This window comes from Mustela putorius, unplaced genomic scaffold (genome assembly GCF_011764305.1).
Source record: "Mustela putorius furo isolate JIRA1106 unplaced genomic scaffold, ASM1176430v1.1 tig00537248_pilon_pilon_pilon, whole genome shotgun sequence".
Lineage (NCBI taxonomy): Eukaryota > Metazoa > Chordata > Mammalia > Carnivora > Mustelidae > Mustela > Mustela putorius.
The window spans coordinates 10,537-1,163,969 of record NW_025422387.1 but is presented as its reverse complement, the minus strand read 5'-3'; the positions used below and the strand labels follow the sequence as shown (position 1 = coordinate 1,163,969).

General features: G+C 51.2%; 4 protein-coding genes, 1 long non-coding RNA gene and 1 other non-coding gene across 9 annotated transcripts; 3 read left to right on the top strand and 3 right to left on the bottom strand.

The window, feature by feature from the left end:
• Positions 1-97,421: 97,421 nt before the first annotated feature.
• On the bottom strand, positions 97,422-108,220 carry LOC101690560. 3 transcript variants are annotated; one of them, XR_006604782.1, is made up of 5 exons: positions 107,949-108,220; positions 106,653-106,797; positions 104,111-104,234; positions 98,978-100,139; positions 97,422-98,416 (listed from the first exon to the last, which is right to left on the bottom strand). It is a non-coding gene; the product is annotated as an uncharacterized LOC101690560 (long non-coding RNA). The 3 variants fall into 3 exon arrangements; XR_006604781.1 differs by lacking the exon at positions 104,111-104,234; XR_006604783.1 differs by lacking the exon at positions 104,111-104,234 and having other exon boundaries at positions 100,019-100,139.
• A 71-nt stretch (positions 108,221-108,291) lies between these two features.
• On the top strand, positions 108,292-396,329 carry TMEM132C (transmembrane protein 132C). Its single transcript, XM_045073630.1, has 9 exons — positions 108,292-108,607; positions 210,682-211,570; positions 293,395-293,541; positions 334,519-334,702; positions 370,700-370,843; positions 385,562-385,767; positions 387,157-387,430; positions 388,592-388,783; positions 393,656-396,329. Exons 1-9 carry the CDS (start codon positions 108,523-108,525, stop codon positions 394,811-394,813), a joined length of 3,279 nt encoding a protein of 1,092 aa, XP_044929565.1. The 5' UTR covers positions 108,292-108,522; the 3' UTR covers positions 394,814-396,329.
• Positions 396,330-448,883: 52,554 nt separating this feature from the next.
• SLC15A4 (solute carrier family 15 member 4) lies at positions 448,884-475,242 on the bottom strand. Of its 2 annotated transcripts, none has more exons than XM_004778217.3 (8): positions 474,690-475,242; positions 468,979-469,274; positions 464,775-464,943; positions 464,302-464,379; positions 463,691-463,859; positions 455,720-455,875; positions 454,523-454,681; positions 448,884-449,847 (listed from the first exon to the last, which is right to left on the bottom strand). In XM_004778217.3, the coding sequence occupies exons 1-8, from the start codon at positions 475,212-475,214 to the stop codon at positions 449,699-449,701; spliced, it is 1,701 nt and encodes a 566-aa protein (XP_004778274.3). In that variant the 5' UTR covers positions 475,215-475,242; the 3' UTR covers positions 448,884-449,698. The 2 variants fall into 2 exon arrangements, with proteins under 2 accessions (XP_004778274.3, XP_044929442.1); XM_045073507.1 differs by having other exon boundaries at positions 464,775-464,883.
• A 16,670-nt stretch (positions 475,243-491,912) lies between these two features.
• GLT1D1 (glycosyltransferase 1 domain containing 1) lies at positions 491,913-573,702 on the top strand. Its single transcript, XM_004778213.3, is given in 13 exon segments — positions 491,913-492,188; positions 505,031-505,179; positions 513,869-513,974; positions 518,172-518,184; positions 518,186-518,224; positions 527,532-527,568; positions 529,011-529,067; positions 540,604-540,699; positions 541,262-541,311; positions 552,119-552,162; positions 553,276-553,396; positions 565,015-565,113; positions 573,147-573,702. Coding segments are annotated over 13 exon segments (1,041 nt in total). The 5' UTR covers positions 491,913-492,120; the 3' UTR covers positions 573,309-573,702.
• A 50,494-nt stretch (positions 573,703-624,196) lies between these two features.
• Positions 624,197-1,142,660, bottom strand: TMEM132D (transmembrane protein 132D). The gene is made up of 11 exons (XM_045073706.1): positions 1,142,303-1,142,660; positions 1,141,969-1,142,052; positions 1,038,643-1,038,701; positions 1,037,605-1,038,539; positions 922,549-922,695; positions 798,644-798,827; positions 711,231-711,374; positions 636,080-636,285; positions 633,965-634,241; positions 630,968-631,159; positions 624,197-627,279 (listed from the first exon to the last, which is right to left on the bottom strand). Exons 1-11 carry the CDS (start codon positions 1,142,658-1,142,660, stop codon positions 626,098-626,100), a joined length of 3,768 nt encoding a protein of 1,255 aa, XP_044929641.1. The 3' UTR covers positions 624,197-626,097.
• LOC123390169 lies at positions 699,699-699,802 on the top strand. The gene has a single exon (XR_006604822.1). It is a non-coding gene; the product is annotated as a small nucleolar RNA U13 (small nucleolar RNA).
• Positions 1,142,661-1,153,433: the final 10,773 nt, after the last annotated feature.

Here is a 1,153,433-nt window from a genome sequence, read left to right as displayed (position 1 = left end):
TTGTGATTAATAAAAAGAAGGAGTTCAGCCCCACTATACCAGCCTTGCAGAAATGCTGAAGGGACTTTAAGTGGAAAAATAGGAGTTTGTAACTAGAGATCAAGAAAAAAGTAAACCTAGGGAAGGTACTGGTTCAACCCACACACAGCTAGCATGAGGGCTGGAAGACCAATACTGTAGAGTCTTCTAGATCTTCAATCATTAGTCAACGGATATACAACATAAGATGTAAAATATGCCAAAAACCAACAGGATGGGGTGGAATAAAAATGCAGTGATTTACAACACACTTGAACTCAAGGGAGCAACTGTACATAGACGCTGTATTGCTAGGATGTTCCAGAGGGACTTCATGTTAACCACGAAATCCATCCCTGCGGTAGACACAGAAACAATTCAGGAATCCACACATAACACTGAAGTCACTGAATCAGAAGAAAGTTTGTAAAAGACAGTAACTACGTATCAGTAATAACTTTAAACATAAGTGGACTCAATGCTCTACAAGACACAGGGTGGTTAAGTGAATAAAGCACCAGACTCATCAGGCTGATTCCTACTAGAGATTCGCTTCATCTGAAGACTGAGAGTGAAGGGATGGAAGAAGACAGTCAAAAGAAATGGGGCCCCCCAAAAGTTGAGGGAGCCATCCTGAATCAGACAAAATGGATGTTTGTAATGGACCCCAAAATACAGATGGAATGAAAAGGGGCACCTGCACCCAACGTGCATAGCTGCAGTGTCCACAATGGCCAAACTGTGGAAGGAGCTGAGCTGTCCGTCAACAGACGAATGGATAAGGATGTGGTTCAGATATACAATGGGAGAGTACTCATCCATCAGAAAGATGAATACCTACCATTTGCATAGATATGGATGGAACTGGAGGATATCAGGCTAAGTGAAATAAGTCAATCAGAAGAATGGTTAAATTCATTTGTGGAATATAAGAAATAATGCCGCAGATCATAGGGGAAGGGAGGGAAAACTGGGAAGAAATCAGAGAGGGAGACAAAAGAGAGACTCTGGACTCTGGGAAACAGAGTTGTCGAAAGGGAGGTGGGTGGGGGGATGGGGTAACTAGGTCATGGACATTAAGGAAGGCATGGGTTATAAGGATGTTACATGCAACTGATGAATCATTGAACAGTACATCAAAAAATGATGTACTACCTGTTGGTTAATTGAATTTAAAATTTAAAATAAAATAAAAACCTAACGACAACAACAAAAAAACCAAGAAGAAAGGCATTACATAAGGAGAACTACCCAAAGGAGGATGTAACAATTGTTAATATTTATGCACCCAACATAGGATCACCTAAGAACATATAAAATAATTAGTAATTGAGAGAAATTGGTGGAATGCAGTAGTAGGGAATTTAACATCCTGTTGACATCAGGGTCTAGATAATCCAGACAGCATCAACAAGAGAACATTGACCTCGAATGATAGATTAGACCAGATGGACTTTATATACAGAACTTTCCATCCCTAAACCACTTCATACCATTCTTCTAAAATGCACTGGGATATTCTCCAGGACATATTGCCTGTTAGGTCACAAAACAAGTCTCAAAGTTTAGAAAACTGAAATTATATTCAGCATCTATTCCAACCCCAATTGTATGAAACTAGAAATCATTTACAAAACACTGGAAAACACACATGCACAGGCCACACCTGCTCAAAATATACCTTGAGACCAAAAAAAAAAAAAAAAAAAAAAGGAAGGAAGGAAGAAAGAAAAAAAGAAACACCAGCCCAAAAACTATGGGATGGATCAAAAGCAGTTCTAACTGGGCAGTTTATAGCCAAACAGTAAGTAACCTAAAATTCTGTTTAGAAGAACTAAAAAAAGAACCACCAAAGCCAAAGTTAGTTAGAAAAAGAAGGAAATAAAGATCAAGGTTGGGAAAAAATCCAAACTAAGGGGAGAAGAAAAAAAAAAATCAATGAAACTAAATAGCTCCTTCTTTCTAAAGAAACTGGATTAACCTTTAGCTACACTCACCAAGAAAAAAATACGGCCCAAATGATGTCAAACACGAAAGAGCACTTACTACCCATGCCATAGCAGCACTGAGGATAATGGACTACTATGGACAGTCAGGTGCCAAGAAATGTGACAACTTGGAAGTGGACAAATTCTTGAAAATATACAATATTCCATGACTGAAGGAGAAACAAAGTCTTAATAGGCAGATTTCTAGTAATGCAATTACATCAATGATCAAAAAACTCCCCCCCATATGTGGTTCATATATACAATGGAATATTACTCAGCCACCAGAAAGGAGGACTATCTACCATTTACATCAACATGGTTGGAACTGAAGGGTATTACACTAAGTGAAATAAGTCAAGCAGAGAAACGATTATCATATGGTTTCACTCATATGAGGAACGTCAGAAATAGCACAGTGGACCACAGGGGAAAGGAGGGAAACGGAATGGGAAGCAATCAGAGGGGGAGACAAACCATAGGAGACTCTTATATCCAGAAAACACACGAAAGGTTGTGAAAAAGGAGGTGGGGGTAACAGGGTGATGGACAATAAGGAAGTCACGTGATATGATGAGCACTGGGTGTTATGTTCAACTAAGCACTGAACACGGAACGCTATATCAGAAACTAATGGAATGCCATACCTTGATTAATGGAACTTATTTTAAAAACTTCCCCATATCTAGAACCTGATGGATTCATAGGGGAAACCTACTAAACATTTGAAAAAGAATTAACACATATTTTCTCAAACTATTAAGAAAAAAAAAGTATAAGAAAAACAAAGAGAAAGGGGCTCATTCTACTGAGTCAGCATTACCCTGATACCAAAACCAGACACTGCCTCAGAATCACAGGCCAAGATCCCCGACAAAATAGATGTAATCACCTCCAACAAAATAGGAGCAAACCGAATTCGACATGAAAGAGACCACACACCAAGATCAAGTGGGAATTATTCCAGGGAGGCAAGGATGGTTCAATATCTGTATATAGACGTGATACAACACAGGAGCAGAGGAATAAAAGCACGTGATAGGGACCGAGAAAGCACTTGACAAGATTTAACATCCATTTGGAACAACTGTCCAAGTCAGTATAGAGGAAACATACTTCAGAACACGGTCCATATATGGCAAACCCGCAGCTGACATTGTACTCCACAGCAAAGAGCTGAGAGTTCGTCCTCTAAGTTCAAGAGCAAGGATGCCTACTCGGCCACCTTCATTGCGCATGGTGCTGGCTGTCCCAGCCAATCCCACAAGAGGTAAGAGGCATGCAAATTGGAAAGGGCAAACTGTCCCTATTGGTAGACATGGGATACTATATAGAAAATCCTAGGAATCTACCAAAGGCCCACTCTAGAAAGGAAGGAATTCAGTAAAGTTGCAGGATACAAAATATAGAGGAGACTACAGCATTTCTATGCCCTAATAATAAAATATTGAGAAGAGAAATTAAGAAAATACCCCCAATCCATAAGTGCATTAAAAATAATACCTAGTGGTATACCTGGGTGGCTCAGTTGGTTAAGCTTGTGACTTCAATCAGGTCATGATCCCAGGGTCCTAGGATCGAGGCCCATGTTGGGTTCTCTGCAGGAACCAGCTTCTCCCTCTCTTGTGCTCCCTCTGCTTGTACTCTGTCAAATAAATAAATAAATTCTTACAAAAAAATACCTAGAAATAAATTCAACTGTGGTGAAAGGCCTATCCACTGAAGACCATAAGACATGGATGAAAGAAACTGAACACCACACAGATAAATGGAAAGGTAACACATGCCCATGGGTTGGAAGACTATTGTTAAAATATCCCACTATTCAAAGCTATCTAGAATCAATGCAATCCCCATCAAAACATCATGGTGTGTCTTCATAGAGGTACAGCAAGGAACCAAAGGAACCCTAAAATCTTCAAACAAATGGCCCCATATAGCAAAGACAATTTTACAAAGAATGAAGCTAGAGGTATCTCACCCCTGATTCCAATCCACACTACGAACCTATCACAATCACAACAGTGTGAAACGGACACAGAAATACACAGAGATCAAAGGAACAAGAGAGTCTAGACATAAGCCATGTTGACATGGTGAGTTGGTCATTGACCAAGAGGCAATAATACACAGTGGGTGAAAATCTATTCACCAAATGTTCGGAGACCTGGACAACCTCATGCATGAAAGCAGACCATACTCCTCCCAGACTCAGAACTCAACGTGGATTAGAGACTTCCACGTAGGACTGGGAACTCTCAAATTCTGGAAGAAAACACAGGCAGTAAGCATGTCGGTGCTGGACTTAGTGATATTTTTTTGAATCTCCTTATGCAAGAGCAACAAAAGGAAAAATAAATAGGATTCCTCCAAAGTGAAAAGGTTTTGTCACATTGAATGAAACCATGGCAAAGCAAAAAGACAACTTATAGAGAGGAAGAAGGTATTTTCAAAGGGTACATCCCATGAGGGGTTAGTACCCAAGATATATAAAGAATTCTCACAATTCACTTATGTAAAAAGTCCAGTTTAAAATAGCGAAGAAAACAAAACAAGCAGAGGTCCTAGTGGTTCACAGTTGCAGGAAGTGCTCACCTGGGGGAGACAGGCTCCTCCTGACAGGTGGAGAGAGCAGCAAAGACTGTCTCCCCGCCACACTCCAAGGCCAAGGGCTCACCACGAGGTCTCTCCTCTGCCTGTGAGCTCAGGCTTCCCTGGTGCCCAGCCCCAAGTGAGAAAGAAAACATCCCTGCGGAGCCCCCCCAAAGACGACGTGCAGGGTCGGCCAGGGCAGAGGGCAGCCCAATCAGGGGGAGGGACAACGAGAACCCCACCCAGCAGCTCCACGAAAGAAAAACAAAGTGTCACTGAGATGGGAGCCCCGTGGAAGCCCTGGCCTCCAGATGCCTTCTGATGGGAACTCAGGGCCTCCATGGTCCCAGAGTCCTGCCCCCAGGAAAACTCTGTGCAAAGAGCATTTCCACCGTTGAAGCAGCACACCCAGCCTCCCTTGGCTGTTCCTGCTGGCCTCAGCCCACCTGGGTGGGTGAGGACATCCCTCCTGCCTCCGGGAGACGCTATTCCTCAGATTGGTGAGGGACCATCTGATCATTCACACCACACGGCCCCCAGGTCAGACTGTATGGTACCAAGCCCTACGATTCCATGTGGGTGTGGAATCCGCTCCAGAGGACGGCCAGCTCCCTAGACTGTCCAGGACACATGGACGGTGAAGGCAGGGGGGGGGGAGGGCAAGATGGGGCTACACCGGCAAGAGGAGGGGCACACACCGGGGGGCCAGTGGTCCAGACGCTTCCTGGAGACCATGTGTCGACACCCACCAAATGTGGCCCCCCACACCGTGGACTTGCACCATCAGGCTAAACCATCTACGCTCCAACTGAAGGCGGCAGTGGGGAGACGGGGAAACAAAACCCCCGTTGACAAGCCTGGCCCGGCAGAGCTCCAGGGGCTTTCTGGACGGCCAGAAGAATCTTGAGCCCCGGACGCATAGAGAAGGATGAGTTGCGGTCTCCCCCAAGTTGGCCTCCACCACCGCTCTGGGAAATAGAGGTGCCCCGTGCCCTCATCCGGGGGCAGATCCAGGGCCTCACGTAGCCACTCGGTAGGACGCCCCCCACCCGCAGGGGTGCCCGTGAGGACGGGGCAGAGGTCAACGGTACGGGGCAGCTTCAAGGGCGTCTGCGAAGGCAGCCAGCCCTCCCAGCTTCCACTGGGAGGGACAGGGACATTGTGAAGAGCTCTGGGGTAAAGAGCTGTCCAGACAGAGAAAGGGTCTCATGAACTCTGGAGGCTGTGTACAGCCGGAGTCACACGTCCTGTGTGCCGTAATGCAGAGTTTGAGCCCATGGACAGTATCCAAGGCGGGTCCCTCCTGCAGTGCTAAATGCAGGATTGTTCTAAAGCGGTCGTCGCGGGACCCACTTTCTCTCTGCCCCTCCTCGGTCGTGGAGCGGGTGAAATAGGCACTTGCTGGGGCTTTTCTAGGGGTTGGGGGAAGCAGCTTTCTTTCCGCCTGACCCTCCCCTACCTGCTCAGGAGGCTGTGGGCTCTGTGACCGTGCACACCCAGAGAGGAAGCCCCGGGGAGCCAGGAACACGGGGAACCTCGGTCACGACGCACAGAGCTTCAGACCCCGAGCTCTGCTCCCCTCCACACCTAGGGACTGAAGCTATTATTTGGGTTTTCTGCCAAACTGGGTAGGCAACAATACTATGTGTCCTGGCCAGAGAAGACTGCAGGAGTGACCTCTAGCCTCTGCAGCCACGAGCCGGCAGGACCGGACTCCACAGGGACCAGCTACCCTGGCTACTGTTCTCCCCTCTCACTCAGGCCCAGAGAAGCCCATCCTGTACCCCCCAGCCGTCAGTCAGGACGTCCTCTTCTTGTTCACAGGCATGTGGTGACCTAACCCTGACCATTGGCGGGTCCCCACGGGCTACCTTGGTTGCGGGTCTGAGGCAGGAAGGGGAGGCAGCGACTGGGTGGCCGGCCCCAGGCAAGCTCTTGCTTGAACCCAGCAGTGTGGTGTGGAGCAGAACAGTCCCCGAGAAGAGTCAACCTACAGATCAGGAGGAAGAGGAAATCATTGAGCATTTTAAAGTGTCTATTTCCTAATTCAGGTGAAATTCACATCACAGCTGGTTTAAGGAGAACATTTCAGTGACATTCATGCATTCATGATCATAGGCAATGACCCTCTAGTTTCAAAACATGGTCTACACTCCAAAAGCAAGTTCTTACCTGTGAGAAAGTGGTTCGCGACACCTGTTAATGATGGGAAGACCTTTTCATTAACAAAGAGGTTTCCAGCATGGGAGAGAGGTTGGTTCAGCCAAGGAGGGGCTCAACTGGGGGTCACAGCCAAGGAGCAGGGCTCAGGGGATGGAGTTGGGCCCAGTGGACTTCACAGGACTCTTACTGTGGCAGGCCGGCGGGACAATACCGTGGGGGAACAGGTACCACGCGTGGACAAACTCTGAGCTGCCCCAGTGGGATTCTTGCTAAAACTGGACTTAGTGGGGCAAAGAGCATGCCCAAGGTCATGGCCAAGATCATGGTCCAGAATGGGGTCTGTCGTGCCTCTTACGTTGTCTCTTCCCTTCCATCGCCCCCTCCAGCCACTGGCCCCACCGGTCTGCTTCCCATCTCTGTTGGTGAGGGAGTGGGTTTTACATCCTCAGGGGCTGCATGAGAACAATCAACCTCTAGGACCGGGTATTTGCTCTCCCTAAACCAAACCACAGTGTAGCCCCCGTAGAACAGAACTGATACGGTGTCACTTCTGTTAAGGACACGTGCAGAGAGTCAAAGCAAGTACATAAAGGAAACAGCCTTACCCTACAGGAATGCACAGCTCTTCCTGCAGGTCAGAGGACCCCAGCCAGTCCCTCAACACCAAGTCTGCCCAGGCCATCGCTGGACTTGCCGTTTTCCTGGTTCCCACCCACACCTAGCCCCCACCCAGGTAAGAAAGATGACCAGAAGACAACCCATCATCCGAAAACCCAAATTACCTCCATATTTCCCCATAAATCTCCCACAGTCTGGGAGGAACGCACAACTCATCCTTTCTAGAAGCTGCCAGTTTCATGACTCGCAGGTTCAGAGCTGCATGATCTCTTATTTCTGCTTCATTTTATCAAGTTGGGTTTGGTTCTGACAGACCCAAGGGGCAAACCCATGCCACGGGTGAGAGGGTGACCACCGACCCTCCAAGTGTGGTCTGTGTGGCACCAGCATCCTCTGGAAAATTGTTCAAAACCCCAGATCCTTGGTCCCAGCCCTAGACTTACTGAGTCAGAGGCACGAGGGCTGTGTCTGCCAAGGGCTCCGGGCGATTCTGAAATGAGCAGTAATTTGGAACGGGTTTGGAGCTCTGTAAGCATTGTGACAATTCTGTACGTGGTCTTCCTGTAGCACACATTCGCCACCACCCCTCCATGTTCAGACACCCCCTCACACTCACACCCCCCAGAGGTTCACAGGCCCGGTCCCCTGCACCTTCACCCTGCCGTGGAACAGGGTCCCTTTCCCTCCACTAGTAGCCACCCCCGGGGCCGGGCTAGTCAGGACACAATCCCGGCTTCGTAGGGACACACCCAGGACCTTACAACCCCTCGGAGGCCCGCTGTCCCCTCCTGCTGCTGCAGCTGCTGTGGGAATCTGATCCGATTTTCCCTGGACTTGGTCCGGAGGAGTCTCCTCTCAGGAAGGGCAGCCCACGGGACCCACCCAGTGGCGGACGACCCGGGAAGACCTATGGGCGTGGAGCCGCCTCCTCCAGGCAGGTCTGCAGCCAGGGGACCCTGGGGACAGTCCCAGGAGCAGCCGCCCCACACCTGGCTCAGGTCGATGAAGGTCTATTTTCTGCAGGGGCATCTAGTGATCACCCTGAACCCACAAGGAACCCCCCCCCCACCGGCTATCCGGATCGGGATGTGGACCACAGGGGAGTGGTTCACAGTTGCAGGAAGTGCTCACCTGGGGGAGACAGGCTCCTCCTGACAGGTGGAGAGCAGCACAGACGTCTCCCCGCCACACTCCAAGGCCAAGGGCCACCACGAGGTCCTCCTGCCTGTGAGCTCAGGCTTCCCTGGTGCCCAGCCCCAGGTGAGCATCCCTGCGGAGCCCCCCCTGCAGGGTCGGCCAGGGCAGAGGGCAGCCTAGAGGGGGAGGGACCAGAACCCCCAGGAGCAGCTCCACCAACCACAGATGGGAGCCCTGTGGAAGCCCTGGCCTCCAGCCTTCTGATGGGCTCTCAGGGCCTCCATGGTCCCAGAGTCCTGCCCCCACTGTGCAGAGCATTTCCCCTGAACAGACACCCTTCCCTTGGCTGTTCCTGCTGGCCTCAGCCCACCTGCTCCCTCCCTCCTGCCTCCGGGAGACGCCCCGGGATTGGTGACCCCACCTGATCATTCACCCACACGGCCCCCAGGTCAGACTGTATGGTACCAAGCCCGGCTTCCTGTGGGGTCCACTCCAGAGGGACGGCCAGCTCTGCACTGGATGGACACATGGACCTGAAGGCAGGGGAGAGATCAGATGGGGCTACACCGGCAAGAGGAGAGGAACACCAGGGGCCAGCGTCCAGACTTCCAGGAGCCCATGTTCGAACCCCAGGCCGGGGGCAGCACCATCAGGCTAAACCGAATCCCTGAAGGCGGGTGGGAGACGGGGTTTGTGCTTTGACAGCAGAGCTTTCTGGACAAGAAGAATCTGAACGGACACATATGAAGATGAGTTGGGTCTGAGCTTGGCAGAACCAGACCAGCCGCGGGGGCAGAGGGGGGGAGCGGACAGTGTCGGGGGTGGAGGGCGGGAACGGACGGACCGAGTAGAAGGTCGAAGACAGGGGGTCTCCGCTGGGGTCTTGGTCCATTGTGAACAGCTCTGGACGTAATCTCAGACGGAACGTTGTATGAACATGGAGACTGTGTTAGCGGAGACCCGTCGGTAATGCAGATGAGTTGAGCAGCCTCGGGTTTTCAGAGGCTCATGAACCACTGACTAGTGGCGGCTGAGCTGTCCAGTGACCACAGGGACACACATGGATCAAGGGGACGCACAACGCTAACTGTGTCGTCTGGGTTACGGGCTGTGCTCGCTCAGTGCACTTCCCACAGCAAACCTGAGTGTCTACAAAGTCCCTCACTCTGAAGGATGCAGGGAAAGGCTGATCAGGATCCGATTCAGAATCTCCTTTCCCTTGGACTCGATTCTAACCCAGAATTATTTTTGTGGCAGAACTTACCTTCCATAGCCTTCTCCCTCCTCCCAGGCTTGCAGGACCTGGTTTGGATTCAAATGTGCCAGGGCCTCAGGGGACAGAGACAGTTGCTCTCACACCCACAGCAATACCCTTCCCCTTCCCAGATGCTCATTTCTCCACCCTCCCGGGCAGTGGGGGGAGGACAGGACTTGACCCACACCAGGGACCTGGAAGGGAAAGTGTGCTTGACAGTCTCTGGTTGCTCACAGTTTACTCCCCCCCACCCACAAAAGGCATTAGGGGAAAAGGCAGCCATCTTCTCTTCGGACACTGTCGTGTGAGCATGAGATTCATGGAGCCATTGCAGCCATCTTGTGACCGTGAGGAAAGTCCTAGAGAATGTGGAGATACTTACCCAGGGTTCTGTCGTCAAGTAGCCAAAACAACTCTGCCTCCGTCTGCAGAGTCTGTCGTGTGAAAAACGTCACTTTTGTGAAACACCTTAGTCCTTGTGTCACATACAGCAAAAAAAAAAAAAAAAGCAAAAAAACAAAACAAACAAACAAAAAAAACCCCTAACCTGTATTCTGCTCGTTTCCCTAAGGCTGCAGGAAAATAAATACATTTGCGCACTTCCTTAATGTGGTGCCTAAAAAACATGACTGAGAACCCCAGTCAGAATCAGTTCTGTTCCAGCAAGAAACGGTTCCCTCACCTTGTCTACAGCAAGGGATAAACCGAAAAAGCAGTGGATTCTTTTGTGACTCACATGTTTCGCCAGCAGGTTTGTCGGAAGCTTCTGTTCCCAGGCAGTGTCAGAGCTGCGGTGGGACCCACGTGTTCATCGTCCCTTGGATCAGACTTTGCTAGGCTGCACCTCACCTTCAGCAACGGTTTTGAGAAACATCGACCAAAGTCAGATTGTGCTGTGGTTAGGGTCTCGGTCCACCCCATTCTCAGGCGTCTCCAGAACTCACGTGTTCATGGTTCATGTGGATCGTGGGGGTGGGGATCCAGGTCTCAGGTCACTGGAAGTCAGGTGTTTATTCCCAGCAAGAGCCAAATGATTGCACTGGGTTCTGAAGATGGTGCATGTCCTCAGTTCCTCCTGCAAAGACCCATCGGCTCAGTGCAGGGTCTGGGGTCTGACCGAGGAGGTCTGTCCCCAGCGGTCACCTGCGTGCTGGCTGGTTTTGGCCAAAGGTTCTCCCAGCACGTGCTCATGCCCAGGGCGGGTTTCCGAACAGAGTTAAGGTCAGGCAGGGAACGTGCATCTTGGGACTGCCTCGGGTCTCAAAGACACAGCGTGACCAGAACGACCCTGAGAGTGGCAGAAACTTGCCCGACTCACCAGCATGTAGCTGACGGCATTCTTTGGTAAGAGCCACTCCAAAGTGGTGTTAAATGCTCTCCACACGTACTAGGAGTGGCCTAGAGTGTTTGTGCCACCGGTGCCCAGTACCCGTGCCCCAGACCGCGGTCAGCACTGTGTCCCCAACCTGTGCTCACTGTGCCAAGACAGGTTTTACCAATCATTCACCGTCTGTCTTCACTTTCTCAATTTCATTTCCATATTTACGAAATCTGCCCAGGAATGAATCTGCAAAGAAATTTCAAGTGTTTGGGGGAGCAGAATCTGTGGTTAGGACTATAGAGAGGGCAAAAGCGAGTCCACACCCCCATACAGTAACAGGATGTGCAGGAGCCTGCGTGAGGACATCACCAGATCCCCAGGCACTTCTTGCCGAGGATGCAGGAGAGAGAGGCCTCAGCGTGAGGGGAGTCCGGCAAGAATCCCACGCAGCCCACATTACTCAGGCCCCCCGCATGGCTCCTTCCTGCTCCAGACCTGTGGGTCTCTAGAGTAAGAAGCCGTCCTCCAGCCTCCTCTGCAGCTAGACGTGCAGCCGAGATCACCAGCTCCTTTGGTCTTGGCCTTGGGTGGCAACAACGTCCGGGTCTCGCCCTGACAAGTGTGTCACTTCCGTCTACAGAGTGAGGACAACCCACTCGGGACATGAAGCACCAGACAGTAGTCTGGCTCCCTGTGGGAGGACATCAGGGAAGACACACGTATCCACACAAGACCACACGCCTGCCCCTGGACCATCAGGAGGGAGGAACTGTTGCTGTCACACTGGCCTCACGTCACGGTGTGTTGGGGTCTCCCTCCTGTGGCCACAGAGCTCTTCCCCGGAACGTCAGACTCCAACCCTGGACTCAGGCCTGGCAGGGATGCGGTCCTTCAGTCCTGAACCGAGCTCTCTGGTGCTAGATTTTCCCCCACTTCACTAATGAAAACTACAGAGCACCGTTTATGCAACGTTGCAGGGCTGCACAGCTAGGAAGTTTCTACCTGGTCGTGAACCCACTTCTTCCAAACACAAAAGTCATGGTCTCTTCTGACCTCCATGAAACCATTCTTCCTGTGCCCCCTGGAAATGGTTACAGCACGTGAGAGGGGGTGGGTGCACTGGAAACCCAGTAGAACCCGTTTTGACTCTTTTGACTGGACAGACTCCCATGGAGAAGAGGACAGAAGCACCCAGAAGCTTCACCCAACACTCACTGGGATACCAGCCAACAGACAAGAAATATGGGGGTGTGGACAGGACCTTCCAGCCAAGACCCAAGACGGACCATCCACACAGAGCACTGGGCTCGTTAGAGGAAGCGTTGAGCACTCGTGTCCACAGAGGAAGGAAACCCACATCTGTCTGCACTGCTGTCCACGCCCGGGGAGGGGAGGCAGGCGGTCATTCGGGGCAGATCCGAGCATGTCACACAGGATTCCAAGGCTGGATTTTTACTTCTGCTTGACTGTGACACTAAGTCCCAAACATTCCTAAAATTGTAAGTAAAATATTTCTCATCTCGGCATTTTTGCTAGAACTTCTCTAGATTAGAAACTCCACAGAATGTTTCAACATGGGTTTCGGCATCCCTGGGCTACAATTCTCCTTGAAGCACAGGCATCCTGATTCCTGAGAGGGGTTCTGAGCGTAGCCTCTGGGGGACAAGTCAGAGCCAACAGTGCACTTGAAAGCCTCCATTCAATGTCCAGGAAACTCGTTTCATGCACACGCACTAAGCGACATGTGTGCGTACCTCCTGAAAGGAGCAGAACGTGCAGATACCATTCTACGACCGCTCGCGTATTTCCCAGCCTAACCCCAACGCTGAATCGAGTAAAAAGGATTCAAATCCTTATTTGAATGAAGTCTTCAGTCTCAAGGCAGCAGTCCTAATTCAGCCACAAAAAAGGAAAATCAGTATTCTCTTTGCTTTCCCTTCAACAGGAAGGAGAGACGTGGAAGACCTCGCCGATGTCTGTGATCACACGTCTTCCGATCACGCTGCTTAGCTGGAAGACGTCCTCGCTGTGGAAAGGACACCACGTTCATACAGAGTCAAACCTACTGCGGCCGCTGGATTCCCTGTCCCCAGCCCCTTCAGAATCAGGACTGCTCGGTTACAAGCCCCCACCTGGAAAAGGATACATCCCGCTTCTGCCTCATTCAGAGGGCCATACCAGAGCTGTACCAGAAACGCCATCCGGCTGAGAGAGGACTCTGGGGGAGCCTCCAGAGACTCCCACAGTGGGCCTTCACCCCACACCACCGCACAGTCACTGCCACAGCCCGGAGAGCAAGGATCAGAGAGGACGTCTCAGCCCACAGTCGAGTTCCCCCAAGACGCTCAAGCCTTTCCATCTGGGGGGAGAAAGGAGCCCCCTCCTCCCTGCTCGCTGTGGCATTTATGTCCATGCAGACGGACGAGGCAGCGGTTCACCCCTGTGGGACCCGAAACCAGCCGGATTGCATCGTGAATCTTCAATTTGTTTCAGGGAGGTGGGATACAGGGAGGTCCCAACCAGCTCTCCCGTGTCTGCGAGGTCATCTACTGGTTCCTGCGGGATTCACGCCCCGTGCCCGAGGACACAGGAGCACAGGGACCCAAGTGGACGACTGGGGCCCAGATCCCAACCTGGAATATCTGGATCCCAAAGCCCAGGCAGGGGCCATGGCGTCGCCCCACCTCCTGCCCCCTAGGATCACAGAAACTAAGAGGGAGCATGCGACCACATGAGGATCAAGGAACAGCATGAGGGATGCAGCCACCACCTAAGACTGTAACCAGCTTCCAGACAAGGTACGTGGCCTCGTTTCCTTAACTATTACATATTCCCCCCGAAGAGCTCTCTGCCTCTTGATGGCCCTGGGAAGAACCGCTAGCCCCCCATCTCAAGGGGGAAACAAGAGGTTCAGAGATGCTTACATGTTCCAGACTGCAAAGCTGCTCTACAGCGCTCTGAAGCCAGGACCCCAGGTCAGAGTATACAAACTTCTTCTCCCCTAGAAACCTCCCCCAGAGGTGGAGGAATGGCCAGTATTTCCTCAACACACCACCAGGGGGCAGAGCACTGGGGCAGCTACCAGCATTTCAGTTCTCACCTGATGGTCCATCTGTCTGTCAGAGGGAGGCCACTTTGCTTCCAGCCTAAGACCACCTCAGAGGGGGGGCATCTGTCACACCAGCAAGACTGACGGCCCCCCACAGAGGGAGCTGGACCCCATGGTAACTTTGGGGTCTGAGCATCCCTGCAGGGAAGGCAGGAGTGGAGAAACCAGGGTCCTCCTGCAGTCATAACAGACCACAGGCACCTGCTCATACAGTCACAGCATAGAACTGCTCTTAGAGAATTCCCGTCTCTGTTCTGAGCCTCGGTGTGTCTCTGCAGGCTTAGAGGCCTTGGTCAGCAGGATTGTAGAAACCCATATGGGCAAGGATTTGCAAGACTGCACAATATGTTTTTTGTTGGGTCATTGTTCCTTTGGGGTCTTCTCTGCTCTTAGATGGGCCCGAGGTTGAGATAGTAGGTTAGGACCCTGGACACGGAGTTGTCACCCGGCCAACCAGGCTGTGCTGAGATTGGCTTGTGTTGTGGTCCCCAAGTAAGTGAAAGCATGCAGGCTGCTCTGTGTCTGCAAATCCTCCAGCCACCAACCACCTGTGGCTCCTAAAATTAAGGACCTTTCAAGTTCAATGCCTCCTCTCCAGAGCCACATGAGGCATGTGGCTGCCACAATGGATGACCTGGCCAGAGACGATCTCCTCTGTCCCAGGAGGTTCTCTTTACAGCCCTAGTTAGTCTATGTAGCTCTATGTAGGGCTCTGAAAGGCCCTACCTGCCCAATAATGGTTCCATCTGTTCCCGAAAACACAGGAATTCATGCTGATACCCACATACCACTGTGGTCTATGGAAAACTCTTCTACTCTAAGATCAAAGGGAAAAGTAGAAGAAAGTTGGCTAAGGTAAAATGTAAACTATTTGAGAAAAGCAATCCAGGGTCTTTTATATGAAAAATGTAAAATTCAGTGTAGAACGTATTTATCATGTACTCTGTTCACTGGTCAAGTTGCTACATTCTAGGCCTAGAATATGTATCCAATAACCATTACAAGGAAGATTAACTGAAACAGTTTAATGTTCCTAAAACCACTACATATCAAGGTAACTATTTTGCTTAGAAATCATTGCTTTGCGTATAGTACATTACTGAGATTACTGTTGTTTGTGAAATCTTAAAATGCTTACATTTGTGGATTGAATAGTAGAGGGAGAAGGTAAGAACATGGGAAAAGCAAAACACGTATTTTTAACGTTTGCAGGGACCTTGATTTTTTAAAATCATTAAAATCATTTGTATTAAAGAAAAGAGTTTATCCCTCCAGAAAACCTTTCCCTAGACTAAACAATAGGATTTCCTAAACAGATCTCATAATTTGTTGGATTTGGTCACTGAGAAGCCTTGACTGGAGGAGGGAAGGAAGGAGAAGAAATTCTGGATAGATCTTCCTCTGGCTATCTCTACAAGGTTCCCATGGGTTGGCCATGTCTCCCAGAGTTCACCGCTCCTCTCAAGGGGGCCTTTCTCCCCTCAGCTTCTGATGGTCTCTCCCTGTCCTTGACCCTCTGGCTGGGGGCAGGGGGAAAGGGCAGCTCCACAGTGACCTGACCAGGTTCCTGCTCCATCCCGGTGATTTCCTGACATGCCACACCAGGTGTAACATTAGTTCCTGGATCAATAGGACTTCTTCAGAGGTCACCCTGATAGAAATCCTATTTGTACAAGGCCACGAGTCTGGTTAACAGCTCCCACCGCTCCCAACCACACCAGGGCTTAGAGAACTGCCTGACCCACCTGCCTAACTCCACACAGCCATGTTGTCCCGGAGATGCTGCACCTGCAATGCTTTATATGCAGGAAAAGACAGATAGGTCTTCTTTGATTCATAAGCCCCTGACACTTGGATTTCTGCCTTCAGTGTAGGAAAGATAGAGTGTCCTTCCTCAGGGACCCACCAGCTCCAAAGGTCCTGGTTTCCTTTCCTTCTCTAGGCAATATTCTACTGCATTTTCTGTGCAAGAGTCCTTCCCATTGTACTGAGACCTAAACTTCTGAAATCTGCAGTTAGGCAGACCATCCTCTTTCTGTGTCATCCCCTGAGCTCAGCATTTGCCCACCATCGAGGTAGAAGTACTCCCCATTGGCTGATTTCAAAGCTACCAAAAATCTCACTGGCTTGCAGATTCCCTGAAAATGGAAACCTGGGTCTAGGAAGACCACACAAGCCAGCCCCAGCACACCGTGGTTGGCTTTCCACTTTCTCCTGACTCCTCGCTCCTGAGTGACAAAATGATAAAATTAAGGATGATGAGGAGCAGGAAGATGATGGTGGAGAAGGCAGACCCCAGGCTCTCCCATGAACACAACTAGGTAACTATCAAATCATCCTAAATATAACCCAGGAATTGACCTGAAGATGGACGAAGCCAACCCCAAAGGTAGAGGGAGAAAAAAAGCCACAAAAAAGAAAGAAGTGTGTAGACGTGGTTTGGGGAGGGGGAAAGGATGGCAGCCACTCTGGGTGCGAAGGAGCTGTGGTCTCCGATACAGGAGTGGGGGTGGGCAAGGGAGAGGGGAACACACAGGAGAATGTACGAGGAGACCTTTTCTCCAATGGATTTGGAAAATCAGATGAGCCAAATTTAATGAGCTCTTGCAACCAGCAGGGCTTAAAGCTGGGGGTTTAAAGGTCAGGAGACTTGGCTTGGAAAGAGCTGGGAGGGCACTGCCCTGCTCATGGAGAGAAGGCAGACAAACAACCTGGGGCAAGAGAGCACGGAAACGGTGTTCAAAGAGTGCCTGGGACACACAGGGGTGGGAGAGAGGAGGTAATATTTGTTCTTGGAAAATGTGTCCTGAGAGGGAGTGTTCAGAGACCGTTCTCTGGGAACCAAGGAACTGCCAGCACCATTTCCCTCCCTGAGCATAAACAAGGAGCCCCCTGGAGGAAAGGGCACAGTCCCCACATGGGCTGTCTGAGCTTGCTCACACCCCCTCCCACCTGCCCCTGTTAAAACTGCCCTTTGCAGTCATGCTTGCCTCAGTCCCAGAGCAGGACCCTCTCCTCCAGAAGACCACCACAAAACCTTCCCTACATCTCTATCACCAGCCAGAGACTTCTGCAGGGCCTCAGTTCAGTGTAGGTGGTGGCAGGTCTCATTTCACAAGCAGACCATAGCAGTTAGCTGAAACTCCACATTTGGGCTGGAGACCAAACACTGCTCACAGCAGGCCAGGAGAGCTTCTGCAGACAATGGCCTGAAGGGCACAGGCAGCCAGAACAGACCAGCACAGCACACTCAGTGCACACTGGAGACACTCCCTGAAGAATTAGGCCCTGGGCACGACCTGACCTCTTTAAGTCATTACTTTCAGGAGCAGGAGACAGGACATTCTTTTCTAACACAAAAATCAGAGACTTGGGGGAAAATGTGCAGATAGAGTAATTTATCCCAAAATAGACTTTAAGACCACAGCCAGAGATCTAAGACAGACAGACAGATGTCATAGGCTATGGGAGAATTTAAAGCAACCATCATAAAGCTACCCACTGTGCTCAAGAAAAGACTTCCTCAGAGCGACTCTTACCACAAACTTAAGAATGAAAGAATCAGAGATAAAGAATACAATTAATGAGATCAGAACCAGGCCTGATGCAATGAACATCGGTCTGGAGGAAGCAGAGCAATGAAGTAATGACCTGGGAGACCAAATAATGGAAAGAAATACAGCTGAATGAAAGAGAAAGAATTATGCAACTCAAGAATAGACTAAGTGTTCCCAGTTATTGCATCAAATGTAATAATGTAATGTAATACCATTCATATTAGGAATCATATTAGAAAACGGGACAGGAAAACTTGAGGGACTCATAGCTGAAAACTTCCCTGATCTGGAGAAGGAAACATTCAGATCCAGGAGGCCCAAAGAACCCCCACCCAAGTCAAGAAAAGCAGGCCAACCCCAGGACATAGTGTAAATTATCAAAGTATAGCTAGCAAAAAAGAAAAAAATTAAAGCAGCAAAACAAAAGAAGTCCTTAATTTACAAGGGAGGACTAGCTGGGGATTTGTCAGCAGAAACTTTACAAGCCAGAAGGGAGTGGTTAGATCAAGTCAAAGTGCTGAAAGGGAAGGATCGGCAGCCAAGAATGCTCTCTCCAGCAAGGCTGTTATTCAGAATGGAAGGATGTTGAGTTTCTCCCAAACAACAAAAACTTAAGAAATTTGTGATCACTAAAGCAGCCCAGCACGAAATATCAAACGGGTCTCTTTGAGGAGAATGGAGACACCAAAACGGACAGTGCAAAGGCAGGAAACACAAGCAGTAAGAGTGACTATTTCTGTTAAAAACAGTCAAGGGACTCACACACACACACACACACACAAGGATATAAAATATAACATGCACCTAAACATGGTGAGGCGTTTTCTACCCACATTTGAATGGATTCAAACCTGAATGACCATCAACTTAATATAGACAGTTATTTATAGAAGAGGTTACATATAAACCTAATGGCAACCGTCTATCTAAAACCTCTAATAGACATGCGAAGAATAAATAAATCAAAATATATCACTAAAAAGTATAAGCAAAACAGAGAAAAAGTACCAGAGAAAAGCTCCAGAAACAACCACAAAACAATAAAATGGCTATAAATATAATTCCTTTGTACATAGACAAAACATTGCAATCAAAAGACATAGGGTGCCCAAGCGGTGGGGTGGGGGGCGGTGAGATGAAGAAGACCTGTTTGTCTGCTGCCTACAAGAGACTCATTTTAGACCTAAAATCACCTGCACAGTGATACTCAGGGGTGGAGAAATATTTGTCATGAAAATGATGGCCAAAAGAAAGCCAGAGTAGCAGTACTGAATTTGGAAAAATACACTTTAAAACAAAGCCTGTATCAAGAGAAAAGTAACAACACTGTAATAAAGGGGACAATCCAACAAGATAGAACAATTATAAATATTCATGCACCCAACATAAGAGCACCCAAATATATAAAACCATTGAAAGCAAAGTTTAAAAAAAAAAAGAATCAGAGGTGAAGAATGCAAAAAACGAGATTAGAAACAGGCTTGATGCAATGAACATTAGGCTGGAAGCAGCAGAGGAATGAATCAATGACAAAGTATGGGAAAGAAAAAGCTCAACAAGATAAAGAACTGTGTACCATAAGACTAGATTTAGGGAACTCAGTGACTCCCTCAAAACTAATAACATTTGTTATTATATTATTATTATATATATTATTATTTTTTTGTTATTTTATTTTAGGAGTTCTGGAAGGAGAAGAGATCAAAGGGAGCAGAAAATTTCTTTGAGGAAATAATAGCTGAAACTGGGGAAGGAAACAGACATCCAGATCCAGGAGGAACAGAGAATTCCCATCAAAATCAACAAAAGGAGGCCAACACCAGAACATATTATAATTACATTTGCAGAGTATAGTGATAAAGAAAAAATTTAAGGGAAGCAAGGCAAGAAGTCATTAACTTACAAGGGAAACCCCACATGGTTAGCTGCAGATTCTTCAGCAGAAACTTGGTGGGCCAGTAGCAAGTGACATGATCTACTCAAAGTGCTAAATGGGGAAAATCTGCAGCCAAAAGTGCTCTATCCAACAAGCTGTCATTCAGAATACGAGGAGAGACAAAGAGCTCCCCAAACAAAAACTAAAGGAGCTCATGGCCACTAAACCAGCCCTGCAGGAAATATTAAAGTGGTCTCTGAGGACATGGAGGACATCAAAAGTGACAGTATAAAGGCAGGGAACACAAATGCAGTAAAAATGAATATTTCTGTAAAAATCAGCCAAGGAAATCACCAACACAAAAAGGACAAATATAATAACATGTACCTGAAATGTGGGAAGAAGAAAAGATGGGTTCAAACTTGAATAGCCATCAATAAAATATAGACGGCTATTTCTAGAAAAGGTTATATACAAACCTAAAAGCAAACATATCAAAACCACCAATAAACCTGCAAAAAAAATTAAAAGAAATCCAAATGTATCACTAAAGAAAATCCGTAAAACATGAAAGTCAGAATGAACCAGAGAAAATCTACAGAAACCACCACAGAACATTTAATAAAATGGCTATAAATGCATATATATCAATAATTACTTTGAATGCTAATGGACTAAACACACTCTGATCAAGAGACATAGGATGTCAGAATGAATTAAGGAAGTAAGACACATCCATATGCTGCCTACAAGACACTCATTCTTGACCTAAAGACACCTGCCCAGTGATATCAGGCAATGGAGGAAAATTTATCATGCAAACGGAGGTCAAAAGAAAGCCAGAATACTAAAACTTGTATTGAAAAACTAGACTTTGAAACAAAGCCTATCGCAAGAGACAAGAAACAATCCAACAAGAGGATAGAACAACTATACATATCTTTGCACCCAACCTTGGAGCACCCAAACATACAAAACAATGGTAACAAACGTAAAGGAACTAACTGATGAGAAAGCAAGAATATTAGGTGCTTCTAACACCCCACTTACATCAGTGGAAGGACCAAACAGAAAATAAACAAGGAAACAGTGACACTGAATGACACCCTGGACCAGACGGCCTTGACATATTCACAACATTGCACCCTAAAACAGCAGGATACACATTTGAGTGCACAGGGGACATTCTCCAGAATAGACCACACACGAGATCACAAAACAAGCCTCAGCAAATACAAAAGCCTGAAGTCCTACCATGTACCTTTTCTGACCACAAGGCTAGGAAAGTAGAAATTAACCACAGGAAAAAGTCGGGAAAGATCACAAGTCCATGAAAGTTAAACAACATGCTACTAAACAAAATGGTCAACCAAGGAAATCCAAGAAGAAAGTTAAAGACATGTGGAAGGGGTGCCTAAGTGGCTCGAGCCATGATCCCAGGGGTCTGGGATTAAGCCCCACATCAGGATCCCTGCTCAGCTGGGGAGTCTTCTTCTCCCTTTCACCCTGCTCATGCTCTTTTTCAAGGAAATAATTAACAAAATAAAATAAAATACAGGGGAAAATGAAAACAAAATGGTCCAAAATTTCAGGGATGCAGCAAAAAATTGTCCTAAGAGAAAGTATATGTAGAATATAGGACGACATCAGGGAGAAAAGTCCCAAAGGAATAACCTAACCTTATACCTAATGGACCTAAAAAAAAACAAACAACAACACACAAAAAAAAAAAAAAAAAAAATGTAAAAGCAAAAAAAAAAAAAAAAGAAAAAAGAAAAAGAAAGAAAGAAAGAAAGAAAAGAAATGACTCCTAAAGCCAGGATAATGAAGGAAACAATAAAGATTAGCACAGAAATAAATGATACAGTAACTTAAAAAAACCAATAGAGCAGGTCAATGAAACCCAGTGCTCATTCTTAGAAGAGATGAAAATCAATAACCATCTAGCCAGATTTTTTAAAAAGGGCAAGAGGGGTCTAAAAATCAGATCTACAACTACTAACACCAAGAAATACAAAAGTTTATAACATCATGAAAAACCATATGCCAACAGACTGGACAACCTAAGAGAAATGGATAAATTCCTAGAAACATAGGATCTCCCAAAATTAAACCAGGAAGAAATAGAAAATTTGAACAGCCCAATTACCAGTAATGAAATTGAACCAGTAATAAAAAAGGTCAACAAACAGAAGTCCAGAACCATATGCCTTCACCGGTGACTTCTACCAAACATTTAAAAAGAGTTAATACGTATTTTCCTCAAACTCATCTAAAAAATAGAAAAGGGAAAATTTACAAATTCATCCTAAGAGGCCAAAACTACCCTGAAACCCAAAGTAGATAAAGACAGAACTAAGAAGGAACTACAGGCCTAGATCCCTGATGAACACAGATGCAAAATTCCCAACGTATTAGCAAACCAACTCAATAGTACATTCCCAATGTATTCATTCGCGATGATCGAGTGGGATTTATTCCTGGGGTGCAAGGGTGGTTGGACAGTTGCTAAGCAATCGACACGATACGTCACATCCGTAGGAGAAAGGAAGACACACATGATCATCTCACTGGATGGAGAAAAACCCATGGACGAAGTCCAACCTCCATTCATGATAAAACCCTCAAGAAAGTAGGTTTAGAGGGAACTCACCTCTACATAATAAAGTCCGTATATGAAAAACCATAATAATCATCCTCTAAAGGAGGCAAAAACCAGACTTTTTACTCTACAGTCAGAAAAACAAAAGGGATGTCCCTGTCACTTTTTTTTTTTTTCAGATTTATTAGAGTGAGAGAGGGAGCTACTGTGCACCAGTCGGGGGTGGGGCACAGGGAGAGGGAGAAGCAGGCTCGCTGTGGGAACCCAACACGGGGCTCCATCCCAGGAGCCTGGGATCACAGTGTCACCACCTTTATTCACCTAGTACTGGAAGTCCTGGCCACAGCAATAAGACAACAAAAATGAAAGGAATCCGAATCAGTGAGGACAAAGTAAAACTTTCACTAACTGCGGATGATACAGTTCTCTATGTAGAAAACCCGAAAGATGGACCAAAAAAAACTGGGGGGGAACGGAAACGAATTCAGTGACATCAGAGGGTACAAAATCAGTGTACAGAAATCTGTTGCATTTCTATGCCCCCAAAACAAACCAGCAGAAGGAATATGAAGGAATCAATCTCAGTTGCAATTGCACCAAAAGCAATAAAATGTCTAGGAATAAACGTAGCCGAGGAGGTGAAAATCCTGTCCTCCAGAAACGACAGGACGGTGATGAAGGAAGCTGAAAGGACACACAGAAAAGGAAAGACTTTCCATGCTCGTGGGTGGGAAGCACGTTCTGAAATAGTCTGCCATTCCCGAAGCAATCTACAGATTAATGCAGTCGCTGCCGAAATACCAGCAGCATTTTTCAGAGCTGGAACAAACAGTCCTAACATGCGTCTGTAACCACAGAAGACCCGGATATCCAAATGGCCATGACGAAGAGAATCCAAGCTGGAGGACTCGGTCTGGACTTCTGACTACGTTACAGAGCTGCCGTCATCACAACGGTGTGGTCCCGGCACAAAAACAGGCCCACGGGTGACAGAACAGAAAACCCAGTAATAGGTGCTCAGTTAATCTCAGACAAGGGATGAAAGACTATCCAATGGAGGAACAGGTCTCTTCATGTAACAGTGTTGGGAGAACTGGACAGGATCATGCAAAAGAATGAAACGGGACGACTTTCTCACACCATCCACAAAGACAATCTCAGAATGGATGAAAGACCCAAACTTGGGACCCAAAACCATAAAAATCCCAGAACACAGCACAGGTGGGAATTTCTCTGACATCAGCCACAGCAGCATTTTCCTAGACCTTTCCTGAGGCAAAGCAAACACGAAATAAACTCTCAGGACTACATCAAAATTGAAAATCTCACAGTGAAGAAAATAATCAACAAACTAAAAGGCAACCTCGGCATGTGAGAAAATATTTTCAAATGATTTATCAGACACGGATTTATATCCAAACTATATAAAGACCTTATAAAGCATCACCAGATGAATAACTGAGTTGGCAGACGTCATGAAAGACACTTTCCTAAAGATGACTTCAGATGTCCCACAGACACGCGAGAGGATGCTCAACGTCACTCATCAAGAGGGAAACACAAATCAGAGCCACAAGAGACCACCTCCCACCTGTCAGAGCAGCTAACACCGACACCACGAGAAACAACAGGTGTGGGTGAGGATGCGGAGAAGGGGACCCGCTTGCACCATAGGCGGGAAAGCCACCGTGGGAAACAGGATGGAGTTTCTCCAGACAGTTAAAAACAGAGCTACCCTGCAGTCCGACAACCTCATGAATGCAGAAATACTAAACCAAAGACGTGACTGTACCCTCCTGTTTATGGCAACACTACAGACAAGAGCCGAATTAGGAAAACAGGCCAAGTGTCCGCTGATTGGTGAAGACGGGCGTCACACAGACGCACACACAATATCAGCCATAGAAAGAAAGGGAATCCTGCCATTGTCAAAACGGGTGCACGTAGAGAAGAGAATGCTAAGCCAAAAAGAAGAAAAAAAAGGCAAATACCCTATGATTTCACTCATGTGGAATTTAATAAAACAAGGAGCAAATGGGGCGGGGGGTAGGGGACGAGGGAGAGCAAGGAGCAGACGCTCAATGGTTCAGCGCTGATGGTCAGCAGAGGACAGGGGCCAGGAGACGGAGGGAACAGGTGCATGTTTGTCATGAGAATCACCGGGCATGTCCGGCAGTGTCGGTCACTATATTATACATCTGGAACTAACCTACCACTGCAGCTTAACCAGAATTCAAAAACATTAAAGAGCACAGAAAAATAATTCTCTAAAAAAAATAAAGGACCATGCGGTGGCTTGTGGGTGTGGGGAGTAAGAGAGAAAAATGTCTCAATATATCAAAATACAATTTCACCACAAGTACATGTTCTTCATACGTCACCTTCTGGTGACTTCTGAGCCTGGGGTTCCTACACTGGGGATGCCGACCCTCCAACTTCAGGGAGAAACACGCAGGTCCCCGCCCACCCAATAGGAACCCTATCGACAGGAGACTCTCTACTCGGGGGACATGGAGGCAGCGGACACAGAACATGCTGGAATTCACAAGGTACAGATCCTACCCTACGGGATAGGTCACCGTTCTCACATGCCTACCCCGCCCGGGGCATTGAGACATCCCCGCATTTAAAGATGGGAGCCCCTTCAGAGTCAGACCGCAAGTGCTTCTTGCTCCTGCCTGGGGTTTCAGACTCATTTGGACACCCCTCTAGCCCGCTGCACGACCACAGACCTCCCCACGTGTCTTTGACATATGTGGCTTCCCATCCTGGTTAGAAGCTCCAGGACACCCTGTCCGCCTTCAAGTTTTCTCACTTTATATCTCCTTAAAGGGTTTTTTGAAGTAAATCAAGAGCAGTCTTACTGTTATACTGACTAAAATTACCCAAACTTTCAACATTGTAAGAAAGACTAGATTTACCGAAGGCGATTGCATGGTCAAAGTAGATCATGTAAGCTCTGGACAGTCATTTACCGATTTTTCAGATTCTCAAATTCATCATTCCAACTTTATTTTGGACCACAACACAGTTAACTTATGTACACGTTTCACAGAGCAGAGACTTTGCTTTCTATAGAAAGTGCTCCCTTGAAGTCACATGTCCCCAAATTTCTAGCTCGCTGTGATGTGCGAAGTTCAGCCTAGAGCCCCAGGAGTGGCCTCCAGTAGCTCTCACCTTGGAGTGCTAGGGAGGCAGGAAGGAACATACTCGTGGAGTTCTTAAATCCCAAGAGCTCCGGGACAGCCAGCCAGCGCTCTTACAGACAAATACACGAGGCACAAGTCCGTCATCATGAAGGATGGAGAATGATTAGCAGAGACAAAGTGGGACAGAGGCTGATCATGAGTGTGGGGAGTGTGGCTGGACGGAGGTGGCTTCTCTGCAGATCAGTCGCACCTCAGGGGGGGGGGCAGGGTGGTGTTCATTGAGAGCCAGGTGCGGGACACACCTCCCTGAGCAGGTGGGACCCAAGGTGACAGGAAGAGACCCAGCCACTCTAGTATGTGAAGCAGCCCCACTTCCCCTAGAGTCTTGGAAGTCGGGTTTCAGCTTCACCATCAGGAGTTTGGTCCATCCTGAGGGCTAAGTTCATCTGAGACCTAGAGCACGTGGCTGGGTTCCCAGCCCATTCCCATTAGTGCTTTCCTCCATTTCTACGGTCAGTGAGGTTCAAGGCTTTCAGCAACGGCTCTTCAGTTACAACACCCCCCCCCCAAAATGGCCAGGAAAGCGCATCAGGTTTGACAGGTCCTGTGGCCCCATCAAGAAGCTCCTGTTTGCAAGGTTCAGTGTAGGAATCCAGAACAGGCACCTGGCAAGGCTTTGGTACAGGTCACTTGGGGTGAGCCCCCCAAGACGGAGGTCCAAACTGCTCATCTGGTGCTGCAGAACAGGGTTCTCCATGCCTTGTCTGGTCCTGACTCCTCCCTTTCCCTCCCAGAGAAGAGGTCCTCCTCCCAGCTCACAAAGTCAATGTCTATTGAGTACTTTCCATTTGCCAAGCACGTGACTGAACCCTTACCTCATAACACAACTATCCCCTGAAGCAGCAGGAAGCTTGGAGGTCAAGTCACTTGCCCAGCGTCCCAAGCAAACCAGGGGGTTGTGCCGGTGGCAACCCAGGCCTGACTGAATTCCAAATCCCGATTTCCTCAATGCCTCTAAGACATCCTACCCTGAGGCTAGACCACCCGTCTCCACCACCATGTTCCATCTCTGGGACTTGAAGATCAGTAGATTTACCTACAAAGTCAGCATCTGGCCAAGCTCCTGCCCATCTCCTGAGTTCCAAGATGCTGAACGAGCACATGCTATTTCCACCCCTCAAAACCCTTCAGTCACGAGATTCAGCACAACCCACCTCTGTCCAGAGCCACCACATGTTAACATTTACAGTGGGCGTGTCCTTCCCCAGGCGCCCAGGGACAAAAGGAGAATGACTCAGTACCTGCCTTCAGAGAGCCAGCAGATGTCGCCCAAAGGGACAGACCCGATGCCCTCGTCTACCAGCCACCCGTCAGGACAGCGTCAGTGGGAGATGAGGCAGGAGCACAGGAGCAGAGACAGGACTCCAGCATTGAGGAGGGATTTGCACAGAAGCCAACACCAAGGGCGTTTCTAAGAATGCAGACATGATGCCCACCTAAATACCTCCCACGTACCGAGTGCTTCCTGGACCCCTCCCAACAGTGCATCAACTCACCCGCACAGCAGCACTGTGACTGTGCCCCATGATCCCCCTTCATCCGAGGAGTAGCTCAGCCTGGGAAGGATTCAGGAACCCTGATTACCTGGCCAGCATGGTGAGCTTGGATTCCACACTGGGCAGTGGATCCCAGAGCGCTGAGATAGTGTGGACTATCGGCCCAGAAACAGGCTCGTGAGTCTCCAGACCATTAAGAAAATCACAGTCCTGGGAGGTTCTGCAAAAGGGGGCACAGGGCAGATTGGGGGGGGGGGGGCATAGGGTACATGGTGGACCATATGGGCTGGTTTGTGGGTAAATGAGTCCTAATGCTTGACCAGCAGCCCCAGGAGCAGATCTCACCATTGAACCTCACTCTGGTCCAGTAATGGGCCAACATTGCCACAGGGAGCAGAGATAAAACGGTCTTTTAGAGAACTGTCCTATCCCGGAGATACTAAGGGTGAGGGAGGAGGAGATGGTGGAAGCGAGAACCATGTTCCATGGACAGTTGGGTGTGTGGTCCACCAAGACACACTGGCTCGTTTTCAGTGTGGGACCTAGAGGAGTTGGTGACCACAGATCCTGTACGTGGTGTGAAGGTTAAGCTCCATCTCCATCAGGAGAAGACAAGAGAGGACCAGGAAGGTTCGGTTGGTCTTAAAGGAAAACATGCAGTCCCGGAGAGTGGTTTCCTCCTGAATAAAGTCTGTGCAGAGAAACCCAGCCGAGAGGGGCCCACCATCCGCAGGCCCCGGGACCCGGGGCATACACAGTGGTCCTCCAATGTTACCATACGACTCCCTCATGCTTCAGGCCTGGGCTCGTGCTCCAGTTTCATCAAGGCCAGTGACATGCTCCATGCCCCAAGTGGCTTCACTGATCACAAAGGCTCCCTTGTCCTCTCAGCTCGTGGCTCCAAGAGTCTCTGACCTCAGCAGGGGCACATTAGAGAGGGTAGAGCTAAGTCAGCGTCTTCCTGCCCAATGTCCACCTCAGATGCCATACTTCGGCATGTTCTGGGTCCCAGACAAGGTCACGGAGCTGCCAGGCTGCCCTTCCCAGACCTGTACCTCCCCCCACCAGGGCACCGGGGCCCACCTGCTCCCCACCTGCTACTCCTGGCCTAGGGGAGGGAAGGACTGTCCACAGCGCAAGCCCCGGGTGCTTCATGCTCTCCCCGAGCCCCTCGAGCCTTCTCCACCAAGGTTTCCATTCAAGGACGACTGACAGTGTCTCTCCACGGGTCAACCCTTTCCTTCTGAGAGTCTGACCAGTACACGTTGTTCTGGTTGGCTTCCATCTATTCCAGGCCCAGTGTTGATGCCATGAACCTCTCCCTGGGCCTGGAGGTTTGCCTCTACGGAACGGTCTTTTCTCAAATACCATTTCCCTTTAGCATCTCAGGAGGGGATCACACGCTGGGGTAAGGAGCACCCTTCCCCCAACAAGAGGACCAGAACCTCTGGTGGGGACCCATCCATGCACCATCCCAAGGGTCCCTGAGCTAAAACACATGTGTCTTTCAATGGGTGAAAACCGACCACAGATGCCTGGAAGAATTGGTTGGGGACAGATTCCCAACATCGTGCGGTTAGACATATCCATCCACTGTAGGGCCCCCGTGGAGGACCCCCCCCCAGAAGAGTCTGAGGAAGGAGCCCCTGCTGGGTTTGTCTGGGGAACCTGTGGGGTCTGCTCGGGCTGCGCAGGAAGCTGCTGGAACAAATGGGAAGATGCCGAGGACCACCCCCTCCCGCAGCTCCCAGGAGCACGTCTCCACCTGTGCGATGATCGTGGCTCTGAGAGAGGCAAAGGCAGTTTCGGGGAAGCAGCAGGAGAGCCCAGGCTGGCAGCAGTGTCCCCGTGGGCTGCCATTGCCAGGGACCACGTCATTCAGGTGCCGAATTCAGCCTGGCTGCGGGCTGCCACGAGAAAATTAATCTGACATCATGCGGAGTCTTTTTTGGGAGACTGTGTTGCAAATGTGGATCACGGCGCCAGCTCCCGTCACTGTACGACGCTGCCCTGGTCATTTGCTTGCTCTTCACCTGCCAGCCTCTCTCAGTCACCCTGCACCGCCTTTCAGGTAAGGCTGAGAAGCTGCATGGCCCACGGGCCCCTAGAGCTGGTCCCCGTGGTTCCCAGATCTGCTCCTCCACGGCATATCCCTGTGTCCCCTGTGGCCGGGTAGGTAGGGACCACGTGGCCTCTGGCCTGTGCAGCAGGACTGGCAGAGATGCTGCAGCTGGGGGTGAGGTCCTCCCGTTTAAGGCCCCTGGGGCACGTTACCTCCTCGGCAGTGACCGGTCAGCGGGGGAAGATGGACACACAGACACAAGCTGACGTAGGGAACATGGCGAAGTCCTACGTTCACTACAATTTTCCTACCATTGTGTACAACAGCAGCTTAAAATCAACATTGAGTTATTTGAAAATAAAGGTTCTACTTTCCCCCACCATTGATCGACGTGCTGTTTCACTCCCCCTACAGAGGGATTCTAGGACCTGCCTGAAGATACGGTCTTCCCCATCTCGTTACACAGCCTCCAACTAAGGCCTGACTCGGGCAGCCGAGAGGGTACAGCAAGTCCAGTCCAGTCTGTGGCCCCAGAGCCCTAAGCGTCCCTGCATCCTTCTTCTGGCAGACAAAGGCTGTTTCTGTTGTGTGTTTGCTTCAGCCCCAACTTACTCAGGCGCAGTCTGCAGCCTGACAGTGTGGCTGGACGCGACTCCTGAGGCGTGTGCGCGATGTACGGGGAGAACGCGGTCTCCGCACTCCGGACCCACGGTGTCCCTTAGCCCTCGAGACCCTGCAAGGTGCACAGCAAAGCTCCTTCCGTGGACACTGGGAAGTTTTCCTGCCCTGGAAGTCCATGGACGGACAAGGTGCCGAGGCTGTGGTTCTATGTATGGAAGGAACAGAGGCGTTCGTCGTCTTGATGGTAGCGTGGCAGGTAGGAGGCGGGAGGAGGTCCCGTGCCGATGGAAAGGAGGAAGCCGCTGGGACGCCGGACTTTCTGGAACTCCAGTCACTGACGGGACTTGACAGAACACGTACAGAGAACGGAGGGAGCATTCCGGAGACCGTCTTCTGGTGGACCTGGCGGAGCTGGAGGGGAGCAGGGAGTGGGGAGATTCTCCTTCACAGAGGAGCACCGTGAGCTTCGGCTGACAAGTGCAGAAATACACGTGTGATGCAGTCAGAGCGTCCTGGGGGAACGCAGCCGCCGGGTCCACGTCCTCCACACTTAGGCCGATGCTTCAGAAGTGTGGGTAGAGGCACGGGCGGGGCAGGGGCTTCTCCATTTCATCACACGCTTCTCTGAGCGACTTTACTAGCCCCAGATGCAAGGATCAGAACAGGACAAATACGGATCCGTGTGACACCAAAGGCCCACTCAACTTGAAAGGAGTAAATGTCTTTGGACGCAGGAAGCGTGTTCACATCCCCGAAGCAGGAAATACTAGGAACTGTTGACATGTCACCTTAAGGCCAGTAACAATCCTCTGAGAAAATATACCACTGTATGTTCCTTCAGATACCACAGAATTCAGTGTCTTGTAGCAGCTGTAAAGATCCGTGCACCCAATACAGACCCTTCAGTATAAAGCAAATATTAAGGGACATAAAGGGAGAAATGGACCATAATAGTAGGGGAGTTGAGCACCTCACAAACATCGATGGATAGTCCATTTATGCAAGAAAGCAATAATGAAACAGTGCCTTTGAATAACCCATTAGACCAAATGGACTTAACAGATGTATACAGAACACTCCATCTAAACTAGAGGACACATTTCAAGCGCACGGGGAACATTTTCCAAGAGAGATCGCATTGGGCCACAATTCAAGGCTCAATAAATTGAAGACAGAAGCCGTATCAAGCACTTTTCCCACCACAATGGTATGAAACTAGAAATTACGATTGTAAAAATCAAACACATGGAGGCGAACCATGCTGCTAAACTAATGGACTCGAGAAATCAAAAAGGAAATACATAGAAACGCAATATGAAAGATACAAAGGAAAATGAAAATAATGATCCAAAATCTGACCTGGTGAAAGCTGTTCTGAGAAGGGAATCAAGTGCAGTGCAGGCCTATCTCAAGAAATAAAAATCTCAAGGAATCTAATGTTGTACCTACAGGAATTAGAAAAACCAAAGGACAAAGCTAAACAGAAACAAAGACCAGAGCAAAAATGATAGAGACTAAAATTAGACAAGATCAATGAAACCAAGAGCTGGTTCTTCGGGAAGATACAATTGATAAACCTTTAACCAGTCGTTCAAGAGAACGCCCCCAAAATTAGAACTGACACCAAAGAAGTAAAAAGATTATGAGACATTATGATAATTTTTACAAGAAAATGGACAACCTAGAGGAAATGAATCCATTCCCAAGAAAGTATGTTCTAAAACCAAATCAGGAAGAAATAGAAAATCTGAACAGGCCAATCTCATACAAGTAACAAATTTGGTTTAGTATTTTAAAAACTGTTCAACAGAAGTCCAGGACCAGAGACCAGACATATTTACAAAAGAATTACACCAAACATTTAAAGAGACGTTTTACATATTCCAAGTAACTGAAGAGGAAAGAATGTTTTCAAATACGTTCTACGAAGCCAGCATAACGCAGATTCTAAAACCAAAGAAATGACCAAAGAAACCAACCAACAACTGGACACGGGTCAACATCCTTAATGAGCATAGATGCAAAAAATTCACAAGCCAATGCTAGCAAACTGCATTTAGGGCCATATTAAAAGAACCATTCATGACCAAGTGGGATCTAGTCCAGGGATGAGAGGATGGATCAGTATTTGCAAATCAACATAATACCCAGTAACAAAATGAAGGGTAAAAATTATCAGTATACACAGGAAAAGCGTCTGTAAAAGGCAGACATTCATACAAACTTCAGCAAGATGAGTTTAAAAGGAACATACTCTACATAATGAAGGCTGTGTGACAAACCCACCACTAATATCATACTCAGTGGTGACACACACGTGTGCACGTGCAAACCCACACACACATACACACGGGGTGTTCTCAGAAATCAGGAATAGGACAATGAGGTCCACTCTTCTCACTTTTGTTCAACATAGTGAAGTCCTAGCTACAGTCATCAGACAAGAAATAGAAGGCATCCAAATTGAAAAGTAAAACTTTCTATTTGCAGATGACATGATTCTATACATAGAAAACAGTAAGTACTTACCAAAAAAAAAAGTATTAGAAATAGATGAATTCAATACAGTTACAAGCTATAAAATTTAGACAAAAATTAGTTGTTTCTATTTTTTAAAGATTTTATTTATTTATTTAATAGACAAAGATCACAAGTAGGCAGAGAGGCAGGCAGAGGGAGAGGAGGAAACTGGCTCCCTGCAGAGCAGAGAGCCTGATGCGGGGCCGATCCCAGGACCCTGGGATCATAACCTGAGTCGAAAGTAGAGGCTTTAACCCACTGAGCCACCCAGGCGCCCCCAGTTGTTTCTATACACTAATGAAATATAAGAAAACTTAAGTCCATTTACGATGAACCAAAATAAAATAAAATAAAATAAAAGACCTAGGAACAAGGGTGACCAACAAGAAGGTGAAAGACCTGTACACTGAACACTAGGAAACACCGAAGAAATTGAAAACAGCACATGGAAAGGATATTCCATGCACGTGGGCTGGAAGAATATGGTTTGAAAGTCCATTCCCAAGGCATCCTCATCAAAATAATATATTTTTTTATGATCTGCAATATTAAAATTTGTAGGGAACAACAAAAGATCCTAACTAACCAGAATAATGGTGAGAACAGCAGAGCTGAGTTCTAGCGATCCCAGTTTAAGGCACACTACACAGAGCTCGAATCAAACAGTAGTGTGGAGCTCCAGAAACAGACACAGACCAATGGTACAGAGAATCCAGAAAAGATCCCACAGAGGAGGAAAGAATATGCAGTGGGAAAAAGACAGCCTGTTTGAGAAATGGTGCCGGGAACACCGGACGGCTACGTGCGACAGAATGAGACTGGAGGACGTTCCTACACCGTACGCAAAATTTAACTGGAAATAGATTCAACAGCTAAATCCATAAGACTGCTAGGAAATAGGCAATAAGCTCTCTAACACCAGCCGTACCATTTTTCTAGATGGGTCTCCTCAGACAAGAGAACCAAAAGCAAGAATGATCTGTTGAGACATCGAAATTAAAAGCTTTTGCACAAAGGAAACTTTCAATGGAAAGATAACCTACTGAATGGAAGGAACTATTGTAAATGACATATCTGATAAGGGGTTATTGTTAAACACATAGAAAATACATAACTCCCATAACACCAAAAAAAAAAATCTGATTAGAAAATGGGCAGAGATCATGAATATACCTTTTTTTCTAAAGATGACAGGCATACTGATGGACATGTGAAAAGGTGCTCAACCTCACTGATCAGAGAAATGCAGATTAAAACCAGAATAATCAGTTTACACCAGGGAGAACAGGTAAGTTCAGAAAGACACGTCTCTGGGAGCATGTGCAGAGAAAGGAATGCTTGCATGCAGTTGGTGGGAATATAACCTGGTGTAGCCACTGTGGCAAACAGTGTGCAGATTCCTTTAAAAATTAAAAACAGTGTATGATCCAGTAGTTTCACTATTGTGTATACACCCTCAAAAACAGAAACACCACTTCAGAAAGATTGTGCACCTGTGTGTTTACGCAGCATTTGACTGCCAAGACATGGGAGCAACTCTGCGTCCACGGGTAGACCAATGGGTCAACAGGGATATATACATAATGGAATCTTCTCCAGCCATAAAGAAGAACGAGATCTTGACGTGTGCCACAGCATGGACGGACCTAGATGGTAAATATGCTGAGTGGAAGCGGTCAGAGAAAACCAGGGGACATTCATTGACACGGCATCTAAGGAACAGAAACAAGGACTTGTAGGGAAGATGGAGGCAGTAGATCCTGGGCTCAGCTCATTCCCAGGCATACACCGAGGTAACACCCACATCAGTGTAAATACCCCAGAAAATGACCTGGAAAATGGGAAATGAACTCCACAACTAAATGTAGACAAGCGGCCACGTGGAAGAGGGCAGGGAGGGTGGAGACACGGTTGGGAACTGAAAGGACTCATGGCCCTGTCGGAGGGAGGGATGCTGCGGGCACAGGGAGGGAGAGAATACAGAGAAACTGCACGGGGAAGACAAATCCTCAACATGGGGCTTTCAGAGGCAGAGCGGTAGAATCCCCTGAGTGCTTACAACCAGCAAGACTTCAAACCTGCATTTAAAAAAATCCAGGGTTCAGCTCTAGGAGAGCACGAGGTCCCTGCCTTGCAGGAACCACACACCAGCCCCTGGAGATAGAGCTGAAGCAGCAGTTTGGAAGAAGCCTCAGGCACAGGGGAGGGAGGGTCTTTACGGATCCCAGAGCAGGGACACCAGTTGCTGAGAACGCCTCCAGGAACAAAGGAATTGGAAGAGACCTTTGTTCACTGGCCCCCAGCATTAACACAAGGCCATCTGCAGGTCCCCTACCTAACCTGCTAGTGCTGCAATGCTTCTATTGGACAAAGTAAACTATTAAACAGACTATAGGGTGCCTGGGTGGCTCAGTAGGTTAAGCCGCTGCCTTCGGCTCAGGTCATGATCTCAGAGTCCTGGGATCGAGTCCCACATCGGGCTCTCTGCTCAGCAGGGAGCCTGCTTCCCTCTCTCTCTCTCTCTGGCTGCCTCTCCGTCTACTTGTGATCTCTCTCTGTCAAATTAATAAATAAAATCTTTTAAAAAATAAATAAATAAAAATAAATAAATAAATAAATAAATAAATAAAAACAGACTATAACAAGACATGAAGGATACAGTGTAACCACTAAGTGAACAATCAAGATTAACAATTGAGTACTTCTGCACCCAGCATAGTAGCACCAACTACTTAAAGCAGCTAATAAATAGAAAGGAACTAATCAATAGTAATATAGTAATAGGGGCCTTGAACAGCCACTCCCAATGACAGATCACCCGAACAGAAAAACAAGCCAACAGGGACTATGATCCATTGGATCAGACGGATTTAACATATTCAGAACTTTCCATCCTAAAAAACATTCTTTTCAAGTGAACGCAGAATATTCTCCCAGGTAGATCACATATTAGGTCACAAAATATGCCTCAACAAATTCTAAAAGATCAGTCACACCGTGAATCTTTTCTGGGGGAAAAAAAAAGTCTGGAAGGACCACAAATACATAGATATTAAGTAACATGCTGCAAAGCCACGAGTGGGTCAAAGGAGAAATGAAAGAGGAAATGAAAGACATGGAGTCAAATAAGTAAAATAAAATAAAATATAAAATAAAATACATGGAGTCAAATAAAATAAAATAGAGTAACATAACATCCATGGAGTCAAATTTAAATGAAAACACAATGGTCCAAAATCTTTGGGCTGCAGCCAAAAACTATTCTAAGAGAAAAGTATATAACAAGACCAGCCAACCTCAGGAAGCAAGAAAAATCTCAAATGAACAATATTTTACATCTAAAGAAGCTAGAGAAAGAACCCCAAGGTCAGTGTAAGGAAATAAAGATTAGAGCAGAAATAAATAAAAAACTAAAAAATAGGTCAATGACACCAGAATCCAGCTGTCTAAGAAGTTCAACAAAATTGATAAACCTCTAGGCCAGACTCATCAAAAAAGGATGCAAAATCAGAAATGAAAGAAATAACACAAATAGAAAGGATTGTAAGATTATGAAACATGTCAAGGAATTGAGCAACCTAGAAGAGAATAAATTCCTAGAAACATAACTACCCAAAATTGCATCAGGAAGAAGTAAAAAGTTTGAACAGACCAATCTCCAGCAATGAAATTGAAACAGTAATTGGAAAAAACTCCCAACAAACAAAAAGCCCAGGACAGATGACTTCACAGGTGAATTCTACCAAACATTTGAAGAATGAATATCTATTCTCAAACTATTAAAAAAAAAAATAGAGTACAGCAAATTTGCAAATTCATTCTATGAGGCCAGCATTACCTGGACACCAAAACCAGAGAAAGACACTGCAAAGAAAAAATTACAGGCCAGTATCTCTGATGAACATAGAGCAAAAATCCTCAACAAAATATTACCAAACTGAATCCAATAGTACATTAAAAAAAAAAAAACTGTTCCCCACAATCACATGGGATTTATTCCCAGATGCAAGGGTGGTTTAATATCTACAAAATCTGTGTGATACATCGCATGAGTAAGAGAAAGGCTAAAAGCCATATGAACATTTCTATAGAGGCAGAAAAAGCATTTGAAGAGTATAACATCCATTCACAATAAAAATCCCTCAACATAGTTGGGAATAGGGAATATAGTGAAGGCCATATATGAAAAACCCACAGCTCGTATCCTACACAATGGTGAAAACAGCTTTTCCTCTAAGGTCAGACACAGGACAATGATATCAGTTCTAACCACCGTTGTTCAACATAATCCTCGAAGTCCGACCCACAGCAATCAGACAGGAAACCAAAGGCATCCAAATTGGTAAGCACAATGCTTATGCAGCTAATGGGATACTACATAGAAAACCCTAAAGACTCCACCTAAAAACTGCTAGAACTGACAGATGAATTCTGTAAGCACAGAGGACACCAGATCACCATACAGAAATTCATTGCTTATCTATACACTAACAATGCAGCAGAAAGACATTAAGAAATCACCTAAATCACCTAAGAAATTGCACCTAAACCAAAGACATACGTAGGAATAAGTAAACCACAGACATTAAAGACCTGTACTCTAAAAACTGCAACACACCAACAAAAGAAATTGAAGACAATATAAATGGAAAGATATTCCATGTTCTGCGACTGGGAGACCATCTCAAATGGAACAGAAGAGAGCCAACAGAACAGAAGTAAGCCCACCCACCAACTGTATGGCCACCTTGAAGGGAGGAAAGAATATGCAAAGGAAGCAGGTCAAACATATGGTGTTGGGAAAACTGGACAACTACATGCAAAAGAATGGAACAGGAGCACTTTCTTACACCGCACACAAAAATAATCTCAAAATGGACGGAAATTCTAAATGAGACCTGGAACCATAAAAATCCCCCAAGACTGCACAAGCAGCAATGTCTCTGACGTTGGCCGCAGCAGGGTTCTTCTAGACACGTCTTCTGAAGGCAGGAAATAAGAGCAAAAATAAATACCAAACGTTATGAAATATTGACATGTAACCTGAAGTCCAATAACTGTCCTACAGAAAACGTACCACCTCTGTATTTTCATTCAGATACCACAAAAGTTAGCGTCTATGTGACAGTTGTAAACATCTATGTGCCCGAAATAGAGCATTGCAATGCAGAAAGTGAACAGTGACCCCTCTGAAGGGAGACACTGATGTAACGAAAGGAGGGACACCACAGCACCCACTTACATGAACGGAGAGTTCATTTTGGCAGAAGATCAACAAGTCAAGATCTTCGACATGATACCAAATGAATTGAAGAGATAAACACAGAACATTCCACCCCCAACCAGAAGACATCTTATCAAGGACACATGGGACATTTTCTAGGATAGACCATGTCAGGCCAAAAAAGAAGTGTCAATACCGGAAGCCCAAAACCACTTCAAGTGTCTTGACACCATACACGGTATGAAACTGGAAGAAAATTGTAAACAAAACAAAAACAAAAAACAACCCCCCACACACAGAGGCTGAGCATACTGTTAAATCAATGGGTTGGAGAAATCAAAGAGAAAATACATGGGAATGAAATATGAAAGACACCAATGAAAAGGAAAATAATGGTCTACAGACCATCCTCTGGACACAGAGAAAGCTGGCCTAAGAGGGGCGTCAGCAGCAAAGCAAGAGAATCTCAAAAATCTCACAGAATTCAATGTTACATCTATAGGAACTAGAAAAAAATGAACGAAACACAAACCTAAAAGGAAATAAAGATCAGAACAGAAATGAGAGAGACTAAAAATGGGGAGTGGGGGGGGATGAAACCCACAGCTGGTTCTTTGGAAAGATACAATTGATAAACCTTTAACCCATCATTAAAGAGAACCCAAACAAAATCAAAAGAGCAGACACCAGAGAGATACCGAAGACTATGAGATGGTAACAGTTTATGCAAACTGAACAGCCGAGAAGAAATGGGTCAATTCCTAGTAACGTGTCTTCCAAGATGGAATCAGGAAGAAACAAAATCAGAACAGACCAACCACAGGTAACAAAGTTAAACTGGTGTTCTGTTTTTATATTTTTAAAAAAATTTTTAAAGATTTTTTTTAAAGATTTTATTTATTTATTTGACAGAGAGAGAGAGAGAGAGAGAGAGAGATCACAAGTAGGCACAGAAGCAGGCAGAGGGAGAGGTGGTGAGGCAGGCCCCACTGAGCAGACAGCCCGATGTGGGGCTTGATCCCAGGACCCTGAGATCATGACCTGAGCTGAAGGCAGAGGCTTTAATCCACTGAGCCACCCGGGCACCCCTAAACTGCTGTTTAAAAAAAAAAAAACTCTCCAAAGTCCAGGAACACACAGATTCACAAATGAATTCTACCGAACATTTAAAGAAGAGTTATCACCTATTCCAAGTAATGGAAGACGGAAGAGTGCTTCAGTCGCATTCTGTGAGGCCAGCATTACCCGGATACCGAAATCAGAGGCATTACAAACCAACCCACCCAAGGTCAATACTCGGATGAACCCAGATACAAAAATACTCAATAAAATGTTAGCAAACTGTAGTCAACAACACATTAAAATGATCATTCATCACGACCAAGTGGGAGTTATCCCAGTGATGAGAGGACGGGTCAGAATTCGCAAATCAACATAATATGCGTTAACAAAATGAAGGATTAAAAATTAGGATCCCTGGATGCAGAAGTAGGATTTGACCAAATTCAGCAGCTGTTCGTGATGAAAACTGGCACCAAAATAGGTTAAGGGGAATATACTCAATATACTAAATGCCCCAAGTGACAAACCCACAGCTAACCTCATACTCCACGGCAGAACCAGAGCTCTCTCTTCAGAGATCAGGAGTAGGACAAGGATGTCCATGCTCACCACTGTTATTTAAATGACGCTGAAAGTCCATGCCAGTTATCAGAATAAAAGACATCCAAATGGAGAACTTAAAATTTTATGTACAAGTGACATGATACTATACTTGGAAAAACGTAACTCCACCAAAACCTACCGGACTAGAGGAACTCAGTACAATTACAGCCTACAAAGCACACAGAAGTAATTGTGTTTCCTTATACTAGTAATGAATATAATTAAATCCATTTGCAGTTCACCAGAAATACCTCAGAGAATCCACACCATGGAGGTAAAAGACCTGTAACAGAACACTGACGACATTAAAAATGATGCAAATGGAAAGATGGCCCAAGCACATGGGTAGAAGAATATGTATAAAAGTCCATAATATCCACAGCATCCGTTTCCAAATAGCATTATGCACAATTAGAACACCAAAATTTTTATGCAACCACAGAATTTCCAAAGAGTCGAAGTCATCTTAAGACAAAGCTGGAGTGACCACGATCCCAGATTAAGATACACGAAGCCGTAGTAATCAAGATACTGTGGTGCTGAGACCAAAATAGATGCCAACTAAGAAAATAGAGTGTCTGGGAAATAGCCCACAGAGGAGGCAAGAATATCCAGCAGGGAAAAGGCCGTCTCTTCAGTGAAAGATGTTGGGAGAATTAGACAGCCACGTGTGAACGGAGGAAAGCAGACCACTCTCTTACACAAAACTGAACTCAAAATGGAGTGAATACCTAAATCCACAGAACTCCTAGGCAACAGGCAGTAAGCTCTTACAGCAGCCTTAGCAGCATTTTTCTAGAGGTTTCTCCTTACGCAAGAGACCCCAAAGCAAAATAGTTTGCTGAGACTACATCAGAACAAAAGCATTTTTCATGAAGGAAACCAACAGAGACCACCCACTGAACGGGAGAAGACCTTCACAGAGGACATATTCGATAAGGGACTAAGATCCAAAATATGTGGAGAACATCCACAACACCAAAAATTCCGCCCAGAAAATGGGCAGGGAAATAAACATTTCTCTGAAGAGGACACACAGATGGCCAGACCGGTGAAAAGGTGCTCTCTTCAGGAAAATGCAAATTAAAACCATAATGAGCTGTATCACCTTACCCCAGGCAATGGCTACGATCAGAAGTAGGGTAAGTCTGGGTGAGGATGCAGAGAAACAGGAGCCCTGTTGGTGGGAATCTAAGCTGGTGTAGCCTCTGTGGAGAAAAGCAAGGAAGTTCAACAGAAATGAAAAATAGAAACGCCAATTGACCCAGTAATTCCACTCCTGGGTATTTGCCCAAGAAAAACAGAAACGTGAATCCAAACATGAGATACGCAGCTGGATGTTTACTGCAGCATCTACGATAGCCAGGATGTGGGAGCAACTCAAGTGTCCGTGGCAGACGAGCAGATAAAATGGGGTCTGTACACAATGGAGTGTTGCTCTGCCATGAAGGGAAGGTTGCCGTCTGGGACAACATGGGTGGACCTAGAGGGTGAACTTACTGAGGGAAATAGTGGAAGGACAATGTCACTGACATACAATCTAAGGAATAACAACAAGGACTTCCAGGGGAGACGGTGGAGGAGAACCCTAGGCTCCCCTCATCCCAGGACGACACCTCGGTAACACCCACATCAGTGTAAAGACCTAGAAAATGACCCAGAGAGTGACAGAATGAACTCCATCCCTCAGCATAGACAAGAGGCCATGGGGAAGAGGCCAGGAAGAGGGGAGACATGGTTGGGAACTAATAGGACTCGTGGCAGTGTCCGCAGGAGGGAAGCTTTGCGCACAAAGAGGGAACAGAAGCAGATCCCTACCCTGGGGAACCTGCATGGAGAAGACAGATCCACTGACATTTGACTTTGAAAGGCAGAGAGGCAGAATTTCTTGAGTGCTTACAAACAGCAGGAATTTTTTTAAAACCTGGAATTAAAAAAAAAAAAAAAATCAGCAGGCTCCACTCTGGGGGAGCAGCTGGGCAAGGAAACTGGGTCCCTGCCCTTGCAGGAGCCACACACCAGACCCTGGAGGTAGAGTACGGAAGCAGCAGTTTGGAAGAAACCTCAGACACATGGGAGGGAGGGTCTTCACTAACCTCAGAGCAGGTCCTGGAGGGACAGCAGTTGCTGGGAAACTCCTCCAGGAACAAAGGAACTGGCAGGATCCCTTTCCTTCGCTTGCCCCCAGCATCAATACATGGCCATCTGCAGGACTAGGTCCCTAACTTGCTAGCACTACCTCCCCTAACCCCCATGATACGCTTCCACCGATCTATGCCTCCAGACTCCCACCCCTCTCTGTGCACTACAGGACCCCTCCCACAGCGGCCAAATGGGGGGGGTGCACAAGGCTTACCGGCCACACCCCAAAGGGACTCTTGCCCAAGAGGGAATGATACCCCCCCCCAGACACACACACAGAGGCCCCAGAAGTGGACTGGAGGCAGACAACTGCTTGACTGCTACCCTAACCCCCAAGCTTCTCAGGAGACACCCTGGGGAATGCACCTTGTAGTCTGGTGTTACTGCAGCTCTGGTAAATGCCTGGACGGACTCAGCGGGAAACCCAAGGGGAAAACCAAGGTGTCCCCAGACTGGCCCACTAACACGACAGGGACTAAAGCCTACCCACAATAGCCCAGGAGAGCCACTGCCAAGGATAGAAGACAGAAGTGGCCAGGACAGGATAGCCAGGCTTACATGACACACAGACACTCCTTGGAGCACCAGTCACCAGGAACAGGGGACACTGCATGGCAGGACCTTTTCTTCATAAGGCCACCACCTGCAGGAGCAGAAAGTAGCAGAATTTCCTAACACAGAGAAAACTGAGAGTAATGAGATGGAGAACTTTTCCCCAATGAAAGAGCAGATGAATATTTCAGCAAGAGACATCAGTGAAATGGATAGAATATGGCTGCTGAAGGATGGGAAGTCACGGTCATGAAGACACTCACGAGATTTTATAGAAGGGTGAAGGACCGCAGTGAGACCCTAGAAGAGAAAAACCAGCGATGAAAAACACACACACATACACAGACACACAAATGAAATTCAAAATACACTAGCTAGAATGGATGAAGCAGAGGAAGAAATCCGATCTAGAGGACAGAGTAATAGAAGCTACGTCGAGCAGGTGAGAAGTATCCTACAACATGAGAGTAGACTTAGGAAACTCAGCAACACCAAGTGTAATAACAGTCACATATGGAGAGAAAGGGGGGCAGAAAAGTTATTTGAAAATACATGAAAAGATATTTGAATACATACATAATAATTACAGAAGAGCTCTAAATTTTCCTAGTTCGGAGATGGAAACAGATCAGATCCAGAAGGCAGAGAGTTCCCCCAAACAAATCAAGGTAAGGATGTTGGCAGCACAACACACAGTAATTACGATGGCAAAGAGGTAGTGACAGAGAATTTTAAAAGCACCAAGAGAAAAGAAACTAGTTACATACAGGGGAACCCTATAATCTGATTTCTCAACAGAAACTGCACAGGCCAAAAAGCAATGTCAGGATATAGTCAAAGTGCTGGAAAAAATCTGCAGCAAGATTACTTTACCCATAAAGTCAATCATTCACAAGGTAAGGAAAGATAGAGTATCCCAGACAAAGGAATTCTAGGACTACTACACAAGCCCTACAAAAACACGTTAAGGGAGAGTCTTTGTTATTCTTACATTCCTTCTTTTCCATTCAAAGTAGGAGACACAAAAGCAACAAATATAAGATCTGTAAACAAATACAAATAGTTGAGGGACACACAAAATGAAAGGGTGTAAAGTAGAACATCATATACCTAAAACAGACAGGAGAGGGGTAAAGAAGTTCAAATTAAGGACCGTCAACTAAATATTGATGGCTGTATTCAGGAAAGGTTATGTACAAACCACAGGGTAATCACGAACCAAATCCCACTAGAAGATATGCAAAAAAATAAGGGAAATGCAAGTAGATCACTAAAGAAAGCCAATTAATCAAAAGAATAAGGAACATAAAACAAAATGGCAATACAGGTGTGTCAATAATTACTTTGAATTTAAATGGACTAAATGCTCCAATCTAAAGACATAAGGTCGCAGATTTTAAAAAAGAAAGAAAGACCCATCTTTATGCTGCATACAGGAGACTCATCTCAGACCTAAAGCTCCCAGAAGATTCAGAGTGAAGGGATGGAGATATATTTATCATGCAAATAGATGTGAAAATCTGAAATGTGAAGGTAATATTGGACAAAATAGGCTTTAAGACTAATAGGAGAACTTCCAAAACTGAATCAGGAAGAAACTGACAACCTGAATAGACCAAAAGCTAGTAATGAGATTGAAGCAGTGATCAAAAACCTCCCAAAACACAAGAGCCTAGGACCTGACAGATACCCTGGAGAATTCTACCAAACATTCAAAGAAGAAATAATACCTATTCTCCTGAAGCTGTTTCAAAAGATAGAAACAGAAGGGAAACTCCCAGACTCTTTCTATGAAACCAGCATTACCCTGATCCCCAAACCAGCCAAAGACCCCAACAAAAAGGAGAATTTCAGACCAATATCCCGATGAATATGGATGCCAAGATTCTCAACAAGATCTTAGCTAATAGGATCCAACAGTACATTGAAAAGATTATCCACCATGACCAGGTGGGATTTATCCATGGGAAGCAAGGGTGGTTCAACATTCACAAATCAGTCAACGTGACAGAACAAATCAGTAAGAGAAGAGAGAAGATGGTCCTCTCAATTGACACAGAAAAAGCATTTGAGAAGATACATCACCCATTCCTGATTAAAACACTTCAAAGTACAGCAATAGAGGGAATAGTCCTCAACTTCATAAAATCTATCTCTGAAAAACCCACAGCAAATACCATTCTCAATGGAGAAAAGCTGACAGCCTTCCCTTTGAGATCAGGAACACAAGGATTCCCCACTCTCACCAATGTTATTCAACAAAGTACTAGATGTCCTAGCAACAGAAATTAGAAACAAAGAGAAATAAAATGTATTGACAATGAAGAAGTCAAACTCTCTCTCTTCGCAGATGACATGATACATTATATGGAAAACCCAAAAGACTGTACCCCCAAACTACTAGAACTCCTTCAGCAGTTCAGTAATGGGGCAGGATACAAAATCCATGTACAGAAATCAGCTTTCTTATACATGAACAATGAAAATACAGAAAGGGAAATTAAAGAATCAATTCCATTTACTATAGCAGCAAGAACCATAAGATACCTAGGAATAAACCTAACCAAAGAGGTAAAGGATCTGTACTTGAGGAACTACAGAACACTTATGAAAGAAGTTGAAGATGACACCAAAAGATGGAAGACCATTCCATGCTCATAGATCAGAAAAATAAACTTTGTCAAAATGTCTATAGTGCCTAGAGCAATCTATACTTTCAATGTCATCCCGATCAAAATTCCACTGGCATTTTTATCAAAATTCCACTGGCATTTTTATCAAAATTCCACTGGCATTTTTATCAAAATTCCACTGGCATTTTTATCAAAATTCCACTGGCATTTTTATCAAAATTCCACTGGCATTTTTATCAAAATTCCACTGGCATTTTTATCAAAATTCCACTGGCATTTTTATCAAAATTCCACTGGCATTTTTATCAAAATTCCACTGGCATTTTTATCAAAATTCCACTGGCATTTTTATCAAAAATTCCACTGGCATTTTTATCAAAATTCCACTGGCATTTTTATCAAAATTCCACTGGCATTTTTATCAAAATTCCACTGGCATTTTTATCAAAATTCCACTGGCATTTTTATCAAAATTCCACTGGCATTTTTATCAAAATTCCACTGGCATTTTTATCAAAATTCCACTGGCATTTTTATCAAAATTCCACTGGCATTTTATAATCAAATTCCACTGGCATTTTTATCAAAATTCCACTGGCATTTTTATCAAAATTCCACTGGCATTTTTATCAAAATTCCACTGGCATTTTTCAAAGAGTTAGAACAAACAATCCTAAAATTTGTATGGAACAAGAGATCCTAAATTGCTAAGGAAATGTTGAAAAAGAAAAAACAAAACTAGGGACATCACATTCCCTGGTTTTAAGCTTCACTACAAAGCTGTGATCACCAAGACAGCATGGTACTGACACAAAAACAGACACATTGACCAGTGGAACAGAGTAGAGAGCCCAGATATGGACCCACAACCCTATGGTCAAATAATCTTCAACAAAGCAGGAAAAGATACACAGTGGAAAAAAGTCTCTTCAATAAATGGTGCTGGGAAAATTGGAAAGCTATGTGTAGAAGAATGAAACTCAACCATTCTCTTACATGATACACAAAGATAAACTCAAAATGGATAAAAGGCCTCAACATGAGGCAGGAATATATCAAAATCCTAGAGGAGGACATAGACAGTAACCCCTTCGGCATCAGCCACAACAACTTCTTTCAAGATACATCTCCAAAGGCAAAGGAAACCAAAGTTAAAAATGGGCTTTTGGGACTTCATCAACATAAAAAGCTTCTGCACAGAAAAGGAAACAGTCAACAAAACAAAGAGGCAACCCATGGAATGGGAGAAGGTATTTGCAAATGACAGTACAAAGGGCTGATATCCAAAATCTATAAAGAACTTCTCAAACTCAACACACAGAAAACAGTTAATTGAGTCAAAAAATGGGCAGAAGACATGAACAGACACTTCTCCAAAGAAGACATACAAATGGCTAACAGACATATGAAAAAATGTTCATCATTATCAGCCATCAGGGAGATTCAAATTAAAACCACATTGAGATTCCACTTCACACCAGTTAGAATGGCCAAAATTAACAAGACAGGAAACAGCAAGTGTTGGAGAGGATGTGGAGAAAGGGGAACCCTCTTACACTGTTGGTGGGAATCCAAGTTCATGCAGACACTTTGGAAAACTGTGTGGATTCCTTAAGAAATTTAAACTAGAGCTTCCCTATGACTCTGCAATTGCACAACGGGATATTTACCCCAAAGATACAGATGCAGTGAAAAGAAGGACCATTGGTACCCCAATGTTCATAGCAGCAATGGCCACAGTAGCCAAGCTGTGGAAAGAATCAAGATGCACTTCAACAGATGAACGGATAAAAGGAGATGTGGTTCCATACATACAATGGAATATTACACAGCCATCAGAAAGGATGAATACCCAACTTTTGTAGCAACATGGACAGGACTGGAGGAGATTATGCTGAGTGAAATAAGTCAAGCAGAGAGAGTCAATTATCATGTGGTTTCACTTATTTGTGGAGCATAAAGAAGATGATGAAGGATGTGGGGATAGGGAGAGGAGAAGGGAATTGGGGGAAATCAGAGGGGGAGACAAACCGTGAGAGACTGTGGACACTGAGAAACAAACTGAGACTTTTGGAGGAAGGGGCAAGAGGGTTGGGTGAGCCCAGTGGTGGGTATCAGGAGGGCACATACTGCCCTGGGTGTGGTGCATAAACAATGAATTCTGGAACACTGAAAATTAAATTAAATTTTTAAAAGACTAATAAGAGAAAGGAGGAACTATATGATCACTAAGGGGACGATCAAGAGGACAGCCTAAAAATTGTAAATATTTATGTACCAACATGGGAGCACTGAAACTTAAAGCCTTTAATAACAAAAACTACTAGAGAATACAACAGTTGGGGACTTCAACACCCCACTTACAGCAATGGACCAATCCCTTAAAATCAAATTCAACAAGGACACAGTGACCTTGAATGACACTGAACCGGATGGACTCAGACATAGTCACCACATTCCATCCTCAAACAGAATACACACTCTTTTCACGTGTACACAGAACTTTCTCCAGAATAAATCACATAAGCCACAAAACAAGTCAACAAATTCAAAGGTCAAGGTCATTCCATACACATCTTTTCTGACCACAACACAGTGAAACTGGAAATCAACCGCAAGAAAAAAAAAAAAAATCTGGGAAGACCAGATACATGGAGGTTAAATAACATATTATTAAACAATGAATGGGCCAACCGAGAAATCAGAGGAAATTTTAAAATACATGGAGACAAATGAAAATAAAAACAAAATGGTCCAACTCTTTCAGAATTCAGCAAAATGCTATTTGAAGAAGTTTATAGCAATGCATGCCTACCTCAAGAAAAATTTCAAGTAAATCACCAACATTACACCAGAAGGAGCTAGAAAAAAAGAACAAGACTCCAAACCAGTAGAAGGAAAAAAATTTTAGAGCAGAAATAAAAATAGAGAACAAATAGGTCAGTGAAACCAGGAACTAGTTCTTTGAAAAGGTCAACAAAATTAATAAATACCTAACCAGACTAAAAAACTAAATAAGTAAATAAATAAAAATTTAAAACAATCAGAAATAACATGTCCCACAGAAGAATTTTTTAAAATGTTTTTTGAGAAAAAGTGCAGGAGCATGAGCAGGGGAGAAGGAGAGAGAAAGAATCTCAGGTCGACTCCATGCCCAGAGCCCAGCACGGGGCTCGATCCCTGGATCTGAGCTCATGACCTGACCAGAAACTAAGAGTTGGACGTCAACCGACTGGGCCATTCTGGTGACCCAAGGATTTTAGTATTATGAAAAATCATATGCCAATAAATTGGACAACCTAGAAGAAATGGATCAATTCCTAGAGGCATAACCATCCGAAATTGAATTGTGAAGAGAGAAAATTTGAGATCAATTACCAGCAGTGAAACAGAATCAGTAACCAAACTCGCAAAAGTCCAGGACCAGGTGGCTTCACAGGTGAATTCTGCCCAACATTTAAAGAATTAATACCTATCCTTCTCAAACTATTCTGAAAAATGGAGAAAGGAAACCCCAAATTCACCCTATGTGTCCAGCATACCCCTGATCCCAAAACCAGATAAAGACACCATGAAAGAAGACAACTAGAGGCCTACATCCCTGATGAACATAGATGCTAAAATCCTGAACAGAATAGTAGAACACCAAATCCACAATACATTAAAAATCATCCACAATCACAGGATTTACTCCCAGGATGCATGTATGGTTCAATATTCCTGAATCCATGCAGTGCATCCCATCAGTAAAAGAAAGGATGAAAACCATGGGCTCATTAAAATAGAATCAAGAAAATCATTCAACAAAGTAAAATATCCATTAACAATAAAAGCCCTTGAAGCAGGACAGAGGAAACCTACCTCAATATAATAAAGGTTGTATATGAACAAACACCATACTCAATGGGGGAAAGGCTGCTTTCCCTCTAAACCGGCACCAAGGCAAGGATGTCTACTATCACTTGTTCCATTCAACACACTACTGGAAGGCCTAGCCACAGCAATTAGACAAGGAATAAAGGGCATCCAAATTGGCAAGAAGTAAAACTTCCACAATTTGCTGATGATATGTGCTGTGTACAGAAAACCATAAAGTCTCCACCAAAAACCACTAGAACTGATAAATGAATTTATTTTACTAAGGCCGCAGGATACAAAATCAACATGCAGAGATCCAAGCATTTCTATACGGGAATAATGAAACAGGAAGAGAAATTAAGGAATCAATCCCATTTACAATTGCTCCAAAAACAATTAACCAGGAATTAACTAAGGAGGTAAGAGACCTGAATTTTGAAATTATAGAACACTGATGAAAGAAATTCATGGTAACGTAAATGAGAGACATTCCACGCTCGTGAATTAGAATATTGTTAAAATGTCCCTAGTACCCAAAGCAATCTACAGATGTAAAACAACCCCTATCAAAACACCAACAGCATTTTTCATGGAGCAATCCTAAGACCTGTATGGAATCAAAAAAGAACTTGAATGCCCAAAACAATCTTGAAGAAGACAAAGATGGAGGTATTACACTTCAAGATTTCAAGTCACACTACAAAGCTGTAGTAATCAAAAAGTATGGCACTGTCCCAGAAACAGACACACAAATCAATGGATTAGAAAACCCAGACACAAACCCACAATTTTATGGTCAATCTCTGGTAAAGGAGGAAAACTGTGCCATGGGGAAAGGTCTCTTTGATACATGATCCTGGAAAAGCTAGACAGCTACACATAAAAGAACAAAACAGGAGAACTTTCTTAACCATATACTAAAAATAATCTCAAAACGGATTAAAGACCTAAATGGGAGACTTGAAACCATAAAGATCCCAGAAGAGAGCACAGGCAGTAATTTCTCTGACATCAGCCATAGCAACTTCTTTCCAGATACGTCTCCTGAAGCAAAGGTAACAAAAAAAACTACCAGGACTAGGAGGAGGAGTCAAGATGGTGGAGAAATAGCAAGCTGAAACTGCTTCAGCTAGCCGGAGATCAGCTAGATAGCTTATCTAAAGATTGCAAACACCTGAAAATCCATCGACAGATCGAAGAGAAGAAGAACAGCAATTCTGGAAACAGAAAAACAACCACTTTCTGAAAGGTAGGACCGGCGGAGAAGTGAATCCAAAGCGACGGGAAGATAGACCCCGGGGGGAGGGGCCGGCTCCCGGCAAGCAGCGGAGCAACCGTGCACAAAATCAGGACTTTTAAAAGTCTGTTCCGCTGAGGGACATCGCTCCAGAGGCTAAACCGGGGCGAAGCCCACGCGGGGTCACAGAAGGATCGGGGGTGTCTGAGTGTCGCAGAGCTTGCGGGTATTGGAACGGGAAAGCCGGCTACAGAGACAGAGCCGACAGTAAGCTCGCAGCTCGGGGTGACCTTGAACCGGTTGCAGGCTCGGTGAGCTCGGAGCGTGTCCGGAGGTCAGGCAGACGGGAGTAACTGGGCGCTGTTCTCTGAGGGTGCACTGAGGAGTGGGGCCCTGGGCTCTCGGCTCCTCCGGGCCGGAGACCAAGAGGCCGCCATTTGTATTCCCGTCCTCTGGAACTCTACGGAAAGCGCTCAGGGAACAAAAGCTCCTGAAAGCAAACCCGAGCGATTACTCACCCCGGCCCTGGGTAAGGGCGGTGTAATTCCGCCTGGGGCAAAGACACTTGAGAATCACTACAACAGGCCCCTCCCCCAGAAGATCAACAAGAAATCCAGCCGAGACCAGGTTCACCTACCAAGGAGTGCGGTTTCAATACCAAGGAGAGCAGCAGAATTCCAGAGGAGGAGAAAGCCAAGCACGGAACTCATGGCTTTTTTCCTGTGATTTTTTTTAGTCTTGCAGTTAATTTAATTTTTTCTTTTTCATTTTTTTTTTTTCTCGCCTTCGGGTAAAATTTTTTAACTGTTACCTTTTTCTTTTTTAACGATTTTTTACTAATTTATCTAACATATATATTTTTTCTTTTTTACATTTTTCTTAGGTGTTTTCTTTTTTTAAAAATTCTTTTCTTTTTTTTTTTTCTTTGCCACCCAGGCGCCCCGTCTTTCTTCCTTTTTGAACCTCTTTTTATCCCCTTTCTCCCCACTCACGATTTTGGATCTCTTCTAATTTGGTTAAAGCATATTTTCCTGGGGTTGTTACCACCCTTTTAGTATTTTACTTGCCCCTTCATTTACTCTTATCTGGACAAAATGACAAGATGTAAAAATTCAACACAAAAAAAAGAACAAGAGGCAGTACCGAAGGCTAGGGACCTAATCAATACAGACATTGGTAATATGTCAGATCTAGAGTTCAGAATGACAATTCTCAAGGATCTAGCCGGGCTCGAAAAAGGCATGGAAGATATTAGAGAAACCCTCTCGAGAGATATAAAAGCCCTTTCTGGAGAAATAAAAGAACTAAAATCTAACCAAGTTGAAATCAAAAAAGCTATTAATGAGGTGCAATCAAAAATGGAGGCTCTAACTGCTAGGATAAATGAGGCAGAAGAAAGAATTAGTGATATAGAAGACCAAATGACAGAGAATAAAGAAGCTGAGCAAAAGAGGGACAAACAGCTACTGGACCACGAGGGGAGAATTCGAGAGATAAGTGACACCATAAGACGAAACAACATTAGAATAATTGGGATTCCAGAAGAAGAAGAAGAAAGTGAGAGGGGAGCAGAAGGTATACTGGAGAGAATTATTGGGGAGAATTTCCCCAATATGGCAAAGGGAACGAGCATCAAAATTCAGGAGGTTCAGAGAACGCCCCTCAAAATCAATAAGAATAGGCCCACACCCCCGTCACCTAATAGTAAAATTTTACAAGTCTCAGTGACAAAGAGAAAATCCTGAAATCAGCCCGGGAAAAGAAGTCTGTAACATACAATGGTAAAAATATTAGATTGGCAGCTGACTTATCCACAGAGACCTGGCAGGCCAGAAAGAGCTGGCATGATATTTTCAGAGCACTAAACGAGAAAAACATGCAGCCAAGAATACTATATCCAGCTAGGCTATCATTGAAAATAGAAGGAGAGATTAAAAGCTTCCAGGACAAACAACAACTGAAAGAATTTGCAAATACCAAACCAGCTCTACAGGGAAATATTGAAAGGGGTCCTCTAAGCAAAGAGAGAGCCTACAAGTGGTAGATCAGAAAGGAACAGAGACCATATACAGTAACAGTCACCTTACAGGCAATACAATGGCACTAAATTCATATCTCTCAATAGTTACCCTGAATGTGAATGGGCTAAATGCCCCTGTCAAAAGACACAGGGTATCAGAATGGATAAAAAAAGCTAAACCCATCTATATGTTGCCTCCAAGAAAAACTCATTTTAAGCCCGAAGACACCTCCAGATTTAAAGTGAGGGGGTGGAAAAGAATTTACCATGCTAATGGACATCAGAAGAAAGCAGGAGTGGCAATCCTTATATCAGATCAATTAGATTTTAAGCCAAAGACTATAATAAGAGATGAGGAAGGACACTATATCATACTCAAAGGGTCTGTCCAACAAGAAGATTTAACAATTTTTAAATATCTATGCCCCCAATGTGGGAGCAGCCAACTATATAAACCAATTAATAACAAAATCAAAGAAACACATCAACAATAATATAATAATAGTAGGGGACTTTAACACTCCTCCCTCACTGAAATGGACAGGTCAAGCAAAAAGATCAGCAAGGAAATAAAGGCCTTAAACGACACACTGGACCAGATGGACATCACAGATATATTCAGAATATTTCATCCCAAAGCAACAGAATACACATTCTTCTCTAGTGCACATGGAACATTCTCCAGAATAGATCACATCCTCGGTCCTAAATCAGGACTCAACCGGTATCAAAAGATTGGGATCATTCCCTGCATATTTTCAGACCACAATGCTCTAAAGCTAGAACTCAACCACAAAAGGAAGTTTGGAAAGAACCCAAATACATGGAGACTAAACAGTATCCTTCTAAAGAATGAATGGGTCAACCGGGAAATTAAAGAAGAATTGAAAAAAATCATGGAAACAAATGATAATGAAAATACAACGGTTTTCAAAAATCTGTGGGACACAACAAAGGCAGTCCTGAGAGGAAAATATATAGCGGTACAAGCCTTTCTCAAGAAACAAGAAAGGTCTCAGGTACACAACCTAACCCTACACCTAAAGGAGCTGGAGAAAGAATAAGAAAGAAACCCTAAGCCCAGCAGGAGAAGAGAAATCATAAAGATCAGAGCAGAAATCAATGAAATAAAAACCAAAAAAAACAATAGAACAAATCAATGAAACTAGGAGCTGGTTCTTTGAAAGAATTAATAAAATTGATAAACCCCTGGCCAGACTTATCAAAGAGAAAGGACCCAAATAAATAAAATCATGAACGAAAGAGGAGAGATCACAACTAACACCAAAGAAATACAAACTATTATAAGAACATACTATGAGCAACTCTACGGCAATAAATTTGACAATCTGGAAGAAATGGATGCATTCCTAGAAACATATAAACTACCACAACTGAACCAGGAAGAAATAGAAAGCCTGAACAGACCCATAACCAGTAAGGAGATTGAAACAGTCATTAAAAATCTCCAAACAAACAAAAGCCCCGGTCCAGATGGCTTCCCGGGGGAATTCTACCAAACATTTAAAGAGGAACTAATTCCTATTCTCCTGAAACTGTTCCAAAAAATAGAAATGGAAGGAAAACTTCCAAACTCGTTTTATGAGGCCAGCATCACCTTGATCCCAAAACCAGACAAGGATCCCACCAAAAAAGAGAGCTATAGACCGATATCCTTGATGAACACAGATGTGAAAATACTCAACAAAATACTAGCCAATAGGATTCAACAGTACATTAAAAAGATTATTCACCACGACCAAGTGGGATTTATTCCAGGGCTGCAAGGTTGGTTCAACATCCGCAAATCAGTCAATGTGATACAACACATCAATAAAAGAAAGAACAAGAACCATATGATACTCTCAATAGATGCTGAAAAAGCATTTGACAAAGTACAACATCCCTTCCTGATCAAAACTCTTCAAAGTGTAGGGATAGAGGGCACATACCTCAATATCATCAAAGCCATCTATGAAAAAACCCACCGCAAATATCATTCTCAATGGAGAAAAAAACTGAAAGCTTTTCTGCTAAGGTCAGGAACATGGCAGGGATGTCCATTATCACCACTGCTATTCAACATCGTACTAGAGGTCCTAGCCTCAGCAATCAGACAACAAAAGGAAATTAGGGGCATCCAAATCAGCAAAGAAGAAGTCAAATTATCACTCTTCGCAGATGATATGATACTATATGTGGAAAACCCAAAAGACTCCACTCCAAAACTGCTAGAACTTATACAGGAATTCAGTAAAGTGTCAGGATATAAAATCAATGCACAGAAATCAGTTGCATTTCTCTACACCAACAGCAAGACAGAAGAAAGAGATATTAAGGAGTCAATCCCATTTACAATTGCATCCAAAACCATAAGATACCTAGGAATAAACCTAACCAAAGAGACACAGAATCTATACTCAGAAAAACTATAAAGTACTCATGAAAGAAATTGAGGAAGACACAAAGAAATGGAAAAAATGTTCCATGCTCCTGGATTGGAAGAATAAATATTGTGAAAATGTCTATGCTACCTAAAGCAATCTACACATTTAATGCAATTCCTATCAAAGTACCATCCATCTTTTCAAAAGAAATGGAACAAATAATGCTAAAATTTATATGGAACCAGAAAAGACCTCGAATAGCCAAAGGGATATTGAAAAAGAAAGCCAACGTTGGCAGCATCACAATTCCGGACTTCAAGCTCTATTACAAAGCTGTCATCATCAAGACAGCATGGTACTGGCACAAAAACAGACACATAGATCAATGGAACAGAATAGAGAGCCCTGAAATAGACCCTCAAATCTATGTTCAACTAATCTTCGACAAAGCAGGAAAGAATGTCCAATGGAAAAAAGACAGCCTCTTCAATAAATGGTGCTGGGAAAATTGGACAGCCACATGCAGAAAAATGAAATTGGACCATTTCCTTACACCACACACAAAAATGGACTCAAAATGGATGAAGGACCTCAATGTACGAAAGGAATCCATCAAAATCCTTGAGGAGAACACAGGCAGCAACCTCTTCGACCTCTGCCGCAGCAACATCTTCCTAGGAACAACGCAAAAGGCAAGGGAAGCAAGGGAAAAAATGAACTATTGGGATTTCATCAAGATCAAAAGCTTTTGCACAGCAAAGGAAACAGTTAACAAAATCAAAAGACAACTGACAGAATGGGAGAAGATATTTGCAAATGACATATCAGATAAAGGACTAGTGTCCAGAATCTATAAAGAACTTAGCAAACTCAACACCCAAAGAACAAATAATCCAATCAAGAAATGGGCAGAGGACATGAACAGACATTTCTGCAAAGAAGACATCCAGATGGCCAACAGACACATGAAAAAGTGCTCCATATCACTCGGCATCAGGGAAATACAAATCAAAACCACAATGAGATATCACCTCACACCAGTCAGAATGGCTAAAATCAACAAGTCAGGAAATGACAGATGTTGGCGAGGATCTGAGAAAGGGGAACCCTCCTACACTGTTGGTGGGAATGCAAGCTGGTGCAGCCACTCTGGAAAACAGCATGGAGGTTCCTCAAAATGTTGAAAATAGAACTGCCCTATGACCCAGCAATTGCACTATTGGGTATTTACCCTAAAGATACAAATGTAGTGATCCAAAGGGGCACATGCACCCGAATGTTTATAGCAGCAATGTCCACAATAGCCAAACTATGGAAAGAACCTAGATGTCCATCAACAGATGAATGGATCAAGAAGATGTGGTATATATACACAATGGAATACTATGCAGCCATCAAAAGAAATGAAATCTTGCCATTTGCAACAACATGGATGGAACTAGAGCATATCATGCTTAGCGAAATAAGTCAAGCAGAGAAAGACAACTATCATATGATCTCCCTGATATGAGGAAGTGGTGATGCAACATGGGGGCTTAAGTGGGTAGAAGAAGAATAAATGAAACAAGATGGGACTGGGAGGGAGACAAACCATAAGTGACTCTTAATCTCACAAAACAAACTGAGGGTTGCCGGGGGGAGGGGGTTTGGGAGAAGGGGGTGGGATTATGGACATTGGGGAGGGTATGTGCTTTGGTGAGTGCTGTGAAGTGTGTAAACCTGGTGATTCACAGACCTGTACCCCTGGGGATAAAAATATATGTTTATAAAAAATAAAAAATTAAGGAAAAAAAAAACTACCAGGACTCCATCAAAATAAAAAGCTTCCCCACAGCAAAGGAAACAACTTAAAAAAAAAAAAAAACCCTACTGAATTAGAGAAGTACTTGCAAATGACATGTCCAAAATATACATGGATTGATACACTCAACACCAAAACCCAAGTAACCCAATTAAAAATAGGCAGAAGACGTGAACTAACATTTCTCCAAAGACCTACAAATGCTCAACATCACTCATCAGGGAAACACTTCAAAACCACAATGATATTATCGCCTTATACTTGTCAGAATGGCTAAAATCTACAAGAGAAACAGGTGTTGGTGAGATGTGGAGAAAGGGGAAAACTTTTGCACTGTGGGTGGGAATGCAAACTGGCACAGCCATGGTGGCAAACCTTACGAGGTTCCTCAAAAAATAGATCTACCCTATGATCTGTAATCACACTGCTGGGCATTTACACACACCCCCCAAGCCTGTTCAGGCTCTCTGCCCCACTGCGTAAAGGAATGCACACATCCCGATGTTTACAATAGTCACATTAGGGAAGCCCACGGGTCCACTGACTGAGGAATGCATTAGAGGCAAATACACATACAACAGAATATTACCCAGGCATAATTAAAAAAAAAAAAAAGAAAAAAAAATATCTTGCCATTTGCAACATAGATGGACCTAGAGTTACAATGCTAAGAAAAATAAGTCAGATAATTACCTGATGATTTCACACATAGGTGGAATTTAAGAACACAAGCAAAGGACAAAGAAACCAGGAAAGAGACTGTCAACGGTAGAGAACCCATGGTTACTGGAGGGGGTGGAGAGGGAAACAGGTGGATGGACTGAGAGACACCGGTCATGAGGAGCACTGAGTCATGTATTGAACCGTCGAGTCACAATACTGTTCAGCTGAAACACCACTTTATGTTAACTCTAGTGGGGTTAAAATGCAATACAGAGAACCAGTGGCTGCCGGAGGGGAGAGGGGTACACGTGTTAGGGGACCAGGACCAAGAGGTCCAAACTCCAGCTCTCAGTCCCAGAACACAGGCAGCACCAGGACAGTGTGGAACCGGGAGCCCACACTGCTTGTGACGAACATGCACAGTGTATACAACCATGCAGCCGCCCTAACATAACATTGTGTCAACCACACTCCCTAAGAATCTAGCCTCCCATGGAGATCAGCTTCTGCGCAGAAACAGCAGGCATCCTGGGGGAGCCTCAGCACACTGCCCTGCTCCTGGGCCAATGCTGAAGGGCCAGGGACCAAGGACTGGACATTCCTGCCCAGTGAGTGCAGCGGCTGGGGCTCCCCTCACCACAGCAGCTTCTAAACCCTAGTCTGAGCCAGGGGAGGGTGAAAAGGGCATTTTCCATGCTTATTCCCAACCTGACGGTTGTTGTTCGTGGGTTCTGGCGGCCCAGGGAAAAATGAAGCTGGTTGATTAGAGCGTCCAAGTCTGCAGAATGCCCCCATCCCCACCAAGGGCAGGGAGGGAGGCCCAGCTGTCACACCACTGAACCTGCAGTCATTTCAGGCATAGGTGTGGGGGAGGGGAGGGTTCAGGAAGCCGCAGAATTCCCCTAAGACAGACATTGGTCTACGTGGTCTCCCAGGACCCCCAAACCTAGAGCCTGGCGGGGCGGGGGCGGGGGCTCTTCTGATTTCACCTTCAGTGCCTCTGACGGAGGAGAGGGCAGACACCAGAGCTCAGCTCCGCGGAGGACCTCGTGTTCTAGAAGTCAGTTCCTGCCACGTGAGGGACCGTCAGCTCTGTCCCACCGTGGGAGAGACCGAGGAACCCCTGCATTCGGACCTGCTTCTCTGGTCTCCCCGAACCTCTTGTGCAGCCCCACATGGGGACAGGTGAGGAGCAGCCGGAGGGGTCTAGTCTCTGTCATGGGTCAGGTGAGGGGAACTGGTCTTTCAGAAAGTTAACACTCACGGAAGAGAAGGCTGATTGGTTTGTACCTTCAACAAAGCCCAGGGAAATTGGCTTGTAAGCAGCTCACCTCTGTAGACTCAGAACCGGGTACATCTGTGCCATCACCCCGGGAGAGGAACGGCGGGAGGGCATCGCACACCTAGCAAATGCCAGCTCTACCCTGGGGGAACAGGTGCATTAACATGGGGGGAGGGGCCCAACCATCAGCAGCATCGTGAAGGTCAGGCCAAGTCTGGAACTCCTCCTGGGAACCTGGCCTGGGGGGGCGGGGGTTTAAGCCAGCAGCAGCCTGTCTTCCTCCTCTGCCCTGAGATCACGAGCCCCTCCAGAGACTAAGTCCCTCCACTGCTCCCTGCCAGGCATGGCGCTGAGAACTCAATCAGGACGGCTCTGTGACACCCAGGAGACCAGTGTGGACAGACTCTGGGCATCGTTCATACGATGGGGAGGCGTCCTGGGGAAGGAACACAGTCTGCTCAGGAGGGCTCCCGGGGGACCAGAGAGGAAGGCATGGCAGGTGTCCCTGACACACAGCCCGGGATGGCCAGTGTTCTGTGCCAACTTGGCTGGACCGCTGGGCGGCCGCTAACAAGTTAGACTTTAACTCCGGGTGTGTCTGTGGAAGAAATTCAGACTTGCACTGGAGAGCCCAGTAAGCAGATGCCCTCCCCGCGGTGGGTGGGCATCCTTTCGTAGGGCCAGAGGCTGGACAGAACAAGGAGGTACGGGATGGAAAGAGCCTCTGCCTGGCTGAGCCGGGACACTGACCTCATCCTGCCCGCAGGGTCAGACTTTCGAACACAGAGTGGAACCGACACCCTTGCTCCCCAGCTCTCCAGGCTTGGAGCTGCTCTAGCTCCCCGGGGTCTCCCTGGGCAGGATGTAGAGCCTGGGACCCCTCAGCTTCCACAATCACATGAGCCGGTGCCTTGACATCAGCCTTCAAGATGCACCTGTCCACGCACCCCCATTGGTTCTGCTGCTGTGGTGACCGGGCGTCTCTGCCCCGCACTGCACTGGGACCGGGTCCGCCGGAGCCCTGTTCTCCAGCTCTGCTTCCAGATGCTACTGGCCACCGGAAACTAAGGCTGATGCCAGAAGCTACAAGCTCCCAACCAGCCCCCATGACCCAGTTTTTGATGGCTTCCATGCCGATGCTGTACTACCCCCCATATAATCCTAGTCACACAACTACTACACCCTGCTGGGCCCCACTGCGCCCATTTACGGAAAGGAAACAGGTGGCACTGATTCAGAGAAGGCTCCTCCTCAAAAAGTCCCCCAGGTCAGCTTGCTCACGCCCCTTCCTCCCTCACCCCAGAAGCCCTGACCCTCAGAGACGAGCACTCCTGCTCTGTTCTCCGGCCATGGAAGGAGTTCCCGGCCTGCAGGCACCGTTTGGTACAGAGGAGGGAAAGAGGCCCCAACCCCACCGTCCCCACCATCACCATCAGCCCCCAGCATGGCCTCACCGGCTGCTGCGTCCCCAGCACCACCCCTGGCCAAGCTCCACGGTGACCACTCTGCCCAACATTCCCACCACCCCTGTCCAGCCCCGCGGCCCCCACAGCCTCACCCAGCCCCATCTGTTCCAGGAGAGGCAGTGCAGCAGCGATCTCTCCCCCTTATCTCTAGGTTCTCTAGGCTGTAGGATTTCTATCTCTGACACCTCAATGCTCAGGGGAGTACCCACGTCCTACCTCTATTCCTTAACCAGAAGTCTAGGGGTTCGGCGGGGTCCCCGGTCTCAGGAAGGCCCCCTCCGCTGGGCTATGTTCCTTCCTGCAGGCTCTGGGGGTCCACCAGGTCCACGCTGGTGGAGGGTGTTGACCAAGTTCAGCTGTTTATGGTCCCAGAAGTGAAAGCTGCTGCCTGCCAGGGGCCTCCTTTGCAACCAGAACTGCCCATGTTGCAGTTCCAGTTGTGCATGGAGCCCCCGTGCCCCCCAGCCTCAGGGGACTGGGTCCCCATCCTGCCTCAGGTCTCCAAGTGTGCCTCCTGCTCCATCTTTCCAGCTCTGACCTGTCTCTCCTGCAACCAGCGCCTGCTGTCTGCTTTCAAGGGTTCACGTGAGAACCAGGGCTCACCTGGAGACCCAGATCCTCTCCCTGTTTGAAGGGCCACCTCATCTTGACCTTAAACCCTGACTGCCAAGGTCCCAGGTTCAAAGGATTAGGGTGTGGCCCTCCCATTATTCTGCCAATCACAGGACCAGGCAGGGGGTCAGAATGGGGCAGGCGTAGCTTGTCATGAGTCCCGAGATGGGGGACAGGACCCGGCTCCCGGAGCAGGAGGAACGTTGGTCCCGTGCTCTGCAGCTCTCCATGTATCCCCATGCACATTTGAGGACCACGGGCACAGTGAAATGAATGCATGATGCTCCTTCCTTACCCCGGTGTTTTCTGTGCCCAAGACCCAGGCCTGCCCGTGCCCAGCATCCCTCCACACTCAGGGACCATATACTCAGAGTTCTGGGAGGAGAGAGGACACTGGTCTGCTCTCACGCAGCCCGTGTTCTTCCACAGAGCGAGTTCTCGCTCTCGGGGGTCGTACCGTAAATACTTGAGGCTTTGAGCAAGTCACACCTGTAGCTGTGTCTCAATCCTGTTTAAAAGTACAGGGACGTTCTTTAGGAAGCTTGAAAAATAATGGTCTGTGGAGTGTGGCTGCCCGTTTGCCAGCCCTTGTTCTGGAGGGAGAGCCACAGACACAGGTAACCTAACCCCCGCGTGCTACCCACCCATAAGGGCTGTAGGAAGTCACACAGCAGGTGCAAGCCGCTGAGGACAGGGAGGGCTCGTGCTCTGCAAACAGGCTCCCGTGATGGGTCCTAATTAGAGGGCATTAGGCCAAAGACAAAGCAGGTGAAGTTTGCCTCATGGACATGTGGGTCTCGGGGTGGATGAGCTCTGTAGGATGTAGGATGAGCTCTAGGAACCCCACCTGGTTGGGCTGTTAGAGATGAGGGGGTGTCCACTGCTCAGCGCCATGTAGGGCTCCGGGGCTCCTCTCCCCAGCACATTGCCCACCAGCACCAGGGCAGTCTGCACGGCACCGGTTCTGCGTGTCCTCCATGCGCCAGCTGGGTTAGGGTCCCAGGCCTATGGGGCAGGTGAGGCCCAATACGGACCCCCTCCCATCACCTGATTATTCCAGGACTCCTAGACCACTGGGAAGGGACTTGCCCATGAAGTCCTTCCTCAGTAAGGAACATAAGCCACAAGGTGACACAGGTGAGCCCTGGAGTCCCGTCAGGGGGCTCCGGGGTCATTATAGAAAGAATGTTCCAGCACTAAGCTGGGCATGGCTGCACAGCTATGTCCTAGGAGACCCTGAGTGTGGGGTTCGGGGGATAACTTCTGAAGAATTCGTAGTTACCAGGAGACCCACAGATTAGACATCAGAGGGACCGCCTCTCCCAGGGCCCGCGTCCAAGGCAGCCGCCAGCCAGCTAATTTCAGGGGCTTCTGGAAGCAGAGGGAGCCCCAGGCTGACAGTAGTGGGGGGACAGGGCTCAGGTCTGCAAGTGCAGGATGAGAGCCGTGTCCTCTGAGGCCAGTTCATCCTCCGTCCCCAGTAGGGGGACATCCAGCAGCCGCCACCGTGATCCCTGCCCCCCTGGGACCTGCTGCACAGACCTGCTGCCACGCACTCACCAAGACTCCCACCCCCAGAACTGGCGACAACAGGGCTGTCTGGGCCCCCAAGCGTGGGGCAGGTCACGAAGGAGGAACGGAGGACTACAGGGAGACAGGACGGCCGTCCTTCCTTCTGCGGATGCAGAGGCGAGACACAGAACGGCAGCCGCTCGCCTGGGTCCACACAGCAAGCCTGGTTTAGGGCAGGGATGGGAAGCCAGACTGTCTGGCTTTGGAGCCCACACACGGCGTCTCGGGGCTTCGCCCACGAAGGAGGACCACGTTATTCCCCTCGTATGTGGGGGCTTTCTGAGAGCCCCTGGGGTCGTCTTCACGGCGGCAGCTGCAGTGACTCCTAGGGTCCCCATTTCCCAGAACGTGGAGGCACAGAGAATTCGAGTAACTTGCCCCGAGTCCCACAGGAGGACACGAGGGCACCACACGGGTCCAGCTGGGATCCAGCGTCACCCACTACCCAGTTCGCGTCTCCCTCTCCCTCAGGAGTGTCTCTGGGACACGTAAGAGCTGTCAGCATTCAGGGAACCCGACAGCAGCTCCCCCAACCCCAAGTCTGCAGACGGTGCTGCTAACACGACGGGGACCTCCTGCAGCGTCCCCCAGGCCCTGCCCCGCGCCCTCTCGCCGCTCTGCCCGCGCTCAGTCAGCACCCACGCCCCCAGCTGCTGCACACGGTTGTTGGCCCAACGTCACAGGTGGGAACCCAGAGGAACCCTCGGGAATCGAGCCCCAAGTCCCACAGAGGCCAGCGGGTGCCCCAGGCAGGCTTGAGCCAACCTGCTCAGCCCTCACTCGACCCCGCACCCGCCCAGCACTTTCCCCGTCACGGGAGCCCCCGGCCAGCCCGGAGACGCTGACAGGCAGGACCGGACCACTCCCCTCAGGGGAGAAGGGTCTGTGCCCCAGTTTAGGGGACACGCCCGGGTCACCCTCGTGGCGGACATGAGGCATTCCACCCCCAGAGCCCGTTCAGGACCCACCCCAGCCTCTCTGCCCCGGCTGCCAGGCCAGTGGAAATCCACAGTTCTCCCCAGAACCGCAGCTTCTCCAAAACACGGAGCTCCGTGGGCGTTGGGGGCTCCAGGCCACGCAGCAGAGACGTGCAGACGAAGCAGCAGAACAACCCCCGGGACATGTCGCGGGTCCCTTCGGGCAGGGCCTCCCCTCCAGCCAGCCCCTCACCTGCCCGCGGGGCCTCCTCCCTCTCCCGCCTCTGGACCCCAGATGCAAGTCCCCTCGTCACAGCCGAAGTCCTCCCAGCCAGGACAGCGGCGTGGGCACCATGTAGGGGTCAGGGCAGCATCAGGCTCTCCTTCCCGAGTCACATTTTCTAGAAGCTCTGAAGCGGAACTGTCATCTCTCCAGCACTGGGGGAGCGGCGGCCTGACATGGGACAAACGGCTCCTTCTCCGGGAGGAGCGGGCCCTTAGCTCCCGGGGGTGACGCTGCCCACCCCGGTCCCCGAGCAAGGGTACTGGGGCTGCTGGGAGCTCCCCGGACTTCCCGGCTTCAAATAACCCAAGTTTTTACCTTAAGGCTCTGAAATTCAGGAAGTTGAAAGTCTTGGAGGTTAAAATCAACGCCCGCGTCCCTCTGGCTTCCCGGGAGAGGCTGTTTCCCGACCTCCTCCAGCTGCTAGAGGCGCCCAGACTCCCAGCTTCCCGGCTTCCCAGCACCGGCCCACAGCTCCTCCTAGACCCGAGCGGCCCCCCTCCCTCTTCTGAGGACGCTAGTGATTACAGTGGCTGCACCTGCGTCATCCAGAACACTCCATGGCCGCTCCCTCGATTACTCACACCTGCGGACCCCCTCTGGCCTCCTAAGAGCACACTGGCTGCTCCTGGGGTTAGGACTTGGGCATCCTGGGCCGACGGCCTTATTCTGACGACCCTGCGCCTGACAGTGAAGGGGGACTGGGTTATTTTCCCACAGTGACACAGTGTCCAGGGACCGGAGGAGACAGGAGGGGACAGGAGGGTGCTGCTGGACCCCGACTGCAGAAGAGATCAGGCCTGTGGAGACGCCCACTGATTGTTTAGTAGGACGTCAAGTTCAGACGCACATTTCAGGGCCGCAGTGTTGGTCCCGGACACAGAAGGAGCCCAAGAGCATGAATGTGGGAGGCCCCGGGTCTTGTTTCCTCCGGCTCCGCTGGGTCTCTAGGGGAACGTGCCAAGCAGCCATGAGCTAGTGGCCCACTGGACGTGTCTGCTTTGCCACCTCGGTGTCCAGCTTCACACGGGACGGACAGACAGCCGTGAGCCTCGGTCTCTAGTGTCATCCCGCACAGGCGTAGCCCTGCTGCCCGCGAGGCTCTGAGCTGCCCCGGGGCTGCCTGTCGTTGGGACCCACCCCTCCAGCAGGGCTTCCCTCCATCCCCGTCCCGTCATCCTGGGACCCACCCGTGGGCACCGCAGCCGCGTTTCCCCATCACCTCACCTTCCCCCGAGTTCCCTGCTCCTCCTGGGCGGGCACCCCCTCTCCTCCTGCCTCACCCCACAGAGTGGGGTCCCTGACCCCCCTGTAATGGACGTCCTGGCTTCCTCTTGGGGGTCACACCTCCGGCTGCCCGTTTGCACCCGTTACACCCATCTCCACCCGGCTTCCCTGCAGGAGGGCCGTCCTCTGCGCTCCCAGCCCTGCACGCACCGAGCTCCTGCAGGCGGGACCTTGCCTGGTTCACGGCCGCAGCCGCAGCTGAACACAGTCAGAGGGCGCGTCCCAGAAAGAGGAGGCGACCGTCCGGACTCGAGTAACAGGGACAGAAGCGGTGGAGGGAGAGAGGACTCGGGGAGGCTGCACCGAGGGTGTGAGAGAGCGATCCGTCCTGTCTCCTCAGAACACTTTCTGAACTGTAACCAGTTGGCTCGAATTTCAGCAAACATCCGAGCTTCCGACCCCAGGTCCCAGCAGCAGACTCGCCTCGGGGAGAATCCCAGAGCCTCTCAAAAGTCCCGGGAAGGCTTCTTCCTTGGAGCCGCTGAGGGGCCCTCCCTGGTCACTCCCCGGTGGGGCTTCAGACAAGCCAGCAGGACAGGAAGTGATGTCACTCCCGAAATGCCCACATGGGGAGCAGAGCAGCTGACCTATCTCTAAAAGAAAGGAGATGCTCGTGGCCCTTTAGTCTGATGTCAGGGGCTCCTGTCCTCTTCCTCAGGAGCAGCTGGGAAGGGGCTGCTCACCTGGTCCGTCTGCTCGTCCATCCCCAGGGGTGGTCCAGGTCCGCGGGGTGGAGTTCCCCAGGCCAGGATGCACATTGGATGTCAGAGCGGGACAGCGCCGCAGGGAGACCAGCCCACAAACATAAGGATGCCGCACCCCTATCTCCTGTGGCTGGAGGGCAGGGCTCCGTGGCTGAGAAAAGCAGGAAAAAGGAGGAAACTAGAAAGCAGCTGGGTCTTCCGAGACGTCTGCCACCTGCTTGCTGCTGCTCATGGACAAGGGAGAGGCACCTTTCGAACCGCGGGCAAGGACAGTAGGAGGCTCGTGTGTCCGGGTCCCGCCTTCACGCTCTAATTCTCAGAGAGATCCGTGGGGAAGTGGTTCCGTCATCCTGCCTCTTAGAGCTGAGACACGCAGGCACAGAGAGGGTCAGAAACGCACCCAGCGTCCCACAGCCAGGGCGGGGGGAGGGAGGCTCTGACCTAGACGTCCTGTTTCTGGAGATGAGGCCCCAACTGCTCCCGGTGCTGCCCTTTGAGCGGCTGTCGAGCCCAGATTTGGGGAGAAAAGCCCCTGTTACCGTGAGCTCCCTCAACGTAACCCAGAAGTGAGGTTAAGTCAGGTGTGCACACGTGACTACCTTACTCCTTCCTCTCGTCCCCCAAATGAGGACCCTACAGGGATGACTAGAGGGGGGTGGGGACGGGGACCCCAATCCCAAGGACAGAGCCAACGGGGCGGGAGATGCGAGCATTAGGATGTGGGGAACTGGGAAGTGGGCGAGCAGCAGCGGCCCACCCCAGCAAGCCGACACGCGGCCTGGCCCGGGGCCCCTAAAACACAGAGCACAATGCCCTGAAACGGGTGTCCCCTGAGGGCTTGGACGCCGAGGCCCTTGTTCCTGCTGCCCCCGGGCCAGGCCGCGTCCCCGCTGGCTCCTGGTGCAGGACTGGAGCTGACTCCTTGGGGACCGAGAACCGGGGGCTCTGGTCTCCGTGTCCAGGCCCAGGTGAGGCTGAGGGCGCCACCCAGGAAGGGTTTGCGGGGCAGCCTCCTGGCCGAACGGGGAGCGTCCCCAGCCCCCATGCAGGCAACCCCCCCCCGCGCTTCAGCTGCTGAGCAGGCTGGGGACCTGGTGCGTCTCTGAGAGCCCTTGGGGCCCAGAAGAAAGAGGAGACTAGACGCTGAGCTGAGGGGTCCTGCAGGGAACCGCACAGAATAATCCCACTCAGGGAGGCCGGCCAGGTGCCCTGCGGTGTTTTACTCAGGGGGTCGGTGCGCTCGGATGCCACCCCGTCCAACGGCCGAGGCCTGCATCCCCGCCGGCCCTCACTTTCACTGCCTAAATGCCTGCCCTGATTAAGAGCCTCTGAGAGACGTTCCCACAGCCTCCCGCGTGGACAAGCATGTTCAGAATGTCAAGTAATCCGTCTTTGACATACGCCCTTGGACTGAGATTTTAAAGAACCTTGACATTTATGGACACACGGTAATTAGTCTGAGAAGCTGGCTTCGGCCTGAGTCACCGTGCGCGTCCCCCCTCCCCCGCATCGCCGCGAGCAGGAAGGCGGACCCTCCACCCGTGCTCAGCTGGCCCTCCCCCTCCCCCAGGGATGGCTCTCTGCACACTGGCTTCTGGAAGGATCTTGAGGATGTCGACACATAGGCCATGGCCCCAGATATTCTAAGCCATGTGTTCAGAATGACAGAGAATTGGGGTCCTTCTGGGACTCTGAGCAAAGGTCGATGGTTTCCAATGGCACCCTGGACACTGTGGAGGAGGGATGGCTTCAAGCCTGCAGAAGTGGTAGCTCAGAGGAGTCTCCCAAACTGATTAGAAGGTCAGACAGCAGCACAAGGAAGAGTCTGTGTAATGGCTCAAACCCCAGCATTTGATTTTAGACCACAGAATGGCCGGCTAAAGGAGGCAACTGTTTTCCAACGCAAAAGGAAGCCCTTAGTTCCAGGGCTGGTTTGGTGACTCGTGATCTCAGAGCTCTGGATGGGCCTCTCTGGGATGGTCTAGGGCTTTTTTCATGGTGCCAAGAGGGCTGCCACAGCTCCAGCCATCTAGTCTTCAAGCAGCATCATGCAGAGCAGAACTAAGCGAGAGGACCTCTGCCACACATTTCTGTCTCTCTCTCCTGGGGACGACAGTAACTCCCAGGAGCTCCCCAGAGGCTTCCTCCCCCTCCCACCCACCAGAAGTGGAGGTGCTTCCGAGTCCCGGCTCCAAAAGAAGCTGCAGTGTTGTGCATCTGGCGTGTTCAGCCTCTGTGCAAGGAGGGAGAAGGGTTTGGAGGTGAGGAGAAGGGCTGGGGATAGCCCTGGTGGGCCACCATGACTGTGCACCCCGCTGAGCCCCAGTGTCAGCGCAGGCAGGCTTGTTGGCGGCCCCCGAAGCCCAGCACCTTGTTGGGCAGACAGGAGGAATGCAGGGAGGAAACCCCAATAGTACAGCCCTGTCCCTCAAGACAGGGGCCCAGACCCCTCGAACCACTCTCCTGCAGGGCCCCCGCCAGCCTGAGATGCCCGCCGGGACAGTCTTGGCCCCCAGGAGCTCCAGGTCTGCTTCTTCCCCGTCACATGCAGCATCACCTCACGCCTGGGGTCCTCGTGCCCGTGACCTCTGACAATTACAAGGTGGGGAAATTTACCGTATGAGGTGCATTTGAGTTTCTAAATAGATTACAATTTCTCAATTCAAAAGTGAGGAAACTCAGTAATAGAATAATTACAGACTCAAGTCTGGGGAAAGAAAGCTCTGACTCGGGAAATGCCTCCCTAGATAGTGTCCCTGGTTGTGTCCAGTGGACCAGACTAGACGGAGCTCCAGAACCTGGTGTCACATCTCTGCCCGGTGATCAGTCGGACAGATGAGTTCCTTTAATTCAGAAAGAAACCGCGGAAGTGACATTTGTCACCAGCGAAGCCTGGTCCCTCAGTCAATCCGTGTCCGTGTGGCCACATGCTCTGTGCCCTCCTGTTTGCCTGGCTGCTGTCTGATCACACCCGTCCCCCGAGGGACTGCCGACCGCTCACTGCAGGAGCCCGTCCTTCCGCCTCGGGTTGAGGCTGGATGTAGCTGTGGCCGGCAGGAGGCTCCCGACCCTGGGAGGGTAGAACTGGGCCCCAGTCCAGCCCAGCAGGGTGACCTCCCCATGGTCATCCACAGCCCTCGCTCTGGGGAACCAACGTGCACAACAGGGACGGGACAGAAGCTTCTGTCCCTGAGCTGATCAGCCGTTTCCCCCAGAAAAGCAAGAGGCACCTGCTTTCTGGCTGGAAGAGCTGCTCGCAGCCAGAGTGATGTGGACAGAGTGGCCTGGGGTCTGGGGCGTGTCCAGGCTCATATTTCTCAAGAGACAGCGGGGTGGTCCGCCCCTGCTGGGTGCCACGCTGCCTCCCCCTCCCCTCCCCCTCCTACCTGTTTGCCCTGTGACAAGTGCCTTCTCTTGTCCTGACGACGGATTTGTCCAACACAAAATGTAACCTTACTCTCTGTTCATTAATCCTCCATCTCCCAGTCATCTCTTTTCCAGAATCAGGTTCTCAGACCTTTTGCAGCACTGGAAATAACTACATCCTTGAGAAGGTCAGGCAGGTGCCCCATCTGACCCGTGTCATCTCTGATATTGACATATTCTGGGTTTCATTTGATTTTGGCTTTCAACAGCTCTGTCTACAGGCAGAATTAAATGTAGCCATTGTCTCTGAATTCCAACAACCATTGTAAATGGTTGCGGTTTCTTCTTAAAGCGTGGGAAAACTAAAACCCCCTAGATAGAGAAATGCAGTGGGCAGCTCCCGAGACTTTGGTCATCGAGGAAAGTGGTGTGTTTGGATACACCACTGAGGACTGTCAGCCCCATCCAGCAGCACATTTGGGAGCGCCTGCCCCTCGGCAGCCTGGGGTTAGGAGTCCTTGTGCATCAGTCACGTTTCCGTGGTGATTAATGGACATGGTGGCTGTCATTAGCCTCCACCTCTGAGTCTAAGGGACGTTGTTTCTGGACCACCTTTGGAGAAAATCCCTGAACTGTGTAGAAAGCAATAAGAATCCGACACCCAGGATCCGTCCTCCCAGAGCTGAGGACAAGGGTGATGGATGCAGCAGGGGAACAGGAGAGGGCATCTAATTCCTGCACATGTGGGGAGGCAGACGGGAGAGCTGGCGCAGGGCACACAGAGGCGGGGTAGAGGCCGGATGCAGGACGCGCGCCCGAGTCCCTCTCAAGGGCATGGATGTCCTACGTCTCTCCCAAAGACCGCAGTGCCTTCAGCAGGTGACAAGTTGACAAAATAACTGGGTCATTTTGATGAAGATGGCAAATCGCAAATATGCAAAATGAAAGCGCGTCAGCATCACAGATCTCAGTGACCCACCTAAGGACCCAACGACAGTCCTAGAAACATCCTCTTGCTGGCTCTCACTGACATTATGCAATGTTTCTGAGTTCCAGAGATGAGATACCAGGCTCCCAAATTCCTGAACGTTCCACCTGATTCCTACTGGGCCCCGGGGAACGATGGTGCAGAGATTAACAGGGTGGCTTTTCTGACAACTGGCAAACCTCCTTCAGCCGTGCCCTGGCTCTGTGAGGCAGTGGGACGCTCCGGAGAAATGATCTCCTGGAAGCCTGACTGGGAAGAGAGACTTCAGACCCTCAGATACAGTCAAGCATCCGAAGTCATCAATTCACATTTGTCTTAATTTGATTAGACCAGTCGACTTTGAATTAGAGGTGGCCAAGAAGATTAATAATGGAGAACAATCCCCCCACGAGTGCCAGATGATGGCAGCCATTGAGGTCGGCGGTATAAGTGATCCCAGGTGACTCAGCTGACCCGTGGTGTGGACAGGGAGGCAAGCAGGTGAGATCAAAGCCACATGTCATCAGTCATGGATGGCGTCACCAAAGCCCAGGTCGTCACTCCCCTGTTGATGAGAATTGCTTTACCACACTGAACAGAGACTTGTCCTTGGAGTCCCCTCTGGGCCTGTCTTTCAGTGTAAGAATCCCAAAAACGTTCCCTGCTCCTCCCACCATGGGGACTGGGCCACCACTGTTTGGGGAACCTGGACTCTGGCTTTCAGTGGGATTCAGTCAAGGAGCAGCCCCTGCAGGAGAGCAGGGAGAAGGATCTTATTCTCTTTAGTCCTTTGGTGTCACCACCAGGAGGCTCTGTCTCCCTTTCCGACGTAAGGGTGAGGACTCCTTGCTATTACCAAGCATGGGTACAGGGGCACCTCCTTTTCCCAACATCCTGCCCACTCCCTTGCAAATCATTCCTTTAATGAGCTTTCCTCAAATCCAAGGGCACCATCTGCTTCCCGCTAGGATGCTGACTGATGTAGAGCATGACAAGAGAACAGAGGTAGACAAAGGAGTTCGGGCCTGGAAGAGACAGGGAGAAGAGAAAGAGATGAAAAAGCAAAACCTAGTCATCATTTATCTGGCTTTTATTATGTATCTAGATCATTGCTAAGCAGCTTTCTTTTTCCCCCCATCTCCTTGCTGACCTATTTTCATATATTGACATGAAATTCACATAACTTAAAATTAACCATCTTAGAGTGCATGATTCAGTAGCATTTAGTATGGCCGCAAAGTTGTGTGATGCCTCTTCAGTCTGCTTTCAAATCATTTCTATCACATCAAAATAAAACCCTATCTCAAGTAAGCAGAGCATCCCCCAGACCCCGGCAACACTATGTGGCTTTACACCTGGAAATCATATAGAACATGTTTCCAGCCACTCTGGACTTCAACTGGAAATCACTAATAGAAAGATAACAGGAAACCCTCCAAACATTTGGAAATGAAATAACATGCTTCTGAGTAATCCATAGACAAAGAAGAAGTCTCATGTCTCAATCAAACAGGTCGTTGAACTAAATGAACCAGAGGATAAAATATACCAAAATCAGTGGGATGCAGCCCAAACAGTGCTGTGAGAGAAATCTATTGTTTTAAATACAGAGATTGGAGAAGAGAGAGTCTCAAATAAAAAATCTAAGCTTCCACCTCCAGAACCTAAAAAAGGAAAATCGAAAGAAACTCAAGGCGAACAGAAGGTTCGAACAGTAAAAAGCAGGAATCAATAAGAACAGAAAACAGAAAAATATAGAAAATCAAAGAAACAAATAACTGATTCTTGGGCAGGGGGGATTCAATCAAATTAACAAAAAAAAAAAATAGAGAAGAAACAAATGGATATTAATGACTATTATCAGGAATGAAACAGGAGCTATCACAACAGACACTGCAGAAATCCAAAGGATAATAAGGAAATGCTACCAACTACTCGGTACACGTACATTTGACAACTCAGATGAAGCAGACCAGTTCTTGAAAACACAAACTATCTCATTTGTCACAACTGACGAACCTGGAATGACACGTCATAATTACCCAAGTCCTAACTGTACCTTCAGTTTCACTCTTGGTATTGGACATTCTATGGGTTTGGACAAAATGTGCAATATATCCATATCCATGGATAATAACACATGCAGGGTTTTCACTGCTCAAATGATCCTCTGTGCTCTGCCTTTCCATCCATCTCTACCCTTCCAGCCCTGTCACTCACTGGTCTTTTCACTCTGTCCATTGTTGTGCCTTTTCTAGGTCATGTAGTTGGAATCATACAGTCTGTAGCCTTTTCAGACTGGTTTCTATCATGTAATCATATGCATTTCAGGTTCTCCCATGTCTTTTCATGGCTTGATAGCTCATTTCTTTTCAGCTCTGAATAGTAGTCCATTGTGTGTTTATGTTTCAACGACTCAACTATTGAAGGACATCTCGGTTACTGCTAAGTTTGGGCGATTATGAACACATCTGCTATAAACATCCGTGGGCAGGTTTTTGCGTAGCTGTAAGTCCTCAGCTCTTTGGGGGTAAATGCTAAAGAGCACGATTGCTGGATCCTACGGTCCTTTTATGTGTAGTTTTGGAAGAAACCACCAAGCTGTCTTTAGAAGTGGCTGCCCTGTGTTGATTCCTACCAGCAATGAAAGAGAGTTCCTTGTTGTTGCAAATGGCAAGATTTCATTTCTTTTGATGGCTGCATAGTATTCCATTGTGTATATATACCACATCTTCTTGATCCATTCATCTGTTGATGGACATCTAGGTTCTTTCCATAGTTTGGCTATTGTGGACATTGCTGCTATAAACATTCGGGTGCATGTGTCCCTTTGGATCACTACATTTGTATCTTTAGGGTAAATACCCAATAGTGCAATTGCTGGGTCATAGGGCAGTTCTATTTTCAACATTTTGAGGAACCTCCATGCTGTTTTCCAGAGTGGCTGCACCAGCTTGCATTCCCACCAACAGTGTAGGAGGGTTCCCCTTTCTCCGCATCCTCGCCAGCATCTGTCATTTCATGGATGGAACTAGAGCGTATCATGCTTAGCGAAATAAGTCAAGCAGAGAAAGACAACTATCATATGATCTCCCTGATATGAGGAAGTGGTGATGCAACATGGGGGCTTAAGTGGGTAGAAGAAGAATAAATGAAACAAGATGGGATTGGGAGGGAGACAAACCATAAGTGACTCTTAATCTCACAAAACAAACTGAGGGTTGCCGGGGGGAGGGGGTTTGGGAGAAGGGGGTGGGATTATGGACATTGGGGAGGGTATGTGATTTGGTGAGTGCTGTGAAGTGTGTAAACCTGGTGATTCACAGACCTGTACCCCTGGGGATAAAAATATATGTTTATAAAAAATAAAAAATTAAAAAAAAAAAAAAAAGAAAGAGAGTTCCTACCATTCCACATCTTTACCACCGTTTGGTGTTGTCAGCGTTCTGAATCTTGGTCATTTTAGTAAGTGTGTAGTGAGGCGATCTGTTTTTAACTGCGTGCCTTCTCTGAGGCCACCGCTGTTCTAGGCACTGAGGATATGGAGGTACACGAGGCAGATCCAGTGCCTGCCCTCATGGGGCCTCCGTCTTAGAGAGGCCCTCGATACCAGATACTTAGAGGTGGAGGTTCAGGTGTTAATATTTTAGACTTAAATTTCTTAGAGGTACAACCCATAGCTCAAAGAAAAATAGAAGCTCTAGGATGTTCTTGAATGTGGGGCTTCTGCTAGTTTCAGTTAGAATCTACTCATTATCTTCTTCTGTTTTTTTATCACCTACTTCCTGGTCTACCAATAGTCCAAGAAATACTTGTTTTCACTGCATTCATGAGATTGGGCTTCTTTTTTTGTTAATCTTTCCCCTGTATGTTTGTATTGCTTTTTACTGAAATATTGATTTGTCTACATACCCTGGGTCAGCCTGGGTGAGAATTCCATTAAATGTATGGGGATTTTTGTTGTTATCATGATTATTAGGCTGTGCCTATGAGTAGAGTCAAGGAGCTCATTCTAATCTCCAGCATTTTGGTTGGGACTTGGTTTGTCACCAGCGTTCTCAGCATTATGGAAACGTCATTTGGTCATTTGCTCTCACAACAGAATGGAGAAGGCACGAGATGCCATTTACCACCGTACTTGTGATATTTCTCCTCTGCTTCTTTTAGCTAGGTGGCTTTATACGTCTTTTCCACGGCCGAAGGACTGTCTCACCAAACTGGTCCCTATCACACTCCAATACGAAGTATGTTGGATTTACACAGGCAAAATAAATAAATAAATAAATATCGGTATTTTTCCTCATAAGCTCACTTGAAAACCACTTCCAATGTCAATACGATGAAAAGTATTTAAATCTTCTAATTCTCCTGCCCAAAAAAACCTCCTGGTGAAAGAGAATGTGTTTCATACTCTGGCTTATCTAAGTGAGCATGTCTTATAGGAACCGCGGGTTTCCTCTGCAGAAGACTCCGAAGGAAAGGAGTCTAAGTAGCATTTATTGAGCACAGAATTTTACACGGAATATTTTATGTGTTCCTCCAACAACCCTGAGGGTGGCGTGCAGGAAAGAGGTCAGACTGTCGTTCTCAGAAAGGTCTGCTTGCAAGGTTGGCCCCGAGCTGGCATCTGAGACTTTACTGGTGATTAAATGTACCCAAAACAAAGACTCACTGCACCTAAACTGTGTGTACAGTTGCCTAGTCATTCTGACCCCTGCTTTCCTGTAAGACCTGGAATTTGGGTTCGTGCCAGCCAGAGTGCCTGTGTGACCAGCCTCCCATAAAGACCCTACGTGTGGGTCTCCAGTGGGACTCTCCACTAGAAGAAAGCTCTGGAACCTTGTTCCTGGTTTCCCCAGACTTCACCCCACATGCTTTTTGCCTTTGCTGATTTTATTTTGTGTCCTCTTGCTGTAACAAGTCACAGCCATGAGTGTGACCATCCTGAGTCCTCCCGGTGGGTCCTAGAACCTGAGGTGTGTGTTGTTGCCATTGCTGTTTGCAGAACCAAGGAAGGGGAGGCCCAGGGTTGTGGCCAAGGGCATAGAGCTGGCCTCATTCTTCAAGCTGAGGGTCTGTCACTTGAAGCTCCCAGACAAAGGGAAATGGCTCTGTTTCCCTTGTGACCTTTATTAGTTCTGCAAGACGGGCACTCAAAGTTTGTCTTCGGAAGGAGTTTGTGGAATCAACAAGCTCTAGAAAAATGCAAGGACAGTGATTCTAGATTCTAGAAGCCAGTGGGGCTCCGCGTGCTCCCCCCACACCCACCCCATCCAACGGATCAGCATCTACCACCAACATTACGTATTTGTCTGCTCCCCGTCCCCAATTCCAGGATACACATTTCTCCACCCATGAACCCTCCTTTTCCTGGGACCCACTTAAAACAATGGCACCGGCCGATTGTCCCTGGAGGCATTCGTGAAGCGTGGTCTGCAAAATATTGAAACATCTTACAACAGAAGGAAACTCAGTGTTGGTAAAATAAGGTTATTTATTCTCAGAAAATGTCTCCCCCGTGACTGTGAAGTTTCTCGTTCTAACAAGCTTGGTGTCGCGGGACTATCTCCTCTGACAGGTGGCAGTAAGCATGTCATCGGGAAGAGCTGGCATTTGTTTGAATTTTTCATAAGTCCCGGTCTGCTCTAGCCGAGGTGACACAATTCAGGCAAACATGAAAAGGACTTCCCTCCTACGTGGAAGCAATTAATGTCAGTAATTAAAGCGAAAGGGGTTTGTTTCCCCTTCAAAGTTTCTACACGATTCAGCTCGCCTTGTGATTTTGAAGCAGAATTTGCAGCGTTGCGCTGTCTCTCCCTGGGCAGATGAAAGAGAGAAAGCATTTTCTACCCTGAGACATCCCAGCTTCTGTGTTTCCTCACCGCCTACTCGAATCCAGCAGCACCCCAAACCCTTCACGTTTTTTTGTTGTTGTTGACGTGGTTTCTGCCCCATGCCTCCTTGGGGTTTCTCTCCTGGGCCAGCAGAGGCCCCGGACATGGACAGGGGTCCCAGGGGCTGGGTCATCACAACCATCTCAGGAGAGCTGAGGTCGTGCACGGGACTTGAGAGGTGGCGCTCGGCTCTCTGACCGTGGCCTCGGAGCCCCGGCCCCAGTGCCCCTCGGGAGGCAGCACATGGCTTTGGAGAAGGGCCACTAGCCACTGGAGCTCTTTTTGTGGGTGCCATTGGTGCGAAGAGGCAGGACCCGTGATGAGGAAAGCACGTCTCTGCCCAGTCACGGACGAGTCGGGTCTGTAGTTTGACCTGGTGGTCTTGACCCCAACAGGGATGCTCACAGACTTGGTGACCCTTGTCCATCAGAGTATAGCCATTCTGGCAACCCCAGGGGGACCAGACCCCCGTTTCCATCCGTCCCTTTAGCAAGAAAGGGAACACAAGCTGGGGGAGTGGGAGAGGGAGAAGCAGGCCCCCTACTGAGCAGGGAGCCCAATGCAGAGCTCGATCCCAGGACCCTGAGATCATGATCTGAGCTGAAGGCAGACGCTTCACAACGGAGCCACCCCAAGATTGGGGGGCTCATATCTTAAAACAAGGCCATTGTCAGTCTCTCGGATCCTGGCCCGAGGAATATTATAAAATAGACATTTTACCGTCACTTCCTGAGGTGTTCCAATTATTTCTTCATCAACTGACATCATGGAACGTTCACAGCGGAAGCCAGCCTGGGGGTCATCTTTGTTCTCCCCTGATTATCAAGACAGGGAAACTGAGGCCCACCTGCCCCGTGACGCACCCGAGACCCAGGCAAAGACAGGACCAGGAACAGCCTGAGACCTCTGGGCTCCTTCAGGTCAGGATTACTGCTACCCGCGGGGGAGGTGGTGATTTTCAAGGATGGCCTTTGGGGGGTGTGGGGTGAGTGGAGAAGGCGGGGGAGGGAGCCTTGTCCAGGGCTGCTGGGGACCCTGACCCAGATTTCCCTGAAGCTGAGGGACAGAAGGTCCCTGAGGACACGCTCCATTTATTCCCAGCCTCCTTCCAAAAAAGACCATTTTATGTCACTGATAAACCCTTGGCACTAAATTTGAATGAATTACACTCTGCTTTCCCCATTAATATACATTAAGCTGTTGGAAAATAAAATAAAATAAAATAAAATAAAATAAAATAAACCTTCCTCTCCTTCTCTAATTGTCCATATAAACCTAACTTTTTTTCTCAATGTCTCATTCTTGTCCAGTCTCTTAATTCCACTCCACTCAAATGTACGAGTAGAGCCTCGGGCTGAACTTTTGTAGCTCGGAACCTATGAACGACTATAAGAGGATGGCTCTGACAGGCTGGCATTTAAAGAAAGGGAAGGATCCTTTCCGGAATATGAGTAGCCAGTCCCGAATTGATTCACTCTCCAAGTGGAACACTTAGGCTCTTCCGACCCTTGCGTCCAGCTAAGGGGGGTCCATCACACGGCAGATCTGCTCACCCCACGACACTGTGATACCCGAGGCCTGGGACAATTCCAGGTGGATGCTGGGGACTTGCTAGAAGGTGCAGAATCCAGAGTAGGGAAGGCATGTCCAGTGCCTGGAGGGGTTTCTCCACGGATTGCAGACCTTTGCTGGCAACAAAACCAAACCAAGAAGGATCATAGTGAGGTCGCGTCTGAGCCTTGCTCTCCTGGGGAACATTTCGAGATTTCAAACCGGGGTCCTCAACACCCCTCCTGCCGGCTTCCTACTTTAGACGTGTCTCTTCTCCTTGATCCTCGTCCGAAGATGAGGATCCCCTCGGGACACCCGGAGCCAATTATCGGTGATCCTGTTACAACTTCCTCCTTCCTTAAGAGCCACGGTTAGAAAACCGCCTCTGCCCAGACCCTGCTTTGTCACATCTCTCGAGGTCAAGTCTGTTTTCTCAAAACCCCAAACCGACACGCAGCATAAGAGGGCAGAGTTGTGCCCTTTGTCTACCGTAGACGCGGACAGACATTTCAGTCGACTGAAAAAAATCCCAATTTTAAAAACGGGAATGTTCTCGCCTCCCCCAGTGATGTCATACCGGGCCCAGCTCGCGGTATCAGAAGCCATCACGGTGTTTTTGAGCAACTGTCAAATGATACTTTGAAATGTTCCTATTAAGTCTTTTTTTTAAAAGTTGCTGTTGAAGGAGAAAGACAACTATCATAGGATCTCCCTGGTATGAGGAAGTGGAGATGCAACATGGGGGGTTTGGGGGGCCGGAAAAGAATAAATGAATCAAGACGGTATCGGGAGGGAGACAACTATAAGAGACTCTTAATCTCACAAAATAAACGGAGGGTGGCCGGGGGCACGGGGTAGGGACGGGGGGTGGGGTTGGGGACATTGGGGAGGGTGTGTGCTACGGTGAGTGCTGTGAAGGGTGTAAACCTGGCGATCCACAGACCTGTACCCCTGGGGCTGATAATACATTATATCTTAATAAAACATATTAATAATAAAAAAGGTGCTTTCGAAGATGTACAGAATACATTTCTCCCGCTCCAAGGCGGAGATGGTCTAGAAGAAGTGATTCGTCCGACTTCCAAGCGCTCCCTGGGGCCCCCAGCAATCCATCATGCATCACGCACGGGGACCGGATGGCAAGTGAACCCAAGGGACGTAGCCAGCCTGGGGATCATCTTTGATGATCCCATCTTTGGCCAGCTGGGTGTCCGGGGACTGTGTTGGTGACTGATGAGGCGAGGGGCTGCAGGGAAGGCTCCGAGCCTCCCCCCACCGTTTCAGGCAATTTGGTCCTACGGGGGCACAGGGTGTTGGTTTCCTCCCCTCCCCCGCCTCACCCCTCAGAGCAGGTGCGTCCAACCCAGCTCAGCGGTAAACCCAGAAGGGTCTAAGCCAGTCCTGGCATCTCTTCCCTTGCCAGTGGTTGGTTTAGGAAAATTCTGGCCAAGGTGCTGGGAGGTCCCTAGAAAGGGTCCTTTGCTGAGGGAGGGGACACGCAGGGTGCCGCCAGATCATGATAGAAAGCCTGGAGCTTCAGCCGCCATCTTGCAAAGTGAGGGGAACCAGCTTGAGACCCGAGCTCGAAGCTGAAGACCCAGAAGCAGAGAGACAAGAAGACTCGGAGCTATTATAAACCAACCTCTGTTGGAACCTCCACACCTTGGGGCTTCTGGAGATTTTCCTTGTCATTTCGCTACCCGGAGTCAATGTTTCTGGAAGGATGTTTACTGAAACTCTGCACCGTCTTTAAACAGAAAGGCTCTTGGCTGGCTGCACGGAGCCCACCGTAGTTCAGAGACACCTACTTGGGACAAGCACCTGCACTAACACAACACGGAGGAAGAAAGTCCTCCCGTCCAGTTAACTAACGGCCGACTCTGTCCTTCACTGAATGCAGAATGTAGCCCCAAACGTCCGTCCTCTGACGACAGCCTGTCATTCACGTCCACCAACTTTCACCATGACTCAGTGTATCTCTTGTCCCCGGATGACGACAGGGGGCCAGCTGGGTGAGGGCTCCGGGGCTAGAACACCTGGTTGGAGCCCAGCTCTGTTAGAATGGGTAATGACCTTCCCCCTCCCCCGAAGATGTCCATGACCCAATCTTCAGAACCCAGTCCCTTGGTCCCTTCCCGGCCAAAGGGACTTGGCAAATGGCATCACATTGAGGATCTCGAGATGGAGAGATTATCCTGCGTTATCTGGTGAGCCCCGTGTGGTCACAAAGGTCCCTGTGGGCGGGAGGCAGGAAGGTCACACAGGAGATGTGACCGCAGAAGCTGAGATTACAGGGACACACTCTGGAGTTGGAGGAAGGGACCCGGAGCCAGCGCACGGGCAGCTTCTAGAAGCTGGGAACGGCAAGAAAACAGTTTCTCTCCGGGAATCCGCAGAAGGAACACATCCGTGCCAGCGTGTTGGGTTTAGAATTCTGGCCTGCAGATGTGGAAGAGAGTACGTTTGGGTGGGTTAGCTCCTAGGCTTGGGGTCACTGGCAGAACAGCAATAGGGAACCAGTACACCAGCTCCAACGCCACCGAGACAGGGGGACATTGAGAAGGCCAAGAGTTCTGGCCTTCTCCCTCCATAGGTAAGAGCTCCCGGGTTTGGGCTGGTGGTTGGCTTCACACGATAATACAGGTCAGGCCCCGATCAGAGTCCCTGCTCCACGATCGTCTTAACCCAAGTTAATCGATCACACCCTTCTCAACAACCTATTTTACAAAACATCATTGAGCTCTTCTGAATTTGCTGAGAAACTCCTAGGGGAGGAGCCAAAGGAAAGACTCTTTGATCAGGCGTCATAAACTCCAGTACGTGGCTCAGGACACCCACGGTGTTCTGGTCTTCTCTTTGCCCACTGCCCCGCATGCACACACCAGACACCTCCGTTCCAGCCTGTTTCCCATCAGTACGGAGTGACCCGTGCCCTCCATGTGCTCGATGTCCTGCCCCGGAGACTGAGGGCTGGGCACAGCCAGAGAGCACAGCAGGGGCACTGAGAGACTCTTGCAGAAGGGCCGGGTCCACAAGAAGTTCAGAGAGTCTCCGTGGAGGTAGGACCCGAGGGGCTCAAAGGACCACGGCGCCTTTTGCCACCTGACTGGGGAGACAAGGTTCTGCCACCAGCCCTGCCCGAGTCCCCGCGCGATCAGAGCCTTGCTCATCCAACAGAGAAGGTCCAAGTCCCCTGACGGACTTAGAGAGGGAAACGGATCTGAGGTTGGGTTTTTGGAATGTTGGCTCAAGGCCTGGCGGAGCGTGTCGTGCGTGAACGTGCTGGCATGGGACCCAACCCTCCCGGGGCCCGGGAGACCCATCTCTGCTCCGTGCTCAGGCCTGAGGCTTGAGAACCCAGGACAAAGGAGTGAAGAAAGCTCTTCTCGCAGGACCAGCAATGGGGGAAAGAACTTGGTCTCTTCTGCGGAAGCTCCGTGTCCCTCCAAAGAGGTAGCTCCCACATGGAGCATCGAGTTTGGGACCTCGAGGGCAGCCCCGGGCCCTATGTCCTGAGCGCAGCCCCGGGAACACATAGAAGGATGCAGGGTAACTCCCTTCGCTCTGAAGGACGGCCCTCTTGCCTGGGCCACCACCGCGGTGCATGGGGAGTCCGGGTCCCCCGCCGGAGGGCTCGCCACGAACAATGTGTTTCCTGACGCCCAACATCGACTTTCCTCACTGGCCTCCATCGTCAGCGCCGGTTTGTCACGCCACCTTCCTCCCGGCACGAGCCTTCCCTCTGAGCGCCGAGCCCATTAGTTATCCTCCAAGCCCTCGGGAGCCCTGCAGCCTGGAGTTGAAGGACCGGCTTGTTCAGCATTGCCAGGTGATGAAGTGGGAGCTTGACCCCCTCCCGGGACGGGAGCCCTGCAGCCTGGAGTTGAAGGACCGGCTTGTTCAGCATTGCCAGGTGATGAAGTGGGAGTACTGACCCCCTCCCGGGACGGAAGGCTGCAAGGCTCTGAGTTACAGGGAGAGCCCACACCACACTATGACTCTGCTCCCGCGCTCAAGCGGGGCATCTTGCCACGGGGCAGGAGCAGAACCTTCATTCCAGCTCCTAACGCGCAGCCACCCCGCGGGCTCCTGGGGCTCCGTCCCCAGCGGGCTTCCCGGGGTGTGGACGCCCCTGGACGCGGCCCCTCGCAGCCACGGGAGCTCTCACTGGTCCCACTCAAAGCAGAACAATATCCGGGCTGAGGTTCCTTTTCTCAGAGAATCCAAACACCGAGGGCTTTTCCCAGGGATCTCAGGGAGGCGGGAGGTGCTGGACTGTGACCTTGGAATTTGGACTTCCCAGAATGAGATTTGAGTTCCCTTGCCAAGGGAGAGCCATGGGACCTTGAGGCTGTCAGAGGAATGGGAAGGGGTGGAGTAGCACCCAAACCTACCTGCCTGTAGTCCCAGCTCTGTCTGAGGCTCACGCAGCCCCATCTGGCTCGGGACACCGTGTCCCATGGGATGCTTGATCATCCTGTTCCTGCAGCCCGGAAAGCAGTCTCTACACCTGGCCGCTCCTTGCTCGACCCCAGTTCCTTGCAGTTCTTACGTGGATGGAGCCATCACTTTCCTGGGGGACGAGTCTAGTGGGCAGTATGGTCTCTGGGAACCTGTGCCCCAACACATCTCCCGTGCACACCCCCGGGGTCGGGGTAGAGAGGAACCTGCAGTGTCTTCTCCAGATTTCTAGTTCCCATGAAGAGGCTTTGATGCTGAGATCTTATTTTGTTATTTTTATTTTTTTAAAGATTTTATTTATTTATTTGAGAAGAAGAGAGACAAGCAGGGGAGCAGCAGGCAGAAAGAGAGGGAGATGCAGGCTCCCCGCTGAGGAGGGAGCCCAATGTGGGGCTCGATCCCAGGACCCTGAAACCATGAGCTGAGCCGAAGGCAAATGCTTAATGACTGAGCCACCCAGGCACCCCCAGATGCTGAAGTTTTAGCTGTGTTTGCATTTCTTTGTTTTTTTTTTTTTTTAAGATGTTATTTATTTATTTGACAGAGGGAGATCACAAGTAGGTGGAGAGGCAGGCAGAGAGAGAGGAAGCAGGCTCCCCGCTGAGCAGAGAGCCCGAGGCGGGGCTCAATCCCAGGACCCTGAGATCATGACCCGAGCCAAAGGCAGCGGCTTAACCCACTGAGCCACCCAGGCGCCCCTGTGTTTTCGTTTCTTACTGTTTTTCCCTCTGGACATATTCTGTCATCTCCCTGTAGTCTCCCGAGTGCGTGTGTGCATGGGAGTGTGCGTGTGTCTGAAATCTCAAAAAAGCCGCTTCCTTCCACCAAAGCAGCTAAAAGGCCCCCGTTTTCGAGATTCTTCCTGAAGACCCCGGAGTCAACAAACCCGTGGATGAAAGGGAGAGAGGTTCTCAGCCAGCTTCCCTTCCTAGATCTCCAGGTTGCTTTTCTGTCCCCAGAATCCCTTTTCTCCAGCTCTTCAATTCTCTTGGTCCCTTCCTCCTGGTGTTGCTTGTCCCCCGAAGCACCCAGGAGCTGCCCATCCGCACCCCAGTGACGTGGCAGCTTTGTTCCAGTCTGGTTTTCCTACACAGTGTTTTAGTTTTTTTCATTGTCATAAAAAACAAACTCTGGGTTTGCCCGTCCTGTAGAGCCAGCTTCCCACAGGGCAACACTCTGCACGGGACGCTGCAGCTTAGGTAGGGACGAGCCTCCTTCACGCAGCACGTGACTTCTGAGCCCCCGTCTGTGTCAGGGCTAATGCAGGCTCCGGGGCCGTAACAGAAGACAAGGTTTCAAACCCCCGCCTTGCTCCACTAGGTTATGACACACGGCGGCATCCGACATCAGAGCTGGTCTGTGTTCCCGGCAGCTGGCCCCGCTGGCAACACAGAGAAGAGGCGTCCCTTCAGAGCACGCACTGGGGTCCTTTGGGTGTCAGGAACGCTCCTCCAGCAGACTAACCCGGGAGGGCCCTTGGGGCATGCGGGAAAAGTGGGGAGACAGCTTCATCCCCACTAGATGGACAAAGGAGTGAGCCACGGAGTCTGCCTGGCTTTTCAGGAGCCCCACCGAACCGGCTAGAAACTCCTCTGTCATCACAGAGGCTCCCCACTACACTCTGCCTTGACCTCAGCTGCGAGGAAGCCACCCACTGTGAACTCATGACCCAGACTCACAGATCATGCACCTGCTAGCCTTACGGACATAAGATCACCCCCCACTTTCCAGGTTGTAGATGGTATAGATCCTAAAGGCAGGAGCTGCCCTCAGAGCCCTTGTGTCTCCTCCACTTAGGGTAGGGGGTGGGGAGAATCTCGCAGCCAAGAAACCGGGGCTGTTATGGGATCACAGAGACTCTGCCTTTCCAATCCCAAATCTGGCTTCTTGAGCGTTCAAACAGTAAATACAAAGTGTCTCGTAGTTTGATTTTAAATGACAAAGTCTTTGGTCTGAAACCCCAGGGATTTTGAAATACTTGAGAAACCTACTTAAGACCGTCTTTCAGCAAGTTTTATGATGCAGCTGGTGTAATTTCCACGTCTAGATACCCAGTCTGTGCAGCTCTGTCTCGGAAGAGGCTTAGCGCTGTGCAGTAACAATATTAGGATAGATGGCCGGTGTTCGGGAAAGGGAAGGCGTACACCTGAAAATATTTGTTAAACTTTGTCATTTAGCAAAGCTGTCATAGTCGAAGGCATGTCTCTGTTTAGGACAGAAAGTAACTGCTTAACAGGCACAGGGTTTCCTTTGGAGGCGACAGAAGGTTCTGGAACGAGACGGGAGGCAGCTGTTCCAGGTCGTATGAGGGGCACCTAACATCACCAAATTGTTCACTTTAAAATGATGAAAATGGTAGATTTTATGTTATGGGTATTCGACTACCGTAAAATAAATAAAACGTCAGGTGCTAAAAAGAGTCGCAGCCTCTTTGAGCGAAGACGGGTCGGCACCCCCTCATGGAGCCGGTCAGTGGGCAAGGCACCCCGTCCGTGCCAGGCGCCCTTCCAGACCCCGGGACGCAGCCTCAACAGATGGCAAAGTCAGAATAAAGTGGGAATCTTGGGGGGGGGTGTAGTGCTCAGGGGGGATGCGACCGGAAGAGTCTAAGAGAGCCGTGTGTGTGTGTGTGTGTGTGTGTGTGTCTGTCTGTCTGTGTGTGTGTGTGTGTGTGTGCACACCATGGCTGCCAAGGGACTCCAGGCAGGACCTCCGGGTGGACGTGTTGGAACTATAGCTTCCCTCACATGCCAAATGCTCATATTTACATAATCCCCTTTGGAAATGCATTAGAACTCCGAGGAATGGCTCTCCCGCAGGGAATCTGGGCTCCGTGACACTTTGAGCACAAACATTGGATGTCCCCCAGGATACTGGCCTCTCGTTAGCCACACCCATCACACAGGGACCCGGGGGCACTTTGCCCTGGTGCTTCGTGTTGAAGCGAAGGGGTGTCCAGCAGAGACAAGGTTCCCAGCACGTAGGCTGGGAGGCAAGTGTGCACCTGTCCCCACAAGGATGGAGAAGACTTTGCCTGTGTCCCGTGGTGGTGCTTTGCCCGGGGTGTCCCCTGCACAGGGTGCTCCCTGGAGCTGTACCATCAATGGTCCTGTGAGGAGCCTCTCAGTCCTCACCCCCCCAGGGAGAGCCAGACCCCCGCCTTCCTTCACTTGGACTTGGCCCAAGTCCCACCCAGGGTTTAGTCCAGGTCCCACAGAGTGGCTGCAGGAGCCACCCCCTCCACCCCCTCCACGACCCCTGGAGTGCAGACAAAATGCCTGGGGGCACGGTGGGCCTCTCCATGCTTCCCAGCAGAAACCAGCGGCTGCAACAGCAGTTACATTTCCCACTCACCGAATAATGCCACTGAGATGCTCTGGGCTCCAAAAGCAAACGGCCAGATAACGCCAGGGAGAAAGCAGGGGCTCCTGACATTTCGGCCTCACCAGAGTCCGCCCTCCAGCCCCTCCCCTGCCGCGGAGCACCTCTCCTCCTCTGCCCCCTCCTTTCTGTCTCTTCTCCCCAATCTCATGGTTACCATGGTTGGATGGCCATTAGGACTCTCCATTGATAACCCAATTAATCCTCACTGTAAGCTTCTGATGTCAGAATTGCGACCATCCCCATTTTACAGAAGGGAAAACTGAGGCTCACGAAACACAGGCAGCTGCCCGAGCGTGTCGGTGTCCAAGACCAAGATGGCGCTCAGACCCCCAGTGGTCTTGGCCAGAGCCCGGCCATGAGCGCTCCGTGCCCTCCGCCTTTCCTTCTCCGCCCTCCTGCCTCTCACCCCCTCCCATCACTCTGGATGAACGTGCACATCCTTCTTAATAAGGGACGATAAAGCTTGGTTAGGGGAAGAACAGACCAGGAGGAGGAGGGAGCTAACAATCACTTCTCCTTGTTAGCTGATTACCGGCTTCTTCTGGGTGCCCTGCAGCTGTGGCTCCCCCTGTAAAGGCAGCTCCGAACAGCACCACGGCAGGAACGCTTTAACAATAACGATGCGAAAGCTATTTATTCTTGTCTGTTAATGCAGACACGACCCTCCCCTGCGTGTGTGCGTAGCTGAAGGTGCACTGAAGGAAGGAAGCCACTCTCAGCAGAAGCCAACGCCCGGAAGACAGCAGTCCTGCTTCTCATGGTCTCCCCGGGGACCTAGCCGCTGTCCCCACCGCACTCCTGCAGAGCTCAGTTGTCTGCCCCGTCCCTGGCATAGGAGAGGGTCTGGGCTATGGCTGGAGGTACGTCTTGCCCTGACGGCCTCACTGACACCTGCTGGGCTGTTTGTCCACAGCCTCCCTCTGGGACCCTGACCCCCTCCGTAGTCCGTTTGTGAGGCTGCGGAGGCTGAAGGTGACCCAGGTCCAGGCACGCAGGTGACCCACAGCCCCAGCCATAGCGATGGACTCCCTAGTGGCCAATGCCCCACACCAGGCCCATGAGGCTTCCGCGGGGATTCTCCCTCTGCTGGGCGCTCGGCTGTCAGATCAGGAGCCTGAGCGTGTGTTTTCCATCTGGCCCGCAGAAATCAGCTGACACGCTCCACAGTGCTCAAGGGCGTGCACTGTGGGCACCGGTCCGGACCACTTTCTCCCCAGGGGCACCTACTGAAACGTCTTCTTCTTACCCACCCTGTGTGGGCCTTGAGGAGCAACTGTGTGCTGGGGGGAGGGGGTCACTGACATCCCCGAGGCCCCTGCTGGATCCGGCGACAGCTCAGACCCTGTGCACCTGTGGCTGGCGGCTGTCACCTGCCTCCTGTCGACGACGGGCACCATGGACCACGCTCCCAGGAACTTCTTACCTCGCTCGGTTCTATGTCCTGCTTTAAATGCCGGCAGCCACACATCTAATCAATGCTATGACCTCCTAATGGGTCACAACACAGTGTTTAAAAATGAAGGGACAGATCCTGGGGCAACACAGGCCCAGACACCCAGACGATGAGGCGTGACAACGGCGTCACAGGAGCACAGTAATCCTGTGAAGGAGAAAGTAGATGCATCCGGGTCTCGCTTCCCTTTTTTAAAGGGAGAGACTTCTCTAAACTGTTAGCATCCCTCACACCCTGCTGTAAGGAGAGACCCATGGCCATCTTCCAAGCAGGGACGTCCTGGGCTGAATTTCTCAGTCTCTATCACATCCAGGCAGGGAATAATTAGAGATTTTGAAAACAACCGAACTTGACTGCATCGATTTGGAAAATAAAAGAAAAAAGATACGCCAGATTGTTAAGCGCTGCCATTGCACATGGACATCAGCCCATTTGGATCCTTCCAGAGTTCTCAGGGAAGTGGTGTTGACCCCCCCTCTTACTAAATCGTCCCTGGAGACCTTCATCCGATGCAGCTCTCTGGAGAGGACACTTCCTAGGAGACGGCAGGTCCGCCCTCAAAACACCCGCCATGAGGGCAGACCTCCCAGGGAACAGCTAGCTTTCCTGGTGGACAAGCGATGTTGAATTACACACAATTCCCTCTCTTCCTCTTTTTTTGGATTGTAGAATAAATACATGTTCAACATGAAGAACCTGGGAGAGAGATTAAAAAGAAAAAACCCCCACGTTCTAGCCCCTTGTCACATTTTTACTATTTTTTCCCTTTCTGGTCCCTAGCTGTCGCTGGGTCCAGCAGGTATTGTTTCTCTGTGTGTCTTTACGGATATCCTGTTTCATATCATTTTACATATAGGTATTCAAGTGGGGCCCATGGTGAGAATGTATCTCTTTGTTTGACCACAACCCAGCCACGAGGATGTAGACCCCAGGTTCATGAGCCCTAAGGGAGCAGGGAGGTGGGCGGGGAGGAGGGAGGGGGCGGGGCCCACCAGGGTCTGTCAGGACCCCGCCCCCTCCCTCCTCTTCCTCATTCATTCTGACTCACTAGTACTTTCCGAATAACTGTCTTGACTGTTCCCTTTCCGTGAAATCTCACAACGTTTTAACAAAAAGTAGATTTGCATCGGATGCCCATTCAGCTTGCACAAATTTGACGATATCCTCTCTGCTAAGAGGGACAGAGAGAGAGAGACAGAAAAAGACCATTTAAATAATCAGGGTCCTCTCTCTGAGCCCAGGGCGAGGGTGAGCGGGGGGCTCTCCTGGCCCCTCTGGAGATCCCCACTGATCTCCAGAGAGTCTTTCATAAAGCAGTAACCACCACCTCTGCTCTTTACACTGTATTTAGGGAGAAATTGAAACGAGTTTTCAAATTCCGTACGATAGGTGTTGGAAAAATGTTTCCAAGGGCCATGTGGTATTTTTAGCTTTGTGGGACACAAGCTTACTGCCACAGCTCCTCAGCCTTGCCATTGTAGTAGGAAAAGATCCGTGGATAATATGTTAATGGACAGGCATGGCTATGTTCCAATAAAACTTTATTTAAAAAAACAGGCAAGGGGCCGGGTTTGGTCCACCGTCTGTATGTGCCAACTCCTGCTGTATACAACTAATGGATTTGTCTTCATAGGGAGGCTGCTTACCGTAGACAGCTCCCCTTTCTACGGAGGGTGTGTGAAGGTCCCTCTCAGCCCCCACACACCAGGGGGGCTGGGAGCTGCCATGCACTTTGCCCCTTGCCCCTCCCTGACTCCTGTCCACGGAGAAAGAGTGACTTCTCTGATGGGTGAGGCCAACCGAAAGGACAGAGCCATGGAGCTCAGCCCTAGCCCACTCGTCTTCAGAGCCCCGTGCCCTCCCCTTCTGTCAGCGGCATTCGAGGTGGCGTGGCTCCCACAGGAGGAAAGGGGAGGACCTGAGTCTGCCCTGAGGCCTCAGGTCGGGTGCATTCTCCAGGCCAGCTCTTCCAGTAACAGAGCATAGAGATTTTCCCCCATCCTTCTGGCTCCTGTATCTCCCTCTCAGCTGATTCTGAACGGGGAGGGTGAGCTGGTGTCCTCTGTTGTCCCCACTGAACCTCCCCTCTCTGTGCCCATCGGAGGGGCATCTGGGCTCCCTGTCCTCTGCACGCAGCTGGACCCTCCCAGGTCTTGCTGGCCGGGCCCCATCTCCCTGCCACACCTGCTATCTCATGGCCTCATATCTTCTTGACCAGAGAAACAAAGATATAATGAATCCTCTCCCTCCCCATCCCCCGACCCTGCCTTCGGGTCCTCGGGTGGGTCGACTTATGCCCCCAAATCCGCATGCCCTCCTGAAACCTCAGGACATGGCCTTATTTGGAAACAGGGTCTTTGCAGGTGTGATTAAGGGAAGGATGGAGAGGAGCTCGTTGTGGCTTGGGGTGTGCCCTAAACCCAGCGAGAGTGTCCTGATCAGAGACAGAACAGGACACTCAGGGCAAGAGGCCCCATGAAGACAAAGGGAGGGGCTGGAGAGGTGTCTATGACCAAGGAACACTCGGGACCCCCAGAAGCAAGGAGAGGCAGGAAGAGTCCTCCTCCGAGGAACGAGGCCCACTGACAGCTTCACTCGGGGAGTGTGGCCTGCAGGCCTATGGGAGGGCCTGTTGCTGCGTTCTAAGCCCCGCCTCCCCAGTTTGGTGTTCTGTTAGAGCAGCCCGAGGGCACTGACACACAACCTAACTGATGAGTGACATCTGACATCTCTTAGGACAGCTCCTGGAGCTCCCACAAAACACACCCAAATCCCTCCCCCCAGGTGACCCCGAAGATGAGCACCCCACTTGTTCAGGGATACTTAGGTGATAAGCTCCCAAGAGATGGGCTTTTTCCATGGCACCTGCCCTTCTGCAAGCTGACTGCAGCCTCCTGTCCAGCTCAGCTCAGCCCGGCAGGGGGGACAGCACAGCCACTATCGGGACCACATCTGCGTGGAGCCCCCAGTCTCTGTCTCTGGTGCCCCCGACTCCAAAGTGTCCTTCTGTCTGCTGTTCATTTATATGAAAGTCTCAGGAGGCCCAGGTTCCTTCCAGAGCCCGAACCCACGCATCATTCCCCGACTTCACGATGTTTGTGGCCACCGTGGTGCTTCTGAGATTCCGTGAGTTTGTTTGCTGTGGGGCCAAAGCTGCTCACGGTGTTATACCTCGTGCTCTCCGGGCATATTTTTATGCAGAGATTTCCCTTGGGGTTTTGTTTGCTTCTCTAGGATGAAGATCACAAGGCAGGAGCTGTAAAAACTCATAGACCACAAGTCTTTTTGTTGTTGTTGCTGTTGTTGTTTTTAATGGTTCGCATTTGAGGGGCTCCGGGTGGCTCAGTAGGTTAAGCCTTTGCCTTTGGCTCAGGTCATGATCTCAGGGTCCTGGGATTGAGCCCCACATTGGGCTCCCTGCTTAGCGGGGAGTCTGCTTCCCCCTCTCTCTCTGCTCCACCTCCCCCCTCATCCTTTCTCTCTCTCTCTCAAATAAATAAATAAAAATCTTGCCTTTTAACCCAGATGGTGCGTGACAATTTGCCACAGTCCCCACTTCTCCCTACTGTCTGCTGCCTGCTCTATGTGACTCAGCTTAGCAGGTCTCTCTAGATCTGAGTTCCCAGTCTCTGAGGCAGAGACTTCTTACTTACAAGTCCTTACGGAGCACCAAGTCCAGTCAAACACTGTTAAGTCCTAGGAATGCAACAGTGCACAAGACAGGCACGGTCCCTTCCTTCAAGGAGCTTATATCCAAGTCAACAACCATGGTCCTAGCATTATGGGACAAGGAGACAAAACCGAACGCCTGCTGTGTCATCTCCAAGATTTAGGACTTGCCAAATAGGCTTTGCTGTATATAATGTTCACTCCCCAGCGTACAGGGTACAAAGCGGCAGTCAGGCTAGAGGTTAATAGTGAGATTACGGTTGTATTTGAGGTTCTCACTGGCCTCAGGAATGTTCAATCACCAGCCCAAATTCCCAGCATCGTCCTGTACCTTCTGGACTTCCCGTAACACCAGCTGACAGCCGATCTATCCCAAAAAAAGGATGCAAGTTTTGACCTTGAAAATGAAAATTCTTGTCCGGTTAAGATTCCTTCCCCAACCTGTAGGAACTCAACGTCTACTCTTTTGTTCATTGTGTAACTAGAGGGTTCCTCACAGAAGCTCCTCACCGTGGAAGACAGCCCTTTGATGTAATTGAGAAAATAACCTGTTTTAGGGTTAATCCATGGTTGCTTTAATTAGGAGACTGTTTCGGGTTTTTTGCTGTAGTTGTTTTTTGTGTTCATCACCCGGGCCTTCCAACGCTCACTCTGTGTGGAAACCTTAGGAGCCTTGGAGGGACGTCTGAAGCCGGCCCTATCCGGAGGGCTGGTCTTCAGCAGGAGGCTCTCAGCCCGCCTGCCGGCACCTTGGGGTTCATGGAGAGGCCTCAGCAGAGTCCCTGCTCCATCCACACGGTCCTCAGCAGAGTCCCTGCACCATCCACATGGTCCCAGAGCCACACACCCCTCAAGGGTTGGCTGGAAACCCGCTCCCGCCGTGAGAACTGCAGGCAGAACCCCATCCCAAGGACAGGAGCGTGAGGAGCCTCCCAAGGTCCCTCAGGTCTCCAGGTTCATGTCCCCTCCGAGACCTCCAGCCCCGTAATTGTTGCCATCATTACGGAAAAACAAAGCCGTTCTGAAAAGAGCTTCCCTCCTGGAGATCTTCTGTTTGAAGAGCGCTTGTATCTTTGCTGAGAACTTTGATGTCTCTTTTTCAGCAGGATCTTCAAAACAGCCTGTGAAATGACCACGGGAACTGACAGCACCCTTGCTGGGAGCCGGTGGAAGGTCCCTGGGTGGACCTGAGCGAGGGGGCGTGGCCGTGAGCGTGGGGGCGTGGCCGTGAGCGTGGGGGCGTGGCCGTGAGCCTGGGGGCGTGACCATCGCTGTCCATGCTCAGACGGAATGTCCACTTCGGTCAGAGGATGGGGTTTTCTCTTCCCACCGCCACCACCCCCAGATGGCCCAAACCCTGTCCTTCTGCTCCCCGTGTTTGCTTGTGTCTGGCGGGGGCGACACCTGCAGGAGGCCTCCGCGCTCGGTCCCTGCTGTGCTGCCCCTGCGTTGCTGCCTGTCCTGTCCTCCCGCCTCCTGGCAGCCGTGCGCACACCCTTCCTTCCTTCCCTTCCAGCCTCTGCCAACCCTCTCCCCTCCCACCTCCCCGCAAGCCCTGTCTTGCCCGGTCTTTGGGGACAGAAGAGCCGCCCCGCCGGCACACATCTGGATCTTCCGTCCCAGCCCAGCTCTGTCGCAGCCCCGTCTGACTTCTCGTGCGTGCAAACTGACCTATCTAGTCCGGGGGTGCCACCTGCTCACCCCTTCGCTCCCCTCTAGCAGGGACCACACCTGCTGCCCCCAGGAGCCAGGTGGGGAGTGAGGACCCCCCAGCACGCACACGTGCACACCCAGGACTGCAAGACTTCACACACAGGACGTGAGCATCTGCCCAGCAGCAGGTAGGAGAGAAGGCGAATCGCTCTTCCTTTCTCTCTCACCTGGCTCTGCTCTGAGACCCCCTCCTCCCCACACCCTCTCAGAAGCCGCACCTGCGAAGCAGCACACCAGTCTTCTGCATGCCTCCCCCCGAATGTATCCACTGCTGGGCCTGGGACCCAGAATCTTCTTGGGGGGGGGCCCTGCCCCGAAGAAAGTCCAACCCTCCTTAGAAGGTGTATTTTCTATTGTAGCCGCAGCACATACCACAAACACAGCAGCTTAGAACAACACGACAGCCAGCTCCTGGCTCTGCGGGGCGGGGGGGGGGGGTGTCACACAGGGGCTCCACGAGGTCCCATACTGATGGCCCTGCAGAGCTGAGCTCAAGCTGTCAGTCAGGCTGGAGTCTCATCTGGAGGCTCTGGAGAATTACCAGCTTCCAAGGTCGCTCAGGTCACTGGGATCCAGGTGTGTGTGGTCGGGGCTTGGTTCTCCTCCCGGGGCCACCCACTCTCAGTCCCTAGAGGTGGCCCAGACTGGATTACATCTGGCCTGCCAAGATAAACTCCTTTTGATTAATGCAAAATGACGAGTAACCTTGCTTACTTCTGCAAAATTCCTTTTACCCTGTAATTATAACCACAGACCGATATTATACTGACAGTGTCTGGGATTAGGGCAGAAAATCTTGCGGGACCATCTCAGAATGCTGTCTACCACAGAAGGCCTTCTGCTTTTTTCCCCCCCTTCCTCCTTCAGCCCATCTAGAATGCAGGCGTGAAACCTGGAGCTGCAGCAACCATTTTGCAACCATGAAGCCGCCAAGCATTAAGGACTGTGGCTGAACGATAGGACCCGGTCTCTGAGACAAAATGAAGCTACCGCACAGTCAGGAATCTCTAAAAAACACTTCAAATAAACTTGTTCTCTGAAGCTACAGCTAGCTGAGTGTCATGTTCATCCTCTCAGACACCATCCTATGTGATACACCAGGGCTGGCCCTCTCTGCTTTCCACAGGTGACCTTCGCCATCCCAAGCTCAGACGTGTTTTCTTGGGCAGGGGTGGAATAGGTGGTGACAGCAGCTTCCAGACCTGTTTCTTTGTTCCTCCTGGGCTCCACATTCTCAGCTACGGCGCACACAGCTTGGAGAACAGAAAAGACGCTCCTTCCCCTGCTGCCAAGGCTGGGGTCCAGCCCACGTTCCGGACTCGCGCTCTGCTCTCCTCGTCTGCCCTCCGACTGCACGTCTAAATTCAGAGCGCAGCCTTACAGAGCAAATTGCATCTTCTTGTTCGATCCCTTTGCTAGCCCGGAGCCTAACGAGGTCAGACAGGTAATGTAATTCTCCCACGCTCCGGAGCTATCCGAGTAAAACAGAGCTTGATCTGATTTTTATTACATAAAGCAGCCTCAGCACAGTGGCTCGACAGGAAGAACTTCTCTTTTCACTGGAGCAAGCACTTTCACCTTTGGGTCTGTTTGCGGAATAAAATAGGAATCTTTGGTCTTGAAGGAGCCCGTGACCTTTTGCCTCAAGCACTAGCTCGGTCCTGCAGTGTCAGGGGAAACAGCTTTGGAGCAGTTGGAGTTTTTGAGTCGCTCTCCTTTGCCTAGGAGAACAGAAGCTACCCAATGTCCCCTAGCCCCGAGATGAACCCCTGCAGCAGAGTGTGGGATTAGCCGTCTTCGAGGGCTGTCCTGACTTCCAAGTGATCTTGCCTACCTGGATCTTCTACAAGGTGGTTTGATCGTTATTCACGGGAACTGAGAAAATGAACAGAGACTGAATCGAAGATCCAGACGGGTTAAACCCATGCCTGTAACTGCTGGATTGCTTCCACTGAAGGAAGCTTTTAATTACAAGGAAAAAGGCAGGCAAGCCCAGTTCCAAAACCACCAGGAAACTAGCTTTTGTTCACCGGATCCAGCTCACAGAGCCATGAGTCGAATTCCTCTGGCTGACAAACTGCCGGCCAGCATCACTGGCCAGACTACAGAACAACCTGAGTCCAGTGCTGATGAGAGAAAGGGACCAGGGACCCTGAGCCGGGGACGGGCGTCTGCTTCCCTGGTGGCGGGCTCCAGGCTCAGGGACTCAGTGGGCTTCCTGCAGAACATGAGCTCGACTGGGCAGCCAGAAGGAGCCTGGCCAGATGCCGAAGTCTCCGCTGGTCTAATTCTTTGTTTACCCCAAACATCTTGCTTGGATGGTGGCATCCAGATGTGGGAAAACAGTGCACAACAGTGCAATTAAATGTGAAAATGTCTGCTGTGTATAAAACTTTCTCCCGTGGACGTGGGAAAGAGGGTGATTCCTCTTCCTCAACACCCCAGCCCCACCCCGGCAGAGGCAACCAGCAAAATCCCAGGCACTGGTGAGACACTTAAGGACCGTGGGAGCAAGGCCCACGTGAAAAACAAGGCCCAGCTGGGCCACTGTCTGCTGGAGGTCGCTGTTAAACCAGGTCCCTTACAGCCAGGTTGGGCCCAGGGCCAAGCTGGGTTTCAAACAGGCACCAAAATGGGCAGAAGACATGAACACACTTCTCCAATGAAGACATACAAATGGCTATCAGACACATGAAAAAATGTTCATCATCATTAGCCATCAGGGAGATTCAAATTAAAACCGCACCAAGATACCACCTTACACCAGTTAGAACGGCCAAAATTAGCAAGACAGGAAACAACGTGTGTTGGCGAGGATGTGGAACTGTTGGTGGGAATGCAAGTTGGTGCATTCCAACTTGCATTTCCAGTTGGGAAATAGTGTGGAGATTCCTTACGAAATTACAAATAAAGCTTCCCTATGACCCTGCAATTGCACTACTGGGTATTTACCCCAAAGATACAGATGGAGTGAAAAGAAGGGCCATCTGTACCCCAATGTTCAGAGCAGCAATGGCCACGGTCGCCAAACTGTGGAAAGAGCCAAGATGCCCTTCAACGGACGCATGGATAAGGAAGATGTGGTCCATATACACTATGGAGTATGACGCCTCCATCAGGAAGGATGAATACCCAACTTTTGTAGCAACATGGACGGGACTGGAGGAGATGATGCTGAGTGAAATCAGTCAAGCAGAGAGAGTCAATTATCATATGGTTTCACTTATTTGTGAAGCATAACAAATAGCATGGAGGCCATGGGGAGATGGAGAGGAGAAGGGAGTTGGGGGAAGTTGGAAGGGGAGGTGAACCATGAGAGACTGTGGACTCTGAAAAACAATCTGAGGGTTTTGGACGGGAGGAGAGTAGGGGGTTGGGGGAGCCTGGTGGTGGGTAACATGGAGGGCACGGATTGCATGGAGCACATGGAGCATTGTGTGGTGCATAAACAACGAATTCTGGTACACTGAAAAGAAATTAAATTTTTAAAAAATCAATGTTTAAAAAAAAAAAACAACAGGCACCTGCCAGTATCAACCAATCAGGACGACGCCCTCCGAACAAACAGGAGGAGGCATTTTTAACCCTCCCCTTATTAGCATATTGGACAGAGTGGGAACCGGATGGTTTCTCTACTTAAGCAAGACGTCACCTCTACTGAGCGAGGTCAGCCCAGCCCAGCTGCTCTGTGCTATCTCCCCCACTGGCTTGAGCTCTGGCCCCGGTGATACCTTATCCAGTCCCTTTTGGGGGGCTGGGGAGAGGGTATGCGGGCTGGATTCTGGTGTGGACCCCAGAACCCGAGTAGGTAACATTGACATTTAGGCAGTGAGGGTCCAGCTGTATGATCTTGAGCAAGTGAATAACCCTCTCTGGGCCTTGGTCCTATCAACCATAAACTGGAATGAGTAATCTCGTGGGGTGTGACTTCCGTGCTGGATTAAGGGAGTCTTCTCATTTAAAGGGCTCAACACAGGGACGCCTGGGTGGCTCAGCTGGTTAAGCAGCTGCCTTCTGCTCTGGTCGTGATCTCAGGGTCCTGGGATCGAGCCCTGCACTGGGCTCCCTGCTCTCCAGGGAGTCTGCTTCTCCCCCTCTCTCTGCTTATGCATGGGCTCTCTCTCTCTCTAGTAAATAAATAAAATATTTTTTTAAAAAGTTAAATACAATAGAGGGCTCAGCTCATACAGGAGCTGGAGACCTTTCTCTCTTTCCTCCCTCCAGGAGGCTGCCATCCTGGTCTTGCTGCTGGGAAGAGCTCCCTCTCCAATCCTTGAGGCCTAAATAAACGAAAGCACTGGAAATTATATTTCAAGTCGGTGAGATGGTCTCACTCATGGATGTCAGCTAAAGAAATTAAGTGATGTCACTTCAAGGTCCCTGCCGGCCGTGCGCAGGGCAAGGAACGGCGTGCAGGGGCAAAAGGACCTGCATTCTTCCGTGTGCCGTGTGCAGCTGCGGAGAACTCACCTGACATGACTCCGCTGACACTGGAACTTATTATCTCATTAATAAAAGGGCATCCGAGCCAGGGCTGGCTAATTGATGTCAGGGACACCTCGTCCTAATTGGGCTCTGCCATCCGGGATGCCGGCTTTGTCTTCAGGCTGCCTCTGTCACCATGACATATTCAAGATGTCCCCTCCGCTCGCCGCCACACCCATAGGAAGAACAGTCATCCAGGATCGTTGCAAAAGAGCACCGGAACAGGGATGCAGGAGGGAATCACGAGGGGTGTGCAGTGGGCCCCCTGGATCATGAGATCCAAACCTAACCTTTGCCTACGCTTCACCCTATTCATGGAGCTCCTAGTTACAAGACAGGACCCGGGATTTGGTTTTAGTAGAAGGAAAAAAAAGAAAAGAAAAGGCAACACAGAGAGTTTCTAAGGCACAGTCAAATAAAGTGCATACAGCAAGCACATTAGGAAAAGTTAGAAGGCCCTCCCTCCGTCGAGGAGGAGAGGTAACGCAGTGGTCTCCCAAAGCCAGGAGCTTTCCCACCCACTAAAAACAGCATATTTTTACCCAAATAAAGCCCGAACAGTTTATCCTAATGTGAGGCAAACATTCATAGCTGTAAGGAAATCGAAAAGGCTTTTCTTTTGAAAAAGTGTCACAAAATGCTCCAATTCATTCCAACGGCCATGTCTGGGTCTGCGGATTTTTTTCCAGGCCAGTCCCGGGAGTGGGGGTGCCCTGTGGGCTGGAGTGGCTGGGCCATCTGACCCCCAAGGCCACTTGTCCTGTGAGTGACTTTGCAGGCACATTTGAAATTTAAATGAGCAATTTCAGGAGAAAGGAGATGCCATTCCTTGCTTTGCTCTTAGGGAAGGGGTTAGGATTGGGTCATCCTGGGGTCGGTCCCGGGTGAGACAGGGCCCAGTTGGGGACACTTGGAGCCCCAAGAGGAGGGGGTGGAGGGACGCCCACCGGGCATCGGGAGCCGTCTTACTCCCCCGCATGGCGTTCCTCCCACCGTCTGGGGCTGGTGCCGACTGTGATTCTGATTTTCGTTGAAGCCCCACCAGCCCTTCCTTTCCACAGCGCTCAGAAGTCCCATTCATCTGTAGCCACCACCATCATCGGCTTCTCTGGGGTAAAGGCCTAATAAACCATGTCATACCGAGGGGTTACAGACGTATTGCTTTCCAAGGCATTTTATTTGCAGAGCGAGAGGAAAGCTCCCTTAGATCTTGATGAGTGTTTCAGCTGGGGTCTCCAATGGAGGAAGAGGCGCCGTTTGTCATTTGGGTATGCGTCTGTCCCCTTCCAGGAAGACTCTGCCTCTCAGCAAAGACCCAAATAGCATCTGGTAGGACCTCCTCTCCATGGGGACATTCATGCACTCCGTGGGTGGTCCCCTCTGGCCCCTGGACATTGCATTAAGTGCCCCACAATTTCCATGTGCCCCCCCCGTGGGCACAGTCAGCACCCAGGTATGTACAAATTACCCAAATAAAGAGCATGTGTGATGCCCTGGTCTAGTCCCACCCCCAGCACATGGCACCGTTTCACAAACCTCCTAGATGTTTCCTCTCTCTTACGGAAATGCAGGCTTCTTCTTTGGAGAGTGATGCTCTAGACCGCCGCCCCCCACCCCCCACACACACACTTCTGTGGCTCCATTCATGCAACATGGCCTTTCTGATGACAGGATTGGAGGAAAACCTGGACTTCTGACCCACTGCGCTAATCAGAGCCCCTTCCCAGGGTTTCTAAAGTCACAATGGAAGACCATGAACCCATATTGGCACTCCCTGGCCCCAGGTTCTTGGAGAACAGGAAGGCTAAGAGAAGACAGTTGTTGCCAAAGGAGATGTGGGCCGCGGAAGAAGGAAGACAGAGGAGGAGGAGAAAGGGACCACAGGGCTCTTCCGAAGGTTGATAATGTAGGAGAATTTTTTCCCCATTTTTGTGGGTTTCTGCCAATTTCAACCAAGTGGCCTGACAAATGCAGAAGGAGAAGTGATTAATAACCATTTTTGCAATAAAGGAATGCATGAGTGACCACCTTCATCTTGTCCTGCAAGTCACAGGAGGCTGCCCAGTTTATTAATGGAGAAATCTTGCCGTAGCACTGTGATAAATATCACCGCACGCCTCTAGATGAAAGAAGACACCTGCAGGTCTCCTGGGTGCTGGCCATTCAGGGGCAGCCTGTCAAAAGGCAGTGCTGTGCAAACTGCCATCTCCACCCAGAGCCCGAGAGAGCTCCCGCCGGAGCAGGAGGAGACACAAGGCATAGACACCATGTGGCGGGATACCATTCCCCTCCCCTGCCCACCTCTGCGAGCCTGTGCCTTCTTCTTCCATTCTGTCCTGCCCAGCCTTTTAAAAATCAGAAGATTCTTTCTTATATGAAATTATAGCCACCACTGATTGCAACTTATAGTTTGCTGAATATTTAAAATCTATTAATTTACAAAAAAAGAACAAGAAATACGGGCACCACTGTCATAGGAAAACTTTGGATGACAATTTGGCTCACTTGGGATTCTTTTTCCTTCTGTTAACAGCAGCCCTATTTGGGCCTGGGGTTTCAGCAACCAGGAGAGAGAGAGATCTTCTCTACTGACGTGGTCAAGCTGGTGAGACATACACCTGTTAGCCCAGGAGCCGTCACTCTGTGGTCTGCTTCTCTGAGCTCTCGTCGCTCAAGCTCACAGAAGCCACCACGTGGGCCTGGGGGTGAGCACAGCTTCTATTCCCTACCTTGAGCGGGGGACAGAGCTAAGGAGCCTCTGTGTTGTCTTCTGACTCTGTGGTCAGCCTCGCTGGAAGCCGCTGGGCAGTCTGGTTTCTCTTTCCTCCTTTAGGTGCAGAGCATCTTTTCCGACCAGTTCTGGGGTCCACATCCAGACTTCCAGAAGCATCTCTCGGTTTCCCTATCCTGGCACGACGGCAAGAGTTGAGGCGGGCCTCCCCACCTTCTCTGGGCCATTCAGCTGCTCTCCCGGTGAAGTGTTCTTCTTTTTCTTCCCCCATCATTAGCAGCTTTTAAGTTCCACTGGATCATTAAAAAGGCTGCATGAATGTTTGTTGTTGATGCAATAGATACCTGTTTACCTTGACGTCCACACTTCTACTGGAATATAATTGCTACCCCCACTACTACAGTATTAAGACAAAGCCCCCACTAATAAGATTTTGACCACTTACTATACACGGGCCACACATACAATGTCATAATCCATACTACCAGTCTATGGTGATAATGTTATTGATATTCTATGGTACAGATAAGCAAATTGTGGCTCGGGGACACTAAGTGATTTTTAGGACAAGTGATCCTAACATACAAATAGAAACAAAGTCAGTAGATGAACAGATAGAGATAAGTTAGATATATGATTCTTTCATCGACCCTGGATTCAGCCATACCTGAAGTTGCCTGTATCCCTGAATTTTCCATTTGTGAAAGTTAATTAATGTTTCCTTCTGCTTTAACATACTGAGAAGAGTTCTCACTCTCACTAACAAGACCAACTTGAAAGGTAAGTGTAATTTTCCCTATTTTGGCAAGCAAAAAAAAAAAAAAAAAAAGAGGCTGAGCAGTTAAGTCACTTACCTAGGGCTCCATGAACACTTGGTACTCGCATTCAGCAGAGATGAGAAGGAGGGAAGATGGAGAAAAGGAAAGAAAGAAGATCCTTTATAGTGAAGAGACAGAAAGGCAAGATTCTCACTTAAGTTCACTTGCCTCTATGAGCCTTAAAATCATGTAGTATCCCTCTATATGAAAGCATACACCCTGCAGTTTCTCCTCTGGGTCCTATGATCACTTTCTCTTGGTTATAGGAATTCAAAATACCTACTAGCTGGCCTTGTTTTAGCCAAGGAACAGAGCAAGAAACAGGAGCTACTGTAAATCCTTCAAACATAGTTATCTAACACAGGAATGAGCACTAAGAAAAATCATCAGGGTGGCCAAAGGAGGAGGTTTTAGGCTCTGTTTCCACATGTTCCTGACTTCTGGATGTCAAATAATTATGGATTATCTTCTGCGAGAAGATTCTGTGAGAATTCTGAATTCTGTGGCGATTCTGGGTTCTGTTACATTCCTCTGAAAAGTGTTAACTTTTTAGGTTTGGCTGGCAAGCAACTTGGTCCAGTTAGAAAGCTACTAATTTAAGTCTTCAGCTTAAATTAGTTCAGTTCTTTTACTCCCCATGCCTATGTGGTCCATCAGTCTTCCAAAAATGTGGGCAGAATGGATACCCCAAATTTGGGGATGCTCCTCTCTGGTCTTGTCTGTTGTTAGACCCCCCTCTCTACTTTCAGTGACTGTGATTATTCCAGACTCTGTCCTCTGGTTCTTCAGCTCACAAGGATTGGTTTCTACAGGAGAATCCATTGTTCCTAAGCAGCAGTGGCAGTGACCTTAAGGGGAAGAGCCACAGAAACAGGCGGTTTTTTTCACCCCTTTTCCTTCTTCCAAGTGTTGGCTTCCTTCTGGAATCTGTCTCCTTGCCTCCCTTCACTCTTCAGAGCCTCCCGGAAGTTTGTTTGGGTCATTTGTTCATGCTTCTGTTTTGGTTTTGTGTTTTATTTTACTTAGAATCTGGAGCTGTAAGCTGTATGACTGTCTATCAAGTAGACATTTACTTACCCACCACAGCTGAGGCTAAACTCCTCCATTGCCTCTTCGATGAGTTCCCCCTGAATTGTCTTGCTCTGGAAGCTGGACACTCTTGCCTCTCTGGTCCTTCCGTAAGGTCCAATCCATCCCCCTGAAACAGGCAGATAACTCAGCTCTCCCTGAATCACATCAGCACTTAGGAACACTGGTTACTGACTTTTGCTTATCCTCCGACTCCCCCTTCTGGATTTTTCTTCACCTAGCTTCTCCCACAATTATATAAGGTCTCTTTCCTGAACTAAGTTCCTTGTTTATAGTGGTTGAGCTCCCCTAGTCCCACCTTGATGAATCATGGCCCCAGAACTCCATCAGCAAATACAAGGGCCACCTACATGATTTTGGTAATGCCTTCTGCAGCAGTCATACAGGGAGAGGGTCCCACTCCGTCCCCTGGCCAGCCTCATTCCTGGTTCTGCCTGGCACGACCTTTCATCTCTTGAGGCTTGACAAAGACCAAATGCCAGTTGCCTGAACTCTGTGAGGACAATGGCTATGTGGGGAAGCATGGGCTCCTGAGGTCCTACAGATGGTGGGCAGGGAAGCATCCCACCTCGTATTCAAAGTCAGAGGCAAGGAAACTGTAGTGAGCAGTAGGGGTCTCTTGAGAAGAAAGACATCCCTTTGTGTGAAACGCTGCTGGGCTTAATGGCACTAATGATCCGTCTTCCTCTTTGCTCAGCCCCCCAAATTGGAGCATTTCTCCTTTTTCCACTGGGTCTGCAGAAAAATGCCTCTCAGCGCCACCAGGGGGCACTGCTGACTCTAGAACCATCTGAAGCCGGCACCTGGGGAGGGAGCAGAGCTATGCCTCCCATAAATTCCCCGAATTGGCACTGCATTGTTCCAACTGTCAAAACAACACAATTTTGGCAGTTTTCCATTCGAAGCTCAATCTTTTTTTAACAGGCCATCAGAGACTTTTAAGGGGAGTCAACAACAATGCAGTGGGTCTAGCTGCACAGCTTCTGAAGGTACCCGGACAGTCGGAACCTGGGAGAGGTGGCTGAAGGCAGCCAGGATGGTCATGAATCCTTGGCTTAAGATGCTGATCACGGGGGGCCGGGAGGGGCTTTAAAAGGAAGAGTAATATCGCCGCTTACATGCTGGGTTGCATCTCACAGTGGTTGGTTGAGTTTGAAATGAATTATTCCCTATTAACAATTCAATGTTTACTTCCTACCAAGTAATGACTATAAAATTGAAAAACAAAACCAAACCAAAGACTTAGGGTTGGAGAGGATGCAGTCAGTGGAATGGCTAGACCCGTCACATCTCAGGGCCAATGACTTTGGAACGGACTCAGACTGTTTCTTCTGGCCAGCAGTGAGGGGACTGAATGGAAGGGACTATTTCTATACCTGTTTATGGGCTGTCCTGTGTTCCTGTCCTGTTCTTCCTTCCACAAAGACTCTGCTCTCCTGTCTTGCCCATCTCCACACTTTTTTTTTTTTTAAAAGATTTTATTTTCAAGTAATCTCTACACCCAACAAAGGGCTCGAACTCACAACCTTGAGGTCAAGGGCCACACATCTTCCGGACAGAGCCGGCCAGGCTTCCCACCCATCCCCCACACTTCATCTCTCATCATCCCTAAAGCCAGTGATAGAACATCACTCCCTCAAAGCTATGGCTTGGAACGTGTTCAACAAATTCGGGCCAGGCACATTCTGGTTCCTCTCTGGGTTCAAGGTGAGTGGCCATGTGGAGAAAGACCTGGCTGAGGTGGGACATTTAAAAGGAGAAGGAAGCTATTCAGAGGCTCTCAGGGGGGAGAAAACATCAAGTAGGAAGTCTCTGAAGGGAGAATAAGCAGAGCACGTGTAGGGAACAGAAGCAAATCCGTGTAGATGGAAGATAAGTAGGCGATGAGAACTCCTCATCTCGGGCTCTTGTAACATTTCATTTGTGCCTGTTCTCTGATGGTCCCTCAAGACATCTGTGTTTGTGTATTGTCTCCCCTGGTACACTCTCTGAGGGCAGGGTCCTAGCCCAGTTCCCACCCATAGTAGTCACTCAACAATTACTCATAGGATCAAAGATGGATGAAACATGGAGATTGTTTTCCTCCTGTACCAAGATCTGATAATCCACAAGGAACAAGGGCACTGCTGAGCGAGTGAAGTGTGGCATTGAATGTTGGGTGTCTCAGTGAGGTTGGGCGATGTTATGGTACAACATCAAACTGGCCCAAAATGCCAATGGCTTAAAACAGTGAACACCCATGTATCACTCAATGTTTTGGTGACCACTGCTGGTTGGCAGGGAACTCTGCTCACTGAGGTCATTCAGGGACCCAAGTGATAGAGCAGGGGCCACTTTGACCAAAGCCTGTCCCCATGTCCATCCTATCTGAATACAGAGTTCAGTGAGATGTGTATTAAGCAACTGTCCTTAGCTGACTACATGATAAACTGTCCAACCTCATGCTTCTTCTGGAATGATGCAATGCACTGAGTATGCACATGCCGACTTCTTATTGGGACCCAAGTGAGAGTTTCACTTCAGTGACATTTTCAGATAAAAATAGTTGGAATAATGACTTTGGATGATTAGGTAGGGAGTATAATGGAGTAATGATTTAGGGAATTGCTCCCCAAAAGCTGGTCCCCTGACGCAGAGCCTCGAGATGACTTGCAGGCTTGTTAGGAAAAGTGTCGCAAGCCCCCTCCCCTAGCCCCTCATCCTGATCTACTGAATTAGAATCAACGTTTTGACAAGTTCCCAAGGTGCTGTGTAAGCACAGGAAGGTCTGACAATTGTTTACAGGGATTCCCCAGCCAGACTAATTGGATTCAAATCCCAGGGCTGCCAACTACTAGCTCAGTGATATTAAATAAGTTGCCTAAACTCTGTTTCTCGATTTGTTGGTAAATGGGGTTAATGACAATATTAACGTCATAAGATCATTGTGAGGATTAAATGAGTTCAAGTAGTAAGTGAGTCAAAAACTTGTCACAGTATTTAAAATAGTGCCTAGCACGAAATAAGGAGTCTGTAAGTGTTCGAGATGAAGACAGTGACTGTGGTGGTAATGGTGATGGTAGTCATAATGTCAACAATGACGATGATGGCAATGATGGTGATGATGATGGTAATGGTGATGGTGGTGATGGTCATGATGGTGGATGGTGATGATTGTGGTGATGGTGAGGCTTATGGTGGAGATGGTGGCAATGATGATGATGATGATAGAGATGGTGATGATGGTTATGGTGGACATGATGATGGCAGTGATGATGATGATGGTGGAGATGGTGATGATGGTTATGGTGGACATGATGATGGCAGTGATGATGATGATGGTGGAGATGGTGATGATGGTTATGGTGGACATGATGATGGCAGTGATGATGATGATGGTGGAGATGGTGATGATGGTTATGGTGGACATGATGAGGGCAGTGATGATGATGGTGGTGGAGATGGTGAGGATGGTTATGGTGGACATGATGATGGCAGTGATGATGATGATGGTGGAGATGGTGATGATGGTTATGGTGGACATGATGAGAGGCAGTGATGATGATGGTGGTGGAGATGGTGTGATGGTTATGGTGGACATGATGATGGCAGTGATGATGGTTATGGTGGAGATGGTGATGATGGTTATGGTGGACACGATGATGACAGTGATGATGATGATGGTGGTGATGGTGATGATGATGATCAGGAAACAAATGCCGTTAAGGCGATGTCGGTGTGCTTACTTCATTTATCACTTAATCTGAAGCATTATTACTCAGCTCCTATACTAAAAGGACCATTTGCTGACCTTGATCTCTGAGTAGAAAGGTGATGGGTAGAAAATCTGCCCTGTGGGTCTTTACCCAAAGCCTGGGAAGGCAGCAGGTACCAAGAGGCTAACAAGCCTGCAGGTCATCTGACAGGACAAGCGTCCGTGTGGCCATTTGAGCATCAGTCTTAAAAATCATCTTCACAAGTGCTGTGAAGTACATAAGCCTAACGATTCACAGACCGGTACCCCTGGGGCAAATAATACGTTATATGTTAATAAAAATAATTAATTTAAAAAGCCATCCTCACAGGCCAAACATCACTTACATCTCGCCTTTTAGCTGGGGTAGCTGAGTCTGTGTTCCTGCCAGAGGAAATTAATCTCCACAGAGGCCAGGTTCAGGCAAAGATGCCAGAGCAGCACAAGACACTGGGGAGCTTGTCTGTTAGGCTAAGTGGAAATGACAAAGGAATAATTTTTCGGTGTTTGTTCAAAATAGAAAGGTCTAGCAAGTGAGACCTAACACAAGTTACCAAGACACCTCGTGCAGAGAATGGGTGGACATAAGCATGCACCTCGAACAGGTAAAGGTAGTGAGTGGTCACAGATGGCCCCAATTCAACCATGTTTGACCACATCCTAGCTGGATGACCCTGAACAAGCCACATAACCACCTGGACATCAGCTTCCTTGTCTGTACAATGGGCTAATAAGGTATATATCCGTCGGTTGTGAACAGAGTTGTTTGGCAATTAGCAAGCATCTAATACATGTTACTGCCATTACTGGGATCATCACTGTTGCACTACTCCTGGCCAAGTGAGCTCAAGGTAAAAATGTGTGGAGCTCAGCTTTCTGGTTGGGAAGGCGGGGCTAGTAATCTGTAGCTTCAGGATAGCTACTCCCTGGACGGGTGATGGGCTTCATCTTTATGCACACATTTGTGGCAGGGCTAGGAACACAGGGCTGAGCAGGCCAGACCTCCCCCACAGAGCTGACACGGGCTGGGGGAGGTTGCAGATAGACATCAGCAAATATGCATGTGAGTGAGCAAGAGTGGATGGTGAATGGCCCCCAGGGTTGCCTCGGTGCTTCCTTTCTTACTGCACGCCACAAGGCTGGACTCTTGATCCAGGCGTGGTAGGTGTGGCGGTAGGAAGGAAGGAAGGACACTCTGTTTCTCCATTCTACTTCCGCACCCTGTTCCATGTGAGCCCGGCGGAGCTCCTGGAGTTTGCCAGAAGAAGAGAGAACCTAAAGCTTGTGGATCTTACCAAGGTCAAAGCCAATATTAACTCAGAGCTGGGGGCTATGAACTGTGCCACTTCTGGAGCAGGTGGAGGCTCACCTTGATCGCCACCACTGCCATCTTCTAGCACCTAGCTTCAACTCCCATCGGAGCCTCAGCATCCTTCTGTGCTAATGTACCCCCAAGACTGCTCACTCCTGCTCTTTTCCTTCCTCCCTGAAGGGTATATTTGGCACCCAGCGGCTTGGGCCAAAACCCCGGACTACTGATGCTCTCCCATGGCCCCACCATCCATCCGCAGAATCTTTGCCTCCACCAGCAGCCAGCAGCATTCATGGGTCTCCGCCTCCAGGGCAGGCCTCCGTGCCCACCTTCCAATGCTTCCAATGCCAGCCCCCAGCACTCCTGCCGGCCTCCAGCCGACCTAATGAACGCCAGGCTTCCTCTGCCGCTGGGACCCTTGGCTCTTCCACCTCCTGGCCTTTGCACTTTGGGTGCCTCAGCCTGAAAAGCTCTTCTCCCAGAACCTGCTGTCTTGTAGGATGGCTTTCTTTAGAGTCTGTCTCCTGGAATGTGAGATCCATGAGTGTAGGACTTCCATCTGTTTTGTTCAATGCTAGAACCCCATATCTGGGCCCGACAAATGGTGACCAATAGAGAAATATTTGCTGAGCGGATGAAGGAAATGTCAAAGGACAGTGACAGTTCTCCCGTTAAGGGCTCGGGAAAGCTTAAATGGGATGAGGTCTATACACATTGAGAAAAATGCCAGCCCAGATTGCTAAACACACGTCTTCCTTCTACCTTCCTTCCTTCCTTCTTCTAACACCAAGGACTTGACATTACATCTGCAAGACAGCTATAGCTGTCTCGTAAGGCCAACACATAGCCTTTATTTTCCTTGTCCTTGGTAATATATGCCTATAGGCCCTGCCCAGAGGCACACCTCACGAGAAACACATCTCGTGAGCTAACTCTGTGAGCTCCATCCCTCATTTTACAGCGGTATTAAAAATTTGGTATGTAGGCATGAACAACCACATAGTCTGAAGTCATCTCTTTGACTTAGGAACTCAGGCGCATGTGGAGGCAGCGGGTTTCCTCTTTCCAATAGCTCTTGTGTCCTATAAATCATGTTAATTGTCTCCATGTGCCCACAGCCTGTGGGGAGTTTCGAAAAAGCCTTTGAGGGGATTAGTGGTCTCTGATGTTTGTTATGAAATTCAGAAAAGCATCTGGAAGTAATTTAAGTTAAGGAATTAATGATTTGGGGGTTAAATAATACATGCCTTAAAAAAAATAATAAACACAGGAAACTGTTAGCCCATGAATCTCTTAAGTTCTCACCTCCATTTGGGGGGATTTTCCTTAAACGATAATTCGACCACATCCTCCCTACTATTTGGTTTTGCACACATGTTTGATACCTAGAAGGTCACCGGATAGATTAAATGGGATCCTAAACAGATTTGCAGAAAAGAAGCACCCATTACCTGAGTCTCCTTGTGTCCACCCCTGAAGGAGCAGGAGGGAGGCTTTTGCCACCCACGCTTGGACAATCAGTCTGAGGGAGCTCACGAGATTCAGAACACCTGAGGGTAACAGTGAAGCAGGTTTACCTGGCCAAGGACATCTTGTTTTTCTTCTCATCTTTACCTCTTCTGCATATTTCTGTGGTTCCTTCAGTTTTTTGCTTCTTGATGATTTGCACCGTGGAGTCCCAGACCACCATCTGCCTTTGGCTTTGCAGTGGAAAGCAGTATTCTGTGCCAAAAGGAAAGAAATTATGTGTATGCATGGGGGAGAGAGGGTGGGTTGCAAATTATAAACTTACCAAGGAGAAGGGCAGGGGCATGGAGGGCATCACTAGGGGCTTTTTGTTTCCATCATCCGACAGGGTGGGGGGTGGATGAAGCCGATCTGAACCCCTCCCTCAGGAATAACAGATATGTCGCATTTCTCACTAACGATAGAAACATTTAAATGAAAAATATTTCTTCTCCAGTGACTTTAGGCTAACAAATAAAAATGAGAAGGAAATATGTTTTCCATTTTAGGAGCCCAAGTCTCCTTTACGACCGCTTCCCGAGGTGTGTCTACACTAGCTGAATCAACTGAAGAATTGGGCAATTATCAGCATAATCCACTGAAAACCTGAAAATCTCTGCCACCCAGGCAGGCCTCCCTTGAGAAGTGGCCTGGCTGCCTTTCCCAGAGGCTTTGCGGCTCTGGTGAGAGCTGGACGGGTGGACCCTGCCTTCCAGGAGCCCAGACGCCAACCCCAGGGGAGCGTCTGGCGTGCCTGGGGTGGGCTGGGCCTCCCAGGGAAGCTTCTGGGCTCCCGGTGCACCACCTCTCACTCACAGGCAGGAGAGGGAGTTGGGGTCCCGCCTTCGGATTGTTCAGGCCTCCCCCCACCCCCGTGAGGCCGGAGCGTCAGTAACCGCCCAGGCAAGCGGCTGGCGCCCCCGCGAGGAAGGAGGGCAGGTCTGGCAGCGTCGCGAAGTGGGGTGGCGCGGCGCGTGCACATCTTTCTGGCCCGAACTGCAGGTTACTAGTTGTTGCAGAAGCGGGTCTGGCTGGGGGAGGGTGTATTTCCTCCCTGAAGAGTTAGTAAAAACACATGGGGAGTGGGGCCGAGCCCTGATAATATAAAAGGATCCGCGGTGGAAAATGAACCTTTTCTCCACCGCCGCGTTCCGGTCCCCACCCCGCGAGATGCCGCTGCGAGCCTCTGCTCCACACACAGACACGCACAGATGTGCGCACGCCTCCCTCCACCCGCGCCCCTGGGTAGGCTGCTCCGCGCGCTGCTTTCCCCACCGAATGACCCGTCCAGAGCTTTCCGCAGCTGATGCTCGGGACTTTCAATTCCAGATGGCCCCAGCTCTCAAGACAAAAAATCGGGGGATGACCTGAAATTGAAGAGCGGGGAGGGACTCCCACTCGCCCCGCCGCGGCCGCGGGAGGGTGGCGAGGGGAAGGGTCCAGCTCCATCTTGAGCCGCGGGTCCCTGCGCAGAAGTCTCCGGGGCGCGAGCCGCAGGGCGCGGGGGTGGGAGGCCGCAAACCGACGGAGCGGACCCCGGGTGCGGCCCGAACCCCGCTTTCCAGGCTCCCCAACCTCTTCCGCCCCCAGGGATCCCGCACCCGCGCCCCTCCCAGCTCTCCCCGCTCTGCTCGGGCCCGGGGCGGGGCCGGGGGCGGGGCCGGGGGCGGGCCGGGGTGGGCGGACCCGGGGGGCGGGGCGGGGCGGGCGGCGGCTGCGGCGGCGGCTGGAGAAAAGTTGTCCTGGCCAGAGCGCGCGCTGCCGCGGGATCCAGAACCGCCGCGGCGCCACGGCGGGGGCAGGCGAGACCACCGGATCTGCAGCCGGGCCGGCCGACTCGCAGCCGGGGGTCGCCCCGGGGCATGGGACAGCCGGCGGGGACCGCGGGCCGGCGCTGCGCCCCAGGCGGGCGGAGAGCGGCCTGAGCTGCCGGGACGCAGGATGCGCTCCGAGGGCGCGGCCCCCGGGCCGGTGGCGCCGCTGTGCGGGGCGCTGAGCCTGGTGCTGGGCGCGCTGCTGGGCAAAGGTAAGGCAGGGCGGGCGTCTGTCTCGCCGGCGCTCGGGAAGTTCCCGGGTCGGGATGAGCCGGGGCGGGGGGAGCCGGAAGGCGGGGGTGTCGCGGGAACCTGGGGGAGGCCGCCGGTCCCGCCAGGAGCGCCCGAGTGCGGGGCGCCGAGAGGCCCTTCCTTAGCCGGGAGGACGTAGGAGCTGGGCAGATTCGGCTGGTCCGACACCTCCGGATTCGGGGTGCTTTCCAGGGGTGGGGGGGGCGTGGCTGGGGGGGAGACTGTGTCCCCCCGCCCGAGTTCTGTGCGGACCGAACCCAGCCCCAGCAGTCCCAGTGTGGAGTGGGGGGACCGGCTTCTTTGCCCCCTTTCCTCCCAGCTTTGAGCCCCCAATCCGCGCGGGTCAGTCAGACCGGGACTGGAGATCGGGGAGGGCATACCGGGTTTGCGCCCGGGCCGTGGGGTCCCGAGAAGCGACCTTGGCCGCAGGAGGAACGTGCGCTCACAGCGCAGCTCGCGGGGGCCCCGCCGGAGCCCAGGGGCGGTCCGGTGTGCCTGGTGGGCGCGGTGGCGGCCCTGGCCCTGGGCTTCCCGGCAGCGCGGTCCCGGGAGGCCGAGCGCCTCAGTCTCCTCATCTCAGCAATGGGGACGGCCGCGACCCTGCCCGAGGCTGGCGAGGCTGCAGCGAGCGAAAGCCCGCCGCGCAGAGGGCTCACGGAGGGTCGCGGCGGCTGCTGCTGTGGCGGTCGTGGGTGTGTGTGCGGGGGCCGCCCGCGCGAGCCGCGCTGGGAGCGGGGTCCCGGCCGGGGAGCGCCCTGCCCTGCGGGGCTCGGTGGGACTTGGGCGCCGCCGGGGCCGCGGGCAGGCGGGGCGGGCCGCACGCACACAGCGGTGCGGAGTCCCGGCTGCTCGGCCCGGGGCGGAAAATGAGAGAGACGCTTCGCTGCCACCCGCGCCGCTCGGGTCGGGGTTCCCAGGTCCACTGGGTGAGACCGCGGGGGCACAGGCGTCCGTGCGCCTTCGCGCGGCACCGCGGCTCCGGCCCAGACAAGTGCAGCCCGCGGAGAATCCCAGCTGTCTCCTGCCCGAAGCTCTGCGGGCTGGGCTACAAATGCGTAGAGAGAGACAAGTTACCAATTGAGGTTAAAAAGTAGCATTTGCTTTTTTAAAAGTCCTTATGCAGCGCCTGAAATCCCAGAGAAATCCGCTTTCCCTAAGGCTGCAGGTTCTCAGGCACACCAGCTGGGCGAAAATCGCTGTTTGAAATCGTGTTCTCTCTCCGGAGAGCCCCAGGTAGACAGCAGTGTGTGTGTGTGTGTGTGTGTGTGTGTGTGTGTGTGTGTGTGTGCGCGCGCGCGCCCGCGCGCGCCCGCGCGGCGCTGGTAGAAATGGGGCGACTTTGGTTTAGAACGGGACCGAAAGAGCAAACATGCAGTATCCGAAGCTTTAATTCGGCCGCTAGCTCTGCGTTCTAGCGTTTACAAGACTCAGTTTCCCAAAATGTAAAGTGGCCACTCAAAAAAGAAAAATCCTTTCCCCCAAATACTTGACAGGGACTTATGGGTGGTAAAGAGACTTGATGGATGGAAAGGGCTTTGTAGAGGAAGGTGGTGTCATTTTAAACCGGGTAAGGGGTGAGAGTCCCGGATCAGGTCCCCCCCCCCCCCGGGAGGATTTACTTAGCCCAGAACTCTGAATGTGGAATGTCCTTTTTAAAGTAAGTTGTGGGCCTCTCTTAATTAAATTCCTTGTTTTTTTTCCCTATCTAGAGGATTTTAGCTGTAATTTAGGAGTAGCCATTACAAATGTCCACCTAGAAGAGACTAGGGGCAGCAATTTGGTTGGAAAGTGGAACTGGGAATTTTGTTTTAAAGATGCTATTTACACAGCAAGGTTGGGGTGATGAAGATTGTGGGCATGGAGATGTCCCACCCCTACCCCCAAAGCCCCCCCTTCCTGGCTTAGGGCAACCTTGAGTTTCCTCTCCTGGCCTTGGCTTGACAATTTCCCGACTGTGGTCTGGGGGCCCGTGGTCCCTAATTCACCCTCTGCCAAATGTCTTTCATTGTTTCCCAGGACCAATAACAGCACTGCATTTCTCCTCTGATTCTTCCAAGAAAATGTGTGCGCCGTGAGATTTCTTATAGAGAGGAAAGTTTCCTGACCCTCATTTAAATTTGTGCTGTCTTTTAAAAAAAGGAAAAAAAAAAAATCCATCTCTGACTCTTCCTGCCCAAGGATTTAAGTGCTGATTTCTAGAATCCTCAAAACCGCTGATCAATTTTTAGTACCAATTGTATGTTTATTCTCAACTGTTGGATTTAAGGCTCTGCGATTCTGCAAGGGTTGGAGTGGAGTCATTGTTCCTGGGAGGTTCTATAAATAGCCAGGGCATTGAAAGATTTAAGATTTAAGACCCAAGATTTAAGGCTTGGGTAGGTGAGGTGAAGTGTCCTTCAGTTAGAGGTTGAGGTATTGACCCCATATGGAGCGGTGGGAGGGTCTGGGTGGGCTGAGAGGCTATCAGCATGTTCTAATGGTCGTTGGTCACATATGGGACCCCTGGGAAGGTCACACAGGACCACAACCTATTCTGAAGCCTTTGGGGGCAGATATGCTTCAAGATTCAGAATTATGGAGATCTTTGAATAGCTAGCTAGCTAGAAGCATAGGCTTGTATACCTCTATTGTGTAACATCCCAAGCTGGGCGTGGCCATACCCATCATCATGCACATTGGTCATTCTGCACCAACTGTATAAGTACGTGAAGGCGGTTAAGACCCCCCAAACAGCCTCACTTTTCTTGAGGTCAGCATTGGCCACCAAGTACATTAAGACCAAACAAGCAAACCTTTTGGGATGCTGAGTTTATGAGAAAGAGTTTGGCAGGTTTCATGAGTGGAAGGTAGTCTGGGTGGAGAGATGACACAGCGTTCAGGATGATGCTGGAGAATGTGTCCTTCCTACACTTAGATCACATACGCACACTCGGTAGACACAGTGTGCCTTATGTCCGTGCCTGTCCCTCAAGCTAACACTCTGTGCTGCATTGAAGTTTCCTAGAAATAACTGATTTCAGTTTCTTAGAAGCCATTCTGTTAAACCACCCGACTCTGGGCTTGTCTTAATTCTTTCCTCTATACCCAAGCACTTGACTTGTCCTTGCGAGCTTCATAACCTGCAGACACAGACAGACACTGTTTTGCCCATCTGGTTTTTCTTTTTTCTAAGTGATTAAGCTCCCCCAAATGGGGAGAATTCAAATAGAAAGCAGGATTTCCAACTCCCCTTAAGAGTGTGGGTTCTCTTTCAACCTTGAGCACATCTTTTCATATAACTACACAGCACCAAAGCTGAATGTGGGAGTCCCTCCCGGGGGGAGGTGTTTATTCACCTGTCTTTCCCTCCTTGCTGGGCCCCCCTAGCCACTTGGGCCTCTGGCTCTTCTTCCTTCATTTGGCTGCTCACTGTTAGCTTACTGACAAGAGTGGTTGGCGTCAGGCAGAGAACTCAGAACTCTCAATTATATTAGCAGCTAGCACCTCCATGAACAGAGGTTAAAACAAAACCTCTGCATGTATTAGATATTTCATACATCCATAGTCATGAGAAGCAAGGTTAATAAAAATGAGCCTTTGGTATATTAATTGGAGTGAAAGGGAGTATTACTGAATTAATGGAATAAATGGGGAGTCTGATTGATAGAATTTTTTTATAGCAGTCTACTTTGTTTAAAAGTCAGATTTATTAAGATATAATTTGCATACAGTAAAATTCACCCTTTGGAGTACAATTGTATGTTTTGACAAATGCACGTAGTCGTGCAAACACCACCACGGTTAAGGTGGAGAACATTTCAATCACTCCCCAAAATTCTCCTGGGCCTCCGGGTAGCCTCCCCATGGCCCCTGGCAACCCCTGACCCTTCTCCGGTCCTTGTAGTTTTGATTTTTCCTAATTCCATAAAAATGGGATCCTGAGGTGTGCAGCTTTTGAATCTGCTACCTTTTGCTTTTCACAACGCTTTTAATAAATATTCACCTATATACAATGCAGCAGATTATTCCTTTTTAATGAGGCATGACATTCTATCAAATGACTGTGTCACACTTATTCATTCGTTTCCTAGCTGAGGGACATTTGGACTACTTCTAGCTTTTGGTAATTAGGAGAAATGTCACTCTAACTATTCATAAACACGTTTTCATGTGGACACAGATTTCTAATTCCTTTGGGTAAATGCTGAGAGCTGGGATTGCTAGGTGATATGGAAACTGTGTGCCTCACTTTATCAGACTGAAAACTCTTTTCACACCTACTGACATTTTGCATTCCTACCAGCAAGTTGTAAGAGTTCCACCTGATTATTATCTCCAGCACTGCTTACTGGTTACCCCCTTTTTTTCTTTGATTTTAACCGTTTTCAGAGGTGGGCAGTGGTATTTCTTTGGGATTTTAGTTTTCACCCTAGGACTAATGATGTTGAACATTCTTTTTTTGTGTTTCTTTGCCATCTTCTGTCATCTTCTGCAAAGTGTCTTTTTCAAATCTTTGCCTTTTTAAAAATATGTTGTTATTTTCCCATTATTGACCTTTGAGTGTACTTTATATAGTATGGATGTGAGTCCTTTAGCAGATACATGTTTACCAGAGATTTTCTCCCAGTCTGTGTCTTTGGAAGAGCAAAGGTATTTAGTTTTAATGAAGTCTGATGTATTAATTTTTCTCTTAGTAATATGGTGTCACGTGGAAGGAGTATTTGCCTAGCCCAAGGTCACAAGGATTCTTCAAATGCTTACAGTGCTGTTGGGGTACTTCATATTCCTGCTGATTTTTTATTTTTTCCTTCTGTCCGTTACTCAGAGGAGTGTTGAGATCTCCAACTAAGTTTTACATTTGTCGATTTTTCATGAAAATTCTGTCAGCTTTTTCTTCCTGCATTGTTTGAAGACAGCATATAGTTGGGTTTTGTCTGTTTATTCAATCTAATAGTCTCTGTCTTTTAACCATTATGTTTCGACCATTTATATTTAATGTGATTATTGATATGTCTGTGTGGAAATCTACCACCTTGCTCTTTGTTTTCATTATATTATACCTATTCTTTACCTTTTTTTCTTCTTTTTCTGCATGTTTTTATATTGGATATATGTTTTATGAAACCATGTATCTCCATATTTGTTCACTGTTTATACCTCTTTAAATATTAGTGCTCTCAGGTTTACATTATACATCTTTAATTAATCAAAGCCTACATTCAAAATATGTTATGCTGCTATTTTGTTGTGTTAAGAAACTTAAAACCCTGTATCTCTAATACTTTACCCCACATATAATCCTTTTCAAGTGTATGCATCTTACCCCCTAGATATGGCTAAGAGAATTTCTAATTAGGGTTTTTTTTGTATATATTTCAAGGGGGGATAAAAACTACATTTCCTTGGCTTGCCTTGGTTTCTGGGTGGGTACTTCTGGTACCCTTGAAACAGTTTTCTTGGCAAGACCTTGTTCTCTCTCCTGTGTGTGTGCTGAACTGAACAAAAGTGTTCAGACACCTCAGGGATTTAGAAGTTAACTGCCTTTAAGGAGAGAACAAAGGTGAAATGCAATGCGGCCAAGTCTGATTTAGCAAAATTTCCAGGACAATGGTTCTAGATACTCTCCCAGAGTGACTGATTCCTTGTCTTCTGCAGTGTGTACATTTCTTTTTTACTGATTAAGTGGTAGGAGAGGGGTGTTAGGTTCACACTTGGAAATGTCTGGGATGCTGAGGCCATTCAAAAGCTCCATGTTTTCTTAACATAAAATGCCTTTTCTTTCTTCCTCAGCACCCTTCGCTTTGTCAGCAACGTGCAGAGCTCTCACTTCTGGATTAGTTAGGGAGGCTTAGCATCAGAGAAGCAGGAGTTTAAATTTGAGCCTGCGTTCTGCCATCCCATAGATGCATGGGTCAGAAGCCTCTGTTAGCTGCAGAAATGTAGGAGGGCCAGCTGCAAAATAGGGAATCTGGAGCTCCTGATTCTGAAGGTAGGAGACCAGGCTTCCTGGGGCTCAGAAGTTGCCTGTTCAAGAGTGTCTGTTGTTACAACTGATGCCTTGCTTCAGGGTGTGCCAACCATTTTATTTGTTTTTATCTCTAGGCTCATGTTTTAGATTCCAGGGACAAAGAAGCCCAGAACCCTGCCTGAACCCTAGAATCACCTGGGAAGCTTTCAAAAATGCGACCCCGCCCCCAGGCCCTGCCCCAAACTGATTGAAGCAGGATCTTCCCCTAGTGGCAGAAGAGGTGGGCAGAGAGGCAAGGTTGATCATCTTTATTGTTTAGAAGCTCTTCTGGTGCTTCTACTATATCCAGGAATCAGAACAGGTTGTCTACCTAGGCCCTTCTCTGTCTAGAAAAGTTTAAGGCAGTCTGATGGGCATTTCTACCATTTCGTATTCAAGGGAAGAGGGCATTTCTCCCAGAGAAAAACTGAAGAGTTGCTACAAAAGATGGTGGGATGGGTTTTGGATGCCGAATCAACAAATGTTCATCTGCCTCAGGTTTATTTATTTGCTTACTTATTTTTAAGATTTGGGGTGCCTACGGGGCTCAGTCATTGAGTAGCTGCCTTCGGTTCAGGTCATGATCCTGCGGTCCTCGGATCAAGCCCCGCATCAGGCTCCCTGCTCAGCGGGAAGCCTGCTTCTCTCTCTCCCACTCCCCCTGCCTGTGTTCCCTTTCTTACTGTCTCTCTGTCAAATAAAGTCTTTAAAAAAAAAGATTTATTTTTTTTCTTTAAAGATTTTAAGTATTTATTTGACAGAGATCCTAAGTTGGCAGAGAAGCAGGCGGGGTGGGGGGGGGGTGAGCAGACTCCCTGCCGAGCAGAGAGCCCGAGTCAGGGCTCGATACCAGGACCCTGGGATCATGACCTGAGCTAAAGGCAGAGGCTTAACCCACTGAACCACCCAGGTGCCCCAAAAAGATTTATTTATTTAACCAAAAGAGAGAGTGTGAGCACAAGTGGGAGGGGCAGAAGGAACCTGAGAGAGAACTTCAGTCCTGTGACTCTGAGATCATGTCCTGAGGTGAAATCGAGAGCCGGACACCCTAGCCGAAAGTACCACCCACGTCCCCAGCAGCCTCAGTTTTATTATGTGGAAATTATAATACCCACTTTGTAGGATTATCGAGAATGTTGCATGAAGAGCACAGGCAGGGGTTAGTGTCCTGAGGCCGCCCTCACAGACAACCACAGCTGGGGCAACTCCATACAACAGAAACCCCTTCTCTCTCCATCCTGGAGCCAGAGGTCAAAAGTCAAACGTGGGTGCCTCCTCTGAAGACTCTGGGGGAGGCTCCTTCTTTTGGCTTCCTTGTCTCCAGGAGCTTCCAGGTGGCTCACATAGCTTTCTCTGCCTGCTTTTTCCCTTCTGTCTTAGAAGGTCACCTGTCACTGACTTGGGCACCTTGCCGCCCCAGCCCGGGATGATGTCATCCCTAGGTCTTTGACTGACTGACACCAGAAGGACCTGTTTTCCAAATCAGGTCACATTCACAGGTTCTAAGTGGATGTGTCTCTTGGTGGCCTCCATTCTACCTATGGGACATGGTAAGTTGAGGCCCATAGAAGTTCAGTTAACTCCTAGCTCTTCTACACCTACTTATCAAAGCCATGGAGAAGAATCACACAATATGACCCGATAGAAACTACACATGGATATTTTTTAAATAACGGATCATCATGTAAAAGAAAGACAAAGACGCACAGTGGACTTGACAGTAGCAGGGAATAGGAAAGTCTGGGCCACGTGCGAGGGCATCATTTATGATCAGCCTAAACAGAGAGCCGGCGGTGGTTGATATCCTGAGACATCCCTTGATGTACTTCATGCTTACACGGCAGCTTAGACCTAACTCCTCGGGCTTAGTTTCCCAATACTCGTGAGGCAGCCCTTCTCCCCCTCCCCGGGGTTCATAGAGCCCTCAGGACCAACTGGAGCAGCTGTCTCATCTTTCCGAGGTTAATTTTTTCACCCAGCTCTGCCACTGACTTTTCATCTTTCTTGTTTGGGGCGCCTCTCTGGCCCTTTCATTATAATGTCTGCTTTCTGCCCTGTTTTCTCACTTTTTCCCTGATGTGTAGACATATGGGTTTGGCCTATGGTTGTCCGTCAGTGGCTCCTAGAGGCAATAAAAGATTCTCTTATTCTCAAAATAAACAAAGGAATTTGAAAAACAGTAAGCCCCACCCCCACCACACACAGGGAACTGAAGGCTATTTCTGCTCTTACCTTGGGGTTCCAGTTTAGTGAGGATTTGAAGCCACCTGTCCCCAAGCCTCACACCATAAACAGGATGTGGCCCGGGGACAGGTTTTTGTCTCCATTGGAAACAATGAGGTTGTGTTTGAAACCCTGGGGCAAGTTTTCCCCACTTGCCTGAGGGAAAGTAGTCTTCAAATATGCACTAAAGGACTCACTTTATTAGTCATTGACTCCTTTCATTGAAATGGTGAAAAACCCAGCAGTAAGCAAATAGTATGAAAGCCACACAATGAAAAAAAAGAAAAGAAAAAAACTGAAAAAGGCGGAAGGAGGAAATGTAGTTGGTCGGGTAACTAAAAAGCCTGGATGAGCTTCAGTCACTGCTGGATCCAGGCGTCAGTCAGTGCCACTAGGCATTGCTTCTCCCCATTTCTTCTTTCCTGTGCCCTCTGTGTTGGCTGCATTTTCTGGTGGCTGTCATTGTCACTAGAAGCCCCAGCTTTACCTTCTGTTGACACAGCACACCCAGCAAAAAGAAAGTGACTTCCCTAATGATTGTAGAGTTGATGGAGTGTATCTCATGTCCCTCACTGGGGTTCCTGGACCAACTGTAAACCTGTCACTGTGACCAGAGAGCATGGAGCTGAGGATTGATGAAGCCTGGGATACACTGGTCTTGGGAGCCCAAGATCACCTCCACCCAAGTGATGAGGACGGAGAGTACAGAGGGCCTGGTGGCCCAGAGGCAGTCTGGGTGGAATCAGACACAGGGGAACAGACACAGGGCAGGCAAGAATCTAGCCAAGCAACCAAATGAATGACATGAAGGAAACCACAGGTCATTTGCACGGCTGCCTGCCCCAGGTATAGTCAGAGTCCAAGGAGCAGCTGACCTCAAGACTGTCACTGTGTTGTTCCAGCTGTAGGCACACACTGCCAAGCATAGGGCCTCACGGCCTGCCTACTTCCCCAGGCATCTGCAATGCAGAGTGGCCTCCTCTTCTTTTGTGTTTGCTTTGGCTCTCCATTTTTCATCGACTCCTCCCTCCAACAGACTTCCCTATGAGGCTGGCCATGGACCGGGCACCCAGCAGCCCTCCTCGCAGACTAGGGGTCCTTGTCCTCCCCGAGAGGTACCCATCCAGGACTTGAAGGGGTTCTCTGCTGGGTTCCTACAGCCTGCCACCAGCCTCTACTGCGTCAGCCATGGAGAGCAACCCTAAGGATTCCTGCTGTGGCATCCTCATTTATGAGGAAAAAAAAAAAAATCCAGAAGTCTCCATTTTGGGGCAATTTGTTCTGTTTCAGCTCTGTTTCCTCTTTCCTGCTTTCTAAGTAGTGAGAGCTCTTTTCTTCAATTTTTGTATATCTCTTGGGTCAGTAGACAGCCTCGGGTGACCATTTTCTTTACTTTTGCCTTTTTTTAATTGTAAGCAATGACTTGACTCCAAGAGAAGACTCTATACTTTGTCTTGAAACAGCATTTTCATCTGTGGTGCAGATGTCCTAACAACAGAATGCCATTTTCTTGCGGGAGTCTGTCATCCTCTGCTCCTGCTCAGCCCTCTCCTTGGCCATGGTGTGGCCCTTGGACACCCCACCCCCACCATCCATACTGTGGGTCCGCCAGCAGTGGCTTTGTCAGGGAGGTGGACTCTTGGTTCTGGGGGCTCACTTTCTCAGCTACAGCAGGAAGTCTGTAGACCCTAACTTCTTACCACCCCACAGGGGTCTGGGATTTCTTGGTCAGCGGGATTTTTTTTTTTTTTTTTTTTTTTTTTTTTTTTTGGCTCTCAGATGTCTTAACCTCCTGTTCTCCAAGCACATATGTTGGTAATAATTTGGTCGTGTCACTTTCTTATTCAATCACTGCTAGTCCTGTAGAGACAACTTCACTTTAATAACTCTAAAGAAGGCCAAAATGTCTACCACCCTCAACACACAGCAGCTGTGTCTTGGTTGTAGAGGCCTCCTTTAAACTCTTCTTGATAGGCAGTGAGATCACAGTGTCCTCTGTTCAGAATCCTACAGACACCCTTCTGGCCTTATTTCAACCCCCATGCCCTCACATACACACTCTGTTCCAGTCCCATTGGCTTCCTTGCTGGTGCTCACCATCCCCTGACCTCAGGGCCTTTGCACATGACTGCTGTGAGTTAACATCCAGATAGCCACTGAGACACTAAGACCATTCAGGTCTCTGATCACAGGTCATCTTCTCATAGAGAGGTCCCCCTCTGTCTGTGCCATCTGCTCTTCCCATTACGGCACTTTCTGTGCCAGTTCCCTATTTTTCCTTTGACTTATCACCACCAGATAATCCACAGGTTGGACTCACTTGTTTATCCATCTTCCTCTCCCCTAGAATTTAAGCTGTGTGAGAACAGAAAGTATTTTCTGCCTCATTCACTGTTGTATATATCTGTTTTGCTTAGCAGCCTCTGTGTCTGGCACATAGGAGGCTCTATTGCTTGGTGAATGAGTGACTTAATTCTATCTTTGGCTTCCCATAGTGCCTTTTACATGGAGAGAATCTCTTAGATCTGGGTAAAGGTCAGAAAAATGGGGAGGTGTGGTTTTTTTGTTTTGTTTTGTTTTATGTGCTAGACATCTCTAGATGGCCAACATTTTATCAATGGTCTCTACTGAGCACAGAACCTGCCATTATTCCTTCTCCCCGTCAGTCACTCCCGAGAAGTATCTATGTTGGATTCGAGGTGAAAAAGTTCATGCAGGAGTGTGATGCTCTGATGTGCTGGCCAGAGGCGACATCTTTCAAGTCACCAACTTTCTTTCTACATGGCCTCCTTTTCTGCACGTCTCTGCTTCTTCCTTTCTGGTGTGATTTGAGGGGGGCTCCTTTACAGATAATGCTTCCCAGAGATGGCCGCATGAAAGGAATCAACTTAAAACAGAGACCAGAATTTCAGTGTAAACAGTGAAAAACATCCTTGATTAGGACTTTCTCTGAACAACTGAGTGGATTACTGAAATAATGGCAAGTGATTGCACATGGATACAAGATATCTTTTGGGGGATGATGAAATTACACTAAAATTAGTCATCAGATACAGCTTGATCCAGGTGTTCAAATATGACATCAGTTTGTGGTTTTTGTTTGTTTGTTTGTTGTAGTTCTTCTCTTTGCCCGTTATGGTGTGGGCTTCGTTTTTAAGTTCAATGTGGTGGCTCTTGGCAGTTCCAGGTTCTCCCCCTTCCTGAGGTGAGGCACCCCATGCACCCAGGAAAGGCCATACTGTGTCTCATTGCCTCCGGTTTGGTTCTGGGTCCTGGGTGAGGAGTTTTTGAGGGCTCAAAGTGCGGTGCAGAGGAAAATTTGGGTGGTCCCACGACGAAAAATGTGAGCAACTGGGGACAAAACAAAAATCGATATTCCTACATTTCCACATTCAAGAGTACGAGCAGCAAGAGAGAAGAGACTGAGAAAAGGCATGCAAACAAGTTGAATCTCTTTGCTGCTCAGAAATCTACCTGAGTCAGTGTGGATGAACGGGAGGCAGCACGAAGATGCGTTTGACTAATTGAGTTTGTGTCAGACTTGCCTGAACTGGGGATGAGCAAACATCGTTTATCACTTGCCTGTCAAGCCAGCACTCTCCACCATCAGGCGAAATCAGATGCAAGAGGTGTTCCGCGAGACAAAGGCAGGATCCAGAAAGAGCTTTGTTTCAGCAAGGGAGGGCCACTGTCTCGGCCTCACCTGCTGAGCGGCAAGAGTAAGGCTTGGTGGGCATCCCTGCTCATTGTGTAGATATGGGCACGCTGCTTGATCCCGCAAAGCCTCAGTTTCTGGATCTGTGCAATGGGGCTCAGAGTGACCATAAAGGGACCAGTGGGTTATTGTATATTTTTCCACATTCCAGATAGAATGTCTTTTCTCTCCATCCTCCTCTGGACCCTGGGAGGCTGACCCTTGCAGAGGGCAGTTCCTGTGTCTGCTGGAGTCCATCTGGGGTTGACCAACAGGACCCTGGGAGGAGCTGGAGAGCAGGAGAAGAGGGGTGTTGGAGTACTTATGCCTTACCTGCTCCCCACCCCCCCCCCACCCCGTGACTGGAACTCCCGTCGGGGGGCCCCTGCCTAAGACACCCAGTCTCACTGGGCTCAGTAACACTTCCTTCTCTTGCCCCTCCGATGGTGACTGCATTCCACTGTTTCCCATCATGTGCACTTTCTCCATGAGTAGTGCCCCCTTCAAAGCATGCCAACACCCCGAGTTCAGTTCTCCTTCCTCCTGAGACAGACACATATACAAATGAAACTAATGCATGGTGGAGAATGGTGGGAGGTGTCTCGTTTTTGTGTTTAAGCAAGCTTAGACATCCAGAAAAGCTTCAAGGACAAGTGCCTAGAACATTTGCCTGCCGAGCTTATAACTGAGTAACTGTCAATATAGAGGCTCAGCACCCCGGAATGTCTGGTGGGTGCTTTCTCACCAACAAACACATTCTCTTGCAAAGCAATAACACAACCTCCCAATGAGGGAATGCACAGGGATGCCTTACTACCGCTCCATTTTCAGACCCCAGCTTAGTCTCCCCTGTCTGGATAATCTCTTCCATGTCACGCTTCTTTCTTTTCCTTCAAGTCTTTTCCTGCATTTCATGATCATGACACTTCTGAAGATGGCAGGCTACTTATGTTGTGACCGTCTCCCCATGTGGGTTCGTCTGATGTTTCTTCGTGATTAGATTCTGATTATGCACCTAGGGCAGGAGTGTCTCAGAAGGGAGGTTCTGTTCTTCTTGTTGCCTTTTGTCAGGTGGCGCATGATTTAAATTTATCACCATGTGAACGCTGGTCACTTTGATAGCTTGATTAAGACAGCTTGGGGCAGGCTTCTCTACTGCCAAGTCACTCTTATTCTCTTAGCAGTTAATAAACATTTTGTGGAAAGACATTTAGAGATGATGTAGATAACCTGTTCCTCCTTACAATTCCAATATTTTGTCCAGGAATTTATTAACAGAATGGACTCCTGGATTTCTTCCGTCTCTGGCGTCTACTTCATTCCTGCCACTACTTTGATGCTCAGAATATCTTTCATTTGGCCAGTGGGGAGCTGTCATACCATATTCTGTGTCCTCTGACATGTTGTCCTTGTCCTTTAACCTCGTCCTTCCTTTTTGGGTATAAGACCTTCCAGGCATACCTTGCAGTTTCCTTGCCCTGGAGCTCAGAATCAAGCTGAGTTCCTTCCAGTAGGGCATGGTATTTAGAAACCAAAATCAAGGGTCTCAGTGTGCTCATTGCACTTTGGGTGCTCCAATCCTCTCAGTGGACAGAGTCGGGAAGAGGACACACATCCCCACCTCTGCTCACTCTTGAATTCACACTGATAGCTCAAATTCTAATTCAGAATCATGGAGCTTATTCTAGGTTTCTCCTCTTCTCTGCCTGTTACTCCCTTCCCCCATCTCCATACCGGGCTGTTCCTCTGTGTCCCCCCTTCCCAGTCCCCTCAGGTTCTAGCACCTCTTGCTGGATGCTCTCCTTCCCCCATCAAGTCTGTGGTTCCAGAGGTTTCCATCCCAGGTGGCTACTCTTCCAGCTGCCTCACCTCTGATACCCAGCGTCTGCCACCCACCATGCTAGCCCTCTCCAGTAGCCCTGAACTCCTCCAAAAGGGGGAATATCTGTGTTCTTATTTGCATGAATTTCACTATATTGTTGCCTTAGACAATGTCTGTATGTCTCAAATCAAAGGGATAGGCTGCAACTTGTCTCTGCCAAGGTGTCCTCCTTTTCAGGGCAAGCGAGCCCTCTGACCAGACATGGCCGCGGACCCTACCACACTGAGCAGCTGTCTTGTTTCAGAAACTCCTCGTCCACAGGATGAAAGAGTGTGTGATGCTGCTTTAAGGTTCCCTTGTACCTGTACCCATCAGTGATTACCAAGATGTACCAGGTGTGGGAGATTCTAAATGAAGTCAATGTCAGCAGTTTTGCTGCAGTACCTGAGAGAAAGGAAAGTATTTTTTTACGTATCTAAATACCTTTTTTCCCCTTCAAACACGTATGCTGTATTCTCAAAAGATTTTCTTCTTTGTGACAGAGACCCAAATTTATATATATATTAAATTATTCTTCACAAAGACCCCAGGAGATGGGTACAGTTGTTACCCTGATGACTGGGGGCACTGAAGTCTTAATGATACAAGTAAACCAAGAAATCGTGACTTTTAAGAATGTGAAATGGCCCTGCTTTCAAGGTGTGGCAACAAGTCCAAAATATAGTCAATGCTTTGTGGGACCAGCAGTCCGGATGACAAGCTCAGGACAGCCCGTCTCTCAAACCTGTTTCTGATCACTCTGCTTTGGTAGAGAGCTACCAGCACCAATGTGGGCAGAGACATGTCTGCACAGCAGCAGGATCCATGCACATGTTGAAGTTTGCACCTAGTCTGCGTGGTTGGGGCCAGGAGAACGTTGCTTCCCCAGAGCGGGGCTGTTGGTGCTGGAAGAAGAGACAGGAGTGATGCTAGGTACACCAAAGCAAAGTCTACTGGAACAAGGTCATCTGGACTTGGCAAGAGGTGGGATGGAGTGAGCTGAGATGCTGGACAAGAGACAGCCATGGGAGAGAGAGAGTCAAGGCTCAGAAGGAGAATGTCATGAAGAAGCTTGCTTCTTCTGTAAGTACTTACAACAGGGCACCACACCCCTCCCCCAGTTAGGACAACCGAAAATGTGTGCAGACATCGCCAACTATCTCCTGATTGAGAAACACTTGTTTGAATAATGCCTGCCATGTATCAAGTATGTCTTGCATCATAATGTTTTTAAAACACTTCCTTGGAAAGAATCTTTAAGAAAAGTTGCAAAACGAGTACAAAGAATCCCATATACTTTTCACCTAGATTCCCCCCGAATCAGAATTCCCTATATTTGCTTGAAGCATTTTTTCCCTGTGTCTCTCTCTCTTTTATTTACATATGCATATATTTTTTTTCTGAACTAATTATACGTAAGCTGCACATATGACCCTCCTTCAGTGTGTGTTTCCTTAAAACAAGGGCATTCTCCTAGGTACTCCACATGATAGTGATCAAAATAAACATATTACACTGTTACAGCAGTGCAACCTAGTGACAGACTTTGTAAAATGTTGCCAATTGTTCCTTTAATATCATTTGTAACAAAATAAAGCTTTTCCTGGTTCAGAATTTCATCCAGGACCCCATGCTATTCAGTTGTAGAATTCCTTTAAGTCTTTAGAATCAGAAACAACAGGACCACTGTCTTATATCACCCTGAAGATTACAGGCCAGCTTTTTGGTGAAATGACCCTCAATTTGGTCAATACTGATTGCTACGCAGTAGCTCTGTTCATTTTGGATTGACCTGGTCCTTCTGGACATGAAGACATGAAGTTCGAGTTCGGGTAATTGTGTTTGGTGTAAGCATAGTGGAGGTTCTGAAGGGCGAGGGGACAAGAGGGGACCATCTGGAGCCAGTCGTTTTGAACCACCCATGGGTTGAACCCCACTCACATCCTGAAACCCGACACAACCACTGTCCTGGAGCGTCCCCTGTTATATAAGCTGTCTCTTCGATGATAGTCGAAGGAAAAATCACATCTTCTTGCTTCTCCCTGCCCCTGGCGTAACCAGCTCTTCTGGGCTTTCATGTTCCTGGAGAAAGTGCTTACACACACGTGGGCACTCACACCCTCAGGTCTAGACATTAGTTTCTAGGCACCAGGGACTCTAAATCCATATTTAGTTGTTAAAAAAAAAAAAAAAAGTCCCTCTCTTTGGGGCTTAGTCCTGTTAGAAGATCCATTTACAGGAGCAAACGACACACTGAACATCTATACCAGGTTTGTAGAGACTTTACAGCATCTCCAAGAAAATGGGGTATGTGGTTTGCAGGGGTGCATTTCCCCCAGTGGACCCAAACACACCTACACAACCCATTTTGGAGGATTTTCTGAAAGCATGCCCAAGAGATGTATTTGAGTCCCCATCTTCAAAAAAAAAAAAAAAAAAAAAAAAAGAAAATGGCACGTGACTTTGAGATTAGTATTTCCTCGTTTGCAGTCTGTCCGATGCGACTCAATAATGTTTGCCGTCTATTAGTCTCATCTGCATTTCCATTAACTTAAAAACAGCTTTTCCCTATTTCAAATCTTTTCTTTAATCTCAGCTTCGCCCAAAGCAAGACTCGCCATGAAAGTCACTGTTTTACATGCTAATCGCATTTCTCCCCCCAAAATATTAAGATAAACCCGTAACTGATAATATGCTTAAAAGCCTTTCTGCGTTTTGCCCCAAACCGTCTCCCACCCCCCACACGTAGACAAACACCGGCCCGAGGCGTGGCAGCAGACGGCGGCGGCAGGCAGAACCCATGGGCGCCGCTTTCTCCTCCGTCCGTGGCTGAGTGCCCTGATTGTATCCCCTGTCCCAGAGCCGGGAACCTTCGGACAAAGTGGACGAGTGGAAGCCATTCTGCAAATCACGAGTGATGAGTCCTCCAACCGGAGGTCATCGGACCTTCTGGCTCCTTAGCTGGATGTTGGATTTTTGCAGACCAGGGCAGCCCCAGGCTCTCGTCGATAAACCAATATCTAAGGCAGCATCTCCCAGCTCTAAACATGCTTTTTTTCAAGTAATTTAAGTATCTGGAGGATTTTTCTCGGCTCCTTCTCCCAGAGGGTTGGACTGGTCGTTAAGCACCCTGCTCTGTCTTTGGCAAGCATATTTGAGCTTTGCCTTCCGAGGTTCAGCTAACATAAAGCACATGTCCTTTTTCAATTTACTAATCAGAAATATGGAATAGCATGTTGAATGCTGAGTATAGCCCCAGGATCCTGGCATGCTCACACTCCACCCCCAGCTGAGGATCCCCGGCTTGAAGGGAAGCACCCTTCATTCCCTGCAAGAATTGGGCTTACCTGGGCGCTCCAAGCTGAGGGCACCGCCCTCCTGGTGAGGCCTAGCACTGCAGCCTACTCACCGGGGAGGAAAGGGAGGACCCAGAGGGAACTGGGACACCCCCAGCGAAGTTCCTGAATTCCTCACCAGCACAGTCAAGGACGAGTCAATCCGGGGTGCAGGAAAAGCCACAACTGTCACATGCGCAGGGAGCTCGGGAAGCTAGCCCTGCCCCTGTGGTCTGGGAACTTGAACCCTGTCCTTCAGGGTTTCCGCCTTCACCCACTAGTTACCAGGAGCACCCCTCTCCCAGATGGGACAACCAGAACCGTCTCCCCAAGTTGGGAGGGACCAGAACACCCTCCCCTGCCTCTGGGGGTGGGGAGTGCTGCCGGCGTGGCTCTGAGCCTAACCCCCTGGAAGTGTGGGGGGACTGGAGGCAGGATGCCAGCTGTGTAGAGACAGGGGAAGGCAAAGAGGCTGTAGAGGGGTCTGAGGCCCTGGTTTGCTTCTCGTCTCCCGAAGCCTCTCCTGATGCTGTACCTGGGCATGGGCCTGCCATTCTTCCGTGGTACGGGGGGCTGCCCAGAGGTCCATCACTGGTCCCCTGTGCTCTCTCTGCTGTGTCCGGCGGCTGCACCTCCGGGTTCCCTTGCCCTCGGTTGTCAGATGTCTGAGTGCCATCCGAGGGCCAGACACAAGACTGAAGGGACATTGAATCACGGGGCCTGTTCCTTTGCTTTGCTCCCTGTGCTGCCTGGGGCTGGGGTGGGCTCTTCTCCATGGCTCTGGTGCCAGCAAGCTGCCCCTCCCTCGGGGTCCCATTCTGTTCCCCACGGTTGACCCTGACCTCAGGAAGCACCGCCTCCCCACACTGTCCTTCCAGCCCTCAGCGGAGGCTCCTACAGTGGCTGGTGTCTGGGCCTCTCACTGTCCATTTTTGGCTTCTTAGCTCTTGTCTCCCCATGTACTCGAATCCCTGCGTTCAAACCCTAGTGTCAAGATGACCCCAACAGTGTGGTTTCCACCTGAATCTCCCCTCCCTCATGCATGTTCAAGTTTGCTCTCTGCTTCTTGCAGTCCAAAGACTCCTGACCAAAAAGGCTGCAAAGAAACATACTTAGATGGAGACCCTTAGTCATGAGGCTGCCCCCTTCAGATTCTCCCCCAGTCCCACTCTGGCCTGTATTTGTCAAAAGGAGGTTCAGAATCCCTGCCCACCTTTCATACAGGGTACACGTGGGAAGTGGAGCTGTCAGTGTTTTCCTAAGTCTCACCATTAGAACGTAAGTTGCCCAAGAGCAATGATGATGTCTCCTTTGGCTCTTCTGAAATGTAAGGCTTGTAGGGCAGTGCTAGGCACACAGTAGGCATTTCATAAATACTCCTGGAATGAATACTTAGGTAAGAATTGCAGCGAGATCCATATAATGGATCTCTACTAGCGTTCCTTTTTAATAAATGGAACAGGAACTCGCAGAGCACATTTTGCATGATAGGTCGCGGTGTTCTGTGTGTATGTGTGTATGCGTGCTGGCTTGCATTGTAAACTGCTTTGCTGACAATAGAGCTTGATTAAAAAGTGTGGAAGACCCAGCAAGCAGGACGACAGGCTCCGCTCTCTGTGGCTGGTAAGGAGTTGTGGGAGTCTGAGTGTGTGGTGTCTCTGGAATTCTCCATGAGCCTAGGCCATTCCTCTTAAAGCCAGGGTCCCGCCCACCTCTCTGCCCTCATCTGGCACCTTCCTGCAGGGTAGCTCTCTTTTCCAGCCATTCCAAAAGATTTAACTCTCTAATCTTGGGATAATACATCATATAGAAATTGTGGCTTGCTTACAAACTAAAAAAGTCATGAAAAACAAAAACTTTGGGTGAGAAGAAAAGTCACAGGCTACTGTGGGCTTGTGGTCTTGCCTTTGATACAAAGTATCACTCCCTTCTCCTTGAACTTTTGCTTAATTGGATATATTGGCGGGGGCAGGGGCGGGGGGTGCAGAATACGGGGATCTCTTTCTAGCCCCGGCTCCGTACAGAATTTTCAGACACTGGGAGGTGGTTGAATTCTCCATCTCTTCGTAGGATAAAACAAGATCCATTTCTTCTTCTGGCTGGTGAGTGAAGACAGAAGCCGGGACTCGTTATAGTTAGGGGGGAAACTCATTGTTTGGGATCCTGACTTCTACTTTCCCAAGTGGAACTCCTCATGAACCAGCCCATCCCTGTCTTCTTTGTTCCTCCACCTGCTAAGGTCTGGGGTAATTCTTGACAACAAGGAAGGAACATTCCAGGGAGAGTCCAGCCTCCCTCGGAACAAACCAGAGTATGCATCTTCCCTGTCACCACCCTGGGTTTTATTTTAATTGCCGTTCTCTTGAAAAGCACGATTCCTATTAAATTATTCATGGTGGTATAATGTTTATGTGATCAGAGTAATTATTATAATTATGCATTGTGAATTTTCATAATTAATGACCTCGCTCAGGTTTCATTTGGCACAGAGTATTTCCAGAGGGGAATCAGATGATCGGGTCTCCTGGGGAATCAGAGTGAGACAAAATGGCGACCCATCTTGGGTTTTGCTGAGCAGTAGAAAGGTCAGGTGTTTGCCTCTCGGAATGGGACTGGGAGGCGTCGTGAGGAGAAGTGAGGGGAATGGAATCCACTTCCTGGAGTGTGTTAGAGGCTCCCTGTGGAGCATCTTTCAGTACACCTACTCAAAAGTGTCTTGCTGGAAGGCTCTCTTGGGACAGCAAGACATGGAAGGAAGTGCACATGGCTCCTGTCCCACACAGCTTCTGATGGAGACTGGGACCTGCCAGTGTCTCCCTTTATCCAGAACCATCCAACACTCAGCAACAGTGGAGCCCCTCCCTGTGATTCCTGATAGCAAGGGGGCTTTGCTGAGGACTCAGGGTTCCGCTAGCTGCCGCCACCATTCTCGAAGGAGTATAGAATGCAGGCAGGTGGGGAAACAGGGTGGCATCCCGAGCATGGGAAGGCATTGGACTAGATGTCTTGTGATTGGTACTGTAGTCAGACTTCATCTACGTTATGTCAGCGCCTCAGCTCCCCCATCCTTGACTTGCTGTGACGCCATCATAAATATATCGTATGGGTATTTCGAAAGACCTTTCATGTGTATAATTCCATCTCCACCTCAGACCTGCTTGAGAGCAAGGCAAGCTCCCCTTCCCATTTCACAGAGGGGAACACTGAGGCTCAGGGAAGCAATGATGACCCTCCACGCAGCTATCTCCCCACCACTTCCAGCCTGCCCTTCACACAGCTTCTCGGGCTTTTCCTGCTGTGTGCCTTTCGATCCCTTCAAGGAGGATGCAACCCGAAAAGGAAGAGAGCACACAAAGCCCTCCGTAAACTCCTCCTTGATCAGCCCAGAAGGGCGGCTCAGCTATAAGCACCAGCTGGCTTACACCATTGTCACTCCCCCGATCTTCCTCCGTTGTCTGTCTGGAGGGGTGCATTTTCTAGATCACGGCAAGTCATCCATTCCTCTGTCCATACCTCCTCCCCTCCCTGTGATTTCCTGAAGACGTGGACTTTGCCCCTTGTGTTTTCTGGATGGTTTGGAGTATCCAGCAGGTAAGAGTGAGATGCTGCTTGAAAGAATGAACCGACCTCATGTTCCTGGGGGTCTCTTAGGGCCCCTCTTCCTTCTTGGTGTCCATGTGTCTTTTGTCTTGGTCCTGCTGTATTTACGACAGGAGCACAGTGTTTCCGGGAATATTTGCTGATTTGGTCTACAAAGCTCATGGCCAGAAGCCTGAACCCAGGAGCATGTCCTCAGGGCCGATCCGACATTTAAACCAGAGTGTCCCAATCTCTGGCCATTCAGGCGTCCTAAATACAGTGCTTTGACTTACAAGTCCTAGCAAGTCGGTCACGTTCCAGCTCATGCTCCAGAAGTAGGGTAGTCCAGTGGTCATTGATGCTTGCCGTTGGCTTTACGGTCAACATCCTTCTGTCTCTCCTGAATCATCCTCAGGCTGGCCTCATCCCGAAGCTGGTTGTCCTCGTGGTCACAGGACAGCTGCCTGTGCCATTCGGGGTCCACAATTCATTTTATTATGGAGGGGTAGGCTAGGTTTTCAGGACTTTCTTTCAAGGATGGGGAGAACCACCCTGAAAGTTCCCTCTTCTTGCCGTGTTCATTATGTCTAAGACTCCTAGCTGTCTTTCAGCCAGTCAGAGCGAAGGAAGCTGGAATAGCCTCCGTCGGATCAGGACCAAGGTCTGGGGCTGAGAACGAGGTTGGCCCAGGGCTACTACGTTCCTGGCTTGGACGGCGAGGATGCAGAGGTTTGAATAAAATCAGGAGTATGCCAGGAATTAATGTTTTTCATGAAACTGACTCGTTTCTTTAAGTTACCACCACAACAAGAAATATATATATATATATATATATATATATATATTTTAAATCTCAGGGTTTAATATACTTGTAATCATTTCTTTTAATAGGCATCGGAATAAGTTTGTAATATGTATTATAAGTAAAATAAGTATCGAAATAGGAACATAATATCTGCGTGCCATTTTGGGAATCAGCTGATTTGGATGAGACCTTCCCTCCCGCTGCCTCCACCAAAAGTCATCCTATGATTTTGGGTGGAACTCGGGACGTGGGGGACGCAGCTGTCATTCCGGAGATGTTTTTAGGAGATGTCATTAGGAGATGTTTTTCTCCTACGTGCCGTGGACATATATTGGTTTTTGTCTTTTTAAACTTTTATGACTGGACAGAAGGCGTCAAGAGGATGCTTTCGGGGGTGGGACGTGCCCACGTTCCCCTGGCCCTGGCTCGGAATGAAGAGCAGCAAACAATAAATAAGTTCAGTGTGGGAGATAATGTGGTATTGACTGCTTGCCTCTGGTTAATTTTCTGTGCGATAAACACCGCGCGGTCGCAGGGCTGGGTCCGGTGGCCCCCCCACTGGTGCGGGGCCGGCTGGCAGGGAGTGTTATAGCTTTGTAAGCACAGAAGGGCTCTAGCCGTGGAGCCAGATTTATTTAAAGTCATAAATGGATTACTGGATTAGCCGCCGGTCCTGCCTCTGAGTGATGTATGGCCCCGAGCATGGCTGTGAGTCTCTACTAAGCTCCGCCTCCGGGGGTTGGGATCAGTGAGGGTCTTGCCTTAGTTAATGTTGAGTCTCCCCCTTTGTGTGCCTCCTACATTGGGTTCACATTGCCCTGGGGCCTGTGGATGTTGGCTTCAAAGCTGCTGTGGACTTGAACTCAGAAGGTGCAACTTTAATTCTCTCTGTCCTTTCTGAGTGCATAGAAATAGCTACCAGTTGGCTCGTTGTGTGTGTGTGTGTGTGTGTGTGTGTGTGTGTGTGTGTGTGTTTTCTTTTTTTACGATTCGTTGTCGCATCTGGACCTTTCCCTCCAGACACCCATTGATTTTAAGGGAAAATTCTCGGGGTAGGATTTTAAAGCATGATCCATAAACAGAGAATGGAATGGTCTTTGGATACTGGGGGTTGAGGGTGGGAGAAATATTTGGGGGGGAGTCAGTCAGAGGGTACCCATTGCCATTTATTAGATGGGGCCGCTCTGCGGGGGGTCTCATGGATAGCACAGTAACCACAGTTAATACTATGTTGTGTACTTGGAAGTCACTGAGACTAGGTCTTTTCCTTTTTTAAGATTTTTAATATATTTATTTGAGAGAGAGCAGGGGGGAGAGAGGCAGAGGGAGAGGGAGAAGCAGCTCCCCACCGAGCAGGGAGCCCGATGCGGGGCTCGATCCCAGGACACGGGGATCATGACCTGAGCCGAAGGCAGACGCTTCACTGACTGAGCCCCCCAGGCGCCCCGCTGAGAGTATCTCTTAAATGTTCTCCCTGCAAACAGTAGTTACGTGACGTGACGGGCGGGCTAACCAGCTGTACCGTGGACGTCACTTTGCAATATGCTTCTGTATCAAATCCTCATGTTGAGCTCCTTAAACCCACACAGCACTGTAGGTCCAGTGGACCTCAGTAAAGCAGAGGGAAAAATAAAACCTCATTCTTTCCCCGGGGTCTGATCAAACCCCCGAGATCCCGTAGCAGAAAGCAATGTCCCGGTCCCGCTGACCGTCTGCAGTCCACAGTTAAAACAGTGCTTAGCTATAGGACACGTGGAAGGGAGACCGACAAAATCCTTCTCCTCACGATTCTGACTTTGGTTATCAAGTGTTTCGGAAACCACCCCCCAGAACTCCCTTCATGTCAGGGTCCTCTTGTACCTCTGTGGGCTCTCAATGCCCAGAGGGCACCCGAGTGCTGCTTTAGCTGCAGGTGTGCCTCGAGAGGTCACAGAGCTTTTCAGATTTTCCTCCCGTTTACCTTCTCAGCAGCTCTCGGGTCGGCCCTTCTGCCCAGAGCTCTGTTCCGGATGCTACCAGAGAAAGCCATAAACACCAGTCCTCCCTGTGGGTGCCCCGTCTGGGGCTCTCCTTGCTGGGCCACCCGCTCCAGATTGCCTGTGGGCTCTGGTCCCACCCAGTGCCACCCCCCCCCCCCAACCCCAGCCTCGCTCCCTTCCTAGGCCTCAGCTTTATTCAAAGGAGTGGACACCTGTGCCGGGGGTGGGGGGAAGGTCAGAACATGATTGTCTTAGAAATTTGGGATTTGGGTGGATACCAGGCTCCATCTGAGCTAATCCCAAAACTCAGGGGCTGTGGGGCAACCACCTTTTACCCTGCCCATGGGGGACCGGCCAAGAATGTCCTCTCTCCCTGTGACCCCAGCATCACTGTCTCGCACCCCCCCACCCTGGAACTATGTCTCTTCCCATGCCTGAGCATTTGCCTTGTTTCTGAAGAATCAGCTCTGTCTTATAGGATGGTAATATTACTATTTTAAATTATTGAATTAGTTAAATTTTATTCCCCCTACCACCACCACCACCCAACAGGAAGTTTCCCAAGGACCGGAGGAAAAGGATGCATTTCATTTGCATTGATTTGGCAAACTAGGGCCCAACAGAAGGTACCCCGTCATCACAAAGCCTTGTGTGAATGACCGTTGCATGGTCACTCTGCGTTGGCCCTGGCACGCATATGCTGGGTGGGACCCATATCAGGGAGTGGGGCCTGGGAGAGAACCTCATGCTTATTTTTTATTGTGCCACTAACGCCAAATACTCTCATGTCAGCTGGCGAGTGACGTCCACTTGGCAAGTGGACACGAGGCAAGCGTCTGGTGAGGTCACTTTCACTCTCAGAAGGAATGACCGTGGCCGTGTTCCGCAGGACAGTAGGGTGAAGTATGCAAAACCGGGTTTTGCATAGGGTGACTCATCGGGGTTCCTCTGACTGGCTGTCTCCATCTGCCCTGGAGTGCCACTTGGGGCACTGCTTTGGCCAGAAGTAGCCGTAGGTACTGTAGCCCAGCCACATCAAGAAGTGGCCTGCCCCGGGACACCTGGGTGGCTCAGTTGGTTAAGCGGCTGCCTTCGGCTCAGGTCATGATCCCACCATCCTGGGATCGAGTCCCACATCGGGCACCTTGCTCAGCAGGGAGCCTGCTTCTCCCTCTGCTTCTGCCTGCCACTCTGTCTGCCTGTGCTCACTCTCTCCCCCTCTCCCTCTCTGAGAAATAAATAAAATCTTTAAAAAAAAAAAAAAAAAAGAAGTGGCCCGCCCCTTGTCATGCCACAGATTTGCTAATGAGACGTGCCAAGCATCTGCCATGGGCTGATTCCTGCGTGGGGCTGAGGGAGAAGAGACTTTTCGGGGACAGCTATGAAGCTCCCTTGGGAAGCTTGTAAGTGGGGGTCACCAGGGGCATCGCGGACACGGTGTCAAAGTGTCAGAGCTCAGACCTTGGTCAACATGAAATGATTTATATGCACCGAAGACATGTGGGCCGAATGGTGGTTCCTAGTGGAGAAGGATTAACCCAGATGATCTATTCCAGGAACGTCTCTCAGACCCTGATCTGTGGACATTTGGGGGCACCTTCCTGTATCAGTTTATAAATCCGTCCCCAATAACGTACCTTAGCCTAGCTTGGAACGCCTCTGTGGGTCCATAAGGCAGGGCCCCCTACCCCCACCAGTGTCCCACGAGAGCAGGAAGTGATGAGGAACCTGGCAGAACAGGCCACAGACTTCCTCCCAAGACTGTACCATCCCTGCTCCTTCCCGCCCACAAGGATATTGGTAAAGTCCAAATCTTATTATCTAACCAGACCATGTAGCTTTGCGCTTCTGCTAATGGGCGTCCAGACAAAAGTCATCATTCAGTCTTCTGTTGTTGAAGCAAAAGGAAAGTAGCTATTCTCCCAACAAGAGGGTCCGATGAGAGCGCACAACAAGATGTATCTGTAAAAACAGGTCCAAGCTCTTAGTGGCTCCAGCACCATCTCTGGCCAAGCCCTGCGAGGCCTGCTGTCTCCAGCCTCCCCTCCCCCCGCCCCAGACCGTTCACAGGGGCGATATGTTGGCAGATGTTCTGATCATAAAGCAGCACAGGGGTCCTTTGTTCCTGACCCTGAGTCCTGACCTTCGCTTTATGCGGGGAGAGAGATTGAGGGATTGTCTTAATAGTTTTTGCAGAATTTCAAGCCTTTCTCTCCGAATAACTCCTGGCCACCTCATCATCGGTGTGTCCCAGCCGATAATAGGGTCGCTCATCCCATTCCTTGTAGGCAGGAAAGGCTGAGCCAAGAGGTCCGGACGTGTCGGCGTCAGCGGCGGTGGGCAGGTGGGCCCGCGGTGTAATGTACTGACTGATCACAGGAATGGCCACCGTTCCCCTTCCCGCTGAGGATGGAGCCCACCGGGCAGCGAGCTGCCCCCACCAGGAGGAGTCTTACCTCCCTGTGTCTTGAAGTCAGCTGTCCTTGCGATTGTGTTGGCCAACGGAACATGGTGGGAGTGACATTCTGCCAGTCAGTTGGGAGCCGAGGGCTCCGGAGACTTTGTATACTTCTGTGTCCCTCTTGGAATGGGAGTCACTATATTAACAAGCTTGGCAGAATCTGCTGAAAGAGGCCGCGAGACCCCCCCCATCCCCCCATGCCAGGAAGAGTCTTCCCAGCTCTGGTCATTCTCGACCAGCCAGTCCACCGGCCTGACAGTCCGTGCAGGCACAGGTGTGTGAGCCCAGCAGAGCCCCGAACTTTGAGCTAAATGCTCGGTTGTTGGGTGGTTGTTTTCAGCCAACTAAGTACTGGGATGGTTGTTGCCGAAACTGACTGATATGCTGAGTGTCCCCAGCAGTTCTGAGCAACGAGTAACCAGATTACTGAGAAGTAGGGTTGAGGGCATAAACACATCCCTCGGCCTTTATCTTTCGTAAATCCATCCTATCCTTTTCTCTGGGCCTGTGAACAAGGCGGGGGCGTGGGGGCGAGCCTCGTCAGGCATTCAGAAGTGGCGTTTGCCGAAATCGGGAACCTCGTGATGGCATGCGTGTTTCTTGAGCGTTGGAAGAACCTCCTGGAACACTGGATATAAGCTACTCAAACAGAAAGCGTCAGCACACGTGAAACAATCATGGGAAATTTAGGGCCCGATTTCGGAAGTCTTGCTTCCCTGGTTTCCACGCAAGGCTCCTGTAGCTTTGAGGGTTGGGAGTGGAGAAAAGGGGAGTCTGGCCAGTGCAGACAGGAGAGGCTCCAGGGACAGGACAGGGCGGCTGGGAAGAGAGGCAGGTGGAGAGGCCAGGCGTGAAGCAGGGTCCCCAGGCCCGAGCTGTGCTGGCTCAGACCAGTACAAGAGGCTGACAGCCAGCAGGTTTGGGGTGGGGAGAGATCGGGAACAGGGTGCACCCACGTGGCGTGCCTCCAACCAGGACTTCCTCGGAGGCTTTGCTCGTGATTTGCTGGTCCCAAGAGCGAGGATGTCCCTTATAGAGAAAGAGACCATTTCAGTGGTTTGCACACCGCCCTCCTCGTGGGGGTCCCCCTACGTCCCAAATTACCCAAGCGCCCCCCACCCCTGGAAGGCCTGAATCCCGAAATCGCTATCAACCCTGAAAACAAAATACACTCTCCACACGGAAAGTGTGCCCCGTGCTCTAGCCCTCCTGCCGCTCCTGTTGTGGCTTTTCCTTGTTCATCGTTATTATTCATAATTAAGTTATCTGGAAGGACGAAACCACAGCTGTTACACAGTGGGCATCAGACGACATTTAAACATCATTACCGGAGGCCCTCATGGAAGAGCTAGCTGGTGATTAAAAGCAGGAACTCCCCACAGCCCTCCAAAGAGTTGCCTTTTGCAAACGACCTGTTTTAAGAAAACCCTCCCCCACCCCCCACATGCCTATTACTCTGTCTTTCAAAGCAAAGGGAACGCCGGTATCCTCCACCTCTGGGTTTTGGAAGAACTATGTTGGTTTTTGGCAAACGTTTCTCGTGTGATCCTGAAGGCTTGGTGTTTGCCGGTGTAGACAGTGCCTGGTATAGACAGACAGAGGTAGCAGGTGTTATCTATAATTATGACATGATGCGTCTTTTGGACATTATCACAAGGAGCCAGAAATCCATTTTCAGAGTCTCCCTGAGACTTCATTCAGGCACTCAGAACCCTAGACGGTGTGCAGGTCCCGGGGTCTGTCTGGGTCTCCACCCCACCCCCTCCCCGAGTGTGCTGGCCACCGGCCACCACCAGCCCCGACCGAGCTCCTCTCTTGACTTCAATTTGAAATGTTTACAAAGTAAAGATTGCCGCTCAGCGCGCACCCCTCTGCCTCGTGAAGAAATTCTGTTGTGCAATTTGGCGGTTTACGCTTTTTCCCTTGTCATGTTATTTTTAGAAAGGCTGGAGGGAGAGGCTGACGATTGTGTGAGGGGCACTGTGGGTGCGACAGCAGGATCTCTGTAGCCCTGCGGGGCTGTTTCTTTTACTGTTCTGGTTTTTGAAGGTTTCAGGAAGGGCGTAGCAAGAGAAGAAGGAGCCGTCGTCTGCTTCTGTCTAGGCTCGGTTTCCCCAACTGCCCAGTCGGTCATGCCTAGGGATAGTGACTTAACAAGGGCTGCTCTGGTCTGAATGTCTGCGTCCCCCCAAACTCCATGTGGAAATCCCACCCTCCAGGGTGATGTGGGAGAAGGCAGGGCCTTTGGGAAGGTGGGGCCTTCATGAGTGGGGTGGGTGCCCTCCTACAGGAGACCACAGAGAGCCCTCCCAGCCCTCCCACCACGGAGGACGCCGGGAGGGGCTGGCCCACCGTCTCCGACCTGGAGACAATTCTCACCGCCCTGCAACCCCACGGGCGCCTGACCTGGGACTTCCAGCCTCCTCCTGCCACCCCCCACCATGAAGGAAAAGTGTCTGTTGTCTCTAAGGCCCCCAGGCTGTAGGATCTTGTGATAGCAGCCCCTAATGGACTAAGGAAAGTTAGATCACTGCAGGAATGGGAGATGGGTGTTGTCTGTCTTGGCTGGTACTCCTGCCCCCCAAAGCGGGTCACCTGGCATGAGGCTGGGAAAGAAAGTGTGGGTGCCCTGGCTCTGGGTCTGGTGAGCCCTGAGGGCAGAGGCTCGGCCCTGGGGTTGAGGTGCTGCTTGAACACCCTGATTATTACAGCAGGGATCAAGGGGAGGAACCACTCAAACCCGTCTTTCTGGCATCCTCAAGAATCTGTCTTTGGCTGGAATTCTGTTGGTCACAGTTGGGTCATTCACTGCTGCACCTTCCAGGGACCTCGTCAGCTTTAAGGACTTCCTTTTCCACTTAGATTGGACAAGTCTTAGAGAAGTAGTATCACATCCCCCCCCTGATGCCCTTTGAAATCAGGGGGGGTATCTGGGAAGGAGACAGTTGTCAAAATGTGCAAATATTCACCCTGACCGAGAGCCAAAATGTGGCTTAGAAATTTAGGAATGTTTGAGTAAAGATGATCAAAATCATCAGCACATAAAACGATAAGCCTCTGCTCTCAGAATTTAAAAAAAAAAAAACAGTGAAGCTATTATCAAGGGCCCATATTTTAACGTACATTATTACGTTTCACAATTGTTTTGCAGGATAAATTTCTATCAGGTGACATGAAAATGAGGCCAGATATTTCCATAATCTCCTGTGACCCAAATGTATTATGAATTCCTTCATCCAGTTTTAATATAACTCTAAATTATTCCTTGATGTCTATTAATAATTAAGGAAAGCAAAAACTGTATTATCTCTTAATGGCATTTTGACTTTTTCGTTTATTTTTGGAAAAAATGTTCCCGGTGCCTTTCTTACGATGTCAGGATTCTCAAGAACGCTAGATCTCTCTGTTCTGGGACTTGCGTGCCCTTGGGGTCCGAGCCCAGCTGTCACCTGTGAATGTCCCTTTCATTCCCTTCACTGTGGACATTGCTCTCATTTACAAGGGGCTGTTGGCTCACACCTTGCCTCCAGTGCCCTCCAGTGGGGTACCAGCCCCCAGGTTCCAGAGATAATCACCCGACCCAGGCCCTGCGAGAGCTGTGTTTTTCGTGGGAGTTAGTGTCTAGCCCAGGAATTGGCAGATTTTCAAAGTGAGACCCGTCAAAGGCAGTGAGTGGCACTTCCTGGGACTTTGGCTGCAACAATTAGACTTTTTTCTTTTCTTTTTTTTTTTTGAGCTGGGTTTTACCTCCTGGAGCCGCTGGTAGCCATCCTGCATGTAGACACAGCCTAGAGGCTCTCCGGACATCATCTGAGCTCTTAGATCCAGCATCTTTTGGACCGAGGCATCCCCCTGAGACTTCTCAATCACAAGAACCCATACGTTGCCCTCTTGGGATCTCAAACCCCAGTGAGTTTCGTTGCTTTTTTGTGATACTGAGACTTAGCAAACACGCCGTCTTTTAGCTCTGGTGATCAGATTTGTTCCCTTTATCACATTCTAGAAACACACGGCTTCGGACAGCAGACGGTCCTGGGGAAGGTAGTCCAAGGGAACGCAGGGACCAGTGTCCAAAAGTTGGGCAGGTCCTTGACACTCACGCCAGTTTCATAGAATGAATGGAAGAAGGGGAAAGATCTCTCAGTATCCGAGGGCTGCCGTCTCTCCGGGGGGACGATGGACAGCGCGGGGTGGGCGAGCCCACCGTTTCCCTGCCCTCGGCATCCGCCGCAGCGGCTGACCTTTAGCAAGCGTCCGGTGAGCGCGGCGTGCACATGCTGGGGTACGGCTCCCCCGGACTCTTCCGTGGCTTCCCGTGGACCCCAGAGGAGATGTTAGAAACCTTTCGGTCTCCTCTTCATGGACCAAGATTCTTCCTTCGTGTGAACTAATTAGCTCTCAGGTTCAATTACCTGGTCTCCCTTGGTCCCCGTAGAAGAAAATGGCATTTTTAAAAGGTGATGGAAAGCATTTCCCCCTCCCCCGCTGTGATGACACGGATAATTGTCATCTCTGTGCTGGGTTGAGGCCAGCCTTGGGAAATGCTTGGTGTGTTGGTGAGGACAAAAGACCCAGGAGACATCGGAGAGGCATCCCTGTTCTCACTCAAGCAAAGAGAGAGTCCTTTCAATAACGTCCCGCGGGGCCAGTGCCTCCCTCCCCGAGACCCGGTGGGCCTGACTGTCTGGATTCAGAGCCAAGCTGGATGCTTGTGTTTGCGAGTCGCGCCCAGGGCGGGGGAAGCCGGGAAGGATTTGCGATTGGGCAAACTACCTGCCTTGTGGTGTTCGGGTTTTCTCTGTGAACTCCTAATGCAGACATGCCGCAGGTACACGTGCTTGGGTTTTCTTGTGGAGCCGAAATTCTCAGAACATACGATTAACCTAGTTCAAGTGCACCGCCCAAGGGCGTCATGTGCCTTCACAGCGCCGCACAAGCCTCCCCTCTCTGTAAGTGTCGAAACATCTTCATCACCCCGGAGAACGCGGGTCCCTGTGGCCCTCACCCCAAGCCCCCATCAACTTTCTGTCTCTGTGCATTTCCCTTTTCTGGGTGTCATGGAATACCTGACCTTTACGAATGGTTTCCTTTACATGGTGGGACATTCTGGAGGCCCGTCCGTGTGGTGGCACATGGCCGTCTTCATTCCACTGTCCCCCCGGACCGATGTCCGGCGCCGTGTAGCCCTCCATGGGTTGGTGGGCCTCCGGGTTGTTTCCACCGGTCCAGCTAGCACGCATAGCGCCACTGTGAGTGTTCGTGGGCAAGGATGTGCCTTTTAATGATGGTGAATGTTATTATTAGTCATTTATATTAATACAGAATTAATTAAGTACTATGTAATTGATAGCTGCCCAATAGCATCATTAACCATATTCGCACGAACTCTGAAAAACCTCTGTTAATGTAATCATGTCGGTACTACTTGTAATTACGCAGCACGGGTGGCGGCCGGCAGGGGCCTTCAGTCCAGCCGAGGCCCTGGGGGCGCTCACCCCGGTTCTGCTTCCCATTCCCGGGTGGCGCAGGCCCGTGGTCTCCAGCGCTCTGTCTGGTAAGGTCAGGTCCCTGCTACTTTGCAGCTGTGACCTCAGCCACGCTCTGTGCAAAGGCCGCACGCAGAGTGGGCTCTCCTCCTGCTTTCTGCCTGTGACTCAGTGGGCCAGATGCTGGGTGGCTTCTGGGGAGCGGGTCCTCTGGCCCCGCCCACAAACCACGGCACAGGCTGATCAGAGGGGCCAGGGGTCTCTGGCCCTCCTCTCTGCTTCGGTTTCCTGAAGGAAAAAGTTGGAAAATGCCTCCAGTTTTGACTGAGCTTCCACCAAACACTAATGGAGTGACTGAGTTCGGCGGATTTGCTCAGTGGCGAGCTCCTTGCCGGCATCACTTTGAGGACGGGTCCTTGCCGGGGACAGTGGCAGCACGTGCTTTAGGGGCACTACTCAGACACCGCCCCTTCCTTGCGGCCCCTGCAGGTGATCGCACAGCAGGACAATCCCCAGACTCAGCCTTCCCGTCCAGCAGTCCCCCGCAAGGCCCCCTGACCCCCACCCCCAGCATCCTCGCTCTGTCCCAGCGGCTACAGCTGCCTCCTTTCCAGAGGGGACTCGGGCTCAGAGGGGAGTAGAACCTCTGGCCTCTTTCTAAGCTTACCTCCCACTGAGTGCATCAGGATTCTGAGTCACGGGGACGCGAGTCCAGCTTCAGACGGCGGCACTGACGGGATCCACGGGACCTGTTTGACTCCCCAGGAACACAGCCCAGCCATGGAGAGCATCTCAAGCACCTGGGTACCAGCGGATACCTTCCCAAGTCTTCCTCCCTCCCTCTCCGGGTCCCGCTTTCCTCTGAGCTGCCCTCCGTGGTGGTGGGAGCAGTGTCTCCCCAAATCCACGCTTCCTGCAACTTCGTGGTGAGACCTTACTTGGAAAGACGATGTTTGCAGGGGTCCTGCTGGAGTAGGGTGGGCCTAGAATCCCATGACTGGGATCCTTGGAAGGGAAAGGAGGGAGAGATTTGGATTCACGGACACACAGGAGTGATGCCACGTGACCACGGGGTCAGACACTTCAGTGATGTGGCCACATGCCCATGCCCAGATGCCAAGGATGATGGGAGCCACCAGAGCAGGAAGACAGGCTCAGACCTTCCCCCAGGGCATCCTGGAGAGCCTGGCCCTGCCTACACCTTGCTTTGGGGCTCGTGGCCCCCCAGAACAGTGAGGCAGTAGGATTCTCTGCTCTGTCCTTTGTTACAGCAGCCCTGGGAGAATCATGACCTTCATTCACTGCCATTTCTCACCCAGGGGAGCTGGTGATGCTTCAGCTGCCCGGGACTCACTACCTGCCTCCTGGGCCGGGCGGGCAGGCTCAGCCCCTGGGGGGAGGTGGCGGGAGTCCATAGATCCACCTGGTCACTGCCGTGGGGTTGATATCCCACCATTTCATGTCCATGATCAGAGCACAGAGAAGCTAAGTGACTTGCTCAGGGTCACACAGTGACTTTAAATCCAGATCCTGCCTCAGCACCGGGACCCCTGTCCCTGCCAGGACTCCTGCCCACGATCTCTCTGACGTGAACCACAGGCCCGGAAAAGGGGAATTCTTTTCACAGAGTCCGGAATTGCCCGACATCATGACAAGCTTTTCCCATTGTGCTGAACAGTGAACCTGGCGCATTTCTGATAGCAGGATTGTGGATTACCTGCGGCAAACAGACACAGAGATTTCCTTTTTATGAGGCCCTGGAGGACCAAGGGTGTCTTTTTACTATGATTAACAGGTCAATTAGGACGCAGCCCCTGGGACCATAGATGGGGCCGCCGGAGCAGAGTGGATTAAGTGATCAAACCAGGATTCTTCAGGGAGGGTGGCCACAGTCTGTGGATATTTGTAACCCACAAGCTGATTTCCTGCCACGGGCGCTGTGGGCAGAATTACAGAGAAAACACAGCGTATGGACCAAGTGAGTTATAACAGGGGGTGCAGGGCTGGCTGAGCATATGGGGATTAATTTACTTTATTATATTTCTTCTCCTAGGAGAATCTTTGAGTTCCCACAAAGAAGAAAGACCTGCCCCCCTCCTCGTTTGAGGCTAGATACTCTCTTTATACTGCAAGCTGTCTGAGAAGTTGATTAAATCCATCACTCACGGCAGAGAAGAAAGGGGTGGGAAACCCCACAAATGGCTGGGGTCCCTTGGAGACACTTGAACTTAGAATGTATTTAATAACTGTTGGCACAGAAAGCAAACGAGAGTCTCCCAGAGATCAAAGGACTTTTATCTCGCTCGGCGGAGAAATCTGTTACTTCAATCACTTATTGTTTGAGCCAAAAATATCCCCAGAGTGGGAAAAGACGAAGAAATGTGTTGTCCATTTCACTCTTGATGATGAATCCAAGGGGTTGCTTTTTAGGAGATTTCTGAGTTTTATAGGGTAAAAAAAAAAAATGTAATTGGCAAAGGCACGAATTAATAGCGCAACTTTCGTACCTCCTGTCTGGGCTGTTCAAAGTTAGAGTTTACAGAGTATGTCGTTGGTGAGGGGATTGGGGCGCCTGGGGGGCTTAGTCGGTTGAGCGTCTGCCTTCAGCTCAGGTCAATGATCCCAGGGTCCTGGGACCGAGCCCCATGTCGGGATCCCTGCTCAATGGGGAGCTGCTTCTCCCTCTGCCTCTGCCCTTCCTCCTGCTCACGCTGTATCTCATAAATAAACAAAATCTTTTTTAAAAAATAGAATATGTCATTGGCAGAAAGCTCACTCATTAATCCCTCAGTATTTAACTGAGAACCTACTATGTGCTGCCCCTCTTTGGAGAAACTCGGGGGTAGAGTGCGATGAATAGTATTCCCCCCCACTGCCATGTCCGCCCAGAGCTTCAGAATGTGGCTCTGTTTGGAAGCAGAGACCCCACAGATGCAGTGAGTAAAATTAAAGTGAGGTCCTACTGGACTCTGTCATACACATATACACACACTACTGGACTCTCTCTTCTCTCTCTCTCTCACACACACACACACACACACACGCAGACAAGGAGGAAGGTGAGGATGTGGGCGCAGAGGTGGGGGATGCTGTGTCCACGAGCCCAGAACGGCCGAGGACCGTCAGGGATGCCAGACCTTCGCAGTCTCCGCCAGCACCTCCCCAGGGAGAGCGGTCCTGCCGACACCCTGATCTTGGACATCTGGTCTCCAGATCTGTGCAAGAGGCAATTCCTGCTGTTTCAAGCCTCCCACTTTGTGGCCCTTTGTTCCCGCGGTCCCGGGACAGCAGCCCGGCCGGCGGTGAGGTCGCCCTCCTCCAGGGAACAGGGGCGTGTTGTAGGAAGGAAAAGAGAGGTCCAAGCGGGGGCATGCGGTGTGTTGGGGGGTGGGGGAGGCATGCAGAAAGAGCCTCATTTCTCCCTTTGTCACTGATTCAGTGACGTGGGTCACCAGGAAGCCCCGTGGCCCTGCCCACACTGTCAGGACAGCGCTGGGCGTAGGGGGACCCGTCCATCCTGATTCCACAGGGAACGCGCTGGGGCAGCTTTGCTCTCCTCTTCCTTCCTCGGTTACCTTGTCCTCTCCCAGCAGACCTGCGAGCGGGTTTTCCTTGATTTTGGAGACGCGCTTTTCCCATTCTAGGGAACAGAGGGCCGTTGGGACCCACCCACTGTTAAGTCCAGGGCCATCTCTGAAGGAAGCTGGGCTTTGCATGTGGAAATGCAGCTTGAGAAAGCCAGGGAGGCACGCTCTGTGGCTCCTGGGGTCACAGACTCGGGATGACCAGGACGCAAATTAAAACGAGACGTTCCCGTGCACCTCTGTGGCGGAGCGAAAAGCAGCGGTCTCTGCTCCATAATTGTTAACCGTTTCTCATTTGCCCATTTTTTGTTTTGTTTTGTTTTCTTCTTGTTTTTTAACATTTTAATGTGAACATCATCGTGGTTTCATTTTTTGTGTTATTTTTAGGATTACTTTTTGGCCACAAGTGGAGACCTGGCTTCCTCGTGACGCACTTCCTTCTCTGCACCCTGTGTGACTCACCTGTATTTATATAGTTATTTAATTAATTATGTGTAAATAACATGATAAGCACCGGCAAGCTCATGACCTTGATAGATATCCATTTAACACGCATTTTTTCGAATAGCTGTCACCCACAAGCATTTAAAAAAAGGCAGCCAGATAAGTACTCTGAAGGCTTGAATCTTTTAGTTTGCTTAGTAATCAAATCTGTTTCACATGTGTCTGTAGTTCTCGGGTAGGAGTTTTCCATGTTCAAAAGCAAATAATTCTCCATCGTCTTCTGGGTAGACTCTTCTCTACTGATCTGTACCAAATGCACTTCTGGGCACTTTTTTTTTTCTCCCTGATCAGAACTTCCTCCTTTCTTAACTGGTTTCTGCAAGGCACAAAGCCGGGAGCAAGTTGCCCTGTCTTTGTGCAGTAAGCAGAAGCAAGAACAGATACTTAGTGAACTGAACCACTCGAAAGTTTACCTTTTCAAGCCAGAAATGCGTCGGACGTGTTGTGGGCATCCGATCACGGTACGAGGTGCTCAAAGACCAGATGATAATACATGAGAGGATTAAAAATGGACAAACCCATACGGAGCAGCAAACCGACAAAGAAAAGAGGAGTCAGGACGCCCAAAAGAAAGACATACTCTACGTTTCTCTTCTGTTTCCTTTTCCGTAACTCCCTTAGGGGCTTCTAGAAAAGCAGTGCTCTGTGGAAGTGGGGTTATACATCGCAGAGAATTGTAGAGATTTTAGAAGCGAGTCAGTGCTGGCTATTCTAGGATCTCGGCTGCGATATCAGAAATCTCTTACAGGCAAGCGCGGGACGGGTGTGAGGTCACCCATGTAGGAAATACGTAGTGGCGACCGCAAGATGCCACACGGGGCTTGACCTTGAGGACACCGTGAATAAAACAGACGCGGTCTCAGCCCTGCCGCTTCCACTGATGCGTCAAAAATGGAAGTTTGGAAGGGATATTGAACTTGACTTGTGTTTGAAGGTAAGTTCCTACAGGGGCCGCTTCGGAGTTTCCTCTTCTGGTGCGTGGTCGTACCACAAAGGGCTCTTTATCTGTAATGAGAAACAACTCCGAGTTTCTCACTCGCTGCGTCCCAGAGAGCAGGTGCCTGAAAAGTTATGTCTTGCATTTCCCTGGCATCGTAAATGTAACCAACCTATTGGCCAAGTGCCCGTTTGAAATTATTTTATGTACTTAAATGATAAGTAGAAACACATACTCCTCCAGACAAATAGTTGACTTGCCAGAGGATTTGGTACAGGAACAAGGGTTGTTATGAGTCCTGGTGGTAGCTGACACCCGTGCGACCTCAGGAGTTAATTGCATTCTTAATTACAGCTTCGTATTGAATTAGAGAACTATCATCCATAACATAATTGAAACCCTGCTGAGATCACGTCTGTTGCCAGCTAATTGCGTGCCATTTTTTAACCAAACTTTAAGTAAAAACCAGTATTTCATTTGTCTGTGCTTTAATTAATTGACAGGAGACACTTAACCGGGGTGGGGGGTTGTCGATGGATTGAACGTTTTTAAATGATCACGGAGAGATGAGTTACAGCAGCCTTCAGATGTTGGACTGGGAAGGTGCTCGCATGAAATTTAGGAAGGAGACCCAAATCCAAGTGAGCTGTTGCCCTGTGAGAGGCAAGGTTGCTGGAAGAAAAGGGGTAACCGGGAGGGGAAGTGATGGGTTCTAAGCCTGGCTGGATTGTAGAAGCACACCACCTCCCCTATAGGGTGGAAGGGCCTCCATCTCAAGAATGAGTGTTGGGTAGGTCTTAAAAATCCCTTTGGATTCAGATATCCTACCCTGGTCACTTCGGGTAAGATGCCCCCGTTCGGGTGGGTAGATACCAAGCCGGTGATGAGACAAGGTACTTAGGATCCTGAGTTGCTGTCCTTCATGGAGTAGAGTTCCTGGTTGGTCAGCAACAGAAACTGCATGATAACCGAACAGAGAAGGAATTTTGGAAAAGACAGTAGGATGACCCGCATTAGCAAAAGCCAGACACGCCACTGGTCTGGTTAACAGAAGCCCAACAGCCCTACCAGAGCGTTGCTAATGGAACATGGTCTCCCTGCATGTTTTCTGTCTCTACCTTCACTCCAGTCAAGCTTCCGAATCTGTCTGGAAGGGCTGTTGGGTCAGGCGGGGCTCACCGGCTGTGTCTCGATGAGGGGACGCACCCATGACAGTCCTGTCCAATCTCACACAGCACGGGAGAGGCACTTAACCATGATTAGGAATGGCGGCGTGCTGATCGAAAGCAGGAGGACTGAATTCTGGACAGCCCAAATGGACAAACCTCCCTGTCCTTCCCTACCTTGGACCTTTGCAAACACGAAAGGGACACATCTGACGTCTGCCTGAGAAAAATCTCCGCTCTAAGATCCTGGACATTCTCAGAAGATGAGAACATTAGCATCAGTGTTTGGAAAAGCGTAAAGATGGTGGATCTCAGGGACATTTAAAAAGGAAAAAAAAAAAAAAATGGACTTCTTTAATTATCTTGCCCAACAGCCTAATAAGATTCAACCTAAAACCCCCAAAATTATTGTTAAAAGCACTTTGGTTTTTGCTCTCGTGGGCCATTATATCTAAGTGTGTTTTCCTCAGGTGAATTGCCCTTGAAATAAAATCGACTCATTTTATTTCACTCATCAAGATGCAATGAAATGTGAGACAGAGTGGGGTTCAACCTGTGACTTTGTTCTTCCCTCTCTTTGTTTGGGTTTTGCATTTCGAGTGCCTGTAAATCTTCCTTGGAGCATTGTGTAAGTCAGTTCTGTTTTTGTTGGCTTTGGTTGATTTGAGAGCAGCAACTTTACCTTGAATTATTTGTTGTGCCAATGATTCAGAATCTGTACCTCTTTTCTTTCTGTTCTTGTGCTGATTCTCAGCTGTCTTTTATTTATTTTTTTAAAGACTAACAGCTTATTCATGCATTTGAAAAAGAAAGAGAGCTTGCCAAGTTGGGGAAGGGGCAGAGGGAGAAGCAGACTCCCCGCAGAGCAGGGAGCCCCACACAGGGCTCGACCCAAGAACCTGAGATCATGACCCGAGCCACAGGCAAACACTTAACTGACTGAGCCACCCAGGCGCCCCTCACCTGTCTTTTAAGGCCAGTTGGCAGTGACACACCCAGAAGGTAAAGATATCATGAAGGATAAGATAATACAGTTTTTTAAAATAAGTTCCCAAGAAATTGGAGGCTGTTCTCAATGTCCATTTCTTGGACCACTGATGGAAAGCGCTTGCATGTAGGGGTGTATCAAGGTAGTTTTGGGGTAGCCTGCATCAGGAGCTGGTTTGGGGTCATGGAAGCAGAAGAAAACCCATCCAACACCTGCCAGGGACTCCTAGAAGCTGGTGTGGAAACCAGGGCAGACAAAGGGCATGGCCGCCATGACTGCAGCGGGTACGGGCACTCAGGGCGCCATTCCTGAAAACCGGACGACCGGCCCCAGCTGTTTCCTGGGCACTTAGGTTGTGGTTTATTCCGTTTCAATGACGCTGCTGAAAAGACCGGTTTGGGAAATGGCGAATGCATCGGCGACTGCCAGGGGCTGGAGTCGGGGAGGTGGGTGTGCTTGTGAAGGGCAGCGGGAGGCAGCCCGGGACTGGAGCTTTGCACCCTGACCGATGGGGGATGCGCGAACCCCGACGTGCGGGAACAGCGTGCAGAGCTAAGTGCCGGCGGACAGAAATGACCAAACGGGGGACGTCTGAATGCAGCTGTGTCATTGTGTTGTTTTGCAAGACGATGCCATTGGGGGAAACTGGGTAGAGCCCACGATCTCAATGCATTTATTTCTTACAACTGCATGTACATCCGTAATTCTCTCAATAAAAATCTCCGTGTGGGACGGGCATTCTAGGCGGGACTGCACGTTTGGCCGATTGCCTTCCCCAGCAGGACGGAGTTGAAGGTGTCAGTGGAAGGTCCATCAGACACGCTGTAGCTTGTAGCCAGAAGCCGCGACCTTCCCTCATTTAATGTGGCAAATACATCTCCTCACGGTGACTCTTCCAGAACCTTGCCATGTGCCCCATGAAGAGGTGGGAACGATTTCCCTTCCCCTTGAACCCGGGCAGCCTTGTGAAGTCGAGAACAGGTCGAACACGCTGGTGATGCCGTGGGGTGTCAAGACCAGACTGTAGCAGGTGTCGTGATGTCTGCCGGCTCCCTTCCGTCTCTCTGGGGTCACTTGTCCTGGGGACCCGCCTGTTGTGCAGAAGCCCAATCCACGTGAAGAGGCCACGTGTGCGTGTCCTGGCCGGTGGTCCCCCTGACAGCAGGAGCAAAGGCCAGACACATGAGTGAGTGAGAGGGTGAGTCTAACCCCCGGCATTTGAGCCTCTCCGACCCACATCACGCAGAGACGAGGCAAGGTGTCGCGGCGGAGCCCTGCCCAATGATGGATTCGTAAGCAAAAGTGGTCTTTTTAAGCCCAAAAGTGGGGGGCTGGTCTGTAACAGAAATGAGGAAGCAGACCACCTTCTCTGGAAACAGAGCGCAGGGTGGGAAAGTGGAAACCCCCTGCTGGGGGTAAGAACCAACATAGGACCCATGCCCTCTCTTCCCGCTCCAGTCACTGGTGAGAGCTCACCTCGGGGCTCGGGGGAGTTGGGAAGACACCAGTGGCCAGAAGAAGTCAGACCAGGAAACAGCCCAAGATCTTCTTCTTCTTTTTTTTTTTTTTAAAAGATTTTATTTATTTATTTGACAGACAGAGATCACAAGCAGGCAGAGAGAGAGAGGGAAGCAGGCTCCCTGCAGAGCAGAGAGCCCAATGCGGGGCTGGATCCCAGGACCCTGAGATCATGACCTGAGCTGAAGGCAGAGGCTTAAACCCACTGAGCCACCCAGTCGCCCCCAGCCCAAGATCTTCTTGAGGCATCTGGGGGGAGAGTGTTGTTTTATCAACTATTTGGGGCATCAATTATATGCGAGCGTTGAATAATCTTCCGCTGAAAAACCTGTTTTCTTGGAGGTTTCCTGACTGCCACCCAGACTGCCAGTTCCACCCGGCTGCTCCGTCCATACTGAGCGAGAGATATCCATTAAAATGATACGCAGGAATTGTCTCGGGGAAGGTTCAATATGCGATATTATTATGCAAAATAAAGCAGAACTCATCCATTCATTAAGCATATATTTTCAAGTGCCTACACTGTCTGGGACAACAGATACACCCATAAGCACGTTGGACGGGGTCCCGTATCCTGGAGAGAGACGGAAACACACAGACACACAAACCAGCTCCTCCCCGTCATTCTTCAGTGAAGCACCGGAGAGCCTCGGGGAAGAAAACTTCTGCAAAAATGCAGAACTCAGACGTGAACTCTGGGAGGAATCCTTCCGTGAGGTCCTGGCTCCGTGTGGGCAAATGAAACAGGAACCCAGGAGAACTCTATCACTTAGGAGCGGCCGCGGTTCCCGAGCCTGGGCTGATTGGGGACGTGGAGGACAAAGTGTTAGGCCCATCAGCCGCAGATTGGCCCGGAGGCGCGGGAATGGAGAGCCCACCGGCCTACAAGGCGAGATTGTCGGGCGTGACGAAGCAGGAATTTCAGCCGGAGAATATTCACAAATTGCAGAGCGGGAGGGAAGCGGGGGTGTGCATCTTCTCGGCGCAGCTTTGCTCGTTGGGGGACCGGCTGTCCTTTATTGTTAATATAAAAATCAATATAGCAAGAGACGAGTCTTTGCTGTGATAATATTGGCTCCCTTCGCCGGGCGCGTGGAATTAGATTACTGATAGACGCGCCTCGGCACCTCCCCGGGCGCCAGATAGGATCTGCCGGCTTTGCCAATAAGCACAGTGACAGAGCGGGGAAATCGTGGGCCCGCGGGGGGCCGGTCGTCTCGGAGAGAATGTCATTCCCTTGCAAGAGGCCGTCCTGGAGGGAGCTGGGGAGGCATCTCGCCCAATGGTGGCCCGCGGCCTGTGTGCCGCTGCCCCAGGAAGCCTCGGCGCCTGTGTGCGGGGAGCATACCCCACGCAGGGGCGCGGCTGTCAGTGAGGCGGGGGAGAGAAGGACCGGAAGGCAGAGAGGGGGTCCACATGCCTGTGTGAAGGCAGGAGCACCTGCCGAACCGTGCTTTGAGAAAAGCGGCTGTAAAAACCTTGGTTACAGCGCGGAACTTTAAACGGAGCGGGTAGATCATGCACGCCTTTGCCTACACCCGCCGGGAGCCCCAAGGAGGCTCGCGTGCAAGCCCAGGTGCCGGGCTCCCGGCGTCCCCGCAGGCCGTCCCCGTCCTCCACGCACCTTCCCTGTGACTGGAGGGCCAGGCGCGGACGGGGGCCCCCGGGCAGGCTCCAGACCAAGGCTGAGATGAAAGGGCCGTTGTTACACTCCGGGTTTTTCAGATGATAGAACCAAAAGGACTCGTAAAAAAAATAAATAAACTAGAAACCAAGAGTTGTCCCCACGCCGTGACATTGGCCGTCCACATTTTTACGTATTTCCTGCTCTGTTCCTTATTCCGGGGCTTCCTTGCTTACTCTTTCCACATGTGTGTGTTTGTGTCTATAAACGCGCGGTTTGTTTGCAAAGTTTACAGCCAGAGGGTACTTCCGGGTCCTTCTTGCAGAACTTTCTGGCTACTTTGTATCATTTTTGTGAGCATTTCCTTCCTTCCAGAAATCGTCTTTGAGAGGAAGACGTCAATGATCATGTCTTGTATTCAACCCCATGAACAGACGCTTGAATTATTTCCAGTTTTTTGCTGTGATCATACCCCATAAACACTGTTCGTTGGGTTTTTGTTGTTGTTGTTGTTTTGTTTTATCAGCCCATCGTTATAAATCCGTAAAAGTCTGTTCCGGAAACCAAATCCTTAGCGGCAGAGTAACCGAGCTGGAGTCGAGACGGGGGTTCGGCCATCCAGGCTGCCGTGTGGAGGGGCCCGGTGACGCTCAAGGAGAGATGGGGCCCGGGGCCCGGGAGCGCTCCTGCCTCTCTTGCTTGCAGCCTCTTGTGTTCCTGGTGTCTGCTCTCGCTGTTGTGCCTTTGACAGAGAATCCAAAGAGATGAGCCGAAAGTAGCCCCTCAGCTCCATGCCCGCATAATCTTCTCAGGCCCGTGAAGTACCCCCATCCCCACCCGTGTCTGCATCCGGTGCAAACGCTGGACCGCGGCAGAAAGGGACATGCGAACCGAGTCCCTCTGGCATCGCAGACACGCTCCCCACGCGGCACCATGAGCAGAATGCCGTCTAGCGATGTGAACGGACGTCTAAAAGAACATGCCTACGTCCGCGTGTCATTTCCTTAGGTGGTACCTCGTCTTTGCCGTGGTTTTCAATATGCCTTGGAGATGTTTTCATTGGGACATGTACGTCCCGCATGGTCTTAGCATCATTGGCTGGACAAATCGTGGTTATTTCTAGCTCGAAGCATGACCAACAGGGACCTGTTGTGCCCCCGTACTATCCCGTTAGTCCCCATTTGGTCACCTGGAGGGCTCTGGGCATGCTCTGTCCCCAGGAGCCTGACCACCCGGCGGACCCTCCCAGAAGGAAAGCATTCTGGAGAAGGTGCTGGCCCCACGGTGGGTTGCTGGGCTACTGAAGTTTTTCTCTATCTTCAGATCCTGATTCCTGGCCTCGTGGCCCCATATGGATGGGACAGGGGCGGTCCCTCCTAGCATGCCTGTAGACTCTGGGCTTGGGGACAGTCGCCACCCAGTAAGGCGATGAATAAAATGAGTGAACGGATGAATGAATGGGTGTGTTTTCAAAGATGAGTATTACCTGGATTGGTTAGGTGGAAAAACATCACCTGTAACATTGTGTTATATTTTTGATACACGGAAGTTCATGGCTTACCAAACTCCAAAGAAAGCATCAAGGCAAAGCTCTCTCTTGGTCTTAGATCTCCGTTCTTCCCTGCTGCCTCCTCCGACCCTCCCTTGTCTGAGTCTCTGGAAAGGACTGGACTCGGATGTTTAGTCTAACCTGGCCGGGCTGCACTTTCCCAAGCAGCCAGGTCTGCTAGAAACTATTACAAAGACAAATACGTCTTTGCCTTTGGCGGATGTCCCTTGTCTTCCAAACGCAGACTCACAAATTACCCCCGACGTGCAGACGGAGCTTGGTTTTCCATCTGCCCGAGCCTCCTGGTGTGGTGGGCACCCCAGGTATCTCCAGGATCTGGAATTGAAACCGTAGCCCGGGGTGGGGGTGAGGGTGGGGGGCAGGAAACAAAGCAATGGGAGACTGCTCCTTCCTGGGTGGCCGGCCGCCCCTGGGCAGGCAGGGAGACAGGTGCACATGAACAAGTAGATGGTCAGGGAAGCATCAGATGTGATAAAAAGTAAAACGAGGAATGGGACAGAGAGGGTGGGCTTGGGTGGCCGTGCCTTTAACATGATTTTTCAGCTGAAATATTTCAAACTAATGAGCTCGTCGAAGCATTAATATCCTGTGATTGAGAACAAGGCTGATTTTTTACATGAGTTGATGGGGGGGGGGGAGGCGGAGAGTCAGGGGAACACGACTGTTCCCACACGACTGATAGGGTCAGATTGGGATTCGGGTCCTCTGAAGGGCGGGGGCACACAGGTGCTCGCTGTCCATGGAGGCCGGGGGAACCCAGAACAGCTCTGGGATTTAAGCCAAACACAGACCAGCCGGCGCTGTCGGGCCTCCTGCAACCCAGATCCACTCCACACCCAGGGAAGGGGCCAGGATCTGGGGACAGGTTTCCATTTCTTGCTGTCCTTCCTGCTCTCTGCTCTTCTTCCTACTTCCCTCTGCTGGTTTCCATGGGAACCCCCAAGGCTGCTCTGAGTCAGAGACTTCCATCTTGGGCCCTGGGGTTTCGTGAGGGAAGGAGCAGCCCTGCTTCCAGCGACAGAGCCCTGGTAGTCCTCCCTGGCCGAGGAAAACGCTCTGGTTACCCACGGATTTGAAAAGCTTTTCTACCTGTTTCGTTAAAGTGATTCTGCGTTTCGCCCTGAAGGAATCCAACACAGTTGAACTTTGGGATTATTTGGGAGATGAAAACTCTATTCTATTAGCATAGTTATGGTTTTTTTTTCTTTCTGTTTAAAACTTTTTTTTTTTTTAATACCCTGATCTCAGTACCCTATCAGGGAGTCAGAAGACTGAGATGAATTCCTTAAGGACCCAAGGCCGTAGAGCCTCTGGCCATTTGAGTCTGGCTCAGAGCATGGGGCCGGGGCAGCTCTGCAGCAGGAGGATTAACTTTTATGGGTTCGTGCAAATACCAGTCTCGGGAGGAGTTGAACGCAGTTGTGTTTTCCCTGCCTTGGATCTACAGAGGAGCTGGTCCCGCTGTTCTTTTCTTCTCGGTGTTTAGAGACAGGGAGATGGTTTAAATTATCCTCCCGCAGATGGATGCCCCTTGATCTTCATTCAGATGGTATGCAGAGGTCTGGCAGCTCTGGGGACTTGGAGCTCTCGCAGCCTCCCGCTGTTCCTGTAATGGAGAGGCAGCGACGTTGGAGGGAAGGAGGCTCAGAGCCGGACCCCGGGCGGAGAAGGCATGTGGAGGCCATTAAGCTGGTCCCAAGATGTCTGGGCAACTAAATGCTAATAAGGGAAAATGTCCCTCGGATATATAGAGCCAAATATTTGGTAAAGATCACCCTCATTAAAGGTGCCGAGGTTTGATTTATCACGTTGGATGGGAGCTTGTGACGGGCAGGCTGGCGACGCGCGGGCATGGGTGCGTGGGTGCGTGGGTTTCTTTACCGTCCGCGCAGCACCGAACCATCGGCTCGCCTGCGGGCGGGGCAGGGGGGACCCTTCAGTCCGGGGTGTGTCCGGGTATCACTGCGGAGGGGCGGGGGATTACGCCGGTGCGTGGTCCAACGCAGCCTCCCTCTGGCCTGCCCTGTGTGTCGAGCCCTAAGGAAAGGGCCTGACTTCATCTGGGTCCTCTGGGGGGACAGCAGCCGCCGCAGAGTTGCCGCTGCTCGAGGGGGCCGGTCCAGGTGCGTAAGCACAGGTGCACTAGAGCAAGCACAGGTGCACTAGAGCAAGTACAGGTGCACTAGAGCACGCGCATGCGTGATGTGTAACGTACCTTGTGGGCGGATGCCCGGGCTGATGCGGCTGGGGAGCTCAACCGAGCTGCCCACACGGGGCTCCTCCCACCTTCCATTGTTGCCATGGCGAACAATCCGATTGCACCCATAGACGCGGCCCCCAGAACTAACCCTGAGCACGTTACGCTCTCACAGGCCTTCAGGTCTCTCGTATGTTTGTGGACAGGAAGCTGTTCATGCTATAGATGGTTTCCCCACCGCCCTTTCTAATTAGCATCCCTCTGTCTTCCTCTGTGACCACGTGCCCGTGGCTGTCCTCCCTCGTGACTGGTGCTCCCACGCCGGATCTCCAGCAGAAAATCACTCACTCGCCCCCAGCGCAAAATCCCCCCCGGGGGTTGTCAGTTAGGGAGGAAGAGTTTGAGAGGGAGCCGTTAGAAACATCAGATTTCCGTCCGCATGACCGTTGATCCCTGTTCGGAAAATGGAAAGGAAGCCTTTAAAAAAAATGGCCATTAAGGAAGACACAAGCGCACAGAGAATGATACCGCGATCATTCGTCCCCGGCTGGCGGACGCTGGCACCGCCTCCTGTTTGCTTCAGATCTGTAGTCACAAGGAGTAGGTGTGGTAGGACGGGTAAGGTGGGAATTCCTGCTCACACCTGCCCCACAGCGTGGCCGCCGCCCCTCCATCCCCATCCCGCTGGCCCCGTGAATCCCGAATCCCTCTCTGGCTCCCTAACTTTGAAACTTTCCTCATCTGGGCATACCTGAAAGTGAAGTTGTTCAGCTTGTTTTGAAACTGGGGGAACAGACTGTCCCCGTGTATCTTTCTCCGTGTGCTTTGCTCCCCCAAAGTGCAAAAAGTTCACGCTCCCGCCCTGAGTCAAGGCCACGTGTCTCTGCTCTTGGCTTTGACCTCACGGCCTGGCGTTACCTTGTGCTCGCAAGCAGCTCCTCACAGACAGGCTTGCAGCTTAGGCCCGGTGTGTTCTGAAGGCGCTTAACGGTGCCCCGCATGGTGTACCCACATGGGGACAGGACGAGGTCCTTGGGGGGGACCCCTTTGGATGTTTTCAGAATGTCTCCAAGACACATAAGCCCGGTGCAGGCCTCTTCTTGAAAGGCAGAGCAAGGTGATTTGCTCGAGGAAGGTCGGCCTCTTTGCTGCTCTGCTGTCCTTTTCTGTGTTGCTGGAAGAGCTGTTTCTGCACCCAGCCCTGGGGCTGTCATCTGGAAATATCAATATTAAGAACCACGTCAGTTTGCTATCTTGTGTTTCACGATTGTTAACAGTTCTTCCCCGAACATGTCTTTTCTCTCCCTCATTCTCTCTCTGCTGCGAGCCACGGTGGTTTCTTGGAAGTGATAGACCATATAATTCTCACATGTCAAGGTTCTGAGCCCAGACCCTCCAGCACTGCCTCTGATTTTCCTGAAGGATTAAAAATAGGAGGCCATGACCCCGTCAGCAGCGGCCCGGCAGCAGCTCCCTGGTGCCCCTGCTGATGGGATGCCACGGGGACAGGCTCTGCGTCCTGTGCTGTGGGGCGCGGTGGCCCCAGGCTGTCCATGGCCGAGGCCAGTGGCCGTGTCCCAGGGCCCTCTGTCTCCTGCAGGAGGGGGAGCGGGTGGTTCCCGGTCGGCGCTGAGATCGTCTTTCTTCTTCAAAGGGCTGCAGTTGTCGGAGCCTCTGCGAGGCTTGCCAAGTGGCCTGGGATTTTGGAAATCAGCCCAGTGGCTCTGCGGAGGCCTCCACCCTCTAGACAGCGCAGAATCCGCTGCGGAAATTGTGGGTCTTGGAGGCCGGCGTTAGGAAACACGGCGAGACGCCTGGATCATGTTAGGCTTTGAAATGTTAGGTTTAGAGGTCTCCTGGATGTTTGTGCGTGTGTGTGCATGTGTGTGAGCTGTGTGTGCACGGCTGAGCTGCGTGTGTGTGTGTGTGCATGTGTGTGAGCTGCGTGTGCAGTGTGCACGTGTGTGAGCTATGTGTATACATGTGTGAGCTGTGTGTGTCGTGTGCATGTGTGAGCGATGTGTGTACATATGCGAGCCGTGTGCATGCATGTGAGAAGCGTGTTGATGTGTGCATGGGTGTGAGCTGTGCGCGTGTGCAACGTGTAGGTTGTGTGTGTGTGTGTGAGCTGTGTGTGCTGTGCACACATTTGTGAGGAATGAGGTGGGGGAAGAAAATTGCCCCCTCTTCCCGCTGGTTCTCATGACTGCCTCCTGCTCACCCCAACCAATAAAAAAATCGGGAAGTTCTGGATTTCAGGAAAGGCTGGAAGGAGTGACAAAGACCATCTAGTCTCAGCACACATTCGGCTGTACAAAAGGGCCAGTAGTGCAAAAATAGCAAAGTGACCGCTGCCCGAAGCCCCCTCCTCCGTGTCAGCCCAGCCTCTCCTAGGGCCACCGTGCCCACCCCTGTCCCCAGATTCACCGTGTGGAGACCAGGACCAGGACCCGCTCCAGCTCCGGGGCCAGTGGTCGAGCCCAACACATGTTTAGTATTTTCTGTCTCCCCGTGGCGCTTAATGGTTTCCAACTGCGTTCCACGGAAATGCCCGGCCGTCTGCAGATACATAAACACATACTTCCCGTGTCGTTACCAAAACCCTTTTATCATTCTTCGTTTCTTGAAATTAAGTATTGTTCGTTTATGGCATTCGTCTATTGCATACACACCTCTAAGGCCAGAGACTTCCCGTCTCACTGCCTGGCGGTGCCTCTCCACGCTCCCGCCCTTTAGCCCTAGAGGGTCAGGATTTCCATCGGATTTTTGCTTGTTTCACTCAAGGGCTATTTGGATCCATCGTGATCGCTGAAGCTGTAGGGCTGGACCAGAGCTTTTTGGAGAACTTTTTTGGGAAAAGCACGTTCTTTTATGAAAGTATCCCCTTTCCCTATCCCCAGCCCGGATGCCGCCGACGGGTGAAGGATGACTACGCCTCCGGTAATGGTGTGACAGCGGGATAATTGCACGACTTTGGGGGCAAATCTGACTTTTGAACTGTGGTGCAGGAGCTTCACGTATATGTATATCTGTCCTCTAGAATACCCTCCTCTTTCTCCTCGATGCGTGCTATAATAAAACATTTTATCCATTGGAGTTGATTGTAATACACACGTAATGCCCTTTAAAATAGCGTATATGTCGGCATTTGATTGTGAGAAGAGAGGTCAGCTACTGAGATCGGCCATCGCGGATCTATTTTGACTTTCTTTCGGTGTATCCAGTGAGGTCAAGAAAGAGCAGTCATAGCCAACGTTGGCTCAATTCAGCAGTACTCATGCCTACAGATTCTCCTCCAGTTATCACGGTGGCCTGTGAAGAAGGACCCGTGGTTATTCAAATTTTACAAAAAAGGAAAATGGAAGCAAAACAGAAAAAAATAACTGCCTTATTCCATGACTGCTAAAGCCAGGTTTAACCCGCGGGGGCTCCCTCTGGCCCCAGTGAGTGAGTACTTGCATGACCCCATTCTACAGATGGGAATATGGTGGCACAGAGAGGGTGAGCTGCCGGCCTCAGGACACCCAGCAAGGGACTGGGCGGGGGAGGGGGTGAGCAATCTGGTTGCATAGCTGCAGCTCTGAACCCCGGAACTCGAGCATTCCCCCACCCCGTGTGTTCTCACTGTCGCTCCAAACAGCCTGTCCCGGAATCACACGGTGGGAAGCGCAGAGTTGGATCCTCTCCTAGATCGGATCCTTAATTATCCGGTGTTTTATCCCAGCTCATTAGATTAGATCAATGGTGGGGAGGGGGGTAGAAAGTGTTCTTTTGCCTCTCTAGTATTGGAGTTTAAGTGATCAGGGTAATTTTCCATTATAATTTTGTGTTTTAAATAAATAGAACCGGCTTCATTGTGAAAACATTTGTCTAATATCGGGCAATAAAGGTTTAAGTGATTTTGGTGTAATTACTACTCATCCTATTGCCCTGGATAAAACAAAATTGTTTTTGAGTCTGTTCATTAGATGGGAAGAAGCGGAATTTATAAAAATACATGTGTGCCTCTATTACTGCATTTAAATATGTGCATATGTAAACAGATGCTTACTTATTTAGATACATGGTCATTAGAGGGCTTTGTGAGAACGAACGTCCCCTCGGCAGGCTGTGGTTCTGTGGGAGGGGGGACGGCGCTGACTCGGGCGCCCGTCTCCTAACGGCGTGTCTCCGGTTCCCTAATTATACGATGAAGATGTCCCAGCTGCAACTTCGTGTTTAAAGTCGAGTGACTATTTCCAGCCAGACCATTCTTTGGAAAGGTTGATAAGTCATTCCTTTTGTTTGGCTCTACAATTTAAATACCACGTAGGCATCGTTTTTCCCAAATAGGCAAGCATGTGTCCGCAGGGTCTACTACTGCTCTTACTATGCTACCGGGCGAAATAAGCCAGCCGTGATGAGAAGCCATCTTGGTGAGCCATCTGTCTGTCCCCAGGCTGTGGTGGCATTTCCTCTCTCGAGCAGCGGGAGAGAGACACTAGGTGACGGGCCGTTTATTATGCCAAAGTCCCCACGATGCAGCTCGTTGCCAGTATCTTTCGGAAGCCTGCGTCTCTGCCTTTCTCTGTGGTCTTTCTTTCCCTTCTGCCCGTCTAGAAAGAGCACCTCGTGGCCCAACCGCCCTTAAGTCCGGTGGGACCTCCTGGAGGAGGTGGCAGAGGAAGGTGTGGGCTCACCTGTCCTTCAGGCATTTGGGGAGCTGCTGCTCTGAGTCTGTATTGCTCCAAAGTTGGACGCTTCCAATCCACCCACGGTCTGGCCTCTTTCCAAGTTGGCATGACGAACTTGAGTCTACAGCCATGGAAACTGAGAAACGGCCTGGGGGACGATGCTTCGAGAAAGCAAGAGGAGCAAGCCCCAGAGCGCGAAGGTGGAGAGCTTCAGGAAGGGATGGGCTGGGACAGTCTCCGTTTCCTCCACTTCCTCCTCCTCTCGTCTGTGTTCATGGTCCCTGATCTCGTTAGCATGTCCTTTCATGGCTACAGCTGTTTCTGCAACATTTTGCCTGAAGATTATAGCGTCTGGTTCATTCTGTTCAACAGGGAATGATAGGATAACAATAATTATCGCCGTGCTGGGGCTCGGCTCCTCGATTATATTTTTCCATTGTTCCCAGACCCTCACGCTGTGTTCAGAGCTCCGCCTCGCCCGTAGCTGAGGCTAAATCACGGTGAGGCTTCAGAAGAGTCGGTGATGGACCCAAGGCGGGCTTTCCGCCACATTTCCGCCTCCTTCTGGTCTCTCGGGCTGGAAAGCCCCGGATGCAGGACGTCCTGGAGCCGCACACCCTTCCTGGTATGGAGCAAAAAAAACTAAGAATCTTACCACTGATGGAACCCAGATGAGCCTCTGCACAGAGCTTTCTGGAAGCCCGGTTTCTGCTGCAGACAGACAGAGGGTCTCGGGTCTGTATGTTCTTTGCTCTCTTCACTGCAGCCCTTTGCAATTAGAGCAGCCTCTCTGCTGCTCCTGCTCTTTGGGTGCGTTCGCTGCACCCCTTCTCCTATTTCAAAAGCGCTCTGCCGGACTTTCATCCTCGTGTTTGGATGATTTCCTGTCTGCTTAATTCTTTCCTTGTGGAGCTCTCGAAGTGGATGCATTAACTTGAAGGTAGATTTTTTTTTTCATCCCAGTTCACAAACATGTGCCATAGTAACACTGAAGAAATCGGAGCACCCCAGGGGAGGTCAGCTGAAGTAACCCGGAGCTCGAGAGCCTGCGCGACCCCAGCTTCCTACTCCTTTCCTCTGCTCTGGATGCCTTGCGCTCTGACGCCTGCCTTTCTCGCCTTCCGTTTTTACCTGCTTCCCGGAGAAGTTCCCAGAAGCCGTGTGACCCATTTGTTCAAGGGTTTTCTCTTGGGCGCCTTAGACCGGTGAGCAGCTGGTTGGGCTTGCACATGGCGTCATTTAGATGACAGGGACAGGGAGACAGCCCTTGCGCCAGGGGAATCGTTGGAATCACAGGGACGTGCGTGCATGCCAGCCCACGGAGGTCTCAGGCTTCGGTCTCCACACCCGAGAGACACAGACGTCTCCCACGGCTTCCAGGGAACATGAAGGTTATAAGGCCTTTGGGGCCAGTTCTGTTCTGGTTTGGTGTTAGTGAACTGAACGGCAGTCTGGTCCTCTTATTAAAACCTGTTGATGGGGGCGCCTGGGTGGCTCCGTGGGTTAAAGCCTCTGCCTTCGACGCAGGTCGTGATCTCAGAGACCTGGGATCGAGCCCCGCATCGGGCTCTCTGCTCAGCAGGGAGCCTGCTTCCCCCCCCACCGCCTCTGCCTGCCTCTGCCTACTTGTGATCTCTGTCTGTCAAATAAATAAATAAAATCTTTAAAAATAAATAAATAACTAGAACCTGTTGATGGTGGCCGATCTGTTTCTCGTTTGTAAGGAATGAGCTCACGGCACGTGGGTGTGAGCGTCCGAGCCCGCGTCTGCGTCTCCAGCCCCTTCTGCTGGTATGCACTACCTCCCACCCCTGTCCTAACGGAGCCTCACAGGCACGATGGCTTTTTCAGCCCTAATCACCCCATTTAAATTTTGCCCATGAAAAGACAAATGACCGAGTTACGTCTAGGTAGAAGGGCTTGAGGGACGTAAGAATGAAGACTGGGACCTCTGTTCCTAGGTGTTCCTTTCCCAAATCAAGCCCGATGCTCTTTAAGGAGAACTTTCGGATGCTCAGACCTTTTGTCTGTTTCTCCTGTTAATGCTCGGGACCCGTCTCTGCATAAAGACAGCTGCTTTCACAACGTGCTGCTACCGACACATGTGGTCTTCTTAGGGTGTGCTGGCAGGGACCTGAAGTTCCAGAGAGAGCGTTTCTTGGGTAAAAATGTGGAAAACAAAGTAAAAGATAAAGTCATTTAGAGAGGAAATGGAGGGTGACAGCCCTGATCTGCTGAGGTCCCCTATGACCGCAGAGTTCACAATAGGCCCTTGTGTGGAAGGAAATAAGGTGCGTTCCTCAGAAGCCTGTGGGTAGAAATGCAGGTTGGCTCTTGATAGGACGGGACAGGGGTAAACCCGAAGGGACCGGCAAATCGACCTCTTACTGGCTTTCTCCCAGAAGGGGCTCAGATCACTCCTGGGTTGGGGAAGCATTGTCACTTCACAACATTCTAGGTACGCCTGTGCGTCTCCATTGTGAGCGTCCTACCCTCCCCGCACTCCAAACCCGCAGCATTCCCACTTCATCCAACCTACGCACAAAGAAGACAGTCCCCGGTCTGCAGAATCAGATGTCCCGACGTCTGCACGGCTCCCCCCTTCCTGCCCACCAAGTGTCTGATCAGGGTCACCTTCCTGGAAGTCATCTGGGTTAAAACTACCCCCTGCCACGTGTGCACAGCTTTCGGAAGGGCTCCCGTCCGGAACGCCAAGGACACCAATGCAGGCGAGGACCGGGAGCAGCCGGAGGGCTCGCCCCCGCCTGGTGGGCGCGCAAAATGGTACAGCCGCTTGGGAAGATGGTCTGATGGGTTTCCTGCGAGGCCAAACACGGGCTTATCACTTTATTCTGCAATCCCGTTCCTTGGTTTTACGCAGGGGAGCTGAAAAGGGATGTCCCCACAAAACTTGCCCACAAATGTTTATGGCAGTGCTGTTCATAACTGTGGAAACGTGGAAGCAACCAAGACGTCCTTCAGTGGACGAAGGGATAAACAAGCCGTGTTTCTTCCAGAAAATGGAATATTATTCACTGGGAGAAAGAAAGGAGCTGTCAAGCCTTGAAAAGACACAAAGGAAGATTAAGTGCATATTAGTTAAGTGAGAGCAGGCACTCTGGGAAGGCTGCCTCCTGTATGATTCCAACTCTAGGGCATTCTGGAAAAGGCACAACGATGGGGCCCATGGAAAGCCCCGTGGTTGTCAGGGGCTGGGAGGGAGAGGAGAGGCGAGCAGGTGCAGCATGGACGGCTTTCAGGGCAGGAGAACATTCTGGAGGACACTGGGGTGGTGGCTATGTGACATGAGGCATTTGACAAAACGGACGGGTCTCTGCGGCACCGTGAATGAGCCCAAAGCCGACGGTGGACTTCAGTAGCCATGTATCCATGTGGGTTATCGGTTTTAACACCGGTGCCCCATTGAGGAAGAATGCTGATAATAGGGAAAAGTGTGTGTGTGTGTGTGTGTGTGTGTAAGAGGAGAGGAGATACGTGGGACTTCTCTGTACTTTCCAGCCGATGTTTCCATAAACCTAAAAATGCACATGGTGGTCGGCTGGCAGATATTGCTCGGTAGATGGGCAGAGGGAAGAGCACAGGGTCGAGCTCTGGAGAGGGAGCGGAGCCCACACACCCTCCACCCCTGCCGAAGCCTCTGGCGGCCCCCTCCCCCGGCTATCGCTGACTGCACCTACATCCTGCTCCTAGTTTCCTTCTTGACACTGAATATGTACCCATTTTCCTTTTTCTCTTGTTTTCTGCCCCAAAGATGAAATCCATCTCCCAAGGTCTTACGGTTTCGTCACTGTTCCCCGATCCCTCTCCCCTGATGTCAGGCGACAACGCGGAGCTCTGTCTCCACTTAGAAGTGCCCTGCCCAGAGGGCTTTGGGTAATTCCCTCAATTTTGTAAAGTTGTGGGTTGGCTTAAATGATTAGGGAGAGATCCTGAAGGAGGATTTAACTTGAGGCGGGTAAGGCTCTCCGTGGCCCCCCGAGGGCCCCTCCCGGGTTGTCTGGATTTTCGCATCTGGGAAGGCAAACTTAAAAAGGATTTCCAGCCCCTCTCCTTCCCCCGTGCTTATTTTGTGCTTATTTTTCTCCGAGCTCTGTCTGAGTGTGTGTCCCTGTTGGGGGAGGTTCCGCCTTCAAAGCACTGGAGGTCAGCCGGCCCTGCAGGCATGTGGTCTGTGCAGGACGACTTCCAGCTCTCAGAGGTAGATGGGATCAAGTTACCAAGTTTCACCTTTTAAGTGCATCTGGGTGTCAGCCCTGGGAGGGGGAGGTCTGCCTCTCTAGGTCTCATCTTGTCTTTGCTGGGTCATCTGGAGGGGTCCAAGGAGGGGTCCCCTATTTCCATTGCTCTTGCCTATCAAGGGCTCTGGCTTATCAGGTTCAAACAAGGTACGTGTCCTGCTCAGATCAGGCTGAGAGGTCCCTTTTCTCTCTGTCCCCACGGTCAAGAGAGGGGGAAAGGAACGTGATCATGTGCAGGGGGACCTCGGGTGATCCCCGACATCGGGGACTGTGGTCTTGGTGTTGTATATTGTCTTCCCACAAAGATGGGGCTGTGGAGAGAGGGTCTTCACTCCATGAGCCCCACTGGGGTCTCTCCGCTCCCCAGCAGCAAACACCAGTACTTCCAAAGAAACTGGTGCAGCGTGGTCTTGTGCTCTGGGCCTCTGCGAATGTGGACCCCAAGCCGGGCAGAGGGAAATTGTCAAGTCGCTCCCCCTGCTGCCGGGCAGCTCCGGGATGTGATTCAGGGTCTCCGTGCGTTGGATCCTGGCTGAACTGTGTCCAAGCAGGTCCCCTCTGGAGGATGGTCTGAGCTACTCCCTGTTCCTGTTCTGCAGTACAAACACGGTTGCGGGGGGCTGGTCTTTCTGCAGACAGTGGGAAAGCAAAGAGAAGAAGAACATTTGATTCTCTCTCTCGAGTTTGTAGGCTGCTTCCTCAATACTTTCCCATATCCAGGCGGGGCACAGCGGCTTCTTCAGATAACTTTCAGCTGCTGTTCCTTTGTCCGCTTTGTGCTTGGAAGAGTCACTCTGTTGGAAGTACTGCGAGGCACCAAGGGTCTGCAGAGTTTAGGAGTCCAGGAGTCTTAACCATCTAAGAACAATATAAAAACTTTGGTTGGGGGAAGTTCGCACGGAAAGTGTGTTTGGTTTTCTCACGTGTGCCTGGTCTGGAAATCATCATCTCAACTCTGTAGGTCAAAAAAGCTTTCTGCCTAATTCTGTTCAACAGCTCGAAAACCCAAATTGTGGTTCTTCATTCTGAGTTTTCCTTCAAGACCCATTGTTTTATGAAAGCTTACGTTGATTTTAACAGGATGGCAGACCCGTTTGATTTTTACTATGTAATGAGCTGTTATGAATCAATAAGGAATCTGAGTGGCCCAGTAGGGGAAAGGCAGGGGGTGGATAGACCACAGGGACCCAGGATGGTAACGGAACGAGTGAATCCATTCATCTGGGATTTGGGCTGTGACTGCATTCCTCACCGAGCCAGGCTATCACCCGTGTGTCGGAAGGGGGTTCTGGGAGCACAGGACGGAACGTACACTTTGTGGGGAGGCATCCAGCTCACCATCTCGCTTCCCCGGACTCTCTCCTGGTCTCCGCTGACGAAGCTCCGACCGGATTCCATGTTGCTTTTCATTTGTTCCCTGGAAGTTTCAGATGGAAAGGCAATCGGACCACGTTTGTTCTCTTTACTGGTGGTCAGGAGAATTCTCAGTGGATATTTTAATTTGGAGTCATAAAGAAGATAGAAGTAGTCTGTTGATGTGAAAGAGAAATGACTGTCATTACCAGCCATTTACCCCCTAAGGTGTTTCATTTTTAGTCCAAAGGACTTCAAAATATTTCAGCCCGATATTATTACGCACACATTTTGGATGCAGGCAAACATGCGTAGTTTAGGAAAAAAGATGACATTACTCACCACCTCCTCCCCACCCCACGCTTGGTGGAGCTAACTTATCCATAGAACAGGTAGAAACAGATGTGGAATGTGCACCTTTAAAAGAAATTATTTATTTGACAGAGAGATACAGGGAGAAGGAGAGAGAATCCTAAGCAGTCTCTTTGCTGACCTCATAACCTGACGTGGGACTCGATCCCAGGACCCTGATCATGCCCTGAGTCATTACCAAGTGTCGGACACTCAACCAACTAAGCCATCCAGCTGCCCCGAGTGTGCACCTTTTAAGAAATTTCTTTGAAAGGACTGGGTCAGGCGTCATCTCTCTTCTTCTTGCTGCTGGCTAGAATGTAGACATGATGGCTAGAACAGTGCAGCCATCTTGGGTCATGAGGTAGACATCACAGAGAAGGTCACCTGAGTCCCAGGGTCTCTTACACAATGGCATTATCTAACCAGCCTCAGACTACTTCACTTCTTTGGACATAAGTGAGAAGGAAAGAAATGTCTGTCCACTTTATAAACAACTGGTCCTTCGAGTTATCCTAACCCACACATACGTGTTATATTCCGTCTTTCTCAGATCCCGGTACTATAGTCAAAACCAATCCCCTTGTAAAAAGCTCACCTGACCACCCTCCTTTGAGGTTGTTTGGTAAGAAGAAGGAAGAGTATGAAAGGATCCCTCAGTGCTCAGTTCTTTGTCAGAACACCTTTCTAACTACCCCGCCGTGGAAGGATCAGGCCAGGAGTGCATTATCCTGATGGCGTAAGGCGGAGGCTCCTCTAGACCGGTGTGAAGCAGAGAAAGAGGCCAGGGCCCTGCTGGGGGCAGATCCCCTGCCAGCAGTGTCACTCGTCACTCTCAGGGAGTTTGATCACCCGCTGCCATTCCCTCCTTCCTTCTGTTCCCTAGAGCCTGCTAAGTGTTGAGAAGACTTTACATCGGAGAACGCTCCATGAGCCAAGGCTCCTCTCCAGACCAGATGGGTTTCGTTTCATCCTGCTTGGATCCTTCCTGGGGATGGCAGAGATGGAGTTCTCCTGCCTGCTGCTCTCCTCGGCTGTGGGGCGCCTCCTGCCTGGAGATGGTTTCCGTTAGCAGGCAGGGAGCTTCCCCCTTTCCATTTTCCCGTGCGTGGTGGGTCAGCTCCGGCCGGCGCATGTGCGTGCACACGGACGGCACCCTTGAGAGGAGGCGGAAGGAGAGCAGCCTTCTTTGCAGTCTTGGGAGGGTCTGGACCTCTTGTTTACAGGGCCAAGTAAGCAGGGTCCCTGTGCTGTCCCCAGGGAGAAATTTAGGGTGACAGATGACGCCAGGGGGTGGCTGGAGAAGTTTCAGGCAGTCTAGCAGCTTAAGGATTTGAGACGGAGCTACTTTCTTGCTCTTCAGATATAAAGTAACTCTATTCTGTTCCAAGGAACCTCTTTCAGAAGGTTGGGGCACTCTTGACCTCGTGGTGGACCCTGTTCTGTGGTCTAGGAAGCAGTTGAAGCGTTTCACTCATTTTTTAATGTGCTTTAGCAAGAGGTTTCCTAGCAGCCCAAGTGAAAAGGGAAATGTGAGGAGACCTGTGATTCTTCCCATTCCAAGGGGACAGGCCCCACAACATGGTGGCAACAAGGTTTCCCTGAGCCAGGCTTGGAGTGCGGAGTCTCTTACAGAACGTAGGAGCCCACGCAGCTGCCACCTGAGGCCCCGGCGGCCTGCCTCTCCCGACAGTTCTGCCCCGGGGTGTCTGCTCCAGGACAGAAGCCCACGGCATGGCAACAGAGGGCAGCCCAGAGAAAGTCATGCAAGTTAAGGGTCTTCTTTTCCTTGGTTCCTTCTCCCCTTGAGGCTGTCACTGAGGCATGTGCTTCCTGTGAATGGTGCCACTGAAGGAGGAAACTTACCTTTGTGCAGAGCACACAGCAGGCCCTCTGGGTCTGTGCCCTGCCTCCGCCGGACTCGAGAACCTGGGCTGTGTGGCTCGAGCTCCCCGGGCTTGCCTTTGCCCTCGCTTGTCCCCTAGGGACAGCCCAAGGATTAAGTGAGGCTGCGGAAGAGACATGCTGGGACAGTGACTTCATTATTGCCCAGAACCTGCTTTTCCTTTATAACGAACATGTCGTTACTCTGAGCTACGTGGAAGGAGTCGGGCATTTGACACATCGAGGTATTAAAAAGTTGGATGCTCTGATGAGGTTTTGTACAAGCGTAGATGGTCTGCAGAGGAGAGAGGTGGCCCGATGAGGCTGTAGCCTGCGGTGACCATGGTGAGTGACCCGTGGAGGGCGTCTTCTGGGAGGCTGAGTTTTATGGTCCTGGGGGAAGTAGATGCAGCAGGGAAACCACCATGGTCTCTCACCTGGACCGTTGCAAGAGCCTCCAGCCTGGTTTCCTGCATCCACACTCACCCCCATTCACGCCACACGCAGCCCAAGTGATCCTCTTCTGTCCCAGGTCAGCTCTGCCCCCCTCTGCCTGACACCCCCGTGGTCTGCAGAGTCACTTGCAAGGCATGATCCCCACAGACTCTTCTCTTTAACCCCTCCCCTCCTCCTCCCTGGCCTTCTGGGTAGTCCTCAAATGCTCCCGGCAAGCTCCTACCTCAGGACCTTTGCACGTACTCTCTCCATTGCCGATAAAACTCTGTGTGCTCTATTTTGCCTCTTCTGGAGTGTTCCTTAAATCTCTTCTGCTCAGTGAGGCTTCCCAGGGCACCGTGTTGTTTAAAACTGTCTCCCCAGGCTCCTTTCTCCTTCCTCTCTTGTCTCCAGCTCGTCTGGTGTATATTTTATTTTCTTTCTCTTACTTGGTGTTTGTTTTTCAACCAGAAGCAGAGCATCTCTGCCTGGGGAGGAACTCTGGCTTGCTCTCTCTCTGCTATACCCTCGGCGCCCAGAACAGTGTCGGACATCCAGCAGGCACTCAACAGATCCGTACTGGGAGAGTGGATGAGGAAATGAATGGTAGCATATAGGAATTCCCCTCAAAAATCCTTCGGGCTTGAAAATTTGATTTTTTTTCTTTTTCTCTACTCTTGGGATTGATGGCTTTCTCTCTGCTGGCACTTCCAAAGAAATAGTTAGCTTATATTTCAGGGTCATGTTGAATGAAGTTGGGCAAAACCTGTGTCTTGAAAGATGACGAGGACCAAGCAGCGGGGGGAGGGGGAGACTGGTGTGGAACGAAGCCAGGGTCCTGTCCTCCAGTGGGTCAGTACAGGTCCAGGTCACCTATCTCGGAGCTCCCCCGGGCACACGGTCATGGTGCTGAGCAGCGACAGTGGGAATGATACCCTGAAACGTTCCCTTTCCTGGACGGGAGCATCTTCACGCACAGGCCTCAGTGACCCCGCTGTAGGCACTCCCACACACCCACGGAAATGTGCCCCTGGAACCCAGTTGCTTGCTTGCCTGCTCCGTTAGGAGGAAGTAAATGACTCTCGGAGGGACACCGGCTCCCACGGGAAGAGGCTGTGTCCACCCAGAGAGGACGGAGCTAAAGTGGGACACCGCTGCTGGGACACCGGCGCATTCACACGGCCTCGCAGCGATAATTAGTGATTTTCCGGCATTGAACGGGGTGCTTCCTGCTTTCCTGGGAGAATCAGGTTGCGGCTGACCATCCCTAATTTCTGGAGCGCTGAGGAACCAGCCTCTAATTCGGCTGTAATGAAGCGTGGGTTAATGTTACAGCCTCCTGCCCACGGCGGAGACCCCACGCCACGTCTGGCCTTGTAATGAGTCTTGTCGGCTCTGGGGTCCGCCTTTCTGGGGAGGCGGCTTTTGTTCTCCCACTAAAAATGTGCTTGTCTCCACCTAAAATAGAGATGGATCCTACCACTCACCCGAGATAAACATAGGAGTTAGAAATCTCATTTATATTTCAAGTTTACATGAAAGTCCTCTCTCCCCTCCCCCTCCCCCCCTGTCTCTCCCTCTCTCTGTCTCCTCCCGCTCCACGCACGTGTAACACACACACATACACACCTTGGGCATCTCCATACATTAACTGAGAGACCCACCAAGTGGCAGACAGAACAGCAGTACGCCCCTCCCTCAAATGGAATAGGGGTTTGGGGTCCCTGCATCCAACTTGGATCCATGGGTGTGAGAAGGGGGGTTGAGTTCCTGTGGGGCAGAACACAGACCCTTAGCCCCGCACCCCCACCCCCATGGTTGCAGGATCCCGCAGCGTCTGTGTCCATGCAGCTCTAGCTTGCCCCAGGCCAAGGCCACCCCAGAACGCTCCCCCACCAGCTCCGTCACCCCCCCATACCCGTGTGTGTTCTCTGTTCCCACGCGGTCAGATCACTCAGTTAAGAGAGATCTAGAAGGTGCCCGCCTCCAAGGGCGAGGCGGCTGGAGGTCTGTGCTGCTGTGTGTTGTTCTGTTCTCCCTCCTCCCCCCTTCCCAGGGCTTCCCGCCCCTCCCCTACCTCCCCAGTTCAGTCCCCCCTTGGGGAGCTGCAGGGCCCAAGGGCACTGCCCCCCGTCCAGGGTCACCGTGTGCTCCGTATGCAGGACTCACTTCTGATGCTGCTGCTTCTCGGGGTCTCGGTTCCGAACGTGCAGGAACAATTCTCGTGAGCAGTTGGGTTCCTGGGGGCCCCAGCAGCCAAGCCTGTGCCCTGGGCGGAGAGGGAGCCAGCAGGCTTCCCTCCCGGGGGGTGAGTTTTCCCAGGGTGGGAGGCTGGAGACCAGACAGAACGGGGGCGGAGGGAGTGCTGTGGCCGCAGGTCCGGACGGCGCAGAGAAAGGTTTACAGCATCTCTGGTAAGGAACCAAGCCCCGGAGGTCTTCCCAGCGTACTGCTCGGACACTTTAAAGTCTGCTCACCCAGCTCCGCATCGTTGGAGAAGAGTCCCTGGATGGGTGCCTTCTGCACTGACCAGCGTCCTTCAGAGGCAAAACCAATCGTGGTGCTGATTCACATTCTCTAAATGAGACGTGGATTTTTTTTTTCACGGAAAACACTGGTTGTGAGTGCCATAAAATGATAGAAGAATATCATGACCGCTTTTAAAATTGTGTGTGTGTGTGTGTGTGTGTGTGTGTGTCCCATTAATCGATCCCAGGTATGAGAGTGCGGTACCTGCCTCCACCCCCCAGGACACTGTAACAGGGCCAGGACCAGTCTTGTCGCCCCTGGGGCCAGGGGACAAGAGTGTGTGCCTTGGGGTGAAGCCTGCATGTGCTCCCAGGGACCCCAGAGCCCTCAGGGTACCCACAGAGGGACTTCATATTGGATTCATGCAGCAAACACACCTGAGGAGACTCAAGGAAACACAAAGAAGCTTGAGTTGTGCACAAAGCCTTCTGAGATGTGGGGCAAGAAAACCGAGTCGCTCAACGATGGTACTTGAGTTCATTCGCTCTCCTTCCAATCAGCAAAGGAAGAGAACACACCAATGGGTACAAGCCACGAACGTGGCCACAGTAAGCCCCAGGCAAGTGTTTACGTGGCCGATCTCTGGGCTGGAGGCTCTTCCCACAGCAAGGGACGTGACAGCGTTCCCATTTCTCAGATGGCAAAACTGAGGTTCAAAGAGACCCCAGGACGCACGTGAGTTCTCGGAGACATCACAGGGGCAGAGTCTAGGCTCACCCCTAACCACGATGTCCTTCTACCTCTGGGTCTTTTTGAAGAGCTCCTAAGATCTTCTGCTTGTCATTTTCTTTTGTGACATCAGAAGCAAAGCCACCACCCGCTCCTTCTGGAGGCAACTTTCCCCAACCCTGTTCTAAAAAGCAAACAATGACCAAGATTTGTACTTCTGCTGGGGTTTTCTGAGCATGTTTTCATCTTGCAGACCCCCCCCCCACCGGTGACATGTAGTCTCCGGCACCTCCCAGGCGGAAGCCCGGCAGACCTCCAACACCTCAAGAACACCGCGTGCTTTTCCTTCACTGGTCACGTGAGTTTTGCTCATCAGAGACTCCCTTTGACAGGACCTGGATCAGTGCTAAGTCAAAGATAGCAGCTAATGAGTCTTTATAGCGAGATAAAGCTAATTGGAAGCAAGCTAATGAGAGTGACGGCTTACAGCAGAGAAGGCAAAATATCAATTTGGAACCCGGGAAGACTGGTGATGAAGAATGATTTAATTTTTTGGTGATTTCTGTTAAAAGGCACGGAGAATGATAATCACTGCAGTGGGCTCGAATGTCACTCCTGTCTTTGTTGGGCTGGTGTTTACCCAGCGTCAGATCGGGGTACCAGACACACAGCAGTCCCTAAGAACAACGCCATGCCAGCTCTGGGGACTGAAGGGTCTAAGAGAAGAATCAGATGTGGATAAACCTGAAATAGACATTTTAGTTTGATGCTTGTCACAGGCGCACGCCTGCTGGTCACTCCCCGACGTTCCCGAGGGACATTTCCCGCCTGTCCCCCATGCTCGCCCCCGGCCGTCTCGAGAAGCTGACCTCATCGGTGACTCCAAGGGAGAGCGCACATCACAGGCCTGGACCGGGGCAGCACGGAGTGCCTGACTCGGCTGCAGTGAGTGCGTGAAGAGGTGAGTCGACAGGATGCTCTCGTCCAGGTGTGGGAATCTTTAGAAGACTTTGGGAGCTGACTAGCCGGGGACTGATACCCACAAAAGACACTCACCCGATGTAAGCCTTTAGTTACAGGAGCTCTCTTCCCCCTCCTTCTTGGACATTTCTGACAGTCCTCCAGGTGCCCCCCAGTGCCGAGGGTGCCCCGGTCAAACCTTTCTCTGGGTGTATGAGCCAAAGCTATTTTCCACTGCTTATAAGCCAGGACTCTGGCTCAGCGCGTTTCCTGTAACTTCTGGGGTCTTCACCAGGAAAGGAGGAGCCGAGTTACAAGGACTCTGTGTGCATGGCCCACGTGCTTGGCCAGAGGACCCCGAAGTGCCCGGGCATCTGTGTAGGGAATCTCCCACCTGTGGGCACCAAGGCACCAAGGCGCCTGTCTGGTCCATTCCGCCCCCTCACCCTCAGCAAGACGGGCCTTCTGAACTCTGGGCTTCCCCAGAGAGTAAACGTCTCCATCGGTGGTCTTACAACATCAAGTGATGGGGAGCAGCCAACGCCTGGGGACGGAGGTGCGTGACGGGTAACTGCTTAACTGCTCCAGGCACCTTGGGCTTGCCAGAAACCGAAATGTAGTTCTCCCAAGTGCTCTTTCTCTTACAGTTCTGTGCCCCCTGTGCCCAGGGCAAGAGATGGAGGCCACGTGCTTCCAATTCCGGAGGCCTCCGCTCTCCAGAGGATGCACTGACAAAGGCACTTGTCGTGCACCTGCTGGGGTTCTCCGGCCACGGGCCCCGGAGCAGGTCTCTTTAAGAATGGGAGGCCTCCTTCTTTCTCATTAGGGGACACAGGGACATTGCAGAGAGGTTTGAAACGTCAAGCCTGTGCAGCCTCTGCAGCCTGGAAACGTGGGCAGCCTGGTGCTAGGAGTGCGGGGAGATGAGGAAGGAGAGGATGGTCCGCCCCAAATCCTCGAGGGAGGCGGTCCTTGCTCCAGACGCTACAGGCCTGCCCCCCCCCCGTGCCATCCCCCAGGATCCTGCCACCTGCACCCCGCTCTCACCTGCAAGATGGCCAGACTCGGAAGACGTCACAACAGACAGCAAGCGAGGTGCCCCTGACATCCCGAGAGACTGAAGGCGTTCTGGAGGTGGGGGGCTGGCGGGTCCTCATCGCCCGTGAGTCCTGCAGCTTGTCCCATGGCGTCTGAGCGGCCCTGCGTCTTAGTTGGATTGCTGTCCCGGAACTGTGACCCGTGACAGCCTCTGCAGGGGAGGTTGCATTCAGCACTTGACTAGCTCAGAGGTGACGCGAGGTCCCAACTGTCATGTGGCGAGAGACTTTTCTTGGCCCCGCTGTAATTTGGGGGTACTGGAAACATCGCCCCCGCGTGAGGCAAAGCAGTGTTTTCCAAAGCGAATCTGCAAACCTTGCAGAAGGTGCAGGGTTTCCTGAAGAGATTGTGCAGAGAAACTTGCTCCCAGCATATGCAAAACCCATGCAAACAGGCCCCTGGGACACCTAGCGGGGGCGGTGGTGGGGGGTGGGGATGGCCCTGCCCACCCGCTGCTGAAGATGAGGACATGGAAAGGGAAGGATCGAAGCCTCAAGAGAGGGCCTTCGTAAGATCGATGGAGCAGTCTAAACCTTTGCAAAAAAAAAACCCCAACCAACCAAACCCAAAAAAAACCCTAAAAAGTCCTGCTTTGTGATTGAGCTGCGAAAAGTCAGATACAAAAATATGTCGATAGCACTGTCACTCAGTCTTGTAGGAAGAAGTCAAGTTGCTGTGTTTTCACCGAAAATTAGATTTGTTGCATTCTCTGTTCTAAAAGTGAGCCCATGATCTTAATTAAAACCTGCACTTTGGTACATGGCAGAACAAATGTGTATTTTTCATAGTGTTCACTTTGCGAAGAAAGCCCCAGGTAAAGCCTTCTCATCCCACCCCACATCAACTGCTTACCATGGGGTTTAAGAACTGGCAAGTTCTCACTTAAAATGAGCCCCTGAGGGCTTTGCTGGTGGGACAGGGAGGTGGAGGACACCCGGTGATCTTTCTAAGGTGGGGACTCTGGGGGGTGGGGTCCACGTGGAGTCAGACCAGTGGGCCCCTGTCTTGGGTCTGCCCCTTGGGTGGACAAGTGCCTGCGGTCACTTCGATCCATGGTATGATCCCAATGACCACACACGGAATTGTTAAAAGGATCAAGATTCCTTTCCTTCTGATCAATTCCACAGGACGGGAACTCATGATCTCCAAGAGATAACTGCTCTCACGCTTACCACCAAATTATTGACAATGGCCAAGAGACAGAAACAACCCAAGCGTCCATCAAGAGACGAATGGCTAGAGAAGCTCTAGTGTCTATGCACAATGGGACATTTTTTAGCCATTTGCAATGTGGTTGGGTCTGGAGGGCATTATGCTGAGTGAGAGAAGTCCTACAGAGAAGGACAACACCCTATGAGCTCACTTATATGTGGAATCTTTAAAGCATCGAACTTCCTAGAAAGGGAGAGTAGAGGGGTGGTTACCAGGGCCTGGGGCAAAGCAAGATGGGAGAGGTTGGCCAAGGTCTGGGGAAGGTAGCCTTCAGCATGGAACATAGAACAATGCTCTGTCGTATGCTAAGAGAGGAAGTCTTTAAAGTTCTCATCCCCAACCCCACCCCAGATTTTGAAAAGGGCACCTCTGCAAGGCAGTGCATGTGTTAGCTAACCTTAATGTGCTCATCACTGGACGGGACCTGTGTGTGAAATTGTCACACTGTATGCCTTCATCATATACAATGTGATACACCGATTACATCCCCGCAAAGCTGGGAGAGAGGATTTAAGGAGACAGCCGTGTTCAAGCGTTTGAACATCTGGCCAGCTTTATGGGAATCCTGGGTGACATTCTTGCCTGTTGCTACTGTTGTCACATTCTTGCCTGTTGCTACTGTTGTCATCCTTACTTTGCAACCATGTATCTTATTCTACAGTTTTAGCCGTTGCCACTATTATTAATTTGCCGACCTAACGTCTTCACTATTGAGTGACAAGTGGCTTCTTTTCAAATCATTGTGAGCGTGATTTCTTTTTTCTTTTTTCTTTTTTCTTTTTCCCCAACCAGAGGCGCACTTCTCAATTCCTTTCTCGTAGAATCCAAATCCTAGAAATCTCTGAAGCCTGGAAATTTCTGGCCTCCGCTTGATTTTGTAGCATTGGACTCCAGAGCACAGATTTAGCAGGGGCTGTGTTTTCCACGGAGCTCTAAAAGCCAATAAAATGCAAATCTCCTAGGAAGATGGCTTCCCTCCCTGCCCCCTTGGTCGCGCTGGAACGGGGTCTGAGTTTCATTTTTACAAGGGGCCTTTAAAAAGCTCCCTGGGCCCCCTGGGAAGCCCCAGCCCCCTTTGTCCAGATGGGACGGAGGTGGGCCAGGCTTCCCCGGGGGACCGTGCTCCGAGGAGCCCTCCCCGGGAAGGCTGTGATTTACACGCCAAGGCTTGTCACGGGGTGAAAGGAAGGGCCACTTTTTCATTTTGATCAAATGTTAGGTTTGAAAGCCACCCACTGCTGTAAACTCAGCTGGATCCGAGGGCCAAGATGAAACACATTGCCCGCTTTGTTGCAGAGATGGTGTTTGGGAAGGCGCTGTGAATGGACTTCCCTTTGCCCCGCGCACAGAGACAAGATGTGTGCCGCGGAGGGCGGGGTGCCTTGCTCCGCCTCCCCCCAGGCGGCCGTTCTGGTCTCCATGCCCCCCTCCTAACACTGCGGACCCCTGACCAGCAGGCTTTGCCTTCCCCGCCCGTGCGCCTCCGCTGGGCGACCTCCTCAATGCCAGTCTTGGAAGGAATAGGTCTGTTTGATGCAGTTTTCCCCGTGTGGAAAATGCACAACGCAAACTTGCTTACTCCCCTCGGCGGGTCTTGTGGGGTGGGGTTTAAAAAAAAAGAAGGCACCCATGTGTCCCTACAATATGCAGAACCTCTCGTGACATTCCTTCCAGCTTCCCAGCTAGACTGGGGTCCTCGTACTCCGGGATCACCGAGCTCTTGGATGGCGTCCTGGATCTCGGGCCGCTGTCTGATGTCTTAGTAAATGGGACAGGGAAGTGGCCCTTTTCTCCCTCCTCTTGGCTGAGCTTGACTGGTGTAACGGACAGGTAGTGGGGGAAACTGGGAGCATCCCGGGGGCACCCTGAGGCGGTCTCAGAATCCTCACCCATGTCATTTGGTGAGGGCACTAGGGGGGCTGTAAGACGCTTTCTAGCTTTATTCATTCGTCTGAGGTGCACTGATGAAGCTCCTTTCATGGCTGGGTGCTTGCCCAGTTGCAGAATGGGAACGCTAAGCCGGGACATCCCTAGGGACAGAGCTGGAAAGTAAGCAAGTGCATCAGTGATCAGCGTGAACTCAGAGAAGCATACACGGTAGAAACAAAACCAAATGGGTGGTGTGAAGGTACCTGGGAGGGGTGTGGATTCGAAGGTCCATGAACCGTTTTATCAGAGAGGGACGTTCTGCAGAGGTGACACTGGAGTGGACACTAGAATGAAATGAATGAACCAGCCATGGGAAGAGCATTCTAGGCTGAAAACAGAATGTGCAAAGGCCCAGGGGCATGGGAAAGTAAATCCCTGGGCCCCACAGAAAGGTCACCAGTGTGACCGGGGTTTAGAAGGTAAGCAAACATCTGTGGAGGCCTCCAAGACCGATTCCTGCGGATTTGCCGAGCACGCTGGTCTGTGTCGGGAGCAGAGGCTTCTGAAGCTGTGTCCATTCTTGGGACCAGCCCCTGAGTACCGTGTTCCTACAGATTCGACGTCCGTGAGCTCTCAGTACTGTGCTCATATGCAGAATGGCCATCTTTAGGGGAGAAAGCTGCCTGTGCCAGTGGGTTGTTTTCGGCAGCTGATCTGGTCACAGTCCCCACCTTCGACCCAAAGGGCTGGAAAATAACGTATGGATTCACAACAGCCCCCTTTGGCGTGCCCCACCTGGGTCCATGAGCTCTCCAGCGTCGTCCGAATGCTCGGCAGACCCCACTTCCACCCGAGGTAATGGCATTCTCCGGTTAGCCCCGCCGGACACCTCGGAGTCATGCGTGCCCCATCCCACCTCTCGTGGGTCACCTGCCCTGTTGATCCAATCTGTCTGGTTTCTCCTGAATCCTTCCTTTTTCTGACTCCACTGCTCTGGTCCGATCCTCGGTATTCCTACCTGGACACATTTGTCTTTGTCCTTTAAAAAAAAAAAAATGTATATGTATATATATATATATATACATATACATATATATATATATATTCTGATACAATTCCAGATCTTTAAAAAGTTGCAAGAATAATATGCATCTGTCATGACTTTCACCCAGATTCTCCATCGCTGATTTCCAAATGTGAACGTTTTACCATATTTTCTTTACCTCTTTCTTACCCCCCTCCAATGCGTGCGCATATTAACGTGCATACATATATGTAATAGGTGTATACCCCCACACCATTTTCTCTGAAGCGCTTGAGAGCATAGTAAACACATGACGCCCTTTCACCCCTGAATTTCGTAAAACAACGACATTCTTTTCCGTCATCACAAGATCGTTCAGATCAGGAAGTTCACACCCGTCTTCAGACCTTCCTTGGATTTCTCCAGCTGTCACGAAACAGGCTTCCTAGCAAAAGAATGTCCTGGGTGACGTGTTGCGTTCAGTGGTTAGGATCCCTTACTCTGCGCGGGCCCAGAACGGCCCTTTGGGCTCCCTGGGGCGTCACAGCCGGCCACACCTGTGCGCCTGCAATCAGGAAGGTAGTGGTCTCCCAGCACGTCCCTCTGGCCAGTGTCCCTTGGGTTTCCTCTGGGTCCGATGCAAGCCATCTGGGCGCGATGATCCCTCTCCTGCTAGGTCTTTTCCTCCACAAAGCCCCTGCTTCCCTGCATGGCCAGTAAGTGTGTCCTAGGCAAATGCCACAAGGCTGGTCTCGTTACTGCCTGTGTTTTTGTCATCCACTCCCCATGACGCTTGTTGCAGATGGAGAGGTTTCTTTGTCCTACTTGTCCTGGGTTTTCCTCTTAGCTCTTGTCCACTTGTCTGTGCTCATGAATCAATACCCTCCAGCCTCTTGAAATAGTCCTTGTGTTGCCTTCAAAACCATATCCCCCTCCATCTTCTGGGTTTCAACTTCGCGTTTTTACCCAAACATGGATATGAATTCCTCCCTTCCCGCTGCTAATCCTGGCTGTGCCTTCAGGCCACCAGGACTTTAAAACCAGAAATCTCAGGGATTAGAAGTGAGAGTCCGGGTCCCACTACAGAGGCCTGTGGGCACGCCCCCCCTCCCGGGGACATCTGCTGGTGACCCTGACCCTGCTCGGCCTCCCGCAGAGTCACAGGCACCGTGGAACCCTCGCAGCGGGCGGGTTGCATGGAGATGTGTCTTGAGTGTGAGATACACATTGCATTTTGAAGACTTTCTACGAAAAAAGAACATAAAAATCTTATGGCTAATTTATATGATGATTGCATATTGAAACCACCATATTTTGGGTAGGTTGGGTTAAATAAAATATGTTATTCATTTTACCAGTTTCTCTTTACCTTTGACTGTGGGCGCCAGTTCTCTGTTTTGGCTTGCGTTTGAGGTGTGTTTGCTCTGTTTGTATGAGAACGCACTGGTCTAGCAATCTTACTGCACTTCCATTGGACTTGAGGGGGAAGAAGACAATATTATGTGGGGTGTTCCTGGAATGCTGGCTTTATACACAGCAGCTTTGTGTGAATTAGGAAAAGCTTCTTCCTCTGTACATAATAGAAAAGAGAAAATACCCCCTTTTCCAAAATGACCCAGTTCCTAGTCAAAGGCATGGCTTGCAAAATGGAGCATGGGTTATCCTTCAAACTGCACCAGGGCCCTCTTGGCCAGGAGGGTTTGTGCAGTTCACAACGTGCGCAGCTGTCCATAGCAGCCCAGGACTGATTTGTCTCCTGTGCCATATTGTATAGGCGGAACTAATCGGAACTAATACGGTTTGGTTTGGGTACCAGGGAGTCTTATTAGAAGCAAGGTGGCCTAGTGGTTAATACTGTTGTTTGTAGGGTTTGACATGCCTGAATTCTGGACAAAGACAAAGTGCCAGACATCTAATCTAGGATGGTTTACTTAAGCTCTCTGAGTTTCCCTTTCTTCACTTGTAAAACAGCAATGATGGTAACAGGGCCTTGTGGGTCTGATAAAGGGATCAATGATTCTCCCATGCGTCCAGCCTTGACACAGAGCAGTTACTCTGTAGCCGTCCACTGCTGTCGTGATGTCACATGTCCTTGTGGTAGCTCCATGGGGTGGGTTCAGGGCATGAAGTATGAACAGATGAGCTTGATGAGGAAAGTTCTCTCTGGCTTTGGAGGACCCTCAGTCCAGATTACTTGGTCCCCCCACAAAGCGATCCTACAAAGTGCAGACCATGTTTCCTGCTTACCGTGTTTGGATGATGGTTTATACATTCTCTCACTCCCAGAGCAGACATTGTCAGTGCCTTGCGTGGATATGGAAGCCACGAGTCAGGGTGTCAAGTTAGAGGAGAACACACCAAGGGCAGGTAGACGGACTTTGGGACCTGACCTTTCCCTGAAGCTATAGAGATCTCACCACATCTTGCCATTTAGGGGTGACAGGGAGAGCACTCCAGGGGTGTGGCATGCAGACACAGACTCCCTGAGGCTCCCTGGGGGCCTTGCAAGAGGGGCACATGACCCGGTGGTTGTTAGACATTGCCTTTCTTGGGCTACTACTATGCTCATAAAGCCACTCAATTTTTGTGACAGTGCAAAGATGATGAGGAGGTAAGAGGGAGTCGTGGTCGCTCTTGTTTGATGAGCCCTTTTCCCAGATGCTACTTTAAGCACCTGACGCAGATTACCTCAGGGACACTCTAAACAAACCCCCAGCTTCCAGCCAGTCCTCCCTTTACAGCCCGGTGCCCTGTGCAAGGGCCTGACCGCTGGATGCGAATCTCAGATCTGCACTCCTGATACAGCGTTGGGCAGGTGCCGCGAACTCTTGGAGACTCCGTCTTGTCGTGTGTAAAGTGGGGTGACCGTGCCGTCATCTCACACTGTTCTAGGACCAGTGAGCAGGAAGCTGGGATGAGTATGGAGCAGGCAGAAGGCGCAGCCATCACCAGCCCTGTCCGTCCTGCTCTTCCATTCCAATGAAAGGCTTCATGGTGGCCGTCTGCAGGGAGACTGACCGCCTGGGACATGGTTTCTGCTCACGAGTCCAGACCTTGGAACGCACGTGACCCATGTCCAGTGGGGGTTTTCACCCAGTCCTCGGGTGGGGTGGGCTGGGGTTTGAAGCCGTGCTGACTTGGAGGTGAATTGAGGTGGGCACTTCGGTCCTTACGTGTGCTCATTAGGGTTCCTGACTTGTTCTTGTTGTAGGGATCCTTGTCCCTGATTCTAAATTAGTACGCGCATCATGAAATAGCTGCTCACTTATTCCTAGTGTTTCCCACGGAGATCTTCAGGGCCCAGGCTTAGACTGGCGAATGCCCTGGCCAGCGAGCAGAGCTCCATCCAGGAGTGCAGGGGGGACCCACACCTTCTCCACCGGTCTTATGACATGCTTGTGAGGACCATGCAGTGTCCTGGTGCAGAAATGGCTTCCTTTGGCCCCTGTGCATGGGCTGAGTTTGGACTGTTCAGGCCAGAGAAAGGTGCCTCAGATGAATACTGGCATAAGAGAGATTAGTCCTGACTTGGACAATATCGCAGCCCAAACCAGAATGTGTCCAGTGTGGTTCAAATGAAGCATCTGTACTTGTTCAGTTTTTCATTTTAGTTGCAGTATAGTTAACGTTCAGTGTCATTAGTTTTAGATGGATGAATAGGTAAAGACACGGAATATACATTCAATGGAATATTATTCAGCCACGAACACTTGACATTGACGACAACACAGGGGAAGTAGAGTCTATTATGTTGAGTGAAATAAGTCAATCGGAGGACAAATACTGCGTGATTTCAGTCACGGGCGGAACTTAAGAAACAAAACAAATGAGCAAAGGAAACGAGAGAGAGAGAAACCAAATGAAGCATTTTGAACAAAGGGATGGTTGACCGAGCTGGGGCAGGGGTCAGGGAACAAAGATGTTCCCAGTACCCAGGGAGATGCACGCAGCAGGGGGAAACCAAAGGACTTCATGTTCCTAGAGCCAGCGATGTTCCTCGAGCCAGCGATGTGGAGAGCTGCCGAGGATGGAGACATAAACCAGGAGGGAAGCAGCGCCTGCCAGAGACAGCACCGAAGACAAGAGGGTCATGGGAAGGGATCCCGATCCTGTGTTCTTCCCACGCTGTCTCCTCCCTGGCTCAGAGCAAGCATGCATGGAGTCCAGATGACCCATTGGCTGGACAGCTCCCCAGGACACAGAGAAAGGCAGAGATGAGTGGAGGTGAGGTGGGAAGGCTCCTAAAACTGACTTCCATATGTTCGTAGAGCCGAGGCTCTCCTGGAGAACATGAGAGGAACAGCAAACACACAGAAGGAGCCTGCCATGCCCCAGATGTTCCACTCAAGGCTCTCTGGGGAGTAAGCCATTTCCCCCTACACCTCTTCAACATAAGTAGCCTCCTGGGAGAGCAGCAGGATGCCCGCGTGCCCCTTGTTGGGCAGAAAGTGGTTGGGGTGTAGATATTGTTGCTTTGCCTCCTAAAGATCTATTTCTATTCTTCTGTTGGCAGCACCGGGGTTTTCCTTGGGGAGGGGTCCCTCCCTAGCTCTCTGGCAATGGAACTCAACTTTGTCCGGCCTCCAGAAGAGGCATGTGACCCAAGCCTGTCCAATCCAAGCATCCCTCCCTCCCTCCGTCTGACTAAACTGATTGGTCCAGAGATGGACATGAAGACAAATTAGACCAACCAGAGCCAAGGGGACTGGTCCTGGGTTCTTACAGGTTCTGCTGAGGGAGAGGCATCATGTCTGCTTTGGGAATGATGTGTTAGGATGTAAGCCTCCAACTGCTCTTAACTTTTTTTTTTCATTTAAACAACTTTATTGACGTATGATTTACATACTGTAAAATTCACTCTTTTACGTATGTACTTGGTGATTTTCAGTAACTTTACTGAACTGTGCCACCATCTCCATGAGCCCAGATTTAAGATGTTTCCTTCGTGCGGTAAGACATCTCCTTCACCTTCATCCAGAGTCCCCACCCCAGCCTGGGTGGTCTCTGGGGATCGCCGGCCGCCATCTTGGCACACTGGGGAGAGGTCTTGTCTGAGATTGGACCAAGGCATAGGGACGTGAGGCGAGCCATGGAGAGACACAGAAATGATAAATTATACTGCAGAGGGGGGAGAGAGAGAGACAGAGACTGCAGATGAAATGAGTATGAGAGAGAGTACAGGTGAGCTTGGCTGGTGACAAAGAGCCGGTGGGAGGTAGACAAGCAATTATTCTTGGCGACATTGGCGTCGTGTTTACTACTCCTTTGCACAGAAAAAAATTTGAATGCCTACTTATTAATTTCTTATATTCTGTCTCGTACAAAGAAGACTTGCAAAGATGCCGACAAGACAGAAGAGTAAGTAAAGAAAAATAAGAAAGAGGAAGCAAAGAGGAGGTGGGGGCTGGGCAGGATGCAGAAGCTCAAAGCTTAGTAAACCGAAAGCTTCAGTGAAGACTTACATGAACAATTACTAAAGGCTGAGATGACAGCTGAACTCGAGGCTCTAGAGGATCCACAATTAAGAGAGAAATATGCTTAGTTTTTAAAACAGGGTGTTTAGAAGTGTACGAAACCAACCCGTTGCTGGATTTCTCTCTTGAGCCATTCCATAGTGCAATGAGCTAAAATCAGTTTTTTAGGGGCACCTATGACACCATCCGTGGGGAGCACGGGGTTGGATCTGGTCGAAAGGCTAGGTGCTTTGTGCTGTGCCTGTATGTTATGTGGTCAGCCATAAGGGAATTAGGACACTCATGAATCTTTCTGGCTGCGAGTAATAATATGGTAAAACACAAAGGCTTATAATTATTTTTAATACCAAGAGCTCTGGCAAGTGGGGGCAGGGGTTCCAGATGTGGTTCAGTGACTCAGATGTCCTCAGAAACCCAGGGTCTTTCTATCTCTCTGCTTGGCTTTCCTCACATTTTCAGCTTCTTTCCTCAGGATCAAAATTTACTTATTTCCCTTGAGGTGTCACATCCTTGGTCAAGAAAGAAAGAAGAGGGGGGTCAGTCCTTTCTGGTTTTTTCTTATCAAGATAGGAAAAGCCTTGCCCGACAAGCAGATAGGCCCTTAATTATAGATGAGCAGAGTTGGATCGCCTCTACTTTCTAGGTCAGCGGGGAAATAGAGGAAACTGTCCAATGGGATTGGGGGTTGGTTGACCAGGTTATCACCACCTTGCTGAACTCGACACAATCAGTGTCACTTGGTGAGGAAGAAGGGGAGGAGGAGGGAGCTAGCAATGTTTGCCAAAGGGGAAATGATGAATGCAGACAGTTCCTGGGCAGATGACTTCTCTATCCTGTGCGTAAGATAGAGAGATATGCGGTGTGTCACAGGGCACAGAAAGTAGGCACCTGGCCCCATAGGGCTTTGGAGAAGATCCAAAGTTGTTGACTACTGAGTTTATCTTAAAGGATAAGTGTAGCATCACTTGAGAATGGAAGAGGAGAGACAGAAAAGGCTTAGCAGGTAGAGGCATGAGCTAAGGAGGGAGGTCTAAATCTGTTCAGTGTATTAGAAGACACTCAGGCAGTTCTGTATTCATATACCATAACATGAGAGTCAGGGAGGTGAGACCAGAAAGGTGCCTGGGGAGGAGGTCGTGGGTGGCCTTCCATGCTCCGTTTTCAGTGGGTTCCACTCCTGGAGCCACAGCCTGACTTCCATGTTTCAATCGGGCAAGTAGCTGGACTTAAGGTGTAGACTAGGTAAAAGCATGGGCTCTGGAGTCTGTATTCCTAGGTTGAAATCCCACTTTCCCCACCTACCCTCTTTGTGCTTTATTTTTCTCATCTCAGAAGGGGGAAATGAGAGAGATCACTTCCATATAATGAGTTAATTGAGGTGAAGTATGAAGAGTGATGGCTGACTCGTGGTAAACCAGGACACATGGGGATGGCTGTGATGGTGGTGGTGATGATGGTGATAGCGATTGTGATGATGGTGAAGATGGTGGAGATGGTGGTGATGGTGATGATGATGGTGGTGATGGTGGTGGTGATGGTGGTAGTGGTGGTGATAGTGGTAGTGGTGGTGATAATGAACGGTGATGGTGGTGATGTTGATGGAGACGGTCATGTTGGTGATGATGGGTGATGGTGATGATGATGAATGGTGATGGTGATAATGGTGATGATGATGGTTCTGGTGATGATGGTGGTGGTGCTGATGATGGTGATAGTGATGATGGTGATAATGATGGTTATGATGATGGTGGTGGTGCTGATGATGGTAATAGTGATGATGGTGATAATAGTGATAATGATGACAGTGATAGTAATGGTGATGATGGTGGTGTGGGTGGTGATGGTGGTGGAGATGGTAATGGTGATGATGGTGATGGTGATGATGGTGGTGATGGTGATGATGATTATGGTGATGGTGGTGATGATGGTGGTGGTGATGATGATGTTTTGGGCACTGGGGACCTCATGTGGAGCAAGACACAGTCTCTGTCCTTCTGGAACTTACATTCTAGAGTAGGAGACACAATAAAGCCATAAATGAATAATCACATGATACCCATCTTGCAGAGATAAAAGCTCATAAAAATAAGTGAAGGTAAATAGTGGGTTAGAACAAGGTTTCTTAACCTCAGTACTATTGGCTATTGGCCAGCCAAGTCTGCTGTAGAGGAGCCTTCTGGCCTTATGAGATGCTTAACAGCATCCCTGGTGTCTACCAAGTAGAAGCCAGAAACATCCCTCAGTTGTTCCAACCAAAAGTGCCTTCTGATCTTGCCAAACATCCTCTATTGGACAAAATCTCACCGGTAGAAAGCACAGAGTGGATGGAGCATGGCTGAAAGTGGATGGTGCTAGTTCACTAGAAAGTTTAAGGGCGTCTCCCTGTGTTCATTTCCCAGGACTGCCATTAAAAATTGCATTGCCATTGGTGGCTTGTAGCAACAGAAGTTCCTGGAAGCCACCAAGCTGAAACCAAGGTGTCAGCGGGGTTGGTTCTTTCTAGCATTTCTTCAGAAGGATTCTTCCCACACCCATTCTGGCTTCAGGTGGTTGCAAGCAATCCTTGGCTTGTGGCCCCATCACTCCAGTCTCGGCCCTGTGTTTGCATGGCCTTTCCCTCTGTTTGTCCTCTCTGCCTGCGTGCCTCAAATATCCCTGTCCATACTCTGACAAGGAAACTGGCCATTGGATGTAGGGCCCACCCTACGTCCAGCATCACTCACACGGAAATCCTGAACTTACTACATCTGCAAAGACCCTGTGTGCCCCCAAGGTCACATGCACAGACCAAGGATGAGGACATGGACGTATCTTGTGGGGGACACAGTTCAAACCACTGTGCTACCCACAGAGGTGACAAGTGTGGGAATGAGGCATGTATAGAAGTATATGTGTGTGTGTGTGTGTGTGTGTGTGTGAGAGAGAGAGAGAGAGAGAGAGAGACAGAGACAGAGACAGAGAGAGAGACAGAGAGACAGAGAGCAAGGGAGCGAGAATCCAGAAAGAGTCACGGATGCAGAGAGGAGGGAGGGATCAAGCAGGAGGCACGAACGACCATGATGTGTCAGGGAACAATGGTGGCGGCCAGGTCAGGAGAAGGCTGGGAGTGTGAGTTTTGGAAAACTCGGGCTTCAGGGCCACAAGAAGAGATTTGGTTGTATTCTGAGAGCCAGGGGAGCAGCCAGGTTTGAAGCCGTGGCTGCTCTGGGTCTGTTCTGATTTTCCGTGTTTCCTCTGGGGGAGGCTTCAGGAGAGAGTGAGGACGTTGCAGCTGTTAACCATCAGCAAGCTGTAAACACCACGAGAATGTTGGAAATCATCAGCTGAGATTTTAAGAGGAAGTGAACGAAAGAAGCGCCACAGTAGCCTGCCCTGATTATCTCCTGGGCTCCAAGTAACCAGGTGCTTCGAAGAGATTAGCTTTCTTCTTCTGATTTATGAAGGTCTCGGGTCTCCCTTTTGAAAGTGCTGATAGAATGTGTTCTGGGGTGTTTTCCTAGGAATCTGAAACTTTTCTACTTGTCTTGCGATAAAATTCCTATGATGACTGGCTCAAAGGTCTTGAGAGGGGAAAAAAAGCCTCCAGAATATCGCCTGGAGCACAATATTGACTTTAAACACCAAGAGATGGGGCACCTGGGTGGCTCAGTGGGTTAAGTCTCTGCCTTCAACTCAGGTCATGGTCTCAGGGTCCTGGGATCGAGTCCCACATCGGGCTCTCTGCTCAGCGGGGAGCCTGCTTCCCTCTCTCTCTGCCTGACTCTCTGCCTACTTGTGATCTCTGTCTGTCAAATAAATATATAAAATCTAAAAAAATAAAAAAAAATAAACACCAAGAGAATCATGCCATGACCTGATAGAATTCAGAGGCTAACCCACTCAATAACTTGAGGCCGTAGACAAGCCAGTCAGATCCTGTGGTCAGGTGCGGTTCAGCCTAGATAAGGCTGATCAAATTGTGAGTTCATTTAGGGGATGTTGAAAATCAGAGCAGGACTTTGGCTTCATTCAAAGACACTGGTTGGATGAATGAACGCTTAGTGCAGAGATGAGAAAACATCATACAGACGGGGTGTTAATCCCATTGTGCTGGGATGACAGAAAGCAGAAGAGAAAGAGACAGAGGAGGAAGAGCTTGATCCCACCACTGCCTCGTCCTCTGCACTCAGCCCTCTGCCCTCCTCGCCATGTGAGTCACCTGTGCAAAGACACACGTCACAGCGGCATACCACCTGTGTTCAGCTGCAGAAACGTCTCTTTCCCTGACGCTGCAGGGAGATGCCGCAGGGCTCGCCGAGCTCGGGTGGTTTACCCTGTTCTTCGCCGTCATGCTTTCCTGAGAACTTTTCCGAAGGATGCACGGACTGTACGTTTTTGTCTCATGAACTCGCCATAACAGGTACCGGCCGGCTGGTATTTTTCAAACTGCACATGGTGACCCACTGGAAGGAGGTGAGATCATTTGAGTGGAGAGTTTAGGTATTTAAAAAAAAAAAAAAAAAGGAATTAGAATAGCATAGAATGCTGTGGAATTGGATGGCACAGGATAACGGTGAGCAGAGAACGTAGAGGTCTGTGCAAGGAAGCTGCATTGGGGCTGGCTGAATTTATGTATTTATATATACATATATATAATATAAGATATGTAATATTTAAATATATTTAGATTCATCCATATTTCTCTGGCTTCGATTTCCTTCCCTTTGGAGCCACGTGGGTTCTTGCCCTCCGTCGGGCAGTTACAGGCGTGGGGCAAGCTGGACTTCTGACGTCCCCACATGTGTACCTCGGATCGCCTTTCTGCCCGCGTCACCTCCAGACACGGGGTGACCCGCCCTTGAGAATGGCCCCCGGGGAACCCAAGTCTTCCGACTGGTATTTCAGGTCTGTGACTGTACCCGTGGGAAATGTTGGCCCGGAGATGTAAGAAGAGCACAGAGTGTTTCAGAAGCATCAAAGGACAACTGCTCATTTACACCTTCATTACACAGTGGGGAGATCGAGCTTTAACAGACGCGTGGTTGATGCCTCTCCCGGGTTTTGAAGGAGAACAAACACGGTTTCGAGGCTGCCCTCGTCAAAGAACTCTTCGGCAGTGCTAGGGCGTCTCTCGCCGCCGGCGGTTCGGTCGTCGCGGCGATACCGATTTCTCCAGACTCAGCAAGGAGGTGAGGACGGGTTTACACGGTGCAGAAGGGCCGGGCACCTTTGCTGGAGCCGCGTGTCCCGCACCACCGTCAGGTTCTTGTTCAGGGAAGGGAAGGGTGTGGGGTGGAGGGGCAGGTCGTAGGGACAGAGAGAGAAGATGGATGTCCCGGGTGGTGTCGGCACGGATTGGCTGATGTCTGCCTCTGTCTTCCCTTGTCTTGCTTTGGCCCATCGACCCCCACGACCTGGGTGGCTCTGGTTGGCTTTTCTATCTGGGCTTCCACAAAGGATCGCAAGCTGGGGGGCTTAAAACAGCCGAAGTGTATCCTCGCTGTTCTAGAAGAAGGCAAGACATCTAAGTGCCCTGCCTCCGAAGGCTCTGGGGCAGGATCCTGCCCGGTCTGCCCAGCGTCTGATGGCTCCCAACACCCCTTGGCTTGTGCCTGCGTCACACCAGCCTCCATTTTCCTTGGGGCCATGGCTTTCGCTTCTCTGCGTCTTCTCCCCTTGTGTTTCTTAAAAGGCCCACCCAAAATCCAGGATGGTCTCCTCTCTGGATCCTTAGTTCTATCCACAAAGACCCCTTTCCGTGGAAATAGGGTCACCTTCGCAGGAAACGGGGATATCCGAGTGCGTCTGTCTTTGTAGAGGCCACCATTCAACCCACCGTACGGTCGAGGAGGGAGGACATATATTCTAATGGGGTCAGAGTCCGCTTCTGTTCCAGAACTACTTCCCAGGAGCACGCACTGTGCTGGGGCCTGGGGCCAGTCCGTTAGGACAGCTGGAAAGAGAAGGAAGTGGTGTCACATCTCCGCTAAGGGACTTTGGGCAAGTCACTCCGTTCCCCACTCCCCCACGCCCCGCTCCTTCCCAGTGAGATCCGCTTCCCGTCAACCTTTTCTCTCCTTGTCACCTTCTTGGTGGGACCTTCCCTGGTCATGATGCCAAAAGGACACCAGGCTTGCCCCCTATAGGCCTCATTCTACCCAACAACCTTTACCAAAATCAGACCCTCAGCCCACCACGCTTCTTTACCTTCCAGCTGCCCTGTTCTCCCGACGGAAAGTAAGTGCCAGAAAGGCAAGGTTTGGGACACTTTGTTCACTGTTTTCAGCTCAGGGCCTCGACCAGTGCCTGACACACAGCAGGGGTCCAGGAATGGTGTGTGGGATGCGTGGATGGTGACGGGCTGTGTCGGCAGACGTCTGGGTGAATCAGATGAAGGAATCTGTATAAAGTAAGGGAGCGGGTGTTCTGTGAGGCTCAGCTCGCCCCCTCCCGGGTTCTCTGTGTTCTCTGTGTTACAGTAACCTATGGCTGCACCTTACTTTTTCTGCACAAGATCCGTAATGCCTGGGCTATCGTCCATTCTCCGTAAGAAACATGCCGCAGGATGTTAAAGAACGCTGTAGCCAAATACATTGTTCGAACTTCCCATCTTTTCCAAGGGAAATTTGTCGATCATCCACAGTGGTGGTGTTCCCCAAAGTTGCCGTGAACGCCGGATTAGCCGATCTGACCCACACTGCCCCTTGTGAGCCCCTGGCCACTACTGTCCTGTCCGCCCACAGACGCATACCCTGACTCCACGCGTAAAGGCCCTGATTTAAGAGATTGTCATTGATTCATTAATCCCAGACTCACGGCCAACGACATCAAAACTCAGGCCTCAGTGAGCCCCCTTGTGCATTTCTCTCCATGCATGTGGTGTGTGTGTCTGTCTGTCTGTCTGTGCGGTGTCTCTGTGTCTGCGTGTGCATGTGTGTGAGCCTGTGTGCGTGTGTGTACAAACAAGTGTGTGTGTGTGTTTCTCTAGACCAGAAACTTACAAGGGGGTCGGGGTGGGTGCATTTTCTGCCTTCACAGGGCCAGCGGCCCCCCGGCTCAGTCATTCCCCTAAGCCGCGAGACAGACACCCTGCGGATCTGGGCACCTCACCGTGAGGCCCGAATCTACCCTCCACGCTGATGGATGCGCGGGCCGTTTCCCATGGCGCTCACGCTCTGGACACCCGACTGGGAATCCCTGGGTGTCCCTGGACTCAGGGCAAGATTAAGTCGGGTCAGATTAATAACACAAAGCCCCCCTGTTCTCCTAATCATTCCATCGTCCCCAAATTCCTCCCTCCAGCCCAGGGGACTTCTGTTTGCTGCCCCCTCCGTTGTCGTTGCAGGCCGGGGGACCGTCGGGGTTTTCAGAGGTCCCTTGAATGAGTTTTTCCAGGCGAGTACTTTCCCAGAAAGGCACAATTAATGCGGGAGGGAATCTGAAGCTCTGGGATAAAGGGGGCTAAGCCACTTTGCTTTTCTAACAGCTCGCAAAGCCGTGCTAGGCTTCGAGGAACCTCGGTATTGTAACTGCTCTTTTTAACTGAGAAATCCCTCAAAACCGGGGCATTTTGGGATTATCTAAGTAGCTGGGCTTTTCAAACGACTAAGAAAACTAGCATCTGTCGGGCTGATGTACTACCAGCCAATCGTTCATCCCGGGTGTGGAGTTTAGCTAACCTGATCGGTTTAAAAAAAAAAGAGAGAGAGAATAAAAAAAAATTTTTTAAGCTGTAAAATAAAAGGAGGCGGTCGGGTTCCGGAAAAGGGACCAAGGGAAAAATCCAATGAGCGAACGACCTAAATCATGGCTGGGGGTACAGAAGTCTGGTCTTCTCCTTCTCGGGAGAGAAGGAGAAAAGGTTTTGGAGGGGGAGCTGTGATGGGTCCCCTTGGGGCTGCTGGGTTTGGGTGTGCTGGACCCGGGCCCGAGCGGCAGAGCCGGGGGGCATCTCGGGGTGCAGGCAGCTCTGTGGTGGGTCTGGCTGGGTCTCCGAGGAGCCTGCCTTCAGCTGTGGTCCTGGCCCCATGACTGTGGGGGGTGGGGCTTTACGATGTGGTTGCCATCAGGCCAAGGGGGGTCAAGAGCATTTAAGGACCTTGTAAGGGGTCAAGAGCATTTAAGGGGAGGGCTTCTCGTCTCACGTGTCAAAGATCAGATAGCAGTTTCCCTGATTCCAAGTGAGGCCCCTGGGCGACCCAACATCGGGTGGCGTTTCTGTCGGCTTCAAGAGGCCACCATGTGGCACCAGAGTCCCCTCGGATCCCCCCAGTTTGGAGAGGGTCCGTCTTATGAACGCGTCGCGTTCAGTTCTGACTTTTTCACCTATGTCGAGGGACTCTGAGTTCATGTAAGCAGACCTCATTCGTCAGGTGAACGTTTGGTCCCTCCAGCTCCCCCCACACATACACTGTGGTGGCACCAAAGACCAGCTCCACGGTGGGGAGGGGGCGGCTTTCCCTCCACTCCCCAGTGACACTCACCAGCCCCAGCAGGCTACCAGCCTCACACCCAATGCTGCACAACCGGAGACCCCAGAAGCCCCTCCAGGCAGTATGCCTCCCTATCCAGGCCCTGAGTCTGTAACAGTCCAGCCTCAGACACGGCCTCACATCTTGAGTTTTTGTTGTTGTTGTTGCGTTGTGTGGAAACAGCCTGGAACCCTCACAGGCCGCAACTGCGAACTTTCGCAGGTACTGGTAGGAGAATGTGGTGAGAAGGGCTTAGGTTTGGAATTTGGGTGGAGCTCTGCTGGGCTCCCGTACGAGGAGCCTTCATTAACCTGCCAGCCTCACTCTTCCCATCTGTGCAATGGGCATAGCTCAGCCTAGCAGGAATTGTTTTATGGAGATATCATTGATGCAAGTGACATATCAAGTCATATTCATGTCAGGTGTACAACATCATGATTCAGTGTTTATACTGTGGAATGATCACCCTGGGAGGTCCAGCTGATGTCCATCACTAATGCAGTCACACATGTTTTTTGGTTGTGGTGAGAACTTTCAAGATCTGCTCTCTTTGCAACTTCGAAATGTATGAGACGGATGGTTAACTCTTGTCGCCGTGCGGTACGTTACATCCCTAAGACTTATTTCTTTTCTGTGTGGAAGTTTGTACCTTTGGAGCCACGCCACCCGTTTTGATGACACAGGAGGGGACAGAAAATCTCTGACACAAACACCCCACTTCCTAGCACTGGACCTGATGCACCAGGGGTGACCGTCTGGTTTGCATTTCCCCTAGAATCTCGTTTGGGTTGCTCAGTTAAGGCAAGTGCCCATGAGAGAAGACCCAGCCTGCGTACTGTTTGTGTCGTGCAGAAAACCACTCATCGGCTTAACAGAAGGTGCGTTTAAACACCCACGCCTGCCCCGTTTCCATCTTTAATTGCTGCGGGGGGCGGCAAGGAGAGGAATGGGACGCGGCTCTGAAGGTCCGGGAGGACCCGTGGGAAAGCCTGCGTGTGGGCAGAGAGAGAGCGGGTTTGCTGCTGAGATTGGGAGACGGGCGCCGGCAGTAGGGGGGAGCCTCACCCCACCAGGCGCTCCAGAACATGAGCTGCGTCCTCCACACCCGCGCCCGGCTCTGAGCCGGGACGGAGGCCATCCCTGAGCCCAGAGCCTGTGGCCTTGGCCGGCTGGAGGGTGGCAGACAGGCCTGGCAGGCACGTGGGCGGGGGGCGAGGTACTAGTCCCCAGTTTCTCTGTGGCATGTTACCGAGCAGAGCCTGGCTGGCCTCCTCGGCTGGGGGGGGGGGGGATGCTGCCCCCAGCCCAGCCGACCTGCCCCTTCCTGGACGCAGTTCTTTCTGTCTGCGTTGTGGGTGAACCCGGCACCATTCATTCCCACTCCAACCGACATTGAATACGTCCTCTCCGAGACTGCAGGCAGGGTCGGTGCCTGACAGTGTGGGGGTCTGCACTTGAGCTCCCCCGGGATGCAGGAGGTCCCCAAGTCCCCCTCGGCCCCATGGAAGGCCAGCCCCCCACAGTGGGACTTGGCTCTTCCTCCCTTCCTTGTGTTTCTCTGCGCTCTCCTCCCAAGCCCTCCCAAGCCCTGCTCTCGGTGGTGGCGGTCGAGGCAGGTGCGTCCCGGGCCGGGAAGGCTGGCAGAGGTTGGGAGGGAGCAGGACGGTGCCCAACAATGAGGTCATACAGCCCCAAGCCCTCGGACGCCTTCTGGGGCACGATGGGGTTAAGCTGTTCCTGGCTTCTGGCTTCTGGCTTCTTGACGACCTGGTTGACCAAGCCCTCCTGCTCTCCCACAGCTCAGAGGACCGTGTCTGGTAGAGAAAGGCAGGCCTTTGGCCCAGGGCCACTGCCCTTTTGCCTGGAAGCCTCTCCAGTCCTCTGCCGCCCCCGGCACTCGATGCAACACAGCGCACGCTGTTTTTCTCTGGCTCTTGGTGCCTCTCCGTCGTGCACCCGAAGGTTCTCGGCCGCAGAGGACACTGGATGGCTGGGTGTTGGGGGAGTGAGGCGGTTACAAAGCTGGGCCGAGCCGTGCGTCGTGCCCCTCCCCGACCCAGTTCTAGGACCCACAGGACAAGTCTGGGCTCTGTGGCTCTGGCCTGGCCTGGGGCCATCCTCGTCCCGGCCCGAGCCGCTCGTGAATGAATGTGGACTCCATGGTGGTCCCTGATTTGGGGTTTCTGCTCGAGGAAATGTAGGCACCTCGCACACCCTGGCATGGGAAACGTGAGCCTCGATCTGGGGCTGCAGGCCAGCCGAGGGGTTTTCTGAGCTCTGGGGTAGATTCACGCGGAAGTCCTGAGGAGCTGAGTTGCTGTGGATTCGGTCACTGAGAGGTGCCCTGGCTTCGTGGGGGGAGCGTGGGGTGCGGCGGGGGGCTGGCCGCCGCGTGCCTCCAGGACTGGGGTTCTTGGGCGTCGGCAGCTTGGGTGACCGGCTGCTGAGGGGCTCCCGGCTGGCCTGGTTGTGGCCTTGGCGCCCCCTGGGCCCTTCAGAGCGCACCCGCTGGTGGTGGAGCTTAGGAATGTTCCCCCGCTCTGGGGCTCCCCTGATCCTCCCCGGGAGAGGACCCGTCTCTTAGAGCATCGATGCCTCCCCCCGACTTCGGAGAGCCTGAGCCAGGGCAGAGTTCTGGGTCAGGGGTCTCTCTGATGGCAGAGGTCCGCTGGGCTTGCTTCCCTCCTTTGGGATCAGTGGGCTTGAGCACACGGGATCAGAGGCTGGGGTGGCTGACGTAGAGGGCACTACTGGGGGTTCCGGTGACCTGGACACCCGCGGGGACCACTCCTTCTTGGCCGTGGCCACTTGCTGCCAGCAGGAAGGCCAGCCTGGTAGGGCCCCCAATTGCAATCCTTTACAAGAAACTAGGAATATGAACGTGCATTTTAAAGGATTGGCAGCCCACCCCCTCTTTCCAGAAGGGCTCTCTGGGACCCGAGCTCCGTGGCCTCAACCAGCCTCTCAGGAGGGTCTCCCGAGGAACCAGAGCCAGAGACACCAGCAGGACGTGGGAGTCTGCTTGGCTGCTGCGGGAGTGGACGGCCCTGGGCTCCCAGGGCACTTAGCTATCTCTTCTGTCCCTTTGTTCTCTCGCTCCCTCCCTCACTCACTCATTCCTTTGTTCAGAATGTATGTATGGAGTGCCCCGCATTCCAGATATTGGCCTGGGCACCGGGGAGAGAGAAGCTGGGGTCTCCGGGCCATGGGTTTTCCTTGCCGGTAGGAGGGACTCTCTCCAGCACAGAGACCCTATAGCAGAGGAACTAACCAGTCTACCAGGATCATTTTGGGAGAGACGAGGAAGAGCCAGAAGACTAGGTAAACTGAGAGCTCCTGCTCAGGCTGGTCAGCCAGTGGCGAGAGCTGCTTTGGCTGGGGCGGTCCGGTCCAGACAGAGCTCCTAGACACACGGATTTCTCCAGATTCCCAGCACCAGCCAGCGTCCCACTGTTTTCTGCTCTCTCCCCCTGCAGTGTCCGTGCCCGTGTTCCTGGGACTGTCTCGTTCGCTGGGTACCTTCTCTGTCTAGAACAGCGCCCTGGCACCTAGCAGGTGCTCAGTAAACTGTGCTGTGTGGAAGGCACACCAGGGAAGTAACGCAGCAGAGACACCTGTGCAGCTTGGATGGACACCCCTCCCCCCATATAGGGGGCTGTTCCCGAGGAAACCCTCCAGGCAGCCCAGCATCCAGCAACTGCTCCTTGTTCCAGGCTAAAACCAAAGCACTGGGATGTGCAGAGATCTGTGTAATTCCTTACCTTCCCTCTCCTTTGAAGCCAGATACTAGAAGGAAGAACAAAGAGCAAAGATCAGGGAGGGGTGAAGTCAGCTTGTCTTTAAGCCATGCACCTGTAGGACTGTGGCTCCGCCTGTTTTGTGGTTTGAGTCGGTCAAAGCAGGTAACCACAGCCCTGCCCACCCACCCACCTACCCCCGGTGGCTGCTTCGAGCATTTTAGTTGTGTAACTAACATGCAAATACCCTCACTTGTTTTATAAAGTAAGCCAGAGCATCGGCAAAGCCCAGCTCTCCGTGTGAACATCTAAAAGATTCCACTCAAGTAATCTCTTCTGTAAACGTGGAGTTATCACAAAGAACTTCCAAAACACTCGTGTGTGTGTGTGCGTGTGTGCGTTTTTCTTGTGGTTTTAAAGGAATGATGTGAAACATCTTAGTATTTACAAATACCAGTATCGATGGTTATTGTTTAACATAATTATTTTAGCATAAAGGATGCACTACTTCTGTAATAATTGTGAGATAATGCTGATTGTCTGTACAGGATCCATGCTTCCTTCCTCTTTCTTTTTACTTTGCTGGCAGTGGAAATGTGCCCAGTTAAAAATAGTCACCTTTCCAGATTCACTCACAGCTGCATAATTACGAACCAATGTTGGCAAGAAGTTATAAGCAGAAGTGTACTGGAAGTCTTTCAGGAAAGCCAATAAAAAACACCAGGATCATGCAATATACTCACCTTGTAGAGACATTTTCCCTTCCTTTTTTTTCTTCTCTGGAACTCAGATGCAATGGCTGGATGGGTGGCAGCATTGTTGTGACCATGGGCACGAAGGTCTGGATTAGAGGCAGGGATCCTGGGTCCTTAATGAATCTGTGGAGCCAGTGAATAAGTCCTGGGTAGTGTTTCTGGAAACTTCTGTGGGAAAAATAATCTGCAGCAAAATGTGATTCAGGCCAGTCTTTGTGGTTAGTTTGTTTATTTGTTTGGCTGTCACCCATGCTGTGTCCTGGAGAGGTTCCTGCCCTAGTGCCTGTGGTCGTCCTATTCAGTCGCTGGCTCGTTATGGTGTTGAGCGCATGCCAGGTGCCAGGCACAGCTCTGAACACCTTGCACAGTAGCTGCTCTAACCTGCTGACGTTCCCTTGAGGTGTGTGCTGATATTGCGTGCCTTGCAGGGATGGGAACACTGAGGCACAGACGAGCTGAGGAAGCAGCTGACCCTCACAGCCAGGAAACAGTGAGGCCGGATTGGAACTGGGTGACCTGGCCTCTTGACTGGGCCCCTTCCTCTGCCCTGGTTCCTCACAGGGTTCTCTTCTGTGGCCCCTGTGTGTAAGCACCCCCTCGATAGGCATTTACAGCATATGCAATTCAGGACAATTATGGAGAGGGTCACAGTAGACACAGTGGACCTGTCCACCTGTGCCCATGGATGGGTATGTCCATGGGGTAGCTCCTGACCAGGAAGAGTCTCAAGTCCGTGGAAGGAACATCGTACACCCCAGCAGGTGCCGACATGGTGCCCCCCACGGACTGCCAGCAACATCTCTTGCTTGTGAGGTAGCTGCCCCTTTCTCCCCTCAACCCCTGCCCTGGGAGCAAGTGCCCAGTAGTCCAGGGTGGGTCTCTGCCGCTTCCCCCAGCACCCTGGGCTCTCCTGTGTTCTTCACAGCACGCTCTGCTATCCTTCCCCCTTTGGTATCAGGCATTTGTCCCACGTGGGAGAAGGAAGGTCTGCATGGGGCTTTGCCGTACCCTTTCCAAATTGCTGCACTCTCTCTCTCTTGTTTGTGGCTCGTTAAGCTTTTGCCTTTCCCAAGGGGGGAAGGTACATCTCTCTGGAGCCATTGTAGACGGCAGTGACGTCCAGCACCCAGCTCCAGCTGGACACCATGGCCGGGCCAGGGAAGCGGGGAGGTGTCCATATGCTGTAAGGACTTTGACGAGGACAACACTGAGTGGACGTTGGTCCTTGTCACCGTGGCACCCCAAGCAACAGCAGTGTAGCATGCCTCACCGCCCCTGGCATCCCTGCCGCATGCAGACACCTCCCTTGAGACCTGGGTCCCGACCTTGGCCCCCCGCCACAGTCCTCGTGCATGGTTATTTCTAACGTCTTCATCCTTCCCTTCTGCGGCTGCTCTCTGTCCTTAGTTTGCAGTCACTGAGCCTGAGGAAAATGGCTAACTTTCCTGTGTGTTTCCCATAAAAGCAGACAGCATAGGACACGGCAAAGACTCTCAGCGAATGTTTGTTCGATGAAAAGCATGCTTCGAAATATCCCCCAGTGCATTTTTTTTGGAGATTAGTGTTAAGACCAAGATTGATGTCTTGCCCCTGAAATACTAAATGAGAACATTTCTCATGAGCCTACCAGGCTTATCAATAAAGAAGAGGAAGCTGAACATTGGTTAGCTCAAAGGAAATGTATCTTGGACTGGCTTAAGCCACAGAGGGAAAACTCCAGAGACCACCCAGCTTCAGGTACTGCTGGATCCAGGGGCTCCATCTCTCAGTCATTCCTTCCTCAGTGTGAACCTGACTTTCAAGCTGGGATTCAGCATCTCTGCACTGATGCAGTGCTTAGAAGAGTACTCTCACCACTACTTTAAATATTTAATTATTTTAACAAGCTCTGGCACCCTAACTCCATATTCCATGCAGGGTAGCGTCAAGGTGAACACATGGGTCTTGAGTTCAAATCCTGTCCTAGCTGTGTAACCTTGGGTAAGAAACTTAACCTCTCTGGGCCTCCATCTCCTTAGGTATAAAATGAGGTGGCAAGAGTGTGGATCACAAGGGGGCCATTGAGGGTTGAAAGGAGCACGTGCTATGAGAGCTAGGAGAGGAGCAGCCAGACCCACAGGCTGTTGATTGGGGCTATTGTTTCCAACCTTCTGGGTCACAGTGATGCAGGCTTCACGAGGCCAAGATTTCATCTTCCGTCTTAGGGATTTTTTTTTTTTCTCCTTGACTTTTAAGAATTCTCTGCTATCCATACTCCATTCTCCTCAGGAGGCTCTGTGCAAACGTCCTCTTTGACGAGACAAAAGTTAAAGACCGTATAATGACAGAGAAAATCGCTTTCATCTTCTGGTGTATCCTTTCTTTCTTTCTTTTTTTTTTTTTTATTTACTTCGCCATCAGGAAAGCATTTTCTACTTTGTGTCCTAAGACTTCTCATTAATATAATCATCCTAAATACTGGTGTAACCAAACAAAACTACAGATGCTAACCAGCAGGAAAATGGGACTCATATGTGGGGGAAAAATGGGATAAAGAGGAGGTTTTTGTGTTTTTTTTTTAATTATCTCTAATTAGTGCAAAAGAAAATATGTGGGCTTTATTAAAAATAAGCTCTTTCTTTTTGAGGAAAAAGACCTTCTAAAGAACGGGAATGCTGTTCCCTTTTATTGACATGAATTGAGATAATTGGAACTCTCAGGATTAATGTAAGGTTCCATCATAAATAATACCACCATCTGCAATAAATAGATCCTCTCTCTTTGAATAGACACAGCTAAATATCCCGAAACCAGAAGCTATACGAGCGGCAAATGCAGCGATTTAAATTCTGCTATAAAGGCTTATATTATGCAACTCTAAATCCTTTCTGATGTTTGATCAATTTTTTTTGTTTTGTTTTTGCTTCAATTTCCAAGCTGTTTTGGAGGCGTAGTAAATGCCGTGTTTACATTTCGGATCAATGAGCTAAACCTGGTGTAGAATTCACATGGCAAAGGGCCCTGAAGAAAACACCAAGAAAGCCGTCACCTGCAGGAAACACAACCCTTAAGATGACTTTATCCATGTCGGAGGTCATCAAACCGTAGCTCTCACGCCAAATCCAGGCCCTCCCGCCTGTTTTTGGGTAGCCCACCAAGGGAGGATGCATTTACATTTGTAAATGGTCGAGAAAGCTTTTTTCTTTTCCTTTTTTTCTTCTTCTCTCTCTCTTTTTTTTAATAAACATATATTTTTATCCCCAGGGGTACAGGTCTGTGAATCGCCAGGTTTACACACTTCACAGCACTCACCATAGCACATACCCTCCCCAAAGTCCATAATCCCACCCCCTTCTCCTAACCCCCTCCCGCCAGCAACCCTCAGTTTGTTTTGTGAGATTAAGAGTCACTTATGCTTTGTCTCCCTCCCAATCCCATCTTGTTTCATTGATTCTTCTCGTACCCCCTTAAGCCCCCACATTGTGTCTCCACTTCCTCATATCAGGGAGATGATATGATAGTTGTCTTTCTCTGCTTGACTTATTTCGCTCAGCATAATACCCTCTAGTTCCATCCACGTCGTCGCAAATGACAAGATTTCATTTCTTTTGATGGCTGCATAGTATTCCATTGTGTATATATACCACAACTTCTTTATCCATTCATCTGTTGATGGACATCTAGGTTCTTTCCATAGTTTGGCTATTGTGGACATTGCTGCTATAAACATTCAGGTGCACGTGCCCCTTTGGATCACTACGTTTGTATCTTAAGGGTAAATACCCAGTAGTGCAATTGCTGGGTCATAGCATAGCTCTATTTTCAACTTTTTGAAGAACCTCCATGCTGTTTTCCAGAGTGGCTGCACCAGCTTGCATTCCCACCAACAGTGTAGGAGGCTCCCCTTTCTCAGATCCTCGCCAACATCTGTCATTTCCTGACTTGTTGATTTTAGCCATTCTGACTGGTGTGAGGTCATATCTCATTGTGGTTTTGATTTGTGTTTCCCTGATGCCAAGTGATGTGGAGCACTTTTTCATGTGTCTGTTGGCCATCTGGATGTCTTCTTTGCAGAAATGTCTGTTCATGTCTTCTGCTCATTTCTTGATTGGATTATTTGTCCTTTGGGTGTTGAGTTCAATAAGTTCTTAATAGATTTTGGACACTAGCTCTTTATCTGATATGTCACTTGCAAATATTTTCTCCCATTCTGTCAGTTGTCTTTTGGTTTTGCTAACTCTTTCCTTTGCTGTGCAAAAGCTTGATCTTAATGAAGTTCCAATAGTTCATTTTTGCCCTTGCTTCCCTTGCCTTTGGCGATGTTCCTAGGAAGAAGTGGCTGTGGCTGAGGTAGAAGAGGTTTCTGCCTGTGTTCTCCTCAAGGACTCTGATGGATTCCTTTCTCACACTGAGGTCCTTCATCCATTTTGAGTCTATTTTCGTGTGTGGTATAAGGAAATGGTCCAATTTCATTTTTCTGCATGTGGCTGTCCAATTTTCCCAACACCATTTATTGAGGAGGCTGTCTTTTTCCATTGGACATTCTTTCCTGCTTTGTCGAAGATTAGTTGACCATAGAGTTGAGGGTTTATTTCTGGGCTCTCTGTTCTGTTCCATGGATCTATGTGTCTGTTTTTGTGCCAGTACCATGCTGTCTTGATGATCACAGCTTTGTAATAAAGCTTGAAGTCCAGAATTGTGATGCCACCAACTTTGGCTTTCTTTTTCAATATTCCTTTGGCTATTCTAGGTCTTTTCTGGTTCCATATAAATTGTAGGATTATTTGTTCCATTTCTTTGAAAAAAATGGGTGGAATTTTGATAGGGATTGCATTAAATGTGTGGATTGTTTTAGGTAGCATAGACATTTTCACAATATTTATTCTTCCAATCCAGGAGCATGGAACATTTTTCCATTTCATTGGGTCTTCCTCAATTTCTTTCATGAGTACTTTATAGTTTTCTGAGTATAGATTCTTAGCCTCTTTGGTTAGGTTTATTCCTAGGTATCTTATAGTTTTGGGTGCAACTGTAAATGGGATTGACTCCTTATTTTCTCTTTCTTCTGTCTTTCTTCTGTGCATTGATTTTATATCCTGACACTTTACTAAATTCCTGTACAAGTTCTAGCAGTTTTGGAGTGGAGTCTTTTGGGTTTTCCATATATAGTATCATATCATCTGCAAAGAGTGATAGCTTGACTTCTTCTTTGCTGATTTGGATGCCTTTAATTTCCTTTTGTTGTCTGATTGCTGAGGCTAGGACCTCTAGTACTATGTTGAATAGCAGTGGTGATAATGGACATCCCTGCCGTGTTCCTGACCTTAGAGGAAAAGCTTTCAGTTTTTCCTCCATTGAGAATGGTATTTGCAGTGGGTTTTTCATAGATGGCTTTGATGATATTGAGGTATGTGCCCTCTATTCCTATACTTTGAAGAGTTTTGATCAGGAAGGGATGCTGTACTTTGTCAAATGCTTTTTCAGCATCTATTGAGAGTATCATATGGTTCTTGTTCTTTCTTTTATTAATGTGTTGTATCACATTGATTGATTTGCAGATGTTGAACCAATCTTGCAGCCCTGGAATAAATCCCACTTGGGGATGGTGAATAATACTTTTAATGTACTGTTGGATCCTATTGGCTAGTATTTTGGTGAGAATTTTCACATCTGTGTTCATCAAGGATATAGGTCTGTAATTCCCTTTTTTGATGGGATCCTTGTCTGGTTTTGGGATCAAGGTGATGCTGGCCTCATAAAATGAGTTTGGAAGTTTTCCTTCCATTTCTATTTTTTGGAACAGTTTTAGGAGAATAGGAATTAGTTCTTCTTTAAATGTTTGGTAGCATTCCCCTGGGAAGCCGTCTGGCCCTGGGCTTTTGTTTATTTGGAGATTTTTGATGACTGTCTCAATGTCCTTACTGGTTATGGTCTGTTCAGGTTTTCTATTTCTTCCTGGTTCAGTTTTGGCAGTTTATATGTCTCTAGGAATGCATCCATTTCTTCCAGTTTGTCAAATTTGTTGGTATAGAGTTGCTCCTAGTATGTTCTTATAATTGTTTGTATTTCTTTGGTGTTGGCTGTGATCTCTCCTTTTCCATTCATGATTTTATTTATTTGGGTCCTTTCTTTTTTCTTTTTGATAAGTCTGGCCAGGGGGTTATCAATCTTATTAATTCTTTAAAAGAACTAGCTCCTAGTTTCATTGATTTGTTCTATCATTTTTTTTATTTCTATTTCATTGATTTTTGCTCTGAACTTTATTATTTCTCTTCTCCTGCTGGGTTTAGGCTTTCTTTCTTGTTCTTTCTCCAGCTCCTTTAGGTGTAGGGTTAGGTTGTGTATTTGAGATCGAGAAAGATTTTTTAAACAATGATTCTAATATGGGAGAATTCTATGAAATGTCCATTTCAGTGTCTGTCAATAAAGTTTTATTGGCACAGGGACACAGTTGTGTGTTTACCCTGGTCTCTGGTTGCCTTCACAATACAACAGCAGGGCTGAGGGGTTGCAGAGACCACTTGGCCTATAAAGCCCAAAATATTACTATCTTGAACTTGATGGAAAAAGCATGCACATCTCTTCCTTAGATGATGCCCAAAGCCAGTAAGTTCCATTTGGACAAAGCCAAATGGTACCATTTTAGAAGCTTTTGCTGAAAGAAAACAATGAGGCACAGGGGATATTCATTGGTCATCCTAATGGGGAGTGTGGTGGGGAAGCAAGATGGACAATGTGTTCATGCAAGACTCCCTCTTTGTCATAAAGACCCACTCCCACAGTCCTCTACTATGCCCGCTATTGCTGGCCATTTCTGGGGATCTCACCCATAGTTCAGGGATGGATGACAGCATTAATGGGGTGAGCTGGTCCCTCATTTGCCTTTGGAGAGAAAAGAATTTGCTTTCCTGGTTTTCTTAGGAGGGAGGGCATTTCTTTCCCAGAAGCCCCAGCAAACCCCTCTTCATAGCTCATTGGTCCCCATTGGTCCAGGACATGGGTCCCCAACATCAACACTCTTGACCTTTGGGGCCAGATGAATCTGTGTTGTGGGATGATACTGCCCATGGAGATGTTGAGCAATATCTCTGGCCTCCACCCATGAGATGGCACTAACATCTCCCCCACCAAAGACGCCAAACAAAAATGTCCCCAGACAGTGTCGAATGCCACCAACACCCCCCTCCCCACTTCGCCCCTTATTTGCAAAACCACTGGTGTAGACAGATGCATAACTGAACTCGTTGCTGGAAACAGGTTTGGAATTACCCATTTGGTTTAAATGAGGGATTTATGGCAAACATGACATCAGGGGCTTTATTTGGCCCCTCACCTGTTTTTGTAGGGCCCACGTCTAAGAATAGTTTTCGCATTTGTCAATGGCTTTGTAAGTACCCGTGTAATATTGATTTTGCCTCTCAGCCTGCAAAACCCAAAATATTTACTCAAAGTCCCTTTCAAAGAATTTTTGCCAACCCCTGGATTAGACCAGAGGTCTCAACCCTTCCCTGTATACAGCATAAAATTAAATTTGTAAACTTTTTAAAAAAGATTTATTTATTATTTATTAGAGAGAGTGTATGGTGGGGAGGGGCGGAGGGAGAGGGACAAAGAGAACCCTATGCAGAGTCCCCGCTGAGCACAGAGCCTGGTGCAGGGCTCGATTGATTCCAAGACCCTGTGATCATGACCTGAGCCAAACTCAAGAGTTGGAAGCTCAACTGACTGAGGCACCCAGGTACCCCTAGATTTGGAAACTTACAGCCTATTTATGCATACATGTAAAAACAAATCCACATAGTGCCCTGTTCTAAACAGGAAAAACATGAGCAGAATAATCTGTAACAAAATTGTATCTTAAACATGTCCGGGAAGACCAGATGTTAGGAGCCAGGTACCAGCCCTGTGTTTGGAGTCCCATGCATGGGTCAGCCACACATCCTCACTGCTGTGGACAAACTTGGGACCTCTTGCATTCACAAATTGACTGGGCATGGCTGATGACATTTTCCAAAAGGAGAAGCCCTTCTTCACTAAAGTTCTATCAAATCAAAGTACAATTTTGGCCCAGTAGTTGTAACTCATATACGAAATTCCTGCCCCTTGCTCTCTGTTTTTGTAGCTGTTGGAGATAGCTTATTGGCTTGGGTACACAGAGGTGTTTTCCCACCCTTGTGAGTATCCAGTGGGACCCCAGACGTCACACCAGCCTGGACACTTGTGCATCTATTGGGATTGTCTCCTGCCCTGTAGGAAGTCTCACACAGCTGGACCCCACTCCCTACATGCCCGTGGGATCCTCCCTCCAACCCTTGTCATAACCAGAAATGCCTCCAAGGTCCCCCAAATACCATGTGTGCTGGGCTGAAGAGCCCCCGCTTCTAGAACCTACTAATATGTGACCTTATATGACCAAAAGGACTTTCCGAGTGTGATTAATTTGAGGATTTGAGATGGGATTTATTTATTTTTCTTTTTAAAAAATTTCTTTCTTTTATTTCTTAATTAAACATTTTAAATTTAAATTCAATTAATTAAAATATAATGTATTACTGGTTTCAGAGGTAGAGGTCAGTGATTCATCACTCTTACATAATACCCAGCACCCATGATTTCACATGACCTCCTTATATCAGTGAGATCATAGGATAATTGTCTTTCTTTGATTGACTTATTTTCATTAGCATAATACCCTCTAGTTCCATCCACATCGTCTCAAATGGCAAGATTTCATCTTTGATGGCTGTGTAGTATTCCATGGTATAGATATCCCACATCTTTATCCATTCATCTCTTGCGGAACATCTAGGTTCTTTCCATAGTTTGGCTATTGTGGATATTGCTGCTACATTTGTATCTTTAGGGATAAATACCCAGTATTGTGATTGCTGGGTCATAGGGTAGCTCTATTTTCAACTTTCTGAGGAACCTCCATGCTGTTTTCCAGAGAGGCTGCACCAGCGTGCATTCCCACCCACAGTGTAGGAGGTTCCCCTTTCTCCGAATCCTCACCAGCATCTGTCATTTCCTGACTTGTTAATTTTAGCCATTCTGTCTGGTGTGAGGTGGTTTGAGATGGGATTTAATCACAGGGGTCCCCATGAGAGGAAGGCAGGAGGTCAGAGGGACCTGACTTTTGGGCTTTGAGGACGGAGGAGCCAAAGACTGCCTGTGCCTCTCAGGCACACTCTCTCCTGAACTTGCTGCAAGGAACATAGCCTTGCCCACACTTTCACCTCGACTTTTGACTGGTAGAACTATAAAAAATGATCTCTCATCATTTTAAACTGTGAAGTTTAGGTCATTTATTCCAGCAGCAATGGGGAACCAATACACCAGCTCACAGGGGAGACCCTCCCTTAGGGTAAGCCGTAGGGGAAGGCTGGCTGGAGCCTGGAGCCCCCTGTAGATCTGGGGTCCAAGTCATACCCAGGGACAGAGAGGAGCGGTACAGGGCCACGGCCGGGGGGCGGGGGGACGGTTAGGGATACCAACCGCAGCCACAGGGACCCCACAGGGACCCCACAGGGACCCCCCCACGCTACTTGCCAAACTTGACTTCAGGAAGTATACATGCAGTGCAGGTAAAACATTGCATTTTAAATCTATGGCTCTCCCTAGTAAATATTTCCAGGGTGTGTGCATACTCAAGACACTATTCTCATGCTGATGGAGTCCCAGCTTCCAGGTCTTTTACTGAGTTTGTCTTTGAAAGGCGTAAGTCTTTTGCTCTCCTGGGGCTGGGGTAGCAATGGGGCCACACTCAGGCTGATGATGGAGTTCTCCCGCAGAAAGGGAGGGGGGGTTCCCGGCAGGGGCCCAGAGGGGGAGATAAGTACCGGCTCTTTTAGAGGACCGCTTCTCTGTTCCAAAATTGCAAACCACGCTGTGTAATTTCAGTAAAGGATATTCAGGCGTTGTTCAGAAGAGGCATTGAAATCAAATAATCCATTTATCAAGGTGCCTTTTGTTTCAAGAAAAAAGAAACAATGCGCCATATTTAGCAGAGAGAGACAGCATGTGTCTGGAGAATGTTAATAAATCACCCACCAGGAGAGGGGGAAAAAAATCTCAGAACACTCGGGTCGGTTTGGGTTTCAGGGAAGCAGCAAGCAGCGGTGACTTGGGAGAAAATCCCATCCGGGTTTTCCTTGAGGTGGATAGGGGCAGGCAGACTCTGCCTAAGACGGTGGGGGAGGGTTGGGATCTGACACTGGGTGGGTCAGTGGGAGGTGTCCGTGGCCCCGTGGCCCCTGGGCTCGTGGAACGGCCTGCCCGCCACTCTTGGTGCCAGACTCTTCCTCGCACAGAAGGCGCCCGTTCCTCTCCACATCTCTGTGGCCTTGAAAACGTGCTACTCTACCTTTCCAGCACGACTGAAACCATGGTGAGAGGAACCGGGCTCAGAAGGTAAGAATTTCGAGCAGCAGCAGCCTTCCCGGCGCTCGGCCCGTTCTGTCCGGGGTACTTTGCGTATTGCCTTCTGGGGCTTCGTGGTGCTATGAGGATGCTGAGGGCCCTTGTGGGGCTTGGTCGGTGAAGCGTCTGCCTCCGGCTCAGGTCGCATTCCCCGGGTCCTGGGATCCAATCGCACTTTGGGCTCTTGCTCAGTGGGGGCCGGCTTCTCCCTCTCCCACTCCCCCCGCTTATGTTCCCTCTCTCACCCTCTCTCTCTGTCAAATAAATAAATAAAATCTTTTTTAAAAAAAAAAGAGAGAAAGAAAGAAACGAGGATGTTGAAGCTCAGAAGTTTAAGGTATTTGCCCCAAAAAACCCCAAAACAACAACAACAAAAAACAATAACAACGAAATCTTTAGTACATGGTAGAGCAGGGATTCCTTGGATTTCGTGTGACATCAGGAAGACCCTTAACCCACAAGGATAGCTTTCCCCTCCCTGCTTGGAAGAGGGTTTGGCCAGAATCTTTCCTCTGTCTCGTCTGTACCCTGGATGCACTTACGAACACCTCGCCCGGGAATCAGCTTGGACCAGGCTTCCTCAGCCTCGGCTCTCGTGACATTTAGGACTGGACAGACTTTGTGGTAGGGACCTGTCCTGTTGGCATCCCTGGGATCCGGTCTCTGGATGCCAGGAGCTCCCCCAACCCCGCTTGTGAGACCAGAAAGGTTTCCTTACATTACCAGGCATCTCTCGGGGACCAAATCGCCCTGAGTTGAGGACCCTTTGCATAGCTTAAAACAATACCACTTACGCATTTGGGTGATTCCAGTGATTTTTTTTTTCTTTTTTGTAGCGTTCAAATGCACTAACTTTCCTAGGTGTTTGGTTTCCTGTTTGTAAAATGAGTGGATATGTGCTTTTTTTTTTAAATCTCTCAGGCAATGCTTTAAAATCAAACGCGGGCTGTAGAACCAAATACGGTGGGAACCCCTCCCCTCTGATTGTCTTTGAAAGGCACATGTTGGTTTTTACATTCTCCAGTTGAAGAGGAAAGCAGGAGCTTGGATTTTTACCAAGCCCCTCCTGGGCGTCCAGTGCTCCCTCCCTTCAGAGCAAAGTCCAGCCCCCTCCCACGCCCCCAGACCGCCTCCCTGCTCCTCGCAAGCCGAGGCCCCAACCTTCTCCTGGAGGGGTCCTCTCTGCAGTCTGGCCAAGCTCCACCACCCAGCCCAGAGAGAACCAGCTCCTAAGAACCCATCCCCGTCACCACATCCACAAGTGAGCGTCGTGATGGAGGTGACATGTCCCACGAGCCCAAAGGGTCACTTCCCCCAGCGTTATTCTGTCTGGGTGCTAAGTGACACCGAGTTCTCCTAGGTTCACTATCTCAGAATCTCAAAAACTCAATTTCCGGCGGCAGCCCTGCTGTAGAGTTCTCCAGTGAGCAAGTGACGGAGGACACAATTTCCCCAGCACTGACAGGCGACACAGATAAAGAAAATGGATAAACAGGAGGGCAGATGGCGAATGAACGTGCCGTCAATGGGGAACCTAGATAAAAAGGTCCAGCTGTCCCCGGCGCCTCCGTTCCCTCTCCCGTGGCCTTAGGAAACCGGCATCGCACTTTCGCAGGGTGGTTGTTTCAGATCAATAAAAACGACCAAATAATCCTATCTTCTGCAGAGACAGTGTGAGCAGATCCACGAGGATTTGAGGGGGCATATTTGGCCTCTACGGGTCCCAGCAGCCAGGAGATCATTCCCTAGCAATCAGCAGACAAAGTGTCAGGAGAGAAAGAAATGCAGGCACAGCTGGCAATCTCCTCTGCTTCCATCATCCCCTGGATCAAGGGATGAAGTTGAGTTGAGGTGATGGACAGACTCACAGCCTGGAAGGGTGGCAGTGGGCCAGGTCCTGGGGGAGCCATTCTCATGGGGCTGCCTGGACGTGGCATGAAGCCACCCGAGTCTCACAAATGAGATAGCCATTCCCTTCTCAATTCTCTTTAAATTATTCTAATGTCATCAAGGAGGGAGTCTCATTTTGGTGTCACTGTATCTCGAGGTCCTCACACACAGGAATGTGCCCCCCACCCCCATTTAACAAAGAAATGGCAAATGTCCAGCACAGAGCCATAGACTGGCAACAATTGGGGTCATGGGATCCTGTGTTTTTATTTACGCTGCAATTCTGTAAACACATGCATTCATTAATTCACTGGTGTTGGATCAACTATGTAATAAAGTATTAATTATTGATAAAAAAATCATTGATTGATTATCAATGCATAAACATCTGGCTGATGTCATGAGAGTAGTGTCTGAATGCCTGGTGCTGGGGAGACACTGTCTTCAGTTGGAAGCGTTGTGCGTGGAGCGAGATGTTCTTTGCTATCATGGGAATGCGTGCGCTCAGTAGCGTCTCGTTTTTTGGAGACCGTGTTCTTAGAGCAGTTTTAGATTCACAGCAAAATTGAAAGGAAGGCGCAGAGAGTTCCGGCGTATCCAAAGTCCGTGGTCTACGTTACAGGTCACTTTTGGTGTTGTCGGTTCTGTGGGTTTGGACAAATGTATAATGACACATGTCCACGGTTGCGGTATCGTATAGTGTTTTCACTGCCCTTAAAATTCTCTCTGCTATATTCATTGGCCAAAATGAATCACACAACCAGCATAGATTCAAGGAGGCCGATCGACTCTTTCTCTTGAATGGAAGACCATAGAGCCACATGCAAAAGGTGTAGATACAGAAGGAGAATTGGGGCTAATTTTAATTGCTCTATACAACTTCTATTATATCCCATATATCTGACTCTATCTACCTATTTATCTATTTACTTATGCACGCATCCACCCATCCATCCATCCATCCACCCTTCTGTCCATCCATCCATCCATCCATCCACCCTTCTGTCCATCCATCCATCCATCCATCCACCCCTCTGTCCATCCATCCGTCCGTCCCTCCCTCCATCCATCCATCCATGGAAACTGAAAGTCCCAGGAGGTAAGAACTTGGTCAAGATCCAATGATGGCTGAGTAGGTCAACCCTCAATGCCTCCGTGAACAAGCTTCATGCCCTTAACCACCATTCTAGACCCTTGTCTAGAACCTTTCTTCACCTTGTCTGTCTCTTCTTCCTAACATTAAATCTCTCATGAACTGAACAACTCAGAACCGGGTTCAGCAGGAAAGTAAGACCGAGGCACTTTTTCCTCTGTGAGAAGGAGAAGGAGTGACCTACTTAAATATGGGAGAATCCTGAGAAAGGAGACAGCAGGAAAGCAAGCCCACTCCAGCTTTATTTTATAGAAAACAAGCTCAGCATTTACTAAAACATAAGAGATTCATATTTTAGGCTTTTTTTGTGGGGGGGGACCCAAAAGTAGCAAAAATGAATCTGTGCACACAGGGAGAATGAAGAACGGAGAAAAGGCTTGTTGGCCGTGCTTCCCATGATGGAGTGTATCCTTCCCTGCTCCTTCAGGACCCCATCTCCAAACAAACCAGTCTCTAAATAGCCACACTTCAAGGTGTAAGAGCTTTTTTTGGAGAGGGACAAGAACACAGGAGCAAAACATCTGATGTGGCTATTTAGTTTGGTTTTTACAAAATATTCTAAGTTGCTTAGATGGACGTGGAGCCAGTGATCTTTCTGGGATGTTCTGCGTTGGCAGAGGATGTGGAGGGTGATTTCACCTGGTTCTGGAAGGAGAGGGTTAAAATGGACGTGCAGACACATCCCTCAGAGAGAGAGGGGGATCACCCTTGCTCCTGGGGGCCTCAGAACAAAGCCTCTGGCAGAGAACAAGGGAGGGTGCTGTTTCTTTGAAAAGCCATCTTGACAACCCAAGCCCGTTTGGCCAGCAGCACCAGGGAAGGCAGCTTTGATCTGCTAGCCAGTGTCCCTGCTGGGAGGAGGATTAGGGGAGCTTCCAGAGGAGAGACACACAGGCCTCCCCAGATGCTAGATGGGCTGAAGGCCAGCGGGGGAGGGTGGAGCTGCTGGAGGAGAGGCAGCTGTATGAATGGGGGCCCACTTGCATTTCTGGGCTGGTTTTCAAAGACAAGGGCATGGCTGTGGGCTCTGGGGGGCTTTACAAAGTCAGCCATTGGGCACTTGAACCTCTTTGCCCTGTGCGTGTAGCAAGTCCTCAGTGAGCCTCCCACAGTGTAAGAGGAAGCTAAGGGAACCTTCGAGCGGCAAGGAGCCTGCTGGTCATACGGCTGTCCACGTCTGCGTTGGACCGAGGAGGGCAGGAAGGCAGGGGTGATGCTCTCGCCTGTCTGAGCACTGAGTTCCAGCCTCCAGGGCAAGGACGGCTCCCAGGCTGTGGATTCCCGTCGGGGTTTTGCAACTCAGATGCACCTGCACTGATACAAGCAGGTAACAGAATCGAGCCCCGTGGCCTGCCGAGTGACCTCTCCCCTTACTGCCAGGTGGACATGACACCTAGAGGTTGCCAGGTCCTCGGATGTGTAAAGAGAAGCTGGAAACTCAGATACTTCCCAGTTGTTCAAGATGGTTCCATTCTTAGCGGTCTTCTAAAATACCGTGCATCAAATAGAGCCCATCCCCAGGCTGGTTCGTGTGGTGTAAGCGAGCAGTTTGGAGTATCTCCCAGGGCACCATGTTTCCTTTTGACTTAATGAATTTGTTGTTATGCAGAAGACTTTTAAAAAATTTTTACATAGGCAAGTTTATCACTTTTTTAAAATTGCCTTTGGGTTTTGAGTCATCATTAGAAAGGTTTCCCTGCACCCAGCTCCTAAAGGAGTTCATCCCTTATCTTCTTTTAGTACTGGAAAAATTTTATTTCCTTATGTGTAGATCTCTGATTCACTTGACCTTTATTCTTGTGTATGGTGTGAGGTATGGATCTAATTGTATCTTTTTTTTTTTTTAATGTTGTATCTTTTGATTCAAGTGGCTAGCCCTTTGTCCTAGTAGCATTTATGAGAAACTCTCTCTCTGACTCATGACTTGGGGGGTGTCTTTATCACATGCTACGTTTCCAGGCACACGTGAGTTTGTTTACGGACTCATCCATTCCATTGGTCTGTTTTCCTCTCCATGTATCCGTGCCATCAAAATGCTTTAAACTCATGCAAATTATTAATAAACATCCGAACTCCACACTCGTGGGTATCTTGCCAGCTTTCTGCTCGGTGGCATTATGAAATCATCCCTGTTGAATCATTCTGAACGTACGAAAATCTACATTTTCTTGGCTTCAACCTAATACAAGTGTGTAACTAGCATATGGTCCTCTACTGGCTGATCCCAGGAGACCATAGACATTCTGGCCACGTGGGCTTTGAAATGTTCCTCCTCATTTCTAAATTGCTTATGGACCTGCTGCCCGAGGAGTCCAGCAATAACCCCGTCTTTGTCCTTTCCTTTTCTTTCTCTGCCCCCTGCAGTGATCGAGGGCCGGGGAGTCACAGACAACGTGCCGCGGTTTTCTTCTCTGCCACCCTTCCTGCCCGTGAGCTACCGCATCCTCGGAGCGGAGACCTCCTTCTTCCTGAAGGAGGCCCACCAGGACGTCATGCGCAACTCCAGCCTGCACACCAGGGTGGAGTCCTTCTTCACCTACAAGGCCAAGAGGCCCCCGGTCCTCAACGCCAGCTACGGGCCCTTCTCCGTGCAGAAAGTCGTGCCTCTGGAGCTGATGGTCACTTCGAACTTTCTAGGTCCAACCAGTAAGTTCGGTCTCAACTGGAAGCTGAAGGCACACATCCTGCGGGACAAGGTGTACCTGAGCCGGCCCAAGGTGCAGGTGCTGTTCTACCTGCTGGGCCGGGACTGGGCAGCCCCGAGCCCCGGCGAGAGGCTGCCATGCCTGCGCCTGTTCGCCTTCCGCGAGACCCGGGAGGTGCGGGCCGGCTGCCGGCTGCAGGGGGCCCTGGGGCTGTGCGTGGCCGAGCTGGAGCTGCTGGCCGCCTGGTTCGGGCCCCCCAGCGTGGTGGCCGGGAGGAAGAAGGCACCCGGGCCACCCGAGGGGAGCCCCGTGGAGCTCTACTACTCCGTGCAGCCGGGGGACGCCCGCGGGGACTGTGCAGATGGCGACATCCGGAAGGGTAATGCCATCCGGCCGGGGAAGGACGGGCTGGACGAGGCCGTGCCCCACCTGCAGAGGATCGGTGCTGTGAGCCTCTACCGGGCCCAGGACACGGCCCAGCTCAGCGAGCTGCGTCTGGACAGCAACGTGGTCATCTGGTTGCCCTCTCGGCCGGTCAAACAAGGAGACGTGGTCACTGCCTACGTCACCGTGGCCAGCAATTCCACTGTGGACCTCTTCATCCTGAGGTAGGTGCCTGGGCTGGCCCCGGGCAGTCCTGCGTGGGCCTCGTGTGCGGTGGGGCTGGACGTCTGGGGTCTTGCTACCTTCGGGGGACCCTCCGGCTTCACAGTGAAGCCCAATTCTGCAGCTGCCCATGGGCACTAAGTGATGCCTCTCACATCGTGGGTTAGGGGTCGGGGGAAGGGGGCCAGAAACTGCATCCAAAAGAAGCAAGGGTGAACGAATCTCTCTCTCTCGCTCGCTCACTCGCTTGCTTTCTTTGACATTGAGTTGTCCTTGAACTTGGAGAGGGATGCAATTTCTCTCTAGCTTTGAATTCTTCTGTAGATACACGGGTACTTGTTGCGTGATTGAGAGTCTGTTTTTGCAGACCCCAAGAAGAGACATAGGGTTTACGACATTTATGGTATTTTTACCTCGGGTGTGTGTGTGTAAAAAGGCAAGGGGGCGCCCTTTAACAAAAAAAGTTCGCGAGGTTGAATGTTGCCAAGTCAGGGCTGGGGGAACATCCGTTCCTGAGCACGATTAAAGGAGTGTGTCCAACGGAAAAAACATCATGTGGCGGTATTCCTTCTCCTAAAAAGAGAAAGAACAGAAAGTAAATTGAAATGACAGAATAACCCCCCTGTCATCACGGTTGCTGACTCAGGAGACTTCGCAAGGTCTAATAGGGCAGCTCCATCATTGTGAGACGCTTTTGAGGTTGGTCCGGGAGCGTCTGGTTTCCAAGGGTTATTAACACTGGAGAAAAGCCATGTATGGAGAATCCTCTTAAAATGCAGACCAGGATTTCATAATAAGGAGAAAATATTTGGGACTTGTTTAAAAGATAAAGATGATAAAAATCATGCCCCCCCCCCATTCTAGTGCAGAAGGACTGGGGTCATGATTACAGCTCTGCCTTGTTTTCTTTCTTAAAACAAATAGTGAATCATGCATTGAGTGAGTTGCTTGAGAAAATATCTGCGAAATAGAATGATAGCATTCTATCGTGTATTTCTTTTTAAGTTCTGTTGTATAGGGTCAAGAACGGTCAGCTTTGAAGGGTCTGTGTTTGTTTCACAAAATGCACTCCAAGGTTTCAGTGCTTCTCAAGGCGTCTCTTCATCCTTCAGATTCGAACAGTGCTCTTCTAGAATGCATGTCCGGTCCCCATCCTTGTCATGCACTCTTTCAACTTTTAAGTGGACTCCCTGGACCTGATCCTCGCTCACCCGTGTGTTCTGGGTAGGATCGAGGACTTCTACGTCTTCGTGGTCCCTGATGTCATAAAATCCTCGATCATTCAGAGGATTCAAAGTTTGCCTTGCAGGGACTCCTGTGACGTCTGCACTCTCAGCCTCAGTGGCCAGCCAGGCACCAGCTGACTGTGAGAGGAGGGGCGGCCCTCCCCCTCAGGGCGCCGGTGGCTTGATGCAAGCGTCAACCTATAACGGGGCCAGGAGAGCAAATGTTCAGATCGGAGGGTCTGGGTTTTGCTTCCTCCTGCCTTGGCTGGGAGGGACACTGATCCGCAAGGTTTGAGTGTCGGTTTCCCTGGGTCCCTCGGCACCCTCAGCTTCCGATCATTTCATTGTACAATAAATATACACAGCCCTGACTTTGGAAAGTAGATGCAGAAGACCAGGAGGGCACCACCACCACACGTCACGCTTCCCGAGTCATCATTCTCTCCTTCGGACTTGGACTGAGCCTTAACTTTGCTTTCAGAAACGCGGGCTCTGTGGTCCACCCGGGGCGGGTTTGAGTGAGTCACCGGGTGCCTGGGTCCCAGGAGGTATGGGCCTTCAGCTGCTGGGGGAACCCCCAGATCTGCTTCATTGGACAGGTGGGGCTGTTTTCTGTATTTGCCATCATCTCGGGCAGGAACGGCGGTGAGGACCAGCTCCCGCACCAGCTGGCTCCGCTCTGAGCCTGGCTCCTGTACTTACTTGGCTATGGGACTGTGGGCAGCTCAGCCGACCTCCACGTACCTCTGTCCCCTTGTCCCCACATCAGATGGCCTCATGGCACCTCCTGCTGAAGGGGTAGGAAGCCCCCAAGGGCCACTATTTATTTGTAAGTTGCTTCTGACAGCATCTGGTCCATAAAAGTGTGTCTGTGAACATTGACTATCACGAGGAGGGGTTGTATTTAAACATCCATCACTACTTCCCTAAGCGCTGACTTCTGTTTTAACAGTAAAAGGACTCCGTGCCTTGCGTAAAACCATACCCACCAGGTCTGTTCTCAATGCCATATTGATCCCTGCCTCGCCGTGATTTTGTTTAAAGAGCAAAACTGTTTTGTTTTGTTTTATAATGACAAGGACTTTGGAGCACAGAGGGCGATGGTGGCGTGGTTCCGGGGTCGGTGTTGCGCAGGGCCAGAACAGCAGCAGCCTTCCCGAACGTTCCAAACACAGACCCGAGGCCTGGGGGAGAGGTGGAGGGGACGTGGGGTCACGACGGGAGGCAGAAGGAAGCCACTGCCATTTCCTTCCAGAGAACATAGTTAATTGTAACTTAGTTAAACATAACGTTCGCTTTTCAATGAATTGTTTCGAGGATAAAATACGCACTAAGAGGAAGGACACAGACGCAGGCAGACAGTGAATTCTATGGGAGGGCACGTGCCTACGGGACCTGCGTGCCTGCAGTGGCCTCCAGCCGTGGCCGTGGGGTGGACTGCAGGGAAACCCGTCTCGCCCGTCGTGGGGACCTTTCTACCGAGAAATTCGGGGGGCTTGCAGGAGACCTTCAAAGACCTCTCCTGTGAGATGCAGAGGCATTCTCCTTTGTCACCTTGCACAGTGGCTTTAATGACAAGGCTCTATTTGGAGACCGCCAGGACTTTTTAGGAATTTTTATAGGGAGCCGGTAGCCCATTTGGGAGCCTGGCCTAGGCCTCCTTTATAAGATCATTTTCACGAATGATGCTGTCTTCCACAGGCCCAGGGAAGCAGCTTTTGGCTTTTGGCTCACAACTTCGTGTATTTAATTCAAAGGTGTCAAGGTGTGGAAAGTTGACGCTTTGTTTTCCGTAGTCATAGCGATTTCGGAAAACTATGGGAGAAAATAAGAAATCGTGATCGCCAACACAGATGAAAAACGCATAACCAGATGTGTTTCATGGACACGTCGAAGTGTGTCCACTCATGGGCGTTAAGCCCCTTGGTGTGGAGCAAAGATCCAGCAAATATTTATGGATTTCGTGCTACCAAAACTAGATCACAGACGTTCCTTTTCCTGGATGTTTCCCTTCATTCCCAACTGAGGCTTCTTGAAATAAACTTCGAGATTCTTACGGCAAGCAGAGGCATGACTTTCTATTCCAAGGGCTTCCAGAATATACCGACAATCAGAAAATCACATTACCACCCCCACGTGCCTTGACGTCATGAAGGCCTCGGGGCGTGGGGGATGGCACTTGCCCCAGACCCCTGCCTCTTCAAAGCTCTGTGGTAGACGGAGTTTGCATGACTTCTTCTGCTTGGGACCGATGTTCACTTTAGCTCGGCTGGTCCTGACCTCGCAGGCCACTAGGGGAGGGAGCTGGGGAGGCTCCTGCGTCTTGACCTCATCACTGAGTAACCAGAATTGATGTCTACAAGGCAAAGGGGGTGGCTCAGGGTCCTCCGCACCCGAGAATGGGCTGAATTTGCAGTGTCCAAAGTTCAGGGGGAAAAAAAAAACAAAAGTAGTAAAACCAATGAATCACTGAAGTTTATTGTGAACACACCAAAAGGCCAAGTTTGCATGCCGGGAACCCTGGAAGCAAAGCCTGGAATGAGGCTCAGAATTGAGAGTTCTGTGCGGGGCGGGGGAGGTCCTTGCATATGTGTTAGGAAACAGGCAGGTCCCAGAGCCCAGAGGCAGGGACTGACTATTCTTCCCGGACATTGTTTACAATATGAGAATTTTCTTCAATGAAAGGCAAAGGGATAGGGGTGACCTCCTATCAACTCAGGAGAACAATTTAAGTCTTGCTCGTGATTTTCCGAGGGATAAGTGAGCAACGACCCAGGTCAGGTTGGCCTCGCTTGTCTTGCCAAACAAGCTGAATTAAGCTTTGCTTGCATGACGAAACTGGATTTGTCAGCACAAGGAATTTTCAAGGCTGGGCTCTGTGGCTTGCGTGTGATTTTGACATCCTCTCTGCTTTGGGTCTGTCCCCTAGCGAACTGAGAGTGTGAGCGGCTTGTACGGCGTTCCCATCGCTACCCCTGATAATGCAGCCGGGCTGAGTGTGCGGACACACGAGTGGTTGGATCACTGAGTTCCCCAAGGTGTCGGATCCCGATGGACGTCATTTGAGGCATGAGTGACCATTAAGGGGCATTTAAAACCCTTGAGAGGACACAGAGGTCCATCAGACGACCTGAGGACAATAAGTGGCCAAAAGTAGATTCCCAGAAAGCGAGATCTAACCAACGAAGCGACTCCAGTGTATATAATCAGACTCAGGTTTTATCTGCTGACGTCAATCCACAACATGAAGTATCAGCAACCATCTCTCCTCAAGATCATTTAGGGCCCAATGTGCACAAGAATGGTTTATTTCAGGAGACAATCCTGTAAGTCAGGAGTAAGCCAGGTCTCTGTCTGACGGGAGCTAGCCGCCGTTGAATAAGAGACATCTCTTTGGAAATGTAAAGAAAGCAATGGTGGACGATCCGAGTGGATTCTCAGCAGCCAGTCGATTAAATCTCTAGCCTGGAGTTGGAAGCATCTTCACACGGTGGAATGAGGTTGGTGCCTTCAGTCCCCCATGGAGGGGAGAGGGTCCCCCCCAGTTGGCAGTTTGATCCTTTGATGATGTCGTGGGCGTTCCCACCCAGCAGCGGGCACGAAGGTTGTCCGGACACGTTCTGCGTGCGATTTTCCTGAAGTTTACACGAAGGTCACAAAGCCTCGGAGACGATTCACAGGGAGAGTCTGATCATGGGCACGTCCTAGTTTTCCATATGAAAGACAATGCTTATTATTTCATTTTTATCACAGACACAGTAAATCTCATTGGTTTGTAAAAAAAAAAAAAAAAATCAGTCTAGTCTCATTGAATGGGATTACTGATGTCCGTGTAGGAAGGATACTGATGCTATGTCTATTCACAGATATGATATTTTTTCAGTAAAAAGTCTAGTCATAGCCAAGGGGTGGCAGGGGCTTTCTAAGGTCAACCTCTGTTTTTTAAAAGTGTCTGATGGGGGCGCCTGGGTGGGTTAAAGTAGGTTAAAGCCTCTGCCTTCAGCTCAGGTCATGATCCCAGGGTCCTGGAGTCGAGCCCCACATCGGGCTCTCTGTTCAGTGGGGAGCCTGCTTCCTCCTCTCTCTCTGCCTGCCTCTCTGCCTACTTGTGATCTGTCTGTCAAATAAATAAATACAATCTTTTAAAAAAAAAAAAGTGTCTAATGACAAGGAATCTCGGGTAGACCTTTAAAGTGCCTTCATGCCGAGAAGCCAGGCTACGGACTTGTCCAGTGGAGTCCCCTTGCAAAGAGAACAGATTCTCATCGAGTCTATTCTAATACATTCATCGTCGTGAAGAATGAGAATATTTCATCCGAGTTTCTGAATTCTGGAGAGATCCCGTTGGGAGAAAAGGGGGACATGTTTTCAACCTGCGTTTACAGGTACAGGCTTTAGCAAATGGCTACACATTATAAATGTCTCGAAAGAGAGGAGGAAAGGGGTCCTTTCAATGGAAAAAGAAAGTATTGAAGAGCCTGCCGTGTTTTTAAACGTGGTCATCAGGATTGTAATCCCTCGGTCCGTTCATTCCGTCTCCCGTAGTTAGTCCTTGCTTGTGTCATCTGGGTTAGCAGCTTTATGAATCCTCCCGTTCCCCGTCACCACTGGAGACGTTCTCGCCCGGCTCAGGGTCGTGATCTTAGAGTTCCCGGACACCTGTGTTCTGGAGATCTGGTGGGGGCTTCCCGGGGTCTCTCGGAAGACCAGGGACTTTGTGGTTGTGTGCATATGCCCAGAGAGGCATCAGCGAGAGCAGAACATGAGCGGTGTGTGATGGGAGACTTACCCACCTAGTTGAAGGTCTAGGGGATTCCCCAGGTGTCTGGACTCCCATGGCCCTCGAGTGGTCCTGCTGCATTTCACCAGCCCAGGACCGGCCACCGAGCCGTCCCCCGAGGCAGCTGCCCTCTGCACCAGCCAGCCCCGCACAGAAGCATCCACAGGAACCTCTCCATCTCCGTGTTTGTTCCTTCTCCCGGGATTTGTGAGCTTCCTCGGGGACACCCGACAATGGAGCAGCAGTTTGTAGGGCTGCTCTGCCCTTTCTTGGTTAGGTTTTGTGGCTGGCACCAATAATGCAGCCTTTGGGGCATAAATCCTAAGAGATGGGATCAGGGGAGGGACACTATTTTGTCTACTGTAACAGTCCGTGATTGTAGGGGCAGGATCACAGAAGAAGGGGGCAAAGCAGGTACCCTCCGCCGGGGCACGGACAGCGCTCGGTCACGGGGCTCCTCACTCCTGCGTCCTGTCCCGGTCGGACGGCTGGGTGTGTGCTCATTCTTGCTAAGAACCGGCGTCCCTCGCTCCTGCCCCAACCCAATCCATGCAACGTCCTGTGCCCTTAACAGCCTCTCCACGTTCCCAGCATCTTCCAATAAATAAATGAAAAGGATAAAGGGTGGAAGCAGGGAAGGAAGAGGCTTTTAAAGCGATGAACGAGTGACTTTGCACGCAGGGGTGCTGGGAGAGGTGTTCTTTCTCCAAGCAGGACGCGATGTGTGGGTGGACTCATTCCTAGAAGCTTAATGCATGAGGAAGGAGGGCCCCTGGGGATCGTGGCCTGGCTGCCCCCTCCTCTGGAAGGATTCTGCAACGTGGACCTTTTGTAGGTAAACCCGGTTCCCGGCAGCCCAGGGCGGAGGGCACGGTGCTGTCCCCCCATGGGTGGGCGCCTGTCCTGACTGAAGTCGACCGGGGAGCTGCACGGTCTAGCCCCCTCACACTTCGATTTATCCCAAACATACACAAATGCACAAACACACACGTTCGCAGCAGCACTGTCCACAGTGACCAAAACGTGGAAACAACCCCCGTGTCTGTCGACCGGCAAACGAGTAAACAAGACGCGACCTCCCCGTGTCCTGGGACAGCATGGGGCCGCAGGAGGGACTACTGAGGTCGTGATCCGGGCCACGGCGTGGGTGGGTCTTAAAACCGTGATGCTGAGGGACGAAGCCAGGGACCCACGACTCCGGCCCCCAAGTTGCCGATTTTGGCGAGACCCTAAAAACACGGGCTTTCGGTGCAGTCTCTGCATTTTCGCCGGGGGACAACAGAATCACCATCCAGCATCACCGTGCAGGTCCAGGGAGCTGATGGTGCCCCCGGGCTGAGGTGCCCCTCCTGGTCTAAGTCAAGGCTCAAAGGAGCAGAGTGTATTTTTTTTCCTCAGGCTTCTGTAACCAACTACCCCAAACGGGACGATGTAAAGCATTGGAATCGTGGAGTCTCACGGATCTGGAGATGAGGGCTGATGGTGGGGTGCTGGTTGGGCTGGGCTTCCTCTGGAGGCTGAGGGATCCTTCCCCGCCTCTTCCTCCTCCAGCTGGGGCCTCAGCTCCCGGCTGCATTGCTCCGGCGCTGTCCCCTCTCTGGCCCCCGGCGTCCGTGTCTCAGATCCCCTCGCCTTTCTTGCAATGATCCCATCCGGAGATCTGGGACGAGTTATTCCACAAAGACCCTGTTTCCCAGTGAGGCCACCTTCTGAGGTCGCGCAAGGACATGCCGAGGGGGAGGCCCACTGTCCCACTCACACCGGAGAGGACAGGCGTGCATTCCGGGGCCTTACCCCATGTCATCCAGGGAAGCTTGAACTGCCGTGTGCCCCTCGGCCCCTCCAGCTGCTGGGAGAGCAGAGCTCCCAGTGGGGCTCTGAGCCTTCACCATGTGGAGAACACGCCTTTGTGCCAGGTGAATTTGGGGGAGCTTTTTTTTCTGTCTTTGATCCCCTTTGTGTCCAAGGGTATGGAAAAGCCTGAAAGGCAGATTTCCAGATCCCTGGCTCGCCCCTGGACGATTTGGCTCTTCCGTTCCAACGAGGCATCCATCCTCCAGGGCAGGAATAACCCGACTGTCCCGGACCCATCATTAGGACGAGACCCCAAAACACAGTCGGGTTCGCACTGACTGCAAATCTGGAGGTAATTCAGACAATTCTAGAGTCTCGTTTCCCCACACTCTGCCTAAAATTCATCTCCCCGTTGAATGTCTCCAAAGGAAAGGTTTGTTTTCATTTTGTTCAGCTTGTCATTTTAAATGTATTCTTCTGGAACAGAGAAAAGGAACGATTTTCTTTCTGCTTGGGAAGAAGTGAAGAAATAATGTCTCCTGCCCAGGGCCCCTCCCCAGCTCCCCACAACACGTCTGCGTTGCCAGGCAGCCCGGCTTTGGTGAGACATTCGACTGTTGTGGGAAAAACATTTACACATAAAATCGACTCCAGCTCTCTGAAAAGTGAAAGGAAGCAGAACCTTCCTGACCGGGACCTGCCTCCTTTGTGTGGCATTCTTTAACGGACTTAAGAGTCATCTTAGTTTTCAAAATAAGATAAAAATTTTAAAAAAATAAAATAAAAGGCATCTTCGTTTTCTTTGAACTTTCTGGATCACAGCTCCGTCTGTGCACAAGGCAGGCTCGTCTACCTGGGCATTCTTGGAGAGCGGAGACAGGCTGGGGTGAGTAATCATTACAGTGAGAGTGTGGGATCCTCCAGTGTCCCAGAATACTGGGGCATTTTTTAAGATTTTCATCTTTAAGTAATCTCTACACCCAACTTGGGGCTTGAACTCACGACCCCGAGATCAAGAGTCACACGCTCCACCAACGGAACCAGCCAGAAGCCTCCATACGGGGGTATTTTTTTTTTTTTTTTAAGATTTTAAAATTTATTTTAGAGAGGGAGAGAAGGGGGGAGCCGGAGGCAGAGGGAGAGGGACAAGCAGATTCTGTACTGAGCCCAAAGCAGGATTCGATCCCAGGATCCTGAGGTCATGACCTGAGCTGAAATCAAGTGTCAGAGGCTCTATAGACGGAGCCACCTGAAGTGTTGAGCGGCTGCCATTTTGCGCGGTGTCCTGGCATTACCGCAGGGTTCCTTAATACGGGAAGTGTGGGCCATCCACGTCTTGCAACTCCAAGAGTTATTGGGTGAATTAAAGTCCCGGGTAGGGAGACAAGGCTTGCCTGTTTCTAAAGCATTCCGACTGCATTACCCTTCCTTGTCTGGAAGCTTCTTTGAACCTCGTTGCCGCGTCAGCCCCCATTCCTTGCCTTCCTAGCCACGTCTGGTCTATTTTCTTGTATTTACGAGTCCTCCGTGGCCAGCTGGGCTCCATTCGACTTTCAGAAGGGTGATGTACTTTTTTATTTAGAAAGGAGGGGGTCCTGCGTACGGGGACGTGAAGGCAGAGAGGAGCACGTGGTGTCGGAGGGGAGAGAGGCAGGCTGTGCAGGCCCGGCACCAGCCACTCCTGCAGGTGAGCCCAGTGACCTCGTATCCCCCGTGGCGAGGGTCCCGTTGTCCCTCCCCCTCTGTCCTCTATTCCCAAGGCCTGACCTTGCTACTTGAGCCTGTCTCGTGTCCCCTTGGGCTTTCTTCCTCTGTCCCTTTAGCTCGAAAGCACTAAGGAAGGACCAGCACACTCAGACCCGGAGGGCGGCTGTTGCTCAGGCGGCGCCCCTTGCCAGGACAATGTGTCGGAGAAGATAACGACCATATATCGCATTCCCCTAAAGTGCCAGCATCCTCTGGCGTTTTGTTCTGGTGTTGTCATCCCTTTGGACAAGATTTCCTGAAGAAAGCAGCAAATGACATGGGTTCCTTCCTTCGGCTACCCTTCCAGTGACAAGGGCGGGGTTAATCTTGCTAAAGACGTGTAGACTGAGAGCAGAGGCAGAGTGTGTGGCAAAGGGGAAACGGAGGAACGGCTGCTAGAAGACAACAGGTTTACCTGCTGGGCAGGAAGGAACAGTAGATGTCCATCAGTGGCATTGGGATGGGGTCGAAGCTCTAGAGACGCAGGCTCAAGTTCAAGTCCGAGATCCACCATTCTCTCCTCGGCAATGCAGACGGATTCCTCCTCCTCAGTTCCTCTATGAGGACAAGCATAATAGCAGCTATGGGTAGGGGTATTGCGAGGCTTTGACGGGATGGAATTTTAACCTGTGCTTGGCACATGTTAAGCACCTAATAAATATAGCTTATTATTGCATTCTTATTCTTGTCTTATCACATGTGTTTTTCCTGATGTTACACAGGGAGCCCATCACAGGTCCTCTTGGTTGAGAGCCACCAGAAGCACCCCAAAGTGTGCTCATTGAGGAACTCCCGTCTCTAGGGTGACATGCACATCCTTGGGGAGGAGGGACCCTCTTGCTTTCATTCAGGCCAAACCAGAGGTCCTCAATCAGGGCTCAGGTTAATCCCCCTCCCTGGGGACATGTGGGACCATCTCAAGACATACGTGGTTATCCAGGCTGGGAGAGCATTTCCTCCACTGTCTTGTGCACAGAGGGCAGTGATGATGCTAGGCATCCTAGAATGCACACGACAGCCTGCCCCTCCCCAGCAAAGGCTCTTCCAACCCAAAACACCAACCAGGGATGCTGGCATTGAAAAACCCTGAGGAAAACAAACGTTGGTACCCCAGGACATGGCTGCGATCATGGGTTTCAACTCTGCTTTTCTCAGGCTTAGAAGCCAGCTGTGTTTCTCAGTGAATCATGAAGGTAGGTGCCCACGAGCGTGTGGTGAGAACCATCTGTTGGGAACCTAATGATGTTGTCTGGCAATGTAAGAGGTTCTGTTTCTTTGAAACACGCCTCCCAGATGTTGGCAACAGTTAATGCGGCAATAAGCCATCCGAACCAAGGCCAATTTTCATGTTTACCAAAGAGCAAGGACCTAATCTAGTTAGTTTATACGTCACAGTAAGTGTATCTTAATTTCCTTAGAAGAAGGAGGAGTAGGGGGAGGAGGTAGGGGAGGGGGAGGAGGAAGGGGGCAGGAGGGGGGATGGGGGAGCAAGGGGAGGTGGGTGCTTTGATAACATCAGAGATGTATATTCAAAGACAGAGCCCATCCTTGATGTCACGTTGGCAGAAAGTGCCTCACACTTCAATTACACTCATTTCATTAGCTGTTAATGAGCACTTCCCAGAACAGGCTTCTTGGGCACAGGACTGGTTCTCCCAGCTGATAGATCAGTGTCGGGATTTCTCAGATGGAGGGACTGAAGATTGCATCCAGCTGACAACCCCAATTACGCCATTCTGAAATGCACGGTGGGGAGACGAGAGTCCAACAAGGCAGCTACAGTAACATGGACAGTGGGGAGGGACCGTTTCCACTGAGCTGAGCTCCTGGCTACCAGGTCAGGGAACAACGGAGCCTCCTTCTCACCAACCACTGAGATTACAGCGTCTCTCATGAGGTCAAGAGACTATCTCCCCATTCTTAGTCAACCCCTGGGGCCACAGGCCCCACTTGCCCTCAACCTCCTTGGAATGGAGATGCTCCGCTGGGCTGGGCATCCATCCGCTGGGGGCTGGCAGCAGCCGTGAGCGGCTATCAGACACGAGTAGCTTAAACCAGTGGTTCCCCACCTAGACGGGGCGTGAACATCACCGGGAGTGCCCTTTATTGATTCTTTAAAAATTTTTAAATTGTGTTCAGTTAGCTACTGTACACTAGCACATCATTAGGTTTTGATAAAATGTCAATCACAAGATTCCACATCTAAAGTTTCTGGCTCAGTAGATTTAGAGTTGGGCTAGGGAATTTATATACATATATATATATATATATATATATGTATATATATATATATATGTATATATATATATATATATTTTTTTTTTAAGATTTTGGTCATTTATTTGAGAGAGAGCACAAGCAGGGGGAGCAGCAGGCAGGAGAGGGAGAAGCAGACTCCCGCTGAGCAGGGAGCCCAACATGGGGCTCGATCCCAGGACCCCAGCATCACGACCCGAGCCGAAGGCAGGCACCCAGTGATGAAGCCACCCAGGCATCCCCAGAGAATTTATATTTCTAACCAGTTCCCTGGCATTACTGCTCACATTTATGTGCAGAATCTACACGCCAAAGGCGTGACCCTCGGTGCCTCACAAGGCGACCTCATTTGGGGATCAGGTCATTGCTGATGTCATCAGTGAAGGGTGGTCGTACTGGAGTATGGGGGGGAAGGGGGAGCCTAATCCAGGACATCTCGTGGGAGAACCAGGGCAGCTGTGTCACAGACACCAGCAAACCACCAGGACCCTTCAGAAGAAAGCAATTCGGCCAACACCTTGAGATTCTAAATGTGCGTGTCTAGTGAGACAGATGGAGAACCAAGCATAGGCATGGCAAAATGTCAGATTTGGTCAATTTAGGTGAAAGTGACACAGACATTTATGATGTTGATTGTTCCATATTTCCCCCTGCCCCATGGTGGATGAAGTGATTATTCAGATTCTGCTGTCCTTGGCTTGTGAATGACAGGCCTGGAGGAAGGGTTTATGTGGCCGGAGCAGTGCACAACCTTAGGCTCTGGCTTTCAGGCCGGGCTCCGTTCAGGTGCCTGTGGGAAGAAACAACGTCCATGCTTCTTTGACCCCAGGGAGTGGCAGGATGTAGCTTTCCTGCTCACTGGGAGCCCGAGCTCAGCTTCCCTGGGTCCTCCCAGCCCTGCCCCAACAGGATACCTGAATCTGGAAAAAGTCTTCTACTAATCCCTGAAATTCAGTCATCGGCCATTGCTGCTTCTTCCTTGGCTCTTGAATTGTCTCCAGAAGCTCTGGCAGCATGCCTGTTGCCATGGAAATGGCTGACTTCTTTTTCTTTTTTTCCTGCCTAAAATGTTACATAAATACCTACAACTTTTTTCCTAGCCTCCAGATTGCTATTATTTTGGCCATCTAATTGAAACAGTTCGAAGGGGTGTGCATTCTAATTGAACAGACAAAGAAACAGGTAGAAAAAGAGGGCACAGTTTATAGGATTGGTGCCCCCCGTTGCTTGACCTCCCCTGAGCTCGGCCACATCACTGTGCTTTTAGAGCCCTCAGCAGACTTTGGGCCGGGAGAGCCACGCTCCTGTGTGATGTCACCAGATTTGAAGACATTCAGAGTGGCGTGTCTTGGTCCTAGAGCATTCCGTATCGGCGAGAGAGGCCAGGAGCTGTGGGGTGCAGGTGTCCCCCAGAAGAACTGGCCTATTACACTGGCGTAGACAAACCCTCTTCTCTGGCTCTTCAGCCCCATCCCTGGCCTCACCAGGAGCACCTTGCGGCTGCCGCTGAGAAGTCCTCCCTGGGCTGGACTGTGGAGGACTCGCCCTGAGCGCCTGGTGTTTGCAGACTCTCTAGAGTGTCTCTGTCTGTGATCAGGCACTGGCTGGAAAGTCTGCGTGGAATAAGAAGTAACTGTCCGTAATGGAGTCAAGAATGATTAAAAAGCACCCACTGGGGATTTTGCTCTGGTTTCAAGAATGTTCTATCTTCAGACAGGCAGCCAAGCCTGTTTGCAGAACTTGAAAAGAGAGAGCACAAAACAGTAAAGAGTCATAATAATTGAGTCCTAACGAATGGGAGAGGATTAATCTCCATCATCTTCAGAGCTGCTAACAACCTTATAGTGCTGTTTTTTGCCCCACAGGCCAGCTTCTGAGACATGGCAGGTCCTATCCCAGACTACTACAAAAAAATTAATATCGTTGTGAATCAAGTCAAACGAATTTCTTGGTTTCCCAAAGCATAGGAAAATGTTTGCACTATATCGTAGTCCATTAAGTGTGCAAGAGCACTATGTCTAAAAAGGGGGCATATCTTAATTAAAAAGATTTTATTGCTAAGAAATGCTATCATCTGAGCTCTCAGCGACTCACAGTCCCGGACCACAGATCGCCATCACAAATACAGTAGTATCGAAAACGTTTGAACAATTACAAGAATTACCATAATGTGATACAGAGACGCTAGTGAGCTCCTGCTGTTGGAAACATGACGGCCAATAGACTTGCACCAGGCAGGGTTCATACAAACCTCCAATTTGTAAAAAACGCAACATCTGCAAAGCGCAATAAAATGAGGTATTCATGTATATCAGGTTTTTATTTTTCCTAATGCTATGAAAAATAAGAAGCTTCGTAGGACTGCATGGTCCAATGCAGATCTCCAGGCAAGAGTTTTTGCCTTCTGAGATCTGTTAAGATACATTGATGTATCTTCTGAGATATGTTCATTCCACACCCAACAGGCGGCACTCATGATTCTACCTGGTACCTGGTTGAAATCCTCGCCCTTCCTGGAGACTTCAGACTCATGGGGCCCACCCTTCCTTGGGCCTTCTCGGGAAGTGCCTTGCTAAGTTCAAGTCTCGAACTTGAGAAGCTGTGGGTCCCGGGCCATGAGGGGTGCACACGGGCTCGCCAGCGAGTGGGACAGTGACTGGCATATGTGATGAGCCTCGATGGGAACCCACGACACGGATGTGGGAGTGAGCATTGACATCTGTCCTAGGGGTCAAGCCCAGCAACCTGACCTTAGAGATCACACATGTAGGAGCACTAGCCTTCTCAGATCACAGGATGCCCATCTTACCATTTTCCCAGTGCCATCTGAAATTCTCTATCTCATTCAGTCCTTCCCTAAAAAGTGATGTCATTTAAAAAAAATTATTTCTATTAACATATAATGTATTATTTGCCCCAGGGGTGCGGGTCTGTGAATCATCAAGCTTACACATTTCACAGCGCTCACCATAGCGCATACCCTCCGGGTGTCCACAACCCAGCCACCCTTTCCACAAATCCCACCCCCAGCAACCCTCAGTCTGTTTTGTGAGATTAAGAGTCTCTTATGGTTTGTCTCCCTTCCAATCCCATCTTGTTTCATTTCTTTCCTTCCCTACCCCCAAAGCCCCCGCCCTGCCTCTTAAATTCCTCATATCAGGGAGATCATATGATAGTTGTCTTCCTCTGATTGACTTATTTCGCTAAGCATGATACCCTCTAGTTCTGTCCATGTCATTGCAAATGGCAAGATTTCATTTCTTTTGATGGCTGCATAGTATTCCATTGTGTATATATACCACTTCTTTGTCCATTCATCTGTTGATGGACATCCAGGTTCTTTCCATAGTTTGGCTATTGTGGACATTGCTGCTATAAACATTTGGGTGCATGTGTCCCTTCAGATCACTAAATCGGTATCTTTAGGGTAAATACCCAGTAGTACAATTGCTGGGTCATAGGGTAGCTCTATTTTCAACTTTTTGAGGAACCTCCATGCTGTTTTCCAGAGTGGCTGCACCAGCTTGCATTCCCACCAACAGTGTAGGAGGGTTCCCCTTTCTCAGATCCTCGCCAACATCTGTCGTTTCCTGACTTGTTAATTTTAGCCATTCTGACCAGTGTGAGGTGGGATCTCATTGTGGTTTTGATTTGTGTTTCCCTGATGCTGAGAGATGTGGAGCATTTTTTCATGTGTCTGTTGGCCATCTGGATGTCTTCTTTGCAGAAATGTCTGTTCATGTTCTCTGCCCATTTCTTGATTGGATTATTTGTCCTTTGGGTGTTGAGTTTGATAAGTTCTTTACAGATTTTGGACACTAGCTCTTTATCTGATATGTCACTTGCAAATATCTTCTCCCATTCTGTCAGTTGTCTTTTGGTTTTGTTAACTCTTTCCTTTGCTGTGCAAAAGCTTGATCTTGATGAAATCCCAATAGTTCATTTTTACCATTGCTTCCCTTGCCTTTGGCGATGTTCCTAGGAAGAAGTTGCTGTGGCTGAGGTAGAAGAGGTTGCTGCCTGTGTTCTCCTCAAGGATTTTGATGGATTTCTTTCTCACATTGAGGTCTTTCATCCGTTCTGAGTCTATTTTTGTGTGTAGTGTAAGGAAATGGTCCAGTTTCATTCTGCTTGTGGCTGTCCAATTTTCCCAACACCATTTGTTGAAGAGACTGTCTTTTTTCCATTGGACATTCTTTCCTGCTTCATCAAGTATTAGTTGACCATGGAGTTGAGGGTCTATTTCTGGGCTCTCTGTTCTGTTCTATTGATCTCTGTGTCTGTTTTTGTGCCAGTACCTTTTCTGTCTTGATGATGACAGCTTTGTAATAGAGCTTGATGTTTGGAATTGTGATGCCACCAACTTTGGCTTTCTTTTTCAACATTCCTCTGGCTATTCGGGATCTTTTCTGGTTCCATATAAATTTTAGGATTATTAGTTCCATTTCTTTGAAAAAATTGATGGTATTTTGATAGGGTTCTTTCATGAGTACTTTACAGTTTTCTGAGTACAGTTTCTTTGCCTCTTTGGTTAGGTTTATTCCTGAGTAACATGATTTTGGATGCAATTATAAATGGGACTGACTCTTTTAATTTCTCTTTCTTTGGTCTTCCTGTTGGTATATAGAAATGCAACTGATTTCTGTGCATTGATTTTATATCCTGACACTTTACTGAATTCCTGTATGAGTTCTAGCAGTTTTGGAGTGGAGTCTTTTGGTTTTTCCACATAAAGTATCACATCATCTGCAAAGAGTGATAGTTTGACTTCTTCGCCTATTCAGATGCCTTTCACTTCTTTTTGTTGTCTGATTGCTGAGGCTAGGACTCCAAGTACTATGTTGCATAGTGCTGGTGATAGTGGGCAGCCCTGTTGTGTTCCTGATCCTAGGAGAAAAGCTCTTGGTTTTTTCCCACTGAGAATGATATTTGCTGTGAGTTCTTCATAGATGGCCTCGATGGTATTGAGGTATGTACCCTCTATCCCTGCACTTTAAAGAGTTTTGATCAGGAAGGATGCTGTACTTTGTCAAATGCTTTTTCAGCATCTATTGAGAGTATCATATGGTTCTTGTTCTTTCTTTTATTAATGCATTGTGTCACACTGATTGATTTGCAGATGTCAAACCAACCTTGCAATCCAGGAATAAATCCCACTTTGTCATGGGGAATAATCCTTTTAATATACTGTTGATTCCTATTAGCTAGTATTTTGGTTAGAATGTTTGCATCCCTGTTCATCAAGGATATTGGTCTGTAATTCTTGTTGATGGGGTCTTTGTCTGGTTTTGGGATCAAGGTAACACTGGCCTCATAAAATGAGTTTGGAAGTTTTCCTTCCATTTCTATTTTTTGGAACAGTTTCAGGAGAATAGGTATTAATTTTTCGGTAAATGTTCGGTAGAATTTCCCTTGGAAGATGTCTGGCCCTGGGCTCTTCTTGTTAGTTGGGAGATTTTGATGACTGCTTCAATTTCCTTACTAGTTATGGGTCTGTTCAGGTTTTCTATTTCTTCCTGGATCAGTTGTGGTAGTTTATATGTCTCTAGGAATGTATCCATTTCTCTCAGATTGTCAAATTTGCTGGCGTGTAGTTGCTCATAATATGTTCTTATAATTGTATTTCTTTGGTGTTGGTTGTGATCTCTTCTCTTTCATTCATGATTTTATTTATTTGGGCCCTTTCTTTTTTCTTATTGATAAGTCTGGCCAGGGGTTTATCAATCTTATTAATTCTTTCAAAGAAATAGCTCCTAGTTTTGTTGATCTGTTCTACTGTTCTTTTGGTTTCTGTTTCATTGATTTGCACTCTGATCTTTATTATATCTCTTCTCCTGCTGGATTTAGGCTTTATTTGCTGTTCTTTCTCCAGCTCTTTTAGGTGTAGGGCTAGGTTGTGTACTTGAGACCTTTCTTGTTTCTTGAGAAAGGCTTGTATAGCTATGTACTTTCTTCTCAGGACCTCCTTTGCTGTGTCCCAAAGATTTTGAATGGTTGTATTTTCATTTTCATTTGTTTACATGAATTTTTTCAGTTCTTTAATTTTCTGGTTGACCCATTCATTCTTTATTAGGATGCTCTTTAACCTCCATGTATTTGGGTTCTTTCCCACTTTCCTCTTGTGATTGAGTTCTAGCTTCACAGCATTGTGATCTAAAAATATGCAGGGAATGATCCCAATCTTTTCGTATCAGTTGACACCTGATTTGTGACCCAGGATGTGATCTATTCTGGAGAATGTTCCATGTGCACTAGAAGAGAATGTGTATTCTGTTGCTTTGGGATGGAAATTTCTAAGTAGATTTGTGATGTCCATCTGGTTCAGTATTGCATTTAAGGCCCTTTTTTCCTGGTTGATCTTTTGCTTGGATGCTCTTTCCATTTCGGTGAGAGGGGTGTTAAAGTCCCCTACTATTATTGTATTATTGTCGATGTGTTACTTTGGTTTTGTTATTCATTGGTTTATATAGTTGACTTCTCCCACCATGTTAGGGGCATAGATTTTTAAAATTGTTAGAACTTCTTGTTGGACAGATGCTTTAAGTATGACATAGTGTCCTTCCTCATCTCTTATTATAGTCTTGGGCTTAAAATCTACTTTATCTGATGTAAGAATTGCCACCTCAGCTTTCTTTTGATGTCCATTAGCATGGTAAATTGTTTTACGCCCGCTCACTTTAAATCTGGTGGTGTCTTTGGGTCTAATATGAGTTTCTTGTAGACAGCATATTGATGGGTCTATTTTTTTTTTTAATCCATTCTGATACCCTGTGTCTTTTGATTGTGGTATTTAGCCCATTTACATCCAGGATAACTATTGACAAATATGAATCTAGTGCCATTGTATTGCCTGTAAGGTGACTGTAACTGTATATTGTCTTTATTTCCTTCTGATCTACTACTTTTAGATTCTCTCTTTGCTTAAAGGACCTCTTTCAATATCTCCTGTAGGGCTGGTTTGGTGTTTGCAAATTCTTTTAATTTTTGTTTGTCCTGGAAGCTTTTTAATCTCTCCTTCTATTTTCACTGATAGCCTAGTTGGATATAGTATTCTTGGCTGCTTTTTTTTCTCATTTAGTGCTCTGAATATATCATGCCAGTTCTTTTTAGCCTGCCAGGTCTCTGTGGATAAGTCTGCTGACAATCTAATATTTCTACCATTGTATGTTATAGACTTCTTGTCCTGAGCTGCTTTCAGGATTTTCTCTTTGTCACTAAGACTTGTAAGTTTTACTATTAGATGACAGGATGTGAACCTATTATTAATGATTTTGAGGGGTGTTCTCTGTGTTTCCTGGATTTTGATGATTGTTCCCTTTGCCATATTAGGGAAATTCTCTATTATAATTTGCTCCAATATAATTTCTGCCCTCTCTCTCTCTTTCTTCTTCTTTTGGGATCCTGATTATCCTAATATTGTTTTGTCTTATGGTATCACTTTTCTCTCGAATTCTCCCCTTGTGGTCCCATCGTTGTTTGTCTCTCTTTTGCTCAGCTTCTTTATTCTCCATCGTTTGGTCTTCTGTATCACTAATTTTATCTTCTGCCTCATTTCTGCTAGCAGTAGAAGAAAGAGGTTGCACCTCATTAATAGCTTTTTTGATTTCAACTTGGTTAGATTTTAGTTCTTTTATTTCTCCAGAAAGGGATTTTATTTCTCCAGAAAGGGATTCTCTAATATCTTCCATGCCTTTTTCGAATCCAGCTAGCACCCTGAGAATTGTCATTCTGAACTCTAGTTCTGACATATTACCAATGTCTGTATTGATTAGGTCCCTAGCCATTGGTACTGCCTCTTGTTTTGTTTTCTTTTGTTTTGTTTTGTCAGTTTTCCACCTTGTCATTTTATCCAGATAAGAGTATATGAATGAGAGAATAAAATACTAAAAGGGTGGCAAAGACTCCAGAAAAATATGTGTTAACCAAATCAGAAGAGACCCAAAACTGGGGAGAGAAGAAAGGAAGAAAAAATAAAAACTATAAAACAAATTACATATATTAGACTGGTGAATAAAACAGAGCCACCCACTTGATTTTGAGGGTATTCTGGCCTCTTAAAAGAAACTACCTCCCAAAATGTTAAAGAAAGAAAAACTCATATATATACAAAATAAGGGTAAACATGAGGAAGGGATGGAATATGACTGTAAAGATGAAAATTTTAAAAAGATTCTAAAAAAGGAATTGATAAGATAATTTGGTTGGAAAAATAAAAAAGAGGAGAGAATGTGATCAGGCTGGAGACTAGAACAAAGCCATGTGCTAGATTTAGGGTGTATTTTGATCTATTAGAAGAAATTGTATCCCAAAATTTTAAAGAAAAATAAACCTATATGTATACAAACAATAAGGTTGACTACAATGAAGGGATAAAATAAGACTATTACAATGAAAAATTGTAAAGATTTTTTTTAAGAAAGGTATTGTTAAAATAGTTAAAAATGTTAAAAGAGGAAAGAGGGAAAGTTAAATAGAACAAGAAAAAAAAATAAAATTCCAAAATATTTAACTTTGTAAGACTAAAGGATCTTGGAAGAAGAAAAAAAAAAAAAAAGCCATGAATTCCATGCATTGGTTTCCCCGATCTTTGGAGCTCGGCTGTTCTCCTTGATCGGCGAGCTTGGTCTCGGCCGGATGTTCCTGCTGATCTTCTGGGGGAGGGGCCTGTGGCCAGGATCTGCACCGCCCTTGTCAGGGCTCCCTGGTCTCCGGCTGCTGGAGCTCACCCGGCCTGTGACCGAGTCTCTGTCTCTGGCGCGCAGCCCCCTGTGGAGTCTCCAAACCCAGCGGATCCTGCCACGGAGAAGAACGGTGCGTGTCCCCGGTGCGCGCTTGCGGGGTCCCTGCTGGAAGAGCGGCGCCCCGACCCTGCCGTGGGTCGCGGTTGAAGGTGACCCGAGCTGGGAGCTCACTGCTCCGCCCCGCTCCGTACCTGGCAGCTCTGCCACTCAGACCCCCCGGTGTTCCTGTGGCCCCGCGGGACCTGACACCGCGCTGTCCCCGTGAGGGCTCCACCCCACCCCCCCGCTCAGCCCCTGGGGCCACGTCCCTTGGGGGAGCCGACTTCTAAAGTCGGATTCTGGGCTCCGCCGCTGGCCGGAGCCGGGCCTCCCCCCACGGTCTTCCCGTCACTTCGGACTCAGGCCTCCGCCGTCCCGCCTTCCAGAAAGTGGTCGCTTTTCCGTGCCTCGAGCTGCTGCTCTTCCTCCATCTCTGCTGCGCTTGCAGGTGTGCGGGATGGCTGGTGACCTCTAGCTGAGCTGCTGGGATCTGATGTCCTCTCAGTCTGCTGCTCCTCTGCTATCTTGCTTCTTCCCCCAAGAAATGTCCTTCTTAAAATCAAAACGATACTTCCTTCCCGGTTTGCCTCTGGGGACTATTCTCACTACCGCTTTCTCTTTTAAGATTTCATTTTTATTTATTTAAGAGAAAGAGAGCAGAAGCCGGGGGAGAGGCAGGGGCAGAAACAGGCTCCCCGCTGAGCCAGGAGCCCCACTCGGTGCTCAGTCCCAGGACCCTAAGATCGTGACCTGAGCTGAAGGCGGTTGTTTAGCTGACCGAGCCATCCAGGTGCGCTGGCACTAATCTATTCTAAAAGTGGTTCCATAGCTACATGCATAAATGAATGCAGAATATATGAGATGTCAAATTCCGATGTCTAGGAGAGCATATGGCTCTTTCTACCTCTAGTTCTGTGAAATCCCTTAAGACTACCCAGAGGGGATCAGAGGCAATCCTACAAAGGAATCCAGTGCCACCAGATTCTTATTAAAGAGGGGACTGCGTTTGACACCTGTCTGGGTGTGTAACAGACACACACAGAGGGACGCCGATCGATGCCTGATAACTGTTCTCTGGGTAGGGGAAAGACAACGCTTATTTGTAGCATCAGCTGGTTTCTGTGGTGTAAATACCCTCTCCATCCATGTGACCGTCTGGCTTATCGAATTCCTGAACACTTACCATGCGGGCTCCCGAGCTGGGATGAGCCAGCTCAGCATGCCCCTGGGTGCCCGTCATTGCTTCTCTTGCTTTCTAAAAAGCATACAAACACGATCCCTAACACAAGCCCCGCCGCGTGTGCCCGATTTCTGGAAGAAGCTGCCTGCTGAGGGAGAGCAGTCGGCAAAATGAAGATCGCTTTCATTTTTTTCTTTTGCCCATCGTTACTGAGAAGAAAGGATTGGAGGTCCTTTTTAAAAATGGGTTGAAGAGAACAAAATTGTTAGGGGAAACAATTCATCAAGAAATTTACAGTGTGTCAGGCTCCAGTCCCATGCATCAGGTGGACTGTCCTGTGTCACTATATCCTTGTAAAGACCCCCTAGAGGAGGAGGATTATTATTATTGTTATTGTTGTTGTTGTTATTGCATTCATGGTACTGAGGAGGAAGTTGAGAATTACACCATTTCAAAGCCACAGAGCGAGGGTCTGATGGAGGTGGGCATGAGCCCCGTTGACACAGACGCTGAGCTAAGACAGTAGCCATGGGAGCTACGGGAGACTTTTCCATGAGAAACCACCCTAGCAGCGAGTGGCTTACACCCACAAGAACTTCCTTACCTCGTGATGTTCTGGGTCAGTAATCTATGTGAGCTGGGCTGGGCTCACTTCTGTCTGAAATGCCCCCTCCCCAGTCATCTGTGAGTGGGCTGCCTGGGGGTCTGGGACAATGGGGTCTTGGGGCTGGGCACCCTCCTGGGCTTGTTCACATGGCCACCTCCGGGCTCCAGGGAGCCCGCCCCAGCCTGGCATTAGCATGTGACTAATCCGCAACTGGGGACACAGACCTCACCCCTGTTGGAGAGGAGCTGTCAAGTCACCTTGTGAAGGGACCCCCGGTGGGGAAGGCAAGCCTTGTGGTCGTTTCTGCTATACACCTCGAGGGATCCACCTAATCGGGAAATTATACTTTTTGTTGCTCCTTGATGAACCCATTCATCAAACCATTACTTAGTACATGGCTTAGAGTCTGGGGACTTGCGGACATGTTTTGTTGGGTATGCAGAGACTTTTAAGAACAAGTTTTATTTACGAATCCAGTTTTCCATTTTCCCTTTACAAAATCAGAAGATCTGAAAACTGAGCTCGTTTTTCTGCTCCCGAGATTTCGGAGACAACTCGAGGGTGCTCTGGGAGGGTTTTGTTCCATGCTCCAACACAGCCCCCAACTTTTCGCCAGGACCTCCCCGTAGCCTCTGTAATTACTTAAATTCCTCTCCTGATCCCTGGAGGCATTTGCACTCCCAGCCCCGACTTCAGCGTTTCTGTGGCTGCTCTGCTTTCCGTCCTCGGCTTCATCACGTTAATTGTGTTAACCGACTCCTCCACAAGAAACAGGCAGACCAGAGAGCTTCTCATTACTCTGGGCTCTGGGTCTGTTTCCAGTTTATTAGGATGACTTCTCCATTTGGACTGAAGCCAAGATGTAACCTCATTCCTGTTTGATGTTATCACCAGTCCATTACGGAGGAAGTGATAATAGTTTTCCAATATGTAACGTGTGAAGACGCAGTCTTATCAGGGCTCGGCTACGTATGTATTACAGTGTGTCCCTCAGAGTACAAGATACTAATAGAGCAGTGGTTTTTCTTTTCTTTTTTTTCTGACACATGTCTTACCATATGAGAGTAAAGTGAGTCAGGCTGCTGCTTCCTAGGGAAGGTTCCATGTGGACACTTTGCCAGGAGGTGAAGGTATATTTGACACACAGAAGCAAGACGAGGCCACTTCTGGGAAAGGGAATTAAGTTTAACCCTCAGAAGGTTCCAGAATCTTCAGGAAGATATTCACAGTGCCTACAAAGATTTGGGGGTGGATTCCCCCCTCCCCATAGAGGATGTGGGGCCCTGAATTTCACAAGCAAATTATTAGAAGTAGCTGCAGGGTGTGGAGGGAACGGACCATGCTTTCTGGAGCACAGCTGGCTGGTAGAGCTTTGCCGGGTGATGGAGAGGACCTGTGCATGTTTGCCCTGCACAGTTTAGCAGCCCCCCACGCTAGACGGTTATTGATCACTTGAAATGTGGCCGGTGAGATGGGGGCCATTACATTTGGGATCATAGTTAATTTTAATTCATTTTCACTTAAATAACCACATGTGGCTACCATTTTGGATAGCGTGGGACACTCAGGAGCCTGGCCTCCAGTGCAGCTTCTGGGTGTCCAATGTCTAGAATAAATGGTAGAGTGAGCCCAGTTCCTCTTATAGTTGGAGTTCCACTGAAGGATGAGCCGCTGAAGTCAGTCTGTGTTCTCACAGCTCTGTCCCCGAGCCCCTCGGCAGATGGGGCCCACTATTAATGACCGCACAAAGATGGAGGCCAATGAAATGCCCAATGTTTGGGTGGATAATTCGTCCCAGAAGTAGGGTGAGCAGACCACTGGCTGTATACCAAACCTGAGCTACTGCTTGGGCATGATTTTTTCATTCCATAATTATCATTTGCTTTAATATGTATAAGAAATTATAATTAGGTCATAAAAGTAGTAGTGTCAGAGACAAGAGTTGAGGCTAAATTATTTACAAATCAGTTGGACAGAATTCATCCGCCAAAAAGAAATATCGCATAAACAATGCCATCATTGGTCCTCTGATAAGACAAATGTGTAAAGTGAGGGATTCACTGAATTCTTAAGAACTGCTGATGTGGCTACTGGTACTTTTCGTGCTCTGATTATCCTAAGTTTCTTCTTTCTTTTTCTCCTTTTTTTTTTTTTAAACAGATGCACGTGTCTTAAAACATAAAATCTTGTCCTTCAAACCTTTGTGCAGCTGAGTGAACTACTTTTTTTTTTTCTTGTTTCATTTGGCTTCTCTTGTTTTTATTTGGAAGTAAGCCGAAAGCATGAATATTCATGATGCTGTTAAACAAGATTTTTATTGAAAACAAAAATGGATCTGAAGTTTTCCGTTGGTGGTTTTTCTAGTAGGAGAGTGAAACCCCCATTGACAGACCAGTGTCTGAGATTTGTGGTCATTTGCTGTTTATTTTTGCTAAGAACATAGGTTTTTTTGTTTGTTGTTTGTTTGTTTGTTTGTTTTTCCCCTACTGAGGTGTTATCCCCTTTTGGAACAAAACATGAAAAAAAAAAGTTATGTATATAAACTTCCATGGTCTATCCTTGAGCAGCAGAGGAAGCCGGAATAACATGGTTAATGCAGAAGGGGCCATGCTCTGTTGCTCAGCTGTGCTAAGTGCTAGAAGAAATGAAATGGCATCGAAGGCTAAAAAAGTGCCTTCGGTTTTTCTCCGGCCCCCGTGGCCTTCCGGTTCCTGGAATATTGATTCTCTTGATCCTTTCTGTTTGTGTGCGTCTCTGCCTGCCACCCTCTGAAGGAGAGGGGGCTGCATATTTTGTGAGGTTGATTAATCAACGCATTATTCTTTCTCGCACATTCCAAGGTTCAGGCCTGCCCATTTTTCATCAGACCCATTGTTACTTGGCAGAAAATAAATACACCATCAAAAATGTATTGCGCTAGCAACTAAAATATGAAGGGAAGTGAGCATTTCACTCTGGGTTTGGGCGAAAAAGTATTGATTTATGGGGGGAAAAATTCCCAGGAGAGTCTTTATAATCAAACAAGTTTACTCTTGATTGGTGGGGGGAGTTACAGGCTTTGAGGCATAAATCATTAACTTATTCATTTATTCCTTCAGCCAGTACCTAGTGGTAAGCACCTACTCAGTGCAGTCTCTCCATCCTGAGCAAAACGGACAGAAAGTGTCCTAATGCATCTTTCCACCCTACCGGGGGGCAATTATCAGATCATAAAATGGAGTAACTTAAAAGTATGGTGATGGGTGCAAAGAAAAAAATTAAAACAAAAATGGAGCTTTTGTTCCCATATTCTCAACACGTCTAATATCCAAAAGGATTTGAGAAAGAGAAGGGAGGCACGGCACGGAAGGACACGACGTTTCCACGGCTGGACTTGAGGCAGCGTTCCCGAGTGTGGTTCGCGCGTGGCTGGGGGTCCCTGGGTCAGCGTCCTCCATTTTTAGCGGTGAGGTGCCCTCCCATTCCCATCCAGTGAGGCAAGTCTTCCATTCGTGATAGTAACATAAAGTTTCATTTCCTAGAACGTTGATTAGGAAATAAGGCCACTTGTCATAAAGAAAAGTATGAAGTCACGTGCAGAAGTTTTAGCGTATGGACGTGAGAACCTTGGGGACCACTGCCTGCGCCTGGCTGTTCCGGCGAGCTGAGGTCGTGCCATGTGGGCAAAAGTAATAACCTGAGAGGCAAAATGCAAGACGGGACCTTGTTGATTCTTCAGTCACTGCAGTGGGACCAAGAGTTCTGTTGCTGCCTGATCTGCACCCCCAAAACCCAGCCTCCACGGCAGTCCGGGTTTGCTCATGACCCCCTGGGCTGGTCTGCTGGGGCTCAGCAGGTGCGCCGGGCCCTGCGGGATTAGGAGAGGCTGAGCTTCCCCACGCAGCTGCGGGTCCGGCTGCTGCAGGCTTTTCCCGCCTCACCCTCCGTCTGGTCTCCCAGCTGCGGCTTCTCTCTATCCGTCCTCTTTCAGCCTCCGGCGTCTCTCCCTCCCCGTGGTCTCTCCAGCATCCTTCCTCGGCTCCTTCACGTGGCAGCCCAGGACTTCGAGCAAACAAATGTCGAAGTCGCCAGGTTCAAGGCAAGCCACGGGGCGTGCCAGAATCCAGCAGGGGGGCTGTGAGTCCATGGGAAGAGCTGCAAAGCTGTATTGCAGCCATTTTTGGTAAAAGTCTACAACAACCCACCCTCTGGGGTTGGAAACGCGCTGGACGTCAGCAAGTTAGGAAGCATTTAGAAGACCGTGGATGGCGGTGGATGTCATGGGGGAGGCAAGGCAGCTCTCAGGGCTCGAAGCTTTTCAGATAAGGAGCAGGAAAGAAGGGGAGGATGTTGGGGTCTTTGGCCATCTGAGCCGAGAAAGAGGGGCCGAGCAGCATGGCAAGATCCTACAGCTTACTCCTTGAGTCTGGTAAGAATGCTGGTTTGTTCAAAGACTCTTCCAGAAAAGCAAGGGAGAACCTGTGCAGACTGTGAGTCCGGAGGTAGAGGAAGAGAAACAAAAGACTCAATAAAGAGACTTAGCTATGGGGTTCCTTTTTTTATTTGAAAGGAAGATCTATTTGTCTTTGCCCCTGTGCATTTTTTCCCATCTAGATCAACAAGGGAGTAGACAAGATAACCAAATTTTGCTGGAGAACTCCTTGGGAAGGTATATGAGAAACTCTTAAGTACATTTGCACATGGAATAATAATAGAAATAACTATCATTTATCAAGGCTTTATTATATGCCAGGAACCATGTTAATGCTTTGCACAAATTAGCTCACAGGAGGTTAATGCATTGAATTTTTCAAAGTTGTACAAATTACTGCTGGGTGCCTACACAGGATCCATTTGCTCTATCCTAAGAGATTCCTGGTTCAGTTCAAGTCTGTATGTTTACCCTTCTTACCCATCCGTGTGCCTCGGAGGGTTGATTCCTCCCTCGGAGGGTTGATTCCTCTGCCAGCACCAGGGTTGATAGGATTATTTATCTGGCTACTGTTGTTGTTCTCCAATTACCCCCAAAACATAGAAGCTTGAGACAACAGTTTTGTTTTGCTCATGATTTTGTTGGGACAGGGCTTTTCAGGACGCTTCTTCCTTGGGGTCTCTCCTGAGGTTGTAGAGATGTTGCTTGGGGCTAAAACGATCTGGGACCTCCACGGGGTCAGGTGGCGCCGTCGGCCCGGAACGTAGGGGGCTCTCTCCAATAAGGCGGCCTCGGGGTTGTCAGATTTCTGACTTGGTGACTGGCTTCCCTCCAAGAAAGCATCCTGAGAGATCTTTTTCAGACCCAGCTTTGGAACTCATATGCAACCTTTTTGACGTTCCCTATCGGTTGAAGTTCTGGGGAGGGCACATAGGCCCTGGCTCTTGATAAAAGGAATGTGAAGGAATTTGAGGCCATATCTTAAAACTCTCACAATGGGTCCATGGAAAATCCATTCCTCTCACCATGAATTGATTCAGGAAAGGACATGGGTCACCATTTGTGTCACCTGAAACTTCCCTTTCCTTCTCTGACTGTCATTGCGTCTGATGTGACACCTAGAACTGAGTTTGCCATTTGTGCGGTGGCTTGAGGATAAAGCCAGTGGGGGAGGCAGCAGGTAGGAGAGAAGAAAGGAGGTAGAATCCTTGATAATGGACTAAATGTCTGGAGTAGCCAGCTCTGAAACCACTGAGCTACCTTCTTTTGAGGTAATATATTCCTTGATTGGTTAAGCCAATGGGAGTAGGGTACACCACACCCACCTTGGCAAACGCACTAGATATTTAACTCTTCTGACATCATTGAAGGGGAGAAAATGGTCCACTCCTTCCTAATAGGTACCGTGCAGACCTCAGGTGTGGTCTTTGCCCAGCCTTGGTGACCCGGCTTCTGGATTTTGGACTGTCACACTACCTCCATCAAATCTGGTAACTTTATGGCACACCTGGGGGGCACGGTCGGTTAAGCATCCAAGGCCTGATTTCTGTTCAGGGTCGTGATCTCAGGGTCTTGAGATCGAGCCCCATGTCAGGCTCTGTGCTCCGCCTGGAGTCTGCTTGGGATTCTCTCTCTCTCTCACTGCCCTCCTGCTCTCTCTCTCTCTCTTTCTCTTTCTCTCTCTCAAATGAATAAATCTTAAGGAAAGTTAAGGTTGCTGTTTGAAAGTACCAGATGCATCATATTACTTTCCTTCTGGGTGCCTTCCGATTCTTTCACTTCTTCCTCTTCCCCACCTCCACTTCTGTCTCAGTTCCGTCTTGCCATCCCCACCCCCCAGTCTCTGCTTTGCTTTGATGACTGAAAATGCCCGAGGGCCTTCTGGATACTTCCCTCATTCGTTTAGGAAGCCTGGAGCTCTTAGGATGGAAAACATTGCAGATACGTGCCATACTAGGTTTTCAAGAATTTCCTCCCTGGGTTAAGTGATATTTCGGGGAACTATACATTTATCGCCGGGTGGAAAATCAAAATTAGGTCAAGGTGATTAAGAGGAAACTGTTTTCTATTTTAAACGTGGGGCTAAACGAATATAAAATGGAACGCACAGAATCCTTTTACCTTTTGGCTTTTGTAGAATTCATTTTAAAAGTGGATGATTCATCTGGCTGAATTAAATATGAGCCACCTCACCAAACGAAAATGTGAAAGTGTTCCACATTTATCAGCAGTGTGGCGGGTGCGGCTGTATCCAAGAGGCCCCATACGAGGGTCTTCTTCGCTGGGTCTTGGTATTCAGTGTGGTACCCATTCTTGAAAGACAGGTGCTAAACAATCGTATCTTTATCAGAAGATCCCTTTTCTCATCCAGGAGATACTCAAGTTGGACATTCCTTCCCAGGATGAGGTGCTTTATCTGGGAGGGGTCGGTGGACAGTATTGTTGGCATTTCCCATCCCGGAGGCGTTAGGGGCACATGGAAGTGATATGGGAAGAAAGACAGATCCCTACCCTAACACAGCACAGGTGCCCCCCAGCGGTCCCGGGAAACTGAATGTTGAAGAGCCAAGAGCCCTCGTCAGGTCCCATACCTTGGCATCATTCCCCTGGGACCTCATTCCCCTTCCCCCTGCTGGGACGGGGCTACAGGCTCGACGGTCCTTTCTCGTGTATTGGGAGCATCACCTAAAATGACTTGTACATTTTTATCATGCTCCCTCATCCCCAGCAAAGTGGTAGTTGAGCCCTTAGCAGACCTCGTTGGGAAGCAGTCTCTTGTCCTGAGAACTCTTACTGCAGGTCCTACGTGGCTGGTATCACCCTTGACCGAGAACACCCCAAAAATGCAGCCATGTCTCCTCCACCCAACCTCCCTGGTGGAGACAAGGGGAGAGCTAGGAACAGGCTGAGCTCAGTACATGCGTGACCTTTCCTCGAAGGTCCCTTGGCTGACCCAGCAGGACAGTCTGGCAGCCCCAGGACACTGGCTTGAAGTAAAAGTGGCTAATCCCACAGCCGGGGTTTCCATCCTCCTGGGGTCTGCAACTGACACCCCAAGGACAAAATCCCGCCTGACACCTGCCAGCACAAAGCCCAGGAACTACAAGTGGTTTGTACATTTTTTTAACAAACTCAAAGATCCCACGAGTAACACTTCACGACGCATGAAAATTGCATTCTCAAGAACATAAATGAAGTGTTATTGGGGTACGGACATGCCCATTCCTGCCTTCATCCCGCTTGGCTGCTTCTACGCGGCTGTGACGGACTTGAGTATGGGCAGAGACCCCCCCATGGGGGTCCTGCTGGGACCCCGCTAATCGCTGTGATGCAGGTATAACCTGAACAGAGTCAAGGAAGCCTTGGTGGAAGTGTATTTCCTCTCTTATTAGATGAGGACCGACACAACACCCTCAAACATGCCTCCTGGCCCTCGAGGGCTAAAGCAAGTCCCTCTGGCCCTTCACAGAGATGTTCGCCAAGTCCCACACTGGAACCGGGTTCTGAGCCAGATCTCAGATTTCACACCCGGTCGGGTGACATCTCGGTCAGATCAAGTAGCAAGCGGATGGAGAGAACAGTGTTGGGGGGCGGGGATGGACACTCAGGCTTGCCCCAAAGACAGCATGGCCCAAGTGATTTGGGGCACTGGTTCTCTCATTAGCCTTCCTCCCCTTGGGCAGCCCCAACCCCCAAATAGGATGAGAAACCAACAATGTGCAGATATATTCGGAAGGTGGTCTGGACAAATGTGTTCTGAAGTGTCCTGGCTTCCGGCTCGTGGCCGAGAGCTGCTGTCCCCTGCCCTTGCTGGGTCCTGAGGATGCAAGAGGGGAGGGGTCTCCCGCTTCTCCAAGGAAGGCAGCTGATTGATCCTGTCTCCTTTGAAATCGGCCTTCAGACTGAGCCCGAGGGGAGGCTTGCCTGCTCAGAGGTGGTAAAAGCTCATTTCCCTCCCTTCATACCCGCAAAGCGGAGAACCAGACAACCGCGCACCGCAGACATTCCAGGCCATGTCGTGGGGTTCTTTTTTTTTTTTTTTTCTAAGATTCCTTTGTGATATGCTTCCTTCCCCTTCCTCTCCCGTGACTACAGAGTGTCAGGAAAACCCTGAATTTCTGGTACTCGGAGTAAACTGGAGATGAGTCTTAGGCGTGTGATTACGGCTTGAAGGGAAACGCTGCTCAGTCTAGAAATCACGGCTGTCAAATCCAATTAAGTGGGTCCGCGGTCGGACTACAGCCAGACTCTCTCCCTGAATGGCAGGGCCCGGTTTCAGAAAGAAGAGACAGGAAGACACACGAGCCGCCTGCATGCTGTGTGGCTCAGCAACCCCTCGGTTTGGGTTCGAGGACGAAGTATGTGTGTCTCACCCATCGAGGTGACATCCTGGTCCCGCAGAATGACAGGGAAGCCGGAGTGGGAAAGGTGGAACCCTCGTCATTCATCCTGAGAGAAAGTAACTTTCTCGCTCAGCGATCCTCTGAACTGGCTGGTGAATCAGCCCCTTAATTACATTGCGAGGAGCAGATTTTCCACGTCTTGTTGTCTTGTCATTTTAATCAGCAAAGTGGAATCAGAAGACCTTGGTCTGTGCGCAATGAGTAAACACAATCTTCATTTTATCAGTGTTTATACAGAGCAGGTCGTGAACACCCAGCCCTGGGGGATAAAAGGCAAGGAAAGGAAGAGAAGACAGGCAGGACCTGGGGAGGAACCCAGAGACTCACCGGTGCTCAGTGGGGCGGGGGTCTCGCCAGGCCCAGGATGGCTTGACCGTGCTCCTTCGAGGAACCAATAAAAGCCAGCCCGCGCACCAGCTGTGTGGGTAATGTGCATCATGCCTGGTGTTGGTAAAAGGGAGACAGTTGAGATGGATTCCATGAGCTCATGCTTCTCATCCAGGACGGTAAATATAGCAGCCCTGGTCTCCTCATGGCTGCAGTATAGTGCGGATGGGGTGTGCTGAGGCCGTGGCTCAGTGCAGGGGAGAGAGGGCTCCGAGGGTCACCAGTGGCCATGCACCAGGGGGGCCGCCCCCCACGAGCCACATGCACATGCAGGGACCAACCCCTTAGTGTGCAGAACTCAGAATTTGGCGGTGGACACCCAAAGACCACACGTTTGAGGCCCAAGGCAGTCTCCAGTTACTGATTTGATGTGCATGGAACTATCACCCTTTTTGTCTGCCCCCCTGCACTGTCTGTCTGTCTTTATGGAATCCACCCGCATTCTGGTTCTTTTTATGTTTCCTATTTCTGGTCTATGTTTTTATTGGTGTGATTTGCATACGTTCAGATGTGCAGATCTTAATGACGTGGTTTGATTACTTCTGACAGATGCATGTGCCCTTGTAACTCACACCCCTGTCAAAACACAGCACGATTTCCTCATCCCCGAAAGTCCCCTCCTTGCCCTTCCTGGGCAGCCAGCATTCTTCTGCACCTAAGCAACCAGTGTTCTGGTTTCTAACACCCTCGATTAGGGTTGCCTGGTCTTTAACTTCATGTAAATGTATTTTCGAGTAATATACTTTCCAATGGCTTCTTGCACTCAGCTTTTTTTTTTCTTCGTTGAGATTCGTGCATGTTGCTACACATGTAACAACACATGTTGTTGTTACATGTTGCTACACATGTAACAGGTCCTTGTTTCCTGTTACAGCTGATAGAGTCCCATCTATAGATACACGACACTTGTCTGTCCGGCTGCTTATTTCTGGTGTGGGCTGTTAGGCACAAAGCTGCTGTAAATATTTGCACACAGGTTTCTGCGTGGCAATAGGCTCTCGTTCATTTTGAAGGGAAGTTGTTCAGTTAAAGGGAAGCCCACTTAAGACCCTGTTAGCTTTCTGAAGTGGTTACCCCCTTGTACACTACCCTATGCAAGAAAACACCAATGTATCCATTTATTTTCTGTTTCTTTCTCACCTACCTTCTGGGGAACAATGTATCCATTTATTTTCTTAGCTAGTTAGTTTCTTTCTCACCTACCATCAGGGGAACAATGTATCCCAGGGAACAATGTATCCATTTATTTTCTTAGTCTCTTTCTCACCTACCGTCAGGGGCTGAGCAGTGTGGGATTGCATGATCATGTCCCTGTGTTGGGGACACAGGCTTTGCTCTGCCATCGCTGAGTGTTGTCCTTGTTGGGCAGGTGGCCCAGTAGCACTCACTAAGTCCAACCTGTGGAAAGGAGGAGAGAGGAGGAGGGAATGCCCATGGGGCTAACTCAGTGGCGTGCTGGTACCTGCAGAACAGCAGGATCCGACAAGGGGCTGGGAGAATTCCTTGGTGGCTTTTGCCCATCGCCGTGGCATAAAGCTGTCCCTCTGGGGATGGCCAGCGGGGATGGGCACTGGAGAAGAGATACCCACAGTACAGGCTGGTCCAGGGAGGCCCCTCCCCAGTGCTAAATTAAGAGCATCCTCTAAAAGTCATACATCATCACTTCTCCTAACGTCCCACTGATCACAGCTTAGACCCATGGCTAAACCTGACTGTGGAGGCCAGGGAACCGTCATGTGATTAAAACTGCATTTCGTGAAAGTCGTGCTAATAGCTCTGTAGAGTGATGGGAGGTGTGCGATGGAGACCGTGAGGCCAGCTGGGTGGCCCCGGTCAGTGCTATTGGGGCAGACAGGAGGAGACTGCCTTTGGGAGGGTTAGGAGATGGGCTTCTCAGGATTGGGATGTTGGTCATTAAAAGATAGTGGTAGGATATTGGGGTTAAAAGTGATGGGGGGACAGAGGAGACCCCACATCTCAGCCTGGATGATAACAGTGCCATTAATTAAAAGAAAGAATAACAGATAGAGGACCAAGTTTTGAGGGAAAGGGGAAGATTCTCTTTTAAATTTACTTGAATCTGAGGTACTATTGGCATCTCTGAATATCACCCAGTGAGTGTTAAAAAGAAGGCCTGGCGCTCAGAGAGGGCAGACTGGGAAGTAATCGAGACCCATATTATTGGTTTACAAATTTGGATTTCTCAGAAGAGATTTTCTTGGGGTTTAATAAACAGTCAAGACTATTTTAGTTGTGATGGTGGAAGCTCAAAATCAAGCTTTGTCTTAAGGAAAAGGGAAGAGTGGGAAATAGTGGCTTGTGTAATGGAAAAGTACAAGGAAAGATCAAGCTTCAGGCATGGCTGGATCAAGGCCAACAACCATGTCATTGGTACAGGACATCCTTTATGTTCAGCCCTCGCCCTGCTCTCTTGGCTTCATCCCCAGGCATCCTGTGTGCACACAGTAGCCAGGTGGATGCCAACACACCCAGGCCTATCTCCTTCCAGCTTGGCAAGTCCGATCATTCCAGCCAGAGTCCTAGGGCTGGTTCTCAGCAGCCCAGATTGGGTCACAAGGCTGTGCCTGAAGCAGTCACTGTGTATTGTCTTGGTCTGGCTTGACCGTTGTGCCCAGCCCCAGAACAATAGGGTGGGTCAGTCCCAGCTAACCTACACTGAGCAGTAATGGCCCTGAAAGAAAATAAAAGGCATCATAGAAAAAGAGAGAGTGGATGCTGGCCAAACCAACACAGCAGACACTGGTCAACTGAAGCTCGTCTCCAGGAAGGAGCTGTTTTCATTTGGCTCAAACTCGGGGGGGGGGGGAGGTCAAGGACACTCTTGTCCCTAAGCTACCTGAACTCTGCTCTGGGTCTTCAATCAGCCCTGGGCTCTTACAACTGGCGTTTTTCATAGCCTAGCATCTCCTTGGGTTGACGGAGACCTTACCAGAGAGAGAGGGAAGCAGGCCAGGGACAGCCCCTGGTTTCTGATGGCTCAGCCTGCCGTCGGTTACTTAATTGGATAATGAGTAGCTGGGGAGAGGAAGCACGCTCATCAAGCGTCTCTGACTTCTTTGTACTGTATTTTCTTAAATAAATTAATGAAGGCATGTTTGAAAGAAATAACAATAACATAGTTCTATTGGTAACCTCGTCTGTGACCCAAATTAAAAAACCATTTATCTTCTCTGTGTGAAAGTTTTACCTTAGAAAGTTTGCTCCTGGCAGCTGTTAATTAGAAGGGGGGAAAAAAAGCAATTGGCATTCTAAATTCTTTCCCTCCTGATTCTCTTCATTCAGGGGCCACAAGAGACCAGACAGGGAGCTAAGGGTGCCCTGGGAAGAGCCAGTTAACAAAGAGGAGTGGCAGGATCTATAGACAATTGATCCATGAGTGCATGCCCCATTGTAAAACACTTTAAGTTACTTCAAAATTCTATCTAGGTCATCCCCTCCCCAAAGAAAGAAAGAGGTCTGGAAAATGATTTGGCTTGAAGACTGTTCATTGAGACCCGCCCCTCCCGCCCCCCCACCAAAACTCAGAGTTTTCACTGCCTCTCATTTCAGGGAGCTCCCTCCTCACACCCCAGGCCTGCTGGGCACAGTTGCACAGGTTGTTCACTGCTCAAGTGGCTCAGCTGAAGGGATGATGGGCACTGAAATGTTCACTAAGCCAAAAGCCCGTGTCTGCCCAGAGGAAACTATTTTGTAATTCATTCAATGGCGATGGATGTGCTGGTGGCCTGCCTTCCCCCACTGTAGGCCCCAAAGGAAGCTCCTACTTTTGCTCAGTTCACTTCCCAAGACTCATATTTCTGAGCTCCATTTTCCAGGGATAGTTCCTGGTCTGCAACCCACTCCTAAAAAGGCTTTTGAGTTAGGGAATCCTGTGCTGTTTGATAACACCTCCTTCTGTACCCGATAGATCTCCCTGCCTGTCAAGTGCACCGTCAAAGGACAATCAGAGCCTGGGCTTGAGCATCTGGCTCCAGCTTCTGTGCTCAGCAGACAGCAGAAGCCTCCTCACTCTGCAGTCTCATCTCCTTGGAGCCCTGGGAATAAATCGTTTCTACGTCGCTTCTGTGTTTACAAGAGCAGAATTAAATACGGAAAAGTGTCTGTGATAATGGTGTGTGCCTCTCTGTTGCTCACCATACATTTATTGAGTACCTACTGTGTGTCAGATGCTCTGATAACACTTCTGTGAACTCTGCTTCCCTGGAGCTTACATTCCAGTAGCAGGACAGGTACAGAAATATGTAAACTAATGCAGACATGACAATTTCGGATACCAATCAGTGTTTAGAAGAAAAGAACGCGGTGGGGGGGTATCTCTTCCTGAGCAAATGACCTTCCAGCAGCATGTGGATAACCTGAGGGATCCAACTATGTGAAGACCGAGGGGGGAGGGTGCACCAGCTGGTGAGAACAGCCAGAGCAAAGGCCCTGGGGCAGAAACAACTTGGCATATTCCACACCCAGGAAGATAATTGTGGCTGAGGTGTGCAAGAAGACTGAGAAAATCAGCAGGCCTCATTGGGAAGTGTGTATTATGTCCACTGTGTGGAGCAGAGCTCTGAGCTTGTCAATTCAGCCTCAACTTTGATGTTTCCTTTTTGGTATCTGCTGTTCTGTTGACCTCAGACCACACAGATGAAGCAGACCCCTTAGCCCGTTGCCCACAGGCTCCCACTGCCACCACCCCCCCCCCCAAGAGAAAACTCCGCGCGGTGCATGCTGCATTCTCCATCCCCATCTGCTGATGGAGTCAAGGCACCACTGTCCACCCCGTTGCCTGCCCCAAGTCCACGAGTCACACTGGATTTCTCCCCTTAGATTCCCCTGGCTTCAACTCCAGTCCATAAGCTCTTGTCTGCATGCCAGCCAGGAAGACTTTTCTACACCATGAATCAGACATGTCAACGGCTTTGCTGCAGATTTTCTGAAGGCTTTCCACCCTCTGTGGGCATGGTCTCGATGGGACCCCCCAGGAATTCATCCTGTGACTTTGCCCAAGGTCCTCCCTGTGAGTCTGTGAGTCTACCCCACCGTGTGATGTCCAACAGTCGGGGACCAGCTCCTGTCCATCTTCCTGCCCAGCCTCTCACCCAGGGGCTGGCACACCGTGGATGGACAGCTGCCACTAGGCATGTGAGTGGTTTCACAAAATCATGGAGCATGAGATAAAGTCCTTCATTCGGGGGCAGACAGCTGAGAATTCTCTGTATTGCAGAACCCCAGAACTGGGTGACGTGCGTCAGCATCCTAAACCATTCCTCCCGGGGAGGGGCGTAAAAGGCAGGATGCAGAGCAGGTCATGGGGACCCCAGCAGATGTGACAGAGGGGAAAGGACAGGTTACAAGAGACAACCGAGTGAGCCCTGGAGGAGGAATTGCACTGGAGATCTCCTTGTTTGATTACTCGTTGTCCTTCCTTGTGCTTTTAGTGTGGTTTCTCCTGGTTTTCCCAGAATTGTTGGCACGGTGACGGGTAAGAGCGAACCACTTACAGGAAGCAGAGCTTTTATGGGGGTGAAAATGTGCCAGGGTCCGGCCATGCTGTGGAGCTGTCCTGCTGAAGGACCCCCATAGTAGGGCTGAAGAGCCCTACTGTTTCTCCTCATTTTTTTTTTCTATTTATCTCATCTAGGACTGTAGACAAGTTCCCGAATGCATAGCTATGCATGGAAGTGTCCAAGGGCCTAGAATGTGTGCATCCGGAGAAGAAAGCAGTTTTTTGCAAACATGATTAGGGTCTAGGGGTATTTGTCCTGGAGGAGAAGGAAGGGGGCCGACTGTCCTGGCTTGGTTGTGTCTGTTTGGAACACTTTCGGCACCCCCAAACATGAGAGCAGTCCCAGCAGGTGCTGCGATAGTTTTCTCTTAGCACGAGGTGCGCGGGGGTGGCCGCCCGCGCTGCGTACTCCTCCGTGTGGAGGCTGCGGGTCAACGTGTGCGCAGGGTCTGCCTGCGGCTGCTCTGGGAACCAGGCTGATCTCAGGCAGGAGGAGGGAGGCTTGCCAGCCTCAGCTGTGACGTTTGCTCTTATCAGAAGTTGGCCTAGAGGGGCACCTGGGTGGCTCAGTGGTTAAAGCCTCTGCCTTCGGCTCAGGTCATGATTCCAGGGTCCTGGGATCAAGCCTCACATCGGGCTCTCTGCTCAGTGGGGAGCCTGCTTCCTCCTCTCTCTCTGCCTGCCTCTCTGCCTACTTGTGGTCTGTCTGTCAAATAAATAAAAATCTTTAAAAAAAAATAAATTAAATAAATAAATAAAAAAATTAAAATTAAAAGAAAAAAAAAAGAAGAAGTTGGCCTAGAGATGTTCTAGACACTGCCAGGGGACTGAGCCCAGCTGTATCATGTGGCCCCATCCCCTGGCCACAGAAGCAGGAGAAATTAGTACCCCTTCCTCTCAGCTTCTATAACGACGGCAGACGGCTTCCTTCTCCGTATGAGGCTGTCCCCAGGAGGGCCGCCCGCCCAGAGACCACCACCCAGCTCCTCGGACAGTGAGGGGGCATGAGATGGGCACACGTCAAACTCCGCCTCAGGCCACATGCGTCCCCGCTCTCTCTTCCCTGACCTGCCGGCTGCACAGAGGGGACACTGCGGCTCTGGGGGTGGGCATGCTCCAGGAGGGCAGGGGCCTGGGTCTCTGAATGACCACGTGCAAAAAACTCCCGCCAGCTGCGGGGCCTGCCTTGGCTGTGATGTGAGCAGAAAGCCCACTTGTGTTGCATTTGGCCACCTCGATGTATGCATGGCTTGTTCCAAAAGCTGACCTTCCCCCTGACTGCTACAGGTGGCCAACGGGCAAGGAAAGTGTCCCAGTTAGTACCCAGTACTGCCCGCAATGCCGGCCGTGCAACCCCCCCCCCCAGACTCCTCCCCATCCCTGGGTGTCGATCCTGTCGATGATTCTCCATTTCCATTTCGTCATGACCCCTCACCCCCTCACTGCTGGCCTTGGGGAGCACGGCTCGTACATGCGAAAGCGCACACCCTGGACGGTTGTTCCACAGGTTTGGCGGGGGGGGGTCCTCTTCAGGCCCGAGTACAGCAAGGTTGGCCTTGGGTGCAGCTGTCTCACCTGCGTGCCCCAAGTTCGGCCCTGCCCACAGCCGGATGCAGCCGCCTGCAGGCACAGGGAGAGCCGGCCTCCCCCGGCCTCTGGAGCGCAGCCCACTGGACCATGCCCTCCATGGTCGCTCTCAGGGCATCTGGAAATGAGGGAGCTGGGAGGGGCCCCAGGCAGCCTTCAGGGGAGCCAAAGAGGGTGCGGGTGAAGAGTAAGCCGAGAGGGGTCCTTTCCGAGACTCCAGCGCAGCAGAGGAAGGGAAGTGTGGAGGGGGAAGACAGGTGCTTGGGGACCTTCCAGCTCCCCGCCTCCCCCACGCCCAGGCTTCTGTACGCCTTCTCCGTCGGGCACCACCAATACCTGCCATGCCCGTACAGCACCAGTGCCTCATCTCCCACTCAGGCACCTCCTTAGAACCCCCAGGAAGGGGACCTCCCCCATGTACTGTTCATCCCGACCACGCTCCACTGACTTATCCCCAGAACGCATGTTTGCGAGGCCTCCGTACGTGAGCCACGGGGTGGACGCCGAGGTGACCGGGGTGTCAGCTGAGACCCGCACAGCCTGTCCTCCGGGGCCTCAGAGTTGGCGACTGTTGGGGCTTTCTGTGCGATCACACCCCGATGCAGGGCTGCCCTGGTGAGCAGTGGAGGCCGATTCCACCCTGATTTGCTGTGAGGGTTGGACAGGGGCCTCAGGGCTAAACGGTACCCCACCGGCCCCACTGAGCCTGCCCTTTGTCAAGCTGCAAAATCCGACAGAATGCACAAGCCAGTGGGACCGCAGGACACTGTGTGTCCACCAGCCGGCTGCTGCCCCCTGCTCAGCGGGGCTCTGGGAAGGTGAGTCTGGACAAGAAGGGGCCACGGACAAGAGCCGGTTACGGAGAAGGGAGGGCCCATCTCAGGAGCAGGGCCAGACCCAAACTTAAGGGGGCCTCCCAAAATCCCAATAATAAAGGTAATGTTTTCATGCAATATTTTTTTTAAACCGAAAGCAACTAAAAAAAAAAAAAAAAAAAAAAACATAATGAATGAAATACCAACATTTAAAATAAAGTCAGGGCAGGACAGCAGAAGGGTGGGGCTTCCAGGGGGAAAAGAGCCCAAAAGGGAGCAGCGACTCCTTGGGTCAAAGGGAGAATCGTTGATCATGTGCAAAGAGACCACCAGAGAAACAGGAGACAAGGGGGCTTTCCTCCGCAAGTCATGGGCCCAAGAGTCGGCGTGGCCCTTGGACCGCACCATCGTGTCAGCAAACCCCTCCAGTGGCCGGAGGGAAGACGGCCGCAGGAGCTGCCTTTGATCTGCAGACATGTTTGGTTGAGCTTATCTAAAGTCTCTGTTTTGCTAATAATCTAGTTGCCAGCATTTGAACTTTTCATTTGGAAATTCGGGGTTCTGTGTACATGTGGAGATGCAAAACTATGGGGGTCTCCCGGCCTGGAGGGGAGCCGGACTCCCCCCCCCAAAGGACCTCATGCCCTCCCACCTGGACAGTGATGCCAGTGCATGTTCAGAGCGTTGGGGGGACAGGGTGCCCCCCGAGAGCTGAGAGCTAGGATTTCAACACGGCGAAGAAGGAGGCAGGTTGCAGGGGCAGGACACAAGTCGTGCAGAGACTCCGAGGTCTGGGTGCATGGGGACTCGGAGGTCGTGTCGTGCCCTGTCCCCACCGCCCTCTGCAGCCTCCAGGCGCGGGGAGGTTCCTGCATGTGGGGGTTACCAGCCTCAGAGGCACCGCTCGCTTGGAAGGAAAATCCCTCGCGCCTCTCTCAGACTCCGGGTGTGTTTGGGTGGTTTCTTCCCCACTTTGTTCGGGAAATTAAAAAAGATGCTCTTGGCGTGCGGGAACAATGGGAGGACCGCAGCTGCCAGAGATTTTCCTCTGCACACCAGCAGGAAATTCATATTCTTAATAAAAACGCCAAATTGTCATGTCTTGCGGAGAGCGAACGGTCTAGAGTCTCTGATGATAATGGCCGGGCCGGCTCGGGTTATTGCTTAAATGATTGAATTAAATTAGTTTATATTTTAACGTCGTGGCTAATCAGGCTGATTGTCGCAGCTGATTGTGAGTCAATTGAGCTAAGTTTTGTTTTCCTCCGCTTTCCTTCCCCGTTGTCGCTCTTCCGTGAACCGGAACAAACGGGCTCTGAGCGGTCCTCCAAGCCTCTCGGCAGCCAGGGTCAGGTTCGGACTGGGGTCCCTGACAGGGCCCTAGGGATCGGCGGATGAAGTGGGGATCTCCCCAGCACCGGCCTGGGGCTATTAGGAATACGTTCCTGGATCACGTGGCTGAATGCTTTTCAGGTTTCCGCAGACACCTGTGGTGTGCTGGAGACAGCAGGGTCAGGGGCTGTGGTGGGTTGTGACCTCGAAGCCCCTGCATTCTGCAGCCACTGTTTCTCCACCTGCACAGTGCACATGGCCATCTCTCCGTCCGTCTGTCTGTCCGGTCGTTCGTTCCACAAACATGCGGTGGGAGGGCAGAGACCAGCTCCTCGTGGACAGTGGAGGACAGAGGCATGGGTCTGCGGGGCCCCCCGAGGACGTGAGCACCGTCTGGGATGCTGTGTGCAAAGGGAACTGTGTGAGGTGTTGCTTGGGTGAAAGTGCAGGGGGGTGGGGGGTCTGGCCACACAGGGAGCCAGAGCAGGGCAGGGATGTATCCCTGGTCAGTGGTGATGGTCCGCGGGAGTTGGTACACCTGTTCAGGTGTGTGCTTGCTGCGCAGGGTGAGGCGTTCACTGCAGAGAGACAGTGGTCCAGACAGAAGGACCAGCCTGGGGTGACAAGGGTGAGGGCCGGGTAGAGGCACTGCCTGGAACCCTGTGAGGGACCCCACCGAGGCAGGAGCAGGGTGGAGGGTTCTTGACCTTCTGCTAGGAGCACCTGGAAGCCACTGAGCCCTGGAAGGATCAAATTTGCATTTTAAAAAGATCCTTCTCGGGGTGCCTGGGTGGCTCAGTGGGTTAAAGCCTCTGCCTTCAGCTCAGGTCATGATCCCAGGGTCCTGGGATCGAGCCCCGCATCGGGCTCTCTGCTCTGCAGGGAGCCTGCTTCCTCCTCTCTCTCTCTCTCTGCCTGCCTCTCTGCCTACTTGTGATCTCTCTCTGTGTCAAATAAATAAAAAATCTTTAAAAAAAAAAAAAAAAAGAGATCCTTCTCCCTGTCACAAGGGAGAACAGCTGGGGCAAGTCAGGCAAGGTCAAGATTACCCAAAACGCAGCAAATGTACCACCCGTCTTTGGCAGCACATAAACCCTTTTACTGATGTAATTATGTCTTTGGTTGTGGGTGCATTAGGAAAAGAACAATTACATAAAAATCTGCAGTTGCCCCGATATTGCTTAGGACCAAACATAAAAATCAGCAAAAATACTAAATAACAGAATGTGAGTTATGGCTCTAAAAAAAAAAGCATAAAAACACTCAAAAGGCCAAGTGTGGAAATTGTTAGACATTATTTCCCCAGGTTTTTTTTTTTTTTTTTTTTCCTAGCTCTTTAATACTTGGGTTTCTTTGGTCTGAGAAACACAAAGAATTGAACTTGTCCCTTGTAGGCAAACACGCCCTCTTAATTGAAGCTAGATCAGACTCTTAGGGAGAGCAAAGGAGTTGCTGACTCTGGTTTCTTGACTCAAGGGCATGGAAATATTTCTGTCTGACATCCTCCTTCTGGCCTCAGCCGTTTTCACCGTTTATAAAAGGGCTCTAGCATCCCAGATGATCTCGGGACCTTTTAAAGCAGGGTTTCTCAGCCATTTTTTATATACACAGAAACGTGCATGTGCCGATCTGTTTCACATTTTAATATGTATGTTTGTATTTCGGGTGTAACTATGCGTCTATGGGCACACACATGTGCAACCCACGTGTACACTTAAACGCTTATACATATGTTTTCATACTGGAAACAAAGTTTCAAAAAGCATTATTTACTTTGGCTCTCAGAGACAAACCGATCCGTTCCCACCTGCCCGAGAGGCTGTGAGATGCCCACCCAGCTGATTTCAGGAGCCCGAAAGGCTTGCCGTTTGCAAACCCTGATCTGAAAAGTTGCGTGTGCTTCTGGAAGGCCGTCGTGGAGTGTGCATGGGCTGGAGGCCAGACTGGCTGCTGGCCACTCATTTCATTTTTGCCGGGTGACCGAGGAGGGAGGGTCACCCACCCAGGCAAGAGAGAGAGAGCGAGAGAGAATGGCTTGCTGACTCGCCACTCTATCCTGGCTGTTGGGACGGATCATTTCCAACCGTTGAACTCTGACCGCAGAGGAACGTGCGTCTGAGTGCCCTGCAGTCCCCAGGACCAGCTTCTGCGACGCTTAATTGATTTCTCTTTGGTTTTTGAGCTCAGGCAGTGGCAAAAGGATCTTCTAAGGGCTCGTTAATCACCTGCTTCTCCGTTCCCTCTCGGTCTTGGCAGGCTGGTTTTCCACAGTTGTTAATTTGGAAGGAAAATACACAGGGCAACGAGGGACGGGTGTAAGGGGACAGTGCACTTCTCCGAACCAGCGAGGACCACGTATGGAGGAACCAGAGGACGGCTGAGCCGCGCCCAGCGGAGCGCATCTCGGGAGGAACCCCAGACCTCGTTAGAACAAACTGACTATTAGAAGGAAACGTGTTCAAATTCTGATGGGCCCCTGAAATCTGGGAGGCAAACTTTTTCTTAAAGGGACAAATGGCAAATACTTCTACCGTTGGCAGGCCAGAAGGTCTCTGTCACAGGCTGCCACCCCCACACCCGGCATAAACAAATGAAGGCATCTTCCCAAGAAGACCTCGTTGACAAGGATCGTGGGCAGGCCGGGTTTGGCCCATCGGCCTTGCCTCGTCAATCTCCGCCTTCCACTGTGCGTCTCTGCCGCGCTTATATCTGCAATAGCCTGCGTGGCGGGTGGTGTTTAAACGGGGCTTCTCCTCTTCTTGACGTGTGGAACCACATGCTTCCTCGCCGCGGGGACTGTCCTGTGACTTTTGCAGTGTGTTTAGCGGGATGGCTGGCTTCTATCCACTAAGTGCCGGCAGCATCCCGAACCCCAGCTGACGGTGTGGACATAACCAGAAATGTCTCCAGATATTGGAAAGTCCCAGGGGGGACAAACTGACCCCCGGCTGAGAAGTCCTCCCTTCAATTCTGACCACCGTTTCCTTCCGTGCTGTAATTCCTGTGTTCGGTCCCTTTGGCCAAGACACTAGGGCATGCATTTGGGGGTTTGGACCCTGGTTGTAGCCTGCAGTCTCCCGACCCTCAGTCTCCTCCCTCTCCTGTCTTCTGAACAAATGGGAGGGGCCGCTGAGCCCTGCTCCTGCCCCAGGGCACAGCTGTGAGGAAGAGAAATCGATACCGAAGATAAGAATTTGAAAAGTTATCTTTTGCACACAGATTTTAAAGGTGAGGGACATCTTAAGGGAGAGGGCACGTTGCCTAGCATGGGGCTTGCCACCCGGCGTGCAGCCCCGAGTCCAACACTTCCCAGCTGTGTGACCTTGGGCTAGCTCTCGACCTCTGCGCACGTCAGTTTCTCGTCTATGAAACGAGAACGTGGGGTGTGATGCCGGTGGAATGAAGTGATACGGGGAAGTGTTCAGACGGCGTCTGGGCTGGAGAAAGCACCTCACCAGGGTGAAGCTGGTGCATTCAGGAAAACCTGTTCTTTGCCTTTTGCTGCTTCTGGAAGTTTCAGATTTTCCTTGGCTTGTGGTTGCCTCCCTATGACCCTTTGATCTGTGCCTCCCTGTCACATGGCTTCCCCATCCTCTCCTTGCCTGTCCTCTGTGTGTCTCTTAAAGGACAATTGCTGATGGCCCTCGGGTTCATCTGGACAAGCCAGGATGATCTCATCTTGGGATTAACTTAATTACATCTGCAAAGGTGCTTCTTCCAAATAATGTCACCTACGCAGTTTCTGGGAGGTGGACATATCTTTGGGAGTCACCAGCCAACCCACGACACACTGTGCCACCTTGAAAATCGATGACGCTATTGATAACAGCCTTGACCGATGTCTCCGATCCTTCCACTGATTCTTTACATTGATGAATCATTTTACCATAAAACTGTAAAGCAAGGATTCCTAAACTTGGCCGGGAATCAGCATCTCCTGGGGGGCTTAACCCACTCAAGGTTAAAACTTGGATTTTTACGCCCCGCTCTGCAGTGTCTGATGGGGCAAGTCTAGAGTGGGACCTGAGAATTTGCATTTTTGTGACCTTCCCAGGTGATGCTGATCTCCAGGGAATCCACTTTGAGAACCACGGGCCTGATTGATCTTCTTTAGGAGGGAACTCACATAGACTGTGGACCCCCAGTTTGCTGGTGGTCCCTGCTCCTAGGTGTGTTTCCAACTCTCTCAGTTGTTGCCCAAAAGCCCGGCTGCCTTTGGCCCACGCCCTCCAGGAAAGGGTCACGCCGAGGATGTCCTTGGTCCTTCGAATCGTTCTGCCAGCCGCCAGACGGCACCCTCCTAAGGACGCGTTCATTTTACAGCAAAGGAGCAGAACAAGACTTCCTAATTTCCAACACATTTTCTTAAGTAAGATTACAGTAGCAACAGAGGTAATATTTTGATACCCGTCATAGTAATTAGGATGCCCGGTGAGAATGCTCACTGCAGTGGGGAAAATCCTGACGTCTCGGGAGAGGAGATCACAATACGGCCTGTCTGGGACCCTCCGTGCCATCCCTCGTGCCTGCTCTGGATCTGGGAATGATGACTCTGGCCCTCCTCTGAGCAGCGGTCTGTTGAAAGCTGCACGGCGGCAAGTTACACAAAATGCAAAAGAGTACGTCTCCGAATTTATCTGCCCCTTTCTTACAAACAGCCGCTCGGTGTTATGTGCAGGGATCCGTGGGGCCACCGGGTTTCTGGGAGTGAGCGACTGGCAGACACACTCAAATGCAGGAGGGCAGGGGTGAGGCCGCGAAAGGGGCTGGGCGAGGCCAGCAGGCGACATATCTGCAGAGTGGCAGGGGAGAGCACGTGGCGGGGTTCAGTTCCGTGGGGCCCGCTGCGGGATTCCACGCGGCAGGCAGGTGGAGGGAGCAGGTGACCCAGCCAGAGGACAAGGGACGGGGCTACATGCCAGCAGCCCTCTCCTACCCCGTGCGTCGTTTTTCTGACATCGGGCAAGTTTACCTGCTCTCTCTCTCTCTCTTTTTTCTGATAAAAACCACTTAGGCTTCCACACCAGAGGCCACAAACAGAATTTCTTTCCATCCCGTTTATATATAAAACCATTCTACAAAATGTCTAGAATGGTCAGAATCCACAGAAAGTCCATGAGTGGGTCACTGGTGCTGGGAAGGGGGGTGGGAGGGCCTGCTGAGGGGGACAAGGTCACGTCCTGGGGTGATGAGAATGTTAGGGAATGAGACGGTGGCACGACTCTGGGAACACACGCGTGCACAGTGAATCCGCTTTAAGACGGCGAGTTCTACGAGCGAGGGGGTGTATCTCCATAAACAATTATCCAGGCTTGTGACTCCACTGAAGACCGTTTCATCCAGCAGGTCACAAAATGCAGAGGGAGAGCATCGAATCCTATGGGGTTTTGTTTGGTTTATTTTTTGTTCTTTTTTTTTTTTTTTTCATTTACATGTTTGCGTCCCTTTCCAGTATTTATTCTGAAACTAGTGTCTGTTGGGCAGTTACTAAGTGCAGAGCAAAGGCAGAGGGAAGGCAGACAGGGCGTGCGTACGGGCCTCCCTGAGGCACTCCCGTCTTTCCAGATGGGGTGGGTCCTATGCCACCCTGTTAGACGGCCTGCCCAGGGTCCCAGTTCCGGCCAGCCACCACGCTGGCATCCACCTGGAAGGAAGGTGGCTCCCTTTCCTTCTCACACTATACAATTCAGGGGACTCAGGAGCCTGTGGAAACCTCTGCCCCCCACCCCCGGTGACTCTAGCTCTTTAACCTCATCCAGGAGATCATTCCACCCAGCGGTCTAGACCATAGGACGCGAGCTAGCGACGGAGCGCCCTCCTCCCTCTTGGCAGGCAGCAAAGGGCACACTCCCCTTTCGAACCTGTCTCTGATAAGCCCAGGGTTCTTCTCTGAGTTCCCTGTGACCCACAGAGGGCCCCCAGAAAAGGCTCTCGGTTCATTAATCTACTTGGAACTAAAACAGCAAAGTGTGTTGTCTGTGCCCATGAGATACGGATTCAGCATTCCTAGGGCTGGGTTGCATTCCTTGCAGTTTCTGGAAGGGATTGCAGAGCACTCATGGTGGCCCAGAGAGAGAGAGAGAGAAGTCAGGGAGTGATCCTCTCAGCCCCACAATTGTCCCAGGCAGAATGCAAGCTGGGCCACAGAGAGAGGCTTAATGACGCTGGGAGACTTTTCCAAGACAGAACGGAGGACGAAAAGAGCATTTCTTCTGGGGCTTGCCGCTGCCTCTTGCCTAAAAGCATCATAAAGACATCACACAGTCTGTAGGAAAAACCTCCTGTCTTCTCTGACATTGACAGTGACTTTGAGGTTCACTTAGTGTTGGTGAAAAAACCCACAAAATTGGCTGAAAGTCCTTCATGCACTTGAACTCCTCCAGTGTTAGCATTGGGTGATCTAGGTCATTACACGGTCCCTTCGGGAACTTAAAAAGTGTCCGTGCCTCACCCTAGACAGGTGAACTCCTGAGCAGTGGGAGGCGGGCCCCGGTGACAGCTCTTCTGACAAAAGTGCTGAGAAACATTTCATAGTTGCTTTTGCAACTACAGTCCTCAAGCAGGGAGTTTTCTCATACTTTCCCACAATCTTTAGGACAGAATTTCAATTATCAACATAAACCCTGATAGGCCAGACCTGTACATAAAATAAAGCTTCACATTGGCTTTGATTTAGAAAATGTATAGTACTGCGTGTTAAACACATCCGATCCGCGAAGGAACACTACCTCTGAAACTAACAATGTATTATATGTTGGCTGATTGAGTTTAGATAAAAAATTTAAAAAATCATTTCCTTGTGACACATTCTCAAGAAGAAAAAGAAGAAGGTGGGGGGGAGAAGAGGAGGAAGAAGAGGAAGAAGAAGGAGAAGAAGGGGGAGGAGGAAGAGGAGGAGGAGAATATATTACAGTCCTTGTCCCCAGCAAAATTAGCTTCCTGCTTATGGGCTGCTGACATTGCATGCAAAGTGTATCAGCTAGCTACTGCTGTGTAACAAACCACGCCCTCTAAAAAAGAAATGCAGTGATCTAATACAACATTCTCCACCGTGAAGCCTGCCTGGGCTGGACGTTCTGCTGACGGCACCACTTATTTTCACTAGCCTCCCTCGTGCACCAGTGGAAGAAACACTATAAATGTCAGCAGGCCCCTGGGGCCAGCACTCTAGCTTCAGAACATCCGTATCACAGTCACAACAGAGTGCAACAATCCGTGGTCTCTTGGACTCGACACAATATCATCCCTACCTTCTTCTGTTAATCTTATCCAATCTGTTAACCTTCTTAATCTAAGGGTATGGCTGAGCTCAGAGATGAAGGCTGGGCAAGAAGCTTCTCCCCACTAACTCATGGGACAAAGGCCACACCTCATGTGTTGGGACCCCAAGAAGGGGTACAGACTTGGGGCAGGTTCTGTGTGATCTCTGCTATCCTGCTGTGTGGAAGGAGGTCCTAAAGAGGAAGCCCGTCTTGGTCACCCGTGACGGATATTGAGTGTGACTGTGTGTCCCCAGCAACTGGTCAGTTTCATGCAGGGAAGAAAATGATGGTGCGCACAGTCTGAGATACTGTCTTGCTGGGTCTTCCAGCTTCTCGATCCTACGGGCAGAAGTCTCGGGGTTTATGAGGACTTGTTTTCAAAGTCGTTTCAGTTTGCAAACTCTGCCAAAACCCAAACAGGTGAGGCATCTCTATCAGAGAAAAGTAGGTCAATGCATCATTTCCTTTAAAGCCTGCACACAGTAGCATACACGGATAGACGCTTAATGCATGCTCATTCGGGATGATTACGAGAGCATTTCCATCCTCAGTTTAGCCATCAGCTGTTTATTGAAAAACACTGATTGTTGTTTTTTTTTTTTTTTCCAATCTCTAAGCACTTATGGTTCTTAAAGGAAATAAATTGTGTGGCAAACTAGCAAAGACTTACTTCCACTCTCTTTAACTTGAGGATGCCAGCAAAGATCCACACGGGATTGAAAAGCCTGGTGGCCATCATCCAGAGAAGAATTCCATCCTGTGCACTGGCCGAAAGAGCACTCGGAAATGTCACTGTCCTTCTCACGACTCTCCTTTTTCCCCATGGCTGGACCACGGAGTGTGTGTGTCTCACCCTCTTCTATATCTTTTTGAAAGATATTATTTTTAAATCATCTCTAGACCCTGTGGGGGGGGGGCTTGAACCCATAATGCCGAGATCAAGAGTCACATGTTCCACAGACCAAGCCAGCCAGGCACCCCTGCTTCCTACCTGTCTTTTGCTTCTGCCTCGTTCAGGATGACCTTGGGTACCATCTTGTAGGTCACCGGAGGTAGGTAACATGATGTCCTAGCCTCCACACACCCCAGGAGGGCTCTTGTCTTGAAATTGCAATGTCAAGGCAAGGACATAGGAGTCTCCTAAATTATTTGCACACTCATCGGACTCGGTGACGACTCACGAGCTCCTACCCACTGAAGCCCCTCTACCCAGCACCCATAGCTTGTATTACAAGGTCTCATGATGGCAGCCATTATAGCTGGGTGATGCGGACGATGGGGACCAGAGACGTAGCCCGCCATTCTCCCCACTGCTGTGTGCATGTGTGACTTTTCCTAATAAAAAGTTAAGAGAGGGAGATTGCATTAACACTGAACTATGAGAATGCCCTGTGAGCAAATCCAAATCATTCAGTGTCTCGATACAGGTGGCTTAGCATATTGGCTAAGAGTAGGGGTTGGCAAACTATGGTCCCCAGGCCAGGCCTGGTCTGCCACTTGGTTTTGTTTGTTTTTTCTTTGTACAGCTTGTGAGCTCAGAATGGTGTTTACATGTCTAAGTGGTTGAAAACAAATTGGAAGAGGGAACTATTTTGTGACAAGTGAAAATCAGATGAAATTCAAATTTCAGCGTCCACGTGTCAGTTTGCTGGTGCTTGGCCACGCTTATTGGTCATGCGCGGATTACGGTTGCCTTCGCACTCCCAGGACCAAGCTGAGAACTTGCAGCGGAGACTGTATGGCCGGGGAACGTCGAATTCTCACCGTCTGGCCCTGTGCAGGAGACGTTTGCCGACCCCTGCCTAAGAGCATGGAGTCGGGAACCAGGCTTGCTGGGACCAGCCCCAGCACGGCGAACGTACTTGTGGTGCAACCTTGAGGTTCCTCAGCCCAGCTGTGCATCAGTCTCCCCATGTGCACGGCAGGAGTGGTGGGGTAACCATCACATCCTTCTCATGTAGAAGTCGGCAAAACAGAACTAGCATATATGAAGGGCTGAACACAGTTCTTCATGCTTGAAATGGATTCTTTCAGTGATGGGGACATGGTGCCAGGTGTCACCCCTGGTGGGAAAGGCTCTGAACAAAATCTCCTTTTGACCTGCCTGGCAGCATTCGCAGACAGCTGAAGTTGGCCTGTCTGATGCATGCCAGCTCCTGTGACTCTGTTTCCCTTGCCGGATCCGGATCTCTCCTCTGTTTCTGGGCCAAAATTGACTGTAAGGAGCACCTTGGCTTGTACAAGACATCAGAAGTGGTTCACGGATTTCCGTCTGGAGTCTCCGCCAGCTACCGTGCAGGTGCGAGGGAGTGGCAAGTGTAAGCAAGGGACCGGGCAGGTGGGCAGGGCTCACCCTGGGCTCCATAAAGGCTGAATTTGGAAACGCGCAGGCATCCCCCACGTTGTCATTTAGGGTGCAGATACGTCGTTCCAATCAGGAGGACCACCATGGCCCTGAAAAGCCTCCAGAATGCCATTCCTTTTGGGGTCAGAGCACGTGGGAAAAAATAAGCACGTGGCAGGCTTGGTTCACCCTGTCTGAGCAGGAATGGTTCATGCATGTGCCTCATGGCTCAGCACATAGTGTGTCAGAGAGGACCTAGCCACGTGGAAAGGGTGTGTTATCCTCTGCATCAGCTCAGAGAGGATGGGCACTGAGCCTGTGAGGTTTAGTCCTATTCCCTGCTCCCAGCATTGAGCCGGACACACAGCAGGTGTTTAATAAATGGAAACTGGACGGCTGAATGCAGGGAGCACCTGTGACCCGCCCGTGGACCCAGGATCGTGTGTGTCAATTCTGCTATCTTTGGGTGTCCAGATTCTCAGCCGTGCCACTGCTAGAACAAGGAATGGGATGCATCCTGGGGTAGCACTCATGTCAGCAGCAGAGGCACTCAGGCCTTGCCAGGTGCCACCTGCACGTCCAGCATTAAGGTCAAGTAATCCTATCAACAGCCCAATGACTTGTATTAGATAGAGACACAAGGCAGGTGTGGACGCTTGCCCAGGGTTGCACCAACGGAAGGCAACGCGCCAGGATGTCAGCGACTATCTGGCTGGCTCTAGGGTCACCATGCCTAGCCCGCCTACTGTCCTGATGCTGAAAAAGAGCAGGGGCCATTTGCTGAGCTCCCCCTGTGCCCCCCACTGAGGTCTTTTCCAGCATGAGCCCCTGGAAACCTCGTTAGGACTTTGAGCACCCTCCTGTGCCCTCTCTGCAGATGGGAAGACTGAGGCTCATTGCAGCTCCTGGCCCAAGGTCGTGCAGGTAGTGAGGGGCAGGGCAGAAGCCACCCACCCCCAACCCGGTCTGTCTGATTCTAGAGTCAGAACCTGAATCCGGCCTCCTTACCAGGGACATCCCTGACCTTTGGTGTGACATTCACCATCTGCATCCAGACCTGTCGGGAATGGCACAGTGTTCCCAGAGAGAGGGCAGGAAGGCTTGCTGGTCTGGCTCCTGGCTTGCTGGCTGTATTACTAGGACACTTTGCTTAGTTTGAGGGAGCTTGATTTTCTCGTGGGTGAATGGGCATTTAAGCACATGAGCCCAAGCAGGGTACTTGCAAATCCTTAGCTGAAGCCCTGAGCCTGCAGTGGGCTCATCCCAAGTGAGGACTGTTTTTCTCAGCCATCTGTTTCTTCAGACTCAACTCCACCCCATGCATACCTATAGAAGCCTCTTCCTCCTGGGACTCCCCTGACTCTGGAGATGAGGCCACCCCAGGAGAGTCCTGAATTCCCCACAGTGGCCTCTGTTGGCATCCTAAAGACAGGACCCTCTATTTCTTGGCAGAGGGTTCTCTCATCACATAGTACAGAGCCTTGTGCCAAGAAGGAGCTCAGCATAGTATGGATATATGAGTGGATGGGTGGGAAGATGGATGGATGGATGGATGGATGGATGGATGGATGGACGGACGGGTGGGTGGATGGATGGATGGATGGGTGGATGGATGGATGGATGGAAGGATGGATGGATTGATGGATGGATGGGAATATGGATGGATGGATGGATGGACGGAAGGATAGATGGATGGATGGATGGATGGATAGATGGATGAACATGCAAACAGGGTCTGGGTGCAGAAAAATAATAATGCTTGCTCAAGAGCTGCAGGACTGAGTGGAATCATCTCTGCATTGAGAGAGCCACAGGCCTCCAGGAAATTCTCTCCACCCCTGATAATGTCCGTGGGACTCATCATGTGGTTTCCCAGGCTTATATTTGTGCTACATCACCTAATAACCATGAGCATGTTGGTGGGTTCCCCACCTCCTCGTGCCTCGCTACCCCTCACAGTTGCTGTGAGGACTGAGAGGAAGCACTCAAAACAGAGCAGCCCACATTAAGCTCTGTTAGATGTTTCTGTGGTGCAGAGCAATGGCATGTGGGAGCCAGTGTGCTGGCTTGTGAGGACCCAGGGTGAACCGTTCTGGAATCATCTGCACGGGTCATGTATCACAGCCATTGCTAAGAAGGAAATCCCATGAAAGTGTCATTAAATAAGTTTTATTTGATTACTTATGAATTACTTATGAATTCATAAGTAATCAAAAGTCCTCACCTCCTAGCGATATATGATTGCGCTCTTGAGAATCTTCACATCTGTGTATGCCGATAATGCAGATAGTGCAGGATACATGCTCCGTGTCCCTTCCTGACCCTGGGTCTGAGCCCTTGTGGTGGCAGCCTAACCTCAGTGATCCTGGGAACATTTATACCCTAGACACCGCAAGCACCATGGAACAGGTGCTTGGTTTCCCAGCATTCCGAGAGCCGGCTGTCCATCTCTTCCCAGCACACCCCTGGATGACGTCACTGCTGGTCTCCCGCAGTCCTCTTTAAGATGCGGAGCTCCTGAAGGAATGACATTTAAAGCTGACTTCACCATTAACTTCTCAGTGTGAAAGGTTTTATCAGCTCACAGATCTGGCCGAGTTTTGAACCTGAGAGAGGGCAGAGCGAAAGGCTGGGAGGAACCCTCCCCCAACACACAAGAAACCAGAGCCATGGGCGGCAGGTGGCAAATGGGCTGCTGCAGGTTTTCCAGGAGCTCGTGGACCATGCAGGTGGTGCAGCACTCAGGACCTTCCATTTGTTCTGCGTGTCCGCCATGTCTCTCTCCTGGGTCCCTGCATGCCAGGAAAAGAAAGGGCTTCTCACTATAGGAGCTCTTCTCCCTCCTAAAATCAACGTCTGCCAAGACTTGGGGCACCCAAAGAGGACACTGGGAAAGGGATCCAGGCTCTGATTCCAAGGTTTGGATCTCAGCAGGGTTGGGGGATGGATTCTGCCCCCCCCCCACACACACACACACACACCGCCAGGGGAATTCTGGAAGGTTTGGAGATGTTTTGGGTTGTGGCAATGCTCCTGTCATCTAGTAGGTGGGACCCGGGGATGGTGCCACTAAATCCAATAGGACAGTGGACAACTGTGTCTCATTTTTGTGGCACGTAACGCTTCAAGTTGGAATCTAGATGTCAGGTCGAAGAAAAAAATGGCTTCTCCTGGGGACGCCCAGGGATCCCTCTCCAACATTAGGGGACAGAGATTGACGCACTGTGGTCTGATTTCATTTCGGGAATGGGACAATGGTGTAATTCACAGAGACAGAGTTAAAAAGTGGCTTTCCACCCCACTATCCTTCTGGAACGAGGATATTGGCAGGTTGGCTGTGTGGTGAGTCATTTGTAAACACGCACTCTGGTTTTTGCTTCCCAGAGTCTTATCTCAAAGTATTCCTGCTTTGAAGAGGCATGTCATATTCATCTGGGGCGCCCTGGGTGATATAGTCTGACTTTGAGAAGTGACAGCATTATTTGGGTATTCCTGTCCGCACATTTCTAAGGCTGACACCATGGTGAGTTAGGCATGATCTGAAGAAATTTCATATTTCTCAAGTTTAAGAAAAGCAATTAAGAGAACCCACAAAATTGGACAGTAGGATGAAAATAAATTGGGTGGAAATTGACCCAACATGTACCTACAAGCTAAGCGGCAGAGTCCTCCCTCCCAATAAATAAGGCGTCTTCCCTTACATGCTTTTAGACTAATGGACTCTCCAGATCCCTGTCTCGTGGAAACTGTGGGTCAGTAAGACTTCGAAAAGACTTCGTTCTTCCTGAAGAGTTCTGTCTCCTTGACAACATGTCTTCCCTCTTCATTTCTCCCTTGCCTCTTTATAGCCTTCCTACTTGTGAAGACACAATGACGAGTGAATTACCCAGTGGGAGGGGAGACTCTGGCAGGAAGGGCCCCTCAGCCCTTGGGCAGTCCAGGGAACATTCTGGCTAGCACGACGCCTCATTGTCCACGCAGCCTTTACAACGTAGAATTTATACCTGCCAAAATGATTGCAAGATCCTCAAGAATATATTTTTGGACACTTTCCATACACATGTGTGTGCACACACACACAGTTCAGCACTTTTACCGCTGGTACTAGTGTGGATCCAAGAAAGGAAATATGTCCAAGAACAATCATGCTCCTGGGTTGTGAGCTCCTGCTCTGCTCTGGGAACTCACTGCCTAAAGCAGGTTGACGGAATGGGGGAGGGACAAGTACAACACGATATAGAAATACAGAAGGTCCAGATCCAGGAAGGCAACTTCTGGGCTGGCTGCTTGCACCCACAGCCACGTTCCTGGGTTCCCCATCCAGGGAGCTGGTATCTGGGACCACGGCGCTCAGTGAGTAAGAGCCAAGAGACACATGGTCCCCTGCCATGGACTGTGTACAGTGGTTCTTAACTTCTGGGTCACAGACGCTGCCAAGTCTCTATCCCACTACCATGACGTCTCTGCGAGGAGTGGGACACAAGCTGGTACCAAACAAATATGAAGGGTTTACCAGGACATGGGAAATCTATATTTTTATTTGGTTTTGTAATAAGTCAATAAAATAAATTAACATATCTTCAGAAAACAGATATGCACACTAATTTTAAAATAATAGTGCTTAAGCTGTTCAGGTTCTCAAGAAGCTTTCCTCAAGGCATTCAGGGCCCTTTCACCTTGTAGCCAACTTGCTCCTGTTCCAACTCGGGCCCTGGTGGGCTTGACCCTGGCCTCCATGCCTCATCCATGAGCTCATTCTTGTGTTTTAGACTTCGTGCTTATTGACATCATGTCTCCTGCACTGCCTTTTCTTGGCTCCTTCTCAAGGACTTTGGGTTGTTCTGGTGTCACAGGCTATCACCTTGAGGTTTCCCTTTGCAGTCAGCCCCACCCTAGCTGTCCTCCTCTTGGCTACCTGCCAATGAGGTTTTGGCTCTACTGATCCTCTCCAAGGGATGTTTCAGATGGACTCTTCTGGACCGATGGTTCTCAGTCTTTCCCTATCATCCTTACGGTCTTGGAGTTAACTCTCAAGGTTTTACAAGCTCTATAAAGATCTAAAGTATTTGTTGTGGTTGTTGTTTTTTTTTTTAATTTAACTTCACATAGCCAACATGTGGTACATCATCAGTTTCAGATGCAGTGTTCAATAATTCATCAGTTGCACAGAACACCCAGTGCCCTCCTTAATGCCCCTTGTGCGACTTTGATTGAACAGTCTCCTTTCATAACAATGATCTCTATGAAGGCAGAAACCTGTTTGTACTTTGCTTACAATGATCCGTAACATAGAAGCTGGATGATCAGGGTCAAGACAAGTATATCCATTCCCACAATTGCCATTCAACGTCATCGTGGAGGTGCCAGCCAAGGCAACGAGGCAGGAGAAAGAAATAAAGCACATTCAGATTGGAAAGGAAGGAGCAAAGCTATCTGTACAAAAAACAAAACAAAACAAAACTATGAGACCCTGTAAAACAGTTAAGAAACACCAATCTAAAAAATTATTATTTCTGTATACTAGCAATGAATATCTGTAAATGAAATTAAGGAAAAAAATTGCTTTGACAATAGCATCAAAATGAATAAAATACCTAAGGATATATTTTTTTAAATTTTGCTTATTTATTTGACAAACAGAGAGAGAGCATATGTGCATGCACCGGTAGGGGAGCAGCAAGCAGAAGGAGAGGGAGAAGCAGGCTCCCCACTGAGCAGGGAGCCCGATGCGGGGCTCAATCCCAGGACCCTGGGATCATGACCAGAGCCACAGGCAGACACTTCACTGACTGAGTCACCCAGGTGCCCTAGAATTTTTTTTTTTAAAGAAGGGCAAGGTATGCCCTCTGAAAACCTGCCAAAGATTATTAAGAGAGAAACAAGACATCCTGAGTAAATGTGAAGACATTCCATGTTCTGGGACTGGAAGACTTATATGGATAAAATGTCAATACTCCCCAGATTGATATATGATATATGATATATACTCAATCCAATCCATGTCAACATCTTTGCTGTCACCTTTGTAGAGATTTTCAAGCTGATATTAAAATTTGTGAAAATGAGGGGCGCCCAGATGACTCAGTGGGTTAAGCCTCTGCCTTCCGCTCAGGTCATTATCTCAGGGTCCTGGGATCGAGCCCTCCCCAGGCTCAATGCTCAGTGGGGAGCCCTCTCTCTCTGCCTGCCTCTCTGCCTACTGGTGGTCTCTCTCTCTCTGTCAAAGAAATAAAATCTTAAAAAAAAAAAAATTTTGTGGAAATGCAAGGGAACCAGAATAACCAAAGATGTCTCAAAGAAGAACAACAAATTTGAGGGGCTCACACCTCCTGATTTCAAAAACTTACTACAAAGGGTATTAAGTTTGTGACCCTAAGACCAAGTGACTCTGGCACTGAGATGGACATCTGCAGAGATCAGTGGAATAGAATTGAGCCCAGAAATGAACCCATAGGTTTACGGTCCATTGGGTTTCAACAGGATGTCAAGACAACTCAATGGGGAAACCAACATCATATTGTGGCAACTGGTCACCCTCGGGCAAAAGAACAGTGACTCATCGCGTCCTCTGATGGCACCAGTTGTGGTGGTTAATTTTACATGTCAACTTGTCTCGGGCTAGGGGATGCCCAGAGAATTGGTGAAACCCTATTTCTGGGGGTGTCTGGAGCAGATTAGAGTTTCTGGAGCAGGTTAGAAATTGAATGTGTAGCCTGAGTAAAGAAGGTGATCCCTCTCAATAAGACTAGGTATTATCTAATCCAGTGAGGGCTCAATTAAAACCAAAAGAAGGAGAAGTACGGATTCTCCCTCTCTCTTCTTGAGCTGGTTCAGCCGTCTTCTTCTGCCCTTGGACATCAGAGCTCTGGGTTCGCGCCCTTCGAACTCCAGGAATTAAACCCACCCCACCCTCAGGCCTTTGGACTGAATTCTTGTGTCTCCCACTTGCAGAAGCAGATTCTAGGCTTTCTCAGCCTCCATAACCACGTGAGCCAATGCCCATAATACTTCCCTTCCTGCACATCTATATTTATCCTCTGGTTCTGCTTCTCTGACTAATACAGCACAGGATGGTGCCCATCCAGATATCCCTCACTTGTGGTGGAGGGTTTGGTGGCTCCCCACTAGTCCAGGAGGCTGCCTTCTTTTGAATAGAAAACACATGTCCATAGAACTTTCCATCTGCTTTGTTCTGTCTCACTCGTTCCCACTTAACCAGTCGCAGAGCACTTTAGAAGCCTGTGTCAGTCGGAGCCTGGGATAATAGCAGTGCCATTACCTCAAGCATTGTTGAGACATGAAGGGTAAAATGTGTCTCATTTTTCAGGTTCTCAGAAGTGATGGCGTCAAGCCAGATGGTCCCATTAACTCTCAAGGACTTACTTTTGATGCTTTCCACCTTTAAATAATAATGTCTTTTAAAGGAAGTGAAGAAAAGTTGAAGGCTATCATTGACCTCAATACAGCAGAGTTTCTCACATCTGAAGAGGCATTATCTATGCATGAGGCTTTTGGAGTTTATCTGACGAGAGTCTGACGTACAGGTTTTAGAGTCAAGAAAATTCTCTCACTCAAATGCAGGCAAGAAGTGGAGGATTCTGGTCTTGATAGGAATAGTCTGGTGACCCTCTTCTGTACCTGGTTCCTGCCAAGTTCAGCCATGGTTTTTCTGCCAGCAGACCATTTGTTGATGGCTGTGGGTGTGGTATGTCTACCTGTGAGGTGGGGAATGGGCCAGACTTTTAGCTTCTGACTCTCGCCGCCAGTGTGCTGATCTCCTTTATGGTGGCTTTATTTTAACGTGGTGCACCAAGGGACCACCATAATAGCCATAGCTAACATCTCCTGGGTGAGGACGGACGGGACAGCGTGCTTTCCAGACCCTTTCCTTGGTCCCTTCACCATTGCTGTGAAGTCGTTTCTGCCGTTTTCTCCACTGAACCGATGAGGAAACAGGGACCCAGACAGGTTAAGGGTCTTGCCCGAGATCACACAGCTGACAAGTGTCAGAGCTGGCCTTCAAACCTAGCTCTGACCATCACGTCTGGACGATGGTCTGGCTCTGGACGGCTACTGGAAATAGCAGGGAGACAGCAGCGGGGGGGGGGCGCTTAGGGAGGACGTGGAAGGTGATGTCTGATGACTGAGGCCACCGTGGGGTGCCATCACCTGTGGCTGTAGGTTCTGGGGGCGTCTGCTGCTCTCACCCATTTGGCTTCCACACCATGCCTTCAGCTGGGACCCCACCCTCTTCCCCTCCCTGTGACTCAGGGACTGCTGTCCCCACCACTGGGTGACAGAGAATCAGCCCTTTGACACATCTCATTCCCACCGGCCACTGTGTTTGCCTCCGAAAGGCATACACGTCCTAAGCCAGAGCAAGAGGGAGAGAGGAGTCCTGTCCTGATGGCCCAAGGGGCCCCGGGATGAGCCTGAAGCACCTTTGCTTTCCTGCTTTTACTGTTTTATTTTTTTCTTAGATTAGTCTGCATTGAGCTTCTGATGCTTACAAGTAAAAATCCCCAGCCAGCTCTCAGGAGTCCAGTAGACCAGGTGCTGGCGTCTCGTCTGCTCTCCGGGTCCTTGCTGAAGGTGACCGGGGTCGGGAGGGCAGCGCTGTTCATTCAGACTGCCTGGGGCCCCCCCGAAGAGGAGCCAGCCTCTGAAGAGCAAGGCTGGGCTCTGAACCCCCTCAGGACATCCTGGTGTCGAGTTCCCTTTTAACTGCCCCCTTCCTTTCTCAAGCTCTCCCTTGTGCCTGAGTTTCCTCCTTCAGAGCCGCTGCCCTTAGTTTTCGCCCTTGGTCCCCCGCTTTGTCCATGGGCCGCCCCAGCTACCAGTTTCTGAGCCTGAGCGTGGAGGGCACATCCCGTCCTCCTCCAAGGCCACCGGAGAGCAACGGCCGGCTCGCCCCTTCTCGGGTGGTTTTGCGTGGGCGCACTCTTCGGGGTCCTGGGACAGAGCCTGACGGGAGATTGTGGACGTCTGTCTTCTCTGGGAACAGGTGTCCGCCCCTAGACCGTCCTGTGCAAATGATTCCCAGCAGAAACACCAGCCTCTCAACTCCTGGCGTGGGCCTTGCTTTCTTCCTAAAATTCTCTCCACGCGCTGATTTCATACGACGCACATAGAGGAACGTGCGTGAATCTTAAGTGTTCAACTTTCGATACTTTGGAAATTGAATTCCTGTGTAAGCAGAACCCAGGGAAAGAGTCAGGCAGTCACCCCCATGAGGAGGGCACGGAGGGAGGCTGCAGAGGGAGCCGAGCGTAGGCGGAGCCCCAGCCGGCCGCCCTGCCTGCAAGCCGGGCTCAGACGCTGCCTCTGGGCTGCTCTCCAGGCTGACGGTGCTCAGGGGCCTGGGTCAGGGTTTCTGCTTGTTTGGAGTATTTATTGACTTCCTTTTATGTGGCAACTTCCTGTTTCTTTGAAATCTGCGATCCCTCTTGGTTGACGAGCCCGAGAGGAGCCACCCCATAAAAGCATTTACATCTCCGGGGGACAGAATGGTGCTGGGAAAGCCTGCTGGGCGCAGGGATCACCTTCAGAGTGGGCCGTGCACCCAGAGGCGGACGAGCTTGGCTGCAAGGGAGGCCTCCTGATTGCTTTCAGATAAATAAGTAAGACGATTCACTGGTCATCACTCTTTCTCCCAGGCTCCTGTGTTTCAGGCTGTCTCCTGGACCGGCCGTGCTTACCGCCCACCCCTCCCCCTTCCCCCCACCCCTGCAAGTTTGGTAGCCTGTCGTCCAGAAGGCTCGCTGTGCATTTTCTGCGCCACCAGAGTCCGCTGGCAACGGACACGAGGCTCTCTGGCTTCGGTTCTCCTTCCATCGGAAAACCACAGTTCCCACTGAGCTGGCAGGTTGGGGAGGGAGCCAGCGTGATCCTGTGTGTGCTGGAGGTCGGCCCCGGGTGGGATTGAGGACCCCAGCCCACCCCTCTGATGCCAAGGTTTGGGGGGAGCACGCAGAGGGGCGTCCCCGCCCGGCGCCTGGCACAGGGACCGGTCAGTGCGCACCACGCTTGCTGCCCCTTCCCCTACCCCCTCCAGACCGGGGAAGGGCTGGCATTTAGGCTCTGTGCCCGCCGACCCATCTGTGGCCGCTCGGCATTCCAACACTTCCAGGCTGCGTGTCTGCCGGCCTACGGCTGCTCCCTTCCGGGGCCTGCTGAAGCGCCCCTCCCTCAACAGGTCGACAGACGTGGAGGTGGTTTCGTCCACCCTGAACACTGCGCACCTGCAGGCCTGGCCATGGCATTTGGACCCAGGGCTTCCTGCAGTTCCCCCAGGACGGAGGGGTGCACCTGCCCATCATGCCTGTGCAGAAGGCACCCACACCCCACCCCACCCCCAGACCTCCTTGTGTGCACCCAGTAGGGGTTGATAAAGCAGCTCCATGTACCTGGCCCTCCCCTGGGAGGGGGTTATCACCAGATAGAAGATGAGTGGGGAGTGAGGGGAGCTGGGAGGGACCAAGGGTCCCAGAGGCAGGGAGAGGTGAGCAACGCTGGTGCTGTTACCCGGGTGGGCTCCCCGGGGGGGGCAGCTCTGCACCCACCTGTCCAGGGCGTCAGCCATGGACACTGTTGGGTGTCCTGGAGTGTGAGGGGAATGTGGGAGGAGTGAGGATAGAATAGCCTCCCCCCACCCCTGCCCCCTGCTCCCAAACAGGGGAAAGGTCAAAAACAGGCCACACCAGGAATTCAAACACCTTGGATTCACATATTCAGATATAATCTCATTACATATTTTGTTTCCTTTTCCTCTGCATTTGTCAGGGAGGGGGAAAAACAGGGTATAGTAACTGCTCTCTGCAAAGCCACCACGGAACCTTCCGGAAGAGACTCTCAGCTCTGGGACTCTGACATCTTGGTCTTATCTTTACCTCGTTAGCGTGCAGGGCGTCCCGTCCCGGTGAAGGGAAAGGGAAGCATCCTGACTTTCTCTGGTGCAACCAGGACATCTCCAATTATAATGGAAATTTGGCTCCTCGGGGAGAGGAAGGGCAGGGCTGATTGGCAGAGAGAAGGTGGTATGAAGATGAGATGTGGGCCCTGCAGACATTTCTTTTCTCTGTAGAACCAGCTAGGGGCTGGGAGGCTTTTTCCTTTAACAGAACAAATACCTGCAGACATTGTCTTGCCTCCCTTTGGCAAAGCCGGCACATGCACAATGACCAGCGGGGGACAGGCTAGGACACAGAATCGCTCAGCCGTCTTTCTTGCGACCCGAAGGGAAGGGAGATAAAGCCACTCGGAGGGGCGGCATCCAAGCCACGCTGACCCTTGCAGCAGGAGAGACAGTGAAGGCGGAGTTGCCTTTGGGTGATCTGGTGTAGCTTTGCCTTTCCTGATGTTTTCAGGCTCAGATGCATCCCAGGCAGAATAAAGACCAGGGAGAGCGGTCTGACGCGCAGGGGAGACAAGCCCCAGTTCTCTCCGGGACCGCGGGGTGGGACACCATTAATGCAGGAGAGAACAGCCCGATCCAAGCCCGGAAACCAGGCACCGGCAATGTTTATGAACGAATTTTATAATTGGATATTTCAGAAGACATCAAAGTGGGAATCACGGGAGAAAATTTATTTCAATTTACGCTGAACGAGCAGTCATGAAGCCCATGCTGTGTTCTCGGCTCCTTACTGATGCGTGCTTGTGCCATTATCCCCCCGATGCTACAACCGAGGCCTCTTACTCTCTCCACTCCAAGACAAGGAAACTGAGTCACGGAGAGAGAGTCCTTCATCCATGGCGAGACATGACCACCCTACGCTTACTGCATGGTCTTGTCTTGTTTTGAGGATCACACGTCTAGAAGACCCTGACAGGTGAATACGACAACAGATTGTTCTCGGGATTTCCAAAGGTACAACGTCTTCACACAGAAGAAGAGGTCAGTGTGTTGGATATTCACAGGAGGGAGAATGATGTGAAAAGCAGGAAGTAGCAATTATGAAAGGCAAGAATTGGGACTCTTTCCGGGTCTTTCTTGGGAAGACAAGGCATTCGTGGTCGTGTGGGCCCTGTGTGATTATCACACGCAGCAAACACACAAGTATTTATGAGTTGTGCCCGGCACTGGGGATGTAATAGTGGACACAGCAGATGTCACATGCTAGGGAACGCAGAGTGGACAGACCGTCTGTGGATCCTGAGTACTGTAGGAATAAAAAACAAGATAATAAGGAACTACTTAAATAGGACAACTTTGCCGAGTATCTACAGGGCGAAGACAGAGTTTGGGCACTTCTAATATAAAGCTATATAAGTCTCAGCACGTGTGTAACTTGATCCCTAGCCTGCTGCGTAAGTGCTTTGTTAAAATGGAGTAAATGTTCGTGGTAGACTTCATTAGCTAACCAACAGCCGTTACCAAACATGTTTTCCCTTGCATGGGAGTGGAAGCCACATAATCCGTTTCTGGTCCCTGGAATATATGGGTGCCATCTGAGAAATCCATAAGGAGAGAGACATAACCAGATAGCTCTCCTGCATTGCTAATTCTGTGCCCCTGATGCCCAGGATAACAGAAGGATATATCAGAAGCTGTGGCAGCTTTTTTGTGAGCGTGAGTATTCAAGCCAGAGTGTACAAGGCATTGAGAATGGTCAAACACAAGCACTGAATGCACCCCGTTCCTGGATCACTGAGGAGTGGAGTCAACAGCCGAGAGCAACAATGCTCTCCTTTGATTCAGTCTCTTTTGTAGTTGAAAGCATATTTAATTGCTGTATTTTAAAAACAAGGACATCTCTGATCTCTTTGTGGATACCAAGATATCCCCAAAAAGGTGTGTTTGAAATGTTCATCACAGCTTTATTCACTAGAGTCCAAACCCAGAGATAGCAAAGGTATCCCTCAACATAATGAAAAAATGAAGAGTGGTATTTTCATATGATCCAACCCTACCCCGCCATGAAAAGGGGTGGACCCTGTATGTGTTCACACAGCCACGTGGAGGAATCTCAGAGACGTTATGCTGAGTGAAAGATGTCACACACAAAGATGATGTTGCCTATGATGCCATGTATAAACCGTTCTGTAACCAGTGACCTAACGTATGGTGGGGAAAAATGTCAGAACTCTGGCTGGATGTAGAGGGGTGTGGTGGATTACTGGGCAGGTGGCTTGAAGGGACTTGCTGGCCACGTTTTGGACCCTGATCAGGTTAAAGCTACGTAGGTGAGTAGGAATGTTACTGTCACGATTTGTACATTTCATCGTGTATACATTTTGGCTCAAAAGAAAGAAAAACCTAACAAAGACTGAATTCACATGAGTCCGTGTTTAGGATGTTGCACTATAAGCGTCGTGCATTCCTTTGAAATGCATCCCCAAGTAAGAGTGATCAGTGGATGGCCAGGGGTGGGTAGATGGGCTGGTGGGTGAGGAAATATGAGATGTGGTGAGCTGTTGGTGGTAGAAACTAAGCAGTGGGTAGACGAGTGCTGACTGTGCAATTCTTTTAAGTTCTCTGCATGTTGGAACTTTACATAGTAAAATCTGGAGGGAAGAGTTTCATGGAGGCACGGCAGAAGTTCTACCGATAAAAGGTTATGTGTTTGGAAGGCAGCAGCATCCTTCCTTTGGGGAATGCAGCTTTTGGAAATGCGACTCAGACCTAGGAGTCTAGATGAGCCAGGGGTGGAGTTTATTTCTTGGGACTGAGCAATTTATGCAAAGCTTCGTGCAATGCCAGGGAGGAATGTCTCCAACAGACACAACAGGGGACATGTCAGTGACCAAATGAGCTTAGCCTCCAAGACCAGAATAAACCTGTAAGCCAGCGACCCTAGGATTACGCGGCATTGAAAGTTTCAGCAAGGGACATTGAAATTCAGGTACCAGAAGTCCTCACCCTTGGGGGAAAGCATGGCTGAGCTCCAGCCTTCTCTCCTTTATTAGAATCGACATCTTATGTGGCACAAACAAATGTGCATTGAAAGTTCTCAGGCTCAGCCCTGCCCTTTCTGGGCCCTTGGTGGATAATGCTTCTATTTTCTGGGCCACTGATTTATTTGTGCAGAAAATGAAATAATGTGATGACTATTAATGAGATTGAAATGGAAAGCACCTGGGCATAGATTACGAGAACCTTTAATTTTGGTCTGGGGTTGTTTTGCAATTAACCCACAAGTCTGGCCAATTGTGGCTCAGACAGGGAGGAAGAGACAGGAAGGTGGACATGGTGTCCACATGGAGGGGGCCCCAAGACCACCCTGTAGGCAGTCTCCACCTTCTCATTTCAGGAGACCAGAAAAAACCTTTAAGTTTCTTAAGTTCTCTCTGCATGTTGGGTGCAGAGTAAAGCACTGGGTCTCCGTGCTCAGGAAAGAGATGGAATTTGGAGGGACAAAGCCCCCCTGGTGAGCAGAACCAGACTCAGAGCCCACCTCTCCTTTCCAGCCACTTAAACTAGATATATTGTTACCTTTTAATGATGCAGAAGTGGTGAGGGTAACTCACTGTTGTAAATTTCTCAAAATGTTACATATAATTTTCTTTCCTTTTTCCCAAAAAAGAAAAAAAAATTCCCTCTGTCACACCCTTGAAGTCACCGTTGGGGTGTCTGTGTGTGTGTGTGAGCGGGCTCCCACATGTGCGTGCGTACACCACACATTCCTGGGATTCCAGAAACCAGAAGCAGAAGACTGTCTGGTTTGAATTCCAGCTTAACGACCTACACACTGTGTGATTGTCTGAGCCCCCATCTCCCCGTCTGTCATGTGGGAGCTTTCCGGGAAGGGTGACACGTATTCCTGTATTTACAGAATTTGGAAAAGTCGTGCGTGCTGAGAGCAGAGTGCGGTATATATTTTGTTACATGTGATGCGTGGATTGTACATCAAATGTTTCAGTGCTAGTTCTGCTCTGCCAGACACAGTCTTGCCAGTCCTTTGGCCTTACTTGACTTTCCTCCCCATCACCCTGTCCCGGAGAACCTCTGGGTTAGCACTGTACTGACCTCTCGGGGTCTCTAACTGGGGCAGAGAACCCATCGCATGGGTGCACTATAGGTATTCTGCTCTTCTCTTGAGAAACTGGTATTTTATTGTCCAAATAGGGCATTTCTCTGAGTGAAAGAATGTTTTAGTAATAATTACTCCGCAACAGCAGGTGTAAATGAGGCTGTCCTGGGAAAACCAGATGTGACCCCACCCTGATCGTCACCGTCTGTGCAGCTGCGGGACGCTCATGCATGCATCCCTGTGCTCCGAGTTTCTCTCTGCCTGAAATCCTGGGAAGTAAACTCACCCCGTCATAGGGCGGAGCATTTTTATTTGTAACAAACCCTCGGTTGTGGCTTTCCTACGTAACCCAGCCAGCTTCCCCTTACCCTCAACTCTCGCGTGCAGCCAAGGAACAGCCCTCCTGTGATCTTACACCTTCGCCAGCCCTCGAGTTCAGTGTTTCCGTGTTTGAAGGGTGACAAAGGGTACCTCGTGTTTGTTCTCTTGTTCATTTCCCTGATACGGAGGAGATGAATATTTGTCTTTTTCTTCCTTCTCCTCTCCTCCTCTTCTTTGCATAGCTGGGCGATTATGACACCTGATACTTAACGCTTGCCAAGCACTTGGGTGATAAGGCTGGTCCCCTCTACTATCATAAGCTCCCCGGAACCAGGCAGGGCTTGGTGTGATAAACCTTATCTCTGCCCATTTTCCTCTCTGTGGCTGGTAGAACGTTCTTTTTGTTCACCGGTCATTGCCGTATCATGATCCCGGCCTCGCCGAACCCACAGTGTCATTAGCAAGAACAAACAAAGTGTGGAGGAACAGAAGCGTGATCAGGGAGTCCGTCATCTTTCGTCTGGGCGCTTACACACTGGAATGTTCAGGACCAGATGATGCCGTGTGTTGCTAGTGGAATTAAAATCAATTAAATCTTAAAAGAGCGTGTATTACCATAGATTTCCATGGATCTTCTTGGCCGCGGGGGGGGGGGGGCACACAGGTTTTCTCTTCTGCACAGATCAACCAGACGGCGGGGTTTTAGAACACGGCGTTAGGGAGGTTTGGGAAGCCTTAGCGAGGATTGGCAGGATTCGCTAGTGGCATGTGCCCAGCCAAAGGAAGGAGAAAAGGGAACACGAGTGCTTTGACAGCCCGGTGGGGGGGGGGGGGTGTTATTATATCAGGTATTATATCAGGGAGCCAGTGGTGTGAGGTGTGGTGCCGTGACTTGCTCAGCTCAGGGCTTACTGGTGCTCTCAAGGACACGGTTCTCGGGGTGCCTGGGTGGCTCTGTCACTGAAGGGTCCAGCTCTTGCTCTCAGCATAGGTCTCGATCTCGATCTCGGGGTTGTGAGTTCAAGTCCCGCATGGGGGCTCTACCTCTTCAACCCTGACGCGGTAGCCTTTTGCTCGAATCTGGCCCCTCAGCCTCCGAAGCTGCTGCTGGGGCTCCATGCATCAGTTCTTCACAGGACACATGCCTACTCTCAAAGAAAAATGCGTCCGGACTCTTTCAAGGGCAAAGAAATGGTTTCCAGAAGTCGCATGCCCCTGCAGAGCAAGCCTCCCCGTCGCTGGCCAAAACTGCACCCCAGTTTCTAAACCAGTCACCGGAGAGGGAAGGGGGCTCGCAGGTGCACAACAGCTCCGCACCATCCCTTCCTCCAGCGCTGGGGGAGGGGGCCCTCCTTCCTGGGAGGAATTGGTCACTGAAGTTTGCACAAAATTAGGGAGAATGAGGGGTTGGCAGTCGGGTAAGCACGTTGAGCGTCCGCTGTGGCCTCTGGAACTTTCCTGCCCCTACCTCGGTGGTCTTCCCCTGCCCCACCCACCCAGTCCCAGCGTGTGCCTGCCCCCATCACCTCCCGCTTGTTGCATTGGTGCAGCTAAGATGACTGACACCCGTTCCGTCCAATGACAGAATCCATTTGGCTCCGGGCCCAGAGGCGAAGCTCTGTCTGATTGGAGCCCAGGGTTCTGTTTCCCCGGAGGAAGGACCACTGCCCACTACCTGGTGGTGATGGGGAGAGGGGTTAGCATGTCACTGTCACCCGCAGTAATGCCTGACCATGTTCTCAAAGACCCCTCCCACTGGGCAGGGTGACTTGGAATAGCTTTGGGTGGACCCACTGAGCACTCAGAGGCAGGCGTGGCTGGCTGCTTGGCTCCTGTCCTGCCCACCCCCCCCCCCAGCACCCTGTGCCCTCACCCCTGCTCCAGCTCCTGTCTGCAGAGAGGTCTCAGGGAGTACAGCCAGGGTTTGAGCCCAAGCGAACTGGTTTCACACCTGCCCCCCTCTCTGCAGAGGGAGGTCATTCTCCTCCTGCTAAAGGAAATACGCTCCTCAGGTGTAGTCCCATTGAAATACGACCTGGGTCTTCATCAGAAGTGGAACTCGGTTCTTGATGCGCAGGGGTTGGACCCTGAATCAATCCACCGAGAAGGCAGGAATTTGGGTGACCTTCAAACTGAGTCTTTATGTAGGGGGTCCCGGCTATCGTGATCCTTGTATAGACAGCAAAGGCAGGAGCTCCCAGTTACCTGACAGCAACCAGCCTGCCAGCCAGCTGCTTCCGTCGGTGCCTGTGTTCCTTCTGCGAGGCAGCCAGAGTCGGACACACACACTCAGCGAGGCTGAACACCTGCCCAAGGTTGCACAGTTGATGAGCAACCGGCTTTAAATCCTAATCCCTCATAGGCTAGAGCCCAGGATCGTACCTGCCCGAGGCTCCCCAGAAAGGTAAGGGCAGCAGCATCAATAATTCACAGAGGACTGAGTCGTTGCTCTGACCTGTAGCTAAGTACACGAAGACACGGTTCAGTGGTTTCCCGATCATATAGGAGCTGTGTGCTGTGTGCACTGTGGAGACTGTTTCCAGACCCACACTGCGGGGACGCACGGATTTGACACATGGTCAGACAACGGGGGAGGGGCTCTGAGCCCCACACGCTCTCAAGAACGCCAGGGTGCACGCTCCCAATAGTGATTTCACGCCCGTTCTTGTAACAGCTTGTCACAGCAATTAGCGATGCACCCGGCAAGTGGGGAGCCCGCCCCGCAAGCTCAGGTTCCACCCCCGGATGTCTGCAGGTCTTGGAGGAGCCCCGCAGCTCGGCTTTGGGAAGGGCAATCAGTTTCTAGATCTGACCAGCGCAAGATCAGCCCCAAACGTGGCCTTCCTCCATGAGATCGTTCCAGACTGCTCACCGTCGCCGGGGCAGAGCTGTCTTCTTGCTGCTGTGCAGTGCTCTGCGGCCAGTTCCTTTCTGTTGGAGCCCTGGTTAATGCTGCCTGCTCGTGTCATTTTCCCATTTATCTATACCTTCTTCCCCACTTTCTGTTGGATCTCAGGTGCAGAAACCTGCCGCAGTTACGTTTCATCCGCAGACCGTCTTCATCTGTGGTCTCTGAGTGCCTCTCTCTCCCTTGCTTCATCCACTCATTCATCCTGCTTCCTTGCATGTGGCACTAAGATCGCAGGACACTGCTGTTGTTACTGGAGGCCCACACCCCTGTTCTCGACCTCCTGGGTGTCAGGACCCCTTTATACTCTTTTTTTTTTTTAAGATTTTATTTAAAGAGAGAGAATGAGAGAGACAACAGAACAGTGGGGAGGGACCGAGGGAGAAGGAGGAGCAGACACCCTGCAGAGCAGGGAGCCCGATGCGGGGCTCGATCCAGGACCAGAGACCATGACCTGAGCTGGAGGCAGTTGCCAAACAACTGAGCCACCCAGGTGCCCACCTTACACTCTTAAAAATCCTTCAGAACCCCCCAAAAAGCAGTTTCTTATGTGGGTCCCATACATCAATACTCAGAGTATTCAAAACAAAACCTGGAATTTTTTTTTAAGTGGACTTTATAATAACCAGTAGAACTAGCAGGTTATTCAGCATACCCATACATGCCCGTTGCGTGTTAACAAAATAACGTATCTTGTGAGAAGTAACAATGTCACAGTATTACGGCGAATTCAGTGGGAAGTTTCACGGCCTTCCGCGTCTGCAAAGCTGCTGTGTTCAAAGGCACCTGGTTCCACCCACCCGCTTCTGCACTCAAGCTGATGGGATGTTTTGGGGCTGAATCTCTGACCTCACAGAGCAAGGTAGCCGGGGGAGGAGTGACCTCATGGACATTCCCAAGAGGGTGTACAGAGCCTTAGAGCACCTCAGAGCAACCTTCAAGGACCACTGACCGCTCTGTGGTCTCCTACCCAGTGACAACCACGCTGTTTCACCCTTCTGTCCCCCAAACCCTTAATGTCTGCAGGGCCGACTCTGCCGCCTTCCCCGGGCCAGGAGCTACAATGTATCCTGGTCAGCTGGGAACACACACTCTAAAAAAGAAACAAAGACATAAATAAGGCGTCTTCTTCTTTTTTTTTTTTTTTTTTTTTTTTGACAGACAGAGATCACAAGTAGGCACAGAAGCAGGCAGAGAGGGGGGGAAGCAGGCTCCCCGCTGAGCAGAGAGCCCAATGCAGGGCTCGATCCTAGGACCCTGAGATCATGACCTGAGCCGAAGGCAGAGGCTTAAACCACTGAGCCACCCAGGCGCCCCAAGACATCTTCTGTTAGTAACCCGTGCTGGGAGCAAGCTAACAAGAGTCATCAAGGGTGGCCGCTGGGAGACTCAGATGACCAGAATAAGCTGATCCCAGAAAGATCTGAGTGAGGAAGCATTCTAGAAAAAAGGACCAGCACATGCAAAGGCCCTGACGTTTGGATCCTTTGTGTGTCCAATGTTTAGAAAACGAACCTTTCTCTGCTCTCTTGTGCGCTTGCATATCTACGTGGTGATGCTTTGTTCTTCATTTCGTTGGCAAACAGAAATGTCAGAACAGTTCCTGCAGTTTCGGAAACACACTTCTGCTTAGGAGAAATCGGCGGAGGTTTGACGTATTTGATGTCCATCTAAAGTGACTCCTGAGCTCTGTTGAAGGCGAGCCGGGCCGCATCTCTGGTTGGGATGCCGCTGTTACCCTCCCTGTGGCGGATGCCGGGGCACCGTTGGTTTACTCCACAGGGCATTCTTGGTCTCCGGCAGCAGGACCCCAATCCGAGCTGTTCAAACAAAAACAAAAGGAAACCCCGCTCCTGTGATATAGACAAAATAATTGAAAGCTGGGATTCAAAGAACTATCTTTGCACCGATATTCTCAGAAGCATCATTGACGGTAGTGAGAAGGTGGAGACCACGAAAGTCTGCCCATCAGTGGTGAATGAACAGAATGTAATAGAGCCAAACACGAGAATATTATTCAGCCTTGAAAGGGAAGGGGAGCCTGACACCTGCTACAAGCATGGATGACCTTGAGGACATCCTACAAAGTGAAAGAAGCCAGGGGCAGAAGGACAAATACTGTGTGATTCCCTTTAGGCGAAGCACCCAGAGGAGTCACGTTCTTTGAGGTCGGAAGTGGAATGGTGGGTGCCAGAGGCTGGGGGAGGGGGAGGATGGAGTTGTTTTTGAATGCGGACAGTCTCAGTTCCCGAAGACAAGAAAGTGCTGGAGAGGAAGGTGCCGTTGACTGCACAGCCCCGTGAATGGGCTCAGTGCCGCTGAAATGTGCGCTTGAAATGGTTCTGCTGGCAAATGTTATGTTATGTGCATTTTGCCACCATTTTTTAAACAAGGAAACTGATTCAGTCTCCTAGCCAAGGAGTCTGGAGGTGATGCCAGATTCGAACGGAGCTGGATGAAGGGGTTCGAATGGTGTCATCAGAATTCTGTCTTTTACTGTTTCTTGGAAGATTTCCACCAGGTAGACCAGATGCCCCCAACAGTGTCAGACCCACAACCCCCCAGTTTGATGAGCCTTGGAAAGGGAACTTCTTTCCTATTACCCTTTCAGAAAAATCTATTAAAAACTCTGATTGGCCAAGATTGGGTTATGACTCACTGCCGTGGCCAGGGCACGTGGTAGTTAACGGTGGCATTCTGTAGTTAGGATGGAAGAGGCGTGTTCGTCAAGGTCAGCTGTATCCTTGGTATCAGGGACCTTTTGGAAACAATGGGGGACTATGTGAGGCACCGTACTCTCCCAGTACGCCTTTATAATGCTCAAGGTCTCAGGGGTGGCTCAGCCTTCTCCCCAGGACTTCAGTGCTACCGACATGTGTGGGCCACAGGAGCTGTCCCTCGTCCAACGTGGCTTTTCTGCAGAGAGCCCTTCCACTGCTGTGGCGACGTACATAGCTCATGGACACAGTGTCAGTTATGGCCCCGGATAGCCTTCCTTTCTTTTCTGGTTCACCTTCTTTTCCACCAAGAGCATCCTTCCAGCGCTGGAGGACAAACTTCCAGCGCAGGAGGCTACAAACAGTAGCCTGTCAGTTGGGAGGAAACAAGCCTACTTGTTGCAATCTCGCAGTAAGAAAGGCACGGTGGGGTGTCAGGCTGATGCTTCCTTCTGAAGCAGGCTTTGGGGCGGCTGGGTTTCCTTGCTCTCCTTTTCTTTGGTTTCTTACAGAATGGGCCCATGTGGCGGCAGCAGAGTCGCTGTAGGTGACACGTCGGGTCTCTACGCATATCTGGGCTTGGTTTGTAAATGAAACTGCCCACTTGCCCAGACAAGTGCTGGTGGTCACCACTGCTCATGAGACCCCAGCCCAAAGCAGCCTGTGAACATGAGAACGCCCTTGCTGGAGGAGTGGGGCGTAAGACCATCCTTCCCTTCTGTCCACGGTGGCAGTTGTTGTAGCCTGAACTGGAGGAGCCCATCCGGGTACTGATGAGGTGGACTCCCCAGCGCCCGGGAGTGGTCTCCCCTCCTTCACCGCGACTGGGAGTCTGCTCGTGCTTAGCTTGTAGGAGGACACGCCCTGATCTCAGGAAGATATGCTGACTCTCAGGAGGAATCATGGTCATCTGAGCCCACTTTCTTTTCTCAGCTAGTCCCTCTCCCAGTTCCAGTTCCAGTTGGGATGGTCTCCTGGCCCATGGATGCAAAGAGAAGTCTTCTATGGCATCTCCGAGACAAGGTCTTCCGAAGACAAAGCCTTTTGCCATCCTTCATATACCTTGGTCCTTCTGTGTCCTGCTTCTGCTGGTAGTTGAAGCATATGACCCCAGCACCTGGGGCAGTGATCCTGGAACAAGGAGACAAAACCCAAGAGCATCATGGAGACGTCAACCACGTAGGAGCTGACCTCCATACATCCTGTGCTTTGAGATGGTTAAAGCTCTTTCTTTCTTAAGTATGCCGTACACTAACTTTTTGCAGCATGAAGCCTTCCTCATCACTAACACCAAAACTGTGTTTTCTGTCAAGGACAGTCAATGTAGGCTTTGACTTCTGTCCACGTCCTCTCAAGAGACGTGCCATTCCTTGTGATGCAGTAATTAAGAACGTAGATTCTGGAGCCCAACGGACTTGCCCCTTGTCAGCTGCAAGTGCTTTAACTTCTCAGTGCCTCAGGGGCACGAGGCAGAACTTGGGCTCGCTGAGTGGCACAGCTAGCCCCCGGGACGTGGGAAAGCCTCCCATGATAACAGATGGGGCTGCTGGGATGTCCTCAGTGCAGGAGGGTCCCTGGCTGCCCACGGCACGGAGGGCTCCATTGGCATCAGTAAGGCCTGTGTTGGACGTCATACTGGAGGAACCAGGAAATACAGCGCTCGCTTTTAAGAGCTCACGATCCAGGATGACAAGTTCCTCACACCAGCATCTGCAGGTGACTTCGCTGAGAGCAGAAAACAGACGCTCACCCGAAATGTGGAACGTCCCAGAAAGAGCCGCCTGCCGGGGAGGCTTAGTTAGGGTCTTATCTGTGTATTTCAGAAACCAAGTGCAACGTCAGCCTTCGGGCAATCACTAGAGAAGTAAATATTTATTAGAATTGCTCAGTAAATATTTTTGAGTACCTGTCATGTCCTGGGCACTATTCTAGACCCTGGAAATACTACCGGGGACAAAGGAGCAAAGCCCTTGCTCTGTCTGAAGAGGCGTTCGTTCTGGTCGGGGAGACGCATTCACAAAAAGTCAACAACTAGATAGGTCAGGCACGGATAAAGGCTACAGGGGAAAATAGAGTGGGATACGGAGATAGAAGAGCTATGGCAGGTCCCGTGCTGTAGTGATGTGACCTGGAGCAAAGAGGGCCGGGACAGCAGCCATGTGGACATTGGAGGGAAAGGCATGCAGGAGGAGGGAACAGTAAGAACAAGGCTCAGAGGCAGAAGTATCCAGAGCCTGGCAGAGCTGGGTTGTGGCGAGTGACGGTTGGCAAATGAGGTCAAGAAATAGGTGAGTGGGAGCTTGTGGGCAAACGGACCGTGCAGGGCTTGAATAAATAAACAAGGGTAGAGAGCATCTAGGAAGGGCCAGAGACAGGATTCAAACCCAGGCAGCCGAGCCCAGAGCACATGCTTTCAACGCCCCCTCTACACGTGTGACCTCCTGGCAAGCTAGAGAGATCGCAGCCCGCACCCCCTCCTGGAGGTTCTCCTGCTCAGAGGAGAGCCTCTGCTGCGGTGCAGAAGGGAATGTGGACGAGCATGTGCGGGGAATTCGAGAGCGCCGTGTCCCACATTGCACCCTACAGAAGAGCCAAAGGAAGATGAATCCCCAGGGTGCTGGAGGGGGGCGGTCGAGACAGCGGCCAGGAGGCGATGCTGCCTGGGCATGGGAGGCTTAGCGTTCTGGGTCATCCTGGGTCGGCCACTAGGAAGGAGGCTTCACCGCGTTGCCGGGGAAGGTGAAGCTGTGGGGAGACGCGGGACTCCCACGGGGGCGAGTTAGTAGGTCAGCCTCATGAAATATTGATGGACCTGCTGCACCGCCGCCTTGCCCCTGCCCGAGCGCCTCCGTGCCCCGCCAGCGAGGCTCGAGGAAACTTCAGACATTTGCAAGGAGTTACTTAAGGAGCCTTGACACACTTGCTGGATGGGCTCTTTTGCCTTCTTGGGTTTTATTATTAATACATCCTTCCATACTGGGTCTTGACGGACGTGCAGTCTAGTTGCCTGTCAAGTTAAAAGCGGCGTGTGTGTGCACATGTGCGTGTGATCCCCGGATAGTTTTGCCTACCACCGGGGGAAAAGTATGGCATCAGGGACCATGTTTCCAAGCCAACACTTCCTCAACGGATCACCAGCCCCTTCCCCAAGGGGCAGGACAATCTGGTGGTTCTCACCCTGGAGTCCGCCCGCTCGGATCAGACGCTCCCTCCGTGGCTTTGATCCCCGCGTGATCCCGAGCTCGTTTCTCTGTGGCTCTGTATCTCTTTTTTCTCACCTGTTTAAAAAGGAGCATAGTCCTGGACCCCACTCAGCCGAAGGGTTACAAAGCCTTTATTGTGTTTTAAGATGATAATGTCTGAGAGCGCTTTTTGGTTTACAAAAGAATTGAAAGGAATCTGTGTAAATTACCGCCTCCCCCACCCCACCCCTGCCCCGCACTGCACAGGGTCCACCAGGACCAGCATCCCCACCAGCCAGGACACTTGTTCCAACTGATGAAATGGCTCTGACTCATTACCCCCCACAGTCCACAGGAGACAGGACGGGTGGCTCTTGGTGATGCACATTCTGTGGGTCCAGACAAACTTACCATGGCGTGTATCCATCCTTATGGTATCATGCGAACCCTTTCCTAAAAATCCTGAGCTCTGCCTCTGCCTTCCTCCCCCTTCCTCACTCCTGGCAACCACTGATCTTTCCACAGTCTCCATAGCCGTGCCTTTTCCAGAATGTCACGGAGTTGGAATCACACGTACACAGCCTCTCCAGACTGGCTTCTTCCACTTAGTGATGTGCATTTAAGGTTCCTCCGTGTCTTTTCGTGGCTGCATTCCTCGTTTCTTTTTAGCGATGAGTCACGGTCCCTGGTCTGGATGCGTCCCAGTTTCTCTATCCACCTACGGAAGGACATCTTGGTTGCTTCCAAGTTTGAGCAGTTAGAAAGAAAGCTGCTATCAACATCTGTGCTCAGGTTTTTACGCAGACGTGAGTTTCAGCTGCTTTGGGGAAATACCAAGAAGGGTGATCGCTGGATCGTACAGTGATTGATGTTTCGTTTTGTGGGACGCTGCCAAGCCGTCTGGCAGAGTGGTCGTGCCCTTCTGCATTGTCAGCGGTGAGTGAGGGTTCCACTACTCCACACCCTTTCCAGCATCTGGCAGCATCTGCGTTTTGGATTTTGGCCATTTTGATAGGTAGATAGTGACCGTGCAATGCTGTTTCAACATGCACTTTCCCTGGTGACCTGGGAAGGGACTGTGGTTTGTTTTTGTAAGTAGTGCACGGAAAAAACACTTCGCAGACGGCCTCGCTGATACTGGGAATTTCAGTAGTAAGAGTCAGCTGTCTGCTGTTGGGTGTTCTTGCAAACACAGCAGAGCTCTGAACGCCAGGCTGGGTCCCTGCTCCCATTAAGGCAGCAGAAGGAACGTGGTTTGGTTTTGTGTTGGCAGCATACCCACAGAGCCGGGTGAGTCCCGTCTCTGGGATCTCGTGTCCTCGGCCCCCACAGCCCCCCACGACCTCCCCACATCACATTTCACCTGGCCTGGGACAGGAACTACCCTCCTGATGGTTGATTCCCCCATAATTAGATTAGCCCCGTGCCAGCATCCTCTCTGAAGTTGATAAGGTGAGACCATAAACATTCTCTACGGTCACACACATGGGATCACAGCGCGGTAATCTCAGAGCAGCAGATGCACGTAGAGCGTCTTGGGGGAGCACATGCGAGTTATTCTGGGCAATTCTGATGTCTTCCGGGTGCCGGATCCACACGGCTGGCTGGGGGCTTGGCCTGAGGACAGGGTTTCTCCATCTGTCACTTCGGAGAGCCAGGCCCAGGGCATCCTTTGTTGTGGGGACTGTTCTGGGCATGGTGGGATGCTTAGCACCTTCTTGACCCCCAACCCCAGCCATCGGCTGCACCATCTCCTCTTGGAGACGGCCAGAAACATTCTCCCTGGCAGATGCCACTTTCTCCCCGGGAGGAGACCCTCTTCCTGGGAGCCTCGCTCCGAGTGACGCTGGGAGCACCCAGAGTTTCTAGCAGGTGGCTGCTGGGACCCCTCATGATACACAGCATGAAAGACCTTTGTCTGCGGGGCTGTAAGCATGGATTCCCCATCTCAGGAAGACTTGCCTTCCACTGCCAGGACCCTGCACAACTCCTCGTTTCAAAGCTACGTGTCCGCCCTTTTCCAGAACCATACCTCTTCTCAAAGCCACGGCAAGCTGGTGGCCAGCCGGCATTTATAACAAGAATATCTCGTCTTGCCCTCCCCACCCCCGTGGGGAACACGGGTGTATGACCGCAGTACTCCTCCCAGAAATCCTTACGTAAGACCGTTCAGTGCACGCTGACCCCATGTGGGCTCGGCACGTGACACAGTAGGAAACCCAGAGCAGGGCTCTTCAGATGCTCGTCCCCAGACCACCCAGTCCATCTGCAAGCCCCCTTCTACTTCCAGCAACTGACTGGAAGGAGATAGGGGGCTGGAGGGACTGATCAGCCGGCCACGCGAAGACACAACCAGATAAGCCAGCACATGAACCTAATAAGACAAATGACTTGGTATTTAAAAAAAAAAAAAAAAAAAAAAAGAATGTAACAGCCAAATGCCATGAATTGGCCTTGTGTGGATTCTGATGGGAACAAACCAATTACATCGAGTAATATCTTTGAGATAATTAGGAAAATTTTTACATTAGGAACTTATTAATTTCATTAGATGTGATAATGGGAACATGATCATGCTTTTAAAAAAAAAATCTTGAGATATTCACAAGTGAAACAGTGCAGGATCTGGGTTTTGGTTTGAGATATTTTAGCCTGAAATCATTGAAGGGGATAGACTGAGCGAGGTCAGCTATGCGTGGACAGCGAGGTCAGCTATGCGTGGACAGCGGTTGAAAGTGACTGATGGGTACGTGTTACATTGTTGCTATTCGCTTGAAATCGTCGCTACTAAGTGGTGGGGTCGATGCAAATTTTTCTCGCAGTAGAGTGAGGGCTATGTGACCACCTACCAAAGAAAGTTCATGCACCACACTCTTTCTTTAGCCTGAGAGACACGGGTCATGGTATTTCCTTCTGTTTGGGTTCCAGTGAATTATGTTCATCTGTAATGGTTCACTAAACTTAGTCAAGACATGGCCCTAAGTGTGTTCCTAAAATGCCAAGGAAGAGTGTATGATCTGTTACAATGCAGATTCTATGGTGACACGAAGGCCAGCCCCAAGCAATGGGGGAGACATGTTGAGATCTGCTGTCGTTGAGGGATGGGTAGAAGTTCTTTGTCATCTGTCATGACAACAGAGTGAACATCACTGCCATGACGGAGGGAGTAACAGAGAACCAGCGAAGCGATGGGCCACGGACAGAAGGCACCCTAGCCTCCCCCCGGGGGGCAACGGCAGACAAAAAGCACACTGCAAGGTTAATGGAAAATCACTGGCAACGGGAAGGACTGTTCGTGGAGGTGCAGGCAGGTTGAGGCATGGAGGAACTAGCTTTGTACCCCCAGGCCTGAAGGGGTGGAGAAAGCACTGTTGTTGGAACCTGGTGAGTCCTGGAGCCTTGGGGAAAGACTGTCCTGATGCAGGGTTGCATCAGGGTTGCACCTGTTGCTGCATGGAGACCCGTAGATGCCCCACTTGTCCCTCCCCTGCCCTGCAATCTGGTATCGTGTCCCCAGTGGCCAGACATCCCCGGAGTGAGGGTAGAGGGTCCCTAGAGTCAGCCACCTGGAGCACAGAGTAGAGTGAGGGGCAGGGCCAGACCTGGGGCTATGCACCTGGAGAGTCCTTAGCACACGTGTCAAAGGCCGGCCCCGCCTCGTGGTTCGATGAGACCAGGTGGGTGTTGGCATGCGGGATGCTGGGAACATTTACCATATGCATCGACCCACATAGCGCCGATCTTTGTCATTTAGGGGCGAGGAGGAGGAGCTGGTTTTCAGTGGCCATGCGCACATGTGTCCTCATATACATACATGTGCATACGTGCAGAGGTACACACAGGTGCATATGTACATGGCATGCACACACGTGTGTGTGCACACCCGTGCAAGGACAGGTACACACACACCCCTACATATGCGTGCACACAAACCCACTGGTGTGTGCACACACATGCACACACACACACAAGTCCTTCTAGGCAGTTGCAGTGATGACCTCTGGGACATTCTCCACCTCCTTGGAACCTGTCTGTGCCTCATTTCTGGGGGGACTTCACTCCCATAGGCAGGCAGAGGGCTGCCCTGATAACAAAAAACCTAGGAATGATTCAAGAGGACGTACCAGTGGACTGGAAGCTGTAGGAATCGTCCACTCTGAGGCAGAGAGGGGCGAGCCCCCTAATTTTGCCTCTTAGTTGAAGGTCACTTGGTCCATGCCTTGGGATGAGGATGGTCAGCTCTGTGCCAAGAAGGGTCAGAAAATCACTGGCTCTCAGTCAAGGATGGTTTGACTGCCTCCCCTCCGCCCCAATCAGAGACATTCGGGAGAGTCTGGAGACATGTCTAGTTGTCACACCCGGGGAAGGGTGCTACTGGCATCTTCTGGGAAGAAGCAGCTAGACATCCTACAATGCACGGCTTCCTGTGGCAAAGTGATGTCTGTCCCCACATAGCAGTTGAGCTTGAGTCGAGAAACCCTGATGTCAGTGAATAAAGGAAACCGGGGGACGCGCTCATGAACAGCGTTGCAAGCAGGCTGAATCTACGTGGAGTGGTCACGCTCACCCACACATCCTATTTGCATGGGGAACGCTGCCCCATCTCCTAGCCCGCACGTTCTGTTCTCATGTTTTCTGCCCCCGCCTTCCTGGGTGCATTGCTGCTCCTGCAACACTGGGCTCTTTTCCAGGATGTGCAACAGATTGCTACAGACTTGCATGTTAAAAGAGCAGCCGTGTATGAGCTCAAGGTGCTGGAAACCAAATTCTGGGCTGGGGTCTCCCGAAGCTGAAATCGGGTGTTGGCAGGGCTGGGTTCTTACCTGGGGGCTGTAGGGGTGACTCTTCCTCCAAGAACCCTTAGGCTGTTGTTGGCTGAACTCACTTTCAATTGTGGCAGTACTGAGGGAGACCCTCCGTCCCTGCGGGTTGTCAGGGGAGGCGGCACACATTCAGCTCCAAACGGCTGCCACGCATCCCTGGGCTCATGCACGGCCGCTCCCTTCTCAAAGGCAGTGACAGCAGGCCACGTCTCGTCACACCTGGACCCTCTCTGGTAGTCCCCCATGCCACCAGCCAGAGAAAAGTCTGTTAACGCTGGGCTGAGGCGAGGAAGTCAGGCCAACCCTCAGGGTGCCTAGTGTGAGGCCAGCTGGATGGGTTTCTAATTCGCGTCCACAAGGCTCTGGGAGCAGCCCCCAGCTTCGCTTTCGTGGGATCCGAGGTAGGAATCATGGGGTAGCTTCCAAACCCAGCACAGGACACGCGGCACCACGATGTGCCACACTCAGTGTTTGCTGAATGACTGAATATCCCAGCAGTTTAAAAAGCAGAAATCCAGAATTTTATATGGGAGCTTTTAATTTCATTTTATTTTTAAGTCATCTCTCCACCCAACGTGGGGCTCGAACCTACAATCCCAAGATCGAGAGTCCCCCGTTCTACCCACCGAGCCATCCAGGCACCCCCTCAACTTTGATTTTATTTTCCCATTGTCAACTGTGTACATTTGCGAGTGCTTCCGTAACAAGGTACCAGGTGGTGGCTTAAAGGACAGGTGGCTCATCTCATGGATTTGAGGCCAGAAGTTCAGAATCAAGGTCCCATCTGAGGGCTCTGAGGGAGCACCTGGCCCCAGGCTTCTCTCCAGGGTGCACGGATAGCTGGCTTCATCCTTCCGTTTCATTGTCCAGTATGCCGTCTGTCTACTAGCTGCTCCTTCTTTGGAGCACACGAGGTCACCGGTCTTTGCACTGGGCCACCCCGGAGCTGCCCATGAGCTGGCCTGCCTCTGTGTGCATGCGAGGTCATGTTCTCCAGTCCTGGGGGTGGGGGTTCGGCGTATGGGTTTAGACGGAAGTACACATCCGGCCCGTAATAGCAACTAATTATACGCTTTCCTTTATTACATACTCTGCGGATCGGATTTGGCTGACTCAGCCTTGCAGGGCCAGAGACCAGGTGGTACCCGGCCCCCGCCCTCCACGTCCCCTCCTCACACCGCACAGATGCTCATTCCAGCAGCAGCTGTGCCAGTGGCTTCTAGAAGCTTCTAGGGAGAGCATGTTACATGCAGACTCTAGCTCACCGAGAGACAGATGCATCGGAGGACAGAAGTTGGGCTTTCTGGGTGCCTGGGTGGCTCAGTGGGTTAAAGCCTCTGCCTTCGGCTCAGGTCATGATCCCAGGGTCCTGGGATCGAGTCCCGCATCCGGCTCTCTGCTCAATGCAGAGGCTGCTTCTCTCTCTCTCTCTCTCTCTCTCTCTCTCTCTGCCTACTTGTGATCTCTGTCACATAAATAAATAATATTTTTTTTAAAAAAAGTGAGGCTTTCTGTGTTCCGAGTTTGCCCTCCTCATTGATTTTCCTTAAGGAACTCGTCATCCCTGTGTTGCACCGAGTCCAGCACCTTTTGAAAAGAAGGAGGGACACATTTGGGTTTCAAATGCTGAGAAAGCGTGGGGACATCAGGTATAAAGGCATGTGCAGGTGCCATGCGGCAGCTCGGGGACAGCCAGACTGAAAGGGAGCACCGCCCCCCCCCCACCAGGACAGGGTCACTCCTGAGTCCTGCGCCGATGCCAGTGTCCACCCTGAACCTTGCTTTTTTTTCCTGGAGGGAGAGGGTCCAGCATTGGAGACAGAGGCTTGGAATTGCAGTGATCAGTTGATAGAGGGTCACGTCCCTGTCTCTTTGCACCACAGCAACCCCACGCTCCCCAGCCCAGGGGTCCCCCAGCCCCGAGGCAGAGTTCTGCACTCACCACGCTGGGTGGGAAGGGGGAGAGCCCTCGCGTCCAGCTGCTTCATCAGCAGACTCTGCAAATTCTCCTTGTTCTAGCCTCATCCACTCCTCCCACGTCGGGGCTGGGACCACCGATCCTGGGGACGGGCGACCGTGGCATCAGCCCTATGCGCTCTCCCCCTTCCTGCCGACCATGGGCAGCTGCATGTGGGAGTCCTGCTCCTGCATCTTCTCCCAGGCTCGAGAGTCTGCAGCAGCCGTGCAAGTCCTCTCCCTACGTTGTCCTGACATGGCCCTGTGCCCCCTGAATGAGAACGACTGTCTCGGGCAGGCGGGCGCTCCCCCTGAATGCCTCCCGAGGCTGCTTCTCGGTGTGGGGTGCCCAGGGACCCTTCCCCTGCCGCCCTCCACCCACCTCCGCTCGGGCCACGGAAACGCAGACGATGGAACAAGCAGGGGAGGGTGGCAGGGCCGTGGAGCAGAGCGTGGGCCCCTCGGCAAAGCTCGGTCTTTAACGCCGTGGCTCTCTCTCGCCTGTCTTCCTGCCCGCAGAGCCAAGGTGAAGAAGGGGGTGAACATCTTGGGCACCCGGACCAGCGAGCCCCGGCAGTGGGACGTGAAGCAGGAGCTGGGCAACGGGGGGAAGCACGCCACGACCACCGTGCTGTGCCAGCGCCTGGGGTCCGGCGCGCGCAACAGGTAAGGCCTGATGACGCGGGCTCCGGGGACCGGGTCGCCGTCTGGAAGGCTTGCTTGACGCCCACATTTACCCGCTGCTTAGCGGAGCTGTGAACCCCTCGGCCTGAAGGTCTGGAGGCGCCTCTGTCACTGGCAGGACCCTCTGGTGTCTCCAGGTGGGGCAGGCTCGGCTCTGGCTCTGAGGCTGCGGTTCGGGCTTGGAGCAGAGGCTTGTGAGCGTGGTTGGCTCTGCCTCCCGGCCTCGGGCATGCGCTCCACCTGGGCTCAGGTCTCTGGGCTGTGTCACCTCCCCATGCCCCAGCCCCCCGGACTAGCAGCCGCTGCTTTCTTCCAAGTGCTCACTCTTTGCTTGACATTGTGCTTTATAATAAGAAATACGTATTTGGGCTTCCTCCCTGTTCCCCTCATGGGGCTCCTAAAACCCTGAGAGTTTCCTTATGGATGAGAGCAGCAAAGGTGACTTTTCTTACGTTAATGAGGTGACTTTTGGAAAGCACCTGGGCCTCCAGAACCCCACCCCCAACATCTCCCAGGGGCAGAGGGTCTGGAGTTTGACTTCAGTTATCAGCGGCCGAAGATATCCTGCATCTTAGCTCGGTCATGAGGCCTCCAAAGAATGGGTCTCAAAGAGCTTGCAGATGGGTGAGCCCATGGAGATTTGGGGCATGTGGCACCCAGAGAGGACATGAAGCCCTGCATCCTTCCCCACGCCCTGCCCTGTGCATCTCCTCCATCTGTCTGCTCCTGAGTTAGGTCCTTTACCCTGGTCAGTAAGGGTTTCCCTGAGTCCTGGAATCTACAGTATTAATTCATACTATGTTAGTCTCGTGATTAACCCAGGGACAGCCTGCACCTGCCACTGTCACCTGTGCGTGGGGGGGCAGTCCTGGGGGACCCCGCCCCTCCCCTGGGGGATCCCATGCCCTCTCCGGGTGGACCGGCTAAAGATGGCACTGAGCTGGAGGACCCCAGCTGGTGTGGCAGCGCCGCTTGGTGGTGGGGGGAAATGCTCACGTCAGAGCTGGTGTCTGAATCATGAAGGATTAGACCCCAATAGCAGTGAGGAGACATTTAAACCTGGGGTGACCATCAGTGATGATAGGACACAAGGAGACGCTATGTGGGTTTCTATACAGACACCCGGATTATTATTTAAAAGAACTATTTACTGCATGTAAAAATAACACAGTCTCACTTTAAAGTATTGGTGAAGCGTAGTTAATTGAGGGAGAAACATCGAAGAATGCATCAGTATTCTGTCAGCAAAGAATAACCCCCGGCTGCAAGTTGGTCCGTTCCCCTCCCGTGTTTTATACACACGGTAAACGTGCAGTCGGCGTATTTATCTTACAAACCCGGTATCGTAATCTATACAGATTTTAAGACACTTTCGCTCCTGTCGAACACATTTCCTCCTGACATTAAATTGTCCTCAGAAATGGCTCAGGGGCCCTGCGGTGTTCCGTCATGCAGATTTAACGTTGCGTAAATAACCCTGCCCACGTCCTCGGACGTTGCGGTGGTTCTTTTTATTTTTATTTTTATAAACACTGCAGCAGTAAACCGTCTTTCTCATAAAGGTCTATCCACTTCTCTTTGTGCTTAAGGTGGTTTCTTTACAATCAAAATTTCTGATCATTTTTAAGGCTCTTGATACATTCTGTTCGTGTATTTTCTTGAAGGGAGTTAACACTAAAGAAAAATGTATCCCATCATTGGACACGTTTTCTTAACTGAACGCTGCAAGGCTGCCAAGAAAAAAATTCTGCGAATTCTCCACTTGGTTTAGAAACACCCAGTTCTTTGATCGTAAGCCCTCTCCCCACGGTCCTTCCTTTAATGCGTAGCCAGTGAGACATCTGGTGTCCCAGCAGCTTCCTGATTCAAACACCAACCTTTCCCCCGATCCTCCCCACAAGAAGGAATGTCAGTACATCACATGGGGTGAGGGTTGTGTGTCCAAATGTTTCAGCTCGTGAAAAAGGGACCAGAAAAATGTGTGCCGGCGTCCCCTGGTACTAGCAGGAGATCAGAGGCAAAATTAAGTCTCCTGAATCCAACGCCCATAAAGCCTAACAAACCCGTAAGACTGGTGTTGATTAGGCAAATAAAAGCGAAGGTGTTCATTAACGGTGAAGGTAGGCATGTAGTCGTTCACGACCCAGTCGGGAGGAGTCTCCGAGCGAGGGAGGGGAGCCCTATGGCCGCACATTCTCAGGAGTCCCAGAGGTGACCCTGTTTGCGCGGAGTCTCTGGGAAGTCCGCTGTGGGCCCATGTGTGTTTGCAGAGAGGGGAGCTTCTTTTTTGTTGTTGGAAAGCCTGTTTCCCGGCACACGGCTGATGGGGGTCCTACGCTCACTGCCTTCCTCACTGAGCTCCGAGGAAAATCTTGGTTGGTCCCCTTGGAGGAGGAGCTGTGCATGGATGTCCACCAAACACCGAGTCAGCTCCTGACCACCCCCCGCCATCAAGGAAGCGGAACTCTGTGTGGAGACCTGGGACCCAAAGGACCCCAACTCCAATAAGGGCATTTGTTGTCATGGAAGGTGCAAGTCCCCCAGGGGGGGAGGAGGGCTTTGTCCCTTCTCCCTGTAGAGCAAAGGCCACGCCCACTTGTTATCTACTGCTGTGTGACCGATCACCCCAAGCTTACAGGTTCAGAAAAGGACACATTTATTATCTATCTCGTGGTCTCCATGGGTCAGGGATTTGGGCCCATCCTAACCGGGACCCCTTCCCCAGGGCCTGTCACTAAGGGTCAGTCGCCATCTCCTCCTCCGGGAACCACGGTCTCATCTGAAGGCTCGACAAAGCCGACCCTCTCCCAGGCTCACATGGTCGCAGGCAGGATTCAGGTCCTTGAGGCTATAGGGCCGTGGGCCTCAGTTTCTTCTTCTTTGGTGGGTGCCCTCCTCCACCAAGTTAAGCCTTTGAGAAGGTCCTGGGAGAACCGAAATGCCAGCAAATGGGAATTGGAGTATTTCATAACCTAATCTCACAAGTGGCATCGCACGCTCCTACTGTATTCTGTTCATTGGAATCCAGTCTGGGCCGCACTCCGGAGAGGGGCGTGCACGGGAGGGTGGGTGCCAGGAGGTGGTGCTCCCTGGGAGTGTCGGGCTGACAGCTCTTCCGGGCCCCGACGGCTTTCTGCAGTGGTGCCTGTGAGCTCTCCTCGAAGGTCAGGGGGAAGGATAGGGATGGGGGGGGAAGGACAGGTGGAGGGATGTGGTCTGGCTGCCCGTGACATAGAAAAGATTTGCAGAAATTTTGCCAGGAAAGTAGCTGGGCCATGAAACAGAGGGGTGTGGATCCCAGGCCAGTGGCTTAAACCTGCCCTCCCTTAGCTGAGTATCAACTGTTCTCCTTCAGCCGACTTGCTTTCTCCATTGGACTCAATCCAGTTGATTCAGAAGGAAGTTTACCATTCCTGCCTCAATTGGCGAGCCTTGCTGCACTAAAAATTGAGGAACCTGGTTCATTGGCTCAGGAGAGTGGTGCACCCAAGAGATGTTGTGGGGGACGCTGCAGAATCAGCTTGGAAAATGGAAAGCCCCACGGAACTGTCAGCCACGGCAGGTGCCCGCCCGGGGTCACACCTCTTCGTGGACGCTCGGGTCAGGGCTCGAGTCAGTTTTCCTTTGAATCAACTTTGAATTGCTCTGGTTTTTTTTGTTTTTGTTTTTGTTTGTTTTTTTTTAAGATTTTATTTATTTATTTGACAGACAGAGATCACAAGTAGGCAGAGAGGCAGGCAGAGAGAGAGAGGAGGAAGCAGGCTCCCCGCTGAGCAGAGAGCCCGATGCGGGACTCGATCCCAGGACCCTGAGATCATGACCTGAGCTGAAGGCAGTGGCTTAACCCACTGAGCCACCCAGGCACCCTGCTCTGGGTTTTTTAAGTGCACCTTTATTTTTAGTGATAACATCCTTCAATGTATTGTCTGCTTGTTCCTAATGCGCACTGCAGTAAGTATTAAACTGTATGGTTTATTTTAAATGATAATCCTCGGTGATTAGAACAGAGGTATAATTGGTGCATGTTCCTGTTGTAGTAGGATAAACGCAGTGAATGGGCTGGTGTGTTGTGTGCCCACTCCAGCCCCCGGGTGCCCCCTTCAAGCCCCCTGTCGGCCTCTGTGCACCTGCGTGGGCCGGTGGTCAGCTGGGCGGCCCTAAAGAAACGCCACACACAGATGGGGGCTTAAGAGACAGACATACATTCTCTCCTAGTTCTGGGGGCTGGACGCCCAAGATCGAGCTGTTTTCAGGGCTGGCTTTGGCGGAGACTTCTTTTCCTGGCTTTCCAGCTGTGTCCACACATAGCCTTTCCTCTGCGTGCCCTTGGGGGCGGGGGGAGAGAAAGAGAAAAAAAAGGAGAGAGGGACAGCAAGAGAGCTTTGCTGTCCCTTCTTACAAGGACCCCAGTCCTATCAGGTTCGGACCCACCCTTATGACCTCCGTCAACCTTCATTATCGCCCTAGAGGTCCCCTCTACGAGTACAGTCATGTGAAGGGTTTGGGCTCCCAGAGATGAATTCCGGATGGGGGGACCAAGTCAGTCCCCAGCAGCAGGCTTTTGCTCTGACGCCCTGCACCTGCGTCCTTCAGAGCACAGTCCTGGGCTCCAGGGCGCTTTGGCTCACGCTTGGGAAAGCCAGAGAGTTTTCATCTTCCGGAGACAATCCTTGCACATGATGGATGGTTGCGGAGCATAAAATCTGCCCCCCTCTGCTTTGGCACAGACGGTTCTCAGCTGTGATAGACGCCGAGGAGCTCCCCAGGGATCTGGGCAGGCGGGCGCTTTCTCTGACCACAGTTTCTGTCTTCCCCGTCCCTTACCTGCAAAATCACTTAGACATGGAGCCACATCTCAGGGTCTGGGATTGTCAGAAACGTAAGGGCCCCCACTTCCCTCCCTGGTGGAATGGCCTCTTCCGTGTGCACCTGGAAGGAAGAAATTGTTAGAAAAGCCGCCCACCAAGGCTTTACGTCGATGCAGGGCTTTCTCCCTGGAGCCCAGAAGCTCTGGGCTTGGGGTCCTGCCGCCATCTGTCTGTAAACCCTCAGATCCAGGAAAAGAGTTGGCCACTGTCCATACGCACACCTAATTGTGTTGCATTTCGTTCTAACCCCGAGATTAATATTTCAACAGCCTGAGCGTCTCCGCAATCATGCAAACTCAGCTAACGGCCTCCGAGGCCATACTTCATACTCACAGGGTGTGAGGCCAACAGAGCCATTCACGTTCTGTCCAGATCCCCCCACACCAGGGCCGTGAGTCCGAGTCAACTGAGCAGGAAGCAAATGCCTCTGTGTCCTGTCCGCAGGAAGAGGGTGAAGGCTGTGGCCAGCCGCTGCCCCCCAGGGGTGCCCTCCAAGGCACTTTTGATGAAGGTTCCAGAGGGAGCATCTCTGGCTTGCCTTTCTGTCTCCTTCCCATCCTGAATCTTTCTTTAAACCTGGATAGCAGGGCTGGCGTGAGCAGCTGGGGTCTGACCCAGCAAGAACCTTGTCAGGCTGGGAGGTGACCCCTGCCTGGGGGGGAGGCGCAGCTGACCATGACTCCCCCCAACCCCAAACTGCACTTTTTTTCCGAGATACGGTTTACCTGATGCTTTATCCGAGCCTCCCTCTCTGCAGTCCAGCTAATGCCAGAGAGTCCGTGTGTCTTTGAACTGCGGACATGCTTTTAAGTGAGCAGGGAGCTCCCATTGGGGATGGAGCCTCTGTGGCCCAGAGGCTGACTCCCCGGGGGAGGGTCCCCAAGCCCACCTAAGCGACTCTCCACAGCGCGTCATACCCCGTGCTGGTGTGTACAGCACACCTTCACTCAAATTGCTTCGCTTGGACATTTAAAAATTTTCCTATTGGGCTTTATTATTAAAATATTGCTGTTCTAATGTCTCCCAGGAAGCAAATATAGTATCTTAAAAATGAAACTCTAAGTAGCCATAATACTCTGTATCCTTCGTCACGCTTGAGAGCATAAAAACTATACTCCGTGTACTTCTGTTTCACAGAATGCTTTGTACACACTGTATATTTCAGTAAATCTTTCTCGTGATTTCTTGAACGGAGTCAGCACGCCACTGGGCCGGTGAAGCAAAGAAATGAAGGCAGAGGGAGGAAGTGTCCGACTGAATATTTGTGCAAATGAGAAAAAAGTTTTGAAATAATTCGCGTGTCTATAAATAAATGGAAAACGCTCGTGTCTGTTGCACGGATTAAAGTGAGCGTGGACAGCCGCAGTTCCAGCATGCAAACTGTGTTGCCGGCGTCAGCCATAGCGAGTAAATGCTCTGTTGGTGTTAAAGACTCACTAGCTCCAAACTGAGACATTATGTTGCTTCTTTCTCTTTGGATTAGCCTTACTTTCTTCCATGCCCATATGTCCCTTTCAGCCTCAGAAAAACATGTTCAAAAACGCCTCCATAAACAGGGATTCCACACCTTATGCTCACGGTCACCGTTACTGTGTGTGTATTTGTATACAGCTGAGACCAGACCGTGATGTGTCTCCTTCTGTAAAGTAACACTGCCAAAGCTCCTGCCCCAAACTTGGTAATTTACGTGGCTGACTAGCAAGTTATTAAGTGCAAGAATCTTAATTTACTTAGTTTGCTGCCGCCGGGCATTGTGGTTGCTAACTTTTTCATAGAAATAAACCAGTAGTGCCCATCTTTAGGTCTCTACGGCCCCTCCCTGGGCCCCCCACTTTCTGGGAGATGGCAGGGTCCTCTAGAGATTTGCAAACATAGGCTGCAGATGTGGGGGCTCAGTTCAGCCGCTGCAGGCTGCGAGGCTGGCCACGTGGCGAAGCAAAGGCGGGGGCATCTGCGTGGGCTGCAGACCAGAAGGAGCCAGAGAGGTGAAGGAAGGGGTGGCCCTGCGTGCGGGGAGAGCTGGATGGAGCGTAGGACGGAGAGCACCTGCCTGCTGAGAGTGCCCACTCCTCCCTCTGGAGCCTTTCTGGGGGGAAAGGCAGTCCCCACGTTGCCCAGTCTCCAGGTTTCTCTAGCAAAGCTGAAACTCCAGACTGCCATGTGACATCTCCCAGTTTGCAAACATCAGCTCTGATTTGTAAAAATCACCGTGCGGATCCTGGAAGAGGAACCTCTAGAGGAGCTTAGCTCACCAGCAAGCCAGTTGTGCGCAGGAGGGGCCCGTCTGAGCCTGTCTCGCACTCCGTGTTGGAGGCAAGCACACCTGCGTGCATTCGGGGGCTGCTCGTCTGTCCTCCAGGGGTCAAACCTGCGACAGAAAATAGCCTTCCCGGCCCAGACGGTCTGCTTCTTTTAGAAAGACATGGAAGTGAGGCCCACCCTGTGTGACATTCAGCTTCCCCCATTTTCCCCACGGGATCCCGCCTGAAGATGAGGCACACAGACTCCCGTGTTTCCAGCAGATGTTGTAGACACACGTCCATCCTCTGGTTCCTTATTCTTGTTCGCCGCCAGCTCTCTTAGGCGGCAGCCCTGCAGGGTACCTGTCCGTGCGCCAGGTGTCCCTCAACCCTGCTGCCCCCGTCGCCTAGCTTCTGTCCTACAGGGGGGCAGGTCAGCGGCGTTCTCTAGCTAGTCTACACTGGCGACGTTCTCTGGGTCCGTGCACATCCCTGGACCACCAGCTGACGCCCCCACCCCGGAACAGCAACCCCTGAGCATCCCCCAAGCCCGTTGGGTTTCGGCTCAGCCCCAGGGGACACAAGTCAATCAGGCAGGTCATAAAAGGATGGAAGCATTTCAAAAAGCAAAAGTCACAGAAAACAGTGACTAGAATACCCCTCAGCGTTCGTCTACACACTCTCGATTGCAGACCTTGTATTTCTGACCATGTTCGGCTGTTTGTTTTTGGAGAATCCCGGAATAGGAGTGTTCTCATCTCTGCTTCGTGTAAACAGTCCCAGCGAGCTTAGGGGAATGGAACACCAAGATAATCTGCTTTTCTATGAAGGAAATTGCCCAGACCGAGCCTTCCCTCAAAGAGAGATTTGAAGATACCGCAGAAAATACACCAGACAGATTGCCACAAATGAAGATATCCCAGTCGGTGACATAGGCGTGAGCTCTGGGTCCCCAGAGGAAGAAGTCAGACATGTCCCCACACAGCCCACTCTACAGGCCCGACAGGCTCACGTCTGAAATCTGCCCTGTGGCAGGAGAATTTCTTGATGCGGACACTGTGTGTCTTCTCCTTAGAATGCTGCCTTCTCTCCCGCACTCAGCCTGCGCCGAAGGCTAAAGCCCAACGTGGTTGAGGTTCTTGGTGTGTTCTGGCATTTATAGAAACTGAACTCTCCCAAGAGAATGTGCTGGAAGCCCCTGGGGGTGGGTGAGCAGGCAGAGAAGAAGTTTTGAGAAGCTCAAGAGAAGAGGAGATGTTCCTAGAGACCCAAGGGCTGGCTTTGGCCGTGAACATTGCTCTGACGTTTGCAATGGCCGTTGGGTTCCTCCATCCCATGGTGAAAGGCTGGGGAGTCCGGCATCCGTGGATTTCCATCCCATCGAGCCTGCCTCCAGTGGAGGGAGCCAGCCCCCCAGAGGAGATCAGCTTCTATAGAAAAAGAGGAGACACTGGGAGTTAAAACCATGGCACCTGGAAGAGGCTTCGCAGTGTTGGACATTTTGTGCAAATGAGTCAATTTGTGCAAAATGAGACATTTTGTCGAAGAAACCCATGAAGGAAAATGGCTCCAGGACAATAGTATGGCCTCGGGAGCCCGCCAGGCAACATGGTCCACGTCTCAGCTCTTATCCTTGGGACCTGTGTGGTTTTGTGCAAATGAATCTGTTTCTTTGGGTCTCATGTGAAAATGAGAGGAAAAATAACAATATTTATTAGGGTGTTGAGCTCGTGGGTATTGAAGATGTCAGTCTATAGCCAACGTCCAGAAAGACTGTTCATTCTTCTGTTCCCCACGGAGTGAAGCTTCGCTGACATTCTCACACCGTGGCTCTGACTTCTTGGCGTTGTAACTGTGACAAGGAACAGCACTCTATCCCGTGGTGACACGGGTCAGTCGTGGAGCCACACTGTCCTGCTGGCCGGGACTTTGTCCCCAACATTGCACCGGCGGTCCTGCTCCCCTTCCTCCTCGCCCCCCTGCCAGTCCTCTGGGCTTACTCACTCCCTGGAGTTTGGGCAGCTGGTTGGCTCTGCACTTGGCTCCCGTGCTCCGTGCAGCCCGAGCATGTAAGGGACGGCGGAGACGGATGCTGGAGGGACCGAGGTAGCCTCCAGGCCCCTGGCGGTGGGAGGCAAATACGCCAAGCCAAAGGTTGAAGGCTCCTTGTAATTCGTCATTTTACTGAGGCACATTTTCCCCTTCTGCTTTTATTTTTTGGGCTCTTAATTTATTTTCTTCTGGAGGAGTGCGGGAAGGAAGGTGATGTGTTTACAGAGCTCCAAACTCAAAATGTGGACAGGCCCACGTGTAGAGGTCTACCCCTGCCCTCCACTTACCCAGCTCCCTTCCCGCAGCTCACCAGCATCGGCCCTTTATCATCCCCTTTCCAAAGACATTCTTGGCATGTGAAAGCACATACGCACACACGCATGCACGCACACGCACACACGCATGCACGCACACACAATTTCTTCCCCCCTTCAACGTTAAACAGCATTGCTTCTTTCTTCCAGCCACCCGTCCATCTTGTAATTCCTCCACATCCGTCCGTGAAGTTCTTCCCCATCCTCTTAAAAGCATTTGCTTATGATGGCATAAAGCATCGATTGTCTAAACAGCCCCGTTCACTGGCCTTGAGCGGATTCTGTCCTCTGCCTGGAGACGCTACTTTGATCCACGGTGTGCAAACACCGTCTTGCACTTTTGTGACTCTGTGTGTGGGAGAGATTCTGGAGATGTGCCGAGCAGAATGGCGCGAGCGCGGGTAAATGAGAACACTGACGTGCGAGCCTGCACCGACTCCCGCCGCCATCCCCCTCGCCCACACGTTGCTGACAAGCCTTGGACCTCTTGATGCTCTGATTGTGTTTCCTCGCAAGTGATGTTGCTAGCAAATTGCCCCAAAGCAGCCCTTAACGTGGGAGTCATGGTGTGGACTTTTAGGGAGTTGGTCCCAGTCTCCCCGGTCCCTCCTGGGAAGCTCTGGAGTAGCATCTGTGGCCGTGGGACCTGCCATGTTTCTGGAGCATCTCCCTTGGGCGTGCGGTGCCTCTGCCCATGATCACCAGCCGTTTGTATACCCAGGCCTTGCAAGGACCCTGGTTAGGTCCCCTGGAAATTCTCCCCTAAGCTGAGCTCACTGTCGGTACTCTTGCCATCCATTCTTCTCAAAATGGCCCGAGTACTGTATTCCCTTTAAAGCATAATCAGATCATGCAACTCTCTCTTGGTCTCAACCTTCAGGGCTTCCCACCACACCAGGAATAAAACCCCAGCTCTTGAATGTGACCCCCTAATCTTACCCCCATGCTTCTCTCATGTCATCAGTCTCTTCCCATCTCCCTTTACCCTGGCCTCTGGGAAGCCTGTCCCTTATGAGCCAAACTTGTCCTGCCACAGGGCCTTTGCACCTGCCAATTCCTCTGACTGGACTCTTTGTGTGAGTTGATCATTCTAATCTTTAGGTCTTAGCTGAGATGTCGTATTCTCAGAGAGGCCATCTGTGACCTTGCACACCGATCACCTGATTGACTTTTCCTCCTATAACTCACCAGCCTTGAAATGTCCTCATTCATTTACTATCTGTCCCTCTGCACAAGAATGTAGACAGCGTGAGGGACCTGGCCATAGTCTTCACCTCTGTATTCTTTTCTAGATCAGTTCCTGGCACAGACAAGGGTCTGAAATACTGAGTGACCAAAGACATGAATGGTCTTCGCAGCTGTAGGTAGACTGGGGTTATCTTGTCTTGTCCGTGGTTTGGATGAGGAGTCAAGATCACAAGGTCCTGTGTTAAGAAGGTGGAGGTTATTTGCTGAACGACCGGGTAATTGAACGATGCTTGTTAGGCTACGTTGAGTTAGAGTATGTTGCCCCATTGAGCAGACAAAGACATGTGTTCAAGGAGTTTGCATGTACTTGAAGGACGGCATTCTGGGAGTCAGTGGTGTCAGGGGGCTGGGGGGTGTCCCAGGCTTTGGGAGCTGCACACAGCAGAGACCCAGCCACTCTCGTGCTCCAATGCTGCTTCCCCCACGCCTGCTGTCCCCTCTGGTTCTCATCCTCTCCAGGGCTGGACAGGGGACGTGGCATTCACCCAGTGAGGAATTCATGAAGCTGTTTGTACATGCCAGCGTTGAGCTAAGCACTGCCACACAAACAGACATCTTCGTGCGATGGCTTTCCAGTTGACAAGAACTTTATAGCTTTGCCCAAGCCTGAAACTTGCTGGTCAGGAGGAAATACGGCTCAGCTTCATATTCTAGCTCAGAGACCTGCGGGGAGCAGGAGGGCTCCGGCTGTTCCCCAAAGCATGGGAAGTAGGGAGTCCTCTGCTGTTGCCTTCTGAATCCCTGTCCAGCCCTCACGGAAAGGAGGCCTCTGACTACCCAAGCCTGACTGGAGGGTCTCCGAGTGTTAACCCGAATTTTATGTATTTGTACTCAGCGATCAAATAGTTACTGACGGTCCTACAGGCACCAAGAATATTAGGGCTCAGAAGACAACTATGGACCCTGACCTCACAGGACTGACGGTCCTACAGGCACCAAGAATATTAGGGCTCAGAAGACAACTATGGACCCTGACCTCACAGGACTCACCGTCTGCTTGAAAGGTTGAAGAAGGAAGTCAACCAAGTATGCCAGGAAATACCTCGTCGCAACCCTGGCAGACACCGTGGAGAGGCATGTGGTATGAGAGAACTCATCATCGGACCATGCATTGCTTAGGCTGTGGGTCAGTTGCTTTGATAAGGAACCTTGTTTAAGGCCGAGGACGTTAAAGAGTATTTTTCAGTCATGGAGGGGTCTGGGAAGGTTGGGTGCCTCTGCTCTGCGTGGCCTTCGAAAGCCCAGGACCCTTGTCTCCAGCGCCGGTACCACCGGGGGTGCCCTCCCTGGCAGGATCCAAGATGGCGCCCCGGCCCACGGCAGCCCGGCCCACGGAAGGAGGAGATGAGGGAGACCGGGGGATGCCCGCCCACGGAGACGTGGCTCCTTCTGTACCTGAAGAACAACGGGAAGGCTTTAAACTCTTTGGCGCATCTCTGTAAACAATATCATCGGTGAATATATGGAAAACCCATGTGGGGTGGTCCGAGAGGACACAAGCAGCTAGTATAGAGGCCAAGGTGAGGGGAGAGGAATGCATCAGGCAGCAACGGCTTCCAGCCCGCGTCTCCGCACGTCCAGGCCCTTCTCCCCTCTCCTCCGCCACCTTCCCGTGGACGAGCACACACTTTCAGAGATGGCAGCCCAGCTCCTCCAGTCAGCCGGACACTTGAGGTCTTTGCTCAGGAGGAAATGCGGCAATAGGTCTTGGAGGGGAAAAAACAAAACAAGAGTGTGGAAGAGAGGCAGCCTCTTAGCCCCGAGAGATTATCTTAATGGCTTCAGATGAGTCCTTCAGACCCCTGCCTGGGTCCTCTTCTCAAAGACCTGGCGACAGGCTCTTCTACGGGCTGTTCTGCCGGCCTTTCCCGGGCAACCTCATATGTTTTTCCTTTCCGTTTCCCACGTCACATTAATTCTTCCTAAGTGGTCCGTATTATTCCCTACTCGTTCCGTCTCAGGTACAGTGTTTCCTTGCCAACAGTGTACGAACTAGGCTAAACGGCACAGACACCTTATCCATCATGCCTTTAATTCTCCACCTTGCAAGGAAGTGCCGAGGCTCACGTTAAAGACAGAAGCCAAGTCACCTGAATATTCTCACATTTCTGCACAGACGGTGGTCACCACACAGGTACAGATCAGCTCAGGCCGAAGGATCTGCAGCTGGGACAGAGACCCTCCCCGATCCCCGACTGAGCAAGACGGAAGTCACTTTCTCCTCCGTCTCATGTTTGAGGTTCTGAGGCAGCTGCTGTCTACCGAGGTCTGTGTAAGCCACTGAGTTTGGAGTTAATTTCTTGCCTGGTGGTAGATCCCTCACATGGAGTTCTCTTATCCACTCCAGGATTATCCGTACAAACTGCTCAGATTAAAAATGATACTGGATAAGAGTATGTAAATTGTAAGACCTAGAAGTCCCCGTGACATCCTGGAGCCCGATCATTTGCAACAACATCTTGACGGATAAATTGAATCTGATTGTGACGGCAAACCACTGAGGGTCGAATAGGGTCCTGGCTATCGTCTTCTTGTTAGTTACAGGGGAAGAAACTGAGATTCAAAGATATTTGAAGGAATCGGTCCAACAGCATCCGGCAGGGTGAGAGCAGCAAATTATATTCTGCCTCGGAATCCTCTGTTCTTTCCAGGAAACACATCTCCTCTTTGGGGATTCCTCTTTGCGAAACTGAGCGCAAAACTTTGGCCATGATTTGACTGACCCCTAAGAACCGTGTGAAGGTCAGTGATGAAGCATAACTTGAGTAGATAAAAGTTTTAAAGACATCAACAGCCACCTCTGATCTTTGACTTGGACTCTGATCTTTGACTCTGACTCCCTGCATTGTCAGCGTTCAGTTTAAAAAGGCTGCGAGACAAGGTTGAGTAAGAGCAGGGGTCTAGTGCCCAGAACGATGACTGATGCATATTTCCAACAACCGTGTTGCTTGGGGCAGTTTTTCCTAAGGAACTTCCTGGCTTTTTGGACCTGAACACATTGTCTCTTTCCTCGTTTTTTTTTTTAACTGTGTTGGGTTGGGTCAACCTGTACCTTGCAACCTGCAACCTTGATTGCAACCCACCGATCTGGTACGCTGGTGCTCACCTTTGCTACCCCTGGGCTAGGGCATATCAGGCTCCCAAAAAACAAAACAAACACAAACAACCAAAAACTAGAAAATGATTTCTGAGGATGAACGGAAATAGACTGCTGTTTCCGCATGACGGTGATGTCTGTCCCTGGACCTTCCACTAGCAGCGTAGGGAGACATAAACAGCCGCACCACCAGCTGGGCTGCCGGGTCCTGTCGGTGATACCGTGGGATGCTTCTGAGTGGGGACCCAGAAATAAGACTCCCAGTGGTTTCCAACACCTCGACTTCCTGATGAGACGTGGGCAAGTTTCTGCACTTCTCTGGGTCTTGGTTTTCTCCTCTGCAAAGCAGGGATGACAATGAGTACACTCCCTCCTACAGTTGGTTTTTTTTAAGATTCTTGTTTATTTATTTTTGCAAGAGAGAGAGAGAGAGAGAGTGAGTGCCCACGCACGAGCAAGGGGAGCGTCAGGGAGTGGGAGAAGCAGGCTGCCCGCTGAGCAGGGAGCCCAATGCGGGGCTCGATCCCAGGACCCCAGCATCACGACCGGAGCCCCAGAAGGAAGACAACTCACCAGCTTGAGCCCCCCAGACACCCCTTCCTATAGTCATTTTGAGAATTCAATGGAAGAGTTTATATACCATTGCCCAACATGCATTAAGTATAAGTATTTATTATCGGGGTCCCTGCTCTTTGGGGGGTTTCAAGTAGAACAATGAGACGCTGTTTTGGATGGGGCATGTAGCGGATGGGTGCATCACTGGAAGAGCAAATGCAGTTCGCTGACCCTGCAGAAGACATCCGGTCCCTGTTCCAGATCTTCTCGGGGAGACTCAAGTGGGACTCGTGTTCTGAGACCCTTCCCCACGTCAGAACCATGTAATGACTCCTTCGGGGAATGGTCCACCCAGAGCTGGCTTTACCAAAAGTGTTCTTTGTATTCAAGAAAGAAGAGCCACCCCAAACTGAATTGAGAAAAAAGAGAAAGAGAGAAGCAGAACGCTAGGCGTCACCTCACGTCCACACAAGAGGGTTGGCCAATGTCAACCGAAAACAGTGTCCTCAGTTTGAAGGTGTTGGGTTTATCACCGCTCCCCTCTGCTGGAGTCTTTCTCACTTTCATGCTGTCACACGACAGGGGCCAGTCCAGCCACAGAGAGAAGCTGTATTCAAGTGGCCAGGCCAAATCTCCGAGGCCTCTCTTGGTCCCAGGCTGAGCACCTGTGTGTGACCCAAACTTGGCGCCTTGTGGATGTGTCTTGCTTGGACAGGCCACCCTGGTGTCACACCCACACCGCCCCTCGGGACCGCGTCTACATCGCATGCACAGGGCGGCAGGGATGGGAAGAACCCGGAGGTAAAAGAAGCAGGCACCACCGCCGATCACACAGCCAGTCCCAGGCTGAGACCACAGGCTCGGACGTGTCAGGAGGGGTCGGATTTAGGGGAAAGTGATGCTGGGGACGTGTGGGTGCTTCGTGTCCTTCCAGACACATCCCTTACTAACGCCATGTTGCAGCCTGGAGAACGGTGAGTCTTCGCAGTGGCAGACCAAATGCCTCTCAGGTCACGATGAAGACCTTTAGTGGAACCGTTCCTGGAAGGTGGTGGTTCCCGCGTCCCAGTGTATGAAAGGGAAGAAAAAGAAACCATCTAGGGTGTGGCTTCTGGCTTCTCCTCAGCAGCTCCATTATTCACGCTCACACCCTCTTCTACAAAGTGGTTTTAGTGATGTAGAATATCATAGGAAACCAAGGCAAATCTCCAACAAACAGGCGAGCACACCCTTTGACGGAGCTCGCCACGCACCAGGCGTTTCTCCAAGTCCTTTATACACCACCCTTGAATGTCCGTGTCCCCACCACATAGCTGCTGTGCTGATCGTGTGTGGTCCACAGACGGGACCCCAAAGCACACAGAGATGAAGAAACTGCCCGGTTTGCACAGCTGGTGAGCCCTGAGTGGAGACTTCAGCGCCAGGCAGCCCAGCCCGCAGTCCGGTGCCTTCTGGGGACACTCACAGGGGCACGGTGATGGCAGGAAAGTGGGGTCAAGGCCGGAGACTGAGTAGGACATGAAACAGATGCTTTGTAACTCGGGACCTCTGCTGGGAGTGGCCCAATGGGCCGTTCAGGCTTCCTGCAGCCCCAGATGGCCAGCACGTCTCCCGGCTGTGACACGAAAGCGCGTCTCTCTGGGACACGGAGACGGTCTGTCTGAGAAAACACAGTCAGTGGGGGAGCTGGAAGCAATTGCTCCGGGGCGTGACTCCGTGCACACTGCCGCAGGGGATAATTTCAAGAACCTCTTTATCACCTATGCCTCCGGACGCTTCTCTGCACCAGACACTCCCCACCCAGGCCAGAGTGCACCGGGGACACCGAGACCTTTCTCTCTGGTGGCTCACCGCCCAGGGAGGACAGAGGAGAGGGACTAGAACGCGCAAAGAGGACCGTCAGTGTGAGCCGTGCCAGGAGGAAGTAGGCAGGATGAGGGATACTGAGGCAGAGCATGACCGGGCTGGTAAGGCGGGTCCCCTTGGAGAAGGTCCCATCTGACCCTGGAAGAATCCAGAATGAGCCTCCTGGCCTGGTGGGGGAAGAGCATTCCCAGCAGAGGGACAGACAGACAGACAGGAGGGTATCAAGGTCACAGGGGTGAGTAGGGACCATGTGTGATGTCATCAGTCGGGACAAGCCTGTCGTGGGGTTGGGGACCTGCTTCCTTTGCAGCCTCCGCGCCTCAGCAAAGCTCCGCGTCTGCCTCTCAACAGCGGGTGCCAGGAAACGCGCATGACCTCCGAAACGGGGAGGAACAGAGAAAGTACTTCCTCCTTCCTTAACAAAGGTGCCGGAGGGCATGGGTGTCTGTTTCCCAAGAACGCCCGCACGAGAAGAACGGGTTGGAGGGTTTTCCGCCCAAGGAGCAAAGGGAAGAGCGGGGGTGGGGGGCGGCGGACGGAAGGAAAACAGAAGCACGAGTTACGGTTTCCATATATGCCGCCCGCGTTTCATTCACTGGGGGACCCCAGACGAGCCCACCCCCGACGCGGCTCCAGCAGACCGTAGTAAAACCTGACAGGCGATTCGGGGAATCAGGACAGTCGGCAGCCTTCTGTGGAGGATCATAATACTCAAGGGGTCACATTGTTCCCATGAAAACTTACTCACGTCGGGCTCGGGTGGATTTTTCATTGTCTCCCGTTAAAGGAGGGTCGCTTACACAAGCTGCCTCAAACAGAACCTTGATAGCGTGCCGTCTGCTGCCCAAATCGTGAAAGACCGGGGGGAAAAAAAGTTGAGTAAAAGCAAAGGCTAACTTCAGGCACAGTGACATCAGTGACGTCGCCGCCGCCCGTCGGAGCCCCTCGTCCACCACAGTCCCTGTTGACCAGCGCTCATGCTCGTTTTCAGGCCGTGCCCCTGCGCGCGAAGGTGGGGATGAGAGATCCTGGCCATCTCAGGCAAAACTAGGAAAAAGCCCCCCAAGCCGGAGTGAATCCAGCTGGGGTTATTTTCTCGTTGTGAGGTCCCTTTGCACCAACAAGGACTGGACACGTCCAAGAAGGAAGGTGCAGGACGGGGGACACACGGGCGTGAGCCCAGAGGTGCACACCCACGCACACCAGGGTCACGCAGGAGCTCAGCCGTTCACGATGTGCTTCTGCTGTCTGTCCCCTTTGCAAATAACACCACGGGAGCACCTTCACGGACCACACTTCTTGTTTGGACATGTGTGTCGGGGAAGAGCTGCCTGATGAATAGGGCTCGGGTGAGACCTCCTTCCAGAGTCCCGTCTGTGTCACCTTCTCTTTCTGGACGTTTGTGACCCTCGTGGATGCCTTAGCGGATGCGTGAACAGAAACCAGACCACACTGCCGAAACCGGACCGCGTGTGTCCCTCTGACACCGGGTCTGGCCAGTTCAGGCAGAGAACATGTTCCCCCGTGGTCCTTACCACTGTTTATTATTTTAAGCCCCGCCATGAGTAATGTCCGACTTGTCCCTGGAGACGCGTGTGCCTATAGCCCCTTTCCGAGGGGGTCAGTGGGTAAACAGTGGGCCGGGCAGCCGTGATGTGGGTTGACACAGTGGACGGTCACCTGCCACCACGGTATTCGTAACCATACCCACCACACTACGTCACGCCCTCGGGATGAATTCTTCTGAGAACTGGAAGTCTGTACCCTGCGACCCACGTCTCACCACCCCTGCCCAGCCCCGGGCAACCACCACGCTACTCTGTTTTTCTCACATTTTACATCTAAGTGGTATCATACAGTATTTGTCTTCCTCTGTCTGACTTACGCCGCTTAGCGTAAGGCCCTCGGGTCCTGGTGTTGTCCTAAATGGCAGGATTTCCTCCTTTCTCACAGCCGAGGAATGTCCCATAGTGTAGACAGACCGTCACATCTGTATCCATCAGCCACACAGACCTGGGCTCCTAAGCCCATTCTTTACAGCTTCTTTTCGTGGGGAGAAAAACCTGGCAGATGAAGATGGGGTCCACCGCCATGTTTATCCAGAGGTTGTGGCCTTTGGCCCCCTGTGGAATGGGAGACACCAGGGGACGCGCCCGCCCCCCAGCAGGGTTGTTTCTCCCAGGCGTCTGTTGGAACCAAAGCCGTGTTTCCGTGAACTGATGCACTGAGCTCTTAGATGAGCTCGGGTTCCCAAGCCCTGGAAGCATGCCTCCTGTGAAGTAATTGGCCCATAAAGGGATTGGACCACGCCTCCGGGAACCTTGCACTCTGCTCTTATTAACTCAGATCTCCACTCAGGCCTTTCCCCCCTGAAGCAGCAATTGATCTTTTAAAAGTTTTATGATCTCATCTCGGGGTTACAAAGAGAGATGTTGCCTTGACTTCCCCTAGGGTATGCGATGAGCCCTCCCTCCTCCCGCAGAGCGGCTCTCTGCACGGGGGGCCAGTCCTCACTGCCTTGTTGGAAGCCTTGGAGCCCCGCCTCCCTCCCGGCTGACCTCACACAGGTCCAGGGGTAGGGGGCAGGGGGGGCCCTCCAGGTACCTGAGGCCGAGTTCCCTAAATACCGTTCACAATTTTTACCGGATCCACAGATTAGAAGTACTATGACTATTTAGTGTTTTATATTAAAGTCAACTCATCTTTTTTGCTACTTAAACAAATTTGTTTCAAAGGGGAAACTTTGCCATTACTGGATATGAAAAGCCCGGTACCGTTCGCCATAAATAGAAGGGAAACATACAAGTAAATGCAATTAAACGCTTGGTCTGAAGCCCACTTCTCTCCATGCCGGCGGAACCCTGCGATCCTAAAAGCTTCCCCTCCTCCTCACTGATGCCCCAAGAGAGCTTTCGTCTTAATCCTTCTCTTTTGTATGAACAGAAGGACGCATTTGAAATGAGAATGTAGGTCATGCCTCGAAGCCAGACAAGCTGCATTCCTCCACCTCCCAACCCCAGGCCGCCCCACTTGCCAGCATCTCAGTACAGGACGCACAGCCCACCGCGGGAAGTGTTGGGGTCTGGTGGCCGTGTCTCGCCCCCACCTCCCAGGCCCCCATCAGACGGCCACAGCCAGCCAGTGAACAGGAATACTTACCCTCCCCTTAGCCTGTCCCCGACCCGATCAGCCTTCCTGGGCGCCCACTCACAACCTGGCTCACGCTGCTTCCCCACCAGGACACCCTCGCCTTTCTCTTCCCCACCATCCAAAGTCATCTCTCCCTTCTAAGCCTACCTCTTATCTGATGATTTTATCGGATGCAAATTCTTTCCCAAGTATATCCTTTCCTCCTATTAAGCTTATCTGGATGGGAAACTGTAAGGTGTTTTAAAAAAATAATAATAATAATAAGTAATAAAGACAGGGGCACCCGGCTGGCTTGGTTGGTAGAACATGTGATTCTTGATGTCAGGGTCATGAGTTCGAGCCCCACGCTGGGTTCGGAGTCTACTGAAAAAACAAACAAACACAACTAATAAAGACAGTTATAATTAGGAAAGCAAAAGGTAAAAACAAATACTAAAAGCTTTACTCCAAACGGAAGGTACTGGGGATTTTTATGTTTAGGTGAGTACCCGTATCACCCCACCTTCCAAAAATTACATCAATTTCCCAGAGTCTCTTCAGTAGAATGCCGGTGCTCCAAGCAAACAAGCAAGGAGAGAAACACTGCCAAAGGGAAAAACATTTCCTGCGTGGAGGTGGGGAGCGGTACCGGCTTGTAAGATCGGGGGTGGGTGCAGTGCGGGGTTCCCTCAGCCCGGAGTAGGTCTGCCCGCTGGTGGGCTGGAGAGCGAGTGCCAAGGAAGGGACCCCTCCCTCCCTGCACAGCTCCACCAACCGCCCCAGCTCTGCCCACACTGCAAACACCCTGGCTCATCTTATTAATGAAACATTTCTACTCAAATGTCTCCCGTTCAGTATGTATCGATCATCCTGTTGCTCCAAAATGTGCTGGAAAACTGCCACTTTATGCAAAAATGCTGGGGCCCAGAGGACATGAACAATCCTCTTGCTGGACCCACTCCTCCAAGCAAACCCCTTGACCCCTGGTTCGCTAGTCACAGAAGTTTGGAAAATCATGCAATGCTTACCCCCTTTCTTGGAGCGTCCCGGGGCACAGTACACGGCAAGTCTCTGATAAGGCCTGTAGCAAGGAAGCTTCTTGCTTCCTAAATGTGTTGGGTGGCAGAATCCCTGGCCCAAAGCGACACCCAGGGAGCCCACTCCGAGAAACGATGCATTCCCTATTGGTGCCACCGTCCGTGCAGGGCTTGGAGAGGAGGATGAGGAGGCAGGCACCTGCCTTAAAGGGCTTAGTCACTGGGGAGCTGAGCACCTGCCTTAAAGGGCTTAGTCACTGGGGAGCTGAGCACCTGCCTCAAAGGGCTTAGTCACTGGGGAGCTGAGCACCTGCCTTAAAGGGCTTAGTCACTGGGGAGCTGAGCACCTGCCTTAAAGGGCTTAGTCACTGGGGAGCTGAGCACCTGCCTTAAAGGGCTTAGTCACTGGGGAGCTGAGGTGGCATGGTACTGACCAAAATCAACCAGGATGCCTGGCCCAATCCACCGGGCTGCACGAATCCAAGGGGAGATGAGGACAGCCTGGGTGCAGTCAGGGAAGGCTTCCTGGAGGAAGTGTGACTAGTTCGGAGCTGGATGTACAGCTCAGATGTCAGCGAAGAGGAAGGGGAAGGCCAGCAGAAGGCCACAGCTCAGGCAGAGACCGCCAAGCACTGCCTTCCAAGCAGTGAGGAAAGATGCTGGCAGGCACGTGCAGAGGACTGACCTCCGCAGGCCTCGGCTCTCTCCTCTGCAGAACACAGTAACACTGGGGAGACCTGGGGGAAGGCTATCACCTATGTGAAGGTCCTGGCCCAGATGTGTCTGACTTCCCCGGAGCCCCGCGAGAAGCAGCCCAAGCTCTCAGTCCAGATTGGGGAATCAGGCATTTGATTAATTCCACCCAAAGGTTTTTAAATCAACACATTCTGCCTTAAAAAATTCTAGATTTCTGAAGTCTGTTGGAAAGAACAGAGAAGCATCCCACATGACAGCGCTGCGCTGGGCTGGAGGCAGGGGCTGAGAGTGCTCCCCCTTCCCAACAGGAGGGTCGCCCCTCGCCCGCACCCCTTGCCACGCTTGGTTACGGGATTCACCCGCAATGACAGCATTTGTGGACTCTGGCTCTCCTGACACCCTGGGAAGGATAATCCTTTGCTGTGAGGAGCTGTTACGTGTCCTGTAGGCTTTTGGGCGGCATCCCTGGCCTCTAGCCACGGAGTGCGGAAAGCACGTGCCCGCCCCAGTTGTGACCCCCAAAAATATCTCCGGAGGTCGCCAAGTGGTTTCCTGGGTGCGAGGGTAAACTAACCCCTGGTTGAGAACCAGTAGTTTGCAGCAAACACCCTCTACTCTCCGGAAGCGGAGGGTGCTCTCCAGGAGTAAAGGAAAGTCATCCGGGCTCTGGCGCATCAGGGATGGGGCAGGGGTGGGGGGGTGGGGTGATGGGCAGGTAAAAAGCATTGCAAGTGAGCAGCGTGGACGGGCCAGTGGGTGGGTTTTCCAGACTAGAGCACAGTGCAGCAGGGGTCCCCATTCTTGAAGTTTGTTTTCTTTCTTTTTAAACTGCTCTGCAACAAAAGAAACGTTTAAATTGCAAATCACAGAGCACTCCAAAACGCAGCCAGTCCTGGAGCAAGTGTGCAGCCTGCGTGGGCGATGGGGCCCCTTGAAGCCTTCTGCTGCTTCCAGCCATGAGAGACGAGTCCCTCTTGGGTGTGTTTGCAAAGGCACTTTGCATCAGTGGCTTGTGGGATGGTGCCTAGCTCACTTTGCTTTTGAAGAGGGGTGACCCTCGCCAGGGCAGTTAGGAAAAAAGAAATCCCAGGCTCCTCGGACCCGAACCTCTTCCCAGGTCTTCAAAAATGCAAAGTTGGGGGACGCCCGGGTGACTCAGTTGGTTAAGCAGCTGCCTTCGGCTCAGGTCATGATCCCAGCGTCCTGGGGTCGAGTCCCACATCGGGGGTCCTTGCTCGGCAGGGAGCCTGCTTCTCCCTCTGCCTCTACTGCCATTCTGTCTGCCTGTGCTCGCTCTCTCTCCCTCTCTCTCTCTGACAAATAAATTAAAAAAAAATCTTTAAAAAAAAAAATGCAAAGTTGGCCGTTCTAGGGGCCAGCCAGGATATCAGATGCTTTTGAGACCCAGCTGGAGGGCATGTCAGAGCAAGGCAGCTGATGTCAATTTCCCCAACTTCTCATCTTTTTTTTTTACTGCGATAGCCCGAGGGGGCTCTGCTTCAGGGCGATCCGTGTGGTGCCAAGTCATAAAGGACACAGTCAGGAGGACGTGAGGAACCAGATGTTTTAGTCACTTTTCCCGGAGAGATGAATGGGGGAGCTGTAGAGCGGCTTGTTCTGCACGCGGAGGAAAGGTACAGACGTGGCGTTGGGAGCTGAGTGGACCCACGCACGCACCTCCTCCCTGCGCTTGCTCATCGACCACGAAGACGTGTGGCCCACGGGGACCCAGATCTCCGAGGGGCAAGGATTAGAGCTGCCCAACCCCAGGCCGCGGGGACCACAGGGCTTCCCTGGGGACCCAGGAGTGTAAAGAAGAGGTCGAAGGTATTTGCAACCCAGGTAATGGACGTGAGGTAGTTTCAAGAATAAGAAAAAAGGGAAAGAACCCAGCGGAAAACAGGGACAGAGTGGGAACAGGATAATTGCCGAAAAGGAAATCGTGGTGGACAACAAAGTTCAGGAGAAGTGCTCAGCTTCCCTGGGAACCAGGCACATGTACATCAAAACCACAAGGTCCTGTTTCTCACCAGGCCGGTCAGTTCAGTTCAAGCCTTTAATGATCTCTCTCCCGTTGGAGGTGTGGGGAAAACAGACTCCCAGCACCCCCACGTGGGCCTGGAAGGGGGTTCAGACTCCATGGAAAGCAACTTGGAGTTTTCTGTCCAGTGTTGAAGTGAGTGTCCGGCCCGTAGGTGGCCACCATTCTGCTGTCCGGCGGACACACTGGGCAATTCGGAGGAGACGTCAAGACTTGGCTCCCCGAGGCTTTATTTGTAAAACACGGCAAACAACCCAAATATTCCTCAACAGGGAAACGGCTAATCAAACTGGCATATACTACTAACTTCCAACATGTTGGACTTTGTGTCTCTAATTACGAATCGCTTGTGAGCAATGGTAGTGCCATCGGTCAGGCGAGCAGAGACCCTGAAAACAAGTACTTGAGGCGAGAACGTGCGAAGGGCAAAAAGCGTGGAAAGCGGTCCCGGTTTGCTGGTGCCACGGGGGGTCAGAGTCCCTTTTCTGCCTTTGATACATATTCCGCTCTGTTCTGAATGATTTGTGAATTGCTGCTCCCCAACAGGAAGCCCCACTTGTCATTTCCAAACCCTGTTTTTCTGTAATTTGGGGGAGCCTCAGGGGGTACCGCTGACGCTGTCGCTGTGGCATTGGCACGGTTTTCTCCCCAGCACCTGTAGCATCCGAGACGGGCCCGTGCCGCGGCTGGCTGACCTGGGCCGGCTGTTGGGAGCCCGGAGCGTGCCGGGGCGAGAGCGGTCAGGGGCCTCGGGTCTCTGTGAGGCTCCCTGTGGCTCCGTGGGCGGTTCCCCCCGGCGGTCCCTGGGGAGTCAGGGGTTGGCTTTTCCCCGAGCACAAAGCAGGAGCTACAATCTCCCTTTATTTCTAAGCCACTTTATTGAGGTTTGGCTGACACAGGAAAAGCTGTCCACACATGATGTGTACGACTGGACAAGTGTGAAGTACACACTCGTGAAACCATGACCACTGCCAAGACAACAGACAGACCCATCACCTCCCAAAGTTTTCTCCCTCACTATTATTCTTACCATGACTATGTGTGTGTGTGTGTGTGTGTGTGTGTGTGCGCGTGTGCACACCACGTCTTCTTTGGGAAAATCCATCCCAGGGCCAGCCTAGGTTTGGGGGGCACCTAGCTAACCAGGCTTGCATCCAGGAGGCAGGGCTTATGACTACCTTCTTGATTGTCACCGTGAGTTAGGCTGGTCACTTGTCTGAAGCCTGAGCTCCTGCAAGCAAGGAACCACGGATATGGGAAATGCATGGTCTCAGATATCGCTATTGCGATCATAACTTGGCACAGTCTCTTTGGACAGCAGTCCCATAGTACGAAATGTTCAAGGCCCCAAACCTACAACCCAGCAGGTCCCCTTGTAGGAACGCATAGGTTTGCACGTACGCACAGGCAGTCCTTGTGGCGTGCTCTGAAATGGGCTGGAAGCGCGACCCGTCAGGTGCATTCTGGCACCTCCGTTAACAGGAATATTACACAGCCATTTAAAATAAGTTACGTGGGTATCCCCCGACCAGGAACGCTCTCTAGGGAGTATTGCTAAGTCAAACAAGCAAGGCATCGCACCGTAGGTGTGGCGTGTGAACACGGCAGGTGAACACAGTGAAGGTTGCTTCGGCGTCCGTTTTGGTGGGTGAACTGGAGGACGAGATGCAGAATGAAGGAAACCAGTCGCGGTAAGACAGACTGTGTGGCCCCATGTCCATGAGGTCCCTGCCGTCGTGGGCGACATGGAGACGGAAAGCTCCACAGGGGGCGTCGGGGGCCAGGGTGCGGGTGGGGAGGTAGTATTTCACAGGGACACTCTACCTTTGCCAAGAAGAAATGGGTCCTGGGGACGAAGGTAGTGTTGGCTGCAAATGTTCACTCGAAACGTGGGCAAGATGGCACGTGGTGTGTTACATGTATTTAACCGCAATGAAACATTTAAAAGGTGGAAATGAGATAAATGTATATCTGCCAGTGTGAAGGGGGCTGAGAAATGATGAGTTGGGGAACATCTTCTGTTTGCAGGTGTTTGATGTTTTGTTGCCGCGTGCACCTGCTGCCTTTAAAAGTATCTTTCCGAGGTGTCAAAAAAGGGTGATTAATTACAGTAGCCAAATATACCCTCACAAGTATGTTAGAAATACATAAGGCATGCTGATACGTAATTTATATTATGTATTTATGTGGATATATTGTGTTTATATAAATACAGCGTGTACGTTATGAAGATATACTTAGCAGCATATATTTAGCAATCTCTGACCTAGTTTGCCAGACCAGGATTCTGCTCTGTTGTGAGTAGAAAGGATGATCAGCTCCAGGGTGAACCGGGATCCGACTCACATTTTGCCACTATTACATAAGCGGATAAACCCGCCAAACCGTCTCCTGACGTCAGAATTCCTTAATGATGGGGGAGATGTTTCCCCCACAGCTTCCTCTTCTTATTTATTTTTTTTTTTTTTTTTCTTTTCTTTCTTTTTAAGAGAAACAATCATGTCTTTTGTGGAAGGAAACTTGAGGCCGGGGTTACACAGGAAGCAAAGTGAAGCAGGAAAGAGGGTGTTTCTCGGGTATGGCGGGTTTGAAGGCACTTGATCCCACGTTGTAGGGAAAGCCCCCGCGGCAAGCAGGCTGGGCTGATAGGCTTCTTGGTTTTGCCCCCGCTTCTCTTCCTCCTGAACGCCTCTCTCCAGCTGCGTTGAGCTTCCATCCCGGGGACCTGTCTGCAGCACCCGCTGCCTGGGGTTCCGAGAGAGAGATTGAGTTTTCCTGGCAGGTGCTCACGGCCTCTGGGTGCAGAGATCACAGCACAGGAGGAAGGGGGAGTAGGAGGGACAGAACATCCGGCGCTAGGGACCTAGGGAGCCTGATTCTGAGTCCGTGCTCATTGCTCTTCACTTAGGGCATGACTCACAGATCCTTCAGGCCACAGAGAAGGAAGGGGAATGGAGTCGGTTTCTCCGTGTGTCCTCCTTCCAGAACATTCCCTGTTGATGCTGGCGTTCAATACATGAATGTAAGTTTAAGAAAAAGACAAGACCATTTATAGGAAGAAAACGAAGTAAAGAATAGAACACAGGGTACCTAGATTTGGCCAAAGGGCATGCCCGCCGTGTGTGTTCTGAATCTGAAGCTTGGGGACCTGCACAGAAGGACCCCAGTGTGGAGCCGGCTGGCTCTCTCGTGCCGGGAGAGCGATTGCTCTGGGCCAGAGTCTGTCCAAGGCGCATGATGTACGTCGACTCATTTCATCCAGCTTCAGACCCCGTGTGGTGGACTCTGTAATGTGTCCCGTCTTCAAGATGAAGAAAGGAACCAGAATCTAGAGGATCGAGAAATAAAGCTCCAGCAACGGATGGTTTAAGATCCCCCTCCAGTCAGACATGTATGTGTGTACTCCTCGATCTAGTTACCGAGTTATGGATGAATAATGGGAGCCGGTCCGTGTAACCCACTGGGCTGCCGCTGGTGCTAGATGGCCGACAGGATGTTAACGGGTGTCGTGCTCCTCAAGGGGTCCTGGGTGCTCGTTCCTTACATGCAGAGGCGTCAACAGACTCCCGCGCTGGACAGAAAACACGGGCTGCTCTCCTGATGCAAAGCGCAAAGGCAAGAGACACAAGAAAGAAAGCAGGAGTTAGCACAGAGTGAGGACTCCCCTAGTAACCATCTCCTGGCAATTCCCCTGCTCCCAACCCCGAGATGGCCTCCCTTGCCCCAGGATCGAGGCCGGATGTTTCTACAACATGCATCCCTCTGTCTAGACCTCATCCACAAGCCCCCTCGCTCTCGTCGGTCCCGCCCACCTCGGGGCCTTTGCACGTGCTGTCCCTGCGTCTAGCTGTGCTTTAGCAAGCCTCTGTTCGTTCCCCGGGTTGCAGTTTGGATTTTCTTGATCTTCACTGCTCTTGCCCACATCTCCCACCCCATTATGACGAGCTCCCTGTGTACCTCCTCGTTCTAGCAGCTCGTCCCCGCGTATCGTCATAGATTTGCATTGTTACTCGTCGCCCATTTTTGTCATCAGTTCAGGAGGCTGAATGTGCAATGGGAAAGCAACACCTAAGGCTTGCTTGCCACGCGGCGGCAAAATCAACTAGTAAGGAAACAGCGGACGCAAACAGACCGAGACAATGCATTACTCATAGTGCAGCCAGAGCATCCCACTCTCAACAGGGTCCCCGTCCTGCCTCTGGATCCCAGGCTGGGGTGGCGGGGTGTGTGGACTGAATGTTGTGTCCCCCCACATTCAGATGTTGAAACCTAACCCCTAATGTGTAGTCCTAATGGTGTGAGGAGGTGGGAGCTGGGGGAGGGGTCAGGTCATGGGGGTGGAGACCCGCCATGGAATTGGAGACCCCAGGGGCTTCTTCCCCCGTCTGCCTCATGAACCAGGAGGAAGGTCCTCCCCGCTGAATCTGCAGGTGCCTTGATGTTGGACTGCCAGTCTCCGGGACTGTGGGAAATGCGTTCCTGTTACTGAGAAGCCGCCGCTCTACGGGGCTGGTGATGCAGAGCAGTCCTGGGTGGAACGGAGCACAGGGGGAGTCTCTGAGAAATACAGAGTTTATAAGGACACCCTGACACTTACAGGGGCTACTGACAGACCTGTCCAGACCTTACCATGCAGCATGGCACTGTCTTCATTTTCCTGGCCAGGGAACAGTCTGTCCATCGCCTCCAGCTTCCCAGGCACTTTGCACAGCCCAGAAGACGGGTCGGGCTGTGCAGCAATGCGGAATCGGCTCCCGACATGGAGGGAGCAGCGGCGTTCCCCCACATTGACCCCCCGGAGCTCTGAGTAGCTATCTGACATGGGAACACGTGACAGCCTAGGTCCAAGTCCCACCCCCTGGACCAGTGCAGCCTCAGGTGGCGTGCCTGAACCTCTCGTGCCTCCGTTTCCTCATCTGGAAAGTAGGGATTACATCAGTACTTGCCTCAAAGGGCTTTTATGAGTACCAAGCAGTCCTGTAAAATGCCCAGAACAGTGTCTGACACGCGGCAAGGTCTGCGTGGGTGCATGGGTGCCGATCGTCCATCATCCCTGTCACGGCTGCCCACCAAGCCCGCACGCCGGGCTCCCACCCACGCAGCGGGTGCCTGGACTCATGGCGCTTCTCTTTAGTGCCGACCTACCGGGGCAGCTTTGGTCACTTGGACTCCCCCGTATCCGGCCCCAGAGGCAGGTACTTCTGTAGTGGGTGTGTGTGCTCTCAGCCTCCTCCCAGACCCCAGACGGCCCCCAGTGCACCTGCAGGGGAGGGAAAGCTCCAGCAGAAATAGGGGATGTACGCTCTTCCTGGTTCAGTTCCTGCAAAATGGCCTTGCGGTAGCTCTCTGGTGAAGGGTGCACGTGGCGCTTTGCAGGGACAGGTGGGCAGAGGCCCGGAGACCTACCGCCTGCATCTCGAGGGCTCCAAGCCACCTGCCCTCCCGGGCCAGGCGGAGATGTGCAGCGAGTGAGCGGAACAGCTGTTGTGGGGGCTTCCTGATGCGTGAGCGCACAAGGGGCCCGGGATTGGAGGATGATGTTTCCATTGCTGGTGTGAACACAGTATTGTTCCGTTCCCCGCAATTCCCCGCAGCCCTCTGTCTGGGGAGTCCAGTTCCGAGGAGCTTATTCTAAGACGAAATTGCAGCCTTTAAACTGATTTCTCAGAGGACGCGGTTCATTTCAGCATCTTTACTCTCTCTTCGGGCAGCTTGCCAACACCTAAGAATGGCTTTTTCTAAATTGCAAGTCCTCCTGGATCACCTCAGTGAAACGGTCCCGGCTTCAGTGCCTTTGATTTGAAAACCGTCCCCCAAAAACCCCCTCCCTGGCTCCTGGTAGCAGCTGCTCGAGGGAGACCAGATGCTCAGATTTGCCAGGACTGCTTCCCTCTCATCCGAGGAGGGAGAGAGCCACTCACCAGCACGCTCGCATTCCTTCCTTACGGCGGGTCCGTGCACCCCGACAAGCCCAGAGACAAACACCGCTCCCCCGGGAAACACAGTTTTGATCCTCCGTTACTTTCTCCATCCACTGCGCTTTCCCCGTTATCTGGTTCTCTTGCTGTGTCTGACGAAGGCTCCCAGGAAAAGCATTTGTTCATGGCATCCGCCTGCCTTTCACGCCACCTGCCCCGGTGCTGGAACACAAGGAAACCTTTCGAGATGAAAGTGAGACGCGGCTGGCAGGTAGCTCGGGGGAGGCAACTCTGGCTCCCGGAAGCGCAGACATCGGTCATGGGGTGAGCCCCACAGTGCCCTGAGCATGCAAGCACGGCCCAGGGATCGCGGGCCATTTTCCCATGTCCTCCTTATACTAAAGGGGAGACCGAAGCCAAGTGACGGGGATGGGGATGGGGGCTTCGAGGCAGATCAGCCGGCATCGGCTGGAATCGTGAGCGCTTCGAGGCAGATCGGCCGGCATCGGCTGGAATCGTGAGCTCACTCAGCTGTCCCTTTGTTGCCACGCCTGTTGGCAAGGTCCCCATGGGACGCGTCCTGCTGGTGAGGCCAGGCCAGCCGTGGAGAAGAAGACAAGGAGGACTCGGCCACTGCATCTCCCCAGGGCTGTGGGGGACGCTCCCATCACAGCTTAGTATACGTGGGGGAAGACTTCTCCAAAAGGGAACGCCGTGCTATCAAATCGTATAAACCGGATGGACACTGAGAAGCTCTGACCCAGAACTGCCCACTACCCCGGGGTCACAGCCACGTCCGACTCCTGACCCGGTGTCCTGTCACCCTGCGCTGCTTTCTCTGTGGGTCCTGGGGTGACGGGAGCCACAGCCCTGAGGGACCCGCGCTCCCCCCGCACCAAGCAGGACAGCCCTGCTCGACTTCCCTCCCCACTCGCCCGCTCTTGCTGCTGAAGCCGTCTGTAACGCCGACGGAGTGAAAGGCTTTGTCCTCCCCGAGGACCAGCCCCCGGCGTAACCGAAGACCTCTCTCTCTGTGAGGGGCTATTTCTCAGCTCATCTAGTTTCTCTGAGGGACGCTCAATAAATGTTTTTCCGAAGCCGGACATGCCGCATGGTGCAAACACACTTAGTTGAGTTAGGAGGCTTGGCCCCGTGCCTGTCTTTGGGATGCAGACAGGCCTCTGGAAGCCACAGGGGAAGTCTACAAGGGAAGCTGAGCTGCCCCTCGGGTCCTAGGCCTCGTATGATCTCCAGGGTGGGCAGTGACAGAGCGTGGGCTCGTGCAGAGTTAGCACTTCCTCCCCACGGTCCGCATCCAGAAGTGGGTTTCCTTCCCCATCCCCACCCTGGCTTCCGTGAATCAGCTCAGCCCGTCGGGTGTGCCCTTCTGTAGCGTTCCCCAGAAATGTTGTTAGGAAAGAACGGGGAGTTTCCAGGAGGGATGGCTGACGGGAAGGGCGTCGCGAGCCGGGAATGATGGAGCCGGGGATATGGCCGAGCAGCCCCTTCATTCTTCCCCTGCTAAAGGTGTAGGCATCTCCTCCCGCCTCACCAGGGGCCGCTCTGGGCCCCGGGGGTACAGCAGAGACCAAGGCAGATGAAGTTTTTCATCTCGAAAATCTCACATTGTGGCGGGGAAGGTGTAAAACGGACAAAGGAACGCCAGTCTGTGCAGCAGGGGCCGTCGCAGAAATGAAAACCTAGCCGCGGGGTCGGTCCTGGGGTGCAGGTCCCGGAGCACATCCTTGAGCTGGGCATGCAGGCGTTGGGACGTCCTGGCGTCTAGGCATCCCGATTGTCCTTTCTGTCCTCCCAGAGCCTTTATCACTACGGTTAGAGTCCCTCGCAGAACTCCCCAGTGGGGGCTCGATTTTCAGCCCAATAACCACAGCGTAAGCAGCATCCATCCAGCAATGAGCCTTTGCAGGGCCAGGTGGGGGCTTCCCATGGCCCTGGGGAGCCCAAGGCAGAGATGGGGCACCAGGACACCTGGGCCGGCCCCCGCGTCTCTGCTCTGGATGAGACCATTGTCTCGCTGCAGCTGAGTTTCCTGTAGGAGCCAGGTCTCTATATCTGAAGCTATTCCCTTAAAACAGCAACAAAAAATAAGCCAATAAACATTTCTTTTTTACCTGCTGCACATAGGGATACCCTGGGAAGACTTATCCGAAGGAAACAGTTCTATCCCCTCTGGTGCTTTCAGTCTGAGCTATTGTTGCTGCTGCAGATTCGTTGAATCTGAGGGGGACAGGGGAAGAGGTATTTTTAAAAGGCATTGCTTTTTTTAAAAGCTCACCAGTAATCCTATCATGCAGCTGGGTCTGGGGATATGCAATAGGAGGGCAGAGATGGGTAGTGTAGCTTTCTCCCGAGGAAAATGCAGATCCCTCAATGCAAAGAGACATAGTAGAGCAATAATTAGACTCCTTTCTCCGTTGCACTGTGACCCTGAGTGCTCGGAAAATGCCGCTGCCGCTGAAGCGGCAGGAGGGGCCCGGGGACCGGAGCAGAGCAGCCCCGTGATGTGCGGCAGCATCTATGCTCACTCTGGTCAGTGTCCTCGCTGAGCCTTTAGCAAATGCATGGGAGCTGACAGCAGGTTTGGGGGAGCTCCCTGTGGAAGCTTGTGACCCACTGAGGACCACTGTGCCTTCCCTCCGTGTCTCTAGCATCTCGAAGGACCCTGCCCGGTGCAAGGCGGGTATTCAGTAAACATGGGACGGATGAGCGGCTTGGTGCTGGGCAGAGCACGCATTCCATTTTAAAAGTGAAATTTCCCCAGACCCTCAGGTTTGAGCAGTTCTTGCTGCCACCGAGACCCTCAGCTCATCAATTACAAACATTAACTGTAAATTATACTTTTGCATAGTTAATTCAGGCTCTCATTATGTATTTAGCGGAGCTCAGCAGGCATAAAATTCAATAGCGCGCTTTGGAGCAGATCCAGTTTCTGTCTTCTGTGATATTTGGAAGACGCAAAGTTTTAGGAGTGGACCTTGGAGCGTGTCTTTCCTGGAAGGTCTCCAATGGGCTCTGCTTTTGGCTTCTCTCTTGGAAGGAGTTCAACCCTTCTGGGAAGGCTGATAGCTTCAAAGGATGCTTCTGAACCCCCCTCTCTCCACTAAGCAGGGACTCCGCCTCCTTTCTTGAGTGGAAATTAATATTAACCTGGCCAGTAGAAGGAAAGAAAAGTGTGAATATCAGCGAACTTGGCTCCCCGAGCAATCGCTCATTCATTATTCATTCAACAAATATTTACGGAGCACCTCCTCTGGTCAGTGCTGTGGTGTATCAGGAGGCTATAACAGTGAGCAGCACGGTGTCCTTGTTGTCACCGGGCTGGCACTGGAGAGAGGGGAGGCAGATGGTGAATGACCAGATGCATATAAATGTCTAATGTGTCGAGTGGTGATACAGATAAAGTGGCTGAGTGAGCCGTGGATAATAGGGCGAGTGCAGTGATGGGTAAGCATTATGGTGTCTGGGGAAAGCGAGTGCAAAGGCACCGAGGTAGAAAGGAGCTTGGAGTCTTTGAGTCATCCTACAGATGCCAGAACAGGAAAAAACTGACAAAAATGGTAGACAAGGAGCAGTGGAGGGGTGAGGGGGAGACATTGTATTATCAAGATGTGGGGGATGGAAGCAACTTCGCAGTTGCTAATCCCAACACAAGGCTCGGGTCAGTCACTCGGTTGTTATGCCTTATTCAACGTCTGCTAAAAACAGTACTGGGTGGGCTTCCAGTCTGCAAACTCTGGGTTGTCAAACAGCACATATGCCCTGTTCCTTCCTCTGTCATTGCACTTGACGCCTGCCTTAAACCCCCCTTCTGCTCGGTAGCAGAAAAGTTAATCTGGTTGATTCCAAGGTTGCTAAGAAATTTTGTGTTTAAACCCTGCCCATCAGGCTATTGAACTCTGCCTGGTTTCTGTCAAGACTGGCCCAGGTGGGAAGAGTCAGGTGACTTGGGACTGTGGGGTTAGGTCTTCAGATAGATATTCTGTCTTCTGGCCTCGTCCACAGGGATGCCATCCTGGGCTGGGTGTGGTCATTGTTTGGGGCTGACATTCATGACATTTCCATGTTCCCACCTGATCTCTGAGTGCACCCCAGGTGCTCCTCTGCGGGAGATGGAGGCCAGGTCTGCGTCAGCTTCCATTCTCTCTGGTAGCAGACTTCAGTGATCTTCCGGGGAATTAGCTGAAAATCCACGGCTCCCCTGCACTGCTCAGGGCCTTGGGAGACCAGGCAGTGGGGTGTGCTTCTCAGGTCCTCCATGCCCCAGCACCCCAAACTGGTTTTGCTCAACCTCTGCCATATTCTGCTGGGAAGGCACAGAGGTTACACAGGTCATGAAAGAGCTGTATCAGTCAGGGACCGCTTCCCTTCTCTGTTGCTGTGTAACCTAAGTTCACTGTCTTCAAACAGCTATGTTTTCTCACATCAATAGGATTTCTATGGGCAATCCCTTTATTGGCTTTCCTGAGGCTCTCTTATGGAGCTTGGAGCTAGGATGGCTGGTCTTCTCTCCCTCCATATGGTCTTGAGTCTGGGAATCCTCATGGCCCAACAGGATCTGGTGGGATGGACTCAGTGCTTTTCCCTGGGTGAAGAGATCACCGTGGCAGCACCAGGAACCACCCACCATGGTTGCTAAAGAACCCCAAGAACTTCAGGAAATGGTATGGATTCATGTCTCTTCTACCCAGACCCCTGATGTCCTCTTGGCAACTGCACTTCTTGAAGTGTGACCTAATTTAGCTAAAATTTTAGCTGCTTGAGAGTGAATTATATTAGGTTCAGGTGTATTAGGTTCAGGAAACTGTAGGCTGCATGGAAAATAAAAGCTAGCAGGAATGCATGGCCACCGCGGAGCCACTTTGTGGCCTAGGGAATCCCTGGAGCTGTGGAGGCCAGGTGGGGAAATTTTCCACCAGGAAGGGTCTAGCAGAACTGGATGCCTCCATGCTCTTTTCCACACCTATGAAGGACTCTGCTTTCTCCATGGTTCTGTTCAGCTGACCTGTGTCTCTCTCACGTACCCTGGTTTCTTTTACTAATTGGATTAGTTGTCGACATTTACACAGCTGTGCGCCAAGCTCCTAGGGTGTGTAGATGCTCATTTCAGAGATGAGGAGACTGAGGTTTGGGGACATTAGTAATAGGAACAATGATCTGAAGCAAGGTGTGCAATCCATACCCAGGGCTTTGTCGGCAAAGCCTGGGCTCCCATCCATCTGTCATGCTGTGGCAAGGAAAATAAGTGACGGGATCTGGCCCAGCCGAATTCAGGGGCACAGCTGGCTGTGAACTTGACCCAGAGGGAAGGTTAGGTCAGGACCTGACAGGCTTGGGTAAGGTCCTGTTTGTCCCCCCACGTGCTGCATTTGGCAAATCCCAGGACTTGTGATCTCAGAAGGACCAAGGTTTGCAGGTCCTGCCAGGTTACTGAGCAGCAGAAATATTATCATAGTAATAACTTGCACTTGGCAGATATTTGCTTTGTATGTTCTGAGCTCTACACACGTGTCATGCCATTTATCCTTGCAGTGGTCTCAGGAGGCTGATGTAGCACAGATCAAGAAACTGTGCTTATAGAGGTGAAGTCAGTGGTCCTCAAACCTTACAGCATATCAGGGTCACTGAGGGAGTCCTTAAGAATACCAGGTGTCACTGCAGACGAATGAAAGTAAAATCCCAGAGGTGAGCCCCAGACACCAGCTCCTTAAAGCTCCTCCACCAAATAATTCGAGATTGCTACCAAGGCTGGGAACTAATGGGTCGCATAGCTAATCCAGGATCCCTCCCAACCCCATGAAAGGATGAAATCGGGATTCAAACCTGTGTGTCTGATTCCAGAGCCCTTGGTTGTAACGCATCTCCAGCACAACTGCTGGATAAACACTAGGAAGCAAAAAAGTAATGATCATTTAGGAGTGAAGTGCTTGGTAATCACAGAGAGAGAAACTTTTTGTGTATGGCAGTAATTGTTAACCATGGCCACACCTTAAAACCGGCTGGGTTCTAGAGAACACTAATGTCTGAGAGCCACTTCTTATCATTCTGATCCGTTGGTCCAGGGTAGACCCAGCTATCGATAATTATAATATTCGGCCAAGTCTGAGAGCCCTGTTTTATAGGACGAGAAGGTTCAGATGGTTTCCATGAGGGCTGTGATTCTCCTTTGAAGCAATGTCATTTGGTTTCCATGTGATTGCAGGAGAACACTCTTTTTCCTCATTCCTTCATACACTTACCTGCTCCTGTAACATTTTACGCTTTAGGGACTGAGATAGAGAGAAGGTAAAATCTTTTGTAAGTCCAAGCTCATAATCCAGTCCAAGGGTGCTTGGAAAGAGGGCCACCTTCAAGGCTTTTTCCTCTCCTTTCTGCCCTTCACCATGAACCTGAATCCTGAATTCTGTCCTCCACGCTAATTGCAAAGAGCAGGAATGAAAGAGGAGACTCCCTCAAGAGCGGGCCAGATCTTTCCCCACTGTCTTGGCATACTTTAAGGGGTGTGACCCCAGCCAGTCAGGTATCTCCACACCGCCCTAGAATGTATGATGCCAAGAATCGAAGACAGTGGACAGTTAGTTTTGACACCATCTGTTTGATGACAAAACTGGTTTTGTCCGGGTTCTTGTAACTTTCCTCTGCTCTCATCTCCTCTCCATGTCTTTTTTTCCACCCTTTCTAGTCCTTTTGAGGCATTTGTTAAATTCCCTTTTCTTTGTCACTCGGCCCAAGGTGCTTTCTGTTGCTTGCAAATCGCATTCCTGACTTTCAGCACCATGGAGAGAGCCCCCGGTTAGCAGCCGGGTATCGGTGCTGACCTTGGGGTCAACGGGATGATCTAATAAAGTCTTCATGAAATTCCCATGAAGTAGAATGAGTAAAATAAAAGCCCGGGCTGAATTTCTATTCTCCTGGACTGGCTTCCCGGTTACAAGGTTGATTTCTTCATTTTGTTAGCCTCCTTTCTCTCTATAGGCATTATGCTGTCAACAGGGGTTGAGAAAGTCTCGTGCACCCCATAGCAGGGAGGTAAAACCCTACTAGCTTCTACACACACACACACACACGCACACACACAGACTCCATTTTCTTACAAGATAGAGTTCAATAGCTAAAAGGTTTGGTAAATTGTGTTTCCAGTGGCCCAAACTTTATTATAACTATTGGGGGAATTTATTTGTTTTTGAGAAAGAGCTTTTTTTTAAGCCAATTTCGAAAATTTCTTTCAAGAGTTACTGCAATAAATCTACACTATTGATTTAGCAAGTGGTGGTTCATGGGCGCTCTCTGGAGTCACTTAAGTGTTTAAATTCTTCTCTTTATTACTCTAACGGTATCACAAGCCCCAGATGGGCGGGCATCAAGGGCTCTTGGTCCCTTTAAGACAGAAGCTTAGCAAAGGTTTCCGTCAGCTCAGAGACAGCAGGAGAGCACTGACCACGGAGGGAACTGCAGACAAAATTCTTCCTTTCTTGGTTTCCTCCTTCCAGAGAAATGTGTCATACCACGGTACTGGGTCTGACAGGGACAGCTACTGAGTAAATGCAAATCGGAATGAATCCCAGTTTGCAATGAGTGGTGGACAACAGCTTCTCTTCTGTGGCTTGTTCTCAGAAAGCTCCCGGACCAGCCCTAGGGGACATGTTTTAAAGGTGATTTCACACAGTCAGACATGGAGTCCCTGAGAACAAGCGTAGTTTCAAGTCCTGCCAAAAACGAGAACAGCTCACATTTATTGGTATTTGCTAGTGTGAAACTGTCCTAAGCGCATGGTACTTTGTCACTCATTCGCTTATCCTCCATGTCAACTCCATGAAATGGGAAGGAGCCACATCCCCAGTTTGCAAATAGACAAACGGAGGCTGAGTTGTGCGTCGGTACCCAGCTAGCGAAGCCAGGATTTGAACTCAGGAAGTCTGTTTGGAAGCCCACAGTGTGGTCATACCACGTGCCATGCTTCCTTCGCAGAGTCCCACATTATCGTCTTGGTTCCAACCCCCTAGTTCCTCCTCCCTCCCCTGTGTCTCCCTTCCTTCCTTCCCACCTTTCCCTCCTCCTCTTTCTTCCTTCTTCTCCTAACCCAGTACTTGTTGGAGGCCCAGGATTCCAACAGGGCAGCTCGGGGCTTGCTTTTCATGCTGCAGGAGTAAAGGGCACAAGAGGATGGCATTAAGGACCACCTCCAGTCCCACGGCTGCCCCCGTCACCGCCTCAGTGTGCTGAGGGTCCTGGGATCACAGTTTGAAAATCATCAACCCTCTGCATCGTCTTTGGGGCCAGCATCTGCCATGTCCATGTGCAGCTCTTCTATGAAATGCTGCCTCAGAGTGCAGGACCCCCTCCCCTTTCCAAAGCCAGAGAGAGCAGACTGACAGCCAGCTGCTTGAGCCACATCGTGGCTACAAAGGTTAAGGTTCTTATATTTTAAAATTCAGAGATTTTATATACAGAAATGCCAAGAAAAAAAAAATCGGTCACAATCCACACAGGAGCCGTAGACCACAGCAACCATTTCTCCTCCTCCCCTTAGCGCTGCTGAAGTCTTCTCTTTCAAATTATGGCTCAATTCACTTTAATTTGGATATATTCCATTCTGCGGTGTTTGGAGATGAGACCGTTGGAAGCCGTGGCGGGGGTGGGGGGGGGTCCTAGGAAGAGACAGGACTGACGGCAGTGAACCAGCGAGGAAGCTGATTCTTTCTTCCCAAAGGAATTCCTTGTCTTGAGTCAGAATGTTTCATCAGGGGCCTCCCCAGGGTTCATGGTGATGTCGGGCTGCTCCCGCCTGGCCTCTCCCTCGTGCACGTTCCTGGGGTCACTGTGGACACAGAACAGCTTCTTCTTCTCCTGGCCTGAGGTCGGCAGCCTCCTGCAAGAGTGGGTCGGACTTCTGCCCCCGGCACCATCCTGATGTCCCTCTGACCCAGGATTCTGGAGTTTCCCAGAAACTCCCAGGAAGCTGGACTTTCCCCCAAATTGTGACTTTTGAAAATTTTTCTATCTCGAAACCATGAGTCAGTTTAGTTGAGTCACACATGGTAGGAAGGGGAGTAGGGGCTGTGGTGAGTTTCCAACAGACATCGCCTTCCATCCGTGGTTGAGAGCCAACTAGTGTGAACACCCTCTCTGGGGGGTGGGAACACGAGACAGTCTCTGCTCTCACACTTGTGCAAAATAGAAACCATAATTATCTCCAAAATGGTTTTTATTGGGATTTAAAATAATGGATGCACGGGACCGGGTCCAGTGCCTGGTGCACAAAGAACATTTCCTACACAAGGACTGGATGTCCTTATTCTTACATTGCCTTGAGCAGAATACCCCAGGAAGTCGAGCCTATTTCTCACAAAAATCATATAACATAGCATCTTTCTAAGTCAGAACGGCAAACATGGCTTCTCTTCCCCCCCCCCGACAACACAGCTGCCTCCCTTCCCATAGCCATAATGAAGGAGGACACGGCCAGGGCGTAAGTCATGCCGGCCCCTTCCGCCTGCCCGTTTCCTCCCTGGACAATGGGAATCCCATCATCTCGGCTGTCCAGATGACAAAACTGAGCCTCAGAAGGTGGCGTCAGCAGGTACAGTGGTCAAAAAAGAGTTTTATAACGAAATGAGGATGGGTGTAGACTGAAGCGTGTTGCCAGCTCCTGGGTGTCCCAGGGGGGCCATAGTGGGTCCTGAGACGGCTAGGCTCGTGCCTCACCCATCACTAAGTGAGTTTGCTGAGCAGAGGCTATCAAACAACCATTAATGTTTCAACCCATTCCCAGCTCTGCTGTGGATACGGAGATGCCAAGGCGAGTGTTCTTGCTAAGACAGCAAGGTTAACAGTGCCCCCCACCCTAAATAAAGGCATGTCTGTCACCCAGGGAAGAGGGAGACTGGACAGAGCTAGTGGGAAGGATTTGTGGAGTCTCAGATCCCCCCAGGCCTTGGCTGCCAGACCAAGTACAAGGCTCTTAGTTTGGAAACGCTCCAGACTCCAGACACTTCTCCCTCATTTTCCAAGGCAAGTCACTCACTCTTGAGCTCACACAGCTCATGGATGGATGCACCAGACGCTGGATTGATGGTCCCTCCCAGAGTGCTAGCCAGCATCTCATAGATCGTGATTGTCTGGGCCCCGCTTCTGGCCCAGAAAGCATGAGGCAGATTCGGGAGTCCCAGGGCTTTGGGAAGTGTGGTGACCTCCCTGTCGCCTCCTGCCCCAGCCCCTGAGCGGAGCTGAGGGTGATGAGGTGGAGAATTAGGATTCTGGCTCTTGAGCAATTGCCCCCGAGACTGGGTACATGTATGTCCTTACGGCCTCAGCAAAGAGAAGGGCTTCCCCAGCACCCTTCAGAGTGGGACCCGCACCTGGCGGGGATTCTGAAGCATACTTGTTTCCTTCTTGATGTGCTGTAGAAAATTCCCTACAGTTCGCCTGAAGCCAAGTAGCCTTCCCAGCGGATAGAGCAGGAGATGCTGTGACCTGCCCTCCGTCCATGCAGCAGTACCCAGCTCCCCAGAATCCTGTCGACCCCGCAGACCCCGCAGACCCCGCTGTGTGCCCAGAAAGGCTTTCCTTCTCCTTTCCACCAGTAATGATTTCATCCGTTCAGCAGCTCCCAGAACCTCTCCAAGTTCCCCTTTCCTGACTTCCTAAATGAGGGCTGGCAAACTCTGTCCATAAAGGTCTAGATAACAAAGACTCAGGGCTCCGCTGGCCGTCCATTACTTAATGCTGTTGCCCAGCCGCGCTCTTGCTGCACGAAAACCCCAGAGACCAAAGTAAACATGCCCGGGACCGTGTTCCAATGAAACGATTTATGGGAACGGGCAGCAGTCTCTGTTCGGCTCCCAGGCCAGTTTGCTGCCCACTGGACGGGAGACACTCGCTTGGGGTCCTGCCTGTGATTCCTCACTTGACCTCCAGCTGCCGTGGCGGAGAACACGGGATGGGGACCGGGGGTCCTGAGATGCTGCCTTCTGTCTGGTTCTGTGTGGTGGCGAGCAGGCCTTTTTTTTTCCAAACCCTTTCTGGGCCTGAATTTCATTGTCTGAAAAATGAGAAGCTTGGACCTTCATTAGTTCCCAAAGCATCACAATCGCTGGGGCAAGCTTGCTCCAAGTACAGCTCTGGGGGGTCCCCCAGACTTAGGGTATTGAGTGGAAGCCTCTGTTGGGGACCGGAGAGCCTCCTTAGCTAACGAGCCCCTCCCTTGAAGCAGAAGGGGGTGTGTTAGAGAATGTGAAGTGGTTTGCGCCGTCTCCGGGAAAGCCGCCGGCATGGGCCGGGACGAGGCAGCTGGGGATGGAAGAGGCGAGACACCTGCCGGCTCTGCCATGTTCCCGCAAGGAAACAGCCGACCCGTCCACCTGGCCCCAGTGCCCGACCCATGAGCGCAAACCGCCCCCACAGCTGCCCCACAAGTGCCAGGAGCACACATCTGCCCGGAAGCCCCCTGCGGCAGCCCCGTCCTCCCCGGCTTCCCAGTGTGCGTCCCCAAGGATGGGGCCTGACCTGCTTCGGGGCTTCTTGTAGCTGCAGGGAAGTGCCCAGAGCCCGGCTGTGCCTCTCTGCCTCTCGAGAACTGGAGGAAACGCTAGGCCTGCCGCGTCGGGCACAGCCACAGAACGGAGCTAACAAGGAGTCCATTTAGTTCTCCAGACTCATCCACACCTGTGCTCGGTTCCTCCCCCATAGGTGCTGCTCCGACCCAGGCATCTTTGTCCCTCATATGGAGGTGACTCCTTGTCCAGGTGGTGCCCTGGAAAGGTGCTGACCTTCACCTTGGACTCTAGGTGCCGCTGTGGCAGAGGTGGCGGGAGCGGGAGAGAAGGGCCCTTCCACGGAGCAAAGTCAGCTCAACGCGATTCTCCTTCACTCCTTTTCCAGAAGCAGCAGCTTGTTCAGCGAGGTCGTGCAGATGAACTTTGAAATAGCCAGCTTCAGCAGCCTCTCGGGGACGCAGCCCATCGCCTGGCAGGTGGAGTACCCACGGAAGACGACCACCGACACCGCCGTGTCCGAGATCTTCATCAGCCAGAAGGACCTGGCCGCCATCGTTCCCCTAGCCACGGTAAGACCCACGTGGGCCCGACGGCGCCCCTAGGGCCTTCCTTCTGTCCCAGGATGTTAGCCACCAGGGCCTCGGGGGCACTGACCGCCACCCAAGCTTGGAGCACCGCTGTATCATTTGTGAAGCTGGGTTACCTTCCTGCTTCCCCCACAACCCTCGCTCTAACTGCATCCCAGTTTGTTACGGACCTCCTTCTCCTCTAGTTACATAGTCCTGTTTGACCTCCTGTTCCCTTTTTAGAAGGAGACTGGAGGCCACTTTGTATATTCGTCCGAGAAGCTAGGCAGGGCGGCCACAGCAAACCACCCGAGAGGCTCAGGTGCTCCGTACAACCTCCGTGATTCTGGCTGAACGTTGCGCGGCTGAAGTGGTGGGGGCTCTGCTCCATGCAGGGTCTCGGGGGCCTTGGTAGTTGGACCCTTTGCCGTCTTGTAGCCCCAATGTCAGGAACACGTGGCCTTCATGGTCTCCGTGATAGAGGAAGAAGCAGCTGGAGAGTCGCATGCTTTCTTAAACAATGGCCTGGAAGGGACATGTGACTCTCTCTCTCTCTCTCTCTCTCTCTCACACACACACACACACATACACACACACACACACACACACACACACACACACACTGTTGGTCCTAAGGAGTCCTGTGGCCCCGTCAGATCTCCAGAGGGTGCAAAGGGAGAGCTGGGTGGACACCATGGTCTGTGCCTCATTGTGTGGTGCGTCAACATGGCCTTGATCCACATGGACCATGACACAGATACGGTACACACAAACCCAGCCAGGACTTCTGGCTCAACGCCGTGGCCACTTGGGAACGAGCAAGGAAGAGAGAATGGTGGGAAGCCACGCGGCAGTTCTGCTCTGTGGTCGCTCACCTGCACCTGCCGTGCGCAGCCTGGCTCCACGGAGACCGCCTGCTGGGAGGTCCGAGGGAATGGCATGGCAGAGGCACGTGGAGAGTCCTTTGATGTTCAACTACAAGTGTCCTTGCCAGAATCCGCCTGCCCTCACGTGGAGCCTGGCATGGAAACTGTAAAACCAATTTCTGCTCAGCTTTGGCACAAGCAGGCTTCATTGATACCAAGCTGGGAAATATATCAATTAGGATTCTTTGAGTTTCGTATGACAAAACACCACCCCGCTGGCTTAAGCCCAGTGAGAATCTTCCCGCTCGTGTGACTCCAAGTCCAGGATCCATCCTGACCTCCCATCCGCCTGATCGGGACTCAGCTCCGTCTCCAGGACTGGGTTTTTCCTGCCTCTTGGCTTCCATCTGCGTCAACTCCTGATGGCAGCGTGGCAGCCGTTGTTCCTGCCAAACAGTTCAAGCCTCGAGCCCAGGAAGAGCACCTGGCTCATTTCCCGAAACCCCAACAAAGGTTTCACTGCCGTGAGGACTCCTCTAGCAGTCATGCTGTCTCCCCTGAGCAGCCCCCGTGGCGGGGGTGTTACACCCCCAGAGTTTGCACCGGTGGCAACACGCCATGGACCTCCCTCCATACCCCTGCCTCGCCTTCCTCCTTCCGCCTCCAGCACTCGCTCATTTTCGCCTGAGAGCTCTGTCCCACGTCCAGGTCACAAGCCCCGAGGGATTCGCACACGCCCATCCAGGACGCTCTCTGCACCTCGGCTCCTGGGAGCCGGCAGACACCGAGTCCAGCTTCCCGGGCCCACCTGGGCATTGACTCTGAGGCGGGAGCTCCACACCGGCGCCTCCGCCCGTCCCAGAGCCATCAGGCTGGAGTCACCGCCTGTGGTCGCTTTCAGGGTAATGCCTGCTATGGTCCCCAACCGAGGGGGCCTGCTCCTCACAATAAACCACTTGCGATGGAATCCTTCTGGGAAAACGCAAACCAAGACACAGGTCAGCCACACAAACCACATGAGTTTGAGAGCAGAGAGCTTTGGGGCTCATTTCGCTAGAAAACATGAGAACAGACACTGGGCGGCAAATGGACACAGGGCTCCTCCCAATACCTGGGATGCTAGGAGTCGAAATGCCTTTTATCCAAATAACAAAGTCCATCTGCAGACGGGTCTCCGAAGCGAACAGCCTCGGGACCACACCCAGCCTCTGCTTGTCTCCCTGAGTCAAGTTTTCGGGGCCGCAGCCACTCCCGTCCAGCTCTGAGTGGTCCGTGGCCACTTCTGCTGGCCCCAGGGAGAAGGAACAGCCGTGGCAGGTGCCAGACGGTCCATCCTGGCTGAAGTGTGCGCCGAGGGCTCCTTCTGGGGAAAGCGCACCAGTCCTCCTGGAGAAGCCCTGAAGGGTGCTGTCCCCGCCTGGCCAGCCCCTGCGAATCGCCTGGGAGGCTTTAGAAATGATTGCCGGGGCCGCACCCGGACAAATCCCGTGAGGATCCCTGGCGGTGGGGAGCAGGCAGCAGTGGGTGGTCCCCCGGGGCAGCCAGAGCCGGAGACGGGGCAGCCAGAGCCGGAGACGGGGCAGCCAGAGCCGGACACGGAGAAGCGCAAAGCTCGGGTTGGGTCTTCAAAGGCCGCTGGTCCCCGAGCGCTGTCAGCGCCTTGACCGAGCGCGGGCGGCATCACAGGACGGTTCCGGGAAGCGCGGCCATCGGGGCTCCCCGGTCCCACGGACCCCCGGCCCGACTTCCAGCGGTTCACGGGACTGGGACGTCTGGAATAGTGTTCTCAAGCTAGCCTCCCGGGGATTCTCCTCGCACGCAGTGTCTCACTGTGGAGGTGTGAGCCGCAGGTTTTTAAAGTCCTGAGTGATGCCGGGGCCGCGGGCCGCGGGGCTGCAGGTGCAGCGTGGACCCGATGATGTCACCACGGAAGCTGATTGGCTCGGCTCGTGTCACGTGGCCAGCCTGAGGCCGATCCCAGAAGTCAAAGACCGTGATGATGCTCTGATTGGCGGAGCCTGGGGGGCTTGTCCCCTCCCCCCCAACCTCCCCACCCCACTCCCACCTCCGCCGAGGCAGGTGCAGAGTCTGGGAGCTGGGGGGCGAGGTGCATGATGGGAAACTCCCTGGACAGGCACAGGCAGCGCAGCCTCACTGCAGAAGGCATCACCTACCAACGGGAGCTGCTGACGCGTGGAGGTTGGACAAGGATTCCTCTTGACTTTACAGCCCCAGGAAGAGGCGTCAACCATCTGCAGCCCGTGGGGCAGGCTCAGTCTGTCTGTTTTCGTCCATCGGGCAAGCCGGGAATGGTTTCTATGTTTCCGAGCAGCTACATTGGAAGTGGTTACGTAAGGAACTTCTTCGTAGGCTCAGTGTTGCCCCTTGGCTGTACTTTCCATCTGGCCCTTTTGGAAGAAAGTTAGCGGGCCCTGTGACCCAGAACATCAACATCACTTCTGGGGTGGAAGTGCTTAGCTCCTGCCCTACTTAATTTAAAAAGGGAAGGCTTTCAGATACCGTGAACAGAGAAATCATGGTGAGGATAGGAGATAGTATCTTGCCGTACTTTTCAAGGGGCCACAAGAAAATCATCTTCCAAACAAGATGTGATTATTGTGGTTGTTGTGTTTTTGTAATGCTTTTAAGGTAAAAGGGAGTAACTACTTAGGTAGTTACTAGAACCCAATTGTTTGCAAGTAACTGTATGAATTTGCACTGGCTTCCTTGGAACGATCTCTGATGGGCTCACATGGCTGCCTGGGGCCTGGTGGTGTCCTCAGGTTCTGTCCCCTGCAAGGTACGGTTTGACCTCAGCTGTGCAAAGCACTGTGGGATGTTTGGAACTTTGATGACAGGCAGCCAGTAAGTGAGGCAATTTGGAGCAACTTCTAGTCTCAGTTTTAGTATTTTCAAAGGGTTTTTTTTTCCCCCCTAGAATGAACTTTAGGACAGCTTTAAGCAGCCATAATGTAAAGTTTTATTGGAAGCAACTAGCAAATAGATCTGAAGCTTGACTAGGAGATGAGAAGATTTAAAAAAAAAAAAAGGTAAAGTAGATGCATATGTTACCTGTTAGTGGCTGGTGAGTCAAGTGGTCAAGTCTTGGGAAAAATTAAGTCCCCCCAGTGGTCGCTCATTCTATAGAAATACAAATGTCAGAAAGGTGAAATAGAGGATTGCTTGATGGGAAATATGCCTCACTGGGAAAGTTCTCACTTTCACATCAGGCCTTCTCCAACGCCTTCCTCAATGCAGGTGAGAAAGGAGGGGATCCGGCGACTCATCAGGGGCCTTGGGTCCCACTTGGCTGCAGGCTCCAGCTCCTGGGGAGCAGATGAGATGGGACAGGGGGAGGGATGCAGCTCTCCTGTAAGGTGAGCCATTGAGGCAGGAGTATCTGAGCCACGCGGTCCCTTGGCATAACTTTGTGTGGTGAGCCCTGACCCACAAAGCTGACATTTGCTGACCCCCTTTTCTGTTCTCTTGGCAAAGGGCCCTTTCTTTGCTTGGAGGCAGGAAAGCCCCAGATCTCAGCTCTGTGGCCTCAAACACCGGTGCCTCCAGTCCCCACCCGGCCCCTGCCCACTCTGCGTGCATACGCTGGGGATGCCGACAGTCTGGGAGTACCTACCCTCTGGGGATGGTGATGCTTTGGGGGGGCTCTCACTCTAGGAGAGGCTGAAGGTCTAGGCAGCCGACACTCTGGGGATCCCAGCAGACAGCAGGCTGTAAATAGCTCACAGGACAGGACCAGGTAAGGTGCTGCTGGGAAGAAAAGTAACACGGGGCAAGGGAGTGGAGCGTAAGTGTTTCCTGTTCTGTTGGTGCCTCTGTGCTTTTCCCTAGCATTTATTTAAAAATAAAACAAAACAAAAAAGCTAAATTTAATGCATAGTCTCTGGAGTAAGCAGGAACCCCTCATTCAGGCAGGTGTAGGAAGAGGCCCTTTGCTCCAGGACTGACAAAGTCCCAGATTGTGTTTCCTGCGAGGTGGCGAGATTAACCCCAAATTTTGAAGTTTCAAACAATGGCCCTTTTTGGTCTGTGCAGACTTTAAGATGAAATCATTTTCATTGACCCTTGAAACATGATGGGAACTTGGGGTTTTTTTTTCCCCCTTATATAAAGCTTTCAAAATTCCTAGAACGTGTCCATATATGTCCGCATAAAATCAAATTTAAAATGAAGTGGCTGTCGCCAGGGCTGTTTAAAGGAGAGATTGTTACTTGTTCTCACATCTGCAGAATGATGGTCTTAATCCCCACCTCTCCGGGGCGTCCCCCAGATTCATTAAGGTTTGAGAAATGCCGGGAGCCCCGGGGCCAAGTCCGTGCAGCAGGAGAGGATGGCCGGTGGTGGGAGGGGGGCAGGGGGAGGTGGCAGCATTTCGCCCTTTTGCTCTGCCCAGCTCCCGGCCCTGGGAGGGCTGGCCTCTGGGGACCACAGCCTCCAGCCTCCCAGGCCCTCTGGCTTCTGGTTGGGTCCAGCCAGCAGGAGGCGCCAGAGGTGACTAGACAGAGCAGAGAGAGACCGAGCCTCCTGTTGTGGGTTGAATCATGGCCCCGAAAAGCTATGTTGGCGTCCTCGTCCCTCCCTGTCTTGTGCAAGTCTGCCAGAGGCACGGTCTTCTCTGCCTATAGCTCCTATCCTACAGGGGTGGGGGGTGATCCCTGTTTTCTGCGGTTCTTCTCCCTCTGGGCTCCAGGAACTGGCTGCCTCCACCTGCCCCTGGATCTGGGGCTCCTAGGAGCTCCCAGCTGCATCATCCCTGGCCACTTCCTTCGCTCCTGCCCATGGCTCTGTCAGAAGCCCTTCATTCCCCATCCTCTGACCCAGCCCTTTGAGGGGGCCTCCTGTCTCCAGCCAGGACCCCAAGGAATGCAGTCTCCATGCTCTCTTCTAGTTCTTCCCAGGGAACCCGGCACTGTGGTCTTCAGAAGCAGACCTGGTCAGGAAGGGGCCCTGACCATGTTCATCCTCTCTTCATAGAGACTTAACGCTGAAGGTGCAGGTTATGGGATCTCCTGGGCTCTCTGAACCCCATGGTTGGATTGTTCTACCCGACAGCATTCCAGGGCAACTCTTCTTCGACAGTCTTTCCCTGCTAAGTTCGCAGAACCCACTGTGGGGACAGAACGGGCATTAGCAGGCAGGGGGCATTGCCGAGATGCTCTTGGACCTGCTTGTCAATCTGCAAGTGATGAATGGCTTCGCTCGGCTTGGGGTCCGTGGGGAAGCGTGTTGGCAATATCGTCTGGGTTCAAGAAGGCAACAGCAGGCATTTCAAAGAACTGAGAGACATCTCTTTTGGCGGGGATTGGAGAATATTATTTTTAAAGAGACAATGGAAAATAATGTTTTATTGTTTCCCAGAAACATCTACCCTGATATTCATGTTCCTTTTCCTACTTGGAAATTATATATCCTGACTCCCCCGAGAGTGTTTTAAGGATGGCTTCAATGCTCTCGGGCAATTGAAAAATGTTTGCTGCGTTGAAAAATAACTATATGGGCAGAGGATGTATTTTCTTGTCACAGCTGGAGATTTACTGTGGAATTCAATTTAGAAATACCCCTCCCTCCAGCTGAGTACGAGTCTCTGTCTAAAAAGCAAGTTGGTGACGCATCTGAAGCTGCTTCTGACTCGGGAGGAATGTTTTCAGGATTACCGGCTAATTGTCCGATGAATGATCCCTTATCCACCACAAAGGAAGTGCCCAGACGATGGGAGCGGTCGGCATTGGTGTTCACGCGGCCACAGCCAGTAGCTCGGCTGGGTTTCCCCGGCAGAGTGGAGGGATGCTGGGACCTCGTCCAAGTTGAGATCTCCTGTTATTTCACATTTTTTTTTAATTTTATTGATTTATTTGACACTGAGAGAGAGCACACAAGCAAGGAGAGGGAGACAAGCAGGCTTCCCGCTGAGCAGAGAGCCCAATGCTGGGCTCCATCCCAGGACCCTGAGGTCATGACCTGAGCGGAAGGCAGATGCTTAATGACTAAGCCCCCCAGGCATCCCCTCGCATTATTTTACTTACTTTACTTAGAAAGTAAAATGTGTATTCTAATGTTAAAGATTCTGTAACCCAGGGGGTGCCTGGGTGGCTCAGATGGATAAGCATCCGGCTATTGATTTCAGCTCAGGTCATGATCCTGGGGTCACGAGATCGAGCCCCAGTCGGGCGCCCCACGCAGTGGGGAGTCTGCTTCAGACTCTCTCCTCCATCTGCTCCTTCCTCTGCTCACACTCACCCCCACTCTCTAAAATGAATAAATAAATACTTAAAAAAAAGATTTTATAACTTCATTGGGGAGAAGACGTAGAGTTGGGGAACATAGAAGCAACAAAGAAATGAGGAAAAAAAATAAAGGAAAAATCATCCAACATCCCCCCCCCCCCCCCCAGGAACTTGAGCAGAAGATGGCGGGCAGTCGCCAGGAGCCCACGTGCGGGAAGAAGATCCCAGGCCAGGAGTCCAGCCCACAGTGCTGGCTGACTGCACGCCCTCTGCCCACCAGACTCGCCCTCTGCACCATGCCCAGCACCCCAGAATCTGTCATTCCTCTGAGTTCAGAATAGAATCAGGATTGGGAGCCAACTAGAGGGATGTGAATCCTAGCGCCTCCTCTGAGCGGCTGTGACCCGGTTGAGGGACTCAATCTGTCTGTCCCTCTGTTCGCTTTACAAGAAAACCATGGCGGTTATTACAGAAATGTTCACATGCCTACCAGTTCGAATCATCTCGGCTAGAGGCAGGGGCAGAGGGTGCACACTTGGAGAAGCAGATCTGCTGCCCCCCCCACTGTGAACTGGACCCCACACACCCAGGAGATGCAGCCACCCGCCCACCAGATGCTCTCCCTTGAGGGCTGAGCCCCAGCCCTCCGCCTGGAGGGTGAGAAAGTCAGGCCCGGGGTGGGAGGGACCCTACAGAGAAGACCCAAGATCCCCATAGGGACCTCAGTCCCCTAGGGACCCACAGAGAGCTTCAGACAGGTGGAGGAAACTGCCTGGGGACAGCTGGACCTTCTGTCCCAAACCTGGGCCCCAAACCCAGCTCTCCCTCCCCGGGAACACGGAACACAGCACCCCCCCCCCCTTCAACCCCTTGCTGGGGCAGCCGCCACCGAGCGAGCTCTCCGGGTTTTCACCAAGGACGGCTGACACAGACATCTTCAAGTCCCATTCATACTCTCCACTAATTTGAAATTATGCTCGTTTTTACACTCGACACTAGATCCTATTGCTTCTTGCAGTAACGCAGAAGGACATGGATTACTACATCTGAAATTAGCTCCTTCTGTAAGCCTGTTACTGTATCCGTTGAAAATCTTCATTCTGGGAAGGGCTGCTTCGACCTCACCGGCCAGTGAGAGGGGCCCGTGACCCAACATGGGCTAAAAGTTGGGGCCATGGAGAAGGAACTTCACCCCAGTGCCTCTGTCAGCCCGCCCGCCAGGACCCTCAGCTCTTTACCCCCAGCCCGGGGTGGGGGGAAGCCTCGGCCCCCACGTCACCCAGCCTCGGGGCAGAAGGGAGACCCCGGCACAAGCCTCTCCTTCCCCAGCCTCCGCCGTGCCCAGGCCGTGCTTTGGGGGCCGCCGCACCTACCCCACGGGGCACCTTTGTCTCTGCTGCTCCCCCGAAAGGCGCCTTCTCGACACTCCCCACTCAGCTCAAGGCTCACTCACCGCATGAGGGTCTCCTCGGACGCTCCTGCCCCTGACGACATCCACAGCTGCCCACCTGGATCCCATCTTTGGAGGCTCCTTGTCTCTGGTCCATCATATCTGACGAAACGACTGTTTTATCCTTATCTGACGCTCCTTCTCTGGCTCTTCCTCACCGCTTGCCTCCACCGCCCCCCGGCCTCCCAGAACGCGGGTTGTGTGGCCACTGGGATTCAAATCCACTTCACTGTGGCCTGAGCCCCCCTACCTTCAACCACCTCTGCCCTCTGTTCACTGCAGGCCGGCTGAGTGCCCGGCTGGGGAAAAAGAAAGAACAGAACACGTGTAAAACGCCGTGCCTGTGTGCTGGCCTCCTGGACATCATCCTGGACGTTCCCTTTGGAAGTCCCCTGTGTGCCGGGTTCTCCCGTTCTTATGCCTCTAACCCCAGACGGTTTGGACATGTTCCCACTGTGGGACTGGGCTGATATCCAAGTCCTGGTGTCCAGCCACCAGGGAGTCAGGCTTCCACATCCAGGGAGTGCGGGGTCCTGCTCTGCGCCATGGGCCTCACCAGGACCTCAATGGTCCTCGATGTCTGGCCCATGGCTACTCTCTGAGCTAGTGATTTCTGCTTCCCTTTCTTGAGCACCTCAGCCCCAGGGCCTTTGCACTGGCTGTTTCCTGGAGCCTGGAGCCTGGAGCCTCTCCCCAGATTCCATACTGTGGTTTTCCTTGCACTAGGCATGTCCCCACTTAAATCTTCTCTGGCTGACTCTTACCTAAAGTTACAACTCAGTCACTCTCTGCCTCGACCATCTTGATTTTCCTTTACAACATGATGAAAATCGTGTATATGTTTATTTATAAGTACTTGGTCTGAATTTCCCCATGGGGATGTCAGTGCCTTGAGAACAGGGGTCACTCCATTGGTACCATCTATGCCTGTGCCTGGTACACAGTAGGTACTTAATAAGCGGCTGCTAGTGAGTGAATGTATGCCCGGGGATGTCTTCCCCGTCCAGCAGTATAAGCCCCTTAAGGCAAAGGACTGTTGTCTTCTCCATTACTTGGTCACAAAAGCTGCCCGTAAACACCTGTTGCTCCCGTGTATCCAGCCGAAGGCCAGGTGCATTATTCTTGCTGTCTGGTGCGTGATTCGTGATGCAGAGGCCAACATGACGACACCCACAAAGGAAACATGTGAGCCTGGTGATCAGGGAAAGAATTTGTAACTCACTGTAGGTAATTGTCCTACAGGAGGGAAAAGGAAATATTTGGGGGGAAGGAACAGAGACCGTGTGTCTGTGTAGACGGAATGGGTTCTGTGGCGTCGTCCTGATCCCCCTTACAAATATTATGTGTGTTTGGTCCCGTTTGACAGCATTACTCGTTGACTTCTCAGATGACAGTAGAATTCATGGGCCGCACGGGGGCCTTTGTTCCTCTTTTATTAATCATCTTGCAAACTCAAAAGCCAGTTGTGGCTAAGAAAGGACAGTGAATTGGCTCTTTGGGGGGCTCTCAAACCTGAGCAAGGTCAGGACCCCTTGAGGGCTGGTGCAAATCGGGGTCTCCTACTCAGTGGGTTGGGCCAAGAATCTGCCCCAACCCCTAACCAGTTCCAGGTGATGCGGAGGCTGTCGGCGCACTTCCCTGGATCAGGGGTGTGGTGCCTGGATCACCCATTAGAATCCCCTGGGCTGGGGGTGCAGTGGTGGAGGGGGAGGCTTCTGGCCACCCCCACCCCCAAGTCTTGAGAGTCAGGCCCGTGTTTCAACACTCCGCAGGTGATGCAGGTGCACATCTAGGATCAAGAGCAGGTGCCCTTGGATTTCTCCTGAGCTATTCCCTTGCTCCATACAGGTCTCTGCTTAAAGCCACCTCCTCCATGAGGCCCTCCTGCAGATCATCCCCTTTTTCCTCCATGGTTTTCCTCTGGCGGCCCCATCGCCACCAGACGTGATGTTAAATGTGGTTCTGTTGACCTGTCCACCATCCATCACCGCTCTGGCTCCTCTTGCTGTGTCCCCAGCTTCTAGAATGGGGCTCGGCACCTAGTGGATGGTCAATAGATATCCACATTGAACCACAGAGTTAAAATAATGTGTATAGCTTCTATGTGTTCCTAAGTGTTATGTAGTTTCATTTATGGTCTGGGAAGGAAACATTCCTGTTTGAGGCTTCTAATCCAGTTGTTACACTTTATATTATACTTTCTGTAACAATGTTCCACTGTTCAGTATGTCACTAGCTACATGAGGTCATCATCTAGCACTTAAAATTGGCTAGAGCGACAGAGGAATTTAATTTTTAACTTCACCTAATTTTAATTAATTGTTGGAAATATCCATCCATGGCTAAGTGCCACATTCGTGGATGGCATAGTAAAATAGTGACGGTAATGAGGTGGCTAAGTGGGAAATTTCAGTGTCAGTCCAGGTTCTGCCCCAGCTCTGCTATGAGTCAGTCTCATCTCATCATTATTCATGTGTCCACCCTTTAGTGTCATTCCTGTGGGACCTGCCAATGGCATGGCTACCCTTTTTTCCATTGTCTATGGACAATATGGAAAAAAGGGGGGGGCATAATGAAGGGTCTTTTAATTCCTTGTATCTTATCAGCACGACTTTTCAGCAGGGGGAAAGAACCAAATTCAACCAGCTTAACTCCAAAGGGAGAGTACTTAGATTGTCTACATGGCTTCAGGCATGGTTGGATCCAGGTGCTCAGTCCATGCTTATAGCCATTTGTCTCTCTTGCCCAGCTCTGCTTTTCTGTCTGCAGACCTCCTTCTCCGGCAGGGTCTCCCAAAGGTAGATCCCGGCTCGCACCCAAGCAATTTAGCATTTTTAAGAGAAAGTCTGCCTTTTCTTCAGTAGTTGCAGCAAAAGTCTCCAGCTTTATCCTGGGTCTGGCTTGTGTTGACATTCTATTCCTGAGGTGACCGCATTGACTATGACTGGCCAGATATGGCATGTGTGCCCCAGAAGGAGGCCAGCTCCAAAAGGAATCAAAGAATTGGTGGGCACATAGCGAAAGTACTTGGCGTGGAGTCTACTTGAAAAAAAAAAAAAAACAGCAAATATATACACAGCCCTTTGGAGAGTGCCTGTTGCATAGTAAATGCTACATCAATACTGTTCATTATTATTTATGATAGCAGTAGTAACAGTAGCATTAATTAATTAGCTTCTGTTCCACGTTCACAGGACAATGCCTTGTTTGCTACACAGGAGCAAATTCCTGCTGTTTGTTGATCCATACAGACTTTATTAATGTTCTTTTTAAGTACCTAGTCCAAGTTCATGAATATTATGTCAAATTCTGCCCCAGCACATCTGCTGGAACTGCGTCCTTCGTTACTAGAGGAGCGCAAGACCCGAGACTATGAAAATGAGCAGACAAGAGAGGAGGAAGAACTCTCTGGGCTCCGAGAGAGCCCAAGGGAAGCGGCCAGCACGTTTGCTCCTCAGGTGCGTGTGCACAGCTGAGCAACTGGAAGGGACAAGTGCAGCCTTGGTGTCCAGCCATGCCGGTCTTCCAGTCCAGGGCTCCCCCTGCCCTCAGGCATATATGGAATGCATCTCCTTAAATTCTGCACGCCCTTGGGCAGTAGTTCTCAGAGGGGATATGGAAACCCCTGGGGGGCCCTGAGAGCCTTTTCATAATCATACCACAGGAGCTAGCTAGTGATGTTTGACAATTTACCCCAGGATGTGGTGGCTTCGAATAGCAATAACGGGCAGGAATTCAGGACTAGCTCTGAGACAACATGTTTGAGAACTCCCAGGCTAGGGAGGAGGGCTGAACAGGTGTCTGGGAGAGGGGGAGGGTGGTGCTGTGTCTCCGAGTCTCCCCCAGAAACCTAGTCCCCCAACCAGACAGTTCTTTACCAATGCTTTCCACCTAGAATCCTCTTCCAGCTGGACCCATCATTCTCTCCTTCGTGTTACCTTCCCTGCCTCCAAAATTCATGATTAATGGTTTGTATTCCCAAGGTGATGGGAGAACAGCAAAGGGCAGAATGTCAAGCTGACTGTAGAAGGGGCTTTAGGTAGAGGATGACCTACCAGTTCATTTGTTCACTGAGCAAACATTTACTGGGTGTCCACAGGGTGCCAGGTGAGCGTTCTGGTCTTGGAGTTTAAGGCGTAAACAAAATAATCAAGGTTTCTCCTTACACACTACATGAATCAACATGCCCTTCAGTAATGAAATTGGAAAGTAAAGAGGCAAGGCTAGATTGAGAAACTGTTCTTCTCTGTCTTAGAAGACAGCTCGGGAAATATCTGTGTGCTGCTCCGTCGTATTTCATGATGTCCCAAGGGAAGGTCCAGACCACTGGCCCAAGCAGTGTCTTGATGCATATTAGAAAGAGGGGCCCTTCCATAAGGCACTTGACTTCCCTCTATCAGAAATTCACTCTATCTGCAGTCTGAGTGTGGAGCCCTTGTGCAGTGCAAAGCCTGCCCGACTGTCCTTGACAGTCGTGCCTTCACTTACCAGCAGACCAAGTAAAACCCGTTTTCCTGAGTTGCAGGGGAAGAGATGCCATCTCCCTAATATTTATTTCTTTGTTACTTTCTCATCCTCTCATCTTAGATTTCAGCTCCAAACCAAGGACATTATGTCTGCTTTTTCATTTTTGTTTTTGTTCTTGTTTTTGTTTTTGTTTGTTTGCTTGTTTTGCCGTCATTAGTGGCTTGAGATTCGTGGTGTCCCTTTTGCTTCCTTTCCTTCTGAAAGAGCTTCAAAAAGGCAGGATTTATTAGAAAACAAGTACGTGAGCCATGTATAATTCCTCTTCCAAATACTACTGTCAGGCAGGCGTAGTCACGTCTTCAGCTTGCCGCCAAATGCTGTTGTGAGTGTGCATGTTGCCCACGAACATGGTCAGCAACCCAGTTACTCTGGGCAAGTACTTTCAACAACTCCCTAGAATCAGACTTAAAACTCATTTACAAATTAATCTCAGAATATTATCTCAGATACACACTTGCATAATGTTAAGAGAGTCTGAAAAACACACTTTGTAAGAGACTGCATTGTGTCCTGTCATGGGAAGAGGAGAAAAATAAGTTTTCAGAGCACTGACAGAATCCCCGCTGAGCGCCCGTGTGGAATTCACCAGAGCCCGGGTCCCGGCGCACTGAAAATTCTTGGAAGGAAAAATGAAAGAGAATTGTTAATGGGATTTCATTTTCAAGAACCTTAGGTGGGTGCAGATTTGAATGAGAATTAATCTTGGTATTTTGCTTGTAAGTTAATATAAGAACAGCTAGATGAAATGAGGGTTTTTTGGGGTTTTTTTTTTTCTCCATCTGGATTTTGCCATGGAGTCGAAAAAGGTCAAAATCAGCACATTCATTTATTTTTTGGAGCAGTGTTTCTTTTGCCTTCCGGACACACAGACGGGAATGTTCTCATTCTCCCTTTGAGGGGCCACCTGCCACCAGGCTACACGGACGCCTGAAACAGACCCACCGTTAACTACAGGCGACCTACAGTGGAGGGAGCATCTCTCCTCTGTTGGAGCTGAACATGCTGAGAGCCCTTGGCAACTCACAGCTCTGTTTCTGAATCTAGAAAGAACTTCCCAGCAGCCATGACTGACCAGGCAAGGACCGCTGACACAGCACACACTCCCACCCCCCTTCCCTGTCCAGCCCCAAATCCTGCCCCGAGTGGGAGTTTCTGAGGATAAGACCCAAGTTCTGCACTTTGTGCACCCTTGGAGCCCCAGCAGGTGGCCCAGCCGCCACCCTGCGCCCCCACACACCCCACCCTTCTCTGACCTCCCCTCAGCTCTGTCCGCTCACTCGTCCAAGGGATTCAAGCCCTTGGGATACTCAAGATCCCCTTCACCGGCCTTTTAAAAAATAACAGCTTTATTGAGATATAATTGACGCACAATGAAAAAAAAAAAAACAGCCAGGACCTTGTTGAATGTATAAGATTTCACGAGTTGGAACTCAGGCATACACTGGGGAAACCACCTCCCCAGTTGAGGTAAGGACCATCTTCATCACCTCCCGAAGTTTCCTGGTCACTGAGTTTTGGATTTGGGTTTCCTTGGTCCTAGGAATACTTAACGTGAGCTCAGCCCTCCTAACGAAGTGTGAAGCGTACCGTTAACCACAGGCACTGTGGCATCCAGAACACCTCTGAACGGAATTTGGCCCCGTGGCTTCAGCTTCCTGGCCCAGGACCTGCACCTGCCCCTCCTCCTCCCCCAGCCCCTGGCAACCCCCGTCCTACTCTCGGCTCCAGCAAGGGTGACCATTTCAGACTTGGCAGAGAAGTGTGACCGGCTCACGTGCCCAAGCGTCATGTCCTCCAAGATCATCTGTGTTATTGCAGATGGCAAGATTTCCTTCCTTTTAAAGGCAGATATGGTTCCACTGTACATGCACTCATGTCCTGACCCGTTATCTGTTGACGAACTTGGGGATTTGCATGAACTTGGCCGTGGTGAGTGATGCTGCTGTGAACATGGGGGGTGCTGGTATTGCTCCAAAATCCTGACTTCAGTTATTTTGTATCTATACCTAGAGCTGGGATCACTGGACCCTACAGAAATTCTGTTTGTTTATTTATTGATTGATTTATTTTTTGAGGTCTTGTCACCCTCCTTTGGTTGCTCTTGCCGAAGAGTCATTAGAAGACCCACATACGCGGGGCACCTGGGTGGCTCAGTGGGTTAGATCCTCTGCCTTCAGCTCAGGTCATGGTCTCAGGGTCCTGGGATCAAGCCCCACATTGGGCTCTCTGCTCACCGGGGAGCCTGCTTCCTCCTCTCTCTCTGCCTGCCTCTCTGCCTATCTGTGATCTCTGTCTATCAAATAAATAAATAAAATTTTAAAAAAAGCAAAACCCTCACATGCTCTGCATTTGCCCGCAGCAGGTAGAAATGATGTTGTGGGGTGTTTCCCACACGCTCAACTTGTTCCATGTGGGATCTCCTTAAGGCCCTTCAGAACTCCATAAGGTAGGAGTCACTGCTCCCACTTCACAGATGACAAAGTTGAGGCTCAGAGGGGAGAGGTCACTCGCCCAAAATCATGCAGCTTGTGAATTCCAGCCTTGGGATGGGAAGCTCGGTCTGTTTGACACCCTTCCTCTTCCCAGTGACCCGTGGAGGCTGTGAGACGAGCTGGAGTGGAACCACAGACATATTTATTTTACTGCACCTTTCCTCCATCATTCTTGCTTCCTCGTTTTCAAAGGGCATCTGCCCCCCACCCCTGACACCTCTCCCCACCGGCTTCTGGGAAACGTGGCAAACAGAACAGGGCCTCCCCTGAGGCAGACATCCCCGGTGGATCCCACCGCCGGCGCAGTGGGAATTCCAGAAACAGAGCTGAGCCGAGTTGAATGTGACTACTTGGCTCTCTGTGACCTGATTTCTCTTCTGGCTTCAGTGTCTAGGTAGGGACTCTGGGACCTTCCAAGCCAGCAAGCGAAAATATCACCTACAGCGTTGGGAACGCTTTTAATTGAGATTATTTATAAAATGGATTGTCTTTTCTTTTTTTTTTTAAACAGATTCTTTTCTTTTCTTTTTTCTAAAGATTTTATTTATTTATTTGACAGAGAGATCACAAGTAGTCAGAGAGGCCGGCAGAGAGAGAGGGGGAAGCAGGCTCCCTGCTGAGCAGAGAGCCATCGGGACTTGATCCCAGGACCCTGGGATCATGACCTGAGCTGAAGGCAGAGGCTTAACCTACTGAGTCACCCAGGCACCCCATAAAATGGATTTTCTGTAGGGGGACACCATGGAAAACCTGAGAGTGCCTTCATTTTCTGCGGAACCTCTAGAAGCTTATAGTTCCATGTGGGAGGCCCGACTGTGGGTGTTTTGCACTTAGTACTGCAGAGAGTCTGGGGCAAGGCACTGGTCAGCACTCCTGGTCCTGGGAATGGCAGGAGTCTGAACAATGAGTCTCATTCCCCTTCCCCAACATCTGCTCAGCAATTGACAGTTTATCATGCTCTCCTGTGTTTGGTCTTGTTTTATGTTTTTGGTGTCAGCCCTCCTTAGAGGCAGTCATCATCAGGACCTGCCTGAAAATGTGGTTGTGACACCCTGGGGAGCCTCGTCGGGGAGAGTCAGAGGCAAAAACTAGCAAGAACCACCAGAAATCAGAGTTGCCCTGGTTCGGCAAATGTAGAACCTCAGAATCTGCTGAATGAATCACTTTGAGGCTCATCTTCATGATGATAATAATGAGCATCGATAGGCTCTGGGTTAAGTGCTTTGCATTGACCATTTCCCTGAATCCTCACATCGGTTCTTCCGGCAGGGGCTGCGCTGATAATGTCTGTATTTTATGAGGGAGGGGCTGAGGCCTGGGGACATGGCTATCATGGCCGCTCACAATGAGGAAGATGCTGATGATGGTCATGGTGGTGGTGATGGTGATGACCGTGATGTTGACATTGATGATGATGATGGAGATGACATTAATGTTGATGATGATGGCGATGGTGCTGGTGATGATGGTGATAGTGACAGTGGGGAGGATGGTGGTGATAATTATGGTGATGATGGTGATGGGGATGAGGACATCGTTGATGGTCATGGTGGTCATGATGATGGTGTTGGTGGTAATGATGGTGATGGTGATGATGGGGATGGGGATGATGATGGCAGTGGTGGTTGGGATGATGGTCATGGTGGTGAAGATGATGATGGGGATGAGGATGATGATGGCATTGGTCATTGGGATGACGGTCATGGTGGTGATGATGGTGTTGGTGGTAATGATGGATTTGATGATGATGATGATGGGGATGAGGATGATGATGTTGATGGAGATGACATTAATCTTGATGACGATGGTGATGGCGATGGTGCTGGTGATGATAGTGTTGAGGATGGTGGTAATAATTATGGTGATGATGGTGATGGGGATGAGGACGTTGTTGATGGTCATGGTGGTCATGATGGTGGTGTTGGTGGTAATGATGGTGATGATGATGATGGGGGTGGGGATGAGGATGATGATGGCAATGGTGGTTGGGGTGATGGTCATGATGATAATGATGATGGCCATTGTGGTCGTGGTCATGTTATAGTGGTGGTGATGGTCATGGTCACAGTGATGAGACCACCTTTGAAAATAGCTGAAAGTCACATCTGCTGAATGAGGAAGTTGGAGAAAGAGAAACTGTTCTTTGATCCAAATGGTTGTGTGAGTAAATTACAGAGACTGATTTCTTTCCTTCCTTGTGCCCATAAATCCACTCAGAGTAGTTCCCAAGGGTGAGCAGCCCCAATATTTCAGACATGGGCACCTCGTAAACACAGACTGTGGCTGCCCAATATGGTGGCCAAGCATTCCAGTTCGCCTGGGAGGGAGGCCGTTCCCATGACGTAGAAATTTCGGTTTTAAAACTGGCGTAGTCTGGTAAACCAGGAGGAGTTGGTCACTCCTCTTCCCAAATTGACTTTGGGGGTACAAACAGGGAGTGTGTCATCTACTGCAGTTATTTTAAGACTGTTTTGTTGATTTCTGAGCAGAGATTGTTTACTGGAGAAGGCAGAGACAGAAAGTGATGCTGTGGCTGCCCGGGGCTGTGAGGATGAGGGGGTGACAGCCAGGGGATGCCAGGTTTCCTTCGGGGGGGCATGGAAATGGTCTAACATTGATTGTGGGCATGGAGGCACCACCCTATGAACCTACTAGCCGTCACTAGAGTATGCATTTTAAGTGGACGGGTGGTATGGCACATGAACTGTATCTCAAAAAGCCGGGGTTTTTGAAAGAGTGTTAAAGCCTAGTTCAAATACTGCAAATCTCACACCTCTCTGAGATACGGGTGAACAGGTGACAAGAAACACCCAGAGGGCTCTCTGGGGGAGGCTTAAAACAGTCCCTGGTGGGAATGCAGGCTGTAGAGACCTGTCCTGACTCCGGGATTTGCAGACCACATCAGCCTCCAGTGCTCACTCCCACATTCTGGCAACAGCGTGGTTGACATGCTGGGTGGCCCCCACATGACCAGCCCCAACCTCCAGGCCTTTGCTTGAGCTGTCGTCCCCACACAGACATGCCGCCCATCATGTGTTCCCTGATCCAAACCAGCAGCTCCTTCAGGAACGGTCAGCCAACAATGGCCTACGTATTCTCTGGGCATCCCCATGAGGCTCGGGTCTTTGCCATAGGGTTAAGGGAAGAGGGGCAAGATGAGCTCATGGTGGGCATGGAGGGCCCTAAACCCATGAGGATGTCCTCATCAGAGACCGAAAGGGAGAAGGTGAAGAGGCACAGAGAGAAGAAACCCTTATGAAGACGGGAAGAGATTCGGTGAGGCCATCGCAGACCAAGAAGCTCCAGGCACGCGGCCACCACCAGGCACTGGAGGAGGAAGAGGAAGGAAGGGTCCCACCCGAGGGTCTTTGGAGGGGGCACGGCCCTGCGGACCCCTTGATGTCAGACTTCCAACCCCTGGACCTGTGAGCAAGGACTTTCCTGTCCCCTAGGGTGTGAGGCTTTGTGACTGCAGCCACAGGAAACCCAGACAAGAAAACTGACGGACACCAGTGTCTCCCCTGTGTAAAGAGAAGGAAGCTAAGGCAGAGAGGTTTAGTAATTTGCCAAGGACACACAGCTAGTGCGTGGCAGGGGTGGGTTTAACTCGGGGGTCTGTGCTGTGATCCTCCCCACAGCCCCACCTGCGTTCTGGAGAGCACTTTACAAACAGGGAGCGGCATGCTCCCCCATCTCCCAAGGCCACTCGGGTCCTTCGTTTTGGGATCGTCTCTCCCGGACCCCTGGAGAAGGCTCCTTGTTGGAATTTGCCAGAAAAGCCATGCAGGAGACAACCTAGTTCTCCTTTCCTTAATCACCGTAAAGAGAGGCAAGATGCTCTCCCCCCCCCCCCAGGCTCCTATCTGTCCGCTGCATCAGGAACGCCGCGTGGGGCGAGGGGTCTGACCACCAGATCACCGCGTGTGTGCTCGCAATTACATCTGCAAAGCTGGGCCGAGGCCGACGAGACTGGAAAATTCCTCCACTCATTTGCAAAAGGTTTGCATTCGTCTGAGAGATCTGCCCGCGGCATCGAGGGAGCCTCTCGGCGGCGGCTGTCTGGGAGTGTGCCCTTTTGATGAGGACCTCACGTTCCTGGGGACTCGCCCAGACGCCCGAGCAGACACCCTCATGAGCAATTAAGGAGGAGGTAATGAAACCTCAGTGAGGAGCCCGCTCACGCGGGGCAGAGAGCCCACCCAGCCGCCACGGCGATGCCCGCGCCCGCCCGCCCGCCGCCCACGGTGCCCTAAAAATCTTATTATTCAGACCCTGACTCTGCGGGTATAGACGAGGGGCACGTATCTTTGTGAAATCCCAGTTTTACAAGGAAACGTGAGATAGTGCATTGTGGGATAGTTCCAATTATATATATGTTGGTAATGAGTTGAATTGGTTGGCCACATGAAGTGGGGTTTCTAGGTGTGCATCCCCGAGCTCACAGTTACTATTTTCATTTCCTTCCTTCCTTCCTGTATTTTGTGTGTGTGTGTGTGTGTGATGGGCCAACATGCCTCCTTGTGGTCCTCTTACCTGCTTTTTCCCCACATCCTAAAGATTACATGTAATAATGTTAGAGCGAGCGACGGTCCGATGAATTTGAGCCGAGGCTTAACCGCCATCATTCATTTTAATCTGAAGTCTTAGGAGAGTTCCAGTACTCGGTGTTACCAGTCACGGGACGGGGACATGGGATATAAAGCAGGACGAAATTGTGCCTCACGCTCAGGGGAACGGCCAAAACAGAGACGCGGGGGATGCCCCGTGCTGGCATGGCTGCGGGGAAACTGAGGCAGCGTGCGTGCATGAGATGTGGGTGTGGAACGACAAGCAGCGGTTGGAGGGCGGCTCGGTGGCTCACGCGTATGCTCACAAGCCCGCAGTTCTACGCCGGTGTCTGCAGACGGGAAAGCACATGCCCACGAGGAGACGGGTAGGCAGGTGTCCTGACGCAGAGGCATCGTGACTGCCAGACACCGGAGTCGATGAAAACTTCCCTCAGCTGGGCCAAGCGTGCCGGAGCTGGGGGAGAGCCGGGCACCAGACCACCGTCCGGTGGTAAGAGGGGGAAAGTAGCAGTGCGCCCGCAAGCTGGGGGCAGAGGAGCTGAGCATCAAAATACGACGTGTTGTGGGAGCTGTGTGCGTGAGATTTCTAAAAAAGGCGGTTTGCCTGGGGCCTGATGTCGGCGCAGGGGGTCGTTGTAAATGTCACACGGAACCTTCGGGGGGGTGGAAATGGGCTAACGCTTGTTGTGGCCGTGGCTCTTCACTGGGTAAAGTCTCTGAAAGTCCTCAAATTGCACAGGAAAAAATGGTTAAATTTTACAGTAGGCGCCTTTCACCTCAGCGGGGCTCTGGAGCAATCAGCAGTTCCCAGGACTAAACGCCGTTCTGCTCGGAGCCCGGTGTGTGCCGTGGCCAGTGTGCCCACGTGAGCTGCTGGCACACGCCGGGCCACTCACTGTGCGTCACCGGAACCTGCCACGTGGTTTCCTCCACTATTTCCTTGCAGATGCTCCGTGGTTGATTCGTCACGATGGCCACGTGGGGCTCATGGGGTTTTGATGGGTGTGGCCAGGCCGTGTTCAAGGGGAAAGCGGTCCCCTGTGCCAACAGCTTCAGTGGAATGAACGGGGCACAGGGATGCAGGAACTTTCTGGGTCTGTGGTTCTTTCTGAAAACCCAGAACCGCCGGTGGGGGGCAACCCTTTAGCTCTGTCCACCGTGCTTGAATGTAGGGGGGGTCCACTGGCAAGCTCTCTCGTCCACATGTGCACAGCGCACCTGGCTTCTCGGGATGACCCGTCGGGTGTCCCACTACCCTCCACAGCAGAAGCACTGGCATCAGCAAGTCACAGGGCTGAGTTTGCCGATCACAGCCCCCTAAATCCCACTGGGGCCGTCCTGTGCTCTCCTCTATCTGGTGACTCAGGGATCTGACCCACACCACGCACGCTGCCCGCCACGCTACCTCACCCCAACCAGGGAGAGAGAGAAAGCAGAGAGTGGCACGCTCCTACCCGGCTCAACCCAGAAGGCACACGCCTCACTTGCCCTCACGTTGTGTTGGCTGCAAGGGGTCTGGGACACACGTTCTTCCCAGGAGCTCAGGAAAGGGAGAGGCCGGAGGGAAGGATGTACACAGGGTGTGTGTGGGCTCCTGGTAGGAGAGGGAATCGTAGGAGCAGAAGGAGCCCGGGGGCTGCCGGCCACGTCCGCCTCCTCCATCATGTTGCTGGGGCAGGACACCCTCGCCCCCCAGTAGTGTTTCTCCATGCCGACCTGATGCAAGCATACGGAGAACAGATTCTCCAGCTTTGGAGAAATAGTCCGTGTTTCTCGACTGCCTCCATTCTTGGCTACGTTGTAAAAATGTGACCTTTCTCAGGGAGGTGGACGCCACAGAGTCCACGTGCCATCCCAAAGGACAGTCCCGTTTAATAACTCGGTTACAGAGCTGGACCTTCCGGAGACGCGTGCCTTCTTAAATTGAATTGTTTTCTTGTTCTGAATGAGCGTTCTGGAATGGAATCTCCATCTCGTGTTGGAAGTAAATTGATGGATAAGTGAAGTTGGACGCCAGCCTCCCCGTGTGCCCCGTGAATGAATTGGAAGTAAATGAGGTGGGAGGTGGGCTTCCCTGTAGAGACAGAACCAGAATGATTGGTCTGTTCCCACCAGCCCGCGGAGCTGTTCGCATGCATCCTCGGGGAGGGAGGGAAATTTGCTCTCTGCTGCTGTTGGAGACAAGTTGCTACTCCCCAGGATTGATCTGCTAAATGGTTTACTATTGTGAGTCTGTTTCTCCCCCGGGGTAAGTGCTGGCGGGGACACGGGCCTGCGGTAGCTCGGGAACGAGCCTTGTTAGCTTTGGTGACTGATGCGCTTCGCACAGCAGTCCTCGTTGAAAAGCCACACGCCTGGGCCCTGGGAGGCCAACTCAGGGAGGCAGACTCCCTCTTGGTCAGAGCCCTGGGGAGCCCAGCAGGGAATGGGGGAGGGGGGGAGGTTGCGTCTGAACAAAGACCCCCCGCCAGGGCAAGGATGGGGCTATGCAAACATCTGGGGGAACGGCGTACCGGGCAGAAGGAACAGCCCATGCCAGGACCGGGTCGCGTTCAAGGCACAGCGGAGGCCGTGGTGGCTGGGAGGCACGTGGGTGCGGAAGAGGACGAAGAGGGAGGCAAGGAAGTGCCAGGGGTCTACATCTGTCCCGGGGACTTCGGCTTTGGCTCTGAAGAAGGTGGGAAGCGGGGGGAGGAGGTTGGAGCCGAGCACGGACATGATCTCATTCAGCTTTAAGGGCCTCCCCCCATGTGCTGTGCGGAGACTAGGCTGTCTTGAAATATGGCCCAGCCACATAGGTTAGCTAATGCTTGCAGCCAGCGCCATCCTCCCCGCACATCAAAGGGGGCCCTTGTTGGCCGTGGGGTAGGGTCTGTGCCAGGAGCAGACTGTGCACATCCCATACAAGGACCCTTTCCTGTTCCCCCGAGATGGGAAGTGAGACAAGCTCGCTCCACAACACCCCATTGATCCGCGCTTCAAGACTCGGAAGGGACCCGGGCGCCAACAAAGAACGCCTGTGCCGACAAAGGGTCAGCGAGGAGGGGCCGCTCGTTAAGACGCAGCTGGAAAGGCAGCGCAGGGGGGGCTGTAATTGATGACACACCGTCTAGGAACGTGCGGGCTCGGGACACGGCGTTCTGAGTCACAAGAAGCTGCATTCACGGAAGAAAGAGGGAGCTGCCGCCCGCGTGCCTTTCGGCGTGGGGACGGGGCGCCCGGGGGTGAGCCCCCACCGGCTGGTCAACATCTGCCCTCCCAGCCGTGGCCCCGGAGCATGGCCCTCCACGGCCTCGGCTGCTTGACCAAGGGACCCCCCGAAATGACCTTCCTCTGCCCCGATGCCAGAGAAGTGGGTCGCACGGCGTTCAGGAAAGGGTTCCGAGAGGAACGGGGAGCCACAAGTCCTCCAGCTCCTGCTGGCTCCTTGAGGGCAGAAGAGTTAAAGATTCCTAGTCCCAGGGCAGAGCGTGGCCCGTCACCTGGTCCTAAGAAGGAGCTTTGCACCCCCCACCCCAGGTGCAAATGCAAACCCCTGTCCCCCGTGTGCTTCAGTGCTCCCCAGCAGTGGCCTCTCGTGACGGCTCCGATGCCCGTCGGGGGGCGAGTGGTCATTCACGAACCGTGTTCTGTCCTCGCCCTGAGAGGCGAAAGGGACTGTGGTGCTGACGCGCGCTACAACACAGGTGCCCCTCGAAAACGTGGCGGCCAGGGAGAGAAGCCGGTCACAGGCGACCCCACCCAGGCTGGGGAGGGACGGCGAAGGGGCGCGGGGTTTCCTCTGGGGGGGGGGGGGGGAATGTTCGGGAACTAGATGCAGGTGGTCTGTCTGCGGCCAGAGAGGTGTCGAGTGCCTGAGTCATATCTCCATGTATAATTTATATGTATATACTATTATGAGTCATAGAGTTTTCTAAGATACTTTCCTGAAAGGTTTAATGTATGCATTTGCTTTCTCGAAGTCACGTCGCAGTGTTTGTAGGGAGCAGGTGTCGGCGGGGGTAGGGGCCGCCTCTCCCCCAGAGGCACACCTGCCCGCTGTGCCTTCCTGGACAGCAGACCCCCCTTCCCACAGCCCCGCGGATCCCCACCTCCAAGGTCGGGGCGTCGGAATACCTGCCTCTCCAGGTTGTTGGAGGGAGTGACTAGAGCAGGACGTGCAGAGGTGCTGGGAGCAGCCCAGAAAGACTCCGAACCACGATGTGGCTGTGGGGGGTTGGTGTTTTCACCACTGATGACGGTGCTAACATCCAGGCTGAGTGTGCACCCAGAGGGGCCGTTTGCAAAAGGAAGGAGCTCACGGAAGGGGGCTTGGCTGTCAGGAGGCGGGACGGTTTGAGTATAAGTCCTCTGGGCCTCAGTTTCCCCCACCATGGCAACAGTAATGTGTTCTGCTCTGCCATATGAAGGTCAAATGTGGCAAAGATCCACACAGATGTTCTCCGAGGAGGACAGAGCGGCGTCCCGGGGATTCATACCCCCAGAAGGAGGTGGTGGAAGACCTCACCCTCGATGCCCTGGAATGTGCCCTTCCTTGGAATGGGGTCTGTGCCGATGTCATCAGTTCCAGATGAAGTCACTGGGAAGCCCTTGTCCACGATGACCCATGTCCGCAGGGTGGAAGGGAGACCTGGTCACAGACATGCACAGGGAGGGCCCAAGTGGCCATGGAGGCAGAGTCGGAAGCCGGGTGTCTACACGGCAGGAGGCACCAAAAGCCGTGGGAGGGGAGGCAGGATCCCCTGTTCCACCGCCGGCTGGTCAGAGGGCACCTTCCTGCAGTCCAGGTGCCCCATGTGTAGCACTTGAAGCAGCAGCCCTAAAACCTCACGGACTACACCCAATCTCTCGGGATGCTGAATGTGTGCCCCCTGACCTCTCAGGCACCCCATAAATAGTCCGACAGGATCCGCGGCCTTACAGGGTCTTCCCACTCAGCCCCAGCGTGCTCTCTGTGCTCTGCCCAGGGAGGGGGTGCGGGTGGCTGGGAGGCTTCCTGCCCTCGGGCGCAGACCCTCCCTGGGGCCCCATGGCAGCATGCTGGGATTTCTGGAAGGAACCGCGGTGGAAGCCAGGCGGAGGAGGAAGTGTAGCTGAGCACGACTGCACGTGGAGGGCCGACACGTTGCTGGGGGCAGAGGTCCTGCTGCGTCAGGGGGAGACACTCCCAGGTCCCCTCTGGCCTCTCCACCTCCGGGCCCTGGCTGCTCCCGGAGGACTCAGAGCGGCCGCAAGCGTGTTAGCGTCCACGTCCCCATCCGCTGTGCACTCCCCACCGGGGTCTCCCAGAGGATTCTTAAAATCCATTTTACCAGAACTTCATGTGGCACTCGGGGAGCGGTTCGTTAGGAAATGGACAGGGAGGAGGCAGCAGGTCCCAGCTGGCTCTGTGCCCCAGGCCTGCCGCCCGCAAGCCGCCGGGGATCAGTTCCCCTTCCCTTCCTGATGAGAAAGCTCGTGAGACCCGGCCATGCAGCAGAGCTGAGTGTCTGCTCTCGCCTGGTGAGAGGGAAAAATCACATCTGAGAGGACCCCCCTCCACACCCCGCAATGCCCTTGAGTGTACATAAGATATTCTTAACCCAGGATTATGTAAATCACCGCTCGCCCCGAACAGAGTCAGTTTGTTCATCGGATGGCCCGTCTCTGGACTCTTCTGCCCTGAATCCAGAACCTTCTTTCAGACACCCTCACTAATCAGCATACCAGTTGGTTCCTAGGTGGTCGGGGCATCATTTTAACTAGGATGCCTTGATTTGGGAAAATGAGGACCCTTTTGGAGTCTTTTATTTTTGTTTATTTATTTATCACTATTGCAAATCCAGGTGAATTATTGGTCTCTGCTGGAGGCCGGCTCTCAGAACGCTCTGCTTTTAGCCTCACTTGGCTGACAGGATTGACAACAGCACCATCCCCTGCCTTTCCCAGTGCAGGCCATCAAGAGCACCCTGGCCTTCCCATGGTTCCCCCACTAGAAATGCCACTGCCAGTATGGCAAGCAGCAGTCTTTGTGCATCGGCTCAAGCGTGCAAAGAACATCTACCCGAAGCAGCCTTAGGTTTGCCCGAGTTTACTAACTCTCAAAACCAATAACTACAACAAAAAGGAAGTTTATCTCACATACCTAAGCCCAGGGCCACTCCTTAGTTATTGGACATTGAGTCTTCTTCTATCTCTCTACCCCATCATGCCCAGGGAGTGGTTGTCATTTCCAGGTTTGCCTCGTGGTCCAAGATGGCTGCTCACGTGCCGGCCATTGTATCTGTATTCCAGGTAGCTGGAAAAGGGACAAAAAGAATGGAGTCCAGCTCCCACAAAGCAGATTCCTATCGTGCCATGTAATATTTCCACTTACATTTACACTAAAAGTCTTCTCAAGCTTTGAGCAGCACCTGGAGAGATGGTTAAAACACAGGCTAATGGGCTCTGCCCCCAAGAGTTTTGACTTAAGTATGTGCAGCATGAGACCCAAGATTCTGCATTTCTAAAGTTCCCAGGTGATGCTGCAGCTGCTGGTCTGGGCAGCACACTTTGAGAAGGTCTGTGCTAAGACTGGGTCACCAGATCACCCCTTGCTGCAAGGGAGACTGAGCAGTTCAGTGTGTTAGCGTCATCCTATTCCCCCACCCCACTCGCCAAAACATTGTAGCTCCGCTAGTAAAGAGAAAGAGGAGAAGGGGTGCCGAGTGGCAAATAGCCCCTTTGTGCTACAATGTCATTCACGTTTATTTCCTCCAAACCAAATCAATTCATTTCTCTATTGTCTCCGTTGTCTTTTCTGGGCCACTTCTGGGATTCAGAGGGTGGTGTGTGCTTGTGCGTATGTGTGTGTGTGCATGTGTGTGTGTTGCTGCACAGACACACTAGACAGCATCTTGCCACTTCCCAGAAGGACCATCCAGGACCGGGTGCTTGCTCCCTCTCCCACAATCCAAACACCAGAAGAGAGGACTTTCTGCTCCAGAGGGGTGGGGCAAGGGAGCCCCCTTTTCTCTCCTGATTTTGGCCAAGATGCTTTGTCAATATTTGTGAACGCTCTGCTATCTTGGGAATCTGGGGAGCCTGTGTTGCCTGCTCAAATGTCTCAACTATTCGAATCTCTCAACATATTATCCTGCCGGACTGGCCTCACCATTGCTAGGCTGATGAATTGTGGGGTGGGCGGTGGGGGGGGATCTTTTTCTTTACTTCAGGAAGGGGGAGCTTTATCACTCCCTGGAAGGTCAGTCCTAGACCCCAAATACACTGAGGGATCATCACCTGCAGGTTCCCCCTTGCTCGCACCCTGGGGTTCAACTTCAAGGGTCTGCAGCCTGTAAGCAAAGCCCATTCCCATCACTCCTGGGGGTCCTGCTGATGATCTGTCCAGATCGAACTGAAAGCTTAGTTAAACGGGTCCTCCATCAACTTGCAAGCAATGCTAAATTAGTTCCCAATTCAGTCACAGTTGAATGCATGCCGTCTTACAGCTGAGAGCTCGGGGCTGATCTGGTGACATAGAACATTGAAATCCAGAGTCACGGCTCCTGGACTTTGTTTCCCGGATGGAGCTAATGTTCATGGAGGGGCCCTCTTTGTACCGAGCACTGAACCACAGGGTTTGCGTACCTTCTCCTCAGGTTCTCAGAGGTCCCCGGAGGAAAATGCGATTATCCCATTTCACAGATGAGGAAGACAAAGCACAGAGAAGGCAGGACCTGGAACGCCACACAGCAAGTGTGCGAACGGCAAAATGGGTTCTCTGAGCTTGTGTTCATGGGAGCAGTGAGGGTCTCCGCCCCCCGAATGCTGGCAGCTGGACTTTCTTCTTGATTTCCAAACTTGGACCTTTGATCTCCCGAGAGTCTGCTGCCTGAGCCAGCGTGCCATCCGGCTGCCAGGAGGGTGCCTCTGGTAACCCCCTGGCATGCTTTGTCAACAGACCACGCTTCATTTGACCTGGAGAAAGACATTGTTGACTTTCTTTCTCCATCTTTCCTCTGGGACCAGTCATTTGTAATGTTGTCTTCCACGCTGATGTCTGGAAGGGCCAGATGAAGGATCTTCCTATTATTTGGGTAAACATATCGCCCCCCCCCCAAAAGCCAAGACCATGCAGGGAAACAAATACCACAAAAATAACCACTACCGCGAATTATGATCCACCTGTAAAAACAGCTGCCATCCAAACATCCTTCGGGCCCAGCACAAGTCCTTGCTCTTCCGTGGGCGCAATGCTTTTCCTGCATCCAGAGCACCCAGGACTCCTGCACCAGTGCTGGTAATTGCACAGCATATATACAAAGTCCAGAGCAGGTAGCTGTGGGATAGCTATTGATGTCCGGCTGGGGACCCAGTGCAGGACAGCAGGTTACAACTGAGGCAGAGAAAAGCCATCAGGATGACAGGAGTTCCCATCCACAGGGATGCCGGCCCCATCGGTCCAGCGAAGCAGAAGGACTTGACCTCCAGAGGAATTGGACGGGAACTGGAGAGGCCCCCAGGAGATGCACTGAGAGCCCCCTCATTTTAGGAAAATGATCTCCTTGTCCATGGATAGGCATTGTTTTTTCCTGAAAGGGCTAGACAGCGAGCAGTTTAAGCTGTACAGGGACACATACAGTGTCCGTTACATGTTCTTAATGCTTCAGCAAACTCAATAACCACTCTTGGCACTTGACTCTATAAAAGCAGACTGAGGGCAGGGTTTGGCCCCTGATCTTGTCGACTGGTCTGCAAAATCTAACATCCTGGGAAATGTATGTGCAAGGTTGTATTTGCAACCTTCCCTTCCTGCAAATGTTTAAATTAATTACATAAATTCTTAAAAATCCATTCTAAGAAGCAGCACACAGTTGCCATCTCTACACCAGTGTCGAGGATGAATCAGTAAACGGCAGACTTCCCGTTAATCTGGTCCCCTCTGAGCTGCCTTCCTTGGGGAAGAGGTGAAACTCTCAGTCCGCAGTTGGAGGAGATCCCAGCAAGACATGCTGGATCTGTCGGCACCTGTGTTGCTGGAAGGCTCCCCTCCACGTCTTCTGCCTCAAAGCCAAGAGGGGAACATGTGGTTTTCAGACCAGCTGGCTCCTCTCCCACCCTTCAGGGGAGTGGACAGCTTCTCTGGCCACAGGCGGAAAGAGGGAAGCCTGGATTTGAGTTACTGGAAGCTAGCACAGGGGTTGGATAGAAATGGGGAGTATCCTCATGCCCCTATCCGGTGTGTCCCCTGGAGTCTAAGGCAAAATGGGCCGGCCACCTGTCCATCACATCCATGCTCACCCACCACTGACTCATTTTCTAGACTGTCAGAGCAGTATGGAGGGAAGGAACCACACATGTGGCATGTACGATACGTAGATCTTTCTATCTGGAGAGAGGGAGATCCATAGACCCACAGGTGTCTCTCTGGCATACAGACGGAAGCCACAACCCTCAGGCTCAAGTTTGCATCTAAGTGTCTTCAACTAATTAAACCAGGCCCACCAGATTATCTAACATAATCTGCTTTCCAGATAGTCAACTGATGACGGGCATGAATCACGTCTGCTAAGTTACCGGCACAGTCGCACCTAGACTAGTGTCTGAAGGAATACTGGGGACTGTCACCTGGTCTTGTTGACACATAACCACCCACATGCTGGCAAGAATTTCAGAAGGCACTCTCACGTGCTGTTGCTCAGAGTTTAGTGGAGAACATGACCATGAGCGGCGGTATGGCAGGGCAAAGGGGAAGCGTGTGTGCCGCTCAGCCCAGCAATTCCACAGGTACAAAGAGGTGCTGGGGAATTTCAAACACGTGTGTAGACGAGAGAGAGCTCGTTGTCATGGCAGAGTGTGAAACTTCCTGAACTCTCCATCTCCCAGAGAGGGCAGATGATGGACATCCAGTTGCTCTCTGAGACAGAATTAGATCAGCGTGCAGATGTGGCTCTCAGACTAGAGCTATGGTCCAGCCAGGTGGACACAGGTAGATGGGGAAAACGTAACGATGCGCGAGATGAAGAAGCGAGCTGAGGACGTCCAATATGGCGTGAACGGCATAGAAGACACGTTTGCGAAAAATGTAAATGGAGGGAACGATGCTGTGGTTTCTTTACATACGTGGGAATCTGATAAAAGCTCAAAATCGCAGACATCAAAGATGGACGTCAAGTTCCCGATGGCAAGTGCCTCTGGGGAGCATATTCGGAAACCGGACTGGAGGAAATGAGAGCGTTCAAAGCCGTCAGCCCTGTTTCCTGTCTTTACAAAAGGAAAAACTGAAGTGAACACAAAACGTGGTAACGTTCCGTTGTTCCAGATTTTGCGTGTTCGATGCATGCGACACACGTGTCCTATTTGTAATCTTCTATCCTTACACACATGCACACACCGCACACACACATGGCGCAGAGGCTGGGCTCGCCTCCGTGGGCTGATTGCCCAGCACCCCTCCCAGTCACGCGGACCAGCTGCCCTCCCCGTCCACGCGGACTCTGTTCGGAGCCCGGAGAGGCAGCTCATAAACATTATCAGAGGTCATCTTCACAACGATACTAAGTATTCCCAGGTTCACAGCCCAGAAGCAGATGCTTGGAGAATTTAAATAATAGCAAGGAAGGGGGGCAGAGCCAGGCAGGACTCGTGGCCGTCCCCTCCTGGGATTCTTACGCCATCGGAACAGGTGGCTCAGCCCTGGAGACGTACGTTCAAACCTGCTGAGGTCCCTTTTGCGCTGCGTACCCTGAACAAGCCGCCGCTCGATCAGCGCCGGGACTCTGTTTCCCCGTCTGCAGACCGGGGCTAGGGAGACGACCTGCTTTGTGTTGGGGGTAGAAATGACGGTGTTGAGAGGCCCCTGGCTCATAGCAAGAGCTCCCCAAAAGTGACCTGAGGTTTTTACTGATGAGGCTTCTCCATGGCTCGCAGGGACATCTGCCTCGAGAGGGGTTGTTTCTGCTCCGTCTGGAAAGTTCTCGCCAATCAGCGGGTTCTGTCCGTGGTCCTGAACCCTCACTGGTGGCTTAAAGGCTAGGCGTCCTGCTCAGAGCTGCAGATCCCACTTCTGGGCGCGTCACCTGTGGTTGAGTGGGACCGGGTGCTCATCGGAGGCCTGGCGGCTCGCCTGGGGCCAAGCTAGATGTGACCCTGGCCATGGCCTTCCCGTGGTTCTGCTTTCCTTCCTCCTTCTGTGCTGAGAGACGGACCACATGCCATCAAAGTCGCCGTCTGCAGGTCCGTGATTGAGTGGTGCTCAGGACATTCACAAAACGATGCCACGACGACTACCCGGTCCCAGAAGGTTTCCATCGTCTACAGACTGGACTCCTGCCCTTTGAACTGTCGCTGCGCCTTCCCCTCCCCCGCTGCTGCTGGCAACCTTCCATCTGCACAGATTTGCTGTCCTGGACATCCCGCGTGGATGGGACCCAGCACCGTGTGGCCTTCCATGCGTCTCCTTGCACTCAGTCCCCTCACATGGCTGGTATCGGTCTGCGGGCCATGGATGGCCACCGCTGGGTGTATCCATGTGTCCCCCCTTGTCCTTCCCGAGAGCGTCACCGGGATCAATGCACACCCCTCCGTCTGTTTCACACTCCAGAATCTGTCTTTATTTAAAAATTTAAAATACAATTTGTAAAAATACAGGAAACAGCCAAAGCAATTAACATTTATGAGGGCACCTCACACAACAAAGCATGTTTTCTCCGAAGCCTCGGGCTTTCTTCAAATTTGAAATGACAGTGATTTAGGGTCCCCCAACTTTATTGATTCTTGTAAGTAGAACAGGACTGTGGTAGAAGGAGATGGAGGGCGGGGAAACCCCAGAGCTGGAGAGAGGAAATGTCTCCCGGAGTCTTGCCTCTGTCAAACTGGGGTGGCTGGGAAACGGGGCGATGGACTTGCTTTCAGGGCAGCCAGGGCCGGCAAGCAGGGGACACCAGCTCTGCAGGGAGACACTCCCCTGAGTCCCAGGTCAGGGGCTTGGGTAGGCTCCTGAACATGGGACCGTCGTAGGCATTTCAATGAGATGTCCATGGCATCTCATCTAAACACTGAATTAGCCTTGACTGAAAAGGAATTTGGGAGGACAACCTATCATGTGTCCCTCTGTGCCTGCTGTGTCAGTTCACGTATAGGCGTGCACATGCTCACTGCACACGCACACACGCATGCACGCCCACACCACCCCTACATGCGCACAGGCACATGCACACGCATACCACACACTTTGATTCTAGGAAAGCTTCCCTCCATCCCCACGCCCCCTCTCCTGGGTCACTGGGGCCAGACGCACGACGCACGTCGTCTCCTGCCAGACCTGCCCGATGTGTCCAGCCCAAGCCTGCATTTCTCTCTGTTCTCCTGCTTCCGCAGCATTTGCTGTTGCCTTCTGTAATCCCACGATTTCAGCCCTTTCTTCGTCATAGCACAAACTGCTTCTCAAGGTCCTGAGAGAGGACAAGTCTTGGCCCCACTTTGTAATTCAGTGTCCAGGGCTGTGTTAAGGCACAGGACCGGCTTCTGGGGTTACACACGACCCCAGGCTGGGGCTTCATCAACAGGGTTCATGGTTCCGGAGGCTGGAAGTCCAAGATCTAGGTGTCGGCAGGCTTGGTTTCTCCCGAGGTCTCTCCTTGACTTGCAGACAACTGCATCCCTGGTGTCACTTCTTATTCTTAAAAGAACACGAGTCCTGCAGGCTTGGGGTCACCCTACAGCCCCACAGCACCTTAATTATCCCTTTCAAGATACCTCTTACTTTTATAAATATAGTCACACTGAGGATTAGGGTTTCAGTATATGGTTTTGGGATCAGAGGCACAATTCAGTCCGCAGCACACGCAGATCCCAACCTCCAGAAATCCCACGTCTAACCTAGACAGCTAAAACAAGCATCCAGCTCATCAAGAGTGGGGGGGCATGGGTGACAAAAACCAGTATCAAAACATGCCCTTGCATGCTGGCTATGTGGTTATAGGTGCAGTAACCAGACGCCTGAAGTGAAAACGTTCAAAACTGAACTTACTCCCGCAGCCTGTGCCTCCTGTGTCATCAGAAGGTCTCCCTTCGTGTCCGGAGGAAGGAGGATGTGTGACAGTGACAAACTTGCCCAAGTTCTCCAGATTCACTCTTACTTCTTTAATAAAAGGAGGGGTGCAATTTATTTATTTGAGAGACAGAGAGAGCACATAGAGTAGGGGGGAGCAGAGGGAGAGAATCTCCAACAGACTTCCTTCTGAGCACAGAGCCCAGCGACCCTGAGATCGGGGCCTGAGCCGAAACCAAGAGTCAGACGCTCAACCGACTGAGCCACCCAGGTGCCCTGTTCTTACTTCTTGCTCAGACTCGATACCCGGGGCTGGTCCCCGCTCATAGCTCAGAGCCCCAGGCTGTCGCAGCAGCTGCCGTCTGGAATACTTCCGGTCACTCTGCCTCGAGAAAAGTCCCTAGAGGAATGTGGGTAACTGTCCTTGCCCAGCAGTGACCCACGCCGTGTCAGCCAGAATTAGTCACGTCGCTCCTGCCAGCCACACAGACTCTGTGCGTGAAACACACCTTCCCAAGGTGGCCAGAAGCCAGAAGGCAGGGGACCTGTAGCTTTGTCCACATGGGTCAGCCTTGTGGGACCCAGCGCAGGGCAGAGTGGATCTGGAGGGACCCACAGAGGACACTCAGCACGTGACCCACTCCCCAGCGCCTCTCCAGCCGAGCCCACAGCCCTAAGCCCCCGCATCTGCAGTTCAAACAGGGACGCTCGACTCAGTCTGAGCCACTGAGCCCCCCCGCCAAAGCTTCCTCTATCCATTTGGAATCTCCGTGACAGTTAATTCTCTGCTCCTGGAATTTTGGGTGGCCGGGGAGACCCCTACCATGTCCACCCAGTCTGAATCTGGACACGATTCCGTTTAGGGCCCGGAAGTGTTAGCGGGTGGGGGCGGGGAGCGTGTGTGCGTGTGTGTACCTGCAATGACCATTAGGAACCTAATCACAATTAACCCACGAGGGAGCTTGCTGGCTTAATGAAGCCATTAGCCAAAGACCATTCTGAGAGAGAAAATGTAGAGACTGAGCTCCGAGCGCATTACCTGTAATGAACCTGGAAATGGACTGGGGAATTTCCGTGGTATTCTTAGCATCGGGAATGGCCAGTGTGAGAGCCACCAGGCTGCAGTCCCAGCGCTGGGAATCCTGCGGACCCAGGAGGAGCCCGGCAGAGGGCTGTGTCACCGCAGGCAGGTGGGCAGCAGCCTCAGAGAGAGGCTGGGACTCTGCTCGTAACTGATGACTCTTGCAGATGTGCGCCTGTTTAATGCCAAGGGTCATTTCTGGGTCCGTTGCTTCCCTGGAGAAAGAAGCGAGGAAATCTCTTTCCTTACAACTCCGGCTTCAAAGAGGAGCGGTGTTTCTGGAGCCAGATTTTGGAATGAACTGACCCAGAGGTAAAAGGCGCGGACGGACGTCCCAAAGCCACAGACCTTTTTTATCTTTAATCTTCATTAGACCCTAAAGGGAAGAATGACCAAAGGGCTTCCAGACAGAAAAGAGACTCTCATCACTTGGAATGTCCCTGCCTGGGAGGGAGACGCGATGCTAATGGTATTGCACGATCTGGGTGTGAACCGAATGAGCCGAAGTCCCCGAGCTCCACTCCCACGGGCAGTGGAGAAAGAGCCTTCGGTTTGCATAAAAGTCTGCGTGAAAGACGGCACCGGCGGTCCAGCGTCCGTCACCAAGGTCTAGCGATCCTGGGCATTGGGGGATCAAAGTGACTGACTCACTGATCTTGGAGCAGACATCGGCTCCGGTTTGCTGGCCGGGACTCTCTTCACTCCCTCTTCTTCCGAGAGTCACAGGGAGGCCATCCTCCCCTGGACAAGGGTCCACTGAGCCCCCGCGAGACCAACCAGACTGCCCTCCCCCCCCTCCACCCCCAGAATGTAGCTCCTCAGCAGAGGGACTCAGAAGAGAAATGGCTGAAGCGGTTCACCCCATTCCCCGACTTCCCGGTTTTCAGCGACCTGGAAGCACGTCAGGGGCCTGCTTTTCCGAGGCCTGCTGCGACTTTTCCTGTGACCCTGGGAGCTGCCCAGGACCCAGCTCATAAGAACTGGTGTTAGTTCCCTACTTTAATACCAGATGAGTCCCAACTTAATATATTACAGTTCTGGGCATCAGAAATCAGGAGTGAGTCTTACAAAGCTAAAATCAAGGAGTCAGAAGGGCTGGGTTCCCTCTGGAGGCCGTAGGCAAGGATTGGTCCTTTTCTAGACCCTGGGGGCCCCCCACATCCCCCAGGTTGTGAGCTTATCCCCCTGACCCCTGCCTCGTTACCCGCCTTGTGCCCTCTTCCTCTGACCCTCGTGGTCACCTGCTATGAAGGACTCTCATGATTCCGTTGGGTCTGCCTCAGATTGCCCAGGACAGTCTGCCCGTCTCAAGATCCATCCCTGCATCACAACTGCAAAGGCCCTTAGACCACGTAACAGAATAGACTCCCCAGGTCCAGAGATTAGAGCTCGGGCTTCGGGGTGGGGAGGCGCGTTACTCCAACGACCGCCACACCTTGCTAAGACTAGACGGAGTTCCTTTCTGCTGCCTACAACCCAAACCCGACCGATAACATCACCTCCCCTCGGTCTCGGCAAAGGAAGAAAAAAATAGCTGATAATCATTGCAGTGGGTCACTACGAAGATGATCCTGAGTAAAACTAAATTGTTAAATGTTCTTGGAAAATGATCCCCAAGAACGGCCTTTCTTTGCCCAAGGGGAGGGCTAAGCCATCAGGTTCTGGACAAGGACCACCTGGCAAACACTTTGGAAGGTTCCCGGTAGTGTTCCAGAGCACTGACTTGCTCCCTTGACCCAGGTACGTCTGCTTCCTCCGCCAGGACACGGAAATTCTGAACACCGCCATACTCACGGGGAAGACGGTATCCCTGCCCATCAGGGTGGTCTCCGTGGAGGAGAACAGCGCTGTGACGGATATCTCGGAGTCGGTGGAGTGCAAGTCCACAGACGAGAACGTCATCCAGGTAAGCGCCCCAGCTGCTCACCTGCTTGGACGGATGGGAACTTCCGCTGAGCACCTCATTCCCTGGGAAGGTTCGTCCCTGCCCAGAAATGAGCAGTTCAGCTGGTGGGTTTACAAACACCACACTTCCAGTCACTCCACTAAGTTTTTCCATTTTGATGTTGCGTACTGGCATCACTCCCAACCTGGTATTCATCGAGTATGCTTTGGGCTGAGGTTCAAACCCTGAATACGCAGAAGAAGCAAGCAGACGACAGGCAGTAGTAAGCCAGACGTGCCCGGGCTAGAAGGATGGCCCATCCTCGGCTACTGCTAGTGTGGCTGGGAGTACCTGGGAGTCAGTATTGCTGTCTTCTCAAAAGAAACTACAGATTTGGATTTTATGTAAAGATTGCTCGTGTTCCCCCATGGGCAACCAATTATAATTTTTATTCATGGGCAAAAAATACATCTGCAATGTGAGTCCGGCCCATGGGCAGCTGTTGGAACCACCGACAGGGCAGATCATGAATGGTGAGGCGAATCCGGCCCCCCTCCTCTGTTGTGTAAATAAAGTTTTATTGGAACATGGCCGTTCAAACCTATTTCTGTATTGTCTGTGATGGCTTTTGCATGACTGCAGGAGGGTCCTGTGATGACCTACAAAACTAACACATCTCTTCATTCGCCTTTCCAGGGAAAAGTTTCCCTAGAAAAGCCCTGCTCTAGAGACTAAGTTTCTTGGTGGAATGACCCTAATTCTTGGTCTTTCCCGCCAATATTCACTGTGATGTGCCCACAATGCTTGTTCAAGGAATAAGAGAGCATGCGGGCTGTTCCAAGCCCAAATGAACCATTTGGTCTTTCTCCATATGTTTTGTAGTCCTGGAAACACACCCAGAAGAAAACATAACAGATCCAAGGCAAGCAAGCGGATAATGGGTTTTTTCTCTCAAGGGGAGTCTGACACAGAGCATCAGAGTCTTTTCTCTGGGGTTAAAAGCGGCACGTGTCATCGAAGAGAACCATACAAATCACTGAGTGCGGGAGTTAGGGTGAAAAGACCCTCCCCTGCAGACCGCAGCCCTGCTCGGCTCCGACCGCCCATCACTCTCGGAGCACTGGGCAGAGGGTGGCATGCAAGCTGACCGGGTCGTGATAGCCTCCCGGTGGCGGCAAGGGACCCCAGCCACACCAGGATGCTCTCGTCCCTTCCTGACTATTGTAGGGAGCATCTCAAGGAAGAGATGCTTTTTCCTAATTCCCCCGAGAGTGACTGATGAGGACTGGTGGTCCCAAACCCACAGTGGCTTACAGAAGACCCGAGAGGCCTGCGGGAGGAGGGGGAGGGGAGGAAGTGCTGAGCCACACTGTCCAGGAGAAGCCACGTGGGCCACACACGTGGTTTCAGTGTCTCCAGTGGTGCCACTCAGAAAAGGAAGGACAGTGAAGCTAATTGTTTTAAATGCAGGTATTTAACCCGTCATATGAAAACCGTGATCATTTCCCATGCAATCGATATAAAAATGATGAATGCAACATTTCATTACTTTTTGGCACCCAGTCTTTCGAATCCACTGCTTATGCGCACATAGGGCACGTGTCCAACCTGACCCCACTCCAGGGCCCCCCGGCCGCCGTGGCCAGTGGCTGCTCCACTGGACACAAAGATCTCAACACCGGGGTGGGATTTCGTAATGTCGGCTCTGCCGGTATTTTGTGCCTGGTAATTCTTTGCTGGGGGCTGTCTGTGTGTTAGAGAACCAGTGCTCTGAGGGAAGCCTGCTCTGTTTCTGGCTGGACCATCACCCCACTTCCTTGTGGCCCAATCACCCCACATTCCTGGCGAGGCCAAGGTGGGGAGGAGCCCCTTGGTTTGATCTGGAGCCTGTCCTGCCCCAGCCACAGTCACACACCCTGTCCTTGGCAACCATTGGTCTTAACAACCGATCCCCTAAGAGCCAGGACCCCTGGTAAGGAAGTGTGACCCTTTGAAAGGACACGTTCACACAGACAACTTCTCTACGCGGGTTAAAAAGTCCGTCCATGAGCCAAAATCCCCAGAAACAAGTTTCACTGTAGTTGTTGGTGTAACTACCTTTAGTTCTTCTTAAATGAGTTTCTCATGGAGTCGTCACTTACGACCGTTTTAGAGAGAAGGAAGAGAGAAAGCTAGTATTCCTGGTATTTCCAGGAATATACTAGCGTTTCCAGGAATGGGATCAGTATCTTTAGAGAAACAAACGTATCTGAACTAAAAGTCGCCACCTGGAACGACTTTGGAGTCGCTGCCCCGGGCTGCTGACGAAGCAACGGGTCATCCCAGGTCAGCAGAAGCCGGGGGAGGGGGGGCGGGGATGTGGGAGCGTCTGGGCGGACTTGGACGCCATCCCCAGGACGCAGACTCAGCCCGTGGTTCGGGGTCTAATGACGTCAGCGATACTCGCCGAGGTAGTGGGACACAGCTCGGGGTGCCGTGGGGAGGGGCGGGGAGGGAACGTGTGGCAGGTGCAGGAGGGTCTGGATTTAGACGGAGCTGAGTTCTATAGACGATGCCGAAGGCTTTGACATCCTCCCTGGGCACAAGCGGGCAAAACAAGCCGCCCCAGTTTGCTGCTAGAAGAAGCGACCCCTGGTCGGGGACGGAGTGCGGCCAGTGTTTCTACGTCCCCTGCCCTAGATGCCTGAGTTCTTCTCCCCACGGGGTCATGCCCGGGGCCGCGCCAGGGTCACCTGTGCATGCAGGCTCGGTTGTGAGAGAAGATCCCTGGGCTTTGGGGGCCCAAGTTCTTAATAACGGCTGCAGACTGGACCAGGCTGACCCCTTGATCTGAGACGTCCACCTTCCAGAACCGTGGGAGCCATGAACACCCAAGACGCCCGGTCAGAGCAGCCCATGGACTGAGGCAAAAAGCCCACCTGTCCTTCACCCCAAAGAGAGAGAGAGAGGGTGTGTCTCTCTCCTGCTTGGCCACAAGCATGCCTGCCCTCTGCTTTTTAAGGGGACCCTGTCTCTGCCTTCCAAGGATGCTCGTTAGGTGGACACCCTTGAAAAACAGCATTCAGACAAAGGCAATAGAGGCTTTGCTTGTAGGATATGCAAGAGAACCATGGAGAAATCTTCCAAAGCCTTCGCAACCTCGCCGTCCAGAGCTCTGCAGTCTTGAGCAATTCGTACATCCTCTGCTGCCCGGTCTCTTTCGGAAAGTGGGGACCGTCATAGTCCCTAGTCCAGAAGGCCACTGTGACGATTACCAAGTTTCATCAATCACAAAAAGGACTTGACCTAGTAGCCCACACATGGGAAGGACTTAGCTCTGAGGTCCGCTCAGGCATCCCTTCGACAGCCCCGGGAGGGACACTGGGGGCTGTGGGCCCATGTGCTAGGCACGCTGTTGCTAAAATAAGTAGAATTGCAGCTCGCTTTGTGGGTAGAGTTCAGCGATACCTTAGTGAACTTCCTGGGCTGGGTAACCATCGCCATGACCCAGTTTTAGAATATTTTTGTCCCCCAATTTGCCGTTACTCCGCATCCCCACCCCTAGCCCTGGGCGACCACTAATCTACTTTCTGTCTCTATAGATTTGCCTTTTTTGGACATTTCATAGAAATGGAATCCTACGGTATGTGGTCTCTTATTAAAGCAGCTCAGCGAGCATTTCTTACACATCTCTCTTGACAATATCGATGCGTATCCATATATAGAAAAATAATTTTTGAAACATGAGATCACGAAACACAAACTTCCTTCACCACAATTTTTGTAACTGTCAAATCTACACACACACACACCCCTGCATATCCGTCAGGCCCCCGGGGTCAGTGTGGACCTACCCGCCCTCCTGCTGTCCCTTTTTCCCCGTGGACGATCAGAGAAGCACGGTCCATCGCCCTGTGCCGAGAGGGGCCCCGGCATGTGCACGGTTCTGCCTGTTCCCTCCTCTCCCCTGCAGCAGCCCCCGGCGTGCCCTTGGCCGGTGGGCGTCTGGGGAAGGGAAGCGGCCGGTGCGGAGAGTCGGGTCTGGGGTGCGCTCAGCACCCCGAGTGTGGGTTTGCAGGCATCGAATGTGGGGGGGGGGCTGAGCGCTCCGGGAGCGTCTGCGTGGATGTCCACCCAGCAGGAGGAAGAGCAGCTTCCCAGCAACAACGTCTCCAGGAACAGGAACAGGGAGGGGACGTGACTGAGCCGCCCCAGGGCCCTGGTGACCCCCACGGAGTGCTGGCCGTCCCCATCTGTCCACACGCCAGCGTCGTCAGAAAAAAGACGTGTCCTGTAGCCAATGATGGGGCATTGTCCCCTCGCGCGGGGTGGGGCCTCGGTTCTCCCCGGGCGCTGCCCCTGTGGGCCCGGAACTTCCTCTCTACCGCAGGCGCTTTGGATCCACAAGCTCCGAGTCCTGGGGAAGCTGGGTTCTTGGCAGCAGCCCCAGGGGTGGTTCTGTGGGCAGCGGTAGGTGGTGCCCCTGGGCCCCGGGGCAGAGTGGGCAGGCTTTCCCTGGGAGGGAAGATTGGCCCCTGCACTCACACCCCAGGGTGCTGGGAGAAGCATCTCCTCCCCAAGAGCCACGGAGTGAAAGAAGACCCAGGAGCACAGAGCCATTCCTGGGCCGCAGGGGACCGGTCGCGGGGCCCAGCCGGGCCTTTCCGGCGACGTCTCCGCTGCTGAGGGAAGACGCTCCCGCACGAGAGCAATGGCTGGACCCCGGGGCCCACGTGAACGAACCAACATTTCATTTTTGACTTTCTGTCTCTTTTGTGCTGATTGAATTCTGAGACACGTTGTCCTGTCCCGGGATGGCTGCAAGTGGCTACAAAACCTTATTTTTACATGTGGAATATCCCAGAAAAAACGTACAAATGCCTTTAGTGCAGCCCGGAAAGCCCCCGAGATTCCCTCTGCACCAGCGTAGCTCATGGGTTCACCCCGAGTCAGCCACTGCGGCCAGGGGATGGGCAGCCCCCCGTTGTGGTCCATGACCCTATTCTTGAGGCCAGAGGCGGGGCTTCGTGCAGTCCTCCCACTGATGCGCGGGCTCGAGGTCCTCCACTGAAAAGGGCTGGGCCCAGGAGAGAGAACAGGTGCCTGCAGTGGGGCTCCTCCCCTCCCAGACCCTTACTCCTCGCCACCTGACCTTTCCCCGTCCCAGAACCTTCCTCCCATTTCTTAATGTGGCCTGGGTCGGGAGAAAGTGCCACTCCAGCCCGGTCCGTGAATCACCTTCCTTCCTTGGCTTTTCTTGGTGACATTAGTCAGAGCAGTGACGTGCCCCAGAGGAGCCACTGGCCAGGAGGAAGCAGAGGAGTCTGACTTCTCTGGGAGTCTCCTAGCAAGCCTGTGTCCCTGGTTCTCCCAGGAGGACATGGCCCTGCAGTTGGCTGTTGAAGCCAGCGGGTAATCGCCAAGGAAGCAGATGCCTGGCACGTGGACAGCTTGAGTGGGGCGATCCCGAATCAGAAGAGGAAAACGCCCATATAAATACAGCAGGCTTGCCTGAGACTCAGACCCAGCTTCCTCTGGCCCCCGAGCTCCCAGAGGGACGACAAGGGTGGTCACGGCCAGGGGCCTGGTCCTGGGGCCCCAGGACACCCCTCCTGAGATGCCCCCATCCAACATGTGGCTGGACTGTTTCCGTGCTCGCTGCCTGGACACCCCTGCGATTACACCCTCTGCTCCTCGTCCCCAGTGACAGAGAGACAGCCCCGTGTTCAGGGAGCGGCTACCCCCTACCCTGGGTAGCTCTGCCAGGCCTGGGGTTCAGAGAGAAGCCGTGGGGCACCCAGCCCCATCATCACCGGACTGCTCCGTGCCTTCTGTCCTGGTCCCCAGCACTTTGGGATCTCAGGTGACATCACCGGAGGAAAATGAGGCAGACGGCTCCCCGGGACGAGGCGTCGGTGACTCGGCATGAACTCCTGGAGAGACAGGCCTGATCTGTTCAAAGCCGTCACTCTGGAAATTTCTTTCCATGCCCCTCCTCCAGACAGGAACAACCAGAGCCCCTGTAAAGACACTTCTGGGGCTAAGGTGGTCCGTCTGCCCGACCCTCCGCAGGTGCCCCTCCCCGGCCCGGCATGACTTGCCCGCCCGCCGTGTACCAGGCACTGGGCTTATTCCTGCATTTGCAGGAATTTCTCATTTGACCTTCCCGGCAGATCTGAGCGGCCGTAGTTTCCCTGCACCATGCGCCCTAGCCGGCTCCGGGACACGGATCCCCCAGCTGCCCTGGTCCTCTGCAACAGGCCGGTCCCCGCCTCGGAGCCTGCGCACAGCAGAAGGGGCCGTGCTAAGCTCTGGGCGTTTGCTCCGGGCTAGACCCTGAATTCCACCTTCTGTGCACACACACGTGCACACCTGCGATGGGACGAGTCACTGTGTCAGCGGCCCGTGCACTGCGCGGCTGGACTGCGGCGATCTTCTCACGCTGCGGACGTGCAAAAGCCCCGAGGCGGACGTCTTAAACACTTAAAACTGAGACACGTCGAAAATATCTCCGTTAAGTCTCAGAGAATGCCACAGAACCTTTCTTTTCCTTCAGAAACTACATTGCTCCTAAACGTCCCTGGTGGGCCACGCGCTCAGGGGACGGAGCTGGGACTCGGCTCTCAAAGTCATGTGAGTCACTGTACATGACGGCGTGAGACCGACTTCTGAAAAGAGAAGGAAAGAAATTGGGTTTACTAAGACTCTGGTCCGCGAGCGCCTGACGCAGAGACGTCAGGGAAGGAAGACCGTGTCACCACAGGCCACAAGCGATGTCTTTAAATCCATTGTCCTTTTTAATTCCAGAGTGAAAGACCAGAGGTGACTTTTCACCAGTTGCACTGGGAAGGGCCAGAGAGAGAGAGCCTTTCTGGGGCGAAACCACGGTTGTCACATCCAAGGCCGAGGACTCCTGGCTGTGGCACGTTGGACGGGTTGTTCAACCTCTCTGTGCCCCAGTGTCCTCGCCTGGAAAGTGTGTGTGCGCGCTCAGCATGGAGTCTAGTATACAGCAGACACCGGGTAAATGCTCCCTCCTCCCCCAGCCAGGCCTGGCCCAGCGTAGCTACTACCTCCAAGAGGACAGGATGGCCGAGCTGAGACTGTGTGGTGTGTCCCGGTCTCCGCAACATTCCTCAAGGTCAGCGGGATAACGTGCAGGTTATCGTGATCAGATTTCCGCGGCCGTGGGAATCCCGTTAGGCCTCCACAGTGAGGGTCAGGACGGGAAAAGAGGGAGGCCCCCAGACCTCGTCTCGGAAATGCTGGCCGGCCCCAGGCCCTGCCGGTCCCCTGTCCTTGTCTCCTTGAGAAGTTGGGACAGCTAATGTGACGTCTTCAGTGACCAGGGAGCCCGGCCTCCAGGAGAACAGTGACGCTTCCCCGTGAGCACCGGGAGAGAAGACCACGGACCAGAAGGGCCATGGGGAACGGGCCGCTGAGAAAGGAAGCGGGTCCAATCCCAAAGCTGGGTCCAGACGAACGCCACTGCTCTAGAATGAGAAGTGCTCCATGGGGTTTTCCCCGAATCCACTGTGTCCTTCTTAAACCTGGGAGCAGGGCGCCCCGTCTTCTCTTCCTCCCAACCCTCCAGCAGCCTCTCTGCTTCCCGAGGAGGAGAGACAGAAGGCGTCCATGGTCTGCGGGCTCAGCCGAGTGGACCCCTCAGTGCAGCAGGGCTAGGTCGGGCTCCACGGGTCTCGTCCCAGGGTGACAGAGAGACAGCAGCGACGTCGGGGAAAGCCTCTCGTGGCAGAGCGCACAAGGCCTGCCCCAGCGCTCGTGGCGCCCAAAAGCCTGGCTGGGACCGGCCCGCTGTCCTTCCGTTCACACTCTCCTGGCCCAACTCGTCACAGGGCCAGGTCCACATCAGCAGGAAGGGAAATAGAGTCCGCCCGCAGGAAAGAGGGAAGGATCAAAACAACAGGTTCATCATCACAGAGCTGGTGGGCATCAGGATGGGGAGCCGAGGTGTGGGTTCGACTCCCTGTGTGGCTCACTGACTCCCTGCTGTGTGATGTTGGGTGAGTTACATCACCTCTCTGTGCCTTCGATTCCTCACTTGAAATATGGATAGGATTCGCAAGATAAGGCAGTTCTCTCTCATGTGTTCATGGCGAGAGTTCGGTGACATCATCCACGGGAACCTGTCAGAGTGGCTCCTGGCTTAGTATAAACAGTCAGCAAATGTTTGCTGTTGCTGTTACAGAGTGTGCAATCACCCGTGAAAGCCCGCCTTCTTGTGGGCACCTGTGCGTGCAGGCACCTGTGTGTGCGAGCACCTGTGTGTGTGGTCACCTGTGCATGTGGGCACCTATGTGTGCACCTGTGCCTGTGTGCATCTGTGTGTGCACCTGTGCTGTGCACCTGTGTGTGTGTACACCTATGTGCATACACGTATGTATGTGCCTGTGTGTACCTATAATGCATGCACCTATGTGTCCCATGTGCATACATGTTTGTGCACCTGTCTGCACCTGTGTGTGTGTGTGCACCTGTCTATGCATGCTCTTGCGTGTGTGTGCACCTGTGCACAGTGGGGGGAGTAGGTAGCCCCGAGTGTCCCCTCCAGTAGGAGGGGAGTGGTAAGCCCCATACCTGAGCACCAGGTACTATTTTAGGCACTGAATAAACACGAACATTGAACAGAGGAATCAAAAGCTTTGTCATCCTAGAGTTTATGTTCTAGAAATAGAGCACAAATAATAACCACTATAAATGGCTGAAATGCGTAACATATGAAACAGTAATACAGGAAAAATGAGAAGAATAAAGCTAGGGAGGGTCTGGAGTTGCCGTCCACATGCAGATGTCGGAGACAGGGCCTCTGGGGAGTGCACGTGAAAGTAAGGCAGCACTTCTCAGCCTCAGCCACACTGACATTTGGGATGTGCTGACCTTAGCTGGGAACTGTCCTGTACGGTGCAGGATGTTGAGCAGCAGTGCTGGCCTCAACCGTTAGGTACCAGTCACCTGTCTTTCAGCCATGACAACCCCTGCCCTAGTGGTGACAACCCAGAAGATCTCCAAGGATTGTCAAATGTCTCCCAGGGGACACAATGGCCCCTGGTTGGGAGCCACTCTGTGGAAGACCTAAAGGAGATAAGGAACAAATCACACAGGCAAGTGGGCGAGGAGACTTCAGGGGGCAGGAACAGCACGTGCAAAGGTCCTGCGGCAGGAGGACCAGCGAGGACACAGGGCACGAGGGGGCGGTGCGTGGAGGATGCTCGGGAGAGATCCCAGGCGATCGTCAAGGAAGAGCTTGTACTCCTCGAAGGATTTTGTCAGAGTTGAAAAGAGTTCTGTGATTCGCACAAAGCCCCTGATAAGAAGATGGGAATATGAGGAGAAGCGCTCTCTGTGCTGGAGATGCCTGTTCGCCCTTCCGGATCCCCGCACCACCTCCTCCTGTTCCAGGAGGCTGACATTTGTGGTCACTTTGCCAGGTGCAGCCACCCCTGGTTTCCCTGCGTGCTGAGGCCGTGGGAGGCTCGGGCCGACGCGGGGAGGGGGAGAGACGTCAGCATGTCCATCCCTCTGGGCCCCTCCCGCAAGCCTGTGGTTGACAGCAGCCGCACCCTCCGCCAAGGTCACGCTTAAAGCGATGCTCTTCTCCCCCAGGGCTGGAGGCCAGCCGTCTGAAATCAGGCTGTACGCAGGGCCCTGCTCCCTCGGAAGCCTCCAGGGGGCTGGGGAAGGATCCCTGCCTTGGGTCTGCCGGCTCCGCACGGCCGCAGTCCTCGCCGCTCCCTGGTGCGTGGCAGCACCTCTCCATCTCCACCAGTGTCCCCACATCACCCCCGGGGGCTTGCCTCCACATCCTCCTCTCTTCGTGTGCAGACACCAGCCCTCTGTGGCCCCCTCCGAGCTGGGAAGACCTCGTTCCAGCTGATGACACCTGCCAAGACCCTATATCCACACCAGCTCCCGGGCTGAGGTTCTGGGGCACGTGGATTGTGGAGGAGGCTCTTGAACCCTCTCCCCCGTCTGTCTGGCAAGCGGTGCTGTCTCCTGCTAGTTTCCCGGAGCCGGGACCACAGCTTTGTCCAGAGTGCCTTTGTCACCCTCTCCTCCGGGTCACATGTAGCATCTGTTTCCGGCCCAGATTTGGACTGATCAGCCTGTCCAAGTGGGCTCGTTTGGGATGCACTAAGGGACGGACAGCAAGGGCAGCCTATGGAGAGGAAGCAGATGTGATCCCTCCCGGACTCGTTGGCCAGCAACCTCTTGCAGCTCCTTACTTTCCCAGCTCACTGGCCAGCAGGAGCAGAGATGACCCAAGACCCCCCCGCGGCACAAGGGTGACTTCCAAGGCCCCAGTCTCAGGCTGCTGCCTGTGAAGACAACACCGTCAGAGCCGTCCGGCAAATCCGCCATCTGCAGCCGCGGTCTGCAGGTGCTGGCCTCCCCCGTCTCACCACAGCAGGCCAGCCCCCCCGCCCCGTCCACGAGCCCCAGCTCCCCAGCTTCCTCTTCTCCAGAACGGGAAAATGATTGCCGCCGGCAGCTCCGGAAAAGGACTGAAGCGAGGAAACCACCTGGCAGACAATCTTCCGGAAGAGGGCATCGCCGCCGCACAGGGTCGAGCGATATTTTGTGTGAACAGAGCGAGGCCACAAACTCAGGAGTACAAGAAATGTCAATCTGACTTTTTTTGTGTCTGAATTTAATTTCCATTTCCAGCCTCAGGCTCCCAAGTGGCAAAAAGCAAAGAAACAAACCAAAAAACCAACCCACAGAACCAAAACAACTATGCTAGGAGTTTGATTTCCAAACATCTTAAGTTTGAGATGCTAATTAGAGATCCAGGGGGAGATGCTGAATAAGCCATTGGGTCTCTGGGTTCTGGAGGTCGGGTTCTGGGAGTCACTGGCACAGAGGCGGTTGGAAGCATTATAACGGAACGACTATAGTCCTGGAAGGAGCGTGCTATGGACCGGATGTCTCTGTGCCTTCCCCCGATTCCTGGGTTGAGACCCTAACTTGCAATGTGATGATGTGAGCAAGTGGGGCTCTGGGGAGGTGACCGGGTCATGAGGGTGGGGGCCCTCATGGGTGGGGTAGGATCAGTGACCTTAGAACAGAGTCCGCAGAGAGCTCGCTCACCCCTTCCGCCGCGGGAGGACAGAGCGAGGAGGTGGCATCTGTGAGGTGGGATGGGTCCTCACCAGACGAGGGATCCACTGGCGTCCTCCGCTGGGGCGTCTAACCTCCAGACGTGTGAGAAACCACCATCCATCCTGGAAGTGCCCAGTCGGCCACACTCCGTTCCAGCAGCCCGAATGCACTAAGACCAGAAACGGAAGATTCCGTGGAAACGGAGGAGGGGCGATTGCATTATTTCAAGGAGCGAATCTCCCCATGTGGTCCCCAGGCCTAGAGCATCTGCGTCACCTGGGACTTTGTTAGAAATGCAGTCGTGGGTCCCCCTCCCCACACCTGCTCATTCGCAGATGCTGGGGTGGGTCCAACCGTCTGTGTAATGACCTGCCCTCTCGAATGTTGAGTCTGGAACCTGCTTGGCTGCTGTTTCAGGCAGAAGTCGTACTGGATGTCAATGGCTGGCCAGCAGGTGGCTTTGCCCTCCCTGTGGACAGTGCTCCCCAAGCGGTTCCCCCCGGGCAAGAGGCGGGCGATGTCGTAAACAAGTCGCCAAGGCCCGAGTGACAACAGAAGATGCCCACTGACCACGTGCCGCTCAACCAGACCCACCCTGACCCCTCCAGGCCCTAAGAGCAGACTTGCTGGTGGGGTCAGTGGCCACCATGCATTTGGACAGGAGAGTTTAAATGTCCGAGTGGGCAGAGGCCAGCGGGCAGCCTTCCCAGGGGGCGGCCCGCCCACCACGAAAGACGGGAAAGAGTCCCAGAAATGAAGCCAGGGACTGAAGAGATTCCTGTGGGGTTTTTCTGTTCCTATTTTGCAGATAAGCCAACTCGTTTTGTGATATTGTGGTTCTCACTTCTAGCCACTTAGGAGATGATTAATGCATCCCGAGACCCCCCCCCCAGACATTTATGTCACCCGCAGGAATACCGGGGACAATGGCTCTATCACGCGCCACAACGTCTTACCCTTGGCGTTCGTCTTGATTATTTACATATTCTGGAGCGGTCAGGTTCCCTCCCACCGGAGCTCAGGAAGGTAATAAATGAGCGAAGTCAATGGTCTGTAAATTACAACATTGATTAAAGAAGTGATTACTGATACAACTCTTGCTCGGCTATTATGCTAATGTCTGCCCAGATCCAGGACAGTGTTTACATGCTAATGGCAAGTCTGGGACAGCAGCTAGAATTGGTTTCCACCCTTAATCAGTAGGTAAACATTTTTAAGCCACTCTTGACCATGAGTGAGAAGATCCGTCCCTGTGTTCCCCTCCAAGCTGCCCCTGCCACTGTCCCCAGCAGATGGGGGAAATTCTCTCAGCCCAGCCCTCAGCAGCTGCCCTTCCAAAGAGAAGCAAGAGTTGGACATGACAATTGGGCCCAGAGTAGCCATCCATGGCTCCCAGACGCTGAGGAAAGAAAGGGTGATCACACGAGCTCACTGCTTAGCACTGATGTGATTTAACAGGGTCTGCAGACCCTCGGAAGGAGACACTGTTCCTTCTAGAGTACACAGTCCTGACAAGAGACAGATGAGCAAGCTGGCAATTATAGCTTAGTATGGTAAGTGCTATTTGAGGACTCTACGTGTGACTTTATTAACTCCAGAATGTTATGCAAAACTGTATGTATATGCATACCTTTAGCAAGAATTCGCTTGACATGTGTTCTCCAAGGAGTCAGTGGCCCCAAAAAGGTTAGGAAACACTGCTTGAGAACTTTCTGGAAGCCTTCAAGTAAATGTCTTGCATTTCCATTTCTCTTGGCTCTGTCATATCTCAGTTTCTATCCACATCTCCCCTCACCCCAAGATCCTTGTTTGGTTGTCCTGAAGCAGGCATCTCCGTGAAGAAAGGGTCCTGTTGGTTCATCCACCTACCTGTCCACTCAACCATCAGCCCACCCATCCAATCATAGATACATCCATCCATCCATCCATCCATACATACATACATACATATACACACCCACCCTCCCAACTACCCATCTATCCATCCATGAACCCATCTAGCCACCCATCTACCCACCCAAACATACATACTTCACCGATTCATCTATCCCTCCGTCCATCCTTCCGTCCATCTACCCACAGATCCGTCTGTGCATACATACATTCATTCATCTGTCCATTCAGTGGCCTCTCTGCTAAGCTCCTGTTTCACGAGCATCTGCTGTGTGGAACCAAGAGATCAAGGATTTAAAAAGATGTACTTCTTTCCTTCAAGGATTTCATAGTTTGGTGGTCGATCTGGTCACAGGGGGCCAGTATAAATCACATTTTATCAACTTGAATATGCAAGACAGTCATGTCATTTCTTGAAAACACTAGTTGATTTCTAGTCTCAGTTTTCAATTCATTAGGGCTACAGAACATAATCCCAGTCTAATTTTCAAAAGATGTAAACATCGCCAAGGCCCTGGGATGGGGGGGATGCGTCCTGTCTCCAGATGTTCTGCTTACAGTCCCTACGAGCATCTGTTACCAGAGTGACCTCGCATATGGTCCCACCCCTGTCCGTGGTGCCTCTTCCAGCCCACTCCTAGTGGACACAGGCGTCTTCCTGTTGTTGGTGTTTTTTTTTTTTTTTTTTCCCCCACATGAGAATGTCCACAGGGCTGTGTACAGATTCATCTCCCTAAGGGTTTAGACTTTGGAACACAAAATCTTAATGCTTGCAGATTTTATTTTATTTTCTATGTGTTTATCCTGCTTTGTGCTCTGTCTCAGCCCTTTCCTGAGGCAATGATGAGGTAGGAATGGGAAAAGCAAAGGGAGGACTGCAGGAGGCGGGGGCATAGTTTGGTAGTCACTAATGCATTGAGGCTATTCACAGGCTAAGCAGTTATAATACAAATATATAAAGGATCCCGGGGGCTGGGGAGGTGCCTGGCCAGGCCAGTAGGGAAGAAAGGGTGTTCTTAGGCAAAGGGAGCCCCAGAGGCAGAGGCCTGGATGTCTCAGACTGTCAGGAGTGTGCATGATCAGAGGATATCAGTGGTCATGCTGCAGAGGAAGAAGGTAGCACAAGCCCTTCAGGTCCTGGGAGGTTGCTTGGGGTGTGCCTCATTTCATGAGCAGACATCAGCCCGGGGAACAGACACCTCTGGAGCCCCCTGAAACGGCAGACTCGGCTGCAGCTCCCTTTGTGACTGGACCACACTCCAGCTCAATCTACTACAGTTTTCTATCCCGGGGTCTTCTCAGATGCCATGAGCTAGGGTGTCAGTCTGGAAGTGCCAGGGTGTTAACACAGAGGGGTGCTGAGAGATGGGAGCTGGTAGATAATGTTTCTGCCTCTTATCCTTCAGGGGGACAATTTTGTAGGCTTTCAGGGGGTTCCAGAGAAACTGATCCATAGCAAAAAAGACAAAAATAAAAGTAAAAGAAAATAAAGATGTAGTTTTCTATTGACTTATCTATTTTATATTGACTTATCTTTTTTTTCTGTCTCTCTCAGTCTGCTCCTCAGCCTCTCTTCCCTGGGGCCATCTCCCAAGTAGACCAGGTGCACAGAATCCTTGTCTCAGGCTCTGCCTTGGGAGGACCCTAAATTAAAAGCATGTGTGCTTTGCTGGAGAAAAAGACAAATGGAAGAAGAGTGGTCGGCAGGGCCCGGGGACTTCTCCACCCGCCTTTCTGTCTTTGCAGGTGTCTGACCGCTGTGACTACATCTTTGTCAATGGCAAGGAGATGAAAGGCAAGGTGGATGCGGTGGTGAACTTCACCTACCAGCACCTGAGTGCCTCCCTACACATCACCGTGTGGGTGCCCCGGCTGCCCCTGCAGATTGAGGTCTCTGACACAGAGCTGAGCCAGATCAAAGGCTGGAGGGTCCCCATTGTGGCCAGTAAGAGGTAAGCCTGGGATGGGGAGATGCACCAGGGCCATGATCTCAATGGTTTTGCTTACTGACCCCATGCCGGAGCCAGGACAGGGCCCAGCACATAGCAGATGCTGGTATGATTGTGAGACTACATTCTCTCCAGCCTCACCAAGGCCCAGAGTAACCAGCCAAGAGTCTCAACAGGGTATGATCTCATCAACCCCAGACCATTTGCGCACTGCACTTGGGCGTCTGATAGACCAGGACTTCCCCAGAAGGAAGCGAGAGAAGTGATACATTTTTCTAGCCCCTCAGCCCCCAGGGAGATTTGAGTTTGGAGTTCTTTTCTGAAAGTGAAGCAGTGATTTCTTTTTTGATGCTTTACGAATACTCGTAAGCTTCATCAGTTCTGTGCATAGAGATTACTGCATAAAATGTGATGGCATTTATACTGGACCATGGTCTTACTACTTGTTCTTAAACCAAAACAAACAAAACAAGGCTCTAATTTATTCCGTGTGACTCTGGATTGCCACATGTAGGAGCTGGGGTCTGGTCTCCTCGGTCCTATGCCCCGCCCCCTGCCCCCGGTCAGCAAATGAGTTGTTGTCACATCCCTTGTCTCTTGCCTGGGCTCTTCCGTCCTGACCTCTTGGAGCTGTTTCCTGGAGTCTCCCAGACACGAGGTCTTCATTTTAAGCGGCAAGCCAACATGCGTTCGGGAAGAAGCTGCCTCCCTCTCCCCAAGGAGAGCTTGAAAGAATCTGACCCAACTGTGGAGGGACAGCTGGGAATCCAGGCAGTCCTTCAGACTGAGAGGTGGTCATGAGGAAGAGAACGAGTGTGCTGTGTCCCTGGGGACGGCAGACCCGAGACTTCCTAGCTCTGCGAGCTTGCCCAAGGTCCCTGACCCCCACACACCCCCAAAACATAACAACAGCTAGTTCTGCCTCACAGGGTTATGAGATGAAGAGCCATAGCTGGGGAGCCTAGACGGGCCCTTGCCGTGGTGGTGGAATGTTCTAGAACCGCGTTGTCCGCTGCCGCTAGCAGTGTGGTTGTGGAGCGCTTGCCATAGAGCTTCTGGGATGAGAAAATTTCAACCTTCCCGATTTCGTTCTTACTCACTTAAATTAAGTTGGAAACAGGCGCACGGGGCTGTTTGCCACTTCTTCACTGGACAGCGTAGACTTCGTCGATGCTGGCTCTTTAGTCTTTCGTCAATGACTATGTCCAAAGAAGAGATGTCCGACGCTCTGCGCTGCCTATGATGGACCTGGTGCGCCGGTGGGGTCCTGAGGCTCCCGCCCGGGGTGCTGTCCCCTGGCGGCGGAGGCAGGCACCTGTCTGTCTGGCTTGGGATTCCGGCGCGTCTCCGATTCCATTCCTGGAGCCTGAGAGCTTCTTCTGGCTCCCGCAGGCCCACGCGGGACAGCGAGGATGAAGACGAGGAGGAGCGGCGGGGCCGCGGCTGTGCCCTGCAGTACCAGCGCGCCACCGTGGGCGTCCTCACCCAGTTCGTGGCCGAGGGCGCCGGCCCCTGGGGCCAGCTGAGCTACATGCTGGGCCCTGACTGGCAGGTCGACGTCACCCACCTGGTGGCAGACTTCATGAAGCTGGAGGAACCCCACGTGGCCACCCTCCAGGACAGCAGGGTCCTGGTCGGGCAGGAGGTCGGGATGACCACCATCCAGGTAGGGAGCCCGGGATTTCTGCATGCTCAGCGGCAAACACCGTGCCAGGCACTGGGGGAGGCGCGCAGGAAGGGCAGGTCCCTGTGCCCAACTCCTGGCCCCTAGGGTGGCGTCCTCGGGACACCAGAAGGTGAGCCTGGGTCAGCTCTGGGAGTCCCAACCTTCTTGCAAACCAAATGGAGAAGGAGGTGGCCATACAGCCTTAGCACCCGGCCTGTCCCCTCTCCCACCTCCTGCGTCCTCCACTCCGACACCTTCCGGCACTCCCCGTCCTGCCTCCGACTCCCCTCACTTCATCCCGCGCCCCGTATTTCTACCTCCTACACGTCCCAGAAGCCACCTCCCACTTCCCTCGGTGCTGCTCCTGCTCGGGGCCCTGGGAAGCTGCGTCCCTTCTTCCCGTAAAGCTTCTAGTCTCTCTGTCACGGACTCATCCAACAAACTCTCTTCAGAAGGTTTTCTGTTCAAGGAAATGCATAGGACGATATGCATTTCGGATCAGACGGCAGATCATGTCAGATGGTTTTTCCTGAAAACCCTCAAGTTGTGCCCCCCTGACTGCACCTTCCGGGGATATCATTCTGGATCCTGAGACCACAGCCATGTGTGGGAACGAAGGGATATTTCCGTCATTTCACCTGGAGATCTCCAGGGTGACATTTGGTTTACGAGAGGCAGCCAAAAGGAAGGTTTCAGCAGAGGATACGTTGTGCGAGGGGTCTGGGGAGGGGGGAGTAGACTATTTATAATTCAGCTCTCACCAGTTAGTTCCACAGTTCATTTAGAATGTGATTCAGGTTGCACAAAGTCAATTTGTGTGTGACTCCTCAAGAGCCCAGTCAGCAGGATGGCCATGTGCAGTTAACCAGGTTGTGCGGTGTACAAGAGCACGGCATCTCAATGGGAGGGGACATTTTCTTTTAAAGCAGAATGAATTTTAATATTTATTGCAATTTTCCAACAGACAGAGATAAAGTGTCTTGGGGAAGGGTGGCTTTATCTGATTCTTGCAAAGATGCATGGCATGGGCTGGTGCATCTATAGTGAAGAAGGTGTGTGACCCCTTTGCCCTGTATCCTGGACCCAGGACCGGGGCAAGGCGGAAGTATTGCTGGGGGAGATTCCCACATCTGGGAATATTCTGTCCTGTCAATCCCACAGGTGTTGTCCCCACTGTCCGACTCCATCCTGGCAGAGAAGACGGTAACCGTGCTAGATGACAAGGTGTCAGTGACGGATTTGGCCATCCAGCTCGTGGCCGGGCTGTCGGTCACCCTCCACCCCAGCACGGAGAACAGCAAGGCCATCACCGCTGTGGCCACAGCTGAGGAGCTGTTGCGGACCCCCAAACAGGTAGGGTCCTCGAGGCCGGAGGTGCAGAGGAGCAGGGGGGTTACTGGTCTGGACTCGGCAAGGAGGGCAGGAGGAGGGGGTCAGAGGAGCCGAACCATGTTCCAGAACACAGCGATGGGGGCTGCCGAAGTCCTGTGACAGCTGTCTCTTTCTTGGCCGGCTGTCCCTGGGGCCCTCGCTGAGCTCCCTAAGGCCACCCATGTTCCCTCTCTCTTCCCACACGCACATTATCTTCAAAGCCGGCCGTGTGCACGGAGGCCCTTCACGCTTCTCATCTCTGACCTCCGCTCTGCTGCCAGCAGAGAAATCTGCTTTTAAAGGCTCATGGGACTACCCTGGGCTCACCCAGACCATCCAGACAGAGGTCCCTATCTTTTGGTCAACTGTGCTGCGTAACAGAGCATCATGTAGGAGTTTGCCTGTGGCCCCGGGCTCCAAAGATGACGGCAGGGTCATTCTAGAAATCATGCAGCTGCTCGCTGACTTTGCTCCAGAACATCGGCAGGAGGGACCTGGAACACGTTCCCATCCACGTCGGCCCCCATGGCTGGCCTATCTCTCCTCTCTCCTGGGGGCATGGTGTTTTCTGCTCCCTAAAGAGCAAAATCAGGGGAGCGGAGAAGAGTGGGAGACAAAGCAGGGGTAATTCCTTAGGGTTGGATTGGCACGGCAGCCTCGATGGCGGGGGGCAGGCCCCAGTCCCCAGGCAATGTCTCCCATCCGTCTTCCTCAGCCATGGTAACTGGAGGTCCCAGCACGGCCTCGGGGAGGGGGGATTTATGGATGTAGTTCATTCGACTTGCAGACGTGATTCTCAGAAGGATGGAGCTCTAAATCATTTCTGGGCAAGTGTTATTTTAAGTCATTCAGAACTTCTCATCTTTGGGGAAATGCGTTGGCTTTCCCGTGTCCCGGCTTCACTGTAACGAGCTAACGGAGGGACTTGCTCTCAGCCAGACGGCAGGGTTGATGGAGACAGAGCTCGCAAGCCTGCGGGGTTCGGGGGGCTTAACTCGGATCGTCGGCCTTCCGGGGGCTTGCTCTGTGTGAAGTTCTTTCTCCATCTAGAGTTTGTGAAGAAAAATTAATTCGGGATGGAAAGTCCACCAAGATGAACCCGCAGACCGTGTGAACCGTGTTTTATGTCAGCCCTCGGTGTGCGTAAGGCTGGCACCTTATTCTTGGCATTTCAACTCTGAGATACAAAAGCTGAAAGATTTTTACACCCGTAAACATGAGGGCAGCAGCCTATGCCTCCCCTGTGCCTCATCCGCTGCAGGAAAGCCAGGACTGAGAAGTGGAGTGAGGAATCCCCCGGCACTCATGCATCCGGCCTGGGCATTAGAAGGGGGTCTTGCCGATAGACATGGACAGAGGGGACCAGGGTGGGAAGCAAAATTACTGAGCCGTACAGCCTGTCTCACCTTTGATTCCCCCAGAAGCTGAGCCTGGCATGAAGACGTATACTCAAATACTCAATTCGAGTGGTGAAGGGAGCCCCCGGAGGGATTCAGAAACTGCTCCTGGGGATGGAGGACAGTCAGTAGAGTGTGTCTCCCGCTCGGCCACCGCTGTGGCTCCCGGAGCCTGCAGCTGCTGGGGAAACCGCCAGCCAGTGTTGACCAGGGGCAAGGGAGCTGGCCGAGGGCTACCTTTGCAGGGTGTTAATTCCTTGGCACTTCTGGCTACAGGCATGACCGCTTTTGGATTCCAGAGGCCAGAGAATGTCGTCAGGCAAAACCATCTTTCGGAGCTGACCCTTGAAAGCTGAGCAGGCAGTGGCCATGGGGGAGCGGGCAGGGGCCAACATTGAGCACAGCAGCCTCCCCAGATTCCAGGTGTGGTCTCACTTGCCCCTCTCAGGACACTGGCATCGGCATCGGTTTGGGCTTTCAGGTACCAGTGACAGAGACCCAACTGAGGCTGGCCCAAGACATCAGCATTGATCACTTCATGCCCGGGGATTGGTACCTTCGGGTCAAGCTGGATCCAGCTGCTCAGTGCCCCCCAAAAGCTTCGTGTTTCTTACCCACAATTGTTCTCAAGTTTGGAAAATGCCCAGCCACTATGTTATGGACTCCTGACTTCCCCCATTGGTTCCCTTCTGGAACTTGTCACCGAAACTCTTGGCCGTTCTCATCCTGTTCCTCATTTCTTCCAAGTTGTCTTTTGTGTATTTCATCCTGGGGTTGTGTTTTGGGTCAGTTCCCTGGCTCTGTCTGCCCGGGCAGTGATTCTCTCCCCAGATATGTCTACTCCACTCCACTTTGCAAGCCAGCCATCGGGTAATTAATTCCCAGTGGAGCCCTTCTTTGTTTCTAGAAGGTCTAGGCGGTTCTTTCCGCACACCATCCTGTTCTTTCTCTGCTTGGCCCTCCTCTCTGTCCGTGTCCCGTGAACGGTTTTATTTCACGGGCCATTTTGTTCTTGTTGCTGGTTTATCTTACTTTGTCATCTTTTTCAGTTGTTCTAGTGTCCAAAATCCTCGATGTGCTGATCGACATGAATGGTCTATGGTCTCCTCTCATGGCAAAGCCCTCCCTCTCAGGGAGTGTAACTTTCTTTCTTTCTTAATCCGAGTGCCTCTTGAGCTGGTGGCTGCTTTGCTTTTCTCCCGGTGGGAATTCTTTGCAGGCCTGCCTGTGCACGGGCCCCTCTTTGCTGGAGCCCGTGCCCCACACAGGTCACCTAACCCCAGACCCCACACCCAGATGTGGGGAAGCAGTGGGTTGGGATTTCCAGGGGACACAATTCCCCAGCCATGCTCAGAGCACAGATGAGCTTCGCTGCTGCTTCTGGCCGGGGGTAGGACTCCCTCATGGTCCCCTCTCCGCAGTCCTGGCCTTAGGCATCCCCATCTGACAGTCCCTGGGTGACCATCAGCAGCCCCCCGCTCCCCGCCACTGGCTGTTGAGCCTTCTGAGCTGCTCTGACACGCGCCCCCAGGCCCCCTCAGTAGCACTGGTCTGCAGGCCCCCCTCTGGTCCACGTGTTTCTGAGTCTTAGGAATCTGCGTTGCTTTTTTTGTGTATTTTTACCTAGTTTTTTAAATAGTTGATCCTCAGCCAGTCTGTTGTTGGAACGTGTTCTTAAGACAGTCTTCCTCCCTCCGTCTCTCTCTCTGCATCTCGTAACTCTTCCTTTCCCTGTGCTGACCCTCGGTTCCGGCAGATCCCCCCTAAGTTTCAGGCCACGAGCACCGCAGGTTTGCACCCCAACTCGGCAGCCCAGGGAATGCAAGCTTCTCCTCTGTGGTTCCAGCCAAAGCCCAGGGATCCCGTCCCATTGGCTGGTTTCCATCCTGAGCCCCTGCCCAGGGCAGTCCCTGCAGACGGGGTGGTGAAATGTGGCGACGGGCCAGACCTCGGTCGCACGCCCAGCTCCGGGCCTGGAGGGGCCGGTCCAGCCCCACTGCATCGCGAGCACATGCCCTGAGTGGGGAAGACCGGGTTCTCCCAAGCTGGGGTTCTAGTCCCTTCCAGGAAGGAGGGATCGACAGTGGCCACGCCCCAGCGATGTCCGTCTCAGACCCTGTGGTCAAAGTGTTCACATTCCCACTTTCAGGCAGGGAAATAGGCCCAGAAAGATCGTTTTTTAAAAACTGGACCAGGAGAAGCAGTGGGTCTGTGTATCGATTTCAAAGCTCGTGTTGAACCCGCTGCCCCTCATTGTCATGCCCAGAAGCCAGGGCCAGAGGAGACCCTGGATCCTTTCCCAGAAGAGACCCCTGGGGCTGCATTTGCTCTTCCCAGCCTGGCAAACCTCGCCCGTTCCCTTCCCCACTCTGCTCCTCGTATCTCCCCCCGTCGCCCGCAGCGGACTGTCCCACGGAGGTCAGCCCGGGCCCCTGTCCTGGCACCAGCCCCGCCCCGTCCCTCCAGACCTCCCATCACCCTCTCTCCTCCCCGGCCAGGGCTCCCCGACCACGCATCACACGCACAAGCGAGCACACTCAGACCCGCACAGACTTGGCTGCCGGCCCGCCAAGGCCCACACCCGTGGGTGCCCCTTCTCCCCCGCCGGCCCTGGCAGCCCTCTCCGAGGCCCCGGGGTGTCTGGCACGGGCTTCTAACACACGTCACTAAATCCTGGTTTTAGACAACAGGGGAGGATTCCAGACCCACCGACATCACCTCCTTCAGCCCCGGGCCCACGCAGTGACCTCAGAGCCCCCACTGGCAGGAGACAGGGCAGCCGCCGTCGTCCGGACTCAAGGCCAGAGCGCTGGGCTCAAACCCCAGCTCTGCCCCCTGCCTGGGGGAGCTCGGGCGGGCTCCCCCTCCTCCCCGCGATCCGGTCTCCTCGCCTGCAGAATGGGAAGCGGTGATGGTCACAGCATCTGCCTCGGGGGTGGCTGTGAGAGCCAAGGGAGCCCGTGCACCGACGACACTGAGGACCGTGGTGGGTTCCCAGGAGGCACGGCTAGCCTTGCCCCGAGCGGCCGCGTCCCAGCTCCCAGACCCTGGGCGTGGGTAACCTGCTCAGGGGACGGGGTTGGGGTTTCGCAGATGGGAGTGACGTCCCGAGTTAGGGAGGTTATCGCGGACGATCCAGGCGTGGTAACGGGCTGAGCCCTGACATAAGGAGGCGGGAGCATCTGGGCGAACCGAGCCTGGGAAGGGTCTCGGCCAGGCATCCCTTGGGTGTCCCCGGTGAGGATGATGCAGGCCATTCACAGCACATCTCCATTTGTTCTTATAAATTTGTAGCAATTCTCTGATCTTGATGTAAGACCTGGACTCATCAGCCGCCAGGTCTGGACTGGAGTCCGGCCCCTGATTCCTTGGGCTGTGTTCCAGGAGGGCAGGCAGGTTCTGGAGAAGCCTCTCGGGCCCCCACGCTGTGTCCTCCTAACGGCCTCTGTCCCCGCAGGAAGCCGTGCTCAGCACTTGGCTCCAGCTCAGCGACGGCTCGGTGACGCTGCTGGACATCTACGACACCAGGGACTTCACGCTGACCGCCACCTCCCTGGACGAGGCCGTCGTGTCCATCCCCCAGGCCCGCTCTCCCAGGTGGCCGGTGGTGATGGCCGAAGGGGAAGGCCAGGGGCCCCTGGTCCGAGTGGACATGACCATCGCGGAGGCCTGCCAAAAGTCCAAACGCAAGAGCGTCCTGGCCGTGGGCGTGGGCAGCGTCAGGGTCAAGTTTGGCCGGAACGACGCTGACTCCAGCCCCGGAGGTGGCGGCGGGGACAGTGACGAGGCTGAGATTAAGAACCGCGCCAGCGACCGCCGGCCGAAGGGCCAGGAGCCCGAGGGGCCCTTCCACGGCAGCTCCCCCGGGGAGCACGAGGAAGGGGCCCCCGGGAGAGGCGGCACCACGGCCAGGCCGCTGCTGGACAACAGGGTGGTGAAGAGCGGCCGGCCGGACGCGGGCAGGCCGTCGGGGGAGGGCCCGCCGCAGACCATCCCCCTGGACTTCACCAACTTCCCGGCCCAGGTGGACCTGCCCCGGGCGGGGGGCGGGCTGGGGGCCAGCGACCTGGTGCCGACACCGCGGGGCCTGAGCGACCTGGAGATCGGCATGTACGCGCTGCTGGGCGTCTTCTGTCTGGCCGTCCTCGTCTTCCTCGTCAACTGCACCACCTTTGCCCTCAGGTACCGGCACAAGCAGGTGCCCCCGGAAGGCCAGGCCTCGGTGACGCACGCGCACGACTGGGTGTGGCTGGGCAACGAGGCGGAGCTGCTGGAGCACGCGGGCGGGGGGTCGCCGCCGCAGGCCGAGCGCACGACGGTCCTGGACCACGCGCCGGGCGGCAGTGAGGAGAGCGGCCGTCTGCTTCTCAACGGCGGCGTCCAGCGGCACGCGCAGGGGCAGGTGCACCTGCCGGACGCGGCGGCCAGGCCGGCCAGGGACCCGAGGCTCGAGCCCCTGCACTCGCCCACCTCCAAAAGGAAGAAGGTGAAGTTCTCCACCTTCTCCACCTTCTCCACCGTCCCGCCGGACGACGGCTGCCCCGCCGTGAACTCCATCCTGGGCGGCGGCGAGGACCTCAGAGACTACCTGGAGAAGCTCACAGACCAGGCGTAGGTGCCCGCGTCCGCCCGGCGCCTCACTGGGTCCCAGAGTGGGTCCGGGGATGCCTGGCACGGAGCGGGCCGCGCTGGGGACATAGACCGCGGAGGTCCCGGAGCCGGGAAAGGCCCTGGGTCCCCGACAGCGAGGGTTTTCAGCGGCGGGTGACGGCAGAGCTCCAGGAGTCGGCGGAGGAACTCTGGGCAGGCGGCTGACCGAGACGCCAGCCTGCACACGAGGCCACCGTGGGAAGGCGATTTTATGAGTCAGAACAGAACACAGACAAGCTACCAAAAATTATTTGTTAAAAAATGCAAAAACACAAAATAAAAAGACGGAAGCAATCATCTCTTTATATTTCTAATAAAGGAGCAAAATGCACAGCGAGGGCCTGCGGAGGCACAGTTTCCGTGAGGGTTCCGTGCCCCCTTGAGAGGACAGCCTGGACCGGTCAGCCCCGGGGGGAGGGGACGCCTGAGGAGAGGGGTCAGAGCCCCCGCGCCTCTCGGGGTGAACCTGAGGGTTTTCGGTCTTCACACGACTCTTCTGTGTTCCCACATTGTCTCTGCCCCCCCCCACCATTTTTCCTTCTGTGTCCTGCAAGTCCACTTGATCTGTATTTAATGTTCATTTCTGAGGGTCAAATGGTATATTTTTCCTAAATTAAACGTACATTATATTCCTATATGTTAGATGAATTCTTAGCAGCAGTCCCAGTGAATCCATCCTTGAAGTAGTAGTTTCAATGCTTTTCTGTAGCCCTCGAGCCTTGATGTTCGCGGGGGTCTAAACACCAGAGGGGGAGGGGGCGCTGCCTCGACCCCACACCCCCGAACACCCCCACCTGCCAGGCCCCAGGGCCACAGCTAGTGGGCGGGACGCTGCCCGGGGCTGTTCCAAGGGGACACGGCCGGCCCGGCCCCCAGTGTCACCATCGCTGGGGATACGAGGAGACCCCACATGAGGGGAGGTCGGGTCCCCTCTGTGGGGGAGAGGCCGTACCCCGGAATAATCTGCGCAGCCTCCCGTGGTAGAGCTTTCACGGGACCTCCTGACCTCGGAGCGAGGACCCCAGATGAAAACTGCTGGAGGGTTTTCGAGTTGTTTCTCAGACTTTGTTGGGCGGAGCCTACCAGCACGAACCGGAGAGATTAAAATCTATGTTAGATTGTCCATCCACGGTGGTTTTTAACAGCCTAATTGTGCAGCAGCACATTGCAAAACGCGTTCATCCAAAGTCGACTGTGCGCAGCGGGGAAGAGCGCAGTGATGGGAGTCGGGCCCTCGGGGGGCGGCCAGGCTGGGGTCGCGGCCGGCCCGTCCTGCTCTCGGCGACTGCCGGGATGCTCATTGTTTTTATTTTTTTAATTACTAAAATCAGTAGCTAAGAAAGGGTCCTTGAAAGCCTCGTAACCTTAGCTGGACCTTTTAAAGAGCTATTTCTAGCACATGTTATAGACGGAAAGGAGAAGATATTTATTTATACCTGTGATGCCGATTGTCATTAAAATGCTTTTCCATGGCTTGACAAGTATCTCGTGGGGTGTTTCTTTTCTCCCCTGATGCCCATTTCTTCTTCCCCCGCCAAACGGACAACCTGCTGGAGAAACCTCCTGTCCGCTGGGCTCGAGCGGCCGACCTCTCGCTCTCCCTCTCGGCTCCGTGATGGAGCCGCCCCAAATCCTGGGATCTCTCGGCCACCATCCTGGGCACCCGCAGCTCCCAAACCTGCACGTGCCCAGAACTGCCAGGAGGGCCAATGAAACACAGATTGCTGACGTGGGGCCAAAAGTGTGCCTTTCTGCCAAGCTCCGGGATGACACGGAGGCCACCGGTCTGAGATCCTGCCAGAGGGGGAGGGTGGCAAGCCAGGAAAAAGGTCTTCTCTGATTTTGATTGTTTTGTGCTTGTCATTTGAGATTCCCATGGGATTGTTGCTGCTGATGTTAGCTGGGGGTAGAGCACTTTTGGGTAGAAAGTAAGGTGGTTGGTTGTTTTATTTTATTTTACTTTTTTTTAAGTAACAGCTTTACTCAAGACACAGTTCACAGGCTGTAACATTTACCCATTTCAAGGGCACAATACTGATTGTAGGACATTCTCGTGGTTCCAAGAAGGAACTCCATACCCATGAGAATCACTCCCCAGTCCTTGGAAACCCCCAGCTCCAGGCAGCCGGCCGCCTCCTCTCCATCTCCGTGGGATTTGCCCAGATGCGCTGCTGTCTCTTCCCCCCGGGAGACTCCTGACCACTCCCCGTGTGGGACCGTCTTCCCCACAGCGTCATCAAGGGACAGCTGCTCTTGTGGGGGCTGATGGTTTCATGCGTGGTGACATTTTCCTAATCAAGGCACTAGGGCATCTCTGTGCGCCTCAACTCAGCTGGATGTGTGCCGGAGGGAGAGACGGCACAGTCTCCAAGACCTTCTGTGTCCACTCCTGAATCTATCTAGTGACCTCGCCAGCTCATACATTTCTTTAAAAGACAGAGGCTCCAGAGAACGGGAAAGAGGGTTGTGGCTGGCTCCAGTGCTGGGTGCTTAATCTCTGCCCCCAAATTACAAACGGATCAGAACCAGCCACGTCCCGCCCACCCCCACCCCCACCCCCCGTGGCCACCTGCCCCGGGCAGACAGCCCCCCGGTCCACTCCGGTCCCCTGGGCTGCACCGGCTCTGGGCTCCTGAGACAGCGAAGGCAGTGGAAGGCTTCCTCCCCGGGCAAGGGGCTCAAGGAACACCTGCCCTTGTGGGTGGGCTCCTCAAGGTCCAGGCTGGGGCGGCAGCCTGCTCCCGTGTCCCCTGGAGCTGGCCTGGTTTTAAAAACGGAGCGCCTTTTTTATTTTCCAAGTCAACATCCTGTACACCGTAAGTTTACAGTGTTCTATGCCAAATACATTTCAATTAAAAAATTAATTAATTAAAAAAATAAACCAGAAGACCCAGGTCCCGTGAAGCCAGTCCCGGGGAGGCTGGGCTGGCTGGCATGGTCTGTGGGAGCAACACCAACTCCCGTGTAAACTCTGTGTCATCGGCAGGGGCCGCCACCAGCCTTGACATCCGTCCTGCCCTCCCCTGGACGGGCGGTGACACAGGACCGCACCATCCCAGCCCCTCCCTTGGAGCCAGAGCCCCTTCCCTGCGCACAGACCTCAGGTTTGTGCTGAGCGGGGTCAGAGGGCGATTTTTCCTTTACGTGTCCCTGTGCTAAATAAATGTAATTTAGAACCCTCTGTCCGACCCTAAAACACACTGGATCAGTCATCAGGAGTCCCAGCATTCCCCACCGTCCTTCCTGAGCGCCGTGCTCTCCACCCACCTGCCCCCTGACAGTTGAACCCGTGTCCCCACTGACCCAGTCGGTAGACACGCGGCCTCTGATGTACCCCCAAGACTGTGTGTCGGCTCCTCCTGCAAGTAAGGTCACCGGCGAGATGTGTGAGGACAGTCTCCCGGAAGGCACCGTCTCCTTACAGCGCCCTGCGTCAGAGCCTACATGCACTGCGTCTCCTTACAGTGCCCTACAGAGAGCCCCTGGCGGCTGCGGGGAGACCGTGCAGCCACCCCAGCCGTAATGCTTCCTGCCCAAGTGATCCGCGAGAACAAGTGTAGCTCGTCTCTCGGGTGCTGGTCCCAGTATTCACGTCGCACACGCCTGTCGGACACCTGCTCTGTGCCTGGCCCGGGGCAGCGTGCCAAGGACGGAGTGATGAAGGGGACCGACCAGCGCTCGCAGTCAGAGGGCGGAGGCAGAGACGCGGACACACACCGCGCGGGGGGACAGGTGCAGCGACAGGTTTGGTGCGTGCTGGGCGGGGCTCCCCACCCAGCTCTTCCGCTCCCTGCTGCGTGCCCCAGCCGCCCCGCGCGGCCTCTCAGAACACAGAACCATTCCAGGACACATCTTGAATATCAGAGGGTATTAGCATTCATCTTTATTAATATCGGCAATCCTGGATAGTTTCTATTTTTACTAACATTAATGCTTTTTAAAGATTAACCCTAACTACGATCATAAAGGTGAGACGCTCCCTCAAACGAGTCTGTGCCAGGCCTGGTCTGTCCCCTCGAAGCCACCCTCTGAGGCCAGTGCGTGACCTCCACGTCACGGAGGGGGAAACAGGCTCCGTGTGTCCTTCCCAAGGTCACGGCTGGGGCGTAGCCGAGCTGGGCCTCAAACCCACGCTCGGATCCCCAAAGACCGTGGTCCTAATTATTATACTCCTACAAGCTTGATGTATATTTTCTGGCATCAAAAATGTAATAAAACTGTCTAAGAAGCAATTTGGGCTCATTATACAAAACCTGGAAAACAAAGAAAAGCAAAAGAAATAAAAGGGGAAGCCCTCTCGCCTCACTCCCCCCAGAAACAAAAATTAGCAACTTGCCTTCTGTACCCTTCTTTGTTTTTTTGGTGTTTGGGTTTTTTGTTGTTTTTGTTTTTTTACAGCACATACAATTGTGCATGGTTGGCTTTATAATTTGAAAGTGTACCATTGCAGACTTCTAAATTGTTTTCTCAATTTTAGTAGCCCACGAGCGCAGTAAAATATTTATAAAAACGATTGCATTCGCCTGTGTTGGTGCTTTGGATATGGCCTTTACAGGTTTTTGCTCTCAGATTTCTCTTTTCTTCCCTAGTGGAGATCAAAGTGCAAATATTGATTTTTTTAAGCATAATGAACACACAAAATTCTGCAGCCTTCCTCGCGAGGAAAATGGATGGTCACGTAAGTCATGGGTGGTGGCACAGGCCGGAGGTGAACGCGCGGTTTCACCGGGGAGGGGGGAACCTGAGGATGGAAATCCAGCCCCTCTCTGCTGGTCCGTGAGCGACTTCCCGGAGGAGAGGCCGATGGCACTAATCTGGGCAAGAGCACCATCTGCTTGCCAAGTGCGGCATGGGGTCTGCACCTGCCCGGAGGAGGCTACGGGCCACACTCTGCGCCCAGAGGCAGAACAGGTGCCCGGAGGCAACATGAAAGGGGTCGCCGTGACAATCAGACTCAGCTTCTGTGGCCCAGGAAAGGTTAGCTCCATCGGACTGACGGCTCCACAGAGAATAAAGGCGTGAGTCGCACGAAGGCTGAGAAGCAGCTGCTCCGTGGTGACGGAGAGCCACGCAGGGGTCGGCCCTGAAGGGCAACGACCCCAGGCAGGTGGGGCGTGTACCGAGTCCCTGTCTGCCACTACGCTTCTGCTTGGGGCCTTAGTGGTTCACCTTGCAGAGCTCAGAGACTGAACCAAAAGGCAAAGCCAGAGCTCAGAGCAGGGTCCCCGGGTGGCACAGACAAATGTGACGTCCAGGACTAGGAAGGCAGCAAGCACCTGTGGCCCCAGATGTCCTAGGAAAGGGGCTTGCAGAGACACTAGCCCTTGATGCAGTGTGTAACATGTCCTAAGACGTTTGCTGGTCCTTGTGCTGGACATGAACGGGTGATGACTAAGAAATTAAGCAAAACTGAAGACACAGAAGAGTGGAAGTCTCAGCTGACAAGTCACGTTGCTGGTGGTGGGCTTCCCTGGGAGGGTGGACATCCCCAGACCCTGTTTGGCCTCCACGCAGGTAGGCAGCAGGGGTTCCCCTAAGACAGAGCAGGGAGCGGGGAGCAGAGAGTGGGGGGTGGGGGAGAAGGGCTGTCCTCGGGTGAGACCCAGAGCTCTAGAGCTGGGCGGGCGTGCCGGCCATCCATCACCAACACCGACCGTTCCCCGGGACACATGTCCACAGAGGCAGGTGCCAGATGGCCTCTGATGGGGACACCCTGGTGGCCACGGAGCTCAGTGAAGCCACTCTGGGGACACAACGTGGGTTCGAGGTGCTGGCTCACGTGGACAAAGTCCCGGGAGTCACAGGGCAGGTAAGAGCCAGGCATGACCAGCACAGGGCCCGCTCACACCGGTGAAAGCCAGTCTCCTCCCACACGGCGCTGCTGGGACCACAGGCCACGTGCACGAGACACGGCAGCGTCCCACATGCGCATTTGAGCCACGGCCTTCAGAGCAGCCCAAGGCAGTCGAACCTTTGACCAAATACTGAGGTTTTGTGTTGCTTTTCTTGACATTTCCGGCTGGAACAGGCGCCCCTGGGTGGGTTTCCTACGAGTCTGCCTGTTGGGACAGGCTCACACACTCCTTCGAGCCACAGACAAACTAAAGGAAACCCCAGGGGGCTCTGACGTCAGAGTTCTTTGAGACGCATTTGAAAATTTGGATTGAGCCGGTTTATAAAGTAGAACTGAGAAGGAGAAAGTCGGGTTATCTTATTACCATTTCTCTTTCAGGGAGAACATTAGATAATGTTTCAAAGAATGAAGCAAATCAGGACATTTTTTCTCAATTTATATTCCACCGACCAGAATGTCCGAAAACCTTTTTTTCCTGTCAGAAAGGGCATTTGGGTGGAAAGAAATTACCAGACTGTGAAATTTCATTGATCTTAAAAATGCAGGTTAAGTTCGGGGTCAAGATTTACATTTTCTCTGATTTTCTCTGTCCTCTGCGTGAGGGCATGGTGGGGAGGCCGCGCCGTCGTGATCTGGGAGCACTTGATCTGGGCCTTCAGAGCACGGCGTCGGCCCTGGAGAGAGAGCGTTGTCGTGTTCAGTGGGACGGGACGGGGTTAGCCTGGAATGGGACAGAGAAAGGGGCCCCAGACACAGGAGAAAGCACATTGACCTGACCCGTCAACCAACGCGTGCAGAGACCGGTCCACGGGGGAGACGCCAGCCTCCGTCCCAGGATATGACTGCGGACAGGAGCACTAGCGGCTCTGTGCTCCCAAACGCAACTCCGTAAGTTGCACCTGGAACTTGGATTCTCATGGGGGGAACATAACACAAGCATTAACAAAACCAACGATTTTATCGGCTTGTGGAAAAAATAGCACCATGGAGGACACAAGCAGTTGTGGTGAAGGGTAACTGGACACCCCTCACGGAAGGGACTGCTTCACGTGCTCTAGTCACAGGACGGGGTTAAACTGGGTAATAGGTTCAAGACAGAGAAGGGTAGGTGCAAAGGCCCTGCAGCAGGAGCGAGCTGATGTTGCCTTGGAGAGATTGCCAGTGTGGCCGGGAAACCATGAGTCCTATGGGAGACGGCAAGGTGAAGGCACAGCGTGTGGTAAGGGCGGCACGAGTACGAGGTCCCCAGAGGCTTGGGGCAGGAGGCGATGTCTCTGAATCATCCAAAAGGACTGGGGGTGCCCCTGTGAGAGAGCATCAGGAAGGCACTGAATCCAGAGGCTTTTTTGCCCCTGTCCTGGGGAAAGACTGTAGGGTGTTAGCCCGAGGCAGTGGCAGGGGAGGTGGAGGAAAAGGCATGCCCTTTTGCAATGCGGACACTGCAGACCTTGTCAGTGCTTCTTGCATACCCCAACCCCAAGCCAGAGACACCCGCCTCTACTGCTCATGGATCTTTCACCCACAGGACCAGTAAGACCATGTCTGCCATGTAAGCCACTGAGTGCTAGGGTGATCTATCAGGCAGCCAGAGATAACCAACTGTTGCACCTGTGTGCTTGGGGTAGGATGACTCTGAGGCGTGTTGAACACCATCCGCGGATGCCCTGCAGCCAATTTTCACCAGCTCACAAAATCTGATTGTGGGATTCTCGTCCCAAGTCCTCATTTGGGGATATCTTGTTGGTACTTGGAAATCAGCCATCACAGGAATGTTTATGTCATGAAGATGGGGAAACATGGCATGTGTCAGAGTCCTAGGGTTCTGTAATGAACTTGATGGCTGAAACAACAGAAACATACTCTCTCACAAAGAGAACCTAGGGAATGGGAGAAGATTCTGCAAGGAACATAGCCATACGTGGTAAAGATTAGTACCCAAGATATATAAAGAACTGACACAACTCAACAGGAAAGAAATGGGCAGAAGACATGAACAGACATTTCTCCAAAGATGACATCATGAGAACAGACACAGGAGAAGGTGCCCAACATCAGTCAGGAAATACACATCACTCAGGGAAATGCAAATCAAAACCACAGTGAGATACCACCTCACACCAGTCAGAGTGGCTAGAATGAACAAGTCAGGAAACAACAGGTGTCGGGGAGGGTGTGGAGAAAGGGAAACCCTTCCATACTGTTGGTGGGAATGCAAGCTGGTGCAGCCACTTTGGAAAACAGTATGGAGGTTCCTCAGGAAGTTAAAAATAGAGCTTCCCCATGATCCAGTAATCACACTACTGGGATTCACCCTAAAAATATGAAAACACTAAATTAAAGGGAGACATGCATCCCAATGTTCATAGCAGCAATGTTCACGATAGCCAGACTGTGGAAAGAGCCCAGATATCCATTTATGGATGAATGGATAGAGAAGATGTTGTGTATCTATACAATGGAATACTACTCAGCCATGAAAAAGAATGAACTCACTATTTGCAGTGACGGGTATGGAAGGAGAGAGTATAACAGTAAGTGAAATAAGACAGTCAGAGAAAGACAAACACCGTATGATCTCGCTCATCCGTGGAATTTAAGAAACAAAACAAAGGAGCAAAGGAAAAGAGACAAACCGAAAGCATTCTGTAGAGTTCACTCTGGTTAACTATCTTAGCTGCACTGATGGTCACCAGAGGATGGTGTGGGAGGAAGTGAGAACTAGCTGATGTGGATTAAGAAATGCCCTTGCCGTGAGAAACATACAGAATTTGTTGACTCACTCTATTGTACACCTGAAATCAAGATAACACCGTATGTTAACTACAGAGGGAGAAAAATCCCAGAAGTTTACGGTCTTACGGGTCAGAGAGCCAGCAATGGGATATCAAGGTGTCGGCAGGACCAAAATCACTCTGGAGGTTCTGGGTAAGGTCCTCTCTTGCCTCTTCCGGCTTCTGGAAGGCTCCAGGCTTTCCCTGACTGTGGCATCATCCCAGTCTCTAACTCCATCTCCACGTTGTCTGCTCTCCGCGCGCCCCCATCTGCGCCTCTGCTTTTTTACGATACGGGACCCAGTCCTTGGACCCAGCACCCGTCCTCACCCAGTCTGGTGTCTTCTCAGTCAGTCACATCTGCAAAGACCCATTTTCCCGTGAGACCCCATCTGGAATTCGGAGGAACACAATTCAACCCAGAACATACAAACTTCGTCATCCGAGGCCAGCTCTGTGCCGCGCGCGGCTCCCACGGGCACTGCTCCTACGACAGCAGACTGCCGGGACTTGCTAACACATCACACCTAGGGTCAAGAGAAAGGAAAGGAGCCTGGGATGTTCACGTGGGCCGACGGGCAGGCGGTCCATCCGTGCACTAAGACCATGACGGAATGATGAAAACCAGTGCAGCCCCAACAAGTGACATCTGCAGAAACGCCCTCGCCCAGACCGTAGCAGGACGCCGGTCCCGTGTGGGAGCAGGGTACGCGGCCGCCCTCCGGCAGCGCGGCCGTGTTGGCGTTGGGCGCTTTGCCTGCTTTTGCCGAAGAACGAGTCTCCTCCCTGCGATCTTGTCGACTCGGGGCAGACGACGTCCTTCTCCCAGGGGGGCCCGCTAGCAGGTTCCCACCCAGGAGAAGAGATGCAGATTGCGGCCGAGCCCCCAGGGGCGAAAACATTTCGGGGCAGACAGGACTGAGAGGAGGCCTGAGATGCACAGCCTCTCACGTGCAAACACGTGTCGGGCTCTTTCCAACAAAGGTGATCGACTCCATGAGCGAGAAAAGCTGTCATGACCCAGAGTCAAGTTCAGAAGTAGCAGCCGAGAGGGTGTTCCTCACCCCTGCTCTGAGGACGGCCCGCTGTTGGCATGAAGGATGCTCACGGCCTCAGGCAGACGTGGAAGGCTCCAGGGTCCTCTGATTTTTTTTTTAAGATTTTATCTATGTGACAGACAGAGATCATAAGTAGGCAGAGAGGCAGGCAGAGAGAGAGAGGGAAGCAGGCTCCCTGCTGAGCAGAGAGCCCGATGCGGGGCTCGATCCCAGGACCCTGAGATCATGACCTGAGCCGAAGGCAGAGGCTTAACCCACTGAGCCACCCAGACACCCCAGGATCCTCTGATTTTTAACAAATAACCAAAACAATATATAAATGAGTTAATATAGCAAAAGAAAACGGGCCTCCAGTTTCAACGACCTCAAGGTAGGAAAACTTATTTCCAGCCACAAATTCAAGTATGTAAAAAAATATAGTTTTCCTTTTTGGTTTTGGTTTTGGGTGTTTTTTTTTTTGTTGTTGTTGTTGTTTTGTTTTTGTTTTTGTTTTTTTGCTAGAACTGAAATTAATTTTTCTTATGAAGTCTTTGAACTTTAGGAAGAAGAACTTAATTTCGACGATTCATACCTTCCTCCTTGCTCCGCAGGGACGCACCTCAGGTCTAACGGGCTGCGGCTGGGAGGGGACGGCCGGTCTGGCGGGCTTCCTGTCTATCCACACAGGCACTTGCTGGACCATCCCTAAACCCAGCACAACACCCTCAAGTCTTGCTCCCAGGCCGCTCTAGCATTCACAGGAGCATTCTAGGGTTCCCAACCCCCGAGGGGCCTGGAGGAGACCTCTGGAGGCCGCTTCAAACCACTCCCCACCCCCATGCTACTTCTGCATGCATCACCCATTAGGACCAAACCACTTCCAGCATAAGGGGACTCACCGATGTAGGCTTGTAGGGACGTCCACCCCAGCAGAAACCAAATTTATTGAATACAAACTAAGACACGTGTCACACAGGCTTCAGTGTTTAAGTATGAAAATTTGTATTGCTCCGTTTAATTTTTTAACGAGGCACGGGGCTGGTCACCTTCCCCAGAGCTTTGCCTTGCATAAGGACCCCACGAGAAGAGTCTGTAAAAAGTAAGGGCACAGAGCCTGTGTTTGAAATGGGATTTACTGGGCACGCGAGATACCGGAGCACATCTGTTTATAGAGCAAAATCCTCAGGGTTAGAGGGGACGGGTCGAAGGACAAGACAGATTCGGCCAGCGAATGCGGCATTTATACTGTCAGCACGATACTCGGTACCTAAAAGGCCTCCAGGGAAAAACATTTAAAAATTTTTTTATTTTTAAAAAACGAGCACATGGCAATGGGGGCGCCTGGGTGGCTCAGTGGGTTAAAGCCTCTGCCTTCGGCTCAGGTCATGATCTCAGGGTCCTGGGATCTGGCCCCAAATCAGGCTTTCTGCTCAGCAGGGAGCCTGTTTCCTCCTCTCTCTCTGCCTGCCTCTCTGACTACTTGTGATCTCTCTGTTTGTCAAATAAATAAATAAAATCTTTTTTAAAAATTGTAAAAGAAAACGAGAATGAGTCCAGATGAGTCACTGGCCCTCGGTTAATTTTTTGGTTCCGCATTCACGTGACCCTAAAAACCCCTTCTCCACCTGCGCTGGGGTGAAGCCGTGGATTCAGGAGCCAGACAGACCTGGTAAAAACCCCGATTCAGCCACTCGAATGGGTCAGGCCACACACCTCCATCCTGAAACGAAGAAGTGCTCCGGACCAACTCTGCAACAGCACGGCCGTGTCGGACCGCGGGCAGTCCCCTCAGTGGGCTGCGGGCCCCACAAGCCTTCCCGGGGACGGGTAAGGAAGACAGAAGGACGGCCCGGGGCAACTGGAGTGACACTGTCCACCTCTGATCGTCTGCGGGAACACCTCCCCAGGGCTGTCTGCATTCCATTCCCAGACGCTGTGATTATCTCGCCGTACCCAGCCTCGCAAGGGTCCCGATAAGGGAACGAGGGACACAGGAGATGTGACCACGGGAGCAGAGGCCAGAGGGCTGCCAACGAAAGGTCACGAGAGAAGTCCCGGTGTGACTGCAGACGCCGTTTCACGGGGGAGGAGAATGAGTCCGGAGGGGCCATGCCGATGAGGGATGGTGACCCCCCTGTGCCCCGAGCCGGCGTCCGTCCTGGCCACAGCACCCCTGCCCCTCACGCAGACACGGACCCCAAGGTACGTCCTGAGCTCCGGGTGCCTGACAGATGTTCCAGAAGTGTGGGCTCCCTGTGCGTTTGCTCTGATCTCCTGAATCAGGGAGAGACAGGAGGCAGCCGGTGGTGGACTTCTCCTCCCCATGGAGCACGGGTGCATCTCTCGGGGGCTGGTGCTGTCCACCCCGTGGGCTGTGCCTTCCCGCACTCTCCCGGCCTGGCGGGTCCTTCAGGGCAGGCCCCCACTCCAGTGCTGCAGGGAACAGCCCCGCTTTGCCGCTGAGAAAACCCCAGAGCCAGGAGTGGGGGCTGAACCGGACGATGGTGCCCATCTCTGGCACCCGGCTTGCCCCCGCGGCCCGCCTCCCTCCTGCGTCCCGTTCCACTGTGCGCGGACAGCCGCGCCCTGGCTGGGCCCCCGTTTTCTCTAGTTACTTAAAGACAGACGGACTTTCAGGAGAGCCCAGCTTCTCCTGGACTGACTGACGAGACAGTCCTCCCTCCGGCCGTCAGACAGCCGCGCCTGCCCACCGCGTCGCGAGGGGTCCCGGGCTGCTGCGGCCGGAGCTGGGAGAGGGCTGGGGAGGCTGACGGCTCTGGGTTCCAGGCTGCTCCCTCCGCACGTTCGGGGTTGGACGGAACACACGTAGGTGGGCATGCCGCCCTGGCACGCGCGGAAACACAAACCTGCCCACGCCGGCTTCCTGTTCCAGCGTGCTCCCTAGACGGTCCTTGCCGGCGAGAGGGTTTTATCTCCCTCATTGCCTCTTGGGTCTCCTGTGCTTTGCACACAGTAGCATCTCGATAACGTGTCCGACGTGTGAACAGAGAAGATACTCCACATCGAACTTAGACCAGCGCTGCCTGATCAAAGCACAATACAGGTTGTACGAGCAATTTTCAACTTTCTAGGAGCCACATCTTATTAAAACAAAAACAAAAACAAAAAAAACCAACATCTTGGTTGTGGTATGTTTTATTTAACCGAGTTTACCTAAAACGGTATCCTGTTAGAATGCAATCCATAAAAACATCGGCTAATGGAGATTTTGTGTTTTTATACTGAGTCTTCAAAATCCAGTAAATACTGTAGAAATACAGTAAATCCAAAAAGTACTGAGAGCCCACCTGGGTTTGCACTCGCCACATTCCAAGCACTCAGTTGCATGCAGAGGGGCTCAGAGTACAGCACCCCGATTACTCTGAGCTGAAGCACGCAGAAAGAAGCCATCGTCAGAACAACTCTGCCCTCTCCTCCTCCGGCGATCTTCCCGGCGATCTTCCCCACGGGACACAGCTTTGGACTCTCACCGGCCGAGTGGTGGCACCGAGGGGAGCCAGCACACGCCCCCCCAGATTCTCTCATGTCCCCCTCACTTTCCTTCACTTAGATGCCTTCCCACAAGAGGCCCCCCAGAAGCTCGCAGTCCCCCCCCCTTCCTCCTGTCCCTTCTGCACAAAACTGTCATCTTTCTGTTAAGACACTTTACGGTCAAGTTCTAACAGCCCCGTTGAGTTATTCATCACTGAGTTCCCCCGTGCATCGGGGGGACGCACGTGTTCATAAACTTCGATTGGTTTTTTTTCTCATTAATCTGCCTTCCCCTGGGGGAGTTCTGGGAGCCCCAGACGGTGGACCCAGGCGTCTGCAGGCCCGCCGCGTTGGCTGCCAACCGCAATCCGCGCACTCGGGTCTGACCGTCTTAAGCACGCCCAGGTAATGAGGGTTTCTTGTCTGATTCAGCCTGTGCCTGCATGCGTTGGGGCTTCCAGAGCGGCGCTCCGTGGCTAGTGAATTGTCTTCCTCTGGAGCACATGAATGGAAAAGGTAGAAATTCCTGAAGCAACGGCCAGACCGAGCAGAGAAGACGAATGAGAAGAGCCACCGCAAGGTCTCCTTTCCCGTGAGCCAAGCATGTTTTGCGACTCTGCGGAAGTCACAGCTGGGCTGGACGAATGCGTCTCCCTCCCCGGATGAACAGACTTACTCCCCACCAGGGACGGCTACTTATCGGGGAAGGAATGGAGGAAAGGGGCCACAGCCCGTCCAGGCTTGGGGGCGCGGAGAGAGGACAGTATGTAACGCGGACTCAGAGGTGCTGGGGAATTTCTTCTCTTCTCAGCTGCTCCGCGACCTCTTCCCTACGTGGATGTCATTTTCGTGTATTGACCGGTTCCTAACTGGCAAAAGAAGAAACACAAAGAATTGATGAGCATCTAAAAAATGGCCACATGATTGCAGATGAGAACAGTCCATCACCGGCCATCCTCCACAGAGCCGCAACGATTTTTGCTGAATTGTCTCACGGAAGCGGCTCCACGTCGGGGGCTGGAGGGGCGGGAACGAGACCCGCGCAATCCCACAGGCTGACGGGGGTTGAAATGTTAGAACCATCTGCAGAGCAACCGGGGAATTCTGCAAATGTGGATAACCTGTTTCAAAATGGGAATGGATTGCCCAAGAGAAGCGAGCTCCGCCAGCAAGCAGATCACCTGGCCGTGTGGGAAACAAATATTTCAGAGAACAGAAGATCGAATCCAGAATCCTTCCTGAGGATTTTCAGACCAGCCATACCCGGAGCACAAGAAGAAGGTGAAGAAACCATCAGAAACCAATAATGACCGCCCTCGCCCCAAAAAAGGTGCTCTTGGAGATTTAAGAGCAGCCTTGCTGAAGTTACAAATTAAGTTGAATGGCTTGAAGACCCGCCGCAGGGATTTTAATTGGCTACAGAGCGAGTCAGCAGCTACAGAGAACTCAAGAGACGCTCGAGAGACACTCCAGACAATGGCAGGGAAGAAAAATATCAGAGAAACAATAAAAGAAATGTTGCCAGCCCAGTAGAGAGATAGGAATCTGGGACGCCTGGGTGGCTCAGTTGGTTAAGCAGCTGCCTTCGGCTCAGGTCATGATCCCAGCGTCCTGGGATCGAGTCCCACATCGGGCTCCTTGCTTGGCAGGGAGCCTGCTTCTCCCTCTGCCTCTGCCTGCCATTCTGTCTGCCTGTGCTCACTCTCTTTCCCTCTCTCTGACAAATAAATAAAATCTTTAGAAAAAAAAAAAAGAGAGAGATAGGAATCTTTAGGACAATAGGACAAGAGAGTTCACCTCAAGCAGACACAGCACATTTTTAAGACGCCCACATGTAGGATGTGCTTGGAAATTTAAAGAACTTGACAGACAAAAAGAAAATCCTTGAAGCTCCAAAAGAGAAAAAAAAAAAAATCTGTAAATGAATTAAGCATCAGGTTCACAGCAAACAGCTCGTTAGCAATGCTTGATGCCACAAAAATGTGGAATAATTATTTCAAAGGTCTACGTGGAAATTATTTTGGATGTTGACATTCAAGCCGAGGTAAACGGCTATGCACAGATGAGTGAAAAATGAAGCCCTTTCCTCACGTGGAAAGCGGCCCCCCCAAGCCCCGCCCATTTCTGAAGATGTGACCTGCGGGGGTGGGGGCAGTGATGGGAACCATAAGGAGGCTGGGGGCCCTGCAAAGTTGCAGAGCTGACCCCGGGCATCCCGTCCCGTCATGGGGACGAGACAATATAAAATTTGACGTGGCTGTGTCAAGAGGTAGAGATTGCTGGATATTATTCATGTTACAAAGAGAACCAACTCAAGATCGAAAAGTACTACAGAGCCATCAACAACCTGAGGAAAGGGGGAACTCAAATCGCCGGGAGCTTCTAGGGAATGTCTGAAGTTGGGAAAACAAGAAATCACGGGGTACAGTGGGGGACCGTGGGGATCCTCACCGACAGCTCACGTAGAAGTCAGCACCTTGGGGAGGGAGACCAGACAATGGTTCGGGTGGGGACGAACCAACAGTGCTTTTTGTTAATAGTTCTTCTGCGGGTTTGGACCCGTGGATCATGGATTGATTGTCAGTTGCCGATGCATCAGCAGAGTTGTTGGTTGGAAACGCAGACTCAGCAGGCATCCAGATAGACAGAACTGCTCAAACCCTGGCTCAGAGTCCACTCCTGCAATGACCTGCAATGACCTTCTGCAAATGACCTGGTGACTGGTCTTGGTGTACACCCAAGAGAACAGAGCACAGGTGGTCTCACCGCCCATGAAGAGAGCCAGCTAATCTTTGACAAGTGCACCGCGGTGAAGAAATGGGGGAAGGATGGTCTCCAGTCAACGATGTTGGGAGAACCGGGCAGTCACATGCAGAAGACCCACAGAGACATTTCTCCAAAGAAGACAGACTAATGGCCGCCAGGTATAGGAAAAGGTGTTCAACGTCACTAAGCATCAGGGAATGGCACATTTAAAAAACAAAAACAAAAACCAAAAACAAAACTGAGCTATTCTCTCACACCTGTTAGAATGGCTCTCATCAAGACGAGAAACAAGTGCTGGAGAAGATGAGGAGAGAGGGCACCACCGTTGGTGGGTGTGCAAACTGGTGCGGCCACTGTGGAAGACAGGATGGAGGCTCACCAGCAAGTCAACACAGCAACTACCCTGTGCCCCAGCAATCCCACTTCTGGGTATGTGTTCAAAGACCATGAAATCATTACGTGAAGAGCTATCTGTGTCCCCATGTTTGTTACCGTCTCAGTCACAACAGGCAAGACACGGAGATGACCTCAATTGTCCATCGACGGATAAATGAGTAAAGAAAATGTGGTCTGTGCCTGCAAGACAGCATGATTCCGCTTTTTAAAAAAGAGGCAACCTGATCATTTGTAACCGCATGCATGGACCCGGAGGGCATTCTACTAAGGGAAATAAGCCAGACCCAGAAAGACAAATCCCGTAGTGATCTCCCTCCTGCACACGATCTAAAATAGTCAAAACTGACCGAAGCAGAGAAGGGTGATGGCGGGGGGCTGGGGCTCAGAGGCAATGGGGGTGATGGTCAAAGCGGTACAAAGCTTCAGCAAAGCAGGATAAGGTTCTGGAGATCTACCACACAGTATCGCACCTGTGGCCAACAATACAGCATTGAAAATAAAATTCTCTAAGCAAGTACATCTTCAGTGTTTTTGCCATGAGCAGCAGCCGCGGTCGTCGTCGTGGGAACGGGGTGGGAGGAAGCTTTAGGATGTTGTCGGTGGGTGCACGACCCCGGGCAGGTGCTGGAAACCACCGAATCCTAACGCTTCAACAAGCCTCGCTCCCTCTGGCATTCGCGAGCTGAACGGCCTTCTGCAAATGACCTGGTGACTTTCCTCCTCAAATTTGCTCCGCTGCAAAATGAGGATCATGCCCGCCTCCCGCATCCCTGGGGAGATGCTCTCATTTTTATAGTCGGCGAGAAAGCCCGGTATCTGCTCTTGGGAAGTGCTCCACAGAGGGTGGTCACGCCAGTCGGTCTCCGAATTGCTACAGTGAGGAAACACTCCCTGGCTCTTTGTGACTGTGTTGAGAGTGGGTCGGAAGCCTCCAAGGTCGGCCTTGGACACGCAGGCTGGGGACTGTCTCTGAGGATCCATGTGTTTGAGGGATTGTCTTTGAGGACCCACGTAGAGCAGATCCCATCTGTTCCTCTTTGTTCTTGGGAGGTAAGATCGGAGGGTCGGGACTCCTGAGGGGTCTGTTAGACGAGGGATGCTGGCTGGCCAGACTGAGAAGTCAGCCATGTGTCTGCATCCGTGACGCCCTTACAAGAAGAAATGTGGACACGCAGGGACACTGGGGGTGCACACCCACAGAGGGATGGCCAGATGAGGACACAGGGAGAAGGTGGCCCCCTGCGAACCAGAAACAGGGGCCTCAGAAGAAACACCTGCCTACACCTTGACCTTGGGCTGGAAATTAATACAGAGGCCCATGGGATGTGCCCGCTGGGAGTTTAGGGCCTCCTTCCTGACCACGCTCCTGGTACCTGGATCCCAGGATCACCGGCACGCCAGCCCCAGCCCCACTTCCAGGCCAGCAAGGGCCTCTCCCATGAGGCCAGCTTCCTAAGGGAGGACCTGAAGCCTGTGTGCGCAGCTCTGACTCAGAGAGGTGCCCCGGGGGTGGCTGTTTACAGGGACAGGTGTCCCCATGCGTGCAAGAGTGGGAGAGAGGCATGGGAAGGGAGAAGAGTTTGGAGGACAAGGGGCCAGGCGTCAGAAGTTTTCAGAAGTTTCTGCATGCAACTCGAAAAGAGCCAAAGGACTTGCAAGTCAAACCCAGCCATCCGGGCTGTCATGCAGACAGTGTCCAGGCAAGCGATGGGAGACATTTCGTTTCATAGTCAGCCTGATTAGGAACGTTTGTGCCTTTGCACACAGCACGTGGGCCTCCATTAATGCTTCTGTGTTGGGACGCCACCCGTGCTGGGGCGGAGGCCAACAGCAGCTGACCGACGCGGGCCCTCGGGGGGCCGCCTTTCCTCCTTCCCATCCTGATGGGGAGCGGAGCCGGGAGACGGTCCGTGGACCCTCTCAGGCCGCCTTTTCCAGCCACTTTAGTAGAAACGTCCGCCAAACACACCCAGTTCGGGAGTTACGAGTGGTGCTTGCTGAAGGCGTGCTTGGAAAAAAATGTGAGTCGGGCCCAGCAAATTCAGAAGCACCACACAAGAATGGTTGGAGAGCAGGCTGGTGGGTCTAGTGGTAAAGTGCTGGACTCCAGGCTGCGGTTGTCCGCGGTTAGCCGCAGCGGGCGGGGTTACCATGGAAACCCCTTTCAGGCCGCGTGGCCCGTACTCAGGTTCTTGTCATCCACGGTGTCCAGATTTTTATTTTATAAAAATTGTAATGTGTTCTCATGATTCTGAAGCTGCTTCCTCCACCCCCGATGTCCCCGTAAAAGGGCACATCCCCCAGCCCTTCTAGGCCAAAGCGAAACTGGGCCTTGCTTGGGAACAGTTCATGGCCATGTTCATAGGCACGGCCCCAGAACAGAGGCTCCGAATTCCCCTCTTTCCTCTTCTTCCGGGAATAAGAGGAAGATCTGGGTATTGTCCAGCGGGTGCCTGGAATAAGGCCAGCTTCTGCGGGCTTCCGTAGGAGGAGGCGTGACCAACTGAGCATTCTCGTGGCCGTGGGATATTTATCGTACAGATGCCAGGGACAGTGATAGAATCTGTTCACTCCTAAGTTCAGCCTTCAAGATCATATACCGATAATTCAGTTTTGTAAGAATCCTGGAAACGGAGAGAGTGGAAACTATGCCCTGTCCCTTGGAAGCATGACCTCGAGGACAGATATTAGACTTGGGGGAATTTGGAAAGTGAACATTTCCCCAACCCTTACAGAGCTCCCTCAGTCCCTATGCCCGTACGTGGGAAATCAGCGTTTGAAAGAGATGTCTGAGCTTGGGAAGTGAACCCTGACTTGGGACCGGGGACAGCTGTACGCGGGGTCAGCTCCGAGAACACCTGGGGTATGCCACCAACACCCGACGCATTCGTGATGGCCCCAAAGGCCACCCTGGGAATCTCCTAGCAGACGGCTGGAAAACCGGATGGAAAGAGAAACAGAAAAGAACCGCGGAATGTGGAGATGGGAGGGCGGCACGACGCAGGGGGGAGACCGAGGAGGGGAAAGAAAGAATGAGAAATGTTCCATGGTTTCTGGAGGAGGCAGGATGCTGGGTTCCGAGAAGTAAGAAATCTAACTCAAAATTGTTCAAGGAAAAAAGGGATGGGGGTACCTGGCTGACATGAAAAGTCCAGGAAGCTTCAGGCAGAGCTGGATCCAGGTGCTCCTATGAGGTCCTTAGAGGACTGTTGTGATTCTCTTGGGCTCTCGGTTCTGCCCTTCATCTGTGTTAACCCCGTGGCCAGGCAGGCAGTAAGGTGGCCATCAGGAGCGTCAGTCAGGCTCCCAGTGCCTCCAGGGAAAAGAACTGTTCGTTTCGCTAACCATTCAAACAAAGTTCTCAGAATCGGGTCTCTCTAGACCATTGCATGACATGTCTACTGATCAAGCTGCCAGTCTCCGGGCATTTGACATCCTGGTTGCCTGGGTCCAAGGCCTCCTGCCAGAGCCAATGAAAATGCAGAGACCAAAAGCAGGTGCACTCTCCCCCCACGTTACATGGTTTTGTCACCAGAAGAAGGGAGCAGGGATGGAGGCCTGAGCAGAGAAGAGCTGAAAACGGCGTGACTTGACCAAACAACCCAGCGCTCAGAGAATCAGCCTTTCCAAGGCGGGGACAGCGCTCCCCCGAGAGCCCGGGGGTTCATGCATGACCCCGATCTGTTCGGTTCCTCTGCCCACGCAGCCACGGAGAGGGCAGAAACGATTTCAGACGCTAGACGCCAGGCACAGGCTCTAGCCAAATGCGGTGCCTCCTTAGAAAGGACCCAGGGGTGGCCGAACCCAATGGAGCCTAAGCTTTGGCCTTGCCTCCTGCCCTAGCTCCTATTTCTGTGGTTTTGACATCTTGCCTTTAAGAAAACAGCAAATCTCTCTTTCTACTCCCCTTCACTCACCCCCGCCCCTACGCCAGCCCAGGTGCTTGGGAAAGATAACAAGATTCCGGACATTATATAAATATATGGGGTTCTGAGGTGGACAGCGCTGGGACGCCGTCGGGTCGGTCAAGAGGAAGCTGTGTGTGTTCAGCGGGGCAGCGGGGACATCGCTTATGCGGCTATGTTCAGCCTTCCTCAGAGCAAAAACAACTTCTCCAAACAGATAGTAAATCAATAGTGGTTGACGGCTGGGTTTTCCCGGTTCAGGGGCAGAAAATGTTAATAATGTTCTCCTCTCTGATTCCCTTTGGCGTCTCTGGAGTCACGGGTTTAGAAGAGTTCGCAGAGGAAACGATGCTTTTGGGAGAAGAGCCCACCCGCCCCAGGGAGACAAGTGCGTTTGGAAAGCTATTTTCATTTCCTGAATCAGCAGGACGTACTGTGTTTGCGGGGATCAAGATGGTAGACAACTTGGCTAACTTCTGAGGGTTCTCCCTCCCTGAGTTTACACACGCACAGCAAGCACACACACACGCATGCACACACATGGGTCAGTAGTGCCAGGGTCCCGGAGAGCTCAGCCTCTAGAGTGCCGCACAGTAACAGACAAGAGAAAACGTTGTATTTTAAGAATATGTTTCATGAAGATCAAGTTTCTTAGGCAGATTATCAGAAGCCGACTCTAACCACCGAGCTCAAAAAAAGTTTCTTTCGAGGCTGTTGGGAGCTCACAGAACCCTTGCAGGGCTGGAGAACCGACACGGAAGCCAACTTTCCAGGAAGCTCGCTCAATACCCCACGGCAGAGCCAGCCGGCTGGAGAGACCGGCAGTGCTGTCACTGACCCCCGGAGCCCCGGAGAAGGGCCCCCGTGCAGGTGCAGACGTCCGCTCCCCTCGGTGATTCCAGGTAGTTGCCCTGCATCATGGAGGGGACCACCCTGCCACCCACAGCTGACCCGCACTCCAGCCACCAGGGCCAACAAGCATGGCAGCCGAGGGGCTGAGTTCCTCCCCGTGGCTCGCCTTGGAACTCAAGTCCTATCCAGGTGGCTCTCCCCGCATCGCGCGGAGCCCAGGCCTGTGCTGGGAGAGGCGCTGCCCTGGTCCTGGAGCACCTCTGTGTGTCTTTGCTGCGCGTTCGCCATCCCAACACCCCGCACTCTCAGCAACTCTCGGCAACGGAGAAGGTCAAGGTGCCCATGGAGGGAGCTTGCGTACCCATTCCCCAAGCATGCTCTCTCTCTGTTCGCTCCCTGCTGGCTCCCCACACATTCTGCCAACAGCTGTAGGTCTTGGCCCTGTGTTTCCTGACTGTGCGGGGTGTGTGTGTGTGTGTGTGCGTGCGCGTGCATGGCTGCCAGCCTCATGGGACCCGGGGCAGGAGAATGGGCACGCTGATGCAGACGCCGACATTGTCTCCTGGGTCATGAGAGGTAAACGCTGAGCTCTGGCCCCTCGGGTCTGGCTGTCTCCTTTAGCAATCCTACAAGTGCAGCAACGCGAGCAGCTTGCCTCCTTCATCGTCTGCCTGAGCCTCGGCTCTCCGCACCCTTCTCGGAGGCTGCCCTTCCTCCTGGAGCAGCGGCATCCTGGCGGCAAGACGGGAGGTGGAAAGCGCGGGGACTTGGGCTCTGCCTCCCAAAACCGGAAAACGAGTCCCACGTTGGGAGAATCCCCTGAGACGAGCAGAGCAACGACATCCGTGCCCCGGACGCGGGAACTGGCACATACATATATTACGTTCATGACAAAAGGGAACCTTGCAGATGTGATCGAGGACCCGCTGATGAAGAGATCATCCTGGTTGACCTTGTGGGCCAAGGACGGCCAGCAGCCTGGGGAGCTGGGAATCACAAGAAGATCCCACCCGGGGCCTCCTAGAAGAACACAGCCAGGCGGACACCTTGATTTCCAGCCGGGGGATCTCATTTCAGACTTCAGACCCACAGAACTCGAAAATAATGAAAGTGTGTTGTTTTCAACCGCTTACGTTTGGGCTGATTTGGGGCAGCAGCAATGAGGAACCGACACACTCCCTAAGGGGGCCTCAGGCTTTTAGGGTGTCACTGATGATCTGTGGAACACAGTCCCCTGTGACCGAGGTGCTCTGTACGGACTCACTCCGGAGCCGCTTCTCACCAGTAAGTAGAGCTAGTACTGGTCGGCCGCCAGTAAGAGGTCAGAGGGAGGAGCCCAGCGCTTGTCGCCCGCCTCCGAGCCCCCCTGCCCAGCCACTGTGAGGTTCAAAGGAAGTCACACACCTCAGGGGCCGGCCCGTCTCCTACGACCCCCTCCCCCCCTCCCCAGAGGGTCAGTCCTGGGTGCGACTCTCTTCACCCAAATACCACGCCTTTCTTCGTCGTGACGTGTCCTTTTCGCCCTAGGTCCTCGCAGGATTTTATAGGCGTGAGGATGGTTCTCCAGAGGCCGGAAAATTATTACTCTCCCCCACGTGACCGCCCTTCAACAGACACACACACTCCTAGCAGACAGGCTCTGACCTTCACAGGTCCCCTTAGAGCTGGGAAGAGTCCGGAATGTTCCGCCAGCCGACACCAACCCTCGGGGGCCCCGATGTGGGTTCAGACGTGATTACATCCTGTAACGAGGGTTTTATCCAGGAGATTTGCAGCTGGATCTGTCTTGCCCAGCTTGATAAAGCAACGCCAATAAAGACGTGTCCAATCACACGGCGGGCGGAACGGATGAGGTAGCCACAGACACGGTTCGCGGGCTTGGCCCCACCACCGCCGGTGGCGAGTTTCCAAAATGAAGGACATTTTTTTTCTTTAAACGGAAGACGAAAGCAGGTCTAAATAACCTTGTAACTCCTTCCCACCCGGGGCCCTGGCATTACGGCAAATGCACAGACGGGACCGAGAGGAGCCCGGCGCCCGGTGACTGTCCTCCTGCACGGCCGGAGGCGAGGGTGGCCGGGGAATGCTTTGCACCCGAGGCTACACTAGTCTCGTTACCAGGTAAGATTTCCCGCATCCTCCACTGCCAGTTTGTGGATGTTGCCAGAAACAAAGGGAGAAAGGTTCCGTGGTTGTTAGTCCACCACAGAAACAGGGCTGTTTGGCAAAGGACTGGAACCGAAATGTCCGCGGCTTGAGGAGGGAGGAGCGGGCACCTTGGTTTGGTGGCACGCGTGGCGGGGGCCGCCGTGTGACCGTGGCCTCCTGAGACGCGCCCCGGCACGGGCAGGCTTGTAACCCAGAACCCGTTCAGGGTTGTTGAATATCCACCCGCCGTGTCTCTGAATCTCCCGCTAACCCCCTCATTCGTTCAAGGGGTGCCCTGCGCGCAAAGCTCGGTGCCGGGCAGTGAAGGGCCGGCAGCTAACCAGACACGCTGCCTCCCCGCGCTCGCAGGGCTTACCGTCGCCCGGGGAAAGACCGATCGCTGATAAGGAGGCAAAAGAGGAGGGTTTTTAATAAAGGGTCATGATGCCGTGCGAGCAGGCTGGGAGAATGTGGAAACGCTACACCAACTCAGAGAAGCCCGTGGCAAGACGCCACATCCTGAGTGACTCCATTGATATGAAATGTCCCAGAGAGGCAGACGACAGAGACAGAAGGAGACCGGAGACCGGTGAATGTCAGCGGACGGGGAGGGGAGACGGGGTGAGCCGCAGGGTCCCTGCTCGCGACGCCCAGTTTCGTTCTTCAATGACGAAATGTCCTAACCTCACCGGCGCCGACGGACGCACGCGTCTGTGAGTCTGTGAACGTACCCAGTGCCACTGAGTTGTACACCTCAAAAAGAGGGAGTGGCCGTGCGAGTGCATGTGGCCCAATGAAGCTGATCACAGGAAAATTAGGACGGTGACCGCGTGTCACTGTGGAGCTATACGCTGCCCGGGAAGAAGCCGCGTGGCGACTGCTCGTCATGGATTCTGAGTGCGTGCGCCGGTGGGAGGGACTTACGGCTGATCTCGGCTGGGGGTCTGCAGTCGGCGGGAGAGGTGGCTCAGGGCTGCGGACCCAGCCGGCCTCACTCACCCGTCTGCTGGCTGCCTTGCTGTCGGCTGGGCGAGGGGGTGACCGGACCGTGCCCATCTCCCGTGGCGCGGGACGGTGCTTCAGCACGAGGCACCGACACGTGTGAGGCTCCTGGAGGCCTTGGGCTTGGACCTTACAGGGCCTCATCTCTGTCCTTCCTTTGGGCCTGAATCAAACCCACAGCCTCCCTTTTAGGGGCCCTGCAGAGCTGTCATTCAGATGCCATCCGATTTGCTCATCAGAGTGCAGGCGTCCGTGACTTCTAGGGGATCTGTTCTTACACCGACGTCGCGGCGATCCATTCTAGCGCGGCCGCATCACTCCCCGGAGAAACGCGTCCCCGTCTCCGCCTCAACCCCTCACCTTGCCACCCCCTGGGCGACCACTGGGTCCTGTCTGTCTCTCCGGATTTACTTACTCGGCTGCGTCACACGAAGGGAACTGTACCGCGGGCGGCCGTGGCGGGGCGGCGGGGGGCTCTCCACACTCAGCACCCTCCGTGGGGCAGCAGGTGCCCGGGCCTCCCTGCTCGCCATCTCCCGTGGTAGGAACGGCCCACACGTAAGGGCTGTAGACGCCCCCTCTCTATACAGGACGGCAAACTCACACGGCGAGAAGCACAGACACAGGACGGCAGAGAACAGAGACCATTTTTACAAACCGCCTCCCCCGCAGCACAGATCCGTTCGTGTCGTTTGGGGAGCAGTTTGGTGGCGTCCGGTGACGCGCGTGTCCCCTTGGTGGTGGGCATCGGGTCCCCTTCCCAGCAGTTATCTTTGCTTCTGCTACGCTGATTGTACAAAGTGATACGGAACCATGACTGGTCCAGGCCAAGCGCAGGAATCCTAGTCTTTTTACCAAAACTTGTCCCGGCAGTGGGAGGTGGCGGTGGGGACGTGACACAGCTCTGGGCACTGACCATTAAGGGGAGCCTGTTGGGGGGTCTCGGAGAAAATTTCTCCCTCCATAAACAGAGCTGCATGTGATTTCTCTGCCTACTTCCCAAGGGGCTTTGAAGGGTCATTGTGACCCCACATGATTTTTTTCCTCGTGTGTCACCTGCGGAATTCTCATTGTGTGTCCTGGGTTGGCACATTGTGTCTCCTAAGTGCACACGCCCCTGGACCCTCAGATGATGACCCAGTTTGGAAACAGGCTCTGTATAGCTGTAACCTCGTGAATGGGGGGTCTGTCATCCGATGACGGGTGTTCTGATAAGACGGGGTTCAGACACAGGAAGAGGCCAGGTGGCCATGGGAGGGGTGTGATGTGTCTACAGCCCGAGATGGACACCCAGCCCGCTGCCACCTGCGTTCTGGACATTCACCCCCAGAACTGCCATTCCGTGGTGGCCCTATGTCAGGACAGCCCTGGGAGCAAAGACCCTGTCATTCCATTGTTTTGAAAAGTAGTCAAACTTCTCACAGCAAACCATGGAGAAGGAAGTGGCCTCTGGAAGCTGGTCCAGGAAGCGGGGGTCCAAGAGTCAGAGGCTGCAGAGAACACCTGTTCTACACCTGCCACGTGGTTCACGTGGGCCACGCGGGGCTCCCACGGCCAGGCATCGCGCCCTTTCCCAGGACAGCACGCTGCTTCGCCACAGCGAGTGACCTTCAGCTCGACAGCTATCGGAAAGCTGCCCGCACGCTCCACTGTCCTCACAGAGCTGAACCTTTTTATTGTAGGAGAGAAAATCTACGATTTCTCATTTTAAAGGAATATGGGCCGTTGATGCCCGCTTTCCATGTGTTAGGAGCGTATAAAAGTTTCTGAGCGATGATAGTGAATGACTGGAGGTCTGCATACAATAAAGTAATTTTATTTTTTTATTATAAAGCAGTTTGTTCTGAGGTGACAAAGAGACGTTGTTAATATTTTGAAGGGAGGAGGTTTCTTTTCCCCGCTTTGCTCAAGGACAAGGAAGGACTCGTCATGTCTCTGCGAGGTCGTTTAATTACGTTCCATGGAGAGAACGCGGAGGACTTTGGGTGTCCGAGCAAATGATGACTTCCTGAGGTTTCGTCCCCACGGGGGCAACTCAAGCTGATGCACACACCTGCACACACCTCAGGTGCACACACCTGCAGAATCCGCATGCAAACCCCACAGTCACGGCCCCTGTGCACAGAGACACACACGTGTGAGCTCACATGCACACAAATACACACACACACAGACACAATTGCCTCTTCATGTAACACACATGTGCATATATGGAGAGAGACATGCACATTTGTACATACCAACACACGTGTGTGGACACACAGACATGCAGACATGTGTAGACACACACACACACAAACCCACGTGGGCACACAGACGCGCACGTGCACCTCCCACCAGCTGACCACATGTTCCCGATGTCGCAGCCAACAGACGCATCTCGCCTGCTGTCAGACGACCTCCCGCCAGAGGTCGGTCGTGGAGGACCGCAGTTAAAACCTGGACGTCCCAAGATGGAGCGCTGGGTCCCCACTCATCATGAGGACTGCACAGACATTCTTTTAAGGAGAGGATCCCACGAGACGAAAGACCTAGATCCTGACAAATAACACGAATTCTACTGCCACCTTGCCTTCCTAGGGGACCCTGAGCACGCGGCCGTCCTCTGCGAAGACAGAGGGATCAGGACAGCAGTGGCTCTTGCGGGTCGGTACTCCAGGGGGCCGGCAGAGAAGGCACCTGCTCTACCCCCCTACACACACACACACACGTGCGCGTGCGCGCACACAGTTGTGGGTCTGTGCGTCTTGGCGGTGTAGTAAGCGTGAGCCCGTGACTGTCCCCTCGGCATCATTACTGCTGTCGACCACGAGATGGCCCTCCAAACCCTGCCGTCTGATGCTGCAGGGCTGAGAGTCACGTGGAATAAAATTACCCGGATTAACCTGTCCAGCGCCGTGACATTTGGTACGTTTGGTACGTTCCCTTCCATCTCGTTCCAGAACAGTCCATCCACCAAAGAAGAATCCCTGTGCCCGTTGCAGGACCCCCGTGGCCCTCCCGCAGCCCCCAGCCCCCAGCAGCCTGCTTCCTGTCCCTGCTTTGGACAGGTCGTATCGGCAGAAGGACGCAACGTGGCCATCTGCGGCATCTGGCTTCCTTCCCCAGCAGCTTTCAAGTTCATCCACACTGCCCCATAGCTCACTGTCTCATCCCTTGTTACGGCTGGGTATGGTTCGCATACGAGGACACCCCTCGTCTTATTTACCCGTCCGTTGCTGAGGGACTTCGGGCTGCCCCTCCTTTCTGCTGTCGTGCACAAAGCTGGCACGGGAGTCTGTGCACAGGTTTTGCTTGAACACTGGTTTCCCCTCTCTTAGGTGTGTTCCTAGGAGCGGAATTGCTGGGCCATGGGGTAATTCTGTTCAACTGTTCAATGATTGCAAGACGGTTTTGACCTTTTTTTTAGGTTAAACATTCTTTTTTAAAAAAAGATTTTATTTATTGAGAGAGAGAGACAGGGAGAGAGAGCACAAGCAGGGGGAGCAGGAGAGGGAGAAGCAGGACCCTGGGATCGTGACCTGAGCTGGAGGCAGGCATCCAACTGACTGAGCCACTCAGGCTCCAGCTTTTATAACAAAATAGAACAAAAATGCAGAACGTTGAAAAACCAATTAACGAATTATTTATTATTAGATTAGACTTATGCAAACCTACAATGCACTATAATGCACTAGAAATGCACTAATCACTAAGCAGTAGGTTGCTGTAAGAGGGACACCCTTGTAGGCACCACCCGTGCCATCCAACCCAGCAGCCTTCCACGGGCCCCTGCACCACTAGAATTCCATCTTCTCCTTAAGTCTAGCCACCACCTTCTTATACATGCTTTTTTTTTTTTTTTTTTAGTTAATTACTCTATAGGTTGGTGATCCTTCCTTTTCGAACACAAAGTGCGTTCCGTTTAAGAGCTGCCTAGCAGGACACTGTATGGGAGAGCCTTTTTAAAAAATATTTTATATAAAAGTTTACATTTTTAGGTTTATATTTCTAGATTTGATAAAGATTCTTATGTATTTTCTAAATACACAGACAAACAGTTTTGCAAGTTTACATACATGTCTTAGGACAGTTATAGTAGGTAGGTAAGTCATGTTTAAAAATGTGAAAGATCTTCCCGAAGAGCTTCTGCAAACAGCAGGCCGAAACAAGCATTGCTTTACATTCAGTGTTTAAAATGCGGATTCTCCCATTTCCTAATGGCCTCAACCCTCTCCTCAACCCAAAGTCTTGTTCTCAATAGCCAGTGTACTCCAAATTAAGTACCCAATCTCCTAAAATTCAGGGCTAGGAAGCATCTATTAAAGTGTGCTTATCCCTAACAAATTTTAAACTATCTAGAACGGCTCAACTTCACTTGAAAGCAGGGATACAGCAGGAAAAGAATTTTCTACTTTAAATCCTGAAGTGACTGTGAAAAAGCACCGTTAGTTGTGAGCACATACGTTACGGACCATAGTTAAGTTAGCCAACTCTGTGGCTGAGAACTTGGACCGTCTCCACGAGAGAACTGTTCGACAGACTGTAAGGTCCCCGAAATATCGGTGGGGGCCTGTGCTAGAGCCTGACAAGGCCGCAGGTGCACGTGGTTGTGGAGCTGAAGGCATTCACTGGGGGTGTCTGGCCAAGTCCATGTGACAAAGCCGTACCTTCCTGAACAATACCCCAGCCTCCGTCTCCCACCTGTTCTTACGAGGGGGCAGACGTTCCTGTCTCCGAGACACGGACCGCATCTCCTCCTCCTGAATCGTGTTGGGACCCAGTGACGGCTCCACCAACAACGTGTAGCAGAAGTGAAGCTACGTGACTTGCAAGTGTAGGTCTTCAAGAGAATGCGGCTGCTGCCCGGCTCTCTGTGGGCAATGTTCCCTCTGGAAGGGAACAACAGTTCCACCAGGCTGTAAGGAAGCTCAGATCGGTCCCACGGGGACGGACCCCCATGGATGGACCCCAGAGAGGGACCCCAGAGACGAACCCGCAAGGAGAGACCACACGGAGGGAGACACTTCACGGAGAGACCACACAAGGGGACGGATGCCCACAGCCAACCGCTGACATTGGCCTTCAGGCCCCTAATGGAACGACCCTTAGGAGGGGAGCAGCCCCTGACTCAGAATCTTCTAGCTGAGGCTCCGGACATCACGGGGCAGAGGTGACCTGTCCAGATTCCCGACCCACAAAACCCGTGAATGTAACCGATGGTTGTTTGATGCCACTAAGTTGTGTGGTCCCGAAGGCGGTTGTCGTAGTAACTCACATGGTCAGACCTTCCTTAAAATGAAGTAGGTCCCGTGCTGAGTCCCCAGAGCTGCTCCTGGGGACTGGGGGAGTCGGGAAGTGGATCCTAAGATACCTGAAGATACCTGCTGCCTGGGGCTACTCAGCTGAGCAAAACACAGCAGGGACGCACAGGTCACCTTCCAACGTGTCCACACCCGGCCACAGCAGGCCCACAAAGTTCAGAGGAGGGAGCCCCGTTCAGCACAGGGACCCGCATTTGCGCTTCCTGCAGGAATGCCCACCTCCAAGTGGCTTCAACGATAGAAAAATGTACTCCTGCATCTATTCCTAAACCAGAAGCCCCGTAGTTGGGAAGCTGACAGAATTCGAGACTCCGAGGATCATCAGGGCCAGTGAGGAACAGGTTCTTTTGCCTTCCCGATCAGGGCGTGGGTGTCCCCTCAGGAAGCTCGCTCCAGGGTTTCAAGACGGCAGCCAGGTTTCCAGGCACTGCCGAGGGACGCGGCCGGTAAAGGGATGAGCTGCTGGTGGCCGTGCATCTTTCTCAGTTTCCAAAAGCAGAAGCACTGCCTGAGGCCTCCAAGTGGTCCCATCTGACTTTCTTCTGGCCAGACTGGTTTTGTAGCCGCATTCCCCAGCCACCCCTGTTGAGCAAGACGGGATTCCCATGACTGGTCCGGGGAAGCCGACGGCTCTGCGGGGACGGTGAGCACTAGCCCAGAAACGGCAGGTTCCTTCGGCGCTGGAGGAAGCAGGTGCCTCGGCTGCGGGGGCTCTAGTGGGCAGGTCGGAGCTGAGCCGCCCTCCGAAGGAAAAGATTAACGAGGGAGAGAACGTCCTAGCAGAGCCATTCATGGACGGGTTCTGCTGAGACGTTCCAAGGCTGGAAACTCCTTAACCTTCTGCCCAGCCTCCCGGGCGCCGATCACTCTTCCTGACCAGCATGTTAAGGTGTTTGTCCGTGTTCGGCATTTTGCCACTTTGATCAGATGTCCAACGACTTCTCGGCTGTTTAACTTAAGTGCCCGAACAGTGACGCTTTCTTATCTCTTAATGTTCTTAGCAGGGCCGGGGAGTATGTGGATCGGACTGAGTTTCCCATCAGCCTTGAGCTTAACTTTGCAGCAACCAGCCCCCAGGGAGAGCAGTCGATGGAGAGGTAATTAGGGATCATGTAGTATCAGGGAAATAATTACGGGGGGGGGGCCCTGGGCAGTCGTTCTCAGAAGTTGTGGCTTGCCAGGTGATTCATCAACAAAGGCATGAGGATCCCTTTGAGGCCAGGAAGAAAGTGTTCTAGATATGGCAATCAAGGGAATTAGCCACCGGATGGAGGCATAATTATTCGGGGAAAGAAATCGTCCTTTCTCACGAAAGGTAAAGAAGAAATCTCACGGCTGTGAGGATGGCAGTGCCAGGCAGGCCTTCAGCAGGAAGGGTGGGGGGTTGGGCAGAGAGCCCAGACGCTGGTGCGGAACAGTCGACCACGTGCTGAGCTCACGTCACACGGAATCGAGAGCGTGGCCCAGCCCTCCTGTCCTTCGAGAAGGTTAACCGTGACCCAGATCCTCCTTCGTAGCCGTAAAGGTTTCCCCGTCACTTCGGCAAGCCCCGCGCACCCGTGCGCACCATGCATGCTCTCCCGCTGCCCCCGCCCCCGGACACGCAGCTCGGGCCCTTACTAGAGAAGGCCACTGACAGCGACATTCTGGATTCCCACGATGTGTTAACAACCCTTGAATCTCAGCAGCTTGCCAGACACAGACAGGTTTCTCTCTCACATTGTCCTCTGAGGCAAGACAAGAAGGCCCCCCGCGGCTCCAATGAGCAGGAGCCCCAGCAGGTCCACACCCGAATCCTGGCGCCTGAGGTCACCTTACCTGGCCGGCGGAACTGAATCAAACATCACTGTTAGGAAGGTGGTCCTGGGCTCCGGGGGCCGAATCCTTCTGAGAGGGAGGCAGAGGGCACGGGCCGTACAGGAGGGTGGCGGAGAGAAGACCACGTGGACCACAGAGCCGAGGGGTGCTGGCAGCCTGCAGCTTCTGGAAACTGGAAGACGCCAGGGGTACACCCCCTCGGGGCCTCGAGGAGGAACCAGCCCCGTGCCGCCCGGACCTGTGCCCATGGGCCAGTGTGTTCGAGACGCCGTAGCAGACCACCAGCCCCCGAAGATGATGTCTGATGGGAAGACCCAGGTTGGGAACGGCGTGGCCAAGCCGAGGACGGAGGCTGGACGGGCAGAGCGTCTCTCGCAGCCCTGGGGAGAACCGACCCTGCAGACTCCTGCGTCCGGGACCTCTGCCTCCGGACCTGTGACGCAGTGACATTCTGCAGTTTAACCAACACCCATATCCTCCCATCAGGCAGTCGCACCCCCAATACTAGTCCCCGTCAACAGCCTCAGCAGTGCCGTGACTGAACCAAGATGTGGCCGTCGCAGACCCCGCGGGATGGGGAGCTCTGAACGGGCAGGCGTCTGGCGGGGTAACCTTCAGTCAGTTTCCCTTCAGGGGTCGCCCCTTTCAGAGAGGCCCCAGGCGTCCTTGGCCTGGAATCTGTCTGTCCTACAAGGAGAGGGAAGGTCCAGGAGGTCCCAGCAGGAGGAACGTGGGGCTCAGACCCAGGAAGGGGTGCAAGCCACGTGACCCCGTGTCAGTTTCCCCATCTGAAGAGGCGTCTGAGAAACGGGTCTACTTCACAGGGTTGATATGCGGATTCGGGGCGTGGACGTGTGGCCGTTGGGATCAGTGTCAGCATACAGCAGGCATCCCACGGGCCCAGCGATGATGGCACACACATGCCCTGCTCTCCTTCGAGGCCCCCGGCCACGTGCCTGCCCCTTGAGCGTAGCCGCGGCTCTGACCGCAGCCTGCTAACGGTCCAGGCGGGGACGGAGCGGTGTGGGTCCTCACCATGCGAGGGCAGGCCCGAGCTTCCATGTGGAAAGTTCTGCAAAATGGAGAGCCCATCCAGGGGGACACAGCTGGATGATTCCCAGGCTCAGACTCAGTGAAAGCTTGAGTGATGGCTTCAATCATCTCTCACTATGGCTGAATTTGGTTTGCCAGGTCCCCAGTGGATACCGGACACAGGGAATCTGATTTGAATGGAAACATCTCAATTTCAAGGATGCTTGGGATTCCGTCCCTGAATGAGGCAGGGGATGGAATTCTGGCTATAGTAGGATGCTCCCCGGGGGCGCCGATCCTTTAGTGGCAGGTGCAGCTGCGGGGGAGGGGCTGGGTCACAGGTTGGGGTTGGGGGCGGGGGGAGATCCAGGCTCCCATCTGCCCCCTGCTGGCCACGTCCCAGAGGTGAGCTATTTGAACTCCCTGAAACCCGTTTCCTCTCCCGTAAAAAGCTGCCCCACACAGCTGCTGTCTAACAGACACCAGATGCAGAGTCACATTCACCAGATGCACGTTCATGTGCAAAATGATACACGGACCGACAGCAGCAGGATCCTCGCCAGGGACGGGGACCCGGCCGAGTATCCCAGTAGGAGACGGCAAGCCTGTGCTGGGGGAGAGGCGGAGGGCTGTCGCCTGGAAGACATGGCAAGTGGATGGCCTGGTGGGATGTCAGGCCTGATATTGATGCTGCCTGGGCATGTGGGGCGAACCAGAAGGGGCCCTGAGAGTCCTCCCCGAAACCGTCTCCCTGGCTCTGCTCCCACAGATCAGGTCCCCAGGCCAAATGAGCTGGGGGGGCGTGGGGACCAGGTGCAGCTCCTGCTCACCCCGGAGCGGTGTGGTCCAGCTGTCCGCCTGTCCACGGCGCCGTCCAGGCAGGACGATCACACCCTCTCAGGTGAGTGTTCCCGCCCCGGTTCCTCAGAGGGTGGCTTCCCATAGTCCCTGCGGGTTCTTGCTCCCCATCACAGCCCCCGCGGGCCTGGCTTGGCCGCCCCCGTCCTCCCGCCCCTGCTGTGGGTACACACAGCCCATAAACTGCTGCTGGGCTCATAAACAGATGTGAGTCCAGTCATCCCCGGGTCCCCGGGCAGGAATCCCTCCTTCGCCAGTTGGCTGAGTGGGAGTTGATTAAAACAGGCAGGAAGGATGTGTAGACCCAGTGAAAACTGGGTTTCAACCTTCGCTCTTGCAAGCAGAGGTGAGGCCCCAGCTTCTGGGCCCCCGTGTTCTCCGTCTCCGAGGTGGAGGCCACAATGCCCTGCCACGACACCAGCGCTCGAACCGTAACCCCCACAGAACACGGCGTGGCCGAGCACACAGGCACGCACAGTCGTCACACTGCGTGGAGCAGGACACTTAAACTGCGCTATTTGTAAATTACACCTCAAGAAAGTCTCTAGTTTTAAAAACACAGAGAGCAGAAGCCCCCTACGAGTCCCTGGCTAGGGCAGGAATCCATGCCTAGAACCCCACGGACGACAGTGATCTCTCTCGCTCTCTCGCTCTCTCTATGGTGGTTAAGGGAACCTGCTCAGTTCGAAACCAGGCTGCCCCACTCACTGGCCCCATCACTTCAGGGAAGCTGCCTGCGCCACAGTTGTTCCACCTGTAAAATGGGGATGTGAGGGGCACCTGGGTGGCTCAGCTGTTAAGCATCTGCCTTCGGCTCAGGTCATGATCCCACGGTCCTGGGATCGACCGGGGTCACTGGCTCTCTGCTCAGCGGGGAGCCTGCTTCCTCCTCTCTCTGCCTGCTGCTCTGCCTACTTGTGATCTCTGCCTGTCAAATAAATAAATAAAATCTTTAAAAAAAAAATGGGGATGCAAACAGGTCCTTCCCCATAGGGCTGTTCTGAGGACAGAGGGGACAGACGTCAAGTGCTCCGAATGGCGCTTTAGCCCTCGTCACCACTGCCATAGCGGAATCTCCGTCTGGGGCGAGGCCAGACGCTCCTGGCTTCCTGAGCCTCCAGGGAGGCGGTGTCCGCCGCGCTCACTCCTGGTGCCTCAGCCTCCCGACCGCGCCTCGCCGGGAGACCTCGCATCCACTCCCCCTGCCAGGTCCATCTGCTGATCCCACCGCTCTGTGCTGAGCCCCAGTTGTGCACACAGCAGGAGGCGTGCGGAGGCCGGTGAGGAGCAGAGACACAGCCCCTCGCTATAAGCAGGACAGACAGACATTACTTAGGGGACAAGGAAGACGGACCAGGAGGGAGGGATCAAGGGGGTGGGGCCGGGAAGAAGGAAGGAGGGAGGAGGGCAGGAATCCTCGTACATCCGTGCCAACGCCTCCCCTGACACTCTGAGTGGGGCTCAGGCTCGAAGATAAGCCTTCTCCAAAGCCCTGACCCGTGCCGGACCCTGGACACCTGTCTCGAGACCGAGCTCATCCACACCACCTTCAACACACACCAGCAGCCGCTGCTCCTCCCTCGAAACCCCTCGAAGAACCATGACCCCGCATGTGTTCCGCTGACCCGGGTCACCCCCTGGGCTGCCCGCGCCGCCAGGTGACGGAGAGAACATTCTCAGGCTCCTCCGCGTCTCCCAGCGTCTCCACTGGCCTGGCACGGCCTCGGGCAAACAGGCTTCCACCTCTCTCCGGCTGTCCCCTCAAAATGCAAGTCTGCCGCTCACAGCAGTGCTTGCCACAGGCTCTTCGGAGGGAGACGAGACGGACGGACGTCTGCTGACCTCAATGTCGCTGAGCTGGAAGGGAGGGCGCAGGCGTGGGGTCTGGGCCCCCAGGGGTGCACCCGGAAACTCACTGAGCAGGGCGGCAACATTGTCTGGGGTCCCATGAAGAAGGATGAAGCCTCCGAGGGAGGAGAGAGAGAGACGTCTCCTGTTGTTGGTGCTTCTAATATTTCCTTCCAGTGGGTCAAACGCAAACCATGTGGCTTTTGAGGAATGAACTGTTTTCTCCTCTTTCTGCATCTCTTCCTGGGCTTCTGATGGGAGAATATCTAATTCTGGAAGGTTTAAAGGAAGGGAAGAATCCATCTTTTTCGTCTCTCTTTCCCTCCCCTCGCCTTCTCCAGAGGATTCTTCCCATGGCTGGCGGGGGAGGTGAGGGTTGTGCGTGCCCTGCGGAGCAGGTCCACACCCTCAGACCCAGTTACAGTAAAGCATGTAACCTATGCAGCATGTTCAAAGGTGGTTAAGTGCTATGGAGAAGAATAAATCCGAGGAGGACAGTGAGCTCCTAGGGCAAGGACGGACAGCTCGCAAGTTTAAATACAGGGTTTTAGGAGGAATCTTCTTGAGAAGGTCACACTTTAGCAAAGCCTTGAAGAAAGTGAGCGAGTCATAGAGTATTCTGAAGATAGAGCATTCTACACAGAAGGAGCTGCAGCAAGTGCAAAGGTCCTGAGGCAGGATCATGCCTGGATGTTACAGGGATGCCAGGAGGCCAGCCTGCTGGGGCCAAGAGGTCAGGGTTCAGACGGAGTCAAAGAGGTAGCAGGGGCCCCTGGTGCAGGCCACTCAGGGGATTCTGTCTGGGTCCCAGGCAGATGGGAAGACACTGAAAGCTTCCGAACAGAGAATGTCCTTTGTCTGCCATTTCCCTCCTGCTTATCAGCAGCGTCCACTGGAAACTGGGTGTTCCCTGATTCAGCAAATGTAACTGAACCGCAGCGTGGGAGTCCCTGAGTGCTGAACGCGAGGTGACTGCCCCTTTCAGGAAAGTTCTGAATTGAGGCAGGTCCTCCTTGAGTTAGCTCGGGGGCTCATGAAGGCCAAAGGTGCTCTGTCCTGCTCAAATCCCTCAAATCCCCACCTACCGATGCCACGCTGGCGGCCTGGAACCAGCCAGGAGGCAAGGATTTATACCCCGTCATTGGTGAAGGCCACAGGTCCGGCTCACCGTGGCTTCCCAGGAGAGCCCACGGTCCTCGTGTCCGAGGAAGCCGAGGGACGGGGGCGGAGCCTGGCCATTCTCGTCACTGTCTGCGTTTCCTCCTTCCTTGCTGTATCAGTCACCTACTGCCGCATAACAAATGACCCCAAATCTCAGTGGCTGCATTATTATTACTGTCCCCTGTGTGTGTGTGTGTTGGGAGGTCAGTGTTTTGAGGCCCAGCTGACACTGTTTCGCCAGCTGAGTCTGGCTGAGTATCTCGCTCATTCCTCCTCTTCCTCACGACACGGGGATCTCAAAGCAGCTGGGCTTCTAAAATGGGGCGTGGGGCTCTGGTGGGACCAAGAGAAGCCGCCTTCTCTGTTCCTTAGCATCTGATCCGCTCCATTTCTTTGGTCAAGGAGGAGTCCTTCAGCCCGGCCCGGATTCAAGGTGAAGGGGAACAGAGCCCACGTCTTGATGCAAGCGTCAGAGCATCTGCTGGCACCATCCATCTGCTACACGGACTCTCAGACGGGCTGACCCTTCTGCTCCCCTGCCGTAAAGTACGCCATGGGGAAGCGTTCCATCCACAACAGGTGAGCAGAAGGGTGTCCACACAGAATTCCGAGGGCTGAAAAGGGCCCCCGAGAATGTAGAGGCGGCGGCACAGGAGACGGAGGAGCCTGCCACCCTGCAAACAGGGATGATGCGGAGACACACCCCGCACAGCCCTGCGTAGCACTGTGGTCCGGGCACCGGCTTAACTTGCACGGGCACTGGGATTTGAGGGTTTATCTGTGTGTACGTGTGATGGTTTTAATGCAGGTCTGCCAATGCTTCAAGAGCCTCCTGTCGAAAAGTGGAAGCCACTGCCTTCTCCTGCAAATGGGCCAGCTTCAGTGGCTCACTTCGAACAAACAGAATGTAGCCGAAGGGGCACTTCATGGCCTCTGAGGTCAAGTTAGAAGAAGGCCTTCAGCTCGGCTTGGCTGTCGCCTGGGGCACCTGCCCTTGGAATCCAGGTGCCAAGCTGCGAGGATCCCGGGCCGCACAGAGCGTCTGTCCACAGCCCCGGCCGCGCTCCTGGCATAAGCCTGCACACTCGGAGTCAGCGCTCACACTCAGTCACACTGGCCTTGCCATGTCCTGCCCCCAACTTCCAGCAGCCCCAGGGGAGGACATCGCTTCCCTGCGCTGCATGATCCAGCTGTGAGGGCATCTGGCCGGAGCAGCCGGCCCGTCTCCTGTCCACCCGAATCGTCCTCCACCTGGGCCAGCCCCTCTCCCGCACTGTCCCCAGCACCTTGGCCCATGAAGACTGCTCCGCAAACACTGGTTGGATGAATGAGGGATATGTACATTTTTCTGGACCCCAATTTTTCTTTCTGTCAACGTGGAATAGCACCTGCCGCCTCCCTGGACTGTGTAAAGACAACAGGGGGTTATAATCCCCACGTCACGAAGCTGCAAAGTGCCGATGCTTCGCCGCACAAAGCAGGGGCTCGGGCGTGCAGGCGTCTCCCACCAGCCCTGGGACTCGGCCACTGAGGTTCTGAAACTTCTCTGAATCTTCACCTGCCTCAACCCCCTCCATGACTCTCCCTCCTTCCCAGCTCACTGAGAGCCGTCCTCCTGTCCATGCTGTCCTCCTGTCTGTGCCACCCTCCCGTCCGTGCGGGACCAGCCAGCCTCGCTGTACCAGACTCCGGAGTGCACCTGACGAAGGCACCCTTAAGCCCAAGTGCGTCTCTCCTCTGTTCGCCGTCACTCCCCATAACGCTTACTCTCTCCTTGCACAGGTTTTCTTAATCTCAAGTGACTGAAAATAATTCTGAAGGTTGTTCCAGCGACTGCGGCTCCCAGAGAGAGTCAATATTTACACGACACCTGAACGGAACAAAAATAACCCAGCAAGAAGGCATCCGCCGCTCTGGGGAGGGAGCAGGGATGGGGGCTTCCTTCCGCGGGTCCTGGGGAGGCGAGCGGTCATGCCCCAGGAGGGCCCAGGCCCTGCGGTCGTGGTTCTCCCCGACCTTCTGTCTATATAACCTAAGAAAAGGGCGAGGGCCAAGATCTGGTCCCGAAGAAAGATAGTGGATGGATGCCAAGGACAATGGATTGTTTTCCATGAACTCTGTCCCCGTTTTCCAGGAAAAGACACTGTTTTGTTGTGTGGAGCCACTGCCCCCGCTCAGCCCGTGCTTCTCGGGGCAGGTGACAGTATCTGCACATAAGTCAACTGGCACATGGCATTGCTGTGGCCACCCCACTTGGCTCAAGGGTAAGCATGTGGGATGCATGGGTGGCTCAGTCAGTTAAGCGTCTGCCTTCGGCTCAGGTGATGATCCCAGGGTCCTGGGATCCAGGCCTGCATCGGGCTCCCTGCTCGGCGGGGAGCCTGCTTCTCCCTCTGCAGGCTGCTCCCTCTGCTTATGCTCTCTCTCTCTCTCTGACAAATAAATAAATAAATAAATCTTTTTTAAAAAGGGGAGGGTAAGCATGTGATCTGAGTGGACCACACCCCCCATGAATCTCAGAACTCTTGCAGGAGCACCCCCCCCCTCACGAAAAGTAAGACAGCTGCTTTTCTTCCCACACATGGAATTGGGAGGGTATGGAGAGCCTCTAGTCACCCTGTCAACCCTTGGAGGAAGATGTCAAAAGAAAGATAGAGCCGAGGGGTGGAAAGAATCAGGGTCCCCTCATCCTCATGAAATGCCACAGAAGCCCTGACTTAGCGATGCTTCGGTGAATCCAGGTTGTGTGGGACCGAAAGTGAAGGCGCCCTAGCGGCGGGATCTGGAGACCTAATGAGAGTTGGCCCATCACTAAGTGGCAGCGCAAACCATATTTGCAACTTGATTCCAACTGCAAAAACGAGCACATACGTAAAACACAAATCAGCTAAAATTCAGAACAGCTCCTGGCCCCTTGATGGAGCCACTGTAAATTTTTTTAGGTGTGAAAACAGTATTCTGGGTTGAATTTTTTTTTTTTTTTTACAGCTCTGATCTTTCAAAGAGACATAATATGTGTGAATAACATGAAATAGTGTCTAGGGTTTGCTACAAAATAACACAGGTAGGAAGGAAGTAGATGGGGTGCGATGGACACAACAGTAACCACGAAATAGTAAGTGTGGCAGCTGGGCTTGGAACAGGGTGTGGGGGGGTGTTGATTTGAAACGTATGTGTATTTGACATTTCCCATAACAAAGAGAACGATTAGCGGCTATTTGAATGGTCTCTTCCCAAGATGAGGGTTTCCCACATGCAGCTGAATTAGGGACACTGACACCTCCCTGGGAACTAGGCCTATTCTGTTAGATCGAGCAGTCACTCTCCTAAATGCCTTTACTCAGGGTTGAGTCCTCGTGCTCCCGCATGTGTTCGAGCCGTGACGTGAGGGGCGTCAGCACCATTAGCAGAAGCCGAGCTTCTCGAACAGATAAACGGTGCCGATTTTCTACTGAACGCTCCCCAGAAGACATCGGTTATTAGAGTAAGGGCTCAATTTCTTTTCGCCCCATTACTGAAATCAAAGCAAAGCTTTTGGAAGTGCGCTCCGCGGAACACGAATGGGGCTACAACTGGAAACGCTCTTGTTAATTTGGGAAGTTCCACGCTGGAGACAACGTAGTTGTTTTCACGGGAGTCCCAGGAACACGAACTCTGCGGCGGCACAAATCGCGAGAGGAAAGCAATGGTGTCCTAAGTCGGCGAACCGGACGGCGAAAACCGCGAACCCGCCTCGCAAGAACCGAGCGCGCTCTGCCCCATCGCAGCAAACTGCCCTCCCAGACCAATGAATGCTGAGGCAGGTAGTCCTTTAGGTGGACGCCGGTCCTCACCACCTGTCCTCAAGTCCTTGGGGGTCTCTCCCCCGGACGATGGGCGGGATGGAGGCACTGACTTCCGACGAACTGAATGTCACATAAGCAAAGGGATGTCACCTCTGAGCCTTTCGCAAGAATTCTGCCTTCTGCTCTGCTCCGTCTCTTTCCTGCCTCTCCATGTGGGAAAAGGAAGCTGCCGTGTTGCGAGCGCCCTAGGGAGAAGCCGTGTGACGAGCCACCCGAGCCTCCTGTCCGCCGCCGGTAAGAATCCGAGGCTGCCCAGAGCCACACGGGTGGGCTGACGGGAGCAACTTTCTCCCCGCCCCCATCAAACTTTGACGTGACGGCAATGCTGGCCAACAGCTCAGTTGCGACCCTGTGGAAGGACGCAGCCGAGCTCTGCCTGGATCGCTGACCCATGGATGTAATGGTGTAATGTTCGTTGTTTTAAACCACTAAGTTTGGGGGTCACTTGTTATGAGGCACTAGATACCACACATAAAGCTCTCGGTGCAAAAGTTTAGATATTTTGTATACATTCAGAGGAAGTGGACCTCAACATGTTTCCATGAAGGTGACCTGGGCATGCAAAGGTCACCGAGACAGAGCCCACTTTTCGCTCGGTGCCACGACTCCATCAGGGTTTAGAATGTCTGAGTCTTTGGAGAACCGCTTTGTAAATTCGCCCAAGCGTTGAACGGTTTGCTGAAAACTACCGACTCGGGCTGCATTCTGTCCCAAATCAGACCAACTCTCCAGTCAGAGTGTTACAACGGAAGAGCACCACAAACCTGAGCTTTTAGAAAGTTTTTAGTAAATTGCAGTCATGGAGGTGGGGAGGGGAAAGGCTGGAGAGCAGGAAGACGTCGGAGTGTCGCCCCCAGAAGGAAGGCAGGAACAGGAAAATCTCAACAGTGATGGTGCAACCAGGCAAGATTTAATTCTGAAATCATGGGTTTGTGCTGGGAGATATCCTGAGAAGAATGTTTCGATAGAGTTCATCTATTTAATTAGATAAATTTATATTCTGTGTCAGAATGGAGCAAAACTGAGAAAGGCTACAATTTTGCAGAACCCAAATTTGATAAAATATTAAAAGAAACTTCAGGTAGAGGCCAATGACTTGACAGGTGTCGTGTTGTAAGAATATTTGTCAAAGAAAGGTTGTCTGAATGGAGGCCAAAAGGACCATTGGTGAAAATATCTGGGCTGAATGATCTATTAATTCCAATATTTTAATACCTAATAAAGAACAGGCTTTATGTGGTTGCACTGGCTCCAAACTTCTGTTAGATAGATTTTACTACAAAAAAAACGTATTCTTTAGAAAAATGACCGTGGCATAGTACTAGAGACAGATATGCCAGAGAAACAAATAAAATGACATGAATGCACCCCATGATGATTAATCTCACAGAGAGCCTGGTTTCCCACACAGCTGGTTAGACACCGTTTCTGGGTGTGTCTGCAATGGTGTTTCTGGATGGGACGGACCTTGGGATTGGCAGACTGAGAGAAAAGCAGACCACCCTCTCCCACACGGTGGGCCTCACCTAATCCACCGAGGGCCTGGAAGGGACGGACAGGGCGGAGGAGGGAACGGTGTTCTCCCTCTCTCTCTGCCGGACTGCTGAGCCGCGACTGCTGAGCTGCGACATCTGGCCTCGCCCACCCTCGGCACGGCACGTTCACACGCCGCGGGCCCTCTGACGTGGGCTAGAACCACACCACGGGCCTTCCCGAGCCTCCAGCTTGCAAGGGACAGGACGGCGGATCCTGGGATGTTCCGGCATCCATCACCCATGGGATAATTCCTCCTATTTCGGTTTTTTTTTTTTTTTTTAAGATTTTATTTATTTGAGAGAGAGTGAGAGCTAGAGAGAGAGTAAGCACACACATAGAGCTAGAGGCAGAGGGAGAAGCAGGCTTCCCACTGAGCAGGGAGCCCAGTGTGGGGCTCGAACCCGGGACCCTGGGATCATGACCTGAGCCGAAAGATGCTTGATGACTGAGCCACCCAGACGCACCCATCATATTTCTTTACACACGTTTCATATATTTTATACATATGTTAATATATAAATGTATTTGTATAATTATACATGTATTTATATGAACAGAACACATACATATATATACTTATGTACGGGTATACTTACACATGTGTGTATATTGTTTATGTATAGAAATATTATACGTGTCATTGTGTGTCTCTATAGGGACATACACACCCACACACACACATATACAGACATACACTACTGGTTCAATTTCTCTGGAGAACTCTAATACATCCACCAAGGATAATTAGCCTACTTTACTTTAAATTAATATGAAGTATTCACGTAAAACGTAGTAAGATTTTTTTTCTGGAACGTACGCAGCTTACCTTTTAGAAAACACTATAGTTTTTGAAAACAGTTTCTGAGTACATCCCAGGGATCGGACATCATCAAACCAATCTGTCAGTCCACAAAGATGATACCGAAAGTACGGGGTGTTAGTTCTTTCGGAAACTGCCACTCCCGAGGATGTCTCGGCTTAGATGATAAATGAGCGGCCATCCTTCTTGAGCCAAGGGATGGATGTTTCCTTTGCAAAACCAGGAGGGCCGGGAGAGCCGCCCTCCCAGTGGGCACGCACCACCAGCTCCTGAGACGAACGTGTTCTAGACTCTTTCCGGCTTCTGAGCTTTCGCTACAGGGCCGTTCCTCCAACCAGTGACACACTCTCTGTCTTCCCACCCAACATCCTCTCACTGACATGCTATGGTCCTCGAGGCCAAAACGCGGACTGCACCACCCCCCCGGCCCCCGAGAGCGCTCACTGGTTCCCAGTGGCCCAGGGAGGGGCCCGAAGCTACCGGGGTGGAAACGCTCCCTCCCCTCCTCTCGCACTGTCTGGTGTTCCCTGACTTCACGCTGCACCCCGAGTCTCTCCCTGGCAAACGGAGCCGTTCTTTAAAATCTCAGATCACATCACTGCCCGACATCACCGTCCGGCTCACTCCCAGGAACATTCCAGGTCCTGCGCCATGAGACCACACCTCTCCCTCCCTCCCCGGGCTCCTCTCCATGCCCTCTGCTGCGGCCACGCGGCCCCCGTGGGCTCCTTCTGGGGCTGGACTAACCCATAGTTCTCAGGGGCTGGCCTGCGGCCATTGGGAGCACAAATGAGGTGGTGGCGGGGATTCACATGTTCTCACTGCCCCCGTCGGCCCCTCGCTAAGGCGTCCCTGCGAGTGGGATGTATTTTTTCTACCCACCGCCGGGCTCAGCCACGCGATGGCTCTGGGCGGCCCGTCACACCCCGGCCCCAGGCAGAGGCTTTCCATGGGCTCTCGTGGCTTGATGTGGCCTCGATGCTCCTGCCTGACTCCGGGAGGCACCTCCCCCGGGGAACTGCAGGTCCTTTTCTGAGTCTCAGGGCAGGGACAGGTGAAGCTAATCCTAACCCAGTCACTTGTCGGGGCGCGGTTTACGCAGGGGCAGCCGGGGCCTTGGACTTCCGCAGGGATCTCCAGAGCTCATGTTTCCCGTCATCACACACGTCCATCTGGGAAACTGAAGCCCCTGATGTCCTCACTGCTGGCCTGCGGCGGGGCGAGGGGGCACCGGTCAGGACAGACAACTTCGGTCAGAGTCTCCCTCTGGGGGAGACACAGGTGTGACAGACGCGTCCGCCGCTCCGCACGCAGGTCCGTTTGCTCCTGCAAAACTCTGGGTCACCCCAAATGCTGGTGGCCAGACGGCGGATAAAGAGACTGTGCCACAGCCACGTGCCAGAGAGCCACATGGGAGCGAGAACGGGCGGCTGGGTGTCTCGGCAGAGCGGTGTCCGCGGCCAGAGCACTGACGTCGACGCACGTTCCTCCGCGCAACAGCTCGCCGCACACGAATCTAAAAAACGTGTTTTAGGACACAAACACGTGTCATAAAATAACGAAGACAAGAAAGAGAGAAAACCGCAGACTTCCCAGAGGAGGGCTCGGCGGGCTCGCGGCAGGCTCCAAGGCATCTCCGACCCCGGACGGCGGCACGGGGGCTTGTCTCAGTCTCCTTTACGCCACAGCCGTGCTTCCTGCATTATTTTCTAAATAGGGAATTCTGTGTCGTTTCATTTAAAAAGGAGGGGCCTGCTGTGTAGCATGGCCTGTGCGCGCAAGGCTTAGAAGCTCTGAGAGAGAAGTACGGTGCGACGGGCAAGCTCGGCCCCTCGCTCCTTTAATCCCTGTGATCGGATTAGTGAGCCTCGCCTCCTCTCCTGCCCGGGCTCCAGGCTGGCGTCTGGAGAGGCTGGCGGGAGCCAGAGGTCAAGCTGAGCCTCAGATGTGAGTGAATGTGTGTGTGTGTATGTGCGCGCACATTACTGTGTATTTGTGTGTGAGTCTGCATTATGCTGTGTGCCCTGAGATGCACTCGTGTGCGCGTGCGTGCACCTGAGTGTGCACACATTCGTGTGTCCTTGTGCACGTGTCTGCACTCTGGTGTGTGCCCGGAGATATGCACTCGTGTGTTTGTGCGGGCGGAGGCAGTCACGAAGCTCTGCCGCTGGCAGGTCCCACTCTCAGGGCGGCCTCTGAGACAACGGGGGGGCTTCGTGTTACAGACGCCGACAGCTGACAGAGCAGCCACCCGCTCCTCCTGCCGCAGGGAGGGCTCTCTGGTCTCCGGGGAGACGGCTGAGCGGGCCGGCACCAGTTGCGCTCACCCCCTCCCCCAGGAAGGAGCCGCACACACAGCGCCCCCCCACCACCGTGACCCCAGGCAGGGGAAGCTGGGGCCTGAAGGAAGCCCGAGTCCACTGCATGGGGCCACCGTCGGAGGCTGCCCGTGACGGCATTCAGTAGCGCTGACCCACACAGTCCAGACGACAGACTGGAGCTCCCCGGAGGTCAAGGAGAAGGTCTGAGACACGGGCCGGCATGGCGTTAACGCTGCGCCAAGTCCAGCGGCTGGGGGCCTGGGCAGGGGACTGTGTGTAGCTGTTTCTGCGACATTTGATTTGACGACTGTCTTCCACGTGGGTGCCTTTCCATTGAAGGGCAGGATGCCACTGTCTTTTCAAGTACGCCATGCAAGGACACCTGCACGTCATGTAAGGACACCCGCGGTCCCTCTCCTGTGCGCCAGGCACTGCTCCTGGCCCTGTACACACTCTCGCTTATAGAATTCCCCCGAGCCCCTGAAGGGCAGGTCCGATCATTCTCCTCCTCAGCCCGGCCACAAGCACGTGGAGTACCACGATGTGCCTCCTTTCTCATCTAGAAAGTAGAAGGCCTAGGACGTGTCCCTGGGGAGTCTGTGCCCACTGCCGTGGAGGTGGGCCAAGACAGACGGTTTCGAGAACATACTAATGATACTTGGCATTGTGGGCTGAATCGTGTCTACCAATAAGATACGTCCGAGACCCACAGATGTGTGCTGTGAACGGACTCAGAAACAGGGTCTTCGCAGGTGGAAGCAGGTGGAGAGGGCCAACCTGCTGGGTTGGGGTGGGCCGAGTCCAATGGCTGGGGTCCTTAGGGACAGAGAAGATGACGCAGAGGGAGGACAGCCAGGCGACCACGGGGGCAGAGACTGCAGTGGTGTGTCGCGGCGTCAGGGAGCACCGAGGGCTGCAGCAGGTGCGGGAAGAGGCCAGGCAGGCGCCTCCCAGAGAGGCTTCAGGGGAGTGCGGTCCTGCCCGCTGCACTTCATCCAGCACTGCTGGGCTCCGGAAGCCCGAGACAATGACTGTCTGTTGTGTCAGCACGCAGCTCACGGCACTTCGGGAGAGCAGCCCCAGGAAGCCTGGAGCAGCAAAGCCGCGTGATGCCCGAGTGCCCGGGACTTGGAAGCACTGTGTGCCCTGCTGGGTTCCGGATCCCCCTTCCAGGACCACCTCCTCATTTTCAGGGTCCCGGTCCAGCTGTGCTCCCCCGGACGCAGACACACATCCTAGCGTCCCAGGTCCCTGGGCTTGTTCCCTCGGTGACCCCGCTGGCCAGCTTGCAAGCGTTAGTCTGGGCTTTGTCACTATTTGCACAGGACGCAGCCTGAGGTTAGAGGCCATGCCAGGCCGGCTCCTTGGCCCAGGAGGGCCCTCTCAGATTCACACAGAGGTGCATGGGGCTGACGGAAGACCACCCGCGGGGCGGAACCCGAGTGGTGCGCAGCACCGTGCTTGGTGATTTAATAGGAAGATCTTGTTTGGTGCTGATGATAACTCATGGGGGAAAGGCAGCTTCGGTTTCTGGACATCTTACTTAGAAAGTAAGGTAGAGCCACCCAGGCAGGTGTATCCGTGAATGAAGCTGGAAAACTATTCCAGAGTGCAGGAAGATGGACCACTGAATAAACAGAATATGTAAAAAACACATAACATGCACGTTACATATTGTGGGAACGGTCCACTTGATCTTCCTTGGGGAGCCATATTTCCCCAGGCTTTATCTGTGTGGTTTGGGAGAACTGATTCTGACCCCTCTCCAGGGTGGTATGTGACTTGGTGCTGGGCAACCAGAGCCTTGAACCTTCCTGGGCATGTGTCTTAAATCCTGCTGATTAGCTGGTGAGATCAATGCTAAGACTTCTGGTGGAACTTTTTTTTTTTTTTCATGGGACTCAAAGCTGGTAGAATGAAAGCCTGAGATTCCTGGGGATCAAAAGGTCTTGCAATCTTGTGGGGGAAAGACAGTCTGAGAGTAAAGTCAACACAGACAAAACTGTATCAAGAAGGTGAAAAGAATTTGAGTCCTGACGACACATTGTGAGTTGCTGGATCCAGCTGTACCTGAAATCCACATCTGGGCTTTTTGTTTATTTAAACCAATGAACTCCGTCACATACAACTTAATGACAGCAACGTAATTCTCCAGTATGGTGCCTTTGTAGCCTAACTGGCAACATAAGTCAGATTTCTTCCAGCAAAGAACAAGAAAGGAAGACTGCATAAAGTCTGTCTCTTGGAGGACCTTTCCTCCAGAAAGGAAGAGCAAATTTGGGCTAAAGAGTGTGAGAAGGAAAGGCTTTTCTTCATTGACATGATAAAAATTGCTGTAACGTGAGTTCCCTGCTGGAGACAGAGAATTTCGCCCAGGTGTTATGCTCTAACCTATGCCCCAGTGTTATGAAGGCCCTGAAGACAGCTACGCAGTCTATTTTTCATGCTGAGGGACCTTCCGAGAGAAGGTGCTTTTGTTTCACTCTGTATGGCCATAATGGACCGGCTGCTTATTCAGCGCTTTCTGCTGACTATTGATTCTCTCGCATCAAGGGCCAGAAACTCGGACCTTTCTCAGCCCAGGCAGGTGACATAAATGCATTACCCAGCCCGGCAGAGGCGCATGTGTGCCTCCTCGGAGAGGGAGGAATCGTGACAAATCAGAAAGACACCTTTCCAAGGGAGGCAGCTCCCACTTAGGCCCTAGGGACTGGAATCCCAGCACCATCTTGACCTATTTTATGGTATCTTCAGGGGTTCAGTAGTCGTTTTTTTTTAAATGTAGAATCTCCTGATTTTCCACTGTTGGCTGCAGTGGTTTGAGTGGTGTTGCTCCAAATTCACAACAACCTAGATCCTTGAGTGTATTTGGAAAGAGGGTCTTTGCAGGTGTGATTAAGGGAAGGATGGAGAGGAGCCTACGCTGTCTCGGGTGGGGGGCTTAACCCCAGTGCAAGTGTCCTTGTCAGAGACTGCAGAGAACACCGAGACACAGGGGGGCCGCGGGACGAGAGGCAGATCCGGTCTCGTAGCAGCTTCGAAGTTTGTAATACAGCATGGTCGGCTACAACCACAGTGCTGTGCTTCGCCTCTCCAGGACTGATTTATCTACTAGCTCCCAGTGTGTAGCCTTAAACAACATTTTTTTTCTAGTAGAGGCATTCGGGGAAAAAAAACTCCCTACCAGTTTTTGAAAGTAGCCCGTAGTTCCACTTTCAGCCACTAGAGGGCAGGACAGACGAGAACAGCCCGAGGCTGGTGGGCTTAGTTGCTTGGCAGGAAGGGGCAGGGACCTGCGGGCTAGGGCCTTCGTCCACTTGCAGAGTCTTGCTCTGCATTAACTGCCTCACCACAGGGCATCAGGCCACACCACCATCCTCCACCATGTGCGCCGCAGTCCTTACACTTCGAGCCGTGTTATGGTTCGCTTATGTGTTCACCGTCCGCCTCCCTCCAGAGGAGCTGGGGCTTTGCTCTGTTCATGGCTGCACCACTCTCCACCCCCTCCCCCCATGTAAGAGAGCCAGGCAGCTCTGCGGTGTTTGTTGAATGGCGGAATGACAGGAGCCACAGATGAATGTGACATCTGATCCGCAGTGATGGGCCAAGTCGCCTCTGACTTCCCTGTCCCAAGGCACCGCGACTCATCGTGGATGACGATCTGCACTTGGTACGGGGTCCAGGATGTTACAAACTGCTGAACTCTGTGGTCTGGTTTATGTCTTTGACATATCTAAGCCCCGAGGAGCAGTGAGCAGGAAGTCCTCTGGGTCTACCCAGCTTGGATCGAGTTTAAAGTTAAACACGGCAAGCGTGAATCCGCTCGGAGGCTCCGGTGATCATGCCTGAAGGGCGTCCGTCCCTTCCAGCTCCAGCATCGACACGGGACTCACGGAGCAGCGGAGCTGTAGATTCTAGTGAACGGAGATTTCTTACATAAATCACCCATTTGCAATTAGTCAAAGCAGTCCAAAAAGATGTTGCTGGGCTCCCGGGGCCTGCTGTGTGTGTTTTATCCCGTGGACTAAGAAAGCGGGTGGACGTGAACAGCAGGGCCGGGATGAGGGTGAGCACAGCAAGGCTGAGTCCCGCAGAGCAAGGGGCTCATCCTCCGCCATCTTCCAAGACGGCCTTGAACGCCAGACTCTGCCCTCTACTTCTGTCCTCACTTGTGATGCTGAATCTCCTGCCTCCCCCTTCCCCTACGAGGACCCTTGTGATTCCATGTCTCCCCAGACGATGCAGGATAATCTCTCCATCTCAAAATCCCAAACTTCATCATATCTGCAAAAGCCCGTTGGCCACATAAGGGAACATAATCACAGGTTCTGAGCATAAGGACAGGGACGTTTGGGGGTTAGTGGGTGGGGATTATTTAGTCAGTGACGATGCTGTTCTGAATTTTAGCCCATGATTGATAGAGAATGGAGAAAAAGACTCATGGTGCACTGTTGGCACCCAAGCAGCCTCGCTAGCTTTAAGAGGCCACCTTGAGGGCCACATGCCACCATTTCTAACCCTGACTGCCGTATGCCAGCCACAGCCGGCTGTTCCACGTGCACCTGTTCGATTAAAATGTCAGGCACCCCGGGGGAGACATTCTAACAGGCCAACACCACCAGCACCATCAGGGCATCAAGTAACTGCGCACAAGGCAATGAGGCAAGCCCGCTGGCCCAAGAAGGCTGGCCCCGGTGTGACCGGAGACGAGAGTGGCTCCCAGGGTGGGACTGCTTCACCTGGGCTCCCTGCCACCCCGGCAACCACATCTGCGAGCAGTGAGTGACCTCGAAGACGCCAGCCAGCAGGTGGGGCCCTGGCGACTCCGTAACTCAAGGAAGCCCACGTAGGGGCTGGAAGGTTCAGGCAGCCTGAGCACGGGGGATCGGCCAGGTCCAAGGATCGGCCCGGTCCAAGAAAGGGCCTTAGCAACATGAGGGCTCTGTCCGAGAAATACAACGGGTCCGTCTCTTCGTAAGGAAACTCCCTCTCCTGATGCACTTCCCGTCCTCTCTCCGCAAGCCTGGGTTCCCCGTGAACGCCAACCCTCCCCCCAGAAAGGCAGTGAGAGCAGGAGAGCCGGGAGCATCTGCGCATTTCCGCTTCATGGATGTCACTCGGTGCAGCCCCGGGGCTCCTCTTGCCGAGTTCCCTGATGGGTCTTGGGTTGCTGGGGGGGGCCGCGAGAGCAGCCGAGCGGGTGAGCGGTCCATCCGGCGGAGACGGGATCCTGGCTGGAGCAGCGCGTGCAATGAAGCGCTGTTCAACGTGCCGCAAGGAGCAGGGTAAATGTTTAACTCTCAGCTGGTACAAACGGCTGCTGTAGCTTTCTTGACTTCGGGAACACGGCTGCCTTCGTGTTCAGGATGGAGCGAAATGCAAGTCCGGCACCGGACACAGGAAGGCAGGCAGCGGACGTGACCGTGCTTGCGTTCTCGGCACCGGGGCCCCTGCCAGCGTGGGGTTTATGGGCAAACCTGCTCGCTTCCTAATTCCGTTCCTGCAGCAAATGCTAGTTTGTTCTTGTTCACATTTGCACCGAGCAAATGTATGCGGTAATAGAAGCATAAAAATTCATGTCTGGATCTGCCACGAAATCTTTAATTTTGTTGGCTATTAGCACCACCGGGCGCAGAGGGAGCGATGGAGCATCCCGCCGAGCGTGCGTGCGAGGCACTCGGGGGCATCAGGAACTTCTCCTGTGACGACGGGTCACGGCCTCGCTCGCACAAGTGGCTTCGGCCTTCTGGGATGTGGGTGGCCGGCCACAGAGGAGCGGCCGCCACCTGTGTCCACGTGCGGACACCTGCACGCTGTGCATGTGGGCGTACGGGCACTGAGAGGGGATGTGGTCCTGAGTGGCCACGTCGGAGGGTGGAACCATGAGAACCTTCTGAGTGGGAGGAGGTGGCCAAAAGGGAGCCAGGGTGACGCTGTGTTGCCCACTGGGCAGACGGGGGGACGCGGGCACCCGCGTGGAGCCAGATGGAGAAAGCCAGAAGAGATTCCCCCGGGAGCCCCTGGAAGGGAACGCAGCTTCCTCAGCTTCGGAACTGTCGGAGAATCCGTCTCCAGTGCGGGAAGCTGCCCAGGTAGGGCCAGCATACTCACTTTCTGGGACTGTGTGGCCAAGTCCCACAGAGTCCGGGAGTCCGGGGGTCTGAAACACCAGAAACCCCCCCTCCTGCTCCAGGAGAGAGCCCCGCCTGCCCCTCGTGCTGCGGGCAGTCCCCGCCTTCCGTGGCTGGTGGACATGTCCCTCCTGCCTCTGTCTCCCCAGTGCCCGAGTCCAGCGGCCCTCTGCTCGGGAGGACACAGCAGTACTGGATTCAGGTTCCCCCTGCCACGATCCTATTTCCAGGAAGGCCACAATCGCAGACTCTGGGTGGACATGACTTTGGGGGGACCCCATGCACGCCGGTACCGCAGCCAGGTCCTCCTCTGCCAGGACAGACCCCGAGAGATGGATCTACTACGAGGAGCGTCGGGGCTCTCACGTTCTCACGCGCACGTGGCGGGGGCGCCCAGCGTCTCCCACACCCTTCTCCGCCCCTTGCCTTTCTGCCTGAGGCTTTTGCTGACGCTGACGGTGGGGACACGGAGACGTCCTCCACGAACTGGGGCCCTCTGTGCGGGTTTGTGCCCTGCCACAGGGGAGAGGCCTCCAAACCATCCCCCCGTGACTCTTCTTCCCACTCGGGGGACCCGAGCCCAGCCCGGCCCGGCCCATCCGAGGCAGCGAGGACGCCAGCTCAGGGTCCAGCGCTCTCCGCGCCCCTCTCCCCCTACACAGATGCTGACATCCCTACGTGCTCCTCCCACTCCAAACAGGAAGAAGGAACGCGAAGTCCTCCCTGCTCCTGGTGCTCTCGGAAGGGGAGAGGGGCTCAGAGAAGACAGAAATGAAAAGGGGGGGGACGGAGGGGGAGGAGGGGGGGAGGAGGGGGGCCGTCCCCGCCCCACAGCCCTGCTACAGGCCCTCTGCTCTGCGGCCCTGCAGGACACGCGGGCGCCTCGTGCACCTGCACACCCACGGCTCCAAAACTGAGCTCACCACTCCCCAGAAGGCGTCACCTCGCTGGGCAGGGGCATGTGGTCCACGAGGTCCGCCCTCACCTCCTTGACCTCAGATCCCAGGAGCGGCCACGGTCACATCCCTCCTCCGGGGGCTCGCGCGCTCAGGCGTCCAGCGTCCCCTCTCGGTGATGACTCCAACTCCAGTCCCAAGGAGTCATCGGTCAGGGAGAAAGCCCTTTGGACATGTCCAGGCAGGTCTCCAGGCTTGGGCTCCGTCGATGCTACTAACGATGAAGACACGGAGCTATGTTCAAGAGGAAGTGCGGAGGGCGGCTGGGACTCTGCCTGGGGGGCGGAGGTGGAGGCGGAGCCAGGGACCGGTCCTAGACCTGTCTGTCCAGCCCAGCCCTGACCGCGGGAGTCCTCCAGGTCAAGGGCCGGACCCTGTGTTTCTTGAAAACACCGGGCAGTCTGCCACCTCCCTGGCTCCTTCTTGGACCCATTCTGCTGGATCCCAAACTCTGGAAAATCAGCTCGGCACAGAGGAGAAACAAGGGGGGGGGGGTCCTGCCGCCGCCCCCACCCCCATCAGAGCCTGTGACTCAGCTGCTCCCCGCGCGGCGCTGATTTGAGGGGCTGGGTCCAGTCAGTAGGACGAGAGCGACAACCCCCCAGCACCGCGCTGGTCTCGCTTCCAGGGAGCCCTGCGCTGGCGGCGGATGCGGGGATTTTCCAGAGTTGCGCAGCCTTGCCTCGTGGGCCTCTTCCCCCCCTTTGCTCCCTATTTGGTGCTTCTCCTTTATTTCACACGTTCGACTTGAACCAGGCTCTTTTTACATCCCGTTTCCCGGACAAGGCCCCGTTTCTATAAGACTGAGTTGTTAAGACAAATGTCCTCAAGCGTCTCCTGCAAGGACTTCGTTCGACTTGGAAGCGCCCATGAAGTCTGTGGCCCGTTTCGACAGCAGTGAGTCACTTCCGGGTTAGGACAGCACTCTGTTCCTCTTCCACGTGCTCTCATTTCCAGGGGACGGGGCTGTCCTGTACCACTTCGGGAGCGCTCCGAGTGTCCGTGCCGCGTTACCAAGCATCTGGAAGCCACCGGAGCCTGGTGGAGTTTCGAAACTCTGTGACATCTCACACAGCGGGTAATGCGTCCCCACCCGCCACCAAGAGGCATCTCAATCCCCCCCCGTCAGATGGGGGACGCGCCAGCAGGGACCCCCCACCTCTCCCCCGGTCCCAGAGAAACAGCAGGACATAGGGACTGCGCCATACAGGCTTCACAGGTGCCCCTGAAACCAGACCAAGGTTGTGCTCCCACAAGCTCAAGTGGGGAAGCTCCATCCTCTTAAGACCTGCTCTTTGGATCTGCCTGTGATACTGGGGGGAGATGAAGAGCCCCGTCCTGCCGTCCTCCAACAGAGAAGGCAGGCGGAGCTCTCCTTGCAGAGCACGAGGCCGACGCAAGCTGCAGACTCCGCGAGCCTTCAGGGCGGGCCCACCGTGCCCGACGACCTCCCGCGACTGGATAGTGGTATTCAACGTCTTCGTGCCCCAGGGTGAATGCGATCACCCACAAACCCAAGTTCAGCTGGAAAACGACAGGGCTGTGGCTGTGACCTGCCCGTCCTCCAGCGAACTTGGGAGACTTTCCTGGACGGTGCCTGCAGAGATGTGGGGACACCCCCGGGACGGTGCCCTGCGTCCCGCCTCCCTGTGCCAGGGCGTGAACACTGCAAGGTGCACGAGGCGGACACAGCCCGGCCCCTTCATTCGACCTTTTTTCCCTTTCCCCATGACTTCCTTCAACAGAGAGGATGTATTTTTGACAGCACCGGTGAGCAGTTTTCAGTCTGTCCTGAAGACATAAATTACACCTCTAGGAGAATCTGTGTTTGGGAGATCGGTGCTTCTGAACCCCAACGCACACCGTCAGCCCCACTGAGAGAACTCCAGCCGTCACGGGATCTCCCTGTAGCTTTCCATTTTCTGTATTACAGACAAACAACAGTGCAGGGGTTTTTGTGTTCATTTTCTTTCTCCATTAATAAAACTGTCTTAATACAGAGCAGGCGCAAGAATCACTATCTGGGAAAAAATCAAAGAGCTGTGACAGAGCAAGCGATTTCACTAACTCCGTCACCTGCTGAGTCCGGAAACTGCACCTCCCACGTGGCGGTGTACAAACCCCCATGAACAGTCAATGGGCCTCATATCTGTGGGGCTTTTGTAATAACATTACACCAAAAATACAGCAACAAACAGAGAACAGTTTATTTCACAACATTAGCAACCCCACATCCAGTACCAGAACAATCCAGGAGCCGGTGACATCACACAGCTCAAGTCCACAGGTAACGTGTAACACTGCCAATGGTCTCGAATGACAGACTCTGCTCCCAGTCACATGTCCCTAACGGTCCTCCAGGACTGGTCTTCAGCCTCAGTGGTGTCCAGAAGGAAGTGATCCAGAAGCACAGACTAGGCGAAGTTTCAAATACCCTGTACACTGCTTTGTAGCTTGAGATAGGACACACAGTCTTAAATATTTCCTGATGCGAGTTCTTTCTTAAGAAAAAAATTCGACATCAATGGCTGAAAGAGAAGTAGTTTCTGAAGCAGCAGACACAACAGGTTCACCACCGGCCCGCACTGACGAGCCGGGCAACGCGTGACCTTCGCACAGCATCTTTGCAACATTGGACTTTTACCTCTTAAAAAGCCCTCCCATTCCTCCGGACAAGCAGACGTGCATTAATCAAAAAGGACAACAAAGTGAGCTCATTCGGTCTACAGGGAGGAAACACATCAGGACGCCGACGGACACACACGCAGTCTCCCGAGGCCCCGTTGGCTCGGCGGAGAGCTTCCGTCCCTGCGGCTCCCGGCGGTCCAGATGAGGAGCCTGCGTCTGCTCCGGGAGGGGACCACGGAAAGGCACTTACCCAGCTCATCTGGGAGAAGAGGAGACGCAATCCAGGGACCACGCACGTGGTTAGGAAGTCGGAGAAGCTTCTCCTGCTCAGCACGTGGCCGCCTTCAGTCCGGGCCATGGCCTCGGGACGTCAGGTCCTCCTGCTGGCAGGCGCCCCGTTGGCTCGCGAGCGCTGCCGGTCGTACCGCACAGAAACGATCAGGAAAAGCAGAAGGGTGGCTCCCTGAATCGCGGCCAGAAGAAAGAAGTAATAGTTCAGATGGCAGCCGTTAATATTGCCTGCGGAGAAAGAGGGAGAAAGAAGTTCGTCAGCTGCACTTAGGGACTATTCAAGAGTTCTGCTATTGGGGCGCCTGGGGTGGCTCAGTGGGTTAAAGCCTCTGCCTTCGGCTCAGGTCATTGACCCCAGGGTTCTGGGATCGAGTCCCGCATCGGGCTCTCTGCTCAGCGGGGAGCCTGCTTCCCCCTCTCTCTCTCTGTCTGCCTCTCTGCCTGCTTGTGATCTCTCTCTGTCAAATAAATAAATCAAATCTTAAAAAAAAAAACCAGAGTTCGGCTATTAAGTTTGGTTCCTAGTAAGGTCGCGGTCATCTTTCATTGCGGTTATTTAAAAAAGAAGGAGGGGGGGGGAATTTTATCTCTATTATCTAAAATACATAAGCACTTTGCTTCTTCAACTGCTGCAAATGCTGCTCTGAAGCCAGCTTTGTCTCTACCACAGGCTCAGGACCGGGGTCTCTGGCGTGAGCGCCCCCGTCCCCCGCAAAAGTCTCCCCACTGGTCGACGGGAGGATGAGGCCACAGCGCCTGGCCAAGGAAGCCCAGCAACAAGACCTATTTCAGACCATGGCTCCCGAGAATCCACCCGGCGGGCTGGAGGGAACCGTCCGACGTGAACGAACGGAGTGTCCACTGGCCAAAATACAAACAACGTTGAGAAAGTCTTTTTTTCCTTAAATTCTTCCAGTACAGAAGGTTTGGGGAAAGGGAACAATCAACCCCACTATGGCCCTGTGCCGCCCCCGAAGCGATACCGGATGGGGTGGGGTTTCCCCCCAGTCTTTCTCCGCGGTGCTCTTCCCCGGGGGCTGCGGGCTGACCCAGTGCGCACAGCTGTCCTGAGGACCCACCCGCAGGCCGATTATAAAGTGACGCTCTCCACAGCTCGGGTCTAGAACCGGGACACCCATCAACGCCACACGCCACACCGCGGGCCCGCCCGGACGCCGCATCTGCCTAGGAGTTGTGGGTGTCCTGCGCTGAGCAGCAGCTCCTGGACAGCAAGCGCCCTCCCACGCGCGGGTGCCCTGCACAAGCCAGGGCGACGGCTGACAGGCACTATACATACAGAATCTTTTAACACAAGATTTTTAAAATTTTCCCCAAAAAGGTTCAGGTTTTAGCATCCTCAAGGTGGCGCGGGTGCATCCTCCGTCCCAACAGCTAACGTAGCTGACGTTCAGCTTCGCCCCAAGCACTGAGCACGGCCTTTCGCACGCGCTGCCCCGTTCTGTTCCCAACACACCCCACCCAGGCCGAAGAGGTTCCAGACACACATGCTGAAGCTCAGCCAATGCAGCTCAAAGCCAAGTGGCCTGCCATGTCTGGGCTAGGTGGCCCCCCCCAGCCCCCATGAAATGGGGGCAACAGCAGTGTGCAGAGCGCGTGCACACAGGGCACCCCGCACAGGACCCGGGACGCACGAAGGCGACACCATCGCCCGCCTGGGACCATCCCCACGGTCCTCACGGGTCCAGGACCGTCAAGTCTGTAGCAGGAGTCTTTCTGCTGGAGTTTCCAGCCACCACGGACCACACCGCTCCGTGTGGAGAAGTGTGTGTGCAAAACACAATGTTTGCACCGAAACATTCAGAGCCGCTCACAGCACGTCACCCTGGGCTCCCTAAAAAGCCTGAACCCATCGCCACGGCCCACAGGTGTCCTAGCATGTCTGCCATCCGTCCAACCCGCTGAAAAGGCAGCACATTTCTCAACAGATAAGCAAAGACGTACTCGCTCGGCGGCATCTCCAGAGCCACCCTCGCTCATACACGTCAGAAGCAGCTCTCTGATTCACTTATCAGAACTGGGTGCTCCTGTTCGTCCGACGCTGGGTTGTGAAGGTGGGCTGTTCTGGAACCTTCCCTGTGTCTGAACACACACTCACTGACTCAGTGCCCCACGGCGCTTGTACTCGTGCACACAAAGAATGACAGAGCACACATCCGAACCAGCGCTCGGGCAGGCTGCGGAAGGTGAGGGCTGCCCCCGTGCGTCGCCGGAAAGGATCTGGTAGCACCTGCATTCCTACCGTCTACACGGTAGTCAGGACAGTGACTGAGTCCCTGCTGCGTGCCGGGCTCTGTCCCAGGTACCGGGAGGCCCACCCAGCCCTCCCGGAGACCGGACTTTGCTGTCGCCACTTGCTGTCTTAACTCCACGGTGCCGCGCAGGCTTGCTGGCAGGACCCCGATGATGTCATTCCACGCGCTAAAACTGAAACAGGAGCCCCCCAAAGTAAGGAGTCACTTCAAACTTCCGAGGCACAGGCGCCCAGGGGGCTCAGTTGGCTGAGAGTCTGCCTGTGGCTCAGGTCACCATCCCAGGATCGAGCCCCACTGGGGGCTCCTTGCTCAGCGGGGACCCTGCGTCTCGCCCGGGCACGCACTCACTCTCCCTCTCAAGTGAGGATGTAAATAAATATTACAACTTGCGAAGCTCAAAGCTGGCATGCCAAAGAACGACAGTCTTCCTGATTAGGGTCGGCCTGTGTGGGGTCAGGAAGGGCGTTCAGAGCCCCGTCTGCCGCCCACTGTCACCCTGTACTTCTTGGGCCTCCTCGCAAACCGAAGGACAATCACCCCCGAAGACGGTGAACTCTGGGAGGTCGGACTGAACCAGACAGGCTCCTGGGCCCCGGAGAAATGAGCTCACAGGTCACCCGAGACATACGAGCGAGAAGGTCGCCAGCTGCTTCACTCACGACAGCCTCACACCCGCAACATCACCGACAGCCAGCGAGAGCAGAACAGCGCAGCGAGTCGTGACTGACTTGCCGCCCGGCTTCTCCAAAAACCCTTAAAAAAAAAAGACTGGTGAGCTTCACAGCCCGAGTCATCCCGGATCTACGGGACGGCGACGGGATGGCGAGCACCAGCCAACCGGGAGAACAGGCAGGGAGGGAGCAGAGGAGCAAGGGCCGGGCTCCACCTCCGCCCCGCGGTCCTGTAACTACACCGGGAGCCACTCCCGTGCGTCGACCGGGAGAGGCTCCGCGAGCTCAAGGCCGCTGCTTCAGCACCAGCCTGAACACAAGTGCAGAACGGAGGGGCCGGGGCAGCAGGGAGCCGGGAGACGCACAGACGGCGCCCGGGATGACATCCGCCACTCCCTCCACTGCCAGATTCTACCGGCGCGTGCACGCTGGGGATTACCTGGTCCCATTCTCGCCCCAAGTCCCCAGGTGGGGGGCGCTGGGAGGGAGCTGCCTGGCTCACTGCGCGTTCCCCACCTCCACATCTCTCCTTGCCAACCGGGCTGCAGGGGCCTTGGAGGCTGTGGCCACAGCTCGCTGCAACGCTCCTTACTGGCGTGAGAATAAGGATAGCCCTAGACATGGTGAGGGGCTGTCCTAAGACACACCGCTCTGAAAATGACACGGGCACACGGGATCCAGCTCCAAGCCGGGCACCAGGACTGGAGAGGAGCCTCACAGTAGGGGGCTGGAAGCTACTGTCGGAAATAAAGAGCAAGTGATGGTAAAGTTGGAGATAATCAGTGACAAGGGGATGAAATCACTGGAAAGCAATCAATCGAGGTCATCAAAACAATCAATCCTTCAAGATATGCTGAAAAGTAAGACAAAGAAACAGAAGAATCAACAGGGTTTTGCTCTCTGCGTCAAGGATTTGTCTGCAGAAGGTCCATCCCTGCACAGAAAACAGATCACGGGACACCACGAACCTGTGAGAATTCCCAGAAGCCGCCGTGCGCCTGCTGCGCGCGCTCCACTGCTGCTCCCCCTCCCAGGGGCCCGGGGATCAACAGCAAAGCCCTACCCCGGCCCCTGAGCCAGCCCTGGGGAAGCTCCCACAGCCAGAACGCAGCGAGGCCGGGGCTCCCGGGGCCACAGGAGCGGCTGTGGTTTCTGGAAGTCATCCTGGGACTCCACAGGCCGGAACTCCCCCCTCACGACGGGAATGTTAGCTTAGTCAGGGAAGGGTCTTTGGAATTGTGCATTTTCCCGGGGCAGGACCCCAGGCTCTCATCAGAGTTCCAAGGGGGTTTAGGACCCAAAAGTAGCTAAGGGCCCTGGACCCAAGGAAATGCTGCAGACTGAACAGGAACAAGTAAGAAGGCGGTTTTCACAGACCAAACAGAAGAGATAAACCTTCAACTCCTGCACCCAGTTAAAAGCTACCATAAATCTGGGAACACCAAAACTCTCTGTTAAGTGATTCTGCTCAGCGCCCACCATGCCCCCTACTGGCCTCAGCGGTAAAACCCCTTCCTGTCAGTCAGGAGTCACAGCTGTGACTCCAGAAAGGAACTTACTATCTATCCGTGTCTGTAACAGCAGAAAATGTAGAAGTGCTGTCAAGAAAGAGAAACCACACACACACACACACACACACACACACACACACACACACACACCCCCCCCCCCCAAGGTGAATGAAGACAACTTGGGGACACGGACCAGACTGATCCGCGGAATTCCGAGGAAGCAGCAGCAGCCCCGCCGACCCAGAGAGAGGCTCATCTGTGCGCAGCAAACGCACAAGGATGCAGGGGACCAGGCGGCGCGGGGTCTCAGACAGCTCCCACGCAGCCGAGCTCCACTACCGCGACCCCATGCAGCCCGAGCCCACGTCCTCCACTAACACGACCGCCCGCCGTAGCCCGAGCACGGGTACGGCCAGTAGCCGTGTTCAAACAGCGGCGCGGCCCGTACCGAAGTCTGTGTGGTTGCTCATCCAGCCGATGGCTCTGATGGACACCAGCTCCAACAGTCCGGAGCCCACGAACGAGCCGACGCCGGAGAAGAAGAAGAACAAGCCCATGATGGCGCTCTGCATGGACTTGGGGGCGGCCGAGTAGGCGAACTCGAGACCTGCAGAAAGAGGAGGTTGTTTCCGTGAGAGTGGGGCTGACAGGGCCTGCCTGAACATGGCAGGGTTAGCACGGGGCCCCACGTGGGGACGCGGGTGAGCAGGGCAGCTCCCTTCCCTGCTCTGAAGACTATTTAACACAAGGTCAAGAGATCAGGGGCCCTTTCCATTCACCATGAGTCCTGCAAGTCAGTCACCGAGCAAAAGGTCAAGTCCTTGCTCTCCCACGTCACGGTGACCTCCGACGTGCTGGCTCGGGCACTGATCTCTATGGCCAAAAAAGCAAATTTCTCTGTTCTCAGCTAAGGAGGTATGAACAACATATACAGACTACAATGCGGATTCTGTGGAAGACTTCTATCTTAAAGGCAACAAATCTTAAGATAATCTCAATGAGACATCTATAAACTCAGATTTTTATAACAAGCACACGTGGAGATCTACAGCGTATCCCAAACGCAGGACCACTCTGTTCGTCCTCCGGAGTCATGAGCACACGCGGCCGGAGTCCGCTGACGGTGCGGCGGGAACCACAAGCCCCCACAACCGATCCGGGCTCTGGTCATCATTAACTCGGTCCCTCCCTTCCAGCAGCATGGAGCTGGTCTGCACCGCACAGCACAAGGCTCGTGGGCGGAGGGAAGACTGTGCGAACAGGTTTGCCTCCTTCATCAAGCAGACACACCCAGAGCTCTGGCAGTGGCTAGTGCCTGGGCCGCCACGGCAGAACCACAGAGCCGTGGTTAGGAAGTGTCCAACCTGGGAGGAACCACCCACGGCCTCCTCCTCCCTCTCTCTCTGTGGCACCTCCATGGTAGTGGATGAGCCACGGAAATGTCTCTGGGAGCCCCGTTTCTACACCCGAAACAAGAGCCTCAGCCACAGTACCACGTACTTACCGACTCACATCCAACACCACCGCTGCTGCCGTGAAACACGGGTCCCTGTTCGCTGTGCGTTCTACCAGAGCACACAGGGAGACACCCGCCCCGTCCCCTCCGCACCAGGCCGGCCCCAGACCTGCGCGGGAGAAGGCCCACCTGCTATGCTGGCGAATATCTCACTGACGCCAATCAGCACGTACTGTGGCACCTGCCACCATATCGGCAGGTCGGCGGCATAATACACGACTTTTCCGATGGTCTGATTGATGGTTTTCTCTTTGACAAGGTCCAGCCTTTTGCTCTCCAAAATTCCTGGAATTCATAAGGAGGTTAATAGAACACTTACTCATTAACGTTTGCAATTAAACTAAAACACTACAGGCTTGCTGCAAGATGCTTACGGACTACTCGAGAAAGTGGAAGGGTGTGGCCCAGCACCCCAGCGCTCCCGGAAACCCCCGACCTAAAGGACCGCGCACTGGCGACTTCCTAAACAGTTACTCCAACACTGATCCCACCAGACCCCTTCCGGAGGGTCTTCACACCGCCTCACACCACGGATGCTGCCCGCACGGGGCTCGCCCCAGCTTCGGGACGCCCCCGATCGCCTTCTGTTACCCGCCTGCCGTGAGGAGCGTAATTGCGCACCCACTCGTCGGGGGCACTGAGTTCAGAGACGTCTTTCTCGCCACGCTGGGGGCCTGAGGCTGGCCCGCTGACTTCCGGGCATTAGCCTACAGCCCCGGCCCCCGCGGGAGGCCCGTCTCCCCACCGAACCCCGGCGAACAGCCTGCACCCTCAGCAGCCCTCGATCTCGCTCCGTTACTGGTCATTTCTCGAGGGCAATGAGGGCAACCAAACCGCACAGGGACACAAGCCAGCGCCCGAGCAGCCCCTCCTTGTGCAGGAAGGCACAGGCCGCTCAGCCTGCAGCGGAGAGGCAACAGCCGTAGCGGCGAGTTCTGAGGTCAGAGAAGTCGCCGGTCTTGGTCCTAAAGAGCTCTGTGAATGGAATAATGGGCTGGAGTATTTAATAAATATTTGTGCACGCGCATATGTATTTAAAAGCGTGAGAATGAGGAAGGTCAGCTGTCTGAGAGAAACCCGAGAATGAGAAGGTCCAGGCTACCAGTAACAGGAGGGGGAAGACGAATTCTGGAATCGGCCCCCAAGCTACAGGTCACGGGGAATGTCCAACCAGGAGAGCACTTGTCAAAGGAGCACGTAAGGACAGGCCTCTGGCTCACCTCCGTCAGAAAGTCCTGCGTCCCCTCCCTGGAGGCGCGTGGAGGGGACCCCGAGCCCCCCGCCTCCGCACCCCGGCTGCTAGCAGGAAGTGCGGGAGCAGACCCGGCGGAGCCGTCTGCTCCTGGCTGCTCTGGACGCGGCCTCTGAGGCACGGCAGGCCCGTGGCTCTCTCTGCCAGGACTCTTGGTAGTGGCATGAAGGGTCTTGTCCACAAGGGACAGCTGTCCTCTGGGCATGGAACAAAGTGTGAGCGGCTTCCTCTGGGTCGGCAGAGTTTCCCCTCACACTGCAAGGTCACCACACCAGCCACCAGCTGGAAGGTTCGGGGCAATCCTAGCACAGTTCCGTCTGCAGGAAGGACTCTCTCAGCCCGTCCTGAGGGCTGCAAACTGAAGCTGGAGAGAACACTCTCCTCCACACGGAGGGCAGGACCGGTGAGGACGCGTGTGCCTGCGTCCAAGGGCTGAGGCTGCCAACAGGGACGAGACCTGCTCCGCGGTCTTACCCGCGGCACGCACGCTGTGCACATCAGGGGAGAGGCTGGAACAGGCGGTGCTGGCCAGGGGGACACGGAGGACGAGGCCGGGGGGAGAGCCTGTGAAGGCGGAGGGCTCTCCTGCGGCGGGTCGGGAAGGATCCGGAGGTGTGCTGCGCGTGGCTGACCACGCACACGACCGCGGCACGGAGCGCTGTCCGCGGAAGCTGCTCATGGAGGAAGGGGAGCCGCCAGCACCGAGGTCCCGCGCAGGACGTCGGGAGGTCCCCGCAGGGAACTAACGAGGCAGCACCCACACGAGCGTGACGTTAGGGGCCGTAATGGCCGACACAGCACACTCCTCAGTGACCCACGGCTCTGCAGACGTCAGAGGAAAGCAAACCCGCGGGTGTGGGTAGGACCAGGGTGAAGGTGTACCAGCACGGCGGGGGGCGGGGAAGGGAAGGACCGGCCAAGAGACGGCCGGCAGTCACCAGCAACAGACAAGGTGACGCCACATGACACGAGCAGAGAGAAAGATTCAAGAGAAGCCCATGGGACATCACAGATGCGCTCCATTGCACACGCGCCCTCTGCACCGATGCGCGGCCCTCTGCCCACAGCATCACAGACATGAAGGCATCCATTCTCCCGGAACGGAGACACGGATACACCACGCTCTGGAAAGGGGAGCAGCACGAAAATCTGGTTGCAGGCGCGGGCTCGGGACCGCTTCTCCCCCAGGGGCACAGTTAACCCCAGAGAAGACAGAAACACAGTGACACCGTCACTACGAGGCTTCGCTTGGTGCAAGGGTTGCCATCCAGAGGCCCAAAGGCAAACCCTGGCCACCGTGGCCACGACCCACAGCTCAACTCAGAGAACGGGGGAACACAAAGGTGTGTGCTTGTGGGGTCGCACTGGGAGACCCACACAGTGTTTGAGATTGGGTGTGGCGGGCCCCGGGGCCCATCCAGCAGACGATGCGCAGACGGCCACACGCTCCTGGGCCGTGCGCTCACCCGCAGGGCTCCGGCGCCCCTCGCAAGCCGCACAGGTCGGGGCTCCTGCTAGAACGCGTCTGATGAAACAGCCCGTGGAGCTCCAACAGAGGATCTATCCTGTTCAGCATCCTACGAACATTTCTAGAAAGTGCCACCAGGCCAGAAAGGAGGGTCTGCAGCCCAAAGGTGGGAGTTGTAAAGCCGTGACCTCTCCCAACTCCACAGTAAGACGAGACACCAGCGACCCACGGATCAGCCTCAGTACGAGGAAAACCGTTCCCCGAATCACGCAGGGTCACGAAGTGAAACGCAGGTTCAGTCGCCTTAGAAGACGACAAAATTACAACAAATCCAAGCACACAAGACCTGCCCAAGTGTCAGCGACAGGCACACTCATGCCATCCCACAGGTTTCACTATTAATTGGGGAAGAAACAGCGAAAGTAAACGAAGCCTGGAGTAACTCACGGGAGAGAAAATCACAAAACAAACCCAAGGTAACAGAAATCCCGTCTTGTTTTCTGTTGTTAGAAAACACACAGAAAGTCAAATTGATAAATTCAAGACGTACTTCGACGGAAAAATCATCACATACACACAGTTCTGGCAAGCCTGCTTAAAAAAAAAAAAAAAAAAAAAACATAAATACACGAAACTGGAAAAGAGGAAGGAAACACATTTATTGAAAAGACGATTTTTATCTCCAGTCCAATAATTTTTCTAAAACTCAATAAAATGAATGGTTTACTCAGGACATTAAAAAAAACAAAAAACAAGTGATTCAAGAGAAAACACAATCTGCGCAGAATTGAGGAAACGGTGAAAACTTCATCCCTTTTCTCCTGAGAGAGGAACAGGCTCCTGGGATGTTCAAGGCAAAGACCTGAACCCCCCTGGGCGCACAGAAATCCCCCAGTGTGACACTCTCCCGCCCGCAGAAACCGGGTCTACCAACTCCCTTCCTGAAGCCATACGACCCCGACGCCAGACCGCAGGCCGCTGTCAGCTAGCAGCGGAGGAACACAGACCACCCAGGCCGCCCGCTGGACAGACTCATTTGTTTCAGAAATGCAGGAAGGGGCATCAAGGATTTTTTTTTTTAAAGATTTTATTTATTTATTTGACAGACAGAGATCACAAGCAGGCAGAGAGGCAGACAGAGAGAGAGGAAGGGAAGCAGGCTCCCTGCTGAGCAGAGAGCGCGACTCGGGGCTCCATCCCAGGACCCTGGGACCAGGACATGAGCCGAAGGCAGAGGCTTAACCTAGTAAGCCACCCAGGAGGCCGGAGCATCAAGAATTTAATAAAACTAAACCATCAATATCCGGGGACGGGGTGGGGGGGGCATGCAATCCTCTTGGAAACCAAAATAGACCCAGTAACCTTGAAATAAAGGTTAGAAATTTAGCATCACTGTGAATATGCATCTCAAACTCCAGTTCTAAGCTTCTGGGAGCTGCCCTGGAGGCGCCCGTCAGAGCCCAGGGGGCAGTGGGCTCTCCACAACCCCCAGCTCTCCCACCAACACGGCCCACCAGAGACGCAGGGAGGGAGAGTCACCTGGCGGCAGGAAGGGAACCCGTGCTGTCTGAAGAAAACAAGTGACCATTCGAAAAGAATTCATTTGAACTCAGAATTTTTTTAAAAAAATTCCTTATGGGAGCGAGCAAAAATACACCAAGGGGTTAGGAATAAACCTAGTACAAAATGCACAGCACCTAAAATGAAGACATGCGTAAAACTGTAAAATACCACAAGTAAAGTTCAAGAAAACAGGAAAATACTAGAAAGAATATTCCTCCAATGAAAGGTTTGACTGCATGTCACCATGAACAAGAAAACCCTGGCACAAAATGCCAAAGGGCCTAACTGCACACAGAATCTGGGGACCGATAACAGGGGGAATCGTCATCACCGTAACACACCTCCAAACAAAGACGTTCTGTGTTTAAATCCTTCAGGGAAGAGATTCGCAGGGAAAGGAACGAGCACCGACAAGAGAGCCGGCAGCGGAACTCGTGCCCGTGGCCTGAACACTTTCCACCGGGGAGACAGAAAGCCAAGGTGACAGAAAACCAAGGCAGACATGCAGACGGGCGGGGGCGTGTGCACAAACGTCCGGCGTGCGGACAGACTGGAGTGAGCCACCACCCGCACCGAGAGGACCGGTCCAAGAACGGATGGTATATTTAACACGGCGCGTTTAGCTGTTAAACACCGTGATTTAAATGTGTAACTGACATAGAAAAACAGAATCAGGAACAGTTAAGTCATAAGCTGTGAATAATCGGTTTCATTTCTCTTGCTGTAACAGCGAATGTCCTTGGAAGACATCACGCGGTCACCCTGGAAGGGGGGGTTATGGATGCTCTGGGGGCTCCCCAGTTCTTCTCCATGCATCTGTCATGACCATGGCTCGACTATGTCATACTAATTTTTGAAAACGTGCTGTGGACCCGCGCTTAGCTAATGCCAGATATGAGCCAGGGAAAGGCTCTCAGCAGGCTCTACCCCAACTTCAGGATGCTCTTGGGCCCTGAAGGCCGCGCACAGTCCCGCTACGCCCGTGCTGACCAGCACCCACACCACCCCCAAAGGTATGGAGGGGCCGGCAGGTGGATGGGTGGGCCCCATGGTTGGGATGACGGCGGAGTCACAGGCTTCCTGGAAGGGAACTCTGTCAGCTCATCCGAAGCCTTAAAGGGATGCCCTGCTTACACTTGCAGAAACCCTCCGCAGGAATGCCCAGTCATGCTCCCAGGCACCCCAAGCCCCAACCACAGAGGACTGCAGAGGAACGGCTGATGGGGAAGGACAGTCATGCTTCAGGGTTGGTCTTCGAAGGGGGCAAAGGAAATACAACATATCTACCACGTATCATATCCATAATCTTCCCAGCGCCCGCAGAGCGGTAACCACGGATTTCCGAAGGTGGTGGAACAACCAGTGAGTGAGTGTGTGTGTGCACACGTGTGCGATGGCTCCTCTGTATCTACAATCTTCCCTCCTTACACGTAACACACACGGCTTTTACTTTGCTCCTCGGGTTTTTCTGACACTTACTTTCTCAATCAGGCTTGCACAACGGGGTCCCGTTCTTGCAAAAACACAGAGGGGGTGTGGGTAGACCCACAAAACCAGGCAGGTTCGCACCGCCCTAATGCTAAGCGCCTCTAGGGCAATCACAGCTGGTTTTTATTTTCTTCTTTATGCTTCCGAGTTCGCCTTCCCTCCAGTGAGCATCTGCTGCTCCAGTAACCCAGGACTGTACGCACACGGTGCTTTCGGGGACACACGGTTCTTTAAGGGGAAAGGAAACCTAACTAGCGAGCGCACTCCCTTTCCCCTTATGCATGCTTGAGAAACCCAAGGGACCTGCCTGATTCTCGCAGGAGACGTGACAGAATGAACCATTCCCAGCAGGCGCGGTTCTAAATGGAAGATACTGATTGATTATGGGGGAGGGTAAGTTCAAAGGCAAAAGTTTCTTTTCTATTCAAATGTTGGTTTGCTCAGTTTCAATCTCTACTCAAAGCCCACTAATGTTCCAGTTAAATGCTCGCTGGAGCTGGAAGTAAAGCTTTGTGAAGCTCCTGCCACTGTTAAGTTAATAAACTGTGCCTAAATCAAGTACCAGAGACTTAAAATCCCTGAACCAGTGACTCTGGGGCTCCTTCCCACTGTTTAAGAACACAAGTATAATAACACAAGTATAGCGGGTGGCTCCTATTCCTAAGGGAGACTCTCCAACTCCGAAGCCTCAGGGCCATGTGACCACACCAGCTCCCCCAAGCCCCCGCCCCGAGGCACAGGCGACCCCGCAGAGCACGGCCCATCCTGCCCAGCGCTGGGCGAGAAGTGCCGAGCGCTCTGCTGGCACTGGTGAGCCCTGGCTGCCCTGCCCACGGGGCATTCTCCGCGGTCACTCAGCGGTCAGCTGCCTCCTACATAAACACGTGCAGAGACCACAGGAATGCCCTCCGCAGTTCTCAGGGCGGCTCCCAGAAGCTACCCGGCCAGCAATCAAATCGAAAGACAAGATGGTATTAAAGGCGCCCAAACCTAGAATCTCCCAGGAAATGCCTGAAAACCGAGGATACCTCCCCTCCCAGAGGGAGAGAACTAGGACCCCCTTCCTTGGCATGTGACAAGCATGGCTGTGGTGCAGAGAGGGCCCCACCAGCATAGGGACAGAAGGGAGCTCCAGGGTCAAAGCTGAGCCTGCGGCAGCTGCTCAAGAGAGGCAGGACGAACAGACAGCATCCCCGGGCAGCAGTTACTCCAGACAGCCCTGACGATCTCTGGACCTGCTGAATGAGACCCGCAGTCACAGCCCCACTGCAATTCAGTTTTATTTGCTCTTATTTCCCCTGCGCCACAGGACTGAAGGAGAAACAGAACCACGAACAGAGCACACAGGAAACACTTCATCCAGACACAAGCTCGCTTTAATTATCTATTTGATCAAGAGAAAACGTAATTGTCTTCTAAAATGTCCTGGTCCCTGGAATATAGATTTCTTAAGCCTAGAGACTCATTTCTTTATATCTATTAAGTACTATATCAATACGTTCACTCTGGGGACGGCGCACGGAGGCTGCTGGGAAACACTGCTGCAGAATATTAAATCCTGTCTCAGCGGTGCTTAACATTAAATTCCTCATAACAGTGGGTGATACATGGTTGGTTCGGGAGGATCAGCTTTTCTGTTCTTGTTATGTAACTAAGCTGTCTTATGGTCCAATGATTTTCAAGTATTAATGAAGGAAGAACTCCAGAGCGAGCTGAGAATGTCGACGAAGATATTCTAACAACCTAACAGTCCGGAATGTAAGAACCATGAAAACATAGTGAGGCCCCCAAAGGAAAACTCGCCTCATCGGCCCTGGGGAGCTTCAGGCACTGGCTCGAATGCCCTCCTCTGGGGGTGTGTGCTAGTCGTGAACCTGGACTTGAGGAAATCTTTCTCCTCACGAAACACACACGCGATTGTTCAGGGACAGACCAAAGTCAACTGCGGACCTAAGTTAAGAACGCCAAGAGTGAACCCATGACTTTGAGACCGATATAAAAATTCATCCACTCAGCGATCGACCATCGCCCACAATCTCCATCAGAAGGGAGAGAGCAAGCCTCCTCTGATCCAAGCCAGAAGTCACTTTCCAGAGCACTTTACTGCTTTCGGCTCTAGAAGAAAAACAGCGGAACCGTAGGGAGAAAATCTTAACCTTCACATCATGGAAACCAGAAAGCGAACAACACCCGTTCACAACACCCCAACTCCGTCCTCTTAGGGTGTGCCTACACAGAGTGACCAAGGGCCCGTCACGGGGCCCCGAGTCACCCACAACGGCTAAGGCCAGTTTCGAGCTCCGGAAATGAGACCAAAACGCCTCCCCACCTGCAGCGAAGGCAGAACACATCACAAAGAACATTCCAACGGCGATCCTTTTTAGGGATGACGGGAGCAAGCCATTTCTTCTCAAAATGGGATCAACCAGTTTATCCTTTAAGGGAATTAACAGGAGGATGAGAACTGCGTCGAACATGGTCAGCCAGGCCGCCGGGAACTGGAATCGAAATGCACGAGACAAGGTTAGTTCCTGGGAGCAATGAGTTGCTCACCTCACAACTAATGTCTACCTGAGAAAATCTTTATTCTAGCGAAGTCCATTCCCACGAAGTATAACCTCCTAAGGGAAAAGTCTCAGTTTCAAGATACTGGAACTGAAAAAGATTTTCACTTCTAAGTGCATTTGTGGTTTGTTCTGTGTGTTTACGGAGAAAAAAGTCAGGTAGGAAGATTAGTGTTTGGTTGGCACCTGTCAACCATCTAGGAAACAACAAGGCCCCCAGGAGAACAGTCTCTAAAGTAAGCACAAGTCCCACTCCAACGACGAAGCCGCCCTCGGAGCAGCTGCGGAGCCCTGAGAAGGACCAACGACCGGCCGCAGGCACCGCCTCTCACAGAAGCTCCGGGGAGCGTTTTCACATCATTGCAGCAGTTCTCACCGTATGAGGAGTGGCTGTGATACTGGAAATCGCCGGGATCTTCAAATGGAGACTCTGCAGAACGTACGTTGTCTGCATCTGCGTGTGAAAGGTGGTGCCGTTAGGTGCGGGAGCTCTCCAGCGGGCCACCCACCCCAGGCCGCCCCGCGAGGACACACGTGGGGCTCAGGTCTGAGAATAGAGCGATTCTTTGGTCATCGCACAAGTCCCCTGGAGAGCAACTTTAGAACAGGAGTCACAGAGACTAAACCCAAAGGCGGGGCCTGGAAAAACAGCAGCACACCCGCTCTTAGCGTCTCTCATGAAAAGGGTTTCAGGACGCCTATGTCAGCAGGAGTGAGTTCCACGACTGGAAACAGGATTCCAAGATCCCAGAGACTCTGCAGAAGAGGGCACAGCGCCCCTGCACTTTGGTGGCGCCCAAAGCGAAGGCGGGGACAGAAAGCTATGGCTACGTGACAGTCGCGACTCACTTGGAAATACACTGTCCAGTAGGGGATCAAAGCCAAGAACACGGGGATGATCTTCACAAGGGCCTTCACGTCCTCCACCGTGTCCTCCGTAAACGGCCCTCCGCGAGACCTCTTACATGAATCAAACAGACTGTGTTTAGAAGAGTGCTGAAGGACTCCAAGGCCTTCACTTTGGGAGATAAAATGAAGGAGTTAGTTTTCTTCCAGCCCGAGACATCAGGTGCGCGGCGACAATTCAAGCAGGAGGCAGGGAACCGGCTTGCTGCACTGCTCTACTTTCCGGCCTTCCTGCTCACTAGCCGTGCGGACCCCACACAGCGGCCAGCACTGCACATGTGCCGACAGGGCTGGCAGAGCGCCTCGCCGCGAAAGGCACCTGCGGCTCCTGCCACATTAGCGGTCTCTTCCCCAGCTCCCGTCACCCGCACTGAACAAGGCTGGCCACTATGCCAGCGACATCGCCAGACGAGCGTTTGAGGGGAAATAAAACCGGGCTGGACTGTCAGGAATTTGAAGCAGGTGGCTTTAAAACTTCACAACCACAACACCCGTGTTGCTACTAAAGCTGGTGATGGAAAGTGCAGCCACGGAAGGGCCCAGGAGGAAGGGCTCTGTTCTGGGAGGCAGAGCTGCGGTGCTGATGGGACCGTGACGATGTCACAGGCAGCCAGGTCCACTGCGTGCTTTGCTCATTACCCTGGACCACGGCCCTGGGAGGAGGCATGGGGACAGTGTTCTGGCCCCACTGCCCCAAGGAGGAAGCCAGTCAGAGAGGGCAAGAAGGTGCCCAAGGTGACAAAGCTGGAGGAAGGGTCTGGGACTTGAGCCAGAGAGCCTTGGCCGCAAAGCCCGACACCCAGGTACCAGGGACGCCACCCTGCCCTTCGCTGCTGGCCACAGGCCTCACGCTCACGCTCAGGTGTGTCGGGTCAGAACGCAGGCCTTTCAGTCACAGCTCGTGCGTGAGCAGTGGCACTCGCTTACTCTAAGACAGTCTCACTACTTATAAAATGACCAGGTCCCAGTGGGTAGCTCCAAAACGCTCTAACGGTGAGGCATGCTCCCAGACTCTTAAGGATAAAACAGAAAAAGCTGTTGTATTTGCCAAATATTCTCTAAAGCCAGAAATACCAGGACATGAATAATTACCTTCAAGAATTCTTCCCTTCTTCTGTTCTGGGACTCAGATACAAATGGCAGTGCATGCTTTCTAGTTTATAAACTCCTACCCAATTTACAACTATTTTAAATCATTTTTGTTTCATAAAACATTGATATTTTTTCATCTGAATGGAGGGAAGAACCAAAAAACTGAAAACTGTAACTTAGTATTTTAGCCGAATTTTGGACAGTACAGCTAACTTCAATTTAACAAACATTTACTGAGCACATACTCCATGCCCAGGTCCGTTCTACCTGGTGCTAGAGATACACAAATTAATTTAGAAAGATACTACTCCTAATCATACGTAGTTTCTCTAGCAGGGAAAATAACAGGAAAACTTCACTCAGAGAGAAACTCTAAACTCTAAAGATACTGTCATACTTTATTTGAAGATATTCAGAGATTCTCCAATGGCGGGGCGGGGGCAAAAGCAAAAGTAAAGTTCTCACCTACCTATTTCAGATACTATCAGTGATTCACTACACCCTATGTGTGTCTCTCCAAAAACATGTCAGAGTCCAGCAGGAAACCCATGTTTACACAGAGAACCACCCAGAAACGCTACTGGTCACGTTACTCGTCTTGTATCGTTAAGACATCCTGAAAAGTGCCAAGTTGATGCGCACCTGATGCCTTCCCTAACTCACACACGGTGTCGGTGTACTATTTTGCAACACATGAGGGTTCACTGTGGAACCACAGACACAAACGACACGAAACGCAGACAGGACCCAGAAGTGCCCCCACTCCCCAGTCTGTGTGCACACACGGCTGCTCTCTCTCACAAAGAGGGGCTGTGAATTTTCAGACTCTCAACTCAACGAGGTATGTATCTCAGGAAAGCTTTACAACTCGTCCCGCTCAGTTCGATGAACTGAACAGACACACGTGGACTTCTCACGTAAAGTCAGCTGGAGGCACAGATCAGCCTGGGCCCAATGAAGGAAACGCTGGGCAATGCTGCACTTCCTAGATTTCTGGAGCCGACCGTTTGCAAGAGCATCCTGACGGAGCCCTGGACATCAGCAGGCGCTCACCATGTGCCACGCGCCACAGCTGACAGCTGTGCACACATCAGCTGCTCAGGCCTCGCAATGAGCCCCTGTCCACTGTACAAAACGGGAATGCAGGCTTGGCAAGGTCACTCACCTGCCCAAGGTCACAGAGCTCGGACTCTGTGCGCGAGGAGAGCGTAATTTGAGAATTCTCTGGACCGCCAACTCTCTCAAGACAGTCCGTTGTATCTTAACTGCACCAGCTGTCCAAAACCAAACCTAATGGGAAATCAGACTTCCGAGTGGCAGTAAGTCCCAGTCTCTTTCATCAGGCCACTTGTGCATTCAGAACCCCAAACCGTGCACAAAGCAGGACCGTCCTCCTGTGGAAACGTTTGCCAGGGACTACCCACACCGACACCCTGAAACTGCAGAGCCACTCACGTTGCTCCTGAGAAATCAACCCGCAGGATAAGCACCTGGATGTGAACCCGCTTCTGCCTAAAGTCAGGTTCTGGCACTGCAGCAGGAAGGCAGCACGGTCTGAATCTTTGCCCCTTCTCCAGTGTGATGCCACCATCGCTAGTGCTGAACGAGGAGTCCGAAGGCCACACCGAGCCCTTCCGATTCCTGGACCAGCTGGGAGACCTGCGGGAACCATAGCAGCCCGGAGCCAAGGGGCAGGGCCACGAGAGCGCTTCTGGAACAGCTTCAAACGTCCCGCATGGAAGCCAGTATCAGACATTCATGGGACTCCAAGGGCACACGTAAGATACAAGCAGACCAGCCACGAGGAGGCAGGTATGGGAGTCGGCCTGCAGGAGCTTCTGGCAATCAGAGCCACCCAGCCAGGGGTGTACTGCCCTGAGGGGTCAGCGACTGGCTCTGGGACAGACCACCCCCCAGGAAGACCTACTGTGATCACAATGTTCCAAGGGAGTCCCTCACAAAGGGTCCCTGGGACTCTTCTGGGGTGAGGGAAATATTCTGTCCTGACCATATTGCGGTTCCATGGCTAAAGGTCCTAATTCCAGAACTGTACAGCTAAGACGACGCACTGTACTACCCGTAGATTATGCTTCAATAAACACCAGGACTGCTGAGGTCTCTTCGTGGGCTAAGGCCCAGACTTGCCCTTATTAATGTGCATCTACGGTGACCTACCATCCTTCCCAGTTTGCAGGGACTTCCCCAGGACATGGGGCTTTCAGCGCTAAAACCCTCAGGACCATGGGGCTTTTGGCGTGAAAACGGGGGAAGTCCCACACAAGGGGATGATGTAGTTCCCCTAACTGCATCTCAAAATACTATTATGTCCTTCTATCACAGAGCAGTTGCAGTGACCATGGGACGATGGGGTCCAGGCTGATCAACACAGCTGTTGACTCACAAGTGAGAAACAACAGCTTAGAGCACAGAAGGGCACCTACAAAGTAAGCAAGTGCTTTATCGTTCATTCAAATGAACTCCAAACTTCTAGAATAGAAGACAAACGTACACAGTACGTATAGTACCTCTCCTATGCTCTCTGCCAATTTCTACCTCCATCACCTTTTTTATTTTTGAAAGATTTTATTTATTTAAGAGATAGAGACACACACACACACATACAGACACACAGACATACCATGAGCAGGGGGAGGGGAGTCAGAGGCAGAAGCAGGCTCCCCAGTGTGCAAGGAGCCCAATGCAGGACTCGATCCCAGGACTCTAGGATCATGCCCTGAGCTGAAGGCAGAAGCTTAACCCACTGAGCCACCCAGGCGCCCCTACCTCCCTCATCCTTCTACAAACAAGAGGTCCATCTAAATCAGCAGTGAGAGCAAGTTCAATGTGGAAGTTATACACAAAGTATGAGCTCTGGAGTCCAGCTGCGGGAAGACAGTAATGCCACAGCACATGCTCGAGCTGACGTGAGACATTAAACCACTAGGCGGGAGCCCCGCCCTGCACATCAGCCTGCGTCACACCGAAGCGAGCACTTTATTCACAGCAATGGGGACGTCGTGGTGGGCTGAGCCTACGATCACAACTCGGCACTCACCCACTGGGACTCTGCTCTCCGATTCGCTTCTGGGGCCGGCACGAATATGCCAGGATCTTGAACATATAGGTGAAGGCACTGCCGTCGGGAGGCTTGGTGATGAAGACGCTCTGGCCGCAGAGGAAGACCAGGAAGGCGATGCCGACGCAGACCGCGGGGATGAGATAGCCGGTCACAAAACCCACATTCTGCTGGATGTAGGCGATGCCTCCCAGCGAGATGATTGCCCCCAGATTGATGCTCCAATAAAACCAATTAAAAAACCTTCTTGTGGCTTCTGGACCTCGGTCTTTAACCTAAGGCAACAGAAGGAAACAGACTTTGAAATGTGGTAACCTTCGAGGATGAAAAACCTGTATAGCGAGGTGACGACGGTCACGGTCATCATGGCGACCTGCAGCAAACGCAGCACAGTCAGCTTACACATACGCTCGGGATCCCTGACAAAGGAGCACCTGATAACTTCAATCACTACACCGTCTGCGTGGTGTTTTTCTTAAGTGAGCTCACATCCAAGAAATCCAAGAGAGCTTCTCAAAGCAACATCTGGGGACTGCGTGCTCTGGAAACACCAGAACCACCAGAACGCCGCCTCAAAGTGCCGGGATTCACAAGGCTCTCAGGCCAGACTTGCCGAGTCACCATCTCTGGGGTTGGGGGCCAGGAATAGGCCTTTTAAACATTTTCCAGGCACTTCTACTCACAGTCAAGTTTCAGAACCACTGCTGTGTAGCTCACGCCTTGATCAATCTGGGGCCCGGAGGAAATCCCACACTGAAACCAACACTGCACAGACCAGGAAGGCTATGGAGGGAATCAGGAGACGTGCTGGTTAAGGACAGAAATCCCTGGAGGGTTTGACAACCGTTCATCTCCAGAACTTCAGCAGAAGCACCAGGTAACATTCCCCACGTGGGGGGCACGCATCCCACACGCCTTCCCTTCGCACCGTAACGTCCACGTTTCCAAGGACACCACTCTACTCTAGGCAGTGATCTCACACACTTTCTCAACAAGCTTATTACCTAAAGGTCAATGCTGGGTTGCATACAAAGACAGTCCTAGGCTTGCTGTCCTAGCACCCTCTATTGTCTCCTCCTTACAAGTTACTAAGAGGTGGGACGCCTGGGTGGCTCAGTGGGTTAAGCTGCTGCCTTCGGCTCAGGCCATGATCCCAGCATCCTGGGATCGAGTCCCACATCGGGCTCCTCGCTTGGCAGGGAGCCTGCTTCTCCCTCTGCCTCTGTCTGCCATTCTCTCTGCCTGTGCTCGCTCTCTCTCCCTCTCTCTCTGACAAATAAATAAATAAAATATTAAAAAAAAAACAAGTTACTAAGAGGCTGATTTCTGTCCAGGTCACAGATCTGACAAGTTCCACAGAACAATCTCCATCAGCAGAGCACAAAGGTTTTCAGTGGGGGCCCAGACAACCAAGTGCCAGATACAAAAAAGCACCCTGTCAGCAGACCTGTAACTTGGTATAACATCGTAATCGCTATTTTCCCGAAATCAAAGTTGCTGGTATAAAACACCCAAAATTGTGTGCTCCTCAAAAGATAAAAAAAAATGTTATTCCGAAATAATTTAGTACGGCTACTGTGTTGGCAAGAGACATGCTTGAGCTGATGACTTTCTAACCAGCATCCCAAACTGAAAATCTGAATTTCAAATAAACCACCCATTCTCGGGAGGAACTTCAACTTGTGCCCTACCTATGTCAGATCTGGGCGGAGGTCCTAGACCCAATGCTGGCATGAGGACAGAATTAATGAGTCGTCCTGGGAATTTCTCTTATTTCTAAGACGGCTCTTCATGGGGACACAAAAGATATAAACTGGACGCAAATACTCACGCTACCCAAAGACAGACCAGAGGGAAGAAAAAACCATAAGCTGAGAAATCGTTTCAGAGAAAATGTAACTAAAGATATAAGAACCTGTAATGAGGGGGGAGGGGCGGACTCCGCAAACCTCAAAAGGAGGAGGGCGGGTAAACAGAACATCTGCAATTACTGCAGACAGCACACGTTATTAGCTTGGGCACATCAGCCCTGTTGTCACCAACGGCGACACTGCGCATGTCGTCCTGCGGGAACTTGGCAGTCAACTGCTCGGAACGTCCAGGTCGAATTCTCCAATATTACTTGAGAAACTGAAGCCTCTTCCTAAGGCCATAAGTAACAACACACTAGTGATTTTTTTTTTCCTGGAAATGGGAAGCCAGCTCCTACAAACTACACATCACATGCTTCTGTGCCCAGAGCTGGCGAGCCCGTCGCCGGTCACATTACATCAGCACCAGCGTGGGGGGCCTCCCGCCCTCCCCGGCGAGGGCAAACAGCCTCTCATGTGACTGGTCAACAGAGGCCACTGCACTCAGCTCAGAAAAGCACAGCTGGTCAACAGAGGCCACTGCAGTCAGCTCAGAAAAGCGCAGCTCAAAGACCAGAGACCAGCACAGTAAGGCAGGCAGTCGGCTGGCTTGGCAAGACTCCTTCAAAGGCGCAAGGCTGTTACTTTTTTTCCATTAGAAAAAAAAAAATGTATCATTCGCTCCCTACATCTGTGTAGTAAGCTTTTCTTCTTTCAGTTCTGTTTGAAAGGACACTGTGATCTCTGCCGCAGGTGGGGCACTGGGGGGAATGAAGGGGCTGGCAGGACCAGCGTCCTCGTGGATCACCTCGGCATGGTCAGCAGCCCACCTGCAGCCCGGCCAGCAGACACCCCCAGGGCTGCACAGCCTGACCGCGCCGTCTCTCACTCAGAACAATCCCCACAGGCCCTGCTTCAGAGATAAGGGGTGCGGGGAGTGAGGGAGCAGGGAAAGGGCTTGAGAAACACAATCAGACTTCCTCAAAACGAGAAGAGCCAGGAGAGGAGCAGCTAAGTCATCCTGAGGACCAGCGCAGCCGTCCAGCCCAGCGGGCTTCCTGCCCAGACCCGGGTCTCGGAGCCACACCCCCCTCCACCAAGCCAGCACCCCTGGCCGCGGAGCTAGCACCCTGGCGGAAGGGTCCCAACGTTTCCCTCCTAAATGCTTTGTCGCGCAGACCACATGTGAAACAATTTACCATTTTGAGGTACAACTGTCTCTGTGGGTTTCAGCCTCCCCACACTTGAGGAACCACAAGCACCATCCAATTCCACATTTCATCACACCACCAAGAAACACAGTTCCTTCAGGGGCACTTCCCATTCCTTCTCCACCGGCCCCCGCTGCCACGCCTCTTCCAGTCTTTATGGATTTGCCCATTTCCAGGCCCTTTCGTACAACAGGAATGGAAGGACGCGTCATCACTCACGTCCGATCCCTTGGCATGGCCTCTCCAGCCTTCATTCCCACGGTAGCACGTACGGACGCCCACGGCTGGGGCATGCGCCAGTGCGCCCAGGGACCCCATCTATTTTATCCGTGCATCACTTCAGGGGATGATCTCAACTTTGCACTCAATGTTTTAATCTCAGGCCAAAACTGACGGGGACCGTGAAACATATGCTTTTATAGACCTGCACCTAGATCCTTGGTTCTCTTTTTCTGTAGCTATAAATGAAATACTCATCAGGCTGAATGATTTAAAAGTTGCAACACCCCATGGAAAGCTAAAAATAAAGCCAAGGAGGACACGTGGTGGAGTGAGCCCTGGGTGTCACAAGCAACTCGTGAATCGTTGAACGCTACGACGAGAACTTATGAAGTCCTCCGTGTTGGCCAAGGAGTATAATGAAAACAAACAAACAAAAATTTTTTAAATAAATATTTGAAGAGATTAGTCCAGTTACCTCATAGAAGCGGGTTTTTTTGTTTTGTTTTTAATGTCCAAGTGTTATTACACGTGAAAAAAGTTCCTGTTCCGTCAGGCATTCTCGATAACCTCTACGAGAACACCGTTCCTATACAAAACGTTAACTGCTGGTCCATTACTGACTGGAGAGAACAGGTGTTCAAGCCGGACTGCCTGGGTCCCAACCCAGCTCCCACTTCCCTGCTGTGGTTCTGGGCGGGTGGAACCTTCTCCCCGGGTGCTTCCGGTGAAGGAGACAAGTGCAGTCCGCAAGCTGTCCTGAGGCGTAGCTAAGGCAGTATAACAAGGACCCTGAGGGGCACATTCATGTGGCTCGTGGCCCACGTGACCGGTTTTAAAGGTGCTTCACTGTGCTGCTAAGGCTGTGCCCTCACTGACGGCAGCAGGCCAAAGCCACCAGCCTGGGCCCAGACACCCAAGTCCGTCCCAGCTGCCCTGTGTTCCACAATGGCCATCTCGAAGCCACGGTTAAAGCAGAGATCGAGAAATCAGACTGGGACGACCACGCTGGCCTGAACACGCCCTACAACAAAAGAAGTCATCTTTTGTACCTCCATCTTCTTACTGGAAAAGTAGGTATGAGATTCCCATGAGGTCCGATGAGTTCACCTGGGTAAAGCACATTTCCTGGTGCAGAGAAGGAAGAATCTGGAACATGAGGCAGCTGTCACTCCCAGCATCACTAGAATGTGCCACCTCGTTTCAAGGGGAAGCCTGACACAGGTCCTTTACCTGAAGCTCACATTCAAGGACAGGCTTCTGCACCCTGGCTCAGTCCTGTACTAGCTGTGCGACCTGCGGCAAATGCTTTCTCCTCTCGAGCCTTGGTTTCCTCATCTGTGAAGTGGGCACAACACGAGCGGCGGTATCATGAGGACTAATACGGTACGGCGCACAGGGCCTGGTGCCCAGCAGCCGTCGGCACAATCACACGGTTATTCAGCCCAAAAACCCAGGGACCGTCTTCCCTAGTGCTGCCGACTCTACGACACGACTTGTCCTAAATGCACCCTTCTGAATCCGCGTCCACCGAGTCCACCCTAGTCCAGGTCCCTCTAACTGGGCCAGTGCAGTGGACTCCTACCTGGTACGCCGGTGGTCATCACTTCCCTTGCCATTTCAGCACGCCACAAACTTTTTCTGTGACGAAGCAGGGCGTGAGCACGTTAGGTTCTGAGAGACACCCGGTCTTTGTCACAACTCCCCGTTCTGCTGCGGCCCCGTGAAAGCGGGCCCCCCAGGCCAGTGTGCGAAAAGCACCAGGCAGGACTCTTCCAATCAAGCTTCATCTATGGCCACCGAAATCTGAATTTTGTAAAACTTTCCCTTGCTACAAAAGCCTCTTTTTGCTTTTTTTCGTACCACTCAGGAACCGAAGAACCTCCGGCATTCTCAGTCGATGGGCCCCTCCGAAAACGGGAAGTGGACCAGATTTGGTTGTCAGGCCGCAGCCGCCAGGCACACACCTGCGCTGGAAGCCCCGCTTTTAGAAACGAGCACCAGATCATGGTACTCCGGCCCCCCCGCCGAACCCACAAAGGCTTCCTACTCTATTCCAAGTACGCCTCAAAGTCTCTTAAAGGCTGCCCAGGGCCTGGCCCCAGGGCTCTCCCCACTTCTGTTGTAGCTTCTCCCAAAGGTATTTGCTGCAGAACGTTGGGGAACGTGAAGCGCGCACCGTCCGTGCTGACCTGATGCGCTTATGGACCGCGGCAGGGCTGTCGCCCAAGCGGCTTCTGCCACGAGGGCATCGCTCCCGTCCCGGCCCCAGGGCCTTTGCACCTGCGGCCGGCGTGTCCCGACCGCCCTTCGGACCGCCGCCCCGTCGCCCTCGTTCCCGGAGGGCCCCGCCCGTGCACCGGAGGGCCCGTCCCTCCCCGGCGCCCCGCGCGCGGCCGGGCGCGCTCACCTGGTCGGCGCCGAAGGGCGTGACGTTGGCCTTGACGGCGCCCACGCCCAGGCCGACCAGGGCCAGCGCGGCCAGCGCGGCGGGCGCGCAGTAGCGGGCGGGCGCGTCGGGGCAGGGCGGCGCCGAGCCGTTGCGGAGGCGCGTGGGGCGCGGGGCCCCGCAGAGCGCGGCGCGCGTGGCGGGCGCGGCCAGCAGCGGCAGGGCCAGCACGCCGAGCAGGTAGAGCGCCAGGCTGAGCAGGATGGCGCGCGCGCGGCCCAGCAGCGCGTCGGCCAGCCAGCCCCCGAACGGCGACACCAGGTAGGCCAGGCCGAGGAAGAGCAGCAGCGCCTGGCTGGCCTGCGCGCCCTCCCAGCCGAACGGCGCGCCGTTCAGGAACAGCACCAGGTTGGCCGTGACGCCGTAGAAGGCGGCGCGCTCCAGCAGCTCCGTCAGCAGCACCGCCGCGCACGCCGCGCGCCGGCCCGCGAACGCCTCCCGCCGCGCGCCCAGCAGCGGGGCCCGCTCGCCCGCCTCGGCCTCCATGCGCCCGCCGCCGCCGCTCCGGCCGCCGCTCCGGCCGCCCCTCTCGCGAGACCCGCCCGGCCACGCCCCGGCCCGCCCCCCTTCCCCGCGGCGTCCCGATTGGCCGCCGCCGCTCTCGCGAGACCCGTCCGGCCACGCCTCGGCCCGCCCCCCCGTCTCGGTGCCTTTACGGGCCCGTGGCCGCCGAGGCCTTCCGGTTCCGGTGGGCGGCGACTTCCGGCGTGCGCGGCGCGTCCGAATCCCGGCGTCCGCGCCCGCCGTGTTTGAAAGAGCGCGGTGTCGCCGGCTCGGCCGGGTCGCAGCCCGCGGTGTCGGGAACGTGGACCGCGGCGGTGCCGCCCCTGCGCGCCGGGACGGTGAGCCGCACCCGTAGCCTGCGCTGCCGCCGGCTCCACGCGCGCCTCCGGGCTGGCGGCCGCACCGCGGGCTTTCCCGGGGTCGCGACGAGGCCGGCTGTCCCCGAGCCAGGCTCAGAGCCCGCGCCTTCCCCAGGGACGGCGTCGCGCTGCCCTTCGCCCGCCAGCTCGGTGTCGCTCCCTGTGCGCGGGGCGGCCGTCGCGGCTGAAGCGCCCCGCCCCCATGCCGCTGCCCCTCCGTCTCTCCGCCGCGCCGGCCGCGGCTTCCCCGTGTCCCCGTCGCCCTCCCCGCGGTCCTGGTCCGCGCGGGTCCTCGCCGCACCGTGGCAGGGCTGCTCTCCCGGGCCGTCGTCTGTATCGGCCCATAGCTCCGCGGCGGGGGCCGGCGCGCGGAGCAGTGACCGTGTCCCTGAGAAGTGGCCGGCGCGCGGTGCAGTGACCGTGTCCCTGAGAAGTGGCCGGCGCGCGGTGACCGTGTCCCTGAGAAGTGGCCGTGACCGTGTCCCTGAGAAGTGGCCGGCGCGCGGTGCAGTGACCGTGTCCCTGAGAAGTGGCCGGCGCGCGGTGCAGTGACCGTGTCCCTGAGAAGTGGCCGGCGCGCGGTGCAGTGACCGTGTCCCAGAGAAGTGGCCGGCGCGCGGTGCAGTGACCGTGTCCCTGAGAAGTGGCCGGCGCGCGGTGCAGTGACCGTGTCCCTGAGAAGTGGCCGGAGCGCGGTGCAGTGACCGTGTCCCTGAGAAGTGGCCGGAGCGCGGTGCAGTGACCGTGTCCCTGAGAAGTGGCCGGCGCGCGGTGCAGTGACCGTGTCCCTGAGAAGTGGCCGGAGCGCGGTGCAGTGACCGTGTCCCTGAGAAGTGGCCGGCGCGCGGTGCAGTGACCGTGTCCCTGAGAAGTGGCCGGCGCGCGGTGCAGTGACCGTGTCCCTGAGAAGTGGCCGGCGCGCGGTGCAGTGACCGTGTCACTGAGAAGTGGCCGGAGCGCGGTGCAGTGACCGTGTCCCTGAGAAGTGGCCGGAGCGCGGTGCAGTGACCGTGTCACTGAGAAGTGGCCGGAGCGCGGTGCAGTGACCGTGTCCCTGCGACAGTGGCCGGCGCGCGGAGCAGTGACCGTGTCCCAGAGAAGTGGCCGGCGCGCGGTGCAGTGACCGTGTCCCTGAGAAGTGGCCGGCGCGCGGAGCAGGGACCGTGTCCCTGAGAAATGGCCGGCGCGCGGTGCAGTGACCGTGTCCCTGAGAAGTGGCCGGAGCGCGGTGCAGTGACCGTGTCCCTGAGAAGTGGCCGGAGCGCGGTGCAGTGACCGTGTCCCTGAGAAGTGGCCGGAGCGCGGAGCAGTGACCGTGTCCCTGAGAAGTGGCCGGAGCGCGGTGCAGTGACCGTGTCCCTGAGAAGTGGCCGGAGCGCGGTGCAGTGACCGTGTCCCTGCGGCGGTGGCCGGAGCGCAGTGCAGTGACCGTGTCCCTGAGAAGTGGCCGGCGCGCGGTGCAGTGACCGTGTCCCTGAGAAGTGGCCGGCGCGCGGTGCAGTGACCGTGTCCCTGAGAAGTGGCCGGCGCGCGGTGCAGTGACCGTGTCCCTGAGAAGTGGCCGGAGCACGGTGCAGTGACCGTGTCCCTGAGAAGTGGCCGGCGCGCGGTGCAGTGACCGTGTCCCTGAGAAGTGGCCGGCGCGCGGTGCAGTGACCGTGTCCCTGAGAAGTGGCCGGAGCGCGGTGCAGTGACCGTGTCCCTGCGGCGGTGGCCGGCGCGCGGTGCAGTGACCGTGTCCCTGAGAAGTGGCCGGCGCGCGGTGCAGTGACCGTGTCCCTAGAAGTGGCCGGAGCGCGGTGCAGTGACCGTGTCCCTGAGAAGTGGCCAGAGCGCGGTGCAGTGACCGTGTCCCTGAGAAGTGGCCGGAGCGCGGTGCAGTGACCGTGTCCCTGAGAAGTGGCCGGAGCGCGGTGCAGTGACCGTGTCCCTGAGAAGTGGCCGGCGCGCGGTGCAGTGACCGTGTCCATAAGAAGTGGCCGGAGCGCGGTGCAGTGACCGTGTCCCTGAGAAGTGGCCGAGCGCGGTGCAGTGACCGTGTCCCTGAGAAGTGGCCGGAGCGCGGTGCAGTGACCGTGTCCCTGAGAAGTGGCCGGAGCGCGGTGCAGTGACCGTGTCCCTGAGAAGTGGCCGGAGCGCGGTGCAGTGACCGTGTCCCTGAGAAGTGGCCGGAGCGCGGAGCAGTGACCGTGTCCCTGAGAAGTGGCCGGCACGCGGAGCAGTGACCGTGTCCCTGAGAAGTGGCCGGCGCGCGGTGCAGTGACCGTGTCCCTGAGAAGTGGCCGGCGCGCGGAGCAGTGACCGTGTCCCTGAGAAGTGGCCGGAGCGCGGTGCAGTGACCGTGTCCCTGAGAAGTGGCCGGAGCGCGGAGCAGTGACCGTGTCCCTGAGAAGTGGCCGGCGCGCGGTGCAGTGACCGTGTCCCTGAGAAGTGGCCGGAGCGCGGTGCAGTGACCGTGTCCCTGCGGCGGTGGCCGGAGCGCAGTGCAGTGACCGTGTCCCTGAGAAGTGGCCGGCGCGCGGTGCAGTGACCGTGTCCCTGAGAAGTGGCCGGCGCGCGGTGCACTGACCGTGTCCCTGAGAAGTGGCCGGCGCGCGGTGCAGTGACCGTGTCCCTGAGAAGTGGCCGGCGCGCGGTGCAGTGACCGTGTCCCTAGAAGTGGCCGGAGCGCGGTGCAGTGACCGTGTCCCTGAGAAGTGGCCGGAGCGCGGTGCAGTGACCGTGTCCCCCTGAGAAGTGGCCGGAGCGCGGAGCAGTGACCGTGTCCCTGAGAAGTGGCCGGAGCGCGGAGCAGTGACCGTGTCCCTGAGAAGTGGCCGGAGCGCGGTGCAGTGACCGTGTCCCTGCGGCGGTGGCCGGAGCGCGGTGCAGTGACCGTGTCCCTGAGAAGTGGCCGGAGCGCAGTGCAGTGACCGTGTCCCTGAGAAGTGGCCGGCACGCGGTGCAGTGACCGTGTCCCTGAGAAGTGGCCGGCGCGCGGTGCAGTGACCGTGTCCCTGAGAAGTGGCCGGCGCGCGGTGCAGTGACCGTGTCCCTGAGAAGTGGCCGGCGCGCGGTGCAGTGTGACCGTGTCCCTGAGAAGTGGCCGGCGCGCGGTGCACTGACCGTGTCCCTGAGAAGTGGCCGGCGCGCGGTGCAGTGACCGTGTCCCTGAGAAGTGGCCGGCGCGCGGTGCAGTGACCGTGTCCCTAGAAGTGGCCGGAGCGCGGTGCAGTGACCGTGTCCCTGAGAAGTGGCCGGAGCGCGGTGCAGTGACCGTGTCCCTGAGAAGTGGCCGGAGCGCGGAGCAGTGACCGTGTCCCTGAGAAGTGGCCGGAGCGCGGAGCAGTGACCGTGTCCCTGAGAAGTTGCCGGAGCGCGGTGCAGTGACCGTGTCCCTGCGGCGGTGGCCGGAGCGCGGTGCAGTGACCGTGTCCCTGAGAAGTGGCCGGAGCGCGGTGCAGTGACCGTGTCCCTGAGAAGTGGCCGGCACGCGGTGCAGTGCAGTGACCGTGTCCCTGAGAAGTGGCCGGCGCGCGGTGCAGTGACCGTGTCCCTGAGAAGTGGCCGGCGCGCGGTGCAGTGACCGTGTCCCTGAGAAGTGGCCGGCGCGCGGTGCAGTGACCGTGTCCCTGAGAAGTGGCCGGCGCGCGGTGCAGTGACCGTGTCCCTGAGAAGTGGCCGGCGCGCGGTGCAGTGACCGTGTCCCTAGAAGTGGCCGGCGCGCGGTGCAGTGACCGTGTCCCTGAGAAGTGGCCGGAGCGCGGTGCAGTGACCGTGTCCCTGAGAAGTGGCCGGAGCGCGGTGCAGTGACCGTGTCCCTGAGAAGTGGCCGGCACGTGGTGCAGTGACCGTGTCCCTGAGAAGTGGCCGGAGCGCGTGTGCAGTGACCGTGTCCCTGAGAAGTGGCCGGAGCGCGGTGCAGTGACCGTGTCCCTGAGAAGTGGCCGGAGCGCGGTGCAGTATCCGTGTCCCTGAGAAGTGGCCGGAGCGCGGTGCAGTGACCGTGTCCCTGAGAAGTGGCCGGAGCGCGGTGCAGTGACCGTGTCCCTGAGAAGTGGCCGGAGCGCGGAGCAGTGACCGTGTCCCTGAGAAGTGGCCGGAGCGCGGTGCAGTGACCGTGTCCCTGAGAAGTGGCCGGCGCGCGGTGCAGTGACCGTGTCCCTGAGAAGTGGCCGGCGCGCGGTGCAGTGACCGTGTCCCTGAGAAGTGGCCGGCGCGCGGTGCAGTGACCGTGTCCCTGAGAAGTGGCCGGCGCGCGGTGCAGTGACCGTGTCCCTGAGAAGTGGCCGGCGCGCGGTGCAGTGACCGTGTCCCTGAGAAGTGGCCGGCGCGCGGTGCAGTGACCGTGTCCCTGAGAAGTGGCCGGCGCGCGGTGCAGTGACCGTGTCCCTGAGAAGTGGCCGGCGCGCGGTGCAGTGACCGTGTCCCTGAGAAGTGGCCGGCGCGCGGTGCAGTGACCGTGTCCCTGAGAAGTGGCCGGCGCGCAGTGACCGTGTCCCTGAGAAGTGGCCGGCGCGCGGTGCAGTGACCGTGTCCCTGAGAAGTGGCCGGCGCGCGGTGCAGTGACCGTGTCCCTGAGAAGTGGCCGGCGCGCGGTGCAGTGACCGTGTCCCTGAGAAGTGGCCGGCGCGCGGTGCAGTGACCGTGTCCCTGAGAAGTGGCCGGCGCGCGGTGCAGTGACCGTGTCCCTGAGAAGTGGCCGGCGCGGTGCAGCGACCGTGTCCCTGAGAAGTGGCCGGAGCGCGGTGCAGTGACCGTGTCCCTGAGAAGTGGCCGGCGCGCGGTGCAGTGACCGTGTCCCTGAGAAGTGGCCGGCGCGCGGTGCACTGACCGTGTCCCTGAGAAGTGGCCGGCGCGCGGTGCAGTGACCGTGTCCCTGAGAAGTGGCCGGCGCGCGGTGCAGTGACCGTGTCCCTGAGAAGTGGCCGGCGCGCGGTACAGTGACCGTGTCCCTGAGAAGTGGCCGGCGCGCGGTGCAGTGACCGTGTCACTGAGAAGTGGCCGGCGCGCGGTGCAGTGACCGTGTCCCTGAGAAGTGGCCGGCGCGCGGTACAGTGACCGTGTCCCTGAGAAGTGGCCGGCGCGCGGTGCAGTGACCGTGTCCCTGAGAAGTGGCCGGCGCGCGGTGCAGTGACCGTGTCCCTGAGAAGTGGCCGGCGCGCGGTACAGTGACCGTGTCCCTGAGAAGTGGCCGGAGCGCGGTGCAGTGACCGTGTCACTGAGAAGTGGCCGGCGCGCGGTGCAGTGACCGTGTCCCTGAGAAGTGGCCGGAGCGCGGTGCAGTGACCGTGTCCCTGAGAAGTGGCCGGCACGTGGTGCAGTGACCGTGTCCCTGAGAAGTGGCCGGAGCGCGGTGCAGTGACCGTGTCCCTGAGAAGTGGCCGGAGCGCGGTGCCGTGACCGTGTCCCTGAGAAGTGGCCGGAGCGCGGTGCAGTATCCGTGTCCCTAAGAAGTGGCCGGAGCGCGGTGCAGTGACCGTGTCCCTGAGAAGTGGCCGGAGCGCGGTGCAGTGACCGTGTCCCTGAGAAGTGGCCGGAGCGCGGAGCAGTGACCGTGTCCCTGAGAAGTGGCCGGAGCGCGGTGCAGTGACCGTGTCCCTGAGAAGTGGCCGGCGCGCGGTGCAGTGACCGTGTCCCTGAGAAGTGGCCGGCGCGCGGTACAGTGACCGTGTCCCTGAGAAGTGGCCGGCGCGCGGTACAGTGACCGTGTCCCTGAGAAGTGGCCGGAGCGCGGTGCAGTGACCGTGTCCCTGAGAAGTGGCCGGAGCGCGGTGCAGTGACCGTGTCCCTGAGAAGTGGCCGGAGCGCGGAGCAGTGACCGTGTCCCTGAGAAGTGGCCGGAGCGCGGTGCAGTACCGTGTCCCTGAGAAATGGCCGGAGCGTGGCTTCCAGCGGCTGGACCCGCATGGGAATGCTGGGGCTACTGCGAAACCATGCTTCTTCCCTCTCCCTCGAGGCCAGCCGTGACCCGACGGGTCGGCTTGCCAGGTAGGTAAGAAGTCCTTCCTCCAAGGAGTGCGTGTTCTCCTGTTTATTTTCCTAAACGAGTGACTCGTAGACCGATCCTCACCTGGTGGTGGCAGCCCAGCGCGCAGTAGGTACTTAATAGGCATTTAAAGACGGACTCCTGGGATGCCAGAAGAGGACCTTCCCTCCCGGTCCATTAACGCGGTCCATTAAGGCGCAGATCGTCCTCAGCTGTCAGCTTAGTTGATCCTTCCAGAACAGGGCGGAAGCTTTTCCTGCGTCATTAGGGTGCCCACACGATTTCTTCACAGCAGCACGTTCACGTATGATCCTGTGTTTTGTGAATCGACTTAATATCTGTCTTCAGACCTGGGAGAGCTGTGATTTTGTTTGTCCGTTACTGTGTTCCCATAATCTAGCACAACCCCTGCCGACAGGAACTACATGCGGATTTGAACTGAGTGAATATTTGTTGATTTTTTAAGTGGTAATTTTTATGAGACATAACTGGTGTTTATTTTTTTATTTTTATTTTATTTTTATAACTGATGTTTAAAGCGTACATTGGTTTCCTAATTTAACCGAAGAAAGGCAAACCCTGTAAGATCACACACCTGGTAGGCAGTAGAGCTCAGTCTTAAGTAAAGGGTTTTGCTCAATCCCTGGTACAATGCAGTGCTTCTCCCATGTTCTGGCTGGAACAGGAGACAGAACCTCCACAAGTGTTTGTTAAAAGACTGATGAGACTGACAGTCTGCGGCAAAGTGCAGAGTAAACGGGGTGAAAGTGAAGCGATTTGTTGGTTCGCGCGATGGTTTAGTACGAAGCTCTGTTCAGTGCAGACGTGAAGCGATTTGTTGGTTCGCGCGATGGTTTAGTACGAAGCTCTGTTAAGCGCAGATGGGCCGTCTTGGAGGAGCCCAGAGGAACTCAGTCGGGTTATCTCAGCTGAGGAGTGTAGAGCTAATGGAATGACGTGGGTGTGGCAGTTACGGAGTTAGGGGTGTACCCTGAGGCACTGTGAGCAGTTCCTGGTCCTGGGGTAGGAAGTCCGGTATACATACCCTGCTGTCTCTGACACCATGAAGTCGCAAAATCAGTCCTGCAGGAAGAAATGTTTCGGTTTGGTTGCAGTGTATTTTAAAAACTGCTCTGGGCTTTTGACTTGCTTTTGTAAAGAGAATGTGGAAGGGATTAAGAACCGCTGTGGAGGGGCGCCTGGGTGGCTCCGTGGATTAAAGCCTCTGCCTTCACCTCAGGTCATGATCTTAGGGTCCTGGGATCGAGCCCGCGTCTGGCTCTCCGCTCAGCAGGGAGCCTGCTTCCCCCGCCCGCCCCCGCCTGCCTCTCTACCTACTTGTGATCTGTCAAATAAATAAAATTTTTAAAACAAAACAAAACAGCTGTGGATAGGCACCTGGGTGGCTCAGTTGGTTAAATGACTGCCTTCGGCTTGGGTTGTGACCCTCAAATCCTGGGATCCAGTGCCACATCGGGCTCCCTGCTTGGTGGGGAGTCTACTGCTCCCTCTGATCTCTCTCCTCATTCTCTCTCTCTCACACAAATAATTAAATAAAATCTTAAAAAAAAAACGAAAACGCTGTGGGCTTACGACTTGCTTAGGTAGAGAGAATGTGGTGGAGTATCCCTGGGTCAGGTCTGAACCTGAACCTTAGCAAGGGCTGGTAGCTTCTACTTTTGTGCCTCGGAAGCCCTGAACCCCCACATAAAAAGTCCAGGTACCTTGCTGGAGTGACCACGTGTCGAAGAAGAGTCTGCAACTATGTCGAGAGAAGTTCCCCATGACCTCAACCAACCTCCCCGCTGAAGGAAGCCACACGAGTCACCAGCAGCAAGACCAGCAGAAACTGCCCAGCCGAGCCTCCGCCCAGATGGCAGAATACTTGTTATTTTAAACCAGTAAGTTCAGGGCAGGCTTGTTAGGCAGCATCAGATGAAAGCACACCTGTCTTCTCTGGGGGCCATAACCTAACACCAGGTAGCGGCCACTGTCTGATGTGGGCCGTACGGTTTCCAGCTTAAATCCCGCTCACTCTCTGTTGTCTTGCTTTCTTACCGCAGAGAAATTTTCTCTCTCTGCACTGTCTGGTGCGGTAGCCACTAGCCACGTGTGGCCATTTGAACTTAAATTAGTACAAGTTTAATGAAAGGAAAAGTTCTGTGCCTCTATCACAGCAGCTGCATTTCAAGTACCCAATAGCCTCCTGCGACTGGCGGCTACCGTGGTGAACAGCACAGTATAGATCACCCCACTGTTGCAGGAAATTCCGTCCGACTGTGCTGCCTGCCTTTTACTAACGTGGAGTGCACACCCTCCTCTCTTTCCAAACTGAATCCTGATTTCGCTCGGCTGCCTACTCTCGATTTGTCTCCCCGCCTTGCCCCCCCAGCTACCCACGCAGCTCAGGAGAAGCTAACTTCATCGGTGTTTCTCGATCTGAATATTCAAGAACAATGCTAGTCTCTCATGCCTCTTCACAGTGTCTGGTTTGGAAACCCAGACTGTAACCATTCAAGGCATGACATCCCCCCAGGGCCCGGCAGAGCACAGATGACATGAATTGGCCCAGTCAGGCTAAAAGAAAGGACTCTTGTTCCATGACTGCAAGGAAGACACTCATCCAAACGGGGCATGAGTTCGGAAGCCCAGGGGCCTAATTGCTGCTGGCAGCTGTCTCACAGTCACGAGATGAACCAGTTGAGGATGTGGATGGCGCAGTAGGGAATCAGGGAGAAGTTAGTAAAGATCACTGTGTCGGGTTCTCTGTTAGTTGAAGCCAAAAGCCACGTGTCATGGTTGTATCAAAAAGCAGGAAAATAAGAGAGGGCAGCCTGATTTTTTTCCTCACACTCCAATTTGCTTTTAGAGTTTCTGCCTGGCCCTTGCGATCAGTGTGTTTGGAGCCCCTGTGCTAAGCTCCAACCATGATAACGCTGAAAGCATTGATAGAAGTTGACTCTCACCACCTTACGGTGTATACTTGGAAGATGCCTCTGTTCCTAAAAGCAATCATGGGAGTCTCCTTACAGCTCAAATAAATAAGTAAATGACCTAACTCATACCGCTGGCATCTGGACGATAGGCAGCGTTGTCTTACAAAGTACAGTTTGTGGGCAGTCTTTTCACCTCAGGGGCCTTCTGGGCAAGAGGACCTTAATGCAGGGTCGCTTGTGGCATGGACCGGAATGCACCGTTTGCTCTGACGCAGGACCCTTCTCCGTCACCACCCTGTCCCTGCTCAGTGCGGAGCCCAGAGGAGATGCTCTCTGATGGAGTGAATTCAGAAACCAGTGGGGACCGAGGACATTTCAGGGGCTGTCGACTTTTTCATGGTATTTCTGCTTCTCATTTCACATCTGCAGGGCTCATCGCTGGCTGTCCCCTACAGCTACGTCTGCTTACTCATAGTTTCTGCTTCCTCAAAACATGGGTTCACAAGTGCCCGTTACGGACGTCCTCTGCCATCTGCGCATCACTCACCAGCCCTCTGCCCACGTCATGACCGCTCAGTGTCCGTACTCGTGGCTGAAGCTTCTGCTTTTCAGCTCCCGCAGTTCTGTCCTAGGGACCGCGGCAGGCCTAGATCATCTCTACGCGCCAGGCCACGGTGTGAGGCCTGAGCTGCATTAGAGGCAGGCCCTCCCCTCAGTCTCTTGACTCTTCAGGTGCGGAGTTGTCATAAGTTCTCTTTATCTCTGGGAGCCCCTGTTGTGACAGTTCTGTCGGCAGAGCACGTAGGTAGAAGCAGAAAACACGAGAAGTATGAACAGTCGGTCTGTGGGACGGAGTCAGGCCTTACTTTCTGGAGCCCAAAACAGAGTCCCATTAACCTGCTGTTGTGTGAATTAACTCGGCTCTCAGAATGACTTGTGTTTTATGTTTGCAGGGGAGGGGAGTGTGGCCCAGAAGATGGGTTTGGGTTTGCGGTTTTCAAACACTCATTTTCTTTGACCCTTGTGCGTAGCACCCTCTGCTTCTTGGGTTCCTTTTCTCCTGGGCTTGGACAGTGAGACATCTGCACCAGGCAGGCCTTCACCGGCAGAAAGGGGGAGGGACGAGAGGGGGCAGGCGATCGAAACGGCACCTTGGCTTCCTTCCGTTTGAAAAAGAGCGAGGCGTGGGGCGGCACCTGCCCGTTCCCTCTCGACTCTCTTCCTCACAGTTCCGGGTAAACGTCTCCGTCTGTGCTGTAGTCCTACGACAGTCGGCCGCTGCAGCCTGTTCGCTTTTGGATTGGGCCTTGCAGAAGAGGTCTGTGGAGGTGAACTCCGAGCGAGCACTAAAGCGTGTGTGAAACGACACAGCGTGTCCGACGCATGGAGAAAAGAAGGGATTATCCAGTGAATTCTGGTGGGGTGAGCCACTGTACGCACGGGAGAAACAGGCTTTGTGTTTCAGACCAGCATAAGTTCCAGATGGGTCAAATATTACCACATGAAAATAAAAAATATCAAAAGCGTGACACGAAACTATTGGCAAATAGAAAACCTCAGGGCAGGAAATGCTTTCCTAAGCCTAACACCAAAGCCATAAGCCATAACAGAAAACATTAATTAATTTGGCTACGTAAAGACTTAAAACTTATTTGCCTAAAAAAGGTTTGGCAGCAAACTTAAAAAATATTTGAAATATGTACGACAAAGTTAATATCTTTGTTTTAGAAGTTCTTAGGACTCTTATGGGAAGTCTTGGGTAAACATCCAGTAAGTAACGCTGGCCAAGTAGATGGGCGTGGTAGGAGAGAGCGCTCCTCTGGTGCTGCTCAGCATCCTTCTGCCACAGACACGTGCTTTTCGGCTCCTGGGGTGGTGCAGGCAGGCCCGGCTGGCCCCTGGGCTGGCTCTGGTCATGGTCATGTGACCGAAGCCCATCCAGCGGCCAGATACCGTCTGTCGAGTACCGTGATTGGCTCAAAGATGGGTCCGTGACACAGTTTGGTCTAATCATAGCCAGTCCCTTGTCTTACTCTGGAGAGCCAGGAATGAACTATTCCTTTTTTTTTTATTCTGAATTTTGAGCTCATATTTTTAAAGATTTTGTTTATTTATTTGACAGAGAGAGGGAGATCACAAGCAGGCAGAGAGGCAGGCAGAGAGAGGAGGGAAGCAGGCTCCCTGCTGAGCAGAGAGCCCGATGTGGGGCTCGATCCCAGGACCCTGAGATCATGACCTGAGCCGAAGGCAGAGGCTTTAACCCACTGAGCCACCCAGGCGCCCTGAACTGTTCTTTCTGCTCGCGTTGTAATTCTAAAGATACAAGCCTAGAGTTGACATGGGCCATCTTGTAAAACTTAGGAATGAAACAACTCAGAAAAAGGTAGGGATGGAGAGAGAAAGACCTTGTTTGAAAAAGACATATTCTGGGTCCAGGTTCTGCCCATCACCTAAAGTAGCTTTATTTCCTGGACATTTCAGTTGTGAGCCCATGACTTCCTTTCTGGTTAAGCAGTTGTGACTTTCAGTCCTTTGCAAGTGGAGAAGTTCCAGCTAGTGCAAGCAGTCATATACGTGCGATGCGCACACATGGGGGCAGTGTCCTTCGGGGGAAACAAAGCCAAATCACGCCAGTAACGTAAAAATGCAAAAAGAGGGGACACGTCACTTGAACTGAAAAATAGTCCTTGTTGGCAATTGTCGGGCAGTGAAGTGAGCGTACTTGTAAGCGGTCAATGAACTGGTAGATTCCGTACGAGGGTTCTAGCAGTGGGCTGTGCATATCAAAACCACATTTGTCCACACTCTGAATGTGCAGCGCCACTGTTGGGAATTTAGAAATGTGTGCAGAGACTTAGTATAAAATGTTCACGGCAGGGACAACTGGGTGGCTCAGTGGGTTAAACCTCTGCCTTCGGCTCAGGTCATGATCCCAGGGTGCTGGGATCGAGTCCCACATCGGGCTCTCTGCTCAGCAGGGAGCCTGCTTCGCCCATTCTCTCTGCCTGCTGCTCTGTCTACTTGTGCTCTCTCTCTCTGTGTCAAATAAATAAATAAAATCTTAAAAAAAAATGTTCATGGCTGGGTTACTTAAAATAGCCAAAAGATGGGAAACAGCAAGGCATTGATTATAGTGCATGGGTACACTCAGATGATACCAGATTCTGAGGTGGAAACACATTCAAGATACATCGTGTTCATTTCTACGGTTACAAAACAAATTGCCACAGCTTTGTGGGGCTCAGGCAAGACCGGGGTGTGTCCGCTCACAGCTGTGTGAGCCTCGGGGCGGAGCATGACCGAGTGGTTCCCAGCTCCGGGTCTCAGAGCAGAAGTGAAGGTGCGGGCCGGGCCGAGGCCCCATCTGGACTTCTTTGTGGCTCCTGTGATTGTGGCCGAACACAGCTCTGCGAGGTGGGGAGTAGAGGGGCCGCTTCCTGCTGGCTGGCACCTGGGGCTGCTCTCGGCCGGGAAAGCCCCCCGGCGCTCCGTGCACCCGGCCGCCTTTGGCCCCAGTTCTAGCAGCAGAGGCTCCCGGACGGCGGAGGCCAGGAGACATCAAGGAGCTTCCAGCGCCTTTCAGTGACTGGGTAAGACTCACCCTGGACGACCTCCTTATTCTAAGAGCGACGGATTTGGAAATGTAATTTAAAATTCTCTTCACTTCATCGTCTGGACGGGCATTTGATTGAGTACCTGGAAGAAGGCGCCCATCAGGAGGCTGGCGCTCTTGGGGGCATGTTCGAACATTGCCTGCCGCGGGCAGCCCTGTCGGGACCCCTCACTCCTGAGAGCTTTGTCTGTGTCCTTGCTTATAAATAAACGTCTGTCACTTTACTCACCAAAGGAGGAAAAAATGCCTACCGTGATGATTAAGTCTGAAAAGAAGAGCAAATAATAACAATGACAAAAGACCCATATAAAGCATTTTTACTTTTAGTAACAAAGTGACAGACACAAAGCAATGCAAGCTGTCACCGACAAGGTGCTGTGCCCTGGTCTGTAGAGCAGAGCTGAAGGACCGCAGAGGCCGCACTGTCCGCGCCGCTTTGGGAGACGTACACCTTCTCGAATCTCCGTTTCTCCGTCTGTGAAGTGCTGACAGCAGTGGTACCTGCCCCAGGGCTGGAGGGAGGACTCACGGAGGGTTGCCGCAGAGTGCGCAGGACGCCGCCAGCTGCGTGATGGGCGCCGCGGTTCCATCCATCCATCCAGTCTGGAAAAACTCGAGACCAAAGTCTTGAGGGCAGTGGGATTCCGTGTGGTGTTTAAATTCTGTTTTATCTGTATGTGTTAATCATATGTGAGTGTTTAATAAAAATAAATGAAAAAGTAGCACCTGGGGGGCTCAGTCGGTTGAGCGTCTGACTCTTGATTTGGGCTCAGGTCATGATCTCAGAGTGGTGAGATGGAGCCCTGCATCAGGCTCTGTGCTCCGTGGGGAATTGCCTTGAGATTTCCTCTTCCTCCCTCTGCCCCTTCCCCTGGTCATGTACTCGCTCACTCTCTCAAGTTAAATCTTTAAAAAAAAAAAGAGAGAGAGAGAGAGAGAGAAGTTTAAAAGAGTAGGTACGGGTCAGCACGTACAACAGGTTGTTCCTGTATCTTCCTTCTAGCCAACCTCTTCTGCGCAACGATGGGACCTTTGTCTCTCGCATTATTAGAACTGTGCTGCACCTTATGGCATGTTGAGAACAGAGGCCAGACACTGGGATGCTGGACTTGGAAGCCTGGGTCCGTTTCTCCTTCACATTCAGGTGGAGATGGTGGAGGCGGCGAAGTGAGCTGCACCAGAGCTGTCAGGCGTCCCGGCCCATTTGGCAGTGATGAGAGCTCTGGGTTGTGAGTTAAGAACCCCGTATGCCCCACATTCAGCACAGCAGTGGGAAGGAAGGCCCGCTTTTTTGCTGAAAGCTCAAAGGGAAAATTGTTTAGTTCTGGTTGACTAGTGACCATGTTCCCTAAGCAAGGCTGGAAGAAACTAGTTACTTTAGACCAACAGCTCGCTTTTGTGTGTGGTCACGTCCGCGTGCTGTCAACGAAGGGCGGAGGAGAGAATGCGGCAGTTCTGTCTCTGTCTCGTCTCTGTCTCTGCCTCTGTCTCTGCCTCTGCTTCTGTCTCTGTCTCTGTCTCTGCCTCTGCTTCTGTCTCTGTCTCTGTCTCTGTCTTTAGAAAGCGCTCTGCGCCTCTCTCTCTCCTTCACCCTCAGCATGTCTTTAGCTCTCAGCACTATGGTGGGGAAGAGTAATGGTCCAGAGATCGGAATCTGCTAGAAAAAGCAAAGGAGCGTGCGCCACTTGTTAATGTCATGAAGGCAAAAAAAAGGGGAAAAAAAGATGTCAGGTGCTGATTTTTTATCATAAGCCGTTTCTAAATTCAATATGCCCAGGGTGCTCTCCCCTGAAATGCTATCACTTTTATGCCGGGGAGATAATAAGCTTTCATTTTCCGTGGTGCCGTGAACTAGAGAAATAGTCTGAGCAAACACTGTGATGAAAGAAAAAGCAGATTTTGCTTTACATATATTTTAAGACCCTTGTGTTAGAACCATCTAGAGAAATACTGAGATGCTTACAACCTTTTCTGTTCTAGTTGCCACCCACCCCCCGTAATTATTTCCATATTATCCCACAGTAACACATTTGTCTTTGTACCCTTTTCTATTACCTACTTGGGAGAGTCATAAAAGACTTCACCAAAACGAACTAATTAGCTATGATACTATATACTGTCTTTTTTGTCTTATAAATGGGTAAACTGAAGCAATGAATGAATAAAGTAATGGGCCCTCAAAGATCTGTCAGAACCTCTTACCTTACAGAGCAGGTGTATTCCAGAAAAATCCAATAAAAGTGAATTTCTACAGCAAATCCTGTTGCAGCGCTGACTTCCGTTAAAGCATCAGGACTGCATTATCATAGGAATAAAATTTCACAGCAGTGCCTTATTCGGGGAGGTCCCTCCACAAACATCTACTGAGTGCCTTCTCTCCACAACCTCTTCCCAAGGCCCTGGAAGTTGGAGCCCATGTGAAGACCCAGGCGGAGGGAAGGGCTGGCTGCTGCCGGTTACGCAGAATGGGACCGTCTGGGGTCAGAGAGCCCCGGCTGTAGAAGTGGGGAAGAAGTAGTCCCCTGTGTGGGAGGCCGGGCCTTCACACACACACTCACTTCTGAAATGGGCCAATTAGTGAGTAGAGTGGTTGGCTCGAAGAAGAGATGTCCACGTCCAAATCCCTAGAACCGTGTTCTCAGTGACTGCCACTTGCCCCGGGGCGGCAGTGCGCCCAGCTGACAGACTGTAGCGCCTGGCTGTGGGGACGGAAGATGTGGTCACGTACACCTTAAGAGAAAGGCCTTGGCTGTGTCACATGGCAGGAAGAGCTCTTCAGTGCACCATTTTGGGTGCACCCTTGTGCCGGGCCTTGCTCCTTGCCTGGAATGTGAACGTGATGGCTGGGACTGCGGCAGGCATGCTGCGCCTCATGGCTGTGTTGAGAACAGAGGCCAGACACTGGGATGCTGGACTTAGAAGCCTGGGTCCATAGTGACCGTGCAGCCAGACATAAACGTCAGTTTCTCCTTCACATTCAGTTGGAGATGGTGGAGGCGGCGAAGTGAGCCCGTCAGCGCTGTGGTGCACTGAAGAGTCCAGGCCCGGGCTGTTAGACTGAACGGGAGGCCCCCAGACTGATGGGGCTCTAACACTGGGTGCTGCTGTACTCAGGCAGAGAAAGAACTCTGCCAGTGCCTCAAGGTGACGGTTAGGAAGTTGACACGTCAGCACAACCAATCACAAACAGCCGACCCGGCTTTCAGCGGGAGCCACCTAAATAACACACTTTTTTTGCTCTGGCATCTTTTGTGTGAAGGCCCTTCCTCTACCTGCCCCCTCTCCTGCCAACCGTTTCCAGTTTAGTACTGCTCCACGGGAGTCAACTTGGACTCAGACAAACTTAGGAATCTTCATAGGCCCCGTGTATCTTTTCGCAAATGTAGAGTGGACAGCTCCTCCTCCGATCCAGCTTGTGCATTGTGGAAATGCTGACTTAAGTTGGACACATCTCTGGTTTTTCAAGACCCTGGTCCTGATACCTGGGGGGCAGACTCTGACCACCCTGGTGTGAATGGAAGGCCATCGGTGGTTCCCGAGGGGGGCCTCTGCAGTCACCCCTGCTGCTGGTCCCTGTGGGAGGGGACCCAAATTACCTTTGGCGCTAGTCCCCGTGGGAGTGGAGCTACGGCCTGGTCCCCATGGGAGTGGACCCACCCTCTCCCTTGGAGCCTTGAGAGTCCACCAGTGATCTCTTCTGGCTCCCATGGGCGGGAACCCCGGGAACCCTGGTGCTGATCCCGTGGGAGCTGTCTCGCGTCTCCTCCTGCCCCCAGCTCCCCGCGCGCCGGAACCCCGTTCCAGAACCAGCGAGTGCGGGCGCGGCCTTGGGAGCGGCGGGCGGGACCGACCCAGTGCCACCGCCCGCCGCCGCCCAGGCTCCCGCCCCGTCCCCTTCTCAGGCTCCTCCGTGTCCCCGCCCTTCCCCCTCGGTCCGCGCTCCCGCCCCCGGGCCTGGTCGGCGGCGGCCGCGGGCAGTCCATGGCTGGGCCCTGGCGGGGACAGCGGCGGCATGCGGCTCCTGTTCCTGGCGGTGCTGCGGCGGCACACGGGCAACGCCGTCACGGCGGAGCGCATCCGGTAGGTGCAGGCGCCGGCCGAGCATCCGCGATGTGAGCGCGGGGTATCTGGGGGGGCCACCCGGCCGCCGGGACCGCGCGCCCAAACGGACGGGCTGGCGCGCAGGGGCCTGTGCGCGCGCGGAAAGGCAGCAGCAGGGCCTGAGGCCCGCGGGGGCGCGGGGAGGTGGGGACGGTGGGAGCGCAGGACCCAGCCCCAGGCCGGTGCCCTGGCCCCGCCTGGATGCGGCTGTCCTCATGCGCCCCCACCAGCCCCTGGGGTTGTTTGGGGGGGGCGGTGGGGAACCCCGCTTAGGAACCGGCACGGGGGCAGGAGCACGGGGGCAGGAGCAGGGGGGCAGGACGGTGGAGAGAAAGCGCTCCAGGGGCTGCCGGGCTGCTCTGTGCGCACCCGTCTTTTACACCTGTGGTCACCGGTGCTCTCTGTATGAGGAGCCCCCTAGGCTCGGGGACTCAGCATGGAGAACCGCGGTCAGGTCTGTGTGCCGTTTGCATTGCCGTGGGGCGGAGAGAGCAAGAATGCAGGGATGTCTGCTGTGACACAGGCCGTGTGCATGACTTAACCGGGTTAGGGGCTGTTTGGGGTCAGAGCTCCGGGGAGGCCTCCCTAATTAAGTGACATTTGCCTGGAATCCTGAGTGCAAAGGAGGGTCCCATTAAGCTGAGGGGCCGGGGAGGGTTTCCAGGCCCAGCGGGCATCAAACAGGCCAGCGCTCCCTCCTCCTCCAGGTGGGCCCTGCTCTCCGGGGCCCCCCCTCGGCTCCCAGCATTCCGTGTCCCATCCTCCTCGTCCTTCTCAGCACTTGGGCTGCAGCAGTCCCGTCAAATGCTTAGTTGTGTTCTTTTTGTCTGCTCTCTGCTACGGAAGCCCCTCAGGGCAGGCCTGGAGCAGATTGGTGCCTAAAGCTTAATGGAGAGTTTTGTTTTGTTTTTAACTGACTTGCTTCATGAAATTTCTCAACTTACTTCCCCTCTCTTGGTCTGCTTCCCTATCATTAAAATGAGTGATTGGGGCAAAGCCTTTAATGTCCCTTCCCACTAAAGGATGTTACAGTTCTCCAGATCGTATGTGGCAATGACTGTTAGAGGATAAATTAGTTTTCAGAGGTTTGCAATTAGGATTTCACAATGAGGATTTTCATCATACAGGTTTATCTTCACTTTAATTGCAGTGCCCCTGCTTTTTCTCATAGGCTCACGGAGGGAGGAGGTGCCCTGTGGCCTCTGCTCTGAGGAAAACATTTCAGCAGGGAGAGCGCTGTGGGAGTCCACAGAATTAAAGGAGGCAGTTTCAGGCGGTGATGAGTGCCAGTTAAGGCACTCCCAGTCTGGGAGGATGGTTCTGGAGCGGGGACAAGCCAGAGTGCAGGTTCTGAGGCCAGACCGAGGTTGGCAAGCCCAAGAACCAGAAGGCCAAGCTGTCTGGAATCTAGCGCATCTGGGGGGCCAGTGCTGGGAAGGGGGAGGGTCAGAGAGAGACCCTACGTCCCGTTAGAGAAAGCAACTCTTTAATGTTTTGCTCTGGATGTGAACTGTACGTACAAACCCCAATATTCCAAAGGTCCCCCGGCGGCCCGCACCAGAGGGCCATTAGGAGTAGGCAACATGGCCGTGGGGACTGTGCAGGCCCCTTGTGCTGCTTGTCCTTTGTCTTCCTGACTACGCCCAAAGCTTGACAACAAGGGCTCTTTGTGCTCTGGTCGCTTCAGAGCCAGCCTTGTCCCCCTTTCGCTCTGGAGGTTATGCAGAAAAGGAAGACTCCAGGGTTGCCAAAGACATCTTAGGGCCTGTGAAAACCGAGGCGCTTTGAGGAAAGAATGCCAGCTGTCCTGGAACAGGAGGGGAACGGAGGTTCCCTTGGTGACAGACGTTCTCCTGGAGCTAGAGCATCCACACACCTGTTCCCTGCCCAAGACCCCTCTGGCCTTCAAGTGACCCCAGGCCGTGGGGCAGGGAGCCCCCCAAGTGAAGAAGATTGGGCTTCCCTTCAGTACAGCAGAAGAGGGGGTGTGAGTTAGATAATACTGGGTTTTCAAAAAGAAGAAATGGGGGCTCCTGGGTGGCTCCTTTGGTTAAGTGTCTGCCATTGGCTCAGATCATGATCTGAGGGTCCTGAGATCAAGTCCCGAATTGGGCTCCCTGCTCAGCGGGAAGTCTGCCTCTCCCTCTCCCTCTCCCCCTGCTTGTGCTCTCTGGCTCGCTTGCTCTCTGTCGATACATAAATAAAATCTTTAAAATAAAATTAAAAAAATAGATGAAGCAGGTCCATCCTTGGGTATCTGTTTATAGATGTAAACTAAGACCCAGTCCAGAAACAGCATTGCAGAATTGTGACGAGTACGCCGACAGGGAGGTCCAGGGGCTCTGGGAGCATGTAGGCAGGGGGCCCATCCCAGGCAAGAGGCGGGCAGAGACCTTTGGGCATCACAAACCAAGGAAAGCGCGAGCTTCGGAGTACAGCTTCCTGCCTTCACACGCGGGCCCCCAGCAGCTGAGGTGAAGCCAGGCTCTGTAAACGCTCGGCAGCTCAGTGTTCTTATCCGTGAGGAGGGGACACCGCTGGGATCTGCCTCACAGGTTTGTTAGAAAAATCAAACATGCGTTCCTACATTTTCAGTGTTTTACAGCAGGGCTGGGTACCTAGTGTGCACTCGGTAAACATGAGTGTTTCGTGCTACCCCGGCTTTTCACTGGCCAGGCGGGCGCGGGTTGGTGTGGAGGGCGGCTGGGTGTCTTGGGTGAAGGGGCAGCAGGTGGGGTCAAGTAGGGAGCAGATCCTTCCAGGCCCGGCTTGTGCAGCGTTAGCAGTGTCTGGTGCACTGGATGAGTGACTCCGTGGGGTCCGAGACTGGAAGGATGTACGGAGGCAGGAGGAATGATTTTGCCCCTGGGGTACACTGGGCAGTGTCAGGAGACAGTTTTGGTTGTCACACTGGGCGTGAGGGGCCCCTGGCATCTCTTGGGTAGAGGTCGGGGGTGCCAGTAGACCCCTGACAGTGCCCAGGATGGCTCCCACGGTGGAGACTGATGCAGCCTGAAATGTCAGTTCTGCTGAGACAAACCCCGCTCTGGGTGCGGTGCGTAGACGTGGCTGGAGACGTGGGCAGGAGCCCTGTCATCTGGGACCTACGGTTTGGTGCCACGAACAGAATTAAGCCACCAAAAGCGATCTAGTTTTCAAGAGGGCCCTTTGAGCTGTGTTTTGAAGGGTGGACTGCGGGGACAGAGGAGGGAGCGTTTGGGCCTGACAAGTGCAGAAGTACGGCAGGCAGGGCTTGGCTGTTGAATGGAGAGTGACAGAACCACAGCAATTTAGTAGAGTTCGATGCCCTTTATTCAAGGGAGAGTGGCCTGTGGGTCAGGGCTGCCCTGCCTCACAGCCGGCTTGCACTTCCGAGGGATCTGGGGCTGGAGCGACTTTCATGGAACCTTCGAAGTGCCACGGCAGGGACGGGCCTGGCTGACTGGGAGGCCGGGGGGTCCTCGAAAGCTAGCAGGTCCCACCTGTGAGGGGCCAGTGAGCTGGCTAACCGTGTGTCAGGGATAGGAGTGTAAGGAGTGTGTGTTAGGGATGCATTTCCTGGCCGACCGCGGCTCAGGTTAGGGACGTGGGCCAGGCCACTGGGCAGCCTCTGTTTATTTCGTGGGTCCTGCCAGATGAAGTGTTTTAGCTGGTGTCGACGAGAGCTGGGAAGATTGGTCTGTGCGGGGATCGGGAAGCAGAGAGTGACTGTTTGAGTGTCTGGGTGGCACCTGGCCCTTTTGCAAACCCGTGTGCCGCGTGAGAAGGTCCCGTCACTTCGTGTCCGACTCAGCGGGCCTTAGTGAGCATTTTCGGATGCCCTCATCGGGCACCTCCTTCTGGAGTGGTTTCCGAAGCCCTGTGAGCGTTAGAGCGTTCGTTCTTTAGCATGGAACATTCAGGAGTAATTACCAGTGCGGAGGGCCTTTGGTTTGCTGGGATGGTTAAGGCAGCCCCTGTGTGAACACGACGTCCGGGGGCCCACTGTGTCCCCACTGTGACGCCAACCTCCACAGCCCGGGTGGCTGGTCTGGCTCTCAGTGCAGTCCAGCGAGGGCACCAGGGCTTCCCTGTCCCCTCTGACCCCCTGAAGCTGCGACCATTTTCCAGAAGAGCCTGACCATGAGCCTGACAAGGCCTCTCCATCAGGCAGATGGGTTCAGGTCAGTCCCTAACAAAGAAGGTCATAAGGGAAAGCTGCTTTGAAGTTAAAAATCGGGTCAGGAACATAGGGAACAAAGTTGTCCAGAGAACAAAGTTCATTTCATGGGAGACGGAGAAGTAAATTGCATAAGTAATGGATACGAAAAGCAAATATTTACACAGTTGTTTCCGTGAAAGAGCGGTGGACCCACAGTTAGAAAGGGTGTAGAACCCGAGTGCGAGGCTGGTCCTCAGAACCCTGGAAATGATCATGGCTGGGCCAAGCTGGGCCTGAGGGCCAGCCAAGGCAGTGCCTGTGCCATGAGAAGAATCTGGAGGACAGGGTGATGCCCTGGGGCGCTGGACAGTGCGTCCCCATTCCCCACGGCAGTGGAAGAGCTGGGCGGCCGGACAGGGACCCAAAGATACCCAGTCTCTGGCCACCTCCAGCAAAGGGATTCTGACCCCTGTCCTACACCAAGCTGTCGGATGCTGGCCAGAGTCCCGGGAGCCAGCCCTGGGGTTTGGTCTGCAGAGCTCCTCAGGGCACAGGGAAGGGCAGAAGGTTCAGGTTGTTCTGGTCCAGAGGAGGGCATCCTGGGGGTCAGTGCGGCCCACAGATGCTTGTGCTGGCGTCCGGATGAATGTGGGGAGCTGCCCTTCGAGCCGTGGGTGGTGCAGGCTCTTTCTCTTCCTCCCCGTGGAGCAGATGCGGAAGACTGGCAGCTGCATTAGAGAATAGAAGCCAACAGAAACTGTGCAGAAAGGCGCCATCGGAGGGAGCGGGGGAAGAGGGAGCGCAGACACAGCCCACACCCAGGGCAGGACTGACTCCCATCTGCCGCTCCCTGCTCTCAGTAGCTCGGGATGCTGCCGTGATTGCCCAGCTTTAGGGGAAGAAGAAAAGCCTGAAGGCAAGTTTTCTCGTCTTCCAGCTTTGCTCTAGCGGATGCCACGGAAACTGCGGCGTGTGTAAAGTCAATAGGAAAAGGCTTTATATGCTTGTTCCTCTTGAAGTAATAGTTCTTGAAAAGTCACTTAATATTTTCATTAAGCAAATATTTATTAGTGACCATCTCTAATAGGCACAGTGCCCGCGGGTGCCTTCTGCCTCCCGAGCACACGGCCATTTGGCCACAGAGCTCTTAGCAGCTCAGGGCTCTGCAGGTGACTGTACAGAAGGTTCTAGCATTCCCGCGTGGCAGACAGACACACACTGGCAGAAACGACCCAGCTCCCTGGTGATCAGGGCAGCGGGGAGAGCAGGGTGATAAAGGAGCAGGCGTTCCGGACGGTCCGGGGCGCTCCCCTGAGAAGTAGTGCTCCTTTCTCCTACAGTTTGCTTTTTTGATATAGAGTTCACAAAAAATTCACAGTTTCAAGGTGCACAATTCAGTGGTTGTCTGTCTGTTCGTAAAGTCGCACAGTTATCACCCTCTCTAACTCCAGAACGTTTGTCTCACAGGATGCCCCAGCCCCACCAGTCTCCACTGCCCTGTCCCGCTTCTCCGCGCTCCATCGGCGTGACTCTGTCTCTGTGCACGCTCCTGTAAATGGAATCACACGCAGAGTTGTCCTTTCCACAGACTGTATACAGGTCACTGCCGGGCCCCTGATAGCTGCCGAGTCATGCCAGGGGCGGACACCATGTTGTGTTTGTCCCATCCTCGACTCTGGGGTGAAGGACTCTTGGGGCTGCTTCCTCTGGGAAGCGGAGCCAGTAGCGCACACATTGACGTATGAGCTAGATGGTGAGTAGTCCGTACGCCGGAGCCCTGCAGTGAGCAAGGTGAGGGCGCAGCGCTGGGCATGGCCTTCCTGGCCATGTAAATCATGTGTGTGGAGGCCTACAGGGGGGAGAGGCCGAGGCGCCTGAGTGTGGCAAGAGAGAGCAGCAGGCCTGGCGGCCGGAGCCACAGCGAGGGTTCCGGACACAGAGCGCTCCCAGGACCACAGGATTGGGAGAGAAGAGAGCTGGTTCTGCGGCCCAGTGAGCACCCAGCCCCGTGCGCATGGAGTGCAGCCACACTCCCGCAGGCGGCTGTGCTCTGTGAGCATGCCCGGGTGCCCATCCCGCCCAGGGCAGCGTGACCACAGGTGGGGGAGCTCCGTGTCAGAGCCAGGGCTGCTCTGGGCAGACACAGGGGCTGGGAAACAGGTGGCACTGGCTCTCGGGGAGTCAAGGGAGGGGCACGTTCAACTGCCAAGGGCAGGTAGCCGCCCCCAGTGCTGGGAGGGGTCCCTGCAGTCCTCGGCCTGGGCCGCAGCCCTCCCTCCCCATCGCACTCGCCTGTGTCACTTCCACCAGGAAGTGGGTGGCTGGAGCATCCTGGGCTTGCCTTGCCAGATGTGCCATGCGCTTAGGGCACGACAGAGGCCAGTGGAGAGGAGAGGTTAGGGCATTGACGAGAAACTCACTAGAAAGACGGGAAAAGGAAAGTTTGTGGGATTGCAGGAGACGCAGGATGGGCTGCCGGTGGCAGGCGTGGAGGCCAGGGTCTGGAGGTCTGTGAGGTGAGAGGTCTTTCGTGGCTGGAGTGATTGGGAGCCTGGCGGACAGATAAGACCGTGGTCAGAGCGTGGAGGACTTTACGGAGAGCTGGCTCCGCTCGCCGCCGGCTGTATATCAGACACCAGTAAAAGCTCTGAGCTGCTTGTCTACAGCCGTTATCAGAGATTTTCAGCTTTCAGCAAGTGGAAACCCAACCCCAGCTGCCTGGACAATAGAGGGAATTTAGCAGCTTATCCTGTAAAAGGTGTGCAGGTGAGGCAGGCTTCAGGCTTGACTTCGCAGCTGAGATGCTAAAGGCAAGAGTCTGCATCTTGCCCCTTCTTGGGTCCACTTGCCATACTTGCTAGGTTTTCCGGGCCCGCATCTCCCACATCAGCTTCGAAAGAAGGAGGGTCTGAGTCTCTGCAGGTGCAAGTGCGTGCCCCCAAGTTCTAGAGTCACACGTCTTTCATGGGAGCTCGGCCAGCGGGGGGCTGTCATGGCCGCGAGGCTGCAGGAGCACTCTGTGGTGGGAGCACGGTCATCTGGGGGCTGTGATGACCGCGAGGCAGCCGGATTACTCTGTGGTGGGCGCGTGGCCAGCCGGGAGGTGTGATGACATGAGGCAGCAGGAACACTGGTGGTGTGTGCTCAGCCGGCGGGGGGCTGTGATGACCCTGAGGTCTCCGTGGTGGGAGCACGGCCAGCAGGGGCGCTGTGGTGAGCAAGCCCGGGCATCCCAGTCAGATGGGTAACAGGGACTTCTAACGTTTTGGGAAGACGGACATGGGAATGTCCACTCTGGAAGACATAATATGTGGCAGGTGTGAGAGCTTCACTAGTTCTCATCAAGGAGAGGGGAAAGCAGAGGTCCGTGAACTTTGAAGGTTTAAGGGGATAAGAAATGTTGGCACTGAAGGAGCAAGAAATACCTTTGGGAGCCTTAAAATTGGGGAGTTTTCCATAGAATTTCAAATGCTAATCCTCTCGGTAAAAATGGCAGAACTGGCGATGGTGAGAGCATCTGCCTAGCACTGATGGAAGCAGTGTGATCGTCCTTGTCAGTTTGCATATTCTGGTGGTCACCTTAGATAGAGCACAAAGAAATGGAGGAAATTAATTGTTATAATATATTCTCTTGAACTCAGTATTTCTGAATATGTCAACATGTCATCACTACAGAAATTATTAATTAGCTGTGTAGAAATTATTTTACACCTAGCGCATCTCTACTCGGGCACTTAGCATCTCTATTCAGGCCTTTAGCACATCTCTCTATAGGCTAGCCCACAAAGCTTCATGGTTTTCACTAGCCTCTCCCACTCCCTCCATTCATTAAAACTTCATCAGTCCCATCTCAGCAGACATTGGGGCTTGGGACACTTCCTGATCTGGACATTTTGCCTGTTTTCTTATGGGCCTTTTTATTCTTTTAAAAAATACTGGCTTCACCACAGTAATCTCTTGAGCAGCAGAATCCCATTAAAATCCCATTTTAAAAGTAGATACACTTTACAGTTTACAAAACGCATTGACAGCATTATTCGAAGTAACATGCTGTCCTGCAAATGTGTTGTTGTCTCACTCAGTCCGCAGAAGGTTGCACGGGGCAGCATCCAGTCTAGTTCACCATGCCGGCTGGAGCCTGCAAGTTTGAGCAGGCCGCCACACAAGGGCTTCCGTCCTCATGAACACCCTCAGCATTCCCAGACCAGCATCAGTTCTTTTACACATCACAAGTTCTTGCAGTACTGTCCAGAGAGCACCATTTTATTCCAGCCCCGCTGCCTTTCCCCTAACCAGAAACGGCACATCCCTGCTTCTCCCCTGTAGGTGCTGCGTCACTGGAACAGGTCAGGGACTCATGCTGTAGAGGCCTGCGGGGTGGGACAGGCCTGAGGAGTCCTAGGGGCCCTGCTCCCATCTCAGGGTCACACAGGGGCCCATGGAGATGGAACGGAAGGCAGTTGGTGTTGCCTGCCCTAAGTTCCTCCTGCATTTTTTTGTAATTCAGACAGCATCATTTATGCAGATTTGCCTAAGTTAAACACACAAATGATCAAGGTTCTCTCTTCCCTCAGTTAAAGAGGATGGTTTTCAGCCAAGTAGAAGCAGCAGCTAAGTCCTATTGAATCTGGAGTCAGGCATGTGCAAAAGGTTCCCCTCTCCTAGAACCACCAAACAAATGCTTAAAAATCTCTTCATTTGTTAGAGAGGCCTTCCTTCTCAAAACAGCCTTCGGTTGGGGCACCTGGGTGGCTCAGTCGGGTAAGCGTCTGCCTTCAGCTTAGTCCTGGGACTGAGCCCTGCAGCTGCTGCGCCCTGCTCAGGGTCTGCTTCCCCCTCCGCTCCAGCTGCTGCGCCCTGCCCAGGGTCTGCTTCCCTCTCCGCTCCTTCCCTCCACTCTTGTCCTCTCTCTCTCAAATACATAACATCTTAAAAAAAAAAAAAAAAAAGCCGTCAAGTAAACCAGAACTCCTTGGACATATTAGGTGCTCATGGAGTTTATTTGAATCAAATGATCACTTATAGAAGGAAGAGGGACAGAGCAGCTTAAAAACATTAAAAGTTTTTAAAAACTAAAAGTTTAAAAAGTTCAAAAGTTTTTAAGTTCTGATTAAAGCCAGAAATGAGGGTAAACTCTTAGTTATGGAGAATTATGATTAAAAAATTATTTTGGAATATTTATAAGATCATAACGTTAGTGTTGAAATGCCATTTAAAGATCTATTTAATAGATCAAGAACAACCCCTTGTGTGTACTTAAACCCTCCAGTCCATATGTCCTATCTTTTCATTCTGCGTGAGTCCGAAATCTCTCAGGAATGGATTCTCCAAGCAGAAATCAAACTGCTTCTTTTCCATTTATCAACATTTATTTTTTGGTTTCTCGTTCCCTAGAATTTTAAGAAAATGGAGTAACATTTACCCATACTGAGAAGCACACTGAAGTTTCACGTTTTTAAAAACACTAACTTTGAGGCCACCCGGAGCAGGCTCTGTTTGTCCGTGGCTCAACCCTTCCAGAGGAGTTGAGGTGGGGTGGGGTGAGGCTGGGCGGGGTAGGACCGCATTCCAGGCTGATAATGAGTGATCAGGATTAACAGTGGACAGGGTAAGATCAAGGTACTCTGTGTACTTCAGTAGTTTAAGCAAGATCTCAGCATTGCAGAAATCACCGGGTGACAGCGGCCGCATTGTGCATTTAATTACAGAGAGAGGACAGTGCTGGTTCGCAAACCCGTGCAGGTGCGGCCCCTGACCTTCCTCCCCTGAGCGGGTGTGAGCGAGACGCTGGCGGGCTCTGCCCCTCCCTCAGCGTTCCTGAGCTTGCCAGTGGCTCCCACTTCGCAAACAACTTGGCCATTTTATGACCCCTTTGCTTAAAGATTCTAGTTCCTTCATTCTTTTATTCTTATCCTTATTTGTCGTGTGCCCTGTTGGCTCTCCGTGCAAGCCAGCTAACTTGCCTGGTGTTTGGCTGAGGAAACAGCGGTCTGTTTTATTGCTGGACTTAAAAAAGAAGGGGGTCTGTGTTGGATTTGAAGTTTGTAGTCTAGTGACTTCTGGATGATTTAGGAGATGCTCAGGGGTCCGTTCCAGGGTACTTGGTTGTCACCTACGCGCTGGCTTTGTCGTAGAAGCCTAAGTGGGAGTGAAGGGTCCTGAGCAAGAGAGACTCGGCGTGATGGCGTTGGGGGGCCCATGTGCGGTGGGAGCGGGGCGGTGGGATCTCACTGCGGGGGGCTGGCATTCGGAAATGGGCAGTCATGGCTGCGGGCACTCTGAACGCACGCCAGTGGGTGTCCTGCAGCCGAAGAGCAGGTCTGGAGCTTGGGTGGGTGGGGCGTGGGGCGGCCGGCAGGCGGGCTGGGAAGGGCGCCCACTGTGTGCTAGGCGAGGGCATTGGATTTGATCCCGGAGGTGCATTCAGCCATCTGTTCATTCAAGAAGCAAGGCAGATTTGGGGCCGTTCTCCCAGAGTGGACGGCTGAGCTGGCTACCCCGGGAGGCCCCAGGCAGGTTCATTGTACCTACAGGTGCACACACACCTCCAAGGATGATATAATGGGATATCTGTCCGTGATTAACACTCCCCCCCCCCCCCCCCCCCCCCGCAGCACAAAAGGGCGTGGCCCTGTTTGTCCTGTGTAGACATGGTCACGGCTGTCTCTTCCTTGTGCGTCCTACAGACACTCCATGCGCGCACACTGTATACAGATACAAAGTAGTCTTCACTCTCTCATTAACTACATATCCTGGCGCTGATTCCAGGTTATACTTGATCCTTGAGCGACTCGGCATTTGAAGTGCATGGGTCTGCTCACGTGCGGAGTTTGTTTCTGTAAATACAGGACAGGGCTGTAAATGTATTTTCTTTCCTTATGATTTCCCGGGTAGCCTTTCCTGATCTTCAGTTTATTGTAAGAATACAGTGTATGATAGGTATAAAATACAACATCTGTATTAATCAACTTCGTTAGTGGGAAGGCTCCCAGAAGTAGGCAGTTGGTGGGCATTTTGGAGGAATCGGAGTGATACGTGGATTTTCATCTGGGGACAATGCCACAACCCCCCTTCCCAGCTGTTCAAGAGTCAGCTGTACGTCGCTGCGAGCTGCTGCATTCCTTTCTCTGATGGGGGCAGCGCTGGACGATGCATCACACGTGTGTGGACCCGGATGAAGGACCCGGATGAAGGTCCGGTCTGTTCGGGGAGTGAGACACAGCTGCCCAGGTTCATGCTGGGTGTGCGTGTCTGCACTCATGTCCAAGTGCAGTTTGGGAACCGATTCCTGGACATGGAGGTGTTTGCTGACAGTGTGCACACCTCCAGGGTTCTAGCTGCTGCTCTGTCGTCCACCGCAGAGCTTGTGCCGGTTTGTCCACTCAGAGGAGTACACGGGAGGGTTTATTTCACAGAGCCATAGGCAGACTTCTGATCTTTGCAGATGCTCTCTGTAAAAAGACGACAAAGTTGAGCACCATTTCCTGTATCTAAAAGCCCTGTTGAATTTCTTTTTCTATGGCCCACAATTTTAGGTCCATTCCTAACTTTTAAGTTGTTACTTGTTTTTTTTTTTTCTTATTGTTTTATGAGAGCTCTTTATAAAGTAAATTAGCTTCTTTCCTTTTGTAAGAGTCGTTAGTAGTTTTTCTCAGTTTCTTACCTTTTGATTTTGCTCACTCTGTGTCATTATTCAGGATTTTTCTTTTTTTAGATTTGTATTTTAGATGTATGTTATAAGGAACTGAGCCAGGATGAGAAGAAAGACATGTTTCATAGATATTTTGGAGGTAGATGGAAAACCCATCTTTGGAAGCTACAATAATGGGTGACTTTGTCTTTTTTTTTTTTTTTTTTTAATGCTGTTAGTCACCATACAGAACATCTTTAGTTTTTTTTTTTTTTTTTTTTTAAGATTTATTTATTTATTTGACAGAGAGAGATCACAAGTAGGCAGAGAGGCAGGCAGAGAGAGAGAGGAGGAAGCAGGCTCCCTGCTGAGCAGAGAGCCCCATGCAGGACTCGCGATCCCAGGACCCTGAGATCATGACCTGAGCCGAAGGCAGTGGCTTAACCCACTGAGCCACCCAGGCGCCCACATCTTTAGTTTTTGATGTAGTGTCCATGATTCATTGTTTCCATGTAACACCCAGTGCTCCGGGTAATCCATGCCCTCCGTAATACCCACCGCTGGGCTTTAGTAAGAACTGGATTTCGGATGCCACAAAGCAGACTTCAGGTTCCATCCATAACTAAGGGACAGGAGGGAAAAACCAGAAATTAAGGAAATATTTAAAAAAAAAAAAAAAAAGAGCTTTCTGTTCCAGCAAATGTGATCGAATGCTGTGTGTGTGTGTGTGTGTGTGTGTGTGTCCGTGTGTCCGCATGCACGTGTGTTTTGTCTCAGGACTGAATTAGCCCTTCATCCTGCTAACCTTGGTCCCGGTTGAGGTTCCAGGGACTGGACACTGGTGGGTGAATCATTATTGCTAGTGATGGTGAGCCTTGTCCTGTATTTTAGGAGGATTTGCCCCTACAGGACAATTTAGAAGATACTATTTTCTTAACGTTTTGGTTTAAATAATCTTTCGATTTAAGATGTTAATCCCCGTGGCCACTTGTGCCATATTTTTCCTTCTCCCTCACCCTTTTCTTTCTCTGTTTATATTTTTTGGTAAAGGGACCATCTGGAAGCTGCTGGCCACGTATGTCTTCTGAAAGATGCCTGTGACCTGGAAAGCTCATCTGAAATTGCCCGCTTCATCGAGGCCGAGAACTTGGAGGCAGCACTGGCTCTTCATCTGTACAGAGGAGGCCGACTCCTGCGAGGTGAGCCTCTTTCTCTCCAAAGGTGAAACACTGGAAATTGTGGAAACTAGAAGCACTCACAGGGTCAAATAAAACAGAGCTGAGGGCCACCCGCGGGGGAGGTGCTCAGTGGGTTAAGCTGCTGCCTTTGGCTAAGGTCATGATCTCAAGGTCCTAGGATCGAGTCCCACGTTGGGCTTCCTGCTCGGCGAGGAGTCTGCTTCTCCCTCTTTCTGCTCATGCTCTCTCTCCCTTAAATAATTAAAATATTAAAAAACAAAACAAAACAGGGCTGAGCTCTCAGTTTGTACTATTTTCCCAGTTCAGACTTGGAGGGTGCACACTCGTCTTTTTTGCTTGGTCCTTCTTAGGGACTCACTTTCCAGAAGGATGTAATTCTGCCGAGCTACAGAGCAGGCTCACGTCCAGTGGGCAGTGAAGGAAGCTTTGGGGCTGTCTGCCCTCCGGGTGCATTAGTCCGGCTCTCAGAGAGACGAGCCCAGGAGGACATGTGCAGACACATAGAAGAGGAGGTGGGCTTAGATGTGATGACAGAGGCCCAGAGGTCTCCCGGCCTGCCCTCCGCAAGCTGCAGAACCAGCAACCGATGCTGCCCTTCCCTCTGGGTCTACAGGTCTGAGAATCAGGGGGCTGCTGGTGCCAGTTGCTGTGAGTCGGAAAGCCAGAGAGCGGGGACCTGCGATGTCCGAGCACAGGGGAAGAGGGCTGTCTCCGCTCAACCCAGAGAGTGAATTTCTCTTCCTGGCCTTTCTGCTCTTCTGGGGCCTTGAGCGGACGACCGGGTGCCGCCCACCGGCCTCGGTGAGGGCCGCCATCTCCCTCCTTCAGTCTGCCGACTCCGACGCTCCTCTCGGCCGGAAACACCCCCACAGACACACCCCGAAGCAATGTTTTACCAGCTGTCTTGGCAGTCCCTGAGCTCAGACATCGCGTTAACTATCACCAACGCACAGAAGTGATTTCCATCGATACTTGACCTGAAGCGGGTCCAGCATGGTGCTTGCACTCCGAGCCCTTAGATCTTGCTATTTGTAACGACGTGGATGGACTGGAGGGTATTGTGCTCAGTGAAATAAGTCAGTCAGAAAGACAAACTTATGATTTCAGTCGTGTGTGGGATTTAAGAAACAAAACTGATGAACGTAGGGAAAGGAAAGGAGAAATCAAGCGAGATGGAAACAGAGAGGGAGGCAAAGCACAGAGGCTCTTAATCATGGGAAACAAAGTGCAGTTGCTGGAGAGGAGGTGGGTGGGGGACGGGAACCGGGGGCCGGCGTGACGGAGGACGCAGGCTCTCATGACGTTGTCCGCCAGTGATGAATCACCCAGTTCTGCTCCCGGAATTAATGACACACTGTATGCTAACTAAATTGAATTTAAATTAAAAAGCAAAACAAAACCCCTGAGTCCAGTGCTCTCGGGCCGAGCCAGCCAGGCGCCCCAAACTGCACAGTATTTGATGCGACTTCACAGGGTGTGAGCTCCTAGTCCGTGGTAAAGAGCGAAGCTGAGCGTCAGTGTCCTCTCTTAAAGGAGCGGATCATCAGTCCACGGGGCCTTCAAGCACGGCACGGCTCCCTCAGTCCCGTGAGGACGCGGGCGCACTTATCGTCCCGGCTCCGGCTACAGCTGGGGGCTCGCTCTTCTCGCCGCTCCCGAGGCCGGTGTGATGGGGGCGAGCACAGGGGCACCGAGCAACCGCCGACGACATCGCGGCGTTGTAGCTGAGCGAGGATCTATCCCCAGACGCCAGTGGACTGACAGGGCGGTGGCATCACATTTCGGGAGGCGGTCTGTCAGTTGAGGGCCCAAAGGATCCAGGGCTGTCTTCACACGAGGGTGGAGCTTCCGCCAGCAGCTGGGCCAGGCCTCAGAAGTCTTCTGCAGTCTCGTTGCTAAAGGTGACTTCCTGCGGCTCCACACCTCGCCTGGCTTGGCCTCCGTTCCTGCTCTCCCTCCCGCCTCCTGCCCCGACGGGGAGCTGGGGCGTCGCCGGATGCTCACTTCCTGTCTGGGTACACTGGGCAAGGTGCTGGTTTTTAAATTTAAGCTGCTGCTTAAACAAACAAAAAAAAAACCCCTCCCTCTAGCACAGAGTGAACGTAACTAAATGATCAAAGACAAAAAAAAAATCTTTCTCCCACTTCTCGTTCCAACAGTCTAGTATCTTATCCCCAGGGACAACTGGTGATCATTTGCTTGTGTATTCTTCTGGAAATGTATTACAGGTACTGTGCTAGTTATCTGTCTTAGCAACAAATTACCCCCCGAAGCGAGTGGCTTGCAGCAATGCATTTCCATGTAGTAGATTCCGTGGACTGGACTTCAGAAACAGCCGTGCCAGGGGTTCTGTCTCGGGCCGTCCGGCGAGGCTGCAGTCAAGACCCCGTACAATGCGCTCCGGACGTGCTCTGGCCGGGGCTGCATCATCTGGAGGCCTGACTGGTCCCTCACCCGCCACCTGCTGTGGGTGGGAGGCTCTGGTTTCTCACCAGTGGGCCTCTGCTGAGGTTTCTGAGTGTCCTCAAGACACGGCAGCCAGCTTCTCCGAGAGAGCACATCAGAAGCTGACTGGCCTTCGTGATCCATCCTTGGTAGTCCTGGGTTCCAGAGCTTGTGCTGCTTATACAGATCAGCCCTTGGGGGCGTGGGAGGGGACCTCATTGAGCGGGACCATTGGGGCTGGCCACCCTGTGAGGCCGGGTACATATTTGTACATATCTCCTCCCTGAAAATCAGCATGAGTGGAAGCACGCTGTAGTCAGGGTCTCGCTTTGTACCACCCGGCGGTTCTTCTGGGAGATGTTTCTGCAGCAGTGCAAGTATAATCTACCTCATTCTGCCAAGACTTGTGGAACCTTCCATGCTTGGGGATGCCGTCGTGTCACCAAGCCTCCATCGGAACACTGAAGCTGTCTTCCGTGCTTCTCCCACAGTCGTGGCAGCAAATCTCTCTGGACGGACATCTTTGCTTAGGAACCTAGGAGAATCCACCTTGCCTCCGTACTTTTGCAGCCGTGCTTGAGCCAGCTGCACGAAATGTTTTCCATCCATGGGGATGGTTTCCTCAAAGTACTGCTCCCAAGAGCTCTTTTCCTCTGAACAGATACGACTTGGAATTCTGCTGCAGATGTCCTGGGACATAGAGTCTGCAATTAATCTCGAAATACAAAAAAAGCGTAGAGGCCAAGATATAGTCCATCATTTTAAAGCTCTTGGGAACTTTTACAAGGTTGTTACTGACCGATGGAAGTCTGTTCTGCACTCAGTAGGCTTCCTACCCTGGGGCTAGTGATTCTGTGTACCATCGGGTATATTATTGTCTATAAAACTATGCATTTTTAATGTCTTACACACATACACGTGGAGTGTACTTTATTTCCACAACTGTGTGACTCTATCTTTAAGTACACTTGAACTACATATCTTAGCGATCTTTCCAAATCAGCAGACCTCCTTCTGCCTCATTTTTTTCCTGACTGTGCAGTATTCCACCCGAAGAATGCACTGTGTTTATTAAGTCTGCCTTACTTTTGCTATTACAGGTAAAGCCACCGCAAGTGTGATTACATTTTTTACTTCACTCTGTGGGGATATTTGGTGGATTAAATTCCTCAAATAACCAGTGGCCAGAGGACTGTGTATTTTTCATTTGGATTGACAGGGACACGTGGTTCTCCAGAAAGGTCATTCCAGTCCGAGTCGACCAATAGACGGAAAGTCCTGTTTCCTCTCGCTCTGGGCACATCACTGGGTTTTCTTCCAAGTCTACTTTTTCTCCATGTTACCATTTCTTGGCCTTTGCTTCAAATAAGTGGAGGAAAAGCACAAAGTCACTTAAGCTTTCTCTCCCAAGTACTAGGAGGGGGCGCTCTCCCTAGAACCCATCGCACGGGAAACGAGTCTTCCTGCTTTGGTCAAACAGACGCTGGGACCCGAAGCAGCACCGCTGCTCGTGAACTTAGCCCGGCTTCTGTTTGCGTGTGTATTTCCAGTTGCCGTCCACGTGGTGGAACGTGTGTTCTTAAAGCCCATGTCTTAGCAAGCACACTCTCCCCGAGCCGCAGACCGTGAGCAGCGCTGCGGTCGCCATTGGCAGGTAGACTCGTGACCCTCAGTCCTGCATCCGGGGCCGCTTCCTCTCCGTTCCCCGCGCTGGGCTGCCCTGTGCTGGCGGCCGGCCGGGCACGATTTCATGTTTCGAAGTCTTCCATAGATGAAAGTATATAGTTCTTAAAGTTATGTTTTTTTAATATTTACTTATTTGGGGGGAGAGAGCGTGAGCAGGAGGGGCAGAGGGTGAGGGAGGATCTCAAGCCGACTCTGCTCAGCGCAGAGCCCGACATGGGGCTCGAACTCACAACCAGAGCTGAAACTAAGAGTCGGACCCATAAGTGACTGAGCCGCCCAGGTACCCCTGGATTAAACCATATTTTAAAATGTAGCTCATTTAATTGTGGTTTTTTTTTTTAATTGCGGAAGCAGATCATTTGGAAACTTCTTAAAAGTACAAAGAAGGAAATACAGCCCCTTGAGTTTCACTACCCAGATGTGACTGCGTTTCCTGTACATGTTTGGTTTTATTGAATTCATTATTTTTTTTTTCAAAATTAAATTTACACAAAAAGATATACTTGTACAATATAAACTTGCAACATCTTTTAAAGAACTACTAATCCATGCTTCCCGGGCTAAGCACTGCGGCCGCCGCGTCTGACATTCTCACCCTCTCTGTGCAGTTTGTGGATTGTATCACAGTTTAGCGGTCTGTCTTACCTACTGATACGTTAGGAGCGTTTCCCCCTCATTGAATGGTCTTCGACAGCGTGATAGGAGCAGTCAGTTCCTATTTCCATTGTCCTCCTCAGCTGTAAACAGTGTTGTGAGGAGGCGTCTGCAGGGCCCGTTTGTTTTAAATCTGATTTTCTAAGTGGGGCATGGCCCCCCCTCAGGGCATATCTGTGCATTTTTATAACAGATACATGTTGCCAAGTAGTAACCAGCCACACTTAAATGTCTGTGCGCAGTAAATATATCTAAATAAAACCTTAATGGCATGGACAAGTGGAAGTTTGCTTTTCTTTTTAAAACTAGTATTTACTGAGAGGATAATTAGGTAAATAAAGATGCTAAGAAGAATATTCAAGTTCTGAGAAATAGCATATTAACAGTATTAACATTTATTATAGCTATTTTGCAGGTACAATGCAAGTATTAAAAAATATGAATTTTTTTTTTTAAGGATTTTATTTAGTTGACAGAGGCAGGCAGAGAAAGAGGAGGAGCAGAGAGCCAGATGTGGGGCTCTATCCCGGGACCCCAGGATCATGACCTGAGCTGAAGGCAGAGGCTTTAACCCACTGAGCCACCCAGGTGCCCCAACAATATGAATCTTGATGCTTTGTTTAATGAATGCGTTGCATGTGTTCCTCCCCTTGGACATGTCTGTGAAAGACGTTCAACGTGTATACCCACTCGTCTTTCAAGTGCATGCGAAGAGAACTTCGTAACTTCCCTGTCTAAAATACAGCAGATGATCGCTTGTGTAGGGGGCTTCCTGAGCCCTCCTTCATCTGCCCTAAGTGACACACAAAGAAAACGGGCCCGGTGATCCAACGTTGGCAGGAAGCTGGGTGAGAAGTACTTCAATAAAGCTCTTTTTCGGTTTCTTGTTGAGAATCGGCTTCAGGCTCGAACCTGGTGAGGAAGCAGATGGTGTCAGGTGGCTGATTAAGGACCCAGGTTCAGGAAACTGTGATGTTTTTTCTCAGGAAACTCCCAGGAAGGACACATTTTCAGTGGAGGCATTGATTGACGAACGAGGACCAGTCGCTTCGGCAGCTCCAAGTAAATGCACTTGGAAAGTAGTTTGTAGACCACTTTTCAAGCTTTGTTCATTTCCACAAAGGCTTTTCAAAGATTTAACTTGGGAGCAGGCTTTGTATCAGGAGCAAGCGGTACAAAATTAATAAGCCATGGTGCCTGTTCTCCAGGATTTTCCAGGCTACAAATCTATCCTAAAACCTTACGATACATGGCGTGGCATTGAAGTGGGGGGATTTACTTCCGAGGGGCCGATGAAGATGTCAGAGAGGAGGGCGTGCCTGAGTGGGGTTTTGAAGGGTCAATAGGAGTTTCCAAACATTTTATATAGCAGAGGACTTCTAGAATTTTCCGCTCATAATTATGGAGGCATAGTCATTAAGACTAACGTGCTATTTATTTAAAGCTTTGTTTTCTCACCAATGATGAGTATTGAAGAAATAGGAACGCAAATAAAGTACCGCACATTCCATCCTTCCGAGCGCTGATTTAATTCAGAGAGCTTCTGGATTTTTTATTTAAACAACTGTTGGGCGTAAAGCACGGTGATACAGTATCACAGAGTCCATGCTCTGCTGGTAGGTCGTATGTAGTGAGTCATTTAACCCCACGAGGAAGTCAGCTAATTAGCATGACCTCTGTTTCATGGGTGAGATGGCCGAGGTTCAGAGAAACCTGGTGTCCTGCTCAAAGTCCTGCGTTTTCCAGGTGGAGAACCAGGATTCTTACCCAGGATGGTGCGGTGTCAGAGTCTGGTGTTTTGTCTTCCTTGATTTGATGAATTTGAGTGGCTGCCACTTGGCCAGCAGCTCATGGTGCCCATCATTTTAATTATTGAATGCGCTCGTTTCTCTGTCTGTGATACTGGCTGTATATCTTGCCGGTGTCTGCTGTTCTGTCTTTGGAGATTCCACTGAAAAAAAGGCTCTTTCTGTGATTTTCCTTACCCTAATTTTCCTTAACTGGCAGTTTTTATAGGTTGTGGGGGAATGCTGTATTAGTTTCCTATTGCACAATTTACCGCAAACCCAGTGGCATAAAACACACGTGTTTTGTCCTCTAGCTCTCAAGGTCAGAAAGCCGAAATGGGTCTCCTGGCGCTAAAAGCAAGATGTTGGCGGGACTGTTTTCTTTGTGGAGGCTTCTGTGGCAAATCTACTTCCTTATTTTCTACCTTCTGGAGGGACCCACACTCACTGGTTCAGAGCCCCTCCCTCCCCAGAGCCCGCCATGGCCGGTCCAGTCCCCCCCATGTGGTGGTGGGGGTGGGCTCCTCCTCCCCCTGCCTCCTCCGCATGTAAGGGCCCCTTGGTCCCGCTGGATGGTCCAGGATAATCTCTTCCATTTTAGGCTTAGCTGACTGGCACCCTCCATTCTACGCAGCCTAATGTACCTTTCCTCTGAAACGTTCCTAGGATCGAGCCATTAGCAATGGATGTCTTTGGGGGTCACTGTTCTCTCCTCACGCCTCCCCCTGGCCCCCAAGATTCGTGTCAGTCCCACATGCTAAAACCGTTCACTCTCAGCATCCCCCACTATCCACACCCATTACAGAAGGGGAACCATTTCTGCAGGGGTGCTCTTCTCTGTCTGGGGTTGTGGAAAAGGTCATTATCTGTCCATAGTAAGAAGCAGCCAACAACTGAACACGTGACAGAGTAAAAAGGAATGTTCCCCTGCCATCCCAGATCTCTGGTCTTGTCGGTCCCTTGTCCAGAGGCAGCAACAACCAGGTTTTCTGAATGTTCTTACACTGAGTTTATACATATGTGTAGACACACACACACAACACGTGTATGTTGATATATATGTGAATGTTTACATTCATGATAAACATGAGCTAGCACTCATGGAGTAGATTTTTTTCAGTCTTTTTATGTCCGTGTACACACACACACACACACACAACTCTGTAGGCTTTTTTTTTTTTTTTTTTTTTTTAAAGGCTGGTCCTCAGTGCTGTATCTGAGTTGCTGAGTTGTTTTCCATCTTTTGCTCTCCCTAGCGGCCTTGGTGTGTCTGGGGGTGCCTCAGCGTCTAGGGGCTGAATTCTTAGCAGTCAGATTCCAGGGGAAGAGCCATCTCACCAGAGAGAAGAAAGACAGAATCTGCTCATTTGCACTGATGGGAATAGTTCTAAGGCAAATAAAAGGAAAGACGAGTTCCCTTTGAGTGACCTGCTGAGTCTCAGGAGGGCTGGCTCGTTCCAGAAACCCAGTATGAAGGTCCCTCTTAGGTCTGGTTCAGTTGGGGGCTTGCCAGCCAGCATCTGGCCTTTGGTGTGGCTTCTTCTCAGCACATCGTTTAGCTCGCTCTGTGCATGCCTGATGCTTCGCTCGTTGGAGCTCAACAGACATTCCTGTGACTGAGCCTCTCACTGGCACAGGACAGACTTGCTCCCTGGCGAGTCCTCCCACATGTCACGTGCACGGTGTGTGGCCCCCACGGCAGCTGTGCGGAGCCCTGCCCAAAGTCATGGCGCCGGGATGCCCGACGTCTCCTGTAGGTCCTCGAGAGCACGGCACCTGCTCTTGGGGTCCCAGCTGGCTGCACTGGGTCTGCGCTTTCTCCCGGGAGCAGTCAGCTTGGCTTTGACAGACGGTGGCCGCTGTTTTTCATTTGTTTAAATGTAAAGCTAATTGATTCTAAAGGGTGCTGGCCCCGGTGGTCTGAGCTGATTAACCCCCACGTCCTGGTGTGTATAACCCTGATGCCTGGTCCGCCCTCAGGTGAGCTGGACAAAAGGGAACAAACCCCACACGGTCTGCCAAGTTCAGGGAACACGATCTTGCGTCTGCTGTGGGATGGAAGGCGAGGGCTGTCTCCAAGGCCTCGCTGTGCTTCATTAACTGTCATCATTTTGCAGGTCATGGAATCCCATTTGGAATCATCTTTGGTGGAACTGATTTAAATGAAGATGTTAACCACAGAGAAAAAAACGAAGTGATGGGAAAGGTCCTCGAAGAAGCCAGGTAATGCGGCTGAGAACCTCCCGGCGGCTAAGCATTTGGGCAGAGTTCACCGAAACCAGGCGACTCAGAAGGGCCGCTGTTGGGAGGTTCCCGTCTTACCATAATAAACCCACGCTCTCTTTTTTTTTTTTTTTTTCATTTCACTTTTTTCTTTCATGTGCACATTTTAATTTTGCCACGAAGAGTCATGGTGAGCAAGTGATTGCTCACGAATAATTATTCAATGATGGTTCCCATTGGGCCAGCCTTCTCCGAAGGTTGGAATTATTAGAATTATTAGAATTATTCCCATGAATGCAAATGACCAGATTCTGCCCTTTTTCTCTCTTTTTTCCTGCCGGGTTGAAGGTGTGCACTTATAGTCCTCAGAACAGCACACACCGACTCTGGCCCCGTGAGCCAGAGGGAGGGGGGTCACTGTGGGCATTTGGGGCAGGACAGTCATTCCTTGTGGGGGCCATGCTGCACGTCCCCGAGCCTGGCTGGACACCGCACACTGGTGAGACCTGCCAGCACCGCAGCCAGAGTCTAACGTGTTTCTAGCCCCTGGGGGGGGGGTTGTTGTTGTCCCCAGTCCAGAATCCAGAGCCATGCTCCCCAGTTCTCTTGTCCAACCATAGTTAGTCATATTTGTACAGCCGTGTGAGCTAGAAGGACAGGTGGGGGAGAAAATCACCCCCGATCCTGTGTATCGCAAAGATGGTGGTAATACCTAACACAGCAGTAACAGTATAGAAATCCTCTATGTCCATATGAAAGTTGTTTTAAAAGGCTAAAGAAAATAAAGCAAAACCCAAATAGTCACAGGGACCTAAAGCCAAGAGCTCTTCTGTTCATCAGTGAAGAGGCAACTGGCAGGCTTTCTGGGGTGATTCCGCAGAAGGGTCCAGAGGGTGCCACGCAGTCGGTCGCTGCCAGGCACCCCTGGTTTTCTGGGGCACAGAGCGAGTCCTACCCGAGTGTGGAGTCACCCTGAATCCAAAGCTTACCGAGACCCCAGCCTTTCAACTCTTGTAAATCTTTGAATTATTATTAAAAAAAAAAAAAAGCAGGCAACCAATTTTTTTTAATGTGGACAAACTGCTTTATTAATTCTTTAAAAACAACACTGCACTGAGACATGATTGGCGTGGAAGAGAAGCTGTGTGGAATGAAGGTCCGCAGCCCGATGAGTGTGAAGATGAGTCTTCATCAGTGAAACCGTCATCGCGGTCTGTGCCCTAAACACCTCTATCCCCTCCGAACCTTCCTCCCACACTCCGGAGGTCACTATCCTGATGAGAGCCCTTAACACGAAATCCGCCTTCTTTGCAGATTCACAAGTGTAAGTTACAGCAGCGGGAGCTGTAGGCTCCAGGGGGTCTCCAGGACCTACTCACCTTGTACAAGGGAAACTTTGCCCTTTGCTGAATGCCTTCCTGTTCTCCCCCAACCCTGGCCCCTGGCAGCCACCGTCCTACTTCCTGCTTCTAGAAGTCGGACGGTTTTGGATTGTCCTGTCAGGCGGATCGCACAGGATTTGTCCTTCCGTGTCTGCTCCCTGCGCTGGGCCTCCTGTCCTCCAGGTTCACCCACGTGCTTGCGCTGGCAGGACTGTCTCTTCCTTCAGGGCTCAGTAACATTCTGGCGTATGTGCTTACTACACTTTCGTATCCCTTCGTCTGTCCGTGGACGTGTAGGATGCTCCCATGCCCCCAGTAAAGGGCCAGCCATGCAATGTCTGTGGCTCGTCTCTAGTCCTCTCACGGTTGAGGAGCCCTGGTCAGGGAATCCAGAACTCGTTGTGTCTTTATGTCACTGGAGCATTCCCGATCCCTTAGAAAGGACGCACTCCATGTTCCAGGATGCAACCCAAGGCAGCCCCCGCTTTTCACTAGGCAGGAGTCAGTCTCGCTCCTGAAAACTAGGGTTACTGTGAAATATCATTCCATTTCGGGACCCTCTTCCTCCTGAGAACTTCCCGGCCATAAATGTGGCCACACAACCTGGTCCAAATAGAGAGTGTGCCCCACGTGCGTGCGCGAGTGTGTGCATCTGCCGGAGAGAATCACAGCAACAAAGGTCGAGTTGGGGTTGATCTTGAAAGGTGATCTGTCATTATAGGTTTTCTCCATGTTGTCGCTCTCAGACTCTGAAAATTAATTACCTTTGGATTCATGCAGTTTTGCACGGTCTTACGGAAGAAATAATTCTGCTGGGTAGAAACAGTATTGAATGAATTCATCGCACGGTATTACTGTTAGCATCATTCATTGCATTGTTATTAAAACACATTGATTTTCATTTCAGGGGAGTATTGATGGAAGTCAGCGGGCAGGGAGGTCCGATGAATCATTAGATTTCTTGCCGGACAGTGTACAGTATACTTTTCTGTAAAAGAATTGAACTTATCTTGCCTTATAATGAGTTTCATTTTTAATCAAATACTTTTAAATAGTTACATTTTTCTTATGAGGCTTATTTTTGAACTTTTTTAGTAGTTAAAACTTTTTTTTTCTGCATGGTATAGTACTGAACTCACTTCCACGCCAGCTTTTTGGCTTGTATTATAGTATGGTAAGTATTTGGTAATTATAAATACAAATTAGGTAAGGAGTCTGAAACTTGTGGATATTGTTTTGTGAAAGATCATCCAGGCGCATTTTAGAAAAATTTAATATCATCCACAAATGATCAAAAGAGAGTTTATGTGAAGTAAATTGGCTCAGAAATAGTTTCACCGTTAGGAAATGCATCTGGCGGGTTAGATCCCGTGAAATTGTCGGTCAGGACGGCTCAGTGTGTGTCCTTCATGAGGTTGTTGAACTGTGATGTTCCTAAAGGTGTTTTTGAGTAAGAAAGTCACCTGTGAAGGTGACGACGTTTTGAAACGGCGATAATTCATCCCAAGTGCAAAAGTGACAGTTTCACATTTTTTTGTAAGAAATGTGTTATTTTAAATTTCTTTATTTTTTGAGGATTGGTGGGCTCAAAACCCTCATCAGGGTTGTCTCCTAGGGCGGTGGGTCTCAACCCGGGGCGGTGTCTGTAGGGAGGGGCCGCAAGGACCCAGGTGTCACCTGCCACCACGGAGTAAATGGAGAGTTTGGCGTGGGCTCCGGCCTCCCCCTGCCCGACTCCGGAAACACGTCCGCGTGCGCGCTCCCTGAGGAAGACCCTCCCAGGGCTCTCATTCCTCCCTTTGGTCTTCAGCTGTGCTGTGGATCCCCCAGTGATGGATCCTGAGCGAACGGGACATGCTGGCGGAAAGGATGACGGGCTGGGGGCAGTCAGTGACAGCCAGCCCCGGGCAGGGGTTCCGGAGCTCCGTCTCCTGCACTCGGCTCCTGCTCTGCCTTCGCCCCCGCTCTGAGCTGTGGCCTGCTGGAACATGTGGCTGGACCCGGCCGCGCTTGCTCGTGTGTCCGTCGGTGGGTATTTCTGCCTGCCTGCCGGGTGCCACCGTGACTCCAGGGGCCGGGGGAGTCCCAGCGCACAGAGCCAGGGGCCAGGCGTTCCCGTGGGAGCGGAGGAGCGGGTAGCTTCCCACGAGCACCTCCGGCTGCCCCGCGCATGTCTCTAGAGACAGTGTTGGGGGAAAGTCCCGTCCTCTGTCATCAACCCTATTCCCGCTGCTCAGCTGTTCTCTGCAGACGCTCTGAGCTGACCCCCGTGCCCTCGCGGCCCGCACCAGTTCCGAGCAATGGCTTGCTGTCTGGCTCCCGTGAGGTGTTCCTGGTTCATCCCCTGAGTACCGGGCTCCACTTCCAGGGACAGCCATTGCTTGATAAACGCACGCGTTAACATTCCTGACCCTTGCGCGTCCGCGGAGCTGTGAGTGCGTCCGCACGGCCTTCCCTCGCTGAAGCCAGTGGACCAGACAGCCTGTCCTTGGAGGTTCCGCGTGGATTAACTAAATCCTCTGCTTCTCTCCTGCGTCTGGCTCTCTGACTGTTCCCTGCTTCTCTGCCCTTGTGTGGAAGGAGCAACAATAAAAAATTGAAATGCAGAGCGCCGTGTTTGTTCCTTGCACACACGCTTGTTTTGGTGTGACTGGAGGGTGCCCTGAGAGCCGCTGGCCGCACCTGATGGAGACGGAGGCACTTGAAGTTCAGCCTCTCGCCTGGTCGCTCGCAGTTTGTTCCAAAGAGCTGTTCCCTAGTTATGCTCATTGAGTTCTGCCCTAATCGCTGTCCCTATTTCTGTTCATCTTACTAGATTTGCTGTCGCCTTTCACAGAGTCCATGAAGGAAGCGGCGCAGACACAGTGGGTATGTGTTGATTTGGCTGTCATGCTGGCTGAGCTGGGGAGGGGGAGGGCGAGCTGGGCAGGAGGCAGCAGCGTGGGGAGCGAGCTGGGGACGTGGTGGGGAGAGCTGGGGCGGCGGCAGGGGTGGAGGCTGCGTGTGCTCGGATGGGAACGGACAGTGTTTCTGCCGACACTGCCTGATATGGCCACAAGAGTGTACGATGTCCCCTGTATATTGCTGGTTTTTAATTTGTGCAGATACTCTTTTCTTTTTAAGATTTTATTCATTTATTTGAGAGAATGAGAGAGAGCATGAGAGAAAGATCGGCAGGAGAAGCAGACTCCTGCTGAGCAGGGAGCCCAGTGTGGGACTCCATCCTGGGCCTCCAGGATCGTGACTGAGTTGAAGGCAGACGCTTAACCGACTGAGCCCCCCAGGCGCCGTTGTGCAGATACTCTTAAGACTTGACTGATTTTTTTTTTTTTTTTTTTTTTTATACTGCTGCTGAACAGCAGAAACCACCCCGGCACTGCATCTTCTAATGTTTTCTTCAGCCGCGCTCAGAGTGGGTGATGTCCGGGCTGCGGGCTAAAGGTGGCGGCCCCCACGGGCACGGAGAGCAGCGATCTTTTGTGGTGCATGTAGCTCCGACACTGGGACTGTTTCCCCGAAGAGCTTGAAGGGCTAGAGGGCTTTGTCGCTCCCCACGTGGATCGCTTACTGACTGATGACGTGGGGGCAGGTGGGCTGAGCTGGTGGGAGGGGAAGTTGTGGCAGAGCTGGCGTCTGCAGAACAGAACCAGCCGGCCCAGGGGCCACTTTGCCCTGGCGATTCTGCTCTCTGCTGCGGGGACCTGCAGGGCGCCCTGGTCGCCGGCCCGTGGTTCCCAGTGTGGGGCTGGCTCATCTGTTGTGCCCCCGGGGATGCCCTTACTGTCCGTCGGCATCGTTCCTGTCCGGGCACGTTACAGGCTCTGCGCCTTCTGTGTAGAATTCCCATCGGTCACATCTGGCGCGTGGGACTGCCGCGTGGGGGGCAGGGGGTGCGTGCAGAGTTTTGTGGGGCCCGTGGTGGCTCAGCACGGCTGCTGGCTCTGTGCGTGTGCGGGTCCGCTCATGCCCGTGGCCGGCAGCGCCCGCCTCCTTCACAGCACACACTCTCTGGGCAGGAACTGGAGGCTGCATTTTTCAGGGCAACTTAATAAAGCAAAAACCTCCGGATGATCAATGACAGGCTGCTGGTTTTCTGTTGGACCCACGGGGCTGTCTGGGTGGTGTAGGAGTGGGGCTCCCCCCCCCCCCGGGCCCCACAGGGTCCGCCCATTTGCATCGTAACACACTGTTTCCCTTCCTCACCTCTGGGAACTCAGGGAAACCACGGACCCTTTCTTCCTGACGAATGCAGGAGCCCCGTCTGAGCTGGTCTTTGATCATCTGCACGCCCCTTGTAGTTAAAAAAAAATCACTTTAAGATCTCCTTGATGAAGCCATAAAAAATTTTAATTTGATCAGATATTGGCCCTGAATACATGCATTTTGCACATTCAGTGTGATGGCCCAGGGAGAGTGCGTGCGATGTGTGCCGCCTTCTGAGCGAGGCTCGGTGCTCACCCGGAGGAAAGGCTTTTGGGGGCCAGAGCCACAAACCCAACCCGATTCGTCTTTCCCCAATTTTGTATCCGAAAGCGTGACCGGCAGACAAACCGAGGACGTGGATGCCGGCATTTGTTACCCCGCTTCTTAAAAATGAGTGGATTGAGCCAGCCAGTGGATTGAGCAGAGCCCCTGGTGGTCTTTGTGGCCAGCGATAAGCACATGGCATTTTGTTGAGCAAAAATGGGAACTCTGGAAAGGCACCCCGTGGTCACCAGCCTCCCCAGGCGTGAGGACCTCCCTGGTGAGATCAGTGTCTGATGGACAAGCACGATTGTTGTGTTGCTGTAGTGTGAGGACACGCTTTGTCATGTGGGAGGTCCGCAATGCTCCGTGAACCGTGTTTTCCCCATGACTGACAGGCAGCGCGACGGAGCCCTGCGTCGGGACAGGGTCTGTCCGAAGCGCGAGCTGGATGCTTGGGCTCCGGTGGGGCAGAGCATGACGGGAGTTCAGGGTCCCTCTCGTGGCTAAGTTTAGGACGTTACCACTTGTTGAGTTCTCATGTAAATACCCAAGAGTAACACCTCCACCGATCCGAAAAGGCTTGCCCCTTCCCAGTGAGCAATCAGTGAGATGCTGGCTTTTCTTTACGTAGCTCGGCCGGCACTCGTCGTATGGAGCGGCCCGTGTGGGGATCCAACGGTCTTAGCCAGACGTGAGAGGGAGCTTTGACCTGTCAAAGTGGCTGGTCCTTGTCCTTCCCCCAAGTGTCTCCTTCTCAAATGTCACCTTTGTCTGCTGACCTTAGGACCCTCCCAAGTTGGTATGGATGCGTTCGCTTACTGTATCTGTTATTTTTGTTATATAACAAACCTCACAAATACAGTGCCTTAAATCACACACTTCCTGTCATTCTTTGTGTTGCCCGGGTCAGCTCCCAGGCTGGGGGTCTGGGTGGCCTCCAGGTGCCATGACCGGGCCTTTGTGGGGGGCCGGGGACAGCCACGGACTCTCTCCCCTGGTCTCCGTCCCCCGTGAGGCTCTGCACCAGGGAGAAAGCCTTCTTGGAACTTGTGCTTGAGTAATAGTTTGCTCCGGTCCCTCTGGCCAAGCAAGTAGAGGAGTGGGGGTACAGCCGGCCTCGTAAGGGGAGGGGCTTCCTGTCCCTGCAGGGACACGGACGCAGGAAGGGCGTTCCTTGGTGCTGTCTCTGCCTTCCCTGTGTGGTCGAGAGCTCCTTGAGGATGGGCACGAAGTAGGATTCACTGTGCGTCCCCAGAGGGTAACACATCCTCGTGTTCAAAAGATATTGGTTGAACTGAATTTACCAGGGACAGACCCTTCTTTAGAACTTTTTAGGACAGAAATTTCCACGCATAAGTGAAAGCAGCAGGAATAGACGCGCGCCCCGTTCCCAGCCCTGCTCGTGCTCTTCCGTGCTTCACCTCCAGTCAGTTCATGTGGACACACACAGATGCACACACTTGTATTCTGGAATGTTTGTGTTAAAGTTTGCTCTTGTGCCATTTTACCTGTAAGTGCACTTTGACAAGGTTTTTTTAACCTAAGTACTAGTTTCTGGATACATATTTGTGGGGGAAGACTGTAGCACACAAGGAAGAAATAAAGTGGGACTCAAGAATAACAACGTGATTTAAAATTTTTGCCAATAAATTTTGGAAGAACTCAAGTGAAGGAGTTTGGGAAGGGAGAGGAGTCGGCCCTGAGTCCCAGACGCACTGAATCCGGGCTGAGTGCGGGTCTCCGGCGGCGGTGTGGGGGCCGCAGCTGCAGTGTGCGGCTGGCCTCGGGGGAGGGCGCCCTTGCAGGGCCAGAGCCTGGGTCACAGGTGCAAAGTGCCGGCCCACCGCACGGTTCTTCCTCCCCGAGCTTCGCTGTCATAGGCAGTGACCAGGGAACCGGCCCGAGTGTACAGAGCAGGCCCAGTCCGGGCAGGGGGCACCGTCCATGGAAGGGCCCGCTGACGTCTCGGAGCCAGGTCCCCCCCTGGCTATAACTCGGGTTCCCAGATGGGCCAGGTGATCCTGGGTCACGGCTCTCTCTTTTCAGAAAGGTACTTTTCCAAGTATCTGGCAAAGCATTTAAAAAAAAAAATTGAGCAGGCGGCGAAAGTTCAGTCTGAGGTGATTATGTAAGAGATTATAATAAAAGCTAATGATAAGGAAAGGGTGTTTGTGGTTTAGAGTTTACAGCGGCGGGCGCTGGTTACTAGACTCCAGTGTGAGCCTGGGTTTTTAATACGGCTTGTGTCCTGTTGGTGGAGGATTTTTCAGTAAAGTTCCGCTCAATACCTTTATCTGATTATCTTTTACAAATACAGTATACGTATAAATAACGTAAAGCTTCATTATTCAGCCACACTTATATAATTATTTTAGATGGATTTTTGTAGAGACATGATTTCTGCTTATGTGTTCTGCACAGCGATGTTTCTTGAGTAATTAAGTTTGGCTCTTCATTATCGAATTGCCAGCTTTTGTTTTTAATTCTGTGTTCTTTATTTCAGGGCGCAGGCCTGACTCAGGGAGTCGCTTAGTTAATCCCACCGAATTACTGTCAAACCAGAATCAGATTTCAGTGATCCCAGATGAGAGAGAACTCACTGGCGGTTCTTCTACTCGTGCTTATGGTTTATTCTAGGGAAGTCGTAGACTTTCTCAGACTAAAACCAGCCACATCGTAGAGCTGTGCAGGGCAAAGGCACCCTTGCGGTCTCCCCCTCGGAGTCAAGCTCTTCTGCCCTCTGGTCATTGATCTGACAGGGTCGCCCGCCAGAGCATCAGTCTTCACTGGAACTTCCCTGTGTAGGCTGGACCGACCGGCTGCCCACATGGCTAATGGCAGTGTCCAAGTGGACAGATGCCACTCGGCTCCAAGGCCCCACCCTAAATCTCGTGGGTGGTCTTTGTGGTATGGCCGGCTCCCCGCCAAGGCCAGTGATTGGGCCCGGCCCCGCCTAGACGAAGAGGCTCTGTCAGGTCTCACGGAGGTTATTTCCCAGAGGTGTCGTGAAAAGGCCAAGTTCTTTGTTGCACACGGTGTGTATCCAAAATCATATTTCAAGATGTGATCAATGTAAAAATGACTAACGAGATAGTTCGTGTGTGTGTGTGTGTGTGTGTGTGTGCATCGGGTCTTCAAAATCCAGTGTACCTTTTGCACTCGGGCGCGTCTGTGTTCAGACCAGCCCTGGTTCAAGGGTTCTGTGGTCTCTTGTGGCTGGAGGCTGGCGCAGTGGTCAGCCCAGCTCTGGGTGTGCAAGGGCCGGGATGACCTTTCAAGGTCACTCAGACGAGTGCTCACGCAGCATCAGCAGTGGGAGACATCTTAAAGAAGCCCCAGAAGGGGCTTCTTGGGTCTGCCCTGGGTCCCCTTCAGCCCTCTGAGAAAGCCAAGGCGCCCCTCTGGGGGCTGCTTGTGGCCCCCGACCTCTCTCTGGCTGACTGCACCAATTAGTTTGATTGGATTTCGATAACAATGGCTTTGTGTTATCTCTTGGAATATGAAATGCCTTTGTTTGGGATTGTCCTTGCTTGTTTATTGTTGTTTCTATCAGCCTAAAAGTGAGGTCTCACCTGCTCCGTGAAGGGCAGGGTCGCCTGCCCCTCACCAGCCCCTCACCAGCTCTGCGGGCAGCCTCCGTAGTGCTCATTACCCAAGTGCAGCACCGGTCGTGTTTTGGGAAAACCCTGCTCTGCTGGTTTGTGAAATTATAACCTTGATTTGGCATTTTTAGGAATCTAATTCTCTACCCACTGCTAACTTTGATGTATGCCTTATGGAAATGGAAAGCTAGTCTGCACAGAGTGTTGGCTTCTTGTGACGGTACGTAATAGACCTTCAGCATGCAAATCTGGGTTCAAAGTGAAGATTTCTTTCTCTGAATTCACCAGACTTTCACCACAAAATGTGACTACTTCACAAGAATAAAAAAAGTAAAGCAAATTAGGTATATATCGTAACGGAAGGCTCTTCTCTCCGCAGAAGCAACGATCTTGGGGTGCCTGGGTGGCTCAGTGGGTTAAACCTCTGCCTTCAGCTCAGGTCATCATCCTGGGGTCCTGGGATCGAGTCCCGCATCAAGCCCCACATCGGGCTCTCTGCTCAGTGGGGAGCCTGCTCCCTGCTCCCCCTCTGCCTGCATCTCTGCCTACTTGTGATCTGTCAGATAAATAAAATCTTTAAAAAGAAAAAAAAAGAAGCAATGATCTTGGGTTTACTAGGTCTTCATTGGGTTCAGACCCCCCACAGGCCTGCAGAAAATTCAACTACACCGTCGACCCGCTTTTTCTAAGAAGTACTCTGCTAACAGGACTTTCTCCAAATTCGAATATTTATTTATGAGCTAGCTGGTTCTTTAAACATCTTGAGTTTGAGTAAACATTGCTTGAAGTGGTTATCAAATTCGAGAAAGCATGAGGATATCCAGAATGGCCCATCTGTCCTCTTTGCCGAGGTTAGCGCTGAGCTCAGCCTTCTGGCGTTGTTACGTTTTAGAGAGTTCTTTTTTTTTTAGTTTGGAGCTGGTGCCTCCCTGCCTTCTGGGGTGACAGTGTTGTGTGTCGCCTCGGCACTCGTTAAAGAAAAATAACTTTCTCGAAGTGGTTCATAGGAGGCCCTAGCTAAAGTGTGCTTTTACTTTCAGTGTGCACATGTACTCGTCAAAATTCTTTTGGAAATTAAAATGCAGAAAGCAAGACAGAGTTCACAGGCTGTCGCATGCGCCGTTGGCGGCCCAGGTGAGCACCCAAAGCCCACACAGGTGTGAGCGCCAGCCCCCCGCAACGAGCCCCGCGCCGACTAATCGCTGAACTCTGTGCGCTGCCCCTGTGTCCTGTGAACGCCTGACTCCTCCTCCTGCATGGCCCGTGGCTCTGTACCCGCCTAGCCCTGGGAACCGCACTGCAGCAGTGGGAGCACAGACCACAGCTTTGGTTCTGGCGCCCACCCTCCGTCTCTCAGGGCTTCGGCCTTCGGAGCCCTCCTTGTCTGCGACCCTCCTCGCAGACGCCGCAGGGGCAGCTCCGGGGCCCATCGTACCCGGGGAAGCTAGTCATTTTGAATAACTTCTACTAAGATTGGCTTTCCTCCGAGATTTCTTGATGGAACTGGAAATGTTCTTTGCATTTTTCTTCCCCAAATGAGATCTCTGGGACTTGAGAAGTTTTAATGTAACTCAAAGAGTGGGAAGCTCGTCAGTTCCAGAGCGCAGCCCCCGACCCGCGTTCACACGATCGTGACCTGGGCGTGCAGACGTCTGGAGTGAGCAGAATTGCTTCGATTTCATCAAATCACCAAGGCACAGAACGGCTGGGGCAGCTGGGGGGGGGCGGGGGGGGATGCTTTTGAATAACATCAATAATCCCCAGTTATTTACTCCATAGGTTTAACTGTTTCTAAAAAAAAGAAATCTTCCCTCTAGTGTTCCTGTCGGCATTCCTAGTTGTGGCGTTGCCGCCAGCTTTGGAGCCCAGGGCCCTGGTCCTGATCCAGTCCTGGAGATGCTCCCTGTCCCATCCATGTGTTTTTCCTTTTCTCTTTTCTTTCCTTGCTTACAAACCAATTTCTAAGGGAACAGTGGGAGGAGAAGGAAGAGAACCACACCCCCTAAAGGCCCCAACTCCTGTGCGGTTTTTTGGCATAGGTAGGTTTTGAAAGCCTTCCACTTACGAACCTTGATTGTTCGAAAGCAATTTGTAGCCCTTTTCAAAGTACTTTTTAACAAAGCCATCCTCAGATACTGCATTACAATTTCAAAATAAAAATTAGTACCTTTGTCACCCGTAGGTCCTGCGATTGTATGTATATTTCAAAACAACACTGGCTGTGGTTTCTACTTACAGAGAGCTTCGTTTCCGAAGGTCATACAGATGTTAAAAATGGATCTGTGTGATGTTTCTATCTGTTATTCCGTTATAAAAAGGCATGTATTAGCGTTGGGGTCTGTTAGAAGGTCACGTGTATTTGTAAGTATCTCTCCAACAGGACCCTGGCTTTTTGTATCTAGTAACGGGCCAGATTAGGTAACGGTTTCTCACGCACACAGTGGAGCAGCCTCTGCCCCCACCCCTGCACACGCACAACACACGCGCACACACACACACACATACACACGTGCACACAGACCCTCTTTTTCACTTTCTGCATCGATGAGCTGATCTTGCAAGAGAACTGATATACAAGGGTTTTGACTCTTACATTATTTCAAGGCAAGAGAAACAACAATAAATATTGAGAAAAGAAAGCTAATTTGTATTTAGAGCATTTTAATATAGAGAATGCTTTTCAAAATCAATATAAGCCAGCTGGCTTTTGCCAGTTTTGTTTTATTGTAAAGATTAAAAATAAACCAGGTCCAGATTTTTTATATTGTAACTCTATTTTCTTGACTTACTAGGATGAGATCTTAAAATATCATTCATAACATGTTTTAAACGTCCGTAGAGGACTTGATACTTATTTTATCACGGATTGAGTAGATTTAAGGAAAATAATGCTCTAAGATATGTAAAGACCAGCTGATAAATCCAGAAATTTCCACAGAGAGTCCATTCATTCTGCTTATGGATATAAGACCCAGTTTCATTAATTTGTGTTTGTTTCAGAAGGAATGTTCCTGAAGGGAGCACTGTGGGCTTATGCAGTTCTGACTGCAGACAGAGCTTATTTCTGATGGAAACAGAGGCGAGGCCGAACCCCTATTCCGCCCTCCCTTAATTAATCAAATCTCTATAGAATTACATTGAATCTGTTTTTGTCAAACGCCGGTGTTCACTTTCAAGTTTAAGTACCAGGCTGCTGGGTGTTTCCGGTGTGTGAGCACCCTCTCCGGGGGCCGGTCGAAGCAGCAGCACCCTGTCCTCCTCTGCACACCAGTAAAAGTCTCCAGCTTTCTAGTGAGATTGGAACTACACAAAATGGGACGTTAGGCTCTGGACTTCAATTTTTAATTTCAAATTGTGACTATTAGCCATATTTTCCATTAAAATTAACCTTTTTTTCACGCAAGTAGGGAGGAGAGTTTAAATGTTTGAAGGCTTTCTGTCTTAAGGGCATCTTAAAAGGGGGTGCGTCTGCGCTGCGTGGTGCAAGAGGGCGGCTGTTCCAGGCGTGAGGGGCCCCAGATGCAGGACGGGGCACGAAGGACCAGAGCGGAGCGGAGACGCGCGTCTGTGCAGGGAGCCGCGGTCCACTGCCCCGACCACGGCCCAGTACTCACTTCCAGCCCCTTCCCTCTCCTCCCTCGGCCTCCTGCCCCTCCTAACTCCCTCCCCGCAGGCGGGGGCCGGGCGGATGGTTTCCATTCAAGGATCTGTGTCCTCAAACCAGGGTTCCCACACGTCTCCCCTGGCTTCTGCACGCCACGGACAGGCTCCCCACGGGCTCTGCCATCGGCGTGTTCGCTGTCTGAGCTTCCCTAACTCTCTACTAACGTGGTAACCGTACAGCCGTCCGCACGCATCATGCCTAACCTAAGGACCTCTGTGTATGTGCCACTTACCTGGGAGATGCATTTCTATGGGCTAACCCTCATTAAAAGCGGAAGGAGCTTTTGCTCTTAGAAAGTAACTAGTGTGGGAGCGGCTGCGCGGATGATCCTTCGTGACGTGTTCCTGGGTGATTTATTTTAGAGCCTTCATTTTATTTCCAAACCGCAGCTGTAACGGACTACCCAATTTACTTCTTGTCCTTTTTCCTTTCTTTTCAAAAGCCGCATGCCAGGGGGAAGATCTACGTCCAGAGTCAAGGTAAGAATTTTTAAATTTATGTATTTTTAAAGACGAGTCCTTCTAGAGCTGTGCTCGACTTGTTTGTGGTGAAATCCTACGGGGCCTTAGATGTGCCTCCTAATCAGTGCGACGGAGGGACCTGTCGTCTCCTAACGTGAAGGTCAAGGACAGCTACAGCGACGCTGTAAAAGGACAACTTGTCATACGGGTCACTTACCAGTTTCAACCAGTAGAAGTGCAGTGTGCTCCCTCGGCGGTGTGTTTACAAAGGGGGGAAGCGGAGCCCTCCGGCGCCAACCTCACCCCTTCCTGCCCTCACCCAAGCAGTCCCTCCCCAACAGGGGCCTCCACAGCCCGTGGGGAAGCCCGCAGTACGTGAATGCAGTGAGGGGACCGCTGTGTTCCCGTTGAAACAACAGGAGTCCCGGGAAGAGGCCACTGCAGCGGGGACACGGAACCTGCCACGAGACTGGGTCAGTGCCGGTGCGGAGGCCGGAGGCCCGCCTCGGCTGCTCCGCGCCTTATCGCCGGGGGGACATGCTCGGGGGTTTCTGTGAGACACAGAACCACAGTGGTTCAGTGGTTCTGAAGCAGAAACACTTAACTCCATATGTGTGTACAAAAGGAGTCTCCAGGTGTGAGCGCGGTGCTGTCTCTGCCTGACTCCTAGCCGAGGGCCACATCGGCGCCCCAGGCAGGCACAGGCTTGGCCATGGCCTCTAGGACCTACACCCTGAGTCATTGTGAACACCACTTACCCTGTGTGGACCTCAGTTTCCAGCTCGATACACTGGGGGACTCTGCCTAGTGGGGCGTTCAGGGATCCCAGGGGTGTGTGGGCTGCACCCACCGAGGGTCTGTGCCCAGGGCGGGCGTGCAGTGCACACTCGCTAACTAGTATGAAAGTGAGTCATCGGCGTCATTGGGTGTGGGTGACGATCTCGAAGGTAAGTTGCGGAGAGGGTGCCATGGCTTAATTTACACATCCTGAAACTTCAGATGTTTCCCGTTGTCACAGTGAGCTGTTAAGGGTCGCCTGAGTGCCCTACATCTTAAATGTTCGGTTCAGAATTTTAAGCTTAAATCTGTTCAAGGAGATGAGATGCCAAGGCTAGCAGGCCATCCCGTGTGATGCGGGGAGGGCCCAGACTAGGAGTTTTAAGCAGAGACATAATTCGTACGTGGGGCCGTGACGCAGAAGCCTGCTGCCTTAGTTAGAGACGTGGCTGGCCCACCCAGCCATGGACGGCGAGGCCGGGGGTGGGGGGTGCCTTTCCTCGCTTCGGACCCGTGGGCTCCCTTTGAACGTCCCGTGCGGGGGGAATGAACAGGCGTGCACAAGGCACTCGGAACTTTGAGCTCCTCGTAAGAACCGCCTAGGAGACCATTATTTGCACGTGGACACAAGGTAGCGGGTCGCATCTAATCAACGTGGCTGCTCTTTCTCTCCTTCGACCCAGGAGTCGTGACTGTACCAAACGCTGCCTTCAGCTGGGACACCTTCCTCCGCCGCTCAGGTGAGACATTTCGACCAGGGTGCTTCCTGTCCAGTGGCGTGAGGTACATGGGGTACTCCTGGGGTTCTTCAGGTCAAAGGAGCAAGGGGCCGGGGAGCGGGAACTGAGACCAGGGTACCCTGGCTTCTCTGTCCCAGAGACATCATGAGTGTCTCTTCCTTGGGAGCATGGGACGGAGAGAGGGTTTGGAGTCTTCTGTGAGATATGCGTATACCCGTGAATATTTTGTTTCCTCCGGTTTACCTGTTTTCTTCTGGTTTATCCATTTGCGATTAATGGTTAGCACTGAGCCCTGACCAAGAAACCTTTGCCTGCTCAAAGTCCACAGAAGGCTTTTCCTCCATAGTGTTAATGTTTTAGCGCTTTCATTTGGATTTTAACCCATCTGAAATTAATTTCTGCGTGTGATACAAGGAGGAATCAAAACCCCTTTCTTCCTGCACGTTGTGCTAGTATCGTTCACTGAAAATGTTGTTCTTTGCTGAATCGTGGGTTTGCAGGACGTTGAGCTGGTGCTGTGAGTCGGTAACTCGGCTTAGCAGCTGTTTCGGCTGTTCTAGGTGTTGTGCCTATCAGTACGTTTCCACCCACCTGTCACTATCTAATAAAACCCCGCTGTATTGATCTGCAGATGAATTTAGGGAGAATGGAGAACATGATCTGTCCACTTTGTTGAGTCTCATTTACCTTCATAATGATTTGTACAAGTCTGTTTTTTTAAAGAAACGGGCGCCTGGGTGGCTTAGCCAGTTAAGCATCTGCCTTGGTCTCAGGTCATGATCTCAGCCCACATGGTGCTTCCTGCTCAGTGGGAAGCCTGCTTCTCCCTTTCCTCCTCTTCCCCCTGATCGGGCTCTCTCTCTCTCAAATAAATAAAAAATTAAGGATTTTGTTATTTTTGATGCTACTCTAAAGGTTTCTTAAATTTTATTTCTGAATTGTTTGTTGCCAGTATACAAAAATACAATCTATTTTTTACATCATATCCTAAAATCTTATGAATTTATTAATTCTAATCAAAAATCCTTTGTAGTATTGAGTTCTACAGACTTATTTGACCAACCCTTTTTTAAACACATTGCCATGTCGTGATGCAGGTGATACATACATTTCCATCTTCATACATTTGCCCAGTTTTTTTAAAACGTACTATAAAATGTGCCCATTTTATAAATAACATATAATGTATTATTTCCCAGGGGTGCAGGTCCATCAGTCTTACACAGCTCACAGCACGCACCATAGCAGGTGCCCTCCCCAGTGTCCCTCACCAGCCACCCCATCCCTCACACCCGCCCCCCTCCAGCAACCCTGTGTGTTTCCTGAGATTGAGTCTCTTACGGTTGGGCTCCTTCTCTGCTTTCATCTGGTTCCCTTGCCCCTCCCTGCCCCTGGGATCCTCTCCCTTGTTGCTCAGATTCCTCAGATCAGGGAGATCACGTGAGAATTCTGTCTCTGACTTACTTTGCGTAGTATTCCATTCTGTATATGAACCACATCTTTTTTGTTTTGTTTTGTTTTTTATTTATTGATTTGACAGAGAGAGAGAGAGATCACAAGTAGGCAGAGAGGCAGGCAGAGGGAGAGGAGGAAGCAGGCTCCCCACTGAGCAGAGAGCCCGATGCGGGGCTTGATCCCAGGACTCTGGGATCATGAGCTGAGCCAAAGGCAGAGGCTTAACCCGCTGAGCCACTCAGGCTCCCCTGAACCACATCTTCTTTATCCATTCATCTGTTGATGGACATCTAGGTTCTTTCCATAGTTTGGCTATTGTGGACCTTGCTGCTATAAACATTGGGGTGCACATGCCCCTTCTGATCACTACATTTGTATCTTCGGGGTAAACACCCAGTAATGCAATTGCTGGGTCGTAGGGTAGCTCCATTTTCAACTTTCTGAGGAACCTCCACACTGGTTTCCAGAGTGGCTGCACCAGCGTGCATTCCCACCAACAGTGTAGGAGGGTTCCCCTTTCTCCGCATCCTCGCCAGCGTCTGTCATTCCTGACTTGTTAATTTTGGCCATTCTGACTGGTGTGAGCTGGGATCTCATTGTGGTTTTGATTTGTATTTCCCTGATGCCGAGTGACGTGGAGCACTTTTTCACGTGTCTGTTGGCCATTTGGATGTCTTCTTTGCCAAAATGTCTGTTCATGTTCTCCGCCCATTTCTTGACTGGATTATTTGTTCTTTGGGTGTTGAGGCCTGGTTGTTTTCTTTGGAACACCTGAAAACAGAATCTCTGGGTTAGGTTGTTGATGCCCTTAGAGCTTTCGTGCATAGTCTCCTGAGAAGGCGGCACCAATGAGCAGATCACAGTATCTTTGAATACAGGAAGTTTTCTTGCCCACCCATGAGCCCCATAAGTGTATGCTCTTGGGGACTGGGCTGAGCAGCCCCGTCATTCTGCTGAGGGTGTGGGAAGCGCCACCACTGACCCACCCAGCGCAGTGTAAAGGGTAAGAACTCTTCTGTTCCAACCCCCTGTTTCTTGTGAGGGTCGACGTTGCCAGGGTACTGTTGGGGGGAAAGGGGGGCTCTGACGTTGCAAGCCTGACGTAAACTTCAGAGGGGAGCTGAAAATGCAAACCACAGCCCTGTCTGCAAGCAAATGTGCAGACCCCAAGCCCGTTTCCTCTCCAGAAACATCAGACAGAACCTCCCCCTACACTGTAGGTCAGCGTTAGGGTTCAATGAAAAACGAAAATTTCCAAGCATTTTATAGAAACCATTTTCCATCAGCCTCGGGGCCAGCAGCAGGGCTGTTCCCCACGTCATGGAGGAGTCCCAGCCGCCCCAGTGCTCCGTCGCGCAGGGAAGCACAGGCCATTACTCAGATCCAGCCGGGCCCGCTGGAAATCGCCTGTCGGGAGGTTATTTCAGCTTCTCTATATCATGGGATGCCGCTGGCGCTGTGACTAACAGTCATAATTTCCAAAAGGAGAGTGATTTTTCATCGAGCCTGTAGTCTCTGGTTGATTGTTTCGTTGGTCTTATTATGGAGTGATTAACGGGACAGCAGCAGGATGGGTAAGACTCCTCAGACCTGCTGGCCAGCAGCTCCACCTTCACGGGCGTAGTTAGAAGCCATGACCGTGGCCGGGACCCGAGGCAGAGGGAGGCGGGCGGTGTCACGGTCGCCAGCTCGCTGGTCCTGGCGTCTGGTGGAAGCAGAGTTAATGGGTGTCTCTGGGTTTTATGAGCAGCTGTCTGTTCTCATCTGTGGGGTCGTTCATCTTTTTCGTCTTTTGGACTCTGGAAATGGATGGTCTTCCCCACCCGTCCTCAATCTCAGCCTGGCCTCCGGGGCCCGTGACTGATTTGTCACTTCCACTTTGAACTTTAGACAGTGACAACAAAAAAGCCGGTGAATTCAGGGCCGGTTCCTAGCCCTCAGATTCTGAGCCCCTGCATCGTACCAACTGCTCACCTGGCAGTCACAGGGGCGGGTGGGGTGGGGTCTCCGCAGCGCGCCCATCGACGAGCACTTGATTAGTCTCCAAGGGCTTCTGTCTGCCGCTCTGGTCCCCGATGTTGATTTCATGATGTGCCCTCCTTCCGGCTGTCTGGGTCCTTCTGAGACTATCGGTTCTCCCTCGAAGCCCTAGCTACCAAACTGCTAAATCTTTTTAAAACACTGAACGATGTTTATGCTAACCAGTTACCATGTTCCAACATACCAGCTAGGGAGAAATGAAGAATAAAGTAGGTTAAAGGCACTGAGTGGCATCATTACAGTGTTTTACATGCTGTTTACAGTAGTTATTCTGATCAGAAGATAAACGTACAGGAATCAGGTCAGTTACCTTGGAGTTTTTATGTACATTTCCATGTCCAACTTGAATGTTGCTACAGTTCAATGATGCGTGATTTTTGCTTTTAAATGTCAAGAACCAGGGCGCCTGGATAGCTCAGATGGTTAAGCCTCTGCCTCCAGCTCAGATCAGGATCCCAGTCCAGGGTCCTGGGATCAAGCCCCACATCAGGCTCCCTGCTTAGCAGGGACCCTGCTTCTCACTCTCCCTCTCCCTCTGCATGCCCCTCCCCTGCTGTGCTTTCTCCGTCTCTCTCAAATAAATAAATAAATAAATGCCAATAACTGCCGCATCTAAAACAGCAATTCTTTGTAAGCCACCAAACCCAAAAAACTGTGAAAGCAGGAATTTGACCAGACCTTCCTGATTTTCTTTTCTTTGTATCTCTATTCTTAACACATCTATTTAATTTTCTTCTCTCCTCCTTTCAATTCTGTTTCTGTGTGGAGACTGGACTATGCCAAGCTTGGATGGTAGTGTTTTGCGTTCTTGGCCAGGCCTCGGAAACCCTTTGTTCTTCAGGTGGGAAATTGATGTTACCAGATCCCTCGATATTTTCACAGCCCCCAAATCAAATTTTCCAGCTAAAATCCACTACACATCTAATGCACTCAACTGAAATCCTTGGATTCTTTTTCCTTATAATAACACATGGGCAAAAAACAAATGAACAGAGCGGCTAGAACAGACGCTGGGAGAGAAAGTGGCTTCACGCAGATCAGGTTAGTTCCGTGGAAAAGCTGACAGGTCAGGCAGAGTGCTGGGCAGCATGGAGGGTGCTCAACCCGTGGGGACCAATGCCTACCCAGTAACGGTTATCAAACCATCCCAAACACCTGCAGACTCAACTGTGATCAAAGAGAAGAGGAGCAGCAATTCTAGGAACACAAAAGCGACCACTTTCTGGAAGGTGGGACGTGCGGAGAAGTGAATCCAAGGCGACATATGGGAAGAGAGACAGACGGGGGCAGGCTCCCAGCAAGAGAGAGCAGCAGAGCACAAAAGTGGAACTTTAGAAGTCTGCTCCACTGAGAGACGTCGCTCCAGAAGCTAAGCAGGGGTACAGCCCTTGCAGGGACAATGTGGTCTCAGGTCCCTTGGGGTCACAGAAAGAGTGGGGGTGCCTGAGTGTGGCAGAGCTCTCAGGTATCAGAGCAGGGAAGGTGGCTAAAGGGACAGAGCTGAGGAGTGGGCTGTCAGCTCGGGGTAACCTTAAATCGTGATCCCTGACACAGTCGGGATACTGCTTTTCGAGCTGGTACCCCACAAGTGGCAAATCTGGGGAGACACCCCCCCCCCGAACTTCTTCCTCTGGGAGGAGCAGCATGGGAGTGTGCTGCAGGAGTCTGCTGGGTTTGGAGACTCCAAACAGGGCCGTCCACTAGAGATAGACCTGCTCGGTCACAGACCACATGAGCACAGAGCACAGTCAGAGACCAGGGAGAGAGGAGAATTTGAGATCACCAAATCAGCCCTACAGGAAATATTGAAAGGGGCCCTCTAAGCAAAGAGAGCCTAAAAATAACATAGAACAGAAAGGAACAGAAACAATATACAGTAACAGTCAGCTTAGAGGCAATACAATGGCACTAAATTCATATCATTCAACATTTACCCTGAATGTAAATGGCTAAATTCCCCAATCAAAAACACAGGGTATCAGAATGGATTAAAAAATAAGAAGAAGAAGTCCTACTGATATGCTGTCTGCAAGAGACTCATTTTAGACCCAAAGACACCTCCAGATTTAAAGTAAGGAGTGGAAAACCATTTACCATGCTAATGGACATCAAAGGAAAGCTGGGGTGGCCATCCTTTTATAAGATAGATTTTAAGCCAAAGACTATAATAGGGGATGAGGAAGGACACTATATCATACTTAAAGGGTCTGTCCAACAAGAACATCTAACATTTGTAAATATCTATGCCCCTAACATGGGCGCAGCCAATTTTATAAACCAAATAATAAAAAAAATCAAAGAAACACATCAACAGTAATACAGTAGTAGCAGGGGACATTAACAGCCCCCAACACTGAAATGGACAGATCATCTAACCAAAATATCAACAAGGAAATAAAGGCTTTAAATGCCACACTGGACCAGATGGACATCACAAATCTACTCAGAACATTCCATCCCAAAGCAACAGAATACATACACATTCTTCTCTAGTGCACATGGAACATTCTCTAGAACAGATCACATCCTGGGTCACAAATTAGGTCTCAACCGGTACCCAAAGACTGGAATCATTCCCTGCAGATTTTCAGACCACAGTGCTCTGAAGCTAGAACTCAATCACAAGAGGAAAGTTGGAAAGAACCCAAATACACGGAGGCAAAAGAGCATCCTACTAAAGAATGAATGGATCAACCCGGAAATGAAAGAAGAATTTTACAAATTCATGGAAACAAAGGAAAATAAAAACACAACTGTTCAAAATCTTTGGGACACAGCAATGGCAGTCCTGAGAGGAAAGTATATAGCAGTACAAGCCTTTCTAAAGTAAGGTCTCAAGTACACACCCTAACCCTACACCTAAAGGAGCTGGAGAAAGAACAGCAAAGAAAGCCTAAAGCCAGCAGAAGAGAATAAAGATCAGAGCAGAAATCGATGAAACAGAAACCAAAAGAACAGTAGAACAGGTCAACAAAACTAAGAGCTGGTTCTTTGAGAGAATTAGTAAGACTGATAAACCCCTGGCCAGACTTATTAAAAAGAGAAAGGACCCCAATTAATAAAATCATTAATGAAACAGGACAGATCACAACCAACACCAAAGAAATACAAACAATTATAAGAACATATTATGAACAACTATATATACTCCAGCAAATTTGACAATCTGGAAGAAATGGATGCATTCCTAGAGATGTATAAACTACCACAACTGAACCAGGAAGAAACAGAAAACCTGAACAGCCCCATAACTAATAAGGAGATTGAAGCAATCATCTAAAATCTCCCAACAAACAAGAGCCCAAGACCACACAGCTTCCCAGGGGAATCCTACAAACATTTATATATATATTTTATAAACAATGTGAGTGCCTGGTTTAGCACTTCTTTTTAAAATTTTATTTATTTTACAGAGAGATCACAAGTAGGTGGTGGTGGCGGGAACAGGCTCTATGCTAAGCAGAGAGCCCCATGTGGGGCTCGATCCCAGGACCCTGAGATTATGACCTGAGCTGAAGGCAGAGGCTTAACCTACTGAGTCACCCAGGTGCCCACTACCAAACATTTAAAGAAGAATTAATACGTATTCTCCTGAAACTGTTCCAAAAAATAAAAATGGAAGGAAAATGTCCAAACTTACTTTGTGAGGCCAGCATGACCTTGATCCCAAAACCAGACAAGGACCCCATCAAAAAGGAGAATAACAGACCAATATCCTTGATGAACACAGATGTGAAAATTCTCACCAAAATACTAGCCAGTAGAATCCAATAGTCCATTAAAAGGATGATTCACCACGACCAAACTGAATTTGTTCCTGGGCTGCAAGGGTGGTTTGACAACCACAAATCAATCAATGTGATACATTAATAAAAGAACGAACAAGAACCATATGATACTCTAAATAGATGCTGAAAAAGCATTTGAAAAAGTACAGCATCCTTTCCTGATTAAAACTTTTCACAGTGTAGGGATAGAGGGTACATACCTCAATATCATCAAAGCCATTTATGAAAACTCCACAGCGAATATCATCCTCAATGGGGAAAAACTGAGAGTTTTCCCCTAAGGTCAGGAACACGGCAGGGCTGTCCACTGTCACCACTGCTATTCAACATAGTACTAGAGTCCCAGCCTCGGCAATCAAGACAACAAAAAGAAATTAAAGGCATCCAAATCGGCAAAGAAGTCAAACTATCACTCTTCGCAGGTGATATGATACATTATGTGGAAAACCCAAAAGACTCCATTCCAAAACTCCTAGATCTCATACAGGAATTCAGTAAAGTGTCAGGATATAAAATCAATGCACAGAAATCAGCTGCATTGCTATACACCAACAGCAAGACTGAAAAAAAATTAGGGAGTCAGTCCCATCTACAATTGCACCCAAAACTATAAGATACTTCGGAATAAAGCTAACTAAAGAGGCAAAGAACCTGTACTCAGAAAACTATGAAGTACTCGTGAAAGACATTGAGGCAGACATGAAGAAATGGGAAAACTTTCCATGCTCATGGATTAGAAGAACAAATATTGTGAAAATGTCTATGTTATCTAAAGCACTCTACACATTTAGTGCAACCCTATCAAAATACCATCAAATTTTTTCAAAGAAATGGAACAAATAGTCCTGAAATTTATATGGAACCAGAAGATTCCCTGAATAGCCAGAGGAATGTTGGAAAAGAAAAGCAAAGTTGGCAGCATCACAATTCCAGACTTCAAGCTCTATTACAAAGCTGTCATCATCAAGACAGCATGGTACTGGCACAAAAACAGAGACATAGATCCATGGAACAGAACAGAGAGCCCAGAAATGGACTCTCAACTCAGGTCAACTAATCTTCAACAAAGCAGGAAAGAATGTCCAGTGGAAAAGGGACAGTCTCTTCAACCAGTGGTGTTAGGAAAATTGGACAGCCACATGCAGAAGAATGAAACTGGACCATTTGCTTACATCACATACAAAAACAGACTCAAATGGATGAAAGACCTAAATTTGAGACAGGAATCCATCCAGATTCCTGCATTGTGGGAATGCAAGCTGGTGCAACCACTCTGGAAAATAGTATGGAGGTTCCTCAAAATGTTGAAAATAGAACTGCCCTATGACCCAGCAATCACACTGCTGGGTATTTACCCTAAAGATACAAATGTAGTGAACCGAAGGGGCATGTGCACCCGAATGTTTATAGCAGCAATGTCCACAATAGCCAAACTATGGAAAGAACCTGGATGTCCATCAACAGATGCATGGATAAAGATGGGGTTCATACAGACAATGGAACACTACACAGCCATCAAAGAAATGAAACTTTGCCATTTGCAACAACGTGGATGGAACTAGAGGGTATTGTGCTGAGCAAAGTCAGAGAAAAACAATTATCATACGATCTCCCTGATATGAGAAAGTTGAGAGGCAACATGGGGGACTTGGGGGGTAGGGGAGGAAAAAATGAAACAAGATGGGATCGGGAGGGAGACAAACCATAAGAGACTCTGAATCTCACAAAACAAACTGAGGGCTGCTGGGGGGTGGGGGGAAGGAGAGGGTGGCTGGTGATGGACGTTGGGAGGGCATGTGCTACGGTGAGTGCTGTGAGGTGGGTAACACTGACAATTCACAGACCTGCACCCCTGAAACAAATAAGACATTATTTGTTAATAAGTTAAAAAATAAATAATTTTTAAGGAGACTCCACACCCAGTGTCGGGCCCAACACAGGGCTTGAACTCACAACCTGAGATCAGAACCTGAGCCGAGATCAAGAGTCAGATGCTCACCTGATCGAGCCACCAGGTGCCCCAGGAACCAGCACTTTAAAAAACTGAAATGGGAGAGAAAACATGAGAGTTCCTCGTGTGTAACATGGCTAACCCGGGGGCTGTGTGTGGATGCAGACACATCTGTCATGCGGACGAGGCTTCCGTACCTCATGTCCAGCTCACTGCGAGTCACAGAACGCTGTCCTTGGTGGGTCACTCTCTCCAGGCTGGCTTCCTCGGGGTCCTGGGTAGGGGTGGGCGGAGGCACACTTTTCCCGGCGTCCCCAGAGCAGAAACCAGTCCCCGCGTCACAGTGAAATAAAGGGACAGACTCGTTTCCGACATCATGCCTGTCGTGTGGCACACGGAGAGACGCCAGCGGAGTCTTTCTGCCAAGACAACAGACGGGTTTTCAGACCAGGCTGGCTTCGGCTCCCGTCCCTGGGTCATCTCTGTGTTTGCTTTGCTGCTGTACTTTTTTTTTCATTACTTCTCCCCCTTTTTGGTACATTCATGTGTCTCTTTCTACCTTTCCTTCTTGTCTTCTTATGTATTTGCACATATATTCCAGGTACATTGTGATGACGGGGTCTGTGATGCTGTGTCCCACCCAGGGGCTCACATCTGGACACACAGCCCTTCAGGAGTTGTTCTAAATATAAAAACAATGTGCACACGTGTGCATGTGCGTGTGTGCACGCCCACGTGCCCCGGGCCCTGGGCTAAGGCTTCCCCATATAGTTAACAGCACATCCCCTGGCTTTCTCCTTGTCCCTCTGTTAACTTTCCAATGTCACCAATAACTGATTTTCATGACGATGCTTGTGATTTTTGTCATCACTGGACATTCACTGTCTGGCTTCAGCTTCACTGACGGTTCCTGCCTCGGAAGGAGGAATTTATCTGTGTCTCGCACTGGACCTTCCAGTCCCTTAAAGGAATTCCTCAAGTTATCATTCATTAAGGGGAATAGCTTGTCACCTGGCCTCAAAGTCCTCTGATCGGGGATCCAAATTCTGCACATAGCTTCCAGCTGGGACTTTCGGTCACACAGTACATCTTGTCCTCCTAGGGTGAGTTCCGGGGTGCGCAGCACAGTGGGGGAGATCCTCCACAACCCCCCGCACCTCGATGACATTGTCAGCGGTTACTTCAGACCGTGGGGACACCCAGCCTTACCGCATGTCACAGTCAGTACACAGCGTGTGTGGTCACGTGGAGGTGGCACAGCCATGTCCCCGTCGCTCTGACGACGCAGCCATGCACGGCTCACAGTGGCACTGAGACACGGGAAGTGCGTGCACCGGGGAGCGGCGAGATACACGCGGGCACCGAATCCTCTCACCGGCCCGATCTGGGGCGCAGGCGCATGCATCTGGAATGATGTTTTAGGTCGGCGTGTGTTAACCGCACGGATCATTTCTGTCGGATCACTTGCCTGTTGCTGTACTTCAAACCACCTCAACACAGAGGGGCTTAAAGAGCCACGGTTTCCCGTGGCCTTGGGGCTGGCGGCTGGGCCCGGGCTCCGGGGCGGATCCTGCCCCGCACCTGTCTGCTGCTGGGCCCACGCTCCCTCTGCGGTGGGCCAAGGCCTGCAGCTCCGGCGGGGTCGGCCGGCCCTCTCCCCGCAGATCCTCGTCCCCAAGGAGGCAGCCGGCCTGGCTGGGAGGTGGCAGTGCTCTGTGGGGTGAGAGACAGTGACACGGGGCTTCCCAAGGCCGCGACCTGGAAGTCACTCGCTGGCCTCCCCCCGGGCTCTGTGGGCCATCACTAATCCCCAGGCCGGCCCGGAGCTGAGGGGTCACGAAGCCAGTCCAGCTCTCGGGGAGAGGAGCCACCATGCGACCCAAAGCCTGCAGTCCACGCACCCATGGGCATGTCCATGTTAGTGTGCGCTGCTCAGTGAACACGCGGACTCAGGGTCACGTCCCCGCATGAAGCCCCCTCACTTGCATGAAGGAAATGCTCGTCGAACTGAAATTCTAGCCAAATGCTTTCCAGGGCCTGTGGCTCACACTTCGTAAGAACTGCTCTTTTCTCGCTGCACAGCCCGTTTCCTGGGCTGAACTCAGCTCAGGTTTTCCCACCGGGAGGGGCAGATCATTCGTGCAGGGAACTGTGTGAAGGTTATGGGGGGCGGGGGCGGAGGTGTGGGGGGGCAGGTGCGGAGGTGGGAGCCCTGCGGCTTCGGAGCGGCGCCTCGGGTCTTTGCTCCCGTGGTGTCCAGTGCCTTCTCCCCACTAAGAACACCTGAACTCTTCCCTTGCAGGGATTAACCAAAGTGCTGATAACTTATACATCTTTCTCCTGGTGTGTGGCCTTAGACAAGTTAAGGACCCTCTTTACTTGGTGGATGTGTTCTCAGGTACGTTTCGTTGACAGAATTGTTTGGGGTCTGGTCTCGGCCTACCTGTCTGTAGGATTTTCAGTCTTCCCGTCTCCGTCTTTCCACATGAGCAGAACCGCTCTAGGTGGGTACTCTGGAAACAACCAGAAAAATAAGAGCACTGGGTGGTGTCCATTTCTACTCTCCTGTGCCCTCGGCTTCTGAGGAAATCACAAAAACAGTGAATAATTGTAAGAATAAGGTAATCTTACCTGGAAATGTTTCACACATGGCAGTTTGTAGGACACGTTTGGAGATTTGCTGCATTGATTGAATCACCCCTAAGTCCACACTGGCTTGTGGAGTGTTTCCTCCTGGTTGTTCCAATAGGGGTGAGATCCAGATAATGCACAACATTCTAGAAAAAGCATTTTACTTAGAATAATACAATGTTCAGTGTTTACATTTCAAATACATAGAATTCGACTGTTGAATGAACAGTGATAAGAAATAATGTATATTATCATATAATTAACTAAACTTAATTACGTTTCCATCTATGGCATAAAACCACTGAAATTTTTTTCTCTTTCTTCCTAAGAATGGCATCGTGAAGAGCCTAACGTCTACATGGTGATCGCAGGTCCCGCAGTGAGTCCGCGCTCCGCGCACTCTGCTCCCTCTCCGTCTCTGAACTTCCTATGTGTTTTCTAAAATTAGTTGACGTTTCTCTTTGACTACGTTATTTACCTCCTGTTAAAGTAATTAACGTCTGCCTTTTCATGAATGACAACCACGTGTAAGGGTGAGGAGGTTTTGTAATCCCTCGCAGCTCACCGACTGCTACAGCGGGAGGTTTCCACGGGGATGCGGCAGTCCGAGTTGGTGCGTGGGGCGCCCGGGGTACGTGGCCCCCGTACCTGAAACTCCTCTACGCTGCACAGCAGCAAACCACACAGAGCCGTCCCTTCGCCGAGCACAGGGTGAGCTGGCCGGCTTGCATTTAGGACCCAAGCGGTGTGGGAAGTAACTATCCATGAGCGCGGGAGAGCAGAGGCCAGCAGAAGGCCTGGGACACCCTGTGTCTCGTTGCATGGGCCTCCAGGAGAGTCGCTGCTCCCCTCAACAATGCGGGTTAAGCACGTGCAGCTCTGTCGCACACGCAGGGCCAAGCACTCAGGAGTCAGAGCATCGGGGCAGAGACGTCTCCTGAGAGCGAACTGTGATTTACAGTGTGTGCTGTGGGGAACGAAGCAGGCTCTGTCCTTCCAGTGGGGAGCGATGGGACTGTGCCCCGTGGGGTGTCTATGCCAGGGCAGCAGATCGCACACCCTGGGGAAGGCATCGCTCATTTCCTTGGTCCTGTTTGCCAAACCAGGATAGTTGAGCTTGTGACCGCGTCGTGTGTCACCCACTGTATTCATGGGGGTGCCCCTGAGAACATGAACGAATGGGTTCCCGCACACCGCCGTCTTACCTGCTCTGCACGCTCTTCTGTGGGCTCCGGCTCCCTGGGGACACACACGGCATGCGGCGGGGGACACGCACTTGTCTCCATATGCCCAGACTTTTGGAGACAGTACGTTGACCTGGAAAAAGATCCCGTAACCTAATAAAAATAGCGAGGGCTCGACTCTGCCCATGAGAAATGAAGCACCCCACATTCAGTGCGAGTGTTTGACGCACCACGCACTCACACACACACACGCCTGCACACGTGCTCGGCTGCAGCCTTCCGGTGACAACAAGATGACCCGGGGCCCCGCTGCATGTGGAGTCCCTCACGGCCGAGCTGTTTATGACGAGGATGTTTCAGTTGTTTCCATCCTTCCGTCTGAAGAGCGTTACTGGAAGGAAAAGTTTGAGTTAGATGCTGCAATCCCCACTACCGGAGAGAGAGAGCCTCAGACTCAGAAGTTAGCGATGTGGTTTCTCGTTTGCACTATTTCCGCTTTCATGGTGATGGTCTATTTATGGCATGTGACGCTGGCTTCCAACTCGGAAGACTTTCTTTCAAAATAAATTGCATTAGTTTCAGAAAAATATTCAATAAGGAGCCGTGCAGATGGTACGCAGATACGACAAATTACAAAAACGCGCGCAGCGGCCCGAGTCCGGGGAACGGCTGTTATCAAGTGTTCGTGTCCGGGTGCAAGAGACCCCACAAGTGGCCTTGCTGGACAGAAGCACCGGCCCACGCCCCACCACAGACGACCCCGTCTGCCAGGGTCTCTGTACCGCATTTCCATGTGCGGAAACCTGCCTGGGGGCTCAGGAATACTCCAGAAGCAGGAGCTCGTGACAGCAACCCCTTCCCCAGAAATGGAGACCCCGGGGGCACCGGAGCTGGGGCAGTGGCCGGGGGAGGGGCGGCAGGGAGGGCCACCTGGCCCCGGCGTCCCCTCCCCGGACCCACCTGTGTCCCTCCGTTCGGCCTGCCAGCAGCAGGGGACAGTCCCGGCGTGGCTGCCTCCTGAGGGCTTCTCGAGCGCTGGTCTTCCGGGAGACACGGTTGTCATCTTGTCATTTCAAATGAACGGTGACACTGTGTCTCACATCGCAGAGAAACGCGGTCTTTCTACCACTTGCTATCGCTCACACACGGGGCCTACAACGTGCATCGCTGTTACATCTCTCTGTGTCTTTAGCTTCTGGAAGAGGGTCGTGGTTGGGCGCCAAGGGAGGAAGTGCAGGTCTGTGGCGATGCTGGACAGCGCATCACCAGGAGCGCTCAAGATTCCAGAGCTCCCAGGGGCTGCTCCGCCGGAGTGACAGCCCTGCAATGCCAAAGAGCGGGGCTTGCTTGGCAAGTGCGGGTCTGAGACGAGCCCCAGGACGGTCAGGAGCTTGTGGACAGCCACCTTGGTCTGCTCTTGTGGAGCAACGACCCCAAACAGTGACGGGGGGTGGGGGCTAGGAAAGGGCACACTTGAGTTAGGGGTCCAGGACCCTCCATGAAAGGTTATGACCAGAGACTCACGGCCCTTCAGCTCACCGATCACCAGCGATCGAAGGCGCGTCCTCTACAAGGCGCTGCACTACCGAGAACCGAAACCTCCGCGGGAAACGGGAGGTGCCTCTCTCGGCCGCAGGTCTGCCCCTCAGCAGAAGCAGGAGTTGGCAGGTGCTGTGTCATGGACACACTCCGCCTGGAGCTTTCCTGAGGTCCACCTGCTTCTCCCCCACTGCCCAGGGAGACGGTTCTCCCCTACCTCAGTCGGCTTCGGGTAACGCGGCGTCACGCCCTTCCTGGCCCGAGTACAGAAGTGCAGGCTTCGGCTCTGACACATTCATACACGTCTGGTCCGTTTGGGCAACAGGATCCCATGGATGGGCTGGCGGACCAGCACCAGAGACCTGGTCTCCTGACCTGGAGGCTGAAAGTCTGAGAGGGAGGTGCCGGCGAGGCCTCTTTGTGGCCGAGGGACGCTCTCCGGGGTCATTTGGGAGACCTGATCCCATCGGTTAAGACTGATCTTATTTCTAAAGCCTCCACCTTCATGACCCACTCACCTCCCAAAGACCTCACCTCCTGACGCCATCATCTTTGGGGGTTCAGATTCAGCGTATGAATTAGGGGTGTGGGGGACACAACAGGCCATAGAAATACCCCAACCTCATAAGAGGTCTCTCTCAGACCTAAGGGGAAAACAAAAAGCCCCATCCGAACCGTGGTGCCATCTCAGCAAACAGGATAATTTGAGCTTCTAAAAGGCGGCATCGAATCCACAGGGTCACAAACTCCTCCAGACAAGTTGTTCTCTTCTTGATTCTTTGCGTCCCACGGAAGACAGACGTGATGCATCCGGACGCACATCTCAGATCCCCCGGGAACCTGGGCAGGCTGGTGTCTAAGGCTCACTTGTTTGCTTCCTAACCGTGACCTGGGGTACGCTGGTGAGTGTCCAGCAACCGGTGCTCGTGGGGAGCAGAGCGGGGAGCCGTTCTCTGAAAGCCCCAGTGACCTATTGCCACAGTGTGGAAGCTTCTGCCACGGCCAGTTCGCAGTTAACGGGGAACATCTCTGAAGACAGTGGAGATGCACGCGCTCGGCCGGTAGGGGCGGGCAGACCCAGGCAGCACAGGTTACGTGCACATGCGCACACACATCACCGGACGAGCGTCTCTAGACGGGGCTGCTCTCGCTTCGCGCAGCTCTGCACTCTGGGCCTTGCTCTTGACGCGGGCTCCACGCCCAGCAGCGCCTGAACACGACCGAGATAGAGACCCAAGCTGAGATCAAGAGTCAGATGCTTAACTCTGGTCCTTTCTGGAAGACTGTGCTGTCCCTTGCTATATGATGCTGTTCTCTTCCATGGTATTTTTAAAAAGCTTGTTTTTGCCCAAAAATCAATCTCATGATTTGCTTCCTAATCTGACATGTGAAAATCACCGACTTGGCCATGCCGGACGGTGTCTGTCCCACTAGGCGTCATTCTCTCCGAGGCCAGCGTGCGAGGCAGCTCCCGCCGTGGGCGCCTCTCCCCAGACGGTGGCCTGGCTCAGTCGGGACCGGCAGCTGTGCCCTCGCTGACCGCCCGCCCAGCCCAGCCCCCACTTCATCCTTCCAGGATCTCCAGACACCTGTCTGCTTTCATGGCCAAGGATTCAATCTGACATCATGTCTGAAGACCAAACGAGGTGGGGGGGTCAATTTTACACTTGAAATTGAATCCTTGCAACATCGGTGATTAATCTGGAAATGGATTTTCAAAGTGGGTCAGAGTTCAAACCTTGGGACACACCAAAACCCATGCTTTAGCGACTCTGTCGAGTAGGAGACTGCCGTTATTTGTGGCGTCTGACGGGGATTCACTCCTCATTCTGGGTCGTCCTCTGTTAACTGCGAAGCTCCGTGGCTGAATAAACGCTTTCGCCTCGAATTACAAAGAGGTCACGTGCTGGCTTCCCCGGACAAAACTGCACTGACGCTAAGCTAAGGCGTCTGGAATAGTCTCTCATTAGGGAATCGTCGCGGTGCACACGGCAGGGGTCCCTCTGGTCCTTTCTGTGCATGGAGCCCCGTCACATGGGACACACCAGTGAGGAAATCAGCACCGCTCAGCCAGCGTCCCTCGGCCGCAGGCGTCACACCAACTCCAGCAGATGCAGCTTACAGGAAGACAAGAGCCACCAATAGAGTAGCTGGGGGCTGGAGGTCAGCCGGGAGGTGCCGTCCAGGACGCCCCCTGGGGAGGAATGAGCTCCACCCCCTGCATAGTCTCCGGATCCTTCGGTTCCAGGTCCGGGACCCAGTTCGGGTTACAGCCGACCCTTTTGTAGGGAGAGGACTAGGCACCGGGCTCCACTTTGACCAACTGTGTCCACGGGCAGAGGTGAGGAGGAACCAAAGGAAGGGGCTCTGGCAGAAGAGGTGGAAGCTGAAGGGTCTGAGGGGAAAGTGGACGTCCGCGGCTCGTGCGGATGCCCTGTTGGTCCGGACGTGCCGACGGAGGAGGGGAATAGGTCCATCGGTCAGTTGATGGCGGTGCACAGCCACAACACGGGGTCCCTGCGGTGACTTCAGTGCTTGCCTTCGGGGAAACGGAAAGGAGGCCCCCCGGTGGGGGAGACTGTGCCCGGCTGCCCGTGTCTGCTGTGTCGTCCTCTGGGTGGGCTGCTGGGCGACAGCCGGGCTGAGCAGAGTCTCTGCAGGAGACCAGGCCGCCGTTATTTCTGCTGCTGTTCGTTCACAAGGACACTGTGCACCTTGTCATAAATGCGTGTGTGTGTGCACGCGTGTATGCTCACGTCTATAAAACTGGGCTTCTTTCTTCAGTCCTTCCAGAAGTTCTTACTGAGAGCCGCTGTGTTGTAGACATACGGAGCACGTGGCACAGACGTGACACCTGCGGTCACGAGGCACACAGTCCAGTCAGAGGACAGATGGGGACTGTGTCCGCAAGGGAGGGCCCGGGGGCGGTGGGGCGTTCACCGGCTCCTGCCACCCCACCCCCCGCCCGGCCCAGAGGGCATGGCGTCACTCTGCCCGCCGAGCGTTTATCCGGTCTAGTCCCGTTTATAAAATTGTCACACGAATGTCCTTAGGTCGCTTCAAAAAAATCACAGATGCTGTGTATGTTTCATTTTTTAGATGCCAGACGTGTTTATCTCCGTGGCCATTCTTAGCAAGAAAATTTTAAAATGGGGATCTCCGTCCCATACGGGATCTCCTTAGTCACTCATTTAGACCCTGTGGCATCATCCGTGTCCCGCAGCAGGTCGTTCCGTGCCGCCGGGTAGTACGGCAGTTGCAAGCTCGGACCCTGGAGTGACCTGGGAGTCCCCTGCCTGTGTCTCAGCTTCCCCATCAGCGAAGTAGGCATGACCAAGACAGAGCCACCGGCCTCACCGTTTCTTGCGGGCACTGAGTACTGGCTCGGTGCCTCGAACAGCACCTGGCTCACGGGCAGCGTCCCAGATGACGTACGTGGGAAGTGCTGCACGTGCGAATGTCTCCTTGGGGCCCGGACACGCTGGGATCCCGGGTTAGCTGCGGGACAGTCTCAGTCTGGCTTTGGTTTCCTATTAAAGCTGCTTTGATCTCTCCGTTCAACCATTTTAGCAAAGCGTGTGGCTTCTGCTTCCAGGAGGGTCTCGAGTGGCCACATCTGCTGGCGCTCCTTGATAAGGAGCGTGGTATATGCACTCGGTCTGAGCGTGACAGCTTAATGACTTCCCACGGTAGCGTCTTCTATCAAAGATGATTCCTTAAGCCTGGGAATCGAAACAATATCTTCAGCTCAGAAATAAATAAGCTTAGAGAGAGGAAATGAGAATCTTCTTTGCTCCTTACAATGCTTTTGCTTTTTAAAATTTCATAAGGTGCTTTCATTACATAAAAAAATCCACCTTTTTTCCCTGTATCTTGTATTTTGTTCCACTTGGCTTCACTGGGAGATTTGAAAATGAACCGATGTGGAAGGTAAATCCCAGCAAGTGTAATGCAGTGTCAGCTTCCAGCTCGCAAGTGGTTAGACCTTCAGCTGAATTTCAGTTAACGTGCTAGTATTTCAGCAGACTCCTAAAGTTTTCCTCGATGAATTGCTTTTTTCTAAGCAGTTAATTGTGACAGAAGCAAGCTAACAAAACTAAAAATGAGGGATCTCTAACTGAAAACGATCATATGTAAAGTAGGAATTCGACAATTACTGTAGAAAGCCAAAAGAAGGCTTTCATCGGGCTGTCTGCTTTTTCATGATAAGCTATTGGGATTATAATGTAATTCCATTGTTTAAGATCATTTCAACAGAAAGAATCAGGAATAAAAACGGAAGGGAAGGGCCAGGTGGAAACCATGCATTTAGCGGCTGTTATCAGGCAGAGCGCTGTGTGCAAGACACGGGGCCTGGCCTTGGAGGGAAGGACATGCACACGGGGGCAAGCGGACACGCAGCGGACTAGGCAGGCCTGCGTTTGTAGCAGGTGGAAGGAAGGGGGGGAGGAGACGTCGCTCCTGGTTTGGATGATCAGGGAACGTGTCCCACGGAGGGGGCGTCGGCCAGGGACGGAAGGGTCATTGCTCGTGGCAAGAGTGGCAACAGTCAGGGAGGGAGCGAGAAAGCTACAGACAGGCTTATCGTGGGAAAATAAACGGGTACGCAGGTAGTGATTCCGTAATGCACGGTGCTGTTCCGTGAACTAGTTGATAAAACCCGAGGACTCGGCAGAGAAGCAGCAGAGCGTGGTTTTCAGAATTCCGTCTCCGGGCCCGGCACCCTTCCGGCTGTGTGATGGTCATTAAGCTACACGAGCTCTCTGAGCTGCGCAGTCCTCTCGTGTGAGGTGGGGTTTTCACATCAGGATCGCTGGCAGGAAGTAAGTTAATGCACGCAGAGAACGCAGCCTAGGTTAGGCCCAGAGACCGTGGCAAGTAAACACGGACTCCGAACGGCCATAAACACCAAATCATCCAGAAGTATGAGTTTCTCCTTTGAAGATCTTTCGAGGAGTGGGGAGCGTGTCGCAGGCTCCAGGGGTCCATCTCTAACCCTGGCACTGCTTCCAGCTGGCCCAGCGCCCCCACAGGAGAAGGCGGGCAGGCAGAGAGGCCTCAGAGCAGGGTTCCCGCAGAGGCACTTGGCCAGGCCACTGGCTGCAAAAGCCGCCTGCGAGCGGGCGCCCTCTGCTGGTGGCTGAAGAAATCCTTCGGGCCCGCACCGGGGGCGTTCTGGAAGCTGTCCTCCGACCTCCCTTTGGACGGCTGGTGCAGGAACTGCCCTGGACTTCCTGCAGATCCGAGCTCTCGGGCTCAGCTGTAGGTGCTGTGCGGGAGGCAAGTGAGGCCTATCGGGCTATTTGGAAGACACCAATCTATGTGCTGTCCACACCAGGTGTGTGATAATGTTGCCAAAGACACGGTTGGCAGGCTGCACGCGTGGAGAACGTACTCAAGAACCCTCTGGACGGGAAACAGTTCATTCTCAAAAAAGCAAAAACCACGGCTCCTGGAGGGCTCAGTCGGTGAAGCGTCTGCTTTTAGCTCAGGTCATGGTCTCAGGGTCCTGGGTTCAAGCCCGTATCAGGCTTCCTGCTCTGCGGGGAGCCTGCTTCTCCCTCTGCCCGTGCCCCTCCCTCGTGCGCATGCTCTCTCTTGCCCCACTCCCAAATGAACAAATAAAATCTTAAAAACAAAAAAAACCCACAAAAGGTTCTCTTCTTGTTACTGGTGGTCCTGTAACTTCCCCCCGTGGGGTCAGCAGGTGCCCAGATACATGACTGTGAATGGAAATCCAGGGGCAGAAGTCAGGTCTTGGAAGCATTTCTACTTTGATTTGTGTGCAGATGTTTAACATAGAAGTAGAGACGTGTAAAGCACTTGTGCAGGTCAAAAGGCTTTGGCAAGAAACTTAAGCAACTGAAGTTTGTAACAATCATACACAAACCTGTGAAGGCTTTCTGGATCGTGCAAGCATGGGGATTTTCTTAGCACGAGCAGATCACTTATGGATGGCAGCTAAACGGCGTTCGCCCATCTGTAGCTCACACGGGATCCCAGCCACGTGCAGGCTCTTCTCCCTCGTAAGTGGTCCCGCATGTGGGTGCATCTGTCTTCTGGCCGTCCTGTCACCTTGCTCTTGAAATACATTAAACCCTAGAAACACCTTCCTGGGGATAGTTTCAGTGTTCCCTGCGCTTCCAGACTGGCTGCGCTGGCTTCTGGGATATATTCCAGTCGGTGCCAGCGGTCTGAAGGATTTGGGGTCCAACATACGCACGCTGTTCCCTTGCCAAAAGAGACGGAAATGAAGTTTCTGGAAGGCACAGCGTTTTTTCAGTTGGCACGATAAAGTAGACGGACGTTGTCATATTCATCAAACCGACTTGTTCTGAAACTCTAAAACCTACCGCTAGAGCGTGAATGAGAACAGAAGTGGAATCTGCGCCCCCTGCTAGCTTGTCAGGAGGACGGGACAGGCCGGCAGACACTGTGTTAGTAAAATGTGTTCCTGCCCTCCTCTGTCTGTGTCTTTGAGGAAGTGCTCAAGATCTGTCGACACAGGGCATCAACTTAAGAATAGTTGTTGTTTTAAAAATTATTTTAAAAGTGGTATTTTTAAAGTTATATTTAAAAGTTATTTAACAAGTTGTTATTTTAGAGTGTTATCTTTAAAGTATTTAAAAATATTTCATGGTTGCCAGCACGCTGCACAGAAGGCCAAGGGCAAAGCCGAGGTCCGCTGGCTGAGTCTGCACCGGGGCCAGTCAGATGCGAACGTACGCTGGGCTCCACCCCGGCTGGGCTCGTGGGAGCGCTGGGACAGTGGGACAGTGTCCCCTCACATCCTCCGGGTACCCCCGAGAGTAAGGCCACCGGAGAAGAGGCCACGTGCTCCAGCCGTCCTTCAGTCTGGCTTCTGAGGGTCACAAGTGTGGGCGTCCCTGTGCGAACACCGCGACGGCTGCCGGGCGCCGGGGGCGTCTTGCTCTCCCCGCTCAGTGCCGGGCGTGCAGGCGTGCAGGCGCGAGGCCGCGTCTCCGGGAGGGTGTGCGGGTGCGGCGCGGGGGCCGAGGTCTGCAGCTCTCACACACCTTCCACAGGATATCGCACTTCTCCTGGAGGCGCCCCCAAGCCGTCGCCGCGGCGCCTCGGACAGTCCCAGGCACTGAACCACTGGGACCCATTCAAGCCTCCCCACCCTCCTGAGGCCCTGTGACAACTGCCACTCTGCAGCCAAGGAAACTGAAGCCCAGAGAGGTCGCCGATGCAGGCGCGGCCGGGAGCTCATGAGCAGACGGGGGGACCGGAGTGCGTGAGCCCCACACGGCCCACGCCGCCTGTCCTGGCCCTCACGGGTCTACGGATGGGTCGCTTCAAACCCCGAGCCTCGCTGCAAGGGGCAGGAATCCCCGGTGTCCCAGAGCCCCCGACACGCTGCCTTCAGCCTCCGCGTTAGTTCACCACGTCAGCCGGCAGGGCCCCAGGGACGTGCGCGGGCCCTGTGCCGAAGGACACCGCTTCCAGGGGCGAGACAGGAGATCCAGGCTCCAGGATGTTAGGTTGTGACTAACTCAAGTTTTACTTGGCTTTTTCTTTTCCTTTTTTACGAGATATAATTCATGTGCCCTCAAGATCACGTTAAGGTCTGTAACCCAGTGGGTTTTAGTATGTTCACGCGGTTTTGCAAACGTCACTCTAACTCGGGTACACTTGCATCCCCCCAGGAGAAACCCCAGACCTGTCAGAGCCCCTCCCCGGCGTCCGCACCCTCAGTCCCTGGCAGCCACTGCTCTGTCTCCCTTCTCTTGGGATTTGCTCATTCTGGGTGTTGTGTGGCTCGGACTCACCTCGCATGTGGTCTTCAGTGACCGGCCACTCGCACGGAACGCCGTGTTCTCTGGGGTCATCGTGCTGGGGACGTGTCAGCGTTTTGTTCCTTCTCGTGACAGATTATGTTCCCTCGTGTGGAAGGGAAGGTGTCTGTCCGCCATCAGCTCGATGGACGTGCCCTTGGCTTTAAAGCTATGCTTCTGGGAAGGTTCCCTACGAAACACAGAATGTTAATTTGTCAGATCTTTTGTCTTGGATATGCGAAGGATTCCAACTCCTTCTGCCTCAAAGGTTTTATGACAGAATCTGCCACTGCAGTGAATGACGCGGCCCTTCCTTCCCTTCCGCGGAGTGCCCTGTGTGTGGCTCGCAGACTGCCCTGGGGCTGGGCCTGCCTTCTGCTTCCAGACCTTGACCTTGCGGGGGGCGGGGCACTGTCCCAGGGGCTGCTGCAGGCTCTGGTCCAAGGCGCCCCTGACAGCAGACAGGAGGGCAAGCGCTTTTCTCCGCGCCCCTTCCCAGGGTCCCCCCCCCCGCCCATCATGTAGTCGTGCAGCCTGAGCGTTAGTGCCTGTCGCGCTGGGTTTTTCCTCCCTGAGTTGAGTCTGGCTCTGCAGCCATCATAGGCCGTTCTCGTGAGACCCGGGCTCACAAAAGGCTTTTCCTACAATCTCTGTCTCTTTTCAGGTCGACCCAGTGTTCACGAGAGAAGTGAAGGCCAGAGTAAAGAGGTAAGCGGAGGAGGCGAGCAGCATCCTGCGGGAGAGGAGCCCGGCGGCCGGTCCCTCACCCCGCTCCTGTGCCTGCGCCACACTCACCGCGCCCAGGCTCTGTTCCGGCCGCCCCGTGTCACCTCCCCATGGCCCCGGGGGGTCCGGGCGCTCCTGCTCCACCCCCCCCCCCTGCCTGACAGGAAGGATGCCGGGCTGGGAGCCTGAGCAGCCCCCTCGGGGGTGGAGATGCCCGCACTCACTCGCGCAGGGAAATGCTTTGAAGTTCTAATTTCTAGTTCTAATTTGAAGTTCTAGTTTCCACTGATCACTCTGGCAAAAACTAAAAGACCTAAAGTATCAAGCACTTGGTGGAACCGAGGGTTCCGAGGGTGCGTTTGCCAGCCCGTTCCAGACGGTCCAGACATGGGCTTGAACACGCGGCGGCTACTGCCTCACATAAGAAACCACCAGATGTGGCTGGCCCCGGACCATATCCCGAGGGTGACTGGTGGCCCCAAGGCCCCTCTAGTGCCTCCCAGTGTTTAGTGGGGGTACAGGAAAGGGTAGGGACCGTTTGGGTCGGCCCCTTTAGATGGTTTCCCCACGGCCCCCCAGGACGGCCCCTCCGTGTCACCGGCCACGGTCAGCACAGGGGACTGGGAAGTCCTGATCTCTCTGCACAGATACGCAGGCGTCTTAATCACTCGCCTGCAGATAAAATCACACACAGTTAATGTGAGTGTGGAGAGGGTGTTGCACAGACGCATCAGTGTTGCTGGATAAAAAACCCAAGACAAAACCTCTGGGCGGTGGGCACCAGGGCGCTTGTTGTAGTCTCCATTGTAGCACTTCGTTTCTGTTTCTTGTATGTCTGCTACTGTCCAAACATTCCAAACATTTGAAACAAGACTGTGTTACTAGAAAAAGTGGCCAGAACCTACGTTTGACCCACGGTACCTGGGGGCATGAGTCACAGCAAGGGCGGCTCATCGGGGTGGGGAAGGACGGAGACCCCCGCCCTACTGCGCGGTCCTAAGGCTGACTTCTCCGTCCGGAGACTGGCTGTCCTCCCCCGGCCCCCTCCCCGCCGGACTCGCAGAGGCAGAAAGCTGTCCCCTGCTGCTGTTTCAGGACGGCCGGGGTGCGGCTGCTTGGAGAGATGCCCCAGGAGGACCTGCACGCGGCCCTGAAGAACTGCTTTGCGGTGGTGAACAGCTCCGTGTCTGAGGGCATGTCCGCTGCCATCCTGGAGGTGAGGCCCCAGCGCGAGCCCCCAACATGGAGCCGGGAAGCGGCAGCCCCTCCCGGTCTCATTTGCGGGGGTGTCCTTGTCCATCAAGGTCTGCGCCACTCAGAGCCGTGGAAAACCGCTTTCTTGGGAACCTCAAAAGTAGTTTCTGTTTGTTTGTTTGTTTTACTTAACAGAGAGAGATCACAAGCAGGCAGAGAGGCAGGCCGGGGGTGGGGGGGAAGCAGGCTCCCCACCGAGCAGAGAGCCCGATGCGGGGCTCGGTCCCAGGACCCTGGGATCATGACCTGAGCTCGAAGGCAGAGGCTTTAACCCACTGAGCCACCCAGGCGCCCCTCAAAAGTAGTTAAAAAATAGATACATATTTCGTTTCTCTTTGCCATTTGTCCTGGCCACCTACAAAATAAAACAAGGTCACCTCTCTGACCTGCAAGTGTCCTTGATCGGAGGGCGCAGCCGTTGTAAGAGGGCCCAGGAAGCGGGGTGACCGTGTGTTTGGGCAGGAAGCCCCGTTCGGGCTTTTCTTCTTCTCCTTTCCCGTGGGCTCTGTCATCCCGGACTGCCGGGGACGACAAGGGTGGGACTCGCGCATGTGGGGGGTGGGGGAGCACCACGGAGCAGGGGTGACAGGTGCACGGGGAGGGGTGGGCAGGGGCGTGAGGGGAGAGCTGATCCCCTCATCTAGCATCCGGCTCCGGAAAGGACTTTTTCCTTTCTCTCGTTTTGTTGCCGCATCCTCGCGGGCTGGCCTCCCTTTCGAGAGTGAGCCCAGCACAGGGCGGCCTCTGTGTCCCCGTCCAGACCAGCGCGCGCTCCCGGAGCTCCGCAGCAGGTGCCGGCACGCGGCAGGCGTGCGTAAGTGCTGGCGCGGGGACCTGCTGCAGGGCAGGCGGCGCTGGCGCTGGGCCTCCAGGCCTTCGGGGCGGGCCCCACGCGTCCTGTCTCACCAGCTGAGAAATGGCTGCCGAGAGCGCTGCCGCCCTTCCGGCCACCTGTCCCACCTGTCCCCTCCAGACGCGAGCTGAATCCACTGAACTTGCTGCCTAAAGTACAGTTTAGGGTTCGCACAGCACGGCACTTCCCCGAAGCAGCCGAACAGGAACCCTCCCTGCGCTGAAGGACCGAGTCACGCCCCCTGCCTAGTGTCTCCTCGTGGCGTCCTTTAAAGAAGCAGAACACAAAACCCAAAGCAGCATCGGGGCCAGGAAAGAAGTGCCACATCCGGCCTCGATGCTGGAGCGCGCCACGCGGACCGTAACCCCCTGGTCTTCAGGAGGAGGCGGACCCCGACCCGAGCCAGCCCGCTGGCCCCCGGCTCGTCCAGCCGCCCTCCGTCCCCGGAGCCGCGCCCTTCGCTCTCTGCTGCAGCTCCAGAAAGGCACGTTCTCCCGCCCCGGCCTGGACTGGGCTGAACTGCTCCCTTGTCTGGCAGTACGGGTTTTCTGGCCCAAGGTCCGAAGTCCTGGCGAAGCAGAATTCAGGGATGACTTCATCACTGGCACGTGGTGCTGTCACGGCCGGTGACTTGCTGTCGGATCTCATTTCCTTCAAAGGCAAGGCAGCTGTTGGCAAATCTGTCTTAAATGTTGACGTTGTGCTCCTTTTGAAAACTCCAAAATAACCTTTGGGTTGAGGGTTCTGAATGAAGCTGATTTTAGGGGAGCGGTCCTCGTGCCTGTCATTAGGACCCATTCAGATGACCGAAGTGGTTAATCACAGAATGAATGCGCATTGCTTTGGAAGGAAGGGATCTTTCGACCTCCCAGAATTAGCTTTGTTTTCCTATGGAAGCATATAAAAATCTCATTTGCTAAAATACATCTCTCACGGAGAGACTCCAGAAATCAAGCTTGAGCTGGAAGCGTGAGCCATAGGGCAAACATTCCTACAGCGAATGTGTGGTTTCAAGTTTGGGCTTATTACGGACTTGACTACCCCACACAGTGAAACGAAATAGTACAGAAACGTTTGTTCCTACCACAGTCCTCCGACTTGGGTTCTCCTCCCCGCCCCAGAACAGGCGCATGCGCAGGCTACCCTCCCGGTCCATTTCCGCTGCCCCGGGGAGGGAAGACCAAGAAACAAGGCGGTTTGGGGCTCTTGGCTTCTGGACCGAGACCCCAATGATTGCAGGCTCCCTGAGGGGCTCTCCGAGGACAACTGTGACTCTGCGCCCTTTTGGCTGTGGCTATTTCACCAAAGTGTCGGCTGTGTGGCCGTGCTGTGCCCTTCCCACTTAAGAAACTGAGGCGTCACATGAAAATGGTGTCCCTGGCGTTTAGTTCGGGGTGGTCGGGAGGGACTGCAGGGAAGTGAGGAGTTTTTCAAGGCACAAGATGGTCTCTTGCATCCAGGCATTGCTTCCCAGATGCCTGGGCATCCGTGTTGAGAAGCATTCTAACTTGAGCGACATAAGATCTGAGTGCAGTGCGGTGTGCTGGGGGCACTCTCCGACCTGCCTGGTCCCCATCTGACAGGCAGCTGTCACTGCACTGGACACGCACTGGTCAAGGCTGGGGAAACACAAGCTAGCCTCTCCACCAGAAAACCCGGAGTCCCGGAAATCAGAATTCCTTCCGGAAATACAGGTGACGGGGCGCACACTTCCAGCCTTGGCGGAGGGAGCCCTAGAAGCTGCGTTTGGAGACGGATCTGTGTGTGGAGGGGAGGCAGTGTCTCTGGAATCTTCTGGAAGCTCTGCAGAAAATGGGGCACAAGCTACAAAGGTTCTTCTCGAGGTGGAAATGGAGGTTTCCATCCACCGGTGACAGGTGGAGAAGCTCCACCGGAAGAAATCAGGGTGTGCGGACTGAACCTGGCGCAGACACCTTTCACTCTTGGAACCCCGGAGCCAGGTCTGGACTGCCGTCCCCCAGCTCTGCGCCGCACGAGCCTCGTCTGTGTTCACCAGCAGAAAGCGTGTGCAGGGTGCACGCACCCGTCTCCCGACACCGTGGAACACCAGATGCCGCTGCCAGCCGGGTCTTGTCGGGACTGGCTCCACGCTCTCGTCCTGCCCTGGCACCTCACCTTTTTTCCAGGCAGCTTGGTTTTAAGGAGGCGACGTCGCACCTTGAGACAGTGACGTGACAGTCAACCATCGGATGCCCGAGTGCCGTGTCTTGCCGCATGAGAACAGCCTTCCCACCCACTTCCTTCTGAAGACGTGTCCTTTCCTGGCGACAGTTTAGTTCTCAGGAGAGGACTTCAGAGTTCCTCGTCTGTGACTACACGACATCAAGTCTGCCCACCCCCACTCCTCGGGGACGCAGAGCCTGGAAACGGTCATCGCACTAACACGCCTGTGAGTTCTTTCCTTCCACCCAGGGGCACTGGGTGTGCTGGGTGTGGGCTGTGCCCTGGAGACACAGCAGAGAGCAGGACCCAGAGAAGTCCTGGTTCCTGGGGAATTTCTGCCCCTTTGGGCTGAAAGAGGGAACTGGAAACAGGAAGTGAGGAAATCCGCAAATGAATGAAGAAAGCTCTGGGCAGGAAACAAAGGGGGCGCCTGCGTCAGGCGGGAGACGAGGCTCTGGTCAGCCGCTGGGGAGGCAGTGCTGGTCAGCGGGCAGTGTAGGTGCCGAGCCGTGTCCCTGCAAGAGCCAGTCTGGGTCCCACCCCAGGACCTCTCCTGGACATGGGGTCTGCATTAAGATGGGTCATTAGGTTGGACCCCGAGCCACTGTGCCAGGGATGCCGGTAAGAGGGGATTTGGGCAGCCAGGCACGCAGAGACAACGGGAGAGGATGGCATCTCCTAACCGAGGCGGGAGCCCTGGGCCAGATCCCTGCCCACGCCCTCAGAAGCAATGGCCCTGAACCTTCTCTCGGACTCCCGGCCTCCAGAACCATGACCTTCCTCGGTTTAAGCCACCGCAGCTGCAGTGCAGTTCCCTGAGCACACTCAGGCAGCCAGAGCGTGGCCCTTGAACCTGGCCCTGAACGAGGAGAAAAGCCACCCAGCAGGATCTGTGGGCAGAGAACCTGCTAGAGGGAACGGCGGGAGCCCTACGGAGCCGTCAGAACCAAACACATCCCCGTCCCAAGCCGGGCGCTCTGCCTGGGGGTAAGCCACCCTCCCTCCCTTCAGGAGCAACGTGGCTTCCGCAGAAAACACTACCTGCCCCGCTGCCGTGGCCATCCCGTGGGAGACACTCGCCACACGGACAGTGTGTGTCAGTGACCCCACCTGTCCCCGACAAGGGAGATCGCTAACAAGAGCTATCCCCGGACAGTCAAGACACAGCACTAAAGAAGGAAAAAGCCACAGAATTTATCACAGACAGAAAACACAGACATTTCGGAGATAAAGAAAAACTCATTACTTTATATTCTATGACATCACCACACTTACATGTCAACTTAATGATTTAGCACCATTGCAGTGAGCAATTAGCAATGAAGTATCCACTCGCTGGGCAACGAGATTTACTGAAAAACCATGTCTGGGGGCCTGCCTTTTATAGATCGTTATTTCGGGCTTTTGTCCCTGACTAGGACACACTCCGAAGAAGTTCAGAGGTCTTCCGCACTGTCTTTTTAAAATGCTTCCAAAATACAGTTTTACTGAGATGTAACTCACAAAATGCGCATACATCCGTTCACTCACTCGAAGCACTAGTTTCATTCAAAGTGTGCGATTCAGGAGTTTCTAGCATATCCCCAACCTGGGAGCCATCAGCATTATCAATTTCAGGAAATTTTCATCAACCCAGAAAGAACTCCTGGACACATCCTCAGGCACTCACTGTTTCTCCCCAACGCCCACCCCTCCCCCCAGGCCAAGTCCACCCTGAGATGACAACCAGCAGTCTGTGTCGGTCCAGGTCTGTGTCCTCCAGACATTCCATATACAGGGAAGCTGAGGACATGGGGGCTCTGGGACCTGCTTCTGTCACCAACTTAATGTTCTCGTGCTGCAGGACACGTCTGGACCTCATTCCTTTGTATCTGAGACATGCCGTGGTGCGGACGCGCTGCACTTACGGATCTCGCGCCGGGTCGTGCACAGCTGGGCTGGGTCCACTTCCTGAGTAGCGCTGCTGGGAACAGCTGTGGGCACGTGTTTGGCCACAAGGTTCCATTTCTCTTGGGTCCGCCTCCAGGAGCAGACTTGCTGGGTCCGTGGGAGCTCTGTGTTTAACTGTTGGAGGAGGAACCACACCACCTTCCAAAGTGAGCACAGCGGCTCACTGCCCACCAGCAGGGCGCGGGGAGGCTCGAGTTTCCCCACACCCCCCTCAGCCGCTACTGTCTTCCGGGTGCCAGCCGTCCTGGGGTGTGCGACGTCGTAGCGCACTGCGGAATTCACTTACAGTTCTCTAAAGATGGTGTGGAGCATCTCTTCGGGTGTTTCTTGCCCTATTTATATCTTCCTTGAAGAAATATCTTCTCAGATTGTCCATTTTTTAAATTGGGTTGTCTTTCTCATTATTAAGTTGTAAGAGCTCTTTATATATTGTAGGTATAAGTCCCTGACCAGATAGATGCTTTACAAACCCATGCTTTAAAACCCACTCTGTGGGTTCCATCTTTTCATTTTCTTAATGGTTTTCATTGAAGTTCCAAAGTCCAAGATGTTTTATTAAGGTCAGTGTATCTATTTTCATCGTTGTTGCTGTTGCTTGTGTTTTCGGTGTCATATCTAAGAAAGCTTGCCTGACCAAGCTCTCAAATATCTACTCCTGTATTTTCTTTGGGGGTTTTATGGATTTAGCTCTTACATTGGACTGATGATTCATTTTGATTAATTTGTATGGTCCAAGAAAAGTGTTCAAATTTATTTTTATGCTTGTGTATGCTGCATTTTTATTTTTGAAATTATATTAAAATTTTATTCCAAATTTTAATATAATTTAAATTCACTTTCTTTCCAGCTTCCTAGTTTCTAAGGGCACCTGCTTTTTATGTGGGATTTTGAGGTTTGAAATGCAACCTAGAGCTCCGGGCAGTGGAGTTCAACTCCGTGAATCTTACTGATTCAGGCAGAGAAACCATCAGCAACCTCGATCTTATTTGCTGTGGTGACTGTGCCCAGGAATGAGTCTAAGTTCTTCAGTACCGTTGGTTAATCCTCCCCACGACCCTTAATGAAGATTTTATTCTCATCCTATTTTACATCAGGGAAAATGGGCAAACATGCGAGAGATTGTGACAGTGGCTCAAGATCGGACAGCTAGTCCAGCAGACCCTTGCCCACCGTGGGGTGAGAGGCCCTGAATCCCACGCAGTTGAAGATCCCTTGCAGCTTCCGACTGCCCAAAAACATAACTACTAATAGCCTCCTACTGCCCGGAAACCTTACCAGTAACATAAACGGTCAGGGAACACATATTTTGTATGTTGTATGTATTATATACTATATTCTTACCATAAAGAGGCCAGAAAAAGAAAAATGTTATTAAGAAAATCTTAAAGAAAAATACATTTACAGTCTTATAGCGTATTTATTAAAAAAAAAAAAAAAAAAAAAAACTCTGTGAAAGTTAAATTCAAAATGGATGAAAGACCTCAACGTGAGGCAGGAATCCATCAGAATCCTAGAGGAGAACACAGGCAGTAACCTCTTCGACATTGGCCACAGATAATTTCTTTCCAGATAAGTCTCCCAAGGCAAGAGAAACAAAAGCGAAGATGATCTTTGGGACTTCATCAAGATCAAAAGCTTCTGCACAGCAAAGGAAACACTTAACAAAACAAAGAGGCAACATACAGAATGGGAGAAGATATTCACAAATGACACTACAGACAAAGGGCTGATCTCCAAGATCTATAAAGAACTCCACAAACTCAACACCCAAAAAATAATCATGTCAAAAACTGGTCAGAAGACATGAACAGACACTTCTTCAAAGAAGACGTACAAATGGCTATCAGACACATGAAAAAATGTTCATCATCATTAGCCATCAGGGAAATTCAAATCAAAACCACACTGAGATACCACCTTACACCAGTCAGAAGGGCCAAAAATTAACAAGACAGGAAACAACGTGTATTGGAGAGGATGTGGAGAAAGGGGAATCCTCTTACACTGTGGCTGGGAATGCAAGTCGGTGCAGCCACTCTGGAAAACAGTGCGGAAGTTCCTCAAAAAATTGCAAATAGAGCTACCCTATGACCCTGCAATTGCACTCCTGGGTATTTACCCCAAAGATACAGATGGAGTGAAAAGAAGGGCCATCTGTACCCCAATGATCATAGCAGCAATGGCCACAGTCGCCAAACTGTGGAAAAAACCAAGATGCCCTTCAATGGATGAATAGATAAGCAAGATGTGGTCCATATACACTATGGAGTATGATGTCTCCATCAGAAAGGATGAATACCCAACTTTTTTTTATCAACATGGACGGGACTGGGGGAGATGATGCTGAGTGAAATAAGTCAAGCAGAGAGAGTCAATTATCATATGGTTTCACTTATTTGTGGAGCAGAAGGAATAACACGGAGGACACTCGGAGATGGAGAGGAGAAGCGAGATGGGGGGGGAAATCAGACGAACCAGGAGAGACTGTGGACTCTGAGAAACTGAGGGTTTTACCAGAGTGGGGGGTGATGGGTGAGCCTGGTGGTGGGTATCACGGAGCGCACGTGTTGTATGGAGCACTGGGTGTCGTACATAAACAGTGAATGTTGGACAGAACATCAAAAACTACTAATGTACTGTATGGTGACTAATGTAAGACAATTTTTAAAAATCCATGTTTAAGTGGACTCAGAATTCGAATCCCTGCTTCGAGGGTCAGCTGTGCGTAAAAGAGCAAGCATTCACACCCAGGCAGAAGAGCTTCAGAGCATGTAATTTGAGAAAATTATCATTTTGATTGTCAAATGTTTAAAACCCAGAGAACTGACAGCACAACGAGTAGTCACATACCCCTCCCCTACGCTCACCCCTGTGCCCTGTCTCCCCCACCGCCTCTCTCTCTCTCACACACACACACACACACAGAGGATACCTCCAGTTTAAGTCCTGCCACCGGAGGCTTCCCCTTCCTCTGTTCACATCTATATCCCCTTGTCCCACAGCCATACCCCAGTTTCCAAATATGTGGTCAGAAAACATACTTTGCGTGATTTTGGTCTTCCTGAATGCGCTCGTATTTCTTTGCGTTCAGCATATAACATGTCCTGGAGAGGGAACCACACGTACTGGGGAGGAATGTGTCTTCTGCAGCCGTTGGGGGTGTCCGGGAAATGTCAGGTTAAGTGGGTTAGTGCTGTTCCGGGCTTCCGGCTGTCAGGTGTCTGTCCTGTCGCTCTGTCAGTTATTGGGGGGGGGGGGGTCAGGATATCTAATTATGATGATTAAATTGCCTATCTCTCCTCTCAGTTCTGTCAGTTTTTGGTTCAGGTGTACGGGGCTCTGTCCTCGGGCATGTGCACACATTATAACTTTTAAGTGTTCCTGATGTGTGGATCCTTTTCCCGTTAAGATGCTCCTCTGTCTCCAGGAACAGGTCTTGTCCCCCAGGCCATTTGGTCACGTTAATGCCACCAGGGAAACTCTGTGGTTTCTGTTCACAGGTACGTTTTCTCATCCTTTGACTTTCCAACTTTGGTGTCTTTGAATCCAGCGTGTTTCTCTTGTAGGCGGTGAACACGGCTAAGTCTTGCTCTTGTCGCCCAGCCGGACGACGTCGGTCTTCTGAGTGTGTTCTAGTGCATTCGACTGGGTGTGGGAACTGCCGTGGTCCGTTTCCGCGATTTCTTCGTGCGCTGCTGCATTCTGTTTGCTACTGTCTTCTTCAGGGTTTTCACGGAGGTTGGGACGTGAGGTCGGCCTGCGGCTTCTCTTCCCGGGCCGTCTGTCCTGTGCTTTGATGGGGCTGGGGGCCTCCTCTCCTGACACTTACTTGGGACGTTTCGTTCTTCTTTGGTGACCTGGAACCGCTCCTGCAGCCCGGGGACGCAGCGGTTCGAGGACTTCGCAGAATTCGCTTGCGACACCGTCTGAGACGGTTGTTCCGTTGCACATCGTTTCCGCGATAAGTTTTCTGTTTACTCCCGAAATCGCGGTTTCAGCTCTTCTGCCGCCGCCGCGGTCGGTTAGGGGAGAAGCGGTCTTCCCAGTCGCTGCCGGCTGCCGCCGGGCACGCGGTTCACACGGGACTGCGGGAGGCACCCGCCTGGGATTCCGGAATCCCTCGTGCCCCAGTGGCCCGCGCCCCCTGCCGCTGCCTGCTCTGGCTTGCCCCTGGCTTGGGAGGAGAGCCCTGGCGGCTTCATTACTTCGCTGATGTTTTTTCTTCCAGAGAAGAGCCCCTGGGTTTATCAGCTGCGTTGCTCTTGCTGTCCACGACAGTGACTGCGTTTGTGTGACGCTGTCCTCCTCCTCTGGCCAGACTTGCTGTTTCCTTCTCATGGCCTTTTGCTTCAAGCGAGGTTCCCCCACGGGGCAGTACCAACTCACTGTCCCCGTCTGCCACCTGCTCCCGTCAGCCCCGCCCCTGTGTCCTGCCGTTTGCAGGCTGAGAACAAACTTCTGTCCAGTGAGTGACAAGGAAGGGACAGTTCTAGTGGGGCGCAGCCTTCCACGTAGGACGGGCGCTCGGCGAGCGCTGGTCGAGCGGATACACCAGTGAGTTTACGCGACACGAGGGCCGATGACAAGATTCTTCTTTGCCCGAGACGGGGGTTTCAACTCCATTCTCTCCCAGGGGCGGCTCGGCCTGTGGGGCTTTGGTCGTCGGTTCCGTCAATCTGCATCTGTCACCTCTCCACCCCATCGTGCATGACCCCTCTCAATCCCGTGTCGGCCACAGATGCTTCGCAGGTCCTGACGCTGACTCAAATCGGGATAAACGTACCCTTTGAGTGTGAAAATGCTGCGGGGCTGCCTGGAGCAGGAGCGGCGCGACGTGTCAGTCACCCTCTCTCTGAGCTCTGACCTGACGGGAGATGCTGGGTGACAGGATGGTCTCAAAGGTCGCGCCCATGTGAGGAGGAGGCAGTGACTTCACAAACCACAGTGTGTTGTGCTAGTTGAATGAGCCGGCGGCCCGCACTATGACAAGTGCAGAGACAAGCCGTGGGACTCCGCGTCACTCACTGTGATCAGATACGACCTCGCCGCTGATGTCGCGATGTGCTGGTCGGCTTACGCCAAAACCACACAGCGGTATCTGTGCACAATGACTGCGGACTCTCTCATGTGCTGTAGAGGACCGTTTAGTCCCTCATTCAGCCAAGAACCAGGGAGAAATCCAGAGCCTCGTCCGCAGGCTTGCTACCTCAGCGGTTCCTGGGCTGCACTGCAGAGTGGCGGGAGGAACTTTCGGGAATGCCGGATCATGGGGTGGGGGGTGCTGCGATGCCAGATCGTGGGGCAGGGGGGCCGCGATGGGCAGGATCGAGGGGCAGGGGGGCCACGACGGGCAGGATCGTGGGGCGGGGGGGCCGCGCTGGGCGGGGTCAGGGCTCCTCCTCACTCCAGGGGACAGCACTGCGGTCTGAGGGGAACATGCACTGTGTGGCCCAGAGCAAAGACAGTGAAGCAAGAGCTTCACTGAGACCAAGTCCTCTCGATCCCAGGCCCTCTGCTGTCTTCCAGGCCTCCAGACGGGCCTGCGGCATGTCAGAACCCCGGGCCCACCCAGGAGCCGGAAGCCCTTGGGACGGTGGTGCTGGGACGCGGCCGCTCCTGTTACTGCTCTCCTGTGCTGCGCGGTGCCTCCTTCCCGAGTGTCGTGACCATCGAAGACCCTAGACGGGACACTACAAAAGGACGGCGGAAACCTGCTGCACTTGGATAACTTTACGTTTCTGAAGATCAAACCTCACCCCTTTGTGACCAAATGTTTATGACATGAAAAGAGATGCCACAACAGTCAGAGCGTCTAAAACATACTTTTGTGGAGTAAAAGCCACATTATCGGTTTGCTCCTGACGCCAAACCCATCCTGCCGTGGATGCCAGGTTGCAAAGGGACGTCCCTCTCACGTGCTGGAGGGCTCCTGAGTGAGCGGCGCTGAATGGGCACAGGTCTAAGCAGCCCCAGGAGGCTCAGTGTCGGGGGCTCCCCAGAACCATAGGAGGAGAACTGGAGACGCTGCCCGGCCGGGCCGATGAGACCAACTCTGCCCGCTGAGCTCTCAGGCACCTTCCAAGGCCTCGATGCTCGTCTGTGTGGGGCCGCGGATGCCGCGAGCCGATCCCAGACCTTGGGGGTGGAAAGCCTGCTCAGTGCACAGTCGGGATGACGAATCGCGTTCCTTCTTACTCTGGTCTGCGTGCCAGAGAGACGTGCCAGGCCGCTGGCACCGTTCCTGCGGCTTGCGCTGGGGGCGCATGACTCACTGGGAGAGTCATTAGGGTAATTACGGTTGTGCGCTCCAGACTGTCACTGCACAAGTGTCAAGCGAACACGGGAGGTGACGGGCGAGGGGGGGTTCTTCGTGACACCACGGTAATTATGCCAAAGTCTTGCAGAATAGAGCTTTCCAGAACCTGCAACAGTAAGTTCTCACAGTGCAGGACATACTATGCCAGTGGAACGTTTCGATCGGGTGCGGTGCTGGAGGCCTGGCAGGCACAGACGCTACTCCCCCCACACGGGCTCGTCCGCCGGGGACGGTCGTAGTCACGGCTGCCCACCGGTCTTCTCTCTCCCGTCCGCAGGCCATGGACCTGGAAGTGCCGGTGCTGGCCCGGAACATCCCCGGGAACGCGGCGGTGGTGAAGCACGAGGTCACAGGCCTGCTGTTTTCAGACCCTCAGGTAAGGAAGCGTTTGTCCGGGACGGTTTTCGTCGGCATTTCCCGCGGACGGTCCGGGGTTCGCATCTTTCGGCCCGTGCCCTGTGCCCCTCCCTGGAGGGAGCCCTGCATGCAGCCTGTGTCCTCTGTGGCCCCAGGGGCAGTTCGGAAAATCCAAGAACAGAGACCCAAACACAGGACCTGCTCCTGTTCCCCATCCTGCCTCTGACAATCGGCGCGGCCTTGAGCCCGTCAGGCCCCCTGATGCTTGGATTTCTGGTCTCCGGGCGGGCGCTCTTCAGACAGACCGTGGATTTCTAGAACACCTACCGGTGTTCAGCAAGATGGCCGTGTGTCTGAGCGCCGTCATGCCTCAAAACAGCGCACGCAGCGAGCCAGCACTTTATGTGAAGACAACACGTGGGACAGTGCAGCCGGGAGCGGACACGGCCGGGGCATGACGGGGGGCGGGGGGACCTCCGGGAAGTGTGTGAAGGGGTCTGGGGTGCGCCCGTGGGTGTCTGCCCGCAGTTGGGCCCAGGACGTGTGGCCTGGCCTGGGTCTCCAAGCTGTCTTCTCTGGGACAAGCAGAGCTCGTGATCCCTGCTGCCCCCTGGGGCGGTGCCGGGCGCAGGCAGAGGGACACACGGGTCTGAGTGTGTCAGACCTCCAGCCGGCTGTCCTCATGGGAGAGGCACGGCCTCCATCACACCCGGTGTCCGCGGCAGGAGGTAATGCCTTAGGCCTGAGTTTTGTCCTTTGAGTCTTTAAAACTTAGGTTCTGCCTGCCGGCGTCTTCCCGAGAGCACATGTTATATTCAAGAGCGTGGGGATTTACACTTAAAAATTAGAGTCAACGCAAATATTAGAAAATTCAGTTTTCAGATTTCCTCTGGCAGATGCTTAATCCGAGACAGCTTTCCCTCTCCCTTGCCACAACCATGCTCCCCTCTCTTCCCTGCGGCCTGGGGTGCTGCCCCCCAGCCCCGGGCTGGGGAGGCCGATGCAGCAGCCAAGGAGCCCGGGGCTCCCGGGTAACTGTCCGGCCGAAGGCATCCCGGCCGCTAACGCCTTCCCTTTCGGCGGCAGCGCCTGCGGCCCGAGCGGCGTCGCTCTCCAGACCCCGGCTTGCTGCTTTCTACCTCATTCTGGGACTCTGGCAGTCAACACCCGCCAGCTTGTGGGTCAGGCAGTTGTGCCTCCCCCCCCCGCAAGGTCATTTACTGTCCTCTCCCCGGGCCCCCGTCGGCGCGTTCCGGAGCTCTAACTTCGGCGGGCGTCCGCGCACGAGGACAGCACGGTGCTTCCGGCAGGGCCTCCCTCTGACACTTGCCAGCGAGCGTCCCCTCCCCCCAGGAGGGTCATGTCCCCCGGCTCAGAGACACGGCGCCACGGCACACAAAGTCAAGGACTTGTTTTGATTCTACGACGTCAATATTGGTGTCACAAAGGATTTTAAAAAACGAAAGGACACTTCAGGTCTCACGTCGGGGGAGGCCGCGGGCTGTGTTAACACACTTTGAAAAGCCTGCTAGACAGGGCCGTCACCACGACTTTGTTTTGTCTTCTTTACGGCGGCCACCAGACCCGACCAAGCGCAGGGCGGGAGCCTGCTTCCAAAATGAGACGCATTTTAAATAAGCCGCCAACCGTGGGGGAGTCCGCGCAGCCCCGGGCTCAGCGGCACGCACCACCGGCCGGCCGCGGAGTGTGAAAGGGTTATTTCCAATCCGCACCCAAATACGGATCAGAAGTGGCATTTAACCTGGTAAGGGGGGACAGTGGCTGCATCTGGACTCAGTCAGTGGGCGCGCTTTGTCCCTGATGGACGTGATAGAGACGACCAGGCGGGGGCTCACCGATCGCTCACACATATCAGACCCCCCCCCCACCCTTTGAAACAGCAAACAAACCGCGCACGGGCTTTGCTTGAATGACATCAGTGGTGGTCAAGGGCAGTCCTCGTGCTCGTTTATTTTGTGAACGTCTGTATGGAATTAAACCAGCAGCCGCGAGGGAAACCTGATCTCTCCTCTGAGAGCACAGCCTGGGTTCTATGGCGGTCCCCGCCTGAGCCCTCGCTCCCCGTCTCCCCTCCCCGTGCCTGTGGCACTCCGCGGTCCGGTCTCCACACCCCGTGACAGCCTCTGCACCGTGGCCGCGGTCAGGGGACAGACTGGCGCCCACATGCGGCGTCCTGAGCACCCACGCCTTCTGGCCGTCAGGGTCAGGCGCACGGCCCAGCAGCTGCGTGTGCGGGCGCCGTCTCCCCAGGGGCCCCAGCGGCTTCCGCGTCTGGCGTTGGAACACGGAAGATGGGGTCAGTCCTATCAGGGCCTTGGTGAGCCCCACCAGCAGGAGCGAGGTTGTGAGGGAAGAAGTGTGTGCGCAGTAAGTGTGGCTGTGAGGGGTTGGGGGGGGAGAAGCAGCAGGTTTGAACCAGGCTCCCGCAAGGCCAGGAGGCTCGTGCTCTCACATGGGGCCACAGGGCAGACCACACGCCCCCGGCGAGCGAAGGGCCCCGACAGTGCCCACCGCCAGTCACCCTGGGCCCACAGGCCCGAGTCACGCCCTGCCATGTCTGAAGACAAGCTGGAACTCCCAAATTATAACTGGATTTTACCCACTTGTGAGTGTTGACAATTCCGTTGGCTCTTGGCTTAAACGCCGTGGGCCTCGCCAACCATCCAGGGGAGACCTGCTGGGCGGCTAGCCGTTAGACGTCTGCTCTAGATGCGGGCTGTTCCCTCTGTGAGCAAGTGAGGGACAGGACCGTCACCGCAGCGGCGACATTCCCAGCCAGGTCATGTCCAAGGAGGCACATTCCTAGCTCGGGACCAGGCCTTGCCCTCCAGACACAAGAGAGGGTTAGGGTCTCAGGTGTCTCGGGAGTGGAGAGACTCACCAACCAGAAAGAAGAGTCTGGGCCTCAAGTGACAGCGCAAGAGTGACGGCTTCTGTCCGTCGCTGTGCCACGAGGCAGGGAGTCAGATCCCGCCACACGGCAGGTGAGTCAGAGGACTTTCCCTGAGGCCCTGCCACGTGGTGGGCCCCGAGTGAGGTCCTGGAGGCAGAAGCTGGGAGGGCAGGTCCAGCCGCAGGGGTTTGTGGTCCAGGCAGCGTGGTCCTGAGATAGGGCAGCACAGCCTCTCCCCGCCCTCAGCACCGTGGGCAGCACCCCCGGTCGGACGCGGTAGGATCCACCCCGGGACTCTCTCAGGTTCTGCTCTGCGAGGGTCAGGCTGGCCTCGAAGGACAAGGTGCCCCACAGGGAAGGTCCTGGCGGCGGCAGAGCCCCGTGCACGGGAGCTGGGGTGTTGGCAAGCCGCAGGGGAGCTGGAGGGGTGCGGCGCGCGGGGGCGCAGGGAAACGGCGGAAACCGACAAGAACCGCGGGGCCGGCTCGCAGGAGCGCGGCGGGCACAGAGCTGACGCGGCCCCATGGTCTCCGTCTGCTGGCGGCGGGCTCTGATTTTTTACTGTCCACATGGTTTTTACAGAAAAATCGACAACATAAAAATTAAAAAGAAACTAACATTAGCCACTTGGAGACAACCTCCTATTTTTGCAGGTCACACGCACGGGGGACGCGTCCCCGTCCCCGCCTGGACTCGCCACTCCGCAGCCGCTTGGCTTCACGGTCTGTGGTGAGCGGCCCGTGTCCGCGGCTGCTGAGCTCAGCCGAGTCTGCGGGTGGTGAGCCCATCCCCGCTTCTGTTCCCACGGGTGCAGAGACTGTGCGCTCTTCCCCCGGGGGCACTGCGCACCGCGTGCAGAAGGTGCTCCTCGGAGCAGGGACGACGCGTGGACCCCGACAGCTGGGCTGCTCGCCATTCAGGGGCTCCTGCTCATCGGGGCCATTCCCGGAGCCGGGTCCAAGAGAGCCGTGGCCGTGAGCTGTGGCCACGTGAAGGCACGGCGGGTGGCTGAGGTCCGAGGGAGGGAGACTGCGCTGGCTACGAACAGGGCAGTGTGTGGACATTCGTGTGGACCAGGACGGCGGCCACCAGCCCACCAGTGATCGTCCCCTGCTCCCCCAAGGGTCTGTGGGCCGAGGTGGCCGAGCCCAGCCTCAGCGGGACAAAGAATCAGGAGCCTTTGCAGGGGCTGGAGGTGGCCTTCACCCGCAGGTCTGTCTCCCACAGCCCGCTCCCCTGGACGACCTGCCAGGGAGCCTCACATCCATCCCGGGTCCCCGAGGCACAGCCAGGATGACTCCATGGCAGATTTACCGCCACTTGTCTTGAGGCCCCGCTCATTCTCTCTGACCCGGCTGTGGTCACTGTTGCCCCCTGGAACCTCCCCCGGGCCAGCGCCCCCTCATGGCGTTCCCTCTCGTTCTGGCCTTCGCTTGCCGAGGCGGGAGGAGGGGGACGCAGGTCCAGGGCCGAACGGTCTGAGCGCAGTCCCGTCCTGGACGCTGACGCTTACCGTGGGCCCCTGGGCGCGGTCCCCGAGCCCCTCTCTGCTCCTGCTCCTCTGTCTGAAGCGTCCTGGGGACAGCCCAGAGTCCCAGGCCCTTTCTGCATTTCCAAAATCCAAAAAGTACCTGAAAAGCAATTTGATTTTTTGGGAATTTTATGTCAAAACTCACTTGGCAGCCAAGTCCTCTCTGAGCTGATGTTTAGTTATTCGTGGCTTTGTCTGTCTTGCCTCACGGGACTGTTGCTATGTTCGGACTTGCGAACTGCAGTGCGTTGCGTAGGGGCACGGCCGGAGCGCCCGTGGGGCATACGGTAGTAAGAGCGGGCCTGAGCCCCATCATCGTGGCCCCCAGGCCTGGGTTCCGAAAGGGAAGCACGCGACGGCTGCCAGCTGCCGCTGTGGATTTGAGGCCCCTCCCGACCCCACTGGTGGCTCCAGGCCGGACGCTCGATGTGCTCAACAGAGCGGAGCGCGGGGACAGGCTTGCGCCTCACCAGAGCGGCTCTGTCCGTGACTCAGGAGCACAAGAGGGTTAACGTTCCCATCGCATGGGTCAGAGCCGTGGACTGCCCTGTCCCCAGCAGCCCCGGGCAGGGGTTGGGACGTGCGCCCAGGCATCCAGGGTGCTGCTCCTGGGCCTCCCCGGGCTCAGAGGCCTGGTCTGCGGGGGGGACTGGTTGGGTGCGAGCCGGGTGCTGTTTGCAAAATGGCCTGAGCTTTAGGGCTGTTGAACTCAGCATCCTCGCCCGAAGCTCCGTTTCTGCGCAGTCGATTTTAGCGTCTCTGGGAAGAAGCCCATGGGGCTCCCAGAAGGGGGCCGGGATGGGCCGCTTCTCTGAACCATGTCCGGGGTGCGGTCCGCAGGGCTGTGCGCGTCCCACGAGAGCCCCCTGCCCCGTGGCGTGGGGGAGACGGTGTGGCGACAGGGATCCCAACAGGAGTGTGAGCATCACATCTGCCCGGCGGACCCGCTTCTCGTTCCCTGGACCTTGGCGGTGCCTCCGCGAGAGAAGGCCGGTCCCAGGGATTCAGGGGAAAGGTCTCAGCAGCAGTGACTTAGGGGACAGGTGACTAAGTGTGGGTTAGGGCCTGGGCATGGGGCAGGGCAGGCCCCATCTGCCAGGGGAGCTGGGAACTCAGGACTCAGCAGCGGCGGCCTACTCAGTGTTTTCTGATGTCAGAGATGTGTAGCCCGAGCCAGGCCTGCACATCTGTGGTCCTGGGGTCAGTCCGGGTAGGCCACGGGCGCGTTTCCGTGTGCACGGCACGCATGGAGGTATGCAGGATTTAGGCCTCTCTTGAAGAGCACTGAGGATGTGGCGTGAAGTCCGCGCCCACGTGGCTGCGGCACGGGTGGGCGCTCGGTTCTGGGTGCTGAGAACAGCATGAAGACAGGCCTCTGAGCTCCCAGGCGTGGGGTTCCCTCACTCGGCTCCATGGACATCCCGTCTGATGCCTTACAAGTCACTCTCCCGAGTGATTTCCAAGTTCAGGTGCCGCAGGGGCCCTTGACAAGCACCCCCTGCCCCCAGGTATTTGGCAATCAGCTGACCAGTTTTCTGGCAAGTTCTACAGCCAGAAGTTCAGAATCCCAGGGGAACGGACATGCGCGCTTCTTTCCCGGGGGCTCTGCTGGAGATCCTCCTGCCTCACGGGCCAGGCGGGTCCTGGCGGGTGTCCGTGTCCCCGTGCTCTCACCCTCCGGGCAGCCCAGGCCTCAGAGCAGCGGTGGAGCCGAGAAGCCACGGACCTGTGCTTGGAGGTCAGACCCGTGACCTCTGACGTGGTCTGTGGGTCGAGCACAGGTTCACAAGCCGGGGAAGCAGACTGCAGCCGCCCGTGGGGACAGAGGACACGCGGTCTGCCCCAGCAAGCACACGGCTGACTGTCGCCTCGCATGTCTCCAAGGGCACTGCTGCGTCGGCAGGCACACAGGAGCCGGCTCAGCCTGGACGAGAGCCGTCCTCGACTCACGGGGCAGGTTTCCCTCTGCTTGTCCCGATGCTCTGCTTCGCCCTTGTCCTCCGGCCACTCACACGGGGCTCCCCGCCCGCCAGCCGGGCTGCATCATCTCCCCGGCCCCAGGGGCTCTCGCTCTATGTGAGTCTGTGTTTCTGTCCGGTCTTCCGCACAGAGAGGAAACCGTGCACTTGCTCACGTCCTATCTGTAGAAGCTCCGTCATTCAGGCTCGGCTAGAAAACGGCCACACATTCTGTCTAGACATTCTAACAGCCTGTCTGCATGTCAGATAAATCCAAGACCGGACCGGTGTCGTCCAGCAACAGACCAGGTGTAAGCCTGGCGAATGACTTCTGTAAGAATGCTGTTGTTCGGCTAGGAGGTGGGAATAAGTATATTCTTTTATTATAAAAGAACTAAAGAGTGGAAACATAAGGCATAAAAATATGAACTCCATTCTATCATAAATATTGCTATTTATGTTGTTAGCTATGAAGAGCATTCGACGCGGTAATTCTGAGAGTATGTGGGCATTCCTTTCACACAGCAGCGCACTGGATGCTAATCCCAGACCCGGCTGTCTTGCTGGTGTTTGCCTGGGCTTCCAGGAGCCCTGGGGACAGGGAAGGCAAAGTCTGGGCCAGGCCAGGCCCAGGCCCTCTGCACCAACACGATCTGTCCTGTCGACACACCATGGAGCAGGTGCTGCTGCTGTCGCTTAGTTACAGACGAGGAGACAGAGGCACAGGAAGTTAAGGAATGTCCCCAAGGTCACCCGTCTGAAGGTAGAGAGTGAGGTCACATGCAGATCTCCGGGCTCACGAACTCTGCTCTTGATGTCGTGCAACATAGACTCAGTACTCCAGAACAATCAAAATAACCCTCATTCTGATTACGGAGGGCTGTGACCCCAGAAGCTGGGCCTCAGGACCGCCCCGGCGCTGGGGGTGGCATCTGTGACATCTGTAGATAGCACCGGTCAGCAGACGCGCGGCCTGAAGCTACGCGACAGAAGGGAACGCCAGCAAGTTGAGGCTTGTCGAGTCCCGTCTCCCTCTTTCTCCTGCGGGAGTCTGAGGAACGGCCGGGCTGACCCGTCAGGGGCCCCCGACCCTGAGGAGATGGTCCCCGTGGGGCTCCGTTAACTCGCTGGCCCAGAGCCACAGCTCCCTTGCGTCTTGCGGAAGGACCCGAGCCAGCTCGGACTCTGAAGCCGGGCACTTCTCGCCGAGGCAGAGCATCTGAAGACACGCTCCGTGCCCGGGAACGGGGAGCCCCAGCACGGTGGGGAGCAAGCAGCACAGGGGCAGCAGCTGAGGTGCGGGGCTCGGGGGCTGGAGTCGGACCCAGGGGACGCTGAGGGGAGAAATAGCAGATTTAAGGGTCCCTGTGAAAAAAAGAAACAGCAGCTTTGGGAAACGCAGGGGAGAGCGACGGGGAGGTAGAGCTGACGGCTCCGCGCCCCCCGCGGATGGCCATCCTGACACGCGTGTGTGCTTGCACGCGCATGGGGGGTTTGTGTGGTTTCTCGCTCAGCCCGTGTCTGCGTGAGCTCTCCGGCCCCCTCGGGGCCACATCCCCAGAGCCGGGTCGCGGCCAAGGGAGAGGCTTAGACACCCCTGCAAATCCCCGCTCGCCCATTACCGACACCGTTTCTCCCTCCCTCTGCAGGAGTTCGCTCAGCTGGCGAAGAGACTGGTTCGTGATCCCGCGCTAGAAAAAGAAATTGTGGCCAACGGAAGGGAGTACGTGAGGCGGTATCACTCGTGGCAGGCGGAGAGAGACACCTATCAGCACCTCGTCCGGACCCTGGAGCGGGGCGTCGGGGAGTGAGGGCGCCCGCCCGCGGCCGCACCGTCCATGCCCAGGCCTGGGTGCGAACCAGAGACGGAGTCCCGGGCCTCGGCTCCAGTCCGGTCCGCGTCAAGCCAGTTCAATGGAACCATCAAGAAACAGTCCAGTTATAAGACAGACCCTCACCCAAAACCTGTCTGGGCTTCCAGAGACCATCACGGGCGTGGCTAGCACATCCGGTCCCTGCAGTAGAGGGCCGGGCAGGGGGAGGCCGGGAGAGGGCATCAGCTGCTACGGGACTCAGGGCCAAGCGCGCCGCACAGACCCGCCCCCCCCCACCCCCCGCCTTCTGACGCCCTGTAACTCACTGTGCAAAGCCAACAGCCAAAATCCGAGTGTGCACAGAATAAAGCGTGTCGCCCTCCGCCCCGAACACAGCCACCGTGCATTCCTGATGGGAGCCGCGTCCGCGACAAACCGCCCGCCACCCCCGTCGTGTCCCAGCCCTGGACCCGGGTACTGATGCTCGAGCCTCTCCCGACGGGGGCGCCTCGTGTTCGCACACTTTGTGTATCGGTTTCAGTTCGCTGGATGAACGCAGGTTTGAATGATCCAGGAGTAAATCTCCAGAGAGAACCGAGACACCATGACCCCTGAATATTGGGGGGGGCGTGTGTGTGATGCACACATCAGGGCACTGTGTTACGCGGCAAAGAGGCGCGACTTCCCCTCGGCCCAGCTACATGGCGGCTCAGCTGCCCGCCCCGCCCCACCGTCCCGAGGGGGTGGACTGCCCAGGCCTGCCGGGCGGGCGGCTTCGCCCGGATGCTCAGCTCCACGGAGCAGAGCGCGGGGGCTCGGTGGCAGCCGGTGCTCTGCGGCTGAACCCGCCAGCCTGTCCCTGCCCCACAGCTCTCGACGGTGCCGGGAGGGTTGCCGTCTTCCTCTTCTTTCCCAGTGAACAGAGTGTGCGCCTCCTCCTGCCCTGGTCCCTTCTCCTTGCGTTCTCCACGCCCACCCTTACTTCCCCTTCCTGGCCCACTAGCCTCTTGGAATGTCAGGGGCGCCGTGTGGGGACGACACACGAGACACCTCCCTACCCGAAGTCCTGGTGCCTGCGGCGCGTTCCTGCCCAGTCAATCAGATCTCAGGGCTGCAGGCACCCCAGCCTGAAGCCTTCCAGTGACCCGACATGCTGCCGAGACCGACACTAGGACAGCTACTGCCTGAAAGGGTCCCTCTGAAGGGGGACCAGAATTCCACAGGACACAGACATCAGAGAAGAGGCTGCACGATAGCTTTGTATTGAAAAGTGAATCCAAAATGGGGAAGATGGATTAAATTCTCCTGATGTCTAACATGACTGATTTACGCCAGCAGAACTGAAACTCTTAAGTGCAGAGCACTTGTGGAGTTCGTTCCCACCAACACGCAAAGGACAAGCAAGACCACGCCCAGGACTTGGCCAGGGCTCCCCAGAACTTCTCCTCCTGCTCTGCAGTGCCTGTCCCATGGTCCTGGGATACTATCTTGTCCTTGCCAGATACCTGGTTCCAAGCCGCCAGGGACCCTGCCTGTGGTTCAGGTCCCTCCCCAGCACCTGTCCATCACTTTCAGGAGACCCCTCATTCCCACAAGACATGCAACTTTACTTCTCAACTGATTTCCAAAGGTGGTGGCATTTAAACACTCTGACCATGAAACACTAAGAAGAATTCACTCTGCTCAGGTGCAAGAGGCTGTCAGTTAGGATTACACCTGGTTGCACCTGACCAGTAACACAAGGTAACAGTGGCATAAGCAGGAGAGAAAGGCATTTTTTTCTCTCCAAGTTCAGGGGTGAACAGCACTTGTGGAGTTCGTGGTGTTCCCGGGGGCAGGGACGCAGACCCTCTATGATCCTGTTCCCCCACCCTCAGTACACAGCCATCTCTACCTCATGCCACAGAGTAGCTGCCCAAGCCCTGCCATCACACCTGATTTCCAAGCTGTAGGAGAGTGGAAGGAAGGCAGGAACAGTCTTATCTACCTCCTTTCTTTCAGGACAATTCCTACCTCCAGTCACATAGTGTGTCTCACACCCAGCTGCAAGGGACACTTGGAAACACAGGCTTTAATCCAAGCAGCCATGTACACAGTTAAAAACTAGGGGTCTGTTTTTGTGCCAGCACCATGCTGCCTTGGTGATCACAGCTTTGTAATAAAGCTTGCCATCAGGGAAATTCAAATCAAAACCACACTGAGAGACCACCTTACACCACTTAGAACAGCAAAGGTTAACAAGACAGGAAACAACGGGTGTTGGAGAGGACGTGGAGAAGGGGAGCCTCTTACACCGGAAGTGCAAGTTGGTGCAGCCACTCTGGAAAAGTGTGGAGATTCCTCAAGAAATTACAAATAGAGGGGCGCCTGGGTGGCTCAGTGGGTTGGGCCGCTGCCTTCGACTCAGGTCATGATCTCGAGGTCCTGGGATCAAGTCCCGCATTGGGCTCTCTGCTCAGCGGGGAGCCTGCTTCCCTCTTTCTCTCTCTCTGCCTGCCTCTCCGTCTACTTGTGATTTCTCTCTGTCAAATAAATAAATAAAATCTTTAAAAAAAAATAAAAAAATAAAAAAAAAAGAAATTACAAATAGAGCTTCCCTATGGTCCTGCAATTGCACTACTGGGTGTTTGCCCCAAAGATACAGATGCAGTGAAAAGAAGGGCCATCTGTACCCCAATGTTCATAGCAGCAATGGCCACGGTCGCCAAACTGTGTAAAGAACCAAGATGCCCTTCAACGGACGAATGGATAAGGAAGCTGTGGTCCATATACACTATGGAGTATGATGCCTCCATCAGGAAGGACGAATACCCAACTTCTGTAGCAACATGGACGGGACTGGAGGAGATGATGCTGAGTGAAATCAGTCAAGCAGAGAGAGTCAGTTACCATACGGTCTCACTCCCTTGTGGAGCAGAAGGAATACCACGGAGGACACTGGGAGATGGAGAGGAGAAGCGAGTTGGGGGAAATCGGACGAACCATGAGAGACTGTGGACTCTGAGTAACAAACAGGGTTTTGTAGGGGAGGGGGTGGGGGGTGGGTGAGCCTGGGGGTGGGTATTAAGGAGGGCACAGACTGCACGGAGCACTGGGTGTGGCGCATAAACAATGAATCCTGCAACACTGAGAAATTAAAAGTAAAAAACCAAAAACAAAAAAAAAAACAGGGGTCTATTATCAAAAGAGACGAGCAGTTTGCACATCAAGAAACAGTCTGCAGGTGCCGCGGCCACGGAGACACGCTGGCTGTAGGCTCTGCAGCCCTGGGCATCCTACTCAGTACTAACCACTGGGTACCTTTCGATGCCAAGAGAAGTGTTTTCCACAAGGTTTTTCCTTTTAAGGCCACCCAGACTCAGCTCACCTTCCCTCCCCAAGATGTCATCTCCAGACAAGCTCGTGGCCGGCACCCGGCATCCATCCGTACCTCTTACTCTGCAGCATCTGAATTTAAGACTCAGAGTCAAAGAACACACGAGTTTTCACCTGAATCTCCCAAAATGTCCATTCCCGCTGGGGGACAGCCGGCCGACCCTTGGAAACCCCACAAAGCGAGGAAGTGTCCTGACAACGTATGCATGACCTTGGTCATTCTGAATGTTCTCATGGTCCCCCCAGATGCCTAAAAAGGTCATCATTCACGCTGGAAGTTCTCGGGAAATTGAACTCTTTTGGGGAGGGATCGGGAGTCCGAGTCTAGCGAGGAACAAAGGAAGAATTCACATTCAACGGAAGATACAGCGAAGTTCCTTCTTGCCTCATGTTTGGGCTCTACAAATGGTGTTTAAAGCAAAAATCCTGTGCGGACCAAGTTACTGGAGGAAACTCCACGCGGCCTGCTTGAGTGTGACACACGGTGACACGCCGAGTGAGGCGCACAGGCGGGTGTGACACGACCGCACTCCGCGTGTCTGATGAGCAGATGGTCCCCGTTTCAGAAGGAAAACGGAGTCCCTACGCCGGATGTGGGGAAACCCTCCCGGGGCGGGAGGTGGGGGGCGGTTTCTGTCTGTTTTCATGTCGCCTGTGGAGTCCATGTCCCCTCTCGGCCCGCAGGGAGCTCCGGGGTAGCCAAGCGAGGTCCACACTCAGGCCTGCGGCCCAGGGACCCGGCTGGGAACCAACCCGGAGGCTTCACTACTTCCCGGGGCCAAGCCACACGCACCTCAGGGTCAGGACGAGCGAGGAAACCAAGGACAGGGCCCCGAAACCCCAAGTCTCTCAGAACAGAAACCCCGGCCCCAGGGGCGGGGGGCGGGTGCGAGCAGTTTCTAAGAGCAGCTCACCGTCGGAAGGAACTCCCGGCACGAGAGAGCACGGGGAAGCTGAGGGCGGCCTTCAGTTCGAAGGACTGACTTCACCCTCCCCTCCGGCCGCGTCTGTTTCAAACAGAGTGTGCCCCAATCCACTTCCTTCAGACTCCTAAATAGGCCTTGAAAATCCAGGCTGAGAGAAACATCTTTCCGAAAATGTACACAATTCAGCTAAATCACAAACGCTTTCTCTTAGGAAGGAAAAAGGAGCGTGACGCAGCCTTTCCCCGCGGAGGCCCTGGAACCACCACGGCCGGCCAAAGCCTCCCTGAGCAGAAGGGCGCGCTCCACTGGAAGTGGGCTTTTTCTTTTTTTTTTCATATTTTGTCTATTTGACAGAGACAGCCACAGCAAGAGAGGACACACAAGCCGGGGAGTGGAGAGGGAGAAGCAGGCTTCCCGCTGAGCAGGGAGCCTGATGCGGGGCTCGATCCCTCGACACTGGGATCAGGACTTGAGCTGAAGACAGACGCCTAATGACTGAGCCACCCAGGCGCCTTGAAAACAAGTTTACTCTTTAGCAACTCATACCCAAAATATGCTAAGTATTTCCCCAAACCAGACCTTCGCAAGAACCTGGAGAGGCCAGTCACTCTGTACGAGGACCCTGACTTGGTTCTTGGTGTCTGGCCCTCCATTCTAGAAATACCCAGAAAAACCGCTTACATAGTCTAGAGATCCACTTACTTCCACCTGCTGAGGCTTCCTTCGCACTGTCCTCCTCTGGCCCGTCTTCCCGGGCGCGTCTACCGAGGCTCAGCAGACACACCCGACGACTGACCGGAAAGGCACCCGCATTTGTGACTTCTGCAGGGGTGTCACTAACAGCGAATTTCGATGCACCCCCAGGTCCCAAGGCACGGCGCTCAGCCCCGGCCACAGCGACCTTCCCCCAAGCCCCGAGCTCCTGGAGAACAACGGAGGCTATGAAACGTCCCCCGACTTTCACGTTCTGGCAAGGACCCACTGCAGAGGACCCCCTGCCGGATACAACTGGGGTGCACTCACGGCCCGCGCCCCGTCCCTCTGCCGGCCCCACCCGCACAAGCCCACGCGCCCAAACCCACAGCTCCCCTCGGCGCCGATGCGCCCAGTGTCCTCCGTGTGTCCGAATCCCCGAGAATCCTTCCCGGTAACGCCCCCCCGGCACTAAGCAGGGTTGGTCTCCCACCGGCGGCTCCTGCTCGGCAGCATGCCCGTGCTCACAGCAGCCCCGCGGCGTCATCCTGTCTCCCCCCGTCTCTCCCTATCCCTGATGCTAGCTCTGTGTCCCTACGCTAGGGCTGGGACAAGTGTTCGACCCAGGGCAGAGGGAGTGGAGGGGCCGGAGCGCGCCGCCCGAAATACGGCCCTGCGGGGCCCGGGTTCTTGAGCTGGAGACCGCTGGCAATGGACGGTGCAAAAGAAGGCTGCTCGGAGCTTCCCTGATCTGGCTAAGAGCAGACACTTCTGAGAAATGAGGTCGGCCATAAATCCCCCCACCCCAGGGGAGAGTGAGAGCCGAGTTGGCCGCCACAGATGAACTTGACTGAACAGCCCTGACCTGCTGTGAGTTCCCAAGTGCATTGACCGCCCCCCACTTCACCGCCCTAGATGTTCAAGACCCTTTGTTCCGACGGGTTTTGTAGAAGTCTGCGGGTCTGACCACCACTTTGGGGCGCTCGTTTCATGTCTGTGAGCGCCCCCCCATGCATAAGAAATAAACCCTTTCTTCCTCTTCATGGGACTTGATTTGCAGGCCCTCAGTCCAAGAACCTATGAGGGGTTCCCCCTCTCGGAGCCGTCAGTTTTAACATAAGCACTTTTATTTGGACTCACATAGTTAAAACAGTTATTTCGCAATAAGTAGATGGAGATGGAATTTCGCTCCATAGGACTTAAATACAGTAAGACGTGTTTCTAGAAGATTTTCAATAGTTTGGAAACAACTATTCTTTGAATAACTTCATAAACTCAGATTCTGCCTTTATGCAAATTTTTTCCTGTTTCTTTGGCGGCAGGGTAACATACCAAAATATTGACTGATAAGTACGTGTCCTGCACACACACACACGCCTGATCCTTTACGCAAATGAGACCCTTCTGAGCTTACAGCATTTGGGGACAGAGATGGGCACATCCACCACCCAATTTGGTAAGAAAGAGTCAAATCCTTGGCTTTTCTTTTCTGAGGAGGCTTTTGAGTTTCCTGGGAGAGAAAACAAGTCTTGAAACCCGAAGCTTTGGAATCACAAAGCCGGAGTGTTTGGAATAGAAAGGCTTGAAGGTTCCAAATGCAAGGTCTAGGCAAGTATCAGCAGCAAAATCCTGAAGGACCGGAGGCATGCTTGAATAATCAGATTAGAAAGAACTGGGTGAGGAGTGGGGGTGTGGGGCTTAGGGAGGGAGCGGGCCTGCAGCAGAGCCCGCGGCTGGACGCCCAAGGGGGATAGAGAGCCCTGCCCGGGGCAGGAATTAAATTCCAGACCCTCCTCCTGGAGCCCCTGCAGAATGGTGGGCCCCAGAGCCACATCCTGGCTCCCCCATGACATTGGAGCAGGAAAGATGTGACCTTTTATAGAACACCTTCTAAACCACCGGCATTGGGGTGCCTGGGTGGCTCAGTGGGTTAAGCCTCTGCCTTCGGCTCAGATCATGATCTCAGGGTCCTGGGATCAGGCCCCGCATCGGGCTCTCTGCTTGGCAGGAAGCGCTCACTCTCTCTCTCTCTCTCTCTCTCTCTGTCTGACAAATAAATAAAATCTTTTAAAAAATAAAAGTAAAAATGAAAACAGAACACGGGCATTAACAGAACCTCTGAGGTAGGGTAAAACCAACTGATCAGCTAGATATCTTCCAACAGTTTCCGAAGGAGGGGGCACGCCCTGCCTCCAGGGCTTACAAGGGTGGGGGGAGGCAGCAGGAGCCTTTACGGGGCCCCCTCCCGGGAAGGAATGGGCTAACCAGGGACAACAGGACTGGGCTGGCCAGTGTGAGTCATTCCCATAGGCCCCGGGATATAGCAAAGGTCTCTGGTTGTCTGGACTCACTGGAACAGGCCAATAGTGCCCTGAGTCTGGGAGCCCAAAAGCGCTGGGGTGCGCCTCTAGACTGGCTGGAGGGGGTGTGGCCAGGGAGGCAGGAGGGCGCGGCCAGGTGACTCAGGCAGATCACTGGCTTGTCCAGGGCAAGGCATGTCCACACTGGGGCAGGCGGCCCACGGTAAAGCATCAAATTTGCCAAAGCTGGGAACGTGGTTACACAGCACCAGGGACCGGGGGAGAGGAAGGGGTCGCACTCTGGGATGGTCGAGTTTCAACCTATATACAAGATTCTGAGAACAATCCCAGACGCTGCGGAGAGCGCACTGTGAGCCGGGCATGATTCTGGGTGTTTCCTGTTGATTTCGCCTCACCATGATCCCGAGAGTCAGGAGATCTTATGATCCCCGTCGTACACGCGGGGAGACGGGTGTGTGGAAGCAGAGGAAGGCCTGCCGACGTGAGCGGATCGAGTCTCGTCAGCAACGCAGGACGCAGCAAGGGAGGCGGAGGCTCCTCAACTGATTGTGACCAGAGACAGAGACGTAGTACACGTCATGTACACACATGTATACCGTGCAGTCTTCCTCTGGCCAGTCATTTGGTCCAGGAAGGAACATCTGATCCACATCAGGCAATCAGAATCTCTGAGAATTCGGAGCTCAGAAGAGGAGGGAAGAATGCAACAGAGAAGAGCAAAATGAGAAATGCAGACAGACAGGGACAGAGACCAAGACAGGGACAGATACCATGATAGGGACAAAGACAGGCATAGAGACAGAGAGAGACAGGAAGAGGGACAGGGACAGAGACAGTGTTAAAGGTGTTCAATTACCAGATTCTGGTTCCAGCCCTTTGGTTCCCAGGGATACTCCTATCTTTAAAACAAATTCTCTCTTCTGCTTTTGTTATTTTGGGTTGAATTGCAATGAAAAGAAGCTTGCTGTTACCCAACAGACGGTCAAGACCACGGGTGCTCGAGGCTGTGGAAGAGGTACTGTCACTGGAACAGGGCACTGACAGGTGGAGTTTAAAAGCTCCAAGCCCGAGTCCAGTCGGGCATAGTGCTGGCTGCGTCACCCTTCACCGAATCCTGGGGTCTGGTCCTGACCAGTGACTGAGAACCCCATCATGGGTCCTTCTAAGCCTTTGTTAGAGCTCCTTGGTAGAGACCCACTAGGTGGGAGACTTCCAGCAACTGGACTCACGGAGGGTGTCGGGGAATGCTAAATGCATGCCCCAATCTGCTCTCTCCTTGCTTACTACCAACCCCGATCTTGTTCAAGAGGTGATGTGCCCATCCCAAACACAAACCACGAGTCCACTCTGTAAGCACAATTGTCCAGGTGTGACATTACAAGAGACAGATGGCTTCTTTTATGTCTCCCCTTTATGTTCAGAACTCAGGCACAACAGCTGGCACTCCAGCAGCCATCTTGCACGCGTGAGGATGGTTGGAAGGCGGCAGCGGGATGCTCTTGAAGGGTACCTGGAGGTTCTGTTTCCAGGGCTGCAGTAATGCTTCTGTTTTTTTAAAACTCCTGGCGTATTTTTTAAACCTTTTGTCATAGAGAATGTTGAACACACATGAAGGCAGACATAACGATATAATGATTTGCCCACGCGAACACCCATCCCCAGCCACATATTTACCCATCAGGGTCCCAAAGGAAATGGATGGTCATTCCAACTTCGAGAAGAGCTTCACAAAAGGGCTATTTATGCAGGTGTGGGCAGAGCCTGAGAACGCCACCTTGAGGGGTGCATATCGGGGGAGGCACCTCCTTTACCTGAAGGAGCACGGAAGGGGGTGACGACCAGAACCCAGAGAGGACCCTCTGGCCGGAGCTGCTGCCTTTAGTGGAGGGATCCAGCCTCGCCCGGGGAGTCCCCACAGGAAGCAGCACCTCTGTTCTCCTGCGGGTCCTGCCCCTGGGAGGAGCCCCGCTGGAGGCACAGGGCAAGCAGGCCTGCTGCTGGTCCTTACAGGCTAGTGCCCGGGGGTGCGGTGAGATGCAGAAGAGTGGACAGCGCGTGTGCAGGGGCACATGGGAGAAAGCCGATTCTATGAATTCCAACAGCTGCTGTAACAAATGACCACGGATATAAGTGTTTACACAGAGAATATATATTTAATGGATTTATTATGATTTGTAAATCATAACAATGTATCATAGTTTGAGTATAAATATTTATGAAATAATATGTATAAGTTCACGAATAAAAAAATAAAAATGTCTGTAATTTAAAATTAATGAAATTAGTAATTTAATTTCATCTACTTAAAAAATCTATTAATAAAACTATTAAAAATTCACTTATGCCTATCATTTTTAGCTATAACCAAATATATAAACATCAAGATTTATTAATTTTATTATAGTTAAGATTATAGTAAAAAGCAAAATTGTAACTATATATATTACATATACATACAATTAAGCATTTTTGTATATACAATATACATATCCATTATGTAAACACACGTTACATATAATCTACGCACACGCACACGCACACGCGCACACACACACACACACACACACACACAGAGTCTTGGACCCAGCAATTTTGCTTTCTGGAATTTACCCTTAGAACATAATCAGGGATGATAAAAAGACGTAAGTGGAGGGTAAAGCCATCACAGCATTAACTGTAATACCTATGATTTCAAACAGTGCAAATATCCAGAAATAACCAATTAGTTAATAAAGTTATGAGAGGGCAGCCTTCAGAAATCACATGAGAGGGGCGCCTGGGTGGCTCAGTGGGTGAAGCCGCTGCCTTCGGCTCAGGTCATGATCTCAGGGTCCTGGGATCGAGTCCCGCATCGGGCTCTCTGCTCAGCAGGGAGCCTGCTTCCTCCTCTCTCTCTCTGCCAGTCTCTCTACCTACCTGTGATCTCTCTCTGTCAAATAAATAAATAAAATCTTTTAAAAAATAATAAAAAAAGAAATCACATGAGAAATGACGGAACCTGACACGGAGGCAGAGGCCGCGCGGGACGGGAGCCCGTGAACTTACACGGACCGCGCGTGACCCAGAGCTGTAACAGAGCCCACACGCGGGCTGGGGTGATGAGGCTGTGGGTGATACTGACTCTCTGTGGCTTTCCAGTTTCCCAAAGTAAGCACGTATTACCTTGTAGGTTAAAATCTGGGCTTCTTGTTGTTGTTGTGAACGAAGGAACCGGACAGGGAAATTCGTCACCAGGCTGCAACCCCCCCTTCTCGGGGACTAGTTCTCCAGGGCCACCAGGTCCAAAACCCTCACTGCGAGCCGACGTGTTCTTGCCGGAACAAGCCAGCTGAGGGCACAGCGTAAAACGCCGGGCATCCTCCCCTCGTTTCTGGGTGTCTCGGTGGAGCGATCTCATCACAAACAGCCTTGAAATCCTCAAAAGCCAATGCCACGGTCGTTGGAGCATTTCCTGGGCTTTGGGCTAAGGCTGTGTTTTGATCTCGGAAGCAGTGAAGGAAGCAGGAGGCCGGTAGAAAGCAGGGCGCGCCGCGAACGCCGACCTGAACCGCCGGCTGAGCCGCTCCTCTCCATCTGGAAGCCCGGGCCGCTCGGACTAACACCCTCGAGGGCTTCTGCGAGCAGGTGCCGCGTCAACAGCCGGTGAGGTGCGGCGCCCCAGGGCCGATGCGCTCCTCCTCTGCGCGGTGAAAGCAGCCGCGCTGTGACCGCCCAGCGGGGAGGGGACCCTCCCTGGCACTCCGAGCCCCGGGCCGAGCGCCCAGCGGACGCGGCAGAGGCTGGCAGCCTCCGCCACATGAGCCGCTGGCGTCTGCAGTCGCCGCAAACACACCATCGGTCCCGTTACCAGTGCGCACAAGCCTCCGCCCTCGGGCCTTCCTGCCCTCCTGCCCCGAGCAGGGCCCGCGACAACCCTGCGGGTGGGGGAAGCCTTCTGGCTCCTCCTTCGCCCATAACACTCCCATGAAGGCCTGTCCCAGCGATGGAGGCTTCCAGGGGAAACCGACTACTTAGTGCCCCTGCGGGACCCGAGAATTCTCCATTAAGTCATCCCGGGTCATCTCATCATCCTGGGAGGGGGTCCCCTTCCCCTTGTCCTCCTGGGTTGGAGGGAAGCCAGACGCCCGAAAGCCCATGCGCGCCCCGTCTCGGTGCCCCATGTCATGGTCGGGGAAGGATTCTTCCAGCTCGTTCTCAAGACCCGTGACTGAGGACCTTGCTCTTGGCTGTCTGTGAGCAGGAGGTTCCATGGTTTCTTCTTACGAAAAGGCCACCGGGTGACGACCCACAGGCCCACCGTGCTTGCAGCTGCCGCGTGCTCGAGCGCATCCCTCCCGGGACTCCGGCACACGCGCGCCCCCTCCCAGGGGTGGTGCCCGCCGGTCACTGCGGAGCCCTCAGCGGGGTCAGACCCTGCTGCAGACCCGGACTGCGCCGGGAGCCTGCGAAGCCGAGCTCCTGGCCCTCACGCGTGGTTCTACTCCAGTGGGCAGAGCAGCCGTACAGCAGCACACTAACTAATGTATAAAAAGTCGCTTTCGGGAGGCGGTGAGTGTGGCAAGGAGAGGGAACAGAGCCTGAGAGTGGCTGAGGTCTGGGTGAGCGGGGCGAGGGGTGGGGCACCGGCGCGGGAGGGGCCGCACGCTGAGCTGGAAGGAGGGAGCTGCTCCTCTCTGCAGGCCTGGCTCCGGCCCGCACGGCCACCAGTGCTGAGCGTGAGCCCAGGAGTCACTCTTCACCTTCTCCCAGGTGTGTAACCACCAACAGAAGCACAATAAAGTAAACATCCCTGAGGAAAAGAAAGGAATGTTCCAACCCAAACACATACGCACCCTATCCACCTGGACCGCATCGGCGCAGTTTCCACCCTGCCCTCCCGCACGGCGCTGCAGACCGTGCTGTCGGGGCACCTTCGGGAAGAGAGGGGTCTGTGGCGTGTGTTTTCTGGGGCTGAGCACGTACTCTTCCGCAGAGAAACAAGGGCGGCATCCGTCCGACGCAGGGGGCATTGTCCCGGCTGCTCTAGAGCTACAAGGCTCGAGGGAGATGGGAACCCGGGGCGCATATCCCTTTGGAGGACGCATCTGCACCAGCTTTCTGGATAAAGATCACTTAGAGTTCAAGCTTACTTTAATCAAACTCTAGCAGACATTCCCTCAGTGAGTCTGAACTATTTTCATAGACTCCTTATGCCACAGGAAGGTCCGAGTTATTACCGGGGCCCTGAGGAAATCAAACAAGAACCTAGAACTCCAATGTGACGTAAGCGATCGGCAGAATGTACGCGTGCAAACAGGCTCACGCATGTTCACGCGGCTCCAGGGCTCACACAGAGCCGCACGGCCCCCACGGGCTCACAGCAACTCCTGTAGGTTCTCCTCTCCCTGGACTGAATTTGAAATGTCAATATGTACCAGGAACACCAGCTACGGCTATTTTATTTTTTATAAGATTTTGTTCTTTTTGGAGGCGAGAGAGGCAAGAAGGTGGAGACGCAGGACGCGCTGTTTCAACCGGTCCCCTAAGGTGAACTCGTCAGCTCCGAGGACAGCCTGCACACCCGGGAAACCAGCCCGCGCCGCAGGCTTATGCACTGCTGGAGCTCGGCGGGGGCAGACGGCGCCGGCGGGAGGGGGAGCGTCGGGCGAGCGCCGAGCACCGGACTGATGGCTGAGGACAACAAGGGCCGAGGGAGCCAGCAGAACCGACCACTGGGAAGCGATACCGCAATACGAGAGCGCCCTGGGACGGGGGAGCAGCAGTAACTTGGAGTCTGGCTGAAAGCGCCAAAAAGAGCAAAAGATCTTCAAGGGCAACTGGTAGTATCTGGGGTCATGGGCAGGGGCCTAAGTCCATAGACCCAGGACAGCCACCGCCGGCGACCACCTGAGCCAGAGTGCGGGGGGGCAGGGGGGGGGGCTCCAGTCCATGTTCCTGAGCCCACGGCTTTCCGCCGCTTGCACCACCGCTGGGCTGGGCGCACCCCCACCGGCGCCGGGGAGAGCCCCGTATGACCGCCGGCTGAGGGTCCGGACGCTCCCAGCCCGAGTCTGGGAGAACCCGGCGATCTCTGGTCAGGATCCCTCGGTGGCAGCCTTCTGTGACCTGCGTGACAGCGGGGTCTGAGTGCACCCCGCATAGGCCCGGACCCCAGCCAGCAGTCCCCGCACAGGCAGCCACTGGAAGCGGGCTCCCTGGACCAATGTCGCTCGCGGGTTTAGTGACACGGGGCTGCAGAGACCAACGGTCGCCTCGGCCAACCCGAGACCGTGGCTGGGGGTGTGCACGGCCTATGGGGGGTCACACGGCTCAGCGGAGTTTGCAGGGGGGGGGTCTGTGTGCTCTGGACCACCCAGAGGGGAGCAGACGGAGGCTTCTTTCTGAGGCGGAGGCCCAGGCACTGTTTTCTTTCCACCAAACCTCCGCCAAAGAACAAAAACCTCCAGAAAACAAAAGCCTCAAAACCAGTTTCCACAGAAGCCAGCCCCTTGATGGGGGGCAGGAGGACTCAACCCAAGCAAGACTGACAGGAAAACAATGAGGCAGGCCCCTCCCCCAGAAAGCCAGGCGGAAGAACCAGAGGACAGCCCCCACAGTGTCCCCGCAAAACTGTAAAACCCCAGTATCAGAGGAAAACAACATACTAAGCTCCCAGTATTGCCCTAAAACCTGTATATTTCAGATACAACCTTTTTTTTTCCCTTTAATTCATTCTCATGATTCTTGTTCTTTTAACTTTTTAACCTACTTTTCATTACAACTAGAGGTTTACTACAACATATTCCATAACCTTTTAACTTTAACTTCTTGCTACATATACATGTGTATTTCTTTTTTCTTTTTTTCTAATATGCATATAGATATAAGCTTCAAGGTAAACCTTTTTCCCTATTCAAGACTACCCCTATATATAAACCAGTTTTATTCTCCCTTTATCTCTGGAAAGTTGAGTCCTTTAGCGAAGACATCAAAATACACCCAGGAAGAACCGAAATAACCTCCCCCGTCCTCATCGAGGATATATGACGAACCTCCCGACTTTTTCGTCTGTCAGCATTTCTGTGTATGTGTTTTTGTCCTGGTATTAGCTAAATCTTATCCTTGGGGTTCATTTTGGCTGGGTTCTTTCTTTCTCTTGTCATTTACTTTTGTCGATATTTTTGTTCGTTTTTGTTTATATACCTTATAAATCTTACTTTGGGGGCTCATTTTGGCTGGGTTTTCTCTTTTTTTTCTTTCTTTTTGATGGTGACTTCCACTCACTCCAAAATGTTCCAGGGTGCACGATGCCTGGATCATGGTAGATACACTCAGCTACACATGCCCTCAACCACCTCTCACCAACATGACTAGGAGGAGGAACACCCAACAGAGGAAAACTTCAGAGACTGTGCCCTCTCCATCAGAGCTACTGGATATGTACATAAACAGTATGTTGGAAAGGGAATTGAATTATCCAGGCAATGGCTAGGCTGGAGAAAATCATTAGTGACAACATAGAATCTCTAAGGGCAGAAGTGAGAGCCGACCTAGCAGAAGTTAAAAATGCTATAAAGCAGGGCGCCTGGGTGGCTCAGTGGGTTGAAGCCTCTGCCTTCGGCTTGGGTCATGATCCCGGGGTCCTGGGATCGAGCTCTGCTCAGCGGAGAGCCTGCTTCCTCCTCTCTCTCTCTGCCTGCCTCTCTGCCTACTTATGATCTCTGTCAAATAAATAAATAAAAATAAATCTTTAAAAAAATGCTATCAATGAGATCCAATCTAGTCTAGGTACTCCTAACAACTAGGGTAACTGAGGCAGACGATAGAATTAGTGATGTGGAGGACAAATGGATAGAGAAAAAGGAGCAGGTGGAGGCCTGGAACAAACAGCTTAGAAACCATGAAAACAGAATTAGGGAACTCAATGATGCCATGAAACGTTCCAAAGTCAGAATTACTGGAATCCCTGAGGGGGTAGAGAAAGAGAGAAGACTAAAAGATACAGCTGAATAATAATAATAATAAGTCTGGATGAAAATTTCCCCAGTCTGAGGAATGGAACAAGCGTTTGGGTCCTGGAGGCAGAAAGAACATCCACCAAGATCAACAAATCTAGAAAGACCTCAAGACATTTGATAGTGAGACTCATGAATCCTAATTTTAGACAAGGGCTTCTGAGGGCACCTGGAGGTTAGAGATTCCTTACGTACAGAGGAAGAGCCATCAGAATAACATCAGACCTGTCCACAGAAACCTGGCAAGCCAGAGAGGGCTGGCAAGACATATTCAGACACTAAATGAGAACAACATGCAGCCAAGAATACTTTATCTAGCAAGGTTGACTTTAAAAATGGATGGAGATAGAGGCGCCTGGGTGGCTCAGTGGGTTAAGCCTCTGCCTTCGGCTCAGGTCATGATCCCAGGGTCCTGGGATCGAGCCCCGCACTGGGCTCTCTGCTCAGTGGGGAGCCTGCTTTCCCCTCTCTCTCTGCCTACCTCTCTGCCTGCTTGTGATCTCGCTCTGTCAAATAAATAAATAAAATCTTTAAAAAATAAAAATAAAAATGGAGATAAAGAGCTTCCAAGACCACCAAGGTTTAAGAGTATGTGACTGCCAAGCCAGCACTACAAGAAATATTAAGGGGGGGGGTTCTATAAAAGAAGAAAGAACCCAAGAGTGACACAGTACAGAAATTTACAGAGACAATCTACAGAAACAAGGACTTACCAGGCAACATGTCAATAAAAGCGTTATCTTTCAATAATCACTCTCAATGTGAATGGCCTAAATGCTCCCATAAAATGGCACAGGGTTGCAGACTGGATAAAAAGACAGAATCCGACCATATGCTGTCTACCAGAGACACATCTGGAACCTAAAGACACACCCAGACTGAACGTGGAGGGATAGAGACGCATCTTGCAGCCGATGGGCCTCAGAAGAAAACTGGGGAGCGGTTCTCATAGCCCACACATTTAAACTAAAGTCTGTAGTCAGAGATAAAGAAGACCACTGTATCATTCTTAAAGGGTCCATCCACCAAGAAGATGAAACAATTGTAAATATTTATGTCCCCAATATGGGAGCAGCCAACTACATAAGACAATTGTTAGTCAAGATAAAGAGTCACATTGATATGAATACATTAACAGGAGGGATCTTAACATGCCATTCTCCGGAATAGATCATCCACGCAGAAAATCGATAAGGAAACAAGAGCTTTGAAAGACGAGACGGACCTCATAGACATACACCCAACATTCCACCCTCAAACAACAGACTACTCATTCTTCTCAAGTGCACATGGAACCTTCTCCAGAATAGACCACTAAATGGGTCACAAATCAGGGCTCAGCTGATACCAAAAGATTGAGATTATTCTCAGACCACAATGCTCTGAAACTGGAACTTGACCACAAGAAAAAGTTTGGAAGGAATTCAAACACTTGAAAGCTAAAGACCACCTGCTTAAGAATGTTTGGATCAACCAGGAAATCAAAGAACTTAAACAATTCATGGGAACCAATGAGACTAAAGACACTTTGGTCCAAAACCTATGGGATATGGCAAAGGCAGTCCTAAGAGGGAAATCCATAGCCCTCAAAAAAACTGAAAAATCCCTGGGGCACCTGGTGGCTCAGTGGGTTAAAGCCTCTGCCTTCAGCTCAGGTCATGATCCCAGGGTCCTGGGATCGAGTCCCACATCGGGCTCTCTGTTCAGCAGGGAGCCTGCTTCCCCCTCTCTCTCTGCCTGCCTCTCTGCCTACTTGTGATCTCTGTCAAATGGATAAAATGTTTAAAAAATAAAACAAAAGTGAAAAATCCAGAATACACCAGCTCTCTTTAGACCTTAAAGAACTGGAAAATCAACAACAAATTAAGACAACTCCACACACAAGAAGGGAAATAATCAAGAATACAGTTTAAATAATAAATAAAATAATCAAGAATACAGAGATCAATGAAATAGGAACTAGAGATACAGTAGAACGCATCAACGGAACTAGAAGCTGGTTTTTTGAAAGAATCAATAAGCTTGATAAACCACTGGACAAACTAATCCAAAAGAGGAGAGAGGACCCAAATTAATAAAATGATAAAGAAAGGGGAGAGACCATGACTAACACCAAGGAAATAGAAACAATTATCAGAAATTATTACCAACAGTTACATCCCAATAAGTTAAGCAACCTAGACGAAATGGATGCTTGCCTGGAAACCTATAAACTTCTAAGCCTGAATCAGGAAGAAACTGACAAGCTGTACAGACTGATATCTAGTAGCAAGACAAGCAGTGATCTAAAACCCCCAAAACTCAAGAGCCTAGGACATGATGGATTTCCTGGGGAATTTTACCAAACATTCAAAGAAAAAGAAATACCTCTTCTCCTGAAACTGTTTTCAAAAAATAGAAACAGAAGGAAAACTCCCAGACTCTTTCTATGAAGCCAGAATTACCTGATCCCCAAACCAGGTGAAGACCCCATCAAAAAGGAGAATTTCAGGCCAATATCCCTGATGAATATGGATGCCAAGATTCTCAACAAGACGCTAGCTAATAGGATCCAACAGTACGTTAAATTGATTATCCACCACGACAAGGTAGGATTCACCCCTGGGATGCAAGGGTGGTTCAACATTCACAAATCAATGTGACAGAACAAATCAATAAGAGAAGAGAGAAGAACCCCATGGTCCTCTCACTTGATGCAGAAAAAGCATCTGACAAGAAACAGCATCCTTTCCGGATTAAAACACTTCACAGTATAGGGATAGAGGGAACATTCCTCAACTTCCTAAAATCTATCTATGAAAAACCCACAGCAAATATCCATCTCAATGGAGAAAAGCTGACAGCCTTCCCTTTGAGATCAGGAACACGACAAGGATGCCCACTCTCACCACTCTTGTTCAACATAGTACTAAAAGCCCTAGCACCAGCAATCACACAAGAAATAAAATGTGTCCAAATTCTCAATGAAGAAGTCAAACTCTCTCTTCACAAATGACATGATACTTAATATGGAAAACCCAAAAGATTCCACCCCCAAACTACTAGAACTCATACAGCAATTCAGTAATGTGGCAGGATACAAAATCAATGTACAGAAAACTGTTGCTTTTTTATACACTAACAATGAAAATACAGAAAGGGAAATTAGAGAATCAATTCCAATTACTATAGCACCAAAACCCACAAGATAGGAATAAACCTAACCAAAGTGGTAAATTATCTGTACTCAAGGAACCACAGAACACTCAGGAAAGAAACTGAAGACACAAAAAGATGAAGACCATTCCATGCTCATAGATCAGAAGAATAAACATTGTTAAAATGTCTATACTGCCTAGAACAATCTATACTTTCAATGCCATCCAGATCAAACTTCCACTGGCATTTTTCAAAGAGCTGGAACAAACAATCCTAAAATTTGTATGGAATCAGAAGAGACCCCAAATTGCTAAAGAAATGTTGAAAAAGAAAAACAAAACTGGGGGCATCACGTTACCTGATTTCAAGTTTTACTACAAAGCTGTGATCACCAAGACAGCATGGTACTGACATAAAAACAGACACACAGATCAGTAGAACAGAGTAGAGAGCCCAGATATGGACCCTCAACTCTGTGGTCAAATAATCTTTGACAAAGCAGGAAAAAATATACAGTGATAAAAAGACAGTCTCTTCAATAAATGGTGCTGGGAAAACTGGACTCAACCATTCTCTTACACCATACACAAAGATAAACTCGGAATGGATAAAAGACCTCAACATGAGGCAGGAATCCATCAGAATCCTAGAGGAGAACATAGGCCATACCCTCTTCTACATCAGCCACAGTAACCTCTTTAAAGACATGTCTCCAAAGGCAAAGGAAACAAAAGCTAAAATAAACTTTTGAACTTCATCAAGATCAACAGCTTCCACACAGCAAAGCAAACAGTCAACAAAACAAAGAGGCAACCCACGGAATGGGAGAAGATATTTGCAGATGACACTACAAAGGGCTGATCTCCAAGATCTATAAAGAACTCCTCAAACACAACACCCAAAAAACAGATGATCATGTCCAAAGATGGGCAAGAGACATGATCAGACAATTCTCCAAAGAAGACATACAAATGGCTATCAGACACATGAAAAAATGTTCATCATCACTAGCCATCAGGGAAATTCAAATCAAAATCACACTGAGATGCCACCTTACACCAGTTAGAATGGCCAAAATTCAACAAGACAGGAAACAACAAGTTGTTGGAGAGGATGTGGAGAAGGGGAACCCTCTTACACTGTTGGTGGGAATGCAAGTTGGTGCAGCCACTCTGGAAAACAGTGTGGAGATGCTTTACAAAATTACAAATAGAGCTTCCCTATGACCCTGCAATTGCACTCCTGGGTATTTACCCCAAAGATACAGATGGAGTGAAAAGAAGGGCCATCTGTACCCCAATGTTCATAGCAGCAATAGCCACGGTGGCCAAACTGTGGAAAGGGCGAGATGCCCTTCAATGGACGACTGGATAAGGAAGATGTGGTCCATATACACTATGGAGTATGATGTCTCCATCAGGAAGGATGAATACCCAACTTTTGTAGCAACATGGACGGGACTGGAAGAGATTAAGCTGAGGGAAATAGGTCAAGCAGAGAGAGTCAGTTATCATACGGTTTCACTCACTTGTGGAGCATAAGGAATAACACGGAGGACACTGGGAGATGGAGAGGAGAAGCGAGTTGGGGGAAATCGGACGAACCATGAGAGACTGTGGACTCTGAGAAACTGAGGGTTTGGGAAGGGAGAGGCTCAGGGGGATGGGGGATCCAGGTGGTGGGTCTTAGGGAGGGCACCGACTGCACGGAGCACTGGGTGTGGTGCATACACAAGGAATCTTGGAACACTGACAAAATAAATAAATAAATAAATAAATAAATAAATAAATAAATAAATATTTTATTTAGAGAGTGCACACCTGCACCTGGGAGAGCATGGGTAGGGGTGGGGCCGAGGGAGAGGGAGAACCCGAAGCAGATTCCCTGCTGAGCAGGGAGCCAGACTTGGGCTTGATTCCGGGACCCTGAGCTGCAACCAAGAGTCAGAGACTTAACCAACTGAGCGACCCAGGCACCCCTACTACCTATTTTAAAAATAGCTTTGAAGGCCCGGGGTTGAATGGGCCAGCACAGGCAGTCCTGTCGGCGGTATCGGGATAGTGCTGGTGGGGACAGGTGGGCTGCACTGTGCCGAGTGGACCCAGCAGAGTGCACCGAACCACTATGTGGAACCACTATGTTGTACACCCGAAACAGACATGACCTTGTGTCCACTCTACTTCTGTTAAAAACCAAAACAAAACGGTTTGAAGTTCCCTAAGGATCAGGCATATTTTCTTCTCTAATAGTTCACCTTTTTTTTTTTTTTAAGTGCTGGAACCCAGAAGCACATTTCCTGCACTCGGTCACTGAGTCCTCCCGTCCACACCACGCGGTAGGAGCCCTGACTACCGACCACCGTGTGGGTCAGGAAACTGAGGCACAGAGAGTGGGTGACTCACCTGAGCTCTGGGGCCCAGACATGCAGTCTGCTTCCGGGGACCCTCGCCTCAGCCCCGTGCTGGGCTCCTCCTTGGTGGGATTGGGGAGGCTGATTTTCAAACTAATACGGAAGTATCTGCCCTCATTCCCAGCAGCACGGATCCCTACGGATCTATCTATGGAACACATGACCACACACTCAGTGGTTTAGAGCATCCACCCTCGATGGTTCTGGACTTAGAAGTCCTAAGGTCAAGGCGTTGGCAGGGCTGCCCTCATTCTGGAGGCTTCTGAGAATGACTTCCGTTCCTGCCCAGTGTGAGGGGCTGCCCACGCTCCTTGCCTTACGGGCCCTTTCTCCATCTCCAAAGCCAGCAGCTCAGCCTTTTGACCTCAGCTCTCCTCTCCCCGTGAACCCCCATGTCCCTCCTCTCAGCGTCGGTGAGCACAGGGGACCCGGGCTGATCCAGGACAATCCCCTGGTCCCGGATCTTTAACTTAGTCCCATCTACCATGTCTCGCTGGGCCACGGAAGGCAGCATCCCCACCCAGGGCTCCAGCGGTTGCGATGTGGACCTTCCAGGGCATTCAGTCTCTGGAGCGCCATCTAAGTCAAGAGGTCGGGGAGACACCTGGACCCAATCTGATTAACCCACATTCCTGGCTCCTGCAACCCCGTTCATACCAGGTGCCCCCGTGTGTCACTCAGAGTCCAGCAGTCAACCCATGTGATCGCAGCCATCCTACTCAGCGGGCAGTTCCCAAGTGCTCCAGCGCACGGTCCTGACTTGCACTGAACAGGTTCTTGGTAAGACCTGGTGGAATCGGAGAGCTGGGACAGCTTGCACATGTACTGTCCACCTTTGTTCCAGGCACGGTTCTGCCCCAGGAACAGGAGTCTGTGCATTCCGGAGGAAGGCAGGAGAGCCCTCTCAGCTGGCGGTGTGAACAGATTTCCAAACTTCCATTTCCGCTAGCCCTATTCACTTTCCGCATTACTTTCAAGGTGTGCAGTCTGTAGAAATAACTCCCAGTGGTGCGGGGCTTCTCATTTCAGCTTCCTTATAGGACTGTCTCCCCGGGAATAGGAGCAAAGATTAAAATGGAGCCCGAGCAGCTGGAATTTATCAGGTGTCGATGAACCATTTCCCTTAATTGCCATTCTGAAAGCCTAAGTGCCCTTTTCCACGCTTTGGCTTTCATTAAAATGATCAGCAAGAGTTTCAGAGGGGAGTCTGGACGGAGAGGTGCTAAGACTGGACACGCGGCCTCCGGGCCTTGCCCACATATTCGCCGAGTCTCGCCTCCTGCCGCTGGGTGGGAAGCACTGTCCGGCCTTTGACTTGCGTTGGCAAACAGAGTGCAGCAGAACCTGTATCTTGGGGGCTCTGGGTCTGGACCCCACGAAGGCCTGCACGCTGCTGATCACTTTCGGGGAGCCTGTCCAACCGCCACGTGAATGAGCGCAGGCAGCCCGCCGCCGGGCAGAGGCCTCGCCGAGCGGAGGAACCATTCCGGCTGAGCCGCGCCAGACTCTCCGGCCCGCAGCCGACCAGGAGGCTGAGCACAGACGTGCGGGTGAGCCCGGCCACAGTCTGCATGCGGTTCAGGAGTAACAATCATAAACATTAAATCAGCCATTAAAATACATCAGCGGGGCGCCTGGGTGACTCGGTTAAGCGGCTGCGCTCTGCTCCTGTCATCCCTCCAGGGTCCTGGGGGCAGGTCTTGCATTGGGCTCCCTGCTCGGGGAGCCTGCCGGGAGCCTGCTTCTCCCTCTGCCTCTGCTGCTCCCCCCGCTCATACCTGACACGCTCACACTCTCAAATTAAAAAAAAAAAAAAAAAAAACTTAAAAAATAAATTATAGTTGGAAACAATGTCATGTACTGCAATTAGTTAATGACAACAGAAAGTAACCCATTTCATTGTTACGTCACGGTCATTTGGTCACGTCTGTTACGCGGTAACAGGCAAACAAAACCGGGGGTAAACTGTGCAGGAGCCCCCCGGGCTAGATCTCGAGGAGTCACCGAGATGCTACAAGGCTACTGTCAACCTTCTCGCGCACCGTGTTTTATCTAGTTCTCACTCGGAGATCGTGACATGACCTCAGTGGATACGTAACTGAGACATTTCATTCTGACAACTTTCCAGAAAGCAAGACTGGCGCGGCGGAGCGTGCCTTCCCCCAGGGCAGCGGTGTGCGGGGCGGGGGGTGGGGGCTACTCCTGCGCCATGCCCACCTCCACCTGCCCCCTGAGTTCTGCATCCAGCTAAAGCCACAGGGCTCCAGGTGTGGGATGACCACGCGGGGCGCCCGCGCTCTGACCTCGGGCCCACCGGGCCCACCTAAGGTTGTGCACACCACGGCCAGGCTCTGTGCACAGAGACCCGATGGTGCCGGCCGCCGGCCCTAACAACAGGTACACTGCTCGGACTGCTGTAAGGCTCGGCGTCCTCATCTGTAAAATGGGGCCATGCAGGCAACCTACTCGAGAGGCTCGCTGTGAGGCTCAAATAACTGAGGGCACGCACGGCGATCTGTCCGGCGCCGGGAAGCACCATGAGTGCCCGTTACGCGCTATGATTCTCATGCTGCCAGCTGTGACTGCCGGCGCCGCGCGTGAGTTTTCAGGCCCCGCTCTACTTCCCGTCTACCGCTTTGTTGCCCACTCGGTTCCTGTGTTGTGAGGCTGGACCAGGAATATGAAAGGACAGCAGCGGGTAGATACACTGGGGACACTGCAGGATGCCTAACCGAGAGGTCTCCAACTCTCTGCTGACGTTTCCTGCGGACTCCGTGGCAGGAGACGTCCCTACGGCCACGCTGCCTTTCAGAGAAGCCATGAATGTCATCACTTTAGAAGACAATTTGTGGAAAATACTAAAATGAAAAGATATGACGCCCCAGGACTCAGAGACCCCTTTTTTGAACGGCAGCTCCACGACGACACTTTTGCGAGTGCTCAGACCGTCAGGACAGCACAGCTGCAGAAATGGTAGTTTTTACAAATTCAGTATTCAGAAAATTAACCGACAACAAAGCTCTCTCTCTCCTGTAGTTCCAGGAACTCTAACACATGGATAGATCATCAGGACCCAGGAAATTCCCTGCTGCCATCCCGATCCGCTCCCACCCCCGGCAAGTGTGACCCCTTCTCCGTGAGCACAGGTGTTTTTTCCTGAGGACAGTGCGGAAGTGGAAGGTGGCGGTATTTTTGAAACTTTTTGAGACTCGCCTAAGTTATTTTTAATGATGCAAAATGGAAACTACCAAGGATGCTCACGGGGGAACAGTGAAGTCAGCAGGAGCAAACATCATAGGAACCACAACGCAGCAGTTCAAAAAAAATTAAGGCAGGCATATAAAATCCCAGGGCGCACTGTCCTATCAGAAACTGCCAGCAGGGGGCGCCTGGGGGGCTCAGTGGGTTAAGCCTCTGCCTTCAGCTCAGGTCATGATCTCAGGGTCCTGGAATCGAGCCCCACATGGGGCTCTCTGCTCAGCAGGGAGCCTGCTTCCTCCTCTCTCTCTCTCTGCCTGCCTCTCCGTCTACTTGTGATCTCTCTCTCTCTGTCAAATAAATAAATAAAATCTTTAAAAAATAAATAAAATAAAATAAAATAAAATCTTTAAAAAAATAACTGCCAGCAGATCCGTTCGCTGTATCACCACTCGCGGGAATTCCCTCCCGGTCCTAGGTTCTACATCCACGCATAAAGGACTGCCAGGGAAGACCCCGCTAACGAAGGGGGTGGTCCGACAGGGCCGAAGCTCCCCTGCTGACGGCTCCCCACCCTCACCTCCGCCCCCAGCCCTGGCCTCCTGTGAGCGCTCTCAGCTCCGTGACACCTGCTGGGAGAGAGGGGGTCTTCAGCACGACCACCCCCCCCCGGTATCCACACCCTCTCCTTCCCCAGCTGCGCGACCACGCTCCACAGTAACTACCCCCAACTCGGCAGCTGTCTGGCCACGTGCTGGACCCACCCAGAGGAAAGCAGCCCCGCAGTCCGACGGTGCTCTACTTCACGGTGGCGTCCGGCAGGTCAAGATGGCTGGGGAAGACCCCACCCGTGCCCACTGACAGCCCTCGGGGGCCCGAAGACCAGAGCTCCCTGTCGGCCGCGAAGGGCGGGACTAGCGAGGAGAGTGTCACGAGCCCCTCGCACGTCGCCCGCCGGCCAGCACGCGCTTCATCCTGCTCCTGCGGCCGACTCGCGTTCTGGCCGAGCGCCAACCCTCTCCCTGGACCCTGGATCCCATGTGTCGCCTACTTAAGGACACTCCCATTCCGAAAGTTGTCCTCTGGCCTCCTTACGGTGTTACTTTGCGTCTTGCACTGGATCAGCAAGGCGATCGGCTCATTTCACGGCGGTCACTGCATCTTTCCTCTTTCCGCATTTGCTTCTCTCACTTCCTCTGATGGCACCTCTCCTGCTCCCTGCATTCAAGCAGAACCACTCTCGTCCGGACCACCAAGAGCGTAAGCCGGGGTTCTGCAGAGAATCGGAACCAGGAGAGCAAACGCATCACCCTGTGCGCACACTCACGCACGCTCACACGCGCCACCTGAGCTTGCGGTCTGTCTCTCTGTCCACCGGCACGCAAATCCCGGCTGGGAAGAGACTGGATATTTGTCACCGATCGCTTCCTCACCAGCAGCCTGAGCAGCAAATGGCACAGGGCAACGCTCGAGCCATATTTGTTAACATGCATACCAGGGGCTCTTTTTCCTCCTCTGCACCCTTCGAATTCCTTTTCCCGAGACAGCTGGACTTTGGACAGACACCGCTCACTCTGTAACCAGGAAACAGGAGCAGACAACCATGTGTTAGTACATGTAAGGGCCGCTGGCCCAAGAAAGTACCAGACACACGTTAGCCGATGAGGTTTTCTCTGCCCCGATCAAGGTTCAAGTTGCCACAGGTTGGGGAAGAAGCTGGAGCAAGAGCATTCCGCAGACGAGAGCGAGGCGGAGGTAGCCAGCATCTTCCACGGACCATCTGGGAGCCCCGAGAAGCCTGGGTCAGCAGCCAGAGTCGCCTCTCCCTCCCGTCCGGGGGAATGTCTGACCAGAGATGGCCAGGGAGACGTCTGGTTCGGAGGTACAAGTGCAACCTCCAGGATGGGCTCGAAGACCGTGGGAGAATGTCGGAGCCCAGGACACCCGGGAGAGCTGCAGACGTGAAGACAGCTTCCCTCTCTTGGCTACAGCGGGATTAGGGAAAACCGACAGGACGTTCCTTTCCGGGCATGGACACTGGCACTTGTCACCTGGTAGGACTATGGAAGCTGAACACGGCCCAGCTGGACTACATACTGCTGGTGGCGGAGACCGAGTCTACATGGTCTTTGCCGGGTCAACAAAGAGGCACATCGCTGGCAAGCCGGTTCGGGCAGGAGTACAGGATCTCAAGCGGGGCATCTCTGGCAGCGCCCGGATCCCAGCTGAAGACACAGGCACGGGAATACGGACAAGGCCTGATGCGCTGGTGACGAGCACAGTCCGGTCCAGCTCTTATTCGTGCTCGGGGCAGGTGTAGGAAGATGTCCTTCTGCGTGGTGACGCTGGGACCAAGTTTCTTTCCACCTCGTGGTTCTGTTCCCCTTCGGGGCCTCTCCATTCAGCTGGCGGACGGGGAAGGAGAGCTAGAAGGTTTCCCTTTGCTGGCACACATCAGCTTCCGTGCACCTTGACCCGAACGAATTCTGGGCATTTGCTCTGCTGAACTGCGAGGGACGTTTAGCTTAGCCGTGGTCCCAAGAAAAAAAGAAACTGGGTTTTGGCGAGCCCCCACAGGTGCGTGTCCTGCCGTGCCCTCGCCAGTGGGTAGGCCTGGGCTCACCTACGCTCGCTGGCGCCGGAAGCAGGGCTGTGAGTTCGAGGAGGACAGCGGCGCAGGAGGGACGATGACACATCGGCGGCCCGGAGGGCTCCCCGATGACTTGGATGCCGGCCGCAGAGCCTTGAGCGTGTCGCCTGCAAGTGCAGTCCATGGAAACGGTGGTGAGTATTTTTAGCAGGGCCACAAGTTCCCTTAAGCAGCATAATTATCGCAGTTGGAGACGTCGGAGAACGGCGAGCTGAAGGAGGAGCGAGTCGGCCGCGAGCGTGGAAGGTGGCGCGCTCTGTGCTGTTTTTGGGGCTTCGGAACAGAACGGTCCTGCGGCTGCCTTCACATATGGACGCAGGGCTCGATCGTCCTTTGGGGAGCTGTAGAGACATAATTTCTCTTCAGTAGAGATGCTAAGTTACTCTGACCCACACGGCTCACACCCGGGAGGGAAGAAAATAAATCAGCACTCTGCGGAAAATCTTTCCTCATTAGGCCTGGCTCTGATGAGGCCCCGTGGGTCTTGCCGGTCTGAAGGCAACACCCAGGCCAACTTCCCCAGAACGAACAGAAACCCGAGGTTATGCAAGAGGCTCCCAAACGGGGCCGTCTGAAGGGAAACGGATCCTCGCAGGAGGGAGGTGGTGGGTCGGAGTCACCGGGCTCGGGGGCAGGAGGTGGAGCAGACGCACGGGGCAGGGGAGGGCCTGCCGGGCGGACAGCCAGGCCCACACGCACGCCTGCACGGGGACACACGTGCTGTGACCCACCTCTGGGGCTGCACCCCATGAGGACATGTTGTCACATTTACGCAGCCAGACACGAAAAATTATTGCAGCAAACGTGCTCCGCGAACCCGTACAGTGGCTCCTCGTTCTTAGACCGGGAAACGCTTCTGCTGCAAACCTACATAAAACACTTGTGAATTGTAGAGATTTGTGTCATTTTATCTTGGAATGGTGGGTGAGAGCCTGTTGACTGGAGAGGGCGCACAGAAGCTCTCGGCACAGCCGCCAGCACGTACAAGAACTCAGCGGATATCAACGTGACATCTTAGGAGCTGGAAAGGGTTTAGAACATCCCTCTGGCAGAGCCAACAAGAGAAAGAACTGAGGAGTGACAGTGACCAGCCAGGAGAACCCTGCAGAGCCTGACCTGGGAGGCGCTCAAGCCACCTGCTTCCGGTCACAGGAGGAAGGCGGGCGTGCATGCGCCTGAGCGTCAGAAAACCTTGCCTGGACCCCAGCATCTCTTTGTGCAACGACCTTGGACAAGACACCTGACCTTGCTGTGCCTCCTGGTCCTCATCTCCACCACGAAGACGCTAAGTGCTCTTTCTCCCGGGCCAGCTGTGACGATAGTAGAGGCCGTGCCCGGGACGCCACCACTTTGTCAGCAAGGGGCAGATGGTGCAGACAAACCACATTTGGGGAAAAGCTTGTATGTCCAAGGGACAGTCAGGGAAGGAAGTCACTCTAGGAGACATTATCACGGTCCCACTCAGAATGTAGCTGCCTCCTGGGACAGGCTCAGAGAGGTAAGGTCACTGGCCTGATGTCACACAGGACAACCTTCACAAGGCCTGCCTGCGGACTTCTGTCCTCTGCTGGTGCTGTCTGTCCCCTGCCATGTTCTAACACGGGCGCAAACACTCCACATTTTCTCAGGGTCAGAGTCAGCGTGAACTCGGGGGGAATGGAAGCCTGACGTAGTATGCACGGGAGATCGGGACCACACTTACAACTCTGCGGCTGCTGCCCCATGTCCCTCCGAGAGCCAGCGCCCCGTGGGTGAGCGGTGAGGCAGGAATACCAGTCTCGTCCTCAAACGCGGACTGACCTTGAGCGCTCTGTGAGCGTGCGGTATCTGGCCCTGGGGCAGAATTCAGAAATGGTTGTCCCCAAGTGTCCTTCCTGTGCTTTAAGATGCCACCAGGCCCTGAAAGCTGGTAAGCTACTGAGGACAAGGTTGTGCGCTGCCCGCCAGGGATGCCGTCCCAGTGGGGACATCTGTGGAGTGAGGCGGAGCCCGCAGATGGCACACACAGTAGAAACCACGGCCCTGCTGCCTTGACGCGGAGGCAGCAGATCGGGTCATTCAGACAAGTATCTCCGGCTGCCCAGTCTCTGGGCCTCATTGTGCCTCCACCAGGAAAAAAAACCATCACTCCAAAGCAGTTTCTACTGTCTACATTAAAGAACTCTCATGGAAAGAAAAGGAATGAAACAATTTTTTTTCAGTTTTCATTTTGTCTCATTCGTTCATTTTTTAAATTGTGGTAAAAGACGCAAAACACAGTATTTCTCATTTAGCCACGCCTGAACGTGCAAGCCGGCGACATCATGCACGCCCACGGTGTTGCGCAACGGTCACCCCTCTCTACACCCAGATCGCATCCAGCATCCCCAGCAGAAACTCTGGCTCCCCGGCCTTCCTGCCCCCGCCCCGAGCCTGCCCACCCCAGGCACCTCCACGCCTGCCCCCCGCACCTGGCTGCCTCCACCACGCACGGCGCCCTCAAGCACCGCCCCCCCCCGGCCTGCAGCCCGGTATCCCTACTCCGTTTCCCCGTGCGGGTGAGTGATACCTGCTGTAGCGCAGACCCCACTTCCCTGATCCACTCATCTGTCGACAGACGCCAGGCTTGTTTGCACCTTCCGGCCCTCGTGTGCGACGCTCCCAGGAGCGCAGCAGAACAAACGTCTGAGTCTCTGCGTTCAGCCCTGCGGGAGCATTGCTGCGGGTCCCGCGCCCGACCCGCACGGGCAACCCAGCTCTTCCTTCCACCCACATGGTTTTCTTCTCCTCTGAAGAGGCATCAGTGAACTTGCTGTATTTAACTGTCCCTCCTTTATTCTGGGGTTCTCCTGACTAGTTTTTCACCAAGCCCCTTTTAGTATTTCCAGAAAATTAGACGCTCACTTACAACCGGGACGTCGGCTAATGCCTTCCCTTCCTGCCCCTGCCCCAATCCCACGTGGAAATGGACCAGTCCCGTGTGCCACCTGGCCGGGTGGTGGCAGCCAGTCTCACCGAGCCCCGTCTGAACGAACGGATTAGAGTCACTTTTCTCTGGTGATACACCGCATTCTCCTACGACATGAAGCATCTTAGCTGAAAACAGTTTCTTTTCTTTTTAGGGGGTAGGAGGTGCAGAGGGAGAGGGAGACAGACTCTCCAGCAGACGACCCGCTGAGCACGGAGCCAGACACGGGCTCCATCTCACAACCCCGAGATCGTGACCTGAGCTGAAATCAGGAGTCGGATGCTTAACAGCCTGAGCCCCCGAGGCACCCCAGAAAGCAATCTCTAACGCAGGGATTTCTGGCAGCAAGCCACCGACGTGGAGGGCAGGAGGCTCTGAATTGGAGGCTTTTTTTTAGGTTTCGGAAGCCCCGACATGTGTGCCCATCAGTCGGGTCTGCGAGCTGTGCATTCAGAAGCACCCACGGCCAGAAACATACCCCGCCCGCGCGCCCCAGCCTGGCAGCTTTGCCGGGGGCCCAATGGCCCCTGAGAGAGGAGCTGCTCCTCACAGCCGCCGGCTGCTAGTAACAACCAGGATATCCCCCCAAAGGTCACTGTTGTTGTTGAAAGATGTGACATTTTTTCAGTTGGCTAATGACGAGCTGGGGATTTGACGTGTGTCGGTCTGTGGTGCTCAGATCAGGCAAAGACACACGGCCCAGAGAGGAATTTCAGACCAGTGGGGAATCGGGAGAAACCCGCTCCTCACCCCAGCTGGTCACCATGAGTCACAGCGGTGTCCTGTTGGTCCTTCCCTCTGATGGGGCCCGGACGCACAGCTGGCCATTCTGCTTTCCTCAAGCAGGGATTTTTTTTTTTTTTTTTTTTTTTTTTGATAAACATATATTTTTATCCCCAGGGGTACAGGTCTGTGAATCACCAGGTTTACACACTTCACAGCACTCACCAAATCACATACCCTCCCCAATGTCCATAATCCCACCCCCTTCTCCCAAACCCCCTCCCCCCGGCAACCCTCAGTTTGTTTTGTGAGATTAAGAGTCACTTATGGTTTGTCTCCCTCCCAATCCCATCTTGTTTCATTGATTCTTCTTCTACCCACTTAAGCCCCCATGTTGCATCACCACTTCCTCATATCAGGGAGATCATATGATAGTTGTCTTTCTCTGCTTGACTTATTTTGCTAAGCATGATACGCTCTAGTTCCATCCACGTTGTTGCAAATGGCAAGATTTCATTTCTTTTGATGGCTCCATTGTGTATATATACCACATCTTCTTGATCCATTCATCTGTTGATGGACATCTAGGTTCTTTCCATAGTTTGGCTATTGTGGACATAAGCAGGGATTTTTTAAGTTATTGTTGTCACACACAAGGACACCAGTGAGCCAGAGACACAGTGATGGGCCCCACCTGCCGGGGGAGCATCCCTCTCTCGCAGCTGGCCTCCTCGTCACCCCTCCACGGTCCACACCCCACCCAGCCCTCAGAGCCACCCTGTACAAGATGCAGACAAGACTCCGGCCCAACCACGAGCTTCTCCTCACACTCAGAAGGGTCCCCAGCGCAGCCAGGCGGCCCCACCCAGGGCCCTAGTCTCCCGCCCTCCTCCTGCCCCAAGACATGCTTCACCTTGGCCAGAGGGGTCCCCTTTCCTGTGACAACCAGCCCGTCTCTGCTCAGAAGGCCAGCCCGCATGTCACATCCTCTGGGGAGACCTTGTTGAACACCTTCCCCAAAGCACCATCCACCCGGGGACGCTCAGATCCCATCCAGCGGCGGCATCCGAAACTGCCTTGTGCCTTACTGCCTCCCTCGTGCGCAGCGTGGGTGCTCCTTCCTCACCCTTGGCCACGAGAGCTGCCTAAGGGCGCTCATGCTGCCGGTGCTGGGCCCAGTGCCGCGAACCCTGCCCCGCCTGCGGCAGGTGACGGAGCAACTTCCGAAGAGCAGAGGAGGGAGCACCCGTTGGGGCTGCTGGCGAACCACAGGACACATGCTGTGGGACCCTCCGGCGGGGGCTGGTGCGAAGCTGGGGCTGTGCGGACACCATCTACCCTTACTATGACCGACAGGACGGGAGCGGCTGCAAGCTGGTGGCCCCTGGCTCACATCTGAGCCCCAGGCTGACTTGGTATGGTTTTCAGAATGGTTTCAAAAATGGGGCCGGTATTAAAAATGCTAGAGGGTTTATGTTAAATCCTGGTTTCCAGATACTTTCCCACTCCCTGTGACCCCTGCAAAACTCTGGCAACACCAGACTCCTATCTCACACGGCAACCCCTGGGTGGCGCTGGGCAGCCCCTGCTCCTTGTCGCCGGCGGCCCCAGAGCATCGGAGCCTGTAGGATGAACAGGGCGTGGTGATCACAGAGGGAGCCTTGATTCCTAAATGTCCACTTTCCTCAAAGAGCCCCCAGGCCTTCTGACTGCCCACTGTGCCCACGCACAGGGGACAAGCCGCACCCGTGGGTGCAGGACGCTGGGGCACTCCCGAGCACGTGCGAGGTAGAGCCCCGCAGTCACTCAGCCCAGGGCCCCTTCAGACGCAGGGGCCGCCATAGGGCAAGTGCAGTGAGAAAGAGGCCTTGGGCTGCTTTCCAGGCTGTCATGTGGGAAACTGATGTTGCCGTGCGACGCAGAAGGGCGCATGTGACAGGCTTGCCCCCCGGCCCCTCTGCTGCGGAGGCCACCTGTTCTGGGAGCAGGTGGGGGAGGGCGGCTCCCAACAAGCCCCCTCCGCGCCGTGTTTTATCGGGGCGCACTGCCGGAACGAGCCAGCACCGCCAGGTGTTTCTCTTCCAGAATCAGGCCGGCAGAGAGGCGTCAGGTAGGGAGCACTGTCTGGAGCCGCGACTGAGCAGCAGGCAGAGGGCAGGGGATCCCAGGTGTCCCCCAGACGGAGAGTAAGAAAAGCACTTGGCACAGTCAACGAGGCTAAAGGACTCCCAGTGCCCCGTGATGTGCTGCTCCGCTTCTCCCCCTCTCTCTCTCACACACACACACGCGCACACACACGTGCACATGCACACACACGCGCACATGCACACACACACACATTCCTCTCCGTACCGCATGGCACTAGGGAAAGCCACGGTCAGAGAGAAGCGGTCTGGGCTCCGGAGCCGACTTCCAGCGGGTCAGGGAGAACCTCGGGCACGTCGCTCTTTGCGGAGCGCTCCTGGCCCCAGCGCACGGTCGAGCCGGTCTCAGGCTGGTCCTGCTCCTCAGCCCGCGGGTGCCCTCCCGCAGCGGTGAGGCGGATGGGTCCCCCCAGAGTCGTGGCCACGTGAGGGCAGAGGCGGGGAGCGCCGGAGGCTCCCGGAGACGGGAGAGGTAGGACGGGTTAGGCCCTGGAGCGGACACGGGGCTGCCCGCTGCCCGATTTCAGACCCGCTGCTCCCACAACGGCCAAGCACGGCTCCGCTGTCTGGAGCCACTCGGTCGGTGGCGTGTGTCCCGGCAGCCCCAGGACGCCGACGCGCTCTGCGGGGGATGCGAAGAGCCCCCAGCGGCCATCACTGGTCCCCACCGGGCGGGAAGCCCCTACACCTGGCTCTGCTCGGGCACGCGGTGGGCGCGATCCGGAGCCTGCGGCGGGAGTCAGCCAGCCGGGGGTGCAGGGAGCTGGGGCCGGGGAGGCGTCACCGCACCAGGAGCCGGGGCCTCCCGCAGGGAACCAACAGCGGGCAGGAGCCCTGCCTGCAGCCGACCCCCTTCCGGTCCCCACAACGGCAGCGACAGACTCAACAGAGACCCCCAGGTCCGCCCTCACCACCCGCCCTTCGGCCGTCCGGTCTACACCGCGTACAGCACACGCGGCTGAGGACAAGGAGTCGTCACGGTCTCAGTCTGGGATGGGGGCTTCGAGAGCTACGGGTTCACCCCTGCGTCTCTGTGGGCCTCGGCGGCGTCCGGTCACCTGGGGGGGGGGGACACCCTCCACGTCGTCAGTCACCCGGGGGGGGGGACACCCTCCACGGCGCCTGGTCACCCCGGGGGGGGGGGACACCCTCCACGTCGTCAGTCACCCGGGGGGGGACACCCTCCACGGCGTCCGGTCACCCCGGGGGGGGGGGGACACCCTCCACGGCGTCCGGTCACCTGGGGGGGACACCCTCCACGGCGCCTGGTCACCCGGGGGGGGACACCCTCGGCGGCGTCCGGTCACCCGGGGGGGACACCCTCCACGGCATCCGGTCACCCGGCGGGGGGACACCCTCGGCGGCATCCGGTCACCCGGCGGGGGGACACCCTCGGCGGCGTCCGGTCACCCGGGGGGGGGCGGGACACCCTCCACGGCGCCCGGTCACCCCGGGGGGGGACACCCTCCACGGCGTCCGGTCACCCGGGGGGGGGGGACACCCTCCACGGCGGTCACCTGGGGGGGGGACACCCTCCACGGAACACACCCCACGGCGTCCGGTCGGCCCCGGGGGGGGGGGACACACCCTCCACGGCGTCCGGTCACCCGGGGGGGGACACCCTCGGCGGCGTCCGGGTCACCCGTCCGGTCACCCCCTCCGGGGGGGAGGGCACCCTCGGCAGCGTCCGGTCACCCGGGGGGACACCCTCGGCGGCGCCCGGTCACCCGGGGGGGGGACACCCTCCGCGGCGTCCGGTCACCCGGGGGGACACCCTCGGCGGCCGGTCACCCGGGGGGACACCCTCGGCGGCGTCCGGTCACCGGAGGACAGCAGGTCGGGAAGTCAGGGCCCCGCTGGCGGCGCCGGGGAGACTCCGCGGGCGGAGCTGGGACCCGCGTCTGCGGGGCCGCGCAGCAGCCAGCGAGGGAGCCAGAGCCCGTCCGCGGGCAGCTGCGGGCACACGAGGGCGTTCCAGCGGCCGCCGGCCAGTCCGCGGCGTCGCTCGCCCGAGCCGAGGAGAGGGTCCGGGGCTACCTTCCCGCGGCGACTCCAGGCCCGCAGACGCCGCGCTCCGGACGCCGCGCTCAGCCGCACCTCCTTTCGGGAAGGTTCCTCCGCCCGGGATTTACGCTCCAAAGAGCGCGTGTGGCTCCATCTCAGCCAATCAGAAGACGGCGTCCTCAGGGCCCTCGCGATTGGCCCAGGGACGGACCCATGACCGAGTCACGAGCCAATGAGGCTCAAGCCCTGCACGTGAACGTAAGGGCGGGAGCCGGTGCGTTGCGTTAGAGACGCGCGGGAGCGCTGGGCGGGCCGGGCTCTGCGGCTGAGCCGAGCCGATGCACCTGCCCCGGGACCGCGTCTGGCCACGCCCGCCCTGCGGGCCCGGAGGCCGCGCTTCTCGGCGGAGCCAACACCGCGTCCTCCGCAGACGCCGTGACCCCGGAGGCGCCCGAGCGCAGGAGCCCCGCGAGCCCGACGCCCCCTGCGACGCCGGCGCAGGCCCCCCGGTCCGCGGCCCAGCCGCTCCGTCGCCGGCGCTGTGGCCGCCTCTGGACCGGCGCTCCCTGCGCTTCCTGCGCGCTCCTTGTCGGTGACCGAGCTGGACCTCGACCAGCTTCCGGCGGAGGAATGGCCTTTCTGGAGAAGGTGCCGGGCTGTCGCACAAGACGGGACATCGGGCCGAACATCTGACCTTGGGCCGCGCGGGGACGAACGAGGCGGCCGACCCGGCGGGGGCGCAGGGACGGAGGGCGCCGGTGGGGACGTCCCTCGGGGCCGCGGAGGGAGCCGTGTCCCGACGGAGGCCCCGCCTGCCTCCAGGAGCGGAAACGAAGCTCTCGAAGCAGGTTCGGGACGCGGCTTCTCCCCGAAAAGGAGTAGCAAAATCGCACATGACTACTCGACCCGCTTTTGACCAGCCCTTTGTTGACAGACGCAGGGGTTACGTTCAAAATATTTAATGAAGCCTTTAACACCGACCAATCAGAGAGGATGTGGCAGTCAGCAACACAGACCACCGAACTGGCCACACCGGCTGAACAGCAGCCCCCGCTGTAGGCGTACACTCTCCCACTCTCAGAATCGTCTCCTGTCCTGAAGGCTGGCAAAGTCGGCATTAGAACACCCTGGTTCTCGCTCACCTTGCCTTCCTCCTCCAGATACTCTCCAGGTACTTTTAGAACCAGCGTGTCTAATGGGATAAGCGCCCGGTTCAGAATTCGGACATTCTGTCATTTCAGCTCGCCTTCTTACATTGGGCCCTGTTGTTTTATTTGGGCCTCAGATGTCCCCTTATGAAACGGGGGCTCTGGTCCTTTAAATCTAATGGACTTTGACAGCCGTTTCTTAAAATCCCATTCACCTCGCCTCTCTCTGCGATGGATAACAAATTCATGCGCCGTCAAAAAGCATGAGTGAGACAGCCGCCCGTCTTGCGGCTGCTCTGTTAGATGGAAAAGCAAGTTCGCCGAGGACTTGAAGATCCCTGTCTCTCACGCGGACGGAAGTTACAAGTACACGCGCACACTTGTGCTGCCTGTGTAGTGTTTCTGCTCTCAGAGCTGGCTTTACCTGGAGAAATCTGCCTCCTCGAAGGAAAAAAAAAAAAAGTGGGGAATGAGAGAGAGAGAGAGAAACAAAGCCAAACGGTGTCTCTTTTCATCCAGGAAAACAACAGCTTAATTGCGTTAGCCATTTAGTTACAAAATGCGGTGAGATGTTCACTAATGAAATGTTTCATGCTCTTTGGATCCTTTGAGGGGAGAAAAGAAGAAAAAATAAAGCTCACCCCAATCCATAAATCAAGTTAAATTATTTCAGTTCCTTTCTAAGGAAACTTTTTTCACCCTCTGTGTATTATATTATCGGTGTCACACAGACGCTGGCAGAGAGAAAAATGGCAGCACCCTCTACGCAGATTTAATGAAGCGGCTCCAAATATTGTTATCAAAATAAATGAAGTGAATAATGCAAGAGCTCATTCCTGGTTTTTTGTTTTTGGGGGGGTGTGTTTGTTTGTTTTGTTTTGTTTTTTTTACAACACCCCAGTGTGTACACGTCGCAGGCAGAGGTTCAGACGGAGGGCTGAGTTGAAGGGTGCCCCGGTAAAAACAGGGAGCCTCACGGCTGTGTTCACTGTTAGTAATTCGTTGAGTCCAGGAGCCAAGAAGGAATGGGAAGGTTCGAGAAGAAGAATTCCAACCCTTTCCAAGTTTTTGCTTTGGATTCCACCAGTTAGCAGAAGATAGGTTCTTAGGATGGAAGTCTTCCTAGATCTGGGCGGGGGGGGGGGGTGTCACATTCCAGGAGAGCGTTGCTCAGAAGCTCTTTCCCACCGCAGCGTGCACTTAGTGTTTTCGGGTGGTGGCACTGAGCTCCGTGGCGGACACCTCTCTGGGTGTGGTTCTGCATGTGGGAGACGGAGGTGCTCTCTCCGACAGCAAGGGGTCAGCCACCTGCCTCTTTCTCCAGGAATTCTGTTTCTTGAGCAGCAGGTGCAGCAGGGACACTGGTGCCTCTGTGACCTTCGCTGGGACACGCCATATCTAGCACTCTGTCATCCCCTTGATTCTCTGAACCCTGATCATCTTCCCAGTAATGGGTCGGTTTCTGTTCCCTGCGATCCAAACCCTAGGCGTCCCCAGCAATCTACTTAGAGGAAAATATCATTGGCTTTGCCTCAGGGAAAAAGTTGCAGAGATTTTAAAAACATCCTGGGGCTAAGGACAAGAAGGGGACTCTCTACACTTGGCAAATTCATCGAGCTCTTGCTATGTGCCAGGAACTGTTCCAAATAACTTATTGTTTTTTATTATAAGTTATAAAACTATATAAATATTCTAATGATTAAATAAAACAGTTACTGGGGGTTCCCTCAGCAGCCTCTCCCAACAGGGTTGCTGACAGCAACCCCACTTCCTTACTGTCCACAGTATTAGGCTCCACGGTTCTATCACCTTAATGGCACAGCAGACGGACACACTATTAATTGGGAAACAATGGGGGTGACATTTGGGGCTTTAATTTTTTTTTTAAGATTTTATTTATTTATTTGACAGAGAGAGATCACAGTAGACAGAGAGGCAGGCAGAGAGAGAGAGAGGAGGAAGCAGCCTCCCCGCTGAGCAGAGAGCCCGATGTGGGACTCGATCCCAGGACCCTGAGATCACGACCCGAGCCGAAGGCAGCGGCTCAACCCACTGAGCCACCCAGGCGCCCACATTTGGGGCTTTAAACGGTAATCTGGTGGCTGTGTCCCTCCGTGTGGGTCCTGGCTAAACTTGCAGTGCCTGGTCCCTCCCAAAGCTTATGGAATCGAGATTCCTTCTGTCCAAAGATACCATGATGTAGAGCACAGCTGTGCACCTGTCTTGCTCCGTCATTTGCATGTAAGTTACGGGCAACATAGTAAAATATGTAATCTTTTACTCCACATGGCATGTGAAATTGAGGAGCTGTGGTGTACCCGAAGCAGATTTTGAAATCGGGAGAGGTAGTCACGGGGTACTTTTGGAGTAACTTAGCCGAGGATGCAGAAGGCTTGGTAAACCCCCACCTGGGGCTTCCTGCAGCCCTGGATGGGCAGGACACCCTGGTCACTTCCCTTGGGGGAGTGAGAGGCTTTATGGAGTATCACCCTGCCCAGACCCCCGAAACCACGCCTGAAAACTCATCCTCTGCATTCGTTGCCGAATCTGTGACTCGTGTAAGCCTGACACATCAGACCGCTTCCTCCGTTTCCCCCAGGCTTCAGCCTCTGTTCTCCAGACCACTTAAGTTCATCTCGATGCCTTTCTGCAGCTCTTTTCAGCTTGGCCAACCTCCCACTCATCTTCAGATTTGGAAACGCAGGTTAGCGTCTTGCTCCCAGACTCCTCCGCGGCAGAGCGGCTTTGAAACGGGAGGGCTTGCGTGAGGATGAGCTATCCACCCCTCTCCACCCTCGAGGGAGGTAATGAGCCCTGCAGACTGGTCTGTTCATCCGCATCGAGCTTATTGTGGTGGCGACCAAGCTGAGTGAGCTCTGGGCTCAGCCTCGCGGTCAGAAATGCATGATCGCCAGCCAAGCCCAGTTACCGGATTGAGGAGCTGCAATTAATGTGGTAACTTTTTGCACAGGACATTTAATCTGCAGCTATAAATCACCAGGAACACACACTGTTTTCAGCTAAGGTGCACTGAACTGAATCACCAAGAAGTTCGAGCCTTGCCTAAACAGCTGAATGCTTTGGAAACAGAAACAGAAAAGGAAGAACTCAAATGAAGTGGGTCTTCTCTATACTAGACATCACATAGATATAAGGTGACACACGTGTCACCTTGCACGTGTGTGTGAGAGTGTGTGCGTGCACACGTGTATGTACAGAACGGGATTGGAAGGCAGGCTCTGGAGCCAGCCAGTCAGATGACCCATCCTGGCTAAGTTACTGACGGGCTGTGCCGTCTTGGGCAAGTCTCAGGGAGCTCAGAATTTGAGCCCAGACATTCTGACTCCCAAGTCCTTGCCCTAAACCCCTGGGTTGCCCTGCTCCCCACCCTGCTTTTCGTCCTCTGATTCCCTCCAGAGCCAAACGTGGTTACTGATTTCTCATGTACCCTTCCGGCAATACAGACTTTCATCACGCAAGCATCTGACCTACTCTTTACATCTATACGTGTTTGACTTAACAACAGGACACGAAGTGTCCCACGTCCTGGGGATGACCTTCATTCCTTTAACATGGTTTACAAGAGCTGTGCCTGGTGTGTAACACGGTGTGGCCACTCCTGCGAGCGTGACCTCATGCTGGTGAACCAGGGGGTGGGCAGCTCAGCCAACAGCCAGAGTGATGTTTCCAAAGCCAATCACAATGACAATGCCCTCTTCGCTGGCTCTGGTGGCACGGCGGCCCATCTGTTCCCTGGACACCATCACAGTACCAAAGGCACCAAGGGCCCTGTGTAACCCCATGGGCCCTACATGACCATGGAGCCTATAGGATCCTATGTGGTATGAGGACACCACATCGACCCTATAGCGACTAGGGAAATCATCATGACCCTCCCAAGGTGTATCACTTTGCTGTTGCTGCATTACATCCAAGCATGAAAATCCAATGGCTTAAAGTAATAAGTATTTGTTTAGCTCATGAACGCGTGCTTTGGCTGCACACTCCTCCTGGTCTTGGCTGGCCTTGCTGTTGTTTCAACCGGGACTGACGTTGCTGATTTTGACCGGGCTCTTCAGTGTCCAGGGCTTTGGCCAGGACCATGCCATTGCCTCTGCTGCCTCCATGACTCCTTCCCCAGCAGGCTGGCCTGGGCCTGTTTGTCCAGAGGCAGAAGGTTCCAGAGGGTGACCAGGAGCAGGGCTCTTGGGAGCTGGGGTGAAAATGACATGATGTCACCTCCATCCAATGACAAGACCAGCCCAAATTCCAAGGGGGGTCAGGGGCACCCACCCTACCTCTTGAAAGCCGGGGCTGCAAAGTCAGGTTGGAGATGCTGCACACCCGGAGAAGGACCTGAGCCCCTTCACGCCATCAGTGGGGCACACAGCAGCGTAACTGACCCAGGAGCCTGGAGACGCTTGTGGGTCTATAGAAGGCCTGGGGAGCCCCACCTGCCCTCAAGGGCCTCGGAGAACTGTACTGACTCCTCCAGGCCTGAGAAGCTGGTCCCGCCTTGAGGGAGCCTCATGGATGCTTGAGCCCTTTCCCTGTTGACAGACACTTAGGTTGTTCCCAGCCGTCCTGTCGCTGCCAGGAGCTCGGCTTGAAACAGCTGCATCCATCCATGCATCCATCCATCTGTCCTCGTGCAAACGTGCAGGTCCATCTGTAGCAGCGATGACCCAGTATGCCTTGAAGAGGAAATCTTTTCTCTTATGGGGGGAGGCGGGCATTATTTGGTGAGGTTTCTAAATAACGACACGCAGGCCCCAAACAAGAACAGAGCCCCTTTCAGCCTGCCCCTGGAAGCTCATTCATCATCAGAGGCTGCGCCGCCAGGGCCCGCGGCCGTGTCTGTGGCAGACGCGTATGCCCAGCGCACCTCCGCAGCGGTGGGCAGGGGCTCCCCGACCCCGTCCCACGGCGCGCAGCTCCCCCCCCCCCCCAGAGCACGGGGCTGCCTTCAGTTAGATGTCTGCCAGTCCGTTCGCTAGTGCAGGGCGTCCTGAACCCAGCCCCTAGGAAGGGTCAGTGCTAGCCTGGGAGAAGAAAATCCCCTGCCCGTTTCTGACCTTGGGAACCGGCCCAGCGCATGCACGGGAATGCCAAGTGCTGAGAGGGAAGTTATCGATCAGCCTGGAAGGGGGACGGACGACGCGGAGCCGGAAAGGCTTATTAACAGCGGAGAAGGAACTGGCACTGGGGTTTTGGCGTGAAAATAAAAGGGCAGAGAGGGACCTTAAAGAATTGGAATAGAGTCTCAGAGCTGGCGGCTGCTTCCCAAACCCAGCTATAGATCAGAATCAACTGGGGGGAAGCTTTTAAAAACAACCCCCCAGACCCTGCCCCACATCTCCCAACCTGACATTTCTTGCAGGTGGGCCTTTCAGTCTGTATTTCGTAAATGCTCTCCCAGTAGATTTTTAGGAACTGCTGACGCAGCCCAGGGCTGTCACGCACTCGCCGACGTCCACGGAAGGCTGCACTGCACATACTTAAGACGGATGGCGACTCCCGTTTACTGAGCACGTACTACGGCTGGGCAATGCTCCTCCTTGTGCCACTCCTTCCCCCCGAGCCTGGGCCGCATGTGTCATCACCACCTCCACTTTCCACGCAAGACGATTGAGAATCGGAGACAGGAAGGGAACACAGAGCTGGGCACAGAGCTGGGAAGCAGGGGAACGTAGCTTCCAACCGGGGACGGTGTGATCCCAAAGCCTGTGCTCGTCTTTGCCTTAATTGCTTCTTCTGTGAAGTGGGGCCGTGTTCGCAGCCAGCGCAGACCCTCCTCCGCGTGGCCCCCAACCCCTGCTCCTAGCCCGTAGACATCACCGCAGCGTGGAACGGTGGGCTTCTTATGGAAGGTAATGCTGAGAGGTTCCTCAACCTCTCCCTGTTCCAGGCTCCCCTGCCTCTGGGGAGCACGATAGAATACATTCATGTATATGAAGATACATAAATTGTGTGTAAGTACATTCGTGTGTGTGTGTGTGTGTGTGTGTGTGTGTGTGTGTGTACCACACACGATCATCTCCACATGTATCCAGTCAGGGCCACTTGAATCCATGGCTCCTCTTGGCACTTGCCTTTGGAAGACCCCTGAGAGGGGCTTTCCGGGAGGCAGTAGTGAGGGGCTGGACAGATATTACACATCGACCCCAGAATCCATTCTTCTTGCCTTGTTTTTAGCAAAAGGATCCCCCAAACTTGAGGCAAGCACATGGCTGCCCACCTGGTGACCCTTCCCAGCGTCTCTCGCAGCTCAGGGTGGCATGGTGACGAGTCTAGGCTAATGGTATGTGAATAGAAGGGAGGTGTACAACCCCAAAGTCAAGTCCATTGGAAGAGAAATTGCCCCACGCCCCTCACCCCGCGGCCTTTTTCTTCTCCCCGTGGGCCGGAATAGGGCTCTGGTTCGGCAGAGGAGAGGTTCTTTACATGAAGCAATGTTCCCACCCACGAGACGGGGAGGGGGGCATGTTTGGAGACATTTTCTGTTGTCATGGTAAGGAAGGGTTTGCGACAGGCACCTGGTGGGCAGAGACCGGGGCACAGCAAACCATCCTGCATGCCCCAAAAAGAACGATCGAACCCCCAAATATCGATAATGCTGAAGCTGAGAAAGGATTTAATGCATGTCCGCCGTTGCACCCTGGAGGCTTGGCTTGTACCCGGTTATGGGACTTCATCAAAGCATAAGGCATCGGAGATTCCAAATGACTGTGGCCTGAATGCTATAGGAGGACAGAAATGCCCTGTCATTACCAGGAAGCATAAAATAGGAAGACCCGTATTCTCAGACAGGATGCTCAGTTGCAGGCAAGAAACAAGCTTTCATTCATACGAGTAGAATAACATTTTCTGGAAGGCACTGGGGAAGAAGGACAGGGGCAGGGAGGCGGTAGCTTTGGAGACTGGGAAGCAGGAACGGTCCCAAGTAGGCACGGATGGGTTGATCAGCTCTCAATGGAATGGATGCATTTCATCTGCCTCTACTGGCCTCGGGTCCCTTGTTTAAGACTTAATGGCTGGAGAGAGCAGGTACGTGGTCAACCAAGCCTAGAACATGAGCCCACCTGCTGGCCGGGCACCTAGGACTGATGCAAAGGCTCCAAGTCAAGGAATATCTAGGAGACCTTGGACTTCTGGGCAGAAGGTCAGCCACTGCCTTTCCTGTCCCACCAAAAATGTACACAACTGAGGTAATCCTCAAGTAATTCGGGGTATCAGTAGGAAATGAGGCTGGAGAATCCCGTAGCCCTAACCAACGAGTATTGGGTGGGGCCTCAGGAGATAAGCTCTGTCGCTTCCAAGCCATGACTGAGACAATCCCCTTGACTTTCTGTGCCCGAAGCCCAAGATGAGGCTCTCTCACATCCGTAACCTCCCACGCAAAGTGGCTCAGAGGCACTCAAGCATGGGTATGATATGCTTCGTCCTTACTGGTAATAGATGATCCTCCCTGCCCAGATCTACATATTGACACACAGGGCTCAGGCTATTTGTATAGCCATACATCAAAAAATGGACAATTTCAAGTGCACATATGGATTATGTCTCAGTTATTACTGGAGCATGGAGACAGGCAGGGGGATCGTTTTCAAGCCTTCATAGACTTGAAAGCATCTCAGAAATCAGGAAGAAACAGAAGAGTCTGCTGTGCTGTGAGTATGCCACAGAGCCACAGAGAGGCAGCAATGGACTCTCATCTCCCCTTCATCCCGCAGGAAAGGCCCCGAAGTTGAACCTCTGATGCTCACTGATCTAAGTGATGAGTGAGAAGCAGGGCCAGGAGCTGAGCTGGGCAAATTATTCATTCTCTTTAGGCATTAACCGAAGCCTTCATTGACATTGGTTGGTCTCTCCTGCTCTCTATCCATTCCCCTTTTTTATGAAAATAAGAAAGTTCACCCACATTTTCCATGAGGATGACCATGTGGATTTGAAGGCAAGGGGATTGCTGAGGAGTGCTAGAGGGTCAAAGTCGGCCAGTGGAGGATTCCCATTATCCCCTGGTTATATGCTGACTGCTTCAAGGATGGGCACCTAACCCAAGCCAGATCAATGACTCTATTTCTGGATTTTTATTGGAGCTATTGGGAAAGAGACAATTCCTTTCTGAGTGGTCTTCTGAGCAGCTAGATGTAAGCTCATCAATATGGAGAAGGCCATTTTGGTTGGGAGTTGGAGAGAGCCGACCTGAGAAGGTCATGATTTTCAACATCCAAGATGGCCCTGGTGATTCTTACCTCCAGGTAGTCAGGGCCTTGTGTGGTTCTCTCCCATCCTAAATAAGACCGCTCTGTGCAATCAGAAGCATCCCAGAAATGGTGGCACATGACTTCCATGGCTGGATCATGAAACATGCTATAGCTGTCTTCCATCAGATGTTGGTTGAGGCCATAGGTGTTGGACAGTTTGGCTGGAACCAGATGATGAACCTTGGGCTTGCCCACTTTTCTGGAAGGTTAGTGCTTGTTTGAAGTCCTTGACATTCAACTCTGCTCAAATTTGTTGGAGTGACCTCACAGAATGGCAGCCAGCTTCCCCCAGAGCCAGAGATACAAGAGACCCCAAGCCACAAACCCCCAGGAACCACTCCCAGATGTCTGACCCTCAGAAAGTGTGAGTAATAAACATATGTTGTTGGAAGCTGCTAAGTTTGGGGGAGATTGCTACGCAGCAGTGAATCATGAACCCGTGTTAGCTTGGGCGGTGATCCCTCCTCCTGGAGAAGCACCCAGCTTTGGGAAATATGGGCTTCTAAAAGCATCTCCACACAGTTCGCATTATTTAACCCAGGCTTACTCTCTCTCTGTCTCTCAACCACAGTTATTTTCCAAATACTGTAAGGGGAACACTGAGTTTTGCATATTCCTTGAGGCTTTTTAAAACAGGGAGGATTTCGATTTTGTTTATTTATCTGTGGGGCGGGGGATGTAATTTGGGAAGTCTTCTTGCCTATCGGTGACTGAGCTCTGCCCCAGGGGTCCCTCCAGGCCTGGTACCTCTCCTCCCCACCATGAATTGTAGGTGACAGTCATGGCTGGGAAAAGGCCCCTTGGGAACGTAGCAATCTACACAGGCAGCAGGAGCCACCTCATGCGGAGGCGTCTGGGGCCACCAGGGGCGCAGGAGCTCAGGAGGGATGGAAGGTGTGAGGACATGACCATCACGCCCCCTCAGGACAGACAGAGCCCACAGTCACCCCACATGGTAGAAATGGGTGGGTCCTTAGGGGGCAGGGGACATTTTGAAGTATCAGTGGGATTTTTAGCTTCATCTAATGACTCGATATCCTTGTGTTTACAATTCCCTGACTGTGAGGGAAAGGAAGGGGTTAAAAGAGAAACAAGGCTCTCATCTCCCAGGACTTTCTCTACATCCTGGGAAGGGGTAACATTCCCACTGTGCCCGGTGCCCTTCTCTTCTTGGGGGTAGCACCCTCCCCTTCTAAGGCGGAGAAAGCACGATCTGTTTTGGTCGATGGGCACAAGGTTCAGAGAGGTGCTGGCTGGAGACCTTCGGTCACTGCCGCTGCCCTGTAGACCCACTGGGCTGGGAGGGAGTGAGTGCCAGGCTCTCAGCCAACGAGCAAGCCCCTGGGCCCCTCCAGGCCCAGTTTAAGTCGGTCGCCTTCATCACAAGCTACTTGTTCTTGTTCTAACAGCTCCTTCTGTGTCCACACCAGTAAGACTTGCTGCTAGGAGAAGGTCCCACGGAGGTCCTTATGGGATCACCGCAGCCATCCCAACGAGGCAGCCTGGTCTTCTCGTGTGACAGCCTTGCCTGCCGTGGCCGAGCCCTGCATAGTGAAGCAGAGAGCACAGACCCAGCTGTGGGCCAGGCTGGGGTCCCGGGGACGTGGCAGCCGGCAGCGACAGCTTCTGAGCTACAGGTGTGCAAAGGGGGTGTCTTCAAAGAGCAGCAGCGGCAGCAACCAAACCACCAGAGTTGGGGTCCTCCATCAGGAGCCGCAGGAGAGCCCAGTCCTGTTGCCTGGCCTGCGGCTGCCTGGCGGCTCTGGAGGGCAGGTGGGGAAGGGGCTGGCCATGCAGCTGGACAACCAGCCAGCAGAGGGCCCTCTGGGGACAATCGGGCCCTAGGGTGACCCTGTCAGACAGCAAAGCAGAGACTAATTAGTTCTCAGCAGACTAATTAGCTGACAGCAGTGATGAGAGATGGGCGAGGGGTCCCCCATGTTCTCCTCCAGCTGGGGTTGAGGTCAGGCCTCTGGACATGCTCTCAGTGGTGCCTTTGCTCAGCTCTTCCAGGCCGAGGCCACAGGGGCTCCAAAGCCACAGGGACCCCTGATGGGGGACCAAGCCTGCTCCAGGAGGAATCCTGTCCCCTCCTTGCCCCTCCGTGTTCCCACCTTCGCACGAAGGTCTGCTCTCAGGAATCCAGCCGCTCAACAAGGTATCTAGTGGGTACACTCTACTACCAGCTCGCATCCATCAGCCAGCTTGCTGCCACCGTAATAAATACACCGTCAGAGCCGCGGTGGAACGGAACACGGGTCTATCTTGTGTCAAGAGGGGCGTGAGGGTGGGGAGCTCTGCCGTGGCCCCTCGAGGGACAGGGCTGCTCTGACTTGAGCTGTGGGCCGGCACGTGCCTTCTGGGTCACCATGGCAGGAGAAAAGAGAGGATGGGGGACTCCTGTTCACGCTTCACCGCCCCCATGGGGACCACACCTGTCATGACCCTTCACAGGCCTTGTCAGTGCCGGTCCCGTGGCCCCGAGAGCGCTGCAAGGCGGGCTGTGACTGCCCCACCTACCACGTGCCCAAACATGCCCGGGTACTGGGGAGGGGGGTAGAGAAGGGAGCCCCTTCCTGCGCGTGGGGTGGGTGTGCGCGTCAGCGGACCCTGCGACCCAGCTGTCACAGCACGGCCAGCGGGGCGCTGAGGGGGGACGCTGACTTCATACCGCGCCGCACGCGCAGCCGCTCAGACTCCAGAGCAAGCCGGCAAGGTCTCTACAGCGAGAGACGAGGAGAGGTGGCATCGTCTGTGTGTCTCTGGAGGGCAGGAATTGCATCTGGCTTCGTTTTCCCTCCCGTAAAGTGACCAGATTTGGACTTGCCTATTGGCCCAGAGGGAGATGCCGGTGTCCCATCCATATGGTGCGCCCGTTAGATGCCATTTTACAGCTCCCCTGGCAGCACTTCGGTTTCCTGGTTCCTGCTGGGGGACCAACTTCATTTATTAGATGATGCCTTTATTACCCTGCTCCGTAAAGCATTCATCGTTCATCTGTCTGCTCACTCATCCGTCCAGACATCCAATCATCTGTCCATCTGTCCATCCGTCCGTCCGTCCTCCCATCCCCCACAGCCATATCCATCCATCCATCCGTCCGTCCATCCGTCCGTCCGTCCGTCCATCCGTCCGTCCGTCCATCCATCCGTCCGTCCATCCGTCCGTCCGTCCGTCCATCCGTCCGTCCGTCCATCCGTCCGTCCATCCGTCCGTCCGTCCATCCGTCCGTCCATCCGTCCATCCGTCCATCCAATAATGCTCATTGGCTACTGACTCTTGCTAGGCGTGGTTGCAGTCACAGGAGATACAGCCAAGAACAGGTCAGACTAAGTCCTTGCTCTTTTGGAAATACAGTCTATGAGGGAAGACACACATCTGGCAAGAAGGAAAATACTGAGAAAGCCCAGCTCCAGAATGTTCTGAGAGCCATGAAGGGGAGAAGGGGGGATTTTAGAGGGCGAGGGCCAGGTGGGGACGGGACAGGAGCATGAGGCTGCCCTAAGGTCATCAGGGCAGGCCTCGGGAAGGGACGTCATAGGAGCCGGGCACCGAATGCTGAGGAGAGCCAACAAGGGCAGAGGCTCTGAGGTGCGGATGAGCCTGTTTTAGGGGAAGAACAGACGGAAGGAGACTGGCGAGTCTGGGACTCAGTGGGGCAGCAGGTGGAGGTGGGATCACGGTGGGGTGATGGCGGCGCCGCCCCACTCCGGGCTGCAGGCCACGGTCTGGACTCCGGACCCCATTGGAGGATGTGTGGGCATCACTGGAGGGTTTTAAGCCGAGAGTGACATGATTTATGTTTTATAAAGGTCACCCTGTTAATTTTCATTGAGCAAACATCGACTGTCTACTGAGTAGAGTCTCATAAGAGCCATGGAATGCTCTGGATGCAGGGGGAACAAAGTCAAATGAGGCAGGAGCTTTTAAAGGTATAAACCATGGGGTGCCTGGGTGGCTCAGTGGGTTAAAGCCTCTGCCTTTGGCCCAGGTCATGATCCCAGGGTCCTGGGATTGAGCCCCGCATCCGGCTCTCTGCTCAATGCAGAGGCTGCTTCTCTCTCTCTCTCTCTCTCTCTCTCTCTCTGCCTGCCTCTCTGCCTACTTGTGTTCTCTGTCAAATAAATAAATAAAATCTTTAAAAAAAAATAAATAAAAATAAAGGTATAAACCAAATAGGGACCATGGCGCCCTGAGCCTATTAGCGTAACTGGTGGGTCAAACTTGATTGAGCATCAGAGAAAAGCAGCCGTGAGAAATCCAGAGTCTGGCCCACCCAGAAAGAGGCAGGGACCCTGGGACTGTGTGGCTCCAGGGACCCGCAGGGGGACCCAGCCAGAGAGTGGTGGGTCTTTTTTTATTATTATTATTATTTTGAAGATTTTATTTATTTATTTGACAGACAGAGATCACAAGTAGGCAGAGAGGCAGGCAGAGAGAGAGGAGGAAGCAGGCTCCCTGTGGAGCAGACAGCCGGATGAGGGGCTCGATTCCAGGCCCCCAGGATCATGACCTGAGCCGAAGGCAGAGGCTTTAACCCACTGAGCCACCCAGGCGCCCCGAGAGAGTGGTGGGTCTCTCCCGCGCACTCACAAGGTTTATCTGCAAAGGAGCCTTGCTCTTCCTTCCTCAGCCTGGGCCTCAATTTCCTGGAGTCCTGCGGTCACGGTTCCAGGATGGGGGTGCTGGAAAGGACCAGGGAAGACCAGGGGAGTCAACTGCGTGACAGGACCAGATCTACTGCTATGGCAAAAGTCTCCTGCTCTTCTTGTTGGAAACTGTCCACTAGGAGCCCCTGTGGGTTAGGTGGGGGCTCACCCCTTCCCCAGCTCCAGGCCCGGAGGTAGACATCTGTGAGCAAGGCCTGGGTCATGACAATTTGCAGACGACAGGTTTGATTTGGCTCCAGCTTATGACGCAAGCTGCCCAGGCTTCCACGAGGATGTCTATGAAAGCCCTGACCAGTGTGGCTGTGCGAGGACACCCCGGACGTGCGGGGGCACGGGTTTCCCTCTGGGAAATACATTCGTGCAAGCCCGGTGGGCCCCTGCCCTGGGCTGGGCGGGCCTGTGTTGCAGTCAGCTCCCCAGACCTCGGGCCAGAGGTCGGCATTATGGGTCGAAAGCCCCCCCCCCCCCAAATTCAGGGCTGAAGTCTTAACTCTCAGTAGTGGATGGGACCTTATTTGGAAATGGGTCTTTGCAGATACAATGTGTTGTGATGAGGTCCTACGGAGGAGGCTGGGCCCCCACTCCCAATATGCCTGGTCTCCTGATCAAGGGGAGGATTTGGACACAGACACACACACAGAGTGTGGGAAGGTCATGTGAACACGGGGGCAGAGTAGGAGTAAAGGACCTACAAGTCAGGGAGAGCCAAAGATGGCCCGCAAATCACCAGGAGCTGGAGAGAGGCCTGGAGCCTCGGAAGGAACGGACCTGCTGACCGGGGGTCTTGGACTTCCAGGCTCAGACAGGAAATGTCTGTTGTCCCAGCCTTAGTCTGGGGGATTGTGAAGGCGGCCCCAGCAGCCCAACGTGCCTGACGACCGATGGTTGGCCGGCCACATCCGGGGCACGGAGGACCCTGGCTCCTGCTGCCTTAGTCTGCAGGTGGGACCCTCAGCGGCTCTGGGGGCCCCGTGGGGGCGGAAACAAGGGGGCAGGTGGATGGGGGGAAAGAGAGCAGGTAGCTTTCCAAACGCAGCCCACCGAAAAGCATTTCAAGATTTTCAGATCCCTCCTTCTTTCCTGAATCCTGGGCACACAGACCACATCATCGGCCATGTCCAGTCTTATTTGTTAAACGACAACATTCTGTGTTTTCCTGGGAGACACACAGGGCTGTTCTCTCTTTCATAGGGCAATAGACTTTGCTCTCATTGTCTTGGGGACACACAGCTTCTCTCTGGCTGGATTTGCTTTTTTCACTTTGGGGCAGAGACATGACCAGGGAGTGCTGATTCCCTATTCTAGGGAAAGTGGTGACACGGACCACAACTCGGAGTCAGGGAGATAATCTGGGCGTCCTGCCTGGAGGTGTCAACAGCAAAGCCACTGTTCCAAGGGAGGGCCAAGTTGGGTTGCAAGCCCCATTTTACCAAATTGTCTCTTTTCAAAAAAGATAGAAATCCCGATTTATTTATTTATTTTAGGTAAAATGGCCCAAGTGTTCGATGTTGACTCAGTCTTTGTCTCTTCTGTAACCTGCTTTATCATCCTTCCTACAGCTTACGATGATCTGAAAGTTATTTGGATGTTACGCCCCCCACCCGCGTAGACGTGACATCCCTGCGAGCAGGCTGGCATAGTTACTCTCCATCTCCAGTGCCGGCAGCGGTTCCAAGTGCACAGTAGCTGCTTCGTAAACACCAGGTAAATAAGTAACCGATACATCACTTGATACTGTTGCATAGATACAAGCATTTCATGCACTTTTTTCCCTCCCCCCTGCAGAAGTCTCCAGACTGCATTTGACTATTAGAGGAATCTAAAAGTCAATCTTTTTCCTGCAGCCCAGAGCCACCGTGGGCACACCTCTGGAAGCTGACATCTGAATGGACGTGTGGCATCCAAGGAAAGGACAGAGCAATTTTCCTCGCTGCAGCCCGGAGGGAGCCGGGATATACGCTCGCCTGCCTTGGTTCGCACTTACCGCCATCAGTCAGCAGGCTTTTAGCAGAGAATTGCACATGTGATTTATCTGAAGATCCTTTCAGGTCCTGAAGGAGAGATGCTTAGTACACAATACACTTTGTCATCGTGTGTCAACATCGTCTCGGTGCAGAGAGCGACATTACACCGCGTAAGAGTGTAATTGGATTGTGCCGGGATCCTTAAATCTGCATTTTCATTTACCAAAAGCTACAGCGTTTGGAGGCCCATCTGCAATTGAGGCCGGCCCCGCAGAGGGGGTCAGTGTATAGAAAGACAAAGGACAGCCATAAAGCCGCTGAATGCAAACTTTATATTTACAGTCGGTAAGTGTATAAACATATATTACATTCTTACGATCTACAATACATTCTGCAGGGAGACGGATCGGAGAGAGGCAGCGGCTGCCGCGTTAAACGGGACATCACGCGGGTACAGATGGAAAGAAATATCAGGAGGGCTACTGAAAGCAAAGGACCGTCATTGAGAAAGGGTGACAGTTTCATCGCCCCACCAGACAGGGTGAGTCGACTCGGAGACAGGAGCAGGTGGCCGATGGCGGCTGGATTCCCAGGCTTAGAGCGAATGGGGAGCACCTCGGTTGGGGGCTGGTGGGAGTGAAGGTGGAAAGAGTGAGCTGGAGGAGGGGCGCCCACGATCTCGGGAGAATTCAATTATAGGCATTGAGGAGGAGGAGATGAGCAGAGAACGGAGAGACACAGAGGGAGGAGAGAAACAGGGTCAGGGAGACAGAGAGAAGGGACACACAGTGGAGGAGAGACACGGAGAAGAGCACTGCAGAGCGGAGACAGGAAATGGCAGAGGGGAGAGCCGTCCTCACCCCCCACCGCCCCGCCCCGCCCCCCTGCTTCTCCGGGGGCCTTCTTGCCAGGGGTCCCGCCGCCCTGCCCGGCCTTGGCAGGAGCTCGAGCTGGGGCAAGAATGCGTCAGCTCTTCATCTCTCCCTCATCTGCCTCCTACTGGCTTCCCATCTGTCCAGAGGGGTTGGGGAGACATTGAGAGTCATTCTGATTTTAAGCAATGACGTAAAAGCTCTCCGGACAGACTAGGGCCTCCCTCTCCGCTGCAAGCATGGGCACCTCGGTCCCTCCATCAGTCCAAGCCTCCTGCCCAGCCCCCCTGTGGCACAGTGGGACCCCGGCTCTCCCAGGCCACACACTCCATCTTCTTCCACATCTATTTCTGCCACTGTGGATGGGGCACCCGGTGTGGCCATCCGCGGGGCCATCACAAAACGGTTGCCCCACCTTTCCTGAGGGGCCAGGGCGATGAGTGTCCCCGGGTGTTGAATTCACCATGAGAACCGTGAATCCTCAAGCCTCTCCAGGGAAAGGACACGAGTGACGTTTGCCTGGCGGGGCCACGGCAGAGTGTCACTTGGACCTGATGCACCAGCCACGGGGGATGCTGGACAGGCCCCCGTGCCCGCACATGAGCGACGGCTCTTCGACAGCTGCTGGGGCACAGCAGTGTACATTTGAAGACGGTGAACTTTCCCGGAAAAGCCTGGTTCCTTGAACGGGCTGACATTCTGTGCCCTGTATCCCTAGTTTACCAGTAAAGGGAAGCCCCGAGTGCCCCAGAGGGCTTGCTCCTTTGTTCTCGGCATCTCGTGACAAAGATATCTGAGGCCCATTTGCCCACGTGCGGCCCTTCTGTCCCTGCGGCAGCACGCGGTCCCGCTCACGGAGGGACGCGCACCCCGGCTCGAGGAACTCGCTGTCCCCACCGTCCATCCACTCGCACCCCACCCGAGTCTCAGGCGTCTTCTGGGCTCTGCAGGAGTGAGTTCTGGACTCCCTTGGGTTTCACCATACCCAAGGGCTTTGGTTCAAGAGAAAAAAGGGTGATGGACGGGGGGCGGGGGAGGGCCGTTCTTTCCTGGGACCTCTCAGACGCTCGGTGGCGCAGAACTCATTTTTCTTCCAAGTTTTACAAATCTCGCCAGGCACGATCCGTCTCAGCACCAGCCCAGACGCTGGGTGCCGGAATGGGTGCCCCGATCCCGACATGGCGCCACCCAGCCAAGCCGGCGACCTTTGCCGGGGCTCTGCCGATGGGGGCGATCTTATCTTGTCCTGTCACGTCACTCCTTTCCCAGGGGTGCCCTGGCCACACATCCCCAAATTTAAAGGCTGAGAGTGAGTGAGAGCCCGCGTCCGTGAGGGTCTGGCTTACACGTGCTCACGTAACCCTTCCACGAAGCCATGCGGCGGTCTGCTCTCCCCGGGGTCCAGATCCTGGCAGACCCAGCGCATGTCCTCACCGCCGGCCGCTATGGAGTTCACGGTGGGGCAGCCATCGTCCGAGGGGATGGTGGTGAAGGTGGTAAATTTCACTCTTTTCCTCTTTGAGGTAGGGGACGCCGGGGGCTCGCCTCTCTGATCCCTCTCGTCTGTGACGCCGGGGCCCGGACACTTGAGCAGCTGCCCGTTGCTGCTCTTCTGGGAGTCTGTGCTGAGCAGATACTTACTCTCTTCGAAATCCACGGCCCTGTCGATGGCAGTGATCTGCTCGTCTTGGCAGGACGCAAAGTTGATGTGGTTCTCCAGCAGTTCGGAGCGGTGGCTCAGGCCGACCCAGTCGTGCGAGTGACTCAGACCTTCCTGCTCCTCGAACGGAACCTGTTTGTGCCTGTACTTCAGCGCAAAGGCCACGCAGTTGACGAGGAAGACCAGAATGGCCAGGCAGAAGACCCCCAGCAGAGCGTACATGCCGATCTCCAAGTCGGTCAACCCTTTGGAGGCCTGCGCCAGGCCGTTCTCGTCTGACTCCCCGTTGCTTCTGGGCGGGTCGCCCGGGGTCGGGAAGCTGCTGAGCTCGACGGGGATGGTCTGCAGATGGCTGTCATCATCTAAAAGGCTTCCTTGACTGCTCTTCCTCTGAAAGGTCGACCTCTCCGTCGTGGACCCCCTCCCTTCCATGAGGCCCATGGAGGAACTGCTGTGGTACCTTCCTCCGTTACTCCCCCACTCTTGCACGGGTGTTTTGGGTCTTCTGTCACTGACGTTATTTTCTAGGTGAACTCCAGCCCCAGAGTGTCCGCTGTCACTGGTGTTGGGGTTCGCATCGTTTTGGCCAAACTTAACTTTGACGTTGGCTGTTCCCACGGCCAGCACGCTCTTACGTTTGGATTTCTGGCACGATTCACTGATGACCATTTCGACCTTCACCAGGGCCCCCTGCCCTTCGGTTTCAGCAGCGATGATGGGCCACTTGAATTTGGGGTCTTGGTGGATGGAGACCACCTTCTCATCCAGGGAGGTGGTCATCAAGGAGAAGTCTTTGCCGTCGTAGATGTCTAAGGGGGTGATGGAACCATCGCTGAACTGGACCCAGCAACTGATGGCCGCTTCCTGTTGAATAAAATAAGTCAGTAAGCACGGGCCCCACAGCTCACGGAAAACCACGGCTTTGCACGGTAGACATTCAGTGGCAGAAATAACACAAGAACAAAGGAATGCCTTTTAAGCAGGCAGAAATGAGATCAGATGCATGAGGGTCATGGAAGACATTCACTGCTTTGTGGAGGTGGGAAACCAGACCACAACCATGGCCTTGACGTGAGAATGAAGGGAGCCCGGGCTAAACGCCCCATAAGAAGATCTGCTTTTCTTCCCCAAGGAATTGAAAGAAAGACAGGTTTTTTTTGTTGTTGTTGTTTGTTTGTTTGTTTGTTTTTGTTAATGGATGCTCCGGTCTGTTTCTTTTTTTTTTTCTCTCTTTTTAAAAAATTTTTATTTATATATTTATTTTTAATAAACATATAATGTATTTTTATCCCCAGGGGTACTTATGGTTTGTCTCCCTCCCAATCCCATCTTGTTTCATTTATTCTTCTACCCCCTTAACTCCCTATGTTGCATCACCACTTCCTCATATCAGGGAGATCATATGATAGTTGTCTGTCTCCGATTGACTTATTTCGCTAAGCATGATACGCTCTAGTTCCATCCATGTCATCGTAAATGGCAAGATTTCATTTCTTTTGATGGCTGCAAAGTATTCCACAAACATAGTGATCCTAAGGGGCACGTGCACCCGAATGTTTATAGCAGCAATGTCCACAATAGCCAAACTATGGAAAGAACCTAGATGTCCATCAGCAGATGAATGGATCAAGAAGAAAGCCGGGGTTTTTAAGGGGCACAAGATCCACGTCTATGCCACCATAAATTACATGTCTAAGGGCAGGACTGGCTGGTGGGATCATTTACGACCGACACACATTTCAAGGGAAAATATGACATTATTTCTATGCTGCTTTAATCCCGAGTCTCCGCTCATCCCTCACAACGGAGATGAGGGCCCCTGATCTGGACAGGGACACCCAGAGGTGCCGCAGGTTGGGTGGTGTTGGTCCCGCTGCATCTGGGTCTACGGGTGCAGGTTTGCAAGAGTTTCCAGACGCCGGGTTGACTGGGAGACAGGGAGCTAAACCAGCCAGGGAGACACACACCCTACGTGGACTGTGTCTGCCGGCCTCCTCCCCTCGGTCACACGGGGGAGACAGGGAGACCAAGGTGGCCCATGTCTCAATCTTTCGCCTTCTGGTTTTGTGGCTTAGATCACTCCCTTTGGCACCAGCTGGACCAGGCAGACCGTAATAAAGGAGATACTCCCTGATTGAACGCGAGCCTTGAATTTCAGGGAAGAGGTCGCTGTGCTTGACCTCGAACTGGCGCTTCCTCCCCAAGATCCCGAGGAACTACTCCACCCCAACCCCAGGATAACTAGCCTGGAGAGGCATGTGGCCCCCGCACACCCAGCCATGGCGCCACGGCGGACTGGACTGGGGACAAGGGGTCACGAGGGAACCTGCAAAGCCGTTCATCTCTGTGGTGCTGGGCCAGTGCGAGTCTCTCTCTGTCCCTCTCAAATGTGAAATCAGACAGATGGGCTCAGAGCCTGAGCTGCAGGACGATGACTGGGGGGTGGAGCCACCTCGGGGCCCCGCAGTGATGAGGGATGAATGAATGTCCGCGTCCAGCATCACTGCAGGACAGGAAAAAGGACTACAGTGGAAGGCAGGCGCAGGGCAGGCAGTGTGAGCGTGGGGAGGCCGTCGACATCCTGCGTCTTCCGAGGTGCCGCAGCTGGGGTCTGCTGGAGCCCCTGGTCCTGGGAGCAGAGCCCGCACATCTCAAGCTTGCTCGAGTACATTTCTCTTTCTGGCAACCAAAGCACCTCTAAGTATGACCGAAGCCACTTCTACCCGGTGTTGCTTGGCGTCTGGAAGTAGGAATGTGACTGCTGGCTTCAGCCCCGCCACGAGATACCCCTAGGGTTAGGGTTAGGGTCAGGCGTTGGCTGGACCAGCTGCTAATTGCAGAATGAGGCTGAGAAACAGCCCCAGAGCCCCAGGACGGGACACCGACTCTCCAGCTTCATCCAATCTGCCAGGAAACCGGAGCAGGAGACTCAAAAGCCATTGGATTTCCTGAGACTGAAATGTCAGAGCCAAGTGCACGTGGCGACAAGGGCCATGTGACTCAAGTACGGAGCCAGCCCCGGGCGAGCACGGTAGGCTCTGCATGTCACGAGTGGATCCGCTCCCTGGCCTTCCTCTAACTCCGTCTCACTGCCTCCTTGAGCCCCGGCCAGCGGTCCCCTGATTTTATCATCCCGCGATGACAGAAAGCAGCCCTGGCTTGTTTCCCCTTTGTTATCTGTGCCTTGTATCTTGCCTGGCACCCGGCCCTGAGAACAAGGAGATTTGTCTCCGGCAAGAGTTCGCATCTGTGACTAGAGTCATCCACATTCAAGGGTTTCATCATCGAAGCCCCTGCCCGCAAAGACCACCGCGAAGGGGCAGAGGAATTCGCTAACACAGGACGTGGAGTGCTGAGGGACAGGGACAGGCTGGGAAGATGCGAGGGCTCTGGGTGCCCTGGGACAAGTCCGGCTCTCCTCAGAGCGTGGTTACAGCCTCGGCGGTGCCAGGGCTGGAAGAGCCGAGGGGACACCTGCCAGGAAGGCTTCCGCCCTGAAGGGAAGCTGCCAGGAAACCCCCGACCGGGGCTGGAGGTTCCAGCAGCCCCGCGGGAGGACGTCCCACTTCGCGAGCCCCAGAGAGCACCAGCGGCTGCAGACCACTGCGTCCTTGCTCAGCGACGTTCACCACCGCCTCCGTGTTCCCGCTAACCGAGAAGGCTTAACTCTCCTCTAACGAGGAAGGAGCGCACACAGTGTTTGCGAACGTCCTATTCCCAGCAATGTGGGAAACCATCACGTTGACACACAAACACACAGGGCACAGGGTCAGCGTCAGGTACAGAGAAAGGAGACGCAGACCGACGTCCCCACGGGGTCCTTGCCTCTGCCCTGAGCTAAACCGCAAGCCCGGCGAGAGCGGCCCCTCCCATCCCCCATCGCCCCAGACCTGCTGCCCCATTTCCCTGCAGGGACTCGGAGCAGGCTGTGGGCACCTCCCCGGAGGCTCGTCCTCCCCCTGCCGGGGCCGTGGGGGCAGCGGAAGAGCGCGAGACAGCCCCAGCGACTGCCTGAGCGCTCCTGGCACTGGGGCTAATGGGGGTGGAGCCCTCGTCCAGCCCCTCGTCTCCTGGGGCCCGTGATCCTTGATACTGGGAGACCTTTTTCCTTCTTGCGGCTCTAAGGCAGCTCGGAAGCATAAGCCACAGAGCTGCCTGCCTCCCAAACCCCTTCCAGGCTGAGATGCCCCTGACATGGGTCCCACCGTTCTGTGGGACCCCCAGTGAGTGACTCCACCAGACAAATAACCGATCTAACGTGTGGCCTCACCCCACTGCGGGACCTCGCGTGATGTGGGACCCGCTCAGTGAATCGCCCCACCTGACCTGTGACCTGGCCCCACTTGGGACTCTTCCAGATGTCTGACCCTCCTCCGCCAACCGGATATCTGACCCACCTGCTGGGTGACCTCATGTGATGCGTGACCCATCTGGTGGGTGACTTAGCTGGTGCCTGACCTCATGTGATGCGTGACCCATCTCGTGGGTGACTTAGCTGGTGCCTGACCTCATGTGATGCGTGACCTACTTGAGCCCAGCCCTGCCTCCCTACCTGTCTGGGCCTTTGCAGAAGCTCCTGTGCCGCCGCGGTGGCAAAGATGGCTCTGTTGCTCCCTGGGCTGAGCTGCAGGGAGAGTGACAGCCCTGTCACCAGCTGGACCCCGAGGTCGGTGATGGTCACCTTCTCATCCAGCACGGTGATGGTCTTTTCTGCCAAGATGGCGTCCGACAGAGGCGACAGGATCTGAAAGGCAGAACCGACACGGAAGGAAAAGCTTTCAGCGGCCCCGGCATTTCCCCCTGCGGCACAAGTGATGCTCACAGAGACACACAAATGAGGCAGAGGGAACAGGAACGGGTCTTTCCACTGACGTGTTCTTCCCAAAGATGTATCTCTCTTGTGAAGGTGCGATGTAATTTTAAAGTCGCAGCAAGGCAGTGGATGTGGGGGGACGTGACACCCCACGACCCGGCAGGCACCCGCAGTTCTTCAGGGGACGAATTTACGTTGTCCTTCCCCGAGGGCTCGCTCATGAGTCCGGAGCTGCGTGAGCGTTCTCCATGACTTGTGCACGTGCATACTTCATGTAAAATTATTTCCCTTAAATAACTGGTGTAAGAAACTTCACAGCAGCAAGGGGAAATGGTTCTGATGGGCTAGTGACGTATTTACGTGTTTCTGTCTTACATACGTGCACGGCTGACCGGAGGCTGTCGGTCTGCGTGTCACCGGAGTCGCGTCACGACAGCTCACATGCCACACCCGGGGAAACACTGAGCGTTTGGGGGATCAGCCTGCACACAGAGCTGGGGGTCCCCACCACCGGTGCCGACATCCCGGAGTCTCATTTCTCCCGCGGACACCTGTGGCGTCCCGGGGAAACCAAGCTTAGGCATTTCGACCCTGCAGAGGAGAGATTCTGCTTCTGTGGAACACTTTGTCCCACTCGTCCCTCACTCAAGTTTGAAGACTTGAACCCGCAGCCTCCTCCTGGACACGGCTTCCAGCTTCCTTTACCCCGCATTCCCGACACGCTTCTCTCCGAGAGGTGGTGCTGGTATTTACAAAGACCTACGTCGGGATGGCGGTTTTCCCAGGTCCCCTGAAATTCGTGTATCGGGCTCCGTGATTCTTTCCAAATACCACCTCGGTCTCTAAGTCGGGTTGGGACAATCGGGACAGCAGGGGGTTACGAGCCCCCGGAAGGAAGCGGACAAGCGAATGCACAGCTCGGGAGGGCTCGGAGGAAAGAAGAGAAGGTCTCAGGACCCGTGGCCCCACCAGGACGGCGTCTGCGTCGGACGCATGGGGAGCCAGCCCACGCCCCCGACTAGAAGCCCCGACCTGTGTCATGGCCCTGGTGTTTATGCCACCCCGTGTGGGCCAGGCTAATGCTGCTCCTGGTTCCGGTCCCCACGTGGGAGGAATTCAGCTCTTCGGTTTAGATCTTCCAACTGGAAGTTAATGGTGGAGGTTTTGGGGGCAGATACGTTCGGTTTGACATAAATAAAACTTTATTTTTTAAATACTTCTTTATTTTCCCAAGATTTTATTCATGTGTTCAACACAGAGAGAGAGCACGAGCAGGGGGAGCAGCAGAAGGAAAGAGAGAAGCAGGCTCCCCACTGAGCAGGGAGCCAGATGCGGGGCTTGATCCCAAGACCCTGGGATCATGACCTGAGCCAAAGGGAGATGCCTAAGCAACTAAGCCCTGCAGGAGCCTCAAATAAATAAAACATAATGGAATTAATGGACACCCTTAAAAAAAAAAAGAGAGAATTTCACACAGAAAGATTTTTTGCTTTTCTGGAGAAATCTGCAACATCTGGCCGTGTTCGATTTGCATCACCTTCAGCCCCTCCTCCCTCGCCACACTCCTCACTGGCCCCTATTGTGTCCCCAGCACTTGGGGCCCAGGTGGGCTTCTATCTTTCGGCTCACACCCAGGCTGCTTTGCTCGCTGTCACCTTCTCTGGTCTTAGAGATCCCTGGAGCTTGTGACCCCCGGGTCACTTCAAACCCGTCTATTTTCCTCCTTGAGTACAATGGTCTCTCTCTCTCTTTTTTTTTTTAAGATTTTATTTATTTATTTGACAGACAGAGATCACAAGTAGGCAGAGAGGCATCAGAGAGAGAGAGAGAGAGAGGAAGAAGCAGGCTCCCCGCTGAGCAGAGAGCCCGATGCGGGGGCTCCATCCCAGGACCCCAGGATCATGACCTGAGCTGAAGGCAGAGGCTTTAACCCACTGAGCCACCCAGGCGCCCTACAATGGTCTCTTTTAAATACTAGCCAATTTTCTGGAGTGGATGTGCTCTAAATCAGGCATAATCCAATACTCCCACTGACAAGGCTTCCATGCACCCAGCTGTGGCAGAAACCCCACGGCAAGGCCGGTGGCCCAGTTGGGGGGAGCTGCTGCTGTTTGTTCTCAGACAGGAGGTAGACGACTAAACCCACGGGACCTCCTGGAATGGCGTTTTGGGGGAGTGTTTGTTCCAAAACCTCCTGTTAAATCCTGGTCCTGCCCGAGCCGTCCCTAGCTGCAGCTGCCCCCAAGACTGTGAGGGGCATAATAACTTTGTTCCTCTCCTTGGCTCGTTTCTGAGATCCCCTGTTTTCGCTGGGCCTGGGGTGGGACTTGAGGCTGCGTGGCATCACGGCGGGATGGAACGCTGTGGTACCAGGCGATGGTCAGTGGGGCGGAGGGCTCAGTGAGAAGCTGCTGGCCGTGCCCCTGCCCACGGCTCCCATGAGGCCGGCTCAGGCCCAGAGCCTTCTCCCCACGACGGTAACACCAGCATGGCAAGGAGACGGACAGCGTACTGGGGTTTCAAACACGACGCATCCAGGAGAACCAAGCAGCATTTGTCGATGCAAGCAACAAGGGAGGAGCTTCGAGACTCTTGTCACAACCTTATAGCCCCGACAGAGTCCAGGAGACAATCTGGTTCGCTCTAGCAAGACATGTCCTAAGCAATGACGAACAATTCTCTGGGCAGAGAAGAGGCAGACGGATACAGAGGGCCCTTGCCCTGGGGGTTGCTCACCTGAATGGTGGTCATCCCAAGCTCCTGGCCGACGAGGACCTGTCCCCCCTGAAGCTTGGCGATGCGGGGCTCCTCCACCTGCATGAAGTCGCCCACCAGCTCCGTGATGTCCACCTGCCAGTCTGAGCCCAGGAGGTGGGCCAGGTGGCCGCCCCGGTCCGCCGCCTCGGCCACGAACTGCGTCAAGACGCGCACCATGGCGTGCTGGTACTGGAGCGCGCAGCCGCGACCCCCCCTCCTGTCGTCGTCGTCCTCCTCCTCGCTGTCCCGGGCCGGCCTGTCAAATGGTCAGGTCGGGTTAGCAGGTGCTGACTGGGGCCGGCGGCAGGGCTGCAAAGGTGAGCAGGCCGGGAGCCCAGCCCGGTGGGGTGAGACCCCAAATAACCTGACCACGGGGTGACACCGGTCCTGACAATCGGAAGGGGCTGGTGTGGTCAGCAGAGCTCCCAGGGGCCCCCACCTCCCAGAATGCAGTCAGCAGAATCCCGCCCCCCTCAGAGCGCAAGCCGCACCTAGTAACGTTCCCGCCGCGGAAGACGGTAGCCAAAGTGACAGGGTGTCACTTCCGGGATGCGGCTTTAAGAAAGACCGTGACTCTCCTTGCTTCGGAGTCTTTCCTTGGTTCTTCCCTTGCTCGACCTGAGCAAGTGAGCCACCACGTCGGGAGCAGCCCCGTGGAGCTAGCCAGAAGCCAGCGCAGCGGCGTCTCACACCGTGAGATCGTACGCATCTTCTTTAAGCCCCTAAGTCTGGGGACCCGTCATTGCATTGTGCAGCTCAGCTGACAGGGCTGTGGGCGACCGTGAAGGCCCCATCAACCAGCACGCGTGGCGGTCGGTATCGAACTCGAGGTAACGGGACAGTAAGCACAGAAAGGACTGGGATACTTGGGCTTGGGGACAGACGTTAGCTGCTCCCTTTGTGTCTGACGCCTTCCGTCCAGCCAGTTCTTCCTGGCACATGGCGGTCTCCATCTGAGCAACAGCCCAGTTCTGTGGCCGGATCTGAGCTGACACGGAGATGGGCCACGATCAGACGAAGCCAGTCCTCTGGTGCATCCTACGGGCTGCCGCCCAGCTCGCAGCCCCAATAACCACTCCTAACCTCGCCCTGAGACCCCGCAACTAAGGAGAGGGTCCCACCAGCTCAGCCATAGAGACCCTGCAGAAGGGTCTCTAGAGGGTCCATAGAGGGTCACTGCCGAAACTATCTTCCCGCCACGTGTGGGACCCGCAGGCTGCATTCTGGAAGCTGTCCCCTCCCCCAGAGGCAGAGAGACTAATGGGGGTGGAGCTCCAGGGGCAGCCCTCAGAGGAATGCCAGTGCCCTCCCTGCTGAGCAAAGACACCAGGGGTGCTCCCTACTCTAATTCCACGTGCGCTCACTTTTCACTTTCTATAGGTGTCTGCCGTGCTGGTCCTCAGTGTCTCTGAACAAAGAACCTGACCTCTTGCTATTCTCTTGGTACCTGGTGGCCCGTGTGGATAAAGGACACCTTGCCTCCAGCAGACACCTCAGGGTAAAGGACCAGGCACACGGGGGACCGTCTTCTGACCTCATCTCCCCGAGACCAAGCAATCTCTGAACTTCTGGGCTGGGGGCACAGAGGGCTGCCCAGGTCAGCAGAGTCTGCTCTCTGGTCTTTCTAGGGGACCTCTGTCATTCGCGTCATCCCAGAATCAACTGGCCCCTTCGTCCAGTATCGACCCATCGGTCCGGGTGGGGCTGACCTCTTCCAGGTGCTCCGACTCCAATCAAGGAGTCATGGCAAAGCCTCAGCGGACAGTGTGATCTACGTCCTCGCTACACTGATGGCCTTGGGGACGGACACACAGCCCAAGGGAGGCCAGCGTAACTCTAGGGCCTCTGCTGGAACCAATGGGAAGGAAAGGCTGCACTTTCTGCAAGTCTGGAACTGCAGGAGAAATGCTGGTAGAGGACGAGGCCAGCACACGCAAGGCAGCCCACGAGGCGGGGACAGACTCCGTCCTGAGGGGGCCGATCGCAGCCCCGGGGCCAGTCAGGCCTGAAATTAGCTGCCCTGCAAATATGTGCCTTTAGCAGAAGCATGTTTGCCTCTGGTCTCTGATAGGAAGTCGTGACTAGCACACCCACCTTTTGTTGGAGACGATGGGCACCCTCCAGCCCTTGATCTGGTTGAGCTCAGTGTCCGAGACCTCGATCTGCAGCGGGAGCCGGGGCACCCACACGGTCATCTCCAGGGGGCTGCTCAGGTGCTGGTAGGTGAAGTTCACCACCACGTTCACCTTGCCTTTCATCTCCTTCCCGTTGACGAAGACGTAGTCACATCTGTCAGACACCTGTGAAGAGGAGAGAGGAGAGGCAGGCGGTGAGATCTTCCCATATGCCATTGCTGTGGGAACAGCAGATGCTGTAGGGGTCTGACCGCTCCTCCTAGGACCCCTTCTTCCGCCTGCCCGCAGGTGCCACAGCCAGGCAGCCGAGCTCTCCTGCTGCATGTCCTCCGGCAGATGGCCCTTAGGCGTTGGGAGCCGTGCCCTGAGCCACTGGGTGCTGCATGCTGCCCGCCCACCTTGGCCTGCTGAGCTCTGGTCTGCCTGGAGGAGGGGCACCGTGTGCAGAGCCACCAGCCCGAGAGCCTCCTGCGGGGAGGCTGAGGCTAGTTTCACAGGAACTGCTCTGCTCTGCTCGGTTTCCCTCAACTGTGCATCCTGTGCTCTTCAGCTCCCGCACGGATTTCTCTGGAGAACTTCCATCTCAGCTGCGGGGGTGGCTTCGACCTACACTCTCCACGGTTCCTTACTGAGCCCCGTGGGATTTCTCCCCGTGAGCCCAGCAGGGCACTGCCCCGCTGGTGTCTCTTCCTTCTGCCCTCCCCACCCTGCCCCACTCCCTCACTCTGCCTCCTGGAGCCCCTCCCTGGTTAAGTCCGTGTCCGGGGCTCTGTGCCCTGGACAGGGAGACACAGGCACGTGTTAGCTCCTGCTGTCCAGTGGGGAGCCCGAGACCAGGCACTCCCCCAGGAAGGGGCAGAGCCACAGCTGGGCACTGGGGCTGCGGCTGTGCCGTCCACATTCTCAACTCCTGCCCCGTACAAGACTGCTCCTCCCTGCTGGCATCTGAGAGAAGAACCAAGTTCAGTGGAAGAACCTCCTCCTCTTGTCTTTGCTTTCCAGCAATCTGGGTGTGTGTGTGTGTGTGTGTGTGTGTGTGTTCCTTCTCATCTTAAACCAGGCCTGGGTAAGTGTCCTAGGCTAATTCGTGGCCCCTAAGACGTCAGGTCCTGAGTCTCCGGAACCTGTCAGTGTAACCTTTTCCGGTAAAAGGGACTTTGCAGATGTGGTTCAGTTAAGGATGCTGAGATGGGCAGATTATTGGGTGACTGTCCTGGTGGGCCCCCAGGATCACCTGAGCACCCTCACAAGAGGGAAGTGGAAGGAGATTGGTGGCTGTGGCTGAGGAAGGCCACCCAGGAGGGGTGCCACACTGTGGGCTCTGGCAATGCAGGGCAGGATGGAGGCATGTCCAGAGGGTCGAAAAGGCAAGGACAAGCCTCTGCCTCAAGCCTCGGGATGGTGAGCTGCCCAAAATGCTTCTCAGTGCCTCCAGAACACGCATGTGGAGCCCAGGCCTGTGCCGGTGTGCTCGGGCGGCCCTCGGACGAGGACACAAGCCCGAAGTGAGCACAGAGGGAGCACCCGTGTGGTCAGAGAGCCCTGACCACGCGCCCGGACCAGCAGCTGAGCACAGCATGTGTGGTCTCAGCACACACGAGCACCCAGGAGGAGGGGGTTCTTGTCCTCAGTTCACAGCTGGGCAGTCTGATGCCCCGAGATGTTCGGTAATGCTTCCCAGGGACGCACAGCTGGTAACATGAAACCCAGACTCCCGCCAGGCCATCCCAGCTGCCTCGGCCTGCGGGTGCAGTACCCCTGCCTGAATGGCCTTGCGGGCTGGATTCCTAAAGGATGCACCCCTCCCCCCCGCGCTCGGAGGGCTATGGAGAAAGCAAAGCAGAAATGATCACATAGTTCCCCATCACGAAAAGCACTTCTGACGAAGGCCCCTTTCATCCTCCCGTTAGGCAGCCGGGATGCAAAACACACAAAGAGGAGCCTGGAGGTTCGGCGTCTGGGAACAATCAGCGACAACCCTGGAGAGAAACGTGGACCCAGGCCCACGGATGAGTCAGAGGAGGCTGTCTTCCTGAGTGTCTGCCAATAGCAAACTACTTAAATCGGATGGACAGCCCGATGGAACAACGCAGGCGGCTTGGTCCCCATTGTGGCCTGGCCACCGCGCCCGAAATCTCAGGGCTTTTCTCTTTCAAGTCTTCCAGGAAATCAGGCTGATTGTCGCAGATGAGCTGCCTGGAGGGGGGGAGGGAGGGGGGGCGAAGGGAAGGAGGAGGAGGGGGAGGGGGGGAGGAGGAGCAGGTGCACGGGGAGGAGGTGAAGGGGGGGAGAGGGAGGGGAGAGGGAAGAGGAGGGAGGGGGTTGGGTTTGGAAGTCGGGTCTTCAGGGCCCGGGGCTGCTTCCTGGATGTGACTCTCGTTGGAGGAGGGGTTCAAGGACAAGGGGGTAGGACAGCATCTCAGGCCCGCCGCCTCGACCCCCTGCCCCGCAGCGGAAGACAGAGCCGGGCGGGTACTGGGGTAGCCGATGAGTACGGAGCTCAGTCTTCATGTTGTGGTATGTTTTGCTTTGCTTTGAGATTCAGTGTGTATTCCTCAGAGTAGTAAGAAGGAGGGGGAGCTAGACACGATGAAAGCAGCAGGGAAGGCAGGACTCCACACCCAAGCAGTGTCCTGTAAGGGGCAGGTGGAGCCACGCCATCCGGGCAGGAACTGCAGTACTCGGGCTGAGGGCAGGGTGCTGCGGTAGACGCATGCACGTGCGTGTGCACATGTCTGTCTGCGTGTGTGGTGTGTGGATGTATGCGAGATGAGCATTGAGTGTGCATGTTCATAGGCATGTGTGCACGCACGTGCACACAGGTGTGTGTGTTCAGGTGTACAGGTGTGCACGGCCATGTGCGTGCACCCATGTGCATGTGTGCGTATACATACGCATGTGTCTGTGTGCACGCACTGTGTATGTGTGCACACGTGTGTGAATGTGCAGGTGCACAGATGTGCACGATTGCACACGTTGTGTGTCTGTGTGTGTGGGTATACATGCGTATGTGTTTGTGCGTGCATGTGTGTATGTATTCATGTGAGTGCATGTGGGCAGTGTGTGCGCAGATGGGTGCGCGTGCAGGTATACACGTGCGTGTGTTTGTGTGTGTGCCTGTGCACACATGCATGTGCGTGTGTGTGCAAGCACATAATGTTCATGGCAAGTAATAAGAGCACCAGCTGTCTGACGGGAGGGTCTGTGGATCTCCACCCCTACACTTCTCCGGGTTTCCATGCACGGCCAGAATCTGCACGTGGCAGGGGGCACAACGTCTTGCCAGCAGCATCTGGCCCTAGTTTGGGCGCACAGTGGGACTGTGCTTCTAGCTCACATGTTGTTAGGGACGGAAACCTCCTGACAAGAAGTTGGGAGCAGGAGCTGCGTGCCACCTCCCCGTGGGGACATTTAATTTCCCAAGAAGGACCTTCCCAGGCTTCCCGTCCCTAAGCATGGTGCCAGCACCGCTGGCGGTGGTGACCCCAGCCAGGAGCCCAGCAGGCCACGCCGCTGAGCTCAGAGCCCCCCGCAAAGCTGCGGGGACAGGCATCAGGCAAGCAGAACTGTCTCATTTGAAGTTGCTGATTATGGGTTACGTTCCTTCACGTTAGCCAAGCTATCCCACCCAGCCACACGCACAGACATGTCCTGAGGACTGCATTAGTAGCGAAGGAATGCACCAAATTCACAGGTTCCGTGGGCTGCGGCAGGGTGAGTAAGACACATGAAGGCAGATGAAATAATGAGAGAGGTGCTGGGAAGATCCTAATTCCTGGAAACACAAAAGGAGCCAGGAATGCAACTGGGGTCTGCCCTGGGGGCCAGAGGTCTTGGTTATAAATAAGCATCTTTCCAGGATGCCCAACTTCGGGGACCCCTTCCCCCAGCACTGCCTTGTGCTAATGGCTTTCTAATGATGGAAACAGTGGGCAAAGGAAGTAAGCGAAAACCAGGGAAGAATGACCCGTGGCTTTGCAAGGCTGCACCTTGGAGGAAGCTTTGGGGAGGTTGGTGGGGATCGGAGGAGAGAATGAGAGCCCACCCAGGAAGGACTCTGGCAGTGAATGAAAGGGGGTGTCCTGAGTCTCTGTGCTGGGGAGTTGGGGGCATAACACCTGCCTGGGGGTCCTGACGCTCACAATTGCATGGTTTGGGGACCCAGAAACGCCAGGTCTTGTTTGTTGTCATTCTCACAGGGGAGCAGACCTCAGCCTGGGGGTCTCTGCCTATGACTCAGCTCGGGCTGCGAGTCGGGGGGCTGCTGCCCTGCTGGCCCGCCCCATCCTTCACTGATTCTGAGTGTGCTCCAGCCTGTCTGGGGGAAGCAAAAAAAGGGGTGTGTGCGCGAAAATACCCAGAAAGGGGGGGGGGAGGGAGACTCACATGGCAGATGTCATTCACTTAAAGGTTTTGAGATGAGATTATCTTGGATTTGGGGGCAGGCCACAAATGGCATCAGCATCCTTGTAAGGGAGACACAGAGGGAAACCTGAGAGAGGAGGAGGCCACGTGTAGGTGAAGCCAATGACGTGGCAGGGTCACGGCCACTCGGGAAGGAGGGCCGGCTGCCAGCATCCCCCACCAAGAGGCAGGAGCAGAACTCCCAGGGGCCCCCAAGGGGGCATCATTTTGACTTCTGGCCTCCAGAATTGTAAGGAAAGTATTCCTGTTGCATTAAGATAGCAAACTCATGGTCCTTTGTCACAGTGGTCACTGGAGACCAGTCCCCCCGGCCCCGGGGCATGGCTCTCCCTTCCTGTCCCCTACTCACAGGCCTTCCCCTGCTTGGCTCCACGCAACCTGACCGAAGGCTGGGTTCACTCTGAGTTGGGAAGACCCCTGTCGGGTCCTCCCCATAGCCCACCTGGGTCCTCCGGCATCCTGCAGTCCCTGCAATAACCAGATGGGCAGGACTTGTCCCGTCTCCAGGCTCCCAGCTTCCCCGCCCTCTCCCTGACTGTTGCCCGATGAATGGACACACCGATCAGTCCAGGTGAGCTGACAAGACCTGCCCGTTCCTTCCGAACGACGCTACACGATGCTGAAGGTGGGAGGGAACGATCTGGGGGGACTCGCCCCTCTTTCAGACTCTGCTTCCAGGCAGCCGCCCTGTGCCATGGTGAGGATACCGTCCAAACACTGGCCCTGCTGTGCACAATCCCTCACTTGAGTCAATTTAATGCCATCTCTCTTTTCTGTTCAAATGCTGTAAGAATTCAAATCTTATTTAAATATCACCGACATTCATGGTAAAATGTATGTTTTTCTGATGTTTTCTCTTTCCTCCCCCCCCCCCCCACCCAAGAGCTGGAGGTAAGGATATTAGAATTCTACCCCTCCACCCAGATTTGGTAAAAGTAAGCAGCCCATCAGGATATTTGCACCCAGTTCTCAAGGGAGGTGTTACCTGTTTGAGATTAGTCTTTATCCTGGACAAAAATCACACCATTAATAATAGTGATAGCAACAGGCGCAGGGTCTAATATTTGCTGAGTGTTTGTTATGTGCAAGGCAACTATGCTAAGCATCTCACACCTAATTCCACATAAACTTCCACATATGTCTGTTGGGTAGGTACTGCTGTCTCATGTTCCAGAGCAGAAACTGAGGCACACCCTCCCATGGCCATGCGGGACATGTTTCACTGGGCTAATGGATCAGAAGATAAATTGGCTTACCAGGCTAGGCTAATTTATCGGGAGGCAACTGGCATCCGTTAACGCGAAGTAGGCAGGCTTCCACCAAGGGACACGCAAGTTTTCAGTGAACACACGGAGGACAGAGAGCTGCAGCGGTGTGCAAAGGGAGCGAGCAGCCTGCAATCGGATGGCCCGGACAGGGGCTCACCTGTGTGTCCCCTCATTTCCCTCTGTGGAAGCCATGGCTCCCAGGGCGTCAGGTTGGGACTCATTTTTGCAAACAGGGCCTTGAAGAAGTCATAAGATGTGGCCTTTTGTCAGGAGCAGGACACGCAGAGGCCTGGGGTGCTCGTAAGAAGGGGGGGGGCACATGTGGACAAAGGGAGGGGGCAGCCATCCCCAAGGACGGCAGCCTCAGGAGAAAGGCGGCCCCCGACCTTGCACTTCTTGCTCCAGAACTGTAGGAACATCAACATCTGCTATGCAAGCTCCTGGCTGGGGTATCTCCTTATGCAGCCCGAGCCGAACCCTAAAGCCTGTTTTCCCACTGCGGGAGGAGATGGTCTGTGGGCAGGGGGCCCCCAGCACTCAATGGGGCTTCACATGGCAGCGGTGAGCGTGGGTGCCCAGGACTGCTCTGCCGCTCCTGCCCAAGGCTTACATGCAAGGACTTGACTCATCCCCGGTGGCCACCTCGCAAAGCGGAGTTCCCACAAGGCCCACCGTGCAGAACAGGAAACTCAGGCATGGGGTGACCGGTTTGGGTTTGCATGGCTGGAAAGCACTGGGATTCGCACCCAGGCCATGTTGGCCCTCTTCTCCTGGCACCACACCGTGTGACTGCAGAGCTCTCTAGGGAGCAGACCCCGAGACAGAAGGTCAACCAGGCAGCAGCTTCTGTGGACGGAGCAGGAAGGGGCACAGAACGGGCGGGGGGCTCTCCAGTCCAGCGCAAATCTGGCGAAACCCCTCCCAGCTACAGCAAGGGGCCCGGGGGCCAAGGCTGGCTGCCCACGAGAGAAACCACATGTGGGTGCCAGTAGCCAGGGCCTCATGCCTCCGTCTTTATCATCTGTCAGCCGCCAGAGGAACAGCACGGCTCAGCTCAGAACCGAGGCACCCAGGGAGCTCAGCTACCCACGCTCCTCAGCAGAACAGAGAGCCCCTTCCGGAGAAGCACCCGAGGGGCACCCCTCCCAGCCCACGTGGGCTACTTGTTTATGTCACCACACACGGGTTTTCTGGCATCTTTGGAATCATCTGTGTGCAACAGCCTAATTTTCCTTCTAAAACACTAAATTTAAGTTCCCAGGAGGCTCTGTTATTTTAAAACCAAAACCAGACCTTTTGCACGAGCCCAGTTTCCCACTTGTAGCGTCCCCCTGGTCAGAAGGAAGAAGGCACTCAGGGAAGGCTCTTTTGTCTTTGTTCTCAGCACGACTCCACACGGGGCCGGTGCCGTGGGTCACAGTGGCCTCCTGGCCCGTGCCCAAGTGGGCGTCCAGAGCCGCGCACAGAGACTCACGCGCATCTCCCTCTGGGGCTCCTGGAGAAAAAACTCCCCGTTCCGTGCAGATGTACACGAACAAAAATACAGACACAAGGGGGAAAACCGGAATCCTTGGGGAAAGCATCTCCGGGACTGACTTCCGTTCTGCCACCAGCACTCAGCTTTTCCTTGAAATACCTTCTAACGGTCCTCGGAAGCACGCAGCCCCCTCTGGAAACTACCAGATGTGCGTCTCGCTCTTTTCCTTCCCTTGTGGATGGCATGATGGTCTTGACCCTGAAGGCATAGTCAAGGTCAGGAGGAAGTGGACGTGTGCTTCCTTTTGGACCTGAGTGTCTGTGTTCCCTTTGCAGTCCGTGGAGCTCCTGCAGGGACAGAGCCCAGGGGTATGGAGCCCGTGTCCCCCACACTCCAAGCAGCAGCTCCGGAGTCCAGCTTGAGAGTTCCAACACGGGACACGGGAGACACAGGGCCTCAAGAGTCGGGGAGGGCCGGTACTGTCCTGGCGCTCCAACCGGGGCTAGGCTCTTTGGGGCGACCCTGCAAAGCAGAGGTCTGATGTGTCCCCTGCACCTTTCTGGGCTCTGCCTCCCAGGATTTTCTCACTTCCTTCCGGGACCTGCGGGCATCACCCCAGTGCCCTCACGTGCTGTGGGGCAGCGGCTGGTCTGTGCAGTTTCTACTCCACACTCTCGGAAGCCGCTGGGTTAAAGCTGTTCAGAACAAGGGTTCCGCCACCCAGGGCCCCCTCCTCAGAACTCTGGGTCTCACGCCCAACGGTAACCCCTCACATTCAGAGGGACCCGTGACAGCAGAGCAGTGACCTGTGCAAGGGGACATTGTCTCTGTGTTTGTAATTCTGGGGCCGTCTTGTTCTTGCAGGTCCGGGCGGGGAGTCGGGGGATGGCTGCTGTATTACGCTGCCTCGGTGGCACCCCCTGGGTCTCTGCTCCCCCTTTCAGCAGGGGCTTCGCAACTTTGTATCTAGTTACAATCCCCCCTATTCCATTCTCTCTGGTCCAATGACAGACGCACCTGCCTCCCAGCTGTGCCCTCAGTGATATGGCGCAGGAAGGAGGCAGCCGCCTTTGCCGGGGGCAGTGTGACTTCTAGGTCCTTCGCGAAGATGTCTGCAGGGTGGGGAGGTGGCCGAGCATCCCCGGAGACGGATCCGGCTTCCATTCCTCGTGTCCTCCTACCCAGTCCTGACACTGCCCAACTCCAGGGGTGACATGGGTCCGATACAGCAGAAGTGACATGTGTCACTTCCGAGGGGGGCACGAAGAGCCAGCGCGCATTCTCTGTGATCTTTCCTCCTGCCTGGGAGCCCCGAGATGCAGGTGCCGAGATGCTGGGCCATTTCTGCTTCTGAGGAGGATGCCCTGCGGGGCACCCACCGGTATCTGAGAACAGGGGGTGTGGGCTGAGGCTCTACCCGGCCTCGCGGAGCCCACCCTGCCTAGCTGGTGTGGTGGGGAAGACCTGTCTCCGATCCACAGCATCCTCCAGGCCTGGAACGGTGCCCAGGGTCCAGTGGATATGCCCTAACACACGGATGAACGAACGGAGGTGAGACCCACTTTGCAACGGGTCCTGATGTGGACTCCAGTGTGGCACCAAATTCACTAAGCCCGCGGGTTCAAGCTGGTCGCTCATGGCACCTGCATTGTTTGACGAATATTCCGCAAGGCTCCTTTTAACATCCTGAAAGGGACTCACAGGTAATAGAACTCACCTACAAGATGCTTTATTAACATTACTGTCCCTGACTGGGTATACAGTGCACATAAATTTATAAGGGAGTGATGCCCATTACGAAGGGCAGCTTCTTCAGCACGACTCACCAGGAAACGTCTCGAAGCTCCCTCACCCGGCACTTGGAGGCAACCAACACGTAGACCACCCTGCCCGCCCCCCTCCCCCACAAAGGCCTCGGGTCCCAGGACAAGGGCACAGACAGGCGGCCGCAGCGGCTCGGCGCCGTGCCCATGAGGAGACCTCCCAGGTGGGCGACAGCTCCTGGTAAAGTAACCCACAAACCCAAGCATTCCTTCGAATTACCCTGCGTTGGCTCCTGAGAAATTCGGTGTGCTGTGTATTCAGCTGTGGTCCAGATAATAGGGGCACCTGTTCCCCCTAGAGGGACATGTAAATGTGAGGGACGCGGGACACGTTTTTACAGCGTGAGACTGTTGGGGAGGCCACACTGATGGACATTAGCGCCTCTGACTTTTGCTCACGAAACGCACAAGAACAATGCAACGTTCCCACCTTTTGGCCGACCCGCCCCCCCCCCCCAGGCCCCCGTGGCAGGCTCGTCCCTGTGGCCATCTGTGATTCTAGAATGGACATTTTATCCTTAGACCTGGCCCTGCTGGGTCCTCGGAGGGCACTCAGTGGCCCCAGTGCATGAGCTTCCGTTGCGCAGGTGCCAGTGTTCGGAGGAGAATCACGGGCTTGCTGTCGGCATGCGGGCAGACGAGCCAACAAGGGTGAGGTGTCTTCACTAGGACCAGGGTGTGCCTGGGCAGCCCTTCTGCTTCGTGGCAGAGGAAGGAAGCAGCAGCAGCTTCTGGGAGCAGCAGGGACAACACACATTTATCTTCCACGCCGCGAGAATGAGCCTTCCTGTTAATGGCTCTCCTCCCCTCATCAGTCCCTCTCCCGACCCGCTGTCGGCGCGCCTGTGGTCAGCATACAGCAGCCGCCATCAAGAGGCTCGCCTGCCCTCCTCTGGGCCGGCCCCTCCGCCCGCCACAGGAAGTAGCCGGGGCCGGGGTCTGGGCAGGATGTCCTGCTGGTAGAGGACGCCCCAGGCTTGAGCCTGACCGCCGCTGAAGATACTCCGAAAGGAGAGGGCATCCTCCCTCCTGGCAGAGGCGTCTGTGCGAATGGCGCCCTTCCGCCAGAGTCCTGCAGTGCACAACCTGTCCAACCACACAGGGCGACTCTGGAAGACAGCGCTTGACTCTGTAGCATGGAAAACACACTAAATCATCCCATCACCAGCCCCGTTGCCAAAGACATCATGGGCTCTTCTCGCTAGTTGCTTCCCCGGCACTGAGCCTTCCCTCCCAGGCTGAGTGTGCTGGGTGTCACCTCTGCCAGCCCTTCCGGGACTTCTGTCTCAGGCTTTCCCAGTCAGGGTTTACTGGCGAGTGGGACGGCCAGCTCTCACTGGTGAGACCATCTGCTCACCTGCTCCAGCCTCCCTCCTACGGAGCTCCCCTCGGCAAGTCGCCGAACAGGAGGGCTCCCTTCCATGCCTGTGCCATTCTCCCCACTTGTAGGGAAGGAAATGACAGGAATATTCCACCAATGGCAGCCAAACAGACAGACAGGTGCAGACCAGGAGCTCCGACACTGGCTCATTTTACTGACCTGATGCTATGAGCTGCTTGCCTCACCTGTGTGCTCCCCACCTGTGTGCTCCAGGACACCAGGAGCAGCTCCCCACCTGGAAAATGGGAGTGATAGGCTAGCACTCCCCTCAGGGAGATATAGGGTTGAATGGTGGTCCCTGGAGGCACGGGGAGCAGGTCCCAGCACGTAGGAGAGAGAGTAACACAGCTGGCTGACGCCCATGATGGAAACCCAGCCCATGATGGAAACCCTTGCCAGCCCTTCTGGCAAGGCCGCTCTCAAGTCCGAGTCTAGCCCAAGTCTGCATTGTTGCAGGATGGACGGGTCCCCTGCATCATCTCCCCAAGCAAGCACCACCAGCTCCCCGACGGCTGCACTCCCGTTCCCCGGCACCAGCCGAGACTCCTGGCTTCAAGGAAACCCGAGGAAAGTTACTTTCCCCCGATCCTGGCAGGAGAGCTAAGCCAAGCTGCTTATCTGTTCTCCCAGCCTGGTCTTGATTTTGGAGTTTGGGTTTGGGGAGATGGCTCAGATCTGAAACCTTTGGGCAGCCTGCTGGTGTGGGACAGGCGTGGTCTCACAGGAAGAGGGGAGACCACGGCCCCACTCAGGCTGGTGGGGGTCACGGGACCTCCTCCACCTCCTCTGCCATCGGGAGCCTCTCGGGCCACCGCCTCTGCTCGTTCACTCAAACGCGTTATTCTCCAAACTGTAGCAGTGTTCCATCCACCTGCAGAACAACATCAGAATCAGACCTAACCTCTAGTTCTAATATTTTGGTTAAAAATTTTGACCGGCTTTTCCCACCGTTTTGTTCTGACATATTGTGAATGGAGAGAAAGCCTGGCGTTGTACAACGAACGCCGGGGACCCGACCCCAGGGGAGAAAGCCTGGCGTTGTACAACGAACGCCGGGGACCCGACCCCAAACTTCCACTCGTTTTTCCTGTACTTGCTTCGTCACAGATCTCTCCGCGCTCCGACCCTCTGCCCATCTTCTTTTATGATTCATTTCAAAGGAAGCTGCAAACTTCAGTACCGCTAACACTGAATGCTTCACCTGCCGCATCTCTGCTCCCTCCCTCCAGGCGCCCTCCGCAAGGCTCACTTGCAGCCCAGTTCTGCCCCTTCCGAAGACACACACGGCCCCTGAGTGTGCCCCACAGGCTGGGATCCAAGAGCCCTGGCAGAGGGAGAAAACAGTAAGCTCTGTCACATCATCCACCCTCCCACCTCCATAGAAAATTCACTAGTAGTGATTCATTCCTTTGGCAATAAGGCTCTTCGGTCCCTATTAACCCCAGAGCGAGCCATCCTTAAGTCTCTCTTTAAATTTTGCCTTCTTTATTTTTCTGATCAGTGACAGAATATGACATAGATACAAATGAACGTGAACCCTGTAATAGTATGAATAATTACAAAGCAAGCATAGACCCCCAAATCAAGAAATAACTCATCGCCTCAGAAGAAATAACTGTGTTGTAGTAACACCATCCCTCTCTGTCTCATCAGAGGTGCCTAAGTCAGCAGAGAAGAGGGGCCGAGATGCTGGCAGGAAAGGGGAGGGGAGGGCCATGCCCTGCCTGCCTCCTCCGGTGGCACAGACCGCCCCGCGCGACCGTCCATGTGAGTCACCGGGTTCGTGCCGCTTGCACACCTCCGAGGGCTCCAGACACCACACAGGTGCGTGAGGGAGAGAGCGGGTGCTCTGCCGACTGTCACGGAGGGACCACCGGGGTGGACCCCTCGGGGACAAGGCGCCCAGGAACAGCCCGCATACCATTGTTACTTTACACCATGTGATTGTATCACCAAATCGGAATACATGATAAAAACCCAGATCTCCAGGACCCTCCGCAGACCTTCCCCACTGTGTTGGCTGGTGTCCCCCAAATTCTTGTCTACCTAGAGCCTCAGAATGTGATCTTGTTTCGAAATAGGATCTTTCCATCCCCCACCCCCTACCCACCTACCCCCCCTCCCAGCAACCCTCAGTTTGTTTCCTAGAGTTGAGAGTCTCTTATGGTTTGTCTCCCTCTCTGATTTCATCGTGTTTTATTTTTCCTTCCCTTTCCCCAGGGCTCCTCTCTTTTGTTTCTTAAATTAAAATACGAGTGAAATCACATGGGATTTGTCTTTCTCTGATTGACTTACTTGGAACCCCTTCCAGTTCCATCCACGCCATTCCCCTGCCCCTGCCCCAGCGGAAATGCTAACCTCCCCCCGCCCCCATATCACAGCCCACGCTTCCCTGTTTCTAACCTTTGGTATAAACGGGGTCGCACCATGTGTTCCTGTCTGGTTTGTGGGAACACGCACGGTTCACTCATCCATCCTCCCGTGTGGACATCTGGGGATTTCCAGGGTTTGGCTATGACAGGTGATGCTGTCACAGACAGACGTGTACCTGTCCTTGGAGGGGCACACGCAGGCATTCCAGTCGGGGCCGGGGCTATCTGGGGGTGGGGAGACTCAAAGCCTCACAGAGTTTCCACATCCCTGCCCGCTTGGGCTCCCTTAATCACTTTTATTTGGACAAAAGTGCACAGAGCATTCTTTTAAAACCCCGGACTTATCCGATCACTACCGCATTCCTCTCGGGACACCATTCTGAAAACTCCTCCGTGGTTTTCCATCACTTTGGGATAATACAGTAAATTCTCATGGTGCCCCACGTGGTCTGATGTGGTCTGGCACCCGCTGGCTCGCCAGGCCCCATGGCACGTGTCCTCCGCAGCCCCTGACTAAGTGAAAGGAACCAGGCTGCATACTGTGTGACATTGTGGCGAAGGCCCAACCCCGGAAACGGTGAAAATATTGGTAGAAAGATCCGGGGTTAGGAAGGAGGGAGGGAGGAACGGCAGAGCACATATTTTCTTTGGGGCAAAGACACGGAAATGGTGGCTCCGTGTCATTCCCCATTTGACGAAAGCCCAGAGAATGCACAACACAGAGCAAACCCTGAGGGACACCATGGGCCTTCATTACTAATCAATTATCAATATCGGTTCCAAAAAGTCTCCAAAGGTACCTAGTACTTACTACATCCCAGGTGCTATTCTAAGTGCTTTCCGTGTTTCTTATGACCTTTGCAACACCCCCATGAGGCAAGTGTTATTACACAACTAGCTTATGGGAGGGAGACAGAGGCCACAGCGGGCGGGAGCTGATGGCCCAGGCTCGCGGCCGGATTGCCCAGCGCACTCTAACTCGAAAGGCCCCGAGACACCGCTGACTGCTGGATCTCCACTCTATGGCAATGAAAGAAACCCTGACATCAATGAGTATGTCTTCTTCCTGTGATTTTTAAAATTCATAAAGCTTTGTCGTGTGCAATGAATCTTTCATACTGGCTTTTCAAGTCTGGATACCTCATTGGAGATTTTTCTTTCCGATTGCTAATTGCTTTGGCATAAGAATGGAAAGTTGATACCGGCTCACAGTTTAAAAGTGAAACAGAACAGGGGCGCCTGGATGGCTCAGTGGGTTAAAGCCTCTGCCTTCGGCTCGGGTCATGATCCCAGGGTCCTGGGATCGAGCCCCGCATCGGGCTCTCTGCTCAGCGGGGAGCCTGCTTCCTCCTCTCTCTCTCTCTCTCTGCCTGCCTCTCTGCCTGCTTGTGATCTCTCTCTCTCTGTCAAATAAATAAATAAAATCTTTTAAAAATTAAAAAATAAAAGGGAAACAGAAAGAAAGCAGCAGGCACCTGGGAATGCCTATGACTTGGAAGCCCCGCCCACACCTGTCGTGTTCCCTGCCCTTCACCCTGAAGGTGACGATGGTTGGTACAGGCTCCTGTGAAGCCTTTCCAGGAGTCTAGACCTGCACGCACATACACTGAAGCATGCATTTTCTTATTTTTTCTAAAATCATGATGGCCAGCATCTACGTTGTGCCTTTTTTCCCCCTTAAAAACATTGCTTCTAGATAGCCCTAAATCCTTCTCAGTAAATTTCAGTGTGCTGATATTCAAAAGTCTACGAATCCAAGTCATACTTTTGCAGTTGATGGTTAAGTGGAAAATGGACACCAATTTTCCTTTCAACATAGAGGGTGAGCAGAAGCGAGGTGTGTTGTGAATTATTAGGCAGTGTCTACCGGGCAGCCTCCCTAACAGCTCCAGGACGCCTGACTCAGCAGCCCTGAGGGCTGAGGGCCCGTGATGCCCCTTCTGTCCAGCTTCTGTGCTCCCCCTGGGCAAGGGAGGTGCTCTCTCTCGTTCTCTGCCCCTTATGCCCTGCTGGGCTCTGGGGTGGCGGCTGGATGCTCTGATTTCTCGAGACGACAAACACAAGAGTATCCCGCTGACCCATGGCCTGTTGGACTGGCGTGGGTTCTCCGGTCACTTCTCCATTAAGTGATCCACCCAAGGGCCTCTTAGAGAACACAGAATTAAACAGAATTAAACGGAATTAAACAGAATTAAACAATGCTGTTGCCAGTTAATAGGAACGCAGAAGGTACTTGGCACTGCTGGGTGGATGTCAAAACAGGGCTTCGATGGAACGCCGTTGAGTGCTACGGGCCACAGAGTGTAGGGGACGCTCTGGCCATCCGCACCCGGCAGCGGCACAGTCCGCCCAAGCTCACTGCCTGCGCTGTAGGAGTCCAGCTCTGACACAGGCCGTGGCTCCCATGCAGGGACATGCGCAGGTCTTGGGAAACCACATCCGTTTCTGCACTCACACGCTCAGGTACCTCCCACTTCTGCGCTCACAGCAGTCCGTCTTTCACCGGAGCTGTCTTCCAAATGTTCTTGGAAAAGTCTTCCTGGCCCCATATGCCGGTCCCCAGAGGGAAGTCATAGACTCCATGTGGCCCTTGCCTTTTTGAACCGTCCTGCAGACTGTTCCCCGAAGGGAGGGTGACTCCACGATTGAGGGGATGCTCGTGAGGCCAGAGGAGAGGAGGAACTGGAATGACTGGTAGGATTCCAGCTTGAGACATAGGAATGGGGTCTCCTAGCCCAACTTTGTATATAAAGGAACGCAGCTGCCAGAGTGGGAGGTGCCGGAATTAGGAGCCACTTTGGAGTTGAAAAAAGGTCATGCGGATCAATGAAATTAAGTGCTCCCCCACGTGGCTTTGGCGAAAGCCCTGGGCGGGGAACACAAGACTAAAGAAATCCATGCATTCAACAACTATTTAATGAGCAGCTTTTGTCCTCAACACTAGAGATAAAGCAGTGAATCACAGAGGTCAAGTTTCTGATTTCACGAAGCCGGTGTCGTTGGGGGCAAAGGCATAAATCCAGAAGGGACAGGGTCTGAGAAATGGAACAGAACCACTCACTGCAGATGGACGTGGGAGATGTTGGTGGGAGGGGCGGTGGCCGCAGAGGGAGGCCATGTTCTCACGGATACCTGACTCTTAAGTCGTGTGTCAACCACGGGGGGATCTGAGCATGGGCACTTATTCAGAAGAGTGCACAAACCAGAAGGTGGGAATGGGCATGGAATTCTGGAGAAGTAAAATAAGTACAAGACACTTGCACTGACTCTCAGTGATAGGAGTAGGGGCGGGGGGCGGGTTGGCAAGGCCGGATCACACAAGGCCTGAAGGTCCTGGTGAGGAGGTTGGATTTTACTGAAGGCCCTGCCAGGGGGTCACTAGGGTGTTTCGTGCATGGGAGGGCTACAGCCCAGGTCCCATTGTTGGGAAGCCCTTTGGGCACCTCAGTGAGGAGCGGACAGCAGGAAGCATGAGCGGAGGCATCCTCCAGTGGAGGGTCCTGCCAGCGGTGAGTATCTTCAGAGAGGCGGGCTAGCTGCCTGGCATCAGGTACCATCTGAGATACGTTACAAAGGCAAAAAGGTAACTTCGTGACGGTGCAGCCTGGCAGACATCCCCTTAACTAAGGAATCTATACTAACACCATATTGATGAAAAGCAGACCCTCCCTCCAATAATGAGAACACACCAGACAGACCCAACCCAGGAAGCCTCCTGTGACATATCTGACCAGCGCTCTTCAAAAATGCCAAGGTCGTGCAACGAACAAATGGTCCCAGATTAGAGGAGACTTAGCGGAGGCAAGTGAGCATGTCCCACCACCCTTCCTGTCTCTTCTTGCTTCTCCACGGGAGGCACGGTCCCTGGGGCTCTAAGAGCCACCTTCTAGCCAAGGAGGGAACCTCCCTTCAAGGTCACAAGAAGGGCAGACCGTGAAAGGCTAACTTCATCCTGGAACTGTCTACCTGAAATCATTTTGTTTAGCGAGACCACCAGTGTCTGCATGCACTGTGTCTCAGCTGTGGTGGCCCATGAGAGTTATTTGGGGGAAACTGTAAAATTACGGAGTCTTGGCCTTCTATCCAGACCACCTAAATCTGCGCTTGGTGGTGGTGCGGGTCGCAGGGAGTCAAGCATCATCATTTTTTTAAATGCTAGATGTTTCCCAAATTATTCTACTGTGCAGCTGAGGTTAAGATCCCTGGCTTAAGCTGCCACTAGCGGTTGGACATCGAGTGACTGGCAGCTGAGAGCCATCTTCACCGGTACCATCAAAGTTTCCATGTCAACATATGTGCCCCCAATTATGGAACTCAGATATCATATGTCATCAGGACTGCCTGCCTCTTGGAAGGTAGCAAATCTGGCTCAAGTTTCTCTTCCCCAAATTCACAGTCAGGTGAGAGAGTAACAGAGATTCAACCCGAAAGAGATTTATTGTAAGGCTGATGAAATGTAAGTGGATGCCTTGAATGGGTTCTCCTTCCAAGAAATGTGTTCAAAGCTCACATGCTTTTGTAACATGTGCAAAGTAAGTGGTTTAGCCATAATTCTTTAAAGCCACTGACTCTTCCCATGGCAACTTTATCCTCATCATACTTCCTCTGTGCCAGAAAGGTTCTGAGTGGCCATGGCATTTCTGTGTCCCACAACGGGGCAGTTGGACTCGGGCTATATTTGGTTTGGCTCTAATGGGATCCATTTATGTGGTGTGTGGTTTAGTCCCATGCCCAGCGAAGGAATTGCTGGCCGTCCTGGTCTAGCATGACTTCCAGAAATAACGCAGACGGCACGTGGGCCAGCAGGAGCCATATCAATACTGTGAACTTGTGCATGGCATTGGGCTATGGAAAACGTGGACGGTAGAGAAGAAGTAAGCTTTGCAGTCTGAGGATACCGAAGCGCAAATGGAAAATAGCCCCACTTGTGTGATGCACGTGTCACACTGGACGTCGAGAATGCAGTGCCCGTCTCGTGACATCTGGGTAAAACGTATGTCCCACCTTGTCAGAAATTGACTTGATAATGCAGCGTAGACAGCCATAAACACGCTCTACGTTTTCTTTCTTGAGTGGGAGTTATGCAAAATAGATTTTATCAGAATTTCTGTTTTAATTTCTTGCTTGATGACATGAGCCATTGACAGTGATGAAGATGACAAACGTCTCCTAACACGTCACTCCAGAAAGACGCCGATGACAAACTGCTTAAGGTTAATGACTGCCAAGAATTCAGAGAATTTAAGATGAGTCGCTTGAATCCTTCAGTCACCTGAAATCTTACAGCTCATAGAAAGAAGCCACTTCCTAGGTTTCGCTCAAATTTGAGAGCATAAATACATAGATGGGATTAAGAGCATCTAAACTATTAATATTTTAAAATAACTGTTGATCTGCGATGCTGAAGGAAATATTGAATTATCTCCCGATTCTATCATCAAGTAAAGAAAGTACTTAAGAAAAGCATATTCAGGATTATTCAAAGCAGATGCAGCCAGAAATGTGTAGGAAAAGGGTATGAGGAGAGGTGGGTCAATTAGTTACTTAGTTACTTAAAAATAAAGACATTATAATACATTGTATATATTTTGTGATGTTTGTAGCATTTTCCTTTTTTTTTTTTTTAAAGATTTTATTTGTTTATTTAAGAGAAAGACAGCACTAAGGGAAAGGGAGAGGGAGAGAGAGAAGCAGACTCCCCGCTGAGCAGGGAGCCCGACTCGGGGTTCGATCCCAGGACCCCGGGATCATGACCTGAGCCTAAGATAGAGGTTTGAGTGACTGAGCCACCCAGGCGCCCTGAATTCCCCCATTTTTTATAACTTGTAATTTGTTGTTGATTTCTTTACTCAGTTTAAATAGATGTTCAGTAAGCTCGTGTACATAATTTCGTATTTAGTTTCTTAGATGTGTGCCCCCAGCCCAACTATGAAAGCTTCAAGCTGCACTGAATCTGGGTCTAGCTGTTGCCCCTTCTCATGGTTTCCAGATGCTCTGCCCCCGTCTCTGTTGGTCGACACAGGCTCTTCGGGGTCCATTCCAAGCCACCCCGGAAAATGGCCCTCCTCTCGTTCGCACAACAAATGCCCTCACAAAGTGAGTCTACTGTGAATTTCCGGCGGATTTTCAGGCTCCCACCATCAGATTACCGACCCTCCCTTCTTCCGCTTCCTTCAGCATAAGAAGCTCTGTGCTCCCCTTGTATCACCAGGAACGATGCCACCCACACTCGGGACTGCCAAGTGTCCCCTTGGATGCCTGGCGACTTTCATTTCTGTAAAAATTGAGTTATAACCTAATGGTCAAGGAGCCCTGAGCGGCTCTGTTGGTGAAGTGTCCCACTCTTGATTTCAGCTCAGGTCATGATCTCAGCGTCCTGAGCTTGAGCCCTGAGATGGGTTCTGCACTGGGTGTGGAGCTGCTTGGGATTCTCTCTCTCCCTCTCCCTCTAAAAATAATGAAATAAAATAAAATAAAATAAGACCAAATGCTCAAATGCACACACACATTAACTGGACACTCAGGGGGCATGTACCGATGTGTGCACCGAGATCAGAAGCTACGGCGCTTGCAAAGATGCCCGACTCTCCGTCATCCCTCCAGCCCGTTAACCGTTATTCTGACCCCTCTCCCCATAGGTTAGTTTTCCTTGTTCCAGAATGTCAGAGAAGAAACTATACAGCCCAGTGTCTCTTGTTGGCAGCTTTGTTCGCTCACCGCTAGGCCTGGGAAGGGTCCCCACGCTCACTGCTCCCAGCTGCCGACCAGCGGCCTTCATCCATTCTGCGGCTGACGGGCGACAGCCGTCGGTTCCACGAACGGAGCTGCTGTGCATGTTCTCATCCCCGCTTTCACGGTGCATGCCCTGGTGTATCTTGGGGTGGACTGCTTGGTTGTGGAAGGACAGAAGTTTCTCCTCCACAGGACTCTGAAGGGCCTTCCACCAGCCTCTGAGCCGACAAAGTCGGTTTCCTCTCTAGGAGCAATCCCAGGGCGCGCTGGGAATGTAATCACACTTCCCCATCTCGTTACCATGGCATGACTGTGGCTGGAGCTAGTCCAGAGAGGAAGACAAGGAGAAGGCGGTGTGCTGACTGTTGGGTTGAAGCCGTTCCGACAGGGCTGAGGGCCAGGGGGGTGCCCGGAGCTTATTAACCACGTCTCGTGCTTTTCTGTCTGTCTGCACGGCCCAACAGCGTGAACCGACTCGGGAATGACGTGATGTGTTCCTGGAAGATTGTTCGTTTCTGGAGGGATTACTGATGTCGAAAGCTGGAAACTCCAGACTCACTAATAAATACCATCCAGGACACTACGTCCCAACATACGTGTAACCAGAGCAGCCGAAGACACAAGCCCACAAGCCCTTCCTCCTTCCCTTTCAGGTCAGTTTAGCAAGAAACTAGCTCAGTGAGGCTGAGCTATCTCCACGTAAGAACTCAACCCTTCTAGCTCAGGGTTTTTTAAGCTTTCTGTGACAAAGTTACATTTTTTTTTCCTTAATGTTTGAGCCAGCACAGACTAGCACTTCTGGGAAACAGGACAGAACTGTGTTTGGAGGATGTGATGATGTCCGCTGCCGTCCACATATTGGATGCTTACCCTAGACCCCCGTACCCACCTCACTGGATGGGCGGTAAGGTCTGTGGACTAGAGCTAGTGTCCCGACTGTGCCGCAGAGCACTGTGGCCCGCCTGTTGCCTGGCCAGGAAGCTCCCCTCCGAACGCTAGTGCCGTGCTGCTGGGCGCTGCCCGCCCTCACGACATCCCTGCTGACTCAGTCCACGTCCAGGGCCACCGTCTCCCGGACGACATGCTCTGGTGTGCCCGCCCGTGCCAACCCGCATGCAGCTGCCTCTCTCCGGGAAAAAGGGAGCATGGGGCCGTGGGCGTCTTGCTGCTTCTCAGCCCGTTAATTCCCTGATAAATTTCCTTTTACCTTTGTTCAACGTGTCCCAAGAGGAGCATGTGCTTTAAAACTAGCCCGGGCGCCGCATATAGGGAGTTTAAATGCACAGATATTAATTTCTATACATCTCGCCCTGGTTTCTATCTATCTATCCACATTTATGGCATCTATTTCACTGGCCTTCCCGAACCTGGAGCAATCTTGGTGTGGCTCTGCGACCTTGGAGACGTGGCTTTCCCTCTGTTACCTCCACTGTCTCCTTTCCCAGCAAGGTCAAGTTTGCAGGTTCTAGCTCCTAGACCTCTCCACCAGCAGAGCTCCCAGAGCATGGGGCGCACGCAGAAGGGGCAGACATTATAAACAGCCCCGTGAGAGGCTACCATGCGTCCCCTCTATCTTACTTTAATTAGTGTGGATAACATCTCGTGCACACTAACCCACTCACGGCGCCACGTGCCCCATCAGGGTCTCAGGGATTTGGCTCATTAAAGAGCAAAATATGCCAGCCCCGTCGGCGCGGTGGGTGGACGGTATGGAAATAATCACATTACAATACATACGCATTTGGCAGGAATGTATATTAGGTATTGAATTAGCATGCCTCGAATTAACACAGGCTTCTACTCTAATACATTTTTCAAGAGTCTGATAAAATGAGCCAGAGTAGAGAGTTTTTATCTGTCTTAGTAGCACTAAAATTTTAAATGAACAAAGAGCTTTTCTCTTCATTATTAGCACCAGGCAATCACAAACGAAGGCCAAGTTCTACAGGAAAGGATAGGTCATTAGTGCTAACAGATCGGTGATTTGGGGCGTGTGGTACCCTGCATTTGGGGGACACCATCTACGGGACTCCTGTTCCATCCCGACCAACTCAGCCGCTTCGGGGAGACGTTCAGAGGGAAAACATTTGGTGCCAAGGACCGGTGGACCTGCCCATCAGTCACGCAGGCTGGGAGACACAGATCCATAAAAAAGATGAACGCGTTTGCTTCAAGGCTTTCCTCCTGGACTCATGCTAACTGCACCAAAGCACACATTTCCTTGATTAAATTTCTGATATTTCCAATCACTCACATCCGAAGAGCTCTTGTTCTCCTCACCTTAGCGCTCTCAGAGCGAGACTGGAACCCACTGCGGAACGCGGTACCCACAGAAGTTCCGTGCTTGCCTGTGCCAAATGCCTCTCCGCCCCCAAATCCAAAGCAGCCCCGGGCAGTGGACGCTCCTCACATCCCTGCGGTGGAGACTCACACTCATCACATGGGGTGGGGGCGGGGGACTTGGCAGGTGCCGGTGGCTTCTGGCGGGTCCAGAAGCTTCCCCAAGAGCAACATTTCGGTCTTTACTCACATACACAGGAAAGGAGATAAGCCAAATGCACAAGAAAATCTGCCACTTAAGGACATAAAAAACCCCACTCTCCAGGCATTTGCTAACTATTGGGGCTTTTGAAAACACTTCTATTTTGCCCTTGGTTTGGGGACAGGCTGAAAGCAGAAGGCCACAGAAACACGATCTCCAGCCAAGAAGCTACTACTACAGCGAAACAAACATTTTGTGTACTGGGTGCACTGAGGCTTTGAGTTCAGGTGTCCGGCTGACCCAGGGGGCGATCAAGGCTGCTGACACCTCCCATGTCCTGCATCTGTGTCCTCACCCACCTTGTAACCGAGGGGGCGGCTGGTGCCATCAGCTGCGTGCAGGTGCAGCCCACCAGCACCTCACCTGGCTCCTGTCCTGAGGTTTCTCCGTGGGCACCTTGGAGAAGCGGCTTCGAGGGTGACCACCTGCCCCTGGTCGCCAGGACTGCACAGCTCTCGGGGACATGGAAGCTTCAGCACCAAATCTGGGTAACCGTAGGCAAGCGGGGACAGCTGGCACCCTTCTACTCGGTCCTATGCACACAGGTGCACGCTTGCAAGTGCAGGGAGCTGGCACCCTTGAGCTGTGGGGAACGGGCGCTATGGACAGCATTCCCCTCCTCAGAGTGCTCTACACACCTCCTCCACGGGCCCTGAGCAGCTCGGAGCCCCTGCCCACAGCTGGTAGATGAATGGATCCTTCCCTCCTTCTCTGCTTTGTCCCTCCTAGTCCCCTAAACCTGCGCTTGGGATTGCTTTCCAAAAAGATATACCTGCATGGGGAGGGGGGTGCATAAACCAGAAGGATCCACTTTCTGAACTATTTTTTTTTGTGCACTGTAGTGGTTGTGGGATGCGGGTGCTGAGACCAAGCCCCTAGCTCAACTCTGGGCCACTCTGAAGAGCCATAGCAGCCCCGGAGCCCCGTGGGGTGTGCTGAGCCCTCCTGGGGGCCTTCGCTGTACTCCCTGTCTCCCCCTGCCTCCCCCTGCCTCTGCCCCTTCCCTCTTGCAGGTGTGGATCGCTTCGGGATACCCTGCCTGCTGACCTGCACCTTGCCTCTGCCTCAGGGGGGTCGAGCCAGCTGCAAGCACATTCTAGATACTTAGAGTACAGCCGCTAACACAACAAATCCTGTCCTCGGGGAAGAATCAAAGAGGCAAGCCGGTGGAGAGTGTGGGATCTGAGAGTGAGGCACACTATGAAGGACAGAAACACGGGGTGAGGGTCGGAGAGGGAAGGGCCGCTCTTCTAGACGGGGTGGTCGAGAAGGCGTCCTGGAGGGGCCAGGGGCCAGGCTCTCCAGAACCAGCAAGTGTTCATGTCCATGGACGTCTGCACACAAGAGACATCTGTGGGAACCACACACCTCCGGGAGCTGTTTTGGAGGTGGATGAAAACGTCCCTGCTTAGCCCACGAGATGTGGTTCTCACTCCCTTGGAATCACAGCAGGGGAGGGGGCTTTAAAAATGCCAGTTCCCAGGACCCACAGGGCCAGGGGTCTGAATCACCTGGACAGTGGTGGGGCCCAGGCACCGGCGTTTATCAGCTTTCTGGGTGTTTTGACATGCAGTCGGTGGAAACCAGCGAACCATACCCTCATGCTGATCTACGTTGGACAGCAGGACATTCAGGTAACAAAGAGGCCGAGTGGAAAAAACCCATAAAGCTCACCATGTCCTCTATGTGCAATTATGCATGTCTGCAGTCCCGTGTGGCCCCTGTATGAGGCTGTGTGTGCACTCCCACACCGAGCCCCAAAGGAAGAGGGAGTCCAAGCTCCAGCACATTGTCCTGATCTGGGGTCGAAGCACGCACCTACCAGAAACTCCCCTAGAAAACCGCATGTCGCTACAGGGCATCAGAACCACATGTGTTCAAAATACGTGTTGAACGATGTTGAAATAACCCACGAAAGGACGTCCCGGCAAGGCTGTCCTGCTGGTGGCGCCCCCCCCCCCCGAGCTTCATGGGGCTGCTGGAGGATGACAAGAAGAAGAAAGATGCCAGAAAGTCAGCCAAGAGCGACAAAGACCCTGTGACCCAATTTGGGATGGGGACAAGGCCAAGAGAGCCGTGGTCCAGAGGCAGAGTGTGGGACACATTCCGTGGTCTGGTGTGACAATGTGGCACAGGACAAAGCCTTCAGAAGTTCACCATGATGAGCTCACAGCCCCGGCTACTGTCCCTGGAGACTGAGGCTGTGTGCAGCCCCCCAGCCCCGGGCTGGCTGAGCTGGCTTGGAGCATGGAGCTCAGGTGACAGTCACCAGAAGTACCAAGGGGTGGAGGGCACCACAGGTGCCGGTGCATGAACAAATCCCGCCCTCAGAAAACTAAGACTTTATGACATCCCCAAACCCTCCAAAACCATGAAGAAGGGACCACCAACTGATGCCCACAGTGTAGTGCTTACAGCCTTCCAAGCATCCTTCCCTGAGCACAGTTGCCGCTGTGCCTGGAACACGTTCTCGCCACCCGGTTCCCCCTCAGTGCGCGCCATCTTCGCACTGGAAACTTCCGTGAAAGAACCAAAATTAAATGCAAATATTTTCTTAATACTCCCAAACTTCTGCAGGAGGGCAAACGCGGAGTGCTCAGCTAGGCTTCGCTCGAAGAACTGCAAATCCAGCCACCCCAAACTGTTGAAGGCGAGACCGCAGCATTCAGGGCTAAAGCAATTATCCTCTGTTTGCAGAAGAGTTAGACTCCACGTTTTATCTTACACTTTCACGGTTGCGTTTATTTGTAGTAAGTGATTTTAAGAGCATTTTTAAGAAAAAGAAAAGCTGGTGTCATCAGTTGCTTTAAAAAGAAAAAAAAAAGAAAAATGATATGTTTGCCAGGAATTTGCAAATAGCTGGAAAAATCTATGTATATAGCTGTGTATACACATATCATACATAAAATAACTATACTGTGAGCTATATATAACACATATATTTACATACTATTACTTATAATGTAACTATTCACAGCATATGATACATCTTATATATATACATATATCATGTGTATGTGTACATATATACATATACATATACATATATATTTCCCAAATTTAGGAGGAAGTTCATATATATATATATATAAAATAAGTTCCTATATACATAGTAAGTTCCTAAATGTAGGAGAAAGATTCTGTCTTGAAATAGCAATGTAGTCCTTATAACTAGCAGAATTTTTAAGAAGTTCAGTTATGGGTCACTATCTCTCTGGTAAATTAAAAGCAACAATTTCTGTTGCGTGCGGCTCCACAACTCCGGATCTCACGCAGTGACCATGCTGAGACCTCCGTCTCCCTCACCTGCTTCTCTGCCCCGCCTGTTTCTCTCTCTCTCACCGGCTTCTCTCCTCTCCTTCCTTCTTCACCCCACACCTGCCGTGACTCAGGGCTTGCTCCTCTGCAGGACCTCGTGTACAAGGTCTAAGTGAGGCCACCTGACTAATGTATGAGATGATTCATGTTATCCCCACTTCATAGTTAGAAAGCAGAAACACCAGCAGAAAACCTGTGCAGTGTTCCTCAGTAAGGAATTAGTGGGACCCTGCTTCAAGGCTGGGCAGTCTCCTCCAGAGACTGACTCTTCCATGTTGGACACATGGTGGTAGGCAGACTTGGCAAAGCCTCTTCCCAGGGATGGGGGAGACTCTGGGGCTCGGCTGGTTGGATAGATGTGTTGTTGCTAACAGCCTGATGTTTGGCGACAGAGAGACTGGGTTTGAGACCCAGCATTATCTCTATTAGGGGGTGATGCTGATCCCTTGAGCAAGGACCTAAATGACTCTTCACATGGCCTTGGCTTTGATCACCTTGCCTTTTTTGGGGGGGACAGAGCTCATCCCCTCGCTGCACTGGGGCACGTCTTAGGCTAGGTCAATCGCAGCCCCTGGCCACAGTGACCGGTCCAAGGCTGTGTCCCAAACCAAAGCTGGGCCGATCAGAGCCCTGGCCTGATATTTTGTTTCAAATTCAAGTCTGTGAAGAGACGCCCTTTCCTCCTCTGTTGTCACAGGGATATGTGGAAGAAATAAAAGGAATTCCTCAGGGCTGTGCTCCCATGGCCATGGGAAAAACCTGTTAGATGTGGAGGGAGTCATGTGAACAGATTGGAAGCACCAGCCGAGGCAGAGAGATTATAGACCAAGGGCAGTTCCTCAGCCTTTTCTTGTCTCTCGTGACCTTGAGAGTTTGGGGAGCACTATTCAGTTATCTGGTAGAATGTCGCTTGATGCAGAGATACCTGGTATTTTCAAGATTAAGTGGAAGTTGTACATTTGGGGGAAGAGATGATGTGCCTTTTTCAGTGCCTTATATCAGGGGTACATTATTACTACTTTGAAACTGTATTTGAGAAGCTTATAGCTCTAATTTATAAATTATACATGAAAACCCATTGTCACCACCATCATCACTTCACCATCATTACCATCATCATCACCATCACCACCCTCATCACTATCACCATCACCACCACCACTGCCATCACCACCACCATGATCACCATGATCACCACCATTGTCACCATCACCACCACCACCATCACCATGATCACCACCATTGTCACCATCACCAACATCACCATCACCATCATTACCATCACTACCAACATCACCATCACCATCACCATCATTACCATTACTACCATCATCACCACCATCACCAGCATCATAACCATCTTTATCATGATCATCACCATCATCTTTCATGATTGCCAACCATGTGCCAGTACTGTGTGAATTACTTCATACTGACTCACTAACTCCCATGGAAATCTTATATGACAGGTGCTAATATGATCCCTATTTACCAAATGACCCTGAGGGTCAGGGAGACTAAGAAACTTGTCCAAGTTCACATCGGAAGTAAGTAGTTAAGTTAGAACTTGCATCTAAGACCTAGGGATAGCATATCCCGTATTATATTCACCCTTTCTTGAATCTGACATTCTCCTCTGTCTGCCAGGTGTTCAATGCTGAAATATATCTACTTTCCAAATTCCCTTAAAGATAGTATCGGCTATATGACACTCTGGGGACAACAGGAAATAAGGTGATGGGTTCTGGAAATGTTTTGCGTTCCTGATATAGTTTATGCCCCTTCCTGCTTCAGTCTTATTCCCACTTGGAATGTAGACCTTGGCTGGAGGTGTTGCCGCACTTTTGCAACCATAAGGCAACAGACACGAGCAAGAAAGTCCGAGTATTCACCCGAAGAAAACAAAAACACAAATTCCAAAAAAAGATATGCACCCTGATGTTTATGGCAGCATAACATAGGAGCCAAGATACGGAAGCAGCCCAGATGTCCATCAAGAGATGAATGGCTAAAGGAGATGTAGTGTGGTGTGTGTGCCACACAGGACACACAAAACACCTGAATGACTACAGAAACAAACAAACAGCGACAAAAAAGAAGACTCATAAATATGGAGAACAAACTAGGGTTGCTAGAGGGGAGGAAGACAGAGGGAAGCAAAACCGGTGAAGGGCATTCAGAGGTACAAATTAATATAATATTAGATGTCCAGTGTGGTTTGATTTAAGCCCCCAAAATTCTAAAAACGGATGATGCGGAGTGCCCGCAACGTCTCTGGGTCCTTGTCGTGCGTCACAAATCGGACATTGCCTGTGCTCATGTGGACTTTGCTGTTGTCAGATACCTGTGATTTTCTGCCATGCCTGGTCCTAATTGACCCCCAAGCACAAACACAGCTTCGTTCTGTTTAACGTTGGATATTTCCTAAACTGTTTTCTAAAATGTTTGGTTTTATTTGGGAGTCACTGGTTCCCCTGACGGTGGAGAGCCAGAAACGTGAATAAATGAGTTACGTGTGATCTAGAGGCAAACCTTGCCCCGGCAGACAAGCAACTGTCAGGTCACCCCGCTGTTGGCTTGTGAAATGGGGGATCAGAGCTGCCAGATAGTCCATTTCCTAGGAGAAGCTAGAAACCCTATTTTTTCCATGCAAGATTTAATTTGCAAATTTAATTGCATTGCCATTCCAGACTGTGAAATCTCGGCCAGGATTCGAAAACTTTCAGGCCAAACACCATGTGCGTAGGACCCAAGGACCTCCAGTTTGCAACCTCTGACTCAGAATGAAAAGCTCACTTTGTGACATTTGTTTACTTGAGGGATAGGAGACAAAGGGGATGTTGCAAGGAAGCAGGCTGGAACTTTCTCTATCTTTGAACCGGCAATAAAAACGGACAGCAAAAACAAGTCGACAAATAGTCTCTTCTCCCATTGCCATCGTTTTCAACGAGGAGGCTGCAGAGTATGAAATATGGTGACAAGGAAGCCCATTCTTCCAGCCTCTGCCAGGTCTCTGATGGTAGCCCACGCCCGGGACCCCGCCTTTCTTCCGATGACAAACGGCTGCTGCAGACTCAGCCTCGGCGCGCCGACACCCAGGGCTGGAGGCAGCAGCATCCCCGACAAACTATTTTAGCAAGAGCACACCGAAATCCTCCCCTGGTGCAAACTCTGATTTTTTTTTTTTTCGGTGTTATTATTTAAAGCCTGGAGGGAGGAAGAAAGATGAGTCCCAGTTTACACTTAGGAAAATAGAGAGGGGGAAAAAAAACCAATTCTCCAAAGTCCTGCAGGAGAACATACGATGTTGCCTGGAGCCAGCGATGGGTTGTCAGCGTCTCAGATCCTATCTCTTTCCAGTTGAGTTTCTGGTTCCAAAAAAGGTATGCATGTGCACATGTGTGCATACGCTGGGCGCTATGAATGGTTTCCAGAAGCTATCACATGCAATGCCTGTTTTGAGACTACTCAAACACCAGCGCAGCGCGGTGAGAACAGCCATCTAACCAGACGCCAGCGGTCGACCAGTCCCGTGGACCAGCCAGCGCAGTCCTTCTGAATTTCACCTCCTAAGGGCAGCAGGAGGGAAAGGAAGCCGATTTCCCCAACCGACGGCCCTGGCCGCCGGTACTTAACAAATGAAAACACATTCCCAGTCATGTCTCTGCCATCGAACCACTGCCAGGCCAGATAAACCGCTGATGGCTCCGTTGGCTTCATGCGCCTGTCTCAGTAATGCATCTTAAAGTCGGCAGAGAAACTTGCATTTTCAAACTTGCCGCGAACATCCCCTCTTTTGTTGATTCGCTGCTATTCACGGGAGGCACACCCACGGATGGTTCGGGGATGGTCTGGGATTGTGTGGCCACCAGCACACCGAGACATGGGACAGCCTCTCACCCTACGGGCACTCAGGTATCTTCATATTTGATTTCCTTTCCCTACCATGGACCACGGGCAATGACTCACTTGCTTTCCGCCATTGTAATCCTTTTTCCCGGAATTTCATAAAAGTGGAATCTTCTGTAATCTTTCATGCTTGCTTCTTTCTGGTGGCACGATGCTTTTGAGATGTATCCGTTATCATTGAATGTATCAACGGCTCGCTCAGCTTGATGGCTCGGAAGCTTTCTCTTGTACGCGAATGTCACCACTGGCTTATCCATTCATCACGTCCTGGACATCTGAACGGCTTCCAGGATTTTGGCTTTTATGAATAATATCACAAACTCTGAATTTGGGCATGGTTTTTAGCACTGCACATCACATGGGTGACCTCGCAAGTCTTAGTTTGAAATACATGGACGTGGAGAAGTGGAAATGACCTTGCTTCCGGGGACCGGTCATCGGCGATGCTAGAACTCCCTAGAACAGCCACAGGAAAGGTGATGCCCTCGAGTTTATGACCCATCCCAGGGTCTGTGGCCGACCTTCATTAGGTGGGAAATCATTCATTCATCCAACAAATGTTTTTTGAGCCCTTTGTATGTCAGCTCCCCTTCCAGAACTTGGAAATGCCTTTGTGAATTAGTCTTTGCTGTTTCGGACGTTACAATTTAAAAGGGAGGCGGGACGGCAGGTACGTGACGGACGTGAGAGAAATAAATGGCCGGCATTGTTTTTGGTGACTGTATGTACGGTGGAGAAATTAAAATGGCGCACAAGGGTGTGGACTTGTTTGGGTCGAGTGAGGCAGGGAGGGCTGCTGGAGGGGGTCAGCAGGACAAACAGCGCTGGCTTGGTGCATTCAACCGACAGCTGTCTATAGACATAATTGAAACAAACCACCGTTGCCTAGAACGGTGATTGAAAAAAAAAAAGCTTATACTAGTCTGTGGTCTACAGACCCTCAAAGCAGGTGAAATGTTCCCGGAAGAGACAAGGTTGTTTAAAATCATGATTAGCCAGAAGCAGTAACTGGACATTTTCTCCTAAGTGGACAAAATGTAACTATAAATTAAAAGCTCTTGTGCAGTTAGTCATGCATTTGTGGACCGTGTGGGAAGGCACCCCCAAATTTCCTGGCCCCGTTCTCAGTATACTGTCACCCGCTTCTATGTCTTCAGTCTCAGCTGACGGCATCTCTGATGGTCCATGTTGATGAGAAACATCGCGCCCTCCCCAGAGAAATAATCCGGTGAACCAGGGGTAATGCATCTGTGGTATTAGCTCTGATTTACAGTCAGGGGAGCCCATGGATTGATTACAGTGCTGGTTCCCTGTGTGTCTTGTCAAGAACACTTATGAGCATCTCACAGATGAGGCTTTGATTCCCACTGAATGTTTAGAAATGTATAGTTAAGTGGGTAATCAATATTTAAATCTAATTGAAACGAACACATACCATTTGTTACACTCAAAATTTTAAGCTTATTTCTAGGCGGCGTAGCCTTTGACCATTTAGAGAAATGTTCATTTTTTAAAGATGGAGAAACTGGACAGGAGATACAATGCAGATTTGTACTGCTTTAAGGACAAAGGTACGATCGGGAAATGGTTCTATGGCTTTCCTGATCCCAAGGACTCTCTGGCAAGCATGCCTGTTTTGGTCTAAGACCTTTTCTGAGCGCACCAGCTCATTTCCAGGATCAAGTGTGATTGGACAGAGTTGCGTCATACACCCAACCCTCTCCCGGTCATGATCAAAACGCTAAATCCTGTTCTGCAGTTCTCCAGCTAGAGGGGGTCTGAGTGGCCCCATTCAAGCCACCAGCACAAATGGGATTATGTCCCCCAAGGAAGCTAAACCCGAGGGGGACCGCTAGGAAGAACCATCAACCTTATACATATAGAAGCCACAGAAAAAAGGAGTGATGCCACAGTTCTGAGTTCTGGGCTCCGGGCAGCACAGGAAACATGCGGATGAAAAGCCTTTTCATTGAATACCTCAGCTTTGACAGTGTTCTTCCTTTTCTCCTAAAGATCAGTGCCGTTTGAGAACTCAGATGACGCCCCTCAGAACGGAAGTGAGCAGGGGACCCGCGGAGGGGCAGGAACGCCTCTGCCCACTTTGAACCCCCGGGGGAGACTCCCTGCACCATTCACGGGACGGTTAATTGGGGCCGTCTTGTGACAGCTGGGCAGATGCCCTGATTTATTATTTAACATTTCTCTGCTGGACCTTTATGTCCCCCGGTGGTTGATCAGTGGCCTGAGGGCCAAGATACTATCTTCATGCCTCTCTTGGTGTCTCCCCCTCCTCACAGAGGCTTCCCTGCAGATTCTCAGTTAATGAAGAAGAAGGTGGAAAGAGAGGAAGAACAGAGGGAGGGGCGGCGGGGGGGGGCAGGGCGAAGGCCCGTCTCAAGACTCGGATACAGGCGGATCACAGCGGATGGGACCGCGAGCTTGTCCCTCTGCGGGGGACATTAAGCAAATGGCCCCTTGCGAGTCAGTCATGTCCCCAGTATCCAGACCCCCCGGGCAATTCCTTCCCACATCACCCGTCGGCTTCATGTCAAAACGGTGATGTTCCAGTTCGCTCTGGCCAACGTGACATCGGTGGTCACCACACAGAGGCTTGGAAGCCGCTGGAAGCCCCGTGCAGCCAAGGACGAAGCCTCGCGCCGGGGAACCGAGGCCCCGGCTGACTGCCAGACCCGTGAGTGAGGCGTCCGGGCCCCTCCGGCCCCGCTGGACCATGCAGACGGTGGCGGTCGCTGGAGCGACGTCCGGCCCCGACTGCAGGGTGTCACGTCACTCAGGAACAGCAGCAGTAGGTAACCAGTACCCTAGTGGTAACTAAGGCAAAATGTGTGCGTGTGTATGTGTGTATCGAGTGCCTCGATGAGTTATTTTACGCACATTCTACATCTTGTACATCTACCAGCTGACGCCCAGCCTCTGAGTGTGTGACCCCACGTGACCAAAAGTCACAGAAGACAGACTTACTTTTCCTGCGCACCATACACGGGGTACTTTCTCCTCCTCTCTCGTTTCAGCCCATTCTCTCTCTTAATCCCTCTTTTTTCCTCCCCCTAAATTAGTTTCACGACTCACTGATGCCTTATTACTCACATTTAGGGATTCCCTGGTCTAGAGAATGTACTTTTAACCCGGGCAGGGGGCGGGGAGGGAGGGCACCAGGGATGGGCTTCAGGGGTGGCTCCTTACATTTACATGGGATGACCGTGGGCACGTGCACCTGCGGGCCTCCTGGGAGCGGGCCCCAGACTTTCGTCCGACCGGAAGAACCAACCGTCCACACGGAGCCGCTCGGCGGTCTCTGGCCGGGTGACGTCATCCAAGGTCACGGGTCACCACGTGGAAGGAGACAGCCCTGCATCTCTGTTCTGAACCTGGGCTCTCGATCTGCAGCCCACAGCCTACCGGACATTTCCCTCTGGATGTCCTAAAGGCACCCCGAACTTATTGGCTTCCAAAATTTGTCGACGTGTTTGCTCCCCACGCCTTCTGCCAAGTCCCAGCGCCTCCCGCCACCTTCCGTACCAGAAGACTGGACGTCCTTCCTGGTGCTTCTTCCTCACGCGGACTATGTGGATTCCGCGGGTTCTGCTAGATAGCCTGCAAGTCCTTCCTTCCTAACTAGCCTCCTGGCAACTGTCCTAGTTCTAATCATTATCGATTCCTCATCTATTTCCTGGATGGTCACCAGCCTTCCCCTGGGTTCCCCACATGGGTTTGCACCTGTCGGGTCCATTTCTGACCAAAAACACTAGTGTGGTCTTTGAAAATTACAGATGTCAGGACATGGCTCCGCTCTTTGGACATGCATGAATTCCCGGGACACTGTCCACGCGACAGGACAAGTCACAGAAACTCCCTCGCGTGGGCGAACGGCACCTCGTGACGGGCCCCAGGCTCCCGTCCAGCTTGGACCTAGGCCACGCCTCCTCACACTGTAGTCTGCGGCAACATGCCCCTCCACGTGCCCCATCTCAAACCTTTGCACACTTCCCCTGGGCATTCTTCTACGGCAAACGTCTACGCATTCTCCGAACCTTGGCCTCGGTGCTGCCTTTCCTGGGAATAACAGCCGGCGGTGGCAGAGACGAGCGCTTGCTGAACCCACGACGCTCTGCAAAGGGCCTCATGTGAACAAGGTGTTCTGAGCCGCAAATAGCCCTGGATGGCAGGTGCTGATACTGTCCCCAGTTTACAGATGGGGAAACTGAGGCCCAAAGGAATCATGAAATCACAGAGCTAACAAGAGGGCACTGGCAAGACTCAAACACCCAAGCCATCTGGCTTCTGAAGTCACCATTTTGTTGACTGAAAAATACTTTTTTTTGAAGATTTTATTTATTTATTTGACAGACAGAGATCACAAGTAGGCAGAGAGGCAGAGGAAGGGAAGCAGGCTCTGTGCTGAGCAGAGAGCCCGATGCGGGGCTTGATTCCAGGACCCTGGGATCATGACCTGAGCTGAAGGCAGAGGCTTTAACCCACTGAGCCACCCAGGCGCCCCTGAAAAATACTTTTTATTTGGAAATAATTGCGAACTTACGGGAAAGTTGCCAGAGTCAGACGGAGAATGCCTGTCTGCTCTTGACCCAGATTTATCTACTGTTCACATTGTGCCCGCCTGCCATCATTTGTTCTGTCCATACATCTGTCCGTCCGTCCGTCTACCCATCCATTCATCATCTATGCACTTTATCTATCTGTCGACCTGTCAGTCTGTCTGTCATCTGTGTGCGTATCGATCATCTATCATCTCTGTACGTATGCACCCGTCTCACTACCCACCCATCATCTATGCATGTATCCACCCACTTACCTACCCATGATCTACGTATCTGTCATCTGCGCATGTATCTACCTCCCTCTCTGTCTCTCTCTACCAGTCTGTCTTTCCTTTCTGAACAACAGAGTAAATCACATGCACCATGGCCACGTACCCTCGGCCACTCCAGCAGCGCTTCTCAAGAATACGAATACTTTCTGAAATAACCTCAGTGCGGCTACCGACTTCAGGAGACTTTTAATTTAAATTGATTTAAACTTTTGTCCGTATTCCAATTTTGTTAATTGACCCGAGAACATTTTTATAGATTTTCCTCCTTCCAGTATGAGATTCTGTCTTGGATTGGGGGTTGCCTTACATATCCTGTGTTTCTTTAATTTGGAACATTTCCTTGACCTTTTGTTCTATTTCAAAATATTGACATTTTTGGAGAATATTGCCAATTTTTTAATAGGATGCTCCCCGCTGGGGTCAGGCTCATAGTTGCCCTGTGAAGAGGGAGCTCCACACATCCCAGCTGGGGTGTCACAAAGGGGACGTGGCATCCACTCAGCAGGTCGTGTTGTGGGCCCTGGACGGCCGCCCGCCCTCACGAGTGACCTTCATTGTGATCGTCTCGTCGGGGCTGTCGGACTCCCCACGTGGCAGCTGCTACTGTTTTCCTTGCAACCAACTAGCTTTCTCCGGGAGACACTTAAGTCACGAGTAACCCATTCCACCAAATACTCTCCTCCTTACTCTAGATTAATTTTTTTTAAGATTTTATTTATTTGTGAGAGAGAGAGTGAGAGAGACAGAACATGGCGGGAGGGCGGTTCAGAGGGAGATGCAGACTCTCCGCTGAGCAGGGACCCCAACGCTGGACTTGATCCCTGGACTCCAGGATCATGACCTGAGCCGAAGGCCGTCGTTCAACCCATGGAGCCCCCTAGATGCCCCCCCCTTAGATTTAGCATGAATTAAGGATCCTGCCTGGACCAACTTTAGATGATTTCAAAATCATGATGCCCCCATTTCCAGCACCGTCTGCATACTCTCCAGTGAGCGCCTGCACAGATGCCAGGATGCCCTTCGGCTCCCAAACACATCCAGGTGTCCCTCACCTATATCCCCAAGCCACTGGAACAGAGCTTGCTTGCTTGGCAATGGTTTGGTTTACCTATTTCACTACCAAACTCATGGTTTGTTGAGGGCAAGCCCCCCATCTTCCCACCTGTGTATCCATGGCAGCTGTGAGAAGCTTGTCCTAAAACCATCGGGAATATTTGTTTTCCAATGAGATAAAATCGTTGCCTAGTGTGGGGCACAGACTCACCCCCCTCCCTGCAAGTTGACCTCACCCAGACTCTGGGGACCTGTGAATACGTCACCTTACATGGTCAAAGAGATCTGCTGGGTGTGATCAGGTTAGGGCCTGGTGGTGGGGATATCATCCTGGATATCCTGCACGGGTCTAGGGTCATCACAAGGGTCCTAAGCAGGAGGCAGCGGGTCAGGTTCAGAAAAAGAGATGGGGAGGTGCTCTGCTGCTCGTTTTGAAGACGGACGAAGGAGCCAAGAGCCAAGGAGCATGAGGTGCTTCTAAAAGCTGCAGAAGGGGAGGTGTGGGATTCTCCCCCAGAACCTTTAGAAGGAACTGTCACCTGGATTTTAGCCCCTAGAGCCCATTTCTGGACTTCTGCCCCCCAGAGCGGTATGGGAATAAATTTCCGTTTCAAAAGCCCTTTATGTTCGTGGTAATTCTTTAGGGCACGGGTAAGACACTGGCTCTCCTGGTTTGGTAAGACACTGGCTCTCCTGGTTTTGGTAAGACACTGGCTCTCCTGGTTTGGTAAGACATGGGCTCTCCTGGTTTTGGTAAGACACTGGCTCTCCTGGTTTGGTGGGGAATGTTCTCCTCGCCCTCCCAGCCACTGGCAAGGTGAGAGAAGGTGTCCTCCTCGTGTGCATGGGGCCCCCCTCACGCCCCCACTCTCCCAGCTCTGAGGGTTTCCTGCGCTGCCAACTGCCTTGCGAAGGGCCAGGTCCTAGCCTGGGTGGGGGCATTGTGGGCTGCTTCCCCTTTTGTCGGAAGGAAATGATTTTCCACTGTGGGCCTCCCCAGACTATTCAAAAGGATCATTCAGAGAAGCGCTGCCCCCACCACGGGCTCAGTTGTCTCTGCCCCCGAAACAAAAGCAGGGAAAGGCTTACCCCAGATGTCTGTGGCAGCTCGGGACTAAGATAAGGAAAAAACAAAAGCCGTCAGGCACTGCTGGAGAGAGCAGAGGATATGTGCTTCTGCCTTGCAGAGGGCGTGTAAGTGTCCCCGGCTTTAGGGTCCCTTTAAATTTGCGGGACTTGGAAGGCGAAGCAAAGGATGAAGAGAACGGATATGGGGGGATGAGGATGTGATCTCACCTTTAAATCCCGCCTCATTCCCTCCAAGAACCGTGCACCAGGGTGGCACATCGTGCACGGCAGGGCTAGGAAGACAAAGGAAGCACGCTCCCATGGGATCCGCAGCCACTGCTCCCCAGCGAGCAATCGGTTTCCCCAGTTTTTGAGGCTGGATGTTCATTGTTTTTTTTTTTTTTTTTTTTTTTCTCTCAGGGGAATAGCCCCACGCTTTTCATCAAAAACCTAACCTATGCCCCGGGAGCAGAGGGGAGCAATGTCTGAGCTACTGATGTCATTTTCCCGCAGACCTAACACCCGGACAGCAGCAGGCAGGGAGCTGTGGCCCCGCGGAGGGGTGCTGTTCCGCCCACAGGACAGCTGGAGCCCGGAGCAAGTCCCCAGGGTGTGGGCCACGTGGGTCCCACTCGCGGCGGTGCCTTGTGATGGATGCATGACCTCGGGATCTCCACGCGTCAGTGGGGACAGGACCCACGTTCCCAATCTCAACTCCTCCCTGTCACCACCCTGGGAGGCCGGTGGCCTCACTGCCGTTTCAGAGATGGAGATGTCTGGGCCTACAGGTGTGAGCCGCATTGGCCGGGCGACAGGGTCTGTACTTGGAGAGCAGAGGCGCTGAGGCAGGCCGGGCTCCCGATGCCGGGAGTGTTGACGGGCCCCATCACGGAGGAGAAGGAACAAACTGGAGCGATCCCTTCTCCTACACCTGCCCAGATGTTGTGATTGTGCACAACTCTAGGTGGCGGCCAAGGAGCGGGTTTGGAAGTGTGCTCACTCTGAGGGCCAGTGTGCTCTGCATCTCCCTGGAGGGAGGAAGGATGGGCAGGAACACAGCCAGTCTCTCCCGGGCTCCTGGCTCACCTCCCAGGACAGGAGGCCGGGGACTTCCTCAGCTGGCAAGTTGAGCAGGAGGAGCCAGGCTGCCCAGTGGGCTCTGCTGGGGTGTAAAGGGCGTGTCCCAGCCTCTTCTGAAGTCGGACTGGGGTCACACGACCAGGTTAGGCCACAAGGTCGTGAGCACAAGTCAGAGGTGCCAGGTTTGCAGCCCTCCTGGACCCCAGTGTCCCCACCCTGAGTTGTCCTTGGAAACCACAAGGACACGGAATGCTGCAGAGGCAAGAAGGGGGAGGCAGGGCGTGCTTTCCACGGAGACGCGGCCAGCCTACCCGACCAGCACATCTAAAGCCCTCACGCCCATCAGCTTTACCAAACATGATAAAGCTGCGACTTTGATTTCTGTCTCTTCTGACCCTCATTTCTCAGCCGGTCCTAAATTCACCCTGGAGAGGAAGCCAGAAGAATGATTTTTTTTGCTTTTGCTTCCTTCTCCTCATTAGCCTGCCTGCCCGCCACGCGCTCTCTCACGGGCCACGTTCCACGTAGGGCTCTGCGGCTCTGGGAAGGCGTAAGACAGACAGAATCGACGGCAGCATCTCTGTGAGGCCGGACGGCCTCCATCCGGAACGTGCTGGGCGGGGAGGAGCAGTCAGTCCTCCGGCTTCCCCGGATTACAGGGCGGGGCACGGAGTGCAGGGTTGGGTCGACGGGAATCCGCCGGGTGAACGCTCGCCAAGCCCTCAGGTGTGCCATGGACTGGGCACATGGCATTAGAAATTATTTCTATTAGCAGTATTTTCAATGAACTATTCAGCTATTATTGGTATCTTACAATTTATTATTTATGCATCATTTCAATTAGTGCTCAGGAAAATCCCAAGAGATAGGTCCCCGTTTCTCAGGAGAGGAAATTGAGGCTCTGATGCCCGAGCCTGGGCTCCTAGTCACTGGTCTACCCTGGCAAGCCCCAGCACTGAGAACTGGAGGGTCTAAGCTCTGGGACAAGTCTTTGTTTCTTCTGTGCATCGTCCAAGCTCCTTCCCCAGGACAGGCTGTCTGCAGCCTTGGGTGGAGATGGCCTAGAGGCAGGGTCTAGCTTCTGCGATCTCCCTGGGTGCCCCCTTGTCGGGGGTCTCCCTGCTCTGGGAGCGCCAGTCTCGGGGTCCCATTCCCTGGCTAGAGGTCACCGGGGCTGCTGTAGCCCATGCCCCGAGGCGCTGTGGGGTGGTTGCTGTCCCTTGCAGAGCACTCAGGGGCAGAGTCCAGAGTGGCTTCCCAGGACAGGGGCACAGCATTTCTTGGGGGTCCCAGGCGCTCACCACATTTCTCAACTCTGCAGACTGTGCATTGAGCAGCTGTTGTTGTCTCTAAGAGCCCATATCCCAAGTCAGGGAAAAGGCCACGGTCCCGACACATGGCCAAGTCCACTTGCCCCTGCCACAGTAATGCCGGGCCAGAGGGGGTCTTTTGCGAGGTGACTGAGGCAGGTTTGTGTATCAGGATGTGTTCTTAAGGCCATGGGAAGGAAGTCAGGAGCACACCGTCCAGCCACTGCTTTCCAAGGGGTGTGACTGTCCTTCTTGTGGATGAGATCACCAAGGAGCACAACCAAGTAGGAAGCGAAATGAGCTCAGGAGCCGTGAGGGGCGGGGCGCCGGCCCCAGGGTATCTCCAACTCCGGCAGCCCTGCATTGCTTCCCCTCCTCCAAACCCATCACGACGCAGCCACATCCTGGGCATGACTCCGTTGCTCCACACCAGTACAGTCACCACCACTGTCATCTAGAATATTTCTGCACTAACTGGCATGTGGGTACAGCTCTCCAGCTCCCCAAGGACCCCACCCAGCTCTGGGGCTGCCCCAACCTCTTCCTGGGACCCACCGGCCACACCCCACATACAGCCCCTGAAGGGAAGGATGCTCTCCATGTCTGCCGCCCGCCTCTGTCCTGGGTTTGCTGGGTCTCTGGCACCTCTGTTGAATATTTCTGTGTCCCTTGTCCAAATCCGTGAGCCATTAATATGGTTAGTCATCTAACATGAACCTTTTATAAACTCCAGCTTTGCGGGGGCAGAGAATTATAAGGTACCTGAATGGACACGCCGGGGATTTACAAACGTGTACCGTGCGCAAGGGTCCCCTGCCTCGTTAATTACAGCATCTATCACTGCACGTGTTTATCTTCTGGGGGCAGGAACACTCGGGTTCTGCTCCCAGGGGATTTCCGTTTTCCCATAAGGTGTTGCTGGCCGCGTGGTCCTCAGACCTCCTTCCAAAGGTTGATACCTTTGGAATCAACCTGCTTTGGAATCAGTTCACTTTAAAGCAAACAAACAACACACTGTGGCTTCCCTGGGCTGGGGGCTTGCACGGGCTGGGGACCATTCCCTGAGGTCCCATGGGCTCCCTGACTCCGGGGGATACGGTGTCAGAAGAGACCGGTCGTCTACGCTGCCGACAAGCACACTGTTCACCAGCCAGCACTGAACACTGCGGCGCCCAAGCGCAGCTCACCTTCAGTCTGCCTTTTAACCAGCGCCAGGGAGGCCGGGGCAACCGGGTTTGTGATCTCACCACTGTTCAGGGCCTCCTGCTCAGCAAGGCACGGGCACAGAAGGTGCTGGAAAATCACCCGGTTGGATGGGAAAGAGGTCTGGGCGCCTGTGTCAAGGCGCTGTAAGGCCGAGAGCCAGCTTGCCTGGACTGACAGCCATGTCAAGTTCTCCGACCACTCCGGCAGGTGCGTGTTCCCCCCGCGAGGTGCAGGAGGTCTCCCAGAAAGACAGGGTTCCAGGGTGACCAGGGGATGACCAGGGATCCTGGCGCAGGCTCCCTTGGGCCTGCAGCCATTCAGAAACGATCTCCCGGCGGTCAGCCGTCTCCCTCCGATTTGCTCCCCTTCCTCTGCTCCGTGTCCCAGATCTTGGCAGACTCCCAATGGGTTCAGTCACAGGACGGCACTGGGGGCAGGTGGGCTAGAGGAGGGGCGGTGCTGGGGGGCATCTGTGTCTGGCACCTCCAGCCGGATGTCCTGGGCTCTGGCGACGACAGCTCTTCTGCTTGTCCCCAGGCCAGAGGCAGTCCTTGCTGCCTGCTGAGACCGGCGTCTGAGCACCCACGGCCTCCCCTTTGCTCTTCCAGCTCCACGACGCTAATCCCACATACGAAAGTCCCTGCGGGGAGCTCCTCACTGTGCTTTCCGGCATCCCGACCCGACCTTGCTTGATGCCCCTCCTGGGCATCCAGCCTTGAACCAGGCACCTGGAGGCAAGCAAGAGCAGGACGCAGTAGCACACGGCAGGCGCAGCCGGAAACAGGTGCGCGGGGCGCCTGGCAGAGCTCACCACACGCACAGGCGAAGTGTGCTGCTGTCCGGGGCACGCAGAGTCCGAATCTGGTAAGATCAGAGGTTCCTGTCTAAACAAATGGAAATCGATGCTCTGTAGCTTTTGCTGTTCCGCCCATGAGGCTGGATCTCGGTGCTGGGGTCACGGGGAAATGTCACCGCACCCGAGGCTCCGCTGTGAAAAATGGAAGAGGAGCTGTGCATACTAATCACTTCCACACCTGGCTTTCCCGCTTCTCACGAGGATTCTCATGGGCTGGTTTTATGAGGCATTTCCATACTTTGAAAGAACTACAATAAATATTCTATCTGAAAAGGAAATACATGCCTTTTGGGGTGTGTGAATCGGAGGGAAGGTGTCTTTTCGAAGAAGCTAAGACTCTGCTGGTTGGGGCCACCCCAATAGGAAGATGAGGGGATCCCGGGGCCCCTCATTTGAGCTGGGGATCGGCGATGAAGGCAGAAGCATCAGATGCAGGTTACAGGGACGACTTCAGGGGGCTGGTGGTCCTGTCACTCTCCTGTGTGCCCGGGGCCGGCAGGGGGCACAGGGGTACACCCCGCCCTCCCCCCGTGATACTAACAGGTGGGACATGACACATCACAGCGGATACTGCCACCCACTCCAGACAAGACCACTCAGATCCTTTACGGAGTTTCTGGTTAGTACTCCATTGTCAAAATTTGCTTTGGAAATCGTCCCTAATCTTACGTTTAAGGTTCAAGACGTATTATGTTTCAACACCTCTCCTTGGGCACCTGACAGCAAGGGTGACAGGTGGCTGGTGGTCCACAGCCCACATATCGTGATGCTCTGGGGACGCGGTGAGCGGCATCACAGCACACACCGGCAGGGACCAGCCTCCCAGGGGCGCTCCCACGGGAGTGCTGCCCACCTCCACGTGCTGACAAACCACGGGAAATATGCGTTTGTTTCCCAAGTTTTGCAGCGTCTCTGAGTGAGCCAGGATGAGAGCGTTATTCATGAATTCAACAAATACAGACGCTTCAGCCCCGTTGTGATCCGACATTAACAGGGTTGCACAAAAGATGGGTCCCATGGAAGAGGTTCGCTCCCTACACACCTGGCCTCCTCAGTTCATTTAATGGCTGTCCGGGTGAAAATCACAAATGGATAAATAAAACATAATATTTTAAAAAATGTAATGGTGATGATACTTATTACTGGGAAGGATCATATTGTCCATTATAGGACCCAGTGATACCTGTGTCTGATTCCGTGACAGATGGCTGGTGCCAAGCCATTTGTTTAAATTATTTATTTATTTATTAGAGAAGGAGAGAGAGAGAGAGAGAAAGAGAGAGAGAATGAGCGGGGGTCGGGGGCAGAGGGAGAGGAAGAGAGAGAAACTCAAGCAGGTTCCCTGCTGAGCTTGGAGCCCAACGTGGGGCTCGATTCCAGGACCCTGAGACCATGACCTGAGCCAAAACCAAGAGTTGGATCTAGTCCATTGGTTCCAACAGGATGTTTGAAATGACCTCAGACCCAGATCAGCTGGCGTGGCTTCTTGCTGCCAGCTGCATCGAGGAAGTCATACAGTTACTGGCCACACACCCCACCAGGAGGACACATTCCCAGGGTGTGTCTGATGGCATTTCCACGTCTCTGGCCTTACAGAGGGGAGATGGGGACCACACCATGATGACAGGCGATGACGTCACCTACCATCGCTTCCTCCCTCACGCCCAGCACACTTACCGAGAGCTGTTCTGTATGAAGCACGCACACCAACGGCTCCTTACGAAGTGAAATATTTGCGCAAATACAGATGCAAGTAATTTCCTTTGTGCACAGAAAGCCGCCGATGAAGGAACCCGCCGACGTTGTGCGGGCGCACTCCCGACCCGATCTGGCAGGCAATTTGCACCTGACTTCACAAGCTTCTCAGAGCTGGTGTAATCTGTACTCAATTTTATGCTACAAGGAGCCCATGCATCTTTGATGGTGATTAGAGTTTTGTTTTCTTTACCGTTAGCTAGGAGTCTGGTTTGTTATAAAAGCATCCCGGGGATCCTGTTGTAAGAGGTTTTATTAGAAAGCTACTTCTTTTGAAGGGCTGGAAACATCCCACGTCGGTTTAATAAAACCCAATTTTCAGGGAGTCATCAGCATTCTTCCCCTCACCCTTTCCTCGGTCGTTAACAGAACATCATTATTTCCAGATTCCCTCGTCTCAGTAAGCTCGGATTTAACGCTCACGATCTGGCCACTCTGTGTCTTAACAGCGACATTCTAGATGTAACACGAATATTATGATTTTCATCACCATGTCTTACACTCAGTGGGGCTGGGTTGAGCCATCGATCTATTTGTATAAATCCCGAATAGAATGCCGCTAACAGAAACAACACGCACCCCCAGCTTCACAAATGCCAAGGAGACACACACATTCTACAAAAGCACGCCGGCGGAGAGTAATGATACCCCCCAAACCGAGAGCTCGCTGAAAATACAATGCCAGACCATCTGGTCTTTGCAAGGCCGACATACTTTAAAATTGTAACGATTATTAAGAACATAAGGTGGTTTTCTTAATAATCACAATTAATCCTGCATTTAAAATTTACGACATAGATAATCTCATCCCTTTTTGCTCTGCGGTTGTGAAACCACTTGCTAGACGGTGGTGCATCATCTGCTAGAGCGGGGGGGGGGAGTCCAGTCGGGGTGGGGGGAGGTGTGTTTATGGACATACAGTTCGTTTGGCTGGAGAAGTGCAACGGGACAGGTGCGTGGGGGCAGGGCGGGGCTGGAGAGGAAAGAAGTCTCGGGTCCCAGAGCTCATGGGGATGGCAGGGGGGCAGGCAGGTGTCCATTTCAGAGACCATCCGGTGTCTGGTGTCCCGCACCAGGCAGGAGTGCCCTTGGACTGTCTGGCTGGCTGGGGCCATAGGCTCAGTGCTGCTTCAGGCAGGACACAGTCCATCCACCATGATCTGGCTTCCAGTGGCTGAGCCCCAGTGACTCCCATGATGTGGGACCCAGGGGGTCTTATGGGGAGACTTCTGCAACTCCATTACAGCTGGATGTCCCCCTGGGCTCCCGGTCCACTGGAGAGGTCACGAGCCCAGGGACACATGTGGAATGGTGGGGTGCTGGCAGGGGTAGAGCCCGAGGTCAACAGCGCTGCTAACCCTTCTCGAACTGGCCTCCTCCCTCGAAGATTTCCAGGGGTGCCTCGTCGATGGGTGGCTGCTAGTGGGACCTCTTGTGCGGCCATCATTTTGACGACATTGCCTCCAGAGGCTGGCAGCTCGCAGCCGAGAGGGGCCGCTTCCCAGTCCACAGCCAGGACACAGGTCCACATGTCCCGTACCCAGAGCCTGGGTGGCCAAGGCTCCTCTGGGTCCCTCAGCAGATGGTACTGGGGACAAAACCAAAGTCCACAGGGGCTGCAGCCGAGTCCAGGGCACCGTGCTCCTTCTGGATCATTGCCGGGACCATGATGGCGAGTCTGGGTGGAGCTCCCCCTTCCTGCGGCTCTTCCTAGTCCTCACAACTGCCACCTGGATCCCACGGGTCCCACGGCGGCACGTGTGTCTGGGGGATGCAGCCCGATGATTGTGGGGGGTGTCCGCTGAGTCAGTCAGGGCCGTTCTGCCATCTCGCTGACCCTTCTGGTCCAGCAGGAATTCACTGCTGCCATTAGTGCCCCGGGTCGCTTTGGGGGAATGCCATCCTCCCCAAGTCCCCGTGTGTCACGGCTGCTGGGGCTGCACCTGGCTCCTCAGGTGGGCAGGGCTCAGGCCCGGACCCCTGGATCGTCACATGCTCTGGCTTGGGAATTGCTTTGGTGACAGGTATGTGACTGGGGCTTTGGCTGGGGTCCTGCGGAGAGGGACTCTCTAGAGCAGGAGCAAGAAGCTTGGAGCTGCAGAGAGCCATGCGGTCCCTGTGAAGGAAGAGCCTGCTGGAGAAAAATGCCAACGTCGCGGAGGACGGACAGAGACCGGGTCCTGACGACCCACCTGTACCCTAGCTGTTACCTGTGGATGCTCGGTGACCCAAGCCAATGATCCCCTGCTTCCCTTTCTCGGGGGCGGGACTAAGTCACCGTCATGAAGGCTCTAAGTCCCTTGCAGCCAAGCCTTCGGACAGACACGCCATCTCTGTGGGTTTTCCTCCGACCGCGCTACATAGGTGGTAAACGTGTGTTGCGTGACGTAGAGTCGGGACACTGTCAAGGACCAATACAGTAAGTTCCTTTAGCCTCTCCCTCTCCCTGCTGTGTACATGCTGCTTCAGTCCCCGATGCACGGGAAGCACGTCTCCACGAGTCATGGGAGCAGGGGCCTGGGCTGGCTCTGGGTCGGGAGTCCGGGAAGGGAGCCGGCACGCCTCTGATCCTGTCCGCGTTTATTCTGAACACGCTGGAAAAATCACCTTTACTGCTACTGCTTACACTAATCCCCAAGCTCAAACCAAAATCTGAGCTGGGGTATTTAACTGAGCACCTGGGACTTTTAGATTAGGCTTCCAAACACCAAAATCCAGAACTTTCTGTGAGCTAAGCTTTCTGCAGACAATTAGCCTCACAAGGGACTTATCTCAAGGAACTGTCTCAGATGGCTGGGGGACATTTATAATAAATCCTTGTATGTTAACACAGCAAGCATATAATATCTCATTTAGAAGCCAGTCCTCCCCGTGTTTCCAGTAATGCCGGAACTTCTAACACAACTATTCATGAGTAAGAAGTAAGGTCCCAACCCCACTATTTCTCTTCAACTTCTAGAAAGCATCACTTCCCAGAGCTTGCTGGGAGTCATGAACAACTCTCAAGTTCTCCTTGTATTTATCTGACCCTGTTGGAAAATGACACATTTTTTCCCCGAGTTTCTGACATTTTTGGTGACTTCTGTCCAGCCCCCAACAATGCCAAGATCTCAAAGAGGGAGCAAAAGCTTTCAGCAGATTCTGAGAAGGACATTCCCCCTTTCCTTCACCGGCTCAAACTCCCTCCCGCTTTGTTGTGACGTCCTCAATGCCTGCAGAGTAAATTGTTCTTTGCTTCTCGGCAGCGAGGGCCGATTCTCACCCCGGGGGGCACAGAGCACACGCTGGCTGGCCTCTGTTCCCGCTGGGAGGCAACCGGGCCACTAGGGGCTGTGCCGGGCTCTGAGCACCAGCTGTCCTGCTAGGAAAGGCCAGCGGTGGTCCCCATCCCTGCACTCCTCCCTGTCCTAGAGCATAGGGGCTGGAGCCTGTCTTCCCTTCCCGATAAACACTTGGAATAGACAGGAATCCCTTGAAACGCCCATCAAAGACTAAGTAGATCGTGACACATGATTCCACGGAACGCCACAGAGCAGTCGAAAAGGAACAAGGCAGCTCTATGCATATGCTAAGCTGTAGGATCTCCACGTTCAGCAGAAACGCCAGGTGCACAACAGCAGACATGGAGAGTCATGTTCTGTGCATCACCAAAGTGGGGGATAGGTACGCAGACATCTTGCATACCCCTGGGACTTGAACTTGGACACCAGTTACGGAAGCAGATGAGCGGGCATTGTCACCCTGGAGTGCCTAATGTCATGTCATTAACGTTTGGGCGTCGGTCCCATGACCAGACTGCCTGGGTTCCCATCCTGCCTCCTCCACGACTCAAGAGTCACCACGCCGAGTGGTTCAACCTCGCCGTGCCTCCGTATGTTCATCTCTGTAATGGGGATAATATTAGTGCTTCCCTCCTATGGTTCTTGCAAGATTAAGTGAATTACTGGATGAACAGTGCCAGACCCAAATCAAGTGCCAAATGAGTGTTAATTATTAGGCTATTTCCCCGTGGGAGTGCTTTACCACGGACACATAAGCCTTCTGGAAATCAGAAAAATGCATGAAAGATGGAGGTAACAAAGTAAAACCTGTTAGGTTTGAAACCTTGTTAGGACCGAGAGGACTATTTCTCTTTGCTGCCTGCTCCCTTCTCCTTCCAAGGGTGAAGGCAGAGAGGTGGCCAGGCTGCAGAGAGGAAAAGACAGGGTTTCTGGAAAGGACAGAATGATCGTGCCCCGATGCAGGTCAGCAAATGCCTACGTGGGTAAAGCCCAGGTGTTCTCAAGCTGGGGCTCCAGGGGGCCTCCCTCCCAGCCACCAGGCACAGGCCCCTCCTGGCCCTGAGGAGGGGACTACACAGACAGCAGCACATGCTTCCACTCAGTCTACTCCGTGTCCCTGTCTGTGTCCCCCCTGCGCGAAGGCCAGGTGCACCCGCCCATCCTCCAGAACGCTGCCGAGACAGGGCGAAGGCACCAGACGTCTGCCGACAGTCTGGGTGTAGGAGGGGGCTCGTGGGGCAAAACACACTTGTAGGACGGACGCTGCTGCCCAAGGGATGTGGCCCCGTGTCCTGCCACAGGAGCGTCCTCTGGCGTGGACCCGCCCTCCCAGCCGGCCCCGCCCTCCCAGCCGGCCCCGCCCCCCAGCCGGCCCCGCCCTCCCAGCCAGCCCTTCCTTCCTAGCCGGCCCCGCCCTCCCAGCCGGCCCCGCCCCCCAGCCAGCCCTTCCTTCCTAGCCGGCCCCGCCCTCCCAGCTGGCCCCGCCCTCCCAGCCGGCCCCGCCCCCATCCGGCCCCGCCCTCCCAGCCAGCCCCGCCCTCCCAGCCAGCCCTTCCTTCCCAGCCGGCCCCGCCCTCCCAGCCGGCCCCGCCCCCCCAGCAGCAGCCTCCGCCCTCCACCGTATTCCTCCCTTTCTCGTGGGACCGATTACACCCTCTCCTTCCTTGCGCACCTGCTGCTACCCCTAGAGACGGCGGTCTGCAACAGTATGAGAGGTGACTGTATTTGTGTCTGGAATTGGTGAGGCGTTTCACAGAGTAAGGTCGAGTGAGGTCACAGAGGTCAGAGGGTGCCCCCACCACCGGACGGGGGTCCTTACAAGAAGAGACACCAGAGCGTTCTCTCCATCGCCCTGCAGGCTCAGAGAGCGGCCACGTGGGGGCTGAGCCCGAAGGTGGCCACCTACAATCCAGGCAGAGAGGTTTCCCACAAACCAACCCTGAGGGCACCTTGATCTCGGAGGTCCAGCCGCCAGAACCGGGAGAAAGTCTGTTTCCGTTGGGTGACCCACGCAGCCTGTGATACGTTGTCATGGCTACGGAGGAGGCTAACCCAGTGACCACAGGACATTGGCACCCACGAAGCGCCCTCGTCCTCCTGCAGGCCTGTCTCAGACCCGGGCCACCGACCACCACGGGGCTGCCGGGACCTCGCAGCCCCGCCCTCAACGGAGACGCCCTGGGGCTGCCCCTGCTGCAGCGTCCGAGCACTTCCTTGCTTCCCCGACCCGTCATTCTCGGACAAGGTGCCGAGTGGGTGGCCGTTGAAGAGAGGCTCTAGACGTCTTGATAATAAGGCAGGTGTGTTCTTAAGAAATTAGTCCGCGACAGTATGAGAGGTGATTGCGTTTGTGTCTGGAATCTGGGAGGCGTTTCACAGGGTAACAATGTTAAAGCAGAAAAGCAGCTTTTGTTTCAAATCACATTTTAATTTCCTCCTCCTACATTCAAGCAACAGCTACTATGAATTAAATGAGCTCTGGGATTGTGCTGGGATTTCTCTTCCGCTCTCTCTGCCTCTGCAGACACACCGCCTGCCCTTCCTGCCCGGCCTCTCCCAGAGAGCCCACTCTCCTGGACAAACCACCTGATTCTGGGCCCGGCGGTGGCGGGAAGTCAGAGCAGGAGCAGAGACCGGCTGGGGTGTTTGCCCCCCGCACCTCCTCCCTGCGGGGCTGCTGTACCTGGTACGGCAGGTGTCTCCACCTGCACCCGGAGCTTCTCTGGGAGCGTGGCTGTCTCTGGGGTCCAGAGCCGGCGACCTCCGCCTCCCCTTCAGGCCCGCGGGGGCCAATGATTTCCCCCATTCCTGTTTGCGGGTCTTCCCTCACTCCCCTCCAGTCACCTCTGCCAGTGTCAATGACCTCTCCGTCAATGTCAGCCCGAGGGATAAGGCTCATCACCTTTACCCCAGCTCCACCTTCTCTACCCCGCTCCCTGCACTCGAAACGGCACGTTTCTGTGCAGGGAAGAGAAACACGGAGGCGGACCAGCTGGAGGGAGGTTGGCATCCAGTGATGGTCCGTTGTTATTCCAGCATGTGCCGTCCTGCGCCCTCCGGGACTGGGGCTGGGGACTCCCACACCGTGACCTCCAGCAACTTGGCAAGTTCCCCAGAGGGCAGCTCGATTTCTGTGCGCGGTCCTCGGCAACAACCCACAACAGAGTCCGGGGTCTGGAGGCGGACGGGAGGTCATTCCGGCTCTCCCGGCTCCGGGCTCCCTGGAACGATGCTCCCTGGCCAAGGAATGGGGAGACCAGAGTACGAGGGCACCTGCCGGGCACTGAGTCGGGCGCAGACATCCCTGGTGCCCACGCTCTGCATGCGGCTGGTGGTCCGGCTGCCACACAGAGACACACGGAGCTCCCCGGGACGGCTTCATCACAAAGGGATGAAACCATCCCAGGCTGCCGAGAACGGGGAGCAACCGAAATTCTCAGGCTCCATGGGTGGAAAATCCGGCAGCTTCTTACCAAGTGACGCATTCCCTTTGCTAACGACCCAGGTATTTTACTCAGAAGTATTCACCAGAAAGAAGCAAAAATACGTATCCACCTGTGTGTGGATGTTCACACCACTCTTCATGGGAGCTGAGACCCGGAGAGCCCTAGGCGTCTGTCCACAGGAAAATGCATACGCCGCACACTGGTGTATTCATGCCGTAGAAAACCGCTCCCCGACGAGAAGGAAAGGATTATTGACTCACACAGTGACACGATGGGCCTCAGACATATGACACCGAATGAGAGAAGGCTTCCGCGCACTGAGCCATCCATCTGTGTAAGGTCTGAAGCCAGGAAGCGGGGCGAACGCAGCAGACCAATGGCTTACGCTCCCCGGGACGAGCGGTGGCCAAGCCTCCAGCGGGTGGGCAGCCAGATTCCCCAGACCACTCCTAGAAATCGCCCACGGCAAAAACCAGCCTGCGGTGCCCGGGGCGTCCGTCCAGCAAGGCGGCTTTCACACCTGCCCTGTAACACGTGGACATCAGCAACGGGCGTGAGGACCCGCCCGCGGGGACACGGCCCAGCGTCCCGACACAGCTCTACTTGGAATGGCAAGCCGTCGGAGGACTTTCTGCCTTCTCTTTGCTGCTTCTCGATTCAAAATTTTCCCCCACGAAAGCCCATTTCTTAACACACATCACGTGACATCGCAGACTCTGCCTTCAACCGCTCTGCACCCTCGTAGACATAACTCAGGTCTAGAGAGTGTGTATCTCTTTGACATTAAAATCATCTCGTTCTGAATTCAAATGGCAGTACAAACTGGGAACCGGCCCAAGCCCTGCCTCCAGAGCTTCTCAGATACGGGAGCTCACGGAAGTGCAAAGAATTACCCTTCACCCAGAGTACTGCGGGGGGCAGGGCTGAGCATAAAGGCCAGGCCTTGGTCCCCACTTGTTGCTGGAGAAATGTCTGTGGGTGGATGGAGTGAACCCCCCAGAAGGAGAAAGCTGTGGCAAGTGAGTGTTTTCCCTCTTGCCAGACGACCAAACGGTCAAGCTTTGCAAAAGGTAAAAACGAGGCTCTCATTCACCGAGATACAAATGACAGATTCAGAGTTCAAAGAAGGAGAAGAAGTAAGTCATGATGATTTCTTGGGCAAATATATTCACTTTTAAAAACAGTTAAGGGGGGACGCCTCGGTGGCTCAGTTGATTGGGCGGCTGTCTTCAGCTCGGGTCCTGATCCAAGCGTCCTGGGATCGAGTCCCGCATCGGGCTCCTTGCTCAGCAGGGAGCCTGCTTCTCCCTCTGCCTCTGTCTGCCATTCTGTCTGCCTGTGCTCGCTCTCTCTCCCTCTCTCTCCGATAAATAAATAAATAAATCTTTAAAAATAGTTAAGGGATTAGCCATGGGGAGGGGGGGAAATGCAGCTTTCTCTAAGACGTACAACTGGGTTTTCTTAGCAAATAGGAACATTCCTACCGCAGGTAACGGTTTCGCTAAAGTCTTCCGCCACCTTCTAGAACAGCTTTACTGAGACGGAACTCACATACTGTACGAATAACCTTCTTGGGTATGTAATTCTGTGTCTGCGGCTGGAACTCACATACTGTACAAGTAACCTTCTCGAGTGTATGATTCTGTGTCTGCGACACCCTCCCAGAGCTGAGCAGCCATCACCGATGCTGATTGTTTTTACCCCCAAAGAGAAACCCCATGCCCATTCCCGTCCCATCAGCCCCGGCAACCACTAGTCTGCTTCCTGTACCTACTACGGATTTGTTGATTCTAGGTATTTGACATAAATGGAATCATGCAATATGTGTCTTTCTAGGTCTGGTGTCTTCATTTAACATCATATTTTCAAGGTCCGTCTGTGTCCTACACGCTGAGAGCTAACGCATGCTTTCAAGTTCATCTAACCCTGTCACCGGGGATATTTGGGGCTGGATGGTTGTCTGGTGGGGCTGACCTGTGTCCTGTGGCCTGGAGGACCAACCCTGCCCACCACCCATTAGATGCTAGCAGTGTCCCCTCCCGTGATGGTGGCAACCTCAGATGTCTGCAGATATGGCCAGATGTCCCCTGGTGCTGGCGGCAGGGGGCTCTCAAGTCTGGTTGAAAGCCACTGATCTTGGGAACCATCCTCCTCCCAAAGCAATGCCCCTGCTCCAACAACATTTAGATAAATAAAATCAAGGGACGTTAAAATATATCTGGAAGTGATCCCATGAGTTGGTGGCCAAAAGAGGGATTGGAACCCTACATTGTGATGCCTATTTCATATCTCTGTAGCAATCAAACTTGCACATTTACCTTTACTGAAATCAGGCTGTTTTGTGCCCAAACAGTACTTTCTTTATTTTTTAAAAAAATCGTATTTATTTATTCAACAGACAGAGATCACAAGTAAGCAGAGAGGCAGGCAGAGAGAGGAGGAAGCAGGCTTCCAGCTGAGCAGAGAGCCCGATGAGATGTGAGGCTCAATCCCAGGACAAGGGGATCATGACCTGAGCTGAAGGGAGAGGCTTAACCCATTGAGCCACCCGGGCGCCCCACCCCCAACAGCATTTTCTTAAAGCAGCAGGTTTTTAAACTTCCCCATTCAGCCAAGTCATCTGAAGGGCTTGTTAAAATACACATTACCAGTCCCACCCACCACAGTTTTTGATTTGGTAGGTCTGGGGTAGGGCCCTAGATTTTGTATTTCTATCCAGTTTCCAGGACTAAGACTCTCGAACACAAATTTCTGCTGTGGCCAAACAGGAAACATAACTATGGGATGTGGTGGTATGAATATGCTGTGGCTGGAGCCACAGCAGCTATTCTGTGATACTGAGTACAGAGCCAGGAGAGGTGCTGGGAAGCCGGCCTGGGGATGCCTGATATCATGGGATTGCTGGCATACCCACATCTCCAATCAGCAGTCTCTGAGTGTGTTAGCCCGAAGAACGGATTATAAATCTTATTATTAGCCACTTCTGGTTCTTTATTCTGTTATTTTCACCCGAGAGCATCTTGAAGAATGCACTTGCTTCATAGAATGTAAAAACAAGGAGGGACGTTAGCTCACTATTTTTTGCTTATCTCTATGTTTCCATCATCTGGACGTGGGTCTGAAGCAAAGAGGGGATTCGAGACATACTTGGTGAATGAAGGAAGGGGTTCCGTGTCGCGACTCTTCTCAGGTTTGGCCGTGTATGCATCCCGTTTTCGGGGTTTACACCACATGCCTAAAAACCCCTTCTACTGATCCTGTTACTTAAAAAAATATATATACCCTTCACCTTCTGCTAAGCAAAATATTTGCAATCCCAGTTTCAACGTGTTGCTTACCTTCTTGTAATGTATTAGGTGAAATGCACAAATACGGTCTTTTGAAAGCTTCCATCTATGCACCATCTAGAATCCTTTGCCTGCTACGAGCTGCATCCCCCCTGCGTGTCAGGATGCCATGCTGGACCACAGCCAGTGCTTAATTGGGTCCACAGGGGTCCAACTTGTTCGTGAATAATCATGAAGGTTCCAGACCCCGTGCTCACTTAGAGCTGCTCTTCTCAGGTCAGGGGTGAGGCGATGCGGGGAGACGGTTTCCAAATACTCTTACCGTATGCAAACGGAACAGAGAGAGGGTGATGAGATCAGAGTCCGGTGCAGGGGACCCCGGAACCCGAGGCTCATTCACCGGCACGCTCAGAGTGCGGATACCGTGCAGGGAGCAAGCAGATACACCCATTACGTGTTTGCTGATATAAACATCAATAAGCCTTGGCTCTTCCAAAAGTATTCAAAGGAGGTTGTTTCAAGAAAGGCTGTTTTTGAGATGAAGGACATGATGTTTTATGCCCCCATTTTTCTTATCCTGTGCCTCAATATTATAAAACAGGATGTCCTCTAATGATGCTTTATTTCTCTCACAACCTTAAACTGCCTCTACGTGGCCCGCTCCTCCTGTCCAAAGCCAGGTTTTCTCTCACCAACGATTTCCAGCCGGAGGGACTCTTCACCCGCGATGAGTAGATGATCTTTTTAACACCTGCCGCTTCTGCCTCTCGCGTCGCATTACACCAATCTTCCTTTGTGATTTACATTTATGCCGGCGCTCAATTCCATCATTCCCCTTCCCGTAGTCTCGAGTTCCTCTCAGATTCTTTTTGCCTCGATAATATCGTTTTTGTAGCTAAGTCATAGGCTGTCACTTTGCATTTATGAACCGAGACATAAAGTGTGCGTGATTATTTTTGTGAATCTCTGCAATGACGAACGCGTTGATCAGATCTGTCGGGAGGGGCGTCAGCTTCTTCATAATGGACGGGCCTCGCCCCACACCCTCCAAATGCTCAGAGTTTTAACAATCTGCACGGGCTGGGAGGTGATGAAAACTGGTCATTCCTTTTCAGGGTTTGCAGATGTGGAGAAAGGCAAGGCTCTATCCAAACTGTTTGAATTTGGGAGTAATTTTAAGCTGTGGTTCAAGGGAGGAGGGGAACGCATTTCTAGTTTAATAAAAACGAACTGGAACCAACAGAGCCTGGCTAGGTAAATACTCATCCAAAGTCATGCTCAGACTGTCTGAGACACGGTGTCCTTTCCTAAGGGAGGTGCCACGTCCTGCAGTAACAGGGGCCCGGGGCGTGGCACCAGCCCCCAGGTTCTGATGCCGCCGCCTAACTGCCATCCGATATCGGTCCCACATTACGCATATCGGTCCCCCTACCTGTCCACGAGCTGGTCTGCAATGAGAATAATGAGAAGCCGACACAGACTCCGCCACACTCGTATATTCAGGAGCGCACACAGGGCGGTTATCAGTGATGTCATCCGATGAGACAAAGCCATCTCACTGCTGTTACCTGCCTGCCTCAGTTTATCGAGCTCCTTGCTGTTTCAAGTTTAGTGGTGATCTGTCTACCGAACTTCTTGGAATTAGCACCCTCAGCTTTCCAGGCTGACCTCTGTCATGACTAAGAACCTTCCGGGCTTCATCTCAAAAAAGGGGGTTGGGATGTGAGGCCAAATATTGGCAGAGCGCACAACGTCCTTGCAAACTCTGTAGGGCAGCAGCGTGTTGGGTCCAGAGATCATCCCAGCAATTTCCACATATTCCTGCCCCCCTGGCAACTGGTCTGGTTCCAGTTTCTTTGGTTGGGCATGGGATGCAGGCAGGGGGTTCGTGCCCAACACGGTGCATGGAACCAGGTATCTTCCAAGGCCAGTGCCCCCAGACACAGGCCCCCCAGAGCCATCGGGGAAGGGAGCCGTCGGGGGAATGGCAGGTCCCAGTTCCCTTCTTGCTATGGCCACAAGGGGGCTCCTTGGCGCACTCAAGGTGCTGGAGATCTCCCTTCTTGCTTGCTGGTGACTTCTCCATGTCTCCCCTCTAGCCCGCGTGAGTGAGTGCATCTCCATGATGGACCCCCACGAGTGTGGCTCCCCATGCTCCCCAGAAGCAGGTGTCACTGGGCTGTCACAGACAGTCTTTGGGACTCATAACTTTAGTTCCTTGATTCTCAGGAAATCTTCCGACCGCTTGGCCAACGGCCAAGGACAAAGGTGGCCTCCAGGGGGAGAAGCCGGAGCGTCAGGAAAGCCTCTCCTTCTCTACGCCAGGGACGGGGGTTTCGCTGCCTTCTGGGGCTCTCAAGACCCCCTCCACTCTTCTTCCATGCTCTCGCCGCAACCCCACGGAGGATACACGGCTCTTAATTACAGCGAATTAAAATCCATTTTGAGACTTGTGTGGCCTGAGGGACCGTGGAACGTCTTACTGTCGGTAATTAGCTTTGCAGAAGGCCAACCGGGGACGGCAGGCCTGGCATTGCCCATGGCAGGTGTGAGAGGACGCCGAGTCTGGCGATCCGTTTCCAAGACATCAGACGATCTCCCTCCCCGTGCGCGGTGGGCATTGTCCCGTCACGGTTGTCACGAAGCTAAGTGCTACGACGCCAGAGGTGTGTTTAGCCTGAGAACAGAAGCAGCAGTTTGGGGAACAGTCTGTCAAACACGTGGGAAGGCAAACGCGAATAGAGCCACAGCAGCCTTCGCTCGGTGGCCGGCCTTTATCCGAGGGTCTCTGCTGTGAGGGGCTGCCTGCTGTGCGCGCCCCTTGCCAACGGGGCCGTCCGCTGCCTTGAAGGGTACCGTGTTGGCTAGCACACAACTGGGGACTTTAAATTTTTAGGGGAATTAATGCGACAAAGGGAAAATGATATGAATCCTTCTAAATGAGTCACAAGTCAGAATTAATCTTACTTGTGAGTTAGGATCTCAAGTCAATGAATTGACACATTAAAACAAATTCTTATCAGGGGCGCCTGGGTGGCTCAGTGGGTTGAGCCTCTGCCTTCGGCTCAGGTCATGATCCCAGGGTCCTGGGATCGAGTCCCGCATCGGGCTCTCTGCTCAGCGGGGAGCCCGCTTCCTCCTCTCTCTCTCTCTCTGTGCCTGCTTGTGATCTCTCTCTATCAAATAAATAAATAAAATCTTAAAAAAAAAAAGAAACAAATTCTTTTCAAGGGCCTAATGAGATATGTCCCCCTATGGGCTGTCTCAGTCACGAGGCCCCAGGGAGAAAGAGGACAGGCGTTCGGGCGAAGTGAGGGAGTGGGGGTGTGTTTCTGCTCCAGGAGACCCGGGCTGACCCCAGGCTGAGCCCCGCACAGGACGAGCAGGGACTGATCTGCTAAACAAGCCACACTGAACACAGGTGCAAATTATTTCCCCAAATCTCAAGTCTAAAACCAATTAATGTGAGCCAGGTTGAACCTGAGCTGAACCTATTTATTTTCCAAGATTACAGAAATGTCTTGCACTTGAACTTGAAGCTGACCTTAAAGGTAAAAATTCCCAGTTCTGCCTCCGGGGAGGAAGATGCAGGAGCTCATTCACACCACCCCACAGAAGCGGGCCAGAGGAGAACGAAGGGGGCGTCGGGGCACAAGCGATCCTCGCATTTGAAAAAGCATTTCCAAGGTTTCAAAGGAAAGAAGATTTCTGTTATCTGAAATAAACGGAAGGCATGGCCGTGCAGAAGAAACAATCGTGTTTTCAATTCAAAAAAACTCTTGAAAACACGTTATGGTAAATTCTTGAGTGATTTGTCTACCTAGAAAGTCAATGTTTCCCCCCCAGGTGTTGCCAAATACAGCAACAGATGGTCACTTGGTATGTCCAACAGTCTACATTTCCATCTCAAAATTGGTTGATTTAAGATTTCCTATAAGGGGGCGCCTGGGTGGCTCAGTGGGTTAAGCCGCTGCCTTTGGCTCAGGTCATGATCTCAGGGTCCTGGGATCGAGTCCCGCATCGGGCTCTCTGCTCGGCGGGGAGCCTGCTTCCTCTTCTCTCTCTGCCTACTTGTGATCTCTCTCTGTCAAATAAATAAATAAAATCTTTAAAAAAAAAAAAGATTTCCTATAAGGATGCTTAAAGTTTATCTATATTTCTATATATCTCCATTCTATCCATCCATCCGTCCACCCACTCATCTGTCCATCTATCCATCTTCCCCTCCTCCACCCATCCGTCCATCCATCCGTCCGTCCATTCATCCGTCCACCCATCCATCTGTCTGTCTGTCCATCCATCCGTCCTCCATCCGTCCATCCGTCCATCCATCCGTCCGTCCATCCATCCGTCCGTCCATCCATCCATCCGTCTCCACATCACTGAATTCAAACCACTCTTTTCTCAAATACACTGCACACAGAGCTCGGAAGCAGTCCAGAGGCCCTGGGAATGTGTCTGGTCTTAATGAAGCCATCTTACTCTGACAACACAACAGAAAGCCTCTAAATTGAGCTGCCACAACAAGAATTCCTCCGAGTTGTTGAAGGTTGGAGTCGGAATACGGTGCTGAGCTCCTGACTCCCGCTGACAGCAGAGCTCAGAGAGGTCTGTAATCTGCAAAACGCCAGACCTTTCCTCCAGGAGCCTCCGGCACTCTCTTTCGGCTGGGGGGAGGAGGGGGAGTCCAAGAGAGCCTTGGCCCCCACAGGGGTGCATGTGCTCAGCTGTGGAGAGCGCAGATTTAACATTCAGGTGAGCCAAAGGCTCCGTGATGCACGTCTGACACACAGCCTGCTCCTTGGGGGCCTCCTCTGGCCGCCCTGGGCTCCGTCTGTTCAGGGAGCCCTCCAGACCCACCCTGCTTAGGGATCAGCTCCGTCTCCTTCTGTGCCTCTGCTGGGGCAGGGACTCTGACCTGTATTCTCTTCAGGTCACTGTTCGATCCACTGGGAAGGGGTCCAGGGAGCAGGGGACCTGGGCTGCCCCTCCCCACCATGCGTCCCTCCTGCTAAGCCATCTGTATGCACCAGAGCCCACCTCCTGGCTCTCCTGTCTTCTGTCTCTCAGGACACCAGAACTGTGTTTATTTTTGATGGGTCCCGGTGCACGCTGGAGCCGGACGGCCGGGGTTCAAACTTGGGTGCGGGCATTAGGTTTCCCACCTGAAACCCGGGCCCCACTGTTAGGGGATGTCATGAAGATTTGAAGAACTATTGCCTGTAAGTGCTCAGGACAGTTCTGGGACCACAACGACCCCGGCAGTTAGGATAGCTACCGTTATCTGAATTCTAAGGGTCACTGTAAATTCATGGCACCTCCGACAGCTTCAATTTTTTCAGAATGGATTTGGCATAACACTAACATCTTACAAATGTTCAGAATTCACGGAATTAAAACTACATATTTAGTCTATTTTTGACCCAGTATTTTTCTGTAAATCCCACATTCACAGCATGTTCCATACGGAACAACGAGCGTCCATTGAATGTAAATAACCGTTACAGGTCCTCGTACCTCCTTGGGTTTCAGGGCCCTCCACCCCGAGAGTGTGCCTTCGTTCCACTGTCTGGGGGCACAGCTACTCCTGTCAGTTAGGTAAGGACCAGGTGACTGGGGTCCGGTGGACGGAACGCGGCCCGTGAGCATCGTGCATGATTTTCCAGACTGTCCTCCGTTCCGCTCAAGAGAGCTAGACAGAGAAGCCACAAGACGGAAGGAGCCTGGGTCCCTGAGGCCCCATGGGGCGGGGGACAGGAGCACGACGTCGGAGTGTTGTACAAAGAGAAATGAGCGCTGAGCGTGTTGGAGGAGTCTTGCCGGTTACAGCGGCGAGCCTTGCTCTAACCCCGGCGGTGGAAGGACACTAAGCATCGCACAGTCTTGGAGGTAAAACGAGGCGGGGGAGGGGAGCGCATTGGGCGAGGTCGTCGGAGACACAGGGGTGGTGATGAAGGGGAGAACCGGGAGGGCCCGACTGAAAGTCTGAAGCAGAGCTCCTTGAATGCGACTTAAAAATGAGCTGGGGTTGAAACGGCAGCCATTAAACCCGAGCCGTTGAACTCTTTGCAACAGTAACAGACCCGGCTGCACACAGTGAATGTCCTCTGTGCTGACACACGGACGCTGCTCTCCTGCTCCAGAGAAGTGGTGAGACACCGCGCGACACTGGTACGGGACGTGTCCGTCGCACCAGCACGAGACAGAGCGGCCAGGCTCACTGTGCTTGCAGTGAAGGGGACGGGGGCCCCGTGTAACCAAGTCCCAGTTCACAGGTGGGGGGTGCTCGGGTGCTGGCGTACCACCGTCACCGCTAGTCCCTCCGACCACCTGCCACCCACCTCGTTCTCTATCACACTGTTTCCTGGCCTCTTCCTGATGCGAACGACTTCTTAACTTCCATCTCGTCCCAAGGAAGAACATGGAGGAGATCACTGTGGATGGTGTCCAACATGTATTACTCGAATAAACACTGGAGTATAAACCTACTAACGCAGAAACTGTTCTTGTCCCTGTCTTGACAGACGTACACTGTACAGCGTTTAGGAATCAGGAAACACGGTGGAAGTCTCCAGGATGTGAACACGGTGCAGCTCAGTGAGCCAGCCCTGGGGGCCTTCCGACATCACCGCCGCGTTCTCTCTAAGTCTTACCCTGAAGGTGACCTTTCCTTTGGAAGCAATCAGATTGCAGATTCTTATCCAAGGAGATGCCACTTTGAGGCCCCTCACCCATGGAGACACGTCAGTGCTCGCAGCTCAGTGTCTCTCCACGCTTAGAAACCTCCACCCAAATATCAGGCTGGTCCTTGCTCGTTACGTGGCTCCTGCTTGGCCCTAAATGGGGCCGACCGTACATCTGGTTTGCCCAGGATCACACAGCTGTACACCTCTGCTCACAAAACCGTCTCAGGGGAGGAACATATGGAAGTATGCGCGACTCATCGGCGCCCCCTGGCTGTGCCCGTCCCGCGATTCCCACGGCTCGCCCGTGCTGTGCCGACCTCCTTCATCCTCACGCGCCCCATGAACCTGCCTCTCCTTTCCAAGTTCATTGTTCATGAACCTGCCTCTCCTTTCCAAGTTCATTGTTCTGCGAATGGAACCACTGCCCCCGGTCTGCCTAGCCGGGAGACGGGCATCATCCGCAGATGCTGCTGGACCACCTGGCCCTTCTCATCGGTGATGCCCGTCCATTCACTCTCGTCACGGCTGGCATCGATTTTCCTTCGCCAACGACCTCCCCACCAAGCATGCCTTTTAGAGTCTAACTCATTACTTCTTGCCTGGAATTATTTAAACAGCCGCCCCCGCCAGAGAGAAGCAAAGTCCCTGAGAGGTCACAGACCGTCGGAGGCCGCCGGAAGGATGCCCCAAGGAAGCATTCAGGTTTCTGGGGGAGTCCAAGACATCACCCCATCGCAAGGCCAGAGGCCAGTGACTGGCAACTGCAAAGTCTGGGAGGCCCTGGACAGCACAGTGCCCAGCGCTGCTCCGAGTGACGAAGTGAGAATAAAGGAGGGCTCGGCGTCCGCGCTGCTAGCGCTGAGCAAGGCAGCCCCCGCTCGGGCCTCAGAATGAAGAGCCGAAGAGGATGTGGCCTTGAGGTGCCATGCAGGTGCCCGAGACCAGCACACTCTGGGCAAGGGGGACTCGCTGGGAACCTGGACATGGCCACCACGGGGCCCTCACAAGGCGCAGAGAACAGAGGATTACAGGGCCCGGGGGCTGGCCCACAGCCCCGCCATCCGCACAGGCCAAGAAAAACCTGATGTTGCTCATCATGGAGGGGGCCATGAGTGGCTGTGGGAAGTCTCTCTCCGTCTTGTCACCCACAAGCCAGAGGCAAGGGTGTATGTGCCATGCCACGAGCTAAACACGGGGACAGCACGTCTCCCTGGTGGAGATGTTGGCAAGGCAGCCTGGGGTAGATAGGAGAGGTGCCCTGGGGGTGTCAGCACCCCGACCCTGGGGGTGTCAGCACCCTGACGCCTGGCCCTGTGAGTATGTCAGGTCACGCGGCAAAGGGAAAGCGAGGTCGCGGCTGGAACTGAGGCTCTCACCGGCTGGCTCTGCGATGGGGAGATGTGCCTGGGTGCACCGGTGTCGTCAGAGGGACTTCCGACACCTTGGAGAGATTGCCCACCCAAGTGTGGTTTACAAGCCCAGGATTCTGTTCCCGAGGGAGAGTGTGGGATTCCTTGGTTCCCACAGCTTTGCCCCATGACACGGGCCGTGCCCTGCCGTTCTCGGGCTCCCAACCTCGCGCCGTGTTTGGGCCACAGAGTGTTCTGCCTCGGGGGGCTACGAAGTCCACGTGATCAAATCTGATGGGAGAGTAAACACTGATTTATTCCTTTAATTTTGCAAGTACGGTAAATATTGTATGACTCTATCTAAAGGGTTAGTGTTTTGCTATTGTAGCTGTCACAATCCTGTCTTGTTTAATAGATTCTGCTTTCACTGAGAACATGGGGATAACCTCTGCTTTCAACACGAAACATCCCTTCCGCTGGCTTCTCTCCCCGGCTTTACTGACACAGAACTGACGCGCCACACTGTGTAACTGAGGCGTGCGACACGATGACATGGCAGACACGCATACTGGGCAGCGGTGGCGACGTCAAGGTTGGTCCCCACCTCCACCACCTCCCAGGACGGGGGTGATTTCTCTGTGGTGAGAACACGGAGTACGCAGTAAGGATTTATTGACTCCAGGCACCGTGCTGGACATCGGGTCCCCAGAACTCTCTCATCTATGACTGTTGACCTACATCTTTGGACGACAGAAAAGGGCAGGCGAGAATTCTACCACTGAACCACCCATGCTGGACGACAGAAAAGGGAAGGAAACAGATCTCCCCCCTGGAATTGTCCAGAAAGGATGCCGCCCTCCTGACACGGTGACCGTAGCCCGCTGAGACGCACGTAGCTCTTCTAACCTACAAAACTGTGCAATAATAAACACCGTTTTAGGTCAACACATGCACGGTACTTTTTTTTTTTAAATGGCAACGGAAAACCAGCACATATTGCAATGGCGTCCAGACAGCCCAGCACCAGCTGCCCAGGCTCCAGCCGCGGGATAGCGCGCCCTCTGCCCCAGCCTCCCCACCCGGCCGCAGGCTCCGGAGAAGGCTCCGTCCTAGCTCCCACCAGCGTGATCTGCCTCGTGTGCCCCTGTCGCACACCACGCCTCCCGTCCTTGCCCGCCACTGGGGCTCCTTGGGTTCCAGGACAGCCCAGGTGTTTCCCACCCGAGAGCCCATCCCCACTGCTGCTCCGACCGCAGACACTCTCCCTTCCTGCTCGCTTTACCGCGGGCCTTGCCGGCTCCGTCTCCAAGTCCCCGTCTCGGAGAGGCACCGATACTCTTGTAGGAATGTGTCCACATATGTGTGCACGCACACGCCTTGCTGAGAGGGCGCGGGGGAGGAAATGTGTGTGTACACACACACACACACACACACACACGACGCTGCTGTATATGACAGAGGAGGCACATATGACAGAGAGTACATATACAATACATACGAGAAAATGGGATATTTACACATGTGAAACTGTTATATGACACACATGATAATAAAATATGTACCAGATATAGAATATGCAGAAAAGTAAAAACATCTGTTCTCTCCCTCTATATAGGAAACTCTCTATAGAATGTAGTTATTAAATATGTGATATATATAAGTATATAAATGGGATATATATAATCATCTCCCTCCCCCCTCGCTATATATCCTGTGTTCTTCCTCTGTGGAGGAATCTGTATCTGTCAAACTATATATACATGAAATTGTATGTATAGGAAATAGGATATATATATTTTTAAATTTTATTTATTTATTTGAAAGAGAATGAAAGAGAGAGATCTTGAGATGGGGGAGGGTCAGAGGGAGAAGCAGACTCCCCGCTGAGCAGGGAGCCTGATGTGGGATTCGAACCTGGGACTCTAGGATCATGACCTGTGCCGAAGGCAGTCGATTAACTGACTGAGCCCCCCAGGTGCCCCAGAAATAGGATATATTCTATCTAGATTTGAAGCTATACACATAGGTATATAGAAATATATGAATATATATGAAAATATCTATTTTCCTCCTCTATGAAGAAAAAATTTATGAAGGTATATTTAGGACAAAACAGGGTAAAGATATATATGTATCTCCTGTAATTATTTAATAGGATTTCCTACCTTCCTTGTCAGGAACTTTAATTTGTTCATGAGCTCAGTCTACAGAACCAGAACAGTGTCCTGCGTGCATCAGAAATTCAGGAAGTATTTGTTGAGTAATTTATGTTTATACTTAAGACTCTTCATTGGACAGTTTACAAACATCCTAGTATGGTTTTAATTTTAAATTCTTTCTTTTTTAAAGATTTTATTTATTTATTTGACACAGAGAAAGAGATCACAAGTAGGCAGAGAGGCAGGCAGAGAGAGGGGGGAAGCAGGCTCCCTGATGAGCAGAGAGCCCGATGCGGGGCTCGATCCCAGGACCCTGAGATCATGACCTCTGCCAAGGCAGAGGCTTAATCCACTGAGCCACCCAGGCGCCCTTCAATTTTAAATTCTATATGGGGAGCCTCCATAATATCTTCTGAACTTTGGGCCTCTAAAGTCTTCATCTGTTTTGTTTTTTTTTAAAGACCATCTCCACGTAGAGAGGTGACTGACTGTGACCCCAACCTGGGCCTCCCCTGTTGTGCTGCTGTGTGTGACCCGGGTCTACACCAGCCAGAGAGGCTTCCCTGGAGTAGCTCTCTGGGCCTCCACCTGGTCCATGTGTCCTGAGCAATGCCGCTCAGAGGTTTGAGGGTTCGGAGCTAGGGTTCGGGACCTGGCTGCATCTCGCATGGACTAAGCCCACCATCTCCAGTGCGAAAGCCGGCTCACCAGCTCTACTGGGAAAGGTTCTGAGCTTGGTTTTCCTTTTGGTCACAAACACGCACTAGACCTCCCAGTGCTCTCCTTCTCTCTCTTCTTGGATCAAAGACCTTTCCCGCAGGGGAAAGACAGCGAAAGTTTCTGTAACTCACCCTAAGATTAAACTCAAGACTCTACATCAAGCTCCTGTGAGATAGGAACTCTGGTAAGACCCTGAAAAAAAAATTTTTAAAAAATCCCTTTTGGGATCCTTTTGTAGTTCATAAGCATGATGACTGGGTGTTCACGCTCCTATGTCACGTGTGGTACCCTCAAACCTTGTTACAACCTTGGCACATTACCCATCTGATGAGGAAAAAAAAAAAGGAGAAAGAGAAATTAAGGAGTCAATCCCATTTACAATTGCACCCAAAACCATAAGATACCTAGGAATAAACCTAACTAAAGAGGCAAAGAATCTGTACTCAGAAAACTACAGAGTACTCATGAAAGACATTGAGGAAGACACAAAGAAATGGGAAAACATTCCACGTTCATGGATTGGAAGAACAAATATTGTGAAAATATCTATGCTACCTAAATCAATCTACACATTTAATGCAATCCTTATAAAAATTCCATCCTTTTTTTTTCAAACAATGGAACTAATAATCCTAAAATTTATATGGCACCAGAAAAGATCTTGAATAGCCAGAGGAATGTTGAAAAAGAAAGCCAAAGTTGGTGGCATCACAATTCCAAACTTCAAGCTCTACTACAAAGCTGTCATCATCAAGACAGTACGGTACTGGCACAAAAACAGACACATAGATCCATGGAACAGAGTAGAGAGCCCAGAAATAGACCCTCAACTCTATGGTCGACTAATCTTCGACAAAGCAGGAAAGAATGTCCAATGGAAAAAAAGACAGTCTCTTCAACAAATGGTGCTGGGAAAATTGGACAGCCACATGCAGAAGAATGAAACTGGACCATTTCCTGACACCACACCCAAAAATAGATTCAAAATGGATGAAAGGCCTCAATTTGAGACAGGAATCCATCCAAATCCTTGAGGAGAACACAGGCAGCAAACTCTCCGACCTCAGACACAGCAATTTCTTCCTAGGAACATTGCCAAAGGCATGGGAAGCAAGGGCAAAAATGAACTATTGGGACTTCATCAAGATCAAAAGCCTTTGCACAGCAAAGGAAACAGTTAACAAAACCAAAAGACAACTGACAGAATGGGAGAAGATATTTGCAAACGACATATCAGATAAAGGACTAGTGTCCAAAGTCTATAAAGAACTTATCAAACTCAACACCCAAAAAACAAATAATCTAATCAAGAAATGGACAGAAGAAATGAACAGACATTTCTGCAAAGAAGACATCCAGATGGCCAACAGACACATGAAAAAGTGCTCCATATCACTCGGCATCAGGGAAATAAAAATCAAAACCACAATGAGATCCCAGCTCACACCAGTCAGAATGGCTAAAATTAACAAGTCAGGGAATGACAGATGCTGAGGATGCGGAGAAAGGGGAACCCTTCTACAGAGTTTATGGGAAGGCAAGCTGGTGCAGCCACTCTGGAAAACAGCAGAGAGGTTCCTCAGAAAGTTGAAAATAGAACTACACTATGACCCAGCAATTGTACTACTGGGTATTTATCCTAAAGATACAGATGTAATAATCCGAAGGGGCATGTGCACCCAAATGTTTATAGCAGCAATGTCCTCGATAGCCAAAAAATGGAAAGAACCTAGATGTCCATCAGCAGATGAATGGATAAAGAAGATGTGGTATATATATATATATATATATATACACACACACACACACATATATGTATATATGTATGTGTATATATACATACACACACGATGGAATACTATGCAGCCATCAAAGAAATGAAATCTTGCCATTTGCGACAACGTGGATGGATCTAGAGGGTATCATGCTGAATGACATAAGTCAATCAGAGAAAAACAACTGTCATATGATCTCCCCGATATGAGGAAGTTGAGAGGCAACATGGGGAGCTTGAGGGGTAGGAAAGAATAAATAAAACAAGATGGGATCGGGAGGGAGACAAACCATAAGAGACTCTTAATCTCAAAAAACAAACTGAAGGTTGTCAGGGGGAAGGGAGTAGGGAGAGGGTGATGGGGTTATGGAGATCGGGGAAGGTATGTGCTATACAGTGAGTGCTGTGAAGTGTGTAAACCTAGTGATTCACAGACCTGTACCCCTGGGGCTAATAATACATTATATGTCAATAAAAAAATAAAAAATCATTAAAAATCCCCTTTGGAGAGGTATATTCTCTAATTTTAGGTTCTACATGTACCTTTTTGTCACTCCCCCCCCCATTAACTAACCTCTATAGAAGCAGAAAGCAAGGGTCTGCTACCGGGTTGGTCCTAATTATCCAACACCCCCTTCACTCATAAGAGTTTCTGCTGTAGGCTCGGTTTGTAGGATAGCAGGTGTGGGGTAAGCTCAGATCCATGCAAAATGTGATGGTCCAGCCGACACCTGCTATTTTAGCACGGAGGGAGGACGGACTCCTATGTCATCAGGCAAAACACCACCATTCTAACGCTGGGTTTAAAAACACCACCACCACCACAACGGCTTTGTGCCAATTACACGCATTCTGTCTATGATACATGGTGTTGAACTGCCCGAGGGCTGAATTAGAGGGTTTAAAATGAGTTATGGCCTCTATCTCATGCCTTAATGCACCTGTTGTCAACATGCTTTCCCTCTTCATTAGTAACAGTGTGTTTGTAGTCACAGACCTACAAGTCTGATAAAGAACCTCAGTCACAGAAATGGAGGGGGATTCGCGAGGCTCCCCCTTACAGGAATGTTAGAATCCCAGAAGGTACTGTGCCTGCAATTTGAGCTGCCGCCACCAGGGGGTGCCCATCCGGTAACCTGCAGTTCCCAGGCAGGGTCTGGGTCCCAGGTGTGCCTCTGAGGAGCCCAGCTCTTGCCTCTCCAGGTAGGCCCAGCTGAGGCACCTGAGCCTTCATCAACCAGCACCTGCAAACCCACTTTGCTAAAGTGGCCCGTCAAACACATGTGATGTGTGTTTGCAAAGTCCACTGACCAGATGTACCATGGAGGGGACACGGGGGTGTTCACCAGCGGTCTCTCTACGTTTAACACAAATCTAGGTTGATTTTGCCATCCATTCATTCACTCACTCAACAAATAACTACCACATGCCAGGTCTTTGGTTTAGTCCAGGCGTACAGAAAAGCGTCAGACATGTCCCTGGAGCAGAATTTCTCCCATTCCATCGGGGGTGCTCATGCATAGATAACGTAGGGTAAGGACCGGCTGAGCCCAGGATGGTCACATCCTACCTACAGAAAGGCCAAATTCACCCACAGTGAAAATGACTCTTGAAAGAGTTTTAAACTGAAAGCCTTTTGGCCACGAACGAATCCTTTGACTTCCAATGTCTGACTTGCTTTGTTTTAATCTTTACAGCCTTGGAAGTAAGGGCCAGGGCTCCGTCCTCCCACTGGGGCTAATTGCTTCTCTGCATCTGCCCAGCGGATGCTCGCTCCAAGGCTTCCAGTTCCCATGTAAGTTCCAGAGAATCCCAATTAACTGTCATATTTTTTCATTCATGTAGGAAATGGAAAGAATGGAGTAGCCATCGGGCTGGGTCCCTTTCCTGCTCACCTCCTCTGTGTTTCTGGCCTTCCCATCCAGAACGTTCTCTCTACAGGATGTTCTCAACACACCATACTCTGAACTGGACCCACAGAGCTGTTTTCATACAGTTCTAGCTACCATCTATCAACTCAGTGTCCATCATCCCTCCTGGTGCCTTGAGGGCCCTCCCACCGTCCCAGGGATGCTTTTGCTTTTTTGGATGAAGGTCCAGGGAAATCCCACAGTACTGTAAGTACACGGCCATCTCCTCACCCAAATAGGAGAACGGTGCTCTGGGGTGTTCACTGGTTGTTTTTCCTACTGAACGAAGTTCCTCTGGGATATTAGAATTCTCCCTGCGATGACCCAGAGGGATGACGCTCTTCACCCACGTTCCCTGAGCCACTTCCCGAGTCCCTTTGCTCTGCAAACTACCTGCAGAGAGCCCGTGCGACACCAGGTGTTGCCTGGGTGCTGGGAGACCAGCCACGATCCAACAGCAAGCCCATGTCCTTGGAGAGGCGGACAGGGGACCAAGGAACGAGGAGAAATGCAGTAAGACCATGGGGACATGTTCCATGAAGAAAAATAAGGCAGAGGAGGGGGTGGGGGGTGTGTCTGAGCTCAGAGGACAGCAGGGGGCGGGGGGAAGAGGTGAGGTCAGGGATGGGGGGGCAGGACAGAGGGTGGGGGCCGTGGTGGTCACAGCGGGAAGCCTTCAGCTCTGGGGGGTGGGGTGGGGGAGGCGGATCTTGAGAAGTGACGTGACCTGTGTGCCAGGGATGCTCTCCCGCCGGTGCGGGACAAAGTCGAGAGCAGCGACCCATGAAGAGGTTTCTGGAAGGTTCACTTTACCTCCCGGGCTCAGCCCCCCTCGGGCAGCTCCAAACACAACCTGGACAGAAGCTGCGGGGATCTCCTTGAGGTTAACGATGCAGCTACAGGCAGAGTCCCCCCTATAAGACAGACCCACGAGTGACCGGAACGACTGAGATTCGCCTCCAGAACCAAATCAGCCGTAGGGATGTCACAGCACCCATGTCACAACCAAAGAAACTGAGGAACAGAGAGACCCAGTACCTAGCCCTGGTTCTCCTCTCTAGGTCTCAGAGCCAGGATTCAGTCCAGCCAGCCTGGCACCAGAGCCCACGCCCTCGAGGGCCCTGGGCACTCTGTGCATGTGGCGACGGTCAGGCAGGATGCCGGAGCGGCTGCACGTTCCGATGGGGCCTGTGCCGCAGACCCTACGGCCCCCTGTCACTTCCCGCACTTGTTGGCGCCTGGATCTCATATTCCGCTGGGTTTGTGATCCGCGGTCTTTGTACTCCAGGATCCTTTATGTAAATTCTATGCAGGTACGGGGGTCGCACACATAGGGTGGTAGGTGGTTCCTTCCAGGTAGGGGTGACAAAGAAGTTTGATCTTTTTTTTCCAAGATTTTTTTTGAGAGAGTGAGAGCACACAATCAGAGGGAGCGGTAGGGGGAAAGGGAGGAGCCCCCCTACAATGTGGGGGTTCTATCCCGGGACCCCGGGATAATGACTGAGCTGAAGGCAGACGCTTCAGGTTTTGTCTCTTCTGCCCACAACTGGCAGTGTTGCGTGGGACAGCTGTGCCACTGTCTGAACGCAAGAGACACGTGCTGAATTCCACTGAGGACGTCGGCCACGAGGCTGGTGCCACGACGTACATTTCTCTGGACTCGGCCAGGCGGAGGGCAAGGCTGGCTTCCACTTCTGGTCCACTTGGCCCCATGTTCCCAGCAGCCAGGCTCTCTTTGCTTGTCTGCAGTTTGCCTCCCTAAGGGGAAAGTGACTGAGCAAGTGCACTTGGACGGAGATGTCCGGGAACTGACGCATCCCTCTCTCCGAGGAGGGCATTTGCTCTAACGAAGCACAGCAGGGAGACGTGAGGCTCAATCCCACGGCATGAAATTTCACGGGAAGGACTGCAACCATCCACGGAGGAGCCATCTCTGGCCGGGAGCTCTGAGTCTCTGAGCTCCCCGTAAGCCATCACCCACGGAGGAAAGGCCTGAGGGGAGTCCCAGAGCAGAGACGGGCGAGCTCCTCTGCAGGAGACGGACGGTGAACACATCTGGCTCCGCGGCTGACCCGCCTCCCTCGGTGCTGCTCAACTCAGCCATGTGCTGTGGATAACGACGCACTAATGCTCGTTCCCGACGCGTCCCCACAGCAGGCATCGTGCACCAAACCCCGTCCCGGAGGAGGAGGGATGGAGGCAAACATGGAACAGGACTTGGGCCCAGGGACCACGCGTCTTGGTTTCTGCAGAGGCGTCAGAACTCCGCGTCTGCAGAACGGCAGGACGCGAAGCCGCCGAAAGACGGAGCGGCCCAAGGGTCCCCTGATGGAGGGGCGGCGGGACCAGGCGTGGGCCCCCCACGCGGCGGCGTTATTAACCCGAACAAGGAACGGGAGACCGACCCCGGCCACACCCCGGAGAACTGGAGGACAGCACGTGGAGCGCGGGGAGCCGGCCCCGGCAGGACAGCCCAGGAGGCCCCTGAGGGGGTCGGTTCACGGAGACAGACCATACAAGGGAAGCCCACAGGGGCTGAGGGGCAGGGCCACAGGGGCTGGTGACCCGTGGGGACAGAGCTTCGGTTCTGCAGGATGACCAGAGTCCTCGAGATGATGGACAAGCAAGGGGACGCTCCTAACACCGCGCGCTGTGTGCCTCGCGATGGTTAGGACAGCGCATTTTATGTTCCGTATTTGGCCACAATTAAAAGAAGAGCCTCTCGTTGTCTCAATGTCCTCATGCGGAAAAACCGACATGTGCCTGAGTCCCTGGGATGGCCGGGAGCATGGAAGGCGCGGACGGCTGCGTGGCGTGAGGAGCCGCACACAGACGCTGTTCCTGTCATCATGGGAACACAGCTCCCGACGCGGCACCCGCAGCCGGGGCCCAGGGCCCCCAGTAAGGCCGAAAGGTCGCAGGATGTTTTAAACACCGACAGCCTGACACAAAGCAGGACGGCTGGAATCCGGGAGTCGGGCCAGCGTACGGGGAAGAGAAGTGTTGTTTGCTGTAAACCAGAACATGGACTCTCAGTCCAGTGACAGTCCGTTCTGGCCTCCGGAAGTCAGCTGCAGGCAAAGAGCACGGCTCCTGGGCGTCCGCGTCGGGACGGAAGAGACAGCGGCGGGGCCGCCCGCCGCCCGCAGGCCGCCTTCCTTCCCTCCGCCTCTGCTCCACCTTCGGCCGCGTCCCCGGCGTCTCCACGGAGGGGCCGGCCAACTCGGCAGCTACAGAGGCAAACGTCCCCATGTGGGGGCTTCCTTGCCGACAAGGTGGATTGAAGAAGGGGTGCGCTGGGAGGTCTCCCCGTTCCAAGCCCCCGCTGGGCCCCGGAGCCCGAGAAGGATCAGTTCAACGCAGGTGCCCCCACCCCGCTCCCCGCGGGGCACTACAGGCGGCTCCTACAAGGGAAGGTGAGGAGCCTTAGTCGCTTCTAATGCCCGTTCCTTCAAGAGGATTTACGAAGCCATTTGGCTAAACTCCTGGGGAGAAACAGCCAGGCTGCCCGAGGAGCAGGACCATGGCGTGGGGGTGACCACGGGACCCACAGCCCCTTCCCGGCGGCGGCCCCATGCACTGCCGGGTGACAGAGCCCCGCAGTGTCCTGCGGGGCCAGAGCCATGTGCCACCCGGGGCTCCCTCCATGCGGGCCCGTGACCCCATCAGGAGCCCCTGACTGGCAGCTGCATACCCGGTGCTTCGGCAAGGAGCAGGCCGTGCCTGCCCCTCTCCCTGCCTCCGGCTCGTCGACGCAGCCCCATCCCGGAAACGGCTCTCTCCCCTCGCAGGGGTCGGCTCTCTTCTGCGGGAACCAGCCTTGGGAGAAGGAGTCAGGCTGGGCTGTGCCCAGTTCCCAGCTGGGCTGCGTCTGCTGGAGACGCAGGGGAGGACCCTGAGCTGGGGGAGCACAGCACGGAGGGAGGCAGGCTCCCCGGGTCCACCTGGTCGGGCAGGGGGCACTGCTGTGGCCTGGGGGAGGCGCCCGTCTATCCGGGAGGGGTGGCGAGAGCCTGGGACCCGAGCGGCCCCGAGAACTCAGCCAGCGTCTCGCAGGCCTCCGGCTGCTCCATCCACTCCCCGTGCACTCCCTGTGCCTCAGGGCACAGCAGCCGTCAACGGTGCCACTCTGGAGGTTCTTACGACTTCCCTAACCCCCAGTGTCTCTGAAGCCCGCTCCTCTTCCTGCTGAGCACACACAGAGCTGTCTGGGCCTCCCTCCCTGCCTCGCCTCTGCAGGTCACGGGCTGGGGTGAGATGGCTTTGGAACATCAGGTGTCGGGGGCTGGGGCTGCGGCGCTGGGATCGGGGTCAGGGGGCCCCCTGGGTGGGTCCCCCAATGGAGCCAGCCCCAGGACTGGAAGGTCTGCTCTCCTTCCGGCGGGGTTCCGGCTGAGCCCCACGGAACCTCTCCTCCCACGGGGTGGCCTCTCCAAATGCCTCGCTGTGGCAGAGGCCACACAGAAGGAAGGGGCTCTGTCTGCAGGTGAGGGCTGAGAGACAGAGACGGAGTGATGGAGAGAGAGACAGAGAGAGAGAGATGGGGACAGAGATGGAGAGAGAGAGAGACAGACAGAGGGAGAGATACGGGGGAGAGAGACAGGGGAGAGAGAGAAAGAGAGACAGAGAGCTATGGAGACAGAGAGAGAGAGAAGGGGAGAGAGAGGAGAGAGATGGAGACAGAGACAGAGAGACAGAGAGACAGAGACAGAAATACAGATAGAGCCAGAGACAGAGTGAGATGGAAACAGAGAGAGAGAAAGACAGAGAGATACGGACAAAAACAGAGAGAGGCAGAGAGACAGATGGAGACAGAGAGACAAAGGCAGAGAGATCTAGAGAGACAGGACAGAGAGAGACAGAGATACAGAGACAGAGATGGACAGAGACAGAGAGAAAGACAGAGAAAGAGACTGAGAGGGAGGGAGTGGAGGGAGCAGAGTAAGGATGTTCTCGTGAATCTTTTGAGGCTCTGAATAAAATCCCCATAAACTACCCCCAAATCAGGACTTTTCAATTACATCAGCCAACAACATTTTTTGATACATATTTTTTTTAAACTGAAGTCAGCGTGGGTGGGATTTCCTGTTATTTCCCACCCCGAAGCATCACAACGGATATTACTGCTGACACCAGAAATGCATCCATTAGGGATCTGCTGCCTTTTGAAAACCCGGCATCCTTGGGAAGCAGAAGGTAACATGCCTTCCCGAAATTTACAATTCAGTGCGAATGACTCTTCCAGCGGATTTCCTGCGAGGAGGTTTCGATACGGATGGGGGAGAACGCTCGGGCTTACCCCGCCTCTGGCTGGGAGGGAAGAAAGAGCACAGAGAAGGGAAAAGACTGAGGCTTTACAGCAGACCATGCGGCTCAGCAGACTCCTAACCCTAACCCTAACCCTGACCCTGTGCTCCCTGAGCCGCGAAGAGACAGCAGCGTGAGCCGCGGGGTTCGACCCGCAGGCTGTGCCTCCGTCCCTGGGGCTGCAGGTGCGTGTCCTTGAGGCCCCGGGCGATTTCCCGAGTCCCGGGATTCCTGGAGTCCCAGGGCATGGACACAAGTGCGGGCCTCTTTGCTGACCGGTACCACGAGCCTAACTCCGACTGCTCTGCACGAAAGTAGCCGTTTCCAGCATCCTCAGGGGAAAGTCTGGTGTGGTCTGGCGGGATCGAGCTCTCGGGCGCTGTTGGAAGGACGTGGCTTCTCCCGGAGAGTTTCTCTGTTGGTCTCTTTCTGGAGGCGGCTGACCTGCTTACGGCAGGAGGTCCCGTCACGGAGGGTTGGCAACAAGATCAAACGGAGGGGGACCCTGTCTTTTCTAAGACTTACGCCCGACTCTTCAGAGGGCGCCTCTGCGGCTGGGATTGGGACCAGGTCTCTCCCAGAGCAGACGACGGCCTCTAGAGGGACGTGGCGCTTTGTGGCCACGGCGGGTCACCCGGCCACCGGAAGTTGGGGTGGACACGGCACCATTTACGTTGCTGGGACTGAGAGCAAAGACAGTAAGAAACGTCCTGGAGCAAACGTCTGTCATCAGGAGGAGCGCGGACGGAGGCTGCCGAGAACACGCCCCAACGTCCTTCACGGGAACTCGCCGCTTCTGCTGCTCCAAGAGTGCGTCTCCCCGCCCCCGTCCCCGCGTGCCCTCGGCCTGCAGTGTTTCCACGTTGTGTGTCGTCCGGCCGTCCGTGAGCAGACCCAGCCTCAGCGTCCCCCCGTGAGTCTGTCCCCAAGAACGCCTCCGTGGCTCAACCACGAACCACGTGCGTTCCCGTCTTGTCGGTCACCCCGTCACTCACTCGCACGTTCGACACACATTTGTCCGGTGCGTCCTCTCTGCCGGGGTCGTTCGTGATGGGGGACGGCGGCGAAGGAAGAAAACCAGACGGCGCTGCCCGCCCACAGCCTACACCCCCGTGAGACCGTCAGACAAAGTAAAGTAAAAACATAAATGTGAAAATAGAGAGATCTGCATCGCACACATAGACCTTCGATGAATAAATACGACGGGAAAACGCGAGCGGGCCGGGAGGGCGGTGCTGGAGGGCCTGGGGACAGGCTGGGGAGAAGGGAAGCGGGGGACACGGCCCTGCCGGGGAGGGAGTTCGGAGCACAGGCTGAACACAGGGGCTGACCCGCTCGCGGAAAGGCCGATCCCCTGGTGTGGCTGGAACCGAGAGAACGAGCCGGAACGCGACAAGGGTGAGGCCAGAGCTCAGGCAGGTGGGCCGCGTCCCCAGTCACTCCGTCTGCTCTGAGACGGCGGGAGGCGGGGGGTGTTTGCGGAGCGAGGAGTGACGTGGTCAGACGGACACTCGGATCCCACTGGCGGCCGCAGGGACAGCAGACTCCAGGGGACAGGAGGCCACCGGGGGTCCCGCGAGGAGGACGCCGCGCGGGTCTGGCAGAGAGAAGGGACCGCGGCCTGGGGGCGGGCAGGACGCCGTGGAGGAGGGTCGGGTCTGGGGCCTGTTTGGAGGCCGCTGCCCACAGGATGTGCTGGGGGACGGGATGTGGGGAGAGAGGGACATCGAGGGCGAGCCAGGAACGGTCTGCGGCCCCGGGAGGCCCGGCCTGACCGGTACCCGCTGAGGGGATTCCGGAACAGGGGTGAGCGGTGTGTCACGACGCCGTCCTTCCTTCCCTCCCCTGCCTGTCCCCAGCCAATCGCAGGGCAGGGACCGCGCCTCCGACTACGGTCCTACTACCAAACAGGACCCAACAGCTGGTGGAGACGCCGTTGGCATCTGTCCACTGCTCTCTGCCGATGGACTTGCTCCCTGGAGTTCCTGGCGAGCAGAGGGGCTTAGCAGCTCCCGCCCAGCACAAGGGGGTCACCGAGCTCGGACCGGTGCGGGGACCCAGAGAGAAGCGGTCACGTGCACTTCCTGTCCCCTGCCTGCTGCCCCCAGGCGCTTGCTGGGAGACAGGCTCGGAGGAGGGTGCCAGGCAGCATTCGCCACCGCAGCTCTGAGCCGGGCGTGGGCAGTGGCAGTGTGACAAGCCCGTCCCCCGCCGAGTGCAGCGGCCGGCCGAGCGCCCCTGCCAGAATATCCCCGCGCACACTTTGGCTTCGCCTCCGCTGTGCGCTCAATTGTAAAGGGCGAGAAGAGGGCAGGAAAGAAGGGGCCCGGGGCATGTAAAGGAAGGGCCGCCCTCCGTGCCCCCGGCTGCAGAGCCGTCCCAGGTCGGCCGGGAGTGGGGACTGTCGTTCTCTCTTCCTGCCTCGGCTGGCGCTGTCAGTCACAGCTGGGGAGACTAAGTGCACGCTCGCCCCCCAACCCCGACTCGGCACACACGCTCCCTGCTCTGCAACCATCCCAGAGCAGGCTGCACACCCCCCAGGCTGGGTCTGGCCCCCTTCCCGGTCCCTGCAGCCCGCCACGGCCTCCCCAGGGACTGGGACGAGGCCCCGAGCACTTGGCACACAGGAAAGGTCAGGAGCTTTGCACACCTTGCTGAGCCTCCAGACACCACCGGAATGGGCTGGGAGGGGCCGCAGGACCCCCAGCGGTCACCACCTCGGACTCCGGCAGGGGTGGGGGGGCGGGGCAGGGAGACGTCCACTTGCCTTGATCACGTCTTCGTCGGACGACCGGCACTCCACAGACGTTAGCAGGTCGGTCACCGTGCCGTCCTCCTCCACCGACACCACCTTCACCGGAACGGCCACCGTCTTCCCCGTGAGGATGGCTGTGTTCAGGATCTCAGCCTCCTGGAAGACCAAACACACCCTGCCATCACATTCCGTCTCCGTGCGACGACCTCCCGCCTCCCCACGAAGGACCCCGGCGCCCGCACGGCCCGGAGTCACTAAGGGAGAACAGGATGGGGAAGGGGACCTCATGGGGAGGGCGGGAGCAAATTTATCACACGTGTTGTGTTTGACCCGCCTCCCCGTCAGCCAGAAGCTCTTTTAACTGCTTTGCGACAGTGGACATGTTTGGTCGCAGACCCGATCTTAGCATTCCCTCCCTTTGGCAGATGGCACAGAGAGGTCGTGTCACTTGCCCGAGGTCACACAGCCTGGCAACAGTGAAGGTGGGACTTGAACCCAGTCCAGCCGCTGAGCCCACGTGTCAGCTATGCCAGGATGTCTGAGCTGAGACAAAATGATGCCACCTTCAGCCGTGAACCGTTGACTAGGGGAGCAAGGGGTCCTAAAAGCAGCGGAGATTAGCCCCACCCACCCACGGCCTGTCCCGCGTGTAGCATGCACACAGAGACGGAGACCCTCACTCTTGGAACTCTGTGGCACTGGCCATCTTTCCCTTCCTGTCCCTCCTTGGGGCTCTTACTGGGTCCTGGCCTCTGTGTATGTCTGGAACTCGACTACGGCTCCAACGACATGCTCGGCCCACCGACATGACACATGTGTGCAGCAGACACACACGCCCACACAGACATGCGTTTGCCTGCCCGACGCATCCTCTGCTCACGGTTCACGGTGTCTCGCAGAACATCCCTGCTTGCTTTCGTTATTCAATTTAGACCCCCTTAGAGCCCAGGACACACGGGCACAGCCTCTCCCCTGCGGCATCTCACACCATTGCTGTCTTACTTAGAATTAGTCAATCGGAGACCTCTCTTCCAGGCCACAAGCTCCAGGGGACTGGTCTGCCTTCTGCTCCCAGTGCCTGGCACAGGGCTAGCTGCCGCGAGTAGTACATTATCTGCAAGACGCACGGACAAGGACTTGGCTGGGAAGACTGGAATCCACGCCCTGCCTCCCTGGTCTCCAGCCCTTAGTCCTGTGCATGGACCCGGGACCCCAGGCTGCATGTCCCAGACACTGCGTAGCGGCCCTTACTCTGCCCCTGTCCCCAGCACATTTCTCCCTTCTTCAGGTCCTCCTACAGGGCCCCGGGAGATCACAGGAACCCATTTCTTAGATAGAGAAAACTGAGCCCCAAGAACCAGAAATGGGTCTCATTCCCATCTGCAGGGACTGTCTCCCCCAATCACACGAGATCAAAGTCCCCAACAACACACAGCCTCCGTGCATCCAGCTTCCCGAATTCTTGCCCACAGAGCTCCTGCTCAGTGCTGTGAGCTGCGGGCCAGCGGTGTCCCCGAGAGGGGCTGTGTTGGCACAAACGCAGGGCTTCTTCTGTAGGTCCGACCTTGTCCAGCCTATCCTCGGGGGAGCAGCAATGAGACGCCTGAATGGATGCGAGGAGACACGTCTCTCCTAGGGCCAGGCTTGCATGGGGTCTTGATAATTTGATTTTCATGTGAAGTTGCAAATTCCCATTTAGGAGCATGTCAGAGGGACAGAAATGTATCATCCTAACATTGCATAACTGTTTTCCTTATGTTAACTTTGTATTTCTTACATAAGGTCTTACTTTTCCTTTATAGGACTCGTTCATCTTATAATTAGCTCATTTGGTGTAGATCTGAATGTGAAACTATATATATGGCTTTTTTTTTTTTTCCTTTTTGGTTATTTAACTCTGAAAGAAAGACCACAGTTTGGAATATTCCCGAATTTCAAAGACCATGCCTTCCGCTGTCTCAGTATGCAAAAGCTTCTAAATGCCCATTGATTATGCACTTGCTGTTTTCTCCCCCTTCACTGGTGAGTCCCCAGCCTGATGGGATTTTATTCTGGGCACCAGCAGAGTGTAAGGATGAACGGATGGAGTCAGAATGTGACGCTACTTCCCGCGGCCTCTGGGGTGGAAAACCTGCATTCCTACTGAAACGGAGATCCAGACCCGCGTCTCTGTTCCTACCGAAACGGTGGAGATCCAGGAAAACCATTCAGGCTTTGGGAACAAGTGGGGAATCACTCTTTGTCTGGCCCAAACTGGCTCATTTCAAAGGAAAGCAGAGAGCGGGATCTCAGACTTATGACTCTGGACACCTGCTTCAGGGAAGAGGAAGATGATTTCGCTTATGTCTGGTGGAAGAAGCAGCAGCCGCCGACAGCAAACCCCAAAGGGCATTCAAATTGGCACGGTCAGGACCAACCCCAGGACTCACTGGAGAGCGGGTGCAGGCCCAGAGCTGGGGGACGCCTCTGGCCAGACGCCTCACTCTTCCTGCAGGATCCCATGGGGTCGGCGCCGGGGCTGTCAGGCCTTCCCGCCTTCTCTGTGCATTCCCAGGTCTTCGACGCCAGGAGCCTTCTCTTCAGTGTAGCTCTGCTCTCCCCAGAAGGTGAAGGGCGTGTCTCCAGGCAAGAGGTGGTGGGAGTGCCCAGCATGGCCTTGGTTCATGTTGAGACATGACACACAGCTAAGTTGCTGATCTGACCCCAGAAGTCCCTGGCAAGTTCACCGCCTTGTCACCATGGGTCGCCCCTACCCCAGCCCCTCAGAGCGAGGAGAGCAAGGCTGGAAGGTGTTGGGGAAGCTCCATCGCAGGGCTCACTGGGAGCCCCAAGGACCCCCTGCGTATCTCAGAGCTGCAGAGAACATCAGGCCGTCCAGAGGCCAGGAGGAGGCACAAAGGGAGGAGACGGTGACGGTGCTTTGAGGCGACCTTGTAAGAGACCACAGATCCTTATCTCGGGCTTCGACGCACCCTCTACTGTAGGGAAACATGGAGTGGCCTGATTTTGCCAGAGAAATGACAGCTCCCCTCTTGGATCTGCTCTAGCACAGATTCAAGGAAGGGATTCGAGGTCGGGGCGGCACAGTTGTGGGGGGCGGTTCAGGAAGTGTCCGTAGGGGAGTCTGGAAGAGAGAGCCAGGAAGGCGTGCGCGCCTCCACCAGCTACCACGGTGGGCTGCTGGAGCCGGTCCTGCGGGGACCACGCCGCGTTGCAAAATACACCATGCGTGTTATATACTTCCATATGTGCAGACATATTATCACACATTCCCTTGCAGGGAAATTACCTAAAATACACACCTAAAAATAGATCGGCAGAGGGGCGAGGGAGCTGGGCGATTTATACGGAGCCTCCTGAGAGCTGCTCCCAGGGCCTGCGTCCCCAGCACGTCCAGCCTGCTGCGTGTGTGGGCAAAGCAGCCTCTCCCCGTTTCCAAGGATGCTCCTGGCAGACGGCAGTCCGGGGCCCTGTGAGGTGCTGGGGTGTAAGGGGCATGCGTGGGGCGGAGGACCGAGGGATAATACTGAGGGCTGCTGTCTCGTCGGGAGGGCTGGCGGGTCAGAGGCGGAACTCGAGAGCTGGCTTGTGGGTTTCACTTCCTCCTGCCTCCCGACACCCCGATTTCCTGCCTCGTGAACCCAGTCACGGATTCGCGATCACCCTTCCTTCCAAATTCATCTGAAAACGTAGGGAAGGAAGGTCAAGGAGACAGAAAAACACGGCCCTGCAGCCTTCTGAACGGCACCCCGAGGCCGAGCTGTGTGTTAGAGATGGTCTGTCGCCCACCTACGTGCACTTGCCCTCCTAGCGAAACCCTGATTTTGTCTGAGCCTGCGGGATGTCCAGCTAAAATTATTGCATTTTGGGGGGCCGTCCTTCATTTGTGACACAGTTCTGGTCCAGGAGATATAAATGGAAGTCACTGGGTGAGGCTTCCAAAAAAGTTTGTGAAAAAAAAGCAGATTCTGAAAGTTCTTTTGTGTTTTCCCTTTTCTCCTGCTGCCAAGCACAGATGATCCTGGCTTTGGGGCTCTATCTTGAACCCCCATGGTGAGAGCGTGCAGCTAAGACACCTGGCCCCGCGTCACGTTAGGGTCAGGGGCAGGGAAGCTGTTGTTAGAGAGCTGGGTGTGACTCCGGCCTCGGACACTGTCCAGCGGGTGACCTCGGATGGCTCCCCTGACCCCTGGTGCCTAATTAGCTTCAGTGATGGAACGAGGATAATGCAGGGCCCGCCTCCGCCTCCTGTGTCTGCCCGGGGTCTCGGGGAGTCACCAGTGTTGGGGAGTGGGGGACAATGACCGGTGCCTCTTCTGTCGTCTCTGAGTGTCTGATAAACACAGGTGTGAGTGGCGGCTGCCTCAGAGTGGACAGTGTCCCCCCACCATCCACGTCCACTCAGAACCTCAGGATATGACCTCGTTCGGGAAGAGAGTCTTTGCAGCTATGACGAGTTAAGTTCATAGGAGGTCGTCCTGGAGGAGTGTGGCCCTCCTCTAATGACAGGTGTCTTTGTGAGACGAGAAGACACAGACAGAGCCCCCCGGAAGGCGGCTGTGGGAGGGCATGGGTGGGGGTCAGGGTCGTGCTTCGGTAAGCCGAGGAACATGGAGGAAGCCAACAGCCACCGAAGCCGGGAGAGCTCGGCAAGGACTCTCCCCAGGAGCCTTCAGAAGGGGCGTGGTCCTGCCGACACTCTGAGTTTGGACGGCGACCTCCAGAAGGCGAGGGGACAGACGTCTGCTCTTTTCAGCCCCTGTGTTTCTGGTACCTTCTAACGGTGGACCCAGGAACCATTGAGCGGCCAAGCCCAAGGGAAGGGATCTGGACGCCAGCCAGAGGCATCCTAACACCGACCCCGGACTCTCCCTCCAAATGCAGGGCAGGGGAAAGACTGTAAGATCTTGCTCTCAGATAACCGCAGTCCTGTCTGATACGCGGCACCAGAAAGACGCCCTTGTGTTTTTCGGGTCTTGGGCTGAAATCAGCAAATCAAATAGCTTCTTGTCTCTATGGAGTGGGGAGAAAACCACTTTTTTGCCTTCACCGTCATCGTGACCCCTTGGGAGATCATGGAGCTGTGTGTGTTGAACCAGATGAGGAAGGTTGGAGGGAATATAAATGAATATGATGTTCGCACCACGGCTGCTTCCCCGACAAGAGCGCCCCAAGTAGGCTTCGTGCATCCCTCGGGAGGGGGCAGGCGGGGAAGGGGTGGCTGTTCTTCCCCACAGTGGAGGAAGCTGGTGCAGATTAGTCCCTGGGACACAGCAGCCCACGGCCCTGTCCCCTGACTCCACGCCCAGAGTTTCACAGCCCAGACTCCCTGAGAGAGGAAACAGGAAGATGGGCATTCCGAGGGAGGGAACTAGAGTTAACTGGTAACTTGTTCTACTGAGATCCACACAAGGAAACGTGAGTAAGGGGACAAGCTCCCGGCACCCTCCCCACACCCTAGGCAGGACTTCAGGGAACTACTGAGGCAGAGTTCCTGATAACATTGTTTATTCTGAGTCCCTGGGATCAAAGCTTCTGTTTTTGCCTCCCCAACACCTTCTCCAGAAAAACGCATCATTATCCTTCAGGGAAAGTCTCCCTTCTCCTCGGGACAGACAGACACAGCCACCCTCTCCCTCGGGGGTGCCGGGAGTCAGCAGGCACCCCCGAGGCCACACAGCCTCTCCCCCGGGGTCGGAAATTCCATTTCAGGGGAGCGGGCAGGAGCCGCGGGTGCTCGGCTCTCACTCCCGGTCCGCAGCGCCTGGAAACCCGTCGTTTCCCTGTTAGCTGCCTTTCCTGCCTTCTCTCCCGCCGTCTGCTCTCTGGGAGAGCCCGCGCTCTTTCGGCCGGAGGTTCTTGTGTTAAGTGTTCTCAACACACGCGCATGCAGTAATTATAATAAGGGACATTCCGAAAGGTGACGCCTACGTCTGTGGCCTCCAGAGCCGTGCTAGTTCCACCGGGGTGTGAACTTACCCCCAAACTCACTGAGTTATACACATTAAACATGCGCACCTCTGCATATGTCAAGTAGTTAATAAAACCCCCAAACTTCACCAGAATCAATTTCTTTTGCTTATAAGCAAAAGCATCTAATTAATAAAGATGCCCAGGAAGGTGGTTCAAAGGGGCTCCTTCTAGCTCTCACTGAGAGGCAGACTTAGTATTTCTGAACAATTATCAACCTCAGTTTGCAAACTGGATATTGCATTTAGTCTGAATCTTCCCGAAAACAGACCCTGAGACTGGCTCTAGGTGGCGTTAATTTATCTGCAAGGACTGGGAGTGGCAGATGGGGGAGGGGAAGGAGGAAGAGCCCACAGGAGGTGGTGCCGTCCAGCCTGCAGCGGGGACCCAGGGACCAGCATCTGCAGGGGCTTGGCCTTCCAGAATTGTCCGACTTCAGGCTCGAAGCACGCATTCTCCCCAGGGGTGTCACTGCCACCCTTAGGCAGGGCTCCCAGGACGTCAGAGAAGCCCCGGAGGGAAACGCGGCAAGTGGTCTGACGTGACCCGAGATGGACCAGGTCAGGGAACTGTCCAGCTTGGAAGGGGACGATAGGCGTGAAGGCCCAGCTTCCAGGATAGACTCTGGTGGTTATAAAGTTCTTGCATGTCAGGAGCGAATGACCCCTGATAAAGTCTGGGACAAGTATTGTGCTACTTTCTTAAAAAAGGATCACGCCTAGGCGTTCTTGTTTGCATGGACCTGTGGCCACAATCTACAGTAAATCAGGCAGCAGGTTTCGGAAGGAATGCTTCTTCTCTTGTCTGCTAACAATCCTCGGAGGAACGAACACTCACGTAACAAGACCCGACCAAATGACCCAGCAGCGTCCGACCAGGTCCTCAGGGAATGAAGAAGTGACGGGCCCTGCATCAAGGAGCCACACAGACTGGGCGGACACCAGCCGGGAGCTGCACCGAGGGGCTCTGGGAACACGCACATTTCAGATCTACCTACAGTTTGCACCATCATTCCTCCCCTCCTGATACGTCTCTGACTTCCTGTATTTCTGATATATTTGCTCTACAGAATATATGCTCCATTCCTCCCATATTTACTCCTTCTTCAAGAATATCTTGGAGGAGCTTTTTGAGGAACCTCCATATGGTTTTTGAGAGTGGCTGTTGAAAACAGAGCTACCCTTCGCCCTAGCAATGGCACTAGTGGGTATTTACCCTAAAGATACAAACGTAGTGATCCGAAGGGGCATGTGCACCCGAATGTTTATAGCAGCAATGTCCACAATAGCCAAACTGTGGAAAGACCTAGATGTCCATCAACAGATGAATGGATAATGAAGATGTGGTCTGTATATACAATGGGATACTTTGCAGCCATCAAAAGAAATGAAATCTTGCCATTTGCAACAACGTGGATGGAACTAGAGGGTATTATGCTGAGTGAAATAAATGAATCAGAGAAAGACAATTATGATATGATCTCCCTGATATGAGGAATCTGAGAGGCAGGGCAGGGGGTTTGGGGGATAGGGAAGGAAAAAATTAAACAAGATGGGATCGGGAGGGAGACAAACCATAAGAGACGCTTAATCTCAGGAAACAAATTGAGGGTTGCTGTGGGGTAGGGCTAGGGAGAGGGTGGCTGGTGATGGACACTGGGGAGGGCATGTGCTACGGTGAGTGCTGTGAATTCTGTAAACCATTCACAGACCTGCACCCCTGAAACAAATAATACATATATGTTGATTTAAAAAAATATCTTGGAAACCACGTTTGGGTTTGAGAGATACTGTGTGAGTCAAGATCTTAATTGCAGACAACAGAAACCGCTCTCGCTTGTTTCGGCAGGAAGGGATTTGCAGTCGATGCGGCATTGTTGACAGGGTCGAAGAAACGGAGTCCGGCTGACCTCCCAAGATCGAGTCTGCAACCACTCAGTGAGCCTGCTGTGGAGGCTGCTTCTGCCCCGATTAGGAAGCTGGGAAGTCAGCAGACTGTTTTAGACCCTGTTGCTGCTCCCCAAATCCCACATACTTCCTCTTCCCCACATTGGAGAGAAAGCCTCACACAGGCACATCTAATTGGCAGAGACAAAATCACAAGTCTAATCCCGCAGGGACACTGTTCTCTCCCAGGGAGGCAGACTAAAACAGATTTTTGGAATTTGCTTAGAGAGCATGAGATTTACACAGCAAGGGGCTGTAGGAACCTAGAGAGAGTACCTTTGGGGCAGCTACAAATGGGAGTTTTCCACAATCTCTATCAACACGACATATTCTGCTGTCTTCCTGATGTTTAAGTACAAAAAGGCCATATTCTGCGAAGTCGATTAACTGTAATTAAAATTTTATATCACCATCATTTATCCTCTGCTCTTGACCCACCTCCGACAACACAAACAAGAAGCACGTTATCCTTCTCTGTCCACTGCAGACAGAATTCTAAGACATCAGACGTCCAAGGGACAGAAGATGCAGGGATTCCGTTTCGTATTAAAATGGTATTCCGCGCAGGTAAAGACAGATGCTCATGTGCAGCATAGAAATGGTTTTTCTCTCCTTCCTGCCAAATTATATTGTACTCAAAGGTGATATTTAACCTGGGCGGGAGGGGGTCCTAAAGGAGACGTTCCTGACCGATCAGTCTGGATGCGGATGCGCGGGCCATGCAAGGGGATTCCAGTTCCCGGAAGAGAAGGATGGCTCGGAAAATACGCCATTTGCACCGCCCTATTTTCCATAACCCTCGAAGCCGGAGCTGTGTGAATAGTTGCAGCTGTTAACCTGTGAGGGTCACCGTCGTCTGCTACTCTGGTCGGGACCATAAAGCTTTGATGCGCAGTTCCCGCGCTTTCTCGCCAGCGGCCGCACTGAGGGAGGCTGCCTGGTCCAGATGGAGCAGCCACAAGAGGGTCGAGCCCCTGTGAACCTGGCGACCCCGGGCCCTGGAGGAAGAAGAGCTTTCCACTGATGCACAGAGCACAGAAAGCCAGAGTCATCAATATGCTTTCTTTGTCTTAAGGCAATGAGACTTTCGGAGGTTTAACCTAGTTCTAGCCCGACTAACACCCACCGCTTCCGAACTTCATTTTCCAAACAATAAAAATATTCATTAAATTCTGAGCTATAGATGCCCCAAGCCAAAACAGACTGCTCAGGTTTGAGGAGCCAACAACATTCCTTCCGCGTGCTGCCTGGCTGGCCCCGTTCTCCTGGCTTCGGCTGTTTAACGGGCTTGGGCACTCCCAGCCTGACTCGGAGACCAAACATCCCCACGGCTTCTCTCTTCCTCAACGTGACTTCTCAACTCTGGTTAATTTCCTAAATCTCTTCGGTTCATTTCCCAACGAAGACCAATGACCTGACGGATACAGTCGTGGCTCGTCACCCTGTCCTTGCCTTCTGCCTGTTTGTTCAAGCTCTGTGATTCCTGCCTGGGTCCCCCGTAAACAGGCACGTTGGAGATGACGGGCGCTGGTTTCTCATTCACATCTCAGGAAACAGGAGAGCTCGGAGAAGGCCTCAGAAATATCACCTCTCGGAGCACCTGGGTGGCTCAGTGGGTTAAAGCCTCTGCCTTTGTCTCAGGTCATGATCTTAGGGTCCTGGGATCGAGCCCCGCATCAGGCTCCCTACACTCAGCGGGGGGCCTGCTTCCTCCTCTCTCTCTGCCTACTTGTAATCTCTGTCTGTCAAATAAATAAATAAAATCTTAAAAAAAAAAAAAAAAGAAATACCATCTCTCATTTGGGCATCATGCCTGCGTGCTTCTTTTATTTTACCATTTTTATTTTTTTTTTTATTTTTTTTTTTAATATGGAACACATCCTTGTACAAAGGCCGGGCTAATCTTCTCTGTGTCCTTCCGGTTTCGTCTCTGTGCTGCTGACGTGAGCGCCTGTGACTGCTTTTAGCAAGGAGAATCGGTCAATTTGGCCTGCGTTGCAAGCGCATTTATAAAGCACTCTGTTTTTAAAAGGACATTAGCCTGTCAGCTTCACGGCTGAGGCCCAGGACGGAGAATGACTGCATGTTAGCCGCCACACCAGGTAAAGTAAAATTATCCCTCCTCCCACAGGGCAGCAGCGATATGCCACACAGCCGAGCCCACATGAGGCTGGCCACGGCGCATGCCTTCCACCGGGCAGGCTGTTTTCTGGAAGCGGTTGATAACGAGCCAGATGCGTGGTGCTTATTCTTGTCTATGTGAATTAAAATTCTTTTATCAAGGTCAAGCAACCTCATTGTTCAAAGACAACATTTGTGAAAAGGTTTATCATAAGATGCCACTAAAGGCCACCCCGACCCCCATTCCTTATCCCTATTCTGCTCCCCTTGGGTCATCACTTTCCATTCCTCGGTGAGGAAGGCTTATCAGCAGCCGTCTCAGCAACACGCTACCCTACGCGTTCTGGGAAGAGGCGGCTCAGTCATTATCTGGGTTTCTGGCACGACAGTTCCATCTCATCTCTCGCCTTTCTCAACCAGTATAATTAGATTCCTGGTTTGGTTCCCCTGTTGGCTTTATTTATAACTTAAGTACACACGCCTCTGATGGAGAGATAACGTGTCAGCTCCTGAATGGTTGTGTCTGTAGAGGCTTGGGCACTCCTTCTGAGCAGCGGCAGGGCAGGAGCTCGGGTAGCCCAGGCCTTCGGTGCGGGCTGGCCTTGGGGACCCACGCCTGCCGATGAGAATGTCAAGCAGGTAAGGCTGTGTTCCTTGGAAGGCTCCACTGCAGAAAGTGATTGAGCTTCCGCTCGTTTTTTTCTCTCCAGTGATGCTTGGTTGCAGAACTCAGCCACCAAGGTGCACAGAAGCCCAGACCCTGGAGGGGCCAGTGCAGGTGGTCTGGTCCACAGCCACAGCCACGGCTGAAATCCAGCAACCCCCCCTCAAGAAGAATCCACAAAGAAGACTTTGAGAGGACTCCTTTCCCCAGTGGAAGCCCCCGAGCCGAGTCCCATCGACTCCCAGAACCCTGATGGGAACGCATGTGGCTGCCCTGGTGTGCCTCCCCAGTGCAGTCACGGACACGGAAAACCCCGCCGCACACACCCTATGAGCCCGGCTCCAACTCCCGTCCGTTCTTCCTGCCACCCTGACCTTCCAAGGTTTCTCATTCTGAGCTGATGCTTTGATGCTCTCCAGGTTGATAACATCTACACTGTGTCCTTAAGTACAATGAAGCTTCCCGTTGTTTTGTACACAGGTTGAATCTAGAAGCTGAACACCGGTATTGGATCTCTGATTCACACAAACGTCGTTCACCACGCACGGAATGGGTCCTCGGTGCCCAGGCTGCTGCTGTGTGGGGCCAGAGAATCCCAGGCTGAATTGTGTGCTGGGACGGAATCCTGTTTCCTCCTCCTATTTCTGTGTCCCGGCAGGACCGTTTGCCTTTTCCGCGTTTCCTTTACTAGATTCAGGGCTTGTTTTGATAAATAGATGCACCAAAGGATGGGGGAAATTTTTAAAATGCAGAAGCAGGAGGGAAATCCTTGATTTGACTTCCTGTTGGTGGCAATTACAGTGTAGCGACGACAGGGCTTTGTGGGGCTAGAGCCGGCTGGCTGGCTGTTACGTATTCCTGTACCCTTGGAAACTAAGTATAAATAAATTTCTTACATTGTAGCTTTTTATACCAGCGGAGCTTCCTATTAAAAACGATCCCAAGGTAATAAGCTCAAGGTCCAACTCAAATGCTACATCGTTCTTAATGCTTCCAGGTGCAAATAATCAGTGTTACTGTTTCTAGCTTATTAAAGATAGTACATACAATAAATAGTATGTGCAGGCAGTAGAGCTTAGGGTGAGGTACACTGGCTCATGCACAAGATGGTGTGATGTGGAACCCTGCTTTCCATACCTGTTAGGTCCACGATGGTAGGCAAACTGGGGACTGCCCCATGCCTCAGGCTCCTCATCTCAACAGCGACCATGAACATGTCCGTGTTACTGGCTTCAAGTGAGGATTGCATATGCGAAAGCCACTTAGGACCGTGACCGGCAGGTGGCAAGAAAGCATGGGTTGGCATGGTTACGACTGTCCACGCCACCTGACCCCAGGATTTCTGCCAGCCGTGGAAGCAGGAGCCGGACAAGGGAGGCCAGCCTGAACAACGTGAGCCCCTGCTTGGCACAGTGAGGTGACCTTGGGCATGTGCCCTTGACCATGCACCCTCTTGGGGCCAACTGTCCTTGTCTTAAAAGATCTAAATGGCATATGGTAGGAATCCACCCACAAGGCTCTCCACTTGGGCTGCCTGGGGGAAAACCCCAGCTGTGCTATTTCCTACAAGTCTTGTGATTCTGCGAGTTACTTCCACACTTGTCGCTCCTTTTCCTCATCCGGAAAGTGGGGTTCTAGGTAGATTCTACCTTGGACGGTTCTCCTGAGGGACGGTGGGCACCTAAACGCAAGCCAGGTGTTCAAATAGTGCTCGGTGTTGCCAATTTTTCAAGAAGGTTGGTTATTATTATTATTAGCCATAATATTATTATTAGCCGAATGATAAGACATGCAGTGACTTCTAGGAATTCAGGATGCTCTTGGCAAGAGGAAAAAGTGAAAGAGAGGGAAGGAGAGAAGTAGGGAGCAAGCGAAGGGGAGAGGCTGGGACACATCACCGCCATACCCCGCTGTGAGCTGGGGCTCTGTCCTGGGGCGAGGGGAGGCGGCTGGAACCCTCACCACCCACAGGTGAGCATCTGACCGCCCTGACAGGAACCTCAGCCTCTGAGCTGCATTTTCTGCACACAGCTTCCCCAAACATAAGCCTTTGTCCTCACTTGGTGCTCAACCAAGGAGCAGTAATCTGTTTCAACACCGAAGGAAACACGGAGGTTATAGAGGTTATAGTTTCTGGGTGCTCTGAGGAGTTTTGGGAGGCAACGTGGATTGCGTGCTCATTTCACTGGCCATGTTCACTCCTGGCTGAGCCAGGGCTCTGCTGTCCTGGGCGGTGAGTTCTGTCCAGTGTCTGGTGCATGCGAGCTTGCCGTAGGATGGCTGGATGATACAGTCATGAGTTTCTTGGCCGCATTCATTCCTCATGCAAATCGATGTCAGGTTTATTTCTGGAAGAACCTCCGGGCAGGACCCCAGGGCAATGCAGCTTGGACCTTGAGCTTTTCTGTTCATTTGTGCCTTCTCGTGGGGATTTTCCGAGCCACCAGGTAAGGACAGACAAGCATGGCCAGGGATGGGACAATTCTCACACAGCTCCTGTCTCCACGGCCGCCGTATCCTGGCCAAGACCAGTATCCGGGAACATGGCATCGAAACTCTGCTTTTATCCATGACCAGGTGAGCCAGGATCGAACGCTCAATCAGGAGATGATCTTAGCTCTACGGAAGAGTTGCCTTGCAGGAACACAAAGCCAGGTTAGCAGGATTCCTGATTTTTTGAGAGAAGCCAAGAATCGATATTTTTAGGTAAAAGCTCCTGATTTTCGTATTTGGCTCACCTTTCGTAAAAATCACCAAGAACTCTGAACACAACACAGGTACAGGGCGCGTGGACCTATGGACCTATGGACTTGTAGGCTTGTAGGATATAGTAGGCGACTTGTATCCTGGTAGATGGTAATCACCCCTCACCATGAGGTCCCTTTTGGATCAAAAAGGGCTAGATTTAGATCTCTTGCCTGGTTGCCTGCTCTCCCCAGGAAGGCGAGTATTTTCCCAGGACCCTGGTCCATTTCTCCGGGTCACCCTGTGGCCCCCACTGTCTGGGAACGACGCCTCCTTTATTCTGTGCCACCTGAAGAGATCGGGGATCACAAAAGCACTGCTCAGTTTTGCATAAGTAATTTCAAATCTTATTTAGCATTGAGTTTCAGAATTAAGGAGCTAAGTGACAGCTGTTTAATTAACTCCTTAAGCTGATTAGAGTACGTTACCGAAATCCCCTCCAGGAGGAGCTCGGAACTGTGGGGAGATCCTCGGCCAGGCTCCTGCCACTGTTCAAACTCCGCGAGCTGCTAAGCCAATTGCCAAGCCTTCCTGACATCCTGGAGGATGTAGTCAAATAGAGATTTTTATTTATTACATTAACTGCTACAGAAGACTCTTTAGAGATGCCAAGCAAACAGGTTCTACATTAAGAAAAAAAAAAAGAAAGAAAAAAGGACTCCACTGGGAGTTTCTCAAAAAGCACTTTATAATGGATAAATCCCATGGGTTCAATCGTATTGTATTAAGAGGAGGGGTTTGGATTAACCCTCCCTTCCCACAAAATGGGCTGTCTGGCCTCCTCCTGATTAAAGAGACAAAGGCATATTAACAAGTTTAAGAAGCTAAGCCAACCTTTATCCTTAAGATTAGTGTTTTCAAAGTGGGATTTCCAAGGAAGAGAGGAGACTACAGTATAGGTCTGACTTCAAATGCGAGCTCGGGGCCGGCCGGACGCCAGCAGCGCTGAAGAGAGTGTACAGAATAATGGGTTTGTTGTTGTCATTGTTGCTGCTCCTTTTTAATCCTTGGCAATAGGACATGTGCAAGAAAGTCCAAGACCTTCTCAGCAGGAAGGGAGGCTTGGGGAACGTGCGAACTACCATCAGCCTGAATTTTCTAGAAAGAGGACAAGTTGAGCTCTTGAATTGAGTTTTAGGGGGATGTTTCCAGGAGCCCAGGCAGGGGTGTGGTGTGACATGCAGACGTTGCGGGTTGGTTCTGTGTGCTGAAGATCTCAGCTCCTTGCTCGAGGTATGGTGGTTTGGTGTGGCTGATGTTCTTTGGGGGACAGCTTTACTGAGATAGAATTCACATACCATATAATCCACCCATGTCAAGGGAGCGAATCAGTATTTCTCAATATATTCCAAGTACTTTTCAATATACTCGAAGATCCGCAACCATCGCCACGGTCCATGTTAGACCATTTCTATCATCTTGAAAAGAATGTACCCTGTGAGGATTCTCCCCTTTGGAGCACCACCCTGGCTCTGGCCCCAAGCCATTACGAATCTGTGTTCCATCTCTGTGAATTTCCCTGTTCTGGAAATCTCAGAGGAGGTGAATCACGTGATACAGTCTTCTGTCCCTGGCTTCTTTCAAGAGACATCACGTCATCCCTCTGCGGACGTCCATCTGGCGTCTGTGTCCGCCCTTCACCCCTTTTACGGCCGCATGGTGTTCCTCAAGGCAGAGAACTTTAATGCCTTCCATTCTGCAAAGCTTTTCTTCTGACCCTACTCAAATCACCGTGCACTAGGGTTCTTGGCACAGAATCCAGCCCACAGAATGTTCTGCTTGAACTGTACCGATGGGATCCTTTTTGACTGATCACAGTATTTAAAAAATGGGAGATACTCAAACATCTGGATTTCCGATTTGTCTTGGATCATGAGAATGGGCAATTCTGGGGCCCCGTTCGGTGGGCACGGAGAAGTGACCCCTCTCCCGTCCACCGGAGTCCACATCTCCTTTGGGCAACGTGGCTGGCCGTGGGAGGCTCTGAATCTGGGATGCTTCTAGATTGCCAATGAGGCTGCCAGTGAATGTGTGATCTAGCAGTCTGGGATACAAACATTGCCTGGTCCCAGCAGCTAAAGTGAAAACGTGTAGGAGATGTTAAGGACACAGGACTGAGTCTGTGGCTTCATTTATAACTTTCATAACTTTTTTTTTTCCCCCAAAGCAGGTTGCTGTGTGTGTCAGAAATTATAAATCCGGGGAGGCACTGCTCTCCCTGATGAGAAAACTCCAACAATATTACAAAATTCTGTTGAGTACCCTCAATTTATATCCAAGACTGACAATTGTGGATGTCGATGATGGTTCTTAGGAGGAAAACTTCACTTCTTCTTGGCTCCACAGAGCAGTGGTGTGAAACTCAGCATGAATATTAATTTATGTCTGTTGATGCACTCCTCTTGCTATCATAAAGTATTTGCTCTTTGAAACTGGGGGAGTTTTTGCCTGTAGCCTTTAACTAAACGAGCTGTCAGCCCCTTTCTCTATCACTACAGAAAAATGCATGTCAAATTGTCAAAGGCAACAGAATTTTCCGTAGGCTGGAAGAAGCCTATTGGTTTTATGGTACATGAAACTAAGGAATTAATTCAGTCAGTACAGAAAGGTCATCCAAAATTAATAAACATCAAAGGGCTGCTCCAGACTTCATTTGACTAACTGGGCACCTAAAAGTGGGTCTTGCTCAGAACCCCAATCCTCCAGAGGGACTGTAAATGGTTCTGAAGTTCTACAGGTTTTGACCTATAAGCCTAGGGATTCAGCAGGACTTATGCCGGTGGGGGCGTGGAGCCAGGTCCTGATTATCTATGCTAATGAAGATTTAGCAGTGTGGTTAATCCGAAACCTGTGCCGTCCAAAAAGTCATATGCAGTTTGGCCCTGGAATACATTATGCGTCTTTTCTTCCTTTTACCAGACAACTTCTTAATTATGTTTTTCTTAGGCTAATGCAGAAATGAATTTGCATGTCTTGAGCCCACACTAATTAGCAATGGTGGGGCAAGGGACGCCCATAAGATTATTCTGGGAGGCCCAGGAAGGTGAGTCTGGGATTTTTAAATGACCACGGCCATCCATGCATGGACTTCAGCCCCGTGGTGCACCGCCAGCCACGGAAATGTTTCTTGGGTCTCTCCTTCCCTTGCTGGGCGATGGGAGTGGGGGTGTTACCTGTATGAGGAACAAAATCAGCACTTTTGGCCACTCTCCCTGCTGGAGCCTTAGCTGCCCCATCTCTTCTCAGTACCCAGACCTAGGATTCCGCAGTTCTTAGCTGGCTCCGTGGCTGGCTGGCTGGGCTGTCCTCCATGGAAGGCAGGTGAGTACCACACATGCTCGGCAGAAATGAAAAAGGACCACAGGTCGTCCTGCACAACGGGGCTCCCTGAACAAGCCCACACATACCGATCTTCCCCTCACCCATTTGAAAATATAAAGAAATGGGTCTATAGCAAAGCAGTTCTGTTTCCAGGATGTCGGGGATGTCCCGTAGCCGTGGAAGACCAGAACCCTGGAGGTGAGCTCATCCGCTCCTGGGACACTTGTATTCTGCTCATTTGCAGGTGGACGTGTCCAGCTCTGCCCTCTCCCAGGAGCTCCCAGCTCAGCGATTCCCCTGCCTCCCCAACTTGTCCACTGGGGTGTACCCGATTCCCTGGGTCCCAAGCAGAAGTCCTGATGTTCCCCCCAAGAATCTCTCCTCTTTCAGAGTTGCAAACAGAGCATTGTGCAGCCTGGCACCTGGTTGGTCCGGCCAGAACCTCGGGGGTCAGGATTCATCCTTTAGTCCATGCCCCATGTGCTACCCATCAGAGCCTCTCGCGGTCACAGGGTCTGATATATTCTGCATTTCCAGCCACTTTCCTGTACCTGCACAGCTATCAGCTTCACTCGAGCTGCCAGGACGTGCAAGCAGGTTATGATAAAGTCTTCAAATCACTCATCTTCGTATTTGAGGCCATCATCCTTGTCACTCCCAGAAATCAATTTTCCATATGAAGCTACTGCCTGTTTGGCCACATCAGTATCTACGTTCTAGAAGGGCAGGCTGTGGGGGTCGCTCCCCACCCCGCTCCAAGCACTGTCAGGAGACACCACGTGAGCCCTGCCTTCAGCACGACAGGGCCCATCAAGGGTTCCTTCTGGGATTTCTTTCAGTCAACTCCCACTTCCTTTTTCTTCTCTTCTTTTTCTTTTTTTCTTTCCTTCTTTTTTTTTATTATGTTCAATTAGCCACTGTAGAGTACATCATTCGTTTTCGATGTAGTGTTCAATGATTCATTATCTGTGTAAAACACCCAGTGCTCATCACACACTGCAATCACCCTCCTTAACACCCATCACTTGTTGACCCCTCCCCAAATCCCCTTTCCCTCTGAAACTCTCAGTTGGCTTCCCAGGGTCCACAGTCTCTCCCAGTTTGTCTCCCTCTCTGATTTCTCTCCCTTCCCCTGTGATCCTCCATGTTATTCCTTATGTTCCAAAAACAAGTCAAGCCATATGATAATTGACTTTCTCTGCTTGACTCATTTCACTTAGCATAATCCCCTTTGGTTCCATCCGTGTCGATGCAAATGGTGGGTACTCGTCCTTTCTGATGGCTGCGTAATATTCCATCGTGTATAGGGACCACATCTTTATCCTTTTGCCTGTTGAAGGGCATCTGGGATCCTTCCACAGTTTGGTGACTGTGGCCATTGCTACTATGAACACTGGGGTACAGGTGGCCCTTCTTTTCACTACATCTGTATCTTTGGGGTAAATACCCAGTAGTGCAATTGCTGGGTCATAGGGTAGCTCTATTTTTAAGGTCTTGAGGAATCTCCACACTGTTTTCCAGAGTGGTTGTACCAACTTGCATTCCCACCAAGTGTAAGAGGGTTTCCCTTTCTCCATGTCGTCGCCAACACTTGTTGTTCCCTGTCTTGCCAACTTTTGCCATTCTGACCAGTGTGAGATGGTAGCTCATTGTGGTTTTGCTTTGTGTTCCCCTGATGCCGAGCGATGTTGAGCATCTTTTTATGTGTCTGTTGGCCATTTGGATGTTGTCTTTGGAGAAGTGTCTGTTCATGCCTTCTGCTCATTGATTGGAGTATTTGGTTTTTGGTTGTTGAGTTTTAAAAGTTCTTTAGAGATGGATACCAGCCCTTTATCTGAAATGTCCTTTGCAAAGATCTTTTCCCACTTTCAACAGGTACCTTGCTTTATGGCCATGTTCCCTTCAGTACTTTGGTCCACATTGAAAGCTAAATGCATCATTGGTGGGTCCTTGTAGATATCTCTAGATTCCACACTGCCTGGGTGGACTGAGGCAATCTCGTCACATTCATAAAGCTTGCGTGGAAAATGAGTCACAGGTTTAAGGCAGCCCACCTTCGTCAGGTGCTATCTAAAGTGGACCACAGGTGGGGCATCTGGGTGGCTCAGTGGGTTAAAGTGGACCACAGGGGAGTGAGTGTTGCTTCACTTGCTGGAATCACTGGGCGATCACCACCTTGTGTGCTCATCATTATTTTTTTATTTAATCAGGCTGGACTTCGCCAGAAGTGCCCCAACGGATTTGCAGCCAAGAAAAAAACCTGTTGTGGCTGAGTCCAGCTGGTCAGAGCATGGCATTCATAAGTCCAAGGTCATGGGTAGAATCCCTTTGTGACAGTTAAGGTTTGCTCTAAATCAGCAGGCTGAGATGGCAGCCCTGAACCTGGCCAAGAGCTTCACACTTCCAGGAGAAAATCCCTTCAGTCAAACCACCACGATGTGTAGCCAGGGTTGTGAAAAATGTCAGACGCATCAGAGCCAAACCACTTTGTCTTCCTAAGGTTCTAGCACACCTCAGGTTGCGTTCAGAACACTGGTTCTCAACTAAGGTCACGAGGAGATCTGATGGCATATAGCAATGCTGGGGATTTACCTCAACCAATGATATCAGAATTTCTGGGGAGTGAGTCCCAGACATCAGTATGGGTTCATGTGGTCCCGGGGATTCTAGCTCCATGTTTTCCAAACTTAGTGGCCTGCTGGAACCACCTGGGGGGAATTAAACAATGCTGATGCTGGCTCTTGCTCTCAGAGATTGATTTCACTGGGAGGGGTTGCAGTCTGGACCTTCGGAAATTCAAAATCTCCCCAGGTGATTCTAACAGGCAGCAAAGTCTGAGAATGGCTGGGAACGACCTCTGCCCATGATGGATGACCACTTTCTTTAGTGACTCAGAAGCATCCTCCCCAACCCTGTTGGGTCCATAGAACACGTACGCCCACCATCGCAGACTGAGACAAATGACTCAGCAGACAGGCAATCAGCAAACTAGTGCCAGGCAAAAGGTTTACATGTTTAAGGAATGTGGGAAGAAAGTGATGGAGCCATGGAAGGGTGTATGCAGAGAATAGAACTCAGGAAGAGTGACGGATGGGACCTTTGACTTGGATGTTGCAGGGTGAGCACGTCTGGAGATTCCAAGTAAGACAGGTGCAGGGGGGCAAGGCACGAGCTCACGTCCCCAGCCGGCCCCCATCCTGTCTCATCTGCAGTATCTTCACTTTCACAGCGACCCCATCGGGCGACTATGGCTGGTCCCACCCACCATTGCACAACCACCCTCTACCTGTTGTCCATTAAAATGTTCCCTCTTCGACTTTGTAGCCTTTATGGTTGGAGGCTATCTTCCGTTCATGCTTATTTCAAGTTTAAGTTGTTAAATCAAATATGATTATTAAAATGATCAAAAGAAAAAATGATCAGGTCATTAGTTTAATTATTTAAGCTTCTAAGTTGCCACCTGATCCAGACTGTAAGACGGACAGGCACAAGGACATCATGTGTCTAGCTTCCTGCTGTGTCTGTCCCATGGTGCAGCGGGGGCAGCGGGGCACGGCATGCGAACCCCCTCCTCCCTGGATAAGGAAGTGGGTGAATGTGACCACGGTCTGCAGAAGAAAAGTTCTTTCTTCTCTTGGCATGACTCAACGACTGCTACTGGTCATTTGCAAATCTAGGGAGATTTGGAAACGTGAAACCCATGAAGCTATTATGAAGAGACATAATCCATCTTGTAAAAAATATTCTTAGAAATGACACACAAGTAAGGGCTTCCGATCCTTTCTCATTGTAGGCATGGCAGCAACTGTTAAATACCTAATCTTTTCAGACTAGGAGCAACTGAATTTATGTTAATGCCCACTCTCTGTGCTCAAGAACATAAATCTGGGCTTGACTTTGGCTTTCAAAGCTTGTGCCTTGAAAAATCTACGTTTCTCCAAAATCTGATTTATAGAAACCTGCAGTCTGTTCTCACCTGCCCCAAACACAAAATCAGTATTTCTTTGCTGCTACTTTTCCGAAATGAAGTACATTTCATGAAATTTCCAATTTTATCTAAGTCTCTTTAACATACCATAGCCACAAAGAATCACAGGTCCATAAAGAATGCCAATAGTGACAACTCCTTATGTTAACTGGATAGGTTTTAATAACTGATGGAAATAGAAGTACTATTACTGTGGGTGAACGTAATGATTTTTATTCACAAAGGCAATCTATGTGGGTGAAATCCATTATCTTAAAAGTATTTTGATAAGGATAAATCCATGTAGAAAGGGCTTATGTTTCTCGCTGGCAATTGTTAAACCCCATTAAACATGCCTGATAATTAGTTGGCCGCAGAGTCTCATTAGATGTACATTAAATGTGTATTTAAGGCATATTTGAGACACTTCATTAAGGGTGACACGGTGAGCTTTACTGAATAACTTTAATAAAATTTCTAGTCAAATTAAAACTGGAATTTATGGCCACTCTCTTTCTGTGAGAACAGAGTGTTGTACTGAATTCTTGTCTGTTTTTCGCACCCCCTTTCTCCTTGAGAGAGCAGAACCAGTCCTATTAGGTGTTTCCTAACTGCTTTATGAGGTAAAGTTTCCATAAAGTGAATTCAACAATTTTAAATGTATAATTTGATGGATTTTAGTAAATCTATTTAATTGAGCAACTTATCACCACAACCCAGTCCTAGAGCATTCCATAGCCTCCAAAAAGTTCTTCTGTGCTCGTGTATGGTCAGGCTTCCCTCCTCGTTCAAGACTCCCATTTTGCCACCACACCTGAGATTTCCCTGAGAATTTCCATATACACATCATTGGACATTATGTCCTTCCACTTAGCGTGATGTTGCTGAGACTGGTCTGTGTTGTTGTGCATTGTCTTTTTCATTTGTGCTAGGAAGTAACATTTCGCCATGCGGATACATCACCATTTGCTGATACATTCCTTCACCAGGTGCTACACACCTGGGCTTTCTCAGTGAACCTTCAGAATGCAAGCACAGCCCTGCCCACACCTTGACTTCAGGCTCCCACTTCTGGAGCTGTGCTCTTGTTTTAGGCCATCTGAGTTTGTGGTCATTTATTATGGTGGCCCAAGGACATGGATACACTTTGTTTGGAACAACTGTGATTGTAGTCCCCTGAGTCTGTAACCAGATTTCCTGAACATAGTCTTCCCTCAAACCTTAACAAAACGGGCCTTCTCTTAGCAGGGGAAAGGCAGGAGAGGCTCTCAGGTTGCTCCCAGTCCAGACGGACTGGCCATTCTCTTGCATTAGAGATAAAACGTGCATCATCTTTACTGCAGAGCATTTGGAAAACACAGCTGCATAAAGAAATACAGAGATAAGCGGCAATCCCGCTACTCAGACAGAACCACCGTGACAATTTTGATGTATTTCCTCTAGGACTTTTTCCAGGTATCTACGACTGTTTGTTTTATGTACTAAATGTGTCCCTGGTTTCCTTTTATGGACCTCTCTTCTCCTATCCTCTAGCTAACATAAGTTAGGTTTGTTCGTTCTAGGTTTGGTTTCAGCAAACGGGCTTGCGTTTTCCTGAGGGTAGCAAGAATCAGGATGCTCGAGCAGACGTTACATCCCAGAGGGGCTGAGGCAGCGGTGGGGGCGGGGGGGGGTATCATAAAGTCTCTGAAACATTTGTTGAATGGATAAGAACTTCAGGACTGTTTCCAATGAGAATGTATCAACCTAGACAGTACATTGTTTCCAGACTGTAACATCAGATGGCGGGAGAATGAGGGAAGCTAGCTTCAGCATGCAGAAGAATTTCCTGATTTGCAATTTAATAAAATAAAACCCTTTAGACTCTGAGTGCTGAATTCAACCTGTGTCAGCATTACCGTTTTACAGATATGCCCTCCCCCAGGCTGACCTCTCCAAAGTCTAGGCACTGGGCCTTGTGTATACTTGCAACAATGCCCGATTTCTAAGGTACGTACTTCAAGATTAACATACGCGTACCCAAGCTCATGGTCTTTCCCCTACTTGGGTTTTCCCATCTCAGAGAACAATACCAGCTTCCATCCAGGGGCTCGGGCCATCAGTCTAGGGAACTGCCCGGCTTCCTTTACTTCCCTCCCCAACCATCCATTACCGGGTCCTGTCCATTCAGCTTTCTGGACCTCCCTCATGCCCATCAGCTTCTCCCCATACCCATCACACCCACCTCCATCCACGGACACCCTCATCGGAGCTGCAATTTTCTCCTGCCTGAGTTGCGGCACTACAAAGAACTTCTCCGTTGGCCCACGCTCTCCTGAGTTGCATTTAATACTCTGTTCACCATACTCCAGTCACAAGAGCTCTTCCCACTCCTGATACCGCACTTCCCCGCCTCACCCATCCCTGGATAAAACAAACCTCAATCTTTTCCAAAGCTCTTGGAAGAGCCAACAACTTCCTTGACCAAAGTTACATAGAAAGTAGGGGGAAAAAATCATTATCTCCTGTAATCTCACTAATCTGAGGGAGCTAGAGAGAGAGAGAGACAGACAGACAGACGATTGATCCGTGCACCCTGGGCACTCTGGCCAATGGGCGCTTAAGGACGTCCATGTCGGGGTTCAAAGGCTCTCAGTTGGGCTCCTAGAGTCCACCATTCAAAATACCATTCCAAAAAATGACTGTGGCCCGATGCTTTTAAGACAGGTTCTGCAGCCTCTCCCATCAACCTGTTCTAAGTTCAATCTTCCTCCATTCAAGAGAGGTTTCCTTGAGTCTAATAAAGTTGTTTTTCCTCCTAGGAGGAGAGGGAAGCTTCAGGAGCCTATCCTTTTTGGAGAGATATTGAAGCAGACACAAAGTACAAGAATGTGTGTACACGGACACGGACATTTTCATGTCTATTATACTTTTTGCCTGAACGTCTATTCCACTGGATAGTTAATGGCCACACTAACTTCCTTTTGGTTAGGAGTGTCTGAAAATGGTTTTTTAAGCTTCTGTTTTCAATCTGTTATGTTCTTAATTTTTAGAAGCGTGTGTGTGTGTGTGTGTATTTAATGAAAGCATATTGCTGGAGTCTATACACATTTTTAACTTTAGTTTGACAACCTTGGTCTTTTAATTGCAAAGTCTAATTCATTTTCATTGGAAATCATTACCTATACATTTGAATTAATTTACTTTGTGCTATATATGTTTTGTGCTCTCTGTTTCCCCTGGCTTTTAAAGCTCGTTCTATTTATTTCTTCTCTTCTTACATTTTTTTGTTGTGTTTTGTTTGGTGTTTGGGGCTGGTATTTTTCTCCCTACTTTTGATTTTTCTTCCTTTTCTATTTTCAGACGCTAAACACTCATTTTGCTCCTATTTTCAGTAATTATCCCGGAGATTTTATTTTTAATGAAGTCCATTGATTAGCTCTTTAATCATTTCATTTTTATTGAGCTGCTACAAAATGCCAGAGAGTGGGAATAGAAGGATGAATAAAACATTCTTGAGAACACTCCTGTCCGGGGAGAGAGGCAATATTTTTTCGTCGAGGGTCCACAAGGGTCCCTTACTGTCTTGTCTATGGAAGTCATTGTTCATGGATCTCACTCTGGCTGCAAAATCCAGATGCAGCTTCAGAATTCTGCTCAAAAGCAGCAGCCGGACTTAGCCCTCCATCCCAGCACCATGAAACAAAGTCCAGAAGCATGCCTGCACACCTACCACACACACACAGGCTTTTGCCACCTCCAAGCAAAACAGATACACTGTAACACAGATCACTAAGTGGTTACTTCAGATGCTGCCCCGTATTTGTTGCGGATAAAAACGCTCTTACTTGCTCCTAGCTATTCCTTGTCATAGGGACTTCTGATTCTGGTTTTACAGATGAGGACATTCCAGGTTAGAAGCCAGGGCGGTGGGACGTAAGATGTATGAACAAATAAGTACCTCTTCTACAACAGGGCAAGGCCGAGCGTAATTTGTAAACATTGTATCCTTGGCAGGTCTAGGTGATGCCTGCCTTGCTGTAAGGCTGTAACAGGTTAGTTGGAAGGGGGGGTGGCGCTGGGTGTGTGCAGTTACCAGTTTAAGCCAGTCCTAGTCTGTGTATGCACGACTGCTGAAAAGATACACTTTTGCAAACCAGATTCCAACCCCAGAAAGAGTCTGGCCTGTGGCTTGTTTCCTTGCTAACAGGGGACTTCATCTCTACTTATTTTGAATCTCATTATTATCATCTGGCAAGACTGGATTTCAATTCTTGTAAAGGTGAGTTTAATGCAAAGTAAATTAGATTCTTTAATGGGATTTTCCTTAGCATGAATGAGAAATATAAAATGTCAGTATCAAATAGCAAATTATTCTTGATTAATTTTTTTATGGGTTTAGCTAACAACCGATTGAATACATTGTAGGTAATTACTTCTATTACTATCACATCTTGGAATTTTAATTAACCGTTGAGATGCTCTCGTTTTGATTGATTTGGTTTTCTTGAGTAAACGACGCAGGTACCTGACTTCGGTTGGCAGCTGGAATCGAAAGGCCCCGTGGGGAGGAGGTGCTCAGGGCTCCTGTGTTAATAGTCATTTTCCCCACAGGGACAGGAACAGTGGTGAGCAGTGAGGGGGTCCAAGGAAACTGATTGGCCACTGATTACGAAATAAAGGGAAAACATTTCACACAACTTCGTGAATTTGGGGGTCTAAGATGGAGAAATTGGAAAGGGGCCAAAAATGCATTGGAAATTAAGAAGAACAAAGAGGACAGATGTAGGACTGGCTTACTTCCAAAATTCAAAATCCGAGGATCAACTCTGTAGCTCTCCTTTATGTACAAAGTACTATCCCACTGCCCGGAGGGAACAGGTTATTTGCTTACTGAAGGACATCTGGATTGCTTCCAATTTGGGGCAATAATGAATAAAACTTCTCTAAACATTTGTATGCAGCTATTTTTGTTATTTTTTCACTCCTTAGAACACTTTTTTTCCCCCGAATAAAGACAGTTCTTGGGGCGCCTGGCTGGCTCAGCTGCCTTCAGCTCAGGTCGTGATCTCAGGGTCCTGGGATCGAGCCCCACATCGGGCTCTCTGCTCAGCAGGGAGCCTGCTTCCCTCTCTCTCTCTGCCTGCCTCTCCGTCTACTTGTGATTTCTCTCTGTCAAATAAATAAATAAAATCTTGAAAAAAAAAAAAAAGACAGTTCTTGCCCTTAGGAGATTTCTGATGTCAGCTGATAAGTCATAACTTCCATTCCCCATATCTTTATGGGGTAATGGTGTGTTTGTGAAGCACAGTGACAGTGGGTGGTCGTAGGGGACACACCATTGCTTTGGGCTAAAAAGCAAGCAGGAGGAAAGGCGGCAGAAGCAGAAGGAAATCCACCTGCCAGCCAAAAGAACGTGAGAACTGGCATCCCAGAAGCCAGACCTGGCCCGCAGACGTGTTCTGTTGAGCCTGTCTGGTGTTTAAAAAAAAAAAAAAAGAAAGAAAAAGGAAAAAAAAAAAGAATTACTCGCCAGACTTTAAAAATCAGGAAGTTTCACATAAAAATACCGCATCATAGCTTTTATTGGAAAACTGGAAAATCCGCCAACCCTGGGTGATGTTCTGGCTTGACGGCATGGGAATGAGCAGGGAGGAAGTGGCCTCCTGCAGGGAGAGGTGTGTTTGCTGGTGGCCCGTCCTTCCTGCCTGGCTCACTTCATCTCGGCCTCTGGCTCCCAGAAGCTTTTGAGTTTTCTTCTCAGAGAGCAAGTGACCATAGGCATAGGGAAGACATCCTACTGCGGATGCTGTAAAGCGACTCCAAAGTTCGCGAGGTGTGAGCATGAGAAGAGAAAGGCAGGGGGTCATCATGGCACTGGAAGCAAGGAGAAGCAGCGGCTGCTTTCCCTTTCTAATGGAAGTGGAAAAAGAGAACGGAAACCCAGGTGAAGAGATGAGAGATCAAATCAACAAGGGCACAGGGGAAGAAGACCATGGGATCAAGTTGTGTTTTCTGGGCAAAAGGTAAGAGTGACATACCCAATTCGTTGTTTTTCAGTGATAAAATAATCAGTGATAACAGAGGCCAGTTCTGTTCATTTACTGGAATGGAAGGATCTTTTATGGTCCAGAATAAATTATATACTCATCCAACCAATTTTCTCTGCTCATTAAGCTGTACAAGCTATAATATGGATTTTCTTGTTAACATCTCTGCCTCCTTAATCAAAAAGGTGTTTCAAAAGCCTTCTAAGTAGCTCATCTTATTTTCTCTAAAAATATATATCAGCAAATTGCAAAAGCTAAAAATATGGAAGTCAATATACAAATTTTCCTAAGGAAGTGTACTAATTACTATCAGTTTTTATTTTGGTGGGTCTTTAGATTTGGGGGTTAGTCAGAAGGATGTTTCTACATTTCGTGTCTCTGATGATGGATGGACAGGCCTCATTTTGCAGCACACAAGTATTGGGATCGATATTTAAAATGATGACATTTATAAGGGACATCTAGACCAAATGGCCAGCTTCTCCCTTTCTAGCTTTTAGAATTCTCAACACATATTATATTGTCAGCCTTCTAAAATATTACTGAAATAGGTTGTGCTCTGGATTTGGCAACTAAATGACATTTCTCAGTAGTTTCATGACCACACAAAAAAAACAAAAGCCAAAAAAACAAAAACAAAAACAAAAACAAATCCTCAACTACTTTCTCTCCTAGTATTTTTCCCCCCTGTGGCTTTTCATTCATCTTCACCAACACAGGGATTAAAATTTTAATATAAATTGTCCTGATAAGATTCACAAAGATACAGAATAAAGGATAGACACAGTACTCTGTAGAACAGTGAGACATGATATTATCTAGAACAACTAGAGTAACTAGACAGAATACTAGCTAGAATAAATAGATATGGTGCTATCTAGAACAATTGCACACAACACTCTCTAGAACCAGACAGTACACTGTCTAGAATAACCAAAGCTAACACTATCTAGATTAACTATACACAACACTTTCTAGAATAACTAGCCCTGACATGTTTTAGAACAACTAGTCCAGAACACTACCTAGAATAATCATACACAACACTATCTAGAATAAATACACCCAACACTGTCTGAAACAACTAGACAGAACATCGTCTGGAAAAACCAGACACGATGTTATCTAGAACTAGACAAAACACTATCTAGAATAATTAGAATACCATCTAGAATAACTAGATATGGCACTACCTAGAACAACCACACACAGCACTATCTAGAATAACTAGACAGAAGGCTATCTAGAACAACTAGATGTAGCATATCTAGACTAACTAGAGAGAACACTGTCTAGAGCAACCACACACGACACTATCTAGAACAATCAGACAGAATACTATCTAGAACAACCAGACAGAACACTATCTAGAATAACCACACCTGACATTGTCTAGAATAACTATACACAACACTGTCCAGAATAACCAGATATGGCACATTCTAGAACAACTAGACTAGACACTATCTGGAAGAACTAGACAGAACACTATCAGGAATAACCACACCTGACACTATTTAGAATAACTACACACAACACTGGAACAACTAGAACACTGTCTAGAACTAGACAAAACACTATCTAGAATAACTAGATATGGCACTATCTAGAACAATTACACATGGCACTATCTGCAACTAGATGCAACGCTGTCTAGAATAACCACACCTGACACAATCTAGAATAACCACACACAATACTGTCTAGAAAACCACACCTGAACAGGACCTAGAACAACTACAGACAACACTGTCTAGAATAACCACACCTGACACGATCTAGAACAACTACAGACAACATGGTACAGAATAACTAAAACAGTCCTTAGTTCTCAGGAAAGTTCCCTCATAGTGGGAGGTGTCTGTCTTCACCATCTGAAGTCAGGATGACGTGCTGGCTAGTGTGGAAACAGATAATGATTCTGCCTGACTAGAAAAGCATGCCACTGCAGGTAGAGGCCAATGGCCTCAAAGAGTAGATTTTCATGATAAAACTTGAAAGAACAGGAAACTCCAAGGCAACAAATCTCCCAGCTAGCAGTGAGATTTTAATAGGCAAATACGGTTGTATTGATTGAATATTTATATACCTGTAACATACAATTTAAGTCAAATCTATAATTATTCTATCTTGATATCATGAAGTTAAATTGCTTCAAGTCTATTTCCAAAGAAGGTCCAAGTGTTTTCACATAAAATTGAAGTATCTAATAATTGTCAGCACTTCTGACTTGCCATTTTGAGACCAAGAAGGATTACTGAGGGCTCGACACTTCGTGAAATGTTTGCTGAAGGAAACAGCGTTTGCTCACTTAATGTGGAAACCATGTCATAGATAGTTGATTTCCCCATCAGCTTAGAGATAATGAACTCAGTACGACCCTCTGATCTCACACTAATTAACTCAACCATCACGAAAGAACACTGTAGACACTCCTAATGTTACGAAACAGCAAAGGCAATCCTCCTTGCAAAATCTGTTCAACACATAAAATGAAGATAATGCTAATGGATTACATTTAAAATCAAATCCTGAATCTCATCCTGCCCAAGCACAGACATCACTGAAGGTCTAAGAGGAGAACCAAGAAAATTGTGGGGCTATTTATTGCCCCACAAAGGACTTAGAAGCTAAACAGAGGCTGTTTTTTTTTTTTTATTAAATTTTTTTAATTAAAAAAATTTAAATTTTGTTTCAGACAAGATCAGTGAAGGCAGAGCTCCTGTCACCACCCAGGACCCCACGCTGCTGCGAGATGGCTCACTTAGAACGACAAAATAACCATAGGATCTGCCAATGTGCCTGACCCAGTGTGCTTTGTCTTGTTTGAGGATACTGAATGGGTGTTGAACTGTAAATGAAAATAATCATGTTTATCATTAGTGCTTCCCAAGCCTTCCTGGTTAAGTACCCTGTCACGTCCGTGCACCTCGCAGTTCCTGGAAGGATGCTTTCCTATCTGCCGTGGTCATGCCTACTTACAGGTTTACTCATCGTCTGTCTTGTCCCCCAGCGGAGGTACAAACAAGAAGGGACTGGAGATTACATTTGATAGAGGATGGAGTGCAGGTGGCCAGCACCAGGCTGATGGCTGTGAGCCTGCATGCCCAGTCCCTTTTCAGCAGTCTCCATTGGGCTCCCTCCATGTACCCCTTTCAGATGGAGTTCCCCTCACTTAGCCCCCACTGGTGGGTGGTCTGGGTGGTGACTGGTACGCCTTATAGTCATGAATCCCTTTACCCAACTAGCTTCTGCTTGGGTTCAAGCAGCAGGAAGTGCCAGTAAGGATTTGATGGAGGTAGGAGAGCGTATCCTGGGTATTAGCACCTAGACCAAACCTCCTTCCACTGATGGTTCCATCCTTTTACTGAGGGTCTCAGCAGCTGTACATCAGCCTTCTCACACAACCCTCTGTCTACAGATCCTAGTCATTGCTTTCTCTCCTGCCTCGGTCAGGTCTCAGGGGCTGTTCCAACCCTATTGTACCCTGACAACATCTTTGCTAGACCCTAACTCTCTTCAAATTATTCCGGTGTGAGTGTGTGTTTTCTGCTGGGATCCTGATGATCTACTGCCCATTTTCCAAATGTGGTTCTAGAATTTTCCTCATGATTCTGTGAGCCACTAGGTATCTTTACACAAATACCTTTTCTGTCCCTATTAGCCAAGGTAAATATCTCTTATTGGAATGGACAGCCCCATGCGCACAGCGACTGGCCGCTCCACATGGCAGGCCCCTGGCCCCTCTCACTGGCACCTGTTATGGGGACTGGCACACGGCAGGAGCTCAGCTGTGTTTGCTGAATGACAGGAGTGTGGCTGAAGAAACAAGCCTGCTGTTTCCACACGTGTGCCACAATTACAAATACACACACTCCGAGCCCACTGGGAAGTCTTCCACATCGCTATGCAGGGTACTCTTGGAAAGTCTTCTGTAGGAACTGCCTTCAGAGTAAACCCTTCATTATTTGTATGAACTGTGTGGCGATCAAGACTGGTCTGAATCTGTTGGACAAGAGGAGTCCTGCCTGACTGCCCTCTGCTCACACTGATGAGGCCTTGGGACAGACTGAGCATCTCCGCAGGCCGCGGTGTTTGAGATCCCCTTCCTCCTGGACCAGGAGGCTACCCCTGGGTAATGTGGTGAGTGACCCACTCCTGTCCTCTATGGGGTGGTCTAAAATGGTTCCATGACAGAGCTTCTCCCTTTCCCAAGAGTACGGGGATGTACGTGGGCAGGTCCTAGGGAGGAGGGCCAGGCACTCCACAGACAAGGGTACACGCCTGTCTGGAGCCAGACTGGGGTGTGGGGTCGGGAGGTGGGAGATGAGAGTGAGAACCGACTTGTACTCCCCTGCCCTGGACTTCCCTGCACAGAGGGCTTGTATTTTACATAAGAGGTAGTTTGTGTCAGCAGGTGCATTAGGTAAAACTGTGTGTCATCAAAATTGGTTTTGAAAAAATCTGCTTAATTGCCCCAAAATTTCAATTTACACGGTGTTAGTGTGTGCCGTCCCGCACACGGAGGTTTGGGAAGCGCAAACGGAACTGAATACGGAACGACAAGAAAGCTCCTGCAGGGAACCCTGGTGACTGAAACTCTTCCGTCTTCAAGTCCTCTGTCCAGTCCTGTCCCTTGCACAGATGAGGGATGGGTGCAGAATCCTAAAGTATTCCTCAACGGCAAAAGGTTCTTCATCTCACCCTGTAGTAAGTCTCCTGACTCAAAACATGCTCACATTGCTTTTGAAGATTGAATGACATAAAGTAGCTGAGAGCAACACTGAAGAATCAAGGTCAGTGCTCTTGGCACAGGATATGCTATCACCTGACTCTAAACTCCCCTTTTCCCAGGACACAAGGTTGGACCGCGTTTCCCAGCTTCCTTTGCTTCTGGGTGTGGCCATGTGACTCAGAACGGCCAATGGCATGATGGAATGACAGGTGCTCTTTTTAAGAGAAGAGGTGTGTCTGCTGCAGGTTTTTTATCTGCCTGGGCTTGGCTGGGCCTTAGATTCCTTGGCCAGGAGACAGCAAGGAGGTTTGGGGACGGCAGAGCCATTCCCCCAGGTGGAAGGAACCTGGGCCCCTGGATTGCTAAATGTGTGGGCGCTCCTTGGAGACCAGAACAGAGTGACGAATCCTACCACGTTTGAGTCATTGCATTTCGGGGCTTGTCACAGTGTATTCAAACTGATACAATGTATCCAAACTGCTCACATATTCAGTACGTACATATGCACTTACATCTACATACTGGGTAATTAAGAACCTCTCTGACTCCTCTGTTCCACATTCGCAAGCCCAAGAAATCTGGAGGATTGTTTGGAAAAATTTTTCAAAACCAAAATAAGAGGAGGAGGTGAGACAAGAACCCAACATCTCGGCCTGATGAAGCAAGAGAATGAGAATCTGGACATTGTTGTGTCCAGAAGCCAAGGATCGGGTGTGCAATTGCCCTGATGGCTGGGCTGGGGGAGCAGCATCGCTGGGTGTGGGGGTCGATGAAGGACAGGTGACTTCTGCCTCCTGGGCTTCTTGGTAAAAAAAGTAGAAAAGCAGTGAGCAATGCAAAGAAGCATGTGGCGGTAAAGGCGGGCAAGCGAGGCGGCGGTTCCTCCTAGGAAGACCCCAGGCTCCTGAGCACTGCCCGCAGGCCAGCAGAGTCCCGATTCCCGCGGCCGTGACGAGTGGGACCACAGCCTCCCAGCGGTCATCAGACCAGGCGATAAGTCTGCAGACCCAACAGCACCCCCTCCTCCGCCCCCTGCCCAAAGTCCGGGCGCTATGAGCCCACTCACCACAGCCTGTGAACAACCTCAAAAGTGAGCAAAATGGGCCCGGGGTTATAATTTCCCTGCCAAACCATAAAAAAATAGGATCTTGGAAAGGTAATCACATTGATTTATAGCAAAACAAAGAAATAAACATTTCTTGATTAAGTGGGCTGTCCAGTGTGATTCAGACCCAGGAGAGTCAGATCTTCGATGCTGAGCAAAAGGGGCACCTCGGGTTCACTGGCCCCAAGTGAGTTTTGACTTGTCTGTGTGTCCTTTCTCATGCTCCTCTACCTCTGGGTTCTCCGTGCCTTGTAAACTGTGCGTGGGAGCTGCAGGGCAAGGGGAGCCCATGCCAACGGCCAGTGGGGTGTGCAGGCCTGAGTCCGGGGCCAGACTTTGCATTTCTCTTTGGGGCAGGAGGGAGAGGGACTGACCTTCATGCATCCTTGGACTCCTCACTGCGCAGGGGAGAGGAGATCCGCTTACTCTTCCCACAGAAACACTCAGCAAGGGAAACGCAGGCACAGCTGTTTAAAAGTAATTCCCTACCAAAGCCCTTTGAACCGAAAAACCTCTTTGAAAGGGAGTGGAAGTCGGTGGACAACATAAATGCTCCCAACAAACCCAAATCTGTAGTCCCTCCCGAGTGGCCAGCCTCAGGGACGCTGATGTCCTGGCCCTGAGCCGGAGGGAGGGACACAGGGTTGAGGCCAGTGCCCGTTTCGCCAGGAGATGCGGCACGGGGAGGATGGAGTGCGCACGCCCTCCCGCCAGGCCATTCTCTCCGAGCCACGTTCCCAGGAAAGCCCGAAAATGAGGAGGCTGCAGGGTTCGGTGGCCTCTGTTCAGTCCCCAGCTCTGCCACTTACTGGGTCGAGGACTTTCACAAATTAATCCCTGTAAGCCTCAGATCCCTAGTCATCCAATGGGACAAACAGGGTATGTCAACTGCAGAGCAGCAGTGCGGATTAACTGAGATCATGGCTGCGAGGAGCTGATCCCAGCGCTCAGGCATCCGAGGACTCGGTGATTTGTTGTGGGGTTTGGTTTTTCCGAAGGGCACGGCTCTTCTGAGCCCTTCTGGAATGGGCACTGCCCAGGGACATCTGTCTGTGTGTCCTTTCTCATGTTCCTCCACCTCCTTGGTCCCCTTCTGATGTACATACATGTCCCTCCAGAACTTGGCCAGATTGCAATCCCGTCTTCCCAGCCTCGGATTCTCATCCCTCACCAGAAACTCTCCATGCACAGTGGTCGGGACCCTGGGTGCAAGCCATGGAAAACCCGAGCTTAAACTGAAATGGGAATTTATTGTTTTGTAATTTCTGTGTTCAGGCAAGGCTTGATCCAGGAGCTCAAACCCTGTCCTGCTGTAGGAACCTGACTTCTGTCCATCTCATGGTTCTGCTTTCCAGGGTCAGACTTATAGGGTGTTAAGATTTAGCCAATAAAAATATACGACACCCAGCTGAATTTCAGGTAAATCACACCTCCTTTTTTTTTTTTTTTAAAGTCTAAGCATGTTGCTAATATTATGTGGGACATACTTATACTAAAAGAGATGTTCATTGTTGGATCTGTATTTTTATCTGGCAATCCTATGGCTTTATGAATCCTTAGTCTCTACCTGTACCTCACTCCTCCCTCCAGACATACCAGCTCTGTTCTGTAGGTGCAGCACTCTTGATAGTAAAGTAAGCAATAATACGTCCCATCTCCACAGAGGCAGGGACCCATCCCGTGGCACCTGGCGTCCTGCCTCACCTGGAGACACTACATGTCTGCACACGACCTGCCAAAGGCACTTGTTCTCTAAAAAAAGAAAAGAAAAGAAAAAAAAAAGAATGGTGTTCTCTAGAAAAATGGACACAAGGTAAACTGAGCTTGCCTGTGTCTGACAAATCAGCTGAGCTTGGCAGCAGAGCCGTTCTAGCAGTGCCCTCTTTTTGACAACCATTCACCTTTCTCCTGCTAAGAGCACTCAGACATACCCCCGAGGAACTACTTCCACCGTCCTTCTCAGGTTGTCCAGCGTGAGTATGTGACCCAGGTCTGCACAACCAGAGCTTCATCCTTCTGGGCACAGAGATGGGTCTAGGGATGGATATGTACCCCGCGCAGAGACAAGGGTTTCTAAGAAATGCCACTGGATTTGTATCTATGAGGATGTGAACGTGAATTTAAACTTCAGCTACTAGAGGTATCCCAGTACCATGCGGTGAGGAGCTGTCTGAGAGATGGAGAGAACGCAGATCCTAGTGACACTCTTTCAGCTCCTGGATTCAGCTATGCCTGAAGCCAGAGCTCACTGGACTGTTTGTGTTATGTACATGAGATGCAGAGATGCATCAGCCCTTTGGCCTAGGCTGCTTGGGGTTAGGTTATACATCTCCTGCAACTAAGAGTCCTAACTGATTCAACAAATAAGAGAGGATACACAACGCACACACCCCGCTCTTTAAATAGGACCGGTTTTCGGGAAAGCTGGACACATGGCTTTCAACTGCTCATTCTAATTCTTGCTGGATGGCTGATCCTGGGCAAGCCATTTAAAGTCCCTGAGCTTCCCCGTCCTCCGTTCACGTGCTGGGCTAGACCCCACTCCACTGCTTTAAGAATTCAATGAAATCATCTACGTGCTTTAAGTGGTACACGTACAAACTAGAGTCTGAACCCTCTATCAGAGGTGATCACGCTAATATCATCACCACCATCCTTATTAACAGAACTAGAGCACCAAGCCTGCACCCGTGTGAGGCGACAATTTAGGAAGAAGACGCGGTCTGTGCCTAGAAGCCGCTTTTTCTCAAATTGGGAAGTAAATCATCCCTAGTATCTATTGGCTTAGAGACACCCACGGGGAGAAATAATGTCTGAATGGTAAAGTGATGTGACTGGCGTAAATTCATTCAAATTGACATCTGCGAGGGGAAAGGCTAAAGCCCCAGGCCATGTGCTCACTTTCTCCCTTTGTGCCAAAAGACAAGTCGTTTTGCTAGTCGGTCGTGTGCACAAGCCGCCTGCTTTGCACGCATCCGTGAGTTTGTTCTCACGTGTATTTCTGGGCACCCTCTCTGCACCAAGCACGGTCTTGGGCTTGAATGGCAAGGGGCTTAGATCACCTACTTCCAAACAATTTACTGCAGCAGAAGAGGACTGAAAATACTAAGCCAACAAGTCAGTCTGCTAGATAAACTCAGAAGTGATAAGGCTTTACAGTAAATCAATGGGTGTTATTATCCCATAGGGTAAGGCGTGCCTTTGGTCCAGTTTCCTACGGAGTCTGAGACAGGGATTTGGGCTGCATAACTCTTCAGGAAATACCGGCAAGGGCATGAGGGGCAGAAATGAGCAAGAATGTGTCTCAGGTAGAGTCTAGCCTCCTGGATCCCTGTGGCTCCTGAGGTGTAAAGCACACAGCAAGGCTGTCCACAGCTTTGGCCCATGCATCAGCTCTGGGCCACCGTCAGGAGGGGCAATGTCTCCCAGGTTAGGTAACTCCTGAACACCTTGGTCACTTCCCAGAGCAGGCAGCCTCACTGACAGATGGGGGACTGGCCAGTCATGTGCTCTTGGCAGCCAACACAGACATCAGAGGGACTTGGTTGAGATCCAACAACAGCCACATAGACAATGAGGGTGTTAAGCTAGTTTAGTAAGGGTTGACATCTTTGTGTTGGTGGCATGTGAAATGCTACCTGAAGGAGAAGAACCAGCTATGTTTAGATCCAGGGGAATCTGTTCAAGGTGAGGGAGGAGCCAGTGCAAAGGCCCTGAGGCATGACTGAGCTTGCTGTGTTAATACAAAAAGGCTGGGGCCCAATGAAGTGAGGTTAGAAAGGGAGACAGCATCCTGATCATGTATTTGAGGAGACCGGATGGTAGGAAAGCTGGGAACAGCACCCAGGTACTGGGTAGGAGGCCACTGAAAGGGCCCGGGTGTGACGTCTTGGCTTTGGAGTAGGGTGGTAGCTGTGAGGATGGGGAGAAGCAGACGGATTCAAGAGCTATTTTCGGGGTAAAGCCATCACGACTTGTAAAGTCTGGGCGTGTGGGATGGGAGTCAGAGCAGGGTGCAAGACGGCTCCTTGCATTGTGGCATGAGCCACAGGGACGGCGTGGGTGCCGGTTCCCGGGACGGGGGGATGGCACGGTCGGTGAGGGCGGGGCCTCAGGGAGCTGACTTCGCCACACTACCTGTGACATGTGTCAGGCTTCCTCGGGAAACCATTCAAGAGGCAGCGGGATTCCTGGGCTGGGCAGGTCGGTGGAGATACTGGGGTCAGAGATCAGATGTGGGCCAGAGACCCGAGAAATGGAGGGGCAGAGGGCCTTGTGCAGAGGCCTGGGGCCACGAAGTCTGGGGGCTGAGCAGAGGACACTGAGGAGGAGAAGGAAGGGCCCCCGAGGAGGAGAAGGAAGGGCCCCCGAGGAGGAGAAGGAAGGGCACAGAACCCGAGGACGCAGATGCTGAGAACATCAGGCTCCTGACGGAAGAGAGGCATCGCTGTCCTACGTGTCATGGACAGGCAGGTGACAAGGGAACAGAGGGGCTCTTCCAGCTGAGGGCGGGACCACGCCAGGTCCTGGCCTCCAAGAGCAGGGAGAGCTGACCAGGTGGCCGGGGATGCTCACTCCGCAGCATCCTAGGACGACGGCTGCGGGGAGGGGGCAGGTCTCAGGGAGGGCGTCCACAAGAGCATCTGACGGAGCCCGCTCAGTCTGCAGGAACAAATGCCCCAGATTGGGCGGCCCCAGTAACAGACGTTTCTCTCGTGGTTCTGGAGACCCGGTGTCAGCAGACCCGTCGTTGTGCCCCCCCTTCTCCCTGGGTCCCTCTGTGTGCACCTGCTGTGTCCACCTCCTGGTGCTGCTCTGCCCAGGGCCTGGGACATAGCAATGGGTGAAGGACCATGTGACAGGTGCATGAGCCTATCAGGACAGGACAGGGGCAAGGGGAGGAGATGGGAGCTTAAACACCTCCGTCCCTAACACAAATCCCTTGTTCTCGGCTCTGCTTCCCACAATCCCTCATGGGCTGCCTGGTCCTTTGTGTCTCGGTCCCGGGTCAGCCGGCCCAGCGTCCTTGGAGCAGAGACCCTCTAGCTGTCTGCAGAGCCTGGCGCCTTATGAAAGGGCTCCAGGCACTGCGACGTAGTGATGGGTGGGGAAGTGAGCCAGGTCCTCCGAAAGAGATGGCAGCGCTGTGAACTTGGTGGGAGGGGGGACTGACACCCGAGTGACACCCCCAGCGAGCCACTGGGGAAAGCTGTGGGCTGTGCAAGGGAGGGTCCTGGGCCAGCCTGCTGTACCCTGGCTTTCCGGCCGCCATGCGTTACATCTTGAGGCCAGTGCCCTGCTCACAGACGAGGCTGTCTCTCCCGTTGAGATTCTTTACTTTTCTTCCAGCCATGATTCGTCATCAGCATCTCGGCCTGAAACCTGCGTGTTGTCGAGAGCCGGTTCTTGTATCCGAAGCAGAATGGTGGTTTGAGGACCAGAGACCAGCCCCCAGCACCGGTCACCACAGAAGTGCCCAGACTGTGGGGTCCCACCTGAGCTTAAATTCTCAGACCCAAGAGTCAAAGATGACTTCTGGAGGATGAAGGTGTCTGGATGGCCTATGTTGGGAACCGACCGCACTGTTCGGCATGACCGCGTTCCCGCGCGCGTGGGACCCCAGCCCACGGTCCCCCTGAAGACAGCCGGTCCCTCTCCGTGCACCCGACTTAAATGCCATGAGGATGCCGTCCGGACAGCTTTCCACAGAGTGACAGGAGCAAGCAGGATGCGTGAATCCGGAGGGTCTCTCTCCCCTCCCTGCCCAGGCGGGATGTCCCCCTGCCCAGGTGGGCGCGAGTGTGGGCGTCAGGCGAACAGGACACCGCTCCTCACTCAGATGAGGGGAAAAGACACCCGCTTTTTGTCTCCAGAGCCGATGTGGCTCTGGAAGGCTCCCTCAGCAAAAACAACCCCGCACTGTCAAATTAGCCCTCATCCTCCAAGCGGGTCACATGTCAAAATATTAGCATGCCTTCGGAATTCGTGGCAGATAATTACAGCCACGACAAGGTTTCACTTGTGCCGTGGAGACGGCTGCTGCTGGCCTCCGCTCTCGCCGTCGGGGGCCATGCCGGCTCCTCCGCTGGGCTCTTACCACCGTCGAAGGCAGTCCTGTGTGACAGCCGTCTCAAAGGCTTCATTGTTAGTGGCGAGGAGAGAAAACACGCTGGTGTTTTGTGAAGCCACAGACACGTGCATCAAGGTTGGGCTTGGTCTGGGGGTCCGGAGTGCATCTTGCCATAAGTGGTAGCTTCTCAGGGACGCTGCTGAAGCTCACTGGGAAACAGACCAAGCCACGCTCTGCTGGGAATGAGTGATGTTGTCAGAGGAAACAGGACACCTGGACAGCGTGCTCTTAGAAGGCGGGGGGTGCTCCCGTCGGGGGGGTGAAGGGCTTCAAGAAGACAGTTCTCCACTTGGTGTCCCCAATGCTAAACGCAGAAGCAGAAGGCTTCTCTGTGATGCTCTGACTAGAAACCCACACTCTTGGGGTAGGAGAGACATCCAGGAGGGTCCGTGCTCTGCCACCTGAGCGTGGTTGGCTGCCAGGGGCTAACCAGCTCCAGGAAGAACCACATGGCACCTTGCTTTTCCAGGTCTGGTCCTGGGAGGACCAGCGACGAAGTCCTGCGGGGAGCACTCTAGAAACGCAGAGGCTCAGACCACCCAAGCGCCCTTCAGTCAAAGTCTTCCTTTTAACTAGATCACTAGGTGATTAGTCATACACACATCGAACCTGAGAACTACTTCTCTGGCGAGTCAGGGGACCAGGTCACCCATTACCCTGACTTAGATGAGTTCACCAGAAACAGGATTAATTACTGAGCTCCTAATTTGAAATTCTATGATTGTTAAGAGTGTGGTCCCATGAGGTTCTTCATAAACTGGGCATCTCTTTATTATTAAAATCCAGCCCTGTCATTACGAGTCTTTGCACTGGACTTTGAACTCAGGGTCTGCCATGGGTTTACTGGGCCAGTGAGGAGCCCATGAGAAATGCACCTAGTTCAGACACAGCTCCCGCGGGCTGCTGCGAGGAAAACACATACTCTCTGTCCTGAGCAGAGAACCCACTGTGTGGACTAAAGAGAATGGACTTTGGAAGGCTTGGGTGGCTCAGTGGGTTAAGCCACTGCCTTCGGCTCAGGTCATGATCCTGGGGTCCTGAGATCGAGTCCCGCATCGGGCTCCTTACTCGGCAGGGAGCCTTCCTCTCTCTCCGCTTCTGCCTGCCTCTCTGCCTGCTTGTGTGCTTCTCTCTCTCTCTTTCTGAAAGATAGATAGATAGATAGATAGATAGATAGATAGATAAATAAAATCTTTAAAAAAAAAAGAGAGAATGGACTTTAAGTGTCCAGTTTTCTTCTAGAAAACGGAGACTTGGGCATGAGTGTTATTAGGAATTGGGGGTATCTTTGCTCCCGTGTCTTTCCACCTAGTGGGAATACTGGCTCTTTAAGCTGACAGAGCGTTCACCCCTACAATGAGGTCCCTGTTATGGTGTCCGTGGGTCTGGAGTTTGCAGAGGCTGGAATTTGGGGTGGTTTCCATTAGTGCATGCCTATTGCATGGACATACCATTGGGCTGCCAACAGGGGACACAGTGGCTCCCACCTCAATTCCCTAGCAATGGCTCTAAGTACTTCACAGAGTGGAGGCCAGTCTGACACTGGTGTGACCTGACCATTCTCAGACAGTGCCAATCCACATCCCACCCTGTATGCTGAGTGTGTGCGTGCGTGTGTGTGCGCACACACGCACACACACACACATACACCCCTGTGTTTTCTTTCAAGGAAGACCAAGAGGTCTTTCTCTGGAATGGTTTGTCTTGTAATACAGTTATTTTTACAGCTGTACTATTTTGCATGCAGTAATATTAACAAAACTGGTACAAAGTATCTTTTAAAGTATATGTATCGAATTAAAAGCAGAGCCTACCTGAAGAAGAGCATTAGCTTTTAGCAGAAGTAGGAAAACAGAGACCCCCTAAATACACTATGATCTAAGTGACAATGTGTTTCTGGACTACCCTATTTCTGTGCCACCTGCCAACTTTGAAAAGAAGCTAAAACTACAGACCATGTGCTCAGAACAGATAACCGTCACCTACAGGGAGTTCCACGAAATGAGGTGTTCAAGACGGACACCTGGCAGCTTGGCCACCGCACACCAGGACCAGGGGAATGGAGATCAAGATCAGAAGGATCACACTCCACATTCACGGAGCAATCACCTTAGACTGCTCCCGGGCACCAGGTCCCTTGGGTGTCCCGAAAGACTTGCCTGAGATCGGGGACATTTGCTGCCACAGAGGACCAGCCCTTTGGCAAGAATGTGAGCCTAACCCCCAAGAAGACTTTCCAAGGATCCGTCCATTTAGGCAAATCACATCTAAATAACGCACCAATCACTCTCCCATGTGAAATTTCTCTCTGTGTTGGTACCCAAAGATAAGATGTTTGCTACCAAAGGCACCATTTTGTTAAACAGCAGCTTTTATGGGGGACTCTGTTATCGGCAAGTCTGAAAACTATCCTGCCCATCCACGGACAGCACGCGAATGTGTCTCTTTTCAGATAGCTTTCAAGGACACTTACGATAAATCTACGAAAAGTGAGCTACGTACCAGCCAGGGGGGTTTATGGAATTTGCCCGTTATTTTTGTCCTTTCTTTTGTCAACAGCATTACGATCTGCTGTTTGTGCGGAATTATCCACTGACCTAAATCCTAGCAAGCTATCGAAATCTGCTTCTCAGGTGAAGTCGTGTAGGAGTGGGATACGTTGATCAGAGCGAGGCACGCCGAGGGGGTGGGCCCGTCTTCTTTCAACGCCAGACAAAGGCAGGGGGAAGTAGGGATGGACGGCAACCCACGTACAGGGAGAGTTTTCCACAGTTACTCAGGGCCCATTGTTTAAAAACTGCAATAGCAGAATCCCTGTCTTCTGGTTTCCTGCAAACTTTTAAAGTATAATGACACCCCATTTGTTTACCCAATGCACAGCCCCCGAGGATTCCTGACAAGGCCAGCACGATGCATTGTTCTTACATTATGCAAAGTGCTCTGGATACATCATGCCTCATTGTGCAAAGTCAAAACCATTGCTGTTCACTTGAGTGAGTCTCCAAGTGGCAACGCCAGGTGCCCTCCTGGCTGACCACTCTGTTCGCCAGCGTCTCTTAGGGGCTGTGCCTGCCTGAGACTTCAAGACAGGATCCAAGCAGAGGCTTGTGGGAAGAGATGCTAATTTGGACCGAAGGGTGGGGTCCCCAGACCAGCAGGAATAGGCTGGTGCGGAAGGGGCTCGCTGACACAAAGATGAACCTCGGGGTCTTAGATCATGGGTGAGCGGGGGGAGGGGGGTGTGTCTGAACGAAAACCTTCAGAACCAGGCATGGCTTTCTCTCTTTTATTTCATGTTTCTGGCTGGAGGGATTTGGGTTTGTGTGCTTGCAAGTCTTAAAAGGAGAGATTTATTCTTTTCAACCAGTAGACCCCAAATCTTAGAGGCACCTACGTCAAATTAGAGCCTCATCATTATTGTGAAATATCTGATATTTAAAGGTTCTATTGGATCAGAGACCAGCTCAGATGATCACGAGAAAAGTTCAACATTAAATCTGTCAAGGAAAAAGAAAGGAGGTAGTTTCCACTGCCGTAAATTTTTTGGAAGCTTATAAAAAACGGTTTAAAAAAATGGTTTTTATCACCTGCTCCTCCGTGAGGACTATCAAGACTTTGAAAGGCTCATGAAAAAAAAAAAAAAAAAAAAAAACAGTGGAGGGAGGGCGCCTGGGTTGGCTCAGTTGGCTAAGCAACTGCCTTTGGCTCAGGTCATGATCCCGGAGTCCCAGGGTCGAGTCCCGCATCGGGCTCCCAGCTCCATGGGGAGTCTGCTGCTCCCTCTGACCTTCTCCCCTCTCGTGCTGTCTCTCACTGTCTCTGTCTCAAATAAATAAATAAAATCTTAAAAAAAAATTTGGTGGGGCCCCTTCAAGAATAAAATCAGATATCTCAGTTGTGCTCAGGTGTGCAAGCTCAAGTCTGTTATTAAAAATTTACTTAAAAGGTTGTATCTGTAAGTTAGAAACACATTCAGTATCCAACCTGTTTCTTAATTGCTTGCATTGTCTTTTCTCATCGTGATCATATAATGTGAAGGAAGGCACCATTCTTCAGGCAGGGACCTCTCTCCCTCCCCTGCCAGATGCTCTGAAGCCCCTCCCACTTCCCCCAGGGCCCCTCGAGGTTCCCAAGGAAGGGAAGCCTTGGCAGTGCTCTCCTGCAGGTGACTCTGCGCGGGGAAGAGCTCCCTTCTGCCCCACCCTGTCCTAACAGCCAGTCTCTGTGCACCCAGGAACCTGCCCCGGGCCCGAGCTGATGATCGGTTCTCTGCTGGACCTTCTTCCTTCTGCACCAAGAGAGGCCCAGGCCGAGTGAGGGACAAGGGGGCGCGGGAGCAGGCGGGGGAGGCAGAGAGCACGGGGGCCAACAGGGGTCCTTCTGAAGATACACCTGGTCTCCAGTCAGCCTGGGCCTTAACTGCTCACACTTTTCACACCACGCCCGCCCTTCTCAAGCTCTCGGCAGCAGTGAAAACTGTAAAAGCAAGCTACTGCACTCCCCAGGGCGCTACGACGTCAGTCTAGCAGCAAACTTCACATCACAGGGAGGGGCTGACTCCGAGTGAGGATGAGCCTAGGGCCAGCAAGTGGAGATCCAGGGACTGTCCCTCCCTGGCCTGGGAGTGACCCAAAGAAAGCAGGAGGGCACACAGCCCCGGACTCTCCCAGGTGGTGCTCGATGTCACTGCCAAGCTGGGTCTCCAAGGTCGTGGAAACAAGTGCAGAGGAATTCTCCGAGAAGGGAAGGAGTTGGCCCTGTGGGGGAGCCCTTCTAGACCAAAACCCAGTCGCTCATCGGGTTCTTAGCCATGCGTGGCCAAACTCTTGACTTTCCAGGGCCAGAGGGCATCCAACCATGTTTGGACGCCTCCTTTGGAAGCCTGAGTCCACTGCGGTGGGAACCACTGCCTGTGCCACCGCGGGCTTCCGCAGACTTCAGCACGGTGAGGAATAACAGAGAAATTTGCTTTAGAAAGATCGCACTTTCCTCTCTTCAAATAAATCTACTACGTGCCCCCAAGAGCCAGCCCTGGACAGATGAGGGGGGTGGAAGAGGTTAGCAGCAGACAGGGTAAGTGTCACGGGCATTAGCAACTAGCTCAGTTTTGCACAAATGCCCACATGGGGCCCACAATGTGGCAGGCTGAGTAGGTCCCCAGGTCCCCAGCTGGAAAACGCAGCGTCTGAATGAGGACGCTCCCCTAAGATCCAGCTGGTGGCACCAGGCACGGTTCCCACCTGTGTGGCAGCTCCTACTTTTCTAAGAGAACTCAGAAATCCAGGATTTTATGGCAGATTTACTGAGGTTCAACGTGTCAGTGTGGTTTCAATAAAGCCCCGGGAATGACCACGATGTCCTTCAGTAGGTGAGCCGATAAATAAACTGTAGTTTATGCAGACAATGTAATATTGCTTAGCACTAAAAAGAAATGAGCTATGACGCCATGGAGAGACAGGGAGGAAACCCAACCACACATCACGGAGTCAAAGAAGCCAGTCCGAAAGGGCACCCCGCCCCCCACCTCCATCCAGTGCAGGATTGCAATTGTTCTGGATGCTCTGGAAAAGGCAGAGCTTACAGAAATGACAGCGGGATCGGTGGTTCCAGAGAGTGGGGTGGGGGAGGATTTAGGGCAGTGAAAATATTCTGTATGAGACCATTATGGTGCAGATGGGTCATTGTGGCTCCAAACCCACAGAACGTCCAACACCAACAGAGACCCCCTAACGTATCCTACGGACTCGGGTGATGTAGGTGTGTCAGTGGCGTGATCCCTGTAACTGGTGTCCCGTCTGGTGCAGCTGCTAAGAGCGGGAGAGGCTATGCATGAGTGGGGTAGAGGCTAGATGGGAAACCTCCCTGCTTTCCCCTGAGTTTTACTGTGAACATCGAATTGCTCTAAAGAAATAGTCAGTTAAAAAAAAAAAAAAAAGGCACTGCATAGACATGGCTCATGGGACACCAGGGTACAGTTGCTGATCCAAAGGGAGAAGTTACTGTCCTCTAATTGATGTTTTAAGAAAGACACTTAGGAAATAGGATTTTCTCTTGTAGGATAATTGTCGGTTCCTAAAACTCAGTGGACCAATAGCACATTAAATAAATGTTAGTCTAATGGACCTCAGCAAAATAATGAATGTTCTGGCAAAGGGTGTTTTTTCCTACTTCCTTTGCCTCCTGAAGAGATTTTTGGGAACACAGACTTTGTACTCAGGAGAGAACCAATGGAGGGTTCCAGCAACATGTGAAGCATGGTGGCTAAGTCTGCAAACCCGGGACAGAAGCTGTGAATTCAAGTGTGGGCCATAAGAGCGGGAGATGGGGCCCGAGAATTCCCTGCTGGCTATGCCCCTTCATATCTGATTTCTGAATTTGATTTGGGGGGGGAGAGTAGAAAAACACAAACCTTAGAAAACCTTTAACAAGAGATGAGATAATACATTAGAGCAAATCCTTGAAGGGCATCGTATACTTGGAATCACAACCCTCCCAAAAGAGGGAGTCTTTGGTCTCATGAACGGGAACTGGGAACTCATGGGAAAATTCTCCCCGGCACCGTGGCGGGACACGGGAGGCCACCAACAGCCACAAGAACCGATGGACGACCTCACGTTGGACGCAGCTGGACCAACGGAGTCGGAAGTGACATGACTTCATAAAGGACAGCTCCAGATAATCCCACTGTGTCTGAAGTTAAGTACGTTAATGTAGCTCGAATTAATTTTCTTGGTGTTAAAGTGCAAACCGGCCTAATAAAAGTGACACATTGACTTTTCCCGAGAATAATGTGTGGCTTATGAGGAATGGCAGCTCAAAGGAGAATGAGCCTCAAGACAACGTTAATTACACTTTATCCATTAGTAGGAGGGTAATTGAACTACTCATTTCACAGCAAAGAAAACCCTGCTGGCTTCATAAAGGGAAACTGTAGTAGCTAACATTCTCATTAAGGCCCAAAAATGTGGCTGGAGAGTGAGGACGGGAAGGGGACGCACATTCTATGGTGGAGACACACCACGAGGGCCATTTTCCAACACCGCTAAGGTCCCTGGGATTTGTCGGCAGGTGTGGCCCGAGGGGCATTAAAGACAGGTATAGCGTGGAATCCAAGGTCTCGTGGGTACAGTCAGGGTAATATCCATGACGCACGCATCCACCCTGGGAACGCACAAAATGGGCTGATTACTGCAGATTTCGTAAACCAATATAATTGTCTCTATGGTAGACTCATAACACAAAACAAAACAAAACAAAAAAATGTGATTCATTTTTTTACAACAAATGTGACTCTCCTTAGATATTTTACTAAGGCGAAGGCATCCCCCTTCCTCCCCGGAGATGAGCCACGGAGATGAGTCAGCGGAGATGAGCCACGCCCAGGCCACTGGTGCTTCTATGCAGTGACTTCCCAATGGCGTGACCTTGAATTTTGTTGATGGAGAGGCATTTGTTTTGCAAATTTGGGGATAATGTGGCTAATCTAGATTGTAAACTCACTGAGAATAGAAAGAACCTTCTCGTTGCCCCAGTGGTGGACCATCTGTTCATCTGCATCCAATTATCTTGCACGTCTAGATGAATGGGACCATGAAAGTCCTAATCCCAGCCCACGTCCGCTGTGAGGGTTGGATGCTAAGGGCTCACAGACACCTGGTTTTGGCCAATGGGCCCAGCCTCTCCTGGTATTATCTGGAAGGCTATGCTCTCCCCCAAGACACCTGAACCACCACCATAGACAAGAATCTGCTTCCTACTTCTAGAAAACCCAACCTAGGAAGGAGTCGGAGCCGTGATGCCCATAACCCAGAGGTCGGATTGGAGTCAGTAGGAACCTGAGGGTTCCTGAGGTCACGGCTGCACCCTGACTCCTCCCTGGGCGGAAGTCCAGAGGCGGTAAGGGCACCTGCATGACTGTCAGGTTCAAGACAGGCCAGAGCCCTAGGCCCTGCCCCACAGCACCTGTGGGGAAGGCACAGGTATGGCTCCTAAGGTTGGTAATCTAGGCGAGCCCACAGTCCTGGCGAATACGCAGGGTCATCTGGGCTCCCTGACAATCAGACACCGGGTGGGAAGGCGGATCTGTAGGCTGGACGCCCTTCTCCCAAACCGAACGCACAGCTTAGTGCATTCCTAGACCAAGTGTGAGTTCAGACTCTGGACCGATCATCAGGGACACAGATGCAATGCAGGTATGTATGAGAATTAAGTCGAGAGGCAGACAAATTAGAGAAATGCACTCGGTCACTCTGAGTGACCGAGAAGAAGGCTGTGGCCAGTAGGGCCTCAAAAGCGTTTCAGATTGTGACCCCTTGTGGTAGGATGAGGCCAAAAAGCCCCAGCATCGAAAGAGAAGGAGCTTGGGGGCTGGCCCTTCTCACGTGTGAGGCTGGATGGACACACGCTGGTCAGTCACATCTGGTGGGAATCAGGCTACCATGTCGTCGGCGCCTGAATGTGTGCATTTTCCGGCACAAGAAGACAAAAAGTCTTTGCTTCCCCAGAGTGTCCTCCGAGGCTGTGCTCCCACTGACAGAGGGGACCTGTTGGGCTCCCGATCGGTCACCCCCACATGCAGGCAGGGAACAATTACTTACTTAGCATCTATTACAAATCGGGCAGTCTTCTTGGCTTTGGGCATTGAGTGGTGACGGCAACAGAGGAGTCACTGTCACAGAGAATGCAGTGTCGTGGAGACACAAAGAATAAACACATCGTCCGCACAATTTCAGGTGATGAGCACTCTGAAAATGACAGTGTGTTTGCTACACACCAGCCCCTCTCACGAGGGATTGAACTGTCTTCATCCCTTAGCGTCCTCATCAAAACCTCACGAGGTGCCTGCGACTGTGGTCCTAATTCGATAAAAGCAGAAAGCGGGGCAGGGGGAGGGAGGGATGGGCAGAGAGTAAGAGACACGCCCAAAGTCAGCACCAGGAAGAGGCTGGAGCGCGGAAAGCAAGTGAGACAGTCTGGCTTCCGTGTCCCCGTGACAATGTCCTTCAGGGAGGATGCTCGGCAGCAGCTCAGGGCACCTACAGGCTGAGGCCGGGGGTGGGCAGGGAATAAGCAGGTGCAGCTGAGGGGAACACGTTCCAGGCAGAGGACGCATCCGCGTGGGAAGGAGCCTGGCCCCTTAGCAGAATGGAAGAAGAAATCTTCATGAAATGGGTCCCCACGTGCACTCATTTCCAAACTTCGGCGAGGAGCATTCTTAGCAAAGAGCCCCATTCCACAAACTGTAGCGGTGTCTCGTGTCCGAGTCAAGGCTTTGGGTGCCCCCTACACAAATTTTCTTGCTATGAGGCAGAAACCCTTCCCAATTATTGTACCCGCCTCCCCCCTGCCCCGCCCATTTCTGAAATGGTTTTACTACACTTGCATAAATAGAAAAAAAAGCCTTTGATGAGAGTGGTTTTTTTTTCCTTTTTTCCTAAAGCACTGAATGATTTCCAAAACTTCTCTCTGCAAAGGGACCAGCCCTCCCCTGTGCTTGATGGCAAGATTAGGCATAACGGCCACACAGGGAGAACCCACTGGGCTTCTGTCCTCTGAAATTCTCACGCCCCTGAACAAGAGGAGAACGTTGGTTGCTCCATGACAGAGACCAAGCTGTCCACATAGTTTCCATTGGTCACACAATAACCTCTTGCCTTGGGGGTAGTGAGTCGGCAGGGAAGGCTCCCGACATTCCTCCCTGTGGGTGCACGCACGTCGTGGGGAATGACCAAATTCAGCTCTTCCCTTGACTGTGGGTCTGTCCACACACTGGGACAGGGTCAGCTGTGAAAGAGAAGGAAAGCCCCAGACGCCTGTTAGTTACCACGTACATTCACTCCTAAAGCACCATGTCAAGGAGGAGCCAGATACAAACGGCACACAGTGTATGATCCCATGTCTGAAACGCCCAGAAGACATAGACCCATTAGTCGAGTGCCGACGGGTGCTTGCCAGGGGAGGGCCCAGGGGGAAACCAGGTAATAGGGCTTCCCTTCACAAAGATGGGGAGGGGAAAAATTTAAAAAAAAAACAACAAAAAAAAACAAACAAAAAAAACGGTGGGGATGTCTTGGAACCTGAAGCTAGTGGTGAATGCAACTGAGCTATTCACCGAAATGGTTAATTTCAAGTTATTTAAGTCTGACTGCCTCCCCCAGTCAGTCCACCAGGATCTGCTGAGAGGAGAGGTCGGATCCAGATTTTCTTTGGCCGTAGATCCTTGTCAAAATGATACAGCTTCACCAGCCAGGCCTCGCTTTGTCATATTCTATTTATTCGGACAAGATGTTTTTTTTTTTTTTTTAAATCTGCTATTAAAGTCTATGATTTTCTTCTTGCTAACAAGAAAGGTTTATTTTAAAAGAACAGTTTATAGAACACTGTAGCAACCAACCCCTGAGTCCAATTCTGGAGAGAAATTTTCTCTAGTTTTTGGGTTCATTAGGAAGAAAACAGAACTAAAAATAAGATAACTAGAATCAGAACTTCAGACATACCAGCTTGCCACAATCCACTTGAGATCATTATCCGGGAAAAACAGCTGATGATAAATCCAGAAAGAGTGCAGAACCCAAAATATATGTGGGCTTTGGTGTTTCACTTATGGTGTTTAATAAAATTCAGAAAACATATCACCAGTGCCATATTTGAAGCTGTCCTCATCTTCTTATAGTTCAGCTGGGATTTTTTAGGGGATGATGAGCACAATAGTCTACTGGGAATGTGACCAAGGAGACAGGCTTGAGGGAGTGCACGGGGGGGTTATTTTCGAGCGTGAAACACTGGGAGCACAGTGTAAGGCTAGATAAGCTGGAGGCCAGGCGTGCCACAGAACTCTCACAATGCTATGTATTTATTGTGTTGTTTCCTACTCATGGGAGCAAAGAAAAGATTTCTGGGTCTCCCTGTCTCTCAGGCTGGGGCAGGTGACCGGGTGCCGGCCGCTGGGAAGGCACACAGGCTGCGAGGTGTTCTCTCTGTTCAAACGCCGTGAGGAGCACGTGCATGCCCGTAGCATCAGATCTTGGCATCTGAAGAATGGCTCTCATAGAGGAAGCTGGGCTCCTTGGGGACATGGCAGGCTCCACTGTAGGACAGGAAAAGTACGGGACAAGCCTGGGACCTCTCGCGGGAGCAGAAAATAAGGAGATGCTCAGAAGGGGGTGGTCGTACCCTGCAAAGACACAGGGGCCAACTGGAAGCATCCAAATGGACAGATCCGGGGCAACGTGAGCAAGAAAATAAGCGATGATAGCAATGGACTGCAATGCACAGAATAAAACAAGTACCAGTGTGTCCATCAGGGATATAGATTCAGAACTCAATAAATAAATGAATTGCCTTTTTTTTTTTTTTAAGTGGGCTCCATGTCTAGTGCAGAACCCAATACACGGCTTAAACTCACAACCCCGAGATCCAGACCGGGGCTGAAGAGTCAGCCACTTGACAGACCGAGCCACCCGGGCGCCCCAGGAGTACGTGAATTCCAACTAACAAACATAGAGGGAGTGACGGAAACAGAAATCCGCCATTTGGCAGACACCACAGGGAGGACGGTTTCAGAGTCGGATCGAGGGATGTTGAGATGTGTGGGTGAAGTACCACAGTTCATAGGATACTTACCTAGTCTCAAAGCCTCTCTAAGTTTATGTAACACGTAGGGGGGAACAGAAGCATCACAGCTGATGCACCAGCAAGGCCACCTTAACCAAATGCTCAAAGCCAACCTGCCCTGTATCAGGGTATAATGACGCCATCTACGTGTTGACGTGACACAGACAGTCACAGCACAGCTTCCAAGCTCTTCGTGCCCAGAAAGGATAACCTGAATTTAATCATGAAGAAACACTAGCCGAACCCAAACTGAGGAGTTTTCTATAAAATAACTGGCTGGTACTCACTTAAAATGTCCGGGACATGAAAAACTCAACCGGCCTAAGAAATCACCTAGAACAAAGAGGTTCAAGACGCGAGGCACCAATGTGCAATGTGCGGTCTGGGACTGGGTCACTCGTGTCAGCTCAGGGCATCCATGTGGCAACTGGGGGACCCCGGACAGATCGACAGTCTTCAATTGTTTTGTGTCTGCGTTCACCTCCTGGTTTTGACCGTGGCCTTGTGGTTCTGCACCACGTTAACATGTAGCGAAGCTGAGCAGAGGGACTGCGGGGATCGTTTGGCAACAGAGTTTTGAGCCTAAGCACATCTCAAAATGAAAAACTAGCAAATGAAAGGCAGTGCATTTCCTCCACCCCTCTCTTCCCCTTCCTTGTTAATTTTGGAAGTCATGCACCGAGGTGGGAGCCTCACGAATGGAAAATGTCTGGATCCCTGAGTCACTGGTGGAAAAGGCACCCTTTGCCAAACTGAAGTTAACGTCACACGAATGAGCAATAAATCTCTGTCGTGCAGGGGCACCAAGCTTTCAAGGAACATTTGTTACCGTAGTGTAACCTACCTTATTCTGATTAAGGCAATGATGGGACACGGGACAGAAATCACTCGTTCTCTGTGTAGAGACATGGGTAGATCTCTAGAAACCTTGTGGATTAAGGAGAAAGTAAATTGCCAAATAATAGCTACAGAATGAAACATTTTATGTTGAAATAAGATCATGAAAGCTGGATACAGCTTTCCCATTTGTAGAAATGTGTGTATAGAAGCTTAGAAAAAAAGGGCACCTGGGTGGCTCAGTGGGTTAAAGCCTCTGCCTTCAGCTCAGGTCATGATCCCAGGGTCCTGGGATCGAGCCCCACATCGGGCTCTCTGCTCCGCAGGGAGCCTGCTTCCTCCTCTCTCTCTCTCTGCCTGCCTCTCTGCCTACTTGTGCCTCTCTGCCTACTTGTATTTATTTCTTTAGAAATAAATACAATCTTTGAAAAAAAAATCCTAGGAAAAAGACTCTAGAAGGATACCCACCCTCCAACAGCGATCGTCTCTGATGAGGACAGAAGACCTCGGAGTGTGGGATGGTAACCTCACCCGCAGTAGTCTAAACATGATGATATATTCAGGAATCATTTTTGTAATTAAAATTCACAATAAAAGGAGGCAGTCTGTTAAGCTGTTAACCTCGGCTAAGCGATTTGCAAACCCATGGCAAAGATACATTTTCATTATAGACATCATTAATCTGGCAGGGCCAGATTCTCTGTTTACTGTCTAATGAAGTTGCATTTCCCCAGAGGATTAAGTCCCACACTCAGAGCTGAAGGCAGAAACTGCATGAAGTTCATTACTCCTAACATTTTCCTTAAATTGTCCACAAAGAAGAGAGCAGACGGTTTCCTGTATCCAGTGCAGTCCAGGGGTTTTCATGGCTTGAATGTTACCGAATCACTGAGCTCCACCAAAGAGAGGCCAGACATAATTCCAGCCACAGATGTCTGGGCGCAAGCCTTCCACTTTTAAGTCAAGTACAAAATTCCTATCAGTCTCCGGACCGTGGCCAGAGACCCAAGCCTGGGTGATTTCTTCTGTTCTGTGTTAATATTATGCTCATTTTAGTGCATGCTAATACAGGTGCCCACTGTTGGGGAATAAAGCAAAATAATGAGGTTTTGTCTTCCTGGGGTTCGTTCCTAAAGACAGTTCAAATGTTACGGCGGTCAGGGTGCAACACGGATTTACGAGTCTTTCATAAAGGGGACCGTACCTTGTCCTTTTCTAGGTCTTCCTCTGACTCTTCTGCCAATGAAGTTGAAAAATTACAATTCTTTTGTCTTGTTCAAGGACTTTTTCATCTAAATCTGAGCTACCTTGAGACTCAGTCCCCGCCTCTTCCAGGTGGGCCAACTTTGGAGAAACTCGCTCACGAATGTTGTAATGGCACACACGGGTCCTGGAAGAACATGGCTCAGCATACACTGGGGCACAGGCTACGGATTTGGAACCTGAGCTCTCTGCAGGGCTGGTTCCGACCTGGCCGCTAAGGCAGCCCACGGTCCAGAGTTCCCTCCAGTGCGCGAGGTCCCCCAGGTTCTCGCTGGGGTCATGGGAGGGGTGACAGAGAGGAGAAGCTCTCTGGGAGAAGAGCTTGGAATGACTCCAAGGGTACTGTCGGGCAGTGATTCCTGGCCCGAGAGGAGGCAGGGAAGCTGGGGGCACCAAGGGAAGCATCCCATTGATGGGAAAAGGCAATGGGCTTGCTATAGTGAGTAAGACAGAGTGAACGGGTGTGTAGAGGTCACACAAGAAGCCGGGAAGTTGTGGGAGACGGGGACGACTGTTTCCAGAATGAGTCCAGGGAGGATGGTTTCTAGCATGAGTCCATGGCACAGCATGAGGCAGGCCAAGTCCTGCAAGATGCTGTGATTAGAGGCTGCCACAATAGAACACCACAGCCAGAAGACGAAAGAACGTTCATCGGGGACAGCATTCACGCCTGCTGGCCCTGTTCACATTCTTTCTGTGATTTAGCAAAACAAAGTCATTCTCATCAATGCGACTTCCATGTCTTCCTTTCTCTTGCACTGATAGAAAGCTTGGTCCCTATCAAGAGACTTCCTCTCCCATTTCCAAAACACGGCTCTCGTGTGGTCAGCAGAGCAACAGCAGAAGAAGCCATCGTCTCACTCTCCATTCGTCCGCCTCAGTGAGGCAGTAACTAACACTGGAGCAGCCAGAGATCCTCCTAGAAGAGAGGGAGCCAGGAGAGCCCCTCACTCTGGCCAAATCACATCCATGAGAGCAAATGAGATTGACCCATCCCTTAAAGAGAATCCTTTAGCTAGAGCAGGGCCAGGATTAACGAGAGGAAAAGACCAGCACACTTGAACCCTGTTCTTGAGCATCTCAGTTCCAGCCTCAGCCTCTGGTTCCCCGTACCCTGCCACCAACCGTCACTGGTGTAGATGGACATGAATGACCCAATTCTCATCGCCCAGAGAATCCCCTTGATATTACTGAGGGTTAGAAAGACATTACTTTTACTAATACACAACAGATGGTTGATCATGCCCTTGGGTGAGAGCAGACATTAAAGAGTGGAGAAAGCAGAAAAGGGAGATGGACATCTTTCCCTGGCTTTTAATTTCCAAAACCTACACCGTACAAGAAAAAGAGCATGGGTAATGTTGAGACTGAGGGAATTCTGAGTAACAGCAAGCGACCCTTAACTTCTAGATTCTGAAAGGGTCAGTGGGGAAGGGGCGATCAGAGGCCGACTCTCACACGATGCCTTGGTCTTCTGCTTCCCAGAACAAGGTAAGCGGAGGTGGGACCTGCCAAGGAGGAGCTCTACCATGTGCTTCCTGAGGAAAGTTCCCAGGGACAGGGGAGTCTGCACAGAGAAGGGCTGCCCGAGACTTGACGAGGCTGGGAGGGCTTCACAGAACATCTTGGAGCTGTAGCTACCCCAGGCTACAGGGAAGCAGTACGGGACTCTCCTGTGCTGGGAGAGGCTGGGGAGTGCCAACGGACCTGAAAGGACTGTACCAGGGGACTTGTGTGCAGTGGGCTTTCCTAGGTCTGGGATAAAAGCAGGTGGGGCAGTTGGAATCCTGGAAGACATCTGCATGAAGACATCCCAGGAGATGCTCCCTACCCATCCACTCTGGAAATATATTCTGGGCCTTTCCAATAATGTAGACACAACCCAAAAGGAGAAGGGGAGGTGAAGAGATTAGGTTTGGGACAACCAGCCTCGCAGGACTTGGAAATCTGATAAAAGATGAAGCCATTAAAAGGTAATAAAAGTATTCACGTTGCATTGCTGTGGGCCTGGCTCAGGACAGCGTCTGACCTTGAACATGTATGCCGTCAGAACACCGCGAAGTGCACGGTGGACAGTCTGTTCTCCTACAGTAACTCAGAACACACTTCGAGACGCTCCACGCCTCAAATGCAAATTCTGGGCCATCGATGTCTCGGCGGGTCTGTATGTCTGTCTCGTAAGCTGCAAAGCGAGGTCAGTAGATGAAGGATTTTATAAAGTGGAAGAGTACAGGGAGGTTGATCGTAAAACCGTCAACGCCACACCTGGGGCTGGTGACGCGGGGCTCAAACAAGGAACGCGCTTTGGGGAGGCGTCTCGCCGTGCGCGTAAGGGCTGGCGGTAGAGCCCGTGCCCAGTGTGCAGCCTCCCCTGCCTGTCGGTGCGTGCCCAGGGACAGGGGACGCGGCAGGGTGACGGGGCTCTGGGAGGCCGTGTTTTCTCACCAACAACTCCTCTTCCTGTTTTCATCTCGCACTGCCGATTTCCGAGACACACAGAACCCCTAAGTTATGCATTTTTCTTTTCTGTTCCTTTTACATCTACATATGCCCTCCCCATCCTACCCTTCTGCAGGGGGCGAGCTGCCTCGGGTCTGCTAATTCAGCGATCACCCGGCTTCTTCCTGTTTTCTATATTTTGTTGACATCTCTTCTAGGACTGTTCATTTTTTTTTTCTTCCATTTGATGGTGGTTTTGTGTGTGTGTGTGTGTGTGTGTGTGTGTGTGTGTGTGTTTGGTTTGTTTGTTGTTTGGAAAACAAGTACTGTTGAGATGGTTAATTTTATGTGTCAACTTGGTCGGGACACAGGGTGCCTGGATATTTGGTCAGACGATATTCTGGGTGTTTGGGATGAGATTAACATTGAGGGTAGACTGCTCTCCGTCACGTGGGAGGGTCGCATCAAATCAGTCGAAGGCTTGGAGAGAATAAAATGATAGGCTTCCCTTGAGCAAGAGAGAGTATATACCAGTTCCAACTGGTGTCTAACCATCCGTGGGAAGAGATACTCAGTTGTGTCTGTTGCTCTGAGGTGTCCTCACTAACACAGTCATAAAAACTGGCAAACGATCCTCCGTGGACATCAAGAGTCAACAACAGTGACACTCTTCTGATCACTGTTTCTGGAGCAGCAGATCTGGAATACATCTTCCCCTTGAATCCTCCCAAAGGTGTTGCAGAGAGATGCTTGGAGAAGGTGTACGGCTTGCAAAGGGAAATGGCAATAGAGGTAATTCTAAAAAAAGATTTTATTTAATTATTTGAGAGACAGAGAGTGCACATGAGTGGTAGGGAGGAGCGGAGGTCAGAAGCGGGGTCCCCGCTGAGCCCCGACCTGGGGCTCGACCCCAGGACCCTGGAACCGTGACCTGAGCCGAAGGCAGATGCTTAACCAATTGAGCCACCTAGACGACCCAATAAAGGTGTTTTTAATTAAATTTTCTAATGCTTTATTGAAGTATAACTAACAAATGAAATGGTAATACATTTAACGTGTTCAACGTGATGACTTCATATAGGTAGACATTATGAAATGATTACCACAACCAAGTTAATTATGACATCTGTCTAAGCCTCACATAGTTTGGTTTTTCTTTTTTGGTGACAACGTTAGGGAATCTACTGTCCTAGCAGATTTCAAATACACAAGACGGTGGTGTCAAGTATGGTCATGGCGTTGCACATCACACCCCGAGACTCTATTCATTTTGTAGCTGAAGTGTTTCCCCTTGGCCACCGTCTTACGTCCCCCTCCCCAGCCCAGCCCCTGGCAACTACCCCTCTGTTGTCTCCATGGCTGTTGTTTACTTTTTTAAAGATTTCACAAATAAGTGATAACGTACTATTCGTCTTTCTCTATCTGGTTCATTTCAGGTAGCGTAACATCCTTGTAGGCAATGTAAATCGGGAGAGCCCTTATGGAACAGTATGGAGGTTCCTCAAAAAATTAAAAACAGAACCACCCTAGGATCCAGGAACCCACTTCTGGGTACACATATACACAAAGAAAATGAAACCGATATCTCAAAGAGGTATCTGCTTTCCATCTTCATACAAGCATTATTCACAACAGCCAAGATGTGGAAACACCCTACATGTCAGCCCATGAATGAATGGATAACAAAATTTTGGAATGTGTGTGTACACACACACACACACACACGAGTATTATATAGCCATGAGAATGAAGGAATTCTGCCATTTGTGACAGTGGAACAGGAATCGTAATGTAATGTAAGCACAGTGCCCACTACAACAGATAAATGTTCCCTCGTGACATCGAAAACACCTTTACATTCTATTCTAGAGGCAGTAAGATGTCCTCTGGGGAGCATCACAGAATCCCTGTGTTATGTCCTTTGTCTTCATGCTCCTCATAGCCACCCACCACGGTCGGCAGAGAAGTGTTAGAAGTTTCCAAGCTACGCTTTTGTTTCTACGCCTGAGTACCAGAAGAGTCAAGGTGAAATCCGTAACTCTGCTTTCTGTTTCCTATCCCTCTCACACCATAGTGCCCTAACGTCCTAGATGTGTGTGTGTGTGTGTGGGGGGGGGGTCCTTTAAGATGTCTAAGAGAGAAAATTTACCCAGTTCTTCTGAATGAACCACAGATCACAGCTCAGCCTATGTTCTGCAGAGCGCAGAGCCTGGAGGAAGGGTTATGCATCCCAGGGGCTGGGATGCAGGAGAAGGTGTGGGGTGGGACAGGAAGCAGGTTGGTGTAAGCGCAGGACAGAGGGGGCAAGTGTTTGCTATCAAGCGTGACAAATTGCTCAAATCTGCCTGCCTGTATTCCAGGAATGCTTTTCAGAATAGTCCGTTTGAGGAGGACTTTATCCACTGGTCTCCACCATTTCTTGGTCAAAGTTGTGCCCTGCAGGATGCTAATGGTCTTTTGCTTCTGGGTCGCATGTGTGTGCTTCTCTGGAAAAATCTTCACATTTCAGAGTGAACAAGAGAGTCCTGGGGCAGGAAAGCAAGGGCCTGGCGTTGGACAATGTCTCCTTTGGAGAGTAAAGTTGCTGGAGTCAGAGTTTGCGGCTATGGTGGCAGTCGAGTCTGGAAAGCCGGCCCAACCCCTCGAGCCAGGTAGGGTGGGGAAGATTTGAAACGCCACACAGATGTGTCTGATACCATTTCTTCAGTCCAGTTCTCTTCTCCTGCCCTCCACAGGTCACATTGGGTGATTAAGGCACGGCTAAATCTTACAGTGGGCACAGTGCAAAGGAAGGCTTCTGTGGCAAGTAGTAGGAATTGACTTTGGATCATTTAACCAATGCAGGGATTTACAGGAAAGATACTGAGCAGACTCCAGATTCAAACGCACAACCAAAAAGAGGGTCCCCAGAAGAGCTCGTACGTGCAGGAGGCCTCTGCCAAGGGTTCATGGCTCTGCCTTTTCAGAGACACAGCTTCCAAGCATTTCACATTCAGTGGGTCTCCTTTCAAGTGGAAAATTTTTAGGGAAGAGTCTGATTGGTTTGTGGGGTGTTTCCATACCTCAATCACTCGGGGAAACCACAGAATTGTGGCAGGTGACAGGTGTGCCCATCAGAACCCTGCATTACTCTGGATAAGCTAGGCTATGCTGCAAAACCACATAGCCCCCTTGACGGATGTGTTTCTTTTCTTCTTCATCCTTCATACATGTCACAGGTTGGCTGGGCTCTACTCTCCAAGACTTCCCATCCTGCGACCCAGACTACTGGTACAGCCAGCACATTGAACATCATCAGACACCAAGCCAGAGAGAAAGGTTGCACCGGACTTTTTTGAATTGGCAATTAAAGGTTCTTTAGCGAGAACTACTTACCTCACTCTACCCAACCACAAGGGAAAAGGAAGAAGAAGCCCATGATGTTCCTGGAAGTGGGGAGTAATGGAAGCCATTGGCCAATAATGTTAATCAATACCACAGACACCAGGGTGCACTGGGTTAGGAACACTTCCTAGCAGAAGGTTAAAGGGGCAATAGGAAGACCAGACCATCACTGGCTGTTCCAAGCAATGAGAAGCCTGAGGGAGATCAAGGTAATTCCAGCGCTCAAGGAAACCTTATAGTTTGCCAAGTTATCTTCCTAGTTTTAATCAGTGCAAAGCTGGGACCAGATCCTAGGTAACTGCCAGGTAAATGTTCTCTTTTACACGCACCTATGATCAGATGCTCTAAGGGACCTCATGTGAGCATGGGGCTTAAAAAGGACATGGTCACTGTCAAGGTCACTGGTTGACTTTCTGCCATTCGAACGATTTCTTCTAACTTTGACATCAGAACCTCAGCTTTGCTTCACAGAACAAACTTCACTTTGCTTTCCAGCAAAATGCTTCAGAAAGAATTTCCAGACATAGATATGGGACTTGGGTGAGGTCCACCAGGCCAAGAGGTACAGACATGACATCCCAATGAGTCAGTAAGAACCAATGAAGGCCATGAGATGTTGGCTGGGGCTCTTGGAAGACAGGTCTGCCCCCATAAAAATGACGTGGGCATGGAGGCACAGGAGTCAGACTGTGGAGGACCACAAACACAGGGGTATCAAGAGCTAAATGCTGAAGAATGCAAAACTGATCCTTAAGATATTATTTGTGCTCCTGGATCAAGCTATACCTGAAGTCTATATGCCAGCTTTTTCTTATAAAAGTCAATAAATTCCACTTCACCCAGTTAAATTGAGTTTTCCACCACTTGCAACAGAGAATTCCAACAATTTCACATTTGATGGATGTGTCTCCAAAGCACATTTTGGTTCCAACTATTTAAGGACTCATTTATAGAAAGCTAGGAAAACTCCAAAAGTGTTTTGTGTGTGACAACTCACAACGGTCTCCCCCACACCGCCTCTTATCAAAGTGAACAAATATATTTTTTTTTAACTTTTGGAGCATGCAAACAGTATTAATAATAAAATACTTTCTTTTCTTCACTAGTATGAGATTTAATTCACTGCTGAGACAGGAGGGAAGTGGGCACTGCCTCTCCCAGATGTCCTTCAGGACATTTCACAGTGGTGCCAGCGAAGAGGAAGCTGTAATTTCTATGAACCTTTAGTGCTGCAGAGTTAAACGGGTCTCTTCTGTGAACCATCCTGAGCTGACAGCCTTCCGATATGCCTAATCATTTTCGTAGGCAAACTTCAAGTCTCCAGTGCTTTCCTAGAGCTTTCAAAATCCGAAATTAGACATACAAAGATAACTTTAGTGCTTTAAAGGTTGACAAAAAAGGTGCGAAAAGGAAGAAAAAAATAAAACCTCACACCTTTTCTTTTGCAAGCCTCTGCACATTTGGAGTTTGGGCACAGAGAAGATTCGTAGAATAATGACTGTTTTAATAGTCCTTTCAGAATGTGCCGGGGAGCCTCATCGTAGAGGAGATGGTGAACATTTGAGCCAGCTGCTTAATAAAGATGCAGGTGTTCTGAATCCAATACTCCCAAGGCCAACCGATGCGCACAGAAGCTATTAACCTGCGGAGCAGGGCACGTAGCCAAATAGCTCCCCTAGAAAAGGAGAGAATTCTGAGCCATAAAAATGGGAATGCCATTGACCCGTTAAGGTAAAAAGGCATCCGATGTCTGCTTAGTCCCCAGGGACAGCCTGGGAAGGAAGAACTTGCCTACCGGCCATCCGTGGGCACCTGCCTAATGCAACAGCTCCTGCACACACACCTGCCTGTTATGTCCTTGTTTGGGTTTCCAGTGGCTACCATCATGCACAGCCACAAACCTAGTGGCTTCAAACAATACCAGTCTATTCACTCTCACTTCTGGAGGTCAGAGTCCAAAATCAAGGTGTTGGAGGGGCACGTTCTCTTGGAGGCTTCAGGACAGAATCTGTCCCCTTGCCATCTCAAATTTCTGGGGGCCAGTGGCCTTGCTCTGCTGTGATCCCTCCCACCTGTCCCACATGTCACCTCCCTGCTGCCTCCTTATCCTCACGCATCGGCCGCAGGTCAGCTGTCCTTCTCAGCCTCCCTCCAGAGGGGCATGCGCGGTCACACGCACACGGGTGGTGAGGACAGCCTCCTCACCTCCTGCCCTTAGTTACCCAGAAAAGTCCCATTTACCACCTGCGTTGACATTGATGGGGTCAAGAATTAAGGATGTGGGGGCCACCTGGGTGGCTCAGTGGGTTAAGCCTCTGCCTTCATCTCTGGTCATGGTCTCAGGGTCCTGGGATCGAGCCCCACATGGGGCTCTCTGCTCAGCGGGGAGCCTGCTTCCCCCTCTCTCTTTCTGCCTGCCTCTCTGCCTACTTGTGATCTCTGTCTGTCAAATAAATAAATAAATAAAATCTTAAAAAAAAAGAATTAAGATGTGGGCATCTTGTGTTGTGGGGGAACGATATCAATTAACCATACTGTCTTCAGAAGAGAGGACAGAAACAAGGCATGAGCCCTCCCGTTCCAGAAAGAGCGCTCCCTTTGGAAAAAGCACCAGTTTGGCTGTGCCTTTTATTTCAGTTTTTTGGTAATGCCCACCCTTTTCCAGAGCACAGTCCATTTAACCTGTAGCACAGGTGTGTTCTCAACATCCGAATCCTCTCTTGGATATTTGCATAGGGCACACAGCCATCTGGAGCGGCGCGGGGCAGGGCAGCCCCTGGCCAGCTGAGCACCCTGCCTCCCACCACGGGCACAGCCAAGGGGCAGGAAGACCTTGCTGGGAGCATCTGAAGAAGGGAAGCTCACAGAGGAGACTCAAGTGTCTGTGGCAATTAGGTCCTCATCAAACATGCTTCAAAAGCATGGACATTCTTTGTGCTTCCCAGGTTGGGGACCAAGGCAAGGTCAGGATGGAGTCTGACCCCTTCAGGGGCAGCGGCAGACCCCACCACTGCCATCAGCGAGCGCGACGCTGACGGGCACTGAGCACTCATGTCCTGCCGAGCACGGTTCCAGCTCTGATGCGCGGCTTCCTTAATGCTGGCCTTCTTTCCACACCGGCCGGGTAGGGAACCCAGGGCTCATCCTACAGATGAGGAAACCTAGGTATAGGGAGGTTGAAAGGAACACCCAAGGCCACGAGCTAGTAAATGGCAGACATGGGATTCGCCCTCACCGTGGTCAGATTTCCAGGCTCTGCTGATCGAGCGTCACAGACGATGATGCTAGGAGGCAACACGGGGTTTTAGGAGGTACACCGGAAAAGGCCATCACCTGGGTCCACGGCATCGACCCAAGAGGCATGAACTGTAGCCATGGTGAATCCTGGAGGACTCCTGGGCTCTGAAGACTCTGCTTAAGGAAAGTGGGAACGGGGCTTGCCACGCCCGTTAGGCTGTGTGCTGGGGCGCCCGAGGCCTGGGGCAGGATGTGTGTGGAAAGGCTTCAGTTGGCCAGGTGTGGCAGGGGATGCCACGCACTTGTCCTCACCACCCCCTGTGTGGCTCGGTGGCTGACGCTCTGCTTCGGGCTGGGGGTCTGCAGCTCGGCGGGGCTCAGAGACCCTGCAGCACTCAGCTCCCGGTGGGTTCAGGTTGGTTCCATACCGCTCCTACATCTGGGATCAGCAGTCGATGGGCACATTTTCCTCATAACAAATACGACCAGATATGGACATTTTCCAGCGTCTGCTCTGTTCCTGTCCACAACCATCGCCTTGTCCAAAGCAAGTTGTGTGGCCGAGCCCAAAGCCAATGAAAGGCAGTGACCTCAGTCCTCATGAAGGTCAAGAAGGGATGTAGCCAGGAGAAGCAGGACCCCCAGGGTAGAGCCCACCACTGGCTGCACATCTCTGGCTCTCTTTTCCTGACTGCAACTTCCTTGCCCATGCATCTGCTCCCAGGCACGAAGAGCCAAGACCTAAAATCCGGTGTCCTCTACACCCCGGGCTCCCGCTGTGGCCACGGTGAGCTTGAAAACCGTGAGCTCCCTACACCTCAGCATCCACGATAAAATTCAAATTCCAGATCATGCCCTAAAAGATGCCACATTCTCCAAGGCCCGCCAACCTACCGCCCTTGTGTTGTAACAACCCCTACCCTGACGCCCTGTCCCAGGCGCTCCCGGGTCTTCTAACTGGCTGTTGGAATTGACTCTCTTCATCAGGTGTGCAGGACCCCAAGGCCCTCACACCGCCAGCCTCCTCGCTGTTTGGGGAGACCTGTGTGTACCGCCTGCCTGCAGCATGTGCCATCCCACAGCCAGCACTCACTCAGTTGTTCTTAGGGTCTTTCTACTTGGGGAGGTCGGGACCTTCCACAGAAAGACCTTACTCGCCCTCCTCATGGCTCTGCCCCCTACAGTGGACAAAGTGTCAGGTTATATTATTGGCTCCTTAACAATGCACAGAAGTAAAAAGAGGACCCAGCAAGGACACGCGAATAAGACACATATGGTCCAGAAAGCTGGAGAAAATGATGCTCTGTAGACACTGCTCAGGCCTAAAGAAGAGGTCTCTGAGTACGAGCCGTTCACCAACTTCAGCACCGTGGGGCGTGCATCTCCGGTATCTGGGAAACATCACATTGATCGACTTTCAGGGAGTCCCAGGGCCACGGTCTCTCCTGAGGCTTGGCAAAGGGTCTCGAGCCACCCCCAGAGAGTGGGACATCACACTGTGGATTACTGACAAAGCGGGGGAGAGGGAACCGGGCACGACGGTGGCGCTCGGCAAAGCTGGAGGCGGACCGCAGGACGCGTCGCAGCTCCGGGGCTGGGCTGTCTGCGGTAGAATTCTGGGCAAGTTTCTTAGCCTCTGTTGACCTCGGTTTCACATGATGAAAGCGGGGCTAAGAATAGTGCCTTCCTCGCAGTGAGCGATGAGACGGGCGCGTCCACGCAGAGCCCTCGGCGGGCCGCGTTCAGCACATAGTAAGCGACCCATCTGGGTTTGCTATTATTAGTATAAATAAATATTAATTTGGATCACATTGTAGTTGCAAAGCAGAGAGAGAAAGAAAAAAAATCATAATTAGAGTTGTTAAGTAACACTTGTTATAATTTCCCTGTAGTGCCTTCTCAAAATAAGGTCTTCTGTAAATGCCACTTCAAATCTCAGAGCTCAGCAGCTCACCCACCAGCCAGCTGTCGGGAATGGGTTTAACTCGCGGGAGTGGCTCCGTTCAGCCATTTCTTGTTCCCTGACAATGTGATCGCAGGGTTACCCAGTAGAAAAGTTACACTGCTTATTATAACCACGGTATAAACAAGGCCTGGGATTTATATAACACTTCAGTTCCCGCAGCCCAAAAGCACATCGAAGTGTTGAAGTCACGTCTGTTATCACAGCACCCGTGCAAAATTAAGAGACTTTGGTACGTTACCCCATTTGCGGAGAAAGAGGAATCAGATAACGCTGTCAGGGTCCCCCCGGCACAGAAACGAAACAGCTGAAGGTAAGTCTGAAAACCAGTGCTGGCGTGACAGACCCCTATACGTCACCCGATGTTACGTTTTTCCGTCTGTGTGCTTGCGTTTCATCTCCTTCCAATAAAGGAACCAGAAATACAATCAATCGATCAAGGAAGATTCGCCAGGGTGATTGCGGCCGGTGAGAGTCGTGGTGGGAGAAAGCAGGGACATGCCCCGGCGAACCGGGTCCATGGTGAAGGAAGTCTGCAGACCACGGTCGTATGCTAGTGGCCCGCGTGCAGAAAGTCATCGTCATGCGTGGCTCTCAGTGGCCCCATCGCGGAGAAGCCGGCTTACAGTGGCTCGCCCCATACTTGACATTCCTCACAGAGCGTCTTAAAAGACGAAATCAGTAGTTTGCCGAGAGCCGGCGTCCCATGGACTGGGGAAATGCTGACGTGGGGAAATCATGGCGCAGAGAAAAATCCGGGTGATAATGAGAAACCTGGGGTCTGGCGAGTGCGTGCGGGTGCAGGTGCGGGCCGTCACAGCCTGTCCCGCGAGCGTCCCGCTGGCCCAGGAAGAGGCAGTGAGAGGAGCAGTCCCGAGGTTCGGCTACTGAACAGGTCAATCCAGAAACAGGTCGTTTTCGTGGATTTGGTGAGCCTCTAACTCAAGCCCCAATAGTCTAAGATTTGAAATAAAAAAGCAACACGGGACAATGAGCAAAGCCTACCCTGGATTTTTTTTCCCCTCTGAGCAAATTTAGCAGTTCCAAATTCGACTCGTGACATTCTTAGAGGTACTATTTAAATTTGTTTTAAAATGTGTGCTACTCGCTTGAAGATGGTCATCTGTTCATGCAGAAAGCCTTCAGCGAGGTTCCAGAATCGAGGAGAAACTTGAAAACACCACGGAAAGGACAGGCTTTATGTAATGACAGCGGCTACCGGGCACCGATGGTGTACCTCCCGGAGACGGGCCGTTGGGAGGCCTCCAGGTATCCAGGGTAGGGAAACGGGCATCCTTAGGCTTCAATGCTGATGGAAGCCTAGAGCACTTTCTCTTGGCCATGAACCCATGACTTACACAAGGTTCATAACCGTAACCCTCTATTTCCTAGCGGTCTCAAGCCTTACAAATCCAAACATACGCTCTTGTTTTCCACATGAAACTGTCCCATCCCCTTCGTGGGCTCCTCAGTACACGGCACCCAACATTCCGACTTGTCGGAGACCACAGAGAACTGCCAGTGAGCCCCATTCTTCTCGCAGAGCCCAGGAGAGGACCTCGGCGCATCCCAGGGCTTCCTCCTCCTGATCACAGCCCTGGCCACCTGGGCTCAGTCTTCTCCTCTCCACCCGGCTCCCTCGTTCCTGGGCTCAACTCTGTGAAATGGTCTGTGGTCCTGCTGCTTCCAACCCCTCTCTTCTCCAACACAGTCTCCACGTAGCAAAGGATTTTTATAAAACCACAAAACACGCATGTATTTCATTTCCTCGCTGGCACTCCCCAAAGTCTAACCGATGCACTTGGAATAAAATCCACACACGGACTCCCCTTGAGACACTGTTCTCTGGCTCGAACACTGGCCACTGGCTACAGGGAGTCCTCCGAGCCGACCTGCAAAGGATTCCTCTGCCTGCAAACGTCCATGTCCCTGCATTTCGTGTGACCTGCACATCTTTGTCCTACGAGACTCAGGTCAAAGAACGTTTCCTTAACACGGATCTTCTCTCATCTTCCAAACTAAGGGTCCCTTTTCCCAACCCTTAACTCTGATCACCATGATATCTTTACGGCATGTTCTGTGATGCCTGCAGTTCCTGCGGATTCACACTCCTGCTCATTATTTTTCTCCTACATCTCTGCAGTACCTCCATGAGACGGGGAATCTATGTCTGTCCAAATCTTACACTTTACCTGATACATTCCAGGCATGACACATGCACACATACAGACACACGTATGTACATATATGCACACATATATACACACCAATATACATGTCAGCACCTGTCTAGTTATCTGTCCTTACAGAATTATACAGAAACGGATGAATGGGGGAACTCCACAATGGATTCTTTACAGAAAAAGAATGAATAGAATTTGGATTTGTACCTTATAGAAATAATCGGTGAGGCATCCAAGAAAGGATGATTCATTCATTCATTCCCTTCCATTTCTCCACCACAAAAACCACGTTGTGTGACGTATCAGAATACAAGCAGGACCTGCTCTCTGTCGCTTACCCTTAAAGCCCCCACTGGCCTGCCCGCTGCCTCGTTTAGCCATCATAAATGGAATGTAGTGGCAAAATGAAAGGCTCCTTCGGGAAGAGAATTCCTGCAGGTTAGTTCTCAAGGAAGGGTAGGACGTGGTCCCCAGCATTCGGCACTTGGTTAGTAGACGGGTGGCTAATTAGTTCGGAAAAGGGGAGGGCGGCGGGGATGCAGCTTCTGGGCTTGTGTTTGCGACACAGGTGTAGGGGCTATCTGATCAATGAAAGTGCCCTGGGCTAGAGGTCTCTGTCTGCCCGCGACGGGGGAAGCGCTGACTTAAAGCAGCTACTGATTAACTCGCCATGCTTTATTTTGGGTCACTGGTAAGGAAGTAAGGTAGGCAGGTAGTAAGTAGGCAGTGGTCTGTCACAATTTCCAAGGAAACGTCCCTACAGGTGAGCTGCTAATGTTGGTAGAAAGCCAAGGAGCACCAGCCTCTGGAGTCTTGAGGGCACGCGGGCTGTTCTTCCCAGTCTCCGACCAATTCCCGCTGACGGGGACTCTCGATCCCTCTCTTTGGCCACTTGGGTAACCTTCCAAACACACTCAAAGGGCAGTTGCGTGGTGTGGTCGCTGACAGAGAAATGCGCCATCATTATCTTCTTTAAACACGGAATCCTCTCAGGTCCGGCATTATGCCTTCCCTCTGCTTCGTTTTGAAAGTTGAGTTGATTTTTAATGTCCTTTTTATGACTGTTGATGATATTTTTCTGTTGTTAAATGCCGAAGAGAGAAACTGTCCAATTACCTACCTCATTACCAGCTCGGTAATTACTTTCTCACTACTTAGGTATCAAATGATCTAAACGGCGTTTCCTCCAGGATTCATCGTTGTGGTCTTCTTGGATGTGTCTCTGTTGGCCCATCTCTCCTCCCGACACGGACTCCGGAGTGTGGGCGAGTTCTTGGGTATGAACATGGGATCCCACGGGGTAGTTCCCTGCTTTCCGGTCTCTATAGATGGCCACCGAGCGTACAGTCCCCGTGTCACAAGCAACCCCAGCCAGACCCTCTAGACAAGAGCTGGGTCCCTGAAATTGGGTCTTAGTCTTCGTTGTTGCAGGCATCCCCTATTTAGCCCGCAAATGTTAGGAGAGTAGGAGTCTCACAGACTGAACCATTGAGAGGGGCCCTCATGGGAAAGGAGCAGAGGCCATTTCAGACTCACTGAGGGTGAACAGGCATCAAATCAGGTCATCGGGGAATCATGGAAAAAGGAGCCAAATGAAGCTCATCCTCAAAAACGCAGAAGAAAGTAGCCCATCAAAGCTAGAAGAGAGTCACTCTTTATACCTGGAAGGTTCCCAGGAGACAGCCAAGCTGGGCTGGAGGTACCCAGCGTGGAAGAGCCAAGTTATACAGCAGGGCCACAGAAGAAGGTGGCAGATTCCTAAAAGTTCCAAGAGAAGCCAAAAAAACCCACAAAAAAAACAAAAAACAAAAAACAAAAAAACCCACGGAAGACTACTATGGACAAATCCACATAAGGTCTGGCCAAGGGGGAAAACTGAAACTCTAATTTCATAACTCAAATGGCGGCCAGAGGAAGACAAGTCAAAGGAAGCTATGGTTGCCCCTGGGAGAACAGGAGGAAGGCGCTATGATGAGAAATGGGTCTTGAAGGAGGGTTTTGGGGGGCGGGGGTTAGTCAGTGTCCCAGCTGAAAACAGAAGGGCAATGTCAGGAAAGGTGGGGTGTCGGGGAGCCACGGAAAATGCTCCAGTAATCTGGAGCTAGCAGCAGCTGGGTTGTGGCCCCCTCCTTGGCCTGAGGGGGAGGAAACTCATGGTGTGGGCTGTCGTGTCTGGAGGAGGGACAAGCCCAGCCAAGGGAGACCCTGTAGATGGGGCGCCAGAGGGAATGTTCCCTGATATCCCTCCCGCCGGGCTTTAGGGATGACTGCAGAGAACCAGTCTGGTCAAACCTTGCTGGAGTCCTTTGATGGGACTCTGCAAGTGAACAGTGACAACGAGTCCGGGGAAACAAGAGAACGCTCCCAGGCACACCCCCTCAACGGAAGCCCATCACAAGACGGCAGGGTCATCAAGCTCCTCTCTCCTCTTGGTGCTGCCATTTATGGTGTCCAAGAGAGTCCCCGGACTAGAAACAGACTTGGACCCACATGTGGTGTGCACTATGGAAGCCATCACTGAGCCCCGTGAGGTGACTTCAACCTCCTGGCGACCATTCCAAGGGACACACAGATGGAATCTGTGAACCCTTTACTGCACCTGTGAGGAGCTATGTATAGAGAGAAAGGTCCAAAAATAAGTTTCAATGAACAAAAATGGGCAGGACAGAAAGTCGGTCACAAACACTGCAGACCAGTCAAGCTGACTTTCGCAGAGACAGGAGTCCAGAATAGATGGTTAAAAATGTCATGGTACCTTCACAAAGCACTGATAGTCGCTGGAAGATAGCAGAGCTTCAATAAGGGCTTGTCATGCTTGAATTATCTCAGGTATTAATTGGTTGGACCTTCTATGTGCCATCATTTATTCATTCAACAAATACTTCTGAGCTCCTGCTGTGTGCCAGAGAATGTTCTAGGTGTGTGGGTGCTGCATCAATCAAGGTGGACAAGCTCCCTGTCCTCAAGTTTACAAAAAGTGGAGGAGAAGCCCAAGTAAACATAAAAATAAGCAGAATACTTTCAGGTAATGAAGGGTAGTGTGAAGCAAATAAGCCATGTGGCAGAATGAATGGTATCTTATGGTGGAGGTCAGGGGCACCGTTCATTAGCTGATTCAGGAACCCTTACAACAGAGAGGACACACTGGGTCGGTCAGCCGGAAGACATGTTGCAGGCAGCGATTTCCAGGCAGGGGAATGGTGAGTATAGACACCCAGAGGGAAGGGTCAGTTTCAAGAGTGCCAGAGGACAGAGGATCTGAAGCTTTCCAGCAAGCAAGTCCGTTTTAGGAAATGACATCAAAGAGGTAGAGAAGGGTCGGATAATGAAGGGATCATTGGGTCTTGGTAAGAACTCTGAATTTTATTCTTTGTGTAGGTGGTACTTCATGCAATGGTTTGAAGCAGAAAAGAAGGCTATGTGTCTTGTATCTTAAAAAGCGCTTCTTAGCAGCTCTGGGGAGAGTGGATCAGATTGGGGTGTGGGTGGTAGCAGGGGAGGAGGGGAGACCATTTATTTAGGGCAAGAGATGAAAATACCGTGAACTTAGGGAACAGCAGAAGAGATCAAACTTAAGGCTATACTTTGGAGGCAAAACTAAGAGATGGGGTTCTCAGCTTGTAGGGTAAGGGGAGTCAGTATCATGGAGAACTCTTACACTGCTGGTTTGAGAACCAGGTGGAGTGGGGTACAATTTATTGATATTCTAAAACCAGGAAAATAAAGCGCTGAGGGCCAAGAAGAATATATTAACTTTTAGATTATGATAGACATGGTTTATCTGGGATACTGGTCTGACAGTGATAAAATCGACCGCATCATGTCATCATGGACCTGAGAAGTGACTTGAATCTGAATGAGAGGGCATCTATAATTTATTCATTAACTTATTCATCTGCAAACATTTTGAATACTTACTATGTATTAAGAAATACTTTAGATACCAAAAATAACCATGAAGAAAGGACAAAAAAAAAATACATGGGCCCATGGACTTACTGAAAATCAAGTAAAACTGATGGCATTTCAGATGAGATCTTGGGCTGTGGCATTAGCGTGCAATAGGGTCAGATTCTGGGTCTACTGGGAAGGTTGAATCATTATTCAGGATCAACCAAGAGATTGAAGACAGGGTCCGAGAGTAAAGGATCCCTCAGTTTGGGTCTGAGCAGTTGGAATGGTGGAACCGGCATTGACCACAATGGAAGGGTCTCCAGGAGCAATGGGTTGGGAAGATGAAATCAGGGATGCTAGTGTGATGCTCGACCGCCTAGAGGAATTCTGGAACCAGGCAGTCAGGGAAGAATTCCAGGCTAGAGGTAGGCACTTAGAAATTATCAGTGAACAGGTAATACTTGATATCACCAGGAAGGATGAGATCACCAAGGGGTTCAGAGTAGGCAGAAGGAATTCTAAAGACTTCCTCAGAGCAGAACAGGTGGGTAGGGGAAGAAGAAATGGTAGCCCATGAATTGGGAAGGAAATGTACGTTATGTGTGGTCCCAGGGGCTTGGAATTCCAGAGGGTGTTGTTCTCATCTGTGTTCTGTTCAGAGTTTCAATTAATGGATTGAATGAGGAAGTTGATAGCATGCTAATCATATTATACATGACATAAAGCTGAGAGTTATAATCAACATGCTCAATCACAGATTCAGAATCCTAAAATATTTCAACAGGCTGGAATGATCATGGAATGTGTCCAAAGAGATTAAATTTTAGAGAGAAATGCCAAAGCTAGCTTCCTGGCTCAAAGCCCCTCACCGTAGGAGAACAGTCATAGCTGAGATGCAGCTGAGACCAGCATGTGAAAAAGACAAAGAGGTCTACGTAACTGGGGGCCAACAGTGTGATGAGGCTTCTCCCAAGGAGAGTCTCAGCAGACTGGCTGGCATCAGTGGGAATATGGTGCCCAAAATGAGATGTTAGCACACAGCTCAGCTCTTCTCTCGGTCAGCCCACACCCTGAATGCCATCTCCAGGTCTGGGGCTACAAATGAAGTCTGGGAACCAACGTGACACTGATGGGCAATGGGATGCAGGGACTGTCCTCTCCAAGGACTCTACTCAACCCACGGGTGTTTCAATAAGAATGACCAGCATAGTCAGAGTATAACAGTAGTTGAAAGGACTGAGGGATATTCAAACCCGAGAAAGACATCCTTGGTGGGACTCTGTGCTGTTGATTTACCAACTCGTTCCTAGGTGGGGAAAACTATACTTTACAGCTCTCCTGTAGTTAGGAAAAGCAGAAGACAATCCTGGAAGAGGCTGGGAAACTAGGTAGGGGTTAGATCCCTGGGGTTAGCCTCATGCACCATGCTAAGCATTGTGGTATCTCTTCTAATAGCAAGAGGGCATCACTGATCTGTTTTATGCAAGAAATAGGGCTATCATCTTAGCTGAGTTTCTGAAAGATTACTATCTGTCATGTAGGGAGCAGAGCAGTGAAGGACCAGGAGTGGATCAGGAGTGGATGGCAGGTCCATAATGATTTAGACTAGAAAGGATAATTTGAACCACAATATTGGCAGTGGACATAGGAAGAAAAGGACAATTTGAGAAACAGGACGCAAAATCAAAAGGACTTGGTGTTGGATTGGACATCAGGACATGGGAGATAAGAGCCTGAAAGGGGACTTGAATGGGTAACAAAAGGGAGGAGAAGCTACTCATTAGACACTGAGCATTATAAATCTCTCCCTCTCTCTGTATATATGCACAACATAGGATAACTGTCTGTGTATCCATCTGTCCATCCATCCATCTCTCCATTCTTTCGATCTATAGCAGCATCATCTATCCATCCATGCGCCCATCTGTCCATCCGTCCATCCATCCTGTCTTTCTGTCTATGCATTCTTACTATGTATAGCTGCATCATCCATCCACCTGTCCATCCAACCATCCACCCATTCATCAAGCTGACAGCTGTATTATCTTTTTTATCATCATCGTCCATATCCGCATTTACCTCTTCTTTATCATATCTACGTCTATAGAACGGCACGCGTTTCCCTAAGACGGTACTGCATTATTCCCTACGCCCAGAATTGCCAGCAAAAGCTGAGGCAGATCCCTAGGGGGACATTGTAGAGGGAATTCCATCATATTATGAAAAACTCATAGGCTGTTTCAAAACATATGACCGCGGGTCTTCCTAGTAACATGTCAAGAATCCCATTAAATGGATGGGGCCCATGTGGCATTATTTCATAGATAAGGGAGGTACCAAGACAGAAACCTGCCAAGCTTTACTCTGAGTAGAGGTGACAGAAACGTGCGTTTTCCTTGTGAGTCTATTCTCTCCTCATTCAGAAAGCTCTGAACGGCATCTCTCTACCACTTAGTCACCTGGCAGCCATGCCCTATCATCCTCCATCTTGGAGATAAATTTATCGAGGACCATTGATGTGCTCACCTTCCCCATCCGCCCGGGGTGGAGTTAATGTCGCACCTTCTGTCCACCCTCAGGTGCACCGCTTCTGATATCACGCACACGCTCAGAGGGCGGGTTGCTATCGCGCATGCGCGCCCAAAGGGCAGGTTCTGGTTCTGCGTGTTCTTACCGACACAGCTTCGCACCTAAATCCTGGACGTCAGCAAGCACGAGTCTGGAGTCAGACGGGCTCTTTGTAGCATGTGAACTTCAGGAACCTATTTTCTTTCCATAAACCTCAAGTTTTCCCATCTGAAATTTGACCATCATGCCCCTCTTGGGATGGATGTCTGGTGAAGCACAAATAAGTCTTGTAGAAGAGCCTCGGACAGAGCCTCAGGTAGCAAAAACAGCAACTACCAACGTGCTTTGTAAAGGAAACGGGCGGCTTATTTTCCAGGCCCGAGTCCATTCTAGGATAGGTGAACAACCGTATGCTTATTATCATTATTCCAACTTCATTACCACACACGGAAAGTCATTATGTCAGAGGTGGGTTTTCAGGGTCCTGGGTTGCATCACCACCCCTGGATTCACGTACAGGAAGTTAAATTGGACACCTGTCCCCATCTCAGAAATGAGTTCAACCTTTACCTTCTTATTAAAGATGAACCTGTTACACGCAGGAAGAGGTATGTAACATCGGCCGCTCTCCCGTGGGGTAAAAGAATTAACCGGCTAGTCACACACATTTTCGAAATGGAAATGCAAGACGCATGGAAAGAACTCTCAGGTCTCTGGTAACGAGCTTAGCAAAATCCTTTCCTTAATCATTCCATTGCATTTCCATATGCTGCTTTATTATCCTTGTATATAACCACGGACTCGTAAGGACCAAGAGTCTCCCTCTCAGTGGAAACACTGTCAGGAGAACAGATCTGCATGGAACGTACAGAGCCGTTTAAGTACTTCCTTCCCCACTGCTGGCTGCTGACAGGCTTAGGAAAAATAAGTCTTGTGAAAGTCACTTTGAACTGTACCACCAGACCATGAGGGTAGTAATTTTGAATAATTCCACGGTAGGGCTTTCATTCTGCTGCTTGGTGATACAGCCACCTCTTTCTACAAGGCCTAAGAAGTCCCTTCTATTACAAATCACTTTTCTCATGTTTTTACAATTAAGAAGCTTAAACACCAAGGTTCCCCATCTTTTCTGATCGAGTCGCGCTACCCTCTGCTGCGCACGATCACTGCAGCGTGGAAAAACGGACACAGATGCACCTGGGGATTAATGCCAGGCTCGGTGAACAAAGTCCAAACAGAGAAGACAGACAGACCTAAATACATATGCAGCATTAGCTGAACTAACAAACCGGAAGATCCCTGACAAAGAACAGTCAGTCGACTGGGAAGAAGAGTGATGGTTCTTCAGGGAGCTGTGATCAGAGATGGTGTGGAGTCGAGCTTCAGACCCTCGGACTGCTCTGTTACCTGTCTGTTAAACTCCCTTTTGATGGGATCACACAGGTTATAAAGAAATCCATTTCGAAGCTTTAAATCTTGGCTGAAGCTCAGTCTTCAACTTTGAATAACACCAGTGCAGCATTTTCACGGAGCTATCAACAATGGGCTACTGCTGGACCAATACTTTTGCTACAGGAATGACCGTGGTGCCCCTGGTGACATCCTGGAGATGGCGGGGGTGGGGGGGTGTGGGGCTCGTTTCTTGGGCTCCGCAGGACTGGCTTCCAGATGAAGGACAGCGCACATGTTCTTTCTCCACGTGTCATCATCATTGCCAAGCACCTGTTCCATGGGACATTTTGGTCCTTGTCCAGCATTTTAAGATTTGCTTGGAAGTAAAACAAAAAGGCAGGTTTCTCCCTTCACCCCAAACACTATGCAATCATAGTCGCCCAGGAGCTTTCTGCTGCGGATTTTCCAGGCAGGCGACCTCGTGGAACACCGCACCTCCCTTCTTTCTTCTCCCCTGCCTGTCAGAAACCTGGTGTTGTTCAAACGGCCGTCCCGACTTACAGCTCGGGAACTCAGAGACTGCTGACGGACCCCCCATCCTCGCCAGCCATGACCATCCTAGTCCCTTGGTGGTGATGAGTTCAGGAAGTCTGCTTAGACCAGTCACAGTACCTGGTGATGGTTTCCAGGCTCGGGGCAGGGGACAGCCACACCCGGCCTAGTCTGACCGGCAGGAAGGACTTCCGTGCTGTTGTACTTGCTTCCGCCGAATGTGAGCAATGGCTCCCTTGGCTCCCATGGTTGCCGACACCCATGGTGGGTGTCGAGGACGAGACCAAGCCGCGGCAAAGACCAAACAACGTGAACTAACAGAGTCAGCTTCACGGACCCGCCATCGTCTCCCTCTTCTCTGTGCCCCCTGTGCTCTGGACGCCCAAGGGTGTGCCATGGGAAGTCTGGGTGTTGGTCAAGCCTGTGTGAATGGGGTTCCTGTTGCTTGCATTGGGAGAGCATGTCCACGACCGCACACCAAGCTCTTAAATGCAAGAACGAACTCCACAGGGGCTCCACCACCTGCCGTCCGCAAGCTGGGCGCCCGGGAAAGCTGGCGGGGTGGGTGCCAGTCTGAGAGACAGGATGTCCCAGCCCAAGCAGTGACATGGGGAAACACGGGGCAGGCTTCCTCCTTTTCTCAGCCGATAATATTATAGGATCATAGTATTATATGTAATAGATACTAGGATTAGATATTCATAAGTATTCATATTTATTATACATAAAAATACCTATTATGTACAATACTATGTAATACACGCTGAGAAAATGAGGAATAATATTATATAATTATACAATATATATATTTCTCAGCCTAGGTATCTACGTCCTATTGGTTCTATTTCTCTGGAAAACCCTAACGCAGGGGGAGGGGACGGCTGAGCAGGAGGGAAGGGGGAGAGGAAAAGACATTCTCCTTCACCATACGAGGGGTGAGGAAGAAAAATCTGCATTAGCATCCTGTCTTCCTCTTTAAGGCAAAAGAGAAATCCAGTTCAAGGTGAAAGCCATCATTTTTATTTGGGCTAAGTGTAATGGGTAATTTACTCGCACAACTGGAAGACTGGTTTATACAAACTCAAAAGACAGATTTTCCCCCCCTCATTTGCCCACGCTGGGAAGCCCTAACCCTGTATTTACCACCCATTGTGCAAAGACGAACAGAGGAGAGAGCTCGTGGAATTGTTACCTAACCGGTATTTTACTTTAACGATACACCAACTTGTATCCCGGCATCCATGGAACTCTCCGGTCTCCTTAGCATCTGTCAAGAAAATAATGGCTTTTGTTGAAAACTTCTGAGTTAAAGAACCCTGGGAAAATAGCTCAGTTCCACATGAGGAAACCACTAGTAGGTGAAAATAAATATACTAATGTGTTATTTTTCAAAACATTTTTTTAAAAAAGATTTTATTTATTTGACAGAGAGATACAGAGAGAGAGGGAGCACAAGCAGGGGGAGGGGCAGAGGGGGAGGGAGAGGCAGGCTCCCCACGGAGCAGGGAGCCTGGTGCAGGGCCATATCCCAGGACCCTGGGATCATGCCCTGAGCTAAAGGCAGATGCTTAACCGACCGAGCCACCCAAGCGTCCCTTAAAATTTTTTAACGTAGTTATTTTTCTCAATAGGACCAACACGTTCTTGCCAACACATTTGCATTGGGGTTCTTCATGTTTTGTGTGGAGATGGGCATCCTCTACACTCCCGTATGCTTGATGGCCCACACCGGCGAATGCAGAATGGCTTCTTCTCTAGGATGAACACATTTTAAGAGGAAGAAACATGTTCCCTTTGGACTATTTTGGGCTGCTCTTCATGTGCTGTTCCATCACACTGTGTCTGTGTCTTAAAGTCTTGAGCTCTTCTCATAAAGGCAACCGATGCTTCATGATGTCCTCAAGGTGCTTCCAGAGGGTGGACGTGATGGCCGGAGCCTCGCCAGCCATTCTGGATCCTGAGGCGACTTGGAGAATGGAGTCGCCTGGTACAATGACACACCCGTGTGAGCAAGGAAGCCACCATATTCATCATGTAGCCCTACTTCTGGATTTCTTTCACGGGTGAGAGACATGAGTTTTCATCATTGCTTAAACTCTTGTAAATTGGGGGTCAATTAGGTCGCCAAATGGAACCCAAGATCTTACGCAAGTGAGTAAGTTCTGATTTCTGTACAAATCAGTCTGGACTGGATTTGAGAAGTCCAAACACATTCACTGTTGCCACCCAAGGCTTCCATCCAACACAGCCATTATTACTTATTATTAGAATGTTATCGGCTTATCGAGGCTTTTTATTTCTGTAGGACATTCATTTGTTTCTATAGGACATTGCTTTGTCCTTAATTTCTTGGAAAACATCCAGAAGAACATAAGAAAAAAAAGCAATGACTGTTTCGACTTCTTTTGCACTAATATTCCAACATACCTTCTCTCTGTGGTTACTAGTAGCAGTAGGAATGATAACTTACAGCCATGAAGCACCAGGACCCGTGCTAAATGGTTTACGTTGACTCCTACTAAAGCCCACATCCCCCTGGGAAGCAGAAATATGAAGATTATCCCCATTTTACAGGTGAGAAGAGTGAGGTGCAGAGAGGTCATCTGACTTGCCCCAGGTCCGCTTACTCACAACCTGCCAGACCAGAGATGAGGTTCAACTCTATCCGATTCCTCCTACAGCCCAGTGTGCATAGCGAGCTTCTGGTGGGGTCCCATACTGGTCTAGGTGCTATACACGTGGTGTGAACACCACAGGCAATGTGCCTATTTTGGTCTTTATCTGCTGGGCAAAATCCATTCATGACCTGCTACGTCTCAAGAGGGACCATGGAGGGGTGCCTGGGGACTCAGTAGGTTAACCGTCTACCTTCTGCTCAGGTCATGAGTGCAGGGTCCTGGGATTGAGCCCCACGTTGGGCCCTTGCTCAGCAGGGAGTCTTCTTCTCCCTCTGCCTCTGCTCCTCCCCCTTCCACACTCCCCCTCGTGCACACACTCGCTCTCAAATAAATAAATAAATCTTTAAAATGAAGATGTGGGGTGCACTGTGAGAACACGGTCTTGACCAGGATGCTTTCCGATGAGGCTGCATTTTCCAGACCATGAGCCTGTCCACCTGCTACAGCGAGCCTACGTCTGACAGATGCCGATACAGAAGGCAGGAGGAGCAGGTGCTATGGGAAACTTACATGTGCCCAGAGCTTTTGCAAAATTTCGAGTTTCGGTTTGCGGGTCTCTCTTGAGAGAAGCAGAACACATTTCCCGGAGACACAAAACACACAGGCGAGGCAGCTGGCCAATGGCCAGGATCGCCCCGCTCTGCTGAAAGGTGTGTCCAGCGGCTGGTCTTTGCCTCAACGGCAGAGGTAATGGAGTGAGCCTGCCTTTGGGAAATGATCTCGGAAGCAAGGAAGTATTAGCTCTGAGCACAGAGGACCTGGGAATTCATTGGAAACATGCTCTGAAATCAGTCTCCAGTTCCCTTCCTGCCCCCCCTCCACTCTTTGATAATAAGGTTAATTGGAAGGTTAATGGCAGCTGCATTGCTGGCAAGTTCTGCCGCTGTCCAGGGAAAACCGCCTACGAAGCAGTGAGTCAGGGGAGGTGGGGGATCCTCAGGCAGATTTAGGAAGAGCCACCAGGAAGGTGGGAGAGCTCTCAGGACTCTGAGAGGGGAGAGGGTGTTCCTTCGATGTTCAGGGTCAAACCATTGGAGGCCTTGTTGGTGGGGGCTAACAGGTGCAGGACGGAACATCAGCCCCAGATGCGGGGCACCTGGTCTAGGGAGACGGCCGGCTCCCTCTACCTGCTCAGGTTGACCCGGTCTCGTGGGGGACTCTGCCGTGAGTGCAGAAACCCAACCCTGCTCACCCCGGAAAATGCACTTTTCCCGTGATAACAACGCTTTTCAAAATTGTTTTCAAAATTTTTAGGGAGGCGCTCCTTCAAGGAGACCAAGCTTTATTTACATTGTGATTGGGCCATGGAGGACAGCCCCTGTCCAGCTCCTAAGGAGGGACTCAGACAAGGGTGAGAAAAAGTTCTGTCTCTAGTTGACAATAAATTGGCTTAAACATGACATTCTGTAAGCTCTAGCTTTTGGATAGCCTTCACAGGCTTTATACCTATAAATTTTTTTTATTTATTTTTTTTTTTTAAAGCATGCGATCCACCAGCCCATGAAAATGATCTGAAATTCCCACCTCAATGTTCACGGATGATCTGAGCGGCACGCAGCCGCACCCATGGGCGGGCGTGTTTCCGCTGCTTTGGGCTCCTGAGGGCACCATTTTTGTTGCAACAGAGGCTGTGGGGCCCGCAGGAGGGACAACATTTACTCTCCGAGCCTTCCCAGGAAGCAGGCGCCAACCCCACTGCAATCCTATCTGATCTAATGCTCCTTTCATATAACGGAGATTTATACCACAAATTAAGAAGCGTCTTCTTTATCCCAAAAGAAGAGCCACAATGAATATAACCAACACACGTGCTTAAAAGATCAATATAATGTCTTCACCGAATTATAAAGGAGAACTAGAAGCAAATAGTGTTTAGTTTCTAATAAAGTGCTGTGTGCTTCAGGCCACGAGCTGCAGGGGGGCTCCACAGCAGGACACAGTGGTGCGTTCGGACACTCAGACCTGCAGGTGGCGGCAGGAGACCCACCCCGTCCCTCCTTGGTATAGCTCTTGCGGCTCCACTGACCCACGGGGGCTGCCGCTTCCGAGGGACCGACGCAGTCACTGAGACTCAGGGCTGACGGGGCACCGAACCAGGGGAACCGAACCCCCAGCCTTTCTCTTCGTCCTCCTGGTCTTCTTCCACTGCCTACCGCTGACTGAACCCAACTGGAATCCAGCAGACCAGACAGGCCCTGGGAAGCCACGCACAGAGCAAAGACTCCCCGGGCCCAGAGCAGGAAGGAGACGAGCAGACAGAGGGGTCGGCGGTGCAGGTGGAGGATATGCAGACTCTTATCTCAGAAACAGTGTGACCTCCCCTCCGTTCCCCAAGCCACAGCTCTGGAGGCGTGCTGTCTAGTCTGAGGGCCGGTAGCCACCAGACAGTCCTGCTGTCTAAGCTTAGCCGTCAGAAGCTCGGCCAAATCTCAATTACCGCCCGCCCTTGAACATCGCAGGATTGAACCACGTGGGTCCACTTGTACGTGGAGTTTTTCCCGTGAATGTGGTGGAGTTCTATAAATGCATTTTCTCCTCATCTTCTTAAAACGGTCTTCTTTTCTCTAGCTTCCTTCATCACGAGAATACGGTGTATAATACACAGAACATGCAAAATCTGTTAACTGGGTGTTTATGTTTGGGGGAAGGTCTAGGCAACAGCGGGCTCTCAGTTGTGAAGCTCCGCAAAGTTGTCAGTGACACGCAGACCTTCAGCTGTGCAGGGGGTCAGTGCCCCCAACCCCTGCGTTGGTCAAGGATCAATGTGATTAAATTACAGAAAGATTACAGTTCCTCGGTGACCTCAGTCACATTTCCGGGGGGTCGGAAACGGCGTGGGCTGTGGCTGCCATGCTGGAGGGCCCACATAACAGAACACCTGTGTCACGGCCCAGAGTTCTATCACACAGTATTGTCTAGCCTAGACTCACGGTTGGTGTCACCCAGTCAAACAGACTCGTGGTCTCTGTAAGCAAGTCCTGATGGCCACGCTTAGAGAGTAAATTCCGAGGCCCTCCAGTTGCCCATCACCGTCCTCATCAAGCCCAGACCCAGTCCTCAGCTCTTTCCACCTAGACCGTCAAGGTCGCTCCCAACATGGTCTGTCAACTTCCCCTGCTCACACGCCACCAACTTCGCTCTCCTTTTGGTATTTAGAGTGACGATGGAAAGGCGAATCATGAATCCGATGAGATTTAAACACACTCAGTGAGAGATCTTGCCGCCCGTATCACGGCCGGTGACTGTCCACGTCGTCTGGTGCCTGCCGACTCCGACCTCGTCCCGTCTAATCACTACCCCCTGCTTCCCTTGGCCTTTCCATTATAAGGCACGCCGAGCAGGCCCCAGCTTTGGGCCTTGGCATCTGCCTTCCCTTCTGTCTGGAAAGCCAGCTCTCATCAGATTAGTCCCACGTTGGCCACGCACGTCCTTGGCATTCTGTCTCAGTTCAAAGGTCACCTCTGCAGGGACGTCCCAGGCTCAAAGGGCTCACGTCCCTGTATCCTGTTTTATTTCCTGCCAGGCACAGACCAATTCTGAATGCACCTTGCTCAATTACTTTTTACTTATTTACCAGCTGTCTCTCCCCCGCCCCCGCATGGGACGTGAGCCCTGTTGCGTCTCCAACACAAAGGCCAGCGCCTGGCACGTCGTGGGAGCTCAGGGAAGGCTGCGGGGATGGACCGCTTTCCGGAGGGCCTGCAGAACAGGTTACATCACGAGCCTATTTGCTCACTGAGAGCTAACGGCTGGACGCGACGGGGGCTGTGGTACCGACCAGGCAGCCAACAATAGCAAAAACACCTGGCTTAGCTTGTACTGGGTACCTTTGAAAGCTCTGACGGTTAGCCACTACCAGCTCATTATAAATCTCCTCTGCAGAGGATGGCTCATTAGGGGCATCAGAGGCACCAGAGTGGGCTGAAAAGCAAAGGCAGTGGCTTTGTGCATAATAAATAATTCATTTTCAGATGACTTTCCGATTTCAGTAAGGCTTCTCAATTTCATATTCTTTTATGAGTGTGTGTGTGTGTGTGTCTTTTTTTTTTTTTTTTTTGTATTTGCATCTTCCAAAGATCCTTTTGCATACTGAACCGATCAGCAGCCGAAATGCGGTTTTCGTGGAGAGGGCGGGTGTGGTGCACTGGTGGAAAGCACGGGCTCTGGAGCCCGTCCATCTGGGCTCTTCTGCGGGTCAGCTTGGTGGCTGGACTGCTTGGAGCGTCCTTGCGCTGGGCATGCCCTCCCTCCTGCATCCGTGCAATCGGAGGAAGAGCAGTACCCCCTCACCAGGTCCCTGAAGGGACTGAATGAGTTCACACAAAGGAGGTACGGAGAACGCACCTCGTCCCTAATAAGCATCAAGGATCTGGTGTCATTAGTGTGAGCGCCGTGGAGGGCCGCCATAGTTATCCCCGGAGCGCACAACACAGGAACGCTTCTTGGAGCGGAGGTTCTTTTCCTCAAGGGCTCTAGCCGCAACTTAATTTTCACTTGGTTGAGGAAGAATAAAAATGAAAGCAAGGGTGTGCTATCCAGTGTGACTGAATTCTCAAAAAGTCTGAGGAAAACAACAGAGGGTATCTGGCATATTAATTAACAGGCTGACACAGGAAAAGAATACCACGAAAAGTCAAACAAAAAAAGAGCCAAGAAGCTGCTTTCATGCCAAAAATAAAAGGAAATTTCATTATGGGTGCCAGGAAAGAGAGATTCCCTCCCTCACGTGGGGGCCTCTTCTCCAGCTCCGGTCTCGGTAGGCGACAGTCGCAGCACGTTACCCGCGCCGACTGCGGGGCCGAGGGAGACAAAGGACCCTGCATCACCGCATCTCCAGGGGTGGCGAGGCCGCTCCCTGGGCCTCGATGAGGGGACAGAGCTGTGCCTCCTGCCGGCTGTGCACTCAGGAAGGGGACCCAGGGTGATGGGAGGAGACGGCCGACACACGGCAGGTGCGCCAGGAGATGAGGTCAGCAGGATTCTGAAGATCAGGGGACGGCGCAGACCCCGCAAAGAAAGGTCATTTTACACCGGACTCTAAACTGGGTGGTCTTCTTTTTTTTTTTTTTTTTAAGATTTTATTTATTTGACAGAGAGAGAGAGAGCACAAGCAGGGGGAGCAGCAGCAGAGGGAGAGGGAGAAGCAGATTCCCTGCTGAGCAGGGAGCCGATCTGAGGCTCGATCTCAGGACCCTGGGATCACGACCTGAGCCGAAGGCAGACGCTGAACCCACGGAGCCACCCAGGTGCCCCCAAACAACACGGGTCTTAGAGGCACCAGCCGCCACGTGGTGGGAGATCCACAGAGGACTTCTAACCTCCCAAAACTGAACCACTCTCAGCCTACTGTGGACCAGCAGCCTGACTGATAACATAAGCAATCAGCAAACACTTTGTGTCTTCTGTGCATGATAATGAGTTCTTACAACAAAGTAAGCTAGGGATGATAAATGTTCATAAGAAAATCATAAGAAAAAAAACACATGTACGGTGCTGGACTCCATTTATTGAAAAAAAAAAATCCCTATGTAAGTGGACCCACGCAGTTCAAACCCATGTTGTCGTGGCATCAACTGTGTTCAAGGGGAGGGATGTCTTATATCCAGGAAAGCTTACTTAAAACACAATTCATCAGTCTTTAGAATAAGAAATTATGTGGCCGTAAAAATATGGGTGGGTTCTGCGAGCTAGATTGACAGAAATGGAATAACAACCCACTGAACCGTGGATTCGGGGCGCACCGCAATCAGTAAGACTTAAAAAAAGTTGCATGTGCACAAGGAAGGGAGAGGTTGTTTGATGATCAGTTCCCTGCAACCCCAGGAATCACATAAGAAAGAACTCAGCGCTCAGTCAAGACAGTCGGCAAGGGCCTGCACTGGGCAGTTCTGTTTGCGGTTGTCTGGGCTAGGATGTCCCTCACCCACGCTCATGAGGAGAAGGCATTTGGGGTAGTGTAAACAGTAAGCCAACAGTGGTGCACCAGTGTCTAGCTGCTTCCACGCTGGAGGTGGGCTTGAAGACTGGAAGGGTTTAGGTGGGATTCAAACAAGAGGAAATGAGGAAGGATGTAGAGGGTATGGAAGGAATGTACTGGGCTGAGGTCTTCCCAGGCATCTTGGTTGGACTCTCGCCCTATCACAGCTCCCAGGGAAGTGATCTCAACCATCAAAAGTAACTCAAGAGTGTCTGAATCCTGCGACTTGACTACCGTCTTCACCGTGCACAGGAAATCACAGGGTGGACAGAGTGGAAGAGTCAACAGAGAGCACATCTGGCTGTGGGGATCCAGGAAGGATCCCTGGAGGAGGTGGCATGGGAAATGGGTTCTGCAAAAAGATCTGTGAGATGCATTTGTGTTCTGATGACAGTGACATTCAAGGCCACCGTGCACGCCACAAAAAGCACGTGGTACACCGACTCTAGTCTTGTTTAACCATGGGTGGCCTGCCCAGGGATCTGCAGACACATCTAGACCTCACATCATTGCAAATGTTACAGAATGTCACCAGCACCAAATCATCCATTAGGACAGGAATCTTGTGATCATTTTCTGGAATCACAATCGTCCATCTGGACTGTACCCCCTGATACTTTCTATTTAAAGTCCCACTCCAGTTCTGATGGCAAAGACTGCTGGTCCAGGCTGAAAAACTTGGTGAAGTGGGAACCTCATCAGGAGCCCAAGAGGGGTGGAGGCGCATTGCTACCATCCTCAGAAGAGTGGCATCACCCACCTGCATGCCCCAGACTTAGAGCAGCACTGCAGTCTCCCGCTTACCCCAGAGCCACAGTACCCCAGCAACTGCAGTACCCCAGCCACAGTACTCCAACAACCACAGTACCCCAACAGCCACAGTACACCAGCAGCCACAGTACCCCAGCAGCCACACCCAACAGGATTGAAAACATATTTAGTCTCAGTTTAAAATGAAGAGCACATGTTAATGTTTTCAAGGACTAGCTGGTACAGCATTCCCACGGATAAATATCAGTGTCATTATCTGAATCCTGGCAGAAGCTCAAAACACTTGTTTTACCCAAACCCCAGACTGAAGAGCTCTGAGCAACTGGGGCTAACCCTGAGCCCCAGCCCAGAATGTTCCAGCTCTTCTAAGACGTGCAACCGCCGCCTTCCAGAATCAGACCCTGACACACAGTTACAGATGTGCACTAATTAGATTAACGTTAATGCACATTTAATGACACTCTCCTCATATTTTCCTCCCTAAGGACAAGAATATATTTACCTACAAGATGGTAAGGCATCATTTCCTGAGCAGGGAAAAAAAACAAAACAAAAAAAAAGAATGTAATAAAAGTAGAAGTACATGAATGGATTTTTTAAAAAAAGGTTTTATGGCTGTAGACATCAGGGAAAAATGGGCAAAATATTGAGGAGGAAATAAATGTCTTCTGGGAAATTAGCTCTGAATGTTGGTGCTTAACTGCATCTCATTTCAAAGCTTTCCTGCATGGAATTCTATAAGTCACACACAGAACGGAGGGGCCATGAGCCTCCTCCAAACTGATCTCAAATCCTTCATAATAGTAGAAGGTGTCACAAGTGCATTTTACCTCCAGCTTTATCTTCTCAAAATGACAGTTCTACCTATTCAAATGTGCTGTCTGAGGGTATTTGAATTTCTGGGATTTTACAAGAACAATTAAACAGGCATCTTCTTCCTCTTGGTCGTAATTAGGGGGAGAGGGGGACTTCCATTATGGAAAAGATAAGTGGATTTGAGTGCATGAAAATTAAACAAGCACCCCTGAGCTTCTGCTTGTTAAAATATATGATCTGTGAGATTAGAAAGCACAGGGAAAATTGGGAAGAATATTTGTAAGAACATGCCAGTGGAAAGGCTGGCATCACTAATACGTAGAAACAGAAGAAAGTGGTGTCCACGGGCTGGGCTGGGGTAGGAGGAGGAATTAGTGTTTAGTGGGTAGGGTTTCAGGGTTGTGGGATGAGGAAGTTCTGGGGATCTGTTGCATCATCAGGTGAAAATATTTAACACTAATGAACCCTACAGTTGAAAATGACTAAGATGGCATATTTCATGTTACATGTCTTTACCACAATTGAAAAGGTTTTTCATTGACAGAGTAACAAGAAATGGAATTCCCAAGAGGGAAAGGAAATGGGTAAGAATAAATGTTCAGTAAGAAAATTTACAAATGGGAGCGCGTGGGTGGCTCCGTTGGTCAAGCGTCTGCCTTCAACTCAGGTCATGATCTCAGGGTCCTGGGACGGAACCCCTGCTCCCTGCTCAGTGGGGAGTCTGCTTCTCTCTCTTCCTCTGCACCTTTCCTCATTTGTGTGCTCACGCTCTCTCTCTCTCGCATGCACGCGCAAATAAACAAAATCTTTTTTTTTAAAAAAAGGAGAGAGAAGATTTACAAATGGAGCCAAAAAAGGGCAAATCAAGGCAATAATAAAGTATTGTTTCTGCCAGATAAAGTGCCTATTTTAAAATTTCAGTATCCTACGTTTGTAAAGTTGCAGGGAAATGGGTGTCCTCATATGCAGCCGGCAGAATTAAATAGGTTAAACCTGCCAGAAGGCAGTTTGGAGACTACTATTTTTAAAAATTACAAAATTGCATATACCCATTGATTCATATCCTTTGATTTGGATTTGTTCCTAAGAGTTTATGTACATTGCCTTGAAATAATTATTTCCTTTTTGTTTCCTTGAAACAGGGTCTAAGCAACGAGCCATGCTAACATAAAGATTAACCAGCTTCCCTTTCACCTAGGTCTGGCCAAATGGATGTAACCAGAAATATTATGCTGGATCCTTGCTTCTTGAAAAGCAAAAAAAGCTTCTTGAAAAGCTCATCCTTGAGCTTGTGCATTTCTTACTTTTTCCGGTCTACAGGATATGGGTAAGTTGGCCGGCACTCCAGCACCCATCTTGGACCATAAGCATGGAATTCGTGCCCTCAAACTAAAGCCTGGGTCTCCGATGGCACAAGGGGCACCCTACCAAAACCACACCAGCAGTCTGAGGAGCCCCTGTACGTGAAAAGGGAAACACAGACGTATTTAAGCCCCCACTGGCTGGGCTAAGGTAGACTGAGTCGGTTGAGGAGCTCTCTTGCTTTCCACCAAATGCAATTTCCAATTTTGTAGAAGGGCCAGCAAGGTGTTGGCTAAGATTGACACACTCGTACAGCGCTACATCATAGCTAGATGGGCAAGGTCAGATGAGAATGGTCAGAGACCACAGGAGGAGGGAGAGGCACCTTGTTGGAGTGGGGATTCACGTAGGGTTTGGGAGAAGTGATGGGAGCGTCAGGGACCCACAAGGCAGGGGAATTGCTGAGTGTGGCAAACAACAGGAGGTTAACTTATGCCGAGCAAAGCCACCGAAGCTATTCTGAGCCTTGCGAACAGCCCATCCTACCAAAGGTGCTGAAAAGGAGCAAATTCAAGTAGTTCCTTATTCAAGACAAATGGTCTTGCCATCCCCACTAATAGAAACCACTCACAAAGAGCCTAACTGAAGGAATGCTACCGTCACGCGTGCAATGAGGCACCCGGGGAGGCTCGATGACTTCCGAACAAAAGAAGTCGTTAACAGGAGCCCTTACCGACAGCACCCCGAACCCCTTCCCGACTCCTGATGAGCCACATAATAACTAACTTGCTGTCACCAGGCAACTGTCCACGCTACCTTTTATTGAAAGATTGATTCCTGGGGTTCCGTCTGCACTCCATAACAACACTCGCCGATATCTCCCAACAGACGGTGCAGAGAAGACACTGGGCAGTCAATGGGTAGGTCAACTCGCGCTTCATTTCTGACAGGAAAGTACTTTCATAGCAGACAGACATGCCCACGCTTTGGTGCCATGAAAATTCCCATTTAAAAAATGCATCTTCCTTCATAGGGGCTGCTGAAGAGCCTGAGGACAGGTAGAGCTCTATGGGGCATCGGCGTGTTTTTTCGGGGACGTGGATGACAGGTCTCCCCACAGGCACCGCAGGACAAACAAGGCTCGGCCCTTCACGGATGAAAGCCCGTCCCTGTTCCACAAGTCCTAGAGGGCACATGCAGACCGAGTCTTGGGTCTCTCCCAAGCTGTAAACAGACGCCCTGTGAATGAATATAGGAACGCTTTCCTACAGAGTGTTTCGTTTGCTTCTAATTAGCTGCCAACACGACCAGGCTGACGTTGCACATTCGAACTATATTTATGGCTTCCCTGGGAAATTGGTAGATCTTAAGAACCGAGAACGCGGCTTGCCACGTCGGCTCTCCTACACGGTAAGTACTAGCTGCAGACTTAGGACCGGGCAGGCGTCCCGGCCACGTCTCCTGCCACATCACTCACGGACATAATCTCTTTGGTTTCTGCAGGTGTATGTATCTGAGATCCTTAAAGTCCACAATGTATGACAGAAACACAGCTATTAAATGATCGGTAATTTTCATAGCACAGAAGGTCCAACTCTAACCCCTGGAGCTTGATGCCTTCCTAAATAATATTCTGAAAACACAACATATTTTTGTGGTCTCTGTAGTAGCCTTGTTTGAAGTCCTGTAGCAGACTTCAGCTTCTGGTGCCCCCGACCCTGGTCCTCGGCTCACTGACATGCCCCCACCCAGGCTGGGGCAGTGCGGACCCTTCCCTTTCCCTCGGATTCCGTACGGACCACGCAAGGCAGGGACATTCTTACCATGGCCAGCGGTATGACACCCATCACGTCCTTGTGGCTCACGTAGATCTTGGATACGCCCAAGTCAGAGGTGATGTCCCCTGGATATTCCACCTGCCATGTGACAAGCTGTGTGGCCGGTGGGTCACTGGGCTCCTCTATTTCCACATCGATCTGCATGACTTCGTAGGAGGCTCCATCCACACTGGAGAGAAGCAGAGAGGAACAACTTTGAGTGATGGGGGTGTGGCGGGCAGACAATGGGTAACACCTGCCATTTCTACGTGTGTCTCTGTGAGCGTCCGTGTGTGTCCCTTTCATCCCTGGAAAGAGCTTTCAGAGATGCAACATCAAATAGACAGACAAACAAACAAAACAAAACAAAGCCCACACCATCTCCAACCTGATCTGTGGCACTGGCTGGTCTTAGACACCAGCTCTCCCGGTTTTGTGGGCTGCTCGGCTCCCCAGGGCAGGTGCTTGCGGCCGGTTATGAAAAGTGCTGACTACCTTTCCTAAATGCTTTCCTCGCCTCGATCCATCTAGGAGATCAGGATTCTTCCCCACTCCCTGAAATCTACATGCTGCTTATGTTAGATCTTCCAAAGCCATCGTCAGTAGTCCGTTCAAATGGGGTGCCTGCAATTTTAAAGGTGTCTGAGGGCGACGTGGCTCTGCTACCCGGCGCTGGTGAGACAGAGCTGCAGAGGCACAGAGGCGAGGCATGGACGGGACAGTGAGGCCCCGGACGCATGCGCGGAAGCAGCCAGATGTCACCTGCCGACTGGAGCCGCTGTAGCAATGGTGAGTTTTTGGACATTCTGGTTTTTCCTATAAACACGCATCTGGAAACGCCCCCAAGTGAGATTATCAGGATGATTTTTGTAGCGATTTATGTTAGTTTAATTAAATCATTCTGCTTCTGCTTCTTCAGGGTCCCCTTTTACGAGATGTCTGCTCCTCCATAATGGATGTGGGGAAAAGGCCCACGTGGGCCCAGCCGCGCCCTGAGGACGGGAGGAAGGCGCACACGGGTGGGAGGAGCAGAGGAGGCAGCTAGGGGACACGCTTTCCGAGCCTCCGTGGCCCAAGCGTCCCCCGTACCAGATTCAAATGTCACGTAACTAACTGCAGGGTGGTCGCTGACATCTGGCGCTCCGGACCGCAGGGTCTGGCCTTTCATGCACACAGAGCTCCCGAAACCTGCTCACCACACCGTGGGACCCGTAAGACGCTCAGAGACGGATGGCGGGGCTCCCAGGGCGCTTTCTCCTCGAAGGAAAGGATGAGGGGGGAGCGCTAACGAAGGGGGGGGGCGAGGAAGGGGAAGAGGAGGAGGAAAAGGAATGGAGTGGGGCGGGGAGAACAAGGCGTGACATCGGGGGACTGTCCCAGGGAAGCAAGAAGCCCTGACTGCACCAGAGAGCCTGACTTTCTGCACAGAAACGTCTCTGGCACGGAGCAGGGGTAGTTGCCGCGCACGGTGAACACGGATCAGGAAGAACAGGACAGCTGGTGTTTAAATCCCACGGGACCCGCTCTCTCTGAGAGCCCCTCTAAGAGAACGCAGCTTAGCTCTGAGAATCGGGGGCTGCGGGAAGAGTTGGCCGCTGTCTCTGTGGAGCCTCCCTGCGGGGTTCCCACAGGTAGAGGAATGCTGAGATCAGGGTGCTGGCGCACACCTTCTTGGTTTGGGAGCTCGCAAGAACTCTGGCATCTCCTCCCTGTTCAGGATTCAGGAGAAGGCAAGGCCTTCTTTCGGCCGTACTGAGCCCCACCTTCTCTGTCTGGTCACCAGGAGAGGGAGACTCACAGAACAGGGGAGGCAATGTTAAGTTCAGGAACTCAACCCCAGAGCTGAGGCATTAGGGGGATGCCCACACGGCAGAAACCTGACCCTACTGTCTACACGGCTCTCTGTCCTCCGGTGTCTGCTGAGGTGCCCTCACCTCCAGCAAAACCCAGCAGCCCTCGCTCCACTGCAATACTGGACCTTTTTGTGTGGCCCCGGCCCATTTGTTTGCTCACGGAGTTCGCTCTATCGGGAATGCATTTGCCAGTCCCTCCATGGATTTAAATTCTTCCCACTCTGCTAGAGCTATAGCCATAAAAACAACAACTTTAATTTTAAAAGGGCTCAAATTATTTCATCGAGTTTTACTCCTTCAGTGACCGTGCCAGGTTTTCTCTAAAGTTCATTTTCTCTTTCCCTACAGATCCCTTGCCTGGCCAAGATGGGTAAGAAAACACAGTCGCCTTCGAGCTCACTCTCCTCTCTTTGATGTGGTGATGAAAGCTCTCTGCATTGGGAATTCTTAACCTGGGGACCAGAGCAGGCTTGTGGATCCCGACACTGTGTGCCAGTGCGTGTTTTCCTTCAATGAGTCTCCAGCTTGCGTGGGCTTCCAGGAGGCTGGGACACGGCGGGGCCGTGGAGCGCATTCCTGGTCACTTCCTTCGTAAATTCTGGGGATCGAGCTTTGGAACAGCCCATCACGTGCGACTTAGGTCAGTGGAAATTTGAACTGTAATACCTCTTTGCAAATGATTCGTGTGTGCAGGATTCCAGAAAGTTTGCATATTATTTGTCGATATTTATCATGTCTCCGTGTTTGACTGTAAAGCGAAGAACAGCACCTTTGTAGCTTGTGGATTGAACCGCAAGGGTCCTGAAGAGCGGCTGTGCTTACTTGTTCCAAGATGTGTCTAGCACAGAGTTTAAACGCCTGGCGTCCGTCAGAATGGCATCTACGCTGTTAGAGGACACGGACATGGCAGGTCAAGTAAACGTTTATACAGTGTGTCTGCTGACAGCTGTGGTTTGCTCCGCGCCCACGCGCTGGAATTGCAGGGAGGGGGGGGCACTTTATAAATTAACCAGTGAGCACGCACCAGTCCCACAGCTTCCCGGGTACCCCAGAGTGAGGCCCGGCACCGTCTCTGATTCTTTCTCTCCGTTTGTTCCTTGCTTCCACCTGCCTGTCTCTTTGTATATCCAGGCCAACCGGATTCAGGACCAAGGACAACTGATTCAGGTTTATACAGGCTTAATTATGTGGACCTTGGTGCTCTGGGAGGTATTCTGGATATGAAGGTATTAGAAACCTACGGTGTTGGCGGGTTTGGGAGGTGAAGGCACAGGTGAGCTGCGTAGAAGGTTCCAGATGCCCGTAAGCACACAGTGAGGAGGGACAGGACAGAATTCCAGCCCGGGAGGCCCGGGCTGGAGAAGACTGATGTGTCCAGACGCCACTTCTGATGGCCCTGGGTGCAGCCCTACCCCTCCAGTCTGCTCCATATCTCCTGCCCCCTAGGCCAGTCAAACAATGAGCAGTAGGATGGGCTCCGGGTATGAGACTCCTCTAAGAAGGCAGTCCTCTTGAGTGGGGCAGGGTTTGCACAGAGTGGCTCAGGGTTCCATCCAACTTGGGGACCTGCCAGCCTTCTGGGCATGAGCCCTACCAGCAGCAACAAGCCAAGAAACCACATCTCTGCCCTCTCTAGCTTGCAGCTGGTAAGAACCTTCCTGTAGCCTGTCCTTACAGAGAGGAAGACCACCTTCCTGGTTCAGAGAGCTCTTCCCATTCCTTAACAGCCTTCCCTTGCCTGGACGTTTTTGTGCCTTGGGTTCAGGCTCTGCAGCTTTTCACCTGAAAGGGGTCCTTCAAACGGGCAAAGGCATGGCTGCGGACCGCATGACACAGTCCCAGGGTTGGCGAAATTCAAGGGAAATGCACACAAGGTTCTCAGGCACAGAGACCACCACGCTCAGGGCCACGGCGCAGGAACCCAGGGAAGGAGATGAGACTTGAGGCCCCACAAGACCATCTCAGCAGATCCCAAGGCCAAAAAGGACATCATTTTTTTTTTTTTCAAAAGTCTTACTTTAAGACTGTACCTCTTTTTCCAGACGAGGCAACAGCCAAGCCTTTATCAAGTACTCTGAATGTGCCAAACACTGTTTTTAAGGGCTTTTTAGGTCTCATGCCTGCATAAAATTCTCACTGTGTCACAGTAAGTAACTGTGATCAACTGCCAGTTTGTAGATGAGAACCTGGGTTCGGCGAGGCTCACCCAGCTAACAGGGGCAGGAGGCAGGAGACATGGATGCAGAAGAGGCACTCTGGATATGTGTGGGATTACGCCCCCACCACTTACTTGGGGGTGACAGGCTTGTTAATAGCAATGAAGACAGAGGAGAGCAACTTCCCGTCCCCCAGTGGAAACTGAGTTCAGGATCCAATACCTCTAATAAATTCAGGACAAGCAAAGCCGGGGCATGTCTGTAAAAAGGTACTTTGATATCAGGCTGCCTGTAGGGTCCTCGGCCAATGCTTTTAGTCCTATGATGTATCCACAAAACAAAGCAGAAACGTGGAAGCTAGAGCTTCAGCTAGGAGAGCCTACCATCCATTGGAGGGATAAGAAACCCCGTAGATGTGGTTGCTCATATGAGAACCATCTAGAACTGAGCATTTCAGAGCTACCTGCATTTTTTTCCTTCCAGATTAGAAAACCAACATGTTATGGTCGGTCCTTGAAAAGAATGCCAATGATCGAACCTCACTCTGCACCGCCCACATGGGCGACTGGCTCCCAGGGCGAGTGTGAGTGTTGCGGGGAAGCTGGTAGGGTGTGTGGGGTGGGGCGGAGGGATGGGGAGAAAGCACAGAGTGAAATTCCATTTCCAAATAGGCTTTTCCAGATGGTGTACTCAAAGATAAATGGGTAAAATTTCCGGGAACAAAAGGAAAGCCAGGAGGAGGCGAGGCTAGTGTGAACTTGGAAAGTAGTCTGAGATGTGCTCCAGACAACTCAGAATGCTCCCTAGAGGTCGTGTGAAGGACAGTCACCTACCACTGGGCAGAGACCATCTCCTCACATCACCAGCGTCGTGTCTATACACCTCGCCTCTGGCTTGGGAGTGCTTCTGTTCCTAATCACGTTACCTGTGACTGCCCATGGATGCTTTCTTTCTCAAGCTTCCCAAACCACCTAGCCCACAGTGCAAAGAGATCAAAGTGCCGAGGGTCTCCGTCCCTGGGAGGGCGTGCTCAGGCAGAGACTGGTGAGGCTTGGAGGTGACAGCCCAGCTGCCTCGCCTCCAGCTGGGTGGGTGCAGCCCAGAGTCCCCCCCCCAAGGGGTCAGGCTGGAGCCACCCTTCACATGCCTGGGCTCTTCCCTGTCCCTTCCCCTTTCCCTGGTCTCGTCAGCCTCTCCTGGGACACTTTCTTCACACATCCCTAGCATAGAAGTCCTTGCCTCATGACCCGCTTCTAAGGAAACTGAAGAGTTTTTAAAGCAAGAAGGACACCAAAGGCAACTGATAGGTCAGGGGTTCAGGCAACGAAAGAGAAAGGAGCAATGAGCGGGCGGTGGGCACAAAGGGACTGTCACTCGGGGTCCTCAGCACTGCTGGCTCCACTCAGAGGCCTCCAGAGCGAGGCAACCGTCATCCGCCATGGCGCTCTGGCGATCCACGGCAGACCTGGACCTGGGTCCCCCGATGTCTCCCAAACGCAGGAGCCTCCCTCCCTCGCCCCCCTGCACAGCTCATTTTCAAGATTAAAATGAGGATATTACTCCGACAAATGGCTTCTTTTCAGACATGATCCCAGTATTCCAGTTCTGCATCACTGACGTCTTTTCCCCTAACTTTTTCATTAGCATTTTCAGAATAAAAACCTTTCATTAGGAAGTAAAATATGCACGATCCCTTTAATGTATGTACTTCATAATGAGATTTTTGTCACCATAAATTTGTCTCCTCGTGCCCTCTATTTCCACCTTACGATCCTCCGAGGCCTGGGAGCCAGAATTACTCTGGGAGCGAGAGGGGGACGCCGTCGCTCGGACGCAGGCGTGCTCCCTTTCCTCCTTTTACTTCGTGAGTCCCTGTTCCCAGGCCGTCCTTGGTTCACCCACCCGGTCGGGGACGTCCCCCCGATTCCTGTTATGTGCTGGATGCCGTGTTGGGGGGTGGAGACACCCCTGCAAAGGTGGGCTTTCAAACATCAAGATCGCAAGCGGGCTCTTCCCACCTCCACGAGCAGGGACGGCATTTCGGTAGCTGGAGGCTGGCAGATCTGGGAGTCTCCGCACCATGGAAACTGGTGAAGGCCATCAAGCAGGCTCCTTCCAAGCCCCCCAAGAGCACACTGCTCAAGGCCTTTGCTCCTGTAGGATCACACGGTCTAGTGGGGAAGATCAAGACTAAATAAATGATCATACCAACCAGTGTAAATTGGCAACTATAAGCAAAGATGAGAAGCACGAAAAGCAGATGCACCGTGAGACTTTCGAGGACCCTGGTGCGGTCAAGGAGCTAAGGCCGATTCCCTCGGGGAGGCAAGGCTTGCACTACGCTCCCTAGGGAGGATGGGGAGGAACTCGGAGTCCCAGGAACCAGGAACTGCACATACCAGTGTCCTGTGCTTGGAGGGAAAGGATGCGTTGCAGGAAACCAGGGAGGCTGGAGCCCCCAGGAATTAAGGTGTGGGGCGCAGCGGAAGGACGGGCAGAGGGAGACCGGGCCAGGCGTTCTGGCTCACATGTGATGTTCTCTTTTCGAGGCAGCAAACTACAGTTTGTCTATGCACGAAGCCTGGACTAAAAGGGTTTTTATATTTCCAAATTTTGCTAATAAAGAAAAAAAGGACATGTAGCATGGAAAGTATAGGGCCTACAAAGGCTAAATTTTTTACTATCTCACCCCTTACAGGAAAGGTTTGCCAATGTCTGCCTTTTATCACTGGAGAAATGGCAACTCAACTTAAAACTCTAAAAATAATAAAAGAACATTTATCTCATCAGTGGGTAAATGCTTGGGAATATTTTCCGTAGATGACATTATGAGGTAGTCAAATATTTATTCCCACTGAAAGTGAAGACATTTGGGTTTAAGTGTTGATCTGAGAGTGTTCTGTGTAAGAAGAAGAGGAAAATGAAAGAGACAGGTGTATGCACGGTCTGGGAAACAAGCTGCCATTAGAATAAGAATTCATAGATGGGATTTATTGTATAATAACAAAGTACAAGAGAATCTTAATTGAACTAGGAAAAATAGACTAAGCCAAGTTATGAATTGTCAGAATGGGAAAAAAAATGAAGACAAAAGTGACATTCTTTGAGATGCGTGGTGACTCCTACAGAAATGTCTAGTGAACGTGTGAAGGTCAGGTCATGGGCAATGATGCCTTGGCGGGGACGCCCCACCAACCCCAGGACACCTGCCCTCTAAGTCCCAGTGGCAGACCCCAGTGGTTGCAAGAGCCAAACCACGCCCTGTGCTCTCTAAAGATCCCACAGACCTGCTGTGTGGCCAAGACCTCCAGGGCGTCCCTCTCCGAACCAGGTGGGGCTCTTCTCAGAACTGCTCATGTCCCCTCTTCCTGTCGGCCACACCCTCTCCTTTCAGCACTGACCTTCTCCGGGTAAGGGTCTGAGTGTCGGGTCAGCGGGGACGGAGGTGGGGGTAGAGAGAAGAGGCATGGGGATGCCGGCCGAGGCACGGGGTGCTTCTGAAGGGGAGGAGGGGAGGGGACAGTGAAGACGTGCTCCTTCCACCAGGGAAAGTGGGAAAGGCCCTCCCGAAACGTGTGAGGACGCCCCTCCCCTCTCTGACCATCCAGCTTGGGGCTCCTGACTGGGGGATGCTGGGTGGGTTTGCAACAGGAACGGGGAAGGAAGACTCTCCAAGTCAGTCCACAGAGGGGTGGAGGTCGCGAAAGGCTGCGATCAGCCCCAGAAGGGATGGAGCGTGGCTGCCGTCTTCCTGGTCAAGCGATTCCTGACCCTCCCCTGGATGCTTCCCACTGTGCAAACTTAGCTTTGTTCTAACTTGTTCTGATGACAAAGGTGGCCCATGGAGCCTGTGTGTCAGCACGGAGCTCCGCCCTGGGGAGGCTCACAGCTGGGGTCTCAAATCGGGGGCTCCAGGGGCCAAGGAGTCAGTCCACGAATGAATCCGCCCTTGTCTGGAAACCTGAATGATGCTCTGTCCTCAGAGCATCCTGGGGCCCATCGGGACATCCCCGCCTGCTGAAACAGCCCTGGGTCCTTTGCTGCTAACTGTGAGTCCACCAAACTGCTTCCAGCAAAGGTCAGTGGCTTGAAGACATCGCTGCGGTTGGAGGGTTGAGAATGGACCAGAAGCGGACCAGAGAGGATGTGGGTAGAGGGGCAGAAACCAAAGAAACAGGGCTGCAGGAGAGACACACGGGAGCTTGTGGGCTGCGGGGGAACGTGCAGGGCTGACGCCCGGGGTGTACCCAGGAGCTTCTGCTCCATCCAGCTGGCGGTCACAGTCTTCTGGCCCCAAGACCATGCCCTCCGGCTCCCCATCCCACCCCAGCTTTGCAGGGAAACAGACTCGCCGCAGATGCACTCACGGCTCCCCAGAGCCACAGAGCTGCTGATCCAAACAGCCCGGCTTCCCCTGTCACAAGAAGAGGTCCACGGAAACACTGACGGCAGGGAAGACCCCGGCATAAATGTCAGGGTTTCCTGTATTGAAATAAGGGTACTGTAACATGAAGGGGCCATAATGCAACAATCTCTCCTCACTTAACGTTTGTATCGCAAGCATCTGTCACACACACCGTCGGGGACTGCCGGCTGTATACAAAACATGACAACACGCCATACCACACGACCCATGGCGCGGGGATAGGTCACATCTTTTAAAAGATGTCATAGCTAATAAAATCCGCGAGTGGAATCCGGGAGAACGCTGCTGGCGTCCTTTGATTCAGGCACGAGATGACTGACAAACCTGTTAGTGTTTGAAAGGGAAAATTAACAAACACAATGACAAGTCGGGCGCTTCAAAAACACGGGCAGACACTTACAGAAGCACGAGATACACCTCTGAGAAAATTCCCTGAAAATCTAGATTACTTTTTCAAAACCCACCAAAATGGGAGGTTTTTTTTTTCCCTGAAAGATGACCTCATGCACCCAGTCAATACTGATTTCCATCTTTACCCGAGAATAAAGCCGTCAGTCTAATGATAACTGTTGCTTATTTAAGGTTAAAAAAAAAAAAACAAACCCTGATTTTTCTCTATCCTACACTTCATTGGTAAAAGGTAAGTTCCTAATCAAACCTCATTTTTAGGGATTTCTACCATGTCACTGCGGTCTTTATTTTTACTCAGACTGACTTTAAGTGAACCTTTGTAGAGTGTGAATCTTCCTCCCTTAGAGGGCTTCCAACATTTCAGACTAAAAGGGAGTTTGGGTGGCGGGGGAGGGGTGCGATGGGGATCAGAAGCCCCAAAGGTCTTCCTGCAGCGACGGGAAAGAAGAGCAAATCCCATTTAAAGTGCAATGTCTGGAACGCGTCCCGGAGCTGCCCCCACGCCCCCCAACCCCTATCTGAGTGTCTCCCACACATGAGGTAGAAACTTCTACAGCAGACACACACAGGGAGAAAAAGAGTAAAGTTAACCCGCGCATCACTACTTCACGACATTTTCCCAAACATACGCAGAGATGGAGAGTCATGTTCTTTGTATATGTTCCTTTTCTTGGGAGTTTTTCACCCAAAAAATTTCCTATGCCCCCAACACATTAGCACTGTCGATGGGGCTGCAGAGGGCTGGAGACTGATCCCACCGTGTCTGCACACACAGGTCACTCTCTCTCTTCAGCTCCGTGTCTCTGGGGGAGGCCGACCTGGGACTGGGGCAGGACACACTCCCTCAGAGTCAAGTGGGGCTGGCAAGGGTGGCAAGCAGACCCGTTACCTACAGTTAATTCCTGCACATCTCCCTCTCCCCACTCTGCGGATAAGGCAAAGGTCTGTCTCTGAAATACCAGCTCTGCACACAGGCTCCTTCCACCTCGGTCCAACCGACAACCGTACCGGGCACAGCATGTCCCCCTAGACTCAGTCCTGGAGAATTTTTATGGGAAAAAGCTTTCTTCTGCTCCCTTGGCAACTCAGAGGTGCATCTGCCACTCCCTTTGTTTTTGTCTGTCTTCAAAGAGAATGCACTAAGAGGGGGTCTCCATCCAGACTCCCCATCGGTAGGATCTGTAGGCAGATAGGTCAAAGGAAGACAGTTTGCACTGAAATTCTCAGTGTCTGGACAAGGGTTTTCATGCCTTATCGAAGGGTGAGTGCTAGAGCTCACAGGGCACAGGACTGTCTCTAGCCCGAAAAGTCAGGCTGCCCTCCCCAGACATCTGTCGGCTAAGCTGCACGAGACATCCGAGGTCCCCTACAATTACAACACCATCCACCGTGTCCTGGAATAAATGATAAGCAAAGGCTATTTCTCTTCATCTGGCCACCATCTCTTTAAGCACGCAACCCAACTGCTGGGGTAGAAAGAAGCCTCTACATTCATCGGAAAATGCAAACAGGATTATTAATCGACAGGGACAATCACTGCTAATTCTGCTAACGGTCCTCTCGACTCCCCTCTGACGTGACAAACAGAAGCGCTGAGAGGCTAGGATGTTCTCTTCGGCAACAAAACACAATTCAAATATGTATTTAGTTGATTCCTCTTACGGAAGAGAGGATTGTTTCTGGAGGCTTAGCAGGTAAACTCCCACGCAAACAAGCCCCACCATGTCCGACGATCCAGACATCATCCCGCTTCAGCCCTCAAGCGCTCAGGGTCCGGTGCTGAAGAATTCATTTGCTGGTTGAGGTTCATACAATGTCAATTAATTTCTTGGTATAAATGTCAATACATTCTGTTAAGCCTTGTGACTTAAATATAATTAAAGATAAACTTTAAGTCAATGTTGCCTTTTTGGATTCAGGAACGACGGGTGATTTACTGAAATCTCACAAAGCGGTGGGGTAAGTATTTCACGGGCTGGAGTTTCTCAGACAAGGAGGTGGGTATATTTGTTATCAGGGAGAAGTAGAATTGGCTGTACCTGTGATCTTCAAGTTGATGCCCCTCCCTGGGAGTCTGATAGTTGGGAAGGTTACTGGGTCATCACAGATACACTCTGGATTAGACAGCAGCCAACAGCAGTGATACACAGTGTTTGAGACCATGGACTTCACCAGGAATGACACCAGGATGCAATCTGGACGTGGCCCTAGTTATGTTATCCAACACCTAATCTCCAGAAGCCTCCGGTTTCTCAACTATAAAATGGTCAACAATCACAACTACATTTTTGTGCACGTGATCTCCCTGAGTCATCATCACCGGAACAAGGGCTGCCTCAGACATCTGTGCAGGTTGTGCACTGCACACTTCAAAGAGGACCCACCTTGACTTTGCTAATGATGCCCCAAGAATTGTTCAGTGCACCACATGCACACCACACTCAGAGGTCTGACCACCTTCCCAAGTCATTGTTATGATAGATTAGTTACTTACTTACATACGTAATTCTCTAAGCACAGAGAGAATGCTTTGGGGCAGGAACTATCTCTCCCTCCCTAACTTTTTCTTTCTTTTCTTTTCACTGTTCCTTTTACTCAACGGTACAGACCCCCATATGTTCTAGATTCTCAGTAAATGAGTATTCAACAAAATGCTGAGTCAATGACTATGGCCAATGTTGGATGTACTCAAAATCCATTCTCCTCTTCCTCCTTGCCAACAGAGCCCAATGTGTTCAAGTTGGCACGTTCAAGTGCCCCTTCCCAACGAAAACCAAATGACTGGGAAGCTACAACATGTGTATATTTCTGGCCAACAAGATGTAAGCAGAAATCAATTGTATGAGGCTTCCAAGGAAACGTTTTTCCTTTGAAAAAGAGGTGCCGTTTCAGAGAGCATGTGCTCTTTACCCTCCCTCCTGGAATACTGCTGTGATGCTGGGACGTGCGGCTGCCTCTTGGGATGGTGAGTCTGCCCAGCAGGAAAACAAGGCACAAAGACCCTATTGCATCATTTAGTGATTGTACATCCTCTGGCTGTTTGGGATACACAAATCACAATGTTTTAAAAGTCATTACATTTGGTCCTTTGTTCCAAGCAGCTGGAAACCATTTTAATAGTAAGCACTGGGTGTGGTGCAAAACTAATGAATACTGTTATGCTGAAAAAAAAAAAAAAGTAAATTGAGAGCTAAACATTAGTTCTTTGGACAGCCTTTGTCACCAAGAAGTGGAAAAAATGTCTCGAATAGAATGTATGGTCTTTGATAGATTTCAAAGTATGGTGGAAACAATGCACTGAATTTGAGCATGTTCCTTCTTTAGTTATCATTTGTACACCTCGTTACTAATCAGGCAAACTTCACGATTCAAATGGAACAACTCAAGGAAGTACTTCCCAAATGTTTTGTATGTATAGGTGCAATAGAGGTTTTGTTTGCTTTTTTATTAAATATTTGCTTCTTAATGAATATATTACTTTAAATAATACTGTTATCAATTGACATTATATCCTACATAATATGCTGTGAGGAAAGAAATATAACTTTATCTTCTTTTCAATGTTTAATAAAATAATTTAAAAATTAAAAAAAATAGTTCAGGGGGATACATGCCTCTTGTCGTGTGTAGCTACAGTATCTGTGCAAAGGTCTGCTGGGGGACGGGAAAAGTGATGCTCATGGCTCGTCTCCTTAATCAATAACCCATCTTTTAAAACTTTAACTAATTTTTTTATCTTTATTTTTAAATTTATTTTTTAAATTTCTTTTCAGTGTTCCAGAATTCATTGCTTATGCACCACACCAAGTGCTCCATGCAATCTGTGCCCTCCTTAATAGCCACCACCAGGCTCACCCAAACTCCCACCCCCACCCCTCCAAAGCCCTCAGATTGTTGTTCAGAGTCCACAGACTCTCATGATTCATCTTCCCCTCCAATTCCCCCCCGCAAAAATAAAAATAAAAATTGAACTTAATAAAAATATCTGTTGTTTATTTTTTTTTAAATTTATTTGTTTATTTATTTATTTATTTGATGAGGAGAGAAAGAGAACAAGCAGGGAGGGGCATAGGGAGAGGGAGAAGCAGGCTCCCTACTGAGTGGGTAGCCCCACTCAGGGCTCGATCCCAGGACCTTGAGATCATGACCTAAGCCAAAGGCAGACGCTTTGCCGAATGAGCCACCCAGGTGCCCCCGTGTTGTTTTTTTAAATTCAGGTACTAGTTTTGCTATCTTCCCAGTTCTGAATGAGTCCGGCGATGTGAGTTACACAGGAAACTGAAGGAATTAGTTGATGAAACACTAATCTTCACTAGCATGCTTGAGAATACAATCATAAGATTACACCGTTGTGTTTAAACACTTGCTGGTAGCTAGTGCCCCTCTGTTATTTATTCTTTGAACACCCCATCTAGCTGTTGAGAGGCAGCTTGGGCAGATCTTTGTAGCTGAGGCTCTATCTGCCAGAGGGCTAATTTGCAAAGATTGCTGCGTGATGAGGTGACAGGAGACATGTCAATTGAATTTTCCAGCATTACAGAAAGTAGATGAAGGCATGAATAGTCATCTTAAGCTACAAATAGAGAGGGGGGGAGGTTTCCCTTAGAAAGAGATGAAAGCCCGTGACACCAAGTAATTTTAGCATGCTTATTAGCCCTCTGTAGCTTGTGATACGTATGATCTATAGTACTGGGGATGAGATCTCTTTCAGACACTATAAAGGGCAAGCACAGAGTGAGGAGTGTGACCTGCTTAAGGAAACCAGCAGTGTTGGGGGCTGCGGCTAACTGAAGAAGGCACGCCATGACTCATGGGGCTGCTCCCACCTAGCTCTTGCCTGTTGTTCTGGGAAGAACATACGCCCAGTACCGATAGCTATTCTGAATCACCCCCCACAAGGCATCCATTCTTTTTAAAATTGAAAGGTCCTGATTATTAAACATTGACAACTAATTTGAATTTTCTTAAAATCACTAGGAAGGCCAAATAAATATATCTTTAGACCAGACCTGGCACAAAGATCCTCGTTTGCAATGATGGTGACAGTGATGGTGGTGACGGTGATGATGGTGATGGTGATGATAGTGATGATGGTGATGGTGATAGTGATGGTGATGATGGTGATGATGGTGGTGATGGTGATGATGATGATGGTGATGGTGATGATGGTGATGGTGATGATGGTGATGATGATAGTGATGATGATGATAGTGATGATGGTGATGGTGATGATGATGGTGATGTGATGGTGATGGGGAGGTTGATTATGTGGTGACAGTGATGGTGACATTGTGATATGATGATGGTGATGGTAATGCTGATGATGGTGATGTTGATGATGGTGATAGTGATGATGATGATGGTGATAATGGTGATAGTGATGGTGGTGATGGTGATGGTGGTGATAGTGATGATGGTGATGGTGATAGTGATAGTGATGATGATGGTGATGGTGATGATGGTGATGGTGATGGTGATGATGGTGATGGTGATGATGGTGATGATCATGGTGATGATGGTCAGGCTCTGAATAGAATTAGAAAAATACTGATGTGTCTTTATATCTACGCATATCTATTAAACCTAGCTCAATGTTGGGGGGATATCAAGAGGCATTTAACAACTCATCCGCCCCCAGCATTTCATCACATGCCACAGTAACAAATGGTGAGGCACTTGCTGGTGGCAAACACATACTCTGCAGCCAAGACCTTGACTAGATCGATGTGTCAGTTGTTGGGGTAGTTCATGTGTGAGCCAGTGCTCATTGGTCAGTCTGAGCATACGGCATTAGTTATCCTTCACATGTCAACAAGAAAGAGAGGGCTACTGCAGTTAGTCCCCGCAGGCTTCGGCAGCTGGGAGGATTTGCCATTGGTTGCTGCCACTGGATGGACGTCAAAAGGTAGAAGTGAGCACGTGGCAGGGACTGGTGCCCTTACAAAAGAGACCGCAGAGAGCTCCCTCCCCTTCCCTTGACGTGAGGACACAGTGAGAAGATGTCTCTGAGCCAAGAATCCAGCCTCACGCAGACGCGAAGTCTGCAGGTGCCTTGATCCTGGACTCCAAACCTCCAGAACTGTGAGAAGCAAATGCCTCTTGTTTGGAAGTTCCCCCATCTGTGGTATCTTGTTCTGGCACCCCAGATGGAAGACGACGCTGTGTTTTTATGTCGATAAAAGCCGCTGGATGCTAAGCGCTTGAACAGGGGATTGCAGAGTGGGACTCCACGCCATCACGTACACAAAAACAAATCCTTCTGACCTGATGGATCATGCCTCCACCACCTCACATTTCATGCCCCAGTCCAACAGTAACTGTACTTCCGTGAGAAAAGTTTAAGTCTCATAAGAAGAGAATGAGACCTTGTTCTGAGCTTCACAAATTTGTTAAGAAAAGAGAAGAGAAGAGAAGAGAAGAGAAGAGAAGAGAAGGGAAGAGAAGAGAAGGGAAGGGAAGGGAGGAGAGGAAAGAAAGGGAGGAAAAAAGCAGGTGGGGAACTTTTTGGCATTTAATAAACACAACACTTCCTGTCTCCTGGGGAGTGGCTTCTGGGATACAGCTATATTATGTCTGGAAGACAAAGGCCCAGCTCATCCAAGGACTTCAAGACATGACATAAAGCCCAGCCCCTGGGGACAGCAGTCAGCATGCCAGGTGGACACTGTCCAGCTCTCAGCATATCTGGGAAGCAAGAAGAAGCTGGACTAACTTCCTGGCTTTTACATTTCGGATACCTAGGGCCTTAGGGAAATATAAAGGTAATAAATAAATAAAGGAAATAAAGGCACAAACATACAGGAAAATAAGAAAGGATGTGTAAGAAAGCATTTCCAGCACTGCCCAGAACACAGCGGGATGTGCTACTTCACAGAATGCCACAGCTGGGCGACCGGCACAGCAGAGATCCCTTCCTCCTGGTTCCTGAGGTCATGAGCCGGAGATCACGGTGCCCATGGGGTCAGGATCTGATGAGGGCCGTGCTCCTGGCATATGGATGGCCACCCTCCCCATGTGTCCTGACATGGTGGGGAGAGAAACAGAGATAGAGAGACAGAGGTCTTCCTCGCCCTGTAGGGATGCTAACCCTATTGGGTTAGGGCCCACCCTTATGGCCTCCTGCAACATTAATTGCCTCTCAAAAGCCCAGCTCCAAAATCAGTCATGTTGGGGGTTAGGGCTTTGGCACGTGAATTTTGCAGGGATACAATCCAGTCCAGAGCACATGCTGTGGGTTGGCGGAAAAGGGGACTCAGAGATGGTAAAAAGAGGTCTCTGGGTGAACAGTAAGGGTCCAGAGCTGAAGAGAACAGGAGGGAAACCGAGTCATGGCACTGACTCCCAGCCTTGCTTTGAGAAAGCCAAGGTATCACCGGGACCCAATGGCCGTGCTGGGTGTTTTCAGGTTGCCCATGAGAATTACCTTTTGTGCAAGCAAAGGGCCTGAGGAATGACAGCAAGGACACCAATTTTTGCCCCAAGACTCCTTAATACAGTTTGGCTGATGGCAAGTCAACAGCCCAGTGACCCAAAGGCATTTCAGGAAGCCTAGCAGAAGGCGGTGATACAGAATAGAATTGCCCCAGAGCTATCCTGGTGTCCGGCTTAGGATCACTATTAGGGAACCACCCACCCCCTGAGCCAGAAGAGGGCTAAAATGTACCCCAGCTCCAGGACAGCCCAGCAGCCCCTCCCTGACACATGCTCCCCACCCCCCCACCGTGGACCACCCTTCCTGGAGACCTGCCCTCCTCTGACCGCCAGATTAACCATGCCCTTGCAGGCCGAAGGGAGGAAAGCTCAGGGCGCCTGGGTGTGCTGACGCTTCCTTGTCTCCCATCATTTCTGCCACAGCAAATTCAACAGGCATTTAACCACTCTGTGTAGAGTAGATAATAAATCAACATCAAATGCTTTATTCTGAACCTTATAATAATTCAATAAATTATTCAGTACAGCAGTCACTAAACACAGAGCAATTTACAAATAGCCCAATCATGAGATATTATGATTCGGGCTCAACATCTGTGAGTTCCGTCTACACCGCAGGCTCATAATTGGAGTCGCTTCAGAGCAGTGACTGAGGACGACGGCGATGCTGGTGATCACCTATATGCCAGGTAAGATGGATGCCAGGGTCCCTCCTCCCCCAGATTTGAATTTAATTCCCCTGGGGTGTGCACTGGGCATTCCTCTGGGGTTTTGTTTTTTGGGTTTTCTGTTTGTCTGTTTGTTTGATCCCTTTCAGGAGTGAACTGTAGAACCAGGATTGAGAACCACCATTTTTGAGATGCAAGGAAACTGAACTGTTTGGGGCACTCGATCCCCTCGGATTGGGGGAGGGCATGTGGAGAAGGTACCACTCACATCAGCTGTTGTCAACCCGAATGTCAGAACTGCTGAACTAAGGCTCAGCCTGGATCCCGAGCTCAGGTCTGACCCCACCGCTCTGTGATGCTGTGTGGGCACCTGGATCTTCAAAGCAAGCAGATGAGGGAGGTTTCGCTCAGCATGACAGGAACGCCTGGGAGCTTTTCATACTGAGGTCTGAGGGCTCAGCCCCGGGAACTCTGATTTGACATTGATCTGAGGTGTAGAGGGGGCAATAATTGTTTGCAGAGCTTCCCGGAGCATTCTACAAGTACCCAGAATGGGGAACTAGTGGTGTAGGCGTTTGAGGGTGGCAATGGTGTGCCTGGTCAAATAGGCGTGGACATGTGATCAACACGGACACTGGGATGCTCTAACTTTTCAGGGGGCAGCACAAGAGAATCTTGCAGAGAATTGTGCTGGCACCGTGGTCACAATCGTAGGCAGGAGCGCAAGAGCAAGGTGACATCTGAAGGGGATCTGGCCTTTCAAACCATCGCCCTGCCCGCACCCCCTGGCCTTCAGCCAGCAGACTCATGCCCCGCAGACTCCGGCTTCTTGTCTGTACTCAGGACCTGCCCTGCTCACCACTGTCCTTCACACTGCAGGATTTGCACACAAAACCCCTGGCCTCGGAGCAGGTGAGCAGCATTTCCCTGGGGACATGTTTGTGGCCTCGTCAATGGGGGAGTCATGCAGCAGTTTCTCAGGGAAGACTCTCAGGACAGACCTCCTCAGGGAGTTAGAGGAAGGACGGGGGACAGGGACACCTGGCTGACCCAACAGGCAGCTCCAGGGCTGGTGGGTAATGCCTGGCAATGGGTGCCGCCTTTGTGCCCCTGTGTCAACAGGGCTCAGCCAGTGACCACCTGCGGAAGGGGAGCAGCCTGGGACACATCTGTTCCTCTGGGACATCGGGAATTTGCTCCAGCTGGTGCCCGAGGTGAGAGGGCCCACAAAAGGCCAGACAATGAAATCTGACAATCCAGACCATTCCCACGGAGAAGATCTGAAGGGGACAGCAAGACCGCTGGAAGCTGGGAGGCCTGAGGGTAGAATCAGCTCATCGCAGCGAAGGTCTACCGGCTGTTTCTGACGTGGAGGAACCGTGTCCGGCAGCCGAGCACACGGTGGATAGAAGATGCGCCCTTGGAGGAGGGGGGCTGTTTTCTCGGCCCCTGCTCCTCATCTCCCTAATAGCACGTCCACAGCCGTTCTGGATTCTCCGTCCAGGGGGACGGAGACCCTATTCTGGGATGCCCAGGTGGGCACAAGCCCCATCTGGGGCCAGTCCACAGTGTCCACGGCACCCACTCACAGGGGTGGGCTCACTCAGTGAATCAAGCTCTGCTTACAGGACACCCGTGAGGCAGCAGTATCTGGGCACAGACAAGTCCATGGGCAAAGCGGGCCGAGCCCTCCATCAGGAGGCACGAAGCAGTGAACAAGCAGAAACAGTTAAAATCATATATGGGGAGTGGCAACGATTAGAGCACGCGGCGGGCTGGCACCCCTGCCAAGCTCGGGGCTGCCAGTCTCGTGGGGACCTGCCTCATCCCATCGCACACCTGTCCCGGGTGTGGCCTACGGCAGGGACACACGGGGTGGGTCAGCTCTGAGAGCCCACCCAGCTCCAGAGCTGCCTGTCGGAGAAGCAGAAATCCTGCTGGACGGGAGGTCGGGTGCCCCTCTCCCCAGTCCTCCCTCCTCATGCCTCATCTACATGCCAGGTTGGAGTCCTAACCCCTGTGACCTCAGAATGACCATACGGAGATACACGGCACTTAAAGAAGTAACGCGGGTTAAACGGGGTTGCGAGGGTGGCCATAATCCTCTAGGACTGGGCTGGTGTCCTTATAAAAAGAGGAGACCAGGACACGGAGGTGCAGAGGGGAAGACGCGTGAGACAGAACACAGCCATCTGCAGGCCGAGAGAGTGGCCTCAGACAAAGCCAACCCCGCTGCTCCCTGGCCTCACACCGGTACCTTCTAGAACCCAAAGAGAATAAACCTCCATGTTTACAGCACCCCCTCCCCCACCGAGTCTGTAGTACTTTTCTGTGGTCGTCCTAGCAAATCCGTATGGAAGGCTTCTCTGGGGGTCGGATACCTCACACCAGTCCTAATCCTCGCGGCAGTGGGAGCCACGGGACACGTCGGAGAGCAGTGTTCCCGGTCAAGAGAAGAGCCGGTGGCAGCTGCATTAAGCTCTCAGTCCAAATTAAGGAAAGTTAAGAGAAACAGCAGAATAGAATTAAATGTTCTTCCTAATTGTCCAGATACTGCCAAGGGTGTGGTCTGCCACGTGCCACAGTGTCCCTTCTGTGAGGGGCCACAGAAGAAATTCCACTCGGGTCCCATTATCAAGAGGAACTGTGCCTCCTCAGGAACCGGGATGTCCGCGCTGCGGCTGCTTCAGATCTTTCCCTCGATTGTGTCCTTGCGCGTGCTGACCGCTGGGACTTCCCGAGGGCAACACCGCGTCCACCTTCTCGGACCGTGAAGAGCCACGTGGCGCGCGTTTCCGTGATGAATTCTGACTTGACTTCCCTCCTTCCACTCAGAGTCTCCTGTCCCTCAGGATGCCTAGCTTCCCTGTGGCGAACTACAGTAATGAAGCCCCGCAGGGTCACGTGCACGCAGGAGCTGTGGTCACCACCTCGATGCCATCATGTCTGGTGACTCAGTCCTCTGTTCGGCCTTGCCTTCTGCTCGACCACGGCCTCGAGGATCTGCACACAGCCACTTTCAGTGACATTTAATAACATGACAGGCTGCACCCCAATTATCATCTTCTCAGAGTGCAGCTTCAGAATGTCCTGGACAGCAATTAGGGGCCAAATGCCTCAAAGGGGATTTTAGTTACAAGATGTGAGGGTGTTCTTGGGGCAAGAAGGGGCACATCCCACCCATGTCCAGGTCTACCCAAGGTGGCGAGCCCAGCCTCCAAGGCTGCTTCCACCCGCACAAAGGCATCCCCAGCTTGATCAAAGCCAAGGCTGCTTTGAGCCGGCCAGCCTACGGGAGCACGCGGACCACCCAGGACTCTTGAAGCTAATTGAGAGCTGTGGTCAGGCTGTGTTCTGACAGCTGGACCCTTTCAAGGTCCTCTGTAGCTACGAGTCGATTTTTCAGGAGCTAATCAAAGGTTCTGGGGGAAGCTGAGAAGAGTCGTTTCAAAGGGTGGCTGAGAGCCCAGAGCTCTGGCTGAAAGGGAGCTAAAACACCGGGGTCTGGCCATGTGTCTCCAGCTCCTTCCTAGAGGTGAAGCAAAACCAGCCGCAATCTTGGCCAGCACCCTGGAGGAGAGGGCCTTCGTCCTATCCTTGCAGACACTTACTGGGCTCATTTCCCCGCCGTCGAGGTTCAGTGGACCGTGGCAGAGCTGAGCTGTCTCCAGACACAGCCCTTGGCACATTGTGGCTTGCTGCACGACGTGGGCAGGGGCTTGGGTCACTGGAAAGTTCGGTCAGCACACCCGCGGCGGAGGCTGCCAGTAAATTCTGAGTGTCGCTGAGCCCAATCTTCCATCACAACGTGCCTGCGGAGGCTGTCAGGAACTAATCGCCCGGGAACGCTGGTGCTTTTACTTGGATAGTTCTCTTGAGAATACGCTTTTAATCCAATCAATGGATTACATTTAATGAACCCGATTAGGGGTAATAAACGACAGAAATGTGTTAACCCCGCGAGGGGCGCGCGTTCTCACATGGGATTTAACGCCGTGGAATACTAGTTAAGACTAGTTAGTCCTGTCTTGTGGTCTCTGTGGTTCACATCTGAACTTGACCACCACTCCGCTGTCAATCACACACACACACGGTTACATTCTGAGCCCGGTACTTTGTATTCAACAAGAAGAGAAAGAAGAGTCATTGTAGCCTTTACAGGTACACCCTTCTCCTGGCGGCAGCCGTCTCTACAGGTCTATGAATGAATGAATGAATGAATGACCCTACAGTCAGGATGTCTCTTTCCACAAACAGACCTTCTGATCGATACCTGGAGATGCAAGTTCTGAAGGTGGGGACAACTCACAGATCCGAGGCAATCAGGACACCTGTGGTCCTGCTAACACACGCCCAGATCCTAGTACTCCCATCCTGACACAAGTGTTTTCGGAAGAAATACTCCACAAGATCCGTTTCACGAGAGATGGTTGCAGATGTGGTGTCCCACGTAAACTGAGGTGCTAGAAAGGCGCTAGTAGTTTGCCCATAGACCCTGACTCCGCTGAGCCAAGCAGTCCGTGTCCTTTAGTGCAGATGACAAGCCAAAAGTGGCCATATGTGGCCGCAGGACACCTCTGTCTCTCTCGTGTTCCCCAGTCACTGAGAACGGCATGGTTCCCTGGAGAAAGGCCCCAGCACTTGTCATGTCATCAATTCTTAGAGGACTTTTTTCTTTTACATTTAACAATCTTTGAGCTGGGCACAACGATGTTGTCCTTGCAAATAAATGGTGAACTCTGTTGCTTTATTGGTGGTGTAACCACAAATGCAAACTTCTCAGTCGATCATGCCCTCCGAGGGACATTAGAGGGACAAAAACGGGTCTGGGGGTGGGGGGGTCTGAAACCTTCCATGGATACCTGCTGCTAATAGTAGAAAATTGCCACTATAAGGGGTTGCCATGGTTTGGAAGGACATCTGAAGACGGTAGCTGGGAATCCTTTAAAGAAATGCTTGCCTCGAGTGCTTGGGTGGCTCAGTGGGTTAAGCCGCTGCCTTCGGCTCAGGTCATGATCTCAGGGTCCTGGGATCGAGTCCCACATCGGGCTCTCTGCTCAGCAGGGAGCCTGCTTCCTCCTCTCTCTCTGCCTGCCTCTCTGCCTACTTGTGATCTCTCTGTGTCAAATAAATAAATAAAATTAAAAAAAAATGCTTGCCTCTTACGGGTGCGACTCTGGCAAAAGGGTTCCACAGGCAGCTCAGAGATGAGGGGATTCATAGAAGTTAGTCTCAATATTATAAGAGGCTTAGAAATGCCACAATCAACTTATTCTGCTTTCCTCTTACTCTCCGTATGTATGACGCAGTTACATGATCCTAAGAGAGAGCTTTCCCTTACCATAAAAGTAACAAAGAAAGACCGCATTATAATTTAAACAACATGCTGTTTTCTTACTGGGAATCAAAATAACAGTACAATTTATCATCTAAGGCACTCTGGGTTCCAAGGGACTATGGTAATGACATCCACTTACATGACAATGCAATGAATAAGATATATTATTAGAGGGGGATGGCCAAAGGGAGGGGGAGGGAGAGACTCTCCAGCAGGCTCTGCCCCCAGCACAGAGCCCCACACAGGCTCTGATCTCATGCCCCTGAGACATGACCTGAGCCAGAATCCAGACTCAGACACCCCACCCACGGAGCCATCCAGGCACCCCAGTAAGGTACATCTTTAAAAACACTAGACACATTCGCAGTAACCTACTAATAACCTTTAGGATTTACTTAGCAGGGGAACGTAAAATCCAAAGACGAAAACTCCCCATTTCTCGGGTGAAATATTTTTAAAATGATTAATACTCAAATCCTCTGCTTTGATGGTATTAATAATTACTTATTTTTAACTTAAATTGATATTGGGGTCATTGTAGTTTCATGAGTTACAAGAAACAGTGGAGAAAGGTCTCCTTCCCCCTGGTATCTCCCCATGAGGACATCCTGTGGACCTAGAGGGCAGCCTCAGGGTCAGGGTACCCGGAAGGAATCAGCCCACAGATGGTACTCAGTTTCCCTCGTTGTACTAGGATGTGTGTGCGTGTAATTCTGTGCCACCTTAAAACATGTGCTGTTTGCGTGTCCGCTGACACAGTCCATCACCATAAGGACCCCTCCTGCTGTCACCCTACAGTCATCCCCCCCCCCCCCAATCCCTGGCACAGGCTCTCCTGTGGCCTCATCTAAAATACCATCACTTCAAAAAGCCTATGTAAATGGACTCACAGCATGTCATCTCTTACGACTGATTCCTCCCCCACAAACCCCCAATAACTTTCTGGAGAGTCTTTCAAGCTGTCCTGGGTACTAATAGTTCTTTTCCTTTTTGTGGTTGAATTAAGTATTTCCTAAGAAGGAGAGTGGATATTGCATCCTTTGAGAATCCTTTGGAGTGGGAATTTAGGTAAGCATATAGAGAATGTCACTTGTGAGGTCTTCCTACAGAACAGAACAGATCCTTCAAACGGCGTGACAGTGACTTTGATATAAATCAGCCAGCACCCAAGCAGACGGGAGGAGGTAGGACGCGAACTCACAGGCACTTCCAGAAGCCCGCCGCACCGGAAACCATCCTTCCCACACACTGCCCTTGCTCTCTCAGCCAAAGCGAGTGCTGAGAATGGCTACACCCATTCATACTCGATTTCTTGTTCCCTTCCTCCTACGGACTCTTACAGACATTCAAAGACACACTGAGAACGTTGTTAAGAAAACCCAGCAAAGAAGGGAGATTCAGCTCTGAACGACTCTCGAAAGGATTCTCCACCTTGGAGAATATTGGAAGACACTCCTTTGCCTTCAAATATTTAACCAACTTGGGACTGCGGCTTTTCACGGCAGCTCAGTTTGGAACAGCCGTTCTGGGCTTTAGCATTTATTTCACAAACACTTCTAGATGCCCACTGCCATCGCTGCCATTTTTCTTTTTTTTTAAATTCTTTCCATTTTGCATACGAAGAAACTTAAACCCAGTGTAATTGAGGGAACGTGCCTGGGTTCCCTGGCTGTGCAGTGCAAAGCCCATACCTGATTCCGGGCAGTCTGACTCTAGAGTTACCTGCAGAGCCTCTTAATTGCTTGAACGTGTTCCTGAAGCCTAGGATATCCACAGCAAAGCGCACATCGTAAGTGCAGAGCTCCGCCAACGTTCACATTTTGTAACCAGCTTCCAGAACAAGTAACCGTGAATTAGCAACATTCGAGAGGTTTCTCTCCAGTTCCTCCCTTTTCCCTCAAAGTAGCAACTTCCCTGGCTTCTAAAAACCAAGATGAGTCTCGCAGGTTGTGGTACTTGATGTAGAAGGGATTTCCTTGGATATACCGTTCTATGGCTTTTTCCATTTCCCATGAGCTCATCTGTACTGTTGCATACAATCATAGATCATCAATCATCCTGCAGGATAGTGTTCCGTCACATGAACTTATGTGTTCTAATTTGCTTATGTATTCGGCTTTTGAGCAATCCACCATTTAAGGCCACATTCCAAGAATGTGCTAGAACATGTCTATCGGTAACATTTATGCAGGCATTTCTTCGGAACATCACCCAGGAGTGTACTTGTGGGGTTGGAGCGCATACCCTTCGGCACTGCCGTTTCTTGGAAAAACTGTGGGTGGTGCAAGCTCCGGGAACACCTGTGAGATTCCCGTAGCGGGTGAAATTTCCATTCTGGCGCCAGAAAGGAACACGGGTGCTGAAATACTCAGCAGGTACTTGAAATATCAAAACAGCCCACTTCGATGTGGTAGTCAACATCAACTCAGAAGCTGGTTTACAAGACTGTTTCTTTGAAATTCACCACCTTTCAAACCACAGTCATTTTAATCAAGATTAGAACATGTGATCACAGTTTTTTGAGCACTTACATTCCTTCCAGTCCATTAAGTCGACAAGGGGCATTCAATTACCAAGTATTACTATAATCATCACTGGGAAAGGGCCTCAAAGCAGCACTTTTGGCAAAGAGACCTGGGCAGTTGTGGTCATCTGCCCACCACACTGAAGGACAGCACCGAACCCAGGCCCCCTGCCGCAGGGTGGATCCCAGGTAGGGGGATCTATGGGCTGGACACAGCCGCCTGCCCTCCACTGCCATTCCGATCATTTCAGGACAGATCACCCAAAGTCTTGATACCCTCAGCTGCAAAGGAAAACATTGATGCAACTGAACCAGCGAAAACAAACAAACAAACAAACAAACATGCAAAAAAAGGAGAGGTCCTAATTATGACCACTAGGAAGTGCCCCCCACCATGACTGTATGCATTACTTTCATAGTAAGTTAAAATGCTAAGCCAAGGGTTGCCTGGGTGGTTCGGTAGGTTAAGACTTTGCCTTTAGCCCAGGTCATGATCTCAGGGATCGAGCCCCACATCGGGCTCTCTGCTCAGCAGGGAGCCTGCTTCTCTGCCTACTTGTGATCTCTGTCAAATAAATAAAAATCTTAAAAAAAATTTTTTTTTTTAAATGCTAAGCTGGGCCAATTTTCCTCCACTGTGTTCCAAGTTTATCAGCCATGCATGGACTTTAGAAAACTGGCCTCTTTTCATGAATAGGTAGTTTTGGGGAAAAAGTAAAAAATGGGTCTTGGGATGAGCCCATGCTTAGAGCCCTGCCTGTGCTCCTGCAAGGACAGAAGTCTCCGTTTTCTTCCATGGCTAGTGGTGCTGACGCAGCCTATCTCGCCTCCCTGCCTTTTTGCGGAACTGGGATTCATCCTGGAATTACTTACTTATGGCTTTTGTGGCTCTAGGTTTATCAGCAAAGGACAGAAGCCACTGTTTTTACTGCAGGCACAAATGGCATATGGGATCACTGCGACGCCTGAGAGGCAGTCCAGGCTGGGTTTCCCATGTTCAGGAAGAAATGGGCCACCCCGGGCTCCTCCTGCCCTAAGCAGAGAGACATCTGCCAGCATGGGGCTACGACCTGCCCCAGCAACACGGGGTCCAGCTCCAAATTCCAATGTACCGTATGCCTCTGATTGGAGGACCTTAAATCACCCTCCAGAAATCCTCACCGAAAGGGCCTCTGGGAATATGGTTTGAGCCTCCTAGAAGGACAGGCGCACTGAGTACACCGGCCCGTTTGAGCCTCCTAGAAGGACAGACGCACTGAGTACACCGGCCCACACCTGCAGCCTTTACCAGCAGCATCCATGGGAAGACAGCAGGTCCCACTTTCCCGCCTCATGGAAGCCTGAGATTTACGGAAGCTAAGATTCCCATCAGTTACACTGTTTCTCCACCTTCACCATGTATCAGATGCATGAGGACAAATTAAGACATGCAGAGGGCTGAGTCCTGGCTCCCAGAGGCCCTGACTCAGCTGGTCTGGGTGGCCCGGAGCACGCCTGCATAGCACTAATCTGTGGCCAGAGGTGGGGAATAGTGTCAGGAGACTCAGCCGTCATCCAGGATCTGCTGTCTTCTGAAAGCCACAGAATGGCACAGAACATACAACCTCCCCGAGCTCAGACCAAATGGCAAGAATGGGTGATGCACGGGAACAGGCACTCAGGACACTCTGAGCACTAGCTCCGAGCGCCAGCACCGAGAGGCGTTAAAAGTGTCTGGGTAGACACGCTGCTTAGCAAAAGCCTTATCTCTATATAAAAGATGAAAACGATATTCAGCTGTCAGCTACGGAACACTTCAAGGAGCATGCTGAAACCTGAAGAGCGAATGAAACAAAACAAAGCAAAACGAACAAGAACGGATAAAAGGCAGCTGGCTACAAGCTGCATCATAATCTTCAAGAAACTCCTGACCATTTACCGTGGGCTTTCTCTTCTCTCCAGGCAAGTCTCAGAACTCAAGGCTGGTCCGTGGGGCTCCTGGGTATCAGACAGAAGGAGAGGGCTCCGCTCTCCTGACCATGTATGCATGAGGGTCTGTACCCACGTTCCAATCCACTTCTCTCCCAGGACTGACCTTGGCCGCTCGGCGTGTGGTCTATGGCCCAGCATCACTCAGGACTGCTCACAAACACGGACTCTCGGGCTCACCCCCGATGTCCTGAATCAAAATCTGCATTTTAACACGATCTCCTATTTTACAATTTTTGCAAATATAAAAAGAAGCGGAGTTCCGGGGTGCCGGATCGAAGTCAACCATCCCTGCCATGATAGAGGATGCTGATACACCCTTACTGTCCCAAAGGGTTCCATTCATCTCCAATTCTCTACACTGTGTAAACATCCTGTGGGCCTGGGTTCTGTCCATCTCTGCTTTCTAATGAGCATTTTATTTTTTTATTTTATTTTTTTAAAGGTTTCTTTCTTTCTTTCTTTCTTTCTTTTTTAAAGATTTTTTATTTATTCATTTGACAGAGAGAGATCACAAGTAAGCAGAGAGGCAGGCAGAGAGAGAGAGGGAAGCAGGCTCCCTGCCGAGCAGAGAGTCCGATGAGGGACTCGATCCCAGGACCCTGAGACCATGACCCGAGCCGAAGGCAGCGGCTTAACCCACTGAGCCACCCAGGCGCCCCTCTAATGAGCATTTTAAACGGTGCAAGTGATTCCTAAACCTCCCGGAGTACAGATTTACCAGGACATTGAGGGAAAAACAGCCTTGTATCTTGGTTCTTCCCAGTGCCCTGAAAGCAAACAAGTTGTTGATTCCCCTCCTGCCCACGAGCTGACTCAGTAACTGATCTCTGACTGTCTGTCTGGTTTTAAAAGGAACAAGACAGAAATTTCCCTCTTCCTTGAAACCTTTAAGTGTGCATCCAGAATCAGCCGGAAACTCCGTCAAATCTCCTATGCACCGACGAGAAAGATAAAAAGACAAGAATTAACTGCTAAAAATGTCTCTCAACTTATCCGCAGGTTTAATAATTTAGAGCATGTACTGTTTGCTCAGAAGGCAAACAATATCTTCTGGTGCATATCTTACGACTGCGTATCCCAGAGAGGAGCTGGCTGGCAGCTGGACCGTTGCTGCATACTGAGCAGACTCTCTGGAGATAGTTTCAGAACCTCTTAATTAATTTCCACTGGAGACAGGCTACTTGGGGAGGTACACGGATCCCAGGCTGTTCCCGCAAGTTCCCGTCTCTGGTGTTCTCTTTACAAACTGGCCAATTAGGACCAACACATCTTTGTTCACGCACCGTGGCTCAGACCTGTGTAAACAGCTGGTGTGCCCATCAGACACACACCTAAACCCGTGTCCCATCAGGGTGTCTGACACCCCCGTGGAACGGAGAGCGTGCTCTCGCCCAATTACAGAAATGGTGCCTGGTGCTGACGTTCTGTGCAACGGAAGCATGAAGTGACGGTTTCTCAGGACAGGAGACGTGGACAGTAATGATACCGATATGCATAATAATAATAATATTAATGTGCACGTTAATGCTCATACTCTTCCATATTAATACAAACATGAATACTAATGTCTACACTCATTCTAAAGCTACTCAATAAATAAGATCATAATGGCCAGCACTGACTGATTTACTGTATGTTCTACATTATTTCAAATCTTTACTCATTTAATTCCTAAAACAACTCTTGAGGTATCATTTCCATTAGCAGATGAAGAAACGCGAGCAGTGAGAGGAGAGGACCCTTGTCCCAGGTCCAACAGCTCATCATAACAAATTTAAAAATAAAAATTTTAAGAAGGGCTATTTGAAGCCATCGTCCAGGCTCGTGGATCTCTTGCACCGCGGGGAGTGTCAGCCGTAACCACAAGGGCGGGTCCCAGGACATATCGTGGGGACCCTTCCTGTGGGCAGGCACGGGAACCCTGCCTCCCACACGCAGGCCTTGCCACAGGCTGCACGCGGGAGGAGGGGCAGGGGCTCAGCTCACGGTGAGGGGCTCTCACACGGTCATGTCTGCATGTTCTATCTCGGCCCAAACTTCCCTTATAGCAATAAAGTCTTCCAAAGTGCCGTCCACCCCTGGGGCCAGCAAACCGCACCGCAGGCCAGATCAGGCCACGCTCCGTCTTTGCACACAAAATTCTGCGACAACACAGTACAGACATTCACTTACACATTATCTGTGGGTCTTCCGTTCTACAGTAGCCGAGCCCAGTGCTTCTGCAAGAGACCATACATACTTACTCCCTGACCATGTTCTGGGCTACAACTACCCACCTGGATCTCCACACCACTCACCCCACCCCATCCTCCCGTGACCTGCTGCAGTCCACGCCACTTCCGAGAAACAGGTTTCTAACAATTCAACGCTTCTAGAAAGCTTGTGGATAAAAGGCATAGACAACTCAAACCAGTGTCAAGCACACAGACCGTGTGGGTGTTTTATGGTAACTGGGAAGTTTGGGGATATTCTGGCTTTCAGTGTAGATGGAGCCCAAAATTCCAGGGCTCCTCTGGTCTCCACGAGGCTGAGCCACGAGGCAGGGCAATTCTCCAGAGGGGCATCTGGGAGTTCTATCTGGCAAAGGAGGTCCGGATGCTTGCAGGTAAACAATGCAACCCACAGGTCTCTCCTTGGTCGTCAGGCTTTGTCTAGCTGGTGGCGCTGTGTCATCGCCTGGCCTTGTCACGTGACCCTCCCTGGATGAACCCTTTCTGTCTCCGGGCTCTGTCTCAAGAGTGAGCACAGTGACCCCGGCTGTGTCCTTGTCCCAGCTTCCGACCATCGGTGGGATGCCGGGAAAGTTACCTAAACCATCCAGGTCTTAGTTCATCTACTTATAAAGTGTTAATTTTAGTATCTCCTAGTATGGGACTTGTGGGAATCTAAGCTATTTAGCATGTGCTACTCCACACACACACACACACACACAGTAGGCAGCCTTCATCTGTTAATCATCACAACTGCCGATTCGTCAGCTCATTAACCTTTCCATAGCTACTTTCTTCCCTGACCCTAAAAATGTCATTACCAAGTTTTATCCTTTGTACGTTTCTTGGAATTTCAGTATTTTCCTTCAGTGAACTCAGTTTTACTCATACCGTGGTAACAAGAATGGCATCATCATCATCACCATCATGGTACTGGAGGATTAACATCGTGTGTGGGCAAGTGCACCTGTTCTAAGGATTCCGAGTGTATTACGAAATATAAGATTTTGGGCCCCGACCACAGATACCAGACAAGGTGGGGTCCCCAATCCTTGACGTAACAAGCCCCCAACCTTGCCTGCATGTGGATTTGACTCATGCTTGTAAAGACACTCGTGATGTGACGTCACCATCTGAGAACCGTCAGACCACACCGAAAGCGACCAAGTCAGACGCTCACGGAGGACAGGTGATCCGAGTGAACAGACTGGACGGGCAATAAAGACAATGAGGTAAGATCATCGCTGGAAGACTCATGGCAGCGCCCCGAGGGCTGAGACGGGCATTGGTGGAAAAGTCTGGTGCCGTCTGGAGGATGACCCCCGCCCCAAACGGGCAGCCTCGGCACGTGTCCGGTCCACACGACAGGTGCACGGATAGGCCCCAGCCTCGGTGTGTGTCTGGTCCACATGACAGGTGCACGGATAGGCCCACTGAGGGCAGACGTTTTTCATGTTTCATGGGTGAAAGCTCTTGTCTTTTCAAACAAGGCACATCGTTGATTTTAATCTAAACGCAGTTCAGGCTGCATCCTGTGGGACAATCGAGGCATGAACTGTGGGACAGATTCGGTTCCTGGCTGCAAGTTTCTGACTTTGGATCCACTCTGTGAAATCTTCCTTAATTCTGGCTGCCGTGTGTGTGTGTATGTGTGTGTGTTGTGTGTGTGACTGTGGAGGCCCAAAATAGACGCCCACTGCATACACAGGGGGACGAATGAGTAAATCCACACTGGCCAGCTCTTGGTGGAGAATGTCCATTGTCCCTGGTGCTCCAACCTGCTTCACTGATCCAGATTCAGATGCAGTGGCTTCTTGGGGATTCGTCCCATTTCTCTCCAGGAGAGCAGCAGCTATGTGTGAGGCGGGGGCTGAGCGTGAGGAAGGAAGGGGCTTGCTGCAGACACACTCACCCTCCTCCATCTGGAGGCCATGGGGCCAGACTGCAGCTTCAAGCTTGCTTTCTGAGGGGAGCAAAGATCACCCAACAGCCTCGCTCCACTTCTCAGAAACGTGGAGCCATGGGGAGCTGCTCCCTTACACCGATTCGAAGAAACTTCTTCCAAAAGCCCATCCTGCCAGTCTTGAGCAGCTCCCTGTGTGGGAGGACAGAAGGACCCCAGCGCGTGCAGATGCCTGAGCTAACGATCCGGCCGCGGTGAAGCTCTTCTCCTCTCGCAGGTGCCATACATCACTCCGAAATGCCCATCACGACACACAGTGACAGGTGCACAATGAAAAGGCAAAGCAGGGTTCTCCAAGTACTGCACAGGAGAACTTCCTGGGAAACATAAACACCGCCCCGGGACTCAGTCTCCGACCTGTCGGGCTTCTCAGACGAGACATCCACCTCGCAACCACAGAGCAGTATCTGTCCTGACAGGAGCGTCACTGAAAATTAATACCGAAATAAGCAGCGATGTGTTCCATCATCCCCACTTCCTCCTTAACAAGGCGGAATTACAAATTGAATTAAATGGCTTCAATCCTAAAGTGCTCTCGTGGCGGTGCACATTTTTCAGTGGCGCGCCGAGAAAGCGAAGCCATTGATCATACTGTGTGCGATCTTAGGAGGATGAGGGGGGAGAACACCAGCCTCCAAGCCGAGGGTTGTAGCTAAGCGTCAATTATAGAGTCTGCCTGGGAGCACGGAGAGGTTTTCCTCTTGCTGGTGGTGTGTGTGATTGCTGTTGGCCTCAATACATTTTTGTAAGAACTGGGAATATGCCTCGAACATGAAGGGAGTCAGTTACGGTTCCCTGCCTGGACTGAAACACGGCCTTGCAATTCAAGCACTGGAACCAGTTGGTCAATAAAATTATGGAGATTAGTTGGCTGAGTGTTGACACGGAGTGACACAGAGTGCTTTCCCCACTAATCCCTACCAAGGAAACAGCCAGTTCTCTCCAGGTCTGCATTATTTCGTAGAAACGATTGTGCGAGGTTCCTGTGCTAGCCACGATACAGAAGTCGCATATCTGGGCCACCCCGGAGTTGTGGGGGCCGAAGAGGGGGTCCCCAGGAAGGATCTGAGAAGCAGGGCAGAGCGGTGCAGAATGTGTATATTCTGGGTGTGGTGGCTCTGATGTGTCACATTTGCCCACGGATGGACTTGTGGACATGTCACATCATCCCAGCAAGGACACAAGGACATTGAGAAGATCACGTCTTGCATGGTTCCACTTACATGAACTGTCCAGAAAAGGCAAATCTATATAGAGAGAGTAAGGTTGCCTGGGGCTGGGGTGGGGATGGGGATTGGCTGCCGAGGTTCCCAGGGGTCCTTCTGGGGTGACAGAAGAATCTTAAAACCACACTGTGGTGCCGGTTACACAATTCTGAAAATACACCAACAGTCACTGAATTGTACACCTAAAAAGACAGGTGAACTCTGTGATATGTAAATGACACACCCATCCGCTCTGAAACAGTAATAACCCTGGGGCTCTGTCATCTGTCCACCATGCCAAACACCCCTCCAAGCACAGGAGCACCTCAGATCGTCCAGGGGTCTCCACCACCGAGGGGAAGGGAAGCTCCAGTAGAAACTAACTTTTATTTTGGGAAGATTAGAGGGATCACTAGTACAGACTGAGACATCTGGGGATATTAACGGGAACAAGAACAAGAAAAAGGTATTCTGATGGAAAGCTGGTGAGGTGGTACGTGCCTCAAATCGCTCTGGAGGGGAGTTTGGGCAGGATTTGGTTAAGCGGAAAATATTCACAACTAGAATCCAGGAAAGCTCGAGAACATACCTGAGAGCAGCATCTTTATGTACTTGCTGAGATCTACACTGGGACGCTACCTGCAGAAATGTTTACCCAAGCAAACAGAGGAGACAAAAATGTCTGTAAGCGCAAAGGAAATATCGCTATCTAGGTACCATTCATATATATTTATCTTATGAGACATACATGCAAGATTTATATTATCATTTTATGTATATATTTATGTCTGGTCTATTTGGCATAGATACAAATAATACGCTGATATAATTATGAGTATGAATACATCTCAAAAACAAATTCAGTGGAATTAAAATGACAAAATGCTATGTTTTATTATCATTTATTTATGTGAAATTAAAATAAATATCTATTTATGTGTCGTTAAGAGATGCACGCGGCGGCGCATGGGTGGCTCAGTCGGTGAAGCGTCTACATTCAGCTCAGATCATGATCCCAGGGTCCTCAGATGGAGCCCCCAAGCAGGATCCTTACTGAGCGGGGAGCCTGCTTCTCCCTCTGCCTCTGCCTGCCGCCCCCCGCTCCCCCGCTTGTGCTCTCTGGCTCTCTCTACCTCTCTGTCAAATAAATAAATGAAATCTTAAAAAAAAGAAAAAAAGAGGCAGACACTGATCCGGGGGCAGCAGTGCACAATGCGGCAGCGGTCGAGGGACAGGAAGAGGGTGGCAGCTCCGGCAGACACAGCTAATTGTGTCCCTGTTTCCTTTCCCACCTCTCCCTTTCCACACAGGAACCCCTGATCTGTAATTTGGAGTATGGCCCCTATATTCACGTGGAACCACTATATTCTCATGGACACGAGACTACATTCCACCCAGTGGGAGATGAAAGGAATCATCTCTGCCTTCTGGGGTCACATCCACAAGGGAGATTTGCTTGTGGGCAGCCACCTGCTCTTTGCCTTCCAGGCTCGCTGGACAGAGCACTCAGCGGCGGCTGGGCCATCTGTGTCTACGTGGATGACGGCACCACGGGAGGAAGCAAGATACAGGGAACTGGAGTGTCGGATGGCCACGTTGGACAGACCTGCCTTCTGGGCTGCTGACTTCCATAGGACAGACAATCCTCTTGTTCACACATTGTGAAGGATTCATTCTTAACACACCTCAAACTCTACACTTTACATACTTTTTAATCTGAATATTTTTATTTCTTAACACACTCAAGAACAAATATAAAACAGTACTGTCATTTTTAAGGAGGGAAGATAAGTCTACACGGTTATTTCTGTGTTTTCCTGAAACTTTCCCATGTATTCAAGGGGCTATAAAGACAAGCCATATTGTTTATGCACCTGAAATGGTGATACGGGGCTTGTCCACACTGGGGATAAAGCACACAACACCCGTGTTGGTCCACAGCGGAATCCGGTTAACGTCTGCTCTCTCCTCCCCCGCGCTGAATGGACGAACAGCCCTGCTCCCAGCCTGATGGGAAAACCGACGGTGCTCTAGGAGTCTTGGTTCCAAGGTGGGAGTGGAGCCCATATTCCACTCGGAGCTCACCTGCCATGTGACATCTCGGTCTAGAAAATGCAATGGAGGCTTATTAACCTCTTTGGTTGGCCTTTTATAAATTCCTCTTTGGTCCATAAGCTTGCGGGAACGTCGTGCTTGTCTGGGAGATGAAGTTTGCCGTGCCCATCACTCACCAAGTGTGTGGCTGTCACTGGGGGTCAGAGACTAGATTTAATTGTGATGGTGATGAACAGGGGTCCTTACACAGCGCTTATCCTTAATCATGTTATGCATTTAACCTTTCCAACTCAGACCATAAAACTTAATGAAATATGTCCCTGGAAGGCGATCAGAGTGGTATCCATCAGAAACTTGATTTAATGCTTTCTCCTTTGGGACCAGATGATTTCCTGAAGCCTATCTCAGGACAGAGGATGAGTTGAAGACAGGGATGGGTTGGGGGATTCTGGAAAACTGCGGGGACAAGACCTCCATCTTCCGTCCTCAGTGTCTGGGAGCGTGTCTGATGCACTCAGGGGTCCTTACTGGTTAGTTCAAAGCTTGTCACAAATAATTTTGGTATCCTCTCTCTACCAAAACTTCTCTTTCCAAACACCGCCTAGAACAGAGGAAGGCTGGATCGTGGCATTCAGTCCTTAGGATTCACTTCTGCTCGGGCCACACAGAGCTCTACATAGGTCTTTCCTGTCTCAGGCTGTGAAGACACAGGCTTCCAAGAAAGCTACGGCTAACCGCAGACATGGAGGTGGCAGGCCTACCCCTGGGGTCTTGTCCTTAGGGCTACGCTTTGGGTGCTGCATGAGGAATCGCTGGAGAAGTAGGTGTGTGGTACCTGAAAGTCACAGGAGATGAGAAGGGAGGCGTGGGGAGATGCCTGCATATGGGGGAGGACAAAGAGGCCCAGAGAGTCCAGTGGGGTAGAGGCCAAGGGCAGGGGTGGGCGGGAAGGAACACAGAGGCCACAACTCCAATACGATTATCTAGATGCAGACACATCAGCAAAGAGCATACGTTCAATGTGACCCCATGACCTTGGAAGGGATGCCAGGAACCCCAGTCCCGCATGCCCGAGCCTGCCAACAGTGACGTGGTCCGACAGGGCCAGCAGAAAGGAAGTGGTGTAACTGGCACCTTCCTGAGGAAAAAAACCCTTGGGGAAAAAAGTCCTCTTCATGCCAAGTGAAATATGTAATATTTTAAAATTTACTATCAGTTGTTCCATTGGAGTGGGAAAGCTACCAATATCTTCATGGGAAAAAAAAGTGAGTCACATCATGTTGGTCATTTAGGAAATACTCAGTGAAGAAAAAATAGTGCAATTTTTCCAAATCCGACTTCGCAAACGCGGAAAAAAGTCGGGCACGCACATTTAAGTCCACTTACGACATTTCTCCATTTATGGACCCAGGGTGAGAGCGCCCCCTACTTTTGTGACTACCCCGGAGCTTTCACTGAACCCTGATGCCAGTTTTGTTTTCCTGCAATGAGTCTGGTCATGACGAAGCCACGTGATTTTAGCACAAATACGGCTCAGGTGATCCTGTCACCACTCGGCCACCACGAGTGGTCTTTGTGAAGAGATGAGACAGGGCTGCGGATCTAACACTCACCGAGGTGATGGTTATGGGGCCACCCAGGGTACAAGCTGTACTTTACACACACTGACTCATTTAGTCCTCAGGCTAACGGGGAAGGGAGGTTAGTCTTCACTTTGCTGATGAGCACATGGAGCACGGAGGGGTTGAGGGAGCCCTCCTGGGTCACACAGGTCAGGGTCTGGGGCTGGAGCGGCTTTGAACTCTATGTGCAGCAGGGGCCTTGCGCTGTCCAGCACCCAGTCCTGCTGAAAAACAGGAACAGATCTGGCTGGGTCAGGCTTGCGCTGTCCAGCACCTGATCGTCCTGAAGAACATGAACCCATCTGCCTCGGTCAGGCTGAGGAGTGACCCATGTCCACCCTTCCTGACATATCCCCTGGCTCTGGGACAGTGACTGTCTAAGTTGCAGCACAACCAGGGGACATGGAAGGAAGGGAATGAACTCACAGTGGAGCCTGGCCACAGGCGCAGCATTTCCATCTGTTTCCACAGCCCTCACTGTCTCCCAAAGGAAGGAAGCCATGTCCCGGGCACCTGGGGAACAAGGGCCACTGGGCTAGTCAGAGTCCCAGGTGCACACATTTACCATCAGCTCAGGGTGTGCTCTGGTTGGCCGGCTCAAGAATGACACACAGGGAGAGTCTGGAAACTCTTTGGGGAGTCGGGATGCCCGACTGTTATCATCTGCTCCCAGTAGCATGCCCCGAGGCTTCCATCAGAGAAATCAAACTCACACATATCTCGAATCCCACAGCTGTTTTAGGCTGTGCAGCTTAATGACGTTTTCCCTGGGACCAGAAGGAAGATGGGGGTGACCATCCCCACGAGTCTCTCTGCAAAGTGCCCAGGGGTAGGGGTGGCCACATGCTACACAGATCTGTGACATTCCATACGCAGTACTCAACCGGAAATTGAGTCTCCCATCATCGGCAAGCTCAGTCTTCTGGTTCAGGGATGGCATGTGGCCAATCCGCTTGACTTTTCAACCAGTGGGGTAGAGATTTTTTTCCCACTGTCCGCGATGCCAGAGGAAGGGCAGGCAGCCTTCATGTAACAGTGGGAGAGCCAGTCTGCTCTTAAGAGCAGAGTCTGAAGATCATGCTGGGGTCATTTCTTGTAGTACTCGGGTCAACTCTCCTTCTGAACATCCACTTCTGTGAACCAACAACTTCTTTGTTTTCCTAGAATGGGCTGTGCTTTCAGTCACAGACTGTCAAAGAACACCCGTGGATAGAATCACTTACCGGGACTGTGCTGGCCCTTTATGAATTCAAACTCAGGACTAGATGCAAATCATCAAAGGACCTCATCGTGCATGAAGGAGAGCATCCACTTAGAAGGTCCTTCCATCCAGCCCGTCACCCAAAGTATCAACGTCCCATGGCGTGAACATTCCTTCTGCTTGCTACCAAAGACTTGTCAAGCTAGGCTCCTGGCATGGCTTGTTGTGGTCAGAACATCGATCAAGAACACTGAAACAGCAGCATGTGGCTTTAGAGAATGCTCTTCAGGACACTTGTTAGGAGAATCTAGACACAGGCTTTGGCACACACACATTTCCCTGAAAGGAGAAAGTACAACGAGCGCAGATTCAAAGACACGTGTTAGCCATGACTGCAAAGCAGTCACGTGGAATGAGTGATCCCAAACAGAAAAGAGCATTAATGCATTTGGAATAGATTCTGACCTGCAAAAAGTTCACACTTAACTCCTGAGGAACACATCTGTTGTGGGAAGAGCAATGCACTTGTAATGGGGAAAAAAAATCAGACAGAAGCAATGCCCCACCTCATCAATTCACGTTGATGTGGCCAGTTACCAGTTACTGAGCACTGACTGTGCACTGGGTGAGAGGAAGGGGGGAGGAAAGGTCTCTGCTGTAGGCATTGTGTCGAGAGTCATGGCTTAGGAAAAATCTTTAAAACCCTAAACTCATGACAACGGTACATCTTATGAAAAGGCTCTTGGAGGAAAGGTGCTCTGCAGAGATCACAATCCAGCAAAGACCCAGAGGAAGTATGGGAGCCAGCCGAGGGGTATCAAGAGGCAGCCCATTCTACAGGGCAAAGGCACAAGCAAAGGCCCCAAGGTCTGCATGTGCTGGGCATGTTTTGGTGGAGGGCTAGTGTACCTACTGGTGGAAAGGGATGAGCAGAGGGGAGGCGATGGGTCAGACAGAAAATGGGGCAGAAAGCGTATCGTATGGCTTCTGGCCTTGATGGAAACTGGACTTCACTCTAACTTATATGGGAGTCACAGGCTGACTTTTTTCTTCCGAAGGAAAAAAATCTTAATCATGTCCTCTCCATTTTTAGGATAATAGTAGTGTGCTAGAAAAATTAATTAAAACACCCAAGCCTCCATAAAACCCAATTTATGAATCCACTCAGAAATTTCCTAAAACTAGAACTATCCTTCTTGGGGCGCCTGGGTGGCTCAGTGGGTTAAGCCGCTCCTTTGGCTCGGGTCGTGGTCTCGGGGTCCTGGGATCGAGCCCCATGTCGGGCTCTCTGCTCATCAGGGAGCCTGCTTCCTCCTCTCTCTCTGCCTGCTTGTCATCTCTCTCTGTCAAATAAATAAATAAATAATCTTAAAAAAAAAAAGAACTATCCTTTACAAATGTACACGCATTTTCATGATGTTTATATAAAAATGAAATTTCATAGCTGTCAAGACTTTAGTCATGCAATTTCACAATGCATACTTTTGTTTAACGATGCTTTTAACTGAAAGTGGAGTGGAAACAGAACGTTTTTAAGCTTCAGTGCGTATTTTGCATGTGTGTACATATATGTACACACATGTATATGTGTGTATGCATGTTTGCCACACACACCCATGGTGCATCGTCAATAATGAGATGTCAGAGATCCAACTGTCTCTTAGAGGTCTCACAAGCTGTGTGTTCCATGCTTAGACTCTAGTGTGAATGGCAGCCCTGTGCTTCCCAGCCCCCCAACACCCAGAATTGTGCAAAGTGTGTCCTACACTCACAACACGGCTGTTCCTGGTTATGGACACAGCATGCATGAGCTCTGTTTCCAGCCTCTAAAATACCCTCTTTGTCTGGTTTCTCTCTGCCTCCAACACAGCGGGCATATTAATGAGAGATTAATTTTCTTTTAACAATGGTTCCTATTAGACCAGGCAAAGGTCCCCTAGATCAAAGAGAAACTGCTACTGGAAAAGACAACTTGAAAAGAATCTTCTTAAACCAAGGTCCAACACTTCAAAATCAACAATGAAAAAAAAAATTTTTTTTAAGGTTTAGGACGTCGGGTATGAAGCTAAAATTATTATTTTTTAAAGATTTTATTTGTTAGAGAGAGAGAGAGACAGAGCGCAAGCACAGGCAGACAGAGTAGTAGGCAGAGGCGGGGGAGAAGCAGGCTCCCTGCCAAGCAAGGAGCCTGATGTGGGACTTGATCCCAGGACGCTGGGTTCATGACCTGAGCCGAAGGCAGCTGCTTAACCAACTGAGCCACCCATGCGTCCCAAGCTAAAATTATTATAATAAGTTTGCTTCCTGCCACTTCCAGAAAATTGAGGTTCTACTGCAACTCTGGGCAGAGAATGCAAACCAGCTCTTTCTCAAATGCATGCGATATGTACAGAGGTTAAACACATTAACTGGCTAAACACGAACCTCTAAAAATCAGCACACTGTCTTCGCTACTTCTTCATCGATAAGACCTGCGGAATCCTTGAAAACTGGAAGGGGTCCTTGCCTCTCTGAGTCTCTGAGCAGCTCAGAGAAAAAGGCATAATGTTGAGCTTATATTTACTATTTATTTACTTATTAGAGGCAGAGATAGATACACCTGAGCAAGCAGGGTGAGATGAACTGGAATGCCACCAGGAGCGGACGCTGTATGACAGGACGCCCGAGCCTGTCTCTGGATTCTAAGAGCTGAGCCCTTGACCTCTCTTTCTTGGCGACGCAGTGTGAAGTGCATCCTGCTTGCCCTGAGATGCTTCCTTCAGGACGCACGGCTGTGGCCCCCTCTGTGTCTGCAGGGGAGGGAGGAGATTCTGCCTCTCTTGGGTATTGTGAGCGCTCAGACAGCACCTGACTCAGAGCAGCCCGTCCGTTTACGCCCGCGGGGTATCCCCGTGCCGCACCATGTTGCTGCCGGCCCGCGGTGTTATCTTGCATTTGTAGGATGCATCTTCCTTCGTTACTTCTTGTCTGTAAGGATTCAGACAACTTTAAGCATCTGTTCTTCCAGAGGAACTCGACATTTATTTTGTTGTTTTCCTGAACACCCTGTTAGGATTTTAAGGAGTGTGAAGATCGTATTTATAGATTAATTCCTGGTGTGTCCACCACTTTTTTTTTTTAAAGACTTTATTTATTTATTTGACAGACAGAGATCACAAGTTGGCAGAGAGACAGGGGGAAGCAGGCTCCCTGGTGAACAGAAAGTCCGAAACAGGGCTCGGTCCAGGACCCTGAGATTATGACCTGAGCCGAAGGCAGAGGCTTAACCCACTGAGCTACCCAGGCACCCGCCACCACTTTTTTGTAATGGTCATTTGGGGGTATTGAACGCTGTTGTGGTTCCTTCCGTCATGTTTCGTCATGTTTCGTATCCCTTAGTAAAGCCCTGGAGGTTACTCTTGGGAACTTGGTGTTTGGACACAAGGCTCTGCGGTAGCGCTGGTAGGTGTCCAGACGTACAATAATGAGTCAGGGACTCCAAACTTCTTTGGGTCGGAGTCTCTTGGAGAATAGGATGTTGATGACATTCTTACACTCTCTGCACACACAACTCTGCGTGTGTACATATGGGACACATATGTGCACGTGTCATAGCTTCATGGGTTCTGTGAAGGTAAACGTTGTAATGACTTTTTAAAAATTTATTTATTTGAGAGAGAGAGGGGAGAAGGCGCAGAAGGGGAACGAGGCGGAGAGACTCTGAAGCAGACTCGATGCTCAGCACAGAGCCCCACGCAGGGCTCCATGTCACCACCCTGAGATCATAACTTGAGTGGAAACCAAGCATCAGACACTTAACGGACTGAGCCCCCCGGGTGCCCCTGTAATTAATGACTTTATAAATACAGAAACGACCTGCTACACATTTGGAGAGAAATCCCCCTTTATTCCAAGTGATCATTATAGAGCCACACCTGTATCCCTACTTCCCTACATCTCCTTCAGGAAAAAGGGAACCTCAGGGAATAGAGGAAAGTTAAGGGAGCAAGTCTGTCTGACTCTCTCCCTCTCACTGACTCTCTCCCTCTCACACGCACACGGAAGAGCACAAGCCGACCCAGTATGAAAATATAACCATTTCACTGGATCCTGCTGGAGAAATATAAAGACTTTCTGTGTCTTTACTCATTCCTGTTCTAGCAACAAAACACCACGTGAGAGAAATTTCCAACCTGTGCAAACCGAGAACCGGGTGGGTGAGTCACTTGCATTAATTACAAATTACCACTTGCTATAATTCAGGGAGCTAATTGTCACGAGCCTTACGAGGCTCTCCTATGTTGTTCTAACCTCCATAAAATAAACAGAAGGATGTCTTTACATATGGAGTGTGAAAACCCTGTGTACCGATACACAGTAACATAGTACACTCACATATTTGAACACTATGTTACTGTGTATTCGTATGTTATGGAACTCAGACCCTGGAGCTTATAAAACAGTGCATAGGAAATAGGAAACATTGTTCCCTCAATTTGATACACACACAGACCCACAACTGAAATGGCTGAATGGCCCAGGACGTTGAGCTTCTTTAAAAAGGCACAGACAAAAAAACCAGAGAGTTGTGAAATCTGTTTACGCTGGTGATGCTGGGGGAGGCGGATATGCTACTGGTATATACTTTTTCTTTTCATTTTTATTTTAAAATACTTTTACTGTGAATACCCAACTAATAAAAATCATCATCAGGAAAAAAAATCAAGGAAATTATTCCATTTGGAGAGAAAAAGGCAGACGGCCACAATAAGATACAGATTCTTCTGAGTGGGCTAGACGAATGCTAGAAAAAAGATCTCTGTATAATTAGATCCTGGGCCAAGGTTCTGTAACCGGAGCCAGAGACGATGGCATCATTACTGTTTTCTCAGGATACAGCCCTTCATTTAGGAGGCTGCCTACCACCCCCACAGAGAGCAGACTCCTGGGCTGACTGTGCCGTGTATGGGATGCGGAGTTCTAGAACGGTCACCCTCTGAACGCTGATAGATAGCTGCCAAGGGGAACAGGTGCCCAAACCTGAGTCCAGTCAGAGTGAAAGCACCTGTGGGAAGGATAGATGTCCCCCGACCCCACGGCTGCTCCTAAAATGCCCTTTTGTGTACTTGGGGGCCTCGCTGGAAATCCTGACTCTTAATAAATATCTTGATGAATGTATTAGGATACAAGAAGGTAGCATTTTCCAAGAGCTGACTGTTCCCTTATGGGAACTGCATGCCCTCTCGTCCTCTGGCCACCGGCTTAGAGAGCGGTCCGTCCTTGCCTTCAGATGGGGACGCTGGGATGTGGAGTCTATGCCTCACCCCACAGGGAGGATGGCAGTCCCACTGTCTCAAGGAGGCTAGTTCTCCCATATACTTTCCACCAAACTGGGCAGTTAAGCCCTCAGGGACACACACGGCCTCATCAAATACTCCTCTCCTATGCAAGCATCTTTAAAAAATCATGCGAGGTATATAACGATACATCAATTCAGAAATACTTATTTTTCCCACGCTCCCACTTCATGATGATTTCAACGCCGCTGTCTTCATCCCAGACGACGTCCGGCCCTCGCGCAGTGGCTGATCTCACCTATCCCGCCCGCTGGGAGTTCACGAGCCTTGAGAAGGCAGCTCGGCACAGCATTGCTTTTCAGACCGAAACTTGCAAGACTTGTCTGCGATAATGAGGTCATTTCCTCGGGACTAACGAGTAAGTCTGTGTTAAAGGTCATCCCCTCCCTCCCTTACTTTACTCAAAATCAGTTCTGATGTAAACTCTGTAAACACCATAAGTAGCACTGACGAGGGGAGGATACGCTGATGGGTCTTCCCCAACTAGTTATGAGCCAGTAACCCAGAGGGCTTCGGTTCTGCGCCCCTGTCCGTGAACTCTGGCTGTGATTCTGTTGAGCAATGGTCCTGCTGTTTCTGCAAGCACTCAGGGCCACAGAATTTTCTGCATGAGCAATTACCCTCGGCATGATGTAATCCTTGAGTTTCCCCTTAAGGCTGTTTCAAAAGTTCTATGCTTTTTTGGTGGTTGTTTGTCATTTTGGTAAGCATTCAAAATCAAATGTCATAATGTAGGAAACTTCGTAAGAACGTCATGCTAAGAAATCACCCTCTTTTCTGAAGGATAATTTTTTGGGGAAGAACTTGTCTTGTGTTTGTTCATGCAAATGTCAGAGACACGAATTTACCCCAGACTTCTAACTCCAAACGTATGCTTTTCCTATCACACAGGGAGAGAATTCACAAATAACACTTTCTCTCTGTGACTCAGGCCATCCCTCCCGGAATTCCAGTAACTTCACATTACTCGTCCCCCTAGAGACTGAGATACCCCCCCTTGCCTGTCACGCTGAGAGCAAACGGCTCTGTGTGGTACCAGAAGCGTCTCGAAGGAAGCCAGCCACTTGGCGTACCAACAGCATAGATTTCTGCCTGACGAAGCCCATTCTATAATTGGATTTTTGAATTTTAGTACTGCTAGGGAAGTCGCATTCAGGTTCTGTGTGCTTGGGGAGAGCATAAACTCCCATTGATGGAGAAATACAGCCTCGTCTACCTGGCTCCTTCCTTCCAGTGCAACGGAGCTCCCTCTCTCCCATGGTGGACATGCAGGACATTGGCACCATCCAACATGGCAACCGCTAGCCAGGTTTGGCCACGGAGCACTTGAAACGTGGCTAAAATGGCTGAGGGTCTGAACTTGTCACCAAACATAATTAGAATTTTAAGAGCCGCAGGTGGCCAGCGGTCTTCCTAATGGACAACACAGAACAGAAGTGTCCCCCACCTAACACTATGAGAAGCACAGACAGGAAGCCCACCAGGATTGAAAATACTTGGTTTAGGCAGATGCTGCCTTCCAACTCCTGAGACCCTGTGTGTCTTTTTCTCACACATACAGTCTTGTGATAAGTAGTCTGTATTTATACGTAAGCACACATAAGCACATATATAAAGATGTACATCTTTTCATATATTTGGCAGTACACAACAGAGAGAGATCTTTCAACCTGGAATCACCGGTCCAAGAGTAAACTGCATATATAATTGTTGGGATTCCACCGAATCCTCTTCTAGAGGGTCGTGCCATTCTTCACTTCCCAGAAACCTAAAAGAGCTTATTTGCTCCCAGCCATGCCCTCTATGCCCTCGGGTCTTCCATTAATCATTTGGGTGAGATGTAGGATTTCAGAATACTTAACATTTGCATTTGTCTCTCTAGGAGCGAGACTGAGCATATTTTCACAGGGGTAAGATCTATTCGCTTTTCTTTTCTGCACCTGTTTATTTCTCTAAACATTTTTCTTAGGGCTATTGATCTTTTTCTACTTCTCTAGCTTTAAAAACTCCGCATAGGGATACGGTTGGGTCTGCTTTATAACCTGCAAGTGTTTTCTACAATTTGTTATTTTCCCCTTCTTATTTTTTTTCCATGCACGGCTAGAGAATATTTTTCTTCCTGAATTGTGAGTCCAAGAAGAATCTTCCTCAGTATCAGACTATAGAGAAATTCCCCCATATTATCTATCTAGTTACCATTTCGCTGTGTTTTGCTTTTGTATTAAAATCCCTGCTTCGTTTGGTATTTATCCTGGTATGATATATGAAGATATATTTTTTTTAAGATTTTATTTATTTACTTGAGAGGGAGAACAAAGGAGAGAGATGGAGAACATGAGCAGGGGAGGGGGCAGAGGGAGAGGGAGAAGCAGGTTCCCCAATGATCAGGGAACACAACATGGGGCTTGATCCCAGGATCCTGGGATCATGACCTAAGCTGAAGGCAGTCAATTAACTCACTGAGCCCCTGAGCACCCCTATCATTTTCATATGGCTAACCCAGCTATTCCAATACTTCTTATTTAAGATGTCCATCTTTGCTCCCCTGATTCATGATGTCACCTTCCTTGCTACTAAATTTCAGTATGTTACTGAGTTTCTAAAATTTCCTATAATGTTCTACTGCTGCATCTCACTGTGAGACACATCAGTAATGTATGTACCAATACCATGATCCTGCTTTAACTGTAGAAACTCTATGACATGTGTTCATACCTGCTGGGTATACTAGTGGACTTCTTGTGTGTCCTGTTCAGAACATTTCTGAATCTTCTTAATTATTTATTCTCCTAAATGAACTTTCAAAGCAACTCCTCGAGGTCTAATTATGGTGATTTCATTGGAAATGAAATATATATGAAATTTATATGTTGCCTGAAAGAAAATGGACATCATCATGATCTAAAGATTTCCTAATCAAGGACATGGTATGTCTTGCCATTTCAAGTGTGCATCTGTGGAATTTTCTGGAAACATCATTCTTTCATCTGCAAAGGGAGATGGTCTCCCTTCTGTCTCTCTGATTCCCATGCCTGAAATTAGATGGTTAAATTGATAGACAAATGTCACCACACGATGTCAAATGATTGGGAAGAGAGTGGGCATCTTTATCTCATCCCTGACTTGAGGCAATGCCTATCTTTAGCTCATTGTTCTCAGCACTTTTTCTGTTAGACGTGGTATTTTTGAGTCCTAAACTTTCTGAGGTGCTGAGGGGACGCTGGATTTCTAGCTCTTCACTCGGCTGCACAGGGGTCCCACCGTCAGCAACCTCCCACCTCCCCCCCAGCATCTCCCCTCCTCTGCCCTCAGTGGTGTGTGCCATTCCCTTTTCCATTCCTTCCAAGATTTGATAAGACTCCCTGTAGTGGGGGTGTCTGTATGCACTTGTGTTCCTCCCCTGTAACCTAGAATTGTGGAAACCCAAGACACAGAACCATCTTAAACGTCTCTGGTGTTCATCTGTCTTGACAGTTAGTCTCTTGATAACCTATGTTAGAATGATTAGCCAATACAACAGAAAATAGCATTTCAGGGGCGCCTGGGTGGCTCAGTGGGTTGAGCCTCTGCCTTCAGCTCAGGGTGGCTCAGTGGGTTGAGCCTCTGCCTTCAGCTCAGGTCGTGATCCCAGCATCCTGGGATCAAGCCATGCATCAGGCTCTCTGCTCAGCAGGGAGCCTGCTCCCCTACCCACCGCCTGCCTCTCTACCTACTTGTGATCTCTGTCTGTCAAATAAATAAATAAATAATAAAATCTTTTTTAAGAAAGAAAAAGAAGATACCATTTCAAAGCCATTCTACTTGTGTATATGAGCACATACACCTGTCACCTGTCGGTTATCTCTCCTCTCATCTCTCTACATCCATCTCCATCCATTTGTCCATCTGTCCGTCCATCCATCCATCCGTCCTATCTATTTATCCTATATTCATCTATCTACAACTGTCATTAACATTTACAATAACACTCATTGCTTTTGCAGAGTCGAATTCCCACTTAAACAACAAACAAATAGGGGCGTCTGGGTGGCTCAGTAGGTTGAAGCCTCTGCCTTCGGCTCAGGTCATGATCTCAGGGTCCTGGGATGGAGCCCCGCATCAGGCTCTCTGCTCAGCGGGGAACCTGCTCCCCAACCCCCTCTCTCTGCCTGCCTCTCTGTCTACTTGAATCTCTATCAAATAAATAAATAAAATCTTAAAACAACCAGAACAAACAAACAAACATCCAGGACTGGGCTCCCTCCCAACGCGTGAGCAGCTTGAATAGATCGACTAGCTCACAGGAACCCTCCATGGAACACATGGCTAGTTGCCCATCCAAAACCCACTTTCTTTCCTTAACAAACACAAACTCTCCCCTTGCATTCGGGACGGCTGGTGCACAGTTCTGCTCAATAGTTTAGAAAGAACAAGTCTGCTGTACCCCGTGGTGGCCTTGCTCTCCTGCTCTGAGAAACACTCTTCCTTCTAGTTCTTCCTTCAGAGAAGGACGGACAGGGAGGGTCTGTCTTGAAACCACAAGGAAGAAGGCCCCACCTCGGGGACAGAAGATTGGAGATCCAGAGCCAACTCTGGGCACAGATGCACCAGACTTGGGCAGCTTTCATCCAGACTAGTATTTTGTTTGACAAAAATACAACCCTCCATCAAGTAAAATTACAGTAGCACAATTTCTGCCATATAGATTCAAACAACCTCTAACCAATACTTTTCCGGATATTTAATATTACTAGTTTGATACTGAAAATTGCTCTAGAAAGCAAACTGTTCTGTTTTCCCACAATCTGGGCATAAAACTCATTTGGGAAGCTGGAATGATTTTTGCACCTTACAAGAAATAGAAGCTCTTTTAGAAAAAGTTAGATCCCCTTTTCAGCAAGCATGCTTCTGATTACTTTGGGCTTCTGAGGACAGCAATATGTTTCCCCAAGGTTTGGGGGTTCCATGAAAACCGACTACACGGTAAGTACTTTGCTAAGAGCAAAATGCATTTGAAACTCTTACCTTGACCTTGGAGAGGTCAAACCCTATCTATCCCAGGAGACGGAAAACCAAACAATATGGCAAATACTCTAACGGAGGTTTTGGACAAGGAGCTAGTGGAATGCAGAGAGATAAGTCATATGAGTTAAGTATTAGGAGCACCTTTGTTGGCATGCTTTAAAACTGTCCAATACTCAACAGGTGCTCATAAAATATTTTCTAGACAGAATTAAAGCATTTGACCGTATCTCCAACCAGAACACAACCATGTGTACCTCTGAGCACACTGGCCCTCTACCGCTTTATCCTGAAGAGTCAGGTCAGGGGAACGGAACAAGAGCCCTCCTGATTCTCTCCCTAAAAGCGGGGATGCCCCATTCTTCCTTCTCCTGACACCATTCCCTCTGTCTGCTTAGCGCCCATCACAGTTTGCAGTTAAATACTTGTTCCGTGCTCACCTTTAACGTCCACTCATTTAACAACACCGAAACCCTCGGGAGGGAACAGAATGGGTATCTGGGCATGATTTCCCCCAGCACCCAGCACATGGTCCACACTCAATGACCATACATTAGATGAACGAGTGAGCGTCAGCGTTGCTGGGAATATTTTTCTAACTTTATTCAGAAGTCACTCCTTCCTGTAAAAACAGAAGGTCTAGTTTGACATCAAGACCATGTACGGTAGGAAAATGTCATGGTAGAAAGGAAGTTCTATCCTTGTAACTGGAAAGATACCTTCCACCACACGTACAAACGAGTGTACCCCCAGAGCTACTCTCTCCTGCCAGAGGCTAGATTCACTTCCCAAACAGTGTCCCTGGCCCAAAGCTGTCACTCGTCATGTATGCTGAGTTCACGTCAAAGTGACGTGCCTTTCCCAACCGTTGGTTCTACCTCTGGACCTCGTCCACCATCCCCAAGTCAGCATTTGGCTGCTACCACAGAAGCCACATCTCCTGCAATGACTGTCCATCTCATCCTCCAACAAAGCCATGAAGGCCATCTGGGTACAGAGACACCAGACAGTTCCTGTTCACTACAGATGGCTCATGTTGGACGTCTGGTGATCGGACAGCAAGGCCAAGGCTCTGAGGTCAGCGCGGAGATGACAGGAATCCCATTCTCCCCCGGGAAGTTCAGACCCCGGCTCTTCCTTGCTATGTGTTGGCCACGCTCGGTTTGGAGGTGTGTACCTTTGGGGCTAAGGGCGTTAAATGGCCCCTTCTATCCCAGGCTGAACAGCGTCCCGCAAATACTCGTATGTCCTTGGAGCCTCGGAATGTGGCTGTGTGTGGAAATTGAATCTTTACGGCTGCTGTTAGTTAAGATGAAGTCACGCTGCACTGAGGTAGGCCCTGAATGCAATGGCTGGTGCCCTCATATGAAGGCCACCTCAAGACACAGGTGGAGACGCACAGGGAGAAGGACGGTGACTGTGGGGGCAGAGGAATCCTGGACAATGCAGCTCCAGCCAAGGACACCAGGGATTCCTGGTCCCACGAGCAGCTGGGAGGGAGGGAGAAGGAGGAGCCCCCATGCACACCTTGGTTCCGGACTTCCAGCCACAGAACTGTGAGCACAAATCCTGTTTCCATCCCCTGGCGGGTAATCTGTTACGGCCAATTAGGAGCAAGAAACTTGCAAACCATCTTCTGTGTATCTTCCTTGGGGAAGCACCCCTTCCCAGTTTTCCCACAGGTTCAGGTGGGACTAATGCCATGCCCATGACCTCGGGCTGGACACACGACCCAGGCCTGGGCAATCAGCGTGGACTGGGATGTGGTCAGGAACAGTGATGTGACTAACAAGAGAGAGTGAATCCCAGAAATCCATGCTTTCTGGGAAAGTGTCTTTCCGCTGAATGCCCTGGGATGAAGATGTAAGTGTGGGTGCAGCTGCAACTATTTTGCTACCATGAGGGAGCAGGTGCCGGCAGAGGACACTATGTGCCGCCTGAGGATCAAAAGATCTTCAGACAGAGAGGCTCTGCTTCCAGTAACAGCAGTTAACGTAATTATTAAAGCTCTGCCCCAAACCGGAATTGCCACTGTACCTTTCAGTTGTACGAACGCTACCTTTTATAGGCCATCCACCTCCATTCTGTTTTCTGTTACTTTTCAACAAAGGGAATTCTAAATGTCAGTTTGTTTGAATGAAGCTACATCAGACTACATTTTCTCCTCCGCATTTTGGGTTAAATTCTACCCCAGGGGAGTGTAAAGTGCCACATCTGTGGCCTTTTGTTTCAGAGCTGCCAAGTTACCTTTAGAGATCTTATAGAGCTGTGTCTGAATTTTCTTTTAAATGTTACCTAAAAGGTATTTGGGGCTCAATTATTTCAGAGGGGGGAGGGACAGTTAATTTTTGTATTTTCCCTATCTAACTATATGTCACCCCTGGACCAGAATGAATCAAGGGTATTGAAATGGATGTAAACATAAATTTAGGACATAACTTCAGCTTCATCTTGATGGGCACTGTCACAGCTTGGTAGTGATTTCTGGAGAACCATGTTACGGAGAATTCTGAGTCCATGAGCACTCGAGGGCGGAGGGAAGGAAGCATGGTGTGGTCAGTTAATGATGTCTGTTACAGAGCTGCAGGAAGCATGGCTGGCTGAGATTCCTCCTGGCTTGAAGACACGGGCAGCTGAGATGCTGTATGTTTTTGTCTTTGCCCCCAAACAACATTCTGAAGCTCATTTCAAGGGATTCCACATTTTAGGGGGATTATCTGGGCTACTGCCGTCTTTGAGAATAATTGTCGGTCATCTCTGCACGGAGATCTCTGGTGGGCTCTCCGCCAGCTTCTCCCTACATGCCGTCCAGTTCTAAACCACCTCTCCGACAGCGTGGGTCCCCGGGGACAACATCATCGCACACCTGTCGAATAAATGAAGCAAACAGCAGCAGGAAACTTCGAGCCACTGGGGAGAGCCTTCTTCTGTGGGGCTGGTCGTGAGCTTGCTCTCGGAGCTGGGTTCGGCAGGATGTCAGGAAGACGAAGGTTCACCCCTGTTGCCAAGGGTATGTCAAGCAGAAGCTGGCGAAGTGCAGAGGGAGGAAGCTCCCAGAAGACACCCTCGTCCTCTGCCTCACTCTGACACCTGCCTCCAATGAACCACCAGGAAACTGAAGCCTGCACTGCCTTTTGCACCGTGCACGAGAATAAACCCCAGTGTGGATTGCACACGGACAGTACCTTTTGGCTACGGACATGGGACACCCGGTATAAACCTATGAACCACTGGGATGCTCAGGGACATTTCCGTGCTTCAAGAGTTAATCACCACGGTGGCGTCTGATGCAGGACTGTGGTCTGTATCTGAAGGAAGACGTTCTCCTTCTCGTGTCCTGCATCTTTTTTGGGGGGCCATTTGCATATCTATTTGGAAAAAATCAAGAAATGGTGCTACGTTTTATGAGGATTTTAATCAGAGATTTATGAGAAACCCATGGAGATGGTCACAGATTTCTTCTTTTACTCTGTTAATCAGTGACATTAGTCTAGGGGTGCTTGTCCCGGGTGGGGGGTGAGAGGACCGCCCCACCCAGGGCAGGTCTGATGGGGGCTGGTGGGTGGAGACCAGAGAGGCCAGCACACACCCTAGAGGACAGAGGACAGTGCATTCCCATCCCCCAATGAACAAAGACCCGTCTATTCCAAAACCTCAACAGCACTGACGGGTTCCCGAACGCAGACCCCTGTGCACTCATAGTGAGCTCCGAAAGGCCAGATTGTCAACTCACCGCTTAATGCAATTTAACGATGTTTTACATAGCATTTTTGCACTTAATGTTTCTAAGTGATTTGACATACATTATTCTTGGTTTTCGGGCTACTGTCAAATATTGCCATCAGGGTAAAGCTTGGCTTCTACAACAGCTGGGAGTCTTTCCTGTTTTTAAAATGTATTTTTTAATGAATGCACAGTGACATTCTCTCGTACGGTGTGCATTTCTAAATTTCGACCAACGCAGAGAGTCGTGTGACCATCCTAACAGTAAAGACACAGAACGGCCACATCCCTGTCTCCCACCCAGAAATAATTCCCTGACCTGCGTCTGGGTGGTCACATCCTCCCTCAACAATTTTTTGTAATACTGTATTTTTAATTATAAAATTAATTCACGGTTACTGAAATCCATCCAGCCATACGGCAATGTTAAAAAAAAAAAAAAGCTTTTCTGTCATCCTTCTCGCTACGGGCACCGATGTTAATGTTTGAGAGAACATTTACATATCCAAGCACTGGGAAAGGCCTGATGGGAGAGGCAACCATGAACCTTGCTACAATTTAACGCATTTTGGTTGCTGAAAGTCAGTATAAACAGAAGTCAGAGATCAACAGATCAACGCAGACACATGTTGCCTCTCCATCCCACGATCAGAGCAACTACAAGCGGGTAAGAGACAGAACAGTAGGGTGGAAGGGAATTAGCAGGATAGGGACGGGCGAGTCACAGAAGAGGAGCGGCCAGCGACAGTAAACCTCTGGGAAATGCTGTCCTTCGTTCGCGGTCAAGTGAGTGAAAATAAAACCACCGAGAGAACGTCGTCCCTCATCAGGTCTAGCAAGTCACAGGCTAGCAGCCCGATCGGGGAAGGCTGCCGGTGAAGAGGTGCGCTTACAGAGGTCATCAAACGGGCTGGTTCGACCTTCCGGAAACTACTCTGGCCATGTCTGTCATCATAAAAAATTCACATTTTCTTTGACCTGTGGATCTCGCTTGGGACTCTATCAACAAAAATAAAATCGCCAGGATGAAGGGGGGTGGCAGAATTATTCATACGGAGAAAAACACCAGGAAGAGACTGTCCTAGGTGAACAGCTGAATAAATTAGGGTGAAACTAGTCTGTTCATTATTACACGGATGTTTGAAAAAGAAAGGATGCCGTCTATTCATATGGAAGAACAGACCAGACACATTTTTTTCAGTAAAATATTGTAAGTTAATCCCAGCTTCTATAAAAAATATGCATAGGCATTCCCTCATTTAGACAGCTGAGGCTGACATTTCAAGTTTGAAATGATATGATTTGATAATTTCTCTTCTTCCTTTTTCCTCTCCTGCAAGTAGGCATGAAGCAGGGCTCTGCGGGTCAGACGGCGGGGGCCCGTGGAATCATGTGACAGAGCGTGGGCAACCTCCCACGGCGAGGCCCTCCTCTGGCAGCAGCGACTCTCTCGTCCCAGAAGGCGCACTGGCCTCCCTTACACTTGGGCTGATGTGCTCAAGGGGACGCCCGGTCCTTCTAGCACTGGACTGCATTTCCAGAGCCGGATTTGCCTGAGCCGCGCCAGGGCTTGGCAGAAGAGCATCATGGAGAATGTTCCATGTTTTCCCCCGATGGGCCGGGGCGGGGTAGAAGGTGGAGGACAGTGAGTCCGCATGCCACCGACCCAGCTCCAAAGGCCGCTCCAGACGGAGCACGGACGGGACACAGAAACCGGGGTGGCCATCGGCAGAGGACCCTAGTCCCCTACCATGGCCAGAGACCTACAGAACACCTTCATAAATAAACATTAACTTCCAGTATTATTGATGATAATATCTGTGTACTTGAAATAAGAATATGTCACAACTTTTGACAAGGAAAGGCCACTGTATCCCAAGGTTTTAATATATATCTTCCAACTGGAGAAAATTAGGGCATGGAATTCAATTTATTAAAGCCAAACGGATGTTAAGTCTGAAATCCCTTCCATTTATACCGGCCTCATGGGTAGCTCTCCCGGGCAGGTTTGAGAAAATATTTGACATTTTTAGGAAATTACATAAAGTTTTCCCAGCTTTGTTTTTATCATCTCTACAAAGATGTACTGTTTTCCAGGAGTATTATATTTGTTTGGTACTAATGACAGTTAAATAATAATAATAATAAAATCTAGGAGCAACTCTCTGTGTGGATGATTTGCTTTACAAGAAGCTACATGTTGGGTCTTTTTTTTTTTTTTTAAGATTTTATTTATTTACCTGAGAGTGAGAGAGAGAGGAGAGAGTGAGTGAGGGAAAGAGAGAATCTCAAGCAGACTCTGTGCCCAGCAGAGAGCCCGATGTGGGGCTCGATCCCACGACCCTGAGATCATGACCTGAGCTGAACCAAACGGGATGCCCAATGCTGGAGCCACCCAGATGCCCCGACATGTCAGTCTTCTTTATTTCTGTCGAGGACGGTCTATGGCAAAACTTCCATAAGCAGGAATAACATCCTTTTTGCCATGAAGTTTACCAAGAAAGTCTTGGTTTTCTTCTGAATTCACACCAGGCACAGAGGTGGTGGGTGTTGGGGCTGGCATGCTGGTCACACACACAACGACCCCCACCCCTCGCTGCCCCTCGTCCCACACTGATGCTGGCTCCGCACGGACGTTCTCCACGCCCTCGTGACATCCCCTCCCCCTGGCATCCCGCCGGCTCTCCAGTGATGCGCCTCCCAATCACAGGAAGACTCCTTGACGTTGAAACCCTGTGAAGAGTTAACATTATCCAGGTATCTTTTCTTTTTTTTTTTTTTAAAGATTTTATTTATTTATTTGACAGACGGAGATCACAGAGGCAGGCAGAGAGAGAGGAGGAAGCAGGCTCCCCGCTGAGCAGAGAGCCCGATGCGGGGCTCGATCCCAGGACCCTGAGATCATGACCTGAGCCGAAGGCAGCGGCTTAATCCACTGAGCCACCCAGGCATCCCTATCTGGGTATCTTTTCAATGTAACTTAGTCCAACCATTTCCTGGGCATTAATTTCCCAAGCCGTGCAACCAACATCGCTGATCAGTTTTTTTTTTACACAGATCGATACTGCATCGATCATAGATCCTGCATCTTCTCATAGATCAGTATTTTCATCATCCTCGTGAGACTACACGCACCCATTTATGGCCAGTCCCCAATTCTTTCCTGAACCTCCTTCCTGTCTGCAGATTGGCCTTTTCTGGATATTTCCTATAAATGGGACCACAAAGCCAGTGGTCTCTTGTGTTGGCTTCTTTCACTTTTCACAGTATCTGCCCATTGGAAGCATGCCAGCCGTCTCTCCTTTCCGCCACTGAGCAGGGCTGTGCTGTACGGACGGGAGCACAATGCTTGTCAGCTTTGCGGCATTGTGAGTGATGGTGCCAAGCACACTCGTGTGCAAGGCTTTGCACGGACACATGACGCCATGTCTCTGGGGGAGACAGCACTGTAACTGCTGAGTCCCATGGGACATGTGGGTTTTTAAGAAGGACATGTCTGCTCAGCTAGATGACCACAATCTATCTCTTCGTCATGCTTGGTCTTCGCCCCTGTTCCCGGCTGCCAGCTCCCAGAGACCCTGACCATGAGAGCAACGGCGTCTTTGCTACAGGATTCAGTCCCCTGTCCTCAGTTCCTGACATCGTTGTAGAGCCGGGAGGTGAAGCAGGAGTCTTGTTCCTCAAATCCAGCCCCTCTGCTCCACAGCCGTGTTTATCTTAAGGGGTGAGCCCTGGACCACCCTGATGATGAAAGCAGGAGTCTTGTTCCTCATATCCAGCCCCTCTGCTCCACAGCCGTGTTTACGTTAAGGGGTGAGCCCTGGACCACCCTGATGATGAGTGCAGGTTGGTTGCTGGGGAGCAGACCTGAGCAGAGCGTTGGAACGTCCCGCCTCACCCTGCTTTCCGGGAGGGCAGAGAGGCTGGAGGTTGAGTTGGTCACCAATGACCAGTGACTTCATTGATTGTGCCTGTGTAATGGCAGCCCCATAAGAACCCCGTAGGAGGGGGTCTGGACAGCTTCCAGGCTGGGGAACCAGAATGCTTCCAGTAACGCCATGGGTGTCCCAAGCTCCATGGGGACAAAGGCTCTTTCTTTGGGGGACTCACTCTAGGTCTCTCCCTATCTGGCGGTTTCTTCCTTTCTTTTAACATCCTTTGTAACAGATTGGGAAACTACTGAGTAAACGTATGGGTTTTCTGAGCTCTGTGAGCAGCTGCGGTGAATTCATCAATCCCAAAGTTTGTAGCGGGTCCATCAGAAGCACAGGTGACAGACGGCCTGGACCTGGGACTGGCACTGCAGTGGGGGGAGGGGAGAGTGGTGGTTGGAGGCGGGGGGAGGGTGGTGGTTAAGGGAGTTGTGAGGGGAACGTCCCATGGGACTGAGCTCCTCCCTCGCCTGTGGGATCTGACGCCACCTGCGAGTGCACGGGGTCAGGGTAGAGTTGAACTGTAGGCCACCAGCTGGTGTCAGAGCTTGTTGGTGTGAGGGCCCCTGCCCAGGGCTGGAACGGGCTGCACGACCCTTCGTATGTTTAATGCTTTAAGAAACTGCCAGTGTTCCCCAGAGCGCACCACCTTCCTTTCGCCAGCAACGCAGGAGCGTCCTGTTTTGACACACGCCTTGTATTTCGAGTCTGTGCTTTGTAATCTCTACTTTGGTGCCATTGTAACAGAAGCTTTTCCGCTCTGGCTGACTTCATTCTAATTGACATTATGGACTTAACCTCCTATGAGAAACGCTGTGGAAACAGGACAGATGGATCAGACCAATAATGAACAAGATGGTGTCAGGAGTGAAGAGATCACCTTCCCACTGATACGTCTTCTTCCTACCCTTTTCTCGGAGATGGAGCTTCGTTCCTACCTTGGCAGAGTCAGTAAGTACAAGTGAGTCCGTTTTAAGGATACGGTGGGCTCGGTTTCCCCAGCTGACATTGACCAAGCACTTTCCAAGGACAGGCACCTGCTGAGATCATTTCTGGCTTTATTGTGCGTAAGACTCATGTGAACTCTACAGACTTGGGGACAAATGTTTGGAAGCATGAGGCCAATTCCCTGGTGTCACCAGGCAGTGGCTGGTACAGGGGACAAGTGACTCCCTCGTGTTGTACTGTGAGATCTGTGGGAGAGGAGTGTGGCACTTGGCACGAGCCAGGAGGAAGAATGAGCTGCTACCCTGTGAGGGGCACAGGATCCGCAGGGACCCATGAAACGGCAGTACAAGGACACCCACCTCTCCGGCCAGAACCACTGAAGGGCAATCGTGGAATGGGTGAGAAATTGTGTTCAATTGCTTGTAACTGAAACCATTTTTTTCGAATGGCTATGAGTCCAGAGCAAGTGGCCTTCCTCCCATGACTACCTCGTGGTCACAAGACGGCTGCCCCCACTCCTCTCTTCACATCAATAGTTCAAATAGGGAAATTACCAAGAAGAGAACAAGACGGAGAAGGCCAGCTCCCTGAGCAGAAAACCAAAGTCTTTGCAGAACCTCCCAGGAACTGTTTGATATGACCACACCTACCAGCAAAGGAGGCTCAGAAATGTCAACTTATTAGCTGAGACCATTAGTCCACCACCCAAAGCCGAGATTCTGTAATAAGGAGGGGGTAAGGGAGATAGGGCTGCAGCGAGCCTGAGCTGTACCTTCTTGTCTCTTTAGGTCATCTCAGCCTCCAGTGGCCCAAGAATGATCTGAGAAATGTCTTCCATCATGTGGAGATGCCGAACACAGTCACTCTCCAATCCTGTCTCAAGCTACTAAAATACTGGAAGGAGCATGGCTTTATAAACAACACCAACGGCAACCATGATGTAATAATAATGATCACGTCGGCAGCCACACGTGGCACTCACTCTGCGCCGGGGCCTCTGCTATGCGCATGACATATATTAACTAAATTTAAACCCCACCACCATCATGTAGGGCAAGTTCTAGTCCCACCCACTGTTCGGGGGGGAAACTGAGGCACAGAGAGGCTAAGGGCTTCGCCCAAGGCCAGTCGCACAGTCGGGGTCTAGCAGGCATGGGAGCACTGGCTCTGTGTTTGTGGCATGGCTCAGGCACACGTATCTCCCTCCCCGAGATCCACGGCTTGTCAGGAGCAGAATGCACTGTCTCACTTAGAAACCCGAGTCCTCGAAAGTGACGCACGTCCCTCCCACTGAAGCTGGGTTGCTCTCGCGACATGAGCGTGGGAACTAACCGCACAGCACCCTGGGGAGGCATCCGTGAGAGCCTGTGGGAGAGGCGTGCACGCCGGCCCACCCGTGCTAGCCCCACTTCACCACACCCCCGCTGAAATGTTTCTCCTCCGTGTGACTCCGAGCCCCGACCTGGGTAAGGACAGAGAGGCGTGGGTGGGAAGACACAGAGAGAGGCTCAGGGCACCCGGGAGGCACGCTCACCCACCCCAGGACTCACCCTCTGCTTGCTTACCGTGCCTCCAGCTTTTGCAAAAAATAGGTAAACGTAAGTGTACTTTGGTTTTTCTTTTCTTTATTTTTTATTTTTTATTTCTGGGATAAGATAAATCTTGTACAGTGCCTACAGGAGGGAAATAAAATAGTGGCTCTTAATGTCACTGAGATACCATCGGGAGGGAGGCTGACTTCACACCAAGGGGTGTTTTCCCTCGAGCTGCTCTATTCACAGACTTCAGGCGCGAGGACCTGCTGAGTGACCCCCACCCTCCCTGTCCTGTCTCCCCGCTACCACTCAGCCTTTTCAATTGTCCCCAGGACGGATGGAAATCTCTGCACAGGCCACTGAAGCTTCTGTAAAATTGTATCTATATCAGTAAATGTTTTCATATATGTGATACACAAAAGAACAAGAAAGGACACCAGGGAGAGGCAGGGTCAAGTCTAGTCGTGCAGTTCAGGAGTGAGAAGTCTGATTCTTTTGTGTGAATTTATAAACCCGTGTTTAAACTGGATAATTCAGCAACCGGGTGTGCCTACAGATATGTCACAACCCGAGAGCATCTTCTTAATGAAACATTCAAAAACGCCTTTGCTTTCAAAAACAAACATACAAACGAAAAAACAAAACAGAAAATCCTGCCGGGCGCAAGTGTGAAATTTAGAGATGAAGGACCAAAGAGACGTGCAGGCTGCAAATTTGCATGTTTCTAGTCTACAACGTTGTGGTTCATATGAGGCATGCTCGAGAATTCTTAACATGTGCTAATGGTTCGAGGAGAAATCCCATGGCTTCTACATGCTGGAGAAGATTCAAATGGAAACTCTGATTTTCACGTATCTTTCTAGCCCTAGGAGCAAATGGAGTTTTGGCAGAGAAACATGTTAGCCATGATCAATGCTCCACGTTACATGCTCAGGAAAGCTGGGAGAAAACGGTATTTGCCTTCGGGATGCATGGTGTTTTTTACGGAACACAGGGTGTGGATGTTTTCTCTCAATGGGACTGCTGTCCCCTCTCAGCAGCTAGGACTTACTCCATGGGAGAGCCCCACAGGACAATGCATTCCTGTCCTCAGCAATTGCTGGAACATTCCCTGCTGGAACCAGAGGCTTGTGGCCCATGGCTGACCAAGTGTGGACGTGGCCATCAGCTACCCTGGACAGCTCATTGGGATGTGACACCGCTGAGCCAGCCAGCCATGGGGTCCTGCCCCAAAGGCTCTGGAGGAAGAGTGAGCCCCTCCATCGGGCGTCGGGGTGCAGCACCTCCACAGAAACCAGCAAGTGGCTGGTGCAGAAGGGGGGATGAGTGACAGAATTCTGTGACAACTGTGCTGTCCGTGCTGCAGAAACAGGCGAGGACTGGTCCCTGGAACGGCCCGCTGAGGATGGCCACCAGGTAAGGACCCTGCGTTGGGAAGCCAGTTCCACGAGGGCCCCTGGAGCACACACCTGGCCCACTGCTGGGATGCAGGTCACAACTGTTGCATCCAGAGTGAGGCTGGCCCTGTGGACCCATCCCAGCAGTAGGACGCTCCTGGATCCCGGGTTTGCTGGACCCCGATCGATCCTTCCTTTGCAAGGGGGTCAGGTGGGATCCTGTTCAGCTTTGCTATTTTCCCAGGGCCAGAGGATGATGGCCAGCCCATCATTTCCACCCTGTATGACTGGAAAGCCAGCCCCCACTTCAGCTCTGGAACACCCCTATCCCCACTCAGCCTCAGCCCGAAGCCTGTGGAACGGGGGACAAAAGTGCGTCTCCATAGGGCTGTCGGTAAGAATAATGCAAGCCCCAGTAAGTCCCCTGCAATACGCAAATGCACAGGAAATGTTGGTCAATGTGTCCCCAGTCGGCCGCCAACAATGGAAACTCTCAGAAGGGAACAGCATTTTTGTGTTTACTCCCTGGCGTTGGACAGATGGTGGCACGATGGCTCAGGAGGTGGAGGAGGGGCGCACATTTTTAAGTCAAATTCACTTGACCTCCTGGTTCATCTCTGATGGGGCGTCAACGATGCACGCCTGCTGGAGGGACACTGGCCTGTGACAAAGTACCAGGGACGGTCAGTGGAGATCCCTGGAGGAGGACACTAATTTGCAGGGAGGACTAGTGACTCAGTCAACAACCCCAACAACAGTGCCCAAGCCTGCACATTTCCATTCGCCTTGCTGCCCCCCTGAATTCCCCACAGAGCTCTTCTCTTGGCTTTAGATTTTCCAGAAAGTCCACCTCCCTCCTGTTTACCTCTCACAGGGATTAAAGGCAGAGGCACATCTACCACGTCTGGGCTGGGAGCCCGAGCATGCAGCTGTCTGCAGTGTCTCTCGCCTCCTCCAAACAATGCACACGGGACTCCTTTGGGTACCGGATCCCACGCCAGCTCCACTTCACAAACCAGATCTGCTTCCAGCCGCAGCCTGCCCCATCCACACCCCCTCCTGAAGTGCTGCAACAGCCTCACTGGTCATCCCACCTCTTCCCTTTGAGGCCCTGTGTTCCACGGCTCCAGCAGCAGCCAGACCGACGCTAAGCGTGGCCGTCCTCAGCTAGAAACCTCCACTGGTTTCCCACCTCGCTCAGGATGGAGCTCACGCCCTCCCCATACGGTCTGGTCCTTGGGCTTGGTCACTCCGTGTGGCTCCTCTGCTCCATCTCCCACTAGCCTCCTCGCTTTTTACCTGAATATACTAACCACAATCCTACCCCAGGGCCTTTGCCTAGGCCACCCTTCTGTGCTCACTGGCCTTCCCCCACGTAAGCACAGCTCACTTGGGTCTCTGCTCAGATATTGCAGCATTGGCGAGGACCTCTCCCAGCCCTGGTGATGAAGTCCTACCAGGCCACAGGTGTAACTTCGTTACCTCGATTTATCGACCTGCATGCTCTCTGACACATCGTGTATGCAAGCGTAGGGATGATTCCTGCCCACTACAGCGTGCACTTACTTTTTCCTTTTTTTAATGCAGTGCATAGGTCAGAATCTTTAGTACAAACACAAGGACTCCACGGGGACTGACTTAACCAGGAAGCGAAGGCTCAGCAGCACACACAATCTCCCGGAGGAGGAAAACCAGACTTGGGGTCAATCCTCCCAGAATTGCAGGGAACACGACATTGCAGAGCTGGTGGCCCAGGGCACATGCTGTTTCTGACCAGCAGAAAATGCTGAGTGTCCCAGAGTGAGACCCCAGCACCATCCCATGGGAGGGTTGCCGTGGCCACAGCCATGCATGCCACGCCTCCCTGCCGTCCCCACCTGCCCCGCTCCCCCAGGTCACACTGCTCTGCTGGCCACTGTGAGTGAGTGACTGTGATGCCCAAATCCACTCTACCTCTGGTGGCTCGTCTCCTGGCTTCCTCCCACACCAGCCTCTGGAGATGTCCTTCTCTCGGTGTCGCCCAGACAACTCTCGATTCATCTCTGGGCTTCCCCCTCTGGGAGCCTCCTGTGTCCCCACCTCAAACAAGGCAGCCACGCACACCCCTCTTAGTGCACCTCCCGCCGAGGCCGACAGCCAGCCTCCACCATCCAGCGCTGCTGTGAGTTTTACACATAACAAAGCACTGATTTTCTACAAGGACCCACGAGGAAGCACAGTGATTGTCTTCGTGTCCAGAGAAGGGCACGGAAGCACAGAAACTAACAAAGTCGGCCAAGGGCATTCACCCGGCAAGGGGCCGAGTCAGGATTTAGTCTTAGGGTAACTGGCTCCACAGTTAAGGCTCCTTTTTTTCTTTTTGTTTAAGATTTGTTTATTTACTTAAGAGAGAAAGGTGGGGGGAGGTGCCGAGGGGGAAGGAGAGGGAGAATCTCGAACAGATTCTGTGCTGAGCACAGAGCCTGATACGGGGGCTCGATCTCACAACCCTGAGGTCCTGATCTGAGCTGAAATCAAGTCGGACGCATCACCAACTGAGCTGCCCCCCAGGGGCCCCTAGGTGGGTCACCACCACCTGCTACAACTCCCAGACCCCACTAACCTGTCTCGTCCCTCAGCAGGAGAGATCTCGGTGTGAGGGGCTCTGTCTCTCTTGTTGCTAGACCTCCTCTTCTAAGCAGAATGTTTCATCCTAAGGGAGCTCATACCTACGACACACGAGATCCTCCCATCCGTCCAGGCCCCCCGTTCCAGTATTCTGGAAAGAATTCCAGGAGTGCTGCTCCAGTCGGCTTTCCCATCAAAGTATCCCCAGTGACGCTTTTCTCGTTCCTTATTAGCTCTAGACCTTGCGTCGTAGCCTCAGGTAGGTAAGAAATATCACTTGCTCTGTTTTCTGCAACTCAAATAATCTCTCAATGCAGACTCCCCTTGTCTGTCTGATTGCACCCTTCGGCTCTGCAATGCTCCTGAATTTCTCCCCATCCCCCTTTAAAAGGGTTCCAAAAGAAGGGAAATGGGGTCATCTGTGTCTTTCAAGAAGATTAAGCTTAATTTTTTCAAAAGACCCTCTGACGATGCCGAGAGTTGGTGAGGCTGGGGAGTAAGGGGACTCTCGTCCGCTGCAGGGGCGGGGAGATGTCGGTCAGCACTCGGAACAGCCCAAGTCTCCCTCCATAGGATGGATAAATCACGAACGGCACATTCACACATGGCTCCCACCCAGCCACCCGCATGCAAAGACGCTCGTCCGGGCAGTAGCATCGGTAAAGCTCCGGGATGAGGCGGAGAGGCAGACGCAGGTGAGCATATCCTGTGTGACGTCACCGACCTGAGGCATGCCAGCTTCCGGGGGTGGGGAGAGGTCAGGAGGACTGCCGTGTTCGGTGGGGGGCGGGCGCTGGCACGGAGCCATGGGGGCGCCTCATGGGACGATGGGAATGTTCTGTGCGCAGACCGGGAAGGCAGGGACCGTGCCTCCGTGCATATGTGACATTTCGTCGTGACGCGCACTCAAGCCGCTCATGCTTTTACTGTATATGCTGGAACCTGATGATTTTTAAAATGTCCTTTTAGTACCAGTCAATTAGGTGTTGCATAGAAACACATTTCAATGGAAGGGGACGGGCAGCGCAGACAGAATTTCAAGGCAGGCGGCGGGTTCTCAGGATCCGTTACTCATCAGTGCTAGGTATAGAGCGCCATATGGAACCACCTGGAAAGCCTTCCACGGCCGTCCTCGAGGCAATTGCTTTTGCAGTAGCTTCTGGCTGCTCCTTCCGCTTCCGAATCCCTGGGTTTCATGCCTGGCGTAGGTTTAAAAATAGACCAATTGCTTCAGGATTCACAACTTCCTCCGAGGACTTCCCTCCCCCTAACGCGGGGCAGGAAGTCAGGCAGCGAGGCACCGCGGCGGGGTGTGGGACTCCGGGAATTACCGGATAAACGGAAATTAGTATAAATACCCAGACTGAAAACGCAAGGAGTTCATTGGGTTTCCCTCTGGCAAAAGATCTCTTCTTTGGGGGCCTGAGAGGTGGTAAGACAGCTTCTGTCTGGGCTGACTTCCCTCTCAACAAGGGTAAGGCCGGTCCAAACACCGGATGGTTAATATCCTGCCTCCATCTATGGTGAGACCGTATTTTTTTTTCTTTTTTTTTTTTTAAAGATTTTTATTTATTTATTTGACAGAGAGAGATCACAAGTAGGCAGAGAGGCAGGCAGAGAGAGAGGAGGAAGCAGGCTCCCCAAGGAGCAGAGAGCCCGATGCGGGACTCGATCCCAGGACCCTGAGATCATGACCCGAGCCGAAGGCAGCGGCTTAACCCACTGAGCCACCCAGGCACCCCGAGACCGTATTTTTAAAACAGTGGCTTGGTCTCCCCCACCGTGTACCCTTTGGTCTGTGTCCAGCTGTCCCACCATTCAAGCACATGCGAGTCTACTCTCTCCTTAAGGTTCAGGGCAGCAGCAAACACACACTGCTTCCCAGGCTCCGAAATGCTGGAAAGAGTAAGTTCGCCTTCTGTTCCCACTATGGGCTGTCCCTCCCCTTCTTAGGGTGATGGTTTCCCACCGAGCACATCAGGCTTGGGCATGTGACTTCCTTCAGCCCATGAAATGAGAAGGAGCTTAAGGAATTATTGTGTGGTTTCATGATCTTTCTTCTCCCTCGTCTCCAAGAGAATACGTCCCGGAGAGTGGCAGCTTCTTTGGGCTTGTCCCCGAATGAAAAGGAGGGGACACAGAGTCACACCTGGCCAGACACACACAAGAAGTGAGAGCCACCGGCAAGCTTCTGGTGTCAGCAGTCTCCAAGACTTTGGGGTCTTTCGTGACTGAAGTGGATTTAAGCAAAATGTAGCTAACGTGGAAGACAGAAGGGACTCCTGTGGACAGAGGACGTAATAGATTTTGGAGTTTCCATAACGATGCAACAGGGAAGCGTCCTGTTCTGGAGAATGAAGTGCTCGTTAAGGAGGAGCAAAATGGGTTTTTGAAAGGAAAGCAAGGAAAGAGCAGAGTCCACAGGCCGGTCTCCGCCGCCGGGTCTCAGGGAGGGGGTGCCACCGCCGCCAAGGGGGACAGCCGGAAGGTGAAGAGCCAAGAGACGGTGGCTTGTTTCTGATGAAGAAGCTGAACCCAGACAGGGAAGGGCTGTGTGGTGTGATGGTGAGGATGATGGGACAACAGGGCGGAGCTACTCTAGGCTCAGTGACATGGTCTCCTGAGTCCCCCAGAAGCACGGAGCATGCAAGGTGGGTCTCCATCGGACCCGCATCACGACCCAGGAGACTCCTGTACAGACCCTCAGCTGAGGGCGGGGCAGACCTGAAACGCACCTGCAGGTGTCCGCGGGCTTGATGGGGTGACAGCCAGGGGACCCTCCAGCTTCCTCTCCAACCCCCCACAACTGCAAGCCACTCAAATCTCAGGAACAATTCCATACAGAGGCGGGACGTCTGGATGGGTGGGCGACGTGTATCGAAAGACCCTTTGATAATGGAGACTGAGGGCTTTCAGTGGACAGAATGCAAGTCTGAAATCCACAGTAGGATCAACTATAGACAGCAAAGCCATGGCTTGCACGTGTGAAGATCTGGACTGCGATTTGCCTCCACCACTAGTGTATTTATCAACTCTCTCCGAGATCTAATTTGGCCAGCCCTGATGAGGGATTATACGGGCTCCGAGTCCAACCAGAGAAACAGTCTCTGTCTGGAGTTTCAGCGACTGAATGTAATCCAAGGGACTAGTTTAAAAGATGTTGGATGATTCCTTGCTTGCATAAAAGTATGTGAATTTACCTGGATAGGCAGCACATTTCAGTAAAAACTGCAAGAACAGGGGCACCTGGGTGGCTCAGTGGGTTAAGCCTCTGCCTTTGGCTCAGGTCATGATCTCAGGGTTCTGGGATCGAGTCCCACATCAGGCTCTCTGCTCATGGGGAGCCTGCTTCCTCCTCTCTCTCTCTGCCTGCCTCTCTGCCTACTTGTGATCTCTCTCTGTCAAATAAATAAATAAAATCTTTAAAAAAAAAACTGCAAGAACAAGAAAAATGCAACAGCAGAGAAGGGACAAGGGCATGCGGGCTTGGGGATGGCAGGGTTCAGCTCAGGTCTCCAGGGATGGAGCCAGCCAAGGGGTGTGTAGTCTGATCAGACCCAGAAACCGGAGCCCCCACAGGGTCTGGGACCACAGCAGAGGCTGTCTGGTGGGAGACGGAGCCACGGAGGGGACCTGAGTGCGCTGCTGCCCCAGCAGAGAGACAGGGAGGGCGGCAAGGAGCCTGGGAGCTCCTCCCCCTCTCTCAAATGTCCTGACGTGTCCTCCACTGGCCACACAGCACGCAGTGGATGAGGCAGCCTCAAACACGGAATTTGCAGCCATCAGCCTTTGTGATTCAGAGCAGAGCAGGAAGCGCAGAGACGGGGTATGAGCAGCATGCCAGAGATGTCTGGCTCTGCGTCTGTCCCGACAGACACCTGCTGTAGTTGTTGTCGGGACCCTGGGTGTAAGAGTCCCAAGACACTTCTCCTTCCCAACTGCCGACCTCGAGCGAGTCCCTGAACAGCTCCCCACACTGAGACCCTCGAGCTGGGACCCAGAACGTCCTCTGAGTCCGCGCCTGTGCTCCTCGCAGCTGCCATGGTGCCTCTGGAGCGGTATGCACCGACAAGGAATGGGCTTCTGGAAAAGGCCAGGTGCAGCACATGCAGAGCACGGGACGTGCATTTGCTGGTTGACGACGGCAGCACCCACACCCAACCTCCCATAAGCTGCAGGTGGGTAGGACTGGGGTCTTCCTGTCCTTGAATGTAGCCCAGACTAGCACAGGGAGGAGTCCAGTGCGTTTCACTTGTGACCTAAAGGCTTTCCTCTTTCCTGCTCTTTCTTCACCCTGCTGTGTGCAGAGACTCTCAGGGACCCTGGAGGTCATGCCCAGCCCCCATTCCCAGCTGCCTGGAGCCACAGGGGCAGATGAACTCTGGGCACTGTCCCAGCCGCAGAGAGCCACCTGTCCCAGGTGACTCTCCCTCCCAAGCAGAAGACCCCGTCTAATGACGAGTCAGGGCAGCATCTCCCCACTCCCCTTGGGATGGGCTGAAGCTTTGTTGAAACCACATCAGATATGCCTAAACCTGCTTCCTGCCCAAGCATTTCCCGGGGGCATGTTCCCCAGACTTCCTGCACGTACAGGTCTGCATGCTGGAGCCTGCTTCCTGGGGACGACCACCACCTAAGATACGGATGTGTTTCGGCGGCAGGAGTCTCAAGGTTACCTGTCTCCCCCTGCTTCAGATCTGTGGGCATTGCCGAGCTCTAGTATGTGAACCGTTAAGTCCATTCTGGTATCATCAAAACTGCTTTACATGCTCTCTGATCTGACGATAAATATGAAAAGATCAAAGCCGAGCTGAGCAATGACTCATCCCACGACTCGCTCTGACGGCCCTTGGTACCCTCCCCCAGCCTCCCTCCCTCCCCGTCTCCTCTCGACCCCAGGCCTCCCTCCTTCCTAACTTGCTCCCTGTTCCAGCCATATCTCACACCTCCGCTTCCCCATCCTTAGTCACTCTTTCTCCCCCGCTGGGCAGCCGCCCCTCCTCACCCTCCACATGGGTAAAAGACTGCACATGTCCCCTCATCTCCCGATGCAGAAAGGAGCATAGAAGACAGGCCGGTCAAGAAGCATTATTTCATACTCTTTGTGCACCGGGACTGCTTTTGATTTGGCCATGAGGCCCAAATGACAGCAATGATCGAAATCTCAGAATTTAATTTTTTTCTGAATGGACAAGGGAAAGATATTTTCTTTCAGAATCCAAAATACTAGAGTCTAAGCCATTCCTGGAGGCTATCTTTCCACTGCCTGGGGTGTGTGCCTACGACTGAAATGTAGGGAAAGGGATGACAGGAGTCTGCACAAGAACTCCTGGATCCAGTTGTGCCTGAAGCCCTCTGCCTGCATTTTTCAGTTTATGAGTCAATCAATTGCCTTTTAGGCTTAGGCCAGCATGGGTTGTGCCTCTGTCCCCTTCAACGTGAGGACTAGAGTTCAGCCAAATAAATCATTCACAGAAAAACTCCCAGCATAGCCTGCACAAGGCATTCTTATTCTCAGGTGGTGGAAGTCAGGTTTCCCGCCATGTGGACTCTGAGATGGAACTCTGTTGAGTTGCGTTATCAGGAAAACATCTGTAGGGGAAGGAAAGAAGCAGGATGGAATGGGGGAAGCAAGCAAAACTGTGATGCAGTCACAGGGATGGGACCCCTGGGGAGCTATGGAGCTGGGTGGTCCTTTAGGGTTGCTCCAAATTGAGACCAGGGCCTGAGCCTTGTAGAATACAGCTGTGTCCACCAGTCACTGGACATGGGCGGGGCCCTATGAAAGGGGCAGGATCTTGGAGGCCACTCAGGACAAGTCTAGAAAAGGAGGGACTTGGTCCACAGGTATTGGCTGTCACCCTCCTCGTAGCTGGTGGGGGCAGAAACTCATCACAGTGTGAAGAGACATGGGTGGTGCAGCAAGACACCCACCCCTTGAGGACACCGAGAAAGCAGGGACCTGGGGTAGGATAGGGTGGGGCTCGGTCAGTCCTCCCAGGGCTCAGACCCGGAGCTGCAACACCAGTGGTGTTCAAGCTTTGCCCATCCTGGCCCCCAGGGGCACTGGATCTCCGCACCTTAGCTACCCTGCTGATTCCCGGGCAGAAATGACTTCCCTGTTCATCCAGAGGTACTTATGGAGAAGGCGATGCCCCACCCGATGTGGAAAGTATAGCCGTGAATGACAAGAGACAGGATCCCTGCCCTGCTGCGGGTACCACGATCATCTCCCAGACGACGGTTCCTATTAACCGATGCTTCAAGCCCGCTTCGGATCTACGACCGTTTCTCAGATCTCTGCTCCTGGGGAGCTCAGCCCCGCCTGCCTTCTGAGTGGGGATGAGCCACAAACACGTTCCTGGCCTTATTGTTCCTCATGCTGTGGTGAAGGCAGGTGCCGCGTCAAACTGATTAAAAGTCGGGAATTAGCAGGGGCTGTCGACAATACATTTCAGGCTTTGGTTTCCCGCAATTTCTTCTGGAAAATGCTGTGGCGGTGATTTCTTTATCTGAAACAGCCATGGTGCCTGCCAAGTGTTCATCCACTCGCCTGGCCGTGAGACCAGGCTGGCACGGACTGGCCACAGGACATCAATGTCGCTGGGACGGAGAGTGCAATCAGCGCGCGGCCACGGCCTCAAGCGGACCCCACCCAGGTCATTTAACTGTAATCTCAGGTCCAAAGTAGGTGAAGCTGCGTGATGAAGACCCACTGCTCCCCGGGGCTCAAGTTGCCACACACAAACACAAACCCACAGCCTGTCCCGTTCCTCTCGTGGGGTTCACCCTGACACAGGGAGAGAAGCGATCGCACCTCACACGCCAGCGTGCCCTTCCCGCTGTTGTTCTAAACCCCGCCCTGTCTGCAATGTATCCTTTCTCCAAGGAGTAATTTTTATCTCAGTCAAGAGTCTGGCCCCTGGCTGTTTTACTTCAGTCATTCTGGAATCTGATGTTTGCTCTGTCTGCACGCGACCAGTGCTATTATGCAGACTGAGTATTTTTTTTTTTTTTATTAAATTGACTTGCTTTCTTTCCTTAAATGCATTCATTTTGAAAGGAAGCTTTATTGCGCCACTGTTGCGTGAAAGCTGGTGTCGTTTGCCATAAAGAGAAGGCAGCCATAAACATAACCAAGAAGAAATTAAAGCAGCCTTATTAATTCTAACTAGATACTCTTGCCTGCCAAAGGCTTTACCTCTGACTTGCACTTTACTTTGGAAAACCAGGTAACCAAATATTAGGATTTAAAGACACCCTACTCTCAAACAGACCCTTGGTCCGGAAGGTAATCAGAATGGCTGGGAAAGAATGAAAATGAGGTGATCTTCCTACTGTGTGACCTGTCTATGCCCGAGTGCTGTACGTATCCCCTCACCCCCTTCCGGGGAGCCCAGCCTTCGACTGGGATTGCCTAGCAAGGCAGTCGGATGTGACAATGTGGGCACCGCTGGGATCAGGGCACCCCAGCCCCGTGCTGCCTTTGCCACTGAGCTGTGTGCATCTAGCCTGTCTTTGTCTGTGCGGGCGGGTCTCATGGGAGTTGCAATAACGTGTAGGCACCTCTTGGCCTCCAGCCACATCACAGACTCATGGCCGACAAGAGTGTCTCATTTCTCTCTCCCTTCAGCACAGGCACGAGACGACACCCGGCGTGTGTATCCTGAGGTGCAATGCTGGGCACATGGCAGGTGCTCAGTAAGCTTCTGGGGAAGGTACGAACGAATGATCACGGAGGGTGACCCGCGCTTTATGGATTCATCTTCTTACTTGTTGCAATTATACAATGTAGCGTTCCTCGTGTGTGTCACGGTGAGGAAAGGAAGGTTTACTTTGGTCACAGACAAGATCTTCCCAGGGCACAGCCAGGCCCGGGGGAGCGTACGTTTTTTAACAACTTATGATGAAACAGGTCAAGCCTCCAGGAAAAGCGGAGGGAATGATGGAAGGTGTGTATACCCTGCCCCCGGACTGCCAGGGGGGTCTGTGCTCTGCCGAATGCTTCGTGGAATCCTGAAGGGCTAGAGGCTTTTCCAGTGTGAATTCCACACTTTCCTCATTGCTATCGGCTGCTGGTGCCCCTCAGATCTTCACCTTCCAGGGGACGGTAGAAGGAGGTGGAGCCTCTGGGAGGCGACATGGTCAGGAAGGTGGCACTCTTGGGACGGGACTGGTGCCCTCATAAAGGAGACCGCAGGGAGCCCCTCGCCCCTTCCACCAGGGGAGGATGCAGAGAGAGGACGGCCCTCCGTCTACAACCGGGAGACGGTTCTCACCGTGACCGGACCGAGCCTGCGGGCGCCCGGAGCTGGGACTTCCAGCCTCCAGACGGCGAGGGATGAGTGTCTGTGTCTGTAAGCAATCCCTGCGCTGTAGCATTTTGTGACAGCAGCCCAAGCAGACCATGGTACGCTATCTGACACAGTGCCAGCAACAGGTCACCAATCAAATAATCTTAAATGACCAAAAGCCACAAAACAGACTGCATGTTCCGAATGTGCTAAAAGGCAGCGAGCTCGTCCTGGACTGCACGTGGCTGCTGGGAGGAGCGTCCTCGCCCACCGACTTCCCACTCATCAGCTACTGGGCACGGGGTGAATGGGCGTGGGAAGGGGCGTGGGCACAGGTGCTGGGAGATCAAGGTTCGAGCCCCGGGTCAGTCATTCACCAATTGTTGAGTCTCACCGATTACATGGTGAGAAATTTAAAAATCAACTTGACTGCAATGCTTTGAACGCAAGTTGGTCAATAACCGTGACGAGGCTTAACGCCGCCCAGCGTTCAACGAAGGGACAAGTAAGGACCAGTTCGACCACTAATGACCACGCCGATTTGGGAAGGCCACCGGGTAAGTGTCCCCCACACCCATCGGTGTCAGAGGCTTGAGAGAAGGCTCTGAGGGATAACGCATCCTCCCACCTCCAGAGTTTGCTGGGGAAGCCACCACCGTGACCTGTGGCCCCAGGCAGCACCCTGAGCCTGGAATGTTCCTTATCTGGGGACCAAGTGCTGAGGGTCCCCTGGTCCAGATTCTTCTTCCGTATTAAGGAGATACTATTCTCCTATTCTGCGCACTCAGCGAGCCTCCTAGCGTTTTGCTAAGTGTGTGGTCGTAGGGCACCTGGCCAGCCCCTGCCCCCAGGAGAGTTGCCGCCGAAGGAAGGAGACAGAGCCTTTGTTTCCACAAGAGAGGAGCCTGGGGTCCACGGCCCCATGCTGGCCACTTGGAGGGCCCGTGGTGCACACGACCAATGCTGTATCATTTCTCCTTTCTGTGACGAAAGCATGGTGCCCACCCAGACCTCCGTGTTCAACCCCCTTGGACACCCCAGTGGTCTGAGGTCTCCAGGCGCCTACATCTGGAGACTGGCAGGATTAGGATCTCTCTGCCTTCCTCCAGCTGGCAAGAAGCCTCCCTTGGGGCTGGTGGCTGGATCTTCCTGCCACTTTTCCACAGACCCCCCCCACCCCTGGCCATGCTGGACACCAACGCACACACCAGGGAATCTTGGCACGTGCGTGTTTATCATGAAATGCAGCTGCGAAGGGTACTGACCACCGGGCGGCCCATTCCTCTCATCGACGGACACCCGGGAGCGGTGTGGGACGGGAGTCATGGCTACACGACTGGAAAACCTCAGCCCTCGGGGCATGAGTCCCACTTGCAAACATCTGTCACCATATCCCAGTGTGGCCTCCGTGCCAGCCCTCCGTGGCTGCTTTGGGTGCTTCAACGGAACAAAGGCCACCTTCTCGGACAGACAGCAGACTCCGCTCGGTGCGGGGGTGTTTGAGGAGCTGAAAGCAGGTGTACTGATCCTGCGGTGAGGTCATCGTTGTCAAGAACGATTCTGACGCTAAATGACTTTCTATGATGCCTCGATTTCATCATCTGATCCTCACGGGTATGATTTCAAGGAGGAGTGAAATGCATCTGTAAAGTAAAACAAGCAGAACTATGCTTTGAAAAAGTATTATCCATACGGTGCTGAGACGGGCATCAGCCTCGAACCGAGACTTGTGGGTTCACTGGCAGCCCAGAGGGAGGGGCTTGGTGCCAAGCAACCACTTAGCATCAAGGCAGGCATTTCAGCTACAGGGCTGCCATGGGGCTGTCGTGACTTCTTCTCAAGCCTTCCTGGGCGCCAGCAGGCATGTCCGTCTTCTGCTTCCTCGTGTGCCAAAATTCAAACGATGGTCCCCAAATGCTCAGTGCACCCGAAAATATTCCCTTCACGGGTTTCCTACAAAGCGACTGGAGCTCCTCAAAGTTGTCGGGGTAGATAAAATGCACAGATGCTGGAACGATCTTCATGAATATACATCAGAAAAATGTGCTAGAGTTTACCCAGCTGGCAAGAGAGAGCTCTGATCCACGGGCATTCATCAAGGTGGAGGCATCGTTAAAACCCAGATCTGCGTTACTGCCTCGCTGCATCCCCTCCCCCCACAGGTAGCTTGTTTGCCAGTGTAAACTTGCTGCTGCGTATCTGGTGCCTGCAGAATGAGCTTCGGTTCCGGCTCGTGCAGAAGTTACACAGATGTCTGCGTAGCAATCACAGAGTAATAAATCATGTAAACAAATGGGATGTTCAGGAAGAGGGGAACGAGCAGACTGATAACCCAGCAAAAATCTTATGCTAACGAACAAGAGGCCAAAGAAAGAACTTTAATAATGAAGCAGAGTTAGAGTGACTTCATGAAGGATGTCAAGAATCAGACACTTGTCTACTGTATCACTTGGGCATGTCCCCACATTGAAAGGTTGCCCCTGAAGAAGAAATCCAGAGAAAGGGCACCCAGGACTGGGATGGCAACATCGTGATGCCAACAGGACCCCAGGCATCAGGGGAAAGGGTCAGGACTAGAGAAGTATGTCCCTTAATTATACTCAGAATGTCTACCTGTTCTGAATGACAAGAACTGTGTGAGTCCGGGAGGGTGGTTTGACCCGGGACCACCGCTGCCTCAGGCAGGAGGAAGGGCACAGTAGACTTTAGGTAGAACAGCAGCGATCACCATCACAATGCAGACTTGGGAATAAGTAGTTCCTGTTGAATCTGGGATCCTAGATGTCAGTTTAAAGGGATGTGTGTGGGGGGGTGCTATCAGCAGACCCTGCTGAATTCTCACCGGCACCCCATTTTCTTGGAGACACCTAGCAGGAAGCCTGAGACATGGGAGCTGTGTGCTATTCACTTGGCCTACTTTTCAGAGCAGTGAGGAGAACTACTGGATTTTGCCTGAAAGGGGGCTAGTGCATCCTTGTGCCTGTCTGGGGGAAAAAATGCTTACCAGACATGGGAAGAAGGGCACCTCTCTGTTAATTGTGAAGGCGACTATAAAAGGACTCGGTTTTGCAGACGGAGAGCCAAACTCTTCACACCTGACATTCCCGTTGATCCTTAACACTCAGACGCCCTCCCGAAGGCGCGGGTGCTCTGCTCATCACCGGCATTCGCGGACAGCTCCTGGCCACATTCCCTCCTTGCGCCATTGGCGGATGTCATCGACTTATCTTGCAAGGGTCCCACCTGAGGACAACCGTCCTCCTGACACTTCAGCAAGGACCCTTAGGCGCACCAGTCTGCAGCCGAGTTTCCCTGCCAACATACAGGTTGAATAAGAGGGTGTTCGAGTGGGCATGAATACCGTCTCAATGCAGATGTCCTAGAAACTCCTATGTTGATCATTTTTCTTTCTAAAGCTTTGATGGATGTGTGTCTTTTGCTTACTTTTTTTTAAAGGGAGAGAGAGACTTCATCTATTTTTTTGCCCACCTTGTTTTCTTACTCTCACTTTCTACCCCCATCCCCAACCTGTGCAACAGTTTAACCGGATACAATGTATAGGTTTTGTTTACGTTTATGATTACCTTCATATCCCAGGTCTGAGGGCAAGCATGGGGATACTGTAGACGGTCTAAAGCCCTCTGCTGACGACCTCAAAGCCCACGTCTGTTTGCTTCTCCTTCTGATTTTTCAGCATGGCCTTTCCGCCTTGGACCCCCGTGTGACACCGGCCCTTCTACATCTGCATTCAGAGAAGGGGTTACAGTTGCTCCTTTCCACTGGATAAGGCTCTAATAATAACACATTTTCTCCTCAGTTGGTGGCAAATAATAGAAACTTCGAACTAGCTGAAGCCAAACAAAAAAACTTTCAAAAGGATTTATCCCCGTGCAAATGGACAAGTCGAGCAGTGGATGGACCCAGGGGTTCAAACCAGGTTGAGACTCAGCTGTTTCCTCTAGCTGTTTCTGCATGTTTTCCAGCTTTACTGGGGATATAAATGGCAAATAAAACTGTAAGAAATCGGTAGCGTCTGGCTGTTGACTTGGCTGTGATTTATGTTCTCGGGGATTTGCCCATGGGCCTCCACCACGTCGGACAGGCCCCGGAAGGTCCCGGCTTCTGTGCATGCCCCAAATCCAGAGGGCTGAAAATGTCTGTCCGCTGGTTGCTACCCAACAGAACTGAGGGCCTCCATTTCTTGTCGCCTAGACACAGGTCCTACATGCATGCTTGATCAGTCCCCATCACTGCTGTGTACATCGTGCTATGTTTGCTTCGACCTTTTCTCATTCCCCCTGGAGGCTGTGTCATGTCTGTGACTCCTTAACCACGTGACATGAGAGTAAGAGAGGGCTCGCCGAAGCTCTTTCACTGAAAGATACCAAGTACCAACTGCAACGCTGGGTGGTCACTCTCTATCACCACTCGAGTTAGACCTCCTATTATGGATCTCTGCACACCTTAATTATGCTTCAGCCCAGAACATACCCTAGAGGTCAAGTTCCAAGTCTCTCAGCTGTGTGTCCCGCTAGTGTGAAGCAGAGTGCGTGAATATCGTGCATTTCATGGAATGGCAGTTTTGAGGGTTACTACTATTATTGAACAAGAATATTCAACTATTCTTAACCTTTTGAGTAAAAAAAGGTTAGATTTCAGATTTAGGGCTCTAGCGAAGGCACTCCCCCCTCAGTATCTCATGTTCTCTGAGTGGATGGGGTCACCAGCTGTGGGAACCAGAGCCCTTGGGGGCAATGAACTCTGGGATGCATTCAAAGAGGGTTCTCATGAGAGCCTCATAGAGGGTGCTGCTCCCGAATTCAAGACGCATCCCATATTGCTTCCAGCTGGGTGGGGGGGTGCGGGGAGCTCTGGGATGGTGAGTTAAGGTGCTCTAGACTCAACGATGATTCACAGGCAAGTGAAAAATCTCTTGCCAACTTGCTAAACTCAATGATCCTTCAGCTGCTGTGCAAGTCAGCCATGGGAAGCATTGCATTTGTTTTTGGAAATGTTAAGAGCTCTCCCCCACAGAAACCACATCTTCAGAAGCTGCGTTCACGGAGGACAATACGCTCTACAAAGAGCTGATTCCCCCAGCGAGGGAGACAGAAGGTCCGCTTCCTGCCTTGCGCCTCTCCAGTTTCTGACACCCAGTTCCGAGATCTCCTCTGGAATTGTCGAAACCATCCAAGACAGCAGCCAGACTGGGGCTTGTTTGCTTTCCTCGGTGAGCTCCATGGGTGTGTATACTGGTCGTGACCTCCCATGTCTAAGAGATGACAGCCAAATTCAAGTATAAAAATCCAGGTAATTAACAGCCGACCTTTCAAAGAGGCTTTGAGAAGAGTCCGAAAGACAGTGAGTGCTCCTCAGCCAGCTCAGTCTCAGGGAACCACACGCGGTATGTCTGAAGCAGACAGACAGAGATATGTGTGACCACAGAAAGGCTCACAGCCTTTGTCAGTTAACACAGTCGAGGGTCTAAGCTCTGGCTGCCAATTCCAGGAGGGGAGGCTGTGTTTATCCCATACACAGGTACTTGGGTCTACTGGTTCTAACATGGAAGACATGTAGGATATTCCAAGATGTCCCTATAAAGTCATGATTTGGCACACACACACAGAGTGGATATGTGAGCAATGCTCCAGGGTAACAGTAGCAACCAAAGCTCTATCACCGACATGCTGTGCAACCTTGGGCAGGGTTCTTTCTGAGCCTTTCTGAGCTAGAACTTTCTGAGTTCTAGCCTTTCTGAGCCTCCCCTTCCTCAACGTTAACTGAGGATAATTGTAGCATTTATCTCATGGTGCTTTTTAAGTACTAAATGAGATAATACATGCGAAATCACTGAGTTACTATTTTGAAGAGGACAGACTGAGCCGGAAGCTGACCTCAGCAATGTGATCCCAATACATCTTAATGACAAAACGTAAATAGGAGAAGCCATGTGGAAAAGCAGATGCAGCTTTAGAGGAAGAAGCCTACGGAGGCTTCTGGAGAGCCCCGAGGCATTGTGTGTTGACTTCTGATCGGAATTCTACAGACAAAGACAAGGAAGAAGGGAGCTGAGGAAAGAAGTTCCTGCACATGCAAAGGCACAGGAGTCTGAAAAGATGTCACGTGTTCCGAGACTGGGGCGGGAGTGCATCAGGAGAAGATGCCGGCAAGATGGGTTTGGATCATGCCATAAAGGACCTTGTCTGATGTGGACAAGACTGAAATGGGTCCACTGAGGAGCCAGAGATGTTAAATTCAGGGTGAGGCACTGTGTTTTCGGGAAGGAGAACCCAGTCTTCACATGCAGAACGGACTCAGGAAATGGGTGTGATGGAGGCATGAGGTGCTCTCAGAGGCACTGCTATAATCCGGGCCGGAGAGAGTTGAGTGGGGAGATTGTGAAATGTCTACGGCCAGACTGAACATTTGAACACACAGGACCACACGCTGCTCAGAGGGGCAGAAAGGGCGTTACCACTGCTAGGAGTAAACCCTTCAGAGTCCAACAGGGCCCGGAGTAAACCCCTCAGAGTCAAACAGGACCGGTTTCAGATCTTGATGTTGCCACATAATACCCCTGTAGCGATATTATCCTCATTTCTAAACTGGAGATAATTTCAGTGGCCCTTTCCAGGAACATCATGAGGAGTAGTTAAAATAATTTATAAGAAATTATGAGCATGGAGACAGCTGCATAGAGCCCATTCAGTAAATGCTGGGAGCTGCTTGATGTCACTGACTTTGTTACTGGTGTCACTACCATGAGCAAGGCATCCTCCTGGTTGGGGACAGTTCTGGGCTCCCACACACCTGCTGAGCCTGCCTCATGGGGCCCTCTGATTCAGAAGCCAACCCCACTATCTCCTCTTCTTGCCAACCACTGACTCCGCAGTGCCTGCGAGTCTCAGGGGCAGACAGAGCCGTCCCTCCCAGGGGCTCTCCCACTACGGACACAATACAATCAGTTCTCTGTGCATGAAAACAGGAATTGGAGTTCAGCCCTGAAAAATGAAGTGACGGGTGAAACAAACACTTCCTTTTTAAGCATAGAGAACCAAGTCATCTTCACCCGTTCCCTTCATTGATAAATGACCCCAGAGAATGAGGGTTTCTTTGTCTCTCTGCTGCCCACCTACCCCCATTTGTCAACCCCAGACCCCCCCCCCACCCATGCCTTTGCTCTTCTCTGGAACCTCCTTGGGCTACATCTCCCTGAATCCCTTCCTTCTGGCAACTGGCTGGTTTTGGACAATTGGCGGAAGGCAGAGAAAGGTATTTATTTCCTGCTCTCTCTGATTTGTCAGAGAGCTCCTGGCCCCAGCCCACCACCCCCTCCAGGGCTCTAGCAATTTTAGTGTTCTAAGGACATCTTCCCCCTCTGACCTCCAAACCCAAGAGGTGAGAGCCTTCTGCTTTCTGCAGCTGGTCTCTTACTGGGTCCTTGCCCTTTCCACACCTCTGTAAATATTCTCTGCACTGAATCTGCCTCCATGCCCTAACTGACTGCCTCTTGGGTTTCCCGCTGAGCCCCTGGCTGTAGCAGTAAATGGGGCAGAAACTCATCTGGGCTGGCTAATCTCTCAATTTGAGTCTTCCTTCTCCACTGGAAAGAATATTTTAAAAAAAATTAAAAAGAGAACAAATAAAATAATGAGTTGGTGCTTTACAAGCTAGTATTCACCAAATGAGAGTGGGTACAAGTTCAGTTTTTCTTTTTTTAAATACAGTTCAAATCAATCAATAATAATACCATGAGACGTAAGCCAAACTTGTTACAATTTCCAGCCTTTTGTACTAAAAGACCTTCGGAAAGGGTTTAATCAGATGCATCTGATAAGGACAATTACCCTGTGAAACTCTGGGCATCACAGAGAGAGAAAGGGGTCTGGGAGGACTAGTGAAACTTGGTCCTGAGGGGATTTAAACTCACACCAATCCAGCCAGTGGTTATTCCAGAGAAGGGGTGATGGGCTACACCATGGGGTTCAGAGGGAGCACCCTGCGGGGGCTGTTAGTTCTGACATTCAGCAGGTGCCACAGGAAGGCTGGAAGCAGACACGTGCAAACCAACCATCAATTTTGGAGCATCCTATGCAGGGAGCAAAGGGAGACGGTGCCCAGCGTGGGGGTGGTGGGTAAAAGCCATCGAGTCGTGGACATGGACGGCGGAACCAGATGAGAGCTCAGCAATCCTCCTCACTGCCTGCTCGACAGGAAAGGGAAAGACATTTTTCTCAATTACCGAGAAAAAGCCTACAGCTAGCTTTTGCTGTCTTAGGTTGGGAACATCACACATGTCCAGAATTAGCACATCAGCCTCTGTGCTCAGCAGGTTGTAATAGCACCAGAAACACCCCCTTCCATGTTCCTTGAAGATCTCTAATGACTTTTCCTTCACCTTGGCTTATGAGGGACGGGAAGTTTGGGGGGGGGGGACAACTGTCTGCTTTGTGAATGTCCTGGGCCGGCTCAGGGAAGCACCCGCAAGCAAGGACGGGCTGAGAGCTGTCATTCCCACTGGCTTTCATAAAAGGCTACTTTCTGCAGTCAAAGGCAAGGAAGCATTCATTTTGTTCAGTGACCGGGGTCAGAACACTCTTTGCTGGTTTTCAGCGTTTTCCACGCATGCTCTATACGGTTCGTCTTGCTAAATCATCCACTGAGCCATCAGATGGTGACCGAGCTCTGGGGACGGGCCAGGCGCTGTCCGAGGTGCTGACGTTATGCCGGCGAACGAGACAGACCAGAGCCTAACGCTAACCCTGACCAAGGTGATTTCCATTTCAGATGGCAATATGGACTTTATGAGCAATACTGACTCACCGCTGGTGGAGGACAGGGCCACCGGCACACATGCTAACGTGGCAAGACTGAGCGGCGGGCTCACGAGGGCTTCACTCCCACGTGCTGTTGCCTCGGTGTCTCAAACGCCCGCTGACCACTCAGAGCCCCTTGCAGGGCTGCTCCCCACTCTCGCTTTCCCCGTGACGTCAGTAGAGTCTCTCTCTACGCGGACTTTCACCTTCACACCTGCATGAGAACTGCAATACTTGTCCTCAATTTCTCCACCAATTTTTCCCACAAGTCAGTCTGGAAAAACAGTACGTTTCCTGGGACCTGCTGGGAAGACATTCCCGCATGAGAACCCATCTGGGTCAGAGTACTCTGCGCCCGTGGACATGTTATCTGGGAATCCCTTCCATGGGACTCTGCTTTACAGACTCCTCGTCTGTAAAAGGGCATAATAATTAGCACCTGTATCACGACTGCTGTGAGATAAAATTCTATCACGTGCAGAAAGCCATCCAGATGGTGTTAGACATGTCATGAGTCCTCGGGAAGTGTTAGCTGCTGGTGAACAGATGACAGGATTGCTGGCCAGCATCTACAGATGGCCAGGGAGGGGTCTGGGAAGACGGTTATGCATGATGCACGTCTCACGTGTTTGCATGTGTGTGCCCCCTCAGTCCCTACATGACTCAACCTGACAGAAAGGAGACAGACACCAGGAGATCTGCACAGAAAAAGGCTGACGGTGTCTAGAAAGACCCTATTCCCCACTGGGGTGCTGCTGAGCACTCCCCTCTCCAGCTAACTGTGGCTACCATAAAGGCGAACCTGGGCAGCTGAGCATGAGAGAGAAAGGTGGGGCTGAGAAGCTAATGCCCGGCTGCCGAGCAAGGCACACCTGTGGGCTGAGAAGGTGATGTGGGCTGGCCATGTGGGAACAGAGGTGAGCCCTGATGGGGTTCAGGCTCTCTGGCTGCTGGGCTCACCATCGTGAGTCTGGATTAAGAAGAGTTAGAAGTTTTAACGCCACTCTACTGAGAAGGGTTGGGAGAGGTGGAGGTCCAGTCCGTGTGAGCTCTAAAGGGTAGAGGTGTTGAGGGAGGTAGGTGGGTGAGAAAGCAAAAGACAAAGAAGACATGCTCGAGGCTCGCAGGTGAAGATATTCTTACCCAAGATGGAAGGCTCCCTTTGGGGAGACAAAGCAAGAGCTGGGAGAGAGACCCAGAAAGGGGAACCTGGAGGCAAAGCCAGGTATGGTCACTGATTAAGCTTTTCTGTGGAAGCAGGGAAAGACATTTAACCAGAAGCCGAAGGACAGGAGTAGAACTGTGGACTGAGAAAGCAGGTGGACCGACAGTGACAGGGTGTTCAGTCTGTAAACAGATGCGGATGGACTGGTGCGCAATAGAGTAAACAGGGCCCAGGAAAGTGCGATCAAGTCTTTATCTTTGCATCGCATGAATAGACCAATCAAATTGGGATCGCACCCTTCTTCTGACTCACGCATTTGTCTTCTTCAGGTCTTCACACAAAGCCTGAAAGGTTGCTGGGGCTGGGCAGATGCACGCGCTCTTCTGCCGAGACCAGGGAAAGAGAAGAAGAGAGAACTGTCTGACGGGTGACCGACAAACTGGCAAGTGGTACATACATGCTCACACACCCTTGTCAGAGACGGGCGGCTCCGGTCAGGACTGGGAGCTCCAAGAAGCATCTCATTGGATTCTCCGAAATCCTGGACAGTAGGCATGCTATCTCTTGTGACAGATAACTCATTTGAGCACAAAGGGTAAGGCACTCACCCCAGTCTACGGCAAGCCAGCACGCAGACTGGAGAGCCATGGAGAAGCATCTTGTCCTTGAAGCTATTTGAAGGGGGGATGACAGATGCTGGATAAAGCACGTAGGCAGCGCATTCCACTGGAGGAGAGAAAAGCAGAGACAGACCAGAGGAGGCAGAGACAGAGGGGGGTGCATGAAGGAACCCAGGAGAAAGGAGAGAGGCTTGGTTTTTGATTTTCATCTTAAACCGGACAAGGAATGGCATCACAGACGAAAAAAGGGCATCACAATCTGAGTCGTAATTTTCACATTTGTGTGATGGAAATAACATGGTGCTTAGGAGAGAATTTTACGGCTGCCCTTGCAACGGGAATTATTATGAAAACTGTGTGCTTAATAAACACTCTTCATATTACCACCCTCTCAGCCCCTGCCTGTTGTGAGGGTCGAAGCATAACACACCCAATTAATTTTACAACGGCACTAAATATTCCTCTTTGTTAAACAGAAATTGCCTGCACAAACAAGGCTCCAGCAATTAAATTTTGGCTACCCTTGGGATACAGTAATAAAGAATTCTTTTGTCCAATTAATGATTTCAAATTGATTATTAATGGGACTTTGAGAATGGGAGGTCAAGGCGGTGGAGAATTAACCCGCTGGATTCCCAGCCTTCCAGGGAACGAGACTCCTGCTCTAGAACCATGCCCATCGTGTGTCTTCCACTGTTTTCTCAGGAGAAGGGACCTAGACAAATAGAGAGGTGGGCTCCATTGCTTTTGATCTGGGGAATACAACCCAGGAGTTCTCAAACCCCAGAGATCTCCAACAGACATACATTGGAAGTTCTTATTGGAAGGAATCTGCCCAAGGGGCACACACAAAGGGAAGCTGAGGCCAGCCAGCCTTACTTGTTCCTAAGATATGGCTGACTCGACTATTCTGGACAAGAGTTCTGAGGATAGCCAGCCCTGCCTGGCATCAGCTTCTGGCTTTCACCCCCACTAGGTTTTGAGGGAGCACAGCCAATGAAGACCCGAATGAATGATCAAGTGGCCTAATGTCCTTTACCTCCATTCCTCCCATGTTAAAAATGCAGACATTTATAGGGTCTCTAAGACAGAATTGACGAAAACCGTGATTGACACAGGCTTATAAATTGTTTAGCACAATTCCCAACACAGAGAAAGCCATGCAACAAATAATAATAATTTATTGTGATTAATAACATTTTTCTCATTGTCATGACAGTGTTTTGCATGTACAGGGAAATGGCAAAGACTGATGTGTCTACTCCAACTTTGAAAGTCACCGGAGACTCGGTCTGGCAAGGGAGGGCCCTCGGAACAGCGGGTGGTCGAATAGACTTTTTCTTTACCCAGAACATTTATTTATCTGAGCCTCAATTAATCATTCCTTCTCCCAGCAGCTGTTATGAACCTTCTACTACCTAAGAGCACTTGCCAATGATGCTAATTCACCGACTCACTCACTCAATAGTATTTATTAAATATATTCCCCCGGGAAGACACTGTGCTGAGTTCAGAGTTCAGCAGGAACACTGGACAATCTCCTGGCCATAACGAAGTGCATGCATTTTTCTCAAACTCATTACGCTTGCTCTGATTTGATCTCATGCATTGGTTCCGGAGCCTGGAATGCTCATTCCCGGGTTCCCTTGTGGCCTGTGTGGCAAACTGTTACGCATCCTGTAACACTCAGCTTGAAAATCACTATCTCTAGGAAGTCAGGTTGGATACAGTCAGGCTGCATGAACAACCTAGATTCTCGGAAGGGTCTGCCGACCTACTTCGCCCCGCTGGGATTATTTCCATCGCTCCTGGAAGTGGAATCCGTAGCCCTCAGGAGGCAGGAACTGTCCTCAGTGCTGAATGGGAACCTGACAAGATACTATGTAATTAATAAAAATATATGCTAGATAAGTAATTAGGAATAAAATTTAAAATATCATCCATAATCATAATCCCAAAATAAGTACTTCTTGTGTTAAATAAGTGAATGGGAAACACAGTAACACAACTGTGGCTTCGACCAAAGAGTAATAATTTACTGGATACCATTTCCGGAAAATTCTAGTGGTGGGTCTCCACCCAGGCCTGGCTGGATCCAGGGTTTAAACTCTTTCTTCAGTACGTGCTCTTGGCCCCACTTTTCTCCGTCTCAATTTCATTCCCAAGCAAGCTTTCAAAGACGGTGACATGCTGTTCCAGGCTGAAGGGATACCAGCTCCCCATCTGCCTTTTTCCCAAAGGCTCCAGCCAAACTCCAAGAGTGAAATCTCCCTGGCCATACGGGGGTCATATGACAGTCCCCTACTAATCACTGCAGCAGCCCAGGGGACAGGATGGTCTTATTATCAGAGGTGCATCGGGTGCTCACACCTGAAGAGGAACAGGGAAGAGGCCCCCCCCCCCTTGCAAACTCGGGATGCAATCGCCAGAAGAGGAATGCATGATGGGCAACCAGGAGAGCAGACTTGACCTTCAAGCCTTATAATGAAAATGAGATACACACAGAGGCACACAGAGGTCAAGGCATTTGTGTGTAGGCTGCAAGCCAGGAAGAACTTGGATGTGGAGACGGGACTCAAGTGGGAAGGCACAGCAGGGTGACCGGTCCAGCTTTGTGCTTGAGCAATTATAATGGGCTAAACACTTGGAAAGAGGATTTAGAGCCAGCTCCCCAAAGGTCTCAGATCGAGGCTGTGGGAGTGAATTTCATCCAGGAGGCAACAGAAGACCACTGATGCTTTTCACTTGGAAGGGGGCCAGTCCACAGGCCTACCGTAGATTCACCCGACAGCTGTGTGTGAAATGCACCGTAACTGTCCAGGTACAGATAATTGGGGTCTGAGTGGGACAGGGACAGCAAACACAGGGACATTAGACGCAGAAGCAGATGGAATGGCTCAGCCTCCCACTTTAGCAACACACCTGGGAATGGCATCAAGGAGCAAAGCAAAGACGTTTCCAAGGCCTACCATTTTCGGGCCTCACACCTAAGCTGCCAGCTCTCCCCCAACTTCTGCCTCTGAGGGGTTGTGTTCTCCTTCTCTGGCAGGAAGAGGGCAAGGGAACGAGGAAGGTGAGCTCCATCTCTGGCTGTCGCCCCGTGACCCTGAGACGGTCCACTCATGGTTGATTCTGCTGATGACTGGCGACACAGAAGGCAGAGCATGCCCTCCCTGAGTTCCTCCCTGGGCCCACACACGTTAGCACTCATGACTCTGGGGTACACCCAGAAGACCTGATGCCCGCACCCCCCAGGCACCTTCTCCACCCACTCGTGGAGGGTAACATGGAACGTGTCCCCACCCCAGGTCTCAGAGAGGCTCCGAGCATCTTGGCAGTCCTTGTGGACCTTCAATCAATAGGTTTTGCTTTTATTTTTTTTTTGACCTTTTTGCAGTTTCCAAACAAAAGCCAAGAGACATTAATCAAAAATGCAAGTACATCCATAAATATTTCCCCAATTGTATCTCAGTGATTACACTTCTTCAAAATTCCCCTCGGCAGCCTCGTCTTTTTCTCTTCACACTTCATAAAACAGTATTTTACGTAACATACTTTGCCAACTGTTCTCCCCCCTGACGGCCATATCTTTCTAATTACTCCAAGCCGAGGGTGCCTGCTGCATTTTATTTTGCTTTATCTTTATGATTAGATAAATCAATTTTAATGTCACGCCTTTAAAATCTGGCTTCTTCCAGATGGAAACAGATGTTTTGCTTCCTTGACGGTGCTTGTTTTAATGCGGCATTCTCCCAGAAAAGCCCAAGTGGAAATGACGGGCCATTTAATAAACTCGCTCCCTCCCCCTCTTCGCTCCAAACCCACACGCCACCTCACGCATTACAACCACCACGACATAAAACTTTCCCTCCCTGATTCATGAAGAAAGCTGGCCCAAGGGAAGAGACGCTGGGATCATAGGGAAAGAACAGCGCCGTGCCACAGAATTCACGAGGTAGACCCCCATGGCCTCTAACACAGGGCAGAATGCCCCCCTCTGTGTTCGTTTGGGACCACAGACCTTTATCCATGGCCCCAAGTCAAGACATTATAACTGTTTTGTCTCCTTTGGTTTGGACGCATGTAAGTCATTTTGCTTTCTGCTTCTGCAGGTGCTTAAAGCCATTCGGGGAGTCAGAACTTGATGCGGGTCCTGAAAGCATGTCATCCCCAGCATCCCCTGGGAGCTTGCAAGAAATACATGTCCTCCAGATCAATGGAATCAGAAAGTCTGGGGTGGGTCTTGCCATCTGTGCTTCCACACGCCCTGCAGGGACGCTGGTAAGTGCCCACATTTGACAGCCACCGCCAGAGGATAAGTGGGAAGTCAAATAATCAGAACAGCTGGGTGAGAGAAGCGAATGTCCGTTCTGGCCATCACCCCGGCAAGCCCTGAGCACCTGCTCGGCCCAAGCCCTCCCGCTAGGCTCGTAGAGCAAAAATCATCCTGGCTGTTCCTGCTGCCGGTGGTCTAGAGTTCTTCCAAGCCAGAAACGATGGCTTGTGTATGCTTCTGACACCTGCCCCAACATCTTCAGATTGCCAAGAGACGAACAGTGTGGACCCCTCTCCCCCCATGGCAAGCCTGCGTTGGGTGAGAGAAGATCCTACAAACCTGGATGGACAAACTTCAGTGGTGCCTCGACATCCCCCTGATTCTACCTTGTGTTAGTCCCCGCTGAAGCCCGATATCACAGACGTACCTCCAAAGCGGAATTACAGAAAATACTCCGGGATGCTAGGGAACCAGACACGGTGCCCTCACCATCCCCACTGCAGGCAAAGTTAACCTCCCCAAACTGCCCGCTCCGCTCCCGTGTTCCCTCTGGGGTCATATTCTCCTTCAAGACTTTGTAAGACGTGCTGAACGGCCAAGGTATTGACTATGCAATTTTGAAGAGGGATGGAGCCTGGCGGTGTGGCCGGTGTGGGGTGTGTGAACAGCCTAGAAGCCACAGATGGGAGTACCGGACTGATCAATCTTTATTCCTAGGCAATCAAGCAAGGTAGCGTCTTCAGGTCTCCCTACAGACAGATTGTAAAATGGGGGTATTGATCAAGGGGTCTAAATTTGTAGTTTTGACCGTAAAAGCCATTTGTTTTTGTGAGCGTTCCTGTAAGATTTAGGCATTTGGGTTATTAACTTCAGAAACAACTCCTCTGGGTAACTTCGTGACGTTACAGAGCAGTTTGCAAGTATTTTTTTTTTTTTTTTTATGTGTGTAGTAGATTATCTTCGGCGACTGAGGGGCCCACCGACACAGCCACAAGGACCGTTTATGGAACAGACGCTCTGAGGTTCTCTGCGTAACAATGGCACGAGCCGCAGCCGGTGCCGGGCATGTAACAGGGATTTTGCTAAATATTCCTAACTTACTTTATCCTCCTGGTAAGCCCGTGTGTTGGCTGTCTGGCTCTCCATCCTTATTTTACCGGCGAGGAAACTCCTGCTCACAGAAGTGAAGTGACTTGTCCGAGGGCCCATGGCCTACTCCATGAGCTCCTAAGCCAAGAATGGAGACTGCTGGGTCTGTCCCTAAAGCCTGCATCCCTTAAAGGGCTTATAAAATATGTTGGAAAACATAAAGGAAGAATCCCAGGTCACCCGAAAACACGTGATGATTTCTACAATTCTTCCATAAGCAGCCGGCACTGACTAGCCACTCCTACCTCCCCGAGGGGTAATACTGAACCACAGGTTGTCTTGGTAACTTTTGCCCCCAAAATGCAAGGAAGATCGCCACTTGCTGTGAGAATTTTGAGGTAACCAAAAGAAGAACAGCGCAGACACTGCGGGGATGGCCGACCATGAGAACCCACACGCACCAGGGGTGGAGGGCAGGGGCCTTCGAGTTGCTGGGCTCTGATGCTGATTTTCAGTACCTGGATCTTCAACGTCGACCCTTCATGACTCAAGCCGGCAGAAGTGAGTCTGTCCTTGGGAACGTGGTATCGGAGAGGAGCGAGGGCCCGTCAGGGGTGAGGAGTACAGGGGTGCCATCACCTGATTCTGACAGCATCCCTTGGACTCCTGGCTGAAACTCAGTGCAGGAGGGCAGCCGGGCGGCTCCCAGGGTCATGGAGGAGAGGCACTCTGCGGACACATGGAGTCCTCAGAGCGCTCCAGCCCAGCTCTGAGCAGGGCTGCCCTGCAGGACATTCTGCAGCCACAGAAACGCTCTGTAATATGGGATCATCTCGTCCTGAATCGTAGCTTTGAGACGCCCCATATCCAGTCATTTCCTCAGCAACACGGGGAGGATGGGTGCCCGCGGCTAAGCACACTGCCAGACGACGCTGGGCGTTGGTAACAATGCGGGGAAGGAGGGCCCCTCGCACAACTGGTGTGACGGGAAGGACGTGCCCCTGACCCTGCCGTCCGCTGCTGAGCTGCACCCCAGGACAGTTCCCACACAGGACACAGGGGACACGGGGACAAGGGCGTGGGGGGCACATGGGTTGTGAGGCACAGCTTTGCAACCAACCTGGTGCCCTCGCTGGGGCGCGGCGGGCACATGTGCAACCCCTACAGTCCCCAACCAGAAACATGCGCAGTGACGTGGGCGGAGGCAGGGGGACTGGAGTAAGGGCTCGCGCGCATCCCAAGTCCAGAGATGCAAACAGGAGGCTCTTGCTCAGATAGAACCTACAGAAAAACTTCCGTGCCAGAAAGGCCCCGCACACCAGACAACAAATGACCCTTAAAAATGGAGAAAAATATAAAACAGAAGAGGAAAATTCAATTTACCCACAAATGCATGGAAAGACTTTCAATCCTACTATGGTAAAGGGACTGGGAATAAAACAATCGCAGGTTTCCCCCACATTATCGACAGATTAAAATAGCAGACACTCCCTGCCAGCATCATTTTGGGGCCGCCGCCCTCCCTAAGGTTCCCGACCGCGATGTTGGCAGCCACGCCCCAGGGGAAAGAACGGGGGCCGCCTCTACTGAAACTGGAACAGCAGACAGCCTGGGAGGAAGGGAGCCTGTTCTCTGGTGGCCTCAATGGGGGGCTTCTCCTGGTTCCAGCACCATTCTGCACACTGCCCCCAACACACAGAACCGAGGGGTGCTGGACGGCCGGTTGTGTCTCAGCCAGAGAGGCGAAAAAGCCAGACGCACGCCAACGCATGACCGGTGTGCGCACACCTGGCCCGCTCTGCTGCACAGCTCCCCCTCCACCTCCCGGGGCCAGCACGTTGCTGGGAACTGCAGCCCAGCCGCACAGAGGCAGGCAGCGCTCAGGGAGCTGGGGAGCTGGCGAGGCAGATGGGCCGGGCCCCAGACACTGGACAAATGTCACAGAAATGTCTGTGGGGGCGTGGGAGAAGGCTGTTGACTCCAGAGCCTTTAGGAGGGACGCAGGGAGGGACAGCCCTGACATTTAAGTATGTTTTTGAAGTAATTCACTCATACGTAGCCAACTCTGGGCCCAGAGAAAATCTGATGAGGACAATGGGAGAGCAGCACAGTTTTGTTGGGAGTGGGTGTCTGGGGACTGGCCTGCGGGCTGGCAGACCCAGAGAGGAGCCGAGGCACTGGGGCTTGCAGGCGGCCGTGACCCCAGCTAGAACCGTGACGTCCTGGGCACTGGCCTCCAATGCACACGGTCTCGCAGGAAGGCTCAGGGCCATGTTCTGCCCGGTGTTCACGGTGCCTTTGGCTCTATGTCTAGCATGTTCCATTGGGAAGGGCAAAGGTCTGGTTTGCTCTGCGAGAACGTGTAATGGATGTGTGTGAATGTATGTGTGTGTATTTGTGTGTCTGTGGCTCGAGGTGTGTGTATGATGGTGTATGTGTGTGGGGGTGTGTGTGCGCGGTACATGCAGTGTGCATGTATGGTACGAGGGGTGTACCAAATGATCAGACCTTCAAAACCTTAACTGTGGAATTCAAGCCATTTGAGAGCTTAAAAAAAATCTTGTTTTCCAAATAACATTCTCATCTGTTCACAAATGACATAAAAAATCAGCTGTTGGAGAGCTGTCATTGTTTCTTTTTTCTTTCTTTTTTTTTTTTACTCTTTGGTAACACTTTTGTAAATTGAAGTGTAATTGCCACAGCGTCTCCTGTTAGTTTCAGGAGTGCCTCTGAGGGATTCGACACTCCGTACGTCCCAGCACAATCTCTATGGTAAGTCTAGTTACCATCTGTCACCACACACTTATTACAACGCTACTGACTCTGTTCCTGATGCTGCACATTAATTATTTATTTTATCAAAACTGGAATTATTGTTTCTTTTTTTTTTTTAAGATTATTTACTATTTCTAAGTGATCTCTACACCCAGCATGTGGCTCAAACTCACGATCCTGGGATCAAGAGTCACACGCCCCAGCGACTGAACCACCCGGGCACCCACATTGCTTTTTTGAAGGAAACATCTCCATCTGGGCAAATTCTTACCAATATGCCCCCTCCCCCATCTTTTATCGGGTCCTGTGGTTCTCAATTGGGCTTCCCATTAGAATCCTCAAGGCTTTTGAAAAAATACAAATTGCTGGGGTTCTGATTTAATTTGGATGGCGCCTGATTCCCAGAGTCTGGGAAGCAATCTTCAGGTGATTTTAATATACGCCCGAGGCTGGGAACCATTGATCTAGGACAAATATGAGTAATATTCTCCACAAACTCGTAGAATGTTTGAAACTTCTGTCTTGAATCAATGACGAATTGAATTATCTTTCAGATAGTTTTAATATGAGCAGTAATTTACTGCAGCTCGGTCATTTGAAAACTGGTTTTTAAAATGTCATTGAATCTAAAATTTCAGGTACCCAAGAACATCAGTAAAGAGAGCCCGAGCAAGTGGCCTTTAGACGCCGGCACGAGTGTGTCCACCTCAGGACGCGATGCCCCGCCTCCCACTGGCACCCCTCGAAGGCAGGGGTCGGGCTACCACTCTGTGGCATTTGTGCTGGGGATCCTGGGCAGACTTCCCGGCGCTTCATTCACTAAATCCCCTCCCCTGATGAAAATATCTGCATTTCCCCAAGACTCTTCTCTCATTCAGCTTGAACCTGCCAAACCGTATGTGAACAAGCTATTTAAAATCGTGAACTTGCTCTGAATTGCTCTTTATTTCTAAAAGCATGTCTGGAGCACTTGATTTACTCCCTGAAATGCCCCTTCCCACTCAAGCTGGACCATAAACTCCTCCAAGGGACAGAAAGTTATGTTCTCTGTCAGGTACCTGGAGGTATTCAATCCCTGCTCTCCTGATTAGTGTTTTTGCTCGGCAATTCTGTTCGCTATAAAATACCAGCCCGTGCGCTAAAAAGGTCTCAAAGGTTCTTGCATATTTGAGGACAGCCGTGCAGCTCTCCAGGGCCTGGACAAAGTGGTGCTTTCTCCCCATCAGCACTGAAACAGACTTCATCTTGCCGCTTTTCTGTCAGTCCAACGGGTTCACCCCCAAATCGTGGGTCTGGGCTGCTCCAACATCTGCCACCTGCCATGGCCATTGTCCCTCACAGTGCTGGAGGCCGTCCTGGCGGCTGGAGGGGTCTGGTGGGGGCACGGCTGCCTCGGTCCCCGGCGAGGATCCGCATCTGGGGACAGCCGTCCACTTTCTTCTGGCATCCTCACCTGGTAGACCCGCCCACCCCCCAAAGGCTTCTCTCTGAAGACCAGCAGACTGCGGATGGGAGAGGACGACCCAGACGTTCTTCCGTGGGAGGGAATGAGTCCGCTCTCCCCTCTCCTCCTAGGTTCTGGGAAAGTTCGAGCCTGCGTCGCTTCTCAGTCCACGTCCTGAACGCTCTTTCAAGGAAGATTGTTCACCACAAATCAACCTAAACACAGCTTTCGTCCACTGAGTAGAAACAGTTGGCACGTATCTGGAAGAGCTTCGTGGGATCACACAAAAATTCAAAAGATGCGGGTTTTGAGCCATGTCACAGGCTTACCGCATGGGCATCACTCCTGGGCTCTGATCAATGGCAGGTGCGGCTGCTTCCGTCCCTAAGCACCATGTTTTAGAGGTTCTGGCTCTGTTTCTCTTCTCTGTGGGGCCAAAGGGATGCACCCACCCGATGCTCCCAACTCCTTCTAGACCGGGACCGGGTATGTCAAGACAGTGAAGTAAGTACATGAGTGCAGTACTGAATTTGGAAGGGGACATCAGGAACCCCCAAGGAGCAGTGCAGACAGAGAAGGCGGGGGGTGGGTGCCCGTAGTGGTGCGTGACAGGGCATTCTCCGTGGATCTCTGCGGGCAACTCCAAGAGGGGAGAACACGCCCGGCCACCCAGGGCTGAGCTGAAGGGGTTCTGGCTGCCAGAAAAGACCCCCAGGAAGTCACAGGCATTTGCATGGGGTGCCGGGCTATGGGGGGGCAGTGCATGCACCACGGTCAGGCACCATCAATGTCCACCATCCCAGAACCTTAATGTGCTTTCCCAAAGGACAAAACCCATGACCAGGCCTGTGCATCCTCTTCCCGGGTCCATCCTCCTAGGGGGTGTTCCCTGCTGGACCCAAGGCGTGGCCGGGGAGCAGCTATACGCAGAGGTTGACCTCTCCTAGTGCAGATGTGGTGTGGGCTCCCGTGGCCGGTGCCGTGGGAAGACTGGCCGTCCCGGGTCTGCGGGTCCCACAAGAATGGGAGCAGTCAAGGACCCCACTTACAACCTGGCATCCCAGGTAGCGTAAAGGTGCACCTGTCACCGTGGGAGGACAAAGCGTCTTTCATTTATCAGTGTTTCGGCTTGGTTCCTTACTTGGGAGCACGGAGACATACGCTGTGAGCAGCAGATGCTGTGGGCTCCCCGCCCGGACTCCCCAGACTGCGCCACTCCAGCGTGCACAATTGGACAGCCACCGAGATGGGCATCGATGTGCCTTGGGGGCCCTCTCTATGCGAGTCCACTCTGCGGCCAGAATGGCAGGCAGAAGGTGCAGGGGAGCGGGGCTCCCAGGAGCAACCCTCCTGAGAGGACCAATGGCTGTTGGTGCAAAAGGAGTGGGACCGTGCTCAGCGCTGCCCCGTCACGGGGGGACCTCCACGGTCTGCCGGCCGGGCAAGCTTACGCCGCGCCCCCTACTGGCTCCCCCTCCCTGGTCCACATCCCTACTCCTTCATGTCCCCCAGAAATGTCTGTACCCAAATGCTTATCTAGCTCCTGCTCCTGGGAGGATCCAAACCAAGGTGACATACGGGTCCCTGTTTATTATGCAAGGGTCCCAGGCCCGTGGGGCTGCGGTGACCAATGTGTCCCATTCTTGGACTCTTCACCGCAGCCAGATGAAGAAGGTGACCTCATGATCCCCGTCTGAAACGTCTTTGAGCATGGAAGTCATTTGCCCAAGGTCCCAAGCTAACGCATAAGACAACAAAAGATGCTTCTGATCTTGGTTCTGCCCCTTCCTCATCCGTGCTGTGTGTCCGTGCAGGTGGCCTCTGACACACGGGGTCTTCGTCCTCAGGATGGGGCATGGGGGAGTCCTATCCACGTGACCTATCCCCTGGGTCACTGCAAAGGTCCAGGGACCCGACCGGCGGAGAGATCTTACCCGCTGTCTGTCACAACACGATGTCAGGACTATGGTAATGTCTGTGCCGGCGGCATCCGGGGACCTGGCTGGGCCCCACCCCCGTGCCCGGGTTCGTACCCTCGTCTACCAGTTCCCCTCCCTCCTCCCCCCCCCCGCTTCTTCCCTCCCTGCCTCCCTCCTTTCTCCCTTCCCAATAAGCACTTCTTACCATTCTATGAACATCAAAATTATCCTGAAGGAGCAACTTTCCTTCTGGAATCAAGTGACAGGACAAGCTGGTCTCTTTGTGCCCATCTTCCCCAGGGTCACTTCCACGGGACCGACACCAAGTATCTGCTCAGGGCTCAGTGCCCCATCAGAACCCTGGAAATACCTGACCTTGCTTTTCTGGTCAGAGAACTGGCAGGGTCTTGGGGGCACATGCCATCACATCATTGATCAGGTGTGCCGGGTGGCCGGCAGTGTTTGGGCGCAGACAGAAACCAACCCGACGAGTGTCACCAGCTGTCTCCTGGGCCATGAGGCAGAGGCTCCGTGAGTACCGACACAGCCAGACAAGCAGTCCTCCTCATGTTACGTGTCACACACCCACCGGGATTGATGGTGCGGCACGTGCGATGGAGCCTTGGCCCTTTTAAACAAGGCCAATTTCAAGTGCTTTATTTCTGTGAGATCATTTGAGGCAAATGGAAATCATTACAGGAGAACATAATCATCTCTTTCAAAACTTTATCTTCTAAACGACACAAATAGTGGTTCTAAATGGTAAACGAGTTCACAGACAGATAGGCAAGTGGATTTTTAAAGTCACCGTTATAGAACGCCCCCTCCCGAGATGATCGCGTCCACGTCTGGATGCGGATTCTCCAAAGACTTCCATATCTCTAACACAGCAGGCGTCCCTACAGCTAGGTGACCAACCACCTTGGGGACAGAGAGGAAGCCTCCTGAAGCCTCCCGCCCATTGTACAACACAACTGGCCCCTGGGTGGCCCAGTGGGTTACTCTGCCTTCGGCTCAGGTCATGATCTCAGGGTCCTGGGATCGAGCCCCACGTCGGGCTCTCTGCTCAGCAGGAAGCCTGCTTCCTCCTCTCTCTCTCTCTGCCTGCCTCTCTGCCTGCTTGTGATCTCTCTCTGTCAAATAAATAAATAAAATCTTAAAAACACACACACACATAACTGGGGGGACGGGGAGGGAGGGAGAGAGGACTATACAGAGAAGGGGGAGGTGAGAGGGAGAGGAGGGAGGGGGAAGGATTGAGATGGGGGAGGGAGGAAGGGGGGAGAGAGCGGGAGGGTGGGAGAAAGGGAGAGAGGGGGAGGGATCCGCATACATATATGTGGGGGAGGAAAGAGAGGGAGAGGAAAGGAAGCAGGGAGAGGAAGAGGGAGGGAGTATGGGAGAGGAAAGAGAGACTCCAGCAGCTAGAGGCCATGGGGACAGAGACCAAGTTCACGGACCTCATGAAATCCCGGTACACAGGTTCTTTTCAAATCTGTGTCCTCCTATCTAATGACCACGCTACACTGTGTCAAATGTAGCTCCTGTAACCATTTTGTCAACTGGAAATAAGTGGATGTGTGGGTTCCTCCAGCACAAAGTTACGACCTACAACCCTCAGAAAGGAATCGCCCTGCACAGCCATCAGGGGACACCAGGTAAAAGCTGCCAGTCGGGTTGGTGCAGGTCTCCGGATGCCCACCTGGGTTTCCAGCAATGACCAAACCACGCTGAGCCAGAGATTGCAAAAACGGATGACATGGCTGGACTGCGATTGGCCTAGAGGATATTTCCAATATTGGAAAACATCCCTTGGACGTCCAAATGTCTTCTTCCTCAAGAAAGCACCCCAGCCTGAGCCCCGCACAACAATGGTGGCGTCTGAGCTCCGGGGACCCGTAAGTGTCACCCCCGTTGGCCACACCGCCCCCTCCTTGTCTCACCCCTGCTTTCTTTGCTTCTTTACGTCCCCCACCTGCCCCCCACCCAACCCATGCTCTGGCGTTCCTCAGTGTGACCCTCTGTTGGCCACATTGATTTCTTCGTCATTTCATGGCACCGAACACGTCAGCTTTCCAGCCCTGGAATCGGGGCCAAAATATGGGGTTCCACGAGGGAAAGCCCTACCCGCCACCATCATTGGTGGGTTCTTCCCCCAAAACCACGTCCTCCTCGTCCTGGCCCGGAGTGGGACTACATCTCCCAGCCTCCTTTGCTGTAGGGGCTACCGTATGACTGAGGTCAGTGGGGTGTGATGGGAGTGATCTGCGCACCTGCAGGCTATCCGGGCATCTCTCCCATGCGTCCCCCTGCCCTTCCCTCTTCCTTCAGTTCCTGCGGAGGACTTTGGTAACCATGGCAACCATCTGAGGAGGACAACCAGGACCCACACTTAAAGGAGTCCGGGTTCTCGTGCCTTTGCTTGACGGGAGAGCTTTCCTCTTAGTAATACCTGGATTTTTGGATTTTACCTGAGTTGGAAATGAGCCTCACCTGTGTGGAAGCCCTGATCAATTTGGTTTTGTTTGTTTAAAAAAAAAAAAAAAAAAGCTAGTCCTGCTTAATGTCTCCTCTGTCTAAAAGAATAGCACATTGAAAAACTTCCTGGCTTTAGCTGGAGTTTCTTCTTCTTTCTTTTTTTTGGGGAGGGGGTTACAATTAGTAAGAAAAATTAGCAAATGTCAGTTTCAAGCCAATTAAGAATAGTTCTGGTTACAAATGCGGCACTTGGAAACGGGCTGATTATGAAATACTTCCTGGGAGACACATCTCCTTGCTCATGGAGTTCTCTGAAAAGCAATTAATTTTTATTTTAAGGCAACATGAGAGAGCTTCTCAGCACAGAGCAAAGAAATCAAGAAAGAAATATGTCTGTAAAGTGATGGAACATAAGTACACTTAAATATATAGCGGAGAGCATCTAATTACGCATCCTTTCATTAAATACATTGTAATAAGAATGCAATTGGCGCGCAAAATAAGACTGTATGCAGCCCCCGTTTTTCTAAATCCACTCATGTGACACGACCTAATAACGTCAACTTTGTGTTTGTCACGTTCCTCGAGGTCCAGAGGAGACCCAGTATGTTCAACCCAAGTGGACTTCAGATGCCCTCCTGGCAGACTCCTTCCCTTCCGAAAGATGACAGGACCTTCCTGTTTTGGCAATGGCCCCCTAAGTCGGTTTCCCACACTGCAGGTTCATGAGAGGTGGCCCTACCCTGAGCTCATATACCTGTGCCCCTGACCTGAGCCTGGGCAGCTGAGCACGTCCATGCTCCCAGAGGGGTTCAGGGGGCACACAGCCGACAGAGGCAGACCGAGAGCTGGGTCTGGGATTGCTGGGTCCCATGGTTCCCAAGATTGCTACCTACGTGGAGAGCCCAAGCCACCGTATGGAACCTCCGGAGAAGAGCAGAGGTGACCAAAGAAGGGGTTGCCGAGGGGTGGAGAAACCACCTTCCTGACCCCAGGCGCCCTCATGCACCTGAATCTCATGACATTCAGGCCCCTGAGCCAAGGAACATGTTCTCTCTCCCTCTCTTATTCTGTCTGAGTTGAAATTCTATCCCAAACGAAAAGGTCAAGTTCTTCCGAGTGTCGCTGGAAACCTCTTCTCTTAGAGCTACCGTTACTGAGACACTCCAGGACACATGTCGAACATGGTAATTAACACAACCCATTTTCGAGTCTAGCCCAGCATTGAAATTAGTATCAGGTAACACTTATTAGGGGCTTGCTGTATACAGAGCACTGTTCTAAGTCATTTATATGGTTGGAAAGAGTAAGAGACCCAGGTTGTTTAAAAAAATTCCAACAGTACAAATTGGTGTACAAAGTCAGTCTCTCTAGCACGCTAGACCTCATTCCCCAATTCTCTTCCTCAGAGTGAATACGACCGCCAGCTACTCTGCATTTTCTTAGAAACAGTCTTATTAATAAATACACATGAAATAAAATGCACAGACGCATGCCTGTGAAAGTGTGTTCACTTTTTGCATGCGTCATGCCACCATCCAATAACGGACGGGTCCGCACAGACCAGGTACGATCTAAACACATTGAGCCCACGATTTTCCGTACCGCCCCTGGCATTCACGCGTAATCCTAAGAGGCAGATAAGTCATCAAGGCACCTGGGGAACCAAGCAGTCGCCTTCAGAGCAGGAATTCCTCACAGCCCCCTGCTCTGCTGACATGTTTGGGATCAAGCAACATCCCAACCCCTGAACTGGGTTTGCAAGAAACTGAGACTCAGGCACCAGAACCTGAGCTGGAATTTGAACATGTGCTGGGCTATGACGAGGACCAGGTGAAGGCAGGTGTCAAAGGGCCGTCCCCAGATGTCATGCCACCCCCCCGTCCCCGGCCAACATCCAATCTAGAGTCTGGGGCCGGCCACCTGCTGGGAAGCTCCTATAGGCAAAGCACTGCCACCAGACACTCCAGCCTCAGCGCTGCAGGGGGTGGGGGGAGGGAAGCCAGGAGCTATCACTTCCATGGTCCGGGCCTTCAAAGGAAACTAGAGCTTTGTTTGGAAAGTGGAGGCTGCCTACCTAGCAAATCCAAGGCAGAAGTGTTTCCCTGCGTGGACCCGGGACCGGTACACTCCTGGGAGTTCTCCTTCATGTCCTTCCTTGGTTTACCAGGAATCAAGGGCCAGACAATTCAGGAGATGCCCAAGGTCACAGGGCTAGGTGTCAGGGTCGGAAGCCTTCCATGCATCCAGTAATCGGCTTCCCAGAGAGAGAGCCAGCACTTAAAAACTGGGACACCTGCGACAGTGCTCAGGCGTCTGATAATCTGAACACGCCAAGCGTAGGGCTGCCATGTTGTTGGGATATATAAATGTTTCATCCGCGTTTGCATATTAACAAATGTACAAAGTACCTTAAATCAGCTTAAAGAGAAGAGATATTGCAGCTTTGATCACGGGCACTGCCTCGGTTTCTGTTCCTGTGCCTCTGCTGGTCTTTGATGATATTTTATTCTGGAAGGATTACTCCTCCCTCAAAAAAAAAAAAAAAAAAAAAAAAAAGGTGGGGCAGGATGTGTGCTCTGCCAGCCTGTCCTGTGTCTTCCCATCATCACTGAATGAAGCCAGAAGCCCGCATCCTGGCTCCAGTCCCCATGACCCAGCCTCACACTCCCCTCCTTCGTCCCCGCGCTCTCTCTGGGCTCCCCAGTCACCTGGCCTCTCACCTGTATGCGTCTAACCTGTATGCGTTTCCTGGCACAGCAGGGATGCCCAGAGTCTAGACTGGCGCCCAGCTCAAGGGACACACTTGATGAACTCCAGCTGCATACAGGAGCAACTGTGTCCAGGTGCAGCGAGGGGCGCCCCCAGAGACAAGCCTGGAGAGGCAGGATGAGAGAGGAGGCCAGTGACAGGGGAGCGGGCAGAGGTGGGCTCAGGCCACGTTCTGGAAAACCTCACTTTCTAGCAAGGAATCAGAGAGTTTAGCCTCAAGATAACATGAGCGTCGCGTGTGGACCGAAAGCTCTGGCTCACGCAAACAAGAGAGCACTGCCAATATGCAGCTTCGCCAGTCATTCCAAGGAAGCAGATGACTGCTGTGGACGGAAACTCGAGCAGCGTCGGGAGTGCAGGGGCAGAAACAGGGACCCGCCTCCTCACTCTGCACACAGCGGACCCAGGCTCACAAGCGAGGGCTCCTGGGCTTGTACAGAACACTGGCAGTCACCAAGGACCACCACCTTACCCACCAGGGACACAGGGCTGCTGTGACCTTCCTTGGAGCCCTGCCCCGAAGCCCGTTCAGTCTGGCTCTGTCTCGCACAGGCAATCACAGGCAAGCAGGCACCAGGTAGGATACTGCTAAGGCGCTGCCGGCAGGCGCCAGGGTCCCGCTGCTGGGGAGGTGACAGGAGGGGCGTCCACATGCCTTCCCTCCTTCGCACAGGTGCCTCCCTGCCCTGTCCCAGAGGGAGAGAGAGCCCACTGAGCGCTTGCTGGGTACACCTGCCCTGCACAATCCCAAAACGGATGGACGGCTCTGCAGAGCTGTGACAAAGGAGCGTCCCATCCACCAGTGTCCGTCACACCTGCTTCTGGCCCCCCTGAAGAAAGGGGTGCTGGGGCAAGACCCTCGGGCCGAGGGCCATGTCTGAGCTGTCTCTGATTCTCGTCCGGCTGCCCCGGGGTAAAAATGCCCGCCTCCCCACAATCGTGCGTGGAAGGGATCCCCCAAGTAGGAACCATTTCACGTTTATTTGTACACATTCGTTATGAAATATAGTAAGGTAAACCGCAAACGCGGTAGGTAGGGGGCGAGAAATCCAATACGACCCCACAGAGAACAATACACACGCGACTTTGTTTTTTGCAAGAGATTTGTCTGGAAGCTGTTAGAGGAGAGATTAAATTGCTCCGTTCACCACGGCCGCCCTCGTATTCGGTACACGGTGTTCACACCGTTAATATTTTCTTGCAGGAACTGGTTGAGTGGATACGTATGACAGTTACAAACACACACACGAAGCCATTAAGAACAGAGCTGATACACCGAGAGACGTACGGAGGGCGGGCAGGGCACGAGCGCTCAGAGAAAACCACGAAGCGCTTGAGTAGAGGCTCGGACTGGTTTTAGAAGCGGCGGAAGCGAATGTCCCTGGCTGGCGGGAGCGAGAGAACTGGCTGGCGGACTCCTCGTAGACCCCGGTGCTTGACAAGGAAGGGCTTGAGCGGAGCCCAAAGGAGGAGATCACTACCGTCCCCGAGGGAAGCGGTTCTGGTGTGGACGATGATCGAGGTGGCGATGAATTTGGGGAAGGTCCAAAGGCAGAAATGGGAAGCTGACCAGTAAGACATGGTCCCGTGGGAAGGAAGACAAGTCCGGATCTCCGCGTGGTAACGTCGCTGTGCTTCCCAACTGTAGCTAACCGGGCGGAGAGGGGAGAGAGCGGAGCACCTGTCGGAGGAGAGATGGGAAAAGCCGAAGGGTTTCCACGGCTCTGGCGGAGGGGACGCTCCCAGATGAGCCAGCCTGGGAGGAGGAAGACCAGGAAACCTCACGCAGGGCTGGCTACTTTCTACCTCTCCCCCCATTCCCCAAGATTCACTCCTGGCCTCCTCCGTGCCCAGAGCGGGCTCCCGTGGGCCACGTCCCTGGCTCAGTCAAGGTCCCCTTTGGCTTCCCGCCTCCGACCGGCTCTGCCAAAGGGACTTCCTGGCCTAGGAGGAGAAGTCGGGGCGGAGGATTGGGGTTTCCTCCCCATTTCCCTGCTTTGGCCCACAGTGCTGGTGGCAACTGCTGCCTTCAGATCCTTGCTTCTGGCAGGTGGCCCGCCGACCCTGGGATCCTCCCCCTTACAAGACCTGATAATGCAGCCCCCTTCCTCCCCACAAGCTGTCAGGGTTAACTCCCACCAGTCTCTGGGCGCATGATGTCACCGTCCTTCCCTAACCCTGCCCTTCCCCCCCAACCCCCGCCCGCCACAGTGATGATTCTCTTCACTAAGTCCCTCCATTCCAACCATCTGGGGGCTCTCGCTGGAACCCCAGCTCATACAAATGCTTTCAAATTGTTTTACAAAATCCTTGAACATCCAGAATGGCAGAGTGAACTGGGAATATAAAATTCCTGGGGCCAGGGGCTCCTGGGGGGCTCAGTCGTTGAAGCCTCTGCCTTCAGCTCAGGTCACCATCTCAGGGCCCTGGGATCGAGCCCCACACTGGGGTCCTTGCTCGGCGGGGAGCCTGCTTCCCCCTCTCTCTGCCCGTCCCCCTGTTGATGCTCTCTCTCTCTCATTTTGCTGTCTCTCAAATAAATAAAGTCTTCAATTTTTTTTCCCCCCTGTGGCTGAGAGACAGAAACAATCGTCCACTGACTTTCAGAATGTTTATTAGAGACATCCTGTTACTTGAGGATTTTCTTTCCTTTTTTTTCTTTAGCCCTATGATACTGAGAAATTCCCCAGGCTGGCCTGTTGTTTCTCCCCCTTTGAGCAGTGGAATTAAAGAGCTAAGAAGAAACCATTCCAACACCTTCCCCTGTGGCTCACCTTCCCCCCGTGAGCCCAGAAGCTCAATAATAAAATGTTTCAGTGTCTTCTCAGCGGGGTAAGGATCTGGGAGCACATCAGAATGAACACCTGCGGGCCGGGCCACGCGCCGCCACGAGACGGACCGTACCAAAATCCTGATGGGGGAACCACGCTGACGGCAAGTTCCCACATGTGTCTGTCCCCAGAGCGCTGCTGATGGGCGCGGGTCAGGACGCAGGGTGTGGGGTACATAGCCGTCCAGGTCCACTCTCGGGCAAATCAAATACACAACCCCGACCACCGGCCGTCTCCCGTTCGCCTTGATTTGTTCCGACGGCGAGTTGCCTAAGAAGAAAGAAGGCTAACGCGCCTACAGAGTCGAAGGCTGGGGATGTCAGGGGAACGGAGGAACTGAAATTAGGAGCTCGCAAGGGCCGGGGCTCGCTCGCTCGCTCTCATTCGTGCTTCCCCAGAGCATTACGTCCTGTCTCTCTGCTTACCCGCGAGCGTCTTCTGTTTCTCTGCCTTAGAATAATGAGCCTGCCAAGCATAGCCACACGCCAGCCCCCCTGTACCCGTTCATTTAGTGGAAGTATTTAGGGCTCCCCTACAGTGTGCAGCACTGTTCCAGGAGCTGGGGGGCCTGTAGGGGGAGAGAGAGGAGAGAGAGCCGTGGCACGGCTCTTACCTCTCATCCAGGGCAAGAGGCAGGCAAGACGAGAAACAAAAGTAGGACGCGACCTGATTGGTTTTCTGTTTTATCTAAATTACTCTAACGTAAGCAAACAACTTCATCAAATCGCAGAGTGGAAAGCTCAAGGTCTATGTTAGGAGGTTGGTTTTACATCTCCCGGCAAAGGGGTCATGGCGGTGGTGATCAGCACAGAAATACCCTGTGTCTGAGGGTCCAACGGGGACCAGCACCTGGTGTCCAGAAGGAAAAGGGCAGATTCTCAGAAGCAATGTGCAGGTCCGCCAGCTGCCTTCGGTGAGGGGAGGACATGGGGGACGCAGAGTTCCGGCTCCCTGTACCCACAAGACTGCGTGGGCGGAGCCGCAAGCAGAATGGGACCCCGAGACTCACTCCTGACACCCCAACAATGGGCTCTCCCCATGCTGGTGGCATCAGATGCAGAAAGGAATGCGGCAGACATAGAGACATCAGGTCCCCAGTCTGGAGATCTCCATTTTAGGGGAATCACTAGGGTGAGCACGAGGAGGGATGTGAGCAGGGAACATGGCAGGGCCATGGGGGCCGGGGGGGCTCCCGCGACAGTGGCAGAGTGGACTCGGGCATGGGGGTCCTGCTCCATGCTCCCCGCCAGCAAGCCAAGCGGGGGGCACGCCCGTGACCTCCTCTGCCTTCCATGGTCTCACAGGGATGCCTAGCCCTAAGACCATCCTAGCCTCTGCGCGGCCTCAGGAGCTGTCTCCACTGCCAGCGACCGCTCCGTTGGCCTTCTCGGGGCTGCTCCCCTCTCGCTGTCCCCCATACCCCGCTACAGGGCTGCCAGCGACAGCTGACATTTCAGTGTCCCGTCCAGCCCTCGATGGACAAAACACGCCTCTCCCTGCTCCACGTCTGGTCGGCTGAGCCTCACTCACCCCCTCCCCTCTGCCAAAGGGACAAAGGAAGAGCAGTCACAGGCCCCCGGAAACGGGCCAGTTCCCCCGAGTGGGACTCTTCTCTGCAGGAAACAGGACGTTCGGTGCCTGAACATGCTGTTACACATCGCCCTCCCCTGCCGACGCCCCCGGACCTTCGTGGGCCCTGAGAAAACATCGCATGGGCCCACAGTGCGCATTTTACGGTCGCGCCAGTGGTTTACAGAACGGGCAGGCAGAGTGAGTGAGCTCCTCTTCCAAACACGCGATTTCAATTCGAACGTATTTGCTTCTTTCCTGTCTCTCCGTACGGCCTCCCTTGTAAATGAGGGTGCGGTTTGAGCACCTTCTGTCTACCCCAGGGCACAAAACAATCATAAAAAACAGAATCTAGAAACTGCAGCATCAAAGTAAAATTAAATTTCGGGCCATAAGAAAAGGTGAAAAATGAAATAAAACTTCCAGGATTAAGGGGAAACTTGTATTTAAAATGACAAGCGAAGTGAAAACCATTTCAGAGAGATTGAAAGACTCAAGATCCCATCTCCTCAGATGAGGCGCGAGGCAGGAGAGAAGTGGAGGTTTGCTCAGACGATCCTGAAATACAATCTCGTGATTTCCGAGGTTGCTAAGGTGCGCAGCTTGGGGAATCGCCCTGCAATTTCTCTTCTGAAAAGAAGTCTGATCCTATCAGAGAGACGTGCTCATTTCTCACTTTAAAACTTTCTAAAGCCTCCAGAATCCAGAATATTCTCCAAGTAGTGCGGGGAGAGAACCACCAAAGGTTTGCAGCGGATGCTGAAGTCAACAGGGCCAACGTGAGCCCGTCAGTGGTGACACCTGCCTGGGGGTCCTAAGATCTGGCCTCCAACAACCCAGGCTCCCAACAACACCATCAGTGCCTTGAAGGTCCGGTTTCTTCATCTACAAAATCCACATCTTGAACCAAAGTGTCCCTACTCACAATTTCTGTGATTTTCTTAATCTGAGTGATGTTGTGGACCCTCGGGGGGACTGAAGAGTAGGCTTCTCAGGCAAATGGTGTGAAATCAGAATATCAGGTCTTAAAATATTTCCCACTTGAAGTCACAGATCAGGCAAAGAGATACTCAGAGGACATCCACCCAAAGACGTAACATCTCTGATTCGAGCAATACCCAAATTCAGAAGCCTAGCCATCTTAAGCCCTAGCCATGAAGCAATTTTACTTTTTTTTTCTTTTAAGATTTTATGTATTAATTTGATAGTCAAAGATCCCAAGCAGGCAGAGAGGCAGGCAGAGAGAGAGGGGGAAGCAGGCTCCCCACTGAGCAGATTGGGAGTTCATTCATATCAGCTCTTATTTTTTTTTTTTTAAGATTTTATTTATTTATTTGACAGAGAGAGAGAGAAATCTCAAGTAGGCCGAGAGGCAGACAGAGAGAGAGGGGGGAGCCTGATGTGGAGCTCTATCCCAGGACCCTGGGATCATGATCTGAGCCGAAGGCTGAGGCTTAACCCACTGAGCCCCCCAGGTGCCCCCATGAAGCCATTTTAAGTCACGCTTTTGCACAGTGGCTGGTATGGGACGCTCTGCTCCTTGCAATTCTGGGACATGTGTTAGCAAGTGAAATTTGGCATTTCTGTGCTTATTAACTAGAATATAGCCAGAACTATCAGCTGGGGTCCAAGACAGGTCTGCAAAAGGCAGACATCCAGTTTCGACGGGTTTAAGCAACTAGACGATATTGGCTCACATGGTACAAAGCTAAGGAAGGTTCTGACTTGGGGCAGAACCAGATCCTGGTGTGAAACGGCCACAGGGCATCTAGACCTCCCTTTCCGCGGTCCTCTCTTCTCTGTTCACACGGTACCCAGACAGACCACACGAGGCAAATGAGCAACCAGCTGGAAGGAAGGCTTATGTCCTGCAGAAGCCCTGGACTGAACTCTCCGGGCCCACACACGGGCACATCGTTTACGGTTTTCTGGCTGCCTGCATGGCTACGTGTCACGTGCTGAGGCCACGGGAGGGAGTGCAGAGATTCCCCGAAGCGTGGACTGGGAGAAATCCAGAAAGCAACTGAACCACGGACAGAGTGTTCCGGAAACGGAGAGGAGAGGCAGGACCTTTTACCTTTGTGTGGGAGGTCGGGGGGCAGCAAGTCCCAGAAGTGGGGACATGGGAACGACGGAACAAAGGATGGGCACATCTGGACGGGCAGAGATGGGGGAAGGGCGTTCTGCGCAAGGAAAGAGAGTACGTAAATACGCAGAGAACTTTTTGTTTTTTTTTTTAACTATCTTGAGAATTTGTTCAATTTTCACTTACATTCCAGTAGAGTTAATGTACAGGGTAATATTCGTGTCAGGTGCACAATACAGTGACTCGACACTCCCACACATCACGTGCTCGTCCCGGCAGGCGCCCCCCTTCATCCCCATCACCTGTGCCCCCACCCCTGCCCACCCGGTCCCATCCGCTCTGGGGACCCGCAGGGTGTTCTCCACAGTTCAGTCTGTTCCTTGGTTTGTCTCCCTCCCTCTCTCTCTCTCTCTCTCTCTCTCTCCCACTCTGCTCATTTGTTTTGTCTCTTACATTCCACATGAGTGAAATCACACGCTCTAACGATCTTAAATAGCTTATTCACATATTTTAAACCCAGAAACGACCGCTGTTCTATAAATTGCACTGCACAGCCCCATAACGTTGCTCACACAGGCCACCCTCCCTCTGACTGACACGCACAGTCATCTGTAAAGCGAACGCGTTCAGCCTGTTCCATCAACCCTCACAGCGCCGCAGAAGGAGCTGAGGGGCAGGGACAGACGGTGGGAGAGGCAGAAGACAGGCTCAGAATTTCCACAGGTTTCTTCTCTCTGCTTGTACCTGACAGCCCGGTACGTGCTCCCTTTTGTCATCCAGGTTTGTTTGTTTGTTTAAGGTTTTATTTATTTTTTATTTATTAGAGAGTAAAAGATAGCAAGCAAGCGCACAAGTGAGAAGATGAGGAAGCAGGCTCCCCACTGATCAGAGAAAGCCAGACGCAGGGCTCGATCCCAGGACCCCGGGATCATGACCTGAGCCGAAGGCAGATGCTTCACCGACTGAGCCCCCCAGGCGCCCCTTTCTTTCACTTCTGAAACACAGTCATCCGGATAAGTCCTCCTCTCAGGATCCCTCCTCCGATTCTCCCCCCGTCTCTGGAATTCCAAAGCTCCCTACCTCCTGCAGGTGCACCGGCCGCTCACGGTGACACGGGAGACTCACGGGGCCGGCCGCCCCTCTGTGGCTTTTCCACACGCTCCACGGGGCCTACTTTGCCCCGCCCACCCTGCGTGTGTGCTACCCGGGACACAGTTCTGCCCATCGGGCTCGTCATCTGAGGGAACCTCTGGTTGGACGTGGGAATGGCAAGAGGTTTCAGCAGAAGCAGCAGGCAGAAGACGCCAGACACACCGCGCGGAGCGCGTGCAGGGTGATCAGCGTGCTGAAGAGGTCCGCTGACGTCCCACGGCGCTCTTCCCAGTTTGGGCAGTGCTGGCCGGTACGGGAAAGGGGATGCTCTGGGAAACGTTCTCGAGGGTAGTTATGGAAGGAATATTTGACTTTTTTTTAAAAAGTGGGGATATCAGAGGACAGGTCAATTGGGTTCGAGGGCAGTCACGACGGAGCACTCACCACGTGCTGGCTGACCCCCTGATGACCCAGACGAGGAAGCAGAGGGGACACGGACACTGAAGTGGCCTCGTCTTAAAGCTAACGGCTCTTCTCCTCCTTCCCCACCCATTACAGGGACCCCGGCACGAGAGGAAGGGGCCCCTTCAACGCCAGCTCTGGAAATCCCCACCTACGAGACCTTGGGCAGGTCGTTCCATTGTTTCGACCCCATGTTTCTTCCTCTGAAAGAGAAGGAAATGAGATCTATCCCGCAGGAGTCACTATTGCACTGAACGGAAGAGGTGGGCGTACCCAGCGCCTGTGAATGTGCACGCAAAGTACGTACATCAAGTAAACTGCAGTCATGGCACAAAACATCTAAGAAGAAGTAATCAGGCATTAGAAACTAGTGGAGGGCTGGGGCTCGGGAGAGGTCCCGAGGCCGAGGGGAGCGCGATGGCGCCCTCGGAGGGCCCAGCCCCCCTCCCGCCACGGCCACGGCTCCAGCCACGGCCACGGCCAAGCCATAGAGGCAGAGACACCATGTTTCCGGAGACGCCAGGAGTCTACATTTCTATGTGAGATCTCCCAATTCTAAAACAGTGAAATAAAACATGCACGGGGCCGGACCTGCGCATATTTCAGCAGCAATCGGGCCCTGATCACACGTTATTTACAGAACCTGCTCCTCGGGGCAGTCAAGACAGGCGAATGACTTGGGATGTCCTGGCCTGCTGCACCCATATGCACGGAGCTGTGAGAGCTCCTGGCCCTGAGGCCTGAGGAGAAGGACCTGGCTTCGTCTACTCCTCTCCCGCATAACCCCAGATCCCGGCAGGTCTGCAAGGCCTCCCATGAGTGCGAAATTCTTATTAAATGACTTTTATTTATTGACATACGATCTGTCATCAAACACTCCCATTGTGAGCACAGAGTTGGACGAATTCTGAGACACGTCCAACCGTGTGACCACAATCCCTGTCAAGACAACACATCCGTCAGCCCGGTGAGTCCCCGTGACCCTGGGAAGTATGTCCCAGCCCCTCCGCCGCCCCAGGCAACCTGAACTTGCATTCGGTCATGACTGTTAGATTGGACATCTACAGAATTCAGTGTCCAGGACGGTCCAAGATACACACTCATTTGTGTCTGGCTTCTTTCACTTGTCAAAAGTATTTCTTTTGAGTTTCACCCATGTTGTAGGTACCAAAACCTCACTGCTTTTTGCTTCTGAGTCTTACTCTGTTTACGGATGTTAGGACCTGTGCCCATCAGCTCACCTGCGGGGGACAAGAAGTCCATCTGTCTTGAAATGTGGCTGTTCTGGTGTGTTTCGGTGTCATCTGGTCGTGTGTCTTTCATAACAGAGAGTGTTGAGTATATCTTCACATGCTTCTTGTGGGTGCCATCTGCGTATTTTCTTTGGTGAAATCTCTGTTCAAATATTTTGTCCATTTTTTAAACTGGGCCACTTGTCTTCTATTCTGGATTTCAGCCCTCTGTCGGCCATATGATTTGCAAGTACGTTCTCCCAGCTGTGAACCTGCTTTCAATATTGAAAACAATACTGTTCTGTATTTTATATACTGTTTCCACAACCCATCATGTCATTTTATCCATAGAGAAGACGTGGCATGGAAGAGAAGACGTGGCGTATCTTGATGGTGCAGGTGAGGAACAGAAGCCAGAAGAAAGCGATGTACCATGTTGCAGAGCTGTTAACGGACACCTATGGGCCCATCAGCGAATCTGCCGTGTTTTTAACCCCTCGGAACTCAATCACCAGAATGAAGCCCCGGGAGGAAGAAAATTTTATTCTCTTGTTCCCTGGACTAACTCCAGAGCTGTATCCAGCACACGCCAGCTGCTCAAATGATTGTTGGCTCACTCTCTTGCTCTTCTCAGAATAAGACTCATCATAATGTCTGATGGAACGAAAATGGTGCCCCACCCAACCTCAGTGTTTGCTGACTGACAATTCCCATCCCTCCAGCATGAGGCCTAAGGCCCAGCCTCAGCAACTGGTCCAGAGGGAGGCACATGACCAAGGCCGGTCGCATCTCAGTGATTGCTGGAGAGATACTCACTGCATCTCCCCTCCTGGACTGGGAAGTGGGGAGCTCTAAAGCTAGAAGGTAAACACCGACTCCCAGAGCCCTTCTGAGATCGCAGCTGGCACAGAGAAGAGCCAAGCGACAGAGAGAAGCTGGGTGGTGATGCCCTCTCCTCGGCTCGAGCCCCGCTGGACCAGGTCACGGAACAGCAGTAGGGCTATACAGTCCCCGTGTTCTCTGAGGGTCAGGAGCTCTACAGCGGATTCACAGGGCTGAGATCCCAGGCAGGAGGAAGCCAGGGCTGCAGCCATCTGAGGGTCGTGCTTCTAGGGAACATCTCAAGAAAGAGCAGGGCGGGAGGGCCGTGATGAGCGAGGCCTCCCAGGCCACACGCCATCGCTGTGGTCTGCTCTGTCCGTCGGGGACAAGTCACTACGTCTGACCTACATGTCAGGGAGGGTTGCTAGACTCCACCTTTGTAAGTGACGGCTGTCAAAGAACTTCGAGAGCTCTGTGGAAGCCACCACAGCAGCCACACTCGAAGATCCCCGTCAGACTCTGCTGTTCCAGAGGCAATCGTCTACACCACCACCGCCTTGTTCATCCCTCATTCCCATGTCAGGAGACCAGCTGGACCTGGGGTTTCTGTCACATTCAACACAAAGGGAGAACCCGAACCGCTACAGAGATCAAAAACACGTCTCATGACGCTAAGTGTGCTGTTCCTTCCAAAACACCACAGCTGTTAAGGTACAGTCTGGTTTTTGCCACTTAAGACTTTTTTTGCTGTGTGCTGAACATGCCCAGTGGTGAGTTAGGTGGCCCCTGGACACCGCTGACCAGAACAGCTCTGACGCACTAATCTGGGCAAAAGGACGGTCAGTGTTTCAGATGGTTAGTTTTGCTTTTATCATACATTCTTTTGTCAGCCGTGACTTGGAAGCTGCAGCCCCCTGTCAGGCGTGCAAGTCCCAGTGACAGCACTGAACTTACGGGAAAAGAGGGTCCAGTGTGAGACAATACAGTCTGTGACTAGTGATGCTCCGGGCTGCCCAGTGATGGCAAAACAAGACATCCGCTTTTTATTCATTTGGGGAGACTCATTTCATCTGAGCCTTCTAGCATCAATGGCTGCTTTGTACCTAGAGAGGCTCCTGGAGGAGAACGTTCACTCCTGCATCCTCAAGCACCCCAATGCAGCACGTTCTAAATCTGTTTCCTCCACGAGCACCATGCATATGGGGCTACCCACTCCGTCTCTTAATCAGGATGCCTTCGTCAAGATCTCCAGGCAGCTTCCTGAGGAGGACACCATGCGGCCACATACGTCCCTGTGCCCAGGGTCAGAAGCCTGTGCCCTTGACTACATAAGCTGGCTACCAGCTCTCCACCATCGTTGGAACTCATTTCGGGAAAGACATGATGAACGCAGACCTCCCCACTGTGCGCGGGAATCACTGACTGATTGGATGGACGTAGAATGCCAACAGCATGATTCAAATCTGGCATCTAAAGCCTCGTGGCATCAGAGAGCCTTGCGGCATCTTCTGCTAATGACCAAGTGTGACCCGGATGTGGACAGGGAGTCACGAACCAGGCAAAGTGCGTCTGATGTGTTCCGTTCCTCCAACCTCAGGACCCCCATGAGGTAACTGCAGCAATTGTGTTCATTTCGTGTGTGTGGGGAGTGAAGGTTAGGGGACCATGTATCTTGGCCCAGCCACACGGCTGGTGGAGGCAGGACAGGCTGTGGACCTGAACTGTGGGAACCCACATGGCCGTCACTCGCCTGCTATGCTCTCCGAAATCCAGGGCGCATTCCTGAAGCCAGCACCGTGGCCGGTGGCACGAACCCACGACCTGCCTCCCTAGGGCTGAGACCACGTTCAGTGCAGCTATGGGAGTGAACGAGGGAAGGGTGCTCAGTGCCCCTGGCGGCTGCAACACGTTCCCACAAATGCAAGGGCTCAGAATAACACACACCCCCTCTCTTCCAGCCCCAGCAGGCAGGAGTCTGCCGCGAGGCACTAGCACGGCTGGTTACGGCTGGTTTCACAAAGACTCCAGGGAAGAGCCCACAGTCCTTCGCCTTCAGCTTGGCTCCTCGTCCCCCTTTGTGATACCATCAGATCCCTGATCCCAGTGGATTCAAACCCCACGAGGACCATTAGAGTCTCATCATACTGGGTCTACAGGACAATTCAAGACAGTCTGCCCGTTTCAAGACCCAGTCTCATGGCAGGTGCCAGGAGCCGCAACAGAGACCCGTTTTGAGAGGAGGACGGAGGTCGCTCATCCCATCTCAGGGAATGATCTACGTGACCTGCCTCTGGCGGGGTCTCAGTTTCATGGCCCACAAAATGGGAGTGAACGCTCTGCCCTTGGTGTTAGGAGAATGGACGGCGAGGTTTAGAGTGGTTAGGGCACAACGCCTAGGAGATGTCGGCAAATATTGGGTTCTTAACCAATGCAAGGTGTCTGTGGTCACATTGTCTGTGTGCAGGTGGCTAGAAGCAGACACTGTACCTCAGTGGAAAGACGTTTCCCTGAGGTTCTAGAACACATTCATACAGCAGAGGCGAGTGTGACAGGTCTAGTCATTAGGTCTGGAGGACTCTGAGCCGGGTGCTGTGTCTGATGTTTCCACCCCCCAGGGCTGGCACAGGGCTCAGGACCGTCCTCAAGGAGGTCAAGCCATCCCCTTGCCCTATGTTCAAATAGCGCTGGACAATAAATACTAAATGAAATTTTCTTTCTCCATGCAAAAGCCAATTCACATTTTCTCATAAATCCTGCCTGAGGCTCCTGCTACAATTTCTTAGGCTCATAACCCCATCACAAGGTCACTCTGAAATTAGTTTGGAGACAGTCTTCTCTGTGGCTGGCTCGGGTGAATAAAGAACAGGGGAAATCATGATTGTTTTTTTTTTTTTTAATGATACTTATGCTTTGAAAAGAAAAATCCAACTTCTGATGCTATCAATGGCATTAGAACTAGTTGATTTCTTTTGTTTTTATATGATTTTAATGTATGTTCTGGGGCTGTTATGTAACAGAACAAATCGATTTTAATTTATCTTGCTAAAAGATAATCAATGCAGGTTATAGCTCATAAGCACTGCAGGTACTTTCATTCTTGCAGTCCAAAGAGAATTTAGTATTATGTCCTTGAATGGGAACACAAAAAAGGAACAATGTATGTAATCGCCAAGATGATCGGAAGACAATTTCCGAAGATGGTTCTTCTTCCAAGAGTCAACAGTTTCACCAACGCCTGGACTGTTTCCCTTCACGTCAATCCTGACGTCACTCTTGAAGGAAATGCGTACATTTCTCTAAGGCACGTCTGTAATAACAAAGAAGTAGATCCCCAGGGTATTTCTGTAATTAATAAAACCAATGCAAGCAAATGTCAACAAAGGTAAGACGGAGGCTGTGAGACCCACAAGAACGGACGTTACGTATGACAGTGACCTACTGTATAATCCAGTAGATTCTGGATTATAGCATAGAGTAGGTTCTCAAAAAAGTCTACAGCTTGGGGGCGCCTGGGTGGCTCAGTGGCTTAAAGCTCTGACTTTGGCTCAGGTAATGATCCCAGGGTCCTGGGATCGAGCCCCACATCGGGCTCTCTCCTCAGCGGGGAGCCTGCTTCCCCCTCTCTCTCTGCCTGCCTCTCTGCCTACTTGTGATCTGTCTGTCAAATAAATAAATACAATCGTAAAAAAAAAAAAAAGACTACAGCTTGAATTCAGGACAAAATAAATATCACCCATAATCTCATTGTTACTGAATTTTGTCCCGTTTCACCTTTAGCCTTTTGACTATATCGTGAGTGTGTGTGTGTGTGTGTGTGTGCACAGCCAATTGAGAGCACTTTCTTGTGCCAATAAATGTCTGAAAACACCATTTTATTAGCCTGGTTACATTTTGCTACATGACTACGCTAAAGTCACTCAATTATTCCTCCATCCTTACCTAGTTAGCAGATTCCAAATTTTTATTATTAATGGAAATGTGAAAATCAAGTCTATGCACTGTATTTCTGATGATGAATTCAGGATTAGTTCCTAGAATACAGGACCCAAAGAGGGATGAAACATTTTAACAGACTTGGTACACACACGGATCTACTGCTTCTCTAAATGGGAAGTCCCAGGAAGGTTGACTGTTTGCAATTGTAGTTATGAGAAGTTGTAATATAAAATATCTTTCTCAACTGCTGCATAGGGAGGTTGATGTGTTGAAACATATTTTGTTCTTTAATTACGTCTCCTCCCATTTTAAAGAACCTGAACTTGTTTGAAGGACGGGCCATTAATCTGGGGCCCAAGGAGATGGAATTCAGGGGTCTGTAAACGTGGATGGGGAAGTGCATTTATATTAGGATTATAATATATATATATTTTGTAGCCTTGAACTGAAAACTGAGCACCCCCGTCAATAATGAATGTGGGCGAGAGCCAGAGCCGTGGGGACGGTGACTTCACCAACTGAATTGGCAGTGACCTTCACGTCATCTTGAATTTGGAATACATACTTCAAAACAGATTCTGCCTTTCACATTGTTTAAAGTCACAGCGGTGATGATATGGGCTCCTAGGCTTCCTCTGCAGGGTTTTAGGAAGGAAGCACATTCTATTGCATCACAAAAAAAAATTTTTTAAACTGTGTTTCCCTCTACCCACCTGCCTCGGGTCTGCTATCAGTTTGATTCCATGAAATGAAAAACAGTATTTGGAGAAAAGATTCCTAGGCCTGAGGGAGCTGCCAACGCAGTGCACGGCCCCAAAAAGGATGGGGACCCATGTTTAGTGGTCACTGTGGGGCAGTCAGGATAAGCACAAGAGACAACAGTTAAGACACGCCATGTGCCGTGAGGGGCTCCAGGAATATGGGCCAGGTGGTGCCAAAACTGGACAGGAGGACAGCGCCAGGCCGTACCCAAAATGACGTAGTGGACATTGAATAACACACGGTGGACCCTTTCTACCCTGGGGCACAACAGCCTGATGCTTCTGTAATACCCATGACCCGTTCACAGCGACACAGATGACACAGCATTCAGTGCCCGGCGCAGGCGGAGAACGCATCCTAGATCTCACTCGTGCTGACGTCTTGCGTGGCTTGGATGTTACTGCTAACTTTGGTACCCAAGTGATCCTTGTTTCCGCTTCGGGAAGACCAGCTCCCTTCTGAGTAACTTTACTCCCGCTGGAGAGCGTGGAACTCAAGGAGCCCACGGGCCATCCTGCAGGTGGGGGCAGCGAAGGCAAGTGCTCTGCGCAACGTGGACCACCTCCAGTGATTTCCACCCGCCACCCCTCACTTTGAATGATTTCGTGGGAAAGCAACCGTCTAAGCCCACAACTACCCAGTGGCACATGCTGAAGACATCCCACATCTCCGTATCAAAGCCAACAGCCATTAGCTTTTAACACCGACACCACATGGCCCCTAGACACCCCGTCACCTCCTTTCTCAGGGGTCCATGCTGGTTTTCTGCGAGAGGCTCTGTTGTAAGAAGCACTGACGCACCAAGTAAAATGCCGTTCTCATCCAGGTTCCAACTGCCCCCAGGAGTGGGTCATCACAATCACCTCCTGTGAGCAACTCGGGGTCCGAAAGGTACACGGGGACCATGCTCTGTGGTGGCAGAGACGATCCCAGGGACTCACTCTGACGTCAACAGAATGGAAAGACACTTGCTTACGCTTACAGAGTTCCAAAAGATTGCTGCACATTTTGAAACCGACCCTGACCTGATGGTAGCCTAAGCTGCCATCTGTCCACACCTGAAACACTCACTCCTTTTTTCTCCCTGGACTATTTTAGAATTCAGATTGTAGTCAGGAGGCCATGACCTGGTAATGGGGCTGAGGTCATCATCTGATTTCTGGTAGAAAAACTAGGTCTACTTTAGGACAAAGAGGAAGGATTGAGAGCCCCCACATTTACTGATCAGCATCTCCGGTCCAATGAGATACCTCTCTTCCAAACAGGGAGATGAAAAAGTCCCAGTGCTGGCTGGTCCCTGATCATTTCCTTGGCCTCTGATCACTGAGCATTCACACGGAGGATAAGGTTCCACTGAGAAAAAGGTTTGAAATCTCCTAAAAGAGCAAATTCATCTATAAAAAAGAGGAAAATAAGAGTAATTCAGGACATAATGAAGTCACCTACTGCCCGCTAACTTGGTGGACCCCAGTGAGAAGTTGACTATGAACTGCCGCGACATGAGCTCTAGAAACGGCACGTGAGTGGAGGCTAGAACACACCAGCTCCTGCTGCTGAGCTCTTGCCCCCAGCAGCACGCCGCCGAGGGTCAGCCACGCCCTGCTCACGCACACCGGGCGCTCTTCTCCATCGCTGGGTCCTGCTCCATGGCGAAGGTGTTGCTCAGTGTTTTAGCCACTCACCAGCTGGGAGACACGGGAGTTGTTTCCACTTTGGGCTATTTTGGGAAATGCACTATTAGGGAGACAATCCCCTTGGAATTGGGGAGGTGGGAATTCACAGCAGATGAGTTAAAAAAAAAAAAAAAGACTTTCTGGTAATGGAAGTTTGCTCTGATACTAGATTGTGGTGATAGTTGAAGTTTTCTAAATCCCATTTAACTGCATACTTCACATGGGTGAATTTTATGATATATAATTTATAACTCCAAAGCTCCAAAAGAAAAGGAAGGGCACTAAGTAAGAATATATCGTTCCGTGACCTTCTTGCTTCCTTCTCCAATGAGGCCTAGAAGGAGAAGGTATGCTAGGCTCAGTGATGACAAAATTAACCACAAGAGCTAAAGGCGAACAAGTCATCGGGGAGACTTCTTGAACTAATTGGCACACAGCACGGAAGCAGAGAGCTGTCAGAAGAAAGGCGCTTTTAGACATGATAGAAAATCCAAAACTTGTACATTTAAAAATAAAAGAAGCCATCCTGTCCAACAGAACAATAATCAGAATGAAATTTTTAGAACCTGAGAAACAAGATGATATTTTTCACAGTGGGACTATAAATTAAGCTACTTTGGATGGATCCTATAATTCTCGTTTTGTTTCTTTTTTTAACGTTCCATGAAACACTATTATCTTTCTAAACTGCTCCCCAGGCCTTCAAGAAACAGATAATCCAAACACGGTGTTTGCTTCGTGAAGCTGAGCACACCAGGGAAACATGGAGATGCGGGACATCTGCAGGTGCTCCCAGGAACAAGAAGGCAGAGACCAGAGCAGCCCAGACAGCTAAAGGATTGGAAGGCTGGCTGTGCCCCGGAACATTCCCTCACCCTCATCTACGGTATGCAGGGATCCACGCACCTGTTGTGCAATGAACACCTATGAAAACAATTATGACCACAGAGACTCCTGACTCTTAGCAAAGGCAAAAAAAATTGCATTTTGCACTATGCATATATCCCTATTATGCATATGTGCAAGTATAAATAGAGACAGGACGGAGCAAGATACAGAAAAAGATACAGATATAGAAGAGACAGAGATAATGATACATGTGCACAGAGACAGACACAGACATATTTTTCCCCATTGGACTTTCGCTGATAATGTTTCCCACCTTCGGAGACCAGGACTCTAAGGACTGTGCACATATGGCGTGCACACACACACACCCACGCGGACACATGCACACGCATTCCCTCCCCATGCATCTCCAGCTCAGAAACGTATATGAAGGCGAAGAGCTCTCCGCAGGTTTCTAGATGGGCTGCTCGGTGTCCCGTGAGACATGCGTGCTATAAGATGCTTCTGGTGATTCCAGTGAACGAATGCAGAGCTGGGCCGGCGTTGTGAAATCACACCCAGCCAGCAGCCCAGCCTCGGCCACGGTGCCCGGCAGCAGGGCATGCGGCTGAATCACTTGGAAGCAAACCCAGAGAGCGGCGGGACCTGATTGTCGCTGCCGGTCGGTCGTTACTCCCGCCGCGGCCGCTCGTTTTGTGGCAGGGGGCGGCAAGGGCCGCGAGCACCTGAGCCAGACGCACTCCGGAGGTCCGACAGACAGCAAAGACAGCTTCTGCAAGTAAGGACAAGTGGTGCCAACTCATGGCTGTCGTCCGCTGAGAGCGGGTGCTAAAAATTTAATTCTAAATCCGGCACTCTCCTTGCAAAGGGGAGATAGTAACTATCAAACATATGGACGCAATAAAAGTAAAGCAACACAAGGGTAAATTAAGGCAAAGCTCACCCTTCCCCTTGCTTCTGCATAATGGGATTGGGGGAGGGGCAGTCGGGAAGTGGTGAGTGAGTCCGCGGCGGCAGGTATAATCTCAGAGAGAACTGGGCTCCTGATTTCCCCTTCACTGTAATGTCAAGTGCCGGGATTATGCCACCATCCTCAGTCTGTATGTTTCTCATGGAAGCAGCACAAGGAAAATGCCATTTCCCGGTACAGAAAGTGCAGTGCGGACTTGGGAAGATCCCCGAGCCTCCACGCTCCCCACACACCTCCCTCCGAGCCGTGCACCGAGGCCGGACATCCACAGAGTGGCTATGTCTCACCCCGTCTCTGTCTGTAATACCTCAGTGTTTCCCTCAAAATCAGCACAGGTCCGTGTGTCTCTCTTGTAAGTACCTGAGAGGTAACATCGGACATGGTACTCAACCTTCCCACTCCCCGCTGCCCCGAATGTTCAGGTCAACCTGAGGCTGCCACACATTAAGAACTAGGTCTAGGGGCTCCTGGTGGCTCAGAAGGTTGAGTGTCCGACTCTTGGTTTTGGCACAGGGAATGGTCTCAGCGTCCAGGGATCAGGCCCCGCCTCGGGCTCTGCGTCAACTCTGCCTCTCCCTTTGCCCCTCATCCTGCACTCTCTCTCAAATAAATAACTAAACACACAAACAAATAAATAAATAAATAAATAAAATCTGGATGCACATACATAATCAGATCTAAGCTATTCCTCACAATGGCAGAAAAGATTCCCCCATATGAATGTACTGTTTTTTAAAACATCAGTTCACCTCTTGAAGAATATTTAGTTTAGTTCTGGATATCAGTTATTTTTTAAAAACATAGCAACTATGGGGCACCTGGGTGGCTCAGTGGGTTAAGCCTCTGCCTTCGGCTCAGGTCATGATCTTAGGGTCCTGGGATTGAGCCCCGCATCAGGCTCTCTGCTCAGCAGGGAGCCTGCTTCCTCCTCTCTCTCTGCCTGCCTCTCCATCTACTGGTGATCTCTGTCTGTCAAATAAATAAATAAAATCTTAATTTTTTTTTTAATATAGCAACAAATGTCATTGGACACATCTCTCTGTGTCCGTAATCAAGCTTTAAATGGGCTGGATGTATCTAGAAATGCAATCATAGGGTCCTACGGTCGCACATCTTAAACGTTAGTAGCCAGATATTGACAGATCTCCGAAGTGCAGGAAGCATTTTATAATTCCCCCAACACATTGCTACAAGCGTCCCCTGTTCTTCCTTATTCTCAGAAACGCATTTTATTATGTGCATCTTTTCTTCCTCCCGCAATACGATTAGAAGAAATAATATCCGGCAGTGTTGGAAACAATACCTCGTTCTGTTGTATCCCTAATGCAGAAGTTATTAAAACATACTTGAATGGAAACGCTTCTGACAGGTTCTAAATTCAGACCCAATCCTCGATAAAACCTCCACACGCGACTAACGTAATTCATCTCGCACTCTAGGAATTTTTCATTTAGAGTAGGGCAATAAAATAAAATCCTCCACAATCGGGGAGGACGTGGGGATGCGGGCGCCCTACATTATATGCCATTTTAGCACTCTGAAAACAATTAATAGATGGTTTTCTTAGCAGGGTGCTCTGCATTATTTCACTGTGTTCACACGCGGGATCATGAGATGCTCCCAAGAGTTCAGCAAAGGCTGATCTCGCAGTGCTGGTATCAAAGAAGATGATGCTTGACCTCTTAGTACCTCTCTGGAGACGGGAGATGGCTAGCATAAAAATGAGAAATACCGATCACATTTCCCGACTCTCATGCCCTGTGTTTCTTCTACCCTTTGGAAAGGAATCACCATTCAAATAGTAGTATGTATGCATATCGTAATCCCTAAGTCAATGGTAACAATGTTGCAAGCATTTAAGGCATCAAACAAACCAGAGTTGCACAGGGAACACATATCATTTTGACAACTTCATACCATCTTCTCGGGATTTGTTGTGGTTAAACTTGGGTTCTAGATGTCAGAAGAGCTGAGGAGTCTCACTGCAGACATACCGCCGGAAAATATAGCTAATCAAATTACATTAATAAAAAAACCCTCATGATCTTTATTTTCTATTGCTGGGTCTGTCATCTTGCTACAGCCGACAACAGCAAAGTGCAATCATTAACACTTTACTTTCTTTTTTTAAAAAAGATTTTCTTTATTTATTTGACAGAGAGAGATGGTAAGAGAAAGAACACAAGCAGGGGAAGTGGGAGAAGGAGAAGCAGGTTTCCCACTGAGCAGGGAGCCCAACGCTGAACTCGATCCCAGGACCCTGGGACCATGACCTGAGCTGAAGGCAAAGGCTTAACGACTGAACCACCCAGGTGTCCCAACACTTAGCTTTCTAAAGCAAAATAGAACAGTTCAATCTATAGGCTCTCCATTACAAGTGATTACTGTCTGAAACAAAGAGGCCAGCCAGATCTTTCTGGCTTCAAATCTGGGCAACCCAACAGATGGACACAGCATTCCAAAGTAGTCCTTATCCCACTGCGCAATGACAAGAACAAACATCCAGGACTCTGTTCAATAACTGTCACAGTGCATGACAGCTGACTTTTTTTCTGTTTTCCTATCTTATCTTTCCCTAATTCAAACCAATCCACGTTCACTAGGGGAATTTTCAGAAACAAACACCGAGCAGACGACGGGGAAACGCATGCGCCACACGTGACGTCACACCTGGGGATGAACGGGGTCTCATTCTGATGGATCTGGTCTCAATTTTTCCCGCCCCCTATGGATTTAAAAATCAAAATTGGCACTCTCTTGTAAGCTTGTTTGTACTATTATTAAGATAGAATTCCTATGTTTTCAAAATCACTATTTTAAAGTATACAAGTGAGTGGCTTTCAGCATATTCACAGTGCGGTCCAAGCAGCCCTACTACAAACCGGCACCATACGTTTCTTACTTCCGAAAAAAAACCCCACGCACCAGCAGTCGGGCCAGTCCCCGCTCCCCAGCAAGCATGAACTGCTGAGTCGCAGGTCTGAGGACTAGGCGGCTCGGGACACATCATCTGAATGTGGAGGGAACATGCTCAGAGCTGGTCCATGTTGTGGATGGGTCAACACCTCTTTCTGTGTTATGGCAAGCAATGTCCCCTTGGGGTGGGGCAAGTCACACCATCTAATCTGCTCGCCTTTCGGCTACAGTGGGTGCTGCTGGTGTGAAGGTTTGTGCAACAGTTTTTGCGCAAAACTTTAGCTTTCAGTTGCCCTGGGTGCAGAACTTGGAGTGCTGGACTTTTTGGTGAGTAGGTTAGCTCTGCCTGAGAGTACAGTGAGTGCAGTGCCGGACCTTATAACCAGGTTGGCTCCGCCGGGGTGTATAACTAGTACTGCTGGAGCCCGTGGTAATTAGGTTAGTTCTACCTGAGTAACTAGTACTGTTGGACCCTATGGTAACTAGGTTAGTCCTACCTGGACATATAACTAGTACTGCTGGACCCAGTGGTAATTAGGTTAGCTCCCATGTTCCTGTGATCATTCTGAATTTATACTCTTGTTTGGCTGTTTTTTGGGGGGAGGGGGTCTCTCCTCCTTCCCACTTCTCACGCTCTCTTCTGGAGTTTCTTTCTCCTGAGGGTTTTGCCCAGCTACGCAGATTCGAGTTTCCACAGCCCAGAACCTGATGATCACGGCATTCCAGCTTCTCTCCATCCTCTGACCTTGTGGCTTGTCCTGCTCGCACCTGGATCCATCTTTCCTGACCCGAGTCTGAGAAGACTCATCAGTGTTTAAAACCATCTCTGTTTCATGCAGGCAGCTCTGCCCTGTCTCTGAGTTCATTCTCATGTGGCATTCTCAGACATCTGTGTGTTGGGGGGGGGGGGCTCAAGCAGGGGCCCTGCTGCTCCCAGAGAGGAAGCCTTGTCGGCTCTGCGTGTTCACGCGCACCTGTGCACAGCCTGCCGTCTGCATCAGGACCTGGTCCTGGCTTTCCATGCCTGGGCCTCCACTCAGCCTGGCTCTCCCTCTCTCTCTCTGTCTCTCTTTTTTCCTGTCTCTCTCTTGTGCACTTGGCACTGACCCCTTGACACCCTCCTTCAGCTCAGTCCCATCTACACCTGAACAAACTCTGTCCTAACTTTCTCGCAGGTGCACAACATTTCTGTTGCATTGCTAAGGTGAGTCGACCTACCCCATATTCCCTCTATAGCTCTGGAAACCTCCCCAGGAGCTGGCCGAGTGAAGGAGATCGCCAGGTACCATGTGCTTTTTATCATCCTACTGGAAATCCCACAGCATCTGCCCTTTAAAAGCTGCTGAGAAAGAGGATTTGGGATGCCAGATCCACTTGGTCTGTTCTTCTGTCTTCGGAGCAGAAAAAGGACGTGAGCTGGACACACCAGTGTTTGTCATCAATGATGTTTCCCACTTGCCTTTGACGTCTGGTGCAGCCACTGAGGTGAGTCCTGGCCGATGAGACGCAAGAGGAAATTGGGGGTTGCTGGCATGGTTTCCAGGAAAGTTGCTGGAAGGGAGTTGACCCAACTGAGAAGAGCTTTTTCTATAGGGCAGATGTGATGTCCGGTACCCCAGCAATCATCTTAGTCTGTGTGGACACAAGCCCTGCACCAGTGTGCCAGGCAAGAAAGACAGATGCCTGGGACCCCGAAGGGCTGGGGAGGTAACATACCAGCTCTGGCCTATATCAGGCTGCTTCTGGGGGAGAGAGAAATAAACTTCTATTTCAGTCACTCCTATTTGCATTAAAAATTAAATAATCCAATAATCCTAACAGAGTTACAGATACACTTATTGATGCCAGAATATTTTCACTTTGAATATACAGTCATGACTTGAGTCATGTCTGTCTCTATTTGAAATATCCATTATTTTTATGGCAGTTCATGTTCTTGAAATATATACATTTTAAAGCGAGACTTATTACCTATTATAAACTTAACGTCAGTGTCCTATACAACAAGTAAATGATAATTATGAAAAAAATAATAAATTCTAGCTGTGTACCCTTGCCTGTCTACGATCTGCTGGCAAAGGAGAGGCGTTGTACAGACAAGGTTGAGCACTCCCACCAGAAGTCTTCCTGGAGAACCGACATCCATGGGAAAAAATGTCATTCAAATTTATTCAAACCCGTGTCTGTGTCACCATCTAAAATCATTTATGCGGCAACACTGGCAAACTTGGGAAAACACTTCTCAATGTAGAGAACAGCAAGTACATAAAAAATAAATGGCTTCCGTCACACACTGGTCTCAGTTTACCTTGTGCTGTGCGAGTGAGGTTCTAAAAATGCAAGATGCATTCTGATGGGCAAAGCATTTATTATTCTGGTCTGTTCCATACTACTTCCTGGCAACACTCAGTCAAGAGCCCCCAGAGCTGTGATAACATTCATATGATGATAAGGTTTTCGGCAACCAAACTTCTCCAGAAAGGGAAGGATGTATTTCAACTCAGATGAGAGTGTCTCTCCTTCCTGTTGAATCCATCACTACCACAAGTGTCTCCTTAATCCATAAAATTACACCTGTCACCGTGACTTAACTGCATTAACACGGCTTCGTGATCCATGGTGAATTATTAGCAATATGAAATCCTTGACTCTCGGGCTAATTAAGATTGCTCTTTGCATTCTGATCTGATTCTCACTTACGAATAACTAAAAAAACATTCAAGGAGGGCGGGGAGAATTTATAAAGCAAGACAACTTCAGAAGCAAAGCCTTCTAATGTTAAACTATCCACTCTGTAATACATTTCTGATGATTCTTTGGATAAATAGAAATGGTTCTCCTCCCAGGCCGCTCACGACTGGAGCTTGGTGTGTCTTCACTGAATACCGTGCTGACAGAAGTAAACTGAAAAATGCTGAAGTGAGGAGAAAATTGGATATACTAATGAATATATCATATTCAAAAATGTCGATTCGGCTATATACATTTTATTAAATGGTAATACATGCACAGAGGGAAAAATGCATGGTCCAAACGGTTCACAGGATTATGTGACTTACATTCCGCCTTCTCCCCCAACGTCTTGGCACCTCACCCAGAAGAAAGCACAGTGGCCAGATCCTCTGCTCCAAAAGTACTTCTCTCTGGGGTTTCCCCCCCAACAGGCCTTCAATATACACCCTGTTCTATGCCTTACTTTTTTAAACAGGTGTACTGGAGAGGAGGCAGCCCCCAGCACAGGTAGGGACAGAGATGAAGTGTAATTCTAGAACCGCGGCCGACGAACATTCAGGGAGAGCCTCACATGCAGCCCCCTCGTTCGGCAGAGCCTTCCCAGCTATAGGGGAAGAACTGAATTCCACAAACGTAACCTGCCCCATCCACACGTCAGCATGATGAATCCCACGACAATGTGTGCGTACATGCGTGCACGTGCTTAAACACCTGCACCATACATGCATCGTATGAGGAGTTCTGTGGAGTCGGGCTGCGTGGATACAGTATCTCGTCACGGACACAAACACATGGTGAACAGATACCCATGTAATACACGGTATATCAGGATCCCATTTTACCTACACAGACGCACAGAAGTGTGCATGTCTATGGGTGCACCTGTGCTGACCCTGACCATCGGGACCCACGGCACGAACCAAAGAATGGACATCAGAATCTATGAAGGGACAAGGCATGTTCTCCACAGGGAATGGCGTCATGACATCAGGATTTGGAAGGAATAACGCGCTATTCCACTGGGGGTGCTTGCTTCTGAAAGAAGACACGGGTAGAAATAAAAGAAGAGAAATGGCAAGCCTCACACACTGGTGTGTTTCCACGTGTTCTGCTGACGCTGAGTGTCCCACTTAAAGAAGTGGTCAAGCCCGTTGCTTGACCAAGGAAAAGCAGCTTACACCCTCACGAGGGTGAGGCACCTCGGGAACGTCTCCTTACTTCTCCTCCAGGCCCTAAGACAAACTGAATTAGTTCTTGGCCAGAAATTCAAAAGCAAAAAAGCAAAATAAACAAACAAACAAAAATTCACAAAAGTTTAAAATGGTTCAAACCTGTTCGCATTTCATAGAAAACACCACAACGCCTACTATTAACAATAACCCACAGAGGAAATGCAAGAAAGAGAGCAGAAAACAAAACAGACTGGGTGAGATCCTTCCCCCAAACCCTTCTCCTCTTTTGGTAAAAAATACCTGCTTTCCTACTACCTACTACCTACCTGCCCGTCTACCTATCATGTATCTGTCCACGCATCCATCCATCCTTCCTACCTCATTTTTGCTAACTTTACAACACAAGAAAAACTTTACTGAGATTTTAAACTTCACTTCCCAAATCACACGACTGGCACAGACATATCTGGATGTGCGGACAAGGTTAAGTTCATCACGTCAACTCGTGTGCCATTCTGTGACTCCACAGTGAGCGCAGAACTCAGATCCACATTTCTTCCCGTTCCGCTCATTTCCTCTACAAGCAAATCTTCAGGAAAAACTCACAGAACACCGAGCACGAAAGGAAGGACGCAAGTGAGAGCCCGAGGGTTGACAACCCGGAGCTCGGTGCTCCGGGAACACAGAAGGTGTGAAGGAAGGCGGAAGGGGTCCTGAATCAAACTGTCCCCCAAGTGGCGTCAAATGCTCCCTGATAACGAACCAAAAAACTGTATCATCGCCATCAGCAGAGATCCACTTTCTCGATTCCAGAATAAGTAAATGGAAAATAAACGTGTTTTTCCAAACCCTGAGCTATGAAGTTTAATAACCTAACCTGACACCAGGAATACCGTGTTACGTACCTCGGGTTCATCTGCTTGTTATTTTTCCAATTTTCGGTAATATACAGAGCAAAAAAAAAAAAAAAAAAAAAAAACCAGCCTGAAAGTGGCAAAAATACGCGACCAGACTAGGAATTCTCTGGAGCCACAAAAGAGGTTTCAGGAAAACAGGAATAAACCAGGAACCACTGAGCATCCGAGTCTCTCTGCCCAGCCGTGAGCTGACAGGTTCTAACTGGGTGGGTCTCAGACACAGATTCAGGTTTTAATTTGTCTCTAGAGCGATGCTCAAAGCCTTGTCGTCGCACAGCAGACAGCTCGCGGTCATCAGCCAACACGTGTGCACAAACACAGTCGCATGCGTCTACGTGGCCAACGGGGATCCCACCCCATGTGTGCTCAGAGACACACAGGGCCGATGTCATAATGCTCTCGAGACAGGCCATAGTATCAGAGATGCCCAGACCAATGGGGGTGGGGTGCGGGGCAGTGCAGGACCATCTGTAGATAAACCCCCCCTGCACGGAACCGCCCTCACAGGTGCCCCGCAGCAATGCTGAACCGGGGAGGAGGCCCGCCGTGAGTACAGCTCACCCTTCCCGAGGGACGGAATCCATCCATCCGCCCGCCCGAGAAGCGCGAGTTACAAGCACAAGAGGCATCACATGCAAACCACGGTGAGAAGGGCTTTTAACACACGAGGGGAGACGGAGCTCTCCGTCCCAGCGAATCTGGAGGCGCCGGATGCTGTGGGGACTCACCTGTTTCCCGAGCCAGCGGATTTCTTCCGGCAAACGATGACGGCAGGCGCGTACTTGCCGCTGTGGTCCGTGCCCCGCGTGACCTCCCACACGGAAGGGCTGCTGGCTCTCACCCCCACGACGCTCACGCCCTTCTTCACCTTGGCCCTGTAGGAGACAGCGAGGGCACAGCTCAGACGGCGCTGGGGAACCCCGGGGATCCCGCTGGTTCTGGGAGCGTGGGGAACGCATCTGCACACGGCCACCTGGCAGGTGTCAGCTCGCCTTAAACGGGATTCAATCACGTGTCTGCCACCACCTTGCAATCGCTCTGTCCTAACTGTCCCCCGGTCACTCCCACCTCTAGCAGGGGGGCGACGGATGGTGCGCGGGCAATCTGCGGCCGGAAGAAGTCCAGCTGCATTCATGTGTGGTGTGGCCTCATTGTTTGTTTATCTTTTTTTTAAACAATGACTTTCTTGGAAACGCCCAGACTGTGAAAACTAAACAGGAGAAGGAAATGAATTAAAACCACGTGAATGAAGTTAGCACCGACACTGTGTTCCCGGACCATCCCCTCTGCGCTGGGCACAGACAAATGTCTCACCTGGACTGCCTGTGTGCACAGCGCAGAACGAGGGGCCCCAGGGACACAGGAGCTGAGGTTTGAACAGACCCAGCCGACTCACGCCTGCGCCCCTCCTGCCACACAGCCTGACTGCTCCCCCCTGAGCATCACAGTCACCCACACACCAGGCGCACTTCCCCGGTGTTACAGTGTCAATGCTTTGAAGTATCACACACCCCCATGGGGTCAGCTTCCACTGAGACGGGGAGGGCCTGGGTGTCATGCAGCAGATGACCCTGGTGTCCCCTGGCCCCAAACTGCAGCTCAAACTGTGCCCGGTGCTCCCCTTGGCCTCACACACACCCCATCTGGTGCAGAAGCCGCTGACCCAGGTCCTACCTACATTCCCTGCTGGCCCACACTGGTCAGCCTGGGTCTGGAGATCGAACACCCACTCGGACTTTACACAAAGACAGATTTGCCAAGGCAAGTGTGCTTGTGGGCCACACACCCATTCATGCCCTCCTTCCTCATCGTCCTTGGCAGGGGGAAGGGGACACGCCCAGAGGCTCCTCACCAAGAGAAAGGGGTGTCATCCCCCCCCAACGAGCTGAGGAAGAGGGAATGTCACAGCAGAGCCCTGATTTGTTCTCAGAAGTTTCAAGTGAAAAACAATGGCAAATGTATAATACAAAATGCAAGGCATCGCACACTGTCTGATGTGCAAACTGGCCTCATGTTTGAGAGTCATCTTCGTGACAGGTTGTTTCCTCCTCGTCCCTTGGGTGGCACATGAGGAACTGCAGCAGGAGCGACAGGGGCGAGCAGATGACTGAGGAGAAGACGGTTGGAGGGTTTGGGGAGACAAACCTCAGAGGTCAAACTGCTGTGTCCACATGGACACAGAGTCCCGGACACAGACCCCGACCCTCCCCCTGTGGACCCTCATGCACGCGCAGAGACAAGTAGGGTGGGAAGGGGAGAGAGAGGGACACGCCTGGCCCTAACCCCAGGAACACGATTTCCCACACAAACAACTTCAAGTACATCGTGTGGAAGACCCAGCAGCAGGCCCGAGGCTGCTGGTCCAGAAAGCCTCATGGGCAAGGAGGCCCCAGGCTCTGGGCTTACGGGGAGGGGGTGCCCAAACCTCCAGGGAAACCCTGGGCTTCGAGGCTCAGCTGAGCTTCTTCAGTGGATGACACACGGGAGGCCAGGAGTCACTGCGGAAGAACTCGGGGAATCCCACGTGACTCCCGGAGAGAGGACTCTGGAAGTCTGTGCCTGACTCCCCCAGACATCGCCCCACGCGTCTTTTCCCTTTGCTGAATTTGCTTTATGTCCCTTGCTGTAACAAACCAGTGCCATGATTAGGACCGTGTGCTGTGTCCGGAGTCGTCCTAGCAGGTCACCAAACCTGAGGGCGTCCGGGGAACCCGCCATGCAACCTGATTCGACTGTTCTACGAAGAGAAGAGGAACCATCACGTGTGGCCCTTGGTGCGAAAGCTGGAAGTTTTGGGAAGTGAGCTTCAGTGGAAAACAGTATTTCTGCAGGAGGGAAAAATATTGCATGTTTTGGGTTTTAAATAATCATCGTACAGGCCTACACCTTGAATGTAGCCATTTATAAATTAGGAATTGAATGCACAGGCCAGAAAGCCATCTCATTTTCCGGAAAATACTCCAGTGCAACACACAGGTGAATAAGCTATGATTTCTGCCTTGCGGGAAATCAATTAAAGAGCAGGCAACCAGGATGTGGTGGCTGAAAAAAAGTTCAATTCACTGAGGACAGCTGCTATTATATCGAGATGAATTCTAAGGGCTGGCCCATTTACAGTGCGCTGGAATTTTATTGAATGAAATTTGCTTTAAATAAATAGGTCATCATTCTGGATTTGGTGATCTTTTCATTCTACAAGAGACGCTGGTGCCTAAGACTTCCCCGGTAGGAAATGGGCTCATATCTTTCTTAAACGGTACTCACAAGTAGGGCATGTGGAGCTCAGAGAATGCCTCCTCCATGAATCATTCTCAGGTTCTCAGGAAAGAGCGTGGTTGCTTATGTAACCTATGATGTACCCAGTATTTCTTCCTAATGAGCCGGCGGTGGTAAGGTGAAGCTGAAATGACTAGCCTTGCTTCGAAGGGGACGTTCTTTCTGAAATGTAGTGAGGGATACTAGGAAGTTGCTTTTCATGGACACAGTATGTTTTCCTAAGAGAAGACACATTCCTAGCACACGTTCCAGACATCCTGATCAGAAGGACGGATCCTTGTTCGAGAGAGATCCCCGAATGGCTTGTACCAAGTGTGAACACTCACAGGAAACTGCGTGGTTTTCCCTCGAAGACATCATCGATGGAATACACTGAATGAGGCTTCTCATCGGGTTAGTCATTTTTACACACTAACCTCAGAGATGTAAGTGGAGGAGTTTAGGAACTATTAAGATAATTCATAGGACATGCGCCACTTGGCATCCCTGGGTTTGGACCAAGTGCTAATCCCTCCTTTGCTCCTGACAACTGAGTCTCGTGCATTCATTAATGGAAGTTTTATAACCTACTTCTGGTTCCATCCATACAGGAAACCCTGACAGCTTCACACCCCAGAGATAAACACGGGGCTTGATCTCCAAAGACACTCTGCTGCATAGTCATACTTGAAAATGTCTCTGCTAGTGACAGGGAAAAGAGTCATCATTTCCCCCATGGTGGGCACATTGCACTGGGGATGGACACAAGTAAAACCTGCCTGGGGTACGGGCACCCTGTGTTTCTCCCATCCAAGTACTAACCAGGCCTGAGCCTGCTTAGCTTCCGAGATCAGACGAGATCGGGCGCGTCCAGGGTGGTATGGCCGTAGACACACACTGTGTTTCTAAGACTTAGCAGAGCTATGGTATACAGACACAAACACACAACCACACACACACACATGCACGCACACACACTCACACACACACATATATGTATATATGTACACACACACACATACAGTTGACCGTCCAGTAACACGGGTTTGAACTACATACATCCACTGATGCATGAGGTTTTTCCAATAAATACAGCAAGGGCCATAAAAGCATCTCCTCTTCCTTATGGGTTTCTGAGTAACATTTTATTTCTCTAGCTTCCCTTTTGCAATGATACAGTATAAAATACGTAAGACATACGAAACACATGCTGATCAACGGCATATGTTATCGGTGAGGCTCCTAGTCAACAGCAGGCTGCCTGCAGTTACGTTCTGAGGACTCAGAGCTCGACTCCGATTTCCAACTGCATGGCCAGTTGATAACTCTTCACTCCTGTGTTGTGCGAGAGTCAACTGTATACCATACACACATATATGCACACATACACATGCATGCACACGCACATGCAAATGTGTATGCCTGTGTGTCCCAAGCACAGCATCGGGTAGCAGAATCGAAACAGTTAGGAGCCCAGGTGCTGACCACCGTGCACACGTCATTCTGCTCCCCCCGCACTGAGTGTCCCCTGTTCGGGGAGGACAGAAGATGAGGCATGCTTACAAGTGTTGTCAGTCTGGTGGCCAGCATCCTTCCCTGTTAACGGATGGAAACTGGATTTCCCCATTGGTTCAAAGTCCAGCAAAAACCCCTCTTGGTCCATGCAAAGATTTTTATCAAAAATGTTCCTCATGCATTTACTCCTTTGCTCTCATTGGTCGTGGGAAAGACGAATGCATGATGTGTACCCTCATGCACAACAGGCTCCCTGCCACCGCTCGCAGTCACATGCTGCGTGTAACTGCTGCTTGACCGGGAACAGTTTACAGCCGCAGCCCTGCCCCACCAAGTCTGCACACCCCATGACCCAGAACATTCCATTTACTCTCAGAGCCACTTGGCCTCTCTCCCCACGCTCAGGCCCTGCCTCGCCCAACAACATCCATGTAATTCTTCACAATGCAGTCAGGAGTTCTTCCCGGCTCCTGTGATGCCGGGCCCCTCCTCCTACCACTGGAAGGTACGGGGCTAAGTCTCTGTGCTGTGGCACGGGGACGATCCTAGTAACCGCAGCAGCACTACGGAAAAGCTGATCCTACATAAAATCCACATCCAGAACAAGGGGGAGGAACAGGACGGCAGAGAAGTAGGAGACTTAAATCTCTTCTGGTTCTAGGAATTCAGCTTGATAGTTATCCAGCCATCCCGAGCACCTCCGAATGCAGCAGGAGATCGAAGTGAAGAAGAGCAGCAGCTCGAGGCACGGAAAAGCGACCACTTTCTGGAGGCGGGACGGCGGAGCCGGAGCCCGAAGCGACGGGAAGACCGTGCGGGAGGCCCGGCTCCGGCCAGCGGCGGAGCCCAGAATCCGATGCAGAAGTCGGCTCCCCCGACGGACGCGCTCCAGGGGCTGAGCGGGGCGGGCGGGCCTCACGGGGACAGCGCGGTGTCGGGTCCCGCGGGGCCACAGACACACCGGGGGTCCGAGTGGCGGAGCTGCAGGTCCGGAGCGGGGAAGCCGACTGCGGACACGGAGCTGCCCGCTCGGTCACCTTCACCCGCGGCCCACGGCAGCGGCGGGCGCCGCTCTCCCCGCAGGGACCCCGCAAGCGCACCGGGACGCGCACCGTCCTTCTCCGCGGCAGGATCCGCCGGCTGTGGAGACTCCACAGGCCGCGGCGGAGACAGAGACGCGGGCACAGGCCGGGGGAGCTCCAGCAGCCGCAGACCAGGGAGCCGGGAGCGACCGCCGGCTCTTCTCCGAGGGCGCATGAGCAGCGGGACCCCGAGCTCTCCGCTCCTCCGGGCCGGAGACTGGGCGCCGCCATCTTCCTTCCCGACCTCCCCTGCGCTACGGAGAGCGCTCGGGGCACAAAAGCTCCAGCGCGAAGGCGAGCGGATGACTTAGCCCCGCCCCTGGCAAGGCCGGCCCAGTTCCAACGCGGGCAGAGACCCTGGCGATCTCGGCCACAGGCCCCTCCCCCAGAAGATCGGCAGGAACATCCGGCCGAGACCAAGCTCGCCGATCAAGGAGAACAGCCGAGCTCCAAAGATCGGGAAACCAATGCATGGAATTCATGGCTTTTCCCCCATGATCCTTTAGTCTTGCAAAGTTAAATTTCTTTAATATTACTTTTTTCTTATTCTATTTTTTAAATTTTCCTTCTTTCCTATTTTAACCTTTTTAAACTATTTTATCTTATCAATACTTTTTAAAAATATATTTTTAAATTTGCCTTGTTATACTCACCTTCTATCCTGTCATTGTATTAACCTTGTTTTTTGTATACATATAAGGTTTTCTTTCTTTAAAATTTTGGGATACAGTTTCTTCTAATGGATCAAAATATACCCTAAATCTAGCATATGGCTTTGTTCTAGTCTCCAGCCTGATCACATTCTTTCATCTTTTTTTTTCTTTTTTCAACCGAACTCTCATCTTATCAATTCCTTTTTTAGAATCTTTTAAAATTTTCATTGTTATATTCATATTCTATTCCTTCATCATGTTTACTCTTATTTGTCTCTGTGTGTGTGTGTATTTTTTTTTCTCTCTTTAAAATTCTGGGAGGTAGTTTCTTCTAACACACCAAAATACACCCAAAATAAAGTGTGTGGCTCTGTACTATTCACCAGTGTGTGTGTGTGTGTGTGTGTGTGTGTGTACATTTATATATGCATAATATGAATATATATATATATATTTTTTTTTTCTCCTCCATTTCTTCTCCCCCCAGTTTTGGGTCTCTTCAATTTGGTTACTGTACATTTTTCTGGGGTTATTGCTGTCCTTTTAGTATTTTGTTCCCACATTCATCTATTTTTCTGGATAAAATAACAAGATGGAAAAACTCACCTGTAAAAAAAGAACAAGAGGCAGTACCAACGTCTTGGGACCTAATCAATATGGACATTAGTAAGATGTCAGAACTCGAGTTCAGAATGATGATTATCAAGGTGCTAGCTGGGCTCAAAAAAATCATGGAAGATACTAGAGAATCCCTGTTTGGAGAATAAAAATCTAACCAATTTGAAATGATAAACCGGTATTAATGAGATGCAATTAAAAAATGGAGGCTCTTACTGCTAGGATAAATGAGGCAGAAGAGAAAATTAGTGACACAGAAGAGCAAATGGTGGAAAGTAAGTAAGCTTAGAAAAATAAAGTTAAACAACTACTACAACCACAAGGGGAGAATTCTAGAAATAAGTGATATAAAAAGATGAAACAATATTAGAATAATTGGGATCCCAGAAGAAGAAGAAAGAGAGAGGAGAAGAGAAAGTATACTGGAGTAACTCATAACAGAGAATTTCCCTAATTTGGTGAAGGGAACAAGCATCAAAATCCAGGAGGTACAGAGAATCCGCTCAAAATCAATAAAAATTGGTCAACATCCCATCATCTAATAGTAAAACATACAAGTATCAGTGATAAAGAGAAAATCCCAAGGCAGCTTGGGACAAGAAGTCTGTAACATACAACGGTTGGCAGCAGACCTAACCAGAGATCTGGCAGACCAGATAGGTCTGGAGTGATATATTCAGACCACTAAAAGAGAAAAATATGCAGCCAAGAATACTATATCCAGCTAGGCTGTCATTGAAAATAGAAGGAGAGATAAAAAGCTTCCAGGACAAACAAAAACTAAAAGCATTTCCAAACACCAAACCAAACCCTATAGGAAATATTGAAAGAGGTCCTCCAAGCAAAGCGAGAGCTTGAAAGTAACAGACCAGAAAGGAATAGAGACAATATGCAGTATTGTCACCTTACAGTCACCTTACAGGCAATATAATGGTACTAAATTCATATCTTTCAATAGTGACCCTGAATGTAAATGGTCTAAATGCCCCCAATCAAAGTATCAGAATGGATTAAAAAAAACAAGATCCATCAATAAGCTGTCTGCAAGAGACTCACTTTAGACCCAAAGACACCTCAAGATTTAAAGTGAGGAGGTGGAAAACAATTTACCATGCTAATGGACATCAAAAGAAAGCTGGGGTGCAATCCTTATATCAGATCAATTAGATTTTAAGCCAAAGACTATATAATAAGAGATGAGGAAGGACACTATATCATACTTAAAGGGTCTGTCCAACAAGATAAATAACAATTTTAAATACCTATGTCCCTAACATAGGAGCATACTTTGTATTAATTGTACAAACTAATTAATAACAAATTCAGAGAAACACATCAACAATAATGCAATAATAGTAGGGGACTTTAACACCCCCTCACCAAAATGGACAGATCATCCAAGCAAAAGATCAACAAGGAAATAAAGGCTTTAAAGGACACATCTGGTCCAGATGGACATCACAGATATATTCAGAACATTCCATTCCAAAGCAACAAAATACACATTCTTCTCTAGTGCACACGGAAATTCTCCAGAATAGATCCCATCCTGGGGGACAAATCAGGTCTCAACCAGTACCAAAAGATTGGGGTCCTTCCCTGCATATTTTCAGACCACAATGCTTTGAAACTTGACCCAAATACGTGGAGGTTAAAGAGCATCCTTCTAAAGAATGAATGGTTCTTCCAGGAAATTAAAGAAGAATTTTAAAAATTCATGGAAACAAAAGAAAATGAAAACACAAATGTTCAAAAGCCTTTCTCAAGAAACAAGAAAGGTCTCAAGTACACAACTGAACCCTACACCTAAAGGAGCCAGAGAAAGGACAGCAAAGAAAGCCTAAACCCAGCAGGAGAAGAGAACTAATAAAGATCAGAGCAGAAATCAATGAAACAGAAACCAAAAGAACAGTAGAATAAATCAAAGAAACTAGGAGCTGATTCTTTGGAAGAATTAATAAGATTGATTAACCTCTGGCTATACTTATCAAAGAGAAAAGAAGAAGAATGCAAATTAGTAAAATCATGAATGAAAGAGGAGAGATCACAACAAACAGCAAAGAAATAAAAACAATAATAAGAAAATTATAAGAACATATGAGCAACTATACACCAGCAAATTTTACAGTCTGTAAGAAATGGATGCATTTATAGAGACCATAAACTACCAAAACTGAACCAGGAAGAAATAGAAAACCTGAACAGACCGATAACCAGTAAGTAGATTGAAGCAGTCATCAAAAATCTCCCAACAAACAAGAGCCCAGGGTCAGATGGCTTCCCAGGGAAATTCTACCAAACATTTAAAGAAGAATTAATACCGATTCTCTTGAAATTGTTCCAAAAAATAGAAAAGGAAGGAAAACTTCCAAAGTCATTATATGAGGCCAGCATTACCTTGATCCCAAAACCAGACAAAGACTCCATCAAAAAAGAGAATTACAGACCAATATCCCTGATGGAAACAGATACAACTATTCTCGCAAAATACTAGCCAATAGAATCTAACAGTACATTAAAAGATTATTCACCACAACCAAGTGGGATTTATTCCTGGGCTGCAAGGTTGGTTCAACATCTGCACATCAATCAATGGGATACAATACATTAATAAAAGAAAGAAAAAGAATCATATGATACTCTTGATAGATGCTGAAAAAGCATTTGACAAAGTACAGCATCCTTTTTTTTTTTTTTTACAGCATCCTTTCTTGATCAAAACTCTTCAAAGTGTAGGCATAGAGGGTACATACCTCAATACCATCAAAGCCATCTATGAAAACCCTACAGCGAATATTATTCTCAGTGGGGAAAAACTGAGAGCTTTCCCCTAAGGTCAGGAACATGGCAGGGCTGTCCACTATCACCACTGCTATTCAAGTAGTAGAAGTCCTAGCCTCAGCAATCAGACAACAAAAAGAAATAAAAGGATTGAAATTGGCAAAGAAGTCAAAATATCACTCTCTGCAGATGACATGATACCCAAAGATTCCATTCCAAAAGTGCTAGAACTCAGACATGAATTCAGTAAAGTGTCAGGATATGAAATCAATGCACCAAAATTAGTTGCATTTCTATATACGAACAACAAGACAGAAGAAAGAGAAATTAAGGGGTCAATCCCATTTACAATTGCTCCCAAAACCATAAGATACCTAGGAGTGAACCTAACCAAAGAGGCAAAGAATCTGTACTCAGAAAACTATAAAGTACTCATGAAAGACATTGCGGAAGACAAAAAGAAATGGGAAAATGTTCCATGCTCATGGGTTGGAAGAACAAATATTGTGAAACTGTCTACACTACCTAGAGCAATCTAAATGTTTAATGCAATCTGTATCAAAATACTATCAACTTTTTTCAAAGAAATGGGACAAATAATCCTAAAATTTATATGGAACCAGAAAAGACCCCAAATAGCCAAAGGAATGGTGGAAAAGAAAAGCAAAGTTGGCGGCATAACAATTTCAGACTTCAAGTGCTATTACAAAGCTGTCATCATCAAGACAGTATGGCTCTGGCACAAAAACAGACACATAGATCCATGGGACAGAACAGAGAGGCCAGAAATGAACCCTCAAATCTATGGTCAACTGATCTTTGACATAGCCGCAAAGAATATCCAAAGTAAAAAAGACAGTCTCTTCAAAAAGTGGTGTTGGGAAAACTGGACAGCCACATGCAGAAGAATGAAACTGGAGCATTTCCTGACACCACACACAAAACTAGACTCAAAATGGATGAAAGACCTCAATGTGAGAAAGGAATCCATCAAAATCCTTGAGAAGAACATAGGCAGCAACCTCTTCGACCTCAGCAACTTCTTCCTAAGAACATCACCAAAGGCAAGGGAAACAAAGGCAAAAATGAACTATTGGGACTTCTTCAAGATCAAAAGCTTTTGCACAGCAAAGGAAATAGTCAACAAAACCAAAAGACGACTGACAGAATGGGAGAAGATATTCACAAATGACATATCAGATAAAGGGCTAGTATCCAAAATCTAGAAGAACTTATCAAACTCAACACCCCCCCCCCATAAAAAGGGGCGCCTGGGTGGCTCAGTGGGTTAAGCCGCTGCCTTCGGCTCGGGTCATGATCTCAGGGTCCTGGGATCGAGTCCCACATCGGGCTCTCTGCTCGGCAGGGAGCCTGCTTCCTCCTCTCTCTCTCTGCTTGCCTCTCTGCCTACTTGTGATCTCTCTCTGTCAAATAAATACATAAAATCTTTAAAAAAAAAAAAAAAAAACCTCAACACCCAAAGAACAAAAAATCCAATCAAGAAATGGGCAGAGGACATGAACAGACATTTCTGTAAAGAAGACATCCAGATGGCCAACAGACACATGGAAAAGTGCTCTACATCACTCAGCATCAGGGAAATACAAATCAAAACCATATTGAAATGCCACCTCACACCAGTCAGAATGGCTAAAATTAATGTCAGGAAACGACAGATGTTGGCAAGGATGCGGAGCAAGGGGAACCCTCCTACACTATTGGTGGGAATGCAAGCTGGTGCAGCCACTTTGGAAAATAGCATGGAATTTCCTCAAAAAGTTGATAATATAGCAATTATACCTTATGACCCAGCAATCACACTACTGGGCATTTACCCTAAATATACAAATGTAGTGATCCAAAGGGGCACGTGCACCCGAATGTTTATAGCAGCAACATCCACAATTGCCAAACTATAGAAAAAGCCCAGATGTCCATCAACAGATGAATGGATAAAGAAGATGTGGTATTTATATGCAATGTAATACTATGCAGCCATCAAAAAAAAAAAAAAATCTTGCCCTTTGCAATGACTTGTATGGAACTAGAGGGTATCAGGCTTAGCAAAACAAGTCTATCTGAGAAAGACAATTATCATACGATCTCTCTGATAAGAGGAATTTGAGAGGCAGGGCGGGAGGTCGGGGAGGTTAGGGAGGGGAAAAAAATGAAACAAGATGGGACTGTTGAGACAGAGCAACCATAAGAGCCTCTTAATCTCACAAAACAAAGTGAGGGTTGCTGGGGGGAGGGGAGTAGGGATGGGGTGGCTGGTGATGGACACTGGGGAGGGCATGTGCTATGGTGAGTGCTGTGAACTGTGTATGACTGATGATTGGCAGACCTCTACCCCTGAAGCAAATAATACATTATATGTTAATAAAATAAAAAATAAAAATAAAAATCAGTAAATAAAGAAAAACAAAAATAAATCCAAAACAGCAGGTCCCAACACTTGTTTATTATCAAGCACTCATGCTAGTAAATTGTGTGTCGGTGTTCCCCCTTAATGTGGCCATATTTATTTACTGACTTTGTGTTTGGACTGTTGCACTTGTAAATATAGTAGAAAACATACCTGAAAGGATACATTAAAATGATGAGATTAAGAGAAAGGTGTTGAGAAGTCCTGATTTTCTACCGTCTCAGTGAATCACTCTGCACAGCCCTTGGGGTGAACATACATGAGACAGTTCCACTCGAACTGATTTCTAAGCGCAGGACAAATAAATGTGTGAGCAGAGGTCATGTTACAGGGAGTTCCGTGGACGGGTATTGGAAAGATGCTCAAACTCTCCTGCCAGCTGAGTGTTTCACAGCTTCAGGGGGAGAAGGGAATCTGTTTTCATGTGGCCGTTTCTTGGGTAGCGTTAAATTTAGAATGAAGACCGGTCACTTCACGACAAACTGTTTTGGATGTCCTGCCGTTAGTGAATCACTGGTACATTCTAGAACAGGAGATAAACATGGGCAGGATTTTGTCCCCAAGACAAAGGGGAATCTCCAAGACCCCCAGGCAGAGAAGCGCGAGTGAAGGAGGCATGAGAGTTTGGCCTCGGGGGACTGGGAGCCACTGCCAGTTGGAGGGGTGAACAGCTCTTAGTCAATGGCTTAGGAATTCGGCATCCCCAGGGCTCCAGGCTGCAGGGCTCTGTCCCCACTAGAAAGTACCAACAGCTCAGGCTGAGAGCACAGACCTCGAACGCAGGGCACAACCCTCACCTCTAGCTATAGGCCTTGTGTTGCCGAACATTTGGCCTGAAGACAGGCCCAGAGATCCCCCACTTTTAAGTAGGATCCCAAGTTTTGAAAACATCATCTTGGTTAGACAATATATGTGAGGCCTGAGAACAGTCCAACGTCATCAGTGTGTGATCTCCGTTAGCTGGGACTCGGGAAGTCAGGCCCCTTCTGCGTGTGTGAGTAAAGCAAGGAGCCATGGGAGTGCCCTCTGCTAGGTCCAGGGTGGGAGAGAGGCATTCACACACAGAAATGTGCCCACGTCTGTGTCCTCCCCACCCCCTACACGTACAACTCACAATGATGGCGGCTTTGTCATTTTTGTCCTACGTGGGTGGAATATGTTTGCTGTGGGAAAACAATGTGTACTATGCAAAAATATGAGGAAGAAAGTAAAAATCACCTGAACTTCCATCTTGTTGAACCCGAACCAACAATATTTTAGTCATCATCCTTCTACATACTGCTTTATTCACACCCAGTCTATAGATTTATATAACTAGGATCATGCCGACGACTGCTACATGGCCACCCAGCTTGGGCACTGACCAACCCCAGAAACCACCATTCATATAGATTATGATGTGAAGTGGGGCTTCCTAGAGTTGAGCAGTGTACAGCCTGCACAACTGTACACAGCAGCCTTGATTACATTCAACATGCTGCTTTATTCACCAGAGCATCCTGGTCTCTATTCTTGACTAGCTCCAGGGGCAGATAAAATAACTTAAAGCAGTAACCAGGCTGGCCACCTACCAACTCAGGAGAACCCAGTGAGAAGGGAAGCCAGAACAGCAGAGCATTGCATCTAGGGCCAAAAAGTGAGTAACATGTGATGTCATCACCATTTCCCCAATGACGGACATATTATTTGCTCCTGATACTAAAGGAATAAATCTGTGGGCGGAGATCCCCACTTGCAGAGATGGAGGGCAGAGCCTCACTCATTCTGCATGTTAGGGACTCTCCCATCGTAGATTCATCGGATCAACCAGCACGTGGGCAAGAAAAAAACCCTTATTCCTTGTTGAATGTAATGAACTCTCGGAGATAGTCCTTCAGAGAGGGTCCCACAGAAAGTAGACTTCAGCCATCAGGGGCGTCATCATGTTACATCCCTCTTCACACAGAAACCTAGGCACCCGGCTATTCTCAGTGTTACTCCGTTGCCATTTCACCCATAGAATAATCAAGAAATCAAAGCCCCCTGGGGGGGAGGGGGACACAGCAAAAACAAATAAACAAAAACCCACAACCCTTGCACTTCAACAGGAGATGGAAGACAAGGACTCAAGACAAGTTCTGCGGGGCCTCACACAGCCAAGCAGAAAAGCAAGTCGGGTGGCCTTCCTACCCCGTGACTCGTGTTTCTGCACTTGGCTCCGTTCCCAGGGCACCGCCACGCCCCGTGCGCTGCGTGCAGCTCCCAGGCTTTGGGAAGAGATCTAATCTTACTGTTTGCTAAGAGCCAACCCTCTAATTTCACGACAGCACATAATAAAGTGGGATGCTGTTTTAGCCCATCCTCGAGGTTACTAGTATTTTGGAGGAATTACTTAAATATACTTCTTTAATTAACGGAAACATTCTATGTCAAAACCAGAGCTCCGGGCAACAAACTCACACTTTCCAGGATGTCTTTTGGGTTTTTAAAAAATATTTTAAGTAACATTTTTTTTTCATCGAAGAAATAATACAGGCACAATGTAAATATCTACATGTTACAAATAGGGATACAAAGTAGTTTCTCTCACTGAAGACTTCCCTCCCCTCACTTTTACCCAATTTAATGCACATTTTCCAGGAGACCAATATGTGTAGATACATCTATTTTTTAAAAACACCAATGGCAGTACTGTACACGGTTTATACATTACATATGTGTTGAAAATATGTATCTAGTAGGTACATCAATATCAGCGTTTAGAGGCCCAGGGCACCCGAGATTCCCAACCACAGACGAAACCATTGTGCACAGGTCCCGAACCTCTCCCTGACCATGCCCATCTGGTGGACACTTGGGTGCTTTCCAATCTTCGCTTCCACAATCAGAACTTGCACGACTTGTGAGGTCTGCACACACATGCAAGCATGTCTACAGCCCAGAAGTCTCAAAGAGGAAGGGCCAAGTCAAAAGAGATGCCCGCATCCCATGGGGATAGAACAAGCTGAACTGCCACGCAGAGAGATTCTAGCAATTTACACTTTCGTTCAGGGGGTCTCCGTGTGCCTTTTTTCCTGCCTTTTTGATGGCTGCGGATCTGACAAATAAAAATAGTACTTCCTTAAGTCTGAGGGGCACTGAATACGGTTTTTATAGGCTTATATTTGGATAAATTTTTTTTTATCAAATGTCTGTTCACAACCTTTGTCCCTCTCTCTATCCTTTTGTTGGTCTTATTTTTATTGTTTATTAGGAATTTGATTTATAAGCAAATTAATCCCTTGATCCATCTGGAATTCATTTTCATTTGAGAAGTGAGTGGAAGAGGGATCTGGCTTTATTTCTCCCCATCTGGGCTTCATCAGCACTATTTATTAAATGATTCACCCAGCACCCCATTGATTTAAAATGCCATCTTGGATCCATACTAAATTCGTCAGCTCCTTAGGCTTATTTTTGGCCTCTGCGTTTGCTTTTATTGATCTGTCTGCCTCCTCGGGAGGCAGCACCCACATGTTTTAAACACAATAGCTTATGACGTGTTTTAATATCTGGTAGGGCTATTGGCTTCCTATTCTCTTTCATTTCCAGGGGTATCTTGATGGCTCTTTCGACAAAAAATCATCTTCTGTCAGCACATTCTCCAAGACAGACTTCTGGTTTGCAAGAATGAATGAAAGAAGAAAAGAAAGAGAAAGAGATGTGCCCTTCAAACATCCCCCTCTGGAATGGAAAGTAACACTTGGCAGGCGATGATGGGTTGGTGGCCCAGAGCAGAAGCTGTCTCCCTGAAGGACAACAGGCAAGCGCACTGTCCCTGGGAGCAAGTGTCTCCTAAACCCGACACTGCCCCAGCTGTTCACATGTGACATCCTTCCGAACAATGACCTGCTTACGGGGTGTGTGCTCTACCTTGGAAGTGTTCTACTTCTTTGGGCAACAGCCTTGGGTCCTGGAAACAGATGAGGTGACCCCCAAATGATGGGCAGTCTTCTTCCTTCTGGTCACAGGGGTTGGGTTCAACCAGATCAGGTGGGCTCGGGAATTTCCCAGGCGCCACCGGCAGAGTATCCCCATCCCACACCTGAGCCTCATCCTTCACCCAAGGTGAGCCTTGGGAAGACAAAGGACTTCAGCCACTGCACTCTGAAGGGACCTAGCAAGGCGTGACCTCATGGGGAGGAGGAAACGAGAGAAAAGAAATGGATCCGTGCTGGTATAAAGCCCTGAATCCAACAGCTGAACCAAAATAAAATAGAGACCAAGCTTGAAGACTCCCCCCCCCCAAAAGCAAATAAATCCAGTAAACCACTTGAGCAACCCTAAATTCAGCTTATTTCATGAATATAGACAAAACTTAGGTTATTTCTTTTCAGTGCCTCTGATAATCGACAAAGAAACTTAAGAAATCTTCCTAAAAGTAATCCTCTGCCATCCGGAAACCCCACAGTGCACCCCCTCCTCCTGAAGGTTAAAGAGCCTCCCCACTCCTCCTGGGAAACCATGCTGTGACGTCACACTCCCCCCGCTCTGCATCAGTGTTTGACTTGAAAGCAGCCTGTCCGAAAACTTCTTACATGTGCGACAAACTCTTACTAAATGCTATTTTATCGGTCTGGTGGTTTTAATTTTGCTATTTCTGGGTTTCAGACACACTCACGCCTGAAGCAAGAGCCACCAATTCCCCACTATCCTGGCTTTTAATTGTGTTTGCATCATTGTGAGTTTAGGTTTTTTTTTTTTTTTTTTTTAAGATTTTATTTATTTGACAGAGAGAGAGAGAGCCAAAGAGGGAACACAAGCAGGGGGAGTGGCAGAGGAAGAAGCAGGCTTCCCAGCAAGCAGGGAACCCAATGTGGGGCTCGATCCTAGGACCCCGGGATGATAACCTGAGCCGACGGCAGATGCTTAGTGACTGAGCTACCCAGGCGCCCCAGGTTTGTTTCTTTTTTTCCACTTTCATTTTTACCTTTTAATTGTGAAAAGAACACTTATCATGAGACTACTCCGTGATCACATTTTTAAGTGCTCGACAGCATACCACAGGGACCGTGTAAAGACTGTCTCCAAGTAAAGTCCTGTGCACAGGCCCGGGGACTGGAGGTCTGTAGGGATGGAACACAGCCCCCTGCACCAGATCATCACAGTGGGGTCTCCGCAAGCTCCAATGGCCAGACTTTTATTAATGCACTTTCCACCCACACATGGTGGGCAAGTAAATTTTGTTTACACAACATTCTTTGACTGGAAACTGACTAGAAAGCTTGGCCCTGCAGGCGGGTCCGTGTCATTCCTGAAAGCAGGAATGTTTAAATACCACTTTTTAAAAATCATTAAGCTTTAGTTTTTAGAGAAGTTTTCGGTTCGCAGCAACACTGAGAGGGAAGGACAGAGCTCCCGTAAGACCCGAGTCTTCCCACGCACAATCCCCCTGCTCTCAGCGTGATCCCGCAAATCCACCACCATTCGTCCCTTAAGATGGGTAAGCCTGCAATGACACTTCTCACAACGTGCTTGTGGAGTGAAAAATCAGGACATCACGGAAGGGTCTCGCCTAAAAACGAGGATACCTGTGCAGGGTCTGTGGCGCAGACAAGTTTCTTCCCGTCTTCAGGGGAAGAGAGTGCAGCAAAGAGACGTTCAGTCTTTTTCTCAAGGTCACACAGCTAAGGAAAGAATGAAGCTGGCTCGGGGAGCCCTAGTCTGTCTCACTGTGTTCTATTCTGGAAGACTGTCCGCTGGCACACGGGACAAGCCTGCCTGCAGCTGCCTTCCCCACCCGCTGCAGGGCACACGGGGACTTGGCTCCTGGGTGCCTCCATAGGACCCCCATGGAGTCAGGCTCATAGACACTCAGATGAACCTCAGCAAACCCTGAAGATGTAGACATTACGTAACCAATGCGTGGGGCAGTCTCCTTCTGGAACCCAAACTTGACTGATCTCTGCAGGTCTTTCTGGCCACGGAGTTCCTGCTGATCTTTGCAGAAAATTCTTCCCTCCCGCCTGCGGGTTTCTGCCCCATTGAGGGAAACTGAGATACAGCTCCCTTGTTCCTACCGTCTCCCTCCCTTTCTCCTTCCCACAGTCCCCCGGCCTACACGCATGACCACAGATGCGGGACCTGCTCCTCCTACCGCCGCCGGCCTGCGCGCACGGCCACGGATGCGGGACCTGCTCCTCCTACCGCCCGTTTGCCTCCTCCCTTCCCCTGGAGCATAACAAAATCTATTCATTTAACCATCAGAGGACCTAAAAGGCAAGAGTGTGAGGAGATAAGAAAGATCTTCTAAAGATTCTTCTCTCGCTCATGAAACCCAGCTTTCAGGTCCGCTGTCTCTTTGGGGCCAAGAGAACCCTGCTGGAGATGTGAGAACCCAAACAGGGACCCGCTCGCTCTCTCAGGCTGCTGGAAGCACCCGTTCACAGAGCTCAGAAGAGCACGTTTCAGCCTACGGCTCTCATCTGTCCCGGATGCACGGTACCTCGGCTCTCATTATACAGATGAGAAAACCAAGACGAAAAGAGGTTACACAGACGGAGGTTACACAGACGGGCCATTTCCCGAGCTCCGCCAGCTGGACCAGTGGCCACATAAAGGAAGGAATCTGTACGGTCACCTGCCCCGTGCTCCCAGCTCCTCTCCAGGCACCTTCGAGGACTCACTCCTTCCCTCCCTTTGAAGTCGGCTATGTTCGTGAGGTTCTGTTCGCTAAAACGTGACCTGCAGGGATATTTCCCACAAGGGGCTGAAGCCGGAAGCGTTAAAGCATGCTTCGCTGCGGGTCTCTCCCCTGCACTGCACTGTCCGTCCATGGCCCACCAAGTGCTACTCCATCATCCCGGCCATGAGTGCGGACAGAGTGGAGCACGGGCACCACCGAGAGCTGGGACGGATGTGCGACGTGGCAAGACTGAGCCCAGGCTGCCCCTCAGAGAAGCCACCAGAGTGCCCCTGTGCCGAGAGCACACAAACTAAAAAAGGCTGAGTGCAGACCTGTGGGTGTCAACTCAGCCCTGATTCCATAAGACACAGACTGACCCAGTAGCTGGGAGAAAGATGTCTTTTCTGTGTAGAACAGAGGGGGCTCTCCAGATCCTACAGCACTGGGGAATATTTTTTGAGGAGACCAATTACTATTCCACACAGACTGGCTTCCCGACATGTTCGTAATAAGAAAGCCCTGGGAGAGAGAGTCGATGCTGTAGCCCGGGAGCGGAGGGAGAGGTCTGCCTCACTCCGCTTTCAGGATGGTAAGATGGGGTCTACGTAATGTGCAGCGGCTCTGTGCTCCTGAGCCCTGAGTGTCCCTCCAAAGCTGCTGTCTCTGGCCCCTGTCGCAGACTGCTGACAGGCACAGAAGCATAACCAAGCAGCACGCCCTAGAACCAGTGTCTCTGCCTGCACCTGTCGTGCCCCCGTCCCCGCACTAACCACGGATTTCACAGTCACCCCGCTCAGCGACAGGGACACTGGCTGAAAGCTAAGTGCAAGACTAGTTATAAGCCGAGAAGAAAACCAGGGGCGAGGAAGACAGATACTTTGATCAATAAGAAGGGAGAGCCGTGCATTTTAGTTGGCTGACTTAAATCTCCACTCCTCTCCCTTTTCGTCACCTCCGTCCACTTGGTGTTTGGCGGATACGGCAGGCTGTGTCTCCCAGTGGGGGGCACGACCGACCCTGATTCCTGCCCCACCCACCACGCTCTCGCTGTGATGTGCCCTGGCCTCTCCCTGCACCCAGGAGGAGGGCTCGCACCCACAGTGAAACGATGCTATGGGACTTATGAGCAAAGTCTAACTAGGTGAATCAGCTTCCATGGGCTTTGTAGGAAGCTTGATTTTGGAACCCAGCCCCACCACTCAGGAGCCAGAGGCCACCATCGGTGAGGATGACCCAGCCCAAAACAGGAGGAGTATTCAGCTGACTTCCCAACTGAGGTTCCGGGGACAGCCTGCACGTGCCGTTAGACTCTTCAGAGAGAACCTTCAGAGGGTCCCGTGTCAGGATCTTGTCCCCTCCTTTGAGGTCTCCTACCTGAGGCCCCAACCAGCATGGTGCAGAGACACCCATTCCCCCCTCCCAGATAGGCCCTTTCCCGATTGCTGACCTGCAGAATCCAAGAACATAAGAAAAATGGTCTTTGTTTACTGCATTCAGTGTGGAGTTGTCTGTCAGCTGCACCAAAAGAATGTGGAATAACAGTGTTTTGACATGAAAGCGGCAAGTCCTTGGTGTTCATCGGAGGCTTGGTTCTCCTTGGGAAAATGGGTCTCTGCCTCCATCCCTGGTCATCAGCAGCAGCTCACGGGCTGAAGTTGCCTACAAAGTTCTTGCCTGACATACTTTATTTCATTTCAACCACCTGAGCCAATTATTTTAAAATTATGACACTTTCTTTAAAAAAAATCCCGATCTTGAAACAGTACCGTCATACTCGAACTGCATACCTTATTAGTGCACTCGTCGGTGAGGCTCCCACTCCTAACAGCACAGGCGTTGTTCAGTTTTCCTGCTCCCTCCCCATCTCCTAGTGCCTCTCCAGACACAAACACTGTTCTGATGCCTGCCTTGGACCAATTCACTCAATTTTATCACCTCCCTGTCCCCTGAAGGCAACTGAGTTTGGGATCCCCGCTTTTGTCTTTGTAATTCACAAAGGGCCCAAAGCTGCACCCACATCAGTAACCCCAGATTCTGATAGTTTGATTACTGTCCCGTGGCCCCGAAAGAACACAGAGAACTCCCACTCTGATATTTTAGTTGGGGTAGAGGCTAGGTTGCCAGGAGGAGGGAAGCGACATAGGGGGGCACAACTACAGGTTAGTCCTCTTCTGTTGGAAAAGTCCTTACCTTAGGCTCACCTTAGGCTGGTGAGCCTTCCCTCTTGCTCTAAATTCCTTCCCACAAACCTGAAAAGACTGTCTGTTAGGAAAGTAATTCATGAGAGTGAATGAAATAAACTGTGTCTGGGAAAAAAATTTAACAAAGCTGCCGGAAGGCCCCCCCAAGGAATGTGCTGACAGCTTCCAACCACAGGGTTTAAATGTACAAAGGTACGTAGCTTGACAATGGAAAGACTGAATTTGCAGTGGAAAGTAACACTGTATCTGTGTTCTCCTGTAGGAAATTCTATCTGTCCGTCTGACTATTAAGTGTGTGTCGGTCCGTCTACCCATCTATCACCTGTGTGTCATCTCCCGACCATCTGTCTGTCTATTGCCTGTCCGTCTCTACCATCTGTCTACTCTCTCTCGTGATGAACTGTCTCCCTTCTAGCCCCATGCCTGCTTTCTGAATAAGCCTCTCTTTCCTGAATCCAAAATCTTGATACCTTGCCCAACTATCCCCACGTCCCTCACCGTCATTCCTTGCAGAGAGACCTAGAAAACGTTCGTATTGGCTGCATTTGCTATTTCCCAGCAAGTGACTCTCCTTCACTGGGAAGACAAACCCGGAGACCAGCCCCTCTGCAGCACGGAGCTGGAAGACGGACAATGGACAAGGCCGGGGCACCTGAGGTCACCTTCATGGAATTTCTCAGTGATGCGGGCTCCAAGTCACCAAGCCCGTGTTTCTGAGCTGCAGAAAGCCCGACTCCCCTTATCGCTTTCTCCTTTTACGGACAGAGCTCCAGTCACTCGAACCTTCTCTCCTGCAGCCCCACGTGGCTGAACACTGCCAGCACCCCACACGGTACGTTCTCCCCCGCTGTCTCTCTCCATCCTTCCAAAGCACCAAACACCCTGCCAACTCGTAGGCTGTCAATAAAAACAACGACAATGACAGGAGCCGCTCCACATCCCTAAGCCCACCAGAGCGCCTTCTTTTCCAACTTGGAAGGAGAAGCTGATGACTCAGATCTCAGGCGGCCCTACTGTCCACTGGCGCCCAGCAGCTCAGCAGTCCCCAGTATGGAGCCGGCTGCAGAGTGGCCGGGAATCCATTCATGGCAACGTGTATCACCTCCCACAGAATGCACCAGAATTTCAGAATACCCGAAGGAAAAGGTAGTGGGTTTCAGGCAGTTCTTCTCAATGAACAAGTAGACAGGGGCTAAAGGCTGGGCCCTGCAGCCATGGAATTGCCCTGGGGTGACCTTTTGGCCTCAAAATGCTTGAGAGGAAAAGGATTGTGTGCTAAGCAGTGTTGGGCCCGGTGAAGGACACACATGCTTGAGCAGGACGTTTATTTAAAAGGGTTTGACCTATAAAAAGATAATCATCTGGGGGGAAAAAAAAACAGATGTTGATGGACCTTTAAAACCTATTTTGTATTGTTTCTTGATATTTCAAATTAATAAGCAGAGAAAAGTGGTAGCTACAATGATCTCCCAGTGGCCAGTCTTCCCCAAGTGCTAAGCACGACTTTGCTAATGAACTTCTTGTCCCCCTGAGGACCTCAACAAGTGAAAAGCAGGAACTAAAGATAAGGAAAAACTTGTTTATCACATTTATTTGAGGGAAAGGAATTTCTGACACTCTAGTGTTAATAGGTTCTGCTTCTCTCTGTGCATGACACACGTGAAAATACAGATATGCATGAGGAAGCTGGACGCATATGTCAAATTCTGACAGTTACATCTTGGGTGACTGGGTTAAGGGTGACTGACGTGCTCTGCTTCGTCTGTTCCCCATCTTCTGTCACACACACGCACAGGACATGTGTCTGAAGGTGTCCCAGTGGAGAGTTCCACTCCCCTTCTGCATCCCCTGATTGCATATCCACGTCACCTTTAGAAGACCCTGAGGGTGTGCGGAGTGATGGGATGAAGGTTCACGCGGTCTTCTGATGTGTTCACGCTCTAATGTACTGGTCCCTGCCCCAGAGTAGGAGGCCAAGGTGTTTTTTTGTTTTTTGTTTTTTGTTTTTTTTAAGATCTTATTTATTCATTTGACAGAGAGAGATCACAAGTAGGCAGAGAGAGAGAAGAGGAAGCAGGCTCCCCACTGAGCAGAGAGCCCGATGTGGGGCTCTATCCCAGGACCCTGGGATGATGACCTGAGCTGAAGGCAGAGGTTTTAACCCACTGAGCCACCCAGGTGCCCCAAAAGGTGCTCTTTCTGTCTTGGTTGCTTCTGCCCACACCTGGCCACCTGCACTTGGGTCAGTCCTGGGCTGAGAGGTCCCCGAGGGTCTGCTGCACCATATAAGCTCAGCCTGAATTCTAGCGTATCCCTCATTACCATGAGGTGGCTTCTGCTGTCTCCCCTGGTGACGGGGTGGGGCTCTATTTCCCGCAGGTGCTCTGGAGTGATGCCCAGGCTTGTCTTTGTGGCAGTTCAAAGTGCTGGGAAGACCACAGATGCTACTATGATGGGTTCCCCTCTAGGAAAGCAGCAAACAGACATAATTTTGCAATTTGACTTGGACCTTTTTTTTATATTTAATGGCTCAACAACCCAACGGCATTGCTTGTATCTACTCCAAAAAAGTACTGTCCAAAATGGCAGCCCCCAATCCTGTGTATCTATTTAAATTTAGAATAGTTAAGAGAAAATCCATTCAGTTCCTCAGCTGCACGACCACATCGTAAGAGCTTCAGTGCCTCATGCAGACAGAGGCTACCAGGTTACGCAGGACAGGTAGACAGCGTGTCCCTCACTGCAGAGAAATCCATTGGACAGCAGCGCTCTGGGGTAAGTTCTATGCTTCCCCAGGCACATTTTAAAGCTGACATTTAAAATTTTCCCTCCTAAGCTGCAAAGGTTGAGATTTTCAGTATATTGTAACTATTGACATTTAAAAATTAAACTGTTATATCATTCTTTTAAAAGTATTCTCTAGAATCTAAATACCATGGTGATTTGATACCAACCATTATTCATTTTAAAAAAATATGCAGACAACCTCTTCTTTCCCAGGCTTGAATTTTATATATTTTTTTCTCCTTCAGCTCGCATATTCATTTTGTTTTGTTCACAGAATTTTACCCTAATGTGTTCTATTTTTTACGTCTGAAAGTCCTTTATTCATCACTCTGTCATACTGTTCTGCAACCAAAATATGTATATAAATTCAAATTTATGTTTTCTCTTTGTCCATCACTCTCTAAATGCGGTTTTTAAAATTCCAGATTGAGATTCATTATAATTGTATTCAATACACACTTAGGCAAAAATAGAACTTTATCGAATGTTCAACATAAAACAGGGAAGGATCAGAAATGCACTAATTAATAAGAGGAATGGGCTTCTATTCTATCTCATGCTAGAGGAACAACCTACCTTCACTCTTATAAGCTTAAAATGCATTTTTTAAAAAAATTCTCACTTAGGGTTCTATGTGGCCAAATTCAGACTGATGGAACCCATATTTTGACGATGTCATTATAACCCAGTGCTTCAGAATAGCCCAGCCCCGGAACAGAGAGCATGGAACATCCATGTGTCTACACGGAAATGTTGGCCAAAGCGAGTCACATGACCACAGCTTCCTGCATGGAACCAGAGAAAGGTAATCTTCCCTTGGGGTCCCATCTGGACAGAAACACTGATACAAGTCTAGCACGGTCCAGCAAAAATGTGTAAGGAGGGGAGGGAGAAACCATTGGCAGGTTGGAAGTAAGAGTCAGGAAGCCTCTCCCACCTGTCTCTATCACCTATAATACAAATGTAGGTGACTTTCAAAACTAGCTCCCCAGCTGCTGGGGACCTCAACAGTCTCTGTGAATCCACGGGACAACACTGCATTCTTTTCTGCCTTCCAAATCCTCATGCCTCTCCTTGGCAGACTCTAATCTAGAACCACACAGGAAAAGGAGATTGGGGACGTGGAGGTGTGGACAACGACCCTGAAATGCCAGAAAAGAAGGGAGAAGGGGTGCCAGTCACTATGACTTGATAACAGACATCCCAGTACAGGGACACATTCCCCAGTTAGAGCACATGTCAGTGGATCCATGGCAGCCCTTCAACATGGCAAGAAGGAGACAGGGTCAGCATCCACTCAATGTCTAGGCCTCTGTTTTATAGACAGAATCCTTGAAAACCCTGAATGGAGTACATTTTGCTATAGCACTGCACCTCAATACTGTGAACTACCCCCAGGACAAAAATCACATGGGATCCATCATCGAATTCCATGTTTAAAGAGTTAAGGATGGGACCAAGTCCTCTCCTTCTCTTTTCTTCAGAGCAAAGAACTAGAACTTACACGATTTGCACAAAAAGGATTTGTTATGTAGTCATTAGTGTAACTTGCTTTCTCAAAGACAATAACATTACTGGATTGTCTCTAGGGCTGTCGGCCCAGAAGATTTTACCCGCCCGACAATTCCTCGCCGTGGTCCTACATGGGTGAGCAGGGAAATGTAAGGTCAAGCACCTGCACCTTTGATGCTTTTTTGGGCAGACCAATTTCAGGAAAGAGAACATGAGGAAAGAGTGAGCTCAGCAAAGAGACTCATTTAAAATGATTCATGTCTAGATACTCCTTGAATGGTTTTCCATAACACCGGCCATCCTTGTGTCCTGGGTGAAGACCCCCGCAATGCAAAACTTCCCTCAGGAATCCAAAAGGGGACTAACACTTTACTGGAGAAAAAAATCACAGCATAACCTGCTAACATACAACTGAACACACCAACTATTCTTCCCAAAAAAGGTTATGAGTTCGGTGTAGGGGTAATACTTAACACGTCTGAGAGGCTACGTGAGATCAAGCCCGAGAGAAAAGATGTGCAATCTGTTTTAATTTCCTTCCACTTCACCTAACACGCGGAGGTCAAAATTTAATCTAGAATTCTTCCTCCCTAAATCCGAAGTGGTTATTCATAGCCAGCTCTTCTACACCAGAATACACCCCACAAAGTCAACTGGACAGAATTTTTGATATTGAGCCCACCTTATAAGGCTTTAATTCCTTTATTATTATTTGTAACGTAGAAAGAACAAGCATGATCTTTCTTTCTGTCATGTAAGTCTAATCAAAATCCAAAGACAGAAGGAAATGTTCAGATCAAAAATCTGCTGGTTAAGGGAAGACACAGGTAGGACACAAATGCTGACTTCAAGTAAAGGAGAACCATTACGTGAACCATTACGTGTTCATGGCAAATGAACAACTATAAGGGCAAGAAAAATGTGGGAACATTCGGAGAAAATCTATTTCTGTTTAATATAAAGAGTTTCATAATACTCAAAGCCAACAGAAGCTCAAGGGGCAAACTCATGAAGTGTGGACATCAGGGACTTCCAAGAATGGGTCTGAACATCCACTGAGGAGCTCTGAGAGCCAGGGACTTATTGAATAATAAAACAAACAAATAAATAAGAATCAATGGATGCATGACTTCTGTGTCCTGGGCACTTGCTAACTCTTGGGATACAGCAGAGGACAGAACAGTCCTCGTTCATGCTGACGCGGTGGCAATAAGTCAGTCAGGGCAGGGCATGGCGTGCTGCAGTAACAAAGGCATCTACAAAGTAAACAGCACCAATGAGTTCTCCTTCCTGCACGAGTGCACCCAGAGTTTGCAATGACTCCCTTGGGGAAAGCCAACAGAGGCTCTACCATCAGGAGTGTTAACAGACACTTAACTTGGAGAAGAAAAGATGGAAGCTTCCATGTCGGTCTCTCCTTGTGCCTTGTGTCCACCTGGGAGTGACATGTCACTTTCACTCATTTGTCCTTAGTCTGAAAAATCGTAGGAGCACGTTCAAGTAAGACTGGACCACTTCTTCCCAGACTGGATTTTAGCGACTGGTACCAATGGCCGGCAAAGGCACATAGACGTCAGTGATGATGTGATGAGAGACAGCGGTGAGTGAAATAAAGAGAATTCTAAGGAACCATGAGAAAGCAGACGGAGGTGGAGGGGTTCAGAGAATGCCTCTCTCAGGAGATGACACATAATAGGGGACAGAGAAGAGAGCTGGTCAGAGAAGAACTAGAAACCACATCTCGCTTCCAGAGTCAATGACCTGACCACCCTGACTTCTCCTGGACCATAAGTAGCCTTAATTCAGGATCCACACTCTGAACCACTCATACCATCAACTTCTGGGCACCTCAGTGTGTGAAGATCATTCCCAATAACTGTGCCTAAAAGCTCAGTCTTTGAAACCTCTTCTCACATAGCAACAGAGAGCAACCCTGGTTTCTCCAGAGCAAATCTCATTTACGGCACACGAGGCATGGAATCAGAGCTGTTCTTCACAGGAGAAGGCTCTGAGCTTCTTCATGTCACACTAATAGTTTCACTGATTGAAAATCCACAGCAGACAAGAACTGGGAGTCCCTCAGATGCTGCTGGAGTTAGAATAATTTATGGAGAGCGGTCTAGCACAACATAAGCTATTTAAAGCTGCATAATATACCCACAAACTCTTATTAAGGGCTGTGGTTTTCAACCCTATGAGACAGAAACCAGTTATCATTATGCATCACCATGAAAGCAGATTTAAATTAAATCAATTTGTTTATCTCCGGGTTCTCTGCCCAATTAACAGTTCAGAAAGAAAGGCATTCTGTCCAGATACTAGGATAATGCTCACTCAAATCGAGATATTAAAGATATAAGTCTCAAGAGGTTTGGGTACTAAATTTAATTATCAAAAGGGCAGAAGACCAGTTGGGACTCACCTTAAGAACGATTTGTGCTGTGAGTTTAGAGCTGGACACTTCAGATACCATCCACGTGAACCGAAGGATGGTGATAAGTTTCCATGTAAATTAATTCAGAGCACAAGTGGATTTCTCTACAGAAATAGAAATGCCACTTGATTTTGATGGCCTCTGCATGTGTGTATAAATATATATATACTGATAATTTTTTAACATGAAATACTGAAACTTTGGATAGAATATATTAATTATTAATGAATTCAATGGTCTCAACTAACCAAGGATCTCTCCAAAGTCCCAAGCACCTGGCTCAATGGTGCATGGCTCTGAGTGTAGGTTAGCTCTTAGAGAATATTCACGGCATGGCCCATGCCCAGGTAACGCATGAGTTCCAAATCACATGTTTGAAAGGTGCCGTGGACTTTGTCAATCCCTCTGTATTAGAATTTAATGGATTTGGGGCATACTCTACTTTCAATGAGGAAGAGAATGTCGCCGTGAGCCCATTTACTCAGCCTGATGAGCACCGTCTATCAGCAAAGCAACCCTACTTTCTATCAAGATATTAAACAAATGGCTTACAGGTAGATAACCAGATGGCAGGGAGCTGATTAGAAGAGGGGGCCATGAGCAGGTCCCCAGTCCTCTATACGTCCTGGAATGTCAGAGAGCAACAAGAACATCCCCCCCTAGCAGAAGGAAGGCCCGATTCCAGCTGAAGGTCCAGCACCCACACTCTTCATCCTTGGACACTGAGCTCAACAGTCTCTCTGCAACTCTGCTTCCTCCCATGAAAAATGCTAATGACAAATTTGAGCCGAGCACGGGTTACCTAGAGGATCAGCGAAGATGTTGTGTCTACAAGACCTTACCCGCAGACATAAATTTCTACCATTCCAGAACGCATGGAGCCTTTGTTACATATTTTTGATCCATGGTGTTCCTGCTGTCCGTAGATCTGTATATAGATGAAGATATGCATGGATATCTTTTCCCATCCTTCCTTCATTCATTCCCACCTGACCCTTCTTGAGACGGGAGGAAAGAAGGTTACGCTACAGAAACACTCAGGCAGTCAGCATCCCAAAGCGTTGCTGCTAACCTGTCAACAAGGTTACAGGAAGGACTATTTGTTTATCTCATAGATATTTCATTCTATAAAATCTAAAGACCTAAAGCCTCCCTCTGCACTTGCCATCAAAGACCAAATAAAGTTCCCCTTTCAGGATGAGTTAAGGACCCTTGAGGAGGGACAGCCTGAGGGGGAAAGATCTAGGATTTCGGTCAAGGAAGGAGAGAGACAGCAAACCTTTACCTGAATGCCTGTCTGAACCGGAGTCTTGTATTTGGGGTGAGAAGCAAATAATTTCACAATTCACCCGTTACAGGAACCAACCAGGGCAGCCATCAATACCAACATGGCTGTCCTTGACCTGAGACAGTGTCCTTGATCTAGGACGGTGTAGAGGTTCAAAGGAAATGATTGCAAATAAAGATTCAGACCCTTGGCCAATGGGAAGCAGTCTCTAATTCGTCAGTGTTATTAGGGCAGTAACTAAGGCAGCTCACAGGATTTGCACTGATTTCTCCCAGAGAATCTGGTATGCATCAATTTGAGTAATTATCTAGTCAACCTGCCTTATTTCAGAGACAGGAAAACTGCAGGTAGGAGAAGCTGAATGACAATGTCTGAAGTCAGACACTCAGCAGCGGCAACGCCGGCCTTTGGGGTTAAGTTTCCTCAACTTCTGGAATTCATTAAAATAAAAACAGGCATTTTCCTGATCGGCCACATGGCAGCTGCAACCAAATGCCAGGGCCGATGTTGTGGCACGGAGGTCACAGGATACGACTGAGAAAAGGAACACGAGCAGACAGCCTGGTGCTGGTGCTTCCAGGAGGACCATCGATGAATCATCCAAGACAAGAGCGTTTTTCCTCCTCCTCCAGAACTTGGTGGATAAAGGACCCTACAACCTCTTTGAACAACAGAGGATCTGCTGTTTTCGTCATTCAATTCACTTTCACACTTTTAGGGGAAAGCAATGCACTTCTCTTTCTCCAGAGAATATCTCCATCATCCCTCAAGCCGTGTGGCCCTGGGGAAATGACTCTGGTCTTATGAGACTGAGTTTTAAGAGGGTGGCTGATGGCCGGGATTCTCTGAGGCTCATCAGAGAACCCGAGGGATTCACTAGCACCATCAGGGATGCTGCAAAGTCACAATTATTTTCATGAGAACACCAAAATACCATTCCCATTTTTCATTGTGCTATCCTTTGTCCTTTGCAGAGGCAGTAGTGGATAACATGGTGTCACCTTAGCATGGAGCAAGGGGATGAAATACCTGTAGTAGTCATTCTAGTTTTCACTGCAACTCACACTGTGAAAAATGCTGATCTTACTTAATGACGTCCTTGATACAGAAGTAAATATTGCCTTTTCCATTAAAGATGGGTCCGTGAAACCATGTCTCTTTAATATTCTGCATGACAAAACACACATGCCATGCATACCACCTACGGTGTTCTCACGCTTGTCTAGAGGAATGCGCGCGTCTTACCCTCTCAACTGCATGAAGAACAAGCTCCTTTTCTTACAAAACACCCTTTTCCCTTATAAAAATGACTAGTAAAGTGTGGTTTTTCAGGGTGGGTAGCTGGCAAACATTTTCTCAATAATAAGCAAGTGAGTCTGCCACTTTAAGAAAAACAACTCACGGTATCTGTTACCAATGACAAACTTATAGTTTTCAAGCAAAAACTGTAAGTCTGGAAAATATTATCTGCTCCTGTGACTTTGAAAGTGTCTTTGATACGTACACGCTTTTTCTGATAAGACTGGTGCTGATACTTAAAGGAAAGTGTGGGGGTTTTGATATTGTATTAATGGTTTGGGTCCACATTGGGAAGTCATGCACAACTAGCAAATCAACATTTTCACAAAAAACAAAAACAAAAACATGTGATGACACACTACATTCAGGCTGAGACAAGGAAGGCACTCAAGTTCGAGGATCTATATTAGCAACTAATGTTTCAAAGGCCACTACATGACAAGTTTTGGTGTAGTATTAAAAAAATATATACACACAATGATCTAAAAAGCTATTAAAAATTCCTCTTTTCCAACTAGACATACAGATGATGTCAAACAGTCCAACTATATTTCAGTTAAAATGGGGCAACTGGGTAGCTCAGTCAGTTCAGATCAAGTCATGACCCCAGGCTCCTGGGATCAAGTCCCACATCGGGCCCCATGCTCAGCGGGGAGTCTGCTTCTCCCTCTACCACTCCCCCCAGCCCACCACTCACGTTCTCTCTCTTTCTCTCTCTCAGATAAATAAAATCTTAAAAAAGAAACAATGTTACCACAGCAGATTGAATGCACAGTGGTAATGAGAATCCACTTATTAGCTTAGACATTAAATAAATTGCAAAAATGTATTAAGAGTCATGCCTTTCTAATCAGTTTTGTTTCATTTGGGAAAATAGTTACTTTTCCTAAAAAATATAGTATTGATGTTAAGGTGCAATGGCTTTACAATTGTTTTCTAAATCAGGTCAATCAATACACACTTTAAAAATGTCTGTTTTAGTTTTGAATACGGTAAATATTGATACATGTTCCCTAAAGAAACAAACATTTATTTGGAGTCCTCAGTAATTTGGACAAATGTAAAGGAGCCAGAGATGAAAAGGTTTGAGAACCACCAGGACATCCCACCATCTAACCACCACGTAAGTACAGACTTGGGACCCAAACAGAACAGCAGTTAAGGGGAAGTTTACTATATCTCAGAAAGAAGAGAGTATATCGTATCACCCACCTGGGTTTTCAGAGACATCTACCATGGGAAGTTTAAGGGAAGAGCTTAGCTGCTGGGGCATGGAATGAGAATCTGCTCTGGAGGCAGGGTTCGAGGGGACACTGCCCAAACTGCTGGATCGCATCTCCTGGAAACCATCCCCCATCTGAGATATTCAGTTTCATGAGGTACCAGCTCCTGGGCTGCTAAGTCCACTGGAGGATGCTTTCTGTTGCTTGTTAACAGAAACCTCACTCCTACGATGTTCCCACAAGATACCCCGTCACCCTCCACTCCGTGACTTGCCACACGGATGACCCACAGCCCCTCCTGCTCGGATAGGAGGAGAGCTTGGCTCCTTGGGGGGCAAGTGTGCCCCAGGGTGCTGGGTAATTGAGGTGTTGGGACAAAATTGCTCCAGGACTGTTTCGTCAACAGTAACTTTGATCATGTTCAAATCATTTAATCTGAATGTATCTACTCTGTTGTTTGAAGAAAACCCCTCAGGGATGCCTGGCTGGCTCAATGGGTAGAGATTATGACTCTTGATCTCAGGGTCATGAGTTCAAGCCCCATGCTGGTGCATAGCCTACTTAGAAAATTTAAAATAAAATAAAAATATTTTTTAAAACCCCCTCAAATCAAACTGTTCTATTCCCTAAGAAGTCCCATTTATAGATATGTAAGATGGGGTACAAATATGAAAGATGGGGCACTTTCTTTAAATTCTGTCACCAAAAAAAAAGAGAAAAGAAACCCCTTCAAATATATTACACAATGTCTTAAGCAATAAAAACTTATGTTTGGGTCATTTGATTTTATTTTGCTTTATAGTATGTTATTTTATTTTACTTTCTGTTATGCTGTTTTACTTTACATTATTTTCTTTTACTCTTATTTTCTTTTACTTTATATTGTGTTATTTTACTCTATATTATTTTATTTTGCTTTGTTGTTTTATCTTGGTTTATTTTATATTTTGTTATTTTACTTTACATTACTTTAAATGCATCTCCAATTCCTTATAGCATCTGTGACGAGAACCTAAATATTTTCATTTCATTTTTCAGGTGGTGCAACAGCAGTGAACACAACACAGGTCCACCTTGAGGTGTGGACCCCCCACCCCCAAACACTGGTTCCACAGGTCAGGAAGCTATTAGCCTCAGGACAAAGAGGGACAGGCAATCCACTCACAGAGCCCTGCTTCTTGGCCTGCATCCGAATTACCTGACAGTCATCACCACATAGAATGCTGCCACCACTCCAGGGTTTCCACAGAATTGGCTAATTTAAGTCCCCAGGTCCTGCTGGGGCTGCTGGTCCTTGGCTCCCACTGAGAGAACCACTGTCCTAGAAGAACTGAGAATAAGACAACATGCATCGTTCTTAGAGACAAGCTTCCACAAGGGAGATTTGGAAAGACCAGAACAGTAAGATCTGCAGGCAGGGATGGGACCATCAGTCTCCTAACTAGATAACCTGCCTGCTAAGACTTCAAGTGGATGTTCTTCTGATGTTAAAATCACAGAGCTCTTCTGGCTTAGATCAATCTCCTTGTCATTCCTAAAGCATCAATGGTGCGAAAAAGCCGAGGAAAACCAGAGGTCGGGGCCCAACGGAAGGCGCCTGGGGACGGTTTCGTTCACACAGGCACAGAAAGGGAGAACTGGTTTCCGGATACCGTGCTATCCTGGCCCCCAGCCTTCGCAACCACACAAATGTCACCATCTTCCAGATTAGACCAGAAACGTAAATGTTCGCTGAAATCCCACTGCGTGCTAGGCACTGTCTAAACCCTCGGTGACGCAGTGGAACAACCATCAAGGCATTTCTCCTCCAATTTCACTGTGGAATTAAAACATTAGTGTATTTCAAATTTTAAATACAAGTTTATTTGACTTTCCAAAATTACGTTTGCAGAAGGCATGAGCGCAAATAAAAGCATTGCTTAAGGTTTCACAACATGCTAGTTACAACGCACACATCAGAGCCAAACCTGCAGGCTTCGCAAAGGGGCTCTAGTGAGCAACCGCTTCATTTTCCCAAGCTCTGCCAGGAGATGGCCGGCGGCAGAGCCCAGAGATCTGCACACAAATGTCAAGGCCAGGGGCACCTGGGTGGCTCAGTGCGTTAAGCCTCTGCCTTCAGCTCAGGTCATGATCTCAGGGTCCTGGGATAGAGTCCTGCATCAGGCTCTCTGCTCAGTGGGGAGCCTGTTTCCCCCTCTCGCTCTGCCTGCCTCTCTGCCTGCTTGTGATCTCTCTCTCTGTGAAGTGAATAAATAAAATCTTTAAGAAAAAAAAAAAAAAAAGGTCAATTATCGTCCAGTTGCTGCTACCATAGTGGGATAAGGGGACTTTCTATTGTCATATTTGGGTTTTTGCACAGGTGGCTGAAAAGAGGCACTGCGTGTTTTTAATGGAAGTGGACACTCCTATTTCAACTCTAAATTCCTGGGCAGCAGCAGCTGGTGTGTGGATTTTCCTGGACAGCAAGGGAAGCCAGTCACTTCTTCAACTCTAGAAGGAGCTGCTAAGAAAGAAGCCCAGTGACACAATAAACTGGAGTATTTCCCGTAGGCTGAACAAAATCAAACAGAAACAATTTAGTGGATAAGATGGTGGGATCGAAAATCCCAAATTGAATGTTGGTTCGTTAGTTTGGATGCTTTGAGTGCGAAGGAACAAAAGACCATCTAGAAGCTTCCTTAGCTCGATGAGGGGATTTCCATCTCATAAACCATGCAGCCCAGCGGAAGAACAGCTCAGGAAAGACTCCCAGAGCTCTCTGCCCCCGAATCCTGCGGGTCGGTCTCCTCTGGGTCCCCAGACGGCTGCTCAGTTCCCAGCATCTCATGGCAACACTGTGACACGGGAATCAATTTAGTGTCATCTGGAGATAGACCCTGGGACAAGCACTCAGGTGGAAGGAGTCTGTTTGACGAGCGACTCCCAGAACCACCAGGAAAGGATGGAGGAAGGTCTGGAAGGAAAGGCGCTTGTTACAGACCCATTCTCATGCCCGCTGCCACGACGGGTAACTTCGGGGTAACCCTGTGGGCGCTGAGAGCTGCCCCGCTCGAGGGGTGGCGAGAGGCGGTGGCTGGAGCTGCCCTGGGTAGCAGATGAGCACTGTGCCTGGGGCTGCTGACTCCACGGTAGCTCTGGCCCTGGGCCGGGCGCCCATGAGCAGCAACGGCCCCACGCAGCCCCCGGTGAGGCGGGTGCCGGCACGAGAGGCTGGACTGGACGGAGGGATGACGGGGACCATCCACCAGGGAGGAGGTGCTCCTCCCTCTGCTTCCATCGCTGTTGCTCGTGCTTCTGTACAGCAGTCCTGTCACAGAAGGACAACAATGCTTCTCCAAAGTTCCGCAGGCCACATGCCTATGGCGGCAGCACTCACAGGACAAGACCACTACCACTGGCCCAGCCCCCGCGGTAGGATGGGGGTGGCGTGCCCCCCCGTCGCGGCGGCTTGCAGTCAGCAACGAGAGAGGGGAGGGGCTGACGTTTGCTGTAATCAGACGACGCGACAGATACCCTCCCTCCCCTCCCCGTACGTGTCACCAGAAGAGAGGATGTCCTCACCCCTGTCCCCAGGTGGGCATCGTTGAATGGAAGCTTAACTAAAAACCTCTAGGAATGCGAGAAGGTACTGCAGATTGTCCTTCATTCTCCCCGCAAACACTAATCTAAAGTGTGTGGAGTGAGTGGAAGTTGTTGGGGGGCGGAGAGAACTGAGGCGTGGCTTGCACAGACAGGACCAAGGGGTCATTCTGATGCACGAACACGGAACAAGCTCGTCTCTGCAAATCTAGGCAGTGGCCCACAAGAAGGAACCAGGTCCAGAGAGGGACGGCACAGGTGCAGAGAATGACCATGGGACACGGGGAGACGAAGGCAACATCCGATCCAGACACACAGCAGGTGAGAGCAGCAAGGTGTCCCCATGACCTGTGCTCACGGGCTCTCCAGGGCCCCCGTTGGAGCCACTCCTGCCTGGGCCTCAGCGCCCTGAGCTCCGGCCACCTGCGTGTCCCTGTGTGTGGGTGGGGGTGTGGGGTGGCTGCCCAGGAACACAGTGTATGCAGCCAGCCCTCCCCACACGCCCGCCCCCCATGAGGCTCACCACGGAGCCCCAGCCAATGTCTGCCTTGTCGTCTATCCTTTGTCCGAGCACCCTGTCCCATTCTGCAGTTCAGAAGGATGCTGTCCACCATCAGACGTGTTAGATGAAGTCTGCTGCATGACCTACGTTTTCTTCCTTAATCGGCGTGTTCACAAGGTGTAAGAGGTAGAGGAGACCGGAGAGGTGCAGCCTGGAGGGATGAGGGGCCCCCCATGGCCCAGCGCACGGAGCCTTTGTACCCCAGCCTCCCCACTTCCCCCACGATGCCCGGAGTGGGGCCCCTGCCCACGGACCCAGACACAGTCACTATTTTGAGGAACAAACACAGCATGTCCGGGGTGAGGAAGGCAAAGGGCAGAGGGCACAGAGGAGGAGGCGCACCGCGGACAGACAGCTCCGGACAGAACGGAGCCCGATGCTTCTGCGTTCGCACACAGACCAGAGGAGTCCGGTTGGAGAAAATAGGGTTTTGATACCTTCACTGCCTCAGGAACGTGCACCGAGCACCTGGGAGCTGGTGCTGGTCGGATACCCACCGTGTGTGGTGGAGAAGCCGTCCGACGAAGCTACGGAATCTCCAGTTTTCCCAGCTCGGGGGAGGAACTCGTAGGTCCCCCCGTGTCTCGGGTTACAGGCGCAGTGCCGGCTGCCCCCTTCGCACGTGAGCAGGCGGTCTCTGCACCCGCATCTCCCTGATGCGGAACTCCAAGGTCCCAATTCTCCACGGACGCTTTCTTAACATAAATCTGTGGATCACGACAACGCGGCGAGTGTGTGTGTGTGGATTTTGTGTGTTCAGAGATACACAGTAGCTTTACTTCTAATAAAGCTGGAAATAGCCAGCTGACCCCAGGAAGAGAAAGGATGAACAGGTGATAGTTTCTTGATACCGTCAAAATTTATTCCTCGATAAAAGGGAATTTGATAAAGAGACACAACATGGCACGGGCGGACCCCAAAATATCATTTTGAGTGAAAGGAGCCTTACGCAAAAGAGCATATACTGTGTGGTGCCATTTATTAGGGAAAAAAAAAACCCAACAAGAACAAAACAAAAAACTAGATGAGCCAACCCAATCTCTGGTGGGATTAAAATAGAGTAATAGTGTCTCTAGGGGGCGAGGTGGGGGGCACTGACTGACGAGGAAGGACCGGGAGGCTCTCCGGAGCGTGGGAATCTCTACTGTGATGGGGTCTGCGGTTGGCGGGACATGACAATGGCCTCATTTCTCTGCGTGTTCATTCGACATGAAGAAGAACTATCAACAACTCTGAACTCTACTTCACGATTTACATTCTAAAATAACTGGGTAAAGCTGACTGATGTTTGCAGCTTATCCTGAAATGTGTCAAAAATAAGATGGATTCATACATACGAAGAAGGATAAATGGACAAATGCATGAAAATACAGACATAATTAAAATGTTAATGATAAAATCTAGGCGGTGGTGGGGTGGGTGCTAAGTGTGAAATCTGGTCGACCTGACTGCAGGTTTGAAGTCTGTTATAATAAAATACTGAGAAAAAGACACACGCTTGGGTTCCATCCGCTCTAATCAGACTCCTTGGGACCACTGAAACGCAAAAACTGTACCAAAAATCTCATGGAAGGCAAAGACATTATACGCACTAGGATTTGGATTTCGGTGTTTCTGGGGCAGCAAATAATGCCACGTGACCAAGCAAAAACTCATGACCAAGCAAAGGCATGCACAAAGCAAAACGCCTTTCAAAATGTGTCCCCACGCCCAGCTTGTCTGTCAGCTGGAAGGGCACTGGGGTCAGAGGGTACTGGTGCCCCTTCGAGCAAGGGGAAGCTGAAGGGAGAGAAGCAATGGGAGGTGCCCACGCTCACAGAACCCCTGGGAATCCATGAGGATGGAAACCCAAGAATGTAGCTCACAGTTCTGGCACAATGCCACAGTGGGTCCTAACACTTAGGGGACATGAGGTCTACCCAATCCCTCCGTACTCTCCGGTATCAAAGGAGGGAGGATGCCTGCAGAAGGAAGCACATGAGGAAGCCCTCCAGGTGAGGAAGCAACAAGGTCAGGGCAAGAGGAGCCGGGAATCCCCACGCCCGAGAGAACGAGATGCCGATGCTGGACTATGCAACCGAGGGCAGCTGCCTGCACCAGGGATGAAGCGAGACCCTACAGGAAGGCGGCTGATGTCCCCATCGTGTCACAGGCCAGAACCACCGGTCCTTGAGATCCTCTGTGTCTCAGTTTCCATCCCGTCAGCCTGGCTAGGGCTCCTACATTATTAGGGCGCCCCTGCAGCTGTTAGCTGAACTCATTCAGTGCTATCTGCTTGCCTGCCGGTGTGAGGAATCTCTCCCGAAATCAGCGTAGAGATCATCCTTGATTGCCTTGGTCAACGCCGAAATGATTCAAGGATTGCAGAAACCCGTTGGTAATACGAACGTGCAGGTGTCCAACACAAAGGCTTGCTCGAGTCGGTACAGGCTGGAGAGAGCCAGCCCGTCGCTGCCAACTGGAAACAGGGACCGAGTGTTGTCAGATCTGATTCCGCCACGAAAGAAAAAAAAATCCAGTTTTAGGTGACATCTATACATACGTTGGGCATTAGTTCAATTACACATTGAATGTTTTTAGTGTTTTTCCAGCGACGCTCACGTTAATGAGGCAGTTTCCACCCATAGGTCTTGGTGTGCAAAATTCACATTCTTTCTCTAGAAGGACGTGCCATGCCCCACGGCGGTGAGCTGCATTCAAAATAATGCCACCTAACAAACCAACCCAAAATGGAGTGGCCCAAAGCCACGATTTTTCTTGAATGTTGCCTGGGGGGGGGGGGAAGTTCAGCATGATTTTTTAAAACAATTAATAATTTTCTGAATTTGTGATTGAAACAGACTCACGGAATGAGTTCCATGAAAATGGAAATCCTGCCTTATTACCACAGTGGGGCTTATCCAGAAGGAGACTGAGCAGTAGGTGTCGAACATTTGTTAAAAGAATAAATGAATAGTTGCCTTTCTAACATTAAATACATTTTTCAAGGGGAAAAATACATTTTAACCATGAATGCTGATCCCATCCAGTTGGTTTTTTTTTTTTTGCCCTTTTTAAGGAGAGAAACATTGAATTTATTACGACAAAAGGAAATTAGAATGATTTCAACTCAATTTACCTTCTTTCATATGTCATGAACATTTGCAAAGAATTTTTCCCATTTGAGATACCTCAGCCTGGATTTTTCCAGAAAAATGAAGCCACAGATTAAGTTTAATAGGTGTGGCTTATTTGGAAATGCGATTTCAGAGTGCAGGAGTAAGGGGGCCCAAGGACCAACAACGAACAGAGGACAGTAAACACACGATGCGTCGTCAAGTTGACTATCAAGAGAGGCAGGTGGTTGCTTGACCCAGAGGACTTTCTGAGAGGCAGCAGGGTCAGTGCCCAGTGGAAGCTTTTAACTGCTCGATGCAGCTCCTCAGTAGGGCGAAGATGGCTCCAGGAGCCATCAACTCTCCCAGGTTTCTGGGAATGCCATGTGGTTCCTTGAAGGCGAGAAAAACCCTGGAATAGAAGCCAAACACATACACAGCCCACCTGAGCTGGGAAGAGGTCAGAGAATCCCTGCACCAGCCTAGCCAAAGCCGGAGCAGAACGAGTCTGCATCTGTGCCGGGAGTCGGAGCTGAACTTGACAGAGCATGAAGTCGTGCCCAGAAGGGTCCGAGCCAGAAAAGGCACGTGGTACAAAAGAGCATGGGGGGAGGCTTGGGGGACGCAAGGTAGTATGTATGCGGCTTGGGGGACGCAAGGTAGTATGTATGCGGTAACAGAAGAGCCTGCCTCATTTCAATTATCACCTAAAAAAATCTCAAACTACGAATACTCAGAGACCTGAAAAAGTCTCCATTCGTCTTGACCTTTTTCCTGTTAATGTCCATTAGATGGACATCCACCCATCACCACTCTTGAGAAATTTCAAATCACAGGCAGGATCCCAGTGTGAAAACCACACTCTCGGCCCCGCGAGCAGGCGGAAAGTGGGTAACAGTTAACAGTGGTGCCAACGGGCTGTTCCAGGCTTCTCTGTTCTGGTCCTTCCTCGATGCGTTCTGACGTCATTTTGTTAAAAATGCCAGCGTCCTCATCACATGATGTTCTAGCAACGTCCATGGCCTCGAACACCTTCCCTGGCCACGGCAGTATAGTTGACAAAAGATGAGGCGTTTGTGCCGATGGGAACAGCATCAGTAACGACAGGTGCATGCAAGGACATACACTGATGACGGATGTCAAAGTGCTCACGCATCCTCGCTGGTCTGACGCCCTATCTCAATGAAAAATGTTGAGTTTTCACCCTGTGGGACAACAAAAGGATGTGGCTTGTAGTTCACAGCCCACAGAGCCAGTCTCCTCAACTTGTGATGTTTCTATCCCAAGGGTGACCACGGCTAAGCTCTTTGTTCCTTCCAGAATGTTTTGGGAGCTTGTGCCCCATCAAGGAGGTGGACTAGAGCTGCACCACCATTTTTATCGGCCATGTTGAGGCAAGACTCAACAGATGTTTATTTAAATCAGTCCTTGGCACTGATGCCCAGCAGAGGGCTGGTGCTCCCAGGGTCATGGCTGTGGACGTGGAACACCACGTACCAAAAAGGTACACTGACCCGTCCTCTGTGCTGCTGCTGAGCACCTGGGAAGCCGTGTGCTCGGGAGCTCTGGCTCTGCGCTGGTGCGTCAGCTCAACCACTTCCTAGGGTGGAGAAGTTATGTGTCCGGGACCCATTATCTGTGAAACCGAGCCTCATTTTCGTCATCTCTATGCTGGAATAACATAGAAGACATGTTTTAGATCATGCACAGCAAGCATTTCAATTAGTGTTTGGCCCATGGTTCGCTCTCCAAAAACTGATGTTACGGCTCCTTATTATATGGATTCGGGAGCAAATCGGTGGTTTCCAGGTGTCAGGGGAGAGGGTAGGTTGGACTGACAAAGGGCAGTGTGATGGAAATTTGGGGGGGTCCCAGGGTGCTCCGTATCTTGATCGTGGTGGTTACGGATCTCTACGAATTTGTCCCAACTCACAGAGCTGTGCACCAGAGACCAGAGTTAACTTCAATAGTTTTTAAGTTAAAAAGTAACTTTACAGGGGCACCTGGGTGGCTCAGGGGGTTAAGCTTCTGCCATTGGCTCAGGTCATGATTTCACGGTCCTGGGATCAAGCCCCGCATCGGACTCTCTGCTCAGTGGGGAGTCTGCTTCCTCCTCTCTCTCTGCCTGCCTCTCTGCCTACTTGTGATCTCTGCCGGTCAAATAAGTAAATAAAATCGTTTAAAAAATTAACTTTACAAACATCACTTGGGCTGCTGCCATAGTCGGCAGCCCTGTGCCTGGACAGTGTGGATTCAGAGGTGAACAGGCTTGATTTTCACACGGCTTGTGTTCCGGCGGCAGAAGGACCAGTAGACACAAAGGCAAGGTAACTCCACGGGGTGAGAAAAATGAGATGACAGGACAGAGAATGAACCACGGGGGTCAGTGTCCGCTTCACAGAGAGCTCTGTGCGGCCATTCCTAGAGAGGAGTCAAGGTGGCGCCTGATTTTACTATACAGAACCAGCCAGCCAGGTGCAGACGGGGAGGAAGTGGCTTTGCCTATCGCACTTGTCAATCATGTTGGATGTCCCCTCCTGACTGAGAAGACCAAAGGAAAAAAAGGTACTTTGTTTCTGTTTAAAGTGACCCTCTTTTTATCATCAGTTCAGCAGAGCATCATTACACAGACATTCTTTCTTACAAATAAACATTTCAAGTCTTGAAACCCAACAGCTTCAGTTCAACACCGGAAACCTGATTTTTCTACCTTGCCTCAGTTAAATGCGGATCCAAGTTAAAAATCTTAAACCACCCTCCTTGGTAACCAGGAGAGGGAACGAGTAAGTAATTCGTCAGGAACAATTCACTTTAACTTTTTAAAGATTGTCAGAAAGTTTCAAAAAGGAGAAAACTAAGACCTTTTTCTTCCGCCAGTCTCTGCGGATGAAATTTCTATTTTGAGTTTATCATTCACGTAATTGATAGCTTTCTCCATTCTCTGCACTTTTTTTTTTTCCACTTAATAGCAGGTCTTGGAGACTGATTCGGGTCAGCCGATGAGATGGTGCTTTCTCCAGTCCGCACGCCACCAGGCGTCATCGTCGACCATCACGACATGGACCGGTTCAGTTTCGATAAGCATCTCGTGCCTCCCAACCCTCGACGGTGCCACTGCTGCCCCACTGAGTATCCCTGCACAGATCTCTGCACACACGGGCCACTGGCGACATTCCTAAAAATGGAATCTCTGGCTGGACAGTGATGTTCATTTTTAACACAGTGGTGAATGTCCAACCGTCTTTCACTGCGATTGTACTGCTTTAACCTCGCCAAGAACAATGTGAAGAGAGCCTCCTTTTACCAACCATGCTGGCAATTTTCTTTATCAAGAACTCTGATGCTCACCAATCTGTTGGATGACAATTTGCGCTGCTTTTATCCCGAGTGAGGCTGTGTGCCTGTTCAATGCTTAGAGCCATCTGCAGATAATTTTGGCAAATTTTCTGTTCTCGTCCTTTGACTATTTTTACATTGAACCGTTGGAGTTTTTCTTATTGTTTTTAAGAGCTCTTAATTATTAGCCCTTTTATCCCATACTTACATGTAAGGGTTACTCGGCATGCACTCGGTTAAAGGCAGTTAGCCCTCGACTGAAGCCCACTCTATACCCCCCTTCCCACCGATAAACTTGACCTCAGGGGTTAGCCAAATTACAGGTCGAAGGGTCAAATTCATCCTCATCCATGTTTTTGTTTTCGGTTTTACAACCTGCAAACCATTTTTTACTTTTTCTATCTTTAACTGTTGAAAAAAAATCAAAAGAGGAGTAACACTTCAGGACACACAGCATGTGCCATTCAAATTTAAGTGTCTGCAAATAAAGTTTTATTGGAAAGACAACCATATCCATTTGTCCCTGGGCTGTTTCCAGCTGCTCTCACAATACAGCTGAGTAGCTGAAGATATTACCATCTGGCCTTTTATAGGATGGGTTATTTTGAGGCCAATTTGTAGTTGCTCTCGGTCCTTTTTCGAGTTGAGGAAGAATTGTCTACAGACTGGAATTCAAAATGGCGCTGGGCAGACATGGCCAACTGGTCAGGTTGTGCACAGCGATAAAACTCATACTCTGCCCACATGGAGATCCAACTGCTCCTGTCTGTTTATTGTTTCTTTGGGAAATTCTCATACATGGAATATTTAAAATAGTCTGTTTTGAGACAAACCTAAACATGCATAGAAAACATTATAGTAATCTTGCTAGAAATCTCTTATCTACTTAAGCGGAAAGTTTTTAAATTAACTTTCCCAGTGGCATGTCACTTTTAGATTACTTTCTTCCTCAGAATTTTCCATCCCAAGAACGGCTACATTACTGAGAAAAATATTTTCTCTGATTAAAGAAATACTTGTGGGGGAAAAAAATGTATCATAATCATTAAAATCAGAAGAAATGATCAGAAATCTAGATTATCCTTTTTAAACATCTTGCTCTCCTCGTGTGCAAAAGAAGGGTCTCTTACAAAGGGCTGTTTCCCGAAATAATATAATTTACTTTGATATTAGAAAATTAACTGTTCAAAAAGTAATACCTACCATCTTTATATATTTGTCACTGAAATATGCCCAATGGGATCAATATTTTAAACAAACATTTGGAAAAGGTAAAAAAATTCCACCCCCTTGTTAGATAATACTGTCTGCGGTTTTTTGATTTTTGAGAATCAATAGGAATATAAATCTTTGTATGAATTTAATGAACTTGAACTGGACTCCAATTAGTATATTCAGATTTTAATTTTTAGCAGGTGACTCTGACCCTGTTGTGTTTCATATCCACTTAATGTAAAGAGGCGAATTCTTGGACCTGGTCGCACCTATTGTCTTATCAACCCACAAGACAGGTTTTCTCAAGAAACAGGTCTAGGGTGCTTTTTAAAATTCTACCCACTATTTCCCTTCCTCTCTGAGAAAGACGTCTTCTGCTCACTTGGTAAAAAGCTTGCTCCCTGTCACTGAGTTACACAGAAGTACTGTCTTAATAATTCCATAATGAAAGTCTTGTCATGCACATTTTAGCCCCAATTTTTAAGAGTCAGCATTGGCTTACACTTTAAATTTTCAGACCGTTGTTACTTTTCTTAAGGAAGTTTCTAGAACAACGTAATTTAAAGAAAAGCAAGGAAACTTCTCAAGGTACGCTTTTTCTGGACTCCCATCAAGTAAAATTAAGAAAAAATATTTTTTAAAGAGAGTTGGCCAAGAAGATCTATATCAGAAACATCCAAAAACATTTATTCCCCATTGTTTAGTTTTGTAATTTTCCTCTCTGTGTGAACCCACTGTAGCAAACTCCAAACACTGGCATTTTGCTGCCTGTTATTATCGGTAACACAAGAACTAGCTGAGGACTTGCACTGGTGTTACTATTTATTTTTATCTAAATTATCTGAAATGTTTAAGGCTTGGGAAAGTTCTGTATATTTAGAAAAATCCAAAGCTAGGTTAGACACAGTTTCTGAAGGGGGCCTATGATAAGTAAGATTATTCCTTATAAATAATTGGTATGTCGCACCTTATTAATCTTTGAGTGTGCTACGTACGTGGATTCTTTTAGCCACATGGCGGATGCATGTTACCTGCCCATCCCTGGTCTTTGGGGTCTCCCTGTGACCATCTTGAATCATCCAATGGCATCTGAATGAAAGCACTGGACCCAACTTGTGGATGGTGTGAAAAAGATCGAGGCTGCCTCCCCTCATCCGGTAAGTACGGTGGAACACCAACGGTAGAAAGCAGCCCTGAATGCGCGTGTCAGCTGCTTACAGGGAACGGGAAGGGAGTCCCCTCGCACGGTGGAGCAGGGTGGCAAGAGAACCAAGCACGCGGGGCTGGATCCTGACTCTGTGCTCACAGCCCAAGAGACCTTGGGACATGGCTCCATGTGCCTCGGTTTCCCTATGTGAAACATGAAGAAAATAACAGCACCGACTTAATAAAGGGAGGTGAGCATTAAATACGTGAATGCAAGATGAAACCACGAGAACAGAGCGGACCCACGGAACATGCTCCGTAAACAGGAGCTTCATCAGCATCGGCACTGATTAAGTAGGGACCTCACTATTCATCAAGGAGGGCTTCACCTGCGCTAGACGTGTGTGTGAGCATTTGAGTGGTAGAAAATGTTTTTAGCGATTTCGAGAAATTGCAAGCAAAGCCTTATCTGCGACTAACACGAGCGGAACATCTGAACAAGAAGCCGAGCTCTATTCGGAAGAGTCAAGTGCGACAGCGACGCGCTCCCAAGCCTGGGTCTTGAGCAGAGCGGGAACGAGAAGGCAGGTCCTCGTGGTCTCAGATCCATCAGCGTGTTCTGGGCCGCAAGTCAGGAACTTGCAAAAAACAATGGACATGTTTCAGAACAGTAGAAAGAAGAGCAAACACACAGCAGGCAGCAGGCGCTGTCATTTGCTGGACGGACACTGGCCTGAGCACTCCCATGGGTGACCCACCATGGGTACAGCACTTATATGTGTTACGGACATGGTAGGAGCGGCCTCCAGTGGTTCTCGCAACGCACAACCCATGGGTAGGTCGTGAGATGCCAACACAGATTCCCAAGGTTGTTTTTTTTCTTTAATTTCCGTAAGTACTTAAAAAAAAAAATAGAGATCACAGGTAGGCAGAGAGGCAGGCAGAGAGAGGGAGGAAGCAGGCTCCCCACTGAGCACAGAACCCAATTTGGGGCTCAATCCCAGGACCCTGAGATCATGACATGAGCTGAAGGCAGAGGCTTTAACCCACTGAGCCACCCAGGCACCCCAGGATTTTATTTATTTATTTGACAGACAGAGATCACAAGCAGGCAGAGAAGCAGACAGAGAGAGGAGGAAGCAGGCTCCCCTCATTTCCATAAGTACTTTTTATTACATGGCAAATGTCCTGGGGATTGTTTCCAAGGGACCTCAAATTAAGATTTTGGATATTTTGGGTTTTTTGTTTGTTTGTTTACAGAGTTGCGGCATCTACAGGAAAAAGTACAAAGACGATGGATTTTCAACCAACATGCCAACGTCATTTGTGTGTGTGTGTGTGTGTGTGTAGGTAGAGAATATCTTGGTAATTTTAATAAATAGATGTATTTGCATAAGAAAAGCTAAGCATATTTATGGGTGGGGGAAAGACCAAAAAGAAAAAGATGTGCCTTCTTCTATGTCAATGTGCACTGTAGAATTAAAATAATTTTTATTTATAATAAAATAAATCTAACTTACATAGAATAAAGTAAAATAAAATTTTTATAATATTTAAATAATTAACAGTCATGTTGAAATGCAAATAGACACATAGTTCTTTGGAACTAAATAGAGCATCTGAAAGCGGAACCACGCACCCATTGTTACTCTGGGAAAGATACCACTGCAGGGTCACTGTACCTCTGCATCTCCCTATGCATATAGGACAATTGAATTTCTCTACCTCCTCTGCAATTAGACTGCGACGTGCAATTAAGTTTTGCATGTGGAATATCATGGAGGCATATCTCGGCTTTGCACTTACAATCAAGCCTTGGATGCCCCAGCCTGACTCGGTCCTAGAGGGGCCACCCCGGAGGGCATCTGGAGTGGAGGTGACCTGACACCAAGAGGGACAGGCATCCCTCGACCCGGCTCACGCTGCGTGGTGGGGGGCGTGGGCCAGCCCCGTCACGGAGCTCCACCCAGGATTTTCAGGGCTCACGTGTCATGGTGCCCTAGCCTTGGCTGTTTTGACAATTATGGGGATATAAAATATAATAAAAAGGGCAACAGCATTTAAAACAAAGGGGAGAAGAGATGACTCATTAAACTGCATTCACGTCATTACCCATTCACTTTGAAAATGAGCCAATGTGAGACAGATACGTACGCCCCACACCAAACCCCTCCGGGCTCATGCCGTGAGTGTAACCTCATCCCTCACGATGCAGGTAGATACAGGCCTAAAGACCATGCCATAATGCTGGGAAATGCTACTAAAATATGAAATGAAAAATACGGAGTACAAAAGAATACGGATGCAGTATATTCAACTAGAGTAAGATAGGTCACTGAGAAACGAATCCCTCCAGATACCCCAGGAAACACACTTCCAAGTGTGGCCATGTGGGAGGGCTCGTACTTGTGCAGACGCCTGCTTCCTGCAGAACCCCATCCCTGTGGAGACCCCTGGGCCACGTGGCCTCCAACTCTCCAGGCCATGAGCACCTTGATTCGGTGGGCAGGTTCCAGCAAGCTCTAGTCTGGACCAAAAACAGCTGGAAAGGAAACCCCCACTCCCAGGAGGTAGGGGTGCTGGTCAGCGGTGCATCGGTCTCCTTTGGCCGCTGATGCAGGTTGCCAAGTCTATTTTTTATATTCCGGGAAGTACTTTTCCGCCGGTTCCATCCCACTCGTGGTGAACAAAGCCTCCTCCTCGGCATGCTGGCTTGGTTCTGAGGCACGAAGCAGGACCCTCAGGATGGCCATCCTCCTGGGACCGCCAGGACCAAAACAGCCCTGTGTGCACCTGCCACGCTCCGCCCCTTCCAACCACTGCCCCTCCAGTCCTCTTCCACCTGGCACTCGCGAGCGCATGCTGAAGACGGAGGTGCTTCCAAGGACCACTGTGCTTTCCGTCCTCTTCTCGCCAGTAGTCTTGCCAGCCTGGCACCATGTACAAAGAACAGGCTTCTCACCTGGCTGTAGAGACGAGAGGCCAGGAGCATTATCAGTGCAGGCCCCGTTTCAGTGGCCGAAGCAGAGACCAAAATGGCTGGGGCTTGAAGAGAACCAGGGAGTTTTTACCAGGCTGTGAGGGTAGCAGCAGCCCAGCACTGTGGGGCAGCTTGGTGGGGAGAAGGCTCGGGCTCCTGGCAGCTCCTCACTGTCCCAACCACTGGGTCCAGGCTGGCTCACTTTCAGCCCATTCGAACCGGCATCTTCAGGGCCTGCCTCCTTGTCCTGGGACCACTGGAGAATGAGCATTCGCTATCCTCGGTCACGTGGCCCCTGGCATTCCCCAGCGAACAGAGAGGGTCAAATACCCAGTCCCCCTCCTGCTGCCCAGCTGACCAGATGAATGCGTGGATGGGTTATGATGGAGAAGAAAACATAGAAATATCAGGGACAACTAGGACTCTCCAGAAGGCACATGGGGGGGTGGGTGACAGCAGGAGACCTTCACGTCTACGAAAAGGGAGGAAGAGAGAGTGGCAGGGAAAGTGCTAGAATGTGGGCGGAGAGACAAAGGCATTGCAAAGGTCCAATAGTGTTGCAAAATGAGGGTTCCCGATCAACCCTCACACAACACCATTACTCATTAATCCCATGTCTTCTTCCTCTGGAGGAGAGCCGCTGGCTTGGTTCGTTGGAAACGTCACCGTGTGTCTGTATCAGCAGGGACATCCTGCTTCGGAAGAAGGCGTCAGGAGAACGAAGGATGCAAACGGCCCTCCGCGGCGGCGGCCCGCTCCGGTCCCCTCGACCAGACAGAGCGTTCCCGCTAAACGGGAGGAACCCAGCGGTCCGTCAGCACTCGGGGTGAGATTTGCGTCTGCGATTGTGTTTCAGGAGCAACGGTGGGGCTATAAAGACATTCACTCAACACATGCTCACCAGGTGTCTATCAAGAGGCAGTCCCTGCAGATCTGGTGCTAGGTTTTAAAAATTCCTGCCCTCAGGAAGCTATTTTTCACTAGGGAGGCCGGGGACAGGTACTGGCCAAAGTTGTTAGGAACTGATCCTAAGAAGAGAACACAGGAGGCATGGAGGTTGTGAGCTTGAGAATGCATGACCGGATCCATCTTGGAATGGATAACCCAGATCGCTGAACATTTAACTGGAAGGAGGAATAAAAACTCATCTCTTTCCTTCAGAAATTCGAGCCGCATGCACACTGGTGGTGAAAACCAGCACCGACACGGAAGTCATACTGAATTATTAAGCTAGAGAGGTCCTGTGACCCGTTGAAGATTTAGCTGAACAACACCTCTGACAAGAAGCAAAGGGCTTCATTGTTTCTAGATCACATCATTTGTCCTATTTCTTATTACAAAAATCATCACAGTCCACTGGCTCTCAGACACCACTGATTGCGACACAGGCCTTCGATCCCTCCGTGACGAAGAGAAGGCAGAAAGACCGCTGAAGGGAACGCAGGGACACCCCCGAGTGTGACTCACCCCTCTCGGTTCCGGGACCGAGAAAACACTGACTTGAAGTGGGGAAAATAAAGGGAAATATCTTGCTTCCTTCGAGCCTTGGGTTCGACTGACCGCTTTCCAGACAGAACAGGACAGAGGAAGAAAAAGCAAGGCTACTCTTGCACCTCCTAAGTGCTGGGAAATCCTCCCTGTTTTTAAAACCTGCTGTTTCACAGGAAAACCCAAAAGTCCTACAGAATTTGGCCATATCATTCGTATGATTCAACTTCTGAATGTTCAGCGAGCATCCGTGTTTTCACATGCAGGAAATGATACACACACAGCATTCCCTGACATGAAGATTGGAAATAAGGTGAATATCGGCTGGGAGGGAAATGAGCACACAAATAATGATACATTTGTCCCATGAGATACTATGTATCTAGGACAAAGCACCGGCCAGCTCCCCACTTCAGACATGGAAACACCACGTCAGATGTATTCTTAGGAGACACAACACAACACACAGCAGTGTGTGCTCTTTGTCAGTGTGTGTGAGGACAGGTGGTTTACGTCTCATACGATCTGTACGATTACATAATCTCATTAAAACAAGGATGGTGTGTCAGGAAGGAGACACAGGGTAAGGATTGTCAGGAGCCCCTGAAAAGATGATGATACTAACAGCTTTGCCCTGGGCTTTGTGCTTTCCTCGGGTCATGGATTAGCTATTTGTGGATGAGGACAAGGATGGTCACGGGGATGAGGAGGAGGAGGAAGAGGAAGAGAAGCAGGAGGACGAAAACCAGTTTCGATTTGCAAAAGGATATCCCATCAACCACGAAGAGGTACAGAGCCCTTTGAGGTTTACGTGCTCTGAACTTTCTTCCAAACGTCTCAATAACATGTCATATGACCAATCACCATGCAGAAAGGCCGTGGAGACTTAAGTGTGCGTGAGAGCTCGGGAGGTCGAAGGTGTGGGCTAACAGATCGGGGACGTCAATCAGGTCCCAGACACCTGAAAGCCGGGAAGGGTTTCTGACTGGTTTTGAGTGGGCTGGAAAGGGGATGGGTAGCAGGAGGTGGCGAAAGGGGGTGGGGAGGTTAAGAGAAAAATACCGATGGCAAACACTAACGGCGTGTGAGCCCGGCTTTTGGAGAAGACTAGCAATGGTCGCCAAGAAGTTGAGGCCAATGGTGAGCAGGGGACAGCCTTCCTTTACCTGCTCCTTTCCCTACTCAATATGTGACGTTGTAGGCGAAACTACCCACGGACTGTCTAACCTCAGACGAAGACAAGTCCTTGCAAGTCCCGTTTTGACATTTTCCCGAGACACCCGACCAAAAACAAGGGGCTTGCTTTGGGGCTTCTGTGGTTCACGGTGGAGCCATGGGCACAAGATGACTCCCCTCTGTCCGGCAGGGCACAGGGGACAGAATAGCTTGATGACAAACAGTATTTCCCAGGGTTTCCCTTCAGGAGGCGGTGATGGTTTTCAAAAGCGTTTTGTTTTATAAGCTGGTTCGGCTCTACAACCCCTAAGCCACATGTCCTCACTTAAGACATGATATGCTTCTGTGTGATTTGTACATGTGAGAGTATTCAAGAAAGGGATTTTCTTGACAGTTTTCAGAGAGATCATCAGGAATGGGAACGTTAGCATTGAACCCAAGTCCAGCGGCAACGAATCTGCTGTTTTCCTGTGTGGAGAGAGACCGTCAAGAGAGCTTCTCTGGGACACCCGGGGGGCTCAGTCGGTGAACCATCTGCCCTCAGCTCAGGTCATGGTCTCAGGGGCCTGGGATCGAGCCCTGCATCGGACTCTCTGCTCTGCAGGGAGCCTGCTTCCCCCTCCCTCTGCTGCTCCCCCTGCCTGTGCTTTCTCTCACTCTTTCTCCTGCTCTCTGTCAAATAAATAAATAAACTCTTTTAAAAAAGAGAGAGAGAGAGAGATTCTTTGTCATGCAGGGCCGCCTTCAGTTTGACTGGAACAAAGGGAGAGGGGGATATACCGCACGGGACGCATGAAGCCAAAACATACAGGAGCTACGACGGTGGGAGAGGCCGTCAGAAGTGGCTAAAATCATTTGCCACGACGGTGAGAATGTGTTTGTGGCCAGAACTACTCTAGCAATGATTCCCAGCCCCGCACCCAAGTTTTCAGAGCTTCCCAGACCCCGCGGGAATGACTTCCGGGTGACCTATTGATGCTGGCGCCTCACATTTGCTGTTCTTGTGAGAGTCCAGAAGCAGCATCCTTGCCTGCCTGGCGTACCCCGTCTTCAACCTCAGGCACGGTACCTGCCCCTCGCAGGGACACAAGTGGCACTTGCTGAGAAGGCTCTCAGTTCCCGGGAATGCTGTTCAGACCACGGGCACACCACTTCCCATGGCACTCCGGAGTGAAAGCTGCGTACGTTTTTACCTTATTCAACAGGCTCAAGGACTATAATCACTGACAGGGAGCATGGAGAGCAGAGCACAGACCTCTACAACTTAATAGCTTCTTTTCACAGGGGACAAACAGGGCAGGAGAGAAAGTGCCTCGCTCCTGGACACAGACTGTGTTCCACGTAGATCCTGGGCTCAAAACCTGACCTCCTCATTAATTCTTAATGAAATCAGATAATACGCAAACATGAACGGGAATAGAAACTGACATTTGCACCTGTCGTGAATTTGATAACACTGTCCCGAGGGCCTGCGGTGTATCTGGGCTGTTTTAGGTGCTGAGAGCAGATGTAGGGACCTTCTGTTCTAGTGAGGAGGGAGGGACACACAGTAATGTGCAAACAATGTCACCATAGGAGACAAGGTGCCTCGATGTAACAGAGATGCCTCCAGTGGCGTGCCAGGTGAGGACAGAGAGCTAAGACATCTGACAGGCGTCTTAACTGTATGAGCTAATGACAAGAAGGACCAGCCAAGATGCAGTGCTTACAGTCAACTGGGCATGATTCTGCACCCATCATGCCTTCACAGCTTTGCCATGCAACTTTGGTGTTCCTGCCATGAGAGGGGAGGAATATTTCTGCCTTGCCTGACTCTTGAGTTCAGCCCATGGGACATGCTTTGGTCCACAGGATGAAACAGGTATGCCTTTGAGTCAGTGCTCAAGAAATCTAGTACATTCTAGTATATGGCTACAGCTGTGAGAATACCCCTGGGCTCGTCTGCTGATCCCAGATCAAGAGGAGAGGCAGGGGAACCAAGATGCTCCCAGAACAGCCAACTGGTTGCAGGGGTTTGAGTAAGCCCAGCCAAGACCAGAAGAGCCACCTCACTGAACTCAGCCTGCACCAGACAGTCTCCAGGTGACCCTCGGCTGCCCAGTGACACAGAAGTCACGGAAATGCTCAGTGTTAAAAATGTTCTATGGCTGTCTGGCTTGTCGCACACCATGGACATCGTTCACGGATACACTGAACGGGGAAACGGAAGTTCCCTCCAGAATGGAACAATAACTTCAAAGGCCCCCAGGGAAGTCCAGGTAAAACTCCGCGGAGCAGAAAGACGTCGGTCTGGTGTGAGTGAGTGGTTTTTTAAAGTGTGTGAAAGTGCAGTGGAACATGCATGCACACAAGGAGAAAGGGGATAGATTGGGCGTGGCCCTGGCCGCTGTCCCAGAGATTGTATCATGATCACAATGGGAAACTACGGAACAAGGGACTGACATGATCTGTTTACGTCACGGACAGAGAACTGGGTAAATCTGTAGAGCGCAGAACGCAGCAGGTAGGAGCAGAAGCAGGTGGATGAAAGAAGACTAGTCTGATCAATAGAAACAACGTACTTCCCGGCGTCCCCGAAGAAGCACGGGGTCGAGAGGATACGGCTATAAAGGTGTGTAAAACCTCCCTCACCAGCTGCATCACATGTCTACGAGAACGGACAAGAGCATGCAGACAGCGGATACCCGCCGTGCTCCCACCGGCTGGGAGGAACAGTCAAAAGAACGCTGGTATAATCCTGCCCAATTTATTTGCATAAATATATGACCAGAATCTCACGAAATATTTTTTCAGCTTCCTAAAGTGTTAAAAAGATACACTTAACAACAACAACAACAACAAAGGCAGCCCACTGTCCTCTAACGCACACCCAGTATTTACATAAAACAGAGCGGTACTACTTCCCAGAGTGATAAGTAAAATGATGCTGGAGAGTAATGTTCCATCAGGATTCCCCAGAAGCAAATAACACAGCCATGCGTGATGAGTGGGGAGCCCCCGGAGAACACGGTATTATCTCTCAAGCCATCACATAAGTGTGTTCCCTCTGGCGGTGCAAAAACAGAAATGTCATTCCCCTACAGGGATTGCGGACAAATCCTTTTAAAAATAAAAATGTATACCTAGGAAATCCAAGTATTATGTTCAGATTCTCTCACCTGCATTTCAACCATGACACAGCATTTGAAACTTGCAGCTACACTGGCTGAGCTGGTCTCTGCAGACCATAAAATGCCCCCAAGGTGGGCCTGCCATTATCTATAGACGGAGCATGTCCCATCGGGCTTGGCCCACTGGTGGAGCTCAGACGGTCACAGAATTTCCCACAGATTCAAACTGGGTCCTCCATTTAGAGGTGTTATACTGGCGGGGGACAGGTATACTCAAGCATGCATTTTTAAAAGGACACTTGGCAGATGGAATTCGGCCTCGAGTAGTAAAAAGATAGAGGAGAATTCTGAACGTAGGAGCTCAGCCATGACATTCTTTGAAAAAAAAAATTCTACAATGAAATTCAATCACAAATATAAATTGTACACATTTGGGAGGTGTGGAATTCTAGCACACTGTAAGCCAGATTCCTAGGACAGATTCTTATGAAACCCAGAAGTGTTTTCACACATTTCATCTTCCATGAGGAAAATGCATCCTACGAAATGCTCTTTATTCCTTTATGGGCTACGGAGGAGCACAGTGTACCCTGGAGTGACTCCAGGATGTTCCTTCCAGAGGGCTGGAAGGACAGACATGCACAAGGTCAAGGCCCCCAGCCACTGAAACACACCAGCCTAGCACAGGTAGACCTGGCAGAGAGCAAAGAATCCAGAGCCTACATTTCCCATGATGTTCCTCCCCTTCCCACTTCCATGGAACCATCCCCCTCCCTCCCTGGGGGTCCCCACCTCCACTGCAAAATTAGAAACAGATTTTGTGTGTTTGTGTTTTCTATTGTTGCCATAGTTCTAAGTTCCTACTGGCAAGAATGGCAGAAAATAAGCCAGAAATGTCATAATCGTGACACATATCAGCCAAAGGCATACCATCAGGAGAAGAAAAACAAAACCAAACACCAAGCAAAGCACAAACACAAAGTGAGGCAAGAGACGACATGGTCACAGAGAGATTGTACTGGTATCTGAACATTGGTGCTTTGGAAACGGGTATTGAACATCGGTTTCCCTGCCTCCCAAGAATTCATTGCCTCTTTCTCTGATACCATAAGCTATGTCTCCACCTTGTCCTCACCCAAAGTCCATGCGGACAAGGTAGGTTGATTATAATAGAAGTCAAGGTGGGCATTCGGTCAAGGCCTGACCAGTCACACCATTACATAGCATGGCATCAAAACTGGCCACAGAGAATTCCTACACATCTGAGGGACACTGGGGAGTCCCATCTTTAACTTGGGATTGTTGAAGGATAGAATGCAGGCTTGGGGATTCTGGAAGCCATTTTCATCCAAGAGAGGAACCATTCTGTGAATGGACAAGGGAAGGCAGAGCGGAGAAGCCGGAAAGGATTTACTGCCCACGACTCTGTTTAAATCCTAGAATCAGTCGTGCATGAAAGCAGTGCCACCCTTGGAATTCCCAGTTTTATGAACCAATAAATTCCCCATTTTGCCTAATCCAGTTCCAGTAGGGGTTCTGTCTCTTGCAATTAACATATCCACAAATACTACGTTCTGGTGCAAGCATCTGTAATTCCTTGTTTACAATCGAAGGCAGAAGTATAATAAATATGTGACTTGGAATTACAGAAGCTTTAAACACCAGTGATTATACAGTCCTCATACAAAAAGTTCCCTCCAGTTAAATAAATAAGAATTTAAACCCCAAATATGACTACTCACAGCACATAATTTGTTTCATCGATTAGAAGGTATAATTGCCCTCAAGTTGTCACATTTTAAGCATAACCTTAGAACCATAAAAAAGTTCACCAAATCAGTAGAATTCATGTTATTTTCTAACTCATGCATTTTAAATGTTTCCTCTATGCCTTTCGTTATCCTTCGTATTGAAGGGGTTGCAATTATTTATTTCTGTCTCCCCAACTGGAGCCACATCACACATCTGACTTCAGCACCCAGGACAGCACCTGGGCGAAGAGGAGGTCTCCGTTGGCAGAACAGGTGCAGGTGTCGACTGACAGCACTACAAGCCATCAGGAAGAAAGGTTAAAAGTTGAAGCTGAGCAGCCTATCTTGAATTATTACATCTACACTGTCTGTTAAGAATGTGGCAACACTGGGGCACCTGGGTGGCTCAGCCAGTGGAGTGTCCTACTCTTGATTTTGGCTCAGGTCATGATCTCAGGGTTGTGAGATGGAGCCCCAAGTTGAGCTCTGAGCTGGGCATGGAGGCTGCTTAAGATTCTCTCTCCCGGGGCACCTGGGTGGTTCAGTGGGTTAAAGCCTCTGCCTCCGGCTCAGGCCATGATCCCAAGGTCCTAGGATCGAGCCCCGCATCGGGCTCTCTGTTTGGCGGGGAGCCTGCTTCCCCCTCCCTCTTTGCCTGCCTCTCTGCCTACTTGTGATTTCTGTCTGTCAAATAAATAGATAAAATTTTAAAAAAAAAGTTTCTCTCTCCCTCTGCTCCACGCCCCCCTGACTTCCCACACCTATGAGTGTGCACCTGTGAGCTCTCTCTCTTAAGGAAAAAAAAATGCTAACAGTACTCATATCTCAATATTATCCCACCTTCCCAAAAATAGTATCCTGAGGAACTAATACTGGCCCTAGGACACATTAACACAGCCGTCAATGATCTCTTAACATTTTGCTTCTAAGTAGACAGACAGCAGTAATGCCCGAGAGGCCGATGGTGTATGTAAATGTGAGGGAAAGAAGGACAAAAATGAGAACTACAAGGAGAAAATGACTGGCGAGTAGATAAAAAGAAACATGGAGGAAGCAGGCGAATGGAGGTAAGATGGTAGGTTGATGCCGGTCACCTCCAACTCCTAGGACACAAATTTCATAGCCTAATTACTGCGATTCTTTGGGTCTGCTATTGATTTCAGTCACATGGGCATATGACATTTTTTATTCAGAACATCACAGATGTCATCATTTCCAGACCTGACCCAACTGTCTAGCCTCTGGTGATTGTTCTCCGTTGCATCAGGAATGAAAAGATGCATTCAAGTCACCGTAATGCACCTAACCAATTGGAAAATGGCACAGAAAGGAGAAAACTTCCTCCCTCATGCCTGAAGCATTATCATACTGGATACTGAAGCATGAGATTTAATTATCATTATTGTTACCTAAGCCTGGCTAGCTGCAAATGAATGCTAAGTTCTAGGTATCCAGCCAAGGCACAAAATTAAGATGCTATTAGCAGACTTAATATTGAACAATACAAATGCATACCTTTGTAAGGAAACAGTTCTAATTCAAACACCCCTGGCCTTGGGGAGAGGGGGTGGTAAACAAGCCGAAGTGGGAGGTATTCATTCCAGACTTCTTTTCCCACTCCATAACCTCTCCATGTCTCAGTTTTAGAACTTTTCTCTTCGTAGTGTGGGTATTTATGAAAATGGATCATTTACCCTTAAAAAAGATACTGAGATATTAAATCTAAGACAGGCTTAATGGGGCTCACTCATGAATGTTCTAATCATTGTTCTGCTCTCGGATTTTTTCTCACATGTTTTGTAGTTTATTTAAACTAGTTTAAACGCAACGGCTGTGATTATAAGAACGATGCTCACTGGTGGGGACATTATATTTTATCGTGGCATTGGGGATTTCCTGTCTTACTGACGCATCCCGTAAGCGTGTGCACAGAATACAAAGTAAGAGGCAAGTGGGGGAGAACGTAGGTGCTGCTGACTTTAAAACCCCAAAACCACATGGAGCTTCTGCCACCTTTGGGGGGTGGGGGGAGGGTGGGGGATGACCCTTTCTGACCTGGATGGCTCCTTGACGGACACTTGGATCTCAGCACTAGAAAACCCGACTGGTTTCTCTTGTTATATCTACATGCCTCCCAAGCAGCCTTTAAATTATTATGGGCAATTAGGGCTCCCTATATATTTGTATGCAGAGAGAAGAATGTGCTGATTCTCATCGACTTGGAAGCCTAGATAGGCACATTTCCCATTGTTAATCAATAAACAGGCAACGGAGTTCTTAATCTATCAATATATGTACGGGTCGGGGTGCTTGCGTGCAGTCAACAGCAGCCATATTGGATCTGTGAGGGGCCCATAAACAAATTTAGATGCTCCAAAGCCAAAAGCAATGCAGCCAGGAAAATGGCTCAATTATACCACCACACTATTCTAGCAAAAAAAAATCATGGCAGATGCCACTACTTCCTGTGCAGCTGTACATGCTAAAGACTTCTGAAAGATACACACACCATCAAGCTGACTAGGAAGTACCAGGGTCCTCTGTGTTGGCTGACTTCTCTGCACAGGGTAACCTGTGCCTGTGTAGAGCTGACTTCTCCCCCTTGGTCTTACGAGCAGCATCTTCTAGGAAGAACACAGTATACGGATGAAACCCTCGCTACAAGGGTCTTGGGAAATGTCATTTTGGTTTTTACACTCTCTACAGTTCAGGTAAAAAAAGCTAGAAAGGGGTTGGAATGGGTATTGGGGAAACCAATACCTAGTTCCCTCCAGATTTTCTTGAGTAGCGCCCAGGGAAAGTGGGGAAATCGGCAAGGAAAATATAGATGGGCAGAGAGATGGGTCTGTCACTTCCAGGTATAGAGACCCTAAGATAGCCTCAGAGTTTACCATAGCCCCACAACCACCTGAGAAAGGTGCTAACATTCCTCTGTGTCCATGAATGGCGCAGACCAACTTGGTTAGAGAGAAACCAGCAGAGCAACTGAGCAAGGACACAGCCGTGATGAGACAGGACGGACAGAGGAGGACCACGCGTCACAAGTGGGACACATGACCAATGCCATCCTTCCTCACTCCATCCCACGACAGGCACTACGGGAATGCCTGAGACCTAGAAGCAGCTTTTGAGAAAGGGGAAGGAGAACTCAGAACTAACGAAAAACCATACTGACCTACTTACGGATGATGGGGTGAACTTTCCGCCACATGGGTAGAAAGTAGAAGACAAGAAAGAGAAATTACAGTAAGTTTAGAGGAATAAAAATCCCATTTCTTACACACCTGAGTATACCATCTGATTGAAGCACCTCTACAAAAATGCTGGTTTAAAGGCAACCCTCAGAATGCAATCAGTTCCAAAGAAAGCATCGGTCCCTGGAAGGGTAAGGAAGGGTGGTAGGTGCAATCGTTCCCTTGTATTTTCAACAGGTGTTTATTACACTCTTTTCCTTGTCGACCTTAGAAATGAAGAGATTGTGTTCTCATCTCTGTGTCTCTGTGCTCATGTAGGTCCTGGCTTTTTGCATAGGCTGTTTGTGATTCAGGAGCTCCCAAAGACCTGCCAGTACAATACATCACTAGAACTCACAGAATTCAGCAAGACTGCTACACTGAGTTATGGTTCATTACAATGAAAGGATGCTAATTAAGATCAGCAACAGGAAACGGTACAATGGGCAACACGGGCGTAGAACATCTTGCTATCCTTTCCTAGCATCTACGGTATTCTGCCATCAGTGATGTGTGATGATACGTATGGATACTGCCAACCAGGAAACTCACTGAAAGCTTGGTGTCCAGAGACTTACTGGACGTTTTTCCCATAGACATGATTAACCATCTGCATGGCTGACCTTAGACTCAAACTCCTCTAATGATGGAGTTACTATCTCAGGGATCAAGGTCTGTGCCATAGATCACACTGGTAGCGCAGACCGTCCAGCATCGTCCAAGGTCCCCAGGTAAACAAAGACATTCTTGTTAGGTTTAGAGGTCCTCCCCCCCGCACCAGGAGCAAGGGACAGAGGGCCAAAACTGTGTCTAGGTAAGGTTAATCCTTTAGTGCACATACTCAGTGTTTGTGGAGGAAACAGAATTGCTGATTCCTGGGTGGATGGACGCATGGACAGACGGATGGATGGATGGATGGATGGATGGTCACCAACACCAAAATAAATTCAGTTTGTATTTTAAATGCCTTTTCCTATTTACGAGTACTTACCTACGCAACTTGCACCTACAACTCTCAAAAGATTTAGAGGTTGTTTGCTGAGCTGTTCATGGCAGGCGTCCAGCGTTTAATTCCCCCAATCATCATATAACATACTTTTCAAGGCTGGAATCACTACTGCCCAAGTGTATTGTACCAGATAATGCAGCCCAGCCCCCAGTGAGTGTGTGGACTGGGTGGAGTGGGGGAGTCTTGACAGATGAGCAGTCGTTTCTGCTTGATTCTGCGAAGTATCGATTGCCATGGGGGAAAACAGACAACACGTGGCAAGAAGAACAAACAATCACCCAGAAGCCCTGGCTTTTAAGCGAAAATTGCTGTGGAGGAACAGTGAAGTGTGTTTTAAGGAGTTTTAATTCAGCCCTTTTGACCCTGAAGTGGCAGAAATAAGAACTCTGATGTTCATTCACTTGAAAAGCACTGGTTTTCCACTTAGCAGACCGGAGTGGTTTGCAGAGGGTGACAGATGCTCTGACTTCTCTGCAAGGAGCAAGGGGTGATACCCGGCCAAGAAGACTAAAGGTTCTCCTTGGAAACCCATCTTCAAGCCCTCCAGATGCAGAACTGCATTCCACGGATGAAGGTTCAGATGTCACCAGAAGGTGAAACCCTCTGAGCAAGGACAGCTCTTAGGGAACCAAAGCTCCCATCAGACAAGCCACTGATACATTAAGAAGATACCTGTCTGTTCACTGGAGGGAAAAGGCAATCGATTTTCTTTCTAAAACCTGTAAAATCTCCTTTTTATGTACACTGATTCTGAAAAAAGTGCTAAGGGGAGAACAAAACTATGTGTCTGTGAAAAACCAGGTGACCTCTGTGAACGGATAAAACCAAAATATCAATGTTCATGTATTAAGCCACCAGGCTCCTGTCTTTCTCCCTCTTCATTATATTAGCCTCATTCCTTCCCCTATCACAAGTCCCAGACAACACTGCTCCTATTCTGGCTGCAAACCCTCCTAGAGCAGTGGTTCTCAAAGTTCAGGTGTACCCAAACCACCCAGTGGGCTTGCAGAATCACAGATTGCGGGACCTAACTCCCACATTTTCCAACTGTGTAGGTCAAGGTTGTTTCATCTCTAGTTAAGTTCCCAGGTGATGCTGAGGCAGTTGGTCTAGGGACCACACTTTGAGAACAGGATTCATCTCCCCCCTCCACCTACTGGAGGCATGGGTAGCCTCCCAAGAGACATGATGGCCTCTTACAAAGTTACAGGACAATGGACATTGGTGCAGGGCTTGAAGCAATCAGTCAGGGTCACAGAATGTCACAGAAGGTCAAAGAAAGTCATGAAAGACTCAGCCCCATGACTTAGCTTTCTGATCACACCATGGAGGGGCTGTGATCCAGGGACCACTCAAGTCAAGACTATGCCAGACCATGTTGTCATCTAGGTCCTGGGCCCACATCACGCTGGAGGGGAAGCCAGTGCGCTCTGCATCAGGCACAGCGGGGAGACCTCTCCCCTGTCACCTGATGTCCCACCTGCTAGATCTCTCCCTGCTGCTCTGGAAAACATAATTAACAAGGACCCACACACCTGCTACCTCTCCTATTTCTGTGATGTTTTTCCTCATCACACAACAGTTTCATGTGTCAGTTACCCATCTGCCATTGTTTTAAAAACAGCTACACCTTTAATACATTTGAGTTTCTTATGTGTATAGCAGAAGACAGTGGTCCCATTTCATTCTTTTGCATGGAGCTGTCCGGCTTTCCCAGCACTACACATTAATTACGAGTTAAAGGCAACGTTAAAATATACATTTTGGAGCAGACAAGATTAACGAGGCAGTAAATTCCACCCTTCTTGTGATTTGATGGTTCTGAATTTCCAATCTAAATTTTAGATGCTTCCAGACACTCATATTGAACAAAGGATGAACAACGAAAATAATAAGAGATACCCTGGTCTTCAACAGAGTCTGCCAACAATATTAATACATACTATCCTCCATAACTTGGGAAAAGATGAAAAGGGTACAAACATGAACCAGGGAAAAACCCTAAATGTCATAATCTGTGGAAGTCTAAAGCTCGTACTCAGGTAAGTCCTACGATATAAGGTAAAACCGGGCAGATGCTACAAGATTTACAAACTACAGCTGTAAAGTCTGAAAAGCAAGAAAGAGATCACAGCCAGTTGAGAAGGCCAGAGAAAATTTCTTGAATCAGAAGATATTTGAATTAATCATTAAAAGACATCCCCAGGCTTCACTGGGTACAGAGTCCATTTCCCAGCATCTGCAAGAGGACCGCTGTTTTCTGAACACTCTGAACCCACCTGCAGGCACCTCGGCGATCTTTTCATTAAACAGTTGGTATCAAACAGCTTAGACTGATATTATGGAAAAGGAAATAAAATAATGTATTTAACTATCTCTTCTTGAACAAAATAAACCAAAAGGATGCCTAAAAATAAAATGAAAGACAACTAGAGTAAGTGGCGGTCCTTTTGTTAGAAACACAGCAGTAGGAGCCAGAAACATTTGTAAGAGGCAGAAAAAGCGAAGCAAACAAGTTCTACTTCCCTGCCATTTTGTTAATACGCCAATTAATGTAACTATAGGTCTGTCTCTCTGAACCAGCTGATATTTTTGAGATCAAGGATTATGTGCTAGGTCAAGGTTTCCCAAAGCTTTGGTTAAAGGGGAGATCCTGATTCTTTGGGTCTGGGGTGGGACCTGCAATCTTAAATTTCTAACCAGCTCCCAGGTGACGCGGTCCAAATTTTAAGTAGCATGGTCTCACCTCATTGTACTTTTAATTCCAGGGGTGCAAAAGAATCATTGACATGTAACATATCCAAAATTGAGTAAACACTAGTTTAATGGGAATAGGTAAGCACCGTATTCTTGAATTATTCAAAATTCTTCCTGCAAAAAGCAATATCCAATTCTGGCTTATTTTAAAAAGACAGAAGCAACTGCAAGGACACTAGGGGTCCACAGGATTGATGAGGTGTTAGGTGCAGGGGCTGGAAATGGACGGGTGTTAAAGGCATGGGTGAAGGTAATCTTGGAGCTAGAGCACTAGGGTCAAAACCTTTTCACCATTTAACCATGTCTCCCGGTGCCCACTTCATGTTGAGGTTCCATGGAACGTCATAAGGTTGACCTGGTTTGGGTCAGGTGCCTGCCACACACAGGACATGAGCAAGACTCGACCTCCTCTCCCTAGGCTGTGTCCTGTCCATAAAAGATACTTCCATTAAGGATTCTGGGCTGCTTAAGAGGAAGGGAAATCAATGCAACATGGGTATCCTAGAGGGCACCCACCCTCTTGATTCCAGAGAAATAAAGGGAGATGAGCAGATTATTAACACACGTCCTGGCTCCGTGCTTTTAGATGAGTCTGTGTGGACCATTCTTAGAATCTCATCATGACACCCCGAGTTTGTTACAGGGAGTTCTATAGAAAAATACAAATCGGACTCCAAGAGTTAGAGCTTCCCAATCAATAGGTTCCTAACCTTGGGCAAGTTCTTTAAGCTCTTTGAGTCTGAATAAATGAGGACAATAATTCGGGCTTTAAAACTTGTTGACGAAGTGCCCACTGATGGATGAGAGGATAAACAAAATCCAATGTACTCATACAAGGTACCAGTACTCAGCCTTAAAAAGGAAGGAATTTCTGACCTATGCTCTAACATGGATAAACCTTGAAAACATCACACGAGTGAAGTCAGCCAGACACAAAAAAGGCAGATACGGAATTTCTGTGAGGTCCCTAGAGGGGTCGCAGCCCCAGAGGCGGGAAGCAGACGGTGGGTGCTGGGGGCTGGAGGGAAGGTGCTCACCAGGCGCAGAATTTCACTTTTGCAAGATGGAAAAGTTCTGGAGGTGTTGGTGGTCATGGCTGTCTGGCAACATGAAAGTGCTTAACACCCCTGAGCTCATACTTAAATATGGGTCAGATAGTGAATTTTATGTTATACATATCTTAACACAATATAGAAGGGCTTGCTGAATTCAATGAGAATGCGCCTGTGAGGTAAAAATGCTCAAGGCTCAGTAAGTGTCCTCTTATTTCCGTGTTCATTTCTTAACCAGCGTCTGAGGTCAATCATGGTAAATGTTTCCTTTGCCTCCATGACACTAGATCACCTAGAATTCTGCCCTACACTGTGCCCTTCAGTCGATCTCATGGTGAAAACACAAACAGGAGTAAGACACTGTCATGATCTCAAGAACACAGTATCGAGGGGGATTTCAGCCCTTAAGTCCCGGCCAAGACAGAAACTTCCGCTGCAGCTCGTGAGGACCATGGCTCGACCCTCCCTTTTGGGAGCTAGATCAGGTGAGACGGTCTGGGAGGCAGGACTGGAACTGACCAAGGTGATGGCCTCCTTCAGCAGCTCTACCCCTAATACAGGAATGGGTCCATTTCTTGTTCCAACACAAAGTCTTCACTCCTTTTTTCTTTATCACCCAGCTCACATGAGACGGAGGAGATGGGAGCCAACAGTCCTCATCATCACAGCCTGTCCACTAGCCGAACATCGCTAAAACCCTCAAATTTATGGATATGTGGACTCCAGTCCTCAGGTTAGTAGCAGGTAAGTAATAAATGATCTTAACACACACACACACACACACACACACACAAACTATTAGAAGGCTGCTGTGTGCATGCATAAGTGAATTACAAGTGTGTTCCTAGGATGCATTAGGAAGTAAACAGCTCATAATCGGAGGGATTTACAGGGCAATTAGGTTAAGTACTGATGAAAGTGCATTAGTCTGACACCATACCAACGTTCTGAAAACAGATCGACGGAGGCACGGGTCCAAATCTCTCCCTAGGGAGAAGCCTGAGTTCACCTAGATCCAAAAGAACTACCATATTCATTAATCCCCAACCTCACAGTCTCAGATGCACCGCAAGAGTGGAAAAAAAAAAAAAAAAAAACAACAGGGGGAGGATTCCAACTGTGATTGCTTAAAAAGTATCAGAGGATTCCTCTCTCTCTCACCAGAGCATTTACAATGTATCAGACACTGTCCAGAGATCTTAAGCATTTACAGTGTATCAAACACTGTCCAAAGATCTTAAGCCTTTACACTGTATCAGACACTGTCCAGAGATCTTTACCCGTGCTTCCTATAATCCTTACAGCAGCCAGCCACACTATTATCAGCCAGATTGCATTGATTAGGACATGGAGGCACGGAGAGGAAAACTATCTTGCACAAGCAGAGTCACAGAGCTGTGTGTTTAGTACTGACAACACCCGCCAACAGTGATGGACCAAGGACAGAGTAAGGAAGAGGAACACACCCATCTGCAGAAGGAAAGCTGCAGAACACAGGGCAGGCTGTGGTCCCCGACCGTGGCAGGGAAGCCCAGCAGCAGCGCTCTCGAGAATCCTATAAAACCGCCATGAACGCAGGCACCAGTAACAAGAAATGCAGCTAGAGTGGCTTTAACCAAAGAGGCGTTTATTTTCCCCCACATAACAGAATGTCCAGAATCAAGCTATTTCTGACATAGTTTCAATAGCTCAGCAATTTCCAGACCAGAATGAGTCATCCCAGCTGGAAGGGGGCTGGCAGGGGTGGGGGAGAGCTTTGCCATGAATGGATGGCCTGGTTGAACCAGAGGAAGATAATGGGAGGGCTGACGACCAACAGGGTTGGATACAATCCCCCCTGCTGTGCTCCTTCTTGTAGGAACAATTCTCCTCCTGGAGATCCAATTCCAATCACGTCTCTATAATACCTTGACTGCTGTGAACTACAGGACAGAATTCTGCTAGGAAGGAACAGAACTTAGCCAAATGTCTATAGGGTCCAGGGGGTAGAGGGAAGAAACGAACAGACCAGGAGGGGCTGTGGGAAACCAGGAAGAACACGCGGATGTCCCCCAGATCCATGGTGGCAGCGCAAGGACATCATGGCACACGCACCACGCATCCCAGGTCTGCCAGGATTGCCAAGGATTACACACATGTGGGCTTTATGTGACGTATCTTGTAAAAGGCTGGTGTTGTCTGGTTGTTAAGTACGAACAAACTAACCTATCTTAGATCTAAGCATCTTCCATCTCTAACCGCTGACCCACCTTGGCCTTCTGCCCTGTGGTTTTGCTCTCTCACAATCAGAATCACATCTGAGTTAATGTCTGTGGATCTCAGGTAACCACTATTTTTCCCAAGGTTGCCTAAAGGCTTGTCAGATAACAATACAATGGCTACTATGAGGTTGGGCATCCACCCGTCATCACACAGTCCGAACACAACGGAAACATGTGGATTGTGGCTAGGAAGGAATCACTGAACCATTTCACTTCGGGGTGGATCTGGGGGTCCACGGTAACCCCAACATCAAAGTCCTATCTGCAGATATCTGACCTGTTGGGATCAGGAGGCCAGATATAGGCAAAAGGTTGCAAAAGAATGGCTCACAGCTCCTCACGCCAAATAAAAGTTTCATTTGGCCCACAAATAGCTTAATGTGTAATGATATTTAAATTAGAAAAACTTTCCTTAGCTTCTTAAAAAGAAAAAGGGACTCTGAGAACATAGTCCTGGCTCCCCGGCCCCAGCTCCCAGGGCCTAACTGGCACCCTCTGAGATTCCTGGCACCTGCCTGGCCCCAGAAGGCGGTGAGGCTACAAAGTAAAATCAATGCTACTAGAACAGAAGAAACAAACCAACAAGAAATTAGAAAACACATGGCTAAGGCCACCTTTCCTCCACCCCTTTGTGTGTGGGGGTAGATATTAAAAAAAAGCCGAAACTTTTATTTCACTAGAAATGAGACAGATGCCAAAACACGAAAGCGTCTGCATGCTGGGACTCGCTCACCACAGGAAGTCAAGGTGACCCTGGTTGGTCCACGTGCCTCTCAAGCTGACAATTCCATCTCTCGCTGCCCCCACACTCCAGAAGAGAGGGAAGGGAGCCAGAGGAAGCAAGGGGATTGGCCAGAGGTGGAGGCCATGGTGAGGGGCCTTTGGGCTCCCCTTTCGTTGAAGGGAGCAGGAGATACGCGTCTGTTTGCTTATGCAAAGCGGACACTGTAATGGAGAGTGCTGGCTTCTGTTGTGTGCACACACATCATTCACCCACTGGGATCCTTCCTTTATCTCCCCCAAATCACCGGGGCTGGAAGCCAGGCAACTGCATTTTGCAGACCCCCTTCGCTTGCATTGCTGACCCGACGCACTGGGGTGGTGTTTGGAGAAGAGGCGGGGACCGCGGCGCTTCCACTCACGGTGGGGACACATGCACCATGTGGCAGGTGTGGGCTGTCGGTGGTGTTTGCATCCCCTGCACAGACCCTCCTGGGGAGTGCAGAGGAGTGGGAGCTGGGCCCTCGCTCTACATGCACAGCTGATAACCATGTGGCCATCTGGCGAGCGCCTCAGCCCCTCCGTTAAACACCTTTCTGCTCAAGAACACGGAGCGCTTCTATGTGCCTGGAGCCTAACCGACCCAGCCGCTGGGCAGCAAGAGAAGAGGCCTGAGCAGGCAGGGCCGCAGGGACTCGGAGCAGGACGACAGTCCTGATGCAGATGGAGCCCCAAGCGCGGGCCCACACACATCCAGGGAAGGGACAATGGCGGCCAGGCCGTGCCTGATCACAGGGAACAAGGGCGAAGCTTGGGGCTGCGACTAGGACACGAGGCAGGAAGGACCTCTGGCAAGTGGGCAAGGCTGTGTGGCCGAGCAACTTGCAGACACCCACAAGCACCCCACGGTGAAGGAGGGGCGAGCCTGAGAGCCTCACGCGCAGCGCCAAACCCGCAGGAGCACACCCGCGGAGAGAAGCGGGGCCAGCCCTCGGGCACCCCGAGCACTTCAGTTCACAAGACCAATGAGAACGTGAAGAATGGGTAAGAGCAGCAGAATCTGGGAAAAGAGATTCTAGCCGCCAGACTTGGGTGAGCAAGGTTCGTTTACAGGCTGGCCTTCCTCCCCCGGTCAGCGGAGTCGAGGGTAGCGGCCTCAGAGTCGGACCCACCTCCCTGAACCCCAAACCTCTGGTGGTGGCTTGAGAAGCAGACCAGCAATTTTTCAAAGCTCAGGTCTGATCCTTCCGATGCCTCTTAGCGCTATGGCTTCGGGGAGGTCTCCTTACCTCCCAGGACATGAATGTCCCAACTGATGGCAAAGCGGAAACTGTGCCTGATTTGGGGGTGCTCTTAGGAGGACCACAGACAGGGCCGGGGACACGCCTCACAGCTTGCCGGCAGGTGGCAAAACTTCATTAAAATAAAACAATGCAAAGTGCCACACGTATGCAAAATAGCACAGACACCAAAGCCTTTTCGCACTGAGGTTTGGAAAGACCGCATGTCATTTGTTAGTCTCTGCACCTGTATCTGTGAGGTTATATTTTCATAAAAATATCTACAGATATTTCTAAAGAAAGAAAAAAAGAAGAAGAAGAAAGAAAGAAAAAGAAAAAGAAAAAGAATCATAATCAAGCTAGAGTATTAACAAACTAGAAGCAACGGGAATTCTCCGCCCCCAGGAAATGCACCTGATGTGTTTTCCTTCGTTCGCCGGAGGACTATTTCTCCATTTTGTACTGGTCAACGTTCTCTCTCATGTTTGGCAAATGTCTTCTGCAAAGGGCCAAATGCTCAGTATTTCTGGTTTGGCTGTGGGGGTACGGTTTCTCCTGCAAACACTCCCCGGTATTCAAGCTAAACTCGGTAACTAAGAGAGAAGCCACACGGGGAGAATCAAACCTCTTACAATTTTTGTAGCTTCAGTGATAATTAAAGGGAACATCATTTTAGAATTTCTATGTTACACACACACGCGCGCGCACGCACATACATGTTCTGGAACAGAATATAATTTGACCCCACTGAGGTTCGCTCGTGAACACGGCAGCCTGATAAGGGACAAGATTCCCATCACCATGTAGCAACATCACACCCAGCTCGGGACTTCATAGAGACCTAGAGAATGTTCTGGAATGTCCTTGCCAACGCAGGACTTATTACCTCATTAAATATGGAAACACTTAGCCAACATCCCGACTTGACGTTTAGCTAATTTTCCAAAGTGTTCCTGCTCCTCGGGCATCCATCTGTCTTGCATTATCCACCCCTCCTCCCTCCCCACATTTGATTTCTTAACTTCAGCCAAATTGCCTTCATTTAAACTCAATTAACTTTTGAAAGGAAAGGTATCACCTTAATCCCATTTGCCGAACTAAATTCCCTTCATGTTCCCATTACAAATTCCTGTTTTCAGTGTTTTAAATATGAGGATCGTCTGACATTTGGTTTAAAGGTTTCAATCCATGGTGTTAATGGAACTCGTTAAAGAACCTTCTTTGACTCAAACTGAGTTCCAGTAATCATTTCCTCCTTCACTTAAACACCAGGAGGAATTTTTCTCTTAAAGGACATTCCATTTTACAATGGAGTGCCCCTGCCCTAACAGGAAAAGGACATTTAAAATACAAAAACCAGAATTCCTCTCCAAAAAGGCACCTAGAATCAGCTGTGTTGGATGAAGGTACCTTAAGGTGGCCCCAAACTACCCACTCCGAGTCAGCAATACTTCTAGTCTACACAAATGTGTTTCTGTTTTTGTCCCAAACCCTTTTCTTGCCACGTAAACCATCTGTCAAGTCTACGGGGGATCTTTGACTCTGTGTGTTCTTCCAAAGTCACAACTACCCACCAGCAAAGGCCAGTAGCTCAAACTCTGGGGCTCACCTTGCATCCAGTCACCTGTCACCTGCGCCCCAGCCAGCAGCCCGGACAAGCCACTGTCTCTCCCGCTCTCTCCAGGTGTTCCTGGACTAGCACCTTTCCCTCTCCTACTCCCACTCTGCCCCTTCCAGTCTGTTCTCTACACAGAAGTCAAGGACATCATCCTGAACTGTCAGGCCAAGTCACCGCCCAGAATCCAAACCAACCACAGCTTTCCATATTGCTCAAGGTGATGGTCAAAGTCAAGGTCGAAGTCCTTCCTGTGGTCTCTCCGGCCCCTCATGTTCCTGGCCATCCCTGCTTCTCTGACGTGTCTCCCAGTTGCTCCTCTCCCTCCAGCACACCTGCCACCTTGCTTTCTGGAGGCGCCAAGCACACTCCATTCTCCAGGCCTTGTCACCACCTCTTCCTCTGCCCAAAGCCGTCTAACACCACTGTCCTCTTCCTGCCAGCTCTGCGGATCCCCAAGGCCTTTCCTGCCGAGCAAGGAGAAGCAGCCACCTCCCTGAGGTGTCCTCTACGTTCTTCTGTTGCTGTGTTGTCTCCAGAAGGCTAAGCCATCTCCTCTTACCCCTCCCTCCACTAGAACGCAGGTTTCACGAAGCTGGGACGGAGTCTGTGTGCCATTATTGCCCTGTTGGCCACAAGCATGTGTGGGGCACAAGGTCCATGATAACAGACATGTGAGGCTCATTCAGGTCCACTCACTGCTTCAGCTTCTGCATAAAGAAAGCCAATGCCGAGGGCACGCTGGTGGGGGCGGCCACGTTCTGAGTGTTTGAAAGATTGACACGTTAAACCTCTCAACTGTGAGAAGTCGGTTCTATCATTATTATTCTATTTTACCAATAATGAGTCCGAGACACAGGAACTTCCCGAGGACACCTAGGGCCTTGGTAGAGGCCAGTGTGGACACCAGGTGGTCCGGCCCAGAGCCCCTGTGTGTCATCATCACCCACAGCCACTTGTACGTAGCACTGTTCCTTAATTTATTAAATAACGAATAGATTGTGGTCTACGCTACGGTCCATTCGCTACCCAGAAGTCACTGGACGTTTTTGGAGAAGTAAAGATGGGACCCCTCTCTGATTTAAACCTGGTCCACCCACAGAGGCAACGTCTCCTTTTCTCAGAAAGAGATTCATCAGGTCCAGGGGCCAACTCTCTCCTCTTTGACATACACACGGACTCCAGCGAAGGTGGATATGTTTGGAACGAGAAGGGAAGGATGGGTGAACCCACCATCTGTGGGACCCTACAGACCTTCCGTAGGGAGAGACGCGGCTGTGCTCCCACAGGTTCAGGGTCCCATGTGAGACACCACCACAAGAAATCTGCAAATGCCTTGCGAAAGGCCAGGTCAGCGGGCTTCTGTGGAGTTCCAAGCATAGAGGAGGGGCTCAACTCCAAACATCGGGGCTGGCAGGAAACACACGGCTGTCCCACATATAATGTAGGAAATTGAATGTGGATAAACTGGGGAGGAAAGGGGGCGCCCCAGTGACTCAGTCATTAAGCATCTGTCTTGGGCTCAGGTCATGATCCCAGGGTCCTGGGACTGAGTCCTGCGTCCGGCGCCCTGCTCAGTGGGGGGGTCTGCTTCTCCCCCTCCCACTCCCCCTGCTCTCTCACTGTGTCTCTCTGTCAAATAAATAAAATCTTACCAAAAATTAGGGAGAAAGGGTATCTAGGAAAAGGTTCAAGCGTCAGAAATAAATAGCACTCTGATGCCCCACATCCTGCATCCTAGGCTAGACCCAACTCTTGTAAAGACAGAAAACCCCCAGCTAACCCAGCACCTGTCTCAAGTGGGTCAGGATCCATGACGACCCAAAACCATTTCAGCTAACAGGGCTTTGCTACACATTCTTAGAACTATCCCAAACCCATCCTTCTTTCCACAGCGGAGACACGCTTGCTGGATCTCTCTAGCACCCCTGTCCTATCCAGGGGACCGTCCATCACGGTGCCCCCACCCACTAGACACAGTTAGACAAACCCATCTCCACTGCCATGGTGCGGGGTGAACCAGCGGTGGAATTTAAAGTTCAGGCTGTGGCAGGCCCCTTCCCTGGCTGTGCAAGGCCACGAAATCTCATCCTTCACGGAGGAAATCAGAGCAGAGAGGAGGGTAGGAAGGAGACAGACTGCTTATTCCCCACCACTGAACTAGGGCACAGTGTCCGAGAATCTGTTAAGGTTTAAGGAAAAGACAGAAAAAAATAATATTCCCCAAACAAGTGACTTCTTTTAAGCTGCTTTCACTTTTTAAAAACTGTTCCTCCTTAACCTTAGAAACTACACTCCAAAAGGGTACACGTGTGCATGTGCGTGTGTGTGCACGAGCACGTATGTGTGTGTGTGTGTGTGTGTGTGTGTGTGTGTGTGTGTGATCTTCACACCCAGAGGAGCTGTGGAAGGGAAAGCAAAGGCCAAGAAGCCGAGGATCTGTCTCCGGGATCAGCTCGCTCCCAGTCTGGCCTCCCCAGCGAGGAGCAGTTCTCGGGTCCAGACGGACATCACCCTTACAGCGTGCAGATCACTCGAGCCCACGGACCGGCAGAGCGATCACGGTGTCTCCGGCAGTCAGTGTGGAGATCGGCAACATCGCAGAAACAGGCGTCAGATGCCAGGTATTTCAAAGAAAGCCCCACACAGTAGTTGCATTATTTAAAGACAGGGTGTATTACCTTCAACACAATTAGACACTTTACACCCACAGGAATTTTGTATCCCCTCCCACCCCAGCCTGTGAGTCTGCATTTAAAACAAACACCCACTCAGAGGGGGCACCTGAAGTCTCCATTTCGGGCGTTTAAAGATGATTGCTGTTGTTGCAAATTACATAAATAACTCCCAACTTTAAACGGTTCAACTTAGAGAACTCTTCAAATGCGGGCTGGAGGTATATAATTCAAGGGAGCAGCGAATGCTCCCCGGCTATTATGAACTTATCAACGTACACTTGTTTTCCAACTGCGCTTCCTGGAACACTGGTTTCTAACGGAATTTTAATCAGTGTTAAGCTGGAAACAACAAAGCTCCACGGCCCATTAATTTGCAGTAACACTGGGCTGTAGAAAGCTCAGCAGGTTTTCCGTCTGCCTGAGTTCAGAGGGGCTCTCTGGTCCAGGAGGAAGACAGGGAGGTCACGTTCTCCAAAGTGTCTTCACAGGGACCTGTGTCCAGGCTGCATGCAGTCCCCAAAATGACCAGAACACCCACACCCAGCGGTTTCAGGACACCCTGACCGGGGGAGGAACAGCGTCTGCTGGTTCCATGATGCATGACAACTTGCCGAGCTCCCAAAGGGCAGCAGATCCTGCGGGAGGCAGGAAGGACAGTGCAGAGACGGTTGGTTCAGGCCCTGGGCGTCACTGGAGGTCTTCCCATCACGGACAAGGTCATCTGCAGGGGGAGAGGCTGGTCCAGCATACCTGGACTTTTGCTTCACTTGACAAACATAGAGTGAGCACCTACTGTGTGCCAGGAATGTTACTGGGCTTTGGGGATGCAGCAGGAAGCAAGAGGGACAGAGACCCCCACCCCCGCATGGGACTCACCATCCAAATGCAGAAACAAACTGGGGATAAGTGCGTGAAGACACAGGCAAGGTACCTGCCCATGATGAGAGCCACTCGGGAAAACCAGGGGGAAGGATGTTCAGCCTGACAGCCACAGCCTTGTCCCTCCTCCCGTCTGCTGCTGATCTTCATCACACAGTCCGTGTTGGTTTTAAAATAAAGCCAAAATTCCTTACCATGGACACGTCCCGTGCAGACCCATTCCTACACACTCCTGTTCTTGTCAGTCTTCTCTCTCCCACATGCATACACACACACACACACTCTCCCTCTAGCTCTCCCTCAGCTCTGGCCAAACCCACCTTGTTCCCAATTCCTTTGCCATCCACACGGGCCCCCACCACAGTGCCTTTGCACGTGCTGCACCCTCCGTCTGGCATACCCTGCCCTCCCCTCTCTCCTGAAGTAGCCTTCTACTTACCTCTCAGCCTCTCTGCCACAGGGAGGCTTTCCTGGCTGGGTCCAGCTTTCTCACCCCACTGCACACTCTCATAGGGCCTCACTGGTGCTTACCGAAGTTCAAACATGGTCCCTACTCAACATTTAGTGCTGGCATCCAGCCCAGTGTGTGACATGAAATCACACTGCACACAGGTGTGACGCACGAACATCGCTAAGCTCAGCAAAGTGTGTTCCCAGAAAACCCTCGCTACCGAGACAATTGCCTCAATCTCCCTCCATCTATCGATGCCTCCTCCAAGGCATCTGTCTCCCACATTCTTCCGCACACCTTACTTCCTATTGCTTCACTGGCTCTGCCGTATGTCACTAAGGGTTAAGCCTACGGTTTAATGCACGACAACGAAAAACTGTCCAATCCACATTGCCCTTGGGAAGCCCCAGGTGACCTATCAGCTCAGGACCCGTGACCTTGGATGCAAACCCGCGATGGTCTATCATCCCCTCAACACGGTCACTGAAGGGGAGCAGAATGACGTTTTTGGTGGTTCAGCAGATGACACAGTTTGGCTCGTGTTGAGGACCCGTTTTGTATAAAAATATGAGCACACAGAGTTGAAACTGTGAAGTTAAATGTTCATTTGGAAAAGTACAATATATTCCTGAAGAACGATGTTTGTTTCTGTTCTCTTCGGATGTACAGAGCGATTGCAAAGGAGCTTTGCACACAGCAGGCAGCAGATGCAAACTGGCTGGACAGCGGGTTCAATCGTTTTCTAGAAAGTGGTGTATTTGGATACACGGCAAGTGCGCGGGGACCAGCTGCATCTGGGCCCCACATGCAGATCGTCCAGATGTCCCGGCTGGCCCCGGAGCCCCGGTTTGCTCCCGTCACCTGGATGTAATTGTGGGTGCTGTCCGTTTCCAGTTTAAATGAGTTCCAGTTTGGAACTCCAATGAGATGTGGCATGTGTGTGCTTGAGAAACACAGACAGACGGGCACAGTGGGACCGAGGGGTGTAAGACTGGAGCTCAGGGCAGCTAGACACAGAGAAGGCAAAAGAAAGGGGACAAGTTACACTGCAAAGATTCCGAAGACATCCTGCTATCAGACAGGGTGGCAAGGGGAGGGAAGGCTCCAGAGGCCGCCGGTTCCTTGCACATGTGGGTCTTCGGAAACACAGAGATGTGGTGGTTGGGGGCACCCCACAAGCATCGTTGTGCTCGGCACTGTGGTGTTCACAGCAGGGCACAGCAGCCATTGGCCGGGGGGTGGGGGGGGGGCGGTGTGTCACTGCACCGGTCGTAACAGGCTGAGCACACAGTAAACTCCCACATGATTATTCCTCTTCATCCTCCCAGTGACCTGGGGCTGGAGGGAGGCACTGTCATCATTGGTACATTATTTTCATTCTGTAGACATGAGCATGGTGGGGGGGGGGTCTCCAGTATGTCGACCCACTTGCCCAAAGCCACCCAAGTAGGAGGCATGACCTCAGACCCCACCTTCCTCGGGGCTACTGCAAACTTCTTCCTTCTCCAATGCTCAGGATCCCCCAGAAACAAATTACAGAGCTCTGCACAAAATCTATGCACCACACAGAGACCTTCAGTCGGACCTGTCTCATAAAAAGAGCAGAAAATGGCAAAATGCAACCAGAAGAGCAAAGCCTCATTTGGCCATCCAGAGAAGAGCCAGAAAGGATCCCGAGATGCCGGCCCTGCAAAGTCTCCTGGACAACGGAAGAGACGGACACAGACGTGGCTTTGGAAACGGCCGGCACCCCAACAAACACACGCCTTAGGAAGGATGCCACGGGCAAGTTCCAAACAGCCCCCCGGGAGAGCACGCCAGCCCTCAGCAGGGAAGGGGGGGGCGATCGCGTGACGGATGATCTCCGCTGACGCGTCTGACAAACAACTCTTAGCCGGGGAAAGATCATTTGGAGACAAAATGAGATGTCAGGATTCTGCAAAGTCTTCCCTCTCGGATGAAACGTTCACTGAGGAGCTGCCGGACTGCTCATGTCATTTTGATGGACAAGCAGAGGGACGCGGAAGTGGACGAGCCCCTGGCACTGGGGCTGGGGGGTTGGGGGGGGGGATTCCCTTGCTAATGGGTTGTCAAGGCGACTGACTCCTAAACCCTGAGCAGTCCAGTGGATGCCCACACTTATCACACGGGAACTCTAAAATTCAACATAATTACCTCCCTAGTCCAGGAATAACCAGGACAGAGGGAAACACGCGGAGATGTTCACTCCAGCGTTGTTTATAGGAGCAGGACCGGACGCGTGTCCTCGGTGCTCTGGGTCGTGACCGCAGACACCCAGGTGCTGACTCGTGAGACACTAGTAATGGGGGCTGAAAACTGTGATTAGGAATGAATGCCTCACGCTGGGAAACAGTGGTCCCAACGGAAAAGGCCAGAGCCGAGTGGTGCCTGTGTATAATCATGAGGGGACCATGAGCCCACGGCAGCCAAGGACTGAAGGAAAGGGGACACAGAACAGGTGCTTAGCTGGACTGGAAGGATGGGAGGCTTCGCTTTGTTCTTCCTTAATGCTTCTCGAGGAGAAGAAGAGGAAAGAAGGAGGAGAAGCGGGAGGGGAGGGGGAGGGGAGGGGGAGGGGAGGGGGAGGGGAGGGGAGGGGAAAGATTATGGTCACCTCTCACGATTAATCCTCCGTTCAAAATCCATTAACATGCCTCTGATTTTCCCTCTTCCTGCGGACTGGACCTCATCGTGGAAGGCCGGCCCTCGAGACCCCAAGGCCGAGGAGTCCGTCCCTGTTCCAGGCCCTCTCCTGCATCCATGCTGGAGGGACCGCACCCCCCGCAGGGAGCCTGTGGCCGCCAGACAAGGCTTGTAGCCCCGCAGCGTGCCGTCCCGCGCTCTGCCGTTCCCTGCCGTCTGGTCGTCCCTGCCCCTGAGCCCGCGGCAAACCCCGCAGCCTCATCAGATTCACCCTCAGACCCACCCAGGGGGAGGAGGAGGCTGGCTGGGATCCAGTTTTCCACACCCAATGCTACTGAAATTTCCATGGTAACAGAGCGGTCACCTGCCCTCCAAACTTGACAACGAAGCCCTGTGGCCGGCACACGAGATCAAGCAAAACTGGGAGTAACGTCGTCCCCCGGCTTCGGCTAACCTGTCCCTCGCGCTTGTCCCCGATGTCCGGGCACTTACGCATTATGGATCAACCACATATGGGGATTCTGAGACCAGGCCAACGCAAAGTTTTCCGAAGTCACCAAGTCGCCAACTGTTATAAAAAGCACTTATAAAAAGTATTTAAATGGAATTTAAAGCCACGGATCTGAATGTTGTCCAGATTAGGGTGCACGTTGGAGGCCGGCAGGAGCGGCCTGACCTGTGAATCAAGCTTCCAGAAAGCGCTGGCCAATGCCACAGCGGGCAAACTCAGGACGCCCCTCATGTCCCGTGTCTGTGGAGGCACAGGAACGGAGGCCTCGGCGAACACGGAGCCCCTGGCTGGTATTTCTTCGCAGGCATTAATCCCCGCTGAGGCCCCGGGGGGAGCAGAATTAACAGCCTGAGTCTTCCCCGACTGGATTCATTCTACCAGCTCTTTGGGATTGAAGTGCATCCCAATGACGTGGCAGATGTGGCGGGAGGGTGACGGAGGAGGGGAGCCGCCGCCCCCCCAGCCCATGCACAGGCTGTCAGGGCCCATCGCGCCCGCCGTCCGTCTCCTGCTCCGCCGCCCGGCCCCGCGGCTTCCTTTCATAGTGCTTCATTTTCTTCTTGCCCGGGAACCACTAATGTGTGCCTCGCAGGGAACTCGGAAGCAATAGAAAACGCAAACACAGGGCCTTTGGAGACTTTTACCCCCAAACTTAAAAACAGTCAGCCAGAAGCAGTTAAGCCAATAACTTTGGAGACTCGAGCTCCCGTCTAAGTTAATACAACAATATTGGAGGAGGAGGAGGAAGAGGAGAAGAATTATTTAAATAAATAAACTTAAATATATAAAGAGAAAATTTTAAATATGAATTCAAATACTTTTTATAAATGAGAGGGAGGAGGAGGAGGCAACCTTCTCCACTAGGACCTAAGTCTCTGCTGTAGACGCAGCAACGGGCCCTTGCCGAAACTATTCTGACTCTCAAAACAGTGCGTGCAGCCCACGTTCACAGCCACGGGCCTCTCCCTGCCTCCTGCAGCGGTCAGGACCTGCCCGTGTCCGTGTCCGGGGCCGGCCCTGGGGGCTTGGCTCCGAGCCGGGAGAGCACCAGGGACCCAGGGAACCGCCAGAGCCCCCACATTTACCACTTCTGAAGTCCTCAAGCACGGGCACGACTTCCTTCCTACCAAAATCCTGGGAACAATCTTGGCGCTCTTTCCATGTTTCTCGGACTATCTGGAATGATCTGGGGGATCGTTTTCCGTCTAAAGCCAAGAGCACAGACCCAGAACCCAGGATCCTGACACGTCAGGGTTTGCACACTTTATTCACAAAGTTACATCAAGGTACTTTGTAGTACCTTGTAGGTACTGAAGTATATATATATATATATATACACACACTATACACACACACACACACACACACATACACACTGTATACAGTAGGAAAAACTGTATCTTTTTTTTTTTTTTGCCTTCTTATTATTTTCTGGGATCTCCCATTAAGATTTTTTTTTAAAGGTTTGCCTTTTTTAGAAAAATTTGTGTTATGGTTTCATGAACCCCTAGAAGATCAGGAAAAGAAATAATTTCAAGTCACTAATCTCTGCTTTGCCGTTTACTCATTCAAAAGTGGGACGCCCTTCAAGGGACAGAAACCAGGTCTGTGTAAGGAGGCTGACCTTCGGGGCTGTCCATACTGTTCCTTACTGAGGTTTCCAAACCGCTCAACAACGGGACTCAAACCTTTCCCACGAAACTTCTACATCATTAGCATTTCTACACACAGAGAGTACCTCTTTAATTACAAAAACCAGAACATTTCTAAATGTTGCGTCTGATTGCAATACCTTCCCCTTCCCTCCCAGTCCCAGCAACTGCACACGGCGCTGTGGGGTCTCTCCATCATCTGCCCTTAAAAATGTTTGGGGCTGATGTCTGGAGTAATCAGGCTCGCTGCATGTTGCCAACAGCCCGTCTCTCTCTCCCCCTGCTGGCTCCGTTGTCTCGGCTGCTCCATTCTGAGGTAAGCCGTCACACAAAGGCACATGGCGGAGAGGTGGAGAGAAACCAGCGGTGCTGGGAGGGCCGCGAGGAAAGCTGGGCGTCCCGACAGCCTGACTCCCCGTTCACAGCGAGCCCTCCAGACCCGCAAACACCTTCCACGCCCTTCCTTCGGCCAAGCACCGGGGCATGGAAACCATAAGTCAACAGACAGGGGCTCCGTCTTCACTGGATGGCCCAGTGCCCCCCATCTGTCAGCCAGAGCAAGTTTTAACTCACTGAGTTAGGCAGAGAGGTCAACTGAGTATTTGGAGAAGTCTTTTGTCAAAGTTGCTATGACCCCGACTCCTACGCTGGGCTGTCCCCCGGTGCTTCCCAGGGGAGGGGGCCATACCTGTGCACAGGTGCAGGTGTGTGTGAGAGAGAGAGATGCAGAGGGAGAGAGAGGAGGGGGTGGCACGCGGACAGAGCGTGAACCTCAAACGTCGGGTCTGGACCTCTGTTTCTGCAAGAGGGACTTGTTTTCTCCACGTTCTGACCACTGACGTCTGTGTGAAGATTGAGTAACAATAGGGAGGGGCCGTTCCCAGAGACACCTGCATGTCTAGAGCTCCCCTAATACAGAAAGTGTCCAGAAGTGTCGCCACATGAGGCTGTGAGGGAGGCGGGCACACGCGGGACGCTCGCACGCGTATCCCCACACGGGCTCCTCAGGACACGGACACGCACACACCCGCAAGCTTCCAAAGCAAAGAGACTTGGGGAGATCATCACTGCTCTGGATAAAATCCCAACATCACCCAACAGCTTTTGTCCCCAGAAGCTTTTATTTTCCTAAAATACCCCCCCGCCTTTTCTGGTCAACTTTGTTCCCTCCCTATTACAAGTAAATACAAGATTTTTAAGTTACTCTCGTATTGTATTCAGAGCCACACTTTTTCTCTAAAATTTACACTGAAAACTGGATTTGCAAACCCGCCTTTATCTTGGATTCTCGTAGTGGATCCTTTGAATACACGAGGAAGGTCATTAAGAGATTTCCTGTTTTGATTTGTTTGTTTTCTGTAAGGAATCCATTTGCTAAACTGATAATTCCTCTCTAATTCACTTTTCAAACGGATTTAAATTTCCAGTATCAGTTTTGCCCATTTTGTGCCGGGAACAGGTCTGTGCACTCTACCCAAGACCAGGAGGGCCTTACTGCCCCGGGGCCTGGCCAACCTCACCAGGCTTCCCTCCTCCCCCGAACTGCCCCTCCCACCCTCACGAGATCCCCGTGGCCCAACTGCAGAGCCCCCCCCCCCCTCCTAGAGCCCATCTTTCAGAAAACTTGCCATAGTGCGGTTCCTGGGCGGCTCAGGCGGTGAAGCATCTGCCTTCAGTTCAGGTCATGATCTCGGGGTCCTGGGATGGAGTCCCGAGTCCGGCTCCCTGCTTAAAAGGGAGGCTGCTTCTCCCTCAAGCCTCTGCCCCTCCCCTGCTTGTGGGTTCTTGCTCTATCTCTCTCTCAAACAAATACAATCTTTAAAACTAAAACCTCTGGTTTTAGAAAGACGCTAGGAACCTTTTTGAAACGTAACCACCAAGAGTGGCTTCTATCCCTCTCCCGGTCTCTGTGGGAGGAATGGGGCCTGACTTGGGTGGGAACTCTGCTCCAACCCATCAACCTCCCTCCTGTCCTGACGACAGGAGGACCTTCACGTATGCTCTGGGGAAAGTCGATGAACAGACGCAGATGGTAGAAGATTCCCCGCCTCCCAGCTCTTAAAAACTCAACCCGAGGAACCTGGGTGGCTCAGATGTTAAGCGTCTGCCTTAGGCTCAGGTCATGATCTCAGGGTTGTGGGATCAAGCCTGCTTCTCCCTCTCCCATTCCCCCTGCTTGTGTTCCCTCTCTCGCTGTCTTTCTCTCTGTCAAATAAATAAATAAAATCTTAAAACAAAAACAACAGCTCCTCGACCCTTCTTGAGCAGAGCTGAGCGCAGCCGGGGCTCTGGCCTCTGTCCCCTGGCTCAGCAGCCTTGAGGAATGTCTTCCTTGCTTGATTAACTTCTCCAGAGCAATGTTTACCTTGGGCACCTTTATTAGTTCATTGTTTCCCATAACAAAATTGCGAGCTAAGTGTTATGATTCCTTTTAGAGGGAAGGGGCCGTGACATGTCCAGGTCACACAGGGCGTAGCTGCTGCCCGGACGGAGCTTCAACCTCCCCAGGGCCCACCTTTGAGCTCCCAAATCGGAGGAAGGGGATGGGTTTCCCTGGAAACCGCTCACAGGTGAAATTTCTTAACTCTCACACTGAGGTAAAATCCTCCACTGTAAATGCTAATGGCCACATCCCTTCACCTGCAGAATCTGGGGTGGAAAAATCCACAGGAGCGATGAATCTTCTGTGCTTCCATTTAAAGTTCTCTGAAATAACTGCTGGGCTCTGTAGACTTAAGAGAGAAGGCACAAAGCCACTCCCTCCCTCTCACGGAACTCCTCTCTAATGGAAAGGACACGGGGCCAGGTCTCTAGCTGGGTATGGGAAGAAGTTTCTATCCATCCACAGAAATTTCAACATGACCATGCAGCAAAAGAAAAAAAAGAAAGAAAGAGAGAAAGTCCGAGTAGCTAGGACCACGCGTCCTGACTGACTTGTTTCATTAACTGGTCTCGTCCCGTCCTCTTGATTCCGGAGCAGAGATGCCTGCATGGAACAGCTCCAATACGGGAGAGTCCAGTAAATTGCAAAGTTTTCTAAAATCTTCAGTTCTGTACCCCTGTTTGTGAAGTCCACGGAGCTGCAAGTTGTTCTAGAAGGAAATGCATCATTTAACTTTACGGATCATTTCTCCTCCAACAGCAGGTGCATCAGAGTAAAAACCCCAAGACCCCGAAGGGGACGCGGACGTCACCTCCAGCTTTCACTCACAAAAATGAGACCCATCCGAGGGAAGAAGGACATGGTTCCGGGTTCAGCCCAACGGCCTGGACAATTCTGTTGATGAATGAAGGTGAAGCAAACACCAGAACTGGAATTTGAACGCTGCATTTCCTTTTGCACTACCAAAAATTCAGCTGGTAACATTCTCCCTGACTCTCTGAAGGCACAGGGAAAGGGAGCGATCGAATTCTCTGGGCCATGTGGCTCCCGTGGGAATCTCTCCACAGACCGCCCTCTCAGCTCCGCAGGGACTTCACCAACTGCACAGGTGCGATGGGTGTGACCCGGGTTCCCAGGTAAGCCGAGCGCGATCGGAGCTCCCACAATGCTGTGTGTACGACGTAACTAACACTGAAGATGTCCACGGGGCTTCCTCATTTCGGACGGCAAGTGGGAAGGCACGTTCGAGGAAGCAGAGACTCAGGGAGCACTGGGAAGCCAAGAGTTCTAGACCCAGGGGGTTGGTGTGTGGAAGGGAAGGTGTCTTTCCAGCCATCAGGTTAATAGAGCACGAGGTCCACTACAGACGGATTTCAGTCTGGGTCAGCAGTGTCTCATTCGGAGCAAAGATGTGACAAGTCAGGAATCACTTATCTCCAACTGTATGGTTTCAATCCACACAGAATGACCTGTTCCACTCAAGGGGACGTCCACGGCCACCTTTTTAAAGTTCCTGTTGTTTCTCCCTGCCTGGTACCCCCTCTCTGCCCAGCTCATTGTCCACGGCCCGGACTGCGGGCAGCATTGCCCACCCTGGGGTCTGCATTTGCACGCCAGCCCCCCTGAAGACCATACAGTCAGCAACAAGCCACCTCTTTGAAAAGGTCAGTCAATCCACATTGCAACCCTGGCCCAGACCCTCCAGTGGCTCCCCTTCTGACTTCCAGGGATGTTCACGGTCCCAAAGTAATCACGCTCCGAGACAGGCACTACGGGAATCTGTTCTTGAGTCTGCTTTGAACCTCCCTTACCCGGAGTGCATTTTTTTTTCTCCATTTCTTTTGGCAATTGAAGACCATGTGAAGATAGAGGGTAACTATGTATCAGAGATTATAATACCAACTTGCTGTTATAAATTACCCAGAATAAAGACAACTTCTATGTATCCAAATGGCCCAAAATGGACATTAATTCATAAAACAGAAGCAGCACACACACACATATGTAGTCTCACACACACACATGCATGCACATATACACATGAACACACACACCAAATTTCCAAAGCAAAGGAGCTTGGCTGTAAGGCATGGCCTTTCAAATCAATCTCCTATCTCCTTCTTCACTTATTTCAGGGGCCAGAACCCTTTCTCTATAAAGGGTCAGAGAGTAAATGTTTTAAGCTCTGGGGTCATGCACTTCACATGGAACTACATAGCTGAGCTGGCTGGCACGAAAGCAGCTGTGGACAGACCCTAACGGAGCATGTCTGTGTCCCAATAAGACTGTACTTCTGTAAAGGACACCTGCACCTCCCACGTACCACGCCTGCCCTCCTGCTACCTCCCTTCCTGTAACATAGCCCCCACCTCCCCATGATCCCTACGCTGCCACAGCTGACTCCTTGTCACCGTTCACAGGTCACCTCCGCCGACCGTGTTTCCGGAAGCACCTGCGAACAGTCATCCCAGCCTTTCCCGGCAAGCTCCGGTGCTGGAGGAGCCATGGAACGTCGGCGGGGTTGATTCCTGCCAGCCCCGGGAACCCTGGCAGAGACCTGCAGAGGCCAGTCTCCTGTGCAGCCCCGACCCCACTGTGGTATGGGGGGTTATTGTCTCCTGTGCCAGGTATGGCCAGAGGCTAATTAGGAAATCCCACTCTAGTCCTACACTCAGAAGGGCTCACAGCTTTGTGCATAACTCACTTTCTCTCATTCGTTCATTCCGTCACTCCAACCTCAACTCAACTAGAAAGTACATGCCATGCGGGCAGCCACTTTGGTCGCCTCCAGAGCCCAGATCAACACCTGACCCATACGAAGCTCTCAATAACAAATGAATGAATGAATCAATGTTGCGAGCCGAGGAAGGCGGGCATCCGAGGGACCACAAGTCATTACCAAAGCATCTATACAACTTTCCCAACTAAGACACTGCTATCCTGCGTGTCCTGTGATTTCCAGGGAAACCTCTGAGAGACCCACCAAGACCCTCTGTGCCCAGTTATGTTCTGGCTCATGTTCGCGTCATCCCGACCACCCCGACATGGCCGGAGAACCTCAAGGCCCTCTCTTCCCCACACCTGCTCTGCCTGGCCCCAGCCACTCGCCTTCTGGAGCCGAGCGGGGCGGGCAGCAGAGTCTCCGCGGCACTCACCTTTCCAAGGCAAGTGAGGGTTCAGAATACACTGTTCCTTCTACAATAACAATCCCGCGGCAGTGCATTTTAAGAGCCCATTATTCTATTTTCAGATTTGAACAGTGCAAATGTCTCATTGCAGCTCATTTTGTAGCTTACTGAGCTGTGTTATATCATGAAAAGTGTCCAAGTACAAACTGAACATGTCTCAGAGAGCGTGACGGCAGCTCCATCCCGCCGTAAACCAAGCAGAAACTCCGGAGGTGCGGGCGGGCAGGGGGACGCTGGCCGGGAGGGCTCACGCCGCAGAATCACACACCAATTTGGCAGCTCTGGAAGGAAGAGCTCTCTGTTATCAAACAGAGACGGGCGGCGAGAGGGAGGAAGAAACACCAGAGAACAAAGATGTGATCCTGGTCTTTGAACACGTACCAACAGCACACACATAATAAACTTACCTTCCCTAACCAGAGAAAACACTCCCAACCAAGAGAGGGAGAGGGGCCCCGTGTCCGGCAAATGTTGTCCTAGACGTTCACGCCAGTGACTACATCAGAGCCTGGTCCACACAGGGTCCAAGCACAGCGGGAATGCACGAAAGCACAGAGAACAGCCATGAGTCGCGCCTCCTAGAGCGGCTCAGCTGGAAGACCTGTCACCGTGCCCTCCGGAGCCCGAACCTGGTCCCGCATCGGATCCCAGGACCAGCTCTTACTGCCGGCATTCTCTCTAATCCCGCTTCCAGTGCCCCCCTCCTCACCCCTTCTCCCCTGCAGAATGATCTGCCCCGAGCTGCCTCCCCCTGCTCTGAGCTCCCGATCCTTCCTCTACCCCAAATGGGCAATCGGAACATGAACTGTTACTTTCTGAACCTCAGATAGTCAGGGAAACCCTTCGCGATATTTTTCAGTATCTGTACACCCCCGTGTTGTGATATACTGAACACTGAGCTTTCAATCCACTCCATTTTGTAAAAATCCATTTACTTTGAAAAGAAACCTCACATACTCCTATAAACAGAGCCTCGACAGCACTCCAGGAAAAGTCTTCCCTTGGTGACCGTGTGTCCGTGATAGCTATCTTTCCGCTGAAATCAGAAATTTTCAGGAGTTGGAGAAATGCGACACGCATTCTGGCAACAACTGAGACTTTCTCCTTGATGCAGACAGAAGGCCTTACAAATAATTTAAAAAGGAATTACTTTCTCCCGACGGGCTTAAATATTACATGTCCCCCGTCGCCACATCTCCTAAAATCCTTTGGCCCACCCCCAGTGGCGGGGGCTGGCAAACCCCAACCCAGTCCCCAAAGGCAGCCCAGGACCTGCTGTTGTAAAAGACCTCGCGGGCGCAGGGTGGTGTATTCCAATGGGTGTGTTTTCTGGGGTGGCTTTGTCCACGCAGTGGTGAGGGTGGACAGCCACGGTACAAAGTGTATGTCCCACAGAGTGAATGGTATTTACTATCTGGCCCTTTACAGATAATGCTTGCCCTGCTCGAGTCGATGGACAATTCTTAGAGAAACGAGCGTGGGGCCCTCGTGGCCGTGGTCAGAACCGACCCCTAAGGAAGGAGCTCTGGCTCCTCTTCCCCAAGAGAGGGATTACCGTGTGTTCTTTGCCATGTCATTAGGGTCAGAGAATAATGTAGGAAAACCAGAGGCACATTATTAATGCCGAATGAGTATTCTGTGAGTAAACGAGTGAAAAAATCCACAAGCCCTTGAGCCTTTAACTCACACTGATAGTCCCCTTCGTTTACCTGAAACCCTCAGAGACCTCGACTAGAACCAGCGTTAGCGTATTTCCCGAGGGCTACACACTGCCCAATGAGGAGCCAGGCACAGAGCTGCACACGCATTCTTAGTGGGGATGGGCCGTGAGCGTGAGACCCTGGATTTCAGAGTCCCGGTACGAAGAAGAGGAACGCATCAATGATATGTTTACCTTGATTATAGGTTGAAATGACAATGATTTGTAGTTTTTTTAAGTTCATTTATTTCTGAAGTTACTTATTTGAGTAATCTCTGTGCCGAACGTGGGGCTTAAACTCATGAATCTGACATCAAGAGTCACAGGCTCCACCGACGGAGCCCGCCAGGTGCCCCCTAATTTGATTTTTTTAAAAGTTAAACAGCCTGGGACGCCTGGGTGGCTCAGTTGGTTAAGCAGCTGCCTTCGGCTCAGGTCATGATCCCAGCGTCCTGGGATCGAATCCCACATCAGGCTCCTTGCTCGGTGGGGAGCCTGCTTCTCCCTCTGCCTCTGCCTGCCATTCTGTCTGCCTGTGCTCGCTCTCTCCCTCTCTCTCCCTGATAAATAAATAAAATCTTTTAAAAAAAATTAAACAGCCTACATTATCAAAATTAATTTACCAGTTTGCACTCACTTATTTTTCGTGCGGTTCTTAGAAATTTAAAATCATGCATGTGCTGCATATCTGTGGCTCACACTGTATTTCTCTTGGGAGCCCCGCCCCAGAGTTTACAACGTACACTTCCCAGGGTCTCATTTATTCCCAGGAATACCACTGACCTCGCCTGGACTTTCCCATTCTGTCGAGAGGATGTGGCGTGTCTGCACTGGTAAGCGCTCTGTCTGCAGGAGCTTGTGGTCACTGCCGGCCCGGACTCCCGCCCCAGCCACGTCCCTCACACCAGGGATGGCCACACCTCCACCGCGCTGAGCACGTCTCTCCCTCTACAGGTTATCAGCCCAAGGGAGGGCCAAAGCTTTCCATATCTGGGAATGCACGAGGCATGCAGAAGGTGCCGATGTATTGTATTGAACAGCCGCGTCCCCAGCACCCAGTGTGAGACGTAAACACCCCTCCCAGATTCCAGGGTTCACGCTCCTTCCCTCAAAGTAACTACTATCATCAACTTGCACTCACCCTCATGAACTTGTGTGGATCACATTAAATACGTATATATTTAGTATATAACAACATCGATGGTATACAGAGGCTGAAAAAGTCATGACAATATACATGTGCATGTACATTTACGTTATGTCTGTGTAAACATGTGGATATGCACACATGCACATCAACACACACATATATTATACACATATGTACACGTCATCAATGCACATACACACACAAACCAAACACGGCATTATTTGGCAGGGTTTTCAAGTTCCCCTTGCGTCTGGTGATTTTCCTTTAACTTGCTGGATTTGCTGGACCCTTCGCGTGCTTGTTTGTGACCGGCCCATTTCAACGCACGAATTCTAGCTCATTCATTTCAACTCCGGCATGCCGCTCTGCAGAACACGCTGAAGATCCATTCCCATTTCTTCCGGGATGGAGCTCAGGCCATCTCTCACGTTTCTCCGCTACCGTCCACGCACATCTCTGTTGCCGCCTCTGGTCTGAGATGCAGATGATCAGGGGGCGTCTGTCGGGCCGAGGAACCACCAGGACACGGAGCAATAACAGCGGGAGGCTTGGCAAGATCGGGGGGAGGGGGGGCGGGGAACACACCCGTTCCCACAGCCCTGGCAGTGCACACTCCTTCCTATTCTTTTTGCGTACAGGACAAATACAGCAGGGGCTGCATGTTTTGTGTTTCCCCGATGCCCAGAGACGCCGAGTGGCTTTTTGTGTGCTGTTCATTGGCTGCTGGCACTCTTCTCTGAGACAACTGCTTGTCCACATCTTTGGCTACTGTTTAGCTTGTCCACATCTTTGCACTGTTTAGCTTCTTCTGGCTGATTTGTGCGAGCCCTTTAATCACTCTGATTTTTAATTCCTCTTTGTTGTTTTAGACGCAGCCTGCTTTATGATTCTCCTGTCATACAAACACCCGGCGCATAGCACTGTGCCAAGCACACAGCCTGTGTTTGAAGAAACGAGTGCTCTTGATGACTTAGTTTCACCCTGAAGGACGTATCTGTTTACATCCAACTGTGATACAAGTCAATTTTATTTGCATCAAATCACGTATGTCCTGTCTAAACAACTGTATTGACGTAAACTCTGATTACAGTGAGGAAGGCATCAAATAAATAGGAAATACATCTCCAAAATTTTCACGTTACACATTTTCACTCAAATCAAATCTACCTAGTAGGGTTTTACCCACATAAATTAGGGTGTGTCACTGGTAAAGATAAAACCTCAGAATGAATTAACTACAGAATACAAAGCAAAACTGGGTGGGTTCCCCCAAACCTGATGGCAAACACCCTCCATGCAGCCTCACCGAGAATCGGGGGGACAGAGGACACATCTACTGTGGGCAGGCACAAGGCCGCATACCTTACTTCATGCTTCTATGTAATCTTGGCCGTAATCCTAGAAGGTGGATATTATTTTCCCATGTTTTCAAATGAAGACAAGACTTAGAAAGGATCAGAAACTTCCCTAAAGTCACACCACGAGTGAGGGTGGCAGGACTCACACTCAGATCTCCCGTTTCTTATGCAACAAGAGCTTGCTCACTGGTGTGCCAGATACAGAGTTCTGACAACAGACATAAATGAGGCATCATCACCGAGCTGGCGTCCAGAGTCTCTCTCACGTAGCCATCCCCAGATAGTGGAGCTGATAGCGAATAATTTGGGCTTGTAGTCTCAGATATGAAATGTCCCCTGCTCCCCTGGACCACGCCTCTCTCGGCCAAAAACCATCAATTCAGTAAATCCCAATATAAGCCTAAGAAAGCCCCCCAAAAGTAAGAAAGTGCAATAAATGAGATGGAAACCTTCTCGAACATTCGATGTGTGCCTGCTACCACCCACTACTCTCCCATCCTTGCAAAAAAAATTACGATGATCATAACTCTCTGTCTGATAGGCAGAGAATCCTTAACTCTAAAAGGAATTACTGGTTTTATTTTACATTCCTTCTGAAACCAAACCAAGAGGTAGGTAGCTAACGCTCGGCTGAAGAAATAAAATCTTACGGATCCCACTGAAGTCCCCTCACGTGCACCCGCCTCCCAGGCAGGGGCTTCTCTGATTCTTGACTTGGTGCCTTCCTTTGTATTGAAACCCCAGCGCTCTCAAACATGCATCCACAATTCTGTTTGCATGTAATCATGTTGTAAGGGTATACAAAGTAGACCATACTGTACGTGCCTACTTAGAGTTTGATCTTTTTTTCTCAAAAGGACGCTTGTGCTAGCGACCTGGCTGGCGTTCATTCATTTTCCCTGCTGCAGCACACAAACTGGATGAGTATTTCATCTCTTAGGTACGCATTCCTTTTGGGATGGACAGGTGAGCTGTTTCCCATGTTTTGCTACCAGTAGCAATGCTGCTTTAAACACTCTTGTATTATCCCAGGCCTTAGAAACATTTCCTCTGGAATAGATCATTAAGAAAAAAAAAAAAAAAAAAAAACCAACAACAACAACAAAAAAAACACCAGTCACTCCCCAGATCCTGCTTCTTCAAATCTACCAGGCATTGCAAACCCACTTGTCAACACAGTTGTAACGATTGACTCGGGAGCGTCCCGGTGGCTTCATTTCAAAACCAACAGTTGGTGTCATCACACTTCTTAATTTTTGTCCATCTCTTGGGTGTAAAACAGTACCTTGGTGTGGTGCCCTTCTCCATTGCCACGACTTCATTTCATTTATTCATGAAACGGACCATCATTTCTAGGACCATTGACAATGCAGATCTCCTTTCCTATGAACTGCCTCTTCACACGTTTTGTCCATTTTGTTTTTTTAAGATTTTATTTATTTATTTGACAGAGAGAGAGATCACAAGTAGGCAGAGAGGCAGGCAGAGAGGGGAGGGGGAAGCAGGCTCCCCGCTGAGCAGAGAGCCCGATGCGGGGCTCGATCCCAGGACTCTGAGACCATCAGCTGAGCCGAAGGCAGAGGTTTAACCCACTGAGCCACCCAGGTGTCCCATGTCCATTTTGTTTTGAGTACTCTTTATAACAAGCCAGTGGCCAATGTCATTCACAGCCTTCACACGACATGTACATGACTGCTACTGTGTTTGCCCTTGGGTACCAACTGACCCCCGGGTAGACGGAGAAATGAGAGCCACTCTGACCCACCGCCTTCCCCTGTGAATGAGCCCCATGAGTACTACAAGGCAGAGGGGCGACGGGAGAACCGTGTCTAACTATCCCCAATTTTTAAATTTTATTTTAAATTCCAGTATAGCTAACACAGAGTGTAATATTGGTTTCCGGTGTACAACATCGTGACTCAGCACTCCCATACGTCACCCGGTGCTCATCACGACAGGTGCCCTCCCCCATCCCGCACCCCCTCGCCTCTGGGGACCATCAGTGTTCTCTGTAGTTAAGCATCTTTTTCTTGATTTCTCTCTATTTCCCTTTGCTTGTTTCTGAAATTCCACATCTGAGTGAAATCACACGGTATTTGTCATTTTCTGATGACTGATTTCACTTAGCATTACACTCTCTAGCTCCATCCACATTGTTGCAAATGGCAAGATTTCTTTCTTTTTTTATGGCTGAGTCATATTCACACACACACACACACACACACACACACACACCATCTTCTTTATCCGTTCATCAGCCGATGGACACCCAGACTGCTTCCACAATCTGGCTATTACAGGTAATGCTGCTATAAACATCAACACGCATGTATGTCTTTGAATAAGAGCTTTCGTATTTGGGGGTAAAGACCCAGCAGTGGAATAATTAGTTATATGGTAGGTTCAATTTTCTATTTTTTTGAGGACCCTCTGTACTGTTCTCCAGAGAAGCTGCCCCAACTTGGATTTCCACCAACCGTGCATGAAGGGTCCCCTTTCTCCACATCCTCGCCAAAGCTTGCTGCTTGTGTTGTTGGTTTTAGCCATTCTGACAGGTGTGCGATGGTACCTCACGTAGTTTTATTTATGTCTCCCTGATGACGCATGGTGTTCAGCATCTTCTCATGGGTCTGCTGGCCATTTGGATGTCTTCTTCAGAGAAACATCAGTTCATGTCTTCTGCCCATTTTTTAATTTAAAAAAAATTGGCGGGGGGTGGATGCTGAGTTGTATCAGTCCTGTACATACTTCGGTTACTAACTCTTATAGGATATGTCATTTGCAAATATCTTCTCCAGTTCAGGAGGCCGCCTTTTGGTTTGTTGATTACCAATGTCAGAGAGATTACTGCCTATGTTCTCTTCAAGGGTGTTACCGTTTCAGGACTCACATTTAGGTCTTTAGTCCATTTTGGGATTGTATGTGGTGTCAGAAAGTGGTCCAGTTTCATTCTTCTGCATGTTGCTGTCCAGTTTTCCCAACACCATTTGTTGAAGACACTTTTTCCCACGGGTACATTCTTTCCTCCTTCATCTGAGACTAAATGACCATACAATTGTGGGTTTACATCTGGGTTTTCTACTCTGTTCCATTGGTCTCTGTGTTTGTTTTTGTGCCAGTACCATACTGTTTTGATTAGTCAAGCTTTGCAGTATAACTTGAAATCTGGACTCCTGATGCCTCCAGCTTTGCTTTTCTTTTTCAAGATTGCTTTGGACATTTGGGGTCTTTGTTATTTCATACAAATTTTAGAATTGTTCTAGTTCTGTGAGAAAAAAAAAAAGCTGGTGGTATTTTGGTAGGGAATGCATTAACATGTGCATCGCCTGTACAGGCTTTGAGGAATATAGACATTTATCAATATTTGTCCTTCCTATCCGTGAGCATGGAATGTCTTTCCGTCTTTTGTGTCATCTTCAATTTCTTTCACAAGAGTTCTAAGAGTACAGGTCTTTCACCCCTCTGGTTAGAAATACTCCTCAGTGTCCCCAATTTATTTTTAATCTTGATTCACTCAGGCGAGACAAACGATCTGCTACTTACCCTTAGTTTTCCCACCATTTCTTATTCCCCAAAGCTACACTAGCAATAACCACTGCATTAGCATAATTTGGGATATATATATTCACATATATGTGTGTGCATATATATATAAAATATTTGCTATATGTATTTGTACATATTACATGTATGTGTAGATCCATATTATATTAGATGTATGTGTATTATATTACATATATATACCTCAAGAAAAAGAGGTAAAAAAGCGTTACATTTAAACCACAGCATGGCTTAAAGTGCAGCTAATGAAAAGTTACAGGCTATTAAAGACAGTAGGATCACCGTAAAGTTAAATAAACAATGTAAACGAAGCTGGTAATGTTGACGATAAAATCAGTACAGTTATTCATAATTGAGAAGCCAAGCCAGCAGTGACTATAAATCGCCAACAATTCAAGTGGTCTTTTGCCAGGCCTTCCCAGGACGTGCATGAATACAGTAGGAGCCGGGCGACAGTGGTGGCGATTATGGGAGTGTGGGAGACTCTATCATCTTCAGAGGCCTGCAGTGAAATATTGATTCCGGGCTTTGAATTCCCAAGTTCTGTAACGTGGATGACTCACTTAGTAGGCTCTTGATAGCTTCAGTCACGTGTAAAAATGAAATCTACAGAATTGTAAATGATTTGCCAGCAAGAACCAAAGCAAGGATGTGCAGCTTTAGATTAGACAGCCTCTAAGGGGGTTCCTAGCAACTCTAGCAGCGGTCTGAAGCCTAGATCATGAGTCACTTCTGGAGAACACTTTCCTCAAGCAGCATCTACACTCATTCAACAAAGAATGGTGTAGAACCTGGTCACCAGGTGGCTGTGGAAGTCCACCTCCATTCAAGAACATTCAATGCAGAGCACTCATTCATTCACCCAGTTTTGAGTACTGGTGGCAGTCAGGAAAATGTCACCAAAGGTGTCCATGTCCTACTTCCAGGCATCTGTGACCACTTTATGTTACCAGACAAAGGGGGATTAAAGTTGCAGGCGGAATTAAGGGTTTCTAGCCAGCTGACTCTGATGTAAGGAGATGATCCTGGATTATCTGGGTGGCCCAACATAAGCACGAGGGCCTTCTACATGGAGAACAAGGGGGCAGAAGGTCAGAGTCAGAAAGAGCTGAAGATGTTATACTGTTGGGTTTCCAGATGAAGGAAAGGGCCGTGAGCCAAGAAATACAGGCAGCGTCCGGAAGCTGGAAAAGGTGCATGGAAACAGATGCTCCCTGGGGCCTCCTCCCCCACACCAAAAAAACCCCCCAAGCCAAAAAACATCCTTGCCAACATCGTGATTTAGCTCAGTGAGCTCCATTTCAGACTTCTGACCTACAGAAATGTAGGTGACACGATGTGTTTGCACAAACCACCAAATTCAGTGCGGGTCATGCCCATAGCGATGGATAGCCAGAACGCATCTGTTTGTTAAGAATTCCAGCATTATAACATTATAAAGCTGACTGGTACATTGTGCTGCCACTCAAAAAGAAACTTTCTAAAATGTTTAGTCTAAGGAGAAAAAAAAAAAAAAGATAATCTTCTTACATTTCCAACTCTTTAGAAATTCTCAAAACCAAATAAGTATTTACTCATGTCCTCTGCTCCTACAGAGCACAAAGGAGTAGTCAGCTTGAAAGGCTGTTATTCTGTGAACTGAGAACAGCTTGATTTTCTTCTAATAATGGGGAAAATAACAGGGAAGTTTAAAAAAAAAAAAACCCAAAACCAAAATCCAAAAACAACTCTGCTCTTTTAAGGTTTGTGAAATGAGTCTTCACAATACAGAGTATCTTTTTTTTTTTTTTTTTTGGAGATTACTGTAAACGGCTTTTGCAATATGAGGTATAGACATAGTCGAGTAGATTTTTATTATAACTGCTTTCTTACGAAATGCAATACAGCTCTACAAAAATAATAGCTGTGTCAGAGAATGATTCAGTCAGATTTATTTAACAGCATCCTCCAAATCTTCAAAGTAGGTATAATTTTCACCTAAAGAACAACAGTGCACCTCTCTTTAGGTCAAAGCCAAGAAATGTTATTTAGGCACACCTGTGAGTTGAGGATGAGCGAGATGGGATTCTGGCGGGATTATGCCCAGGGGAAGGAAGTTATCCAAGCTGTTCAGGGGGGTTATTGTGAGGTCAGAGTTCCATCATCGCTGGCTTCCCCAGAAAAGGGATGGTGTATGGGAAGTGGCAGGAGGAATGGGTAGTGGTGGTGGGGACCCGAGTGTGGGGTGAAATCCATATTATAAGGAGACGCGTTCCATACTAAAGTATATCACATTCTAGCTGACCCCTGGACAAGGCAGGTTTGAACTGCGTCGATCCACGTACCTGCAGATTTTTTTTTTTTAAATAAATAACAGTCCGAGACTGTAAATGCATTTTCACTGTCGCATGATTTTACTAACGTTTTCTTTTTTCTTGCTTACTTTATTGTAAGAACACGGTATGAAACACAAAGAGCACACGAAACAAGAGCTAATCAATCGGTTATGTTATGGGGAAGGCTTCCGGTCATCAGGAGGCTATCCAGTATTTTGGGGTTGGGGGAGTCCAGAGTCATGCATGGGTTTTCCACTACACGGTGGGGTGAGGGGTCATCACCTAGCCCCTGCACTGCTCAGAGTCCACTGTACATGATGTATGGGGAAGGAATAAATGAATCGATGGGAAAGACCACTCATTCTGTTCCCAAGTCCCCGAGACCTCATAGAGAACGCAGCTGCGGCTCCATGTCCCAGATGCAAACATGTCTCTTGGTAAGTCCCAAGACGCCGCTTTCTCACCATCACCTCCGACACACTCACCTCCTCCAGACAGAGTTCTGGCGGGATGGGCTGTGGCCATCCAATATGGAGATCCAGGCTGGGCGGACCCAGGAGTGCCACAGGGGACGGATCTCCCTGATATGACCAGCCCTCATTTGCGGCTGGGCTGCATTTTGGGGGCTCCTGTGTTGATCCCAAGTCCAGTCCAATGGGTTGTACAAGTCGGGAAAAGGCTCGCATGGCATGAAGCCTGCATGCCGGTGCTTTCCTTTAGGAAGGGGGTACCCAGTGGAGCATGAGGACTAGCCCAGGTTTGTGGGTACAAGTGCCCATCTGTATACTTGGCACCAGCGTACCATCTCGATACCCCCTTGTTTGTGCAGTGGGGGATAAGCCAGGCATCGAAGGCGGATGCCCCTCTGGGATCTGGCAGTTGACTCTCCATGAGAGCTGGAGGTATCTTGCTTTCTCAGGTGGGAATGCTCTAGCCCCGAACTGGGGTGCCCGGGACGACTACCATCGGCAGAACAGAGGCATGAGGTACCAGGGTGGCTGAAGGGCTCTACGGTCAGTAGTTTATTTTCCCAAGGCTCAGTGTTTTCCCTAGTCCTACCGCCACTCACCCACAGCCCTGCTCAAACGCCAGCCGCCACGCGGTAGGTGGGGAAGCAGCATCTCAGAACAAAACAGTCGCTAGTAGAAGAGAGGTCTGCATCGTGAGGTTTACGGGAGCTCCCACCACTGGCCACTGGCATACCATGTCTCAGCCGGGAGCGGGGGTTCTGAAGCCCACAGCCACGACACCGTAACAGGAATGAAGCTGCAAAACGTGGATTTCTCTTCTTCGGCTGCATCGGGAGTCAACACACACGAAGAAAATTTACTGAAAATCGGATTGTCAGACTGCCAAGCATTCCTGAAGCCCAGAGGTCAGGGTGGAAAGAGGAATGCAGATGCTGAAGCTCCCCTAGAGGCCTGTCGGCCCACGAGTCCCCGCAGCCCCATCAGATGGGACACGGGACCCCAGCCACACTGCTGTTGACACCTCGCCGGAAGGGCAATCAGATGGACCTCACCTTGGCGGATTGGTGAGCGCACAGTGACCCTTGCTCTGAAACCTTCCCTCCAGTGGGGCTCCATGTCCTGACCTCTTCACCTGCCGATGTGCCAGAACGGCTAAGCGAACCAGGAGACAGAGCCCCATGCCCAATGGCACAGACACGTGTGCACACATGCACGATGGGCGCAGGAGTGTCACATGGTACAGAGTGGAACCGTTCCTACCTTCAGGGAGCCCATCGGCTAGAGGGCAGATGTAGCGAACATTTGAGAAACAGAGGACAACGTGGCCTTGTAGCAGGTGGTTCTGCTGGGGACATTCTGCTGGGCTGTGGGCAGCAGGAGGTGGCTATCGTGGAGGGACACAGGGTCCCTGAGGTCATCTTCTCCTGTGCCTCCCAGGCCTTATTTCCATCTCACAGAGACGAGCATGTGTCCAGTGCTGCCCCGACCCCCGAGGTCTGATCCGAGTGAACACAGGGCAAACCCTCCACCGCCTGGTCCGCAGGTGTTTCCACCAGGCAATGGGCTTTGCGGGCTCGCCGTTCTCGGGTCCCTCTCCTACCTGGTCTACCTCCACTCCCTGATCATCTAGAAGCAGTGGCCGGGTTCCAGCATGTCAGTCTTGCCACTCAGTAAAGCAAATCTCCCGTCGGAATGGAACACACAAGCTTGGCTCTCGGGGGCACAGGGCTCAGGTGAGCTGCACAGGCAGGACAGGGAGAAACAGGAGCCAGTAAAAGGAGGGCCTGAGGCTGCCGACTGCAGAGTGAATCACAGTGGCTGACCAAAACAATGATTTGGTCGTCACAGGAAGAAGAAATGGAGAGGTCACGGAGCCAGGCAGGGGGAGAGCTAGGCCCCCAGGAGCCTGAGAGGACCCAGATCCTCCTCACAGCCTGCCTGGCCACATTCGGAGTGTGACGTCTGGGCGTACGGCACTGTTCCGGGAAGCAGAAAGACTGAAAGGCTAAAGCCATGTCCTGACCCCATCTTCTCTCTTTTTTTTTTTTTTTAATTTTATTTATTTATTTGACAGAGATCACAAGTAGGCAGAGAGGCAGGCAGAGAGAGAGGGGGAAGCAGGTTCCCCGCTGAGCAGGGAGCCCAATGCGGGGCTCGATCCCAGGACTCTGAGACCATGACCTAAGCCGAAGGCAGAGGCTTTAACCCACTGAGCCACCCAGGTGCCCCCCCCCACATCTACTCTTAATCAGGACAGGAATAGGGTCCCAAGAAGTCATTCCCAAAGACCGCTCAGACCGGATCCAACAGCCCCTGTTTGCCACAGACCAGTCTAGACGTAACTATCGTAACTAATAATCGTAACTGGACACTTTGCACCCCACCCCCGAATAAAACAGAATTTTATTAGCCAGGAACAAGGAGGAACGAGATGTTGGCTAGGAAACGAGAAGCTTCTGGCACAGTGACCTGGACTAAATCCCAAAGAGCCAATGGCACAGGACAGTGTGATCCGTCGTGACCATCCACATAAGGAACAAAAGGAGAAGAGAGCCTTTGAATACCCAGGCAATGGATATATCCAACCTCCCCCAAATATTTCACTCTGCATTAGCAGATATCCTGGCAGGGGAAACCCTTCTTCATGTGATCATGCAGTGCTTTTTATCTCTCTCTCTCTCTCTCTCTGTAAGGAGAAAAATCATGTCACATTCCGAGACTTTGACAATTATCCTCCAATTAGGAAAAACCACGATCCGGGGGGCCTGTGCACAAAGAGTAGTCTGTACATTCAAAAGAAGAGAGGAGAAGTGTAACGTTTCCACATCTCCTGCAAGGAGTTACTTTTTGTGATTAGAGATCATGGCTTGATTTTGGGGGTTTCCATTAAAGAAAAAAAAAAAGGCCAGGGTGAAGCTTGCCATGAGGCTTTACACAGAAGCTGTGATTCCACGTCATCAGAGACCCACGGGGGGATCCGGAGAAAATCGACAGTGCCAGAGGTGGCTGGCCCGGCCCCCCCCTGCCCAGGGCTCCGGCCGGCAAACCCGGACCTTCCGGAGAGCTACGGAAGTCCACCTTCACGGCTGTGGGAACACAAGTCGCTCCAGCTCGAACCAGCCAGCTAGGGCAATGAGAGTGTGCCCTGTTCATGGGAGACCAGAACCTCTGAACTGCTGTTTGTCTCTTGGTGTTTTGCAATTTTAATCAGAAGAATATTTTTTAAAAATCTCAAAAAGGAGGCCTGCTCCTTGAAGGAAGGAATTCTCAATTTGGGTCAGTCCCGCCACACTCGGAATGAAACCACAGACACAAAATCACTCCATCACTGAACACGACGACGATAGAAAGGACGGTAGCCACTGACACTTACTGAGCCGTTCTGCGTGACTTGCGAGCATTTCCCATCACAAGAGACAGATACTGTTCCCGCACCCGCTCTGTGGCTGGAGAGCCAGACATTTGGAGGACACAGGTGGCCCACCGCACCGTATCACCTGTCTACACACGGCCGTACCGTTAGCAATCCCCACCTCCCAAGAACTCTGGCGACCTCGGTACAGACAAGCAGCCCCATGCAGGTCTCAAACAGAACCCTTTTTCCGACTAACCGGGGCACCAGCAGCGGGGCTGTTGGGCCAGCATCTCCCGCAGGGAGATTTGCTACAAGCCCTACAACAGCCGTGATGCTCTGGGAAGAGCCGGCCCGGGCGCCACCCGGTGATAAAACGAAGGGGGAGGCTCGCACCGATTGGCGTCGGGAGCTGCTCACGTCAGCCCTGCACTGTGCCAGGGCAGCACGGGCTGGACCTCGAGGAGAGCCCCAAGGAGAAAGCGGGGGCTCCGGGCTCATCCAGCCAAAAAGGAAAAGTGTTACAACACTCATCTCTCTCAACACAGAGTAACTGAGCTCCTTCTTATGTGCTGAATCCTCGTAACTAGGTTTGTGAGGGTATTTCGACTTTCTAACTATGCTATGAGCATCTCCGGGAGAGAGTCGGCTTGGGCGACCGTTTTCTACATATTTATTATACATGTATGGATTATTATATATGTATTATACATAGATTAGATAACTTTTTATAATATATGACATTTATATGTATTCTGCACACAATAACAGGCATAGAGTAGATATTCAAATACATTTTGATTTATTGCCTAAAAGTCAGAAACGTCAAAGGGCTCATCTGTTTTTGCCCATTTGGGGGGAAAAAATCTGCAAAACTAACACCTTTTGACTTTTTTCTGGATTTGAGAACCACTGGGGCTGAACCTCCGAGGTCCTGAGAGACCCCCATCATGCTCTCTTCTTACACGCAGTCCATGATAGTTCAACTCTATAAAGAACCAGAAGTCAATGCTGCTTTAGGCTCGCGTCCCCCGCGACGGCTGCCCCGACCCCAACAGCGGGGTCACGTGCCCGGCAGGGGCTGGGGGGGCACCCTGGAAGGCACATGGGTTTGTCTGGTATGAGGCTGCACAGGATGTCTCCCGCACTTTCAAAAGCAAAAGAATGAGTCTGAATGTGGAAGCTTTTGCTCAAAACCTTGGAATGGATTCTGCTGCCCCCGGCTCTCAAGAGGGGGAGGGACACAGAAAGCTTCATGTGGCAAGAAGAGGAGACAAACAGAAAGGGGAAACTCTTAAAGCAACACGTAAAAGCGACAACCTGTCGCTCAGTACCCCTTGCTAAGAGAACAGAGGAGCAAACATTTGCAGCCAGAGGAGAGAAGCCACAGGTGTGCCCCACTCCATGTTCCGGGCCTGTATTTCTCACAGGGGAAGAGAAGCAGCTTCAGAGGTCCCCACCAGACCTTCCTTCGCGGAGCACACGAGCTCCAGTCACTGGTCTGACAGTCACCTCCAACAGGCTTCCAACGTCAAGTCAAAAACAAGTTTCCAGGGGAAAAACGCATTCCAATACATTAAGGTGCATGCACCTTTAGACAGGAAGAAGTAAGCAGGGCAAGGACCCTGGCCAGAGGCAGAAATCATAATACCAGCTGTTCAGGTCAGTTAAAGAATCTTGAATATTGGTTAACCATCGAAGGTAGTGTAAGAAAATGAGAAAACGGAGCCAGCTAAAGTGGAAAGGCAAGGTCATGTGGAAAGAGCTAGAACAACCTGGAAGGGATAGAACCCATCACAGGTGTGGCAGGGGAGGGCACGGGGAGGGGACAGCCTGAAAAAGGAAAGGCACAAAGGTGAGCGTCACTTGGATTGGCCCACAGATAACGGAAGGGGAAAGGCACCAATATTAGCTATTTAAATAAATAATAGCTCATCTGGCAACGTAGGAGAAACTGTGGTTCTTTCTGGGCGTTGGGGCTGGTCTGTCACAGCTGCTGGGGCTACCTCCTCCGACCACAAAGAACAAGTCTGTGGTTTAGGACCCCCAAGGTAAGCAGAGCCTAGAGGCTTGCGAAGACATGGAAGGACTCGACCCCCGTGAGACTGTTCCCGTTCTCACTGGCAAGGTCAGCGTTAGGTAATAAAATATCGGGTTAAAAATCTAGATTCATGCCATTCGTCTGCTGCAAATGTCTGCTGAGCTTTGACAATTGTACAGACCTGTGTAATCATCCCGTCTGCTACACATGTCCACGTATGTGCGTATAAGACTTTTGCGGGAGAGCTGGATGAGGTTTTCCGCCCTGTCTAGGTTCAGGTAACCACTGCCGGAATCAAGAGAAAGAACAGCTTCCTCACCCAAACACCCCCTTGTGTTTAGCAGATGGCTGGTCATACTAGAATAGTCACACAAACTGTTCAGTGTTGCAGGAACCTTTGCTTGGGGTGGGGGAGGGGTGGGGTTTCCCTTTTCTAAAAATGCAATGCACTAAAACTATTTTAAGAATGAAGTTAATACTGCTTTTGTTAACAACATTCCTTTTGTGGTCAAAACATTCCCCCCTCATCCCTAATAACCACCGGTCAGTTCTCCATCCATGGATTTTGCCTTTTCCAGAACACCACATAAACGGAGCCATGCTGGTACTGGAACTACGCCCGCACCCTTGCAAGAAGTAGGGAGCAGACCGTCAAAATACCACACCGATGGCTTCTGGGTCTTCATTTTTAGGATGTGACTACTTCCCACGTCTAATGAACCCAGCTGCAATGTTCTACTCTGGGAGAAAACCAGGATCAAGCCTTTGCTCGAATCCCTTAAGTTTCTGATTCAAAGGCTCGATACTACACAGAAATAGGCCAGTTCAGTCTACAAAATGGATAGTGGATGACGAGGGGAATCTATTGTGTAAAAAAAAAAATAAAATGGATCTCTCCCCTTCTCCAAGATGACAGGTCAGGTCTGTACGGCGAATAGTCCTAATTCTATGCACGGTTCGGGCTCCCCAACCAGCCCAAAACAACTCGACTCCCACCCAGACCGCATGTGGCACATGAAAATGTATATTCCGACTCCCAGTTCCTCTGATCGTCCCTGTCTGAAATGTGGCCACCCCCGGGGCTCCTCTTAGGCCAAGAGTTTGAAAATTAGAATTCAAGCCGGTCTTCCTCTAACCCATAGGAAAGGGCATCAGGTGCTAAATTTGGAGGTATCTGGGAATTGAAAGAGCCTCTGAAAAGGGCATATTTTCTGAGCCCCTCGGAAATCCAGGCAACCCCTTGCAGATGTCCCTTCTGGCAAAGAGAATGGAAAACGTCACCTTGAACAACATTAAGGAGGCTTTTCATGCACTTAGATTTTTTACTCATATGGAGAATGTCAGAAAGTTCATTTTCTTCTAATAATGTATATCCAGTTTGACCAAAATAACTGCGCTCAGGCATGAACCATGCCTGTCGCAGCCAATGGAGTCTCTCATCTGTATGATTCTTGGTTTAAAAGACACTTGAGGACTCAGCTCTAAGTCTACATTTATTTTATGTTTTTATCCAAAATGGCGCCCATTATGGGGGCTTTCCTCAGAGAGCGTGGCGCTGTGTTTTATGATTCCAGAACCAACAGTGCTTGGCTATCCTCTGGTTGCTCTTAGCATGAGAGTTTTTGACCCTCGAAATACCCTCCGCTTCTTCTGGTTTCTCTCAACAGAATGGAGAAAGTGGGTAACACACTTGTCTTCAAACCCAATGAGATTATCCGTCAGTAAGCAATGAGAAATGCCTAGAAAACACAGTGAGGGGTGCATGGGGCGGGGCTCAGTCGGTTGAGCATCTGACTCTTGGTTTTGGCTCAGGTAATGATCTCAGGGTTGTGGGAACGAGCCCTGCATCAGGCTCTGTGCTCAGCGTGGAGTCTGCTTGAGATTCTCTCTCTTTCTCCCTCTTCCCCCGCCCCCAACCCCACACTGTTTACATGCGCTCTCTCTCTCCAACAAATAAATGTTTAAAAAACACACACACAGGGAGACCATGGTGTAAGACTCTAAATCATAGTGAGTCAAAGAAAATGGATACAAACCTCACCGTATAAGTTAGAAGGCAAATCTAGAATATAGGTGATACCCCATTCCCTGTTAAGAAGAAAAGGTTTCCTTAGGATGTTAGACATTGTACAACATCTGGAGATCTTTCCGATGTCACAACAGAAGAGGAAGGTGGCACACTGCTGGCTACTAGAGGGTAGAGGCCAGGGATCCTGTCCATATGCTACAACACCCTGTCCATCCACCTGTCCATCTAGTACGACACTATCACAGAACACCACACTCACGCCTAAGAATTATCCAGTCCAGAATGTCAGTTGTGCCAAGATTAAGAAACCCAGGCATAGGATCAAGGCTGGGAAAAATCAAACCACAGAGTCCAAGATGCGTGGCCATGGGTGGTCCCAGCTCTGCATCAGCGAACCCGGGCTCTATTAACACGCAGAGAATCTCTCAGGGCCTTTGAATCTGTCATGGTCTTCAGCTTTAAATTAATCAAAGCACTCCGTCAGCAGAGATCTATTGCAATCGCTGCACTGTGGTTTTGAGGATGCACAAGAAAGAAAAATGCCTTGTTAACGGGGGCGGCAGAAGAAAGACACCAAAATCGTCGAAGCACAATTATATAAGCAGCTGCATTTCAGGAAGAGGTAAATTCTAGTAAGACTCAAACTGGGGCCACCTGGGTGGCTCACTTGGTTAAGTGTCTGACTCTGGATTTCAGCTCAGGTCATGATCTCAGGGTCATGAGGCTGAGCCTCATGTAGGGCTCCAGGTTCAGTGGAGAGTCTGCTTGAGATTCCCTCCCCCACTCTCTGGCCATCCCCCCTTCACATAAATAAATCTTTAAAAAAATTTTTTTTTTTTTTTAAATAGCAACACAAATTTCAGGAGTGCCTGACTGGCTCATTTGGTAGAGCATACAACTCCTGATCTCAGTGTGTTAATTTTGAGCCCCATGCTGAGTGTAGAGATTATTTAAACATAAGATCTTAAAAAAGAAAAACACAGATTACAGCAAGATATTGCAGGGAAGGGTGGGATTCTACTTGAGATGCAAGAGTTAAAGAATACTTACTGCTATCTATCTATCCATCCATCCATCCATCCCACACCTGTCATTTGTCCATCCATCCTTCCTTTCCACCTATCACCCGTCCATCCACTCACTATCATCTATCCACCATCCATCCATCCATCTGCTCACCATCTATCATCCATCCATCCATCCACCTATCATCCATCCATCCATCCATCCATCACCCACCCACTCATCCAACCATCCATCCATCCATCCACCCATCCATCCATCCATCCATCCATCCATCCACCTATCATCCATCATCCATCCATCCATTTAACATCCATCCATCCATCCATCCACCCATCCAACCATCCATCCAACCATCCATCCATCCATCCTATCTCCTCTTTTGCACTTCACTTCTTTGCACCTAATGTTTTGCAAAATTTTCATATCAGGATAACTCTACAGTATTATAGATACTGAAACAGAATTACACAAATATAAAATAACCAAAATCTTTAATGAACACTTAGTGATTGTAGACATGGTTCTATCATCATCGGGCGTTGAGTGGCACCCTGTGTTACTGCGAAGTCTAAAGCCAGCCTGAATTTCCTCCCCTCGTGACAAGTGACTTGCTTTTTCCTGACAAAATGTTTTAAAAATCTTTCATGTATCTCACATACACTACCCCCCACACAAGTACATATAAAGCACTAGTAGAAATTATATATGCAATTATACATATATAGTATTAATAGTATATATTATAGGGGAGCCTGGGTGGCTCAGTGAGTTAAAACCTCTGCCTTCCGCTCAGGTCCTAATCCCGAGGTCCTGGGATCGAGCCCCTCATTGGGCTCTCTGCTCAGCAGGGAGCCTGCATCCCCCCCCCGCCTACTTGTGAACTCTGTCAAATAAATATATAAAATCTTTAAATAATAAAAATACATATTATATAATATATACATAAATATAACAAATAATAAGAAATTATACACCCACACATTTGAAGAGTACATATCATACAGGGGCATTTCGGTAGACAGTAAAAACCCACGTACTTGCCACGCCAATGAAGAACTAGGATCTGTTTGTGTCGTTGAAGCCTCCTGTATGTGCCTCCCCAATAAAATCTTCGCCGTCCCACTTGGGACCCATTTTTCTGAATCTGGTACTCACCTCCTTGTTATCTTTTACAGCTGCACCTAAATGAACAGACATACCCATCATTCACGAACGGTCTGCTGTTAATTTGATGTCTATGTTTATCGTCACAGAAAGATACTTTTCTGCAACCCTCCACTGCATTTCACAGTATAGATCCGCGATTACCCGTATTGGTGTATTCAGAAGTCACAGGACCATTTTTATGAACGTGTAAGGACCCCACTGCAGGAATACGTCAACATGTATGGTTGCATTATCCTGGTGGTGGTCACTTGGCTTGTTTCCAGGTTTGTGGGGTAAGAACAGTGCTGCCATGAATATCGCTTTGTGCCCTCGGGCAGACAAGTGCAAGAGGGTCTCCAGGTTGTAGACCTCAGAAGTGGCCACATGGGGTCACGTGTACACACATCTCCCCTATCATGGGGTAACCCCAAAGTACTTCCTAACAAGGCTGCCCCCTTTTTTTTTTTTCCTCCAGCAGCAACAAATGAGGCTTTTCTTCCTGCGTTCACAACTCTGGAGAGCAAGCAGACTCTTGGAAACCTGGTGGTTATAAAATTGAACTGATTATGGTTTTAATTTGTTTTTCTCTGGTTTCTGATGAGATGGAGTATTTTTTTCTAAACTGGACTGCTGCTTTGTGTTTTCTCTTCTCTGAGGGGCCCTAACCCATTATCCTATTTGTTTATTTGCTTTTAACTGTTGCATTACAGGTGTCCTTCATGTATTCTCCATCCTATTTCTTTGTTGATCCTGTGTGTTACAAATACCCTCTTCGGATACACGATTGGCTTTTTTGTTTTAAAAAAAACTTCTTTTTAAAATGTCATCAAAAGTATCGATGCTCCCTCTGTGGTCACTGTTCTGGTATCTTGCTGAAGGAATCTTTTCCCCGTGGGGTTTATAAAGATATAAAGCTTCCTACTTTCTTCTACATCAATTTCCTTTTATCCCCTTGGGATGCCTAATTGATCTGAAATTGACATCTACAAATGGCATGAAACAGAGATCAGATACCTTTTCTACTCATGTGGATAAGGCCCCACATGTGTATCTCTTCACGCCGATCGATACCTACAGTTCTGTCCCACGAAGCCTTGTATTTGCACGGTGGTTCTGGGGCTTTCTGTGTCCGTTACTGTATTTGCCTCTTAGGTTCCACCATCACCCTGTTCGAATAGCCATGGATTTCCAGCGGCCCCTCTAAATTCTTCTCTTTCCAGTCTTAGCCACTCTTGGCCTTTTTGTCTTCACACAGATTTCAACCCCAACCTGCCAAGCTCCCCAAGGGGTGGCCCAGATGCTGTTCTTATTAGAACTACACTGAATCCACATATTAATTTGGGGAGAACGGACACTTCCATGCCATCATGTCTTTTTGTCTCTGAACACAATACAGCCATCTCTTCAGACCTTAGTAATGTGCATTCTGCCTAAATGATTAGTTCATTATTTCATTAGGATTGAAATTTCATAATTCAGTTACACTTCAGTATTGATTTTTTTTAAGATTTTACCTAATTTGATAGAGAGAGATCACAAGCAGGCAGAGAGGCAGGCAGAAAGAGAGGAGGAAGCAGGCTCCCTGCTGAGTAGAGAGCCCACTGCGGGGCTCGGTCCCAGGACCTGAGATCATGACCTGAGCCGAAGGCAGAGGCTTTAACCCACTGAGCCACCCAGGCACCCCGGTATTGATTTCTTTAACAAGATTTTGTTCTGCAACATAGAATGTCTGGTGGATTGACAGATGTAGCTATTACTTCATTTAAAAAAAAAAAAAAAGATCTATTTGTAAAGACTTGCTTTGTTCATTCTGTGGTACTGCCAACTCTGGGGACAGTCACTATCCTCACACTAGATCATCACTCATCCTCGTGTGCATTATCTTTCCTCTGATTCTTTAATGCTTGCATTTCCCGTGGCCTTCACCAAAATGATCTCCACCTTCTCCGCATGTGTCAGTAATTCCCCTCTTCACCCACGTCTATCGTATTCCTTGTAACTTCTGTTTTGTGCTGTTTGGATGCCCCATTCATGGATTAGATCTCTAGTCTACTTACTGTCTCTGGGTGCTTTTTTTGGTTCATATTTGAATTCTTGGCTTATTAAATTCATGTTCTTTTTAAAAGAAAAACTTCCCTACCCATGTAAGCACTCACAGAGATGTCTCTTTTTTTCTGTTTTATGTGTTGTTCCAAAATAAATTCTCCCCCTCTTGTATGTCTGTCCTTCCTTCCTTCCTTCCCGCTTTCCTTCCTTCTTCCTTCCTGCCTGCAAGATATTTACAGAGGGGGCTGCCATCTTTGTTTTAATCTGGCCCGTGCCCAACCTGGACATCTCTGACCCAGTCCCAGCATTCCACCTTCTTTCTTTTTTTTTTTTTTTAAATAAGATTATTTATTTATTTATTTATTTGACAGACTGAGATCACAAGTAGGCAGAGAGGCAGGCAGAGAGAGAGACAGGGGAGGAAGCAGGCTCCCTGGTGAGCAGAGAGCCCGATGCGGGGCTCGATCCCACGACCCTGGGATCATGACCTGAGCTGAAGGCAGAGGCTTTAGCCCACTGAGCCACCCAGGCGCCCCTCTACCTTCTTTCAAAATGTTTTCAACAGGAGGAGAGCTCAGCCAGGATGCTGACGGACGGAGCTACGCCTTATCTTCCCTTTCCACAGTTTTTCCAAACATTCCATGCCTGACTTTGCACATCTTCCGTCTGCTTGAATAACCTTGGGCATCAGGGGATCCCTCCAGTTCATCTCTGCATATTGGATCCTTGCTTTTCAGAGGACAGGCATCGTTGGGTGGCGTCTTTTATCACTGCCTACCCTTGCACTGCCCAAAACCAGAAAGGGAAAGAAATACAAGCATTGATTTTCACCTATGCACAGGGAGTTCACAGAGTAGAGAGAAAAGCATTATCTCCCCCCGCCGTGCTCTCTTTCTCTTGCCTGTGGGTCTTCCAAAGTTTCTATCTTATTTATTACATTTTCTGTTTGGCTAAATTCATTTTGCATTGCCCTGAGACCCTTCTCCCTCTGCTCCCCGCTGGGACTGACACAGAGGAGAAGCGCCGGCGACTGTGCTTCTGGTACGATGTGCAGGTGATCAGAAAAGCTATTCTGCCTCCGTAGAAAAGATCTCCTCACACTGCTGCACCCACGGGGTCACATCGGGGATGAGACCAGAGCATTTGAAGACAGGGTGCTGGTTGGACAGCAGTGGAACATGCTTGAACACCAGCCAGACAATGGTGCTGGAGCCCCGAGCTCCGCACGAGCAGGAAACCCCTCTCCCGGGTCTGGAGGGCACAGCTCGGAGCTGGCGCTCTCGGGGGCCAAGGGCAAGGTCTCTCTGTAGGAAATGGAGATGGTGCACGGCTGACTGGTGGGTGCTCTGGCCTGTAAAGGGACCACGGAGCAGGACAGAAGGGTGAACTACAGGGACCTCACTTCCCACACCCGGGATTCCCGCCATCAGGTCCCATCGGCCACACACATCCAGGGGCCAGGTGGAGTTCAGGTAGGACACGGGGGGAGGCAGGTGATCGGAGGGAGCCAGGAGGCTCCAGGAGAGCGGGAGATGGTGGAGAAGAAGCTGAGAGCGAGTGGCTCTCTTGCACCTGTTCTGTGTCCTTGGGCAAACGGGGCATGTTTATGGGGAATGCTTCATGACGACCACTTCCTGACAGCCCAGGCAGCCCTCTCACAGCTCTCCACCGCCGCTCAGGAAACTACAGCAGCCTTTCTAGACACGGCAACTTCATGCACCCGGAATGTGAGCAGGTCTCTGCTGTGAGGTGCACCTGCTCGCTTCTGGAAGGGGCTGAGGTCGCCAGCTGGCCTGCAGCATCCGAGACAGCTTCCCTCACCGTCTGGGGCCTCGACAGGGTGGGCACGAAGCCTGGGCCTACCCAGTCCCTCCCCGTCCATGGAGCCGCAGGTTCTGTCCCAGAAGACCAGCTGGCCTCTTCCCACGGTGGCTCCGGGCTCCAAGGACAAGTGTTCTGAAACCCACAGAGGAAGGTCAAGGCCTGCTACGGTCCAGCCTCAGACTCCCAGATCCTCACATTGGCCCTGTTCTACCGCGAAAGCTGGGAGCTGAGGCCCAGGGCACATGCGGGGGCAGGAGCCCACATCCCCACACGAAGAGACTCAGAGACTGCGCGGCCTTGTGGAACCCATCACCCTACAGTCCCCTCGCAGAGGCCTGAGGGGGCGGGACATCTGCAGCGTGGGGAGAGGTGGGGAGAGGCTCAGAGCAGGTTTCTAGAAACCTCTGCTCACTCTTTAGTGACCCCCCCCCCAACCAGTCCTCTGTCGGTTGGTGCTGATATATTTTTTTTTTTTTTGGAACTTCGGTTTTCTCTTTTATTTTTATTTTATTTTATTTTATTTTATTTTATTTTATTTTTTTGGTGCTGATATTATTTTTGCTGGTCTGTTTAAATCACTTTGTTTTTCATACCTTCAGATTCGGGAGAAAAGATATTGACATCTGGCTTCATTCTAGCATCTCATTCCAGAATACCCACGGAGTCCGTCGCTCTCCTAAGTTATCCAAGGAAACGCTCCTGGGCAGCTCTGAACACGCCCCTTCTTTTCGTTACAAGTCACCTGAGCCTTGGGCTAACTCCTGCCCTTTTCACGGTGACCTGATGGTGCTCATTGGAGACGGACCTCAGTCAGGTTTGCATGCCACCTGATCCCTGAGGCATTTCTCTGCTGACAGGTTATTTACTGAATGCCTCACTGACCATACACATTCTGTTCAAGGTTCACTGTGGCCTTTGACTTCTACCCCCACGATACACAAAACTGGGGCTCTGTGAGCTCCAGTGACATTCCCAGGGGACAGAGTGACAAGGCCAGGTGCCTGGGGCCCCCAGACCCCACGCTGCACGCTCTCCACCCAGACCCCGTGCAGTCAGCCACAGGTGAACTCTGCCCAAGGACTGGAAAGTGCCTCTCCGTGTGGTAATGGCCACGTGCACAGGGACCGGACCTGGCCACCCGGTCCACTACTGTCCCTCAGAGCCAGTGACTGGGAGGACTCAGGGGCTTGTGTCAGCACCTGCACGCCCCCTACAAACACCCCAGTTGTCACAGCTCCCTCCCTTGGTCAGGGGCCAGGCTGAGGGCTGCTCTGGGTCACCTCCCAGCCCCGAGCTCTGCCCTCAGCGAGGAGCTCCTGACTGGGGAAAAACACTTGAGGGAACTCATTCCCGTAAGTGCTTTTAAAAAATGGATTTCGGAGACACTGCGGCTACCCGCCCCACCCCCGGCCTTTACTCAGGCAGATGGGTTTTCGGATGTGTGTCTGAGGGCTGTGTGTCACCAAGGCCGTGTCCTCAGGACGTTAAGTCACGTGTCCCTGGCTCCGGGGACTCTGGCAAGGCACCGGGCCAGCAGGGAACCACTCATTCAGTTGCCCCTTCTAGAAATGTAGGTAATCATTATGCCCAATCAGAAAAGCTGTTTTGAGGATTAAACCTGTAAAAAATATCCAAATCGCCCCAAGCAGTGCTTGACACAGATTACAAGTGTGGTTACCGTGGGAATGAGCAATCCTCCAGTCTCACGCAGCCCCCACCCCAGCCCTGCGCGTCACCCCTGCAGGAGCCCCGAGGAGCACACAGAGAAACAGAGTCTGAACGTGCTAGGGGACATGAAGATGCTCCCCGCACAGCTCTGTGCAGGGCTGACCACACCTACCGGGGACACTGACGTCTCGGTGGAGACCTGCATGAACAGACGACCTTCAGGACCAAAGCCCACCTCGGAATCCCCCTGGCCTGGGCGTGGGGTACTCCTCCCCACCCTGGGGCGCAGCGATGTGCTGGGAGGTCGGGGCCAGGCCCCCAGGATGACCCAGCCTGAGCCGGATCACCCGCCGCGTCTTCCCGCTCACCCACATCTACGGACCAAAGCTTGTCCGGGACATCAGAACATTCCAGCGGGTGTCGCGCTGACACAGATACAGACTGAGGTCCTTTCCCTACAGATGCTGTCAGTCTGGTTGAGAAGGAGACCACGGGTGGCCTACAATGCAGGATGATAGGACAATGAGGGAGCCCTGTGAAGATGCAGGTCAGCCCAAGGAGACAGAAGGCAGACGACAGCGGCCGGAAGTCTGCAGAGCCAAATATGACCCCAGAGAAGGCGAGACGCAAGACAAGCCTGTCTGTGGGTCCGTCCCTCAAATAACAGTAATGATTATGTCATTTAAACCCAAAAGGCTGACCCAGCAAGAAATCCCTTTCATTAAAATCGTTGTACCAGCGCCCTGGTCAAAGGAGGAACAGCAGTTCCCAAGGCCACACCCTCACCTTCTGCCAAAACCATATCCACATCTATGGATGTCCACCTGTTCCCAAGAGAACCTTCCAGAACCACAACGAAGACAGGAACTGCCATGTCCACCCAGTTCGACCCATTCTGTTTCCTCTCCCACAAGAGACAGGCCCCAAAGGGGACTGTGGAGACCGTCCTTCCTACGTCCTCCACGAGCTGCCCCACAACAGCTCCCCGCACCGAGAAAAGAGAACATGAAATGTTTCCTGGTTTCCCACGTCAACTGGGAAGAGGAAGCTGACTTTCGGTGCCCTTGAGGCTCTGTGCTTTGAGGCAGGAGGGGAAGCTGCACCTTCCAGGCAGTGAACGGCTCCTGCCACACTGAGCATGGGTTCTAGCAGAGGGGAGAATGTAGGTTGCGGGAAATTTAAAGGATTCTCATGATCTGACCACACACAATGTCCCCTTAATTCTAAACTCTGGACGTCCCCCTGTGTGAGAGGGGAGTTCACTCTGTAAATGTTTTTTTCCCCAATGACTATAATCTAGTTCAGTGGTTTTTTAACTTGCAGGGGTATCTTCTCCTGCAGGGGATGCGTGACAATATCTGGGCACATTTTGGGGTTCGCAGCTGGGGTTTCTTTCCTACAGCATCTAGCGGGTGGGAGTGGGGGAGGCTGCAGGGGCCAGACTGACCCCCCCACCAACAAAATACTGCCCAATCTGAAAATGTCAGCAGTGTGAGTGGGGGGAACCCCATCGGCTCTACTGGGTTATATCTCAAACTGTAGCACAAATATCCAGGTGCTCCTGTTGAAATAAATTTCTCCTGCAGAATTCCAAATAATGCGGGTAGATATGACAGCTCGGGGAGGTGGAGTGTCCCTCCCCACTCGGTAACTGTGAGCTTCCTTCCAAAGCAGGGAGCATGGTGCAGGGGAGACAGGGGGAGGCAGCCTTGGGGTGGGGGCCAGGAAACACTCCACACCAGCGAAAGTGAGGTTGTGGCCGTGGTGAGTCAGGCATATCATGGACACGATGGGACGACCAGGGTACTTTGTCTCTCTGGTTTCCACCATCACTCATCACTCCAATCCAGTCTTGAGAAAACCATGCAACAGGTACCCCCCCCCCAACCCCGACCCCCACAAAGGGACGTTCTTCCAATTTCTGAACAGTTGAGTAAAAACGGTCTGTGGGGTGGGGGTGGGGTGTCCCAAGAGACCCAATGACCACACAAATGCGATGTCCTGACTGGGATCCTGGAGCCGAGAAGGGGATGAGGGGCAGAGCCTAGGGGACCATGAAGCAAGTCTGGTTGGCTAATTGTGACAAACGGACCACACTAATGTAACATGTGAGTAATGGCGGAAACCAGCCGTGAGGCATCTGGGACTGTCCTCCACCGACTCCACAACTGCCCTATACATCAACATCTACTCTACGATCAAAAGCTCATTTAAAAGAGAGAGAACGCTCTCCTTTCTCCGTCTGCCTCCGGCCCGCTGTCTACTCCACGCAACTCTGCGAATGTCCACTGGACGACAACGGGAGGCAAGTCCCAGGGACAGACGTCACAGAGCTCGCTGGGGTTTGAGGACACCTGGCATGCACCTCCTTCCCAAGGGGTTCCTCGTGAAGGAAGCACCTGCGCCCGTGGGATGTGCTCTTAGAGCCACAGGCAGCCCCTCCCCCACCGCCTGCAGAGACAGCAGGTAGACAGGTAGCCGGAGGGAGCCTCCCCAGAGTCCCTGCACCTGCTGTGAGAGTGAGAAATGCAGACGAAGGAGTTTACAGCCGGGGGTGGAACAGATGCTTGCAGTAGGCTGTTCTGTCCACCATCTCTCACCAAGCCCTGAGTCCCCGTCTCTTATTAATCCTTGAGACCATATATATACCATATATATGACCATATGTACCCTGCAAGCTCTTTATTTATTTATTTGTTTGTTTATTTATTTATTTTCTGGTTAATAAGTTGGACTGGAAAGATCACTGGCTTTACCAGGGCATACTTTACCTGAAACAGACTAAGAAAAGGACCCGATTCTAGGTCAGGGCAGGTTCAAAGCTGCAGGCTTCAAGGGAGTGAAAGTCAGGCCACTCTCAAGCTACCACATTAAGTCCTCACAAGCTCAGAATCCTGCAAAGTGGGCATCGTGAACCACCAGTGAAGATCTTTCGAGCCTGATCCAACCCAGGCCGGGTTCTTCCCTCATCAAATACTCTGACCATCTTCTCCTGCTGCTGCCATCCTAACTCTCATCTTCCCAAGAACATTGCCTCAGTAATGTCTTCTTCGGAGACAGCCATGTGACCCCGTGCTGGACACACTGTCCTCCACATGATCCCGAGCACTTAGGGTTAAACAGCAAAGACCTGAGTCACGTATATGCATTCGTTCCTAATAACCACGGGTCCACTCACTCATTCCTTCATTCAACAAATTTGAGAAGGTCTCTGACTTTGAGAAAAGCCCCTGTTCTTCGGTGTTACAGACCTTTCCACCAGCACTTCCTGCATTTTTCACAACTAAGCTCATGCTATGCAAATATTTGGTTCCAGCCCCGCACTCAGATCTGATGGCCAGGACCCCTTTCGAACCGATGTTCTGTGGGGAAAAGGAACAGAAGAAATGGGGGGTGGTGAGAGAGATCCCGCCTTCTTTTCTTCCTCCAGACACACAATCAGGTGATTAGAGACCTAGGCTGCTTCTGAAATTGGCTCTCTCTGGGGGGTAGAAACGGGACAGAACCGGAGGTGAGAACATGAAGAAAGGGCCTGAGTGCCGTGGGATGCTTCAGTTGTTCACTTGAAGAAAAACATTTTCTGAAATTAAAAGGGATCTTTAGATGTCTAAGGAATGAAAGCATCTGCTTTTCTTCTTTTGTGGAGGTTTGCTTGGGAAGACAGCAGCTGCAGGAGGGACAGGAGTCCTAAGACGACAAACAGGCCCACCCAGGTTCTCGGCTTCTCGGCTGTTAACACGCACACCTGTGCATGCACAAACCCGGACACATGTGCATACTCACGCACACACTCACACAGATGCACACACCGATCCCTGCACACACCCATGCACACATACGCACACACTTGCCTGCACACGCGCCACAGATGCACACATTCATGCGCACGCATGTGGACACTCCCACCTACACAGACATGCACACACTTGCCTGCACACACATGCACATATGCACACACTGCACACACACCGTATATGCACACACCCATCCACCCACACATGCACATGTGCACACCCGCCTGCACACACACACACACAGATACTGTTTTAAACTACCCTCATTGATGATTTGCAGGACAAAACTGGATTCCTAGAACCGAAGGCCTGTGCAGTAGCCACGGTGTCACCCTCAGGTCGCAGGCACAGGAACAGCTGGCGCAGTTACTGACTGTCTTCTAGGAGGCAACTGTTATCAGCAAAGAGCTCAAATGTCAGCTGCTGTAGGTGGTGGGGGTGGGGAGAGCTCCCTCCTGTTGGTGGCACTTTAGTCCCCTCCCGTCCCTGGTCATCCTTAAGTGACTGTGCATGTCCAGCTGACACGTGACCTATAAGACATCAGCCCACCCCTGACCACGTTAGCAGGTCAACACAGAATGTCTAGAAACAAAAATCACGCACTCAGAGAAAAGCACGTAAGGTACGTGGCTGGAGCATGCAGGGTTATTAGGACCAGATGCAGACAGAGCAGAGCCGGACCCAGTCTAAGACCCAGTTTGGAAACTATGCTAAATTAGTGTGAAATGGACTTCATTAAAAAAGATACAGTGTTTTATTATTTTCTAATTAGAAGAATTCAAACTTGATGCTAAGAGCATGACCAGACCCACGTTCACCTCCAGCCGTTGTCACAAACCCCTAGGACTCGCTCGTCATGAAAGTATTTCAAGTTTGCACTTACTGCTGCTCAGGGGACAGAAAGTGTCCCACCTCACCGGGGTCAACACACATTCATGAGCTATCAACTTCACGATTACCTGCACTTAGAAACTGGATCTTTTCTTTACAAATTTCTAACTGGCCAACTCTGAAACAAGTACACTTTCCCCGTGCATTCAAAATTCTCAAACCCTTGATGTCTAGGTGTAGGGCGACCACATCTAGGAGTTTCAAAATGTGTTTGTTTCTGCGCTTGCAAAGGTCTGGACTCCTCAGATGACACGGCTCAGCAAAGCACATTTCTGCCGGCTTTGTGGCCTCCTGCCAATGATGGAGCCGTCCTCAGGACTCCACTGCCCACGTTCTAATGTGCGATGGGTAGTCATCAGGAGCAAAGCCTTCTGGGAAGTTTAATGGGACACATACGACTGCCTCCCTAAAAGACTGGAAACAGATACTATCTCCCGCAGATTTGGGGTTTTCCCCCTGGGTCCAGGAATTCAACAACCAGCCGCCGGCAAACGTATAGGATGGCAGAGGGTCCGAAATCAGGCAAGAACCAAGCTCTCCTTATTCCAAACCTTTGGTTTCTATGAGCAAAACAGTTCCCTCCATAAGCAACCATTGCCACAAAGAACATTGTATAAGACCGTCAATCCTGGAAAAGCAGAGCACAAAGCCAGCAAACCGTGCAGAGTGTGTGAGCAGCTGAATCCCGGGCTGACTCCAGAGGACAGAAGGAGAGCTAATGAGGCCTCAGCCCTGCCAATGTGTTTCTGTGGCCTAAATCCCCGGGGGTCAGTTCCCTGATGCACCATCAGCCCAAGCCAAAGGTCTGTACCTGCCAAGAATCAGCCACATCCAATCATTAGATTAATGTGGTGCATGGGTTTCTGTATCTTTAGTTAAGATTAAAAGGTCACAATCAGCAAAGCGTAAATGTGCAAGGTACAAGCGAAAGAAAGGTTCCTTTTTGAAACTCCCCCACCTCTTAACAAAAACAAAGAGAAAGGAGAATAAAGAAAAAGCAGATCTGAAGCTCACAGGGAGAAGGCTGAGAGAACTGACCCACGGGGCGTGAACTTTCAACCCCACACAGAAACTGTGTGTCACGGACAGAAGCCTCCTGCCTTCTGGGGTGATTGCAGGTGTTGCATGTGGCACGTGAGATCAAGTTTCCGTGTTGGGTAACAATGTCGTCAAGATGCTCTTAGGAAGACCCAATCACACGGATGCCCAGGGACCTGTGCAGCAAAGCTGTCTTGTGTTTCAAACAAACAGAAAACGGTTTCATGAAAATCCCGTCAAGCCAAAGCAAAGAGCTGCTCTCACGTATTCTAGAGTGATGATGAACCCATCTTTTCCCCCAAAGTGCACAGTACTCCTCTTAAATGTCTCGTCTTTGGTATTTTCTTATGTAAGCTACTCAACAAACGCTACAGTAGATGCTTCACACATTATGCTCTTTTATATTTTGAACACTGAGCTCTATTTCCGGAGAGAAACAAACTAAGGGAGCTCGATACCGTATCATACTTAGAACTCACAGGCTGGGAATAGATCTGAGTTGGCAGAACTACCCTCTCTCCTTCAGACAACTGTCGGAATCCCATTTGCCAACGCGACTGTGAGCTCTTGGACTCCTCGAGGCGCAAAGGGCCCGGCGGGACCCCCCGCATTCCTCAGACTTCCAGTGAGACCCCAGGCTCAGGTGGGGGGTGCAGATTCGCATCCCCCGAGCTGCTCCGGGAGGGTCTGGCTTATCCTGGACATCAGAACGTCTTTACCACCAAACTGCCAGCCCACTGGGTCAGAGCAAAGCTTTCTCTCCATCCCACCCTGACAAGGGGGTTTAGGAAATTCAGAAGGTGTCCCACTTCTGGGGGTGTGTACGCGGCTCTTGGGGCCGGAGAGTGGGGGGCTGGAGGCGTGGGGACAGGTGCTCCAGGGGACTCACCTGAGCGTGAAGCGATCAGCACTGCAGTTTCGGGACACGGCCACGGGGAAGGTGAGTACGTCGCCCTGCCTGGCCGTGTGCGCCGAGTACAGGATGGCCACGTTGCTGTCCAGACGCAGCTCCCTCAGCGCCGGCCGGCTGCCTGTCTGGTAGAGGAAGACACTCCCGATCCTCTGCAGGTGGGGCACGGCCTCGTCCAGCCCGTCCTTCCCCGGCCGGACGGCATTGCCCTTCCGGATGTCGCCGTCCGCGCAGTCCCCGCGGGCGTCCCCCGGCTGCACGGAGTAGTAGAGCTCCACGGGGCTCCCCTCGGGCAGCCCGGGCGCCTTCTTCCTCCCGGCCACCACGCTGGGGGGCCCGAACCAGGCGGCCAGCAGCTCCAGCTCGGCCACGCACAGCCCCAGGGCCCCCTGCAGCCGGCAGCCGGCCCGCACCTCCCGGGTCTCGCGGAAGGCGAACAGGCGCAGGCACGGCAGCCTCTCGCCGGGGCTCGGGGCCGCCCAGTCCCGGCCCAGCAGGTGGAACAGCACCTGCACCTTGGGCCGGCTCAGGTACACCTTGTCCCGCAGGATGTGCGCCTTCAGCTTCCAGTTGAGGGAAAACTTGTTGGTGAATCCGAAGGGGCTGGAGGGCAGCATCAGGTCCTGGGGCACCACCTGCTCGATGGAGAAGGGCCCGTAGCTGGCGTTCAGCACGGGCAGCCGCTTGGCCTTGTAAATCAGGAAGGACTCCACGCGGGACTGCAGGCTGGAGTTGCGCATGATGTCCTGGTTGGCCTCCTTGAGGAAGAAGGCCACGTCGGCGTTGTTGATGCGGTAGGTCACGGGGAGGTAGGTGGGCAGCAAAGAGAACCTCTGGACGCTCTCCAGGACGCCGCGGCTCTCGGTCACTGTCGGGAGGGGTCGGAGCGCAGGTGTTAGGAACCCAGGCCTGTGCTAAACGAACCATACTCCCCCGTCTTCCTACCCCTTGTCACCCAATGCCATCTTCGTCCCAGCCCTGCCACTGTCTCCAAATCTTCTTACGCAATCCACTCACCCGATCGTAAGTATGTTGCTTTAACGGTGGGGCACTGCCTACGACGTGCTCTCTTTTTGCTAAAAGGAGCGATCACCCAGGATTAGGGAAGACCTCAGAGCACACCAGCGTCAACAGAGAAGGCTGTCCCGGTTAACGCCACCAGACGGACCGAGACCAGGACCAGAAATAACTTTCACAGCAAGGGCGCGGATGCTCCGTCCACACCCCACCCGACCCTCCCTGTTCCACGCTCCATCTGGGACACACACTCCATGTAAGGACACTCCAGCCACCAGGGAACAGTAAGACTTGGGGAGAAGGTGAATGAAGATGGGCGTTCACAATCAGCTGAGTCACACATGCCCCTCAGGGTTCAGCTGAGACGCAAAGCCCAGAAGCAGGTGCTGGAAGGACCCTCCGGGAGGGGACCTGACCGTGTCCTGTCGGGCCCCAGTGTGTCAGGCACGCACCCCACGTCCCCAGGAGACATGCCTTTTTCATTACACCCGTATCCTCCCTGAAAGCTGTTTTGATCCCAGAGCACAAAGGGTAGTCTTTTTTTTTTCTCCTTACTGAACAAATCCCTCCATCAGAGGGGGAGGGGAGAAAAACGAAACTGCTATTTTTACGGTATGCCTTATTTTCTGTAAGAAAAACACAGACGTAGAAATTACACAATGCAAGAACCAATTTGACGGGTTTTAGAAATGGAAATTATTTGCTTTGGGAACACTGACTTTCTAGGCACAGTTCCACCAGCCACACAAAGCCCGGCTCATTAGTAGCCCTGTGATTCTCTCTGGTTATTCTGCAGCGAAAGCAACAGGGGCCCCGACCTGCATTGTGCTGACCAGCTTCAAAGGCCCCCGGGAACACCTGTTCTGAGGCTTAAAGCCCACCTGAGTCCAGACCCCAGCAGTGGCTGTCCCAGAGTGCAGGAGAGAGTGAGAACTCCTCCCGTGCACGGCTTTGCTGCATTCGCTCCCAGGTGACAGGCCAGTCCCTGAACCCTCTGCCTATCCCCCCACGGCTGGCGTGCAGCCCGAGGGCCCCACCAGGGCATAGAGGCCCCATCCAGCTGCGACACGGCAGGGCGTGACTCGCCAGGTTAGGGTCCAGGCCAACCCTAACTGAGTCCTTCCCAAAGGAAGCAGCCAAGGTCTGTGCTGTGCTGAACCGCTGTTTGGGCTGACCCCTGCCGTGCTTCCGTGCGGTTTAACCTAACAAACAGGAATTTCTTTCCCCAAAATCAAAACATCAAAGGTATAACCAGATACCAGATAACAGGATGATGTTTTTGAAACTTCCTGGAAATCACTCCGGATCCGTGTTTCCTACACCCCCGTACTTGGCGGTGTGAGTTTTAGTGGAAGCAAAGAACGGGGTGGGTTTTCTGCTAATGCTCTGCACCTTATGCTTCACGGTTTCCTTGGGTGCCCCTCCACCCTGCCACTCCACGGGGGGCCTTATGAAGTCACTTCTCCGGAATGCTTCCCGGGACTGGTCCTGGGTCCTTTGCTCCATGTTTTCGAAGTCCCTAGCAGAGCGCCTGGAAAATACCAGGTCCTGAATAAATATTTGATACATGCATGAACGGATGCATCGACAAAGGAATTATGACATTAATATGACAAAGAGCGGATTATATTATTAAAGCAGGATTTGGGATGCTGTGTTCTCTCCGCCATCTGTCTATAATTAGAATCCTCGACCCCATCAAGAGCTCCACGTAACTGCTGCTTCTCCACACAACGAGAACACTAAGAAGACCAACATCAACGATACGGTGTCTCCTGATTCTTAAAAATACACCTGGGCGTGGCTCAGAACAACTGCCTCGAGCCATCTCACACCGGCTTCTCCTTCATTCCAGAAAGTGCCAAGACCAACCTGTGAAGTTGTACATCGTTCATGATCCACACTAGACACTAAGACCATGAGAAATCTCCCATCCAACACTGGACCCCTACACCAATCTTAATTGTGTAACTAATTACATATGCCAAGGACCATGACCCTGGGTCTTCTGATTTTATTTGGGAAAGGAATAGGGGATCACTGCAAACATCCTTGAAAAGGGAAGTCATTTCTAAGCTTTCTTGCACAGATGGCCCATTTGTCTTTTTCCTGGTATCTGACCTCAATGTTTATTGCTTTATTAAAAGGGCTCCAAATTGACCCAAAACTCAGGGTATTTACTTATACTTCCTTTATTCTTTTTTTTTTAAACAAAACTGCAAAAATCATGCCAATTCTGTTCCACAATGCATAGAACGGACTAAGAAGTAAAACTCATTACCCTTGAATCCCCAACAGGGGCGGCTCTTATAACCTACAAACACCAATTCTACATAAACATGAGGAAGATGTCAGATAACCAGTAAATCTCAATTAATAGCCCATTAGGAAAAAAATTACATTTGATTTCGAGGCCATGGCCTTAAACACCAATCTGAAGGAAAGCGGTATGTTCCCATCTTAGAGCAATTCAGTGGTGTTGGAAAGATTTTATATTAATTTTAGCATTTTTGAAAACGTAATTATTTCCCTAAACAGTACTTTTACGAAAGATGGGGAAGACGGCAATTTGAGGACCGACCTTGACCGACCTTGACCTTCCCCCGCGGGCCGACCGGAAAGCGGAACCTGAGGGGATGGGGTAGCAGGTACAGGATTCTCACCTGTGTTGAACGTGAAGTTTGGGATGCCAGGCAGGAGCCACAGGGATTCCTGAGAGGTCACATGGGACACCACGTGCAAAACAAGACGGCACAGTTAAGGCTGCCCGCTAAAATACACGAACCCAATTAAGTCTCAATTTCCAATAAACAGAAACATCACAGGGGCATGTGCATAAGAGAAAGAACATAAATTTGTTGTTGATTTGAGATTCAAATGCCCTGGGGAATCCTGTATTTTTATTTGCTAAGTCTGGCCACCCTAAGCATGAGGTCATAAAAAGAAAACAGCAGGCAGCCTAGAGGAACTCCCCTGATGTATCTAAGAGCAAAATGGCACTGGGGCTGGTTGGCAACTTTTGCAGTGAGCTGAGTTCAAAGACCCACGAGGAAGCCTGGCCACCTGCACGGAAAGCTCCAAGGAGGTGTCTTGCTAACAAGGAACAGGAGGTGTGACATCGCCTCCCTACACTCCGGGGATGGGTCCAGGCCAAGCCTAACCGAGTCCAGAGCCCAGGAACTTTCGGGCCCTGGGTCCCCTGCTGGGAGTATCAACAAGCCCGATCCTCCTCCACAGGGCTCAGGGCTCACGCTACAAGCCGCAGGGGCAGGGCACGCGAACACAGGCTCAGTGGTCCCTCCGGGTAGATGCTTGTTGGGAACTCTAACAGGAGCAAGGGAAACCAGGACGAAGACAACACCCTCTGTTCTGTGAAGGGAAGTTGCACAGCAAAAGACGACCCTCGTAGAAGGACAGCAAAAGAGAAAAAGCAAATAAACAAAATGCAGAAGAGGAATGGGACCTAGTCACAAAAGGTGCCAAATAAAAGGAAAACATTTAAGAAGGCGTTCAGGAGGCAGGGGAACAATATAGCTTTGCAGAATATTCACCAAAGAACACGGAAATGCATTTTACAGGGAACAAGTTTCAAGCCCTCCACTGTCCCGACCATACAGGCCCTTTGTTACTTCTGATGCAATAAAGGGTAAGAGGAAAGAAGATCTGACAGTATTAAAAGTAAGGGATTTAAAATGGTTCCAGAGGCAATAAAACAGATTTGAAAAAGCAGAAAATTGAATTTATCAAATGAGATGGGGAACTTTGGAAGCTTTCCCTAAAGGTAAATGTTAAAGACAAAGAAATAAAAACAGCGGGGACCCGGCTGCCCACTCATGAGTCACACATCGGTTGTTCAACAAAGATAGTGGGGCTTCTTGGGAAGATACCAGAAAAACCCAAAAGCAGCATCATAGAAAGACAACAGAGAAGAGAAAACACTCCTGATTGTAAAAAATAAATATTTCACCAAATTCCAAGAGAATAGAGAGCACCATCACTTTCGATCTCTCCTGGGGACACTTTTTATTACTTTCTTCGTGAAGAGTTGACACAATGTTGTGTTGGTTTCAGTTGTAACGACGGTGATTGTACAAGCTTGTCACTCTTGTTGCACTCGCCACGAGTGTGGTAACAATCTGTCACCAGGTAACACTATACGAGACACTTGTTAATGTCAACAACAAAAAGAATTATTTATCCTTGAGGAGATCACATCCCTCCAGACCAAATGAAGATGGCTTCACTGTGCAGAAGAGTCTAACTCGTTTAGAACAGCAAAGCCCCAGGATGTGGCAGCCAGCCTACAGGAAGGAGGTTGATGGGGAAACCATGCAGACATGCATGTTTGCTGTGACCTTGCCCAAGGTCAGCGAGCATCAGGGGTGAGAAGAGATAAAGGTGGGGGGAGGCAGGAATAGGCAGATGACTTTACAGAGAGCTGCACCCTACAAGACCCTGTGGACTCCAGAAAGTTCCGAAAGCCACAGACGGAGATGTGCCTCCAGGAACTTGGATGCGAGAGTATTCAAGACGACAGACCCAAATCAAAGTCCCTAACTGCCTCAGCTCACTCGCCTTGCCCCTTCCCACTCCAGAACACGGATGGTTACCCTACACAAAGACGAATCATCAAAAGTCCGTGCCTCCTTCCCTCCCAACCCCACACCTAACACATCTTCATCCTCAGCAGGTGTCCTGCCCTCCACCTAGAAAACAGAATTCACCAGACAGGAACCCTGCAGGAAATCGGTCAGACCCATCTTTGTATATATACTTATATATATCTTTCTGTGTACAAATATAGATACATACATGTAAGTATAATGTATATATAGACAGATATGTAAATATAATGTATATATCTCGATACGTACACATGCATAGATATATAAAATGAGTTCCTATCCTTGACAACCCTCACCAAAAACCCATCCTTGTCAACTACACCTCAATTGAAAGAAATAATCCTTATGTCCCAGCAACTTTCTGCCTCAAGCTTCTACATCAGTTTTTTCTCCTTGTGAACTGGTAAGTCCCTTCAATACTAAAAATACTGTAATGCTTCACATATCACGTTGAAATAATGCTATTTTAAAACAGAGGGTACTCAAACTACAAAAACAAATGCCCTGGGCTTCAAACCCCCACTACTTACTACCTCGTCTCTCCGCTTCTTGTCATATTCCTAAACACGCCCACATCCACCATGAGAAATGTGCACACAGACGTGATCAGATTTACATCAATGACTGTAGACACACACAGGCACCCACATACCCACACAAACACACGTGGTCGTCTATGGTCACTGCCATAGGCTCAATAATGCGGCCCCAAAACATACCCTCAACCTGACCTCCAGAACCTGGGAATCTGTGACCTTCCATGACAAAGGGGGCTTTGCCAATGGGATCCAGTTCAAGATTTTGAGATGCGGAGATTACCCCGGATTATCCAGGTATGCACAAGGTCATCACAAGGACCCAAATAAGGGAAAGGCAGGAGGTCAGAAAAGAGAGAAGATGTGCCTTGCTAGCTCTGAAGTTGAAAGAAGGGGCCATAAGCCAAGGGACGGAGGCAGCCTCTGGCTGCTGGAGAGGCAGGACGCTGCTCTGGGGATCAGGGTGAGACCTCTGGCCTTCCTGCATTTTTTAAAAATCACTGAAAGCATCATGTCTTTTGTTTCATGTGATTTCTTTTTTGCAGATAAGGAAACCAAGAGTCAGAGGGACCCACACCGTGGCCAAGGTAGCGCCATGCTGGGCCTGGGAGTGGGGGTTGGTGCGGACAGGAGGTAAGCTGGTGCTGACGGGCACAGGTGACAAGAGCTGACTGTGAAGTCCTCCTGGCCCCATGTCCCATAACACCACGCCATGGGTCCACTACGGAAATTGGCAGACCCTGCAGATCAGGTGCCACCCTCCCTGCCCCCCGCAGGAGCCAGCTGTTCTACATTTCCCTGATGGTCTGAATGCTGGGGTTTTACTCCCCACATTCTACTGTGATCCTATCACTTCGCTGCCGCCCTTGTTGTTAATCTTGGAAAGGTGTCCTTGGCTGTGCGATGACTCCCACGTACAGTCACACCCTACAGCTCAGCATCCATGACGTCCTGGCATTTACTGCTCTCCTCCTGGTCCCGTCCTGGCGTGTGGCTCCCACTGCACTTAACCTCCACGCCCACCAGTCTGATCATTCACCAAACAAAGCCTCCCCGACCCCTCCTTTGCTGCTCTCCCTCTCTGCATTATAGTGGCCTCCCCCTCAGAGCAAATCTCTAGCAGGAAAATTGCCATCTGTCCCAGAACACGGCGAGTCAGGGCTTCTACGTCTAAGAAACCCACCCCATTCACCCCACTCCAATGGCGTCTCCATGCATACGCAGCCCCTGACTCTGGTTTTTGCCTTGGCCATGTAGCAAACTCTGCTTTGCATTGCAGTAAAGCGAACTTACTTCCCCAACAGAGTCACTTATGTAATAACTATGCTCCCTTAGTTCTGCACACTGTCCTATGTGCTCCGGAAGCATGGGTGACCCTGTCAGTCTTAGCAATCCCACATGTCACTTTATCGTCCTCACTTTACAATGAAGAAGTGGAGAGGCCAGTAGTCAGTCGAGCTATTCGCCTGCAGTCACACAGGTGGTAAGAGGCAGAGACACTACTCAAACCCCACAGTCTGGCTCCCTTACCACCCTACAATGTGACAATCCAGGAGTCAGTCAAGGACCCAGCTCTGTTTTGCTCATCCTTCCACGTGAAGTCATACTTTTCCCAGAACGTGGCATGAGATTGGTGGCACGATGCTTGACAGTTCCCGGTGGCCCACACAAAAGCATATGTTTAAAATTGTAGCTACCCATGTATCTCCCTTAAGGAGTATGGGAAATGATGTAATTCACACCTCAAGCCCAAGAATCATGGACGCTACAGCTTCGGTCGACACCATGTGAAGCATTTCATGCTAATCTGTCTACAAGATTACAGACTAAGGGCTTAAAGAACCAGCCACTGCTCAGAAGTGACATGTGCAAGGCCCCCAGACCAAATGCCAAGCTGGACAGTCTGGGGGCTTAGGACGTATCCCCAAGGGAGGACATGTTAGCTTCAGAAAAACACAGGAGCTGTTCTTTGGGACCTCAGTCAACACAAGAATACTTTCAGAGACATCTGTAGAGATCTGCACACACAGCCCCCCTTCCCCCTGGCATTGCCCAGGGAATCCAGGAGGAAGGTCCCAAGACAGAGATTAATACATTTCCTTAGAGTGCACTGTTCTCAATTTGCTTCTAAAGTCCGAACTTGCTGTTTCAGTATTTCAGAAGGGAATCGGTCCTCATATGTCAAGCACAGTTTCATGGCTTGAATGAGTCAGGAAGCGGGTGTTTCGCTGCCGCTTCTCAAAGGAGCCAGATGACTGAAGGAGGTAGCCGATGGCAAAGGCAGCAGCCCCCTGTGTAGATTTAAGTGTGAGAAGCACTCTCATCTGAAGAATAATTTGTTATGGGAAACGTGTTTGGAGGCTGTGAAGTTATCTTCAAAGCAAGACACATTTCTGCCTCTCTGTCCTCGCACAGCCAAATTGGACAGATGCTGTCCAAGGTGCTGAGACCAGTTCCAAGAGGAAGAAGGTCTCTGTCCTCACGAGGAGACATCTGGTGAGAGGGACACATTTAAAGCACCAGTAATGAGTCCGTGCAACAGGATCTGGTGCAGCAGCAAGCCATGAAGCGAACAAAGCAGGGGTGGAGGGTAGTACGACCAAGTCAAGTCAGACTGGAGTCTAAGACGGGGAGAGGCAGCGAGGAGCTACATACATCCCCATATATATCACTCAAACTCAGGCCGTGTCAGTCTTGACATTTCACGAGCTAAATGCAAAAGCCCGGAAAACAGCAACTCAGATGGTCTCAATCAGGAACTCTCCAGCCAGGACTACTAAGGATAAACTGTCATTGCACAAAGATGTTTTGTGCACTGTTGAATATTCATCAGCAACCCTGACCTCAACCCACTAGGTGCCAGTAGAACCCCCTTGCTCAGTTGTGACAGCCATACATGTCTCTAGACATTACCAAATGTCCCCTCAGGGTATAGTTGCCAGATAAACACAGGGTCTTATTTAAATATGAATTTCAGAAGAACAATGAATACTTTTCTTCGTGTAAGGGGGTCCCAAATATTGCACAGGACATTGTTTATCTGAAAATCAAAGCAATCGGTCTGTCTTTTTATTTGCTCTACCTGACAACCCTAATTACAGGAGGCATAATCATTCTTGAGAACCACCACACCAGTTTTATTATTTAACCCACTGAGCCATCCAGGCGCCCCCTCAGTTTTATTATTTAAAAAACTGCACATATGTGAGCCATGAATGTATGTATCTATGTGTATGCAGTTCCTGCCAAAAGGACACAATCAAATGCCCTGACCATTCAGATTAGTGAACAGACTATTGCAACTGACCTAAGTGGAAGACTCACATGAGATTAAGGAGAACAGGATCTGTTATTACCAGATTCGGAAAATAGAAATGAAAGTCATGTACAATGTGATATATTTTTCCTCTCAAACTTGGCAAGTGGTTTTTAATTTACAATGAAAGATGCTGCCTAGAGTCAGCCAAAGCTACACTGGCAAACAGGGCTCGGGAGAAAGCATATCTGGGGCCATATTGCCTGGAGATGATTGACACTATCAAAGAGAAGGTTGGAATTTCCATTCTCTCTGCCCCATCTCTTGTAGTCCTTGGAATCTATTCCTAGACATAAAAAAAATAAGGAAGTTGGGGCGCCTGGGTGGCTCAGTGGGTTAAAGCCTCTGCCTTTAACTCGGGTCATGATCCCAGAGTTCTGGGATCAAGGCCCACATCGGGCTCTCTGCTCAGCGGGGAGTGTGCTTCCTCCTCTCACTCTGCCTGCCTCTCTGCCTACTTGTGTTCTCTGTCTGCCAAATAAATCAATAAAATCTTTTTTTTTTTTTAAAGGAAGTGCCCAGGCAAGTCTATATTTTAAGAATGTTCAGTAGAGTGTCAAGCTTAAAGTTAAAATTTAAAAATGGCAACAAAATAAATATCAAATGATAGTATATATAACCACTTCTAACCCATTAAAAGGGCCAAAATCCAAACTATCAACAACAGCAAATGCTGGTGAAGATGTGGGGCAACAGGAGCTCTCACTCATTCTTAGTGGGAATGCAAAACAGTACAGCCGCTTTCAAAGTCAGTTTAGCAGCTTCTTACAAAACTAAACACACTCTTCCCATCCAATCCAGCAATTGTGCACCTTGATATTTTCTCGAAGAACCTGCAAATTTATGTTCCCCACAAAATGCACACCTGAATGTTTAGAACTGCTTTATTCATAATTGTCAAAACCTGGAAGCAACCAAGATGTCCTTCAGTAGGTAAATAGATAAACAAATTGTGGTGTATCCCCAGATGATAGAGAATTATTCAGTGCTGAAAAGAAATGAGCTATCAAGCCATGAAAAGACATAGAGGGACTTTATAGGATTATGGCTAAGTGAAAGATGCCAATTTGGAGAGACTACATACTGTCTGATTCCAGCATATTACATTCTGAAAAAGGCAGAACTATGAAGCCAGAAAAAAAGACCAGTGTTTGCCAGAGGCTTGGGGGGAGAGGGGAGGGGGAGAAGGGATGTTTAAATAATGGGAGCACCAAGGGTTTTTAAGTATCCCATATGCTCTTATCAGAGTGGATACATGTCACTATACATTGTAAAAACTGGTAGAGTATATCCCACTAAAAGTGAATCCTAATGTAAACTATGGACTCTAGTTAATAATAATGTATCTGTATTACTCAACAATTGCAACAAATGCCCCACACTACAGCACGGGTTTATGGGAGCACTGTACTTTTCACGAAACTATTTCCTGTAAATCTACAGGTAATCAAAAATTAAAAGTAATCAAGCCTATTAATTTTCTTTTTTTAAGATTTTATTTATTTATTAGACACACAGAGAGAGATCACAAGTAGGCAGAGAGAGAGAGAGAGAGAAACAGGCCCCCTGCTGAGCAGAGAGCCAGATGTGGGGCTTGATCCCAGGAGCCTGAGATCGATCATGACTTGAGCTGAAGGCAGAGGCTTGAACCCACTGAGCCACCCACGCGCCCCAAGCCTTATCATTTTCTAAACTAACTTTTAGTTATGTTGTTACTGAATTCTAGCTTACTTCAACAGAGCTGAGAAAATATATGCTGACAAACATTTAAGAAGTGCCAAGACTTGCTTTTTAAAAAAATTTTATTTATTTGTTTATGTTTGAATGTATGTATTTACCAGAGAGAGAGAAAGTCAGCGCACAAGCAGGGGGAGCTGTGACCATAGAGACAAGCAGGCTTCCTGCTGAGCAGGGAGCCCGATGCAGGACTCGATCCCAGGACCCTGGGATCATGACCTGAGCTGAAGGCAGACACTTAAATAACTGAGCCACTCAGACGCCCTGCCAAGATTTGTTTTAAAACCCAGGATTTGGTCAGTTATAATGGATATTCTATGTATACCTGAAAAAAATGGTTTGTTCCTCTAATTCTCTTAAAATTGTATTGTCCAGATATCCTTTTTTATTTATTTATTTGAGAGAGAGAGAGCATGAGAGAGAGAAAAAGAGAGAGAACGGGGAGAGGAGCAGAGGCAGAGGGAGAAGCAGGCTTCCCACTGAGCAGGGAGCCCGATGCGGGACACGATCCCAGGACCCTGAGGTCATGACCCGAGCAGAAAGCAGATGCTTAACCATCTGAACTATCCAGGCGCCCCAAGATATTCTCTTTTTTTTTTTTTTAAGATTTTATTTATTTATTTGACAGACAGAGATCACAAGTAGACAGAGAGGCAGGCAGAGGGAGAGAGGAGGAAGCAGGCTCCCCGCGGAGCAGAGAGCCCAATGCGGGGCTTGATCCCAGGACCCCAGGATCATGACCTGAGCTGAAGGCAGCGGCTTTAACCCACTGAGCAACCCAGGCGCCCCAGATATTCTTTACTGTTATGGAAATTTTGTCGGCTTTGTCTATTAATTATTGGGAGGCACGTGTTCAATTCTCCCACTATTATTTTGAACAAAGAACAAAGCTGAAGGCATCACAATCCCAGATTTCAAGATATTCCACAAAGCTGTAGTGATCAAAGCAGTATGAAACTGGCACAAAAGCAGAGACACAGATCAGTAGAACACAGTGGAGAGTCCAGAAATAAATCCATGAATTCACAGTCCAATAATCTTCACCAAAGGAGGAAAGAATATGCAATGGAAAATGACAGTCTCTTCAACACATGGTGTTGGGAAAACTGGACAGCCACATGCAAAAGAATGAAACTGGACCCCTTTCTTACACCGCACACGAAAATAAACTCAAAATGGCACAAAGATCTAAATGTGAGACGTGGACCCACCAATTTCTAGAGGAGAACACAAACAGCTATTTTTCTGATATCAGCTATAGCAACATTCTTCTAGATACATCTCCAGAGGCAAGGGAATCACAGGAAAAATAAACTATTGGGTCTACATCAAAATAAAAAAACTTCTGCACGGAAACAAAACAACCAACAAAACTAAAATACAGCCTACTGAATGGGAGAAGATACTTGCAAATGACATCCAATAAGGGGTTAGTATCCATAATATATAAAGAACTTATACAACTCCACACTGAATAAGAGTAATAACAACAGTAATCCCACTAAAAATGGGCAGAGGAGGGGGGCATGGCTGGCGCAGCTGGAAGACAATTTGACTTCTGATCATGGGGTTATGAGTTTGAGCTCTACACTGCGTGTAGAGATACCTTAAATGAATAAATACTTTAAAAGAGAGGGACAGAGGGCCTAAACAGCATTTTTCCAGAGAAGACATACAGATGGCCAAGAGGCACAAGAAAAGATGCTCGACACCACATGAAAAGATGCTCGACACTACTCACCATCAGGGAAATGCAAATCAAAATGACAAGATAACATCTTACACCTGTCAGAATGGCTCAAATCAAAAAGACAAGAAAGACAACTTAACAGATTTGCTCCATCTGTATTTTAAAACTCAAAGGCTACGGTTCTTGCTAATAGTCAGTATTATTTAGATTTACTACCATGTTTTCATTTTCTGATGCTACTCTTGTACTACTGAATGATGATGCCACCTCTGTGATCATCTTACATCTAATGAAAAACACTCTTTAGAACTTTGCTTGTGTGTATTCTGGAGAATACACAATTTAGTATTTTGCTTGTGTGTATCTAGAGATAGTTTGTCTCAGGCTTTGATGGTGTCAATCATTTATTTCACCTAAGTTTTTCGAAAATATTTTCACCACATATACAACTGTACCTGGGCAGCTACCTTCACTGAGCACGCTACTGGTGTCAGTCCGCTGACCCAAAATTTATGTACGGAAGTCAGGTGTAAGGCTCCTACGGCTCCTTTCAAGATAACTGGTCTCTCTTTCTCTTGTGGCTGCTATTAAGATTTTCTCCTTTTCTTCTGTTTTCAGAAAATTTCCTAAGATTTACATAGGCATGCGTGTAGGTGTGGGGATGGGGCTGGGAGGGTGGAGGGGGTGTGTGTTTATTCTACTGAAATTTCCTATTCTTTCATGAATAACCAGCTTAATGTCTCTCACTAGGTTTGAAAAATTCTCAGCTGCTGTTTCTTCAGATCCTTATAACTCTTAACACCTCCCTCCCTTCTCTCCGGGATGCCAATTATGCCTCAGTTAGAAATTCACACAATGTCATACATGTTTATTACCATATTTCTTCGTATTTACTAATTTTTTAAAAATCTCTCTAGTTCTGTGTATTTCCTACAGGTCTGTTTTCAGTCCAGCACGTATCACTCCAGTTCTGATTACTCTTCATTACAACACATGTCTGGAGGGGCGCCTGGGTGGCTCAGTGATCAAGCGTCTGCCTTCGGCTCAGGTCATGATCCCAGGGTCCAGGATCGAGCCCCACATCAGGATCCCTTCTCAGCAGGAAGCCTGCTTCTCCCTCTCCCACTTCCCCTGCTTGTGTTCCTTCTCTTGCTGTCTCTCTCAAATAAATAAATAAAATCTTGAAAAAACAAACAAACAAACAAAACAATACATGTCTGGAGTTTTTACTTTTAGTAATTATGCTTTTTCAGTCTGAAATCCCCACGGCATTTTATTTTGTAGATTCTAATTCCTCTGCTAAAATTTCCTATTTTGCTATTTGCTTACCTAAGCATATGTGTCACATTTATTCAAAATGATAGGTCTAGTAACTCAACTCTAATATCTGTATACCTCCATGTATGTTTCTATAATCGACTTTATTCACTTCATCTTGTCTTCTGGTGTGTCTAGAACATGTCTGTTCAGGGCCAGGCGCTGTAAATAAAGGATTATCCAGGAATGCCCAGAATGTAAATATGGGAGTTATATCTGTCCAGCGATGATTTAATTTGCTCTGGAAAGCAGGCAGAGTAGGGCTGCATCAGGTTTGCACAACAGGAGCTGATGGACTTGAACTGGATTACTGTCTTTGGGAGGACTAGGTATTTCCAGGATTTTTGCTTCACACAAGGTGAAGCCTTCAGAAAATCTCTCAGAAAGCCTAGAGTTTACCCTTTTTCCTTGGCATAAACTAAACTATTTTTTTTGTCTGCCCAGCTTCATGAGACCATGAAGACTTCATTCATCTTCCTGCCTCTTGGCTACCATTTTCTTTCTCAGCTTCTATGTTTCTTTGTCTTGTACCAACTAAGCATAAGCAAATGTCCCAAGGGGAAAACGTCTCAGAATGTCAGACTTACGACAACGTGCGTCCCTCCCCCGACTTCCTCACTCCTTTATACCCTGTCTGCCTCAATAGCTCACTAATGCCTTCAAGCATATTTTTTGCTATATTATTCAGCTTTTCTACTCAGTAGGAAGTCTGGTCTACTAGCCTGAAGCAAATATCCAACAATTTATTATTGATTGAAGAAAATGAGGATATTTAGTTTACAATACAAAAATGCATATTTCATAGACTCCAAGATCCCGTCAATTTAAAAATAAACCATTATATTACGCACCACTAAGAGATTCAACTATGACACAATGCTTTTCATTTTCATTTTTTTACCTTATACTTCTTGAAAATGTATTTAAAACCATTTACACATAACAGCAATGAAACATGAACAGGTATGACCCAGAAAGCAGGTGATACTAGCAAGACAACAACGCACAGTCTATCATAACCCACTTCAGAACACCAGGAAACTTAAGACGCCATAGTTTTAGAGATACTACGTATGGAAAGAAAGCCTCAGCAACAGCAAAATACAGTATATCCAAGGGAAGGGCAGAATGATAGAAAATACACCAAATGTGAGTGAATGCAGCTTGTATCTACCTGGTGAGATTCAGAGTGTTAATTTTCTGCTTAAGTTTATTCACCTATATTTTCTCAGTTTCTCCAAAGATCATTTCTTGTTTTTAATTTCAATAATGTGTCATGTACAAAAGAATATCCTGCTCATTCCAAATAACAAACTGCATTTTGGAATGTCTTTTGGATGGTGACTTTTAGAACACGAATTGGAGGCGAACAAGGTGAAGAGAGAGAAATGAGGATTTGCAGCTCGTTGGTATCCCCCCCTCCCGCCCGGGGTCCTCCATCTCCTCTCAGACTTCCTCCTTGTGGGGTCCCCCTCACCGTCCACCTCCACCCGTTACAAGCCCCGGAGCGCGGGCCTCACATTCAATCATCCATCTTCCCTCATCCCCTTCCTGGTCCCGTTCTTTCTCTGGGCTTTTAAGTTCACATCTCCAGACTGGACCTTTCCTTAATCACCAAAACCTCTCGCATCTCAACACCTTGTCTGGAGATCGCATGGACATCCAAACCTTGACATGCCCCCAGTACCACTCTCCACTGGCCCCTCTGAAACCTCTCCTGCTGCAGGTCTCCCCATCTCAGAAAGCACACCCTCATCAGTCCACTCGCCTTGACACAACAGGGGACTGCTGGGGTCCCCTGCTCTTCCTCTCTTATTGCATATCTAACCCACACGCATGAGCTCCTGGCTGTGCCTTAAAAACACATCTGGAGTCAGAGCTCTTCTGTCCATTCCCACTACCACTGTCTATCCGTCGGGGTCCCTGCAGAAAACGTTCGTCCTGCTCAAATCAGCAGTTGAGTATGTTTTAAGTTGGTTTATGTAAAGATGGAGCAGAGATAAAAATGTACCCTGAGGGGCGCCTGGGTGGTTCAGTGGGTTAAGCCTCTGCCTTCAGCTCAGGTCATGACTCCAGGGTCCTGGGATCGAGCCCCACATTGGGCTCTCTGCTCCACAAGGAGCCTACTTCCCCCTCTCTCTCTGCCTGCCTCTCTGCCTACGTGTGATCTCTGTCTGTCAAATAAACAAATAAAGTCTTTAAAAAAAGGTTTTTTAATTAAAAAAAATGTACCCCGAGCTAGCAGCACTTAGAGCTACAACACATTCCTAGTTTGGAAGGGGCATGCGGAAGAGCAGGGACTGGACGGCTGTGGCCACAGCAGAAGGAGCGCGGCCCGAGAGAACAGTGGTCCTCAGCGGAGAAAGAGTCTCCATCAGCCCACACCCTCCCCCTCGACCTCAGGTCCCTTTCTTTGTCTTCCTCTAGCCAGCAGCACATGGAAGTGAGACGGCAAGGAAGCCAGGTGATGGTGTTATGAGCATCACTATTTCGGGGGGCAGGGTGGGGAGGGAAAGGGCAAGTGTGAACCCACAGAGATAAAAAGGGAAGATATAGCACATCTACTCTGCTCCGAACAACCCCCTCGCTCACCTGGGTCATTGCAACAGACCCCCAGCTGGGCAGTGTGCTGCCTTCCTTGACGCCTTCTCGTGTGTCTTGTACTCTCCAGTGCATCCACACTGTACAGTCTCCCAAGTACTTCCCGGCATATTATACAGCATAGGGTAATGACGCATCATATAGTATACTTAGTATATTACACAGTGTACGGTTTATGTGGAGAAATACAGCAACCAGGGTTACTCTGTGAAAACAGAAAGCAGGCAGCCTTTCCTCTGCAAACAACTTTCCAGTGATTCACTCAGAGTAAACTCTGAAGTCCCAATGAAATCCCAAAGACCTACAGGGTCTAGCCTGTTGCCTCTCTGCCCTTGGCCCATGACCACCTTCCCCTGTTCCTCAGACTCACCAACCACATACCTGCCCCAGGGCCCTTGCACTGGTACTCCCCTGACCTGGCATCCCAGCATCCCTACAACAAGTCTTGTTCCAGCTCTTCCTCCCGATCATGTCTCCCAGAGCAATGCCCCCAGAGGCCTCTGTATAAAACGTCAAACTCCCTCACCTTGGCTCCCCTCATCTCCAACCCTGCTCCACATCTGCTTCTTCTTCCCAAACATCACCCTCTAACATTACATAACCCTCTCCTCTGGTGAGTGCAATGTATGCCTAGGGCCTTGTCTGAGCACCTTTCACACAGAACATGCCTGATACATATTAATTGAATTAATACGTTTTTCTCTATATACTTGCTTTATATCATATATATATATATATATATATATATAAATGATATGATATATAACAAATTCTACAGGTATACTCATATATATATGATGAATCATACGTTCATTGGTCCAATATTACGGCACTGACTGAAGGCAGGACTTGGAGTATGCTGCTTGTTTACTGGTGTGTCTCCATTAGGATACAAATGTGCATTCATATAAATTCATATAGAGCGATATAGTTATATATAGATATAGATACAGATATCATGAGTTTATATACACAAAATGAATGAAAATATGAAGCTAACAGTTAAATGTTAATATCATCCTTTGGTTCAGAGTCAAAAGGCTGTGTCTAAAACGAGGCGAATCTAGGACTTCGTAAGTGTCAGAGTGTCAACTCTGAGTGTCAGAGTTTCAAAGCACCTTGAGAGCATCTAAGATCTGGCATTTGGCTCAGCCTGAAGTTGCTTTTAAGTAGTGCCCTTGGTCACAGGACAGGAACAAAAAGCTATACTGTAAAATAAGTTCTCGTGTTTATTTATAACAACAGGACCCCAGTTTTAATGAGGACCACCTACGGGGGGGCCCACATTCCCAAGGGGCGGGGGTGGTCACCTTCCTAAGCTCTAGCCTAACACGGTCCAGTAGAACATTCCAGGACCACGAACATGTACTTCCCCGTGCTGTTCAAAACAGTGGCCACAAGCCACTTGAGCAGCTGAAATATGGTTAGTGTTACTGTGAAGCAGACCTTCTACATTGCATAATTTCAGTTAATTGAAGTCAACAACCACCGGCAGCAAGGAGCTTCACTGTACAGTGCTAGTCAACTGGACGCAAGCAAGATGGGGTTCCCAGTTTCCAAGCAGTAATACGGAGAGCAGCTGTGCCCTGGGCTCCTCCCCTTCCTTCCTCCTTTGGTGACAGAGCAGACACGAGGGCTGAGGCCGGAGCAGGGAGCAAGCGCACAGGACCTTGCAAAGGAAGCACGGGTCATGGACAGAAGAGCGACAAGACAGAAGGGGTCTGGGTCCTGACCGACCAAAGTGCCCCCGTGTTAGCTTGAGCATTAGGAGCTAGTTCCAGCCCCACTGTCTCGCAGCTTCAGTTACTCAAGGCTGATCCTATCCCTACCTTTATAACACAGTCGTCTTTCCTGAGCTCTGCATTCTAGCCACGGGACCTCTGTAGGGGTCCCCACACCAGCAGCTCCCCATCACCTGGAACTGCTTAGACACGCAGATCCTCAGGTCCCACCACGGACCCTCTGACTCAGAAACCGTGGGGCTGGGGCTCAGCAGTCTTCACTGTAACGAGCTCCAGGGGATTCCAACACAGACTACAGTTTGAGAACCCCTGTTTGAGCGGATTTCAATAAAATGGTGCTCTGTGTGCAGCAATGTGCGGACATGTACTCGGGGACCGCATGCGTACACAAACACCCATTTGTAGGAGAACTTCTGTGTGTGTGGCTGTTCAAATGTAGATCCCTCTTATTCCAGAATTTTTTTCTCGTAATTGAAAACTGCAAGATTCCTTCAAATAATGCATGTGCGAGAGCTTTGTGCTTTTAGGAAGGAGAGAGGGTAAATCCAATGTAATTTTTTAAAAAATGCCACCAGCCAGGCTTAGCGACAATCCGAGATGCGGGTCTGGTCCCATCTTCACCTGGCGTGTTTCCATAACGAGACTGATGGTCCTACCTGGTAACTAGTAGAGACGGAGGCATGTGAGTTCCCTCCACAATTTCTGAGATTGCAAAGAATCAAGCACAAAGAAGTAAAACTCTCTTCCTTCCATGGAGCTCCATGCTTACCAACTGTGGCCGCGTCCGCATGGCTTAGAGGGCTTCTGATTCAGTGGGTCGGATGTATAATCCTGCAGGACAAGCCTAGGGCCTCTCCTCACCTGCCACAGCCCCTCTTGCCCACATGCCTCCTTCCATCCTGCCCTGCACGCTCCCTCTCTCAGGGCCTTTGCACTGGTCTTCCTTCTGCCTGAAATGCTCTGCCCCGGGCCTTCTGCATGACTAACCCTCCTCATTCAGGTCTTGACCTAAGAGCCACCTTCAGTGGCCTGAAGGAGCCCTACGTCATCACACTCTCATGCCCTGCTTCGTTGCTGCCTATCCCGAATTGTCTTTTCTGTCTGTTTGCCTAATTCAATCTGCGGATCCCTCCTTCGTTGAGGGGTCCCTGAAGATGGAGACCCGAACTGGCTCTCTGTATTCTGGGCCCAGCAGGACACCAGGGCGCCTACAACAAGCAAGCTTGAGAAGGAAAGAATAAACAAACAGACAAATGAAGGCATGCTGGGCAGACAGCACAGAGCTGATCTCCTGCCGTGGGGTCAGCAGCTCCTTACCCAGACCCACCCCTGGAAGGTCGAAGGGCTGAGTCTCCCGGAAAGCCCACTGAAGTGAGCCCAGCGGGAAGACGGAGCGTGGGTTCAGAGCCCTGACATCACCCACAGCCTCTAGCCTGATGAGACCGGGCCGCCACCCCTCCCACGGCCCAACCATGCTCGGTGTGCACGGAAGGGACTTCATCAAGTAGTTTCATATTAAAACTCGTAGAGTCCCATCTCATCATTTTTTTTTAAATTGCTTACATTAATGTTTAATTAGTTCTGGGACTAAAGAGCATTGTAAAAACCTCACAAATAACTTCTCCCTCCTCACTTTCGGGGGGCCAAGTTTGTGAGTGATTTGATCAATATACGGTATTTCCGAGGGAGGAGAAAAGAGGGGGAAAGGAAAGGCGAGGAGGGGGAGGGGAGGGAAGGGGAAGGGGAGGAGGGAGGAGGGGGAGGGGAGGGAAGGGGAAGGGGAGGAGGGAGGAGGGCAGGGAGGAGGGGCAGGGAAGGGAGGGAGGGAAGTGGGGAGAAAAGGGAGAGAGGAGGGGAGGGGGAGGGGGAGGGAAGGAAGGGGAGGCAGGGGAGGCAGGAGGAGAGACAGAGAGCACAGCAAGGAAGGGGGAGGGCACGAGGGACAGGGAGGGAGTTTCGGTCAGCAGCATCAAGTGTGGCTTGAAAGGGATTTGAAGGGGCAGAAAACATGTCACCGGGAAGGGGCCCATGGGGATTCTCCAAAGCAGACTTTCTGACTCAGTTACCTGGGAAGGGAGGTGAGACTCTGAGTGCCAAGGGCTTACCCCAGTACCATGAGCAAGCTGGATGGCCCTCGTCCCCGGACGGCCCTGAACCAGAGCATGCATCTGCCCTGAGACCAACGCCAGCTGCGAGGTACGTCTGTCACTGCGCAGAGACTAGAAATGTCAAAAGGAATCCTAGTGTAACTGCTTTTCCTAAGAGCCATATGGTGGGTAGAAGAATGTCCCCCCCAAAGATGACTGCGTCCGGACGCCAGCACCCCTGACTACGGTACCTCATGTGGCAAAAGGAACTTTGCCGGCATGATCCCGGGCGGGAGGGAATCTCGGAATGCATGCACGGCTCCATGCAGTCACAAGGGTCCTTACAAGTGAAAGAGAGAAGCAGAAGTGTAGGTCCCAGTGATGAGATATGAGACTCAACTTATGGCCGCTGGCTTTGCAGATGGAGGAAGTGGTCCAGGGTCCAAAACGTGCAGTGAGAGCTTCCAGAAGCTGGGTCCTCCCTTCAACCTAGCAGACAGGAACGCCACCCCGAGGACACCCTGCTCATCACTCCGGGAGACCCACATCACACTGGTGACCCACAATAAATGTGTGCTGTCCCAAGCACCACACATGTGGGGATTTGTTACAAAAGCAGTAGAAAAGCACAGGTGGCAACTGTCCATTAACAGTGGCACCAGTTTGCACGGGCAGGATGGGGTGGCAAGTTAACTGAGTTGGAATTCAGCCAGAGCTGTAACTAACATATGAGACATCTTCATGTTAACTAGAAATAAGTGTCCTTCTTTTCAGGCCAGTGTGGTCTCATGGCAGGCAGCAGAGCTCACTGAGTGGGACACAGACTGGCCTCCGGCCCCATGAGTCCTCTAGCACAGGAGCCCTTGTGCAGTACACAACCTGAACAACTGTACATGGTGCCCAAGAGGAGATCATGCCCACCTTTATCCTAGAGGGTTTTTTCTCTCTGTACTTAACCTGCATGATAGAGAAGAGCTCATGCCTGGTTCCTTGCATGATATGAAACCTGTCACTTCTCATTTCTTGATTGCCTTGTAGCCTCCATTGAATTTTACACATGGATACTTTGTTTCAGTTTAAAATTCTCACGCAAGTGAGAGAGGAACCACTGCGCTAGTGTTGCAAGTGCTGTTTATTTGACTGTTTCTGTAAGAAACGGCCAGAAAATCAAAATCTAAGCAAGTTAAGCAAAGTAAGTAATTCCTCTTACTCCAAAACCTAGGGGATCTAGAGATACCAAAAGGTAGGACCCGGGTATATATAATAGCATCTGTTCCCTCAAAAGTTAACGGGTTTATTTTCAACATGGTTCCTCATGCCCGTGGCCCCTGGCCACTCCTAGCTTCTGCTCTCCCAAGGTCAAGTCCAGCGGAGCCAGGAGCTTCGCCTCCTTAATGATGTGAAATCCAAAGCCAGGACTGAGACAGAAAGTGGCTGAGTGCTGCCTGATTCCTGAATCTCCGCCTTGAGACCGCCTGGCTTCACAATGGAAATAGACAGATGATGAAAGTGCTAACTTGGGTATTAGAGGAAGTCATTTCCTTTCTACGCATCTCCGAGGACAGACAGGAATTAGAGGAACCATCACACGCCCAACACACTCCAACACATAATTTATCTTCCTCTTCATTTACTTCCTTTCAGTAAAACACGGAATAAATGGCCAATAATCAACCATTACAAGGGCCAAGTCGACACGGAAATTAGGGCAGGAAGGCAGGTGGGTGACAAAGCAGGGTCTAGGTCCGGCTGCCTGCTCTGTAACACATAACAGCCCATGTGAGCTTTGAGTCCTGCTGGCCGCGTCACATTGGGCGATCATTCAGTCACTCTTCCTGTCCTTGTCATCATCAGTACAAACAGCAGGTTCCTTGCATGGTTGAGAGAACATGGGAATTACTCCACACCAGAGCTCCGCACCCATCAGCCAGCATATTACCAACTTCGCTATCCTCAGAAATGGCAATCTGGCCGTCCTCATAAAAACCCCCCCAAAACCTGCCCACATACTCCAGGTGTAGCCTAAAAAGTTAAGACGCAACAACCTGTTGGGTCCAGTTCCCTCTGATAATAGAAAAACGCATTTCCCAGCACAGAAAGGGCTCAAGTCCGTAACAGAACTGGAGACGTAGGTGATCCTCCAACAAAGTAACCTGATCACTGACTACAAAGTTCTGAATCCACGTGAATGACAGATGCCGGCAAACCCTTAATTGTTTATTGTTTCATTTATTCACCAAGGACCCCTTCTGTGAACCCAAGGGAATGCTCCATGTCGCCCACAGGAAAAGCCCGGACGTCTGTCATCACCAGGGAGCCCAGATTCTTTGAAAATGACTTGGGAAATTATTCTACCAGCAGGCGCTTATTTGGAGCCCAGGGTTCTTCAGGGGCGTCCTGCCTGAAACCACTGCGGGTCAAACTTGTGATGAAATGGCCAGCCTCTGGCTGACAAGCTATCCCACCTGACGAAGGAAATAGCTGGGTCTGAAGATATGTGACTCTTTTTCAAATAGGACTCTGGGGATTTGCTTGGTTTAGTGACTTCCTCTGAGCTACTTAAGGGCTGAATTAATCAAATTTTTTAACCAGTGGTCTGGGCCCCTGATCCCCCTACACACACACACACACACACACACACACACACACACACATCAGCTTCAAGTGGGCCATTAAAGATTCGTAATCAAGAACACAGTAAATGTTCTGGGATGCCTGGGTGGCTCAGTGGGTTAAAGCCTCTGCTTTCGGCTCAGGTCATGATCCCAGGGTCCTGGGATCGAGCCCCACATCGGGGCTCTCTGCTCAGCAGGGAACCTGCTTCCTCCTCTCTCTCTGCCTGCCTCTCTGCCTACTTGCGATCTTTGTCTGTCAAATAAGTAAATAAAATCTTTAAAAAAAAAAAAAAGAGAGAGAGAGAGCACAGTAAATGTTCTAATAGGGATTAAATTCTGGAGTCATCCTCCGGGTGGAAGGGATTCACATTAGATGCCGCATACCATTATTTAAAGACACGGTTTTAATAAAAGCATTGCCTACATGAATCGTGTCTTGCCCTACTCTCAGGAGAATTGCAACAATATCGGAAATTTAAAAAAATGTTGAAATGACTCAGCCATGGTCCCGGGAGCCAGACGTATGAACAACACATCCTCACCCAGGAGGGCCTTGCCCACTGGAGAATCTGACCACAACAGGGCTCTATCTGGATCGAGCTTTGCATAGGAGTCGACAGGTAACAGAAGAGGTTGGGAGCCCTGATATTGTCTCTTTCTCTCAGGGCCCACAGGTAATCCGGGTCACTGTGACAAAACCAAGAATGGAACCAGGACACTTCTGGGAAGGGGAGGGATGGCCCATGCCAATAAGTCCCTGATGTTTGTTGCCGGACTCAAATGGGGGGCGGGGCGGGGGGACACCACAGGCTGGGGAGCAGGTGAACAGCTCTATTATGCCTGACCTCCCATCAGCTGTCCCCAACTGGCCTCTAGGAAGCAAGTCCACTGGTTCACCAGCTAGGATGCGACCAGGACAGGTGACCCCAGGGTGCGGGAGTGAAATGGACAGAACCCTGATCTGCGTACACCCTGCGTGAATGAGCAGCAGAGCCCGGCGGGTGTGAACACTGTGGGAGGGTGCGTGTGTGCAAACACCTGTCAGGAGGGACCCCCGCTGCCGGCTGGCTATCCGTCGGCCTCGCTCCCCACACAGAATGTACAAGCTTCCTTTGGCAGCTTGGGTCACTGTAAATGTAATTTTTTTAATATGCCAGTAACGAGTCCTCACTCTGCACACTAGCCTGATAAATGTCCCCTCCCATATCAGTGAGCCTCTTTTCTGCGAGTTCCTCCTACCCAATGAGAAACTAGGGGGCACCGAAAACCAGGCAGCAGCAGAAAGCCCTGGGTTGGAGGTCAGAACCCTCCTCCACTAGCCAGAGAGTGCCTCCCTGAGGCGTGGCCTCCCTGAGTTGGCAACATTTAGGCAGGGGCCCATAGGATGCTGGGAAGTGGTGGCCACTTAAACACGGGACGGGGGAGGGGGATGCTTTCCCGGTTGGAGGGGCAGCAAGAGCAAAGGCCCTGGGGCAGACACACAGTCATGGGCCAGACTAGGTAAGGTATGGAGGGTCATCGTGGACCCTGGAGTTTATTCTACGTGTAATTAGGAGCCCTAGACGAATGAAGAGGCTGCTGTTTGTTGGAAAGGCCACCTTGCTGAACAAGGAGCCAGTTAGCCGGCAAGTGTAATGATGCATGCTGGTTCGGAGTGGATCAGAGGTGAAGGAAGTCTGCGAACACAGCAAACACGGCCGGCAGGTCTGGGGACCCCTGTGCGGCTGACTACACGTGCCCAAGAAGCCCTCCCTCCCACAATGTCAGGGTCCCCTTTCTGGCTACCTGAGGACCAAGATGGACCACAAGACCAAACAAAAGGAAGGCGCAGGGCAGGGCCATGAGCCGGCAGAGGGGCAGCAGGGACCACGTGGGTCTCTCTGCGCCCCCCCACCAGCTCCCAACTGTGTCTGTTACTAAGAGCTGGTTACTCAGCATGAGATTCCCTTCTCCGAAGTGACTTATAGTCAAATTAACGATTCAAACGTGGCATGTTACATGTGGGAGGATGAACAGGGTGTTGCTGGAACAAAATTTGAAACTGCAAACTTAAACGTCTCACTTATTTTTTGGACTGATGGGAAAAAGGAGAAGCTTACAGAGGAAGAAGAGGGGAGCCCCCCTCCCCCCGCCTCCATTCCGTAAGCCCTCTACTACCCCTACCTACGGTCATAAGGAAACAGTGCTCTCGCCTGATCACAGGCTGCACCCAGCCGGGGGTCCATTAGAGGGCCCTGACTTCTAGATCATTTTTGTAAGCATGTTAACAGGTGGAAGTCCAGGAGAGGGGTCCCCAAAGGGTCGCCCACTTCATTCCCTCACAGAAGAAGAATACAGACACAGAAAGTAAAAACTGCAATACAAGAAGCCAGAGAAAAAACCATCGGTACAGAGAGTTCTCTAAAATGAGGACAGAAATAAGCTGTTTTCCTTAAAGCGTTATCAGAGACAGAAATTCTCATCTTATAATATTTGTTCCTGTTTCTCCATTCATCTGACAACAAATGCGGTCTCTCGGTGAGCACAACACACTTTTGCTCTGTGAGTGGTTATGATGAATGTGCAGTTCACTCAGAGTTTCCTGGAAATTCTTAATCCTAAAGCAATCAGCCCCTTTCTCTCGTGAGGACTCAGGCGGCCCGGTACCTGCCGTGAGAAGCCATAATGACCCGTGAAGTCTGAGCAGAACTGCCGGAGCCCGAGGAACTGTCTTTGTTAGAACATCCCAGGGCAGAGAAGCAGAGGCCTTTTAAATTTCTGGACTAAATTCTGTTTTCCTGTACTCGGGTTCTGGCCTTGTGAAAGAGAAAAGAGCCAGTTTAAATCCTCTTTTAAAAATTCTAATTATTAAATTCCAAGACTGCCTTCACGTGCAAAGAGGCACCTGTAGTTAAAAGGAGGGAAACAGGGCTCGCTGGCTCATCACTGTTCCAAGAGGAAACTGTCACTCCCCAACTATCCTGGGAGGAGGCCCCGGGAGGTCGTGGCAAAATGTCACCCCACTGGTTTTTGTTACTTCTTTCTTCTTAAAACTTTCCCCGCGGCCCGTGGCAGATATAAACTGAAGGCCCGTGAGCCAAGTCTGCCTCCAAAGATGGTTTTCTTTGATTCTTCATGGTGTTATCTTAAATTCATAATTCATTTTAACGCCAATATTTATAAAACAAGATTTCTTATAAAAATCCTGATTTTAGGCTTTTCTTTAAAACACTGCAAGATGCAACCAGTCCGTGACTCCACGGCCAGAGCGCAACAAGCAAGAGAGAGGTACCCCTTCGGTGGGACAGGATCTCACCAGTTTGCCACAGTCCCCACCCAGCCTTGATGCCTTGTCTGTATTCTGAACATCCCCTACAGGCACTTGGTTGTTGAATCTCTAGACAGTAGGCTCATTCACTAACCCCAGATGTTTAAAATGATCACTCTGGCAATTCTAGGGTGACAAGGTGGGGAGGGGGAGCGCGGATGAAGAAGTAGGGCCAAGACAGGGGGAGAGGGGTGGCAAAAATCCTAGTGAGACAGTCTAGTGGCTGGAGCCAAGGTCACAGCCATGCATGGGAGAAGTAGCAGCCATAATATGGACAGAACTCAAAGGAGTTTGCTGATGGACTAGAGATGTCGACCTCTGCATGCTCTAAGCCAAGCCAACCTTTCACATTTTCAACTCACACTCCACGCTCCTTGTGGGTCCTCCTCCCAAAGCCAAGCACAATGGGAGATTTAGGAGGCAAACATGGCATCCTTTGTCATCTGTCCTCAGATGCAGCTGGCTGCCCGATGTCAGAGAGACGGTGGCTTTTCAACAGCTTGCAACGTGAACATCACTCATTCGTGACAGTAAAAGGACAACGCTGGCCAGCGAGGTGGGACCTGGTGCCAGCTCCCCTTGGAGAACAGAAAATCATGATACTTAATTACCCATAATTAGCTATCTTGCTCATTCCCCTCGTGCTGCCCTTGTATTTGAACCAAATGGAAATGTAGGATGTCATGGATAAAGAGAATGTTTGCGAAAGCCACAAATGATACCCCAAAACCCTCCACCTATTGTGTGTGCTGCCCCAGACTCTCGATGTGAGCTTCTGCCCCTTTACCCAAAATCCTTTTCGTGGCCTAAGAATCGGGCCCAATTCCACCCCCTCAGGGAGGCTTTTGTTCTAGCCAACGCCATCCCTGATCCTGCTTTTCTCTGAGAGTCTATAGCAATTAATGTTTGTTCAGTTCACGCTGTAATTAGCCTCCGGGTTCTGTGGGACGCTCCCTCCATCGGCGTGGAGCTGCTCTGAGATTACTAATTGTTATGAACAACAGAGTGCCATACCGAATCCATAACGCCCTAAACTCAATCAAAATCAAGTTTACCCCAACCGAGATCCCGTGTTCTCTGGACACACTGATTATCAAGAAAAACACTTTTGCATATTAACAGAAAATGGAAATGATTTCATTGAATTCGGAATCCAGTTCCCAGCAGATAGCTCTGTTCCCACCCACCTCCAATGTTCTTAAGGCTTAATTTTTTTTTTTTAAAGGGTTCGACTGTGACGTGTCGGAGAATCTGATCTCTTCACTCACAGCCAAGTGGTCTCATGCTGAAGACATCACTAACTTAAGTTTCTGAATCTAGAAGGCATCGTATTCCTCCATCGAATACAAAGACAGGGGGAAGTACAAAAGGCAGTCCGGCCGACAGGGAGTGAAAGCACAAGGCGGTGGTGTGGCCACGGCGGCTGGGGTATCAGACACAAGAATCCATCAGAGCAGCCCGTTTTATGGAATCATAACCAACAGAGGACATGGCGATGGCCAGAGCGGTAAACAATCAAAACATCGTAGTTCGGGTAAAAATACTCAAATCTGTTGTCTGACTGCCACCCATCACACAGCGACAAGGGACGGGTGAAGAGACCGGCGGCCGCCCCGTCGTCTCCACTGCCCGCCGCACGCGTGGATCCTCCCGTCCGAGAGCGGCGCACAGCAACGGGAAGGGCGTCGTCTACCCTGCTCGCCGTGCAGCACAGGGCCCAGCACGACGTCCAGCACCCAGACGCCCCTACCCTGCGCTGCCCCCTGCCGTAAGCACGAGGTTACAGCCGTTCAGCAGCTGTTCCAAGGGTCCACGACAGGGGCGCCTGGGGGAAGGGGGGTTCCATCGGCTACACACTGGACTCCTGGTTTCGGCTCTCATTGTGATTTCAGGGTCGGGACATCGAGGCGCGCGTCAGGCTCCACGCTGAGTAGGGAGTCTGTTGAGACTCTCTCCCTCTCCCTCTGCCCCTCCCCACCATGCTCTCTCTCTCTAAAATAAATAAATCTTTTAAATAAGTAAAAAGGATCCAGGACAACAAGCCCCTGTGAGGGCACAGGACTGTGTGCATCATGGGTGTATGTGCAAATACACAAGGCTGCCACATTCTTGGCAATGACATCACAGAGCCCTACATACTTAGGCAGAGAAACAAAGGCTGAAAAGAGCAAAACAGAAAACCCAACAGTAAGTAAGCAGAAGACTCAAAGTCCCCAACCGCCTGCGGGGAATTATAAACACAACACAGTGCTCAAGAAGCCATATGCACAGCCGTCAAATACATGATGCCCTTCACAGGAAATTCAAAACCAGGTAAAACCAATGTATGTTCAGGATGGGGTTACCCCTGGGAATAAAGGGGTCATGACCCACAATGGGGTGACTATAGGTTTTGGGCACCTTGGAAGGTCTATCCAGGTTTTTTGGGTTTTTTTCAGCTTTATTAAGGAATAAATGACAAAATTTTAAGATATTTAAAGTGGACATGGGGTGCCTGGGTGGCACCGTTGGGTGAGCATCTGCCTTTGGCTCAGGTTGTGATCTCAGGGTCCTGGGATCGAACCCTGCATCAGGCTCTCTGCTCAGTGGGGAGCCTCCTTCACCCTCTCCCGCTGATGCTCCCACTGCTTGTGCTCTCTCAAATCAATTTAAAAAACCTTTCTTAAAAATGTCTAAGAAATAAAGTGGACATGGGGGTGATCTGATGCACACACACTGTGGCAGGACCCCCTGATCTAATTAACATACCCATCGAGACACATCGCTATATACGTGGAGAGCATTTAAGCTCTACTCTCTTAGCAAATTTCAGCTGTGCAGGGGTTCTTGCCCGAAGGCACCATGAGAACCATCAGCCCCTCAGAGCTCACTGGTCTGACAGCTGAGTCGGCTCTGTTTTACCGCCCTCTCCCCATTTCCCGCACACCCGAGCCCCAGCAACCACAAGTCTCTCCTGATCGTGGACATGCCCACCATTTGTCATTCCTCATTTGTTCTCTCTTCTGTTGGTTTGGGTTTTTTTAAGATTTTATTTATTTTTTTGACAGAGAGAGATCACAAGTAGGCAGAGAGGCCGGCAGAGTGCTGGGGGGGAGGAAGCAGGCTCCCTGCTGAGCAAAGAGCCTGATGCGGGGCTCCATCCCAGGACCCTGGGATCATGACCTGAGCCGAAGGCAGAGGCTTAACCCACTGAGTCTCCCAGGCACCCCTCCCTCTTCTGCTTAACCTCTTTAATTGTACTACTGTTGCCTTTTCTTTACTGATGTGATGCCTCAGTAAATAGCATTTATGTGAAAATACTAACACAGGTTCTCGCTGCGTATGGAATCTATGACTGATTTGCTATTTTCCTATCTTTACTCCTCTTCTTTGGGGTCTGTGTTCTGCGACAATCGAGTATTACTGTTATAATACTGTTATAATACTTCCATAATATTAAAAAGGATTTTTACTTTCATCAGAGCACCCCGGGCCCCTGCTGGAGCAGCGTGGATCGGTGTATCTGGGAAGATACAACTAGCTCAAACCGGCTGTGGAAGGGCAGCTCAGGCCGGGAACTGGGGGTGAACCAGGCAAGCCCGCCCACCGTCACCCCAGGAGCCAGCCCTGCAGGAGCAAGCAATCAGGGTCACCCCAGGAGGGAGAAATACAGAAACCCCCCCTGCTCCTCCCTCCTGCAAGACTGCCCCCATGGGGCACGACACAGGTGGGGAAGAGGGAGATACATAGGGAGACACCAGTCCCCCTGAGGGGAATCCCATTGTGATCTCTGATCTCAGATCCTCAGGTCTCCTGAACTCACGTATCACTGGGCCACCCAATTCCACACACACACACACACACACACACACACACACAGAGTCACCTCCCACGTTCCCTGGAATGCAGGTGCACATCTCGCCCTTGTCTGGATTTCCACTGTGAGCATGGTTCTTCTTTTGGTTCCATGGTTTCCCCCTTTCTGGCCAAGCAGCAGCTTCAGGAAACAACTGTATTTACTGTTGTTTGTCTAAAGAGGTATGGGCCCTACAGAAGTTGCCCCCTGCCCACACAGACTTCTCATCTCCAACAGCGGGATTTCTTTCTTTTCTTTCTTTTTTTTTTTTTTTTTTTATGGTGCCAGGAACTGGCTTCGCAGAAACAGGAGTAAATGCTGTTTGGCTGGAGGCAGCAAAGCAAGTCATGGGGAGAGAAACAGGCTTTCTACAAGAAGTGCAGATCCGGAAGCGGTCCCATGAGCAGCATACGGAACAGTCTAGAATGCTGGGTAATATTACAACATACACGCGGCAGGCTGCGGACAGCAAGGCCAGCGGAGGAGCCAGGACCCTGAGACCCCATTGTCAGAGGTCAGTGAGGAAGGAAACCGGAATTCCAGGCTGCCCGAGGCATCACGGCTCTGCTGTGAAGAAGAGCACAGTCTGACACTGAAAAACACAGAGATGCCCCATGTCAGCCCTATGATTAAAATGCACCCGAAGAGACCAAAATGTCCTCCCTTTATAGAAGAAAGAATTTATCTTTCTCAAAAGGGAAAGAAAGTCTCAGGCATAAATCCTCAGAGAAGCATCAGCGGGTCTGTGGCACGTGGGAGATGCTACGGATGGTGTGGTCGCTCTCTGGCCTTGGGGACAGCGGAGGCTGGACAGCTCTGCATGGGGACCTCCCACCCCGCGGCCAAAAGCCCCTCCTCCAGGTGCGACAACCAAAAACATACCCCACCCCCCGCCGCCGACATGGCTATCCTTCTAGTATTTTCTAATTAGTTGGCAACACTGAACGCTGGGGATAATCCACATGGAAATCTTAATGTCTTCTCTCTCTTGAGTTATCAGGAGACAAGGTGCCTCAAAACATAGGTGGCCCCGTGGTTCCAAAGGGCACCCAGAACCAGCAGCTCCAAGGCTCTGCTCCGCTCCCTCGGCTGCCCCAGCCACCCTGGCCTCGGCCACTTCTCCTCGTCCACGCTGTTCTGCACCCGCCTGCCTGCTTCACTCACATACATTTATCAGGTCCCAACGGGATCGAGCACGTGCTGCACCTGCTCCAAACACAAAGGGCTCAGACATTTCTTTAATGAATAACTAGCGTGGGGCGAATCGAACACACAGAGCGCTAAAGAGCATTGCCTAAGGGCCGACGGATGCCCCGCTGAGACTCGGGAGAGCTGCCCACCATCCGACCCGCCGGGTGAAAACCGCCCCCTTGTGCTCATCTCTGGTTGGCAGCTACTGTGACAGTGTCACGAAGACTGACCCGCAGCCAGTAAACCGAACTTTGAAAAAGAATCAGTTGCCTCCCCCCCAATAATCAATAAGGCTCATTCACCATAGAGCAGAGTCTATGGCATTTCTAGAGCCAATAACGCACCGTATTGATCCGCTATTACTGAACAAGCCGGGCAGACTGAATGACTCCTCCATTCATTTCTCAGAATCTTATTTAAATTGTCTCAGCTATGATATTCTACCAAACATCAAGAAAAATCAATGAGATTAGAGACCTTGCTGCTAAACCTAAGTGGCCATGTTGGTCCTCGCCAAGCAGGAAAAGGCATCCGAATCACCACCCTGGGCTCCTCAAGGGCCCGCCTTCACCAAACACAGAGGAGATGCGTTTTTCTTTTTTTCAGAGACAGAGGGTATGAGCAAAAATGTGCGAGTGGGGTGGGGGTCAGACGGAGAGGGAGAGAGAGAATCCCAGGCAGACTCCATGCTGAGTGCGGAGCCCGCTGTGGGGCCTGAGCTCAGGACCCTGAGATCATGACCTGAGCCAAGCCGAGAGTGGGACGCTCAACTGCCTGAGTCACGCAGACACCCCAGAGGAGATGGCTCTGGCTGGGGAAAAGAAAGAAGAGGAGGAAGGAAGGGAGTGTGCGGAACGGACGGGGAAGGAAAAGAAGACAAGAGAAGCACTGGCTTCCAAGCAGAAGTCTGAAGCCTCCTGGAGCTGGAGAGGCCGGGACGCCCAGGTCTGAGGACAGGTAGAGACGCATGTCTCAGCTCAACCAGAGAGAGGACATGTCCTCCTTCTGCCCTTTGGTTCTCCTCAGGCCCTTGAAGGACCGGCAGATGCCTGCCCATGAGGACGAGAACCATCTTCTCCATTCCGGCTACTGACTGAAATGCCAGCCCCTTCAGGAAACAGCCTCACACACACACCCAGCCAGGCGGACACCTGCAGTGAACCATCCCACCAAGGGAGAGAACGTTCAAATGACTTCTTAGGTGGGCTCTCCTTATAAAGGTTCTAAGATTCAAATGCTGAAAAGTCTCGATTCCTGCCAAGAGAAGAGGAAGCCATTCGGAGCACATTCACTCTGGGTCCTTAAACAATTAAGGCTTTGCTCTCGGTGTAGTTGTGGAAAATATAAAAACCTCTAACGGTCCAAGCTGTGTGTTGCTGGAGGACTTGCTTCTCCCGGGGCGCCTGTGATCGCCGCTCGCCGAGAATTCTTTAAAACAAATTGTCACCTGCGCGCATCTCATGCAGACCTGCGTCTTCCAGCTCCGTGGTTCTGCTGATTGGCTCCATCCCGGAGCCTGAAAATTGATGAAAACCCCATTCTTGGAGCACTGGAATGTGAGACTTTCATCAATTTCAATTGGCTTCTGGCGTCCAGAATAGGAACCCGCTGAGAAGCTAGGCCAAAGACACTGACCCGGCAAAATTGAGAAAGTGAAGATGCTACCTTTGTTTAAAATTATCGAGGATCCGCAGGGGGCGTCCCAGTGGGACAGCAACCCCGAGAAGGTTTTCGGGAGGCTCCCTCCAACCCAAGGGCAGAAATCTGAGCTCTTGTCCTGAGCCTTGTTCATAAGCAGCTCTGCTTGTCGGGGTTCAGAGAGACCCGCTGTACAACCTCACCCCCTCACCCCATCCACAGGGCCTCTCTCCTGCGCTGGACAGTTCCTGACTTGCTCCTGGGGATTTTGCTTGACAAGATAACGCATCCCCTACCTCCACCTCCACAACGATGCCATATTGGAATCCCTGGGGACCAGTGAATATGTGACCTCCCACGGGAAGGGAGCATTGCAGATTGCAGATGTGTCCAAGTTCAGGACCTGGAGGTTGTCCTAGACGGTCCAGCTGGGCTTAGTGTGATGCCAAGCACCCTACTAAAAGGAAAGGCTGGGAGCCACAGGGAGGTAGGAGACACACGCAGGTATCCACGGGGCTGGCTCATGCCTGTGGCTCACAGCCACACGGGACACAACCACGCTGACCGTGGCGGTATCTCACTTGTACCACAGGGGAGGAGGGGAAGGGAGAGCATCTGCCAGCTGCCAGCTCATGGGCTGTTCTGGAGATTACTACCCTTAACACGGTGCCCAGCACATACCATGCATGACGTCCATGGTCGCTGTCACTTAGTCTACTGAATGCCAGTGTGCAACTGCTTATACTGCCAACATGACAGAGGGGAGACCACTCCAGGATGTCTGTCCTTACCCCTGTGTGGGCTGTTACTGCGACATTTGAAGTTTCCGCTCCAGAATCCCACGTACCGGGAATAGTCCTATTTAACGATCTAACGCGTATGGGGAAGGGAGCTTGCAACGGGCACGGGCAGCAGGAGACAGGCGGCCAAGGAATCTTGGACTCGTCCGGGTCTGCAGGTAACGGCAACAGCCCCGTGGAGTGCGGAGGTTCGCGTGTCCTGCAGCCCCACAAACATCCCCGCGGCGCACACTGCTCCAGGCTCAGGCACCTGCAGGGCAGGACAAGGCCAGACAGGGGAGGAGCTCTGGACCCGGGGCTCCGGACACAGCAAGGCGCTGTCTTCCCCGTAGGGACCCGGACTGGGGGACCAGGCCCCTAGCAGGCACAACAAGGTCAAAGTCCTCACACTAGACACACATGAAGACCCTGGAAAACATGCAATTACACAAAGGCAGAGAATCTACATACCCATCCATCATGTGTCCGCTCCAAAACCAATCCCAAGACACGGGCTGGAGGTGTGGGGCAGGCCAAGCCCTCCTTCCTAGTGCTTGCTCAGTGCTAGACCACCTCCTTGTGACGGTGACCCCTCAGGATCAGCACTCACAAACGCAGGCTGGGGCACTGTTCCGAGCCCCCGAGCGCACCTGCTCACAGGTGTGGGAGTGTCTGGGGGCTGCTCCCAGGACCCCACATGCAGGACCCCACATGCAGCTGTCACTTGGCAGCTAAGTGATGCCTTATCCTGAGTGTCCTCTTGTCCTGCTGCTCTAAGTCCCAGACTGGGCGGTGCAGACCTCTCCTCTCTCACAACCCTGTCCCTCCCTCATTTTTTTCATTTCAATATGGAAATCATAATCGCATTATGCTATGGTTAAATGAGCCGATGTCCGTGTCTGGGGCTTCGGACAGGGTCTGGCACGTGACACCAGGTGTGGGCGTCAGCTCTCGGTGCCACCGTGGAGATTGTCAGTGAAGCTGCTCCTGCCGGGAGGTCCCTCAGGACACAGAATGGGAGCATGGGGGCCACGGGTCGGGTTGCTGTGTGGGACGGATCACGATGTGCACCGTCTCTCAGTGAAGAAACACTATCACATACGTACAATCCCAGCCCCGCACGTACACACACGGACACACACACGAGCCTTTCTCGCCGGCAAGAAATACATTGCATTGGGTGCCTCGTAGAGCATGGAGGACCTTCGGGGGTGCAGGTGGTCTGTGATGGGGGTCAACTGCTTTATGCCCTCGCCGGGTGCAGGGCAGCGTGGGAGGCAGGTGCGAGGGCTCTTACAACACACTCCCAGGCTTGCCACCCCTGGGTCTGCTCCTCCTGCTGATGAGGGAGCAGGAGGCTGGCTGAAGACAGAGCAAGAGCTGGCGCCTCGCACCCCCTCTCCACCCGCTCCCCTCCGTAATATGTGTAGCGTTCCTCAGGCACCCCTGACTGCCGTACAACGATAACTAGTTGACTTGCAGAGATGACAATCCTGCAGGACAGGAATCTCCCTTGCTCTACAGATGTCCTAGAGATCTACAAACAGGGAGGTTCCCTTCTCAACAGCACAGATTTCCAGAGGCAAATAACTCTCAGTTCCTCAAGCCCTCATGTCTCCCTGCGTACCATAAACTGGAGGAGGCCGAGCTAGAAGGGAATGTAAATGACAGCAGGATCCTAACACCCCACCAAGGATCTCCCAACTATCTTGATGTCAATGGCTGACCTAAGGACGACACTGATCAAGCCACAAGGGCCAGGCCTCCTCCTGGCACCTTGTAGGCCCTCTTTAACATATGAAAACTCCGTTTAACCCCCCTTCCCCTCACCTTCCCCCAACCACACAGTATAGAATCAGCCATCCCTCCCAATCCTGGGGCAGCCTCTCTTTCTGCCCAGGGGGTCCTGTCCCCAGGCTTTAATAAACCACCATTTTGCACCAAAGAATTTCTTCTTGGTTGTCAGCGGCTCCAAACCTCACCCGTATTCCAAAACCCCATCTGGGGGTATAGCTCAGTGGTAGAGCATTTGACTGCAAAACCCCATCAGCAGGGACCGGCTTGGTTCTGTGTCTTACACATGGACTAGGCACATGCAGACGAGGCTTTGCAAACCTCACACTAACACCATGAAGGTATTGTTTGCTGCTCAGAGTTTTCCTAGGAGACCATGGAGACTTTTCAAAGCCCTTTATTGACATAAAGCTGATTTTAGCACGATCTCAGTCCTTCCCTTCACTACACTATGCTCCCTTCTCAAGATCTCCTCTTCCTAGTGATCTTAATTAAAACTAATCTCATCAGAGACTCTTAATTCATACTATGTTAATCTCGTCTAATGTGTCATCAAACTTCAGCTGTTATTTGCTTAACAAAATCCCAAAGCTTTAAAATGATGGGGAGAGACAGCGCCACTGGCAAGCACTGCCTCCCTCCCCTACTACTATGAAGGTTTCTTTTTTATTTTTTAATGGATTCTATATCCCCATCCTTACAGATGTGGAAGAAAACCCAGAGGACTTCAATATTTTAAAACTTAAAAAATGTTAGAAAAGTTGAAATTGTGCAGTATTTTCAGTCCTATATTTAAAGATTTTATTTGTTTGACAGAGATCACAAGTAGGCAGAGAGGCAGGCAGAGAGGGAGAGAGGAGGAAGCAGGCCTCCCACTAAGCAGAGAGCCACAGGGCTCCATCCCAGTGATGAGGGAGCAGGAGGCTGACTGAGGACAAAGCAAAAGCTGGCACCTTGCCCCCCCTCTCCACCTGCTCCCCTCGGTAATAGGTGTGACCCTGACTGCAATAAAGGAGAAACAAAGAGTTAAAATCACAATCCTGCAGGAGAGGAATCTCCCAACTATCTTGATGTTAATGGCTGACCAAAACACAACCCTGATCAAGCAGCAAGGCCTCTGGTATTCCCGCACCTTGTAGGTCCTCTTTAGCATATGAAAGCTCCATTGAAACCTCCCATTCCCTCACCTTCCCCCAATGGCTGGGTACACAACCTGCCATCCCTCACAACCTGGGGCAGCAGCTCCTCCTGCACATGGGCCCTGTCCCCGTGCTTTTATAAACCACCATTTTGCACCAAAGATGTCTCAAGAATTCTTTCTTGGTCATCGGCTCCGGACCTCACCCCACCGAACCTCACCTTTGTTCTAGAACTTCATCACCACGACCCTGGGATCACGACCGGAGCCAAAGGCAGAGGCTTTAACCCACGGAGCCACTCGGGTGCCCCCAGTCCTATATTTATAATCTACCCCCCTCCCACACCCACACGGATATCTGTGTGCCACCCCTGCGAGGTATTCTGAAACACCAAGTGTAAGAAACTCCAAGAAAGTGAGCCTTCAGTTAAACGATCCCTTGGAAACCCTACTCCCCTCTTTTACCCAAAGGAAAAGCTCCCTTCTGACAAGGCCTTGGTAGCAGGAATTCCAGAGGAAGAGCTGGCAAATCAGCTTTCCATGCATGGCAACTTTGGATAAAATAAGCCCCAAGGCTTCGGTGCCCAGATAAAGCCCATCAAATTCTCCCAGTACACTACTTGTAAAGTGGAAGGCTCTAATGATTTACCTTGTCTGCTTCTGTCTGACACAGGGCTGCTGACCACAGGCTTAAAGAAGGACCCCGGGGCTTGGTCACCATAATATTGTTTTGTTTTTTTTTTAAGATTTTATTTATTTATTTGACAGAGAGAGAAGGCATGCGCGTGCACATGCAGGGGGAGCAGTAGAGGGAGAGGGAGAAGCAGGCTCCCCACTGAGCAGAGAAAGCCCCATGCAGGACTCAATCCCAGGATCATGACCTGGGCTGAAGGCAGATGCTTAAGGACTGAGCCACCCAGGCACCTGATACTATGATTTATAACAAGAAATACATGTTGGGTCTTGTCCCCACTTCTGACTCAGAGTTCCTAAAACCCTTGGCATTTCCTGTAAGGAGAGCCATAAAGATGTTAATGAGATGACTTTGGGACGGCCCCTGTGGACCAGGGCAGGTTGCCAGAGGTCCCAACCTTGTGGCCTGAGGGGTGGAAATTTCAGCTCCACCCAGGACCTCCAGGGCTGGACCAAATCTAGAAGCTAAGTTTAATCCTCAAAGGCCAGAGATTTACTGATCGAGCCTACTTAGGGGAGCCTCTCGAAAAATCTAGAAGGACAGGGTTCCAGGAGTTGGTGGGTGAGTGAGCTTGAAGCCGAACAAAATTCACAAGGGCTGAAGAATGCTTCAGGGAAGCTGGACAGTAAAGTTAACTTCCCCCTCCCTAACTCAAACCTCCCCCCTCCCTTCTTAGCCTTTTAGTTCAGGAAACTGGAACCACTCTGAACACGGGACAAAGGAGGCTGGCAGCAGGGACCCCATGCCTGTCAAAACTAGTAGATCCTATATTTCCTTAGAAAGTTCCCCAGCCACCTCCTCCAGGCAGCCCTACAGGTTTTGAGGGCCTCAGTCTGCTGTAGCCTCCTGTGCCCCGCAAAGCAAGAAAGCTATCATTCCATTTTATCCCATACTCTGTCTTTCTTTATATTTTGGCTCTGAAGCATGGAGATTGGTTTTCGACAGGAAGCCCAAGGAGATTCAGGGCAAGCAGCGGCCAGTGAGGACATGAAGCCCCGCCACCTTCTCCACGCCCCGCCCTGTGCATCTCCTCCATCTGCCTGCTCCTGAGTTAGGTCCTCTACTCTAGTCAGTAAGTTTCTCTGAGTCCTGGGAGTTGCCCAAGGGGGCATGAGATCTACAGCAAGTGGGTCAGAAGCCCAGGGGACAGCCTGGACCTGCCACTGTCACCTGCAGGGGGCGCAGTCCTGGGGGGACCCAGCCCCTCACCTGGGGAATCCCAGACCCTCTCCGGGTGGACCTGGTCAGAACGGAGTTCCACCACTGGAGAACCCCAGCTGGAGTGGAAGTGTGGCGCAGTGGTGTAGGAAACCCCGCCCCCCAACACACACTGGAGATGTCCCAGAAAAAACAGTTACTGAAACAAAACAAAACTTGAAAGAAAAGAGATTCCTGAGCAGGGTTGGAGATTCCAGAGTAAGAACGAGGAGAGATCACCTCCAAGATGTCCCCGTGGGATGGGCTCGCCATTTCTGGTCTCTGGGTGCCATGCCAGGGGCAAACAGAGGGCTCACAGGAACCCCATCTCCTCAGCCAGGATAAGTGAGGCATCGTAATCAGTGTTCCCACTCAGACCCCATCCAGAGGAGGAACAGGGGAGGTTCCAAGCAACTCTGACAGGACAGACCCAGAAGAGGAGAGTGGACACGGGACAGCGAGAGTCACAGATGCCCACCGGCCAGTCGGGGAGAATAAGCTTTCCTGGCCAAAAGGCATGGCTGCCCATGTTTGATCAGGATTTGCTTGGGGAGAGTTAAGTGAAACAGATCTCCCAAAAAAACCTGAGGTGGTTGTCCGAACGAAGCCTTCTGTATGACCCAGATTTCTGCGAACCATCCTCAGGACTTAGGATAAAATTATTCCAGATTCCCTTTGACCTGTGCCCCCACATTATCATCTGAGCCTCTCAGACTGAACATTCCCCTGGGCATTGCTCTTCATCGAGGCCGTCCGGAAAGCGACAAGAGGGCTACAGTATCCAAAACACACCAAACACAATGTAATCCATAAAGCCCTCTAAAACCAAAAGCTCTTGTATTTTTCAGATTTGAAAGAGATCGGAAAGAATATTCTTCCTTTCTAAAGTTAATCCAATGGATTAAAGTGAGAGCTGGGGACGGGGAGGGGGGTTGATTTTTATTGGCCTTGCAAATGTTCTCCAATTCACAAAGAGATTTCGGTGAAAACATTTCACCAAACCCTGGACGTTCACAAACCGGTAACCACATCTATTTAAACAATTTAGAGTGATCTGAAATGCTTTCTTTTCCTGAAAAATAAGGGTAGGCTGACAAGTTAATTGAAAAAACAGACAGACCTACTCACACACAATCACACGCTACTCAGCACGCAGCACGTCCTGGAAATGACACACTTAAAATCCATCAATTTCAACAGAAGGAAATTAAAATGACACATTTCCTGTGTGTTTCCTCTTCCTTCAAGCCTGTGTGTGCACTCCGAGACAATGCATGAATGTCTGGGCGCCCAAAGTGCTAAGGTAGGAAAACACCGTTCCCTGTGCCTGTCATCTCTAGTACAATCTCTTCCTTCCTTCCTCCTCCTGACGCCCCTCCCCAGCCACCTCTCCCTGAGCCCCGAGGCTCCCCGGCCTCAAATCCCCCCTTTATGTCACGCACCAGCGTGAAGAACAGAAGCAAACTCTTGGCTTTGGAGTTTGAAAAGCCGAGGTGCACCCAGCGTAGACCCGAGATGGTAAAGAGCACGTGCATTGGTCACACTCTTAAGAGGATCATCTTCTGGTTTGAGGACAAGAGAGAGAGATGAAGACTAAGAACAGAAGGTTCTGAAAGGGGACCCCGAGCGGGAGCACTCTACCCACAACCGCCTCGGAGGGGAGCTGGGGGTGGGGAGACAGAATGAGCGTCTCTCCACCAGATACAGTGGGACCGGGTGAAGCAGAGGGATCCATGCCCTAAATTTCCATGTAGAATCACAGGTGCTGAACCCATCAGTCCCTACTCTACCACGGACAGAGGACCGGGGAGCTGACAAGGTCTGGCTGTGACGTCAAGAACTCTAGGAGCAGAGGCAACACGTCAAGGGTCTGTGGCCCCAAAGAAGGCCAGAAGCCGCCGTTCACTCTCCCCAAGTCACACTCAGCGGTGGCCGTGGCTGGCTTCCAGTTGGGTGGAGGTATACTCAGCTGAAAGACAGAGAGACACCTGCCCCACCACCTGGGACTTGGCTGCCTCCCAGGGCAGAAGAGAGAGGGGGCCAGAATATTCTCAACGATCAGGCCGAAACCGCGTGACGAAGCCTAGAGAATCACATCCGTTCACAGAGTTAAAGAAAGACAAAAGAGACGAGGAACCCTGCCTTAGACGACATACCCTCCTCTGCACCAAGACTTGGCACCGAAAGTAGAGAAAAGTCCAACTTGCGTTGGCGAGGGTTCCGCCCACATGAGATTTCCCTGCAGCGGTGACCTCTCTGCTCGGAAATACTGTCCAAAACTCAGAAACGGGGACAGAAGGCAACTCCTGTTCTTTCCTGTTTGGCTAACAGGCTCCCCCAAGAGCGGTTCAGTTTTCTAAGAGAAGGCAGTGGGCTTCATTGGTTATTCACTGTTGGCCTGGGGTCCGCCCATGGGGAAGGTCAGGGGTGAGCTGGGGGTAAACGCTTTTTACCCTGGAGGACAGGGTTTTGTGGTCACCACAGCAAGTTCATTGCAACATTCCTTCATCAAACTGCCTAGAGAAACCCAGCTCCTCCCAGGCTCCATGAGCCAGCCTTGTCACCTGTCTGTCCCTCACTAACAAACAGAGTCCATGGTGCTCATGGTAACGTGGACACGGGTCTGTGTTCCATGTTCATGAGCAGTGTCATTGCACAGGAATGGAAGACCACCTCTCGGTGAGTCCATTCAAGGAACAGCCCCTGGGGCGCGCCCCCCCTTACCCGGCAGGACTGGGGGACGTGCTGCGATGGGGACTTCCAGGATCCAATCATGCTCACCCCATCATTAGCTTATTAATTTGAATTTAGAGAAGGGAATGAGAATTTACAGTAAACATCAGAGCAGTCTGTTTGTGCTCAGAAAAAGGAAAAAGATCACAAATTGCTTCTCCGCTTCCCCCGCCCCCCAGCCGCCCCAGGTCAAGTGTACCGGTTTTTCTCAGGTCCCAGTCCTGCCCATCCCACCCCTGAAAACCAGACCCTCGTGTGGCCGGGCTCAGAGACTACCCAAAACATGGATGATTGTATTTTTGCCTGAGCCCAATGACACGCCGATCTGAATAAAATTAAGAAGCACTTTTCGATCTACACTTCTGTTGCAGATCTGTTTCATTTGGCGTGACGAGAAGGACGCTCGTGACTACAGTCGCTGATGGAAGCAGAGGACACAGGTGGTTTCCAGGGGCGGGGGGCGGGGGATGCAGGGAGAGGCTGCTCCTCAGGTGGGAAGTTGCAGTCGTGGAAGATGAGTGTGTCCCACAGACGTGCTGGATCACACGGCACCTGCGACGGTAACGTGTTATAGGCATACACATGTGCTCAGTGCGTCGGTCTCATGCAAAGCCTTCCTAACCGTGATAAAAACAAAACGCGGTGTGCACATACGACGGAATATTATTCTGCTGTTAAAAAGAAGGGGACTCTGACCCCTGCTTCGTGATGGATGATCCCAGAGGACATGACGCCCAGTACAACCAAGCTGGTCACAAAAACACAAACAGGGTCTGGTTGCACACATTGGAGACCCCCTAGAGCAGTCCCGTTCACGGACCCAGGGAGCCGAGGGGTGGTCACCGGGGCTGGGGGACAAGGAGGGGTGGTGGTGTTTCACGGGGACACAGTCCGGCTGTGGCAGGATGGAGAGTCCGGAGGTGGGCCTCGGAGGCGGGTTAGGCTCAACATCACGAGCGTGCTTACTTAACGCCCCTGAGCTGTTCGCTGAAAAACGGTTGAGACGGCAAATTTTGTTATGCATATTTTACCACAATTAAAAATAAAAATTTTTAAAGAAAACAAAAAAGAGCCAGTGCTGTAAGGGGTAATTTTATTCTATGCCTTCGGAATAATTCAAACCGAGCTTCAGTGTCCCTCGCCTCGCCAACCAGCTGGAGGATGGTTTTCAGGGCTCCTTGCCCCCGAATTCTGCACCCTCCGCCTCCCTGTGGAGCTGAAAGGTCTGGCTCTGACATTTCCCTCCCCGGCGGGGCCTGTCTCCCTGCCTCCCGCGCTTCTCTCCCACAGTCTCCCCCGGCCTCTCCTCCAGCGGACGTCTCCTCCTTAACGGACTGCAGGTCCCATAACTGCGGACAAGGGGACTCAAAACAAGCGAAACAGAAAGGGCTCCGCTATGGTCCTTTGGGAAAAGAATCCAGCTGAAGCCAGGGTCGAGGGGGAAAGGGAGGAAAGCGCCACCCCGCAGAGCCACGGGACTCGACATTTAGAACTTAGGACGCACCTCGAAGTTCCAGCATCAAAAACCAGTTTTAACTGCCGCCCCGGCTGGTCAGCACGCAGACGCTATCATTATTTCAAAGAATAACAGCACTTGTGGGATGATGGAATTTGGTATTAAAGAATAATCCTTATGAGATTTTTTTTTTCTTCTTTTAATCTCATGCTTTCACAGAGGGGTCACTGCTTAAAGGTTGGCAATTTAGCTCTGTTCCAACTGTGTATTTGTCGTTTCAAATACCATCTATATGCCAATGACTCAAAATTTCGTATCCTCAGCCAGAATGCTGCCACCGAGCTCCAGACCCGGGTAGCAGCTGCCTACGGAGTAGCCCCCATGTGGACGTCCTCCTGGCGTCTTCAACTCAAGGAGTCCAGGGCCAGCCTCATGGTCGCCCCCCCCCACCACCCACTCCTTCTCTCCAGGCTGGTTTCTTCCCAGAGTGTGGAAGTCTTGGGTACTTAGTACTACCTTTCCTCCCGACCTCAGTCCCTGCTTTGCCTGGGCCTCCTAGACAAGTCAGCTCCTCTCCATGGCCACCACCCAAGTCTATGTCATGTCCTAGGGCATCCCCACGGTCCTCAAAACCACTCAATGCAGCAAAAGCAAACTTGTTGGATTCTTCTTAGGCAAACACAGTCTGCCTCATCTTCATTGCAAAGCCCCCAGTGCTATCCCACAGCTTGGGCAACGTCCAAGACGGGTCTGCCCAGGACCTTCCCGACCTGTCACGTGCCCCCTCTCTTCTTCCTTCTCCCCACCCCTCCTCTATTCGGCCACCATGTTCTTCCTCATTTTACTATTATTTTCTTAATGCCCCTGGTCTCCCTCCTGCCTCCATGAGAATATGCAAGATCAACCATTAGTTAGATTCTCCAAAGATATCTAAGGACTTGGTGTGGCATATGTCTGTGCCACTTTCCATCTGGGACCCCTGGGAAGTCTTCCCTGAGATGTCAGTGATGCCGTGTGACCAAGGTACAGCCAAAAGACCAGAGCAATGGAGTTACTTCCAAACTGGCCCTTTTGTAAAACCGTCTGCCCTTGAATCTCCTATTTCATTCTCCCTTTCCCCATGGACCTGGGATATGGAATGTTCCATGTGGGTCCCTGCATGATGCAGGCAGCGGGAATGGACAACGCTGGTCCACTGGATGGAGCCGGCAGCCAGGGACTCTGGATGGAAAGGGGACACAGCGTGATGAAGACATACAAACCCGCTCTACGAGACTACTAATATTTGGGACTTACTTGTTACCTCAGCCAAGCCTATCCTGTCCTGACTAATGGTTATATCCAAAAGGATGTGGGAAACAGCATGTCAACAGGTGTTTATAACCCAGATAAATAAAGACCCATGAACATGCATAGAAGGCAAATGATGGCCACCAAATGTCAATAAGAGTTGGCATCTGAACATTAAAATACTAAGTGAACCCTCTTCCAATTGTTTCTATATTCAAATAATTGTCTGCTGTGCTATGTATAGCCTCCAAAAACAAATTACATTTAATTTTTCTTTTTTCTTCCTTTAAGATTTTTTTTATAATTTTTTTATTAACATATAATGTATTATTTGTTTCAGAGGTACAGGTCTGTGAATCATCAGTCTTACACAGTTCACAGCACTCGCCATAGCACATAGCACACCCTCCCCAATGTCCACCACCCAGCCACCCCATCCCTCTCCTGCTTCCCCCCAACCAGCAACCCTCAGTTTGTTTCCTGAGATTAAATGTCTCTTATGGTTTGTCTCCCTCCCGATCCCATCTTGTTTCATTTTTTTCCCTCCCTACCCACCATGGCCCCCAGCCCTGCCTCTCAGATTCCTCATATCAGGGAGATCATATGATAATTGTCTTTCTCTGATTGACTTATTTCACTAAGCATGATACCCTCTAGTTCCATCCACATTGTCACAAATGGCAAGATTTTATTTCTTTTGATGGCTGCATAGTATTCTACTGTATACACATACCATATCTTCTTTATCCATTCATCTGTTGATGGACATCTAGGTTCTTTCCATAGTTTGGCTATTGTGGACATTGCTGCTATAAACATTCGGGTGCACGTGCCCCTTCGGATCGCTACATTTGTATTTTTAGGGTAAATACCCAGTAGTTCGATTGCTGGGTCATAGGGTAGCTCTATTTTCAACTTTTTTTTTTAAGTAATCTCTATACCCAAGGCAGGGTTCAGACTCACATCTGAAGTGTACAACTCTTGCACATATAGAGTGTGCAACTCTGTGATCAAGAGTTACACACTCTACTGAATGAGCCAGCCAGGCACCTTGAAAATCACATTTAATTTTTTAAAAATACACTGAAAAACAACTTAAAAAACATGTATCATCAAACTCAGTCAAAATGCACTCCAGGGCTTAAACCCTGGGAACTGAAATCACCTGATCATTACGATGTTAAGACAGATTGAGAGAAATTATGCATGGGGCCATAATTATGTGTCAGGGACAAATATGGGTTCTAAGTACAGGGACTGAAGAAACAAAACAAAGACCGTCATCATGAGCCCGTTCGCGTGCATCTCCTTAACAGCACCCTTTACAGCACAGAGAAGTCACACGGGACACGCTCATTGCTGTACGGTTCACGTAGCCTCACACTTTCAGTCCATTACGAAATAAATGTCTTTTAAAGGGAATAACTCCACAGATGAGGGGTTGGAAGACCAGACTGTCATCTCTCCGTAGTGCAGGACACCTTGTACACAGCTGCCATTGTGTCAGCAGAAGGGAGCAGATGCTCATGCGAGCACCCGGCTGGCTGCTTCCCACAGGACACCGATTCCTCTACCCTCCTCGAGGAAACACACATCCGGACTCTTGCTCTGAGCCCGGCCACCACCCGCCCCCCCACCTCAGACCCCGGGATAAGCCCCTGGGTGGAACTGAGCACAGGAGCCTGGAGGACAGGGCTTCCTCCTGCCCCGCCTGACTCAGGAGGAGCCCCACCCTGGGTCTGGCTTCCCAAGCAGCTGCCCAGGGGGCGGACGACAGCCTGGCACTTGCAGGGTTTTCGGGAATCAGCAAGGAGTGACCGACAAAGGCATTTCCATCCTGCCGTCGGACTGCCCAACATGCCAGGGCTCTGTATGGCCTCTCTCGACACAACCAGGGGAACAGCGACCTGCTGTGTCTTCTTGTTTTCCGGAGAGACTAACAGGGGTCAGCCCCATCTTGCCACACCTGCTATTCACTTCCCTTCCCTCCTGTCTCCCATGCTTTTCTCACTGTGGGACTGTGCCCCTACCACACACACACACACACACACACACACACACACACACACACACGACAGCCTGCAGGCTTCTCTTCAGGGTCTACTTTTAGGAGTCTGGGCTAAGATGGCTCCCGAGCATCCTTTACCTCCAGACTCCCTTCCAACGGCCAACGATTTCTGTGTGAGGGCACAACGGGTTCCAGGAACTGACTTCACATCCCTTCCCCAAAGAAGAAGCTGCAGACCGAGGCTACATCATCAGACTAGCCAGCAGTGACTGGAGCACACATAACCAAATGGGTCCTACCACCGTGAGCATCAAGATACAGTATTCCGATGCAGACTAAAGTACTCGGTTCGAAACGGGGCCCAGCGTCCACGCAGTGATCTTTCTGCCAAGAGAACTGTAGCCTAAGGATAAAGCTGACATCTGGAAGAGACCAGAACTAGGACAAGGGAGAGGGAGAGGTGAAGGCAGAGTCCCCCTATACTGCAGACCCCTGGATCAATCTGTACCTGATGTCGACACCCCTGGCTATTCCAGTTATATGTGCCAATAAATTCTTTTTTAGAGTGTAAGCCAGTCTGTCTTTTCTGTTACTTACAAACAAAACATCCTGAGCGTACAGACAGGGAAGGGATTCCCTAAACCAGTTAAACTCATTTCTACTCCCATTGATTGCTTGAGTGGACAGTCTCTGCCTACTTAAGAGAGGCAGATGGATTCTTTGAAAAAAGCAGTGAGCACTTCTTCAGAAGGGTTTTGGGAGGGGGGGCGTCTTTGCTTTTCAATCCCAGAATCATGCTATATGACCGGGACTCTTCCCATCAGCTTCCAGGCATGTCCTGGAGCTGGTTCTGGGCGGGTACTTGGCCTCTGTCCCCTCCCCCCCAGTACTCCCTCCTAAGTCAGCATCCGCATTCTGCCTCCATAAGCCAGCAGGTGAAACAGACAGCACTAATGGCTGAAGGCGGCTCATCACAGCCGCAGACTCCAGAGGCTTCCGTCACGCACAACTTCCCCTGATGTGTGGAGTCTGGCTGATCCACCAGGGGCAGGCACTGGCTGCTTCTGGAGTCCGGAGCCATTTATGGTGCAAATCAACTGGCTTATCCCCATTTGGGGAGACGGATGGAAAGCTATTGTTGTCACTCTCACTGGCTCACAACTCGCTGAAGCAGCCACCCAATATGTTTTGTGCCACCCACGCAAACGCACGAGGGCGGGCAGAGGCCCGTCTATGCAATGCCACAGTTTTGTTTTTCCTACACGTTGCCTGAAATGTACAAAAGGATAGATTCTGTGCAGATGGAATTAACAGCCCACTAACTTGCAACTTCCAAAGCACATTTTTTCACATTTACATTTAAAAGGAGAAGCACTTCTGATAGTTGTTAAATCCAGGGTCCTAAACCGGCTTCCAAGAGCTAAGCTCCATCTATAGGATATCACCTGTTTTAAATCGAATTAGAACTCACCTTTTCAATGAAGAAATCCCAAGGGACAATCTGCATGTCTGGTTTTTGTTTTTTTTCTTTTTGTTTTTGTTTCTGTTTTGTTTTGTTTTTGCCCTGAAATTTCAAAGCCTCAGCAGTACTGGCTACAGGGTAGGGAATGAGCCACAAGCTCCTTCCGCCCTTACTGTCCTGAGCTCTCTACACACGTATCACCCGGAGTGGTCCCTGCTGTCACCTGAGGTGATAAAACCCTTTCCTGACACTGCCATTGTGTTTAGACTCTGAGACATCTGACTCCCCAGTCTTCCCAGTAAGTGTTTAGAACTCTCTGGGAAATGGTGATAATCTCTTCATATTAATTTCCCTTTCTTTTGCCTCCTAAGAATCCAAAGTGCCTTACATTGTAGGTGAATGTAACATGCTGATATCCCATCAGCATGAAAACTGGAGAGAAAAGCAGGAAACCCTAAAAAGTCTCCTCTCTCCCAGGCTTTTCCTCCCAAATTCAAACCACAATAAAATACTAGTGTCAGTAAAGGTGGAAAGGCAGGGGCGCCTGGGTGGCTCAGTGGGTTAAAGCCTCTGCCTTCAGCTCAGATCATGATCTCAGGGTCCTGGGATCGAGCCCCGCATCGGGCTCTCTGCTCAGCAGGGAGCCTGCTTCCTTCTCTCTCTCTCTCTGCCTGCATCTCTGCCTACTTGTGATCTCTGCCTGTCAAATAAATAAATAAATAAATATATTTTTTATAAAAAGTGGAAAGGCAAAATTACTTCCACGCAACAGGTAAATAATCTGAAAAAGGGCTTTGCAAATTACAGACTTCTCTCCCCTTGGTCTTCCCATTGGACAGAAACAGGTAACAGAGCTGACAACAATAGTGAGGTCACAGAGTTGAACGGTGTTGAGGAAAAACACTAGTGGCTTTACCACTGGCTTAGGAGGCTTCCTGGCCTCCTACAGCTGACCTCCGCCCCTTCCCTGAAAGCCAGCTGCCCTGAGCTCCGGCCACAGTCAGTCCTGCACCAGCCCACCCTGATCCGATCCTGGAGATCCTGTTCTCCACTGCCTGTGATGGGTCTCAAGCTGGGTGTGCCACCGGGATCTGGCTCCAGGAAAATATCTTACATCAGTGGAGAAGGGTGTATTGTCCCGATTATCTGATTACACGGAAGTTCTTTGATAACCCTGTAGTTTGTAATAACTTATACTGCCTAGTGCCTGCTCCCTTTCCCCCAAAATACAGCAGTCTCTCAAGAGAATGTCGTGTGGGCGTGCATGCACTGTGTGTGTGTCTACGTATGTGTGTTTATTTCTGTGCATTTATTTTTATTTTCAACTGTGGTAAAATGTACAACACACGCACCCTAACAATGGCCCTACTCATAGTTGTTAAGCGTAAGGTTCCAGAGCTAGGAATGTTGTCTTCTAATTTTTCCATCGTGGCCATCCTGATGGGTGTCTGATGATTGCCCTATGGCCACGTTTCCCTGCTTCTGCCTCAGAGGACATCCGTCACCTTGAAACCTCAGCGTGTCAGGGATGCGGAAGAAGTCAACATGCTAGAGACAGTGGAGTGGAAACAGGGCCTAAGCTTGGGCCAGTAGCCCAGGCCACAGTTACGAGGAGCAACTCCCTCCCTCCCTCCAGACTTCTTGGGGAGGTGGGAAAATGCTCCTGCACTTACGTCCGGCACCAACAGACTGGCTTTCTGCTGTTCAGCCCAAAGCATTCTCACGTGTAGCAGGCGGTACCGCTCTATGGCAGATTTTTCTTTTACCTTTTCAGATACAGTGGGATTATCTCTTGGGTTCCCAGTGTGGTCCTAAAGTCACCAGGCAAGGAGAAAATCACATCTGTTTCGGGCTATCCTCAAAATCTCCCCCACCACCCAGAAGATACGGTGTCCGCGGGGCGTACCGGCAAGACTGCCCAGTCGCGGTGGGGGCAGGGCACACATTACAGACTCGTGCTTTGACACAAAGACTCCCCCAGTTTATGAGAACAGCGTGTGGGGAGGGAGCGGGAAAGGTGCCCCCGCCCCCAAGCCCTGGACACATCAGAGTGGCAGGCGCCTTCTATTCCTGTCCCAGAGCTGACTTGACCGGGAAGGGAGACCCGTCCTCCTGAGAGAAATGTGAGAAGTAAGGGGAGGCCGTGCGAGGACCTTCAGTCAGCGGCCGGCCCTAGCGGCGCTCGTGGGAAGGGTGCTGACCACATGCACGGATGGAGGGCACCGTCCTCGTCCGGGACGAGTTCCGGAACCTACAAGGGGGATCAACCCAGGGGAACAAAACAGCGAAAGCTGCACAGGACTCACACAGGTGGTGAGGGGAGCCATCAGTAAGCAGGTCTGTGAGAATTAGGGTTTTGACTCCAGGACACACCGATGGAGCGGAGCGCCCCTGGAAATGCATGCCCCAGGCACATGCCCGCCCCACACCCCGTGGCCGGAACATGTCAGCGAAAGCCCAGAGAACTAACTTGCCTCACACTGAATTGTGAGCGAGGATGGACCTAACTTGTTCTGTCCTCCGTCATCAGAGAGGCAGCCACGGGACAGCGGTTCAAACACCTCCAACGCTTCCCAGCCGTGTGGTCTGGAGGAGGTTTAACTACTCCGTGCCTCAGTTTCCCCATCTGTAATATGTGGGTAACAACAGCTGGGGTTCAGTCATGATTAAGGGAGGCAAAACATGAACACGGCTTAGCCCAGGGCTTGGTGTGACGCGGAGGAGGATGGTGGTGGGCAGAGGCGATGTCAAACACAGAAGTGTTTCTCAGTCGCTGCTTGAACACATGCCGCTGTTCGCCTTTGCACACCTGGGCTTGCCCACCTGCAAAGCCCCGTGTGTGCCCGGCGTGATGCTCAGTGCTGACACCAAGGCCAGCGAGGGTCTCCGCCCCAAAGCTCTCAGGAGCAGGAAGAGAGCATTTTTCAGCCCCAGATCTCTGGTTTCCGGGTGCAGACACTGTGCCACTTCCCACTAAGTTGCCCCTTTCCAACGACATGCTTCTGCTAGTTTCCTGTGGAACCGAAGGTGGTTTTCTCCAGTGAGCAGGGTCAGGGCAAATCTATCAATCACCTTCACACACGGGTAAGAGTTGAACGGAACAGGTAGGGCTTCCCAAATATTAGCTCATCGACACTCAGGACAAATCCATGAGCTCAGCTCCATCACCCCGGCTTTCCCCAAAGTAGCTGCCCGGCTTGGATAAACCATGGACCCCCGGTTCCCATCCAAGAGGGTGGGGTACTGGCTCTTCACCCCGACCAGCACAGGGGAGAACCTGACTTGTGCATCTGTAATTCACAAATGGGGTCACCCAGGGACAGGACTGTGCCTTTCTTCACTTAATGAAGTGTACGACTATTTCTAATATAAAAACTATTGCCCTATCACCTTCTTTTTAACAGATCACAAGATTCCAAAGTATGACTGTAACAGAACTGGAGGAACTTCATACACATTTCATTTAAGCTGATTAGGCTCTGCATCAAAGATTCACTCTGTAAAATCCGCAGTTCTTGCAGTAAGAAAGGACAACTTTTGTAGCAAAAATTATAAAGCGTGTTTTATACGATTGGGATCCCACAGACTTGGGGTGATTTGGATTTGGTATTCTGAATGCCTTAATGACGTGGATTGCATATACAGTGAGTAACTGAGTCCATTTCATTGGGGGGAAAATTATAGGATCGAAGAAGGGAACAGAGGGGTTTTAAAGAACATAAATGTGTCCATTCAGTCTACATCTCAGATACCTAAATCCTGCTGACAACCTGCAGAAAGGGCTTCGCATGCACATAACCATTGCATTCAACTCCCCGCGGGGCATGAATCCAGGGGTACCATCTGCAAAGGACCCCTGAAAACACAGCTCGCCCCCTGCACGGACGTCAGTAAGCAATGAGTTATTCTCTTCCCACTTTTTCGTTTCCCAGGATAACGGAATCCAGATGTCTCTAAAAGCTGAACAGGAAGTCCTATCAGAGTCTGAAAGGAGATCATTGAAGCCAGGGGAGGCCCAGGATTGCATAACCACGTGGCTGACATTTCCAAAGGCTGACTGAGCCCCAGTCCAAGGGACCCACAGGGACGGAAGCCACCGTGCATTTAAGGCATAGCTGGGACTTTCCCGGCATCGTTGATCTTTCTCTGCATCTTTGAGGAACGGAGGAGACACAGACGCTGACAGAGGGCACAAGATTCATTGCTGCACCACTGAGCAAAGAAAGCCAGGAAGGACAGAACTCTTTTCATCTCTGCGGGGCAGAAAACCCCTGGGAAGAGTCGGGCAGGAAACACAGGCTGCTTCTGTATGCACTGGCCACTTCTGGGTGCCCGGTATCTTGCATACAAACTCCCTTCGGGCAGAATAATCCCATTCCTGGGGATTTCATTCTGATGACATAACTGAGTGAAATGAAAAGGTAAAGTCATTCCACATATCACATTTTCAAGGCGGAAAGCCTCCTGGGTGCTGTGTCCCTTCGAGGTGCTGCGGCACAGCGACCAAGAGGCGGACACGGCACACTGATGGGAGATGGGAAATGAGCAGGCAGAGCCATCCAGGTGACTGCAGAGCACGCTAAGTGCTATTAAGACATTATGAGATAATAAACAGCAGCAGGTAAGGGTGGTGGTGGCCATTTCGATGGACTCAAGAAAGCCTCTACTGGACAGGTGAAATTTGAGTTGAGGGCTGAGTCTCGAGAAGGAGCTGGGTTAATGGAGATTGGGAAGGAGCAGAATGTTACCAACAAGAGAACAGCAAGTGCAAAGGTCCTGGGGTGGAGGTAAGTACGACCTCTCCCAAACACAGAAGGCGGGCTTAAGCGGCCACAGTGTGTATGCTGAGTATTTTTACATACCCCCAGAGATGTTCAGAGCAGGATGACTAAGGACAAATGGGAACAACCTAATGCTGCAAGTGTAGGAATGGCTAGGTAAACAGGAGCACATCGGTGGGTAGAATATTTGCACATGGGCCAAGACTCTAGTGTCAGAGGGAACAAAAGGAAATTCTAGCCCTACCACTTACAATCTATGGGAACTTGGGCAAATTTCTTAAAGCCTCCATTTTCTCAGCAATTACACAGGGATAGTAAGAAATCTGGCTCTGTGGGCTCCTGTCCGTATTAAGTGGGATAATGTTTGTAAAAACTGTGCACAATGCTGGGAACCATGTACACACTTAAAAAATGTTTGCCATTATTTATGAGGTGTGGCTGGTGATGCCCCGGTGAACAGAAAGCAAGAGAAGACCATTAATCAAACAACCACACAAATCAACGTAAAACTGCCTAAGTCCTGTGGTTGAGAGGCACAGGGCACCACAAGGGCGTAAGGAGAGAGACTGATCCCATCAGGAAGGTAGGAAAGGCTTCAGTGGGGACGAGACTGTTGACCACGGCCACCCAGGGACACGTTCCCTGTCTTTCGTCGCTGCTTCCTGGGAGCTCAAGTCTCTCTCACTTTTCTCCTTCAGTATAGCCACCTCGCTCTGCACCGTGAGCGCACCCCACAGCTCTCAGGGTGACCTTGCCTTGGGTCCAAACCCCCACCCCGCTCTGCACCGTGAGCGCACCCCACAGCTCTCAGGGTGACCTTGCCTTGGGTCCAAATCCATGAACTGCGACAGAGCACCTGTCTTGATGCTCCCTCCCTGGAGACCAGGGAGGGATTTCCATGGGTGCTGCCTAGGTCAGGTGTTACCCTAAGGTGAGGTCCACCTCTGTCAGGCAGATGCGGTGTCACCGCGTTCACCGCGTGATTGTTGAAATCGTCATTGGATGGGGGAGGGGGAGAAACCAGGGATCGATAACAAAGGATGTGTGCAAACACGGGGAGTTAAGCGTCTAGGCAGATACCGCACACATGACCGCTGGAGCAACACAGGGATTGTGGTAAGAACAGAGACCCAGATTAAGTTTCCCAAAACACACACAGTGAACAAAAGCAGAAAGCAAACGTGGGTGCACAGGAATTACAGCGACAGTAAGTCGTGCAGCTGCTGAAGTTAGAGGCATTGCTAAAATTTTGAGTCCTGTCCTGTATTTATTCAAGGCACACCTTGTCTTCTCACTCGCTCTCCCCTACCTCTGCAGTCCACTCCACTGCACCCAGGGCTCAGTACAACACAAGAACCCAAACAGTGGATCGACTTAACGGAAGGCATCTCAGCATCACACCATGGCCATCAGCCTCGCCACATCTCCTGCCGAAGTGAGTGTCCTAATTCACCAAGGACCCAGGCTCCTGAGGGCCACCAAGCTGCACACCGGGGTTCCCTCCCGGGCTGCCAGAGAGAGGGACAAAGCACCCCCGTGCACGGCGTCCTGTCGCTCTGGGATTTTTGGGGCTGTCACATTTCTGCTTCCGTTAGCATTTCTGGGCAGAAGCTGAGGCCAATTAACTAGGGGATGGGAAGCCGCAGCATCCGTAAGAGGGATGTGGGGAGATAAATACGCCACGTAAAACGCAGGAGGGAATCAAGGGAGTGCAGAGAACGCCGCCGCAGGTAACAGCAAGTGGCGATCTATTAAAAGTGGCCTGACTTCATACTGGCCTCTAGGGACAGCCTCCCGTGCTCGCTCTCCATATGCCGGCTCCTGGAGGGAGTAAATCTGTTGCATAAAAACGCACGCCACTTGTAATTGCCGTGAAATACATGACTATACACACACAAACATGCAGATACATGTACACATACACATGCCTGTGTGTATCTGTATGTGTCTACGTGTGTATCTGTATGTGTCTACGTGTGGATGTGATTTTTGATACGAAGTACTCCTTGCTACCCCCGCTTCAACAGTAAGAAAAGAATCATCCTCTGTCTTGGTAAGAAACCAAGATCCAGCAACTAATGAGCCCTAAAATTGAGCTGTAATGAATTTTGTGTTGTGCTGCTGATTTGAACAGAGTCATTCCAGGAAGGCTGGGAAAGGGGAATGTCTTTATCCCCTTTGTTTGTTCCATGACAGCAAAACCTTACCTTGGAAAGAAGTAAGGGTTAGAAGGCTCCCCTGGGCTGGGGGGGTCGGACTCCTGTTCACAAGGCCAGGTATTCCACAGCCAGGAGAACTGAGACCCCAGCACCCAGGAGGAAGCCAGGAGGGCACAAACTTCCCCCAGAGCTCACGATCTAACCACATCTGACCTTTGGGTTTCTCTCCAGCAACTGAGATCTGGGGCCTGCCATTAGGAAGTCCTTCAAGAAGGTACAATGAGAAAGCCCAAGCCCTTTTAAGGATTGTATCCTCTCCTGGTTTGTCAGATACTGAAGGTCCCTTGGCCCCACCCAGTCCTCAGACTTCTCAAGTGTAGTCATTTGCAGTCCTCTCCCTGGTCCGGCTGACAGTGTGGTGAGCTCAGCCCTTCTGTGCCTACAACCAGCCACTAGTCAGAGCCGCGGGACATTGGTCCCATGCTCTTTACACATCCCCAGGCAAACGGCCGCCCGACTGTGCTGCTTTCGCCCAGTTAGCTGTTTGGTAAAAATTGCTTAATTCGTTTCTTCAAGTAGCAGCATACTTGGTGATAAACATATTTAAATTGGATACTTAAGAAGCAAAAGACTGTGCTCCTTAATCATTTATGCAAGTTCTTGCTTCTTAACCAGGGAAAAAGTAACAAGAACAACTTGTCAGGTCTGCAGATACATTTTTAGATAATAGGCTTCAAAAAAAATTCCTTCTTTCCAGGGAGGGGAAAAAAAAAGACAAGCCTCTTATTAATCACACAGGTCCACTCCTTTTAACTGTTGCTAATCGATGTCTACCCCCTTGAGTAGGAAAATCAATCTGTACCTTTGAATGGTGGCATTTCCGACAACAAAGTCAGGCACGGGGACATCTTCTAGTAACAAGGGTGTTTTTAAATATCTGCCCCATATATCCGATTCACTCATTGACAAAACGCTGCAGAGAGCTGAGGCTTGTTATCGTCTACATGTCATAAACCTTCCCCGGGACAATGTCACTTGTGATGTTTGTTACTGTTATTTTATGTGGCATTTATTAAAGCAGAAATGGGAAGCCAAACTCCTCAGGGTGTTACGGCCAATCCAATGTTGTGAATGCGGTAAGATTATGCCCCGTCTCAAGAGGAAGTTAAGACTCGGTGCCCATCATTATGGAGAAGACACTCTTCTTTTCCCCCCTCTAAGACATTGCCTAGATTTTTAAAATCTTTTCAACCAAAAACTTTTCTCCTCCTCCTCCTCCTCCCCCAGTACAGAGAAAACTATTATCAGAAGCTGCTCTCTTTAAAGAAGTCTTGCTAATTTACTGTGCAAAAACCCAAATGCTCTACCTCCTTGATTCTATTGTTCCCAAGCCTGACGCTCCAACAACCTGGAGCACTTAGCGCAATCCTATAAAAATCTGGATAATCTGCATTGATCTAGCATGAACACAGTTGCCAACACACCGGTAAAAAGCATCTGGAGAATTTGTCAGTAGTTATTTCCAGCTGTTTATTATTCCTGGAAGACTCACAGGAACGCTTGGCACGATCGAGTTCACATTAATAGGACTCAGTCACACCACTGGGTGCCATAATCCCATGCATCGGAGATGATTCAGGAGAGTGTCTGCAACTTGCTGATGCCTTGGGATGATTTTAGACAATCCGAGACTTTTACACTAAATAAATGTTTGGAACGGGTAACTGTAAAAAAGAGTGACCTGAATTCTCACCCACATAGGGCTTTATTTTGGCTTTCTGGGGATGTGGTATAAAGGAACTGCTATAATCCTAACACTGATGAACTTTAGCTGTTGTACATCCTTCTGTTTCTTCAAGGGGCGGGGGGCGGTCTCTTTCAACCACACATGGACTTGCCCATCATCTTCAGACAGTGTCTTATGCTGCACTTGACAAGGACACTGGGCACTGGATTTCTGACAAGGCTCCATGGATGATAAAGACCAGTGTCTTCCATCAGGTGGCTTTATTTCTCTCTCAGGTAAACACCATCCAGGGCTAAGCACTCCAGTACTGAAACTCTGCCTCAGTGGCCAGTGAAGAACCTGACCCCTTCTTTCTTTTTACAGTCGTGTCCTTAGCATTCTCATGAAACATAGTGGTTGCACCAGCTCCGGCCATCACATGTAGAATCCAGACAGCAGGAAGGACAGAAGGACACATACCCTTTAAGGACGTTTCTGAGATGGCTCCACTGAACTACAAGAAAGTGGTTTTTACTCCATGGGGTCCTGTTCTTAAGGAAGGAGAACAAATATTGGGAGAGACCATCTGAAGGCTCTGCCCTAGGAATGTCCCACCATCTTCAGGCACAGCCCCTACATGGGCCAGACAGGTCTCATACTTATATATGGCTCATCGTGATGATCGATACTTATTAATTATGGGATGCCGCGGGGTTTCGTGCTTTGACACGAAATCCTTACACCATCCTCTGCCCATTTCAATGGCACAGCCAGGCCTAGAAGCATGTGCCCCGCTGTGGTGACTCGGTGAGCTGGGTAAAGAGCCCTTGCCCAGCTCTGGTGCCAGGAGCTACCTGCTGCCCCCTGAGATGCCCAAAGGTGTGCCTCCCTCTGCTAATGCCGCTCCTCAGGTCCCCGGGTTCAAACCTGCCAAGATGTGCCTCGCCAGCCCACACAGGCCCGGATGCCAGCTTCCCTGATGTTCACGCATTACTTGGAAGTCGGGGCTGCACGGGCAGTTTGCCTGACTGTGTGCCAGGCCCTGTGCTGAGCTATGAGCGCACATCTGCAGGCCAGCAGGGAAGTCCTCAAGAGGCAGCTGGGGTTTAAATTAACTCCCAGATCATTTGGCAGGGAGTTGGGGGATATGTCTGGAAATCTTTTGTGAAAATCAGTGATTAACCTTTAACAATCAGAGGTTTCTCATGAAAACTGGAACATCTGCCTTCTCTTAAGACAGAGGAAGATCCAGTAACCCTGGGCCCCCATTCGGATATGGCAAGCAACAGGCCAGAGAAGCAGCTGCCTCCTTCAGCCAGGATGCATCTCCACGGAGACCAGCTTCCCCCTGGCCTGCCTCCCTCAAATCTGCTCTACCTGGCCGGTTCCGTGGGCACTTGAGTTTACAACCTGTGGGAAGTGGGGAATTACACAGAGGGCTAAGCTCCAGGCAGAGGTTGAAATCACTGCATTTCAAGCTTCCAGGAGCCCCCTATACCAGCTCCCTAGATAAATAACTAAAAAGGACCCTGGGGCCATTTGCCCAGAATCCTGTATCGTTATTAAATGGAAGGGGAAAACATAAAACAGTGGCTGAACTCTCTCTCTCTCTCTCTCTCTGATCTACAGCAAAGGGAGCTTAATCACCACATTTCTGGGGAGAGAGCTGATTAGCAGGGAAACCGGATGGTTCTCCTGTAAAAGCTACTGTCAGGAATGTTCACAGTAAGTGCATTTCTGACTAGCATATGAAGACATAAGTAAAAGGATCACTTGGTTGCTGTGAAGGCCATTCCCTTTTGCCAGGTGGAGGCAGCTTGGGTTTTGTGGGCTCAAAGGTTTATTTTTGGGGTGCCTAGTGAATAACCAAAGGTCATTCCATCAAAAGCTTTGTTACAAACTACATTTTAAAATCTCTGAGATCCTATGACCCAGCTCCTGAGCTCTACCTCCCTTGAGAGGAGGTCTCAAAATTTATCTGGGATCGCAGTGGATACTAACAATACAGAAACTTCCACATTTGTCTTCCTTGGCCCTTGATCTAAAAATGTTAAAGTTGTTCATTTGTCTCAACCCATGCAAACCTCCTAATATTTAGGACTCGGGCATCACAGAAGAAATGCCAAGCACAAAACGAGACACGGTTTGCAAAGCAGCCTGGGAAAAGCTCTGAGGATGGCCAGACACGAAGCATATTTCTGAGTGTTCTAGTTGGGGAACCATAAAAAGTTACCCCAAAATATAGTGGCTTATATGGAAGATATGAGTTTACTATTTTCTCAGGTAGGGAGTTCTAGACCAGCAGGGCACTTCTGAAACTCTCAACATGCGGCTTCCACCTCTGGGCCCAATATGGCTGCTGTGGTTCCACGCTCACATCTGCATTCAGCCAGTGGAAAGCAAATATCCAAAAAGCATTTTTCGAAGGAAAGTTCCCCAGCTCAGGGAAAAGCTGGGAGTTACTTAGAGAAAGAAGATGGGGGGGGGGGGCGGGCTGGGGGCTGGGCAGTTCAGTAGGATAAGCATCCAGTCAAGCTAAGTTGGTTAAGCATCAGTTAATTTTTACTCAGATCATGATCCTGAAATCAAGCCCTGTGTTAGGTTCCACACTTAGTATGGAATCTGCTTAAGAGTCTCTCCTTCTGGGGCGCCTGGGTGGCTCAGTGGGTTAAAGCCTCTGCCTTCAGCTCAGGTCGTGATCCCAGGGTCCTGGGATCGAGCCCCACCTCAGGCTCACTGCTCAGCAGGGAGCCTGCTTCCCTTCCTCTCTCTCTGCCTGCCTCTCTGCCTGCTTGTGATCTCTGTCAAATAAATAAATATAATCTTTAAAAAAAAAAAAAAGACTCTCTCCTTCTCCCTGTTCCTCTCTCCCTACCCCTGCTCTCACACACACACGCATACTCTCTCTCAAATAAATCAAAATATCTAGGGAGGAAGGAAGGAGGGAGAGAGAGAAGGGAGGGGATGGGAAAGGCTCCTGGCAGGCAATCAGCAACCACATTTACACCAGAGCAGAGAGCTTTTCCTGAATTTAAAACAGAGAAGGTCGAAATGTTCACATCCCTTCCGAATACAACCTCACCCGCCATGCCACGAGAACTCTTGGCAAAGACAGAGGGGGGTCTGAAGACTCCATGCATCACAGGATCCCTAAGGTGGAACCGTGGAGACAGGTGGCGTGACACCTCAGACCACAGGCTCTGCAGTTGGACACTTTGTATCTGATTTGTTATTTCTTTCTAGCTGTTTAACCCTGGACCAGTTAGGCAACCTCTCTATGCCTCTGTTCTTTATCAGCAAAAAATGGGATAAAAACCATCCCTACCTCAGTGGGACAGTGTGAGAGCTGAATGGCATAATGCTGGCCCAGCCCCAAGAGCTATGCCTAGCCTATGTCCCAGCCTCCTTCTCGTGCCCCAGAAGCACAGAGGGGAGAGGGAGAGGCCACGGGACCCTAACGCTCACCCCTTCCAAATCAAGGTCCGTAAGGTAGAACGCATCGCCCCTGCTCACACCTCAGTGGCCAGGATTCTATCACATGGCTGCAGCCAGGCTGCAAGGGAGGCAGGAAAGGGCGCTGGGACACACCTGCAGCTCTCAGCACCCTGACAAAGATTTGGGCACTGTACAATGGGGTTCAACCCTGTTCGTACTAATCCCCCCCGAGGCTTCCCCAGCTGGGCTCTGTGTGTTTGCTTCTGCTTTTGGCGTCAGCTGTGCTGGGAGGGAGGTGAGGTCCCTGCCCGAAAGTGTCACCTTCTACTTGGAAACCAGACACGGTCCTGCTTGTTTGGGAGCAACTCCAATGTCTGGAGGCTCTGGGAGGCGAAGACATGTAGGGAGCGCATTCTGGGGAGACCCGCCACGTCAGATCCATGCGTCTCTTCCTAAAGCCCCTGAACGAACCCCTTGGAGAGCCCAGAAATGGGTTTGCTTCAATTCAGATGAAAACCAGAGTTTGATCTTGTCTGGGAGGGTCACAGGGTTAGCAACACATGAGGAAAATCTCATGTTCAGAATTGCAAATGGTTAATGACGAGGCGATAAACGTGATCTGGAAGCATTTTGTGGGTAACACACTGCTTTCCTCCTCCTCACCCCATGCTGGTCCACAAACACGCCCAGGGACCAGTCACAGCGCTGAGCACGACCTCCTTCCTCCACGAGGTCAGGGGGCTGATGTGTGGCTAAAGCAGAATCCCGTTCCGGGCTTCCCTCTTTCCATTGTAGGGCGCGACATGCAGGGAAAGCAGGTGTGAGTGACGCAGGTTCTGAGAGCTGTTTGCACTTGAACCAAATGCTTCGAGTGCCTTCAATTTTGAATATTCTGGTTGGCGTCCGAAGCTCGGAATTTGAGGTTTATGATAACTGGGCTAAGCGGATGGCAGTAACGCCAACGTGTGAGAAGCAGAACCGCTCGAGACAGTACGGGTGACATGGCCACTGGCTGGTGTCCTGTCCCTGCCATCTTGGCAGGTGAGTTCAGCCTGTGCAGCAGTGGTGGGCGCCACAAATCATCTCGGCAACCCCAGCCCAGCACAGCCTCGGGGCAGCCCTGACACCCTCAGTAATCTCAAGAGTCAAAGGTGGGGTTTGCTCCTCTCCAACCCCTTCCCCTTGATCTTCCAAGATCAAGAGAGAGAACACGTTCCTCAGGACCTGCCCAGGGGAGGTCACTGGCAGGCACGTAGGGCCCATTTCGTAGGGACTACTCATCTCGAAATCCTAAAATTGCTCTCCGAGGAGCAGGAAGCTCATTCTCGGAATGTTTGGTGGGAACTGAAAACCAAAACAGACAAGCAAAGCCCGTCTACCTTGGGAAGCTCACTCCGGACACGTGTCCTCACTGCTGCCTTCTCGTCTTCTTCGGTTTTCCATGTTCAAATTAACTATTTTTTTTAAGATTTTATTTATTTATTTGACAGAGAGAGTGTGCGCACCAACGGGGCAATGGGAGAGGGAGACTCCCCACGGAGCAGGCAGCCTGAAGCGGGACTCGATCCTAGAACCCCGAGATCATGACCTGAGCCGAAGGCAGACACCCGACAGACTGGGCCACCTAGGTGTCCCCAATTTAACTCTTTAAAACCCGTTTCATTTAGCATGCGTGTTTTTCAAAATTGCTTGTTCTCAGAGTGGAGCAGATAAAAGGGAGAGGCACGATTTTTAGGCTGGGACAAAGGCACGCCGTGTCCGGCAGGTGTGCAGGCGAGGACAGCCCAGTCTCGCTCCCTCCCGTCCTTCCTTCTGCGAGCACGTACTGCCGTGTAAGGTCAGCTGGGCTGGACAGTGTGTCATTGAGTTCTCTCTTCGTGGGGAGCTACTCGGAGCCGACGGAGCTAAGGCAGGTCCTTATTTCCAACGGGAGGCTCAGCGGCAGACACACTGCGGGGCAGAGAGCAGGCGGCTTTCCTTTCCATCCCACAGACCAGCGCGTCAGCCCGGCAAACTGTCACCCTGTGTGCACACGGGCAATCTCCCACAGAGCTTTCCAGCCAACCGCCCGGGCTTCTGGGGCGCCAACAGCGTAAGACGAAGGCAGAAACCTCGGCAGCGTGAATTGCACGAGGCCTCCGGTCATTTCTGCTGGGATGACACACGACAGGCCCGCTTATGCCAAATTTATTTTTATTGCCACCAACATTCTGGGAGCTTTCAACATCGTGAGCCTTGACCTTAAAATGCACGTTTCTGAATCTCCTTCATCGGCCGGTGTCCGTGGCCACCTCCAGGGATGATGGAGGGCACACCTGCCGCGTGCCGGGCTCCGTGGCTGATGCCGAGGGTCATGGCTGATCGCTGAGCAGACAGCGACCTGGCCATCAGGGGGCCCCAACCTGCCTGCTGTCACCGGCCCGCAATCGTCCAAATCCTCTCGCCGCTGCCCTCTTCCTCATCTGGTTAGTGTCTGACTCCGGGGAAGGTGGCCGCGCTCCTGACATCCACTCGGCCACGCACCAGCTGTGATGCCAGCACAGGGAACTGGTAGGAGCCTCGAGTCTTCTCACAGGTGACATGGAGACAGTCCCATCTCCCTCCAGGGACTCTGCAGGGACAAAGGTGACACATGGGACTGCGAGGACTCCCACATGCTGAAGACACGTTGCTCTTTCTTGACCCCTGGGAAGGCTGTCCACACGAAGCCACGTGGCCCGGAGCAGCCAGAGGGCGTTCAGGTGTACCGTTCCCCTTGTGAGTGACTCCTACAGGATGCCCTCTCCCTGACAACCTCTAAGGACAGAGCTGCGTCCTTAACAAGCGCTAACCGTGTCCCCTCACCCCCCCAAGGCCCATGACCCGGGGCCTGTGGGGGAGAATCAGGGTTGGGTGGGGTTGTGAGGGTGGGACCCCACGTTGGGATTAGCATCCCCAGAAGGACAGGAGGAGGCTTTCTCTGCCAGGTGAGGACACAGTGGGAAGGGGACCAGAGCCGTACTGTGTGGGCACCCAGACCAGGGACTTCTGGCCTCCAGACACAGACAGAACCCGGCTGCGCACCCTCAGCCGCAAGCCGTGTGACTTCTTACGGCAGCTCGCCCTGGGGCCAGAGCGCACCCACTTTTCCAACTGTAGACTGGGGCTCTGTGCAAGATCTTAAGGGAAAACCATACAAATGGGTGCTCGCATTATAAAGTAGGAACAAGAGACACTCGACAGTGAGCTGAACCAAGCTGGATGAGAGGGACAAGATGTTTGCGAACCGCATGTACAGACGGACTCAGGAGCCTCCGTCGGCATGCCCAGATCACGAGCTCCTCGGCGGACCACATCACCCAGGACAGTGGGGCCACACGGTCCGGAACGCCAGCTCTCCCGACCCGTCCCCAGAGGAGACCAGGAAGGACAGCAGAAACAGGGACGCTGCTGGTCATCTGCATGACTTCCCGTCTGCCAGACCACTCGCGACGGCCCCGAACTCAGACGGTTTTACCGCGCGTCTGCAGAGCAGACAGCCCCTCGGGTACAGGAAAACACCTCGCGTCCAGCGTAAGCAGACATGAAGCTGACCGCCCCTGCGCCTGCGGAGCTGGTTTTCGTATCACTGACCGCGTGTATCACACGTATCACAGCGCTCTCGCAGAGCACCTGGATCCAGTGTATTCCGTCAGAAAACACGCGGGTTTTAGGTTTCACGGCTGATGCTTGTCAGTCAAAGCTGCCACGTCTGCGAAGGAGCCCAGGTCCTGTGCACACAGGCCCTGTTCTGTCCACGGGACAGGAGCCCACAGAGAAGGCCCCTGGTGGCAATGCAGACAGACGTCCAGGCGCTGGGTCCCAACGGCGCGCTCCGGCCGCCCAGCCCGGGGCACGACATGGACGGCTTCAGGCCAGCACGGAACGGAAAGGAGAGTGAGGCAAGACGGGGAAGCCACGAGCCCAGGCGCACGCGGACGGGACGGGAGGCGCACAGAATGCCGACATGCTGGAGAGGCCAGTGGGCTCCCGAGCGACCCCATCGAAGGAGCCCATGTGTGGGGTGCCGCAGCCGTCAGCTAGAAAAGCTGGGCCTCCCCAGATCAACAATATTCAACCAAGGAAATGCCAGTCCCCACATGACTACAAAATTCCTTCATTTATTAAGGCTTGGATCCCAAATTTCCAGATATTAACATCTTCGCTACTAGTGACTCGATGGAAAGAAGGAGAGAAGGCAGGAGGGAGGGGGAGGAGGGAGGGGGAGGAGGGAGGGGGAGGAGGGGGGGGAAGAGGCGGGGAGGGACCAAGAGGGCTGCCGGAAGCAGGCAGAGCGGAAGGGGGGAAAGCACAGCTCCCACGGGAAGAACCTTCCTTCCTCATTTCACAGGTGGGGCTAGAATTCTCTTCCAAGGTCAGCTCAGCCAAAGACGAGTCTGAGACCCCGTGGATGTCCGCCCCCTCTCTGGGCCTCTGCTTGCTCTCAGTACATGAAGGCAGGGCACCAGGTGGTTCCTAAAATTCTGTAGTTCGCTCTTACTGAGGAAAAAGGTGATGTTTTATCAGTCCAATCTAACCCAAACGTGAACATCGATAACATTTAATGGACTTTCCCTAAACTTTAAGACCTTCCTAAACTTCCAGAAGGGCTGCAGGGGACCCGGGGAACCTACAGGACACTGTGACGGGTAACCAAGGCACCAGCAGGGAGGCCTCTGGGAACCCACGGAGCCCCAGCACGGCGCGTCGGCACCGGGCTGGAGACGGACAGTCCTGCTTCCGCTTTTATGTCCACACACACTGCAGAACTGGATTTCCTCACGGTTTGCGGGGGTGCTCCAGGGCAACCCAGAATGCTCAGTTTCAATGACTGTTCCCTGTGTTGTACCCAACGCCCCACGAGCGACTGCCAACATTAGGTCGGAAACCCAGTGACAGCAGGAATTGTGTCCCCTTCCTACTTGCCTCTTCAAAGCAGGTGGCCTCGCCGTGGCCACGGCTGTCGGAAACACAAAGAATGAGCCAGGGATTGGCAGACGAGGGTCAAGCATAGGAGGTTAGGACCGTCCTGTTTGTCAAAGGAAATAATCACGGTCGTTCAGCGGGACACGTGATCGAAGCAGACACACACAGACAGAGACACAGACCGTCGCCGCCCCCAAGCAGAGACGCCAACAGGCCATCTCCGGCCCCAGAAAAGGTTTTCCCACACAGAGAGGATTGAACAGCAACAGGATGAAACTCAGGAGGGAGGAATGGGAACCCCAGCGTGGACAGGCTCCTTTCTGCACCAAACACGATGGAGAGGCATTCCGTGCCGGACCCTGCACTGGCTTTGGGGGGATTCACCCATGGACCCAGAGCCAACATCCCCTTTGAGGAGCTGGTGTTGGACATAAATAAGGAGCTGAGCTGCGGACTCGAGCCCCTGGGGTGGATGGAAGAAAATGAGCAGACAGGAGCCTGGTGTTCTTGGGCACACAGAGGACGCCAGTAGGGCTGGGGCGGGATGACAGGAGAGAGGGACAGATGTCAGAGCTCAGACAAGACACAAGCTGCCATGGAGAGCTCAGGGCTGAGCATGGATGTTGTTCTAAGTAGGACTGCAAACGAGAGCAGGGTTTTCATCAAGCATCTGTAACCCCCAGATGTTTACGCTGGGACAGACATCTTCCACCACCGCCTAGAGGAGACCGGCGGGGACAGATGGCCTGGTGTGGGTGCGTCATGGAGGCGGGACTGTGCCAGGAAGGATCACAGTGTCTTCTGCACCCCTGCCCTACAGCCACAAAACAAGGAGTCACAGAACCGTGGAACCACGAAAATTTCTTGACCATCATAATCCACCAAGAAACAAGGATTGTTCATCTTTCCATCGTGGGGGGATCCATGAGGACACCTGTCTACATCCACAAATCAGCACCCAGGCAAATTTTTGCACTGGCTGTGGTACCACAGTCCTAATCCTGCTCTCTCCACAAATAAGCCTCCTGTTTACCAGCTGATGCAAGCGACGTCCCCCAAACAGAAAGACACTTAACAGAGCTTTGGGTTCAGTCGCATCTGAACAACTTCCCAAACATTCCGGGTACCTCCATCCACAAAATTCTGTGGAAATGTTTTCAGTGGAAAACAACTGGCAATCGTTGAAGACCCAAAAGTACTGAGACCTTCATTTTTTAAAAATATTTTATTTATGAGCTAGAGAGAAAGCTCGAGGGGAAGAGCAGAGGGAGAGGGACAAGCAGAGTGCATGGTGAGCACTGAGCCCGCGCCGGGCTCGATCCCACGACCCTGAGATCATGACCTAAGCCAAAGGCAAGAGTCGGATACTCACCCAACTGAACCACCCAGGAGCCCCAGTACTGAGACCTTTAAACTCACACGACCGATATCTGGATTCTGGTAACACTTCCCTACTTCCTTCCCCACCGAAGGTGTTGCAAGCTTAATGTACATTGTGTATGTTACTTCAATTTTAACACCTTGCATGATGCTGGCAGCAAGACAGTCAAATTAGCAGTGTCTGCTCAAAGACATCAGGACAGACAAGTAGGTCCTACCTCATTAGAATCACAAACACATGCATTTTTATCGGATTTGCCTCAGGAAACAAGGTCATAAAATACATTGATCAAAAATATAATGGCAATAAACCTTATGGAAATGCACCTACAGACACCCAACAAAAGAGAAATTGACCTTTCACAATTAATTATGTGCAGCATTAGGATAGTATATGAAATTACATACAGTCTCACCTTTTTTGAAAATACAACATTGCTTCATGACCCAAGAGATGAGAAAAATAAAGATAGTCATTCTGATTCACTGTCAAGCCATCAGAGGCGGTGAAAAATGTTTTAAGTGGTTTATGAAGCTGCCATCGCCTTGAACTCTGACCACTTCAAAGTACAAAATAAAAAATATTTGAATGTAGATGGCACTTCCCCCCTCCAATCCCAAACATCCTACTTCTTGAAAGGAACAGCCTGAGTTACCCTCTGTGGTAACCAATCTGTACTTCTCCACACATTTGCAAAAACCAAGGTTATGATTTTCCAAACTCTAATTATAATTACCAAATGAATCTTTCCGTCTCAGCCTGCTTTGAGTTTTTTTAGCTACCGATGCCAGGAATCTTGGCCGTAAAAAATCAATTTGAAAAGCAAATAGCCTCACCAGAATGCGACAATCCACAGACCCGCTTCCCAGAGAGCGGGCGTAATGCCCCTGTGTGTGCGACACGTTAGGGCAAAGACAGAAGCAGCTACGGGAACTCCTTTTCTGATGCTCTTCCTGAGGGAGGGAAACAGAACCTGTTTTTACTTCTGCAGGGTGATCTCGTTATAGGGCTATGCTATGGGATAAGTCAATTGAGGGTGACATTCAGACTCCAAAGCAAATGTTTTAATTACTCCGGGTAGAACACAGAAGTGCTACGTGACTGACTCCTAGACGGACTGAGCGTTTCAGTGTAAAGGACGTTACCCTCAACGTCAGCTTCGCTGAATGTATGTGTACAGCTAGGTTTCCTTTTATTGGGTCGGATACTGTAGGGCACAGTAGCTAAAAGCCCCAGCAAGGGACTTCATCTCAAACACCACGTATCCTTCCCACCGTCTATGTAATCTTTGTTTTAAAGATTTACTTTATTTATTTGAGAGAGAGAGAGAGCGTGCATGTGTGCATGAGGGCATGAGTGGGGGTAGAGGCAGAGGGAGAGGGAGAGAGAATGAGAAGTAGACTCCCCACTGAGCGCAGAGCCCAACCCGGGTTCAATCCCACGACCCTGAGATCAAAACCTGAGCTGAAACCAAGAGTCACTCACTCAACCAAATGAGCCCCCAGATGCCCCAGGGTCACCTCGAGTAGGGTCTGTGCTCTTTGGCCTCAGTGTTCTTGCCTGTAAGATCGGATGAATGTGTACCGGTTGATGCAAGATGCGTTCAGTGAACAGCACGTGAAGAGCAGCTGATGAAGGTATCATCCTGGAGGGTTCATTCATTCACTCATTCATTCGTTCATCCATCCAGTAAATACTGACTGAGAACACTCTGGCTACTAGGTATTGTGTTAAGTACAAAGTAAGAAAGAAACCACACATGGTCCTTGCCAATATGGGACGTTAACGGTCCAGGGCACAGGGAGAGGCATCCACACATCGTTACACCAACAAATGCAAAAATAATATCCATGGTAAGTATTTTTAAGAAACAAATGGTTCTTGGGGGTGGTGAGGAAAAGGCTCTTTAAAAAAGTGAGTTCAAGGTGAAAAGACATTATCAAAGGGAAGCTTCCAGGCGGCTCACATCCGACATGGTTCTCTGACTACAATTTACTGCATTTTCATTGAGACAATATGGAAAATACAGAAAAGCACTGACATCATTACCACTCACAATCCACCACCAAGGGGCAAAATAGTATACATTCTACCAAACGTTTCTTTCCAGGACAATGTATGTTCAATAGCATTATACACACACATACACTTGTACATTTGTGTAAATGTGTTGACTGAAACCATCACTTCTACTCAATATCCTGAGCACTTCTGCCCTCAAGATTCTGGGATAAAGATGCAGACAATACATTTGAGAGTGGATCTTCACACATCCTCTGATTTTTTTCCACCAGGTAAGTTCTCCAGCTGTGTTGTAGGGGAAGGAGGGCAGAAACATCTGAATGACTCTAGGAAGTATGGCTAAACTGTCTTTAAAAACTTTTCTTACATCTTCTTACAGGTTCTATACTCTTTGGGAGTCCAGGAGCACCTTGACACCCAAGACCTCGTTGGTCCCCAAACCTGCACCCCTGTGTTAAGTGAAAAGGGCACCTTCGAACTGCCTGAGTAACAGGACGGCAGGCCCCTCCCCAGGAGACAGGCTGGAAGAACAAGAAGCCAACAATCCCAAGGTCCCTATGAAACAGGTGCATCTTGCTTGGGTTGTGGTCAATAGTTTGAACCGTGTACATTCCCTCAACCACCCCCAACAGAATGACTGAAAGGTGGAACCCCCAACACGGGAAGGACTCAATGATGGAGGCCACTACCACAGAACTAATGGATATGTATATAAGCAAGATGTCAAAAACAGAATTCAGGGCAACAGTTATCCAGGCAATGGCTAGGTTGGAAAAACCAATAGTGGCAACATAGAATCTCTAAGGGCAGAAGAGAGAGCTGATCTGGCAGAACTTAAAAATGTTATCAATGAGATCCAATCTAATCTAGGTACTTTATGAGCTAGGGTAAATGAGTAAGAAGATCAAATTAGTGATGTAGAAGACGAACTGACAGAAAAGAAGGATCAGGAGAAGGCCTAAAACAAATAGCTTAGAATCTGTGAAAACGGAATAATTAGAGATATAAATGATGCCATGAAACGTTCCAATGTCAGAATCATTGGGATCCGTGGGGGTGGGGGGGTGAAGAGTGAGCGAGGACTAGAAGATATATTTGAGCAAATCCTAGCTGAAAACCTTCCTAATCTGTGAAATGAAACTATTCCTGTCCTAAAGGCAGAGAGAACACCCCCCCAAAATCAAGGAGAGCAGACTGACCCACCCAGGTATGTAATAGTTAAACTGGTGAATCTTAAAACCACGGAAAACATGTTAAGGGCAGCTAGGGGGAAGAGATTCCTTACATCCAATGGAGGAACATCAGAATAATGTCAGACTTATCCACAGAGACCTGGCAAGCCAGAAAGGGCCGGCAAGACATATTCAGGGTACCAAATGAGAACAACATGCAGCCAAAAATACTTTATTCAGCAAGGCTGTCATTTGGAATGGATGGAGAGATAAAGAGCTTCCAGTCGGGCAGAAACTGAAAAAATATGTGACCATTAAGCCAGCCCTGCAAGAAATATTGATGGGGAGGGGTTCTATAAAAGGAGAAAGACCACAAGAGTGATATAGAACAGAAACATACAATCAGTAGAAACAAGGGCCTCATAGCCAACATGATGACAAAACAGTATCTTTCAATAATCACTCTCAACGCAAATGGCCTAAATGCTCCCATAAAATGGTGCAGTGTTACAGATTGGATAAAAAGACGGGACCCATCCATATGCTGTCTACAGGAGACTCATTTTGATACATCCAGACTGAAAGTGAGGGGATAAAGAACCATCCTTCATGCCAACAGACCGTCAAAAAAAGCTGGGGTAGCAATTCTCATACCAGTCACATTAGATTTTAAGCTAAAGACTATAGTCAGAGATACAGAAGGACACTATAGCATTCTTAAAGGGTCTATCTACCAAGAAGATGTAACAATTGCACATATCTATGCCCCCAACATGGGAGCATAAGCCAACTGTTAACCAAAATAGAGACATATTGATAAGAATGCATTAATTGTAGGGACCTTAACATGCAACTCTCAGCAACAGACAGATCATCCAAGCAGAAAATCAACAAAGAAACAAGAGCTTTGAATGACACACTGGACCAGGTGGACCTCATAGATATACACAGAACATTCCACCCTAAAACAACAGACTACTCATTCTTCTCGAGTGCACACAGAACATTCTCCAGAACAGACTACATACAGTGTCACATATCAGGGCTCAACCAATACGAAAAGACTGATATTATTCCCAGCATACCAGCATATTCTCAGACCACAGTGCTTTGAAACTGGAACTCAACCACAAGAAAAAGTTTGATAAGAATTTAAACACCTGAAAGCTAAACACGAAACTGCTCAAGAATGTTTGGGTCAATCAGTAAATCAAAGAAGAACTTAATCAATGCATGAGAATCAATTAAGAACAAAGACACATTGATCCCAAACCTATGGGATATGGCAATGGTGGTCTGAAGGAGGAAATACATGGCCATCCAAGCCTCACTCAAAAAAACTGAAAATCCCAAATACACAAATTCTCTTTACATCTTAAAGAACCGGAGAATCAACAAGAAATTAAGCCTAAGTCATGCACGAGAAGGGAAATAATTAAAATTAGAGTGGAGATCAACAAATTAGAAACCAGATACACAGTAGAATACATCCAAGAAAACAGAAGCTGGTTCTTTGAAGGATTTAAAAAGATCGATAAACTACTGGTCAGAATTATCCAAAGAAAAGAGAAAGGACCCAAATTAATAAAATTATGAATGATGGGGGGCGGAGATCACGACTAACACCAAGGAATTAGAAACAATTATCAGAAATTATTATCAACAGTTATATGCCAGTAAGTTAAGCAACCTGGAAGAAATGGATGCATTCCTGGAAACCTATAAACTTCCAAGACTGAAACAGGAAGAAACTGACAACCTGAACAGACCAATATCTAGTAACGAGATTGAAGCGGTGACCCAAACCGCCCAAAAAACCAGAGTTCAGGGATGCCTGGGTGGCTCAGTTGGTTAAGCAGCTGCCTTCAGCTCGGGTCATGATCCCAGCATCCTGGGATCGAGTCCCACATCGGGCTCCTTGTTCCGCAGGAAGCCTGCTTCTCCCTCTGACTCTGCCTGCCACTCTGTCTGCCTGTGCTCGCTCTCGCTTGCTCTCTCTCTGACAAATAAATAAATAAAATCTTAAAAAAAAAAAAAAAAAACCAGAGTCCAGTACCTGAAGGATTTTCTGGAGAATTCTACCAAACTTTCAAAGAAGAAATAATACTTATTTTCCTGAAGCTGCTTCAAAATAGAAACAAAAGGGAAACTTCCAGACTCTTTCTATGAAGCCAGCATTACCCTGATCCCCAAGCCAGGCAAAGACCCCACCAAAAAGGAGAATTTCAGACCAATATCCCGATGAATATGGATGCCAAGATTCTCAACAAGATCCTAGCTAATAGGATGCAACAGTACATTGAAAGGATTATCCACCACGACCAGGTGGGATTTATTCCTGGGTTGCAAGGGTGGTTCAACATTCACAAATCAATCGATGTGATAGAACAAATCAATAACAGAAAAGAGAAGAACCACATGGTCCTCTCACTTGATGCAGAAAAAGCACTTGACAAAATACAGCATCCATTCCTGATGAAAACTCTTCAGAGTACAGGGACAGACAGAACATTCCTCAATTTCGTAAAATCCATCTATGAAAAACCCACATTGAATATTATTCTCAGTGGGAAAAAGTTGACAGCCTTTCCCTTAAGAACAAGAACATGACAAGGATGCCCACTCTTGCCACTACTGTTCAAGATGGTATTCGAAGTCCTAGCAACAGCTATCAGACAACAGAAAGAAATAACAGGTATTCAAATTGGCAAGGAAAAAGTCAAACTTTTTCTCTTTGCAGATGACATGATACTGTATGTGGAAAACCCAAAAGAATCCACCCCCAAATTATTTGAACTCATACAGCAATTCAGTAATGTGGCAGGATACAACATCAATGTACAGAAATCAGTTGCTTTCTTATACACTAACAATGAAAATACAGAAAGGGAAATGAGAGAATCGATTCCATTTACTATAGCACCAAGAACCATAAGATACCAGGGAATAAACCTAACCAAAGAGGTAAAGGATTTGTACCTGAGAAAATACAGAACACTCATGAAAGAAACTGAAGACACAAAAAGATGGAAGACCATTCCATGCTCGGATCGGAATAAACATTGTTAAATTGTCTATACTGCCTAGAGCAATCTATACTCTCAATGCCACCCTGTTCAAAATACCATTGGCATTTTTCAAAGTGTTGGAACCAACAATCCAAAAATTTGTATGGAACCAGAGAAGACCCCAAACCACCAAGGAAATGTTGAAAAAGAAAAACAAACCTGGGGGCATCAAGTTGCGTGATTCTGAGCTATTAAGTACAAAGCTGTGATCACCAAGACAGCATGGTACTGGCACAAAAACAGACACATAGACCAGTGGAACAGAATAGAGAGCCCAGATATGGACCCGCGACTCTATGGTCAAATCATCTTTGACAAAGCAGGAAATAATATCCAGTTGAAAAAAGACAGCGTCTTCAAAAAATGCTTCTGGGAAAATTGGACAGCTATATACAGAAGAATGAAACTCGACCACTCTCACACACCATATACAAAAGATAAACTTGAAATGGATGAAAGACCTCAACATGAGACAGAAATCCATCAAAATCCTAGAGGAGAACATACACAGTAACCTCTTGGACATCAGCCACAACAACTTCTTTCAAGACATTATCTCCAAAGGCAAGGGAAACAAAAGTGAAAATGAACTTTTGGGACTTCATCAAGATAAAAAAAACTTCTGCACAGCAAAGGAAACAGTCTATAAAACTAAAAGGCAACCCACGGAATGGAAGAAGATATTTGCAAATGACACTACAGACAAAGGGTTGGTATCCAAGATCTATAAAGAACTTCTCAAACTCAAAACCCAAAAAACAAATAAGTCCAAAAAATGGGCAGACATGAACAGACATTTCTACAAAGAAGACACACAAATAGCTAGTAGATGCATGAAGAAATGTTCAACATCATTAGCCATCAGGGAGATTCAAATCAAAACCACATTGAGATACCACCTTACACCAGTTAGAATGGCAAAGATTAACAAGACAGTAAACAATATGTGTTGGAGAGGATGTGGAGAAAGGGAAACCCTCTTACACTGTTGGTGGGAATGCAAGGTGGCTGTAGCCACTTTGGCAAACAGTGTGGAGACTCCTTAAGAAATTAAGGAATTAAAAATAGAGCTACCCTATGACCCTGCAATTGCACTACTAGGTATTAACACCAAAGATACAGATGTAGTGAAAAGAAGAGCCATCTGTACCCCAATATTCATAGCAGCCATGGCCACAATTGCCAAACTGTGGAAAGAGCGGAGTTGTCCTTTGACAGACGAATGGATGAAGAAGATGTGGTCCATATACACAAGGGAATATTATGCCTCCATCAGAAAGGATGAATACCCAACTTTTGTATCAACACGGACGGGACTGGAGGAGATGATGCTGAGTGAAATAAGTCCAGCAGAGAGAGTCAATTATTATATGGTTTCACTTACTTGTGGAACATAAGGAATAGCATGGCGGACATTAGGAGAAGGAAGGGAAAGTGAAGGGAAGAAAATTGGAAGGGGAGACAAACCATGAGAGAGAAACAAACTGAGGGTTTTGGAGGGAAGGGGGGTGGGAGATGGGTGAGCCTGGTGGTGGGTATTAAGGAGGGCACGGACTGCATGGAGCCCTGGTTGTTACAGGTGAACAATGAATCTTAGACACTGCATCAAAAACTAATGATGTACTGTATGGTGACTAACATAACACAATTAAAGAAAATGGTACCTTCGACTTTACAGGAGGATGAGAGTATTTTTCAAATTTTATTATAAGCTGTTTTGTGACTTGTCTGTTAATGTCCTGTTTCAATTTTCTATATGGTCTGCTCTATACTGGCCTGTAATTATTTGTTAAAGTCACATTATATATCTCATTAGGTGTTTGGGAAATGGTTCCACAGGACAGCAAATCACTTTTTTTTTTTTTTTAACTTTGGATACGGTGTTTTAAATATTCAGAAATGTAGGGCACCTGGGTGGCTCAGTGGGTTAAGACACTGCCTTGGGCTCAGGTCATGATTCCAGGGTCCTGGAATTCAGCCCTGCATCAGGCTCCCTGCTCAGCAGAGAGCCTGCTTCTCCCTCTCCCTCTGGCTCCTGCCCTGCCTACTTGTTATCTCTCTCTGTGTGTCAAATAAATAAAACCCTTTAAAAAATAAAAATAAATAACTATTCAGAAATGTAACTTTTGTCTGTAAGTTATCAGAGGTATCGACATTTCAAAGGCATTGTTTTACATCCTTTTCCACAGAAGACATCCAGATGGCCAACAGACACATACAAATCCAAATCACAAAGAGATACCACCCCACACACATATGGGAAACAAACTGAGGGTTGCTGGAGAGAGATGGGTGGGGGATGGGCTAGATGGGGGGTGGGCATTCCGGAGGGCACTTGCTGTGATGAGCACTGGGTGTTGCACGTAAGCGATGAATCGCTGAATTCTACTCCAGAAGCAAATACTGCACTGTATGTTAACTAAATAGAATTTAAATTTTAAAAATTAATAAACAGGGTTGCCTGGGTGGTTTAGTCCATTATGCTCCTGCCTCCGCTCAGGTCACGATTCTAGAGTCCTGGGATCAAGCCCTCCATTGGGTTCCCCACTGAGCTGAGCGGGGAGTCTGCTTCTTCCTCTCCCTCTGCCCCCTCCCCCACTCATTCTCTCTCTCTTGTTTTCTCTCTAATAAATAAACAAAATCCTTTTAAAATAACAAATAAATTAAGGTGTTCTTTCATATAAACACACATACATATGATCACCAGGCTGGGTTTTTTCCCATCGAAATACTCATTCTTGCGCCTATGCTGCAGTGTTTTATTCATTCTTTTATACTGTGTCTTACCATCTTACAGGGCAGGTCTTCATCCTTTGTATTCCTTAAATACTGGCCTTCTCCCATGTAGGCGCTTATTTTCCTTAGTGACCTTCCGAATCACTTTGTCATGCCACCCTTATGAGAACTCTGCTGTTCTGATTGGAACGTCAGAGTAATAGATGAATTCTGGATAATCACACTATATAATATAGAGCCTTTCATAATCTTGTGCAAGTGGCCTTCTCTGTCTTCACTTACGGCTGATAGATTTGTTTTGTTAAACGGTTCCTCCAATTTTGGGCATTTTTATTAAATTCTTCCCATTTCTAAGTTGTTATTTGAGAGTCGGATCTTGTCCCTGTGCTATTCCCACAGCAAGTGCCACTCTAATTGGACAACATGACCGTCATGTCTTTACTGCACCTGCCCGAGTTTCCATAACCCCCGGGAAGAAAATCATAACACCGCTCAATAAGGATTTTCCTTGCATAAATAAAAAAGAACACATACATATACGCATTTCCGGAAGAAATTTAAAGAATGGTATTAAAATGTATGACATGTGAGTAGGCAGCCTGAAGGGGAACTGGCTTTGGTTTCTTATTGGGCACCAGACCATACATATTTGGTTATTCTAACTCTGTATGTGTCTTTCCTTTATGGTCCTTCAACATGAAAGAGGTTTATCTGAGAACAGTGAATTACTGGCTGTTTCACAGCATCCTTCTTTATATGGTGAAAACATTAATAATCCCTTAACATGATCCGTTGTTACCCTTTTCCAACAGTTAGTTGTGATGTTTTTCTTGTCTTATTGCATTGGCTGATAAAGGTTCTTAATTGTTTTTAACCTCAGCACAAAGGTCAGAGGATGCTCACAGGCTCAGAGAATCCCTGGCATGGACTGTGCACCAGGCAAAACACAGAGTTCCACAGGTGCGAGCCACACCTTCACACCTGCACAAGTGTGCTTGACCCTGCCCAGGTGGGAACTTCAAGGTCAACCAGATTATACTGTATCCCCTAAACAAAACCATTTATAGACACGGAAGAATAGACACCATAATAAAAAGTCAGTCTTGACTGGCCCTTGCAAGTGACCCTGGAAAAACAGCAGCTCACGGCATCCAGAGCTATACCCGCCTCACTTACCAGTGTATCACTAAGTCAGAGATCTGAGAATCGGCACCCTTCATCTCAGGGTTCCTTCTGTTTTGCCATTACATGTACGGTGGCTACTGGACTCAGAGAGACATTGCAAGACCTCTACAACATGGGGAAGTGCCATTCTACTCCTAACTCACTGCTTTTATTTCTCTAAATCAGAAATGCACACTGGGTTCCATCCAAACTTTTGCTGACATGCACCAAGAAGTCTCCCTTCATAACCCATCATTCGATGCCATATAGTTCTGGAAGGTTTTTTAAAAGAAATTTTGTTTATTAATGTGTTATATTATTCTGTTTAACTTGTTAGTATTTTATTGGAGATTTTTAGAGGTATTTTTCTGGATGAGGTTTCTCTCCACAATTTCTTTTACTATCTTTTTAGATTTTTGGCTTGAGGTTACATTGGCTTCATAAAATTCACTGACAACACTTTATTTTTACCTACATCTTATTTCTATTTCCTTTCTATTTATTTTCATAGCCAGTGAAATTTAATACTCCTTTTGCAATGAGAGGAAAACGTCATATAAACCCATCTGAGCCTAATTCCCTTTATCCCCAACCATGGGAGATCAGTTTAATAAAATTCTAAGTTTTTTTCTACACACTCATTTGTTACAATGTGTCTTTTTTGTTTTAAAAAAAGTGCCCACAATAACACTTACTGCTTCTATAATTTTTCATTTCTAAAAACATATGGGTTCCAAATGTAGCTCTTTGAATTCTTGCCTTCCCTAATTTCATCTTCTCCTGCCACCTTGTCTCAGCTTCCAGCCTCACTGCATGAAGTTCATCCTACCTGGACATTTTTGAGATGTTTTCTCAGCAACATCTTCTTTCAGAACTACATACCTCTCCTGAAACCTCCCCACACCACTCTCACCTTTTATGGAACCAAGTCATTTCATTCTTTTGCTGTTCCTTTCTCTTCAAATATGGTTGAGTTCTATCCCGCCCAAGTGCCATGGGGACATCAAGGGTCTCTTTGGAAGGGATCCTGACTCGTCCATTGACCCACGCACATTGTTAGCCAAAGGGCTACCCCCATTGGCTATTCAGTCACATGGGCTGAGCCGATCCATTGCTTTTTGGGACAACTTTCTGATTCTGCTGCATTTGACAAACGGAGTTTCTCCACGACATGGCACAGGACGTGCAACTATCGTATTCCCTACGCAGGGAAGTACCCAGAGCAACCTGTTCCCGGGGACCCTCTGGGTTTGCTCTTTCCTGGGGCTTCCACCTCATTACATTGCTCATTATAATCCCAAGTTTAGGTGAGGAGTCCTGGGTGGGGGAGGCAGGTCAAGAGAAATGCCTTGAAAGGTTCTAGAAGCTGCTGCTAGGCACTTATTATTAAAACCCCCATATATCTCTAGGACATTCATTTTTAATGAGTAATGGAAACCTACAGTCTTCCTTCCAGACCATCCCCCACCCACACAGGAGCCACTGAGCCTGAGGGCTTCCTCCGAGCTCTGTCCACAGACATCTCCCTTGACACCCGGAACACTGCAGATATTCTGAATTCTGGGTCACACGCCTACCTCGGTAAGAAGACCCAGGGAGCACAGCTGGTGTGATAAAAGAGGGTAGAGGTTTCCGATTTCAGAGTTACCACTGGACTAACTTATCCTTCGTAAGAAAAAGAGAGTAACATTTTTCCAAAGTCTCTGCAGTTTGGCAGAAGACAGGCAAATGGTAAAATAGATGTTTAATAATATAAACATTCTGGGAAAGCCGGGCAGGTTAGCTGTTTTTAAATTCTGTAAAGGAAATTAGAGAGCTAAGATAATTAGAAACACAACTAAACTCATTTAATTTTTATTAACTGCACAGAACCAGCCAAATTAAAGTAAAAAAAAAAAAAAAAAACCACTAACAATTTAAATCATGCAGTACCACTCATGACCACAGTGCCATCCAGCAAGTGCTCGCCCCGGGATAAGGAGGAAACAGAGCAGGTGCCTCCGTGAGACCAGTGGGCCTTCCTGCCCCAGCCTTCTGCCCAGGGGCAGGAAGTGACACCGAGAAACCATGCTCTGGCTTCCCACACACCGCCTATTCCAGAATCCCTACTTCCGGCTTGAGCAAAAATCGCAACCTGGTAACCTGGAGGCCAGATCTAACCTACCAGGCTTCATTCAACTCACACAGTGTTAAATCCTTTTTTTCTCCTTATTAGTTATGAGATTTAAAGAATCGGAAGATTTCACATAAAAATAAAGATTTCAGGTTTCCTTTGTATGTAGAAGTTCCAATGCCACTGGGCCCTTATTCCACAGGTCGGCTGCTGCCTGGGAGAGGGGGGACAGATACTAGCCCCCCGGGGGGAACAGTGCCCTCCACAGCCAGCCTCCTTCCCGGGAGAGTTTCTGTGGTCAGCCCACTTGATTCGTGGGGGCCTCCAACCATGTACTGGGCTCATACTTGTGATGTGCTGGTCCTTCTAAGAATGCGAGTCTTCTAGCCCTGCTCTAGAGGGATCTAGAGGGGCTGAATGAGGAGTCTCGGGGGCTGGGATAAGCCCTGTCCATCAGGACGCCGTGGGATTGGCGGAAGGAGAGGCATTTGTCTCTGAGGGTCCTCTGCATTCACACGTTTCCACAGCCTGGGGACATGGACTATGCCCTCCTCGGGGAGGCCTTCCCGGGGCCTCGCTTGTCAGATTTCTGCCCATCCCACCCTGAGACAGTGGACAAGAACACTGTGGGTACAGGACACACCGCCTCGGGCGTATGTGTTTAGTTCTTGTTCCAGCTTTTGAACTAAAGATGTCCTTGATGGTCTTGGAACTCTGCAGAAGCACTCCACGTCACAGGAGGCCAAGCGTCGCGCATGTCCCCACTGTGCCTTCGTGAACCCCTCCTAACAGGAACGTGAATCCATTATCACGTGATTAAATACATGGCTTGAGAGAAATCCTTTCAGAAACGGTAAGATACGGACTTAACAAGGGGCTACATCTTGCTCGTGCTCTTTCCAAGATTTTAACTGGGGCAGTGGGGGTTGGGTAAGTGGGTAAAAATGAGTTGGGGGGAGGATGTGTTTAGAACCAAAACTAAAGTCTGAGCCCCTAAATAAGGGGGCAGGGTAAGAAGGAAGAAAAGCAGGGGTTAAAGCAACAAAGGACAAAGGTTTGTGTTTCTGCAAGTCTACCTTGAGCCGGTCAGGGGCTTGGCCCTGAGCTGAGCTGGGGATGCCCACACCCCCTGACCTCTCTCTTCCTGGAGTTGTGGGTTACCTGCCCGGATGCTGAACAGTTTGCTCTTTGCAAAGGGGACAAAGAGGGGAGCAGCACCCCTTGTGCCAAAGGCGTCTAGGGGTCAGGGGAGGAGTAACTGGCGCACGCCCGCTTTGGACAACTATGCTCCAGGACAGCCAGATCACGCCTTGCCTGATACCCAGACTGGCAGCCTGAGAACCCCACAGACGTGTCTGAGTACATAAGGTATTGGTTACAGTGTTTCATTTTCCTTTTTGCTTAAAAATAATTGTCCAGTGAAAACAATTAAGAGAAGATATGTAAAAATGCAGATTTTGTGATGCTGTTGAACAAACATGGGGAGACCTGACCCCCACTGGATCCCAGCTCACCAGTGACCGTGCCGTGCGCGACCCCCTCTGCACCCTGCTCCTGGGAAGGCAGCTGCTCCACTCCCAGCACCTCACTCTGGCGCATTTCTCCACCCACCGAGCCGTAAATGGCTTCCCAGCGTAGAATCTGCCAGAGAAGCCAGGATAACCTTTCATACGCCCAGTAAAGCTCCCAGATGGACAGAGGCACTTCTCCATGCCAGAGGCCCAAACCACTCTGTGGGAAAGGGAAGCCAGGATGTTCGCGTCACTGGCCACCCGCTGCCGCCTTTCCCTGGACCAACTCTTGGGCGCAAAGTGCTCACATTCCGCCCGGCCGCCACTGGCTCTTACAGCTTCTTTCAGGAAAATTAAGAGAGGTGGTGCTATGGGTTGTTCAAACCTGTCTGGGCTTTTTCCTGCCCACGAAAGGCAGGCAGGCGGGAGGCATCGAGATGAAAATAGCTCCCTTTGACTGAGGTCCAAGGGCAGCTGAGGAACAGCCCGATCCCCACGCCTGGCAGTCGCTCTCCCTCCCACTCCGCGACCACTCCTTGTGGAGCGGACTGTGTTACCTCCCGCTGCCCCCCCTTTCACGATGGGCCTCACGCAGGAGGTTTACTGAAAGGTGCTGATTTAGACCAAACAATGAACTCCAAAGCAGTGGGCAGTCTTGGGGATTAGCATGAGAAAAACCCTAAAAATGTCATTATTTTTGCTGACAAAACTCTTACTGTGGGTCTTGGCTTCCTATTTAACACAGCGCCACTACAAACACAGGACCCCGTTCAGGAAACAGTGATGTAGCGTCTCAGCTGAGGGGAAATGGGTACGGCCCTGCCAAACAGTACTGCTAAGGAGAAGAGAAATTTAAGTCGCACCAACACTGTGGACCACAGCCCGCTCACACTTGCTTCTGCCTAAGTGGGTCTGTTCCTTACTGACGGGACGGGAACAGGCAGGATTCCATAGCATCCCATCTAAATAGCGATGCAGTGGGGCATCTGGATGGCTGGGTCTGCTCGGCGAGCATCCGGCTCCTGGTTTCCAGTCATGATCTTGCGGACGTGAGATTGAGCCCCACGTCAGGCTCCGTGCTCAGTGCAGCGTCTGCTGGGGGTCCTCTCCCTCTCCCTCTGCCCCTTTCCCCACATGTACTCTCTCTCTCTCTCTAAAATAAATAAATAAAATCTCTTAAAAAATACAATAAAATACAGCTGCAGAATCAAAACGGGGACCCAGAGTTGTCATAACTCACCCACTAAAAGAAAGACCCGCTCAGACTGGTTTAGAAATCATAATCGACACACCATGAAATGCAGGAAGGGAGATGACTGGGCATGGGTCTGTCAAGAAAGCAGGGCTGTGGGGCAGCTGGAGGGCGCAGTCGGTTAGGCATCTGCCTTGGGCTCAGGTCGTGATCTCAGGGTCCTGGGGGTCGAGCCACGTGCCAGGCTCCCTGCTCCATGGGGATCTCCCTCTCCCTCAGCAACCCCCCTCCTCCTCTCTCCCTCTCTCAAATATATAAATTAAATTTAATTTAATTTAAAAATCAGGGCTGCAACAGTAATAAGAGAAAAAGTAAATTCCAGATCAAGGATGAAATTTATGAATCTGAAGAGTAACACACACAATGCAGATGTGATGATTATTAATTCTCAAGGGCTTACTTGCATAGCAGTGGAATATGGCAGAACTATAACAGAATTATATATTGAATATTCATAAAGCAAAGGCAATACAAGAAGTAAGGAGAACTTAGAACCCAACAGAAATGGGCGACATATTCAACATACTGCTCTTACTTCTGACAGGTCGTGTGCATGGAATGGGAGGAAGGAAGGTGACGAAAGCAATGGTGTTTAGTTAACAGCCTCCTGTACACACGAAAGGAAAATATCAGAAACGTTCTGTTTCCATTGTCCCAAAACGGTTAGAGACACTGTCCACAGAAGTATCCATAAATCCCTGAGAAAGAAACAATATAGAGTTTTAGACTGCAATCTAGTAACATTCTAAGTTATCTTAAGATAGTAAGAAAGTACTGGAGGAGGTTATGCTGAGTGAAATAAGCAGAGAGTCAATTATCACATGGTGTCACTTACTTGTGGAGCAGAAGGAAGACCACGGAGGACTTTGGGAGATGGAGAGAAGTGAGATGGAGGAAATCGGACGAACCAGGAGAGACTGTGGAGTCTGAGAAACAAACTGAGGGTTTGGGAAAGGAGAGGGTCAGGGGATGGGCGAGCCTGGTGGTGGGTATTAAGGAGGGCACAGCCTGCTTGGAAGACGGGGTGTGGTGTATAAACAATGAATTCTGGAACACTGGGAAAAAAAATAGAATAAAATAATAAAATAAAATAAAATGGTAAGAAAATAATCGCAACAAGCTGACTACTTACAAATTTCTAAACGCTACTAGCAAACCTGGGCTCAAGGTGGAAATCAAAGACTGGCTAGGAAGGAGCTCAGACAGGAGGAGGACATGAGGAAGCCCATGGCCAACACGGGGGACACCAGCTTGGGGAGTCACTTAACGAGGGTTCCCTGTCATGGCGGACAGATGACTCCTGCCCCCAGGAATGAAGAGTCAGACAGACTTTACTCTAATGTGTCCTGTTTAAGTGAACACACAACTTACATTAATAAATCCTTTGTTTTTCAAAATCTGACCTCAGTGTAGCTTGAGAAAATAGTAAATGATATGCAAGTTTAGAAGAAAAAAAAAGAAAGAAAAACCTTTATAAAGACGAATCATCAAAAATGATAAGCCTCCAGTTAACTAATCCAGGAACTATGAGCAGAAACTATAAATGATCAAAATTAGAAATAGGTAAATAAACACAGATGCTTAGGAAATTTAAAGATATAATACCATATACCTGTGTTAATAAATTTGAAAATCTTGGTGGGGTAGATGTTTCTAGGAAACCGTAAAATACGAAAGTGGACTCTGGAAAAGCTATCCCTAAAGAAAAGGACTGGTGATCAGAGGAGATGGGCAGGGGCGGCTGGCTAACCAGTAGCAGAAGGAAAGGTCAGTCTCAACCTGACTACAAACTTGATGCCAAAATATTACTAGCGTTTTAATTAGGAAAAACAGCAGAATATGTCTATCACCAGTACTTAACCAGCAGAGGTCTTAGCAAAAGAAGGCAACCAAGAAAAAGTAAGTAAGAGACATATGGGTTCGGAAGTAAGACTTATTACAGCAGGCAACCCTGAGCGTTTACCTACAAAAGGTTTAAGATACGCCACTGACAAATCTGAAAGCCTATTTTTCCTTATTTTAAAAAATCTAAAGAGGGGCATGTGGGTGGCTTAGTGGTTAAGCATCTGACTCTTGAACTCAGCTCAGGTCTTGATCTCAGGGTTGTGAGTTCAAGCCATGCACTGGGCTCTATGGTGGGCATGGAGGCTCCTTAAAAAAAAAAATAAATAAATAAATGCACAAAACATTAGCATTTCTTCATCTGGGGCGAGCAGTAAATAAGTGATTGTTATGTTGTTTTTGGTAGTTTCCAGAAACACGTGTGCAGCGGTGTGTGTGCTGTGTGTGCATACATACACGTGAACGTTTAACATTTACCAATAAAGGGATGGGGGGGACACCTGGATGGCTCAGTCAGTTAAGTGTCGGCCTTTGGCTCAGGTCATGATCCCAGAGTCTGGGGACCAACCACCACAAAGCAAGTGAAGAGTCTGCTTCTCTCTCTCCCTCTGCACCTTACCCAGCTCCCATATGCACTCTTTCTCTCTCACTTTAACAAATAAATAAAGTCTTTTTTTTTTTTTTAAGATATTTATTTATTTATTTATTTATTTGACAGAGAGAGCACAAGCAGAGGGAGCGACCGGCAGAGGGAGAGCGAGAAGCAGGCTCCCTGCTGAGTAGAGAGACTGACGCGGGGCTCGATCTCAGGACCCCGGGGTCAGGACTTGAGCTGAAGGCAGACACTTAACCGACTGAGGCACCCAGTCACACCTAAATGAAGGCTTTTAAAAAATAAAGGAAGAGTAGGAAATCAGGCCACCTGGGTGGTTTCATGTGTAAACTGTCTCCCATATTCAACAACACTATATGCACGTATACACTACTTAACTTGTTCCCGAACACACACAAGGAGGTATATTCCAGAAGAATAGCAGTCCAGGAATGTATCAAAGACAGGACTTACATAAAATTTCTAAAAATCTCCACAAAACAAATTTCAAACAAATTATGACAAAGTGGAATGGCTCTAGGAGTAAAGAATATTAAAAAACTTACTAATTCATGATTCACCCTATCAACAGAATGAAGAAGAAAAACTATCATAATCATCTTGAGCCTTGCCCAAAAGATCCTTTAGGGAAAGTCAAAACTCTCCCTAAAGAAAAATTAAGTCAGGGGCGCCTGGGTGGTTCAGTGGGTTAAGGGTCTGCCTTCGGCTCAGGTCATGATCTCAGGGTTCTGGGATCGAGCCCCGCATCAGCCTCCCTGCTCAGCAGGAGAGCCTGCCTCCCCCCTGCCTTCTGTTCTCTCTGCTTGTGCTCTCCAGCTCTCTGACAAATGAATAAATAAAATCTTTAATTTAAAAAAAAAGGAAAATTAAGCCAAGCAAAATAAAAGAAATAGCTATTCTTAAAGAAAAAAAAACTCATATTGATATTTATCACCCATGACACCACATGCCTGGAAAATGCACTCAAAACCACAGAAAACAGTCACAAATCCTAAGGGCATAGCAAGGAGGCTGGCGGCGTAAAGCGCGAGGTCGAAACGCATTTCCAGGAAACCATCACCCATTACGAGCGCACGGGCGGCAAGCTGCCTTTATGTTCTTCCATAGAGAGCACAGTATCAACAAACGAATTTAACAAGAAAACTGTCAGACCTCTTTAAGAACACTGCATTGAGGAACACACAATGCAGGGGAAATTACAGGGCTCAGTTCCCTGCCTAGAGGAGTCTTCGCTCCTGCGCTGAGCAGGCCTTGGGCTGGTCGGGGTCAGCTTTGTCCTGCCTCCCCGCACCGCACCTGCCCTCCGAGGCTCACACCATCTCCAACATGGTCCCCTTCCAACCCTCCTTTGCTGAACAGTTGAAGACCTGGGTGGGAGTCACCCCAGATCCACCTGTCCCCATTCTCAGTGACCTCAACATCCACGAAGATGACCCCTAGACCTCCAGGCTCATGGCTCCTCTCTGTGTCTACCCTCTGGAGTGGGCAGAATTACAGGCCCTGAGAAGACACGGCCTTTGTGAATGTGTTACCCGACAGTGATACAGGCAGGCTAGGCCCCAAGACCCAGAGGGGGTCCCCGGGACCAGACAAGAGGGTCCCTGGCCAGGCTCAGGATGGAAATCAAACAGGAGCCAGCCGGAGGTGAGAAAGCGCAGGTATAGACAGCGTGTCTCATAGGGTCTTCCTGGTGAGGGGGTCTTGGGTTTTTTATTGAGGGTGGTGGCTGGGTGTCTGTGTCCCGTCCGGCATCCAGGAACAGGTCAGAACAAAGACAAGGGTCCGGAGGTCATTCCTCTGTGTCCCAGGCACAGAGACATCTAGTTTCCGGTGCGGGTGGTCTGGAATGCCCCCATGACGGCTTCACCTGCTCATTCTCCCTTGTCCCTCCTTACAGGTGATCAGCTCCTTGTCCCTTACAAGGCAGACAGACACTATTTGAATTCTGGGCCGTGTGTAACGTGGAAGTACAGGGCCCAGCAAGAACAGAAGCAGGAAGAAGACCAAAAAGCAGGTTTTCACGGAGTCCTTTGGTTTCCCTACCTCAGCAGGGCAACGTGGGCTTTGCAGGTGTGATTCAGGTGACGATGGCCTGCACTTGACCCAGGGTCATCATCCTGGGCTATCTGGCAGAAGAGCGGGGGGATGGGGGAAGTGCAGTCATGGGAGCCCTTGAAAGCAGCCCCGGGAGAGGAAGCCGGACAGACTGAGAAGTGACAAGGGCCCAGTGTACGACTGGTGGCTTCGGAGACGGAGGTCGCCACGGGAGGACGGACCCAGCTGACAGCCAGCAAGCGGACAGGGACCTCAGTCCTCCAGCACCCAGGAAGGAGATTCTCCCGACGGCTTGAGAAGGCTGGGAGCAAAGTCTCCCCCAAAGCCTGCAGCTAAGAGCCCAGCCCCTGACACCTGACCAGAGCGGAGCCCACCCAGACATGGGACATGCAGACCAGGAGCTGCGCAATGGTGACATCGATGGGACGCCTCACACAGCCAGAGGACACCAGCAGGTCCCTGCAGTGTGGGTCACCCTGCCATCCAGTCCCATCCAGTCCCTGCCATCCAGTCCCAGACAGGGCTGGGTCTTCCCCTGTACCCCCCGAAACCCAGGTACCCACATTCTCACCACGAAGCCACACCCTCCCGGCCGAGGGGTCCCAGCAGCTGCCCTCCCAGAGTCCCCGTGAACCCCACGCCGTCCTTTTCCGAAACCACAGCTTCCACTGAATCTGCCCACAAGCACCTTCTCGCCTGCGTCGAAGAACGAGAGGGACACAATCACACTGCACCGCTGTGCCCCTCCAGAAAGAGCGCTTCCCCTCACAGGCATCACTGTCCCATCCTCGCCCCGCGGTTCAACCACGCTGAGAAGCGGTTCTGGAACGTCTCCAGTTCCTGCAACATGGCTGAGAAGACTGTCCCCCCTGGTTTTGTGCCCCCTGCACCACCGCAGCTGTCCCGGGGGTCGAGACCACGTCCCGGGGCTCAGCATCGGAGGGGCAGCCCCTGTCCGTCCGTCCTGACCGCTCCGCAGCACGCAACAGGCTGGCTCTCCTCCCTGGGTCCCCGTGTCCTCTCTCTCGGACACAAGCAGCTCCTGACTTTCCTTCTCTCTCTGGCCCTCCCTCTCCTTTCTCCCGGATCATCCCTGGCCCACAACGACTAAACGCTAGAATGTCCGCAGCCGTGGTGCCTCCGACTTCCTCCCACACCTGTCCCCTAGGACAGCCCCACTCTTCCTTTGGCTGTAAAAGTCCTCTGTAAGTTTTCGTCTCCTACGCACATGTCCAGGCATGACAGTCCCCTAAACCCCGGAGTCACAGATCCAATGACAACTTGACGTATCTGCTCAGCAGTCACACAAGCTTCTCCAATGTCCACGCCAGCGGACACCGGAAGGGCGCATTCCTTCCCGATCTTGTTCTTCCCGCGCCTTCCCGTCTAAGCGGCACCATCGCGACAGCTGCACAAACCGGAAACACTCGAGTCTCGATTCCTTCCCTCCCTCACCGCTCCTGCCCAAACCGTCAGTGGCTTCTTCATCTCACCTGCTAAGTATCTCCTGAATCCGTCCCTCCAGGGCCAGCCCCCTCCCCGGTCCCAGCCGCACCCACCTCCTCCCTGGGAACCGCTGCAAAACCACGCACTGGCTTCCTCCCTCCTCCCCTCCCCATCCTCCCATTCACGCCCCAGCAGTTGTCCTGTGAACTTGAAATCGACCTCAAGGAGAGAGAAGGTCATTCACCTCCCAAGTCAAACTTTCAGCAGCTTCCTACCTCCTATTTCGCAGTGAAGAAAGCCGAAGCCCCTGGTCCAGGGGTCCCAGGCAGACTGCACGTCAGCGGGGCTCCCAGCAGGGCCGGGCACGAGGGCGCCCCAGCCGGCTTGCGGTCCCCGCACACGGCGCTCTTCCTGACCCAGGACCAGGTACTGTCCCCTGGCTTCGGGATGCCTTTCTCCTGCCGTTCTCCTGACGCCTTAGCATCCTTCAGGACCCAGCGTCAACCTCCTGGGACAGCGGCTGCCACAGACAGACAAGCCTGCCTCAAGCCCCTCCAGCCCCCTGTTCTCCTTCAAACTGTCTCTTCCATTTCTCTCCCCTCGTGATTCCATCCGGAACTCCTTGTCCTGGGTCTCCCCCACCAGCCTAAGAGCTCCACAAGCCGGACACCTTCCCTGGAACATGCTAGATGCGTCGTGGATACTTACAGGAAACAATCCTAAGACATACACAAGAGCGTTAAAGGTGCGGGAACGAACCTAAGGGCTTTTGTTAAATAAAAGTGAGGACACATGTGCAGTGGATTAATACACAGCCATTAAGAGAGCGACGTGGGTCTTGGTTCTATAAAAACTGTCAGAATCCAGGATATACTGTAGGGTGAATGTAGCAAGTTTTGAAATAGCGTAATAATAATAATAAATAATAATAATAATAATAATAATAGGCCCTGCTTGTGAGATCATTAAACAACATAATAAATAAGAAGTCCCCACCACGTCTCAGGGCAGAAACGCACGTGTGCTCCTTAGTCCCAAAAGAGCTGGCCTGTGGCCCCTGGGGTGGGTAAGCACCCACCTGTTCCCGGCACCGACCCACGTCCTGGGCCCCTGCTGCATTTCTGGAATACACCAAGGGCTGATATTTTGTCAAACCAGTCCAAACATTTCTTTTTAAATTACACGCATGTGTAATAGCGTAGTTTCCATTTATAAAGAGGGGTGTGTGTGTCTGTCTGTCTGTCTGTCTGTCTGCCTGACCTCCTGTCTGTGTGACCAGCAGAACGTTTCCCCAAACAGGGGAGATATTTTCTCGGGGTGGTGACATTTCAGGACCTACTGATTTTCTGCTTTAGGCTTGTCGTCACCGTCTGAAGGTTCATGATTATTTTGTATTCTGTTTGCGATTAGAAATCAAAGTTGTTTTGCTTTGGGAAAACAGAGACAGACACAAATGTGAGACATGGTATGAATTTGGGGAAAACCCAGGAAAGCCGCTGACCCCAAGGGAGCACGAGTTGGCGGGTGCCCACGGACGATGCGTGGGGTTTGTCTTTGTCACCCTCCTCCCTCAATCAGTACCGTTGGGACACAAAGGTAACAGGAGTGTGTGTGCTCCCTCTGGGACGAGCGTCACCCAACACTGACCTCAAACCACAGCACCTGCCAGGCCAGTGATCAGAGGAGACTTTCTGGAAAACTGTCCTACTTCAACAGCTCAGAATACATTTTCTGGAGACACAGCCCTCTTTTCTGATAACGCAGGAAGGGATTATCGGCAGAATGTGAATATTTGCACCCGAGCGACTACAGAGAAAAATACGGCTGTCTTACAGTCACATCTGCATTTCCTCCAGTGTTACCACGCCTGCCACTGGGACGTCTGGGTGGTGTGATGCGTTGAATGTCTGACTCTTGGTTTTGGCTCAGGTCATGATCTCAGGGCTGTGGGACCGAGCCCTGTGCTGGGCTTCATGCTCAGTGGGAGTCTGCTCGAGATTCTCTCTCTCTCCCTCTGGCCCTCTCCCACAGGCCCACGTGCTCTCTCTCACTCAACTAAATTAATAAATCATTTTTTTAAAAGTCTGCCATTTGCACGCCCCAAGCCGTGTCAGAGTGGGGCGTGGGCAGGCATTGGCTCCACTCTGCCGACGGAAAAACAGAGCTGCTAACTACGCAAGAGAGCTGACCCGTGCTCCCTTCTCAGACAACGCGGGGCCAAGGGACTGCAAAAGGCACCCTCCATCTACCGTGTGGCCTGTGCCACGGAGAAAACCATGTATTAATTACAGGAAAACAGAAATAAAATAAAACACTCATAAACAGAAAAAGTCAAAATAAAAGAGACACAAATTCTATCTTTGAGCCCATAAATGGCAGATAAAAGTGATGAACGCCACAATTAAGACACGGTGGGGGAAAGATCTACTTTCTACTTCCTCACTGCCCGTCCTCCCGAGTGCCAGGGAAAAGGTCTCTCCGTGAGACATATGTCAGAGGCGTCTTGAGAGCTCACCCGAAGACTATTTATTCTGGATCCGATGCTGCTTCTCCCACGTGAGGCCTCTGATGACAGCATTTGCTCAAATGAACACGAATGACATTCTCAGGCCTCAATGAGTATCTCTCAAACACTGAGATAGTATTATCGAAGACGAAAATTCTGGAACATAGTCACAAACAGGAACATAAATAGACACCACATTTCCCTATTCTGATAATGAGTCAGCAACTAGCACAGCCGTCCAATTTTATCCAAGAATAGCACTCGGTTAATTAGACAGGAGTCAGTCTAATAACTAGCTGACATTAATAAGAATAGAAATGGATAATAAGAAAAGTTGTTTACGACGGCCTGAGAACAGTAAAAGCTAGTACGGTATCGTATAAAGTTGGAGTGACCATAAACGCCTTTCTTACAAATACACCACGCTTGCCATTAAAATTCCTCACGGTAAAATCTGGACTACACCTTCCTATATTGCATGTTCATGTGGTCGGTGTGTAAGTTCTGAGGCCCTTCTAGGTGTCAGATGCCGTTGGGTTTCTCTGTAGCTGCACAGATGTTCTGTTTCTGCAAGGGACAAGCAGGAACAGAGCAGCAGGTGACAAGAGGTCATCTTCCTTCCCTGCGGACATCCGGAGGAAGAATGGGTAAGGGGGAGGAGTTCACAAATTTGGTCTCTGCAATTCAGAGCCTGGGGGGGAAAAAAGTCTGGCTCTGGACATCTACGTACCATCAACATGGGATTAAAGGTTCTGTAGGCAAAGCCTCGGAAGGTTCTCACTCAACTGGAGCGAGTGAAGGAAGCCAAAAGTCAGCAAGCCGGAAGAACGCAAGCATCAAGTCAAAGATTAAGTAAGACAGAATGTGTGTTTCTAGGTCTTCTCCAAGATGGCAGGCTGCCCGTCAAGGAAAGAGCATCCAGACGGATTCATGCTCTAACCCTAGACTGTGCCCCCTCCCTGCGTTGCTCACTGCTGCAGAAAACCGAGACATGAAATAAAAACACAATTCTTGGGCGCCTGGGTGGCTCCGTGGGCTAAGCCTCTGCCTTCGGCTCAGGTCATGATCTCAGGATCCTGGAATCGAGCCCCGCATTGGGCTCCCTGCTCAGCAGGGAGCCTGCTTCCTCCTCTTCTCTCTCTCTCTCTCTTTCTCTCTCTCTGTGCCTACTTGTGATCTCTGTCAAATAAATAAAATCTTTAAAAAAAAAAAAAAGGCACAATTCTCACTACTGAGTAAAAGAACGCTTTCTCAGATCACACAGCCCTTAAAGACAAGGGAGGCGTCTTTCCTGCTTCACAGCCACCCACCCAGGAATGCCCAACGCGGCGCCAAGAAGGGGCATCCGGAGCAGGGCTGGGAAGGACAGCTGGCCTCTCGGTTCACGGTCCCTACCATGACATCCGTCCTGCTGGACAAATAAAACTGGCTAAGCAACCATGACCCTGCAGGCACATTAAGTTCGGAGCTGGGTGAAATCGGAGGAAAACCACTGCAAGCCCCCAGGGCTGCCACGGACGGAGGTACGAACCCATCCCCGGCCTTCTGTGGTAAAGCAGCTCACTGATCAGCTGAGCGAACCCTGGAGTCCAGGGACCCTAGGCTCCGGGGAGACTGTCCCCTGTTCCCTCTGTCACCTCCCCCACCTGTGAAACGGGAACAAGAACGGTCCTCAGTGAGTGCAGCTGTCCCCAATGGTGTCCCTGGTGTGCGGGAGCACGCGGTGCGGGTGAGCACGCGGTGCGGGTGAGCGGTCAGCGGTGCCGGTCGGTGGTCAGCGCGGCTGCGGGCGTGGCTCCTGCTGGTCGCAGCTCAGCCCTGGCTGCATGTGACTCCATTGCTGTCACCTACTGCTGATGGCTTGGGCACGTCCCCCACTCTGCTCTGTGTTCACCGGGGCCTCGGGCGGTACTGGGAGCAGACATTCCTGTTCTGGAATCTTCTTGATGCCACCCAGAGGCGTCTTCCCCTTCCCAGCGAGAAGCCAGTGCCCCTTCCTCTCCTGGCCGCTCTCCTCTCCTCCCCCTTTCTCTCTGAAGCTAAGGCAAATACCCATCCTCTCTCCCAGGAGACCTGCCCCACCTCTGACATCCTGCCCACCACAGAGACCATGCCCTCGCTGACCTTGAATTCTTTTAGGACTGATTTCAAAGGCCGTTCTCCCTGTGCCAGGAATTCTGGAGCCGCTCGCTGGAAAGCGTGCTGTTCCCAGCTCACCCCAAGTATTGACAAACCCCTTTCCAACCACCATGCACTTGCCCTTCCCAACAACCCTGGGAGGGTGTGGGCCCCACGGAGTCTAGGCACAGAGAGGCTCTGGGTCTTTACACAGACGGGGCAGAGCTGGGGCACAAAGCCAGGGCTTCTGACCCAGGTCTGGCACCGGTTTCCACTCTGGAACACTCACCCATACATTACAAATCTCTCGAACTCAGAGTGAGCCACAGGGTTCTTCAAAGGCAATGCTCCTATGTCATCGGAGGTAGACCAGAAACCCATGTAATTCCAACCGTACGTGTTTACATGGTATGCCCACTACGCTGAGCCTCACTTTGGAAGGACCAACTGTAAAACGCACGTAAGGGCTCCCAATGAAGGAGCTCATATGTGGGGTCCAAAGACACTGTATATACACATGCCAGAGCAAGAGGAAAAAACAAAACTGGATTAAGTGCCCCCCAAATTTTAATTAATAAATCAGCAAAGACTCGGAAAAGGCGCAAACCAAGCCTTGATAAAACAACGGGCAGCACAGATGACTCCGGGCTCTGCTCTGCCCACCCACCGTCCCCGCTCCCCTGCCCCTCCACCCTCCACCCTCCCTAAACCGATTTTAAGAGTGGACTGAAATTAACCACCTGAAGGTGACACTTTCTGTCTCCGATCCTGATCTCACACGTTCTATAGTAAAAGCAGTCCCTGATCAGTCATTTGGGAAACACTGAGTTCAAGGAGTGGAGACAGATCTTCCCCGAGACCCTGTACATTCTTTAAATAAGGACGTGTGCTGTGAGCCTGCCCTTCTGGAATCTGTACTTGGGTTCTGACCACAGAAAACCAAAGTAAAGTTCTTCTGCGGGGTCAGCTTCCCAGGGAACACGTGTGGCAAGACAACCGGATGGCTGGTAATGACCAAAGGAAGTCACAGAGTTGGCCTTTCAGGGGTTTGAAGTGGTACCTCCAACATCAGGAAATGGGCTGATTTACCTGGAAGACACCTAGAGACAGACTGACGTCCCCTAATTCAGGATATGAATATCTACCCTCCCTGCCAAAAATAAGGTTGCCCACAAAGGCAGCCAGAGGATGATTTTTCAGAGGGGAAGCAGGATCGCAAGCAGGTCTGAATAATCTGTTTGGTCTGAAGACATGTCATAACATCCATTGGAACAGTGTTGGTCAGGGACAAAAGTGAAGGAAAAGACGCGGGGGCCATTTGGACAATGCCTCTCAAACTTGAACTTGGCAGTGGGATCTTCCTGAAATGCAGATTTTTGACTCAGCCTGGGAGGTGGCTGAGGATGGAAATCTGCATTTGTGTCAGACTCCCAGGGGGCTGCGGACACCTGTGGCCACAAGTGGGACCAGCAAAAATTTAGGGAAGATGACACCTGATCTGTGAGGAGGGTTGAAAGATATAGTCTTTGTGCTCAAAGGGCAAACTGTCAGGGAGACAGAAAATCAAGATGTCAGAAAGATGCTGGAGAACTGGAAGAAAACAACCCGAAGCTGTTAGCAATATGTCAGGGGACCAAGGACATATGGACTGGTCATGCTAGAGAAAGGATGCCCAGTGGTGTCCCCGAGGACACAGAGTGGCGGCTGGAGGGCAGCAGGAAGCACGGGAGAAGAACCTGAGATGGGTGAGGAGTCCTCGTGGCCACAGGCTCAGGGACCCGCTGAGAGGACTCAGCCCTCAGCACACAGCCTCGCTCATGACTTCGACTCACGGAAGGGACACAAAGCAACACGAGCAAAGGGAAAAGGGGCTCAGGCAGTGAGGTCTGGGGGAGCCCCCTCAAGCTCCCAGAATCCCATAAGACAAGTTTAGTTCCAAGTAAATGTGACAACACGTGTGAGGTGCTGTCATCAGAAGCCCAGGGGAGACTCAGCACCAGGGCGTCCAATGGGGCTGTCACAGAGACACCCCCCGCCTAGCACCTGCCAATGTCCAGACTGACCAAAGATCAGGCATTCAGCATGAACCCCACTATCTGTACAGTGAGGCTCAGTGAGCCCCTCCTATCAATCAGAGAATCGGGGGAAGGACCTTCCTACAGTCCCAGGTCCCAGACCCCAACCCCAAGGCCAGCTCTGCAAGCAGTCCTTCTAGCCACAAGCACAAAGCCAGGTCTGCCACGGGAACGGGTTCTGCACATGTGTCTTCCTGCCCCCCAGTGCTCTGTGCAAGGGCCCTGGGGCCGGGAGAGCAGCCGGCTCGTGAACAGGGAAGCAGGCCTGTTTGTCAGGAGCTTTGTGGGCGAGAAAAAGATCCCCAGGTGGTGAGGGATCACATCTCAGGCTCCAGCACTTACTGGCTACGTCCCACTTAACCTGTCCAGACCTCAGCTTGTTAACTGTGAGCTTAATGCAGTTGAGGGACAAGCAGAGAGCCCATCTGTGAACAAAACAGCAGAGGACTCTCCAGCCTCCAACAACTGATATCCCTGAGGCCCTGCAGGGAACCAGGCATAAGTGTGAAAGCGCTTTCCATTTTTAACACCTCTAATGCCCAGAACCAGTGCTGCGAGGTCCGGTCTGTCATACCCTCATTTTACAGACGAGAAAACAGAGGCATGGAGAGAGCAAGTGACTTGCCCAAAGCCACAGAGCCTGCGGGGGCTTAGCGGGAATTCAAATCGGGACCTGCCAAACCATCAGGCAAACCACGCTGATGCAAACGCTTCCATTCACAGCGCGGGACGAGCCGGTGTTTTTATTTCACGGACCACGCTCTGCCAACGGCATCGCCACCGGATGGATGGCAAGCAGGATCCCGCAGCGAGGCCTCAGGGCAACTCCGTAATTCTTCACTTACTTTTGGTTTCTAAGAAGTGTTGATCACGGCTCTGCCCACCCCAATCCGTCCATTGTTAGGTTTCAATCGTGTTTTAGCCCACCAGCTCCCAGCGAAGGTTAGATTGTGTCAGGAACTGTGAGTGGCCCCCAGACTTCACACAGCCTCATCCCCAACATGCCGGCTCGGAGGTGGGGACAGTGGCAGGTGATGGATAGGAGTTAGGGAGGTGGTACGGATGGCCCCGTGGTGGGGTCAATGAGAGGGTCACGCACCCCCACCCCCACCCTCCGTGCGAGGACACAGGAGAAGCTGGCCATCTGCAAGGCGGGACCTTGACCTTGCACTTCCAGCTCCCACACCTGGGAGACTAAATGCCTTGTCTCCATATTCTGTCGCAGCGGCCCGAGCTGACTATGGCCAATTAACTATCTCCTGGCCTGGATGGGGTCCAGGGCTCTGTAGGCTCGGCGCACTTCTGCCTCCCAGCAAACAGCCCTTCCATGCTCGGGGCAGAGAGGAGGGCAAGCGAGGGACCCCCTTCTCTGCAGGATAGTCCACCGTTTTCCACTTGGTCTCCAGCAACTGTGGACCTTGTTCCTTTAATGCAGACTCTGAGTTATTTCCTCCTGTGTCTGAGTTATTTCCTCCTGTGTCCAAAGACAGCTTCCTCTTTGGGTCCCTCGGAGTGTCCCAGGGGACCCCACCCAGCACAGTCTCCTGGAGGGGCTACGTTGCCCGTCTTCCGTGCCAGGCAGGGCACCCCCGCGCCTCCCACGGCTGCTGCCCCTTGCCTTCTCACGGCCTGCTCTGTCAGCAGATTGCTGGCAAGGGCCTTAAACTCTGGCCATACCCCAGGACGTCCTCTCTCCTGCAGGGGACATAAGCATCTCTGCTGGGCCATGGGGTGCAGGAAAGCCTTCCATGGGGCCCCGGGTCTCTTTCTTCCCCACTGCCCGGGCATCACGTGTGCAGCTGGGCTGGCGGACCCACCACTTTCAAGCACCAGACATGTGCACAGGAAGTATCGGTGGTTTTGGACAGGTCAGGGTAAACGGAATGGCCCTGGGCTCTCCTCAGGGCTGTTCCCAGAGAGTCCTTCTTCCAGGTATGCTCCCTAAGGCCAGGAGGGGCCTTGTCACCTGCTTCTCTCACGGAATGAGCAGAAGTGCTGCATGTCATTTCCGGGTAGACATTTCAAAGGCCAGCCCCTGATTCCACAAGAAGCCTGGCAGGTGTCCCTGAGCAGCCTGTGTCCACCTGTGTTCCCAAGTGAGCAGGACTAGAGTGGGACTAGAAGGGACCCATCCTGCTGAAGTCCATCTTCTCCGGGTGTGACACAGCCAGTCTCCCCCAGGAAGAAAACCTCAAAGCCACCTACCCTTCCTCCTGCTTCCTACGTTTCTGATGGGGAAGGGCACCGAGGGCTCAGCCCTCAACACCGAGAACACACAGGAAGAGGTCTTCTCTGAACTCAGTCCGGGGAAGTGAGCGACTCTACTGGAGATCGGGGGTTCCTTCAGTGTCCCCACTGTCCCCACACCGAACACCGGACTTCAGAAGCCAGAACACGGGGTTTGGAGCTGACCTCACAACCAGGAAGGAAACAGCCTCGTCATGAGGTGGGGAGAGGTCTGGGATGGGGAGCCCCAATGGAATGCCGCTAGGAAACAGAAGTGTTGAGGGATCCTTTTTGTGAATTTTTAAAATGAAAATGGGGGTGGGGGAGAGGGGAGCCTGGCCGGCTCAGTCAGTGGAGTGTGCAAATCTTGATCTCAGCGTCATGATTTCGAGCCCCATGAGGGGTACAGAGATGACTTAAAAATAAAATCTTAAAAAAAAAAAAAAAACCAGCATACATGTAAGGTGTGCAGCATGACAATATACGGGTGCCCAGGGAGAGGACTGTCACAGTCATGCTAACTGCCCCATGTTCGCAGTCTCCCCGGTCCGTGTGCTGAGAGCGTCTGAGATGAGAGCACCTCTGAACCGTGGCCACCACGCCGTCCGCTAGCTCTCTAGCCGAACCCGCACCTTCACAGCCTGTGACCGGCATCTCCCCAACACACTCCCACCCACCCCTCCCTGCCACGCTGGCAATGAGACCAGGGGGAAGGATCCCAGGACATCAGAAACCCACCATGAACTCTGTGCAAGAACACGAGCCAGATGCGGTTTTTGAAGGTGTATCTTCCCAGAAAGCAGAGTGAACGAATTCTGTCTGGGACGGGGATGCAAAACCCAAATAGGATTGTACCACCAGGCTTCTAAAAATGAGAGTAGGACAAAACCTGAAAAATGCAACACGGTTCTCGCGATACAACATCACGATCCGGCAGGTCATGTGACAAGCGCATCTCCCGCAGCAATAAATGCTCTCAATGCCACTTAATAACCAAGCCCTTCTTTCTGCTTGGTCTTCCAGGGGCTCTTTGCATGCCTGACCTTCCTGCTCGCCTGTGAAATAAATACTATTATTACCATCCCCATTTTCAGGTGAAGACACGGAAGGGTGAAGAAAGCACGGGCCCTACCCACTGGCCACAGGCTAAGGAAGAGCTCTGTTCAGTCTGCCTTGGCCCAAAAGGCATTTTTGCATGCTGTAGAGTCAGTGAACATGGAGAGCTCTGGGGACCGGGGGCAGATACAAAGACATCAACACCTGTACCGAGGCTGGTTCCCTCCTCCTGTACCTGGTGCTCGGGTAAGCCAAGAGCAGAATTTGGAAAAGATCACTGGGTGCTCTTTTAGCCTCAGAGCTTATGAGACATGGCCCAAGGTCATTTCTGTCCTAATTCTTGCTCTTGGAACCCATGTTCTGAACAAGGAACCTCCAAGGCCCCCAGGATGCCTAACTTCCCGTTCTGACGTTCCAGGGAGGGAGGGTACGTTTTCCGGCCCGCCTTGCGGGAGAACATGCGATCCAGCCCCCAGGGAACTGTACCACCAGTCTCCAGGGCAAAAAGCGGGCTGCAGACGTTCTTTTGTCCCCGGAAGAGATGAGCTAATTTTTAACCGCCTCCCCTCGAGGAAGCCCATTGCAAGCTAACAGATGCACTAAGTGCTGGAGTCGTGTTCTTAATGTGAACACGGGAACGGGGAAAAGCACATCCATTAAAAAATAAAATATGTATAAGCTGCTTGCTACATTCACGAAGTGATTAAAAACGTAATCTTCCCGAAGAAATGTGCCACATATTTGTTTATATTAATGTTAATAACTTGCTAACTAATGATAAATGTATGATAATTTATTCTAAGTGAAATGAAGTGTGCCCCAAAGACAGAGCCTGTAAATGAAAGCTTATGTTCACCCGAGTTTACAGCAGGCGCATTAATAACTATATTCTCTTACCGCAGTGAAAATGACTGTATGGAAATTATATGCAAAGGTACCCAGAGTAGCCCAAAAAAATGGCGAAGTGGGGTCCTCGGAAGCAGAATTATTGGTGAAGGTTCTCGGCCACGATCTGGCCCCTGCTGCCGTGGCTCGGAAATCCATCTCGCAGGGCAAGAGAAAATTCGACCACGAGCTCTTTGGGCGTACTTAAGATTCAGGATTCTTCGTCTTTGCTTCTCCATACACAAATAGAATTAATAAAAACCGCCTAATGTTCTATTGTGTGCATTTAGAAATCATTAAGCCCAACTATTTTTGTGAATTTAGAAATTATGTAATTATTATCTTTATAAATAATGTTAATTCTAATTTATCCATGCTCATACGTCTCAACCCTGCCGAATTACAACCTATCCCCTCTGGCTGGATACGGTGTGAGCACTGCAATGACATCCAAGTGGCCCCCGGAGGCACTCAATGACATCCAAGTGGCTCTCGGGGGCAGACATGGCTGGTCAGCTAGATGGAGACCTTTATCCTCTCTCTCTCTCTCTTTCTCTCTCTCTCTCTCTGCTAATACGCAGGAGGGAAGGAAGGAGGGAGGGAAAGAAAGCGGAAGGAGGAGGATGGAAGGAAGGGAAGGCGGGAGGAGAGGGAGGGAGAGGTGCGAGGAAGGGAGGGGGAAGCGCTAGAGGGAGGGAGGAGGAGGAGGGAGAGAAGGCATGAGAAGGAGGGGAGGGGAGGGGAGGGGAGGGAGGTCTCATCTGTGACCAGGGGGCAGGCAGGAAGGATTCATCCCAGCAGGACCCCTGCTGCCTGAGCAAGGCCTGGTGACTCTCAACACTCAGTCTCTCTGGACACTCAGTCTGAAATGATCAAAGGTCCCAGAGCCCAGAAGCAGGGGCTCTACCACTGACGGGAGCAGCGATGGAAGGTGCCATCCAGTCCCATTCAAAGCTCCAGCTGGCAGGCCAGGCTCCACGTCTGTCCGTCTGTCTCCCTGTGGGTTCAATCTCCTGTCTCATTTGTGAAAAACCATCTGAGCATGAGGTCACTACACTGTGTGCGTGAGTGTGCGTGCACGCGCGTGTGTGTGCATGTGCACAGGGATCCTGACAGAGAGCATGGATCACTACCCAAGTACATTCCGGCATGTCTTAAATGCAACGATGTATCTATATTAGCTCTTTGCCAAGCAAATGTAGGGCTTATGTAACAAAGTAGCAATACCGCTCTGCTTCTCCGCAGGTGACATAAAGGCTTCCCATGAATCACTAAAATCAGGAACAGGGTCCCTTCCTAACACCATAAAGAGAGGAATTACTGCAGTAAGAGGACTGCCTCGCTCTCTCCTGGGGTTTACACACACTGTTAGTGAAACACGGTAGTGTGAGGCAACAACTGTTTATCTCCAGAAACTTAAAGATTTGGGCAGTTTGTAAAAAATCAGTTTGTAGCTATAGCTATTAACAGGCTAATTACGGCAACCATTAACAAATCTATTCTCTAATTGATTCCAAATTTTGCAGAGCAGAGAAGAAAAAACAGATAAAAGGGGGGGACATCTATTCCTTAACCTACAGGCAAAAGGGATTTCCTTCAAGATGACTTGCTAGGAAACAGAAAACGTGACTTCGGTGTTTGTTAACTGTCCCTAATCACCCACGTGTGTGACTGCTGCCACATCATGTCTCCAAGGGAAAGATTGTGGCATTTATACAGTAACAGAGAGGGCACATAAATCTAATAATAATTTTTTTAATAGGTGCTGCTTGTTATGTTTGAAAAATGCACATTTGTGGCAAATCCTCTCTGATAACTTCATCTGACAGCTCCACCCAGAATAACCTATTTATTCTCAAGGATGTTCCTTTCCAGTGGGAAATGCACCTGGACCCAAGCAAGCTAACTTCAGCTCCTGTGTGTTCTTCACAAGGTGGGCTGTTCTGTCACGAAGCTTTAGTACCAAGTTCACACTTCCAAATGGATTTATTTAAATTCCTAGATTTACAAACAAAACACCTTCTAAAATTTTGCATAGTAGAATCAGGTAAAAAAAAAAAAAATCACCCTTTATTTTGTCTTCCTGAATGAGGCAGGTTCTCTAAATAGAAGCATCTATGCTTTTACGGAAGAGGAAGGAAGGAATGTGTTCTGACTCTACACTTGCTCACGAGCCTTAGGAATAGGCATTGTGCCACCAAGCAAAAAACTGTTTTCTTGTTTCTGTGGTTTTGATTTGTGGTTCATATTCTTAACCCAAAACATCAGTTAGACCGCGTGCTTCCCAATGAATGAGCTCCAGCCTCTCGTTGGTCCTCAGACGTCCGTGGCTCTTGGGAGCCCATGAAATATACATGCTGTGGCTCTGTGCCACCTGCAGATGGAAAACGTCAAGTAAAACTTAAGGGTTTGGAAGCTGATCTCCAAAAGGCCTGGGAAGGCTAATTCAATACATCTGTCTTACACGATGGCCCACAAGATGGAATCCAAAACATCTAGGTTTTCTCTTCAAACAAAAAATAAAGCTATTTCCCAGACTCGATGCTAAACAGCTGTCCCACCAAACAAAGATATTAACCCTCTGACATGTTCATGAATCAATGAAATGCAATCATTCGAAGTGCTTTTCGGGAAGGGTGGCTCTCCCCATCACAGAGTGTGTGGCACTGGATTCCTGCTCTGAAACCCTGCCCATAAATCAGGATGAAAAGCCGTGGGAAAAGCTGTTGTTAACTCAGACATTTCAATGGCACCTTCCCTAAATCACTCTTCAGCTCAGATAAAACTAAGAAAATAAGACAGCCATGAGGGAACTGCTAGAACAGAAACTCTTGTCTAATGTTCTCCCTGAAAGTCCTGAGAGAATGATGGCATCGGTTGTCCAGACCCAGCGTGAGGGAGGTCCAGGACCCCTCTAGGTGCAGGGCACAAGGCCACGTACCTGTCTGTAGGCCGACAGATAAGGGCTGTCCATCTCGCACAGGCCTGACTCCTCTCTCACCCAAATTTTAAATCTGGCCCCTCTGCTCTGAATTCCAAAACAGAAAAGTGAAACAGGGCTGGCTGAACACAGACGTGGCTCTGTGTGTAGGAGACATTGCTAAAGCTTTATTTAAAAGAAAAAAAAAATCACCTGTCACATATGGGAAAGGTTTTTCTGCACCGCCCCCCCGTATAAGACAGCTCTTAGAAATTAATTTTTTAAAAGGACAAACATCCCAACATTAAAAAAAAAAAAAAAAAAACAACCAAAAAGGAAATATAAAGCAAAGATGATTCTCAAAAACACAGACAATATGGGGAAAACAACTAAGAACATAATGTAATCTAGTTATAAGTAAAGATTATCAAACAAAAAGCCCAAACCCAAAGGAACCACACTGGGGGCAGAAGGTAATGTCTGAGGCCGTCCAGAGCCTTAGGTGCCAGGAGGGAAGAGCCAAGCTGGGCCCCTGGGTGTGAGAACTTCCCAGAGCTTGGGCTCACAGAGCACGTGACCTGGCGTGCTAACCCACCAGCTTCTGCAGGGCCCAAAACCAAAGACACCCCCGGGCAATAAAGGACATTTTGGGTAAGGACCATGTATATACCTGCACTTCCATCACCCAGAAGTAAATGCATATGAACACAGATGGACAGTGTGACCTGTCAGATATCACATATATTGTACTGGAGTGTGAATTCATAATTCCCACATACTTAAATATTTACACATGCATATACTGTATTGATACATATACACACATGTAACACATGTGTACTTACATATTTTTCCTCATGTATGAATTATACACCTAACCTCTAATAATATATTCTGTGCATTATAAAATGTAATCTCAACACTTTCTGTGAGCATTGCTTATGAGAAAGTTTACAGGGAACATGCAAAGAAAAGCTCCAGTATTTTCTGTCCACACACGCTCAGGAGCACCACCGTCTTCAGAGACCACGGCTCAGAAAGGCTCCCCTCTCCGGCTTCAGGATGTACCCAGCAGCAAGGAAGGGGGTGTGGCTGGGAGGGAGGAAGACCTATCGGTGACCTTGGGCAGGGACAACCCCAGAGCTTCGGCGCCCCACTGGCGGGGCCCTGGGGACACCTGCCACACCGGTCCAGCAAGAGGATGAACGGCAGAGCGTAGGTCAGGTTTCTGGGACCCAGGCTTGAATTCCTTTCTTTAAATGTTTTCCAGTTCTCAGTATATAATAAATGGGAATAAAAAAACCCAGACCTGCCAAGTTCAACCTAGGAAGCAACTTCCACTTAGAAAAAAGTTAAAACAGAAGGATACTCCAGACCTTCTGAAATGCACCAATTCAAAGTAGAATGTTCAGTTCACTGGGCTTTGCCTTCCTGGCGAGTTACGTGGGATGTGCTCCCTTCTCCAGCCAAGGGTTTCTGCAACTTGGTCACAAAGCACAGGTACAGTTCGGGCAAATGGTAACTATGTCCCCATACACACGCCTACCTAACATACACTACATGGCAAACATGCCGTGGGCACACACACACATACACGCACATTTATCTGTACACATATGAAATCATGATATTAAATAAAAATTATGACTTTCTTTTGAAGTCTCAATAATATAGCCACCAAAAGTTTTCAGGGTGCTAGGTATAAGGCTCTCCCTTCTTGGAAAATATCAAACCTCAAATGAAAGAAAACGACTCAAGCACTTCTGAAAACCCATTTCTGAGTTTAAAAAAAGGAAAAAAAGAAATACCACCATAGGTGGGTATTTCAAAGCCCGCCTAAGAGTCTCTAATTAGATCAAACAACTTTTTATCTCAGGCATTCAGGGCTAAGAGACGGTGAAATCCCAGTTTAATCAACCCTAAGTCCCACAGCTCCTTGGAGAGAACTTCTTCAAAGCCATGAACTTCAGCCAAGAGTGTGTTAATTTTGCCTTTTGTGTTTCCTGCCCTCTATACTAATAATGAGGTGCACTGAAATGTTAATGCTGTTTGGAGTTCCCATTTAAACTATTTCTTAAACTTCTGCCCTAAGGTCCCTCCCTTTAAGTAGATGAAGTTAGGATTTGCAGAGGGAGAGGCAAAGACAGAATATGGTGGGAAGACAGGAGCTGAAGGTGAGGCCGTCAACACTGAAATATTAATTGTATTTAAATGAGAATTGCTCCAAGGTGCCCAAGCACTGACCTCAGGAATATTCAAGAGGAAAAATTAGTATCTGGTTCCTTTAATGGAAATTAAGATCGGATATAAGAAGACAAAGAACAAGGAGGAGGAGAGGAAGAATGGCTGGTATTTGCAATCCTAAGACCCAGGCACTAGCCTCTCTTGCCTGAAAATGGTTCTTGCCACAGTCACTACATCCAATTTTCCCCCAAAGAGTCCCGGACAACCCACCGGCCCACTCAAGAGATTCTGGGAGGCTCACAAACCGTATCAAGGACAGAGTCATGCCATACACACGGAAGTTATGCTCTTTCCAGCTGACATCAGGAGAAAATGTGCAGGTCAGGCTAATTTCCAGCATTACTGATCTACCCTACGAATGGAGACAGGACAGGTCGGACCACCCAGGGAGATATTATTCAACCCACTCATTTTTGCTGTGTTTGACTGTTATTCCTATTTTTCATAAATAATTCTGGCTTCCTATTTATATTTATAATATAAAATTCTACTATAAAATAAGTCTTTTTATTTAAAAAGTGTCCCTTTACAGGAAACGAACATTAAGCAAATAAGACTATGGCTGGGTGCAGATATGGCAAAAAAATCATAAAGGTAAAGTGCAAATGACTTGCGTTTGGGAATCCCGGCCGTGCTCACTAGCGCGGGACAACCTCATGAAGTCGTGGCATCAGACACGTTTTCATCCTGGGGGAAATCATCAGGTGTATTTGAATGCAAGATCCATTTTAAAAAGATTTTACTTATGAGAGAGAGAGAGAGTGAGAGCACACGAGCAGGAGAAGGGCAGGGGGAGAGGGAGAGAGAATTCTAAAGCAGACTCCCAGCAGAACATGGAGCCCAAGGAGGGGCTTGAGCCCAGGACCTTGCGATCACTACAGGAGCTGAATACCCGGCAACACCGCTCAATCAACTGAGCCAGCCAGGTGCCCCTGCAAGGTCCATCCTTTAGAGCAGAATCGCCAAAAAGACTGGAGTAAACAGGATCCCTGATTGGTCCACGTAAGACTTTTCTGCAGAATAAGAGAAAACTAAAAATGCATTTATTTAAAAAGTAGGTGAACTATAGAGACGCGTAAGAATGTAACCTCTGAACAGGGCGGAGGCGTAGCGGGCTGCGACGACATCAGATCCCGGCGGCTCCGCCAGACGGTCCCCGCCATCCCGCACACCTGCAAGCGCGGCAGAGACGGAGGAAGAGCAGCAGCTCGAGGCACGGAAAAGCGACCACTTTCTGGAAGGCGGGACGGCGGAGCCGGAGTCCCAAGTTACAAGAAGGGGGGTGGGGGGCTGCCCTGCAAGCCACGGAGCCCAGAATCCGATGCAGAAGTCGGCTCCCCGGACGGACGCGCTCCAGGGGCTGAGCGGGGCGGGCGGGCCTCACGGGGACAGCGCGGTGTCGGGTCCCGCGGGGCCACAGACACACCGGGGGTCCGAGTGGCGGAGCTGCCAGGTCCGGAGCGGGGAAGCCGACTGCGGACACGGAGCTGCCCCGCTCGGTCACCTTCACCCGCGGCCCACGGCAGCGGCGGGCGCCGCTCTCCCCGCAGGGACCCCGCAAGCGCGCCGGGACGCGCACCGTCCTTCTCCGCGGCAGGATCCGCCGGCTGTGGAGACTCCACGGGCCGCGCCGGACACAGAGACGCGGGCACAGGCCGGGGGAGCTCCAGCAGCCGCAGACCAGGGAGCCGGGAGCGACCGCCAGCTCTTCTCCGAGGGCGCATGAGCAGCGGGACCCCGAGCTCTCCGCTCCTCCGGGCCGGAGACTGGGCGCCGCCATCTTCATTCCCGACCTCCCCTGCGCTACGGAGAGCGCTCGGGGCACAAAAGCTCCAGCGCGAAGCGGATGACTTAGCCCCACCCCTGGCAAGGCCAGCCCAGTTCCAACGCGGGCAGAGACCCTGGCGATCGCGGCCACAGGCCCCGCCCCCAGAAGATCAGCAGGAACATCCGGCCGAGACCAAGCTCGCCGATCAAGGAGAACAGCCGAGCTCCAAAGATCGGGGAAACCAATGCATGGAATTCATGGCTTTTCCCCCATGATCCTTTAGTCTTGCAAAGTTAAATTTCTTTTAATTTAATTTTTCTCTTCTTCTGTTTTTTTTTTTTTTTAATTTTCCTCTTTCCTCTTTTAGAGTGTTTATCTTAACAATACATCTCTAAAAAAAAAACTATTTAAACCATCATTGGTATAGTTATATTTTATTCCTTCATTGTATTTAACCTTATTTTCTATATACATATAGGTTCTTTTTTTTTTTTTCCCTAAAAAATTTTGGGATACAATTTTTTCTAATACATCAAAATATACCCTAATCTAGCACATGGCTTTGTTCTAGTCTCCAGCCCGAGCACATTCTCTCCTCTCTTTTTTGTTTCTTCTTCGTTTTCCAACCAACATATCAATTCCTTTTTTAGAATTTTTTTTGTAATTTTCATCGTTACACTCATACTCCATCCCCTCATCGTGTTTACCCTTATTTTTGTATATATATGTTTTTCTTTCTTTAAAATATTGTGTGGTAGTTTCTTCTAAGAGACCAAAGTACACCCAAAATCAAGTGGGTGGCTCTGTCCTAGTCACCAGTCTAATATATATATATTTCATATATATATATATTTTTTTTTTAATTTTCCCCCCTATCTTCTCCCCCTTGTTTTGGATCTCTTCTGATTTGGTTAGCATACATTTTTCTAGGATCTCTGCCACCCTTTTAGTACTTTATTCTCTTGTTCATATATTTTTATCTGGATAAAATGACACGGTGGAAAAACTCACCATAAAAAGAAAAGGAAGAGGCCGTACCAATGGCTAGGGACCTAATCAGTATGGACATTGGTAATGTGTTAGAACTAGAGTTCAGAAAGACGATTCTCAAGGTGCCAGCTGGGCTCGAAAAAGGCATGGAGCATATTAGAGAAACCCATTCTGGAGAAATAAAATCCATTTCGGGAGAAATAAAATAACTAAAATCTAACCAAGTTTAAATCAAAATAGCTATTAATGAGGTGCAATCAAAAATAGAGGCTCTGACTGCTAGGAGAAATGAAGCAGAAGAGAGAATTAGTGATATAGAAGACCAAATGATGGAGAATAAAGAAGCTGAGCAAAAGAGAGTCAAACAACTATTGGACCATGAAGGGAGAATTCGAGAGATAAGTGATACTGTAAGATGAAACAATATTAAAATTGGGATCCCAGAAGAAGAAGAAACTGAGAGAGGGGCAGAAGGTGTATTGGAGCAAGTTATAGTATAGAATTTCCCTAATATGGCAAAGGGAACAAACATCAAAATCCAGGAGACACAGAGAAGCCCCCTCAAAATCAATAAAAATAGGTACACATCCCGTTGTCTAATAGTAAAACTTACAAGTCCTAGTGACAAAAGGAAAATCATAAAAGCAGCTCGGGACAAGAAGTCTGGAACATATGATGGTAAAAATATTAGATTGGCAGCAGACTTATCTACAGAGACCTGGCAGGCCAGAAAGAACTACCATGATACATTCAGAACGCTAAATGAGAAAAATATGCAGCCAAGAATACTATATCCAGCAAGGCTATCATTGAAAATAGAAGGAGAGATAAAAAGCTTCTAGGAAAAACATGCAACCACCAAACCAACCCTAAGGGAATAATGAAAGGGTTCCTCTAAGCAAAGAGAGAGCAAAAAAGTAGTAGACCAGAAAGGAACAGAGATAATATACAGTAATAGTCACCTTACAGGCAATACAATGGCACTAAATTCATATCTTTCAATAGTTACCTTGAATGTAAATGAGCTAAATGTCCCAATCAAAAGACACAGGGTATCAGAATGGAAAAAAAAAAAACTGATCAATATGCTGTCTACAACAACTCACTTTGGACCCATAGACACCTCCAGATTTAAAGTGTGGGGGTGCAAAACAATTTACCATGTTAATGGACAGCAAAAGAAAGCTGGGGAGGTAATCCTTATATCAGATAAATTAGATTTTAAGCCAACAAGAGGAGGAAGGATACTATACCATACTTAAAACTAACAATTTTAGATATCTATGCCCCTAACATGGGAGCAGCCAACTATATAAACTAATTAATAACAAAATCAAAAAAACACATCGACAATAATACAATAATAGTAGGGGACTTTAACACCCCCCCTTACTGAAAGGGACAGATGATCCAAGCAAAAGATAAACAAGGAAATAAAGGCTTTAAATGACACACTGGACCAGATGGACATGACAAATATTTTCAGAACATTCCATCCCAAAACAACAGAATACATATTCCTCTCTAGGGTACATGGAATATTCTCCAGAATACATAACATCCTGGGTCACAAAACAGGTCTCAACTGGTACCAAAGGACTGGGATCATTCCCTGAATATTTTCAGACCACAATGCTCTGAAGCTAGAACTCAATCACAAGAGGAAAGTTGGAAAGAACCCAAATACTTGGAGGCTGAAGAGCATCCTACTAAAGAATGAATGGGTCAACCAGGAAATTAAAGAAAAATTCAAAAAATTCATGAAAACAAATGAAAATGAAAACACAGGTGTTCAAAATCTTTGGGACACAGCAAAGGCGGTCCTGAGAGGAAAGTATATAACCATACAAGCCTTTCTCAAGAAACAAGAAAGGTCTCAAGTATACAACCTAACCTTACTCCTAAAGGAGCTGGAGAAAGAAGAGCAAAGAAAGCCTAACTCCAGCAGGAGAAGAGAAATAATAAAGATCAGAGCAGAAATCAATGAAATAGAAACCAAAAGAACAGTAGAACAGATCAACAAAACTAAGAGCTTGTTCTTTGAAAGAATTAATAAGTTTGATAAATCCCTGGCCAAACTTATCAAAAAGAAATGAGCAAGGACCCAAATTAATAAAATCATAAATGAAAGAGGAGAGATCACAACCAACACCAAAGAAATACAATCAATTATTAGAACACATTATGAGCAACTATACGTCAGCAAATATGACAATCTGGAAGAAATGAATACATTCCTAAAAACGTATGAACTACGAAAACTGAACCAGGAAAAAATAGAAAACCTGAACAGACCCATAACCAGTAAGGAGATTGAAGCAGTCATCAAAATCTCCCAACAAACAAGAGCCCAGGGCCAGACGGCTTCCCAGGGGAATTCTAACAAACATTTAAGGAAGAATTAATTCCTATTCTCCTGAAACTGTTCCAAAAAATAGAAATGGAAGGAAAACTTCCAAACTCATTTTATGAGGCCAGCAGTACCTTGATCCCCAAACCAAAGACCCCATCAAAAAAGAGAATTACAGACCAATATCCTTGATGAACATAGATGCAAAAATTCTCACCAAAATGCTAGCCAACAGGATCTCACAGTACATTAAAAGGATTATTCACCACGAACAAGTGGGATTTATTTCTGGGCTGCAAGACTGGTTCAACATCCACAGATCAATCAATGTGATACAACACATCAATAAAAGAAAGAACAAGAACCATATGATACTCTCAATAGATGCTGAAAAAGCATTTGACAAAGTACAGCATCCCTTCTTGATCAAAACTCTTCAGAGTGTAGGGATAGAAGGTACATACCTCGATATCATCAAAGCCATCTATAAAAAAACCCACAGCGAATATCATTCTCAATGGGGAAGATCAGAGCTTTTCTACTAAGATCAGGAACACGGCAGGGATGTCCACTATCACCACTGCTATTCAACATAGTACTAAAAGTCCTAGCCTTGGCAATCAGACAACAAAAAGAAATATAAGGCATCCAAATTGCAAAGAAGTCAAACTTTCACTCTTCACAGATGATATGATACTTTATGTGGAAAACCCAAAAGACTCCACTTCAAAACTGCTAGAACTCATACAGGAATTCAGTAAAAAGTGTCAGGATTTAAAATCAATGCACAGAAATCAGTTGCATTTCTATACACCAACAGCAAGACAGAAGAAAGAGAAATTAAGGAGACAATTCCATTTATAATTGCACGCAAAACCATAAGATACCCAGGGAAAAAGATAGAATAAGATACCTAGGAATAAATCTAACCAAAGGCAAAGAATCTGCACACAGAAAACCGTAAAGTACTCATGAAAGAAACTGAGGAAGACACAAAGAAATCGGAAAAAGTTCTATGCTCATGGATTAGAAGAGCAAATATTGTGAAAATGTCTATGCTATCTAAAGCAATCTACACATTTAATTCAATCCTTATCAAAATACCATCAATTATTTTCAAAGAAATGGAACAAATAATACTTAACTTTATATGGAACCAGAAGAGACCCTGAATAGCCAGAGTAATGTTGGAAAAGAAAACCAAAGTTGGTGGCATCACAATTCCAGACTTCAAGCTCTATTACAAAGCTGTCATCATCAAGACAGTATGGTACTGGCACAAAAACAGACACAGAGATCCATAGAACAGAACAGAGAGCTCAGAAATGGACCCTCAACTCTAAGGTCAACTAATCTTCAACAAAGTAGGAAAGAATATCAACAAATGGTGTTAGGAAAATTGGACAGCCACATGCAGAAGAATGAAACTGGACCATTTCCTTAGACCACAAACAAAAATAGCCTCAAAATGGAAGGACCTCAATGTGAGACGGAATCCCTCAAAATCCTTGAGAAGGAGAACACAGGTAGCAACCTCTTTGACCTAAGCCGCAGCAACTTCTTCCTAGGAACATTGCCAAAGGCAAGGAAAGCAAGGGCAAAAATTAACTATTGGGACTTCATCAATCTCAAAAGCTTTTGCATAGCAAAGGAAACAGTCAATAAAACCAAAAGACAACTGACAGAATGGGAGAGGATATTTGCAAATAACATATCAGAGAAAGGGCTAGTATCTAAAATCTATAAAGAAATTATCAAATTCAACACCCAAAGACCAAATAATCCAATCAAGAAATGGGCAAAGGACATGAACAGACATTTTGCCAAAGAAGACATCCAGATGGTGAACTGACACATGAAAAAGTGCTCAACATCACTCGGCATCAGGGAAATACAAATCAAAACCACAATGAGATCCCACCTCACACCAGTCAGAATGGCTAAAATTAACAAGTCAGGGAATGACAGATGCTGGCGAGGATGCAGAGAAAGGGGAACCCTCCTACACTGTTGGTGGGAATGCAAGCTCGTGCAACCACTCTGGAAAGCAGCATGGAGGTTCCTCAAAAAGTTGAAAATAGAGCTACCCTATGACCCAGCAATCGCACTACTGGGTATTTACCCTAAAGATACAAAGGGGCACATGCACCCGAATGTTTATAGCAGCAATGTCCACAATAGACAAACTCTGGAAAGAACCTAGATGTCCACCAACAGATGAATGCATAAAGAAGATGTGGTATATACATACAATGGATACTATACAGCCATCAAAAGAAAAGAAATCTTGCCATTTGCAACGACATGGATGGAACTAGAGGGTACTATGCTGAGTAAAATAAGTCAATCAGAGAAAGACAATTATCATATGATCCCCCTGATATGAAGAATCTGAGAGGCAGAGTGGGGGGGGGGGGGGGGGGGGGCTGGGTGGTAGGGAAGGAAAAAAATGAAACAAGATGGGATCAGGAGGGAGACAAACCATAAGAGACTCTTAATCGTACAAAACAGAGGGTTGCTGGGGTGAGGGGGGAAGGGATAGGTGGCTGGGTGATGGGACACTGGGGAGGGTATGTTCTATGGTGAGTGCTGTGAAATGTGTAAGACTGACGATTCACAGACCTGTAACCCGGGGGCTAATAATACATTATATGTTAATAAAAATAATTTTTAAAAAAGATAACTATTGAAATAGTTTACCAATGCTGAATTTTTCAAATATTTACCATACTCACTACTATGGAATATGCAAAATCATGATACGATTCCAGCTCGTAAGTAATTAAAATTCCCCTGGAAATGGAAGATACCAATCAAATACACAAAAATGGCTCTCTGAAAATCATTACAGGCTGAAGCACATGACAATCTATACAACTACAAAGGAAAAAGTATCAAAATTACTTGAAGAAACACAAAGAGAGAATAGTCTAGGGGGCGGGTGGGGTCCATTCCAAGAGGCTCGAGGACAGCAAGGCATCATGGAGTCGGGGGGTGTTGCTGCAGCTTCTGTGTTTCAAGCCCCACAGATCCCCTCCTTACAGCATATTTAGTCCCACACTCGTTGGCGTAGCCATAAAGTGTCCAGGCTGCAGAGGGCGTGAAGAGGGGGCTGGGTCCCATGTGAGACTGCGGGAGGAGCCCATGCAACAATTTCTGTGTGCCGTTACACTGTTACAATTTTTATGGTGCAAACATATTGCTTTTGTAATTGAAGAACCCAAGCTGAAATACACAAAAAAAAATTACTACTGATATACTAATAAAAATCGATATTGAAAGATACTCTAAAAACCATCTAAATAACATTTATCTGGAATCTCCAAACTTAACAGTCCCCTGAAACAGGCAGCCCTAGTATCTTGTCTCTATCAGGAAGCACGGTTTAACAAATATGAAAAGGGAATTAATCTTGCCAGATGACATCTTTTCAGTCAAATACACTAACTTAAACCAATTCAACTTTATGTGCTTGTAAAAAATTGAGAGGCAGGAACAGCAAGGGAAGAGAGAGAAGGAGAGAGAGAGAGTAATTTAAACAATGCATTACTTCTGCAAATTATTCTATCACCTGAGCACCTGTCCTGGAGGGAGCGTGAGACTGGGTGCATCCCTACCCTTTCTTCAGAACTCTGGATCCCCTACACCTCTTCTAACACAAGTATCTTGATAAAATGAGTATAATCCCAATGTTTCCCAATATCAATTATCCCTATTAAAAGATCCAAGCCATTTTATCTAACACTCACCTGAAGACAGAGGGACCTTTCCTAGCTCTGAAAGACCGCCTCCTTTTACCGGCCTCAGTGAGGAAGGCGCATGAGCCCCGCAAGTATGTCTAAACAAGAAAGAACACCACTGCACCACTGGAAATGTCTAGAGTATAAGCAGCTGTCCTAGGCCACAGCAGTGGAATCACACTTGCAGCTGCAACACAGCCAACACTGTCCCCTCTTTGGTTCCTCTGCACTGCCAAGGAACTGACTCTTGGCAAGAACGAGAAACAATAGATGTCGACTTAGAATGCATTTCCTATTTAGCTTTCCATGCTGGAAGTAACGGGAAGCACTACCCATCTGGATAAAGGACATAAACACTTAATTCATGAGATGGACACCGTGATGCTCTCTAGTCAGCAGACACGTCCCTCCACCTCTGATGTGAGTTCAGGGAGAATGCCTGGGACCTAGTGATGGAAACTTTCCTCTGTTCTTGAATCGAGAAGTTTACCTACCGATGGACAGAGAACGAGTGACATCAGCCACTTTTCTTGCTCATTATATTTCAATATCTAGAAGGAAAATATATGCAAACTACCCAAGGGAAATAAATAAGAAATTGAAATATATGTATTTTTTTTAAACATGTATGTGAATTAAATCTATTTTGTGGCTCATATTCAATGCATGGCTCGTAATCAAAACACTGCTTCCCCAGAAGAGTGTTCAGAAGCAGAACAAATTGTTGGAAAATAGCCTCATGTAAGAGTGGCTCCTAAAACCCAGAGAAAACCTGAGTGTTTTTCCCTTTTTGCTGTTACAGATATACCCAGAGTTGCCTGTCCTACATGAATCAGAAATCAACAACAGCAAAACCATTTATAACTTTTTGGGGAGAGCAAAATGTTTAGAGACTAGAACCACCGTGCCTATAATCCCTATAATTTCCCCTCCATCTGACTAGATTCAAATTCAAGGTAGATCAACCACATCCAAACATCATCCCACAAAGGCCAATCAGCAATCCGCCAGTAAGGTGTGTCCCAAAATATAGCTATGAGTTCATAACAGATTTATCCCAAGTTTAAACGATCCCCAGGAACAGAATCACCATGTCATACGCAGATTCTATTAAAATCTGAATAAAATGATCCTAAACAGTTTATCTGATCTTGACTTTGTGGGGTCAACTGCCCACACATTCACCCTCTATCCCGTCTTGCCTATACCTCCTTCCTTTTTATAACACCTTCCACGGAAGGTTTCCGGGACACATTCACTATGGTTCTGTACGAACTGTATCAGGAAGATACAAAGAAAATATAACATAGTCTTTACTTTTGAACAAGACTTTCTTAATATATAGATATCTAAGTTTTTGTAGATATTATTCCTTGTGCGTTTTAAATGAGATTCCATTGTCTTCTGAGTTTCATTATTTCTGTTGAAATGTCCACTGTCAGTCTTACTATTTCTTCTTTGAAGTTCAATGTCCTTTGTCTCCTGTGAGCAGTTTTATGATGAGTTACTTGGATGCAGTTCCCTTTGCCTTTGTCCTGGGCTGAGGTCACTTCTTGCCTCTGTGCCTTGAGGTTTTCACCAGCTTAGGGGAGTTCTGCCATTCGTTCCTCTCCCCTCTTTCCACTTCAGAATAGTTTCTACGGACCTCCATTCCAACTCCTTCCTCCTAATTTGTTCATAAACCAACTGTTATTTTCAGTTACTCAACTATTCAGCTCTCCCACTTATATTTCATTCTACTGAACATATTTTAGATTTCCTGCTGTATCTCCTCATCATGTCATCTTAGGATAAGGCATTTTTTTTTTAAAGATTTTATTTATTTATTTATTTGACAGAGAGAAATCACAAGTAGATGGAGAGGCAGGCAGAGAGAGAGAGGGAAGCAGGCTCCCTGCTGAGCAGGGAGCCCGATGCGGGACTCGATCCCCGGACCCTGAGATCATGACCTGAGCCAAAGGCAGCGGCTTAACCCACTGAACCACCCAGGCGCCCCATAGTATAAGGCATTTTAAAAACGATTATGGAAATTCCAGTACCTGGATCATCCTAAGGTCTACTTGGATGGTCCTGGCTCCTGGTGCACCTGGACAACTGCTTACTGAATGTCAGACAACACATGAAAAACCATAAAGGCTATGGATTATGCTGACTTCTCCCCAGAGAGAACTTGTTTTGCTTCCAGCAGACAATTCAAGTTAGAAAAAACTGTCTCCCACTGAGCTATTTCAAAGGGGATGTTGAGCTTCTGTGGTTCTGGTTTACCCTTACTCTCAGCCCTTGGGGAACTCCAACCAGAAGCCTGTGCTGAGCTCTCCCATGGGCAGGTCCCAAACCCCATTTTTGTCCCTGGAAAAATGCACCATGAGACTGCTGAGGGCACTGGCTCCACTCAGCAGCCTCATAGCTGCCACTCTGCTAAATTCCTAAGCCTTCCCACGGCTGCTGTGAACTGGCAAATGCTTCAAAATAAACACTGATGCAGAAAGCTGGGCCCACGCCTGAGCTTCTTCCTCCTCTGGGCCCCTTACATCAGCTATGCTGGCTGTGCCAAGACTTCCGGTGGTTCTGGTCCATTTTGTTTCCTTTCACCATGGCTTCAATCAGCAAATGCACTGGGTCAACAGCAGTTCAGGAACGCTCAAGGAATGTGTCCTCTGTGGTGGATGGCAGGAACCTGGACATTCTGACTCTCCTCCTGTGGAGAGGGGAGGCCTGTCCTTGAATCTGGGCAGGCTCTGGGACCACTGTGACCTACAGTATAGGTGAAGGATGCTCTGCCAGGCCCACACCCAAAGAGGATGGCAGCTTCTCCTTCCTGAACCTTGAAATACTTGATCTGGGAAAGGATGTGCCATGTAAGAAGTCTGATGACCCTGAAGCCACCAAGCCTTTAGGAAGCCCAAGGCAGCTGAGTGGAGAGTCTGCATGGCATCATCCAGCCCCCAGGTCAGACGTGAGCACAGAGAAGTCTTCGGCCACCATCTACCTACAGTAGTATGAGGGACTCCAAACAAGAACTCAGCTGAGCCCATCAACCCTAAGAACCATGAAGGACACTGATAAACTATAGGTTTAATAGACTAATCTGGGGGGGCACCTGGGTGGCTCAGTCGTTAAGTGCCTGCCTTCAGCTCTGGTCATGGTCTAGCCTCCCTGCTCAGTGGGAAGCCTGCTTCTCCCTCTCCCACTTCCCCTGCTTGCTGCCTCTTGTTCCCTCCTTGCTGCCTCTTTCTCTGTCAAATAGAAAGAAAAAATACACTAACTTTGGGGTGATTTGCTTCTCTATAATATATAACCACACCTTCTTTCTTCAAGTTTGGGCTGCTTAGTAGCCTCTCCAGTGTGTGTGTGTGTATGTCTGTGTCTGTGTCTATGTGTATGAAATTCTACTCCATGCCACTATTTGGTCTGAGTAAAAACATCTGTAACCCGAAAACAGCTTATCACAGCTGGACATGGAAGTCATGCCCACTATAAGCACAAAATCATTCATTAAGCCTTAAAAATCAGCAACTGGCCACTCCCATTGGGTCCAAGTAACACGGACAGACCCTGGTGGCTGGTCTGGTGGTGTCACACAGGCCTCTGCAGGAGCACTGCCTCACCAGTGATCCCCTTCCCCACCATCCCCCGTTGGACAACATCCTTGGTCATCTCCTTGCCTCTTCCCGTCTTCATCTCCGTCTGTGGCGTTCACCACAA

What these genes read in the sequence shown, in the direction of transcription:
- TMEM132C (XM_045073630.1), top strand. Translation starts at nt 108,523, where the DNA reads ATGCGCTCCGAGGGCGCGGCCCCCGGGCCGGTGGCGCCGCTGTGCGGG. An exon ending in GTGGACCTCTTCATCCTGAG is followed by an intron (nt 211,571 to 293,394) that starts GTAGGTGCCTGG and finishes TCCTGCCCGCAG; the next exon opens with AGCCAAGGTGAAGAAGGGGG. An exon ending in GGGTCCGGCGCGCGCAACAG is followed by an intron (nt 293,542 to 334,518) that starts GTAAGGCCTGAT and finishes CTCCTTTTCCAG; the next exon opens with AAGCAGCAGCTTGTTCAGCG.
- SLC15A4 (XM_004778217.3), bottom strand. Translation starts at nt 475,214, where the DNA reads ATGGAGGCCGAGGCGGGCGAGCGGGCCCCGCTGCTGGGCGCGCGGCGG. An exon ending in GGAGAGCAGAGTCCCAGTGG is followed by an intron (nt 464,944 to 468,978) that starts GTGAGTGCCGAG and finishes TATCTCCCAAAG; the next exon opens with TGAAGGCCTTGGAGTCCTTC. An exon ending in GAGCAACCACACAGACTTCG is followed by an intron (nt 449,848 to 454,522) that starts GTACGGGCCGCG and finishes CTTTCTCCGCAG; the next exon opens with GCAATATTAACGGCTGCCAT.
- TMEM132D (XM_045073706.1), bottom strand. Translation starts at nt 1,142,660, where the DNA reads ATGGCGGCGCCCAGTCTCCGGCCCGGAGGAGCGGAGAGCTCGGGGTCC. An exon ending in GCCACTCGGACCCCCGGTGT is followed by an intron (nt 1,142,053 to 1,142,302) that starts GTCTGTGGCCCC and finishes CCGCGCTTGCAG; the next exon opens with GTGTGCGGGATGGCGGGGAC. An exon ending in CCCATCGTCTCCAACAAAAG is followed by an intron (nt 634,242 to 636,079) that starts GTGGGTGTGCTA and finishes ACCATTTGACAG; the next exon opens with GCCGGCCCGGGACAGCGAGG.